General features: G+C 47.2%; 2 protein-coding genes and 1 long non-coding RNA gene across 8 annotated transcripts; 2 read left to right on the top strand and 1 right to left on the bottom strand.

Moving 5' to 3' along the window:
• The first annotated feature begins 25268 nt into the window (after positions 1 to 25268).
• LOC119974370 (protein unc-13 homolog A-like) lies at positions 25269 to 262524 on the top strand. The gene is made up of 11 exons (XM_038813159.1): positions 25269 to 25412; positions 85160 to 85189; positions 129587 to 129686; positions 140610 to 140727; positions 154519 to 154642; positions 163569 to 163642; positions 182889 to 182964; positions 193030 to 193189; positions 225377 to 225499; positions 240555 to 240857; positions 262338 to 262524. The coding sequence occupies exons 1-11, from the start codon at positions 25391 to 25393 to the stop codon at positions 262417 to 262419; spliced, it is 1212 nt and encodes a 403-aa protein (XP_038669087.1). The 5' UTR covers positions 25269 to 25390; the 3' UTR covers positions 262420 to 262524.
• An 82104-nt stretch (positions 262525 to 344628) lies between these two features.
• On the top strand, positions 344629 to 876734 carry LOC119974369 (protein unc-13 homolog C-like). Of its 6 annotated transcripts, none has more exons than XM_038813152.1 (35): positions 344629 to 345334; positions 345497 to 345536; positions 360568 to 363886; positions 420798 to 420820; positions 421173 to 421237; positions 512323 to 512401; positions 513158 to 513163; positions 520613 to 520684; positions 521801 to 522020; positions 524176 to 524403; positions 533825 to 533966; positions 575551 to 575720; positions 591488 to 591603; positions 592965 to 593128; positions 601538 to 601688; positions 606641 to 606709; positions 609243 to 609332; positions 617815 to 617943; positions 647069 to 647202; positions 675743 to 675828; positions 729737 to 729863; positions 733996 to 734092; positions 738747 to 738890; positions 740903 to 740980; positions 764947 to 765024; positions 765398 to 765424; positions 782216 to 782304; positions 794659 to 794808; positions 795120 to 795243; positions 806340 to 806396; positions 809973 to 810053; positions 828770 to 828917; positions 874498 to 874590; positions 874698 to 874857; positions 875392 to 876734. In XM_038813152.1, exons 3-35 carry the CDS (start codon positions 360862 to 360864, stop codon positions 875675 to 875677), a joined length of 6708 nt encoding a protein of 2235 aa, XP_038669080.1. In that variant the 5' UTR covers positions 344629 to 345334; positions 345497 to 345536; positions 360568 to 360861; the 3' UTR covers positions 875678 to 876734. The 6 variants fall into 6 exon arrangements, with proteins under 6 accessions (XP_038669080.1, XP_038669081.1, XP_038669083.1 ...); XM_038813154.1 differs by having other exon boundaries at positions 345297 to 345334; positions 345461 to 345536; XM_038813153.1 differs by lacking the exon at positions 345497 to 345536.
• A 160963-nt stretch (positions 876735 to 1037697) lies between these two features.
• LOC119974698 lies at positions 1037698 to 1041504 on the bottom strand. The gene is made up of 2 exons (XR_005462558.1): positions 1041452 to 1041504; positions 1037698 to 1037854 (listed from the first exon to the last, which is right to left on the bottom strand). It is a non-coding gene; the product is annotated as an uncharacterized LOC119974698 (long non-coding RNA).
• Positions 1041505 to 1153433: the final 111929 nt, after the last annotated feature.

The following is a 1153433-nucleotide window of genomic DNA, read 5'->3' as shown; positions in this document are numbered from 1 at the left end:
TGTGTTTCAAGGCCTACCTGGCTACATCGACCACCTCCGAGACTACAGAGGAGCAGAAACTCAGCCTACTGCACGCACGGGGTAAGCCATCGCATCTCTACGCAACTCAATTGTACCGACTCCTATACTGAGGCCCTTGCTATGCTCGACCGATTGTATGTGCGGCCAGTAAACGAGGTCTACGCGCGGCACATTTTCACTACCCACCGCCAGCGCCCCACAGAGTAGCCAGAGGACTTCCTGCGCGATTTAAAAGCCCTTGCTCGGGACTGCAACTTTCAGACTGTAACGGCCTCCCAGCATATGGAACTCGCTGTCCATGATGTGTACGTTGTGGGGCTCTGGTCTAACTATGTGCGCCAGTGACTACTCGAGAAAGGGGCCCAGAACTTGGAGGACACGATAGAGCTAGCAACTACTATGGAGGTCGCGTTCTGAAGTCTAAACTCATTCCCCGCGGACCAAGCGACCCCATCGTGGACCCCCGACCAGCGATTTCCCCAGGCCTGCGCCGCGCGGCCACCCGCTCACTATGGAGCGTCAGCATGCCATTTTTGTGGCCAGTCCCAACACCCATGGCAGCACTGCCCAGCCCGCAACACGACCTGCAGCAGCTGCGGTCGAAAAGGACATTATGCCAGAGTATGCCTGGCGAAATCGAAACCCTCTAACTCCCCCCGCAGTCCAGAACAATTGCTCCCCCAATTCGCAAGCCCGCAGGCCCCGCAAGTGTAGCTACCTGGGGTGGCCACGTCCCGATTTCAAAATGGACACTCATAAGGAGTGCAGGGAAAATTGGACAACTACAGAGAACACAAGCTGGTGCAAGGTTTCCTGTGTATTAAGATTTGCAGAACCCAGACAGAACTGAAACCAATAGCCATTAACATATTAATGGGCTATCTCCAGGGACAAAAAGCAACATTAAAACAATCGAGACCAAGCCAGACTCCCCAGCGCCAGCGGGAGCTAAGACAAAGGCAGGCCAACGGACACATAGGGCCCGCCCAACGATCAGGGAACACCTCCGGTATTGGAGAAATCGATAAGAACGATTGGGACATGGTCCAATTAATTGGGACAAAGTCCAGGGTCCGCCCAAAAGGGTGCGAAACCCCATGGACCTATAAGATAGCGTCCCCAAGTTCAGTTCATTCTTCTTAGCCTTGGCTCTCAGCGAGGAGAGACCTGCCTAGCAGCTGCATCAACCAAGTAAGTCTCAGATCAACGGACGCTACGAGATAGACGCTCCTAGCTACTATTCCGTACCAGTTCGAAGCCAGCAGAATCAGAACCGGACAAAGGTCACTGTTCCTCTGACCTGGTGGGCCATTCGAAGCTAAGTATAGGCTTTTAGTAGTAGTGATAGTTTAGCAAGTAGGGTTTATGCATGAGTAGTGATTGACTGTGTGTATAATAAACGTGTATTGATTTCAAACTGGTGTATTGAGTTATTGATCAGTACTTGGCTTTGAACCTCGTGGTGGAATCAGAAAGATACCTGGCGTCTCTAGAGCAAAGGTTACTAAAACAGAGCAATTAAAGAGAAAGTACAACAAGCAACAACGTGCAACACAGCGTTGCATCGTGTCTGCCGACTCCGCCTCCGCCCGACATGTGCAACTCATGGGGGCGCCATCTTGGCAATCCTCTCCCACGCGGCCGGCCATGTGCGAGTCATGGGGGCCGCCATCTTGGATGCCATCTTCCTCGCCGCCCGCCCATTAATATGTTAATGGCTATTGGTTTCAGTTCTGTCTGGGTTCTGCAAATCTTAATACACAGGAAACCTTGCACCTGCTTGTGTTCTCTGTAGTTGTCCAATTTTCCCTACGGTCTTTGCGAGCGTCCATTTTGAAATCAGGACGTGGCAACCCCAGGTGGCTACACCCGCCACGTGCGATCCACGTGGGTGGCCATCTTGGACGGCATCTTCTTCATCACCCGCCACGTGCGATCAACGGGGGCCGCCACCTTGGCCACCACCCGATGTTCACCCCGACGACTACGACCTCAGCGGACAGTCATCACGGGGCCACTCCAGCACTGCTGATCGAGCTGCCGACGACCCGCAACTCAACGCAGTCACGTTGGACCAGTCGCGTCCGAAGCACCTCCAGAGCTCGTTGATGTCCTTTTGAATCTACGGATACAAGACACCATGCCTCTTCGACTCCGGGAGCACCGAGAGCTTTGTACATCCTGACCTCGTAAGACGCTGTTCGCTCCCTATCTTCCCTGCACGGCCAGCTATCTCCCTCGCCTCGGGCTCGCACTCGGTCCAAATACAAGGGCGCACGGTCGCGACCCTAATGATTCAGGGCGCCAGCTACTCTAATTTCCAGCTGTACGTACTCCCCGACCACTGCGCCCCATCTTACTCGAGCTCGATTTCCAATGCAACCTCAAGAGCCTCACACTCAGCTTCAGCGGACCCATACCTCCTCTCACTATATGCAGCTTAGCGACTCTAAAAATCGACCCCCCTCCACTCTTCGCTAACCTAACGGCTATCTCCAAGTCTGAACCTTCCTTTGTCAGAGTGCACATCAAGGAAGCAGCTTATGCTATGTCGCCACATTCACCCCCTGTAAAAAAAAACAAGTCCGGCGGGGGTGATGGGTCTACAGGTTGAGCTGGTCCGGTGGCCGAGTCATCCTTTGGGATCGGCGGAGCACCGGGATTGCAGCCTCTTCGGGTGGCTGGCTGGTGACGGTCGGTGTGGATATGGGGGTGGACTCCGGGGGTGTTTCGGTCCGAGCTCCGTTCCTGACCGGTGTGACGGGCGCAAGGGGGCGCAGGAAACCTATAGGCGGGGGGCGCAAGGCGTGGGGGGTTGGGTGGGGTGTAGTGTGAGGGGTACCTCGGCGGTGGTGGTGGTGGATCCTGCAGGCGCCAGGTCCCGGAGGGAAACGTTGTCCTGACGGCCGTCGGGGTGTTCAATAAAGGCGTAGTGGGGGTTCGAGTGAAGCAGTAGTAACCTCTCTACTAGTGGGTCCGTTTTGTGTGTCCAGACGTGCTTCTGGAGGAGAACTGGGCCCGGTGTACTCAACCAAGATGGGAGCGAAGCCCCCGTCGTAGTGCCCCTAAGGAAACAAATAGTCGTTTGTGAGGGGTCTGGTTAGTGGCAGTGCACAGGAGGGACCTAATTGCATGGAGCGCGTCGGGGAGGACCTCCTGCCAGTGGGAGGTCGGGAGATTCCTGGACCGGAGGGTCAGTAGGACGGTCTTCCAGACCGTCGCATTCTCCCTCTCCACCTGCCCGTTACCCCTGGGGTTATAGCTGGTAGTCCTGCTCGAGTCGATGCCCTTGTCGAGCAGGTACTGACGCAGCTCGTCGCTCATGAAGGACGAACTCCTGTCGCTGTGTACGTAGCTGGGGAAACCGAACAGGGTGAAGACACTGTACAGGGCTCTGATGACTGTGTAGGAGGTTATATCGGGGCACGGGATGGCAAAGGGGAAGCAGGAGAATTCGTCTTTGACGTTGAGGAAGTACACATTCCGATTGGTCGAGGGGAGTGGCCCTTTGAAATCGATGCTCAGGCGTTCAGAGGGCCGGGAAGCCTTTACCAGGTGGGCCTTGTCTGGTCTATAGAAGTGCGATTTGCACTCCGCGCAGATCGGGCAATCCCTGGTGATGGCTTTTACCTCCTCGGTGGAGAAAGGCAGATTTCGGGCTTTGACGTAGTGGGCGAGCCGGGTGACCCCCGGGTGGCAGAGGTCATTGTGGATAGCCTTTAGGCGGTAGTCTTGCGCACTGGCACATATGCCGCGGGACATGGCATCTGGGGGCTCGTTGAGCTTCCCCGGTCGATATATGATGTCATAATTATAGGTGGAGAGTTCGATCCTCCACCTCAAGTTTTATCGTTTTTTATTTTGCCCCTTTGCGAGTTGTCGAACATGAAGGCAACCGATCTTTGGTCGGTGATGAGTGTAGCCACCTGGGGTGACCACTGCCCAACACAAAATGGAAGATTGCAAGGAATGCAGGGAAAATGGACATGTTGTAAAAAGCAAGCAGCTTGCAAAGCGCTTGTATATTCAGACTACTGCAGAAACCAGTTTTGGCTGTTGCCGAAACCAGACAACACTATGAAAAGAAACAAGTTAACATATTAATGAGGTGATACCGGGCGATCCCCAGGCACAATAGAAACAAGTTAACACTAATCGATACATTCAATGGAAGGCCAGAATTTTCGTCGCCAAAGAAGCCCAAAACAATAAGTCCCAAGAACCGCCCCAGTGATCGAGATACTGCCCCGTTATTGGGGAATTCAAATCAATCGATTGGGAAGAGACCCAATCGATTGTGAGAGTATAGAGGGTCCGCCCAGGTGGGCGCAAGACCTTGAGAGAGGTATACGACAGAAACCGCGACCCAGCTCTCTCTCTCTGCCAGCCTCTCCTTGACCAGCCAGCCCTCCCAGCAGAACACCGTTGCAGCAGAAGAACCTTGAGGAGGAGAGGTCTGGACAGAAGCCGCCAGCAAGTAAGTCACAACGCACGCTACAAGATAGACACCCCTGACCCCCTGTAGTCCATAACTACTGGAAGCCTGCGGACCCAGGACAAGCTAGAGGCCATTGTTCCCTGATCCGGCAGTCCCCTTATCCAGATAAGTATTTGGCCTATTAGTGGTAGGATTAACCTAGTCTTATAGTTTTATATGCATGATTAGTAGATTACTGTAATATAATAAATGTGTCTTGTTTGAACTTACTAATTGATGTATGGTTTTATTGCTTTGAACTTGACCTTGAAAGTTGTGGCGGTATCTTAACGATACCTGGCAACTCCAAAGCTAAGTAACGAAACAGAGCCAAATTGAGTGTTAAGCACACTCACCCAGAACGAGCAACATGAGGGTGAACCTCCTACCTGCGAGGTAGTGTCTCCAGTGTCGTATAGCTTCCACGATGGCTTGTGCTTCTTTTTCGACCGAGGAGTGTCGAAGTTCCGAAGCAGAGAGGGTTCATGAGAAAAAGGGCGACTGGTCTCCTTGCCTGATTTAGAGTGGCTGCGAGAGCAACCGCTGAAGCGTCGCTCTCCACCTGGAAGGGGACGGATTCATCCACCGCCCGCATGGCTGCTTTGGCGATGTCCTCCTTGATGCAGTTGAAGGCCCGGCGAGCCTCAGCTGACAGAGGAAAGAGTGTGGCTTTAAATAGCGCGCGGGCTTTGTCCGCATACTGAGGGACTCACTGGGCATAATACGAGAAGAATCCCAGGCACCTCTTGAGGGTCCTGGGACAATGAGGGAGAGGGAATTGTAAGAGAGGCGCATACGGTCCGGGTCGGGGTCCAGAACTCCGTTTTCCACGACATAGCCGAGGATGGCTAGTCTGGTAGTGCGGAAAACGCATTTCACCATGTTATATGGTTTGGAGAAATCGATGGAGGTTGGCGTCGTGGTCCTGCTGATCATGGCCGCAGATGGTGACATTATCCAAGTACGGAAATGTGGCCCGCAGCCCGTACTGGTCCACCATTCGGTCCATTGCTCGTTGGAACACCGAGATCCCATTCGTGACGCCAAAGGGAACCCGGAGGAAGTGGAAGAGGCAGCCATCAGCCTCGAATGACGTGTAGTGGCGGTCCTCCGGGCGGATTGGGAGCTGGTGGTATGCAGACTTTAGATCCACCGTGGAGAAGATGCGGTACTGGGCGATTTGATTCACCATCTCTGCAATCCTGGGGAGGGGGTACGCATCGAGGAGCGTGAACCGGTTAATGGTTTGGCTATAGTCCACTACCATTCGGAATTTTCCCCGGTCCTTGACGACCACCACCTGAGCTCACCAGTGGCTGTTACTGGCCTCTATGACCCCCTCACGTAGGAACCTCTAGATCTTGGTTCTGATAAACACCCTGTCCTGCAGGCTATACCGCCTGCTACGAGTGGCTACGGGTTTGCAGTTCGGAGTGAGGTTAGGAAAGAGTGGAGGGGGTCGATTTTTAGCATCGCTAGACTGCAGATAGTGAGTGGAGGTAGGGGTCCACCCGAGCTGAGTGTGAGGCTTTTGAGGTTACACTGGAAGTCGAGTCCCAGTAAGAGTGTGGCGCAGAGTTTGGGAGTACGTACAGCTGGAAGTTGAGTAGCTGGCGCCCTGGATCGTTAGGGTCGCGACGGTGCGCCCTTGGATGTGAACAGAGTGTGAGCCCGAGTTGAGGGAGATAGTTTGCCGTGCAGGGAAGATAGGGAGCGAACAGCGTCTTACCAGTTCTGGGTGTACGAAGCTCTCGGTGTTCCCGGAGTCGAAGAGGCACGGTGTCCCTGTACCCGTTGATTTTAAACGGTCATCATAGAGTTCCGGAGGTGTTTCGGACATGACTGGTCCAACGTGACCGCGCTGAGTTACGGGTAGTCGGCGGCTCGATCAGCTGTGCTGGAGTGGCCCTGTGATGACTGTCTGCTGAGGTTGTAGTCTTCGAGATGAGTTTCAGAGGTCGGAGAGGATGGAGCCCAAGATGGCCGCCCCGTGGATCGCACGGGCGGGCGGCGAGGAAGATGGCATCCAAGATGGCGGCCCCCATGAGTCGCACGTGGCTGGCCGCATGGAGGAGGTTGCCAAGATGGCGGCCCCCAGAGTCGCACATGTCGGGTGGGGGCGGAGTCGGCATACAGGCTGCAGCATTACGGGGCCTGCGGGCCTGTGAGTTTGGGAGGCGAGTGCTCTGGGCTGCGGGAGAGTTTGGAGTAGGAGTTTTCTTCGCTAGGCATACCCGGGTCGTAGGTCGCGTTGCGGGCCGGGCAGTGCTGCCGTGGGTGTTGGGGCTGCCCACAAAAATGGCACGCTGGTGCTGCATAGTGGGTGGGTGGCCGGGCGTCGCAGGCCTGGGGCAGTCGCTGGTCGGGGGCCCATGATGGGGTCGCTTGGTCCGCGGGGAACAAGGTGAGGCTGCGGAACGAGACCTTCCATGGTTGTAGCTAACTCTACAGTGTCCTCCAAGTTCTGGGCCCCTTTCTCAAGCAACCGTTGGCGCACATAGTTGGACCTGAGCCCTGCCACGCATACATCACGGACAGCGAGTTCCATATGTTACAGCTTGATAATTGCAGTCCCGAGCTAGGGCTTTTAAATCACGCAGAAAGTCTTCCAGCAACTCCGCTCCTGGAGGTAGTGTTGAAATGTTTTAACTGTACAAATTCTTTCCCCCTCTTTTCCTTTACTGGATTAATGTCTTCCAGAGCTATGTGGCAATAGAGATTAACTCATACTTTTTGTTTTGTTCTGTACATATTTTGTTCTCTCAGCTTAAATATCACAATGTCTTAGACAGGTCACTCAGGGTTCATTGGCCTTATTTTTGCTGCGGTATGTTTTGACAGTTGTGCTTTAATTGAGTATTAGCATTCTGCCAGGTAACAACTATGTTTACATTGAAGAGGGGAGACAGTGGTGCAGGGATATCATCATTGGACTAGTCGGGCAGCACAGTGGCGTAGTAGTTAGCACTGGTGCCTCACGGCGGCAAGGTCCCAGTTTCAATCCCGGCTCTGGTCACTGTCCGTGTGGAGTTTGCACATTCTCCCCGTGTTGCGTGAGTTTCGCCCCCACAACCCCAAAGATGTGCAGGGTAGGTGGATTGGCCATGCTAAATTGCCCCTTCATTGGAAAAATTGAATTCGGTACTCCTAAATTTAAAAAGAAGCACTGGTAATCCATAGGCCCAGGCTACTTCCCTAGGGACATGGGATCAAGTACCACTATGATATCCGGTGGAATTTAGTTTCCATAAAAAAGGATCTGGAATTGAAAGCTGATCTCAGTACCGCTGACTATGAAACCACTGTCGGTTGTCTGGAACCCATCTGATTCACTATGCTCGTTAGGGCAGGAAATCTGCCATTCTTACTGTGTGACCTATATGTGACTCCCGATCCATAGCAGTGTGGCTGACTCATAACTCGTAATGGCTTTGCAAGGCACTAGGTTCAAGGGCAATTAAAGATGGGCAGCAGAAGCTGGTCTTGCCAGCAATACCCACCCATAAAGGAGGAAAAAAGTGTTTGTAAAATACCATCTAAGTTGCACTATGCACACCAGAAAGCAACAAATTAGAGCTATTTTACTCTGAAAAGAACACAGGCTTTTTAAAAACCAATGAAAAATTGCAACTTCTCTCAGTTTCTATCTACCCTTCTGGCATGATTCAGCTCCGTTTGTGATATCACAGGCATCAATCTATGTCTAATGTTATGTGCCAGTAACAGCTGTTTTATCTGAGGTAACAGGTCCCCATGCTTGTTTTTCCAGCTATGATTCAGCAATGAATCATAGCAATGATGAAAAACAGGATTCTATTTTTTGTCGAACTGGCTTCTTCAGAACATAACCCAGTTATTTGAAAGTAGAAAGGATTGTATTCTGGGAATGTGCAGTAGCCTGGGATGCACACGATGATATCAGACATTAATTTCCTGATTTCCCATGATACACTTTTTTTCTGTCCCCATTAGTTCTTTTTCCCAAATGAACTGTAAACACGTAACAGCCAGCAGGACTGCCCTGTTAGGTGAATATATTGTTGTGCTTCTATAGATGTTATGAGGTAGAAATATGTCCTTAACATATTTTTCTCAGCAAGTTTTAATTTCTGTTTTCCCAATCCTTGTTTCAAGTCTTAGTGCACACTTTTTTTTGCACGCTTCAATATTACGGACTGGAAGCTAGGTTAATGACTACATTATTTGTTTATACATTTCTGCGGTGTGGAATACAATGAGGCGTAGAGTGTTGAAGTTGGCACAGTGAAGCACATATTTACATGCAATATGTAAAATCCCTTATCTGAGTTAATGAGTAGAGTGGTCACTGTCTGTGTGGAGTTTACACATTCTCCCCGTGTTGTGCGTGGGTTTCCTCCGGGTGCTCCGGTTTCCTCCCACAAATCCCAAAAGACGCGCTTGTTAGGTGAATTCGGATATTCTTAATTCTCCCTCAATGTACCCGAACAGGCGCCGGAGTGTGGCGACTCGGGATTTTCACAGTACTTCACTGAAGTGTTAATATAAGCCTACTTATGACACCAATAAAGATTACTGTTATTATATACTTCAGTGCTGCCATTTGAATGTTACTTAATACCACATACGATTGATGCACTATAAAGGTACCTAGTTCCAAGGAATAAGGAAATTAAAATAAGTGTAATCATTTCTTATCCAACTGTGCATTTTGTCAAAGCAGAAATATCAGGTCCTCCTTAATTAAATATTTTTTTCCCAAAATATAACTTTTTTTTCAATCTCAGCCGCCAGTCAAAATTAGCGACTCCCGATAGAGGCTTGAATGGGCTAGATGCTCTACACTGTCCCTCCCAGCGGCTATGTCTTACTTTGACTTCAGAAGGGCACATGGATTTTTTTTTAAAATACAAACTCTTCAAACAATAGTGGTCATGTTCATATTCCAATTGAAATCACATGGGGGAGGAAAATAATGTAAGTTTAAGCAAACCATTGCTTTGATGTGGTTGAGGTTTGTCCAGCGTAAATTAGAAGGAGGATAGCGGTCATGTGTAAAAAAATAATATTAATTTGTATTCCTTGCTTCTGCAGGTATACTTCACGCCACCCTGAGTAAACAAAAATGTAATCCTGTCTATATAATGTACACAGTCTCCCAGCTAAATCATGACTAGCAAGGTTCAGCAGATTTACTTGTGACAAAGAAGCTAACTCCAATGCAAGCATATAATTAATGAACTCCCAAAACAAAGTTTAAAAAAAATAATTTTTATTCAAATTTTTGCATAATATCAACAATAAAAAGACAGATTTTTTTAAAAACAAAGAACAGAAAGAACAGTCCCCCCCCGCGCGCATACACAGCGGAAGAGATAAACTAACACCCATCATTCCCCCAAAACATCTGCCCATCCCTTCAATAGACAGGACAGAAACCCCCCACCCCCGCCCCGCGTGTACACAGAAGAGGAAATGAATTAATGCCCGATATTGGCACAGAACAACTATGCCCATCCCTTTAGTACAAAACAACAAAACATCCCCCCCTCCCTCCTCCCCTCCCTCCCTCCCTCTCCCCCTCCCTCCCTCCCTCCCTCTCCCCCTCCCTCCCTCCCTCTCCCCTTCTCCCCCCCTCCCTCCCTCCCTCTCCCCCTCTCCCCCCTCCCCCCTCTCCCCCCTCCCTCTCCCCCCCCTCCCTCCCTCCCTCCCTCTCCCCCCCCTCCCTCCCTCTTCCCCACATCCCTCCCTCTCCCCCCCTCTCCTCTCCCCTCCCTCCCTCCCCCTTCCCTTCCTCCCTCCTCCCTCCCTCCCTCTCCCCCCCTCCCTCTCCCCCCCTCCCTCCCTCCCTCCCTCCCCCTTCCCTCCCTCCCTCTCCCCCCCCCTCCCTCTCCCCCCTCCCTCCCTCCCCCCTTCCCTTCCTCCCTCCCTCCCTCCCTCCCTCTCCCCTCCCTCTCCCCCCCCCCTCCCTCCCTCCCTCCCCCTTCCCTCCCTCCTCTCCCCCCTCCCGCCCTCCCTCTTCCCCATCCCTCCCTCTTCCCCCTCCCTCCACTCTCCCCCCTCCCTCCCTCCCCCCACTTCCCTTCCCTCCCTCCCCCTCCCTCCCTCCCCCATCCCTCTCCCCCCCCCCCTCCCCCCCCCCCTCCCCCCCCCTCCCCCTCCCCCCCCCCTCCCTCTCCCCCCCCCCCCCCTCCCCCCCCCCCCCCCCCTCCCCCCCCACCCCTCCCCCCCCCCCCCCCCCCCCCCCCTCTCCCCCCCCCCGGGTTGCCTGCTGCTGCTGGCCTGTTTCTATCGCCCAAAACAAAGTTGGCATAACGAGTACAAAGCTGACTGCAGTCTGGAAAATTGTACGGTTTTCTTTTCGTGTTGATGGGGAGCCTCACGTGGCGCTGTCTCCAGGATAAAACTCCCCTCTGAATCAACAACTAGTTCTCCTGGGAAAAGAAAAAAACTCAAGCAGATGCTGCTAAGTTCTTTGTGCACAAGCAGAGACTTCAGGGAATATGCTGATACTGAGAAAATAAGGGCAAACATATAAAGAATAACAAACTCGCAATACTCATGTTTTGTTTAAAATTTGGGATGGAGAACTTACTGAGAAAGCTGCCAATATTCCCACTAAATGTGGCTGGCCCATTTTAGGAGTTTCACAGATAGTGTCTGCACCTTAGAAATGCTTCTGACAACAGTGGCATGCAGTTTATTTCCTCAGATATTGCGAGGACACAAATGATGTTAAATGTTTTCTACAATATATTTTCATAATTTGAATGGTACCACAATGGGGCTGATGCACGATCAATTGCACAAAGACTCAGATTGGGTACAACTGTGGGTTTATTGCAATCAGATGCGTGGCCTCCTACTGCAGCTGGCGAAATGGCAGATCAATGGAGGACACGCATATTTATACAGCTCCTAGTGGGCGGAGCCAGCCGGCAGGGGCTACCGGCGAACCTGTAGTACAGGTCCTACCTTACATCCCCTCATACAGGCGTACACAGTGGTTCACCACATTCACCCCCTCTTAAAAATGAGTCCGGCGGGGGTGGGTGGAACTATATACAATGTTGCGAATTATGTACAGTGTCTTATAAAATGAGTGGGGAAGGAAAACAAATGTCCATTTTGACGGTCTGGTGCCCGTCAGAGGTTCAGTCGATCCGGTGCTTTGCCAATTCGCTGGGAGCGACGTAACGGTGGCGGCGTGTCGGTGCTGGTGTCACCGACATGGTGCTGGCGGTGCTGGTGTTGGCCTGTAGTCAGATGACCCCGGGAGCGTGCTGAGATCTTCTTCGTCCTCTTGCGTGGGCAGGGGAAGTGTTTTTGGCTGGAACCTGACGGTGCCAGGTCCATGAGGGAGACAGTATCTTGGCAGAAGTCGGGGAACTCCACGTAGACATACTGGGGGTTGACGTGGAGCAAGTGTACCCTGTCCACCAAGGGGTCCGCTTTGTGGAGTCGGACGTGCCTACGGAGCAGGACCGATCCTGGAGCTGCGAGCCAAGTCGGAAGCGACACCCCGGATGTGGACTTCCTAGGGAAGGTAAAAACACGTTCATGGGTGTGTTATTTGTGGCGGTGCACAGTAGGGACCGGATGGAGTGTAGTGCATCAGGGAGGACCTCCTGCCAGCGAGAGGCTGGGAGATTCCTGGACCGTAGGGCCAGCTGGACGGCCCTCCAAAACTGTCCCGTTCTCCCTCTCCACCTGTTTCCCCGGGGACTGTAGCTGGTCGTCCTGCTGGAGGCGATACCCCTGCTGAGCAGGAACTGACGCAGCTCATCGCTCATGAATGAGGTTCCCCTGTCACTGTGGATGTAGGCGGGGAAACCGAACAGAGTGAAGGTTGTGTTGAGGGCCTTGATGACAGTGGCAGACGTCATATTGGGGCATGGGATGGCTAAGGGGAATCTGGAGTACTCATCGACCACACTGAAGATATACGTGTCGCGGTCGGTGGAGGGGAGGGGGCCCTTTGAATCCACGCTGAGGCGTTCAAATGGGCGGGAAGCCTTCACCAGGCGCGCACGGTCCGGCTGGTAGACGTGCGGCTTGCACTCCGCACAGAGCTGCAGTCCCTGGGGACTGTCCGTACTTCCTCGACGGAGTAGGGCAAATTGCGAGCCTTGACGAGGTGGTACAGTCATGTGACCCCCGGGTGACAAAAGCTGTCGTGCAGGGCCCGGAGTTGGTCTACTTGTGCGCTGGCACATGTACCTCGGGAGGGGGCGTCTGGGGGCTCGTTGCGCTTGCCCGGAAGATACAGAATCTCGTAATTATAGGTGGGGAGCAAGATTTTATCATTTTGATCTTGCTCCGCTGCGTGTTGTTAAAACATGAAGGCTACCGACCGTTGGTCAGTGAGGAGAGTTAATGTCCTGCTGGCCAGGTAATGCCTCCAATGCCGCACAGCTTCAACGATGGCTTGGGCCTCTTTTTCGACGGATGAGTTGCCGAATTTCAGAGGCATGAAGGGTGCGGGAAACGAATGCCACGGGTCTGCCTGCCAGATTTAGAGTAGCGGCAAGGGCGACATCTGAAGTGTCACTTTCTACTTGAAAGGGCAGTGTCTCATCTACTGCGTGCATCCCGGCCTTGGCAATGTCTGCTCTGATACGGGCGAAGGCATGTTGTGCCTCGCCGTGAAGGGAATTGAGTGGACTGTATGAGTGGGCGGGCCTTGTCCGCATAGTTTGGGGACCCACTGGGCGTAGTACGAAAGAACCCCAGGCAGGCGTTTGAGGGCCTTGGGGCAGTGGGGGAGGGGAGCTCCATGAGTGGGGGCATGCGATCAGGATCGGGCCCCAGAAGTCCTGTTTTTGACTACATAGCCGAGGATGGCTAAGCGGGTAGTGCTGAAAACACCCTTCTCTTTATTATACGTAAGGTTGAGAAGAGTGGCGGTGCGGAGGAATTTAGCGAGGTTGGCATCGTGGTCCTGCTGATCATGGCCGCAGATGGTGACATTATCTAAGTACGGAAACGTGGCCCGCACACCGTACCGGTCGACCATTCGTCCATCTCCCTTTGGAAGACCGAGACCCCCGTTAGTGGCGCTGAAGGGAACCATAAGAAAGTGATAGAGCCGACTGTCCGCCTCGAAGGCAGTGTAGGGACGGTCCGATTTACGGATGGGGAGCTGGGGTAGGCGGATTTCAGGTCAATTTTTGAGAAGACCCGGTACTGCGCAATCTGATTGACCATATCAGATATGCGTGTGAGGGGATACGCGTCGAGCTGCGTGTACCGATTGATGGTCTGGCTGTAGTCCACAACCATTCTGTGTTTCTCCCCCATTTTAACGACTACCACTTGGGCTCTCCAGGGGCTATTGCTGATCTCGATGATACCCTCCCGAAAGCAGCCGCTGACCTCGACCTGATGAAGGTCTTGTCCTGGGCGCTGTACCGTCTGCTCCTGGTGGCAACGGGTTTGCAATCCGACGTTAGATTGGCAAAGAGGGAGGGGGGTCAACCTTGAGGGTCGTGAGGCCGCAAAAGGTGAGTGGAGGTAGGGGCCCGCTGAATTTGAGGGTGAGGCTCTGGAGATTGCACTGGAAATCCAGGCCCAGCAATAGTGCAGCGCAGAGGTTGGGGAGGACGTAGAGACTGAAACCGCTGAATTCTACGCCCTGGACTGTGAGAGTGACTGTACAGAATCCTCGGATCAGGACAGAGTGGCATCCGGAGGCCAGGGAGATCCGTTGATTGGCAGGGTGAACCACGAGGGAGCAGCGCCTTACCGTACCCAGGTGTATGAAGCTTTCGGTGCTCCCGGAGTCCAGCAGGGCAAGAGGTCACGTGGCCGGATTAATCCCCACCCCCAAATGGTATAGAAATTCAAATGTGTGGAAAAAGGAACAGGAGCTTAATGTAATCTGTTCCTAACCCAATTTCCATTTTCTGCCAGTCCAGTGTATTGCAGTTTTGAACTGATATTGGCATTCACCTTTGTAAATCTCTGTGTATGTCTACAGGCATTCATTTAAAAATCTATGGGCGCGATTCTCCGCACCCGCGGAAAATCGCGAAGTCGGCCGTGAAAACGGCCGAATTTGCCGACGGCCTGACATGGCCTCGTTCCGAGGTATTCACGCCCGGGAAATGGGCTAGGAACGGGGCAGCGGCAATTACGTTCCAGATGACGTCGGAACGCTGCGACGCCACGAACACGGCCACATGACGCCGCCCGACGTCGTAAATAGGCCGAGCGAGCACAGCAATGGGATGGGAAACATGTCGGAGCCACGGAGGGCAGCGCCGAGGTTTGCTGAGGCCGACATAGAACGCTCCTCGATGAGGTGGAGCAGAGGAGGGGCATCATCTTCCCGAGAAGAGGGCATTGCCACCCTGCAAGCGTGGTGCGCCAGGCCTGGCGAGAGGTGGCTGCTGCCGTGAGTGCTGTGGGGCAGACCCCTCGTCTGGGGGCAGTGCCGTAAAAAGCTGCACGACCTCACCAGGGCTGCCAGGGTAAGTGCCAAGAGGGTGCCCCCGGGTCACAACCATCCCTCCCCCCCCTTTACTTAATCACCCACCTCCCCCCCTGGCACGGGGGGTGGAGGGGGATTGGGGCAGAGTGAGTGGAGGGTGGTTCACTAAGTAGTCACAGACCCAGCGCTCTGGCCCCCCTGGAGAGATGCAATGGTCTTGTTACAACTTGACCCCCAACCTGTGCCAGTATCTGAACGGCCTGCTGATACCTGATGTAGTGTAATGATCTACCTATGCCCCCTCCCCCAACAGGGACAAGACCGCTCACAAAACTCGTGAGCGGAACAAGACTGGAGGGGTTCACCCATTCTACACCCCCTCACCACGTTCGAGCAGAGGGCACTGGACCTTGTTGGGGGATCTGCTACCCGGGAGGTCGCGCAATGCGAGGTTGGTGGAGCTTGCACCAAGTGAGACAACCCTGCATGACAAACACCCCCCCCCCCCACCCCCCCCCATCCTCTGTTGCTTCACACTCTGCCCACTGGTCCACCTCCCCCATCCTCTGTCCCTTCACACTCTGCCCACTGGGACCGTCCAGCGCCCGGCCGAGCGTCTCTAAATAACCTGTTTCATTCTCTTCCCTAGGATGTGATGCCGTACGACCAGGGCCGTCTGCCTCCAGGTGGAGACAGGCATCAGCCCCCACCTCACCCAGGGCCGCACGATAGAGGGTGCCCGATCAGCGGGGAGTCCCATCCTTCCTCACCGAGTCTGTGGAGCAGGACGTCCAGAGGGCGGCGAGAAAGCAAGAGAGAGAAATGGCCCTCGAACGCTCTGCGGCCTCTCAGCGGGCCAATGACATAGAGGAGGCATCCACCCAAGATGACCTCGAGCTTGTGGCACAGCTATCTCCCACACCATCCACCATCCCAGAGACACTCACCCCGGTTGGGCTATTTAGTGATGAGGCTCCTGGGTCACAGTCTGGGTTGCACATCACAGCTGAGCAGGTACAGCAGGTGGAGGTCGGAGCAGCCGAGGGCCCGGACTGGCGGAGGGCAGGCCAGGCCCAGCATCCAGCTGGCTCCCAGACGTTTTCAGAGTTCCTGGAGTTTCTCAACCCACCCGCATAGCCGATGGGCAGCACGGTAGCATAGTGGTTAGCACAAATGCTTCACAGCTCCAGGGTCCCAGGTTCGAATCCCGGCTTGGGTCACTGTCTGTGTGGAGTCTGCACGTCTCCCCGTGTGTGCGTGGGTTTCCTCCGGGTGCTCCGGTTTCCTCCCACAGTCCAAAGATGTGCAGGTTAGGTGAATTGGCCATGCTAAATTGCCCTCAGGGTCCAAATTGCCCTGAGTGTTAGGTGGGGTTACTGAGTTATGGGGATAGGGTGGAGGTATGGGTTTGGATAGCGTGCTCTTTCCAAGAGCCAGTGCAGACTCGATGGGCCGAATGGCCTCCTTCTGCACTGTAAATTCTATGAAAACCCAGGACACAATGACGGGATGAGGGCTGTCTTCCAGCATCTGCAGACGCAGTTAGAGGAGTCGAACCGCATCCAGGAGCAGAGAGTGGTGCCACTCATGGCAGCACCCAGGCCGACACCGCACGGGTGGCATCCGCGGTGGAGGCAATGGGTTAGGTTATGCGTCATCCTCGGCCCTGGGCAGGGTTGCCCTCTCACAGGCAGCAATGCGCCAGAGCCAACACGACATTGCCGGCGCGCTGCGGGCCTTGGCCGAGTCTCAGCAGGTCATGGCCCAGTCGCAGCACGCCATGGCACAGTCCACAGCAGTCGATGGCACAGTCCCAGCAGTCAGTCGCGGAGAGCATCAACCGCCTGACACATGTGCTGGATGGCATTGTGCACTCACAGGTTGAGGTCGCACAGTCCCTGGCGGGAATGTCTAACTCCCTGGACTCCGTCTCTGCAAACCTTCGGATCCTAGTGATACCGTTGCAGGCCTCCAGGACTGGCAGCGCCAGGTGTCGGTGGCGCGACGGGGCACCTTCCAGCTCGCACCTCTGTCCCACAGTGAGGCCCGGGAGCCACCGGGGCTCCCCAAGGGAGGAGGAGGTTTCGGGGCCCGTCCCATTAACTCCATCACGGGACATCCCGGAATTCTCGGCCTCCCCCCGTCCCATCCCTGGTGCATCGGGTGGGCAGCAGGCAGAGCAGGGTGGCACAACGTCACCCGAGACGCCACGCAGAGCAGCCTGGCCCATCAAGAATTCCATTAAGATCACCCACCAAGCCGCCAAGGGTAGTGACTCTGTGCTTCCGTAGGTACAGTGTGAAGGAGAAGGTCCTGTGCTGGGCCAAGCAGAAGCGGGTGGTGCAGTGGGCTGGAGCTGGTATACGTGTATACCAGGACTTTACGGTGGAGCTGGCGAGAAGGCGGGCTGCCTTCAACCGGGTGAAGAGGGCACTGTACATTAGCAAGGTGCAGTGCGGCATTGTATATCCAGCGAAGCTGAGGGTGACTTACAAGCTCAAGGACTTTTATTTTGGAACGGCGGAGGCAGCAGAGGAGTTTGCGAAGGCAGAAGGACTGTGGCAGAACTGAGAAAATGAGAAATGACCATGTGCCGATGTAACCTCATGACTGTATTTTCTTTTTTGTTTGTTTGTTTCACCGCATGCGGGTGTATGGGCTACAGGAGCCAATGCTGTATATATTTGACAAGGGAAGTGATGGGACTTTCACTCGAGTGAGGGCTCTTTGGGGTGTAGGTGGATATGCGGGGTTTGTGCGGTTAAAGGGGGATTTTTGGGCTTTCCTAGGGCCAGGCAAGGGGGAAAGGGACCCGGGCGGGGGTCTCCACGCTGGTTGGTCTATGCCGGCCAGTGAACGGGAGTGAGGTTGGGGGGGAGGGACTGCGGTCATCGTCTGGCAGAACAGGGTCCGAGTGGTCTAGCCTGGGTGGAAAGTTGGAGGGGAAGGAACCGAGGTTGGGGGAAGGAGTTTTACAAGAGGTAGTGGACGGGAGGAGTTGGGAAGGAGTGGGGGGGGGGGGGGGGTTTACAACTCTTGGGTATCATGTACGGCACTCTTTCAGAGGTTGGACGGCGTTGAGTGTGGGGGGTGGCGGTAGTGGACTCTATGGTGACCATGGGCGGTCCCAGACTCCTTTTTTCTTTTTCTCCTTTGCTTTTTGTTTCCACTGTGGGAGGGTTTGTTTTATTGGATGCATATATTGACAGGTGGGCCTTTGTTTGGGGTGCTGGGAGGATGGGATCGTTGTTATTGTTAAGGGGATTGATTTTGTATTTGTTACCATTTACTGTTTGTGGGTGGGGTGTAAATTTTGGAGGAAAATGCAAAAATGCAGAATAAAAACACAAAAAAAAAGATCACCCACCATACTGAGGCGCTGGGCGAAGTAGAAGATCTCCACCCCAGCAGAACTCACCTCAGGGCAGTTAGCGAGGCGAGGGCAAGGGCATCTGCCTTCACTCCCTTCTGCACCCCCAGTGAGTTTGACAGTCCAAAAATGGCCACCAAAGGACTAGGCTCCAGATTAATATTCAGAATCGCTTACATGTGTTGAAGAAGGAGACCTAAAAGCTTATCAACTTGGGTCAAGAACAGAACATGTGTGTGTGATTGGCCGCCCCCACCCAGAACAAGATCACACCTGTCTTCTACCTCTGGAAAAAAAACACTCATCCTAGTTTTGGTCAGGAGTAGCCAGCTCCCTCTCCCACTTTACCTTCATCCCAGCCGCAAAGACCGAGTCCTCAGATAGAATTCGCCCATAAATACCAGATGCGCATTTAACAAAAGACCCTGCTCCCATGCCCATATGTCTGTTCTTGGCCTGCTGCAATGTTCCAGTGAAGTGCAACGCAAACTGGAGGAACAACATCTCATCTTCCGGTTAGGCACGCTACAGCCTTCCGGCCTGAACATCGAATTCAACAACTTCAGATGATCAGCCCCACCTCGACCCATTTGTTTTCATTTCATTTTAACTGTCCTTTACCATTTCTTTCTTTTTTAATATACATTTAATTCCCCCCCTAATCTTATCCACCTTTCCTGCACCTTTCTCCTCTTTGCTTCCCGTTTCTCCTCCCCCCACACCTACAGTTCATCCTCTGATGTTAATTTCCTTGCTGTTTGACCTTTCACATCTTTTGTCCTCTCTGGGAACTGCCATTAACACTCTTTCCCCTTGGTATCTGTGGCCATTAGCACCTGGTTTCCCTCAGTTTCTGTGGATATGACCTATCTTTCATTCTCACTCCATAGTATAAATATTTCCCACTTTCTCTGTCTGTTAGCTTTGACAAAGAGTCATCGGACTCGAAACTTTAGCTCTTTTCTCTCCCTACAGATGTTGCCAGACTTGCTGAGATTTTTCAGCATTTTCCCTTTCGTTTCGGATGCGCTACCCTCCTCCAACCCCACCAGCAAAAGAATTGTTTCCAACAGAGACGTCCGCGATGTCTCAGGAAATGTTGGGAAGGCCGACCGTACAAAATTCCTTATCTGGAGGTACCTGAATAAGTTCGCCCCCACAAGCCCAAACTTTGGCGATAATTCCTCTAGAAGGTGAACCATCCCTCTACAAACAAATCACCAAATCTCTCAAGCCACTTCCCATCCACACCCCGAACGTGGCGTCCAATCACGATGGCTCAAATAAGTGATTGGCACAGATAGGGGCCAACCTTGACATGGATCCAAGCTTAAAATGCTGCCTGAATTACCTCCAACTCCTCATGGTAGACACAGCCACTGGGTTCAAGGAGTACCTAGCTGGAGAAAACGAAAGCAAGGCCGTCATCAATGCACCTGGACTAGATCCCCTACACGACTGTGCCTCTATCTTTCCCCATACAAAACCTGAGTCAATGCATCACCCAGCACCTTCTCAGCATTAACTGTCCAATAATAATAAAGCAGATTTGGCAATACTAGGCTTCCTGACTGCTTATCCCTTTAAAGAACTACTCAACCGATCGTCGGAGTCTTGCCCACCCATATAAAGGATGAAATCAACCTATTAACCCTCACAAAAAAGATTTAGGAAGGAAGATAGGAAGACATTGAAACAAAAACCTTGGAAGAATATTTATTTTAATAGGCTGGACTCTGCCCGCTAGGGACAGGGGACGGTTGTCCAACATTTGCAGATCTGACTTAACCTTGTCAGCCAGACTTGCAAAGTTCAATTTATGAAGCTGGGCCCAATCAAGGACCATCCAGACTCCCAGAAAGCTGAAGCCAGACCAGGCCAAGAGAAAAGGCAACACCTGGGGGGTTAACCAGAAAACATCTGCTCTTTTCTAGATCAAACTTGTAACCCAAAAATGAACCGAAGCGCCTCACTAGCTCCATTACATCACCCATGGTGGGGACCGGGTCCGTAACATAAAGCAACGGATTGTCAGATAGGGACACCCTATGCTCCACCCTTCCCCGCTTTATCCCCTTTCACTTACCCAAAGCCCTCAAAGCAATGGGCATGGGCTCAATCTCGAACACAAATAGAAGGGAAGACATTGGGCACATTATTCAAATGGAAGTACCCCAAACTTAAGGAATTGGTACAAACATTAGGCTTCAATGAAGTTACTATGAAAAGCCCCTAATTGCCACATTCTGGCACCTGTTCAGGGAGGCCGGTACGGGAATTGAACCCGCGCTGCTGGCATTGTTCTGCATTACATGCCAGCTATTTAGCCTACTGTGCCAAACCACCAACCTAACAGCCAAAGACCATGTAACCAATACATGCCTTCCTTACGTATCCGCCATGCCTGTCTGCTGAAAAATGAGCCCGTTTGTTGATTAAAATTGCCACCCCCCACATCCCCAAGCCCTACCATCAAAGCCCAAGTAAAATACCTGACTTACCCACCCCTTCCCCAGTCTGGTCCGGTCTCTCACCTGCAGATGAATCTCCTGCAAAAACGCTACACCAGCCCTCAGATTCTTTAAGTGAGAGAAACTCTCAACCTTTTTACTGGCCCCCCTTACATTCCAGGCGACCAACCGATTTGGGGGTCTCCCACCTCTCCTCAACTCGGAGTCAATTATTTCCACTGTAAAGGATTATCAAGTCTCTGCCCAGAGAGTGTATGCCCAAGGCCCACCTTGCCCAAGATGCCCACGAAACCAACCCAAATATTGAAACAAAGAAAACTCAATGGTCACCGTGAGAAAACTAAACCTCCCCTCTCCCCTATTCCAGCCCCACCCAAACATCCATAATGACTACATTCCAAAGAACAATACCCCCTCCGAACCAACCCCCAACCAAACAAAAACACTAGGCTCACAGAACCACAAAAACAGATCCAACAGGCCACAGTCCCTACCCGCACCTTGTTCCCATTCGCTAGCTAAAAATCTACTGCTAATGAGGTAATCCCTACCGAGTGCTGAAGAAACACTCCTACTTGTCCTGGCTACAAAAATACAACAAAATTCAACACCCCTATCAAGAGTAACAGCCCAGTTGGAGCCATATATTTCCAAAGGAAAGAGAAATACGGTAGCATTGTGGCAGCACGGTAGCATTGTGGATAGCACAACTGCTTCACGGCTCCAGGGTCCCAGGTTCAATTCCAGCTTGGGTCACTGTCTGTGCGGAGTCTGCACATCCTCCCTGTGTGTGCGTGGGTTTCCTCCGGGTGCTCCGGTTTCCTCCCACAGCCCAAAGATGCGCAGGTTAGGTGGATTGGCCATGATAAATTGCCCTTAGTATCCAAAATTGCCCTTAGTGTTGGGTGGGGTTACTGGGTTATGGGGATAGGGTGGAGGTGTTGACCTTGGGTAGGGTGCTCTTTCCAAGAGCCGGTGCAGACTCGATGGGCCGAATGGCCTCTTTCTGCACTGTAAATTCTATGATATCTATGATATACTGCCTTAAATAATATCCCACTAAACAGTTACCCTCGCCCCCACAATACAACTTATGCAAAACAATCCCATCCTAACCCAAAAAGAAATAACAACAAACATAAATAAAATTCCCCAAAACCCCCTCCCATAAACAACCATAATAAGTCAACACAGAACTTGTTTAACTCGATACAAGTCCATACCCTGTAACAAATGCTACAGCCTCTTCTGACGTATAGAAGTAATGGTCCCTTGACCTGAAGGTACTACGCAGCCTCGCAGGGTACACCACTCCATACCGCACTCCACTCTTATACAAAGCCGCTTTGGCCTTATTAAAGGCCACCGGCTTTTTTGCAAGCTCCGGACCAGCATCCTGGTATATTCTAACATGGGTTCCATCCCATTTCGAATCACAGTCCTCCTTTGCCTACTTCAGGACCCGTTCCTTCTCCTGGAAGCTATGAAATCTTACTATAACCGTTAGCGTTGGCTCAGTTGCCCGAGGCTCCTGCATCAGTGTTCAATGGGCCCTGCCCAACTCTGGAGGGGACGCCAGTACACTCTCCACACAGTCTTACCAAACATCTGCAAACAGTATGCAGTTGGATTCGAGCCCCTCCACGCCCTCAGGCAACCCCATGAATCTGAGGTTTTGTCTTCTTGACTGATTTTCCAGGTCATCCACCTTCACCCTCAGATTCTTATTCTTCTCCGTCACCATCAAGATCTCAGCCTTCAATGAGGCAATCTGGTCACTGAGCCTCGATAAATTCATCTCCATTCCCTTCAACATCTCACCATGCTCCTTCACAGCTTCCGAAGTCCTCTCCAGATTTTTGCGGAGAGGAGCCAGCGTCTCCTCAATTGAATTATGGAGAGTATCGAACATCACTCTCCAGTGCCTCTCAAAATGTTTTTCAAATCCAGTACCAATACCCCAGTTAGCATATCTGCTGTTATCGGAACGACCACAAATGCCGGAGCCGGCACCGCCATCTTCCCTGCACCACGTGAAACCTCCGAGTCAGTTGAAGAATTTCCAGTCACAGACATCTTAATTATAGCCTTTTTTGACATTCACATGAATACAGCTCTTTACTAATTGTATGGGTGTCTTCCTAATTGGTCATCACTATTGACTAAGATGCCGAAGTGGCGAGTGGAAGGAACAATGTTATGAACTAATACTTGAAAAAAAAAGGAACAATTTGGCAGCTTCTGTGCAGAGAGAAAAACGGAGTTAAAGTTTCAGATCGGTGACCTTTCAGTCAGAACTAAAGTCAGAACTTTTACTCTTCGACAGATGTGTGCTTATCTTTTTTAATCCACATAAACCAAAATGAAAGTGATTTACTCAATACTTGTAATCCTCTGAGTTTGTCAAAGTTGCAATTTAATAAAAAACAGACTAACATAAAACATGGGAGACAAAAATAGAAAAGGCTGGATAAACTCATCAGGTCTGGCAGCATCTGTGGAGCGAGAGAGAGTGCTGGATTCTTCCGCCCGCCGCAAGAATGCCACGGGCAAGCCACGGGCAATGGAGAAGTCCATTGACCTCGGGTGGGATTCTCCGGTCGCCAGACGGACGCGGCCGAAGAATCCCGCCCAGTGTTTCGAGTCCGTGTAACTCGTCTCCAGATTACAGAAGGGTCTCGGTTTCTCTGTCCACTGCTTTGCCAGACCTGCTGACTTCATCCAGCATTCATTTCCTGTTTTTATTTCAGATTTCCAGCATCCGCAGCATTTTGCTTTTATAAAAGTCTTTTCAATCGGTGGAAACTCCTTTCCCAAGTGCAGTCATCGGTAATCTGCACTTTATTTCGTGGAGTAATGCGGTTGCAGGGCAGGGGTGTCACCTTCCCGTTTCCAGCGAGTGCAGCCAGTGACAATGTTAATGTTGCACATTCTGCCCCTGCTCAGTGGAACTAATGCTTCCTGCAATCAACGGCAGGATACAGACATGTGGTATTTTAGAGTTAATCAACTAGGATTTAGACATGTACAGAGTGTGATGGGTGTGCGGTCTTTTCATTGGGCGGGTTATCATCGAGGCAGCCAGGTTTGCGGGAACTTGTTTCAATTTAGTCGTAAAGGCGGGGGGAGGGGTGTCAGAGATTCCAGAGGACCGGAATAAAATTCACAGTTGCAGAATTGCAGCAAACTTTGTTTCTCGAAAGTCGGTCCAGTTTTAAAGTAAACATTTATTTGGCCGCGTGTGCAATTTCTTTAGCAAATTTCTTTAGCACTGCGGTGGCATCCCAGCTGCGGCGTCGAGGATATTTGAGCTGATCGCTGTCAAGCCTTGTGAATTAACTAAATGTGTATTTCGGAAGGCACGGTGCTGAACAAAGTAATCAGGATGTCAGCATTTTAGTGTTTTAAACTTAACGCACCGGGAATCCCATTTGACATCCACGATACACCAAATTCCCATGTTCAGCAGTTTTAGGCGGACTGCAAAGTTGACACAACACACCACGTTGGGCAATAATGCTTTTATCATTTTTATTCCTTTCTCAAGAGTTACAAAGCCAATGCGCAGAGTGGACGGGGGCAAACCCCCAGTCCATCTATCTCCTCGCTTGCTCCCAAACCAATTCAAATTGAATCCAATAACATTATCTCCACAAAGGACACATGCAAAGTTCCAAGCTGGCAAGAGCAGGCGCATTACACCTGATCCCCAGGCTTGATCCCATCTTTAAATGCAGGTCCTTGAGGGAGGGACCCATCGGAATTATTTTCAACAGGTGGGTGAATTCCGCGGGGCTGACACCATGTTGCCTTCAGGTTAAACAAGATAAAAATGAAAAGTACACAGCGTGAGCAGCCAACTTTTATTTTCAATCACACGCAGGAGGGGAAACAGACCTCAGCCAGTTCCCAGAAAACAGTACACCGCTTGACTGTCTGCTGGGGATTGTCAGAATGACTATCAGTCTGACCACAAATTAGTCTTTCGAATCATACCTTGTCTGTCACACACACACATACAAAGGCAAATATGCTGGCGCCGTTCACCAGAATACCTCGTGTGCTTAAGAACCTGCACCCACATAAAGTGGGTGGGGGAAAGGGGGCTGCAGAAATACTATTCCTTTGGGGGGGGGGGGGGGGATGGGAAGAATTTCGCCTCTGCCTTGAATCTATTCAAAACGCCCAAGCATTGGAAGACGTCCGTTTCCTCCTTTCAAAAGGATCCCCGAAAGGCAAAGTGATCTCCTTCCCACGTTACAGCGCCGGGTTCTAAGAGACCACTTCACCGCAGCCTCCAAAAAGGCATCATCCTGGCTCCCCAGATGAGACTGGGGAAACAAGAAGCTCTCCGGGACAGCCAGACAGAGAAATCCCGTCCTCTCGGGGAAATGATTGGCGGAGAGGACTAACCTGCCCCGCCCCCGCCGGGCGCTAGCGAAGTCTGATTGGCTACCCCGGAAGTCAATCAGCGAACCTTCCACCTCCCCCCTCCCGCCGGCTCGCCCTGAAGTTTCTCCTCAGCCCACAACGTTCTGGCAACAAAAACAAATCTTCACTGACTGGCACCCGAAACCCCAGCAAGGAGTCCACAAGCCAAGGGCAAGGAGCTTTAACCCGCACGATATATATGTATAAAAATGTCACTCCTGTGCGTTAAAGGTAACTCGTTTAAATTCAACAGCCGAAGTTAAACGTCCTGAACTGAAGTGGGGTTTATTTTTAATTAATTATTTTTTTTGGGGTGGGTGGGAATGATCTCTCGCCAATCCCCATTTGCTGCTGTCAAAACAAGTAGAGGGGAGGAAAAATATTTTTTTTGGGGGGGTGGGGGGTGGTATAAAATCTCACGCGAGACAAATCAGGCGTGACAAGGTTTCTTGTGGTACTTGTTGAGACTTGCTGGATAAATAAACGAGTTGTTCGATATAACTTTTAAATTGCAGCCCAAAAAAGGGGTTAATGGTAAAATAAAGGTGTTTTTTTTCTATTTCCTTCCCAATGTCAAATGCGTTTCAGGCTGTGATCTGTGCTGATGCGCGGTGTGAGTCTCTGACACTTGTTTTCCTCCTCCCTCAGCCTGGTTGGGTGTGTGTGTGTGTTTTTCCTCCCTCTGGTTTGATTTGAAGGTTGGGATAACAAAGGGAGCGTCCGTGCACGAGGAGCCAGCGCGCCCCCGCGGGAGCGAGCCTGCGGGGGTGGTAGGGTGCACACACGCCATCTGCCTCTTGTGTCCCAAGTGTGCTGTGGCATCTCCCTCAGCAGATGTTTAGTGGGGACATCCGCAGCAATCCCTGCTTGGCCTGTGCTGGGCGGAGGAAGAAGAGAGGTGGCTTTTTTCTGAATGGTGCTACACCCCATTCAGAGGGCGCACCGTTCCAAATTATAGGGTTCGGTGCCAGTGAGAATTGGTGCCAAGGTTACGGCTGAATGAGGCTGCAAACATCCACCACCCCTCTAGTTAATTTGTTTGTATGGCGTACCTTCACAAACACAAAAACCTGGCAATGAGTCACATTTTTATACAAAGCCTTCAGCAACTCAGGGTATCCCTTTTACAACCAAGGGATCACCTTCTGAAGTGTGGTCACTGGTGTAATGTGAGAAACCTTGCAGCTAAATTGCACAGAGCAAGGCCTCACAAGGAGCAATGTGATAATGACCAGATAATCTGATGGGTGAAAGTTTGGGACCTTAGAATCATGGATTCATAGAATCCCTACAGTGCGGAAGGAAGCCATTTGGCCCATCAAGTCTGCACCAACCCTGTGCTTCATGGCACAGTTGGCGGCATTGCTATTTCTGGGCCAGAAACTCCGGGTTGAAGTCTCACTCGAGGACTTGATTCCTGTAATACCTTCCATTGCACTTGATGGCAGGCAGTGAGCATGGGACAATTTCCTCGTCTGCCTCACTGCAGAAGACAATTTGCTATGCATAATCATTGGTCAGTCCAATGGAATCCATGGCTGCCAATGCCCTCGTGGACAATGCTTCCTGAAGAAGGAGAGGAAGAGTGGTCATCATAGTAAATCCGGGCAAATGCGAGGTGATGCATTTTGGAAGATCCAATTCAAGAGCGAACCATACGGTAAATGAAAAAGCCCTGGGGAAAATTGATGTTCAGAGAGATCTGGGTGTTCAGGTCCATTGTACACTGAAGGTGGTTGCGCAGGTCGATAGAGTGGCCAAGAAGGCATATGACATGCTTTCCTTCATCGGAAGGGGTATTGAGTACAAGAGTTGGCAGGTCATGTTACAGTTGTATAAGACTTTGGTTCGGCCACATTTGGAATACTGTGTACAGTTCTGGTCGGCACATTACCAAAAGGATGTGGATGCTTTGGAGAAGGTGCAGAGGAGGTTCACCAGGATGTTACCTGGTATGGAGGGCGCTAGTTATGAAGAGAGGTTGAGTAGATTAGGATTATTTTCATTAGAAAGACGGAGATTGAGGGGAGGGGACCTCATTGAGGTCTACAAAATCATGAGAGGTATAGACAGGGTGGATAGCAAGAAACTTTTCCCCAGGGTGGGGTCTCAATTACTAGGGGTCACAAGTTTAAGGTGAGAGGGGAAATGTTTAAGGGAGATACGCATGGAAAGTTCTTTACGCAGAGGGTGGTGGGTGCCTGGAACGCATTGCCGGCGGAGGTGGTAAGGCAGGCACGATAGCATCATTTAAGATGTATCTAGACAGATACATGAATGGGCAGGGAGCAGAGGGATACAGGTCCTTAGAAAATAGGCGACAGTTTTAGATAGAGGATCTGGATCGGCGCAGGCTTGGAGGGTCGAAGGGCCTGTTCCTGTGCTGTAATCTTTCTTTGTTCTTTGTTCTAGTAAATGGTAGAAAGCAAATTAAATTGTTGGGGTTTGATTATCCTCTCATATTCTTAGAGTCTGAACCATGTGACCAGTGGAAGAATGCAGTGGACATGGGTTAAGTCCCTACTAAAAGATAGCATTGACACTGGAACTTCGTACAATAAGTAAAATCGGATGTGAAGTATTTTGTGTGATGGGTGGCATTAGGTGGATAGTGACAAATGCTTGATCATCCTCTTGAGTTCTTGGATGGAATCTGCATAAAAGGATGATCTGGGAAATGACTGAGGCGTGCTCTCCATTTGTTAGGTTTGTAAAACTGAAGTTCATTCCATGGACGTTACAGATTGTAGAAAAGATTGACAAAGTTCAATTTGGGGATCTCTGGATTAGTACTAGTGTTCGAATTATTGGATTGTGCTAAGGTACCTCATGGAGAGACAGCAGATTCTAATTGATGGTTTGTTCTCAGAAAATGATCCTTTTGTTCAGATTACTGCTGCCTCAAAAAAATCCTGAGGAAATTAATTTCCTTCCGCCCTCATGGAACAAATGGGACATTCCATGCTGATGTAAAGCGTAGAGGACTCGATGATTGACAGATTTTGAAATAGTTCAGAAATCGACACAAGCATTAATACAATGGAAAGTTAAAGACAGGCCAATGAAGGTGAAAGCACTTTTTAAACATCAAATCTGGCTATTACAGGAGAAAACAAAATTGGAACAGCAATAATAGGCAAATGTATCCCAGGATTGCCCAAGGAACCATTAATAGGTGTGCCTCAAAGTATCATTATGCAGTGAACTGCCCAGAGCAAAAAGTTACGGGTTGGGATTCTCTGATCCTGAGGCTAAGTGTTGACGCCGTCGGAAATGGGCACTGGAGCGGCCCATGCCACTCCAGCTGCTGATCCTGGCGCCAACTCGGTGCCGCGGGGTGCGCGCATGTGCAGTGCACTGGCACCAATGCGCGAATGCGCAGTGGCATCGGCGCCAACGCGCGCATGCGCAGTGGCTCCTTTCTCCGCGCCGGGCCCGACGCAACATGGCGTAGGGCTAAAGGGGTAGGCGCGAAAGAAAGGAGGCCCCCAACCCGAGAGGCCGGCCCACCGATTGGTGGGCCCCGATCACGGGCCAGGCCACAACGGAGGCCCCCCTCCAGGGTCGATCCCCCCCCCCCCCCCTCCCCCCCCGCCCCACAGGCCGCCCCTGAACCCTTCCACGCCGATGTCCTGCCGGCTGAGAGCAGGTTAGAATGGCTCCGGTGGGACTCGGGTTTTTTGCGTCGGTTGCGGGGATTCTACGGCCCGGCCCCGGGCTGAGAGAATCCCACCAAGGCTCTTGTAATAATTACATGATGAAGATGCATATAATAATGAATCTGAACATGTTTTACTGGTCCCAAGAAGTTTTAGTTCTGTGATGAGTATGTTAGTTGTGTATTGTTTTTACAATGCAGTCATAGTCAGTGTTTGTGCTTCAGCAGTTTGTGGGATAGATTGATTAAAATTTTGATTCAATAAATAGTGAAGATCAACACAAGGTTAAAGGTACATAAGTATACTACTTTTAACCTTGGTGATGACAACCCATTTGCGATACGAAAGAGATTGTAATTTCAGGTTAACTAGCTGGAGGAAGATTAAGTACTGATATAGTCTAATCCAATACTTATGCTGTTGAGTGAACCTTCTATGGAAAAGGCACAAATGCAACTTGACATAGTTCATAAAAGCAAATTACTGCGGGTGTTGGAATCTGAAACAAAAACAGAAAATACCGGACAATCTCAGCAGGTCTGGCAGCATCTGTGGAGAGAGAAAGGAGCGAATGTTTCAAGTCTGGATGCCACTTTTGTCAAGGCTGGGGAGAACTGGAAATAGGTCAGATTTATAATGTTGTGGGAGGGGTTTGTGGAGCGGTGGGGCTGGATAGGGGGCCAGCGATAGGTGGAGATTGACAACGGTATTGTGGGCAGAAAGGCAAAAGGAATGTAAATGGAGTCATCCAGTCTTGAAATATTAGCTTCCTTCTCTCTCCACAGATGCTGTCAGACCTGCTCATACTGTCCAGTATTTTCTGTTGTTGACATAGAGCATGATAAGGCATTTATTTTTGAACAGTAGTTTTCTTGCAGTTTTCCTGATCAGGACGTTTTTGTAACTCCTTCAAAACCTGATAGGCTCAGAGTATTAGGCAAGTTTTAATGGGGGCATTTGGGAAGAATTAGAAATAGGAAAACAAAAGTAAATGGTCTCATAGTTACTTAGACAATTTGCTCACCCTATTTGCTAAAGGTTAAAAAAATCACCATTACTGCAGAGTATACAAAGCTAACAGAAGAGATTAGTATGGAATGTGAAAAACTACAAGGTATTAGAGGATGCCACCACATCCTACTGTAAGCCTCTCTTTGGCACGTGACTTTAATGACGTATTTGCTGTGGATCCAAAGATGTGCGATAAAGACAGGAATATTTTTATTTTGCATCTTATAGACCTGGAAACCAAATTTAGTTAAGGGCAGAGGATTTTATAGATAAAATCATGGCAAAATGGATAGAGACTGAACTTGGGACACCAGCAAACTGTCTGTCTGATAATGGACAATGATTAGCTCAGAGGTGTGTAAAACATGGACATCTTGGTCATGAATACTGCAGCTGAAAATCCTTTCAACAATAGATTTTGTGAAAGGAATAACGTGGTGAAATGATGCATGAGCTTTAGTTGATCAACCAGACTGGAAGCTGACAACCACCGTGGTATGGGCAATGCATACAAAAAAATCACTCCAACTAACGAACTGTGGACAAAATCCAAAATTTTCCTCTGTCCTTTGTCCTCGGACATTAGAGGAACAAAGATCAAAGAACAATAAAGCATAGGAACAGGCCCTTCGGCCCTCCAAGCCTGTACCGGCCATGGTACCAACCTTTGCCAAAACCCTCAGCAGTTCCTTGTGCCGTATCCCTTTATACCCATCCTATCTTTGTGTTTGTCAAGATGCCTTTGAACGCCGTTAATTATTCTGCTTCCACAACCTCCCCTGGCAACGCGTTCCAGGCACTCACCACCCTCTGTGTATAAAACCTGCCTTGCAGATCTCCTCTAAACTTTGGCCCACAGACCTTAAACCTATGCCCCCTGGTGACTGACCACTAGAGTGGATGGGCAGCCACTCTTTTCATGCCCCTCATAATCTTGTTGACCTCTATCAGATCACCCCTCAAACTCCGTCTTTTCTAATGAAAACAGCCCTGGTCTATTCAGCCTCTCCACAAAGCTAACACCCTCCAGACCAGGCACCATCCTGGTAAACCTCCTCTGCATCCTCTCCAAAGCCTCCACATCCTTCTGGTAGTGTGGTGACCAGAATTATGCGCAATATTCTAAGTGCGGCCTTACCAAGGTTCTATACAACTGCAGCAAGACTTGCCAGTTTTTATACTCGATGCACCAATGAAGGCAAGCATTCCGCATGCTTTCTTGACTACCTTGTCCACTTGTGTTGCCACCTTCAAAGATCTGTGGACCTGCACCCCTAGATCTCTTTGACTTTCTATATTCCCAAGAGTTTTGTCATTTACGGTATATTTCTCCTCTATTTTAGACCTACCAAAATGCATTACCTCACATTTGTCCAGATTAAACTGCATTTGTCAATTCTCTGCCCAAGTCTCCAACCTATCTATGTCCTGCTGTATCTTCTGACAATCCTCAACACTATCTGTCACTCCACCAACCTTGGTGTCATCCACAAACTTACTAATCAGACCGGTTACATTTTCCTCCAAATTGTTTATGTACACTACAAACAACAGAAGCCCAAGCACCGAGCCCTGTGGAACACCACTAGTCACAACCTTCCATTCATAAAACCACCCTTCTAATGCTACCCTTTGCCTTCTATGACTGAGCCATTTCTGTATCCATCTTACCACCTCACCTCTGATGCCTGGTGACTTCACCTTTTATACCAGTCTGCCATGTGGCACCTTGTCAAAGGCTTCACTGAAGTCCATGTAACCAATATCCACTGCCCTCCCCATATCAATCATCTTTGTTACCTCCTCAAAAAACTCGATCAAGTTAGTGAAGCACGACCTCCTCTTCACAAAACCATGCTGTCTATCGCATATGAGCCCATTTGTTTCCAAATGGGTATAAATCCTGTCCCTGAGAATTCTCTCCAATAATTTACCTACTACCGACGTGAGGCTCACCGGCCTATAGTTTCCAGGATTATCCCTGCTACCTTTCTTAAACAGCGGCATCACATTAGCTATTCTCCAGTCCTCTGGGATCTCACCTGTAGCCAATGAAGATACAAAGATGTCAGTCAACGCCCCAGCAATTTCCTCCCTTGTTTCCCTCAGTATTGTGGGATAAATCCCATCTGGCCCAGGAGACTTATCTACCTTAATATCTTTTAAAATACCCAATACCTCCTTTTCGATGATAACATGATCCAGACTGTCCACACACCCTACCCAAGAATCAACTTCCACAAAGTCCCTTTCTTTAGCAAAGTATTAATTTAGTACCTTGCCCATTTCCTCTGGCTCAACACATAGATTCCCCCCACTGTCCTTAAGTGGTCCAATCCTTTCCATAGCCATCTCTTGCTTTTTACATATGAATAAAAAACTTTGGGATTCACCTTAATCCTATTTGCCAAGGACTTTTCATTACCCCGCTTGGCCCTCCTAACTTCCCGCTTCAGTACCTTCCTACTTTCTTCATACTCCTCAAGGGCTTCGACTGTTCCCACCCTTCTAGACGGTACAAAGGTCTCCTTTTTCTTTTGACGAGGTTCACAATATCCCTCGTTATTCAAGGCTCCCTAAACTTCCCATTGTTATCCTTTGTTCTCTCAGGAACGTGACTTTCATGAATCATAATCAACTGTCGCTTGAAAGGCTCCCACATGTCCGATGTTGATTTACTATCCAACAGCTGCACCCAATCCAAATTCTTCAATTCCTGTCTAGTGTTTTTTTTTCTGCACATTTGAATGCCTTGCATGCAGGGACACAGTTTTTCATTAAGGCCAAGCTCACAGGGAAAATTTGGAGAGCACACAGACATCATGTAAGACTCTCTGAGACAGAATTCAATTCAGGAGATTTAATAAATGAGAAAAGAGAGGGGTGTAGGGAATGGATAGGTACTGGTAAGTTAATAGGCCATGATATTAAGACAATACTTATAAAACACAGAAATTCAACTGATAAAGATTAATCCTCATGAATATTGTAATATGCCTTTGAGGAATTTCAGCACGCCATCACGAGAAGGCAAATGTTACATGTGATCCATCTTAGTTTCACTTTGGCCTGTGAGCAGAACAAAGCATGCAGCTCTGCAGCTGGTGTCTTTGCACATTCTATCTATGTGTATCTGTTCTTAAACCAAAAGAAAAAATGCTGGAAAATCTCAGCAGGTTTGGCAGCATCTGTAAGGAGAAAAAAGAGCTAACCTTTCGCGTCCAGATCATCTGAGATTTTCCAGCATTTTCTCTTTTGGTTTCAGATTCCAGCATCCACAGTAATTTGATTTTATCAGTGTATCTGTTCTTATGTGTCTGGTCAAAATAAATGAGCCCACAAGGTGTTTATCAGATCCCTGATGAATGATTGATGCTTTTTTATCGTTATGAAAGCACAGCATGGTGTTCAACGGTGGTCAAACAGTGTGGCAGCAAGATTCAGTACAAGTACGACATGCTGAACAGCCTTAGATCATGCAACATGGCATGAGATGACCCTGTGCATTCTGGTCAGACTGCAATGAGTTCACAGCATCAGAGAGTTTTGAAATCACAGCATGGTGACTCGACAGAAAAACTTTGAAGACACAGCTGGGATAGTGGGCAAGTAAAGAGCTGGTGGTGAGATTGCAGTGCGTAGCCTGTCAGTTTCTTAAGTGGAACAACATGTCCAAAGGACCAGCACTGGGTTAATTTATAATAATAATCTTTATTGTCACAAGTAGACTTACATTAACACTGCAATGAAGTTACTGTGAAAAGCCCCTAGTCGCCACATTCCAGCGCCTGTTCGGGTACAGAGAGGGAGAATTCAGAATGTCCAAATTACCTAACAACACGTCTTTCAGGACATGTGGGAGAAAACCGGAGAACCTGGAGGAAACCCACGCAGACATAGGGAGAATGAGCATACTCCACACAGACAGTGACCCAAGTCAGGAATCGAACCTGGGACCCTGGAGCTGTGAATCAACAGTGTGACCCACTATGCCAGGCATTTTCAAAGTAGGGTCGGTCGCGGGCAGGTTTCGGGAGAGACACGGGGCCGTCAATCGCGGCATTCCCAATGGTATGAACATGCGTGCAACAGCCACAGCAGCCGGCTTTTAATAATGCCGGCTGCGAGTGGCTTTGAAAATGACGGCCATGACCAGATAACAAAATGCGGACGCACTGCACTTGCGTGCCCGCCCATCAGCGTTCATGCGCAGAACTAAGCCCAAAGCAGCGCCTCCTCCTGACGTCAGCACGCTGACCCAGGAGAATTAAAAAAAAAATTCAATGCAATCTTCTTGCCTGAAGCGAGGCAGAGAGCACATCACATGCCCCAAATGCTGACGTCACGTGCTTTGGTCGTGATTGCTGACCCCATTTTGTCAGCAGCAAACAAGTAAATGAGGACCAAGCAGACTCGCCTCTCACATTAAAAAGTAAGAGAAAATGGTGGGTCGCGAATGTTGACCGGCGTGGGTCGCGAAGGTCAGCCCGCGTGAGTCGCATAGGTCGTCCGGCGTGGGTCGCGAAGGTCGGCCAGGGTGGGTCGCGAAGGTTGGCCGGTTGGTAAAAATGGGTCCCCGAAAAAAAAGTTTGAAAAACTCTGCGCTGTGCTTCCGTCTGCCCACCTGGTTGGGAAAGGCGAATAACCAGGGTGTGGGCTGGATCGATAGCAAGCTAAGTAGAATCAAACGTATCTCAAAAAATTGTCAAGAAATCTGAGTCAAAGAAGGTTGCAAATATAGCAGAAGTACCTTTAAGGAAGTGGCTAGAGTGACGATCTGTCAAAGGGATATTGTCAATATGTCTACAAAATTCCCTTGTTTGAAATGGAATGCAGCTGACCCACTATCCCAATTCAACATTTTTAAAGAGTACAGAGTTATATAAGGTCTTTGTGAACCAGACAGGCAAGCCATAAAAATTCACCTGGCAATTTGGACTGAAATTCTGCACAAGCTGAACATATCAGGATTAATAGCACAAGGGCTAAAGGATCTCCCAAAGACATTGACTACATTGGAAGAGCAGTGAATCAGAGAACATCTGTTCATAGAACATAGAACAGTACAGCACAGAACAGGCCCTTCGGCCCTCGATGTTGTGCCGAGCAATGATCACCCCACTCAAACCCACGTATCCACCCTATACCCGTAACCCAACAACCCCCCCCATTAACCTTACTTTTTGCTGCAGGTCAGCAGATGCAGAGAAAAGGGCATGTGCTTCCATTTTTCAAACGCAGAACTAGTAGACAGAATGTTTGAGTTTGTGATTGTATCCACTCCCCTGGAAGCATTCCAGGAGGATTTGTCAGATGAGCCCAAAGCGTACAGCATTGAAGGGCTATTCAAGAATGGACCATAAGGCATAGAATCAGAATTAGGCCATTTTTCTCTTCCCCACTCTCCTGCCTTCTGCCATAACCCCTGATCCCCCTATTAATCAAGAACCTATCTATCTCTGTCTGAAAGACACTCGGTGATTTGGCCTCCACAGCCTTCTGCGGCAATGCGTTCCACAGATTCACCACCCTCTGGCTGAAGAAAATCCTCCTCATCTCTGTTTGAAAGGATTGTCCCTTTAGTCTGAGACTGTGTCCTCTGCTTCTAGTTTTTCTTACAAGTGGAAACATCCTCTCCATGTCGACTCTATCCAGGCCTTACAGTGTCCTGTAAGTTTCAACAAGATCCCCCTCACCCTCCTAAACTCCAATGAGTACAGACCCAGAGTCCTCAACCGTTCCTCAAACGGCAATCTCTTCTTTTCATGGGTCATTCTTGTGAACCTCCTCTGGACCCTTTCCAAGGCCAGCACATCTTTCCTTAGATATAGGGCCCAAAACTGCTCACAATACTCCAAATGGGGTCTGACCAAAGCCTTCTAAAGCCTCAGAGGTACATCCCTGGTCTTGTATTCTAGCCCTCTCGACACGAATGCTAACATTGCATTTGCCTTCTTCACTGCTGAATGAACCTGTACGTTAACCTGAAGAGAATCTTGAACAAGGACTCCCAAGTCCCTTTGTGCTTCTGACTTCCTAAGCATTTCCCCTTTGAGAAAATAGTCTGTGCCTCCATTCTGCCTCCCAAAGTACATGACCTCATGTGTTTCCACACTGTATTCCATCTGCCAGTTCCTTGTCCACTCTCCTAGCATGTCCAAGTCCTTTTGCAGCCCTCCTGCTTCCTCAATACTACCTGTCCCTCTACATATCTTTGTATCATCTATAAACGTAGCAACAGTTCCTTCTTTCAGATCGTTAATTTATATTATGAAAAGTTGTGGTCCCAACACCGACCCCTGAGGCACACCACTAGTCACCAGCTGCCATCCTGAAAAAGACCCCTTTATCCCCACTCCCTGCCTTCTATCAGTCAGCCTATCCTCTATCCATGCCAGGATCTTACCTTTAACACCATGGGCTCTTAACTTATTTAACAGTCTTCTATTCGGCACCTTATCAAAGACCTTCTGGAAAACGAAATAAATCGCGTCCACTGGCTCTCCTTTGTCTAACTTCCTTGCTACCTCCTCAAAGAACTCTAACAGATTTGTCAGACATGACCTCCCCTTGACGAAGCTGTGCTGACTCAGTCCTATTTTAACATGCACTTCCAAGTACTCTGCGATCTCATCTTTAGTAATGGATTCTAAAATCTTACTAATGACCGAAGTCAGGCTATTTCCGTCTTCTGCCTCCCTCCCTTCTTAAACACCAGTATTACATTAGCCACTTTCCAGTCCAAGGGACCTTCCTTGCCGCTAGTGATTCCTGAAAGATCAGTACTAATGCTTCCCTGACATATGTGGAAAGCAAATCTCGCAGGTCAACAAAGCTTACAGGCCCTGAGCGCAATTGCAATTCTTGATGCACTGTTTTCGTCCACCTAGTCTAAATAAATTAACCCATAATATGTTTACCCCATCTCCTCTCAGTGGTGGTTTTATATCATTCATGAGGGAACAGAATTCAGAGACTCCCTCCAGTCCAGAAGGAAACCATTCGGCCGATCGAGTTTGCACTGATCCTCCGAAGGTGCACGCCACATCCTATCCCCGTAACCCACCTAACCTTTTTTATTGGACACTAAGGGACAATTTTGCATGACCAATCCACCTAAACTGCACATGTTTGGACTGTGGGAGGAAACCGGAGCACCCGGATCAAACCCACGCAGGCACGGGGAGAATGTGCAAACTCCACACAGACACCACCCAAGGCTGGAATCGAACTCGGGTCCCTGGCGCTGTGAGGCATCAGTGCCACCGTGCCGCCCCTTCATTACGTACAATAGCTTGGATTTTGCTCAGTTGGTCGTGGTAAATGAGGCATCTTGTACCCAAATGCTCGTGCCTTGTGATGAAAGTTCCAAGGAACCTCGTTGGATCAAAGGCTGGAGAGTGGTAACATGAGAAACAGTTATTGCTAGTGCAAGAGGGAAATCCCGTAGAAGTAGTCCTGACAGGCAGAAGTGAAAGTGGAGGTGAGGCCAAAGCTTGAAATAAAGATCACAGAACAATCCTCATAAGAAAACTAGAAGCAGAAGTCTCCTTGGATGTGGTGTTTCATTGGCTGTATATTTTGACATTATACAAATGTACAGTATGAGAAGAGTTAATGTTATGTTAAAACTAGACACTAGAGGGAGCTAAGGGACAGTACTATAAATTGCACTGACTCTTAGATTTCTGAGAGAGTGAGTAATGCTTCACATACTAATATTCCTAATGGGTAGTCTAGTACAACTGCTTTGCTAAAATTTCTGATGGGTGAGCATTGGGAATGTTGTCCTTTGGCTTGGGAAACTAAGAAAATGAAAAGGGTTGCTTAGCGCACTTTGGCTGCCAAAACCCTGCCTCTTGTGGAGGCAGCGGATGTGGGATTGTATTTGCCAAACATTTTAAGTGAGATTCTGTACCAAGGTATTGTATTGTAATCTTTATTTTCACAAGGAGGTTTACATTAACACTGCAATGAAGTTACTGTGAAACTTGTTGTATCGAAAATTGTGCATTGTGGAGTAATGTATATTCTTCCTGAAAGGTGCAGATGAGAAAAGGTTGGGGATTGACCATGCTGGCTTGAAGCAAATGCCGGGGAAAAAGGGAAATATCTCAAATTAAAAGAGTGGAAGCAAGTCATCCACTCGTAGATTGTTTTACGAAAACAAAATGCATGCATGAAAATATTGTTGGCGGTCTGAGAGGAGCGGCGCCTGCAATGGAGTCCTTTATAGCGAATATGGAAATCTTTGAAATAACTTTTTCGGAGAGAGAAGGCAATCTGCTAATTGCATATTAATTATATGCAGGTGATGGGCATTAACTAGAAATTCACTTGTGTCTCTAAAAAATGGAACAGATTGTTTCAGTACGTCAAGAGCTGGGGAGTGAACTGTTCTATAGTGAGAAATGATATACACAATTCATGTCCAGATAACCCATAACTATGCAGATGGTGTAGGTAGTTGTAAGACCATAAGACATAGGAGCAGAATTAAGCCACTCGGCCCATCGAGTCTGCTCTGCCATTCAATCATGGCTGATATTTTTCTCATCCCCATTCGCCTGCCTTATGCCAGAACCCCTGATTGATCAAAAACCTATCTATCTCTGTCTCAAAGAGACTCAGTGATTTGGCCTCCACAGCCTTCTGCGGCAAGGATTCACCACCCTCTGGCTGAAGAAATTCCTCCTCATCTCTGTTTTAAAGGATCGTCCCTTTAGTCTGAGATTGTTTCTTCTGGTTTTAGTTTTTCCTACAAGTGGAAACATCCTCTCTACTTCCACTCTATCCAAGCCACGCAGTATCCTGGAGGTTTCAATAAGTTCCCCCCTCATCCTTCGGAACTCCAACAAGTACAGACCCAGAGTCCTCAACCGTTCCTCATTCAACAAGCTCTTCATTCCAGGGATCATTCTTGTGAACCTCCTCTGGACCTTTTTCAAGGCCAGCACATCCTTCCTTAGATACAGGGCCCAAGTTTGTAGTTCACTTGCACTGTTTGACAGATTGGTCTTCTGCCAGATGTGAACCAAAAATTATAGTTTAAATGTGATCTGAACAGAAACCTGTTTTCAAAACTGGTTATTGCTTTTTGGTGACTTTGCATGTCACGCTAAATAGGCTTTAGTTCATATTTAGAAGTATTTAAGAAGTCTTGTTGTTTGCTGAACACTGCGAATCATGAGACAATTTGTCCCAAATTATATCCTGACAATGTCAACACCATTAAATTCTTTTAATGTTTTAGTGAAAATGATGCAGGGGTTGATCGGCTATGGGGAATGTACAAAGTCTTTGTTCCTGAAGCTACATTTTCTCTTGGTATTCATTTGAAACTATTCTTTCTGATTTTTTTTTTGGCTGAACTCCTGATGCTCAATTTGTTCACAACTGAGTCAGGAATCCCAGGCAAATATGTGAACGTCTTGTACATTCGTACCCATGGTGTAATTCCAGGATCTTTTAATTTACAGAATAGGTTTAATCTTAATCAATGGTTGTCAAGGAAATTCTGCACTAAGAGTGTTGAAATAATTAAATATATATATATTTTTATTAATAATAATCTTTATTGTCACAAGTAGGCTTACATTAACACTGCAATGAAGTTACCTTGAAACGCCCCAAGACGGCACATTCCAGCAGCTGTTTGGGTACAGGGAGGGAGAATTCAGAATTTCCAGATTACCTAACAGCACATCTTTCGGGACTTGTGGGAGGAAACCGGAGTACCCGGAGGAAACCCACGCAGACCCGGGGAGAACATGCAGACTCGGCATCGACAGTGACCCAAGCCGGGAATTCAACCTGGGACACTGGTGCTTTGAAGCAACAGTGCTAACCACTGTGCCACCCATTATTATAATTTTTAACAACTTTTATACAAAACATACAATAACACAGAATAACAGCTAAATAGTAAGAACCATCCCCAACTTCCCCCGACAACAATATAACCCCACCACTAACACCCCCATCCACCCTATCCCCTTCTTCCTCCCACAACAGTTAACAGTGACCAACTCTTTAAATTATAAACGCCCACCATTTATGGTGAAACCCTTCCACCGACCCTCTGAGGGTAAACCTGACCTTCTCGAGGGGCAAAAACTCCATCAAGCCACTCGGCCACGCCGTGGCACTTGGCTGTGTAGTTGACCTCCAGCCCAAGTGGATCTGCCTCTTTGTCAGAAGCGAACCGAAGGCAAGGACGTTTGCTCCCTTCCTCGTCTGGAGCTTCAACATATCCAAAACCCCCAAAATCACCACCATAACAATAATCTTTATTAGTGTCACAAGCAAGCTTACATTAACACTGCAATGAAGTTACTTCGAAAATCCCCCAGTCACCACACTCCGGCGCCTGTTCGGGCACACTGCGGGAGAATTCAGAATGTCCAATTCACCTAACAAGCACGTCTTTTGGGATTTGTGGGTGGAAACCGGAGCACCCGGAGGAAACCCACGCAGACACGAGGAGAATGTTCAGACTCCTCACAGACAGTGAACCAAGCCAGGAATCGAACTGGCGGGTTCCTGGCGCTGTGAAGCAACAGTGCTAATCACTGTGCTACCATCACCAGTGGGCAAGCTCCTACCCAATGTCTAGGATTGATGACATACTGTCAAAAAAGAACCTCCAGATGCCGACCAACTTTGAGCATGACCAGTACATGTGCCCCCTCGAACACCGTTCACATCTACCCTCCACCCCATCGATAAAACTACTCATTCTCGCCTTCGTGAGGTGAACACGAAACACTACTTTTAGCTGAATGAGACTCAACCGCGCACAGGCTGAGGTCACATTCACCCTCCTTAGTGCCTCTCTCCAAACCTCATCCTCCAAGATCGGCCCCAGTTCTTCTGCCCACTTTGCCTTCACACCCTCAACCGAGATCGTCTCCTCTCCACTATCGGGCTGGAATATGCCCAACTTACTGGCCACCTCCAACCTTGAGCAGAATAAAATCTGCTTTAGCAAGGTAGAAGGCTGCTTCGCCAGGAAAGCTGGAAAGTACCCTTTGACCCAACTACGCATCTGGAGATACCTGAACCCATCAGCATCTGTATGCCCATATTTCTCCTTCAGTTCCTCCAGGCCAGCGAACTGACCCTCTAAAAATAAATCTCCCACCTTCTCTAACACTTTCCCTTCCATCCCTAAACTTCACATCCGACCTAGCAGGCTCTAATTCCTGCTTTGCACTGATGGGAACTACCCTTCAGGCAACCTTCAAATTGAAATGTTGACGGATTGTCTCCAAATTTTAACATGGTTACTACCACCGGGGTTAAAATAAAATTTATGACAGTGGAAATTACCTGCATTTGTATTCCAGAAACATTTTAACCTAAAATCTTTTTATATTAAGTGCCATATTCATGATATTCATTTGGTACTTTTAGGGTTGTAAATGGTTCGGGCAGCACGATGGCGCAGTGGTTAGCATTGCTGCCTCATGGTGCCGCGGTCCCAGGTTCGATCCCGACTCTGGGTCACTGTCCGTGTGGAATTTGCACATTCTCCCCGTGTACATTCTCCCTGTGTTTGCGTGGGTTTCGCCCCCACAGCCCAAAGATGTGCAGGATAGGTGGATCGGCCACGCTAAATTGCCCCTTAATTGATTAAAAATGAATTGGGTACACTAAATGTATTTTAAAAAAGGGTTGTGAGTGATTCCAACAAAGTTTTTGCAGTAGTTGTACATAGGTAATGTTGTGCAGTGAGGATCCATAGTAGTTCTTTCGTTAAAACTTTGGTACAGACCCGTCATTGTCCTTTTTTGGTCTATTACTCCAGGTCGGTTTGCTGTTTCTGTTAAGTTGATTGGAAAAGATTTTGCCTTGTGTCATATGAATGTCAGATTGCATGATCTTTCCTTTCTTTTTCTAAAAAATCATTCTTGGGAAGTGAGTGCCACTGGCATTCTTTTGTTCATCCCGAATTGTCCTGAGGGGCATCAATGAACCAGATGGCCTTTTCCAGTAATTTGGTAATTTTATGACAGTTATTAATGAGATGGTGAGAAGTCTTACAACACCAGGTTAAAATCCAACAGGTTTGTTTCAAACACTAGCTTTTGGAGCATTGCCCCTTGCTCAGGTGAATTCATCTCAAATTTTCCTCAATTCACCTGAGGAAGGAGCAGTACTCCGAAAGCTCGTGTTTGAAACAAACCTGTTGGACTTTAACCTGGTGTTGTAAGACTTCACACTGTGCTCATCGCAGTCCAAAGCTGGCATCTCCACATCGTTAATGAGATGGGCACTTTATTCCAGCTTTATTTGTTGGATTTAAATTCCCCTAGCTGCTGTGGTGGGTTTGGTACTTGTGTCTCTGGATCATTAGTCTGGGCCTCTGGATTTCTGATCCAGTGACATTACCACAGTGCTACCATCCGCCATTTCAATATCCAACACCACTTTATCCATAATTACAATGGCCATAGGATCTTTTTAATTTCTCATTTTGTTCATCTAGACCTGGGAAATGTATTCCATTTAAAGGTGCTGGATAAATACAAGTTTTTGGGAATTTTAGAATGGAGTTGAGTGGGGACTAGAGTCACAGATCATCAGGTAGAGAAGGCTTCATCTCCAGTTACATTTTTATAATAATCCTGCAGCTTTAATCGACATTTTATAATGACAGCTGATTGTCTTGGGAGGGGAAGGGCGGAGGGATCCTGATCTGCATGGAGGAAAGGAACCGGATCTTTTGGAGAGACGGAAAGGCAGAGTCACGAGCTTCATGGGGCAGGGGGGCCCATAAATTTAACTTTGAGATCCATTGGTGGCGATCTAGTGGTCTGTCAGCCGTGGGCGCACATCATATAATGACTGTTAATTCTCGCAAGTGGCCAAAGGCGGAATTTGTGTCAGCGAGATCTCAGTTGGAGATCTTCCCCACCTCCTGCCCTGACGTAATCAGATTCATGCCCATATTTTTACATATTAAAGGGCTTGATGCCCTACCACGGTGCATCCTCCCACCCACTACACTGATGGGGTGATGTCACGCCAAAGTGAATCACTACTGGTTTTCAGAAGCGGAAACCACTCATGATGACCGTGCCAGAGGCGCAGAGGTGTTGGTAGGCCCGGGGGCTGAGGGATAAGACTGGGCATTGACCCCTGCCCCCTGGCACCCTAGCAGTGTCAGGGGGACAAATGAAGGAGGCAGTGCCAAGGGAGCTCCGGCAATGGGCTGTGGCGGGGGCTCTGGTGGGGGGGCTCTAGTGGGGGGGGGTGGGGGGGGTGGGGGTTACTCTCATCCATTGAGGGGGGATTCGCTTTCTGTGTGTGGGGGATGAAGGCGTTTCCCCCTTGTCTGCCAGGAGCCCTGATCTCCTTGGGGATGGCGATCCCGATCTCCTTGAGGCGGAGTGGGGGCAGGCACCGATATCCGTGGGGGCAGAGTCACGATCTTCGTGGGGAAGGTGGGCCTTAAGTTCAACTTTGAGACCAGGGCGTCCTTTGAGAACAGCACTCGATCTCAGAATCCCAGTGTTGCTGATGTGTTTAGGCCCCAACCCTCCAGCTGGCTTTGTGATTCTCGGCACACTTGAGTGCTCATAGAATCATAGAATTTACAGTGCAGAAGGAGGCCATTCGGCCCATCGCGTCTGCACGAGCCCTTGGAAAGAGCACCCTACCTAAGCCCACACCAACACCCTATCCCCACATCTCCACCCTATCCCCGTAACCCCACCTAACCTTTTTTTGGATACTAACGGCAATTTGGCATAGCCAATCCACCTAACCTGCACATCTTTGGACTGTGGGAGGAAACTGGAGCACCCGGAGGAAACCCATGCAGACACGGGGAGAACGTGCAGACTCCGCACAGGCAGTGACTCAAGCCGGGAATCAAACCTGGAACCCTGGAGCTGTGAAGAAATTGCGCTAACCACTGTGCTATTGTGTTGTTATATCAGGTGAGGAAAGCTGACAGTGAAGCTGACGAGTTTCACACAGCTTTTCTCACCTGACCCAGCATTCTGTGCAGTTTTGGGAAAATTGCAGTTTGGTTTCAAAGCCAGCCTTGTGGGAATTTAACTGTTCAGTACCATAAGCACTTTGCTGTGACCAAGTAGGAAGAAGAGGGTCAATGAGAAGGGAGTAAATTAAACAAAAGCAACATGCAAGGTTGCCTGCTCAGAAAATGGCTAATAAATGATTATAAATTCATAAAGTTAGCCAAGCTTTTACAACTTGGAAAATAGTAAGAACTATGGTGGCATGCTTTTCTGTGGAATACGGAAGAGCTGCAAGTTTTCCTAACTGTGGTTATTCAAATCCCTTAGGCGAGAAAATAGGATAAATTCTATTTGGTGCAAATTTTGCCTGTCCTCAGAAAGAGCATTTTCAGGGCATTTGCTGGTCTTGTTCAATTAATAATTACATTATCCTGTTAAAGCTTCACACAATTTTGTTGTTTTGCTTTTAACTCATTACAAAGCATTTAACCAACTGCAAATTTAAAATGGATTATTTTTGTTTCGTCTGGACTTGGGATTCTAGAATACTTGTGGGTGTGAGAAATAGCTTTGGAAGCTAATGCCAATAGACGTTATTAACAAGATACGCCCATCCTGGTGCCCACAACATGGTGCAGGATTTTATAAAGTTATTTCTGAATGAATCATGGTGTGCTTGTCATTGATTCTGGAGTATGACCTAATTTATTAGGTCAAGTTCTGAGGGAAAAATACATTTATAACATTAAATTCCATAGATTATGTAATGTCTTCTATTTGTAGAGTGTTGCAAACTGTGCAGTTTGAATACTGTGTTATGGGACAGAGTTTAGAGAACCCCAAAGTGTATCATAGAGTTCACCTGACCCACAACTTTGAATAGATTGTGGAATGGGGAGCACACGGCCCACTCTACAGGCGTGGTACAGCAGAAATGGAATAGCATTTTTAAAGCAAAACAATGTTTATTCTATGAATTCCAGCTCATCTTTTTGAAACATACAGTGAACATCTTGGCAACCATTAATTCAAATACAACCCCCAAAGTCTACAACACTAAGTAATCCTATAAGCTTTCCTTTTAACATCCATAAGACTTAAAAAAAATAACTTTTAACAGAAGCACATCAGGTGAAAGTCACTACTGAGATCAGTTATTAGTTTTAAATCACCAAAGGATCGATTTACAGTTTTTAGATTGGAGAGAGAGACTAATACCCCTTCTGGCTGTGTCTGCAGCTATCCAGCTTGGAAAACGAAACTAAAACACACCATGCAGCAAACAGCCTAAAACTAAAGTAAAAAGCTGACAGACAGCCCAGCTCCATCCACACTCTGACATCACTGATAAAGACCCATTTCTTAAAAGTTACACTTCTTAAACACCCATTTCTTAAAGGTACTCTCATATGCCACCTCTCCCCAAGAAAAAAAAACAAACCATCAACTTCAAGATGGTTTCATTTTTCACTATCTTTTAAGAAATGCACACAGTAAATATACAACACACGCAAACAGGTATAATAATATAGTCCTTTTTTTTTGTTCTTCTTCCTCCAACTGAAACTGCTTCCGTTCATCACATTCGTGACAAAGCATCGGCTATCACGTTTTCTCGTCCTGCCATGTACTATTTTTTAATGAAATGGCTGTAACAATAAACTCCAGCGAAACAGCCTTGCATTGTTATTCTGGAATCGCTCCATAAACGTCAACGGATTATGATCAGTATATATAGTGGTGTCAGACGGATTGCTGGTCACATAAATGTGAAAATGTTGCAAAGTTAGCACCAAACTCAACGTCTCCTTCTCAATCATTGAATACTTTTTCTTGTGAGAATTCAATTTCTTTGAAAAATAAAATAGGCCACTCTAGCCCTTCGTCATCATCTTGTAGAAGCACCACACCTACACCCACATCACTCGCGTCAACCGCCACTTTGAATGGTTTTGTATAATTTGGGATGGCTAACACAGGAGCAGTGGTTAACACAGCCTTCAGGCCATCAAATGCCTGTTGACACTACGCTGTCCACTGGAATTTGTTACGTTTCTTGAGCAAGTCCGTCAGTGGAGCGACCACACTGCTGAAATTCGGTACAAATTTCCGGTAAAATCCACTCGTACCAAGAAATCACATTATTTCCCGTCGTGTCAAGGGTATCGAAAACTCCCCAATAACTTTTGTTTTCACATCCCGTGGGACCATTCAACCCCGTCCGATTGTGTGGCCAAGGAAAGTGACTTGGGCTTTTCCGAATTCACTTTTGGCTAGGTTTATCACCAAACCCGCCTCCTGAAGTCGATCAAATAACTCCATCAGATGCTTCAAATGTTCTTTCCATGTCTGGCTGAAACGACTTTGTTAGTTAACCATTGAAATGTGGCTGGGGTGTTGTTCATACCAAATGACATAACTTTGAATTGGTATATACCCTCTGGAGTCACAAAAGCTGAAATCCCCTTCACCCTTTCGGATAAAGGTACTTGCCAGTAACCTTTAAGTAACTCCAGTTTGGAAATAAAAGCTGATTGTCCCACTTTCTCAATGCAATCCTCCAAACGTGGGATAGGATAAGAGTCTGTTGTTGGAACTGCATTAACCTTTCTATTGTCCACACACAACCGTTGGGTACCGTCTGGTTTAGGTACCATCACTATGGGTGAGCGCCATTGGCTGCAACCCACTTCAATTATGCCATTTTTAAGCATACTCTCAATCTCTTTGTTAACCTGTGCCAATTTTAAAGGGTTAAGTCTATATGGATGTTGTTTGATTGGAACAGCATTTTCCACATCTACATCATGTATAGCCATTTTATTACTTCCCAATTTATCTCCACAAACTTGCTCATGTGATATCAATAACTCTTTCAGGTCAGTTAATTTTTCCTCTGGAAGGTAACTCAACAATTTATCCCAATTTTTAAGAACATTCTCGTTTTCCAATTTAATTTAAGGTCCAAGTCATCTGGATTTGGTTTGGCACTTTGAGTTAGAATCATTAAAACCTCCTTTTTCTCTCCTTCCCTTTCAAAGTATCTTTTAAGCTATTCACATGACACACTCGGTGTGTCTTCCTTCTATCTGGTGTTTTTACCACATAATTCACCTCACTTAATTTCCTTTCAATCTGATAAGGGCCACAAAACCTTGCTTTAAAAGGCTCACCTACCACTGGTGACAATACTAAAACTTTATCTCCACTGGCAAAACTACGAACTTTGGATTTCTTGTCCGCTACCCGTTTCATCACATTTTGTACAACTTTTAAATGTTGTCTCACCAATTCACCTGCTCTATTTAATTGTTCCCTAAAATTTGACACGTAATCCAAAAATGTAATTTCCGATTTCTCACTCACCAATTTTTCCTTAATCAATTTAAGTGGTCCTCTTACCTCATAACCAAAAATTTATTCAAAAGGACTAAATTTGGTTGACTCATTGGGTGCAACCCTAATTGCAAACAGTACGAATGGAATCCTTTATTCCTATTCTCTGGATAATCTTGACAATAAGCCCTCAACATTGTCTTTAATGACTGATGCCACCTTTCAAACGCTCTCTGCGATTCTGGATGGCACGCAGTTGATTTAAATTGTTTTATTCCTAAGCAATCCATTACTTCTTTGAATAACCTTGTGGTAAAATTTGATCCTGATGTGTTAGGCAGGTTGATTCGATGTGGACTGCACTTGATGCAGTGAAACTAGAAACAGACCTCTAACACTGGAGAAGATCCAACACGGTTTTATTCAACGATAGAACTAATATACATATTCAGCTGTGGGTCTGAACTGACTGGAGACCTTGTACTAGCCTGACCAGACTTACTAGCTACCGCATGGTGTTTGCACTGGCTAGCTCGTGGACTCTGACTGTCTCAGTGGCTGGGTCCAGAGACAGTGGGAAACCTGTGCCCTCTGGCTTTATAGTGGTAGTGTCTTGTCTAGTGATTAGCTGCACTGTGCTGTGTGCTTACTGGTCATCCTGTGTGTCAATCACTGCCTGTCAGCACTTCATTATGTATATGAGTGGATATTATGACATCTCCCCCTTTTCTTTTTAGATAAATAAATACTAAGGTGTGCGTGCGTAGATATATATATATATGCCTGACTATATACAAAAGGTGTCAAAATGAACGTATATACATAGGACGGTGTCGATAGTGCAGATACATGGCAAACGAAACGATATTTACAGAGGTCAAATCGATGAAGTCACAAAATGTACAAAAGTTCAGTCTATAGATTTAGTCTTTGTGGTGAGCGACGGATTCTTGTTGATCGCCGCAGAGGTGGATCAGGAGCCGCCTGCACTTGGATAGGCGGAATTGTTGCCATCGCGGTGGTCGCGTGGGCCGGCAGGATTGCTGGTAGATCGGTGGCCTCGTGGTAGGGTAGACCGGAGGAAGCATCGTAGGCAGTGGAGCACTTCGGTCAGGTAGCGGGCGCGGAACTCTTCGCAGTGCCCGTCTGTTGAGCCGTAGCAGGGAGCCATCAGCCATGCGGACAAGGAACGAACTTGGGGCTGTGGCTGTCCAGCCTCCCTCAGGCAACTGGACACGAACATGATCAGTTGGGGCCAGCTCGGGTAGATCCGTGGCACGAGCATCGTATGTGGCTTTCTGTTGGGCCTGTGACTGCTGCATTTTCTGTAAGACCGTGAGGTGGTCAAGGTCTGGAACATGGCTGGCTGGAACTGTGGTCCTCAGAGTGCGATTCATGAGCATCTGCGCTGGAGACAACTCAGTGGACAGTGGGGTTGCCCTGCATGCCAGCATTGCCAGGTTGAAGCCGGAGCCTGAGTCTGCAGCTTTGCACAGAAACCGCTTTACAATATGGACCCCTTCTCAGCCTTCCCGTTTGACTGCGGATAGTGGGGACTGGAAGTTACGTGACGGAAGTTGTAGGACTGTGCAAAATCAGACCATTCCTGACTGTAAAAGCAAGGACGGTTGTCGCTCATTACCGTGAGCGGTATCCCATGCCTGGCGAACGTTTCTTTGCAGGTTTTGATTACCGCCTTCGACGTGAGGTCGGACAGTTTCACCACTTCTGGGTAACTGGAGAAGTAGTCGACCAGGAGGACATAGTCACGCCCCTTGATGTGGAAAAGGTCGACACCGACTTTGGACCACGAAGAGGTCACAATCTCGTGCTGCTGCAACGTTTCTTTGGGTTGAGCTGGCTGAAACTTCTGGCAGGTAGGGCAGTTGAGGACCGTGTTGGCAATGTCCTGGCTGATGCCCAGCCAATAAACCGCCTCCCGAGCTCTGCGTCGGCATTTCTCGACCCCAAGGTGACCCTCATGGAGTTGGCCCAGCACCCTAGCCTGCATGCTCTGAGGAATTACGATCCTGTCAAGTTTCAGAAGGATGCATTCCACCACCGTCAGGTCGTCTTTTACATTATAGAACTGGGGACATTGTCCCTTCTGCTAGCCATTGGTAAGGTGCTGCATCACACGCTGCAGCAGAGGATCCTTGGTCGTTTCCTCACAAATTTGGACCACCCGTTCGTCAGAGGCCGGAAGGTTGGTGGCACACAATTGCACTTGCGCTTCTATGTGGCAGATGAAGTCACTTTGTTCACATGGTGTGGTAATGGACCTGGATAGGGCATCTGCAACGATCAGCTCTTTGCCTGGTGTGTAGACAAGTTCGAAGTCGTAGCGGCGTATCTTAGGAAGAATTCGCTGTAACCGAGGTGTCATGTCATTTAAATCCTTCTGGGTTATGTGGACTAGAGGCCTGTGGTCCGTTTCTACCGTGAATTTAGGCAGGCTATAAACATAGTTGTGAAACTTGACTATCCCTGTCAGGAGGCCCAGACATTCCTTCTCAATCTGAGCGTACCGTTGCTCAGTGGGCATCATGGCCCTGGAGATATTCGCCACTGGAGCCCAGGACGAGGAATCATCCTGCTGAAGGAGCACCGCCCCAGTGCCTTCCTGGCTTGCATCAGTTGATATCTTGGTTTCCTTGGTTGGGTCGAAGAATGCTAGAACTGGGGCTGTGGTGAGCTTTGCTTTCAGCTCACGCCATTCCTCTTCATGCGTGGCAGCCACTGGAATTCCGTTGACTTCTTGACGAGATGGCGGAGGGCCGTGGTGTGGGATGCCATATTGGGAATGAATTTCCCGAGGAATTTGACCATCCCGAGAAAGCGGAGGACCGCCTTCTTGTCCTCCGGGGTCTTTATGGTGTTGATCGCCAAGACCTTGTCAGCATCTGGCCGCACGTCCTGCTGCGAGATGTGGCCACCTTGGAATTTGATATCCGATTGACCAAATGAGCACTTGGCCCTGTTGAGCTGGAGACCATGTTCATGGATTCTCTGGAATAACTTCTTGAGGCAAGCGATGTGTTCCTGGGGCGTTGTGGACTAGATAATGACATCGTCAACGTATACTTGCACCCCCTCGATGCCCTCCATCTGTTCCATGATGCGGTGAAATACTTCGGAGGCAGATATGATGCCAAAAGTCATCCGGTTGCAGCAGTAGCGACCGAACGGGGTGTTGAACGTGCACAGCTTGCGACTGGACGCGTCCAGCTGTATTTGCCAAAAACCCTTAGAGGCATCCAGCTTAGTAAAGAATTTGGCATGAGCCATCTCACTGGTCAACTCTTCACGTTTTGGTATCGGGTAATGCTCCCGCATGATGTTGCGGTTTAGATCCTTAGGGTCAATGCAAATGCGAAGCTCCCCTGACGGCTTCTTGACGCAGACCATGGAGCTGACCCAGTCTGTGGGCTCTGTGACCTTCGATATGATGCCCTGGTCTTGGAGGTCTTGTAATTGCTTCTTTAGACGATCCTTAAGGGGTGCCGGCACCCGGCGTGGTGCTTGAATTACAGGGGTGGCATTCGGCTTGAGCAGGATTTTATATTGGTATGGGAGCGTGCCCATTCCATCGAATACGCTGTGGTATCATCTATGTCGGCTTGCAAGTTTCCATCAGGCGAGGCCGTCGCCGGTGACGATGACATGGTGTGGACGCGCTGAACCAGGTTCAGGAGCTTGCAGGCTCAAGCACCGAACAGGGATGCTCTGTCAGGCCCAACGATTTCAAACCGCAGTGTCGCCTTGATCGCCTTATTGGATACCCTTAGTTGACACGAGCCACTGGCAACTATGGCATTTCCATTGTAGACCAGACTTACTAGCTACCGCATGGTGTTTGCACTGGCTAGCTTGTGGACTCTGACTGTCTCAGTGGCTGGGTCCAGAGACAGTGGGAAATCTCGTGCCCTCTGGCTTTATAGTGGTAGTGTCCTGTCTGGTGATTGGCTGCACTGTGCTGTGTGCTTACTGGTCATCCTGTGTGTCAATCACTGCCTGTCTGCACTTTATTATGTACATGAGTGGATATTATGACAGATCCTTGATCCAATTGTATTTCTGTGGGTAGTCCATATCTAGTAAAGAATTTAAGTAACTCCTCCACAATCTTTTTAGCTGTAATATTACGTACTGGAATGGCCTCTGGAAACCTAGTAGAAACATCCATTATAGTCAAAAGATATTGATTTCCACTTTTTGTTTTAGGAAGCAGTCTTACGCAATCAATTAGGACCCTTGTAAAAGGTTCCTCAAATTCTGGAATGGGTATTAAGCACGCTGGTTTTATCACTGCTTGAGGTTTCCCTATCACTTGACATATGTGACATGATTGACAAAATTTAACTACATCTTTATGTTGTCCAGGCCAATAAAAATGTTTTTGTATTTTAGTTTGAGTTTTCCTTATTCCCAAATGACCTCCCACTGGTACCTCATGTGCAACTCGCAACACCTCCTTTCTATACCCTACTGGCAATACTACTTGATGAACGTCTGCCCACTTTTCATCTGCCTGCATATGGAAAGGTCTCCATTTTCTGATCAAGACATCACTTTTACGGTAATAACACTCTGGTATACACTCAGATTCCTCTTCTGTGTATCCTTTCTGATACATCTGGCTTATTTCTACATCTTTCTGTTGCAACTCCGCCAAGTTTCCTGAACTAAAAATATCCGCATCATCCTCCACCTGTTCTTGTTCTTTTTCAACCGTCTGATCAAAAATCGTTTCTGATAATTGCACTTCACCTTTATCTTCACTTTTTGATTTCTCCTCTTGTCTTAACCTGTGACTTTGCGACCTTGTTACTATACAATCTAGAAAAATCCCAGGATATTCGTCCTTCAACACTTCAGTTGTCTGATTCTCCACTGGCTTATAAACCACAGTAGGCATCACTCCCACCTGCGATCCAGCTATATCATTACCCAAGATAAACTGTATTCCTGGGTAAGATAGGTTCTCTATTACTCCTACTACCACTTCACCACTCTTCACTGGACTTTCCAACCTTATCTTATAAAATGGAACACTACGCCACTCACCCTGAATTCCACATATTACCCCCTTTTCTGGCAACTTTCCTTCCAAACTACATAATTCCTCATCTCTTCCCATTAAAGATTGACTAGCTTCCGTATCTCTTAAAATTGTCACTTCTTTGCCTACTCCTGATACACATGAGTAAACTTTACCCACACAAGTAAATTCTTTAAAGAGCTCTGGCACCTTCTTATCAATCACCTCTTGATCAGGCTGTACAATCTTTTGCACCTCCTTCGCTTCACTTGGGCTTTCCTTTACCACTTTAGCAAACCCCATTGTCTTATCCTGTTTTACCACATCAACCTTCCCAGTGCTTTTCTTCAACCACCAACACTGTGATTTTATATGGCCTAGTTTATTACAGTGAAAACATTTGAAACTTTTCATGTCTCTTCCACCCTCCTGGATTTCTTTTTTAGTCTGATGTACACTCTCCTTATTATCTGCCATCAGATCACCTTTACCACTTCAATATTTCTCATGTCCCCAGTTTCTATCTCTCATAGGCTGAAGCTGATGTCGGAAACCAAGCTTTGATTTATGAACTAATTCGCAATCATCTGCCATTTCTGCTGCTAATCTCGTAGTTATAACCCTCTGCTCTTCCACATGAGGTCTCACTACATCAGGAATTGAATTTTTAAACTCCTCCAAAAGTATAATTTGTCTGAGAGTTTCAGACATTTCGTCTATTTTCAAAGCCCTCATCCATCTATCAAAATTACTCTGTTTGAGTCTTTCAAACTCCATGTATGTTTGACCAAATTCTTTCCTTAAATTTCTAAACCTTTGTCTGTAGGCTTCAGTCATCAGACACTAGTTCATAAGCACCTAAGATGGATTTTTCACCTCCTCATACGTCCCAGATACCTCTTCCGGTAGTGATGCAAACACTTCACTCGCCCTACCTACCAGCTTTGTTTGAATCAGTAATACCCACATGTCCTGTGGCCATTTCATTTGTTTAGCTACCGTCTCAAATGAAATAAAAAAGCTTCTACCTCCTTCTCGTCAAACCTTGGCAATGCTTGGACATATTTAAATTAATTCCCACCAAGCCTTCGACTATAACGCTCTTTCTCACTATCCCCATCACTGTCATCCAACTAAGTTTCCCTTTACGCCTGCCAATTTTAATTGACTGTCATGTTTCATGGCCATTTTCTGAAGTTGAAACTCTCTCTCTTTATCTTTTTCCCTGATCTGTATCTCCCTTTCTCTTTCTTTTTGTTCTGCTAGGGTAGGGCTATTCTTTCTGTTTTCCTTTCTTATCTCTCTTTTTCCCCTCTCTCTCTTTCTCTCTTTCTTTTTCCTCTCTCTCTCTTTCGTATTCAAGCTGCTTTAATTGTTTCTGATGTTCCATTTGTTTAATTTGCAACTGAAATTTTGCTATTTCCAATGAGTCAAACTGTATCTCAGGCATAATTATCTGCCATAATTACCTCTTGTTTTCACATTTTGTCAGATAATGTTAACTGCAATGTTTTTTGCCAAATCTAACAGTCTGCTTTTAGTCTCTGTCCATAAGGTACAGCGTGTGACCGTCTCCACCCCCAAAAACCTCATAGCCTCTGAAAGAGCCATTGTCCACACCACACTCCCTACTTAAACTGAAATACCACACCTGAAAAGCAACCACAGGTTGCTCACCCCTCACTGACTTTAAGTTCACTAAGCCAATCCAATAGACAGACTTTTATTCCGGACGAGCCCCCAATTTATTATGGGCCAGGTTTTAGAGAACCCCAAAGTGTATCATGGAGTTCACCTGACCCACAACTTTTAATAGATTGTGGTATGGGGATCACACCGCCCACTCCACAGGTGTGGTACTGTAGAAATTGAAAAGTATTTTTAAAAGCAAAACAATGTTTATCCTATGAACTCAAGTTAACCTTTTTGAAACATACAGTGAACATCTTAACAACCGTCAGTTCAAATACAACCCCCAAAGAATATAGCACTAAGTAATCCTTAATAACTTCCCAAACAACATCCAGAAGACAGAAGAAACACCTTTCAACAGAATCACATTAGGTTTACATTCACTACTGAGAACATTTATAATTCTGAATTCACCAAATAATCAAGAGATAGTCTTTTGATGGCAGAGAGAACAGCAGTACACCTGCTTGGTCTGGCTTCAGATCCAACACTAAACACACCCTGCAGACTGCTGAAAAACAAAAGTAAAATTCTGACAGACAGCCCAGCTCCACCCACTCTCTGACATCACTGCAGTAGTAAACACCCATTTCGTAAAGGTACTCTCACTACAGGTATTTATATACACACCCATTTATAAACACCCATGCCTTAAAGGTATTCTCACATGACAGTACAGTCTTCAATTTGCCACCATTTAATGTCATGAAGGAAATAAATCATATCGCAGAAATGTGCCTGTTTGCATACAGGCATGCAAATGAAGCTTATAGGAGGAACTACTTTGAATTTAGGTTGGATTCTGTCATGCTGTAACAGATGAGAGGAACTAGTGAGTTGAATTCTTTGACCAGCTACAATAATACTTTGGATAGGCTTCAAGTAAACTTGGTGAGGTTATCCATTTTTATTATACATCTGCTTCTACCTTTGGATGGTGGACACTCGCTATTGACTTCTTCCATACCAAGTAGCTTGGTTAAGAAAATGTCTTGACACGCCACACAAAGAAGGCAACTCTACTTCTCTGTACACACTGAAAAAGATGTCCGAAGAAGCATTAGAACATGGAGCAGACTTGCTACCTGCTGAAGTCAAGTTTTTTGTATGCAAAATAAAGTTTAAAATGGATTTGTAAGGGCAGCACGGTGGCCTAGTGGTTAGCACAACCGCCTCACGGCGCTGAGGTCCCAGGTTCGATCCCGGCTCTGGGTCACTGTCCGTGTGGAGTTTGCACATTCTCCCCGTGTCTGCGTGGGTTTCGCCCCCACAACCCAAAAATGTGCAGAGTAGGTGGATTGGCCACGCTAAATTGCCCCTTAATAGAAAAAATAATTGGGTAATCTAAATTTAAAAAAAAAAAAAATGGATTTGTATTTGCACCGTATCATTTATATCCTTGGGATGTCTTCTCAGCTAAATGATTACTGTTGAAGCACATATAGTAGCCAAATTGTACCGTAAGCAATCAATGAGATATGACCAGTTCATAGTTTTAATAGTGTTGGTTGAGGAATAATTGTTGGCTAGGACTTTGGCAGAACTCTCCAACTGTTTAATTAGTGCCCTGGGATCAATTACATTCCCTTGAACAGACACATTTGGTTTAATCTGAAAACAGAACCTCGGTCAATGGAGCACATGTATAATACTTCACTGAAGTTTACTGCAGCAATTCATGCTGTCCCATTTTGAAATAGCAATTGCAGCTTTTAAGACTACCTGCTATGTTTTATTGGTGATCTCCCAGCATCAGGCAGACTACAGTATGTTTAATTAATGGATCCAATTAGAAATGTTGATATATAATTCTATGAATTTCACTTGCCATTGCAACAGGAAATTTTACATACTACCTCTTTCCATATGTAACAGTTTTCCATAATAGCCTGTAAGGGCAGACATCTTTCTGGGAGTTGGCTAAATTCCAGAAACCATTGCTTACTACCTGTATTGGAAACCATGCCATTTTTCCGCCCAATCCTAAAAAGGAAAACGATTGCATCCATGCATCAGTCTAGCTTCACATAGAAGACCTGTGAAGGCTGCTTCAACTTGGTCATTAAGATGTCTAATGTGGGCATCCCATAAGCTTTAAAAAGTTCCATACACCCTATAAGCATTTTTGATATGAACTTAAAATCGTTGTTCGTTTGGATCTTGAATAGAATGAATGACGAGTGTTTGAAAAAAAGCCATGTAGATGAAGGAAGAAATGGCTGGAAATAAATTGAAGGAATAGATGGTCATCTTCCTGTTTTCCAGGTAACATCAGGATAAATGAACATTATGTGTCTGGGAATACATTCTTGCTGGTTATGAGTCACATGATGCTTAGTGACATCAGCAGAGTGCTTTTGCGGGGCTCTGGGCAGATCACTATCTAGAATGTATTGAGCAACACCCTTAATACACCTCTCATCATGTTTTACAAGAATCCAGAGTGTGGGCCCCTTCACACCTTTTCTCTTTGCAACAACAAAGAAATATAAGAGGAGAGAAAACTGGCGATGAGGATTGAGGCAGAAAAATTGCTAGAAAGAAGTTTTTTGTCGACTAATTGTGGAATGGCATTGGGAACAACGGAAGATTCTCGGGACCCGACTCGCGCACACCGACATCGGGCGAAGCACTGCCACTGATGTGCAGGTTTAGCAAAAGTCTGCGACAGTAACTGTGAGTAAGAAGACCGACGGTCGGGGAAGGCTTACTTACCTTGAAGTGAGTGGGTCTAGGCTGCAGGGACCGCGCATATGACAAAGCTACATGGGCTGCGGGGAACGGACATTTTGAAGTCTGCCGACTCTGCACGGGCCACTACTCAGTAGAAAAGTCAAAATACTCAGGGATAAAAGGGAAAGATTTCCTAGTTGTTTGTTCAAGGGATTGTTAGTGCCATATTTTGCAACATAGTTGGAAGGGAGGAAGTGTAGTCCCTAGAAGCTGGGACCCAAACATAAAATCGCAGGGAAATCTGGCATGTAGATGTGTTTGATGAGGATTATGAAACATGGAATTCATATGAATAAAGATTCCAATTGTTTTCAACAGCTAATCAGACTCCGGAGAACCTAAAGGTTGCAACATTTTTCAGCTCAGGTGGTCGTAAAGCGTTTTTGCTACTACAGAATCCCGTTCACCCAACAAAACCAGGAGACAAGTTCTTCAGTGAATTAATGAAAATTTTAGAGGGAGGTTTCTCTTGGAAACCATTACTGATTGCTGAAAAGTTCCAGTTCTGCTGCCGTAGTCAGGAAGAAGGTGCCACAATTTTGCAATTTGTAGCGCCTTTAAGGAGATTAACTAGATATTGTGAATTTGGTACAACATTTAATAATACTCTTTGAGGCAGGCTGGTTTGTGGATTATGCAGTGAAGCTATTATGCAGGAAACATAAGTGATTTAATTTTAAAAGCTGCTGTGGAAGTTGCAATATCTATGGAGCTTGCTACAAGAGACGCTTCGCAGATAGGGGCTGGAGCGAAGATCCACCAAATAAATTTTACCATTGTACGCAGGTTGGACACTCAGCGGGAGAATGTTGGAGTAAATCGAATACTTGCAAGACCTATGGCAAGAAGGGCAATATGGCCAAGGCGTGTTGGGATTAGAATGTTTCTCTTCCTGCAAGAAAGTGCGATAAGAACAATACAAGTAAACAATCTGGATGTGTCTACAAATTAGTGGATGAAGATCAAGATCACTCAAAAGACATCGAACCTAAGCTAATGCAAGAGCTTAAACTTGGTGTCTTGTTAATGCAGGTGATCAACAATGTTTTTGGGTACATCCAAAACCTTTTTTTGAAAATTAGAATACCCAATTATTTTTTCCAATTAAGGGGCAGTTTGGCGTGGCCAATCCACCTACTCTGCATATCATTGGGTTCTGGGGGTGAGACCCACGCAGACATGGGGAGAATGTGTAAACTCCACACAGACAGTGACGCGGGGCTGGGATCGAACCTGGGTCCTCAGCGCCATAGGCAGCACTGCTAACCACTGTGCCACCCTGGGTGTATCCAAATTCCGAAGGTCATGAAGTTAAAATGGAAGTGGATATGGGTGCAGCAGTATTGCTTAATATGAGAAAATTTCTCATACAAAGTTGAAGCACCTGTATTTAAAAGCATCACATGTGATCCTGAGGAGGTACACTGAAGAGATTGTACCATTACAAGGATGTTTTATGGTGGAAATAGAAGCAAATGACCACGGACATTTTACTGCTGTACTTGTCAGAGCATGGTTGGCTAAGATTAGGCTTAACTGGGAAACGTCAATCAATTAACTGCATGGTCAATTGGGCGGCATGGTGGCACAGTGGTTAGCACTGCTGCCTCACAACGCCAGAGACCCAGTTTCAATTCCAACCTTCGGTGAATGTATGAAGTTTGCACGTTCTCCCTGTGTCTGCATGGGTTTCCTCCGGGTACTCGGTTTCCTCCCACAGTCCAAAGATGTGTACGTAGGTGTATTGGCCATGCTAAATTGCCCCTTAGTGCTCAAAGAAGTGCAGGTTGACTGGGGTTATAGGGTTTCGGTGATAGGGAAAGGGAGTGGCCTAGGTAGGGTGTTTGTTCGGGGGCTCAGTGCAGACTCGATGGGCCAAATTACTTTTTGCAATCTAGGGATCTATAGATTCTATGAATTAATGGAAAGAGCCATTTAGCCACAAGTTGAGGAAGAGCAAGAAAGATTAGTCAGGGCAGGAGTCATTGAGCTTGTTGCTAATAGTGATTGGGCGACACCAATAATTCCTGTTTTAAAACGGATGGCTCAGTGAGAATTTGTGGAGATGTTAAAACTATTAATTCAGTTTTGTGCTTAGATCATCATTCACCGCCACTGATTGAAGACTTGTTTGCTGGACTTTTGGGGGGACAGAAACTCAGCAAAATTGATCTTTCACATGTATATCTGCAGATGAATGTGACTGCTGAATCACAGCCATGGCGCACCATTATGAAGCATAGGCATCAATGTGTCATACTCACCATTATGACGCATTTTGTTATAGAAGACTTTGTTTTGGAATAACTACTGCACTTACTCTTTTTCAAAGATCGTGGATCAAATTCTAAGTGGGGTGAATGGAGTGTGTTGCTATTTAGATGACATATTCATCACTGGTCCAAGTGAACAGGAACTCACGGAGAATTTGGAAGCTACCCTGAAGCAGTTACAGAGCCACAACCTGAGAGTCAAGAAGCAAAAGTGTGATTTTTTTTTCAAGTCATCTATAAATTACCTTGGTCATATTGTCGAGAAAGATGGTTTACACAAAAAAACAAAGAAAATATCAGCAATCTTAGAAGCACCACCTGCTCAAAGTGTGACACAATTCAGGTTGTTTTTAGGATTGATCAATTATTATGGTAAATTTGTGTAGAATTTAGCAACACAATTGAAGCCTTTATACACTTTGGTCTGTGTCAAATAGGCTTGGCACTAATCAGCAGAATGTGAGAATGCATACAAGGAAGTGGAAGAAACTTTACTGAAGTCAGAGCTGTTGGTTCATTATCATTCAAAAATGAAGTTGCAATTAGTGTGTGATGCCTCACCGTGTGGGGTTGGTGCAGTCGTTACGCACATGATGCCTTCAGGACAGAACAACCAATCGCATTTGCCTCAAATACTCTTACTAAGGCGGCATGGTGGTGCAGTGGTTAGCACTGCTGCCGACGGCACTGAGAACCTGGATTCGATCCCGGCCCGGGTCACTGTCTGTGTGGAGTTTCCACATTCTCCCTGTGTCTGCGTGGGTTTCACCCCCGCAACCCAAAGATGTGCAGGGTAGGTGAATTGGCCACACTAAATTGCCCTTAATTAGAAAAAAAAATGGGTACTCTTAATTTATTTTAAAAAACATACTTTTATGAGCGCAGAAATGAATTATACTGAGCTAGAAAGCGCTGGATGGCGATGTGTCATAGTGTAAAGCTGCAATGGATTGTTCATGTGCTTTAAGATAATGTGAGGATGCTTGCTTAACTCCATGTGATGATGGATTATTTATCCTTAGTCTTCAAGTAAAAGAGCATCGCTAGATAAACAAATACAAATTACATGTTTGTCAGTTCTTAAGCAAAAGCAGATCATTTTTAACCTGAGTAAACAAAATACAGAAAAGTCTCATTTATTATTTCTTCTTTAATTCAAATTATGGTGATTGAGGTATACATTCTATTATGAAGTTACACATTTGTCTCATTTGTAGATTAAATGTCAAGCCTCTAAATCAAAATTCAAGATGAATACTGATAAACTGCTTACAGTACTCACAGTAATGGATTTGGGTACTGCTACCATTATGATATGCCAAAAAAAAGAACAATTTTTGTTGGAGTTCAACTGGATTATTGGGTGAGCTCAGAAGCTATGAGGATGGGTGTTGGAATTTGTTCTTTAGTTTATTCATTGGATATGGACATTGCTGACCAGCCAGTATTTGTTGTCTACCCTAAAATGTCCTTGAAAATTTAGTTGTGAGCTGTTTTCTTGAATCTCTGCAGTCCATGTGATGTAGCTACACCCACAGTGTTGTTAGCAAGGGAGGTCTGGGAGTTTGACCCAGCAACAGCGAAGGAATGGTGATATAGTTCCAAGTGAAGATGCTGTGTGACTTGGAGGGGATGATGTCTGCAATGGTGTTCCCATACATCGATTGCCTCTGTCCTTTGAATGATAAAAGGTCCTTGGTTTGGGAGGTGTTGCTGAAGAAACCTTTGGTGAATTGCTGCAGTGTATCTGGCAGATAGTACACACTGCTGCCACAGCACGTTGGTTTTGGAGGAAGCAAATGTTTGGGGTTGTGGTTGAGGTTCCTGTGAAACTGGTTGCTTTGGCCTGGATGGTGTTGCACCACATGATGTTATTGGAGCTCTTCTCATTCAGGTAAGTGGAGAGTACTCCATCACATTCCTGACTTGTGCAGATAAGGATGGGGCAGGGAGATGGGGTGGTGGGAGGCTTAAAGGTATCAGTAGGTGAGTTGCTTCATAATACCCAGCCTCTGAAATGTTTTCTTTAATTTCAGAGAGTCCAATTCATTTTTTCTAATTAAGGGGCAAATAAGCATGGCCAATCCACCTACCTTGCACATCTTTGGGTTGTGGGGGTAAAACCCATGCAAACACTGGGAGAATGTGCAAACTCCACACGGACAGTGACCCAGAGCCGGGATCGAACCTGGGACCTCGGCGCCATGAGGCAACAGGACTAACCCACTGCGCCACCGTGCTACCACTCTGACATGTTTTTGTAGCCATTGTATTTATATCGCTGGCCCATTTTGGTCAATGGTAATTCCCCAGGATGTTGATGGTGTGTACTTTGGGCAATGGTCATCACAGAATTGTTACAGTTCAAAGGAGGCCATTTGGCCCATTGGGTCTGCATCGGTTCTCCAAACGAGTGTCATGACTTAGTGCCATTCGCCTGTCTTTTTCCCTGTACCCTTGCACATTGATTCTTTTTAAAAAAAATATTTCTTTATTCTCCTCCTTTTTTACATTTTCTCCCAAATTTACAACCACCAGCAATAAACGATAATCAGTACCAAATATGTAAATCCCCAAATCAATAAAAACAATCCCATCCTCCCACCAAACCCCAAACATTCGCCCGCATGTTCACATAAACAAATGACAAAAAGGAATCAGGAATCGCCCATTGCCAGAATTAACACACACAGTCCCCTTCCCCCCCAACCCTCCCACACCCCCCCCCAACTAATGTTCGATGTTATCCAGTTCTTGAAAGTGCATAATGAATAATGCCCATGAATTGTAGAACCCTTCCATACTTCCCCTCAGTTCAAACTTAACCTTCTCAAGAGTCAAGAATTCCAACAGGTCCCCCCGCCACGCCAGGGCACAGGGTAGAGAGGTTGCTCTCCAACCCATCAGGATCAGTCTTTGGGCGATCAACGAGGCAAAGGTTACAACATCTGCCTCCGCACCCGTTTCCAACCCTGGCTGGTCCGACACCCTGAATATGGCCTCCCGGGGGCCCGGGTCCAGTTTCACGTGCACCACTTTAGAGATTACCCTAAAAACCTTCTTTCAGTAATCCTCTAGCTTTGGACAGGACCAAAACATATGAACGTGATTAGCGTTCCCCCCCCGCCTCCCTCCCGCAACATTCACACACATCTTCTACTCCTTCAAAGAATCGGCTCATCCTCGCCCTCGTGAAGTGTGCTCTGTGTACCACCTTCAGCTGCATCAGGCCCAACCTTGCGCATGAGGTGGAGGCATTCACTCCCCAGAACACCTCACACCAGAACCCCTCCTCTATATCCTCTCCCAACTCTTCCTCCCACTTTGTTTTGATCCCTTCCAGTGGTGCCTTCTCCTCTTCCAAAATAGCCCCGTAAACCGCTGACACTACCCCTTTCTCCAGTCCCCCTGTCGTCAGCACCTCCTCCAGCAATGTGGAGGCCGGCTGCACCGGGAAGCCCTGTATCTCTGGCAAAATCTCGAACCTGCATGTATCTAAACATTTCCCCCTGCTCCAGCCCATACTTCTCTTCCAGCATCTTCAGTCCTGCAAACCGACCCCTAATAAACAAATATTTTAGTGTCTTAATCCCATTCTCCTCCCATTGATTCTATTCAAATAATCATTCAATGCCCTTTTGAAAGCCTTGATTGAGGCTGCTTCCACCACACTTTCCAGGCAGTGAATTCCAGACACGAACCACTTGTGTGAAGAGGTTTTTCCTCGCAAAAATACGCTTCTTTTGCAATCATTTTAAATCTGTGCCTTCTTATTCTTGATCCTTTCAAAGTGGGAACCATTTTTCCCTATCTACTCTGTCCAGCCCCTCATGATTTTGAACATCTCTTTCAAATCTCCTCTTGGCCGCCTTCTCTTAAGGGAGAATGGTCCTAACCTCTCCAATCTATCCACAAAACTGAAGTTTATCATCCCTGGGAGCATTCTTGTAAACCTCTTCTGCACTCTCTCCGATGCGATCACACCTTTCCTATAGTGTGCCACCCAGAACTGTACACAATACTGCAACTGAAGTCTAACTTGTGTCTTCAGTATAACCTCCTTGTTCTTGTACTCTAAACCACTACAGTTATTAATAAAGCTCACAATTTATATGCTTTATTAACTGCTTTCTCCACCTGTCCCGCCAGCTTTAGTGATCTATGCATATATACACCCAGGTCCCTCTGCTTCTGCACTCCCTTAAGAATTTTACCCCTTTTGAAATATTGTCTCTCTCTCTCTTACCAAAATGCATCACCTCACACTTCTCCGCATTTAACCTCATCTGCCACCCGTCTGCCCACTCCACCAGCTTGCCCATGTCCTTTTGAAGTTCTACACTGTCCTCTTCACAGTTTGCAATGCTTCCAAGTTTTGCATCATCTACAAACTTTGAAATTGTCCCTTGCACACCAAAATTTAGATAATTAATGTATATCAGGAAATGCAAGGCTATCAATACCGACCCTTGGGACACACCCTTGTGAACCTTCCTCCAGCCTGAAAAATATCCACTGACCATTACATTGTGCTTACTATTTTGTATCCACATTGCTACTGTCCCACTTTTTCCATGAGCTATAAATTTTCTCACAAGTCTGTTATGTGATACTTTATCAAATGCCTTTTGAAAGTCCATCATATCAACAGGATTATCCTCATCGATCCTTTGTTATTTCCACCAAAAACTCCAGCAAGTTAATTAAACACGATTTCCCTTTCAGAAATCCATTCTGGCTCTTCCTAATCAATCCTCATTTTCCCTTGTGCCTACTAATTCTATACCGAATAATTGTTTCTAGAAACTTGCCCACTACTGATGTTAAACTGACTGGCCTATAATTGCTGGCCTATCTTTCCAGCCACTCTCAATTGCAACAATTGCAATTCCCCAGTTATCTGGCACTTCCCCTGAGTCTCGAGATGACTAGAAGATTAAGGTTAGCGCCCCTGCAATTTCCATTCTCACTTCCTTAGGTGCATTTTGTCTGCTCCAGGTGCCTTGTCAATTTTCAGTACCGATAGCCTATTCAACACTTCCTTCTTATCAATTTCGTATCCTTCTCGGAACAAAGTTTCCTTATCTGTTTCCATGGCCTGAATAGCTTCTACCTCTTTGGTAAAGACAAATGAAAAGTATTCATTTTAATACCTCAGCCATGCCCCCATGCCTCCAAACATAAATTCTCCTTTAGGTCTCTAATCAGGCCTTCTTCGTTTCCCACCATTTTACTATTTACATGTCAATAGATTCCCCTTTTATGTTGGCTGCCAGTCTTTTCTCATAATCCCTTTTTGCTTCTTTAATCTGCATTTTCTTCTCCCCTCTGAATCTTCTGTGTGCCTCTTGGTTCTCAATTATGTTTTCTACCTGACACCTGTCATAAGCACATCTTGCCTCTGCACCCGTTTCCAACCCTGGCTGGTCCGACACCCCGAATATGGCCTCCCGGGGGCCCGGGCCGTGTTTCACGTGGTTTACATATGGTCCCACAAATGGTTTACATATGGGTCATCCAGGGCACTAGTAACATACATGACTTCACATGTTACAGGGCACACATTCCACTCGACTATGCTGCTCTGCCATCACTTAACTTTACATCTCTTGCACTAACTTTATCCTACTTTGGATTACTTGTATTGCCTTACTATATTGGCCCTAACATTCCATTATTCCAGATGCTGGTTTTTCACACACTGCCCTTATACTGAGCACTTATTGGCCAGTTTACTAAGTAGTTTATTGTGATGGATGATTTTTCCCACCGGTGTTCCACAGCAGCTGAAATACTCAGCAAATAACTCGCCTCTTCTCCTGTAGCAGGTTACCGCCCCACCCCCGGTGCGAATGCTAGAAAGCAATAGAGCACCTCTCTCCCCTCTGCACCAAATTCCCACTTTGAACCAAATTCCCAAATATACTCACTTGGCTTCTGTCTCATTCAGGATGAAGTCTCCATCACTGATCGTGCAGCTCTTATTGATCATGTTGTTGAATGTCAAGGGGAGGTGGTTAGTTTCTATCTTATTGGAGGTGCTCATTACCTGGCATTTGTGTGGTGCAAATGCTACTTGCTCTTTCGCTGCTCAAGCCTGAGTGCTGTCCAGGCTTTGTCATATGTGGGTATGGACTGTTTTAGTATCTGAGGAGATGGGAGTTGAACTGCACAATCATCAGTGGGCATTTCACTCCTGATGTCATGATGGAGGGAAGGTCACCGATGAAGCAATTGAAGATGGTTGGGCCTAGGACACTACCTGCAACAACCACAACTTTCTGGAGAGTTTTCTCTCTAATTACAATTGACTTCAACTTTACTATGGCTACTTGATATCACACTTGAAGAAATGCTGCCTTCTTGTAAAAGCAGCCAATGTCACCTCAGTTGTCGTTCTATGTCCAGACCACTGAACTGTTTCTTGATATTAAGTGGAGTGCATTGAATTGGCTGAAGACACATCCTAGAGAGATGATTGACTTCCAATAACCAAATCATCTTCTTTTGTGCTAGCTATGATTCCAGCCAGTGGGCAGTTTTCTCTCCCATTTCCATTGAATTCAGTTTTATTAGAGTTTTTAGATGCCATACTCAATCAAAGATAGTCATTCTCATTTTTGGAATTTGACTCTTTATAGCCTTGGTGCAACCATGGACAAAATAATGAGATCTGAGCCAGAGCATTCTTGGTGAAATCCGAACTGAGCATCAATGAACAGTTTATTGATGAGTAAGTGCTGCTTAATAGCATTGTCAGAGACTCCTTCCATCACTTTGCTCACAATTGAGAGTAGACTAATGGGTTGGTATTTGGCTGGATTGAATTTGTCCTGCTTTTTGTGCACAGGACACCATATGGACAAATTCCCACTTTGTTGAGTATGTGCCAGTGTTGTAGCTGTGCTGGAACAGCTTAGATAGAGACACAGGGCTGGATTCTCTGTTTGGCGACGTCAAAATTTTATTCAGGAATTGGCCAGAGAATCCGTTTTGACGCCAAAATTGGCGGAGGCGCAGTTTTTCATCATCGGTGAGTTTGCTGCACGTTGTTGGGACGGCCTCAGGGCGCCTCTGAACGCCCTCCCCTGATGCTCCCCCCCCCCCCCCCCCCTTCGGATGGGCTGACTTCACGGTGGCGCGGGTCAATAGTGGTCTGAGGTTTCGTCAATCTTGCATGGCGACTGCGGACTGTGTCCAGCGCCGAGAGGGCTTCGGCGTGGGCTGAGAGGACTGGTGGGATGCTCCGGGGATGATGAGGAGGATAGTTGCAGGGGGGCACTATCTGGCAGGCCGATTCCGTGCTTGGCCAGCCCCATGTTGTTCGGCTGTATTGCCGCACGTCCCCGCCGTGCACATGCATGGCCACGGACCCAGCAATTCTCCGTCCGTATCCGCAGGTGAAGCCGGGGTTTCTACGTGGCATGGCTGCTAGCCCTTCACTGGGCGGAGCATCGGTGCAGGGGCGGTTCCGACCTTTTGGTTGCAATACTAGACACATGCTGCAGACATGTCCTCAAAATCGGAGAATGCAGCCCACAGTTACTTTGAAATCACAAGTTTTCAGCAGTACAGGTGAGCTGTTATTGGGGCCATTGTCTTTGCTGTCCTCAGCCATTTCTTGATATCACCCAAATTGAATTGGCTGAAGACTGGAATCTATGATGGTGGGTATCTCAGGATGAGGCTGAGATTGTTTGTCACTCAGCTGTGTGAGCTGAAAATGTTTGCAAGTGCTTCAGCCTAGTGTTGTAATGCTTCAATCTAACATATAAAGGGGCTGGTTTAGCACAGAGCTAAATAGCTGGGTTTTAAAGCAGACCAAGGCAGGCCAGCAGCATGGTTCAATTCCCGTACCAGCTTCCCCGAACAGGAGCCAGAATGTGGCGACTAGGGGCTTTTCACAGTAACTTCATTTGAAGCCTACTTGTGACAATAAGCGATTTTCATTTCATTTCATTTTTCATCAAGCAACAGTTCCTGGGCGGAAGTCTCCGTTTTGATGCCGACACAGAATTTGTGGATTTTCACAACAGCAAAACTGGCGCCAACCCTGAATCGATTCAGCAACTGTGGAGGGGCTAGCACCAGCCCGACGTGGAACACTATCGATTCCAATGAAAAATGGTGCAGGATTCGCCGGGTCCGTGAATCGGGAGGCTGACAAGCTGCAGCCGCATATATACATTACAGTCCGCACACACACACACAACCCACCCAAGAAGATGGCACTGGTTGTGCTGGAGCATGCCCATACAGCTGATGGGTTGGCTAGGGCCAAAGGGTACCTCGGGGGGTGGCCTGGGGGGAAACTTATACGACCCATGGCCCAAAGTTCACAGTGGGCTGCTAGCGGCATGCGCAGCTGCATGGTTGCCTTGTCGGCTGCGGCAATGGTGTTCCTTCCCCGTCCACCACGACCCACAGCCTACGTGCTGGCCACCCTCCGCTACTCCCCCCAACCACCCCCGGTCCTTGGCAGAAGCCCCCGGCCAGCAGCACAACTGTCAGCAAACTATGATGATGTTGGATACCTTCCGCAACACTCTCTCTCCTTCAGCAGCCAAGACGCCGGTTTCACGCTTTTTAAAAGCACAAGTGAACCGCGCCGTCGGGAACTTGGCCCATTGGAGATGGAGCATCGTGAAGGCCCTGAGAGTATCACGTAAGGCCATCTCATGATATGCAAATGGTGTTTACTGTACATGCATTTTGCACCGCATTGACGCCGCTGTTGAGGTGACAGAGAATTGCAGTTTGGCGTCAAATCGGCGCCCGCTGTGATTTTAGCGTCAGAACCTATTCTCCGCCCAATCCCGTTTCGCAATTTCGGCATTGGCCAACGGAGAATTCCTCCCCCTATCTTTCTCCAAAATTATAGTGTGAGATTTTCCAGCCCGACACTAACGGACATTGTCACGGGCAGGACGGGAAAATTTGGAGAGCTGCTAAAAGTCAATGGTGTTCCAAATGTCCTGTCTCACCTGTGACGATGCCCACCTGCTTTGGGGCCATAAAATGCCTGCCTTATATTCTAAATATTCAAAAGTTTCTAAATAAATCTACTTAGAACTAAGTACTAATTGGCATGAAGTAACATAGCAGAACAAACTTTATTTACATGTCTGCTTTCTGTTAAATGAAACCAATGCTAATTCACTCATTTGTTCACCTAAAATTTATGGAGGGGAAGTGTTGATGGACCATGAGTAAATGGAGTGCACTCTGAGCAGCTAAGTGCATCTTAACTTAATTAAGGATGGATGCCATGAATAAATATTCCAATTACAGTGATTGAAAAATCCTTTGTAAAGAACACAGGGAAACAATGGAGCATAGCAAAAAAGAAAATGAACCAGCGGCAACAGGATATGTGATGTGTTTGATTTTAATTGGGTAAACTATTGTACATTTGTACCAGTACATTGAATACTTAAGATAATGATCATAGAATGAGAGGAAGCCCTTCCAATGTTTTGAGACTGATTGTGCTTGACAGAAATTAATCGGGATTGGAACAAATGGATGTCTCAAGCGGAAGGAAGAAAAGAGATTGGCCTGAAGGAAGAACTTTGTTCTGCAAGAAACAATTTCACACTTGCTCAATGTTTTCTCCCAAACTGATCAGCCTCATGTGATTGAAGTCTGAAACTTGGAAAAATTAAGGGTGCCTTTTCTAAATATATATGCAGCTACTCGAGGGGAAGACAGAACAACCAACGAATGTACTGGCCAATCTGTTTGGGTTGAGGATGTTTGGATGGAAGGTCTGATATTGGAACGGATCCTATTTCAGTAGTGTGAATAACAGGATGCCGATTAGATTTTCAGTGTTATGCTTTTTGACATGGAAGTGAACTTTAAAAAAAAAAAATGTTTTAATTGCCTTGCATGAGAGTAACACGTTACTCCTTTGGCGATCTCTCAACACTTAACTTGTGCGCACAACAGAAATACAGTTCTTACAGGCAGGTTGAGTGTTTATTGAACCAATCTCTACGTCTTCATGTGTATCTCGAGTTGGGGGAGAATGCCACATGACTAATGATTACCCATTATTTAATGTATCGGACTGGAATTCACATGGAAGCCCCATAATATTCACAGTGCAGTAAAATGCCACCTTGTCAGACCATTACATTCAGATTTAAGTGAATAGAATCATTCACATGATTTTATTTGGGGATTTTCAACTCCTTGTCAGGGAATGTCTCGGTATGAATTACATTGCAGTGTTACTTCACGGTTCAATGCATTTGGATTTTAAAATCCTATCCGCAACATAATTTAAAAAAAAATTAAATATAGAGTACCCAATTATTTTTTTCCAATTAAGGGGCAATTTAGCATGGCCAATCCACCCATCCTGCGCATCTTTTGGGTTCTGGGGATGAGACCCATGCAGGCTCAGGGAGAATGTGCAAACTCCACATGGGCAGTGACCCAGGAATATAAAATTAGGTTATGTACGAACATATGAATTGGGAGCAGGAATAGGCCACTTGGCCTCTTGTGCTCGCTTGGCCATTCAATAAGATCACGGATGATCTGATTTTAACCTCCTGATTACCTTTCACCCTCTTTATCACAAAGCTGTCCATCTCTGCCTTAAAAGTATTCAAAGATTCTGCTTCCATCACCTTTTGAGAAAGAGAGTTCAAAGACTCACTACTCTCTGAGAGAAATAGGTTCTGCCTATCTCTGCCGTAAATGATTGACACCTTTATTTTTAAACAGTGACCCCTAGTTCTACATTCTCCCATCCTCTCCACATCCACCCTGTTAATACCTCACAGGATCTTAAAGGTTTCAATCAAGTTACCTCACTACTCTTCTAAACACCAGTAGATACAAACCTAGCCTATCCAACCTTTCCTCATAAGACAAAAAGCCCATTCCTAGTATTATTCTTGTAAACCTTCTCTGAGCTGGTTCCAACACAGTTAGATCCTTCCTTAGATAGGGAGGCCAATTCTGCACATCAGTGGTGGGCAACCTGTGGAGTGCGGGCCATATGTCACCCATCAGTTCTCTGAGGGAAGCCTGTTGAGTATTGTCCACGGGGTAATCGTGCTGCTGTCTTCCGGGTCCAGGATTTTTTCCTCGGGTTGACATCAACGCATAACTAGAAAGTGACCACAGATGCGCTGCGTGCTACGAGGTGATCTTTGGACAGCGCTGCTGAGGTTCTCATAAGGATTGCGACCTTACAGTTGATACCAGGATCGCGATGCTGCAGGTAGCGCCGTTCAAACAATTTGTGCGGTGCATTCTGGGTAAGCAAAGCACCGATGTCAGTGTCAGAGCACATGTGGGAAGTTAGGCTTCTTACCATTTGATTTTTTTGGCTGTTATCTGCTTTGCCCCTGCCTAGTGGATTGTTTATTGGGAAGTGCTATGGTGAGGATGGAGAATTGAAGAGCCATGCTGAGGAAGGAGAATTGAAGTACCATGGTGAAGAAGGAGAATTGAAGTACCATGGTGAAGAAGGAGAATTGAAGTATCATGGTGAAGAAGGAGAATTGAAGTATCATGGTGAAGAAGGAGAATTGAAGGACCATGGTGAAGAAGGAGAATTGAAGTATCATGGTGAAGAAGGAGAATTGAAGTACTATAGTGAAGAAGGAGAACTGAAGTACAATGGTGAAGAAGGAGAATTGAAGTATCATGGTGAAGAAGGAGAATTGAAGTATCATGGTGAAGAAGGAGAATTGAAGTATCATGGTGAAGAAGGAGAATTGAAGTATCATGGTGAAGAAGGAGAATTGAAGTATCATGGTGAAGAAGGAGAATTGAAGTATCATGGTGAAGAAGGAGAATTGAAGTATCATGGTGAAGAAGGAGAATTGAAGGACCATGGTGAAGAAGGAGAATTGAAGTATCATGGTGAAGAAGGAGAATTGAAGTACTATAGTGAAGAAGGAGAATTGAAGGACCATGGTGAAGAAGGAGAATTGAAGTAACATGGTGAAGTAGAATTGAAGTGCCATGGTGAAGAAGGAGAATTGAAGTGTCATGGTGAAGAAGAATTGAAGTACTATGGTGAAGAAGGAGACGCAAATGCAAAATCAAAAAATGCAGAGGAAGCAGAAGTAGCCAAAAAGAGAAAAATCAGTGATGAGGGCAGAATGGTAAAAGAGAGTTGGAAACTGGATTATTTTATTGCTGAACATAAAGGGAGACCATTGTACTTAATTTGCAATAAGGTCAGTAACATGAGAATGATGCAACGACTTTGGTTAGCTTTTGGGCCCGATTCAGTGGAAGTAAAGTCCAGCGGCTGCAGTTCTGAGAAACATCCCGCTGTCCAACTGCACTTTGCCTTCTTTTTTGCCTTGTGGAGTTTCAATCTGCTGAGGCTGCTCTTAGAGTGATTTCCTGCTGGCAAGCTGATCTCTCAGGCAGGAAAGGCACCATTTTGCCCATCTGCCGCGATCTTCCCCCTCTCCCCCTTTTCGGCACACACCCACATTTTTGACTCCCCTCGCTCCCCTCCCGAGCTTTGGAGAAGTCCCGGGAACCCCCCTTCACACCCCCCCCCCCACTGCCTAGCAAGGCCCTTGCTGGGTCCGACCGCTGTCAGTGGCAAACCTGGCACCTGGGAACCCTGGTACTGCCAGCCTGCATCCTCTCAGTGCCCCTGGAATGCTGGCAGTGTCACCCTGGCACTGCAAGGGTAGCACTGCCAGGGTGCCAGGCTGGCAGTGCAAATGTGCTTGGGTGCCAGGGGGTGTGCCAGGGTGCCATCCTGTATTGCCCTGTCCACAAACACCCAGGGGTCCCCAATGACCCCACCCCCCACCAGTGCCATTACACCTGGTCCACGTTTTTGTAGACAAGTACTAAACAGCGCACTGGCGAGGTCTCCCAGGTGCGGCCGGGCCAGGTGAATCCGCCGTCCGGGTATTTAAATGAGCCATAAGACTAATTTCTGCACATCGCTGACTATTAATCTAAGAAAACGTGAGGAGGACAGATCCAACCAGAAGTCACATTAATAATCTAAACGTAAATATTACATTTGTTTTTGTAATTTGAAGATGACAGTTCTATTAACATATAAATGTTTATTTAAGCATGTTCTGCAATAGGTTATGACATTTTGGTGTATCTTAAATGTATTTAATTTTATTTACGGGGTCATGGTTATTCAAGTGCCCAATTTCACTCACGCGGCCCACCCATTAGCCTAGGTTGCCCATTATACATGTCACAGTAGTCCAGGTGTGGTCTCACCAGTATCCTGTACAACTGAAGCATAAACTCTCAACTTTCATATTCAATTCTCCTCGCAATAATAATAATCTTTATTGTCACAAGTAGGCTTATATTCAATGAGGTTACTTACATTCAATGAAGTAATTGTGAAAATAACATTCTATTAGCTTTCTGTACCTACATATTAGCCTTTTGTGATTCATGCACCAGGACAGCCAGAGCCCTCTGAGCTCTGCAATCTCTGACCATTTAGATAAAATACTTTTTATTCTTTCTGCCAAAATGGATAATTTCACATTGTTGCTCGTTCTGGGTGAGTGCGTTGCTCGTTCTGGGTGAGTGTGCTTAACACTCAATTTGGCTCTGTTTCGTTACTTAGCTCTGGAGTTGTCAGGTATCGTTAAGATACCGTCACAAGTTTCAAGGTTAAGTTCAAAGCAATAAAACCATACACCAATTAGTAAGTTCAAACAACTGTGTTTATTATAATACATTTATAATCCTACCCATGCACATGCTAAGAGGATTAAACTATTCCTACCGCTAAATAAACAAATACTTATCTCGAAGGAACTGCCGGATCAGGGGACAAGGCCTCTTGCTCTGCTCTGGTCTGCAGACTTCAGGTTGGTACGGGCTAAAAGGGGGTCAGGAGTGTCTATCTCTGGTAGCGATCGTTGTGAGACTTACTTGCTGGCGGCTGCTGTCCCAAACCTCTCCTCTCTCTCGTTCAAGGTCTTCTTGGCAAAAGCTGGTCGAAATGCTGGTCCAGAGAGGAGGGCTGGTTAAGGAGAGTGAACTAAGTGTGGGACCTGTTTTTTATAGGTCCCAGGGCTCCGCGCCCTTTTGGGCGGACCCTTTTCCTGCTGGGAATCGATTGGGTCTCTTCCCAATCGATATGTTTGAATCCCCCCCAATACTGAGGCTGTTCCTTGGCTACTGGGCGGGCCTTTCAGGTGCTTTGTTTTCGGACCCCGCTGGTGCCGGGGTGTCTGGTTTCCAATACACTGTTGCAGTTACTTCCCCATTTGTGTCCATTGTCCCTGGGATCGTTCCATTACTATGTTAACTATCCTGGAGATTGCCTCATTAGTATGCGGAATGTTCGTTTCGGTGCTGTCTGCTCTCTTAGCAGACAGAATCCACATTTGCTTGGTGCAGCCTGCTGGTGCTGCAAACATTGTCCATTTTAACCTGCAAGCTTTGCGTTCCTCCATTTTGTATTTAGGGAATGGCCAACCTCGGTGGCTACAACATTTTCCTACATTATATTTTGTTTGCCAGATCTTTGCCCACTCACTTAATCTATCTATATCCCTTTGAAACCTCCTAATGTCCTCTTCTTAACTTACTTTCCTATCTATCTTTGTGCCATCAGCAAATTTAGCAATCATACCTTCAGTCCCTTCACCCAAGTCATCTATACGAATTGTAAAATGTTGAGGCTTAGTACTGATCACTGTGGCACACCACTTGTTATATCTTGCCAACCAGAAAAATACCCATTTATGCTTACATTGTTTCCTGTTAGCTAGTCTATAATAATAACCTTTATTGTCACAAGTAGGCATACATTAACACTGCAATGCAGTTACTGTGAAAATCCTCTAGTCGCCACATTCCAGTGCCTTTTTAGGTACATGGAGGGAGAATTCAGAATGTCCAATTCACCTAACAAGCACCTCTTTTGGGACTTGTGGGAGGAAGCTGGAGCACCCGGAGAAACCCACACAGAAACGGGGAGAACGTGCAGACTCTTCACCGACAGTGACCCAAGCCGTGGATCGAACCTGGGACCCTGGCGCTGCAAAGCAACAGTGCTAACCACTGTGCTACCGTGCTCTTCTATCCATGCCAATATGTTACCGCCTACGCCAAGAGCTTTTATTTTCTGCAATCACCTTTGATGTGGCAATTTAATAAATGCCTTCTTGAAATATAAGTACAGTAAATCTACCGGTCCCCCTTTACCCACAGCACATATGATTCGTTGGTGGGAAAGAATGGTGGAGGAGAGAAGCTGTGGTGTTTGGTGGGAACAGGGGTGCGGAGGGAGGAAGATGCATATTGATAGACTGGTCTGTGGAATTTTTCTTCCATCATTCGTGGGATGTGGGTGTTGCTGGCAAGGCCAGTATTTGTTGCCTATCTCTTTTAAAAAATATATAAATTTAGAGTACCCAATTATTTTCTTATTTTAATTTAAGGGGCAATTTAGCATGGCCAATCCACCTGCCCTGCACATCTTTGGGTTGTGGGGGTGAGACCCACACAGACATTCCATTTTTTCTACTTTAGACTGTGGAGTTTATCCAGACTGTTATAAACCGCTTGAGACTTACAGGATTGGAATAATCAGACTCACCATGAGTCTCGCTGAATACGAGCTCCCCCTGCTACGGGGACGGGGAGACTTAGAACATTCATGGTTAAGTTCTGAATAACGTCGGCCAGGTATGGAACTGACTGTCTGGGATCTGTCATATAGTGTAAATACCAGTGTATTATAATAAACCAAGTTTTTCTTCTGTCTACTCAGTTCGGACTCATTTTTGGTCCAAGAAAACAGACCCTACTACTGATTTTTACCCATCTACTGATTTGTTTGTTTGTTATTTATGGCACAGAAGGAGGCCATGCGGCCCTTCGTGTCTGCACCGGCTCCCAAAAGAGCAACCTAGCTAGTCCCATTCCTCTGCCCTATCTCCATAGCTCTCTAATTGTGACCTTATTCATTTAGGAAGCAACAGGGTTTAGTTGCCAGTTTATCTACTGAAGGCACGGTCCAGGTTTAATTGGCAGTTCATACTAAAGCTCCTGGACAATGATGGGGCCGGAGGCCTTGTTCTCAAACTCCTCTGTCCAGAGAGGGATGATGTAATTGAGGTACTTAAGGTGATTCAAAAATGATGGGATAAGGCAGAGAGAAACAATTCTTTTGGTGGGAGAGTCCAGGACCAGGGGACACAACCTTAAACTTAGACCTTGGTCATTCAGCAGTGACGTCAGAAAGCACATTTTTATGCAAAGGGATGGCAGAAAGAACTCTTTTTCCCCTAAAAGCTGCTGAGATTCTATCAATGAAAAATGTCAATGTCAAAGATATGTTTGGTTAGTAAAGTAAATAAAGGGTTAGATGAGGCAGAAGAAGTTAAGCTCGCAATCGGCCAGAATCTGAGTGAATGGCAGAACAGGGGTTCCTATTCCTGACTGCTGTTGACCTGCAGCTTTGTCACCTGAATGGCTTACTCTTGTGTCTGTGTTCTGGAAAGGCCCTTACTGTTGACTCCCTTATTTCCCAAATCTTTTAATTTGTCATTATCATTTTAATCCTCCCCGTTGTGCGTGGGTTTCCTCCGGGTGCTCCGGTTTCCTCCCACAGTCCAAAGATGTGCAGGTTAGGTGGATTGGCCATGATAAATTGCCCTTAGTGTCCAAAATTGCCCTTAGTGTTGGGTGGGGTTACTGGGTTATTGGGATAGGGGGAGGTGTTGACCTTGGGTAGGGTGTTCTTTCCGAGAGCCGGTGCAGACTCGATGGGCCGAATGGCCTCCTTCTGCACTGTAAATTCTATGATGATCCATGGATATTTAATGGATATATACCTTTAAGGCGAGCAGAGAAAGTGAGGAACTCAAAATTGCAAAATGGTACACTGTGTTATGGAGGTTTAGCTTCCGAACAGAAAAAACTCCGACTATTCGGCATCCGATAGGTTGGAGGGATTTGGTTTGATAGAGTCATAGAGTCACAGATATTTACAGCATGAAAACAGGCCCTTCGGCCCAGGTTGTCCATGCCACCCAGTTTCTATCACTAAGCTAGTCCCACTTGCCCGCATTTGGCCCATATCCCTCTATACCCACCCAGCCCATGTAACTGCCTAACTGCTTTTTAAAGGACAAAATTGTACCCGCCTCTATCACTGTCTCAGACTGTTCCAGATGCTCACCACCCTCTGTGTGAAGAAATTTTCCCTCTGGCCTCTTTTGTATCTCTCTCCTCTCACCTTAAACCTATGCCCTCCAGTTCTAGACTCCTTCACCTTTGGGAAATGATGTTGACTATCTACCTTGGGCTAGATTCTCTGTTTTTGGGACTATGACGCCATGCCGTCGTAAAAACTGCGGACTTTCACGCCAGAAAAACTGGCGTGAAAGGGCACATATTCCTAGCCCTGCAGGGGGCTAGCAGTGAACCAGCGTGAAATTAGCAGCTTTTTCTGCAGATACGGGTGTAATAATATGTATCTTTCTAGGTAACTAAAGGGTTAATTATTACATCTCAGTGCAACACAACCACTAGAGGGCATCACTGGATCCCACTATAAATAACACCAAGAGGATCTTGGTCTCTCTCTTCCAACCAGGAGTGACTAGGCAGTAGAGTGTGAGAATGATAGATCACAGCATAGTTTAGCATGTGAAGTCTGAATTAGTTAATACTTTAATATAAATTACTTGATTACTAGTTATAGTTCTTTGGAGTGCGCAAACTCAATATTAATCAATCGTGGTTTCTTCAGAATCACACCATCAGACCATTCTGGATAAGAAGCAAAGAGTAACGAGATATATTACCAAAAGAGTAATATAACATGGTACCAGGAGTTTGGCTGCAGACAGAAGCTGGTATAATATGGTAATATAAGAAAAAAAGTAAAAACTTAGCAGCTATTCGACTGGCAAAGCATCATTTTCTGATTGCAGAACTTCAAAGAATCCCAATTCGATGGGCAAAACTCAAGCTCATCGCCATCTAAGGATCACCGGTAACGTAAATGTAAACTGGCGTTTATTCAAATAGCAATGTCAGATTTATCTAGAAGCTTCTGACTTAACTAATACAACAGATGCTCGTAAAAGTGCTCTGCTATTAACTATGGCTGGTCCACATGCAATTGAGATCTACAATTCATTTCAGTACACTGCGGGTAAAGACAAAAGAAAGTTTGATGTAATTCTTGAAAAATTTGATAGCCACTGTAAAATCAAACCAATGAAACGTTTGAGTGCTACATATTTAAGAAGAGATTACAAAACAAAGGTGAATTGTTTAACAGCTTTGTAACTGATCTAAGACTGCTCGCACAATCCTGTAACTTTTCTGCACTTAATGATTTGATGATGCGTGACCAAATAGTGTTTGGCATTAATAATGAACATCTAAGAGAAATATTACTAAGGCAAAAGGATTTAACTCTAGTAATCGCGATAGAAATGTGTATTGTTCATCAACAATCTAAAAATCAGTACCAAGTGTATTTTCTCTATGAAAAGGGTGTGAAAATCCAACACGAGGTAGAGTGTGTTAAAGCAGTGTCGCAGATGAAGAAAATGCACGTTTCGGACGGCAGCCATCTTGCGCACGCGCATTCTAACCCTGCACATGCGTACTTCATCAAAAGATGCGAGACGCACGAAAGCCAATCTGCGCATGCACGGCAAAGTGTCATGCGTCATGATGTGTTCAAGGTGTGGAACCTCCCACTTTCAGAAAACTTTCTGCCAAAGGAACACAATGCTCACAATGTGGCAAATTAAATAATTATGCTGCACGGTGCAGATCTTCACTCGCATTTTACAGTAACGTGATATACCAAAAGAGTAATATAACAATGGGCCCCGCAATTCCGGATCAGAGGCTGCGCCTGCGTACAGTGGCGACCTCCAGCATCCACGCCTACTCAGTGGCGGACTCAGATCGCGGAACTGGACCTTGAACACAGTGCCTCCGATCGGCCGTGTGCCCGACCCAGACCGCCCGCCCAAAGATTGCCCGGCCGCATATACGGCCCCCTCCTGCCCTCTGATCAGCCCGCCCCCAACCAGGGCGGCGTGGACTGAGTCTGCAGCCGCCACGCTAATATCCCGTCTGACAGGATCATGTTAGATCCACGCCTTTGTGACTTTGGCCAGTCGGGGGTGTAGAATGGCGGGGCGGGCCCCTAGCTCTGATGGCAGGCAGGAGATATGGTACGTTGCTTTTTGAGGCCCTGAGAATTGAGGAACCGGCGGTGGTCCCGATTCCATGTGGGGAAGTGGATTCTCTGCCCCGGCTCTGGCCGCAATTTCGGTGTTGAGGTGCGGAGAATCCAGCCCCTTATCTATGCTCCTCGTTATTTTATAGACCTCTATAAGATTACCCCTAAGCCTCCTAGGCTCCAGGGAAAAAAGTCCCAGCCTGTCCAGCCTCTGCTTATAATTCAGACCATCAAGTCCTGGTAGCGTCCTCGTAAATCTCTTCTGCACTTTTTCTAGTTCAGCAATATCCTTCCTATAATAGGGTGACCAGAACTGAACACAGTATTCCATGTGTAGTCTTACCAATGTCTTGTACAACTTCAATATTCTGACCAATATTCCCGTATCAGCCTCCCCGAACAGGCGGCGGAATGTGGCGACTAGGGGCTTTTCACAGTAACTTCATTTGAAGCCTACTTGTGACAATAAGCGATTTTCATTTCATTTCATTTTCATTTCATGTTAATAAAACCTAGCATGCTGTCTGCCTTCTTCAGCACCCTGTCCACCTGCGACTCCACCTTCAAGGAGCTATGAACCTGTATTCCTAGATCTCTTTGTTCTGTAACTCTCCCCGGGTTTGGTACGTTTCGCCGTGGCCAGTTCGGCGTGGCCGATTCGGCATAGCCGATTCGACGGAGGAATTTTTCGGCGGAGGGACGTTTCGGCGTCAAATTAGTTATAGTCGCAAAATGTTTGTGCAGCCCATTTCTTGTATCCTTTCCTTCCAGCCGCCTCAGATATCGTGTTTGTGCACCAAACCGGGTCTCTTAAAGAAAGGCACCAACATTAAACTCTTAAAGAAAGCCGGTGTTACTGAAAGTATTGAAGCAGCTGCCCAGTGATCTACACTGCTGTCTGACTTAACACATTGTGTAAAGTCACAATATCTTCAGTAACACCGGCTGTATAAAGTCAGACCCGGTTTGGTGCTCCGCGGGGGAGCTTATGGACCCCAACTGTCAGTTGTGTCAATTTCAGCGGCCGGCTCACTTTGATCCGGAGAGGGAAGCTGCTCTCTCACTGAAGCAATCAGCGGCCGCTGAAATTGACACTGCCGGCTGCTCTCTCCCTCCAATCAGAAACATTAAAACTTAAAAGTTGGATTGGAGAGAGAGAGCAGCCGGCAGTGTCAATTTCAGCGGCCGCTGATTGCTTCAGTGAGAGAGCAGCTTCCCTCTCCGGCCGCTGAAATTGACACTGTTTTAATTAGATCCACAATGGGGGTTTTAAATTTATTTAAAAATCTATGCTAGCGCTTCCCATTGAGAGTCTACGGGGGTCTGACCTCTCCCCCCGCCCCCAGTAGACTCTCAATGGGAAGCGCTAGCATAGATTTTTAAATAGCGGGTGGCTATCTTGGACCCCAACACCCGCGTTATAAAGGGGGACTACTGTATAACTAATTTGACGTCCCTCCGCCGAAAAACTCCTCCGCCGAATCGGCCACGCCGAAACGTCCCATTCCAATCGGCTACGCCGAACTGGCCCCGCCGAATCGGCCACGCCGAACTGGCCACGCCGAAACGTCCCATCCCCCTCTCCCCAACTCCCTATCATTAATTGATTTAAGTCCTGCCCTGATTTGATCTACCAAAATGCATCAACTCACATTTATCCAAATTAAACGCCATCTGCCATTCATTGGCCCACTGACCCGGTTGCAATCTTATATAACCTTCTTCACTATCTACTTTGCCACCAATCTTGGTGTCATCTGCAAACTTACTAACCATGCCTCCTACATTCTCATCCAAATCATTTATATATAACAAATAATAGCGGACCCTGCATCGATCCCTGAGGCACACCGCTGGTCACAGGCCTCCAGTTTGAAAAACAACCCTCCAGAACCACCCTTTGGCTTCAGTCACCAAGCCACTTTTTCTATCCAATTGGCTACCACGCCCTGGATTCCGTGAGATTTAATCTTTTGCAATAACCTACCATGCGGTACCTTGTCGACCACACTACCCTCATCTACCTTCTCGGTTACCCTTCAAAAAACTCAAATTAAATTCGTGAGACATGACTTGCGTGTGTGTGTGTGTACAGGGTGCGGTGAGTTAATGGGGGGGGGGGGTGTTATGAATTAGATAATAGTTAAACAGTTGTATTTGCTGCATATTTAAATATAGTTATTGTTATTACTAAAAATTAATTGTGTTTACATTTCCAAACCTGGGCTGGGATTCTCCCCTACCCGGCCGGGCGGGGGCCCGGCGTGTTGGAGTGGCGTGAACCACTCCGGCGTCGGGCCGCCCCCTTCCGCACCTTTAGGTGCCAAGCCCTCACATTGAGGGGCTAAGCCCGCTCTGCCGTCTGGTGTGAACGGCCGTTGGCGCCACGGCAGCCAGGGCCGAAAGGACTTCGCCGGCTCAGCGTAAGTCCCCGCATGCGCCGGAGCGTCAGCGGCTGCTGACGTCATCCCGGTGCATGCGCAGGGAAGGGGGTCTCTTCCGCCTCCGCCATGGTGAAGACCATGGCGAAGGCGGAAGAAAAAGAGTGCCCCCACGGCACAGGCCCGCCGGCCGATCGGTGAGCACCGATCGCGGGCCAGGCCACCAGGGTCAGATCGCCCCGCGTCCCCCCCCCCCCCCCCCCCCCTCAGGACCCCGGCGCCCGCCCGCGCCGCCTGCTCCCGCCAGTAAGGTAGGTGGTTTAATCCATGCCGGCGGGAGAGGCTTGTCAGCGGCGGGACTTTGGCCCATCGCGGATGGAGAATCGCCGCGAGGGGCCTGCCGACTGGCGCGGCGCGATTCCCACCCCCGCAGAATCTCGGGTGGCGGAGAATTCGGGACACGGCAGGGGCGGGATTGACGTCGGCCCCGGGCGATTCTCCGACCCAGCGGGGGGTCGGAGAATCCCGCCCCTGGTGTCTGTAGTTATTTGGCAGTCAAAGACCAGAGACTTTGGGTATTTTCTAAGAATGATTTATTAATTTCAATTGAGTTGCAATTCTGGGTCAAGTGGGGTTGGAATTAACCATGCGCTAGCCCAAGGAGTCGTAACAGTTCCTAAATGAATCTCCAAATAACACACCGCAGCAATTGTGAAAATCGAATGCACTGTTGCCTGCAATTACTCGCAAATTAGGCAATCCACAAAAGCAGGATATTTATGCGCAAATCTGACCAGATCAGATTCTCAGATAAAGTTGAGTTCACAGAAATTAATTAGTCATACTTTGGCACAAGGTGGCTAAGGCCTATCGGATATAGCTGGTTTGAAGTATGCTGCCGTGGAATTCAGTTAGTGTTTGATTTGATGAATAGCTCATGATGCAAAAGCCGTATTCTGAGTGCGGCACTTCAGAGCAGCCACTAAGTCATCCAAAAGATGTTTTATAATTAACCGGCCAATGCCATTTATGCAGCTGTGGTTGTGTATGGTGCCTTTACGACATCTCTCAAAAGCAAGGGGATGGTTCTGCAGTCAAATGCGGCACCCATTTTGCATTAAACAGATGCCACAAATAACAAAGTTGAATAACCAGTTAAATTGTGTTTTTTTTTTAGTGATGGCAGTTGAAGCAGGCATCTCTGATAAGGCAGCAGGAAAACTTTTCATTTGCTTTGAATGGTGCCCTTTTTCAATAAGTATTTAAAATCACCAGACATATTGAAGCTTATTTTAACATCTTCAGTAATGTTTGGTACCTACAACAATACAATACTCTATTGGGGACACACACCCCAACACAGACATTACTGTGAAAGAGAGTCAGGGAGGCAGTCAGACATAAAGACCACCTCGACTGCCCACTCCCTGGACCAAACCCAGAAGCAGTTCCACTGAAAGATCCTTTGGTCTGCCAGCTCCCCTCTGCACCAGATCAGGAATGTGAGGCTGGAGTGCAGACAGAACCTGAGGAACAAATTAAGGAAGGGGGGCTGACATCTTCATTTTCATTTTCATTTCATTTCATTTCATTTCATCTATGCATTCCACAAAGATGTGAAACATGGACTCAGAAATGACAGGTGACCAGGGGTCCATGAATTAATTCAAAGGCACAAGTGAATCGCCTGCTAAAGCCTACAACCTTCATGTACAACTAATATGCAAATAATACCATGGGACAGAACGGCAGGTTTATTTCTTTCTACAATTCTGCACTCACCTATTTTTAACGATCTAAGGGGATGATATTGCAATATCAGATACTGAGTTATCCACATATAAATCTAACATAAAATATGGAAACAGGAGTAGGCTCCTTGGAGTCTGAACCGCTTTTCAACAAGATGATAGCTGATCTACTGCCTCAATTCTTCCTGCACCGTCCCCATATCCATCCTTAGTGCCTAAAATATTATCTAGAACATACTCAAGATTGAAATTCTCTACCCAGAGGGCAGTGGAAATTTCTTTTTATCTCCAATGTGAATAGCCAACCCCTTTTAAAACATATTTATTCAAGAGATATGGGTGTCGCTGGCTAGGGCACGTCCCTAATTGCCCTTGAGAAGGTGGTGGTGACTGCCTTCATGAACCTCAGCAGTCCATGTTCTGTAGTTACATCCACTATGTTGTTAGGGAGGGAGTTCCAGGACTTTGACCCAGTGACAGTCAAGGAAATGGCTCTATATTTCCAAGTGAGGATAGTGAGTGGCTTGGAGAGGAACCTCCAAGTGGTGGTGTTCCCAGGTGTCTGATGTCCATCTAGATGGTAGTGGTTGTGGGTTTGGAAGGAGCTGTCTAATGAACCTTGGTGAGTTCCTGCAGTGCAGGAACACTGCTGTCACTGTGGTGAAGGGAGTGAATGTTTGTGACCAGGGTGCCTGTCAAGCAAGCTGGTTTGGCCTGGGCAGTGTTGAGCTTCTTGAGTGTTGTTGTAGCTGCACTCATCCAGGCAAGGGTGCTTTGTAGATCGTGGATAGGCTTTGGGAATTAGGAAGTAAGTTACTCACCGCAGGGCTCTTAGCCTCGAACCTTCTCTTGTAGCCACAGTATTTACATGGCCAGTCCAGTTAGGCTTCTGGTCAATGGTAACCCACAGGATGTAGATGATGGAGGATTCAGCGATGGTAACAAGACCATAAGACATAGGAGCAGAATTAGGCTACGAGGCCCATCAAGTCTTCTGTGCTATTCAATCATGGCTGATATTTTTCTCATCCCCATTCTCCTGCCTTCTCCCCATGACCCTTGATCCCCTTATTAATCAAGAACCTATCTATCTCTGTCTTAAAGATGCTCAGTGATTTGGCCTATACAGCCTTCTGTGGCAAAGAGTTTCACATTGAATGCCAAGGTGCATCTCTCTTGTTGGAGATAGCCATTGTCTGGCACTTGTGTGGTGTGATGTTACTTGCCTCTTGTCAGCCCAAGTCTGGATGTTGTTCAGGTCTTGCTGCATATGGACATGGATTGCTTCAGTGTCTGAAGAGTTGTAAATGGTGCTGATCATTGTGCAATCATCAGCGAACATCCTCACTTCTGACCTTTTGATGGAAAGAAGGCCTGTGATAAAACAGTTGAAGATGGCTGAGCCTGGGACAATACCGAAAGGGACTCATGCAGTGATGTCCTAGAGCTGAGATGACTGACCAGCAACAACCCCCCCCCCCCCCCCCCAGATTATCTAATCTCCCCGAATAGGACAATTTTCTCATCCCAGGAACCCTTTCCACTGCCACTTTTAAGCCTGGGAAATTAATATTGGTAATTATGGAGCTGTGCTTTAAAGGAGTTTTAAACAAATATTATGGTTTATTTCTCAGGTAGCCCTGCTACCCACCCCCACCCGTGTTTCTCACCTGAGGCACATTTCCAAGCTTTGTTTCACACAAGGGTCCATGTGTGAACATTGATAAACTATTTGTGCATAGGGAATATCACAAATTGGACTCTGACAAGCCCCGCTAACAATCAAATCAGGAAGAAGAATCCTGTTTGTATTAGGTGCAATAATTGTCACCACCCTAGCTAACTAACAAAGACGGGTTTATTAGAAATTAATTCCATATACAGAGCACTATAATCGATGTCTTCATCCTCAGCACTCAGATCACAACTGGCTGCAAAAGCCTGCGTCTGGCAACAAGATCCCTGCGCCCGTCCCCCATTGGGCCACATGACTTACGAGGCAAGCCTCTTCTCCTTAAAGGGGCTATCTACTACACTTGGAACTTTGGGGTGTCAATTAATAGGGGACCTATCTATCTTATGTGATTTCAGAGGTGATATTAGGATGTTGCTGATTGACCTGCATAACAAAGCATCTCCAATTGCAACTCTTTCCTTTTGTAAGTTTAAGTAGGTTTATTTGAAGTAAAATGGAAAAAAAACCCGTCTCCTTCACATTTGCCTTTGTACATTTTCTTGGATTTTTCAATTGAAACCCATCCAACTGGACAGTAAAATAGTTACTAAGTAGCATTTTCCTTTTGGCCAAATACGGTTTGTACATTTACTGGATGTAAATTGTCAATCAACAAAATGCAGGTGGAACATTGCCTCTCCTGTCTCTATTCTCATGATTCATTCCCACCTTGACGAGAATTTCTTTGAAACTTGAAATTCATTTAGGTTCTTAATTGTGGGTGTGAATTGACCTATTTTAATTAGCCATTATTAAGAATTCACATTAGAAACACTGAAGATATCTCTTCACCGATTTTTATACCAACCACTGAAGGTCAGCTGGATAAAACAAATTATACCTGCCATCCCAAGTTAAGGGAGGTCAGTTGCATCTGGTATCCATATAAATAAAATCATGTAATGGTTAGCACCGTGCCAAGCTCCCTCTCTTTCATTCTGACTTTATTGAACCGTTTTGATCCCTGCTGAACTATTAGAGCCTTTCTATTTATTCATCAGCTGATTTTGAATGTTCTTTTACTCCATGGATCTACAATTCAAATCTGGATTCCAGTTACCTAATGGAGTGTGCAACTTTATTATATAGTGATTTGGAATAAATGGACAATGACAAATCTACGTGCTTATTTGATGTGTATTTAAACTGTACTAACACTGTTTTTACATTTGTCTAGTTAAAAGAGGGAAACTACACGGACCTTCAGGTAAGGCATTTACTTTTCTAATTTTTTCTGACAATGTATTGCATTTGATTTAAATACAGTGTGTTTTTCCTGTTCCCTTGGGTTAATTATATTTTCACCAAGGTATCTGCACAAAATAATGGGATGAATTTTGACTTTTTTTTAAAGAAAATGTGGGTCTGACTCTGGATTGTTTCCATGGGTTAAAGTTTCATCTTTGTTTCCTGACCCCAGCCTGCCTCCACCCCAGTATTTCCTGCTTGGACTGACCACAAAAATTAATCGGTGACCAATCCACTCCCAGGAGGCAGGTTGCAGCTTTAAATATGACATTGTCATGTAGCTTATGAAAGTTGCTGTCGGCTAAGTGTCCCAAGGTGGGGACTTGGTGGATTCTGGAGATAAGTGCATTCTCAATTATCTCATGGATCCGCGACCGTGCGTGAGGAGCCTTTGTGATTGAGCCCACTTTCTCCTTCTCACAAGAACCTTTCCCATGAAATCTACAAGCCTCTTCACCATCCCTGCCTCTACTCCACCACAACAACCTGATTCCCCCACTAACACCCAGGCACCGGGTTTATCAGTAGTTCCCAAAATTGCTCATTACCACCATACACCCCCGCAACCCCCATCCCATGCAAGGGCTTGCCTGCTGCCAAAGACATCCAGCATGATTGTAGGCCCAGACTAGCCTGGCTGGCCTCCAGCAGGGAATCAGTCTGCAATGTCGGTGACATGTTGTGACGTTTATTTTTCCAAACACTGGTGATTTCTGAATTGCGAGTGCCCCCTTGATGTTCTTACTCCTTACGGGTCAGGTCAGTAAAACCTCTGCCCAAGGTCTCTGGCACTTTGGATGGTCTGAGACATGTAAGCCAAAAATTAACAGGGACAGAATTTTGTGTGTGTGAAATAAACAGTGCATGACAAGTGTTGCAATTCACTGTGATCTATTACCTGCAACTATGTGCCAAACACTTATAAACCGAGGTAATGGGAAGGCAAACACCTTACCATAGAACCATAGAATTTAGAGTGCAGAAGGAGGCCATTCGGCCCATCGAGTCTGCACCGGCTCTTGGAAAGAGCACCCTACCCAAGGTCAACACCTCCACCCGATCCCCATAACCCAGTAACCCCACCCAACACTAAGGGCAATTTTGGACACTAATGGCAATTTATCATGGCCAATCCACCTAACTTGCACATATTTGGACTGTGGGAGGAAACCGGAGCACCCGGAGGAAACCCATGCACACATGGGGAGGATGTGCAGACTCCGCAGACAGTGACCCAAGCCGGAATTGAACCTGGGGCCCTGGAGCTGTGAAGCAATTGTGCTATCCACAATGCTACCGTGCTGCCCACCTTGGGTTGGATTCTCTGTCCTGCCGCACCACACTTCTGTTTCATCCCGCCAGCGGACTCCGTTACACCGGCTATTCAATAGTGTTTCCCATTGTGGGCAGCCCCAAACCGTCGGGAAACCTCCAGGCTGCTGGCAAAATGGAGCATCCCGCAGGCGGAGAATCCAGCCCCAGATTTCTGGTTTCTGCCAATACTGTTTGAAAAGCAACTGTTAGGTCGGATGAGAATAGCCTTGGACGGTTCTAATCCACTTACTCTCAATTCTTTGCTTCATTTTTTTCAACTACCATAATAACATGGTGATTGAGTAGTTTCCAATTCAACTTCAGTGTCACCTGGTTTTCAAGATCTGCGAATAAGAGTTTATTCAATGGAGAATACTTATGATGGCGCAGTGGCACAGTGGTTAACACTGCTGCCTCAGTGCTACAGGGTCCCAGGTTCAGTTCTGGCGTTGGGTGACTGTCTGTGTGGAGTTTGCACTTTCTCACTGTGTCTGCGTGGGTTTCCTCTGGGTGCTCCGGTCTCCTCCCACAGACCAAAGATGTGCAGGTTAAGTGGATTGGCCATACTAAATTGCCCCTTAGTGTCCAAAGGTTAGGTGGTGTTGCTGGGTTACCGGGATAAGGTGAAGTCGTGGGCTTAAGCTTAAGTAGGGTGTTCTTTCCAAGGGCCGGTGCAGACTGAATGGGCCAAATGGCCTCCTTCTAGACTGTAAATTCTCTGACTGTGCTGATAAATCTTTGAGACTGGAAATTTTGCTGGCATTCCAAGATCTCTTTCTCCTCCTATCAGTCAACAAAACATTTTAGTTTAGATATTACATGTAGGATAACACACAGGCAATTTATTATGACAAGACTGTAATATAAAAGGTTTTCATTGACTATGTACATGATGAAGCTTCAATGTTTCTTTCCAAAACTTCTAAACTAAGGCCCAGATTTTCAGCCCTGCGTGAGGTGCGCAGAGTCGACACGTTTCTTACCCTGTCAACCCAACCCGGGAAAAAGAGGCCCAGAACGTCAGATTTTCATTCTGGTGTTGGACTGGGTTAGCACTGTTGCTTCACAGTGCCAGACTCGGGTTCGATTCCCGGTCTGGGTCACTGTCTGTGTGGAGTCTGCATGTTCTCCCCACGTGTGCGTGGGTTTCCTCCGGGTGTTCCGGTTTCATCCCACAAGTCCCAAAAGATGTGCTTGTTAGGTGAATTGGACATTCTAAATTCTCCCTCGGTGTACCCGAACAGGCGCCAGAGTGTGGCGACTAGGGGCTTTTCACAGTATCTTCATTGCTAATGACGCTAATAAAGATTAGATTAGATTATTAGAAGTTGGGTTCACCACCTATGAAGAAATGCGGAAGCTGCCAGATGCGGAGGTGGTCTGGGCAGCAGACCTGCATCTGTGCACCGGCACTTTGTGGATGTTATTGTAAAAACAAAGAAAACATATCCCTTTAGCCCTCGCCTTCCCTTCCCCCTAACTCCCCCCCCCCCCCCCCCACAAATGCAAACAGTCCCCATACCCCATCCATGTCAACTATGCACCTCATACCCCTAGTCTCTTCACATCAACCAACGCACACAACATACCACCCTCACTTAGTATCTATTATTGTCAAACCTCGGGGACCATGCTGACAAAAAATAACATTGCCTATCGATGATGCTGCTATTGAAATAAAAAAATGAATTGATTTTTAAAAAATTAATACATTGACATTTTTTCAAATAATCTCCAATGAAAACAAACGGATCTATTCTATAACCACTTGGCGCTGCCAATCAAATGCTCACTTAAGAGACAACCCACTGTGATAATGTTAGGTTGTAAAACTAGTCACACAAATCCTATAATGATATCCCTCAGATTTATGTCAACAGAGTGGGGTATCAACCAAGTTTTAAAAAAAAAATTAATTAAAGCCCAGCAGAGTTAAATCTCCTGATCGTTCCTGTGAATTTTGATAGGTCCTTGACAGGTTTGACAGTTCCAATTAGTTTATGTATTTTTGCACACAATCATGTCTACTTTTAACAGACCCAGAGAGCACCTGACTTTCCCAAACATGTCCCAGAACTATATACAAAATGGTGCCTCTCCTCAAGGGTACCCTGACTATCCAAATAAATCCACAAGGTTCAGACAAGGTCTACTCTACACAATTCAAGTTTCAGACATATACTTCAAAAACTGCATGAGTAGAAGCAGCTGCTACTTTATAGGGACAGCTGATTTGGTGGACCACAGATAAACGATTTAGAACTTGCCCTCATTCCCACTCTGCGAAAATGGTGGCGATCGGGTTTGGGCCTGGGACATCCGGATTCCAACTTCTGCCAGTATGTGCACACGGAGAACCTCTCCATCAAAGCAGAAATTCAAGCTTAAGTGTGCTATATCCTTGAAACATAATACAGCCAGAGTTCTAAATAATTGTTGGTATTTATGTACCAAATTCCTGTCGAACTTTCAGTGTTTGTAGCGTTTTTGGATAATGTCATTCTTAATAGATAACTGGATTCAGCCATTAATTAACTGTCTGAACTGGAGTGATCTTATACTATGGAATTTGAACTTGGTATGAAATTATGTCCTACCTCAGCCAATGGTGCTAATATGTGACTCAGTGGTAACCTTTTGACTTCGGAAATGAGATGGCCAGGAATTTGTTTGCCACTGAAGGATTTAGCATGTAATATAGGTTGACATTTAAATGCAAAATGAGTACAGTATACATTCCCAATTCTGTCTGTTCAGTTGGACATCCCCTGCCATTATTTCATGAAGAATAGAGGAGGTGAAGATATGGAATGGGTAATCGTTGATTGGGAGTTTAGAGAGGAGGAATAAAGGGAACATTCTCCAATCAGTATATGGTTAGTGATATTCCCAAGGGATCTGTACTGGGGTCTCAGTATTTCAACATATATGTTAATGGCTTGATGAAAGAGAGTTTTCAGATGATGCTAAGATATGAGACAAAGTAACTTGGGTGGATGAGAGCAGATATTTGCAAGGAGATTTGGACAGACACAATGGTTGGAATTCTCCATTTTCTGTCTAAGTGCAGTGCCGGGTGATTCCGCTGGCCGGAATTCTGCACTTGGAGCCTAGTTAATTGTGCATGCGCCTCTCTGTGAATCACCTGGTGGGTCAGGAGCCGATTTGTCCACCTGCCATCAACTGGTGGGTTTGAAGGCCCGGCCCCCATGTTTAAATACCAGTGCAGCAGACTCCTATTACACTCTCCAGCCCACTAGGCTTCACAAGTCGATGCAAGGTGCCCGGAACCCAGAGAGAAAAGGTTTGCAACTTCAAGAGGAAGCCTGCACACATTTCAACCACCATGTCCTCAAGGCCTTGATTCGAGGAGTATAGGCGCAGAAGCATGTCCTCTACCGAAGGGGTGGCTCCAGCAGTCACAGCAACTTCGCCTCTTTGGGAGCCAGTTGGCCAGAAGACTAGCACGGCTGGCAACTGCACCAGAAGCACCGTGCAGTGCAGGAATTGGGTGAATGATCTCATCCACTCCACTAGGGTAAATCCTCTCTCAACTCGCTCAGCACAGCATTATGTACTCAAACAATACTCTCTTCAAGGGACTCACACATCCATTCACGGGAGACACAAATTAACACTCAAACTCTATGATGCGACCATCAATTCACTCGAGACGAGAGTAGAAGTAAACCGTGGCTTTAATCAACTTAGAACAGTGCCTGCTTGCGACTGATTCAATACTGAGAACCGCCGACAGGTCGACTGCTCTTTTTACCTCCCTTCAAGGGAGGAGCCATGGGCAGAGCCCATACAGGCCCCAACATGTTCCCCTATGGATAATGCCATACAATGGCCCATAGGAGGAGCCCACAAGGGCAACAGCACAGTACAGATGCGATTGCAAGGACAACAGCACAGATACAAATACAATGGTGGATTATTGGCATAATACATTCACCACATTCACCCCCTGTTTAAAAAAATGAAGTCCGGCAGGGGTGACGGGTTCATAAGTTCAGCCGGTCCGGCGCACGGATTGGGCGCTGTAATCGCCGAAGCTCTGGCGTTGTTGCTGGCCCGGGTGTCGAGCTTGTCCGTGCTGGCATCGGTAGTGAGGGCGCCGGTGCGGGTACAGACATGGACTCCGGGAGCGTCTCTTCTGGAGCTTCATTCCTGTGGATCGGTGAAGGGGGGATGGCGGGCGGGAGGGAGCGTGGGAGCCAAATCGGGGCGGGGGCGCTGGTCATGGTCAGAAGGGCGGGATATGGTGGAGGGGTGGTGGTGGTGGTGGTGGTGATGGAACTGGTGGGTGCCAGGTCCCGGAGGGAGACCGTGTCCTGAAGGCCATCGGGGTGTTCGTTATAAGCGTACTGGGGGTTGGAGTGTAGGAGCTGGACCCTCTCTACCAGAGGATCAGAATTATGGCTCCTGAAGTGTTTTCTGAGTAGGACTGGCCCCGGTGTCTTCAGCCAGGATGGAAGCGAGGCCCCTGAGGTGGATCTTCTAGGGAAAACAAATAGGCGGTCATGACGGGTCTCGTTTGTGGCCATGCAAAGTAGGGACCTAACTGAGTGGAGAGCATCAGGGTGGACCTCCTGCCAGTGAGAAACTGGGAGATTCCTGGACCGCAGGGTCAGTAGGACGGACTTCCAGACCGTCGCGTTCTCCCTCTCCACCTGCCCATTTCCTCTGGGGTTATAACTGGTAGTCCTGCTCGAGGCGATGCACTTACTGAGCAGGTACTGACGCAGTTCATCGCTCATGAACGACAAGCCCCGGTCACTGTGGACATATTTGGGGAAACCAAACAGGGTGAAGACACTATGTAGGGCTTTAATGACGGTGGACGAGGGTCGAAATAGCTGGGGCCTTAACAGATATCTTTGCAGCATCCTTGAGCACGGGTGAGGTCCCGGAGGACTGGAGAATTGCTAATGTTGTCCCTTTGTTTAAGAACGGTAGCAGGGATAATCCAGGGAATTATAGACCTGTGAGCTTGACGTCAGTGGTAGGCAAACTGTTGGAGAAGATACTGAGGGATAGGATCTATTCACATCTGGAAGAAAATAGACTTATCAGTGATAGGCAGCATGGTTTTGTGCAGGGAAGGTCATGTCTTACAAACCTAATAGAATTCTTTGAGGAAGTGACAATGTTAATTGATGAGGGAAGGGCTGTAGATGTCGTATACATGGACTTTAGTAAGGCGTTTGATAAGGTTTCCCATGGCAAGTTGATGGAAAAAGTGAAGTCGTATGGTGTTCAGGGTGCACTAGCTAGATGGATAAAGAACTGGCTGGGCAACAGGAGACAGAGAGTAGTGGTGGAAGGGAGTGTCTCAAAATGGAGAAGGGTGACTAGTGGTGTTCCACAGGGATCCGTGCTCGGACCACTGATGTTTGTGATCTACATAAATGACCTGGAGGAAGGTATAGGTGGTCTGATTAGCAAGTTTGCAGATGATACTAAGATTGGTGGAGTTGCAGATAGCGAGGAGGACTGTCAGAGAATACAACAAAATATAGATAGATTGGAGAGTTGGGCAGAGAAATGGCAGATGGAGTTCAATCCTGGCAAATGCGAGGTGATGCATTTTGGAAGATCAAATTCAAGAGAGGACTATATGGTCAATGGAAGGGTCTTGGGGAAAATTGATGTGCAGAGAGATCTGGGAGTTCAGGTCCATTGTACCCTGAAGGTGGCAACGCAGGTTGATAGAGTGGTCAAGAAGGCATACAGCATGCTTGCCTTCATCGGACGGGGTATTGAGTACAAGAGTTGGCAGCTCATGTTACAGTTGTATAGGACTTTGGTTCGGCCACATTTGGAATACTGTGTACAGTTCTGGTCGCCACATTACCAGAAGGATGTGGATGCCTTGGAGAAGGTGCAGAGGAGGTTCACCAGGATGTTGCCTGGTATGGAGGGTGCTAGCTATGAAGAAAGGTTGAGTAGATTAGGATTGTTTTCGTTGGAAAGACGGAGGTTGAGGGGGGACCTGATTGAGGTCTACAAAATTATGAGAGGTATGGACAGGGTGGATAGCAACAAGCTTTTCCCAAGAGTGGGGGTGTCAGTTACAAGGGGTCACGATTTCAAGGTGAGAGGGGGAAAGTTTAAGGGAGATGTGCGTGGAAAGTTTTTTACGCAGAGGGTGGTGGGTGCCTGGAATGCTTTACCAGCGGAGGTGGTAGAGGCGGGCATGATAGCATCATTTAAGAAGCATCTAGACAGGTATATGAATGGGCGGGAACAGAGGGAAGTAGACCTTGGAAAATAGGAGACAGGTTTAGATAAAGGATCTGGATCGGCGCAGGCTGGGAGGGCCAAAGGGCCTGTTCCTGTGCTGTAATTTTCTTTGTTCTTTGTTCTTTGGACGTGGTCATGTTGGGGCAAGGGATTGCAAAGGGGAAGCGGGCGAACTCATCAATAATATTGAGGAAATATGTATTGCGGTTATTGGAGGGGTGGGACCCTTTGAAATCGATACTGAGGCGCTCAAAGGGCCTCACCAGGTGGGCCTTATCTGGTCGATAGAAGTGCGGTTTACACTCCGCACAGATCTGGCAGTCCCTGGTTTGGCTCTGACCTCGGTGGAGTAAGGCAGGCTGCGGGCCTTGATATAGTGGATAAGCCGGGTGACCCCCGGTTGGCAGAGGTCATCGTGGATAGCCCATAGTCGGTCATCTTGCACGCTGGCGCATGTACCGTAGGACAGGGCATCTGGGGGCTCGTTGAGCTTCCCAGAACGATATACTATATAGTAATTATAGGTGGAGAGTTCGATCCTCCGCTACTGGTCTGCCTGCTTGATTCTTGTCTCGAGTGAATTGATGGTCGCATCAATTTAATCAACTTAGAACAGTGCCTGTCTGCGACTGATCCAATACTGAGAACCGCCTACAGGTCGAATGCTCTTTATACCTCCCTTCAAGGGCAGGAGCCATGGGCGGAGCCCATGCAGGCCCCAACATATTCCTCTATGGATAATGCCATACAATGGTCCATAGGAGGAGCCCACAAGGGCAACAGCACAGTTCAGATACAATTACAAGGACAACAGTGCAGATACAAATACAGTGGTGGATTATTGGCATAATACATTAACCACACTTTAATGACACTTTCACATCACCACCATCCCACCTACCATGTGGCTCACACTCCATCCTCTGGCCCTTCTGGGGAGGGATCACTACACACAGAGGATATGCATTTCACCCAATCTCTGCTCCATCCTCTAATCACATGCCTTTCATCTTCAAACAGGCCATGTGGGCACACCACAAATGAGAGAGAGTCCAGGCAGGGGGACAGACGGCAGAGGTTGGTGTCTTCACTGAATTTAAGGAGGCTGCAGCTGACCTTGCTGGTGAGAACAGGGATCGCCCCTGTAACAGTGCGGAGAGTGGCCTCTTCCAAAAACCTAGTATGGATTTCAGCTCCATCACTTCATCAACTTGTGTCAATCACAATGAGTCAAATGTACTTTGAAATAGCTTCAGCTTATCAACTAAAATTTCTTGCAGGCACCTGCAGATCAAGGCCATGCATGCACCTGTGCATCACTCCGAGCCCCTGGAGCACATCTGAAGACCAGGGGGCTCACGAAGAGCCATCTCAGTGCTCACCCGCGCCCTCCATCAGTGTAACAACACATACCTCAGTGGGGTGTAACTCCAGATGAGACTCAGAGTCGCTTTCTGGAGAACACCTCACATGCACAACCACACAGCAGTTGGAGGCAGGGACAGCCCAGGTGAACAGCAGTCAGGAGGTGCTGAGACAAGCCACCTGCTCAGTCCCAGTCAGGTAATGATTTCTGGAAGCGCCTGCCAGCTGACTGGTGGAGAAGTAACGGCAGGTGGCGGAGCATCAGGCAAGAGTCTCCCAGCAGTCTAGAGCAAATGATTGAGATGTCTATCTGATTTTATCTGATGTCATGGCTCTGACATGCGAGCACCTCGAGGCCGTCATGGGAAGGTTGCCAACCACCAATGAGACATTGGTCCAGTAGGTCCTGCTGGATTTGCACTCAGCCCTGCACTCCATGGCCACATACTCTGGTGTGCACCTTCAGGATGTAGACGACAAGGGAACGAGGCACGTTGACCTCCCTTTAGGTGTCCCATCTGCTGTAGGAGTCAGGCCGGGGCTCTATGGCACATACAGGGAGGATGAGTATCAGCCGGACACCCCGGGGGCATCCACTCAGGACACTCCAAGGGTAATCATCCAGTCAGGAATCCCTTAGCCTTGCCCGCACCCACTCTTACAGTGCAGACTGCTGGAGGACGCTTCTGCCCTTGAGCAGGAGACCCACATGAGGCCAGAGCCCTCCAGGACTCAGGGCACAACAGGACGTCCACCAAGGTCATCACAGGCATCAGGACATAGCAGTCAGCAGGCTGGCTCTGCCCTTCCTGCAGATGTCAGGACTGCACCTAGGGTTAGGGTTTGGAAAATTAAAAAGTTTTGAGATCACCGTTGATTCACAGGCATGCTCTCACTGTGAACAAATTGCACTTATTGAAACTCATTAGATGGATATGTAAATGTTCTGGTCAACTGTTTTAATTTTGCTCTTTAAATCCTCTTATCTCGAGGTTCAGCCATCCTCACCTTCAGTAAGAGTGTCCCATTTTAAGATTAACATTGAACCTCAGTGCAACTGGTCTCCAGACCCTTGTGTGTTGTCAGGGATATGTGTGCAAATCTTTATTAGGAGTGTTTGATGGCTAAGCTTTTAAACCTTGTTCATCAAGGGACAGCAATGGCTGAGGATAGTTCATTAGTGATGATACTATATCGGCATCTGGGTCTCCTCACTGTTGGCGTCTGAACCCAAGACATGCACTTTAGGATGAGAACTGTAGACCGGTCTGCATATTAGTCTCGACAGCCTTTACATCATTAAATGGTATCAAAAACGTCAAGCCTCGTCTCAACTAGCTATTGTTCCTCAGTGCACTTCAGGTTGACAGGGTGAGGACATTAGCAGGTCACTGATGACCACAGCTAAGACCACAACCTCGTGAGTCATGAGGTCAGAAAGCCCAAATTTGAATGCAAGACCCACCCTCACAGCAATCCCCTGAGATGGCATGGTAGCACAGTGAGTAACACTGTTGCTTCACAGCTCCAGGGTCCCAGGTTCAAGTCCCGTCATGGGTCACTGTCTGTGTGGTGTCTGCACGTTCTCCCCGTGTCTGCGTGGGTTTCCTCTGGGTGCTCCGGTTTCATCCCACAAGTCCCGAAAGCCATGCTGTTAGGTAATTTGGACATTCTGAATTCTTCCTCTGTGTACCCGAACAGGCGCAGCAATGTGCAGCTACTAGGGGTTTTCACAATAACTTCATTGCAGTAACAGGAAATGGGTTGGAGGACTAAAGGTGTTGCTGCCCAATTTAATTTTACTCCTCCTGGAACTTGTCAGTTATTGAAGTATCACCGGCCGTCTTCCACATATTCCTTCTTCTATGGCATCACCGTGCTCGTCCTGTTCCATAGCAGACCCTGAGCTTCCTGCACCTCCTCATCTTTTTTAAAATAAATTTAGAGTATCCAATTGTTTTCCTCCCCAATTAAGGGGCAATTCAGCGTGGCCAATCCACCTACCCTGCACACCTTTTGGGTTGTGGGGTGAGACCCACGCAGGTACGGGGAGAATGTGTAAACTGCACATGGACAGTGACCCAGGGATGGGATCGAACCTGAGACCCCGGCACAGTGAGGCAGCAGTACTAGCCACTGCACCACCGTGCACCCTATCTCCTCATCTTTATCTTATAATGAGCACTCATCCTCCTCCAGTTCAATCTCTGACAGGGCCTCTCCTCTCTACATAGCCAGTTTGTGACGGGTGCAGCAAATTACAATCATGCAGTAAACCCTCTCCCGTGTGTATTGCAGAGAGCCGCTTGAGCATTTCAGCCTGCTCTATGAAGGAGCATGAGGACCAGAGTTGTACCTTTCCTCGGTTGGAGGGTGATGCAGTGGAGTCATCAGCTAGTGTTTAAGTAGTTAGCCTTTATCCATCAGCAACTCATCCCTGCAGATGCTCTGGCTCCTCGAAAATCCCAAGCATCTGGGGGCGACTGAGGATGTAGGAGTCATGACAACTTCCAGGGTAACATACACACGTGTGCAGGATGTGCTTGAGATGGTCACACATGAGTTGAACATTGATGGAATGGTAGCCCTTGGGTTTATAAACATTAAGAGCTGCAGCCAGGGAGTCATAAAGCCACATAGGTACAGTCTATTGCACCCTGCACTCATTGGGAAGCTTGAGATAGCTGCGGAGTCAGAAAATTTTTGAGCCTGATTATTCTTATCCAGAGCAAACCTGACATGATGTGCCATCCTGTAAAGGGCATCGTCACCCCATTTATGCACCGATGTGCTGCCAACTGAGGAATGCTGCACAGGTCTCCAGTTGATCCCTGGAAGGACCAAGAGGCAAAGAAATTGAGCGCAGTCTCCAACCCCACGTGGCATCAAGCCCTCATGAAGAATGTGGCAAATGTGCTGTACAATGTCTTTGGAAAACAGCAGCCGCACCTGTAAGTAGGAGACTCTTTGACGATAAACCCTCGGTGTGGCGAGGCACCTCTGCTATCTGGGTCTCTCCTCCTGATACTGGTCAGGCTTCCTCCGGCCATGTCCCCGAAGGGTGCCTCCTGCTGGAGCTGTGCATGCCTCTCCCTCCTTTGCCTCCTCCGCTGAATAAGCACTCAGAGAAACACAGCCCTGGATCCATTCGCATTTTTGCCTTAAATCAAAGACAACAATGGTTAAAGGGTGCAGAAAGGGAAGCTGTGATTGAGGGAGCCATGGGAAATGTGTGGCTGCACAGCTTTGGGAGCCTTGATTGCATTGTGCCTGATACAACCTTACCCCTGAGACTCTAACACACACCCACATAGAGGTGAGCAACATTCCATTCCAGTGATGTAAAATCTGTGGGAGGAAGGGAGTGGTGAGGCGTTGTGAATGAGATGATTAAACCAAAGTACCTCTGAAATCCATTCTTTAAATTGGCATAACTATAGCCTTTCATTTGCTCATAGTCAATGAATGGAATCTGTTTGGCCACTGATGAATTACATTAATTGTTAACCCGTAACCCCCCCCCTCGCTGATGGGATGGCAGAAATGTTACAGCTGTGCCCCCTTTTATTCCTTTCACTTTCCAAGGCTGCATTCTGAGCTTCCGCTCTGTCGATGTTGAAACTTTAAGATGGGGTTATTGAGTGCTACTTAACAGCACAGAGTGAAATTATTAGATTGCTGTTGCTTCCTGGGCAACAAGATTTCAGTCCTGTGTAATTGATCTGGATCCTGTCCACCGTCGTGGCACCAACAGGTGAATATACATCCCAAGTAGAAGCCCCAAAGCCCAGCTTAATGGTCGCCCACACTTCCTCATACCCCTTCAGACAAAACCGATCTTAATTTCAGTCTGCAAGATGCTGTTGTTCTTGCACTTCAAGATGGTGGTTGTCGTATGTAAAGTTGCCATAATCCCAGGTGACCATAGGCTGCTTTCCCCTTTGATGGGGAGAGCTGACTGGTGGTGATTTAACCTGAAGATCACCACACCTCAGGCGAGGGTGTGGGGCCATCATGAATAACTTCGGCCAGTACGTGAATTGAACCCGTGCTGCTGGCCTTGTTCTGCATCATGAAGAAGCTGCCGAGACAACTTGTAGAGTAAACTCTTTAAGGGGCGATCGATCACAGGGCACATATCCCACCGGGCCTGTTGCGTGGAAGCGCGTGAACTTTAGCCAATCAGGAGATAGTGCAGGCCCCGCAGAGCTGTGCCCCAAGTCAGAGTGGACCCGGGACTCTCGGAGTAAAGATCTGTTTTCCAACTGCCGTTCCTGTGCATAGTTTAACTCCGCTGTTAGTTCCAATAAATCACTGTTGTTCAAGGAGACTCGTGGCTGATACCTCATGCTATTACATTGGCAACGAGAGTAAATCAGGCAATGGTCGCAAAATTTCGAGGGGGAAGGGTTGACCATCGGCAACCTCTAGATAAGAAAACCGGTCTCCACAGAATCAGTGAGTGAGAAAGATGTCACTAATAGGGAAACTCGATTCTTTTGGCCAGGGGACCGATATGTTGAGAGGCTTCGGTACTTTTTCACAGCTAATGGGATTACTGGGCAAGACAATTTCTGCATTTGTAGCCCGGCTTTGTCAAATGGCTGAACACCGCGAATTCAGCTCATCATTAAGTGATGTGCTACATGATTGTCTTATTTATGGCATTAACAACCTCTGTATCCCCAAAAAGTTAGTAGCCGAAACAAACAAATAGCTGGATAACGTGATAGATATAACTCATCACCGAATGTGCCGAAAAGGGCATTTCAGAGCTACAGTGCGTGCTGGAAAGCGAGCTTTGGTGTGGAACAGCTGTGCGACGATGACCCCAGGTGGCAGGTGCAGAGGGGGCTGAAACAAGTTCCCAGGAACAGGATCGTGGACAGGAACAAAGAAGAAAAATGGGCTGTCAGCCCAGGAACTCTGATGACTATTACAGATGTGGGGGAGACCACAATCAAGAGTGGTGCTGTTGCAGAAATTTTGTTTGCTTCGATTGCAACAGGAAGAGCCACATTCAAGCACTTTATATTGCCAGGCAGGGCAAACCCAGTTTAAAAAGAAACACACCTTGACTCCAGCACATCAGATGGAAAAGAATCCTGAGGAAGAATCCGAAACTTACAAGTTGAATGTAGTTAAATTGAGCAAAACTGCTCCCATTAAGATAGTGCCTCTGGTTAACGGGTATCCATTGAGTATGGAGGTCGACACTGGCACTTCATCCACGGTGGTGGGTGAACATAATTCTTCGGCGTGTTGGGGTAAACCATCTCTATTATGCCACACTAATAAGCCTCCACCTTATCTAGTTTGCGTGCATCACCTTCCAGTAAACAATGTGGTATCCCTTTGTTTCCTGCAGCCTTGTCAGTGTCCAGCTTCTCTGCTCTCTCACTTCTCTCTGCCTTCCATTGTTTGTCACCCTCATCCACCTCCTTGTCCCTGCCTGCCATTATGCCCACTCACCTTTTTGCCACTGCCCTTTCACAGCCCTCCTTCCTCATTGCCGTATCTTGTGTTTGCCCTCCTCCCCCACCCGTGCCCTTTCACAGCCCTCGATCCACATTGCCTCTCTTAGAACATAGAACATAGAACAGTACAGCACAGAACAGGCCCTTCGGCCCTCAATGTTGTGCCGAGCCATGATCACCCTACTCAAACCCACGTATCCACCCTATACCCGTAACCCAACAACCCCCCCTTTAACCTTACTTTAATTAGGACACTACGGGCAATTTTAGCAGGGCCAATCCACCTAACCCGCACATCTTTGGACTGTGGGAGGAAACCGGAGCACCCGGAGGAAACCCACGCACACAGGGGGAGGACGTGCAGACTCCACACAGACAGTGACCCAGCCGGGAATCGAACCTGGGACCCTGGAGCTGTGAAGCATTTATGCTAACCACCATGCTACCCTGCTGCCCTTGTGTATGCTCTCCTCCACACCCTTCACCTCGGTTGAACTTCGGTCTTTTGCAATGGAGACTGCATGGAGGGCACAAACTGCTCTGCCCCAGCAGAGTGGCGTTCAACACAGCGGGAGTGGTGCAGGTCGGGCATTCATGTTACACTCATCTTGAAGTCTCAAGTGAGCTGAGGGCCACCTCGTGCCCGGCACTTTTTTTCAAATGGGTTTGTGACCGCCATGACTGCCGTGACTTAAATTGGGAAGGCCTGACAAGATTTCAACAAGGGTTGACCATCGGCAAACTCTAGTTTAATGAACAATCCTGAGATGCAAATGAATGCAAATTGCTTCACACCTACAGACAATGGGAGATAACCGGCCTGTCATTAACCTGCCATTGGGACTGCTTTTACACTGGCAGGTTTCCGACTTTTTGGCTAAATTCACCATTCCTGCCCGCCACCAAACCTGCAACAGGTGGGATGGGGGAATTCCACCCAGTGAGTTGGCTGATACTTATGGGAAATATGAGGTCCATCTTGGATTTAAAAAAGCAGAATATTGTCTTACTGGTGATAGGTTAGGAGCTGTGGATGATCAAAGCAATTTAGGTACACACATTATTAAAAGTTTCTGCATTGACACAAAAAGTAATCAAAGAGAGTAACAGGATTGTGGCTTTTATCTCAAAGGTGTTAAAATAAAAACAAGAAGAGATGCTGCAGTTGTACTTCTGCTAGAGGAATTCAGAACTGTGACTGATCAATTTATGTTGTATAAATAAATCAAGGAATATGGAACAAAGGCAGGTAGATGGAGTTAACCTACAGATCAGACACGATCTAATTGAATGTTGGAACAGTCCTGAGGGGCTGAATGGCCTACGCTGAGCCATATCTCATCGCTGGCCACTATTTGAGACTAAACTAGGCCATTTGCAAGATTAATATTTGATTTAACCCCAAATATTCCACCCCAATCCTCTCCATCACATAGCCTACTTAATTCCACCTTTGTAGCATTACCTATCGTGGGTCATCCTTCAGACCACCTGTGGTTGAAACTTCTTTGTAGCATCAACAAATGTAATGTTCTCCCGGCTGGCCTGCACTTTCCATTTGCTTCACCTCTCAAATTCTGTTGTCAACACCCTGTTGCTCAACAGGTCCGCTTGACTCATCACTACTGTCCCTGGTCGTCGCTCAGCATTGCTAGAAAGTCAGCTTTGTTGTAACTGATTTCACAAGCACAAATAATTAAATTGATATCACCTCTAATTTTGGCACTGCTTCTGATGGTTTTGTTCCTAATAGCTCTTAATTTTTGAGACTTTTGCCAATTCTAATTCCTCATTGCCCCCATCTCCCATCCATTATTATTGTTATTAATGTTAATGGACTGAATATGACTGGCTGGAAGTCTACTATTCCCTGAGTTACGTTTTCTCTGGGCATCATTCCCTACTTGGATGTGGATCCATCAGTAACCATTTTATTCCAACTTACTCCAACTGTTCAACATTCCGGTTTTAGAAATAGTAAGGCTTTCCTTTTGGATTTAGACAAGACATGAAGTAAAATGGACAAAAATTGTTGTAACATTAAATCAATGCAGAGATGAAATACCAACTGCTTTAATTTTTATTCGTCTTTGGTGATAAAACGTTTCGTAAATTCAGTTTGTTTTGCAATGGAAGTCCTAAAACTGGAATATGAGCTTCCTATTGATTTTAAAACGTTCAATATTTTACTGCCGGCATTGTGCCAAGTGCAGATGCGGATCAACATTATTCGGAATATGACTAATTCAATTTGAAATATGCACTTGTGCCTTTGGGGAATAAATTAAATTATGCATTTAGCTTTTAATGGTCAGAGATACCATTGCACAATAATTCTGAAATAAAAATCTTTTCAAACGGTCTTGCCTAAAAACAGTAATAAATAAATCATATTGAAGTGGATTTGTACCTGTGCAGTTTATCTATTAGCATACTGCATAAATCAGCAAAGGCTTAAAATGCACATTTATGTTTAATAAGCAGTTTGAGTGTTCAGCAAAAGTTGGTTGAATTGGTTATAGATGGCAATCTGGATAACAACTAAAACTATTTCAGTGCAAGAATCGTTAATTTGTGGAGGAAATAAATAATTTGTTCAATACTGTCCTTTTAACTGTAAATTAAAGTTTTGCAAAATATGTGGACTTTTTTTGTCTTTCGTGCTGTTGTTTTTTTATTGTTGCCTGAAACTGAAAAGTTCCGAAGAAAAGTATTATCAACTGGTATCTGCTTTGTGAATAACTTATCTTCCAAACTATTTTGGGAAATCTGGATCATTCAGCAGGAAGCAACTGTGTTTTGTTGCTTCCTTGTGGATAAGATATTTGAACCAATCAGTTTGAACGTACATTTGGTATAAGGGATCCTTTCATGTTTGAATTCCTCATGCTCGATGTTTGCTAAATATAAGAATTTAAAGTTTGCAGATAGATTTACATTTCTTTCAAGCTGCTATGTATCCGCTTTTTTTTTGTGCTCCACCTTGCCCTACACTGCTACGCTACTTCTAGCTTATTGCTCTTTGTTCAAACTTGAACGGGCAATTGTTTTACTTTCATCAATCCCAGTACAGGCACTAAGATATTACAAACTTTAAAGCTATTTTTTAAAAAAGGAACGCCTGTAATAACGTCACCAAGACCGCTCCTCCAATAGCAAATTCATTTATTGCAGTAATGAAAAAGGCCGCAGCCACGGTTTACAACACAAGCGCCCAAGCCCGGGAACGGAGATATCGGTCTGGATTGGAATAGTGGGTTTTAAGCATCAGCCATACATTCCCTATTGGGCAAGCTACCACCTGCTTAATGAGGGAATTCATATTCCCCGAAGCCCATGGGGAGATCTATTGACAATCCCCAGTGTCCTTCCTAGCCACGATAACAACAGCAAAAGCTGTTTAAGATGCCTGTTTCATATCATCTGTCCTGGCGGTATGCAGCTGCTCTGGACAGTTCTGAAGCTCAAGCAGATATCTAATTATGTAAAGGCAATGACAACCACTTGTGCAACTCACATATCCCTTTTGTTAAGGAGGGGCGATCAACAGAAATGGTCATCGAGATGAAGCCATCAAAACTCAAAAGGTGCTAGACGAAAATGAAATGGGTCTCACAGAACTTCCATTGTATTGTGATGGCTCCTTACCCTAACACAAAGACCATGGCTGTCTGAAACCGTAGGGCAGCATGGTAGCACAGTGGTTAGCGCAGTTGCTTCACAGCTCCAGGGTCCCAGGTTCTATTCTCAGATTGGGTCACTGTCTGTGCAGAGCCTGCACATTCTCCCTGTATCTACGTGGGTTTCCTCCGGGTGCTCCGGTTTCTTCCTACAGCCCAAAGATGTGCAGGTTAGGTGGATTGGCCATGCTAAATTGCCCTTAGTTCCTAAAAAGGTTAGGTGGGTTGCTGGGTTCTGGGGATAGGGTGGAGGTGTGGGCTTGGGTAGGGTGCTCTTTCCAAGGGCCGGTGCAGACTCGCTGGGCCTCCTTCTGCACTGTAAATTCTATGAAACACACAGGGTATGATAAAGCTCAATACAGGATGTTTACTGGTCTACTGCACAACCTTATTTCGAAGAGGATTTGGACTTATCACAGGTCAAGTTGTCAAGGCAGTTATGTATGTTACCTGCTTCTAAAAATGTAACAGCAGAAGATGTTCTAAGACTGAGATCATAAGAAGCAACATCTAAGCCATCAAACGAGCTGCAAGACAACTACACAGCCAAGATAATATACAGCTATACCTTGAAAGTGGGAGCACACTTTTTAACACCCCCCCCCCCCCCCCCCACCGACTGTTCCAAATTTAAGCTCATCTGACTGTTAATCTCCCTTGAGTGAGGCCTTGCAGCTTACTGAGAATTATCTGTTCTTGTATGTCCTCCGGTCCAGCTAAAGCATCAATTTGTTCCAGAAACATATTGGACTGCTGCAAAAGAGACTGAAATAATTTCAGATTGTAATAGTATTTTTTTAACCTGTATATGATCTTTGTGTGTGATGGCGTGTGTTACAGGTTACGTTTAAACCTCCGAGCAAGTGCTTGCTAATAAGTCATCTTTATTTTTATCAGTTCACAAAAGCTTGCCACTGGAAATTATTTAAATCAAGACAAATCACTGAATGTAAGAAAGCACAATAACATTAAAATGCTTTGATCATGGAAAACAGTAAAACACATACATTCTATCCTTGACACTTGAGAGTTCAAAAAGGCATTTGTTATTGCTTCTAGTTTGGGATTGGTAACTTGGAAGGACTTAGGGCGGAATTCTCCGCTCCCCACGAGGCGTGGGAGAATCGTGGGAGGGCCTCCCGACATTTTTTATGCCCCCCTGGCGCCCCCAGCGATTCTCCCCCCCCCCCCCCCCCCCCCCCCCCCCCCCCCCCCCCACACGCTCGGAAGAATCGCCGTTTTTTACGGCGAACGGCGATTCTCCAAGCCCGATGGGCCGAGCGGCCGGCCCTTCACGCCCGTTTCACCACGGCAGCAACCACACCTGGTCGCTGCATTCGTGAAATGGGCGCCAGATGCCCGTTTGGGGCATCTAGGGGCCCGATTGGCACGGGAGCACCACGACTGTGCTCGGGAGGGAACAGGCCCGACGATCGGTGCCCACCGATCATCGGGCCAGCGTCCAAAACGGACGCACTCTTTCCCCTCCGTCGCCCGGCAAGATCAAGCCGCCACATCTTGCCGGGCAGCTGAGGAGAAAGATGGCCACCGTGCATGCGCGGGTTCGTGCCGTCTGCGCGTCGAAGTCATCCGCGCATGCGCAGGTTGGAACCGGCAACCTGCGCATGCGCGGATGACTTAACATTCTCGGCGTGACGAGGTCGCTGCTGAGAAAGACGGAGGCCCGCTCCTAGCCCCCCGGGTGGGGATGAATTAGGTGCAGGGAGCAGGCTCCGAGGCCATCGTGAACCTCGGCTGAGTTCACAACGGCCTTCACGAATTCGGCCCCCTGCGGAGAATTCCGCCCTTAGTATTGCCAGCGTTTGGTGGAGTAGATTCTGGCTTTTTTGCCTGGGATGCAACCAGGGCTCCATCTTTGCTCCTTTTAAATATTGATATGGTAAACCTTGATGGTTTCATGCAACATCATGGAATCAACAGTGCTGCATGTAGATAGAACATAGAACAGGACAGCACAGTACAGGCCCTTCGGCCCACAATATTGTGCCAACCATTTATCCTAATCTAAGATCAACCTAACCTACATCCCTTCAATTTACTGCTGTCCATGTGCCTGTCCTGGAGTCGCTTAAATGTCCCGAATGACTCTGACTCCACCACCTCTGCTGGCAGTGCATTCCATGCACCCACCACTCTCTGTGTAAAGAACCTACATCTGACATCTTCCCTACATCTTCCTCCAATCACTTTAAAATTATGTCCCCTCTCTGGTTATCCATGCTTCTCATCACCTCTATCAAGTCACCTCTCTTCCTTCTTCGCTCCAGTGAGAAAAGCCCTAGCTCCCTCAACCTTTCTTCATAAGACATGCCCTCCAGTCCAAGCAACATCCTGGTAAATCTCCTCTACAACCTCTCCAAAGCATCCACATCCTTCCTAAAATGAGGCGACCAGAAATGGACACAATATTCCAAGTGTGGTCTAACCATGGTTTTATAAAGCTGCAGCAAAACCTTGCGGCTCTTAAACTCAATCCCCCTGTTAATGAAAGTCTGGGTTGCAACTTTGAGGGATCTATGCACGTGGACCCCAAGATCTCTCTGTTCCTCCACACTTCCAAGAGTCCTGCCTTTAACCCTGTATTCAGCGTTCAAATTCGATCTTCCAAAATGAATCACTTCACATTTATCCACGTTGAACTCCATCTTCCACTTCTCAGCCCAGCTCTGCATTGTGGCAATGTCCTGCTGTAACCTGCAACAGCCTTCGACACTATCTACAACTCCATCAACCTCCGTGTCATCGGCCAACTTACTAACCCACCCTTCCACTTCCTCAACCAAGTCGTTTATAAAAACCACAAGAGCAGAGGTCCCACCACGGTAACATTGTGGATAGCACAATTGCTTCACAGCTCCAGGGTCCCAGGTTCGATTCCGGCTTGGTTCACTGCCTGTGCGGAGTCTGCACATCCTCCCCGTGTGTGCGTAGGTTTCCTCCGGGTGCTCTGGTTTCCTCCCACAGTCCAAAGATGTGCAGGTTAGGTGGATTGGCCATGATAAATTGCCCTTAGTGTCCAAAATTGCCCTTAGTGTTGGGTGGGGTTACTGGGTTATGGGGATAGGGTGGAGGTGTTGACCTTGGGTAGGGTGCTCTTTCCTGGAGCCGGTGCAGACTCGATGGGCCGAATGGCCTCCTTCTGCACTGTAAATTCTATGATAATTCTATGAACAGATCCCTGCGGGACACCACTGGTCACCAACCTTCAGGGGGAAACCTTTCCATCCACTACCACTTGCTGTCTTCTTTCGGCCAGCCAATTCTGTATCCAGACAGCCAAATTTCCATGATCCCATGCCCCCTAGCTTTCTGAATGAGCCTACCATGTGGAACTTTATCAAATGCTTTACTGAAATCCATATACACCACATCCACTGCCCGACCTTCATCAATGTGTCTTGTCTTATCCTCAAAGAATTCAATGAAGCTTGTAAGGCATGATCTGCCCTTCACAAAGCCATGCTGATTATCTTTAATAAAACAATGTTTTTCTAAATAATCATAAATCCTATCTCTCAGAATCCTTTCCAGTATTTTGCTCACCACAGACGTAAGACTGACTGGTCTGTAATTCCCAGGGATTTCCCTATTCCCTTTCTTGAACAGGGGAACAATATTCGCCTCCCTCCAATCATCCGGTACTACTCCAATGGAGAGTGATGACGCAAAGATCATCACCAACGGCGCAGCAATCTCCTCCCTCGCTTCCCGTAGTAACCTTGGATATATCCTATTTGGCCCAGGGGACTTATCTATCCTGATGCTTTGCAAAGTTTCCAGCACATCCTCCTTCTTAATATCAACCTGTTCGAGCCTATTAACCTGGTTCACGCTGTTCTCACGATTAACAAGACCCCTCTCTCTCGTGAATACTGAAGCAAAATATACATTTAGGGCCTCCCCCACCTCCTCAGACTCTAGGCACAAGTTCCTTCCACTATCCTTGATTGGCCCTACTCTCACTCTGATCATCCTGTTATTTCTCACATAAATGTAGAATGCCTTCGGGTTTTCCCTAATCCTTCCCACCAGGGCTTTTTCATGCCCACTTCTAGCTCTCCTAAGTACATTTTTGAGTTCCTTCCTGGCTATCTTGTAACCCTCTAGATCCTTGCTTCCTCAACCTTACGTAAGCTTCCTTCTTCCTCTTGACTAGAAGCTCTACTTCTCTTGTCATCCAAGGCTCCTTCACCTTACCATTCCTTCCTTGTCTCAGTGGGACAAAACTATCCAGCACTCGCAGCATGTGCTCCTTAAACAGCCCCCACATTACTGTGGTGCATTTCCCTGAGAACAACTGTTCCCAATTTATGCTCCTCGGCTCCTGTCTAATAGCAGTATAATTTCCCCTCGCTCAATTAAATACCTTCCCATACTGTCTGTTCTTATCCCTCTCCATGTCTATGGCAAAGGTCAAGGAGTTGTGGTCACTGTCACCAAAATGCTCTCCCACTGAGACATCTGACACCTGGCCTGGTTCGTTGCCAAGCACTAAATCCAATATGCCCCCCCCCCCCCCCCCATCGGCCTATCTACATAATTTTTAAATATATTTTTATTCTCCTTTTTCACATTTTCTCCCAAATTTCCACCCACCATCAATAAACAATAATCAGGGGACTTCTGGTGGCGGCGATGCGCAGTTGAGCCGCACATTCGGCGGCTCCCGCGAATAATGGACTTTGGGGCTCTTTTCAGGGCCCCCAACGGAGCTGAGGCGGCGAATCCCAATGGGGGAAGAGGCCAGGAGTTGACCCCAACGGTCAAAATGGTCCGGACCAGGAGTGGGGCAGTGAGAAAACCGTCGAAAACACCTAGGAAAAATCGGGGGCAGAAAAACAAAATGGCGGCCGGCGAAGGCCTTGAGGAGCTGAGGAAGTGGGCCCAGGAGCAGCAGGCGATTCTGCTGAGCTGCTTCCAGGAGCTGAAGTTGGAGTTGTTGGAGTCCCTGAAGGTAACCAACAGGGAACTGATGGAGAACCAGACAGCCCAGGGGGCTGCGATCCGGGAGCTGCAGCAGCAGGCCTCCGAAAGGGAGGACGAGGTCGTGGCCATGGCGGGGAAGGTGGAGATGCACGAGGCGCTCCATAAAAGATGGCAGGAGCGGTTCGAGGAGCTGGACAACCGGTCGAGGAGGAAGAATTTGCGGATCCTGGGCCTCACGGAGGGGCTGGAGGGGTCGGACCTAGCGGCCTATGTGGTGATGATGCTAAACTCGCTGATGGGGGCTGGGTCCTTCCAGGGGCCCCTGGAGTTGGAGGGGGCCCACAGAATTTTGGCTAGGAGGCCCAAGCTGAACGAGCCGCCACGGGCGGTGTTGGTGAGGTTCCACCGGTTCGTCGATCTTGAGTGTGTGCTCCGGTGGGCCAAGAAGGAGCGGAGCAGCAAATGGGATAACACGGAGGTGCGGATCTTCCAGGACTGGAGTGCGGAGGTGACGAGGCGGAGGGCCGGGTTTAACCGGATGAAGGCGGTGCTCCACAGCCGGAGGGTGAAGTTTGGAATGTTGCAGCCGGCACGTCTGTGGGTCACCTATAAGGATCGACACCATTATTTTGAGTCCCCGGAGGATGCGTGGGCCTTTGTGCAAGCTGAGAAGCTGGACTCAAACTGAGGGTCCCCCTGATGGGGATGCTGTATAATACTGTATTTGTATTTGCTTGGTTTAGTATAAGATGTGGGGTGGCTTTAGGGTGGGTGGGGTGATGTCGTACGGTTTTTTCTATATGGGTTTTTAAGCAGGGGTCGGGTGGACGGGTTCGGGCAGAGGGGTAAACGGGGAGTTCGGGGAGCTGGTGGGGGGGGACTGACAATGGGAGTGGCCCAGGAGGAGGCGGGGCCCGGCAGGGCGAAAGCGCGTGCTTTCTGCGGGGTTCCCGCACTGTGAGAGGGTGGGGGCGTGTTTTCTTTTCCCGCGCAGGAGCGGGGGGAGGGTGGACTAGTTGACAGGCACAATGGAGGAGGGGCAGGCCCACGTGGGGAGGAGCCGAAAGTAGGGCGGGAGTCGCCGGGGTCAGCAGAAGTTAGCTGGCTCACGGGAGTGCTGTAGAGGGGGGGCGCGGCTAGGAGGGTTCCTAGCCTGGGGGGGAGGGGAGGGGGGGGTACCGGGTTGCTGCTGAAACGGTCAGGAACGAGCTGGAGGACGCAGGGGGTGCTGGAGAGGGGGAGTTGCCGCCGTGGGAAACTGGCAGAGCGTGGGACGCTGGCCGGGGTGGGCAAGGGATGGGGTATGGCTAATCGGCAGGGGAAGGGGGCAGGGAGCCCTCGGATCCGGCTGATAACTTGGAATGTGAGGGGGCTGAATGGGCCGGTCAAACGGGCCCGAGTATTTGCGCATCTGAAGGGACTGAAGTCGGATGTGGCCATGCTCCAGGAGACACACCTGAGAGTGGTGGACCAGGTCCGGCTGAGGAAGGGGTGGGTGGGCCAAGTGTTCCACTCAGGGCTGGATGAGAAGAGTAAGGGGGTGGCGATCCTGGTGGGGAAGAAGGTATCGTTTGAGGCGTTGAAGGTGGTGGCTGACAGTGGCGGGAGGTACGTGATGGTGAGTGGCAAGCTGCAGGGGGAGCGGGTGGTGTTGGTGAATGTCTATGCCCCAAATTGGGACGATGCGGGGTTTATGCGGCGTATGTTGGGCCGCATTCCGGACCTGGAGGCGGGGGGCCTGATCATGGGGGTGACTTTAACACAGTACTGGATCCCCCATTGGATCGATCCAAGTCCTGGACGGGTAGGAGGTCGGCGGCGGCTAAGGTGCAGAGGGGATTCATGGACCAGATTGGGGGGGTGGACCCCTGGAGGTTTGCGAGGCCAAGGGCCAGGGAATACTCGTTATTCTCCCACGTACATAAGGCCTACTCGAGGATTGATTTTTTTGTCCTGAGCAGGGGGCTGGTGTTGAGGGTGGAGGATGTGGAATACTCCGCTATTGCCATTTCGGATCATGCACCGCACTGGATGGACCTCGGGCTGGGGGAAGAGAGGGACCAACGTCCGCTCTGGCGCATGGAGGTGGGGTTGCTGGCAGATGAGGAGGTGGCCGGGAGGGTTCGGGGGTGTATTGAGAGGTACCTTGAGGCCAATGATAATGGGGAGGTTCGAGTGGGGACGGTCTGGGAGGCATTGAAGGCGGTGATGAGGGGGGAATTGATCCCCATCCGAACCCATAGGGAGAGGGGGGAGCAGAGGGAGAGGGAGAGACTGATAGGGGAGATGGTGCAGGTGGATAGGAAATATGCGGAGGCCCCAGATGAGGGATTGCTGGGGGAGAGGCGTAGCCTTCCGGCCAGATTTGACCTAGTGATGACCAGAAAGGCGGGAGCTCAGTGGAGGAAAGCACAGGGGGCGGTGTATGAATACGGGGAGAAGGCGAGCAGGATGCTGGCGCACCAGCTCCGGAAGCGAGACGCGGCCAGGGAGATTGGGGGAGTGATGGATAGAGCTGGGAAGGTGGTGCGGAGGGGGGTAGATGTCAATGGGGTCTTCAGGGACTTCTATGGGGAACTATACCGGTCTGAACCCCCGGTGGAGGGGGGTGGAATGGGGTGGAATGGGGCGCTTCTTGGACAAGCTGCGATTCCCGAGGGTGGAAGAGGAGCAGGTGGAGGGACTAGGGGCGCCGATCGAGCTGGAGGAGGTGGTCAAAGGGATAGGGAGCATGCAGTCGGGGAAGGCGCCGGGGCCGGACGGGTTTCCGGCGGAATTCTATAAAAAGTATTTGGACCTGTTGGGCCCCCTGTTGGACCGGACCTTTAACGAGGCAAGGGAGTGGGGGGGGGGGGCTCTGCCCCCAACTATGTCACGGGCGCTGATTTCCTTGATCCTGAAGCGGGACAAGGACCCTCTGCAGTGTGGATCATATAGGCCGATTTCGCTGCTGAACGCCGATGCTAAGCTGCTGGCAAAGATCCTGGCCACTAGAATAGAGGATTGTGTGCCTGGGGTCATTCATGAGGACCAGACGGGGTTTGTGAAGGGAAGGCAGTTGAACACAAACGTACGAAGGCTCCTCAACGTCATTATGATGCCGGCTGTGGAAGGGGAGGCGGAGATAGTGGTGGCATTAGATGCGGAGAAGGCCTTCGATACGGTTGAGTGGGAGTATTTGTGGGAGGTGTTGGAGAGGTTTAGGTTTGGGGAGGGGTTTATCCGGTGGGTGAGGCTTCTCTACGAGGCCCCGATGGCGAGTGTAGCCACAAATAGGAGGAGGTCGGAGTACTTTCGGCTGTACCGGGGGACGAGACAGGGGTGCCCCCTGTCCCCCTTGCTCTTCGCGTTGGCGATTGAGCCCCTGGCCATGGCATTGAGGGAGTCAGGGAACTGGAGGGGCCTGGTGCGGGGTGGGGAGGAGCATCGAGTGTCGCTGTACGCGGACGACCTGTTGCTGTATGTGGCGGACCCGGTGGGGGGGATGCCGGAGGTGATGAGGAGTCTTAGGGAATTCGGGGGTTTCTCGGGGTATAAGTTGAACCTGGGCAAGAGTGAGGTGTTTGTGGTGCATCCGGGGGATCAAGAGGAGGGGATTGGTAGGCTCCCATTGAAGCAGGCAGGGAAGAGCTTCAGGTACCTAGGGGTCCAGGTGGCGGGGAGCTGGGGGGCCCTGCACAAGCTTAACCTCACAAGGTTGGTGGAGCAGATGGAGGAGGAGTTTAAGAGGTGGGATATGTTACCGCTGTCACTGGCGGGGAGGGTGCAGTTCATTAAGATGACGGTGCTCCCGAGGTTTTTGTTCCTGTTCCAGTGCCTCCCCATCCTTATCCCGAAGGCCTTTTTTAGGAGGGTCAACAGGAGTATCACGGGATTTATGTGGGCGCATGGGACTCCGAGGGTTCGAAGAATGTTCCTGGAACGAGGCAGGGATAGGGGGGGGGGGGGGCTGGTGTTGCCCAACCTCTGTGGGTACTATTGGGCTGCCAACGCAGTAATGGTGCGTAAGTGGGTAATGGACGAGGAAGGGGCAGCATGGAAGAGGATGGAGGCGGCGTCTTGTGTGGGCACGAGCTTGGAGGCGCTAATAACGGCGCCGTTGCCGCTCCCTCCAACGAGGTATACCACGAGCCCGGTGGTGGCGGCTACCCTCAAAATTTGGGGGCAATGGAGGCGGCACAGGGGAGAAATGGGGGGCTCGATGGAGGCCCCGATACGGGGGAACCATCGGTTTGTCCCAGGGAGCATTGATGCCGGATATCTGGGCTGGCACAGGGCAGGGGTTAGGAGGTTGAGGGACCTGTTTGTGGATGGGAGGTTCGCGAGTTTGGGGGAGTTAGAGGGGAAGTTTGGGCTCCCCCCGGGGAACATGTTTCGGTACATGCAGGTTAGGGCGTTTGCCAGGCGGCAGATGGAGGGGTTCCCCTTGTTGCCCCCACGTGGGGTACGGGACAGGGTGCTCTCAGGGGTGTGGGTCGGAGGAGGGAGGATTTCGGACATAGAACATAGAACATAGAACGATACAGCGCAGTACAGGCCCTTCGGCCCTCGATGTTGCACCGACATGGAAAAAAAAACTAAAGGCCATCTAACCTACACTATGCCCTTATCATCCATATGCTTGTCCAATAAATTTTTAAATGCCCTCAATGTTGGCGAGTTCACTACTGTTGCAGGTAGGGCATTCCACGGCCTCACCACTCTTTGCGTAAAAAACCCACCTCTGACCTCTGTCCTATATCTATTACCCCTCAATTTAAGGCTATGTCCCCTCGTGCTAGCCACCTCCATCCGCGGGAGAAGGCTCTCGCTGTCCACCCTATCTAACCCTCTGATCATTTTGTATGCCTCTATTAAGTCACCTCTTAACCTTCTTCTCTCTAACGAAAACAACCTCAAGTCCATCAGCCTTTCCTCATAAGATTTTCCCTCCATACCAGGCAACATCCTGGTAAATCTCCTCTGCACCCGTTCCAAAGCTTCCACGTCCTTCCTATAATGAGGCGACCAGAACTGTACGCAATACTCCAAATGCGGCCGTACCAGAGTTTGGTACAGCTGCATCATGACCTCATGGCTCCGGAACTCAATCCCTCTACCAATAAAGGCCAACACACCATAGGCCTTCTTCACAACCCTATCAACCTGGGTGGCAACTTTCAGGGATCTATGTACATGGACACCGAGATCCCTCTGCTCATCCACACTACCAAGAATTTTACCATTAGCCAAATATTCCGCATTCCTGTTATTCTTTCCAAAGTGAATCACCTCACACTTCTCCACATTAAACTCCATTTGCCACCTCTCAGCCCAGCTCTGCAGCTTATCTATGTCCCTCTGTAACCTGCAACATCCTTCCGCACTGTCTACAACCGGGTAATGCAGGAGGTAGACGAGGCCTCGGTGGAGGAACTGAAGGGTAAATGGGAAGAGGAGCTGGGTGAGGAGATTGAGGAGGGGACGTGGGCGGATGCCCTGGAGAGAGTGAATTCCTCCTCTTCCTGTGCGAGGCTTAGCCTCATACAGTTCAAGGTGCTGCATAGGGCCCACATGACTGAGTCGAGGATGAGCAGGTTTTTCGGGGGAGAGGACAGGTGTGCTAGGTGCTCGGGGAGCCCAGTGAACCACGCCCATATGTTTTGGGCGTGCCCAGCGTTGGGGGAGTTTTGGAAGGGGGTAGCAAGGACGGTGTCGAGGGTGGTGGGATCCAGAGTCGAGCCAGGCTGGGGACTCGCAATTTTTGGGGTTGCAGTGGAGCCGGGAGTGCAGGAGGCGATAGAGGCCGGTGTTCTGGCCTTTGCATCCCTAGTAGCCCGGCGGAGGATCTTGCTCCAATGGAAGGATGCGAGGCCCCAAAGCGTGGAGGCCTGGATCTTTGATATGGCGGGGTTCATTAAATTGGAGAGGGTGAAATTTGCCCTGAGGGGATCAGTACAAGGGGTTTTCAGGCGGTGGCAGCCTTTCCTGGACTTCCTGGCGGAACGGTAGGGAAATAGGCCGACAGCAGCAGCAACCCGGGAGGGGGGGGGGGGGGGGTGTAAGGATTGGGGGGAGGGAGAACTGTGCACATGGGTTTGTGGAGGGTGCTATCTCTTTCCCTTTCGTTGTCTGGGTGCTCTTTTGTTTTTTTTTTGTTTTTTGTTTTGTTCTTTCCTTTTGTTTGAAGTTGCTCTTGAAGCTGGGGGGGGGGGGGGGGGGGGGTATTGTTCATGGGGTTCATGGGGTTGTTTGTTAATAGAGTTAAGATGTTTATATTTTGCATTTTGTAAAAATTTCAATAAAAATTATTTAAAAAGAAATAAACAATAATCAGTAACTAATATAATGTCAATCCCTATATCATCAGGAATCACCCATAGTCACCATTAACACACACTGTTCCCCCCCCCCAATCCTCCCAACCACCCCCCCCCCCAACTAGTGCTCGATGTTATCCAGTTCTTGAAAGTGCAGAATGAATAACGCCCATGAATGTAGAACCCCTCCATCCTTCCCCTCAGTTCAAACTTAACATTTTCAAGAGTCAAGAATTCCAATAGGTCCTCCCGCCACGCCAGGGCACAGTGTGGAGAAGTTGCTCTCCATCCCATCAGGATCCGCCTTCGGGCGGTCAATGAGGTGAAGGCTACATCTGCCTCCTCACCCATTTCCAACCCTGGCTGGTCTGACACCCCGAATATGGCCTCCCGAGTTTCTCATTTACCACTTTAGGGACCAAAACATATGAACGTGATTTGCGGGGCCCCTTGCAACGTTCACACACATCTTCTACCCCTTCAAAAAATCGGCTCATCCTCGCCCTTGTGAGGTGTGCTCTATATACCACCTTCAGCTGTATCAACCCCAACCTCGTGCATGAGGTGGAGGCGTTCACTCTCCGGAGCACCTCACACCAGAACCCCTCCTCTATACCCTCTTCCAACTCTTCCTCCCACTTTGCTTTGATCCCTTCCAGTGGTGCCTTCTCCTCTTCCAAAATAGCTCCGTAAACCGCCGACACTACCCCCTTCTCCAGTCCCCCTGTCGTCAACACCTCCTTTCAGCAATGTGGAGGGCAGCTCCACCAGAAAGGCCTATCTGCATATTGAGTCAGGAATCCTTCCTGTCCACACCTGACAAAATCTATTCCATCCAAACCTTTTACACTAAGGAGGTTCCAGTCAATATTAGGGAAGTTGAAGTCACCCATGACAACAAATCTGTTACTTCTGCACCTTTCCAAGATCTGCTGCCCAATCTGTTCTTCCATCTCTCTGCTGCTATTGTGGGGTCTATAGAAAACTCCCAATAGTGTGGCTGCTCCTTTCTTGTTCCTGGCTTCCACCCATACTGACTCAGTAGACAAACCCTCCTTGACTACCTCCTTTTCTGCAGCTGCAATGCACGCCCTAATTAACAGTGCCACTCCCCTTCCTCTTTTACCTCCCACACCAAAAATAATCAGCTTGAGCTACCTCAATTCCGCCATCCTCCCTTGCTTCAGTAAATTAGTTGTGGTATAATAATGGGTGAAGTATAATCATGTTTAGGCTGGAATGGAATTGATGAAGATCAAAACTGCATTCCAGGTCCATCTCACATTTCATGTGAGATGGGATAATCAGTTTTAGAAATTTCCAGTTAGTAATTTTTCATTTCTGTTTTAGATAGTAACTTGGGGGAGGGGGGAGAGAGTCTACAATTTGCTCCACCACCCTAAAATACCACTGTGTAATTAATAAAAAATGATGTCCGGAGGAATGCAGGTGTTGAATCATATCTGTGACAATACACCATGTGGTATTTGCCATGCTGGTGTAATGCAAGTGATGTATGCTGGGAAACCTACTACAAGCAGACAAATGAAGTCCATTCAGTTTGGATGTTCTTAAGCATTGTGGATAATCTTTTGGCTGTTTGGACTATATTCTCTATAATTCAGCAAGCTTTCATTCCTGGTGTGTTATGAAGCAAGGACAGCTGTGCAATGTCACTGTTACTCCTGTACGCATTGTGACTTGAAGACAAAGACCTTTGATAGAAATATACCAAGGCATGTTTTTACTAAGAGCCAGATTAGGATTGTTTTCCAGCAATGTTCATTATCCCTCTCTTGTAGGAACATAGGAATGAGGTGCAGAAATAGACACTTCGGTCCTTCGAGCCTGCTCCACCATTCAATCAGATTGTGGCTTCCTGGTCTCAAATCCACCTCTCTCCCTGCCATTTCGTGATATCCCTTTAACCTGTTTTTCATCAGAAATATATCTATCTCTTTGAAACCATTTAGTGATTCAGACTCCACCGCATTATTGTGCAACAAGTTCCACAAATTCACCACCCTCTGCGAGAAGTAGTTTCTCCTCATATCAGTTTTAAATCTACTGCCTCTCAACCTATATCTATATTGTGGCAATAGACATGGATTTGATAAATTGAGCAACCTCACAGTTCCTTGGCTGGGAAAGGTATTTTGTGACTTAAATTGGATGAAGAAGGGGAATTTTAACCTGCCATGTTTCACTTCCTTTTCGTTTGTGTTGTAAAAGTTCTGAAGGGGCTGGGTGATGCGAGGTGGGCACTATTTGCGGTAGCCGCTTGCTCCCATGCTGTGGCAGGGGAGATGGCAGGACTAGTGATCTGATGTTGCCGACTAGGAATCCTGGCTGTTGGACCTCCTTAAGTTAATGCAGATGGACTGTACTGTTCTTGCCACCTTTACGCACTGGCGAAAGTGGGACTCTCAGTGCCAAAAATTGATTGCTGATCAAAGAGTGTCTCTATTAAGCTGGGAATGGACACACTGGTGACAACTGATTGATTTGTGCAAAGTTGCGAAAGACCTGTCTGCAGTTGCAGTAATCAGTTGATATGTAAATGTAAATAATTTTTATTGTCACAAGTAGGCTTACATTAACACTGCAATGAAGTTACTGTGAAAATCCCCTAGTCGCCACATTCCGGCACCTGTTCGGGTACACAGAGGGAGAATTGAACCTGCGCTGCTGTCCTTGTTCTACATCAGAAACCAGCTGCCTAGCCCACTGAGCTAAACCAGCCCTACTGATATTCCTTCTGACATGTATGTTCTGGGTTGAGGCCCATCCCACTCCGGTTAGAGGACAGTAGTTTAGATCATTGATCTACGGTTCAGCCATCTGAAACAAGGCGCAAGATATATCCTCTGGGAACATGGCTACTACTATTAGTAAGCTACAAGAGAGAGATTTCATTGAGAATAATTTTCAAAATGCATCCCCGATAGATTTCACTGTTTTCCGTTTCAAGTACAGACCTCTGAGAACATGATTTGGTGACACCCTGTGGCCAGAAAGTGCTCACTTCAATTAAGGGCTGTAAAGAAAATCAAACAAGTGGTAAACAATTTGCTCCTTTTCATATCTGTTCATGGGATGTGGGCATCGCTGAGTGGGCCAGCATTTATTGCCCATCCCAAATTGCCCTTGAGGGATGTCTGTGCTGCTGCTAAATTTTTTTAAAAAGTCGTGAGCAATTCAATAGCAATAGCGTGGTTGTCAATACAATGTAAAAGCCAGATTTGACTGGGTGGTGGGAAATCCCATTTGGCTTAATTGACCAGCTCATTTTTGAATAGAGCAGAATATTGTTCCTCACCAGTCAAAATCACTAATTGTCAAGGCATAGATCAGTTCATGTTCGACATGAATTGGCTGCACAGTATATTTAAAGCATGTTACCTGTATGAATTTTGGACTAAATAAAACATTCTTGCTGGAAAATAACGTCATCTGGAAGGCAGAACAGGAAACCATTGTTCCAGAAATGTGAGCATTTGGTTTGAAGAAGTTAAAATGTGAAAGTCAAATCAAATAGAGCAGCGATTCTTTTCAGGGCTGTTGAACAATTTAAAAACACATTGCGATTGATCTCATGATTAAAACTTCAAATGTTAGTTGATGTTGCTTTTAATTGGTATTGAATATATTTCTAGTTTTTTCTGTTTTAACGCTGATGTAACGAAGAGGAAGGAATAGGGTTACACAATGGTCGCAGTACTAACTGCTTCCTCATGGCAGCGAGGAACCAGGTTCGATCCCGGTCCTTGATCACTGTCTGTGTGGAGTTTGCACATTCTTCCCGTGAATGCGTGGTAGATAGGTAGATTGGCCATATCTTTTTATTAAAACAGTAAAAAAAATATACAAGGCCAAACTGTGCAAACACTAATTTTGTGTTGGAGAAAAAGGGTACCCTCCCCTCAGTGGGGGAGGGGTGTAGGGTACTCTGATTATTAAAACAGATCACAACACTGTTGTACTAAAGAACAAACGGTAAATGCACTAAACTTTGCGCTGGAGAGACCAGATTGGCCATGCTAAATTGCCCCTTAATTGGAAAAATTTAAAAAAGAGGAAAGAGGTTCTTCTGACCAATATTTGTTCATCCGCCAACAATCACTAAAACAGGTTAGCTGATCATTAGTTTATTGCTAGTTGGGGGGGGGGGGGGGGGTCTTGCTCTGCACAAATTAGCTGTTCTACATAACCAATAGTGACTGCATTTGAAAAGTACTTAACTGGCTGTAAATAATTTTGGGATGTCCTGCGATTATGAAGGCACTTTCTAAATGCAAGCTCTTTATCATTGTAACTCTCAGGTCACTTTCTGTTTTCACAGTTTTGAATGGAATGTTTCTCTTTTCTCTAATACTACTCTATTTACTTTTTCTCTCGGCGCTGAAATTGAATGACTTTCACTTGCCTTTATTCTTTAAGCACCTTGCTCCTATTGTCAATTTTGAAATGATAATGGAGCAAGTGTTTCTTCGAAGATGGTGCTCATCGGCTCAAAGCTAACTTGATGGCTCTCAAAAGCTCATATTCTGAAATTTGACAACCTGGCATCATTAGCATAACAAGGTCAATCTTTGACAGTACAACATTTCGCCTCAACTGATGGGGCCACTGCTAAAATATATGCTCATTCGCAGCTTCACCATCTGGATCTGTAAAGTCGTGCACACCAGCTGAATTCTTAATAAAGCGGGCTTTCTGGGAAGAGTAGTGATCGGAGCGCTGAAAATGTCAAAGTGCTTTCTAAAGATCCCACTTTGTATGCACTCCACAGCCCCGCTGTTATTTTAATCATGGTGGGAGGAATTCTCTGCTTCTCCAGACGCAGGTTGCTCGGCGAGGACCCGCATACGATTCTGGTCCCAGGTCACTGTCTGTGTAGAGTTTGCACATTCTCCCCGTGTCTGCATGGGTCTCACCCCCACAACCCAAATATGTGCAGGGTAGGTAATTTGGGGAGAAAAAAATATTGGGTATTCTAAATTCATCTTAAAAAAGGCAATGTAATTGCCATTAAGTTGTGCCAATGTAACTAATATGACATTGGCTTCACCTCTCCCTATAATGTCCTCCAGCCCAACAATCCCCTGGGATAACTGCAGCCCTCAAAGTCAGACCTCATGAACATCCCCGATTTTAATTGCTGCCATATTGGTGGCTACATCTTAATTCGTTAGGCCCTAAACTCTGGAGTACACTTCATTCATAAGAGTGATAGAGTTTTATAGCACAGAAAGAAGCTTTTCGGCCCATCGTGTCTGCACCAACCATCAAGCACCTATCTATTCTAATCCTATTTTCCTGGCCTTGGTCCATAACTTTGTATGCTGTGGCGTTTCAAGCGTTCATCAAAATACTACTTAAATGTTGTGAGGGTTCCCGCATCCACCACACTTTCAGGTAGTGAATTCCAATTACCACCACCCTTTGGGTGAGAAAGGTTTTCCTCAAATCCCATCTAAGTCTCCTGTCCATTATCTTAAATCTATTCCCCCACTGACCTCTCAACTAAGTGAAAAAGTTTAATTTTATCTATCCTATATATGTCCATCATAATATGAGCACCTCAATCAGGTTCCCCCTCAGCCTTCTCTGCTGTAAGGAGAACAACCCCAGACTAATCTACCTCTCTTCATTGCTGAAATTCCCCAGCCCAGGCAACATCCTGGTGAATAATCTCTGCATCCTTTCTAGAGCAATCACATCCTTCCTATATTGTGATACCGAGAACTGCACACAGTACTCCAGCTGTGGGCCAACATGTGTTTGATACAGCTCCATCATAACCTCCCTGCTCTTACATTCTGTGTCTCGGCTAATAAAGACAAATATACCATTTTTAAAAAATTCACTTATGGGATGTGGGTATCGCTGGTTGGGCCAGCATTTAATGCCCACCCCTAGTTGCCCTTCAGAAAGTGGTGGTGAGTTGCCTTCTTGAACTGCTGCAGTCTTTGAGGTGTAGGCACACCCACTGTGCTATTCGGGAGGGAGTTCAGGATGTTGCCCCAGCGATATATTTCCAAGTCAAGCTGGTGAGTGACTTGGAGGGGAATCTCCAGATAGTGGAGTTCCCAGGTATCTGTTGCTCGTGTTCTTCTAGATGGTAGTGGTCGTGGGTTTGGAAGGTGTTGTCTAAGGAACCTTGGTGAGTTACTGCAGTGCACACGACTGCCACAGTTCGCCGGTGGTGGAGAGTTTGAATGTTTGTGGAAGGGGGAGCAAACAAGCGGGCTGCTTTGTCCTGGATGGTGTCGATCTTCTTGAGTGTTAGAACATAGAACATAGAACAGTACAGCACAGAACAGGCCCTTCGGCCCTCAATGTTGTGCCGAGCCATGATCACCCTACTCAAACCCACGTATCCACCCTATACCCATAACCCAACAACGCTCCCCCCCCCCTTAACCTTACTTTTATTAGGACACTACGGGCAATTTAGCATGGCCAATCCACCTAACTGCATTGGAGCTGCATTCATCCAGGCAAGTGGAGAGTATTCCACTACACTCCTGACTTGTGCCTTGTAGATGGATAGGCTTGATGGTCAGGAGGTGAGTTACGCGCTGTAGGATTCCGCCTTTGACCTGCCCTGGTAGCCACAGTATTAATATGGATAGTCCAGTTCAGTTTCTGATCAATGGTAACCCCAGGATGTTGATTGTGGGGGATTCAGCGATGGTAATGCCTTTGAATGTCAAGGGGCAGTCGTTAGATCTCTTATAGGAGATGGTCATTGCCTGACACTTGTGTGGCCCAAATGTAACTTGTCACTTGTCAGCCCAAGCCTAGATATTTTCCAGGTCTTGCTGCATTTGGACATGGGCTGCTTCGTTATCTGAGGAGTCGCAAATGGTGCTGAACATTGTGCAGTCATCTGCAAACATCCCCACTTCTGACCTTATTATGGAAGCGAGGTTATTGATGCAGTTGAAGATGGTTGGCCTAGGACACAACCCTGAGGAACTCCTGCAGTGATGTCCAGGAGTTGAGATGATTGACTTCCAACCACAACAACCATCTTCCTTTGTGCCAGGTTTTTCTCCAACCAGCGGAGAGTATTCCCCCTGATTCCCATTAACTCCTGTTTTGCTCGGGCTCCTTGATGCCATACTCGGTCAAATGCTGCCAAGGTGCCAAGGGCAGTCACTCTCACCTCATCTCTGGCATTCAGCTCTTTTGTCCATGTTTGAACCAAGGCTGTAATGAGGTCAGGAGCTGAGTGACCCTGGCGGAACCCAAACTGAGCGTCCGTGAGCAGGTTATTGCTGAGTAAGTGCGGCTTCATTGCACTGTTGATGACTCTTTCCATCACTTTGCTGATGATGGAGAGTAGACTGATAGGGCGGTAATTGGCTGGGTTGGATATGTCCTGTTTCTTGTGTACAGGACACACCTTTTCACATTGTCGGGTAGATGCCAGTGTTGTAGCGATACTGGAACAGCTTGGCTAAGGGTGCGGCAAATTCGGGGCACAAGTCTTCAGTACTATTGCTGGGATATTGCCAGGGCCCGTAGCCTTTGCAGTGTCCAGTGCCTTCAGCCGTTTCTTGATATCACGTGGGATGAATCGTACTGGCTGAAGACTGACATCTGTGATGCTTGGGTCCTCCGGAGGAGATCGAGAAGGATCATCCACTTGGCACCTCTGGCTGAAGATTGTTGCGAATGCCTCAGCCTTGTCTTTTGCACATACATGCTGGGCTCCTCCATCATTGAGAATGGGGATATTTGTGGAGCCTCCACCTCCAGTGAGTTGTTTAATTCATGGCTGGATGTGGCAAGACTACAGAGCTTAGATCTGATGTGTTAATTGTGGAATCACAATCTGTTCGGATTTCTAGATCTGTTCGGAGTCCATCCCATTTATCACAGCGGTGGTGCCACACAACATTTAAAAACAAAAATCTTTTTATTGGCATTTTCAAAATTTCTAAACAGTTATGTACATTGTTGGCCATGTTTATTTACTGTATTGTACAGAAAGGTTTGTCTTACCTTTTCCTTAATTCCCCTATTTACATTCTGCCGCCCTTCAGCCGAGCAGGATTCTTCGGCGTGCCATTAGGGAAGCGAAAGCTAGGGCGTCGACCCACGTCCACGTGTAGCTCTGGCTGCTCCAATACCCTGAAGATTGCCACTATTGGGCATGGCTTCACCCTTACCCCCTCAACCTTGGACATTGCCTTGGAGAAGGCTGTTCAGAACCTGGCAAGTTTCATGCAGGTGTGGTTGGCGGGGCCCCTCTGGCACTGTTCACATTTGTCCTTCAACTCCGGGAAGAACCTGCTCATTCGGATTCTGGTCAGGTGCGCTCTGTGCACCACCTTGAACTGCATGAGGCTATGCATTGTGCAGGAGGAGGTGAAGATGGACCTACTCAGTGCTTCGCTCCAGAGTCCCCACCCCACTTCTGTCCCCAGTTCTTCCTCCCATTTCCGTCTGGTCTCGTCCAGTGGTGTTCGGGCTCTGTCCAGTAGCTGTCCATACATTTTCCCACATAGTCCCTCTTCTTTACTGTCTGTGCTTATCAGGTCCTCCAATAGTGTAGTCTCTGGGGCCCCGGGGTATTCTACTGTCTCTTTGCAGAGGAAGTGCTTTATTTGCAGGGGTCTGATTTCCTGTACTGTTGGCAGTTCCTACTCCTCCATCAGTTCATCTAGTGTCGCTAATCTGTGCCCTACATAGAAGTCCCTAACTGTCGATGTGTCACCGTCCTAAAGGTATTTCCTAAAGGTAGTGTCTTGCACCGCTGGGGGGGAGAATTTGTGGTTGCCGCAGATGGGAGCCATAGGGGACATCTTAGTCAGCTCGAAGTGCTGCCTTAATTGGGCCTATGTTTTCAGTGGCCGCTACCACTGGACTTGATGTGTATTTTGCCGAGGGGGATGGGAGTGCTGCTGTAGCCAAAGCCCGGAGGGTCGTCCCCTTGCAGGAGACCTCCTCCATCTGTACCCACTCTGAGTTGGGTTAATTTACCCATCCCCTCACTCTCTCCTCCGTTGCTGCTCAGTGGTAGTACTGCAGGTTTGGTAATGCCAAGCGCCCTTTGATTTTCCTCCATTGCAGTGTCGGTTTGGGAATTCTCAGGTTCTTATCCCCCACACAAACGCCATGATTACACTGTCTACGTTTTGGAAGAAGGCCGTGGGGATGAAGATCGGAATGGATCTAAACAGGAAGAGGAACCTCGGCAGCACGTTCATCTTGATTGTCTGCACTCTCCCCACCAAGGAGATTGGGAGCGCGCCCCACCTCAGTAGGTCCTTTTTGATTTTGTCCACCAGGCTGGTCAGGTTCCACTTGTGGATCTGTGTCCTGTTTCTGGCTATTTGGATCCCCAGGTATCAGAATCTGTTTTGGGCTGTTTTAAACGGGAGCCCCTCCAGCTCTGCCCCACCCCCATTTGGGTTTACTGGGAATGTCTCACTTTTGCCCAGGCTAAGTTTGTAACCCGAGAAGGTTTCAAACTCTTTCAGGATCTGCATGATTGCCTTCAATCCTTGCGGCTTCGAGACATAGAGGAGCAGGTCATCTGCATAGAGTGAGACTCTGTGCTCTCTGTCTCCTCTCTGGATGCCGTTCCAGCTTTTCATGTCCCGCAGAGCTATTGTCAGGGGTTCCATTGCTAGCGTGAACAAGAGCGGGAACAGCGGGCATCCTTGCCTTGTGCTTATTTGGAGCTGGAAGTATTCAGAGCTGGTGGTGTTGGTTCGAATGCTCGCCTTAGGAACGTTATACAGGAGTCTCATCCAGGCCCTGAATCCTGCTCCTGGCCCAAAACGTTTCAGTACCTCGAGGAGGTACTTCCATTCGACTCTGTCGAAGGCCTTTTCTGCATCCAGGGAGACGATGACTTGTGGTGTTCTCTCCCTGGGGGGTGTTATTATTACATTCAGCAGCCGCCTGATGTTTGCAGTGAGTTGCCTACCCTTGACAAAGCCCGTTTGGTCCTTTGCAATCACCTCTGATACGCAGCTTTCCAGCCATTTGGCCAAGACCTTTGCAAGTATTTTCGCATCTACACTCAGCAGCGAAATGGGTCTACATGATCAGCATTCCATCGGGTCTTTATCCTTTTTGGGTATCAGTGAGATTGTGGCCTGCACAAGCATAGGAGGCAAAGTGCCCCTTGCCAGCGAGTCTGTGAACATGTCCCTTCGGTGTGGGGCCAGGGCTGGCTCAAATTTTTTATAGGTCTGCTGGGAACCCGTCGGGTCCCGGTGCCTTCCCCACGTGCATGGACCTGATGCTCTCCATGATTTCTCCCAGATCTATTTGTGCTTCCAGCTCCACTCCATCTGTCTTTCCCCATGACTGATAGTTCTGTTTCATCTCTGTGTCCCCGTCGGGGGGGGCTCTGAGGTGTCCAGTCCTCAGTAGAAGGTCTCAAATCTTTTCACCGGGCAGTTAAGTCCCTTTACGGTCCAGGTAACAATCCTGGTGGGGGGGTTTCTGACCCCCCAGGTCCTGCGGGGTCACCCATACTTACATGTTTCCCTTTGTTAGAGGGCCAACCAAAATGGGTGTGGTCGCCGTTCTCCCCAAGAGGTCGGGTTCCTGCGCTCAGGGGTTTCCCTTCGCCCAGGGGGCAGCTAACATGGCCGCCAACTATGTGTACGCCATGTGGGTGCTCCCCTGCACTCCAGTTTGTCCCTTTGCCCAGGGGCTCTCCCGAGTGGCTGCTTCCGGCACCATCTTGGTTCTTCGCCCTTCTCAATGCCTGCCGAGGCCTGTGTCTGTCTTGTTATCTATCATCTGTCATTTTGTTCCCTTTCTGTTCTGTGCATTCCGCCATCCCCGTTTCCCCCTTCTCCTATCCACCTCCCCCCCCCCCCCCCCCCCCCCCTTTTGGCCAGGCGCTCACTCTTCCCTGAGAGCTGTGCCTGTCTTCCCGGCTATCTCTCCTTGCTAGTGCGGTGGTTCCCCTCCCAGTGCTGGTCTAGCCTGGCCCTGTTTTACCAACCCATCTCCACGCCCTGTCTCCCCCCCCCCTCTCCTCCCCTTGCCTGCTTTCTCTATTCTCGCCCCCCTTTCCCTGTTTCCCCTCTTCAAACTGAGAGAAGAGACGAACACGAAAACGAGGCAGCACAGTCTTGTGCAAAAACATAGTCCATATTAAAGTTTTTGTTGTCGGACCGTCCTGCATTCTCATTCCCTTTTTCCTCTGTCCTTGCTGCTTTCACCTCCGCCACGTCTGTTCTCCCTCCAGGTTGTTTGTTTTTATGAACTCATTGGTTTCCGCCAGGGTGCCGAAGTAATGTTCTTTCCCCTGGTATGTCACCCAGAGTCTGGCCGGGAATAGAATGCCGAATCGCTCCCCTTTTTTGTAGAGCCGCCGATTTCGCTCTGTTGAATTCGGCCCTCTTTTTGCCAGGTCTGCCCCAATGTCCTGGTACACCCTGATTCTGTGCCCTTCCCACGAGCATGACTTCATCTGTTGGACCCACCTCAGGATTTTTTTCCCGGTCCTGGAATTGGTGCAGCTTCGAAATTATCGCTTTCGGCTGCTTCCCGGTTTTGGGTTTAGGTCGAAGTGACCTTTGTGCCCTGTCCATCCCTGGGGGATTTGGAAAGTCTTCCTCCCAACTTGCATGCCCAGCATTTGGGCAATGTAGCTCGTTGGGTCCCTTCCCTCAATCCCCTCTGGCAGACCCACGATTCGGAGGTTTTGTCGCCTGGACCTATTTGCCTGGTCCTCGATCTTCCCTTTTAGGTTCCCCTGAGCCGCCACAAACCTCTTCACCTCAGCCTCTAGAGACATGATCCTGTCTCTCTGGTCCGTTGATGCCTTTTCCAGGTCCAGGATCGTCTTTCCTGGGCCTCCACCTCCCCTCCCAGTCCATCCATCGTACGCTGAAGGATGGCTATCGCTCACCACCTCCTTCATCACCACCTGGAGCTCCGTCCTGATCGCTTCCTTCATGGTGGTCAGTTCCTTTTTGAAATGAAATGAAAATCGCTTGTTGTCACGAGTAGGCTTCAATTAAGTTACTGTGAAAAGCCCCTAGTTGCCACATTCCGGCGCCTGTCCGGGGAGGCTGGTACGGGAATCGAACCGTGCTGCTGGCCTGCTTGGTCTGCTTTAAAAGCCAGCGATTTAGCCCAGTGAGCTAAACCAGCCCCTTTCAGTACGTTCCTCTATCCGTCTCCCTGTGTGTGGGGGGATATGTCGTCTGCTCCTGCTCTGCCGTTCAGGTCGCCGATCTTTCCCCTTCCTGCTTCGCCTGGACCTCCACCTTGCCTCATGGGCTGCTGGTCCGCTCGCCCGTTGTTTCTGTCCCTTTGCTTCACTGCTGCTTCTGATTTCTAGCCTTCCCCTCGATCTGTTGTTTGCAGATATCCTCTTTCTCACGCTGTTGGTGACTTTTGTGTCCGGGTGGGTTTTAGGTGGCTTTTAGGGCCAAAATATCAAGTAAATTTACTGTGTTGGGTCTGACCAGGAGCAGAGCCACCTGTTGTGCTTCCGCTCAGCACATCGCTGCCACCCGAAGTCGTGCCACACAACATGATGGGCTGTATCCTCAATGTGAAGTCTGGACTTTGTCTCCACAAGGTGGCCACTCCTACCAGTACAGTCATTGATAGATCCATCTGTGGCAAGTAGGTTGGTGGAGATCAGGCCAAGTATGTTTATCCCTTTGGTTGGTTCCCTCCTCACCTGCTACAGTCCCAGTTTAGCAGCTATGTCTTTTAGGTCCCGGACCCAGCCAGCTTGGTCTGTGGTAGTACTACCAAGTCACTCTTGGTGATAGACATTGAAGTCCCCCACCCAGAGCATATTCTGCACCCTTGTCACCCTCAGTGCTTCCTCCAAGTGGTGTTCAACATGGAGGAGTACTGAATTATAGAATCATAGAGTTTACAGTGCAGAAGGAGGCCATTCAGCCCATTGAGTCTGCACCAGCTCTTGGAAAGAGCACCCTATCTATGCCCACACCTCCAGCCTAGCCCTACACCTCCACCCCCTATCCCCGTAATCCCACTTAACCTTCATTGGACACGAAGGGCAATTTAGCATGGCCAATTCACCTAACCTGCACATCTTTGGACTGTGGGAGGAAACCGGAACACCCTGAGGAAACTCACGCAGACACGGGAAGAACGTGCAGACTCCGCACAGACAGTGACGCAAACCAAGAATCGAACTTGGAACCCTGGAGCTGTGAAGCAACCGTGCTAATCACTGTGCTACCGTGCTGCCCATTCATCAGCTGATGGTGGCTGGTGCATGGTAATCAGCAGGAGATTTCCTTGTCCATGTTTAACCTGAAGCCATAAGACATTTTAACCATTGTTAGGTAATTTGGACATTCTGAATTCTCCCTCTGTGTACCCGAACAGGCACCGAATGTGGCAACTCGAGGCTTTTCACAATAACTTCATTGCAGTGTTAATGTAAGCCTACTTGAAAGATTATTAAAAATTACCTGTCCTGTTGCCTTCAGGGATCTATGGACATGCACCTCAAGGTCCCTCTTGTCCTCTGTACTTGCTAGCATCCTACTATCTATTGTGTATTCCCAATTTGGATCAAATTTGCCAAATTGTCCTGGATTCCATGCTGGACCTTGTCAAAGGCCTTACTGAAGTCCATGTAGACTACATCAACTACACCGCCTGCATCTGCACACCTAGTCACCTCTTCGAAAAATTCAATCAAATTTGTTAAACTTCATCTCCTCTTAACAAAGCCATCCTGACTGTTCTTGATTAATCCTCACCTCTCCAAGTGGAGATTAATCCTGTCCCTAAGAATGTTTTCCAATAATCTCCCTACCACTGATGTTAGAGTCACTGGCCTGCAATTGACTGCTTTTACCATACTTCCCTTCTTGAATAATGGTACCCCATTAGCTGTCCTCCTGTCTTCTGGCCCTCACCTATGGCCACAGATGATTTGAAAATTAATGTCAGAGCCCCTGCAATCTCTTCCCTTGCCTTACACAGCAGCCTAGGATACATCTCAACTGGGTTTAGGGATTTATTCACTTTTAAGCCCAGTAATACTGCTTACACATCCTCCTTCTCAATGCTAATCTGTTCAACTATATCACAGTCCCCCTCCTTGCTTTCTGGACCTATTTTGTCCTTTGCCATAATGAATTCCGATGCAAAAAAACAGCACGGTAGCATGGTGGTTAGCGTCAATGCTTCACAGCTCCAGGGTCCCAGGTTCGATTCCCGGCTGGGTCACTGTCTGTGCGGAGTCTGCACGTCCTCCCCGTGTGTGCGTGGGTTTCCTCCGGGTGCTCCGGTTTCCTCCCACAGTCCAAAGATGTGCGGGTTAGGTGGATTGGCCATGCTAAATTGCCCGTAGTGTCCTAAAAAAGTAAGGTTAAGGGGGGGGGTTGTTGGGTTACGGGTATAGGGTGGATACGTGGGTTTGAGTAGGGTGATCATTGCTCGGCCCAACATCGAGGGCCGAAGGGCCTGTTCTGTGCTGTACTGTTCTGTGTTCTATGTTCTATCTCACCCATGTCTTCTGGCTCCACACAGATTTCCACTTTGGTCGATAGGACCCTGTCTTTCGTTGGTTACCCTCTTGAGCTTAATATACTGAGAAAACACATTGGGATTGTCCTTTATTTTGACGCCAGTGTTTTTCATGCCCCCTCTTCACTCTCCTGATTTCATTTTTATGTACCGCCTTGCTCTTTCCATACTCCTGGAAGGCATCCATTGTTTTCAGCTCCCAGAATCTGCCTTTAGCCTTCCCATTTTCCTTATCCAATTCTGTATTTACCTTGACATTCAGGGTTCTCTGGACATTTTGGCACCACCCTTTACCTTTAGAGGAACATGATGGCTTTGTACTCTCTCAATTTCCTTTTTGAATGACTCCCACTGCCCTGATGTGGATTTTCTCATATATAGCTGCTCCCAATCCACTTTGGCCAAATCCTGTCTTATACTATTAAAATCGGCCTTCCCCCAATTCATAACCTTTATTTACAGTACATCTTTGTCCTTTTATATAATGCAATTAATATTTTTCATTTTCCAGACAAATTTAATACATATGTAACTCTGAAAGTTCAAAATTTGAGAAGCACTACGATGACCAGACGAGGAAATGAACCCTGCTGGGAACAAGATTACATGTTGTAAGTAAAACATATTTTGTTGTTAATGCACCTGACGCAGTGGTATTTTCACTGGCCCAGTGATCTAAAGACCCAGTGCAAGACCTTGGGACCCAGGTTCAAATGGCAGATGGTTAAATTTGAATTAAGTTTAAAAAAATATCTGGAATTAAAAGTCGAATGATGACCATAAAACCATTGCCGATTGTCATAAAAACCCGTCTTCCCTTTAATAATAATAAAAGAAAATGAGTCATCCTTACTTGATTCCAGATCCACAGCAATGTGGTTGACTCTAAAATGCCTTCTGAAATGGAGAGCCATTATGGAAGGGCAGCAATGCTCATGCCCTGTTATTTTGTCAGTATAGGGCACATAGATAGTTATATCACGAGGCCGCTCCACGCTCCCTATTCTCCACCCCCCCCCTAGGGAGCAGCGTTTCGTGAAACTTGGCTGCCGGGCCTTGACGCTGGTGTTAAGGCGGCGCGCTGATAATGACACGGCCGGCGGCGTCAAATGACGTCAGCCGCGCATGCGCGGTTGCCGTCTTCCCCTCCGCTGCCCTGCAAGACGTGGCAGCTTGATCTTGCGGGGCGACGGAGGGGAAAGAGTGCGTCTCTTGGAGACGCCGGCCCGACGATTGGTGGGCAACGATCGCGGGCCAGTCCCCTCCCGAGCACAGCCGTGGTGCTCGATCCCCTCTCCGCCCCCCACAGGCCCCAAACTTACGTTTCGCGCTATGTTCACGCCGACAGCGACCAGGTGTGGTTGCCGCCGGCGTAAACAGGTCGGGAACGGCAGGCCGCTCGGCTCATCCGTGAAAAACGGCGACCCGCGATTCTCCGATGCGACACGCCATTTTGGAGGGAGTGGGAGAATCATGGGGGGTGCCAGAGCGGCCCTCCCGCAATTCTCCCACCCGGCCTGGGGAGCGGAGAATCGCTCCCGTATGAACCTGGATGGCAAGAGTGAAGTGAAGACCGAAGGTCGCCGCCTTCTTGCCATCTCCACAGTTAAGTCTTGGTATATTCGAATACCAGCTCCTTCCTACTTCACCTCATTCCTTTGTTTTGCCTGACTCAGGACCTTCTCCTGAACATTGTATTTATTAAAAACAAATTAGGACCACCCTTGGTGGCTCATTTGTCTTTGGCTTGGGCCTGAGCGACCGATGAGCCCTATCCAGCTCATACCAGGAGGGTTCTTCCCCCTCCCCCAACAACTCCGCCAACTTCGTGAAGTACTCAGTTGGCCTTGGGCCCTCCACCCCCTCAGGCAAGCCCACAATTCTTAAATTCTACCAGCTCGACCTATACATTGGTCCTCCACCTTGGCTCTAAGTCCTTAGTTGGCCTCCACCACCCTCTGCAGCTACTCACCCATCGAGGTGAACTGGTCACTGTTCTGCGACAGAGCTTTCTCCACCCACTTCAACGTCTCTCCTTTTTCCCGTACCTCGGCCGTCGTCTTCAACACCGCCATCGCCTCCTCCACCCATTCCTTCATAGCAGCCATCATTTACTTTTCCATCATAGGGCAGCACGGTAGCATGGTGGTTAGCATAAATGCTTCACAGCTCCAGGGTCCCAGGTTCGATTCCCGGCTGGGTCACTGTCTGTGCGGAGTCTGCACGTCCTCCCGTGTGTGCGTGGGTTTCCTCCGGGTGCTCCAGTTTCCTCCCACAGTCCTAAGATGTGCGGGTTAGGTTGATTGGCCATGCTAAATTGCCCGTAGTGTCCTAATAGTAAGGTTAAGGGGGGAGTTGTTGGGTTACGGGTATAGGGTGGATACGTGGGTTTGAGTAGGGTGATCATTGCTCGGCACAACATCGAGGGCCGAAGGGCCTGTTCTGTGCTGTACTGTTCTATGTTCTATGTTCTATCACCGCCATGTGCTAGGCGAACTGCCTCTCAAATTCTCCAGCCATCACCTCGGTCAGAGTCTCCACTGTGAAGGCCGTGGCCCCACCCAGCGATCCAGTATCACCATCTTTCCTGCTGCTGGGCTGACCCGTTCACTCAAAGCGAACATTCGTTCGCCCCCTTCTTTCCAGTTGCTTTTTCTGAGTCTTAGACATCCCCCACCTTCCTTATACCTTCCTGAACTAGCTTGTTCAACAACTGTCCCTGAAACCAGGCATTAAACTCCAAATACCAGAACCTTGAGCAGGAGCTACCCAACCTGCGACTTCAAGCTACATGTCGCCACTGGAATTCCCCTCCTGCATAATCTTATCCTCTGTGACACTATCGTATATGGGAATTGATGTGTTATCTGTGCTGGTCTAACATCGACTGCAACTGGATGCAGTAAAACAAGAAGCAGGCTTCCGACACAGGAGATAGTCCAACACTGTTTCATTGAACCTGTTGATTGCTGTACATAATCTGGTGTGGGTTGACACTCTATTAACCTAACTGATAACCTCCTACTGGCTTGACCAGACTAGGTCTCTACCACATGGTGATGATGTTCATTGGCCTGTGCACTGTGACTATCTCCCTAGCCGTGTCCTGTGAGAGAGGGAGAGCCTTAATGCTCTGTGGACTTTATAGTGGTGTGTCCTGTCTGTTGATTAGTTGTTCTGTGTCGTGTGTGTTCATTGGTTATCCTGTGTGTCAATCACTGCCTGTCCGCATCTCATGATATACATGTGTGGATATTATGACAGGAATTAGATTGGAACTAGACTTGTGAGTTAGATTGCCTTCTTAGCATTTTGGCCTACACTTGAGTTGACTTGAAAGTGTCGGCAAAACTGCAGCATTGGGGTATAAAATTATGCAATTTATTTCCAGCAGGTTTTTATAAATGTTGGACAGCAGAGTTTTATCTGTGAGCGCTGGATGGGAGATTGTCAAATGTAAATTTTGAAAGCACATAGAGGTTAAAATTTCCATAACATTTCTCCCAATCCTCTGTGGTAAATTCGGTGGAGTCTGTGAAATCTTGGAAAAATAGCTATGTTGACTTCTTGATAATCGCATGATGATTTTATTGTTTATTTCATGGTGTCCTTGAGTTTAACCTCTGGAACTATTGATATTTTAACTGTTCAACCAACTGCCATCAGTGGGTGTTAGTTGAGGGAATTATAATTGAACTATGCAATTGAACCACAAACTGGCTTGCAGTAATTGGGAAGGCAAAAGGAATGTTGCTCTTTATTTCAAAGAGAATGGAGGAGAAAAACAAGAAATCTTGCTCATACAGTGAATGCTGAAAATGTCATATCCTTTGGTAACAGAATATTGGGCGGGATTCTCCGACCCCCCCCGCCGGGCCGGAGAATCGGCGGGGTCAGCGTGAATCCCGCCCCGTCGCCGATGCCGAATTTTCCGGCGCCGGATTTCTGGCGGGGCGGGAAATGAACCGCGCCAGTCGGGGGCCGTTGGCAGCGGCCCTCCCCCGGCGATTCTCCGCTCCGCGATGGGCCGAGCGGACGCCCGTTTTCGGCCAGTCCAGCTGGCGTAAATTACACAAGGTTTGAACCGGCGGGATCTGGCTCCGCTGGCAGCCTGCGGTGTCCTCGGGGGAGCGCGGGGGGGGGGGGGGGGGGGGGGGGGGGATCTGGCCCCGGTGGGGCTCCTATGGTGGCCTGGCCCACGAACGGGGCCCACCGATCTGTGGACAGGTCTGTGCCGTGGGGGCACTCTTTCCGTCCGCGCCGGCTGCTGTATGGCTGGCGCGGAGAAGAAACCCCCTGCGCCTGTGGAGGAATCACACCAGCGGTTCTGGGAACACGTTGATGCTCCTGCGCACGCGCCAACTCGCGCTGTCCGGCGGAGGCCCTTCGCCGCCGGTTGGTGCGGCGCCAAGCACTCCAGCGCCGGTCTAGCCCCCGAAAGTGAGGAGGATTCCACTCCTTCTGGGCGGCCTGGCTCTGGAGTGGTTCACGCCACTCTTTGGCGCCGGTACAGCCCACCCGCCGGATTCCGGAGAATCCCGCCCATTGTCTCCAGGTATATTATTTAGACCGGGGCTTCGATGTGAATACATGAGCCACATGCACTCAGAGCGACTTTGTCTGAATATTATTTAAAATTCAAGAAGAACTGTAGAATCTGCAGCTGTGTTCCTGCCTTATTCACATCATTAACTTGAAGAAAAAAAATGGACTGACGTTATACGGGATCAGAGGTGAGGTGGTAAGATGGATACAGAACTGGCTCAGTCAAGAAGGCAAAGGGTAGCAGTGGAAGGATGTTTTTCTGAATGGAAGGTTGTGACCAGTGGTGTTCCACAGGTATCTGTGCTGGGGCCTCTGTGTTTTGTGGTATACATAAACGATTTGGAGGAAAATGTAGCTGGTCTGATTAGTAAGTTCGCGGATGACACCAAGATTGGTGGCGTGTCAGATTGTGTTCAGGATTGTCAGAGGCTACAGCAGGTATAGATAGGTTGGGGACTTGGGCAGAGAAATGCAAATGGCGTTTAATCCAGACAAATATGAGGCAAAGCATTTTGGTAGGTCTAACATAGAGGGGAAATATACCGTAAATGGAAAACTCTTGACTTCCAGTGACGGCGGGCGGGAGGCAGCCGCACACTGGAGGGCCCCCGCTCGGGAATAGAAATTTTGGGGTTTTAACACCCGGTCCCGGGGGCAACGGAGGCTGAAAAAGCTGTAAGAAGGCACAGGGAGGAGAAATGTCCAAGCTTGGGGAAAAAACGGCCGTGAAAAAGGGGGTTAATGAAGGTCCGACAGTGAGTGGAAAAGTCAGCGCAGGAACTGTAAGGAAAGCGGAGACTAGTGCACCAGGGGAGGCCGCATCGCTCACAGCAGAAGAAATGACCAAAGTGATGGTCGTGGAACTTTAAAAACAGTTCACAAAGCACATGGAAGCGATGAAGAGGAGATGGGGGCGGTATTGAAAATGCTGGAGGAGGAGGCGATTGCCCCGGTGAGGGCGGAGGTATCAAGCACAGCGGCGGAGGTGCGGGAGCAAGGTGAGACACTGAAGGAAGTGGACGAGGTTTTATCACAGCACAGTGATCAACGCACCTCGATGGGGAAGGAGTTGCGGAAGGTGACAGAGACCAACAAGGATCTGCGAGCCAAAATGGAAGACCTGGAAAACAGATCCAGGCGGCAGAATCTGAGGATCGTGGGTCTGCCCGAAGAGGAGGAAGGCCCAAGGCCGACGGAGTATTTTGCCACTATGTTGGCGAAGCTATTTGGGGATGGGTCGATCCCTCTCGATACGAACTGAATCGGGCTCATCGGTCGTGGAGGCCTATACCAAAGGCGAGTGAGCCGCCAAGAGTAGTAACTGTGTTTTTCCGTAGGTACAGCGTGAAGGAGAAGGTCCTGTGCTGGGCAAAGCAGAAGTGGGTGGTGCAGTGGGCTGGAGCTGGTATACGCATATACCAGGACTTTACGGTGGAGCTGATGAGGGGGCTGGCTGCCTTCAGCCGGGTGAAGAAGGCACTGTGCATCAGCACGGTTCAGTGCGTCATATTATATCCAGCTAGTTTGAGGGTGACCTACAAATTTTGGGACGGCGGAAGCGGCGGAGGAGTTTGCAAAGGCAGAATGACTGGCGGAATTGAGAAATGAGACTGAGAGCGGGTCGTGTACCGATGTCGCCTCATGTAACTTTATTTTTTCACTGTGTGTTGGTGTATGTACTAATTGAGTTAACACTGCATATTTGAACAAGGGAAGAATTCGGACTTCCATTTGTAATGATGATTCTTTGGGGCTTGGGTGTGTATGCTGGGGCTGTGTGCTAAAGGGGATTTCTTGGTTTTCCTGGGACCAGGCAAGGGGGAAGGAGACCCGGGCGGGGGCCTCCATGCTGGCCGGTTTAAGCCTGCCAGTGAACGGGAGTCAGGTGGGGGGAGGGGCTGCGGCCATCGGAGCCTGGTAGAACAGGTTTCGGTGAGTCTAGCTGGGGTGAAAAGCTGGGGGAAGGAACCGAGGTTGGGGGGAGGAGCATACAAAAGGAAGTGGAGGGGAGGAGTCTGGGAGGGCGGGTGGGGGGGTGTCGACAATTCATGGATGCCATTCACGGTACTCTTTCGGGGATTGGATGGCATTGAATATTAGGCGGAAGTTGGGGGTGGTGGACTATATGTGTCAACGGTGACCAGGGGCAATTCCTGATTCCTTGGGCGGAATTCTCCGCTCCCGGGAAAAATCGGGAGGGCCGTCGTGAACTCGGCCGAGTTTCATGACGACCTCGGAGGCCGCTCCTCGCCCCCTATTCTCCCCTCCCGGCGGGGCTAGGAGCGGCGCTCTGTAACTCGCGTCATTCTTGGCGTGGCGCCCCCTGCGGCTGGCACGCCTAATGACGTCAGCCGCGCATGCGCAGGTTGGCCGGCTCCAACCCGCGCATGCGTGGCTTACGTCATGATGCTGACGTCACGAACTCGCGCATGCGCGGTGGCCGTCTTTCCCCTCAGCCGCCCCGCAAGACGTGGCGGCTTGATCTTGCGGGGCGGCGGAGGGGAAATATTGCGTCCGATTTGGGCACTGATCGCGGGCCTGTCCCCTCCCGAGCACAGTCATGGTGCTCTTTCCTTGCTAGGCCACCTACAAGCCCCAAACGGGCTTCTCACTCCCGTTTCACGACGGCAGTGACCAGGTGTGTTTGCCGCTGTCGTGAAACGGCCACGAGCTCGGCCCATCCGGGTCGGAGAATCGGCGTTCGCCGTGAAAAACGGCGAGCGGCGATTCTTCCGAGCGGTGGTGGGAGAATCGCGGGGGGCGCCAGGGGGCCGTGAAATTTTTCGGGGGGCCATCCCGCGATTCTCCCACCCGGCGTGGGGAACAGAGAATCGGGCCCCTTTTTTTCCCTTTTTTCCTCCTTGGGAGGTTTAGTTTTATTTGATGCTTATATTGTTGGGTGGGCCATTGTTTGGGGGGTGGTGGGAGGATAGGATCGTTGTTGTTGGTAGGGGGATTGACATTGTATTCGTTACCGATTGCTGTTTGTTGGTAGGGTGTAAATGTTGAAGAAAATGTGAAAATGGAGAATTAAAATATTTTTCAAAAAAAAACACAACATTGCAAGAGCAAAAGGTTATTCAAAATCTACATTTTTATGGACATGCTGTAAATCTTAAACAATTGACAACATGTTTTATTTGCTCCAATAAAGTCAATTGTACAAAAAAAAATGGAAAACTCTTAGGAATATAGAAAGTCCGAGAGATCTGGGCGTGTGGATCTACAGATCTCTGAAAGTGTCAACACAAGTGGTCAAGGTAGCCAAGAACCCAAAGAGAAAATGCTGGAAAATCTCAGCAGGTCTGGCAGCATCTGGAGGGAGAGAAAAGAGCTAACGTTTCGAGTCTTTGTCAAAGGGTCATCTGGACTTGAAACATTAGCTCTTTTCTCTCCCTACAGATGCTGCCAGACCTGCTGAGATTTTCCAGCATTTTCTCTTTGGTTTCAGTCAGCATCCGCAGTAATTTGCTTTTATAAGGGAGTCAAGAAAGAATACGGAATGTTTGCCTTCATTGAACGGGGCATCGAGTATAAAAAATGGCAAATCATGCTGCAGTTGTATAGAACCTTGGTAAGGCCACACTTGGAATATTGCGCACAATTCTAGTTGCCACACTTCCAGAAGGATGTGGAGGCTTCGGAGAGGGTGCAGAGGAGGTTTTCCAGGATGTTTCCTGGTCTGGAGGGTGTTAGCTATGTGGAGAGGTTCAATAGACTCGGACTGTTTCCATTAGAATGACAGAGGCTGAGGGGTGACCTGATGGAGGTCTACAAGATTATGAGGGGCATGGATAGAGAGGATGGGCAGGCACTCTTCCCCAGGGTGGAGGGGTCAGTCACCAGGGGGAATAGTTTTCAGGTCCATGGGGGCAAAGTTTAGAGGAGATGTACGAGGCAGGTTTTTTACATAGAGGGTGGTGAGTGCCTGGAACGCGTTGCCAGGGGAGGTTGTGGAAGCAGATACATTAACGGCATTCAAAAGGCACCTTGACAAATACATGGATAGGATGGGTACAGAGGGAAGTGCTGAGGGTTTTGGCCAAGGTCAATTTCATGACTGGTACCGGTTAGGAGGGCCGAAGGGCCTGTTCCTGTACTGTATTGTTCTTTGTTCTTATGATGATGTATGTTAAATGTGCTGCTGTGTATGTTAACTACATGGCCAAACAGGAAATTAAAGATATGACGTGGCCACTTTCATACATATTGGTTACCTGTTTAATATACAATCTTCTCAAAATCAGCTTTGGGTCACTCAGTGACAAAATTAATATGGACAAGCCTTGATTTTGACTTGAATGGCTTTGGTGTCTTTTACAACTGTTACAACCCCCTGGGTTAGTATGGGGTCAATTTTAGCCCCACTTGACCGGGAGTCGCAACACAATTGAAATTAATAAGTAATTCTTAGAAAAACAGCAAAGGCTTGGCCCTTGGCTGCCCAACAACTGCAGTCACCAGGTTTGTAAAAGTTAAACACAATTAATTTTATTATTGATAAGAACTTTGATTTAATATGCAGGAACTACAGCAGGTTAACTATCACCTAATTCCTAAATCCCCACTTAAACTCGTGCCACCCTTACATACACACACAAGACAAACAAACACAGAGGGGAGAAGAGGGGTGTTAAAATAAAAATGGTAGTAATGATGGTTGTTTCTCGCACACCTTTCTTCAACCTTGGCTTTTGGTTTGAGGTTTTCACTGGAGATTCATGCAAATTCTGTCGACAGCTGTGCAGCTTTTCTGGAAAAATCATGAGCGAGAGGGAGAGCAGCTTATTTCCTCTGAACATCCAGGACTCCAACTGTTCTTCCCCTGGCTCTCTGGAAATCTTCCCACTCAGGCAGTATCCAATCACCACCTGTTACCAGGCAGATTATGACGTTTGGGCCATATCATTGGCCACCAGCCAACCAATTGAATTGAGTCCCACCGATCTCTCGGTGGGAAAAGTCTGAGTTCTGCTGTCTGAAAGCTAGCACAGTGTTCCCTTTTATAACTTCTGAATTCCTCACTTCCCCTGCTTGAATTAAAGATATATGCCCATTCAGCCTCCATGCGTCAAAATGATAAGAAATAAAGATAAATAAAGATTTAAAAAAATAAAGAAAGGGGAAATAAAGGGAATCAACAGGAAGGGCCCGTACACAAATCCTATTTTATTAACAATAGTAAAATTAAGCAAGAACTAGCATCTTAAAGGAACGTGGAACTTTGGAGCAGGGGTAGATCATTCGGCCTAGGTCTGCTCCACCGTTCAATATGTTCATGGTTGTTATCTCTGCTCCACATTCCTATCAGCTCCACTTTCCTGTTTGCTCCAATAGCACGTGATTCCCTTGTTGAACAGAAATCTACCTCAGGCGGTGGCCTTGAATAAATTTAAAGTCGTAGCCTCCACTATCTTCTGGGGGAGAGAATTCCACACTCTAATGAGCCTCCGAGAGAAAAACATTCTCCTCTTCTCTGTCTCAAACCCCCAAGTTCTAGATTCACCCACAAGAGGTAACATGCTCCCGGCATCCACCCAATCCCGTCACCTCAAGATCTTCTACGTTTTAATAAGATCAACTCTCATTCTAATCTCCAATGGGTATTAGCCTGACCTGTTCAGCCTTTCTTCATAAAATAAGTCCTTCATCCTAGGAATAAGTGGACTGAGCATTCTCTGAACTGCCTCTAAAGCAATTATATATTTCTTTCAAATGGGGAGACCAAAACTGTACACAGTACCACAGATGAGATCTCACAGTACAGCTGCAGTAAAACCTCCCAATTTTATATTCCATTTTTCTTGCAATAAATACCCATATTCCATTTGCCTTCCCAATCACTTGTTATACCTGTACACTAACTTTATGTGCCTTATTATTAGGCTGTATAAGACCTAAGTAAGAATCTGGTCAAAATTCTTAATTGATCACTGGCTGATTTTCAGGTCACACACTACTTGCAGAGATAGATAGATATCAAGGGACTTCATTACAAGTTTCAAGGGAGTTGATTAGCTCAGTTGGCTGGACAGCTGGTTAGTGATGTGGGGCGACGTCAACCGCATGTGTTCAATTCCCCTACCGGCTGAGGTTATTCATGAAGGCCCCGCCTTCTCAGCCTTGCCCCTTGTCTGAGGTGTGGTGACCCTCAGGTTAAATCACAGTCAGCCTTCAAAGGTGAGAGCAGTCTGTGGTCCTCTGGGACAGTGGCCACATTTACACTTTACAAGTTTCGGGTCTGCTGTGCCGATCATTTCTGTAAGCATTGTTGCCCAACTAACACTTATGCTAAGGAGGCTTCTCCAGAATAGAATGCAGATTGGCACTGTACCCAGTTCCTTCAATTTGTTACAATTAGTCTAACGCACAAACGTATGCCAAAAAGTGCATCTATCTTGACAATATCCTTCGTCATCTGAGATTCTAAAGTACTGGCTGAAACTTTTGCCCCCTGATTGATTGTTAGTTTTTTCTGGCCTAGTAAATTGAGCCAAAACAGGCTTCATGTCAGGTCAGCCCCTGTACTAAATATTAAATGATCACATCATTTGATCCATCACTGTAACAACACATTGCACAAGTCCCGATGCTGGACCTGAATACAGAAAACCCTTCTCTCTTTCATTGTTTGATGTTTTGAAATGTAGCTAAGTACAGCAGGATATTGATGGATGATTAGGCTATCTGATAATTAGACTGATAATTATATAACCTCTTTACGTTATTTACATTTTCCTAAATGCAAACCTTCTGGTAATAGATATGCAAAAATCTCCTTTTATTATTTTTTCCAGTCTAATAGGGGACATTTCAGATTAATTTTGTCTGTCTCTGTGCAAGAGACTTTCCAGAATTATTAACACTCGGGTATTTGTCAAGTACTTTCCTCTCATCAAAAGGCAACTACCCAATCAATGAAGAATAATGGCAAATGTGACCTGCATTATATGCACTCAATTTAACAAAAACTGTGTTTCTCTTTACAGTGAAATAAATGATTTAAGGAAGGGTCTTGTTGTTGAAGTATGGGACAAAGGCTTGATATGGGACACGCTCCTGGGCACTGTGTGGATTCCACTCAAAAAAATTGAACACGCAACTGAGGTAAGTTTTATTTTAACCTAACTGAGGAACGACTTGTTTTTACCTTTTGAGGGAGTAGTTCAAGTCCTATTCCTATTCCTGCTCTTAATTTGTATGTTCCTATGCCCAGGACTTGAGTGCAAAAAAACAATAAAGACTGATTCTCCAAAGCAGTATTGAGGGAGTGCTGCACTGTCTGAGGTGCTGTTTTTTTGTTTCCCCACCAGATAGATCCCATGGTACTATTTTGAAGAAGAGTAAGGGAGTTATCCCTTGTGTCCTGGTTAACATTTAGCCAAGTATAAACTTCACAAACACAGATTATCTGATCATTACTGTATTGCTATCTATGGGGGGCAATAACTGGGCCGTGAAAGTCTGACTCGCTGAAAGTTGCTGGTCAATCAGAGGCTGGCAATTCTTCATTGTACCCACTTTGGCACTGTCCCACCTGATTAAATGCCCTGCCATCACCAAATTCACCATCGGGGAGGGCATTAAATTCTTCCCTTTATTTGTAATCATTGTTGGAATATTCCACATATTTGCATTACACAAGACACATCAAACAAGCCACACACACAACATGCAGGGCAGACTCAGTAAACTTTTCACATATCTTGGGGTCTTTCTTTGTGTTGGAAGAATTTTCCCATATTTTTTTCAATGTCAGGCTGAGACTGAAACCCGGCGTGGAATTCTCCGACCCCCCCGCAGGGGTCGGGGAATCGCCCGGGGCTGCCGTAAATCCGGTCCCCGCCGTGGCCGGAATTCTCCGCCACCCGGGAATCGGCGGAAGCGGGAATCACGCCCCGCCGATCGGCGTGCCCCCCGCGGCGATTTTCCGGCCCGCGATGGGCCGAAGTCCCGCCGCTGACAGGCCAATCCCGCCGGCGTGGTTTAAACCACCTCTGTGCCATCGGGATTGGTGGCGCGAGTGGGCCCCCGGGGTCCTGGGGAGGGCACAGGGTGATCGGACCCTGGGGGGTGGCCCCTGGGTGGCCTGGCCCGCGATCAGGGCATACCGATCGGCGGGTTGGCCAGTGCCATGGGGGCACTCTTTTTCTTCTACCACGGCCTCCACCATGGCGGAAGAGACCCCTCCACCGCGCATGCGCCGGTGGTGACGTCAGCAGCCACTGACGCTCCGGCGCATGCGCAGACCGGCGAAGGCCTTTCGACCAGCCCCAACACTGGGCGGCAGAGCGCCAAAGGCCATTGGCGCCAGTTTTGGCGCCATCGGCGGAGCGGGAGCCACTCCGGTGCGGGCCTAGCCCCTAAGGTGCGGAGAGAGGCCCGACGCCGGAGTGGTTGGCGCCACTCCGCTACGCTGGGAGCCCCCGCCCCACCGCGTAGGGGAGAATTTTGCCCCCGGAGTGTAGCTCTCCAGCTGCACAGCTGAGTTTTTAGTCCAGATCTTGAGCCGCTCTGAAAAAGAAATTCGAGGTGATGTGGTTTACGACATCCCTGTGGCGGAATGGGACTTGATCAATCCACAGAGATCAGGGAGCCCTTGAAATGAAATGAAATGAAAATCGCTTATTGTCACGAGTAGGCTTCAATGAAGTTACTGTGAAAAGCCCCTAGTCGCCACATTCCGCTGCCTGTTCGGGGAGGCTGGCACGGGAATTGAACCGTGCGGCTGGCCTGCCTTGGTCTGCTTTCAAAGCCAGCGATTTAGCCCAGTGTGTTAAACCAGCACTGCCAGGTTGGCTAAGTCGCAGCTTCTTTTTTGAAGCTAAACCTCCCTTTGACTGACTATCCAACCAGTTGCCTCTACCTGGGTTAGTGCACAGTGTGAGGGTTTGGTGCCTTCTGCACCCCAAAATTGTGCACCTTGTTCCATTGTATCAAATATCCCTACTTTCCTCAGTTATTCTTGTCAATTTATTTTGGAGAAGTAGAAATTGTCAGAGCCGTCTATTAGGGCTACATTTTGCCATTTTGTCACACACTTTTGCACTAAAATGAGCAATTCCAAGAATTTTGTCTCTGTTTTTGGCATTTTCTCTAATTTATCCATGTATCTCTACTAAATTTGTGATATACCGTCCTTTAACCTCCAGTGTAATAATCTCTATGATATCTATAGCTACATACAGTATGATGAAAATGAATAACCCTTTTTATTTGATTTATTCTTCTAGAAATGAACTGGCAAGTATTTTATTGAATAAGATTATGTCTGGTACTTAAGGGTTTTCTTAAATTACCCTAGTTTCATTCTGAAATTGCATTATTTACTGAAATATGCTTATAACAATGGACCATCTAATTAGCTTAATCTGAATGTAGCCTGATGTCTGGTCTGATTTTAACTTTGTGTAAGTGGATGGATTTCCAATGAATTATCTCTCCCCTTGGGTGGAAAATTGTAGAGACGATGGTGGTCTTGCCTGTTGACTGGAGAGCCAGTGATAGACCCAAGTTGTCTCCTTTGAAAAAGCCCACGGAGCCACGAGCCAATCAGGCAGTGGCAGGACTTATCCTGGAACCAGAACCCCAGGGGAGGAGGTTCTGTCTACTGAGAGCTTTCAGCCAATCAGAGCTGGCAGCTCTTTTGCTCAGCAACAGCATGGGTGAGTCAGTGGCTACTGAAGGGAAAACATCCCATGGAGGGGGTCCAGATAGGTAATGGTGGGGCAGGGTTTCGCTGGTTTTATGAGGGGGTGGAGGTCACGGTGTATGGGCCCCTTTACAATGCCAAGTCCATTGATTCAGCACCAGTGGCTTTGAAGGAGGGACCCCCCCCCCCCCCCCCCCCCCCCCCCCCAGGAGATGGTAAGCAGCCCACACAGCTTGTAGTGCACATTGCACAATGACAGGCCCGCTCGCAGTCGGGTTGATATCAGCAGCGGTGGGAATCAGGTCCAGAAGAGGTCATTTAATTGCCAACTTAAGTGCCTTAATTGGTGGCAGGGCAGAAAGAGCTACCATGGGCCTACCTGCCCTGGGCTTAATTAGGGTAGAGACGGGAGTGTGACGGGGTGCTCATCCACCACCTGATTAAATGCCCTCCCTGCCTCCATACATGCCTTTAGGGAGGGAGCGGAGGATTCCGTCCCTTGTGTTGACCATTGAATCTGTTGATAGAACTCTTACCTCTGAACAAGAAAGTTTATGGGTTAGGTTGATGGGCGCCTGTGGTAATAACCACTGTAGATATGCATACTTGCAGTAGGGGGGATGTATGGCTGTACCTGTAATACAGGTTCCTCCGGTAAGCCCCTGCCGGCTAGCTCCGCCCACTGGGAGCTTGTGTATAAATATGCGTGTGAGTCACTCAGACCCTAGTCTTCAGTTGCAGCTGGTGGAATAGCATCACACAGCAATAAAGCCTCGATTGAACTTGTCTCTCGTCTTTGACTGCAATTGTTAGCGCCACAATTTACTGCTGTGTGATTTTCCGTACACCATGGACATCAGAATCAAGCCTGATCGTCTGCAGCTGGATCCGCAGTCGCCTCACGCCAGGAAAGACTTTGTTCACTGGCTCGCAGTCTTCGAGGCCTACATCTCTTCAGTGGACCCTCCCCCGACTGAGGCTCAGAAAAAGCAACTCCTGTAATCGTGACTTAGCTCCAGTGTCATTCCGCTAATTCAAGATGCGACTGACTACACCAGAGCTATGGAACTGCTCAAGGAGAACTATGCACCGTCGACGAACATCCTGTTTGCGAGGCATCAACTCTCTACTCGCATCCAGCAGCCGGGTGAGTCGATTGAGGACTTCTGGAGGGACCTTATACCTCTGGTACGAGACTGCGATTGCCGGGCCCTCACAGCCACGGAACACTCTGACTTACTCATGCGTGAGACTCTGGGGCTTTCCATGACGGCCACCTCTCGTAGTGCGCGAACCTACTCCGCTTGCCGCTTGGCCCACCCGTCCTACCCCTCGTGGACCCCGCAAACGGCCCCCCCATGCCCACCCGTCCTACCCCTCGTGGACCCCGCAACCGCCCCCCCCAGATGCCGTCCCCGCACACTACGCCTGCACTGCTCGCCGCATCGCACTCCCTGGGGGTCCCCACTGTTACTTCTGCGGTCAGCAGAAGCACCTCCGCCAACGCTGCCCGGACCGCACCGCGACCTGCAAAGCTTGTGGCAAGAAAGGCCACTTTGCAGCGGTGTGTCAGTCCCGGATGGTTGCCGCTATTGCGCCTCCGTTCCCCTCGCCTCAGCCGATCACACAATGGGCCCTGCCGTCCGCTTTCCCCGACCCCACATGCGATGAGTGGGCGGCGCCATCTTTCGCCGCCCCCGCCACGTGCGCTCCATGGGCGCCGCCATCTTCATCCCCCACCGCCATGTGCGTTCCATGGGCGCTGCCATTTTGTCCCAACCCCACAACGTGCGCTCCATGGGCGCCGCCATTTTGTCCGCCGCCATCTTCTCCCACACAGGTGCGCCAGACGCCGCCATTTTGTCCTCCCAGGACGGGGACACGGGTCGCTACCGTTCCTCGTTGGACTCATCTGACTCGACTTCTGATCGCCCGCTACTCGCCTCCGTTATGCTCGACCAGTTGCGTTTTCGCAACCTGGCACCCTCATCCACATCGGTGCTGGTCAACGGACACGTGACCTCCTGCCTCATCGACTCTGGGAGCACAGAGAGCTTTGTTCACCCGGACACGGTAAGGCGCTATTCCCTTGCGGTCCATCCCGCCAACCGGCAGATCTCTCTCGCCTCCGGTTCCCACTCTGTCCCGATCCGGGGTTTCTGCCTGGTTAAACTTACTGTACAGGGCGTGGAATTCGACCATTTCCGTCTGTACATTCTCCCCAACCTCTGCGCGTCACTCTTACTAGGCCTGGATTTCCAGTGCAATCTCCAGAGTCTCACCCTCAAATTCGGCGGACCCCTACCTCCCCTCACCGTTTGCGGCCTCACGACCCTCGAGGTCGAGCCTCCCTCACTCTTTGCCAATCTGACCGCAGATTGCAAGCCCGTCGCCACCAGGAGCAGATGGTTAAGCACCCAGGACAAGGCCTTCATTAGGTCCGAAGTCCAGCGGTTGCTTCGGGAGGGTATTATCGAGGCCAGCAACAGCCCTTGGAAAGCACAGGTGGTAGTGGTTAAGACCGGGGAGAAGCACAGGATAGTCGTGGACTACAGCCAGACCATCAACCGGTACACGCAGCTCGACGCGCACCCCCTCCCCCGCATTTCTGATATGGTAAATCAGATTGCACAGTACCGGGTCTTCTCTACTATTGACCTGAAATCTGCCTACCTACCACCAGCTCCCCATCTGTAAATCGGACCGTCCCTACACTGCCTTCAAGGCAGACGGTCGTCTGTACCAATTTCGTAGGGTCCCCTTCGGCGTCACGAATGGAGTCTCGGTATTTCAGCGAGAAATGGACCGAATGGTTGACCGGTATGGACTGCAGGCCACCTTCCCGTACCTCGACAATGTCACCATCTGCGGCCATGACCAGCAGGACCATGACGCCAACCTTTCTAAATTCCTCCACACCGCATCTCTCCTTAATCTCACATACAAAAAGGAGAAGTGCATGTTCAACACAGACCGCTTAGCCATCCTCGGCTACGTAGTCCAAAACGGACTACCGGGGCCCGATCCTGACCGCATGCGCCCCCTCATGGAGCTTCCACTCCCCCACTGCCCCAAGGCCCTCAAACGCTGCCTGGGGTTCTTTTCTTATTACGCCCAGTGGGTCCCACAATACGCGGGCAAGGCCCGCCCACTTATCCAGCCCACACATTTTCCCCTCTCAGCCGAGGCACAACAGGCCTTCGCCCGCATTCGATCTGACATAGCCAAGGCCGGGATGCACGCAGTAGATGAGACACTGCCTTTCCTAGTAGAAAGCGACGCTTCAGATGCCGCACTTGCCGCCACGCTGAATCAGGCAGGCAGACCCATGGCATTCTTTTCACGCACCCTCCACGCCTCCAAAATTCGACATTCCTCTGTTGAAAAGGAGGCCCAGGCAATCGTTGAAGCGGTGCGTCACTGGAGGCATTACCTGGCCGGCAGGAGATTCACTCTCCTCACTGACCAACGGTCGGTAGCCTTCATGTTCAACAACACGCAGCGGGGCAGGATCAAGAATGACAAAATCGAGCTCTCCACCTTTAACTACGAGATCTTGTATCGCCCCGGCAAGCTCAACGAGCCCCCAGACGCCCTATCCCGAGGTACATGTGCCAGCGCACAAGTGAACCAGCTCCGTGCCTTGCACGAGAGCCTTTGTCATCCGGGGGTCACTCACTTGTACCATCTAATCAAAGCCTGCAATCTGCCCTACTCCGTCGAGGAAGTACGGACAGTCACCAGAAACTGCCAGGTCTGTACCGAGTGCAAGCCGCACTTCTACCGGCCAGATCGCGCACGCCTGGTGAAAGGATCCCGCCCCTTTGAACGCCTCAGCGTGGACTTCAAAGGGCCCCTTCCCTCCACCGACCGCAACACCTACATCCTTAGTGTGGTCGATGAATTTTCTAGGTTCACCTTCACCATCCCATGCCCGGATATGACGTCTGCCACCGTCATCAAGGCCCTGGATTCCATTTTCGCCCTGTTCGGTTTCCCCGACTACATCCATAGTGACAGGGGATCCTCGTTCATGAGTGATGAGCTGCATCATTTTCTGCTCAGCAGGGGTATGGCCTCCAGCAGGACGACCAGCTACAACCCCCGGGGAAACGGGCAGGTAGAGAGGGAGAACGGGACGGTATGGAGGGCCGTCCAGCTGGCCCTATGGTCCAGGAACCTCCCAGCCGCCCGCTGGCAGCAGGTCCTCCCTGACGCGCTCCATTCCATTTGGTCACTACTGTGCACCGCAACTAACAGTACACCCCATGAACATGTTTTTGCCTTCCCTAGGAAGTCTGCATCCGGGGTGTCGCTCCCGACGTGGCTCACGACTCCGGGCCCAGTCCTTCTCCGTAGGTATGTCCAGCACCACAAGGCGGAACCCCTGGTGGACAAAGTCCGCCTTCTCCACGCCAACCCTCAGTATGCCTACGTGGAGTTCCCCGACGGCCGCCAGGACACAGTCTCGCTTCGGGACCTGGCTCCCTCAGGTGCCGATCCCATGCCCACGCCCCTTTTTCCCCCCGCGCCACCTTCCTTTTCCCCGGCGCCCCCCTATTCGTCCCCACCAGGTCCATCCTTCGTCCCCCTGCCCACACTGGAGGACACGGAAGATTGCGGCTCGCTCTCGGAGTCATCCCGCCAGCAGCCAGCACCTGCACCGACGTCGCCACCACAGCTACGCCGATCACAGTGGAACATTCGACCGTCGGTTCGGCTCAACCTGTAACCTGCTGACCGGATGGACTCTTGGTTTTCTTTGTTTGGACCCTTTTGTAAATATATCATCCTTTGTATCATAGTTACACGTCACTCCCGCCAGACTCATTTTTTACAGGTGGTGAATGTGGTGATAACCACTGTAGATATGCATACTTGCAGTAGGGGGATGTATGGCTGTACCTGTAATACAGGTTCCTCCGGTAAGCCCCTGCCGGCTAGCTCCGCCCACAGGGAGCTTGTGTATAAATAAGCGTGTGAGTCACTCAGACCCTAGTCTTCAGTTGCAGCCGGTGGAATAGCATAACACAGCAATAAAGCCTCGATTGAACTTGTCTCTCGTCTTTGACTGCAATTGTTAGCGCCACATACCCAACTTCAGGAAAAATCTAGGCGTAACTTGTATGCGGTACTTTCAACAATGCTATCTTTAAGATGTGACATTATCCAGACGCTTCATATGCCCACTCATATGGGTGTTAAAGATTCCACTGCACCATTTCAACGAAGAAGAGGGAAGTTATCCCTGGTGTCCTGGTAAATATTTATCCCTCAATCAGCATCATGAAAACGGATTATTAGGGGTATTGTCTCATTGTTATTTGTGGGGCTTTTTGTGCGCAAATTGGCGGCCATGTTTCTTACATTGTGTGATGAATGTAGAAATTGTTGGATATTATATTTTACATTCTGTTGCAGTAATGTTATTAAAACCCCTGGTTTGAGATATATACAGGCAGTGTGTCTACTAGAGCTGTAATTAAGATGTTGTAAAGGTGTGAGGTAATCATTCATTACAGCCACTTACTTGGGTTATAGAGAAAGGGCGAATGGATGATTCTTTATATTTTTGATGGTTCCCTGGAGTAGATAATTTGGAGGATTGTATTAAGTATGAGCTAAGCAGGCCATGTGACGTCTTGATGTGATACAGATGATGTAATTATTGGAGGAGCCAGGTCTGTTTTGCAGTCTGAACATAGAACATACAGTGCAGAAGGAGGCCATTCGGCCCATCGAGTCTGCACTGACCTGTTGTGTATTGCCGCTTCGGATAACACAGGCTGCTACTTGCAGTCTTAACTAAAGGGTGCTCCAGACTCTGAAATGAGTTCAACGTGTTTATTGAACTATTAACACAGTTTTCAAATGAGTTTGACTCTCTGCTAATCTAACTGTAGTAACTTAGTCTAACTGTACCAGCTTGCTGTAAGAAACGTGCTGGGGTGTGATGCTGCTAAATAACCCTGTCTATCTCTCTAGATGTCTGTCTGTGGAAAGTGGCAGGGCGTGAGTGCCTCATCCCTTTTATAGTGTTTATGTCATACCCCCTTGTGGTGATGCCACCTCTGAGTGTCCTGACAGCCCATTGGTTGTGTCCATTCTGAGTGTTCATTGGTTGGATGTTTACATATCATGACACAGCCCACTTAAGCTATCACTTCCACCCTATCCCCATAACCCAATAACCCCTATTGAATGTTTTAATAGGATGCTAGAATGTTTTAAGTTGAACAGCAATTTGCTGTAGGATTTGAGTCTGAAATGACAGAAGTGTGCTTGATCTGCCCTTGAAAGGGTCTCTCTCCAAAAGTATCTACACAGAAGACCACAAGTAAACCTGTTATGTTAACTTGAAATATGGCATTTGAAATGTATAGGGGGAAATGTATTGGGGTTGCTATATTGGGATCAATGGTAGGTGTAGATAGTACGTTACCTGTTTTCGTTTTATTTAAGAACTGTTTAATTGATAATTGTAAAGCTATTTATTTGATGGTAATGTGGTTAATTCTGCATATAAATTAAAGTTTGTTTTAACAAAAAAAAAACCTCTTGGTCATAGTCAACACTCCTGGGATGAAGTTTCCTTTTCTCACAGTTTCACAAATAGAAAAATTGTTTGAGGCTTAGTGGTTAGCACTGCTGCCCCACGGGACCAAGGACCCGATTTCCATCCCTGCCACGGATCACTGTCCATGCGGAGTTTGCACATTCTCCCCATAACTGCGTGGGTCTCAACCCCACAACCCAAAGATGTGCAGGGTAGGTGTATTGGCTACGCTAAATTGCCCCTTAATTGGAAAACAAAATGAATTTGGTACTTTAAATTTATTTTTTTTTAAAAAACCATTTGGGGTTCTTGCCTGGAATCCTAACAAATTTGCAGTCTGGTCCGATATCCTAACAATTGCAACAGGGACTGTATTTTTAAAGTTTTGTTGATATATTCCTGTGTACAGCGCCATGTAAATACAAGTTTAAAAAAAAACATTTGCGTAAAATCATCATGGTATTATTCAACCAACTTGTGGCAGCACGGTAGAATAGTGATTAGCGCAGTTGCTTCACAGCTCCAGGGTCCCAGGTTCAATTCCCGGCTTGGGTCACTGTCTGTGCGGAATCTGTACATTCTCCCCATGTGTGCGTGGGTTTCCTACTGGTGCTCCGGTTTCCCCTCTCAGTCCGAAGATGTGCAGGTTAGGTGGATTGACCATGCTAAATTGCCCTTAGTGTCCAAAAAGATTAAGTGGGGATTACTGGGTTACGAGGATAGAGTAGAAACGTGGGCGTGAGTAGAGTAGGGCGCTCTTTGTAAGGGCCAGTGCAGACTCAATAGGCCGAATGGCCTCCTTCTTCACTGTAAGTTCTATGATTCTATGACCGTAAAACCCGAACCTCAGTGATCCTTACTGTTGATTAAGTGGATTCTAATGTAGTTCTAGATGCAAATGAGATTAATCTGTTTGTCAGGTATTACTTGGGGTGACAAATTCTGAGCTTTCCTTGCTGTTTTAGTGCACATGCGTAACAATGATTTCAGTCATGATCAACGTATGTTTCCCACCACTTTTATTTTGCATAAAAAGCTGAAGTATTGGCTGTTTCTGCAGTGATGCCAGGAGCACTGAAAAGATTGCTTTCTGCTAACAGTAGTTGGGAAACCTTAGAGCTGAAAACTTCCTACTTCTTTCTAACTGTATATGGTAAACACTTGCCTTGTGCAAATTTATCATCGCCTCTTTGTGCTTGTACCAATTTCCCCATATATAAAATCCTTAGGTGCTATTTAACACGTGCGGGACATTATATATTTGAACCCCACTGAGTGACTCTGCTCAGCCATACCATTCAATGTCTTTCCATTCAGTGTATGCTCCTACTGCCTGTCTTTCCTTCCAAAATGCACTAGCTCATGTTTCAGTTCTCTGCATTTAGCCCCATGTTTTTTTCCACAGTGGACCAAAATCACCTGTGTTTCTGTTATTGGCAAATTACAATCTTGTGCTTTCTAATCCAAATCGTCAATCATAAATTGAGAACAGAAGTGTACGAAAACCAACTTTCAATGTATCTCCCATCTGGGCAATACCCTTTAACCATAAAGTTTTTTTCTCTTGCATTCCCCGCATATTATACAACTGAACTTGTGTGGCATGCCTCCTGTGATCCACTTCATCAAGTAAATTCCTTCTGAAGCTCCAGATGCGTGATATTTATCATATTCCTTTTCTATATCCCAAGAATTTCTTCAGTTTAAAAAAAGCTGATTAAATTTGGCAGAAATGGATTTTAATTTTAAAAACTTACTTGCTGGGTTATTTTTGCGATGGCTGATTTTAAAACAAAATTTCATTCCGGGGCTGGGGCAGCATTTATTGCCCATCCCTATTATTGCCCTTGAACTGAGTGGCTTGCTAGCCCATTTTAGAGGGCATTTCAAGAGTCAACCATGTGGTTGACATGTGGGTCTGGGTCTGGGGACCAGGTCAGGGTGGCAGAGATTTTTGTTCCCTAAAAGGACATTAGTTAACTGGATGGGTTTTTAAACAGCAATTGATTCACGATTATCATAGAATTTATAGTGCAGAAGGAGGCCATTTGGCTCATCGAGTCTGCACATCTTTGGACTGTGAGAGGGAAACCGGAGCACCCGGAGAAAACCCACGCAGCCATGGGGAGAACGTGCAGACTCTTCACAGACAGTGACCCAAGCTGGGAATCGAACCTGGGACCCTGGAGCTGTGAAGCAACTGTGTTAACCACTGTGCTGCCGTGCTGCCCTTTCAGACTTTCAATTCCAGATTTTTAGTTAATTGAAATTTCACTAACCCACAACCATCAGAGCATTACTCTGGGCCTCTGGATTACTAGCCCTGTGAGAATACCACTACACCACCACCTCCCCTTTTGAGGCTGAAAGCGACATGTTACCTTACCCTACAAAAGGTAGAATTTCTTCTACATGGTCTCACGAAAACTGTAAAAATGAATATATGTATTACACATTTTGCTGTATAGTGCACTTTTACCATGGTATTGGAGTGAGGCTCCCTATCTTGGTACAAGGAAAATATTTCTTTGTAAGTCTAAGTGTAAAGTAATTATGGATATTTCATTGGTTATGATAGCTGGTTTTATCTACCTGGTTCTGACACTTTTCTCTTACAGTTTAGGGTTGTTTTGATAGTTGGCTCTGTTCCTATTACTTTTCTATTCCATTCTGCTACTGAGCTGGATATTAGAGGGGCTATTCAATGTATTGTACCTTTGCACCATGCTGCCAACTTAACTAGAGATTTACAGACTGGAATATTTAACAGACTGTTATTTACAATTAGATGTTAATATGTTAATACAAATACATACATGCACAACAACAAGTCTGAAATTTGTAGTTTGTGCATGATGAAAGACCCAGGGCGGGATTCTCCATCCAGTGACTCCGGAATTGCGAAGCATGATTGGATGGGGAAACATGTGCGAGGCACAAATAGTGGCTGGTGCCAGGCGCCCGACAGAATGCTCAGGTGCCTCGACAGCGGCATTAATACATTCTACTCCGTGCGTACGGTAAATGCCGTTGGCATATCATTAATGGGCTTGGCCCAGTATTCCTGTTATTCTCCGGGGCAACCACGATGCTCCACTTCTTCACTTGTGGATTTAAAAATGGCGAAATAGGCACCGTGGCTGCTGAGCAAGAGAGAGGAGGTAGGGCATATTCCCAGAGGCGCAACTGTGGGCTGCCGACCCTGCCGAGAGTGACACTGGGCATATGCCCCCACCCCACCATCCCCGTGGCCTGGGTAGCATTCATTATTGGCACTGCCTCCTACCCCTGAAGGCGGTTGGGCTCCTCCAATAGGCTGCACCCTCAGTGTTTTCTACCACCACCTGAGGTACTGCAGCAAGTGTGTGGTGTGCACGAGGTCCCAGGTTTGTGGATGACTGTCTGTGTGGAGTTTGCACATTCTCCCTGTGTTTGCGTAGGTTTCGCCCCCACAACCCAAAGATGTGCAGATTAGATGGATTGGCCACGCTAAATTGCCCCTTAATTGGAAAAAACAAATTTGGCACTCTAAATTTATTTTTAAAAAGTGTGTCGTCTGCAACAGATAGTGTCCCAGGAGCTTCTTCAATAAAGTGTCCAACCAAGGGGAGTGTCTCTGGGATGGTAGAGGGTGTTGGAGACAGCTGTGACAGGAAGTCTGTATCGTCCTCAGACCGCTGTCCGGTCCTGGCAGTGGGGCACAAGGGACTCACGGCCTCTACCACCTGTGCCCAGGCCCTGTTGTACAGTGGCTGTTGGCAGCTTCCTTTCCACCCTGGGGAACAGGATGGCTCGCCTCTCCTCCACGGCGTCCAGCAAGGTCTCCATCTCTGCATCCACAAACCAGAGTGCTGCTCTTTGTGCCGCTATCTTGTTGGCTGGGATGAGTGTGTGTGGGGAATGGAGTGCTAATATGCGGCTGTAGCCAGTCAGCCTCCCGAGTGTTGATCCCGACCCTGGTGAATCGAACACCGTTCTTTATTGGAATCACTCGGGGTCCATGTGGCGCCGGTGCAAACCCATTAACGGGTCATGAATTGCTCTGGGTCCGGCGGCAATTTAATTTTCGTCGAAGTCCACCGATTCAGTCCCAGCATCAAGTTTCTGAATTCCGCCACCAATATTTATTTTTGTTAGATTGATGGGGCCTAATATAAAGGTTGAGTTAAGATTTCTTTTGTTTCTGAACAACAATATTCAGTTGTTTTTATCTTTTCAGAATGCCAGATACATTCTACAGTACCTCATATATATTTATAACTAACAATAGAAAAACAAATACAGTAATGTGTACCAGGATGAAATTACCATTTTGGTTGACTTCATTGACTAGACAATACACATAATGGAACAAAGGGGATTTGTCCCTTCAAAGAAACATGCTGCTAATTTAATAAAGAAATTAATGCAGCTTTTATCTTAAAAGTTACTGAAATCAATTGTTCCACGTTAACAGTCTCCACCTCTTCATTGTAAATTTTAGTATGCTGCAAGAGATATAATTTCTTTCGGATTACAAAAATGATTTTTTCTGTGAATTTGCACAATTGAGATAATGTAGATAGAACTTTTTATACAATAATATTTGACTATCTACAACATCATAAGTAAGTCTGATTCCTGATTCCTAAATTAACTAAAGTTCAAAAATAATGTCCTGATTTGTAAAGTTGTACCTATATTTTGTTAGGAAGGGCTTGGGATTTGGTGGATTTTGAACTCTGAAGTTCTTACAAATGGCGATGAAGTTTGCGGTGCAAAAGATCCAACGTTCCATGAAATCCTGTTGGATGCCTACTTTGAATTACCTGCTGGTGAGTAAAGAGTTTTGCTTTCCTGTTTAAAAATTGATTAATGTTAGATATAAACAAAATTGGGCTAAGAATCATAGAATCACTATGGTGCAGAAGGCGACCATCAGCCCATCGAGTCTGCACCAACCCTCTCAGGCCCCCACCTTGTCCCTCTAACCCAGTAACCCCACCTAACCTAAGCTTTTGGACACTAAGGGGAAATTGACCGTGGCCATATCACCTAGCCTACACACCTTTGGACTGTGGGAGGAAATGAGAGAAAACCCACGCAGACACGGGGAGAAAGTGCAAGTCACTCGAGGCCAGAATTGAACCAGGGTCCCTGGAGCTGAGAGGCGGCAGTGCTAACCACTGTGCCACCGTGCCTCCCTAACTCAGTTTGTTATAACTAACACAAAGGATGGAGACATTAATGTACTTGCAGAATGGGCATGTAGACGGCAAATAACTGTGAATATAGATATAATTGCATTGGTGTATTTTGCAAGGAAGAATAAAGCCACTTGTTGGATAACGAGTGTCCAAGTGCGTGGAGGAGAAAGTGCACCTAGAAGTACAAATTCACAAATCACTACAAGTAGTGACACATTAATAGGGTACACATTCACCAATCACTACAAGTAGTATTATGACCCCAGACCAGATCCAGACAGTTGCTAGGATACCGGATAGAAACTCCCAACATTTTATTTTAATTACATGACTGAGAAAAGGGTACTTCGCTCCAGGAGTGATTCCAAGCACAAATAGAGGGTATATTAAAACAAACTTTATTACTAACACAGGATTACTAACTTTAATATAAAAAAGCTTATATAGAGTGCTCACCAATGACAACGACACACTAAATCCTAATTGCTATCTTTTACCTCCACTCAAGCAAAACCCATCTCAGGTCAAAATCCGGTTTAAAATTCAGTTAGCCAACCCAGGAATTCTTGATACAAAGGGATGTCTTGGATAAACTTTTGAGATAGAGAGAATCTTCAGGAACCAGTTTTCAGATTCCTGTCTGTGTCAAACCACTGTTTAATCTGCCACCCTTCTCAGAAACTTATGTTCACAGGTAAAATTGTTTGAACTAAACTGCTTTGAGAAAAGCTACTGATCTGTACACAATCAAATCTCTAACTGATCTTAAACCCAAAAATGAAGCTCAACACCTGACTGCTTCAACCCCTGTCTCTTACCATTAACTACATCATCTTACTAAGGCCAAACACAATGCCTCTAATTATCTACCCCCAGGGAACCTTCTTCATATACTCAAAATTCCATTAGACTAAACGTTTAGCAATGCGGAGAGGCAGAATAGACTCGGACTGTTTCCATTAGTACGATGGAGGTTGAGGAGCGACCTCATCGAGGTAAAGATTATGAGGGGCATGGATTGAATGGATGGGCAGGCACGCTGTCCCAAGGTGGAGGGGTCAGTCACTAGGGGGGCATAGGTTTAAGGTCCGTAGGGCAGGCTTAGAGGAGATGTGCGAGGCAGGTTTTTTACACAGAGGGTGATGAGTGCCTGGAATGTGCTGCCAGGGAAGGTTGTGGAAGCAGATATATTAACAGCGTTCAAAAGGCAATTCAACAAATCCATGGATAGGAGGGGTACGGCACTAGGAAGTGCTGAGGGTTTTGGCCAAGGGTGGTATCATGACCGGTACATGCCTGAAGGGCCAAAGGGCCTGTTCCTGTGATGTATTGTTCTTCGTTCTTTACAATGCTTTAATGATCCTTGTAACCAAAGTGACTGTCTTTTAAACCAGGACTTTTTAAAAGATTACTGCAGCTGTCATACACACACCTTTAACCCTTACTGCTCCAACTACATATAATACAATATATATATATCTGAAATTTCTACATTCATCACAGTAATGACACACAATAGTGGGGCACAAATTCACAAGTTACTACAAGTAGTAACACACGTTAATGGGGTGCAGATTCATTGATCATTACAAGTAGTGACATATTTTTTTTTAGAACAGTACAGCACAGAACAGGCCCTTCGGCCCTCGATGTTGTGCCGAGCAATGACCACCCTACTCAAGCCCACGTATCCACCCTATACCAGTAACCCAACAACCCCCATTAACCTTATTTTTTAGGACACTAAGGGCAATTTAGCCTGGCCAATCCACCTAACCCGCACATCTTTGGACTGTGGGAGGAAACCGGAGCACCCGGAGGAAACCCACGCACACACGGGGAGGACGTGCAGACTCCGCACAGACAGTGACCCAGCCGGGAATCGAACCTGGGACCCTGGAGCTGTGAAGCATTTATGCTAACCACCATGCTACCGTGCTACCCCCATATTAATAGGCTGTTTATAAAACAAAAGAGGCAAATCAAGCACTGGAGTTCATTTTCTAAAGGGATTGAGTGGAAAAGCAAATAAATTGTGTGAAACTTGTATTGAACTGACATTAGATAATACTTGGGAACGATGCAGTTATCCGTATTATAAAAAGGATAAAGAGGCAACAGAGAAAGTTCCAAAAGATTCACAAAAATGGTACCAGAACCAAAAGGATATACTTACCAGGAAAGGCTGAGGAGTGAGCTGAGAGAGATCTTCAAGATAATGAAAGGATTTGATAGGATAAATGTGGAAAAAATGTTTTGGCTGGTGGAAGTCCAAAACCACAGGCCACTTAAATCCATGAATGAGTTGGCAACTCTGATCATCGTGCGTTATCAATTTCTGCATTTGTCTGAGCTCTTTTGTTATAGGTTTATTTTGGAATGACAAGAAGGAATCACTAGAATACTGAAACAACACAGGTTGAAAACACAAGGGCAAAGAAATTCCCTGCAGCATCCCAGTGACTGAACATTCAGGGTGTTTATCTGAATTCTCTCAACTTGCTATTTGAGCAATGGCTCTAACTCAATTAAAATGCATGAGTTTGCGCTGCCATCATCGTAACATAGTGAAAGGTGTTTACTCTATAGACTGTTAGGATAGGCTACCCATTGCCTGCACAAACGGCTGATGATGTCATCAAATATCACATGATCGGACTCTTAAAGTCACCTTGTTCAAACTAGGAATAAACATGAATACACAATACCATGGGCGCGATTCAGCATATGGGATGTGGGTATTGCCAGCAAGATCCACATTTATTGCCCATCCCTTATTGCCTTTGAGAAGATGATGATGGGATGCCTTCTTGAACCACTGCAGTTTATGAGGTTTAGGTGCACCCACAGCAGTGTTCTTCAAACTTTTTTTCCGGGGACCCATTTTTACCAACTGGCCAACTTTTAGGACACAACCCAGCCGACCTTCGCGACCCACGCCGGCCGACCTTCGCGACCCACGCCGGCCGACGTGTGCCTATCTATCGCCTCCTTGAACTTGTTCCATGTTCCGGTGTCCACTGCATTCTCGATAAATCCACAGATTCATGTCATATTTAGTTTAGTTTAATCGCCTGCTACATGAAACATACAGGAACTGAAGGCTTTCTATCTACCCTCTCACATCTCTACCCAAGTTGATAATGATGGGAGAACTTGGGTAAATGGGGCAGAAGTTGACCGACACAACTTTTGGATTCCTACCACGTTGTCAGCCTTATCCTTGAGTAAGAATACAAATGAAGATCACATCTTGCGTCCCCACATTAGTGAAACTGATTACTTAAACAAGGTGATGTCTAAATATTCTCTAGCATGTCTAACCTATTGTTCTTTATAAAAGCTTCTGAAATTGATGCCAGTCTTAGGTGAATTTGATTCCCTGCCTGTGTAAATGCTTTTGTGTTTAGTCTTCCCCTGTTCACAGCTGGGAAGAAACCAATAACTTTCAACACAGACTGTGAGGTGCTTATCAGTTTCTGAAATGGGTTTATGAATTGCTTATTGAATTGCCCATCTATGTGGAATGATGGTCAAAAGTCTCAGTGTGAATGGAGCTGGGAGCCCCTTTACTGGATCGCCATCAACCACATCAATACTGCCTCTACACCTTTCTTTCTTTCTTGCTTGCTTTCTTGCTTTCCTTATGTTAAAAACATAGGGAATAGGAGCAGGAATAAGCTGCAATGATCCTTTTCCAGCTCCTGGGTTGGAGAGAGAGATCTGGATAGGGACCAATAACGTTTTGTTTAAAGTAGACGAGGTTTGAGATTCAAGGCACTTACCAAGCGAATAAAGCTAGCAGATTCCACGGGTTTTGAACAAACAAAAAAGAAAATTACAAGGTCAGAAAGAAAAACAATTGACATTATCTGTACTAAACATTAACATTCAGGGTAAGTATAAAGTACCTGTGAATTAACAGGCGAACTGTGGTCGGACACATCACATTACTCAACAGACGGCAGATGTGAGCCAAAGAGATACCATGGATGTTTCAACAGCCCATCTCGATGTTTGTCACATTGCGATCCAACCAATCACCCTGAAACTTTGTCTTTCTCACGAGGCTTTCCAATCTCCACACCTGAAGATCTTGCCTCAGAATTCTCTGCAGAGGCCGCTCCCTCTTGGACGGCTTTAACAACGACCCACTTAGGGATTCTATCTTGTCCTCTGAGATTCCTTTCCCCTGGATCTCTAAGCAAGCATCACCTTGCAAGCACAATTTCAGATCTTCAGCTGTGCCAAGCAGAATACCACTGCTCCAAAGGGGTACCTTTGTCCCACTGGCCTTCACCTTGGAGCCACCAAACTTTGGCCGCTTTCTAGGATCTTCTCTCAAGCCCACTTTACTTATGTCTGTTTCCAACAGCTATTTCTTTAAACTATTTCTCTTTTACCTCAATTTGACAGGACCTATTTCTGATCCCTGTCTTTATCCCTTACCTGGGATTGCCTCCTGGGTCATAACCCTGCCTCCCTCCCCACATTTGGAACTTTCTCTCTGTCTTCCTCCTGTGTCATGCTGGTTGAGATAGACTGTGTATGGCATTCTGTATCGGGTAATCTGACCTGCTTCTTCACACTGTTTTCTCTTTGCCCTTCTGCATGGGGCCAGTTCTGGCCCGAAGAACGTAAAACTCTGAACTGTGTATATGCGGCCATTTCCTGGCTAGCGCATACAGGATATCTGAGGTTCATTGGGAATTGGAGTTCCTTATCTGCAAACTAAAGAAGATAATTATTTGAGTTTCATCATGAGGTTATTTTCCTGTCAAGTCTTCTTCTTCATTTCACAAGACCCTGGTTGATTTTGTATCTCAACTTCACCTCCATACACTATACCCGTATTCCTTCATTCCCTAAGGATCTGAAAATCTTTTGACTCCTCCTTCATTCCACAAGATCCTGGTTGATTTTCTACCTCAACTTCACCTTCATACACTATACCGTATCCCTTAATTCCCTAAGGATCTGAAAATCTTTTGACTCCTGTCTTGAATATACTATGCATCCACAGTGTTCTGGGGATGAAATTCCAAAGTTTCAAACTTCTTGAATGAAGACATTTCTCCTCATCTCAATCCATATGATTGAACCCTTCTTCTGAGACTATAACCCTGTGTTCTAGATTCAACAGCTGGGGAGAAACATTTGCTCCAGATTTATCATGTCAAACCCCTTAAGAATTTATATATTTCAATTATATCATCCATCATTCTTCTAAACTCCAGAGATTCCAGACTTGAAATGCACAATCTCTCCTCTAAGGGCAATTCTCCCATTCCCGGAACCAGTCTAGTGAACCTTCATTGTATCCCCCCCCCCTTCTTAAGGGAACTAAAACTGCACACTGTACTCCAGCTGTGGCTTCGACAATATTCTGTATGATTGCAGTAAGACCACTTTACTATTTTTTTGCAATTTAGAGTACCAAATTCATTTTTTCCAATTATGGGCAATTTAGCGTGGCCAATCCACCTACCCTGCACATCGTTGGGTTGTGGGGGCGAAACCCACGCAAACATGTGGAGAATGTGCAAACTCCATACGGACGGTGACCCAGAGCCTGGATCGAACCTGGGACCTCGGCGCCATGAGGCAGCAGTGCTAGCTACTGTGCCAACGTGCTGCCCCCAGACCACTTTACTAATTAATATATCTTTTAAAAATGCTAATATCTTTTGCCTTCCTCATTGCTTTCTGGATCTACATGTTAACTTTCTGAGATGATAGACAACAGCCCCCAGTCTCTCACCATTCCAAAAATATTCTGCTTTTTCATTTTTCATACCAATGTGGGTAACTTTACACTTTGCCACATTGTATTTCATATGCCATGCTCTTATTCACTCACTCAACCTTGCTTTCCATTATCTGTCCCACCAAAATTTGTATCATCAGCAAACTTGGATACAATTACCCTGGGTTCCCTCATTTAAGTCAGTAACATAGATTTTAAAGAGCTGAGACCCAAACACTGATCCTTGCGGTACTCCACTGGTTACAGCCTGCCAACCCTAACGTGTTCCATTTATTTCTAACATCTGTTTTCTGTCCACTAACCAAGCCTCAAACCCTGTGAATATATTACTCTGGATTCCATAAGTTCTAATCTTATGTATTATCCAATGAGTAGCAACAATCGTAGGACAGATACAGTGTTACATGCTGTAATATATACAACCTACTTAGTGTCAGTGAAATGAAAGCAGAGAGCTGTAGTTCCTCAAAGTAATCTAGGAAAGATTGCCAAGCTAAATCAAATCCAACAGTGGAGCTTCTTCTAGAGTACTTTTTATTCTCAAGTTTAGGATTCAGCATAAGATCACATATCCAATTAGTAAGAGAGCGGAGGAGACTGCTTCCAATTTAATAGAATAATGTGTCCACCCAATAATGTTGAAAAGGCTGATTTTTGTAAGAGGCGTGCCATTTGTTGCACTCCAAAGAGTGGTGTAATAGGACAAGGTTGAATGTTGCTACGAAAAATATGTGTGTGGTGTCAAAAGGTTTTCCAAAACAAAGCCAATTTAGGACATGACCTGTACATATGACTGAGAGAGGCTGGGGCAGTATGGCATTTGTCACAGGTTGGGTCAAATTTGGTTAACTCTATGGGCACGATTTATCGGCCATGACCTGTCGGAATCGGGAAGGGATGGAACCAATCCTGGGAGGGGCCTCTTCCGAGATTACCGATGGTGGTTCGGCCTCACGAGATCTAACGAGATCTTGTGGACGTCGTGGTCTGTATCCCGCCGACAATAGACGGGACCCAGACTTGCAGAGTTAAGTGAGTTTAAAACCTCCTTTAACTCTGCCGACGACAGATGGAACCACCTCCCGCGATCTATTGGCCTCGCTATGGTGATTCTGGCCGGGCACCGTTTAGCACTTGTCCCCACAAATTGGGACCAGGCAGAATCGACTTGGGGAGGGGGCTCCCAGGTAATTGAAGGCCGTGTGGGGGGCTCCCAGGTGATCAAAGACCCTTGGGTGGCTTGTATCTGGGCCAGCTGGCACCCTGGCACTGTTGATGCCATCCGAACACCTTGGCACCCTGACAATGTCACCTGGATAGCCTGGTGCCAAAGGTACCTGGCACTGCCATGGTTCCCAGATGGCCTTGCCATGTTGGCAGTGCCAAGGTGCCAAACTGGCATTTTGTCCACACTGGAGATCGGGCCTGTGGGGTGCAGGGGGCTCAAGGACCCCCCCAACAGGTGAGTTGGGGCATTGGGGGGGGGGGGGGTATCCAGGGGTCACGTCGAGAGCCAAGAGATAAATGGCACCGAGGGTCATTACTGACAGTTTAATACATAACCACCTTAAAGAAGCTTTATTCAATAAAATAGGACCGGTATCCACAACTTTCCAATTTATGCTTAGTAGGTCTTTGGTGTCTTGATCATTAGGCCTCTTTTCCATTTGTGGGTTTAGAGAGTGTTTATGGACAAATCACCGAAACCTGAGAGCGTATATTAAATATTCCTGCACTTTTCAGCAGGAAAGCACTAGATTGCCACAAAGAAAGCATCCTCAGAAGATTAGTTCTAACCTCCATTGACTGAAAATACTTGAGCCAAATGATCACTCAGTGGAGATCTGGTAATGCAGCACAGCCCAAGGGCTGAATGAGCCCTCAGAAGTCTCAGCGGTATAGAATTCAGGAATGCTTAAATGCTAAATCATACAGAGACTTAGGAAATGGAATTGAGGCTGTGACTCTCTGAACCCGCACCCACTGCAGTGAATATGTGATCAGGTATCACGTACCAACCATGAGGCTGCTAGCACCACTCCTTGGTTCATTGGGATGTACATCGGAAAATGTTAAAAGGTGCAGAGACACAAAAGAAAATAATTTTCAGTGATACAAAATAAATTGTTCAGTCAGAAAAAGAGGTGAAACTGCCCCCCCTCCCAAAAAAATGCTAAGGGCTCAAAGCCATGGATTAATCACAAATAGTAAATTCTGAATGATTCCTTTCTACAAGTACCCATAAATGAAAATATTAGGAATCCGTAATCTCCAACAAAGATAACCGTTGCAAAATCAAAGGCATAAAGAAGATGCAAGGCCAAAGATTCTGGGGGATAGGTGTTATTTGCCCCAATGTCTGGGGCCAACCATTATGGAAGAGTTACTGGCCATTGATGAGGTGTAGGTGGCTCAGAGGTAAGCTAACCTGCCCATTTTCAAAAGTGATAAAAAGCATGAGAACACTTAGGTGATTTACTAGTTTTGCTGCCAAATTACAATATGGAGTTTTGTATTTAAAATAAATATATATGACTGCAGGAGGATTTAAATTTATGGTGATTATCATGGCATTAATAATTTGGCAGAGTGTTATGGCTAATATCTTTTCTTTAATATTTGTACATCAAATGGTGGATGATGATGGATAATCACAGTGAGAAATTTGAGATTTCTATTGATATTTATTAAGTGGTGCCTGCATTAGGCTCAGGAACTCTACTTGTTTGTGCAGTTGTGTAATTGTTCCATAAATTAAAATAATGTGATTCCTGTTTTATTTCCCAGAAATCCCAGATGATGAGGCTCAGTACTTAATAGAACGTCTTCGAAGTATAAATGCACAACTGGAAACTGAGCAGGTATGCATATTTTCTTAGGCATAGCGATTGCGTTACTCAAAGTGTAGAAGCGCAAGTTGACGCATTTCCCCATATTCCTGTATACAAAAGGAAAGAAGTAATGGAATATTTATTATTACTTGTGCAATGGACAATGCCAAGGTTATTTCTCTATTGAAGGATGACTTACCAGTAAAAACAAACCGCTGTGCTTGCACTTGATTGCTTTGTTTGGGGAGGGGGGGGGGGGGGGGGGGAATATTTGTATTGTCGGCGGGACTTTTTGCTAATGTAGAGGAAGGTTTGTATCAATGCTGGTCAAGAAACTCTCACTGGTTTCTGCGTCCAGCGGTATTTGATAATTTAAAGTGGTATTGTTGTCGATAAAAGGTCCGGTAAAAATGTCCCTTCAGGGGGTCTCAGTACCTCCAGAGAGAGCAGTGCCCCTCAGTGCATATACCAACAAGCTCTTCCACTGCAGCCTTGGTTGCTATGGTTAGTATTCTGTAATGCAAAAATGGCTTTAAAGTCTAAGCATCAGCATTCATTTTTAACATTTTTAGCTGCAAAATGTTATTATTAATTTGTATGCTACTGTTGCATCTCAACACTTAACAAAACATAATTACTGGAAATAACAGAAGTAGCATTGCTATAATAGTGAACCATGCTGAACCGAAGTTTAAAAATCATAACCTGCTTTCCCCTTGTCACTCGTAGCCCAGTCTCTCTTATTATTTTACTTTTTTTATTTTTCACCTTTATTTCTTGCCTATTTTCAATTTGCATGTTTCCCTGAGCCTCTAATAGAAAATGTGGTTCTAAAAGTCAAATGGAGACTGACCATTAATGTTTATCCTCTTAAATGACCAGGTTGAATTGTTTTCAGTATGGTTCTACTTACGATACTTTGCAGGAATAAATACGCAAACAGATCAAGTGAAAATATCTCAGGGCAATAAATACTACATCTCCAGTTTAAAATTCTATAAACTTTGGGTTTTATTTATCGCACATATAGTGGTATTTTCAATCATGTGGTGATGAATTCATTGCAGGAATTTTCTTTTGAAAATTATGGTGTGTCTCAATATTTCAACAACTTGCTGAACTGAATATGCAGTTTAATTCATGTCCCTCTCACTATCTGAATACTGATTGGAGCATTGGAGTGCTGCAGATCATCTCTCACAATGGGGCAGATTTTATTCTTGCATGCCAAGGCATAAAGCACCACCTGGACCAAATGCAGAGAGGAAAATCAGACATGGTGATCAAACACTGTTACATTGTCGTTCTCCTTGCAAATGTCATTGCTCAGTAGAAATTCAGGAGAGCATAATCAATGTTACTGTGTTTTTCCAGCTTTCTTCTGAATTGCTCGTTTCATCTTTCTGGCCTCCTGGAAATTGAAATGACTGCATGACCACACACTACAAATGAAGAAGGCTTTATGAATATTTTAATAATTTTTCTGTTTCTAAATAGCAGTAGGAGGACTTATATTGTACAATGCATAAATATTTTCATATGAAGGATCCTGTATTGCTTGCTAACGCTTTAACACTCAGGCAAATCACGAGTTATTGGTTAAAGGGCAGGTACTCTGCTCATTTCTCCATTGCTCACAATCTTGCACCTTCCTTTTCAGTTGCTTGTAGGAGTTCCCATTTTTAATTTCAGTTTGTCTCACACGTCATTCGCTTTCTTGGTCTGTGCTCTTCTTAATCTTGCATCAATCACCCCCTTCAGCACATTTTCATGCCTCAGAATATGGCCAATCCAAACTTGTTGCCTTTTCTTGAAGATAGTCAGTAACAATCTTTCCTCTTTCACCACCGTGAGAGCTTCTTCATTGCCCTTAAGTTCTCTTCAATTGGCCCGCTCCATCATTATCCATAAACGCAATTTTCCAGGCATTGTATTTCAGCATTTTTTAAGGTCCACGTTTCAGTTCCATATATCAAGACACTCCAAATCACAGCCTTTGCAAGTTTTTATACCATAACCCTGCCTTCTCAGCCGTGCCCTTTGCCTGAAGTGTGGTGATCCTCAAGTTTAATAACCACCAGTCAGCTCTCCCCCTCAAATGGGAAAGCAGCCTATGGTCATCTGGGACTGTGGCGACTTTACCTTTACATGTTACCATGAAAGAACATAACCAACAGGAGGCATGTTGAGCATGCGTGCTGGCCAACATCATTTTTTTCCCATCAAAATCCTCCAATTTAGTCAACCTTCAAGCAAACAGGATACTGAGAGGTGCAGAGAGTGGTCATTACATTCAGTTTCCAGTTGACAAGTTATTTAGGGTCATCCTTTAGACGTTCCATTTTTAGATTGTGATATCTTATAATTTAACAGTGCCTTGCTGAAGTGATGTAAAGGCCAGTTCCAATTGTTTCAGACTGCCTTGTGTCAGAAGATGTGCCATATCCTGTGCCACATAATTTTGTTTTCCTTGAGCACACAATTATGCCCTGACATATTCATAAACTTTTTTCCAGCAGTTGAACTCTGCTTTTGAATTTTATTCCCTGATTCCTGGGCGAATCACAAGTTTACTCTTATAAAATCACACTTCACAACTAAAAAAAAAATAATCATCTAAGTACTGGCGGCCAGAACTGCACAGGGTACTCTAGCCACAAATTCTGGTCACCACATTATAGGAGGGATATGACTGAACTGCAGAGGATGTTGCCTGGGCTGAAGGGTCTGAGTGATGGGGAGAGATTGGATAGGCTAGGGATGTTTTCCTTGGAGCAGCGAAGGTTGAGAGGGGACCCTGATAGAGGTGTATCAGATTATGAGGGGCATAGATAGGGTGGAGAGGAAGGCACCTTTTCCATTAGAAGGGTCACTGAACAGGGGGCAGAGATTTAAGGTGAGAGGTAGAAGGCTAAAAGGGGAGTTGAGGAGAAACCTTTTCACTGAGAGGGTGGTGGAAGTCTGGAACTCACTGCTGAAAGGGCGGTTGAGTCAGAGACTCTTGTAACATTTAAGAAGTATTTAGATATTCACTTGAACTACCATAACTTCCAGGGTTATGGACCAAGTGTTGGAAAAGGAGATTAGTGTAGTCAGGTCTTTGTTCACTTGTTTGGAAATGATGGTCCGAAAGGCTTCCCTCTGTGCTGTAAATGTCTATGAATTTATAGCTCTGTATTTATATCTGTATTCCCTATAGCTCCATGTTCATAAGTCATTTCTTCCCAACCTGTCCCAGGTGTTGACTGTTTACCTTGACCTCTGCTTTCCTATCATTATTCCTTCAAATCTTCATATCTTTTAAAATATTATTCTAATTAATCTGGATTGGATTCGGATTTGTTTTATTGTCACATGTGCCGAGGTACAGTAAAAGTACGTAAAGTCCACACAGATCATTTCATACATGAAAAAACATAGGACATACATAAATATACAATGTAAATACATAGACATAGGCATCAGAGAAAGCATACAGAGTGCAATACTACCTAGTAGAGAAGGTGTGTAAAGAGATCAGATCAGTCCATGGATGGGAGGCAGTTTCGCGTGATAAACTGGGCTGTGTTCACGACTCTCTGTAGATTCTTACGATCTTGGGCCAAACAGTTGCCATACCAAGCTGTGATGCAGCCAAATAGGATGCTTTCTATGGTGCATCTGTAAAAATTGGTAAGAGTCAATGTGGATATGCCGAATTCCCTTAGTTTCCTGAGGCAGTATAGACGCTATTGTGCTTTCTAAGTCATAGCGTCGACATGAGTGGACCAGGACAAATTGTTGGTGATGTGCACACCTAGGAATTTGAAGCTGCCAACCATCTCCACCTCGGCACCATTGATGCAGACAGGGGTGTGTACGATCCTTTGCTTCCTGCAGTCAATGATCAGCTCTTTAGTTTTGCTGACATTGAGGGAGAAATTGTTGTTGTTACACCACCCCACTAGGTTCTCTATCTCCTTCCTGTACTCTGACTCATCGTTGCTTGACATCTGACCCACTACAGTCGTGTCATCGGCAAACTTGTAGATGGAGATGGAGCCAAATTTTGGCACACAGTTGTGTGTGTTTAGGGAATATAGTAGGAGGCTAAGTACGCAGACTTGCAGGGCCCCGGTATTGAGGACTATCATGGAGGAGGTGTTGTTGTTTATGCTTATTGATTGTGGACTATGGGCCAGGAAGTCAAGGATCCAGTTGCAGAGAGAGGAGCCAAGTCCAAGGCCTGATATGAGCTTGGCTGGGATTATGGTGTTGAAGGTGGAGCTGTAGTCAAAGAATAGGAATCTGATGTAGGCGTCCTTGTTGTCGAGATGGTCCAGGGATGAGTGTAGGTCCAGGGAGATGGCGTCTGCTGTGGACCGATTGTGGCGATATGCGAACTGCAGTGGATCAAGGCATTCTGGAAGTCTGGAGTTGATGTGTCCATTGACCAACCTCTCAAAGAACTTCATAATGATCAGTGTCAAGGCTATGGGATAGTAGATGTTGAGGCATGTTGCCTGCTTATTCTTTGGCACCGGTATAATGGTGGTCTTCTTGAAGCATCTGTTATGGGCCAGGGTTCAGAGAACCCCAAAGTGTATCATGGAGTTCACCTGACCCACAACTTTTAATAGATTGTGGTATGGGGAGCACATGGCCCACTCTACAGGTGTGGTACACCAGAAATGGAAATGGACATCTCCCCCCCCAAGAAAAAAAAACCCATCAACTTCAAGATGGTTTCATTTTTCACCTTTTCACCATCCTTTAAGAAATGCACACAGTAAATATACTTTTTCATTTCAAAAAACAACACACGCAAACAGCTTTTTTTTATCAATGTTTTTTATTGGGTTTTTGAACAAAGTATATTTACCGTTATGTACACAGGATAAGAAACATCTATATATACACACACATATATAGAAGAGAAGGGCACACCTAAACATACCAAAGAAAAGAAAATAATGAATAATTAAAAAAAATACAATAAAAAATAAAATAGAATAACTGGTAGGGTATTGTGCACCAGTTCAACAGCAGCAAATCTGTACACCTGGCAAAATTAATTACAACACTTAAGTAGGCGACTGTTTGCGGGGCAGGGGGGGATGGTGGTGGAGACTGGGGAGATAAATATACATTTGGGTGCCGGAGAAACAATTACAGTGGGCAATACTCAAAAAGTTTGGTGTTGGTGTTGTCGCTTGCTTTCCCGGACGGATCTCGCTGCCGCCTCGCGCTCACCTCCACTTCTGCCGTTCCTCCCGTCTTTTATCTTTATTCTCCTCGTTCCCTACTCCTGGAGATGTCATGTTCATTATTGTATCCCGTGCCTTCCTTCCGGCTCTCATTTCCCGGCTTCCCTCCCACCCCCCGGTTCTCCTTTCTTGTTCCCTGTCTCTTCTCTCCCCGCCCCCCTCTCCTGTGGTTCCCCTTTCTTTCCTCTCAGGTTTAGCTGACCCCCCCCCCCCCCCCTTCCCGGTCCATCTCACCCTCTCATGCTTTGGGTACTTTCCCCTGATTCTTGGCTACCTGGTTATTCTTCCGCTTGTTCGTTGGCCACAAACAGGACCCGGAACAATTGCGTGAATGGCTCCCACATTCTGTGGAAGCCGTTGTCTGACCCTCAGATGGCGAATTTGATTTTCTCCATTTGGAGAGATTCCGAGAGGTCGGACACCCAATCTGCAGGTTTGGGTGGTGCAGCTGACCGCCAGCTGATCAGGATTCTACGGCGGGCAATCGGGGAGGCATAGGCAAGGGCGTCCGCCCTCCTCCCCAGGAATAGATCTGGCTGGTCTGGAACCTGAAAATCGCCACTTTTGGGCATGGCTCCACTCTCATCCCTACCACTTTGGACATTGCCTCAAAGAAGGCTGTCCAGTACCCTGCAAGTCTGGGGCAAGACCAGAACATGTGAGCGTGGTTGTCCAGGCGTCCTTGGCACTGTTCACATCTATCCTCCACCTCCAGAAAGAACCTACTCATATGGGTTCTTGTCAAGTGGGCTCTATGTACCACTTTTAGCTGCGTCAGGCTGAGCCTTGCGCACGTGGAGGTGGAGTTGACCCTATGCAGTGCTTCACTCCAGAGTCCCCACCCTATCTCAATCCCCAGTCTTCCTCCCATTTCTTTCTTGTTGTGTCCAGTACGGTGTCGGCCCTTTCTATCAGTCGGTCATACTTGTCACTATAGTTTCCTTTATCTAGTATGCTTGCATCCAGTAGTTCTTCCAGTAGTGTCTGTCGCGACGGTTGTGGGTATGTCCTTGTACCCTTTAGTAGGAAGTTTTTGAGCAGTAGCTACCTTAGCTCGTTCCCCCTGGCTAGCTGGAATTTCTCTGTCATTCGTCCAGTGTTGCGATCCTGCCGTCCGTGTATAGGTCCCTAACTGTCAGTGGCCCTCCGTCCTGCCCCCACCTTTTGAAGGTGGCGTCAGTCAGTGCTGGTGTGAACCTATGGTTGTTGCAGATGGGAGCTTTGTCCGACATTTTGGTCAGGCCAAATTGCTGCCGTAGTTGGTTCCAGGATTGGAGGGTGGCTGTCACCACCGGGCTGCTGGAGTGTTTTTTGGGTGGGGATGGGAGTGCTGCCGTGGTGAGGGCCCGGAGGGAGGTCCCCATGCAGGAGGCCTTTTCCGCGCTCACCCATTCGGCTTCTGGCTCCTTATTCGCTCGGCCGTCGCTGGCCAGTGGTAGAATTGTAGGTTTGGGAGAGCTAGCCCCCCCCCTGGATTTTGTTTTTTGTTGGACCTTCTTTGGGATCCTAGCATCCTCTCTTCGCGCGCCCCCCCCCCCCCCCCCCCCCCCACAAATGCCATGATTAGTTTGTCCAGCGCTTTGAAAAAGGCCTTGGGGATGGAGATCGGGATGGATCTAAGTAGGAAGAGGTACCTGGGCAGTATGTTAATTTTGATCGTCTGGACTCTCCCCGTGGTGGGAGTGTGCTCCATCTTTGCAGGCCCTTTTTTACTTCCTCCGTCAGACTGGTGAGGTTCCATTTGTGGATCCCTTTCCAGTCGTGGGCCATTTGGATCCCCAGATAGCGGAATTTGTGTCGGGCTTGTTTAAACGGCAGTCCCGTTAGTGCTGACCCCCCTACTTGTGGGTGTACTGGGAAGATCTCGCTTTTGCTCATGTTCAGTTTGTAGCCCAAGAAGGCGCCAAACTCCTTCAGGAGCGTGATGATTCCGTCCATGCTGCTCTGTGGGTCCGAAATGTAGAGGAGCAGGTCATCTGCAGAGTGAGACTCTGTGCTCTCTGCCTTCCCTTCGGATCCCCCTCCATCTTTTTGCTGCTCTGAGCACGATTGCTAGTGGTTCGATCGCTAGAGCGAACAGCAGCGGGGACAGTGAGCATCCTTGTCTGGTGCCCCTATGCAACTGGAAGTATCGGGAGTTGGTGTTGCTGGTCCGTACACTTGCCATGGGAGCGTTGTATAGGAGCTTTACCCAGGAGGTGAACCCTGTTCCAAGCCAGAACCGCTCCAGTACCTCTATGAGGTATTTCCATTCGACTCTTGTCGATGGCCTTTTCTGCGTCTAGGGAGATGATCACCTCTGGTGTTCTCTCCCCGGAGGGGGTCATTATCACGCTCAGCAGGCGTCTGATGTTCGAGGTAAGCTGTCTACTTTTGACAAAACCCGTCTGGTCCTCTGCGACCACCTCAGGTACAAGTCTTCTAGCCTTTTGGCTCGGATTTTGGCCAATATTTTGGCATCTGCGTTTAGCAGTGAGATGGGTCTGTATGACCCACATTCCGTTGGGTCTTTGTGTTTCTTAGGTATCAGCAAGATTGAGGCCTGTGCTAGCGTGGGTGGCGGTGTGCCCCTAGCTAGCGAATCTGTGAATATCTCCTACAGGTGCAGGGCCAGTGCTGTCGCAAATTTTTTGTAGAAGTCCGCCAGAAACCCGTCCGGTCCCGGCGCCTTCCCCGCCTGCATGGAGCTAATGCTGTCCATGATCTCTCCCAGTGCTAGTAGTGCTTCCAAGCCCCATTTTCTGCCCTTCCCCACGACTGGAATGTCCAGTCCATCAAAGAACTGTTTCATCCCAGACTCCCCCATTGGGGGTTCTGAGGTGTACAGCCCTTGGTAGAAGGCCTTGAAGGTTTTGTTGATCTTTTCTGGTTCTGTTTCTAACATGTCTCTGGTATACACGCAAACAGCTTTAATAGTACAGTCCATTTTTGTTCTTCTTCCTCCAACTGAAATCCTTCTTGATTGACAGTCTCTTTGAACAAGAAGGTCCTTGCACGATCTGTCCATTTCTCTACACCTCGGTATTTCTCTTTAAAGTCAGATACTTTAGTTCAATCTGATCACAGAGTCCCTTGTAATTCACAAACACATGAGCATTGGTTATCACAGCTTTCAGGCCACCAAATACCTGTTGAAAGTCTGCTGTCCACTGAAATTTTTGATGTTTCTTCAGCAAGTCTATCAGTGGAGCAACCACGCTACAAAAATGTTTCACAAATATTCGATCAAATCCACTCATGCCAAGAAATCGCCATATTTCCCTTTGTCTTGAGGGTATCGGAAACTCCGCAATGCAAGTGATTTAGGCTTTTCCAAATTCACTGTTGGCTAGGTTTATCACCAAAGCCGCCTCCCGAAGTCGATCAAATAACTTCATCAGAGGGCAGAACGGTGGCGCAGTGGGTTAGCCCTGCTGCCTCACAGCGCCGAGGTCCCAGGTTCGATCCCGGCTCTGGGTCACTGTCCGTGTGGAGTTTGCACATTCTCCCTGTGTTTGCGTGGGTTTCACCCCCACAACACAAAGATGTGCAGGCGAAATGGATTGGCCACGCTAAATTGCCCCTTAATTGGAAAAAATTAATTAGGTACTCTAAATTTATTTTTAAAAAATAACTTTATCAGATGTTTTAAATGTTCTTTCCATGTCTGGCTGAAAATTACCAGATTGTCGATGTATACCGCACAATTGGGTAATCCTGAAACAACTTTGTTCGTTAACCGTTGAAATGTGGCTGGGGCATTTTTCATGCCAAATGGCATAACTTTGAATTGGTATATACCATCTGGAGTCACGAAAGCTGAAATCTCCTTCGCCCTTTCGGATAAAGGTACCTGCCAGTAACCTTTAAGTAAATCCAGTTTGGAAATAAAAGCTGATTGTCCCACTTTCTCAATGCAATCCTCCAAACGTGGGATAGGATGAGTCCATTCTTGTAACTGCATTAACCTTTCTATAATCCACACACAACCGTTGCTTGATTGGAACAGCATTTCCCACATCTACATCATGTATAGCCTTTTTAGTACTTCCCAATTTATCTCTACAAACTTGCCCATGTGATATCAATAACTCTTTCAGGTCAGTTTGTTTTTCCTCTGGAAGGTAACTCAACAATTTATCCCAATTTTTAAGAACATCCTCGTTTTCCAATTTAATTTGAGCTATGTCAAATTCATAGTCCATCAGGATTTGGTTCGTTACTTTGAGTTAGAATCATTAAAACCTCCTCCTTTTTCTCTCCTTCCCTTTCAAAGTACCTTTTAAGCATATTCACATGACACACTCTGTGAGTCTTCTTTCTATCTGGTGTTTTTACCACATAATTCACCTCACTTAATTTCCTTTCAATCTGATAAGGTCCACAACACCTAGCTTTTAAAGGGTCGCCTACCACTGGTAACAATACTAAAATTCTTTCTCCACTGGCAAAATTACAAATTTTGGATTTCTTGTCCGCTACCCGTTTCATCAAATTTTGTGCAACCTTTATATGTTGTCTAGCCAATTCACCTGTTCTATTTAATTGTTCCCTAAAATTTGACACTTAATCCAATAATGTAATTTCCGATTTCTCACTCACCAATTTTTCCTCAATGAATTTAAGTGGTCCTCTTACCTCATGACTAAAAATTAGTTCAAAAGGACTAAATTTGGTTGCCTCATTAGGAGCATCCCTAATTCCAAACAGTATGAATGGAATTCCTTTAACACAATCCTCTGGATAATCATGACAATAAGCCCTCAACATTGTCCTTAATGTCTGATGCCACCTTTCTAAGCTCCCTGTGATTCTGGATGGTACGCAGTTGATTTAAATTTTTTTATTCCTAAGCTATCCATAACTTCTTTGAGTAACCTTGACGTAAAATTTGATCCTTAATCCGATTGCATTTCTGAGGGTAGTCCATATCTAGTAAAGAATATAAGTAACTCCTCCACCATCTTTTTAGCTGTAATATTACGTACTGGAATGGCCTCTGGAAACCTGGTAGACACATCCATTGTAGTCAAAAGATTTGATTCCCACTTTTTGTTTTTGGAAGCGGTCCTATGCAATCAATTAGGACCCTTGTAAAAGGTTCCTCAAATGCTGAAATGGGTATTAAGGGCTCTGCTTTTATCACTGTTTGAGGTTTTCCTATCACTTGACATGATTGACAAAATTGAACTACATCTTTATGTAGTCCAGGCCAATAAAAATATTTCTCGATTTTAGCTTGAGTTTTCCTTATTCCCAAATGACCTCCCACTGGTACCTAATGTGCAACTCGCAACACTTCCTTTCTATACCCTCCCGGCAATACTACTTGATGAACTTCTGCACACTTTTCATCCGCCTGCATATGTGAAGGTCTCCATTTTCTCATCAAGACATCACTTTTATGGTAATAACACTCTGCTATACACTCAGATTCCTCTTCCGTATATGCTTTCTGATACATCCGTTTTATTTCCATATCTTTCTGTTCTAACTCCGCCAATTTTCATGAACTAAAAATATCCGCCTCATCCTCCAACTGTTCCTGTTCTTTTTCAACCATCTGAGCAAAAATCGTTTCTGATAATTGCACTTCAACTTCATCTTCACTCTTTGAGTTCTCCTCGTGTCTTAACCTGTGACTTGCGACCTAGCTACTACACAATCTGGAAAAGTTCCAGGATATTCGTCCTTCAACACTTCAGTAGTCTGATTTTCCACTGGCTTATCATCCACAGTAGGCATCACTCATACCTGCGATCCAGCTATATCATTACCCAAGATAAACTGTATTCCTGGACAAGATAGTTTCTCTATTACTCCTACTACCACTTCACCACTCTTCACTGGACTTTCCAACCGTAGCTTATATAATGGAATACTATTCTCACCCTGAATTCCACATATTACGACATTTTCTAGCAACATTCTTCCCAAACTACGTAATTCCTCATCTCTTCCCATTAAAGATTGACTAGTTTCATAGTTTTCATAGAATTTACAGTGCACAAGGAGGCCATTCGGCCCATCGAGTCTGCACCGGCTCTTGGAAAGAGCACCCTACCCAAGGTCAACACCTCCACCCTATTCCCATAACCCAGTAACCCCACCCAACACTAAGGGCAATTTTGGACACTAAGGGCAATTTATCATGGCCAATCCACCTAACTTGCACATCTTTGGACTGTGGGAGGAAACCGGAGGAAACCCACGCACACACGGGGAGGATGTGCAGACTCCGCACATTCAGTGACCCAAGCCGGAATCGAACCTGGGACCCTGGAGCTGTGAGGCATTTGTGCTATCCACAATGCTACCATGCTGCCCCATTTTCACAGTAACTTTATTGTGGTGTCAATGTAAGCTTACTTGTGACGCTAATAAAGATTATGATCACATGTAGGCCAAACCAGGTTAAGGATGACAGATTTCCTTCCCTAAAGGACATTAGTGAACCAGATGGGTTTTTAGGACAATTGCCAATGGTTTCATGGTCATCATTCGACCTTAAATTCCAGGTTTTTATTCAATTCAAATTTCACCATCTGCAGTGACGAGTTTTGAACCTGGGTCCCCAGAGCATACTCTGGGTCTCTGCTTTACTAGCACAGTGACAATACCACTACGCCACCGCCTCCCCAAGAGACTAACTCCCGTATCTCTTAAAATTGTAACTTCTTTATCTGCTCCTCCTGATACACATGAGTAAAATTTACGTACACAGGTAAATTCTTTAAAGAGATCTGGCACCTTCTTATCAATCACCACTTGATCAGGCTGTACAATCTTTTGCACCTCCTTCGCTTCACTTGGGCTTTCCTTTACCAATTTAACAAACTATCTCATCCTGCTTTACCACATCAGCCTTCCAAGTGTTTTAATTGAACCACCAACACTGTGACTTTACATGGCCTAGTTTATTACATTTGAAACTTTTCATGTCTCTTCCACCCCCTGAGGTACACTCTCCTTATTATCTCCCATCAGATCACCTTTACTTTTACCACTTGAGTATTTCTCATGTCCTCAGTTTCTATCCCTCACAGGCTGAAACTGATGTCGGAAACCAAGCTTTGATTTGTGAACTATTTAATAATCATCTGCCATTTCTGTTGCTGATCTGGCAGTTTTAACCCTCTGCTCTTCCACATGAGTTCTCACTACATCAGGGATTGAATTTTTAAACTCCTCCAAAAGTATCATTTCTCTGAGAGCTTCATACGTTTGGTCTATTTTCAAAGCCTTTATCCACCTGTCAAAATTGCTCTCTTTGAGCCTTTCAAACTCCATGGGCGGTACTCTCTGACCCCCCGGCGGGTGGTCAGCGTGAACCCCGTCCCTGCCGTCCTCCCAATTCTCCCGCCCCCCAAAAACCGGCGTGGCGTGTGTCATGCCGCCCGCCTCGGAGAATGGCGGGGTCCGGTGCGACTCAATGGGCGCCGGGGCCGCCCGAATTCTCCAGCCCGCAATGGGCCGAAGCACCGGCCGCCTGCAGCCAGTCCCGCCGTCGTAAATGAGAGTAGGTCCCTTACCGGCGGGACCTGGTGGCGCGGGCGGGCTCTGGGGTTCCTGGGGGAATCTTACCCTGGGCGGTGCCCCCACGGTGACCTGGCCCGCGGTCGGGGCCCATCGCTACGCGGGTAGTCCTGTGCCAGGGGACACTCTATTCCTTCCGCATCGGCCGTTGTGGTCTTTAGCGATGGCTGATGCAGAGTGAAACCCTGTGCGCATGCGCGGGGATGACGCCAGCACTCGCTGGCGCTCCTGCGCGTGCGCCTACTTGCGGAGGCCCTTCGCCGCCGGTTAGTACCATTCCGCATCTTTGGCGCGGCCCGACGCCGGAGTGGTTCACGCCACTCCGTCCCGCCGAGACCCCCCGCTCCGGCGGGTACGGGAGAATCCCGCCCCATGTATGTTTGACCAAATTCTTTCCTTAAATTACTAAACCTTTGTCTGCAGGCTTGAGGCACTAGTTCATGTGCACCTAAGATGGATTTTTTCACCTCCTCATACGTCCCAGATACCTCCTTCGGTAGTGATGCAAACACTAGTCCTACCTAACAGCTTTGTTTGAATCAGTAATACCCACATGTACTGTGACCATTTCATTTGTTGAGCTACCTTCTCAAATTAAATGAAAAAGGCTTCCACCTCCTGCTCGTCAAACCTTGGCAATGCTTGGACATATTTAAATAGATCCCCACCAAGCTTTCGACTATGATGCTCTTTCTCACTATCCTCATCACTATCATCCAACTGTACGTCTGCCAATTTTAACTGACTGTCATGTTTCATGTCCATTTTCTGAAGTTCATACTCTTTCTCTTTGGCCGGGATTCTCCCCTAGCCGGCGGGGCGGGGGGTCCCGGCGTAGCGGAGTGGCGCCAACCACTCCGGCGTTGGGCCTCCCCAAAGGTGCGGAATTCTCTGCACCTTTGGGGGCTAGGCCCGCGCCAGAGTGGTTGGCGCCGGGGCTGGCCGAAAGGCCTTCGCCGGTTCGCGCATGCGCTGGTGCGTCAGCTGCTGCTGACGTCACCACCTGCGCATGCGCGCTGGGGGATTCTCTTCCGCCTCCGCCATGGTGGAGACCGTGGCGGAAGAAAAAGAGTGCCCCCACGGCACTGGCCCGCCCGCTGATCGGTGGGCCCCGATCGTGGGCCTGGCCACCGTGGGGGCACCCCCGGGGTCCGATCGGCCGCGCCCCCCCCAGGACCCTGGGGGCCTGCTTGTGCCGCCAATCCCGCCGCCACCAGAGGTGGTTGAAACTACGGCGGCGGGAGAGGCCTTTCTCGACGGGACTTCGGCCCATCGTGGGCCGGAGAATCACCGCGGGGGGCCCGCGTGATACCCGCCCCAGCCAATTCCCGGGTGGCGGAGAATTTCTGCCACGGCGGGGGTGGGATTTACGCCGGTCCCGGGCGAGGGGGGTCGGAGAATTTCGCCCTTTATCTTTTTCCCTGATCTGTATCTCCTTTTCTCTTTCTTTTTGTTCTGCTAGGGCTATTCTTTCTTTTTTCCTTTCTTCTCGCTCCTTTTCTTTTTCCTCTCTTTTGTATTCAAGCTGCTTTAATTCTTTCTCGTGTTCCATTTGTTTGAGTTGTAACTGAATTTCTGCCATTTCCAATGAGTCAAACAGTATCTCAGGCAACTTTAAATGCTGAGCCACCACCATAATTACCTCACCTTTTCATATTTTGTCAGGTAATGTTAACTGCAATGTTTTTGCCAAATCTAACAGTCTGCTTTTAGTCTCTGTCTGTAAGGTACTGCATGTGACCGTCTCCACCCCCAAAAACTTCTGAGCCTCTGAAAGAGTCATTGTCCACAACATACTCCCTACTTAAACTGAAATACCACACCTGAAAAGCAACCACAATATGCTCACACCTCACTGTCTTTAAGTTCACTAAGCCAATCCAATAGATAGACTTTTATCCCGGACAAGCCCCCAATTTGTTCTGGGCCAGGGTTTAGAGAATCCCAAAGTGTGTCATGGAGTTCACCTGACCCACAACTTTTAATAGATTGTGGTGTGGGGAGCACATGGCCCACTCGACAGGTGTGGTACAGCAGAAATGGAAACGTATTTTTTAAAGCAAAATAATGTTTATTCTATGAACTCAAGTTAACCTTTTTAAAACATACAGTGAACATCTTAGCAACCATTAATTCAAATACAACCCCCAAAGAATACAACACTAAGTAATCCTTAATAACTTTCCAAACAACATCCAGAAGACAAAAGAAACACCTTTTATCAGAAGCACATCAGGTTTACATTCACTACTGAGAACATTTATAATCAAGAGATAGTATTTTGATGGCAGAGAGATCAACAGTGCACCTGCTCTGTCTGGCTTCAGCTCCAACACTGAAAACAAAACTAAAACACACCCTGCATCAAACAGCCTAAAACAAAAGTAAAAAGCTGACAGACAGCCCAGCTCCACCCACACTCTGGCATCACTGATAAACACCCAGTTCTTAAAGGTACTTTTCTTAAACACCCATTTCGTAAAGGTAAATTTCTTAAACACCCATTTCTTAAAGGTACCCTCACATGACACAAGTGTGAACCTCGGAATGGAGTACGGAGAGGTTGAAGATATCTGCGAACACATCCACCAGTTGGTCCATGAAGGATCGAATTAAGTTGGTTCCAGTATCCCAGGATGATACTCAGGGAGTCTGGTAGTAATAGTTCGTTGAGAATTTGGAGGCAGTTTTGGCAGCACTTTGGGTTGGGGGCAGGGTCAAAGGAAATGGCGATTCATATATTTGAGCCAGGGAAGTGGGATGGAAATTTTCGGAGATGGGAGGAGAAAGGAATTAGGGCACTAAAAGATTTGTTTCTTGGGGGTAGGTTTGCAGGATTGAAGGAGCTGGGAGCGAAGTATGGGCTGGAACAGGGGGAAATATTTAGATACATGCAGGTTCGAGACTTTCCCAGAAAGGAGATACAGAGCTTCCCAGTATAGCCGGCTTTCAGATTGCTGGAGAAGCTGCTGATGACAGGGGGACTGGAGAAGGGGGTAGTATCTACTGTTTACGGGGCTCTTTTCGAAGAGGATAAGGTGCCGCTGGAAAGGATCAAGGCAAAGTGGAAGGAAGAGTTGGGAGAGGGTATGGAGGAGGGGTGCTGTTGTGAGGTGCTCCAGAGGGTAAATGCCTCCACCTTGTGTGTGAGGTTAGGGCTGATACAGCTGAAGGTGGTGTATAGAGCTCACCTTACAAGGGCGAGGATGAGCCGGCTCTTTGAGTGGACTTCTTGAAGCTTGAAAAGGTCACATTTGAACTGAGGGGAAGGATGGAGGGGTTCTACAATTCATGGGTATTATTCATGATGCACTTTTGAGAACTGGATTACATTGAACATTAGGGGGGGGGGGGGTGTTGGGAGGGTTGGGGGAAGAGCGACTGTATGTGTTAATGGTGACGATGGATGATTCCTGATTCTTTTTTGTCATTTGTTTTTGTTAACATGCAGGCTAATGTTTGGGGGTTTGGTGGGAGGATGGGATTGTTGTTATTGATATATGGATTGACATTGTATTCGTTACTGATTATTGTTTAATGTTGGGTATAAATTTGGGAGAAAATGTGAAAAAGGAGAATAAAAATATTAAAACAAAAATTTGGTTCTAGTGGCTAACACAAAGAGTCTAAAAATACTAATGGATAGAATGAATGAAATGGTGAAAGCTTATGTAATAATGTACAAGAGGTAGTAACATTGCAGGCAATGCAGTATATTTAAATTTGTTCACTTCATATGGAAAGTTGCTGAAAATCAATACTTAGCAGTTGTTATAATCTGTATAGATTCCTGTAGCTTGTACAGAAAATTTATGCTACGACATTTACTTCAAATAGGTAATATACAAATGGCATTTTCACCGTGAGAATACTCCTTGCAACAAAAACAGAATTTTACCCTTTGGTTATGTAATAATGTTTTTTTGGCACATTCATTTATCTAGTTTGCAGTTTTATGGCACCAGAGACCACAACAACAGGAGAAGATGAATTAATCCTTATTCATATCATACTGCTAAGATAAAAGAATGCCTGGGTGCATGCGGTGTACCATAATGTACATAGTCCACAGTCTTTGTTTCAAGGTCTTGTTAGGGGCTGAATCAGATGGTTTGCAATCTCTGTATGCTATTTGAACCCGGATTTAGCTTCCAACCCCATATAATCTCCGATCACCAAAGCTGCATGCTTCCATCTCCATTATATAGCTTTTTCCTTAGCCCATCTATTGCTGAAACCCTCATCTATACTTCTGTTACCTCTAGACGTTAATATTCTGGTGCTCCCCAGAAGATCTCCCAACTTCCAGCGTCTGGAAAATTCAGCTCAACCAAAACTCTGCTGCCAGCATGCTTCTTTGCACCAAGTCCTATTCACCCATCCACCCCTCTGCTCACTGACCTATATTGGCATATTGTTTGGTAATGCCTCAGACTTAAAATTGTCATCCTAGTATTCAAAACCCTCCATGGAATCACCCCTCTTTATCTGCAACCTCCTCCTTTCAACTCTGGAAACTCTGTGCTTCTGAAATTTTGGCCTCTTTGTCCTTGGGTTATTTTCCATTGCCCTGCCATTGGTGGCCATGCCTTCAGATGCCTCAGCCCTAAGCTCGTAAATTCTCTTCCTGAGCCACATTCAATCCCTCTCTCTCCTCTAGTGAAATACTCCTTAAAACCTACATCTTTGACTAGATTCTGGTCACCTGTGCTGATATCTGTATGTGACTTTGTGTGAATTGTTGTCTGAAAGTGCACCTGTGAAGCACCTTAGAAGGTTCCAGTGTGACAAAGATGCAGTGCAAATGCACATTGTTCATGGAAGAGTAATTCAAAGAAGAAAACTGCCAGAATTGTTTTTCATTTTTATGCTTTTTTAATTCCTGCCTCTTTAGCTATTGTGGAGTGCAACAATTCATTTCATGAAGTGCATTCATAACAAATTTACATGAGCATTATGAAATTACTCCTAATTCATTTAGATCTGAAATTGCAAGGAAGTGCTTTCGAGAACAGCCATTTATCATGAAACGTGCAATATTTTTAAGTGAAATTTTTGTGTTGTGTTTTGTGCTTTTACTTGTCCATACCAAGCTATGGGACACTTTTCCCCCCACATTTTAACAACATGATGCATCCCGAATTCAAGACGCTTGAGTGCGTGAAAGTAGAACATCATCCACTTTTGTCGATAAAAATGTCTTATTCTCAACTCCTGAAGATCACTTACTGATCGCTTCTCGGCCTTTTGGCTAAGATCGAGCGTAGATTGAGCCTTTTGGCTCAGATCTGGTATGTCTTCTTTATGGGGACCATGAATTGGATTCAATTTGAATTGGTTTTTGGAGCAGGCAAGGAGCTGGATTAGGGGTTTGCCTCTGTCCACACTCTGAGCCCTGGCTTTGTAACTCAGATAAAGTAATAAAAATTAAAATTAAAATTAAAAATCTGTAAAAAAATCTGTTAAAAAATACTGCTTCAATGGGGCAAATATGTTGCTTCAAGCTCAGGGCTCTGGTCCCAGGAGCTCAACCAGCCCACTCTCCCTCCACTTGTAATCTTAATAAGAAGTCTCACAACAACACCACGTTAAAGTCCAACAGGTTTGTTTCAAACACTAGCTTTCGGAGCGCTGCTCCTTCCTCGTTCACCTGAGGAAGGAGCAGTGCTCCGAAAGCTCGTGTTTGAAACAAACCTGTTGGACTTTAACCTGGTGTTGTAAGACTTCTTACTGTGCTCACCCCAGTCCAATGCCGGCATCTCCACATCATGTAATCTTAATGACATCGAATAACCTTTGGAAATTTGTGAATGATGTCTTGGAGCTCTGGGACTTTTTTTGTGGGATTGAGGGTGAATGAGGGGTGTGAGGGTAGGAACTGAGGGGGGGGGGGCAGGGTGGTGTGGTTTTGTAGATTACAATGTAATGCATGCAGATAGATGTCCTTCTGTGGTCCAGAAGAAAAATCTTATCGAACAATATATTTTGTTAACACACACAAAAACAGGTTTGCTGTCATTCTGTGTATCTGAACACACATTGCAGCCTCCACTGCTGTAAATGTCTTGCTGCCTGCAAGAATTTATTTTAAATTGGTTTGGATATTTTGCATGATCCTGGTGATGTATTTCTCTACTTCTTTGAATATTATAGTATTAAGCACAGGATTACATAGTTATAGCAAATTAGTGAGAGTTTGCCACGTCGTTCTCAATTGTTTTGAAATTGTGTTGAGAGATAATGGCATCCCAAGTTTGTCTGGAAATGGCTAATATTCAACGGGAGTTATTCAAACATTAAAAATAATGGAGAGAGGAATTTCAGAAAAATGCATTATTCATTTATATGCCGTTGGCCTCTAGTGTAACTTTATGGACCTCATCTCGCTGTTTTAGAATTATAAGAAGATTCAGCTGAGACCAGGGCTTGTTTGTTTATGAGGGCTAGTGAGTGGATGAAGCTAGCTTCAGCTCATGTGAAGGTTTTTCTAAATATTTTCTTTTTCACTCTTTCAGGAAACCAATGGAAATGATATCCATTCTAAAAGTTATCCTGACCAGGTCAAATTATCTTTACCTGTCATTCGAAGTTGTAAGTATATTGCCATATTCCACAGAATTTTTATGGCACAGAAGGCCCAGTTTGGGGGGGGGGGGGGGGGGCTTGGCCCATCGTCTCTGCACCAAATCCCCCAATGCACAGCTCACTTGTTGCCATTCACCCACCTTCTTCCCGTAACCCTGCACATTCTTCCTTTTAAGATAACAGTTCTAATGTGCTAAATTGCCCGTAGTGTAAGGTTAATGGGGGGATTGTTGGGTTACGGGTATACGGGTTACGTGGGTTTAAGTAGGGTGATCATTGCTCGGCACAACATCGAGGGCCAAAGGGCCTGTTCTGTGCTGTACTGTTCTATGTTCTATGTTCTAATTCCCTTTTGAATCATTTGAACCACAGGCAGTGTTTCCAAACCTCAACCACTCGCTACGTAAAAAAAGGTTTCTCCTCATATCACCTTTGAATCTTTTACTAATTACCTTAACTCTATGCCATCATTCTCACTCATTTCACGAGTGTGAACAGGCAAAAAAAATGATCTTGAAGAAACCTAACGATTGAGGTACTCCAATTGAAAATTCAAGTGTTGCAGGAAATTATGCTTTGACTGAACTCCTGTTGACTTCAGTTTCTAATAAGTAGTGAGTTCTGCTACGAAAATGATGATTGCTGACTTGGAAGATTTTTTTAACCTGACAGTGCTAGCACTCCAGCTGTAACTAAGATTCCGATAATTCAGGCGGTATCCTTGAGTCTAATACCTTTTCAAAGTCATTCTTCAATGTCATCATCACTAATAATAATAATAAATGACGCATAGAATCAACAAAGAACAATAAAAAAACCTTTTACAGCTAATTTTAATTCTTTTAAAATTGTTAATCTTGAGAGATCTTGATGGTCAGAAACCTTCCACATTCATTTTTTATTTTACGAAAATTATGTACCTATTGTGTCTTCCAATCATGTGTAGGACAAAAGCCGAGAAGGCACCCAGAAGGCAAGCATCCTAATTGGCTCAAATATCCCATAAATACATTTTTTAAAATCACAATCTTTAAGCAAACAAGGTAGAGTTGATTTAAGGATAAATATTGGCCAAGACACCGGGAAAAGTGCCCCCATTTTTTCTCAAGAGTATCACCACTTCGGGAGATCTTACAAAAAAATCCTATAAATTTCAGGAGTGCCTTTCAAATCCTCAGGGATTCAAAGTGATTCGCAGGCTATGAATTGCTTTTGAAATGTAGTCACTGTTGCTACATAGGTAGCTCATTGGTACATAAGGCCCCACAACTAAAAATGCAGTTAATGATGTTACTGATTTTGGTGGTTTAAGTTGGGGGTTAAATGTTGGACAGGGCACCAAGATAGCTGCTCCTCTTTGAATAATGCCCTGGGATCTATACATTGGCATCCCTCTACCTTCCCACTTTCGCTTCTTTTTCTCTCTTCTCTGTCTTCTCGCTTGTGCCAGTTGATATTAATGAGAGTATTGCACTTAATTGCAATGTAACTGGAGAAATATTGGGGCACTGCTGGGCTGTTGTAATGATTGGATTTTACTGGAGGCAGTGCTAATTGAAGCAGAGTGCCAGCTATAGTATGATGTTCACTTATAATTGTTGCAACAGTGATGTATTCAGCTTAAAAGACTCTTTGCAACAGCAAGTCATTGTCTGAAGCTTTGCAATATTAGCAGATGCCACTCAAGAATGGAGTTATTATGCAGAGCAATTGTCAGTAGGTTTGCTCATAATACAAAGTTTTATCTGCTTGTTTAGAGATGGACAGTGTGTATGCATGAGTTTGTTATCTATTGCAAAGCATGTGTTGTGTATCCTCAGCAAGCATAAGAGACACTATCATTTGGAGGTGAAAAACAGTTTTGCAGTGTTTTAACAGTTAAATATTGGTGCGTTAGAGCCAGACGTTCTGCATTAAGCCTCCATAAATCATTGACTTATTATACTTAGTTACATTAACATTTGTCTGTGCCCACTGATGACATGAAATGCTTATTTGGACTTTTTTTTAACGGCAACTGATGATTTGATGGTCAACTAAGAGCTCTGCTGTACACCTAAATAAATACTTGATTTTGTTTAGTTTGTGGAGTCTGCGGCCAGATTGCTCACCAACTATTCGCAGACATCTCTGCCTCTATCCTTAAGCATACATTATGTTTGTACCGTTGCTGCTTGAGCATCAAAACAACCTGCGAGTGACTGGAGAATAGCACCACCCACGGTCCGATGCATAGCTTCACATGTTGATAGACTCCGAGAACAGGATAGAAAGATACTGCAAGGAGGCAGCACCATGCATGGCAGGAACAGAGTTAAGGATTACCAAAAAATGGTTCATGTTTAAACATGCAAGTTTCAAAACCTCATCAATGAGACACCAAATGAACCCATAACACTGCACAACCTCAGCACAGCTTGGGCTGTGATCATGTTGATGTTGACCATACTCATACAGCATGGGGGGGGGGGGGGGGGGGGATTTTGAGACCACACTTGCTGTGCAAAAGTTCAGCGATGTAGGCGCAAAATCCCAAAACAATCAGAAAACGCAAATCTCTCCGGCTGGATCGCAATTTCTGGTGGTGGAGCAACACAAATCACACCCCGGGAGCCTGAGAACCTCATTTTAACACATTAGCATGTCATTAGTGAGCATGCAGTTTGGGATTTCCCCCAACTCTGAATATTCATCGGGTGCCGACCTGACATCATGCCGAAGCCGTTTTCAAAAGCTTTACGTAAACGGGAACTTGGCAACCTCACCTCCCAGGGCTTTTCAGAGTTGAGCGCGCAGGCAGCCATCATGTTGGAGCTCAGGGGGCATCGGGGAGGACACAGGGGTCAACACGGGGTGGGTTTCAGTATCGCAAACCTGGGTCAGGGGTCGCTTATAGGCTTTACCTACCCTTCCTGTTGGGGTGACCCTTGCTTTAAGGGGTTTGAGGTTAGCATGCAGGCAGTGTCCTTTTTGCTGGGCTTGTGTCCAAATCGCCGCTGAGGGAGTGCCCTTCCATAGTGGAAGCTGGAAAGTGGGTGGGAGGCTGTACATGCAGAGGTTTGGCTCTGGGAGAGACTGAGAGGTTCTTTTTTTAATAAATGTTTTTATTGGGTTTTTGAACAAAGTATATTTACCGTTATGTACACAGAATAAGAAATATATATATACATATATAGAAGAGAAGGGCCCACCCAGATTTACCCCAGAAAAAGTAATAATAAAAAATAAAATAAAATAGAATAACTGGTAGGGTATTGTGCATCAGCTCAACAGCAGCAACTCTCAACAACTGGCAAAATTATTTACAACACTTAAGTAGGCGACTGTTTGTAGTGGGGAGGGAGGGGGCGGGGCGGTGGAGACTGGGGAGGTAAATATACATTTGAGTGCCGGAGAAACAATTACAGTGGGCAATACTCAAATGGGTTTGGTGTTGGTATTGTCACTTGCTTCTCCCAGACGGATCTCGCTGCCGTTGTCGTCTTGCGCTCACTTCCGCTTCAGCCGTTCCTCCCGTCTTTCGCCTTGTTCTCTGTTCCTGGAGATGCCAAGTTTGTTATCGTATCCCATGCCCTCCTTCCGGCTATCATTTCCCTGCCCCGTGCCCCTCCCCCCTCCTCCACCTCCCTGGTTCTCCTCTCTTGTTCCCTTTCCTTCCCTCTCCCTCCCTCCTGTGGTTCGCATTTCTTTCCTCTTAGGTTTAGCTGACCCCCCCCCCCCCCCCCCCCCCCACCCCCCCCCCCCCCCCTTCCCGGTCTATCTCTCTCTCTCATGCTTTGGCCGCTTTCCCCTGATTCTTGGCTACCTGGCTATTCTTCTGCCTGTTCGTTGGCCACAGACTGGTCCCGGAACAATTGGGTGAATGGCTCACACGTTCTGTGGAAGCCGTCGTCTGACCCTTGGATGGCGAATTTGATTTTCTCCATTTGGAGAGAATCCGGGAGGTCGGACAGCCAGTCTGCAGCTTTGGGTGGTGCTGCTGACCGCCAGCCGAACAGGATTCTACAGCGGGCAAGCAGGGAGGCAAAGGCAAGGGCGTCTTCCTCCTCCCCAGGAATAGATCTGTCTGGTCTGAAACCCCGAAGACCGCCCCTTTCGGGCATGGCTCCACCCTCATCCCCACCACTTCGGACATTGCCTTGAAGAAGGCTGTCCAGGACCCCGCAAGACTGGGGTAAGAACAGAACATGTGGGCGAGGTTGGCCGGGCCTCCTTGGCACCGTTCACATCTATCCTCCACCTCTGGAGAAGAACCTACTCAGACGGGTTCTTGTTAAGTGGGCTCTGTGTACAACTTTTAGATGCGTCAGGCTGAGCCTTGTGTACATGGGGGTGGTGTTGACCCTGTGCAGTGCTTCGCTTCGGATTCCCCACCCTATTTCAATCCCCAGGTCCTCCTCCCATTTCTTTCTTGCTGCGTCCAGTACGGTGTCGGCCCTCTGTGCCAGTCAGTCATACATGTTGCTACAGTTTCCTTTATCTGGTATGCCTGCGCCCAGTAACTCTTCCAGTAATGTCTGTCGTGGCGGTTGTGGGTACGTCCTCGTCTCCTTTCGTAGGAAGTTTTTGAGTTGTAGGTACCTTAGCTCGTCGCCCTGGCTAGCTGGAATTTCCCTGTCAATTTGTGCAGTGTTGCGATCCTGCCGTCCGTATAGAGGTCCCTGACTGTCAGTGTCCCTCCGTCCTGCCCCCACCTTTTTGAAGGTGGCGTCAGTCAGTGCTGGTGTGAACCTATGGTTGTTGCAGATGGGAGCTTTGTCGAACATTTTGGTCAGGCCAAATTGCTGCCGTAGTTGGTTCCAGGGTGGCTATCACCACCGGGCTGCTGGAGTGGGGGTGGGAGTGCTGCCGTGGCGAGGGCCCGGAAGGAGGTCCCCATGCAGGAGGCCTCCTCCACGCGCACCCACTCGGCTTCTGGCTCCTGGATCCATCCCCTTATTCGCTCGGCCGTCGCCGGCCAGTGGTAGAATTGTAGGTTTGGGAGGGCTACCCCCCCCTGGATTTTGTTTTTTGTTGGACCTTCTTTGGGATCCTAGCATTCTTCCCCCCCATACGAACGCGATGATTAGTTTTTCCTGTGCTTTGTAAAAGGCCTTGGGAATGTAGATCGGGATGGATCTAAGTAGGAAGAGGTACCTGGGCAGTATGTTCATTTTGATCGTCTGGACTCTCCCCGCGAGGGAGAGTGGGAGTGTGTTCCATCTTTGCAGGTCCTTTTTGACTTCCTCTGTCAGACTGGTGAGGTTCCATTTGTGGATCCCTTTCCAGTCGTGGACTATTTGGATCCCCCGGTGGCGGAATTTGTGTCGGGCTTGTTTAAACGGCAGTTCTGTTAGTGCTGCCCTCCCTACTTGTGGGTGTACCGGGAAGATCTCGCTTTTGCTCATGTTGTGTTTGTAGCCCGAGAAGGTGCCAAACTCTTTCAGGAGAGCGATGATTCCGTCCATGCTGCTTTGTGAGTTCAAAATGTAGAGGAGCAGGTCATCTGCATAGAGTGAGACTCTGTGCTCTCTGCCGCCCCTTCAGATCCCCCTTCAGTTTTTTTACCGCTCTGAGCGCAATTGCTAGCGGCTCGATCGCTAGAGTGAACAGCAGCGGGGTGAGTGGGCATCCTTGTCTGGTGTCCCTGTGCAGCTGGAAGTATTGGGAGTTGGTGTTGCTGGTCCGTACACTCGCCATGGGAGCATTGTATAGGAGCTTTACCCAGGAGGTGAACCCTGTTCCAAGCCCGAACCGCTCCAGTGCCTCCATGAGGTTTTTCCATTCGACTCTGTCGATGGTCTTTTCTGCGTCTAGGGAGACGATCACCTCTGGTGTTCTCTCCCCGGAGGGGGTCATTATCACGTTCAGCAGGCGCCTGATATTCAAGGTAAGCTGTCTACTTTTGACAAAGCCCGCCGGGCCCTCTGCGACCACCTCAGGTACACAGTCTTCTAGTCTTTTGGCTAGGATTTTGGCCAGTATTTTGGCATCTGCGTTCAGCAGTGAGATGGGTCTGTATGGCCCACATTCCGTTGGGTCTTTATGTTTCTTAGGTATCAGCGAGATTGAGGCCTGTGCTAGCGTGGGTGGCAGTGTGCCCCTAGCTAGCGAGTCTGTGAACATCTCCCGCAGATGTGGGGCCAGTGCGGTCGCAAATATTTTGTAGATATCCGCCAGGAACCCATCTGGTCCTGGCGCCTTCCCTGCCTGCATGGAGCTAATGCTGTCCATGATCTCTCCCAGTGCTTGTGATGCTTCCAGGCCCCGTTTTCTGCCCTCCCCTACGACTGGAATGTCCAGTCCATCAAGGAACTGTTTCATCCTGGACTCCCCCATTGGGAGTTCTGGGGTGTACAGCCCTTGGTAGAAGTCCTTGAAAGTTTTGTTGATCTTTTCTGGTTCTGTTTCTAATGTGCCTCTGGTTTTCCTGATTTGTGCAATTTCTCTGGTGGCTGCCTGCTTTCTCAACTGGTGTGCCAGCAGGCGGCTGGCTTTGTCTCCATGTTCGTATAGGGTCCCACGTGCCTGGCAGAGTTGGTGCATTGCTTTACTGGTGGAGAGCAGATCAAAGCTCCTTTGTGGCTCTTTCCTCTCCGCCAGGAGCTCTACGGTCTACCTCCAGTATGGAGTCGACCAGCTGCTTCTTAGCCGCCCTTTCCTCCCTATCTCTTTGCGCTTTGAAAATGATGATTTCCCCTCATAGTACGGCCTTTAGCGCTTCCCAGAATGTGGAGGGTGAGACCTCCCCGTTCTGGTTGTTCTCCGTGTACTCTGCTATGGCCCGCGATATCTTTTCGTTGAAGGCCTTGTCAGCAAGTAGGGCAATGTCCAACCTCCGTTGGGCCCTGCCCGTGACTGAGAGGTTCTTGGGTGGGGTTCCATGAGAGGCCAAACTGCAAGGGCAAAGTGTGGCGGCTGAGGAATCTCCGCCTCATAAGGCATGAAGATCCTCTCACTGGGGGAGGATGATTGCGGTGTGAGTTGAATCTCAAACTCGGGCAGCACTATTGGGACAAAGGGGAGAAGCTGCATGGAAGTTCCAATCCACTTGGATGGAGGGGAAGGGAGGTGGTGAAGACCGTCTTGTGACAGGTGTTAGTAACCCGCGAGGTGGCTGGGTAAGAGATCACCTTGGAGGTGTGAGTGGGTGCAGTGAGAGGCAGGAGGTGGCAGACTTACCCTGGCCACGAGAAGAAGCTCATTCATCTTTATCCGGCACTGCTGCCCCATCCTCTTCTGTAGTGAGCTGGCACTGACTAGGGTTGCCACTGCATCCCAGGCGGTGTGGTCATCTTGCTGGATGGATGTCTGAATGACCGTGGATAAAGGCCATGTTCTGCTGCACTCAATCCAGGCGTCTGGTAATGGGCTCCCTCTGAAAAACGTGGTGTTGGCTGCCTGGCAGCCATCGCCTTGAATGGATCTGGAACAAGTGCTGGGGAGGTGTTTATATGGAGCTCCCCACTGATTGCTGAGATTAATTTGTCCAGGGCGAGCGAATCAGCGAGTGCTGTCACGAGTGCGACGTGACTCATGTGGTAAAATATTAATTTTTTAAAGAGACTCAATATTATGTCAGATTTCCCGCCGCCGGCATTCACAGAGGTTTTCACAGTGGAACTGACACTTTGCCAAATTTTGGTACGATTTTGCCCACACTTCGACTGCTTTCGTAGCGTCATCAAGTCTGAAAATATTTCATGCAAGAACATTTTTAAAATATATCGTCACTTATTGCAAAAGGTGAAAATGCTGACAGCAGTGTTAAATCTGAGAAAACTGCTAGTTTTGTATTGCTCTCCATTTTTGCAGCCAGTTTCAAAGTCCGTCTCCACCATCATAATCTAATTAAACAAGAGCAGAAAACAGACCTCCCTCCCCATTTCCTCAGTTAATTCAACAGTACTTGACAGGCAGGGTCAGTTGGAGAGAACTAAATAGAAGAGCAGAAGGCAGGTACAAGTTGAGGGTTCTCCGTGCCGCCACGGGCCGAGTGTCCGCCGAGTTCAGCCTAGTCCCGCCGGCATGGGTCCCACTCAGCGGGACCTCGGAGTTCTGGCTCCGGGTGTCGCCCTGGTGGGGGGGCCGGGGATCCGACTCCGGGGGGGGGGTTCTCCACGGTGGCCTGGCCCGCGATCCAGGTCTACCAATCAATGGCCGGGGTAATTCCATGGGGGGCCTATGTTCCGCTGCGCCGAGCCCCTGTAGGGCTCCGCCATATTGCCGGGGGCCGGTGAGGAGACGGGAACACGTGCGCGGACTCGGGCCGGCTGTGGAGCGGATGAGTGGACTCTCGCTGGCCATGGTGCACTGGCTTTCCACTCCGGCGCCATACTAGCCCCCTAGGAAGGGGTGAATACCTGGGCCTGGATGCCTGTTGATGCCGGAGTGGCTCGCTGCGCTTTTGACGCCGGCGTCAGAACTTGGCCGCGGGATCGGATAACCCCGGCCATTATTCTCCAGGCCTGTGTGTTGGGAATCACGTGGGCGAGGATTACTACAGTTATGGACAAGTGTGTACCTGATGGGGTGGACCATGTGGTGGGACAAGGGGATGACTCCTTCAGGGAGTTTCCCCCAAAGTCCATCCGAGGGTTACCTTCCCTCCCCACAATGAAAGACATGCCCACCTGAGACCCCTGAGACTCCCTAAATAAAGACCCCCCTCGACACCCCATAAATAAAAAAAACCCAGAGACTCCCAAAATAAAGACCCCCCAGAAATCCCTCAATGAAGAGACCCCCCCAGAGACTTCCTAAATAAAGAGACACCACCCGAGATCCCACAGGGCCAGGCAGTCCTGTCAGGCAGCCCTCCAGAGAAGAAACACCTATCTGGAAGGCTCCTTAGAAAAGAGACTCTTGCAGCCCCTCAGAAAAGAGAAGCCTGTCTCGAGGCCTGAGAGCAGTCCAGACAGAGGCAGTGAATAAAATTACTGTTGTAACACTCACGTGGGCATACACCTGCTGGCTCAGACACAGGAAGCACCCTCTGTCAATTCCTGGAACAAGAAACCGGCCAGCTGTGTTTAAACCCCTCAGGTTCTTGAGCTGCAAGCCATTTGTTCATTTCCCTTACTAGGCTGTGACTGCCAGATTGCACATACACACAGCTTTCAGCTTTGCTTCATTCATCTTCCCTCACGGTTGAGTAACTCTGAAGTGCTCTATCCACAATGTTTATAAACATCAACCACTTCAAAGAGAGGCAAGTGCTTTCCAATCACCCCTTTTCACGCTTGAGTGATTTTGAAGCAGTCAGCTGGAAATTGACTGGGGATGAATTGTGATGTGGGTGGGGGCGGGGGGCGGGATGTGTGATTGTGATGCACGCAATGGCCTGCGTGGGACCTCGTTATCGGGCTGTCAGCTGAAAATGGTGGCCCGATAGGGGCTTCCCTAGAGAAACCCTCGCGATCCTTTCCATGTATCAACTTGAAGGATTGTAAATCGCTTCCTGAAGTCACGTGCAATTCAGCTCGGGTGCGAGTCTCCCAAAAGAAGAATCATAGCCATTGTCTCCACTCTTTTGCCAATGGGCTGTAAAGTGATACTGGTTCTTTGACCCATGTGCCTCTGACATCATTTGCCGAAGTGATCACAAGTAGGTGCTTTAGAATTTCAAGATGATCGTGTGTTAGGTTTTCCCAACTGACTGGTAAAAGCCTGCTCTTGAGGATACTCATTGAAGTGATGTGATTTGGATGTGAGATCAGTGAGGCATTCTCCAAATTTAGTGTCATTCACTTTCAGAAATTAGTTATCCTTGGCTATTTTTCTGCTCCATTCCTTTGCTCTCCATTCCTAATCCTGTTTATTTCCCTGTTTGTGGGAGGTGGCTACAGCTGGCATCTTGCCAGACTGCCTTTGAGTTTGGGACCTGATTATGTGTGGTCTTGCTGTGTAGCCTACTATTTTGTTGCTCCATGTAGCTGCAACAGATCAGGCAGGAGTGATATCCTTACAAATTGTTATTGGGATTCAATTACACTTCGCAGTGCAGTACAGGAATTTGAAACTATTTTCCAGACCGTTAAGCGTTTTAGTTATGGTCAAGCTTCACAGTCACTCTTGATTATTTCATTGCAGCACTCATAGACGGGGCTTGTGAAGACAAGCATTGTGACGATCAAAGTGGTCCTAATAACTCACCAATAACAGCTGCAAATGGACAGTTGAAGCATCATTCTGGGTTAATTGACCTATACTCCAAAACGAAAGAGAGACTGTTACCAGGGAAAGAATTAAGGTAGAGTATTTAATCATTTTCAAGATATATTTCTAATTATATGCAAACTTGAGAACTGTTTACATTTTAAAAAGTTTGTCACTGCGTCTTTCATATTCTCCAGATGCGCACCCCTTAATGACGAGTGTTTCATTATTTTGATAAATAACCTTGGAGTTGTTTTAATTTCACAGCCAGTTTCTTTCAATGATTCAAACAGAGAATGCTGGAAAAACACAGCAGGTCTGATAGCATCTGTAGGGAGAGAAACAGACTTAATGACTCAAGGCCATTTGGCTTTTCATCAAACAGATTGTAACCAACTCCCAGCCTCAGCTAAAATAATTAAAAATAATCCTGTCTGTTTCTGTAGCAGGGTTGCAGCTCAACACTGGGTCATTTCAGAGAGATTTCTAAATTTGTTTAGTGGATCTGCATATTGAAGTCTCACATCTCACATCAGCCAAGAAGGGCTTTGCAGCATGGGATTTTGCTGAATCGGTTATATTGGTGCATGTTGGAGATACCCACATGGGCTCCCTTGTTGAGGATGCAGCTGGTGACAGGGCATTGTTGGGACACCTTGTGCAAGTGTGCAGTCAGTTCCAGCCCTGCAGACCACGGAGTCCCAACAGAAGTGCATTAGTTAATAATCTTTAACCCTTGACTGCTCCAATCAGTTATAGACACCAGATTTACAAGTTAAACATTAAAAAAGTGTTTATTAATAATAAGAGGAAAGATGAATATACAAAGAAAAATACACGGCAATGGCATAACAGTCTACCTAATCCCAAAACCCTGGCCCACCCTCTACCCAGACACACACCAGATGTACACAAGGTAAGGGTAGGAGAGGATTAAAAATCAGGGGATTAAAAGAAAAGGTTTGAGATGAATCATCACTGCTGCAGTTGTGTCCTCTGGGGAATAGATATATTCAAGAGATTCAGGTTAGTGCAGTTCCATCCTTTGAGCACTGGATAAAGTTTTACACAAGAGATCCAGGCCAGTGCAGTTGCAACCTCCAGTCACCAAATGGAGCTGTACACAGGAGATTCAGATTGATGCAATTCTGACATTTGACCGCCAGATGGAGCTCCCATCCCCTAAAATATTACTAAAGCTTCATACCTGAGGAATCATTGATTTTACCCTTTGTCTGATTTCTGTGCGGAGATTCTACTATATTATGGACAGTTTGGGTTCTTTCCAGCCTTTCAGACAAAGGATTAAAAGGTTACAGACCGGATGGGAGACTGCTTGTTTTCCTACTCCTGAAGTGCCCTTTAGAGACCTGATTGCTGTCTGTGTCTTTTCACTAGGAGAGCCTTCACTGATCTGGTTAGGATGTTTTAAAAATTGTCTGGCAGAGAGAGAGCGAATCTTCAAGCTGTTTCCTAGCTAGGCTTCTCCTTCGAACTGACAAAATGGAGCTGGCTTCTCCTGTTCTAGAAGTTTCTTAAAAGCTCCACTAATCCTGAATGAGAATCGGCCCAAGGCCCAGATTTAAAACAAGCTGATTGACTGATTGCCAAGTCTAACAAACTGACATCACGGGCTCTGCCACAGAACCCAAAGGGAAACCCTGCCGGGTCCATTCGACCAGGGGTGTTTCAACTTTGCCTAAAGTCTGTAGTTTTAAGCAAAAGATCTCCGTGTGGCAGTAGCTGCAAGAACTCTATAGTTTAAAGCAGTTAGCAGCTCAGGAATTAAGAAGGAAAAACAGAATGGACAAACCATATCCTAACAGCATATATCTTCCAGAAGGTGCATGGCTTATGTAGCACCATCAGTGCTCCGGAAACTAAATGTGTGCCCACAGTTTCAGTTATTACGATCAAAAGAGAATGGCAATCATATCAAAAATATATGTTGCTGGTGTGCACTTCTAGTGTTTAAGAGAATGTAACAATTGCGATGCAACTTAGTCTTTTTGACTCGCGCCACTGTAAACCATGTACCAAATAGCATCAACCTACCATTTTCTGAATAACATCTAGTGCTCGGGTTCATAAGTAATCTTACTTATTCCACAATGATGAACAGTTATTAGTGTTTCTGTAAGGTTGAAGATACTTCTGAAAGAGTAGATCTTCCCTATAATATCTATGCTTCACCTGAGCTTCACCTGATGACTATGTATTTACATTGTGTATTTATCATCTGTCCTATGATTTTCATGTATGGAACAATTTGCCTGGACTGTACGCGGAACAATACTTTTCACTGTACCTCGGTACATGGGACAATAAATTTAAATCTAAATCATGATGTTCCGCAGTTATCAACAAGAATGTCCAATATTTTGGGGTGTAAACCGCAGTTGGAGTTGTGGGAGGAAGGGAGAGAGGACGTTAGCGAAGGCAACAATGGTTTACGTCGGAATATTATCTGAAAATCTGCCAAGTTTCAAAAATTGGATCTTGTAGCCGAGGGAAGATATCTAATTCATGACGTAATGTTCTTATTGGATGGCCTGATTTTTATTACAAGAACACTTGTAGCTAAAGCTATAAATGATTTATTAACATTAACTGTGGGTAATCTATATACAAAAAAACAGCTGAATAAGAGTAAGATCAAGCACAAGCAATCTCTCTCTTCAGCTTCCTCTAGCCAGCCTGAGGGGTAACTGGCTCCAAAATTCACTTATATACTAATGAGGCTCCTAATGGTCAGTTGGTGAATTACAACACAACCATGCTATCACTACAGTTGACAGTCAGGCTGGGTCTGATCGTAGTCCTTTAAGTTAGCGAACTGTGCTGCCAAGCAGGAATCAAGTAGGGATCTGTGCAAAGGAGCTCCGCTGCCAACCAGGAATGATTTTTTTTGTGTGGAGCTGCATTGCCCAGGAATGAATGATTTGCTTTTGAACTTCGAGAGTCGGGGTGGGGGACGGGGGAGGAGGGGGGGGGGGGGGGGGGGGGGGGGGGAGGGGGGGTGGGTCGGTAGTGTTATTGTTGTTCAGCACAAATTATTTATTTCTGAACTGGGAGGTTGTGTTGGCAGGCAGGAATTCTGTTGTTCCTGAAGTCAGTGATGTTGAATGGGAATGATTTGTGTCTAGTGGCACAATTAATGTATGCTTATTAAAATGAAAAATACAAAGCTGAAATAGCTGCAAGAAAATGGGGAAGGACTAGAAGAACAGAATAGAATATAAATCATGGACAATGTTGGGCCATACAGCGTCTGTCAGCGTCAAATGACCTGAATTACCAATGTTTACAATTATTTATGCCTCTCAGTCATTAATGGGACATACATTAGCTATTGGAAACACTATGCTATTGGAGATGTGCTTAAATGGCGGGAAAGTAATCATTATTCTTATGTGGACCTAGAGTGAGTCTTGACATTTGACAGCTATTTCAATACAGAACCAACAAATCTGGTGACCCTGGCTAGATGTGAGGTACTTGGGGGCATCAACCATTTTTCTCTCTCTCTCCCCCTCCTCCCTGAAAGCGTCATCTGTGTGCCAACTTTTTTTTTTGCGGGTGTCGTGCTGTAATATGTTGGAAGCGTGTGGTAAAGGGGTACCTGGGGTCTCAAGTGACCGGTGGGCCAATGCTCTTTCCTTGAACAACGAGATTTGAAGATTGAGAAAAGGGCAGCAGGTAGAATTGTGGTTAGCACAGTTGCTTCACAGCTCCAGCGTCCCAGGTTCAATTCCCGGCTTGAGTCACTGTCTGCGCGGAGTCTGCACGTTCTCCCCGTGTTTGCATGGGTTTCCTCCAGGTGCTCCAGTTTCCGTCCACGAGTCCCAAAGATGTGCAGGTTAGGTGGATTGGCTATGCTAAATTGCCCTTCGGGTCCAAGAAAGGTTAAGTGGGGTTACGGGGACAGAGTAGAGGTGTGGGGATCAAGTGGAGATATGGGCCTAGGTAGGGTGCTCTTTCCAAGGGCCAGTGCAGACTCGATGGGCCAAATGGCCCCCTTCTGCGCTGTAAATTCTATGATTCTATGACTGAGGAATGATTAAGGGGGAGGGGGAATTTAAGTGGAGGAAATCGTCATATCAAGCCCAGAAAAGAGAAAGAAAGAGGGGAAGTGGGTGGGGGGGGGGGGGGGGGGGAAGAAATGTCAAAAATTTTAGTGGGGGGGGGGGGGGAAGGAATGTCAAACATTTTACACCCCTAGCGGGAATTTATTGCTGGATGGGATGAGACTCCACAATTACATTTCTGTTTAATTTCTAGATTGGAGGGCTAGATTGGCACTGCATTAACAGTTCTCATATTGATCAAAAGACACTTAGGCCATTAATTACCTGATGCAGTATGTTGCAGTACGTTGAATAAGAAAATAATGGTCTGGATTATCCGGTCCCCCAGGCGTGTGTTTTTCGGCGGTGCACTGTTTGTTGATGGCAAGATTCTCTGTTCCTGCCACTGTGAATGGGAATTCCCTATGAAGATATCGCACGCTGCTGGGAAACAAACGGGCGGCGTGCACTGCCGGCAGGAGCACAGAATCCCGATGGCTGCAGAAAATTTGAAAATCATATCTGAACAAAATCTTTAAAAGTAACTTTGGCGATGTGTCATTTGTGTGATGCAAATGATGGACCAATGGAAATCAAAAGCAAATTCTGAAGATTCACAAATCACAGCGTATACTTTAATCCCCTAAACTTGTTAGCTGATTTGGGCACTAACAACATTATTGCCAGTATTTTCAAACAGGATCCGGCCCATCACTTTGTGTTCTGGTTTTTGATTGGGGTCACTTCAGCACAGATACTTAAAATGTTGCTTTGCAATACTTCATTCTACATTCTATAAACAAAAATAAGCTTTAGAAATTGGGGAAAAAAGTGAAATATAGGAGCAACAATGACCATTCAGGTCCATCTCGCAGGTCCCAGAGTTCAAATACAAAAATAACAACAGAAAATATTATACTCGGCAGGTTTTCCTGCATGTGTGCAGAGAAATAGTTAATATTTCACACACGAAAGCAGAAAATACGAGATAATCTCAGCAGGTCTGATAGCACCTGTGGAGAGAAAAGGGAGCTAACGTTTTGAGTCCAGATTATTCTTTGTCAAAAGCTTTGACAAAGTCATCCAGATTCAAAGCATTAGCTCCGCTTTCTCTCCACAGATGCAGTCAGATCTGCTGAGATTGTCCAGCATTTACTGTTTTGTTTCAGATTGCTCTAGCCGCAGTAATTTGCTTTTATCTTCGTAGTTAATATTTCAGGTTTGTGAGCTTTTATCAGGATGGGAAACATTGTTTGCTATATATATTCATCAGTTTGATTTTTCTTACCAGATGTATTGTAGTTCTCTAATAAATTACTGATGTTCGTCATTGTGATTAGTTCCCCTGGACATTACATTGCAAGATTAAAGAATCTATGGTGGAATTTAATACCCACCTTCTCCATCACCCCCCCCCCCCCCCCCCCCCCCCCCCCGCCCATTTCCCCCTTAGCAGGTGGGGTGGAGTTCCTGTCACCTTTCTGATATTCAGTGGAGAAAACTCCATACACCATGTGGGGAGGCTGCAAAAGATGATGGTCTCTCTCTGCAGGCTACAAAACAGACGGACCACACATTGTTAATGTAGGCACCAGAAGCTCTAATGGCAAACCCAGCCCAGCCGACCCTGCAAAGTTCTCCATACTAACATTTGGGTGCTTGTGCCGAAATTGGGAAAGCTGTCTCACAGACATCTCAAGCAACAGCCTGAGTCAGGAGGGAGTTGCCTTGGGAGTCCTCAACATTGGCTCTGAACTCCATGAAGTCTCATAGCACCAGCTCAAACTTGAGCAAGGAAACCTCCTGCTGATTACCACATACCATCCCACCATAGCTGATGAATCAATACTCCTCCATGTTGGACACTAATTAAAAGAAGCACTGAGGGTGGCAAACAGGGCCGGCTCAAGGCACCGGCAACTCGGGCAGTCGCCCGGGGCTCCATGTGCTAGGGGGCGCCAGAGACTCGGGTCCCGCGCATGCGCAGTTGGGCCGGTGCCAACCAGCGCATGCGCGGTGGCCGCACTCCTCCAGGGTGGCCGCACTCCTCCAGGGTGGCCGCACTCCTCCAGGGTGGCCGCACTCCCCCAGGGCGGCCCCCCCCCCTCTGTCCGCCCCGCCTCCCGCCCCCGGTCCGCCACCTCGGTCCGCTCCCCCCCCCGCCTCGGGTCCGCCCCCCCCCCCCCCCCGGATCCCGCCCCCCCCCCCCGGGTCCGCCCCGCCCCCCCCGGGTCCGCCCCCCCCGCTCGGTCCGCTCCCCCCCCTCGGGTCCCCCCCCCCCCCCCCCCCCCCCCCCGGGGTCCACCCCCCTCTTGGCCCCGCCCCCCTCTCGGCCCCCCCTCTCGGCCCTGCCCCCCCCCTCTCGGCCCCCCCCCCTCTCGGCCCCCCCCCCCCCAAGGGCGCCGAAGTTCAGCTTGCCCGGGGCGCCAGCAACCCTAGGGCCGGCGCTGGTGGCAAAGACACAGAATGTACTCTGTGTGGGAGACTTCAAATTCCATCATCAAAAGTGGCTCAGTAGCACCACCACTGATCAAGCTGGCCGGGTCCTAAAGGACATAGCTGCCAGACTGGGACTGTGGCAGGTGGTGAGAGAACCAACAAGAGGGAAAAACATACTTGGCCTTATTTCCATCAACCTACTTGCCGCAGATGCATCTGTCTGTGACTGTATTGGTAGGAGTGGCCACCACACAGTCCTTTTGGAGATAAAGAACTGTCTTCACATTGAAGATTCCCTTCATCGTGTTGTGTGGCACTACCATTGGGTTAAATAGGATGGACTTGGAACAGATCAAGCATCTCAAAACTGGCATCCATAAGGCGCTGTGGGCCATCAGCAGCAGCAAAACTGTATTCAACCTCAATCTGTAACCTCATAGCCCGGCATTACCCCCCCGTACCATTACCACCAAACCAGGGTATCAACCCTGGTTCAATGAAGAGGGCAGCAAGGCAATGCAGGAACAGCACAAGGTATACCTAAAAATGTGGTCTCATCCAGGTGAAGCTACAACACAGGACTACTTGCATGCCAAACAGCATAAGCAGCAATTAATAGGCAGAGCTATGCAATTCCACAACCAACCGATCAGATCTAAGCTATGCAGTCTGAACACATCTAGGCATGAATGGTGGTGGACAATTAAACAGCTCACTAGAGGATTATCCCCATCCTCAATGAATGGCAGTGTTTTATTTAAAGGGTCTCAGATTGGGAAATGTTGATATACAAAGTGACCTGGGTGTCCTTGTACACCAGTCACTGAAAGCAACCATGCAGGTACAGCAAGCGGTGGGGAAGGCAAATGGTATGTTGACTTTAATTTCAAGAGGATTTGAATACAGGAAAAGGATGTTTTACTGAGGCAATACAGGGCTTGGTGAAACCACACTTCGAGTATTGTGTGCAGTTTTGATCTGCTTATTTATGAAAGGATATACATTGTCTCAGAGGAGTGCAATGAAGTTTCACCAGACTTGACTTTTTCCTGGGATGGCAGTATTGTCCTATGAGGAGAGATTGGGTTGACTGGGCCTGTATTTAGTGGAGTTTAGAAGACTTTGAGGGGATATCATTGAAACATATAAAATACTGACAGGACCAGACAGACTGGATACAGGGATGTTGTTTCTTCTGCTGGGCGTGATCTAGAAGTGCCTTTTAGGACTGAGGTGAGGAGAAATTTCTTCACTCAGATGGTGGCAATCCTGTGGAACGTGGTAGAGGCCAAGTCACTGAATGTCTTTAAGAAGGAAATAGATAGGTTTCTAGGCATTAAAAGTGTCAAGGGGTATGGGAGAGAGCGGGAGAATGGTGTTGAGTTAGAGAATCAGCCACGATCATCGTGAATGGCAGTGCAGGCTCATTGGATGAATGGTCTACTCCTGCTCCTATTTTCTATGTTTCGATGAATGTTAGCGTCCAGGTTGTACTCACCTCTCTGTGGGACTTGGCTGAACTTGGCGGCTCAGTAAAGGACATTGTCAGAGCAGCATGTGGTGCACTGCTGCCTCACGGCGCTGAGGGCCTGGGTTCGATCCTGGCTCTGGGTCACTGTCTGTGTCAAGTTTGCACATTTTCCCTGTATCTGCATGGATCTCACCCCCACAACGCAAAGATGTGCAGGGTGGGTGGATTGGCCACGTTAAATTGCCCCTTAATTAGAAAAATTTAAAAGTAAAGGACATTTTCTCGGATCACACGCAGAAGGGGAATTGAAATGTTTGTGGTGAACTTAGATCCCTGTAAGGAATCTGCCAGACAATATCCTGAGATCGACACATATCTGGAATTACTGAGCACCCATTTGGCCCCTCATTTTCTAACCTTGACTGACTGTCTCCACTGCACCCATGATCCTTGTCTTCTCCCATATCACTCCTCCATGCCCCTGACCCCACTCCAAAACCTTTACCATTGATTCACCTTTGCTGGCCCCAAACCTCTATGCACGAGTCGATCCTCTTGCTCCCCTCCCTTAGGCCATAGAGTTGAGCAAAGAAAATCACTGTCCGTAAACACAAATACACAAAGCTAACTGTTGAACTGGGGACCACTATATTCTTGTGCACCATTGAATTCATCCTGAGTATAAGACTATATTGAAAACTGTTTATTACAAATATGAATTTGCCAAAGGCCTGCCTAATTTTTGTTACACAGAATTTATCGCTGCATCTAGACCCACTGTCAGGTAATCAAATGTTGCATTTGCCTAATTAAGGCACACCACGTTTCCCACTCTTGTGGATTCCATAACATTCCACCCATAAAGTTTCAGCGTCATTAACTTTATATTTCTAATCCTCCTTGTGTAGACCAATTACCTTGGGTTATTTTCCATTGTTAGTGGTGACATGCTGAAGTGGTGATTCATCATAGCTGGAGTGTATCCTAAGAGTGTCATTAACCAATCTCAAGCAGCATTTAGCTGCTCAGAATGCTGTGTTGCCATTATTGCACTGGGTTACCTTATGTAGTCAGCTTAGTAAATCAAACAATCAATAAACAAAAGGATAAAGACTAGAACATCTATGGAGACTGTAATGCTGCTTTTCAACCAATAGAATTCTTGAGTTCTGTCACCCCATGAGGGAAAAGCAGTTCAACCACTGATGAGACTGGGAAACCAGTTGATCTTAGTTGCCAGACAGCTGTCTCGCCTGTAGCCATCTGGGATAGCCACTTACAATAAGAAACATGGACGGTTGCAAAGCATAACGGGAAATATGGACAATGTAAGGTTCAGGCACGCTTAGAGCCTGAATGTATATTTGTGAGCAAAGAATCCAGACAGCATCGAAACCCCCAACCGTTTAGCATTTTGATGGCCCATCTCCGTAAGACAAAGGAGTGATACTCGAGTAACCGATACAATCCCAGACATTTTGGCGTTACTCCCTTTACTCAGGAAGCCTAAACAACAGGGTCAATGACCGCTTAAGACACGCCCAGCCATCAAGGCACCCGCCCCTTTATTGGCTCAAATCAAATACAGTGATCAAGAATAGGGCAGCACGGTAGCATGGTGGTTAGCATAAATGCTTCACAGTTCCAGGGTCCCAGGTTCAATTCCCGGCTGGGTCACTGTCTGTGCGGAGTCTGCACGTCCTCCCCGTGTGTGCGTGGGTTTCCTCCGGGTGCTCCGGTTTCCTCCCACAGTCCAAAGATGTGCGGGTTAGGTGGATTGGCCATGCTAAATTGCCCTTAGTGTCCTAAAAAATAAGGTTAATGGGGGGGGGGGGTTACTGGTATAGGGTGGATACGTTGGCTTGAGTGGGGGGGGGGGGGTTACTGGTATAGGGTGGATACGTTGGCTTGAGTAGGGGGGGGTTACTGGTATAGGGTGGATACGTTGGCTTGAGTAGGGTGATCATTGCTCGGCACAACATCGAGGGCCGAAGGGCCTGTTCTGTGCTGTACTGTTCTATGTTCTATGTTCTAACTACCCAATTAATGGGGTACAAACCGAAGGACCGCCCAAAAGAGCACGTAACTCCCCAAGGATAAAGAGAGAGACCGCCATGTGTTCGATTTCTCTTGGACCTGGTGACTCTGAAAGCAATATAATATTGATATCTAAAGAAAGAAGGGCAACCTTATTGATTGTCATATTTATAGCAGGTAAAAAAGGCAACACGCCCCAGTTGAAAACAGCTATCACTGGTCGCTGGTTGGTTGGTGGTTGCCGGTTAGAAACCGTCATCGCTGGGTGGTGTTCCCCAGCTGTAAAACAGCCCAAATTATAGAAGGTAATTGGTGAACCCACCCCTATGATTCAGGCCTTGTGCATCAGCATGTGTGCAATTGTGAAAAAATAAACTAATGACTAGCTGTAAGTTTCAAACTTGAATTGGTAAAACACAGGTAAATTAAACATCGTCCAACAAAGAAAGAATTTGTCCTCTAGCCATGGAGAGAATTTCAGAGCCACTCCGAGATCTCGATCACGCCCAACTATTGCACATGTAAGCAAAATCAGGGGCCGAGCAATATCCCATATCTAAAAAAGGAAAGTATCACATACTTCAATTGATGATGTGTAAGTGAACTGGCACTAGACAGGTTTAACACTGCAGTCAGTCCTGTCATATTGATCTACATCTATAAGTGGTTGTAACCACAATTCTGGAAACTGTACAGGATGTCAGCAATCTAGAGGGAAAAGGCTAGCAGCCGCTGGAAGAAGTCTATTCCTCAATTCAACCACTTTCTCCCCAAGCCTATTGCCTGTCACCACCCACCTCAAAACTTAATTCATCCCCTTCCAGTAAATGATGTAGTATCCCTTTCACCCCTTGTTTGTGAGTTTTTCATGCAGCCTTATCAGGGTCCAGCTTCCCTTACCTTGGCCTTCCTTCTGCTTGCCACTGTTTGTCTCCTTCATCCACCTCCTGCCTGCCACCATGAGCCATCGCCCTACATACCCCTCCTTTCACATCACCACCCCCCCCCCCCCCCCCCCCCCCCCCATTTGTCATCAACTGTCCACCAACCCGCCACCCCCACCCACCAACCTCACCTCACACACTACCCCCGGTCAAACTTCAGCTTTGCGTGGAGTTGGCTGCATGTGTTCCTCAGCACAGTCCAGATAGAAGCTGGTGTGTGATTGTGTGACACCAGGGGAGGGGGGGTGGTGGTGGAGAGAGAAGGGGAAGGAAACCCTTGTACTCCCCAGCCCGATACCCAGAATTGAACTAGACAGAGGAGGACTAATGGGTCCAGCAGTACGATGCGATCTGTGAAGACAAGCTCGGCCTGACAATGGAGAGTAGGGACCGGTCTGCCATGTTAGATTGGTGAACAGAACGTAAGGAGCAGCGCAGCACTCACAAAGACCAATATAGCAGGAACAGGTCCTTTGGCCATCCAAGCCTGTACCAGTCATGATACCACTCTTGGCCAAAACCTTCAGCATTTCCTAGTGCCGTATCCCTCTATACGCATCCTACCCATGTATTGGTCGCGATGCCTTTTGAATGCTGTTAATGTATCTGCTTCCACAACTGCCTCTGGCAGTGCATTCCAGGCACTCACCACTCTCTATGTAAAAAAAACTGCCTCGCACATCCCCTCTAAACTTTGCCCCATGGACTTTAAACCTATGCCTCCTGGTGACTGACCTCTCCACCCTGGGAAAGAGTGCCTGCTCATCCACTCTATCCATGCCTCTCATAATCTTGTAATGAAAACAGCCCAGTCTATTCAGCCTCTCCGCATGTCTAACACCCTCCTCCGGCAACATCCTGGTAAACCTCCTCTGTACCCTCTCCAAAGCCTCCACATCTTTCTGGTAGTGCTGCGACCAGAATTGTATGTAATATTCTGTCATTTCTATTTGGACAGGAGGCATTTTGGTGTATTGTGTTACAAATTGGAGTCACCAGAAATCTGAGGTGTCAATCTAGTCTTACGTAGCTGCCCATTTAAAGCAGTTCATGTGGACCTCACATAGATAATCCAGAAGAAGTGAACTGCAGATTCAGAAGGCTTCTTTAACATTTCAATTTTATTGTGCTGAGAATTTAGCATAGCAATTTCAATTAAAGTATCCGACAAATCTTAGCATTCTTTAAAAAAAGCATAGAAATAAATAACGATGAGATTCCATCAAATAGTAACACAGGTTTGTGCTGTGCAAAAGACTGCCTGCTTCAATGGTTGAATAATGTATTTAATTGAAAATAGATCTGTTGAGATTTAAGTTTGATCAAAGGTTATAATAAAACACCTTTTCTGCAGCAATTGCCTGCATTAATTGCATGGCACAAGATAGGCTGGCTATAATTTGTTTCTATCATGGAGTTCAATGAGTAAAGGGGATGAAAATTGTTTCCGGAGAATTTAGGTGAGGGGAAAATAGTTCCCGTCGCTTTCGACCTCTGTTATCCAGAAAACCCTCCAATTATTCTGCTTGCAAAATTTGCTCACTGGATTAAAAATAATTGTGTGCAACAACATTCCCCTTGAAATGGTGGATAATAAACTCATGAAATTTTGGGACTATAATAGCTGGAAAAATAAACGCAAAAACATGATTCACTGGCATTTTGACGTTAAAGTGCAGTACATTGCAAAGAACCTGTAATGAGCCATTTTCCCCAGATGCAACTCCTTCAGCAGGAATGCTCTCCAATGTAGTTATTATTTATTAGTAGGTTTCATATTGCCAAAGTGAATTTCATTTGTTACATTTTTTCATATCCCTTTTGGTATTGATGTAATCTATCACATCCAAACATCTCCCTAAAGTAGTAAGTTATAAATGAGCCTTCCATCTGATCTTTTGTCAGTAAGTGGAAGAACAGTTGAACTAAAGCACGTTTCTGGTTTAAAGCTTGTGCACTCCCCACTACTTAGAACAGGTATTTGCCTATCCATGCCAAAGAGCACATCAATTTGTCAACTTGTATTAATGTCAGTTTCAAAATTTGTTGGTTATTTTGAGCCGAAACTGCTAGGCTTGCTGACACAAAAGTGAAATACTGGAGGTGTTGGAAATCCAAAGTGAAAACAGAAAATGCAGGAAATGCCCAGCAGGGTCAGGCAACATATGTGGAGAGCTGACATTTCGGGTCTGTAATCTGAAACGTTAACATGATTTTTCTGTCCAGATGAGGCTGCTTTAGCACAGGGCTAAATCGCTGGCTTTGAAAGCAGGCCAGCAGCACGGTTCAATTCCCCTACCAGCCTCCCCGAACAGGCGCCGGAATGTGGCGACTAGGGGCTTTTCACAGCAACTTCATTTGAAGCCTACTTGTGACAATAAGCGATTTTCATTTTCATTTCATATTGTGGGACCGGCAGAGCATTTCCAGCATTTGATGTTTTTGTTATAGATGTGCTGTCTTACCAGTTCACACCTCATTGAGATGCACTGAATACAAGAACAAACAAAAGTAAATAACATCTTGTCACAGTTCAGTCACTTGTGTAATTAAACTTGTTGAAAAATGTATTTAGTTGAAAATGGCTCTGTTGGGATTTATGTTTGATAAAAGGTTACTATAAAATACCTTTTCTGCAGCAATTGTATGACACAAGGTAGGCTGGCTATAATTCATTTCTATTAAGGAGTTCAGTTCTTAATAGCCTTGTAGATGGTGGACAGGCTTTGGGAAGTTAAGAGGTGAGTTTTGCAGCAAAGCCTCTCCACCACACCATCTAAAAGGCACAAGGTAGGAGTGTGATGGAATATTCTCCACTTGCCGGGATGAGGGTGTATCTACACCACATGGCCTGCAGCGGTTCAAGAAAGCAGCAATTAAGGATGGGCAATAAATGCTGACCTAGGTCGTGATGCCCATACTCCATGAACATTTTTACAAAATCCCTCTAATGGTGTGTGGTTAGTTTGTTCTAAACATTGACTGCAATTTAAATAGAGCTATTTGCATTGCATGTAATTTTGATCTACGCAGTTTCTCTATAGTACAGCTTTAATAGCGACACCACGTTCTACTGGCCTTCAAGTTAAGGGGACACATCACATTCACAAATATCCCTGCTGGAAGTGGTGGGATGGGAAATTCTTTTGCATTTCAGATTTCTCGAGATATCTCAGCAGAATGACATTCAGATTGATAATTTTATTGCTGCAAATAGATATATATGCAGCGTAAATTTCAAAGAAATTGATTCTACTCCATCAAAAAATATATTTTTTACCTTTGATGATACAGCTAATTCACATTTTTCCGAAGATTGACAGATTGCAGAAGTTTAGGTTTTTACATTATTAATTAATCTTTTGTCCAGGGGGGGGCTAGCCCTCCCGAATCTACAATTCTACCACTGGGCGGCAACAGCCGAGCGAGTAAGGGGATGGATCCAGGAGCCAGAAGCCGAGTGGGTGCGTGCGGAGGAGGCCTCCTGCATGGGAACCTCCCTCCGGACCCTCGCCACGGCAGCACTCCCATCCCCACCCAAAAAACACTCCACCAGCCCAGTGGTGACAGCCACCCTCCAATCCTGGAACCAACTGCGGCAGCAATTTGGCCTGTACAAAATGTCGGACAAGGCTCCCATCTGCAACAACCATAGGTTCAAACCAGCACTGACCGATGCCACCTTCAAAAGGTGGAGGCAGGACGGGGGGACACTGACAGTCAGGGACCTATACACGGACGACAGGATCGCAACACTGGACGAACTGACAGAGAAATTTCAGCTAGCTGGGGGGAACGAGCTACGGTACCTGCAGCTCAAAAACTTCCTACGAAAGGAGACAAGGACGTACCCACAACCGCCATGACAGACACTATTGGAAGACCTACTGGACACAAGTATCCTAGAGAAAGGGAACTGTAGTGACATGTATGACCGACTGGTAGACAGGGACGACACCGTACTGGACGCAACAAGAAGGAAATGGGAGGACGACCTGGGGATGGAGATAGGGTGGGGACTCTGGAGCGAAGCACTGCAAAGGGTCAACTCCACCTCCACGTGCGCAAGGCTCAGCCTGACGCAACTAAAAGTGGTACATAGAGCCCACTTAACGAGAAACCGTATGAGTAGGTTCTTCCCGGAGGTGGAGGACAAATGTGAGCGGTGCCAGAGAGGCCCGGCCAACCACGCCCACATGTTCTGGTCTTGCCCCAGACTTGTGGAGTACTGGACAGCCTTCTTCGAGGCTATGTCCAAAGTGGTGGGGGTGAGGGTGGAGCCATGCCCGATAGTGGCGGTCTTCGGGGTTTCAGACCAGTCAGATCTATTCCTGGGGAGGAGGGCGGACGCCCTTGCCTTTGCCTCCCTGATTGCCCGCCGTAGAATCCTGTTTGGCTGGCGGTCAGCAGCACCACCCAGAGCTGCAGACTGGCTGTCCGACCTCTCGGAATCTCTCCAAATGGAGAAAATCAAATTTGCCATCCGAGGGTCGGACGACGGCTTCCACAGAACGTGGGAGCCATTCATGCAACTGTTCCGGGACCTGTTTGTGGCCAACGTACATGAGGAAGAATAGTCGGGTGGCCAAGAACCAGGGGAAAATGGGCGGGAATCGGGGGAAGGTAGCCGGGGGGAGGGGGGGGGGGGGGCTACGGGCTCGGTATGGGGGTTGATGGCAAGCCAAGGCCCAAAACCAAACTATAAATAAATGCCTATAAACATGTGCCTCGGCCATATTGGGGAATGTAAAATATGTATGCTGGCTAAAGGGGGCGGCCACAATTATTGTTATGAAGATGCTTACCTGTAAATATTCATGTAAAATTTTTGTGTTTTCCCTTTTTTTTCTCTCTCTCTTGTAATTTGTCATATATAAAATATGAAAACTCAATAAAAAAACATTTATTAAAAAAAAAATTAATCTTTTGGCTATTTAAATTATCTGAATGAAATCAAGGTAGGTCAAAAGGCACAGGCTGTTCACATGGAACAAACGAGGACACCAAGGGCGCGATTCTGCCACTGTCTTGTGCCTGACGCGGAGCGGGTGCAATGGGTGAATCTCGCCGGAGCCTCAAATCCAGCACCGCGCCGGACCCGCTCTGCCCTGCGCAATTTGGATCTGGCCCTCACTGGGCATAGATTTAGGAAGTACCTTCAACAGGACTGGAGTTCCTTGTTGCAAGAATTCTCCGGCTGATATCTAGGGTCTGAGCATTGTTGTGGGCCAGGGTTTAGAGAACCCCAAAGTGTATCATGGAGTTCACCTGACCCACAACTTTTACTAGATTGTGGTATGGTGAGCATACAGCACACTCTACAGGTGTGGTACAGCAGAAATGGAAAAGTATTTTTTGAAGCAAAACAATGTTTATTCTATGAACTCAAGTTAACATTTTTTAAAAATACAGTGAACATCTTAGCGGCCATTAATTCAAATACAACTCCCAAAGACTACAACACTAAATAATCCTTTAAGCTTTCCTTTTAACATCCATAAGTCTTAAAACATCTTTTACCAGAAGCACATCAGGTTAAAGTCACTACTGTTATTAGTTTTAAATCACCAGGATTGATTTACAGTCTTTAAATTACAGAGAAAGATTCATACACCTTCTGGCTGTGACTGCAGCTATCCAGCTCTGAAAACGAAACTAAAACACACCCTGAGCAAACAGCCTAAAACAAAAGTAAAAAGCTGAAAGAAAGCCCATCTCCACCCACTCCCTGACATCACTGTAGTAATAAACACCCATTTGTTAAAGGTACTCTCACTACAGATACTTATATACACACCCATTTATAAACACCCATTTCTTAAAGGTACTCTCGCATGACAGCATGCTCACGTGGAAGTGGCCAGACAGTGGATGCATAATGTAGACGCATTATGTGGCTGGTGTAGTGTTCAACTGTTGTGGGTTTTGGTATGTGAGGTTTGCTTACTATTGATGCTCACTCCCGATTAAGTTTTGAAGAAAGTAGTTCCGTTTTATTTTTTTATTTTTTTATAAATTTAGATTAGCCAATTATTTTTTCTAATTAAGGGGCAATTTAGCGTGGCCAATCCACCTACTCTGCACATTTTTGGGTTGTGGGGGCGAAACCCACGCAGACACGGGGAGAATGTGCAAACTCCACACAGACAGTGACCCAGAGCCGGGATCGAACCTGGGACCTCAGCGCCGTGAGTTGTGCTAACCACTAGGCCACCGTGCTGCCCCTGTTCCGTTTTATTTGGCTTCAGGAATTTCCTTGCCACACCATGGACCATGGACTGTTCAATATTGTGTGCTGTTCAATATCGGCTGGTGTCCATGTGCTGCAACGGCAGTTGAATTGTGAAGAGGGTACATCCCGCAACCAGCAGAATTCGTATCATCATAAAGATCCGAACCACAGGGCTCAACCACAACTTCAGAGGGCATTGTGCCATCATGTGGCTCCTCTTTGTCTGTGTGCCCTTGATTCTGTGCTGCAGGGCATTCATCTCAGCACTTTGCTACTTTATGATCAGCCAATTATTTTCTCTGATTCTTTAGTTTTGGTTTAGTTGTTCTTGACGCTGCTGAGATATGCGTTGCATTATGTTTATTATCTCATTTGACTCACAATTTTAGTCGCTTTGTTGTTGCATGCTCTCGAAGACAACCGTGTCTTCTAGGCCTACCATGCTTTCGGTAGAAGCTTGGCTGTGCTTGTTTCTGAGCAGAGCTGCTGCCTGAGCTTTGGATTTGTTCTCCGGACTCTGTTGTGTCTTTTCATCTATGGCTGCCATGTGTGCCATCTGTGTGCAGTCGGTGGCTATGCCGTGAATTTCTGTGTCGGTGATTGCATAGTTGCTGTGCAATTAGCCGAGTTCAAATAAATCGTTGTCTTGGTTTTATAGTTGGTGGACTAGTTGTAGGGTCTCTTATCCACCTCTACAACTACAAATTCCACCAAATATGATTGTTCGTTGACCTCTACTTGCAGAGTGCATTTTCAAAGCATCTTAATTGGTATGCCATGGTAGTCTGTGAGACTGCATTTATTGTCTGGCTAAATTTGTGGCTGAATGCATATCTTCTTGAGGTCTGCCTCGTTTATTAAATTTGCTCTGGCACCAGTGTCCAATTTGATGAATGTGCTGGTTTAATTTATCATTAACTGGATTGCTCAATTCTCTATTTGGCCTCTTCCTGTTTCTTCCATCTCGTAGAATCGTTCCGTGTCTTCCTCGACGATATCGCTGAGCAATGAATCTTCATAGCCATCTGTTGCAATGGTGTACTCATCTTGCCGAGGAGAAAATGCGGTAAAATCTCAGCAGGCCTGGCAGCATCTATAGGGAGAGAAAATAACTAATGTTTCAATGCCAGATGAACCTTTGTCAAAGCTAAAAGACAGAGAAAGTGGGAAATATTTATACTGTGGAGTGAGAATGAAAGATGAGTCATAGCTACAGAAACCCAAGGAAACGGGGTGCTAATTGCCATAGAAACCAAGGGGAAAGAGTGCTAATGGCAGTCTCCAGAGAGAACAAAAGGTGTGAAAGGCCAAACAGCAGAGAAATTAACATCAGAGGGTAAAATGTGACAGATGTAGATTGGGGGGAGGGGAAGGGGGAAGCAAAGGGGAGAAAGGATAAGGAAAGGTGGATAAGGTGGGGGGGGGGGGTAAATATGTATAAAGAAAGACAAGAAAGAGAGAAATGGTAAAAGTAATTTAAAATGAAATGGGTTGAAAACAAATGGGTTGAGGTGGGGTAGAGCTAATCATCTGAAATTGTTGAATTTGATGTTGAGAATGGAAGGCTGTGGCGTGCCTAACTGGAAGATGGCGCTACAGCCTTCCGATCTCAACATCAAATTTTTCTTGCTCTCAGTATTACTCTGGAGGAGATCTTGTGGTGTAGTAGGTAACGCAGTTGTCTCTGAGCCAGAAACTCTAGTTTGAATAACAGCAAAATACTGCAGATCCTGGAAATCTGACATAAAGTCAGAAAACTCTGGGTAAACTCACCAGATCTGGCAGCATCATGGAGTGAGAACCAGAGTCAATGTTTTGAATCCACGTGAACTGAAGAGAGATAGAAATGTAATGAATTATATAGTTGGAGAGGTGGGCGAAGGAGGTGGGGCAGAATAGAAAGACAGGGATAGGTGGGAGAAAAGGAGAGATTCATAAAGGTGTCATGGGCATAAGACGAAGGGGGTGTTAATGGTGCCATTAAGGACTGAAAAAGAACCAATAGTGTAAAAATGTACGGTAGCAGAATGTGTTAATAGGAGAACAAAGTTCAGTGCCGAGTATGAGTAAAACTGAACAACAAGGACAGGTGGCCATGCGGGCTAGTGGTAGTATAATTCATTATGTTTCTACATCTCTTCAGGGGGGATCAAATGGACTTGAAAAGTTAACTCTGTTTCTTTCTCCAAAGATGCTGCCAAACCTGCTGAGTTTACCCAACATTTTCTGTTTTGAGCTCCAGGTTGAAGTCCTACTCCAGGACTTGTTGGCCATGGAAGGACATTCATGACGCGATCAAACAGGTTGTTGAGCCACCTGCTAATCCTTCCACCACTTCCTCACTCTTCCCCAAAGGGAACAAAGTGTGTGTGTGAAGAGATGAAACACAAAAACAAAATGTTGCTACAGCTCAGATGGTGGAAAATATTTTAGCTGACGTATTTCCAACATTGCAATATATATATGGGTTGATGTTTTTTATACTGTGTCGCTAATGGAAGGCAACTTACATAAAATGCACAAATAGACTGGGTTTTGGTGAAAGGAGTCCTCAATCTGTTTCCTGCCTGGAAGTATTTTGGTAGGGTGTTTAACCTTCAAATCCATCAGTCTGCATTCACTCAAGATTCATTTGTTCTTTTGAGACTGCAACCATTCAGGCAGTAGGAGACAATCTAGTGATATAACTCAGGAAATGTTACAAAGCACCAAAAGTAATGCTTAACAAAACCAGGGATCAGCTTTACTGGCTCAATGTGGTTCTTTTGTTTTTGATTCAGCCAATGGCGCTGATGAGCCATCAATTGCACGAGAGACGAGCTGCTTTACAAAAGTTAGGCTTTAATAAACTAGAACTTAGCCCTGTGGTTGTCTACAATAAAATGGACGACCGCCGGGCGTTTGACCATTTATACCTCGGCAAGGAGGCGTGGTTAATTCAGCCTCTCGACCAATCGGAGAGCTGTCACATGACTGGTCTCAACCAATCGGTCGAGAGGCACATGACCGACCAGGGCCAATGATAAGCCGGTGTTCTGCTCCAATGGCAGACAGCTATGCAAATCATTCCACCACAGGCGCTAGGTGACACGTGGCCTCTCCCCTCTCGCTCCTTCATTTCTGTGATTTTCTGCTCCCAGTTGGAAAGCAGTCTCCTGTCTTCTGTTTGAAATGCAGTGCATGCTGGGAGCTGAAAGCTGGGTCTTTTCAACACTTTCCAAGCCCACAACTCATTTGCATGATGTCCTGTTTTTTAAAAACTCTGATCAAGTCAGGCAACACATGATCAGTCTTTGTTTGGTTTGGATTAAAGCAAATTACTGCTGATGCAGGAACCTGAAACACAAGAGAAAATGGAGGAAAATCTCAGCAGGTCTGGCAGCATCTGTAGGGAGAGAAAAGAGCTAACGTTTCGAGTTCTAAAACGTTAGCTCTTTTCTCTCCCGACAGTTGCTGCCAGACCTGCTGAGATTTTCCAGCATTTTCTCTTTCCTGTTTGGTTTGGGTGGTTCATGATCAGTTTCTGATTGGAGTGTTGTATGACCTTTCGAACTCTATGGAAGGTGCCTATCAATATGTTTTGGTTAAGACAACAGCTTTGATGTTATATGTTTTGTAGTATTTCCCTGTGCTTGGTACAAGTTAATTAAACAAAGTAATAGAATACAGAGTGATGTATAGCCTTACAGAAATTACAAAGTTGCAGAAATTAAACCAAAGTCTGTACAGAATACATTTAAAATCAGTGCATAAAGATGATTGGTGTGTTAATGTTAAGTTAGCAAGATGCACTTAAAATTACAGGATAATACATTACATGTTCCTCAGGAATAAAAGTCACAATAACTACAAAAACTGATGATAGAATTTAACCCTAAAGTTACAGAACCAAAGATTGTTACATGTTTTCAAGGAGATTTAAATTTTTTAACAATAATACAAGTTAAACTAATTCTCATGAACTAGGAATGACCGTTCAGAAACTCACAGCTGTTTTACTTCATTCTGAATCTTAGGGAATACAAACTGATGTCATTGACTTGCAAGAAATTGTGATGATGCCTTACTAGGAATGCTCAAAATTGTCGTACTTGCAGCACTAGCTTGGGGCCGTGGTATTTCTCATTTTGGCAAGTGTGGCTGTGGCTGCTAACAAGGACCTAGTCATGTGATGTACTCATATCCTGCATTGACCACAATGAAGCTGAATATCATATTTGTAGTAATCCAGGAGACATAAAGATGAAGGTTCAACTAATTGTATTTTAAACTCAAAAGTAAAGCCGCACGCTTGGTGGACAACACTAGTGTCCCAGCCCAGGACTAACAGAACTCCCGGACCTTGTGCGACATGTTGCCGGTCTTTTTCTACTATCACATCCGGGATCCAAGGGGACCCGTCTCCAAACTTGCAAACGTAAATGTTATCTCGCGGCCTGAAAGTCCTCTCATGTGACTGGGTGTCATAAATGTTTTTCTGAGCCTCCTGTTTTGACTCCACTTTCCCACCTATGTTGGGAAACAATAGACTGAGTCTAGTCCAGAGGTGTCGGCCCATCAGCGATTCCGCTGGTGTAACCCCCATCATCACATGTGGCATGGTAGTTGAAGAAGAACTGAGTGAATTTGGTGTTGAGCGCACCGGTGGTCTGTTTATTCATACTGCTTTTAGATACCTGGACCTCCCACTCATCCAGGCCATTCGAAGATGGTAGGATGGCATGCGGATGAGTTTCATTCCATTGGACTTCGTAAACTCCTGGAATTTTCTACTGGTGAAGGAGGTCCTGTTGTTGGACACAATGACCTCCGGTATCCCATGAGTGCAAAATGATTGCTGGAGTTTCTCCATAGTGGCGCTGGAAGTCATGGAGGATGTATGACCATCCATTTACAATTGGCAGTCGAGCAAGATTATAAATACTGCCCCCCATGAATGGTCCGGCGAAGTCCATGTTTACCCGTATCCAAGGCCATCCTGGCCATTCCCACGGGTGTAGCAGGACCGATGGCGAGAGTCTTTGATTTTCCTGACATGATCGACATTGTTTCACCAAATTTTCATTGTCGGAATCAAACCCGGGCCACCAGACGTAGCTACTGGGTGACCGGTATCTACCTCCTTCAAGATTAGGCGCTGGCCTGGGCGAGGGACAAAATGATGTACCATGCTGTACGCTTGGCATTTAGACAGGAAAGGCTTCAGATCCTCTGTAGGGTGTCTTTGAATTGCATGCGCTTAGGATCACATGGAGCAGTTTGGCCAGCATGGAGTCATAGAACATAGAACAATACAGCACAGAACAGGCCCTTCGGCCCTCGATGTTGTGCCGAGCCATGATCACCCTACTCAAACCCACACTATACCCGTAACCCAACAACCCCCCCTTAACCTTACTTTTAGGACACTATGGGCAATTTAGCATGGCCAATCCACCTAACCCGCACATCTTTGGACTGTGGGAGGAAACCGGAGCACCCGGAGGAAACCCACGCACACACGGGGAGGACGTGCAGACTCCGCACAGACAGTGACCCAGCCGGGAATCGAACCTGGGACCCTGGAGCTGTGAAGCATTTATGCTAACCACCATGCTACCGCGCTGCCCAGAGTCCTTCTGGGTCCATGTCCGGATCTGCTTGGTGAATACAGGCAGGGTGTCTATAAAATCTAAATTCATGATGACTTCATCTATTCTTGGTGTGGGGGACGGGCTTGTGGACAGCAGTAAGTTACTCCGGGTGTCAGCATTGGCTAAGTTCCCAGGTGGTGCTCAAAGGAGTTCTCATATGCTGCCAACAACAATGCCCAGCGCTGAATCCGAGCTGATGCGATGCGTGGGATCGCTTTGACCTTCTTAAAAAGACCCAACAGGGGCTTATGGTCCATGACTATTGTAAAGTGTTGGCCGTAGACACACGGATGGAATTTCTTCACTCCGATTATCACGGCCAGAACCTCTTTTTTGATTTGTGCATAGCATCACTCCGCATCTGCCACGGTTTGTGATGCAAATGCAATCAGTCGCTCAGTACCATTGTACCATCGCTGGGAGAGGACTGCCCCTCCTCCATAGAGAGAGGCAGCGCATGATAGTACCAGTGGTCTTGTGTGATTATTGTGTGCCATGTTATTGGGTGACAGTAGCCATTGGTTCGCTCTTGTGAATGCTTTGTCTTGTGACACCTGCAACTGTGACACCATGGGCAGCAGGGTAGCATAGTGGTTAGCACTATGGCTTCACAGTGCCAGGGTCCCAGGTTCAATTCCCGGCTTGGGTCACTGTCTGTGCGGAGTCTGCACCTTCTTTCCGAGTCTGCGTGGGTTTCCTCCGGGTGCTCCGGTTTCCACCCACAAGTCTCGAAAGATGTGCTGTTAGATAATTTGGACTTTCTGACCAGGCGCCGGAATGTGGCGACTAGGGTCCTTTTGCAGTAATTTCATTGCAGTGTTAATGACTTGTGACAATAAAGATTATTAAAAAAATCACTTCTTTTTTTTCTTAGCAATGCGTGTAGGGGTGGCAGCAAGGTGGCCAGGTTGGGGATCAATTTCCAATAATAATTGATGAGGCCGAGGGGTTGGTGCCCCTTTTATGGCCCTCACTTGTCCCCTTCAGGGTGCAGGCCATCTTTGTCGACACAGTAGCCTAGGTATGTCACCTTGCCAGCCTTTGTACACATGGGTTTGAATTCCATCCTCGTTGCCTGGGTAGTAATCTAGTTGATATGAAGATGAAGGTTTCACTAAATGTATTTTAAACTCAAAAGTAAAACCACACCCGCGGAATACAACACTGTTCCAGTCCGAAATTAAGAGAACTTCTGGTGCGAGTCTGGGACAGTGGGCAAAATTCTCCGACCCCACGCAGGGTCGGAGAATCGCCCGGGGCCGCCGAAAATCCCGCCCCCGCCGTGGCAGAAATTCTCCTCCACCCGGGAATTTGCGGGGGCGGGAATCACCCCACGCCGATCGGCGAGCCCCCTGCAGCGATTCTCCGGCCCGCGATGGGTCGAAGTCCCGCCACTGGAGGCCTATCCCACCGCTGAGGTTTGAACCACCTCTGGTGGTGGCGTGAGCGGGCCCCCGGGGTCCTGGGGGGGTGCGGGGCGATCGGACCCCAGGGGGTGCCCCCACGGTGGCCAGGCCCGCGATCAGGGCCCACCGATCGGCGGGCTGGCCAGTGCCGTGGGGGCACTCTTTTTCTTCCGCCGCCGCCACTGCCTCCACCATGGCGGAGGCGGAAGAGAATCCCCCAGCGCGCATGCGCCGGTGGTGACTGCCGCTGACGTCACCACCGGCGCATGCGCGAACCAGCGAAGGCCTTTCGGCCGGCGCCGGGCGGCGGGTGTCAAAGGCCGCTGGTGCCGGTTTTGGCGCCAGTCGGCGTGGTGCCAACCGCTCCGGCGTAGGCCTCCCCAAAGGTGTGGAATTCTCCGCACCTTTGGGGAGGCCCGACGCCGGAGTGGTTGGCGCAACTCCCGTACGCCGGGACCCCCTGCCCCGCCGGGTAGGGGAGAATCCCGCCCAGTATTTAAAGAGCTCGATAATCAGTCTCAGCTGGGGGGTCACCGCCTGTTACCATGGGAACTCGTACTCCACGGGCCCCACAGGGAGATTGATGAGTAATTCCTCGTGGTCTTCGTGAGGGTTATCACAATATTGGGTGAATTGATTATTGTACTTATTCATTATAACCATTGGACATAACTAAAACTAATTGTAAATAATTATTAAACCTAAACTTTTCTGCAGAACATGCCTGCTTTACTTAAATCATTTTAGTAGTTTATAAAGAGGGACTTTTTTTATTCATGGTGTGTGGGCATTTATTGCTGATCCTTTTTTCTAATTTCAAGTATACAATTCTTTTTTTTCTAATTAAGGGACAATTCAGCATGGCCAATCAACCTACCTTGCACATCTTTGAGTTGTGGGGGTCGGATCCACACAGACCACAGACATGGGGAGAATGTGCAAACTCCACACGGACAGTGACCCATGCAGGGAGCATGGCGAAAACCTGTTCAGTGTTGCTTGTTGGTACCCAGCACCCTTCAAAAGCATTAGGCGTCTATTCGCGGGACTCAATGTAAGGGAGATGTTGGGTACAGAGCCACCGTCTTCCCTTGCTGCCAGCCTCCCTCGCCACATTCCCCTCATTACCCCCCCCCATTGCCAACACTGGGATTCAGCAATAGTCCGAGGCCTTTGGTAGGTGTTATGCTGCCAGCAGCCACCACAATTGGCCCTGCCACCCATAGAGCTACTGACCTTTGATTGGCTCACCTTGTTTGCCTCCGTGCTCCTTGACCCTGGGGAAGGTCTGCTGCTGTCCAGGTGAGTGCCTGAGTGGCACTTAATTCAATGGGCCTTCCCTAAAAGAGGATGTGAGGCTCTCATTGCCTCTTCGGTTCTTCCGCGAGACTCTCGTCACCTCCATTAAATACTGCCTTGAATCTGCATTTAAATGTTGTTCTGACCGAATCTGCCAGACCTAAATTGGTGTGCCACTCTAAAAGACATGGAAATATATGATTACTGAAAATAGATTAGAAAGAAATGAAATTGTTTGGATATCGAAATGTAAAATGAGATCTTTTGATTGTGTTTTAGCTTTTTGTTACTTGACAATCTATAAATTTGTATGTGGATATTGAAGGGAATGTTTGAATTGGGGAGGGCATGGATAATAATATTAAACTCCAAGCTTTTGCTTTCATTGAATGTCTTTCATTTAACTATTATCATTTAATAGCAGAAAGTAAAATGTTGAAGACAGTTTTATGCTGTGGGCAGGAGAACTTAATTTGAGAAGAAAACGCAAATCACTTCAGTTGAAACTGGAAGTCGCTGTTGTTGTCTGCGCTTAATACTCTAGGGCAGGGGTGGGCAAACTACGGCCCGCGGGCCGCATGCAGCCCGCCAAAGGTCTTTATGCGGCCCACCAAGATCAAGTCATAAAAAATAAAAAAAATTTTTTTTTTTTTAAATTTTTTATATTTTTTTTATAAGGTTAATTGGGTTACTGGTATAGGGTGGATACGTTGACTTGAGTAGGGTGATCATTGCTCGGCACAACATCGAGGGCCGAAGGGCCTGTTCTGTGCTGTACTGTTCTATGTTCTATATGAGGCGCCCAGAATCATAACCGGGTGAAGCGCCATTTTTGAAAAGTAGAGAAAAAGAGGGCTAAAGGCAGGATGCCGCCGGGGGAAGCGCTGAGATATATGCCGCACGCTAATTGGTTACAACCGGGACTATTAATTAATATACTATGCGGCCCTTTAAAATTGTGAATTTCTGAATGTGGCCCTTGCACAGAAAAGTTTGCCCGCCCCTGCTCTAGGGCAACAAGTGTGCAAAGGTTTGCATGCCTTGGAAGATACCATCACTTGTAAGGAAACAGAGTATATTAAATCCACAGCCCGCAGCTGTCAAAAAGAGGATAGAAGAGTCAAAGCAAATTTTCAAGGTTAACTTGAAATGACACCATAATGAATATGATTTAACGTTCAGGGATCCAGGGAAAATGAAGCCAAATCTGACATAAAAGTGTGACTGAACCTGCCCTCTTTGGAATCAACAAAGCGTTACATCAGAGGAAAAGCATTATTGCAAAAAAGTAAACGAGTATACTAATGGCAGGTGGCTGACAATGGACTCGGATTATACTCACATCAAAATTATCACTGGAACAATCATCAAACTGCTGTCAGCTGCCCCAGCAACCTCAGACACATCCATATCTACTGTCACAGCTTCGAAGTCAGATCAACCTTCTTGAAAGTAAAACCCTTGGAAAGCGACGGGTCCTTTCGGAGTCCCTGGTCGTGCACTCAGATTATGTGTGGACCAATTGGCAGGCGTGTTCGCGGGCATCTTCAACCTCTCCCTATTCCATTCCAAAGTTCTCACCTGCTTCAAGAAGACTACCATCATACCGTTGCCAAAGAAGAACCAGTCAATGTGCCTCAACGACTACTATCCAGTGGCCTTGGCATCTATCATTTATGAAGTGCTTCGAGAGGTTGGTCATGAGATACATCAACTTTGTACTTCCAGAATGTCTTGATCCACTGCAATTCACATATCGTCACAACCAGTTCACAGCAGACGCCATCCCCCTAGCCCTATACTCATCCCTGGAGTATCTTGACAACAAGGACTCCTACATCAAACGCCTATTCATTGACTAAGCTCTGCCTTCAACATAATAATCCAGTTAACCTCATATCAAAACTCCAAAACCTAGGACGTAGCTCATCCTCCTGCAACTGGATACTCGACTTCCTGACCCAGAAACCACAATCAGTAAGGATAAACAATAACACCTCCTCCATGTTAGTCCTCAATACTGGGGTCCCGCAAGTTTGCTTATTTAGCCCCCTACGAGACACACACGACTGTGTGGCAAACTTTGGCACCAAGTTCATCAACAAGTTTGCTAATGACATCAGCGTATTGGTCAGATCTCGAACAACGTTGAGTCAGAATACAGGAGGGAGATGGGGAGCCTAGTGGCATGGTGTAATGACAACAATCTCTCTCTCAATGTCAGCAAAACTAAATAGCTGGTCATTGACTTCAGGAAACAAAGTGTCGTGCACACCCCTGTCTGCATTAATGGTGCTGAGGTGGAGATGGTTGACAGCTTCAAATTCCTAGGTGTGCACATCATCGACAATCTGTTCTGGTCCACCCATGTCGACACTATGACCAAGAAAGCACAACAGTGTAAATACATCCTCAGGAAATTTGGCATGTTCACATTGACTCTTAGCAATTTTTACAGATGCACCATAGAAGGCATCCTATCTGGGTGAATCACAGCCTGGTATAGCAACTGCCTGGCCCAAGACCGTAAGAAACTACAGAGCGTCATGAACACAGTCCAGCCCGTCTCACAAACCCGCCTCCCATCCATTGACTTCTTAAGGGGGAGGGGGAGCAACCAGAAGTTGTGGTTCACATAGGCACCAACGACATAGCTAAGAAAAGGGATGAGGATCTAAAAAGTGATTTTAGGGAGTTAGGTTGGAAGATAAAGAGCAGGACAAGCAGAGTAGTGATCTCAGGATTGCTACCGGTGCCACGTGCAAGTGATGCAAGGAACAGAGAGCGAGTGCAGCTGAACACATGACTACAAGGCTGGTGCAGGAGGGAAGGCTTCAGATAAGTGGATCATTGGGATACCTTCTGGGGAAGATGGGTCCTGTACATGAAGGACAGATTGCACCTAAACTGGAGGGGCACCAATATCCTGGGTGGGAGATTTGCGAGAGCTCTTTGGGAGGGTTTAAACTAGTTTGGTAGGGGAATGGGAGCCAGAGCTATGGATCAAAGGATAGGGCAGCTGTTGAACAGGTAGAAATACTATGCAGTGAATCTGTGAGGAAGGATAGACAGTTGATAGGGCAAAGTTGCACTCAGTGGAATGGGTTAAAGTGTGTCTGTTTCAATGCAAGGAGTGTCAGGAATAAAGGAGATGAAGTTAGAGCATGGATCAGTACTTGGAACTACAATGTTGTGGCCATTCCGGAGATAGGGATTTCACAGGAGCAGGAATGGTTGTTAGATGTTCCGGGGTTTAGATGTTTTCAGAAGAATAGGGAGGGAGGTAAAAGAGGAGGGGGGGGGAGTGGCACTGTTAATTAGGGAGTGCAACACAGCGACAGAAAGTTGGGGGGCATGGGATACAGGGAAATTTGGCTGTCTGGGTACAGAATTGGCTGGCCGAAAGAAGACAGCGAGTGGTGGTAGATGGGAAGTATTCCGCCTGGAGGTTGGTGACCAGTGGTGTCCCGCAGGGATCTGTTCTGGTACCTCTGCTCTTGTGGTTTTTATAAATGACTTGGATGAGGAAGTGGAAGGGTGGGTTAGTAAGTTTGTCAATGACACGAAGGTTGGGGGAGTCAGTATGGGTGGAAGTCAGAAACAAGAAAGGGCCAGTCACTTTATTGGGAGTTTTCTATAGACCCCCCAATAGCAGCAGAGAGATAGAGGAAAAGATTGGGCGGCAGATCTTGGAAAGGTGCAGAAGTAACAGAGTTGTTGTCATGGGTGACTTCAAATTCCCCAATATTTACTGGAACCTCCTTACTGCAAATGGTTTGGATGGTGCAGATTTTGTCAGGTGTGTACAGGAAGGATTCCTGACTCAATATGTAGATAGGCCGACTAGGGGGGAGGCCATATTGGGCTTGGTGCTTGGCAACGAACTAGGCCAGGTGTCAGATGTCTCGGTGGGAGAGCATTTCGGTGACAGTGACCACAACTCCTTGACCTTTACCATAGTCATGGAGAGGGATAGGAACAGACTGTATGGGAAGGTATTTAATTGGGGGAGGGGAAATTATACTGTTATTAGACAGGAGCTGAGCAGCATAAAGTGGGAACAATTGTTCTTGGAGAAATGCACAACAGTAATCTGCGGGTTGTTTAAGGAGCACTTGCTGCGAGTGCTAGATAGTTTTGTCCCACTGAGACGAGGAAGGAATAGTAAGGTGAAGGAGCCATGGATGACAAGAGAAGTGGAGCTTCTACTCAAGAGGAAGAAGGAACCTTAGGTAAGGTTGAGGAAGCAAGGATCTGGCATGGCTCCAGAGGGTTACAAGGTAGCCAGGAAGGAACTCAAAAATGGACTTTGAGAGTGACAAGGGTGCATGAAAAAGCCCTGGCAGGAAGGATTAGGGAAAACCCCAAGGCATTCTACACTTATTTGAGAAATAAGAGGATGATCAGAGTGAGAGTAGGGCCGATCAGGGATAGTGGAGGGAACTTGTAACTAGAGTCTGAGGAGATGGGGAGGCCCTAAATGAATATTTTTCTTCAGTATTCACGAGAGAGGGGGACCTTGTTGCTCATGAGAACAGTGTGAACCAGGTTAATAGACTCAAACAGGTTAATATTAAGAAGGAGGATGTGCTGGAAATTTTGAAAAGCATCAGGATAGATAAATCCCCTGGGCCTGACGGGATATACCCAAGGTTACTGTGGGAAGTGAGGGAGGAGATTGCTGCGCCATTGGCAATGATCTTTGCGTCCTCACTCTCCACTGGAGTAGTACCGGATGATTAAAGGGAGGCGAATGTTGTTCCCCTGTTCAAGAAAGGGAATAGGGAAATCCCTGGGAATTACAGACCCATCAGTCTTACGTCTGTGATGAGCAAAATATTGGAAAAGCTTCTGAGAGATAGGATTTGTGATTATTTAGAAAATTATAGTTTGATTAAAGATAGTCAGCATGGTATTGTGAGGGGCAGGTCATGCCTCACAAGCCTAATTGAATTATTTGAGAATGTGACGAGACACATTGATGAAGGTCGGGCAGTGGATGTGGTGTATATGGATTTCAGTAAGGCACTTGATAAGGTTCCCCATGGTAGCCTCATTCAGAAAGTTGGGGGGCATGGGATACAGGGAAATTTGGCTGTCTGGATACAGAATTGGCTGGCCGAAAGAAGACAGCGAGTGGTGGTAGATGGGAAGTATTCCGCCTGGAGGTTGGTGACCAGTGGTGTCCCGCAGGGATCTGTTCTTGGACCTCTGCTCTTGTGGTTTTTATAAATGACTTGGATGAGGAAGTGGAAGGGTGGGTTAGTAAGTTTGTCGATGACACGAAGGTTGGGGGAGTTGTAGATAGTGTTGAGGGCTGTTACAGGTTACAACAGGACATTGACAGGATGCAGAGCTGGGCTGAGAAGTGGCAGATGGAGTTCAACCTAGATAAATGTGAAGTGATTCATTTTGGAAGGTCAAATTTGAAAGCTGAATACAGAGTTAAAGGCAGGATTCTTGCAAGTGTGGAGGAATAGAGGGATCTTGGGGTCCACATACATAGATCCCTCAAAGTTGCCACCCAGGTTGATAGGATTGTTAAGACGGCATATGGTGTGTTGGCTTTCATTAACAGGGGGATTGAGTCTAAGAGCCGCGTGGTTTTGCTGCAACTTTATAAAACCCGAGTTAGACCACACTTGGAATATTGTGTCCAGTTCTGGTCGCGTCATTATAGGAAGGATGTGGATGCTTTGGAGAGGGTACAGAGGAGATTTACCAGTATGCTGCCTGGAATGGAGGGCATATCTTATGAAGAAAGATTGAGGGAGCTAGGGCTTTTCTCACTGGAGCGAAGAAGGAAGAGAGGTGACTTGATAGACGTGTACAAGGTGATAAGAGGCATGGATAGAGTGTATATCCAGAGACTTTTCCCCAGGGTGGAAATGGCTGTCATGAGGTGACATAATTTTAAGGTGATTGGAGGAAGGTATATGGAAGGTGTCTGAGGTAGGTTCTTTACGCAGATAGTGGTGGGTGCGTGGAATGCACTGCCAGCAGAGGTGGTGGCATCTGAGTCGTTAGGCACATTTAAGCGACTCTTGGACAGACACATGGACAGCAGTAAATTGAAGGGGTCTAGGTTAGGTTGACCTTCCATTAGGATAAATGGTCGGCACAACATCGTGGGCCGAAGGGCCTGTACTGTGCTGTTACGTTCTTTGTTCTATGTTCTATCTCTTGCTGTCTTGGGAAATTGGGCAGCATAATCAAAGACCCCTCTCACCCTGGTCATTCTCTTTCCAACCTCTTCCTTCGGGCAGGAGGTACAAAAGTCGGAGAACACGCACTAACAGATTCAAAAACAGCTTCTTTCCCATTGTTACCGGACTCCTGAATGACCCTTTTACGGACTGAATTGATCTCCTCACACATTTTCTCTACTGAGTTGTACTACACTCTATATGCTCACCTGATGCCTGTACCAATGTATTTACATTGTGTATTTATGTATGTCCTATGTTTTTTCATGTATGGAACGATCTGTGTGGACTATATGCAGAACAATACTTTTCACTGTACCTCAGTACATGTGACAATAAATCAATTCAATTCAATTCAGTGTTGAAATCACTATGTCAACCAGTCCATTAATTGCTGTGCTCTTTTGCCAAAGATTACTAAATTAAACTTGTCTTAAACAAAGAACTGCTCCATATGTTAACCAGCTCTATTTTAGTGGAAGATCAGATCTGGTATTTTAATCTGGTTTTTTTTACCATTATATTGATCTTGTATTTTTATTAACAGAAAGCAAGGTGGCGAAAACCCTTTTGACAGCAAAAGCGATTTAGAATCATTCTCAAGTCGCAGCCAATTATCTAGTCAACAGCATTCACTGGAAAGTAAACCTTCATTTGAATTAACTAATAGGTGAGTTGGCTCAACCTTTATACATATTCAAAGCCTTATTTTTATGTTGTGCACTGTAATGCACCATAAGCATTAAAAGGTTGGAATTTTTGGTCAATCAAAGCAACGTGCCTTAATTTCATTTGCCGCTTGCGATTGGGGATCTCTCAGGTCTAGCAACAGAGATGCCATCAGCCAGGCTAAGCAGCCAATCCTATTGAAGTCTTCTCACAAGCAGCATTCCGGGAAGTAGCAAACAGGCTTTATCATTTACTTTTCATGATTTTATAGAAAGTAATAATGATTGGGACGTGGAGTCAGTTGTGGACTTGTACTTTGTGCGACCCCGCACTCACCTTCATTCCCCATGAAGCCAAGCCTGTCCCCCCTGATGATGTCATGCCCCAGACCCCGCCCACTCTCGCCCCACAGCACATAAAGAAGCCACAAATATACACAGATTTATCACTACTTAACTGCTGTAGTGCTTTTGAACAGTGGCATTGCGGTTAGCACTGCTGCCTCACAACATCAGGGACCTGGGTTAAGTTCTGGCCTTGGGTAACTGTGTGTGGACTTTGCACATTCTCCTTGGGTGCGATTCTCCGCCCCCCACGACGGGTCGGAGAATAGCGGGAGGGCCTTCCCGACATTTTTCCCGACCTCCCGCTATTCTCCCCCCCCCCCACGCCCGCCCCCCGACACGAATCGCTGCTCGCCGTTTTTTTTACGGCGAGCAGCGATTCTCCCCTAGCCGATGGGCCGAATTCCCAGGCCTTTACGGCCGTTTTCACGAACGGCAACACACCTGCTCTCACCGATCGTGAAAACGGCCGCAAAGTGCCGTTCTGGGGAACCATGGCACCGATTGGCACGGTCGCACCACGGCCGTGCGAAGGATGGCATGGGCCCACGATCGGTGCCCACCGATCGCGGGCAGCGGGTCCGAACCCCGCGCACTCTCTGTTCCTCCGCCGCCCCGCTGGATCAGTCCGCGGGGGCGGCTGAGGGGCATACCGGCCCGCGCATGCGCTGGTTTCACGCATACGTGGGATGACGTCATCCGCGCATGTGCGGGTTGGAGCCGTCCAATCCGCGCATGCGCGGCTGATGTCATCGTGCGCGTCAGCCGCCGTTAACTTTGGCGCGCGGGCTTAGCAAATTTCGCTAAGCCTGCGAAGCCGAGATTCACGGGGCCCCGCTGCTAGCCCCGACCGGGGAGCAGAATCGGGTCCCGGGAGGGGGCGCGGAGGCTGCCGGGAAACACGGCCGGTTTCACGGCAGCCTTCACGACGCTCCGCATTTGCGGAGAATTGCGCCCCTTATGTCTGTCTGGGTTTCTTCCAGATTTCTCGGTTTCCTCCCACAGTCCAAAGATGTACAGGTCAGGTGGTTGACCAGGTTTAATTGCCCCTTAGGGCTGGATTTAATTAATTGGGAATAAAGTCCCACAGCGAGCGCGTTTAGCCTCGTGTTTCCCGGGGCTCGCAGTGCCATGAAACACAAGGCTATTCAACACTCAGGTTTGATAAGGGGCCTCAATGGGGAACACGTGGCCGAAGCATCTATATAGCCCCGTTTTGCACATTAAAGAGCTCCGCTTGCCAGAACTCTTCAGTATATCGAGAGATCGGTATGTTCCCAAAGCGACCCTTAGCCCCAACACACTATGGGAGTGTCCATTCCCCCTCCCCCCAGGCACAACCCGCTAACACCCATGCTGGGAAACCCTGGCCAGATCCCACCTGTGCAAACAATGCAAGCGTGGTACCCTGGAAGTGCCAACCTGGCACCTTGGCAGTGCCAGGCTGACACCAAAGTGGCACTGCCAGGGTGCTCTTTTGGGACCAGCATTGCAAGGGTGCCACCATGCCCAAAAGGCATGCACCTGGGGGCCTCCGATCCCTGGGGAGACTTCCACAAGTGCCATTCTGTCTGGTCCATGCTTATTGAGAGCAGTACTGAATGGTGCTCACCGGAGATCTCCGAGGCGAGGGAAATTGATCCCACGCCTCGGGTGAATCAGGAATCTGCATAATAAATTGAGACTAGCTGTCTTGCTTTAATGTGCAGATTTGCTAAAAAGTCATATTGTGATGTCTCGCAAGATGCAGTTATATCTTGCGAGGCATTGTGAGCGCGGTGGATCTTGGGAGCAGGGTCTCCCTGCTTTTATCAGCCATGTTGCGCCACAGTGAGTTGCTTTTCGGAAAAACGCACCCTTAATGTCCAAAGATGTGCAGATTAGGTGGGGTTGCAGGGATGGGGCAGGGGAGTGGGCCTAAGTGGGGGAGCACTTTCGGAAGTCGGTGCAGACTTGAATGGCCGGATAGCTTCTTGCTGCACTGTAGGCCTGCTTTGTGAACAACACACCTGTGTGAATAATTGCTGAATTAAAATGCATGCTTATCTCTTGTCAGAATGATGGTAAAGATAGTTAATATTGCGATGTGTGTCTTGAGGCGAGCAAATAAAGAAATGCTGATGAGCAATGAGATGGAAGAATCTGCATTTTGGACAGCGAGATTGCTAGTGTCGCTTCAGGTTAACTGACCTTTCTTGATTTTAATGAGTTTTTTTGAAAGAGCAGGCTTTTTTTTTTTGCCCTCCTCAGCCCTGGGGGGTCGGGTTGCTCCTGCGCCATCGCTGCTCGACGATGGCTACCCTGAATCCCGACCGGCAGGCTGGCTCATTCACCACCACCTGAGTGGCTTTTTTCTGGCTAATTCATCCAACTCCGGCAGTTCCTCGCACCTCACCTTGACGACCTTGCCTTGCTGCTGGCTGCCTGACTTTGGCCTGCCCAGTCCTCCTCAATCCTGGCCTGGGGGTCGAGGCGCCACTGCTCCCCTCGACGATGGCTTGCTTCTGAGTCCTGACAGGCTGGATGGCACTCCACCTCCATCCCTTGGGGTTTTTTTTGGCCAATTCGCAACGTTAGTTAAGCAGACACAAGAGATCTTCGCCTTAGCTGCCACCTCTCTCCCTCTAAGTCACCTCAATCTTCACCAGTGTTTTTCCACTCTTTGGGGACTCAACCAACTAGAGCCTGATATCACTCTGCATTGACTGCTGATCGGTTCAAATGAGCATCGGCAAATGCAGAGCTATCAAGCTCTGATTGGTGCCCACAAGCACTGGCTGGCACAGGGCCCCCAATTGGTTGAGGAGGTTAATATAGAAACTAAAATATCATAAATTTAAAAAGAATGTTTTTAGTATTTCAGAATTATATAATTTGTATAATTTTGAAGATGGAATGGAAAAATTTGACATTCCATAAATATTAATTTCTTTTCTCCGGGCCAGCAAGATTGTTCAGCAATAACTATGACTGAGAATGCCTTATAAAAACCATTAAACAGGCATAGGTTTTTAAAGGTTTAACAGTGAAAATAATTGTGCAAAAAGTGGAAATTCACTTCAGTTCGGTTTTTTCTTATTGATTTTTATCTGCAAAGTCTTCAATAGTGCTCTGTGTGGCCGAGTAGGAAATTTCTGATGGCAGCTTTTGGATTTCCATATTTAAATGCAGAAGCCAAAAGTTGCTCAAGTTACACAGAATAATGGTGATGAATACTAATAGTTTCGGGCGGGTTTGACGCCAGCGCGCCCCTTCCCGACCGGGAACCGATCCTGGTCCCCGGTCGGGGCTAGCAGCCCGACGCCGTAGGCTCCGGCATGACGGGCTTAACGAATATCGTTAAGCCCGCTTGCCGGAGTTAGCGCCGGCTGACGCGTCATATGACGTCAGCCGCGCATGCGCGGATTGGAAGACTCCAACCCGCGCATGCGCGGATGACGTCATCGCGTATTTGCGCGAAACCCGCGCATGCGCGGGCCGGGTTGCCCCTCAGCCGCCCCGCGAATGGATACTGCGGGGCGGCGGAAGGAGAAAGAGTGCGCGGGCATCGGGCCCGCTGCCCGCGATCGGTGCCCACCGATCGCGGGCCCATGGCACCCTTGGCACGGCCGTGGTACTGCCGTGCCAATCGGTGCCATGGTTATGAAAAGCGAGTTTGTGACGCCGTTTTTACGAACGGCCAGACCAGGTGTGTTTGCCGTTCGTAAAAACGGCGTAAAGGGCTGGGACTTCGGCCCATCGAACAGCTGTGAATCGCTGCCGGCCGTAAAAAAACGGCGGCAGCGATTCGGGTCGGGAGTTGGGCGGGGGGGTGGGGGAGAATAGCGGGAGGGCGGGAAAAATGTCGGGAAGGCCCTCCCGCTATTCTCCGACCCTTCGTGGGGTCGGAGAATTTCGCCCAAATTTACTCTAATAATGCCGCAGAATAGCTCTTGTAACTTTGAACATTGTCATTGATTGCAGTGGTGTCTTGGCTTCAGATTGACTTGGTTACTGATCAACAATCATTTGGCCCAAAGCAAACATGCTTCTTTGAACAAAGTATGAGCAGTACTTTTGACAAGTTGCACTTTTTCCTTAAAAAAAAATAGCAACTTTTTATTCCATTAGACTAAGGAAAAAAATAGCAATTAGATTTTTCCTTCCCATTTAAGAGCTTTCTCTTAGAAATTCACATTGAACACATTCCCAATGATGGGCGTCAACAAATACATTGGGCGTGATTGGACGGCCTTGTCACAGTGACGCGTCGAGGCTGTTAAATCTCGTGAGAGACCTCTTGCGAGATTCGATGCTCGGAATGCCTCAGGAGATCTCGTGAGACATCGCGATCTGGATCTCATCCTCACTGGGCAAGATCTAGATTCAAATATTTAAGTGACCCATGAGACTTATTGAAACATGTGGCGCCCGATTCTCCCGAGGCCTGTGATCAAACGCCCGCACCTGGGAGACCTCGCCATGGCGCTGTTTCCAGCTGGTCCACACAAATGTGGACCAGGCGAAATTGCACCTCGGCGTGTCCCCCACGCCATCATAGGTCCCGGATGGTCAGGCTCTGGACAGGGTGGTACACTGCCTCTCCCACTGACAACTGGACACCTTGACACTGGAACCTTGGCAGTGTCACTCTGTGCCAGGTTGCTTGAGACAGGGATCGGGCCCGGGGGTGCCCTGCCCTGAGGAGGTGGGGTGAGGGGAGGGCGCGAGCACACCCCGAAGTGGTAAGTTGGGGCAGTGGTTGGGTCTAGAGGCTGCGGTGTGGTGTCCGAGATCGGGGCAGGAAATGAGGTAAGTGCGGCCTTGGTGGGGTGCTCCTCGTCGAGGCCAGAAAAAAACAACAGGGTCCCATTTGAAAGCGGAATCGTTCTCGCTGTCTAAAACGGGACTCTGTTTGTTGTGTGTTAAATCATGCCCATTCATTTCACCTCTGCATTAAATCTGAATGTTTCATTCAGAAGCAGGAACAAGAGGTTTGAATAGCTCAATGTTTATTGTTTAAGCTCACTGTACTGTGGCAATCTTTTGCTTCGTGACACTGTCTAGTAAACGGCTTTTTGATACTTAAAGTAATAATCTCTGCAGAGCTAGTACCTTCACCCTAACGCCCTGTACATGCCGGTCCCCAGGGTCACACAGATTGTGGATGTGACACAGTGATGGCAGGTATTATGAGGGGGAAATGAAAACAACCTCTACTGCTGTTGCTCTTTAGAAAATGTAATTTGTGTCAGGAATAGTAGAATTCCACTCATTCCAGATGGAAAATCTGACTGGTATGTGTGAATTTTATAAATCCATATTCTGAGTTGATGTACAACATCCTTTATTCTTCCATGGGATGTGGGCGTCACTGGCAAGGCCAGAATTTGTTGCCCTCCCTTAATTGCCCTTGAACTGAGTGGCTTGCTGGGCCATTTCAGAGGGCAGTTGAGAGTCACCCACATTGCGGTAGGTCCTGTGTGCTGTGGGCGTTACTGGGAATTACCTACAACCCAGGCAAGGGTGGCAGATGTCCTTCCCTGAAGGGCATTAGTGAACCCAGTGGTTTTTTGTGACAATTATTAGACTTTTAATTTCAGATTTTATTGAATTCCAAGTCCACCGTCTCCCTTGGTCGGATTCAAACCCGAGTGCCCAGAGCATTATCCTGGATCTCTAGATTATCAGGATAGTGACGATATCGCTATGCCACCACCTCCCCATCAAATGCATGAGATGAACTTCAGGAAACTTTCTGATGTACAATTATATGTAGAATAATTCTTTTGGCCATAATCAATATAGGAAGAAGTTTTTTTTAAACTTTTGTGGCACATATGAAGTTCTAGTTCCAGACAGTGCAGTGACACTCCTGCAGCCATGAATTGAACCATCTGACTGTTTTCAATGTAAAGTGTTTGCTAGAGCAGTGCATGTCTAGATGCCGACTTGCTGATGCATTTGGAGAAATGGTTATGAGAGCTTGAAAACTTTTATATTAACTCTGTTTAATATGTTATCCTTTTGCCTTTCCTTCTGTATGCAAGTGTTTCAGATTTAACCTGCAGCCAGTATAGTGGATTTGCTGTTTCAGTTCTTTCTTGCATAATGATTATATAAAGTATCAGCAATCTAAAAAATCAGAGCAAGAGGGGGATGAAGTGTGTGTGTGTGTGCATGTGTACCTGCGTGTGTGTGCCTGTGTGCATGCGTGTGTGTGTACCTGCGTTTGTGTGGTTGTCAAAAGTATCAGTGCAGTTGTAGATTCCGTGTTACAATGAGGTTCATTATATTATTTTTAACTTTCTTAATCATTCACATGATATGAGTGGTCCGGCAAGGCCAGCATTTGTTGCCATGCCTAATTTCCCTTGTGAATGTGGTGATGAGCCACTGCCTTGAATTGCTGCAGTCCATATGTGCGGGTACACCCACAAGGCTGTTAGTTTTAAGGGGCGGGATTCTCTGACCCCCTGCCGGTGGCCTGGCCCCCACGGTAGCCTGGCCCGTGATCAGGGCCCACCGATCCGTGGGTGGGCCTGTGCTGTGTGGGCGTTCTTTCCCACCGCGACGGTCGCTGTAATGGTCAGCCATGGCCGGCGCGGAGAAGAACCTCTTGGCGCATGCTGGCGCTCCCACGCATGCACCGGCCAGTGGAGGCCCTTCGGCGCCAACCCCGCCGGCGCCGGCCTCACCCCTGAAGGTGCGGAAGATTCCGCATATTCCGGGCGGCCGGATGCCGGAGTAGTTCACGCCACTCCTCACCGCCATTACGCCCCGCCCCGCCGGATAGCGGAGAATCCCGGCCCTAGTTTTTTGACCCAGCGACAGTGGAAGAATGATGATATACTTCAAAATCAGGATAGTATGTGTCTTGGTGGTTAAATTGCAGGTGGTGGTGTTTCCACGTATCCCTGTTCCTTGACCTTCTAGCTGATGGAAGTCACGTGTTTTGAAAGTGCTTTTAAAGGTGCCTTGACAAGTCACTTCAGTGCATCTTGTAAATGGTGCACACTGTTGACACAGTGCACTGAGGGTAGAGGGACTGATCATTTAATTTGTTGAATGGAGGTCATTGATGAAACTGAAGGTATTTGGCCTTAGAACACTACCCAGAGGACCCACTCCAAGGCTGTACTGGGGCTGAGATGGCTGGCCTCCAACAACCACAACCATATCCCTACAACTCCAACCAGTGGATAGTTTTTCCCAATTGCGGTTGACTGAAATTTTACTAGGGCTCCTTAATGCCACACTCAGTCAAATGCGGCCACGATGTCAAGGCAACCACTCTCATCTCACCTCTTGAATTCAGCATTTTTGTCTATGTTTGAACCAAGGCTGTAATGAGGTCTGGAGTTGAGTGGCCTGTTGGAACTAAGGAAGCTGAGTTTGGTGAATAAGTTATTGCTGAGTAAGTGCCACTTGATAACATTGTCATAGATATCTTCTGAAAAATGAAATGAAATGAAAATCGCTTATTGTCACAAGTAGGCTTCAAAAATGAAGTTACTGTGAAAAGCCCCTAGTCGCCACATTCCAGCACCTGTTTGGGGAGGCTGGTACAGGAATTGAACCGTGCTGCTGGCCTGCCTTGGTCTGCTTTCAAAGCCAGCGATTTAGCCCAGTGTGCTAAACCAGCCCATATCACTTAACTGAAGATTAATAGTCGACAGATGGGGCCTCAATTGGCTGGTTTGGATTTGTTCTGATTTTTGTGGACAGGATATACCTGGGAAATCTTCCACACCGTCTGGTAGATGCCAGTGCTGCAGCTGCTGTCATTGAAGTTTGTAAATTGACTTGGAGCCTGACATTTACAAGCGCTTCGCAATTGGCAATAGACTTTAACTGACTGTCAGTGTCACCTATTTACAGCAACTCATCAGTTATGATTGAAAGGGCACTCTCGTCTCAGAGTTTGAATGTTGTGAGTTCAAGTTCCAATTGTTCCGATCCCAATGGATGTTATAATTGCATGGGAAGATCCCAGAATGGATCCCTGGCTCAAAAGACCATAACTTTTATGTATTTTTAATAAACGTGAAGGAAAACAATCACAGGACTGCTAATTATTTTTAACCACAGGAAAAATACAGTTATTAAACATGAAAAAATTTGATTACAAGAACATAAAACAATAAGATATAGGAGCAGAATTAGGCCATTCAGCCCACCGAATCTGCTCCACCATTCAATCATGCCTGATATTTTTCTAATTCCCATTCTCCTACCTTCTCCCCACAACCCCTGATCCTCTTATTGATCAAGAACCTATCTATCTTTGTCTTAAAGACACTCAGTGATTATGATAAAATACTCCTTCACCCCCCTCTTGTTTTAACAATTACACACAGGTTATAGGATTAACACGGATTACAAAGTACATCTTAATCAACAGTGGTCTCATTGACACAAAGTCCCCTTTCAGTACACAAGATGACTGTGGTCAAATACACAGACTCAGCTCTGGTCCCAAGTTAGTGTTTGTGGATTTTTGTTCAGAATACCTCGAGATGATTGTTACATGAGAGTTTCCAAATTCCCTTCCCAAAAACATGCTTTAAAATTTTCCTTCATAATAACACTTTCCCTTGGCAGTTTGTATTCCAAAATCCAGACCAGGGGCGGGATTCTCTCCTACCCGGCGGGACGGGGGGTCCCGGCGTAGGGGAGTGGCGCCAACCACTCCGGGGTTGGGCCTCCCCAAGGTGCGGAATTCTCCGCACTTTTGGGGGCTAGGCCCGCGCCGGAGCGGGTGGCACCACGCCGACTGGCTTAAAAACCGGTGCCAGCGGCCTTTCAGGCCCGCCGCCCGGCAGCGGGGTTGGCCGAAAGGCTTTTGCCGGTTCGTGCATGCGCCGGCGGTGACGTCAGCAGCCAGCTGCCGCTAACGTCACCACCGGCACATGCGCGCTGTGGGTTTCTCTTCCGCTTCCGCCATGGCGGAGGCCGTGGCGGCGGCGGAGGAAAAGAGTGCCCCCAGGGCACTGGTCCGCCCCCTGATAGGGTGCCCCGATCGCGGGCCTGGCCACCATGGGGGCACCTCCCGGGGTCCGATCGCCCCGCGCCCCCCCCCCCCCCCCCCCCCCAGGACCCCGGGGGCCCGGTCGCGCCGCCGATCCCGCCGCCACCAGAGGTGGTTCAAACATCGGCGGCGGGAGTGGCCTCCCAGCGGCGGGACTTTGGCCCATCGCGGGCCGGAGAATCGCCGCAGGGGCCTCGCCGATCGGAGTGGCGAGCTTCCCGCCCCCGCCAATTCCCGGGTGGCGGAGAATCTCTGCCACGGCGGGGGCAGGATTTTCGGCGCCCCCAGGCGATTCTCCGACCCTGCTGACAATTACTTTAACTCTCGATTCCCAGACTATTAAAATGGAATCAGACATTTGAGTTACCTTTGAAAGCTGCTGTCAAAATTTAAATCTGGTGACTGCAATTGTCTCTTTAACTCAGAGCACTTTGCTTACTTTTCCTTGAATTGGTCTGAACCATACCTTGGTCTCTGTTCTCTTATGTTCAGATTTCTTGGACACTTCTCTTCATTTCTGCAGTTTCCTTTGCTAGCTGTACTTTAGATTTCTGGCCATTACTTCATAGTTTGACTTTTTTTCCTGCAAGAATGAGGGAGATGTTTTCTCTTTAGTATTTTAAAACTAACAGCTGAGCTGTGAGAGCTGCCTTCTCTCCCACTATCTATTTCCAACTGCAATAAAATTAGCTAAACCAAAACTCAAATGCTTCTCTACCTTACCAGGCCCCATTTGCTAATCAAAGTGCTGGTTTATTTATTCTTCATTCCGTAATCCTGTCTAAGCACAATAGAAACACAGCTAGAACTTAACTGAGCCCCACATATATGAACACCTTTATCCAGCATAAATGTAACTACATCTGCAGGTTTAATTACTTACAAACCAAATTTCTGTCCAAAATGATAACATTTCTGTTAGGAAATCCAATTTTTCTTTGAATGGCACACTCTCACTGAAGTGTAGTACAGTCGTTGGAAGCCAACTATGTAATGCAACATAAGGTTGAATGAGTAGTGACAGTCTCCCTGATACCTTGCGACTATCTCGTGCAGAATGTGCTTCTCACGGGACTGTGCCCTGCTCTGCTCCCTTCAATTATCTGTTAATTGCTCAGAAGTCATGAGCAAGATGGCATAATTTGTTTTTCAAAAAACCGATGCTGATACTTATCTTCTGTTACAATACCTGTTTGCTGGATTGACTTTTAAATATAGGCACTATTACCCTCTATTTCATTTTTTTTTTAAATTTTAAAGTGGAAATTTCATTTTAATTTTTCATTTAAAAAATGCTTTGTTGAGAAGAACATTGCTGCCCAGATGAGCTGCCATGTTCACCTCTCCTCCCATAATATCTGCAGTCACATCGCATATCTGTGTCCGTGTGTCCTGCTCATCCTGGGATGTTGCTCCTGCTTGTCACGATTCAGTTTAATAATTGTCAATCTGTGTGTCTCTTCTCACTTTACTCACACTTTACGACTCACCGTGCCGCACGTTGCTTCACTTTCTGGTTGTAACAGTTTTCTCAATGTGTAACCTGCAGGAAATCTTACTTTATCCATACCCAGGTAGTGGTGTGGGAGTAAACAAAAATGTGCAAGTTGTATAAGAGGAAACAAGGTGAAAGAATGGCCAAGAGCCAGAGTCCTGGACATCAGCAAGGCTGAAAAGGCAAGGGGAAAAGAGATTAGGTAACTTCAAGAGTGGTGTTTGTGACACTGATCCTGCGTTTTACAAACCCAGTGATCCTTGGGGATGATTGAATAAATAAATATTTGGCTCATTTTGAGGTTCTGAGACAGAGTGACTTCAAGTGGGAGGCAATGTGATACTTAATTCCAACGCAGGAATGAAGCAGGGGGGGGGGGGGGGGGGGGGGGGGGGAGGATTGGTTAGAGCAGCACATTTTTAACCTTCAAGGAACAGGAGAAGAAAATTCAAAGAGCATTAGTTTAAGGATGCAGTATGGATTATGAAAGGCCCACAATATGGAGTGAGAAGGTTAAGGGTAAGCAGGGGATTCATAGAACATACAGTCCATTCGGCCCATCGAGTCTGCACCAACTCACTTAAGCCCTTACTTCCACCCTATCCCCGTAACACAATAACCCCTCCTAACCGTTTTGGCCACCGAGGGCAATTTAGCATGGCCAATCCACCTAACCTGCACATCTTTGGACTGTGGGAGGAAACCGGAGCACCCAGAGGAAACCCACACAGACACGGGGAGAATGTGCAGATTCCGCACAGACAGTGACCCAGCGGGGAATCGAACCTGGGACCATGGCGCTATGAAGCCACAGTGCTATCCACTTGTGCTACTGTGCTGTCCCTTATTAATTCCTTATCAGGATTACCTGATCATTGGAATCTCAAGGCACATAAGACATCACCAACTCTCAAGCCCAGCACTGGCTCCATGTTATTGACCTGATTTTCAGAGTTAACTCCAAACTGAATATCATTGCTCTCATGGGTGGTCTCCCTCGCTCCATAACCTTGAGCGATTTAAACATGTGCTGCTAATATCCAAACTGGCACCAACTTCTGCTTACCCATTATTCCTGTACTTGCTGACCTCCAATGTCTTGCATTTCACAAATGCCATGTTGGGTGAAAATATTCACAAGTAGACCTTAACGTGAGTAAAGGAAGCAATTTATTATTAGAGCTCTGGGAGAAAGTCCTGGACCCCTCGGTCCTGCCGGCACACTTTCTCACTGAGCTGGGGGTTAAACTGTGTCAATATACCCTTTCAAAACAGAATTAGTTTGCATTCACATTTACATACAGCCAATCAATTATCTTCGTATCGCAGTTCATTCCATATATAGTTATCAATTCTTATTCTCTTAGTTTTGCAGTTCATTCCATATATAGTTATCAATTCTTTACACAGTAGTTTACATAGTCCAATCCATGTGTTGCGCGCGTGGTTACATACGATCATAAGATCATGAATTTCCAGTCATAAGGTCATGAGTTGCCAGTCCTGGATGTGGTTGCAGCTGTCTTGACAGCTTAGAATAACAGCTCCTGCAGTCCATGGAGCACTGGCCATCACTGACCCATTGTTTTTGAAGGATACTCGTGTTAGAGTCACTCTTAGTCCAAAGTTCACTGTCTCAGCAGGAAAACACTATGTAGCAACTTAAAAGCAAATGTTAATTCATATCCCTGCATTTACAAAGGCAGAAAGTTTACACCAACCGCCTCAAATTCAAAATACTCATCTTCATCTTTGAATCCCTCCATTGCCATTTCCTTTTTCTCTGTAATCTCTTCCAACCCTACCATGCTCAGATCTCTGTATTCCTGCAACTCTGCGCTCTTGTGCGACTTCTGAACTCTGAGCACCATCATCGACAGCTATGCCTTCACCCATATCGGCCCTGGTGTTCACTCCCTAAAGCTCTATAAAGCACTGATTCTTTGAAGATTTTCTTCAATCTAAACTCTGACCAACTGTTCAGTTGTTGTACGCCACCCCCCCCCCCCCACCACCTCCAATTTCTTTTGTTTGATTATGTTCCTGTGATATATTATGGGCCATTTTACCACATGGACTGCAGCAGTTCAGGAAGGCAGCTCATCACCACCCTCTCAAGGGCAAATTGGGATGGGCAATAAAAATGGTGGCCTCGCCAGCAACACCAGCAGTCTGTGAAATAATTTTTTAAAATAAAGGTGCGACATAAATTCAAGCAGTGTTGTGAATAATGTTGTGGTTATCTTTTGGTTGAAGATTCAGTTATTGATATGAGCTTTGTTGATTATTTATTTTGTAGGAACATTGGTTCATAATTGACGATAATTTCCATCAATCACAGCAAGCCATTACAAACTTCATTTTGGCTCTGAAGCGAAAAATATAGATCATTCTCCTCTGAATCCAATGAACATTCATACAGTGCAGAAGGAGGCCGTTCGGCCCATCCAGTCTGCACCAACCATCTGAAAGAGCACCCCACCCTAGCCTCGTAACCCGGTAACCCCACCTAACCATTGGACACTAACGGGAAATTTTAGTATGGCCAATCCATCTAAGCTACCTTTCTTTGGACTGTGGGAGGAAATTGGAGCACCTGGAGGAAACCCACGCAGACACTTGAGAACCTGCAAACTCCACATAGTCACCCGAGTTCGGAATCGAACCGGGGCTCCTGGTGCTGTGAGGCAGCAGTGCTAACCACTAGGCCATCATGCCACCCCTGCGACATGGTGCATTCAAAGACTTGTGTGTAAGTTCTGGCAGCCCTGTATTTTGTGTTTAAAAATGCTGATTTAAAAAAAATATATCTACAAACCCATCTTGACAGCTTGATTGGCCATTTGAAAAGAATATCAGGGCTTTAAACAAATTTCCAAGTGGATCTTCATATTTTGTCACAAACGTTAGTTGTTACAGTGACTGCACTATTTTGGTTTCATGTCACTTGCTATTCTACTGGCTAAAGTAAGAATTTTGCTATTGCGCCTGACATCTTGAACATCTTGAATCATCCCAGGCCAACCTTTACCTGCACGTGTCCCATGTTATCCCAGTTTTGCAGCTGCTAAATGCATATTTGCTGACCAAAAATATCAGTTGCTTTTTTTACTGACCACCTATAATCTAGCTACCTCGCAAAACTATTTCTTATAACTTGCACAAATCCTCTTCGGCTTCCTTTCTGCTTTGGTGTATCGTTAGTAGTTAGTTGCATTTAAAAACAAAAATATCCTGAACAGGAAGCAAGATTTCATTGTTTGGAAGAGGATTTGGATATTCCAGGAGAGGTTGGCAACATAAAAGAAAGGGGTGGGCTTCTCCGTCCTGCCGCACCAAATTTCTGGAGCGGCACGCTGTCGGGCTTCACCGTTTCGCCGGCTGATCAATGGAGTTTCCCATTGTGGGGCAGCCTCCAACGGCAGAGAATTCAACCCAGGATATTGGAGGCAAGGAGTGGATGGGTTGAGATAGGTTACCTCTGAGCAGAGTAGGAATGAAGACTTTTTCTCCTGGTCGATACCATATAGTGATTTATTGATAAACTTATTTGGTTGCTATTGGTGATTTCTGTTGCAAAGAACCATACTTAAAGCAGAGTGCTTTTATTAAAATGTTGAACTGTGCATTATGTATGAGCTTTCTTGCTTCAGTTTGACGTTGTGGCATTTGAAAGGAAAACAATAATTCAAGGTGCTTTTGCCCCGGTGTGTCAAATAAAAATTTAAAAATGGAGTTTTATAAATAAATGTTTAATTGTGTCTTGTTATGTCATGTGACTTATCACAACTCCTACTAGTTATTTATCACTTATTCAGTAACAAAGCATCCAAAAGCATCATTTTTAACACATGGCTTCCTAAGACTGCACTAATTAGAGGGTGTACCATATATTTTATAATTCACGTATTAAAATATATTATCAAACTGCTCTTCAAGAACAATTAAATTCTCAGCTTTTTGGGAACTTGATTGTAAATGATAAACATCTAATTTGCCTGTCTAATTTAGCCTTTATTACCTTCTCCATGCTGAAGTTAAAATGATGAATAATATTGTTGTCCATTGGGAATTGATGTATTGTTTTGTTTCTTCATTCTACTGCGCTTTACATGAAAAGAACAGTTTGTTCATAGGAAGGCAAAAAAAAATTGCAGAATACTTTGTGCCAAATATGATGCGGAAGATTTATTTGTGATTTCTGCAGTGGATCAGTGGAAAGCAGGCAACATCTGTCTACAACCCCCAGTCATGGCAATTCCCTGCCAAGTTACTCTGAAGGAAGTGAGAGTGATGCTGTACATAACTCTACTGTGGAGAGTGATTGTGAATCCCGCTCTACTATGTACAGCTACCAGCAGAATTCACAAGGGCAGCCCAGTGACCAAGAGAATAGCACGTGCTGTAGTCAATGCAATTCTAACTGCAGCTGCGTTTCCCGGGACATTCTGAAAATGGAGGAGGACCCTGATGGATCCTGTAACCATACGCCTGAAAGAGAAGACAACATGTATGTATATCTGGAGGCATTATTATTGTAAGGCTAAGGAAACAAATTTGCTTTACCTCCATAAGTCTCGCTTTTTGCACAACATTGCTTTTCTCCCACCAATTATTATTTGTGCCATTTTTGAAAGAAAAGTCTACCACTTTATTTAATATGATGCCAACATGTAATCAATGAACCGCATTAGTAACTAAGAGAGAATTTTCCGCAGCAAATTTTGTAATTTTTCATAGCTCCTACTGATTTATTCTAAAATGAAAGAAGAAAAAGTAAACCTATAACAAGCTATGTGCCCACTAAGGGAATTATATAAAGGAGCCTCATTCTGTTGTGGTGCTGTTTGGACAACTCTTCAGTTCCTCACTTAAATAATCATTCTCCACATATGAGCCTGGATAATGAAGGCTGAGGGATTGTCTGACTAAAAGGACATTGTAATTGAACCTAATCTGAAAGTAGACACTTTTCAACAGGTCTAGTTGGTGAGCAAGCAGCAACAGTTATATGGCTGACCTTTTCTTCACTTTGCCCAACTCCAGAAATAGTGGGGGTTAATTTAAAGTGCCCCTATATTGACCCGCTAAAATTAGAAAGCTCAACATTACCCAGAGACCAAACTTGCAGCTACCCTAGTTTCCAAAGCTCAGTATCACAACATTGCCTCTAAATAACAGCAACTACTTTCATTGTATCAGCAACTTTAATGTAGTAAAATGTCCCAAGAATCTTAACCAGATGACGCTGAAACACAGAAGAGGATGGAGGACAGATGAATCATTAGTTCGGACGAAGAGAGATGTTTTCGGAAGCATCTTAAACAGAGATGCAGACATTTAGGGAGCAAATTCCAGAGCATCTGGCCAAGGCAGCTAATTCAAAAATTGGCATCCATGCAGTAATTAAAATAAAGGCAGGGCAGGAGGTAAGAGTTGGAGGAGCATGGGGATTTCAAAGGTTTGTAGTGCTGGAAGAGATTTGAGGCCAAAGAGGGATTTGAAAATAAGGATGAGTGTTTTAAAATTGAGACCTGGTTTGTCCGACGGTTGGATTCTCTTCCGCCGGCAGCATACCCCCGCTCGAGGGTTTTCCGGTGACGTAGGGTAGCTTCAATGGGAAATCCTAGTGACAAGCACTGAGAGTAGACAATACCGCCACCAGCGAATGGTGCGCCGCTAAGAAACATGCAGCTGGGGGACTGGAGAATCCCGTCTCTTGTTGAAGTGAAAGAGAATTACAATAGTCATGTCTAGAGGGAATAAAGACGTATATGAGGGCTTTAGCATTAAATTAACTGAGAAAGGGTCAGAATCCGATGATCCCATGGAGGTGAGGGAGTGGTTATGTGGTCAGTAGCTTATCTCAGGGCCAGCACAATACCAATGTTCTGATTGCTGTGGTTCAGCTTTAAGCTGTTTCGAGGGATGAAAACAGAGATGAAGAAATTGAGTTTTTGGCGGGGATCAAAGACAGTGGCTCGGATTTTCTGGCCCCTTCCCAGCAGATTTTCTGATCCTTTTGAATGGCTTACCTACCCTGCCAGCGGGGATCTGGTGCGGGGGTGTTTCAACTTCGGTGAGACTGGAAGATCCCGCAAATGGGAAGGGTCAGAAAACCCTGCCCACTGACTTCAGTATTCCCAACATTTGGTTGGAGAAAACTGATGTTCATAAAAAATTGGAGTTCAGACAAGTAGTGTGACAAATCGCCAATAGTGGAAGGGTAAAGATAGATGAGGTGAGGTAGAACTGATTGTTGTATATGTGGAATTTAATAATGCCTTTGCAGAGTGTTTATCCTTTTCTGTCCAAGAAACTCCTGTTCCTCCAAAGCTTGGCTCACTGTCTGCATGGAGTCTGCACGTTCTTCCTGTGTCTGCGTGAGTTTCCTCCGGGTGCTCCGGTGTTTCCTCCCACAAGTCCCAAAACACATGCTGTTAGGTAATTTGGACATTCTGAATTCTCCCTTTGTGGACCCGAACAGGCGCCGGAATGTGGCGGCTAGGGGCTTTTCAGAGTAACTTTGTTGCAGTGTTAATGTAAGCCTACTTGTGACAATTAAGATTATTATTATTATAAACTCATGCTAGGTATTGCATATATCACACGTAGGGCCCTGTCCTTTGCAAACACTAAGAACGTGTTCATGCATTGCACTTTTTCCACTAAATAAAAACTTCGGGAACAGTCATTCCCTGGCATATTCTCCATTGCAATGCCTCGAACAATCAGAGTTGACTTGCCTTGTTAGAATTTAAACAACAGCTTGGCAGATAACTAGAGAAATTGCTGGATAAACTCAGGTCAGCATCTGTGGGGAGAGAAACTGAGTTGACTTTTCAAGTCCATATGACCCAAAGACCTCTCCACAGAGGCTGCCAGACCTAAGTTTATCTAGCATTTTCTGTGTTTATTTCAGATTTCCAGCATCCGCAGTATTTTGCTTTTACTTGACAGATAACTGTTCCCTGGTGCATTCTCCATGGCAATGCCTCTACAAGTGGTATACCTCATGTGGTATAAATTGTTACCTTTGAGGTTTTGCATTCTTGAGATTCTGTCCTGGTGAGTGCAAGACAAAGAGTTTCGACAGCATGCCTCTTTTTTCAGCAATAATCTAAATTAAAACACAAAATTCACCTACTTTTGTAACTCCCACCAATTATGGCACATAGATTCGTAGCAATTTTTTTAAAAAAAAGATCATCGGCAGTTATCTAATCACAAGAAAATTGAGAGAAAAGAAACGGACATAATTATGGGGGTACCTCAAATGAGAAGTAAACTAACAGAGTTATTGTCCCAATGATTGCTATGTGGATGAATGAAATGCATGATGTGGCATAGGATTTCAATAGGCCAGATAGGGTTGAGATTTAATATGAGTCTTGCGGTAAGTTATCCTAACGTTGGCCATTGTAGAGCACAGTTGGCCCCCTATTATATGCCTTTGCCTTTTGTCTAGAATCCTCAGAACCAGACACTGAAGTTTAAAGAAAATTGAAAATAATTTTGACAGAAAACGTCCACTCCCAAGAAGCTTTCAAATCTTTCGGACAATTTAATTCTAATACTGTGTGCGCTTGGGGTGCATCAATGAAATCCTTGAAGGCCCCATGAAGCTTAAATTCATCTGTACTGAAAAAAATACAATTCTGCAAACACCAATTTAGGATTTGTCAAAAATGTAGTAATCACTTTATGTATATTTTTTTATGCTTGTCCCTGAGTTTTCTGATTTAAAATTAAGAGCTATTTCAATCTGCGTTGCCTGAACGAACTCCCAAGATTCATTCTCCAGCTCATTTTCTCATTGGTTGAAAAATTATAAACACAAATCCTCTTTCAGTATGAGGAATGGCATGCTTCCACCCACACTGCCAGAATTAACTTGTGCATGCTGAGATATTCCAGTCATTATTCGTTTCCAACTGAAGGATATTAACTGAAAGGCCTTTGAAATGATGTGTGACTTGCTGTGGTGAATTTCTGGCTTGGTAAATTCTTTGGGTTATTACGAATTTGCCTTTTGAAGTTTAGCCAAGGTCTGTCATGGCAAGTGTGATATGACTAACATGAGGCAATTATAATAATTATGCAATTTAAAGTAATTTATAACATGATACAATTTTTAATAGATTGGTCAATCTTCCATTGTGCATTGTTAATGAGCAGCTACTCTGAGGTTAGCTATGTCATGGAAGTTCATGTGAAGAATGTGGCGACATGACTACAGAAATGAATTGTTCCTGGTGTTCCATGATAAATCACAGTGTGTTAACTGCAAGGAAGCAAATGTGTTTGCGGTTATTAATGTAATTTATTTCTTCACACTATTTGCACTTTAAATTATTTAACATTGGGTGGGATGGTAATCTGACTGGTCAGTTTTTTTGTGATCGAAGCCCTTCTGAAGATGCAGAACAGTAGCATTTGCCAGTTATTACTGCAACATCTCCAGTGGACTTGATGCATTCTGGAAATGTCCTTGACTATTTACTGTGTGCACTCTTGTCAAAGTTTCTTATGATCTGAATTACTTATCTCTCTTATTTATTTTCTGCTGCATGTTTGCCACATGCTTGTACTTCATTGTCTGACAACAATATTGAACCTGTGGTGCTGGCAATTCCATTGGTGAATGTTCTTCTGAATTTTTCTGGGCCTGCTGAAACAATGACCATTGGAGCCTCCGGCTCTTCAATGATGTAAATTAAAGCTTTGACAAAGAGTCACCCAGACTCGAAACGTTAGCTCCCTTCCCTCTCCACAGATGCTGTCAGACCTGCTGAGATTGTCCAGTGTTTTCTGTTTCTGTATTCTGCAGCTGTGAACTTACAGAATATGGTTCATGATTCTATCCTTCAGAAGCAGGCTCGTGAAGCTGTGCTTGAGTTCTGGAAACATGTTTAACCTTCACCTTATTTGAACAATATTTATCCCTTCAGAATATTGTGCATTTTCACCTTCCCTTCGGCGTTCTAATTACAGAAGCCTCATTAAAGACACTAATAACTATTATTACCAGCAGGGAGTTTACTCGGGTTCCTTCGAAATTTCAGCAGATTTTTGTTGTTATTTTGTTTCAAGTAGTTTCAATGGGATAACTTCATATAGCGCACTGTAAAAACATCCACAGCTGCAATCTGCATAAATGCTGAAGGAGATTTCAGTAAAGGCGTCAAGGCAATTTATTCTACCATTGTATTTTCATCTCAAAATGTTGAAGTCCGTTTTAATACATTAAAAGTAATTTTTCTGTTTTTGCATTGCAGATTTATCTTTATATAAAGTTAGGTATTTGACTGCTATTATGATAAATTATTTTGAATATTAATGCCGCCATCCATGTTATCATTAATTACGAGGGGACTGAAGGTAAAAGTAGACAGGTTATACTTCAGTTATATAGAGCTTTGGTGAGAACAGATCTGGAAAAACATGTACAATATTGGTGCGCTTATTTAAGGAAGGATGTAAATGCTTGGGAAGCAGTTCAGAGGAGAAAGTCTACTTCACTAATACCAGGAATGGTTTGTTTTATGAGGACAGGTTGGAGAGGTTAGGTTATATCCACTAGAGGTTAGAAGAGTAAAGACTGGACTGAAACCTTGAAGATCCTGAGGGGTCTTGACAGGGTGGATGTGGAAAGGATATTTCCACTTGTGGGAGGACCAAGAACAAGCGGGGGGAGACACTGTTTAAAAATAATGGGTCGCCCATGTCAGACAGAGATGAGGAGAATTTTCTTCTCTCATAGGGTGGTGAGTCTTTGGAACTCCCTTCCTCAAAAGGCAGATGTTTTAAGGTGGAGCTTGATAGATTATTGATAGGCAAGGAGGGTCAAAGGTTATCGGTGACAGGCAGGAAGGCGAACTTGAGGCCACAGTCAGAACAGCCATAATCTTGTTCAATGGTGGAGCAGGTTTGAGGGGCTGAGTGGCCTAGTCCTGTTCCTAATTCATATGTTCACATCCGCATAAGTACTTATTTTCTGACTCATTTCCTATTCATTCTTCTTTGTACTTTGCTGACCCATTAGCTTCGTGCACCACCACCACCTTTCCTGGAGATAGTGATTTATGCTATTGCAAGTGTGCACAAATCTGTTTAAAAATAGTACGCACCATAAGTAAGTAAATGTGCAGCATGTTATGACAATGAACCACAGACAGTAAGGTCTCCAGTTTGATTTCTGGGACTGCATTTTCACAGCGGGGTGGGAAACAAAAGTCAAGACCTTTTCTGTGTCCCAAATCTGCCCCAGGTTACCATTACTGTGGCTGTCATCTGAGTTCTGTGATTGGACAGTGAAGATTTACGAAAAACATTAGGCTGGATTTTTCACTTCTGTGGCGTTTCAAGAGGAGAGCCTCAGGCCTTCAGGGCCAGGCAGCCTTTTGTTTTTCAGACGTGGACCTTGAGGGGATGCCAGAGGCCATGAGGGAGAGGTGGGAAGTCCTCTTCCTGGAGATGGGTACCCACATAGGCCGAATGGGCCTGATTGGATACCTGCCAATATCTACGGCAGAAGAGTGTGGGTCCACTGTTCAGAAGAGGTTTAATCACCTGATGTGCTCCTGCAAGGTAAGTGCTACCCTCAATCCCCAGGACAAGCGTCTGGTTATCCATCCTCCAGCAGAGGCACTAGCTGAGAGCTCCCTGAGTGCAGGCTGTTCCAGAACATGGGAGGGCTGTTCACTGAGGTTACTTACTAACCCCTCAGAATAGCTCTGAGCCATAGTGCTGCTGAGGACCTGTAACCACTGATAAAACTATCTCCTAATGAATTGAGCAGCTGCCATTGGCCTGAGGACTGTAGTGCCTTATCTCATTCTTTTTTGTCCTTGCAGAAGAAATAGATGCATAATACCCAAGAAAGAGCTCAAATGGATGAAGATGTATCTTGTGTCTAAGGTGTTACACCAATGGAGGTAGTCAGGATCACTGACCATGACCAGAGCAAAATGGACACACTTACTAGAATTGGTGATTACAAGAGAGTAAATTGGTCATTAAAAGATACATTGATCTCCAACCTGTGCTACAGCATGCCGAACTCATAGTTGCAATGGGCCTCCTCAGCACTGTGGAGGCCAGTTCTTTCCAAGGCTAAATCTCATGATCTCTTGCGACTCCCACAGGGTCATACATCCACCCACGGAGATCTTCACCCTCTTCATCACCAGGCTGAGATGGCCAATCAAATTCCGAGGAAGCACCGTCACAACTTCAAGTGCATCATCCACCTCCGCAGATACATTAACCTTGGTGGCCCTTGCCCATGTTTAAATACCGGGGTTTTAGGGGCCTGGGTTTTGGAGCACTAGGGTGCAGGCGGAGAGAAGAGAGCCAAAGGGAACTGTGGTCAGTTTCCTGCGGAGGAGAGAGGGCAGACATATCCCCAATCAGCTGGGCACAGCTGCAGGGCCTCAGACATCACAGAAACGAAGGCTGTATGTAAATTAGCAGCAACAGATGTACCCCCATGTTAGAGTTTCTTGAGGCAGTGCGGGATCATAGCAGAAGTTGGAGGAGTACATCAAGTTCACGCGTCTTACCAAGCCTTAAGGATTTCAGCACAAGCACTTATCCTCGTGAAGGGTCATATTTGGCAACATTTTACGATTCGTACAGGAACTGCCCATTGATGTGCAGGTCATGCATGCTACACAATGTAGCTGGATTGGCACTGGTGGGGCAGAGATGTTTGGGAGAGGTGCCATTTGCACCCCACCCAGCATCTGCAGCACCAACCAAGGACTGAGGATGACACACTGAACATGATGTGGGTGTCACCCTTCACAGGTTGCCATCGTCCTCCTTGGGCCTCCTTGATTCCTTTGACTGTTGGAGCATTTGAGCAGGACAGGTGCAGCAGCTGCCGTGAATGATCCCCCTCCCCACACCTTTACAATAAGGACAACCGCCACATGTATCTCAGCCGCAAGAGAAGACAAATGAACAGGCTACTTCCACCTCCTTCAAGGCCACAGGTGAGCAGCGCATCACCTTCGGTGAATGGGGAGGCCATTGTGTCACACTGAGCATTGAGATGTCTTGCTGTAACTGCAATGTTTTCCTTTCTGAGAACTATGTAAATAATGATACTTGAAACCACATCTGTGACACTTTTTATTGAGGCTGGAGCAAGAAAAGACTTATGAATGGTGAAGAAAATCAAGGGTTCCCCATAGAGATAGCAAAACCCCTGTGCAGATGTGCATCCTTTATTGAATGTTTACACGTTCCAGGCTGCAGTGTTCAATGGAAGTATTAGCACAAACATTTCAGAGTGTGTTCCACACAATACCATTCTTCCTTGGTCAGAGGGGATCCTTTGAAATGTTTCTGATTCAGATGACCTCTGACATGGCATCCTGACCAAACCTTCGAACTCCACGCTGCACTCGATCACCTCCCTGTGCATCCTAGGATGTGAAAAAATAAATAAATTGGGGAACCAGGTGAGACTGTTTTGAAATAGCTTTGGCTTCTTGGTTCAGTTATGAACTATTGTGGAACAATTCTTGGCAGATCAACAATACGTGAAGTACGTTGGCACTTCCATTCCAGTGGTTAAAAGCACTTTTGCTGTGATGCAGGTTATTAGCAGGTGTGATTACTCCAGCTGTGATCCACACCGTCAAATCTAGCACCTGACTGTTGATGTAACACCTCCTCAGCTGATATTGTTGTACTTGTGGGCGGTGAAGAAGGTTGACCAATTCAAATTCCTCCTCTGGGTTGCGCTCCATGTAAAGCTAGGGTAACCAATGTAAAATATTTCCACACATTTTTAGAAATCGGTATCTATAATGGTTTGGTAATTAATTTATCATATTTGATTTCGCTAAATTAAGGTTTGTCGAAACAAAAATCTACAGAATGAGGTTATTTCTATTATATATTTTTAAAATATTTATATTATGGCAAATCTGTGCTGGTTCATCACAACTCAGGCAAAACACCCCTGGGCTGGATTCTCCGTTTTGGAGACTAAGTCCACACGCCGGCGTGCAAACTGGCGTTAAATGGCCACCGATTCCCTGGTTAGCTGGGGACTAGCAGGACGACAGCGTAGAGCTCGCAGCCCTAGCTGCCGACACAGCCCCCGACCAAAATCGGGAATGGCGGCGGTTTCTGAATTCTCTGCCCCCTGAAAAGCGACACACTCTTGGAGTACGTCGCGCCGATTATCCACTGCTTCAGGCCATTGCCTGAGGCCCGCCCCGCGGTGCTCAGTCCCTGTCTGGCTGAAATCCCAACGGCGTAATTTATGTGTGCTCACACCGTTTGTGAACTCGGCGCGACGGCTGCGGACTCAGTCCGGGGCCGCCACAGTCAGGGGATGTGAGGGCAGCGTATGCGCACGGAGGCGGCCTGCAGTGGCCCCACCGTGCTCCATGGTGGGCTCAGCCCGCGGACTTGGACCAGCAAAGTAGTGCCTCCCATCGGCCACTCACGCGCCCCAGAACGCCCGCCCACATTGCCCCCAGCCCCGAATGAATGGATCGTTTAGATCCAAAATGTTGGGCGGGTTTCTCCATTCCCCACCCCCCCGCGGCCGGGCCGAATTCCGCCCGACACCAGCTGCCGAATTCCCGGCGCCGGCTTTTTGGCAGGGGTGGGAATCGTGCCGTGCCAGTCGGGGACTGTTGGAAGCGACCCCCCCTCGCCACGGTCGATTCTCCGCTCCGCGTCGTGCCGAGCTGCCGCCCGTTTTTGGCCAGTCCTGCCGGTGTAAATTACACAAGGTTTGTACCGGCAGGGCCTGGCTCTGAGGGCGGCCTGCGGAATCCTCGGGTGGGGGGGGGGGGGGGGGGGGGGTTTGGCCCCGGGGGGGGGGGGGGGGGGGGGGGGGGGATTTGGCCCCGGGAGGGGTGGGGTGTGGGGCACGGTGGCCTGGCCCGTGATCAGGGCCCATCGATCTGCGGGTGGGCCTGTGCCGTGGGGGCATTCTTTCCCTCCGCGCCGGCCGCTGTAAAGCTCCACCATGGCCGGCACTGAGACGAAATCCCTTGTGCATGCGCAGGAATCACGCCAGCGGTTCCGGGAACACGCTGGCGCTCCTGCGCATGCGGCAACTCGCGCCGGCTGGTGGAGGCCCTTCGGCGCCAATCACTCCAGCGCCGGACTAGCCCCCAAAGGTGCGGAGGATTCCGCACCTTCTGGGCGGCCCGACGCCGGAGTGGTTCACGCCACTCTTTGGCGCCGGTACGGCCCGCCCCCCCCCGGATTCTGGAGAATCCTGCCCGTTAACTCTGCTTCTCTCCAAAGATGCTGCCAGATCTGCTGAGTCGACCCAGCATTTTTTTGTTTCTATTTATACTTTCCTCCCAAGTTTGCTTCAGATGTTCAAACCTCCACCTGCCTAGATTTGTGGCCTCAGCTTTTGCTTTGCTGCAAGGCGTCAATGACACTGCTCAAACCCCTGTCAGAGGCCTATGCTCAGACGGGGAATGGAAATCTAGCTTCAAGGACCAGCGGCAGTGGAAGTGACTGTGGGGCTCCCAGGGTGTTGTCCGAGGCAGCAGTTGATGGCCTCCAGCCCGATCATCTGAGGCTTTCTTTGAAAAATAAAAGAGGACTCCATTGTTGACCTGTTTTCACTATACCACCTGTCCATCTCAGGTGCACTGATTTGAAGTAAAGGAGAGCAGGTTAGGTATAACGGTTAACATTAGCTAGTTTAGTTGTTCACGTGCCGTGGAGCTTTTCTGGTGAACCTTCGGGAAGATGGGGAAAGAGCATCTGTTGTAAGTGCACATATTCTGCTCCCCCAACTCCTTTGGGGTAGGCTGCAGAAACCCTAGGGTCATCTGAAGTGGGGAGGAGAGCCAATATCACTGTTCCTTTGCTGTCATTGGGTCAAAATCCTGGAACTCCTTCCTTAACAACATGGTGAGTGAACTACGCCTCAGGGGCAACAGCAGGAGGAAGTCACCACCACCTTCTCAAGGACAACCATGGAATGGGCAATAAATGCTGGCCGAGCCAGCGATGCCCACATCCTGTGAATTAATTTTAAAACTGTCACGGCCTGTTCCTCGTTTTCCACCGTGTTGGGAATTTTTTTCATTTAGCTAATTATTGGGGAGATTATAATCACCTTTAACTTCCATTGTTTTAAGCAATCTTAAATGCTACCAAGATAAATAACTCATCATTTTACCGAGTATGAACATTGTCTTGAAATGTTTTTTCTGTCAGTTGGTTGTACATCTCTTTCATCAGTGTCAGGATATCACCCCCGAAGCAAGCTGTTGAAGGAATGCTGCCTGATACACATCCACTTCTCATTAATTTAGAGTTGCAATGCCCAGTATCAGGTGCTACCTATGCAGAAAATCACAAATACTTAGCAGTCTTTTATCGGTTCACAGAATAAAGATATCTCTACATTTTTATATCAACAATCTGAATGTTTATAGATGGCAATCACACTCGAGTTCACTTTGTGAGATGCCTAAAGCTGTCATGAGATAATTTTAATGTGTGTACGTTAAATCCCAACAGCTATCTTGCTGGCATTTATTCTGTTTGAATAGTGCCGGAATGCATTGAGTATTAATAATTAAATCCAGAGGGTTTGGTTAGAGTCAGCATGTTATGTAAGCAGAATTGATATTAAACACTAAATATTCTCGAGGCAATTTGCACAAGCAGTTCTTCTGGGTGTCTAATGGTTGTATATAGGAATTAACTTAGTGTTGCTGATGTGGGTCCAGCCCACTGGCAGGTGAACCAGCGTGAAGCCCACCCAGAAGGAAAAAACAAGAAAAAACAGGGAAATAAGAATGCTGGCCCGAACTGGTCTTGTACACCTTGAACTGGTCCAAACTGGTCATGTATACTGTGAAATGGTACACCGGTAAAATCTGGGAAATAAGAATATTGGTCTGAATCGGCCTTGTATACCTTGAAATAGAACACCAGTAAAACAGGAAGATAAGAATATTGGTCCAAACTGTCTTTCCCTGCCCTGTGCATCAATTCAAACATTGTCAGGCACTTAACTGACCAGTTTTAGTCCCTCGCCCAGGACCTAGGACCCTGGTATTGGAAGCCCTGCCCACCGAGATCTGCTGGTCAATTAAAGACTGGCAGTTATCCATTGCTGGGAGTAGCTGTGGGAGAGATAGGTGCTGCCAGTAATGACCCACAACCTGACCGGGGATAGTTATTGAATTCCTACACTCAGGTGTGTGAGCTGGGATGGGGGTTGTGGGGAGATGGCCACGGGAGACGGCGGGTCGGAGTCGAGAACAGGTGGTGGCTTTCAGCAACCCCCCCCATTCCATCCAGAGATCAGGTCCCTCAATCAGACCAATGCTTGATAATATGCTCCTCCCCACCCCTTTGCAGGTAGATTGTTGGAAAACCTGGCTGGGTTTTCTGGGCGGCCTTCGAGAGGCACATGAAAGTCGTGTAACTTCCATTTAATCTAATCTCTAAATTCCAATTAATTGACATTGCACACGGACATTTGAGTTTCTCTCATCATCCCATTCCTACCTCCGACTCAATCGCAGAATATTTTCCCACTGCGTGGAGACTAATGTGCAGCCTCCCCTCTGAGTAATGGGCTCTGCTGCCACATTTTGTGACATAACAGCTGGATTAAATTCCATCCATAGTTTCTGCTGCCTTCTTGTTCAATTTGGTTTTCAAAGAATATTTAAAGCTTGCAAAAATTTCCAATATTAACTTTGTTTCCTTCACGTATACGATTTGACATTCAGTGATGTCAATATTTTGCCCGAGCCTTGGGAAGCCCACATGGCGAAACAAGCAAAGAGATCTGAGTGACTAGGAGGTAATAAGCGAGTTAGACAAAGGAGAACCAGTGGACGTGATTTATTTATATTTCCAGAAGGCCTTTCACAAGGTGCCCCATAGGAGACTGTTAAATAAGTTAAAAGCTCATGGTGTTCAGGGTAAGATCCTGGTATGGATAGAGGATTGGCTAACTGGCAGAAGGCAGAAAGTGGGGATAAAGGGGCCTTTTTCAGGATGGCAGCCGGTGACAAGTGGTGTGCCTCAGGGTCTGTGCTGGGACCACGACTTTTTACAATTTACATTATTGATCTGGAAGAAGGTACTGAAGGCACTGTTGCTAAGTTTGCAGATGATACAAAGATCTGTAGAGGGACAGGTAGTATTGAGAAAGCAAGGGGGCTGCAGAAGGACTAGGACAAAGAAGGAGAGTGGGCAATGAAGTGGCAAATGAAATACAATGTGGAAAAGTGTGAGGTCATGCACTTTGGAAGGAGGAATTTAGGCATAGACTATTTTCTAAATGGGGAAATACTTCAGAAAGCAGAAGCACGAAGGGACTTGGGAGTCCTTGTTCACGATTCTCTTAAGGTTAATGCGCAGGTTCAGTCGGCAGTTAAGAAGGCAAATGCAATGTTAGCATTCATGACAAGAGGGCTAGAATACAAGACCAGGGATGTACTTCTGAGGCTGTATAAGGTTCTGGTCAGATCCCATTTGGAGTATTGTGAGCAGTTTTGGGCCCCATATCTAAAGAAGTATGTGCTGGCCTTGGAAAGGGTCCAGAGGAGGTTCACAAGAATGATCCCTGGAATGAAGAACTTGTCGTATGAGGAACGTTTGAGGACTCTGGGTCTGTACTCGTTGGAATTCAGAAGAATGAGAGGGGATCATATTGAAACTTACAAGATACTACGAGGCCTGGATAGAGTGGATGTGGAGAGGATATTTCCACTTGTAGGAAAAACTAGAACCAGAGGACACAATCTCAGACTAAAGGGACGATCCTTTAAAAGCGAGATGAGGAGGAATTTCTTCTCGCAGAGGGTGGTGAATCTGTGGAACTCTTTATCGCAGAAGGCTGTGGAGGCCAATTCACTGAGTGTCTTTAAGACAGATAGATAGGTTCTTGATTAATAAGGGGATCAGGGTTATTGGGAGAAGGCAGGAGATTGGGGATGAGAAAATATCAACCATGATTGAATGGCGGAGCAGACCCGATGGGCCAAGTGGCCTAATTCTGCTCCTATGTCTTATGGTCTTATGGTCTTATGATTTCTGCTGGAGGGTGAGGTATTATTTCAGTCCTAGTCGATGGTGTCACCAACATCCAACAGCCATGAGGACTTAGCATTTTATTCTTTCGTACACCATGTTGAGCGCGCTGGTGTAATCTCACATCCTCCCTTCAGAACCTTATTGTTGGCCAGTTGCCAACAGGCTAAAGCAACTATACTGCTATTGACTATCATAATAAGGAAACTAAGCGATAACTTCTTTGGGAGGTCAATGAGTGCTCAGTCGTTAAATATATTCTAAACCAAGATCGTTAGATTTTGGGAAAACAAGGGAATTATTGGATATGGGGAAAATGTGAAAAGTGGAGTTGAGGTAGAAGATCAGCTATGATAATACTGAATGGCAGTGCAGTCTCGTAGGGCCTACTCCTGCTCCTGTACTGCTACTGACCGAGCTGGCTGCAGTCCATATCTGCCAGACTGGACCTGTGGCTGGTGGTGAGCGAACCAATGAGAGGGGAAAACCTACTCCACCTTGTCCTCACCAATATACCTGTTGCTGAAGCACCTTTTCTTGCAGAGTAGGTAACAACAGTAACCACACAATCTTCATCAGCATTTGGCCAATTGTGGCATCAAGTAGCCCCGGCAAAATTGAAGTCAACAGGAATCAGGGGGGAAACTTTCCACTACTTGCTGTCATACTTAGCACAACGGAAGATGGTTATGGTATTTGGAGGCCGATCAACTCAGTCCCAGGGCATCACTGCAGGAGTTCCTCAGGATAGTGTCCTTGTCATAACCACCTTCAGCTGCTTGATCCATGACTTTCCTCCCATCATAAGGTCTGAAGTGGAGGTGTTCACTGATGGTTACATAATGTTTAGTATCGTTCATAACTCCTCAGATACTGAAATAGTCCCTGTCCATATGCAGCTAGATCTGTACTAAAAGTAATATTCATGCCATACAAGTGCGAGGTACTGACCATTTCCAACACGAGAGAATCTAACCATCTCCCCTTAATATCCAATGACTTTATCATTGCCGAAGTTCCCATTAACGAGGGGGTTACTATTGATCAGACACTGAACTGCACCAAATATATGAATACCGTGGTACAAGAGCTGGTCAGAGGATGGGAATTCTGCAGCAAGTAATTACTGACTCCGCAAGGTTTGCTGACCATCTACAAGCCAAAAGTCAGGAGTGTGATGGAATACTCTCCACTTGCCTGGATGAGGGTGGCTCCAACAGCATTCAAGAAGTTTAACCCCATTCAGGAAAAAGCAGTCTGCTTACTCGGCACCCAATTTACCAGTTTAAAAATTGACTCTCTCCACCACTGCTGCACAGTGACAGCAGTGTGCACTACATACAAGATGCACTTCAGCAACTCATCAAGGCTCCTTCAACAGTTCCTTCCAGACTCGTGTCCTCTGCCATCTAGAAGGACAAGGGAAGCAAACGCATGGGCACATCAGCACTTGCAAGCTCCCCTCCAAAGTCACAAACCACTTGTAAATATATCCCCATTCTTTCAGTGTTGCTGGATCAAAGCCTTGAAACTAGTTTTCTAACAGCAGTCTGGGTGTACCTGTATCAGATGGAATGCAGTTTTCCGAGAGGTGGCTCAGCAGCACGTTCTTGAGGGCAATTAGGGATGGGCAACAAATGCTGCTTTTGCCAGCGATACCTATACCTTATGAAAGAATAAAAACATTTCTCAGTTTCTTATCTGTGGTGGCCATTTTAGTCTAAACTTCATGAAACATTGCTTCTTGCATTAGCTAAAATCATTGGGTGGAATTTTGCTACCTTTTTGGCAAAGTGGGATCTCGGGCTGGAAAAGTGGAGGGGACCCCCTGCTGGCTGCACTGCTGGCTTTTCCCGCCGTATTTTCCAAGGTGCAGATCCCACCACCTCACGTTGGCTGAGCGGATTCTGAATGAGCCCGCCAAACGGCTTCCCCGATGTAATAAAATTGGAAAAGAAAAACCCCACAGAACCTCCCCCTCCCCCCCCCTCCCGACACCGCCCCTACAGAACCCCTCCCCAGTACTGCAAAGGGGGGGGGGGGGGACACTGCAAGGGTACTGCCTGGACATGACCCTCTCTCCCCTGGAGACTATACCCACCTCTGGCGGGTTTTGATTACGAGGTGCACGTCGTGGGGGACCTGTCATGATTAAGTTTTCCTGAACCTTTCACATAATGGCAGGAAAGTAGGCAGGTTCTAAAACTTTGTGAAAATGCTCCTTACTATAAATCTCTACAACCACGCAGTTGACAAGTAACCTTTTCAATGTTTAGCTTTTCAGCGAGTGTATTGTTTTTCTTCAAGAAGAATATTATTCACACTCAACCTTTGCTGTCATATCTTTCTAAACTGCACATAATATACCTTGATTGTGTGTAGGGGCAGTTTCTCTTTACTTTAGACCTCTCATGCCTTGACGTACTCGTCCTTGTATTTTCTTCGATGCATTCAATTTCTAAACACATTCAGCTACCATAGTTTTATACAAGGCAGTGTTTTCATTATAGTTCGCTATTAAAGTTGTTGATCAGTGGTGACAAGAGCAGTAATGTAATATATAAACTATTGCAGCAACATTGTTCAAACTTCTCCGCCTCGCGAAGGCTCAAAAGCTGTCGGGCAGAAAATCGGGCATCCGGCCAAAATCAAGGACTGTGCCCTCCGCCAATTTGGGCACCATGCTCCGGTCCCTCACTGGTGCCGATAACGAGGTTTGCGCCCCATGCCAGGGGTGGCATGTGAAACCGGTATTGGAATGCATTTAAATGTGATTAGCGGGTTGGACACTTGGTGCTCCGTCGTTCCACAATGTCCCGCTGCTCTCAGGCGGAGGCCTTGTGGGCGTGGATTACTAAACGTGTTGGCAGATGTAGACTGGTGCCATGGCTGCAGAGATGGGTGGGGGAGGGGGGGGGGGGGGGGGTGCTGGAGGCTAACAAAAACACTGAAAAATCATTGACAATGGGCTTGCTGAGGAGTAGGTAGTGACTTGGTGCCAGGTCCGTGGACCTGGTGTGTCCCCCTCAGCATCGGGGTGGCTTGGCTCAGGCTGCCATTACTGCAGTCTGTCTTTTAAACGCACCCCTTTGGTGTTACTTACAGGCTCCTGGCTGCTCACGCTGCTGAGTGCTGCCAGTGCCCTTTAAATGCTCAGAAGGACATGGCCAGGACATTCTGGAGGGGATGTCAATGACATTCCAGGAAGTGCACTGCCGATTGGAGGAGTCTCAAAGACTCCGTGCACTGGACGTGAGGCCAACAATACATGGCGCTGAGGCCATCATTGCTAGGGTGGAGACCTCAGTGGAAAGCCTGGAGCACGAAGTCAGGGTCTTGAGTAGTAGTGTCCAAGACATGGTTCAGTCCGTGACGACCATGGCTGACTGCCTCAACATCATGGTTCAATCGCTGAGGTACATGTCCCATACACAGGTGGACATTGCCGAAGCACTGCAAAGCATGCCCCAGTCACTGAGGGACATGTCCCAGATACCAGTGGATAATGCTGGGCACTGAAGAGTATGGCCCAGTCGCTGAGGGCGTTCACGCCATGATACAGAGAAACGTAAGGTGCCAGCACTGGCAGAGCTAGATGACACAGAGGCCTCTGGAGCTCACTCCAGCTTCCCCTCCATCCCATGGAGAGCCCCGTGGCCCTACAGGCACCGTCAGGGAAGAGGAAGTGCTGTAGGCCAACCCGGGGCCTGCCACGAAGGAGACAACGGCGGTCTCCAGTTCTTCTGAATCACCGCTGCCCCGCCGCTGGCGGATCTCAAGGGCAGTGGGCAGAAAAGGGCGATTCCAGGAACAAGTTAGCCATGGCCCTCCGGCTTCAGGCCCTCCAGAGAACGGCAACCAAGGGCATCAAAGGCAACTGGATGCGGAAAGCAGCAGGCTGCCTCCACCTCCGATGTGTCGCCTGGGGACACACCTAGCCAAAACAGTGGACCACGAAAGATCAAGAAGAGAGAGGATCACAGAATGCATATTGAGGTGGGTGGAGGGGTCACTATCTGTAGCTAGGGGGAATGGAACTGTCACAATTAAAATATGTTACACCTGATACATGTGAAGCCTTTGTCATGTAAATCTTCACAGCAGGCATGCCTGCACCCCTACCTCCTGTTGCCCTCTGCTCCCCTCGCCCCGGACACAGTGGTCCAAGATCAAATGCCCCCGATGCAGACCCCGTTCAGAGGATGGGTGTGAGCGCGCTGTCAGCAGAAAGACAGAAATCAGACTTTGGCATAAACTGAGGAGCACCAGAGGTTACCTCTCAGTGAGTGATCATCAATCTCCTGCCTTGTATTTTGACTCGGGTACAGTGCCAACATAGGCACACCCTGTGGGGGATGTTACACAGACCCTGGGAGGGTGGAACAGGGTAGTTGCGTGGGGTGGGGGGTGGGGGGGTGAAGAGCGGGGAAGGAGGAGAATGTGGGAGAAGGAGGGCAATGGGGAGGGGGTGATCTGATGGACTAAGCCTTGTTCTAAGAGAAGTGGGTGAGCATGAGAGCCTCCTTGGTCTCCGGGCATGTCAAACCCTTGCCACCACCTGTCCTCCATCCTGCAGCTTCTCCCCGGGCTCGTCCTCCAGCCCTTCCTGGTCTGGCTGCTCCTCCTCCACAGACAAGGCCTGTAATGGTTCTTTTACTCCACGGGTGGTGGTCTCAGCTACTACTCTTGGACGTGTGTGTCTCTCTCCTGCTGGTGGTAGTAAATTGTGGAAGTGCCACACTGGGATGACTTCGAAGGAGAGACAGAGAGAGAGTGGGTCACTGTTTACGGCTGTACAGTGAACCAACTTGAGTGAGCGTTTTCGAGGCACCCGGACTCTTCTGGTTCTGGACTTCGGAATTATGTTCTGACTCTGTGATTCACCAGAACGAAAAGAGAGGTGAATGGGTGACACAAAAGGCCAAATTGTATTGATTTTATCCAGGAAGAGAAGAAGTCAGCCAGACCAGTCAATATACACAGACACGACCAGCTACTGGGGCGGCACGGTAGCATAGTGGTTAGCACTGTTGCTTCATAACTCCAGGGTCCCAGGTTCGATTCCCGGGGGCTTATCTGTGCGTAGTCTGTATGTTCTCCTCGTGTCTGAGTGGGTTTCCTCCGGGTACTCCAGTTTCCTCCCACTGTCCAAAGATGTGCAGGTTAGGTGGATTGACCATGCTAAATTTCCCTTAGTGCCCAAAAAGGGTGAGGTGGGGTTACTGGGTTACAGGGATAGGGTGGAGGTGTGGGTTAAGTGGGGTGCTCTTTCCAAGGGCTGGTGCAGACACGATGGGCCAAATGGCCTCCTTCTGCACTGTAAATCCTATAAAATCTATAATATGGAAGAAAAAAAGACTATAGCGGCACAATGAATATCTTTAAATTTACACAGATTTACACAATTCCCAACCACCCTTCTTCAACACCTAGCTAATTGGGGATTTCTGGGAACCGAAAGGATATACTCATCGACCCTGGGGTCGAGTTAATTTTAAAGTATTTTCAGTTGTTTGGAGCAGTCGAATTTGGTTGATTGCTGGTGTCTTCTGTTGGTCCCCGGGTCATCTTCACATCTTGCTTGCTCACCCGATAGCTGACTTCTCCTCTGTTCTTTCTGCTCTCTGCTTCTGTTCCTGTTCCGTGCTTCTGTTTTGCGCTTTTGTTCTGAGTCCAATATTTTAAAAGAAGTGACCTTTACAATTCTGGGTGGCTCCTCCCAGCAGTCAGTTGAGTTTGATGGGATTACCTCCGGCTGGTGTAGTGAGGAATGGCTCAGGATGGCCATCGTGAGGTGTTAACCATTTTTCCATCAGGATGGTTTCCAAGACAAAGTCTGGGGCTCGAACCTGTTAGAACATTCTAGACTTCCTGGGGCCCCCAATGTGCTCACCCATTGTTTTCCCGTTTCGCGCCAGGGCCACCAGGCCGTTTTGCATAACTATCAGGCTAGTTTTGACTCCATAGCCCCTTTGTCATATTCCAGATGGATTTGATCAGGCTGTGTATTTCTGTGTCTGTCTGCAGCCATTTTGAGCCCATGTGTATTTTTTTAAAAAACATTGAATTATTAAATTGTCCATATTTCATTCAAAATGTCCGTTTGACAGCCCAGTTCTGGTTCAGTGTTCCCATATCATATCTGTGTTGTTCTCTGCTTTGCTTTACCAGGATGGCTTAGATGTGTAGTGTTGTACAAAGAACAACAAGCTTTGTTCACAAACAAAACTAATTTATTAACACTACTAAATAAGATTTCTACGTATTTCTAAAGTATACGGTTGCTATATTAAACTATGCTATCTCCAACTACAGAACTCTCAGGTACACAACTGATGTCTCCTATGCCTAACCATCTTCTACCTCTTCTAATCTATTCTCCTGGACTCTCTCCAGCTCACTCTTAGAAAGCTAAGACTCAATGCAATTTATAGTACTGTCCCTTAGCTCCATCTAGTAGCTAGTTTAAACATAACAATAACTCTTCACATGCTGTATAATGTCACAATATTAACGTTGGAAAAAGATGAATTTACCTCATCTTACAGGCCAAGCTTGAGAATGTTTTATCCTGTCCAGAACTTTGTCGTAGAAATGATCTGCCCATCAATGCGTTACTTGTTGGTCGTTCCACATATCAGTGGCATCCACATATTTCACTGGTGCTCAAGGTGCAGTTGAACATCTTTGACTTCCAGTGTGTTTGACCAGCGGTGATGTGCCAGTTACATGCAGCACTCACCATAGCAGCAACAAAAGCATCAGAAATCTGTGAAAGCCAGGTTGCTCGTTTGGATCAATGTCGCGTACTGGGTCCCGCAACATCTCCGTGCTTCAAACCTGATTGCCTTCCAGACTCATAAGTCCCCTGGAGACTGGTGTTCCAGGACCCAGGTATTTTAGAAATAATTGTTCTTCCTTCTGGCTACAGAAAAGGAAGGAAACAGCAACAACAGCCTCCAGACATTTGCAGGAGCAAGCAGCAAACACAACCTGCAGCTGTGAAGTGCTCTCACAACTAACAAGGCCAATTCCTTATTAGCAATAGCCTTCAGCTGTAAAGCTTGGGGCTGCTCACAGTTCAAGAAAGTTAAAATGACCGTCAGCATATAACCAGGAACAGGATTCTGTCCTGGAAGCGTTTGGAAGGACAGCTAGGCAGCGGCTGTCATTGCCCCTGTTATGGGTATCCACAATATTTAAAGGTATCTTGATGGCCTCAGTGACAAAAAGCATCCCCCCTCCCCCACGCCCAAGAGTGGAACACTTCAGCCCCTTGACCAGCTCCTATTTCATATGTTCGTAAGTAATGACAAAAACATGCTTTTTGGCCTAAGCAGTCTGTATCAATATTTACTATCACGCCTGCAAAAATGCCAATCTGATTTACTGTGTCCCGCTGTCCCTTAATCCCATTTTATTCCATGATTCCTCCATCAACTAATCCAGTCTTCCTTCACAGCATTACAACTGTCTGTCTAAAGATGTTAACCTGGTATTTTGTTCGCAATCTCTTATATTTAACTTAGCTTAATTCTGGACCCAGCATCTACCAGAATTGGGTTGCTTCTAACTATTCTTTCCATTCTTTCTTGATTGTCTACACTTCCATCACATACTTCACGTTACTATTCGAACGGAGGGAAAGAGAATGCTTTTTCCAGTTTTCCTCCTTTTTTTGTTTAAAATCAATTAAGTTTCCAATTTCAGACAGAGCTTTATATTGCCGCGCTAAAGGTTATTGCAGATGTTTTCTACAAATAAATAACTGACATTTAGAGACTTGATTAGAATAATACCGATCTTGTTGGTGGTGATTAATTTTGCTAATTGATGACTTGATCAGATCACCCTGCTTTGAATATCAATATTTAGAATTTGTTTCCAAGACTGCTACAACTAATTTTTCTAATATAAAAAAATTGCCTTCCAGGGATGAAGAGGTGGTTTGTACGAACAGCATTTCAAGATCAAGATGGAAAAGAGTCATTGAAAAAGTAAGACTGAATCTTTGAAATCATTTAATTGCTTTGCTTTAATTTTGTTTGAGCCTTTTGGAACTTCTCTGGGGTTTGGTAAGGCTGTTCACACAATTCACAAATGGTAGAACAGTGAAAAAAGGAAATAGATAAAACTACACCTTGGGCAGAATTTACCGGCTGTTGACACCAGCGGGGTATTCTGATCCCACCGATGGCGCATGGGTTTCCCGGCAACGAGGGGTACAGTCCATGGGAAATCCCGCTGACAACTCTGGACAAGAAAATCCCGCTGGTGGGTCCTCTCCGCCACCGAAATACACACGGGGTGGCCCTCTTATCTCACTAGGACAGAAGCATGGGGAATTGTCAATACTCTTGTGGAGGAAAATTGAGTTGTTTGTTTTTTTTAACAAATATGTTAAAGTTATTCCAGTCAGTGGATCAAAAATGAAAAATACAGAATGTTCACTGGTAAGTTCACGTTGTCAGATTGAGGTGGATTTACAATACAACGTTTCTATTTTAATTTTGTACCAATTTTTACAAGGTTGTAGTTTTATTTTGGGAGGGTGTTAATTTCAATTTGCCATTCCTGTGTAAAATTGATGATGCAAGTCATGCGGGGTAATAGGTGCTGCCCCATTTTCATTTCATTGGAAAATAATTTGGGGATGTTTATAGATGCCTGACTCACAACAATGGCTTTACGCTTTGGTGGTGAGTTGAAAATTACCGCTTTTGAATCCTGCAGTATAAAGCATTTTGTGACTTTCAGCAATGTGATTTTTCAGATCTTAGGCATATCAAATTTAATGGATCACTGATGGTACATTTGAAGTTAAAAACTAAGTGATTGAGTGGTATCGTGGATGGTAAGATTGAAATTCAAATGGTTTCTAAAGATTTTCTGAATCCCGAGATTAAATTACAAGAACTCCCTCTGTGAAATCTATTGTTTCCAATCTTAGAAGAATTTAAGCATATTTATGCCAAAATGTAATAAGAATTTGTTGTACAATCTTGCGTCTTCTAGAAGCCTTGATGCTGTAATAGAGGACAGCTGTTCATTTTATAAGCTCTCCGCCAGTATTAAACTGTGAACTCATTCACGAAAACTAATCATAAATGCCTCAAAAGAAGGTACTTTTGCATTTTCCGGACAACTGGTGTTTCTGAACAATAGATTTCTGGTCTCGAGAGGTTACAGTGCATCGATATTGCGATGCCTGTACTCTCAAAAGGGCAGAAGCTTCCCTGTCCAATTATCCTTTTTTTAAAAAGTCAAAAACAATTGCACACCTACTTGGGCAGCATATTGAATAACATGTAATGGATATACATTCCTTTTTCTAGAGGTTTGAACTAGATGCAGATCTCTTCGTCTGGACGTCATTCTCTATCAGTATTCCAGTTTACTGGCCAAATTACATGGTAGTTTTTAATGGTAGCCATGATGGGGTGATGCTGGCGTTGGATTGGGGTGGGCACAGTCAGAAGTCTTACAATACCAGGTTAAAATCCAACAGATTTGTTTTGAATCACTAGCTTTCGGAGCGCGGGTGATTCACTTGATGAAGGAGCTGTGCTCCGAAAGCTAGTGATTCGAAACAAACTTATTGGACTTTAACCTGGTGTTGTAAAACTTCTTACGGTGGTTTTTAAGATTAATTTAAAATTTACATTGAACATATTTCTGAAAAATCCTTTTCTATTAAAGGTTAAATTACATTTCAGATTAAATACAAATGGGGCAGGGTGGGGGTTGGTTAAAGGGGGTCTGCTTTTTCTTAAAAAAAAACTAAAAGATAATTCAACTGGATTATTTACAGCCCAGAAATGGCATAGGTTTGAGACAAGGTTTCCTGGCCATCATCGTCTCAGCCAGTCAATGGTGCTTAATGGGAGAGAGTCTAAGGACAAGGGGCGTGATTCTCCGTACTGCCAGTTGCCCAGCACCGTGGGAATGCCACAATGGGAAATCCCATTGGCAGGTGGCGGGAACGGAGAATCCCGTTGCCAGCGAGGACGCACTGCCGAGGAACACATGGCTGGTGGGCCAGAGAATCCCGCCCAAGAAATCTCATTTCAAATGGATAGGAAAAAATTGTGAAAGACAAAACCTTTAATGGCAACGATGAAGGGTATTCTTTCCCAACAGATAGGCAGAGAATTATATATAAATGCAGAGGTGTTTTAAATTGATTTGAACATGAAAGCAGTTTCATTTATTGGTTTGAAATTTGGGTGAGTTTCTGAAAATCTGAGATTTATCTATTTTCACAGGCATTTCGGTATGTATATTTCATTGCTTGTTTGGTTATGAGACCTGCAATTTTAATTTATCCAAATGATAATTTCAGGTGCCTTTAAGTGTCGTAGAGTCTTTAAACCATGCAGCTCAGAAAAGGCCCATCGCGTCTGCGCCGATCAAAAACAACCACCTAACCTAATAAGTATTAACGTCTGACCAAGTTTCAGAGCAATGCAGCATTTGTAAAATAATCTGTGCACATGGTTTTCTTCAAATTCACTGCTGTTACCCATGACTCACAACTTAAATGTTGCTTAAACGCAAACACCAATAATCAACCTGGAAAAAGAAGAGAAAATGCTCTCTTTTTCTTGAAAACATTAAATTCGGTTGTGACTTAAAATAGCCTCAATCTATACAGAAGATTTCGACCTGAAGTATAGTGTTTTAATTAGTTTGCAGAATTATATGCTCCTGTTTCCAAATGCATATTTATTTAATATGTTTATTTAAATTAGTAAGAAATGTGTGGCAAAACATTTAAGGTGCTTTTTGCATTTGTCTCAGATAGAATTGTTGTTCAGTGTTGATGATTTTTTGACAGATTGAACTTTAATTTACAACAGTGAACAGAGGTGCCACTTTCCTTAGTCTTATTTCAAAATGGAGGCAGCCTGGCGCCTCTTAATATTCTCGAGCTACAGCAGAGTAAATTGTCTTTTCATTTTAGTGCAAGCCTTTTGAACGCAATTGCAATGTTTCCAACCGATTATAGAAAGTACTTTAGAGATGAAAATGCACCTACTTAAAGATAACGTTAAATAGTTTATTGCAATGAAATTGTTTGTCAAACATTTTCTGTTGCATCCCCATAATGAAATACAAATTGGCTTCAGCCTGAGGATGTTTTTATTTTCCTCCTTTAATAAAACCTGAGAATTAGCTCAGTGATGAGAAGATGTCAATGGCTATATAATATGTTATCCATCATCTCACAGTGTAACTTTTCAGTGTGTTATTTCAAAGAATAAAAATTAATGCCTGTTGTGATAAGTTGTGCCTGACTGGCAGTTACTATTTAGGTATTTTTTAAAAATATATTTTTATTCAAGTCATTTTACCAAAAACCTGAAAATATCAGGTGACCAAACGTCCACATGAACAGAAATCACCAGCCCTCAACCTCCCCCAGTACGAACACCCCGCCACACCCCACCTTCTAATTTGTCCCCCAATCCAGCCGCTCCCCCCCCTCCCCCAGCCCCCCGATCATCCCGCCATGCCGCTGACAATTCAATCCACCATGAAGAAATCAATGAAAGGTTTCCACCTCCGGGCGAACTCCTCCTCTGACTCCCACAAAGCAAACTTGACCTTCTCCAGATGCAGGAATTCTGCCAGATCACTCACCCATACCACCCCCCCCCCCCGGCTTCGGCGGCTCCGAGTCCCGCCAACACAACAAGATCCGTCTTTGGGCTATCAGGGAGGCAAAGGTCAATAGGTCGGCCTCTCTCCCTGCCTGGATCTTCCGACACACTGAATATCGCCACCTCCGGATTCGGGGCCACACCCAGACCCAGAATCTCGGACATCACGTCCGAGAACCCCCTCAGCCCCAGAACATGTTTACTATTTATGTGTTTGCCTCCATGTCTCCTCTTTCTTCTCGCTCATGCTTGAGTTATTCTCCCCCTTGATCATATTTTTCTCCAGCTCAATCTTACCCCCTCCCCCCCGCATTTCCAAGGCATGATTTCCGACGGTGGACGTGTCTCACCATTGGCCAGTGGTGGGATCTTCCAGCCCCGCTGTTGTCAATGAGTTGTCACAGTGGCGGAGGGTTCAAGGAGTGGCCACTGTCGGTGGGACCAGAAGATCCTGTCGGCGAGAACAGCTGGAAAATCTCGGCCAAAGTGTTCCTGATTTATCGGATTCTTGTTCCAAACAAGAACATAAGCTTCTCATTGCCTGACTGAAATAAATCTGTGCATTTGGCCGGCATAGCGCCTGAATCCTGCCACAAAAGCCTTTTGCATTTTCAGTGTGAAACTCTTGTTTGTTTCTACCTTGGCAGCTAGCTGCTGACCATAGCATAGAATGCTCAAATCATGTCCTGGATTAGATTTGTCAAAATTAGAATAAATGAATCAATAGCCATCAAACGTGGTTTTTATTACCAGAACAGGGCTAAATTTCATTCCAGTTGACGACTTCTCAGTCCATCTCTATTAGATATTGTTTGTATTTTTATTCAGGAGCTGTTAATGTTGGCCAATCTAATAGTCATATAAATCACGTTATATGTGATTAGAGGATTAAATCAAAATCAACAAAAAATATTTTTGCAAATGGTGCAAATCTGCTCACCTGGTAAATACTGAGCATTTTATTGCCAATGCCAAGTCAAATGGCACAACATTATTTCCCTTGAATTCTTGCTGATTGGGCTGTTCAATGAACAGGGTTGCCTCTGCTCATTGATGATTGGACCAGGATATTGGGTTTGTTTTTCAAACATTGTATCTTAAATGTGCCACAAGATTGCAAAAAAGCAGGTCTGTGACACTAATTCTACCCTTTTTATGTTTCTGACCTCAAGACAATTACTTTGTGAAAGAAACAAGCCAATATGAGGCATTTCTCCACAGGGAGTGAGAGAAAATGAAAGGGCATGTGATCTTGACAGAGTGCACATCGGTTTTGGACGTAGTTGGCAGAGGCCCAGGAACAAGGTTGCCTTTTTTGCCCTAACAGTAAAGGAATTCCCAAATGATCTGGGACTGTAAATGGGAAATGGATGGAATATTCAGTTTCTCCTCATTACAATTGCTCATTCCTGGAAAATATTGGGTGTATTTAGGTGTAAGATATTGACTGTTTTGAATGGGGTTGAATCTGTGTTTAAACTCAGCGGTTTACTTGCATGTTTGTGCTACCTCTGTTGACACCCCCCACACTGGGTATCTGAATGCATTATGCTCAGAAGATTAATGAAAGAAACCAGTAACTGATGACATTGTCAAAGTTAATTATCTGCACATACATGAAACAGTAGGGGCATCTGGGTCCCAAATTGTCTAAATTACTGGAAGCATCTGTAGAAACATCAGTTTGCCATTTTTTCAGTGCTTCTGATTTGTTTTAAGGTTCCATATTATGCTTTAATGATTCATCTGTGTTTTGCTGTGAATATTATTTCTCAGTTTGTGTATTCACTTCATTATAAAAGCGAAATACTGCGGATGCTGGAAATCTGGGAAAAAAAGCAAAAAATGCTGGATAAAATAAGCAGGTCTGGCAGCAACTGTGGAAAGAGAAACAGAGTTAACGTTTCAAGTCCATGAAACTCTTCTACAGAGCTCTGAAAATGAGTCATACGGTGAGATTGCGTTTTCTGATTTTTCCAGGCCCCTCATCGATGGTGTAACGAGAATCCCGCCACGAAAGGTTAGCAACTTCATTTAAATACCTCAGCATCTTATTGGTGAGGTCTCCTGCCTGGACCGCGCCCCCCCCACTCCCAGCCCCCCCCCCCCCCCCCCACCCCCCCTCCCCCCCCACCTCCCCTCATTGAATATTCATAGGGCAACGGCATGGCATCACACCATTGCGATTTGCAACATCTCTATAAAAATGGGAACCTGGTGTACTCACCTCCAAAGGGGATATCGGAGGTAAGTGCTCAGGTCGCCATCACCCTCCAGGGTGCCAATGGCAATGGGGGCACCGGAGAGGATGTGTGGACCCAGATAAGTACAAGTTGGGACTGGTTGGGGTTCAGCCTCGGGACCTTGGTGTGAGGGGTCACTGGCAGGCCTTAGCAGCCCTTCACAGCTGTGAGCCTCAAGCTTTAAATGGGTCTGGCGACTGGCAGAGCTTCCTATGTCCCCATTGCTGGGCTGGTAGTGATGTCACCACTAAGGGAGTGCCCTTCTAGAATGATAGCTGGAATTTGGGAGGGAGCAGGTGTATTGACAGGGTCAGCACTGGGGGAGCTGTGAGGTCCCTGGGTGGGGTCCCATGAGATGCCAGGCTGCATGGGCTGAGTGAGGGGTTCTGACAAGGGGTGATTTCCAGCCTTATGAGCGCTGAAGACCCTCATACATTGGGGAGGACGAGTGCAGTGAGAATTTACCCCCCCACCCACCCACACTCAGGCTGTACTTTGAAATCAGAGAGCATGAGCTGTCCGGAAATGCAAGGCCACTGGTTATGGGGGCCAGGCTGCCAGGGATTATTGTATGAGTGGCTGGTTGTTCAAGTTGGAAGGCTTGTTTAATCTTCAGCCCATGAGAGCGGGCAGAATGAGAATACCCTCCAAGGACGTCATTGACTGCAAATTGCAGTCTTCACATGCATCATCTGTGCCTTGCCTGTCACAAGGAAAGCCAGTTGCCTAATCAGTTTCCTGACCGTTCCTTGATGAGTCAGTTGTGTCAATTTAGTCAGCATTTCAATGCATGAGTGTGCCATTGATTGATGCCCCTTTGGAAACCTAGCACCCAAGGATTAAACTCCAAGGCTAATACTCACATCTCCATAATAGAAAGGGAAGTCTGATGTGGCCCTCAATGCAAGACATTATGGTGAAGTCACTCATCAGTCATCCCATTTTGGGAGATGACGGGTGGTAGTGACTCCTTCCTCCGTTAGGTCAGAAAGCAGGTCCATTGAATGCATTTAACTGCCCTCTCTCCTCACCCTTGGGGGAGTCACGTTGCCCAATTCTCCTCAGATGGAGAGGATCTCGAAGTAGGTTATGAGGGTCAACCCACAGGGGAGGAGGAAGGACCTTGGGCGATGGCCAGGGCCCACTTTGGGTGCGGGGCTAGGGACACCCTCACAGCCTCTTGGCTTGGTGATGACCAGGACTAGGGTGTGAAGATCTCTCCCACCATGGAGTCCGACATCATCTCACTACTGTGGTGTCTGCAGGAGATAATCGTGATGGTGGCTACTTTCATGGACGGGGTCTAAAACGATTGGTTGGATGCTGCAGGAGAATGCTGACTGGCAGTGAGAACAGAGTGACGCTCCTTTTATCCTCTCCAAATATCTGACTACTGCCCGACAGAGCTGAACGCAACCTGCCAATGCACAAGCTTATCTTGGGGCCCAGAGGGGCTGAAAGACACATCTCAGCTGCTTCTGCCTCCTCTGAGGTCAGGGTTGCTGGTGATTTTCTCCCCCTACTATTGAGGTGGACAGACTCTCACACTTGTCTTCCTTATAAATAGAAAATACTGCAGATATGAGATCTCTGAGAGTTGATGTTGTGGGGCGGGTGGGGTGAACCTTCCAAGGATGAAGGGTTGGTGGGATGGCCTGGTTGGGGGGGGGGGGGGGGGGGGGAATGGTCTGGGGGCCCATGAGAGCAGTGGCGTGACTTTACTGCATTGTTAGTATGGGAGTTGGGAGAGACATTGCACTACCATTCTCACACTGCACAGGGTTGGAGTGCTGAGTATGCGGTGGGCGGGGTTTGCGGAGCATGGCGCCATGACATAACATTGTTGAGGATTTGTATCGGTTAACAAAGTAATTTTTAATAGAAATGCGCTATTACAATGGTGACTTATCTCTACCAGTGCCTAGATTCCCCACTAAGTGTCGATTGCTTCTTACTCTTCTTCACTCTCCCACTATTTCTAAGTGTATCCCAAGGATCCACAGCTGAGGTTGAGGTGGCCTGCTTCCTTGTTGCCTGAGAAAACTTTGGCGGGCATCCCTTGGGGCATGGACCTTGAGAGTCTGGGTCTACTTCCATGCTACACGGGTGCTGTAGTGCTGCCCTCCTCGATGTGCAGGGCTGGAGATGTGTTGCTCATAGGGAGCAGGGCTGCATATCCTCAGAGTCTACTGGGTGGAAAGCCATGAACTGCATCCCTGCTGATCCTTTCCCCTTCGGGTGCCCTTGTGCCCTGAACTCAATCATGGGAAGCAGTGATAGCTCGAGGGAGATCCAGAAACCCCACCATCCACTGGCACTGACACTCGTGGATTTGCACAAGTGCCTGTACCATGCAGTTGTAGGTCTGCACCATGGAGCTCATGTTCTCAGCCATGGAGGTCATGAGCTGAACCACAGAGTGGACATCCGTGCTAAGGAGTGCACATCCTCCATCAGGATATACACTGTGGAAGCATTGGGTAAGAATGACGACACCATCTCCTCTGACAGAAGATGATGGGACCTTTCCAGTCGGCCTTTCAGTCCGAGGAGGGATGCTATCATCCCGTCCTAATGCTCATGAGTCCTTGCAGCTATGGGGCGAGTGGATCCAGTAGGGGTATGCCATTGGCCTGGGGCTCAGCAGACACCTGGGCACCGGCATCCCTTCGAGTGCCAGATGCCTGGAACGTTCCATCATACACCTGCTATGGATCTTCAACTGTGAGGGAAGCAAAATGGCATCACTGCATCACAGGGGCAGACTGATGGGAGAAAGTTAACTCACATGAGGCTTTCATCATAGCTGCATGTATTGAGGGTTGTCTCTTTTGTCTGGTGCCCCCACTTCACCCTCTGCGCAGGTGAGGTCCTGCTCCTCGCCTGCCAGCTTAAGGAAGTTGGGATTCTCATCTCAGGCATGACTCTGGAAGGTTGTGCTTGCTCATGCCATTGTGCTTGGGTTTGTCCTGCAATGAGGCAGATGAGAGTTTAGGTGAAAATCCTGCCGGGTCAAATGGTGATGAATTCTGGCATACATGGGAGGTGAATGCGAGTGGGGATGTGAGTAGCATATTTTCTACAGGGGAGATCATGGGGAGCTATGGGGGTGGCGGGGAGGGGGCGTTGTGACAAGTGTTGGGACCTCATCAGGAGGCTGGGAGGGAGATCACCGTGGAGATGTGATGGATGTGTTCGGGGATGCAGTGCAAGACATGTGGAGGCAGACTTACCCTGGCTGCACCAAGATGGTCATTCACCTTTTTTCGGCACTGTCGCGCCGTCATCTTATGGAGCAAACTGGTACTCACTATCGCAGCAACAGATTGCCAGGCAGGGGTGGTGACCAGCCCTGCGTAGTCGGGAGCAGCTTAACTTTTCTGAGGTGGGCGAGAGAGCACAATTGGTGCTGAAAAGGCCTGTTCCACGCTGAAGTGTGAACCACGTTTCATCTGCCAGGCTTGCTAAGGTCTGGGAACTGGGGTGGCCAGCGTTAAGACTAAAAACATCACAATTAAGATGTTGTAACGAAAGAGCTGAATCCTGAGAATAGGTGCTGGGAACTTGCAGCAGCAGGCTCCCCTTCCCCTCCATCCAACTGGCAGCAGCATTGTTCCCCATGCCATAATATACACACAAGTATATGATGGTGCACAGACAGACATTGATTGACACGCGGATGACCAATGAACACACAGAACACAGCAGCCAATCACCAGACAGGACACAACCACTATAAAGCCAGAGGGCACTAGTTTTCCCGCTCTCTTGGGATGCAGCCTCTGAGACAGCCAGAGCCTGTGATCAACAACTCGACCATCCACCATGTGGTAGTCTGGTTAGGTTAGCCTCAGGTCTCCAGTCAACTCAGCATAGTGTCAACCCACAGTTAAAGTATGTTTAATAGTTAGTAGTTCAATAAAATAGAGTTGCATTTCTCCAAGTCTTGGAAGCCTGTCTCTCTCACTGCTATGGTGAACGCAGTCCTCGCAGACCCAGCATACCCAACACATCAGCCCATTGCTTAGTCCAGGCTTCAAAGTCTTAAAAAGGCAGCTCGCATACAACATAAAACACCAGGTATGAAATAGGGTTACAGCCAGGAACAGCAGAAGCTCAGAGAAACACAACCTCCAGCAGCAACCAATGCAGATATTTTGAGTTTGTGAACAACTTCATAATGCAAAATAAACAGCAACATACTAACAAAAAAATAGGAAAAATTAGTATTATGCTAAAAGCTTTTACATGGCACTAAAAAACAAAACCACCAGCTCTCAAACCAACACACACCCACCACCAAACCCCCCACCCCCCAGCCCCAACGGTATCCAACAAGGTTGAAAGGCGCCCAAAGGAGCAGCACAGATCACTGGATAAGGACACACTGATTTGGGGCATAGAGGAAGAGAGAGATCACGAGAGAGAGAAAAAGAGAGCAAGAGAGTATTCCTTTTACAAAAAAAAACAAAATACACAATAACTGCAAGAAACCCGATAAACAATTAAGTACAAGGCAAAGCCACCAGCACTCAAGCCACCACACGCTTTCCTGGCTTCAGCAACAACCACAAGTCAGTAGAGAGGCGCCCACAAGCAGCGCAGTTCACCGGAAAAGGACAGGCAGTGCAAGATTGAGGAGAGAGAGAGAGAGCAAACACCCCCCCCCCCCCACTAGCACCATGAGGGACCCCTCAACCCCTGGTGCACAGAATCAGGAGGGCTGCAACTGGCAAGCACCCAGCCGCTAGGCCCAAAAAAAAATACCCAGCAAAAATACAATAATAACCATACAATCCCTCAACAATAAAACAAAATAAACATCAGTGCAAGCAGTACACACAGTCAATTGGCCCACTGCCCTACTGCTCTCACAGTTCCAGTCACTGGACACTATCCAGTCCAAAACTGTAAAGGTGAGTCCATTCTCCTCCACTTTCAGCCTGGCAACAGGCCAACCAAAATCCGCCCTGTACTCCATTCCCAGTCGATAAGCAGAAAGGTAGCCAGTAACAAGTACGAGCCCCAGGCATGGCAACTGCAGGCAGGCAAGCTCTCCTCTCTCTCCCCTGCAAGCAACTGGTAGCAGCAACAGGCTCCTCTTCCCCCCCATGCCACCAGTCGTAGCACCGCTCTCCCTTGCCGTAGTCCTGACTTCAAAGTCCGGAAAAGGCGGCCAGCATACAGAATAACACACCAGGTCCAGAAGCAGCATTACAGCCAGAAGCAACAGGAGGTCAGAGTCACATAACCTCCAGCAGCAGTCAAGTGCAGGCTTTGGCAATGATATTGCTAAGCCAATTGCATTGTTAAAGATGATAATTGCGTCAACCATAAATAGACGCAGCTAAAACAGAAGGTGCGATTCTCCGCTGCCCACGACGGGTCAGAAAATAGCGGGAGGGCCTTCCCGACATTTTTCCTGCCCTCCCGCTATTCTCTCCCCCCCCCCCCCCCCCCCCCCCCACGGCCACCCCACGACACGAATCGCTGCTTCCCGTTTTTTACGGCGAACAGCGATTCTCTCCAGGCCGATGCGCCACGTTCCCAGGCCTTTACGGGCGTTTTCACGAACGTAATCACACCTGCTCTCACCGTTCGTGAAAACGGCCGCAAAGTGCCGTCCCGGACAACCATGGCACCGATTGGCACGGCCGCACCACGGGCGTGCCAAGGGTGGCATGGGCCTGTGATCGGTGGGCACCGATCGCGGGCAGCGGGTCCGATACCCGCGCACTATTTGTTCCTCCGCCGCCCCGCAGGATCAGTCCGCGGGGCGGCTGAGGGGCATGACGGCCCGCGCATGCGCGGGTTTGACGCATCTGCGTGATGACGTCATCCGCGCATGCGCGGGTTGGAGCCGTCCAACCCGCGCATGCGCGGCTGACGTCATCGTGCGCATCAGCCACCGTGCCGCTTGGCGCGCGGACTTAGCGAACTTTACGACTCGCCGCATTTGCGGAGAATCGCGCCCAGAGAGAGATGGTTACCCTATTGAGTTGCTCGGAGAATAAACTGGTTCAAGGTAAAAGACAAACTTCAGACTTACTCCTTCACCATATTCTATTATTGGGTTCACATGGTAGCAGAGGATGACATTAAGCTTTGGTGATTGATTGCTGTAAATTTAAGTTTTTTGACTCTGCCCATTGAAGGAAAACGTATACTGCTACTGACAGGATGGAAGAAAGGCGACTATCCATTGATTCTTCTCAGACCATATGAGCAATGGAAAACTGAAGGTGAGATGTGGACATGGGTAACTTGGTTAGCCAAAAAAAAGCAAGGTATGGCTCGAGGCTTTATCATTGTCAACAAGAAGAAGGTCTTCTGTTGCAGTTTTTGGATCAATTCTACAAAAAGGATGACTTATTGGAAGCATTTGAAGCCTAGTCAGCCTTGGATGGATTTAAGAAAGCTGATAATTAGACCATGGAGGAATATGCCATCGACTTTGACAGATGGTATAAGAGACTGAACAGATTTGAACTTGACATCCTGGAGTCAGTATTGGCATTTAAGTTACTTGATTGTGCACGTATTTCTCATGTCAATAGACTTTTAGTATTGATGGGGGTCCAATTCTGAAGTGAATACTCTTTTCAACTAAATGATTGCTGCCCTAAAATTATTTCTAGGATATCAGTCATTTCCAACAGCTCTCTTATTGAATACAGGCAACTCTGTGAACTTTTTTCAGAAATATTTTTATTCAAGGCTTTTTACATATATTTACAAAAACACCAGAAGACCAAAAATCAACATGAACAAAAATCACAATCCCCAACCATATCCCCCCCCTCCCCCCCGGATGAATCCCTCCTCCGACCCCCATGAAGGGAACTTGACCTTCTTCAACCGCAGGAATCCTGCCAGGTCCCTTACCCATACCCCTGCCTTTGGCGGTTCTGAGTCCTGCCAACTCAATAAAATACATCTCCAGGCTTTCTCCATCAGCCTCTCTCTCTCCATCTGGACTCCTGGATCTTCCAACACCAAATATCGCCACCTCTGGACTCGGGGCCACCCCCAAATCCAGAATCTCAGACATAGATAATCTATGATGATAACTTCCGAGAACCGCTGCCAGAACCTCCTCAGCTTTAGACATGCCCAAAACATGTGAACGTGATTCGCGGGGCCCACCCCGCACAAGGTCCATACCTATCCTCTACCCTTGCAAAGAACCGACTCAACCTCGCAACCGTCATGTGGGCCCTATGCACCACATTGAACTGGATGAGTCTCAAGCTCGCACTCGATGAGGACGTGTTCATCCTCCACGAGGCCTCTTTCCATGCCTCGTCCAGCACCTCCCTTCCCAACTCCTCCTCCCACTTGCACTTGATCTCTTCCACCAGACTGCCCACCCTCTCCATCAACTCACTCCAGATATCCAACACCCTCCTTTCCCCTATATTATCCTCCGACAACAAATTGTCCTGCAGCACAAGGAGGCGTCAGCCCTGCAGGACAGCACCTCTCTCCTCATGAAATCTCTCACCTGCAGGCACCTAAAGCTATTCCCTTTTGGCAACTCATACATTTCCTCCAACTCTTCTTGTCCTGCAAACCTGCCCCCTATGAAGAAGTCCTTAAAGTAATCTATCTCCATCTGCCACCACCACGGAACCTCACATCCAGCCCGCTGGGTTGTCACCTTTTGGCGCTAACAGCAACATGCCTTCTAACCCGAAATGCTGCCTACGCTGGCCCCACATCCATAGCACCAAAACCACCACTGACCGGCGAGAGTGGAAGATGTGCCAACAACAGTGCACTCAAACCCGTCCCTCTACACGCTGCCTCCATTTCCCCCCGAACAAGGGACACGAACAAGAACCTGGGCAACACAGTCATTTTAACCGTCTGCAGGCGTCCGGCCAGTGACAGCGGCAACACATCCCACCTCTTGAAATCCGGCTTTATTCTCTTCACCAGTCATGCCAAGTTCAATTTGTGTAGCTGGGCCCAGCTCCGTGCCACCTGGATTTCTCGATACCAGAAACTCACCCCCACCACCAGGGACGGCAACTCCCGTAACCTCCTCTCCTGCCCTCTCGCATTAAGCAGGAACATCCCATTCTTCCCCATGTTCAATTATAAAACTCTATTGGGAACCTGCCCAGCCCCGGGGCCTTCCCTGCGTGCATCGCACCCACACCGTCCCTCACCTCCCTCAACCCAATCGGGGCCTGCAGCCCTGCACCCTCTTTTCTCCATCTTGGGGAACTCCAAACCATCTAGGAACTGACTCAACCCCTCCTTCTGGGCGGAGGCCCCGACTTGTACAGCCTCCTGTAGAAGGCCTCAAAAACCCAATTCACTCCCTCTGCATCCGTCACCACCTTACCCTTCTCATCCCTCACCCTACCAATCTCCCTCGCCACTGCTTGCTTCCTCAGCTAATGGACCAGCATCCTACTTGTCTTTTCCCCGTACTCATACACTGCCCCTCTCGCCTTCTGCAACTGCCGTACTGCTTTACCCTATCAAGAGCTATCAATCTGTCATTCCTTTCCATGTCCGGGCCGGGTGAGGTTTTCTAACCCAAACTCCATCTGGAGTCTCTGCCTCACCTTCAACAACCCCTCCTCCAGTGCCACCGAGTACCTCCAATCCACCCTCAGAATCTTCTCGACCAGCCTTGCCCTCTCCTCTCCTTCCACCCTCTCCCTGTGTGCCCGGATCAAAATAAATTTGTCCCGAACTGCCATCTTAAGTGCCTCCCACAGCGTGGCGGCCGTGACCCCCTCCATATCATTCAACTCTACATAGCCCCAAATGGTAGCCCTCACCCGCTCACATACCCCCTCATCAGCCAAAAGCCCCACTTCCAACCTCCACTGCGGCTTTGCACCACCCCCTGCACCACCCGCAAATCCGCCAGTGCGGAGTGTGGTCAGAGACCACAATTGCTGAGTACTCCGAGCTGGCCACCCGCGTCAGCAGCACCTTGTCCATAACAAAAATGTGAATCTGGGAGTACAACCAGTGCACATGTGAAAAATATGAGAACTACTTCACCTTTGGCCTCCCAAACCTCCAAGAGTCAGCCCCCCCCCCCCCCCCCCCAATGCACTCCATGGACCCCCCTCAACTCTCGAGCCACACATTCAAGACTTAGGACTCAGATCTAAGGCCGCATTGAAATTGCCCCCTATAAACAGCCTATGCAATTCCAGCTCCGGGATCCTCCCTAACACTCACCTCCTAAAGTCCGCATTGTCTCAAATCATGGCATAGGCATTCACCAGAGCCACCGGCATCCCCTCCAACTTCCCACTGACCATCACATATCTATCCTCCCTGGGTCGGCTACAATGCTGCCCACTTCAAATGCCACTCTCTTACTAACCAACAATGCCACCACCCTCGTCTTCATGTCTAACCTCAGTGGAACACCTGCCCCACCCATCCCTTCCTCAGCCTCGTCCGATCTCCAACTTCAGGTGTCGCCTCCTGCAAGAACACAATATCTGCCTTTAATTTCATAGATTTCATAGAATTTGCAGTGCAGAAGGAGGTCATTTGGCCCATCAAGCCTGCACCCGCCCTTGGAAAGAGTACCCTGCTTAAACCCACGCCTCCATCCTATCCCCATAACCCAGTAACCCCACCTAACCTAAGGGGCAATTTGATCATGGCCAATCCACCTAACCTGCACATCTTTGGACTGTGGGAGGAAACCAAAGCACCCGGAGGAAACCCACGCAGGCACGGGTAGACAGACAGTCACCAGAGGCCGGAATTGAACCCTGCTCCCTGAAGCTGTGAGGCAGCAGTGCTAGCCACTGTGCCGCCCTCAAGCTTCTCAATTGAGCAAAAACACGCAGCCGTTTAACCTGCCCATTCAACCCTCACCGTTCCATGTGACCAGCCAGGTCAGGGGACTCCCCACCCCCCTCCCCTGCATATCAACCGTACCGCTTTTTAAGCCAGCTCGCATCATGCGACCTTCCCAGTCTGCCCCCAGATGTCCACCGCCATCTCTACCTTTCCAACTGCGCCACACCCATGCCAGCAACCCTCCCCCCTCCAACAACCAAGCAAAGAACCAACCCAATCTCCCCTCACCCACACCTTTTTCCTGACAACCTCCAACTCCCGTTAACTAGCCCACCCATCTAACATTGTGGCCCCATACAAGGCCTCTGACATCCCTTAACCCTCCATGTCCAGTCTCCCCCCACCACCAAAAAAAAAGAGAAACAAGGCACACTCCCCATCACCGCTTCCCCATCGTAACCTGCCCCAATCCACCCACCCAATATGCCCCATAATTTACACAAAACCCCTCTCCAAAGTTCAATGTCTGCACAATCCTCCCAGTCCCTCTTAAAGCCCATCGTCTCCTCCGTCGAGTCAAAATAAAACTCTGCTTTTCATGCATCACCCACAAGGGTGCAGGGTACAAAATTCCGAACTTGTAGAGGGCGGCCTTTAACCAATTTATCCAGCCCTCCGCTCGGCATGCTCCGCACCCAGGTCCTGGTAAATCCGCAGCTTACTCCCCTCACAGGTGCATTTCTTGGTCAGTCTCGTCCACCTCAAGATCTTCTCTTTGTATAGGAACCAGTGCAGCTTCACCACCATTGCCCTTGGCAGTTCCCCCACCTGCGGCTTCCTCCTCTGTGCCTTGTGCACCCAATCCACCTCGAGGGGCCAAGAAAAGGCGCCCTCCTCTATCAACTACCCCAACATGCTCGCCACAAACTTGGTGGCCTCCGCACCTTCGATGCTTTCAGGCATCCCAGTAATCCTCAGATTCTGCCTCCTGGAGCGCTTCTCAAGGTCCTCCAATTTCTCTTTGTCTTTTCTAGCTGCTCACCCCAATCCCATTTCCCCCTCCAGTGGGGTCAGCTGATCTCATGCTCCATCACCAACTCCTCCGCCTTCTGAATCGGCGGGCCGTGAGCCTTCTGCTTCTGCTCCACTCACTCAATCGCCACCCTGAGTTTCTCCACAGGGAGCCAGCACGGCACTGGAGCGCTTCACACAGCTCCAGTTGCCGATGCAGGATGGCGCATGTGCCCCACGGCCGGCCTGAGTTCGCGCATGCGCGCGGATTGCCTTCTCCGCGCTGGCCCCCGGGCAGCATGGTGGAGCCCTATAGGGGCCCGGCGCGGGGGAACGTCGGGTAGGACCACACGCGAACGGTGCCGGCGGGACTCGGCCAAACTCGGCGGGCATGCAGCCCGTCGAGCGCGGAGAATCGCCGGGGGGGGGGGGGGGGGGGGGGGCGCGTTGAGAGGCCTCTGACCGGTGCCATTGCCGCTGATTCTCCAGTCGCTGGACCGGCGTTGGAGCGGTTTTGCATGATTTGCGCCCCCCCCCCCGGTGATTCTCCGACCCGGCGCGGGGTAGGAGAATCCCGCATGGTGACCAGATTTAGCATATCCATTGTAATGGATGATAAGGACAAATGGACCATTGTCAATAAGGTCATGGAGAAGTGGGGTGGGAACAGGATTAGGTACACTGGCAAAATTCCTGACCGATAATGGTGGGGAATTTGCCAATGAGGAATTTTGAGACATGTGAAAATTTGGACATCATAGTCAATGCACACTGCGGTTGAATGTCTGTTCAGTTTTAGTCAGGGAGAGAAACCATGAGTTGAATCTCCGTTTTGCCGGCCGCCCGGGGATTTCCCAACGACGTGGGGCTGCCCCACAATGGAAAATGCCATTGACCAGCTGGCGAAACGGATAATCCCGATGGCGTGCCGCACCAGAAATCTGGCAGGGCGGTGAAACCCACCCCATATAGTGATAGATGATGATCTGTTACATAAAATATTGGCTGGACAACTAGGTTGTAAATTTCAAATGGCGCTGGCATGGCCAAGACATACAAACAACTTTTTTGCAAATGGTTGGGGCAACAGGTCAGTAGCAATTGGTGTACGGCAGGAATGCAAAGTTCACACAGATGTAGAAGGGGTTAGTATTAGCTTTACTTTTTCTGATCATCTGAATGCTTTACATGCAAGCTAAATTGCCCCTTTGTGTCCAAAAACGTTAGGTGGGGTTACTGGATTACGGGGATGGGGTGGAGGTGTGAGCTTAGGTAGGGTGCTCTTTTCAGGGGCCGGTGCAGACTCAATGGGCCAAATGGCCTCCTTCTACATTGTAGTTTCTATGATTCTATAATATGATTCCATATCATCCACTCCTCTAGTTCTCTGGTAACATCCCCATATTTATTGCCTACTGCTAGCAGTCATTGAGAAGTTGGTAATGTGTCACCTTCTTGAACCACTGAAGTTAATGTACTGAAGCTACTCAGTGCTGTTAGGTAGGGAATTCCAGGAGTTTGACCCAGCAATAACACCTGTATCATTTTCCACTTTGTCCGGTAGATAGCAATGTTGTAGCAATACGGAAACAGATTGATTGGAGGTGGAGCTAGTTCTAATAAGAACATAAGAACTAGGAGCAGGAGTAGGCCATCTGGCCCCTCGAGCCTGCTCTTCCATTCAATGAGATCATGGCTGATCTTTTGTGGACTCAGCTCAACTTTCTATCCCGAACATCATAACCCTTAATCCCTTTATTCTTCAAAAAACTATCTATCTTTACCTTAAAAACATGTAATGAAGGAGCCTCAACTGCTTCACTGGGCAAGGAATTCCATAGATTCACAACCCTTTGGGTGAAGAAGTTCCTCCTAAACTCAGTCCTAAATCTACTTCCCCTTATTTTGAGGCTATGTCCCCTAGTTCTGCTGTCACCCGCCAGTGGAAACAACCTGCCCACATCTATCCTATCTATTCCCTTCATAATTTTAAATGTTTCTATGAGATCCCCCCTCATCCTTCTAACTTCCAACGAGTACAGTCCCAGTCTACTCAACCTCTCCTCATAATCCAACCCCTTCAGCTCTGGGATTAACCTAGTGAATCTCCTCTGCACACCCTCCAGCGCCAGTACGTCCTTTCTCAAGTAAGGAGACCAAAACTGAACACAATACTCCAGGTGTGGCCGCACTAACACCTTATACAATTGCAACATAACCTCCCTAGTCTTAAACTCCATCCCTCTAGCAATGAAGGACAAAATTCCATTTGCCTTCTTAATCACCTGTTGCACTTGTAAACCAATCTTCGGTGACTCATGCACTAGCACACCGAAGTCTCTCTGAACAGCGGCATGCTTTAATATTTTATCGTTTAAATAATAATCCCGTTTGCTGTTATTCCTACCAAAATGGATAACCTCACATTTGTCAACATTGTATTCCATCTGCCAGACCCTAGCCCATTCACTTAACCTATCCAAATCCCTCTGCAGACTTCCAGTATCCTCTGCACTTTTCGCTTTACCACTCATCTTAGTGTCATCTGCAAACTTGGACACATTGCCCTTGGTCCCCAACTCCAAATCATCTATGTAAATTGTGAACAATTGTGGGCCCAACACGGATCCCTGAGGGACACCACTAGCTACTGATTGCCAACCAGAGAAACACCCATTTATCCCAACTCTTTGCTTTCTATTAATTAACCAATCCTCAATCCATGCTACTACTTTACCCTTAATGCCATGCATCTTTATCTTATGCAGCAACCTTTTGTGTGGCACCTTGTCAAAGGCTTTCTGGAAATCCAGATATACCACATCCATCGGCTCCCCGTTATCTACTGAACTGGTAATGTCCTCAAAAAATTCCACTAAATTAGTTAGGCATGACCTGCCTTTTACGAACCCATGCTGCGTCTGCCCAATGGGACAATTTCTATCCAGATGCCTCGCAATTTCTTCCTTGATGATAGATTCCAGCATCTTCCCTACTACCGAAGTTAAGCTCACTGGCCTATAATTTCCTGCTTTCTGCCTACCTCCTTTTTTAAACAGTGGCGTCACGTTTGCTAATTTCCAATCCACAGGGACCACCCCAGAGTCTAGTGAATTTCGGTAAATTATCACTAGTGCATCTGCAATTTCCCTAGCCATCTCTTTTAGCACTCTGGGATGCATTCCATCAGGGCCAGGAGACTTGTCTACCTTTAGCCCCATTAGCTTGCCCATCACTCCCTCCTTAGTGATAAAAATCCTCTCAAGGTCCTCACCTGTCATAGCCTCATTTCTATCAGTTGCTGGCATATTATTTGTGTCTTCCACTGTGAAGACCGACCCAAAAAACCTGTTCAGTTCCTCAGCCATTTCCTCATTTCCCATTATTAAAACTCCCTTCTCATCCTCTAAAGGACCAATATTTACCTTAGCCACTCTTTTTTGTCTTATATATTTGTAAAAACTTTTACTGTCTGTTTTTATATTCTGAGCAAGTTTACTCTCATACTCTATCTTACTCTTCTTTATCGCTTTTTAGTAGCTTTCTGTTGCCCCCTAAAGATTTCCCAGTCCTCTAATCTCCCAGCAATCTTTGACACTTTATATGCTTTTTCCTTCAATTTGATACTCTCCCTTATTTCCTTAGATATCCACGGTCGATTTTCCCTCTTTCTTCCGTCCTTCCTTTTTGTTGGTATAAACCTTTGCTGAGCACTGTGAAAAATCGCTTGGAAGGTTCTCCACTGTTCCTGAACTGTTCCACCATAAAGTCTTAGCTCCCAGTCTACCTTAGCTAGTTCTTCTCTCATCCCCTTGTAATCTCCTTTGTTTAAACACAAAACACTAGTATTTGATTTTACTTTCTCACCCTCCATCTGTATTTTAAATTCCACCATATTGTGATCGCTCCTTCCGAGAGGATCCCTAACTATGAGATCATGAATCAATCCTTGTCTCATTACACAGGACAAGATCTAGGACCGCTTGTTCCCTCGTAGGTTCCATTACATACTGTTCTAGGAAACTATCGCGGATACATTCTATGAACTCCTCCTCAAGGTTGCCTTGACCGACCTGGTTAAACCAATCGACATGTAGATTAAAATCCCCCATGATAACTGCTGTACCATTTCTACATGAAGCACAAGTCTGAAGCTCAACACCTGGTATCCTGTCAGGGCCCTTTAAACTTTGCTGCATCCAGTGCTTCAGCCATACTGAATATCATCTATGAATAAAATTAGCTGAAGACATCTGCAATATGAGGAGATGGATCATCCATTCCATGCTCTTCATTGAAGCTGGTTTTTGAGCACTTCAGCCTTGTCTTTTGCACTCTCTCCTGCTGGGCTCCACCCTCAATGAGGATGGGGAAGTTCCTGGGGCTGGATTCTCCCCTACCCGGCGTGACGGGGGGTCACGGCGTAGGGGAGTGGCGCCAACCACTCAGGGGTCGGGCCTCCCCAAAGGTGGGGAAGTCTCCCCACCTTTGGGGGCCAGCCCCGCGCCGGAGCGGTTGGCACCAGAAGACTGGCACAAAAAACCGGCGCCCCCGGCGGCGGGGCTGGCCGAAAGGCTTTCGCCGGTCGGCGCATGCGCGATGTGGGTTTCTCTTCCGCTTCGCCATGGCGGTGGCCGTGGCGGCCGCAGAAGGAGAAAGAGTGCACCCAGGGCACTGGCCCGGAGTCTGAGTGGGGGGCCCCGATTCCCGTGCCAGCCTCCCCGAACAGGCGCCGGAATGTGGCGACTAGGGGCTTTTCACAGTAACTTCATTAAAGCCTACTCGTGACAATAAGCGATTTTCATTTCATTCAAATGTGCATGAGGGGTCAAATAACCCGCTGCGATGTTCTATAACTCCATGGGAGTTTGAGAAAATGGAATTAATATTTGAAACAAAAGTTACATTTCTAAGGGAAACACACCATGTTTTCGAGTAAAACAAATATCCTGCAATTGATCCTGTAGGCATTGCATTTTAGAGTTTTTAAATAAACCAGAGTTTGATTACGTTGTTAATAAATTGTGATGAAATGCTATATGATGGAAATGCAATATATAGTTTCTAATTAATTTGATTTATTTGTAGTAATTCAGAACCATTCAAAATTGAATGTTAATCTTAATAGAAAATTAATATTCTGGTCCATGTATTATGAATCAAGTAGCACTAACCCTTCAAAGTTTTAATGTCACAGCAGTATGATTAAATCAATCCAGTGATTGTATTCCAGATTTGTACTTTTGCAAAATTTATGTCTTTTTAATATAAAAATGAATACATATTCTGCAGTGCTGATTCCCTTTTCGAGAGGTAGCGTGGTTTTTTGAAATGGAAACAGAAAATGGTGGAAATAATCAGCAGATCTGTGGAGAGAAACTGAGTTAATAGTTCTGGTCAATGACCCTTTGTCAGAACTAGAAAGAGTTAGAGATAACATATTTTAAGCAAGTATGGAGGGGAAGTGATGCAAAGAACAAAAGAGAAGTTCTGTGATAGGGTGGAAGGCAGGAGAGACCAAATGACAAAAGGGCCGATGGTGACAAGGCATTAAAAAAATCGAATTGGTGATGGAGCAAGGAAAGAGATGGGACCAGAACGATACGGTGGCAGAGTGATTAGCACAGCTGGCTCACGGTGCCAGGGACCCGGGTTCAATTCCAGCCCTCGGTGACTGTGTGGAGTTTGCACCTTCTCCCCCTGTCTGTGTGGGTTTCCTCCGGGTCCTCCTGCTGTGCAAGTGGGATGGTGGTTAAATGACATGTGACTGGAAGCTCATGGATGCCCTACATCTGGAATAATCCTTCCAGGTGAAGTGGCAATTTTCTTTTATTTCTTCCAATTTATTGTACTGTATTTGTTCAGCATGATCTCCTCTACACTAGGGAAACCAAACACGGATTAAGTGACCATTTTCTTTTGTCATTTTAATTCTTCACCCCCATCCCATTCTGACCCTGCCCCCTCTACACTGGCCAATGAAGACCAACAAGAGCTTGAGGTAGAACTTTTTTCTTCAATTGGTCAGACTTCCAGACTGTAAACCTCAAACACCATGGGCTGGATTCTCCGCACCCGGCAAAATCGCAGTTGGTGCTTGGGGTGGAGAATCCATTTTGGCGCAAGAAATCGGGACCGGCGCCGGTTCTCCGAATCTCTCAGCCCTGAAAAGCGGCGTACTCTGAACGCCGCGCCGCATATCACCAACCTGCGGCCATTGCTGGAGGTCCGCCCCACCATTCTCGTCCCCCCAACTGGCCGAAGCTAGAAATCTGAAGTAAACATAGAAAATGCTAGAAACATGCAGCAGCTCAGGCAGTATCGATGAAGAAAGATAGAGTCACAGTTTTAGGGGGGATACTTTTTGTCTGATTTTTTTTCTCTTTGAACGTGCTTTAAATATCTTCAAGTTCACTCTTCGAGGCTTAATATTCCTATGTGCTGTTGAATACTCGTTAACTCGACTCAATGTGCTGTATTTCTGCTGATCACTGATGCCTCCTGATGATTGTTAAAGGGTTTATCTCACACCTTTTCCTCTTCTTACAGCAATTAAAGTTGCTGTGTAAATCTGAGATCAATCTGTTCTTAGACGATGCAGTTTGCAATTCTCATCGGAACAGCTGCAGGTCATTCAGCTCCTCACTGCAATACATCACCTGAGTTCTCACGTCATGGTAGAAGTAACTAATTTCTCGGTATCAATAATGCTAACTTTCGGAAGGGGGCTGAGAAGTCACGTCCCACATGTATGCAAGCACACAGGTGCAGGACTGTATCCTGAGCAAGACCGGCTACATAAATGGAATATTGCCTAGATTCATGCAATAATTTTCAGCTGGCCTGAGACAAGTAGCTGCAGTATAAATCACTGAGTCGAACCGAATACCTAAAGTAACTATGACAGCGGGACAATGGGGGTAATTTTTCAACTTCGTGTGGCACCAGACTGGCAGTGTGAAGTCAGATAATTGCCCCAATAAGTAAATGGCTTGTTGATGAACGTACAAAAGCCAAATTCACAATCTAGAAAGACCAACTAGAAAGTACTTTCACTGAGCATTTTAGTAAAACATTTTCAGTCTCCAGGACCTCTCACCTTCACCTGTGGATAAAACCACCTCTGCTTGACTGTGCTTCTGGGCTTCACCTCCTAATGTACAGTTGTGGGAACTGGTGCGCTTGGCATCAGTGTCAGATGAACAGACCATAAAACCCGAAGCACCCATATCTGTAAATCGTCTTTCAAGACCTTTTGGGCAATAATAAAATAAGCTGTGCAAGCCAATCCCAATACCAAGTTGCCGATAACGAGATGGCATTTGTCCAACTCGTACACTGTCAGCTCCGCCCTAGCCGTTTAGATGATACAAGAGGAATAATTTCAAAGTGCAACTACCAGTATGCATAATAGAATGTTCAATCAATTGGAGAAATGCAGGTTGTCGTGCAGCATGGTAGCATTGTGGATAGCACAATCGCTTCACAGCTCCTGGGTCCCAGGTTCGATTCCGGCTTGGGTCACTATCTGTGCGGAGTCTGCACATCCTCCCCGTGTGTGCGTGGGTTTCCTCCGGGTGCTCCGGTTTCCTCCCACAGTCCAAAGATGTGCAAGTTAGGTGGATTGGACATGATAAATTACCCTTAGTGTCCAAAATTGCCCTTAGTGTTGGGTGGGGTTACTGGGTTATGGGGATAGGGTGGAGGTGTTAACCTTGGGTAGGGTGCTCTTTCCAGGAGCCGGTGCAGACTCGATGGGCCGAATGGCCTCCTGCACTGTAAATTCTATGATCTACACACAAACAGGACTCATTTGGGCAAAACGGGAAATGGCCTGATATGTTAAAATTAGATTTTTCATAACTAGTTGAACGTTCATTGATAACATTAATAACTAAAGAGGATAATCTTTTGCCAGTACTGACTAAGAACAGTTAATGCCAAGGGGCCTGAAAGCATGCAGCAAAATACCAATTCCCCATTGCCCAATCTTCTTATTGGGTCCCATTATGTTGAAACAGTATTACCGTGTGGAATGATTCCAGGCGAAGGCACATTGTTGCGGCAAATTAATTAGGAGCAAAAGCAGGCACTCAACCCCTGGAGCCCATTCCGCCATTCAATAAGATAATAGCTGATTTGATTGGAACTTAACCACGTTCCTGCCTACCCCAATAACCTTTTACCCCCCCCCTCCCCCCGTTAATCAAAAAACTATCTAACTCTAACTTTGTCTTAATTTTCAGTACAAATCTGTTTCCACCACCTTTTTGAGGAGAGTTCCAAACCCTTATTAATTCTCCTCACCCCTGTCTTAAATGGGCGACCCCTTATTTTTAAACAATGACCTGTGCTTCTAGATTCTCAAACAAGGGAACTCAAACTGTCGAGATCCTTCAAGATTTTGTATGTTTCAATCAAGTCATATCTATATTTTCTAAATTCCAATGGATACAAGCATAAACTATCCAACCTTTCCTCATAAGACAACCTGCCCATCCCATAGATTTGTCTGATAAACCTTCTCTGAACTGCTTCCTTTTGATGCATTCCTCCTTAAATAAGGACACCAATTCTGTACACAATACTCCAGGGGCGGAATTCTCCCTCACCCCCCACCCACGCCGTGTGGGAGAATTGCCGGGGCACTGGGCGAGTCCCGCCACGCTGCCCTGGCACCCGCACGCGATTCTCCCACCCCCCCAAACCAGCGAGGCGAGAATCAAGGCTGGCCGCTCGGAGAATCGCCGCTCGCTGTTTGCAAAAGGTGAGCGGTGATTCTCCGGCCCGGATGGGCCGCGCGGCCGCCCCAACACGACAGGTTCCCACTGGCGCCGTCCACACCTGGTCGCTGCCGGTGGGAACTGCACGGGAATGCTGGGGGTCAGCCTGTGGGGGGGAGGGTTCCTGCACCGGCGGGGCCTCCGATGGGGTCTGGCCCGCGATCGGGGACCACCGAGCGTTGGGCCGACCTCTCTAAAGGAGGACCTCCTTTCCTCCACTGCCCCGCAAGGTCCATCCGCCATCTTCTTGCAGGGCGGCCTCGGGGAGGACGGCAACCGCGCATGCGCGGGCAAATTCATTTACGCGACGCCGGCTGCGTCATTTACGTGGAGCCACTTTTTACGCGGCGCCAAGGCCCAGTACGCGTAAAATACGCGACGCTGCTCGTAGCCCCCCGGGGGCGGGCAGCACGGTAGCATGGTGGTTAGCATAAATGCTTCACAGCTCCAGGGTCCCAGGTTCGATTCCCGGCTGGGTCACTGTCTGTGTGGAGTCTGCACGTCCTCCCCGTGTGTGCATGGGTTTCCTCCGGGTGCTCCGGTTTCCTCCCACAGTCCAAAGATGTGCGGGTTAGGTGGATTGGCCGTGCTAAATTGCCCGTAGTGTCCTAAAAAGTAAGGTTAAGGGGGGGTTGCTGGGTTACGGGTATAGGGTGGATACGTGGGTTTGAGTAGGGTGATCATTGCTCGGCACAACCTCGAGGGCCGAAGGGCCTGTTCTGTGCTGTACTGTTCTATGTTCTATGTTCTAATAGGGGGCTGGGAGCGAGCTCTGACGCCGGAGTGAAACACTCCGGTTTTCACTCCGGCGTCGGGACTTTGTCTCCATTTCGGAGAATCGCGCCCCAGATGTGGTCCCACCAATGCTCTGTATAATTGAAGCACCTCCCCTACATTTATATTTAATTGCCCTCACAATAAACAATAATATTCTGTTAGTTTTCCTAATTCCCGGCATAGTAGCTGTTTACAATTCATGCACTAGGACACCCTGATCCTCAGTTCTGCAATCTCTCACATTTCACATTTTACCACATTATAAACAATTTACCAGATCGTTTCCATCTCATATAACCTATCGATGTTCCTTTGTAACCTTCTTATCACAACTTACTTTCCTACCTATCTTTGGGTCATCAGTAAATTTAGCAACCATACCTTCGGATCCTTCATCCTAGCCAATCTGCAACCCATGCCAATGTATTATCCCCTACACCATGAGCTTTTATTTTCTGGAATAATCTTTGGTGCGGCACCTTATCAGATGCTTTCTGGAAATCTAAATACAGTGTACCCACAAGTTCCCCTTTATTTGCAACACATTTTACTTCTTCAACCATCTCCAATAGATTAGTTGAATATGATTTCGCTTTCATAAAACCTTGTTGACTCTGCCTGATTGCCATAAATTTTCCCAAGTACCCTGCTATAACATCTCTAATAGCTTCTAACATTTTCTAGTTGGCCTATAGTTTCCTGTTTTCTGTCTCCCTCCCTTTTTGAATAAAGGAGTTGCATTTGCTATTTTCCAATCCAATGGAATTCCAATCAAACCTTACCTTCCCTGAATCTAGAAAATTTTGGAAAATTAAAACCAACACATCAACTACCTCACTAGCCACTTCTTTTGGATTGGATTGGATTTGTTTATTGTCACGTGTACCGAGGTACAGTGAAAAGTACTTTTCTGCGAGCAGCTCAACAGATCATTAAGTACATGAAAAGAAAAGGAAATAAAAGAAAATACATAATAGGGCAACGCAAGGTACACAATTTAACTCCATAAGCACCGGCATCGGATGAAGCATACGTGGGTGTAGTGTTGATGAGGTCAGTCCATAAGAGGGTCGTTTAGGAGTCTGGTAACAGTGGGAGGAAACTGTTTTTGCGTCTGTTCGTGCGTGTTCTCAGACTTTTATATCTCCTGCCCGATGGAAGAAGTTGGAAGAGTGAGTAAGCTGGGTGGGAGGGGTCTTTGATTATGCTGCCCGCTTTTCCCAGGCAGCGGGAGGTGTAGATGGAGTCAGTGGATGGGAGGTAGGTTTGTGTGAGGGACTGGGCTGTGTTTGAAGTTTCTTGCGGTCCTGGGCCGAGCAGTTGCCATACCAGGCTGTGATGCAGCCAGATAGGATGCCTTTCTATGGTGCATCTGTAAAAGTCGGTAAGAGTTAATGTGGGCATGCCGAATTTTAAGACTCTCTGATTAAATCGATCGGGACTTGGGGACTTGTCAGCCCTCAGCTCCAATAGAACGATAGAGTAAAGAAAGAGGAAATGGCTACCTGTATTTATTAGTCTCAAATGTTGGCCAGGGGACCAGGATAATGTGCTGATTGTTTTCAAATTCAGTCATGTGATTTTTAACATCTCCTTAAACCCTGGCAGGACATTGGTTTCGTATCTTATCCAAACAGGAGCACTTCCAACAGTGCAGAACTCTCTCAGTACTGGACTGGAGCAACGGCCTGCTTTAGACACTCAAATCCTAGTACCAAGCCTGCACACCAAATCTCACAAGGAAGTGACAGTGCTACTAACTGAGCCAAACTACTATTAGGTTTTTAAACTTTGTTCTTGGGGGTGGCCAGTGCTGGCAAGATTGTGTTTATTGTATTGTTGGATGACCCTGAGTGTGGAGCTGGATTCATGTGTATGCCGGACCAGATAGTAATGAAGGATTCCCTTTCCAAAACAACATTGGGGGCCCTATTGAATTTTTGCCTGAAAGCGGCTCCCTCCATAGCCGCTTTCAAGTGCAAGCCTACAATTTAGCAGATTCATTGAACTTAATCCCAGAACTTTTTCCATGCAAGGCCTTGAAATCTCAACCTCTGATTTCCAGCCCAATAGCATAACTATCGTCAACCATATCTATTAACTAATTACATTGTGCTGGACTGTCCGTTCCCCCGCTGTGCGTTTCTCGGTGGCGCACTGTTCGCTGGAGCCAGGATTCTCTACTCCCACCGCTTGTCAATGGAATTTGCTATTGAAGCCGCCCCACGCCATCAGGAAACCACGGGCAGGGTGTGCTGCCAGTGGGAATAGGGCATTCCAATGGCCGGAGAATTCCAGTCATTACGGGTGGAATTTTCCATTGTGAGTCTGTCTCGCTACTGTGCCAGCGAGGATGGAGAATTTGGGGCCCAGCCAAATCTCCATTCACTGTAGCGGGAACGGAGAATCCCACAGGCGTGAAGGAATGGAGAATTAAAGTCTCTTTGTGCATTTGATGTTGACACTTGCCACTTAAGTGGGAAAACATTGTACTTTCCAGTGCTAACATTCCCCACCTTGAGCATTACCTTTTGCAGAAAGCTAAATAAAATTCATTAATGCTTGTATTTTCGTGATGTGTTCTCTGTTTAACTCAAGATGGCAATCTACCTCCAAGACTCCACCCAGGAGATTTTGTGCCTTAATCTCTTATCTTCCTGCATTATAAAGTCTTCTATTTTTCACCTTTTTCCATCTGTTTTGGATTCCTGCCCCGTCTGATTTTTTTCCCCAACTGTGTTGTTAGCATTCTGAGACATCTTACTGATGTGATAAATGCTCCATAGATTTAAGTCTTAATGACTGTTCTTCTAAGATAATTGTTTGAATGTGATAGACTTTTAAGCACAAATATTGGCACCTTATGTGGCCCCAAGAAGTTCAGGTTTATCTTCTTTCTACCTGAAACTGCGATAAGACCATCATCAAATGGGATAGGTTTCATTAATGTCTTTTATGAGCCTCTGTCACAGCACGCTAATGGGAAAAGTCTCGAAAAAAGACGGAGGTGCACTTACTCAAAATGATTTAAATCGTGGGCGCAGCTAATAACTCAACACCAGGAATGGATTTGTGTTTTCGATCTTCAAATCACTCCTCATTATTGATTTTGAATGATGGGTACAGCTGAAAACACAATGCCGAAAATGGTTCAGGACCATTGAAGTTGGAGAAGTGGAATATTTTCTCAGTTGAAATGGAGAAGGCTGAAGGTGGTCTTTGAATTAGCACTATTGGAATGGGTGTCAGAGTGCATCGAAGACTTAAAGCTGGAGACTTTACTTGTGACTGCTGTCACTGAAGGTGGAGCAGCACATGGAGGCAACAAATCTAAATAAATCTACTTGGAGGACAGCCTAATGTTAGAAATTTCAGTTTGCCAAGCTTAGTTACCAAAGTGCTCTGATGCTTCTCACTGAATTGAACAATGTACTGTAATTTAAAGTGCAGACCTAAATGGCTGAAATTGTCTGGGAGAGTGGGCAAGCTGAGAAGCCTCCAAAGGTATGTCATTTTCTGAATGGACTTTTAGGCTGGTAAAATTGATTTCGCCCAAGAGGCAGAAGAATAGAGAGGTTTGATTGCATGAGGTTAATTCCTGCAATGTGTCTTCAGCTCCACACCATCTGCTTTCACCGGGTCTCTTTCATCAGGGAGGCGATGACAAGATTTTGCCTGCCTCAGCTTCCCTGCACCACCATATTTCCACCATAGGACTGCAACTACCAGCAACCGTCAAGGTCATCACTGACCTGAACCTACAGGGCACATAAACGTTATCAGTTGATTGCTGTGCTCATAGGCATCATAGAGGTCACTGATTCATTGCTCACCAGTGAATTTGTAATTTCCACCCCTGGCAACACGGGAACAGAATAAGAGGACAGCGCAATTCGTTCACACTGCAGGATTCTTCAATGTTTTGGACATCCTTTAATACACCCATGTGACCATTTCGCCCCTGCACACTTTGCTCTGTGTACAGTGGACTCCTCCACACATGTGTGAGTAGCATGAAGCATTTAGGTAGGTCAGTGCCTGCTTCAGAGACACCAGGCACATTGGGTGCGATTCTCCGACCTCACGCTGGTTCGGAGAATAGCGGGCCACGCTGGTTTTTCACGCGACGCCGGTCTGACGCGCTCCCGCTATTCTCCCAAACGAGAAGTTTTTTTACATCAGTTTTCCAGCAGATAACTTTGTCAAACGCCCCGATACGGCCAAACAGCCGACTATCCGTCCCCCCCGTTATTCTCCGGCCCGAATGGGCAGACGTCCCGACGTTGTGACACCAGGTTATGACGCCGGCTATCACACCTGCTTTTTAAAGTCGTCAGCCAGTCGTGCTGGCTGACGAGAGGAGCGAGGAGGTGAGCGGACCGCCGGAGTCTGGGCAGACCGGGGAAGGCATCCCCGAGAAGGCAGCGAACAGTGGGGGGGGGGGGGGGGGGGGGGGGGGGGGGAGATGGAAGGGGGAGGAAGGGGGAGGGATAGAGGGAGGGAGAGGAGGGAGGGAGGGAGAGGAAGAGAGAGGTGGGGGAGAGTGGGGGAGGGAGAGGGAGGGGGGGGGAGAGGTACAAATGTCATTGGGGTCATCGGCCCACTGATGAGTGGCCGCAGGGCGTTCGGGGCCCATTTCTCCCTGTCCCTCTGTCACCGTCCTCTGCGCCTCCTGCTCCACAGAATCTGTTTGGGAGGATGGCACCCCTGACTGTGCTCCTGGCACCCTCTGGCGTGCGGCCCTGGGTGCGGTGGTGGTAGTTGTTCGGCAGCACATCCTTTGGAAGAGAATGAAACGGGGTTATTTAGAAACGCTTGGCCGGGCGCTGGACGGTCCAGTGGGCAGAGTGTGAAGGGACAGAGGATAGGGGGGGGGGGGGGGTGTCCAGTGGGCAGAGTGTGAAGGGACAGAGGATGGGGGGGGGGTTGTCATGCAGGGTTGTCTCACTTGGTTCAGCCCCTCCAACCTCGCATTGCGCGACCTCCCGGGTGGCAGATCCCCCAGCAAGGTCCAATGCCCTCTGCACAAACGTGGTCGGGGGTGGAAAATTGGCGAACCCCCTCTGGTCCTCTTGCGCTCCCGGGTATTGTGAGCGGTCTTGTCCTGTTGGGGGGGCATAGATAGATCATCAATTCAGCAGGTATCATCAGGGCGTTCACATATTGGAGAAGGTTGGGGGGTCAAGTTGTAACTAAACCATTGCATCTCTCCAGGGGGTCGCAGCGCTCATGTGGGTCTGTGACTACTTGATAAACCACCCTCCACTCACTCTGCCCCCCTCCCCCTCGTGCCAGGGCGGGAGGTGGGTGATTAAGTAAATGGGGGGGGGGGGAAGGATTGTTGTGACCCGGGGGCACCCTCTTGGCTCTTACCCTGGCAGCCCTGGTGAGGTCGTGGAGCTTGATGCTCCTCCTCTGCTCCACCTCATCCAGGAGCGCTTCGTTATCTGCCTCTCCGAACCTCGGGGCGGCCCTCCGTGGCTCCGACATCTTTTTCCTCCCGTTGCTGTGCTCGCTCGCGCCTTTTGACGCCGCAGAGTGGTGTCACGTGGGCGTCATCGGGTCGTCATTCGGGCGTCGCAGGGTTATGGCGTCATTTTTCACGTGAGGTTCGCAGCCCCGGTCCTAGCCCATTTCCGGGGCGTGAATAGCTCGTGAGCGGGGCATATCGGCCCGTCGTGAAAGTCGGCCGATTTCACGACAGCATTCGCGATTTTTCGCGGGAGTGGAGAATTCCGCACTTACAATTTAATTCTTTATGCTTTCTTTAAAAGAGCAGTCAGGCTTGAAGTTTCTCTCCTAGAAGACTAGATTTATTCTTTTCAATCTGGTCTTACAAAGAGTAGCAGAAAGGGTACAATAGGCTACGCAAATACCAGGTTATTAGTGTAATTGTAAGATGCCTGGATTGATCTGGAATACAGCCCAGCAATGACCCTCTCTATGCTCTAAGCTTAATGAAAGGAGGTCCACTTGCACTCAAGGAGCAAAGGATCATCCAAAAGAGACTCGTGGTTTGCGAGTGATTAACATATCATCATCAGGCCCATACGCCACAATCTCTCAGTGCACTGGCTTATCTGCCCAATGCATTGCCAGTCTTTTCCACTGGCCCAAAAACTCTGTTATTGTATTGGCCTCTGTATTAACTCAACTGCCATGGATGTCCATCTTCTGATACTTATTCCATGCTTCGAAGGAAAACTCTCTGAAATAAAGTGCACCCAGCTTCAACATTATTAGTATTTGCGCTTAATGGATTTTTGCCATGCCATTTACCCTTTGTGTTGGTGTGTTTCCTACTTGCTGTGCATCATTACCTTGAGCTCTTTCTATGCGTTTCGCAAGTGGCAGTGTTAAGTGAGTTCACCCTGTGCCACCTTAATGTGGATCATGAGTTGATCTATATCTGGTACCAACATAAGGAACTGGCTTTCTGATGCACCATTTGTGATTTGAGAGAGAAAGAGAGAGAGATAAATTGGCCTGCAATATGCAGTCAGTGGAGCAACCACTCTCCCCATTTTCCCTAAAGGAAAGCTGCCCGCAAAGATCTAATGATCAATGTGGCTTTAATTTCCCCTTTCTCATTAGCCATTTAAATCTGGTGCCAAGTCAAAGTGATTTCCAGGTGTGGTGCAACAGTCATATCTGAAAGCAGGACAAACAGCCAATCACTGTGAAGATTTTCTCTCGGGCACTAAACCAGCAAGTTAAAAGCACCGATTATAACTTTTATTTAAAATTTTCTGGCAGTGAAATGCATGTGTATGTTTAATTGGATTTACATAGAAGACCAGGATGGAATTCCCTGGGATGGGTGAGGGGAGAATCTGGTGGGAGGCCCAAAAATGGTTTCATGCTCGCGTGAATTTCCTGCAGGATCGTCTGATGGTGATTGGGAAACCTGCTGGAGGCTGACGTGAAACTGATTTGCATCCTGATAGTGGGATGCAGGTGAAGGCCTGACTGGAATCATCCAGCCACACCCAATTCTCCACAGCGGCAGTGGGAAACCACACGGGTGCAAAACATGTCTGGAACAACATGATGTGGGGATTCCGGTACTCGCCCGAAACAATGACCGGGGCAGCCTCTGGAGTTTGGGATGGAGCCCCCCAGAAATCCTGGTCCACCACAGCAGTGGATAGGGGGAATATCTACAAGCGAGCGTCTAGATTCATTGTCATCAAGAAGGTTCATGTTCTAGCCTCAGAATGTTCCCGGGCAGACATCCCTCATTTGCAGGGGTCCATCTTCTTTCCTTCTTCAATAATGGATCACTGATATTCGGCGCCTTTTCATTATTGCACACACATAGGATGGTGGACTGCACACCATCAGGCCTGCCCGCCACGGGATAGGCATAAATCACCTGGTTCCATAATTAATGAGGTTGGAACCAGAGGATATGGTGTATTTTCCAGCTGGCCTCTGCGTGGGTACCACTCCACCTTCCTGTCCAAAATGGTTAAATTGATATTTAAAAATATGTGGATTTCAAACGGAGAATTTCGACATGCCAAAAATGTTTCTCTGGGTCAGCGAGACTGGTAAGCAGCATTAATCATAGAATCATAGAATTTACAGTGCAGAAGGAGGCCATGTGGCCCATCGAGTCTGCACCGGCACTTGGAAAGAGCACCCCACTTAAGCCCACACCTCCACCCTGTCCCCGTAACCCAGTAACCCCACCTAACCAAAGTGCAGTTTAGCATGGCCAATCCAGCTAACCCTGCACCTCTTTGGACTGTGGGAGGAAACCGGAGCACCGGGAGGAAACCCACGCAGACACGAGGAGAACGTGCAGACTCCGCACAGACTGTGACCCAAGCCGGGAATCGAACCTGGGATCCTGGAGCTGTGAAGCAACTGTGCGAACCACTATGCTGCCCGGTAATAGATTTGGCGGTTAATTAAAAATGCAATTACAGCTTATCATCAATAATGTGTAACTTTTTCAAGGCTTTTTACAGGCCCCCCCCCAAAAAAAAATACTTCATACCCTCAGAAAACCCAGAAGCCATTTACAACCATGGGAATGGGGTCAGTGGATTAGTCAGGTACGGCATCACTGTGAGGCAACATCCTCTTCTATCTCTGCTTCCGTTGTGTTCCTGCTGCTGGGAACTCCTTCAGCTTATTGAATCCCATCCACTGTAATGGAGGACTAATAGCACAATGCACTCTTCAATCATCCTTAATATTCCAATTGATTCCCAATTACTGTATCCTCAGAGACTCTGATATTGGCAGTTTTAAAAATAACATATCTAGGGCTATCAATCAATGACATCAACTGCTTTATCACCAAATCATAGTACTTAGCCAAAAAAATGTGTGTCTCTGACATGCTTTTCAAAGACTACAAAGTTCAAGGGAATTCATACTTTGAACAATGAAAAACTTTTCCCTCGAAGCTTATCGTAGCCTTAGAACATAACAGAAGCCATGTAACGCATTGTGCCTGCTGTACCATTCAATAAGTTGCGAGATGAACATCTATATACATACTTATATATGAACATACATGTGAAATAGGAGCAGGTGTAGGCCATTCAACCCCTTGAACCTGCTTTACCATTTGATAACATCATGGCTGATCAGACTGAGGCCTCTACTTTCTTGTTTACCCCCATACCTTAGATTCTTGATTGACACAGGAGTCAACCACTGGGCCTTAAATGTATTCAGTAACTCTGCCTCTATTGCTTTCTGGGGAAGATAATTCCACAGATAATGGCCTCCCCAAGAGAAAATAAATTCCTCTCATCTCCATCTTAGGTGGGAAATACCTTTTTAAATTGTATCCCCTTTTCTCAGTCCTTCCCATAAGGGAAAACGTCCTTTCAGCATCTGCCTGGTCAAGTCTCCTCAGGGTCTTAGTAGTTTCAGCAGGATCATCTCTCATTCTCCTCAATTCCATTGGATACAGGCTCAAGCTGCCCAACCTTTCTTCACAAGACAACACCTGCATCCCAGGAATGAACCCGGTGAACCGTCCTTGCACTGCTTCTCATACAATTATATCCTTTCTTAAATCAGGAGACCGAAACTGTGCGCAGAACTCCAGATATAGGGCGGGATTCTCCGTCCTGCCAGCCCTGTTTTCCGGCGTGGCTCGCCGCCGCCGGCAGCGGGATCCTCCGTTCTGGCAGCCGGCTAATGGGGTTTCCCATTGTGGCCATTCCATGCCGTTGGGAAGCCTGCGGTCGTGGATGCGCTGCCAACGAAGTGAAGGATCCTGCCGACGGGGAATTCCGCAGTTGGTCTCGCCAACACCCTGTACAACTCGAACAAAATGTCCTTACTGTTCTTTTATTTCATTCTCCTTGAAAAAAACTGCAACATTCCATTTGTCAACTGAATCACTTGCTATACCTGCACACTAACTTTTCCTGATTCATATACCAGAGCACCCAGGTCCCTCTGTCCTCCTAGCTCTGCAATCTCTTTACATTTAAATAATGTGCTGCTTTTATATTCATCCTGTCAGAGGCTGCTTCAGCACACTGGGCTAAATCGCTGGCTTTGAAAGCAGACCAAGGCAGGCCAGCAGCACGGTTCAATTCCTGTACCAGCCTCCCCGAACAGGCGCCGTAATGTGCGACTAGGGGCTTTTCACAGTAACTTCATTGAAGCCTACTCGTGACAATAAGCGATTTTCATTTTTTGTTTCAAAGTGGACAAGTTCACATTTTCCCACGTTATTCTCCCATCTGCCAATTTTTGTTCGCACTCACTTAAGGGGTTGGATTCTCCGCAGCTCCGTGCCGAAATCGCGTTTGGCATGAGGGCGGGGAATCGATGTTTACGCGAGAATTGTAGCCGGCGCTGCTCCCCCGATTCTATGGTCCCCAGAGAATCGCTCATGCGCGGATTACACGGCACGCTGGGGGGGGGGGGGGGGGAGGGCATTGATGGAGCTCTCCCCCCCCCCCCCCCTTCCAATGATTCTCTGGGCAAAACTGGCCGAGTTCCCGATGGCGTGGTTCTAACCACGTCTGGCCGGTCAGGAACCTTGGGTGGCGGCTGCAGAATTTGCCTGCGGCTGTCCTGGTTGGGGGGGGGGGGGGGGGGGAAATCGAGCACTCGGCGGACCTCATGGGTGGCCGGGGCAGCGATCGGGCAGCTCGGATCAGTGGGCACACGCCATCTCGGGGGCGCCTACATTGTCGATGCCGGTTCTAGTCCACCATGGCGCATGGCACGGACGCTGCAGGTTGTTGCCGTGCGCATGCGCGGACTCCCGACCGGAAGTTTGTATACGCAGCCAGAGCTGCGAGAAGCACTCCGGGGCTCTGCCAGCCCCCTGCAGGTTGGAGAATTGCTGTAAATTGTTTTATGGAAAATCTGGCGTGAAACGCCGGCGTGGGAAAAAGCCCCATTTTTGGAGCATCCAGCCCAAGGAGTCTGCAAAGGGATATAGATGGGTTATGTCCTCTTCACAACTTACTCTCCCATCTATCTTTTGTGTCATCAGCAAAGTTAACAGCCATACATTCGGTCCCTTCATCCAAGTCATCTACTGGTTACAGTGGTCAGCCCGAAAATGACCCATTTACCTCTACTATGTTCCCTGAAAGATAGCTAATCCTCCTGCCATGCTAATATATTACTTCCAAGAACATAAGCTCTTATTTTGCGTAATAACCTTTAATTGTGGCATCTTATCAAATGCCTTTTGGAAATCATAGCACATCAAATGTACGGGTCCTCCTTTATCCTCACTGTTTGCTACTTCCTCAAAAAAGCCTTCATAAATCAAACACTTTTCCATTTCAAAAAGCTATGTTGCTTTTCCGGATTGTATTAAGATTTTCAAAGTGCCCCACTATAACCTCCTTAATAATAGATTCCAGTAATTTCCTTATAATTGATGTTCAGCTATGGCGTGTACCATGCTGCTTTCTGTTTCCCTCACTTTTAAACATTTAAAATCAACAGAACCATTTCTCTGGTGATTTTAATTCTTTAAAATTGCTCCATCCCTTTCATTTCTTGATTTTCAATAATTTATGGGATGTTATTTGTGTCCTCTACAGTGAAGACTATGACAAATATCTCTTCATTGCATCTGCCATGTCCTTATTTCCCATTATTCACTCCCAGACCCTCTCTAGAGGACAAATGCTCATTTTAGTTACTCTTTTCCTAACAATTTCTAGCTAGTTTTCCCTCATACTCTACTTTCTTCCTCATTATATTTTAGTCGTCCTTTGCTGGTTTTTATATTTTGTACAATCTTCTGCCCTGCCTCTAATCTTCACAGTGTTTCTTTCAATTTGGTTCTATGGTCAACTAAACTAGCCAGGAATGATGCATCCTTCTCCTAGAGTCTTTCTTTCTCACTGGTAAGTTTATGTGTTAGTGTTATGAAATATCTCCGTAAACTTCTGCTGCTGTACCCTGACTGACCTCCCCCTCCACCTAAATTCCCAGTTCAATCATCTGCCAGGTTAAAATCAAGCATGATTTTTGACATGATTTTCTTTCAAGCCCCCAATATTTCTTCCTGTCTACCTTGTCCCATTGTGTAGTTACTTTTAGGGGACCAATAAACTACTCCCACAAGTGACTTCTCATATTCGCTATTTCTTGTATCTACCCAAACTGTACATCTTGCTCTTTCGAGCTGAGGTCACCTCTCACACTTGTATTAATGTCATCCTTAATTAACAGAACTACCCCACCACCTTTTCCTCCCTTCCTGTCCTTCTGACATGCCATGTACCCTTGAATATTCAATCCCAGTCTTTTTCATCTGGCAGCCCTGGCTCTCAAATGGCTAGCAGATCATACACACTCATTTTTATTTGAGCTATCAATTCATTCATTTTGTTATGAATGCTGCACAGGTTTGTACGTTTCACCCCTTCCTGTCACGCTCTGATTATCATTACCCTTTTTTGCTACCTGCTCTCTTGCCTTGTCCTCCCCCTTTAAATTATCACATCCTCCCTCATTTACCCCCTCACCCCACTATTTAGTTTGAAGCTTTCTTTACCATCCTAGTTATACGATTAGCCAGAATACTAGTCCCGACACGGTTCAGGTGAAGACCGGTCCCAACGGTCACTCAACTTGACTGTCTCACCTTATCACCAAATCCCTTGATTCCCTTTGTCCCCAAAATTCAATTGATTTCCGTCTTCAACATATTCATTGACAGAACACCAAAGCTCTCTCTAGCCAGGGGAATCAACCTCTCAACATCGGACCTGTCAAGCCCTTTAGTAATCTTATATGTTTCAATGAGTTCACCTCTCGTTCCCTAAACTGGAGAGAATATGACTACATTCTATTCAATCTTTTCTGATAGGATAATCCTCTCACTTTAGGAATCAATCAAGTGAACCTGGATTGCACAGAGATCAAAAGTTGACACAGTATTTCAGGCATAGTCTCATCAAAGCCCTGTGTAATTGCAGCAAAACCTGCTTACATTTTTACTCCAATTTCTTTGTAGTAGAGGCCAGTGTACAATTTGCCTTCTTCATTGCTTGTTGTATTGGCATATTATTGTTCTGTAATCCTATATAAGTGCCCGAAAATTCTACTGAATACCAACATTTATAAGTCAGATCTTTAAAAATAATTTCTCCATTTCAATCTTTCCTACTGAACACATTATATTTTCCTACTGAACACATTTCCCCACATTATATTCCATCGGTCATCTTCATGCCTAATCACCAGACTGGTCTATGTCCTCTTGCAGACTCTGCATTCTCCTCATAGATTACTTCCCCATTTAGCTTTTGGATTGCCAACAAACTCTTATACATTGTGCTTTCTCCTTCACCCAAAGCATTGACATAAATTGTAACTAGTTGACACGAAAGGCTGACCCTTCTGGAGGTTTCATCTTTCTATTTTGAAAATGATCATTTATTCCTATAATCAGTTCTTTGTCCTTTAACCAATACTCTATCTTTGCTAATATGCTATCTCCAACTTCCTGAGCCTTAACCATTTATATGGTATCTTATTGAATGCCTTAGTTCCACATTCAAAACAATCGAATGCCGTATTCACTCTTCCAAAGCAAATAGTGAATTCTCAAGTACCCTGTTACTTATTTTCCCGATGAGTGATGTCAGACCAACTGGTCTATAATTCCCTGTTCCTCTTTCCCTCATTTTTTTTGAACAGAGGGGTTACATTTTCTACCTGCCAGTTAACCAGTGCTGTTCTAGAATTATCATAGAATTTACAGTGCAGAAGGAGGCCATTTGGCCCATCGAGTCTGCATCGGCTCTTGGAAAGAGCACCCTACCCAAGGTCAACACCCCCACCCTATCCCCATAACCCAGTAACCCCACCCAACACTAACCTGACCTAACCTGCACATCTTTGTACTGTGGCAGGAAACCGGAGCACCCGGAGGAAACCCATGCACACACGGGGAGGATGTGCAGACTCCGCACAGACAGTGACCCAAGCCGGAATCGAACGTGGGACCTTAGAGCTGTGAAGCAATTGTGCTATCCACAATGCTACCGCGCTGTTCTGGAAAATGAAATGAAAAAAAAAATTAAAGCCAGTGCATCCATTATCTCTTCAGCCACCTTTTCCAAAACCTTCTGTATAGGCCATCAAGTCCAGTGGGTTTGTCATACTTTAGTTCCTTTTTCTTCAGTACTTTTTCTTTACAAATATTAATTACCTTAAGTTCCTCACTCTCATTAGAGGCTTAGTCCCCACAATTTCGGAAATTTCTTTGCCGTTTTCAATGAAAAAGAAAGGTACAACATTTTTATTTAACACACCGTTACCTCCTGGTGTCCCCTAGGGGTCTATTGTTGCCCACCCCCTCCTACCAAGGAAAAGCTAGTAAAATGTGGAAATGACTGGCACTGATGCGAACTAGAGTTCCATTTTAACTTTTTCCAAAGATACAGTGTTATGTTTCACACGTATATTGACAACACCCCACTCTCCCTCACCGTAACCGCTCTCAACCCCTCCACTGTTACTCAATTATCAGACTGCTTATCTGACATCCCGTATTGGATCAGCAGAATATTTTTTCCACTTAAATACTGGGAAGACTGAAGCCATTCTTTTCACCCCCAGCTCCAAATTACCTTCCCTAGCTACAGACTCCATTCCTCTTCCTGGCAACAGTCTCTAGATTAAGCCAGCCTATTTGGCACCTGCATGCCACATTTGATCGTGGGATGAGATTCCGACTTCATATTCATGCCACCACTCAGATCACCCATTTCCACCTCCGTAACATTGCCCGACTCCACCCCTGCCTCAGTTCATCTGCTGCCAACATCCTTATTCACGCCTTTGTTACCTTTAGGTTTGATCGTCCAATGAGCTGCCGGCTGACCTTCCACATTAGACCCTCTGTAAATGTCCAAATTTCTGCTGCCTGTGTCTTAATTTGCTGGAAGTGCTGTTCCCCTGTACTCGTTGACCTATATTGGCTCCTGGTCATGAAATGTCTTGATTTTATATGTCGCATCCTGTTCTTCAAATGTTTATTGCTTTCATATCCTCCAGCTCTACAACCATCTGGGATATCTGCGTCCCTCTAATTCTACCCTCTTATGCATTCCTAATTCTAATTGCTTCACCAGCATGAGCCATATCTTCAATTGCCTAGGTCCCGAACTGTGGAATACCGGACCACCAACCCCCCCCCCCACGCTTTCCTCCTTTAAGACACTCCTTAACACCTACACTTTTGACCAAAATTTGGTCAGCTGAGTAATGTCAACTTACGTGACTCAGTGCCGTATTTCGTCTTTTTAACACTGCTGTAAAAACCTAGGGATGTTTCTTTATGTTAAAGGCCCTGTTCAGATATATGCTGTTGTCCCCGCCGTTTCCACATTTATCTTTTTAAATTTCTCCTCAATTTGTCTCCAAGAGAGCTATGCTTACTTTCAGCTAATCTCTTCATTTTTGCATGCTTGCAAAAGTTGTAAAAATTACTTTTTTCCACTTGGGAGAATCGTGGTAGGGCCTCATTTTCTATTTTCTTCCTGTTTATCTGTATCCTTGGTCATCCTTTGATTCCAAAAGCCTTGCCAATCCTCAGACACTACTCTTTTGACAGCCTCGTGAGCCTCTTCTTTCAATGTAATACTTTCCTTAATGTTTCTAGTTGGCTATTTTTCCAGGGGAGGTTTTATCGTTTCGATCTTTTAATCTAAGTTTCCAAATTTAGCCATCAAGCAAAAATCTAATTAGTCAAACAACGCTACTTAGCTTTGCATCTGTATGCAGTGTGATTCAACTTGTATGTACCACAACATCCCCAGTGCAACCACAAAATCCTGAGTGCGACAAAAAGCAGTGTTTTGCAAAATTAATGATGCAATTATACTAAATTTCTCAGCCATTGATCTTTCTAAAATATTGCTTAATTTTAACATGCAGCATTTACAGTCTTGTTCCAGTCATGACTGTATATTAATCATTGCTGTGGCGAAAATACTTTTCTCATTTTCTGGGGGCAATTTTAAAATTGAATAATGTTTGAGACTATTCCTGATACTTCACAGGTTTAAATTTTCTTCCTTCTAGTAAAGTTATACCATGGAGCTTATTTCAGAGCATTAGGTAAACTATTGTGTAAATATCATTGAGATGAGTTCTATCCTCATGTGGACAGATGTGCAAAGTGGTGGAGACGTATTCGTGAAGTGGGAATTGAGCTACATTTTGTAGATAGCTTGGGCGGAATTCTCCGCTCCCCACGCAGCGTGGGAGAATTGTGGTAGGGCCTCCCGACATTTTTACGCCCCCCCTGGCGCCCCCGCGATTCTCACCCCCCCTCTCGGAAAAATTGCCGCTCGCCATTTTTCACGGCGAACGGTGATTCTCCGAGCCCGATGGGCTGAGCGGCCGGCCCTTCACGCCCGTTTCACCATGGCAGCAACCACACCTGGCCGCTGCATTCATGAAACAGGCGGCGGATGCCCGTTTGGGGCATCTAGGGGCCCGATTGGGACAGGAGCACTGCGACTGTGCTCCGGAGGGGACAGGCCCGCGATCAGTGCCCACCGATCGTCGGGCCTGCGTCCAAATCGGACGCACTCTTTCCCCTCCGCCGCCCAGCAAGATCAAGCCGCCACGTCTTGCTGGGCGGCGATGGAGAAAGACGGCACCGCGTATGTGTCGGTTCGCGTCGTCTGCGCGCTGATGTCATCCATGCATGCGCGGGTTCCTGCGCATGCGCGGATAACATCCGCGAAGCGCCGTTCGGGCGTCATTTCCGGTGGCCGAGGTCGCGGCCGGGAACGACGGGAGCCCGCTCCTAGCCCCCCGGGTGGGGGTGAATTAGGTGCGGGGAGCGGGCCCCGAGGCCGTCGTGAACCTCGGCCGAGTTCACGACGGCCTCCGCGATTTTTGGAACCGGCGGAGAATTCCGCCCCTTGACTTTAGCACTGGTGGAATTGTGTTGTATTTTTTTTAAGTTATTGTTCTGTAAATACTGTTCCCTTTCTGGATTCTGAAAGAAAGATAGAGGAACACTGCTGCGATGGAAGTCCTATTTATGGAGAAACATTTTTGCGTGAATAAAGATGCAGGATTATTCAACCAGTACTTTTCCTGCAAAACAAAAACATTGCCCTGTGTGCCATCCATTACAGATTTAGATTTATTGTCACATGTACCGAGGTACAATGAAAAGTATTGTTCTGCACACAGTCCAGACGAACAGATTCAAAAACAGCTTCTTCCCCGTTGTTACCAGATTCTTAAACAACCCTCTTATGGACTGACCTGATTAATACTACACTCCTGTATGCCGGTGTCTATGTATTTACATTGTGTACCTTGTGTTGCCCTATTATGTATTTTCTTTTCATGTACTAAATGATCTGTTTGAGCTGCTTGCACAAAAATACTTTTCACTGTACCTCAGTACACGTGACAATAAACAAATCCAACTCAAATCCTACATGAAAAACCTAGAACATACAATAAATACAGGAAACATTAGCGGTGTTCTTATAATTGTGCTCAAAATGTTCAGGAGCAGATGCAGCAAAAATAACATTGTTGGGATTAGGATTTTCAAATAAGTTTGATTGCCGCAATGCAAATTGCAAACAGCGGCACCGTCACCAGCAACTGATTGGTGTTTGTTAATATAGCACATACACTGAGGGAAGGCTCTCTGATACTCATGTATTTATTGTGCCCTGATTCCCCATTCACTCCAGACAGAGGAGACAAGGGGGGAATTTGCCTCATTTAAGTTATTATCTGGGTCCCCTTACTGATCTCATTCTTAGAATTTCAACGGTTGGAAGGAATTGAAGATGATTGTTTCATTATCTAGTGCAAGGAATTAGTTCCACACCAAAGGTTTATTAAAGAAAAAAATTGTTTTTGGTTTACTCCCGATGTGTGTATGTTATACTTTCATTTGGGGGACTTACAGGACCAAAAAGGAAGCCATTCTTTCCATATTCTTGCAGAATGCACTCTTCTCCGTCCAATAGATAATCTATTGTTTAAATAATCTGCATTATTAATAGGGATTGTTGTTGCAAATCTGAAATTGATGTGAACTGTCTTGAAAGAAGTTGGAGGAAATAGCAATCTGGGCTACTATAAATGCAAATATTTTACAGGGAATCAACAGATCAATCTCATTAGAAGCAGGACACCTACAGCTCTTGCAGCTATTAAGTAATGTAATTAACGAGTGAAGCAGCATTCTGTTAAAGGTAGAAGGTGAGACTTATAATTGAAGTGCTGCTTGAAGCCGTCTGTATTAGAAGAGCACAGATTAGTTTTAGTACAATTTTTCTCTCCCCATTTTTTTTATCCTTTGTTTTCACGCCAAATGCCCATGGCATCAATGGTAGAGATAGGTGGGAGGCGAGGTACATTGGTATAAGGGAGCATTCATTATACACCCATTAAACGTGGGTATCAAAGTCATTTTTCTTCTTGAAATTTTAACTACTTGAACTAATTCAGATTCCTCAGACTTGGCCAGTTTGTCCAATTAAGTTTTGACCTCCTTAATCAATTTTTAATCGAACAGAAATGACTTATAATTTTTTTTAAAGAAGAAGGGACTTGGCAGTTGCGTAATGTCTTACTGTGCCTACAATGCTTCACATAGTTCAGGTACTGATTGGTCTGTGCATGAATATTTCATGAAGATGCCAAACTTTTTTTAATACCTGCAATACAATTTTAATGACCCTTCAAGATTCCTTCCAAAATCAGGATTTTAAAATATGTACTTTTCTGACAATTCTTCATAATCACGAACTCAAAAGATCCCCGGGGAGGAATTCTCCTATTTTTCACTGGCATTGCAGATCCCGCACTAAACTAGACAGACACCGGTTTAAAACTGTTTTCTGGGGGTGGATTCTCCGATTCTGTGGCTATGTCCGCAGGATCCATCTGGTCATATGACCAAAACGTAGGTGCCGCCCCCGCCCGGTGGGGGGCTAGCAGCCATGCCCCATAAAGCCCCCGGCTTTACCTGCCGATACGGATGCAAAATGGCCAGGCCCGTGGCTGCGCATGCGCACGGCGGTGGTGGCGCCGCGGTGCGAGGACCCGGCCTGCCAAAAACTGTCCTCCTGCAACCCTCCTCACCCCCCCCCCCCCCCACCACCAGTCCCCGCCGAAGCCCCCCTGCCAGCAGAACAGTGTTCCCATCCCACCCCCCGACTGTTGCAGTGCTGGACACAGTCCAGTTAAAATGAAATTGAATGTGAAAAAAGCATTTCAAAGGTTTCAACACATCAGATGGAAGATTTTCATTTACAATCGACAGTTCTTTGAAATTGATATGCTGGATGTCAGTTTAAAGATTTTCAAAGCTACAGAAGGAAGACTTGCCACCTGACCCCCCCCCCCAACCTGGGAAAGACCTCTGACCTGAGCCTCGCCAGCCTAGCCGAAGTCCCCCTGAACCCTACCTCCCTTGAGGGACACCCTTCGGCACCCAGGAGGTAAGTGCAGAGAGTGTACTCACCCCATTCCTCTCCCCTCGGTGTCCATTGTGCCTGGTCCCCATTTCTGCGGCCAGTAGTGATTCATGCGCAGGCGACTTCCTCCTGGGGGGGGGGGGGAGAGAGCAGATGAATATTGGGAGATTAAAACGAATGCAAATGAGTTGTGATCAGGTTCTTGCCCTTTCTAGGTCAGATCCTAATCATGCCAGCCGGAATGTATGAGGGAGAATCGGAATGCATCCGGCACAAATTCCGTTTCGCGGCTCACCCGCAATTCACTTGACATAACGAGATTTGTGCCGGGCACAACATGGCTGGAGTATCGCCCCTTAAATTCCAAAATGTTTTCTGATTCTGCTAGTTCATGGAAGACTTTTACTTGTGATAATAGCCTTATTTTCAACGCTTAATTCGCAACTCCAAACAAACAACAGTTTAAATGGATGTTTGGATCATAACGTCAATTCTGCAAACTAGTGCAATTTTGAACACAACTTACACTTCTATTGCGATTATGCCTCAAACGGAAACTCCTGCCCTCGCCTTTGTCTTGAAATCCCGCCATGATTTCTATCAGAAATCTCCCCCAACCAGTAAACTACCTGTTCCACCTGCTCATCCTCGTATGCATTCTTCCTCACCATTCACTTCACCATTGAACTGCTGATCTATCACTTTATGGAATGTCTTCCCTAAGTTGCCTCCCTGAGCGCCTCCTGCTCCTGGCCTATTGCACCCCGACATTAGCACTGTTTGTAGTCACTGGGCTAATTGGTTTCACAACATACCATGGTGTGATATCGACTGCGCAATGTTTGGTTGGTGATCCAGTGTGGTAAGCGCTGCCCAAGCACTCAATTCAGCCACAGTTTTCCCCAATTATTGTAAAAGCATGACACAAATGGAAAATTATATCGGTAAATACAGCTCGTCAGTTTGTGAGGTCGTCAAATGTTTGACAGAATGAGGTGCTGGTGGTCTCCTATGCAATAGAATTGAGGTGGATGATAAATTAGGCCGTGATATACTAGGCTGAGCAGCATTTTTCAAATGTTTGGAATTTCCCTGCAGGCAGAGAAAGGCAACGATACTGGCCAATTTACACTGAAAGAGATTGTTCAATTAGTTGCTGATTCAGAGCTGGGACTGAGCATGGCCACAGAGGATTGGCATCAAGATCCATCAAATCTAACCACCTGAGAGTACTTTTTTCTCAAAATTCTTAATTTAAAATATATTTCAAAAGAATGCCTTCCAGGCCTATATATTAGGAGAATGCAGACATGGGCCAGGGAACTTTCCAGACATGTATTGGAGTTGGTGCAGAAATTGAATAAAATAACTAAGTGCCTACAATAAAACAAGCATATATAATAGTAAGTGAAAGTTTGTCACGTAAATGCGATGTTGAAATTCCTGAATAAATAATGTATAGCTGGAACAATTAAACATTCTCCTTTTGTTAAAGGTTCCATTACAAAAGAAATATGGCAATAAAATCCATTGAGGCAAACCTGAAACAAATACAAAACAGGCTCCAGCAATTTTCCAGATGGAGATTGGGACAGGAAGCCGAGAGCAATGAATTTTACGGGAAAAGTGAATCTGCGTCAGGAGAAAATACCACTAGAAGTGGCTAATGGAATAAGTAGATTTGTATTTCAGAGCACCTGCTGCTTTGTGTCCGAAAAAGGATGGGATTTACTGACCACCCCGCCATGTGTTTATCGACAGGGGAGGCGGCCCGCCAGTGGGATCTACTTGTCCCGTCATTGTCAGTGGGGTTTCCTGTTGACAACACCCCTCGCCGCTGGGAAACCGGTGCTCCGGCCGGAATTTTGTACCGGCGTGAACAGCTAGTAAATCCCACCCCAAATCTCTTCAGGGTGTAAAACACAAACCATCAGGTGGAGAGTAGCTGCTAGTGGAAATAAGTTAAAGGATAACCTGAATTAAATTGAAGCAAGTATGTATGCTTGATGTCAATGGAATGAATTAAATTGAAGCAAGTATGTATGCTTGATGTCAATGGAATTAAATTCAGATGCAACTCCTATAATCTGGCACGAGATGTTCAAGGCAGAGGAGTTCACAGCAGATTACCTTATGCTTTATGTAATGTGACCTCTGGGGCGGGCTCCAGGGACCTGGGGGAGGGGCACGGGGCGATCTGGCCCCGGGGGGGGTGCCCCACTGGTGGCCTGGCCCGCGATCAGGGCCCACAGATCGGCTGGTGGGCCTGTGCCGTGGGGGCACTCTTTTCCTTCTGCCTCCGCCATGGTGAAGACCATGGCGGAGGCGGAAGTGACCCCCTCCCCTGCGCATGCGCGTGGATGACGTCAGCAGCCGCTGACGCTCTGGCACATGCGCGGACTTACGTCGGCCGGCGAAGCCCCTTCGGCCCCGACTGGCGTGATGCCAAAGGCCATCCACGCCAGCCGGCGGAGCACCAACCAATCCGGCGCGGGCCTAGCCCCTCAAGGTGAGGGCCTGGCCCCTAAAGGTGCGGAGACTTCCGCACCTTTGGGGCGGCCCGACACTGGAGTGGTTCACGCCGGGACCCCCGCCCCGCCGGGTAGGGGAGAATCCTGGCCCAGATCTTGATAAGAACCCTTCCCAATGCCGGGATCGAACCTGGGTCCTCAGCGCTGTGAGGCAGCAATGCTAACCACTGCGCCATCGTGCCACCCCAAAAGGACAAGATTCTTGATGAGAATCATGTGCAGGATAAAACATGTTACTGATTTACTGTGAGTTAATTGCACAATCCTCTCCTTGCAATTTCACCCAGAAGGCCTGCTCACAGTAAATTTCCATGAGAACAAAACAAACAGAACTCCAGCCGTGATTCCATCCTCTGTTCACAAGATAATGATGATGTTGAAGGCCATCAAATCCAGCTCATCTAGTCCATCCAGAATGACTACAAGGAAAAGCCATTCTGCCTCACTTTGCCATTTGATAACATTGCCTACATTATACCAGTGCCTACAACTCAAAAGTATTTAATTGGCTGTAATGCGACTAAAGACATTGTGGAAGATGCTGCTACAGCTTAAGGAAAGAGTATGGTAGTCTGAATTGCTGATCTGAATTTTTCAGAGAAAATTGATGCATGGTACAAAAATCCATTTGAACTAGATTGTTTTCCTTTCACCCAGAAATTATCATACAAATTCAGTACAAGTTCAAAAATCAATACAGCCGATGATGGAAAAGTGTAGCTAATACATAACAAACTCCAACAGGAAAAAAGAGTGAGCCCCCTGCCACACCTCCCCTCATCCCTTCAACATTGACCAGAAACTGAACTGGACCAACCATATAAATACTGTGGTTACAAGGGCAGGTCAGAGACTGAGAATTCAGCAGCGAGTAACTGACCTCCTGACCCCCAAAGCATCTCCACCATCTACAAGGCACAGGTCAGGAGTGTGGTGGAGTGCTGTCCCTTGCCAGAATGAGTGCAGCTCCCGCAACATTGGAGAAGCTTGACATCATCCAGGACAAAGCACGCCGATGATTGGCAGCCTTTCCACAAATATTCACTCCCTCCACCACCAACACACAGTGGCAGTAGTGAGTACCATCACAAGATGCACTACAGGAGCACGTGAAGGCTCCATAGACGTCACTTTCCAAACCTGTGGTCTCTACCATCTCAGAAGGGCAAGGGCAACAGATGTTCGAGAAGACCACCACTTGCAAATTTCCCTCAAGGTTTAATCTTTCATTTTGTTTTAACAAATTTAAAGTACCCAATTCATTTTTCAAATTAAGGAGCAATTTAGCGTGGCCAATCCACCTAGCCTGCACACCTTTGGGTTGTGGGGGCGAAACCCACACAAACACAGGGAGAATGTGTAAACTCCACATGGACAGTGACCCAGAGCCGGGATCGAACCTGGGACCTCGGCGCCATGAGGCAGAAGGGTTAACCACTGCTCCACTGTGCTGCCCTAAGTTTTATTCTTTCATAGGATGTAGGGGTCACTGGCAAGGCCAGCATTTCTTGCTGATCCTTAATTGCCCTGAAACTTTACGGGTTACTAGACCATTTCAGAGGCAGTTAAGAGTCAACCACATTGTTGTGGGGCCTGGAGTCACATGTAGGAGACCATGTAAGGATGGCAGACTTCCTTCCAGATTGACTTTTACAGCAATTGGTGATAGTTGTTGTTATGGTCACCATTACTGAGACTTGGTTTCAATTCAAGGTTTATTAATTGAATTCAAATGCCACCAGCTGCCATGGTGGGATTTGAACTCATGTCCCCAGAACATTACACTCGTCCTCTGGATTATTAGTTCAATGACATTACCATAATGTCACCGTCTCCCCATACCAAGCCACACACCATCCTGACTGGGAAATATATCACCATTTCTTCTCTAGTTTCTGGATCAAAATCCTGGAACTCCTTCCTGAACAGCGATATGGATGTATTTACACCACATGTACTGAAGTAGTCCAAGACATCAGCTCACCACCACCTTCTTGAGGGCAATTAGGGATGTGCAATAAATGCTGACCTAACCAGTGATGCTCAGATCCCGTGTAATAATAAACATAAAGAACGTCCTTCTCATACATATGTTCTCGTCAATTAAATTTTGCTTGCTATTCTTCTGTGAATTCGAAAACATTCCCTGCTGTTGAGATACTTTGAGGATCAAAGTATCAAAGTTTGACACCGAGCCATGTAAGGAGACATTCGAACAGATGAGCAAAAGCTTGACTAAAGAGGTTGGTCTTAAGGAGCATCTTAGAGGAGAGGAGAGAAGCTAAGGGAAGGCTTAACACAGCCTAGATCCAGGAGATAGGAGGCACTGCCAGCAAAGTTGGAGAAATTTAAATCCCCAGAGGCAAGAATTGGAGGAGTGCAGAGATATCTGAGAGTTGTACGGTTGCATGGAAGACTCGGGCATTGCAGGTCAGTGACAGGTTTTTAATAAATGTATTTATTCGGATTTTTCATTTTATATAATACAAAACAACCAAACAGAATAAAACACCGGTACAAACATAAAACCCGCAAAACATAGCCTAACCCCTCCCACAACCTAACTCCTACCCCCTACCCTCTTCCCTTCTCGTCCCCCACCCCGCTTAACAACTAAAGGTGACTAATTCCTTAAAGTAAACAATAAACGGCTCCCATCTTCAGCAAAACCTCTCAGTTGCTCCTGTCATGATGTATTTGACTTTCACAAGGTATAGGAGAGATACCCCAGCTCACACCTCGACCGTCATCAAAGCCTGTAAGGAGACGTTCTCCAGGCATGGTATCCCACTCACTGTCATGAGTGACAATGGCCTGTGCTTCAACACCCACAGGTGGTCTATGTTTGCCAAGTCATTTCAAACATGTCACTTCCAGCCCACATTACCCGCAGTCCAGTGGGAAGGTTTGAAAAGGGGTGCACATTGTGAAACAGCTCTGATATCTACCTCGCGCTGCTTGCATACAGGGCGACCTACTGTCCACTGGCATGTCGCTGGCTCAACTCCTGATGAACAGGGACTTGCGGACAACACTTCCAGCCATACACTTGCCCAACCTGGATCATCTCCTGGTGCTGCAGAAGGTGCAGCAGCTCCGAAACCAGCAAAAGCAGGGCTATGATGCTCACGCCACCGATTTGCTCGTGTTATCTCCGGCAGACACTGTCAGGATCAAGATACAAGATGGTGGCTAGTCTGCTCCAGCTGTCGTCGTTCGACAGTCTGCACCCCGCTCGTATGTTGTACGTATGGCTGATGGTTCTGTTGTGCAAGGAAACAGATGGGCACTGCGCAAAGTTGCCTGCCCGCAACCGCTTTCTTCTCCATTTCCGTCCGTTGTTTTGCCACCTCCTGATACCTTGAACTGCGAGGCCACCAGTCAGGCTTCCATCCCGCCTGTCAAGGCACCGTCGTCCCCACCACCACCACCTCTCCGGCGGTCGACAAGGGTCAGACGCAAGCTCCAGAGACTGGACTTATGAACATTTGTTTTGTTTTCTCACATTAGACAGCTGTCTTCACATGTAAATACGTTCATATATGCCACCGCTTGTAAATATGTTAATATATGCCACCACATGTAAGTACGTTCCCATGTGCCAACAAAACATAAAAAAAAGGGGGATGTCATGATATGCAGACATGCAGATAATGATATACACACAGGCAACTAATGCAGAGAACAGGACATGACCAATTAGCAGGCAGGAAACTCAGGGGTGGTATCTCACTATAAAAGGCATGAGGCACTCAAACTCCACCTCTTTTCACTGATGAACATCTACAGAGTGAGTCAGGGTGTATTTACAGTATCATACCTCCAGCACGTGGCTAAGGGCTAGTCTGGTTCAGTCAGACAGAGTAACCACACTTAGGTTGGCAGAGAGTCAAACACATGGAGAACTGTGGAGCTACTGGTTCAATAAATCAGATTGAACTAACTTCAAGGTCTGGAGTATCTTTTGATTAAAGCTGCATCCAATTGCAGCCTGTGTTATCCCAGTGTACATAACACATCAGGCTCCATCTCAATTCTCAAAATAGAGACAGGTCTAAAGGGTGAACATAACTTGGTGTGAGTTAGAATTCAGGCAGCAGCACCCAGAAGGAAAATACAATAAAAATGTGGAAATAAGAATACTGGTGCGAACTGTTTTTTTCCTCTTGGGAGATTCTAGTTCAACCTCGGACGCTTGCTTGGGAGAGGACTGGTATTGATGGTTGGAACATCGTGTTTGTGATGGGGAGTGAAGGAAAAATCTATTGCTTTAATTGATTCAGTGGAGTTCTTTGACATGAGATGAATCTAAAGGAAGTGCACTAAATTTAAGTCTTGTAATCGGTTCACATTTGTCTATTTGTTGTAAATTTTAAACGGTTCCATATTAATTTGCATACAAGCTCCAATTGCCATTTTAAACAGCAATTTTGATTTTCATCTGTCTTGAGATGTTCATTTCCTTCCGTGCATCTCCAGTCAATAGCTGTCAGTGAACAGGATTTTCTTCAGAATTCACGAGGCTAACTTTGTGGTCGCAGTTTCTGCTGCTTTTCTGATGAGGTTAATCAGTGGAGTGAGCAGCTACAAGGAAATCACTCAGTATTTTGGAATAAGAAAACCTTTTATTTTACGCAGAACTGGGGAATTTGGACTTACAGGGTGACATTTCATCCTTCAACGATATTTACTAATAAGAACAATTTCAAGCAGAAACTTATTTCACAAGTTGTATTTCTTTCATTATTCTCAAGGGGAAATGGCTTATGGTTTATCACAGCTTTCTCTCCGAGCAGAGCAGATGTGTTTTTTGACAAGCCTCAGATCTGAATTGGTCATGTCAACTTTTATCTCAAGTCAAACTGTCAGTGCTACAACTTGACAAGTTAGCTTCTTGCTGACCCTGATGGCATTATTGTGCTGTAACACAGCAACTTGCGGACAGCTGGATTATTTTAAGTGATCTGGGAATATTGTCAGTTTGACTCTCTGGGCTGTTTTGAATAATACCTTGTGCTTTTGAGTGAGATTTTTATGCCAGTTTGAATATTGCACAATTGTGAGTTGTAGCTTTTATTTTTCTCATGGGGTGAGAGCGCTAAAGTGAATTTTAATTGCGAAAGTGTTATGTTCTGCTGCCTTTTTGTATGAAAGCAAACTCACAGATGAGTCCCTCTTCTTTATTAACGTTAGTGTTTTAAGGGGAATCAGATTGGGCGAATGCAGCTTCTCGTAGTCATGAATCTTTAGCATTTAATTTCTTATAATTTTATTCAGAGTATGCGTAAATTCAGTCTCAGACAATAAGAAGGGGTGGTGTAAGAATTGGGAGACAGGGTTGGATCATTTAGGGTGTTGAGGGAATTATACTGCAAAGTGGCCAAAGGTACAATAAGGTCTTACTGTACAATCAGAGAAAATACTTTATTCTACCTCTTCAAAAGTTATTTCTTTGTTTAAAAATAAATCTAGAGTACCCAATTCATTTTTTTCCAAGTAAGGGGCAATTTAGCATGGCCAATTCACCTACCCTGCACATCTTTGGTTTGTGGGGGCGAAACCCACGCAAACATGGGGAGAATGTGCAAACTCAACACGATCAGTGACCCAGAGCCAGGATCGAACCTGGGACCTCGGCAGCAATGCTAACCACTGCGCCACCTTGCTGCCCCTCAGTTATTTCTTTTGAACAAGACCCATCAAAAGTTTATCTTCATGGCTCAGTGGTGAATCTGTCTGGGAAAGGAGGTAAAGATATTGCCAAAAGTTGGCGAAATCTGGAAGTAGGATTTGAAAAATCTGAGCCAATGGTGCGCTCATTTTGCCTATGTCAAGTTAGCCCAAGCATCCTTCCATTAATCTGATTAGAATATGTCCAAACTTAAAACTGGGGTAAATAGTTGGAGTTGAAAGAAAGCACCGAATCTACACCAATATTTCTTCTTTAGCCACAAAAAGTTACATTTCAATTCATTGATTCATTCATGAACATCAGGTACAGCATATATGGGAAGTTGCAATTGGAAAAGCTTTGAAGCTCTTATTATGACTTGTATTCTCAAAAATAATTAAATGTGAGCGGGATAATAACAGACTACTGGAGTACATAGAAAAACTGGTGAAATTACAGACACGTGGCCTATTAAGTGTAATGTAGAGAAGTGTGAAGTTATGCATTTTGGGAGACAGAATGAGGAGAGGCGATATAAATTAAATGCCACAATTTTAAAGACGATGCAGGAATAGGGAGACCTGGAGGAGTACATAGACAGCTGTTTAAAGGTAGTAGAGCCAAAGACTTTACAGCATAAAAAGAGTCTCCCCCGATATATCGTATCTGCGTCGACCATCAAGCACCTATCTACAGTAGCACAGTGGTTAGCCCTGTTGCTTCACAGCATCCGGGTCCCGGGTTCGATTTCCGCTTGGGTCATTGTCTGTGCGGAGTCTGCACGTTCTCCCCGCGTCTGCAAGGGTTTCCTCCGGGTGCTCCGGTTTCCTCCCACAAATCCAGTGTTAATGTAAGCCTACTTGTGACACTAATAAAGATTATTATTATTATGACTGATGAAATTTGTGACAAGGAAACTGAATTTCTGGGAAAGGTGAAAGAGGTAAGTTTCAGTCTTCCCAGTGGATGAAATGATGGCCCATCCAAGACTTAATGGCAGCCGGACAACACAGGGGTAATGGAGTGGTTTAGAGAGCTGCCAAAAGGTTTTTTAAAATAAATTTAGATTACCCAATTATTTTTTCCAATTAAGGGGCAATCCACATACTCTGCACATTTTTGGGTTGTGGGGGCGAAACCCACGCAGACGCGGGGAGAATGTGCAAACTCCACACGGACAGTGACCCAGAGCCGGGATGGAACCTGGGACCTCAGCGCCGTGAGGCAGCTGTGCTAACCACTAGGCCGCCGTGCTGCCCCTCTGCTATAAGGTTGAGATGGGTATCGTATGTATATATGTTCCAACATCACTTAGCATGAGCATATGGATGAGGGAGACAAGGGAACCAGGTATTGATCACGGTGGGGTTTCAGAGGTAATAATGCAGGAGTGGATGATGAACCTTTTATGGAGATGCTCTGGTAAAGTTGGATAGGGAAGAGTAGAATAAAGTGAGGACCTTTCAATGTGTATCCAATTTTGAAGGGTATTTGGATAGATATTCGAAGCAGAGGAAGTTAGAGAGAGCAGGGTGTTTGCATTAATTTTGGATTGATTTAGCAAAGAATGTACAAATGACTTCCTTCTCCATTGTGAAAATTTTTACCTCAAGGATACTGAAGCCAACTATAGCTGCTGCATTTTTTTTCCCTTTGCACTGAGTGGGGTTTCCCTGATGAATGAACACAAGACATCCTGAAGGGAGGGTGACCAGCCAGAGGTTGTAGTACACATAGGTACTAAGAACATAGGCAGGAAGAGTGATGAAGTACTGCAGAAGGAGTTCAGGGAGTTAGGCAATAAGCTAAAAAGCAGGACCTCTAGGGTTGTAATCTCAGGATTACTCCCTGTGCCACGTGCCAGTGAGGCTAGAAATAGGAGGATAGTGCAGTTAAATACTTGGCTAAACTGGTGCTGTATGAAGGAGGGTTTCAAATTTCTGGACCACTGGGATCTCTTCCAAGGCAGATGTGACCTGTACATGAAGGACTGATTGCATCTAAACTGGATGAGCAACAATATCCTGGCTGGGAGGTTTGCGAGAGTCACTCGGGAGGATTTAAACGTGTATGGCAGTGGGATGGGAACCAGAGAGCTAGCTTAGAAGGTGTAAAAACTGAAGGGAAAATAGAGAACAAAAATTAAAGCGTAACACCTCCCTGTCTGCTCAAACGCAGTGGTTTGAAGTGTATTTGTTTCAATGCCAGAAGTATAGCGGATAAGGCGGATGAACTTAGAGCACTTATTAGTACTTGGAATTACGATGTTGTGGCTATCACAGAAACATGGTTAAAGGAAGGGCAGAATTGGCAGCTGAACGTTGGGGGATATAGATGCTTCAGGAGATATAGAGGGGGATGTAAAAGAATATTATAGCTGGACTGCAGGAATACACCTTGAAGGGCTCAAACAATGAGGCAATCTGAGCAAAGCTGAGGAACAGGAAAGGGGCAATCACAATGTTGGGCATTTATTACAGGCCCACCAATTGCCAACGAGAGATAGAGGAGCAGACAGGTAGAGAGATTTTGGATAGGTGCAAAAGTAACAGGGTTGTTATGGTGGGGGATTTTAATTTCCCCTATATTGACTGGGACTCACTTAGTGCTGGGGGCTTGGATGGGGCAGAGTTTGTAAGGTGTATCCAGGAAGCCTTCTTGACACAATATGTAGATAGTCCAACTAGGGAAGGGGCAGTACTGGATCTGGTATTGGGGAATGAGCGTGGACAGGTGGTTGAGATTTCATTAGGGGAACATTTTGGGAGTAGTGACCACAATTCCATAAGTTCTAGGGTGCTTTTGGACAGGGATGAGGGTAACCCTCGCGTTAAGGTGCTAAAGTGGGGAAAGGCAATTTACGATAACATTAGACAGGAATTGAAGAATATAAATTGAGTGCAGCTGCTGCATAGTAAATCAACATCAGACATGTGGGAGTCTTTCAATCAACGGTTGATTAGGATTCAGGAAAGTCACATTCCTGAAAGAACTAAGGATAAGTATGGGAAGTTTGGGAGCCTTGGATGACAAGGGACATTGTGAACCTCATCAAAAAGCAAAAGGAGACATTTGTACGGTCTAGAGGAGTGGGGACAGTCGAAACCCTTGAGTATAAAGAAAGTAGGAAGGTACTGAAGCGGGAAATTAGGGGAGCTAGTAGGAGTCATGAAAAGTCCTTGGCAAGTAGGATTAAGGTGAATCCCAAAGCTTTTTATTCATATGTAAAAAGCAAGAGGGTGGCCAGGGAAAGGATTGGACCACTTAAGGACAGTGGGGGGAATCTATGTGTTGAGCCAGAGGAATGCGCAAGATACTAAATGAGTACTTTGCATCAGTGTTCACCAACGAAAGGGACTTTGTGGAAGCTGATTCTTGGGTAGTGTGTGTGGACAGTGTGGATTATGTTAACATTGAAAAGGAGGAGGTATTGGATCTTTTAAAAGATATTAAGGTAGATAAGTCTCCTGGGCCGGATGGAATTTACCCCAGAATACTGAGGGAAGCAAGGGAAGAAATTGCTGGGGCCTTGACTGACATCTTTGTATCCTCCTTGGCTACAGGTGAGATCCCAGAGGACTGGAGAATAGCTAATGTGGTACCGCTGTTTAAGAAAGGTAACAGGGATAATCCTGGAAACTACAGGCCGGTGAGCCTCACGTCAGTAGTAGGTAAATTATTGGAGAGAATTCTCAGGCACAGGATTTATACCCATTTGCAAACAAATGGACTCATTAGCAACAGACAGCATGGTTTTGTGAAGAGGAGATCGTGCCTCACTAACTTGATCGAGTTTTTTGAGGAGGTGACAAAGATTATTGATGATGGGACGGCAGTGGATCTTGTTTACATGGACTTCAATGAAGCCTTTGACAAGGTGCCTCATGGCAGACTGGTACAAAAGGTGAAGTCACACGGGATCAGAGTTGAGGTGGTAAGATGGATACAGAAATGGCTCAGTCACAGAAGGCAGAGGGTAGCAGTAGAAATGTGTTTTCCTGATTGGAAGGTTGTGACTAGTGGTGTTCCACAGGGAACTGTGCTTGGGCCTCTGTTGTTTGCAATGTACATAAACGATTTGGAGGAAAATGTAGCCGGTCTGATTAGTAAGTTCGCGGATGACACCAAGGTTGGTGGAGTGACAGGTAGTGTTGAGGATTGTCAGAGGATACAGCAGGACATAGATAAGTTGGAGAGTGGGGCAGAGAAATGACAAATGGAGTTTAATCCAGACAAATGTGAGGTCATGCATTTTGGTAGGTCTAACTTAGAGGAGAAATATACCGTAAATGGCAAAACTCTTGGGAATATAGAAAGTCAGAGAGATCTGGGCGTACATGTTCACAGATCCTTGAAGGTGGCAACACAAGTGGACAAGGTAGTCCAGAAAGCATACGGAATGCTTGCCTTCATTGGACGGGGCATCGCATAAAAACTAGCAAGTCATGCTATAGTTGTATAAAACCTTGGATTATTATGCACAATTCTGGTTGCCACAGGACCAGAAGGCTTTGGAGAGGGTGCAGAGGAGGTTTACCAGGATGTTGCCTGGTCTGGACCGTGTTAGCTATGTGGAGAGGCTGAATAGACTCGGACTGTTTTTATTCGAAAGATGGACGTTGAGGGGTGACCTGATCGAGGTCTACAAGATTGTGAGGGGCATGGATAGAGTGGATGGGCAGGTACTCTTTCCCAGGGTGGAGGGGTCAGTCACCAGGGGGCATAGGTTTAAGGTCCATGGGGCAAAGTTTAGAGGAGATGTGTGAGGCAGGTTTTTTACGCAGATGATGGTGAGTACCTGGAACACGCTGCCTGCGGAGGTTGTGGAAGCAGATACATTAACTGCATTCAAAAGGCACTGACAAACACATGGATAGGATGGGTATAGAGGGATACGGCTCAAGGAAGTGCCGAGGGTTTTGGTAAAAGTTGGTATCATGACTGGTACAGGGTTGGAGGGCTGAAGGGCCTGTCCCTGCAGTGTTCTTTGTTTGAAACTACTGCAGATATTTTCTGAAAATCCCTTTGATCATCAACTTGCCTCACGTTTTCGATCTGTTGTATGTTGTGTTTTTAGAACATAAACATCTATTATTTAAACTTTTTTTATCGTTATCACTGTCGTCAATGTAAAATGTTCATTAATACGGCAGTTCCCATGGTATCATATGAAGCGTTTGCTGGAGGCTGAGTCACTCAGTCTGCATCTAGGACCTAACTGGAGTTGGTGTTGTGCTGAAAATTACCTGGGCGCCGAGGAAGATTGACTCCTCTGTTCAGTGAACCAGATCCAATGGAGAATGGAGAAGACGAGAAAAGAGGTAAGTAAAGACTGAGGAGCTAGGATCGAAGTTATGAAATCATATGGGTGTAAGAATTTCCACTACAGATTAACGATGACCAAACATATTGTTTGCCTCTTTGTAGGTTACTATACTCGTTGGGGGTAGATACAGTACTTTGGGACTGTTACCAGATTATGTGCAAAATAAGGTTTCGTGCTTGGAAGAAATAAAACACTTGGAAGTGGATTTCTTTTTGTTGAAATTTAAATGCAGATACATCTGCAGCTAGTAAATACAACCAAATGGAATCATATGAACTGGTGTGACTATTGAAGTGCTTTGTGCTGAAGTACTTCTGGTTGCTAGGCTATTGAATGTGCATAGAATAAATCAATGTATATGATTAAACAAGGACTGTGTCCACGAGAGCCACTTGAATTGGAACTATTAGCAATGCAATATGTGCCAGTTTTAACATTTTAATGATAAAAGGGGAAAGAAAAGTTGTTGACGTTGCATCGAATTTTCTGGAATTAGCATACTGTTTCAAATATTGGAATTGGAATATGATGAAATACTTGTATTGCTGGTGAATTTTGCGCTCGTTGTGGTGAACGGTATCAGCGTGAGGGATGGGAATACGTTTTCCACTTTTTTCAAGCATTGTCACTGACTCAGTCATTACCAAACTATGGTAGCACAGCTCGATACAGAATCAAGATCCCTTTAATTTGTCTGAATCATCTTCCTCAGCTTCCAGGCTCGGTGCTTCCTACTGTGCTGTTAAGTGAGTTATTAGCAGTTTCATACAAATAATCCACACCTTCTAAAAACCCGATTCTGACCCAAGTTAATTATACAATTCAAATTTAGATATAACTCTGACAGTTAGTTTTTAAAGGGAGATATGTTGATTCTGGCATTAGTTCTCTTTCTCTTCATGTGTATTAATATTTCTTCTGCCTACATCAGTTTGATATTCAATTACTGTGGTCAATGTTAACATTGGTAACAGTAGAATCCTAAATTAATTAATGGTAAATATTGGAATCAGTACCTTGGGGGGGGGGGGGGGGGGGGGGAATCTCGCCCAAAATTTCTACATATGTTGTACTGTTGTTTAAAAAGTCCTCAAGATCATCCTTCCTCCGAAATCAAAGTTCGTGGTCTAGGATTCGCCAGACTTGAAAATGCACCAGGTGCCAACGTCCCTGTATACCCAGCTATCACACATATTAGAATACAGCCAAATTTGAAATAGGTCGAAATTGACAATCAAACAATCAGGCCCCAAGAAAACGTCAAACACACACTACACATTTCTTCTTCCAGCCTTGAAATTTCAATGCCAACTAATTTTAGAAACATTCCTGCACATCAAGTGCAGCATGTTAAAGAATCTATGATCAGGGAAGCTTTTCCATTTTTAATGTGATTTGTACTGACACCATTAGAATGTTAACATTGGTAACAAGTAGAATCACTACTAACAATTGCTAACACTGTTGGGGAGGTTTTAAACTAATGTGGCAGGGGGATGGGAACCTGATTAGGAGGTTAGAGGTCAGTAAAGAGGCAGCAACTAAAGCCAGTAAGGCACCAGATAATAAACTAATTATGACTAAGGGGAAGAGTAGACAGGGACGGGATGATGAACGCAAAGGGACAGGTGGTCTCAGTGCATTTGTTTTAATGCAAGAAGTGTAGCAGGTAAGGCAGATGAACTTAGGGCTTGGATTACTACCTGGGAATATGATGTTATTGCTAATACTGAGACTTGGTTGAGGGAAGAACAAGATTGGCAACTAAATATCCCAGGGTACAGATGCTTTAGGAGGGATAGAGAGGGAGCTAAAAGAGGTGGAGGAGTTGCATTACTGGTCAGAGATGATATCACAGCTCTGATTAAGGAGGGCACTATGGAGGATTCGAGCACTGAGGCAATATGGATAGAGCTAAGAATAGGAAGGTTGCAGTAACATTGTTGGGACTTTACTACAGACCTCCCAAAAGCGAATGTAAAGTAGAGGTACAAATATGTGGACAGATTATAGAAAAATGTAGGAGCAATAGGGTAGTCATGATGGGAGATTTTAACTTCCCCAACATTGAATGGGACTCATGTAGTGTTGGAGGCGTAGATGGAGCAGAATTTGTAAAGAGCATCCAGGAGAGTTTTTAGAGCAGTATGTAAATAGTCCAACTCGGGAAGGGGGCCACACTGGACCTGGTATTGGGGAATGATCCCGGCCAGGTGGTTGAAGTTTCAGTCGGTGATTACTTTGGGAATAGCGATTACAATTCCGTTAGTTTTAGAATACTCATGGACAAAGACGATAGTGGTCCTAAAGGAAGAGTGCTAAATTGGGGGAAGGCCAAGTATAACTAAATTCGGCAGGAGCTAGGGAATGTGGATTGGGAGCAGCTGTTTAAGGGTAAATCCACATTTGAAATGTGGGAGTCTTTTAAGGAAAGGTTAATTAGAGTGCAGGACAGACATGTCCCTGTGAAAATGAGGGATAGAAATGGCAAGATTAGGGAACCATGGATGACGGGTAGAATTGTGAGACTAGCTAAGATGAAAAGGAAGCATACATAAGATCTAGGCAACTTAAAACTGATGAAACTTTGGAGGAATATTGGGAAAGTAGGACAAATCTCAAACACGCAATAAAGAGGGCTAAAAGGGGTCATGAAAGATCTTTGGCCAACAGGGTTAAGGAAAATCCCAAAGCCTTTTATTCATATATAAGGAGCAAGAGGGTAACTAGAGAAAGGATTGGCCCACTCAAAGACAAAAGACGGAATTTATGCGTGGAGTCAGAAGAAATGGGTGAGATTCTTAATGAGTACTTTGCATCGGTACTCACGAAGGAGAGGGACGTGACGGATGTTGAGGTTAGGGATAGATGTTTGATTACTCTAGGCCAAGTCGGCATAAGGAAGAGGGAAGTTTTGGGTATTCTGAAAGGCATTAAGGTGGACAAATCCCCAGGTCCGGATGGGATCTATCCCAGGTTACTGAGGGAAGCGAGGGTCGAAATAGCTGGGGCTTTAACAGATATCTTTGCAGCATTCTTGAGCACGGGTGAGGTCCCGGAGGACTGGAGAATTGCTAATGTTGTCCCTTTGTTTAAGAAGGGTAGCAGGGATAATCCAGGGAATTATAGACCTGTGAGCTTGACGTCAGTGTTAGGCAAACTGTTGGAGAAGATACTGAGGGATAAGATCTATTCACATTTGGAAGAAAATAGACTTATCACTGATAGACAGCATGGTTTTGTGCAGGGAAGGTCATGTCTTACAAACCTAATTGAATTCTTTGAGGAAGTGACAAAGTTAATTGATGAGGGCAGGGCTGTAGACTTCAGTAAGGTGTTTGATAAAGTTTCCCATGGCAGGTTGATGGATAAAGTGAAGTTGCACGGGGTTCAGGATGTACTAGCTATATGGATAAAGAACTGGCTGGGCAACAGGAGACAGAGAGTAGTGGTGGAAGGGAGTGTCTCAAAATGGAGAAAGGTGACTAGTGGTGTTCCACAGGGATCCGTACTCAGACCACTGTTGTTTGTGATATACATAAATGATCTGGATGAAGGTATAGGTGGTCTGATTAGCAAGTTTGCATATGATACTAAGATTGGTGGAGTTGCAGATAGCGAGGGGGACTGTCAGAGAATACAGCAAAATATAGATAGATTGGAGAGTTGGGCAGAGAAATGGCAGATGGAGTTCAATCCAGGCAAATGTGAGGTGATGCATTTTGGAAGATCCAATTCAAGAGTGGACTATACAGTCAATGGAAGAGTCCTGGGGAAAATTGATGTACAGAGCGATCTGGGAGTTCAGGTCCATTGTACCCTGAAGGTGGCAACGCAGGTCGATTGAGTGGTCAAGAAGGCATACAGCATGCTTGCCTTCATCGGACGGGGTATTGAGTACAAGAGTTGGCAGGTCATGTGACAGTTGTATAGGACTTTGATTCGGCCTCATTTGGAATACTGCGTGCAGTTCTGGTCACCACATTACCAGAAGGATGTGGATGCTTCAGAGAGGGTGCAGAGGAGGTTCACCAGGATGTTGCCTTGTATGGAGGGTGCTAGCTATGGAGAAAGGTTGAGTAGATTAGGATTGTTTTAGTTGGAAAGACGAAGGTTGAGGGGGGACCTGATTGAGGTCTACAAAATTATGAGAGGTATGGACAGGGTGGATAGCAACAAGCTTTTTCCAAGAGTGGGGGTGTCAATTACAAGGGGTCACGATTTCAAGGTGAGAGGGGGAAAGTTTATGGGAGATGTGCGTGGAAAGTTTTTTACACAGAGGGTGGTGGGTGCCTGGAACGTTTTGCCAGCGGAGGTGGTAGAGGCGGGCACGATAGCATCATTTAAGATGCATCTAGACAGATATATGAACGGGCGGGGAACAGAGGGAAGTAGATCCTTGGAAAATAGGTGACAGGTTTAGATAAAGGATCTGGATCAGCGCAGGCTGGGAGGGCTGAAGAACCAGTTCCTGTGATGTAATTTTCTTTGTTCTTTGTTCTCAGAAGCAGGAAATACAGAACACACCTCAGTGAGGATATGTTTTGTGAAAGGAAAACACCTATAAAGAATTGCTGCATTTGAAAATCTGGTTGCAATGTTGAGAGATCCTTGATTAAGTATAATTGGAGGATAGTTGGGTTTAAAAGCCAAAGTTTTATGACCAGTTCTGTGAATGCAGATTCCTTCGGAAAGAGGGTTTGATAGAGTTTGAGGGAAGTTGGGAATACTGTAGTTCCGTGCATAACTTACTTGTTTAAAATTACACTATATTATAATTGGTTTGAAGAATAAAGTTTCAAATTAAAACTTGTCATTTTCTCTTAACGGAAAACTTTAACTTTTTAAAAAATGCTACTTTTAAACTGATTATCAATGACCACTATCGAAAAGTGAGAATCAGATGTATGGTGCTGCTTGGGATACATGTGTGAGTTAGCACCTTTATCTGTGTCCACAGCCTGTAGAAAGGACTCATGAATCTTCCTTCTCCACTTCAGTATAAACACGGTGTCGCCCAATCAGCAATAACCACATCCAGCTACCTCTAGGGTGATGCCTTCTCTTTAAGGTCTGGCGTCCAGAGTGTAGCTGCCCTTCCATAATCACCGACTTATTCTGCAACAAATTTAATTTCCTGAAACCTTTCAATGCCAATTACTCGTGTTTTCCATCACATGGCAGCAGATGATGAGAGTTCCGGTGGAGATGCAGTCGGCCAGATCTCAGGACCTGGGTGACAGACTGTAAATGAGGCAGGAGGTGGCTCCAACGTTGGCCTCTGTCAGAACTGCAAAAGCCAGAAATAACTGACAAGGGCTTCTTTCTGATTTGGAAGTAAATGTGGCTCCACTTGTATGATAAAAGGTAAATTGGTTGGAATTGTACGTCTCTTTATCTCAAATGATGATCGTAGACAGTTCTTTCAGAATGTCTGTACCAAAGTACACTCATGACATATGGGTAAACATGCTGCTATCTGTATTTCATTGAAAACACTTGCTATTTAATCCTAACTATTTTGTTATGACTCACGGGTACGGCAATTCACTGCCTTTTCATAGAGATGCTTGAAATTGTATCCCTGAACTCTTTCTGGGGGATATAACTACTACTACAGTCTTTGCTGCAGAGATGGTGTGGTTCTAATAAAAACAGAAAATGCTGGAACACCCAACAGTTCCAGCATCATCTATGGAGAGAGAAAGAGAGTTAACATTTTTGAGTCCATACCACTCTTCTTCAGAGCAGCACAGATGCCGTTGGAGCTGCCACATACTATTTGGTGGACTACAGTACGAACTAGTGGACTTATTCACAACCTTAGCAATATGTTGCAGGCACCCTTGTATGAACTGAAATGACTCAGGTGTGCCATGCCCAGGTAGCAGACGTCTTTTATCAACAAACTCTGTGAGGTTCATATTCCAGGTTTGCAGCTGAGGAAAGAAACAAACCCCTTTCTGACCAATAAGCTCCAGCCTTTCTCTGCCATCTCCACTTGCCTTAGGGTTGTCACTCTTGTTGGATGTATTCAGAGAGGTTTCCTTATTTCACCTCTTCTCCCCATACTCCCAACATTGGCCGCTTGACATGTTCACCCTCCCCACCCAACACCTCCTCAATCCAATTGGAAGATGAACAGTATTTTAATCACACAATTTTTTAATTAAAAAAAAATTCTCATTAAGGTGGCAATTTTTCCTACCCTGCACTTCTTTGGGTTGTCGGGGTGAGACCCACGCAGACACAGGGAGAATGTGCACACAGTGACCCAGGGACAGGATTGAACCCAGGTCCTTGGTGCTGTGAGGCAGCAGTGCTATCCACTGCGCCACCGTGCCGCCCTGTCATCACACAATTGTGTCATTCCTGGTTGTCAGTCAAGCAGCCTTTTTAATTCCTCTCCAATTTTTTTCATATGCCTCCCTGATTTTCTCCAGGATTACTTGGAGACCAGCAGATTCATCTTTAATTCCCGTAACCTTCTGGACAATCCGGGAGGGTTGGCAACTTCTTCCTTGCATTGTGTAAATTTCATCAGCTCGTGCCCCCAGATCATTAGCCTGGACCATTGGATTATTAGCTTCGGGCCATTACCATTTCACCGCCACCTTCCCCACCTCATTCCACGAATCAGTTAAACCCCAACCCTATTTCACCTTTTTGCAGTAAATCTCCCTTTGCTTCTCTTGCATTCCAGTCAGTTACCATCCTATCAACTTGAGTGATAGTCATACTCCATCTACCACCTCATTCTGGAGCAACCCTGGCTGAAACGTGGTACACTGTGAATAAGTTCTTCCCCTCTCAGAACCCAGGCCAACTATCTCCAGATTGGGTAGAGGGAAGTGGTACATTTTGTAGTGGTATGAGGTTCACATGGAGATCCTATTATTCCTACAAATGCTTCTTTTATCGAAAAACACCATCCTGTATTGTCTCTGGCATTTCTACTATTAAATCTCCCTTACTCATTATCCCACTCAAGCCGCCTCCTCATTGAAATCCCTTCCCCACTGCCAGACGTTTTCCCTCACTCTTGATGATTGGCAGAAGGAGGACAGTTAGCACCCCAGGTCTGCTCTGCCGTGCAATGAAATCATTACTTATCTGTAACTGAACTCCATTTACCCGTCTGTCTACTTCATATTCTGACATGTATTTCATTAACAGAAATCCATTGATCTTAGATCAAAAATTAACAACTGACCTGGCATCAACTGCTACTAGCAGTTAATGCCAGGTCAGTTGTTAATTTTTGATCTAAGAGAATCCCAGACGTCTCCCACTTATTGGGTGGGATTTTCCAGTCTCATCCACCACAAAACTAGAAATACCTGCTCGAGGTCAATGGACCTTTAAATGGTCCATCTTATTCTCCATCCCACCTGCAACGATTCCCGCGGTGGGCCGTACTGGAAAGTTTAATAATAATAATCTTTATTATTGTCACATTTAGGCTTACATTAACACTGTAATGACGTTACTGTGAAAATCCCCTCGTCGCCACATTCCGGCACCTGTTCGGATACACTGAGGGAGAATTCAGAATGTCCAATTCACCTGACAGCACGTCTTTCGGGTCTTGTGGGAGGAAACCGGAGCGCCCGGAGGAAATTCATGCAGACACGGGGCGAACGTGCAGACTCCGCACAGGCAATGGCCCAAGCCAGGCATCGAACCTGGGAGCCTGGCGCTGTGAAGCAACAGTTCTAACAACTGTGCTACCGTGCCGCTCATTATGTGGAGAAATGCTCATTCCTGGAGAGATAGGCTCTAATTTTTAGATCCACTTAATTGGAGACTGAATGGGCCCTCTGCCCACTAATTGGCCAGTTCAAGGAAAATTACTGCCAGGTGACTGCTCCCAACACTGTGGGGCAGGACGCGGGGGGGGGGGGGGGGGGGGGGGGGGGGGATTGTCCCAACCCAACATCCAGCCTCAGTTGCTGAACAGTTATAACTGTCTCATTGTGACGTCTTTATTTCTCACAGCAGTCATCCTAATGCCTCAAACTACACTGTTCAAGTGCAAGTTATGACTCAATTGTGGCAGTTGTGTGTTGTACTCTACTGATCACTAGAAAATGGGTTTAGATGGCCCTAAACGTATTTATGTGTGAATTTCAAAAGACTTAATTTACAAATTCAAACAACTCGATTGATTTCCAACAGGGATGACACCACCATTCACACCGACTTGTAGAATTAGCCTTTCAGAACTCTTAACTACCAACAAAGTGGGGTGACATTTATATAACAAAGGTAGGCTTGCCTTGGTATGGATTAGACAAAGTGGGTTTCCTACGGAGTAGCATAGCAACAGCTATAATGGAAAGGCTGCTGGCAGATGATAAAGACAGGTTCATGGGTAACTTAACCTTAGGGCTGAGGTCAATGAAGTGGGAGACCATACAAAGAGCAGAAATGGTAAAAGAACAAATGACGGTGGCTGAGTGGAAGAGCTGCGAGTTTGCAAGAGCAGAAGAATGGCAGAAGTCCAAGAAGGCCTTAACACTGGACAAATTTCTCCCATTTTGAGTGTAAGGTGAGAATGGAAATTCAGGTGCACAGCAGTCCTGAGGAGGCACTCAATGGCGGAGGAATTGAGTTTGGAATTTTTTTTTCAAACCTTCAGATCGGAAAAATAACATTGTGGTTACGGACCTAGGTAAAGATCAAAGTGATCAGGTGCCATTGTAGTAATGGGAGGATTATACCTGGTGACAAAAATGAAGGGGGTGGCCATGAGTGTGCATCTGGAAGTTTATATGCTTGGGGAAGATCAATGTCTGGTGATGTCTCGAGGGTCAAATGAGGCAGGCTTCGCTGATTTGATGCAAATTCTAGAAACAATAAATCGTGAGAAAGTACCCATCAATATATCCGCTTCAACAAATATTCTGACAAGCCATGTAAGATTATTTTGGTGTTGATACGATCGGGCAGAAAAAATAATTTAAAACTATTCACATTCAAACTGGAAAAGGTGTCATGTTGCATCTTAGTGAAAGGAAATCCTCCCACTATATATTTCAGCAGTATATTCCTTAATTTTTTCCCAATTAAATTCTCTGGAACTGCAATGCTGTGTTGCAGGGACATTCAGCTTTATGCACTGTGCCGTGCCTACAGAAATAATAGGCAGATACTTCGACAAACATAACAATTCACAGAACTGAAATTACAAATGGATAAAATACACAAACAGATCTACAAAATTTAGAGCTTAAAACAATAGGTGTTCCATTAATAAATCTAATTTATTCTCCACAAGAGTAATATTATCTTTGAACTATAGCAGTTAATATTAAGGGCAGCAGCATATGTTCCAAATACCCGTAACTGAGACACTGAACAAAAGTGCAAGACTCAAAGACAAAACATTGTTTGCTGTTGTTAATTTAACATAGTACACACAAACTTGATTGAAGTGACTTTATCAATATAAAACATAATGATAAACAATCAAGATCACCATCACCAAAAATCTTAATTCCACTTGGATTAATTGGTAGCAGTTGAATTTTTATATTAAGTCACTGAGTAAAATCCAATTCATTGACACATGCTAACTCAAACGCAAATTATTGTTGCACATATTATTCCTGTTAAGATTGTGAATTTCATATGGTGAAGAGTTTATATAGCCGCCTTCTGTACTTTCCTCCGAACTCTTTCTTGACAGTTTGCAAAATTTTAAATAATAGTACGAACCAGTTCACAGTTTAAAAGAAAAAAATGCTTGGCAACCTGAGTTGAATTATGCGGCAAATTTGTTTAATTTTAAACTAACGGTTTACCAAGAAAATTCATAGCATTGCAGTGTGATCTTTGCACCACCAGAGGGACACAACTGCCACATTTTCCTGCATTCTGGTCAGCTGTTCTTTGACGGTCCACAGTCCAACCTGACACAGAACCTCTCCTCTGACAAATAAAATGAAAACAGCCTGCTCCCAAACTCAAAAACATTTGTGTGAAGTTATTTAACGTGACCTACAAACAGTAGCCTAACTTGGGACCCTCCTAATGTTGCCATTTAAGATGAATAGTTACCTCTGTTTATACAACGCATCTGCATTTATAATAATAATAATTTGTTTATTGTCACAAGTAGCCTTCAATGAAGTTACTGTGAAAAGCCCCCAGGCGCCACATTCCGGCACCTGTTCCGGGAGGCCGGTACGGGAATTGAACCCACGCTGCGGACATTGTTCTGCATTACAAGCCAGCTGTTTAGCCCACTGTGCTAAACCAGCCCCCAGTATACTGCAGTCACCGTTGGAAAGAAACGCTTTAAATTAAATTTGATACAATTAGGCTGCCGTTCTAAAACAAAACCCAATATAATTGAAGGGTTTTGTCTGCGCTTGAGTGGTATTTTGAAAATGGAAAGTGTTTTGAGGGAATATAATTTAATTACTCGTCAGAAGGTACAGGTGTTGGACCTTTATTGGTCAGCTGGTGTGCAGGAGCATTTACCTCAAAATGTTTGCTGATTGTTTTACATTCCATCTGATGAACAAGACTTGACCTCTATTTACATAGCATCTTTCACTCTCCCACAAACAGCAGTGTGGTAATGATCAAACGGTCTGTCCTTATGATGTTGATTGTGGACTGGGGAATAACCCCACCCGCTATTCTTCAAAATATTGGCACGGGGTCTTTTACGACCATGTGCGAGAGTAGACGGGGGCCGGGACTCAGCCAGGATTGAGGGCATCGCACAATCATCACTGCAGCAAAGAATGAGACACTATGCTGCTCGCCACAGGTTAAGGGGCCTACCTCACAGTATATTTGTCCACCTCCGAGGACAGTCTCTTCTACAAGTGCAACCTATCCATTTAGGAGCAGACAGCATGGCCGGGATTCTCCCCTCCGAGTTCACCCCGCGGGACCGGAGAATCCTGCCGGCATGGACTGATGGAGAATTCCAGCCGTGGACTCGATTTATAATCTCATCTGAAAGGCAGCACTTCTGGAAGTGCAGCACTCCCTCAGTACTGTACTGGAGTGCTGGGCTAGATATTTGTGCTCATCTGTCTGAGGTGGGGACTTGAAGCTAGGACCTTGTGGCTCAGGGGCAAGAGTACTATCCCCAGAGCTGTGACTGACAATAATAGAGGGTGAATTAATTCCATCTCCTGAAAATGTAATCACTTTCTTGTACTGCCTTGTATTTTATGTGTATTGTTGATAATACATTATTAAAATATACATAATTGCCACTGTCACTTTGATAGCTGGTATGTAAACACATGCCTCAAAAATGAGGTACCTACCTCTGCACAGAAGATGCACTGTTTATATACATGTATATTTGATTATGTCTTGTTTTATAATCAGCTCTTACAAATTGAATGAGAAAATATTGGTCAATTAATTTCCTATTTCACTTAGAATGTTGTAATTTGTCTTCCTATTCCAATAGCTAGTAATTCATAAACAGTAAAAAATAATGTCCCCAAATATGCTCTTTTGCTCTGTACATTTGGTGCTCCTTTACAACATTTCTTTCCTCAGTAACCTTCATGTGATGTTTGTTTAAAAAATGGAGGGAAACCTTACAAAGGCAATTGAGTTGAAATCACTGTGCATCATTTATCCTTCCACTGCCAGATTTACTGTTGGGTTTGGTTGACCCATTTCAGTTGCTGGTCACATGGAACCCTTCTCCACTTTGGCCTTGCAAGATCTCACTTGAATATTTGCTACTACCACCAAAACGTACACCTGTGACTGTGGCTCGACATGGGTTCCAAGGCCTGGGCTTCTGCGCCTTACACAAAAAGAAGCCTTTAGACTCATCATGTCGTAGCCGTTGTCTGAATCAGATGGGAGCCTCACACTTTAGTTGCAGGACATTGATTTGCATAAAGTAGGTCTATTTTAAAGGATGGCCGAGTGGAGCATCTGCTCTGCCCACTCGAACCAGGTGATGGAGGAAGAAGGCCTCCCACTCGTAAGTAAATAATTATCATTCATGGGGCCAGGTGGTACAGGCCTCCCTGCTCCATGACCAGCACCCCTCCTCCACCCTTTGCCATCCCAACCTTAATCCCATGCCAACTAACAGCTGAGCCTCCCAATATTGTCCTTTTTTGGAGCTGATGCATGCATAGTTTGACTGTTGCATGTTAATGAGGCATGGATCATCAACATTTTGATATCTTTCGCTTGAATTCAAGTTTGCATTGGGTATGCTCCACCAGAACTTTGTGGGAGGAACCAAAATGTAATGACTGGATGGAGTTACCATGTTCAGAATGGCAGGAGCGGGAAATTCTCCAATGTGGCTAATGCACTTGAAGTCTTCTTTCCTCTCCTCATTCTTCTGCTGTGTCTACTACTGTAGAGTCAACTTTCCCAAACATTAGTGATTTGATGGATGAAGAGAAAATAAATTACATTGCAATTAAGGTAACGACTATATTTTCTGCAAAGCTGTCAAGAGTAAACCGATACAGGAAACCAAATAACCTTGAGGGAAATGCTGTTCTAAATTCAAGTCAAGGTTTCATTGTTGCCTAAGTCGATTGTTGCTAGAGATTGATTCTGGCACTGACTATCAATACATCTTGATGGGGTCTGACTCAAGCAGTTGTGACAACTGTTGAGCCAAGTTTCTGGTTGTTGCCGATTTTTTTTTTAATGCATGAATGACACTTGGAGACTTGGTTCTTGAGACATTCTTCCATGCCATAGGGAAGGGTATTTACTTCACATTTGATAAGGAATGCACTTGCCTGTGGCCAAGAAGGACAAACACCTTCCGCTATGCACACCGAAAATGGTAATGAAGTATTGTTGAGCCTCCAATGCCAGATTGACAACAAATGTTCTGGAGGAGGCAGTGGTGTAGTGGTATTATCGCTAGACTAGTAATGTAGGGTAAAGTTCAAATCCCACCATGGCAAATGGTGAAATTTGAATTCAATAAAAATATGTAATTAAAAGTCTAGTGATGACCATGTTGATTGTCATAAAAACCCATCCGGTTCACTAATGACCCTCACCCAGCTAGGTGTCCATTCACTTTTTGGGCTTCCTGGATGATGATTTCTCCAACCAGCATTAATTGCCTATTTAAGGGCCTGAATTGGTAGTGGGGCTGGTAGACAGCCCATGGACCTTCCAGCCATGGACTTAATTGAGATATAGGCAGGAGAGCAATAAGGCCACCACCTATGGCCATCCCACCTGCTTAAATTGCCTGCCCCGCCAACAAACCTGCCACGGAGGTGGATTTTATGTTCCATCCTATATTTCTCAACTTGAAAATGTTTAGTTAGGTGTTCATTCATGAATGTAACTCTTATCCAGGCTCTGGAGAAAAATACTCAAAACTGGCCAACTTGCTCAGTTAGATTTGGGAGGATGACAAAGTACAACCAGCATTAATGTAGTTTTCTACATAACAATCAGTAAAAACAATCTTCAAGAAATTGTGACTCCAATTATCTGGCTGATGGTAGCTGGTATAAGGTACTTAAAAGAATATTTGATTCCAATGTTTATTTGAATGACTATCTGTTGCTGTTTCCCACCCATGCCGACAAATATTCCACACTGTCTAGATGATTTGATGATGCAAACCTTCATCTGAAGTCACTCGAACATTTCAACAACAATTTATCACGTATAGGCAGCTAGGAATCCTATTAATCCCAAATAAATGCTCAGGAGATTTATGTTAAAAAAAATACAGGTTACAAAGGAAACATTTCTTGCCTAAAGTAAACCTCCTTGAATGCCAGAAACACCCGGCATCCTTACTAACAGCAAAGGGGTTAAATTTGCACTATGGTGGGAATACAAAGCAGGCTATAGCAAACTATCTGCCCCTTGTGTATCTCGCCTAATGTTCCTTCCAATTGAGGTCAATAGGAAGGAAAATTGAACGGGATATGGAGCTAACAGCCAATATTCTGCCCATTTTGTATTGGCACCAAATTGAGTTTAACCACAGGATTCTTTTTCATAAATTCGGAAACCAATTCTGAAATGCCACATTTAAAGAACAGCATGGATCCCAAACTAAAAATGGTAAAGGGCACAAGTGCAACCAGCAAGTGGTAATTAACTGATGCCCAATGTGGGATTCAAATAGCGAGAAGTTGTTAGATGCTGGGTGCGATTCTCGCAAAATAATTCCGAAGTTAATTTGTGACGGTTTTCAGGGAGTTTTGGCGCTGTCGATGAGATCCCCACTGCTATTCAATGACACTTAAGTCACCTTTTTGGGCCCTGGGGAGTTTCTCACCGGCTTAACCCACACTTACAATTTTTATGTGCACTGGGGAGCTGAACTCCGAGATCGGGGTGCCATTTTGAAAGGGTGCTCCAATCTCTAAATGATCTTGTGGAGCCCCCACATACCCCACACATGGGCAATATCACCCCCTACACATGTGGACACTACCCTCCACCCCCACCCCCCCCAAGTGAGGTCACCCCGCTGGGGGTTCCCCCCTCTTCAGGACCCCCAAGCCCCCTTACAGCACTACCTCTCTTCTAGGACCCCCACCCATCACCCTCCCCAAACCCCCCCACCCCCAACATCCCGGAAACACACTTACCTGCCCTGCACTACCTGACCCTCCTCCACTCTTTTTTCATGGGCATGGCCCCCCTTGACCCTTGGCAGTGCCACCCTGACACTTGGGCACCCTTGCACTGGCACCCAGGCAGTGCTCCTGCTGGCTTGGCAGTGCCATCCAGGCACCTTGGCAGTGCCAGGGTGAGTCAAGATGCCAGCTGGGCAGTGCCAAGATGCCCATGTTACAGAATGAGGGCCAGGGGGCCATCCTGCACTTATCCTGACCACCCAGGGATCTCTGATTGCCTTGGAGACCCGCCGGGTGCCGTTCTGCCTGGCTCATGTTTGTGTGGACCAGCACTGAGCGGCGTCCAGCTGTAGCCTCCCGTGTGAGGCCAAAGAATTGAGGGAGGCCGTTGGGTTCCACGCAGGTAGGTTGTACATAGGTTTGAGACCTACTTCCGTGAGCATTATTTAGTCCCGCCCATTTGGGGCAGGGCTCCAACTCCGATATCTCATGCAACCCTGGAGAATCTCGTGAGACGCGGAACCTGTCGGGAGGCTCGCTGGAGGGCTTTCCCAAGATTCTCCGGCCACGTTGCGCTCTCCCTTGAGCGCAACGCAGCCAGAGAATCGTGCCTGGCATCCTATCCATAGAATAGAGAGAAACAAGAACTAGTCACAGGGCAAACTGTTCTCTGAGTCTAAGATTGATTGTTATAGCTATTATTGTAGTTCAGAGGAGACCTTTTGTGAAACTTCTTCAGCAAAGCTTGTTATCTGTTTGATCGCTTATTCATTTCTGAAGTGATGAGAAATGGGCAAAGTTTTTATGTAGGCTGTCATTATGCAATTCACAGTGACCTAAGTACTCAGTTGCAGTGCTCATATTCAATTACAAGCAATTTGCCAAACATGCTGCTCGGACTTTGTAGCAGTTCAGGGCATGTGGAGCTGTTTGGCCTTTCTTCTGGATACTAGTCCGTTTTTGCCTTTTGAGGTGTGAGCTCAAGACATATGTCTAACAAGTGTGCACAAGAGAAACTGGTTATTGAAAGCCTTCTCTTCATAATTTCCTTGGATCTCTCCTGCTTTAGATAAGGCATTTCCATAGACCACAGACGTAGCTTATCAGAAGTGGAATGCTTACAAAGAATGGGTGCGATTCTCCGGAAAGGTTTCTAAGTGTGGAATCAAGCAGGAACTGCCGCGAGCTTCCCTGCGCTCGACCCAGCGTGGCTGGCAACGCTATTCAACGTTAATTGGTCCACTTAACGAGGCCTCATGGACTTCTCGCCAGTCAATTTGTTGGCACTGCACTCGCCAGGCCTCCACTAACAAGGTGGAGCAGCACTTAAGCAGCTCTTGCTCAGCCAACCCCAGGCAGCTCGCAAGAATGGCATCCAGGAGATCGACCCCAAGATTTGGGAATGCAGATCTGGCCAGGCTCCTAGACACAGTGGTGGCCATGAGGGATGACCTGTTTGCCTGAGGGTCCCGGAGGGTCAGCCACAGGGTAGCCAGTGCTGCCTGGGACGAGGTAGCCATGGCATGACATTCAGAGGGAGATCTCAGTGACACTCCAGCAGATCCATGGCTGATTGGAGGAGTCGCAGAGGCTACGGGTGCAGGACATATCGCTGGCAATGTGTAGCACTCAAGCCAACACTGGGTGGCGACCTCAGTGGAGAGCCTGGTGCACAACATTGGCATCATGAGTGGAGGTGTCCAAGGTGTTGCACAGTCGGTGTCGGCCATGGCTGAGAGTCTAGCCTCGCTGGGGGATGTGACCCAGTACCAGGCTGTACCAGGCTGGCCTTGATGAGGTTCTGCAGGAAATGTCCTGCTCTCAGATTGGAATGGCGAGGCACTGCAGAGCATATTCCAGTGACGGGGGAGCATCACTGAGGGCATCAACATCATGGTGCAGACCATGGGGAACTGCTTGGGCTGACAGAGCCAGATGATGCAGGGGCAGCCGAGGCTCGAACCAGCTGCCCTTCTGTCCCAAGGTGAACCTCAGGGCCCTACGGGTACCAACTAGGAGGAGGTGGCGCTGGGTGCCAACCTGGACCTATGCCATGGATTAGCGACAGTGGCCACCAGCTCCCCTGAGTTACACCCTTCTGATGAGGTCGCGTCTCAAAGTCAGCACATGGGATAGGGCTACACGGCTGTGCATGTGTCACTGACAAGTGAGGCGGGGCCCTCCAGCCCCAAACCCCCAGAGGATGCCCGCCAGGGGCGTCGAACACCACTGGACATGCTAAGCAGCTTCTGCCTCCACCTTTGATGTGCATTCTGGGGACACACCGAAACATAGCGGTAGAGCTAGGAAGGCAAAGTACATCGAGGATGACTGAGAGCACCGGGGGGGGGGGGGGGGGGGGGGGGGGGGGGGTGGGGGTGAGGGATTGGGGAGGCAGCACCATCAGGAGGGTAAGGAATTGCTACACACAATAAACACCCTCGTGCACAACCAGTATGATGCCTCTGTCACTTTCTTCTGCAATATGGGCTGACCTCAGAACCCTTTACCCATCTCTCCAGGCATTCCCCCCCCCCCCCCCCCCCCCCCCCCCCCCCCCCCCCCCCCCCCCCCCCCCCCATCCCCGTGGCACACTCACCCACCCTCCGGCCATGGACATGTCTCCTGAGCTGTGTCCCATCCCCAGAGTGTTCGGATGTTGGCTTCTGTGTGTGTGGTGTTGCCTCCTGCAGTGTTCAGGCACAGTGTCCATGTATCAAGGTGTGATTGGGATGCTAGGCAATGACTCCCATATGTTACATGGCCTGCCTACCCATGGGAATCCACTTGGGTTGTGTGAAGTGCTCACTTAACCATGCTTGCCAATTCCCGCTTAGCAATAGCCTTCAGCCGCATGGCCAGAGGCCATAGTAGGTGGGGCAGATGGACAGGGACAAGGGTTGACCCAGAATGACACGATCCAGGGGTTGGCATGATGGTGCCATGCATGGTTGCCCCCTCGATTGCCCAACCAGTGCCTCCCCCAACCCTCCCATGTTGGCCCACCCCTGCGGAGCGTCCCCCACCCCCAGCCAAGGGTCCCCCCACCTCCTGCCGAGCACTTCGCAAACTGTTTGGCGCCTGGGGCGGTTCTCGTTTTTGGCCTCTCCCGCTATTCACTGGCCTCGTTTCACTCGAGCGATAGTGCATTGAGGCCGGAGAATCACGCCCAATATGTCTGCGTAGCGAACTGGATATCTCTCTGATTTTATCAGATACAGAGAGGAAGTTGAATGTGTGGAATTTTTTTGTTTGGAATTTGGAAGGTGCAGGAGATCAAAGTTCACCGGAGCACTACCCATACTCCTTTTAATAAAATGGATGGGGAGAATTGAGAAAGGTATGGACCTCAGTATGCTGACAAATCACTTCCAGTTCTGTATTGAAGTCATGTGATGTCACATATGGTATGTGACCTGCAATTTTTGGCCATTAACATTTTAACAAAAATGGGTTAATTCAAATGACTAATTGCAATTTTCTGTTTAACTTCTAATCACTTTGTGACCACCTAAAATCTCTTACTGAAAGTTTACAAGGTGTCTTGCATGTAGAGGTTTACAGCATGGAAACAAGACCTTAGGCCCAACATGTCCAGGCCGCCCAGTTTTTACCACTAAGCTAGTCCCAATTGCCCACATTTGGCCCACATCCCTCGATATCCATCTTACTCATATAACTGTCTAAATACTTTTTAAAAGACAAAGTTGTACCCGCCTCTACTACTGCCTCTGGCAGCTCGTTCCAGACACTTGCCACCCTCTGTGTGAACAAATTGCCCCTCTGACCCACATATTTTACCTTTAACTCTCAATGGTGTCCCGATGTAGAGCCAGCTCATCCATGAGCTGAGTGGTAATTAGCTTCATGATAGGCCGAGTCAACTTTGCAAGTTGCGAGTCCACAATTTTACTTAAAATTTGTTTTGGCAGCAGGTTTCTCCTGCACTTGTGTTTGGGTATGAAAAGGAGTCAGCCAGACATGTAGCAGTTTCACCCCACAGCCAGTATATTCATGAACAGTAACACAAAAAAAAAATCACCTTTTTTCTCATAATGGCCTCTATTTGGGCCTCAATGTTTTGCAAAAGCTAGCCGTACCCTGCCTCTCTCCTGTTCTTGCCTTATTGGACTGCTGCCAACCTTGCAAAATAAGTGGCTAGCAGTCAAGTGAGTCTTTTGCATCATTAACCTGTAATTCAGCATGATAACAATGTGATATGCATCTGGAATTTGATTGTGAAACATTAATCTGTGTTGCACCTTATTCCCTTTGGAGATGTTGGCAATGTTCAATAAACTACAGTGTAATTCATGTTGTGGTTTGAACTCATGCCAGTGAAACAATGGCTTCTGTTTCTGTTTACTGATTTACTGGAACCTTCAGTGATACCGTAAAATCTGCTATCTAAATTGCAATCATTATTGCATCAGAAAATGTTCCGAATTGCTTGTTTGAGTTGTTGAGTTTGAGTTTGAGTGAGTTGCATACTCGCTCATGCAAAGTATTATTTTGGTTTTGATTTTAAAGATTTTTTAATAACTCCACTCTGGTTAAAGTGGAACTAAGTGTAACATTTATTCAAATAACACTGTACCGGTGTTAGAAATAGCATTTGCTATGTCACAATGAAATGAACTGCACGCGCTTACCCTTCAACCTCCTGCTCCTCACCTTGAACTTGTGTCCACTCATAACTGACCCTTCAACTAAAGGGAACTGCTGCTCCCCATCCACCCTGTACATGCCCCACATAATCGTGTACACCTCAGCTGACCAAAGGCCTCGCAGACAACTGCACCAAAACTGAGGGATTGGGGAATACACCACCATTTATAAAGAGGGACACCAATCAAAAACACCTTTCTGTTTAGGAACGGATGGTAAGAGGAGAAGTTGGTGCTGTTTAAAGTAACTCCCCTCCGGTCCATAACAACAGCATAATTAGGCAGACAGAACTGCAATTGTATGATGCTGTCATGACCTGTTGTATTGAGTTCACTGTGTGAAGGACTGTGTAAATACTTGACCGTCAAAGTTTTATGAAAGGTGGAAGCTGGAATGAATAGAGATTTCTTCTGATGCAGCAGGGATGAAGGTGTATCCCAACCAGATCTTGCATTGCTCTATTAACTCAGTGAATCATATCTGAAGGCTTATGTGTGCGCCTATGACGATATAGTTGTATCAAAATTACACATAGAAAAAGCATGACCAGGCAGTTCCAGTGCCTCTTACGTTGGAGTGAAATGGGGGTCCAAGGTAATACAGTTAGAGATGGAAGACTGAAACTGAGAACACCCTTAGTGTAGACTTGCTCATTTGATATCTGAGACCGACAAGTGTGCATTACTTGAGAGCATTGTTGGTTAACCTCCTGGTGCGACTCATTTATGGGGCCTGAGAGTGTAAAACAAACACTGGAGGCTGGGGAGCCACATAACTTGGTGGCAGGCACAGGGGCCCGAGCTAGATAAACTGTCCCACATTACATAATTGGCTTGTAATCCCTTCTAAAATGGATTACTTAGTAAGCCATGCATTGTATAAACAATCAGTTCAGGAAAACTGGGGTTGGACAGTAAATGCAGCCCAGCTGATGTGAGGAGCAATGTTTGAAAACAAAAACTACCTCTGCATGTGTATGTCCATGCCCAGTGGTGTCCTTGCATCTACTTGTATACCCTCAGCCCTTTCCAGCCTGGGCTAGGTCGGGGTGGTATATTTAATAGAAGAAAAACTTACATTCATAAAGTGATTTTCACACCATTTCCAAAGCAATTTGCAGCCAATTAAATATTTTTAAGTGTAGTCTCTTGTAACAGACAGAAAAGTGACAACCAATTTGTTCACAGTAATTGTTCATAAATGGTGATGAGATAAAAAAAAGCAAATTACTGTGGATGTTGGAAACCTGAAATTAGAGCAAGAATTACTAGAAATGTATGGTGATTGTCCCTTGATGCGGTGTCCCTTTCAGGGTAACACAGCAGAGTAAGAGTCACATTGCCAGAGATGCCGTCAAAGGGACAATCATCACAAAATGCTTAGCATGTCTGATAGCATCTGTTGGGGGCGGGGGTGGGGGAGAGGGAGAGCAGCAATCCCGAAGTGCTCAGAATTGAATACGGCACAAAAGTTGATAGGTTTTGCTTCTGCTGTTGGCCAGATCACATCTAGAGTTCTGTGTACAGAGCTGGTCTCCTTATTTATGGAAGTATGTAAATGTGTTGGAAGCAGTTCGAAAAAGGTTTCCGAGGCTAATACCTGCCATAGGTGTTTGCCTTTTGAGGAAAGGTTGGACAGGCCAGGCTTGTAACTACTGGAGTTTAGGAGAGTAAGAAGCAACTTGGTTGAAACCTATAAGACAGGGCAGCACGGTAGCATAATGGTTAGCACAATTGCTTCACAGCTCCAGGGTCCCAGGTTCGATTCCTGGCTTGCGTCACTGTCTGTGCGGAGTCTGCACGTTCTCCCCGTGTGTGCATGGGTTTCCTCCGGGTGCTCCTGTTTCCTCCCACTGTCCAAAGATGTGCAGGTTAGGTGGATTGGCCATGCTAAATTGCCCTTAGTGACCAAAATTGCCCTTAGTGTTGGGTAGGGTAACTGGGTTATGGGGATAGGGTGGAGGAGTGGGCTTGGGTAGGGTGCTCTTTCCAAGAGCCGGTGCGGACTCAACGGGCCAAATGGCCTCCTTCTGCAAATTCTATGATTCTGAGATCCTTAGGGGTCTTGACAGGGTGCATGTGGAGAGGATGTTCCCTCTTGTAAGAGATTCTAGAACCAGAGATCACTGTTTAATAATAAGGGGTCACCCATTTAAGACAAAGATTAGGAGAATTTTTTTTCTCAGAGTCTTCGGAAATCTCTCCCTCAAAAGGCAGTGGAAGCAGAGCCTTGGAATATTTTTTGTGGCAGAGGTGGACAGATTCTTGATAAGCAAAGGGGTGAAAGGGTATCGGGAGTAGGCAAAAATGTGGAGTTAATGTTACAATCGGATCAGCTATGATCTTATGGAATGACCGGACTGGGTTTAAGGGGCCGAGTGGCCTATTCCTGCTCCTAAACCTTACGCTCGTATTGTCAGTTCTGCAAGCATAAACCTATATTACGCGGTTAAATCTCTGGAGAGATGCTTGGACAAACAACGAGTCCGACTAAAATTTTGAAAGCGCTACCACTGATCCAAGGTTGATACTTTGGCAGCATGTGTTCCAAATTGGGGAAAACCAAGGTTCCGTTTGTTGATGTGTCAGTAACATGGTTTGGACACCCCTAAACGGGGTTTGTTAATGTGCCAGATATTTGGCTGGCCTAAAAGAAAGGAAACATAGCATTATTATTTGTGGGAACAAGCTCCAGAGTCTTAACGGCCTACTTCTGTTCCTATGTTCCTAACACCGAGGCCTTTCTGGCCTCAGTAGTAATTTTGCAGAGTATAATTGCTCTTTTACAATGGCAATCTTATGGCTGTTTTTGATATAGATATATTGTGTAACGGAAATAAGTCAAATTAATGCCCCCTGTTGTGTTCTGTATCACACGTATAATAAAGCAAATGAAATTCGACTTTCTTTTCGTATTTATTTTTATTGCTTGGCAAACTTTTTACGTGGGCAATGTGTGATTCTCAATGCATGCACATAAAATTACAGTAGCCCCCAGTAGAATATTTCATTCTTCAAGGAATGATATTTCAATAGATCATATTTATTATGATGCTTTTTGCAACTTTTGTTGTTCAACACAGCAGTTCACAAACTGTTTAAATTACATAAGAGATGAATAGTATTATGTACTGTGCGTAACCATACGCAACAAGTTATTTGCATTTGGATTTCTGCATCATATTCTTTCTTTGAAAAATGGAACAAACTAAGCAGGCAATTAATGATTAAGTACAACTGGTGTGAACCTATTTATGGGCTCTCCCAAGGCGACTTTGGGAAACCTGGACCATTGTTAAGGTTACATTGGTTGTACAATGAATGAATCAATCTTGCTGGAAAAGTAATGGTATTAACCATACATACTATTAACAATGTGCAAAACAGCCAGCAATCCAGGAGTTGCCAGCCTCCAGAACTTGCTGGTCAATTTATGCCACCCCAGGTCAATGGGCCATTAAATGGTCCATCAAATTTTCTGTCCCACCCATGACGATTCCCCATGATGGTTAGGACGGGAAAATTAGCCCCCTTGTGTGTTACTGCAGTGAAATTCTGCACCAAAATGATATATTTTAAAATTTGCCTCGACTGTCAATGTAGCCAATTGTAACATTTAAAATGACTACTTTATGTTAATTGTCATTGTAAACTTGCTCATTTGAACGTCACATAATAAAATCATATCAGGCAAACCATTCAAGGTGTTTCTGAGTGGAGAGTGAGATTTGGTCAAATTCTACACAGTATTTTTTGAAGCCCAGCCTCTGCATAATTCCTTGTTCTTGAACTTTCTAAAACATGCATTGGATATTCATTAAAATAATCCATCTTAATTCTCCCAAACATAATTAAAAAGTAGTTATGTTCAAATAATTATGTATAAGTGGATATTTCATTGGTGTATATTTTAATTACTTAATTACTGGTTTACAGCATTGTTGGAAAGAATCTTCAAGCTGTGATTATCTTCCAGAATTATACTGGTGTTATTAAGCTGTATCTTGTGATGATTCTTTAATTGTTTATATTGGTCACATAGTTGAGCCACAATTATACTGGGAATAAAGTACAAGAATGTTTAACATTTATTAAAATCTGTTTTAGCATCCATCAGATCAGTTAACCTAGCGATCGTGTGTCGCACGCTGTACTCTACTATAGGAAATGGTTATGTAGCTGTTACAATAGGTCACGTTGAGCTGATAAATGAAAGGTCAGGAACAACACAACCCTGGCAAACAGATTTCCTCACCAAGCCTGAGAGAGAGCTTTGCACTGTTATCAGTATTGCAGCGAGCAATGCATCTGCTGTCGGCTGTAGGTCTGTGACAACATTGCATGTGTAATATCTGTGTGCAGGGTTTGTTTTTCTTCTGTGGCGGTGAGCTCATTTCACACTGTCTCTAAGCAGGAAGACACGTTACTACAGGGGAGAATGTGGGCAGAAGACTATAAAGCTGTGGCACAAGGAAGGTTGCTGTGTGAAGTTGAAGCGGATGCACGCGATGATAGGATTGTCAGTCCGCTGGGGTTGTTGAAAGCTGGACCAATTCAATAGTTGTCAGGGGCACTGACTCTTAATCCCATGCTGAAGCTACGCCAAGGCAGCATGAAAGGAACCGGAGAGAAAGGCTGTGCTTCAGGTGATGTTTGGGAATAGCGGCAGCAATTTACTACATGTACCAAGTTGTAAAGATGCAGTTAATGCTGCTTAGGGAAACCACTGGAATTTAGAGGAACAGATAACATTGCAGGGTACCAGTATGCCTGATCGCACTTGAGTTGAAGCAATGTGGATCGTCTGTTACCGTCTATTGTAGCAGTTCCTTTTCTCATTAAGCATGGGAGATCAAATGTGTGCTCTTTGCTTTGTATTTCTGCACTGAAGGAAAAAATTCACATATGTTCCTTTGTTTGCCGGCTAGTTTATTTCATGACAGCAATCTGGAAATACACAGGTATGCTTCTTTCAGTTTATTATGCATCCAAAATGTGCAAATTACTTTATTTTATATTTATTTCTTCGCAACTACTCTTAAATGCTTCAAATTATCTGCTTGACACTTAACTTAATACTGTTATAGATGCTTAGTCTTGTCCTTTGTTCTGCTTAAATCAAGAGGAGCATCAACTGTTGTACCAAAATCGTGGATTGTTAATGTAAGTAAACCTCATTTGATATCTCGGGGCTTTGTATTTCATGTATAGTACAGTTCTTGTGTCTGGGGTATAAGAATGTAGTTCAGCTCCTGGCTGAAGAACCCATTAATTCCTTTATCGCCACCATGTTGGTGTTATGTTTTTGCTGTGTAATACAGCAATTTTTTGTCAATTCACAATTAGGCATAAAAATGCTGTGTTACATCTGCTTGTGTGCAATCCTGTGCCCTGATTAATCTTTCAGCATGAACAGCCTGCAACGTTGCCACGAACAGGCAGCCTGCTTAAAATGTATGCTTTTTTTAAACTACCATAAGGATAGCCCGACAAATGTTCATCCAGTTAGTACCTGTTCTTTCAGCTTAGCATTGGCTTCTTATTTGAACATCTGAAATCATTTTAATTACCAGTAGCTCTGCCATTCTTAAGCCATTCTTTAAAGAAAGCTTAAAGAGGCGCAAGCTGCCACGTGAGCTATACCATGAACACCAAGACACAGCATCATGACTCCCTCAAATCTTTATGCAAAATAACACATTCACTTCATGCCTACGTTGCTTGCCATGGAGTTGTGAAGAATAAAAATCTGGCATTCAGCAAAGTCGATATTTGGACTATTAAGTCCTGCACAGACAAGGAATACCACAGTCATGTCACTCAAATTATTTGAGCAAGCACAATGATAAATTTCATGACTTCATAAGATTTTTAAACAGGATGAGTGCAGAGACTTTCTCCAGTTGATGGACGTTCCACCATTTAATGGGGCAATAACAACTCAGTGGGGGAGTTTCCAAGCAACCTTAGAACTTGGTTATAATGCTGCTGTATTAACTGCTGGGGAAAGTTCCTACTGCAGAAGATGTTATATGCAACTTTGGCAGAGTGACTAAGATATTAGTTTACCACTTCTACCCCCCCCCCCCCCCCCCCCTTACTACACCCCCAACAAAATGTGCTTTTAGACCAAATCGGGTCAGCCTCAGCTGATGATGGGACGATGTCACTATCGCAACAATCTTGTTGTGGGTTCCTTTCTTAACTTGGTGGCGCGAGAACTTGCCAGCTGAGAAAGCCTTTCCAAGACAGTATTCCTTCTGCTCATTGAATGTTAAGCTTCCGTGTTGAATTGTCGTATTCAGCACTGTGACAAAATGGATCACTCATCCCCCATAAAACTGGGCAATTCCTATTCCTTCAAAATCAATGGAATGAACATCAGGTGCATTCTATAAAGAGGCAGGTGATTGGCTCCATGAGCGAAAAGGCCAGGTCAACAAAGATGAAAATCTATCCCACTGCACTTTAGGAGTTTTTAACTGGTCAAAGAAGGTAAGGCCAGAAATTGTTCGGCAAAGTGTGCAGGATTTACTTTACGTTTGCTTCATATATTTTCAAATAGCGTTAGTTTCTGCTCTGACTTAAATCACAGTTTATCATGGAAGTATGAGAGTTCAGATTCAATGTGCAGCATTTGAATCATTCATGTTGAGAGCAAAACAATTCCAGTTTCAATAGCTTGCAGTTTCAGTGACAAAAACTCTGGCAGCTGCTCAGATTGCAAGCCATTTCTTGAAGGTTTTGGGTACACTCAGGTGTTGGCTTGTGAAAGAGTATGTTGCAGAGAGCCATTTTAACCATTCTTATCCGGCTATTTATTATTGTTGGGAATCTTCTTTCTGCGCAGTTTACTTCAACTGGGAACGTGATTATATTTGAAGAGGTGAAGGCATCAAATGAATTTGGCATACAGTGTCATTCTGTTCTCGGTTGGCAGAAAGCATGATTGGAGCAAGACACAGTTGCATGGCTCCACAAAGTTTGGTTCCATAGGGCCGGTAGTCTTAGTAACAAAATAGTATCCGTGCCATTTCCGCCAACTTCTGGAGTGACCTGCAACTGCGCATCATCTTGGCGAGGGCTTTAACATGATTATTCTGTGTACACCCAGAAGAATGCAGAGCTGGCCGAAATGATGCTATCCAGCATCTCACACTGATTTAATGCCAGACCTACCACTTTGGACCTCGCCGCACTTATTAACACTCAACACAAACAGCTGAGGATGTGTCCAGCAGCACAATTTAAAGGGAGAAACCACAAGTTGCGGATTAGTTGCCGAGCACTTTCTGCTGACTCTGAGCTTGTGGAAGTGCTGGGTGCTTTGAGATGATAATAATGAAGTTTGCAGAGATCGGTGCAGCTCATGTGAAGGATTTCTTGTGACTCCAGGGCTTTGAGTGAAGCAGCACTACAGCACCCCCCCCCCCCCCCCCCCCCCCCCCCCCACCCCTGCCAATTTGTAGAAATCCCTATTGGATTGCAGCATGAGAACGAGATTATTCATATGTAGCAAAGAAGACCAGATATTAGCGGAAAGAAGAAAGGTAGGTGAGGAGCCACATAGGCTCTCTCAGAGCATTTCTATCTCCAGCTAAGCCAGGAGCAGTATGTTAGACAGCTATGATTTGCTGTTGAGGTGGCCACAGAACTCGGTCACCTTTTGGAACCAGATCAGCAGCTTCTGAACAGGACTAACATTGTGCAATTCACTGTCTATTGGTGCATTAAAGCATGATGGAGGTTTTTGTATTTCAGGAAAGGGGACTTTATCGACTTCTCTCCAAGCAGAAGTAGGAGGAACATGCACACGGTTACTGCCCTGCATGGCACACAGTGCCGGCAACTGGATACATGTGGCTTTACGAGTATGCACGGCAATAGTGAGATATACCGAAACTGCAAAGTCTACCATGTGGTGAATGTGCAGTTGGTGTGCGACCATGTTCAGTACATTCTGCTTGTGAATGCCCCCTATCCTGGCAGTAATCACCATGCACAGCTCTGATATTCCAGCAACCTTCCAGCTACCACATCAGACCAGAGAGAGAGGTTGCTGAGTGGCAATGTCTAGCCACTCTACATCTAGCTAATAATTCCCCTCCATATCCCATCTGCCAGAAGTATGGAAACCACGCTGCCACGACCAGATAGTTGGGGAGCTGAAGCAACGCTGCCCCTGGCGCATAGGAGGAGCTTGCCAGTACTCATTTGATCAGGTGCTCCAATGCCTGATGCTCTGCTGTAACCTCCACAACCTGGCTGTTTTAAGGCCAATTGTCACCATGATTCTGTGACACTTCAGGCGGAGGGGGAAGAAGGGAGGAGATTGCCAGCGCAACCATATCCAGTATGGGCTGTCTGTAAGACATCATCCGACTCTGGTTCCTCTGAATGATACATCAGAGCTCATTGGTCAATAGTTCCCCAGGTTCCTACTCATTTAGACCAAATCTTGGCCACAACATTGAAATAAACAACACAACCCTTTCATTCCAACTTCATTCAACAAAACAATACCTTGCACAAAACTCAACAAGTTCAATCCTTTTGTGGCAGTCTTGTGGGCAGCTTTGCCTTGCCCAATGTTCCTATGCAGTGCTACCCCAACTGCTACGGCATGGCGGGTAGAAGACCTTGCACCGGAGAAGACTGTAGATGGCATCACAGGATACCCTGAAGCAGCTCTGGGTCTAGAAAGCCAGGCTTCGGTTTGCACTATCATGGCATTCGCAGTAGCAGCTGAGCTGGCTGACAGGCAATCGCAAGAGTATTGATGAAGTGTCAGGGTAGGATGACCAATGCCATTATCCTCGGAGAAGGCCACAGATTTGTGCTACACATCCACTGCCACTCTCTGTGGGTGGTGCCTCAGTTATTCAAATAATCTGTTGGAGCTTTGATTGCTGGACTGCTTCGGGAGCCTGCAATCGCTGGTATCCGCACCCATAATGGTAACAGTTTGAGCCTGTGGGCACCAACCTGAGATCTCATGACCTCAATGTGTGCTTCCACTGCAGCGCTCCGATGTTACGTAACCCTGCCTCTGCTGCAGTGGAGGTGTTGGCCATCAGAAACTGCATGATGGTTGTACATACAAATGTTTATACGTTGTTGGCCACCATTTCTCCATGTTGGAAGGGATGGCCACAAAGCTCTGTGTCAAACCTGTGGCATATTGGGGCCAGACTCCTCCATTCTCCTTGGCAGTGTCAGCAGATTTTCTGGCAGGCCTTCTAGACCACCCACCATTTCTGGCTGCATGCCCATTGGCCTTTCCCTATACAAAAGCAAAATATGCGATGCTGAAAATCTAAAGTAACAAACGGAAAATGCCACTCTATTGAAAGTCCACATCTGACTCCTCTGCAGTAGAACTCATGCGTGTTCTCACCATCCACTGTTGCAGCTTTTCTAACCTTCCCCCCCCCCCCTGTCTGCACCCCCTCATGCCCATGCTCACCATGTACAGACCCTGCCTCTACATTACCCTCCACAGTATGTACAGTGCCGGCATCTCCACTGATGCCTGTGTTTGCCAGATCAAGTAACACTTTCTTTGCTCTCAGTCTCTTTTTCCTCTTATGCCTTCAGCCTCCTGTAACATTGCCTGGCCAGGTGGAACTTTTTGGGTATTTGAAAGCATAAAAGCACAAGGGCAGGATCATGATGAGGAAAGGGGGGAAGCAAGAGGTTACACTATCTACATAATGTCAAGCATAACAGATTGCAGGCTGAGGGAGAAGTATGATTTGAGATGGTAGGTTAGGCAGGGAAATACCATCACCCTAGATAGTTTCAGCTGGTCCACTGACTGTGGCCTCAGTGGCTACTTCCCTAAGTGATGATCAGCAGCATCTCCTCCATGGAAATGCAGCAGTGCCTGTGCTCTGCTGGTTAGTTCTTGTTGCCATCTATAATGGGCCACTTTGTCCAGCAAGAAAGAGGGAAGTGTGTCATTGAATGTGTTGCAAAGTGTTTGGATGTTGTGCCTGTTGCATTTGATTAGCTGGCAGTGTTTGCAAGTTATGCGATGTGCAGAAAATCTGTAAGCGAATCCCAGTGTCTTCTATGGGCAAGTAAATAGTAAAAGGGTGGTATGAGGAGGAATAGGGCCAAATAGTGATAAAAAGAGCATTTATACATGAGGCAGAGGGCATATCCCTGAAGTAACAAATTAATACTTTGCATCTGTCATTACCAAGGAAGAAGATTCTACCAAGGCTAGAGTGAAAGAGAAGGTAATTCAGAAAATATTAAGAAGGAGGCATTGGGTAGACTGTACTTAAATTTGGTCAGGTACAAGGACTGGTGCAATGCACCAAAGGATACTGAGGGGAAGTGCAAATGCAAATTGTGGAGGCACTGGACATCATTTTTTGGTCTTCCTTAGAATTGGGTGGTACCAGAGGATTGGGCAGCACGGTAGCATTGTGGATAGCACAATTGCTTCACAGCTCCAGGGTCCCAGATTTGATTCCGGCTTGGGTCACTGTCTGTGCGGAGTCGGCACATCCTCCCCGTGTGTGTGTGGGTTTCCTCTGGGTGCTCCGGTTTCCTCCCACAGTCACAAAGATGTGCAGGTTAGGTGGATTGGCCATGATAAATTGCCCTTAGTGTCTAAAATTGCCCTTAGTGTTGGGTGGGGTTACTGGGTTATGGGGATAGGGTGGAGGTGTTGACCTTGGGTAGGGTGCTCTTTCCAAGAGCTGGCGCAGACTCGATGGGCCGAATGGCCTCCTTCTGCACTGTAAATTCTATGATTCTATGATTGGAGAATTGCCAATGTTGCACCCTTGTGCAGAAAATGGTGTCAAGTCGAGCAGAGCAACTACAGGCCAATTTGCTTCACTTGGATAGTGGAGAAATTTCTACGGACAATAATCCAGGACAAAGTTAATAGTCATAGTCATTTGGTAGAAGGAACATAGAGAGTCCAGGGTAATATTCTAAACGTGGTGCGGGAACAAATGGACCTCTGTGCGTAAGTCATTGAAGGAAAGCCAGCATGTATTTCTTAAGGGAAAATAATGTTCAACAAACTTGCTTGAGATTTGTGATTAGGTGACAGTGAGGGTTGATGAAAGCAATGCTGTTGATGTGGTGTACATGGATTTCCAAAAGGCCATATAGTGCCACACAACTGACTTAATTGTGTGTAAAGGTATAGCTCATGGAATAAAAGACTGTTAGCAATATGGATACAGAATTGTATGAGTGGCAGAAAACAAAGAGTAGTGATTCATGGATTTTTTTTGGCTGCAAGGAGACTTCTAGTGGAGTTCCCTGCTGAAGGGATTCCTTCTCTTTCTGACATATATTCATTATCTAGGCATGATCAGGGTACAATTTAAAATTTGTGCACCATATGAAATGTAGAAGCATTTTGAACAGTGAGGAGGATAGTGTAGAAATTCAAAAGGACATAGATACATTTTCACAGTAACTTCATTGCAGTGTTAATGTTAATGTAAGACTACTTGTGACAATAAAGATTATTATTATTACACAAATTGGTGGTACGGGCAAACAGGTGGTGGATGAAGTACAATGCAGAGAAATGTGAAGTGATTCATTTTAGTAGAAGGAACATGGAGAGTCCAGGGTAATATTCTAAACGTGGTGCGGGAGCAAATGGACCTCTGTGCGTAAGTCATTGAAGGTGGCAGGGAAGGTTGAGAGAACAGTTAATAAAGAATACAGTATCACCTGATGAAGGAGCTGCGGTCCGAAAGCTAGTGATTCCAAATAAACCTGTTGGATTTTAACCTGGTGTTGTAAGACGTTTTACTGTGCCCACCCCAGTCCAACGCCGGCATCTCCATATCACTTGTGAAAGGATCGAGAATGGGAGAGCATAGATTTAACGTAAATGGCAAAAGAAGCAAAAGTGACAGGAGGAAAAAACTTTCACACAGCGAGTATGCACTGCCTGAGATTGTGGTGGAAGCAGGTTCAATTGAGGCATTCCAAAGAAAATTAGACTGTTACCTATAGGTCTCTAAAATAATAAGGAGCATAGATAAGGTCAACATCTTTTCCCAAAGGTAGAGGAGTCTAGAACTAGAAGGCATAGGTTTAAGGTGCGAGGGGAGAGATACAAAAGAGACCAGAGGGGAAATTATTTCACACAGAGGGTGGTGAGCATCTGGAATGAGCTGCCAGAGGTAGTGGTAGAGGCGCATACAATTTTTTTCCTTTAAGAAACAGACAGTTACATGGGCAGTGTGGGTATAGAGGAATATGGGCCAAATGCAGGCAAGTGGGACTAGCTTAGTGATAGAAACTGGGCGGCATGGACAAGCTGGGCCGAAGGGCCTGTTTTCATGCTGTAAACATCTATGTCTCTATGACAAAATGTGCAGGGCTATGGGAAGAAGGTAGAGAAATGGTACTAGGTGAATTGCTCATTCAGAGAGCTGGTGCAGACAAAATGGGCTGAATGGCCTCCTATCCTCAACAATTCTGTCATTCTGTATTGGGCATGCAGCAGAGCTAAGTATGTGAGTGTGAGGTGAGGCTCTGAATGTTTGGTATGAGACATGATTGATAGAGATTGTTGGTAGACAAGTGAAGCGGACGTGATGAATGGAGCACGGTAGTAGGGCATAGTGGCACAGCAAGATGCACTCACTGACCTTGACCACTTGTATGAGGTCATCAGACTTTTTCCTGCATTGCATTCAGGTCCTCAGGGCCAGACTTCTGGCATTGATCACTGCCTTCTGAACACTTGTCTGGTGGGCTTCCTAGCCCCTTGGTAGAAAAGAATCTTTCTCTATCTCTCTCCTCCTGTACACCTCCTGTACCAAGAACTCTAGTACATCATCTGATAACCTTGGGGCACATTCTTTGCCTTGCTGCATCATCTTCTAGTTTTTTTCTGATATGCCACTCTTTTTATAAACAGTTTCACCCCATGCTGTAGCTAAATACATCTTGCCTTTAAGAGATTCAATCTGGCTTTAAGTAGTGCTGACCTTACATGAACTTGGGGGCCCCCCTCACTGAGATGGTCAGTCACTCAATAGAATGTTTGCATGCTGCCTGCATCACTTTGAAATGGGTTAATTGGGCATCACACTCCCTGCGCCTGCACTTTGGGGCCTCTCCAATTAGGTCCCCTTTTCATGTCCTTCCCCTGAAGATTTAATACCCCTTACCACTTAATATCTTAAACCACTTAACTCCCAACTACTGTGCTGGTTCACTGTGTTTAGGATGGTGTGCTGTGGTTATATACCTCCTAGAATTGAAGTTATTTTAAATCAAACAATTTAATTTAGAGGAGTACCAAGTCTCAATTTAGCAGTAAATTGAAAGGCAATAGTACATTTTGATAAAATAGAATTTGGGATTGTAGATTGCATGGTTAATCAGCAACACTTTACGCACAAATTTAAAGTAGCTAATAATTGTTTTACAGCTTTGCTTGTATCGGAAAACAACAAACTGCTATCATACTTCAAAACAAAAGTATAATTAAAATTTTTTTATAGAAAGTTAAATTGCCCCAATTTAACTGCAAAAATAATAAGAATCATATCAGCAATTTAAATGTCTCTCAATGAGACAAGTAAATAAAATTACAGCGCAGTTTAATTTTTTTCCAATTGGTGTCCATTTACATGGTTAGAATAGTGATGAGTGAGTAATTTCAACTTCAGGCATATCTTCATGCACATCAGAGTTTACCCTGTAATAATGTGCTTTATAACTTGGAAGTGAGTTTAAATCCGCTTCCACAAATCTACACAGATACAAATCGTTCATATTGTAATTAAGATTTATGACAGTCCATTTAGCACAGGCTTCGATAATTCACAAAAGAAGTTATAATTTCCATTTAGCTCCTTCAAGATGTTGAAACAACACTAAAATTATATTAACTTAGAAAGAAGATTCTAACATAACTGGGGCTTTTTCATAGCCCTACTACAGGCATTTTCAAGAAAAGCTTCACATATTAAAAATGTTCATTTGAGCTTTTATTTAAAAAAAACTTGTATTGTCTCTTGCATGTTTCATGAGCGGATGGCCCAGCATTAAAAAGGATTGGACTCTTCCCAAAGATTGTAACTTTGATAGCATCACCTGATTTCAAACCCACGTTTTGTTACGAATTTAGTCTGCTCATGCCTGGACTGAAAGTTGTGGCATTATGAGGGAGAACGATCTCTCAAGACCAGTTCTGCAGCAGCGAAGCAGACTTTTACTGCAGCCAGTCATACAGCAGCATTAGTAGCCTAAAGAGGAGTCGAGAATCCATGCAGCACAAGCAGCTCGCAGAAGTGGTTAGCACAGCATTGGAAACTAGTAGTAGAGAGTGTTTTTCAAGACTTGGAAGCATGATCGCCGCGTATGAATATCACAATGTCAAGTACAACCATGACACATTGCTCCACTTTTTATCAAAACACTAATGCCATCATCTTACCATTGACACATTTTCCCACACACAATCATCTGCCTTTCATGCAATTGCACACAATTGCCAGTTAAACAGTTCACTGAAGTGCAACCTCCTATTAGCCTCATCTGGCTCTGAATAAATTTGATTTCAAATGATGTCATGTTCTGGAACTTGAAGGATGCCTTTCAACAAAAGATTTAAAATTTATATTTTTATATACTATTATTGTCAGTTACTTTGACCGTGCTGCAGAAGAACAGGTGCTATTTACACTGGCTCATTAAAGGGGGCTGAATCCTTTGTTAAAATTGATATTGTGGTTGCAGATTCCATTCTAAGGTTAGTGTGCTGCTGTGTAATGAAGAGATCCAACTTGGAGCATTGCATTGTACAGCTGTAAATACTACTGCCCTTTCCTGCAAAGTGTTTTGGGGAGACAGAGATAACTGCAGAGAGATATTGTCCTTTATATCTTTAATACTTGGCTCACAGGGTGATTTAAATAAAAAAGTTGTAACTTTTCTTTACCAAATTCTAAATGCTAGGGGGATTTCCTGTTGTCTCCTATTTTGTCATCAGACCAATTCATATTTTAAGGGAAGCCTTTGTCTTTTGTAGTGTCTTGTGACAGTGCAAACATCCTTTAGTTTTTTTTTTAATAGCTGGTGCTGACCACAAAAATGTGGACTGTAGCTATTGCCGACAATTAGGATTGAGATAGTTTTTACTTATCACAGGTGAAATCGGTTACATCTGGAAAGTACTCAGGTTAGATCATTGGATATTGAGGCTTGATTGAGAACAGAATAAAAGTTAGGTCCATGCTTTTAGAAAGTTCTCCTCCCAAAATTGAACATTGGGAGCTACAAGGGAGGAAACAAGAAAATGAAGACCGCTAAAGTTTCTTTGTAAGAAAATATTTGGAATTAAAAACCTAAGTTAAGTGAAACATAAAAAGTATTTAACACTAGAATCAGTTTTACTTAACAGTGTTTTTAAATGTTTATCTGCGCAGTTGAAAATGTTTACCTTAATCACCCTGCACTCGATGTTTAAATTGCCTTTTTACTGGAACATTCATGTTTGTTTCAGCGTGGAAATGAAAAATAGAAAAATAGCGGACACAACAGATTTGACTGTATTAAGCCTTTAGCATCTGCGTGGTAATTTAAAATTTGAAAATTTGCACTTCACTGAAACTAATCACTTTCTTTTATTTTCTGAAAAAAACAAAATGGATTTAGAATTTCATCCCCTGCCACACTGATTGCCAGAAGTAAAATGCTGTATAACACACCTTTATTGCTAAACCTCCTCTTGTGAGGCTGATCATAACTTGCTTGTTACACAATCTGTCTCACCTGGAGAAATGAAAGCTACACTGCACGGAGAGGCGCTAAGTACTCTATTTAGACCATCACCGAGAAGAGTAGCAACATGCAATTGTGTGACAGATTTCAGTTTAAATAAATGGTATACGATCTTTACAGTTTAACAATTTTGTCTTTAGAAGGCGAGGAGTTTATTGAAATTGATACTAGGGAGCTCAGCAATAAGGTTCCTGAACTTGAAAATGTGAGACACTGGACGGAACCTTACGAGGATCTGGCAGAGTGTCAGGCCCAGACTGTAACTCTTCAGTTGCACGGTCCAGTTTTCTCTCCATATATTGAGCGAGTCGGTGTGGTTTACATCGTCACTCTGGTGGGGCAAGGCCTGATAAAACAGTTCCACAGAGATCAGGACGGCATCTTAAAAATGCGCCCCAACCAGCATGCTATTGTCCCCTTAAAGTCTCCAGCCCCAGCCACAGAGGTATTGAAGGTTTCCCCCGCTACCGCGGACGTATCGTGGATACTCTTCCACCCAGTCTCCCATCTCCCTCCCCCCACACCATCTCCCCCGTCCATGAGACTCCCAATAGGGCCCACCCCTGACACTGTCCCCAACACAGGTTGCCATTGCCAGGTTGGCCTTGGGCCAGGGCATTGCCCAGGCATGTCTGCCCCCCCCCCCCCCCCCCCTCCCACCCACCCCTGCTCCAGAGATCTATGCTTACCTCCGGGGTCCCCTCAACTGAATCTCCTCTGGTCAAATCTGATGGTATGAATATTTAGTGAGGGGCAATCATGTGGGGGAAGGAGGGGCTGTTCATGATATTCAAACACATTAAAATCTATTTAAACGAAAGGGCGTGAACCATGTGACATCGGCAATCATGTGCATGGCTTGTGCGGGCTCCAAATCGTCCCCACTAATTTAGAATGCACTGCTGAAATGGTAGAACTCTCAGAAACACATATTAAATGTTGTTAATTCAGCTCCAACTCACTATTTATTCCATTAGTTCTTCAATTAGTTTCCTCCTAGAATATTCTCGATATTCACAGTTCAAATTAAGTTTTAAACAAAATTACAGAAAATAATTTTCTTTTCAGTCCATTCCTATTGAAAGCAACATGCTATGTAACACGTAATATTATTGACAATCTGTTGTGCACATAAATATAAAACTTACGATAATGCATTCTTCATTTCAACTAAAGAACTTTAATATTCAGTCAACCAAGCCTTTGGTGGAGAGTTTTAGAATAAGCAGCCTATGCAGAGTGAGGCTAAAATGCATTGCATGAAAGGGATGGAGTGAAGACCATAAGACAAAGGAGCAGAATTAGGCCACCTGGCCCAACGGGTTTGCTCCGCCATTCAATCATGGCTGATATTTTCTCATCCCATTCTCCTGCCTTCTCCTCATAACCCCTGATCCCCTTATTGATCAAAAACCTATCTATCTCTGTCTTAAAGACACTCAGTGAATTGGCCTCCACAGCCTTCTGCGGCAAAGAATTCCACAGATTCACCACCCTCTGGCTGAAGAAATTCATCATCATCTCACTTTTAAAGGATCGTCCCTTTAATCTAAGATGGTGCCCTCTGGTTCTAGCTTTTCCTACAAGTGAAAACATCGTCTCCACGTCCACTCTTTCCAGGCCTCGTAGTATCTTGTACGTTTCAATAAGATCCCCTCTCATCCTTCTAAACCCCAAAAAGTATGGACCCATAGTCCTCAAACGTTCCTCATATGACAAGTTCTTCATTCCAGGGATCATTTTCGTGAACCTCCTCTGGACCCTTTCCAAGGCCAGCACATCCTTCCTTAGATATGGGGCCCAAACTGCTCAAAATCTTCCAAATGGGGTCTGACCAGAGCCTGATACAGCCTCAGAAGTACATCCCTGGTCTTGTATTCTAGCCCTCTTGACTTGAATGCTAACATTGCATTTGCCTTCTTAACTGCTGACTGAACCTGCACATTAACCTTAAGAGAATCATGAACAAGGACTCCCAAGTCCCTTTGTGCTTCTGCTTTCCGAAGAATTTCCCCATGTAGAAAATAGTCTCTGCCTAGATTCCCCTTTCCAAAGTGCAACACCTCACACTTTGTCACATTGTATTTGATTTGCCACTTCATTGGACACTCTCCTAGTTGATCAATAAGGGGATCAGGGGTTATGAGGAGAAGGCAGGAGAATGGGGATGAGAAAATATCAGCCATGATTGAATGGCGGAGCAGACTCGTTGGGCCAAGTGGCCTAATTCTGCTCCTTTGTCTTATGGTCTTCACTCCATCCCTTTCATGCAATGCATTTTAGCCTCACTCTGCATAGGCTGCTTATTCTAAAACTCTCCACCAAAGGCTTGGTTGACTGAATATTAAAGTTCTTTAGATGAAATGAAGAATGCATTATCGTAAGTTTTATATTTATGTGCACAACAGATTGTCAATAATATTACGTGTTACATAGCATGTTGCTTTCAATTGGAAGTTCTTCTGCAGCCCCCTTGCTTCCTCAAAACTACCTGTCCCCCCCACAGATCTTTGTATCATCTGCAAACTTAGCAACAGTGCCTTCAGTACCTTCCTCCAGATCATTAATATATATTATAAAAAGTTGTGGTCCCAGCACAGACCCCTGAGGCACACCACTAGTCACCAGCTGCCATCTTGAAAAAGACCCCTTTATCCCATATCCATGCCAGGATCCTACCCTAAACACATGAGCTCTTAACTTACTTCACAGTCTCCTATGCGGCACCTTGTCAAAGGCCTTCTGGAAATATAAATAAATCACGTCCACTGGTTCTCCTTTGTCTAACTTGCTTGTTACCTCCTCAAAGAACTCTAACAGATTTGTCAGACACGACCTCCCTTTGACAAAGCCGTGCTGACTCAGTCCTATTTTACCATGCACTTCCAAGTGCTTCACGATCTCATCTTTAATAACAGACTCTAAAAACTTACCAATGACCGAAGTCAGGCTAACCGGCCTATAATTTCCCGTCTTCTGCCTCCCTCCCTTCTTAAACAATGGTGTTACATTCACCACCTTCCAGTCCTCTGGGACCCTTCCTGCCTCCAGTGATTCCTCAAAGATCATCACTAATGCCTCCACAGCACGGTGGCCTAGTGGTTAGCACAACCGCCTCACGGCGCTGAGGTCCCAGGTTCGATCCCGGCTCTGGGTCACTGTCCGTGTGGAGTTTGCACGTTCTCCCCGTGTCTGCGTGGGTTTCGCCCCCACAACCCAAAAATGTGCAGAGTAGGTGGATTGGCCATGCTAAATTGCCCCTTAATTGGAAAAAATAATTGGCTAATCTAAATTTATTAAAAAAAAAAAAAAAAAAAAACTAATGCCTCCACAATTTCCTCAGCTATCTCTTTTAGGACCCTGGAGTATAGTCCATCCGGTCCAGGTGACTTATCCATCTTCAAACCTTTCAGTTTCCCCAGAACCTTCTCTTTAGTAATGGTCACTGCACTCACCTATGCCCCTGGTTCTCCTGGAGCTCTGGCATCCCACTGGTGTCTTCCACCGTGAAGACTGATGAAAAGTAACTATTCAGTTCGTCTGCCATTTCTTTTGTTTCCTATTATTTCTTCTCCAGCCACATTTTCTAGTGGTCCAATGTCTATTTTTGCCTCTCTCTTATCTTTTATAAATTGAAAAAATCTCTTCCTCTCTTCCTTTATATTACTAGCTAGCTTGCACTCGTACTTCATCTTCTCCCCTTTATTGCTTTTTTAGTTGTCATTTGCTCGCTTTTAAAGGCTTCCCAATCCCTGGTTTCCCACTAATCCTCGCCAATTTGTATGTTTTTTCTTTAGCCTTTATGCTGTCCTTGACATCCCTCGTCAGCCATGGATGCCTTGTCCTCCCCTTAGGATGTTTCCTCCTCCGTGGGATGAATTTCTGTTGTGCCTCCCTAATAACCCCCAAAAATTCCTGCCATTGCTGTTCCACTGTCTTCCCTGCTAGGCTCCTTCTCCAATCAACTCTGGCCAGCTCCTCCCTCATGTCTTTGTAGTTACCCTTATTTAATTGTACTACCATTACATCTCATTGCAGCTTCTCCCTTTCAAACTGCAGGGTAAATATGAAGAGCCATTAATTGAAAAAAAATACAATGCTCCATGCTGAGCATTCCTACCACACGTTGCACATGGATTTGAGCATTTATAATGAGGAATAATCACTGCAATGTACTATTTTTCATATATGTTACATTGCAGTGATTTCACCAGCAGTTTTTTGAGTCAATTGAAGATGTGACCAGGGAAAGTATATTGTTAAACTTGCGTATGTTTATCGTTTAGTAGCTGTAGCACCAACTGATGGTTTGCTGGCATAATATATTGATGTTCGCTTTACATGCATTGAAACAAAAACATTGAAAGTTATGTGCAGTTCAATGCTAATGTCTTCTTTTCTGTAACAGAGGCAGACATGGGATCTCCAACTGGTTTAGTGGCGTTGCCCTTCCCCCAGGACTTTTAGCTGCTTCTGTCAGATACAAACACATTATGATTGCTTTCTGACAATTATCTGCACAAATCTTTCATAGCCTACAAATGCCACCTACCTGCGAAGACATAAAACATACAGCTTGATGCTATTCATGTGGCTTTTGCCGCCAGTTACATACTCGTTTTCTTTTTAGAAGTGTGTAACTGGCTTGACTGCGGCTGCACTGCTATTTGACCAGAATCGGTGATACCTGTTGCCCTTCCCTATGGTTTCTTCCTTTTTGAAGTATCTCCTCCAGGTCTACATTTTGAAACTTTACAAAGGAATGTTCACTAAGAAACCAGCAAATACAACACGGAAAAAAGAGAGCAATCTAGATAAGAAAGTACAAAAGCACCTGCAAGCTAATCCGGCACGAAATCCAAAATTCTCAGCAAACCTGAAAACCACCGTCAAAAGAATAGCAAAGTGTCAATCTGCCCGTAACCTATCTGTTGATGACGAAGAAGGAAAGACAGAATATTCGCTTTCTCCCACGTTGAGTTACAGGGTGGCTATAGCCAACGGGCTGAAAAAAAAAATTAGTTCATCCAATAATGAGAACCTGTGTCCAGAGTTGTGGTCTGTTGATAGCGGTACCTCTGAGTCATTGAATGAAGGAAGTGTTTTGCAGAAAGTGAAGGAACATAAGTCGCACACCATGCCAGTACGGAGAAACCGGAAAAGTGTCAACAGCCTCGCTGCATCGGACGGAAGCTCAGACACTGATCGTACGTTGTTGAGACTCGGTGCGCTGCGCAAGCTCCGCAAGTGGAAGAAAAGCCAAGAGTGCATTTCCTCGGAGACGGAAATGAGTGCGTGGAAAAAATCTCTTGGCTTTCGGAGCAAATCTCTGGACAGAACTGGGCGTCTGCAGCAAAAGGGTGGTCTCGAACCTGCGTTCAGTTCAACTGGCTGCATTAGTCAAACACACGATGTCATGGAAATGATCTTTAAGGAGCTTCAAGGGATAAGCCAAATAGAAACTGAGTTGTGTGAACTACGTGGGCATGTAAATGCTCTGAAAGAGTCCATCGATGAAATTTCCAGTAGTGTGGAAGTGGTGCAAACTGAAATTGAACAATTGCGCTCTGGATTTGTTCAGTCCAGAAGAGAAACCAGAGATATACATGATTATATAAGACAAATTAACTATCAAGGAAGCAATGCAAGTCTAATATTTATTAATGTACCGGAAGAAATGCATAAGAATACAGAAAATATTATTTATGAAATCATAGAGGAGAAGTTAGGGCTGACAGATGCACGAAAAACTGTTCAGATTGAACTTGTTCACAGACTAGGGCAGCAAAGAGACTGTGCCAACGCCAAGCCCCGACCCATTCTTGTATACTTTGACAGTCCCCAAAATAGAGACTTAATTCTTAAAAAATGTTATAAGTTGAAAGGTTCAGGCATTGGAATTTCTACAGAAAATCATCACGACCAAAATGACAGAAAGGAATTTTCACTTCCATCAAAATCACAGACGTATGAAAGTATGAATATGAAATTATCAACCACAGAAGGGGAGACCAGAGGGGATAGGTTGGCATCACCTGAACCTAGCGACAAGGAGTTGGAAGAGGACCACAATAACCGCGGTTTTGAATTGAATTCCAAAACACTTTTTGAGAAAGTGTCGATCGCTTCAAAACTAGGTGCAGAATCTCACAGCCTTGGTAACATTGACCGAACTGTTATTTGCAGCTCATATTCAAACTCGTATTCAAACTCTACACAGTTGTGTTCTGATGCAAGCTTTCACGCATCTCCATATGAAGATACCCAGAAACAGATAGAGCCTTATTACAAGGAAGTGGCACCCTCTTGGCTGCAAAGTGATTACGCAACAGCCAAGCTCAGCCGTTCCGAATCTGATTTTTCTAAACTCTGCCAGTCAATATCTTACTCTGAGGATTTTTCAGATAATCAGTACTTCATCAGAGCTGATGGTGCATCAGTTGTGTCATCTTCAGAAAAGGATATTTGGTTGAGAGGCAAAGAAGAAGCAGCATCCACCTGGGTTAATGATACAGATGACCAGCAGTATGACTATGAGGAACAACCTTACGCAGAGCACAATGAAGTAGAGAACACTGAAACTGCCGATAGTGGCATGAGCAATGGAATAATTTGTGTGTCCGGTGACAGAAGTCACTACAGTGACTCACAATTGTCCTTGCAAGGTGACCTTTCACCCTGGAAAGAATGGCAACATTTAGAACAAGGCACAGACTCTGGTCTAGATACATCGCAGCACGTCTTTACTTCTGAAGTAAATAGCCCATCGGAACAAAATGTCCTGAACTATACAACAGATTTTGATGAAAGTTATCAGGCTGTTGGCCAAGAATACGAGGAAGAAACATATGAGACAACGCTTGACACCTCTGAGTGTTCTGGTTTTGATAGGGAACCTCAAAATCAGTGGGAAAGCGCATATGACCCCTATCAGGATTCGTATTCTAGTGATAATCATCAATATCAAAATAGATATTCACTGAGATGTCGCAGTCAGAGTGAGCTCCCAAGCAATAGTGAATCGATGGAGGTTCCTGCTAAATCCTGGCATAGCCGCTTGAGTATTGATCTCTCTGATACTGGATTCAGCTTCCAGAAATTTGGATCATCGCTTCAACGTGCTAAATCTGCCTTGGAGGTTGTTTGGAATAAAATGGATTCTAGAAGTACACAAAGTCTGAGTGAAGATGGAAAAAGAGACAATTTTATGGGACGCTTCAGGACTTTGTCTCAATCCACAGCTGATGAGTCGTGTGCTACCCTTGATTCTGATGTGTACTATGAGCCTTACTACTACAGAGCTGAGGAAGATGAGGCCAGTGAGCAGACCGGAGAAAATGAAATGGACTATGTTGAGGTAATGGAGGAAGTGCTTGCAAAACTGGAAAACAAAACATTTCCTAAAGCAAGTGATGAACAGATATTATCACTAGAGCCTTCAGAAGAATGTATTGCTCCGGTTCTACATGAAGCCAATTACGAGATTCCTTACGATACTAACAGTGTTGAAGATGATGTCGAGCCGATAGAGCCGACAGCTGACATCCTAGGGGAAGCAGAACAAGATGAAAATCAGTCTACGTCAGAAGATTATGAACATCAGCCAGTTCCAGAGGAGAGTCCCGAAGTTCCAAAGAAAGTCAAAATAAGGCCCACGTTCAAACAAGCCGCTTGCAAAGCATATAGGCAACAAGTAGCAGAAATGGAAGAGAGGATATATTCTGCAGGTATTAATACTAAAATAATAGATATTATGCTAAGACAATATTTGCTGAATTGTAAAGGGGAACCTACCCAAAATCATAAATTAAATATAATGTGCCACATATTGGGTGTTGAATGATGAGTCTCCGATATGGACTCTTCTACTGAGTTAATGAGATCAGATATAGTGATGTAGTAAAGTGGGAGAGGAGGATAGAATCACTTGGGTTGCTTGTGCTGATGGGTTCAGCATCCCATTGGTAGGAGCTACAGAACAGAGTTTCATCTGCATTTCTGACCACAGTTGGCGTGTAGCATGGGAAAGAGTGGGAGAAGCAGATGGAAAGGTAGAGGGGCATGCTGTAAACAAAAAAAAGACCCAAAAATTTAGTTTTTAACCTGTAAAGTGCACAACTAGGATAGCAATGCATTCTGTTATATTGCTAAATCTCGAACCTTTTGGCCTAGTATGTTTCTGAATTACAATGTCATGCACAAATAGCAACTTTTGTTTATCCTGTAAGTTTTCTTTTCCTTTTTGGATTTGATGTACTGTGAAATTGTTTCTGTCATATCTCATGTTGCTAATTGTGTGGCATAATTTACCTTTCTAAAAGATGTAGGCGATAATTGTCACCTTGACCAACGCTAACTCTTGATTATTTTCACTTGCGTTCAAGACAATTTAACATGTTCAATTCCTACACCAGGATTAATAGTTCATCTTTGCAAAAAGTATTGTACTTAGACAAGGGTTTTACTGATTTATGCAGTAGCCAATTAGTTGTGATTAGGTTTCAAATAATTCATGATTTGATGATTCTGGTAAATGTGAGTGCTTCATCTCCTTGCAATTTGTTTCAGATCTGTGTATAAGATTAAAACATGCGCAACTGTTCAATAATTCAAAAACTAATATTCAGACTGATGGTACTCGTACTTTACAGAAGTACATAAAAACAAAAGATTGAGTTTTGAAACAAGTATCTTAATCTGTTTCTCATTTGTGCTAACATATTTGTTTCCTGTCATATTCTTTCCAAATACACCAAAACACCATTGCCCCCCCCCCCCCCCCCCCCCCCCCCCGCCCTTTCCCCCACACTCCCCCCTCCATATTGGTATAGCCAGGTTGTCGTTTATTATCTTGGACATTGATTTGAAAATTAATATTGTGCACTATTATTCACAATATGTCTAATTTTCCAAAATTTCCATCAGTTTGCTGGTAATATTAGTGAGAAAGAGGCTGAATGAAGTATGTTACAAATGTATTTGTAAATTGATTTTACACTTGCAGTACATGGACAATTGTAGCACTGCTTAAAGTTTCAAATTAATATGCTATTAATACCTAATGGCTCAAGAGAAATGGGCAGTTCATAGACCAGTGTTTAGCACAGAGTATGATGAACACAGCAGTTTACTAGGGCTGTGGACAGGGCTTTAAAGTAATAGGTGGGGGTATGGGGGGCGGGTGTTGTTCAAGTGAAGGAAGACTCAGAAATCCAAGGAGAAGGGTTGGGTTGTCGGAACAGTATTGTGACATGGATAATGGCAAGCAGATTTGGACAGGAGGGACAGATTTTAAGAAAAAATATGCATTGGCAAATAAGGTAATTGCAGAGCATAGATGTAAAACAAATGGAATTAAAGTCCTTGACCTGAATGCACAAAACAGCTACGGAAAGATAGATGAATTATTGGACCTAATAGAAGTAAATTATTTAGATCTAATTGTCATTACAGAAACAAGGTTACAGGGTGGTCAAGGTTGGGAAATAAATATCTCAGGGTACACAATATTTCGGACAGACAAAGTGAACAGCAAAGAAAGTGAGGTAACACTTATAATAAGGAATGACATGAAGCAGAATCAGTGCCGTAGAAGTTAGGAATCGCAAGAGTCAGTCAACATAATGGGAGTAAGTTCTAGGCCCCCGAACAATAGTTATACCATTGCACAGTGTGTTCAACAAGAAATTATTGCAGCCTGTAACAAAGGAACTGTAATAATTTTGGGGGACTTTAATCTTCATATGGACTGAGGCAATCTAATTGGCAAGAATGGTCCAGTCGATGAGTTTGTCGAATGTTTTCATGACAATGCCTGGATCAATATGTGGTGAACCCAACTTGGCATAAAGTTATCTTAGATTTGGTATTGTGTAGCAAAGCAGGGGTATTTGGTAATGTCATAGTAAAAAATCCACTGAGAAATAGTGGTCATAATACCATTAAATTCCATGTTAAGTTTGAAAGTGACATATTCCAGTCGTGAACAAAAATCTTTAACATGAGTATAACGGGAGAGTTAGCTAAGATTATTTAGGTAAATAGAACAAAATGTATGGAGGTAAATGAATTTAAAGAAACAATTCAGAATAAACAACAAAAATACATTTAATTGAAAAAACTCAGCAAGAAAGGCCTATCCGTGGTTCACTCGAGGTGTTGCAAGGAGCAAGCCTGAGCATTGGGAGTGTTTTAGGAAATAGCAAAGGGCCACCAAACAATTGATTAAAGAAAAAAGTGAAATATGATGATAAACTAGCCATAAACATAAAAACATATTCATGGAATCCCTACAGTAGAGACAGAGGCCATTCTGACCATCAAGTCTGCACCGAACCTTCGAAAGAGCATCCTACCTAGGCCCACCCTCCCACCTTATCCCTGTAACTCCAGTTAATCTGCACATATTTAAATTGTGGAAGGAAACAAGAGCACCCAGAGGAAACTCACGGAGGGGACAAAAAAACTCCACAAAGTCACCCATGGCCAGAGTCAAACCCGGGTCCCTGGCGCTGTGAGACAGCAGTGCTAACCACTGTGCTACTGGATAAGAGCATTCATAAGTATATTAAAAGGAAGAGAGTAGCTAAAGTAACATTGGTCCCTTAGAAGAAGAGACAGGACAAATGATCATGGGGAACAAGGAAATGGTGGAGGAATTGAAGAAGTATTTTGTGTCTGTCCTCGCAGTAGCAGACACAAATTCCTTACTCACAGTTGACAATAATCTAGTGACTAAAAAGAATGTGGAAATTAAGAATATTAATATCAGTAGAGATAAATTATTAGCAAAACGTAAGGAACTAAAAGCCAACAAATCCCAAGAACATGATAGGCTGCACCTTAGAGGTCTAAGAGATAGCTGCAGAGGTAGTAATCTGCTGACCATGATTTTCCAAAATTCCTTAGATTCAGGAAAGGTCCTATTCGATTGGAAGTTGGCAAATGTTACACCACTTTTCAAGAAAGGAGGAGGGAGAAACCACTGAACTTACAGGCCAGTTTGCCTAATATCCGTTTTTGGGAAAATGCTGCAATCTATTCTTAAAGAAGTCTTAATAGTGCACTGAGGAAAGCTTAGTATGATCAGAACAAGTCAACATGGTTCTACTGAAGGGAAATTCTGTTTGATAAATTTATTCGAGTTTTATGAGGATGTACCTAGTCGGGTAGATAAAGGAGAACCAGTAAATGTTGAATGCATGGTTTCCAAAAGGCATTTGATAAGATGCCGCACTAAGGGTGCATGGAGTTGTGGGTAAATATGTTAGCCTAGATAGAGGATTGGTTAACAGAGAGAAAACATGAGTGGGCATAAATGGTGCTTTTTTAAGTTGGTAGTTAGTGAATCATGGAGTACCGCTAGGATCTGTGTTGGGGTCTCAGCTGTTTGCAATCTATATTAATGGCTTGGATGAAGATACAGAGAGTAATATTTCTTAAGTTTGTTGATGATACCAAACTAGGTGGAAAGGTAAGGTCTGGGGAGGATACAGAGGTCGCAAATAGATATGGACAGCTTAGGTGAGTGAGCAACACAATGGAGTACAATATAGAGAAATTGAAGCTATTCACTTTGGTTGGAAGAATTAAAAAGCAGAATATGTTTTAAAAGGTAAGAAACATGGAAGTGTTGATGTTTGAAGAGACTTGAGTGTGTGGTACAAGGAATGCAGAATGTTAGCATGCAGGTACAGCAAGCAAATAGGAAGGCAAATAACATGTTGGCTTTAATTACAAGGGTTTTGGAGTACAAAAGTAAAGAAATATTGCTATGGGTGTACAGAGTTTTGGTGAGACCACATCTGGAGTACTCGGGTTGATTTTTAGCGACATTGACGCGAAATACCGCGAGGGTAGGGAAGCGAGATTCTCGCTGATTAGATCTTGTTTCCCAATTTTTCCTGGTCCTTGTCGGTGATGTAACTGGGTGGGAATTCAAAGATGATTAAAGGGCTTCCCAGCCAAATGTTCCGTCCTCACTAAATATTCATACCTAACTATTTAAGGACGTGAGGCAGTTGGGGGCGATCCCGCCAGCTGCGCCAAGATAAGTATTACCCTCAGGGGATAGGGCGCAGGTTGACACTGATAGGCTGGTAGTGCCAAACTGTGAGGGGGCAATGCCAAGGACGGGCCCTCTGGGAGATGCATGGCGTATTTCAATCAGAGCCGCATTATGGGAAAATTCCACCCACAATGTACAATTTTAGGTCTCCACATTGAAGAATGGATACACTTGTTTTGGAGGCAGTACAGCTGAGGTTCACTAGATTGGTCCCTGGGATGAGTGGGTGCTGTTCTATAATGAAAGGCTGAGTAAATCGGGCTTACATTCCATGGAGTTTAGAATAATGAAAGGCGATCTCATTGAAACATATAACATTTTGAGGGGGCTTGGTAGGGTGGACACTTGAGAGATTGTTTCCGCTGCTTGGCAAATCTAAAACATGGGGGCGCAGTCTCAAGACAAATGGCTAATCATTTAGGACTGAGATGAGGAGAGATTTTTTCACTCTGAGGCTTCTGAATCTTTGAAATTCTCTGGGCGCAATTTTCCGCACTCACGACGGTGCAGAGAATAGCGGGGGTCGTAAATTTTTATGGCCACGCTAGTCTGACGCCCTCCCGCTATTCCCCCCACGCCCGACTCCCGACACGAATCGCTGCCGCCGTTTTTTTACGGCGAGCAGCGATTCTCAGGTGGCCGATGGGCCGAAGTCCAAGCCCTTTACGGCCGTTTTTACGAACGGTAAACACACCTGGTCTGGCCGTTCGTAAAAACGGCCGTAAAGTTCGGATCTTGGCAACCATGGCACCGATTGGCACGGCAGTACCACGGCCGTGCCAAGGGTGCCATGGGCCCGCGATCGGTGGGCACCGATCGCGGGCAGCGGGTCCGCTTCCCGCGCACTCTTTGTCCTTCCGCCGCCCCACTGTATCCATTCGCGGGGCGGCTGAGGGGCATCCCGGCCCGCGCATGCGCGGGTTTCGCGCAAATGTGCGATGACGTCATCCGCGCATGCGCGGGTTGGAGTCTTCCAATCCGCGCATGCGCGGCTGATGTCATGTGACGCGTCAGCCGTCGCAAACTCTGGCAAGCGGGCTTAACGAAATTCGTTAAGCCCGCGATGCCGGAGTTCACGGCCGCGGCATACCAGAATCGGTTCCCGGTCGGGGGGGGGGGGGGGGGGGGGGGGGGGGGGAGGCTGGCGTCAAACCCGCCCGTTTTTGACGCCAGCCTTACGATTTCTCCCTGTTTGGGAGAATCGCGCCCTCTATTGTTGAATATGTTTAAGCCTGAAATGGACAGGTTTTTGTTTTCTTCAGGGATATGGAGAACGGACAGAAAAATGGAGTTGAAGCCCAAGATCAGCCATGAATGTAATAAATGGTGAAGCAGACTTGATGGACCATGTGGTTTATTCTTGCTCCTATATCTTCGGCATGATTCAGCGGACCAAAATGAAGTCCATTTTTGGACGCGTTTGGCGAGGCGACATTTCAGTTGATTTCCTTGCTGGCAGGAATAGCACCTCACAGATCGCGTGCCATTTTGAATGGCAGCCCCGACCACTGCCCTTTCAGGCCCCTCCTTTCTGGAGCAACCCCTCAAGGCCCCTAGAAAACCCTTTCACCAACCCCCCCCCCCCCCCCCCCCCCCAAACCCTCCAAAGAGCAAGTCCACCCCTGGCCCAACACCTGGCAGTGACAACCTGGCATCTGGTTACCTTGGCAGTGCCAGCCTTGCACCCAGGGTATGCCACACGGGCTCTCTGACAGTGCCATGTTGGCAGTGCCCAGGTGCCAGGGGGAGTGCCAGGGTACTACCCAGCCCTGTTCCCGACCACCCTGGGATCTCTAATGGCCTGAGAGATACTTCCCCAAATTTCCGTCACGCCTGTCAACGTTTGTGGAAACTAATGCTAAATGGTGCCCTGCTGAGGTCTCGCAGGCACGGCCAGTGACTCCCAAGCACCAGGTGAATCTGGTGTCTGGGTATCTAAATGAGTCTAATGGCTCCATTAAACATGCAGATCTGGATCACATCCAGCTTGGATGCAATCCAGATTGTGCCAGGCAGAGCAAGTCGGGTGACTCCTAATCGGCCCGGGGCGGAGCCCGATTTGGGGCTCTCCTGCGATTTACGGGCACAATGTGGTGCCTGAATTGTGCCACTTATGTTGTTATAGCATGATTGTGCCTCAATTATTGTATATATACTGTTGAATTCCATTATATCTCATGTATTATCACTCAGTGTTTGGAAAAGAAAGAACAGCACCATAAGAATTGATAAAATTTAAGTTCAGCTTAATTTCAATTAAAGATTTAATAAAATTCTTAAATTATATTAACAAGTATAACAGGCAGTGATCTCAGGGTCCAAGTCCCATCCATTATTTTCTGCATAACATTATATTTATTTTGGGCTCTAAATTTAAATTCCTGTTGCTTACGTAACAGGAAAAAAAATTGTTGTACTTGGTATATTAATAGAAGCCTGCTGAGCATGGATTGAAACAGTAAGCATGTTGAACCCTATCCATATTTGTGTTCGCCATCTTAAAGTAAATGTCAAAGCATATTGGTGTAATATTTTTCTTTGACTATAGTTTAAAAATGCATTATCTCACTGTGCTAGAACTGGCTGCTTACGGATCTTCACTGGAAGATCCTAAGTGACCAGCCACCACAGTATTCTCTGATTTGCTCAGTGGTGTGTTTGAGTATGATGTAATGCTTCTCGGAGTTTGTTTCTATTTGCACTCGTGCTTTGCTGTACCGGGTATAAAATCATGGCGGCGTTACCTCTTCAGATGCTTTTCACTCCTTTTGCTACGTTATGGAGTCTCGCTATGTACATGGCAAACTGAATGCTTTTCTGATTCATACTCAAAGTAGCATTTCTGCTAGTTTAGAAATGCAATTGCCACCATTACTTAGGAACAGGTGTAGATCATTTTGCACCTCAAGCCAGTTCTGTCATTTTGTTAGATCATCGCTGATCTGTACCTCCAACTCCAGCTAGCTGCGTTTGATCAACTCTTCTTTTTAACCTTACCTAACAAAATATTTTTTGATCTCAATCTTGAAAATTTTGATTGTTTAGGATCCACAATTTTATGGGGTTGAAAATTTCAGGTTTCTACCACTCTGAGTGGAAAAGGGATTCACAAGATCACTCCTGAATACACAGCTGTAATTTTTATGATTGCACCTTTTGCTTGTTTGGTAAATAATCCCTTATCCTAGTTCCTCTCAAGTTATTTGGAGTTGGAATGTTCTGCAGAGCCACCTGATTTATACTGTACTGACGAGGTGGGGCTATGAATGCACCAAATGTAATGACATTTTTGGGATAAAATTGGATAAGTAATGCTGTTTTTATAGGATTGTTCACTAATGATCCTTTAAGCAAGCCTTTTCATGAGTGTCGAGCGTCACAGTTCCTGCCAAATGTTTGACAACACAAAACAAAATGCCACAGTATTGTTTTTATTGTGTACATATACATTAAAATATACTCAGAAAGATACGACTGGTGATAAATTTGCATTTGTCAGCTTCTCGGTTGGAATAAACACCTCTGAATAAAATAGCACCTGGGAAGTTAATGAAAACATCATGACAAATGTGCTATTTAAATACTTCATTACATGGTAAAATACACAAAGGAGAATATCTCAAAAGTTGTGTGTATTATAGGTAAATATAGTTGCATTTATAGTTACTCTAATGAGGTGTTCCTCCAGCTACATCTGTGGAATGTTTGATTAATGTTATATAATCTATATACCAATATTAATCTTCAACTCCAAACCTTGGCTTACAAATACTAAAAACACAATATCCGTACTTGCAGCTTTATGCCTGTTAGCTATATTTTGGCTCATAGTTACCATTCCTCGGAAACAAATGTTCACTCTTCTGGCCTCCACTATTTAGGGTGTATTTCGCAATGGGATAAGGCACAATACCATCTGGAAATGCAGAACAATTAAAATGCTTACGCTGTTTTTCATTCCAGACTTGTGTATCGTCATTTGTACCTTTTTGTAACACTGTGAGCGTATCCCTCCATCAACACCTGAGCTAGCTATTTTGCCAGAAGATCGATTGATGTGCTCCTGCAAGTGAACATTTGTCTGGGAAGGTAAAATTATCTTCTGACTCGCTGGTGTATGCAGGCCAGGAGCACGTGCGGTGAGATTGTACACCTTCAGTACAAGATTTCCCAACCGTGACTGTTAATGTGACAGGAGTACAGAAGCAGAAATTCCGCTCCCTTTATTTCCTCCACAAGTGCCTGATTGATTTTACAAAATCCAATTAACGCCCCTTGGAGTCAACGTAGACCAATTGTGAAACAGCTACTGATATGTTTTTCCTGTCCCAAAGAATCACCATTTGCCATAGAGTCAGGAGAATCAATCTTTTCGGCCCACTGGAAGTGCTTCAGCATTAGTAGGGGTTGGTCTAGAATAATGAGCATCTCCACGATCTTAAGAGGTGCAACATATGCATCCATTGCAAAATGTTTCTTGTTGCGTTGTACATGGAGAATGGATATGTGAGAGTTTCTTGCCCTTTTCAGCATTTCCATTTCCCATTCCTTCTGATGAAGACATCAGAACCATGCAGCCTGGAATGAGATTTTGTGCATCCTGTGTTCCATTTCTCACCTCTATTGCTACCTTCACTGGGCAAGAGGGGGAATTTTCTTCCTGTTGTCCTTTTAATTGTTCCGTAATGAAACTGATTCATGGCGAAAGCTCAGCATTTAAACAAAGTCCTGTTAGGATTTTAGTGTGACTTATGATGAAGAGTTTGCTTCGGTGGACTGCAATAAATGCTTGTTCAAAAGGGTGTTTCAGGAATATCTATTCTGAACTGTGAGCCCCATGGACAATATTTATCGCACAGGCAATTAGAGAAATAAAAAGAAAAATGCTTTGTTTAGAAGGTCACATTTATTGTACAATTGCTTGCAGATTTCAAAGTATCAAAAGTGCGATTAAAAAAAGCCGTAAAAGCAGGAATAAGCCATTTAGCCTCCAGAGCCTGTTCCACTATTCAGTTAGTTTATGGTTGATCTGTATCTTAACTCCCTATATCATCTTTGGTTCCAGAAGCCTTAATACCTTTGCTCAATAAAAACCTGTCAGTTTGTTTTGAAGTGTTCAATTGCCCTTGTTTTGACATCGTTTTTTGGAAGAAAGTTGTAGATCCCACTACCCATTGTTTCAAGGAATACTTATGGACTTGAACAGCCTAGCTATAATTTTAAGGTTACTCCCCCCCACCTCCACCCCCTTGCTCTGGACTCCCCCAGCAGAGGAAATAGCTTTGCACTATCTACCCTATCAGCTCCATTAATAGATGAACAGTTTTAAATGTTCTATGCAGAGGGAATACAAACATGGGGTTAGATTCTATGATTAGCTCACCCAACCATGCTAATAGGCACTTAATTTTTTTTTAAAAATTTAGATTACCCAATTATTTTTTCCAATTAAGGGGCAATTTAGCATGGCCAATCCACCTACTCTGCACATTTTTGGGTTGTGGGGGCGAAACCCACGCAGACACGGGGAGAATGTGCGAACTCCACACAGACAGTGACCCAGAGCCGGGATCGAACCTGGGACCTCAGCGCCGTGAGACGGTTGTGCTAACCACTAGGCCACCGTGCTGCCCTAATAGGCACTTAATTGAGTAAGAGTGGAATGTTTACGTCCATCTGGGAGGAAGGCCCATCTGAGGGAACTGCTGGCCAATATTTGGGGATGCCTCTGATCGGGACAGAGGATCCTCCCCAAAGGTGGTGTTACCCCTTTCCTCCTGACAGTAGCCCATGCATTGGCTACCAACCTTACCCCTGCCTTCCCCTGCCACACATAATATGGTGGAGGAGGCAGAACAAGGATGGGCAGGAAAATGGTGGGCAGGCCACCTGTTTTATTTTACAAGCCCCCGCCTTGATTTACACTGCCAGGAGACCATTAAATCCAATGCTTGGTCTATGCAGCTTGTTCTCGTGACTTAACCCTGTTAACTCCTGTATCATCCTGGTGAATCTGTGTGACACTCCTTATCCTTCCTGTAATATCCTTCCTGAGATTCGGTGGCACGGGGCTGAACGCAGTCAAAATGGGGTCTAACCCGAGCTTCATATAACTGCAGCATAATATATTTCCATTGTATTCCAATCCTCTTAAGATAAATGACGTGATATAATGGTATGCAATGCACCAATTGCTCATTTGGGAGCTTATTGTCATTTAGAAAATATGCTAATCTATTTTTCTTTGGATCAGAGTGGATGACCTCACATTTCCCCACATTGAACTCTATCTATTACTGTTTTTCCCAATATCAATTTCCTTTTGTGACTTTCTATTCCCATGTGCCACCTAACATGGTGTTGTCAGCAAACTTAGAAATATGTTTTTCTGTTCCTTCTTCTGAGTCATTTATAAGTTTACAAGTTCAGTCCCCAATACAAATCATCAGTGGACAACATAAGTCACAGCCTGCCAATTTAAGTTCATACCAATTACTCCTACTCTCTAATGGAGGGGGGGGGGGGGGGGGTACAGACCCTCCCACCAGGATATTTACCTGGAATGTTGGGGGACTTAACGGCCCGTGAATAGATCCAGAGTCTTCGCCCATCTAAGAAGTTTGAAAGCCAACATAGTCTTCCTCCAAGAGTCGCACCTGATGAGGGACCGACTGAGGATAGGGAAAGTCTTGGTGGGACAGACTTGCCATTCCTGCTATGGCAGGAGGGCTAGGAGGGTAGCCATACTGATAAGTAAGAGGACTGTGTTCATGGGGACAAAGACGGTCACGGACCAAGGGTGAACGGTACATCATGGTCAGCTGTGTCCCAGACGGGGCACCGGTGGTCCTGATAAACGTGTACCTCCCAACTGAGACAACATGGAATTTATGAAGCACACCATGGTGGAAATCCCTGACATAGATACGCACCAACTGATCATGGGGGAGGGGGATCTTTAACTCCAATGACGGACAGATCAAATCCCAGAATGGGTAAAGCGGCAGGCATGGCTAGGGAACTGGGAACGTTTGTGGAGCAGATGGGGGCAGTGGACCCATGGCGGTTCCTACACCCTGGTGAGAAGGAATTTTCGTTCTTCTCACCAGTACATAAGGTATACACCTGCATCGACATTTTTGTAGTGGGGTAATCGGTGCTTCCAGAAATAATCAGGGCTGAATACTCCATGATTGTAATCTCCGACCATGCTCCACATTGCATGGATATGAGATTAGAGAGTGGCTGTGTCAAATGCCCCATATGAAGGTGGTATATGGCCCTCTTGAGGGACAAGGTTTTCTGTCAGAAAACATCACATGCCATAGGCAAGTACTTAATGAACAGCCGGAACGGGGAATTCTCACCTTCCACGTTCTGGGAGGCACTGAGGCGGTGATTAGGGGAGAAATTATAACCTACAAGCTTGTAGAGACAGGGAAGAGAGGGCAGCTAGGCAGCAACTGATTGACTCCATTCTGGAGGCCCCGACCGTTGAGTCTCTGGCAGAGAGGAAAAAGCTACAAATGGACTTTAACCTGCTGTCCATCAGGAAGGCAGTGCATCAACTCCGCCAAGCATGGGGCACCTTTTATGAACATGGAGAGAAGGCTAGCGGCCTGCTGGCTCATCACCTGAGAAAGCAGCAGCCACAAGGGAAATAGCCCAGGCAAAAGACTGCAGAGGCAGAATGGTAGCCAAAACAAAAAAGGGTCAACAAAGCATTTGAGGTCTTCTACTGGGGACTGTACACCTCTGAGCCCCCTGACGGTGATGCAGGGATGAAACAGTTCTCCGAGGGACTGGACATGCCAGTCGTGGGGGGCGACAGATGGGGGTGGGGGAGGGATGGAAGCACCAATAGAACTGGGAGAGGTCATGGAGAGCATCAGCTCCATCCAACCCGATGGGCTCGGCGGACTTCTACCAAAACTTTTCACCGGCTTTCGCCCCGCACCTGTGGGAGATGTTCGCAGACTCATTAGCAAGGGGCACTCTGTCTCCAAAGGTATATCACTGATACCCAAAAAAGACAAAGATCCGACGGAATGTGGATCCTACAGACCCATTTCGCTGTTCAACGTGGATGCAAACAAACTCACAAAAATCCTGGCCAGGAGACTAGAAACTGCATACTGGAGGTGGTCACAAAGGACCAGATAGGATTTATCAAGGGGAGACAGCTAACTACGAACATCAGGCGGCTGCTGAACGTGATACTGACCCCATCCAGGGAGAGAACGCCAGATGTAATTATCTCCCTGGACGCAGTAAAAGCCTTCGACAAAGTCGAGTGGAAGTACCTCATTGAGTTCTTGGTGCGGTTTGGGCTCGGAATAGGGTTCACCTCATGTGTGAAACTCCTGTGCAACACTCCCATTGCGAGGGTTTGGACCAACACCACCAGCTCTGAATACTTCCAGCTTCACAGAGGCACACGGCAGTGATGCCCGCTGTTCCCGCTCCTGTTTGCCCTGGCAAATGAACCCCTGGCGATCGCCTGTGAGATACGAGAGGTTGGAAGAATATCCAAAGAGGAAGCAGAGAGCACAGAGTTACACTCTATGCAGATGGTCTACTCCTCTGCATCTCGGACCAGCAAAAAGGCATGAAAGAAATCATGAAGTTTCTGGAAGAGTTTGGAGCCTTCTTGGGCTACAAATTCAGCCTGTGCATCAGTTTTCCCGATGACCCAAGCAGGGGAGGGGCAGAGCTGGAAGGACTCCTATATAAAATAGCCTGAAACAAATTTGGCTACCTGGAGATCCAGATAGCCCACGATTGAACACGGATCCACAAGTGGAATCTGACCTGTCTGGCAGATGAAGTAAAAAAGGACCTACAGAGATGGGATGCACTCCGAATTTCACAGGCAGGGAGGCTGCAGACGATCATGATGAACGTAGTGCCCAGGTTCCTTTTCCTATTTAGATCCATACCGATCTTCATTCCCAAGACCTTTTTCAGAAAAATAGACAAAATGATAACGGTGTTTGTGTGTGTGTTAGAAGAGCAGACAGAGAGACCAGGACTACCGAACGGACTGGAACTCCGACATTTACATCCACAAGGAGACGATGAGGTACCCAGGGCCACGAAAGATACAATGTTGGAGGAGCTACTGGACGCGGACAGTATGGAAAAAGGCAACTGCGGGGACATATACAGACAACATTTAGAAAGGACATGTTCCCAACTGGACGGAACAAGGGAGAAATGGGAGGAAGAATCAGGGACTGAAGTAGGGTGGGGACTCTGGAGCGAAGCACAGAGCAGGACAACTCCACCTCCTCCTGCACAAGGCTAAGCCTCATGCAGTTAAAAGTGTTGCACAGAGCCCACCTGACAAGAAACTGAATGAGCAGGTTCTTCCCGGAGGTGGACGACAATTGTGAATGGTGCCAGTGAGGCCCGGCCAACCACACCCACATGTTCTAGGCTTGTCCCAGAATTATCGGGTTCTGGACAGCCTTCTTCGAGGTGATGTCCATGGTTGTGGGAGTGAAGGTGAAGCCATGCGCAAGAGTGCCGGTCTTCGGGTTATTGGACCAGCCAGGACTTCATATGGGGAAGAGGGCCGATGCCCTTGCATTTGCTTCCCTTATCGCCCACCGGAGAATCCTGCTTGGCTGGCGATCGACAGCACCATCCACAGCTGCACACTGGCTGGCAGACCTATCGGAATTCTCCAGCTGGAGAAGATCAAAAACACCATACGAGGGTCGGAAGATGGCTTCCACAAAGCGGGAGGGCCATTCAGCAGCCTGTCCCAAGCCCTGTTCGAAGCCAACAGTGGATAGAACAGGAGGGTGGGGGGGACGCACGGGTACTACCATGGCCACAGAAAGCAGACAGGAATGAGTGGGGTGGGCAACAAGGAGGGGAGACCCAAGGAAACGGCAAAGAGGAACCCAGGGAGAGACAGGCACGGAGACCAGAGGAAAGCTATAACAGTAAAACAAACGCCAAAACATACCATCTACAGTGAAGGGAAGGGCTCGGAGACAGCAGAAAGGGAGCGCGATGAAAAGAGCAACAAGTAAATTGTAAATTAAAACCGTTTCATCTATTTCATGCACAGTGTAAAAATGCAAACTTCAATAAAAATATTTATTAAAAAAAGGGAATTGAGATTCAACCATGTAGCATAGGACTGGAATCATATGTAGACCAGTTACATCTTGTGGAATGGGATGGATGACTAGCTCTACCCCCGAAGGGCATTAGTGATCTGGTTAGATTTTTTGGACAATTCATCATGATTGATACTTGCCCATAAATGACCAAACTAATGAGATGGTGGGATTTGAATTTGCAACTTCTGCATTATCAAATATGTGTCAAGGGAAGTTTTCCTGATATAGTTCAACAACGGTGGGTCCTTGCCCAACCTCTTTCTTCGCAAGCACCAGTATGAAGTGGCACTTGGGCATGGTGGGCACTTGGCTCACCTGTTTAAAACGCAAAGGTGAGGTTATCACTTCTAAGGCAACGAGCATTTCATTTTCTCCTTTCTTCTTTCTTTCCTTCCTTTATTCGCCCCGTTAAAAGCATAACACTGCTCTTGTACAAAAAAGCAGGCAGCTGACTCCTTCAGCTCACTGTGTGCCAGTGTCAACCCGCTGCCAGCAATGATGAGGCAGTTGAGCACATTTCTGTGACTGCCTTGATGGAGCCTGAATCTATGGCTCCACAAGTCCAAGTTAGTGTCGAGAGTTTGTCTGGTGTATGACAGTGTGCCACCTCGAAAAAGATGAATTGCAAGAAAACATATGAAATTCCACAACAGCTGTATTATTACAGTGTGTATATATATATATATATATATCAGAGTATTTTTCTGGAAATAATAATGTTCTTACATTTTACATTTCAGCAATAATACAGCCCGATGGTTTAATTGGAACAGTGAAATTTTATTGTGGAGTGATGCTGATGTTGTAGAAAAAATGTAACTACCAGGTTGACCTGGATGATATAATACATGCCTCTAACTCCATTCAGCAACATACTCTGTGAACAAATTGTATTCCTTTACATGTCTCAGGAATTTAGCAGGAATTTTCCAGCTTTATAAAAGCCAATAGCAATTAAAACGCGGTGAGCAAGATTCCTGGCAATTGCTAAGTGTGCATTCAGACAACTTTGCATTCCCCAACTCAAGAATAGTTCACAGAAGCAATATAGTGGGGAGACTATGGCAGAGTGGTAGAAATATCCCTGGACGGAATTATCCAAAGGCCCAGGTCAATGATCTGGGTTCGGGGGCTCAAATCCCAGCTGGTTGAGTTTAAATTGAAAGTTAGTAATGGTGCCAGAAAAACACCATTGATTGTTGTAAAAACCCAAGTAGTTTACTAATGCCCTTTAGGGGATGGAATCTGCCACCCTCACCTGGTCTGGCCTACATGTGACTCCAGACTCCACAGCATTATGGGTTAACTCTTAACTGCCCCTCTGAAGTGGCCTGAGAAAACCACTCAGTTCAAAGGCAATTTGGGCTGGGCTGTGCCAGTGACACCCACATCCCATGAAATAATTTTTTAAAAAGGCAGCCACCTGCTCTTACCTCTTACTGATGCAGAATAAGTGGGCTGACAGGGTTGTAGCAATGTCTGCTGCTCTGCCTTCTACTTAATTCATCTTGTTACAGACCAAAATCATTGTTGTGCTCCCATGCTTCACAAAAGTCTAAATCAAAACTGGCTTTCTTGACTGTAGTTTTTAAGTATGCTGTTACCAAAATGCGGAGTCAGTATTATATTCTGACATTCGAATTTTATCGACCACATCAAATAAATCCAGTCCAATTTATCTCTGTTGAAAAGCACTGGGATGAAAAAAATGCTTGCTCTCCCATTGGAAAAGATTTTGGATTAGCAGTTAGTCTTGCTTCCTTCTCATGACACATCCGATTCTACAAATTCAAGATTTGGAGCTGAATTTTAATGTTAGATTTACTCCTCCGGGTCTCGTGGTGCCTCAGTGCAGAGGTTCAGCGTTTCAGAGGGTGGAATTTAATACCCTAGCCTGAGGCACGTTTGGTGGTGGGGCATCTACTTGGCTGAGAAAGGGTGGTGGGTGGGGACCCTGCTGCCTTCCCGCTTCTGCCCCAATTAAGTCAGGGCAGGAAGGCTTATGAGAACCACGTCCCTGCCCTCACTGTTGATTCTCCTCCTCATTTCCACCCCGTCCCCCCCTCAATTTCCCTGTGCCCCAAACTGTACCCCTATCCTACCGTCACTGACCTGTAGCCTGGGTCCCATGCGATCTTGGAACTCGGGATGTGCATTTCTGAAGCTGCCATTGTTTCCGTAGTTGTACTGCTGAGTAATGTGCAGCTCCCAGCTGCTGATTGGCTAGCAGCTCTTATGGCGTGGGATTTCCAACCCCGGGTCCTTGATCCCAGGGAAGGCCTACCGCTGCCCAGTTAAGTGCCTGAGTGGCTTGTAATTTGACTGTCCTTCTCAAAAGGAGGCAAAGCGGGGCTTTTGAAGGCTCTTCAGTCATATGGTGAGACTCACTCCCCATCACCTGCATCGAATGATGCCCAGAGGTCTGAACAGGAAGCGAACAAAGCAATTACCTTTCCCAACTTCAGTCATTTGTAGAGTTGCCAACCGTCTAGGATTTTTCTGGAGTCTTAATTTAAGAATAATCTCCAGGACACTGCCACAAGCAACATTGAAGATAATTCCTGTGATGTTAAAAATAAATGCTATTTTTTGTTCATTTTCTTTGGACATTTACATTTCGAAGCTCAAAAACAAATTGGAGGTAAGAAGGAATTCTGGGCAGGGTTGATGGAGGCGGGAGAGCAGATGATAAAACCTCCAGGGATACGTCCAAAGAGAGTTGGCAACCCTATTCTTTTTTTATTATTCATTGAAGGGGTTTGGCTTCACTGGTTCTTGAAAAGATAGTGGTCAGCTGCCTTCTTGAACTGCTGCAGTCCATGTGGTGTAGGCACACCCACAGTGCAGTTAGAGAGGAAGTTCCAGGATTTTGACCCATCGTCAGTGAAGGAACGGTGATAGATTTCCAAATCAGCATGGTGAGTGACTCAAAGTGGAACTTCCAGGTGGTTGTGTTTCTGAGTAACTGCTGTCCTTGTCCTTCTAGAATATAGTTGTCGTGTGTTTGGAAGGTGCTGTCTATTCAGCCTTGGTGAGTTCCTGCAGCGTATCTTGCAGCTAGTATACGCTGCTGCTGTGCGTCGGTGGTGGAGCAAGGGACTGTTTGGGATGGGGTGCCAATCAAGTGTGCAGATTTGTCCTTGATGGGGGTGTCAAGCTTCTTGAGTGTTGATGGAGCTGCACTCATCCAAACAAGGGGAAAGTATTCCATTACACTCTCTCAACTTGTGCTTTGTAGATTGTAGACAGGCTATGGGGAGTTGGGTGGTGAAGTTCTCACCACAGATTCCTAGCCTCTGACTTTCTCTTGTAGCCACAGATGAGTTTCTGGTCAATGGTAACCCCTAGGAAATTGAAAGTGGGGATTCGGCAATGGAAATTGTAGAAACCGATGGAAGAGACACAGGATCGCACAGTAGGATGGGGTGAGCAAAGGTTTATTATGGTAGACACAAAATCACAAAGCTACAACTCCTCTCCCTGAAAGACCACCCTCCGGGGGATCGTAAAGAACACAGTCCTTGGCCCGAAGGGGCCGTAACAGTAATGCCTTTGAATGCCAATGGTTCATGGTTGGATCCTCTTTGTTGGAGATGGTCATTGCCTGGCACTTCTATGGCACAAGCGTTACTTGCCACTTGTCAGCCCAAGCCTGGGTATTGTCCAGGTCTTGCTGCATTTGGATATGACCTGCTTCATGATCTGAGGAATAGCAAAAGGTCTGAATATTGTGCAGTCATCAGTTAACATCCCCACTTCTGACCTTAGGATGGATGGAAGGATATTGATGAAGGAGCTGAAGATGATTGGGCCTTGGACACTACTCTGAGGAACTCCTGCAGTGATGTCCTGGAGTTGAGAATGACTGGCCTCCAACAGCCAGAACCATCACTCCTTTGTGCTAGGTATGAGTTCAACCAGTGGAGAGTTTTCCCCCTGATTCCAGTTTTGCGAGAGTAAGTGGTTTAACCTAGCATTCACTTTGAACTTTGTGCTAGGGCTGGCTGTATACCTCTTGGTGAATTTTGAAATATTTTCTACAAGTCACCTGTCATTCAGATGTTTTTGTACTGTGATTGTTTGTGTAAACTACCTGCAGACTGAACATACTGGTAATGCAATAGCTGTTAGCTCTGACTTCATGGAGCAAATCATTCCCTCCAATTTAATCCTTGCCCCTTCCCTTCAACATTCATTTCCAAGGCCATTTTTTACTTTAGCCACTTCAATACTTGGCAGATTTGGAGGATGAAGAGAAACGTACCCAAATGCTCAATCTCCAGCAGGTCAATTGTTACCAGAAATAGAAAAATGGGCAAAAGCTAGGAGTTCGATGAAGACCCTTCCTTAGAACTCTTTACTTTGTGTGAGGGGAAATTAATAGATTTAGGAGTTTATTTCTCGTGTCCCCTGCAGAAAATTCCGATTTGTGGCATCCGCAGTATTTTGTTTTTATTTAAATAATTTCCTTCTTTGTTTTACCTAATTACTGCAGCCAAAATTACGGAAATTTCTTTTTCAGTTTTTGATGTTTGAACACAGAAGCGTATCTTACGTATTGGAGAAGCATATAATATAACTAAATCAATTCCCGTCAGACTGATCGCTTTTTTAAAAGCTATTAAAGATGTATTTGTATTATGTTCTGTAGTTATTGGTACTGTGCCCAGCCTCAAAGAACCATCAATAGATTTAAACAAATTCCAGGCATGTCACCTTTTGCTGAATGAAAATTGCTCTTACTCTAACTAAAGTTAAATGAAAGTGAAAGCTGAGAAAGCTCTTTTATAAGTCTGCCCATTGACCTAATTGAAGGATTTTAGTTGCTGTTTCTATCACCCACATGTTAGTTACTGAACTGTCCTCAACTTATCTAGTTGTGATGGTGTGACAGCACTGGGGTTGCGGCATTGTTTCAGGAGTGGTGACGAGGCAGAGGAGCTTGAACCTGGGCCTTTCTTGGTGAAGAAGACTGCAGTAGTTCAATGAGATGGTATTGCTAATTTAGATGCTGGAGCAGCAAGGAATTTTAGCAGTCTCGCTTGTGATGTTCTCTGATGGGCCTTTCAGGATGTCTTGAGAACGTAGTGTTAACAAAGGACATCATGGTGAGTATTGAACAAAGCTGATTTAATTACACTACTAAATTAAAGATTCTAACCAGTCAACAAGGAAGGAATAAATTATTAAATAAAACTACACAATATCTCATACTACAGAACTCTACACGATGCAACTAATCTATTTCATGCCTCAGCACCTTCTCCCAGAATCCCATGAGTCACATGATATTTATACGACTGCTTCTTATCTCCATCTGGTGGTGAGAAGTATTAACATTGTATTGTTAACCTTTTGTGTTCCTTACAATACACATCGTGTTACATCGCTCTCCATCCTCTGTGTCCTCCACACGTGTGTTCTTCATCAGCCTGCTCATTTTCACATTGCTCTTGTTGAGCTTTGCATTATAAATACTAAAGGGGAGCTAAAATTCTGCAGATATTGTACAGCTATTAGGGTATGCTGCATACACAGTGTGGTCAAATTAATGCCATTTTCTCTTCGTTATTTTGAAGAGGTGCTGTATTTTTGGTTCATTTAACTCTGCAAATCATATTTTTCATCCTTGTTTGGATTTCACACCACCCCAAATTTTCGCATATCTTTCCTAACCACCTTCCAAACCCATAGCCTCTACCACCTGGAAGGACTAGGGCAGTAGCTGCATGGGAGCACCACCATCTTCAAGTTCCTCTTCAAGTTACTCACCATCCTGTCTTGGAACTATATCGCTGTTCCCTCACTGTTACTGGGTCAAAATCTAGGAACTCCCTTCCTGACGGCCCTCACACCATGAGAACTGTAGCGGCTCAAGCGGGTGACACTCCACCATTTTCTCCAGTCATTTAGGAATTGGCAACAAATGCTGACCGAGCCAGCGACAGCCACATCCTGTTAAAGAATTATGAAATTGTGCAGGTAGTTTCTCCAAAGGTGGGTAGGCTGAGGCTGGAATTTTCCTAACTCCGCTACACACCTCGAGAATGAAAATCCAGGTCACTATTCTTTTTGTGTTTTTATTCTTTCACTGGATGAGGGCATCGCTGGCTAGGCCAACACATTTGTTGCTTGTCACTAATTGCTCTTACGAAGGTGGATTCCAGTGCAGTACAAACAGGTATCTACGGGAAAGCGAGGAGTGAAAATGTCCACCAAATCTTGTTGACATTATTAACTATTTGGGAATCGCAGAACTGTGTAATGGGGGATATAATAACTTGTGTGCATACTCACAACAATATGCTTAACAAATAGGATGCAAATATAGTGGAACATAGGAATAGCTATTGTGCGGGTGTCTCTGAGGGGCTGGTTCAGCACAGGGCTAAATTGCTGGCTTTTAAAGCAGACCAAGGCAGACCAGCAGCACGGTTCAATTCCCATACCAGCCTCCCCAAACAGGTGCTGGAATGTGTCGACTCGGAGATTTTCACAGTACCTTAATTTGAAGCCTACTTGTGACAATAAGCGAATTTCATTTCATTTTTTCATTTCATTCCGTTTCTGAGTCTTATGGCTGGATTCTCCGATTTTGAGGCTATGTCTGGAACATATGTCTAGTATTATGACCAAAACGTCGATCACAACCTGGACCCGGGGCACCCCATATCGTTGGCGGTGAACCCTGCTGCTTGGACATCCTGGTGGGCTCGGTCCATATTGAAGTGGATGTATTGATCCGCCTGGGTATATAGGGCCTCCTTGATGGTGTGGATGCACCTGTGCACCGAGGTATGTTAGATCCCTAAGAGGACACCACTTGGCGCCTGGAAGGACCCTGGCGTAAATGTTCAGGGTGACCGTCACCTTGACGGCCACTGGGAGTGGGTATCCGCCCCCATACCCCCGCGGTGCCAGGTGTGCCTCATCTGGTAAATGTGTCGCACTGTCTCACTGTTCAGATGGAGCCATCGACTGCATGACCGGTCTGGTAGGTCCTCAAATGTCAGGTGCTGCAGGTACACATGAAGCCTCACGTGTCGCCTCCTTTGTATGTCCTCCTCTTTGGGCGGCCTCCAACTGTCTTTCTGCTGCCCGCTTGCTGCTGCACGCCCTGCTGCTGCAGCTACCTCCTTGAGCAGCTCCAGCTCATACAACCGCAGGGTGTCTCGCAGAGCTGCGGCAACTAGCAGGAAGGCCACCATTGCTGGTCGAATTCCAATATCCATTGACTGCAAGGGTGAAAGATCGAGACGTTAGCATGGTATGTACCCTTGTACCAATGGTTGGCACTGCGGGATCCGCCCCCGCATCTTCCCCCCCCCCCCCCCCCCCATCCCAACACACGTTGCCCCATTGGTGGCTGTCACTGTGGGCGACCCCGGCTTGGCGCCCGTCCCTGATGCCAAGGGTACCGTTGGCTAGCCCTCACCAGGGGCTACCGTGAGTGTTGCCCTGGGTAGTCCGCCACTGGGTGGCGAGTGGATGGGCGGGGGTGGGGGTTGGGGTTGCGGTGGGGTACGGTGATGGAGCACAGATACGGCCAGTGACACAGGCCAGAACCAGGGGCCAAGGTGGGTGGTCAGTGGGTGTGCAGCAAGATGGCTGTCGTAATGGTGGTCCATGCCTTGACACTGCCCCAGTCCCGTGTGGGTTCACCCCGGCCATTCAACCTGTTCCCCTCCCCCCATCTCCATAATCTCCCCCCCCCCCCCCCCCCCCCCATCCCTGGAAAGGCCCCCCAAGTGTCCGGTCCGGCAACCCGCAGTCACTCCTCTCCATGTCCTACCTCCTCTCTCTCTCTTGCTCTCTCTCTCTCTCTCTCTCAGCAGCCACCACGCCTGTTCACGGTTTTTAAAAGCACGTGTGGACCGTGCGGTCGGGAACTCAGCCCATCGGAGGCGGAGAACCGCGGGTGGGGCCGCTAATGATATGCAAATGGTGTTAAATGTATGTGTGAATTTCATTGACATCGTTTTTGAGGTGATGGGGAATCGTGATTTGGCGTCAAACCGGCGTCTGCCGCGATTCTCCGCCCAATCGCCGTTCCCAATTTCGACGTCGGTCAAAGGAGAATTCCGCCATTTTCTCTTCTCGCAGCAGCAGTCGAGCCAGCTTTTGCATTGCTGGACAGAGACACAATCTATTCAGCTTGTCAAACCAGTTAATTTTTTACATAATGAGGCAATTCGTTTCAAGTACTGAAATGCTGTGCTGGTTGCCTGTAAACCTTGAACGGAATCATTATAATGCAGGAGTTCATCGTATAACAGTATATCAGAGCTGCTCAGCTTTACTTACGTTGCTAATATAAGAGGAGCAATTGGCTTTTGCGAGAGAACTAAGGAAGTATCCAGAACTTTGGACACGATCCAACTGCCACGCTGTGCCCGAAAAGCAGCGTGACACGGCGCCGCATGACCACTGATACAACCGCAGATCATGTTAGATCTCGCGGGGAGTTGCGATGTGAATCACACCCGTTGTGGGTGGGCTCACCTTTTATCAAATCTGCATATTAGAGCGAGACAGCTAATCTCACTTTCATGTGCAGATTCCTGAATTACCTGAGGCATGGAGACCTTGGGCGTTTACCGTTCAGCACTGGTCTCCAGAAACGGGGACCAGGCAGAACGATATTTGTGGGGTCTCCCAGGGGATCAGAAACTCTCAGGTACATGCCCTTTGGGCAGGGTGGTACCCTGGCACTTCTGGTGCCATACTGCTACTTCCAGCCTGGCACCTTGGCTGTGGCACCTAGGTGCCAGCCTGGCACTACGAAGGTGCCCAGGTGGCAGTACGAAGGTGCCCAGGTGGCACTGCCAGGGTGCCAGGTTGACAGTGTCAAGTCAGCATTTTATATGTGCTGGCGATCGGGCCGGGGGTCTCCTGTGCAGGTTTTGCGGGGGGGGGGGGGGTGCAGGAACCCTCCCCATAGTGCGTTGGGGCCTGGGAGGTCGGGGGTCGCGTCAGGGGACTCGGATGTTTAAAAATGGCGTCCCGTTCCCTCGCTGTTCTGATGAGTTCCAGCAAGCGGAGCTCATCGGGTATAGAAAACAGGTCTAGGTTTGGCCTTGGCCGTGAATTCCCTACTGAGGCCCCTGATTTAATGTGAGTGGCATTTTATAACCATGTGATTATCAGCGCTGCAAGCACCAGTAAATATAATATTATAATAATCTTTATTAGTGTCACAATTACATTAAAACTGCAATGAAGTTACTGTGAAAATCCCCTAGTTGCCACACAACGGCGCCTGTTCAGGTACACGGAGGGAGAATTCAGAATGTCCAATTCATCTAACAAGCACGTCTTTCGGGACTTGTGGGAGGAAACCGGAGCTCCTGGAGGAAACCCACGCTGACACGGGGAGGAAGTGTGGACTCCACAGAGACAATGACCCATGCCAGGAATCGAACCCAGGACTCTGGCGCTGTAAAGCAACAGTGCTGACCACTATGTTACTGTGCTGCCCAATATGCAGCTAAACGCACTCGCTATGGGACTTTGTTTCCATTTGGCTGAATCACGCCTTAAGTGTAATGAAGTTGCAAGAAATTCAACAAAAATGTGACTGGCACCATTGGAAGGCCAACTTTTTAAAAAATCATTTATGATGCGGGTGACACTGCCTAGGTCAGCATTTATTGCCAATCCTAGTTACCCTTGTGAAGGCGGTGGTGAGCTGCCTTTGTTAACCACTGAGGTGTAAGGCCACTTACAGTGCTGTTCGGGAGGGAGTTTTTGGATTTCCACCCAGTGACAGTGAAGGAACTGCGTATATATTTCCAAGTCAGGATGGTGAGTGGTTTCGAGGGGAATGTCCAGGTGGCGATGTGTCTGCTGCCCTTGTCGTTCTAGATGGTAGTGGCCGCAGATCTGGAAGTTGTTGCCTGAGGAGCATTGGTTGTAGATGGTACACCGTACTGCCATTGTGCATTGTCGGTGGTTTGAGTGAATGTTTGTGGAAGGGGGGCTTGCTTTGTCCTGGATGGTGTTGAGCTTCTTGAGTTTTTGTTGGAGCTGCACTATTCCAGGCAAGTGGAGTGTATTCCAACATTCTCCTGACTAATGCCTTCTACATGGTGGACAGGATTTGGGCACTCAGGAGGTGAATTACATGTCAAAGGCTTCCTAGCCTTACTCTTGTCTCCATAGTATTTACATGGCTAGTGCAGTTCAGTTTCTGGTCAATGGTAACCCCCCCAGCATGTTGATAGTGAATGTAAGTGGTAGGAGGATTTTAAGAGGCTTCAAGGTGATTTGGGCAAATTGAATGAGTGGGAAAATAAATACATGGCAGAAGCAGTATAGTGTGCATAAATGGCATAGCTTTCATTACAAGAGGACTTGAGTACAGCAACAAGGTTGTCTTGCTGTAGCTACACCTGGACTTGGTGAAACCACACGTGGGCGGTCTTTTTCCAGCCCCTCTCTGGCCTGTTTTCTGGTGGCAGAAACAGCTTGCCATTGGCAGCCGAAGGGATCTTCCAGTCCTATCAAAATCGACAGCGTTTTGTGTGGATCGCGCACCCCACTGCCAGGGAACCCATCGTGGCGAGTTGCTTTGGGTGGGACCAGAAGAACCCATCGGCAGAAAGGGCTGGAAAATCCTGCCCCTTATGTGCAGTTTTGGTCTCCTTACTTAGTAACGGATATATTTTGCCTTGGAGGGGGTTCAGTGAAGGTTCATCAGACTGATACCTGGCATAGCCGGATTATCCATTAAGAGAGATTAGGTACAAGAAAGCTTGTATTCACTGGAGTTTAGATGAATAAGAGGGATTCTCATTGAAATGTATAGGATTCTGACAGAGCTGGACAGACTAGATACAGGGACGATGTTTTTGGCTGGGGGGGTGGTCTAGAACACACGATCATAGTCTCAGAATATGAGATTCCTTTCGGATTGAGATGAGGAGAGATTTCTTCACTCTGAGGGTAGTGAACCTGTGGAATTCTCTACCACAGAAGGATGCGGTGGCCAAGTCACTGGATACATTTAAGAAGAAAATAGATTTCTAAAAGTGTCAATGGATATGGGGGCGAGCATGGGAGTATGCAATTGAGACAGAGGATCAGCCTTGATCATACTAAGTGGCAGAGCAGGTTCGAGAGGCTGAATGGCCTCCTCCTGTTCCTATTTTCTATGTTTCTATATCTCCTTATGTGGTTTGCTTTCAATTGGAAACACGTTTGTCCTGGTCTATAGGACAGCTTGTAATATTAAGGATTCAATATAAATGAAAGTTGTTGTTGTTGTTATTATCCATCACTTTGTAAAGAGGGTGGAGACATTTACACTTGAATAGTCCTGCGAATATATGTGACTGCTTTAAAAACCATGCTGATTCCACTTCTTAAATAAATGCTGTTCGTATCCTGTAATTTTTTTCAAGCATGTTCAATGAATGTTCAGCTAAATGATACCTGTTTCAATATTGGATTATATTCGTGATCCTTCTGATTCCTTGTATTAACATTAAGTTAAGTCTGCCCTATTTCCTTGCTCATTTCCTGATAGGTTCTGTAGCGTATGCCATCTGGTCCAGGTGCCCTGTAGATATTTAATTCCTAAAGATTTTTTGTGACACATGGCTTACTGATCTCGACATATGTTGTAGCAATCCAAGCCAAGAAATATTAATGAATCTATAATTTGTCCACAACCCTGTTTCATTGATGAAGCTACTATTTTCTAAATCACATATTCGTAACAGTGCCTCATTGTCCCTCGGGGTATCTCAAAGCACTTTACAGCTAAGTCAATGTTTGAAGTGTATTGACGGTCCTGTTGCTGTGTGGGTAAACATGGCGACCCTTTTGAGCACAAGAAGATCACGGCAAACAGCCAATGAATGAACAATCTCTTTTTGCCGATTTTGGTAGAGAGAGCGGAATATTTGAGCCATTGGGAGATTTTCCTCATGTCTTCCAACCAGTTGTGATGGGCTGCAAAAATTGTCTGCCCTTCATGTATTGTGTGAAGTCACCTTTACCCCGTGAAGCTGTTTTTTAGTTCCATCCCTTCCAGTTATCTCTGCTTGTTCACATTCCCTGCTCCCCCTGCAAACATTGCTCACTTGGATTTTCTGCAGGCACTGCCATTCCTGGATTGCTATTTAACTTTCCACCGACCTTTCTTCGTTTGGTTGCCAGCAATTGCCAATCACCATGTTGTTGGCCTTATCATCACTAATTTCTCGTTCTGGTGCCCGATCCACCCTGCACAGCTGTTATATCTTTCTGCACCAGCTTGTCTGTGCCCACTCGTTACATGAACAGCTTAGTTTGCCATGAAGGCTACAGTTGAGGAAGGAATCTGTGAATTATTTTCCTGCTGGAATTCCCTGGCCTGAAGTACGATTATTGCTCTTATTTACAGTAGGCCCTTTAGCTTCTTTTATACCCCATTGGTTCTTAATTTCCACTTCGTGAGCATCGCTGTCAACATTTTCTGCGTGGCTTGGAGCCAATTTGCAGAGTTATATACTCGGACTAATAAATGCCACGGCAGTTTGTGCTTGTTGCCACTGGAGTTCATTCATGACCTGAGGTGCTCTATCTAACATCTAAACTGACACTAAGGAAATATCATTACAGCTGTAATGTGTATTGACAGACAAATGGGCTATCAGCACTCCAGTCGCAATCAAGCACTTTTTGCCTTCACTTGGCTGCTCCTGCTTGTAGGCTGTGTGCTGCCAGAATCGTTGTTATGTAATTAAAACAATATTTTCGCCTTTTGTCCAGTTTACTCTATTTGAAATGTCTGTAGTTGACTATTTGTTAAACACATGTTCGAGGCCTGCTCGTTCCTGTAAAACGAATGATATTAATAGCACATAATGACCTAATCGTTTGTTTCAGGGCAAAGCATCACTCTTCAAAAGCAATTTATTCAGGAGCAGGTTTGCGGTCAGTTCAACAGGCCACGCACTGACCTCCACTCACGTGTTTTCCCAAGTTGGAAGTCTGTTGAATACTGAAGACACGAGATGGAACTAGGTCAGCAGTGGGCTCAGAGGTGGTTTTAAGTGGGTGGAGTTTTGGGGGCTAGGTGGCTTTGGCTATAAGCCATATGTAACATGTTGAGATGCATCCTTCCCATTGAATCCATAGAATCTCGACAGTCCAGAAACGGCCATTCGGCCCATCGAGTCAGCAACGACCCTCTGACAGAGCACCCTATCTCGGCCCACTCCCCTGCCCTATTCCCATAACCCCATAGCCCACCTAACGTGCACATCTTTATGAATGCAAACTTTGGGTAATGCCCTCTTTGTTCAAAGTCAACACTAAATGGTCAAACTTCTCTCATCCTGGCTTCAGCACTTGTATGAAAAATTGTCCCTCGACATTGACCCTCTGTGCAATTGGGGCTGGTATGTTTTTGATATGTCAGTACTGTTTAGATCAGTAAACTATAGTTTTGATTGGTTGAATTGCTAATAAGACAATTGGAGGAAATGGGCACCTATTATCACTATTCCAGATCAGACCTCAACAGTGGCGAGTAAACAGGACCGAAACCCCAATATTTTAGTTTATTTGAAAGACGGTGCAGAAAGAATGACTCGCTCCAGGAGTGACTGCATGAAGAAATAGGGCTTTGTTATTTTTGAAACAAAACTTTATTATAACTCCAATATTAAACTTTTTTACCTCACACCCAAAAAGAACAGCTTACAATTTACACCTTAAACACTACTACTCAATTTCTCATTGAGCAACAAGAAAAGAAACCCTAGTTAATAATAATAATAGCTTATTGTCACATGTAGGCTTCAATCAAGTTACTGTGAAAAGCCCCTAGTCGCCACATTCCGGCACCTGTTCGGTGAGGCCGGTACGCGAATTGAACTCGCGCTGCTGGCCTTGCTCTGCATTACAAGCCAGCTGTTTTGCCCACTGTGCTACACTATCGATCTATGATCTGTTCCTCACTAAAATCTTCAATCCTCTGGCACGAGTTCCATTTCTTCACATAGGCCTTTATTTTCCAGATTTACTCTTTATTCCACACAGTCAAATGTCCAAATGTATTTTTCCTGTGGATTTTTTTTTGAAGTGAGAGATGATAACAGAAAAAGGCAGCACAAAAATAATTTTTGAGAAATATATTTAAAGCTTCTGTTTCAGAGTGAAGAAATAATAGGCATTCCAGTGCTAAAGATACACCTGGGCCGGGAATCTGCGAGCCTCCTCACCACAATCGCGCTCGGCGCGGGGGCGCAGAATGGAGCGCCAGATCCACGATCGGATCTGACGCCTTCCCGCGATTCTCCAGTGCGCCGTCGACGCCGCACCATTTGGGGGCCATTGAAAGAGGCACCCGCAGCGATTCTCTGCCGACAACTGGCCGATTTCCCGCCAGCATTGCTCACTCATGGTTCCACCTGGCCAGCACTTGGAGTGGCGGCTGCGGACTCAGTAATCTGCCACCAGGGGGGGCCTCCAGGACGGCCAGGCTCGCGTTCGGGGGCCACCGATCAGCGGGCGGGCGCGATCTGTGGGTGGGGGGGGGGGGGGGGGGGGGGGGGGCTATATTGTTGGGGCCGGCCCGCTGTTTGGATCTGGCATGTTTCGTGGGGCCACCACCGTGGGCGGCCGCCACACGCATGTGCGGACCCGCTGGGAGTGCAGGGCCCCGTATCGGCAGCCGGAGCTGCATGGACTACTCCGGTGCCCTGCCAGCCCCCTTCAAAACGGAGAAACACTCTGGTTTTTCTAGAAAAAAGTTGAGAGTGAATTGCGCCCGTTTTCCCACGGGCGTGGGGACATAGCCACATTATCATAGAATTCCGCCCCTGATCTGTCAGTGGCATTATCGACATAATATTTAAGTGTTTCTTAATCTTATGTTGCGTGCTTCAAAACATTTATTTTTAAAAGCTCAAGAGTAAAGCGGTCCCCAAAGCTCTGGTGCTGTAAGAGCTCAGGCTCTCATATGCACCTTAGTGGGAATTCGCTTTGACAGCCGCAAGAACAGAGAATCACACTGTCGAGAAGCACATGGCTGGAAGACCAGAGTATCCCACTCAACACCTTTCTGAGGTTTATTTTTAAATTGAGAAACATCTGCTGAGGTTTCTGGCCAGCACTGATATCTCTGGATCATGTTTCAAAACGGAAGGGTAGCACGATGGTGCAGTTGGTTAGCACTGCTGCCTCACAGCGCCGAGGACCCAGGTTCGATCTCGACCCCGGGCCACTGTCTGTGAGGAAGTTGCACGTTCTCCCTGTGTCTGCGTGCGTCTCACCCCCACAACCTAAAGATGTGCAGGGGATGTGGATTGGCCATGCTAAATTGCCCCTCAATTGGAAAGAAAATGCTTCAAAATGGAAGCTGACAGCTTTCTTTAACAGTAAATGCTGTGAAACAGTCATGGAAATCTTCATGGCTTTTGTTCAGTATTAGCAGGGGCTTATGCAAAGTAATCTGTGCCAAGTGAATGTCTCCTGTGTTTATAAAATGTAGTTGCCATTCATCCCAGAACGCAATAGTAAATTAATGTCTTTAAGGCAGAGATTCTTGAGTAACAAGAAAGTCAAAGATTGTTTGGGTAAGCTGAATGTGGAATTGAGGTCACAATCAGGTTAGCAATGGTCTTGTTGAATGGCAGAGCTGGCTGGAGGGGCCAAATGGCCTATTTCAGCTCCTAATTCATGATTGTGTGTAATGCCGCTAAGCACTATGACTGATAGTTTTGTTTATTTTTTCTCTTCCTTATCTGTCCACCACTTTTCTCCCCTTCTCTTGGGTTGCTTCATTCCATGGGCATTGGCCTAACCTTGGCACCATGGTCGTGGAACCATTATTTGCGTGCAATCTGGCATACCAAAGGGTGGTTTTTCATCCCATTTGAGGGCATGTAAGCAGTTAAAACTCCTATGGAGGTTGCTCATCTATGTCTCACGCCAAGTTCTAATTTTAACCTGCTGTTTAAGCTCAAGAGTGTAATGCAAAGTGTAAAGGGAGTGGCAGTATATCACTGTAGTAAAATTTTGCTTTAGTTTGGACTATTGCTCAGCACTGAAGCTGGGTACTTGGTATTCAGCACTCCTGTCTCATTGGTAGGAGTTATAAGGTTGAATATTAATACGGGAAGAGTGCGGCTGGTGCAATGATCCAGATAGACTGCATAGTCACTGGAAATCAATCAACAAAGGTAAGTTTTATTTAGCTTAAACTTTTACCACAAAAGCAATTTCTTTGCGCCTTGGCTAGAATGTTATCAAATGACTCAGACAAATCTGCTCTAAGCCTGTTTATTTGGGACAAGGTAAATGTGTGCCTCAGTTAATCGATACGTCCAGTTTGAGATGAGTTAGGAACAGAATGGGTCTTTATGATAGTTGAATGTTGGGGGCAGCAATTCCTGCTCCTTGTGTCTCCACATCAATTAGTATTTGTTTTAAAAACTACCTTTTTGGTGGCAGGGGCCCATTCCCTTGAAGGACTGTTGGTGAGACCGCACCATCTAGTATGGCCTTTCACAACCTGGAGACATCCCCAAGTGTGGTACTGCCAATGAAGTACTTGTCACATCTAGTCACTGTTGTAATGTAGGAAACTTGCCAACTGGTGGCCAATTTCTACACAGCCAGCTCCCACAAACAACAATTGGATCACGACCGGATGATCTGGTTTGTGTTCTAAAACAAGCATTAAGGGTGAGATTTTATGGGCACACTGCACCCGAAAAGTAGCTCGCCACGGTGCAGCATTGCCGAAAGAAACTGGGAGACCCCACTCCCTAGATCTACCCGGCTCGCAATGTCTCACGTGATCTAACGCAATCTCGCAAGACGTAAATGTTGCCCATTGCAGGCGGGATCACTTTTTAGCAAACCTGCATATTAAAGGGAGACTGCTAGTCTCACTTTAATGTACAGATTCCCAAGATACCCAAGGCGTGGACTCAATCTCCTTAACCTCGGAGAATCTAGGGCTAGTGCCATTCAGTATTGGTCTCCACAAGCAAGGACCAGATGGAATGGTACTTGGGATCTCCCAGGTGATCAGTAGCCCCTAGTTGCATGCCCTTTGTAAAGCGTGGGACCCTGGCACAGCTGGTGCCACCTGCGCATCCTGATACTGCCAGCCTGGCACCCTGGCAATGCCAGCCAGGTACCCTGGCAGTGCCACCTGAGTGTCAGCCTGGCATTGCCAAGGTGCCCATGTGGCAATGCCAGATGGAAGGGGAACTGCAAGTGTGCCATGTTGGCACTTCCAAGTTGGCATTTTTTGTGCACATGCGACCAGGCTGGGGTTGCCCTGCTTGGGTGTTGGGCGGCCTGGGAATCCTCCAATAGTTGGGGCCCGGGGATTCTCCAATAGTGCGTTGGGGTTTGGGCGTGACGTCGGGGCCTCGGAGATCGGAACGGCATTTAGAAATGGCGTCCAGATCTCTCGCTACACTGAGTACCGCAAGCGGAGCTCCTCCATGCACAAAACAGGGCTATGTGCATCCTCGGCCACGCATTCCTCGCTCAGGCCATTTATCAAACGTGAGTGCCATTTTATAGCCTTGTGTTTCTCAGTGCTGCGACTTGGGACTTGGGACTCGCTATGGGACTTTGCATCCAAATCGCACCCAGAGTTTCTTACATTCCAGGAGTTCACTGTTTGTTACCGGATGCTATCAAGGCCACCTCCACAGCACAGAAACATGTGTAATGCAAAACAATTCACCACCACCACCCGCCTCCATGAATCAATGAAATAATTTTAAACCGGTCTCAATCGATTGAAGAGTAGAAACAACGAAAGCAACAGATTGGGGTAAGATGTTCAGCAACAAGTCGGTGTAGTAAATGAGAAATACTGTTGAGGTGTTTCACGCTGAGAATGTAGAATAGATATATAAAGCCAACAAGCGCTGGATAAACAAACTTAACCCTAAACAAAGTCAAAAAATAAATGTAAAGTGTATTTTTAAAAAAACAGTTAAAAATTCAGCAGGTGATGGGATGGGGTGGGAGTTGGTAGGGTTCATTGACCTAAATACATGAATTTGCATAAACTAGCTCAAAACGGAGGATGAGGATAAAATAGTAAATGTTCTGAATGATTGTTTTGTACTCACATTCATCAATGCATTCTTTCCATAGAGATAGCCTATAAACAAAAGCAATTACTTTGTTATAAATAAAGGTCTCAGACATACTAAAAGAGCTCAAAACAACAAATCAACACGGATTGCTGATATCTCAGATTTCTGAAAAAGACCAGGGAGATTTGTGATACATTGACAACCATTATGAGACAGTAACCGGGCAGTGAAGAGTCACCAGTAGTCTGGAAACAAATCAATGAGGTTCCTATGTGCATAAAGGCTGACTAATGAACAAGTGGGCAGCTTCATTTATTGTTCTCACTTCCATTACATGTAACATTGTGGAATTAATTGCCTGGAGTGAACTTAAGAATGATTTGTACTGTATTATTATTGGCTATCCCTTGCTGACGAAGGTGATTATCTTCCATGAGCCCGAAGATGGCTCATCAGGCCAATTCGGGATCTACGCACGTTATTGCATGTAGGCCATTTGTCATCATGTGGGATGTCTGGTTGTGTCGTCAGTTCGGACCATGGCGCGTTTTCTTCGCCGCTTTTGCTTTTGCTCTTCATTTTGTCACCGGTGGGCCTCAGATGTTGGGGGCTTTCCCACCGACTCTGCTGCCATCTGGTCCGATCCAAGGCGATGATCTCCCAATCAATGTCAACGTTACATTTATTCATGTTGGCTTTCAACACATCCATACAGTGCTTCTTTTGTCCTCCGTTGCTTCTTCAGCCCTGACTGAGCTGGGAGAAGAAGACCTGCTTTGGGAGCCTGGTATGTGACATCTGCTGTATAAGCAGTTAGCATAAATTGAAAAGGCAATACTTTCTGCACATCCTTTTTGGCTTCTTTAAATAAGAAGTGACAACCCAAATTGACTATGAAAAGCCATATGGCAGAGGCTACCTGGACTTCTAAAAGATTTTAACCCAGTTGTCCATGAAAGAATTGTTAAATGCGAAACATCATGGATAGGATTCTCCGGCCTCCCAGCCGCGTGTTTCCCGTCGGCACGCCATTCAGTGGTGGCGGGATTCTCTGTTCTCGTCGCTGCCGATAGGATTTCCCGCAGGTGGGGGTATACTGCCGGAGGGACTAGAGAATCTCGCCACCAGCGAATGGCCGGTGAATTCTGGCCCGGGAATTCAAACTAAACACTGGAAATATTTAAGGAACTGGCTGAAGGATCAAAAACAATGAACTCGTGTCAGAGGATTTATACTGGGGTGTGTTGCTTGGCAGCCCCCAGCTGTGTTTCAGCTTACCGCCAGTTCCAAGTTAGTTCAACAAATTACTTGGAATCAGAAACTTACAAAGTGACCACATCTTCAAATTACATTAAATTAGGAAAGGCAATGTAGTCAGAGGAGGCAGCGGAGAAATGGTAGACTGTTTGAAACAAAATATGTAAGTGGGCGCAACAGCAGCAAAGTAAGTTTCATCTGGAGAAATGGAAGATAGGTGAATACTTTATAAATGGTGTTGCAAATGCAATTGTCGGTTAGGCCTGAAAAATAGCCCACAGGATACCCACCTGTTCTCAGTGGGAGGCTCCTAAAAAATGCAAATTGGTTTCTATGCCAGCTGTACTAAGCCGTTTGCAATTTCTATGTACAGAGAACATAGATAGAACATAGAACAGTACAGCACAGAACAGGCTCTTCGGCCCTCAATGTTGTGCCGAGCTTTGTCTGAAACCAAGATCAAACTATCCCACTCCCTGTCATTCTGGTGTGCTCCATGTGCCTATCCAATAATCGCTTGAAAGTTCCTAAAGTGTCCGACTCCACTATCGCAGCAGGCAGTCGATTCCACACCCTAACCACTCTCTGAGTAAAGAACCTGCCTCAGACATCCCTCCTATATCTCCCACCCTGAACCTTATAGTTATGCCCCCTTGTAACAGCTACATCCACCCGAGGAAATCGTTTCTGAACGTCCACTCTATCTATCCCCCTCATTATCTTATAAACCTCTATTAAGTCACCTCTCATCCTCCTCCGCTCCAAAGAGAAAAGCCCTAGCTCCCTCAATCTTTCCTCACATGACCTACCCTCCAAACCAGGCAGCATCCTGGTAAATCTCCTTTGCACCCTTTCCAATGCTTCCACATCCTTCCTATAGTGAGGTGACGAGAACTGCACACAATATTCCAAGTGTGGTCTCACCAGGGTCATGTACAGTTGCAGCATAATACCATGGCTCTTAAATTCAAGCCCCCTGTTAATAAACGCTAACACACTATAAGCCTTCTTCACGGCTCTATCCACTTGAGTGGCAACTTTCTGAGATCTGTGGACATGAACCCCAAGATCTCTCTGTTCCTCCACATTCCTCAGAACCCTGCCATTGACCCTGTAATCCGGATTAACATTTTTCCTACCAAAATGAATCACCTCGCACTTATCAGGGTTAAACTCCATCTGCCATTTTTTGGCCCAGCTCTGCATCCTGTCAATGTGTCTATGTAGCCTACAACAGCCCTCCACCTCATCCACTACTCCACCAATCTTGGTGTCATCAGCAAATTTACTGGCCCACCCTTCAGCCCCCTTAACATAGAACATAGAACACTACAGTGCAGTACGGGCCCTTCGGCCCTCGATGTTGCGCGACCTGTGAAACCATCTAAGTCATTGATAAAAATCACAAATAGCAGAGGACCCAGCACTGATCCCTGTGGTACACTGCTGGTAACCGGTCTCCAGTCTGAAAATTTTCCATCCACCACCACCTTCTGTCTTCTATGTGATAGCCAGTTACTTATCCAATTGGCCAAATTTCCCTCTACCCACACCTCCTTACTTTCTTCATGAGCCGACCATGGGGAACCTTATCGAATGCCTTACTAAAATCCATGTATACGACATCAACTGCTCTACCTTTATCTACACACTTAGTTACCTCCTCAAAGAATTCAATCAAATTTGTGAGGCAAGATTTACCCTTCACAAATTCGTGTTGACTATCCCGGATTAAGCTGCATCTTTCCAAATGGTCATAATTCCTATCCTTCAGGACCTTATCCATTAACTTACGACCACCGAAGTAAGACTAACCGGCTTATAATTACCAAGGTCATTCCTATTCCCTTTCTTGAACAGAGGAACAACATTTATCACTCTCCACTCTACTGGCACTATCCCTGTGGACAGTGAGGACCCAAAGATCAAAGCCAAAGGCTCTGCAATCTCATCCCTTGCCTCCCAAAGAATTCTAGGATATATCCTACCCGGCCCAGGGGACTTGTCGACCCGAATGTTTTTCAAAATTGCTGATGCATCCTCCCTCAGAACATCTATCTCCTCCAGCCTATATCCTGTATCACACTCTCATCCTCAAAAACATGGCCCCTCTCCTTGGTGAACACTGAAGAAAAGTATTAATTCAATGCCTCTCCTATCTCTTCTGCACGGGCACAAGTTCCCATTACTGTCCTTGACCGGCCCTAACCTCACCCTGGTCATTCTTTTATTTCTCACATAAGAGTAAAAAGCCATGGGGTTTTCCTTGATCCGACCCGCCAAGGACTTCTCATGCCCCCTCCTATCTCTCCTAAGCCCTTTTTTTTAGCTCATTCCTTGCTACCTTGTAAGCCTCAAGCGACCCAACTGAACCTTGTTTTCTCATCCTTACATACGCTTCCTTTTTCCCCTTGACAAGACATTCAACCTCTTTTGTACCAATGAGCAAAGCTTGTACTGGATCTGCTGTTTGGTCCCAGCCATTGAACAGCCCAGCCAGTGGCTCCTCGGGAAAGAGCTCCAAACTTTGTTTTATTATCGTGGGACCAGGGCTCCAGGAAATTGAGATGGATTGCTACTGGACACCCTGGGATTGGCTCTGGTGGCCTGCAGCCATGCTAATTTCCTGTACTTTCAGCGGTGAGATTTCATAAAGCAGAGAAAATAGTTGGGCCACCTCACTCTATTTAAATGCTGTCCATTTCAGCAACTGCAAGGTTCAACACATCCAAGTCGTAGACTAATGTTTAGTTGCTTTTAAAAAGAGAACTGTTGCATTTTGCTTTTATCCTCCATCTGTGGGTGTGACCTGTGACCCCCATTTCCAAGCTGATAGAAGCAACGCACAGTCCTCCATCTTAAGCTGATCACAGAGTACAGAATTAAGGAACGTTTGGTCAGATTTCTCCGCTGCATAGTGCATCACTTCTGCTTTATAATGGCCCAGCTGAGATCAGGAACTTGTCATATGAGGAATTTTAGCTGCAAAATAATTGCTTAACGTTCTATTACAGATTCTTAGTTCACCAGTGTGTGCAGTAAATGGCTCTTAATGGATATGAGGCTCTGTCTGATTTTGCATTTTTTATTTTCATACCTAATTTGTTTGATTAAGTATTCAGGCAATCACTGAATAATTATATTGATGTTGTTCAGAGTACCAAGGAGACCATCTGTTAGAGTAACTAAAATTCTTTTTAAAACTTACCTTCTGGTAAGAAGCCATTTACTTTTTTTAATTTTTCCAATTAAGAGGAAATCTAGCGTGGCCGATCCACTTACCCGGCACATCTTTGGGCTGTTGGGTTGAGACCCACGCAGACACATGGAGAATGTGCAAACTCCACACAGACAGTTACCCGAGGCTGGTGCCGAACCCGGGTCCTCAACGCTACGAGGTAGCAGTGCTAACCACTGTGCCACTGTGCCGCCCTAAGAAGCCATTTACAAGCACACTAGTGAATGCAAGGCGCTGCACTTGTAACCTGCTTGGTGCACACCAAATTATCAATCCGGCTCGTTCAAACTTACTTGAATACAATAAATTAATATATTACTCATAAGCATAATGGCTGAGATGCAATTTTTTTTTTTTTTTAATATTTAAAATTTAGATTACCCAATAATTTTTTCCAATTAAGGGGCAATTTTAGCGTGGCCAATCCACCTACTCTTTTTTTTTTTGGGTTGTGGGGGCGAAACCCACGCAGACACGGGGAGAATGTGAAAACTCCACACGGACAGTGACCCAGAGCCGGGATCGAACCTGGGACCTCAGCGCCGTGAGGCGGTTGTGCTAACCACTAGGCCACCGTGCTGCCGCTGAGATGCAATTTGCTGAAAAATGAGCAAACCAGCTTCAAAGATCGAGGAATTTTAAGCACAAGTTACATTGAGTGTGAATCGAGTTTTTGAAATCTTTAATGGCTCATAAACGTTGCACTGTAAATTGGCCCCGCCCACAACACAGATTGAGAAAAAGGTGCTGGCGGGTTTTCACTGACTGCGCCTTTTGTGTCCATTTGAGGAGGTTTTTCGAATTGTAATAGACTATATGGGTGGCACGGTAGCACAGTGGGTAACACTGTTGCTTCACCGTGCCAGAGACCGGGGTTTGATTCCTGCCTCAGGACACGGTCAGTGTGGAGTCTGCACATTAGCCCCGTGTCTGCGTCGGTTTTCTCTTGGTGCTCCGGTTTCCAACCCAGAAGTCTCAAAACACATGCTTGTTAGGTGAATTGGATATTCTGAATTCTCCCTTAGTGTACCCGAACAGGCGCTGGAATGTGGCAACTAGGGGATTTCCACAGTACTGCATTGCAATGTTAATGTAAACCTACTTGTGACACTAATAAAGATTATTATTATTATCAGTGGAATGGCACCATTAAACACATTTTCCAAAAGTACGATTTTATGGCAAAGAAATACAGTCCGATTTTGGGCACATTTAGTGGGGTGTTTCCTGGCACTTCCAGTGCCGAGAGTGACCCTGCTTTTAAACAAGACTCTGTTTCTTTTTTGGGCCTCACCGAGCAACGCACTTAGACTCATTTCCTGCAATAAAGAGCTCAGCCTGTCAGTGCAGGATGAGCACACAGCCTCCAGAACTCCCAACAACCCAACTTACTAACTAGAGAATCCTCGAGCCTCCCGCAACTCGCCTTATAAGGGCAAGCCCTCGTGAACCCGATCCCCAGCACGGGCAAGATGCCACATGGGCACATTGGTGCTACCAGCCTGGCACACTGACAGTGCAACCTGAGAACCCTGACAGTGCATGAGTGGCAATGGGAGTGCCAGGGTACCCCCTGCCCAGAGCCCCACCAACTGGGGCCCCCAAATGCTTTGAAGACCCCCCTCCAAGTGCCGATATGCCTGGTCCACATTTGTGGAGACCAATGCGAAACGGCACCCGGACGGGGTCTCCAAGGCCATTAGGTCCCGAGCCTTGGGTAACTCCAGTGTAGAAGTGAGGCTAACTACTCACTTCAATATGCAGATTTGGGTCCCGCCCATTGTGGCCTCAAGGCCAGTAAATCAAGCCCAAAGTAGCTGATCAGTGAACTAATGATTCAGTATAGTTTTTAAAAATCATTTTCAAAAGTTTGAAGTCAGGTTGCTGACAGCTGGTGGAACAGACACTGAATGTAAAAATCACTCATCGTTTGTTAAAACTGTATTTTCAATTGTATTAATAAAACTGCACCAATTTACCACTCTCTCGAATACATTGATGAATATTTTGTATTGCAAAGAAAGAAATAAGTAATTATGTTCCATTATGGTCCCCTGTTATGCTGGTTCTAAGAAGCCTTTATGTTTGTAATTACGCAAATGTGTTGGAGTAAAAGTTCAACTTTAACTTCACTTTGAAATTGAGTTGGTTTTTCAAATTCTCATTTGCGTTTAATGTGCTGGTGCCATCATTGTTTTATGGGCTCCATGATATTCAGTCTTCATTATTCCATTATCCATTATTCAATTTAAGTGCCAGTCGAGTTGGACAAGGACTTTTCAGGCTTAAACCGTCAGATCCTGCCTTGATAAGATACAGCATAGATCTGGAAGTTGGTAATTGCACGTGGATGTCAACCAGCTGGATTGCTGCATCTTGCATCAGATTGTTCTGTTCAGGTCCCCCTGGTGGTGCAGCGAGTGTGTGCCATGAATAATTGAGCCGCAAAGACCAAGGGGATCCTAGATTTGTCCAGCAGCCTGTACTGAGTTAGTTGACTTTAAGCACCTGGATTGACACAGCTGGTGGTCCTCTTTCTCCCCGGGTTCACACCGGTTTTAAGGACCTCAGCAGTATCCAGGCTGACACTCCAGCGTAGCAGTGAGAGTTGCAGCATCACATTCAAGAATGGCAAGTCCAACAGTTCAACAAGTCAAATATTCAGCCTGGAGCCCAGTTATCAGTGGCGTACCGCAGGGATCAGTTCTGGGTCCTCTGTTGTTTGTGATTTTCATTAACGACTTGGATGAGGGAGTTGAAGGGTGGGTCAGTAAATTTGCAGATGATACGAAGATTGGTGGAGTTGTGGATAGTGAGGAGGGCTGTTGTCGGCTTCAAAGAGACATAGATAGGATGCAGAGCTGGGCTGAGAAGTGGCAGATGGAGTTTAACCCTGACAAGTGTGAGGTTGTCCATTTTGGAAGGACAAATCTGAATGCGGAATACAGGGTTAATGGTAGGGTTCTTGGCAATGTGGAGGAGCAGAGAGATCTTGGGGTCTATGTTCATAGTTCTTTGAAAGTTGCCACTCAAGTGGATAGAGCTGTGAAGAAGGCCTATGGTGTGCTAGCGTTCATTAGCAGAGGGATTGAATTTAAGAGCCGTGAGGTGATGATGCAGCTGTACAAAACCTTGGTCAGGCCACATTTGGAGTACTGTGTGCAGTTCTGGTCACCTCATTTTAGGAAGGATGTGGAAGCTTTGGAAAAGGTGCAAAGGAGATTTACCAGGATGTTGCCTGGAATGGAGAGTAGGTCATACGAGGAAAGGTTGAGGGTGCTAGGCCTTTTCTCATTAGAACGGAGAAGGATGAGGGGCGTCTTGATAGAGGTTTATAAGATGATCAGGGGAATAGATAGAGTAGACAGTCAGAGACTTTTTCCCCGGGTGGAACACACCATTACAAGGGGACATAAATTTAAGATAAATGGTGGAAGATATAGAGGGGATGTCAGAGGTAGGTTCTTTACCCAGAGAGTAGTGGGGGCATGGAATGCACTGCCTGTGGTAGTAGTTGAGTCGGAAAATTTATGGACCTTCAAGCGGCTATTGGATAGGTACTTGGATTAGGGTAGAATAAGGGAGTGTAGGTTAACTTCTTAAGGGCAGCACGGTAGCATTGTGGATAGCACAATTGCTTCACAGCTCCAAGGTCCCAAGTTCGATTTCGACTTGGGTCACTGTCTGTGTGGAGTCTGCACATCCTCCCCGTGACTGCGTGGGTTTCCTCCGGGTACTCCGGTTTCCTCCCACAGTCCAAAGATGTGCAGGTTGGGTGGATTGGCCATGAAAAATTGTCCAAAATTCTATGATTAACCTAGGACAAAAGTTCGGCGCAACATCGTGGGCCGAAGGGCCTGTTCTGTGCTGTATTTCTCTAATAAAAAAACAGTGCGGCCAGTTAGGCTACATGAGGGATCCACTGATACTTTGTGTTAAAAGGCTTCTTAAATTTTCTTAACCCCCGTTGACCCTTTTCTGACAGGAACCAGATATCCACTGGCACCTTAACAAAGGAAATATCATATGTACCTGTGGTAAACCACTGTTGCACCTATATGAGGTAGGACCTGTACTACAGGTACGACGGTAGTCCCTACCTGCTGGCTCCGCCCAGTAGGCGGAGTATAAATATGTGTATCCTCCGTGCAGCAGCCATTTCACCAGCTGCTGTGGGAGGCCACACGTCATAGAGCAATAAAGCCTCTGTTGTATTTAACTCTTATCTTTGTGCAATTGATTGTGCATCAATTTATTGCTCTAAGATTTTCAGAAGATGGACTTCCGTATCAAGCCGGATCACCTGCTGCTGGATCCGCAATCAAGCGATGCCAAAAAGGACTTTCAGCACTGGCTAGCTTGGTTTGAGGTGTACATCAACATGGTGCCAAGCCCTGTTCCGGAGGCTCAGAAAATATAGATACTATATTCGAGATTGAGCTCAAACGTCTTTCCGCTGATCCAGGACGTGCCAAACTACGCCAAAGCCATGACGCTACTTAAAGAAAATTACGCCCAGAAGACGAACACGCTCTTCGCCAGACACGTACTCGCCACTCGCTCTCAACCCCCTGGTGAGTCCATAGAAGACTTCAGGCTGTCAGGCCGTTATGGCCACTGAACATTCTAACCTCCTTATGTAGGACGCTTTTGTTACGGGGATTGAATCAGACCTCATATGCCAGCGACTTTTAGAAGGGGCCACGTTCGATCTCGCAGAGACAAAGAAGCTAGCGCTCTCTGTGATGGTCGCCTTGCACAATGTTCAGGCCTACACCCCCAGCCGCGCCGCCGACCCCTCCTACGCATCGTGGACCCCACAGACGGCCGCCCCAGCGGGGGCCTTACCCAGCCAATACGCCTGCGCCGCCAAACCCCGGGGGTCCCCGATGTTACTTTTGTGGCCAGCAGTAACACCCCCGCGAAAGCTGCCCGGCCTGCGCTGCCCTTTGTAAGGCTTGCGGTAAGGAGGGGCACTTTGCCGTGGTCGTGCCAGGTCCACGCAGTCGCTGTGATTGCCCCCACCCCTCGCGTTTATGGATAATGGGCGCCGCTATCTTCACCTCCCTGGGCCCCGTGAGGCCAGTGGGCGCCGCCATCTTCTCCCCCTCAGACCACGCGCGGCCAGTGGCGCCGCCATCTTCTCCCCTTCAGACCAAGCTCGGCCAGTAGGCACCGCCATCTTCCCCTCAGCGCAACACGTGCGACCCATGGGCGCAGCCATCATTTTCAAACCCCGCCACGTGCGGCCCATGGGCGCTGCCATTTTGTCCTCCCCAAGATCTTCAGGCGCCACCACCTTGTCTCCCCCACGGCATACGGGCACCACCAGCGTTCCAGGACCCGTGCCCCCCAGGCACCCCATCATCCGACACCAGCGACGACCAACCATGACTCGCCTCGGTGACCATCGATCAATCTCGTCCGCACAACCTGGTCACCGCATAGACCAGCGTTAAGATCGACGGACACATGACCTTTTGCCTGCTGGACTCCGGGAGCACCGAAAGCTTCATCCACCCAGATACGGTAAGGCGCTGCTCCCTCGCGGTACACCCCGCCAATCAAAGAATCTCCGATGAGAGCAGGATGCGGCATTTTTGTAATTCCACCCTTTGGTCTGTTAATCTGCTGATACTTCAGGCTAACATATGGACAAAATTTTGGTTTGGTAGATGTTGAGAAGGTTCCAGTTACCATGCAAATGTATGCCAGTATCTTGTCAGTGCTTTTTTCAAATTTGTTTATGGGATGCGGAATTGCTGGCAAGGCCAGCATTTGCAATTAATCTTGAGAAGGTGGTGATGAGCTGCCTTCTTAAGCCACTGCAGTCCATGTGGTTTAGGTACACTCATAGTGCGGTGAGACGTTGTGATGTAAATCCCGCCCATTGTAGACGGGATCACTTTTAGGCAAATCTGCATATGAGAGTGAGACAGCTAGTCTCAATGTAATATGCAATTTCCTGAGGTACTTAAGGCCTGGGGATCTACCCTCTTCGCCTCAGAAACCTCGGTCAAGCGGCGTTCAGCTCTGGTCTCCGCAAATGGGGACCAGATGGAACAGCACTCATGGGCGTCTCCCAGGGTATCCGAGGCCCTCGGGCCAGAAACCTGCCGAATTGAGAGGCAGACCAGCAGACCAACAGTTGGGTGGGGATGGCCTGTGTAACAAGACTGCAGCCAGGGACTGAAGAGATTAAGAAATCACCAGGACTTGCCGATAGGGTTGAAGGACATGGCAGATTAGCTTGCAAGGTTGTGAAGAAGTATCCCTGAACTTCCTTGGCCAGAACAGTGCTGAAAAAGCACTTGTCTGGTGGATCCACCAGTTCTTGCCTCCCTCCAGCAACTGATTCCCCCCCCCCCCCCCCCCCCCCCCCCTCCCGCTCTGGGAAATCAAGCTGGCAGCCATTAAAGCTAAAAGGGACAGAGCGTCATTAACATTAGAGCAGATAACTCACCAGTCTCAGATAATCTGCGTGATGGGTTTAGTTTGGGTTTCCTCCCCCACACACACACCATCAACTCAATTATGTCTGCCCAATACTGATGTCATCCAATTATTATTTATTGCATTATTGCTCTCTGCAGCCAGGTATTTAATTTTAAGAGGGAAGAATTGTGATACTTGTAATAAGTAACAGCTTTGTTGATTGTCACTCAATCGATGAGTTAGATTATTACATATACATTTCTTTTTGTGCAATGCTGAGACACATAAATGGAAATGCCATCAATATCTTGTACTGATCTTCCTAGTGCTGCCAATATAGAATAATGGACGTAAATCAGTTACAGAGCAGCAATGTATCCAGTGGTTCTGAAATAACAAATGTCTGCTGCAATTTTTATTCTTTTTAATATATGGAACACCTGAATTATTAAAGATCAATTGGTTCTTGATGGAATTTAGTCACAAGTTGGGGGAAACTTTGCAGGCTTCATGAATATATTATCTCGAGGTTATGTGGGATAATTGAATTGGAATGTTGTGCAACTTATGCACCCGATTAGGAATTTTAATTTGTACTGCAGTTCTGATGATAAATGCCAAAACTTTTGGTTAGTGACATCAGCTAGCATATAGAAATTTACAAGGGTAACTGAAAATTTAAATGATTTTCAATGTACATTTTGATTGCATGATGTTACATGGCAGAATTCTCCATTTGGGAGACTGTTCTCCTGTTGGAGCTGAATCGCACCTGATTTGCACTCATGAGTGCAAATCAGGAAGTGAGTCACAATCCTTAATCATGTGAATTTATGCACGGTGAGGATTGTGAGGGATCCCTAGGGAGCCTGTAAGTAAGTTCCTGTGGTTTACCCCCCACCCCTACAACGCAATACCCCACCCCATTTTCTGGGTCACCCCCCCCTCAACTCCACTTGAGTGGCTTTTTGAAATACCCAACTGTGAAACTAACGGCAATGTTTATAAACATCTAGCTATTATTTACAGCTCCTGGACCACAGCAAAGACAGTTAAGTGCTTTCTGTAGAGAAAAAAAGGAAGTGAAATCACTTAAAGCACTTTGGTTTGTTTTACAGATAGGTACTTATAAGCCATAGAGGTGAAGGGAGATGAATGAAACAATGCAGACAGCTGGGTGTGTGTGGAAGCTGTCACACAGTCTAGAGAAAGCAATTTCACAGAGAAATGAATGGAAGGCTTGCAGGTCAAAGATCTGAGTAGGTTTAAACAGAGTTTACTTTTTTTCTTTCCTGGAATTAACAGGTGTTGCCTCCGCTGCCTGAGCCAGCAGGTGTATTGCACAGGTGAATTTTAAAGTCATGATTTTCTTTCACTGCCTCTTTCTGGAATGCTCTCTAGCTTCCAGGCAGGGGTCTCCCTCATGTTAGGTCTCTGGTGGGGTTCTCTCTAATTGAGGTGTCTCTGGTGGTGGGGGGGGGGGGGGATCCTCCGATCGATGTTGGGAGCACCTCCCTTAAAGAGTTACCTTCTTAGCCCACCGCGCGGTCCACTGCATCAGGGCCATGTTTGACAAGACCTGCACCAATTCTCGCCCACGTGATTCCCAGCTCAGAGAATATGATGCCTGGCCTGTTAATAGGATGCAAATGGCGGGACATGAACCTTGATCCCGATGGCAGCTGAGGACCGGAGCATCAGAATGAGTGGCGCGGATCCCGTTTTTTGTCTGATGCTGGATTCTTTGCGCATCGGGAACTCCGCTACCACTGGCGGTCTCTGGAGAATCCAGCCCTGGGTTTATCATGTCCACATTTAGAACATGAGGCACTGTACATGCAATTCTGTACATTTTCTGGATTATAAATTACGATGATCAAAAAATGGCTGAGGAAATTGCATTTGAGCTATTTAATTTCCATTCGGTTTTTGTATGCGTTATATGTCACAGTATTTAACAATGGCTCTATTGATCTGTGAGTCATGGTGGATTAACATTCATTTTAGCAGCAAAGAACCAGAAAATGTTATGTCAAATCAAATGGAACTAATTCATTACGGTGTGCCCATCAGTTATCATATTTGACCATGAATGGAGTTATACTTGTAACGTCTTTGGTTTAGCTTGCAGCTTCCTCAACAACAATCACAGCTTCAATGTTTCTTCTGAATGGCTCAGAAACCCTTGACATCTCTGCCACAAGAAGTTAATGCAAAACAAAACTGGGTTGAGGAAAGAAAAGTTGATTATTGCTTCTAATAGATAATAGGTGGCCAGATTTAGCCCTGATACAGAATCTTGACAAAGACAATGTTTTTATTTCTACAATTTAGTTTTCTTGAGTCTATCTTCTCTTCAAGTGAGCTCCATTGTTGGATACACTCATTCAATTGCAGTCCTGTCTTGCTGAATCAAAATTTAACTCGATTCCTTTTCGAATTTTTAATGGAATCAGTATTTATTGATCTTGGCAGATTCTGTTCTCCAATCTTTTATATTTGAGATCCTTTGATCCTGAAATTCCATTGGAGTTTTTCCAATCTGCTACTACAATCTCAGAAATAGACTTTCAGAACTGCTAAAAAAACTGGTTACATTAGGCCTCCTGTTATTTCTGGGAGCGGGGGGGGTGTGTGTGTTTGTGGGGGTGGGGGGGAGGGAGGATGAAGCTGTTGGAACCATGAGTGAGGTGTCCCAAAACTAGAGTTCCCAATCCTGAGGCTTACCACAAAATGAGTGGTGGTTGGAATGCTAACCTCCATAACAGCACAAGTGAGTCCCAAAAACAACATCACCCTGCATTTATATAACATCTACAATGTAGTGAATCATCCCAATTTGTTTCACAGGAGTGTTTTGTTTAGTGATCTGCTTAACAGCTGGTCCTCTGCTCATTTCTCCATGATCATGGTCTTGTACTTTCTCTTCAGTTGTTCGGAGGAGTCTCCCATTTTCAATTTCAAGTTGTCCCACTTCATCAGTCCCTTTCTCCATCTTGGCCGACATCTCTGTAATCTTCCACCATTCACCTCCTTCAGCAAGTTCTCATGCTTTCGAATATGGCTGATCCTATCTTGTTGTCTTTTCTTGATCATAGTTACTGACAATCTTTCCTCCTCTGTCATTCTGGGAACTTCTTCATTGCTCTTGCATTCTTTCCAACTTACCCACTCCATCCTTCTCCAGAACCACATTTCAGAACTTTCTAGCCTTTGAATTTCTACTTTCCTTTAGGCCCAAGTAACAGCTCTGTGCAACAAGGCACTCCAAATCACAGTCCTGGTAATTATTTTCTGAAGATCTTTTCTCATTTCTATGCTGATCAATGCTTTATGTTTGGAGAATGTATTATTTGCCATTGTTATCCGGGCCGGGATTCTCCCCTACCCGGCGGGGCGGGGTCCGTGCAGGATGGAGTGGCGTGAACCACTCCGGCATCGGGCCGCCCCAATGGTGCGGAAGTCTCTGCACCTTTAGGGGCCAAGCCCTAACCTTGAGGGGCTAGGCCTGCGTCGGAGTGGTTGGCGCCCCGCCGGCCGGCGGGACTTTGCCAGCCGGCGGAAGTCCACGCATGCACCGGAGTGTCAGCGGCGGCTGACATCATCCCCACGCATGCGCAGGGGAGGGGGTCACTTCCGCGTCTTCCATCGTGAAGACTATGGCGAACACGGAAGGAAAAGAGTGCCCCCACGGCACAGGCCCGCCCGCCAATCAGTGGGCCCCGATCGCGGGCCAGGCCACCGTGGCAGCACCCCCCGGGGCCAGATAGCCCCCCCCCCCCCCCCGGAGCCCACCCGCGCTGCCTGGTCCCGCCGGTAAGGTAGGTGACTTGATTCCCGCCGGCGGGACCGGCATGACAGCAGCGGGACTTCGGCCCATCGCGGGCCGGAGAATCGCCGGGGAGGACCCGCCGACAGGTGCGGTGCGATTCCCGCCCCCGCCGAATCTCTTGTGCTGGAGATTTCGGGAGACGGCGGGGGCGGGATTTACGCCGGCCCCGGCGATTCTCCAACCCGGCGGGTGGGGGGGGGGGGTCGGAGAATCCCGCCCCTGAATTCAAATTCTTTATGCCAGTAAGCATCTTCTGGCAAGATGCTGACCCAGTACTTAAATTGTTACACCTGTTCCAGCTATAGACCATTTACTTTCACCTCTGCATTCTCACCATCATTTCTTCCAATCTTTGTAATTTCTTTTGTTAAGGTAATTTCCATTCCATAAGCTTTCACCGCTTCATTTGTTCTATACACTAGTATATGTAGATCTTCTGCTGTGCTGGCCATTAGGGCCTAGGCACCTGAAAATTGCACTACTTTCAGCAGTTGGCTTCCTACTTTGACACATTTATGTACTTCATCTAGAGCTTCTTTTACCATGGGTTTCACATAAATGTTAAAGAGCAATGGTGATAGTCTTGTCTCACCCCACGGTCAGTTACACCAGGTTTAGTTTCATTAATTAATGTCTTGATTGTACCTATAATAAAGGTCGAAAGGAGTCAGACAAGTAACACAAAGAAGACGTTTATTTACAACACCCTCTGCGTACAAATGGACCCGGTCAGACTTCACCGGGTCCGCTCTCTCCCTGTCCTCCTAACTGGCCAACCTTATATACACATGGTAATAACTCCATAGTGAGTGGGGCAGCTCATACTCCTCGAGCCGCATGGGGAAACAATCAAGCCAGCCCCGTGTGCCCTGTGCAGGTTATTACATGCCCCATGTACAGAGCTACTATATTATATCTCTCCTATCAGCTCAACCTCCAGGTAACACAGGAATGTTATCAAATAAAATTTGACACCAAGCCACTTAAGGAGATATTCGAATGATGGAGCTTTACAGCACAGAAAGAGGCCCTTTAGTCCATCGTGTCTGCACTGACCATCAAGCACTTATCTATTCTAATCCCATTTTCCAGAACATGGTCCATAGCCTTGTATGCTGTGGAGTTTCAAGTGTTCATCTAAATTCTTCTTAAATATTGTGAGTGTTCCCACCCTCTGCCACTCTTTCAGGCAGTGAGTTCCAGATTCCCATCACTGTCTGGGTGAAATTTGTTTTCCTCTAAATCTCCTGCCCCTGATCTTAAACCTATGTCCCATGGTTATTGACCCCTGTACTAGGGGGAAAGGTTTCTTCCTACCTACCTTATCTAAGTCCCTCATAATTTTGTAAATCTAAATTAAGTCCCCACTTAGCCTTCTCTGCTCTCAGGAAAACAATCCCAACCGAACCAGCCTCTCTTCATAGCTGAAATGCCCCAGCCCAGCAACATCCTGATGAATCTCATTTGCATTCTTCCCAGTGCAATCACATCCTTCCTATAGTGTGGTGACCAGAACTGCACACAGTACTCTAGCTGTAAGACAGGCGACAAGAAACATGGCCATCGCAGGAGGTTTTAAGAGGCATCTCAAAGGAAGAGAAAGAGGTAAAGAGAGCAGAGATGTTTAGAGAGGAAATTCCATAGCTTAGGGCCTAGACAGCTGCTGCCAGTGGTGGAGTGATTAAAATCTGTATTCATTGGAGAAATGCATAGTTCTTGCAGGGGTGTAGAGCTGGAAGTGGTGATTGTGATAGCGGAGGGAGAGGCCAAGGAGGGATTTTTTTTAAAAGGCGGAAAATTAACCAGGAACTAATGTAGGTCAAGAGCATGGCAATGATGGGTTAAATGGGGCCGAGAGTGAGTCAAGGTAAGGGCAGGGGGGATTTGAATGACCTCATTTCACGAACAAAATGCCAGGTGGGCAATCCTCCCGGGGCATGAGTGGGTAGCCAGCTAAATGTCCATTAGTGCAGGGCAGGCAAGCACCAAAGTTGGAACCAAGTAGTGTGTGTGTGTGTGTGCGAACTGACCCTTCAAACATGAGCAGGGTTCAATGTAGGAGGCTACTGGTGAAAGCAATCCTGGAAAACCTCTGGCATTATCGGATTCCGGGACACCTATTCTCTGTGATAAGTTTTGTTTGAAATAAGTGTGGACTGTGGAATAATTTATTTTCAAGCATTCTGACACTGTAGAGTAATTTGTAGAAAGCCTCTGCCCACCACTCCCACTCATCCATGTGGCGAAGTTATTTGCTTTCTCGTGGTTTTTGAAATCCTTCAGCTGCCAAAGGTGTTTGCAAAGACTTTGTACTTTGACAGAATGAAGTAGAGCTTACTTTCAGCAATGTCGTTCTTTGAATCATGATAGTCGCGTTTTATGGCAGAGTTATTCTATTATCAAAAAATACCTGATATAATGTTTTAGATTAATAATTGCATGTACATGTCTGAAATTATGCACATCTTAATGATTAACTAATTCACTGCTTAGAGTGCATTTTCCAGTTAATCCTATTATTCAAAAAGTTTAGTTGTTTTGTCTTAAATTAAGGTTTAATTGAAATTACTTTTAATCGAGCTTGGGCAGTTTTGTGCTGTTTCAAAGACTCCTTCAGGATCCTGTACAAGGAAAGGTTGATTTCTCTCTGGAATTCAAGCCCAGGAACTCTCCTAAAGGAATAAATCGAACAAGACTTTTAATCTCGTTTGACTGATTGCTGAGAGGTAGAATGCTTGCCCCCCTGCGATTTACTTATGTCTATAAAATTCGCAAGACATGGGGCGCGATTCTCCGAGCCCCGCGCCGGGCCGGAGAATCGCCGCAACTGCGCCATGTCGCCCCGAGTTGCGGAGAATCGGCGCCATTTGCACTGGCACGTTTGACGCGCCGTGGGCCGCTGGAATCGGCGGGGCCGCCGATTCCCCGGCCCAGATGGGCTGAGAGGCCGCACGGATTCGACAGAGTCCCGCGGGCACCGCTCACCCCTGGTCGCCTGTGGGGCGGGGAAAAGCGCTCCTTCACCGGTGGACCGGCCTCTTTCCCCCCCTCCCCCGGGCCTACATTGTTGCACGGCCGGCCCCTGAACCCCAACGCCATGTTGAGTCGGGGCTGGCGTGCTGAAGAAGTCCCCCGGGCATGCGGGGGTTGGCACAGTCAAACAGCCCCTGCACGGGTTGGCATGGTGCCCATTTAGTGCCGGGAAGGGAGGCTGGAGCAGTGTGAACCGCTCCAGCGCCGGCGTCCCCATGCCTGTTTCGCGCCATCATGAAACGCGACGGCATTCATGACGACGCGAACACTTGGTCTCCATTTTGGAGAATCGCCCCGATGATCTTTATATGCGAATCAAATTAGCTCTTTTTCTTTTAAAAAACCCTTGAATTTTGAACATTCCTTTCAGATTTATTGGTAGTTTGACAAAGGGTGGAACAGCTGCACAGTGGTTAGCACTGTGCTTCACAGTGCCAGGGACGTGGGTTCGATTCCCGGCTTGGGTCACTGTCTGTGGGGAGTCTGCACATTCTCCCCGTGTCTGCGTGGGTTGCCTCCGGTTTCCTCCCACTGGTCCCAAAAAGCGTGCTTGTTAGATCAATTGGACATTCTGAATTCTCCCTTGGTGCACCCGAACAGGCGCCGGAGTGTGGAGACTAGGGGCTTTTCACAGTAACTTCATTGCAGTGTTAATGTAAGCCTACTTGTGACACTAATAAAGATTATATTATATGAATCCAGAATAGGTGCTGTCTGTTTTTTTCGCATTCTTTCATGGGATGTGGGCATTGGAGGCATTTTGTCACCCATCCTGATCACCCGAGAACTGAGTGGCTTGTTTGGCCAATTCAGCGGGCTGTTGAGTCAAGCACATTGCTTTAGGTTGGGATTCACAGGGAAGGACAGTAGATTTCCATGGCACAGCCAGATGTGCTCCAGATGGAATTGTTATGGTCACCATTACTGAGATTAGCTTTCAATTCCAATTTTCTTTTCTTAATTGAATGTTGTGCTGGGATTTGATTTAATCTTGTGTCCCCAGAGCCTCACAATTGCTAGTGCAGTGACTTTACCACTACACCATGGTTTTTCCATGATAATATCTTTGAGTTTTACTGAATGGAATATTAGAAATTACTGTTTGAACTTAAGCTACAAATGTGTTTTTAATTTAACCTGAATAATTTGACATTTTTTAAGGGAAAGCAATGTGCACTTAAAGTGAATTAAAATAGATCACAATAAACTCACAGGTGAATTGTTTTGGCATGCAACTTTATTTTTACAGCTGTCTTTCGTTTTTTTTAATTAATTTTTATTGAGAAATTTTGATTTTATACAACAATAACGCACCTTAGTAAAATACCGAAAATAACAATAATATTAACAATCATATACATTCGCCCCATCCCCATGAACAACCCAGCATTTTAACAACAACGCAAATTAACACACTATAAAGTTACAGAATAAACACTACAATAATGCACCCCCCCCCCCCCTTGTGTTGATCCTCTCAGGGCAAATTTGACCTTTTCCAATTTTATAAATCCCGCCATGTCACTGATCCAGGTCTCAACGCTTGGGGGCCTCGCATCCTTCCACTGTAGCAGAATCCTTCGACGGGCTACTAGGGACGCAAAGGCCAGGACCCCGGCCCCTACAGCTGTCTTTCTGATGCCAAATCTACAGCCCCATTTTTTGAACATGTTCTACTGTTGAGTTCTAAAAAGAAGCAGCATTTTCAAGGGGGTCTACCATGGGGGTGGCAGGGGGAATTCAGGTCGTAATTTTAACTTGTCCTTGTGAATGCGAGTGTTGCGGATCAGCCACCAGTTATAGAAATGGTGCAATCATAATTTCCACAATAGCTCCAAAACTCGAAAAATGCTTACATACTAGTCGGATTACAAAAGCATGGATAGATCTGTTTTGACTTTATTAAACCAGTACTTAGTTTCTCTTTTGCCCAAATCAAATATCCTGGATTGCATAGATTAGGAGTAATCTTTTGATGTGCCTGCACGTTGTGTATCTAAAAAGCAAATATTGCTTTGTTTTGCAGTGATTGTGTGAATGAATATTTTTGAGTTGTGGCTCCATAAACAGACTTGCGGAAATGTCATGTAAAGTTCCAGTACTCAGCTCAAAAGAACAGCAATAATATATTTAACAAAGAACTCACCAAACACTTCACAGGCGGCATATAATGACAGGCGAGAGGACACCAGGCCAAAGTAAGGGATATTAGGAGGGATAATCAAAAGCTTGGTGAAGATGGTGAGGATTATTTTGATAAAGTAACCCGAGATATGAGCTGATGTCCATATAGTTAATTGAAACTGTGGGCGCGATTCTCCCAAAGGGAGACAAAGTGCGGACGCCGGAGTGAAAACCGGACTGTTTCACTCTGGCATCGGAGGCTGCTCCCCGCCCCCTATTCTCCCACCCCCAGGGGGCTAGGAGTGGTGGCGCCCGCGTCAGAGCGGTGCCGCCTGAATGACGCGACCGGCGGCGCCTAAATGACGTCACCCGTGCATGCGCAGATTGCCATCCTCCCCTCCGCCGCCCTGCAAGGCATGGAGGATTGATCTTGTGGGGAGGCGGAGGGAAAAGAGCGCGTCTTTCAGAGACGCCGGCCCGATGATCGGTGGGCACCGATCGCGGGTCAGACCCCTCCTGAGTACCCCCCTGGTGCTCGATCCTCCCCCTACGGCCCCACATGCAGCGGTCGCGCGCTGTTCACGCCGGCAGCGACCAGGTGTGGTTGGCGCCGGCGTGAACCGGTCGGATTAGGCAGGCTGCTCGGCCCATCCAGGTCGGAGAATCGAGCGGCGATTCTCTGAGCGGCTTGTCGCAAAACGCGATACGCGTTTTGGGGGGGGGAGAATCACGTGCAGGTGCCAGAACGGCGTGGCGTGAATCGCCCGGCACTCCCGTGATTCTCCCACCCGGCTTGGGGGTCGGAGAATTGGCCCTGTATGTGTGGCAAGTCTGTACATTTGTTTTCTTAAAATAACAACACGCTTGGAGAGAATTAATGGAAGAAATGTAAGTCTCCATTAGAGCTAAAACTTTTCAAATACGTTCATATGTGACAACTCTCGCTTGACAGATTTTCGCTTCTATAAATTCCAGTACATGAGGTACTTAAGTTCCCATTTAGTATACTTAACAGAGGAGTCAGCCAAATTGCAAAAATAAATCTTCCCTACTTCTCACTCATTCCTTCAGTTCAAGTGGCCAATTTCAAAATTTCTCTGAATTTTGGGCCGCTCACTGTTCTGTTGTAACACGATGCTTTAAATAACCACATTCAGATTTGACATTTTACAATTGGGGGAAGTAAATTGGAGTTTATCCCATAGGTCAACATCAAACATTCTCCACAAAGCACAACTGTAGCACTAACTGACCTATATAACGCCATACAGTAGTAGCAAGGAAAGCTTATTTTTCTGCTTCAGCCTCACTGGGGCTACATTGAGTCTGTTCTGTGCTAAATGGCGGGAGGAATACAGATAAGGAGATGGAGGAAGTGTCCAGTTAGTTTTACGATGAAAAAAATCGGCGAGGCCCAGCACCAATCCTCCGACCGGTGAGGGGCTAGCAACCGCGCCACGTAAAATGCACGACCTTCCCGATATAAATGCCTGGAGAAATTCCGGGCCCGTGGTTATTCATGCGCACAGCGGCAACCTGCAGCGGTGGCGCCATACAACATGGTCCCAGCTGCGCGCAGACCCGACCTGTCAGGTAGTGCTCCTCCGGAAACCCCCTCACCTTCCCGGGCCACCCCTATGCAGTACGACACCCCACCCCGACTGTGGGGCTGGACACAGTCCACAGCTACCATGCCGGGTTCACGAAAACTGAGAGCACATGTGTCCCGCGCCATCAGGAACTCGGCCCATTGGGGGAAGAGCATCAGGGGAGGGCTTTCAGGTAACATCCTGAGGCCATCCCAACAGCATGCGGTGTACTCCTCGATGCCGTTTTGGAGGAGACGGAGCATCCAAAAACAGGCACCGCCCTCAATTTGGCCGGAAACAGGAATTCTCCACCCGATCGCTGGTTACGATATCGGCATCAGGCAATGGAGAATCCTGCCCAAGATTTATAAGCCAATATTAACAAACTCTGTTATATGTCTCAGACTACCAAATGAACACATTTTCAGAAACACCCGTGGAAGTTGTTTTCCCCCATGGGATAATTGAATAAGGATGAATATTTTGGCCAATTTAGCTCCAGTCTTGACAGGTGACATTTTCTGCAATGTTAAATTCACCAATTCATGGAATTGCAATCACATTTTGAGTTGTTGCAACAGCTGTCATTTAGACTATCATTGGATTTTCATTTAGATGTCTGGTTGGGAAAGAAGATGTTTTCACTTTCTAAATGGTGAAGAGCTTGAGAAGAGTCGAGATCCGAAGAGACTTGGGGGCAGACAAGATGAAATTTATTGCAGAAAAGTATGAGGTGATGTGTATTAGTGTACAGGGTCATAGGGACCTGGGGGTGCATTTGCATCGATCTGTTAAGATGGCAAAACATATTGAGGGCGGGCAAAGCACATTGAAACTTGGGCTTCGTAAATACAGGCACTGGCTACAAAAGATGGAAAGGTAAGCTGAACAATGATAATGCTCTTGTTCAGCCACGACTAGAGGATTCCATCCAGTTCTGAGCACCACTCCTTTGGAAGGATTGAGAATTTGCAAAGGAGATTCAAGTGAATGGTTCCCGGGGTGGGGATATTAGCTACAAGGTTAGGCTGGAGTAGTTCTCCTCAGTGGAAAGGAGTTTTTGGGTAGCTTGGATAGAGCTGCCTAAGATAATGACAGGTTTGGAGAGGGTAGAGAAGGAAAAACTATACCACTAGCTGATATCACAAGGACTAGGGCCTACAGATTTAAGGTTTTGTGCAAAAGATGCAGAAGGAATGTGAGGGAAAACCTATTTACGCAGTGAATGGTAATGGCTGGGAACTTACTGCTCCACACGGTTTATGGAAACAAAGACACTCATTGTTTTCAAAAAGAAATTGAGTGGGCACTTGAGGGTTACAGGGTTAGAGCGGGTGAATGGGACTGATTGGATTGCTCCACAGTGAGCTGGTATGGGCTCAATGGGCCGAATGATGTCCATGAATAAATGGCTTCATTACTTTACAGGTGGATGCCCTCCCCCTGAGGCAAGTTTGACAGAGGGGTATTTAATTAGCTGGGAGAGTGGCAGGTGGGAACCCTGCCATCTTCCCGCCTTTATCTCAGTTTAGTCTGTGGTGAGAAGGTCCTTTGGTGACCCTCCCCTCCACACTGCCAATTGAGGCCCTTCACTGGGCAATTAATGTCACATATACGCAAAGTATTTGTTGCTGGGATGTGGGTAAAGCAAAACTGCATTATAGCTCATTTCTAGCAGAGGGTTTTCTCCTTTAACTGATGCACCCCTGTGCTGCTGGTTCTTCCACCATGATGCCAAATAGGGAATACCTGTTGTGAAAAGGATGGTTATTGGGCCCAGTATGCATTGCCATTCAGTGTTGTCATCTAACCTATTTATTATATTGGCAGCTGCACAATGTAGGAGAAAACCTAAGTGCTTATGCATCAAGGTCCTAATTCCCAATTATAACACCAGTTGTATAACCAGTGATGGTAGCTTGTCAGTAATTATCTTCTTGTCACAGTTATTGTCTGTCAATGTTCTGTTTTCTTGAAACTCTCATTAATTACATTAAAGAAATGGTAAGTTACGTATATCAACCTTTGACAAAATTACAATTAATATTTCTAACAGGCATCGGTGCTAACAGCCTGATTTACAAGAACATAAATCATGAAATGAGAAGAGTGCATCAACCTCACCCCTCCTTGTATAATCTAAACTCTTGTGGACTCCAGCACATCATTATAGCAAAAGCCTCCAGATGTTCTGGATAAGCACATTCTGCAGCTTAATCTTTTGAGCCTGTCACCATCAGTGCGATCAACTGGTAGAGTGTAAAAGCATAGCATCCAAATAGTTTTAATTAACAGTTTCTGGAGCTGCTTGCAGCTCCTAATAAAAAGTAAGCGAGCATTCAATCAGTAAATAAGATCAATCAAGGTTGTGGGTCAAGGTGACAAATATCGCAAGAGTATTTATTGCAGAGGAGTTTTTAATATAGTAGAAAGCAATGCGCTGTAGAGGCAGTTGAATTTGGAACTGTACTTTACTTAAATGGCCTGGTACATACAAGGTGTGTTTTAACTGGAAAAGGTAAAAATTTAAATAATTAGCTTTTGCTTCTTTCACAATTGGGTAGCGTAATAATTGAATTAATATTTATATTACGGTTTTGTGCTTAAAATCATACGATAGACCAGTAGCAACTATTTGCTGTGTTGGAATTCGTAGTTTTAATTTAATTTTTCACCAACTTTATAATTGTTTTCCATTGGTTTAAGTTTGCATGATTAAGTTTCCATTTAAGTAGCTAATAGCCCTTGGGTTCATGACTGCATCTAATTGCAGTATAATATATGAGTGGACAAGCAAATTATATAACTTTAGAATATTGCATATATCTAACATATTATGTCCTCCTCTCCTTGGTTCTTTTTCAGATAACAGTTCTGTGGATCAACAGGTTCTAAATTGCTGTGTTTCATCTCCCATAAAATATCATTTGAATTTTGTTACATTTTTATGTAGTTTTCATAGTAAAGATGTTCATTTCACATCCTATTTGTGTCGCATGGAACCCACCTTTACAAATACATGATATAATTTCTCTTATTTGTCACATGTTCAATATACGATGCATTTGTAAACAGGACATTTATTGATAAGAATAAACTTCCACAAACATGCTTTTTCATAATGTACTTCATATTGTAAGTGCAAACAGAAAAAAAGATTTAGAATTTTTCATTGAAACGGCACACGCATTGTTTGAGACTTGGTAATGCTGACAGTTCTTTCTTTATTCTTTGGTAAAGGCTCAGCTATCAAGTGGAAATGTTTTCGATGCATCTACCCTTTCAAGCTTCAAGACCCCCGGAGGGTGAGTCAAATTTCTATTCTATGTGTTTCTAAAATTGAACTCCTATCAGCAATATATTTTTGGTGAACAACAATTAAACAACTAAACAAAAAAATTTTTATACCTATTTTCAAGTCATTTTTTAGCACAACGTTTACAAGCAAACCAAACTACATTTGACGTTATTGATTACCAGGGCGAAATGACCAAATCTGCTGGTTGAATGATTGATTATGGAGATGTTTCACAGGAACGAAGGAGTAGCATTTGTTTGCAAGATTTAATTCTTTACTTGCACAAAATGTAATTTAATATTTTGCAAATTCCTATTTTGAAATGACTATTTTGAAATAATTGGTTTATCACAGCACAACACCAAAATCACGCTTGTGCAATAAAACAGAAAATGCTGCAAATGTAGCATGCATGCAAACAGCAACTAGAAAGGAAGAAAAAGAGGGGATAATTTAATTTAATGGTCGTGGTTGGGGCCCATCCACTGGTTGTAATCCCATCGCGGCTATTTTCAGGAGGCTTGATGGGATTTAATCTCAGTCAGGCACCTACTTTTCCTCTGTGGAGCTTCCCAGCACCTGGAAGGGGAATTTGTCCTGGGAAGCCTCTGATGTCGGGTGAATTTCCTTCCTCTGCTGGCTGCTGGCCAATCAGAGGCTGGCAGTTCTCCAGTACAGGCAATGCCAGTGGGAGTGGTGGCCATTGCAGGAACTAGAATGTGGCCTACACGGGAATGTGGCCTACATTGGAGTGTGGCAACAGGGATTGACATGGGAGCCCCAGAAAGCAGGACATGTTTATAACACTGGCTCCGCTTCATCCATCTGATGTGGTTAACTTTTCATTTTTCACCAATTTTGGTTGTTAAATATAGGCTGCTCCGGGATTTACAATAGTTGTCCAGTGCCATTACTCATGGCAAAATTGTTTACTTTTATAAGGACAGGAGTGTTAAGCTGCGTAACAATGCATTCGCATTCTGTTACCATGGATCTGTATTCCTTTACGATAACATTATCTGATAGATAAGTAAATAGTGTCCAGGTCATCCTGAATTTAATTGTCATTTGACCAGGGAATTATGCTAATTGAAATGAGCTTCAAGCTACGGTTGCGAAGCGGATATCATTTTAAAGCTGTGCGAACTTGAAACAAAATGTTGCAATTAGAACACAAATTATTCAGTGATTGGTCAGGAACTTTGAAAATTGGAATATGCATGTTAGTTGTTGGCTTCAGCTCAAAATTACACAGCATTTTAGGCTGCTTTGCCAAGTTTGATCATCTCTGAATATATAGATAGCGGCATATCTGAATTCTTACTTTCTCCATTGCATATGTATGAACTTTACATGTAATTTGTAGAGTTACAATTGAAAGTGTTGATGCCAAAAGAGGTTAATAAGCAAAGCTGCAAACCCATGATAATTTCCATCAGGCTGGGGCTTGACTCTGTTCAATCGTTCTCTCTCTCAGAGTTTTGAAAGTAGACTTTCAGAGTTCAAGACTCCATTAAGGTGCTTAATTGACTGCAGTAGTTTTCTGTTCATCAAAATCAGTGGATGAAATATCGATGGCATTAGCCATGCTATTCTGACACCTTGTTGTATAAGTAAGAGGAGTAAAAATCTGTTTCCCGATATTTCTGTAAAATGTACTTTTTTATTTCCAGTTCTTATTGTGGATGAGGTGTTGAAAGTGAAAGCTTGAGAATTGAGGTATACATAGAGCCGGGGCCTTGTTGAGGTTAGAAGTGAACCCTGTGTAATGATACGTAGACAGACATGTAACTAAAAAGTTAATCACAACACTTAGCTGTGACACTAACACCAAAGGGCACCACTAAACCACACTATATAACAAAGCTCCCAAAGGCTCTTGGTGCCTTTCCACGCATGAGTAGCTAGATAGCAGTCGTGTAGCAGAGTCACGCCACGGCCTAGCCACCACGTGTAATTCACATGCTGTTTATATGGTTTTTTCTCATTACTTTATTTCTAGAGTTAGTTCAGTAGAGTGTCGAACTCATATATTAGTTTTATCGTTACTTAATAAATTAGTTTGTTTTACATCGAAGATTCGTGTATTCTTCAGCATCATCAGCAACCAGCAACGACCGATATTACTTTAATCAAGTAATACAACATGCTACCCAGGAGTAGCATTACAATATAACACCTTGGTGGAGAAACAATTATGACATTGTGGAAGTCGTGATGTGCTAAGTGAAGCCATCAGATCAGACACAACAGAAATGGGGCAACTAAAAATGATGAGAAGTAATATATCCAAGTGGTTTTAGAGGAGATTGTAGTCCTGTATGAGACACATGTGCAAGGCCTTCTAAAAGATATGAAGATGGCCGGCCATCCAACTACTGGTTCCACAAGCTTCACCGCAGTCTAGCAATAGTAATAATCTTTATTGTCACAAGTAGGCTTACATTAACACTGCAATGAAGTTACTGTGAAAAGCCCCTAGTTGGCACATTCCGGCATCTGTTTGGTTACACAGTGGGAGAATTCAGAATGTTCAAATTCCGAACAGCATGTTTTTTGGGACTTGTGGGAGGAAACCGGAGCACCCGGAGGAAACCCATGCAGACACAGGGAGAAGGTGCAGACGCCACACTGATAGTGACCCAAGCAGGAATCGCACCTGGGACCCTGGAGCTGTGAAGCAACAGTGCTACCCACTGTGGTACCGTGCTGCCTAAACTCTGCTACTGTATACCATCCTGCACCAGTTCCTGCTTATCCATCCCCCCTTTTCTCTCAGTCATCCGTCTCAACTTTAAAATTCTCATTTGCATGCCCAAGGGCCTCACAAATTCTGTAACCTCCCCTGTAAGGACCCCACTGCCTCATGCCCAGTCCCAAAGTCTGAGCTCCTCCATTTCTGGTTTCTTGTACAGCTTCCAGTACCTTCTCACTTTGGTCACCGTGCCCTCACTTATCTAGCCTTGTACTCTGGAATTCCCTCACCGAATATCTCCATAGTGTCATGTTTTGAACTATCTACTCCATGAGCAAATCCATACCAGGTTTTTTGAGATGGTCAGTGGTTTGAATTTTTAGTCGTTCGCTCGGTGACTTTCCCAATTATTGTGTTGTTCCAACAACTATTTTAAATGTGCAGATAATTGAACATATTCCTTTGCGTGCATTATGTCTGAATTTCTTCTGTGCACTCTGTGTAGGTGATCATTTATATCCAAACATTAAAATATAAATCTGACCCTTTGCTCTCAAAGAAGCCTTTCATGAGGAGACTGATCTGGCATTGAAGTCGCCATCCAGTCCAATATTGGTAATACTGGTCGTTTATTAACATTGCATCTTAATTGAAGACCTTAATTTAGTTACACTGATCAATAGTTTCCCTAATTTTCGACACAAGAAGAAGGCTGTGCTTTTCATAGGTCTGTATCTCACCAACATATTTATTACACCAGCCAGTGTTAGAGACCCAATACCCCCAAGGTTGAATCCAGTGAATCTCCTCTAGTTTTCTGCACATAGCATCAATTTTTGTTTGTTTGTTTTCATGATTGTTGCAGATAATTCAATGTTTTGTCTCAATACGGTCCGACATTTTCCTCGAGGGCGGCGGGGTATCATACCACAAAAACCTCCTTTAGGAGGGAGGGCTTCGGGTATTTGGATAATTGGAGCGCATTCTGGGGAAGGTGGGACCTGTACAAGCAGGACGGGTTGCATCTGAACCAGAGGGGCACCAATATCCTGGGGGGGAGGTTTTCTAGTACTCTTCGGGAGGGTTTAAACTAATTTGGCAGGGGAATGGGAACCGGATTTGTAGTCCAGCAACTAAGGAAGCCGATATTCAGGACGCCAAAGCGTGTAGTGACGCAGTGGGGAAGGTAACACTGACAAAGGAGAGTACTTGCAGGCAAGGAGATGGGTTGAAGTGTGTATACTTTAATGCAAGAAGCATCAGGAATAAGATGGGTGAACTTAAGGCATGGATCGGTACTTGGGACTATGATGTGGTGGCCATCACGGAAACTTGGATAGAAGAGTGGCAGAAATGGTTGTTGGAGGTCCCTGGTTATAGATGTTTCAACAAGATTAGGGAGGATGGTAAAAGAGGTGGGGGGGGGGGGTGGCATTGTTCATTAGAGATAGTATAACAGCTGCAGAAAGGCAGTTCGTGGGGGATCTGCCTACTGAGGTAATATGGGTTGAAGTCAGAAATAGGAAAGGAGCAGTCACCTTGTTGGGAGTTTTCTATAGGCCCCCCAATAGCAGCAGAGATGTGGAGGAACAGATTGGGAAACAGATTTTGGAAAGGTGCAGAAGTCACAGGGTAGTAGTCATGGGTGACTTCAACTTCCCAAACATTGAGTGGAAACTCTTTAGATCAAATAGTTTGTATGGGGTAGTGTTTGTGCAGTGTGTCCAGGAAGCTTTTCTAACATAGTATGGAGATTGTCCGACCAGAGGGGAGGCCATATTGGATTTAGTACTTGGTAATAAACCAGGGCAGGTGATAGATTTGTTAGTGGGGGAGCATTTTGGAGGTAGTGACCACAATTCTGTGACTTTCACTTTAGTTATGGAGAGGGATAGGTGCGTGCAACAGGGCAAGGTTTATAATTGGGGGAAGGGTAAATACAATGCTGTCAGACAAGAATTGAAGTGCAGAAGTTGGGAACAAAGGCTGTCAGGGAAGGACACAAGTGAAATGTGGAACTTGTTCAAGGAACAGGTACTGCATGTCTTTGATATGTATGTCCCTGTTAGGCAGGGAAGAGATGGTCGAGTGAGGGAACCATGGTTGACAAGAGAGGTTGAATGTCTTGTTAAGAGGAAGAAGGAGACTTATGTAAGGCTGAAGAAACAAGGTTCAGACAGGGCGCTGGAGGGATACAAGATAGCCAGGAGGGAACTGAAGAAAGGGATTAGGAGAGCTAAGAGAGGGCATGAAAAATCTTTGGCAGGTAGGATCAAGGAAAACCCCAGGGCCTTTTACACATATGTGAGAAATATGAGAATGACTAGAGCAAGGATAGGTCCGATCAAGGACAGTAGCGGGAGATTGTGTATTGAGTCTGAAGAGATAGGAGAGGTCTTGAACAAGTATTTTTCTTCAGTATTTACAAACGAGAGGGGCCATATTGTTGGAGAGGACAGTGTGAAACAGACTGATAAGCTCGAGGAGATACTTGTCAGGAAGGAAGATGTGTTGCACGTTTTGAAAAACTTGAGGATAGACAAGTCCCCCGGGCCTGACGGGATATATCCAAGGATTCTATGGGAAGCAAGAAATGAAATTGCAGAGCCGTTGGCAATGATCTTTTCGTCCTCGCTGTCAACAGGGGTGGTACCAGAGGATTGGAGAGTGGCGACTGTCTTGCCCCTGTTCAACAAAGGGAATCGGGATAAACCCTGGGAATTACAGGCCAGTTAGTCTTACTTCGGTGGTAGGCAAAGTAATGGAAAGGGATAGGATTTCTGAGCATCTGGAAAGGCACTGCTTGATTAGGGATAGTCAGCACGGATTTGTGAGGGGTAGGTCTTGCCTTACAAGTCTTATTGACTTCTTTGAGGAGGTGACCAAGCATGTGGATGAAGGTTAAGCAGTGGATGTAGTGTACATGAATTTTAGTAAGGCATTTGATAAGGTTCCCCATTGTAGGCTTGTGCAGAAAGTAAGGAGGCATGGGATAGTGGGAAATTTGGCCAGTTGGATAACAAACTGGCTAACCGATAGAAGACAGAGAGTGGTGGTGGATGGCAAATATTCAGCCTGGAGCCCAGTTATCAGTGGCGTACCGCAGGGATCAGTTCTGGGTCCTCTGCTGTTTGTGAATTTCATTAACGACTTGGATGAGGGAGTTGAAGGGTGGGTCAGTAAATTTGCAGATGATACGAAGATTGGTGGAGTAGTGGATAGTGAGGAGGGCTGTTGTCGGCTTCAAAGAGACATAGATAGAATGCAGAGCTGGGCTGAGAAGTGGCAGATGGAGTTTAACCCTGACAAGTGTGAGGTTGTCCATTTTGGAAGGACAAATAGGAATGCGGAATACAGGGTTAACGGTAGGGTTCTTGGCAATGTGGAGGAGCAGAGAGATCTTGGGGTCTATGTTCATAGATCTTTGAAAGTTGCCACTCAAGTGGATAGAGCTGCGAAGAAGGCCTATGGTGTGCTAGCGTTCATTAGCAGAGGGATTGAATTTAAGAGCCGTGAGGTGATGATGCAGCTGTACAAAACCTTGGTCAGGCCACATTTGGAGTACTGTGTGCAGTTCTGGTCGCCTCATTTTAGGAAGGATGTGGAACCTTTGGAAAAGGTGCAAAGGAGATTTACCAGGATGTTGCCTGGAATGGAGAGTAGGTCATACGAGGAAAGGTTGAGGGTGCTAGGCCTTTTATCATTAGAACAGAGAAGGATGAGGGGCGACTTGATAGAGGTTTATAAAATGATTAGGGGAACAGATAGAGTAGACAGTCAGAGACTTTTTCCCCAGGTGGAACACACCATTACAAGGGGACATAAATTTAAGATAAATGGTGGAAGATATAGAGGGGATGTCAGAGGTAGGTTCTTTACCCAGAGAGTAGTGGGGGCATGGAATGCACTGCCTGTGGAAGTAGTTGAGTCGGAAACGTTAGGGACCTTCAAACGGCTATTGGATAGGTACATGGATTAGGGTAGAATAATGGAGTGTAGGTTAACTTCTTAAAGGCAGCACGGTAGCATTGTGGATAGCACAATTGCTTCACAGCTCCAGGGTCCCAAGTTGAATTTTGACTTGGGTCACTGTCTGTGTGGAGTCTGCACATCCTCCCCGTGACTGCGTGGGTTTCCTCCGGGTACTCCGGTTTCCTCCCACAGTCCAAAGATGTGCAGGTTGGGTGGATTGGCCGTGAAAAATTGTCCAAAATTCTATGATTAACCTAGGACAAAAGTTCGGCGCAACATCGTGGGCCGAAGGGCCTGTTCTGTGCTGTATTTCTCTATCTATCTCTATCTAAAAGATACCTAGAGATATATAAAAATGGAAATAGCGAATTGACAGTTCGTTACACATGTTTTTATTTTCTGTTCATTTGGGAAACTTCTTAAACTTCAAACAAAATAAAACAGGCATTGAAACTAGTTGAAGCTCCAAAAAAGAAGTTGAATGATTGTTCAAGGTGAAAGATTGGCTGCCAAATTGGTATGAGCCCCAATTTCACCTCTCTGGAATTTTCCTGTCTTAACTAGGAATTAGCCAAAGCAACAGTGCCAGTTGGTCCAACAGCCTGCTTGCTAGCAGATCCTTGCAAAAGGCATATTGTCTGGCTTACACTGGTTTGGGGGTGCATAGGAGGAGGGACAGAGAAAATATTACTCCAGTGGATAGGTTGTGCTGAGCATTCGGGTCTAAACATATTTTTATATATAATTGAATTTAATTGGCAATTTTATAAAGAGGTAGAAATTGCAAAAAGAATGGGAATTTGGTTTCCATAAATATTTTTGTGTGGATAATCAAATCCAGCCACACATTATCAATTATGTTTTATACACGTTTACGTATTTGAATAGAGATTTTTTTTAATTGTATTTTGAAGTGATTTTTATTGACTGACTGATGAAAGGCTCTGTGATTCGATCGTGACAATAGTGATGTTCAATAATTAATGCACAAGCACATGATATTTTTTCAGTTTGCAACATATGAGGGGAAACCTGGTTCAATATTACATTCATAGCACAATCCAAAATTGAAAGCAGCTTCACCATCAGGTGCACTGTTAGAAAGCCACATAGTTGAGAACAATTATAATTTGTTTTTGTTTGCTTCATCTATCTCTGTCATTTGAGTCTTTTTATTTGAACAACACTGGCATCGAGGACAATTGGTTTGAAGGAATTTCTCTGACTGACTGCATGAGGGGGGAGCTGGATTAATGTTAGTACAGGAATTGTCATTAACACTAGTATCAATTGTGTCTGTTATTGCAGCTACTCAATTTCAAACTCAAGGCTACACCCGAGATGCTAGCTTATTTAAAATCATATTTGCACCAAAAAATAAGGTGCAATTCTACTGTGGACACATGTGCAATGGAATGCAAACAAAATCATTACAAATATTGTTCTTTTACGGGTACGCTTCTTACCAATTCTCTTCTTTTGTCCCCTCATTTCCCCAAATCATGGGCTGAATTCTCCACCCCCCATCTCTGGTAATCGAGTTCTCGATGTGATGGAGAATCCAGTGCCAGGGAAAAATTGGGATCTTTCCGAAGCTCCAGTCCCCTGCTGGCAGCATCATTGAGGTTCGCGCCCTGCGTGACCAGGAGGATGCAAAGGGGTAAAAATAATGCATTTTCAACCTATTAATGGGCTGGATACTGGATGCCCCACACCTCTGTGATTTTCCGGTCCTCTGGGCTGGGATTCACACGGGCGTGGATTAATACAAGCATTTGCCAGTGTGGCCCTGGTGTAGTGGAACTCAGTGGGCCAAGGGGGTAAGCATTTTGTATAGGTGCCCTCAAAGTTCATCGGAGGGCCCCCTCCCACCAACAGCAAATCCTGCCCACTCCAGATCTTCCGAGCAAAGCCACCCCCTCCACCAGAGCCACCCCTTCACCAAAGCCACTCCCATAACAGGGAACCCTCCCACCTCCCCGCAATCTGTCACCCCTTCTTAGAAGGAAAAGAGCAGTCCTGGCAGAAGCAATGAAAAAAATCATTGCCTTTCCACTTACTTGTGCCTCACACCTGCTGCCTCAGGCAGATGTCCATAATGCAGCTGAATGCAAAACTTATGTCACAAGGCTTCAACAACCCCTCATATATTTTGAACTGCAAGGATTCTATTCCCTTCAAAGAGAAATAGCATTTAGTGGCCTATAATTCATATCTTCCAGACAGCCAGATGTCTGGATTGTTTATTTTCATTTCCCTTCTTACTTGAATGGATTTCAAATAGCCTGCTGTGAAACTAACTACAATGTTTATAAGGAGTTAAGCACATTCACTTCCTCTTTTTGTCAGCAGAAAGCACTTAACTGCTTTTGATGTGGTCATGAGCTGTCAATCATAGCTCGATGTTTATAAACATTGTGATTAGTTTCACAACAAGGGGCCAGACCACCCTCATGCATGCATTCTGTTGGGGGTGGGGATGGAGAGGAGGATGTCTCTACTTGTTAGGGGTTTGAGGGTAGGGGTTGCCTTGTGGGCCAGAAGTGGGCCAGGCACCACACCTCGCTCTGGTGCCGCATGCTCAAAATGGCAGCCCAATAGCATGGTTCACGACAGAATCCCTTGCGATCCATTCATAAATATGCATGGCTGGGGACATTGACTTGCTTCTGGGCGCCACTCCCAGCACCAGGGTCAAACAGAAGCAATTCAGTTCTGGTGAGAGAACATAATCTCCCGAACGGAGAATCCAGTCCAATAATTCACTTCATGTGTACAATGGACTTTGGCGGACCATCTGCACCTTATGAGAGTCATCATCTTTCAATATGATTTTAATAGGGAACAACATCAAGGCTACTGCATTGCAATTTGCAGCATGAACACTTGTTAACATTATCCCACGATTTCTGAGGCCAATTGTGAAAACCTGAAAATTCTGAAATGAAAATTACTATTTTCCGGCCCTTCCCATTGGCAGAGTCTTTTGATACTGCTGAAAGTTCCCCCTGCACTGGGTTCCCCGGTAACAGGGCGAGCAAGCCAAGCACAATGCAGTAGACTTGGGGGAAATGGAAGATCTTGCTGCTGGGAAACAACAGATTGTGGTGGGGTGAGATAGCGAGCGGGTTTCGGAGGGATGAAAGTCCTGGCATAGGAATCAAATCCATAATTTTCCTGGCCTGTAAGTCTTAGTGCTGCATTAAGCATTAACTTTTCCCTCCTTGACAACCATCTGCCTGTTCACCATGGTATTGGTCCCTCTGAAAAATATTCCAACAATAGACTTAAATTTGGAAAATGTAGCCCAAAATCATTACTCAGAATGGTTGTTAGATATTTTTCAAAGGTGATGAGACTCTCTTCAAGTAACACAACAGCTTACGTTTTTAGCTTTCTTGGTGTGAAAATGCACCGCGCTGTGCGCTACAAAGAGGAAATGCAGACTCAGCAACAGGCCACTGAAATTTATTGAAAAGGATAGGTTTTCAGGAAATTCTTGAGAGCAAGGTTAGGAGTAGCAAAGTGGAATCGTTTGAGAAGAGAGCAGGGACATGATCACCGATTTACCAACTTCCAAGTGAAATATGAAGCAAACAGTCATTTGCAACCTAAGGAACAGGTGGGAGCAAGGGAGTGCATGGATGTAAGAAATATCCAGATAAGGTGAGGCAGGACCGTTGGGGAGGAAAACGTGGAAGAGGATTTTGAAACTAGTTTAATGATATGTACGGAAAGGAGTGGATGATGGATACGTGGGATTTATTGCAGGAGAAGAATTGGGCTGCGGAATCCTGGTTTGGATGACATTTGTGAGAGGTGAAAGCATTAAAAAATAAGGTAAGGTAAAGTCGCCTTAGTCCCAGATGACCAGAGGCTGCTTTTCCCCTTTGAGGGGAGAGCTGACTGGTGGTGATTTAACCTGAGGATCACCACACCTCAGGTGAGGGGCAAGGTTGGACCTTCATGAATAACCTCAGCCGGTACGGGAATTTAACCTGCACTGCTGCCCTGGTCCATCACAAACCAGCTGTCTAGTCCACTGAGCTAAATCGGGCCACTTATTTAAAAATATCATAGCATAGAATCCCTGCAGTGCAGAAGGAGGCCATTCAGTCTGCACTGACACTGTGAGAGAGCACACTACCTATTCAAAGTGATGAATGCACAAATGAAGGTTTAAGAAGGACCTTGATCTCATGTAACATCATTTGCAGGGCAAACCTCAGACCAAATAGAAAATGTTATAATCGATCATTGCATTTCACAGTGATTTTCACAAAAACAGGATGAAATTTTCTGTGACTTCCTGCCGTTGGGATCTTTAGTCCGGCTGATGTCGATGAAGCCCCGCTGTGGCACGGCCCACCGGACCAAGGCTGGAAAATATGAAGCATAATCTTTTAAGAAGCATTGGGCGGGATTCTCCACCCAGCGACGGCAGAATTGTGAAATACGATAGGGTAGAGAATTCGGCGTCAGCCGAAAATCAAGGGATTGGATTCCCCGATCTATGTCCGGAGGAAGTGTCTGGTTTTACGACAAAACAGTTGGTGCCGCCCCCGCACCGATGCTCTGACCGGTGAGGGGCTAGAAACCACTCCACATAAAACACATGGCTTTCTGGATATAAATGCCTGGAAAATTGCCGGGTCTGTGGCCGCGCACGTGCATGGCGACGGCCTGCAGCGGTCGCGCCGTACAACATGGCGCTGTCGCTCTCAGACCCGACCTGCCGGATAGTGCCCCCCTGAAACCCTTCTCTACCTCTGGGCCACCAGTCCCCCCAGCCCTCGCCAAAGCCCCCCCCCCCCGGTCAGCAGCACAGCTCCCGAAAACAGAGAGCACATGTTCTCGCGCCGTCTGAAACTCGGCCCATCAGGGGGGAGCATGGGGGAAGGGCCTTCAGGTAACGGCCTGATGCTGTCCCAATGGCGTGCGGCGTACCCCTCGATTACGCTGTTTTGGAGGGGGCGGAGCATCCAAAAACAGGCGCCACCCCTGATTTGGTCGTAAACAGGGATTCTCCGCCCGATCGCCGATTAAGAATCCTTCCCAAGGCTGCCGCAGGGTGCCAAACTGAATGTCATGCTCCGGTCCTGTGACAGTTCTGCACCGCACGGCAGCATGTGCATGCAAATGGTACAGTAAACGGTGTTGGCATGTCATTAACAGGCATGGCCCAGCATTTTCTGGACCTTCTGTGATGCTCTGCCTCCACCAGGAGGAATTACGGATGGTGGAGTTCAGTTGTGGTATTTCAAATTGGGACACAGGCACTGTGGTTGCTGAGGGAGAGAAGGGGGCACGGAAAGTTCCCAAGATCGCTATAGTGTGTTGACAGTTGTGCCGCTGGCCAGACCGGGGGTGGGTTGGGAGCAGGGGTTAAGCCATGAGGTCAGGGTGGATGGGCATGGACCCCCATTGCCGCAGCCTACAAGGCAGCCATCTGGCGCCGCATGTTGCTGATTGCCCCCTGTGAACATAGCGCCACGGAACATATGGGTGCCCACCAGCCACTCCCCTAAGTACCCTCTAGTCCTAGCCGATCCATCAATAGGATGGGCGTGCTCCAGCGCAACCAGTGCCATGATGAGGGTTGCCATGCATTGGAAGCGCACAAATTCTTCACGGCACTGGTGCTAGCAAATTAATGGGACCTGACTCGCTCCGGGACTGGCACCGCTTTCATCCACGTAGAACACTAGCGATTTGGTCTCGGTGTTAGCATTTAGTCTCCCAAATGGAGAATTCCGCCCATCAACTGTTAAAAAATATCTAACAACCATCCTGACTAAAACCTTTGGGTTTCATTTGTATAATTTAAATCTTTTTAAATCTTTAAATCTTGGAATATTTTTCAAAGGAACCATTATAATGGTGAACAAGCCGAAGGTTGCCAAAGAACTTTTGGGAAAAAGGGATGTTTAATGCAACGCTGTGCGATACAGACCAGGAAATTCACAAATTTGATTCTTACCCTGTGGCAAGTTAGTCACGATGCACTACATTATATTTTGTAATATGGATTGTTTCATTTTGCACGTACAGTGTAAATTTTAAACAATAATAATCTATTCAAATGTAATTGATTCACTTTGGCAAAGCTACGTAACTGTTGCTTGATCCTATTTCACTCAGCCTGCCTACTTTTTTAATAGTTGAACATGTCAGTTTTATAATTGGGACTTATTTTATGTATTTTTGATAAGCTGAAGATGTTGAAATATCACACATAGCTTAAGAAAAATAAGTTCCACTTAAAAAAAATGCAGCATCTTAGTTTGTTGATAATATTCCTCGGTTAAAAACAGAAGGAAATATAAAATGAGATAATATTGTCAAGCCCTTAACCCATTGATTTAATTCCTTTCAAAAACGACATGATTTCCTTTGTTATAGAATTTACACATCCTAGTGATTTTCTGAAAGAACTAATTAACTGTCAATAAATTTACAAGCAAAGAGAAATTTTTCAGCTGAACAAAATAGGTGAAACCAATTCACTGGTTCACTCCCCAGTGCAATACCTTGACTACATTCAACTTGGCTGGTTTGAATTTAAACACAGCTTGGCAATTTAATGTCAAGGCATGAGTTAACTATTGAATTCTCCATTGCAAATTCTCTACCAATCAGAGTCCACTTGCCAACAAGTCAGCACTTTCTTCTCATGCTGTATAAATTGTTGTTGGCTACAAATTTGGCATTCTACTGAATTGTCCTGAAGATCTGTACGACAAACCACTACTTAAGTCGAGATCTATGCAAAATTAACTCATTTTGTTGGGAAGTCTGTTGTATATGTTCTACGTTAAGAGGGAAGGAAACAAAATTGGTGAAATATTATGAACTGTATTTTATTAGTTATAAAAATAAAATATTTTTGCCTTTGGGCGAGGCTGATGAGAAAACTAGGAAGAAAATATTTTTAAAGACATTTTGATTAATTCAGTTGTTTATTTTACTCCTTTCATCTTTTTTATTAGTATATTTTTCTGATGGATCATTGCAGTTCAATAGTTTCTCATTCACTGTTATTTTTAGTGAAATCATATGGTTTTGATTCAGGTGCTTTGTAAATTTCAGTTTGGATTAAGTCAGTCATTTTTTTTATTTTTTCATAAATTATTGCACCCCACATTGTTAATGGGTGGTACAAGTGTCAATCATCCAGTAGAACTCTGGATCTCAACTCCATAAGACCATAAGATGTAGGGCAGAAATAAGCCATTCGGCCTATCATGTTTGCTCCACCATTCAATGAGATCATGGCTGATGTGATCTCATAATCATCACCTCCACTTACATACCTTATCGCCATAACCCTTGATTCCCTAACTGATTAAAAAGCTGTCTATCTTAGCCTTGGAACATACTTAACGACCCCACCTCCACAGGCCTTTGCACTGAAGAATTCCACAGATTCACTATCCACTGAGTGAAGAAATCCCTCCTAATTTCTGTCTTAAATGGATGACCTCTTACTCTGAGATGATGCCCTCTGGTCCAGACTCTTCCACAGGGGGAAACAACCGTTCTGTATCTACCTATTCAAACTCGCTGCAAATCCTATACTCCTCAATAAGGTTATCTCTCATTCTACTTAACTCCAATGTGTACAGGCTCAATATTTTCATAAGAAAATCCCTCCATACTCAGGATCAACCCAGTGAACCTTCTCTGGTCAGCCTCCAATGCCAGTATATGTTTCCTTAGATAAGGGGACCAAAACTGTTCACAGTATTCCAGGTATGGTCTAACTGGTGGCTTGTATAGGTTCAGCAAGATTTCCCTATTTTTATACTCCATTCCCTTTGAAATATAAGCAAATATTCAATTTGCCTTCTCTATGGTCTGCTCAACTTGCATACTAGCTTTTTGTGATTTTTGCACGAGGGCTCCCAAATCCCTCCGAGCTGTAGTTTTCTAGTTATTCTCTATTTTAATAAGAGTCAGCTCCTTTATTCTTTTTTAAAATGTATTTTATTACAGACATGTATCAAATTAGGTTACAACCCATAAACGCCCCAGGAAACATACTTCCCAGCAGTCAACTGTACAGTCTGTACAAGTTTTTTTCCCCTTTTTCACCCTCCCTTCCCCATCTTCTCCACCCCCCCCCCCCCCTGTGACGATCAACTCCTCAAACACGGTCACAAACCTCCCCCACCTTTTTTCAAACCCCTCTTCGGAGCCCCTTAACCCTTACTTCATCTTCTACAACTGCAGGAAGTTGTACAGGTGACCCAACCAATTCTCTAACCCCGGTGGCGATGCCGACTGCCACTTTAGTAGAATTCGCTGCCGTGCAATCAGAGAGGCAAAGGCCACGACATCGGCCTTCCTCCTCTCCATGAGCTCCGGCTTTTCTGAAACCCCAAATATCGCCACCAAAGGGTCCGGGTCCACCTCTCCTTCACTATCCTGGCTAAGACTGAAAACTCTCCCGCCCAGAATCTTCCAGTTTTTTTCAATCCCAAGTCTTGGGCGCGTGATTCGCTGACCCCCGCCACACCTCTCAGACTCATCTGCTGAAATAAACCACTCATTCTCACCAAAGTTGTATGCACCCTGTGCACAACTTTAAACTGTATCAGGCTCATCCTTGCACAGGAGGAGGTCCCGTTTACCCTACAGAGTTCCTATACTCCCCAATTGATCTCCCCTTCCCAACTCCTCTTCCCATTTCTCCTTGATCTTCACACCCGTTCTCCTCCCTGCATCCCTAGCCACTTGTATATATATCCCCAATTCTTCCCTCCCCTTCCACATCCGGAAGCAGCAGTCGCTCCAGTAGGGTGTATCCCGGCAACCTAGTGGACCGCCTCCAGACCTTTTGCACAAAGGCCCTAACCTGCAGATACCTGAACTCACTCCCCCTCGGCAGCTCTACCTTCTCCTTTAGCTCCTCCAGACTTGCGAATCCTTCCTCCAAATACAAATCCCTCACCTTGACCAGCCCCACTTCCCTCCACCTCCTGTATACACTATCTACCCCCCCCCCCGCCCCCCCCAGCTCAAACCTATGATTATCGCACTGTGGCGTTAGCACCGACATCCCTTCCACCCTAAAATGCTTCCTCAACTGATTCCATATCTTCACTGTGGACTGCACCACTGGGCTCCTTGAATACCTACTCTGAGCCATTGGCAATGCTGCCGTCACCATAGCCCTCAAACTAGACTCCTTACACGATTCCTTGTCCACCCCTTCTCCTTCCGACCATCGCCGCACCTTATCAACATTCACTGCCGAATAATAATGAAACAGGTTTGACAGTGCCAATCCCCACTGCTGACTCTGCCTCTGTAGCAGGGTCCTCTCGACCTTCCCCTCCCAAAGTAAGAAATGATCATGTCCAATTTCGGAAAGAAGTACTTTGGCATAAAGATCGGGAGAGCCTGAAAAATAAACAAGCACCTCAGCAGAATATTCATTTTCACCACTAGGACCCTCCCCGCCAACGTTAAGTGCGGTGTATCCCACCTCTTAAAATCCTCTCAGCCTCCTCCACCAGCTTCGCTACATTCCACTGATGGAGCTACGTCCATTCCCTCTCTACCTGAATCTCTAAATACCTAAACCTATCCCTCGCTACCGTAAATGTCATCCCCCCTAAATTTGCCCGCTGTCCCAGCTCATTCACTGGAAAAACTTCGCTTTTCCCTCCATTCAGTTTATACCCAGAGAACCCACCAAACCTTCCCACCAGGCCCATAATCCTTCCCATACTCTCCAGCAGATCTGAAACGTACAGCAACATCCTTTATTCTTCTGACCAAAATTCATAACTTCACATTCTCCTGCATGATGGTCCATCTGCCAAGTTTTTGCCCACTCACCTAACCTGTCTATATCCCTCGGTAAACTCTGTGTCATCCTCACCACTTGCCTTCCCACCTATTTTTGTGTCATCTGCAAACATGGCAATAGTACATTCACCTCCCTCGTTCAAGTCATTCATGTGTATTGTAAATAATTGTGACCCCAGCACTGATCCCTGTGGCACTCCACTAGTTACAGGTTGCCATCCTGAAAATGTCCCTCTTATCCCAACTCTCTGTTTTCTATCAATTAGCCAATCCTCTATCCATGCAAATATACTGCCTCCTCCACCTAACGGAGACCTTTCTGTTTATTGGTACCTGTCTTCTACTAGTACTAAACGGCCCATCAAGTCTACACCGGCCCTTGGAAAGAGCACCCCACCCAAGCTCTGAAGGCAAAAGAAAGCACATGGAGAAAGGCATGGGTGGGACAAGCCAAGCTACTTCTGCAGATAGGCGCCTAGTCTCGACGGCCTGACTTGATTTTTTTTGTGCACTCCACTCCATGATTCCAAAACTTCTGATGTGGCCGTTATAGAAAGATGGATAAATATAAATGGGCCAAATTGTCTGTGCTGGCAAGGGGCTCTCTATTCAAGTCCCCAGTTCCACGTCTTTGGTTGGACATTTACTAAAAAGAGATGCATTTATACAGCGCATTTCACATTGTCAGAATGTCTCAAATCACTTAAGCAGCGAATTAACTGTCTGAAGTGAAGTATCTGTTCTAATTAGGATTTTTTAATATTGATTATAGTATATAAAGGCGTGCTTTAAGGTAATTTAGATATTCTGAATTCTCCCTCTGTGTACCTGAACAGTCGCCGGAATATGCCGACTCGGGGCTTTTCACAGTAACTTCATTGCAGTGTTAATGTAAGCCGACTTGTGACAATAAAGATTATTATTGTTATTAGTCCAGTTTTCAATCCAGCATGCTGATTTTTTCTATTCATTCCATTGGAATAATTTGAGTAGTATGTACTCTTTAAATAATCATAATGTCCTTTCAAACATCCTACTTTATTGCATTTTCCATTCTGCTGGCGCTTGACAAATGGGTCCATGGTTCTATGATTCATGTCACACACCTTTACGAATAATGGAATTATATTGGCTATCCTCCGTTCTCTGGTGCAGTCTCATTGTTTCTGGAGGTACGAGAAAGAAATAAACCTTGGGTAATTTCATGAGGATCCGAGATTGGTGCCAGTATTTTGAGAGGCATTATTCTCTTGTTAATTTTTATGCTGATTCATTTGAAAATTTGCAGTTTGTATGTATTAATGTAAGTTTGCATATGCGGGAGCAGATTGAACGCAATGATAAGTATTTTCTGCCAATGAATGAATACATCAATTATGGAGGATGTGTCCAATTGACCTATATCAAGTTGCAAATTCTAAATTGCTATGTAACTCCCTCTGGCAGTCTGCTAAATTGCACTCCCGCCTTCATCTGTTTTAACAGTCTAAAGTTAATTTAATTCAGTGATTGTCTCGTATTTGTCAAAATGTCTCAGATAAGCATGTGCACACCATGCTGATGTTTGTTAAGTCATCAAATACACCGAGTAGTATTGATCACATTGCCGTGCACCACAAATAGTGGAAACTACACATTCCTTTGCATTATTCTGAGTGCAAGGGGCACACAAAATTAAACATTCCAGAAGCTCTTGCAGTTGCACACAGTAATAACCACCATTTGCAATTGGTGCGGGGTTGTTACCTTAAATGTTTTTAAGTTTGCGCGAAGATGCTCAGGAGGGGCCATAGAATTCTGGCAGATCTGATTATTACCAAAGTTTCATAAGGATGAAGATAAGAAGCCTTCAGGTTTGAAATGTTCTTAGAGACACGAACAATCCCGATATTGAACTGGTCTCATTAAATGCAAAAGGAATTCAAAATCAAATCCATTGCCTTAAAATTCTCTGGTATTTAAGCTGTTTTGTGACTGGGATAGATTTTTTTGCGTGAGAAGAAAGAATCCTTAAAGCTTCAAAAGTTTTGACGATCTGGTGATTGTCAGTAGGATAAAACTCACAGCCACTGGCTGTGGTTCTGTGAATAATTCCCTGCAGACAGAGACTGCAAGAAGAAGAATATTTTAATCATTCACTGGATAAATTTGCTGAATCGCTGCAGAATGCATTTATCTGATTTCTAACTGGAGCATTGCTGAAAAGAGAGGCATGCTACCTTGTGCCCAAGGTGTGCTTGCAGCTGAAGCCTACACTGCAAAGCTATTTGTTAGGATACCAGACATGAACTCCAAGCACTTGTTTAAAAAACTTAAAAACTGAGGAAAAGATACATAGAACATAGAACAGTACAGCACAGAACAGGCCCTTCGGCCCTCGATGTTGTGTCGATGTTCACCCTACTTAAACCCACGTAACCCGTATACCCGTAACCCAACAATCCCCCCATTAACCTTACACTACGGGCAATTTAGCATGGCCAATCCACCTAACCCGCACATCTTTGAACTGTGGGAGGAAACCGGAGCACCCGGAGGAAACCCACGCACACACGGGGAGGACGTGCAGACTCCACACAGACAGTGACCCAGCCAGGAATCGAACCTGGGACCCTGGAGCTGTGAAGCATTGATGCTAACCACCATGCTACCGTGAGGCCCCTAAGGGCCTTTGCTCCAGGAGTGATTCCACTGACCAATAGGTATCTGTTATATTAAAGCAAACTTTATTCTTAACATAGGATTAAACACTTTAACATCACAGAAATATATTTTCAATTAACACTAAACAGGAAGCCCTTCTTATGACTAACTTGTACTTTCTTCATCTCCAATTAAGCAAAACCCATCAGAGGTCAAAAACCACTTATCAAGAAAGTTAGCAAACACATTACTTGCTGTACACTTGTATAGAGATTTCGTGGAAAATCTGCTTGGGGAGAGAGAGACCCTTTCAGGAAATAGCCTACATATCCTTCTGTCTGTGTCAGACTACTGCTCAACCTGACAGCATTTGGCAAAATACTGCTGCTCAACTTAAAACTCCCAGCAGATTCAAAAACCAAACTGCCTGCTACAGACCTGATTCCTCCCATTAATTACATCATCTTTATCCCACTTGGATGCCAAGACCTGCTTACCTAAATCTAAACACAATGACCAGAACTCTCCGGTCATTGCGATTCACTTTTCCCGCTTTTCCCACCTCTCCGGGAATGGGTTTTGTGGAGCCATAGGGTGCTTAGAATAGGAAATCCCATTGACAAGCAGTGGGAAGATAGAATCCCTCCACCAGCGAACGGCAAGCTGCTGAGAAACACATGGCTGGGGGATTGGAGAATCTCACCCAATGTCTCAAATTATCTACTCTCCAGAGAATCTCCAGCAATCATAACAAAATTCCATTAGGCCTCTCTTTGTAAACAAATCTGGTTGGAATCAATGATGATCTCACTTAACGATATCTTAATTACACCTTTTTCAGGCACATTGCCCGCTGTAGGTTAAACCAGGATTTAAAAAAATATATTACTGCAATAGATATATAAACCCAGGTGTTTAATAATATTACTGCAACAGATATATATTCCTTAACCCAGGCTTTTAATAACATTACTGCAACAAATATATATAATACAATCTGTATAAAAATTTCCTACATTCTTCACACTGAATTTTGTTCATCTAAAACTGTACAAGGTCATATCTGTATTACTCAGTGTCTTACGTCTATTATAGGCTCATGAATCAGAAGTGCACGTAATGCTACAATATGAGACAAAATTTTGCCGCTGATTGGCTCAGATATGGGGAGCAAAATAATCAGAGTTCCTGAAATACTGGCCTGAATCCTATCGCAATTACATGGACTTTGCATGTGTGAGCGATGGGACCCTTGACGGTGTTTTACCGGCAGTGGCCCATCAACAATCCAGCTGAGGGACTTCCGTCCAATAGAGTATGGCGGCCCTCGTCCCAGAGTTCTCAGCCAATTTGATGGGCCAGCAGCACTGCGGCCTCTGTGGTTTCATTGCTAGCCCAGCCACTGCTGAAACTGCAGGATGGTGACCAAGGGCACCTCCAGCTTGAGTCCCTGGCAATCGATTCTGGGTGAGTGAGGAGGATGAGCCTACCACTGCCAGCACTATAACTGCAGGGTAGCCTTAACCTCAGGGCAGCTAGTGCTGTGGTGGCAGCATCTGCCGACAGCACTAAAATGCCAGCAGCGTTCTTTAATTGGACACTTCATTGTCACAATTGTGTGCCTGTCGCGTGGTCACCTTGTTGGCTTTCCTATGCTGGTAATATGCCATGGTGATGGGAATATGGTGGGCTTCCCTCGTGATGCCTTCACCATTTCACCAGCCCTCCCATTTCCCAGTCCATCTACAAAGGTCTGCTGAAACCTAGCTCACTGTATCGAAGTATCTGTTGAAAAAAATAAACCGTTGGAAGCACTTGCCTTTTGTGAATCACAAAAATAGCATGAGTGACCCAGGCCATCAGGAACTGAGCCCATGGGGGAACAGAACATCGGGGGAGGGCCTCAGGTGACGCCCTGAGACCGTCCCGACAGTGTGCGAGTATGCCATTTTGGAGGGGGCAGAGTATCGCAAAAACGGCGCTGTCCCCCATTCCGGCGCCAACGTGCATTCTCTGGCCGATCGCCGAACGCGATTTCAGCGTCGGAGACCGGACAATCCAACTCCAGCTGTCTCACTGCAATACACAGATCAACTAAAAAGTGATCCCGCCCACAATGGCCGCGATTTACATTTGCTCAGAATATAAAAACAGACAGTAAAAGTTTTTACAAATATATAAGACAAAAAAGAGTGGCTAAGGTAAATATTGGTCCTTTAGAGGATGAGAAGGGAGTTTTAATAATGGGAAATGAGGAAATGGCTGAGGAACTGAACAGGTTTTTTGGGTCGGTCTTCACAGTGGAAGACACAAATAACATGCCAGCGACTGATAGAAATGAGGCTATGACAGGTGAGGACCTTGAGAGGATTGTTATCACTAAGGAGGGAGTGATGGGCAAGCTAATGGGGCTAAAGGTAGACAAGTCTCCTGGCCCTGATGGAATGCATCCCAGAGTGCTAAAAGAGATGGCTAGGGAAATTGCAGATGCACGAGTGATAATTTACCGAAATTCACTAGACTCTGGGGTGGTCCCGGTGGATTGGAAATTAGCAAACGTGACGCCACTGTTTAAAAAAGGAGGTAGGCAGAAAGCAGGAAATTATAGGCCAGTGAGCTTAACTTCGGTAGTAGGGAAGATGCTGGAATCTATCATCAAGGAAGAAATTGCGAGGCATCTGGATAGAAATTGTCCCATTGGGCAGATGCAGCATGGGTTCGTAAAAGGCAGGTCATGCCTAGCTAATTTAGTGGAATTTTTTGAGGACATTACCAGTTCAGTAGATAACGGGGAGCCGATGGATGTGGTATATCTGGATTTCCAGAAAGCCTTTGACAAGGTGCCACACAAAAGGTTGCTGCATAAGATAAAGATGCATGGCATTAAGGGTAAAGTAGTAGCATGGATAGAGGATTGGTTAATTAATAGAAAGCAAAGAGTTGGGATAAATGGGTGTTTCTCTGGTTGGCAATCAGTAGCTAATGGTGTCCCTCAGGCATCCGTATTGGGCCCACAATTGTTCACAATTTACATAGATGATTTGGCGTTGGGGACCAAGGGCAATGTGTCCAAGTTTGCAGATGACACTAAGATGAGTGGTAAAGCGAAAAGTGCAGAGGATACTGGAAGTCTGCAGAGGGATTTGGATAGGTTGAGTGAATGGGCTCGGGTCTGGCAGATGGAATACAATGTTGACAAATGTGAGGTTATCCATTTTGGTAGGAATAACAGCAAACGGGATTATTATTTAAACGATAAAATATTAAAGCATGCCGCTGTTCAGAGAGACTTGGGTGTGCTAGTGCATGAGTCACAGAAGGTTGGTTTACAAGTGCAACAGGTGATTAAGAAGGCAAATGGAATTTTGTCCTTTATTGCTAGAGGGATGGAGTTTAAGACTAGGGAGGTTATGTTGCAATTGTATAAGGTGTTAGTGCGGCCACACCTGGAGTATTGTGTTCAGTTTTGGTCTCCTTACTTGAGAAAGGACGTACTGGCGCTGGAGGGTGTGCAGAGGAGATTCACTAGGTTAATCCCAGAGCTGAAGGGGTTTGATTATGAGGAGAGGTTGAGTAGACTGGGACTGTACTCGTTGGAATTTAGAAGGATGAGAGGGGATCTTATAGAAACATTTAAAATTATGAAGGGAATAGATAGGCTAGATGCGGGCAGGTTGTTTCCACTGGCGGGTGACAGCAGAACTAGGGGACATAGCCTCAAAATAAGGGGAAGTAGATTTAGGACTGAGTTTAGGAGGAACTTCTTCACCCAAAGGGTTGTGAATCTATGGAATTCCTTGCCCAGTGAAGCAGTTGAGGCTCCTTCATTACATGTTTTTAAGGCAAAGATAGATAGTTTTTTGAAGAATAAAGGGATTAAGGGTTATGGTGTTAGGGCCGGAAAGTGGAGCTGAGTCCACAAAAGATCAGCCATGATCTAATTGAATGGCGGAGCAGGCTCGAGGGGCCAGATGGCCTACTCCTGCTCCTAGTTCTTATGTTCTTATGACATCTCGCGAGATCGCGTTTGACCTTGCGAGCCATGGCAAGCTGGATAGATCCCAGAAGGGGGAACTCCCAACATTCCCCCGCCCCGCTGCCTTTCAAGCGTAACGCAGCCGGTAGATTGCCCCCTAGAAATGTTGCAATTTGAAATGAGACAGAAGAAACTACTTGAAAATACAATGCCTCCTCACAAGGTGAAAGTGAAAAAGAAAACGGGAAACCCTCAGGGGAGTGTAAAGAGGAAGATATTTCCTATAATTTGGCGACGCATCGAAGCTCATCACTATCTAAGGAAGAGATATTAAAATGCAAAGTCTGGACACTGAAGCAATGGATGCCACAGACAGGCCCATCCAAAATCCTTTAGAAATGCGCAATGGGTGCAGTATAACAACCCAGGCTGCAGACGCTGAAAAGGGAGATTACAAGTGACACAGGGAGTGTCAAGAAAATTCTTCGCAGAGGAAGCAATTTGAAAAGCTTTACTCTCTCCCACTCTCTTAAAACAGGTGTATTAACAAATTAAAGTCTCATAATAATTACAACCACTTCTACATCTGACCACATTCATAAAACCAGCTAATCTAAATTGGGCACAGCATTTAATAATCTACACCTCCAGATTCTTTTAACTTTTATTCATTAGCCTTTAAGGGGCTGGTTTAGCACAGTGAGCTAAGACAGCTGGCTTGTAATGCAGAACAAGACCAGCAACACGGGTTCAATTCCCATACCAGCCTCCCTGAACAGGCGCCGGAATGTGGTGACTAGGGGCTTTTCACAGTAACTTAATTGAAGCCTACTTGTGAAAATAAGCAATTATTATTATTATTCTAACCTCCCTTATTTCTGATGCCTGTGTGTATGCAATGTTGCATATTTATTAATTTTTTCTCATGTTTAGTGGTTAATAAATTTGCTCTTGCTTTGACTCGAGGAAACGTTGTTGAATTGGCTCCTTATTGCTCACTGCATCAATAGTTAAATACATTTGGATTCGGAAAAGGCATATTCTAGTGAAAAGGAAACTCAAGCCTTTGTTGTTACCAACCAAGGATGCGCGATTCTCCCAGAGGGGGAGAAATCGTAAGGCTGGCGTCAAATCCGGGCGGGTTTGACGCCAGCCCCCCCCTCCCCGACCGGGAACCGATTCTGGTCCCCGGTCGGGGCTAGCATGCCGCCGCTGTAAACTCCGGCATCGTGGGCTTAACGAATTTCGTTAAGCCCGCTTGCCAGAGTTTGCGCCAGCTGACACGTCATATGACGTCAGCCGCGCATGCGCGGATTGGAAGACTCCAACCCGCGCATGCGCGGATGACGTCATCGCGCATTTGCGCGAAACCCGCGCATGCGTGGGCCGGGATGCCCCTCAGCCGCCCCGCGAAGTGATACAGCGGGGCGGCGGAGGGACAAAGAATGCGCGGGCATCGGACCCGCTGCCTGCGATCGGTGCCCACCGATCGCGGGCCCATGGCAGCCTTGGCACGGCCGTGGTACTGCCGTGCCAATCGGTGCCATGGTTTTAAAAATCGGGACTTTACGGCCGTTTTTACGAACGGCCAGACCAGGTGTGTTTGCCGTTCGTAAAAACAGCCGTAAAGGGCTGGGAACTCGGCCCATCGGACAGCTGAGAATCGCTGCTGGCCGTAAAAAAAACGGCGGCAGCGATTCGTGTCGGGCGTGGGGGGGGGGGGGGGGGGGGGGGGGGGGAGAATAGCGGGAGGGCGTCGGACTAGCGTGGCCGTAAAATTTTACGAGCCACGCTATTCTCCGCACCGTCGTGAGTGCGGAGAATTGCGCCCCATGGAGAGAGGGGAGCCAGTTCACTACTCTTCACCTGGTCATAACACTCTTGGGTGAGGTACAAGAGTGGTGACAATTGACCACCGAACCCTGCACCACAACGAGTCCATACTATATTTGCATGTATGAGTAGAGAAAAATAAATGAGAATATAAAGTTAAAAGATGGTGAAGGTGAGTTAAATTTTGTTTTCTTAAGTGAATTTTAGAGAATAGGGAAAATAGCTCAATAAAATACACACATAAGACAGGTGAACCTGCTCTGTAACTCCTGTGCATCCTCACACTCCAGCAGATTGTTTAATATTTTAGTCATTGTCTCAGCCTTGTACAGGCATTTAGTTGTTAACTAAATAACGTTCTTCTCCATTTTAATATTCTATAAAATTCACAAGGAAAGTGTAATACATAGATACATAGAAGATAGGGGCACGAGAAGATCTTTTGACTCTTCGAGCCTGCTCCTCCATTTGTCACGATCATGGCTGATCATCCAACTCAATAACCTAATCGTGCTTTCTCCCATCTTTGATCCCATTCGCCCCAAGTGCTATATCTAGCCGTCTCTTGAATATATTCAGTGGTTTAGCATCAACTACTGCCTGTGGTAATAAATTCCACAGGCTCCACTCTTTGGGTGAAGAAATGTCTCTCATCTCTGACTTAAATGATCTACCCTGAATCCTCAGACTGTGACCGCTGGTTCTGGACACACCCACCATTAGGAATATCTTCCCTGCATCTACCCTGTCTAGTCCTGTTAGAATTTTATAAATCTCTTATGAGACCCCCCCGTCATTCTTCTGAACTCCAGCGAGAACAATCCTAACCCAGTCAATCTCTCCTCATATGACAGTCCCGCCATCCCTGAAGTCAGTCTGGTAAACCTTCGCTGCACTCCCTCGAGAGCAACAACATCCTTCCTCAGAAAGAGAGGCCCAAACTGCACACAGTATTCTAGGTGTGGCCTCACCAAGGCCCTGTATAATTGCAACAACACATCCCTGCTCCTGTACTCGAAGCAACAACACATCTTTGTTCCTGTACTCGAATGGATAAGGCTTCATTATCTTTCTTTTGAAGCATGTTACAAGTTTTGTGAAGTATTTACCATGTGTCCTTTTAGCACAAAAGGCTTTAAAATAAAGCAATTTCCCTTGGACCACTTAGAAAATTTAGTCAAACCATAACGCAGGAGTTTTCTAGATGTGGCATTGGATGGTGCGGATCTAATAATATTCATAATAATAATTATTATTATTATAATAGCTACACAGATCAGAGAACGGTGACTGGTTTTTCCATCATTCAGTACTAAAATAAGCATTTGTAGCTTTAGCAACAATATAATTCACATTGCTATTCCCTTGTCTAGAAAGTGGGAAAATCTGACAGATTTCCCACTGCAATTACTGCAGGATGCTGGAGTCTGAAACCAAAACAGAAAATAATGGACCATCTCGGTAGCTTTGACAGCATCTGCGGAGAGAGAAGGGAGCTAACGTTTCGAGTCTGGATTACCCTTTGCCAAAGCTGGAGAGAACTGGAAATAGAGTCAAATTTATACTGCTGTGGGGAGGAGGGGCGGGGGGGTGGGGGATGGTGTGGAGTGGTGGGGCTGGATAAGGGGCCAGCGATAAGTGGAGATTGACAAAGGTGTCGTGGACAGAAAGACAAAGGGAATGTCAATGGGGATGATCAAGGCGAAGTCTGTTTCAGATTTCCCAGTGCTGTTCATTATCCACCAATCCGTGTTGGAAAGTACATCATGTCAGGTGAGAATACACGTAAACTAAAGGCTTATGTTTCTCATAATTAAGTTGTCACTTAAGGCTCACTTTCAATGCTCATGCACGAAGACGATTTACTATGAAATCTGTCAAACATTGTACCCACGAGGCTACAACCCAGCTTGAGAAGAGAGAAAAGAAAGGAGTAAAAATAAATAAAAATAAATTCTAGATCTATTGGATCAGCGAGTCATTTGCTGCATTTCCCTGAAATGGAATAGTATAAAGAAAGATTTGGCATTTACAGACACTTTTCATAACCTCAGGATACAAGAACATTAAAATAGAAGCCCTTTGCGACTGTCCCACCATTCAGTACAATCATGAAAGATTCTCTGTCTCAATTCCACCTTCACAGACTATCCCCACTTTACGTAACTCTCTTAATATCCAGCTCTCATCTCTGTCTTGAATATGTACAGCAACTGAACCCTCTGGAGAAGAGAATTCCCAAGTTCACAACCCTTTTGAATGAAGTTGCATCTCATGTCAGTTCTTAACGATCAGCCCCTTATTCTGAGGCTGAGAGACCTGGATCTAGACTCTGCAAGCTGTGGGAAGTATCGTCCCTGCATCTACACTGTCACCCCCCTTAAAAATGTCATATGTTTCCCAACACCATGTTAAAGTCCCACAGTTTTGTTTCGAATCACTAGCGTTCGGAGCGCAGCTCCTTGCTCAGGTAATTCGAAACAAACCTGTTGGACTGTAACCTGCTGTTTAAGCCTTCATACTGTGCCCACCACAGTCCAGCGCCGGCATCTCCACATCATTTATATGTTTTAATTAAATAACCTCTCATTCTTTTAAATTCCAGGGAATATAAACCCAATCTCTCAGGGAACAATTTAATGTCCCTTCACTGGGAATGAAGGTAGCTGAGTGCTAAAATGAGCACTGTGAGCCTGCGTGCAGGCTCCTTGGGCCTATTAGGCCCTGAGCCATTTTCCCAGAGAGGATGAGGGAGGCAGCAGAACTATTTCCTGAAAGTGGCCACTCAAAAGGCCTGTTAATGGTGATCAACTGGGAATTTCCTGTTCCTGGAGGCAGTGGGGGCCAGTCAAGTGTCTGGTCTCCGGGGCGGCACAGTGGCGCAGTGGTTAGCACTGCTGCCTCAGGGCGCCGAAGACCTAGATTCGATCCCGGTCCCGGGTCAATGTCCGTATAGAGCAGGGGTGGGCAAACTTTTCCGTGCAAGGGCCACATTCAGAAATTCACAATTTTAAAGGGCCGCATAGTATATTAAGTGAAATAATTAATATTGTAAATAGCCAAAATAAAAGGTCTTTAAAGAAAAAAAAGCACATTTATTTGAAAAACAAAGTAACTCAGTAAGTAACAGAACAATGTCAATGAGAATGATGCATCTGACTGCAGTCATTTACCAGTTTGTTGAAATCAGGTGTCAAGTTGCTTGTGCTGATCCTTAACACTGACAGAAGCACAGCCTGGCCGAGTCAACGATAAAAACGTGTGTAGTGAGGTGGATGAGTGGGGCTGCCTTATTGGTCGGTTTAGCTGGGTGTGAGACCAATAGGAGTCCAGGTTACAAACAATAATAAGGCTTATTGTTTGTAACCTGGACTCCTATTGGTCGCCCACCCAACTAAACCGACCAATGAGACAGCCCCACACATCCCCCCACTACGCGTATTTTTATGCGGCCCGTCAATGAGGTGCCCGGAATCATAACCGGCATCTTTGAAAAGCCGCCGGGGAAAAGCCGCTGAAGTAAATGCGCTTATTGAATAAGCGCATTTACTTCAGCGGCTTTTCCCCGGCGGCTTTTCAAAAATGCCGGTTATGATTCCGGGCACCTCATTGGCGGGCCGCATAAAAACCATTGTCGGGCCGCATGCGGCCCGCGGGCCGTAGTTTGCCCACCCCTGGTATAGAGTATGCACGTTCTCCCCTTGTCCCAGTGTCTGTGTGGGTCTCACCACCACAACCCAGAAAGGTGAATTGGCTACACTTAATTTCTCCTTAATTGGAAAAAAAAATAATTGGGTACTCTAAATTTATTTTTAAATAACTGTCTGGTCTCCTGACGACAGACTGAGGAACCAACACTTCAAGGAGGCAGATAGGTCTCTGCTGCCTGTCTGTGTGTAGCACAAGCCACAGGTTGCCCTATAGAGGGTCTTCTCCCCCAACCCAAGAGCCCTACAGTGGTTGCCTGGCTGCTGAATCTATTTCCTACTTTCAATTGAACAAAGTTGGAGAGAAAGCTCCTCTGTTTGGTTGCGCTCTTTCTCTCACTTGCCATGGCATCCTACTGTTTCATTCAAGCTGGAAGGCCTCTGATTGGGCCTCCAACTTCAAATGCCCACCCAAGTCTGCTCTCTGGCCATTAGTTGACCAGTCTGGAGAAAATCACCAGTGAATGAGTGACTATTACCCACACAGTGACCCCTGTTACAGCCTGACACCAGATTGATGAAGCCCATAGGGAAAATCCTGCTCTCAATCTCACCTTGTTAGGACAATCTCCTCGATTCAGGTATCAGTCCAACTCTGTTGAATTGCTATGTAGATTAAAATAAAAGCATTCTGAGGTGTAGAGATCAAAACTGTACATGGTAATCTGTGTGCTTTTTCATCACAGCTCTAAAATTGCAACAAGCCTTCTTCATTGGGCAGCACGGTAGCATGGTGGTTAGCATAAATGCTTCACAGCTCCAGGGTCCCAGGTTCGGTTCCCGGCTGGGTCACTGTCTGTGCGGAGTCTGCACGTCCTCCCCGTGTGTGCGTGGGTTTCCTCCGGGTGCTCCGGTTTCCTCCCACAGTCCAAAGATGTGCGGGTTAGGTGGATTGGCCAGGCTAAATTGCCCGTAGTGTCCTAAAAAGTAAGATTGGGGGGGGGGTTGTTGGGTTACGGGTATAGGGTGGATACGTGGGTTTGAGTAGGGTGATCATTGCTCGGCACAACATCGAGGGCTGAAGGGCCTTTTCTGTGCTGTACTGTTCTATGTTCATTCTTAGAGTCCAATTTCTTTGTAATGTGCCATTTGTGTTCTGAATTTTTTAATTTTAAAAAATAAATTTAGAGAGGGCGATTCTCCGAGCCCCGCGCCGGGCCGGAGAATCGCCGCACGCAACCGCGCCACGACGGTCCGACGCCGGCGCGGTATTCTCCAAGGTGTGGACAATCGCCGCCATTTGCGCTGGCACCTTTGACACGGCGCTGACCGCGGGCCGCTGGAATCGGCGGGGCCGCCGATTCTCCGGCCCGAATGGGCCGAGCGGCCGCGTGGATACGACAGAGTCCCGCCGGCGCCGTTTACCCCTGGTCGCTGCCAGTGGGAACTCCGCGCGAAGGGCCAGGGGGCGGCCTGTGGGGTGGGGAAAAGTGGTTCTTCATGGGGGGGCCTCCAATGGGGTCTGGCCCACGATCGGGGCCCACCGATCGGAGGGCCGGCCTCTCCCCTCCCAGGTCTACTTGCCTGCGCACTCGGCCCCTGAACACTGACGCCATATTGAGATGGCGCAGCACGTAGAAGAAGTCCCCCCGCACGCGGATGTTGGCGTGGCCCAACTGCACACGTGCGGGTTGGCGCGGCGCCCATTTGGCGCGGCGCCCATTTGGCGCCGGGGAGGGAGGCTGGTGCGGCATGAACCGCTCCAGTGCCATGCTGGCCCCCTGTGGGGGACAGAATTGGTTGTCCCCGTGCCTGTTTCGCGCCGTCGTGAAACGCAATTAAGGGGCAATTTAGCGTGGCCAATCCACCTAACCTGCACATTTTTGGGGTGTGCGGGGTGAAACCCACGCTTGCACTGGGAGAATGTGTAAACTCCACACAGACAGTGACCCGGGGCTGGGATCGAACACGTGTCCCCAGCGCCGTAGGCAGAAGTGCTAACCACTGCGCCACCATTCTGCCCTTGTTTTCCTAATTGCCTGCCTGTACCTGCATGTTAATTTTCAGTCACTACTTTATAAGGGCACCAGGTCCGACTGAATATAAATATTTCTCTGTCCCTCACCATTCAAAAATAACTTTTTTCTATTTTTCATTTAAATTGGAATACTTCACACTTAACCACATTATATTCTGTCTGCCATGTTCTAGTCCACTCACTTAACTTGTCCAAATCCCTTTGCAGCCTCCTTGCGTCAGCCTTAGAGCTTACCTTTCCACCTAACTTTCTTTCCTCAACAAATTTGGGTACATTACACTCAGTTCCCCCATTTAAGTAATTGAAAAAGATTGAAAAAAGATATAAACATCTTCGGGTTCTTCAGAGCCAATGAAATACTTTTGGTATAGTCTCTGTTATGACATATAGTGGTGACACCATTGCAAGAAATCCCCAGTTTTTCATTTTTTTTAAATAGTGTCTTTTTGAAATTTATACATTGTGAACGTATCCACATGAGGGTATTGAAGCTGATTATTATTTTACTAGAGGCACGATAATGCTAATTGCCATGGAAGGACATCTAGGAAATGTGCCAGGTTTATACTGTAGATATTGTTCAGATCACTATGAAACACACTCCTGGATCCTGTGAGCAATCTGAGAGCTCAATGTTAAATGAACAGAGCATTGAATTAAAAAAATTACCATATATTTGATTTGTTATAGGTGACATAGTTGAACTAGAGTAGCAGGGATATTGTCCCTTGGGTGCATTATGTTGTATAGTCTCCTTGAGTTGTCAAAACACATTGTGGTAACTGCAACTCCCTTGGTGTCGGTGTACATTTAATACTAAAATGACTGACTTGGAAGTTTAGAAAGATTAGGGGGAATCTCATTGAAACTTACAGAATACTGAGAGGGCTAGATAGGATGAACATGGAGAGGATGTTTCCACTAGAAGGAGAAACTAGCAGCCGAGGGCACAGCCTCAGACTGAAGGGATGATCATTTAAAACAAAAATGAGGAGGAATTTCTTCAGCCAGAGAGTGATGATTCTCTGGAACTCATTGCCGCAAAAGGCTATGGAGGCCAAGTCACTGAGTGCCTTTAAGACAGATAGAAAGGTTCTTGATTAATAAGGGAATCAGGAGTTATGAGGAGAGGACAGGAGAATGGGGATGAAAAACATATCAACTATGATTGAATGGCGGAGCAGACTTGATGGGCCGAGCGTCCTAATTCTGCACCTCTGTCTTATGGTCTTATGGAATTTATACTTGTATTGTTAAATATTAGAAATAAGGGGCGGGATTCTCCGACCCCCCACCGGGTCGGGAAATCGCCGGGGGGGGGGGGGGCGGCGTGGATCCCACGCCCGCCGGCGGTCAAATTCTCCAGCGCTGGGGATTTGGCGGGGGCGGGAATCGCCCCATGCCGGTCGGCGGCCACTGACAATGCCCCCCCCCCCCCCACCCCGGCGATTCTCCAGCCCGCGATGGGCCGAATGGCTGCCCATTTTCAGCCAGTCCCGCTGGCGTATATTACACCAGGTATTTTCTGGCAGGATCTGGCTGCGCGAGCAACCTCCAGGGTCCTTGGGGGGGCGCGGGGGGATCTGGTCCTGGGAGGTGCCCCCACGGTGGCCTGGCCCGCGATCGGGGCCCACCGATCTGCGGGCGGGCCTGTGCCGTCGGGGCACTCTATTGTTCCGCGTCGGCGGCCGCTGTGGCCCTCCGTCATGGCTGATGTGGAGATGAACCCCCCTGCTCATTCGCTGGGATGACGGCAGCACACGCTGGTGCTCCTGTGCATGCGCCAACTTGCGCCGGCTGGCGGAGGCCCTTCGGTGCCGGTTGGCGTGGCACCAAGCCCCTTTCCCGCCGGCCAGCGCGGCGTAAACCACTCCGGCGCCAGCCTAGCCCCTGAAGGTACGAAGGATTCTGCACCTTTGGGGCGGCCCGACGCCGGAGTGGTTCACGCCACTCCTCGGCGCCGGGTCCCCCGCCCCTTCGGGTAGGGGAGAATCCCGCCCAAGGTATTAGGGCAGCATGGTGAGGCAGTGGTTAGCATTGTTGCCTCACGACGCCGAGGTCCCAGGTTCGATCCCAGCTCTGGGTCACTGTCCATGTGGAGTTTGCACATTCTTCCTGTGTTTGCGTGGGTTTCGCCCCAATAACCCAAAGATGTGCAGGGTAGGTGAATTGGCCATGCTAAATTGCCCTTAATGAATTGGGTCCTCTAATTTTATTTAAAAAAAGAAATAAGGTATTATTTGAAGTGGCCTTAGTTTAGTTCTTCCGTTTAAGGTAGCAAGAGAGCGGTTCTGGGATACGGGGATCCAGGTAATGCATGAATGGGCCCCGATGCATAGGTGGAGCTTGACGAGGTTAGCGGAAGAGATTAATGGAGACCTTAAAAGATGGGATACACTGCACCTGACATCGGCGGGGAGGATGCAGGTGGTGAAGATGAGCACACTGCCAAGATTCCTGTTTGTGTTTCAGTCCCTCCCGATTTTCCTTCCCATGGCCTTTTTTCGGAGGGTAGATGCGTCAATGTCAGAATTTGTGTTGCTATGGAGGGTGAAGAGGGCTCTGTTGAAAAGGAAAAATGGAAAAAAAATTGTTGCATTACTATGAGCAGCGATTGTGGAGAAAGTGAGACGGTGGTGGGGGAGGGGTAGATTGGGTCAGGTTAGAGGACGAGTCTTACAAGGGGAAGAGCCTGAGGCCTCTGGTGATGGTCCCACTGCCACGTACCCTGAGGAAGTATACAAGTGGAGTTGTCTATAAAAATTTGGAACGAACTGAGGAGGCACTTTAAATTGGGTAACACATGGGTAATGACTCCACTATGTGAGAATCATAGGTTTATGCCGGGGGAATTCAAGGGGTGTATAGGGGGCAGAGGGAGGAGGAGTTAATATGGGTCAGGGACATGTTTGCGGAGGGGAAGTTTACTGGGTTACAGAAACTGAGGAAGAGGTTCGAGCTACCAAGGGGGAGTGAGTTCAGATATTTGTAAGTGATGAATTTTGCACGCAAGGAGTTGCCTTCATTCCCTCAGGTGCTGGAGTATACACTTTTGGAGAAAATATTGCTCCCGGATGAGAGTGGATGGTGGTAGTGATAGGATTGGGGACATATATGGGTTGTTGGAAGAGCAAGGCACAGCCTTAGTGAAAAGGATCAAGTGGAAATGGGAGGAGGAGGACTTCAGTGTGAAGTAATGCGCCAAGTGACCTCAACCTCCTCCTGTACAAGGACGAGCGGTGCTCCTGTACAATTTAAGGTGGTGCACAGGGTCCTCATGACTCAGGTCCAGATGAGTGGGTTTTTCCCAGGGGTAGTAGTAGACGGGTGCGAAAGGTGTGGGAGGGGGCTGGCAAACCATGCCCATATGTTCTGGGGGTGTGACAAGTTGGAGAGCTTTTGAGAGATGGTGTTTGGGAAACTATCAAGGATTGTAGGGGCTGAGATGGAGCCGGACCCGATGGTGGCAATCTTTGGGGTGTCTATGGTGACAATCTTTGGGGTGTCGGAGGTGCTGGAGGGGAAGGGATCTGATGTTGTGGCCTTTTCCTCTCTGATTGGCCGGAAATTGATACGTTCAATGGGAGGTCGTTCTTGCCGCCAATAGTTGTGTCATGGTTGGGTGACTTGTGTGAGTTTCTTAGGTTGGAGAAAATCAAATTAGCCTTAATGGGGTTAGAAGAGGTCTTTGAGGTACATTGGAAGCCATTCATGGCTATATTTGAGGAGCGGTTTGTCATGGGTGGGGGTATCACATGGGGGAAAATTAACAAACTACATATTCTGTTGGATATTAAGGTTGTGTAAAAAGTTGAACATGCTTTGAATAAATTATCTTTAAAAAAATCAAGAGTCAGAAAGGGATGGTGAGGGGAGGCAATAAATACAATAACTATCCCTGGACAAAAGGTACTATGGAAGCTAATGGGATTAAATGTTGATAAGTCTCCTGGACCTAATGGGTTGCATCCCAGGATATTAAAGAAAATAGCGACAGATAGTGAATGCACTGGTAGTAATCTTCCAAGAATCCTTAACTTCTGGAAAAGTCCCAGAGGATTGTAAAACAGCCAAAGTAACAACCTTATTGGGTCACTGTCTGTGCGGAGTCTGCACGTTCTCCCTGTGCCTGCGTGGGTTTCCTCCGGGTGCTCTGGTTTCCTCCCACAGGCCAAAGATGTGCAGGTTAGGTGGATTGGCCATGCTAAATTGCCCTTCGTGTCCAAAAAAAGATGAGGTGAAGTTACAGGGATAGGGGGAGGTGTGGGCTTGGATAGGGTGCTCTTTCCAAGAGCCAGTGCAGACTCGATGGACCAAATGGCCTCCTTCTGCACTGTAAATTCTATGATGCTATGATTCTTATTCAAAAAGGGAGGGAGACAAAAAAACAGGTGGCTATAAAACAGTTAGCTTAAATTCTGGCATTGGGAAATGTAATAGCAGAACATTTTGAAATGCATAATATAATCAACCAGAGTTGGCATAGCTTCTTGAAGGGGAAATTGTGCCTGACAAATTTATTGGTATTCTTTGAGGTGGTAATGAGCAGAATCAATAAACAGGAACCAGTACATGTAATATACCTAGATTTCCAAAAGGTGGTCGATAAGGTACACACTAAAGCATATTTAATAAGATTAGAGCCCATGGTATTTATTATGTATAGAGGATTGGCTAACTGATTGAAGAACTAGATAAGCGGGGCATTTTCACGATGGCAACATGTAACTCGTGGAGTGCCAGGGGGATCTGTGCTGGGGCCACAATTATTTACAATAAATATTAATGACTTGGCTGAGGGAAGTGAATGTACTGTTACCAAGACACACAAATAGGTGTGTAGGAAAGTTCTGAGGATGACACAAAGAGTCTACAGAGGGACATAGGTTAGGTGAGCAGACAAAAAACCTGGAGATGGAATGCAATGTAGGAAAATGCGAAGTAATGAACTTTGGTCAGAAGAATAAAGGAGCTAAATATTTATAAATGGAGAAAGACTGCAGAAGACTGCAGCACAGATGGATTTGGAGATCCTCGTGCATAAAATCATAAAAAGCTCGCATGCAAATTCAGTAGGTAACTGGGAAAGCAAATGAAATGTTAGCCTTTATTTCAAAGGGAATGTAGTGTACAAATAGGGAAATTGTGCTAAAAGTATATAAGGCACTCGTTTTGGTCCCCTTATCTAAGGAACAGTATGCTGGCATTGGATGCAGCTCAGAGAATGTTCACTACGTTGATCCCTCATATGGAGGGATTTTGTTTTCTGAAAAGAGGTTAAGTAGGATGGGCCTATACTCATTGGAGTTTAGAAGAATGAGAGGCAGCCTTATTGAGACAACTCGGGGGAAATCTGTTGGTTGCGTTGCACCCAAAAGCAATGTGGTACGTCGGGAGTTCCCTCTACTCGCCATACCTCGTGAAATTTAACACAATCTCGTGAAACATCGCAATGTGAATCCCACCCATTGTGAGCGGGAACACTTTCTGGCAAATGTGCATATTAGACTGACACAGTTAGTCTCACTCTAATATGCATTCCCGGGATTTATCCAAGGCATGGGGTCTAATTCCTTCGACTTGGAGACTTCGGGTGAGCTCCATTCAGTTCTGATTCCCACAAATGGGGACCACATGGAACAGAGCTTATGGGGGTCCCCCAGGGGATTGGAGGCCCCAGGTGCATGCTCTCTGGGCAGGGTGGCACCTTGGCACTGCTGGTGCCACCCAGGCACACTGGCACCCTGGCAGTGCCACCTGTGTGCCAACCTGGCACTGCCAAGATGCCCAGGTGATGTGAAAAAGAATGTTTTTATGCAGCAAGTCCTAATGACCAGGCATTTTTACCTACAAGGCTGGTAGAAGCGGAGACGATAAATGATTTTAAAAGGAAATTGGACAGGCACTTGAAGAAAATCATAAGCTTCTAGGGTCACAGGGACAGAAGAGTATGGCGGGGGAATGGGACTGACTGGATTTCTCTTCAGAAAGTCTGTATAAACTTGATTGGTTGAATGGCTTAATTCCATCCTGTAATGTTTACCTCTATGACTGTATGAGTATATTGGCCTGAATACTTGTATCCGTGTTGGGTAGCGGGAGTTGAGCATTTTTCTGGCTCCGCAAACCCGCCTTGGGAAAAAGTGCCTTGAATGGTGGGATATTCCTTTTCGTGTTGGGGGGCGGGGGGGGCGGGGGGGGGGGGGGGGGTTGTTGGTGCAGTTTTGAGTCAGCCTTCCAGTCCGAGGCGTAGATCGGAGTTGACGATAGGTTGCCGAGTGCCAAGTTGGGCTGTTTAAAAGGCTCGCCTTGACCTTCTGGAACTTTGTCCAATTGTTTCTTTAAATCTTAGGTCCTCACTACTTCTATCCCCTCAGTCCCTCCACCCACATTCTATGCCCACAAATACCAGTTCATACGCCCACCCACTCAACCGCGCCTCATACCCTCCATGTCAACCCATGATCCCATCTCCACCCCACCCAATGGCCCCTATGCTAATTCATCCAGTATCATGGAAAGCTCTCCAGAGCCATGCTGAGATGAAATAAAATTCTAAAATAAAATATTTTTCGAATAAAAACCAAGGGCTAAGTATTTTTCCACTGTATAGAAACAGTCCATTCATGAAAGCTCATTCGATACATTCAAATCATCCCAAGTACTCAATCCTTCATTAAAACAATCCTATGTATTCATAACCCCAAAGACGGCTAATCTTTAATAACTCATTGAGCTGGCAATCTAACTGTGAACTTTTATGATTATTATTATTAATTTACGGACCCCGCCCCGCCCCCCATGATAATGATAGGTTGTGGAAAGTAGGAAAGTATTAGTTCTACTATAATGAAAGCACTTAGGATTATGTCAACAAAGAGTTACAAAAACTGGAAGAACATTTTTTATTCAACACTCTTAGATACAGGCAGGCATTAGTTTTCAATTTTTAAAGGGCAGGCCATTTTAATATCTTTGCAGCTTGACCATTCTGTAGTCACTATTGACCCTTCTCTTAAGATTTGTAACTCACTCACTGCAGGATAAGGCCTTCGCTCCAGTGGAAAAGGGATCTGTTTGAACTTAGCACTGAGTTAAAATGGCCCTGCTCAGTTTGGGGTACTCACGCTTCCACATCTGTGTCCCAACTTCCATTTGGAAAGCCAATGCATAATACTTTGCCAAAAACATAATCTCCAGGACATCTAATAAATAATTAATCATAAATTATAACGCTTACTCTTGATAATTCAGTTACTTTCATAACACCAAAAATGAATTCGCAAATAATTTGAATTAAAGATAAACAACAGAATATGGTGATTTAATGCTAAATAATTGACTTCCAACATCTTTTCAATTAAGAGGAATTGACTATTTAGAATGAACTGTTTTCATAGTGTTATATACGAGCAAAACAGGACAATAACTATGAAAAACATTAATCACAAATGACCAAATAACTTTAACATTCCATGAGTATTTATAGATGATCACTGCTGGGATTTAAGCTAAAGTTTAAAAATATTTGAACATTTAATGCGTCTTGATTTTAAGCTTCAATATCAAACAAAAATGATCTACCTTTTTTTTAAAGTATTTTTATTTGACAAATTTTCAACATTTTCACAATACAAAAACAACACCAAACACACAAACAACCCCCCAACGCCCCCAACATTCAACGATAATCAACTCCCGAAAGTGCATGATGCACAAAGCCCTACAATTGTAGAACCCGTCCTTCACCCTCCCCCTCCCACACTCAGCTTAAACATCACCTTTTCTAGTGTCAAAACTCCAGCGGGTCCCCCGCCACGGCAAGGCACAAGGTACAGAAGCTGACCCCCACCCAAACAAGACCGGCCCGCGAGCGATTGGCGAGGGGCGAAGACTACAGCATCTGCTCCCGTGCACGCCTGCAGCTGGGGCTGGTCCGACACCCAGAATATGGCTTCTCGGGGACCAGGCTCCACATCCACATGTCAGACCCCCAAAATTGTATTGAACACCAGCCACCAAAACCTTTTCAGCTTTGGGTACGTCCCCTCCCGCATTGCTCACAGACATCCTCCATTCCCTCGAAGAGCCGGGTCATCATTAATTTTGTAAGGTGCTCCCTATACGCTACCCTCAGTTGCATCAGCCCCAAACTAACACACAAATTCCAGCACTTCCTCCCACTTTGCCTAATCCCTCCATGCACGCCCTATCCTCCTACATAATCCTCTCATAAATGGTTGAGATGACCCCCTTCTCCAAACACCCGCTGACAGCACCACCTCCAACAATGAGAAGGCTGGCGCTTTTGGGAAAGTCGGGAAAACCTTCCGCGCAAAGTCCCACATCTGCATATACATAAACCCTTTCCCCTGCGGCAACCATTACTTCTCTTCCAGCTCCTCTTAAAATGATGATCTACCCTTTAAAGAAATGTTAGTTAGGGCAGCACGGTGGCGCAGTGGGTTAGCTCTGCTGGCTCACGGCGCCAAAGTCCCTGGTTCGATCCCAGCTCTGGGTTACTGTCCGTGTGGAGTTTGCACATTCTCCCCATTTTTGCGTGGGTTTCACCCCCACAGTCCAAATATGTGCATGTTAGGTGGATTGGCCATGCTAAATTGCCCCTTAATTGGAAAAAAGTGAATTGGGTACTCTAAATCTTTTTTAAAAAGGAACTCTTAGTTCATTATTATTCAGGCTGCCACATGAAACGTATTTCCTTAGTTTTCATTTTGAAAGTAAATGCACATTCTCCCTGTGTCTGCGTGGGTCATTCCCCCACAACACAAAGATATGCAGAGTAGTAGATTGGCCTCAGGCTAAATTGCCCCTTAATTGGAAAATGAGAAAAAAACTGAAAGCAAATACTTAGCTAAGTCACATGAAGAACTAAATTCTGAAGTGATCGCTCAAAATCCTGTAATGTAAGTGGATTTAGCAGAAGACAACTGCTTGCACTTGGCTTTTTCACAGATTGTAGTTGTGATATCGTCCAGTGCTTTTGATTGCGGCTAAGTGAAGGTTTGTCATTTTATTTGTGAACTATTGCATCCTATTGTTTAGTGTTTCCTGTCAGCTTCCACTGACGGGTGTATTTTGTTTGGTTAGAACACACAAGAAAGCACAAACCTCACTTCTCAAATGTAACCCTGCATTCTCATGTGCAGGGGCATGATTCCTGCTCAGTAAAATATGGGATTATGCTGAAAAGCAGATCTAAAACTGTCCTGATGAACAGTAAGCATGTTTTCAAAGAGAAATGAAGCAACAGCCCAGGGCATCTGATGTAATGCTTGACAATGTTGGACAAAATTAAACTGAAGTGGCATCAATGCAAGGATTTCAAAGGAATTTGTAAGGTACTTCTCTGTTATAATTCTTTTGCCTATTACTTCCTACCAACTGCATTATATTTTAGGAGGAGTGTACTGCAATTGGATGCAAACTGTTGCCATTGCGTTGGCAGAGCACAATGACTTTGATCTGATTCCTTGATAGATTGAGAGTAATAAAGGACCATGTTTCATTTTCATTATTTCAGTTTAGTTTCATCATCTTAAATAAGATTTTCAAAGCATATACTTAAAGAGTGTTTAAATTTAAATTACTGAAATGTGGCTCATAAATTTACACATCTAAACGCTCCAGGGTAATTTGAAAATAAAATTGAAGCAATCAATTTTCTGCCCATAATTGTGAATTGATAATGTATATGCATTTTTACAAAATATGTATTATAAGGGTGTACCCATAAATGTCAGTCTTACAGTAATGCAAAAAAGATATATGATCAATTTCTTAATTTTGTAAAATAATATTCTCCAATGTGAAAGAAGCAACGTGGTTGGCTGCAAAGAATGGCTGGCAGGCAGAAAGAAATAGCACACCGGTTAGGTTAGGTTTCCTAGTGAACATTTTGGTTCATATTTGTCCAAAATGTCACTGTAAGTGTGAACTGATAATCATGCAGCATTGGCAAAATGACCTTGGGTCTTTGGGAACAAATAGTGTATCTCCTTAATCAGTGAGGTTTAAGCACGGAGAGGTGAACAGAGGTGGACAGAGTGGATGAATTCAATTTCTAGTCAGGTGCAGGAAGAGAGAAAGAATTGATTAAGAGACACAAAGCAAAAGTTAAAAAAATAAATCATTTTAAATTTGACATTTTGAATACAATTCACAACCTGAGGTAATGGTCTTCTACTTTCTGGACAAAAAGGGATGATTCGTAGTCATTGATATTTATCACATCTTTAGGAATGTACTGGTACTACTGATTTCTAGACTAAACTTCCTGTGGTGACTTTAATGGGCAGTTAATATGCAAAAGCAGCAAATTCCTAAATATCACAGGGATGTTCAGCATGAGATGGTATTTTCACAAAACACATGATAGAGTAATACAAGTCCACCAGCAACTTGCTTCGACCTGTAATTTGTGGGGTTGCTATCGCACCGGCAGCAGAGGTGGCTGCACAGTGGTATATCGTCGCTGGGGGGGGAGGAGACAGGGACCTGTCCTGCAAGTCCTTAATACAGACTCCAGACCCCAGGAAGTTGTTTCATGGCTTCAGGACAAACATGGGCAGGACAAATCCAATCCAGTCAATTACCTCCCCATCATTTTCAATCAGGAAAGTGAAAGAAGAGGCCACCTAATGTGCTGTCAAGTGGGGCTTACTTGGCAATAAGCAGCTCACTGACACTCATTTTGGGCCTACCAAGCTCACTCAGCTCCTGGCCTCATTACAACCTTGATTCAAACAAGGATAAAAAAGGTGAACTCTAGAAGTAGGGTGAGAGTGACAAAGAGAACAAAGAATAAAGAAAAATTACAGCACAGGAACAGGCCCTTCAGTCCGCCAAGCCTGCGCCGATCCAGATCCTCTGTCTAAAACTGTCGCCTATTTTCTAAGGATCTGTATCCCTCTGCTCCCTGCCCATTCATGTATCTGTCTAGATACATCTTAAATGATGCTATCGTGCCTGCCTTACCACCTCCGCCGGCAATGCGTTCCAGGCACCCACCACCCTCTGCATAAAGAACTTTCCATGCGTATCTCCCTTAAACATTTCCCCTCTCACCTTAAACTTGTGACCCCTAGTAATTGAGACCCCACCCTGGGGAAAAAAGCTTCTTGCTATCCACCCTGTCTATACCTCTCATTATTTTGTAGACCTCAATAAGGTCCCCCCTCAACCTCCGTCTTTCTAATGAAAATAATCCTAATCTACACAGCCTCTCTTCATAGCTAGCGCCCTCCATACCAGGCAACATCCTGGTGAACCTCCTCTGTACCTTCTCCAAAGCATCCACATCCTTTTGGTAATGTGGCGACCAGAACTGTATGCAGTATTCCAAATGTGGCCGAACCAAAGACTTATACAACTGTAACATGACCTGCCAACTCTTGTACTCAATACCCCTTCCGATGAAGGAAAGTATGCCGTATGCCTTCTTGACCACTCTATTGACCCGCGCAGCCACCTTCAGGGTACAATGGACCAGAACACCCAGATCTCTCTGTACATCAATTTTCCCCAGGGCTTTTCCATTTACTGTATAGTTCGCTCTTGAATTGGATCTTCCAAAATGCATCACCTCGCATTTGCCCGGATTGAACGCCATCTGCCATTTCTCCGCCCAACTCTCCAATCTATCTATATTCTGTTGTATTCTCTGACAGTCCCCTTCACTTGCTAATAAGACCACCTATACCTTCCTCCAGATCATTTATGTATATCACAAACAACAGTGGTCCCAGCACAGATCCCTGTGGAACACCACTGGTCACAGTTCTCAATTTTGAGAAACTCCCTTCCACTACTACTCTCTGTCTCCTGTTGCCCAGCCAGTTCTTTATCCATCTAGCTAGCTGCTAACATCAAGGCAGAATTTTATTGAGTGTGGCATGAAAGAGGCCCAAGCAAAATTGGAGCTAATGAGCATTGGGGCACAACTCTCCATTGGTTGGAGTCATACCTAGTACAAAGGAAGGTGGTTGTGGTTGTTGGAGTTCTATCATCTCAGTCCCAGAACATCATTAAACTGTTCCTGAGGTAGCGACTTCATCAATGACCTTCTTTCCATCATAAGCTAAGAAGTGAGAACTGCAAAATGTTCATTGAAGCTGTCCATATCCAAATAGAGCAAGACATGTACAATATTCAGATCTGGATTGACAAGCAATAACGAAAATTTGCACCACACGACTGGGTCTTTAACAAAAGCGAATCTAACCTTCACCCCTTGAGATACAATGGCATTACCATCGCTGAATCTCCCAGTGCCAAATCCAGGAGGTTACCATTGTCCAGAAACTGAACTGGACTAGCCATATAAATACTGTTGTTAAAGAGTAAGTCAGAGATTGGGAATGTAACTCACCTCCTGACTCCCCAAAGCCTGTCCACCATCTGCCAGGCGCAAACCATGAGTGTGATGGAATACTCTTCACTTGTCTGGATGAGTGAAGCTCTAACAACACTCAAGAAGCTCAACAGCATCTAAGGCAAAGCAGCTAGCTTGATATGCACTCATTCCACAAACATTCACTCCCTATACCACCGACGAACAATGGAACAATGACAGCAGTGTATACCATCTATAAGATGCACTGCAGGAACTCACCAAGGCTCCTTAGGCCACACCTTTTAAAATCACGACCGCTACAGTCAGGAAGGACAAGGGCAGCAGACACATGGAAACACTATTGCTTGGAAGTTCCCCTCCACAGTACCCTGACTTGGAAATATATCACCGTTCCTTTGCTGTTGCTGGGTCAAAATCCTGGAATCCTTTCCTACAGCACTGTGGGTGACCCTACACCACATGGACTGCAGCGGTTCAAGTAGGCAGCTCGTCACCACTTTCTCAAGGGATGGGCAATAAATGTTGATCTCGCCAATGACCTTTTCGCCCCATGAGCGAATTAAACACTCAAAAGTTGTTGGCTTGCGGTGTGATGGCCAGATGCTGTTTCTAGTTGCAATGCAGCAAGAGTTTCTGTCCTATTCACAAAGACAGCTGATTTGTGATTGGATGGACTACTAGATACCAGTTTAAAAATGTATTTGGGCATTATCAGAGAATTGGGAAAATTATTGTTTTAATTAATCTACATGGGAACAAAGGAACATAGGACTTAGGGACCGGAGTAGGCCTTGCAGCCTTCCACCAGCTCTGCCATTCGATAAAATCATGACTTATCTGGTTGTGGCCTCAACTCCACTTCACTGACTGCCCCCCACCACCACATTACCCCTTACTCTCTTTCTATCAACGATCTGTCTATCAGTGACCCAGCCTCCACTGCTTTCCAGGAAGATAATTCCACAGACCAATGGTACTCCAAGAGAACAAATTCTCACCTGCATCTTAAATGGGAGACTTCCTATTCTTAAAATATGTGCGTTGCTCCCACATGTGGAAACATCCTTCTAGCATCTACTCTGTCAAATCCCCTCAGGATCGTATCTGTTTCACAAAGATTACGCCTTGTTCTTCCTAATCTCCATAGGTATTGGCCCAACTTGTTCAACTTTTCTAAATAAAGTAAGCCCTTCATTCCCAAGAATAAGTCAAGTGAATCTTCCCTGAACTGCTTCTGATACGCTTTATCGTTTTTCAAATATGGAACATGGGGGCCATTTTCAGGCTGCATCGCACCTTCTGCAAGGCGCGCTACAGAACAGTACAGCACAGAGCAGGCCCTTCGGCCCTCGATGTTGTGCTGAGCAATGATCACACTACTCAAACCCACGTATCCACCCTATACCCGTAACCCAACAAACCCCCCCTTAACCTTACTTTTTAGGACACTAAGGGCAATTTAGCATGGCCAATCCACCTAACCCGCACATTTTTGGACTGTGGGAGGAAACTGGAGCACCCGGAGGAAACCCACGCACACAGGGGGAGGACGTGCAGACTCCGCACAGACAGTGACCCAGCCGGGGACTGAACCTGGGATCCTGGAGCTGTGAAGCATTTATGCTAACCACCGTGCTACCGTGCTGCCCCACGCTATGTCAGGAAAATTCCGGGAGAGGTGTGAAATGGGATTTGTGCATTTGTCAAAAGTAGGCAGTTGTCTTCGAATGTGCGGTGTTTGTTAAACACAATCCTCTCTCCATCTTAAGGGAGAATGCCAGAGATGGTGGTGCCGCTGGATGCGGAGAAGGCATTTGATCATGTGCAGTGGAGTTACTTGTTTGCAGTATTGGAGGGGTTTGAGATTGGGCCTAGGTTTGTGGCGTGGTTTAAACCGTTACATAGGGAAACGAAGGCGAGTGTGCGCTCAAATTAGGTGAATTTGGGGTATTTTCAGTTACATCGAGTAATGAGGCAGGGGTGCCGATGTCCTACCTCAGGTTTGTGCTGGCGATAGAGGCCATTGCCCGTGTCCTACCTCCTGCTTGTACTGGGGATAGAGGCCATTGCCCGTGTCCTACCTCCTGCTTGTACTGGGGATAGAGGCCATTGCCCGTGTCCTACCTCCTGCTTGTACTGGGGATAGAGGCCATTGCCCGTGTCCTACCTCCTGCTTGTACTGGGGATAGAGGCCATTGCCCGTGTCCTACCTCCTGCTTGTACTGGGGATAGAGGCCATTGCCCGTGTCCTACCTCCTGCTTGTACTGGGGATAGAGGCCATTGCGCTGAGGTGCTCAGATAAGTGGAGGGGGATATTGAAGGGGGTTGTGGACCGTAGGATGTCTTTGTTTGCCGATGCTGTTTTGTTGTATATCTTTAACCCGGGTTCCTCAGCGGGGGATATAATGGAGCTGCTTAGGAGTTTCGGGGCGTTTTCAGGTTATAATCTAAATCTCGAAAAGCGTGAATGCTTTTGGGTGTCTTTGCCAGGGACAGGAGCGGGCTTGTGGGGGTTGCTGATTCGGGTGGTGTCTACCCACTTTAGGTATTTGGGGGTGCAGGTGGCTCGAGACTGAAATTGAATTTCACAAGCCTGGTGGGTAGGGTCAGAATGTGCAAACTCCACACGGACAGTGACTCAGAGCCAGGATCGAACCTGGGACCTCGGCGCCATGAGCCATCAGGGCTAACCACTGCTCCACCATGCACCCTACCGGTAGTATTGTTAATGGGCAGCAAACGCTGTGAAGGTGAGGGGTTGGAGTAGGGAGCAGGAGGCTATGTGGATGAGGATGCAGAGAAGCTCTTGTAGGGGGTCGGGGATCTTGGCGCTGGTAATGGTGCCGCTCCCGTTTGTCCCAGGTAAATATTTGGGGAGTCCGGTGGTGGTAGCCACGTTGAAGTATGGAGGTAATTTCAGCAGCACTTTAGGTTAGGGACAGGGTTGAATCATGGGTTTGAGCCGGTGAGGCTGGATTTGGGGCAGCACAGTAGCACAGTGGTTAGCACTGTTTGCTTCACAGCGCCAGGGACCGAGGTTCGATTCCCGGCTTTGGTCATTGTTTGTGCGGAGTCTGCACATTCCCCCTGTGTCTGCGTGGGTTTCCTCCGGGTGCTCCGGTTTCCTCTCACAAGTTCCAAAAGACGTGCTTGGTAGGTGAATTCGAAATTCTGAATTGTCCCTCAGTGTTCCCGAGCAGGCGCCATAGTGTGGCGACTAGGGGATTTTCACAGTAACTTTATTGCAGTGTTAACACAAGCCTACTTGTGACACTAATAATGGTTATTATTATTACTAGGTTTGGTGGTGATGTAAATAAAGGGTGATTCGCGGGTTTGGAGCAGTTGACAGAGAAGTTTGGGATTCCACGGGGAGACCTTTAGGTATATGCAGGAGCGGGATTTTGCAAAGAAGGTTTCCCCGACTTTCCAGTGTCACCACCCTCCTCGTTATTGGAGGGCGGTGTTATCGGTGATGGGCTGGAGGAGGGAGGTCATTTCAGTGATCTACTGGAGGTTTTTGGAGGAGGATATGCATTGCTGGAGGAGTTGAGGCTAAATGGGAGGAGGATCAGGGGACGGCGCTGAATGAGGGGTTGTGACGTGAGGTATTGCGGAGGGTGAATGCATCAACCTCGTGTGCAAGGCTGGGGTTGACCCAGCTAAAGCTGGTACACATAGCGCACCTGATGAATTTGAGGATGAGCCGGTTTTTTGAGGGGGTGGAGGACCCTTGTGAACGGTGTGGGCGAGATCCAGCCAATCATGTACATGTATTCTAATCCTGCTGAAGTTGGAGAAATTTTGGAGGTTGTTGTTAGCACCATGTCAGTGATCCTGCAGGTGGGTTTCGATCCCAGTCCCCTATGGGCCTTATTTGGGGTGTTGGACTGCAGACGGGAGCGAGGGCAGATATTTTAGCCTTTGCCTCACTGATTGCTCACAGACGGGTCCCCAGACGGGTCCTGTTGGGACCTCCCTTTTTAAATAAAGGTATTACAACCTGTAGGAACTGTTCCAGAGTCTATGAAATCTTGGAAGATGATCACCAATGCATCTACTATTTCTGGAGCCACTTCCTTAAGTACTCTGGGATCAGATTATTAGACTCTCGGGATTTATTGGCCTTCAATCCCAATAATTTTCCCAATTGCATTTCCCTTCTATAACTGATTTCCTTCAGTTCCGTTCAACAAACCCTGTGTTCCCAATGTTTATGGTAAATTATTTGTGTTCTCCTTTGTTAACACAGAATCAAAGTATGTATTCAGTTATTCAGCCATTTCCTTGTTGCCCTTTATAAATTCCCTTGTTTCTGAATATATTTGTCATCACCAATCTTTTTCTTGGAAGCGATCTACCAACCTCGTCAGTTGGATAGCGATAGCGACTCAGTGAGATAGTAAGGCCGTTAAATCTCGCGAAAGGCATCTCGTGAGATTTACGATGCCCGTTATGCCTCGCAAGATGTAATCAGATTTTGCGAAGTGTCGCAATTGGCATATTCAAGTGAGTAGTTAGTTTCACGTGAATATGTCTACGCCAGAGTTACGTAAAGCACAGAATCGATTGGCCTCACCATGGAGACCCTGTGGTGGTGCCGTTTAGCACTGGATTCCACAAACATGGACCAGGCATAATGGCATTTGAGGGGGTCTCCCAGGCAATTGGATGGTTAGGCTCTGGGTAGGGTGGTACCCTGGCCCTCGAGGCCACCCGGACACCTTGGCATTGCCAGCCTGGTACCCTGGCATGGCTGGGGGCAAGGCTGGCAGTGCCAAAGTGTCCATGTACTGGGTTGCCCTTGCCAGTGATTGGACCGGGAAAGGGGGGGGGGGGGGGGGGGGGGGGGGTGCGCGTTGCCCTTATGACGAGCTCGTCAGTGCAGGAAAAGTGTGATCTTGCCGGGACATTCCACCAGTGGCCCAAAACAGGAGCAGAGTCCCGTTTAAAAGCGGTGTTGTTCTCAGAGCTGTGGACCCTGGAAACATCCTGCTGAACTCGCCCAGAACAGGACTCTGTTTTTTTCCCCATTAAATCGCGCCCCTCTTCACGTACCTATCGAAACTTTTACAGTCAGGTTTTATGTTCCCCGCATGCTTACTCTTGTACTGTATTTTCCCCTTCTTAATCAATCCCTTTGTCCTTCTTTGCGGAATTCTAAACTGCTCCTAATGCTCAGGTCTGTTGTTTTTTCTGGCATTTTGTATGCCTCTTCCTTGGATCTAATACTATCTCCAATTTCCCTTGTGAGCCATGGGGCGGGTTTCTCCGACCGCCCCGCCGGGTTGGAGAATCCCCCTGGGGGGGGGGGGGGGGGGAGGTGTGTGAATCCTGCCCCGGTGACGATTTTCGGGCGGGGGCGGGAATCACGCCACGCTGGTCGGAGGCTGTTGGCGGCGGCACCCCCGGCAATTCTCCGGGCCCCTGTGTGGCGGCCCATTTTTGGACAGTCTGGATGGCGTGGATTGGACATGGTCCCACATGGCAGGACCTGGCGGGTAAGGGGGGGCCCACACGGTGGCCTGGCCTGCGATCGGGGCCCACCGGTCTGCGGGCGGGCCTGTGCCGTGGGGGCACTTCTTCCTTCCGCGCCGACCCCTGTAGGGCGCCCCCATGGCCGGCGCGGAGAAGACACACCCCTGTGCATGCGGCAGATTACGCCGGCCGGTCTGCGCATGCGTGGAACCACACAGGCAGTTCTGTGCATGCGCTAACTCGGCACTGTCCCTTCGGCGCCAGCTGGCACGATGCCAACCCCTCCGGCGCTGGCCTAGCTCCCGGAAGTGCAGAGAATTCCGCCACTTTCGGTTGGCCCGACGCCGGTGTGATTTGCGCCATTTTTGACGCCGGCATCACGCCGATCTCGGAGAACCCCGCCCATGCTCTGGCCATATTTTACGTTTTGTTTTTGCACCAGACAGGAATGAGCAATTGTTGCAGTTCAGACTAAAGTCACACGTAATTACAGATGTTCCTTTATTACTTGTGTCAGTAATTTCCTCCTTAATGCCGTTCACAACATCACCACCACAGTCTGGAGATCTGTATACAGCCCCTACGAACGCTTTTTGCACCTTAGATTGGGGTGAAGGAGTAGCGTATTATAAAGGTTTTGTTCTTTTGTTAATAGTTAATTGGCAGTCCTGTGACTATTCATTCATGTTTCCAACAAAAACAAAAAGTTATGGAGCTGAATTCTCCGCTGTCGGGATTCTCCGATTTTCCGGCAGCCAAGGGTTTCCCAGACGGCGTGGTGCTGCCCCACAATGGGAAACCTCATTGACCAGCCGGCGAAACAAAGAATTCTCACGGTGTGCTGGTGTGGCGGGTTGGAGAAACCCGCCCATGATCTATCGAGCGGTGCTTTCGCTCTGTGACCTGACCGACTAATATTAACATCAGCTGGGATCGTAACACTGTGTGGGAAAAAAAGTTAGACGTGATTCTTAGTTTACTTCTGACTACGTTTGAGCCTTTGTCTGCATTTTATGGCTTAGTATAGTGTCGTTTCCTGGATTTAGCTTTTTCTGCCACTTTGATGCTGGGTTTTTCTCTCCTGTATTCCTGATCACAGGAAATGGATCGACTGTCCTTCCAACTTCATCTCTGTTCAGTCATTTGCCTGTGAATAAAAGATGCAAATTCACTGCCATTCACCCAGTACAGAGTGAATTCTTGACAGAAACCCTGTGCTGGGATGAAACGAGTCGCTCAACTTAATGGTGGCAGATGTGTGTTTTAATTGGAAGCCTGAGACTGGACAACAAATTGTTATTTTCCTCCGGTGTGAGCTGAAGTACATTTTCAACATGTAGACAAGCTTCTTTACTCAGTGGCTTCACTTTATGGCTGAAAGGAGAATTCAGAACCCATGTGAACTCAATTTCATTTAAATGGCAATGCTTGAGTATAACAGTAACGTAATATACCTTTGCTTACGATTGAAAAATGGTCAAACAATTGCCGCAAGGAGCCTTCTCCCAAAATAGTTCAAATGAATTCTAATTTCTCAGAAACTCATTAATGGGGCACCTGACTTTGGAGTGCATCAGCATCTACTCTTGGGGATGGAGGGGGATGGCGGTGGCACTGGTGGGGAAGGACTGTTGGGGTGTGATGGGGGAAAAGGAGGATGCCGTGTGTGTCGAAACTGCACTGCCCACCACAGTGATGAAGGCCGATAAAGAAGTGTTAAAAACCTGTACCTGAAACACGAATGCAAATAAGGCACTGTAAACCCATGTGAAGAATTGTAGAATTAATTTATACAGTGTCTTAAAGAAAAGATGGTCTGCACACAACACAACCAATGCTCCTCAAAGGGGCTTCTGGAAGCAGTCACCAAAGAGATACACTTTTAAAGAGATATCATGTGAATGTGGAGCCGGGCGAGGGGGCAGAGGAGTATTCCTCATGGTTACTGGGACTGCAAGAAAGACACAGAGTCTCAAAGAGGTATGGACAGGTTAAATGAGTGGGCATCAGGGTAGCAGATGGGGTATAACCTGGGGAAGTGTGAAGTTATTCACTATTTTAGCTTGAGTAAAACTGAATTTGTTGTAAAAGCAGTGGAGATTCTAAATGTTTATGTTCAGAGATACTTGTGTGTACTCACTCAAGGAACACAGAACGTTAGCATGCAGGTACAGCAAGCAATTAGGAAGGCAAATGACGACTTCCGGTGGCGGCGATGACGTAGGAAGCCACACATTTGGGAGCTCCCGTTTTAAATGGACTTTTCGGCTCTTTTTAGAGCCCAAAACGGAAATTTTTCGACGTCTCCCGGTGGGAGAAGGGGTGCCGATCGACTTTCCCCGCAGTCCATGACTCGAACTCGGAGTGGAAAGGGGGAAAAAACGGCAGCAGCTCCCCAGAAAAAACGGGGGAAGGAATCCAAGATGGCGGCCGGCGAAGCTCCAGAGGAGTGGAAGCAGTGGGCCCTGGAGCAACAAGCTGCTCTCCTGCGCTGTTTTGCAGACTTCAAGGCTTCGGTACTGAGCTCTCTGCAGGAAACGAACAGAAGGCTGTCGGAGATTCAGATGACCCAAGGTGCTGCCATCAAGGAGTTGCAGACGCAGGCCACTGAACGAGAGGAGGAGGCCGGGATCCTCGTGAGTAAGGTGGAAGGGCACGAGGCACTCCACAAGAAGTGGCAGGAACGCTTCGAGGAGCTTGATCACCGCATGAGGCGGAAAAATCTGCGGATCTTGGGCCTTGCGGAGGGGCTGGAGGGGTCGGACCTGACAACCTACATGGCTACGATGCTGAACTCGCTAGTGGGGGCCGGGTCTTTCCATCTGCCCTTGGAGCTGGAGGGAGCACACAGAGTACTGGCCAGGAGGCCTAAGGAGAATGAACCCTCACGTGCGGTGCTGGTGAGGTTCCACCGGTTCAGTGATCTGGAGTGTGTGCTGCGCTGGGCCAAGAAGGTGAAGAGCAGCAAGTGGGAGAATGGGGTAGTACGGATCTACCAGGATTGGAGTGCGGAGGTGGCTAAGCGGCGGTCCGGATTTAATCGGACAAAAGAGGTGCTTTACAGGAAAAAGATAAAGTTTGGAATGTTGCAGCCCGCGCGCCTGTGGGTAACTTATTCGGACCGGCATTATTATTTTGATTCCCCGGAGGAGGCGTGGGCCTTCATGCGGACGGAGAAACTGGACATGAACTAGGGGTTGGGGGTTGCCGGGTCGGCTGTCATGCTTTATTGCTGGTTTCTGCCGTTGCTGTGTTCTCTTTTTTTTGTACTTTTGCAATTTTGATATGGTTATTTATGGGGGTGTTGTTCTGTTATGTTCTTTTTGCTGTGGGGCATTGTTTGAGTTTTGTATCTTGCGGGGGGGGGGGGGGGGTGGGGGGGTTTGTTGTATTCTATGTCGGGTTGGGGGTATGGAATGGAGCTGGTATTTGGGAGCTGCGTCAGAAGGGTGTGGTGGGGCAGTGCGAAAGCGCGGGCTTTCCTCTGGTTTCCCGCGCTGCGGGGCTGGGGGGTGGAGACGATGATGGGGGGAGGCGGGGCCTTAACTGGTTCTTCCCCGCGCCGGAGCGGTGCCTGGAGGAGGGATAGATTGGGGGATGATCCCACTTTGGGAGGGGTCGGGTTATTGGCAGGAGTTTCCGGGGTCAGCAGAAGTTAGCTGACCCACGGAAGTACAATGGAGGACGGTTCGCGGCTAGGAGGGTTCCTAGCCTGGGGGGGAAGGGAGGGGGGGAAAGGGGAATGCCGGGTTGCTGCTGGTAGGGTCAGGAAGGAGCTGGTGGGGGCTGGGGGGACAGAGGTGAGGTGTTGTTGCTGTGGGGACTGGGTCGGGCAGGGGGTGCTGGCCTGGGGCGGGCAGTCAACGGGCTATGGCTAGTCGACGGGGGAGGGTGTCGGGACGCCTTCTGATTTGGTTGGTCACCTGGAATGCGAGAGGATTGAATGGGCCGGTGAAGCGGTCGAGGGTACTTGCTCATCTGAAGGGGCTAAAGGCAGATGTGGCAATGCTCAGGAGACCCACCTGAAGGTGGCGGACCAGGTCCGTCTGAGGAAGGGATGTGTGGGGCAGGTTTTCCACTCTGAGTTGGATGTGAAGAACCGGGGAGTGGCACTTCTGGTGGGGAAAAATGTGGTGTTTGAGGCATCGGAGGTGGTGGCGGAGAAGGGGGGTAGGTATGTGATGGTTAGGGGCAGGCTACAAGGAGAGAAGGTAGTACTTGCTAGTGTGTATGCCCCAAATTGGGACGATGCGGGCTTTATGAGGCGTATGTTGGGACGGGTCCCGGATCTGGAGGCGGGAGGTCTGATCACGGGGGGGGGGACTTCAATACGGTGTTGGATCCTTCACTGGATCGGTCCAGCTCTCGGACGGGTAGGAGGCCGGCGGCGGCCAAGGTACTGAGAGGGTTTATGGACCAGATGGGTGGGGTGGATCCATGGAGGTTTGTGAGGCCGAGGGCACGCGAGTACTCTTTCTTCTCCCACGTACATAGGGTCTACTCTCGGATAGACTTCTTCATGGTGAGTAGGGGACTGATTCCGAGAGTGGAGGAGGCCGAGTATTCGGCCATTGCAATCTCCGACCACGCTCCGCATTGGATAGAGTTGGAGATGGGGGAGGTGCGGGACCAGCGCCCGTTGTGGCGGTTGGATGTGGGGTTGCTGGCGTAGGAGGAGGTGTGTAGGAGGGTCCGGGCAAGTATTGAGGGGTACCTCAAGGTGAATGATACGGGGGAGGTTCAGGTGGGGATGGTCTGGGAAGCCGGGAAGGCAGTGATTCGTGGGGAGCTGATATCCATCAGGGCACACAGGGAGAGGAGCGAGAGGAGTGAGAGGGATAGACTGGTGGGAATGATGCTGGAGGTAGACAGGAGGTATGCAGAGGCACCAGAGGAGGGACTGTTGGGGGAGAGGCACAGCCTGCAGGCTAAATTTGATTTGCTGACCACTAGAAAGGCGGAGGCACAGTGGAGGAAGGCACAAGGGGCAGTGTACGAACATGGTGAAAAGGCGAGTAGGATGCTGGCTCATCAGCTCCGCAAGCGGGATGCGGCTAAGGAAATAGCTGGAGTGAGAGACAAGAGTGGGAATGTGGTGCGGAAGGGGGTAGAGGTGAATGAGGTCTTCAAGGACTTTTACGGGGAACTGTACCGGTCGGAGCCAACGGGGGAGAGGGGGGGAATGGAGAGGTTCCTCGACGGGCTTTCTTTCCCGAAGGTGCAGGAGGAGCAGGTGGAGGGGTTGGGTGCGCCGATTGAGCTGGAGGAGCTAGTTAAGGGGATCGGGCAGATGCAGTCAGGGAAGGCACCGGGGCCGGATGGGTTCCCGGTGGAATTTTATAAAATGTTTGTGGACCTCGTGGGCCCCTTGCTGGTGCGGACACTCAATGAAGCGTGGGAAGGGGGGACTTTGCCCCCGACGATATCATGGGCGCTGATCTCGTTAATTTTAAAGAGGGACAAGGACCCCCAGCAGTGTGGTTCATACAGGCCCATATCTCTCCTCAACGTAGATGCCAAGGTGCTGGCAAAAATCCTGGCCACCAGGATAGAGGACTGTGTGCCAGGGGTTGTGCACGAGGACCAGACAGGTTTTGTGAAGGGAAGGCAGCTGAACACGAATGTGCGGAGATTGTTGAATGTCATGATGCCGGCGATTGAGGGGGAGGCAGAGATAGTGGTGGCGCTGGATGCGGAGAAGACCTTCGATAGAGTGGAGTGGGGGTACTTATGGGAGGTGTTGGGGAGGTTTGGATTTGGTGAAGGGTTCATTAGATGGATAAGGCTGCTATATGAGGCCCCGATGGCGTGCGTGGCCACGAATGGGAGGAGGTCGGAGTACTTCCGGCTGTACCGAGGGACCAGGCAGGGTTGCCCCCTGTCCCCCTTGTTGTTTGCACTGGCAATCGAGCCGTTGGCGATGGCGTTGAAGGATTCAGAGAGGTGGAGAGGTTTGGTGCGAGGTGGGGAGGAACATAGGGTGACGTTGTATGCCGATGACCTGTTACTGTATGTGGCTGACCCGGTGGGAGGGATGCCGGGGGTGATGGAGCTGCTAGCTGAGTTTGGGACCTTTTCAGGTTATAAACTAAATTTAGGCAAGAGTGAGGTGTTTGTGGTGCACCCTGGAGACCAGGAGGAAGGAATTGGTAGGCTCCCGCTTAGGCGGGCAGGGGAGAGCTTTAGGTACCTGGGGGTGCAGGTGGCTAGGGACTGGGGGACTCTTCACAAACATAATTTCACCAGACTTGTAGATCAGATGGAGGAGGAGTTCAAGAGGTGGGACATGCTGCCATTGTCATTGGCGGGGAGGGTACAGTCCGTCAAAATGACGGTGCTTCCGAGGTTCTTGTTCCTCTTTCAGTGCCTGCCCATCTTTATCCCCAGGGCCTTCTTTAGGAGAGTGACTAGCAGTATTTTGAGCTTTGTGTGGGCACATGGGACTCTGAGAGTGAAGAGGGTGTTCCTGGAGCGAGGGAGGGATAGGGGCAGGCTGGCGCTGCCCAACCTTCTGGGGTACTATTGGGTGGCCAATATGTCAATGGTGCGTAAATGGGTGATGGAGGGGGGAGGGGCGGCGTGGAAAAGAATGGATATGGCATCATGTAGAGGTACGAGCCTGGGTGCCATGGTAACGGCGCCGTTGCCGCTCTCCCCTAAGAGGTTTACCACGAGCCCGGTGGTGGCGGCGACCCTAAGAATCTGGGGACAGTGGAGACGGCATCGGGGGGAAACAGGGGGCTCGATGGAGGCTCCATTGGGTGGCAATCATCGGTTCATCCCAGGGAACAGGGATGGGGGATTTAGGGGGTGGTAGAGGGTGGGCATTAGTAAATTGAGGGACCTGTTTATTGGCGGGAGGTTTGCGGGCCTGGGGAAACTGGAAGATAAATTTAGGCTTCCCCAAGGGAACATGTTCAGATACTTGCAGGTAAAGGCGTTTGCTAGGCGACAGGTAGAGGGATTCCCTTTGCTGCCCTCGCGGGGGACGATGGACAGAGTGCTTTCGGGGGTGTGGGTCGGAGAGGGGAAGGTGTCTGACATCTATAAGGTAATGCAGGAGGTGGAGGAGTCGTCAGTGGAGGAGCTGAAGGCTAAATGGGAGGTGGAACTTGGGGAGCAGATAGAGGACGGGACTTGGGCGGATGCCTTGGAGAGAGTCAACTCTTCCTCCTCATGTGCGAGGCTTAGTCTCATCCAATTTAAGGTGCTGCACCAGGCCCACATGTCCGGGACTAGGATGAGTAGGTTCTTTGGGGGTGAGGACAGGTGCACTAGATGTTCGGGGAGTCCAGCGAACCACGCCCATATGTTCTGAGCATGCCCAGCACTGGAAGAATTCTGGAAAGGGGTGGCGGGGACGGTGTCGAGGGTGGTTGGATCCAGGGTCAAACCAGGGTGGGGACTCGCGATTTATTGGAGTTGCGGTAGAGCCGGGAGTGCCGGAGGCGAAAGAGGCCGGTGTCCTGGCCTTTGCGTCCTTAGTAGCCCGACGAAGGATCTTGCTTCGTCGGGCTACGGGGGGGTTGGGGGGGGGGAGGGGGGGGTTTGGGGGGGGGGGGGGGGTGTTCCTTATTGTAGTTTCTATTATGTAACTTAATATTGTGTTAATTTGCGTTGTTGTTAAAATGCTGTGTTGTTCATGGAGGTGGGGGCGAATGTTTATGATTGCTAATATTATTGATATTTTTGGTATTTTATTATGGTTCGTTGTTGTATAAATTCAAAATTTTTCAATAAAAATTATTTAAAAAAAAAAAGGAAGGCAAATGACATGTTGGCTTTTATTGCAAGGGGGAAGGAGTTCAAAAAGAAGGAAGTATTGCTTTAGTTATGTAGGGCTGTGGTGAGACCACACCTGGAGTACTTAGGGCAGCACAGTAGCACAGTGAATAGCATTGTGGCTTCACAGCTCCAGGGTCCCAGGTTTGATTCCCCGCTGGGTTACTGTCTGTGCGGAGTCTGCACATTCTCCCTGTGTCTGCGTGGGTTTCCTCCGGGTGCTCTGGTTTCCTCCCACAGTCCAAAGACATGCAGGTTAGGTGGATTGGCCATGATAAATTGCCCTTAGTGACCAAAAAGATTAGGAGGGGTTATTGGGTTATGGGGATAGGGTGGAAGAGAGGGCTTACGTGGGTCGGTGCAGACTCGATAGGCCGAATGGTCTCCTTCTGCACTATATGTTCTATGTACTGTGAGCAGTTTTTATCTCCATATTTAAGGAAGGATACCTTGCTTTGCAGGCGGCACAGTGAGATTTCACTGGACAGGTGCCTGGAATGAGACGGTTGTCCTTTGCTAAGAGGCTGAGTAAATTGGATTGTTATTCTCTGGAATTTATTAGGATAAGAGATGATCTCACTGAAACATACATGTTTGTGCAGGCCGGACACTCAGAGGTCATTTCCCCTGTCTGGGAATCTAGAATTCTGGGGAACTGACTCAGAATAAGGGATCAATCAATTAAGACTGAGATGAGAGAGAAATTTATTTACTCAAAAGGTTGTGAATCTTTGGAATTCTCGAGCCCAAAGGGTTATGGCTGCTCCGTCAGCCTGGTTCATACTGAATGGTTTGAGCGGCCATACGAAAGACTACTCCGATTTCTTATGCTCATGACTGGCTACAGAGGACTGGAGTCTCCCCCTAAATCACTGTTCCTCTTACCTCTACCAACATCTTCCTCTGCATCTCCTGGTCGCTGCCTCTTTCATCCCTCACTAGACCTGGACCACTACCAGTGATGCATTAGCCTGAGATTGAAACCCACTTAGCTGGTGGGCTCCCCGTAATTTGTGATGTCTCATGTTTACGAGGCCTGAATCCCGTATCATAGAATCCCTACAGTGTAGAAGGAGGCCATTTAGCCCACCAAGGTTTGCACTGACCCTCCGGAAAAGCTCCCTACCTAGGTCCACGCCAGTCGGAATCAAACCCGAGTGCCTGGTACTGTGAGGCAGCGGTGCTAACCACTGTGCCACCCACCATATCTGATAGGTTTTATGTTTACCTCTTACAGCAGTGGGATTGTTCCCATTTCTCGGCCCACACATTATAAAACTGTGACTTATTGATTCAAAGGCAGGGGTGTACTGGAGGATATGGTGATTACACAATTAAAATTTTAGATACTTATTTTGATCCTGCAAGATAGCAAATGACACGGGGTCAAAGCAATACAGGCAGCCATCCTCTAATCGAAATTCCAAGTCTCTGTGGTAATTTCCATAATGAGGGGCTATTTTTATCCAATGCACTGTTACATTGCGAGTGATTCATTTAGAGAGCAACGCTTGCAATTACTATTGATATTTTAGCAGGCAAATTCCTGGGAGATGTTAAAATAACAGTGAGAGGAATATTCTCCCATTGTCACCTATAGCAATTTCCAGTTTCAAAGTACACTCATTTGATTCGATTTGATTTATTATTGTCACATGTGGCACAGGGCTAAATCGCTGGCTTTGAAAGCAGACGAAGGCAGGCCAGCAGCACGGTTCAATTCACGTACCAGCCTCCCTGAACAGGTGCCGGAGTGTGACGACGAGGGGCTTTTCACAGTGACTTCATTTGAAGCCTACTTGTGACAATAAGCGATTTCCATTTCCACATGTATTAGTAAACAGTGAAAAGTATTTTTTCTTGCATGCTGTACAAACAATGCATACCATACATAGGGAAGGAAGGAGACTGCAGAATATAATGTTACAGTTGCAGCAAGTTGTAGAAAAAAGATCAACTTAATACGAGGTAGGTCCATTCAAAAGTCTGATGGCAGTAGGGAAGAAGCTGTTCTTGAGTCGGTTGGTACGTGACCTCAAACTTTGGTATCTTTTTCCTGATGGAAGAAGGTGTAAGAGAGTATGTCCGGGGTGCGTGGGGTACTTAATTATGCTGGCTGCCTTTCTGAGGCAGCTAGAATTATAGATAGAGTCAATGGATGGGAGGCTGGTTTGCATGATGGACTGGGCTACATTCATGACCTTTTGTAGTTTCCTGCGGTCTTGGGCAGAGCAGGCTCCATACCAAGCTGTGATACAACCAGAAAGAATGCTTTCTATGGTGCATCTGTAGAAGTTGGTGAGGGTCGTAGCTGACATGCCAAATTTCCTTAATCTTCTGAGAAAGTAGAGTCGTTGATGGGCTTTCTTAACTATAGTGTCGGCATGGGGGGGACCAGGACAGGCTGGTGGTGATCTGTACACTTAAAAACTTGAAGCTCTCGACCCTTTCATTTCCATTGATGTAAACAGGGGCATGTACTCCACTACGCTTCCTGAAGTCAATGTTAATCTCCTTCGTTTTGTTGACATGGAGGGAGAGATTATTGTCATCGCACCAGTTCACTATATTCTCTATCTCATTCCTGTACTCTGTCTCATCATTGTTTGAAATCCGACCCACTACGGTGGTGTCATCAGCAAATTTGAAAATCGAGTTCGAGGGGAATTTAGCTATACAGTCATAGGTGTATAAGGAGTATAGTAGGGGGCTGAGGACACAGCCTTGTGGGGCACCGGTGTTGAGGATGATCATGGAGGAGGTGCTGTTGCCTATCCTTACTGATTGTGGCCTTTGGATTAGAAAGTTCAGGATCCAGTTGCAGAGGGAGGAGCCGAGGCCAAGGCCACGGAGTTTGGAGATGAGTTTCGTCGGAATGATGGTGTTGAATGCTCAGCTTTAGTCGATAAATAGGAGTCTGACATAGGTGTCTTTGTTATCTAGGTGTTCCAGGGTAGAGGGCAGGGCCATGGAGATGGCGCCTGCTGTGGACCTGTTGCAGCGGTAGGCGAACTGTAGTGGATCAATGCAATCCGTGTGGTTGGAGGTCATTTGTGCCATGACTAACTTTTCGAAGCATTTCATGATGATGGATGTCAGAGCCACTGGACGATAGTCATTAAGGCATGCTGCTTGACATTATTTTGGTGCAGAGATGATGGTCGTCTTCTTGAAGCAGGTAGGGACCTCACATTGTTGTAAAGAGAGGTTGAAGATGTCTGTGAATATCCCCGCCAGATTATCGGCGCAAGACCTGAGTGCTCGTCCGGGTACCCCATCCGGGTCAGTGGCTTTCCATCGGTTGACCTTCGAGAAGGCTGCTCTGACGTCTGCAGTGGTGATCTCAGATACAAGTTCATCCGCGGCTTCTGGGTTGGAGGGCTCGCTCTCGCTGACCTCTTGCTCAAAGCAGGCATCGAATGCATTGAGCTCATCAGGGAGGGGTGCGTTGGAGTCGACGATTTTACATGCCTTCATCTTGTAGCCCGTTATGTCTTGCAGACCTTGCCATAGTCAGCGGGGATCCGTGTGGCGAGCCTGGGACTCGAGCTTGGTCCGGTACTGTCTTTTGGCACCTTTGATGGATTTCTTTCAATCATATCTGGCTTTCTTGTAGAGGTCAGGGTCACCTGACTTGAACGCCTCAGACCTAGACTTCAGAAAGCAGTGGATATCCCTGTTCATCCAGGGTTTCCGGTTGGGAAACACGCAGATTTGCTTCTTTGGCACAGTCTTCTACACACTTAGTAATGAAGTCAGTTACTGTAGTGGCGAACGCATTCAGTCTGGTCACAGAGTTTTTAAATACTGACCAGTCCACTGACTCTAAGCAGTCCGGTAGGAGATCATCCGATTCCTCAGACCAACAATGCACAACTTTCTTTGACGGATTCTCCCGCTTCAGTTTTTCCTTATAAGCCGGGAGCAGGAGCACAGCCTTGTGGTCAGATTTGCCAAAGTGTGTGCGGGCGATAGAGCGGTAGGCATGTTTGATGTTTGTGTAGCAGTGGTCCGGGATGTTTGGGCCTCTGGTGGAACAGGTGATGTGTTGGTGGTAACTTGGTAGTACACTCTTGAGCTTGGCCTGATTGAAGCCCCCAGCTACAATGAACAAGGCCTCGGGATGTTTCGTTTCAAAGCTATTAGTGGTGGTGAATATTTCGTCTAGTGCGATTTTCACATTTGCATGGGGTGGGATGTAAACTGCCGTCAGGATAACGGAGCTGAACTCCCGCAGAAGATAGTAGGGGCGGCATTTTAGCGTCAGGTATTCTAGGTCCAGGGAGCAGAAACTCGCCAGTGTTGCTACATCTGGGCACCAATTTAAAGAATTGAATTTAAAGAACGCGAGCGATTTGAATTTTCCGGTTCGTCATGGCAGGACCTGCCAAAGGGGATTTGGCATCCGGTGGAAGCATGCGATGCCAGCGGCCGGTATCGCCGAAAATCACATCCCAACTCTTCAGAAACAAGTATCTTATTTTCTTGGTCGATTATTAGAGTGCACAAGTTCACCATGATAGTTTTTTATTCAACTTAGCGTGGTGTATTTTACTCCTTAACTTGTACCTCAGCCATCCCAAAATCTCTGTGGTTGGATGTTTGATTACACTTCTATTGAGCACGTTGGGCCCTTCACTACCCGAAATACGCAACATAATTGAAGTTGTTGTTGCTGCGAAAATAAAACTGATAATTATTGAGACCTTCGGCTGGATTCTCCGCCTGCGGGATTCTCCGTTTTGCCGGTGCCCGGGGGTTTCCCGATGGCGTGGGGCTGCCCCACAATGGGAAACCCCATTGACCGGCCGGCATAACGGAGAATCCCGCCGGCGGGTCGGGGCAGAAAAGTGGCGTGGCGGGGCGGAGAATCCAGCCCCTTGAACCAGATTTTATGATCATATGCCTGTGCACAGTTTTGTATATAGTTAGCAATGCGACCTCCAACCAGCCGGCGGCGTCAGACATCGATCATGTGACATAAGATACCGTCAGTTAGCAGTAAACCATACAAGAAGATAGTCACACTTAGAGTAGCTCCAGGAGAATTCACTGAATTGATTTAGTAGCCATCATCTGTATTATAGTTCATCAGGTATATTTTCCACGTGCTTGCCAATAAATCATCTTTATAGTTCTGTGTACATCATTACAATGGTTATATCACAGAACACAACAGATTTGTAACAGGAACAGAGAGACAGCATTGCCATAAAACCCCTGCAGTGTTGTTTTAGCTCCATCCCACCTGTTTTAAAATAACCAGTGATGGTGTCTGACATGGTTCAGTGAAAACACCATTGCCTCTGAGTCAGAACTTTATCTAAGGCTGGCGGGTAATTTGTGGTCAAGAATTGTACAGATTGACGAGCTGAGTGTGCAGAACACTTCACCCCCAAGTGCGGTAAAGTGATTAGGGGTTGATTAATTGCCTGGTTCATCTGTGTTTCTCGGAGATGTATCTAATCAATATGCTCTGGCGCAGATTTGAAAACTGTTACGGGCTGCTAAATCCTTTCCATTCAGTGTGTCTACTTATTTTTTTCCCAAATTGACAGCAGTATAAAATTGATCACTCGGGGAGTCTGCCAGGTGGCGTATAGTCACCAGACACTCAAACTGTTGAGGTAATAGATCCCACTGAGTTGGGAAATAGAACAGTCAGCTGTGCAATGCAGTACCATGTGGTAAATAATCTGATTGAAAGTCAAGGAGCAGTGAGGCTGAACTCTGTTCAATTCCTGAAGTCATTGTTTCTCTGCACTTGACTCTCCTGATTGATTGATTGACATTTATTAGCACATAAAGTACAGTGAAAAGTATTTTTCTGCAGCCAAGGGAACAGACACAGTACGTACATAGTAGACAAATAAAAAAAATAATTGACAGAGCAAATTGACAAATGGTACATCAATAAATAGTGATTGGAGAGCAGCATAGGGCTACATGAATAGTGTTCTTACAGGGAACAGATCAGTCTGAGGGAGAGTTGTTGAGGAGCCTAGTAGCTGTGGGGAAGAAGCTGTTCCTATGTCTGGATGTGCGGGTTCTGGTGATGTGCTTCACTGTAAATACACAAGGGGTTAATGTAAATACATGTAGACTAGCTAGACACTAGAGGGAGCGCCAGAGACATCACACACACACACAATCAACCAATCGATCAGTTAGATAGGACACGACCAATGGGCATTCACGATACACACAGAGGTGACACGACCACAGGAGGGCATTACACCAACTCATATATAAAGGACACCACACACATTTTTTTTTTTTTTTTTTAAATAAATTTAGAGTACCCAATCTATTGTTTCCAATTAAGGGGCAATTTAGCATGGCCAATCCACCTAACCTGCACATCTTTTGGGTTGTGGGGGTGAAACCCACGCAGGCACGGGGAGAATGTGCAAACTCCACACAGACAGTGACCCAGGGCCGGGATTCGAACCCGGGTCCTCAGCGCCGTGAGGCAGCAATGCTAACCACTGTGCCACCATGCTGCCCGACACCACACACATGATCTGCCTCTTTCCAGTGGGGACAGTCAGTGAGTAGAGACACAGGGTTGATTTGATATCACTCCCATCACGTGGATTGTAGCAGACTGGTTAGTCAGTCTGGGTAGCTATAGTATGATTAGCAGTAGTGTCGAACCCGAGTAATAGAAGTGTATATAGTTTAATAAACGTGTTGAAGTTATCTCCACGTCTGATCCTTCCTTTGTCAAGCGCACCACAAGTAAGCCGCTTATGCTACACCAAGATACGGGTCTTCAGACTTCTGTATCTTTTGCCTGATGGAAGGATCTGGAAGAGGTCAAAGCCTGGGTGTGAGGGGTCTCTGACAATGCTGTCTGCCTTCCTGAGGCAGCGGGAGGTGTAGACAGAATCAATGGGAGGGTGGAAAACTTGTGTGATGTGTTGGGCTGAGTTCACCACACTCTGCAGTCTCTTCAGATCTTGAGCCGAGCAGTTGTCATACCAAGCTGTGATGCAGCCCGATAGGATGCTCTCTATGGCACATCTGAAGAAGTTTGTAAGAGTTGATACAGACATGCAGAATTTCTTTAGCTTCCGTAGGATGTAGAGACGTTGTTGGGCTTTCTTGACAGTTGCATCAACATGAGTGGACCAGGACAGACTGTTGGTCATGGTGACCCCCCAGGAACTTAAAGCTATCAACCATCTCCACTTAGGAACCATTGAATTAGACAGGGGTGTGTGTCGCGCTACGCTTCCTGAAATCGATGATCAGTTCCTTTGTCTTTCTAAAATTTAGAAAGAGCTTGTTTTCAGTACACCATGCAACCAAGTGATCTATATACCTCCTGTAGTCTGATTTGTCATTGTTTGAGATACGAACCACCACAGTTGTATCATCCGCAAATATATAGATGGAATTAGAGATAAATCTTGCCACACAGTCATGCGTATATAGGGAGTATTGAGCACACATCCTTGTGGGGCCCCAGTGTTGAGGACTATTGTTGAGGTCCTGCTATGTCAATCAATCAACAAGCCAAAACCTTTCTACCAACCACCCAAACAAGAACAGCCACCTGCATTTCTAAAGCATCTTTCAAGTTCCAAAATATCTCAAGGCTCTTCATAAGAGAATGATCAAACAAAATTTGCAATTGAACCATATCTGGTGATGAGGACTGGTGACCTAAAGCAAGGTTTCGAGAAGCATCTTAAAGGAGGGGAGGGAGGGAGAGAGGATGTCCGAGAAGGGGATTGCAGAACTGAAGCCTAAGCAACTAAGGGCTTTGCTGTCAGTACAAAACACTTCCGATGCTGGAAATTCCAAAACAAAAAGCAGAAAATTTAGTAATATTTATCAGGTCAGGCAGCATCTGTGTCATCCATTCCTGAATAAGGGTGTTGAGACCTGTAACGTCAACTGACTTCTGTTTCTACATGGATGTTGTTTCATGGCTAACTGTTGTGTTCTTAATTCTGAAATCTCTGCCAACCTTTGGTTGGAAACACCAGTTTGAACTATCCTAGGCTTCATGCACACAAAGATCCAAATTTTCACAGATACGGAATGAGTCATTACACAATGGCAGGCAGGACTGGTTCTGGAATTTCCACAGCCATTCCCAGTGCCCCTAATTTTTGCTGGCGTGCGATAAGGATGCCGGCAGTGAGGGCACATCCTGTATTCCAACCTGGCCAGCTCTACTACTGGAAGGGCTGCAGAGGCATATCCTAACCTTCTTTAATTTCCCTGGTGTCTATCCAGCTTCTCCATAGTAAGAAGTCTCACAACACCAGGTTAAAGTCCAACGGTTTATTTGAAATCACAAGCTTTTGGAGCGCTGCTCTTACTGTGCCCACCCCAGTCCAACACCAGCATCTCCACATCACAGCTTCTCCATAACTCATGATTCATGGTCCATCAGAGGTGCTGTGAACTGTCGTCTGGATTTGGGAACCTTTCGAATGTTAAGTTCAAAAGATCTTGCCCATGCTCCCTCCACGCTAACTCATTCACCCCAACCACCCCATGGTCCCTCATACTGTCTGTGCCAACTCAATGCTAATTCATCATATTTCCATGCCTATTCACCCAGTATGCACTATGTACATAACCAATGAGCCACATAATAACAATGGCAACTTAGGAGCTGCTGAGAGAGAGAGAGAGAGAAAACAAAACATCAATTTGCAAATCTTTTGAAAAACAAATTGCTGTTCCTGCAACCCTGTAAAGCTGTCAATCAGACAGAACATTAAAGTATCAATAACATAGGCTTCACACATCTTAATTTTGTCCAAATAAACATGGAAACATTGACAAAAGAGATCACAGAACAATTCATTATAATTCATTCTGAAATCACTTCTGAAACCTCTGCCATCTGAATCAACCAAAAGCCCAACCCTGGGTTGGAAACCCCAGTTTGAACTATCCTTGACCTCATACACACACGAATCAGGATTTTCACGGATACAGAATGACTCTGGAGCTAATTAAGAATGTCAGGTGGGAGCGATTCTGGAATTCCCACTCCGGTTACTGATATCCCAATTTTTCATTGGTGCGTGATAAGGATGCAGGTAGCAAGTGTTACCTCAATCAAGCAAAGTCACCAATTAGTTAAGTTGTCAAAATGCTGAGCTAATGCTTTTATTGGTCTGGGATGGGCCTCATGGATCTGAAAATAAAACCGGCGCAGGTTAATATCCATCTGAACCTCAATGGGAGTTGATGAGTGCTTGCATTTTTTTTGATCCGGAAATATATTTAAGGCGCATCAGCATACCTGTACCGGACTTTGTATTAGTTGTCTTCGAACTTGGAAAATGCTACGTCCCAAATTAGAGAGATGTCAAATGTGTCAAAATAATTTGGCATGAATTCATTCAAAAGCAATTCTTATACAGACGAAAATTCAATTTTTTTCCCAGCTTGACTTTGAAGAGCCAAATTTTTATTTATTATTATTTTTTAATAAATTTAGAGTACCCAATTCATTTTTTCCAATTGAGGGGCAATTTAGCGAGGCCAATCCACCTGCCCTGCACATCTTTGGGTTGTGGGGGTGAAACCCACGCAAACACAGGGAGAATGTGCAAACTCCACACGGACAGTGTCCCAGAGTCGGGATCGAACCTGGGACCTTGGTTCCACAAGGCAGCAATGCTAACCACTGCGCCACCGTGCTTCCCTTATTTATTATTCTAAGTAACACACCTGGAACTGAGAATGATCCTACACTGTAATTAGTACACGTGTTTCACTAATTTAATTGACATTTTGAATTCTCATCCACGAGCAGTAGAGGTTGGGTCATTGAATATATTCAAGGCTGACTTAGTCAGATTTCTGATTTACAAAGGAATCAGCGGTTATGGGGAGTTCAGATCACAATCAGATCAGCCATGATCGTATTGAATGTGGAGCAGGCTTGCGATGCCGAACGGCCATTCCTGCTTCTATTGTTTATGTATTTCGTGGCATTCCACAGAAATATTGCAGCCAGAGGTGAATGATGGGAGAATTATATGGTAAGTTCATAGAGGGTAACCTATTTAACTGCCAACATATATTTGCTGTTTCCATTTTGTTTAGTTTGAAGGATACATTTTTGTATGCAAACAACGATACTTCAGCAGAGAGAGGTTAAAACAGTGAGACTTGTCCAAAGTGGTGGGAGTGAGGGTGGAGCCATGCCCGATAGTGGCGGTCTTCGGGGTTTCAGAACAGCCAGATCTATTCCTGGGGAGGAGGGCGGACGCCCTTGCCTTTGCCTCCCTGATCGCCCGCCGTAGAATCCTGTTTGGCTGGCGGTCAGCAGCACCGCCCAGAGCTGCGGACTGGCTGTCCGACCTCTCGGAATCTCTCCAAATGGAGAAAATCAAATTTGCCATCCGAGGGTCGGACGACGGCTTCCACAGAACGTGGGAGCCATTCATGCAACTGTTCCGGGACCTATTTGTGGCCAATGTACAAGAGGAAGAATAGTCGGGGGAAGGTGGCGGGAGGGGGGGGGGGGGCTACAGGTTCGGTACGGGGGTTCGATGGCTAGCTAAGGCCCAAAACCAAACTAAATAAACAGGTTGAGGGGGGGGGGGGGGGGGGGGGGGGGGGCGGGCGCAGTTACCACTACGAAGATGCTTACCTGTAAATATGTATGTTAATTTTTGCGTGTTTGTTTGTTTTTTTTTTTTTTTTGTTCTTTTTCTCTCCTAACAATTTGTAATTTGTTCAATATAAAATATGAAAACTGAATAAAAACATTTATAAAAAAAAAAAAACAGTGAGACTTTGGGAGAGAGGACTTAAAACAGTGAGACTTCTAGAGGAGAGAGAGGTTAAAACAGTGAGACTTCTCGAGGAGAGAGAGGTTAAAGCAGTGAGACTTCTAGAAGAGAGAGAGGTCAAAATAGTGAGACTTCTGGAGGAGAGAGAGATTAAAACAGTGTGATGTTTAAAGGAGAGTGATTAAAACAATGAGACTTCTAGAGGAGAGAGAAATTAACACAGTGAGATGTTTAAAGGAGAGAGAGTGGTTAAAACAGTGAGACGTCTAGAGGAGAGAGAGGTTAAAAAAGTGAGAAGTCTAGAGGAGAGAGAGGTTAAAACAGTGAGATGTTTAAAGGAGAGAGAGGTTAAAACTGTGAGCTGTTTAAAAGAGAGAGGTTAAAACAGTGAGACTTCGAGAGGAGAGAGAGGCTAAAAAAGTGAGACTTCTAGAGGAGAGAGAAATTAAAACAGTGAACTGTTTAAAGGAGAGAGAGGTTAAAACAGTGAGATGGTTAAAGGAGAGAGAGGTTAAAACAGTGAGATGTTTAAAAGAGAGAGGTTAAAACAGTGAGACTCCTAGAGGAGAGAGAGGTTAAAGCAGTGAGACATCTAGAGCAGAGAGGTTAAAACAGTGAGAGGCCCAGAGGAGAGAGAGGTTAAAGCAGTGAGACATCTAGAGCAGAGAGGTTAAAACAGTGAGAGGCCCAGAGGAGAGAGAGATTAAAGCAGTGAGATGTCTAGAAGACAGAGAGGGTAAAGCAGTGAGATGTCTCAAGGAGAGAGTGGTTAAAACAGCGAGATGTCTAGAGGAGAGATAAGTGTGCAGTAAGTGTTTGTGGCTTAAGGATAAAAGCAAATTACTGCGGATGCTGGAATCTGAAACAAAAGAGAAAATGCTGGAAAATCTCAGCAAGTCTGGCAGCATCTGTAGGGAGAGAAAAGAGCTAACGTTTTGAGTCCGATGACTCTTTGTCAAAGCTAACAGACAGAGAAAGTGGGAAATATTTATACTGTGGAGTGAGAATGAAAGATGAGTCATAGCCACAGAAACCCAGAGAAACCGGGTGCTAATGGCCACAGAAACCAAGGGGAAAGAGTGCTAATGGCAGTCCCCAGAGAGGACAAAAGATGTGAAAGGTCAAACAGCAGGGAAACTATCAGAGGATGAACTGTAGATGTGGGGGGAGGGGAAGGGGGAAGCAAAGAGGAGAAAGATGAAGGAAAGGTGGATAAGATTGTGGGGAGTTAAATATATATTAAGAAAGAAAGAAATGGTAAAAGACAGTTAAAATGAAATTAAAACAAATGGATCAAGGTGGGGTAGAGCTGATCATCTGAAGTTGTTGAATTCGATGTTCAGGCCGGAACTGAAAGATGAGATGTTGTTCCTCCAGTTTGCGTTGCGCTCCACTGGAACATTGCAGCAGGCCAAGAACAGACATGTGGGCATGGAAGCAAGGTCTTTTGTTAAAATGGCAAGCAACAGTAAGGTCAGTGTCCTGAATGCGCACAGACCAAAGATGCTCAACAAAGCGATCACCCAGTCTGCGTTTGGTCTCTCCGATATAGAGGAGACCACATTGGGAGCAGCGAATGCAGTAGACCAAATTGGAAGAGATGCAAGTGAAACGCTGCGGAACCTGGAATGCGTGTTTTAAGCCTGGGATGTTAAGCATGGAAGAGGTAAAGGGGCAGGTGTTGCACCTTCTGAGATTGCATGGGAAGGTGCCATGGGTGATGGGAGAGGTACTAGGTATGGTGGAGGAGTCGGCTAGATTGTCTCGGAGGGAATGGTCTCTGCGGAATGAAGGGAAGATGCGTTTGATGGTGGCATCACGCTGGAGTTGGCGAAAAATTTTGCCACATCTTCCCTTCACTCCCTCTGTCAGCAATGATCACGTGAGAAGAAATACAGTAAAGTAAATCGAAACAGCATTGTAGCAGAGCAGGGCAGCAATTTGGGTAATGGTTACCAATGAATGACAGGAAAAATTTGACCTAATGGGCAGCACAGAGACATGGTTGAAAGGTGACCAACCTTGGGACCTAAATGTTGAAGGGAATTCGGCACATCGGAATGTCAGGAAGCTAGGGAAAGGTGGCGGATTAACTGTTAATTAAGGGTGCCATTGTCTCAGTACTGAGAGACAACCGTATCTTGAAAGATCCAGATGACGAATTAGTTTTGATAGAGATAAGAAATGGTAACGGTCATTGTGTGAATAGTTTATAGGCCCCCGAACAGTAGTTACGCCCTCAGATAGAAGTTGCAGGAAGTAATAAATGAAGCACATAAGAAGGGTATCCCAATGATCATGTGTGGCTTCAATCTACAGTTGGATTGGGAGAATCAGAGCAGCAAATGTGGCCTGGAAAATGAGTTCATAGAGTATTTTCGGAATACTTTCTTAGGGCAGTACATTCTAGAGCCAACCAGGGAGAAAATTATCCTAGACCTGGGAAAGCGCAAGGAGACAGGATTAATCAATAAACTTCTGGCAAAGTAACCTCGAAGTGACAGTGATCACGACATAATAGAATTTCATTTTCAGTTGGAAAGCGAGAAGTGTAGCTTTGTAAAAATCTGCAAAATTAGAGCTAGGGTCAGAGGTTTAGACAGATTTTAAGAACCAACAGAGAGTGTCTGTAAAAATAATCGGCAGAAAGCAGAGTATGACAGAAAACTAACTAGTAATATAAAAACAGAGACCGGGAGAGTCTACAACCAATTGAATAGGAAAAGAGTAACTAAAGCTGATGTAGGTTCTCTGGAAAATTGGTCCTGGGAATTGGAAAACAAGGAAATGGCAGATGTGTTGAACAGATATTTGTGCCTGTCTTCACAGTTATAAGGATAGATTCGAGAGTTTGGAGCTGTTCTCCCTGGAGAGACGAAGCCAAAGAGTATATTTGATTGAAATGTTCGAAATTGTGAGGGGGACTGGGCAGAGTAGGAGAAACCGTTCCCACTCATAAAAGGATCAAGAATGAGAGGGCACAGATTTAAAATGATTTGCAAAAGAAGAAAATGTGATCTGAGAAAAACTTTTTCACACAAGTGGTTTGGGTCTGGAATACATGTTAGCATGGATAAAGGATTGGTTAACTAATAGGAAGCAGGGAGTTGGTATATTTCTTTTTGGATTGGCAGGCTATAACTTGTGGAGCACTGGATTCTCAAGTGGAATACATGGAAGTGTGATGGAGACAGGTTCAGTCGGGGCATTCGAGAGGACATTGGATGGTTACTTGAATACAATCAATGCACAGGGGTATGGGGGAAAGGCAGGGGAATGGCACTACGTCATGATGCTCGTTTGGATGGGTTAAATGGCATCCTTCTGCACCATAACCACTCTGTGGTTCTCTGACAGTAAAAGATTGGGAAGCTTCTCAAACTAATTGAAGATCAAGAAATGATAGGGAGTGATGACCTTAAAACAATGACCAACATCAGGAAAACTATGAGACCGTAAAGACTGACAGGTCTCCAGGACCTGACGGCCTGTTCCTCAGGGCCAGAAAAGAAGTGGCTGCAGAGGTAGTAGAGGTATAAATTAGCATAAGTTCTGCAGGTTCTGGGTGGATCCCAGTGGATTTGAAAATATCTAATGTAACACCATTGTTCAAGGAAGAAGGGAGGTAGAAAGCAGGAAAGTATGTGCCAATTAGTCTAACATCTGTCATGGGGAAAGTGCTAGATTACATTATTAAGAACGTTATAGTAGGATTCTTAGAAAATCATGGTGTAATCAGGCAGAGCCATCATGGATGTGTGAAAGGGAAATTGTGTTTAATTGACCTATTAGGGATTTTGACGAAGTAACATTCAAGGTGTGGAAAGGGGAATCAGTAGATGTGGTATACTTAGATTTCCAAAGGGCCTTTGATAAAGTGTTGCATCAAGGGTGAGTACACAAGATAAGAGCACATAGAATAGGGGCTGACATGTTAGCATGGATAAAGGATTGGTTAACTAATAGGAAGCAGGGAGTTGGTATATTTATTTTTGGATTGGCAGGCTATAACTAGTGGAGCACTGGATTCTCAAATATTTATAATCTATATCAATAACTTGGATGAAAGGACCTAATGTATGGAACTAAATTTGCCACTGATACCAAGATAGGTAGAAAAGTAAGTTGACAGGAGGAGGTAGAGAGGCTACAAAGGGATAGGGACAGGTTAAGGGAGCGGGCATAAATTTGGCAGATGGAGTATTGGCAGGAATAGGAGTAAAGCCTCACACTATTTAAATGGGGAGAGGTTGCCGAACTCAGGGGTACAGTAGGATCTGGAACAATTAGCCTGCAGTTATCGCAAGTGATTAGGGAGCCAAATAGAATATTGACTTCCACTGCAAGAGGAATGGAACATAAAAGAGGCAAAGTTTTACTGCAGCTGTACTGGGCCTTGGAGAGACCACATCTGGAATATTGTACACACGTTTGGTCTCCTTATTTGAAAAAGGATCTAATTGCTTTAGAAGCAGTTTAGAGAAGATTCACTTAACTTATTCCTGGGATGAAGGGCTTACTTTATGAAGAAAGGTTGTGCAGTTGAGCCTATGCCCATAGGCCTTTAGAAGAATGAGAGGTGATCTTATTAAAATGTAGAAGGTCCTGAGGAGAATTGACAATGTGGATACCGGGAAGATGTTTACTCTTGTGGGGGAAACTAGATCCCGGAGACATAGTTTAAGAATAAAAGGTCTCCTTATGACACACAGATAAGGTCAATTTGTTTCTCTGAGAGGGTCATTCGAGTGTGGAATTCACTTCCCAGAAAGTAATGGAGCCTGGCGGCGCGATCTAACCAAAAACAGAGTCTGTTCTCAGTGGGATTAGGGGAGTCTAATAAGCTTTAAAGTGAGCTTTTAAGATCATTTAACTATGCAAGTCTGGGTCGAGCCCACTGTGGGATTGCTGCATCTCGTGAGGCGTTATGGCCATCCACAAATCCAAGAGGCCTCTCCCGGGATCTACCGCCTGTGTCCCGACCCTATTCTGGCAGGACGCAGCAGGTAAATTGGGCCCTGGTGGCACAATGGTTGGCACTGCTGCCTCTCAGCGCCAGGGACATGGGTTCAATTCCGGCCTTGGGTCACTGACTGTGTGGAGTTTGTACGTTCTCCCAGTGTCTGTGTAGGTTTCCTCCGGGTGCTCTGGTTTCCTCCCACAATCCAAAGATGTGTGGGTTAGGTGGATTGGCCACGCTAAATTGCCCCTTAGTGTCCAGGGATATGCAGGTTAGGTTACATGGTTATGGGGATAGGGCGGGGTGGACATGGGTAGCGTACTCATCTGAAGGGTCGGTGCAGACTCGATGGGCCGATTGTCCTCCTTCTGCATTGCAGGGATTCTATGAAATTTATTCAAGGCTGAGTTAGATTTTTGTTCGACAAGGAAATCGAGGTTTGTGGGGGTCAGACAGGAAAGTGGAGCTGAAACCACAACCAGATAAGCCATGATCTTGTGGAATGATGGAGGAGGCTGGAAGGGCCAAATGGCCTAATCCTGCCCCTTAATCCTTTGTTCCTATGTTGACGAGTAGAATAAGTTGAAAGGCAGAGGGCGGAATTCTCCGCTTCCGGGAAAAATCGGGAGGGCCGTCGTGAACTCGGCCCCTATTCTCCCCTCCCGGCGGGGCTAGGAGCGGCGCTCCGTAACTCTCGGCCGCCGGGCGGCACGCCGAGAGTGACGCGACAGCGGCGCCTATGTGACGTCAGCCGCGCATGCGCAGGTTGGCCGGCTCCAACCCGCGCATGCGCAGCTGACATCACGACGGCTGACAGCTCGAACCCGCACATGCGCGGTGGCCGTCTTTACCCTCAGCCGCCCCGCAAGATGTGGCGCTTGATCTTGCGGGGCGGCGGAGGGGAAATAGTGCGTCCGATTGAGACACCGGCCCGACGATCGGTGGGTACCGATCGTGGGCCTGTCCCCTCCCGAGCAGTCGTGGTGCTCATTCCCCACCAGGCCCCCTACAAGCCCCAAAACGGGCATCTCATGGCGATTTCACGACGGCAGCGACTAGGTGTGGTTGCCGCCGTCGTGAAACGGTCGCGAACGGCAGGCTGGTCGGCCCATCCGGGTCCGAGAATCGCCGGTCGCCATGAAAAACAGCGAGCGCCGATTCGTCCGACAGTGGGTGGGAGAATCGCGGGGGGTGCCAGGGGGTCATGAAATTAGTCGGGGGCCCTCCCACGATTCTCCCACCCGGCGTGGGGAGCGGAGAATCGCGCCCAGAAACTGTGATGCAATTGTTGTTTAGAGGTGCAGAATCTGACTCAATACGTTGTTCTTAAGGGATCAGTTTAATCTTTTTGGAAGAAAATTTACAAGAAATTGAGCTATTTTCTCAACAAATTGAAATTACTTAAAGCTTGAGGATAAATTTTGTTTTTAATTTAGAAGTTTCAACTTCAAGTATACTTGAAAAAATGTTGTTGCTGATTCACTGGCACCTAGGAGCTGTTTAGCACAGGGCTAAATCGCTGGCTTTGAAAGCAGACCAAGGCAGGCCAGCAGCACGGTTCAATTCCCGTACCAGCCTCCCCTAACAGATGCCAGAATGAGGCGACTACGGGCTTTTCACAGTAACTTAATTTGAAGCCTACTTGTGACAATAAGCGATTTTCATTTCATTTCCTTTCACCTAATGTAAGTTGCCACATCAGTACCGTACCAAGAATGTCTGCATTTCTGGAGGTGCTGTCATTTACGCAGTGGGGTGCAGGGGGAATGACCGAAGGGCAGGGGGGTGGCTCTCGATGGTGCCAACCCGCTTCCCATCCTCGCTGTCCTCAATCATGCTAAGCTCCCTGATCAGGCATCGAGGGGACCACCCACTTAATTACATGCCCTTCCACCTCCAATCTCACCACTAGCGAGAGCATAGGGTTCCACCCATCATTTTATATATCGATCTATTTGAATAAACAATGATAGTGAGATGAGGGATTCTGACAGTTCATAGTGGCCTGAAGTACGCAACTACAGACTACACTTTAAAATTCCTTCCTCCAATGGTGAGATTAATATTCCATTATAGGCCATTATTGGCTGAATGAGATGCTACTATGCATAGATGACACCTAGATATTCCAATTCCAATCCTCAGTCTAGGTAATTCATCTCAACCGGAATTTTAATTTGGTCAGCTGAATTTTCTTAAGACACTCACATTTTTATCTCTGTGACTGAAACTTTGTGTTGAGATGTTTTTGATGGGAAAAAGATGTGATGTTTCTGTTTTGCAATGGAATGGAGTCAAAACCTAGTTCAAAATGGCTTCTGGAGCGGCAACATAATTTGTAATTGTGTTGAACTATGCAGTGAGCCTGTGAGAGTGTTAAAATGTTTCATTTTCATTTGATTTGGGCTATTGAAATTCAGGGATTTTAATTAAGGGTCACGCGAAATTGTAAGATTAACTAATTGCATATGTAGCTGTGATAAGTTTTTAAATAGACAAATAGATTGTTTATCCTGAGTTACATCAGTTGCTTTGAGGAATTTGCTTGGTTGCAATATGATTCTAAATAGCATTTAGAGACTCCCAATTGATTGATGTAATGTATTTCCAACAGTAGTTTATAGGAGACATAAGTAATTGCGCAAAGCATTGCTCCAAATGCAGTAAATATTATGTAAACAAGGCTATTTACGCTTTGATTGGAGCGCAAAACACTTTTGAGCATAATCTATTTTAGAAGAACATGAATAGAAATTGCTTTTTAAACTAGTATTCCATTCTTCTGAGATCAGTGGGACTTAAATTCCTTTTGCTACTTTTGCAAATGCTGGATTGTGAAAGATAGATGGATGGACTTTTATTCATTGTGGTTATTGGTGTTAATGTCTTGTCAGTTACATTGTTAAGGTTTGTTAATGTCTTGTCAGCTACATTGTTAAGGTTTGTTAATGTCTTGTCAATTACATTGTTATTGTTTGTTAGTCATGTCAATTGCACTGTTAAGATTAAAAGAAAAAGGTGATAGGTATTTTTGAGCACATATAAATAACAGATATCTCCCGTGACCAGTGGGCACCACGGGGGCTGGGATGCATCATCACCCCTTGAACGTCATTTTGGTTTAGTTAGTAAAGTTTCCGTTGACACTTTGTTTTGGTTGTAGTGCCCCATCAGGTGCTGTCACCCATGATATGTTTGTTTAATTTATTGATATTTGTGTTCTAGTTAAAAGATTACAAATAGCAGATATCCCCTGTGACCAATAGGCACCGCAGGGGCTGGCGTGCATCATCACCTCTGGGAACAACATTCTGGTTTAGTTAGTTAAGTTTCGGGGGTGGGGGGGTTGTTACAGTGCCCCCCCAGGGCCTTCCAACCCTCTTTAACTTGTTTATTTTAATCATAATTTGATCTAGTTAAACGAGTACAAATAGTGGATAGCTGGGGCACTGGGTGTGTGGGAGGCCAGTTGAGAGGCTGAACAAGACAATAAACTCAATGAAGCAGAGCTTCATTTGGCTTCACCAACCAGCTTGGATCCTGTTAACAATTAGTTCCCTTAGCCATGATGATTGTATGGGTTGTAATTTTGGTCTGCAAAACTGCAGTCATTTTAATTTTTTCAACATAATGCAGCCAGTTTCCTAATCGGAGAGGTTTAGCTATCTCTCAGCAGTGTTTTTATATTAAACAGTAACTCCTCTGGTCCAGAAATCTATTCTTCTGAAATACTAGTTAGCGAGAAATGCTCTGAGTAGACCCAAGCCACCCATGGCCTCTTTTTAATGCAGTAGTTTGGGAGTGGAAACATGGAAGATACCGTTTTTGAATCAATAAAACAATTTTATTATTGCCTTAAATGTTTTTTCACTATTTTATGTTTCAGGTAAATATTTATATCCATGGTGCTTTCAGGTTCACAAACTTGTGATTAGGCACTCTAACGTCATTCTATAATCCAGAAATAACTTGGTCCCAAGTATTCCAGACTGAAGAGGTTACAGTGTAAATATATCACTCATTTAAGCTTTTTAAATTTCCAGACAGTGAAAATGAGCGTTGGTGCCAGCTCAAAGAGACATAGAGTTATTGATTCAGAAAATCAATGTAGTTCAATGTTGGGCAGTTTGGATCAGAGAAACACAAATCAGAACATTTTCTTAACCCAGATCAGGAACAGTGGAGGAGAAAAGAGATTTAGGTGTACAGGTACACAAATTGCAAACAGCTAGTGCTTTCATTTAAAAAAAAAAAATTTTATTGAAATTTTTTACAGAAAATATAACACCAAACAATGAAAAGCAACAATAAAACAACATAATAACTGTAACACCCCCAAGACCGTAGCAACGCATGTATCTCGCCCCCCCCCCCCCACCCCCCCAAACCCAGTAAACAACAAGAAAACTTAAAAATAAATTAAATTAAATAAACATAGTCAACCCCCCCTTCCCCCCCCCCCCCCTCCCCCCCCCCCCCCCCCCCCCCCCCCCCCGGATTGCTGCTGCTGCTGACCCAGTACCCTATCGCTGAGCCAGAAAGTCGAGGAAATGTTGCCACCACCTAAAGAACCCTTGTACCGATCCTCTCAGGGCAAATTTGACCTTCTCCAGCTTAATAAATCCAGCCATGTAATTGATCCAGATCTCCACGCTTGGGGGTCTCGCATCCTTCCACTGTATCAAGATCCTCCGCCGGGCTACGAGGGACGCAAAGGCCAGAACACCGGCCTCTTTCGCCTCCTGCACTCCCGGCTCCACCCCAACCCCAAAAATCGCGAGTCCCCAGCCTGGCTTACCCTGGATCCTACCACCCTCAACACCGTCCTCGCCACCCCCTTCCAGAACTCCTCCAGTGCCGGGCATGCCCAGAACATATGGGCATGGTTCGCTGGACTCCCCGAACACCTGACACACCTGTCTTCACCCCAAAGAACCTACTCATCCTAGACCCGGACATGTGGGCCCGGTGCAGCACCTTGAATTGGATGAGGCTAAGCCGCGCACATGAGGAGGAAGAGTTAACCCTCTCCAGGGCATCAGCCCATGTCCCATCTTCGATCTGTTCCCCCAGTTCCCCCTCCCACTTAGCCTTTAGCTCCTCTACTGACGCCTCCTCTACCTCCTGCATTACCTTGTAGATATCAGATATCTTCCCATCCCCGACCCAGACCCCCGAAAGCACCCTGTCACTCACCCCCCTCGCGGGAAGCAAAGGGAATCCCTCCACCTGCCGCCTAGCGAATGCCTTTACCTGCAGATACCTGAACATGTTCCCCGAAGGGAGCCCAAATTTCTCCTCCAACTCCCCCAGGCTCGCAAACCTCCCATCAATGAACAGGTCCCTCAGCTGTCTGATGCCCGCTCTGTGCCAACCCTGGAACCCCCCATCAATGTTCCCTGGGACGAACCGATGGTTCCCCCTTAGCGGAGCCTCTATCGAGCCCCCCACTTCCCCCCTATGTCGCCTGCACTGCCCCCAAATCTTGAGGGTAGCCGCCACCACCGGACTCGTGGTATACCTCGTAGGAGGGAGCGGCAACGGCGCCGTTACCAGGGCCCCCAGGCTTGTGCCTCCACAGGACGCCATCTCCAACCGTTTCCATGCTGCCCCCTCCCCCTCCATCACCCACTTGCGCACCATCAACACATTGGCCGCCCAATAATACCCCGAGAGATTGGGTAACGCCAGCCCCCCACCATCTCTACCCCACTCCAAGAAGACCCTCTTCACCCTCGGGGTCCCATGCGCCCAAACAAAGCTCATGATGCTGCTAGTCACCCTCCTAAAAAAGGCCCTAGGGATAAAGATGGGCAAACACTGAAAAAGGAACAAGAACCTCAGGAGAACCGTCATTTTGACGGACTGCACTCTACCCGCCAGCGATAGCGGCACCATGTCCCACCTTTTGAATTCCTCCTCCATCTGCTCCACAAGCCTGGTAAAATTAAGCTTATGGAGAGTCCCCCAACTCCTGGCCACCTGCACCCCCAGATATCTGAAACTCTTCACTGCCCTCTTAAACGGGAGCCTCCCAATTCCTTCCTCCTGATCACCCGGGTACACTACAAATACCTCGCTCTTGCCCAGATTCAACTTATAGCCCGAGAAGCTCCCAAACTCAGCCAACAGCTCCATCACCCCCGGCATTCCCCCCTCTGGGTCCACCACATACAACAGCAGGCCGTCCGCATACAGCGATACCCTATGTTCCTCCCCACCCCGCACCAGGCCTCTCCACCTCCCCAACTCCCTCAGCGCCAAAGCCAGAGGTTCTATCGCCAGTGCAAAAAGCAAGGGGGACAGGGGGCACCCCTGCCTGGTCCCACGGTAGAGCCTGAAGTACTCCGATCTCCTTCCATTGGTAACTACACTCGCCATCGGGGCCTCGTAGAGCAACCTCACCCATTTGATGAACCCCTCCCCGAATCCGAACCACTCCAGCACCTCCCACAGGTACCCCCACTCAACTCTATCAAACGCCTTCTCTGCATCCAGTGCCACCACTATCTCCGCCTCCCCCTCCACCTCCGGCATCATAATAACATTTAACAATCTCCACACATTCGTGTTAAGCTGTCTTCCCTTGACAAATCCTGTCTGATCCTTGTGTATCACCCCTGGCACACAGTCCTCTATCCTGGTGGCCAGGATCTTCGCCAGCAACTTAGCATCCACATTGAGGAGCGAGATTGGCCTGTATGATCCACACTGCAAGGGGTCCTTATCCCGCTTCAGGATCAGAGAGATCAGCGCCCGTGACATCGTCAGGGGCAAAGCCCCCCCCTCCCATGCCTCATTGAAGGCTCGCACCAACAGGGGGCCCACCAGATCCGCATACTTTTTATAAAATTCCACCGGGAACCCATCCGGCCCAGGCGCCTTGCATTTGACCAATCCCCCTGACTAGCTCCTCCAACTCTATCGGTGCCCCCAGCCCCTCCACCAGCTCCTCCTGCACCTTTGGGAAGCGTAGCCTGCTCATGAAGCCCTCCATCCCCCCTCCCCCCCCGCCCCCCTCACCGGTGGCTCCGACCGGTACAGTTCCTCGTAGAAGTCCCTAAAGACCCCGTTCACCTCTGCCCCATTCCGCACCACATTCCCACCCTTATCCGTCACTCCACGGGGCCTCACGGTAGCATGGTGGTTAGCATCAATGCTTCACAGCTCCAGGGTCCCAGGTTCGATTCCCGGCTGGGTCACTGTCTGTGTGGAGTCTGCACGTCCTCCCCGTGTGTGCGTGGGTTTCCTCCGGGTGCTCCGGTTTCCTCCCACAGTCCAAAGATGTGCGGGTTAGGTGGATTGGCCATGCTAAATTGCCCGTAGTGTAAGGTTAATGGGGGGATTGTTGGGTTACGGGTATACGGGTTAAGTGGGTTTAAGTAGGGTGATCATTGCTCGGCACAACATCGAGGGCCGAAGGACCTGTTCTGTGCTGTACTGTTCTATGTTCTATGTTCCACCAATTTCCCTAGCCGCATCCCGCCTGCGGAGCTGATGCGCCAACATCCTGCTCGCCTTCTCCCCATACTCATATACCGCGCCTTGCGCCCTCCTCCACTGTGTCTCCACCTTTCTGGTGGTCAACAAGTCGAACTTGGCCTGCAAACTATGCCGTTCCCCCAGCAATCGCTCCTCCGGGGCCTCCGCGTACCTCCTATCCACGTCCAGGAGCTCCCCCACCAGTCTCTCCCTCTCCCTCGTTTCCCTATGGGCCTGGATGGAAAACAGCTCCCCCCGGATCACTGCTTTCAGAGCCTCCCAGACCATCCCCACCCGGACCTCCCCCGTGTCATTGGTCTCAAGATACCCCTCAATACTTCCCCGGACCCTCCTACACACCTCCTCATCAGCCAGCAACCCCACATCCAGGCGCAACAGCGGCCGCTGGTCCCGCGCCTCCCCCATCTCCAGATCGACCCAGTGCGGAGCATGGTCTGAAATTGCTATGGCCGAATACTCGGCATCCTGCATCTTCGGGATCAATCCCCTTCTCAGGGCGAAAAAATCTATTCGGGAGTAGACCCTATGCACATGGGAGAAAAAGGAATACTCCCGCGCCCTCGGCCTCCTAAACCTCCAGGGATCCGCCCCTCCCATCTGGTCCATAAACCCCCTCAGCACCTTGGCCGCCGCCGGCCTTCTACCCGTCCTTGAACTGGACCAGTCCAGTGGGGGATCCAGCACCGTGTTAAAGTCTCCCGCCATGATCAGGCCCCCTGCCTCCAGGTCCGGAATGCAGCCCAACATGCGCCTCATAAAGCCAGCATCATCCCAATTCGGGGCATACACATTAACCAGCACCACCTTCTCTCCCTGCAGCCGACCCTTTACCATAATATATCTGCCCTCCTTGTCCGCCACCACCTCAGACGCCTCGAACGTCACCCTCTTCCCCACCAGAATCGCCACCCCCCGGTTCTTCGCGTCTAATCCTGAGTGGAAAACCTGCCCCACCCACCCCTTCCTCAGACAAACCTGGTCCGCCACCTTCAAGTGGGTCTCCTGGAGCATAGCCACGTCCGCCTTCAGCCCCTTCAAATGAGAAAATACCCGAGCCCTCTTAACCGGCCCATTCAGCCCCCTCACGTTCCAGGTGATCAGCCGGATCAGGGGGCACCCTGCCCCCCTCCCCTGCCGACTAGCCATAGCTCATCGACTGCTCGTCCCAGGCCAGCACACCCTGCCCGACCCGTCCCCCATGACGATACCGCCTCCCCCGGCCCACACCAGCTCTCTCCTGCTCCTTCCAGCAGCAACCCGGTATCCCCCCACCCCCACCACCAGCTCCACCCCCCCTGCCCCGCAGCACGGGAAACCAGAGGAAAGCCCGCGCTTTCACACTGCCTCACCCCACCCTTCTGACGCAGCTCCCCAAATTCCAGCTCCACCCCATCCCCCAGCCCCGTACAGAAGAGAAAATGAAAAAACAAACCCCCAACAATCCCCACATAACACAAAACCATACCCAACAGGCCCAGCCGGAAACAGAGCAAAAACCAGCATAGAAAACACATGTCAAAATTACAAAAACAGCAACAGCGAAAACAGCAACGACCGTAGTGCACCGGACCCCGCAGCCCCCAGACCCTAGTTCGAGTCCAGCTTCTCCACCTGTACAAAGGCCCACGCCTCCTCCGGGGACTCGAAGTAGTGGTACCGGTATATGTCACCCACAGACGCGCAGGCTGCAGCATTTCAAATTTGACCTGCTTGGCATGCAGCACCGCCTTCGTCCGGTTAAACCCGGCCCGCTGCTTAGCCACCTCTACACTCCAGTCCTGGTAGATTCGCACTACCGAATTCTCCCACTTGCTGCTCCTCTCTTTCTTGGCCCAGCGCAGCACAAACTCCCGGTCACTGAATCGATGGAACCGTACCAGCACTGCCCGCGGGGGTTCATTCGTCTTGGGCCTCCTGGCCAGCACTCTGTGGGCTCCCTCCAGCTCCAGGGGCAAATGGAAGGACCCCGCTCCCATCAACGTGCTCAGCATCGTGGTCACATAAGACGGAAGATCCGACCCCTCCAGCCCTTCCGCCAGGCCCAGGATCCTCAGATTCTTTCGCCTCGTGCGAAAGTCCAGCTCCTCCAAGCGGTCTTGCCACTTTTTGTGAAGTGCCTCGTGCAACTCCACCTTCCCCACGAGGACCACGGCCTCCTCCTCCCGCTCAGCGGCCTGCCGCTGCAACTCCTGAATGGTCACCCCGTGGGCTGTCTGGGTCTCAAGCAGCTTGTTGGTAGTCGCATTCAGGGAGTCCAGCAACTCAGCCTTCAGCTCCGCAAAACAGCGCAGAAAAGCAGCTTGCTGCTCCTGCGCCCACTTCCACCAGTCCTCTGGTGCTCTGCCGGCCGCTATTTTGTCCTCCTTCCCCGGCTTTTCCTGGGGAGCTGCTGCAGCCTTTTCCTTTGCCCCACTCCGGGTACGCACCGTAAATTTCGGGGAATGTTCCTCCAAACACCTTCCCCCACCGGGAATCGTCGAAACAGCGCCGTTTGGGGCCGCAAGTCCTTCAATAGCGGGAGCTGCCGAACGTGCGGCTTAGCTCCGCATCACCGCAACCGGAAGTCCCAGCTAGTGCATTCATAAATCAATTGGAAAGGCTAACAGATTCCCCAGTTAAAATGTGACCCTTTGGTAACATGGAGCCTTGGACAGGGCCTTTTGGAATGCTGAGTTCAGATCTGGGCATCAAACGTCTGAAAGATTCACTGGGTTTGGAAGGTCTCAGCAGAGATTCACCAGGCAGAGATCCATAGAATTCATACAGGGCAGAAGAAGGCTCATCGACCCATCAAGTCTGCACCAGCCTACTGCCCTGCCCTATCTCCATAACCCCACGTCTCCTGCGCATCTTTGGACACTATGGGGCAATTTTAGCATATCCAATCCTCCTAACCTGCACATCTTTGGACTGTGAGAGGAAATCTGAGCACCTGGAGGAAACCCACAAAGACACGGGAGAACGAGACAGGCAGTCACCCAAGTCTAGAATTAAACCGGGTCCCTGGCGCTGTGAGGCAGCAGTGCTAACCACTGTGCCACCATGCCAGGGTTTCAAGTGTTAAATTATCAGGGCAGGTTGTGTAAATTTGGCTTGTATTTCATTAAGTTTACAAAGATGATGGACGATCCAATTACTGTGTTTAAGATGATAAAAGATTATATTGGGAGGTGTGCCGGGGTCCAAATGTGTAAATACTTGCGATAAAGAGTATTGGTTTCGAGAATTACAGACTAGAGCAGGATAATTTGGGAGAATAGATGACCTCCAAAACCCCCATCGAGACCCTGAGCACATAACAAAACAATTTTATCACATCCCATTTCCCTCTCAACCCGCATACTCATGGGATTAACAAGTTACTGGTGTTTTCTGCATTACAACCATACCCTTGTTCCCATCTCTATTCAGAACCCAATAACTCCTTCCTGATATGGAAGCGCAAGAAGGAAAGGAGCAGAAAGACAAGGGTAAAGAAAAAGCACCACTCACTCACTCTCATGCTCAAAGCTACTAGCTCGCTATTGACACTGGGTGCAGTTTAGTGCATAGATTAGAGGCAGGATCTGTATGTCATGAGACTCTGACCATGAGAGAGCTGCAGCCAAGACAGGGAACTGTGGCATCTATGCCTCCATGCTACAAGGCCTGGGCTACTTTGAGCATTTAGCTGATAATTGGCAAGTAACATTCACACCACTGAACATGCAGATCACAATCATCTCCAGCAAGAATTAATCTAATCATTTCCCTTGACATTTAATGGCATTACCATCACTGCAATCTTCACTGTCATCCCCTTGAGGGTTACATTGACCAGAGACTGACCTGGACCAGCCACATAAATACTGTGGCTACAAGAGCAGGGCAGAGACTGGCAATTCTGTGAAGAGTAACTCATCTGCTGACTTCCTAAGGCCCAAGTCATTAGTTTAATGAAATACTCTCCACTTGCTTGGAAGAGTGTAGCTCCAACAACACTTGAGAAGCTCAACACCATCCAGGATGAAGCCTGCTTGAGTGGCATCCCATCCACCACCCTTCGCCACTGACGCAGAGTGGCAGCCATGTGTACCATCTATAAGATACATTCACCAAGACTCCTTCAACAGCACCTTCCAAACCCCATGGCCTCTACCACCGAGAAGGACAAGGGCTTCCAGATGCATGGGGACACCACCATCTGCAAAGTTCCTCTCCAGGTCATGTACCATCATTGCTTGGAACCATATCACCGTTCCTTCACTGTCGCTGTGTCAGTAATCTGGAATTCCCGAACAGTGCAGTGGTTGTACCTACACCGCATGGACTGCAACAGTTCAAGAACATGGCTCACCATCACCTTCCCGAGAGTAATTAGGCACGAGCAATAAATGCAGGCCTATCCAGCAAAGCGCACATCCCATGAATGAGTAAAAGAAAGGATAACACAGGTGCCAGCGTGGTTGAGAGCAAGGTTGCACATTGGTTTTGTGGCAGAGCATCAGATGAAGGTTCAATGGAGCAGCCTATACATGAAGGCTGAAGCTTAAGAGGTGATCTTCAAAGAAGGCTGGTTTTATTGAAAATAATTTTTGTACATAGACCTTTCAAGAAAAATTCTTATGATTTGAAAGCTGGAAATAACAGAATAGGGGCAGCATGGTGGTTAGCACTGCTGCCTCACAGCTCCAGGGACCCTGGTTGAATTCCTGCCTTGGGTGACTGTGAGGTGTCTGTGCATTCTCCCCGTGTCTGCATGGGTTTCCTCCAGGTCTCCGGTTTCCTCCCACAGTCCAAAGATGTGCAGGTTAGGTGGATTGGCTATGCTAAATTGCCCCTTGGTGTCCAAAAGGTTAGGTGGGGTTACTGGGTTATGTGGACAAGGTGGAGGCGTGGGCTCAAGTAGGATGCTCTTTCCAAGGGCCGTTCAGACTCGATCAGCCGAACGCCTCCTTCTGCACTGTAAATTTTATGATTCTATTCTATGTTTTTAACCAGTATTGCCCACTGAAAGGAAGCAGATTTATCGGGCGGGATTCTCCCACCATCGGCGGGATGGCCCAATGCTTGCGCCAAGAAAGGCACGAACCACTCTGGCATCGAGCCACCCGGAGGTTATGGAATCCTCCGCACTTCCGGGAGCTAGGCCGTTCAATGTGTCATATAAACTGGGACCCTGGCGCTGTGAAGGCACAGTGCTGATCACTTGTGCTACCATGCTGCCACAACATATCGTAACCATTCCTACATTTCAAGCACTGCAAAATGCATGTCTATTTTCTAACTATAGCCGTGTTTCATCTGTCACATCCACAAGTAAGCAGGATTAAATGATAACCAAGGGAGGAACACTCCATGGTGGCAAAGTTCTTGTTCCGTAAAGCAGAAACATATGACACATTGAACAGCGAAATGCCACACTGAAGCTGTTCAGTTTGGGAAAAGGTTATCAGGTGATTGGAAATGGGCTAAGCGCGCACCATTTTTAAATTGGCTAACACAGCAACTATTACAGATACATTGCTCTCATTTCAACCATAATCAATCCTATCAGGAGAAAACGTTTTGAATTATCTGTACAACAACAAATGAAATAGTTGCCAGTCCTGCTTTTGCTACTATCTAGTAGATTACGCTCATCTGCATTACATTTAAATTTGACATCGTTTGGCCCATTCACTAATTGTACTATCCTGCTTTTATTGGAGAATGTCCTTCCTGATTAGCCTCCATGATTTATTAAAGAAAGTATTTGCCCTATTCAGCTCTGTTGAATCCCACGATGTGTGCTTTAAGCAGTCATCGTAAAGTTCTGAAAAAAAGGCTCCTGATTAATGTCAATCCCATGAGATTCAGAGTTAATTTTGAAATTTAAGCTAGCGGTAGGGTAAAATAACAAGTACTCATCAGAGGAGTTAAGTAGGGAGAGGGGAGGGCAGGGTGAGGGTGGCAGGGAAGTATTGGGCGGGGTGCACCAGGGCTTATGTTGAGACAATTGCAATTTCTAATTTGCACCATTAACAATGGGAAGAGAAACTCAATGTAAATTGGTCAAAATGTAAAAATGACAGCAAACGAGGAGTGCAAGAAATCAAGGACAATATTGTAAAAAATGTACAATTAGTGAATGGGCCAAACAATGTCAAATTTGAATGTAATGTAGACAAGTAGAATGTACTACATATAAGGAAAATTGTGCAGCATATGTACTTCACAAGTTCTGTTAAAATAGCTAAGAATAAAGTTGAAAGGCAGAGAGGAGCTAGTTAAGTGAACACTCAACACGCACAACCAATGCAGAGCAGTAATCAACTAAATTAATAAAATGTTGAACAACATAGTCAAAACAAGACCTCGACAACATTCAGGTTTCTGCTGATATTAATAAGTGATAAGAAAAGGTCAGAAATGGGCGTGTTCGCTGATATTGTATAGTGTTCAGCATTATACCCAACTCCTCAAATACTGAAGTAGTATTTTCAAATGCAGCAAGACCTGGACGATATTCAGGCTTGGGCCAATAAGTGACAAGTGACATTTGTGCCACACAAGTGCCAGGCAATGACCATTTCCAAGAAGAGAGGATTCGACCATCTCTCCATGACATTCAATGGCATTACCATCGCTAAATTCCCTCTATCAACATATTTGAGATTATCATTATCCAGAAACTGAATTGGACCGCTTATATAAATACTGTGGCAACAAGCGCACCTGTCAGTGGCTGGGAATTCTGCAGTGTGTAACTCTCCTCCTGAATCCCCAAAGCCTGTCCACCATCTACAAGTCAGGAGTGTGATGGAATACTCCCCAATTGCTTGGATGAGTGCAGTTCCAAAAACTTTCAAGAAACTTGACACCATATAAGACAAAGCAGCTTGCTCCACAAACATTCACTCCCTCCACCACTGATATACAGTGGCAGCAGTGTGTAGCATCTACAAGATGCACTGCTCAGAGCTCACCAAGTCTCCTTTAACAGCATCTAGGCTGGGCTGTTATTCTCTGGAGTTGAGAAGAATGAGAGGTGATTTCATTCAAACATACACAATTCTTTCAGGGCTCAACAGAGTAGATGCAGGGAGGATCAAATTCTTGGAACTCCTTGGCTGGGATGTCTAGAACCAATGGACACAGTCTCAGGATAAGGGGCAGGCCAGTTAGGACCAAGATGAGGAGGAATTTCTTCAGTCAGACAGTGGTGAACCTTTGGAATTCCCTGCTCCAGAGGGCTGTAGAGGCTCAGTCATTGTGTATGTTCAAGGCTGAGATAAATAGATTTCTACATATTAAAAACATCAAGTGATACAGGAATCATGCAGAATGGTGTTGAAGTAGAAGATCAGTCATGATGTAATTGAATGGTGGAGTTGACTCAAAGGACTGAATGGCCTACTCCTGCTCCTATTTCTTATGTTCCAAACCCATGGCCTGTTCCCCATAGAAGCAGATACATGGGAACACCACCACCTTCAAGTTCCACATCAAGTCACACACTCCCCTGACTTGAAAATATATTGCTGTTCTTTCACTGTTAATGGATCAAATTCTTGGAACTCCTTCCCTAACATCACTGTGGGCATATCTAGAATACATGGATTGCAGTTTTTCAAGAAGGCAGCAGACCACCGCCTTCTCAAGTCTAATTATGGATGGGCAATAAATGCTGGCCTAGCCAGTGATACTCACATCCTATGAGCAAATAAAAACAAACAGTGGAATACAAGACAGAAGAAGTTGTGATCAAACTGTACTGTGCTCTAATCAGACCATGACGTGAGTATTATGTGATGTTCTGTCCTGGTTACCAAGAAACAGGGAAACATAGTGCTGGAGAGGGTGGAGAAGAGCCACAAGGATGAACCTTGGTGTTGTTGGACTGAGTTAATGAGGAAAGGCTGGATAGAGTTATGATTCTCAGCCTGGAAAGGTGTTGTCTGAGAGACAAACCTATCAAGGGACATAAGATATTAAGTGACGTGGAAATTTTAATCCAGAAGTTTCATTAGAACTGCCTCACTCCTCCACTGTAACCTGTGACAACTGAAAAACTGTAGGAATATTGGATTCTAAGTATTGGACAATGTAAGGGTAAAAAGCCTGGGGTTAGAGTGTGTTTGAATGCAGAGGTCATATTGTGGTTTAAATAATTCTGTTTTGCAGGGCCTGGCTGCCTTTAGCAGCCAGAAATTACAATTTACAACAGAATGTGTTTTTCAGTCTGGGCTAATGGACTGGTTTGACTGGGGAGGTCCTGGGGAGTTAATGGCCGGGATTCTCCAACCCCACGCTGGGTCGGAAAATCCCCCGGGGGGGGGGGGGAGGCGAGAATCACGCCCTGATGCATGCTTAATGATTCCCCCCTGCCGATTCTCGGGTGCCCGCAGGATTACCGCTGCGCCGGTCGGGGGATGTTGAAAGCCCCCCCCCCAAGCAATTCTCAGGGCCCCGACAGGCCGAGTGGCCGCTGGGTTCGGCCGAGTCCCGCCGGCATGGGTTACTCAGGTCCCACACGGCAGGACCTGGAAGGTGTGTCTGCGGGGGCCGTCCTGGAGGGGGGTGATGGGGGATCCAACCCATGTGATCGGGGCCTACCGATGGGCGGGCGGGCTGATTCCGTGGGGGCCTATGTTCCTCCATGCCGGGCCTCTGTAGGGCTCCCTTCCGGCGTGGAGAAGGGAACCCACGCGCATGCGCGGAATCACGCCAGCCGTTCCACGCATGCATGAACTCGCGCCGGCCATTCTGCGCCAGCTGGAGCTGCGGGGACCACTCTGGCGCCGACCTAGCCCCCTCGGAAGGGGAACATTTCTCAATATTGGGGACCGGTGACGCCGGAGTGGTTCGCGCCCCTTTTCTCGCGGGAGTGGGGACATAGCCCCATTATTGGAGAATCCCGCCCCATGTGCTTTACAGCCTGCAGAGATGATTTGTTTTTCAGTTTAGCTTGGGGAGATGAGGTCATTGCTGGGTGGAGCCAAGGAATGCAGAGACACATTTTGAAAAACTTTAGAGAGGTAGTTTTGTGGATAAACTATAGTGAGAGGAGTTGAATTCTGATCTGCCTGATACTCAATCCACAATTCTCCCACAGTAAGATAGATTGTGAGCTGTATGTTTCTTTTCTTGTTATTTAATGGGATATTGAGTAGTAGTATTTATGGAGTAATTGTAAACTGTTATTTTTGTGTGTGAGGTTGAAAATTTTAATGTTGTATTTAGAATAAAGTTTTGTTTTAAAGATACCCAAGCCCTATTTCTTCATGCAATCACTACTGGAGTGGTAAATTTTTTCCACACAGTTTTACAAATAAACTAAAATATTGGGGTTTTGGTCCAGTATCCTCGCCTCTGTTGGGGTCTGATCTGGGATCGTTGTGACCCATTTTCTGCACAGACTAGGGTTTCCTTCACATTCTGCCAAAGTTATGGAGGTAAATGTGGAAACAACTTCAATGAAATTATGTATCACAATGTTCAACGGGGGGAAATGGGACACAAGGACGCAAGTTCAAGCTAATAAATGGTATTCTGGGCCGGGATTCTCCCCTACCCGGTGGGGCGGGGGGTCCCGGCGTAGCGGAGTGGCGTAAAACCACTCCGGCATCGGGCCTCCCCAAAGGTGCGGAATTCTCCGCAACTTTAGGGGCGAGGCCCGCGCCGGAGTGGTTTCCGCCACGCTGACTGGCGCCAAAACCGGCCCCAACGGCCTCTGGCGCCCGCCGCCCGACATCGGGGCTGGCTGAAAGGCATTCGCCGGTCCGCGCATGCGCCGGTGCGTCAGCGGCCGCTGATGTCACCACTGGCGCATGCACGGCAGGGAGGGGTCTCTTCCGCCTGAAATGGCAGGCCACCGTGGGGGCACCCCCCGGGGTCCGATCGCCCCACGCCCCCCCCAGGACCTCGGGGGCCCGCTCGCGCCGCCAATCCCGCCGGCACCAGAGGTGCTCCAATTCCCGCCGATGGGAGAGGCCTGTCAGCGGCGGGACTAGGGCCCATCGCGGGCCGGAGAATCGCCGCGGGGGGCACGCCGATCGGCGGGGCAATTTTCCCGCTCCCGCCGATTCCCGGGTGGCGGAGAATTCCGGCCACGGCAGGGGCGGGATTTACGCCGACTCCGGGAAATTCCCCGACCCTGCGGGGGGTCGGAGAATTCCGCCCCTGAAGTCTGATAGTAGGAAGTTGCTCTTCATACAGTTTGTGACCAACACTTAGAATAGATATCCAGGCAGAACGATGGAAGTGAAACCATGAATAGAACAGATAGTTTTGTTTTGAATAAAGGTCCAGTATTGACGAATCTATTCTGCTCGGTATGATTTTTATATCTTGCACCATTTGAATGGATATTATGGAGGTAGATGAGAAACAAAAAATACATGAACATAATCCAGATTTATCTTTTGGGGTTTGTGTGCAGAGATATTCTATATGGTTTGAAGTGTCATTTCATGCTTTCACTTGATGTTGAAGTACTTTGTTCAGAGTATTCTGCCATTTCAGCTACCATCTGGTCCATGAATACAAATCGCTGGAATTCTTCTTGTATCAAGAATATCTTCTTGTTTGCCAGTGTTTATAAAGAAAAGAAAATGAGCAGATTAATCAAATCATATAGCCCAAGAGATTCAATGGATGGTTTGAACCAGAGTTGCAATAGGAGCACTGTATATTGCCTCAACAATCCTGGATTAGAGAAATGGACAGGGTACCCACACTGACCATGATCCTAAAACCCCTGCTGGAAGTCTGTTTGCAATTGAACAGCACATTGATGGTTACTGCCAAGATCTGGATGCTGTAAAAATGTAAGATAAATATAGGGCAGTGCTGGCAACCTAGAGCCCAGGGACCATATGCTGCCCATCTAGGCTCTGAGTGCGACCCACAAGACATTTTGTTGACTGTTGCCCACATTAAGGATTGCCAAATTGCACTGATTTCTATCTGCGTAGCTTTATTCCAACCGGTATAGCTGAAGCGACGCACACGTAAAGAAAGGGCAAGTGAAGTGAGGTGCAATGCTGATTGGCCACACCATTGACCGAGAGCCGTGCACTCCCACTGCTTCCAAAGTGTAAATATTTCTTTTGTTTTTACCATTTGAAGTTGATAAGATTTCTATTAATATCTAAATGATTTCAGCATTTCTATAACTCGTGAAATATTTGACGTGTATCAAATGTATTTAATTTGGTTCATGTTGTTAGCGAACAAGCTTGATTTCAATCTGGAGGGCCGCTCATGTGGCCCACCTGCTAGCCTAGGTTGCCCATCAATACTATAGGGTCTCTGGCACTCAATGCCCCATCTGCAGCAAGGGGTAAATGTCTTCCCATTAGGAAATTACAAAAGGGGAGACAGCGGATAAGAAAGTGACAAAAACAAAAAGAGCAGTAGACAATGATTGCTGTCTATCACTTGGTTAACGCAGTGTACCCAATATACATAAAACATACAGGCATATGTTCATGCCTAGTAAATTCAACATGGGGTTCAGAAGAAGTCAGATGGTAGGATCTTGATACGTCCCTCAATTATTGTCAAAATCTATACCATTGTAGCTTTCTAATTCTTAATATACAAACCACGTGACTAACCTGTACAATTTGTTACAGGGCTGGAAGTGAGTTATATGGCATTGACAGTATGCCAGATTTGCGTCGAAAGAAGACAATGCCTATCGTCCGGGATTTGGTGAGTTAGATCTTGGATTATGGTTTGGATTCATTCAAAAATTATTTTTCATTTGAGATAAAAAAAAGTTGCCTGCTCAGAGATGACAAGTTAAATCGAAGGAAAGCAATTTCATTGAAGGAAAAGGAAGTCTTATTTCCCTGTTTTCAAGTACCCACTTTTTGGAATCATGTTATCTTCTCATGCCACACATCCCGTGAAGGGTAATTTATTGCGAGGCTATGACCTGTAAGTTTCAGTAACCAGCAAGGAACTGGAAGGTGGATGAGGATGGTACTGATTGACTTGTCCCTCATTTCGTGTCCCCTCCCTGGCCTGGGAAAAATTAGAAAATCGTTGTGGATAATGGATTCTTAAGGCGGAATTCTTTAGCAACCCCCCCTCCCAAGTGGCAGGTTTTCCTGTAGCAGAGGAAACTCCACATCAGCAGCCAGCGGGGTCTTCCAGTCCCGTTGAAGTTGATGGCGATCACGCCGTTATCGGGGGACCCATGGCAGATGTGGACTTCAACGGGAATGGGAGATCCCATCGGCAGGGAGGGCTGGAATTTTCCACCCTTAGTCTTCCTGCTGATATGACAATCAAAGTACTCTGATCACATTTAGACATTGTCATTGTATTTGCATGTTTCCTGTGCAGAATTGATACCTGTATAAAAAATTCACTGATGTGTACTTAGATATTTTAGTTTCATTGGCTCTAGTTGCAACTAACAACTAAATATAATTTCTTTCACTTGCTTCTTGGATTAACCAGGCTATGGTAAGTGTTTTGCAAAATATAAATTACATATAGTGTGCTACCCTAAAAGTGTTGGTCGCAGTAATTGTAATAACCTCTTCTGGTCCAGGTAACACCCGCAATTATTTGAGGGTCACCAAACCACCGCTCTTGTTGTGATTTTACTACAGGCCTTCAGCTACGTATTTAAAAATTAAACGGGACAAGGATTATAATTCCTGTTTGAAAGTAAATGAATGGCTTCTTCTACTCATCATCATAAAATGCTGTCAGGTGTAAATGACAGATGGCCATATATCTAACATTTGCCTCTAACTTGCACTAACCACTGAAAACCCAGTAACTTCTCTTTGTAAATTAAAATAAAATCAAATGGCTGTGTGCCCATTGAAAATTGATAAGGTTGTGGGAAAAGAGCAGGGTTGCAGAACTATTTGTATAGTTATTCTATTAAACTGAACTGCGTGCCTCACAATTTGAATTACTGGTCCCTGGATTCGCTGACTGACTGGCTGGCTTTCACAATCAAATTTATGACTTAGTGGTTGAAGTTGATGATGCCATTGAAGCAGTAAGGTAAATTCAGTTATTTTAAAGTGGTGAATGTTGGATACAGAACAGAGTCTCTTAAAAATGTCTACAAAACGATCTCGGCTCTGGGTCACTGTCCGTGTGGAGTTTGCACATTCTCCCCGTGTTTGCGTGGGTGTCGCCCCCACAATCCAAAAATGAGCAGGCTAGGTGGATTGGCCACGCTAAATTGGTCCCTTAATTGGAAAAAATTAATTGAGTACTCTCAATTTTAAAATTGAAAAAAAAAAGATGTTTACGTAGTCTTCAGTAGGTTAACAGCAGGTTTTCCTTAACTAATTGCAACTATATACCTATACACAGTAAAAGAAAGGGTTGTGTCGAGGAGCTATCTCCATGTCCAGCTCTTCACACAGCTCTGCTCAACACCACACTGACTCGAGATTGGGTCATTGACTTCTTGCATCACTGTGTGAGCGGTACATTAATCTGTCCCAAATTAACATGTGTGTGCCAGGCCCTTATCTATTTATTAAACCAGTAAAATATATATACAAGGCCAAACAGTACAAACACTAATATTGTCTTATACTCAAATAGATACTTAAGTTACTCCACTGGTGATGGTTCAACAGGCACTATCATGGTTTCCTTTTCTTCCTCGTTAGCACTCCCTCCCCACCCCCAGTAAAATCTGAGAGTGAGGCAGCATCCCGAAAGTGGTAATGATACCGTACCTCATCCTCTGAACCATCCAGGGGCTTTACCATCTATCTACCTCTCAATGAAAATTGGGCAACTGTAATGTCACCTAGCTTCATTTCACATCAGTTTGGAGAGTGTATGAGGTGCTGCAGAATGAAGCAGAAGTGTAGGAAACACCTAATGATTGGGAATCCTTACTGAACCAATGTAAAAATGTACAGACTTCAATGATTAAATATTCACAAAATAAATTGTGATTAATTGAGCTGAAGTTTCAAATGATTTTTATTTTAGTCATTGTTCTGAGATCTGGGACGCAATTTTTCAGGACCCTTTGACGCACACACAAATTCCAGTATGACTGCTAAATTTCACGAGGACCATAACGGGATTTGCGCCGATGAGATCTCGGTTTGAGTACTTCATCGACCCCTGCCGGCCGTGAAAGGGAGTGAATCTGATTTCCATTAATTTCAATAAATCAGAATATAATGAAACAGCTTTATGCTGTATCTTCCAGCCCCATGCCCCCCTAGCGGCGTAACGTCATAACAATGCGTTTCCCTACTGGTTGTCAAAATCAGAAACCAGTTGTGATGATAACGCCGGGGCTTATGAGGTGCCTGAGGGCCCCTGGGTTGAGGACTGAGCACGTTTAGCCGAGTGTTACCCAGCACTCGGAGCGTTGAGAAACCCTACGCTATTGAGCGGGACTCTGTTCCCATTCGGGTAGATTCGAGGACTCCGCAGGGGACTCCCCGACAAAGGCCGCACTTAGTCCAATTTCCTGCACTGAGGAGCTCCGCTCATCGGGACTCCTCAGTGCAAGAGGAGATCAGGATGCCAACTTTAAATGGCGCCCGATCTCTCGGCCCCCTGACGTGACCCCTGAACCCCCTCCCAAGCCCCAACTCACCTATAAGGGGGCCCTCAGGTCCCACTACACCCATACAGGGCACCCTCGGGTCAGGTCCCCGTCATAGGAAAAATGCCAGCTTGGCACCTTAACAGTGTCTGGCTGGCACCCAGGTGGCACTGCCAGGGTGCCAGGCTGGCACTGCCAAAGTAATTGTATTGCACCAGCAGTGCCAGGGTTCCACCCTGCCCATAGGGCAAGCACCTGGGGGCCTCCAATATCTGGAAAAAACCCGACGAGTGCCGTTCCATCTGGTCCCCATTTGCGAGGACCAGCACTGAACGGCACTTACCCAAGGTCTCCAGGGCGAAGGGGTTAGATTTCAACTCCTTGGGTAGATCGTAGGAGAGCATATTAAAATGAGACGAGCTATCTCACTCTAATACGCAGATTTGCGAAAACGTGATCCGCCCACAATGGACAGAATTGTCTTGTGAGATCCAACGCGATCTCACAAGGCGTGGTGAGCTGGCTAGATCCCGGAAGAGGGATCTCCTGGCATCTACTGGCAGCACCGCGCAGCCGTTTGGGCATAACGGAGATCACCCCCATAATCAATATTCCGGATAATTCCGCCCCTGATTTTAAAATAAATCAGTAGTATTTTCTTCAGCGGGGCAGAGTTGTGGGTTGACAGCCATGAAGTGCCAAACATTTCGGAATAGTTACTCTTCTTCCTGAACACAGCTGCACTTTTTGTTTCAAGGTGATCCTTTAGCTGCGTTCCCCAGCCATTCAGTAAATGTTCCACAGTATTTCTGTGTAGGAATCCACAACCTTCATTTTTACTATGTTTTCCAAGCTTGCATTCTTACACATTATGGTGTGCAATTACACACCGTGGAATTACAGTAATTCTGTTCAACGCTGTACCTGTGCAATATGATAGGTTTTGACGAATAATGTAAATACTCAAAACAAACTGATTATATGTTTTGCAAAAAAGAACCAGCCTGAATTTTCATCAGTTTGGCTTGTGCTTTACACCGGTACTTCCCAAATCATTTGCTAACCAGCATTCCCGTACCAGCTTCTCCGAACAGGCACCGGAATGTGGCGACTCGGGGCTTTTCACAGTAACTTCATTTGAAGCCTACTTGTGACAATAAGCGATTTTCATTTCATAACATGAGACTATTTTAATTCTTCAGACTTAATGTGAAAATTGGGAGATTTTAGGGTCGTTGGGGTGGGGGGGAAAACTGTTGTGTGGGGTCTGTTGAGAAAAGGGAAGACCCACAGGCTGTGATTGTGGCAACAAGTGGGCCTCCATTAAGCTGCATCCACCGACAGAACACCAAAATCTAAAGGGACCTCACAGCTGCCAAATCTCAGCGTCCAAACTCAAAACCGTGCCTACCATTGCTGCCTGCGAGCTTACAACCCCAAAATCTCACCCTGCGACATGACTGGATTTCACTGACCCACAGTTTCGGAACCCTGCTTTATACAAATGTTGGAATTTACAGTCAAATTAAATTGTGCTGTTTGCACTCAATTTTCCCAGCCCCTTAACATAATGTAAGGTGCAGCATTTGAGGGGTTTCGGAAGCACACACATGGTGAAAGAGGAAAATTGCCTTATCTAAATTTCAATACTGTTGAATAAGATCATTTCTAAATAGCACTTTTTAGTCCCAACACACGCACACTAAAAAAAAATCAAACGTTAAATTTCTGAATAAAAGTTAATGGTTTTGCCTGCTTTCTGTGTCTGGTGTCCTGGAGCTTTAATTTGCCAATAAACGTTCCCAGCATCTGAAAAGTCTGAATCTCGTCAGTGTTGAGTATTCGCCCAAGTGTAGAGAGCTGGATTTTCATGTCTGACAGCTTACCCATTTCAGAAGTAATAATCAAGCAGAGCATTTCCCTAAACTGTCCAGCTCTGGAACCCTACTGACCTCTCAAGAGCACTGGCAGAACCCCGCGAAACATTCTCACCTCTCCCTCTCTCGCACACACACATTCACACTTCTCTCTCTCTTTCACACACACTCACACTCTCAGCTCTTCTTCACTCTCACATACATTCGAACTTCCACCTTTGTTCACACAGCTACACATTCACACTATCAACTCTCCCTCTCACACATTAATTTCTCTCTCTCACACACACACTCTCACTATCACCTCTTCTTCTCTCTCACGCACACTTGCAATCTCACCTTTTCTCCTCTCTCTCACACACACCAATGCAGTCCCACCTTGTTCTCTCTACACACGTGCACATTCCCACGCTCACCGCTCCCACCATTTCTCTGGCTGCTTCCCTTCCCGCCCTCCGAGACCGTTTCCCCTCATATCCTCCGACACCGCTCCCCTCCTCCCTCCGAGACCGTTTCCCCTTTTGCCCTCCGAGGCCGCTTCTTCTACTCCCTCCGAGGCAGCTTCCCGCCTCCCTCCGAGGCCGCTTCCCCTCCTCCCTCCGAGGCTGCTTCCCGTCCTCCCTCCGAAGCTGCTTCCCTCCTCCCTCCGAGGCTGCTTCCCCTCCTCCCTCCAAGGCCGCTTCCCCTCCTCCCTCCGAAGCTGCTTCCCCTCCTCCCTCCGAGGCTGCTTCCCCTCCTCCCTCCGACACCACTCCCCTCCTCCCTCCGAGGCAGCTTCACCTCCTCCCTCTAAGGCAGCTTCCCCTCCTCCCTCCGAGGCAGCTTCCTCTCCTCCCTCCGAGGCTGCTTCTCCTCCTCCCGCCGAGGCTGCTTCCCCTCCTCCCTCCAAGGCCGCTTCCCCTCCTCCCTCCAAAGCTGCTTCCCCTCCTCCCTCCGAGGCTGCTTCCCCTCCTCCCTCCGACACCACTCCCCTCCTCCCTCCGAGGCAGCTTCCCCTCCTCCCTCCAAGGCAGCTTCCCCTCCTCCCTCCGTGGCAGCTTCCTCTCCTCCCTCCGAGGCTGCTTCCCCTCCTCCCTCCGAGGCAGCTTCCTCTCCTCCCTCCGAGACAGCTTCCCCTCCTCCCTCCGAGGCTGTGTCCCCTCCTCCCTCCGACACCGCTCCCCTCCTCCCTCCGACGCTGCTTCTCCTCCTCCCCGCCGAGGCTGCTTCCCCTCCTCCCTCCGAGACAGCTTCCCCTCCTCCCTCCAAGGCTGTGTCCCCTCCTCCCTCCAACACCGCTCCCCTCCTCCCTCCGAGGCTGTTTCTCCTCCTCCCGCTGAGGCTGCTTCCCCTCCTCCCTCCGAGGCTGCTTCCCTTCCTCCCTCCAAGGCTGCTTCCCCATCTCCCTCCAAGGCTGCTTCCCCTCCTCCCTCCGAGGCTGCTTCCCCTCCTCCCTCCAAGGCTGCTTCCCCTCCTCCCGCCGAGGCTGCTTCCCCTCCTCCCTCCGAGGCTGCTTCCCCTCCTCCCTCCAAGGCTGCTTCCCCACCTCCTGCCGAGGCTGCCTCCTCTCCTCCCTCCGAGGCTGCCTCCCCTCCTATCTCCAAGGCTGCTTCCCCTCCCATCTCATGGCCTACCTTGCTCCCCTGCTCGCTCCACCATCGGTCGGCTTTGCTCTCGGCCTTGCCTGAGACTTCCAATATTGTATTTGCTGCTATTTCTAGCTCTGCTAATCAGGGGTCGACTTCTCAGTGCATTGGCTGCTGATAGACTGACTAGGGTGCTATCAGTAGCCAACGCAGTGTAAAAATCATCTCTGATAGATCAAGCTGGAAATACAACTTTTTTTATATTTAGAAAGGCTGACTGTGGAACCCCAAGATGTCTCCGACGGAACCCAGGTTGGGAAATGCTGATGTGTTTACCGGATAGTTACATTTTCTCATCACAGCACTGTAATGCCTCACTTTACTGAACATTTCCTGCTGAACTGCAAAGGAGGCAAAACCATTTTACTTATGTGTTGAACTCTTACCCCTTCCAACCCATAGTTCATGCCTCTGTGCGGCTTGTGTAGAAACTGGGTGTTACTAAACATCAGTCCCTCCTCCTGCTCCTTATTTATACATTCACATGATTTAAAGATTTATCAATGAGTCCAAAACACTGTTGCTTCCCTCCTTCATAGGAACTGGGTGGTTCCGGGCCTGGTCTCTCCCTTGCCGTCACAAAAATGGTGAGGGCTTAAGCGGAGGCAGGAATTCTGGCTGTCGCTCTCAATGTTCATTTTTCTCCATGCCTACTCTGTTTGGTCCTGATTGAAGCCATGAAAATCCAACCCAGAACGCTATGTATTGCTAATGTTCTCCAAGAATATGCATGCATTGTCCCTTATTTTATATGTGTTTAGTTTTGAGACTCCAAGTCCTTTAAAGGATTTAGGACTGTTTGTTTTAAAGAGCCAACTACATTGACCATAGTACCTTTCGTTAATAAAAAAACAGACTAAATAAGCATTTTGTGCTGTCAGTGATATCAGCAGTCTGGTATAGAGTAGAATTACTCAACCTTGGATTGAAGGTCACTTTCCGAATACCTCACTCAAGGGATTCTGCAATGTACTGCACCATTAGCTGATGAGATGAAGGCCGATGCCTATGATTCCCTGCACAGTGACCTCCTGATTACAAACATCTCACTGTTGACAGTTGCCAAGAGGAAGCCAAACACTTTTTCACAGTCCTGCTTTAATAATGGCCCTTGCTGTATTTGGAATATTTTGATCGCTTTCTTTTATTGTTATCTTTTTGTGGAGAGCAAGGAGAGGGAACGTCTCAATGAATATCCAACAGCCAGAGGTCTGTGATTATAAACTCCAACAGCGCATGAAGTACAAAGTCTCTAAGGCCATTGATGAAGGTGGTGGTGGGGGTTTGGATGGAGGGGGGCTCATTATTATGAACATTGGTAGGATCCATTGATTCTTGGATCGTCCATTTATTCCAAGTTAATCATTGTCTAGAACTGCATTGATGCATTTAGCATAACCTTCAGGGTATGTTTTGAGAGTAACAACACATAAATTCAGATATTGAATTACACAAATGTAGATTATACATCCATTAGCTACCTGAAGTCTTCTATTAAATGTCTTCTCACACTTACCATTTGGGCAGCATGGGCAGCACGATAGCATAGTGGTTAGCACAGTTGCTTCACTGCTCCAGGGTCCCAGGTTCAATTCCCGGCTTGGGTCACCGTCTGTGCGGAGTCTGCATGGCTGTGTGGGTTTCCTCTGGGTGCTCCGGTTTCCTTCCATAGGCCAAAGGTGTGCAGGTTAGGTGGATTGGCTATGCTAAATTGCCATTCGTGTCCAAAAAGGTTAGATTGGGTTACGGGAATAAGTTGGAAGTGTGGGCTTAAGTGGGGTGCACTTTCCAAGGGCTGGTGCAGACTCGATAGGGCGGATGGCCTCCTTCTGCACTGTAAATTCTATGATTTTACCTTCCTCAACAGACTCTTGCTGCCCGAAAAGCCGGTATATCTTTAACCATGGTCAACAGGACTTCAATAAACAATGAAGAATTGGTAAGTGTGTTTCTTTACTAGTATCTTGCCTGTGACGTGAACATCAGCTGATGAATAGTTTTCATGCATTATATACATGCACACATAAAGGTGAGCATCTGGTACAGTCACCTTACACTTGGTTTTGCACCCACAGACCTGACCACCTAACTATTTTGTTACAGACAATTGTTTACATACAGGGATTATGGCCTACATGTTCACGTAGGCATTTTCAATGTTAAACTTTGACTAAAAAGCATGACAAAGATTTGAGCAATCACAGTTTTCAATATCAGTCCATTTTTCAACACCAATACATGGCTAACAGATTTGACACACCACACTTTAATGCTTGTTTCAAACGCAAAACATTTCTCATTTTTTTCAAAAGCCGGTCATTTCATCATAGTTGGAGAATTACAGTTACTAGCCATGTACCAACCCCTAATACACCCCAAGAGTTAAAGCAGATTACAGCTGGCTTCCCACAGAGAATACCTGAGCAGTGACCTTGATGTGACAGGCTAGATTAGAAATCAAATCTCTCAGCTGCACTTCAGACCCAGGCTAGCCAAGAGCAATATCACAGGAAATATGAGTGTGTACATAAAATTACAATTCACCAATTCAAAGCTGAACACCACAGACATATGGTGACATATATACTTAATATTTCGGAGAAATACTCTGTATTGTGTTTTTATAAATACAAAACCGTACATGTTCCTCTGGTAATTGAAGCATCTTGAGCATTCAAGAACTATATTGACAAATCCTACCATGTTTCTATTTGCTGTCCAAACAGCTATTTTCCATTCAGCCACATGTTTGCTTTACAAAGTATATTACTATACATGTATTCTAAATATATCTCCAACAGTACATTTAACTAAATCAAAATTGAAATATTTGGATGAATCAATTGACAAGAGGAATGCAAAAAGATTACTTATCGAGAGTGATGCAGAATCAGGCACTTTCAGTATTAACTACGTTAATGCATTTCCAATTTTATTGAACCAGTTAGAGAATGGAATGCTGTGATAAATGCCATTTAGCCACATTTGGTTAGAGCTTTAAATGCAGTGCTTTAAAATCGCTAATTTAGATATATCTTGATCCTACTTTTAACAGAAATCACATGTTTATAAGAAGACATTGCAGGCCTTAATCTACCCAATATCATCAACTACTCCACATAACTTTGAGGTTTGGACAGCAACCACTCCTACCTACTGCTATGAATGCGAGGGGCTGCTTTGGGGCATAGCCAGACAAGGCATGCGTTGTACGGAGTGTGGTGTCAAATGCCATGAAAAGTGTCAAGACCTTCTAAACGCTGACTGTTTACAACGTGAGTATTTTCTGCTGACAAATATTGTGTCTTATGTTTTGAGAGAGGGAAATCAAGTGGGAGAAGAAGAATAGGCCAGATTTTGCGGTGAATGAATGGCACTTACCTTTCATTTTGCTTATAGCTATCCATTGACACTCCGTGGGTATTCAAGCCAGAGCTGACGGTTATTATGCAGGAGATCTGAGATCTGTGTGAACAGGCCATGCAACAATGTATCTCTTCAAACATTCAGATTGAAAATTTTTCACTGAGACCGCAGGGTCCAAATCCAGAATTGCAAGCTAGAATATTTCTTTCCCTGCAAAGTCATATGTGGAAAGCAAAATAAAAAGAGTGAAATAAAGATGGAATTAAGAGAGCAAGAGGTCTAAGACAGAAACAAAACTTAGATGTATATGGTTAAAATTCGGAGGAATGAGACTCAACACTTGTAAAAAATAGTTTTCAGAGGCAGAGGGGTTGCTTGGCAGTAGTCACAACCTTATTCATCAAAATGGAGGTAATATTGTCTCACTCAAAGGACCTCAACAATGCAACACTATTCTATTCAGTCATGCACTGAAATAACATATTGGATTACGCTCAGGTTCTACTCATTCCCACTCAGTACATCCACCGTACACATCAATGATTCAAAAACTCCCTGATTGTTTCATCTTGATTTCTTTCCTCACTATTTCCACAATCCAGTCATCCTCCAGCCAGAACATCTGTCCTCAGTCTACATTCTGATTAGACTTACTGTCCCCATATCCCAGTCTCCTGTGCTCCCAGCCACTCTCTGACATCACAAAATGTAACCCCCAACTCACGCAAGCTTTTACTGATCTATAATATCCGCGTACATTCAAATGTCTTGAGTGCTTCCACTCCTCTGACAACTCCCAGACAATAGTTCTCCACATCCAGGTGGTTCCAAACTCACCAGTCCATGAGTAAGTAATGCCAGTCCAAATCCTCCACTCTCTCCTGCCATCAGATGCCTCCAAAGTCCAGACTACATTCCCATTGAGCATTCAAGACACTAGCACACCCACCCCAATCCTGTATGATGGCTTCTTGCCTTTTCTCAAGTCACTCCCTCAATCCAGCTCACAGTCCCAATTCACCAAATTGATTCTTCCTGGTCACACCCTCTCCCCATTCCTTCTCTACATCCCTGTCAATTCTTTATCTCAGCTGTAATCCCAATATAAATTCCTTTTGTCTTACTATATACTTCCAGCTTTAAGATAAGGGATAGATATTGAATACCTTATTAAAATAGTGTGCCCACAAGCCACACAGACATTAAAGGGAAGCAAATAATGGTTTAGAAAGTGGGTCAGCATTTTATCATGAATTTTAAACTAGGTTCCAAGAAATTTAGAAAATACCTTTAAGCCAAATTATCCATTTAATTTAGCAACTTTGATGGGAAATCTATCCATGGATTAGCATCTTGACTGGTCCTAACTTTACTATCTATTAAAATGTCAATAGATTCATCATGTTGCTGGAGCAATCTGAGGGCAGGCTGTGAGGTAGTGATATTGTCACTGGACAAGTAATCCAGAGACCCAGGGTACTGCTCTGGGGATCCGAGTTCAGATCCCACCACAGCAGATGGTGAAATTTGAATTGAATAAAAATCTGGAATTAAAAGATTAACCATGACCATGAAACCATTGTCGATTGTTGCAAAAACCCATCTGCTTCACCTACGTCCTTTAGGGACGGAAATCTGGTGTCTTTACCTGGTCTGACCCACATGTGACTCCAAACTCATAGCAACATGGTTGACTCTTAACTGCCGTTCAGTTCAAAGGTAATTAGATCTGGGCAAAAAAAAGTCTTGCCTTGCCAGCGACGCCCACATCCCATGAAAGAATAAAGAAAAATACCAAGTTGTCCCATCAGTTACGAAGGATTTTGTTATTTTTTTCTTGTGAGTTTGTTTTTGAGGTTCCTAATTTTAAAAGATATTTTGGTTTTCTCTCTGAATGTAATTGAACGGCATGATGGTCTAGCTGTTTGTAATTCAGTTTCAGAGAAATTAATATTAATTGACACAGATTGTACCACCAGAGTCCTTTTTTGGAGGCTTTTAATTCACAAATCCAGCTCATTTAAAATTCTAAATGACCAACTGGTTTCACATCTCCAATTGCAGGAGCAGCTGAGAAAAGCTCAAAACATGGAGCAGAAGACAAAACACAAAACATCATCACAGCCATGAAGGAAAGGATGAAAATCAGGGAGAGAAACAAGCCAGAGATTTTTGAGCTGATCCAAGAGCAGTTTAAAGTGTCGAAAGAAGACTATGCGCAACATTTGAAAACAGCAAAACAGAGTGTATTGGACGGAACGTCCAAATGGTCAGCAAAGATCAACATAACAGGTTAGGTTGCCAGAGAATATATTTCCTAAGCAAATCCATTTACTCCCTAAGAATAAGTTATATCACTGAGGCAATCTCACTCATACCAATTGTTCAGAATATATTTATGCTGTGGCAGTTTTCAGCCGTGATAAATAAAACCGGTACATCCAGTTAAATTAATAATTACATTGTTTCTGCTGGACATGAATTGTGTATGGTTAATGTTCGCCGGCCTCCAAACATGGTAATTTTACTGACAAGCTGGTGGAGTAAGTGTTACGGACAGGGAAGGTGGTGGTAATTTTAAAAAGCACTAATTTCTCCTTTCATAATCCATACATACACAGAAAGGTATTTTGATTTCCCCCCTTTATAAGCAGTTGTGTCTTTCCCAACCCCATGGTTTCCATTTTTCTATAAATAACCCCATAATAGTATTGAAAGGGGATGAACTTAGAGCGTTAGTTCATTTGCACATAATCAAAATGTGGGAGGATGGTCTCGAAGCTGCCTCCTTTGCATTGATACAGTAAAAGAGCGACAGAAGAGAAACAGAAGATTTACAAGGTAGAGACTACAGAGAAAAGAAATATTGTTTTATGTGGATTCCAGAGTCCAGACTCAATGTCCAATGAGGTATTCCTTCACTGAGGTCAGTGAGCTGAAAACCAATGCGGGATAATTCACTTTGCCAGTACATTGACTTTACAGAATGATATATGCATGTAGAGATGAGTCAGTCCTGTTGGTGATGGTACAGTTTCCAGCAAAAGCAATGTAGGTGGGGCTAGGTGTCCAACCTGGGCCAGAGCTCTTTGTCTGTAAGGCTGTTAGTTATACAGTAGTCCCCCGTTATAATGCGCCCCGCAATACCGCGGTTCGCAATATACGGCGGGGGGGCTTATGGACCCCAACTTACTTGACTCATTTTAAACTCTTTTTGAAACAGCACCTTTTTTAGCCGCGATGATTAGACCGATTAGCAGCGATGATTACCCGCGATGATTAGACCGATTAGCAGCGATTATTACCCGCGATGATTAGACCGATTAGCAGCGATGATCACTGTACTGTAGAACGATTAGACGCGATGAGTAGCCGCGACCGATTAGCCCAGTTACACAGCCATAAAAGGGATACCTTTTCCAGTGCAGGTATCTTCGAGTTCAGTTGCTGTCGTTCAAAATGTTTAAGCGCAAGTCTTACTCAGTGAGTCAAAAGATACATTTGATAGACCGGCTTCGAAACGGGGAAACGAAGGCAAAATTATCCAGAGAGACTGGTGTACCAGAGTCAACCCTCCGTGGGTGGGTGAAAGATGAGCCCAATTTAAGAGCATATGTTGGGACAGTTTCTCAGAGTGAAGGGCTTAGCAGGAAAAAGGCAAGGAACGCTAGTGACAGTAACTTAGAGAAGGCTGTATTCACCTGGTTTGTCCAGGAACAGTCTGGTGGCACCCCCCTATCTGGACCTATCATCAGGACTCAGGCTGAGAAGTTCCATCACCAGCTCCACCCAGAGGACAGCAATTTCGTAGCCAGCAAGGGTTGGCTCCATCGGTTCCAGAAAAGACATGGGATAGGTGCAGTTACCATCAGTGGTGAACAGAGATCCGCCGACTCAGGAGCCGCAGCAGCCTTTCCCGACATCCTCAAGAACTACATGGTGCAAGAGGAGCTGACCCCAGAGCAACTCTACAATGCAGATGAGTCAGGGCTTTACTGGAAGATGCTGCCTGACAAGACCCTAGCTGTCAAGGATGATGCCCACAAGACTCTGGGGTAAGCAAGCCAAGAACAGGCTCACCATCCTGTTTGCCAGCAATGCCACGGGAACACACAAGCTGAAGCCATTGATTGTGGGCAAATTCAAGTCTCCTAGATGCTTTCACCACATCAACATGGAGAACCTACCCATTACCTACTGGAACTCTGGCAAAGCCTGGATGACAGCTTCCTTATTTGAGGAGTGGTTCTTCAAGTTCTTCGTACCCAGTGTCAGGGACCACCTTAGAGCCCGCAACTTACCGCAGAAGGCCACACTCCTACTGGACAACTGCTCAGCCCACCCTCAGGGAGATGTTCTCAAGACCAGGGATGGGCAGATCCAAGTGCTCTATCTCCCAAAGAACACCACCAGCAAGATCCAGCCATGTGATGCTGGCATCATTCAGACCTTCAAGTCTGTGTACAAAAAGGAACTGATCCTGGAAATGATAGACTCTCCTCTCACTGTCCCAGATTACCTGAAAGCCATCACCATCAAGGATGCCTGTTATCTGGCAGGGAAGGCCTGGGGAGCTGTGACAGAGAAGACCATCGCCAACTGCTGGAACAAGGCCCTAGGAGCAGCACTCCCACGACCCCAACATTACCCGGATGAAGAGGATTTCGTAGGCTTTACTGAAGCAGAGATCAGGGCAGCTGAGGAGAGGCTAGAGGACCAACTGGATGAGAACCTAACACTCCAGGATTGGGTGGACAGGTGGTCAGCAGCAGAGGACGACATGGCACCCGCAGAAACATTCACAGAGGAGGAGATCATCGACCAGGTCACCCAAGAGGAGGCAGAAGAAGAAGAAGAACCCTAGCCCACAGTGGCAAAGAGCCACTCGGATACCATCACGCACCTGAAGTGGCTCATAGCATACACAGAGCAGCAAGACTTCGACCCGATATACATCCTACACCTGAAGAACCTCCAGAGACAAGCACAAGTCAAGATGAGGAAGGGGATGTGCCAGAGGAAACTCACAGACTTTTTTAAATGATTTTTAAAAATATGCTTGTAAGTACAATTTTAAGTATATTATTGTATGTATACTGTATATTATTGTATATATTTTAATAAATTTAAAACTTGATTTAAGACTTGAACGAACTTTGCTGTTTCTTATTTAAAACGCCCTTCCATTCAGCAATGTTCAGCATAGTCAGCGATGTTTCCTCTCGTTCATTCATTTCGATATCCGCCATCTTGGATATCCGCGGCTCGGTTACAACGCGGGTGGCTGTCTTGGACCCGAACACCCGCGTTATAACGGGGGACTACTGTATAACCACAGACTGAGATTTTGTAGTTAAGAAAGGCAATATGACTGATTCCACAAGTCAGAGGCCCACATCACATGACTCTCACCTCTCCACACTGTCTTTGACAAAGGATGTGTATCCTTCGTTTGGGTACCCAAGATTGTTAGATGTCTCAACCATTAGGAGCTAAAGGGAAGGTTGCTAGGCCCTTTCTCTTCGTAGATAAGCAAACTCCCGTTGGTCACTCCGCTACGCCGGGACCCCCATGCTGTGCCGGGTAGGGGAAAATCCCGGCCCAGGTCTAATTAATGTTGATTTCCATGTCTTACAACATGAATGAAGTATGATGGAACTATGAGGTGATGTAAGTTTCTGCAACTGCATAAACTGCAAGCTGGGATTTAATGAATTCTGCAAAGGCAATCGTAATGGGGAAGACAAACACGTAAATAACAAAAACAGAAAATACTGGGCAATCTCAACAGGTCTGAGAGCATCTATAAAGGGAAAAGGAAGCTAACGTTTAGAGTCTGGATGACTCTGTTACAGCTAGAAATGGAGTCAGATTTATACTGTAGTGGAGGGGCATGGAGTGGTGGGGCTGAATGGGGGCCAGCAAAAGGTGGAAATTGACAAAATGTCGAGGACAGAAGACAAAAGGAATGTAAATGGGGTGATTAAGGCTAAGAAGGGTGCTGGTAGTGGCACATGTTCTTTGTCAATTTCCAGCTCACACTGGCCCCTATCCAATGCCACCGCTCCTGCCCCCCCCCCCCCCCACTACAGTATAAATCTGACCCCATTTCCAGTTCTCCCTAGCTTTGACAATCATCCAGACTGAAACATTAGCTTCCTTTTCTCTCCACAGATGCTGTCAAATCTGCTGAGGTTGTCCAGTATTTTTTGTTTTTGTTTCAGAATCCAGCATCTGCAGTGATTTTCTTTTATCTATGTAAATAGCACGCACACACATACAGACGCGCATGCAAACACACACGCACACATCCACATAGAAAACCACCAAACTATAAACAATACAGTGCAAGTGCCAAAAGAACAAAATCATACTTTAAAAGATGGCATGATTTTAAGACATGTGTTTGCCCCTTTAAGAATGTGTCTGAGGTGAAGCTTTCTGCTCCACAAAGGTCAAATGGACAAGAAAACTGCACAGTGTGATCCCATTTTAAATGGCTGACATATCGCAGTCTGTTCATTATGACCATTTTAACAGTTGCATGTGTTAATGATTAAATATATTATTGATGCCAGTATTGAAATGAAGCTTTTTCATGTTAGCCTGGCACTGCACAAAACAGATGACGATTTGGCAATGTGCATCACTGACTGACATCCTATGCCCTGCTTGCCCATGCTGTGTTGACATCTCCAGCAACCCGTAACAAGATTGTCCTGTGATGTATCTGGTAGTATTTGTTTCTCATCCAAATCCTTGAGCACCATATCTATCTGTTTGCCTATCAAAGCTATCACAGCTGTTTGAACATAATCTCCAGCATGCAGAAATGTATTTTAAGAAGCCCCATGTCTCCTGGAAAATCTCACTGACAGAATCTATCTTATTTTTAGAGCCATGTATTATTTAACTAAATTAGAGAAATATATGATTGAGTAAATCACCAAAAATGATCTGATGTTGATTTTATTTACTGTCTTCATAAAGACAGTTGCATTTCAATTAATCTATGTGCCATCCATAATGGTCAATTCTCATTCCTCTAAACTTCAATAGATGCAGGCCCAACCTGTCCAACCTTCCCTCATAAATTAATCCCTTCATCTCGGGAATCAATCGGGTGAATCTTTTCTGGGTTGCATCGAATGCAATTATATTCTTTCTTAAGGAGAAAACCTTGTACTCCATGTGTGGTCTCACCACTGTCCTGTACAACTGTCGTAAAACTTCCCATCTCGCATTCCCCTTGCAAAAAAAGGCAATATTTCATCTGCCTTCCTAGTCACTTCCTGTACCTGGATATTAACTATTTGCGATCCATGTACCAGGACACCCTAATTGATCTGTACTGCAGAGTTCTGCAAACTCTTTCCATTTTCTCTACTTCTTTTCTATTCTTCATGCCAAAGTTGCCAAGTACAGATCTTCCAACATTATACTCCTTCTGCCTATTTCTTGCACGCTCATTTAACCTATATATATATATATATATATATCCCTTTGCAGATTCCTCGGACAGAATTCTCTCCTACCTGGCGGGGCAGGCGGTGCCGGCACCGAGGAGTGGCATGAACCACTCTGGCGTCAGGCCGCCCCGAAGGTGCAGAATCAGGCCAGTGCCAGCGGGGTTGGCGCCGCGCCAACCGGCGCGGAAGGGGCTTGGCGCTGCGCCAACTGGCGCCAAAGGGCCTCCGCTGGCTGGCGCGAGTAGGCACATGTGCAGGAGCGCCAACGTGTGCTGGCATCATCCCAGCACATGCGCAGGGGTGTTCGTCTCTGCACCGGCCATGGCGGAGGTCCACAGCAGCCGGAGCGGAGGGAAAGAATGCCCCATGGCACAGACCCGCCCGCGGATCGATGGGCCCCAATCACGGGCCAGGAAACCGTAGGGGCAACCCCTGGGGCCAGATCCCCCCGCGCTCCCCCCGAGGACCATGGAGGCCGCCCGCAGAGGCAGGTCCCGCCGGTAAGTACCAGGTCTAATTTACGCCGGCGGGACTGGCCTAAAACGGTCGGCTGCTCAGCCCATCACGGTCTGGAGAATCGCCGGGGGGGGGGGGGGGGGGGCGCTGCTAGCAGCCGCCGACCGGTGCGGCGCGATTCCCGCCCCCGCCAAAACCTTGGTGCCGCAGAATTCAGCAGCCGGCGGGGGCGGGTTCATGCCGCCTCCCCGGTGATTCTCCAGCCCGACGGGGGGGGTCAGAGAATCTGCCCCTTATGTCCTGTTTAACTCTTGTTATGATATGGCAGGTAGTAATTTCTGAGCTAACCAAATCCCAAAAGGAAACTTGATCATGCTATCAGAGCAATTTGGAATTTGTATTTTGTTATGAGAAAGTATGTACACCGAAGTCGAGAGTAAAATTTGCAATTCCACTTTGAGAGATTTAAAATATTGTAGTAAAAACATTTATTAACAAAAGAAAAGAATACTTAAACACACAAGATTACATTTGCACAGTTAAACTTAGTGTTACAAATGTTTACCAAAAGATTTCTATTTAGTTAGACTCATTGCTTTTCAAATGGTTTTTATCAGGACCTGATTCTCCGATGGCACAGTGGTTAACACTGCTGACTCACAGTGCCAGGAACCCGTGTTCAATTCCGGCCTTGGGTCACTACCTGTGTGGAGTTTGTATATTCTTCCCAGGTTTGTGGGTTTCCTCTGGCGGCTCTGATTTCCTCCCACAGTCCAAAGATGTAAGAGGTGGATTGGTCATGATAAATTTCCCCTTAGTGTGCAGGTTAGGTTATGGGGATAGGAGCGAACATGAGAGTGGACAAGGGTAGGGTGCTCATTCGAAGGGTTGGTGCAGACACGAGAGGCCAAATGGCATCCTTCTGCACTGTAGGGATTCTATGAGATTCTATGACGAGTGAATTATTCCGCTAGGAATAAAGGGAGCAGGAATGGAAGGTGGTTTTACATAGCAAACATTCCTAGCTATCATAATAAATAGCAGGGGTTTAGAAATATGAGATGGTTGTTTGCTGCCGACGTAGCGGTCTTTGTAGCCAGTGATCTCCTAATGTCTTCAACCAGAACCTGCAGGCTGTAGAATGCTCTCTAAATCACCAGGCAGAGAAAGAGATAAACTGCCTCTTCAAACTTAATAATCAAAAGAGTGTTCATCAGGAGAAAAAGAGATCAACTGTGTCTCTTCAGGCCGATATCAAAAGAAGAAGTGTGCATTTCTCTACAAAATGGAGTCCATCTCAGTTCGGCAGAACATTCTGGAACATCCTCCACTGAGTCGGACCAAATAGCACTGATAATGGGGGTCTCCAGAGGCCAAACCACATAGCGCATATGCTGGGGGTTTAATTTTAAAAATTAAAAGTGTAGCCCATCTGAAAGGCATAAATCTCATCAACTGTCCCGGCACCAAAAAGTATAATAGCAAAGATTAACAGAAAGACAAAGGGAATACATGAAGGAAACCAGGTTTAAATAGGCGGATCCTTACACAGTGTTGTGCAGTGATTCCTAATTGAACTGTGTCTGGTCATAGGGCGAGGGCAGGATTGGGGTCAGCTATCATCTAATCCAATTCTCTTCCTGCACCTGGTGATGCACTAATGCAGACTCTTTCCATAACTAGTAATTCCCGGAACAGGTCGCTAGTCTGTCGCCAGGGACTTATAGCTTGAGGGGCGCTACTGCACATTAAATCTGACTGACCAGGAGTTTCTCCCGCTCTTATCGCCAGCCATTGGTGTATTTGGAAGGATTTGCAGGTTGACACACTCAACCTGTTTGGCCGGGTTATGAACGCACCTTCCTTGGCCATCAAGTCCTGGGGTGGGACTCGAGCCCGGAGCTACTGGCTCAGAGGCGCGGACACTACCCACAGCACCACACGAACTCCTGTCAGCTATCATACACTGTGGTAAAACGGCCTGCTAATACCACAGCTCACACACAACCCCAAATAGCTACTTAAATGAAGTGCTGGAGAGTAGGCAGTAAACAAGTAAGGTTTTCTTACCTTCACAAGAAGCAAAGGGAAGATTTGCCAAGAGAATAATCTGTTTTTATGCATCATTTTCAAAATATATTAAAATGACCACCAATTTTACATTTTGCTGAAATTTTACTTGGACTTTTCATCACTGTGTACATCAACTTTACATTGAAAGCAGAGCAGTATTAGTTTGAGGAAACAGCTATTATTTTATTCCGTTCCCTGAAAGTCTCATTTGAAATAGTAGCTATTAGTTGGTAGAAAAACTCACACAAACAATGTTAAAGAAAAGGGATTTTTAAAAAGCTAATTGACAGTGGAAAAGGATGACATGTGGAACATTTTCATTTGGTCTCTTTCTTCAAAGTAAGTTAGTTTGAATTGAAATCAGTGGTAATTTATTTAAATTGCTTAATTTGCTGGATAAGTGTTTTTTTTCTGAGCAGTAAATGGCATTGGATTAATAGGAATAGACTTTATGGGCTGAATTGCACAGCAGAAATCCTGGACAATTTTCTCCTCCTTCACCCAGGGAAATTGCTGCGCCCATCCTAACATCTCACTGAGATTAGCTTGACCTAGCCAGGCAAGAAGTCCCAGTGACAAGGCTGTAATAATAATAATAATCTTTATTGTCACAAGTAGGCTTACATTAACACTGCAATGAAGTTACTGTGAAAAGACCCTAGTCGCCACATTTCGGTGCCTGTTCGGGTACACAGAGGGAGAATTCAGAATGTCGAATTCACCTAACAAGCACATCTTTCGGGACTTGTGGGAGGAAACTGGAGCACCCGGAGGAAACAAACGCAGATACGGAGAGAACATGCAGACTCCGCACAGGCAGTGACCCAAGCCATGAATCAAACCTGCGACCCTGGTGATGTGAAGCAACAGTGCTACCCACTGTGCTACCATGCTGCCCAAGAAAGCTAGACCCGTCGAACACTGCCCTCTACGTGGAAGTGGGACTCTGGATGTCTTTTAAGAATCTATTACTAGGACCACCATCCAATTGAGGATGGTGACCCATCTCCCAGATCTGCCTGGCCCAAAGGGCCAGCAGAGGTACTGCCTTAGCGGCAGCGCCATTGGAGGTAGCCACGGCTGAGGCTATATGACGAAAGAGAGGTCACTTTTGACTGCAGGGTAAGTTTTTCTTTCTTACTGTGCTGGGGCCAGGCAGGCAGGCCCCGGTGATCAGAGAGGGGTGGGGGATGAGAGCAGCCATTGCCGCCATGGTCCATCTGTAGAGGCAAGAGACAACAGGCTTCCTTCTCAACACCTTCCCCTGGTATTTTACGCGCCCTCCCGCTGCCCAACCCAACTCCAAAACGATGGTAAATTCTCACCCTATAGATCCCTGAATAGCATCTCTCTGGAATTACTCAAAGGCCTTCACATACAATGAAATAGCTTGAGGCAAAATAACTATTCTGTCAGAACAAACACAATGCAGCAAATATGCTTTATGGAGTAAATTCACTGATGTTGAACTCGGAGAGCACAGGTTGGAAGATTGGTGGAGCAGTGATATTGTCCTATCTTGAATCCAAATGGCCTTTCAGAGGGACTCAGCGTTGTGAGAACCAATGACTTTATCCTAACTTCCAAACAGACGTTATGTCAGCATGAGTGAACGGTGGAACAGATGCTCTCATAAAATTATCCATGATTAAATGTTAACATGTCTCGATTGAAGTTATTTATTAAACATCCCAAGCTTTCCTTTGTGCATACAGTGCTCCGTGCTCAGGGTTTACAAGCAAAGGACAAGACTGGCTCGAGTGATCCATATGTCACAGTACAAGTGGGTAAAACCAAAAGGAGAACAAAAACCATTTTTGGCAATCTCAACCCAATCTGGAATGAAACATTTCACTTGTAAGTTCCTGGTTACAATTTTCATTGTTTGCGATGTGTTGCCATACCTTTATGAGATAATCTTCGAATGTTCAATTCATGTGAGATTTTTATCACATTGTTCTTACAAGTTTGAGGATGAAGTTAATATATATGCCTCATTGAATATTCCTTTATTTTACAATTTTCTAATTACACGCAAGAACTGAAAATAAGGCATATTTGAGTTTCGTTGCCAGAGCAATTTTTCTTTAATCACAACACCAAGTCCATCAAGACAAAAGGAACTTATTTCACTGACAGATCTAGTGCAGAGTAAACTCTGTCAACTATTTTCTGCCAGTCCAAACATTCATGCGCTTCCATATTTGACTTTGACTCAAAAGAGATGGGGAATCAGCGGAGCAGCGACACCACCTGTGCAAAGCCAGCTCAGGGAGGCTTGAACCATTTTCAGGCCTCAGGCTTTTAATCCTGCTTTTGTACTGCATGTGCCTTGCAGGCCTCCATCCCACTTCAGCTCATCGGTGGTGAGAGGACGGGAAATCGGTGTGGCAGGGGAGGGGATGAACTGATTACAAAGGGTAGTGTGTATGTGGGGGGTTGGGTGGGGGGGGGGGGGGGTGCGGTGGAGGTGGAACGGTAAGTTGAGCCAGCTGCAGTCATTTTCTACAGCCCGCTAGGAGGTATTTTGTCCCTTCTGGCCCACAAAAGTTCACCCCCCTTACCACGAAAAAATACATGGGATTTTTCTTCTGCATCCACCAATATTCCCATTAAAGACTGCTAGTTAAGTAGCTCATTACCTAATGTGAATGGACAGAGTGTCAATGGTGCAAGGGAATGTATGATGAAAGGCGGGGCCCTGGGAAGCACCAAGGATCAGAGAGACCTTGGTGTGCATGTACATCGATCCCTTAAGGTAGCAGGGCAGATGGATAAAGTGGTTAGGAAGGTACATACTTGCATTTATTAGCCAAGGCAGAGAATTTAAGAGCAGTGCTCTGCAAGAGTACGAAAGTCCCCGGATAGACAGACCTTATGAACTTTGCCCATTGGCTCCTGTACTGAGAATTCTGTTTGACTGTACATAGTTAAATAGAAGAGCTTTTGTAATTAAGAATAACTGTAATGGAACTTAAGTGGGAAGGAAGATGACAGTGTGGCCCCTTTAAGGGACGATCCTTCGCAGGCCACATGAGCCGCCTAGACCCATAGGGACAGAGAGCGCAAACCTGGGCCTATCGGTTGCCGTGATTCAACCCATGGTCTCCGAGCACTGAATCTTGCACCATCTTCTCGGTCTCATTGTGTCAAAATTCGTGCTTTATTTTATGTTTTTTGTAAATCTCCTCTCGAAGTACTGTGATAAAACTATCTTTTTTAAACCACCTGAGCATCAAAATGAGTCAAAGGAATCAAATCATTGTTGTTCTCAAGACCAGAATACTTCCTTTTACAATTCACTGAACATCAGTTGATGTATGTATTACAATGCAGGTCTTTTGAGGCTGAATCCTTACTGAATACTTGTTGTAAATAACTTCAAATGTTTATTTGGTCTGTGCAGTGAGCTGAAGTCTTTTTCACACCTTCATTTGCCATTTGGTTATTATCTTGGTTAACTCAACTTTTTCCGTATTACCATCCATAGAAAGTCTGTAATGATTCCCAGAACCCCTTTCGGGCGCATTTAGTGGGGTGTGGCACCAAGAAATACCCCACTATCCAAAGATTTGTCAGTGAGGGCGTGATCCAGGTCACAACGTCTTGCATTGAATCTCACCATACTCGTTGAGCGTGCGAATCTCATGAGAATTCACCAGCCCGCTTGTGCCACCAAGGCTGATATATCGCGCCCATAATTTTAATCTTGTCTTGTTTCTCTAAATTCACTACTCGGGCTGGATTTTACCAGCTGTCATAAGGGTGGGCTGGGAGACAAAGGCACTGTAAAATGACGGTAGTCGGCAGGCAGTGGAGTCTCCATCATCTTCCTGATGCCCCGGCATTTTACCAGCAGCAGGTCGGCCTTTCGCTACCTGAGGAGACTGCCCAGTGAAGCTTGGAAGGCTCGTTGCAAGCTCAGGATGGGGAGATCCTGCAATTCAGGCACTCTTCCCCCATGGCACATCCCCACCACCCAGCAACAATGGTCCCAGCCACAGCACCCTGCACTCACCAACCACCCCCTGCCACCCAGTCTCATGGGGCCTGCCTAACTAGCCCCAGTGCCCCCAAACCCCACTTAGCTTCTTCCAAGCTTGGGGCCAGCTGCTGCCACTGTTGCAGGTGGAACAGCTGAGCTGTCAGCCCTCCGATTGACTAGCAGCTCCTGGGGGCGGGCAGATGTTCTTTTAAAGGGGTGTCAACCCCAATGACAACTAATTAGTTGCCTCACCACCAGGAAATGCGGACAGAGATTCCCAGAAATGTCAATGGCGGGCGTCATTAATAAAATACATCCCCTAGTATCACTGTGCGGTACAATACAATACAATTTATTTCCTCATTTCCTGGCCTAAATTTGTTCGCACATGTGCTGAGATTAACGGCTATAGCAACAATTGCGAGAATCAGATCTCTGAATCCTTCAGCATTTGAAGCATCAATGTAGGTCAGTAGAAAATGTTAGTCTGGGATATGCATATATTTGTACATTAGCAGAATCTGCGATTTTTAATTCCAAACCTCCAAATCTCTGCTTAGCGGTTGTCCCAAATGTAATCAAAAGCCAGCTTAAGAATAGCTTGAAAGCACGGTTTGTGTGTAGGCATAAAGACAAAGCATTTCAGCACCATTTTCACATCATATATAAAGCATATAATTTCTTCTGCCTGTTTCAATCCAGAAATGTGTGTCATTTGCAACAGGGCGGAATATGTGGCGTTACAGGTTTCTGTCCTCTTCCTGGTCCCCGAAACCCCTTTGAAACCAATGCACGGAGGGTATTGGAGCCAGAAAATGGAACCTCATAATTCTCGTGGCCATACCAGTGAATTTATGTACGTTGTGTGGTAGTATGACTAGGGGTATTACGGTACCTGGGAGTGTGAGCTGCCATTGGTGCAGAGGACTCGCTGCCCATTGGCCCAGGTATCGTGCGCCTCTTATCCCTATTGGCTAAGAGGAAGGTAGCTCCGCCTACGAGGCGGGCTATACGAACCCGTGTTCCCCGGCAGCCAGCCATTTTCCTGTACGTCTGCTGCCGGGCTCACTTCTTGCTAATTAAAGTCTTTCGTTTTGGACTTCACCTACGTTTCGTGTCCACTGATTGTGCATCACGTTGATCGATTTCTCACATTGAGATCTTCTGTGAGGTCCTGTCAGTCCACCTGTTCAATGTGATTTAAACATTTTTGAACAAGCTTTGTGAATGGCTGAATAGATAGAGGTAAAATATGGGGTGGTACTGGTCTTGACTGAACAGGAAATGTCTCGCGTGCCTTCCTGTTATAGTGGGGAATTTCCATTTACCTCAGGCACCCCCGGCCCAAAAGGATAAACAAATCAACTGGGATTTCCACTCTTGCATATTACTTACTGACTCCTGAGTCAAGACCTGCAAGAAAATTTGGAGGCAGTACAAAGAAGAGTCACAATGCTGCTTACTCGTCTTAAAGGTTCATGTTATAAAGAATGACGAGGGAAACCCAAGCGGGTGGGAAATAATTGGTGTTTGAAATGCCTGGGAACATGTGCAAGAAGTAATTACTTCAGCACAAGGAATGTTCTCCTGGATGGACTAGTTGAGGTTGAAACAAGCCTAGTATCATTCCATAAACAAATGGATGTTGCAAAGTGAGAGGGTAATTTGTAGAGTGTTTCTGTTTAGCTGAGTTAAGGTGAGTCAAATGAGGCTCCTCATGCCCGATTACCTTGTTAAATAAAGTAAAGTGAGCCTTTATTTGTAAAATGAGAGTGTTCCAATCATACATAGGTCAAAGTCAAATTGAGTTTTAGCATTCCTGGCAAAGTGGACATCAAAAGGTGCATGGCATAAGGCAGGCACTTGCTGTCAGTTATTGCATGAATGGTTAACTGTGGGATGTCCAGCTGGCGTCTCGTGAGCCACATAAGGCTCCACGACAGCTGTAGGATGACTTTTGGCTGCTTTAATTAGCTGCGCAGTCCAGGTATTCCTCCCTGGTGTCAGAGGAACAGGACAAAAACAAAACCAGCAGTCCTCCTCCAATTCTGAGCCAACCAGATAACATATTTAGAATGAATTACAGTCTATTAACCATTCACTGCTAGATATGCTGAAAGAAAACTGATGCCTTCGCTCCTGCAGCACAACACAAAATGGAGCTAGGTACAAAACTGACATTTATTGTTCTGAAAAACGTCACTTCTCTTCCTCCTATAATTATGGCATTTTTATGCAGATGATTTCTGTTTGTGCTTCTCAATTAATCTCCGTCCCTCCCATATGTTAATAGTGAATTAAGTAGCTAAAAAAAGAAGCCTCATTGCTTAATTGCCATTTGCCTATCTTGTGTACACAGTCAAGCCCATAATTTAATGGCAAGAACTGCGTAGAAGGTGTAGCTCAGTGCAGGTCCCTTTAATTTAATGTATACGACTTTTACAAAATGGTATAGTATTGAATTTTGCTTTTCTGGTAAGGACTTGACCCTGTCCCATCCCCCCCCCCCCCCCCTTAATTGGCAGCGGCAAACCAATCTTTAAAGACAGAGATGAACAGCCTTCACCTTGAGTGGAACCCTTCCTCTGACCCCCTAGCCGCTGGAACTCTGCCACCTCCCTTAACAACGCTGAAGTCCTGGTGGCTCCGCCGATCTCCAACCAAGTAGGATTCGTCTACGGGGAATCAGAGAGGCAAAGGCCACAACATCGGCCCCCTTCCCCGATGGAAGCTCCGGCAAATCCGACACCCCAAAAATCAGCACCAATGGACATGGCTTCTGCCTCACCCCGATGATCACCGAAAAGGTCTCAAAGACCGAGGCCGAGAACCCGGCCAATTTTGGCGAGTGGTTTGCCGCCCCCTTAAACACCTCCCACACCTATGCTCCACATCAGGAAGAACCCACTCATGTGCGCTCTAGTCATGAGAGCCCTCTGGACAACTGTATATTGTATCAGGCTCAGCCTGGCACAAGAGGAAGTCGAGTTCACCCGATACAATATCTCACTCCAGACTCCTCCTTTCAGTACCAAGCACCAGCAACCACCCATATTTATGTGAGAGCTTCCATTCCCCCAGCTCATCCTACAATAATACCTACCCATCAATGGATGACACGGCAACTGGGGGAATGAAGCAAGTTCTTCGCGAGCAAGGTCCCGCACCTGCATATACCTAAATTCATTCCCCTCCTGAGTTGGTATTTTCCCTTCTACTCCCCCAGTCCCACGAACCTACCCTCCAGAAACAGATCCCTAATCCTCTCAATCCCCTCCCTCTTCCAAATCCTATCCGAAGTGGTGCAAATCTATGGTTTCTGCAGATTGGCGACAATACCAACAAGTCCCCCAATCACAAATGCGGCCTAAACTGATTCCAAAGTTTACCGGATGCCACTACTACCAAGCTCATTGTAAACCTGGCCAGGGAAAACAGGAGCAGGGCAGTAACCAATGCCTCTAGACACGACCCTACACAGGAAGCCTCCTCCATTTGCCCCCACCCCGATCCCGGCTCCACCAACCACGGCCTCACCTTCTCTACATTTGCCACCCGGTAGTATAATATTAAATTTGGTAACTCCAGCCTCACAATACGCTGTCCCCTCTGTAAAAATATTTTTCCAATCCTGGGTGTCTTACTTGCCCACACAAAGGCAGAGATTAGCTTATCCACCCTGACAGAAAATGCTTTGGGAGGAAGCTCGGGAGAGACAGGAATTTACCGGAAATACTTTGTTCTTGGTCATGTTAAGTTTGTACCCTTAGAAGGATCCAAACGTCCTTCGCAGTCCCATTACCTTCCCCATTCATGATAGAGGGTCCAGGACGTACAGCAACAGGTCGCCCGCATAAAGGAATACCCCCCCCCCCCCCAATACCTTTTCATTCATTTGACGACCTAAGTGCAATGGCTAAGGGTTCAATAGCGAGCGCAAACAACAATAGGGACAACAGACATCTCTGCCTCGTGCCACTGTACAGCCGGGCGTATCCTGAGCTCACCGCAGTAGCCCTAACACTCGCTATATGGCCCAAACCCACATCATCCTAGGACCTCAAAAATACCTCCATGTCACTCGATGAAAAGCCTTCTCTGTGCCCATAGTGATGATTATTTCAGGCGCCTTCCGCCTATATGAGGTCATGGCCACATTCAAAAGTGACCCAATATTAGTCGACAACTGTTGCCCCTTAACAAAGCCAGTCTGGTCCTCGGAGACCACCTCCGGTTCACAACCCTCCAGACACCTCGCCAAGACCTTTGCTATCACCTTCATACCTGTGTTCAGCAAAGAAATGGGCCTATAAGACCCACACCGCACTGGATCCTTCTTCTTTGGGATCAGGGAGATGGACGCCTGGACCAACATGGCTGGCAATTCTCCCCGCAACAGGCATTTTACATCCCCAATAAATGTGGTGCCAGTAATCCAGAATATTGCTTATAAAATTCCATCGGAAAACCATCCGGCCTTGGTGCCTTCCCTGATTGCACAGAACCAATGCACTCCATTATCTCCTGTGGCCCCAACAGCGCATCCAACCCCTGCCCCGCCACCACCACCGGGAAGTTCAGACTGTCTAAAAATTGTTCCATCTCCAAGCCCTGTGTTGGGGGGCCCAGACCTATACAGCCCCCAATAAAATGCCTCAAATGCGCCATTAACTTTGTCTGGAGCTGTCACCAGCCCTCCCCTTGGTCCCTAACCTGGGCTACTTCTTATGCAGCTACCTGTTTTCTCAGCTGGAGCGCAAATAGACAGCTGGTCTTCTCCCCATACTCATAGAATGCTCCCCGTGAGTGATGCCAGTGGTTCACCACCTTCCCTGTTGACATCAAATCGAACACTTACCTGCAACCTCTCCGCTAACAGCTCTTTTGTCAGGGCTGTAGAGTACTGCTGATCCACTTCCAGAATAGAGTCGACCAACCTCTGCCTTTCCATCCTCCCACCCTTGTCCCCGTGGGCCTTATATGAAATTACCTCCTGTCTGATCACTGCCTTCAGAGCCTCCCTTAACGTGGTGGGCGACACCTCCCCATTTTGGTTGAACTCTACTTGACTCACTATGGCCGAGGCTACCTTCTCACAAAACATCTTGTCCGCCAGGAGCGCCGTGCGGGCGCTCGCCTAGCCCTGTCTCTAGCCTCATATCCATGTAGTGCGTGATCCAGTATCAATGTGTACTCCGCCCCCACAATCCCCGGGAGTACCGATTTCCCCACCATTAATAAGTCTATTTGGGAGTATACCCAATGCATGTGAGAGAAGAAGAAAACTCCCTCTCTCCTGGATTCCTAAACCTCCACGGGTCCACACCCCATCTGTTCCATAAAGACTACCAATTATTTCGCCATCCCCAATGTTGCTACAGACTCAATCTGTCTGTCCTTGTGTCCAACATGTAGTTGAAATCTCCCCTCATGATCAGTTGATGAGTTTGAGGTCCGAGATGGCTGCCAACACCTCCTTAATAAAATACATGTCATCCCAGGTTGGAGCATAAATGTTGATAAAGACTACTGGTGCCCCTGTCAAGACCTCCCCCACCATCATGTACCATCCCCTCCAGATCCAGCACTGTACTAGCTGCTGTAAAGTCCACTCTCTTGTTAAAAAGGATCGCTATCCCTCTTGACTTCGAATCAAAACTTGAGTGGAATGTTTGCCCCATCTATCCCTTCCTGAGTCTCATCTGATCCCTCACCCTCACGTGCGTCTCCTGCAAGAAGATAACATCTGCTTTCAAGCTCTTCAAATGCGCAAACACTTTGGATTTTTTGACCGGGCCATTTAACTCCCTCATGTTCCATGTAGTTATGCTAACAAGGGTTCTCGGAACCTGCCCTCTATTAGGATCTGACTTCCCAACTTGGGGAGGTTTTTGGCCCACCCAAAATAGCTACCACCACCGCCCTTTCCCACACCTAACCACAAAGACATCTGTGTCACCTGCATTCTACCCTCCCCCCTCTTCCTTTCGAACAACTAACCTGCCCAACCAACTCCCAAAACTCCGCCCCCACAAACAAAGAGAACCTAACCAACCCAAGCACGCTGCCTCTCCCCCACCAACCTGACCGCCTCCCGCTCCGCTCCCTGATTATCCGCTGCAACTGTTCAATAGCATCCCTGCCAGCATGGTGACCCCCACTTAGAGAAGCACAGAAAGAACCCCACTCAAACATCCCAAACTATCCTTCACCCCACTCCTCTATACGAACCAGTGCAAACCAGAAAGAACAAACCCAAATCTCCTCTTGACAAAGCCCCATACCCGAAACTCCCAACAAGAGAAAAACACAGGACCCAAAGTAATCCCAACATCATTCACATGTTGGTGAAGAACCAAAACATGAACATATAGCATCTCCAAACATTCAAGTTACAATGACATTAAAACTGTACACTGGCAGCACTAATCCTCCCCAAACCATTCTCCATTTTTTCTCACAAAGTTGTTTGCCTCCTCCAGCATATTAAAATAATGTTCTTTGTGCTTAAACGTGACCCATAGTTTTGCCGGGTACAGCATCCTGAATCTCACTTTGCTCCTAAAGAGTGCCGTTTTGTTGAAACCCACTTAATGTTTTGCCAGGTCAGCTCCAGTCTTCTGGTATACGTGTGTGGAGTGACCCTCCCAGCTAGTCTCAAATTGACTTCAGCCACCTCAAAATCCGCTCCTTTTCCAATTACTTATGTAACCGAATGATTAGCTCCCTTGGCAGATTCCCAGCTCTCTGTTTCTGACGCAGTGACCGGTGGGCCCAATATAGCTCTGGGGGCTTGTCGTAAACCCTCGCCATGACCACCTCCCCAAACACCTTCACCGCATATTCAGTGGCGTACACACCTTTGACTCCTTCCAGCAGTCCAAATATCCTTAGATGTTGACGTCCAGATCAGTTCTCCTGGTCGTCTAACTAGGCCTTCAAAACAATGTGCGTCTCCTCCAGAGACACAATCCGGTCACTGTGATCCGAGACCACCTTCTCCACCTCCTGAATCATCGAGCCCTGCAACTCCAGTCGCTGCTCCACCCTATCCAACGCCCCGTGAGGAGGAGCTATTGCGGCTTTGATTGCCCTGGCAGGTCTTCCTGCGTCTGCTGCCGAAGCTTCTTAAATTCACCAACGACGAACTCCTTTAACTTCTCCGTTGGTAATGGAGAGGATGACAATGACATGTTGCGGCCTGCCATATTTCCCTTCCCTGCACCACAAGGGTCTTCCAAATCTTGAGCTGGGGCTTTGTTCGATTTAAGCCTTGTATTAAAACCCGCCGACATGCCACATTGGAGGAGAACCCAACAAGCTTCAATTGCTTTGTTCTATTTCCCACCAAAACACTCATTTACTGGACAGAAAGGGCCGAAAGCCAAGTCTCCAAGCGGGAACTAACCTGTGGAACTTTGGACAAGACTTTGCTTCTTTAGACAAGGCTTTGCTTTTCTGGGTCTTCACAACATTCCTTTTTGGTCCTAAAAAAATTCTGCGTTTGGGAGCAACTTCAAGCTAGATGAAGAAAGTATTCAGGAGAAAGGAAGGACAAAATTACTCTGGAGAGAGTGCAGATGAGATTTACAAGAATGTTGCCTGAGATTGGATAGGCTAGGGTTGTTTTCCTTAGAACAGAGGTGTACAAAGTAATGTTCGATAGGGCAGACGGGAAAGACTTATTGCTCCTCGCTGAGGAGTCAATTACCAGGATGCACTGATTTAAGATGATTAAGTAGAAGGTTTAGATGGGACATGAGGAAAAATGCTCTCACTCAGAAGGTGATGGGCATCGAATTCACTGCCTGAATTGGTGGTTGCGGCCGGAATGCTTAACTAATTTAAAAGCTACCTGGATCCGCATCTAAACCTGAAAGCCTAAAGACCAGTTGTTGGAAAGTGGGATTAAAATGAGTGGCTAGTTTCTCTTTCTCTTTTTGGTCAGTGTGGACACGATGTGCTGAATGGCCTCTTTCTGAACCAAACCTTTCCATGGTTCTATTAATCATAAAAGTAAATTTTCCCTACATCCCAATGGTAACTGATGATTTTAAAAATTCCGGGATCCAGATTCAGATCATCACCAAAAGCTAATCAGTGCTTCCTTGGGCCATCTGTGCACCAAGCTTTGTGAAATTCATCAATTTGAGATAAATAGTTTACAGACAAGCCGACTAGCAAACGGGCGTAAGCATTGACTGGGATTCCCCGCCACTGTTTTCAGTGTGTGGGAACGCCGGTGGGTGTGGAGAATCCGACGTATTTCCCGTTTCTGTTGTCCCTGCACCCTCACCAATGACACAATGAAAGGACGGAAACCTCATTACCATATCATCAGCGGACTTCCCCGCTGTATCTTCCCCCCACAATTCAGATTTAACTCCGTTTACAGCTGGTCTCGAGCATTGTGAACCAGACAAAGAGAACTGGCCAGGGGCAGACAGGTAAGTACAGCCCCCAGTGGGAGAGAGACATGCTCGGGCACCCTCCTGGGCAAACGCCAGGTCTAGAAGATGTTGCAGTTATTACAAGTTCTCAGTTTTCTGGTAGGTTTCTGATGGTTGAGCAAACCCGGTGACAAACAATTTTCCAAAAGAGAGAGTGGGAGTGAGCACAGCTTTTCAACCTGTTTCCCCTGCTGAAAGCTTTTTTGACACTCCCTGTGCTGAAGGTCTGGCCTGTTATTATTCACCCCTTGTGTATTTCCAAGCAGTCTCGGTGGGTACGTCTGTGGCAGCCATTGTTTCAATATCCAGCACTTAGCATTTTAATATCTCTTCCTTCAGACAACAATGCATTTTGATGGATCTTTGAACTATAGGAAATATCCCTCTCTTCACACTCCCCTGAGGGGGTCTTGTTTGCTTTTTCACCTTTGCTTTGGAAGGTGGCCTTGTGCTTTCAGTTTGTTCCCTCTCATTTCAAATGACAAAATTTCCAGTTAGTCGAAAGTTGAAAAGTCATGTTTTCAAAAATAAACCTGGTGACCTGGTGACACCTTTGCATCGCAAGAAATGAAATGAAATTCACTCGCGTTTCATTACAAGGTATAAAAATAATTACAAACAAAGACAAATACATGAATTTCCATCCACTCTCTCACTTGAATTGCAACCGTTCTGCTCTATTCTGGTCTTGATGCTCTAATTGGTGTTAGACACCTGGATAGCATATCCTCACATTGTTTTTCCTTTTCAGATGGTGGTTACAAACAAAATCTGTCTTCATTTGAAAAGGTTAGACTGGTACTCGGGTTCCGAAATTGCATTTTTTTATGATAGATAAATTTGCCAGTAACCCTGTGCCGGTTCCTTGCTGTAACTCCGGATTAAGTATTGTCTGAGGGGTTTGGTTGGTTTATAGAGCTGTTAGCTGCCGGATTGCTGGGACCAGCCAAGCTGCTCAATATTCTGTGCTTCTCACTGGCCCTGCCTTCTAGCTGTTTTGCGCAGAGGATTTTAACGGGCACATTTTTCAGATCACTCGCCTGGTTTGCTCGGATCAGTTTTAACCCCTCGCTGTCGACCTCCAGAACTTGTGAATTTACTGGCCACAACCCAGGCACTCTTAGAAATCTGATTTCAAGGAAGTTAATGGTCTCTAATCGGACTTTTGCCTCCTGTTGGGATTCTGGTTTTGCATCTGGCACTTCATTTGTGGGAAATTTTATAACTTTGTCCATTATGTCCTTTCAATCAGCTTGCGTTTCACTGCTATTCCTCTTGTGATCTTTACAAGTATTGTCTTTGTTCACAGTTGGTTCTTCTTGCTCTTTTTCTTTTGTTTATGGAATGGAAGTTCCCCTAGCCTGATTCATGTCCATTGGAACACTATTACCCCTTAGTGGATGCTTATTTCATAGAATTTACAGTGCAGAAGGAGGCCATTCAGCCCATCGAGTCTGTACCGGCCCTTGGAAAGAGCGCCCCACTCAAGCACACATCTCCTCCACCCCATCCCCTTAACCCAGTAACCCCAATTAACCTTTTTGGACACTAAAGGCAATTTAGCATAGCCAACCCACCTAACCCGTACACCTTTGGACTGTGAGAGGAAACCGGAGCACCCGGAGGAAACCCATGCACACACGATTACAACGTGCAGACTCCACACAGTCACCCTAGCCGGGAATCAAACCTGGGACCCTGGAGCTGTGAAGCAACTGTGCTAACCACCATGCTACCGTGATGCCCCCATCTCCTGTTCTACTCCGCTGTGGTTTTTCAACTGAGTGAGGTGATGTGTGAGGTGATGGATCCGTGGAGACTGCGTTTCCCTCAGCAGTAGCACATACAGGCTACCAACACTTGAAATAGTACAACACTATTTTATTAAGCTGGAAACTGTTGAACATACTTTCACTGTGGGTCGACACTATGTTAGATTAAACTAAAGACCTACACCTATCCTAACCAGTCTATGCACTGAGCACATGGTGAAGATCTGTGCTGCAAGCTGTGAGCTCTGTCCTTCTGAGAGGCTGCATCCCGAATGAGCAGGAAAACTGATGCCCTCTGTCTTTATAGTGAGTGTGCTCTAACTGGTGATTGGCTGCGGTGTTGTGTGTGTTGATTGGTCCTACTGTATGTCCATCAGTGTGTGTGTCTGCACCATGATATACTGTGTATATTATAACATGACGCATCATACTCATGCTTTTTGGTCTATTTGGGAACCTCCCTGGCCCTCATTTAAATCTGCCACGAAGCTGTCTGCTAAACAGATCTCTACATGGACCTCTGTTACTCTTGCTGGCCGAGCCACAACCCTTTTAACTGTCTCAGATTTTCGTTTTAATTTTTACTGCCGCTGGTCTGTCTTTGGCTCTTTAAATGACCGTTCCTTAGTTACCATACCTCCCTCAGATTGTATCTGACCTGTTTTATTGGCCTTGGACTATTTAGACGCTTCCTTAGCTACTCCAATTTTTACAGATTCTGTGTCCCCCTGCTCCCACACCACCGTATGACGTCCGTACCGCCCTCAGTTCCCTGTGTTCTTACAGATTCTTGCTGGCTTTCTCCAGCCTCTTCAGCCAGTCTGGACTGCCCCTCAGCTTTCGGGAGTATAATTTCCCAGCCTGCCATGGCTTCCTCTAAATTTCCGAGAAAGGTCCCAGCTAACCAGAGAGTCGGGCCGTCTGTCTGCAGTGCCACTTTGGCCTCCTCTGACAGAGTTTGCCTGCCCCTAGACGGGGTGAGCACAGTCAGGGAGAATACCGGGCACTTTCTCCTTCGGTTGCACTGTCTCCCTGACCTTGGCCAGCTTCTCTGAAACTACCCAGGATGCTGTCCCTTTTGATCTCATTGCCGAGTAGCAGGTCGGCCCCATCCACAGGCAAACGAGACAACACCCACTGTCACTGGTCGTGATAAAGGTTGCACCCCGGGTGTGCCTAGTATAAGGGGATGAGCATGTACCCTCCTTCAATGCCCGTTACCAAAATTTTGGCACTTATTGCACTTTGTGTTGGAAAGATCTGTTTTCATAGCAGTAGAGTTTGACCTGCCCCAGTATCCCTCAGTATCCCTGGACTGCTAAGCGGAACAAAGTAGGCCCAGGGTGGGGAGAGGCCGGCCCGCCGATTGGTGATTGGAGGCCCCCCGGTGAAGGAGCGCTTTTTCCCGCCCCACAGCACGCCCCACCCGACCCTTCACGCAGAGTTCCCACCGGCAGCGACTGTGGCGAACGGCGGCGGCGGGACTCTGCAGTTTCCGCGCGGCCGCTCAGCCCATCCGGGCCGGAGAATCGCCGGCCCGGCTGCTGACAGCGGCCCGCGATCGCCGCCGTGCCAAACGTGCAGGCGCAAATGGCACCAATTCTCCACACCTCGGAGAATCGCGCGCCGGCATCGGGGTGGCGTGGCGCGGTTGCAGCGATTCTCCAGCCCGGCGCGGGGCTGGGAGAATCGCACCCTCTATCTCTAAGTGCCTATCCACAACTTTTAATTCTTCCAAGGACAGTACCCATAACGTTTCACCAGTTTTCTCCTTTTACTCTATGAAAGCATTGACATGTTATAACACTATATAGTGTCATATGTCCAAGAAAATCTTTTGCAGTTTTTAAATTGTTTTTGAAGGAATAGTTTACTTTCCGTGGTATAATTTGTTTGTCTGTCTGTGGGAACAAACCCCAGATACAAGTCCCCAATTTTGTTATGATCAGTTGAGAAGAAATGAACCAGCGCCCCTCTACTCAGTCTCCTCGGTTGGGAAATACAAAGGTTCAAGTTTCTTTTTCCCGAGGATGTGTCTTTTACGAATCAGAATGTATTTAACTATTAATGCAGTGAGCAATAAAGAGACAAGGGGCGGGACTCTCCGACCCCTCCCCCCCCCCCCCCCCCCCCCCCCCCCCCCGCCGGGTGGGAGAATTGCTGGGGGTCGGCGTGAATCCCACCCCCGCCGTCCTCCCCAAAACCCGGCCCGGCGTGAGTCGCGCCGCTAGCCTCAGAGAATGGCGGGGTCCGGCGCGATTCAATGGGCCCTGGGTCTGTCCGGATTCTCCGGCTCGCGATGGGCCGAAGTCCTGCCCATTCTCTGCCGGTCCCGCCGGCGTAAATTAGAGTTGGTCCCTTACCGGTGGGACCTGGCGGCGTGGGCGGGCACCGGGGTTCTTGGCCCAGGAGCTGCCTCCACTGTGGCCTGGCCGTCGGGGCCCACCGATCCGCTGGCGGGCCTGTGCCGTGGGGAAACTCTATTCCTTCCGCACCGGAGGCCGTGGTCATCCGCCATTTCTGGTGCGGAAGTGAATCCCCCTGCGCATGCGCGGGGTTGACGCCAGCACGTGTTGGTGCTGCCGCGCATGCGTTGACTCACGGAGGCCCTTCGCGGTGGTTGCCGTAGCGCCAAGCCCCTATCCCGCTGGCTGGCAGGGCGCCAACGAACCACTCTGGGGTGGCCCGACGCCGGAGTGGTTCACGCCACTCCGTCCCGCCTGTACCCCCCGCCCCACCGGGTAGGGGAGAATCCCGCCCAAGGTTTTCTTCAGTTAAAGAAAGAACAGATCTATTAACCACTAAATCAGAAGAAAAAATAATTTAAAAAGTAATACGACATACACGGATAACAGAACTAAGGGAGTCCAATGAAAAATGTAAAAGCATATGCAGTTAAGTATCCTCGATTTTCCTTGATTTTAAGCATTATGATTTAGGTCAGCAGGTTTCTACCGGAAACTTTCTTGACACTCCCTATGCCACTTGCAATCTCTCTCAATTGGCTGGGAAACCTGGCTTGAAATACTTCAGCCATTGTGCACTTCCAAGTGGTGGGTATATGTGGCAACCATTGCTTCAATAGCCAATACTTTACATTTTAATCACTGCCTTCCCTGGACAGTGATGAATTTTAATGGATCTTTGAATTATCGGAAACATGTCTCTCTGTTCACACTCTCCTGAGGCTATCTTGTTTGCTTTTTCACTTTTACCTTGGAAGGAGACCTTGTGCTTTTAGTTTGTTCTGTCTCACATCACATTGCACATTTTCCAGTTAGCTGAAAGTTGAAAAGTCATATTTTCAATAATGAAGGGTTATAGCCTGCTGACAGATTGAAATTGCTGTTCAAAAGTGGGCACAGCTAGAATTAGAAATTTGAAACAAAAACTATTTTTACATTGACGTGTGAGTTTTCATGAACATTTCAGTGTTCAGTATTTCAAGCTTGTGGCTGGATGTTGGTAAAAGTTGCTCTGTCTCTTGAACTTTTGGAAATTTTTCAATGTTTGGCTGGAATCAAATGCATTTGTTTCATTTTAACTGAGGTGCCATCTCATTTTTTAAAAAACACAGATAATACCTCCATTGAAAAGGCACAGAGTAGAATTTCACACTATATGCTGTGCGTTCATACAGAAAATTTACAAATAGTGATTTTGTGGCCTCTGATGCCAAGTGTCTCCATGTTCGTGGTCAGCTGTTACAGCTGCTGTGGTGTTACACCAATTCAAGAAAATCTTAGTGATTTGCCACGCAGGATTAAAATTGAAAAGAGATTGAAGAGAATTGAAGCTCAGATGGTAAACTAGGATTTAAAATAGGAACATAGGATTTAGCATGGGAACACGGGAATAGGAGTAGGCAAATCAGCTACTCGAGCCCATTCTATTCCACCGATTAGATAATAGCTGAACTGTGGCTCAATGCCAATTAAGATCCTTTGATCCAAATCCCATCATGACTAATAACAATCTACTGATCTGAGTCTTAAAAATTTCAAGTGGTCCAACATTTGGGTGGAAGAATATTTTGTGTGAGAAAAAACACTTCTTGATTTTACTCCTGAATAACCTTGCTCTGATTTTAAGGTTGTGCTTACTTTTTCTGGAATACCTTCACCACAGAATTAATTTCTCTGTACCTACCCAATTGAATTGATCTATCCTTTTAAATGATTGGATTAATTAGGTCACCCCTCAGTCTTCTAAACTTGTGGGGACTTATTTCTGCCCCTGGCCTGTTTGCTCCATTGTTCTGGTGAAGCTCCACACAAGGAACAGCACCTCATCTTCCAATCAGGCACTTTACAGCCTTCTGGACTCAACACTGAATTTAACAATTTCAGGCATCTCCAAAGATGCTGCCAGATCTGCTTAGTATTTCTTTTTTTTTTTTTAAATAATTTTTATTGAAAGAGTTTTTCCATACAAACATTTACCCCTACTAATTTTTAAATAATTTACAACACAATCCCTCTAGGCAAATATCCCTCCCTCGCCCGCCCTCTCGCGCGCACCAGTCCTCCCCCCCCCTCCCAAGCAACAACTTAACAAACAAGGCAGCCTACAGTTTCAGACATGAGCAGCGAGCAGACTTGCCCGCGTTACAGTCGTGCATGTCCCCCCACGACCATTGCTGCCCCCCCCTCCCCTCCCCCCCCTCCCTCCCTCCCCTCCCCCCCCCTCCCCCCCCCCCCCCCCCCCCCCCCCGGGTTGCTGCTGCCACGACCCCGAACGCCTATCTCTGATCTAAAAAGTCAAGGAAAGGTTGCCACCGCCTGGAGAATCCCTGTACCGACCCTCTCAGGGCAAATTTGATCCTTTCTAGCTGAATATAGCTAGCCATATCGTTAATCCAAGTTTCAACGCTTGGAGGCCTCGCGTCCTTCCATTGAATTAATATCCTTCGTCGAGCCACTAGGGACGCAAAGGCCAGTATTCCGGCCTCCCTAGCCTCCTGTACCCCCGGTTCTACCCCGACCCCAAAGATCGCAAGCCCCCATCCTGGTTTGACCCTGGACCCCACCACCTTCGACACCGTCCTTGCCACCCCCTTCCAGAACCCTTCCAGCACCGGACATGCCCAGAACATACGCACATGGTTCGCAGGGCTTCCCAGACATCTGACACACCTGTCCTCACTCCCAAAGAACCGGCTCATCCTTGTCCCCGTTATGTGAGCTCTATGCAGCACCTTAAATTGAATGAGGCTCAGCCTCGCACACGAGGAGGAAGAATTGACCTTCTCCAGTGCATCCGCCCACGTCCCGTCTTCTATCTGCTCTCCCAGCTCCCCTTCCCACTTGGCTTTCAGCTCCTCCCCTGATGCTTCTTCCGCCTCCTGCATTATCTTGTAGATGTCTGATATCTTCCCCCCTCCGACCCAGACCCCCGAGAGCACCCTATCACTCGCCCCCTTACTGGGGAGCAGGGGGAACCCCTCCACCTGCCGCCTAGCAAATGCCTTCACTTGTAAATATCTGAACATGTTTCCCGGGGGGAGCTCAAACTTCTCCTCCAGCCCTCCCAGGCTCGCAAACCTCCCCTCTATAAACAGGTCCTTCAGCTGCCGTATGCCCACCCTGTGCCAGCTCTGAAATCCCCCGTCGATGTTCCCCGGGATGAATCTATGGTTCCCTCTTATTGGCGCCGCCAACAGACCTCCCATTTCCCCCCTGTGTCGCCTCCACTGCCCCCATATCTTGAGGGTGGCCGCCACCACCGGGCTCGTGGTGTACCTCGTGGGGGGGAGCGGCCATGGTGCCGTTACTAGGGCCCCCAGGCTTGTGTTGCCACAGGACGCCCTCTCCATTCGTTTCCAAGCTGCCCCCTCCCCTTCCATCATCCACTTGCGCACCATTGACACATTTGCCGCCCAGTAATACCCCGAGAGATTGGGTAGTGCCAGCCCTCCACTGTCCCTACTCCGCTCCAAAAAGACCCTCCTCACCCTTGGGGTGCCGTGCGCCCACACGTAGCTCATGATGCTACTCGTCACCTTTTTGAAGAAGGCCCTAGGGAGGAAGATGGGCAAGCACTGAAATAAAAACAAGAACCTTGGGAGGACCGTCATTTTGATTGACTGCACCCTCCCCGCCAGCGACAGCGGTACCATGTCCCACCTCTTAAATTCCTCCTCCATCTGTTCCACCAGCCTGGAAAAGTTCAACTTGTGGAGGGTCCCCCAGTTCCTTGCCACCTGCACCCCTTTTTTTTTTTTAAATAATTTTTATTGAAATTTTTCGATACAAACATTTACCCCTACTACATTTTAAATTATAACACAACAAATCCCCCTGGAAAATCCTCCCCACGCCCTCCCCCGCGCGCACCCCCCCCCACCCTCCCCCCCCCCCGCGCTACCAGTCTAGCAACCAAACCGTTTTTCCCTTTCTGCCGATGGCCTCGGGCAGTCATTGCCCGCGACCCCCCGCTGACGTGCTCCCTTCGTTGCTATCCCCCCCCCCTCCCTTCCCCCCCCCCCCCCTTTCTCCCCGGGTTGCTGCTGTTTCGGCCTCCAGTTCCTATCTCTGATCCAGAAAGTCAAGGAAGGGCTGCCACCGCCGGAAGAACCCCTGTACCGACCCTCTCAGGGCGAATTTGATTCTTTCCAATTGGATGAAGCTTGCCATGTCGTTTAACCAGGTGTTAACACTTGGTGGCCTTGTGTCCCTCCACTGAATCAAGATCCTTCTCCGAGCTACCAAGGACGCAAAGGCCAATATTCCGGCCTCCCCTGCCTCCTGTACTCCTGGCTCCACCCCAACCCCAAAAATCGCTAGCCCCCACCCTGGTTTGACCCTGGTTCCCACCACTCTCGATACCGTCCCCGCCACCCCCTCCCAGAACTCTTCCAGTGCTGGGCACATCCAGAACATATGTACATGGTTCGCAGGGCTTCCCGAACACCTAACACACCTGTCCTCACCCCCGAAGAACCGACTCATCCTAGTCCCCGTCATATGGGCTCTGTGCAGCACCTTAAATTGGATGAGGCCCAACCTTGCGCACGACGACGACGAATTGACCCTCTCTAAGGCATCCGCCCATGTCCCATCTTCTATCTGCTCTCCCAGCTCCGCTTCCCACTTGTCTTTCAGCTCCTCTATCGATACCTCCTCCACCTCCTGCATTATTTTGTAGATGTCCGAGACTTTCCCTTCTCCGACCCAGACCCCTGACAGCACCCTATCACTCACCCCTCTATCGGGAAGCAAGGGAAATCCTTCCACCTGTCGTCTGGCAAATGCCTTCACCTGTAGGTATCTAAACGTGTTCCCCGGGGGGAGCTCAAATTTCTCCTCCAGCTCTCCCAGGCTCGCAAACCTCCCCTCTATGAACATGTCCCTCAGTTGCCTGATGCCCGCCCTGTGCCAGCTCTGGAATCCCCCGCCAGTGTTCCCCGGGACAAATCTGTGGTTCCCTCTCAGTGGCGCCGCCATCAGACCCCCCACTTCCCCCCTGTGTCGCCTCCACTGCCCCCAGATTTTAAGGGTGGCCGCCACTACCGGACTCGTGGTATACCTTGTGGGGGGGGAGCGGCCATGGTGCCGTTACTAGCGCCCCCAGGCTTGTATTGCCGCAGGACGCCCTCTCCATACGTTTCCAAGCTGCCCCCTCCCCCTCCATCACCCACTTGCGCACCATCGATGCGTTCGCCGCCCAGTAGTATCCGGAAAGATTGGGTAGCGCTAATCCTCCACTGTCCCTACTCCGTTCCAAGAAAATCCTTCTCACTCTAGGGGTGCCATGTGCCCACACATAGCCCATAATGCTGCTAGTTACCTTCTTGAAGAAGGCCCTGGGGAGAAAGATGGGCAAGCACTGGAACAGAAACAAGAACCTCGGGAGGACCGTCATTTTGACTGACTGCACCCTCCCTGCTAGCGACAGCGGTACCATGTCCCACCTCTTGAACTCCTCCTCCATCTGCTCCACCAGCCTTGAAAAGTTCAGCTTGTGGAGGGTCCCCCAGTTCCTTGCCACCTGCACCCCCAAGTACCTGAAGCTCTTTACTGCTCTCTTAAAGGGGAGCCGCCCAATTCCCTCCCCCTGATCTCCTGGGTGTATCACAAAGACCTCACTTTTACCCACATTTAATTTATATCCCGAAAAGTCCCCAAACTCCGCTAGTATTTCCATTACCTCCGGCATTCCCCCTTCCGGGTCCGCCACATATAACAACAAATCATCCGCATAGAGTGATACCCGATGTTCCTCCCCTCCCCTTGTCAGTCCTCTCCACCCCCCTGAACCCCTCAGTGCCATCGCCAACGGTTCGATCGCTAATGCAAATAGTAAGGGGGATAAGGGGCATCCCTGCCTGGTACCTCGATGGAGCCCAAAATACTCTGACCTCCTCCCGTTTGTAACCACACTCGCCATCGGGGCCGAATACAGCAGCTTCACCCACTTGATAAATCCCTCCCCAAACCCAAACCGTTCCAGCGTCTCCCACAGGTATTCCCACTCCACCCTATCGAATGCCTTCTCCGCATCCAGTGCTACCACTATCTCAGCCTCCCCCTCCACTGCTGGCATCATAATCACATTCAACAGTCTCCGGACATTTGTGTTAAGTTGTCGTCCCTTTACGAACCCCGTCTGGTCCTCATGGATTACCCCTGGCACACAATCCTCTATTCTGGTTGCCAGGACCTTTGCCAACAGTTTGGCATCTACATTCAAGAGGGAGATAGGCCTGTAGGACCCGCACTGTACAGGGTCTTTGTCCCGCTTCAGGATCAAGGAGATCAGGGCCTGTGACATTGTCGGGGGCAGAACCCCCCCCTCTCGCGCCTCATTGAAGGCTCGCACCAGCACTGGACCCACCAAGTCCACATACTTCTTATAAAATTCCACCGGGAACCCATCCGGCCCCGGCGCCTTCCCCGCCTGCATCTGGCCTATCCCTTTAACTAGCTCCTGCAGCTCTATCGGCGCCCCCAGCCCCTCCACCCGTTCCTCCTGGACCTTTGGGAACCTCAATCTATCGAGGAAGTTCTCCATTCCCCCCCTCCTCCTGGGCGGCTCAGACCGGTACAATTCCCTGTAGAAATCCCTGAAGACCCCGTTCACCTCTTGCCCCTTCTGCACTACGTTCCCTCCCTTCTCTCTCACTCCCCCAATCTCTCTGGCTGCATCTCGCTTGCGCAGCTGGTGTGCTAGCATCCTGCTCGCCTTTTCCCCGTACTCATAGACCGCGCCCTGTGCCCTTCTCCATTGCGTCTCCGCCTTCCTAGTGGTCAGTAGGTCAAACTGGGCCTGTAAACTGCGCCGCTCCCTCAACAGCCCCTCCTCTGGTGTCTCCGCATATCTCCTGTCCACTTCTATAAGTTCCCCCACCAGTCTCTCCCTCTCCTGCCTCTCCTTCCTTTCTCTGTGTGCCCTTATGGAGATCAGCTCTCCTCTGATCACTGCTTTCAGGGCCTCCCAGACTACCCCCACCTTCACCTCGCCCGTGTCGTTCGTGCCCAGATATCTCTCAATGCCCTTCCGGACCCTTCCGCACACCTCATCGTCCGCCAGCAGCCCCACATCCAGGCGCCACAACGGGCGCTGGTCCCGTGCTTCCCCCAGTTCTACCTCTACCCAGTGTGGTGCATGGTCCGAAATCGCAATGGCCGAGTACTCCGTGTCCTGCACTCTCGAAATCAGCCCCCTGCTCAGTACAAAAAAGTCTATTCTGGAGTACACCCTGTGGACGTGGGAGAAAAAAGAATACTCCCTCGCCCTTGGCCTGCCAAATCTCCAAGGGTCTACCCCCCCCCCATCTGCTCCATGAACCCCCTTAGCACCTCTGCCGCTGCCGGCCTCCTATTCGTCCTGGAACTCGATCTGTCCAGCCCAGGGTCGAGCACTGTATTGAAGTCCCCCCCCATGATCAGGCCCCCTGCCTCCAGATCCGGAATGAGGCCCAACAGGCGCCTCATAAAACCCGCGTCATCCCAATTCGGGGCATACACATTCACCAGCACCACATTCTCTCCCTGCAGCCTACCCTTCACCATCACGTACCTACCCTCCTTATCTGCTACCACCTGCGCCGCCACGAACGACACCCTCTTTCCCACCAAAATCGCCACCCCCCGGTTCTTTGCGTCCAAGCCTGAGTGGAACACCTGTCCCACCCACCCCCTTCTCAGGCGTACCTGGTCTACTACTCTCAAGTGAGTCTCCTGCAACATTGCCACATCCGCCTGCAGTCCCTTTAGGTGTGAAAAAACCCTTGATCTCTTGACCGGCCCATTCAGCCCCCTCACGTTCCAAGTAATCAACCGGGTCGCGGAGCGACCCGTCCCTTTCCCCTGTCTATTAGCCATGTCCTGTCCCCTGTTCGCCCCGGGTCGACCCTCCCCTTCTGACCCGTTCCCCATGGCGATGGCCCCCCCCCCCTCTCCTCCCGTTCTTCCCTTCCCGTCCTCGGCCTTTCCAACAGCAACCCGGTATCCCCCCCTAACCCCCCTTCCCCCCCCCCCCCCCCCCCCCCTCCCCCTGGCTAGGACCCCTCCTAGCCGCGGTGTATCCACCATCGTACTCCCGAGAGTCAGCTGGTTTTCGCTGACCCGGCTGCCCCTGCCACACTCCGACTCCTCCCGATGTGGGGGGGGAGGGGCCTCCCCCCCCCCTTGCCATCCCTCTCTGACCCCGCTTCAGCGCGGGAAAAGCCGCCATTGCTGGCCACACCCCACTCTTCTCTCCTCCCCCTTCCTCCGTCCCGCGCGCGGGAAACAGGGGAAAGCCCGCGCTTTCGCCCGGCCACACCCTACCCCGCCATCTTCAATTCCACCCCCGTCCCCATCCAAGCCCATAAAAAAGCCCCCTTAAAACGAGAGGAAGAAAAAAGAGAAAAAGAAAACACGCATAACCAACTTGCACCCCCCCCGTCCCGCCTCCCCAACTTAACAATATAACAATATAAATAACAAATCTCAAATAAATACATAAATACATAACTATGCCTGCATAACTAAATAACTACCCAATAATAACGTATTTAACCATCACCCTCCATCGAACAGAACAGTAACCATAACCCTTAAAGAACAGATCAAAAAACAGTAAAAAAGCCCCCCCTACAACAACAATAATTAAGGGAAGTTGGCAACGGGAAGAGACACACAAAAAGGAACAAAGAAACCCCCCATAACACAAGTTTCAAAGAAACCAAACGATCCATCAACTTTAACCAAGTTCCGACCTGGCCTAAGAAAGACATGGGCCACTTGATCAGTCAAGGGTACTCGGGCGGCCTCGACCGCCGGCGTTCCCAAGTTCTAGTTCAGGTCCAGCTTTTCCTCCCGAACAAAAGTCCATGCCTCCTCTGGGGTCTCAAAGTAATGGTGCTGGTCCTTGTAGGTGACCCACAAGCGCGCTGGCTGCAGCATTCCGAACTTGATCCTCTTTGCGTGCAGCACCGCCTTCGTCCGGTTAAACCGGGCCCGCCGCTTTGCCACCTCCGCACTCCAGTCCTGATATATCCGCACCGTCGAATTCTCCCATTTGCTGCTTTTCTCCCTCTTGGCCCACCTCAGCACTTTCTCCCGATCACAGAAACGCTGGAATCGCACCAGCACCGCCCTCGGGGGCTCGTTCGCCCTAGGCCGCCTAGCCATGACCCGATATGCTTCTTCCAGCTCCAGGGGCGATGGACCGGCCCCCTCTCCCATCAGGGAGCTCAGCATCTCCGCTACATATTTCGGGAGATCGGGCCCCTCCAGGCCTTCTGCTAGGCCCAGGATCCTCAAGTTCTTCCGCCTCATTCGAGTGTCCAGCTCCTCAAAGCGGCTCTGCCATTTCAGGTGGAGTGCCTCGTGCACCTCCACCTTTCCCACGAGGACCGTGGCCTCCTCCTCCCTTGCAGTCATCTCCTGCTGCAGCTCTCTTATCGACGCCTCTTGGGTCGCCTGGGCCCCCATCAGCCTTGTGGTCGTCGCGTTCATAGACTCTAAGAGTTCCACTTTCAGCTCCGTAAAACACCGGAGGAGAGCGGCCTGCTGCTCCTCCGCCCATTTTCTCCAATCTTCTAGTGCGCCACCGGCCGCCATTTTGGTCCTCTTCCCCCGCTTTTTTCGGGGAGCTGCTGCCGCTTTTTTTGTCGCCCCACTTCGAGTACCGACCATAAAGTTGGTCTCACTCTCCTCAGGGAGCCTTCCCCCACCGGGATTCGTCTTTACAGTACCGTCGGGGCCCTCCAATCGGCCCTTAAACACCTTTGTCGTAGGAGCTGCCAAATGTGCGACTTAGCTGGTCATAGCCGCAACCGGAAGTCTCGCCACCTGCACCCCTAAGTACCTAAAGCTCTTTCCTGCTCGCTTGAAGGGGAGTCTCCCAATACCCTCTCCCTGGTCCCCCGGGTGTATCACAAAAACCTCGCTTTTGCCCAAATTTAGTTTGTACCCCGAAAAGTCCCCAAACTCTGCTAATAGTTCCATTATCTCCAGCATTCCCCCTTCTGGGTCTGCCACGTACAGCAGTAGATCATCCGCATACAGCGATACTCGATGTTCCTCCCCTCCCCTAGTCAGTCCTCTCCACCCCCCTGAACCCCTCAGTGCCATCGCCAACGGTTCAATCGCCAGTGCGAAAAGTAGGGGGGATAGGGGACATCCCTGCCTGGTCCCTCGGTGGAGCCCGAAATACTCCGACCTCCTACATCAGCCTTCAGTCCCTTCAGGTGTGAGAATACCCTTGATCTCTTGACCGGCCCATTCAGCCCCCTCACGTTCCAAGTGATCAGCCGGGTCGCGGGACGACCCGCCCCCTTCCCCTGCCGATTAGCCATGTCCTGTTCCCTGCTCGCCCCGGGTCGACCCTCCCCTTCTGACCCGCTCCCCATGGCGATGGCCCCCTCCCCCCACCTCTCCAGTCCTCCACTTCCCGTTTCTGGTCTTTCCAGCAGCAACCCGGTGTCCCTCCCTAACCCCCCCCCCCCAGGCTAGGACCCCTCCTAGCCGCGATGTACCCTCCATCGTACTCCCGTAAGTCAGCTGGTTTACGCTGACCCGGCTGCTCCTGCCACACTCCGACTCCCCCCGGCTCGGGGGGGGGGCCTCCCCCCCCTTGCCACTCCTCCCTGGCCCCGCTCCAACGCGGGAAAGGTCGCCATTGCTAGCCACGCCCCGCACTCCTCCCCTCCCCCCTCCTCTGCCCCGCGCGCGGGAAAACAGAGGAAAGCTTTCGCCCTGCCACACCCCACCCCGCCATCTTCAGTTCCACCCCCGTCCCCGTCCATGCCTGTAAAGAACCCCCCCTAGGAGCCCATATCCCCGATCTGCTCTCCCCCCCCCGTCCCGCCTCCCCAACTTAACATTATAAATAACAGATAGATAACAAATAACAATGTACTTAACAGTCGCCCTCTACCAAACAGTATAAATAACCATAAATAACCATGAATAACCACAATAACAATAACTAAGGGAAGTTGGCAAAGGGGGGAAAAAACATCAGAAGAAAAACCCAAAGCAAGAGTTCAAGATCCCAACAAAGAAAGAAGAAAAAAAAGGAAACCGTTCCAATAAGAGTTGCCCAGTTCCGACCCAGCCGAAAAAAAAAGCCGCTTGTTCAGCTGAAGGTACCCGAGCGGCTACGGCCGCCAAGTATCCCCTGGGTCTAATTCGAGTCCAGTTTCTCTTCCTGTACAAAGGCCCACGCCTCCTCTGGGGACTCAAAATAGTGGTGTTGGTTCCTGTAGGTGACCCACAAGCGCGCTGGCTGCAGCATTCCGAACCTGATCCGTTTTGCATGTAGCACCGCCTTCGTCCGGTTGTACCGGGCCCGCCGCTTTGCCACCTCCGCACTCCAGTCCTGGTAGACCCTCACCGTCGAATTCTCCCACTTGCTGCTCCTTTCCCTCTTGGCCCACTCCAGCACTCTCTCACGATCGCTGAGTCGCTGGAACCGCACCAGCACCGCCCTCGGGGGCTCATTTGCTCTTGGCTTCCTAGCCATGACCCTGTAGGCCTCTTCCAGCTCCAGGGGCGAAGGGACGGCCCCTGCCCCCATCAGGGAGCTCAGCATTTCTGCTACGTATCCCAGGAGGTCTGACCCCTCCAGGCCTTCTGCCAGGCCCAAGATCCTCAGGTTCTTCCGCCTCATTCGGGTATCCAGCTCCTCAAAACGGCTCTGCCATTTCAGGTGGAGTGCCTCGTGCACCTCTACCTTTCCCACGAGGACCGTGGCCTCCTCCTCCCTCGCAGTCATCTCCTGCTGCAGCTCCCGAATCGACGCCTCTTGGGTCGCCTGGGCTCCCATCAGCCTGGTGATCGTCGCATTCATTGACTCCAAGAGCTCCATTTTCAGCTCCGTAAAGAAGCGCAGGAGAGCGGCCTGCTGCTCCTCCGCCCATTTCCTCCATTCCTCGGGTGCGCCACCGGCCGCCATTTTGGTCTTCTTCCCCCGCTTTTTTTGGGGAGCTGCTGTTGTTTTCTTTACCACCCCACTCCGGGTACCGACCATAAAGTTGGTCTGGTTCTCCTCAGGGAGCCTTCCCCCACCGGGATTTGTCCTTACAGCGCCGTTGGGGCCTTCCAATCGGCCCGAAAACACCTTTGTAGCAGGAGCCGCCAAACGTGCGACTTAGCTGGTCATAGCCGCAACCGGAAGTCTGCTTAGTATTTCTAACACTCCCTCCCTCAATTTGCTTGCTATTCAGACAATATTTAAATTTGTCTTTTAGGAATTCAAAGTGGATTACATAAGACTTCCCCACATTGAACTCTATCAGCTGCAGCTTTGCACATTCGCTTCATCAGCCTGTGTCTTTCTAAATTCCTGCTCCCATGCAAACAACTTGCTACCCTTCTTGACTTATTGCCATCAGTAACCTTAAACGTATGACCCTCTATTCTTTGTCCAAGTCATTGATATATGTCGCCTGCATTCACTGGAGTTTAGAAGGATGAGCAGGGAAATAGCCTTGAAATGTGTAAAATTCTGAGAGGGCTGGGCTAGACAGACTGGACACAGGGATGATATTCCACATGGCTAGGGGGTGGGGGACTCTAGAACAAGGGGTCACAGGCCATTTAGGACTGAGATGAGGAATAATGGCCAGGATTCTCTGAGCCTCCGCACCGAAATCGCGCTCAGCGCTGGGGCAGAGAATGGGGTCTCACACCCGCGATGCCGGGACGCTGTTCTCTGCGGACCGGAGAATTGCCGCCAGCCGAACGTGCAAGGTCGACGTGGCGCCGCTCGGGGGCCGTTGAAAGAGGCCCCTCGGCCATTCCCCGCGATCGACCGGCTGAGTTCCCGCCGAGCCCCGCTGGCGTGGTTCCCGTATGGTTTCACCCAGCGGGAGCTCGGCGTCGCGGCTGCGGGCACCATCCTGGTGGGGGGGGCCTCCACGATGGCCAGGCCCGCGATCGAGGGCAACCGATCGGCAGGTGTGCACATTCTGAGGGGGTCCTGTCTTCTTCCGCGCTGGCCCGCTGTAGGGCTCTGCCATGTTGCGCGGGAGCCGGCGTGGAAACGGCCACCGTGCACATGTGCGGACCCGCGGCCGGATGTGCAGGGCCCCTGCGGGGAGCATGCCGGAGTCCTGCTATCCCCCTGAACTCTGGAGAATCGAAAAAAATCTGGAGTGATTCACTCCCGTTTTCCGGCGGGCGTGGGGACATAGCCCCATTTTCAGAGATTCCTGGCCAATATCTTCACTAACGGTCAATATCTTGACAGGCTGGCGAGCCTGTAGAATTCTCTACCACAGAAGGCTGTGGCGGTCAAGTTACTGAATACATTTAAGAAGGAAATGGATAGATTTCTAGACACTAAAAGATGTCAAGGGGAGAGAGCGGGAGTATGGTGGTGAGATAGAGGTTCAGCCATGATCCTATTGAATGGCAGAGCAGACTTGAGGGGCCGAATGGCCAACCCCTGCTCCAGTTTTTTTTCTCTGGGTGGGATTCTCCGGCCTCACAGCCAAATGTTTCTTGGCGGGGGGGAGGCGGGCGCCGTTCGCTGGTGACGGGACTTTTTTGCTCCAGTCATTGTCATTGGGCATTCCCATTGAAGCCGCTCCACGCTGCCAGGAATCTCACAGGAGGGGAATGTGCTTCCGGTGGCACCAGAGAATCCCGCCGGGGTGAACGTCTGGAGAAATCCCGGCTACGTTTCAATTTATGTTGAAAAAGTTGAGAATAAATCCTTGGGAACACCGCTTGTATGCAGTCATAATACATTCCTTTTATCCCTTCAATCCCCTTCCTCCTTCCCAACCAATTATCAACCCATGTCCTGAGATTAGCTTCAATTCCACGTGCTCTCATTTTTGCCGATAATTTCTTGAACTGAGCCTTATCCAGTTCTGTCTGGAAATCCATATAGACAAAATCATAGACCCCCCCTGCCCACTTTATTAGTGACCTCCTTAAAAACGAATCAACTAGATTAGTCAGACATAATCTACCCTTCGCAAATCCATACTGACTCTCTTTAATCAGCTCATGTTGAAAAGCTCTGTCTCTAATGATAGATTCTCGTAACTTCCCATGACTGATGTTAAATTGGCATATCTGTAGTTTTCTGGTTTCCCTCTCTCCTCTTAAATAATGGCATTTTATTTGTAATTTTTCAATCCCAGGACAATTCTCGAATCTGTAGAGCTTGGAAAAATTATGCCTAATGCCTCTACAATTTTCCAGCCTTAATATGTTAGGGCCAAAACCATCAAATTATGGAGATGTATTTGTCTTACGTCATAGATCATTTTTTAAGCAAATTATCTCCATTATGTTCCTCCTTTGGCTTATGGTTAGGGTTCTTTATGCCGCTGGTATTTTGTCCTTTTTCTCTCCATGAAAATTAATATAAAGTTCCAATTTAACATGTCTGCCATTTCCTTACTGCCCATTATAGTTTTTCCTGTGCCTGCCTTGGTACAGTGGTGCCTATTTGCAATAATCACCTTACATAGACATAGGGCGGAATTCTCTGCTCCCGGGAAAAATCGGGAGGGCCGTGGTGAACTCGGCCGAGTTTCACGACTGCCTCGGAGGCCGCTCCTCGCCCCCTATTCTCCCCTCCCGGTAGGGTTAGGAGCAGCGCTCCGTAACTCTCAGCCGCCGGGCGGCGTGCCGAGAGTGACGCGTCGGTGGCGCCTATGTGATGTCAGCCGCGCATGCGCAGGTTGGCCGGCTCCAACCCGCGCATGCGCGGCTGACGTCACGACGGCTGACAGCTCGAACCCGCGCATGCGAGGTGGTCGTCTTTCCTCTCAGCCGCCCCGCAAGACGTGGCGGCTTGATCTTGCGGGGCGGCGGAGGGGAAATAGTATGTCCGATTGAGACGCCGGCCCGACGATCGGTGGGCACCGATCGCGGGCCTGTCCCCTTCTGAGCACAGTCGTGGTGCTCATTCCCCACCAGGCCCCCTACAAGCCCCAAAACGGGCATCTCATGGCGATTTCATGACGGCAGCGACCATGTGTGGTTGCCGCCGCCGTGAAACGGTCGCGAACATCAGGCCGCTCGGCCCATCCGGGTCGGAGATTCACCGGTCGCCGTGAAAAACTGCAAGCGCCGATTCTTCTGAGTGGGGGGTGGGAGAATCGCGGGGGGCGCCAGGGGGTCATGAAATTAGTCGGGGGGCCCTCCTGTGATTCTCCCACCCGGCGTGGGGAGCGGAGAATCGCGCCCATAGAGTTTATAGCCAGTAATGAAGGAAAGGCAGCACGGTAGCACAGGTGGATAACACTGTGGCTTCACAGCGCCAGGGTCCCAGGTTCGATTCCCCGCTGGTCACTGTCCGTGCGGAGTCTGCATGTTCTCCCTGTGTCTGCGTGGGTTTCCTCCGGGTGCTCCGGTTTCCTCCCACAGTCCAAAGGTGTGCAGGTTAGGTGGATTGGCCATGTTAAATTGCCCTTTAGTGTCTAAAAAGGTTGGGTGGGGTTACTGGGTTACGGGGATAGCTTAATGTGGGTCGGTGCAAACTCGATGGGCCGAATGTCCTCCTTCTGCATTGTATGTTCTATAAGCTTTGGAGTGGAGACGTGCTCTAACCCTGTATCTGATACCCCCCCCCCCCCCCAAATTCACAACCTATCCAATTCCAAACCTATCAGAGCTGGATCTGCCCCCACAACAGCGGGTTGGCAATTTAAATATCTTTCAGCCTCCTGATTTACGCTGTTCAGCAAATTTTAATGCTTGTCCAGGCCTCCGGAAACACAGCAGCTCAAGGGAAGGTTGGGAGAACCTTGGAGAAAAGCCAAGAGCCCTTTGTGGTCCTGGAGAGGCAGGGATATATCCCCCTGGCCCTTCCAATGCCCTCCGCCCTCGATTAGACTCCACTCTGCCACTCTCATTGTCTTACAAAGAGCCTAGAGCTCTGACCACCCGTCCTCCTCCCACCTCAGGTTATAGTTCGGAGCTTACCTGCTTTTGTGGCCACCTCAAGAATACTCTCCATCCTTCTCGAAGCCACGCCTATCACTATCCAGGCAGGGAACTTGTCAGCGACAGAAGGCATTTGAAGTGCAGATTAAACATGTGTTTCTGGTTAAAAATTCTGCTCCCCTGCTTCACAAGAACACAAGAAATAGAAGCAGGAGTCGGCCACCATGACAAGACTGCCCCGCCATTCAACATGACCATGGCTGATCTATCCTGGCCTCAACTCCCTTTTCTGTGCCATTTCCCCATAGCCCTCTATTCCTCAATCTATCAAATACTTATCCACCTCCACTTTAAATACTTCTAATGATCCAGCCTCTGCCTCCCCCTGGGGAAGAGAATTTCAGAGATTCACCACCCTCAGTGAGAAGACATTTCTACGCACCTCAGTAGACCAACCCTTTATCTTGTAGCTATGTCTCTTTGCTCGAGACCCTCCCACTAGTGAAAACATCTCACCCTCTACCCTGTCAAGCCCCCTCAGGATTTTATATGTTTGTATAAGGACACCCCTCACTCTTCTAAACTCCAAGGAATACAGACCCAGACTATTTAGTCTCTCTTCATTGGACAACCCTCTCATCCCAGGAATTACCCCGGTGATTTTCCTTCAGACTGTCTCCAATGTTACTATATCCTTTTTTTAGGTAAGGGGACCAAAACTGTATGCAGTATTCCAGGTAACGCCTCACCAATACCCTGTACAATTGCAACAAACCCTTCCTATTTCAAAATCCTTTGCAATAAAGGCCAAAATGCCGTTTGCCTTCTTATCTACTTGTTGGACCTGCCTGCCAGCTTTTTGTGACTCATGCCTAGATCCCGCTGTACTTAACTCACCTGCAGTCTCTCTCCATTTAGATAATAATCTGTCTTTTGATACCTCCTACCGAAGTACATGACCTCGCACCTCCCCACATACTGTCCACCCCTATTGATATCCAAGCCGTAAAGTCGAAGCCAGAAGGTGTGCATTAGATTTAAATTCTGTACAGAAAGCAGATTGTGAAAGGCAGCTGGTATTAAAACAGTGAGATAAAAGAAACAGAAAAAAATAAAAAAAGTTATTTTACCGTTTTTTTCTTGAAAATCTTGAGCACTTTTGAAGGAATGATCTCCCGCATTTTAAATTTAATTTTTAATTTTGGTGTTGCAGTGGTTAGCACTGCTGCTTCGCGCGCCGAGGACCCGGGTTCAATCCCGGCCCCGGGTCACTGTTCGTGTGGAGTTGCACATTCTCCCCATGTCTGTGTGGGTCTGTGGGTCTCACTCCTGCAACCCAAAAAGATGTGCAAGCTAATGGATTGGCCAAGCTAATTTGCCCCTTAATTGGAGAAAACAGAATTGGGTACTCTAAATTTTACAAAAAAAATAATTATTTATTTAAATTCAAGTCAGGAAGACTTTTCAGCAGTGATTAACACTTACCACGTTGTTAAAAAATCACTATTCCTGAATGCATCAGTCAAACCTTCTCCACCATCTTTAGTTGGGAGCAAATTGATGCCATTGCTGTCCTTCGATGCCACATCTATGATAAGACCATAAGATTTAGATTTATTCTCACATGTACCGAGGTACAGTGAAAAGTATTGTTCTGTGTATTGTCCAAGCAGATCGCTCCATACATGAAAACATAGAACATAAGATAAATACATGAGGATACATAATGAAAATATGTAAACATAGACAGCAGGTTAAGTATACGGTATTTAGGGCGGAATTCTCCGCAACGGCCGACGCTGTCGTAAAACCCGGAGTGTTTCATGACAGCGTCTGAGGCCGCTCCTCGCCCCCTATTCTCCCCCCCCCCCCCCCCCCCCCCCCCCCCCCCCCCCCCCCCCCAGGAGGCTAGGAGCAGCGTTGCGGAGAATTCGGCCGCTGGGTCTTGACGCTGGCGTCAAAGCCCGGCGCACCGAGAATGACGCGGTTGCCATCTTTCCCTCCGCTGCCCTGCAAGACGTGGCGGTTTGATCTTGCGAGGCGGCGGAGGGGAAAGAGTGGGCACCGATCGCGGGCCAGTCCCCTCCCGAGCACGGCCGTGGTGCTCAAGCTCCTCTCCGCCCCCCACAAGCCCCAAACTCACCTTTGGTGCGCTGTTCACGCTGGCAGCGATCAGGTGTGGTTGCTGCCGGCGTGAACAGGTCAGGAACGGCAGGCCGCTTGGCCTATCCGGGCCGGAGAATCGCGGGTCGCCATGAAAAACGGCGACCAGCGATTCTCCGAGCAGCGTGTAGCAAAACGCGACACACCATTTTGGGTGGGGTGGGACAATCGCGGGGGGTGCCAGAGCAGTCCTCCCGCGATGCTCCCACCTGGCCTGGGGAGTGGAGAATCGTGCCCATAGTGTTACACCCGTGGAGAAGATGCGTGGAAAGGTCAGTTCAGTCCATAAGATCAGTTCAGTCTCTTAAGAGGTCATTTAGGAGTCTGGTAACAGCGGAGAATAAGTTGTTTTTGAATCCTGTTACTGTGTGATTTCAGACTTCTCTATGTCCTGCCCAATGGAAAGGGAGGGAGACTAGCCTGGGTGGGATTATGCTGCTCCCATGGCAGTGGGAGAAGCAGACAGAGTCAATGGGTGGGAGGCCGTTTTGTGTGATGGACTGGTCTGTGTTCACAATTCTCTGTAGTTTCTTACGGTCTTCGGCCGACCAGTTGCCATACCAGGCTGTGATGCAGCCAGAGAGGATGCTTTCTATGATACATCTATAGAAATTGGTAAGAATCGTTGGGACATGCCGAATATCCTTAATTTTCTGAAGAGCAGAATTGGGCCATTTGGCTGGGACTGTAACAGCTAATACTGTGGAGGAGCAGGGTGTCTCGAATGGCAACTGTTAGAGCTGCACTAGTGAGCACTATTGGCCTCACTATGATTATCCAGATAACATCCAGCCCATTGTGGCTCTATTTTAAGGAAAACTTCATCATCATAATCTTCAAAGGTGTATAATTGCATGATTCTGTTTGAAAGAGATACAATTGGTCATGTGTCCTTTTCCCTTAAATGTTATCATGGGCGGTATGTGGCGCAGTCGTTAGCACTGGGACTGCAGCACTGAGGACCTGGCCCTGAGTCACTGTCCATGTGGGGTTTGCACATTCTCCCCATGTCTGCGTAGCTTTCACCCTCACAACCCAAAGATGTGCAGGTTAGGTGGATTGGCCGCGCTAAATTTCCCCTTAATTGGAAAAAAATAATAATTGGGTACTCTAAATTTATTTTTAAAAAGTTATCATAAATATTTCACAAAAATGCATTAATCTTTTCTTGTGTACTCTAATCTTTGTGCCTTAAAACAATATTGGACCAATTTATATCAAAAATGTGTATCTCAACAATTTCATTTTGGTATAACTATAGGCTAGCAGGGAAATCATAGAATCCCTAGTGGCAGGAGTCAATTTGACCCATCGAGTCTTCACCGACCCTCCGATGGAGCATACCTCTACCTAGGCCCTAGTTTTGGAGATGAACGGGCAATTTAGCATGGCCAATCCACCTAACCTGCACATCTTTGGACTGTGGGAGGAAACCAGAGCACCCGGAGGAAAACCATAAAGACACGGGGAGAACGTACAAACTCCGAGTCACCCGAGGTCGGAATCGAACCCGGGTCCATCTTATAGTAAATTGCACACGTTAAGCTAATAAATATTCACAATCTGAGCAAGGCAATACATCTCAGCAAGTCATTCTTTAGTTGACTTTTTTTATTCCAAATGTACAAGCTCCATTCGACAACATGTTATTGATGCACGATCAGTTGTACAAAGACTAAGGTTGGATACAACTGTGGCTTTATTGCAGTAAGATGTGTGGCCTCCCACAGCAGCTGGCGAAATGGCTGCCGAATAGAGGACACGCATATTTATACTACTCCTGCTGGGCGGAGCCAGCAGGCAGGGGCTACTGGCGAACCTGTAGTACAGGTCCTTCCTTACGTCACCTAATACAGGTGTAACAGTGGTTTACCACATTCTCCCCCTGTTAAAAATGATTCCGGCAGGGGTGGTGGAGAACTATATGAGTAGTGAATTTAGGTACAGTATTTTATCATGTCCTTTGAAAGTCCGGTGCCAGTTAGAGATTCAACCGGTCTGGTGCCTTGACGTTCCGCTGGGAGCGACGTAGTGGTGGCGGCGATGTCGATGCTGGTGATGTCGATGCTGGCCTGATGTTGGATGACTCCGGGAGTGTGCCGAAATCCTCTTCATCCTCTGGCGTGGGCAGGGGAAGGAGGAATGGTCCTGGTGGGGTTAATGTTGGGAGCGCCGGGGGAGGGGAGGGTGGCGCTGGGCCGGAGAAGTGCCTATGAGTGGAACCTGCTGGTGCTAGGTCCCTGAGGGAGACAGTACCTTGGCGGCCGTTGGGGTACGCCACATAGGCATACTGGAGGTTGGCATGGAGCAAGTGCACCCTATCCACCAACGGGTCCGCCTTGCGGAGAGGGACGTGCCTACGGAGCAGAACCGGTCCTGGAGCTGCGAGCCAAGTTGGGAGCGACACCCTGGATGTGGACTTCCTGGGGAAGACAAAAAGACGTTCATGGGGTGTGTTATTCGTAGCGGTGCACAGTAGTGACCGGATGGAGTGTAGTGCATCAGGGAGGACCTCCTGCCAGAGAGAGGCTGGGAGGTTCCTGGAACATAGGGCCAGTTGGACAGCCCTCCATATCATCCCATTCTCCCTGCCCGTTTCCCCGGGGATTATAGCTGGTCGTCCTGCTGGAAGCGATACCCCTGCTGAGCAGGAACTGACGCAGCTCATCACTCATGAATGAGGATCCCCTGTCACTGTGGATGTAGGTGGGGAAACTGAACAGAGCAAAGATTGTGTTTAGGGCTTTGATGATGGGTGACAAAGACTGTCGTGTAGGACCCAGAGTCGGTCTACTTGTGTTCTGGCACATGTACCTCGGGATATGGTGTCTGGGGGCTCGTTGAGTTTGCCGGTGTGATACAAAATCTCATAATAATAGGTGGAGAGCTCGATTCTCCACTGCAATATTTTATCGTTTTTGATCTTGCCCCGCTGAGTGTTGTTAAACATGAAGGCTACCAATCGTTGGTCAGTGAGAAGAGTGAATCTTCTGCCGGCCAGGTAATGCCTCCAATGCCGCACAGCTTCAACGATAGCTTGGGCCTCTTTTTCGACAGATGAGTGCCGAATTTCTGAGGCATGAAGGGTGCGGGAAAAGAATGCCACGGGTCTGCCTGCCTGATTGAGGGTGGTGGCTAGGGCGACATCTGATGCGTCGTTTTCCACTTGGAAGGGCAGTGTCTCGTCTACTGCGTGCATCCCGGCCTTGGCTACATCAGCTCTGATACGGGCGAAGGCCTGTTGTGCCTCGGCCGTAAGAGGAAAGTGGATGGACTGAATGAATGGGCGGGCCTTGTCCACATAGTTTGGAACCCACTAAGCGTAGTAGGAGAAGAACTCCAGGCAGCGTTTGAGGGCCTTGGGGCAGTGGGGGAGGGGAAGCTCCATGAGGGGGTGCATGCGGTCGGGATCGGGCCCCAGAACTCCGTTCTGGACCACAGAGCCGAGGATGGCTAAGCGGGTTGTGCTGAACACGCACTTCTCCTTGTTGTAGGTGAGGTTGAGGAGAGTGGCAGTGTGGAGGAAATTGGCACGGTTGGGGTCGTGGTCCTGCTGATCGTGGCTGCAGATGGTGACGCTGTCTGGGTACGGGAAGGTGGCCCGCAAACCGTACTGGTCGACCATTCGGTCCATCTCCCTTTGGAAGACTGAGACCCCGTTAGTGACACTGAAGGGAACCCTGAGGAAGTGATAGAGATGACCGTCAGCCTCAAAAGCAGTGTATGGACGGTCCGATTTACGAATGGGAAGCTGGTGGTAGGCGGATTTGAAGTCTATCGTTGAGAAGACCTGGTACTGCGCAATCTGATTGACAATATCAGATATGCGTGGGAGGGGGTACGCGTCAAGCTGCGTAACGATTATGGTCTGGCTGTAGTCCACGACCATTCTGTGTTTCTCCCCAGTTTTTATGACTACCACTTCGGCTCTCCAGGGGCTGTTGCTGCCCTCGATGATGCCTTCCCGCAGCAACCGCTGGACCTCGGACCTGATGAAGGTCTTGTCCTGGGTGCTGTACCGTCTGCTCCTGGTGGCAACGGGTTTGCAATCCGGAGTTAGATTGGCAAAGAGGGAGGGTGGGTCGACCTTTAGGGTCGCGAGGCCGCAAACAGTGAGGGGTGGTAGGGGCCCTCCGAATCTGAGGGTAAGGCTCTGGAGATTGCACTGGAAGTCCAGGCCTAGTAGTAGTGCAGTGCAGCGATTAGGAAGGACGTAGAGGTGGAAGCCGCTGACTTCTATGCCCTGGACCGTGAGAGTAACCGTGCAGAACCCCCGGATCATGACGGAATGGGATCCGGAGGCCAGGGAGGTTCTTTGATTGGTGGGGTGGACTGCGAGGGAGCAGCGCCTTACCGTATCTGGGTGGATGAAGCTTTCGGTGCTCCTGGAGTCCAGCAGGCAAGCGGTCACGTGTCCGTTGACTCTCACATTGGTCAAAGCGGTGGCCAGGTTGTGCGGACGTGATTGGTCGATTGTCACTGAGGCGGGCTGTGGTCGGTCGTCGCTGGCATCAGAAGATGGAGAGCGGGGGGGGGGCTCAGGTCGTGGAATGCTATCGGCATCCATGCCCCGTGGGGAAGACAAGGTGGCAGCGCCTGAAGATCCTGCGGGGACAAGGTGGCAGCACCCATGGGCCACACATTGATTGAGGTGGGGGGGGAAGCTGGCGGCGCCCACTGGCCGCTCGCGGCCCCGGGAGGTGAAGGTGGCGGTGCCCACTGGCTGCGCGTGGTCCGGGAAGGTGAAGATGGCGGCGCCCACTGGCCGCTCGCGGCCCCGGGAGGTGAAGGTGGCGGTGCCCACTGGCTGCGCGTGGCCCGGGAAGGTGAAGATGGCGGCGCCCACTGGCCGCTCCCGGCCCCGGGAGGTGAAGGTGGCGGTGCCCACTAGCTGCGCGTGGTCCGGGAAGGTGAAGATGGTGGCGCCCACTGGCCGCACGTGGTCCGGGATGAAGATGGCGGCGCCAATGTGTGTAGGTCAGGGGGGAGGGGGTGATAGCGGTGACTGCCCGGGCCTGGCATACCACAGCGAAGTGCATCTTTTGCCGCAAGCCTTGCAAATGGCAGTGCGGGCCAGGCAGCGTTGGCGGGGGTGCTTCTGCAGGCCGCAGAAGTAACATCGGGGACCCCCGGGCGCACGGGTTGGCGTGTGGCGCAGGCGTACTGGCTGAGTACAGCCCCGGCTAGGGCGGCCGTCTGTGGGGTCCACGACGGGTAGGAGGGGTGGACCGCGCAGCCGCGGGTTAGGCCTGAGCATTACGTGAGGGGACCGTCATGGAGATTGCTAGCTTTTTAGTCTCAGTTAGGTCGAGCGTGGCCCCTTCTTGCAGTCTTTGGCGTATGGGGTCTGACCCAATCCCCGTTACAAACGCATCACGCATAAGAAGGTTGGATTATTCAATGGCCGTAACAGCCTGACAGTCACAGTCCCAGACGAGTGGGATTAGGGCCCGCCAGAAGTCTTCTATGGACTCACCAGGGAGTTGAGAGCAAGCGGCGAGTACGTGCCTGGCGAAGAGTGTATTCGTTTTCTATGCTTAGTTTTCTTTGAGGAGCGCCATGGCGTCTGCGAAGATAGGAGCGTCCTGGATCAGCGGAAACACGCTGCAGCTCAACCTTGAGTACAGGATCTGTATCTTCTTAGCCTCCATCGGAGGGGTGGTCGCTGAGTTGATATAGGCCTCGAAGCCAGCTAGCCAGTGATTAAAGTTCTTTTTGGCGTCGCTTGAGTGTGGATCCAGCAGCAGGCGATCTGGTTTGATTCGGAGGTCCATCTTTTCGAAAATCTTACTGCAATAAATTGATGCACGATCAATTGTACAAAGACTAAGGTTGGATACAACTGTGGCATTATTGCAGTAAGATGTGTGGCCTCCCACAGCAGCTGGTGAAATGGCTGCTGAATAGAGGACACACATATTTATACTCCTCATACTGGGCGGAGCCAGCAGGCAGGGGCTATCGGCGAACCTGTAGTACAGGTCTGACCTTACATCACCTAATACAGGTGTAACAGTGGTTTACCACAGTCATTAAATTTTTTTATTTGTTGTGGCATTTTTCCTGTTTCTGCAGTGGTATGATTACAATAGTTGCCTTTGTGCAGTCCACTGATGACAAGTCTACATTATAGGAACTGAATCACTTAAGACAGATAAGAGGAATTTCATTTCAAAAGCAAATCCAGACCTTTTCCATGTTCAATACCATGTGCAATTAGAACATAGAACATAGAACAGTACAGCACAGAACAGGCCCTTCGGCCCTCAATGTTGTGCCGAGCCATGATCACCCTACTCAAACCCACGTATCCACCCTATACCTGTAACCCAACAACCCCCCCTTAACCTTACTTTTATTAGGACACTACGGGCAATTTACCATGGCCAATCCACCTAACCCGCACATATTTGGACTGTGGGAGGAAACCGGAGCACCCGGAGGAAACCCACGCACACAGGGGGAGGACGTGCAGACTCCACACAGACAGTGACCCAGCCAGGAATCGAACCTGGGACCCTGGAGCTGTGAAGCATTTATGCTAACCACCATGCTACCCTGCTGCTGCAATTATTTCGCCATTTTTCCAGTTGCGTTGGATGAATGATGATTCAGACACTCTAAATGCGACAGTGCTGAGCTCACTGAGCTTCAGAATATTCAATGACCTCATTGAAGAAGTCTGCATTCTCTGCCAACTGAGTTTACTACTGCTGCCGTAGAAAAGCCTTTGCTTTGTTCATCCCAATGGTGTGTATGAATGACTGCATTTGAGGCAACAACACTATCCAGAGAGATATGAACGTGGCTGGAACTTTGTTACAGTAAATTACAAGTGAAGGCTAGGGCATTATTGAACACAAAAAGTAATGTAATAACCTTCTGAGATATTCATTGAATTGAGTAAACTTTAGTTAAAATGTCATTAATTGACTGGAGGAGTAGCTGTTATTAGCTTGAAATGAAATTTTATCTGTGACTTTTTGAGCATACTTACTGGAATGTTGACTGTCAAGTTATCTGAGTCACAAAATAACTGTGACCGTGATTCGCGACGCCGAAATCACGTTTGACGATCGGCCGGAGAATCCCCGTTTCCGCCGAAATCGGGGGTAGAATCGCTTTTGCGATGCTCCGCCCCCTCAAAAACTATGCAGCACACCGTCGGGAGGGCCTCAGGATCCCGATGGGCCGAATTTCTGACGGCGCGGAACACTTACGGTATTTTTTTCTCATGGCGGCTGTGGACTGTGACCGGAGTCGTCACAGTCGGGGGTGAGCCGTGCCGCTGGCCAGGGGAGCTTCGGCGAGGGGGATTGGTGGTGGGTGGTCCGGGGATGGTGAGGGGGTTATGGGGGTCATTATTTGGTAGGCCGGGTCTGTGCTCGGCCGGCACCATGTTGCACGGCACCGCCGCCATGCGCATGCGCAGCCACAGACCCGCCCATTCTCCAGCAGTTTTTAGCGTGGGAGCCGGGAGTTTAGCCAGCAAGGCCGCAAGCCCCTCAATGGTCCCAGAATTGGTGCAGCTGTTGCGCCACTATTCCTGGCATAAAGCGCCACTGTTCCCATGCTAACGTCAGCACTAATTGTCTGGAACTCGGAGAATCCAGCCCCATTATCATATCATAGAATTTACAGTGCAGAAGGAGGCCATTTGGCCCATCGAGTCTGCACAGGCTCTTGGAAAGAGCACCCTACCCAAGGTCAACACCTCCACCTTATCCCCATAACCCAGTAACCCCACCCAACACTAAGGGCAATTTTGGACACTAAGGGCAATTTATCACGGCCAATCCACCTAACCTGCACACCTTTGGACTGTGGGAGGAAACCGGAGTACCCGGAGGAAACCCACGCACACACGGGGAGGATGTGCAGACTCCACACAGACAGTGACCCAAGCCGGAATAGAACCTGGGACCCTGGAGCTGTGAAGCAATTGTGCTAACCATCATGCTACCGTGCTGCCCCTTAGTTTAATGTTTTCATTCAGCCAGCCACACCTAATTTGTTTCTTCGAATTTTCATTACTGTATTTAAAATGCATTCATTCCCGCAATAATATTTTTGAGTAATGGTGGGAAAATGCAAAATTAACAGGATGCTTACGTTTGCTTTATTACAACTGAAATCGGCGTTATTTGTGCTGAATTAGTTTAAAAAACGATGGGAGGGATTTATCGGCCGTTCCCGCCGGAAATCACGGTCCCATTCTGACTTACAGAGGTTCCGGCAATGAGGAGTGGAGTCAATAGATCTGTGGCGGGACCGCAAAACACACGGCATGTTGTCGGTAAATCCCACCCAATATTTTCATCCTCTTTCCGGTTTTTGTTGGGGGAGAACATTAATAATTCTAAATATATTCTGGTTGCACACAACAGCAGAATCTAACTAATTCCAAAGCTCAATCTTGAGCAACAGTTTCCTGACAATTCATGTGTCTTGGTGCAGCATAGTGGTTCGAGACAAATTGCGACGATATCTATTTTCCCAGCTACAATTTGCAGTTAAACATATGCACAGCCACTCTGTAATAGGTGGATAACAACATTTAATTGCTCTCATGAGAGTTTTATTTGTAATCCAACAAATCATTCCTGAATGATGCCAAGAAGTTACTTTACTGAATAAAAATTTGTTTAGAAATTAGATAAGGATAGATTCTGTCATGTGGTAATCTACGCCATGCTACACTTTTAATATTTATGTTTTATTTATGGACAGTGAGTGCCACAATTCCACTGATAGAATAAAAGTTAGAGTCTGGGATGAAGATGACGATATTAAATCCCGGGTTAAGCAGCATTTCAAGAAAGAGTCGGACGATTTCCTTGGACAAACTATAATTGAAGTACGAACATTGAGCGGTGAGATGGATGTCTGGTACAATTTAGGTATGTGATTTTTTTTGCTGACTTTTTAAGGCACAATGGTAACATTTTTGTTCTCTGTTAGTATGTTTGAATATAAGATCATAGGGCATCGAGTGTAATCGTTTTATAATTATATTACTGCAAGGGTAGCCTTTTCTGATTGAAAGTTGGAGGTGACACAGTTTGGTGACAATCTCCCTGAACACCCTTAAACTTTTGATGCAAAGTATCTCTTTTTGGGGTAGATTGTTGCTTTCCCAGTGTTCATAATTGCTGACATGGCTTGTTTTAGTATTTTGGGCTTGAAATCAGGTTTTATTGTATGTGCACCATCTCAGCATCTGGGGCGGGATTCTCCCCTACCCAGCGGGGCGGGGGGTCCCGGCGGGATGGAGTGGCGTGAACCACTCCGGCGTCGGGCCGCCCCAAAGGTGCGGAAGTCTCCGCACCTTTAGGGGCCAAGCCCTAACCTTGAAGGGCTAGGCCCGCGCCGGAGTGGTTGGTGCCCCGCCGGCCGGCGGGAATGGCCTTTGGCGCCACGCCAGCCAGGGCCGAAGGGACTTTGCCGGCCGGCGGAAGTCCACGCATGCGCCTGAGCGTCAGCGGCTGCTGATGTCATCCCCGCGCATGCGCAGGGGAGGGGGTCACTTCCGCGTCCGCCATCGTGAAGACTATGGCAAACTTGGAAGGAAAAGAGTGCCCCCACGGCAGAGGCCCGCCTGCCGATCGGTGGGCCCCGATCATGGGCCAGGCCACCGTGGGGGCACCCCCTGGGGCCAGATCGCCCCGCGCCCCCCCCAGGACCCCGGAGCCCACCCGCACCGCCTTGTCCCGCCGGTAAGGTAGGTGGTTTGATTCACGCCGGCGGGACCAGCATGACAGCAGTGGGACTTTGGCCCATCGCGGGCCGGAGAATTGCCAGGGGGCCCGCCGACAGGCGCGGCGCGATTCCCGCCCCCACCGAATCTCTGGTGCCGGAGACTTCGGGAGACGGCGGGGGCGGGATTCACACCGGCCCCCGGCGATTCTCCAACCCGGCGGGGAGGTCGGAGAATCCCGCCCCTGGTATTTAAAATCTTTATTTAAAATATGTTTAAAATAAATCTGCAATTTATCTGGTGCAGAAAACATTATTTTTCTGCCTACATCCTGCATTTAATTTTTCCCTTTATCAAGCATGTGAGGTGCCGATCCTGGCTCTGCCCAAACATGGTCCTACATCTTGCTTAAGCATGCAATATATTCTACTCTTATGTTTTATATCTGGCATCACACATTGGCACATAATGCATTATGTAGTCTAATGCTCCAGTTAAAAAACAGGATATCTTTCAACTCACCAAGAGAAATACACTATGTACACATATATATATAATTTATATACACATGAATATTTAACTTAGATAGGGGTTAGGCCAGTAGCTGCAATCTGATTTTGGTTGAGATGAGTTTATAAACTGCTTTATTCCCTTGGTTAAGAATATACTCTGAACTCCTCCATCAGATTACAACCTTGCAATTCACTTCCAGCTATCCATGTCATGTTTGAATTTTCAATTTATATTAGTCATACTATCAATTTTATTACATCCATATAAATGCTTCAGTATTTTTCTGACCGTAGGCTGTAACTTAATTTCTTTTCTGTTCACCCTCTGCGAATCTTTCATTACCCCACAGTATAAACGTATTGCAACATATTATGGTGGCAATCTCCTTTTTTATGCACATCTGCTGGATTGAAATAAATAAAAATCCGTCTCCTTGAACTGCCCACCAGGATACAGAGCAGACCAAATTGGAAACATTTACAAACCTTTTTTGTTTAATTTGCAAGTATCTGAAATAGAATTAATTAATGCATCAGATCCAAATTAAGGCAAGATTGCAAATGAACTTATTGATTGTTTTGCCATGTATCAGTGATTTCAAACATTTGCATGCCTCAGTGTCTCTGCTATATGTAAAAGTGTTTTGAAGAACTAGATGCATATGGTATATCTTATCCAGTGTAACTGCTCTATGTTAGATCTGAAGTAAGATTTCCAAAAGTTGCAAAAACAAGCAACAAAAGATTTAACTTTTGGCTTTTATTGTTTAAGAACAAATTGAAATATAATTATGAATGCAAAATTCAGCCTACCTCAGCTCACTTAACCAGAAGGACCTGAAATTCCTGCTAGTATATCTATCCAATTCACTCTTAAATAATTCTAAGGTTTCTGTCTCCGTGCGTTGATCATTCTTTGTGTGAGGAAGAACTTCATGATGCCTTAAAATTGCCGAAGATGACTATATTTTTGTAAGGAAGTACCAACAGCAATTTTCCAATTCATGCACAGACCTGCTGGGTGCAGAGAGCCATGTTACAACAACTAAGAGTTGTCCACAGGCCTTTTGGCAACTGTCAATCAAAATTGTAGGTACTTCCATTTTTTTTGGCGAGCATTGTATTACAAAATCCTAGAACTCATAACTGGGCAATCATGGCAGATCTAGGATCATGCTTAGTCACCCTAAATTAATATTAAATGGCAAAAAGATTGTGGTGGGTTCCCGGACTGTGATGTGACATGATCGGCCAATAGGATTGGAGCGTGCAAACCCTGGGGGTGGGGCGCGGTTTTCCCAGTTAGGAGTTTGGAGTCTTGGAGCATGGTAGCCTTTTATCTCACTCTCTGTATATATTTATTACTTTGATGAACCAATATTTATTAACCAACTTGGTGGTCGCATATCTGTCAGGACATTACATAGGACCAACCGGGGTGCCTTCCTACTGCCACAGGAATCAGGAGACCAGGCTTTGTGTGAAATCCTTTCCTTGAAGCAAGCATGTTCAGCAGTCTGTGAGTGTCATAATTAATTAGAAACATTCAACCCAAATATGGAGAAACTGGGACGATGTGTCAAACGCCCCAGAGAATGGGACATGATGTCAAGGGCCTCAGCCATGATCCTCACAGACTAAGCCATCCCTTGGACTCCACCACTCATCTTTCGAACGTCATGCCTCAGGCTTTCCACTGTGGTCGCCTCCCAGCAGTGTTGGCCTGGGTGCCATGCAATGCCGGCACCATCTCCCATGAGTCCTTTGGAACTCCTCCAATTGGCCTTGCAATTTCAGGAATGTCGCTGACACTCTCTCCTGAATCTCATGGCTCCAGTTTATCATCTCTAGCAGCTCAGGGAGATCCTTATCCAGAAGCTTGGCATCTGGCTGGGGGCCAGCTGAGCCCTGGGATCCAGCAGACCTCTGACTGCCGTCACCCTTGGAAGTTCCTGCCTCCACCTGATGTGCATCAGCAGCTGTGTGATGCTCACCAGATAGTGACCCAGAAGTCTGTCTTCTAATCTCACCCACCAAGGTGTGTTTCTCTGGAATGGTGGAAGGTGCGGGTGATAGCTGTTTTTTATTGACCGTGTTCTCCCCGGAGCTCTTCTCTGAAGTGGACACTTGGGTGATGACAGCGGAGGGGGGGGGGGGGGGGGGGGGGTGGATCCGAATAGCCCGGCCTCATAAGATGGTGAGCCTGCAAGATTACGGACATGGGTTCAGCAAAAGGGGAAGACGAGGGACTGGATATCAACAACTTACTTCAGACAGAGCATCTGGATGAGGTTCAGTGGATCCTCACTTTTCTGACAGACATCTTCACTCTTGGTCACAGCTCGCTCCTCGCCCACCCCGCGATCTCCAGGGCCCTTTCCTCCTTGGGGGTGGGGACTCGCAACTCGGGGATCACCCCCACCCGCCTTCTCCCTCTCCCTCTTGTTATGGGACATCATCGCCTGTGGGGAAACAAACAAGGACATTGTGAGCCGGACAGGAGCACTATAGCAGATGATATGTGGGCACCATGTGGCTGGGGGGGGGGGGGGGGGGGGGGGGGGGGGGTGGAATCCTGGGGTGGCAGGCAGGACTGATGACAGGAGAGAGGTAATAATTTACCCTTGCAGCTCATAGAAGGTCATTTATCGTCTTCCTACATTAGACAACACTCCTCCTTGTCATGTTGCTGGCACTAACTGCAGCTTCCCAGATGGAATTATGTCACAGTGCTCTGGGGTTTCCTACCCCCTTGGGATACAGGGTGTCCCTCTTCTCCATGGCATCCAGAAGCCAGATCAGGGGCTAGAATCCCCGCTCCTCGATGGCAAAATCGCGTTCGGTGATGGGGCCACCGAAATCGGAAGCGCCGCCAGTTTGCAAATTGTCCGTCCCCCCAAAAATCGAGTACGCCACACAGAGTAGCCACCGCCTCAGTCCATTTCCTGATGCCTGCCCTGCGATGCTCCACTACCGACCAGTCGAATTCCCGCTGGCATGAGACTCGTGTGGTCCCACCATCCGGGATCCTCGCGTGGTGGCTGCAGACTCAGTCCGGGGCCACCACAGTCAAGGGAAGGCCGATCGGCGGGCAGAGGTGGCTTAATTCAGGGCTGTGGGCAATGTGGCCGGGCAGTCCGGAGCACGCGAGCGGCCATGCGGGGCAGTATTTTGCTGGTCCAGGCCCGCGGGCTGAGTCCGCCATGCGCCGTGCACGTGCGCGGCCTCTGATCTGGAAGTGCTGGGGGCCGAATTGGCAGCTAGAGATGCCAGCTCTCCAACGGCTGCCTGCTGGCCCCCAGCAAAATGGGGAATCTGTGGCCTTTTGACACCAGTTTTCCTGGCGTAAAAGACCACAGTTTTCACGACGGCATGGGGACTTAGTCTCAAAAACGGAGAATCCACCCTCCGGTCTCATTACAGAAATTGAGGAAAAGGTTTCCGTTCTGCCATCCTCCTGGCTTGACTGGGAGTAAGTGTTGAGGGACTGTTTAACTGCTGCTCCCTCTTCGCAATGAACAGCTGAGCCCCAGATATCTGGGAAATCTGGCTCGGTCTGATTCATGTGGGGGATCATTTTTTGCAGTAAGTGTGGGTGAATTGTGATCTGGATCATGCTCATTCACCAGGCGCCAATCACCCTGCAGTTCCCATCCAAAATGGCACTCAGTTATATTTTGGCAGAATTCTCCAACTGCTCCCCTACCAACATCCATAATTGGCCTGATTGTCACTGGTTTCTCTCACTTTCAACTTAATTCATTTAAAGAGGAATAATCAGGAACACATACCTTGGAGAGGGGGCGCTTATGTGGTGAATAAGATACGAGTACTAATTTTTAAAGATGTGACGGAAATAAATCAAATATTTTTCGCACTGAAAAGAATAAGTCCATGTCTGATTTACCAACGGCAAGTTTATTCAGCTGATGCCAAGGGGAGTAAATTGAATCACAGGTATCAGCAGGAATCGGCTCAGGCTGGGACTTCCAGTCAGAGCTGCTTTAGGACAGGATTGCCAGCAGGAGTTGACTGAACAAGAGAATGGGCGCAATTTTCCGGACTTACGAAAAATCGGAGAATAGCGGGCGGCGTAAATTTTTACAGACACGCTGGTCCGACGCTCTCCTGCTATGCTCTTCCCCCCCCCCCCCCCCCCCCCCCCCCCCACGGCCGCCCCCCGACACGAATCGCTGCTCGCCGTTTTTTTACGGCGAGCAGCGATTCTCCCCTGGCCGATAGGCCAATTTCCAAATTTACGTTTTTATGAACGTAAAACACACCTGGTCTGACCGTTCGTAAAAACGGCCATAAAGTCCCGATCTGGGAAACCATGGCACCGATTGGCACGGCCGTACCACGGCCGTGCCAAAGGGTGCCATGGGCCCGCGATCGGTGGGCACCGATCGTGGGCAGCGGGTACTTACCCCGTGCACTCTTTCTCCCTCCGCCGCCCCGCTGGATCCATTCGCGGGGCGGCTGAGGGACATACCGGCCCGCGCATGCGTGGCTTTCACGCATATGCGTGATGACGTCATCCGCGCATACACGGGTTGGAGTCGTCCAACCCGCGCATGCGCGGCTGACGTCATCTGACGCGTCAGCCGTCGCTAACTTTGGCTAGCGGGCTTAACGAAATTCGTTAAGCCCGCGATGCCAGAGTTCACGGCAGCGCGATGCTAGCCCCGACCGGGGAGCAGAATCGGTTCCCGTTCGGGGGGGGTGCGGAGGCTGGCGTCAAACGCGCCCGTTTTTGACGCCGGCTTCCCGATTTTTAGTAACTCGGGAGAATCGCGCCCAATGTACTTTAACCCATTGCCCCAGCTCAATTGGTCCTTTGAAATTTTCTTTCCATAATAAGTACGAGCTCTGCAGATACGCAAAATGTTGAGCTATTTATCTCTTTTTACATGGCTGGTCTCTACTCTTGGTCAAAATTGAGAATTTAGTGTTTGCTTCTATTCTCCCCTGAACAAAGCCATACAATTTTACTATCACTGGCTTTGATCATAACCTTTACAGAGCATTTTATTGTTTTGTTTCATTAATTGCCTTTCATCCCTTTTACAATGGGCGCAATCTATCCAAATGGGAACAGGGTCCCGTAACGAGGGCGTTTACCTGTGTGTTTCCCGGGGCTCAGTGGGAACTGCCCCGATGAGGTGACACTTAGATCTGTCTCCTGCACTGCGGAACTCTGCTCTTCATAATGGGCTGAATTCAGATCGTGACATCTTGCAAGATTGCGTTAGAACTCATGAGGTCAGTAAGAAGTCTTACAACACCAGGTTAAAGTCCAACAGGTTTGTTTCAAACACGAGCTTTCGGAGCACTGCTCCTTCCTCAGGTGAATGGAGAGGTATGTTCCAGAAACATTTACATAGAAAAAGTCAGAGATGCCAGACAATGCTTGGAATGCGAGCATTTGCGGATAATCAAATCATTACAGATCCAGAGATAGGGGGTAATCCCAGGTTAAAAAGGTGTGGATTGTCTCAAGCCAGGACAGTTGGTAGGATTTTTTCAGCATCTGTAGGTGTTACTCTCCTCCTCGCCTGAGCAGATCCTGTGTATACGGAGGGCTTGTCCATAGGGGATGGCTTCTTTAATGTGTTTTGGGTGAAAGCTGGAGAAGTGGAGCATCGTGAGGTTATCTGTGGGCTTGCGGTAAAGCGAAGTGCTGAGGTGACTGTCCTTGATGGAGATGAGTGTGTCCAAGAATGCAACTGAATTTGGAGAACAGTCCATGGTGGGATGGAACTTATTGATCTCATCGTGTAGTTGTTTCAGTGATTCTTCGCTGTGGGTCCAAAGGAAAAAAATGTCATCGATGTATCTGGTGGATAACGTCGGTTGAAGGTCCTGTGCGGTGAGGAAGTCTTGTTCAAACCTGTGCATGAAGATGTTGGCATATTGAGGTGCGAATTTGGTCCCCATGGCTGTTCCATGCGTCTGGATTAAGAATTTGTTGTCTCCACATCATCTCATGAGGTGTGAGAGCCGGGTAGAAGAGGGATCACCTGGCATCCTTGGACAGCCAGAAGGTGTAAAGTATAAAGCAGCACTCATCACATCATTGTTATTGACTTGTATTGTATTTACATTTCATAATTGCCAACACCTTGAAGAAGTTGCAATGCACTCTATATATTTAAACCAGATTGGTGCAATCCATTGGTGCTTTGTTGATGTAATGCCACTGATTGCCATCATGAATACAGTGAGGAGACAGTGGCATAGTTTTAATGTCACACTGGACTAGTAATCAGGAGGCCCAGGCTGATGTTCTGGGGACGTGGATCCAAATCATGGCTATTGGTGGAAATTAAATCAGTTCATTATATCTGGAATTGAAGGTTAGTTTCAGCAATTGCAACAATGGCAGCTATCATCGATTGTTGTAAAAACCCATCGGGGGGAGATCGAACCGAAAAAAAATCTGAATTTGCCAGGAACAACCGGTATCTAACGACCGGTATCTGACAGTGGTATCTAAGTGTGAGGCCACACTTTAAAGTGCCATTTCTCTTGACCCCCCCCCCCCCCCCCCACCCTAACATATCCCCAGACATCCCCAACACCCAGGCACCTATAAGGGGGTGTTCAGGGTCCCCCGCACCCCAGCCCACACGGGCAGGGCACCCCCTGGCCCAATCCCTGGCGCGTGCAAAATGCCAGCCTGGCACCTTGTCACTGCCACCCAGGCAGTGCATGGCTGGCAGTGCCAAGGTGCCCAGGTGGCACTAGCAGTGCCAAGATTTTCATAGAATTTACAGTGCAGAGGGAGGCCATTCGGCCCATCGAGTCTGCGCCGGCCCTTGGAAAGAGCACCCTACCCAAGCCCACACCTCCACCCTATCCCCGTAACCCAGTAACCCCACCCAACCTTTTTAGACACTAAAGGGCAATTTAACATGGCCAATCCACCTAACCTGCACACCTTTGGACTGTGGGAGGAAACCGGAGCACCCGGAGGAAACCCACGCAGACACGGGGAGAACGTGCAGGCTCCGCACAGACTGTGACCCAAGCCGGGAATCGAACCTGGGACCCTGGAGCTGTGAAGCAACTGTGATAACCACCAACCACAAGAGTGCTACCGTGCTACCCTTGATACCACCCTGGCTGTAGGCAGCCCAACCGGAGGCCTCCGATTGTTGGGAAGACCCCTGAAGTGCCGTTCCGCCTGGTCCCATTTGTGGGGACCTGGCTGGGGGTCTCCTCAGAAAGGCCGATCGATGCCGGCTGGCCGTTCGACCCGGCGTCTGCATGGCCATGTGCATTTCTAAATTCACTCAGCCATGTGAAACTGGGTCCTGCCCACAAATCGTGACTTCTCGCAAGATCTGGTTAGATTTCTTGAGGTGTAATGGGGCATCGAAAATCCCACCGGAGGCCTCTCCAGGATTTTAAAAAATCACGCTCTGGGTCCCTAATGTCCTTTCGGGATGGAAATCTGCCACCCTTACCCCGTCTGGCCGACATGTGGCTCCTACATGGTTGACTCCCAACAGAAACGGCCTCGCAAGCCACTCAATGCAAGGGCATTTGGAGATGAGCAACAGATGCTGGTCTTGTCAGCAATGCCCAGATCCCATGAAAGAATAAAGATCAGCATTAGCAGCTGCCTCTTTAGGTGGAAGAATAATATTCATTTCCTCGTTGAAATGTAATTATTTTGGACAAAAAAGGGGGAAATCACATTTTGTTGTGACTAGGTGAGGATGCCTAGACTCCCTTTTCCCACGTCACTGTTCCAATTCAGTGTACGTCCTTGAGTGTTTAATTATTGATTGCCAATAACTCGGTCCAACAGATTTTCTTGAGTTCAAGCACAAAAGCGGTTGATTTTCGAACCTATTCCCCGGCAAAGGTTTTTTTAAAATGGCACATCTTGATTGTTGCAACACACACATAGTAGAGGGGGTTAACTTTTGGCCAAATTGAGAGTCAGTGATAAAAGGCAAGAAAAATAGAGGTTGCTGTTGTTTGTGGTGGAAATCATTTTTTAAATGGTGGTCCATGTTTGTTTCCTTGGAAGCGCTGCTTGGAATTTTGAAGCCTCTTTCAGAATCTGTGTGTCTGTTGTCCCCAGTAGGATATAAGCAAGCATAGCTTACTTCAGTTGAATGAAAGAGAGAGGTATGCAGTCTCATTACTGCCTTCAGCTGTTTCTTCTCTGAACTGCTTCAAAAGCAACCAGGATGTTGTCATAAAAGGTATTCCAAAGATTGACCTGCCTCTCTCCAAACGTACTTGTGTATTCCACAGAAGGTACTTGATTCGCTCATGTCTGGACAGACCTTGGCTACTGTGTTATGGCTGAGGTGATTATTTTTTTAAATGTCTGGGTTATCAGTTCAAAATTGCCCATTATCCCCTGTGATAAGCTAGAAGGTATATATCACACCGTTAACATAGCCATTGTCTCTGTAGACTTGCTGTTTATGCCTGATGGCATGAGATGCAGCTTTATAGTCATGCAAATAGTGCAAGCCAGTGACAAGTTTCAGGCCATCTTTTGAAGTAATTCTTGACATCGGCATGTGTGAAATTCCATAGGAGGTTTACCTGGGCATGTCCTAATTGTACCCATATTGGAAATTTCTGGAAATTGACCAATTTGTAAATGCAAATATGTCAGGTGACCTGTGGCAGCATTCTTAAGTCAGCGTCTTAGCTTGGCAGAAGTCCTTTTAAAGACGTTCAATATATATCTGACCAGCGAATGAAATTAAGGATTACTATACCACGTGCATATGATACATCATCATAACTATTTTCAGAACCCCATGATTGCCAGTTTCAGTTTTATGTTAAGTAACTTTTTTATGTGAATTATCAATAAATAGGATGGCCATTCGCCTTTTCAAAGTCATCATGATTTCCCAAGAGAATTAATTTATGGTATTCTCAATCAAAAATGTTATGTATCATTTAAGCAGGTTCTACAATCAATTAACAAGGTTACAAACAGATTGATTATTACTGCTGCCCAGATCTACTAAAGTATGATTAATCTTTCACCCTTGCCATGCCTTTGATTTTTTTTTGTTTGATAAGACATATGACTTTATCCTGCAAATAATTTGGGAACAATAATCATTACTGGAATCTTTATGGGCAAGCTATTCATTTAGAACTTTTTGCTGTAACATAGTGAAAGTAATTGGAACTGAGGGCGAGATTTTCCATGCAGCAGAGATAGCCCACTATTGGTTGGCAGTGGGATCTTCTGGTCCCACTGTTGTCAAAGGGGGTTTTCTTGCCCCTGGGTGACCCGCAGCGGAGGTGCGCCATCGGCGGGACCGGAATATCCCGCCATCATGAACAACTGGAAAGTTCTGTGTGTGATGACTTTATATGCTTACCTCTGGCATCTGGATTCAAGTTGAACACAATTTTTTTTTTTATTTACGGGACATGGGCCAATCCTAGTTGCTCTTCAGAAGGTGGTGGTGAATTGCCGCCTTGAATCGCTGCAATCCTTGAGGTGTAGTACACCCACTGTGCTGTTAGGGAGGCAGTTCCCTAATGTTGCCCCAGTGACAGTGAAGGAACGGCGATATATTTCCACGTCAGGGCGGTGAATGGCTTGAAGAGAAACCTCCAGGTTGTGGGATTCACAGGTATCTGCTGCTCTTATGCTTCCAGATGGTAGTGGTCATGGGTTTGGAAGGTGTTGTCGAAGGAACCTTGGTGAGTTACTGCAGTGCACCTTGTAGATGGTAGAAGCGGCTGCCACTGTCCATCCGTGGTGGAGGGTTTGAATGTTTGTGGAAGGGGGAGCAATCAAGCAAACTGCTTTGTTCTGGATGGTGTTGATCTTCATGAGTGTTGTTGGAGCTGCACTCATCCAGGCAAGTGGAGAGTATTCCATTACACTCCTGACTTGTGCTTTGCAGATGGTGGGCAGACTTTGGGGGATCAGGTGGTGAGTTACTCACCATAGGATTCCTAGCCGTTGACCTATCTTGATAGCCACAGAATTAATGTGGCTAGTCCAGTTCAGTTTCTGATCCATGGTAACCCCCAAGATGTTGATTGTGGGGGATTCAGCGATGTTATTGCCATTGAATGTCAAGGGCCGGTGGTTAGACCCTCTCTTGTAGGAGGTGGTCATTGTCTGGCACTTGTGTGGCACAAATATAACTTGCCACTTGTCAGCCAAAGGATGTGGTTCAGGTCCTGCTGCATTTGGACCAGGACTGCTTTGTTATCTGAGGAGTTGTGAATGGTACTGAACATTGTGCAGTCATTTGCAAACATCACCACATCTGACCTTATGATGCAAGGAAGGTCATTGATGAAGCATCTGGAGATGGTTGGGCCTCAGGCATTACCCTGAGGAACTCCTGCAGTGATGTCCTAGAGTTGAGATGATTGACCTACAACCACCACAGCCATCTTCCTTTGTGCTAGGTATGATTCCAACCAGCAGAGGGTTTTCCCCCTGATTCCCATTGACTCCAGTTTAGCTAGGGCTCCTTGATGCCGTACTCAGTCACATGCGGCCTTGATGTCAAGGGCAGTCACTCTCACCTCACCTCTGGCATTCAGCTCTTTTGTCCATGTTTGAAACAAGGCTGTAATGAGGTCAGGAGTAACATGACCCTCGCGGAACCCAAACTGAGCGTCCGTGAGCAGGTAATTGCTGAGTAGGTTCCTGTTGATGACTCCTTCCATCACTTTGCTGATAATGGAGAGTAGACTGATAGGGCTGTAATTGGCTGGGTTGGATTTGTCCTGTTTCTTGTGTACAGGACACACCGAGGCAATTTTCAACATTGCCGGGTAGATGCCAGTGTAGCTGTACTAGAACAGCTTGGCTAGGGGTGCTGTAAATTCTGTAGCACAAGTCTTCAGTACTATTGTTGGGATATTGTCAGGGCCCATAGCTTTATCCAGTGCCTTCAGCCGTTTTTTGACATCATGTGGAATGAATCGTATTGGCTGAAAACTGACATCTGTGATGCTGGGGACCTCCGGAGGAGACCGAGATGGATCATCCACTCGGCACTTCTGGCTGAAGATTGTTGTGATTGCCTCAGCCTTGCCGTTTGCACATATGTGCTGGGCTCCTCCATCATTGAGGGTGGGGATATTTGTTGAGCCTCCTCCTCCAATAAGTTGTCTAATTATCCACCACCATTCATGGCTGGATGTGACAGGACTACTGAGCTTAGTCCTGCATTTGAGTAAAGATTTCTTCTAGCTGCAAGCTTCTATGAAATAGGTTTAGCTCAGTCTTACTGAGCTTCGAACATGAAATTTCCCAATTTGGCACAAAATTGACTATTTTAATTAGAGTGGCAGGTTTGGGGAGTGGGATGAGTGTAAATGTGTTTACTTATGTTTGGAGTTAATGCAAGGACTAAATTCGTATTATAAATCTTGGACATCAACTAGAGCTGCCTTCCATGCATCATCAATTTTTGATATGTGTTAGTAATAAACAAGATGTTTATGACTACATCAACAATAACTTGTAATTATTTAATGCCTTTAACATAGTAAAACATCCCGAGACACTTTCCAGACGTGTTGCCTTGTCACCTAAGGAGATATTAGGACAGATAAACAAAGGCCAGGTCAAAAGGTATGTTTTAAGGAGTGCTTTAAGTAGAGCAGCAGAGAGGTTTAGGGAGGTTTTAGGTTCGGGGCATTGGGAGCTGAAGGCTTAGCTAGCTGCCAGTGTTTGAATTATTATCAGTAGTGAAAGATCAAACCGATCCTGTAGGGTTGTCGGACTGATAGGAGCTATAGAGATAGAGAGTGACGAAGCTGAGACGAAACAAGGATGGGAATTTAAAATTGAGATGTTGCCACATCGGGAGCCAATGTAGGTTAGCGAGGACTTGGGGAGATGGGTGAACAGGACTTGGCGTGAGTTTGGATATGGGCAGCAGTTTATGGACAGTGATAATAGGAGGCTCATCAGAAGAGAGAGACAAGCTTGCAAAGTATTCCACAATCGAACTGCGAAACTCCAACCTTTTGGTAAACATTTCTTTTTGATAAAAGGTAGAATTTCTGATTGTATTCCAGGCACTAGGTCCCCAAAGAAGCTGGAACTTGAGACTTTGCTTCAGAGAGCCTGGACTGTGCTTCTAAATAAAGAGGGAATGTGAAGGAGGAGTGGGAGAAGTAGAATCTTCCTCCCAGACGCAAGAGAAACTGGAAACAAAAATCTTTGCAGAACAGCTGCTGGGACATGGAAATTGCAAGTCACTAAACATTGACAGGATGCCATAGAATGAAAGCACGGGGGAATGTGGCATTGGAATCAGTCTGGAGGCTGAGCACAGTAAAAGTAAAAGCCAATTAGGGGTGGCAAGAATATTGAGAGTTTGAAGACACGTACTTGAGCCAATTAAATATTAGTTCACAAATGCAAAACTAGAATAGAGCCAGGGCAAATGAGATATAACTTTGATTTAAAAAATACTCTGCAATTCTTGGAGAAGGACATCTACCCTGTACAATTTAGAATTGTGAGATCAGCCTGTGGCTCAGAAATTAATGTGTGGAGATGAGAAAAAATAGCTGGAAGTAAAATTTAGCTAGCCTACATTTCACAAAATATTGAGCCAGAATGTGCTCCAAGGTCACCAAGTGGAGCAATATTCAGTTTTTAGAAAATCTTGCCCAGAAAGGGACTGAAAATGCGAGCTGATGATGGTACAGTGAAGGAAACAGACCATCTGAGATCTTAGTAAACAGGGCAAGCAATTGTGTACCTCTAAGGACAATGAGATTGAGGGATTGGGAAAGAACCATGAGAAGGACTGAGAAGGAAGATGGATTAAAAGGAGTGAATTCAAGAGCAAACAAGGTATAGAAATAAAAAGCTGCATTTGTACATCAATTGCCGCTTAAATGGGTTGCAGGAAGTTAGGACTAGTATTTAACTGTGCAAGGAACCGTTAACGATGAGATTGACGTTCCTGATGTGCCACTCAATCTCTTCAACAACAAAGGAACAGTTAAACTGTTGAGTCTTTTCCTACACAGTAGTAAATATAGAAGTTTAAATGTTTACCTTTTTTTTCCGACTCTACATTTTGGAGTCTGATACAAACATATAGACAAGGAACAGGAGTAGGTCTTTCAGTGCCTTGAGCCTGCTCCCCCATTTCATAAGTCCATGGCTGATCAATACTAACCTCAAATCTGCATCCCGCCTACTCCCGATAACCTATCACCTCCTTGCTTATCAAGAATCTATCCACCGCAAAACATTTTAAAAGCCTCTACCTCAATTGTCTTTTCAAGATGAGAGCTCTAAAGAACTCATGAGACTGAGTGAAACAATACTGCCTTATTTCCATTTTAAGTGGGCGACCCTTTATTTTTAAACAGGGACCCCTAGTTCTAAGGTCTCCTACAAGAGGAAACACTTTCCACATCCACGCTGTTAATACCCCTCAGGATCTTGTATGTTTAAATAAGCCGCCTCTTACTCTTCTAAACTCCATCAGATAATATTAATCTGTATTGGTGTCACAAGTGGGCTTACATTAACACCACAATAAAGTTTCTGTGAGAAACCCCTCGTCGCCAGACTACGGCGCCTGTTTGGGTACACTGAGTGAGAATTCAGAATATCCAACTCGCCTAACAATTACATCAAGCTGCCAAAGTGTATAACCTTGCATTTATCCAAATTATACCACATCTGCCGTTCATTTCCCACTAATTCACCTTGCCCAAATCACACTGAAGGATCTCTGCACCCTCCTCAGAACTTACCCTCCCACCCAACTTTGTGCCATCTGCAAATTTGAAGATATTACGTTACAATAATAATAATTATTATTAGTATCACAAGTAGGTTTACATTAACACTGCAATGAAGTCACTCAAAATCTCCTAGTCGACACACGCCGGTGCCTGTTCGGGTACACTGAGGGGGAATTCAGAATATCCAGTTCACCTAACAAGCACATCTTTAGAGACTTGTGGGAGGAAACAGGAGCAACCGGAGGAAACCCACGCAGACACGGGGAGAACATGCAGACTCCACATAGACAGTGACCCAAGCCGGGAATCGAACCCAGGTCCTTGGTGCTGTGAAGCAACAGCGCTAACCACTGTACCACTGAGGATACAAACCTAGATTGTCTTTTTTTTTAATTTCTCAATTCAATCTTCCTTTGCCTTTACTTTTCTGCACTTGATCTGACTCTAATTCACCCAATTTTCTTTTTCAATTATTAAAGTTAATTTCGTATAGATGCAAATAAGAATCCAAAAATAATTTTAAGCTTGAAACATCAAGTTACAACATGAGTAATAATTATTTTTTGTGAACGAAAGATGGAGATGAACAATCTTTAGGGAGTTGGCTAATGTATCATGTTCATGCTATTTATAAATCATTAACATCTAAATGAGCACCAGGATGTTTTTGTGCATTGTAGAATATCTTCAAATTGTGCACTGTATTTCTTTGCAGAGAAAAGAACTGACAAATCAGCTGTTTCGGGTGCAATCAGAATGAAAATCAGCGTTGAAATTAAAGGAGAAGAGAAAGTAGCCCCATATCATGTGCAGTACACGTGCTTACATGAGGTGAGGTACAAAGTGCAACTATACAATGTTTAATCATTTTTTCAAATATATTCTCATTTTGCGTACTACAGGGGCGCGATTCTCCAAAATGGAGACTAAGTGTTTGCGCCTATGTGAACGCCGTCGCGTTTCACGACGGCGTGAAACGGGCACAGGGACAACCGATTCTGGCCCCCACGGTGGGTGCTGGAGAGGTTCACGTTGCTCCAGCCTCCCTTTCGGGCGGCAAATGTGCGCCGCGTCAACCCTCGCATGCGCGGGGGCCTTCTTCAACACTCTGGCCCAGTGCAAATGGCGCAGATTCTCCGCACCTCGGAGAATTGCCCGCCGGCGTCGGGGCATCGTGGCGCGGTTGTGGCGATTCTCCGGCCTGGCGCGGGGCTCGGAGAATCATGCCCCACATGGCCACTATTTGGCTCCAACTGAGGAATAAACAGAACGATTTTCTATTTTGATAGAAATATACCAATGGTATCCACTTCATCAGTATATGAAAACAATTCATTCTACAAAACTTTTTCATTCAGAATCATTGGGCGGGATTCTCCCATCGGGTGGCTAAGTGCCGATGCCGGTGTAAAAATGGGAGTGTCTTACTTCAGCATCGGCGCCCGTTTCGAGACCCGATTCTCCAGGCCACAGTGCGATAGCACAGCGCTGGAGCGGCCCACGCCGCTTCAGCTGCCGATCCCGGCATGAGCCTGGCGCTGTGGGGTCCGCACATGCGAAGTTGGGCCGGCGCCAACTAGCGCATACGCAGTGGTCTTTTCCCCTGCGCTGGCCCCAATGCCAAATGGCGCAGGGCTACAGGAGCCAGCACGGAGGAAAGGAGGTCCCCAGACAGAGAGGCCAGCCCTCCGATCGGTGGGCCCCGATCACGGGCCAGACCACTACTGAGGTCCCCCTCCGGGGTCGAACAACCCCCCCCCCCCACAGGCCGCCCCTGGACCCTTCAACGCCGAGGTCCCACCGGCTCAGAGGATGTTAGAGCCACGCTAAATTGCCCCTTAATTGGACAAATGTTTTAAAAAGCAGAACAATGCACATCTTTGGGTTGTGGGAGTGAGACCCATGCAGACACCGGGAGAATGTGCAAATCCACACGGACAGTGACCCGGGGCCGGGATTGAACCTGGTCCCTGACGCTGTGGGGCAGCAGTGCTAACCACTGCATCACTGTGCTGCCCACGTTCTGCTTCTTATAAAAATAGGTAGAAAATTGTAATAATTTGAAATTGAACTGAAAACAGAACTTGGGCAGTATAAATAGAATAATAGTGTGAATCTCTAGTGTTGAATATCATCATCAGGAGGGCCAGAAATACAATGCACAGATTTGACGTAACTCTTATTTTCTTCAGAACCTATTCACTTATTTGACAGAAACAAAATATAATGGTATTGTGAAAATCCCACAAATGAAAGGAGATGAAGCATGGAAAGTGTACTTTGAAGACTTTGGTCAAGAAATTGTGGATGAATTTGCAATGCGCTATGGAGTTGAATCGATTTATCAGGCCATGACGTAAGTTACTCATTTGTAATTATTCTTTCAGTTATCCTAGACCTGGATAGTTTCAATATTTTTTTGTTTTTTAAAATAAATTTAATGTACCCAATTAATTTCTTTTACAATTAAGGGACAACTTAGCATGGCCAATCCACCTAACCTGCGCATCTTTGGGTTGTGGGGGTGAAATCCACGCAGACATGGGGAGAATGTGCAAACTCCACACGGACAGTGACCCAGGGCCGGGATTCGAACCCGGGTCCTCAGCGCCGCAATCCCAGTGCTAACCACTGTGCCACATGCTGCCCTGATAGTTTCAATATTGACTGTTAAGGAATCAGAGGACATGAATTTACATCCCACCATGCAGTTTGAGAATGTGAATTTGGTTTTTATAACCTGCAAGTAAAATGCTGGTATCAATAAAGGTGTTGAGGAAGTTGTCAGATTGTCATATAAAACCCAAATGTTTCACTAATTGTAGTAAAGGGGTCATGTACATAAAGGGACTATATGAGATTTAGAAAAATACTGCCCGCCAGATGATGTGAGAAGACCCTTGACCCAGAGCCATGGTCAACCTGGAGATGGGCACAGTTGGGTTAAGTCTGGGGGTGGGGGGGGGGGGGGGGGGGGGGGGGATTTTCCGCTCTTGTTTTCATTGGGCGGAATCGGCAACAGAAGCAGTAAAGTCCAGAAGCCCAGATCGCATTTCATGCCGGAATAGGCGATTGGTGCCAGCAGCTTGCCAGCGATGAATGTAGAGAAACCCCCATTACAATAAATCTAATGATCAAGCATCTACGCCTGGCGACCTCTAGGAAATGACCTCTTCCATATTTACCTTGGTCAGGAATATATGACTCTAGTCCGACAATAACATGGTTAACTCTCAAGTGCCATCGGAAGTGACCTAGGAGCAACTCAACAGCATCAAAATGCTGCTACAAAGAATTGCTGTAGCTCGAGATAGACCAGTCACTGCCGATTCAGGCCAACCAGGCATGGCCAATAAATGTCGACCTCGCCAGTGACCATGCTCAGGAATTAATTTTGTTTTTAAAAATTAGGTTGTAATCACTATACATCACTTTTATTGTTCGACACAAGCTAGTAGAATCCTTGAAATGACTTGGACATACAAAGTTAAACTCAAGAGAATTTAAATTTGGCATGATTTCTTGTGAGCTGTGCAAACTCAGTGAACCGTTTGATTTTCAAGTGCTGCCAATACGGACACCTTTGAGATGCTGATCAGTAATCATGAGAAGACTTTGTTTGCTGCAGTGAGATGCACCAGGCTGCCAGTTGTTTGCCAACAGCACGTCAGTCAGATCCATTTCAATTATTTTGGACCATCATTATGTACCAAAAGTGACATATATGTACTTCCTAAGTAAAATTTAATGATCATTAAACTGACTTTTTGTAAAAAAAGAAAATCACATCTATAAAACTTATCGGTCCCTATAGGAAAAGTTACAGTTAATTAGGATATAAAGCTACAAGCCTAATTATCCATTTTTGCTTCAGCATTTTTTTTATGGAAGTTCAATTACAGAATTTTGTTGATTTGCCATTTTCTTGTCCCTTTTAAATTGTTTTTCATCTTTACGTGGTTATATTTTTTCTTCCTTTCTAATAAAGCTGTTTGGTACACAATTACATGATGCTGTATCTTGAACTAGATTAACTGAAGAAGGAATGTAAAGATAAATCCAAGCTGAATTCTTGTGACCTGTACCAGCTCTGGTCTGTCTCTCTCCTCTCTACTGAGGCCTTTGCATGGTTATAAACACGTTTTACCTGTCAGGAACGGTCGGCAGTGACTGCGGACTCAGTCCGCGGCCGGCCTGGTTGGTGGTGGGGGAATCCTTCACGGGGGGGGTGCCTCAGGCAAGGCCAGGATTGCGATTGGGGGCCACCAATCTGCGGGCGAGCGTGATCTCGGAGGGGCCCATTCCTTCAGGGCCACTCCGCAATGCAAGTCCTCCATGTCGTGCGGGGTGACCGCCGAAGGCCTCCGCCGTGCGCATGCACGGACTCCCGACCGGAAGTGCAGGGCCCCGTATCGCCAGGCAGAGCTGCGTGGAATACTCATGGGCATTGCTAGCCCCCTTCAGGTAGGAGAATCACTCAGGTCTTTCTTCAGGAAAGTCCAGAATGAAACACCCGTTTTGACGCTGGTGTGGGGACTTAGCCTCATTATTGGAGAATCCCGCCCGGGGTTCCTGTCGAGGTAAGGACTGTGGATGAACTCTAAAAGCTGGAGGGCCAATCAGAAGTCTTCCAGCTTCGGAGAGTACCCAACTGCAATGCAAGATGAGTGACTGGAAGGGCATTACAATAAGAAGGTGCCTTCTCAGCCACATAAGGAAATTGTAATGTGAAACCAAAAATGCAGCCAGGCCCAAGAGCTGGGGGTTCTCTCTCAGGGGAGGTCTATCGCTGCACGACCCCACCCAGACAGGCACGGGAGGACCTGGAGGCCTGCTGAGCATTCCGGCACCCGAGCCTGCCACTGGCTCCAGGTAGTTGCTCTACCCCTGATCTGGGTATTGTACTGTTTTGGGACAGCTGAGAGTGTACATGTTGAAACACCACTTTCATTTTCAATGTCTTCCCTCGAAACGTCTTTCAGGCTGTAGTGGTAACAGATTTGTTATGGTTAAATGCTGATGCTTACTGTTTGAGAGAGTGCAATTTTATTTAGTTTTAAACTGGAGTGATTTGTGGGAAAGTAGAACCGACAATTTTCCTGGCTGGTCTGGGCACTCAAATTATTTGGAGGAACAAAGGAGCGTGATTATTTTAATAAAAGACCGAGGATAAAAATCAATAATCACCATAGAGCTAAGGAGACAAGTGGTAGGAGCAAATTTGCTTGAAGTTTCCATGTAGAGTCTCTTTAAGGCCTGGCAGGAGTGTTGGACATATATCTCTGGGGGTTTGATTTCCTGATCCTCCTGCCTGTCCAGTCAAACAGCATGATTTTGACTATCTCCAATACTTTTATAACTGATAAAGTGTTGCGTTTTCATGGGTTTCACTTTCACTCACAGTATAAACAAAGGATAAACATTGCCACACCACAGGTGACTTAACCAGTTGTCAAGTTTATTGCAGAGGTGTTGCTTTGCTCACAGTCTAAAATGGTAAGAAGAGGGAAATCACCCGAGTGCCTCTGATGATGTCACCACATAATCCGCCTGGTCCCCATTTGTGAATCCTCTCCCATGTACTTCCTTGGCTAATCCATGATTAAAGACCACTGATATTTCGGGTACAGAGTTTGGAGGTGCGAGTGTGTGCACCTGTTACTGGAACTGTAGCCCAGTCATTACTTTTGAGAGAGATGGGAAGGGGATTTGGCAGAGAGTGAGAGCAGTGGATTGAGTTACTCCTCAGCTTGCTGTTTGCTTTGCAGGGAGGATTATCCAGTGTTTGAGCTCACAGTGCTTTTTCATCATGGATATCATTAGTGGCAGGTTTTTGATTGCTGCGAGCTGGGAGATTCTGATAATCTTACTGAGATGCTTCTCTCTGTACCAGTGAGGGTGAACAATTCTGCTTCACTGCTTTCCCACTCCTCCCCACAAATCCCTGGCCATGTGGGACTTCCTCAATTAATAAATTAACCAGCGACCATGAAATGCCCTTTGTGTTAATTGCTGTTTGCTGCTGTGAAATATTCTCGTATTTAAACTGAATTATTTTGCTGCAAAGAACAATGGGAATTAAAATTATGCCTCTGTCTCATTCACATGTACTCTCTAAGGGATACAATATTAGTTAATTGTTTCACTCCGAACACTTGGAAGGCACAATTACAACAGTGAATATTTGGAACTAGGGGAGAGTTTGTATGCGATTTAGCAGGCTGTCGGGCGGGGTGGGGAGAGGGGCTGTCGGCTGAAATCTTGTTCTTGAGCATTGAGGTTTTCAGTAAAATTTGCAAGAAATGTAGTCGTATTAACTAGTGCAGTAAACTTTGTGTTATTCTCTACTGTACCAACCGGAACCCTCTATTAACTGGAATTCCTGCAATCCCCCAATCCATGTCAGTTCTGGTGATGTTTTAAAGAGCCAGTCAGAAGCAGCAGCTACCGCTCAGAGCGACTGATGGTGCAACTGACAGCTCAACTTTATTTTCCAAAAAGCTGGTCAGAAGCGAAGGGTCAAATGGTGGAAATTTCTCACCCCCTGGGCACACTGCAATGTATTTGACCATTTTACCACATACATTTTACTATTTGTTCACATGATATCGTACCGTCAAATCCACTCGTGGTGATGGCATGTGGGCATGGGCACTCAGAGCTGTGAAAACCGGTGAACGTTTCTGGCCAGCTCGGTGTCGGGTGTGGTGGTGACCTGTTTGCTTCTCCTTTCACTGTGATGTCCTGCTGCACTAAGGCCCTTGACTGCCCAGTTGATTCCCCTCTTCCCTCACCCCCTCAAAGGCAGAGCAGAACCTTGTCTTGTGCGCTCTGTGAACCGCCATTTTTGATTCAACGACACCAGAACCAGATAATTATGTTGCTACACCTTGTATTATAGATTGAACTTCATTTTGACATTTATACAAAGCATTATGTTTTACTTATTACAACTTGCATTACGAAGGATGAAGTGATTCAATTTTCTCCCAATATAGTTTTATGTGCATTTAAAAAAAAAAATCACATTGGACAGTTTTTGTAAAATGTTTCCAGCTTCCAGTTGGTTAAGCAGCTCTTTCTCGTACAACTGCCAACTATTATTTACCTTTACAATTCTGTGACAATACATCCAGACAGTCTAGTGAGTGAACACAATGTTGGCATTTCTTTTGCCAATTTGGACATTCTTGTCATGCATGCATCGACAATAAATGATGTGTTGATTAGATTGTGTGGCAGACTTATAGATCACTTATATTAGACGATGTATTTGAGATGTATTTAATACTGTTCTTCTCAAAAATAGATTTTCTTTGATAGTTCATTCTTTACTCCTGACAATTAGACTATCAAAAACACTTTCAATGCAAATTGTTGAAAGAGATGGTATTTGAATAGTTAACTCTTAGAGTGCCAGCAGGTACAGACGACTGCCCTGATCCAGATAGCACTGTATTTTCCTCTGTTGACATGCCAGGGAATTATAGCAAGCAATATTACAGTAATAAGCTGTTGCAATATTGGCTCTGTGGTAGCACTCTTGCTTCTGAAACATGTTGAATGTTCATATCCCACTCCAGGACTTGGGTATTCAATGTGGCCAGCCATTCCTATGTTGTTGTCTGACGGCGTGAAATATTAAAATGTTTGTTCAGACAAAAACGCCCCATGGCGCTATTGGAAGTGGAGCAGGACTTCACCTGTTGACCTGGTCAATTGTGTCTCACTCAACAAACCGTCGCAGATTAGATGCTCATTTATATCATTTACTGTTTCTGGGATCCTGCTGTGCAAAGAAAAATCCATAGAATCCCTATCGTACAGAAGGAAGCCATTCAGCCCATCGGTCTGCACAAACCCCTGAAAGAACACTGTACCCAGGTTCTCACAAAGGAGGATGCAAATAAGATACCAGAAACGTTGAGGAACGCATGGTTTAGTGAGAAGGAGCAACTGAAGGAGATCAATATTGGTGGTGTTAGGGAAATTGATGGGATTTAAGGCTGCTAAATCCACAGAGTCTGATAATCTACATCCCAGAGTACTTAAGGAAATGGCTCTAAAAATAGTGGATGCATTGGTGGTCATCTTCCAAGATTCTATAGACTCTGGAACAGTTCCTACAGAGTTGAGGGAGCTAATGTAACTCCACAATTTAAAAAGGAAGGTAGAGAGAAAACAGGGAATTATAGACCAGTAAGCCTGACGTTGGTAGCGGGGAGTATTTGAGAAAATTCAAAGGTTTGCAGATGATACCAAGTTGGGTGGGAGGGTGAACTGTGACGAGGATGCAGAGATCCTACAGCATAGATTCATAGAATTAACAGTGCAGAAGGAGGCCATTCGTCCCTTTGAGTCTGCACCGACCATTGGAAAGAGCATCCTATCCAAGCCCACGCTTGGATAGGTTGGGCGAGTGGGCAAATCAATGGCAGATGCAGTATTAGTTGGATAAGTATGAGGTTATTCATTTTGGAAGCAAAAGCAGGAAGGCAGACTACTACCTGAATGGTTATAACGTGGGAGAGGAGAGTGTGCAGTGGGACCTGGGTGTCCTTGCGCACCAGTCGCTGAAGGTGCAGCAGACAGTAAAGAAGGCTAATGGTATGTTGGCCTTCCTTGCGAGAGGTTTCGAATACAGGAGCAGGGATGTGTTGTTGCAATTATACAGGGCCTTGGTGAGGCCACTCCTGGAATATTGTATGCATTTTTGGTCTCTTTTTCTGAGGAAGGATGTCCTTGCTCTCAAGGGAGTGCGGCAAAGATTTACCAGGCCCACCCCGTCCTATCCCTGTAACCTAACCTGCGCATTCCTGGACACCAAGGGGAAATTTAGGACGGCCAATCCAACTAACCTGTATGTCCTTAGACTGTGGGAGGAAACTTGAGCACCTGGAGGAAACTCACACAGACACCGGGAGAAAGTGCAAACTCCTAGGCCCCGAGTGCTGTGAGGTAGCAGTGCCAACCACTTGTCACTGTGCCATCCTAAAATGATGATAAATTTGCCAACAGTTCAACAGAATGTGGAAGGTGTTGCCAGAAAGTGCTGAAATACAAAAATGTGCACATGTGCAAATATTTCTAAAATTCGTCAGATCCAAACTCTTTGCACTTGGATTTCTGTAAAGGTTCTTCCCATCATCCAGCAAAACTTCATCAGAAACTAATGGTAAATCTTGGAGAAATGGGGAATGGTACCATTTTGATAACTTATTTAAATGGCTTCCTTCATGGCCTTCTGTAGCCTATGGACCTTGAGACAACTATAGCAGCATTATGACTTACTGAGCTTGTGGTGATATGCATCATTGTAGATACACAAGGGGTTAATGTAAGTACACGTAGACTAGCTAGACACTAGAGGGAGCACCAGAGACATGACACACAGACACTCAACCAATAGGTCAGTGAGATACACGACCAATGGGCATTCACGATACATACAGAGGTGACACTACCACAGGGGGCATTACACCAACCCATATATAAAGGACACAGCAAACATTATTTTCCTCTTTCCAGTGGAGACACTCAGTGAGTACAGACACAGGGTTGATTGAACATCATGCCCAGCACCTGGATTGTTGCAGACTGGTTCGTCAGTCTGAGTAGCTATAGAAGGATTAACAGTAGAGTCGAATCCAAGTAGGAGAATTGTTAATAGCTTAATAAATGCGTTAAAGCTATCTCCAAGTCTGAACCTTCCTTTGTCAGAGTGCACATTAAGGAAGCAGCTTATGCTATGTCAAGAGCATAACAAGACAGAGCTGAGATTAACCAATTCAAAGGGTCCAAACCTGCCACTTCCTGTATGTGTGGCGCAGTATTATTTAGAGTTTTTATCCAGTAGGTTATCAGGATAATTATAGATCAAACGTTGATACATACTGTTACGGTACCCTATGCAAGTGCATGGTCAATTCCAGCCCCACATGTCTCGGAGTCACAACACAAGTGAATTAACCAATAGTTCTTATAAAAACAACTGAATGTTTGGTCCATGGCTCCCCAATAATTACAGTCACCAGGTTTGTAAGTTTAAACACAATTGTTTTTTTATTTATAATAAGAACTATAATAAATATGCAACAGATATTTTGAAACATCCCACTAGGATTAGATCCAATCATCACCCAATACGGGACAAAGTACAGCATTCTGGGCCAATTTGTTCATCACCAGCCAAATCAATCAAACCGAAACTCAGCCCATCTCTTTCACTAATGTCAGTCAGTCTACAACTCCAATTTAAACCAGCACAAGCTGCTGCACAGGCCATTTTCCTTAAAGGCACATGTCTATTAATCATCCATGGATCAAAAATGTAACGGCAAGGGAAATAAGGGAATAACCTGGAAGGAGCCTTACAATATAGAGAACACCCAGCCACTGACCTGCACTTGTAGTGCTGTATACATCTGCTGGTCCACTTGCACTTCTGATCGATGAACACTCCAGGATGTTGACACTGGGAAATTCCATGAAGGCAGTGCCATAAAATGTGTTGTCTAATGTTGGTTAGAACCTGTGTGGAGTGAATGTTAATTGCCAGTTACCAAGCAAAATGTTGCCCAGGTCTTGCTAGATGTGGGAGTGACTGCTTCAATACCCGAGGAGCAGCAGATGTACCATCTTTACAAACAGCCTTTATTTTGTTGTGATTTATGCTGGCACCATGTAATCATGCATTGAAACATTACAACCAAATTATAAATTGAAATATGAGATCTGTAACAAATAAAATTTTATTTTCTTGCAGGCATTTCTCCTGTCTGTCGTCCAAATACATGTGCCCAGGGGTTCCTGCTGTAATGAGCACTTTGCTGGCCAATATTAATGCATATTTTGCACATACTACAGTTTCAACGAATGTTTCAGCCTCAGATCGATTTTCTGCTTCAAACTTTGGAGTAAGTTCAATATTAGTTAGGCATTTTTGCATTGAAATCGTATTTGCTAATTAAGGATCTATATAGTATGTGAAAGGACTATTGACGTATGAAAATAAACCAAAAAGGAAACCTGCCCCAGGTTGCAATCCATTTTGTTTCCTTTAAACTGTAGGACTCTATTGATGCAATAAGTTTTGAAATTTTGCCTTCTGGATTAGAAGGTTCAAAGTCCTAAACTAAAAATCGTACTTGCATTAGGCTGAACTACTATTAGGTATTTGCAATATTTACCGTTGACTCTTGGAGATCATCATAGTGGAAAGTAAACTGCTTGCTCTCAAACAATAATGTGTGGCCAAGTGATTAGATTTCTTTTATTAGTTCTTACAATCTATTGAAGTTATTTTCTAAATCCCAAAGAAGATTTTGATATCTTCCACTCTACTGCTGATATTCTTTACGTTTCAGTTACTTTAATGTTTAAATTCATTTTTAGAGAGGCACAGTATAAAAGCCTTGAGTTATACAGCTTGCCTCATTTCATTTTTAGTCAAGGTGAAGCAGAACTCTGTGGTTTATATATGTATATATTTAAAATAATTGCAAAATCGACTTATCTACTGAGTAAAATTTCTGAGACGGGATTCTCTGACCCCCCCCCCCCCCCCCGCAGGGCCGGAGAATCGCCGGGGAACGGTGTGAATCCCGCCCTCACTGGCTGCCGAATTCTCTGGCGCCGGGGTTTTGATGGGGGCGGGAATTGCGCCGTGCCGGTCGGTGGCCGCTGGCAGGGGCATCCACCCCCCCCTCCCCCAGGGATTCTCCGGCCTGCGATGGGTCAAGTAGCAGCCCGTTTTGGACCTGGTGCTTACCGCCGGGACCTGGCTCTGCGGGCGGTTTTCGGGGTCCTCGGAAGGGGTGTGGGGGGATCTGGCCTTGGGGAGTGCCCCTACGGTGGTCTGGCCCACGATTGGGGCCCACCGATCCGCAGGCGGGCCTGTGACATGGGGGCACTCTTTCCCTCCGCACCAGCTGCTGTGGACCTCCACGAACGCCCCCGCGCATGCGTCAACTCGCGACGGCCAGCGGAGGCCCTTTGGCACTGGTTGGCGGGGCGCCATGGCCATCCGCGCCGGTTGGCGCAATGCCAGCCCCGCCGGCACCGGCCTAGCCCCTGAAGATGCGGAGGTTTCCGCACCTTCCAGGCGACCCGACTCCGGAGGGGTTCACGCCACTCCTCAGCGTTGGGACCACTCGGCCCGCTGGGTAGGGTAGAATCCCGCCCCTAATGTTCGGAAAGTACCGACTGGAGGATTAATTTTCTTCAAACATTAGGGGCGGGATTCTCCGCGAACCGGCGGTGCGGGCTTGGTGCCACGCCAACCCCCACCGAGGAGGACTCTGCAGGCTGCCCGTGGAGCCAGTCCCGCCGGTAAGGACCTGTTGTGATTTATGCCGGCGGGACCCGCCGATTACGGGCGGCCGCTCGGCCCATCACAGGCCAGAGAATCGCCAAGGGGGTGATTCTCCGGCCCGGATGGGCCGAGGGCCTGCCGAATCCGACGGGTTCACGCCGGCGCCAACCACACCTGGTCGCTGCCGGCGTGAACATCGCGTGACCGCTGCGTGTGGGGCCTGTGGGGGGCGGAGGGAGGATCGAGCACCAGGGGCATGCTCAGGAGGGGTCTGGCCCACGATCGGTGCCTACCGATCGTCGGGCCGGCGTCTCTGAAAGACGCACTCTTTTCCCTCCGCCGCCCCGCAAGATCAATCCTCCATGTCTTGCGGGGCAGCGGAGGGGAAGACGGCAATCGCGCATGCGCTGGTTGGTGCCAACCAACCTGCGCATGCGCAGGTGACGTCATTTAGGCACTGCCGCCCACGTCATTCAGGCCGCGCCGCTTTGACGCAAGCGTCAAGGCCCGGCGCGCGTGATTGACGTGCCCCCCGCTCCTAGCCTCCCGGGGGGGGGGGGGGGGGGGGGGGGGAGAATAGGGGGCGAGGAGCGGCCTCCGACGCCGGAGTGAAATACTCCGGGTTTCACTCTGCCGTCGGCACTTTGTCTCCCTTTGGGAGAATTTCGCCCCCTATCTCTGACATCTCCCCAATACCTTCCTCCAATCACCTTAAAATTATGTCCCCTCGTGACAGCCATTTCTACCCTGTGGAAAAGCCACTGGCAATCCACTCTATCCATGCCTCTCATCACCTTGTACACCTCTATCAAATCACCTCTCTGCCTTCTTCGTTCCAGTGAAAAAAGCCCTAGCTCCCTTAACCTTTCTTCATAAGACATGCTCTGCAATCCAGGCAGCATCCTGGTAAATCTCCTCTGTACCCTCCACAAAGCATCCACGTCCTTCCTACAATGAGGTGACCAGAACTGGACACAATATTCCAAGTGTGGTCTACGTAGAATTTTATAAAGCTGCAGCAAAACCTCGCGGCTCTTAAACTCAATCCCCGTGTTCATGAAAGCCAACACATCATATGCCTTCTTAACAACCCTATCAACCTGGGTGGCAACCTTGAGGGATCTATGTACATGGACCCCAAATCCCTCTGTTCCTCCACGCTTCCAAGAATCCTGCCTTTAACCCTGGATTCAGCATTTAAATTTGACCTTCCAAAATGAATCACTTTGCATTTATCAAGGTTGAACTCCATCTGCCACTTCTCAGTCCAGCTCTGCATCCTGTCAATGTCCTGTTGTAACCTGCAACAACCCTCAACTCTATCTACAACTCCCCCACCTTTGTGTCATCGGCAAACTTACTAACCCAGCCTTCCACTTCCTCACCCAAGTCATTAATAAAAACCACAAAGAGCAGAGGTCCCAACAGATCCTTGCGGGGCACCACTAGTCACCGACCCCAGGCGCAATACTTTCCATCCACTACCACTCGCTGTCTTCTGACAATAGTCCTGACATAATTAATCGCCCTCTACAGGCCACTCAGTTCATGTGCATTTAGAGATGGGCAACAAATGCTGGCCTTGCCAGTGATGCCAACATCCCAAGAAAGGATTTTTCAAATGGAGTGAATGTGAAATTGTGGACAACACATTATGACGTGCACTTAGTGCTCTGCATTCACCTGATCCAAACTTCCTGAAGGGGCACTATGTTATGTGTTGCTACAGTTAATCCACGCAATAGGCTTGTACACCCATTCCTGAAACCTCTCCTTCAGTTGTTTTGAAGATTTCATCAAGTTACTGTCACTCACTGTCTGGGACAGTGATTTTCCCTATTTACCAAATTGTCCATCAAAATTTCCAACATGTTGTCCGATTTTCTCATAGCCGAACTTGCTCATAAATGAAGAGCCCCATTTGTTCAGATCTACCATCACAACTAATTCCCTTCGATGAATAATTGATTCATAGATAATTTATTTCTGCAAATAATTTTGCATTTTGAACTCATGTGACATGATACCCGATTAAATACAAAACACTTGACTGAATGTTTGCTGAAGAACTGAAACGTTGAAAATTAATGGCCTGAACACGGGGATTTTCATAATTTTAATGTAATTTTTCAAATGCATAAGCAGCAAAATTGATTAAAATTAATAAATATCGCTAAGCTCTTAAATTGTTCAAACATATCTATATTAGCAATTGCTTCACTGTTGATATGGCACAAAATATTTCAGAGGAACATTCATTCATTCAGTCTAATGAACCAATAAGCATATTTGCAACTAACCTGAGCAGGAAAACATTTTCTGCACCCAATTTTATGCAATCACTGACTGTTCATGAACTGTATTGAAACAAAGTAAGATAAAGTTAAATCATTGTGTAGAAGATGAATTTTATTTTTTATTTCGGAAAATTTGTTATAAAATTGTGTGGCAGGCTTCTTTTTCATCAAAAATTCATTAAAACCCCTTTCATTTCCTGAAGACTTGAGTAGCCATTCTAAGCTGGTTTCTTGGGAATCAATTAAATGGCGAAAATGAACTATGCAGATTCCTAGAGTTTGTGCTGATTGCCTTAGCAACATTTGTATTATCTGTAAATTACCTGCAACATTACAGAAGAATGTTTTTAATAAATTACACTGACACTACTATTCATCATGAAAGCACAGTATTGAAATTGATTTTTTTTTTTGTGTGTGTGTGTATGTGGGGAAAATTTTCTAAAATTAAGTCTGATCCTGCATTGGTACAGTGCTGATTTCATCAACATTTATCCACCTGTAACAAGATATTTGAAAGTGTATTTTTACAAAATGTTTACTTTTGATGAAACAAATGCTGGGCAGTACGATAGCACAGTGGTTAGCACAGTTGCTTCACAGCTCCAGGATCCCAGGTTCGATGCCCGGCTTGGGTCACTGTCTGTGCTGAGTCGGCACGTTCTCCCCGTGCCTGCGTGGGTTTCCTCCGGGTGCTCCGGCTTCCTCCCACAGTCCAAAGATGTGCAGGTTAGGTGGATTGGCCAAGCTAAATTGCCCTTCATGTCCAAAATGATTGGGTGGGGTTACTGGGTTACGGGATAGGGTGGAGGTGTGGGCTTGAGTAGGGTGCTCTTTCCAAGGGCCGGGGCAGACTCGATGGGCCGAATGGTCTCCTTCTGCACTGTAACTTCTGTGATTCTCTGATAACATCAATTAAATTTCAAGAAGGAATTAGATATAGCACATAAAGGGATCAAGGGATATAGGGGGAAGGTGGGATCAGAGTATTGAACTTTAGGATCAGCTCTGATCATAATGAATGGCAGAGCAGGCTCGAAGGGCAGAATGGCCTCCTCCTGCTTCTATTTTCTATGTAAATATAATACAGCCAGGAAAGTGGCAGCTGTGAGAAGGCAATATATAGGAAACTGTAGTCATCCATAATATATGATCATTTTATAATAAATGTTTATTGTTGAAGAATTCAAAGTTGGATAACTCAGGAATGTTTCCCAAAGACGTACAAAATTTGCTTTTGATTTTGTTTGTTTTACAGAGAGAAAAATTTATAAAGCTACTAGATCAGTTGCACAACTCTCTGAGGATTGACCTCTCTAAATACAGGGTATGTACAGACAATATGCAATGGTAGGTGATAAGTTCTGACGCAGCTAACTGAGTTCTCCTTCAATTCAGACGTCTTTCCTACGCCAGGAGTTCACCCGTCCAAATTTTCTGATGACGACGAAGGAACAAATACTTGAACCTTTTGAGTTTAATGAAAACTTCAGTTCTAGATTACGAGGGAGGGAGCAGTTACACACCTGGGGGAGATTCAGCACCAGTGTTGCAGGTGATAGATTTTCCAAAACTTAATCAGACCAACTTCTCTGAGGTTGATGCCATGAATTTTTATTTAAACACTGATCTATAAACCTACCAGAATCAGTTTCAAAGAGTCTATGTGGACACAATCGAATTGGACATTCTTTATTTTGGCCTCAGCAAGGAGCGCACCATCAAGGCCGCACTTACATCATTGACGATTCACAGTTCAGTGCCCCATTGATAAAGGCAGCCCCGATCTTTCGACCCACTCAGGGATCCCACCGCAGCCTCTGAACTGCAGCCAACGTATCTCTTCAGGAGTCCTCAACCCCCCCTCCACCTCACCCCACCTCTTATGGGCAAAGTCCCCCGGGCCCGACCCATGGAACGAGCAATCTGGCACCTACTCATCTCGACACTGGCACCCTGGCTGTGCCCATGCCGGCCTGGAAGTGCCACTTGTGCAGGTGCCAGGCTGCCAGTGCCTGGGTGGCAGCAGGTGTGCCAGGGTGCCACCCTTCCCAGAGCCTGATCACTGAGGGATCTCTAATGGCCCCAGAGACCACCACCACCCTCCCTGCCCCCAGATACCGTTGTGCCTGGTCCCCAATAGATGGTTCCATCCATATTTGGGATTGTGAAGTCAACATGGATTATTCCACGATGAGTATTATGGATTTTGGTGTGCAGGCTGATACTCCGTGAAGGAAGGAACTGTGAAACAAAGCTTATTAAGACAGAACTAGAATTCCTTTCTCCAAGTAAGCACTGCACACTCAGAAAATGAGGCCAATGGAGTTGAGGAACATCAGGCTGTGCAGATAGGGCAGGGAACCGGGTACCTTGAGGGCAGAGAAGAGGGACAAAGGGCACAAAGGAGAAGGAGACACTATCCTGACGGTTTACAGGCAAAGGCAAAGAGAGCGGAAGATGACTGAGACCTTGTACCAACGGCAACTATGGTGGCTCTCTCGGCGGCTGGTTATACATATCTGTGCCCTCGTCCGTGTAGACCTCGGTAGCATTCCACAAGTGGCTATACAGCAGTGCATCAACCCCCCATTAAGTCTATGGTGGGAAGGCCTTTGGATGAGCAGAGAAGATTAAAGGGAAATTTAATAGAGGTGAAGATCGATGCAGGGTTTTGATATGAGTAAATAAAGAACTCTTCCTTCTGGCTCGGATAATAATTAACCAGAGGACATGGTTTTAATATAATTAGCAGAGGGGAGATGAGACATTTTTTCACGCAGTATGTTGTTAGGGGTCTGGAATGCAATGAATGAAAAGGCGGTGGAGGCTGATTTAGTAGAAACTTTCAAAAGTGAATAGAATACATGCTAGCAATGGAAATCTTTGTGGAGCTATCCGAAAAGAGCAGAGACGGTAGCATGGTGGTTAGCATAAATGCTTCACAGCTCCAGGGTCCCAGGTTCAATTCCCGGCTGGGTCACTGTCTGTGCGGAGTCTGCACGTCCTCCCCGTGTGTGCGTGGGTTTCCTCCGGGTGCTCTGGTTTCCTCCCACAATCCAAAGATGTGCGGGTTAGGTGGATTGGCCATGTTAAATTGCCCGTAGTGTCCTAAAAAGTAAGGTTAAAGGGGGGGGTTGTTGGGTTACGGGTATAGGGTGGATACGAGTAGGGTGGTCATTGCTCGGCACAACATCGAGGGCCGAAGGGCCTGTTCTGTGCTGTACTGTTCTATGTTCTATGAGATGTGGGACTAATTCGATAGCTCTTTGCAAAAGCTGGCAAAGGCAGAATGGGCTGAATGGCCTCAATCTGCGATGCAAAGTTTGGTGATTCTATGAAACTGGTTGAACTCGACGTAAATTAATTGGATTGATGTGTTGAAATTAAAAATCAATATTTCTGGATGGTCATTGACAGCCAAGTAATAGACTGATGAGGAGCATAGTTGACAGGTCCAGCAGTAAGTCTGAACTGAATTGTTGAAGTATTCCCTCTGGGTATTTGGTCTCAGAAAGCAGATACCGGGTGTCATCAGCCATGACTCAGTCGGTAGCGCTCTTGCCTCTCAGTCAGAAGATGTGGATTCAAGTTCCAATCTAGGACTTCAGCACAAAAGTCTGGATTGACACTCCAGTGCAGTAATCCAGCGGGTAATTTTCACATCTCTTCTTGATCGCGATGAAACGACTGACTTTATTTCTCTTTTTTATGAACCTTGTTTTGTTCTCTGTGGCTCATAGGGCGAAAGCATTGACCTGACACATTCATTCAGTTTCTTTCTTCACAGATGCTGACGTATCTGCTGAGCAATTCCAACATTTCCTGTGTTCATCGTGTAACTGTGTTATTTTTCCTAGGATAATTTCCCAGCTGGTAATCCAGAAAGATTGCAAGACCTGAAGTCAACTGTGGACCTTTTGACCAGCATTACCTTTTTCCGAATGAAGGTAGGATGTTGTTTTACTTAATGAACCATGATGGGGAATGCAGTTAAGTTATTTTTAGCAAAAGACAACTTTGCTCATTACGTTTCATGACAAATGTATTGTGCAAAAATTATTTTTTATGTTTTACTCCACATGATGTGAAGTTTCGTTTGCTGATTGTTTCCCTGGTGACTTAGCTGACTGCAGTGCCAGATTTATGTAGAATCTAATGTACTGCACTGTGCTATGATTTAGTTATCTCTCTTGCCAGTCTGCCGATATGATCCAACATCTGTTTTCAAAAGGAACACTTGTCTTAATTCTCTTACTGAGCAGTTTTGATTTAACTGAGCTTTTTTGTGAGTGTAGTTCAAAATTACAGGGGCTAGAATTTTCTGGGACTTCTCGCCAGCGGGATCATCCGGTTCGACGGGGGTGGGGCGGTGTCTGCGCGTATGTAGCGAAAACCCCGTTGACAGCAGCAGGACCAGAAGATTCCGCCGCCGGCTAACAGCGGGCCGTCTCCACCGTCGTTAAACACGCCACCGCAGAGGCACGTGAAAAATCTCTCGCAGGGTATTCCAGACTTGTTTGTCATATAATGGCTGTTTCATTGAGGCTGACTGCCCTACTACCGGCAATGAGCCAAATCGTCCAGCCTCCAGATCTTTGGAAACCACATGTACGACTGAGATGCACGCCAGGACCCTGTGGATGCCCTGACTTTCTGACCTCTGAGGGAATTATCTGGGAAGTTTCAACATCCGATTGATAATTCCCTAGCAGCCTGGACCCTCTACAAATGTCTCCGGCTCTGAGTTATAGTTGGAGACTTGGGTCAGTTCAGTTCCACAGCATCCAATTGGATAGTCACCCAGGAAATGAAACGAGTAGGCTTCAATGAAGTTACTCTGAAAAGCCCCTATTCACCACATTCCGGCGCCTGTTCGGGGAGGCTGGTACGGGAATCGAACCGTGCTGCTGGCCTGCTTGGTCTGCTTTAAAAGCCAGCGATTTAGCCTTGTGAGCTAAACCAGCCCCTAGAAATGTTTGACAGATTAAAATCTCATTAACTGCTGCTTCATTCCAGAACTGACCTCCCACCCTCACCCCTGCCCTCACCACTCCCCAATCACTTGCACTGACTACCCACCCCCACTGACTATCCTCCTGACTACTCTGCCCGACCACCTGTCTCAAAGCCCCTGAATCCCTCAACATCCCACCAGCACAAGTGGATAGCACTGTGTGGTAAACCACTGTTACACCTGTATTAGAGGATGTAAGGTAGGACCTGTACTACAGGTTCGCCTCTGCCTGCTGGCTCCGCCCAGTAGGAGGAGCATGTCCTCTATTCAGCAGCCATTTCACCAGCTGCTGTGGGAGGCCACACATCTTACTGCAATAAAGCCACAGTTGTATCCAACCTTAGTTTTTGTACAATTGATCGTGCATCAATTTATTGCAGTAAGATTTTCTAAAAGATGGACATCCGAATCAAAGCAGATCGCCTGCTGCTGGATCCACACTCAAGCGACGCCAAAAAGGACTTTAATCACTGGCTAGCTTGCTTTGTGGCTCAGAAGATACAGATCCTGTACTCAAGGTTGAGCTCCAACGTGTTTCCGCTGATCCAGGACACCCGACCTACGCGGATGCCATGGCGCTCCTCAAAGAAAACTACGCACAGAAAATGAACACACTCTTCGCCAGGCACGTACTCGCCACTCGCTCTCAACTCCTTGGTGATCCATAGAAGACTTCTGGCGGGCCCTAATCCCACTTGTCCAGGACTGTGACTGTCAGGCCGTTACGGCCACCGAACATTCCAACCTTCTTATGCACGATGTGTTTGTAACGGGGATTGGGTCGGACCTCATACGCTAAAGAATGCTAGAAGGGGCCACGCTTGACCTAGCTGAGACTAAAAAGCCAGCACTCTCCATGAGGGTTGCCTCAGGCAATGCTCAGGCCTACTCCTCCGGCCGCACGGTCCATCCCTCCTATCCATTGTGGACCCCACAGATGGCCGCCCCTGCCAGGGCTTTACCCAGCCAGTACGCCTGCGCCACACGCCAACCCGCACACTCCGGGGGTCCCCGATGTTACTTCTGCGGCCAGCAGAAGCACCCCCTCCACTCCATTTTCAAGGCTTGCGGCAAAAAGGGGCATTTTGCCTTGGTGTGCCAGGCCCGCGCAATTGCCGCTATCGCCCCCTCCCCACTGACCTACGCACAATGGCCGCCGCCATCTTCGTCCCGGACCACGTGCGGCCAGTGGGCGCCGCCACCTTCACCTCCCCGGACCACACGCAGCAAGTGGGCACCGCCATCTTCAAATCCCGGGCCACGCGCGGCCAGTGGGCGCCGCCATCTCCCCCCCTCAGTCCACGTGCAGCCCATGGGTGCCGCCATCTTGTCCAGACCCCGAAACGTGCAGCCCATGGGTGTCGCCATTTTGTCCAGCCCCCGCAACATGCAGCCCACGGACGCCGCCATTTTGTCCCCAGCAGGATCTTCAAGCGCCACCATCTTGTCTTCCCCAAGGTGCATGGACGCTGACAGCATTCCACGACCTGGGCCCCCCATGCTCTCCATCTTCTGGCACCAGCGACAGCCGACTGCAGCTTGCCTCAGTGATGATTGCCCAGTCACTTCCGCACAACCTGGCCACCGCTTCGGCCAGTGTGAGAATCAACGGTCATGTGACCTCTTGCCTGCTGGACTCCGGGAGCACCGAAAGCTTCATCCACCCGGATACGGTAAGGCGCTGCTCCCTCGCGGTACACCCCGCCAATCAAAGAATCTCCCTGGCATACGGATCCCATTCTGTCGCGATCCGGGGGTTCTGCACGGTCACTCTCATGGTCCAGGGCGTAGAATTCAGCGGCTTCCGCCTCTACGTCCTTCCTAATCTCTGCTGCACTACTACTAGGCTTGGACTTCCAGTGCAATCTCCAGATCCTTCCCCTCAAATTCGGCGGGCCCCTACCACCCCTCACTGTGTGCGGCCTCACGACCCTAAAGGTCGACCCACCCTCCCTCTTTGCCAATCTAACTCCGGATTGCAAACCCGTTGCCTCCAGGAGCAGACGGTACAGCACCCAGGACAAGACCTTCATCAGGTCCGAGGTCCAGCGGTTGCTTCGGGAAGGCATCATCGAGGCCAGCAACGAGAGCCCAAGTGGTAGTCGTTAAATCTGGGGAGAAACACAGGATGGTCGTGGACTACAGCCAGACCATCAATCGGTACACTCAGCTCGACGCGTACCCCCTGCCACGCCTATCTGATATGGTCAATCAGATTGCGCAGTTCCGGGTCTTCTCAACGATGGACTTCAAATCCGCCTATCACCAGCTTCCCATCCGTAAATCGGACCGTCCATACACTGCCTTCGAGGCGGAGGGTCATCTCTATCACTTCCTCAGGGTTCCCTTCAGTGTCACTAACAGGGTCTCAGTCTTCCAGAGGGAGAGGGAACGAATGGTCGACCGATACGGTTTGTGGGCCACCTTCCCGTACCTGGACATCGTCACCATCTGCGGCCACGATCAGCAGGACCACGACGCCAACCTTGCCAAATTCCTCCACACCACCATTCTCCTCAACCTCACCTACACCAAAGAGAAGTGCGTGTTCAGCACAACCCGCTTAGCCATCCTCGGCTATGTGGTCCAGAACGGAGTTCTGGGGCCCGATCCCGACCGCATGCGCCCCCTCATGGAGCTTCCCCTCCCCCACTGCCCCAAGGCCCTCAAACGCTGCCAGGTGTTCTTCCTCTATGCCCAGTGGGTCCAAACTATGCGGACAAGGCTCGCCCACTCATTCAGTCCATCCACGTTCCTCTTACAGCCGAGGCACAACAGGCCTTCGCCCGTATCAGTGCTGATATAGCCAAGGCCGCGTTGCACGCAGTAGAGAGTCACTGCCCTTCCAAGTGGAAAGCGATGCATCGGACGTCGCCCCAGCCACCACCCTCAATCAGGCAGGCAGACCCGTGGCATTCTTTTCCCGCACCCTTCATGCCTCAGAAATTCGGTACATGTCCGTCGCAAATGAAGCCCAAGCTATCGTTGAAGCCGTGCGGCATTGGAGGCATTACCTGGCCGGCAGGAGATTCACTCTCCTCACTGACTAAAGGTCGGTAGCCTTCATATTTAACAACACGCAGCGCAGTAAGATCAAAAACGATAAAATCTTGCGGTGGAGAATCGAGCTCTCCACCTATAATTACTAGATTTTGTATCGCCCCAGCAAACTCAACGAGACCCCAGACGCCCTATCCCGAGGTACATGTGCCAGCGCACAAGTAGATCGACTCCGGGCCCTACATGACAGACTTTGTCACCCGGGAGTCACACGATTGTACCATCTTGTCAAGGCTCGCAATCTGCCCTACTCCGTCGAGGAAGTACGGACAGTCACCAGGGACTGCCAGGTCTGTGCGGAGTGCAAGCCGCACTTCTACCGGCAGGACCGTGCGTGCCTGGTGAAGGCCTCCCACCCCTTTGAACGCCTCAGCGTGGATTTCAAAGGGCCCCTCCCCTCCACCGACCGAAACATGTATATTCTCAGTGTGGTCGATGAATACTCCAGATTCCCCTTCACCATCCCATGCCCCGATATGACGTCTGCCACCGTCATCAAAGCCCTAAACACAAGCTTCGCTCTGTTCGGTTTCCCCGCCTACGTCCACAGTAACAGGGAATCCTCATTCATGAGTGATGAGCTGCTCAGTTCCTGCTCAGCAGGGGTATCGCCTCCAGCAGGACGACCAGCTATAATCCCCAGGGAAACGAGCAGGTAGAGAGGGAGAACGGGACGGTATGGAGGGCCGTCCAACTGGCCCTAGGGTCCAGGAACCTCCCAGCCTCTCTCTGGCAGGAGGTCCTCCCTGATGCACTACACTCCATCTGGTCACTACTGTGCACCACTACGAATAACACACCCCATGAATGTCTTTTTGCCTTCCCAAGGAAGTCCACATCCGGGGTGTCGCTCCCCACTTGGCTCGCAGCTCCAGGACCGGTCCTGCTCCGTAGGCACGTCCGACTCCACAGGGCGGACCTGTTGGTGGATAGGGTGCACTTGCTCCATGCCAACCCCCAGTATGCCTATGTGGCGTACCCCAACGGCAGCCAAGATACTGTCTCCCTCAGGAACCTGGCATCAGCAGGTTCCACCCATAGACACTTTTCCGGCCCGGCGCCACCCACTCCTCCCCCGGCGCTCCCAAAATTAACCCGCCCAGGACCATTCCTCCTTCCCCTGCCCATGCCAGAGGATGAAGAGGATTTCGGCACACTCCCGGAGTCATCCAACATCAGGCCAGCATCGACATCGCCAGCATCGACATCGCCGCCACCGCTACGTCGCTCCCAGCGGAACGTCAAGGCACCAGACCGGTTGAATCTCTAACTGGCATCGGACTTTCAAAGGACTTTTTTTTTCTTTTCCCTGATGAAACACTGTAGATAAATTCACTACTGTATATAGTTCTCCACCACCCCCGCCAGACTCATTTTTAATAGGGGGTGAATGTGGTAAACCACTGTTACACCTGTATTAGAGGATGTAAGGTAGGACCTGTACTACAGGTTTGCCGGTAGCACCTGCCTGCTGGCTCCACCCAGTAGGAGGAGCATGTCCACTATTCAGCAGCCATTTCGCCAGCTGCTGTGGGAGGCCACACATCTTACTGCAATAAAGCCACAGTTGTATCCAACCTTAGTCTTTGTACAATTGATCGTGCATCATACTGTGGCTGCACAGCGCCAGGGTCGCAGGTTTGATTCCCCGCTGGGTCACTGTCTGCGGTCACTGCGGAGTCTGCACGTTTTCCCCGTGAGTTTCCTCTGGGTGCTCCGGTTTCCTCCCACAGTCCAAAGACGTGCAGGGTAGGTGGATTGGCCATGCTAAATTGCCTTAGTGTCCATAAAGGTTAGGAGGGGTTATTAGGTTATGGGGATAGGGTAGAAGTGAGGCCTTAAGTTGGTCAGTGCAGACTCGATGGGCCGAATGGCCTCCTTCTGCACTGTATGTTCTATGGTCTATGGTCTCTCACAGCAGGATAGTTTTTAAAAATTATAGTATTTAAGCAGTGCAGTCTTGTCTGAGGACAAGGGAGAAACTGTAGCAAACAGTTTCTTGAAGACACCCAACTAGAGACTGCTGGGGTTCTAACAGGAGCCAAATCTGTTCTGAAAAGCAAGTAATGCTCTGTATCATTGGGACGAAGGATGGAGTAAGAGCTGTATGTTTTTCTTTCTTGTTGTTTAATTGGGAATTGAGATAATAATTTAGGGTATTGTGTTTACTGTATTGAGTAGTATGGTTTATGGTGTAATTGTAAGCTATTTTTGCATGTGATATTAAAGAGTTTAATATTGCATTAATGATAAAGTTTTGTTTTAAAGTAGCAAATTCCCTATTTATTTGTGCAATCACTCCTGGAGCGAAGTATTCTTTCCGCACAGTATTACAAACTGAACTAAAATATTAGGGTTTTGGTCCAGTGTCCTAGCCACTGTTGGGGTCTGGTTTTAGATCATAATAAGCCCAAGTGCAATTTTTCATGATGTACTCCTCTAAACCCTGCATTTAAAGTACAGTACACCGACTGCCATCATGTGCACCACCAGTTTATGCCATTCTCTAATCTCCCTGAACTCCCAGGTTTCCTACTCCCTAACTCTTAATCTTCAGGGAATCTTCATCCTAGTTATTAAGAATAATCTTCATTGGTCACAAGTAAACTTACATTAACACTGCATGAACTTACTGTGAAAATCCCCTGGTCGCCACATTACAGCCCCTGTTCAGGTTTTGTGGGAGGAACCCACGCAGACACGGGGAAAACATGCATACTCCGCACAGACAGTGACCCAAGCTGGGAATCGAACCTGGGTCCCTGACGCTGTGAAGAAACAGTGCTAACCCCTGTGCTACGGTGGCACCCTAATATTACCTTATTGGAAAGAAGTGAAGTGAGTCAGATGGGTCACTGTACAATAAGAGTGAAGGAATGACTTTCTCAACATGTCACAATGCCATTCATCCTTCCACAAAATAATTTTCACTGAAAACTTTGCCACATGATTTGTTAACATAATATTCATGGTATGAGCAGAAACCTTTATTTGAAGACTGAAAGTGATTTTGCCTCAGAGCAGTGGATTTTTGGAATGTATTATTCATGGTTCTATTAGCAAACATGTCCAGAGAATTGATTAGAAAGGAAAGTTCAAGATGAGAAAAGACTCTGCAGTTCATTTATATTGTTTCAAAGCAGATCTCTCAATCCTTTCCTTTTTAGTTCAGCTGTGTTCCTGCATAGCTGACAAACACTGAATCAGTCGTGTTTCCAGTGTTTTTCTTTCTGCTGGTCAAATTTATTTTCCCCCCTTCGTAAAATGCTGATAGTAGGCTGGGGTACAGTTCTTGGATACTGAGTTCTGCCTCGTATCTCACCCATAAAATCCCTGCAGAGCAGAAGGAGGACATTCGGCCTTGGAGTCTGTACCGACCCTTTGAAAGAGCACCCTACCTAAGCTCACCCCCCCCCCCCCCACCATATCCCCGTAACCCCACCTAACCTTCACACCTTTGGGCTCTAAGGGGCATTTTAGCATGATCAGTCCACCTAGCCTGTACATCTTTGCACTGTGGGAGGAAACCGGAGCACCCAGAGGAAACCCATGCAGACACAGTAAGAATGTGCAAACTCCACATAGACAGCCAGCCAAGTCCCGAATTGAACCTGGATCCTTGCCGCTGTGAGGCAGCAGTGCTAACCACTGTGCCACCGTGCCGCCCAAGTGATCATTATTCGTGTTTGAGCTTGGTAAATCAGAAGGTTGTTCATTCCAGCAACTAATACTTTTTCTTCCCTTCGTCAGCACACACAAATACTCATTCACTTCTAGTAGTGATAGATGATCGATGATCAGTGCTAGGAGCTCCAGTGAATTTTTCCCTCTCGAGCCAAGTAAGTGCACCTGGTGATCAGCAACTCAGGAAGGTCCAATCAAACCTGGAGCCATCTTGGGATTTCGCAGGAATATCACAGAGTTATAGGAAAGCACATAAATAATAATGATTTGATTCCTACTGCATTAGTACTAAATGTTAGAAATAAAATTGGAGTCTGAATTCTAAAACCCTTCAGCTTTACCACTTAGCAATGGAGATATATTTCCAGTGTTTTTCTTTCTCCTCGTCAAATTTATTTTCTCCACTTCAGAAAATGCTGACAGTAGGCTGGGGTAATGTTCTTGAATACTAAGTGCTGCCTCGTACCTCACCCAACAGAATCCCAACAGTGCAGGAGGAGGCCATTCGGCCCATGGAGTCTGTACTGACCGTCTGAAAGAGCACCCTACCTAAGCCCACTCATCTTGAACTTTCCTTTCTAATCATAATATTCCTCAGCTGGATAAAGAATTGTTGTTTTTAATGCCTCAGATTGCAAAATTGATGACTCATTGAATATTGATGATTTCAGGTTCAAGAACTACAGAGCCCTCCGAGAGCAAGTTCTGTGGTGAAAGACTGTGTCAAAGCTTGCTTGGACTCAACCTACAAGTATATTTTTGACAACTGCCATGACCTGTACAATCAGCTGGTAGATCAGGTAAAACATTTTTCTCAATGGCAGAGTCCATGATTGCAGAGATAATTATCTAATGAGTTGCACATCAAAGAGATGTTAAAAAGGTGGGCAATGCTGACAAGCTGGGCACAAGGGGCTGGTTTAGCTCACTGGGCTAAATCGCTGGCTTTTAAAACAGACCAAGTAGGTCAGCAGCACGGTTCAATTCCCGTACCAGCCTCCCCGGACAGGCGCTGGAATGTGGCGACTAGGGGCTTTTCACAGTAACTTCATTGAAGCCTACTCGTGACAATAAGCGATTTTCATTTCATTTCATTTCAATATTCAAGATGGCGGATAATTTACAGTTGTTTAAAATCTCTCTATTTCTATCTAGAACACTTCCCTTTGAACTTTGCATTGACGGTGCTTATTGTTTAAACATCTGCATATTATTCAGCACTTTCAGTCAACAGAGAGGTTCACTTGACAGTAAAACGAAGAGCACAGTCTCTGAATTACTTCACTCAAAGGGTCATGAATCGTTGGAATTCTTTGCCCCTAAGGATTGTGGATTCTCCATCGCTAAGTACATTTAAAGCTGGGAAAGACAGATTTTTGAAGCTGGATTCTCCCTCGGCAGGATACTCCATTTCACCGGCAGCGCACTCACGCCTGCGGATTTCCCGATGGCGTGGGGGTGCTCATATTGGGCATAATTGCCCATTGTCCCACTGCCGGTTCAGGCTAGCCGCACCAGAAAACAGGTGCGGCAGGACGGACAATCACGCCCTGGGTCGGGGAATGGGGAGATGTGGAGAACGGGCAGGAGACAGTGGAGACGAAGCCCAAGATCTGCCGCAGTCGTATTGCATGTCGGAGCAGGCTCGACGGGCCACATGTTCTACTCCTGCTCTGACTACTTGTGTTCTTATGGAAGCTACATGTCAGATACTCATTGTAGCACACAAGCTAAATATGGATGGTTGCACTGTTTCACAAAACCAGCACTGATCTATTATTCCTGCCTAATTGCCCTGCTCATCAATGTGGTACAAGTTGAATGTTCACAGAGTTTAAAACTAAAGATCAGGATAATGGGATGAATATGTGATGATTGGGACTCGTCTGGCTGAGGAAGGAAAAAAGGGAATTCTCATGATAGTGTAACCATACAAGGTGCTTCACAATTTTACAGCATAGTTTCCCACTTCATTTTTCTTTCTATTAAGTATTTTGTTTGAACCTAATGTTATAAATGTTCATGGTTTGTAGTAATATTTTAGAGGTAATTTTTAGTTCTGGGAAGATTAAAATTTAACTGTGGAAATTGAGATAAATGGAACTGAAGCAGCTAAAGACTGTGACACTTAAAAGGCTGGGACCATGTTGGCTTAAGAGGTTAACTGCTAGAAAGGTAAGTTCGTAAAACAGCAACTGAACATACTTAGCTGGAGAATTACAGATTTGTGTCCACATTGCTTGCAAATAAATGCAGACCAGAGAGTTGTTTTGTTTTGGAAGTTAGAGCTACAATTAATTGGGGTCTGTTACAGGATTATAACATTATATTCAAAATCCTAATCCCTCCTCCAATATAACGCAGCCTTCGAAAAGGCCTCTCTTTCTAGATGGTTGTTATGATAGGGAACAGGTATGCTTGGCCTACAAGCCTTTCTCTACTCCGAACAGACATGGTTAGTTGGCAGCAGTATAAACAGATGGACAACAGAAGATACTAGCAACATGACAGCAAGGTGAACAGAGGGTGGAAACATACAGCGATATGAAAAAGTTTGCTGTGAACTGTGCAACCAAGCGATCAGAAGGTCGAATGAACAGCAAGAGAAACAGACAACAGAATGGATAAGTGTGAGCGTACACAAAGACTTGCAATGCATTGGGGAAAGATAGAGGAATGGACAGTCAAGCAGTCAAATGGAGTAGCACACAGTATTAGGGTGAGCAGACAGAGTACCAGGTGAAGAACCATAGACCAAAGTCCCAATATGAGTGGGGGGGGTTAATGTAAAGGTTTCAAAGGGTGCGATTTTACAGCCATGCTGTGCCCGAAAGGCAGCTCGCCGCGGCGCAGCATGGCCAAAGAAGCCGGGAGACCCGATTCGCAATGCCTCATGAGATCTAACGCGATGTTGCGATGTAAATCCCAACATTGTGGGCGGGATCACTTTTTAGCAAAGCTGCATACTGAAGCGAGACAGCTAGTGTCACTTTAACCTGCAGATTCCTGAGGAACCCGAGGCATTGGGATCTATGCATTTCGCCGCGGAGACCTCGGGTGAGCACCATTCAGTATTGATCTCCACAAACCGGGACCAGACGGAACGGCATCCGTGGGGTTCTCCCAGGGGATCAGAGGCCCCCTGGACATGTCCTTTGGGAAGGGTAGTACCTGACACTGCTGGTGGCAGCTGGGCACCCTGACAGTGCCAGCCTGACACCTGGGCACTGCCACCTGGGTGCCAGCCTGGCACTGCCAAGGTGCCCAGGTGGCAATGCCAGCTGGCAGGGACTCTGCCAGGGTGCCAAGCTGACTTTTTTCACCTCGTGGTGAGTGGGCCCGAGGTGCTCTGCACCGGTGTTGGGAGGGCGGGGGTGTGCGGGAACCCTTCCATAGTGCGTTGGGGGAGTTGGGGATTACTTTGTTACCTTGAGAGCTCCAGAGATTAGGATACCATTTAAAAATGCTGTGCCGATCTTTCGCTACACCTGAGGATTTACAGCAAGCGGAGCTCCTCTGTGCACAAAACGGGGCTATGTGTGGCATTCCCCGCTGAGGCCACCTACCTTAAGCGAGTGCTGTTTTATAGCATTTTGTTTCTCTGCACTGCGAATGCTGAGAAACACGCGGTCAAACGCGCTCGCCATGGGACTTTGTTCCCATTTAGTTAAGTCGCACCCTTAGTGTCATTTGTGGTGATATTTTCAGGAGGTTTCCCAATGGCTCTGTCGGCGCATTCCCCACTGCTATCTAACCACACTTAGTCACTTTTTTTGGGCCCTGGGGAGTTTCTCCCTGGTCAAGCCCACACTTAGAATGCGTGATCCAATGGGCACGTTGTGCCCGAAAAGCAGCACTTCGCAGCACTGTATAGCTGATGGAAGCCTGGTGTTATGGGCCAGGGTTTAGAGAACCCCAAAGTGTATCATGGAGTTCACCTGACCCACAACTTTTAATAGATTGTGGAGCACACGGCCCACTCTACAGGTGTGGTACAGAAGAAATGGGAAAGTATTTTTTAAAGCAAACAATGTTTATTCTATGAACTCAAGTTAACCTTTTTAAAACATGCAGTGAACATCTTAGCAACCATTAATTCAAATTCAACCCCCAAAGAATACAACACTAAGTAATGCTTAATAACTTCCTAAACAACACCCAGAAGACAAAAGAAACACCTTTTAACAGAAGCACATTATGTTTACATTCACAACTGAGAACATTTATAATTCTGAATTCACCAAATGATCAAGAGATGGTCTTTTGATGGCAGAGAGAACAGCAGCAAACCTGCTTTGTCTGGCTTCAGCTCCAACACTGAAAACAAAACTAAAACACACCCTGCAGTAAACAGCCTAAAACAAAAGTAAAAAGCTGACAGACAGCCCAGCTGCACCCACACTCTGACATCACTGATAAACACCCATTTCTTAAAGATAAATTTCTTAAGCACCCATTTCTTAAAGGTACTCTCACATGACACTGGGCTCTACACGGCTTGCAACACCAAGCAAGATCCAACGCGATCTGATGGGACACTGCAATCTCCCACCCATTGTTGGGGGGATCACTTTTTGGTAAATTTGCATATTAGAGTGAGACAGCTAGCCTCACACAAATGTGCAGATTCCCGAGGTACCTGAGGCTTTGGGATTCATCCCTTTAGCCTCGGAGACCTCGGGCAAGCGCCAGTCAACACTTGTCCCAAAAATGGGGACCAGGCTCCCAGGGGATCGGAGGCCCCCAGCAGAATACCCTTTGGGCAGGGTGGTTCCCTGGTACTGCTGGTGCCACCTGAGTATCATAGCAGCGCCAGCCTGAAACTTGGCAGGTGGCAATGCCAGCTGGCATGGGCACTGCTAGAATGGCAATTTGACGGTGCCAAGCTGACATTTTTTGTGCACACACAATCAGGCCGGGGGTTCCCGGCGTGTATTTTTGGGGGGTGGGGGGTGTGAAGACCCTCCCATTGTGTGTTCAGGCTGGGAGGGGTGGGGGTTGCTTCGGAAGCCTCGGAGATCGGGCCACCATTTAAAAGTGGCGCCTCAATCTCTGTCTACACTGAAGAGTTCCGACGAGCGGAGCTCCCTAATGTACAGAATGGGGCTAAGTGCAACCTTGGCAGCGCATTCCCCGTTGAGGCCCTTTATACAACGCAAGTCACGTTGACTAGCCATGTTTTTCGCGGCGCTGCGAGAGTCATGAAACAGGCGACTAGACTAGCTCGCTCTGGGACTTTGTTCCCATTTAGTTGAATCGAGCCCAGAATTACTTCCATCACTGGGGAGCTGAACTCGTTGTCCAAACCAGCTCCTCAGAGATCGGACCACCATTTTGAAAGGGTTCTCCAATTTCTAAGTGGAGCTCTGGGACCCCCACGCCCCTCACCCTTGGGGAATGTCACCCCCACACACAGGGGCATTGCCCCTCACATCCCAAGTTGATGGCACCCCGCTATGGGGTTGCTGAGGGTCCAAATTCCAGGCTTTCCCATGGCCCCTTTTAGGCCTCCCATTCCAGGACCAACACCCTTCACCCCCTCCAACCTTTCAGAGGCCCTTTCATGGGCACAGCCCCCTCAGGCCCTGACCCTTGGCACTGCCATCCTGGCACCCTGGAAGTGCACCTACCCGATTTGCGGTGCCAGCCCGGTCGTGCCAAGGTGCTCATGTTCCAATGGGAGCGCCGGGGGCCACCTTGCCCTGTCCTTTACCACCCAGGAGTGTCCGATGGCCCGGGAGACCCCCCCAGGTGCCATGGCGCCTGATCCACATTTATGCGGACTAGTACCAATCGGGTGACCGCTCGCTGGGAAGCCGGATTAGATGATGGGAAACCATTAGATTGTGTGTCCTTCTGGTTAATGGGATGGAGATTGGCCTTAATTGTTGATTCTGATCTCACCAACGGGAGTGGGCTGGTTATTTCGGAAACCGATTGGCGCCTGGCAGAGTTCCCGATTTCGGACTCTCCCACGATTTAACTGGCTAGCTCAGATTCATGTCCAGCGCAACACGGCCGTTAGATCCTGCCCATGGACTCTAAGTTGGAGTCTAGGGAGGAGGATCCAAGTGAAGGTGTAAGGATTATGGGTTGAGACTCGAAGAAAGTAAGTCGCTTCAAATACGTAAGGTCAGTGATGGCAAAGGATGGAACGTGGAATTGTAAGTGAGGCAATTAATTAACTCTATTTCGAGCAATTGGGGGAAGTGCAATGGCGTGTTCAGTATCACTGAAACTGAAAGGAAGAACCTACAATGCACAGTGAGACCCGCCTTGTTCTACAAGGCTGAAATTGGGGCAACATCAGGAAGAGAGGAATCATAGAATCCCTACAGTGTAGAAGGAGGCCATTCAGTCCATCAAGCCTGCACTGACTCTCCGAAAGAGCACCCTACCTAGGCCCACTCCCCCACTCTAACCCCAGAACCCCGTAACACTAAGGTGCAATTTAGCATGGCCAATCCACCTAACCTGCTCATCTTTGGACTGTGGGAGGAAACCAGAGAATCCGGAGGAAAGTCACGCAGACACGGGGAGAGCGTGCAAACTACACATAGACAGTCACCAGAGGGTGGAGTCAAATCCAGGTCCCTGCTGCTATGAGGCAGCAGAGCTAACCGCTGTGCCACCATGCTGCCCATAATGGCTGTGATGTGGATGCTGAGATGGATGTGTGGAGTGACAGAAACGGACAAAGATCAAGAACTAGTATATCAGGGAGTCAATGAAGATTGCAGAAATATCCAAGAGAGTAGCCGAGCAGAGATCAAAATGGTTGATATGGAGAGAGAGGAAATGCGGTGAGACAAGTGATAGAGGTGGAACTGCCTGGAGGAAGAGGAGGAAAGCCCAAGACCAGCTGGAAAAATAACGGTGGAGAGAGAGTGAGATGCAGCAGAATTGGAAGAGGGACGGGTGACCGTCCAGAGGAGATGGAAAATGGAAATCAACCAGAATAGTGGCGACCTCCAATGGGAGAAGCCGTAAAAAAAAACAAAAAAAAAATTTCAGCACAGGAACAGGCCCTTCGGCCCTCCCAGCCTGCGCAGATCCATATGCTTTATCTAAACCTGTTGCATATTTTCCAAGGATCTACCTCCCTCTGTTCCCCGCCCGTTCATATATCTGTCTAGATGCATCTTAAATGATGCTATCGTGCCCGCCTCTACCACCTCCGCTGGCAAAGCGTTCCAGGCATCCACCACCCTCTGCGCAAAAATCTTTCCCCCTCTCGCCTTGAAATCGTGATCCCTTTTAATTGACACCCCCACTCTTGGAAAAAGCTTGTTGCTATCCACCCTGTCCATACCTCTCATAATTTTGTAGACCTCAATCAGGTCCCCCCTCAACCTCCGTCTTTCCAACAAAAACAATCCTAATCTACTCAACCTTTCTTCATAGCTAGCACCCTCCATACCAGGCAACATCCTGGTGAACCTCCTCTGCACCCTCTCTAAATCATCCACATCCTTCTGGTAATGTGGCGACCAGAACGGCGCGCAGTATTCCAAATGTGGCCTAACCAAAGTCCTATACAACTGTAACATGACCTGCCGACTCTTGCACTCAATACCCCGTCCGATGAAGGCAAGCATGCTGTATGCCTGCTTGACCGTTCTATCGACCTGCGTTGCCACCTTCAGGGTACAATGGACCTGAACTCCCAGATCGCTCTGTACATCAATTTTGCCCAGGACTCTTCCATTGACCGTATAGTCCGCTCTTGAATTGGATCTTCCAAAATGCATCACCTCACATTTGCCTGGATTGAACTCCATCTGCCATTTCTCTGCCCAACTCTCCAATCTATCTATATTTTGCTGTATTCTCTGACTATCCTCCTCGCTATCTGCAACTCAACAAATCTTAGTGTCATCTGCAAACTTGCTAATCAGACCACCTATACCTTCCTCCAGATCATTTATGTATATCACAAACAACAGTGGTCCGAGCACGGATCCCTGTGGAACACCACTAGTCACCTTTCTCCATTTTGAGACACTCCCTTCCACAACTACCCTCACGGGCCTCTAGGGCCTCACGGTAGCATGGTGGTTAGCATCAATGCTTCACAGCTCCAGGGTCCCAGGTTCGATTCCCGGCTGGGTCACTGTCTGTGTGGAGTCTGCACGTCCTCCCCGTGTGTGCGTGGGTTTCCTCCGGGTGCTCCGGTTTCCTCCCACAGTCCAAAGATGTGCGGGTTAGGTGGATTGGCCATGCTAAATTGCCCGTAGTGTAAGGTTAATGGGGGGGATTGTTGGGTTACGGGTATACGGGTTACGTGGGTTTAAGTAGGGTGATCATTGCTCGGCACAACATCGAGGGCCGAAGGGCCTGTTCTGTGCTGTACTGTTCTATGTTCTATGTACTCTCTCTCTCCTGTTGCCCAGCCAGTTCTTTATCCATCTAGCTAGTACACCCTGAACCCCATGCAACTTCACTTTTTCCATCAACCTGCCATGGGAAACTTTATCAAACTTCTTACTGAAGTCCAGGTATATGACATCTACAGCGCTTCCCTCATCAATTAACTTTGTCACTTCCTCAAAGAATTCTATTAGGTTTGTGAGACATGACCTTCCCTGCACAAAACCATGCTGCCTATCACTGGTAAGCCTATTTTCTTCCAAATGTGAATAGATCCTATCCCTCAGTATCTTCTCCAACAGTTTGCCTAACACTGACGCCAAGCTCACAGGTCTATAATTTCCTGGATTATCCCTACTACCCTTCTTAAACAAAGGGACAAAATTAGCAATTCTCCAGTCCTCCAGGACCTCACCCGTGCTCAAGGTTGCTGCAAAGATATCTGTTAAGGCCCCAGCTATTTCATCCCTTGCTTCCCTCAATAACCTGGGATTGATCCCATCCGGACCTAGGGACTTGTCCACCTTAATGCTTTTTAGAATACCCAAAACTTCCCCCTTCCTTATGCTGACTTGACCTAGAATATTTAAACATCCATCCCTAACCTCAGCATCCGTCAAGTCCCTCTCCTTGGTGAATACCGATGCAAAGTACAGGAGAAGAAAGGAACGTTTTTCCACTTTCCTGCCATTATCACTTTTTGTACCTTAACTCTATTACACACTTTAATTACCTGCATTAAATTCCTCACCTTAGGGAATTTTTAAAAATGAATATCGAGCTTAAATACAAGAATTACACAGCTTTTCAAACATTTCCAAAAAGACTTTGCCTTTAATAAACTCTGAGCTGAATAAACCGCCTTTGGGAGTGACCACTCATTGCATTTCTTTGCGGACCTTTAAGGAGGCTTCAAAAATCTTTTTTATTCATTTATCAGATGTGGGTTTGCTGGCAATGCCAGCATTTATTACCCATCCATAATTGCCCTTGAGAAAGTGGAGACCAGTACTGAATGGCGCTCGCCGAAGTTCTCCGAGGCGAAGGGGATAGGTACCAACGCCTCGGCTACCATGGGAATCTGCACATTAAAGTGACACTGCAGTCCATCTGGTTTGGATACAACCCCAGTGTTGTTGGAGGAGGGAGTTCCAGGATTTTGACCCAACGACCGCAAAGAATTGCAACATTAGGCTGGAATTTTTGAACACGAGGACATCAATAGGTGTATTTCAAAAGGTTTTCAATTTCAAAAATAGTTTGCACAGGCACTGACTGAACTCCAAGCTATTTAAAAATTAGTTTTTCATAGTTTCGAAAAGTCATTTTCAGTAACGTAACATTGAGATATTCACAGGTTGTGGATTGACATTATGATATAAAAGACATTTTTTGTGATACAGCCATTTTTGAGCTGTATTAATCAAACTTTATCAAGTTACCACTCTTATCAAGGAATATTTTTAGAGCAATAATTTGTTCAAGTTATGTTTAAAAATGCTGACTGATTGTCCTGGCACAGGGCATTTGGTAAATGGAAATGTGTTTGAGCAGACATTTGGGGGGAAAAGAGATATATTTTTAAAAATGGGTGCTATTTGTGCCAGAAGTGGAAAATCTACCCCCATAGGCAAAATTCTCCGGCTCGCTCCCCGCTGTTGGTAGCGGGGTTCCCAGTGAAACGGAAAATCCAGCGATAATGAAGGAAATGGATTGATGCCCTGAAGAAAACGGCGCTGATCCGGTTCCGATGCTCAGGTCCCCCGCTGGCGTTGGCATAGAGATTCGCATAGTCTTCCAAACCGAGGATTTTTCACTTGTCTACAGAATGTGCAGCATTAGGTGTGATTCTGCAATTAGACAGCACTTGCAAAGCAATCCTGATTGTGCTAATAATTATGCTGACAACCAATTTAAGATTGTCAGTCGGGCTCTCAGTGAGGTACACTCACACATGCTAGAAGCTACATATATTCACATAACAGGACCCTGTCCTCTACACACAGAAAGAACATATCCATGCACTGCCCCTCTTTCAACTCAACAAAAGCTTGGGGCAGCCATTCCCTGCTGCATTTTCCATGGCTATGCCTTGACCAATCAGAATCGACCTGCCTATATTGAAGTTGTCAGTAACTATTCCTTGGTACATTCTCTATGGCACCTTTCTACCAATTAAAGCTTTCTTGCCAACTAATCAGCACTCTCTTTTCACGCAGCATAAATTAATGTTCCCTTTAGATTTGGTATTCTTGCTAATCTGTCCTGATGAGTGCAAGATAATAAATTTCAACTGCATGTCTCGTTTCTTTCAGCAAAACTCAGGTTCAGTGCTACCAAGCAACATTTTCAAACACCTATTTGGCCTGGAGTCAATTATGTGATTTTTAAATACGAGGATAAATTGAGGTTAATTAATTTACCATACATTTCCATATTAATTTATTGTAATTTTGGAGCTGTGACGTATAATAGGAGCTATTTTTGTGACAGACCCATGCAAAGAATAAGTAACACCAAGTGGGTAGATTCCATTTCTTCACAGTACGTAAAGCAAGTGGCAAGCCAGCTTTCCATCCCAGGAGACAATATTTAGTGCGATTGATGCCAGAATAATCTTGCTGCAGTAGTCTTAACATTGATTCCGTGTACGGCCCTCCTGAGGATCTGAGAACTGAGATCACTTCCAGATGGACTGCTCTTGAGATATAAATTGAGGAAGTTAATCAAATTGTAAATCCAGCTGAGAAATGTCAGGCAGCTTTAAAACAAAGGGGTTTCCTGTCTTTGTTTTAGTAGCCAAAAGCAGAGAATGATGGTAACGCCTGTTCAAGATGACACTATTTTCCTAAATGTTTGGAGGATGGAGGCAGGCCAAACACGAGATGAACCCGAAATAGATGCGTTGAGACTTTAATTTACTGATCTCACACATCATCATGAGACATGCTGAGCTTTAATGAGCTTCAAGCCATCCTCTATCCTTACGGCAGTGGAGATCAGACTGTCCTCATTTCTGATTTAAAATGTTGTCTCAGATTTTGTCAGTAGGCTACTTTTCCCAAGTAGTTTTGCTGTGTTTCTGATGCCAGTGTGGTCCAATGCACACTCCAGTGTTTTGACAATTTTTGGAATGCTTTCTGATTACTTTTTTTAAAAATTTCATGGGGTGTGGGCTCCGCTGACTAGGCCAGCGTTTTTATTACCCACCCATGATTGTCCTTGAGAATGTACTCGTAAGCAGTCTTCTTGAACTTCTGCAGTCCATGTAGTATAAATATACCCATCGAGCTGTTAGGGAGGGAATTCCAGGGTTTTGGTCCAGAAACAGTGAGGCAATGGCAATGTACTTCCAGGTCAGGGTGGTGAGTGGCTTTGAGGGGACCTTGTAGGTGGTGGTGTTCCAATGCAGCTGCTGCCCATGTCCTTCTGGGTAGTAGAGATGGGTTTGGAATCTGCGGTTGAAGGAGCCTTGGTGAGTTGTAGCGGTGCATCTTGTAAACAGTGCACACTGCAGCCACTGTGGTGGAGGAAATGAATGTTGAAGGTAGTGGTCGGGGTGTTAATCAAACGGGTTGCTTTGTCCTTTTTAAGTTCTTTTGGAGCTGCACACATCTAGTCGAATGAAGAGTGTTCCATCACACTCCTGACTGCTGCCTTGTAGGTTGCTTTGGGGAATCGGAAAGTGAGTTACTCACCACGGAGTTCTCGGCCTCTGACCTGCTCTGGTAGCAATAGTATTTATATGGCTGGTCCAGTTCAGTTTCCGGTTAATGGTGACCCACAGGATGTTGATATTGGAGATACAGCGATGATATCACCATAGAATGTCAAGTGGAGATGGTTCAATTCTCTCTTGTTGGATGGCTGGGGCTAGGTCTTCAGTGTGCTTAAAGATTTGCCCAGTTCAGGCTAATCATACATTTTGTGCAGCAATAATAACTTGGGTGACCATCTATAATCAAAGCCTTACAAAATGCATCCAAAAGTGTGAACAGAATGAGTGAAGACACACTCAGCTACGCACAAGGGATGACATATTGAACAATTGTGGTGCATGTGTATGGTGTGTGTCTGCGACCTTGTGATTAACCTCCCGGCAGTGGCCCACAACACCAGAAGAGTCTTGTTCATATCTGTTGAAAACTACTGATTGTGGGAAATTTAAACTTTGGAAATTGCAAGAAGTGCAAAGCAGGCCATTATTGTCTGTTTTCTCTAATCACCGAGAGTTAAGTCATCTCACCATAGGAAACATGTAATTGCAGGAGAGGGGTGGGGGGGGGGGGGGGGGGGGGTGTAGAGGAGAATTTCAAGAACATTGCATGTATTGGAGACATTTTTGGGTAAAGAAAAATTGGAAAGGCCACGTTTTTTCCTTTGGAACAGAGGAAAACTAACTGAAGTGCCTTAAATTATGAGGGATCCAAATAAAAGTTGATAGAAATTTATTCTCCTTTGTTGAAGGGTCCATAACCAGGTTTAGGGTAAGAGTTAGGAGGTTTACAGAGGAAGTGGTGTGATGCAGATCTGGAACTCACTGCCTAAAAGGGCAGATAAGGCAGAAATTCTCATAACATTTAAAAGATAATTGAATATGCACCTGAAGTGCCATCACCTAAAAGGCTGTAGACAAAGAGCTGGAAAGTGGGATCATGGTGAATGGCTAATTATCAGACAGTGTGGATGCAGTGGTCAGAAAGAGTTCCTTGTGTGCTGTAAATTTCAATGATCCTAAGATTATAACAGTTATTTCAAATCTCCCTTCCAGAAAAATTATCTTTGCTATAAACCACAGTGTGAGAAAGCATCCAGAGAGGCTACAGCCTTTTATAATCATAAATGTATGGGATTGGATTGGATTGGATTGGATTGGATTTGTTTATTGTCACGTGTACCGAGGTACAGTGAAAAGTATTTTCCTGCAAGCAGCTCAACAGATCATTCAGTACATGGAAGAAAAGGGAATTAAACAGAATTCAAGAAAATACATGAGAATACATAATAGGGCAACACAAGGTATACAATGTAACTACATAAGCATTGGCATCGGTTGAAACATACAGGGTGTAGTGTTAATGAGGTCAGTCCATAAGAGGGTCATTTAGGAGTCTGGTGACAGTGGGGAAGAAGCTGTTTTTGAGTCTGTTCGTGCGTATTCTCAGACTTCTGAATCTCCTGCCCGATGGAAGAAGTTGGAAAAGTGAGTAAGCCGGGTGGGAGGGATCCTTGATTATGCTGCCCGCTTTCCCCCGGCAGCAGGAGGTGTAGATGGAATCAATGGATGGGAGGCAGGTTCGTGTGATGGACTGGGCGGTATTCACGACTCTCTGAAGTTCCTTGCGGTCCTGGGCTGAGCAGTTGCCATACCAGGCTGTGATGCAGCCCGATAGGATGCTCTCTATAGTGCATCTGTAAAAGTTGGTAAGGGTTAATGTGGACATGCCGAATTTCCTTAGTTTCCTGAGGAAGTATAGGCACTGTTGTGCTTTCTTGGTGATAGCATCGACGTGAGTGGACCAGGATAGATTTTTGGTGATGTGCACCCCAAGGAATCTGAAACTGCTCACCATCTCCACCTCGGCTCCGTTGATGCTGACAGGGGTGTGTACAGTACTTTGCTTCCTGAAGTCGACGACCAGCTCTTTAGTTTTGCTGGCATTGAGGGAGAGATTGTTGTCGTTACACCACTCCACTAGGTTCTCTATCTCCCTCCTGTATTCTGACTCGTCGTTATTCGAGATCCGGCCCACTATGGTTGTATCGTCAGCAAACTTGTAGATGGAGTTGGAACCAAGTTTTGCCATGCAGTCGTGTGTGTACAGGGAGTAGAGTAGGGGGCTAAGTACGCAGCCTTGCGGGGCACCGTGATTAGTTAAGATTATAAATAAATGAGGGCAGTACGGTGGCGCAGCGGGTTAGCCCTGCAGCCTCACGGCGCCGAGGTCCCAGGTTCGATCCCGGTTCTGGGTCACTGTCCGTGTGGAGTTTGCACATTCTCCCTGTGTTTGCGTGGGTTTTGCCCCCCACAACCCAAAGACTTGCAGGCTAGGTGGATTGGTCACACTAAATTGCTCCTTAATGGATAATATGAATTGGGTACTCTATGTTTATAAAAAAAAAAGATAAATAAATGCAATCATGTTTTTGATTCTACCCTTAAAATATTACAACGATTAACTAAAGGTTGAAATATTAACATAGAAATTGAAGTATGAGGGCGAGATTCTCCGACCCCCCGCCGGGTTTGAGAATCGCCGGGGGCGTGACTCGCGCACCGACGCCAGCTGACGAATTCTCCGGTGTCAGCTTTTGGAGGGGGGGGGGGACAGGGAATGCGCTGCGCCTGTTGGGGGCCATTGGCAGTGGCCCCCCCCCCGGTGATTCTCTGGGCCCCAATGGGCCGAGCGGCCGCCCGTTTTCGGCCAGTCCCGCCGGCGTGAAATGGACAAGGTCCATACTGGCGGGACATGGCTTTGAGGGCGGCCTGTGGAGTTCTTGGGTGAGGGGTGGGGGCGCGGGTGGATCCGGCCCTGGGGTGGGCCCCCACGGTGGCCTAGGTGGGTCTGTGCCATGGGGGCACTCTTTCCCTCCGCGCTGGCCTGTGTAAGGCTCCGCGATGGCTGGCGCGGAGAAGAAACCCGCGCCATACCGGAGGATTCCACACCTTCCGGGCGGCCCGACGCCGGGTGGTTCATGCCACTTTTAGGCGCCGGTTCGGCCCGCCCCACCAGTTGCGGGAGAATCCCGACCTTTGGGGTCGATTCTCTGATATGGCAGCCAAGTGTTCGCGCCATCATTAACGCCATTGCGTTTCACGATGACGCGAACAGGGACTGAGCACGACCTATTCTGGCTCCCGCAGGGGGCCAGCGTGCCGCTGGAGCGGTTCACGCCACTCCAGCGTATGCGGTGCCAAATGGGTGCTGTGCCAACCTGCGCATGCGCAGTTGGGCCAGCTCAATCCTGCGCATGCGCAGTTGGGCCGTGCCATCCTGCGCATGTGCGGGGAACTTCTTATACGTGCCGGCCCTGACCCAACATGGGCTCCGTGTTCAGGGGCCGGCCGCGGCGGAACGTAGGCCCGGGGGGGAGAGGCCGTCCCGCCGATCGGTGGGCTCCGATCGCGGGCCATACCCCTTTGGAGGCCCCCCCCCGGTGAAGGAGCCCCCCTCCCCCCCACCCCATAGGCCTTACCGCGAACGTTCCTGCAGAGTTCCCGCCGGCAGCGACCAGGGGTGAACGGTGCCGGCAGGACTCTGTCGTGTTGGAGCGGCCGCTCGGCCCATCCAGGCCAGAGAATCAGCGGCCCCGCCGATTCCAGCAGCCCACGACCGGCGCCGCACCAAACGCGCCAGCGCAAATGGCACCAATTCTCCGCCACTTGGAGAATCACGCGCCGGCCCGGCGCGGGGCTCGAAGAATCGCCCCCTATATTTCTATACCTTCTCCACTCTCATCGAGCAACAGTTTAAAAAATACTCTTTTGAATTGCGTGATTCTTATTCAAATCACACGTGCTCTCATTATCTCTGATCTAATTCAGACAATACTATTGATATATTTTTAACACTGGAAATAAATATTAATTTTATGTTGGGTTCTGTTTCAGTTGAACATGATGAGCCTCTTAAGAACATGTCAGTCACTCAGAGTTTTTGAAAAGTTCATAACCATGACGTCTGTCAAAAGTGAAATGCATGTCCTGCATTTGCTCGATCAGAGTCTTTCTGCTTGATTTGTTTACAGTATTGCACACACAGTAATCCTAGACCTCAAGTACATGAACCGTTGCTGTTGAAACTCATTTGCTTCAAGGAATTGCATGAGGGGAAGTCAATTGCACATGAAGGTGATGGATGGCTCAGCTCTACCCCTGTATGACTTGACGTGAATAATTTTCCCAAATGTGTATTTATCGGAACAAATTAATTACATTTCAGCACTTCCCAAAATTTCCCTCATGAATAGTTAATATTCAGGTTATAGTTCGGGAAATTTCATGTCAATTTATGCAAGTTATGTTTACGTTGCATTCAGAGCTGGTGCATAATAGCTGCCCTGTTTTAGTAGCTGACAACATTTTAAAAAGCATCAGAACTAATGACACACTTAACACCATTTCAGAAAACAAAAATCTGTCAAAATATGTACTGCATTTTTAATCATATTATTTATTTTTAGTCCATCCAGAATAATGTTAGCAGCCAACATGTATATATCTTTTTTTGAAATATTTAAGTGTTGATTTGAAAAAGAGAAATGTTTTTAATGGGACTTTTTTCCTTTTGAAGGGCAACTTCTTTTAGAGGCCGATTCTTGGGGCAGAATATTTAAGCCTTGATAGGGGTGGGTGCGGAGGTGGGTGGGTGTGAAAATTCCAGCCACTGCCAGCAATCCGGTTGTCGGTAACATCCTAGCCCTAGGCCCTTTTTCCAGAGATGAGGTGTGGCAAGGTTACACACACTCGTGCCCCCCTGCATGTGGTGCACTGCCGATTAAAGGTTTGAAAAGGCATATTAAGGTCTACTGTGAGGCCTTGACTGGAATTGTCCAGGCTCATGGCCACCCTGGCGCTGGGGACCAGGCCACGTGACTGGAGGTGGCTGCTCGACAGCTAACGGTAGGTCCAGCACTCCAGGCTGGCTTTGAGATCCTGTCCAGTTGTCCAGCCACTGGTCACCCTGTTGAGGAGCTCCCCCTCCTGAATTGCGACCCCCTTTAAAAGGTTGGCCTCCTATTGACCTTCCAGCTTTGACAGCCCACCCCGATAACAGGTCACCATCCAAACCCAACATTTGGTTCTCGATTATTTGGGGACCTGTATGTAGATTAACACTAACAGATTAAAACCTGATACCATCCTGCCTGAATGGTAATCGCCAATTAGCACAAATTGGGTTCCGCTCTTTTGCATAATTCATCCGCGTTCCTGATCGAAACTTGTAAAAATGCAGAGAGCACGCTTGCACTGGGAGCAGAAAATTGTGTGGGTGTGAAATGTTAAAGGGATGCAAACAATCTCAGAACCTTTAGGAAGACATAATGACACTCAGCTCGCATGTGCAGTGCTTCCGCAAACTGGAGAGGCAGGGGATTAATTAATGACCGCTAAAATTGGGGAGACGTAAACTCTGTTGCAGGCTTGATTCTGTGGTTCTGTCAGGTTCCGCTTTTAGCCAGCCCTACGATTCGTACTTGTGGTACATGTCCATACGGTAAATGGCACTGTACTGCATTTGGTTTTTACTAGCCTTGGACCCTGCAAAGTCAAATCCTGAGCCATTACCGAATGGACACAACAAAACCAGCAAATATGTATAAAACACTGGCTCAGACTGAAGCGGTGTATTTTCTCCAGGGCCACAACAATGCAAAGACATCAGAGAGTATGCAGAAAAGATTCATAATAATAATTCGCAAGAATGGTTTCAGGAATGAGGAGCTACAGTTAGGAAGATAGATTGGAGGTTGGGATTGTTTTCCTTGGAGAAGAGAAGATTTGATAGAGGTATTCAAAATCAGGACGTGTCCAGACTGAGTAGATGGGGGGAAAACTGTTTCCACTGGTGGAAGGATTGAGAAGGAGAGGGCACAGATTTGAGGTGATTGCCAAAAGAAGCAATGGAGAAATGAAGAGAGGTGTCTTATTTTCCCTGACGTACCACTAGCTATTTATGTGCTGCCGGTACTGGGAATGCAACCATGAATTTTTGCTCTCCCAGCAATCTTGATCAATGCATTTGGAGCAGAGTTTATAGTGAGCTAACCTTGTATAATGGGACATGTTATATTGGCATAGTGGTAATATTACAGGACTAGTAATTCAGAGGCCCAGACCAATGTTCTGGCAACATGAGTTCAAAAATGGAGGAATTCAAACTCAATTAATTGTTAAATCTGGAATAAAAAGCCAGTCTGTGTTTTCATGCAACAAGTGGTTAAGATCTGGAATGTGCTGCCTGAGATTGTGGTGTGGGACGTTCAATCGAGGCAAGCAAGAGGGAATTGAGTTATTACGTGAAAATAAAAGATAATGGAAGGTCACTGGGGAAGGAAGGGGAATGACACGAGGTGCATTGCCCATTTGGGGAACCAGCCCGAATACGACAGGCCTAACAGCCTCCATCTGTGGTATAACAGTTTTGTGATTCTGTGAAATACGGTTGATGGAACTTTGTCGGGGTCAGCCAATCAGGCTTGGCATCCTGGTGATCACTTTTTTTGTGCAGTGCCCATAAAACATGTGTGGTGTTTCAGAAGAGCTATCCCACATAAATGGCAAAGTGAATCTTCACGCAAATGTGTCATTGCGCCCTCTGTCACCTGAGGAGCTGGATCCTTTACCGGTACTAATTAGTTGCCCCAGTGAGATACGGTCATGTCTGGCACAGTACCAGGTGCCCAAGTACTAGTGATTCAGCGCAAATTCTTGGCATGCAACAGACCGGCTTGGCAGCCCTTTAATACATTATCCCAGTACCTCAGGTGGAGGAATTCTCATTGGGAAACCCAGGACTGCAGTTATTGATGATGCAGACAAAACGCCGTAGACATCAGGAATATCCCGCTGGTGACGAGTGGTGAGCTGTCAGCACCACCAGGAAACATGTCGTGGGTGAGGGTTACAGAAAAGGACAATAGTCTTTACAAAGAGCAATGAAATGATGAGGATAGCTGAGAGCAAGAAGGCAATGGTAACATAATTGTGCGATTGTTCAGGCTGCAGTTTTTGTAGCTTAATCAAATTTCACAACAAACGTTGATCATGTCAAGTAAGTGAAGACAGGATTTCAATAGTTTGGACTTGCCAAACATTCTCCTCTGACTGTAGGGCTGCAGGTTCAAATTCCCAAAAGTCTGATTCCCTTCATGGTGATGAGTTTCATCATTGAGCAGCAATTAGGTTGAATTATAGCAGAATATTGCAGGGAAACGTTACCACTTCTGTGTTGTGCTACAGGAACCATTGGATCAATCAAGGTATAAGCGAGAGGACTGCCTGACACTGAGAGAAAAAATATTCAGCACCTAATCTTCCATATTTTCAAATAGACCACAAATGTAGGATTTCTCACTCCGTTTCCTGGCTGCTTTTTACATTGCATACAGATTTAACAGCGTAATTACTCAAATATGTGTCATATTTTCGACTGTTCGGTTGGTGATTGAAAAATGAAAAAATGAAATGAAATGAAAATCGCTTATTGTCACGAGTAGGCTTCAATGAAGTTACTGTGAAAAGCCCCTAGTCGCCACATTCCGGCGCCTGTCCGGGGAGGCTAGTACGGGAATCGAACCGCGCTGCTGGCCTGCTTGGTCTGCTTTAAAAGCCAGCGATTTAGCTCAGTGAGCTAAACCAGCCCCAGAACTGGTTCAGAACTAAACCAGTTAGCTAAACTAGATTTAACAAAGAGGTAAAAAATGGGCTTTAAATCAAGAGAGTAAAAGGCTAAAAATGTTCTTATAAGGTAATTTTGAACTTTTTAATCATTTTAAGACAGAGGCGCTGTGTTTATCTACTGTTCAACGCTGAATCCAGATTTTACTCGGGTCTGTCCTCTATTCCGATTTATAAGACATTTTTTCCACTGAGCACCCATTTATGTGCTGTTGGTACTGCAGCTCCTGCCCTCATGAATTTATAGCTCTCCCAGTAAGTTTTGATCAATGTGTTTGGAGTAATGTTTACAACGAGCTAACCTTTTATAATGGGTCACAGTATATTGGTTGGCAGCATAGTGGTAATCCAGAGGCCCAGGGCCATGCTCTGGAGATATGAGTTCAAATATGGAGGAATTTAAACTTCTTTAATTTTTCAATCTGGAATTCAAAGCTAGTCTTGGTAATGGTGATCATGAAACTTGAGGATTATCAAGGCAATCCATTTGGTTGATGAATGTTCTTCAGGGAGGGGAAATCTGACATCCCTTACCCATTCTGGTGTACATGTGAGTCCAAATCCACAGCAATAAGGTTGACGCTTAACTGCCCTCTGAAATAGCCGAGCCCGCCATTCAGTTATAGGCCGTTCATCATCAGCTGCTCAAGGGAAATTAGGGATGGGAAATAAATGCTGGCTTTGCCAGCAATGCTCAAATCCCAAGAACAAATTTTTTTAAATACTCGGACACATGTTATGGATCCCCTGATGACTCATGGGATATTAATGGCCCTATTGCCAGGAAAACAGGATTAGGTCTAAGGCCAAGGTTCACAAGAATGATTCTTGGAATGAAGAGCTTTCATATGAGGAGCGGTTGAAGTCTCTGGGTCTGTACTATTGGAGTTTTAGAAGCATGAGCAGGGATCTTATTGAAATTTATTGAAACAGGATACTGCGAGGCCTGGATAGAGTCGACGTGGAGACGATGTTTCCACTAGTAGGAAAAATTGGAACCAGAGGGCACAACCTCAGACTGAAGGGGCGATCCTTTAAAACAGTGATGCGGAGGAATTTCTTCAGTCAGAGGGTGGTGAATCTGTGGAACTCTTTGCTGCAGAAGGCTGTGGAGGCCAAATCACTGAGTGTCTTTAACACAGAGATAGATAGGTTCTTGATTAATAAGGGGATCAGGGATTATGGGGAGAAGGCAGGAGAATGGGAATGAGAAAAATATCAGCCATGATTGAATGGCGGAGCAGACTCGATGGGCCAAGTGGCCTAATTCTACTCTTATGTCTTCCGGTCTTTTGTGATTTATACTTGTATTGTCAAATATTAGAAATAAGGTTTAATTTCAAGTGGCTTTAGTTTAGTATTGCTGTGTAAAGAAGAGTAAAACTATCGTTAGATTCATGTTTAACAAAAGCATTTGCAACTGGGTTCTTTTTGTTTCAGTTAAAATTGTGCTTCTATTGTGCTAGAGACGGTTATAGTATAAAAAGTAAACAAGCTTTCAGAAGCATAATGATGTTGCTTAGCAACCAGGGGCATCTCGAGGGTAGGAGGCTTTTTTGAGTTTAGATTTAGCTGGATATATAGCAGTTGAAAATGAAATGAAATGAAAATGAAAAAATGAAATGAAAATGGCTTATTGTCACAAGTAGGCTTCAAATGAAGTTACTGTGAAAAGCCCCTTGTCGCCACATTCCGGCGCCTGTTCAGGTAGGCTGGTACGGGAATTGAACCGTGCTGCTGGCCTGCCTTGGTTTGCTTTAAAACCCAGCTATTTATCCCAGTGTGCTAAACCAGCCCCAGTTGGAGCTAGATAGTGAAAAAGACAGCAGCATTCATGGCCCTGCTGGACAGTCAGTTATAGAATGCCAGAGAGGGAACATCTCTCAGTTTTGCTGGAAGAAAAGCCACACCATGCAGTAATGGTTAACAAAGGGAGCGCAGGAACCGTAAAAATCAGGTTGCTGAGGAAATTGGAGAAGGGAAGACATTTTCAAAAAAGTCTGAAGCCAAAGGAATAAAGAGGAGCTGTATTTTGAGAGCTGGATACAGCTAATGAAAGTCAAAGTCAGACCTAAGAAGAGAAAAGCTGATGAGGTTGGCTACAGAGAAGCCACGTATCTGACACAGTTGGAAGGTTTGGCATCCTTATTTCCAGTGCTTGAGGCAATAATATTCTTTTGGAGACTGAGCATCTGAATTTGTGTAAAAGCATTTAAGACAAAGAAAACCTGAAAGGAGAGGTAGTAACCCTGGAGCTGAGTTCCGTGTTAAAAGTGGAGTGGAGGCTTTGTTTGAAAGGATAGGTGGAAAACTGGGAACCGAATCTTAAGATTTCAGGGGTTTCACTTTTGCTCATAGTATAAACAAAGAATGACCAGATTATCACACCATAAATTACTTAGCCAGTTGTCGGAGTTTATTGCTGAGGTGTTGCTTGCTCACAGTCTAAAATGGAAGAAGACTGAAATCTCCCAAGCGCTTCTGATGATGTCAACGTGCAAATATCTAGCTATGATTGACAGGCCTTCACCACATCAAAATAAGTTAAGTACTTCCTGCTGAAAAACAGAGGAAATGAAAGCACTTGTCCCCTAGATGTTCAGAAACATTGTGATTAGCTTCACTTGCGATGCATTCGAGCATGAAGGGAAATTAAAATAAACAATCCAGACACCTGGATGTCTGGAAGCTAGTCCCCGGTCGGTTACAGCCTACTAAAAGCTATTTATCTTTGAAAGTGAATAGAAGCCTCACAGAACAAAGAATCTGAGGGGGTTTAAAGCCTTGTGATATGTTTTGGCTTTCTATGAAGCAACAACTGCTGCTTTCAAAGCTTCTGTTTGAGGCAGCAGGTGTAAAGGGCTGTTAAGTGAAAAAGCAGTGGTGTTTCACTGTTTCTGCCTGGACTGCTCTTGAGCTTCCAGGCGGGGGTGACTGATGGAGGGGAACTGATATGGGGGTCTCTGAATGGGGGGGCCTCTGAAATGTAGGTCTCTGAGATAAAGGTGGTGGTGGTGGTGTGGGGGGGGGGGGGGGGGCGGATGCCCCTATATGTCAGCTGTGGTGGAGTGGGGGGACAGGATTTGCATTGTTGGGAGGACGGAGGTTAGCCGCTTTGGTATCGGGTCGTCTGCTCAAAATGGCGGCTCGAAAGGGTATCCCATAAACTCTCAGGGAAAAGTGAATCGCTGCTGGGTGCCTCTCCTAGCGCCAGCGCAGACCTGGAGGGATGTTACTCCAGCGGGAGAACTTAGCCTCCAAACGGAGAATCCTGCCCTCTGTGTTTCAAGATGCTCCAATGCGTCTTTTAAATTATTTAGGTGCTCCTGCTCAGTCCTGCCGATAATTAGAATGTTGTCCGAATAACATGGAACACGTTTGAGGCCAGTATGCATTTGGTCCATGGACCATTGGAATTGGGGCACTACGGACGTTATCTAAACAGTAGACGTTTGTACCTGAACATTTCTTTGTGCATTCCAATGGTTAGAAGGGTTTGCGACTCAGCTGCTACCTTCATCTGGAGGTATGCTTGGGACAAATCTCTCTTGCTGAACTTTTGTCTACTCGACAACCAGGCATATAGGTAAGAGATACTGATCGCGTACGATACTGGTTTATCGTCCTTTTAAAGTCACCACTGCTTCTTACTGAGCTTACTGGCTTGATAACTGGGACAATTGGGGTTGCCCAATTGTTCGTCTATACACACAATCACTCCATATTTGATCAATTTACCTTTTGGCTTGACAGCATATGGCACAGTTCTTGCCTTTAAGCATTTAAGGGTACTATCAGGTTGTATCTTGACCACTGCCTCGACTCCGGTTATTTCCCCTCAAGTGTTTACACATATCATCTTGTACTTTTCTAAGAGTTCTGTAATGTGTTCTTTCCATCAACCAGTTGCTTCACAGATTGCCAATATAGTTTGATTTTTTTCAACCACGCTCTTTTGAAAAGTACCGGAAAATTTACTTTTACCACGTGAATGCTGATTTTTAAGATTGACCATTCACTTCAATTTATACCAAGATATAACCCTTCACTGGAACCACCTCTTTTGTATAAATTCTCAAGATTATATCAGACAGTTTTAATGGTATGTTCTGGAGATTTTGTTGATATTTTTCAGAGATCAGAGATACAGCGGTGCCAGTATCTACCTCCATTTAATTTCATTCCCATTTACTTATGGATAACCCAAAATCTCAATGTAATGCCTTGCATCGAGAATGGATCAAGTTTTAGTTCTTTGATTTCCATGGGCATCGTGTCTTCCTGGGAATTTTCATTGTCTTCAGTCTGTAAACTCTTCTTGTGGATTTGGGTGTGTTCTTGCGTTTACCCATCTTTAAGGTTTGAGGATTTTGCCTGGTCCAACACACTTTGATATGTGAGCTTTCGTGTCACAAATACATTTGTTTTCTCAACACCAACAATCCTGTGGTGAATGCCCCACCTGATCACAACAATGGCATGCTTGCATGTAGAGAGATCTTCTTTTCTCAGTATTTATCTTATTGCAACAATAAGTTTGAGTGTTAGAGAGCTTTCTGTCAGCAATCATCTCTGGATTGTCTCATTTCCCAATCCGCAGACAGGCCTGATCGTACCCAAGCCCTCAAGGGTCAATCCAAACTCACAATTCTTTCCTTGCTTCCGTAGTATTACTAAAAATTGTGGAAAATTTTCACCCACTTTTTAAAATAAATATAGAGTGCCCAATTCATTTTTTCCAATTAAAGGGCAATTTAGCGTGACCAATCCACCTACCCTGCACATCTTTGGTTGTGGGGGCGAAACCCACGCAAACATGGGGAGAATGTGAAAACTCCACATGGACAGTGACCCAGAGCCAGGATCAAACCTGGGACATCAGCGCTGTGAGGCATTTTCACCCACTTCTTGATGAAATCTGAATCTCTCAGCTATGATTAATGGTTTGGGCAAAAAAGTGTTCTTCAAAGCTCTTTGTTAATTCATTATAAGTCATTGCACCTATATTTTGTAGGATGGACAAGACTTTGCACTGGGGTGAAGGCTTTCCATCCTATTACACTCAAGAAAGTTGCTATTTTGATTTTCTCCGGTATTCTGTTTGGAATCTCTCTTCATAGGAACTCCATTATTCTGCATTCTCCTCCAATGGTTCCATAGCACTATAATTTCCTGGCATCACAGTTACATGTTCTTAAATTGGAGTACTTCATTTAACTTTTCCACCCCTCCAATTTCTATGCAAAAGGTAAAGTCGCATGTGATTGGGGTGTGCTAGCTAGATAGATAGAGAACTAGCTTGGCAACAGGAAACAGAGAGTAACAGTGGAAGGGAGTTTTTCAGAATGGAGATCTGTAACTAATGGTGTTCCACAGGAATCAGTGCTGGGACCGCTGTTGTTTGTAATATATATAAATGATCTGGAGGAAAATGTTGATGATCTGATCAGCAAGTATGCGGATGACACTAAGATAGGTGGAGTTTCAGATAGTGAAGAGAATACAGCAGAATATAGATAGATTGGAGAGTTTTGCAGAGAAATGGCAGATGTAGTTCAATCAGGACAAATGCGAGATGGAGCATTTTGGAAGATCAAATTCAGCTTTGATTTATACAGTAAATGGCAGAACCCTTGGGAGAATTGACATACAGAGGGATCTGGGCGTTCAGGTCCATAGTTCTATGAAAGTGACAATGCAGGTGGATAAGGTGGTCAAGAAGGCATATGGCATGCTTGCCTTCACCGGCTGGGGCATTGAGTAAAAGAGTTGGCTGGTCATGTTAAAAAATTATTTGTTTCACTGTGGCTTTAAGAAACATTTTCATTTCGCAAACACCAATCTGTTTGAAAAATGTAAGATTTCAGCTGCAGTTCTGCTTTATCTTGGTTTGTATTGTGTTACTTTTCCTTTTACAGCAGCTGTTTTCTCAAAAGCAGGTCTCTGTCCCTCTCTGAGTTTGTGGATCCGATCCTACGGCCCACCACGTGCAAAGGCGCTGCTGGAAAAACTCCACAGCTCGATAAATAACTAATGTCTTTACAGCCTGCCCCCTTATTTCCAGGCTTTCTCTTTCCTCTGAATTTTTTTTTTTCCTGAGCCCACTGATTGTGAAAATCGACTGGCACAACATTCTACCTGACAGGATTTTCTCTTTTCCTGTCTCCGACTCTTCAAAAGCTTGCAGATCGGTTGTACACAAAAAAAATTCAAAATGGTCCTCAGTGCATTCTATCACTTGTAAAGTTGACATGCATTCTTAGCAAGGGTAAAAAAAACCTTTCCCGACTGCCAATTTTAGGGATGGTGGAGTGATCTCCCGAAAATTGACACCTCAAGGTCCAGGTCTGGCTTTATATTTTTTCTGATTATTTCACTGATGAAACATCCTCGTCGCCAGCTTTGATTTTAATGCTGTTATGTTTTCAGGGGTGTTACTTTAACTCACCGTATAAACAAAGAATAACCAGGTTGGCATGCTGTAAGGGGGTGGTAATCAGAACAGTAAGCCAGCAAGTGTAGAGACTGGGGATGAGCATGGTACCAGGGTCAGGCTGGCTCAGAGGAAGGGTAGGCTGAGGGAGGTCAAATTCTGTGGTCTTGAGGTCTGGAGTATATCTGCCTCAATGCACAGAGTATAACAGGTAAGGCAGATGAACTTAAAGCCTTGATTCACGTGTGGAACTTTGCTCTAACGGAGACTTGGTTAGAAAAGGGACAGGACTGGCAGCTATATATTCCAGAATATAGGTGTTTTAGATAAGACAGGGAGGAAGGTAAAAGAGCTGGGGGAGTTGGAATACTGGTTAGAGAACATATTACAGCTGTACAGAGGGAGGACACTGTCGAAGAATCAAGTAACATAGCACAGTGGGTAGAACTCAGAAAGAGGAAGGGGGCAGTCACTATGATGCGGGTGTGCTACAGGCCTCCCAACAGCCCACGGGAAGTTGAGGAACAGGTATCTTAGCAGATTCTGGATAGATGTAGAAATAATAGCGTTGTTGTAGTGGGTGACTTTAATTTTCCTCATATTGACTGGAAATCCCTTAGGGCTAGGGGTCTGGATGTTGAGGAATTTGTTAAGTGAGTCCAAGAAGGTTTTTTGGAACAATATGTGGATAGTCCGACTAGAGAGGAGGCTATATTGGACCTAGTACCAGGGAACGAGCCACGCCAGGTCATCAAAGTTGTAGTGGGAGAACATGTGACGAACAGTGACCACAATTCCATAAGCTTTCGGATACTTATGGAAAAGGACGAGTGTTTTCCTAGGGTTAAGGTGCTAAATTGGAGGAAGGCTAACTACAACCAGATTAGGCAGGATTTGAAGGCTGTTGTTTGGGAGAGGCTGTTTGAGGGTAATTCCACATTTGGCATGTGGGAGTCTTTTAAGGAGCAGTTGATGGCAGGACAGGCATGTGCCGGTAAAAAGGAAGGACAGGAAAGGCAGGATTCGGGAACCATGAATGCCCAAGGAAATGAAGAATCTTGTCAAAGAGAAAAAAGATGCATATGTGAAGTACAGGCAACTAAAAACAGATGAAATACTTGAGGAATACAAGGAAAGTAGAAAATAGCTCAAGCAGGGAGTTAGGAGGGCAAAAAGGGGTCACAAAACGTCCTTGGCAGACAGGATTAAGGAAAATCCGAAGGCATTTTATACATATATTAGGAACAAGAGGGTAGCTAGAGACAGAGTTGGTCCACTCAAGGACAAAGGATGGAAATTATGTGTACAACAAGAGGAAGTAGGTGAGGTCCTTAATGAGCATTTTGCTTCGGTATTCACAAAGGAGAGGGACAAATTGATTGGTGGTGTCTCAGAGGAATGTGTAAACACTTTAGAACAGCTCGTTATTATGAGGGATGAAGTGTTAGGTATGTTAAAAGGTATTAAGGTACACAAATCCCCAGGGCCAGATGGCATTGATCCTAGATTACTGAAGGAGACAAGAGATGAAATCTATGCGCCTGTTACAGAAATCTTTGTGTCCTCATTGGCCACTGGTGAGATCCCAGAGGATTGGAGGATAGCCAATGTTGTACCATTATTTAAGAAGGATTGCAAGGATAATCTGGGTAATTATAGGCCAGTGAGCTTGATGTCAGTCAGACTGAAATTGTCAGAAAAGATTCTCAGAGATAGGGGGCGGGATTCTCTGAGCCTCCATGCCAAAATCGTGATCGGCACGGGGGCAGAGAATGGACGTCAAACCCAAAACCCGGTCCGACGCCGTTCCCACGATTCTCCGGTCCCCGGAGAATCGCGGGTGCGCGGTCTACTCAGCGCGGGTCGGGGGCCATTGACAAAGGCGCCTGCGGCAATTCTCCAATGTAAACTTGCCGATTTCCCACAGCATGGTTCTAACCACGGTTTTCCTGTCAGGAACGGCCAGTGGTGGCTGCGGAGTCAGTCCACAGCCGCCCTGGTGGGGGGGTGCGGGGAAATCCTTCACCGGGGGGTCTCACAGATGGCCAGGCTATCGATCGGGGGCCGCCAATCCACGGGCACGCATGATCTCGGGGGGGGGGGGGGGGGGGGGGGGGGGGGGGGGCGGGGGGAGGGCACCTATCTTTTGGTGCCGGTCCGGGGTGTTAGCGACAGACAACATGCTGTTGTACAAGGGAGGTCATGTCTCACTAATTTCATTATATTTTTTCAGGAGGTGACAAAAATTATTGATGAGGGAAGGGTTGTGGATGTTGTCTGCGTGGACTTTAGTAAAGCATTTGATAAGGTCCCTCATGGCAGGCTGGTGCAAAATATTCTGTCACATGGGGTCAGGGGGGAACTAGCTGGATGGATTCAGAACTGGCTTGGCCATAGAAGACAGAGGGTAGCAGTGGAAGGGTCTTTTTCCGAATGGAGGTCTGTAATTAGTGGTGTTCCGCAGGGATCAGTACTAGGACCTCTGCTCTTTGTAATCTATTTCAATGGCTTGGAAGAAAACTTGTGGGTCTAATTAGCAAGTTTGAAGATGATACTAAGATTGCAGGAGTTGCGGATAGTGATGAAGATTGTCAGAGAATACAACAGGATATAGATCGGCTGCAAAATTGGGCAGAGATATGGCAGATGGAATTTAACCCAGACAAATGCGAGGTGATTTTGGTAGATCCAGTTCAGGTGGGAGCTATAAAATAAATGGCAGAAGCATCAGGAACATAGAGACACATGGACATCTGGGCGTACAGGTCCACGAATCTTTAAAAGTGGCAGCATTGAGAGAAGACAGTTTGAGCATTGGCTGTTAAAATGAATTAGTGTATTTTCTCCAATTTTACAGGCATGATCGAACGGCCACTTTGCGCCTGAAAGACAATGTACCGCGGCGCACCATTGCCGATAGAAGCTGGGGAACCCTGCTCTCGGGATCCAACTGACTCACCATGCCGCATGAGATCTAATGCGATCTCGTGATATGTTGCGATATGAATTGTGCCCATTGTGGGTGGGTTCACGTTTTGGCAAATCTGCATATTAGAGCAAGACAGCTAGTCTCACTTTAATATGCAGTATCACGAGGTGTTAGGATCTATCCCCTACACCTTGGAGACCTCGGGTTAACATCGCTCAGTACTGGCCTCCACAAACCAAAGCCAGATGGAACAGCACTCATGGGGGTCTCTCAGTGGATCGGTGCTTGTCCTCTGGGCAGGGTGGCACCTTGGCACTGCTGGTGCCACAAAGGAACCCTGGAACTGTCAGCCTGGCACCCTGGCAGTGCCACTTGTCAGTGACACTGGGCCAAGGTGCCCAGGTGGCAATACCAGCTGGCAGGGCAGTGCCAGGATACCAGATTGGCAAAGCCAAGGTGCGTAACTGGCTTTTTTCATGCAGCTGGGGGTGCCCTGCATGGGTGTTGAGTGGGTGTGGGGGATCATGACTCCCTCATAGTTGGGGGTTGCGTTAGGGCCTCCAGAGCTGTTGTCCCATTCTCTCGCTACATCGAAGAGTTCTGGCAAGTGTAGCTCCTCAGTGCAAAAAATGGGGATATGTGCGGCCTTGGCCACGCCTTCCCTACTGAGGCCCCCTATCTAACTGTTATGTAGTGGGTTGTTTCTCATGCTTGCTGGGGCATTTGTTGCCATTTAGTTAAATCACACCCGACATGTTGCTTTTCAACTAATAACGAATTTTCCCTTCACAGAGTAAAAAACAAGAGGTTCCTCGTGAAGACCAAGGGCCCACGATCAAAAACTTAGATTTCTGGCCGAAACTCATTACTTTGATGGTCTCATGTGTAGATGAGGATAAGACAGCCTATACTCCTGTCCTGAACCAGTAAGTAATGTCATAGTTTGTTAAACTTTAGATATACATTCCTGTGCTAAATAGGAAACTGATTTTGAAGTGATATTAAACCTCAGTTCGTGTTGTCACTAAAGTGTCATAATGAAATTAACTTCAAGGCTAAATATTATGAATAATTTCACAGTCGTACAATTTTATTGCTTTTATTTAGCATTTACATGAGACTGCAATGGAGTAAAAGGATGTAATAAATGTAATTACCGCGTTAGAGGGAATGGCTGCTGAGAGAATGTATTTGGATTCCTTTCGGTAGCTTTGTTACAAACAAGATTTTATTATGGGAAAGGTTTATTAAATTTGTGACTTGTTACTGATTTCTCTGCAAAGAGGAAACAGAAACATTCCATCTCCCCTGCCTTATAAGGGTGAAAACTTATGTCCCATCACTTCGGACTTCAAGGATTCTTCAAACTGGTCTATCGTCGTTTGGGAACTTAACCCTCAACAAAAAGTTAATGTAAAAAGCAGGACGTTATTAAATATGCAAGAATAGAAAAGCTAAGAGCTGACTGAAGTGTTTGAATCAACTCAAAATCTTCAGTCCCTTTTTTATAACGGAGTTTGCGCCAATATGTGCTACAGTGGCAAAGGAATCATAATCCATGAATGAGAGATTTCTGGCCTGCAAGACTCTGATAGGTTAATCCTTGTTCGTGGTCAGAACTTGTTGCTGATGCCGTTAAAATTGTAGCTCCACTATTTATCCCCCGAATAGGAAATGTTGAATCAGGTTTTAAGATGTTTTTGCCACAAAAATCTTAATTTACCTTGTCTTGACAAAGTCTTCTCATTGAATTATCTGTGTCACAGATTACCAGTTACATGGTACACAAACCTTTCATGAGAAAAAAATGTTATAAAATGCAGTCAAGTGTTGTACCTTGAGGCGCTGAAGATGTTTCTCATATTTGTGGAATGCAGCACAATTATAATGCTATATAAATCCTGTTTTATGTTTTTGTTAATAAAGAACTGTACACAGTTTATGATTTCATCACAAAATACATTCTGACATTGCTAGTTGTAAATATCTACAAGTGTGGCACAGCGGGCTAATTTAGATGGCACAGCAGGCTAATTTAGGGGGGATGCCATTTACAATAGCGAGGCGGCACAGCGGGCTAATTTCGGTGGGGATGCCATTTACGGTAGCGAGGGATAGATTTAGGTATTTGGGGATTCAGGTAGCGAGGGAATGGACGGGGCTCCATAAGTGGAACTTGACGAAGCTGATGGAGGAGGCCAGGGCGGATCTTAGGAGGTGGGATACACTGCACTTAACGTTGGCGGGGAGAGTCCAAGTGGTGATAATGAATATTCTGCCGAGGTTCTTGTTTATCTTTCAGGCTCTTCCAATCTTTATACCAAAGGCCTTTTTTTGGAAGGTGGACACGATCATCTCGGACTTTGTATGGGCGGGGAAGGTGCCGAGGGTGGGGAGGACCCTGCTACAGAGGCAGAGGCAGCCGGGGGTGGGGGGGGTTGGCGTTGTCGAACTTGCTTCATTATTATCGGGCGGCAAATGTGGACAAGGTGCAGCGGTGGTGGGAAGGAGAAGGGGGGTAGAGTGTGTTAGGATGGAGGAGGAATCTTGTAAGGGGTCTAGTTTGAGGACTATGGTGATGGCAGCATTGCCAATGGTTCCGAGTAGATATTCAGGGAGCCCAGTGGTGCAGTCCACAGTGAAGACATGGAATCAGCTGAGGAGGCATTTTAGGGTGGAAGGGATGTCGGTGCTAACTCCACTTTGTGAGAATCATGGGTTTGAGCCGGGGGTGTTGGATAGTGTATATAGGAGGTGAAGGGAAGTGGGGCTGGTCAAGGTGAGGGATTTGTATTTGGAGGAAGGGTTCGCCAGGCTGGAGGAGCTAAGGGAGAGGGTAGAGCTGCCGAGGGGTAGTGAGTTCAGGTATCTGCAGGTTAGGGACTTCGCACAAAAGGTTTGGAGAGGGTTCCCTAGGTTGCCGGAATACACCCTGTTGGAGCGACTGCTGCTTCCGGATGTGGATGGGGAGGGAAAAATTGGGGATATATATAAGTGGCTGGGGGAGCAGGCAGGTGAGCAGGTGGTGGAGAAATGGGACGCAGAGTTGGGAATAGAGATCAATTGGGGAGTATGGAGTGAGGCACTGAGAAGGGTAAACGGGACCTCTTGTGCAAGGGTGAGCCTGATAGAGTTTAACATGCTGCACAGGGTGCATATGACTTGGGCAAGAATGAGTAGGTTCTCTCAGGGGGTAGCAGATGAGTGTGAGACGTGTGGGCGGGGGCCAGCGAATCGTGCGCACATGTTTTGGGGTTGCGAAAAATTGGGAAGCTTCTGGGCGGGAGTGTTCGCAGTCTTAGCCAGGATAGTGGAGGAAGAGGTGGACCTGGACCCTTTGGTGGCGATATTTGGGGTTTCAGAGAAGCCAGAGCTCATGGAGAGGAAGAAGGCCGATGTCGTGGCCTTCGCCTCTCTGATTGCACGGCGACGGATTTTGCTGGAGTGGCGGTCGGCATCGCCACCGGGGTTAGCAGCATGGTTGGGTGACCTGTACTACTTCCTGCGGTTAGAGAAGATAAAGTATGAGTTAAGGGGCTCAGGAGGGGAGTTTGAGAAAAGGTGGGAGATGTTTATGACCGTGTTTGAGGAGCTATTTGTTGCGGGGGGGGGGGGGGTGAAAAAGGGGAAAAATCTGTACAGACTGTATAGTTGATTCTTGGGAAGTATGTTTCCCAGGGTGTTTATTTGCTGTAACCTGTTTTGATACAAATCTGTAATAAAATAAATAGTTTATTTTAAAAAAAAAAGTAAATATCTACAAGTATAAGCGAGCAGATTACCAGTGATCTCAGAAAAATTTAGAGGCAAGTGTGGAAAAACAATTTGCCTTGGCTCTAAATTTGCACCCCAAAATACGAGTCCACAATGATTAATATGCTTAAAGTTCCTATCGCTGCTGTTAGTGAAAAATTTAACCCATTTAGTTTAATCAGAGCAAGTGCCTCTGCTAAAATATTGCAGAGTGGAATTTCAAATGATCATGCTGAGCATCTGTTGTTCACTCTCCCATGGTACAAGTTACATGACACTTCTGTTTATTATTTGGCCCATCCACTATTTATGCAAAGTAAATCTGAGGGAAGCTCAGCCCAGAAAGCAAATGGCCAAATATTTAAATTATTCACTGCTGGAATAAAAATATTAAGTCCTGATCTTTGATATCTGTCGGTTTCTGTCAGGCACACTCTCAAAATGCGAGAGTCACCAGATTACCCTAATCAGTTGGTGGTAACTATTATGAACTTGTATATGAATATTCTACCATTCGATTCATCTAAAAATCAGATAAGCTGACTATCCATATAGACTGCTTTACTGGCCGTCCAATCTATTAAATTGTTGAGGTAAAATTTGGATGCATTTAGTACTGTTTAAAGATGAGGTGGCTTTCTACTGGCAAAAATGGAGCCAGTCAAAACAAAGTTTACATTTTTTTTGCGTTTTTATAGAGTCAAAGCATCGATATTTCACTGAACTCACCTCTTGTCATTTTTCAATTTAGTTTACTTCTTATGCAGTGCAATTGTAAAATCTGAACACATATTAAACACATATTGTGCTGACAAACTGCATCGCTGTGCACCTAATTAAAGTTGTCTTATCATGATATTAGTAATCAGACCGAAACTGTGCTAAGTTGAGAATGCAGAGGTGCAACTATACTCATTTGCAAACCAAAAGATCAACCTTGCTAAATGTTACCTCTGATCATTTGTCGGGCTGTTTGTTGCGTTAAAACTCACTAACATCTGGCAGTGTAAAATTCTGACAGGGCTGGACAGAGTGGATGCAGGGATGTTGTTTCCTCTGCTGGACATTTGAGAACAAGGGGTCACAGTCTCAGGATCCAGGGTAGATCATTTAGGACTGAGATGAGGAGAAGTTTCTTCACTCAGAGGGTGGCGAACCTATGGAATTCTCTACCACAGAAGGCTCTGGAGGCCAAGTACTGAATATATTTAAGAAATAAATAGTTAGATTTCTAGACTCTAAAGGTGTCAAGGGGTATGGGAAGAACGGTGGAGTATGGCGTTGAGATAGAGGATGAGCCATGCTGATGTTGAATGGACGAAGGGCTGAATGGCCTGTTCCTGCACCTATTCTTTATGTTTATAGTGCATATTAAGCATATTTTCATGATACTTGTCGAGACTTGACTTCCGGGCGGCGAGCGAGGAGGTCGCAGGGAGAGGGGCTCCCGCAAGCGGTGGACAGCAGGAGGAACAGCCCCCCCCCCCCCCCCCCCGACAGGCCGGACGGCGGAGGAGGAGCGCCGGCGGAGGAGCCGGAGCGGGAGCCGAGGAGCCGGAGCCGAGGAGCCGGAGCGGAGGAGCCGAGGAGCCGGAGCGGAGGAGCCGAGGAGCCGGGGCGGAGGAGCCGAGGAGCCGGAGCGGAGGAGCCGAGGAGCCGGAGCCGAGGAGCCGGAACGGGAGCCGAGGAGCCGGAGCCGAGGAGCCGGAGCGGAGGAGCCGAGGAGCCGGAGCGGGAGCGGGAGCGGAGGAGCCGGAGCGGAGGAGCCGGAGCGGCGACAGGGGGGCCCAACAGCAGCAGGTCCATCCCCTCCCCCCCCCCCCCCCCCCCCCCACGCGGGCCAGGAGCGGTGCGGCGGCGGCGGCGGCCCCTCTTCTCTCCCCCCCCCCCCACGCGACCCAGGAGCGGTGCGGCGGCGGCGGCCCCTCTTCTCTCCCCCCCCCCCCCCCCCCCACGCGGGCCAGGAGCGGTGCGGCGGCGGCGGCCCCTCTTCTCTCCCCCCCCCCCCCCACGCGGGCCAGGAGCGGTGCGGCGGCGGCGGCCCCTCTTCTCTCCCCCCCCCCCCCCCCACGCGGGCCAGGAGCGGTGCGGCGGCGGCGGCCCCTCTTCTCTTCCCCCCCCCCCCCCCAGCCAGCAGCGGGGACCCCCCCCCCCCCAGCCAACAGCGGGGACCCCCCCCCCCCAGCCAGCAGCGGGGACACAACCCCCCCCCCAGCCAGCAGCGGGGACACAACCCCCCCCCCTCCCCCCCAGCCAGCAGCGGGGACACAACCCCCCCCCCCCCCCAGCCAGCAGCGGGGACACAACCTCCCCCCCCCCCAGCCAGCAGCGGGGACACAACCCCCCCCCCCCCCCCCCCCAGCCAGCAGCGGGGACACAACCCCCCCCCCCCCAGCCAGCAGCGGGGACCCCCCCCCCCCAACCAGCAGCGACCACCGGCCCACTCGCCCCTCCCCCCCCCCCCCAACTGCTGTGACCACCACGTGGCAAAGACAAAGGGACTCTCTCTCCTGGTTGAGTGGGGAAAAAAGAAAAAAGAGACTTGTATTTCTGTTCTTCCCAAAAGAAAACTGGTAAAGAGAAAAGGGGTAGGGGAAATAAATTTAAAAAAAAAAAAATATATATATATATATATATATATACATATATAGATATATAATAATAAATAAAATAAAAATAGGGTGCGGAAAAGGGGGAAAAAGAAGAACAAGGAGAGAAGAAAAGATGAAGGGGAAGGGGGAGAAAAAAGTGCCAGAAAGGAGCCAAGAGAAAGGGGGCACCGGAAGTAGACTGGGCAAAGGGAAAGCCAGCTCGGGCGAACGAGTCAACACGCGAAGCGGCGGGAAGGATGCTTCGCCGCATCCAGAAGAGCTGGACGGGCGGGCAACCTCTCCCCTGGGGTTAGAGGGGGGCGTGAATTGGAAGGAAGCCTTTGCCGAGGTGGTGAGGGAGCAGCTGCAGGCATTCAAGGCAGAGTTAAAAGCAGACGCAGAGGCCGCAGCACAGGCAGCAGTGACCAGGGCCATGTCAGGGGTGCAGCAGGTTCTGACCAGATTGGAGAAGAAAGTGGATGCCCAAGGGAAGATACTGGAAGCCCAAGGGAAGATACTGGAAGCCCAGGGGGCAACCATTAAAGAGCTGGAGAAGGCAGCGACTGACGCGAGCGACCGGGTCATATCCCTGGAGAGGGGAATGGTGAAACTGAGTGCAACACAGGGGAGCCTGAAGGGCAGGGTAGACGACCAGGAGATCAGCTCGAGAAGGCAAAATATCAAGATAGTGGGCCTGCCAGAGGGGATAGAGGGTAGAAATCCCACAACATTCGTGGCTGCGATGCTGGGCTCCTTAGTGGGGCGGGAAACTTTTCCCACCCCACCGGAAATGGACAGAGCTCATCGGTCACTGCGCCCGAAGCCCAAGGAAGGGGAAAAACCGAGAGCAGTTATAGCCAGACTGCACCGGTACCGGGATAGGGAGACAATCCTGCGCTGGGCCAAGGAGAATAGAGCCTGCAATTGGGACGGGCACGCCATCCGAATCTACGAGGATTTTGGAGCGGACATAGCTAAGAGACGGGCGGAGTTCAACAGAGCGAAAGCAGCTCTCTATAAGAACAAAGTACGTTTTGGTATGCTGTACCCAGCAAAACTCTGGGTCACATACCAACACAAGGAATATTTCTTTACAGCCCCTGCCGAGGCGAATAGATTCGTCGAGGAGCACGGGCTGGAAAAACGCCATGGGAAGTAGGGACGAGGGGCCCATGGCAAGGAGACACGTCATGCCGACGGGGGGGTGGGGAGGGGCGAGGCAAAGCCAGCCCCCTCCCCCCTGGCAGAAACACCCAGAACGGAAAACAACCCAATGCCCTAGGGCCCGCTCCAGGTGGGAGGCCAGGCCCCGGCACGAGGGAACGGGAGTACTGGAGAGGGGAGAGGGGAAGCGGGACAGCAACCTCCGAGAGGGGAGCCACCGTGCTAGCAGGAAAGCTAGCGAAGGGGGCGCGCAACAGAGCAGGGCCGCAGCGCACCCCCAACAGGGGGGAAGGCGCCAGGCAGGGGAGGGGGGGGATCACCCATCAAAGGTGGGAGAGCAAATGGGGACAGGAATGGGGGAGAGAGGGGCAATGGAGGGGTACACAGGGGTATCCCCGAAAGGGATAGAGCGGGGGGGGGGGGGGGCACCCGGGGGGCGAGAGACCAGGGAGGGGAAACGCAGGGACGAAGGGACAAAAGAGGCCAGTAAGGGAATAGGGCCACAAAGTGCCACAGACAAGGGCTCGAAACAGGGAACTGCTGCAAGCACCCACCCAGTACGGTCTGTGGGTGAAGGGGCCCCCCGGAGTGCAGGGGACTACCCGCGTGGCGGACACAAAGTGGACGGCCATGGCGGGTGTCCCCGGGACAAGGGGGAACCCCGGAGCGCAGGGACCCGACCGCATGGGGAGAGCAGTGATAGTGGACATCCTGGACGGCCCCCTAACATAGGGAAACCCCAGAGGGCAGGGGCGCGTCCACCGGACAAATATGGTTAACCCCACAGGAGCAAGGGGGCAGAAGCCCCCCACCAGAATAGTCACCTGGAACGTAAGGGGACTTAACGGCCCAGTGAAGAGATCTAGAGTCCTCACCCACCTTAGAAACAAGAGGGCCGACATAGTCTTCCTCCAAGAGACGCACTTGAGGGAGCAGGACCAACTGCGGGTAAGAAAGGGCTGGGTGGGACAAACCTATCATTCCTGTTATGGGGCAAGGGCCAGGGGGGTGGCGATCCTGATTGGCAAGAGGACAATGTTTAGGGCGACAAAGACGGTTACGGACCCAGGGGGACGGTATGTCATGGTCAGCGGGGCCCTGGATGGGGCGCCGGTAGTTCTAGTTAACGTGTACGCGCCCAACTGGGACGACACGAGCTTCATCCAAAAGACCATGGCAGAAATCCCGGACATAGCGACGCACCGACTAATCATGGGGGGGGACTTCAACTGTGTACAGGACCCAACGACGGACAGATCAAACCCCAGAACGGGGAAAACCTCAAACATGGCAAGGGAACTCAGCCACTATATGGAGCAGATGGGAGCAGTAGACCCCTGGAGATTCGCCCACCCGGGGAGAAAGAATTCTCTTTCTTCTCCCCAGTACACAACATGTACACCACAATTGACTTCTTTGTGGTGGGGAAAACGGTGCTTCCAGAGATAGACAAGGTGGAATACTCCGCAATTGTGATATCAGACCACGCTCCACACAACATGGATGTGCGGCTAGAGACGGGAAGGGCCCAGCGCCCCAAATGGAGGTTGGACGGTGCCTTACTAGCTGACAAGGCCTTCAGCGAAAGGATAGCGCAGGCCATAGCGGAGTACACTGAGATCAACCAAAACGGGGAGGTCTCACCCTCCACGTTCTGGGAAGCGCTTAAGGCCGTACTAAGAGGGGAAATCATAGCCTACAAAGCGCAAAGAGATAGGGAGGAAAGGGTGGCTAGGCAGAAGCTGGTCGACTCCATACTGGAGGTAGACCATAAATACTCCGAGGCCCCGACTGTAGAACTCCTGGCGGAGAGAAAAGAATTACAAAGGAACTTTGACCTGCTCTCCACCAGGAAAGCAGTACACCAACTCCGCCAGGCACGCGGGGCCCTATACGAACACGGAGACAAAGCCAGCCGCCTGTTGGCCCACCAGCTGAGAAAGCAGGCAGCCAGCAGAGAAATTGCGCAAATCAGAGATACCAGAGGCACGTTGGAAACAGAACCAGAGAAGATTAACAAAACCTTCAAGGCCTTCTACCAAGAGCTGTACACCTCAGAGCCCCCAACGGGGAAGGCTGGGATGAACCGGTTTCTTGGCGGACTGAACATACCAGTTGTGGGAGAGGGCAGAAAACGGGATCTGGAAGCACCACTAGCACTGGGAGAGATCATGGAGAGCATTAGCTCCATGCAGGCGGGGAAGGCGCCGGGACCGGACGGATTCCCGGCGGACTTCTACAAAAAATTTGCGACAGCGCTGGCCCCGCACATGCGGGAGATGTTCACAGACTCGCTAGCTAGGGGCACGTTGCCACCCACGTTAGCACAGGCCTCAATCTCGCTGATACCTAAGAAAGACAAAGACCCAACGGAATGTGGGTCATACAGACCCATATCTCTGCTGAATGCAGACGCCAAAATACTGGCCAAATCCTAGCCAAAAGGCTAGAAGACTGTGTACCTGAGGTGGTCACAGAGGACCAGACGGGCTTTGTCAAAGGTAGACAGCTGACCGCGAACATCAGGCGCCTGCTGAACGTGATAATGACCCCCTCCGGGGAGAGAACACAAGAGGTGATCGTCTCCCTGGACGCAGAAAAGGCCTTCGACAGAGTCGAATGGATATACCTCATAGAGGTACTGGAGCGGTTCGGGCTTGGAACAGGGTTCACAGCTTGGGTAAAGCTCCTGTACAACGCTCCCATGGCGAGTGTACAGACCAACAATACCAACTCCCAATACTTCCAGCTGCACAGGGGCACCAGACAAGGATGCCCACTGTCCCCGCTGCTGTTCGCACTAGCAATCGAACCGCTAGCAATCGCGCTCAGGGCAGCAAAAAATTGGAGGGGGATCCGAAGGGGAGGTAGAGAGCACAGAGTCTCACTCTATGCGGATGATCTGCTCCTCTATATCTCGGACCCACAAAGCAGCATGGACGGAATCATCGCGCTCCTGAAAGAGTTTGGAGCCTTCTCGGGCTACAAACTCAACATGAGCAAAAGTGAGATCTTTCCATTACACCCGCAAGGGGGGGGGGGGGGGGCAGCACTAAAGGGGCTGCCGTTCAAACAAGCCCGACATAAATTCCGCTACCTGGGGATCCAAATAGCCCATGACTGGAAAGGGATCCACAAATGGAACCTCACCAGCCTGACGGAGGAAGTTAAAAAGGACCTGCAAAGATGGAACACACTCCCGCTCTCCCTCGCGGGGAGAGTTCAGACGATCAAAATGAACGTACTGCCCAGGTTCCTCTTCCTGTTTAGATCCATTCCGATCTACATCCCCAAGGCCTTTTTCAAAGCGCTGGACAAACTCATCATGGCGTTCGTATGGGGGGGTAAAAATGCTAGGATCCCAAGAAGGTCTTACAAAAAACAAAAACCAGGGGAGGGTTAGCCCTCCCGAATCTACAATTCTACCACTGGGCAGCAACAGCCGAGCGAGTAAGGGGATGGATCCAGGAGCCAGAAGCTGAGTGGGTGCGTGCGGAGGAGGCCTCCTGCATGGGAACCTCCCTCCGGGCCCTCGCCACGGCAGCACTCCCATCCCCACCCAAAAAACACTCCAGCAGCCCAGTGGTGACAGCCACCCTCCAATCCTGGAACCAACTGCGGCAGCAACTTGGCCTGACCAAAATGTCGAACAGGGCTCCCATCTGCAACAACCATAGGTTCAAACCAGCACTGACCGACGCCACCTTCAAAAGGTGGAGGCAGGACGGGGGGACACTGACAGTCAGGGACCTATACACGGACGACAGGATCGCAACACTGAACGAACTGACAGAGAAATTTCAGCTAGCTGGGGGGAACGAGCTACGGTACCTGCAGCTCAAAAACTTCCTACGAAAGGAGACAAGGACGTACCCACAACCGCCACGACAGACACTACTGGAAGACCTACTGGACGCAAGTATCCTAGAGAAAGGGAACTGTAGTGACATGTATGACCGACTGGTAGACAGGGACGACACCGTACTGGACGCAACAAGGAGGAAATGGGAGGACGACCTGGGGATGGAGATCGGGTGGGGACTCTGGAGCGAAGCACTGCATAGGGTCAACTCCACTTCCACGTGCGCAAGGCTCAGCCTGACGCAACTAAAAGTGGTACATAGAGCCCACTTAACAAGAACCCGTATGAGTAGGTTCTTCCCGGAGGTGGAAGACAGATGTGAACGGTGCCAAAGAGGCCCGGCCAACCACGCCCACATGTTCTGGTCCTGCCCCAGACTCGTGGAGTACTGGACAGCCTTCTTCGAGGTAATGTCCAAAGTGGTGGGAGTGAGGGTGGAGCCATGCCCGATAGTGGCGGTCTTCGGGGTTTCAGAACAGCCAGATCTATTCCTGGGGAGGAGGGCGGATGCCCTTGCCTTTGCCTCCCTGATCGCCCGCCGTAGAATTCTGTTTGGCTGGCGGTCAGCAGCACCGCCCAGAGCTGCGGACTGGCTGTCCGACCTCTCGGAATCTCTCCAAATGGAGAAAATCAAATTTGCCATCCGAGGGTCGGACGACGGCTTCCACAGAACGTGGGAGCCATTCATGCAACTGTTCCGGGACCTATTTGTGGCCAATGTACAAGAGGAAGAATAGTCGGGGGAAGGTAGCGGGAGGGGGGGGGGGGGCTACAGGTTCGTTACGGGGGTTCGATGGCTAGCTAAGGCCCAAAACCAAGCTAAATAAACATGTTGAGGGGGGGGAGGGGGGGGGGGGGGCGCAGTTACTACTACGAAGATGCTTACCTGTAAATATGTATGTTAATTTTTGCGTGTTTGTTTTTGTTTGTTTTTTTTTTTCTCTCCTAACAATTTGTAATTTGTTCAATATAAAATACGAAAACTGAATAAAAACATTTATAAAAAAAAAAGCATATTTTCATACTTCAATGGCTCTTCAGAATTATTGGCCAGAATAATAATGTTTTTCACAACTCAACCAGTTGCCAGCCGTTACTGCTCATTTTCAGACCTTATCGCAATCTAAGCATATATGAGATGTTTTGCTGGTCTAATACATTCCCATTTTAGTTTGCAAAAAAACCAAAGGTACAAATTTCTATCATGCATGAATTTGGTCTCTAAAACGCCCAAATAACGATTTGATCTTCAGATGCAATGAGACTGGAAAGTCAGCAGCCATCTGTGACATTCCCCGCCCTCAGTAAAGCACATTCTTATATTTACAGATGGCTGCAACAGACAGATGTTGCATCTGAAACTAGCACTTTAAGAATAGGGCTTCTGATGTATATAGGAAATCCATTCATAATGGCAGTATGTATATAAGTAATACAAACAAAAAGAGTGATGTGTGATGAAACCAGGAGCCCCAGCTATGGCCTAATATTACTTTTCTAAAGTAAGAAAATTCTAAAATGAAGAATGATGGAATAATGAAACTATTGAATAGGAGTGATCGTTAATAAACCTCTTTCTGTTTATCATATTAAAAGCTAAGAATTTTGAATAGGTCCATTCATTTTATTGATAAAATCTGCCACATCACAAAAAGAACCTGAATAAACAATTTCCTCGATTTAACCTTCACTTTTTACAAATTGCCAATATCCTCAGTTGTACCTTGATTCCCTCCCATTAGAAATAATAAAAGTTTGAACTTTTCTCTATTAGCCATTAAGTTATTTAAGTTAATTAATGTTGTATTCTGAGAGTAAAATTGACTTGAAAATGTAACTGTGGTTTAGACATTGGTTGGGATTTTATGCACCCCCCTCCCTCCCCCCCACCACTGGTCAGGTCGGTTTTCTAATGGCGGCTCGCCATTGGTCACCTGCAAGATCTTATTGTGCTTGCGTTGCTCGCCGACCGTGCCACTAGGGAACCAACCATGTTGGGGAGGCGGGGGTAGGTGACATCAAACTTATGAATTAAAGGCCTGTAGATTTTCGAATGAAAGGTTGAGAGGAGTAAAGAGACACATGGTTTTAAGGGTTTAGGAAAAATATAGTTGTGGTTAATCGTTGTCGCAACAACACCTTCCATTTTTTCAACACTTTTAATTGGAACAAAAGATCCCAAGAGGCACTTTCAACAGCTTCTTCAAACTAGCCTTGAGTTAAAACCGTTTTTGTGCTACAATGAATTATTATATGCCACTCATGATTTGTACCCTTTCTATAGTTCTTGAATGCAAGAACCATGTGATGATACCCGAGTGAACTGTAAATCAGGGGTGGGATTCTCAGGGAATCGGCGGGGTGGGCAGAAATGGCGCAGTGGAGTGGCGGGAACCACTCCGGCATCGGGCCGCCCCAAAGGTGTGGAATCCTCCGCACCTTCAGGGGCTAGGACGGCGACGGAGTGGTTTGTGCCCCGCCGGCCAGCGTGGAAGGCCTTTGGCGCTGCACCAGCCGGGACCGAAGGGACTCCGCCGGCCGGCCCGGGAGCATCAGCAGCTGCTAACGTCATCCCCACGCATGCACTGGGGGGGGGGGGGAGTTCACCTTCGCGCCAGCCATGGCGGAGGCATACATGGCCGGCGCGGAGGAATAGAGTGCCCCCATGGCACAGGCCCGCTCGCGGATTGGTGGGCCCCGATTGCGGGCCAGGCCACCGTGGGGGCACCCCCCGGCCAGATCACCCCGCGCCTCTCCAAGGACACCGGAGGCCAGCCACGGAGCTGGGTCCCGCCGGTAGGGACCTACCTTGATTTACGCCGGCGGAACCCGGCTCATCGTGGGCCGGAGAATCGCCGGATGGTGGCCGCCGACCAGCGCGGCGCGATTCTCGCCCCCGCCAAAACTCCGGCGCCGGTGAATTTGGCAGCCGGCTGTGGCGGGATTCACGCCACCCCCGGCGATTATCCGACCCGGCGGGGAGGTCGGAGAATCCCTCACCAGATTTTTCGGAAAGGTATCAGGGAACTTGCATGAAATCTCAATTGGAACGAGCGCACATCAAAGAATTTGGTCTATATGTGGAGTGCACATCAAATAATTTGGTGTATATGTACGTGCATCAATTCTTTGAACTCCCAAATTTTCCAGTGATTGAAATGGCTCACCACAAGTCGGATGTGCTGACGTATCCGCACCCCTTTCTTGGATCGGTAGTGAAGTCAACTGAGCTGTCTAAAGTAGAACCTCACTAACTTCATCCTGCCACATATATATTTTGTAATTTTGACCTCACCTCCTTTGAAACCAACAAGCCCAGGGTGGGGCAGCTAAAAAAGAATGGCCTGGAATTCGCCACGCTGTCAATATTGCCTAAATGCCACAAGTTAGACCTGCATGCTCCCTGATCCTCTAGTATTGAATCCATGCCAAAATCTGCTGGATAGCTGATTGGAATACGATATGCAGTGACCTCAGCAGTGAATCCGAAGTGGGGCAGCCTATATCTTGCTGACCTGTCATCTGTAAATAGTCCTGATTGCCATTGAGTCTCCATAAGGCTTGAGTTATTAATGGATCAGCAGATTGTGGTCACAAAGGTGTTTGCAAGTGGCAGATTGTAATATTTATTGAGCTCCCATGTGCTTAAATTACGTAGAAGAACTTTGTTCTTTAAGATGAAACCCACCACTCAGGCAAAGAGCATTCCTCCTACAACTGCTGCCATTCGACCATAGTTTTTGTTCTGCCTGAAAACCAGCCAGCTCAAACCAATGCCAAGGTGGTGCAGTCCATAGCCAAACCTTCTAGGCCTAAACCTATTTGAGGTTGACCTCCAAGGCCACCTTCATTCTTTTTCACTAAGAGTCAGTAGCTAAAGCCACAGGAGAGGTATTGAGTGGGAGCAAAGACAGGCAAAGGCACAGGGAAGGCAGGCACAAAGTCAATAAAAGGGTGATTGATTAGTCGACTTGCACGATGGAATTATTTGATTTCTAAATCTGGTTTGGAATGTTTATTTTCTGGTGGCTTTTATTGTGGCCAAACAAATAATGCGATTGTCAATGACATTAGGAAGGTTAAAGTGTGAGGCTGTTGGTGAATGGGGAACTGGGGCTGCGGTTACTTATATCGTTGTCGAATGAGGAATCACCCAATCAGAAAGTGTCTGTCTAGGTTGCCTACTCCTCCTCTTCCTGCTCTGAGCTGCTCCAAATTAGCCGGTGGCAGGGGTTGCGCGCTCACGGTGGGGTTGTGCGCTCACGGTGAGGCTGTGCGGCACACAGCAGTCCACCGCAAATCCACAGAGCCACGCCATCGAGTACTGCAGGGTTCCTCCAGAGCTGTCTAGGCACTGGCAGCAATGGTTCAGCAATAGTCAGCTCTTTCACATATTGTGTGGTAGCATGGCTTTCATTGTAAGCATGCTGCATGTGTGTGAGTGGTTTGCTCACTGAATCATTAGCCATGTGGTCAATGGATAGACCTCATCACCCAGTAGCCCCCCCTTTGGATTTCAAAGATGACTCAAATGTAGCTGGTATAGCGACTGAATGACAGATGCTGGGATATGTGACATTGAGCTCCAAGATTCTCTCTGTTTGGTCGCACACCAATTGAATATTGTGATAGTAAATTCCCTTCTGGTTGTGGTACATCTCAAGAGTTGATATGCGGCACCCGCAATGTGATGTCAGTGCAGTCAATGACATCCTGCACCATGCGGAAGCCTGCAATTCGAGCAGTCATATGCTTGCTTCACCTACGTTTGCCTAGGACAAGGGAATGAAGTGTTGTAAGCTCTCACTGAATAGAGAGTGACAGTGAATACAGCAGACTGCAAAATGCAACATGTTACCAATGCCTCCATCTCCAGTCTGCGAGGAGCCAAATGGATAAGTGTTCATGGCCATGGTCACCTTCCCAGCTGCAGGCAATCCGGTCATTGACGTGTTCCAAAATTACTGTTGTGGTGGCCGCAGAATCCAGTGAGCACATCCTTGGTGAAGTGTAGACAGAAATCATAGAATTCACAGTGCAGATGGAGGCCATTCGGCCCATCGAGTCTGCACCGGCTCTTGGAAAGAGCACCCTACCCAAGGTCAACACCTCCACCCTATCCCCATAACCCAGTAACCCCTCCCAACACTAAGGGCAATTTTGGACACTAAGGGCAATTTATCCTGGCCAATCCACCTAACCTGCACATCTTTGGACTGACCCACAGTTCCTCGTGGAGTTGAAGGCAAGAGAATTGCTTCCTGAAGACCCTGATGGGATATGGCATCCTGCAAAGAGCCCTTCTCCTCCTTTTCCTCCTCCTCCCTCTTCACACAGCTTGCCTTCCTTTATGTCACCTCTGCTCGTTCTCCCTACTGTGCTTGTAATTATACAAACTAATCAAAATAAATCCAGAAAATGTGAGAAGAGGTTTTGGGCAGCTAAGAGCAGTGACCACCCTCCACTCGCCCCACACCCACTGACAACCCACCCTTGGCCACTCTGAGGAGGGAATTTTCTGCATGCCCGCCCCCCCTCCCCGGCGTGTTTCTTGGTGGCAGGGGGCCGCCGTTGGCTGGTGGTGGGATCTTCTGGTCCTGCTGCTGTCAATGGGATTCCCCATTGAATCCACCCCCCCCCCCCCCCCCCCCCCCCCCCCCCGGCCGGGAAACCCATGGTGCGGGGTTCGCCATTGGCGAGACTGGAAGATCCTGCCGGCGAGAACGGCCAGAAACGGAAAATCCCCCCCCCCCCCCAAGTGTTTTCTGTCAGAAATGGAGTTTATCCACCACACGTCATACCATAACAGGTAATGCTATCCAACTAGAAATATTCCATACAAAGTTATTTACATCTGTTTAGAAAGAAACTCATCTTTCTCAGGGGTCCACCCCCCCACCCCCTCCCCCCAAGGCCCTATTAATGAGCTTAGTTGACTAGCCAGTCATTAAAAATGCATAGGAGTACTGAGAATGTGCATGGTTCAAGTATCAGATAGCCAAGCCTGCCACGGAAGTTGGCTCGATTTCAACTTTCTTTTCTTTCAGATGACAAGCAAGACAAATGAGTGGTTTGGGACTGCCGCATTCCAGCTAAAGCAATCTTCCTGCCAAATCAAATAACATTAGATACAGCAAATTGCACTTGCCCAGCAAAACAATATGGAGGGAAAAATTGCTGTCCCTGGTGTGCGCTACTTAATAACTAACAATGAGCATGTCCTCCTGTCACTCCTGTATCTGAGAAGAAAAATATGTTAACTGTTAAAATGAACAAACTGCCTCCTTACGGCTGACTGTATTTTTGTGAGATTATCTAGCGAAAACTTTGGTTAATAGACAAGTGAGGCAGAAATTATGTAGCATCAGCCTGCTGGCAATAATTGGGCCAATCCCAACACCTGAACAGGTAGGTCCAATCAAAATTGGATTCTGACCTTCATTTGAACTAGAATTATGAGCAACAAGTTCCTGCCAAACTCAACACCAGGAGCTCTGTGGCAAAGCAGACATTAGTTCACACAGTAACGCTGGAAGAGTCCTTAGTTGGGTACAGGAGTGGGGGGTGGAATGTAGCCTGTCTCCAGTCGCCCTGGTAAGGATGCCTGGTTAGGTAGCATGTGGATCTGGTTAACCTGAATGTAGCAGATCTGGTGCTGGCTATGTTAAGAATAGTACAATTTCAAGAAAACATCCAAAAGCTGGTGTTAAAGATGTCTATATGCATATGGAAAGGACGCCTGTTGCAGGCACAGGGCACCTATATTAAAGCATTTACCAATATGGTAGGTGATGTGTTGGGTAAGCTGGGTCTACATGGACTGCGTTTGATGCAGTAGAGAGAGAGACAGGCTTCCAACACTTGAAGAAATGCAACACGATTTTATTGGACAACTAACTATGATACATGCTTGACTGTGGGTTGACACTATGCTGACTTGACTGGAGACCTGAGGCTAACCTGACCAGACTATCTTACTACCACATGGTGTTTGTTCTAGTTGCTGCTCATGAGCTCTGACTGTCTCAGAGGCTGGATCCCAGGAGAGCAGAAAAATTAATGCCCTCTGGCTTTATAGTGGTTGTGTCCTGTCTGGTGATTGGCTGCTGTGTTCTGTGTGCTCACTGGTAATCCTGTGTGTCAATCACTGCCTGTCTGCACACCATCATATACCTGGATGTATATTATGACATCTCGCCACCCTTTTTAAAAATGAATATGTGTTCAGTTCAATAAATAGTGAATATGTGTACAGGAACCTGACTATATACAGAATATGCTAACTTATATACATTGGAAGGTGTCTAGTGTAGATAGAGGGCAGATAATACATGAGAAAAAAAATGATATGTACAGATGTGTAAACGATGAGATAACAAGGTAATGCAACATTCAGTCTATAAATTCAGTCTCTGTGGCGTGTGTCGAATTCTGGTTGACCGCCTCAAGGGTGGGTCAGGGGCCGCCTGCACTTGAATGGGAGGAACTGCCTCCAATGCGGTGGTCGTAGAGGTCGGTAGAATAACTGGCTGATCGGTGGCCTCATGGAAGGCCGCGTCCTGAGGAAACAGTGTGCGAGGCGGGACATCACGGTCGGGTGGCGGGCGTGGAAGTCTACGCATGCCCACCTGTTACGCCGGAGAAAGGAGCCATCAGGCATGCGAACGAGGAATGATCTCAGGGCCACTTGCTTGACCACCACAGCTGTGGCGGACCAGCCACCGTCAGGTAGCTGAACACGAACTCGGTCAGCAGGGACCAGGTCGGGGAAATCTGTGGCGTGGGCGTCATACGCCGACTTGCATTGGGCCTGAGACTGCTGCATCCTCTGTAGGACCGGGAAGTTGTCAAGGTCCGGAATGTGGATAGCCGGCACTGTCGTTCGCAGTGTGCGGTTCATGAGGAGCTGCGCTGGGGACAGCCCAGTGGACAGAGGAGCCGCCCCATAGGCTAACAGCGGCAGGTTGAAATCACGACCCGAGTCAGCAGCTTTGCACAATAGTCTTTTAACGATGTGGACCCCTTTTTCGGCCTTCCCATTCGACTGGGGGTAGTGGGGGCTGGATGTGATGTGTCGAAAGTTGTACAGCCGGGCAAAATCTGTCCACTCCTGGCTGAAGAAGCAGGGGCCGTTCCCACTCACCATGAGTGGGATCCCATGCCAGGCAAAAGTTTCCTTGCGTGCCTTGATTACCGTTGCTGACGTGAGGTCAGTCAGTTTGAATACCTCGGGGTAGTTGGAAAAGTAGTCCACTAGGAGGACATAGTCTCGGCCCTTGGCATGGAAAAGGTCAACACCAACTTTGGGCCATGGGGAGGTCACCATTTTATGCGGCTGTAGAGTCTCCTTCGACTGAGCTGGCTGGAACCTTTGACACGTCGGGCAATTGAGCACCGTGTTGGCGATATCTTGGCTGATGCCTGGCCAATATACTGCCTCTCGGGCTCGATGGCAACACTTTTCGACCCCCAGGTGACCCTCGTGGATTTGGCCGAGGACCAACACTCGCATGCTCTGTGGGATCACAATTCTGTCAAGCTTCATTAAGATGCCGTCTACCACCATTAGATCATCCTTGACATTATAAAACTGGGGGCACTGCCCCTTTTGCCAACCATCCGTGAGGTGTTGCATGATCCGCTGGAGCAGAGGATCCCTGGCCGTCTCCTGACAAATTTGCACAACCCTCTCATCAGTGGCCGGAAAGTTGGAGGCACAGAATTGCACCTGCATGTCTATTTGACAGACAAAGTCAGTCTGCTCACATGGTGTGGTGATAGATCTGGAGAGTGCATCGGCCACAATGAGCTCTTTGCCCGGGGTGTACACCAGGTTGAAATCGTAGCGGCGGAGTTTGAGGAGGATAACGTTGTAGCCATGGCGTCATGTCATTGAGGTCTTTTTGGATGATGTGAACCAATGGCCTGTGGTCCGTCTTGACCGTGAATTTGGGGAATCCATACACATAATCATGGAACTTGTCGATCCCTGTGAGGAGGCCCAGGCCTTCTTTTTCAATATGGGCGTATCGTTGCTCAGTGGGCGTCATGGCTCTAGAGGCATATGCAACTGGGGCCCAGGAAGAGGAGGAGTCCCGTTGGAGGAGCACTGCCCCAATGCCAGCCTGGCTCGCATTGGTGGATATTTTTGTTTCCTTGGCGGGGTCGAAAAACGGCAGCACCGGGGCCTTGGTGAGTTTCGTCCTGAGCTCATGCCAGTCTTGCTCATGAGCGGGTAGCCACTGGAAGTCCGTAGTTTTTTTAACGAGATGGTGGAGGGCTGTGGTGTGTGACGCCAGGTTGGGGATAAACTTCCCAAGGAAATTGACCCATCCCTAGAAAGCGGAGGGCCGCCGTCTTGCCCTCTGGGGTCTTCATGGCGTTGATCGCCGAAATCTTGTCCGCATCTGGCTGCACACCGAACTGTGAAATGTGGTCGCTGAGGAATTTGATTTCTGATTGACCGAACAAGCATTTGGCTCTGTTGATCCTGTGGAACACCCGCTTGAGGCGATCGATGTGTTCTTGAGGAGTTGTGGACCAGATAATGACATCGTCGACGTACACTCGCGCCCTCTCGATGCCCTCCATCATTTGTTCCATTATGCGGTGGAACACCTCTGAGGCGGAGATGATGCCAAAGGGCATTCGGTTATAACAGTAGCGACCGAATGGGGTATTGAATCTGCACAGCTTTCGACTGGACGCGTCCAGCTGTATTTGCCAAAACCCGTTGGAGGCGTCCAGCTTCGTGACGAATTTGGCATGAGCCATCTCGCTGGTTACCTCTTCCCATTTAGGTATTGGGTAGTGTTCCCTCATGATGTTACAGTTCAAATCTTTGGGGTCGACACAGATTCGAAGTTACCCTGACGGCTTCTTGACGCAAACCATGGAGCTAACCCAGTCCGTGGGTTCCGTAACCTTAGAAATGACGCCCTGGTCCTGGAGGTCTTGCAGCTGCTGCTTGAGGCGGTCCTTGAGGGGTGCCGGCACCCGACGCGGTGCGTGAACCACAGGGGTGGCATTTGGCTTAAATAGGATTTTGTATCGGTAAGGGAGTGTGCTCATACCTTCGAACACGCTATGGTATTGTGCTATGATGTCATCGAGTTGAGCCTGGAAGTTAAAATCTGGCGAGGCTGTTGCCTGTGCAGACGACATGGTGTGAACCCGCTGCACTAGGTTCAGGAGTTTGCAGGCCCGAGCACCGAGCAGGAAAACTCTGTTGGTTCCTACGATTTCAAATCGCAGCGTTGCTTTTGATGACCTATTTGACACCGCACTGGCATGAGCCACTGGCAGCAATGGCATTGCCATTGTAGTCGAGGAGCTGGCAGGCCGGTGGAAGAATGCTTGGTTTGACGCGGATGGTGTCAAGGTCAGACTTTGAAATGAGGTTTGCTGAAGCGCCGGTGTCCAGCCTGAAACGTATGCGAGCCTTGTTAACCGTAAGGGTGGCACACCACTTGTCGTCTGGATCAATGCTCAGAATTAGGAGTTGTTTCACCATCGTTGAGAAAGGCAGTGTATGCTTGGTGATTTTGCCCACCCAGAATGGGGATTTGAGGCCCACAGTGTCGGGATCTGGTAGACTGTCGGGGTCAGAGTCTGTAACGGGTTGCTTTACTGACCGGACGCTCCTGCACTGTGGCTGGGATCGCTGTGTACTGGGCAGTGGAGCAGATCTGCCAAGGGCTGCGTAGCGGCCAAGCTTGCCACACTGCAGACAGCGTCGAGATTTTGCGGGACGTTGCCGCTTTAAATGGGCGGAGCTACAATTGGAACCTCTCATGGCGCCGACGTCAGGACGTTCCGTGCGCCACCGTGCATGCGCAGTGCGGTCGAACGACGTGCGCACTTGCGCGGGCTGGTCGTTGGTCTCGCCGTCCCCTCGGTCGTGGCACTGCACTGGAGCCCAGATAAAGCGCGCAAAATGGCCACTCTCATCCAGACTCAAGCCCTGCATTTGATTGATGGCTTGCACCCGTTCTGCATCGTGGGGGCCTTGCCTTGCCGTTTCTGCCGCCCTGATATGGGAGTACCGGTTGTTAGCGTGCTCGTGGAGGATGCAGGTCTCGATGGCGATGGTGAGGGTGAGCTGCTTAACTTTTAGGAGCTGCTGGCGAAGAAAATCGGAGTGGACACCGAAAATGATCTCATCCCGGATCATGGAGTCAGTTGCCGAGTCATAGTTGCATGACTGCGCGAGGATGCGGAGATGGGTTAAAAAGGACGGAAAAGTTTTATCCTTACCCTGAAGCCTCTGCTGGCAAATGTACCGTTCAAAGCTCTCATTGACCTCGATGTCACAGTGGCTGTCGAACTTCAGCAGGACTGTTTTAAACTTAGTCTTGTCTTCGCCTTCAGCAAATGTGAGGGAGTTGTAGATGTGGATAGCGTGGTCCCCGGATGTAAAAAGAAAGAGTGCAATCTTCCTTGCATCCGATGCGGGCTCAAGGTCGGTGGCTTCAAGATATAGCTGGAACTTCTGCTTAAAAATCTTCCAGTTTGCACCGAGGTTGCCGGCGATGCAGAGCTGTGGAGGAGGGCGGACTCTGGCCATGTTACCGGATGGCTGATCGCTGGTCAGAGTCAGATTATCTCAAGGTAGGTCCATCAAACTTCAGCATGACCCCACACCTGGTACCATGATGTGTTGGGTAAGCTGGGTCTACGGGGACTGCATTTGATGCAGTAGAGAGAGAGAGACAGGCTTCCAACACTTGATGAAATGCAACACGATTTTATTGAACAACTAACTATAATACATGCTTTAACTGTGGGTTGACACTATGCTGTCTTGACTGGAGACCTGAGGATAACCTGACCAGACTAACTGACTACCGCATGGTGTTTGTACTAGCTGCTGCTCACGAGCTCTGACTGTCTCAGAGGCTGGATCCCGAGAGAGCGGGAAAACTAGTGCCCTCTGGCTTTATAGTGGTCGTGTCCTGTCTGGTGATTGGCTACTGTGTTCTGTGTGCTCACTGGTCATCCTGTGTGTCAATCACTGCCTGTCTGCACACCATCATATACCTGGATGTCTATTATGACAGTAGGCAGTGCATTTCTGACATGCACAAGCTGTCCACCATGTTGAGTGTTTGGATGGTTATTTTATTCCCGTACCTGCTGAGGCTATTCATGAAGGCCTTCTCAATCTTGCTCCTTAACTGAGGAGTGGTGATCCTCGGGTTGAACCACCACCAGTCAGTTCTCCCCCTCAAAGGGGAAAGCAGCCTCTGGTCATCTGGGACTGTGGCGACTTTACCTTTATTTCATGCCTGTAAAAACAGGAGCAGTGCTATAAACTTTCCAGGCCGTCATATTGGCAGCTGTCAGTTTTTTAAAAATTCTTTCATGAGATGTGGGCATCACAGGCAATGGCAGCATGTGTTGCCCATCCCTAATTGGCCTTGAAATGAGTGGATTGTTCAGTCACTTCACAGGACATTTAACAGTCAACCTCATTGCTGTGGATCTAGATTCACATGTCGGCCAAACCTGGTAAGGATGGCAGATTTCTTTCCCTGAAGGACATTAGTGAACCAGATGGATTTTAGCAACAATCAGTGATAATTTAATGGTCACAGTTACTGAGACGTCTAGTTTTCAATTCCAGGTATTATTAATTCATTTTAAATTCCACCACCTGCCGCGGTGGGATTTGAACGCATGCGTCTCCAAACCATTAGCCTGGGCTCACCAGATTAGTCTGGTGAGAATACAATAATGCCACTGTTGCCCCCTAAGAGTGATATTTTGCTTAGTCCTGGTCGGTGAGGTGGTCACTTCAGTCAGCTGTTTATCCAGTGCATTTGTATGACAAAAAATGGGATTCTCATCTCCAAAGTATGGTTATTGGACTAAGACATGAGGCTCTTTGCGAGGGTTGTCTCAACCTATCTGCCCTCACAGTAGGAATGTTAGCCATTATACATTACACAGAGCTCTTCTTTTATATGAAGTTTGGCTCCCTGGTTTTAATACGCCTCACATTGAGAATAGCACATTTTGTTGAAGATGCAACTATATATTTTTTCAAAATCAGCTAAGAAAATTCTCCTTGAATAAATTTATTTGCAATTAAGTATTACAGACATGGACTTTGGGCGGTGGCAATGGAGTGAATGGTCATACACAGGGTAGCTCCGGCTTGAAGGCGGTGGTTTTGGCTTTTTTCACCTGTGTATTGGGTGGAAAAATGGAGCAGAAAGTGTGAGAGAAGAAGTTCTCCCCGGATAGGCATGTTTACTGGCTATCAAACCCGGCTGAAGACAGCGAAAGACCTGGCAAAGGAGTTGGAGGAGACCTGTGGCGCAGCACCAATTGTGAAAATGCTGGAGGGGAAGGGTTGTCAGCAGCGGGAAAGCCTCAGATGGAGAATTGGTGAGCTTTATCAAGGAGGAATTTCGACAGTAGAGGAAGGAGATGCACAGTGACATCTCGAGGACGGTTGAGGGAACAATGGTACCTCTTCACGGGTCTCTAGATCAGGTGGAAAATGCCACGAAACACAAGGGGTTAAGATCGGGAGGTGGAAAAGGTGGTGCCTGACCAGAGTGACCTTATTGTGTTCTTGGAGGCAGAGGTGGGATGCTGAGGGATCTATGTAAGTCGCTGCAGTCAAAGGCGGAGGAGCAAGAGAACAGTTCCCGATGACAGAATCTGTGCATTGTGTGGCTGCCGGAGGGTGTGGAGGGAATCAGCGTGACAAAGTATGTTTTGAGGATGTTGGCCAGGTTGGTGGAGGAGGAAGTGTTAGACGAGGCCCCAGAGGCGGACCAGGCGATGTGGCAGATTTGGAGGATGAGTGGGGGCATCCTGAATGGGCCTGGTGCACAGTAGGATTGGGTGAGACAGAACCAAAGGGGAATGATGGTGGACGTCAGAGGTGGGTGGAGGCACTAGCTTCCGGTGAGAATTGTTACATGGAATGTTCGCGAACTAAACAACCGGTCAAGAGGTCCTGGGCTTTTGCACACCTAAGGGGTTTGAGAACGGAGGTAATTTTCCTTCAGGAGATGCATCTCCGGGTGAAGGATCAGGTTAGGTTCAGGATGGAATGGGTGGAACAAATATTTCACTCAGGATTTGACTCAAAATCGTTGGGGATGGTCATTTTGTTGAACAAGAAAACGGGTGTGTGGGGGCCAGGGAGGTGCGAGATCCGGGGGGGGGGGGGGAAGTTTTTGATTGTGCGTGGTGTGTTCGAGGGAAAGCCAGTGGTGTTCGTCAATGTTTATGTGCCTAACTAGGATGATGAGGGGGTTGTAATGAGGGTAATAGAGGCGATTCCGGACTTGGATTCGCACCAGCTGATCACGGGATGGGATTTTAATTGATGGAGCCACAGGTGGGCAGGTCGAGCCCCAAGTCAATGGGAAGGTTGAGGATTGCGAGAGAGCTGAGAGGGTTTAGGGATAGAATGGGGATGATGGGTCCATGGAGGTTCAGGAACCCGGGAGGGAGGGAGTACTCTTTCTTCTTGCACATATACAAGATGTACTCTAGAATTGATTTTTTTTTGAGGTGAGTCGAGCGGCGTTGATGGGGTGAGAAGGGTGGAGTATGCGGAAATTGTGATTTTGGATCACGCGTTGCATTGGCTGGAAGGGCCGGTTTAGCTCAGTGGGCTATACAGCTGGTTTGTGATGCAGCGCGGTTTTAATTCTCATACCAGCTTACCCGAACAGGCATCGGAATGTGGAGACTAGGGGCTTTTCACAGTAACTTCATACTTGTGACAACAAAAAGTTATTATTATTATTATGTGAGGCTTAGTTCGGGATAGGTGCAGAGGCCAGGGTGGAGGTTGGATTGCCAGCCACCTTCTGGGAAGCTTTGAAGGCGGTAGCCCGAAGCAAGATTATTTTGTTTAAGGCTCATAGAGATAGGAGGGAGGAGCACTGGCGGCTATTAGACAAGCTAGTCGAGGTGACTAGGAGATATTCGGCAGCCCCCGCGAAGGCGTTCTTGGCAGAGAGAAAGAAGTTGCAGGGGCAGTATGGGTATGGAGAGAAGGCGAGTTGTATGTTGGCCCACCAATTGCGGCTTCAGGCAGCGTCTAGGGATATTTTGCAGGCAAGAGCGAAGAAGGAAGGGTAGGTGAAGGAGGAGTAGGTGTCGCAATCGGAAAAGATAAATGAGGTGTTTGGAAGGTACTACGAGGCCAAGCCGGGTGGAGAGGTGGGGGTTAAGGGCCGCTTTCTGAGTGGGTTGGAGTTCCCAGAGCTGGAGGAGGGGTAGGGGCAGGCATTGGAGGAGCCGTTGGGGCTGAGGAAGGTGATGATAGTATCAGGGGAATGCAGTCGGGGAAGGCCCTGGAGCCACACGGCTTTCCGATGGAGTTTTATAAGCAGTTTGTGACAGAGTTGCCCCCCCCCCCCCCACCTGTTTGGGATGTTTAGTGAGGCGGTGGAGAGGGGTGAGACAGAAAATCCCGCCCCTCATTTTTCTTTGCCCCCGGTCCGTTTTTGAGCACCTCGTGAGAGGAAACCTGCAAACTAGATTGCATGGAGTTCAAATCTTGGTCTGTGATGAGGTAGCTCAATAAGAAGTCTTACAACACCAGATTAAAGTCCAACAGGTTTGTTTCAAATACTAGCTTTCGGAGCACTGCTCCTTCCTCAGGTGAAGTGGCTCCGAAAGCTCGTGTTTGAAACAAACCTGTTGGGCTTTAACCTGGTGTTGTAAGACTTCTTACTGTGCTCACCCCAGTCCAACGCCGGCATCTCCACATCAGAGATAGCTCAAATAAGGGCTATAAATGCAGCTGGAATAGGGAAGCAAGATTTTACCTGGTTCACTGCTGCTGTTTGCTTTGGAATACCTTCTGCTGGTATGTGCGTGATGAGTGAAGACAGAATTGGGATTGACTGTGATGGCCTGGTAGTGGTCAGCCAATATTCGTTTGGATCAATCTTGTCATGACCCTTGGGAGTGAACGGAAAGGGGAGAGAATTGGAAAATTAAAAAATAAATGGATTAAATCTGCAGAATCAGAAGACAAGAGTCAGCAGAGTACCACTGTCTAACTTGCTATGTATCTACTAGCTGCACGGTAGCATGGTGGTTAGCATAAATGCTTCACAGCTCCAGGGTCCCAGGTTCGATTCCCTGTCTGCACGTCCTCCCCGTGTGTGCGTGGGTTTCCTCCGGGTGCTCCGGTTTCCTCCCACAGTCCAAAGACGTGCGGGTTAGGTGGATTGGCCATGCTAAATTACCTGTAGTGTCCTAAAAAAGTAAGGTTAGGGGGGGGGGGTTGTTGGGTTACGGGTATAGGGTGGATACGTGGGTTGAGTAGGGTGATCATTGCTCGGCACAACATCAAGGGCCTGTTCTGTGCTGTACTGTTCTATGTTCTATTGTGCTGTGGTTTTCTCCCCTCTATTGATGAAACAACCCCAGCAGATTTCATCACAGGTGCAAAATGATGTGACGCACCCTAAATGTAGCTTTTGGCACCACTGGAATGTTACAGAACTGCAGAAATGGCCGAGCCGTTAGTACCTTTCTCAGTCAACAGTTAGGAAGGATAAAGCAACAGTTGAATAAATATAAGAGTAATTGCAGAGCATGTATACTCTCAGCACTGTGAGGAAACATAGGTTGCAGAATCAAAGCTTCAGTTTTGTCGCCGTGTTTCTGACCCATGCTACTCTAACTTCAGCTCACTGCAAAGAGCATTCGGACAGCTGAATTTACCCTTGTGCATGAAGTATCTTTTAAAATAATACAAGGGATTTTGTGGTTGATTAATGGTAAGGGTTTTCACACATTGATAAATGTACCACATTTCATTCAAATGAAAATCATACTTTAGTTAAATCAAAAATCAGGTGCTTGGTATGATGTACTTTTTAATCTTTACGTCACTATTTTGATAGAGTTTCTTTGTAAGTACTGAAGGGTGATTTTTTTAATCATAGAATTTACAGTTCAGAAGGAGGCCATTCGGCCCATCGAGTCTGCACTGGCTCTTGGAAAGAGCACCCTACCCAAAGTCAACACCTCCACCCTATCCCCACAACCCAGTAACCCCACCCAACACTAAGTGCAATTTTGGACTCGAAGGGCAATTTATCATGGCCAATCTACCTAACCTGCACATCTTTGGACTGTGGGAGGAACCCGGAGCACCCGGTGGAAACCCACGCACACACGGGGAGGATGTGCAGACTCCGCACAGTGACCCAAGCCGGAATCGAACCTGGGACCCTGGAGCTGTGAAGCAATTATGCTATCCACAATGCTACCGTGCTGCCCTAAATAACAGCAATAAAATGCAAAATTTGCTTTTTTTTCTCTGCCAAGCGTCAAAATAGCCAATGATAGCTACATTGCTGTAAAGTGTCATCTTACTGTGTCAGAAGGATCATAGTTTGAGCTGTTATTATTCATGACTTTCCACCTTGCAATACTGGGTCTAAATTAGACTTTTCATAGCTTTTAAGATATTGTCTTGTTCTTAGTGTGGAACATAAATGTACTGCACCAAGCAACATTCTGGTACTAAGAATTGTAAGCATACATTTTATTTGCAATGACAGCTTTGAACTCAATGCAAGGAGGTGCAGTGTTCTTTGAACAGCATTTCCACTTCTGATAAATCCAGCATATTGTTGCCACTGCTGTCACTTGAGTGCTTGGTGTCACCTTGGCTTTGTTTACACTGAATGGTCCGGTGTTGTTTCCTCGCAAGTTTTATTTTTGCGACAGACATGTGTCTAATTGGATCAATTGTCATATTATTATTATTGCATGCTCAATGGCAGACAGATCCAAAAAAGCAATTGCTGAATTTTGTATGACAGAAATGTATTCAGAATTGTGATGTGTCACAGTAGTGCGCCAATGTGTTTATGCTATGGAATGATCAGAAGCTGGTTCAGACCCCCCCCCCCCCTCCCACATTCCTCTGCCTTCGGCATTTTAATCATATTATTCTTGGAAGCACCAATGGAAAGGAGGTAACTGCCCGCAGATCGAAGAAAGTTAGACAAGTTCAGGATGCATTATATTGAAATTAACTGACCTGTTTTTATGCGCTCAAGTGTGCATTTGACACAGTGAAATATGTTTCAATTTCAGGTTCCCTCAAGAACTTAACATGGGAAAAATAAGTGCAGAGGTCGTGTGGCAGCTATTTGCCCAGGACATGATGTACGCTCTTGAAGGTAATTTATGTCAATCCTGACACTTTCGAAACACTGGAACTTACCTAAAAGGCTGCCTTGGAATACAGCACGTGATTGATAGCACCAAGTTAGCAAAGTAAAAATATCTTGTTGCACCCTTTAGATACATTGTCTGTCGCAATTATCCAGTGACCTTAATAATGATTTAATATTAAAGTCCAAATTGAATGATTGCCTAATTAGATTTCTCCGTTTCCAATTATGGAGTGCCCTTTTTTACGAGAGGAGTCACTTGTCTTTACTATTCCTGCATAATTTCATATGGCGATGTAGTGACCGGTGAGAGCCAAGGATTTTAAACCACACTTATTAATAAGAACACCATTAATGTTGGAAACAGACACTAATGGATATCTGGGCTGACCAGTGAGCAGCAACTTAATTGGGTTTTAGATAATTATATAAACTACAAGGATTTGATTTCAGACTGCAGTCTTACAGTCACTCTGAGTAACTAGTCCATTTAACGTGACTGTGATAGTTCTCAGGATGAATAAGAGCTGGGGCAATGTGATAATGACAGGAGTGTTGTGTGATATAATATGTGTTGCAATATTGTTGTCCTCTGTGCTCCCTGGGAAAAAAAATCCCCCTTCCAATGGGTGTGTCCTTGTTTTTTTTCAAACTTTAATTCTTCCTTGTGTTATTCTCTCTGTATTTTCAGTTCTATTTCTCCGTCTTTGGCTGGAATTTTCTATGCATTCCCGTTGACAGCAAATCCCCACTGCAGGTTTCCCGGCGGCAAGGCGGGCACACGACAGGAATTCCCGTTGTCTGCAGCGGGCCCGGAAATATCCCGCCGCTGGCCAATGGCCAGCCACCTCCCGCTGCTGAAAAACACGCGCACTTTGGGAGGATTTGGGGGGTGGGGGGCACAGAATATCCCATCCTCTGCCTCTGTATGTGCTTCCTGTGTTATTCCATTGGTTTCCGACTATAATCTATAATCTTTATTGTCACAAGTAGGCTTACATTAACACTGCAATGAAGTTATTATGACAACTCCACCGGGCTGATTATAATTCCATTTTCCCAATGGAAATTTTGTGGTCATGGCCCTAAAATAGCCGCTCCTCCTCCTCTGTTCCCATGCTGATCTGCCTCACTGCCATCTTACCCTCAGCATTCTGTTGGGGAGCCCAGCCACCTCCCTAACCCACACTGGAAATTCAGTGCCGTTTGCATAACAGCATCCTTTGATGTGTACATGGGACAATCTTGAAGGACGACTGGGTAGAGCAACATGTTATGTACACTCTATCCACTTATACTGGGCAGTGAAGCTGAAAAGAGTAACTTTCATGTAAAGGAAGTGTAGGATTACTGAGGCTGGTGTGTGCTAGCAGTGGATTGTCTCCGGTGTGGTAGCAGTGGAGGGTCTGGTGTGTGCTAGAAATGGAGGGCCTGGTGTGTGCAAGAAGTGGAGGGCCTGGTGTGTGCTAGCCGTGGAGGGCCTGGTGTGTGCTAGAAATGGAGGGCCTGGTGTGTGCAAGAAGTGGAGGGCCTGGTGTGTGCTAGCAGTGGAGTCTGGTGTGTGCTAGCAGTGGAGTCTGGTTTGTGCTAGCAGTGGAGTCTGGTTTGTGCTAGCAGTGGAGGGTCTGGTGTGTGCTGGCAATGGAGGGTCTGGTGTGTGCTGGCAATGGAGGGTCTGGTGTGTGCTAGAAATGGAGGGCCTGGTGTGTGCGAGAAGTGGAGGGCCTGGTGTGTGCTAGCAGTGGAGTCTGGTGTGTGCTAGCAGTGGAGGGTCTCGGGTGTGGTAGCAGTGGAGGGTCTCGGGTGTGGTAGCAGTGGAGGGTCTGGTATGTGCTAGCAGTGGAGGGTTTGGTGTGTGCTAGCAGTGGAGTGTGTGGTGTGTGCTAGCAGTGGAGGGCCTGGGTGTGGTGATAGCAGTAGAGGGCCTGGTGTGTGCTGGTAATGGAGGGCCTTGGGTGTGGTAGCAGTGGAGGGTCTGGTATGTGCTAGCAGTGGAGGGCCTTGGGTGTGGTAGCAGTGGAGGGTTTGGTGTGTGCTAGCAGTGGAGGGCCTCGGGTGTGGTAGAAGTGGAGGGCCTGGTGTGTGCTAGCAGTGGAGTGTGTGGTGTGTGCTAGCAGTAGAGGGCCTGGTGTGTGCTAGCAGTGGGCGTTTGGTGTGTGCTAGAAGTAGAGGGCCTGGTGTGTGCTAGCAGTGGGCGTCTGGTGTGTGCTAGCAGTGGGCGTCTGGCGCGTGCTAGCAGTGGAGGGCCTCGGGTATGGTAGCAGTGGAGGGTCTGGTGTGTGCTAGCAGTGGAGGGCCTCGGGTATGGTAGCAGTGGAGGGTTTGGTGTGTGCTAACAGTGGAGGGCCTGCTGTGTGTTAACAGTGGAGTATGGCTGGTAGGATGATTACAGGATATGGAGCAAGCCGAATGGACGATGGTGTGGAAGTGTTGAGGGGCAATAGGTAGTAAATGGGAGGATGGAATCTTGAGTCAGTATTGTGGGTTATTGGAGTGTAAGAAGAAAAATAGGTTCTTGAGAACTCCCATTCTCAATTATTGGGGGCATTGAAAACTGAGGTCCTGCTGGGAAGCACTAAGGAGTAAGAAAGAAGGCAGCGATATCTGCAGAAAAAAGATAGTGCAGAAACACAACAGACGCAAGACTTTTAATTATGGAGGTCAATGTACTGTGACATTCATGGAGTGGTTTATTTAATCTTGCATTTATTTTGCCAACAGCAATGATGTACAGATGTCTGTACCCAGGACAGTCCATGCTATTTGTTGTTTGATGTCACAAACAATGAAAGATCAGCAATTATGGAGAAATCACTGAATATTTGAAAATTAAGTTATGGTTGATGTGCAGGAAATAATATTTAATAAACTGTTAATAAGCAGGAGAAAAATAACTGTCAATGTTACAAATATATATGGTACAAGTGCAACTTACACATCTGTCTGTCCATATAGAGTGACATAATCTGGAATGTTGATGACATCAAACTGCTGGAGTGAGGCCTAATTAGCTCTATGATTGTATATAAATCTCCCATAACTTTCTACTGAAGGAAAGTTAGAGAGTGAAGTTGAAGAGCCAGAGCATACAGAGATAATTCAATCTGCATTTGATATTCATTCTCCTCTCTACATATTTTTGCATTTCATTTATAAATTCGAAAGCAAAACTGCTTGTACAAAACTCACTCTGCAATTACACCCTCCTGCCTTTGGTGGCAGTACAGCACCCCCACTGGAGGAGAGTGGTCTGATACTTTTTACCTAAACATTATAGATATGGGCATGAAAATTCATACTGCAGAGGCTGATAGAAACTCATGCATAAGATTTTTCTATCCATATTTTGAGTGGGCCAAATTTATTAATTTATCAAAACTAAAAGATGTCTATTAAAAGGAAGCCTCAACAGTAGACACACACAACCCATCAGTCTCACAGCATCAACATTTCACCTGAGAGGCAGGATTCTCTCTCCCAGCAGCCAGCCAATGAGGTTTCCCATTGTGGGCACCCCCACGCCGTCGGGGAATCCGGGGGACGTGAGTGCGCTGCCGCCGAAACGGGAGATCCCACCGACAGAGAATCCAGCCCGTGGTCTTAGGGATTCCCTCTCCCACAGAATTGTGGATGCTTCAAGACAGAAGGCAGGATATTCCTCACGCAGAGGCATGTTCTGCAGCAACAGAGGCGGCCTGCCGTAGGCCAGCAGTGGGACCTTCTTGATCCTGCCACTGTCAAAGGGGTTTCCCGTTCTGTGCCCCCCCCCCCCCCCCCCCCCCCCCCCCCCGGCAGGAAACCTGTGGCGGGGGTTCAACATTGGCAAGACTGGAAGACCCCGTCAGCCAGAACATTCCGGCCAGAGATCAGTTGATTTTAGGACACTAAGTGAATCAAGTGATGTGGGGGTAGTGCGGGTAGGCCCAGCTGAGGTAAACGATCAGCCATGATCTTAGTGAATGCTAGAACATGCTAATACCTACTCCTTTTCATGTGCATAAGCACATCCGAAGGCTATCTGTTGCACAAACACATTGAGGTAAATTAAATGTTCATTGTTTCTCTGTAGTTATGCAGTCGTTTGTTAACTCCTGGCAGCTTCCCTAAAACTGAGAAGACGTCATCGAGGAGTTTACTTTCCATAATTCTGAAAATGTGCTGCTTGAAATGCATCAGTTGCGTCACAGTATCTGCATATTGTTAACAGTTGTCTACCATCAGGACTGTGGTTCCTCATGTTTACCACAGCTCCTAAATATGCCACGTCAATGTCAAACTATGGCTGGAATTTTCCAAACCCCCCCCCCCCCCCCCACCTTACCCTCACCACAACCGGTTTCCCACAACAGGAACCACTGAACCATTGATATCCCTGTTCACATCAGCGGGAGGGCAAGATCCAGCCAATGTGGAAGATTAGAAAATTCCAGCCTTTGACTACTTTCCCGTACTGAAAGATTCAGACCTCAAGGCTATATTGATCGGCAATTCACAGAAATCATTTAGATGCAAAAAGATTTGTTCTTCCCTCTCCCAAACATTTCGATATGTGTGATCTAAAATATATTTTCTCTGCTTCCTCCAGTCCATTTGCATTATTAAAAATTAAAGTGCACCTAAAAGACCATTTTGGTTTTTAGAGATTCCTCCCAAACCTCCAAACAAATGCAATTAGCAGGAACTCCCAATCTATGCTAATTCATCCGGGGGGGGGGGGGGGGGGGGGGGTAGTGAATGGTGTGGTCATGTTTGTGGGTAGAGTCAACTTCTATTGCACTTTTAAAAAAACTGACACTAAACTTCACAGAAACTCAATGTACGTTAAACAGAACTTGTGCTTAAAATTCCATGGTCTTTTGTGCACTGGTCAGGGACAAATTGCCCCCCCCCCCCAAACAAACAGCACAGCCCAATGGAAACTAAGCTCTGCACCAGTGTTTCTATTGCATACAGTTAATTGTATAAAATAAACACAATGCACAATTTAGTTAAGAAGGGCACTTGCATTTAGATAGTACCATTCATAACCTCCCAAAGTGTTTAACAGCCTATGAAGTGTTTTAACATGCAGGCAAGGCAATAATGTAGGGCATCAAAATAGGTGCCCAATTTGTCAGTGGTTTGTTAATGTGAAACTCAATATCTATTCAGTTAAATACCGTGTGCTGATCCTGCCTTCATCACCTTCAAGCTGATGTGAATAACATCAATGTGGGTCACACTGCTTGCATTGTCATCTAAACAGACAATTTAACCTTCAGTATGCAGAGTAACAGCTTTATGAAGAACAAAGAAGTACAAAGAACAATATAGCACAGGAACAAGCCCTTTGACCTTCCAAGCCTGCGCCGATCAAGTGTCCTATCTAGACCAACCAACCCTGTTGTTGATGTGCCTATCCAGATAAGTCCTAAAGGTTGCTAGCGTATCTGCCTCAACCACCTCACTTGGCAGCGTATTCCAGGCCACCACCACCACTTCCCCCGCACATCTCCACTGAACATGTCCCCCCTCACCTTGAACTTGTGCCCCCTTGTAATTGTCATTTCCACCCTGGGAAAAAGTCTCCCAACTGTTCACCCTATCTATACCCCTAATAATTTTATAAACTTCTATCAGGTCGCCTCTCAGCCTCTGACTCTCTAGGGAGAATAATCCCAGTTTCTTCAATCTCTCCTCATAGCTAATACTACCAGGCAACATTCTGGTAAACCTTTTCTGTACTCTCTCCAAAGCCTCCAAGTCCATCTGGTAGTGAGGTGGCCAGAATTGGACACAGTATTCCAAATGTGGTGTAACCAATGTTCTATATAATTGTAACATAATTTTTGAGCTTTTATACTTGATATCCCATCCTATGAAGGCAAGCATGCCATACGCTTTCTATACCACCATTTCCACCTGTGCTGCCACTTTTAAGAATCTGTGGACCTGCACACCCAGATCTCTCTTATGTTTTGTTCTCTTTTGCCTTTCATCCAGTCTCCTCTTTTTCTCTATCTTTTTGCCTTTGTTAACTAGCTGATTTGGTTGTGGCAGTGAATGGTACCATTGTCTTCTCACGCTTTCTCACTCTACAGCAAAAATGAACGAAAGGACACTGTGATGGCACAGTTATGTCGATGCCCAGACTGTTAGTGAAAGCCCAGTGTTCAGCCTATGTTATTAACAGAGCACAGTTGCCAACAATAGCCTTGGCCTCCATTGTCTTAATTTTTTTTTGGCAATGAAGACAAACATGGGGCAGGAGTGTGAGAAACCTAAGATTTGGGGTAGAATTTTAAGGATGATGAACGATCAGCGCTCTCCATCCCGAGAGTTGGCACCCAACACAAAGCCACCAACTCTCAAACTCCCACTATATTTAACGCTCCCTTGAGCATTGAACCCCCCAACACCTTCCTGCCCAACATGGGAAAAGTGTAAATGTCACTTTCTCATGCTACTCACAGTCTAAAAGTTGAGTCTGGGCAGGATAAGTCCATTAATGGCCATTTAAGGGTCTTAAATTGCATCTGGCTTTGGTCAAACGTGTTCTTGGGGGAATCCCATTAAATCATTCGTTCACTCCCCCCCCCCCCCCCCCCCCAAACACCTCAGAATCCACCTTCTGCCCTAGGAACTGGGAATATTGTTCTGCCTCTGACCTGTGGCTTGCTCGTTTTCAGAGGGGGTAGTTTTTTTTTTTTTTAAATAATTTTTATTGAAAGAGTTTTTCCATACAAACATTTACCCCTACTAATTTTTAAATTATTTACAACACAATCCCTCTAGGCAAATGTCCCTCCCTCGCCCGCCCTCTCGCGCGCACCAGTCCTCCCCCCCCCCCCCCCCCCCCCCCAGGCAACCTTAACAAACAAGGCAGCCTACAGTTTCAGACATGAGCAGCGAGCAGACCTACCCGCGTTACAGTCGTGCATGTCCCCCCACGGCCCTTGCTGCCCCCCCCCCCCCCCCCCCCCCCCCCGGGTTGCTGCTGCCACGACCCCGAACGTCTATCTCTGATCTAAAAAGTCAAGGAAAGGTTGCCACCGCCTGGCGAATCCCTGTACCGACCCTCTCAGGGCAAATTTGATCCTTTCTAGCTGAATATAGCTAGCCATATCATTAATCCAAGTTTCAACGCTTGGAGGCCTCGCGTCCTTCCATTGAATTAATATCCTTCGTCGAGCCACTAGGGACGCAAAGGCCAGTATTCCGGCCTCCCTAGCCTCCTGTACCCCCGGTTCTACCCCGACCCCAAAGATCGCAAGCCCCCATCCTGGTTTGACCCTGGACCCCACCACCTTCGACACCGTCCTTGCCACCCCCTTCCAGAACCCTTCCAGCACCGGACATGCCCAGAACATATGCACATGGTTCGCTGGGCTTCCCAGACATCTGACACACCTGTCCTCACCCCCAAAGAACCGGCTCATCCTTGTCCCCGTCATGTGAGCTCTATGCAGCACCTTAAATTGAATGAGGCTCAGTCTCGCACACGAGGAGGAAGAGTTGACCTTCTCCAGTGCATCCGCCCACGTCCCGTCTTCTATCTGCTCTCCCAGCTCCCCTTCCCACTTGGCTTTCAGTTCCTCCCCTGATGCTGCTTCCGCCTCCTGCATTATCTTGTAGATGTCTGATATCTTCCCCCCTCCGACCCAGACCCCCGAGAGCACCCTATCACTCGCCCCCTTACTGGGGAGCAGGGGAAACCCCTCCACCTGCCGCCTAGCAAATGCCTTCACTTGTAGATATCTGAACATGTTTCCCGGGGGGAGCTCAAACTTCTCCTCCAGCCCTCCCAGGCTCGCAAACCTCCCCTCTATAAACAGGTCCTTCAGCTGCCGTATGCCCACCCTGTACCAGCTCTGAAATCCCCCGTCGATGTTCCCCGGGATGAATCTATGGTTCCCTCTTATTGGCGCCGCCAACAGACCTCCCATTTCCCCCCTATGTCGCCTCCACTGCCCCCATATCTTGAGGGTGGCCGCCACCACCGGGCTCGTGGTGTACCTCGTGGGGGGGAGCGGCCATGGTGCCGTTACTAGGGCCCCCAGGCTTGTGTTGCCACAGGACGCCCTCTCCAATCGTTTCCAAGCTGCCCCCTCCCCTTCCATCATCCACTTGCGCACCATTGACACATTTGCCGCCCAGTAGTACCCCGAGAGATTGGGCAGTGCCAGCCCTCCACTGTCCCTACTCCGCTCCAAAAAGACCCTCCTCACCCTTGGGGTGCCATGCGCCCACACGTAGCTCATGATGCTACTCGTCACCTTTTTGAAGAAGGCCCTAGGGAGGAAGATGGGCAAGCACTGAAATAAAAACAAGAACCTTGGGAGGACCGTCATTTTGATTGACTGCACCCTCCCCGCCAGCGACAACGGTACCATGTCCCACCTCTTAAATTCCTCCTCCATCTGTTCCACCAGCCTGGAAAAGTTCAACTTGTGGAGGGTCCCCCAGTTCCTTGCCACCTGCACCCCTAAGTACCTAAAGCTCTTTCCTGCTCGCTTGAAGGGGAGTCTCCCAATACCCTCTCCCTGATCCCCCGGGTGTATCACAAAAACCTCGCTTTTGCCCAGATTTAGTTTGTACCCCGAAAAGTCCCCAAACTCTGCTAATAGTTCCATTATCTCCGGCATTCCCCCTTCTGGGTCTGCCACGTACAGCAGTAGATCATCCGCATACAGCGATACTCGATGTTCCTCCCCTCCCCTAGTCAGTCCTCTCCACCCCCCTGAACCCCTCAGTGCCATCGCCAACGGTTCAATCGCCAGTGCGAAAAGTAGGGGGGATAGGGGACATCCCTCCCTGGTCCCTCGGTGGAGCCCGAAATACTCCGACCTCCTCCCGTTTGTCACTACACTCGCCGTCGGGGCCGAGTAGAGCAACTTCACCCACTTAATAAACCCTTCCCCAAACCCAAACCGTTCCAACGTCTCCCACAGGTACTCCCACTCCACCCTATCGAATGCCTTCTCCGCGTCCAGCGCTACCACTATCTCAGCCTCCCCCTCCACTGCCGGCATCATAATTACATTCAGCAATCTCCGCACGTTCGTGTTGAGCTGCCGCCCCTTCACGAACCCCGTCTGGTCCTCATGGATTACCCCTGGCACACAATCCTCTATTCTAGCTGCCAGGATCTTTGCCAGCAACTTGGCATCCACGTTCAGAAGCGAGATAGGCCTGTAGGACCCGCACTGCACGGGGTCTTTATCCCGCTTCAATATCAGGGAGATCAGAGCCTGCGACATTGTCGGGGGCAGAACCCCCCCCTCTCGCGCCTCATTAAAGGCTCGTACCAGTACCGGTCCCACCAAGTCCACATTTTTCTTATAGAATTCCACCGGGAACCCATCTGGCCCCGGCGCCTTCCCCGCTTGCATCTGACCTATTCCCTTGACTAGCTCCTCTAGCCCTATTGGCGCCCCCAGCCCTTCTACCAGCCCCTCCTGGACCCTTGGGAACCTCAATTTGTTTAGGAAGTCCTCCATTCCCCCTCTCCTCGTCGGCGGCTCAGACCGATACAACTCCTTGTAAAAATCCCTGAAGACCCCGTTCACTTCTTGCCCCTTCTGCACTACCTTCCCGCCCCTCTCCTTCACTCCCCCAATCTCCCTAGCCGCATCTCGTTTGCGAAGCTGGTGTGCCAGCATCCTGCTCGCCTTTTCCCCATACTCATAGACCGCGCCCTGTGCCCTTCTCCACTGCGTCTCTGCCTTCCTGGTGGTCAGCAGGTCGAACTTGACCTGCAGGCTGCGCCGTTCTCCCAGCAGCCCCTCCTCTGGTGCCTCCGCATATCTCCTATCCACTTCCAATAGCTCCCCCACCAGCCTCTCCCTCTCCTGCCTCTCCTTTCTTTCTCTGTGCGCCCTTATGGAGATCAGCTCTCCCCTGATCACTGCCTTCAGGGCCTCCCAGACCATCCCCACCTGCACCTCACCCGTGTCATTCAAGTCCAGATAGCTTTCAATGCTCTTCCGGACCCTTTTACACACCTCGTCGTCCGCTAACAGCCCCACATCCAGCCGCCACAGCGGGCGCTGGTCCCGCGCCTCCCCCATTTCCACATCCACCCAATGCGGTGCATGATCAGAGATCGCAATGGCCGAGTACTCAGCTTCCCGTACCCTCGGGATCAGCCCCCTGCTCAACACGAAGAAATCGATTCTGGAGTACACTCTATGGACGTGGGAGAAAAAGGAATACCCCCTCGCCCTCGGCCTACCAAACCTCCATGGGTCTACTCCTCCCATCTGCTCCATGTACCCCCTCAGCACTTCTGCCGCTGCCGGCCTCCTATTGGTCCTTGAGCTCGATCTGTCTAGCCCGGGGTCCAGCACTGTGTTAAAGTCCCCCCCCATGATCAAGCCCCCTGCCTCCAGTCCCGGAATGAGGCCCAATAGGCGCCTCATAAAACCCGCGTCATCCCAGTTCGGGGCATATACGTTGACCATCACCACTTTCTCCCCCTGCAGCTTACCCTTCACCATCACATACCTACCCTCCTTATCCGCCACCACCTCCTCCGCCACGAACGACACCCTCTTTCCCACCAGAATCGCCACCCCCCGGTTCTTTGCGTCCAATCCAGAGTGGAACACCTGTCCCACCCACCCCCTTCTCAGGCGAACCTGGTCCACTACCTTCAAATGGGTCTCCTGTAACATTGCTACATCAGCCTTCAGTCCCTTCAGGTGTGAGAATACCCTTGATCTCTTGACCGGCCCATTCAACCCCCTCACGTTCCAAGTGATCAGCCGGGTCGCGGGACGACCCGCCCCCTTCCCCTGCCGATTAGCCATGTCCTGTTCCCTGCTCGCCCGGGGTCGACCCTTCCCTTCTGACCCGCTCCCCATGGCGATGTCCCCCTCCCCCCACCTCTCCAGCCCTCCACTTCCCGTTTCTGGTCTTTTCAGCAGCAACCCGGTATCCCTCCCTAACCCCCCTCCCCCCCCACCCCCAGGCTAGGACCCCTCCTAGCCGCGATGTACCCTCCATCGTACTCCCGTAAGTCAGCTGGTTCACGCTGACCCGGCTGCTCCTGCCACACTCCGACTCCCCCCGGCTCGGGGGGGGGGCCTCCCCCCCCTTGCCACTCCTCCCTCAGAGGGGGTAGTTAAGAGTCAACCACATCTCTGTGTGGGTTTGGGGGTCACAGATGGCAGATTTCCTTCCCTGAAGGACATTAGTGAACCAGTCTGGGGGGTTTTAACAACAGTTTCTAATTCCAGAATTTTTATTGAATTCAAATTTGACCTTCTGCCATGGTGGGATTCAAACCCAGGACCCTAGAGCATTATCCAGGGTCTCTGGATTACTAGTTCAGTGACAATACCACTACGACACCTCCTCCCCAACATCATACCTGTCCTTTACTTTGGAATCGCTTCATTCCAGTGATTAACCAGCATTCGTACCCAGAACCAATTTCATTTTGTTAAGAACATAAATTCAACTCCCTCATGTAAATAAAATATTGTAACCTCCAAACTATATCAATATTTACTTATCCAGCCAAAGCCGCATTTTATTATCACAATGAACATTATGAGATGAATTTTAAAATCCCCGCCCACTGCTAGTCAGAATATCGCAGGTATGGTTCGGCAACCTATTATAGAAACCATGTAAGCCGTGAATCAGGAGGAAATTACTCCACTGGATGGAGTCATACCTGGCACAAGGGAACATGGTTGTGGGAGTCGGGGGTCAATCAGTTGGGGATAGTATCGGAGGTCTGACCAGCTTCAGCTCCCTTCATCAAAAAACCTTCCCTCCAACATAAAGTTGGAGCTGGAGGTGCTCACTGATGATTGTATAATGTTCAGTATTATTCGCAACTCCTCAGATACTGAGGCAGACCATGTCCATATGCAGCAAGACCTGGATGACTTTCAGGCTTGGACCAATAAGTGGCAAGTAATATTCACACCACACAAGAGTCAGGCAATTACCACCTCTAACAAGAGAGAATCTAGGCATCTTCCCTCGATATTTATTGGCATTACCATCGCTGAATCCCCCACTGTGGATTAGCATTGACCAGAAATTGAACTGGGCTAGCTATATGAGTACTGTGGCTACAAGAGTACGTCAGAGGTTGGGAATTCTGCAACAAGCAACTCACCTCCTGACTCCCCAAAGCCTGTCCACCATCTACAAGACAAAAGTCAGGAGTGTAATGAATACTCTCCACTTGCCTGGATCATTGAAGCTCCAAAAGATTGGCCATAATCTTATTGAATGGCGGAGCAGGCTTGAGGGGCCAGATGGCCTACTCCCGTTCCTACTTCTTATGTTCTTATGTTAAAAATACTCAAGAAACTTGACACCATCCAGGACAAAGCAGCCAGCTTAACGGGCACCCCATCCATCACCTTAAATATTGTTCCCTTCGCCAACGATGCACAGTGGCTGCAGTGTGTAGCATATACAAGATGCACTGCAATAACTCTTAAAACCTTATTCGATACCACCTTCCAAATCTGCAACCACTAGCACCTAGAAGAGCAAATGGGAACACCAGCAACTTCCCCTCCAGTCTCACACCACCCTGATTTGAAACTATGGCCATGATTTAATAGAATGAAACAGAATCCCGTTTTGCCCGCGTTTATCCAGGTATTTTGTGGCCCTTGAAGTACCGAGAACAACCCCATCATTAAACCGGAATTTGCTTCATTTCTGTGCATCAGTTAGGAAGGCCCGGCCAAGGTCACACTTAGGCTCATTTCCTGCACTAATGAGCTCAGCTCGCCAGTGCAGGAAGACATCCGGGGCGGGATTCTCCCGTACCCGGCGGGGCGGGGGGTCCCGGCGGGACAGAGTGGCATGAACCACTCCGGCGTTGGCATGCCCCAAAGGTGCGGAATCCTCCGCACCTTCAGGTACTAGGCCGGCTCCGGAGTGGTTTGTGCCCTGCCGGCTGACGTGGAAGGCCTTTGGCGCCATGCCAGCCAGGGCGAAGGGACTCCGCCAGCCGGCAGGAGTCCGCGCATGCGCGGGAGTGTCAGCCTCACTGACTTTTGGGGGGCCGGAGAATTTGGAGGACGGTGGGGGCGGGATTCACGCCGTCCCCAGGCGATTCTCCGACCCGGCGGGGGGTCGGAGAATCCTGCCCCCGATCTCTGAACACCCCACCACAGCCTCTGAACCCGTTCAACATCACAACTTACCAATGAGGAGGTCCTTGAGCCACCCACATTCCACCTCATAAGGGCAGGGCACATCCAGCCCGATCCCCAGGATGGGTAAGATGCCACCTGGGTGCCTTGACACTGGCAGCTTGGGTGGCACTGCCAGGGTGCCAGTCTGGCAATACCACAGTGCCTGGGTGGTGATGGGGAATGCCAGGGTATCACCCTGCCCAGAGCCCAACCAACCAGGAGCCCACAATCACCTGGGAGGCCCCCCAAGTGCCGGTACACTTAGTCCACATTGGCGGATGTTGTGATCTGTACATCTGCACATACACCAGGGACTACAGCACAGATGTAACAGCCACAGCATCACCAGAGGGCAGCACCAGAGGTGGGTATAAAGGGTCTGACCCAAGGGAGGATCCGCCTCTTTTAGAAGTACAGGGCTATTGAGCAGCAGCACACAGAGACAGCTCAGCACAGGCAGCTTACCTTAGCTTCTCTTGTTTTGTCTCTTGACTGTCTGGTTGAGCTCTGGAGACAGGAGGAACCTACTGAATAACGTATTTGTGTTAACTGGAAGTCTACAATCTTTATTCAGACTGAGAGAACAGCATAGCGGAGACCAGTGCTAAATGGCACTCGCGCAGGATCTCTGAGGAACAGGCGTTAGATCCTTCCCCTTGAGTAACACTTGCGTAGACACATGCGGGTGAGCCTAACTGCTCACTTGACTGCAAATCTGAATCCCGATCATGCCGCCTTGTGAGATCTCATTAGGTCTCGCGAGGTGTAATGATGCCTTGACGGCTTTGTTGTGCCCTAAGTCAGGTACTATGAGGCCGATAGATCGCAGTCTATATCATTCTTCCATCACTGTTGGTGAGTCAAATCCTGGAACTCCCGTCCTAACGGCACTATGTGTATCCCTATAACAAATGTACTGCAGCGGTTAAACAAGCTGTTCGTCATCATTGTCTCAAGGGTAATTATGGAAGGGCACTAAAATCTGGCCTAGTCAGTGACACCCGCATTCCATGAACAAATAAATTAATTTTTAAATTCCATTCAATTCCCAATCTGCCTCTCTATGGTACTACAGAGAATGCACTTATACAGTTTTAGTCCTTTTTTGATTGCATGACAGGCAACTGTGACTGACGTATTTTGAGCTGACATCAGCATATTTGAATGTTTGTCGAGGAATAAAATCAGCCATTAAAGGATTCTGGTTAAGATAGCAGAAGGGATAAAGTATGTTTAATGCAGTAAATCTGCTGTTAAACAAATCCCTGGGAAAGTAACGTTTTTTAAAAAATGTTGTGGATTAACAAATACTCTATAAAGCTTAGTTTTGAAATCAGTGAGGATTATAGCCTCAATGAAGTCTGAGTTTTGGTTATGGGAATGATTTGATTGAAAGTTTTATGACAAATGGGAACTGTGAATCTCACCAAATGACATTAAATTGAAGAGAAATAAAATTCAGCATCTGTGGAGAGAGAAAATGGAGTTAACATTTTGAGTCCATATGATCCTTCTTCAGAGCTAAAGAGAGGGAGAAATGTGTCTGATTATATGCTATATAAGAGGGGGTGAAGCAGCTGCAAGGTCACTGATTGAAGGGAGCTAGGAGAGATTGCAACAAAGATTTGTAGATCACGAGACACAGGAAGTATTAATGGCAGGAAATGTGTTAGCATAAAGGTACAATATGAGAATGTGATAATGGGAGAATAAAGGTCAGTACTCACTGAAATGGCAAGTGGGCACAGTGGTTAGCACTGCTGTCTCACAGCGCTTCGTGACCCGGGTTCGATTCCGGCCGTGGGTGACTGTGTCGAGTTTTCATGTTCTGCCTGTGTCTGTGTGGGTTTCCTCTGGGTGCTCCAGTTTCCTCTCACAGTCTAAAGATGTGCAGGCTAGGTGGATTGACCATGCCAAATCGCCTGTTAGTGTCCAAAGATGTGCAGTTTAGGTGGAGTTACGGAGATAGGGCACTCTTTCAGCGGGTCAGTGCAGACTCAATGGGTCGAATGGTCTCCTTCTGCACTACAGGTATTCTATAGAACATGGAATTTACAGTGCAGAAGATGACCACTCGGCCCATCGAGTCTGCATCGGCCCTTGGAAAGAGCGCTCAACTTAAGGCGCACACCTCCACTCTGTCCCCGAACCCAGTAACCAAACTTAACCTTTTTTGGAAACTAAGGGCAATTTAGCATGGCCAAATAATCTGCACATCTTTGCACTGTGGGAGGAAACCGGATTCTATGGAAAGCAAAACATAAGAACAAGTGTCGGATAGCTCCAATGAGGCAAGGGTGGGGGTTTTGCACTGGGACAAAAAAATTTGAGATATTTTATAAAAAGTCAAAATGGAGGAGAAAGGTCCAGCCTAAAGTTGATGAACTCCATGTTGAATCTCGAGGACTGTAACGTGCCACATCGGAAGATGAGGTTCTGGTCCTCCAGATTGCATTGGATTTCACTGAAGCTTGCAGCAGGCCAATGATGGCCATGTGGGCATGAGAGCAGGGTGCTGAGTAGAAATGGCACTGTTAGGATGGTTGGGGTTATACCTTACTTTGTTAAATCGAGAATATCCTCGCTCTATGGCATTGAGTGATTCCTAATCATTTGAAACTTTAAACTTTTTCAGGTGAAGTTTGAAGTATTACAAATGATGTAAGATGTATTTAGTAAGATATTATCTGGACATTTGACATGACTTAATGGCCTCATCATGCCTTACTTGGTGACCCGACGAGGCCGTTGAATACCACGACGGGTGAAAGGCCTCGTGAGATTTCACCAACCCTTGCGAGACATTGCAATCTGGATCTTGCCCACACTGGGTGAGATCCAGATATACATATTTAAATTAGCTTTGAGGCTCATTTAAATATGTCTATGCCATTTCCTCCCGGCACCCGGATATTCACGGCCTTGTCTAGGTGCCCATACCAGGACTCTGTTTCTATCCTGTTAAATTGCGGCCATTAATTTTGATTTGATTTAATTTATTGTTGTCACATGTATTAGTATACAATGAAAAGTATTGTTTCTTGCATGCTGTACAAACAATGCATACCTGTACATAGAGAAGGGAGGAGAAACTGCAGAATATAATGTTACAGTTACAAGGTGTAGAGAAAAGATCAACTGAATACGAGGTAGGTCCATTCAAAAGTCTGATGGCAATAGGGAAGAAGCTGTTCTTGAGTCGATTGGTACGTGACCTCAAACTTTGGTATCTTTTTCCTGACGGAAGAAGGTGTAAGAGAGTTGTGATGAACGGTATTAATAACTGCCGTAAACGGTACCTGACCTTTAATACCTTGCCCCTTTAAGAGGCTTGGAACCCTGGGGGACTCTGCCTCTGGCTACGCCCCCAGGAAACGGTATATAGGATAAGGCTCCATGTGGCGAGCACACTTCTCTCGAATGCTGTCCTGTTCTCTGTAGATTAAAGCCTTTTGATTACCGATCTCGCTCTCGCGTCGTAATTGAGGGTGCCTCAAGAGTATGTCCTGGGTGCGCGGGGTCCTTAATTATGCTGACTGCTTTTCCGAGGCAACGGGAATTGTAGACAGAGTCAATGGATAGGAGGCTGGTTTGCGTGATGGATTGGGCTACATTAATGACCTTTTGTAGTTTCCTGAGGTCTTGGGCAGAGCAGGATCCATACCAAGCTGTGATACAACCAGAAAGAATGCTTTCTGTGGTGCATCAGTAAGAAGTTGGTGAGAGTCGTAGGTGACATGCCAAATTTCCTTAGTCTTCCGAGAAAGTAGTATTGGTGGGCTTTCTTAACTATAGTGTCGGCATGGGGGGACCAGGACAGGTTGTTGGTGATCTGGACACCTAAAAACCTGAAGCTCTCGACCCTTTCTACTTTGTTCCCATTGATGTAGACAGGGGCATATTCTCCACTACGCTTCCTGAAGTCGATGACAATCTCCTTCATTTTGTTGACATTGAGGGAGAGATTATTGTCGTTGCACCAGTTCACCAGATTCTCTATCTCATTCCAGTACCCTGTCACGACATTGTTTGAAATCCGACCCACTACTGTGGTGTCATCAGCAAATTTGAAAATCGAGTTGGAGGGGAATTTGGCCACAGAGTCATCGGTGGATAAGGAGCATAGTAGGGGGCTGAGGACACAGCCCTGTGGGGCACCGGTGTTGAGGATGATCATGGAGGAGGTGTTTTTGCCTATCCTTCCTGATTGTGGCCTGTGGGTTAGAAAGTTCAGGATCCAGTCGCAGAGGGAGGAGCCGAGGCCAAGACTATGGAGTTTGGAGATGAGTTTCGTAGGAATAATGGTGTTGAAGGCTGAGCTATAGTCAATAAATAGGAGTTTAACATAGGTGTCTTTGTTATCTAGGTGTTCCATTATGTTTATCTTGACTTTATAGAAACCATACTGTATGTATATTTAGCTTTGCATGGTTCAGGTGTGTGTGCACTTTCAGATTCCGTTGAATAGAATTATATAAATCTTTGTTCTTATGAAGAATAACAACAATGAAATATGAACAAATACTCAAAGAAGGAGCGAGTCAGCCACAGGTTCCATTACTGAGTGAAATTGAACAGTGGAGACAAAATTCGAAAGCAGTATTTTACATAAAATAAATGAGTAAGTAGCATAGATGGTGCAAATAGTATGGAATTATTTGCAAGCCTAATTTTGTACACACCAGAGAATGTTTGGGAAAACCAGGAACATAATTGGCTGGAAGAACAAAGGTATCATTCCAGATTTTTAAAGGGCTAACTTTCATAAAATAGCAAAGGATTTGTAGCAGGCCAGTTGATCACCCATTCTGGGTGGAGGTACACGTGATGCTGAACATAAAGGAAATGTTTTAAAGAACTGTTTCCACTGACGGGATCTTCTGGTCCTGCCGACGGCAACTTCTGCCGCAGGTTCCCTGGCTGTGAATAATGGGAAACTCCCGTGACACTGGTGGAGCCAGAGGTTCCCGCTGCTGGCCAATGGCGGGCCACCTCTGCAGCCCCGCGGGAAGCGGGAGATGGCAGAAAATCCCAGCCGATGTGTTTGAAAGAACCTGGCTAAAGACAAGAGCCAATTAAGACAGATATAGCATCTACAATACATGGCCTAATGTCAAAAGAAGGGAGTGTTGCAAGAAGCAGAAGTGGCTGCCTAGCCATGTACAAAGTCAAACAAGTGGCTCGTAAAACTGTTCCCGTTGATTAAAAGTAGACAACAATATAAAAACAAAGGCAAGAACCGTGAAAGGAGAAGTAAAACTAGTGCTTCTTTCAGATCAGCTTAATGCAAAGAGACTAGTGGGAAGCTGTGATAGTCATGGCAAAAGCTTCTTAAGCTATGACAGGAGTCATGGAACTATAAAAGACTGTACTGAACCATTAAAAGGTGCTTACGACAAAATGGAAAGGATTATCAGGGTGGAGATATAAACAAGCACTTTGTATCGGCCTTTCCTCTTGATGCTCAACTGGCACCTTTGCTAATATTAAACTAGATTGGGAGATCTTCCTAAGATAAGGAACCTTAAAATAGATTGAGCTGCAAGCCTGGGTAACATCCACCTCAGAGAACTTAAAGAAATAGAACAGGTGCAGTGGAATCCTTTTGTGTGTCTCTTCAATAGTTCACTACATTTGAAAACTGGGCAGCACGGTAGCATGGTGGTTAGCATAAATGCTTCACAGCTCCAGGGTCCCAGGTTCGGTTCCCGGCTGGGTCACTGTCTGTGCGGAGTCTGCCTGTCCTCACCATGTCTGCGTGGGTTTCCTCTGGTGCTCCGGTTTCCTCCCACAGTCCAAAGATGTGCGGGTCAGGTGGATTGGCCATGCTAAATTGCCCGTAGTGTCCTAAAAAGTAAGGTTAAGGGGGGGGTTGTTGGGTTACGGGTATAGGGTGGATACGTGGGTTTGAGTGGGGTGATCATTGCTCGGCACAACATCGAGGGCCGAAGGGCCTATTCTGTGCTGTACTGTTCTATGTTCTATGTTTCCTCAGACTGCGGGAGTACAGATATTGTTCTCATTTTTAACAAGGTTGAAATGCAAAACAGGGGATCTATAGGTCCATTAGCTTGACTTTGGCAGACTGCGACATTTGAAGAGTGGGCATATCTTTGGTAAATAATGTATCACAATTTCATAGTGACTGATAACTTTTTTTAAAAAGAAAGAAATCCCTATGATGCCATCAGAAAGAAAACCATTGGACAAGGTTTTCGTGTTTTTTAATTTTTTACTGTGAAATTAATTAACTCATATAACTCCTGACAGGTGAATTATATTTCCAATAAAAGTAAATTGTGCTCTAAATAGTTGATACAACAAAGAAATGCCTCAGATAGCTACAAGCTCTTGCATTACTTCCTACACAAATGTGGCATCTTAGGTAATCTCACAGTCTTCCCAAGTCAATGTCCATTTTGTGGATTCCTCACTTTCATCCAAATATTTTGACTCAAGTCACATTCACCTCCAACCTTATATCAGAAGCCCTGTATACGGTTACCACTGACAAGGTATACATCTATGAACTCTTTTTCTCTTTGGTCACGATAGTCCTGATGGCACAGAATCACTAAAGACTCCCTTCTCCAATCCTTTTAAACAATCTTGTGCACTTAGACACCACTTCAACAGCAGCAATGGGTATTGTGTAATCCACAATTCCTTGATCTTCTTGTCTTCAGTGTCTTGTCCTTTACAACTACATAATGCACAGAGAGCTCATCCCAAATGTTCTTAGGCAGTGCTTGAGCACACTAACTGTCAGCTTTATGACATTAATGGTAGCAACATGGTTCTCATGGCTGGCCTGCTCTAAAGCATTTCTTGGTTACCTGGCTGGAGTTGTGAGTTAAGCCTGAAGGGGAAAGCCCGTGTCACCTCATTAGGCAGCCTGTAACCTGATGGCCAATTTGGGATAAAGGTAGCAGAGGATTCGGGCAGGATGAAAGAATCAGGAATTCTGCCAAGGAACTAGGTTCAGACCTGAATGGTGCACTTTTGAAATTCAAGCTGGATGTTAAGTTCTGTTCATATGAAATGAGCATCCCAGCAGTACTGCCAGCAGAAGAATATATTTTTTGGCTGTCATCTATAATGTAATAATGCATTTCCCATTTCATCATGGAACATTTTCATGATTAACGTGCTGTGAGCAATGCCAAGGGAGCAATACAAAAACTTTTATTATTTTTTGTTTGTTACATTACATTTTTGTATTCCAGTCTGCCATTAACTCACACTTCAGCATAATTTAATTGACCGCTTCAAATGGCATATCTAAGAACAGCAACAAAATCAGAACTTATTGGGTAGGATACGTCAAAGCAAATAAAAAGAGCAATAATTAAAATTGACCAATAAGGAAAAAGTATATAAATTGGAACCACTTCAGTCAGTCAATAGTTTTTTTTTCCCGAAATAATTAGCACTGGTGGTTGGTTTCGTCAGCTTAAAAAATATCGAAACTGTTTGTAAAATAAACAAATTAAGTGGCACATTTTGGAGCACCATGATTGAACTTATTTATGACATTGTCTTTTATGCTTTTGAGCATCTTCATTAACATTTGTCTCAAAGACCTAATCCTCTTTGATAAATCTATAATTTGAACTGATATTCTTCTGTGACTCACATCTCTGGCTGCAGCAGTGCGTGCTGCACCTACATTGCCTGAAGCTCATTGTGCAGACCATGGGAATTTTCCAGCGTATTTCAGAATTATTTTCATTGTGCAGCCACCCTAACGTGTTTATTTTCCACGAGCCACGATGACAATTCTGAGATTGTTTTTCTGCACGGTTTGAGAATAAGTTGGAGCGTGAGCTGCAGAAGTTTATTTGTGGGTAGTGTTTGGCGGGAAAGTTACTTGCAGCTTCAGGCAGAGGCTGGCTTCACGATGGAGAGAGACCTTTTATTGTTTTATCATTTCACAAATGGGGGCATCGCTGGCTGGGTCAGCATTTGCTGCCCATCCCTAACTGCCCTGGAACTGAATGGCTTGTTAGGCAAATTTACTGGACAGTTCAGAGTCAGTCACATTGCTGCCAGTCTGGAGTCATGTGTAAGCTAGACAGGGTAAAGACAGCAGATTTCTCTACATAAAGGACATTGGTGAACCAGATGGGTTTTTACAATAATGAATATTAATTTCATGGTCACTATTATAATAATAATCTTTATTGTCACAAGTAGGCTTACATTAACGCTGCAATGAAGTTACTGTGAAAAAACCCTCGTCGCCATATTCCGGCACCTGTTTGGGTACAGGGAGAGAGAATTCAGAATGTCCAAACTACCTAACAGCACGTCTTTCGGGATTTGTGGGAGGAAACCGGAGCACCCAGAGGACACCCACGCAGACACAGGGAGAATGTGCAGACTCCGCACAGTGACCCAAGTCGGGAATCGAACCTGGGACCCTGGCGCTGTGAAGCAACAGTGTTAACCACTGTGCTACCATGCCGCCCTCCTGAGACTAGTTTCCAGCTCCAGATTTGTTTCTGACTGAATTTAAATTCCAACAGCTACTATGGTTGGATTTGAACCCATGCCCTCAGGCCTGGTTCCCCTAGATGACGTCCAATGATATTTCCACTATACCACTAACTCCCTCTAAGTCACGGTTCACTGTCTTTAGCAGAATGTTTACATAGGTCAAATACAAATAATTTCACTCCAGGTATCTGCCTGATTAACCATGCACAACATATATGAAAATTTACCGTATCTATGTAACTATGCCAACTGTGATTAAATGGAGGTTTCATCACATGACTTTTCCCCACATTCCCAGTTTGTGGACACCAGCGCTGAATGGCACCTGGCTGGAGCCTCCTTGGCAAGGCCGGTAGATGCCAGTTGGCCGTTTGCTCTGGCGCCAGCATGGCTAAGTGGGTTTTGTTCGCTCACTTAACCGTGCAAGACTGGGTCCCACGCATTGTGGCCGGGATCCAGATCGCAATGTCTCAAAAGATCTGGTTAGATCCCATGAGGTGTAATTGCTGTCAGGAATCCCAAGGGTAGCCTCTGCTGGGGTCTTCCGGACGCGTCCCACTCCAATGAACCTGACAGCTTCGCTCAATCACATTTCCTGTGTCCCACCTCAGGAATCAACAATATGTGTCGGATTTTCACCAGATGAGTTCCAACTTTACAATCACAAATCACAGCTGAAAGGGAGGGAAATATATCTATTTCACTTCAAGGTCCAGGTGCATTTTTACTATATGCTTCCCCACACGTATCTCATACGACACAATTCGTGTCCTGGCCTTGACCGTTCCCGCTACCCATATGGGGCCATTGGCATAATTTCTGACCCATGCCTTTTCACCCGCGTTGAATTGCTTTTCTCGCCGAGTTGTCGTAGCCCCTGCATTGGGCCCTTGGTGTCATTCTACTCTTCCGCCTAAATTTGGGAATAGTAGACTCAGCTTGGTGCAGAGTCGTCCCCCCATGAGTTGCACAGTCAGTGCTATTACCGTTGTGGCATGTTGGGTTGTTGAATACCCAGCGTGACAGTTTAGTCTCTACTGATGCTGCTGACTGTTTTTTCGACCCAGCTTTTAGGGTCTGGACGGCTCTCTCCGCCAACCCATTTGATGCCGGGTGGTATGGTGCCATTCTTATGTGCCGAATGCAATTTGACTTTATGAATTTTGTGAACTCCTGGCTGGTGAAAACCGATCCATTATCTGAAACTAACACCACCGGATTACCTTGCGTTGCAAACGAGGTGCAAAGTTTTGATGGTTGCTGTTGTGTTTGCCGAGTTAATTTTGTATGGAATGAGAGTCTACTATCACAAAAAAACATTGAACCCATAAACGGGCCTGTAGAATCGACATGAAGTCGTGACCATGGTCTACCCGGCCATTCCCATGGGTGCAGCACTTGTTGGCATTCTTGGCACTGACCGACCAATGACACCATGTCTGAGTCCAGACCAGGCCACCAGACATAGCCCCTGGCCAGCATCTTCATTTTTGAGACTCCAGGGTGCCCATGATGGAGTTCAGCCAGTATGGCTCGACGGCCTTGACTTGGAACTATTACTCGAGATCCCCATAGCAGTATCCCGTCTTCCACAGTAATCTGTTCTCTTCTGCTCTAGTACATAGAACATAGAACAGTACAGCACAGAACAGGCCCTTGGGCCCTCAATGTTGTGCCGAGCAATGATCACCCTACTCAAACCCACGTATCCACCCTATACCCGTAACCCAACAACTCCCCCCCTTAACCTTACTATTAGGACACTACGGGCAATTTAGCATGGCCAATCCACCTAACCCGCACATCTTTGGAGTGTGGGAGGAAACCGGAGCACCCAGAGGAAACCCACGCACACACGGGGAGGACGTGCAGACTCCACACAGACAGTGACCCAGCCGGGAATCGAACCTGGGACCCTGGAGCTGTGAAGCATTTATGCTAACCACCATGCTACCGTGCTGCCCACACGTAGTAGGGGTGGAATTCCGCCTGGATTGGTCTGTCCATCTCCCCCGTTAGCACCATGTGGTTTAGTTTTGCTAAAACCGGTTCCCTTTGTGTCCACAAACAAATGTTTTGTGCGTCCACTGGAAGGGTGTCCAGGAAATGTAGTGTCATGTCCGTTTCTTCTATTCTGGGTACCAATGGCAGGGTGTCCGATAATGGCAGCCTGCTTAGTGCATCGGCATTTGCCACCCGGGTTCCCAGCTGATGCTCCAGTTGATATTGGTATGCTGCCAGTAGTATGGCCCAGCGTTGGATCCGGGCCAAAGCTATTGGTGGCACAGCTTTGTCTTCTTTCAGCAAGCCCAGCAACAGCTTGTGGGCTGTGATTATTGTGAATTTCTGCTCATGCAAGTACTGGTGAATTTTCTTCACCGCGAAGATCACAGCCAATCCTTCTTTTTCAATTTGGGCGCACATTCACTCTGCTGCTGCTAACATCCTGGAAGCAAATGCTATAGGCTGTTCCTGTCCGTTTTGCCCTCTGTGTGTGCCAGAACTGCCCCAATGCCATATGGAGACATGTCACAAGTGAGCACCAACTCTTTCCTGGGGTTGTAGTGAGTGTGCCAAGACATTTTCTGAGGACAGCTGTTGTTTTATCTTCTTGAAAGCCCTGGCTTGGCGGGCGGACCACTTCCAGGCTTGTCCCTTTTTTAGTAATTGTTGCAGGGGGTTCAGGATGGAAGCCCTGTTCTGTATAAACTTTCCGCAGTATGTCACCAGTCCTAAAAATGATCTTAACTCCGGGATTGTGGTGGGGGCCGACGTATCTTTAATCGCCCTCACCTGATTCTCCAAAGGATGTATCCCTGACTTGTCAACCTTGTACCCCAGATAAGTTACTTGAGGTGCTAGAAAAACCCATTTCTCCCTCTTTAGGCACACGCCTGCTGCTGACAACCTCTTAAGGACTTCCTCCTGTTTTGCAGCTGTTCTGCCCTTGTTTTTCCTGTAATGAGGACGTCGTCTAGGTAAATGGCGACCTGTGGTAACCCCTGAAATATATTCTCCATTGTCCTCTGGAATATCGCACAAGCTGATGATACCCCAAAGGGTAATCTTGTGCACTGAAAAAGGCCCTTCAGGGCGTTTAGCGTTGAGAATTTGTACGACTCTTCGTCCAACTGCAGCTGTGGATATGCGTGGCTCATGTCTAGCTTTGAGAATAAGAGTCCTCCAGCCAGCTTTGCATACAAATCCTCAATCCAGGGAATTGGGTATTTGTCCAGTTGTGAGTAGCAATTAATTGTTTGTTGGAAATTACCACAAAGGCATTGCGAGCCGTCCAGCTTAAGGATAGGCACTACGGGTGCCGCCCATTCTGCAAACTGGACCGGTTTTACTATTCCTTCCACTCCAATCTGTTGATTTCCATATCAACTTTCTGCCTTAACGCGAAGTTATTGGTCTGGCCTTGTAGAATTTTGGGACTGTCTCTGGGTCTAGGTGTAATATCACCTTTGATCCATTTATTATTCCGAACCCTTCTCAGAAAACCTCGGAGTAACTGTACAGGAGTTCGCTCAGGTGACCATTTTCCAGCTGGATCTCTTTTAGCCAGTTTTGGCCCAATAAGCTTTGTCCTGTACCTTTCATGACCATTAAAGGCAGCCTAACCAGTTGCTCTCCATAAGCCACAGGTACATGTGTTGTGCCCAATACTCTCAGTGGTTCCCCTGTGCATGTCCTCAGTTTTGCCACTGGTTAGGAATAAGGGTTGGAGTCCAGTGCGAATTTTATTAAGTACTGTTTCCCCTATCACTGATACAGCTGCTCCAGGATCGACTTCCATCAGTGTGGGACGTCCATTCAACCTTAAGGTTAATTTAATGGGTTTTGATTTAACCATCGTTGCACAATTTAGTTCTTCCTCGTCGGAGGTAGGTGAAGCTTCTAGGGTGTGCGTTCTCTTGTACTCCGGTCTATGTGTCCTTCCCCAAGATGTTGATTTTGGGCTTCTATTTCTCCTCTTTGGCTCTGATCTCTGGCAACAACTGCAATATATTGCCGGATGAAAAGCTGCAGACGCTGCCGTCTGTCTGGTTCTAATTTTCCCTTGCTTGGGAGTGGTTCTGCGAGTGGGCCTGGATTCCTTAGTATCCGAGTCATTCCTGAGGGTGGCTACGCAGTTGCCTATCCCCCAGCGATAGTCCCCTAACACAGTTTGACTGATGTGGGTGTCTCCATCCGAGTACCCTGTGACTGATGTACTCCACTCGCTGCTTTTTCAAAGGTGGCTTAGGGTCATAGTACTCTTTACTCAGTCCGTCAATTTCTGGAAAGTTTTTGTGTCCAGTGCCTCCGGAAAAGTGAGACTGCGCATAATGGCAAAGGCTGCTGGCCCACACGCGGTCAGCAGAATGACCCGTTACGTTTCATCCAAAACTATATCATTCGCTCTAAAGAAGTACTTCACCTGCTCTACATATTGGGCCCAGTCTTCCGCTGCAGGATCAAAAGAATCCAACTTCCTGAATAGAGGCATTTTGCCTGTCAGTGAGTCATTCCATTTTCCTCGTCGCCACTGTAATAAGTTCATGGAGGCAGAAGTCCCGTCACCAGAATTCCTTTTATTTACAAACCCAACAGCTAAACAACCATGACCATTCAATCTGCTGTCTACACTGGGAGTGCAGAGGATCTGGCACGCCCTGTTATATACAGAGAAAGGGGTTCCCTGATTGGGCCACTAATCAGGGAACTCGTATTCTAATTGGCCAATCTCAAAGGCCTGGCCTAAGTCATTACACACAGTGAATCACTTCACATTTCTCTGCACTGAACTTCATCTGTCACATATCCACTCATTCCATGTCTATGCCCATCTGAGGTTCTGCACTATCCTCCTCAGTTCAAAGGGCTTCCAAATTTTGTATCATCTGCTAATTTTGCAAGTTTGAAATACTTGGTCAAAGCTTGCATTTTTGGTTTGGGCTTTGCAAACCTTATTTTTCTGGAGAGGCCACTCACATATGAAATATTCCTTTGTGGGGGCAGGACAAGAAAGACTGCTTGCTCCTGCCAATGCCCCACAGAGAAGGATCCGTATGCCTGCCCTGGGGTCCCAACAAACTCAACCAAACTTCAATCTACAACAAACCCTCTCCTTGCCACTTACCAGGAACCCAAACTGATTTCCCTTTTCCCACATCTCTCCGTACCCACTTCAAGCTAATTTCTTGCAGAAAATGGATCGAGGGCCATGACCAAAGTTCATGGCCCCCTGATGACTTGGGTGGGAGGTAAATTATTCCTCCTGCGCAGCTTACAGTTAGAGAATCACTCTGAATTAAAACCCACATCACTGTTTCTCTTGTTTTTCTTTTGCTCTCTCTTTGTTTCATTTTAATTCTAAAGTTGTGATTTTTGTCGACTAGAATACTGCAATGTAGAGTCAAAGCTGACACCATCAAGGTAGGAAACATTAATACACAATATGGGAAGAAAACTGTCAGGGAAAGGAGAATCCTGCTGTGTGGGAGGTTAATGTGTATTATAACCTTTGGTACAGAATATTTAGCAGATTTATTATTACTGTCAGCTCACATAACATGGTAAACCGATAGCAAGTACCTTAAAACAGCCTGAAAATTTTGCTGCTTCGCACCTGGGCTTTTGGCACAGAGAGTACCATTTTGGCTTCAAAATATAACCAGCGGCATGTGCACACAATGCTGATGTGCGGAGCGCCAGATGTCATTTCGGTGAAACTTCCCTGCTAAGGCTTTCTGCATAAGGAATTCCAGCACCTGCTCTGTCCAGAATGCACTTCTGCTTCACTAGGTGCAGACTGATTTTTAAGGAATGCAACTGAGGTGTAAGTGGCACTAGCTTCAGACATCCCCACACATCCGTATGTGCTGAGACGCCCATAGCAATCAAACAAATTAGCACAAAGTCAATGTGCTGCCTTCACTGGAATCAACTGATGTGGGTTAATTGTGCATCATGATCCTTGTGCCTGTTTTTCAGTGGGGCTGTTGGATTTTCCCCCAACTCTCTTTGGGCAAAGTTGATTTTGAAAGGGGCATCGCGTGCAGATAACCTGATGAACCTTTAGAACGTAGAACATAGAAAAATACACCACAGAACAGGCTCTTCGGCCCACGATGTTGTGCCGAACCTTTGTCCTAGATTAATCATAGATTATCATAGAATTTACAGTGCAGAAGGAAGCCATTCGGCCCATCAAGTCTGCACCGGCTCTTGGGAAGAGCACCCTACCCAAGGTCAACACCTCCACCCTATCCCCATAACCCAGTAACCCCACACAACACTAAGGACAATTTTGGACACTAAGGGCAATTTATCATGGCCAATCCACCGAACCTGCACATCTTTGGACTGTGGGAGGAAACCGGAGCACCCGGTGGAAACCCACGCACACACGGGGAGGATGTGCTGACTCCGCACAGACAGTGACCCAAGCCGGAATCGAACCTGGGACCCTGGAGCTGTGAAGCAATTGTGCTATGCACAATGCTACCATGCTGCCCGTAAGAACAAATTAATCTACACTCCATTATCCTACCATAATTCGTGTACCTATCCAATAGCCGCTTGAAGGTCCCTAATGTTTCCGACTCAACTACTTCCACAGGCAGTGCATTCCATGCCCCCACTACTCTCTGGGTAAAGAACCTACCTCTGACATCCCCTCTATATCTTCCACCATTCACCTTAAATTTATGTCCCCTTGTAATGGTTTGTTCCACCCGGGGAAAAAGATTGAGATTATATCAAATGTCGATCCCAATTGTAGGTGAAACACTCTTGTTGATCAAACAGTTGGCAGTTTTATGTTGGGCAAATAATAAAACAGCACCCAAGCATTAGAAATAAGATAGAAGGAGCTTACATGAGCTGTCAGAAGTGTGAAGTTGTGAGTACATCAGGTGTTTCACTGTAGCTAGGGCTGTTTTGCACAAAGCTGAAGCAGAGACTTGATACGGTTCTGTACATGTGATACATTTTGAATCCATTTATATGTTTCAGGGATCCTTCTTGGGTATTTATTCCAAATGTCTTTTGCACTTTGTGTAAAACTGTACTGCCTGTGTTCCTTATTTTTATATTTTATTTCGTAACTTTGAAATAATATCCCATTGTTCTGAATCGTTTGTCAGTGTAAATCATGTGTCTTTTAATGTAAGAATCAAGACAGTCTCTCTTTTAATGAACAGACCAGATAATTCCCTTGATTCAGTAAATCATTTACCTGGCAAGAAATTAAGTAGATGTCTCAAAATCAGATTATATGTAGAATCATAATACCTCCAGAAATCTAAAGCACCAGCTAGACTCGCGTTGCAGTCTTGTATAGTGCATACTTTAGGGAGGACAGGAAGGCCTTAGAAAGGATAGAGAAGAGATTCACTAGTGTGGTTCCAGGGTTAAGGGATTACAGTTACGTAGAAGGACTGGACAACCTGGGATTGTTCTTCATAAAGTAGAGAGGCAAACAGGAAATTTGATATGAAGTGTTTAAAGTCACGAACGGTTTAGATAGAATAAATAAAGAGAAACTGTTTCCGGTGGCTGAATGGTCAGTAACCAGACCAAGATTTAAGCTGACTGGCAAAAGATCCAGTCATGATGAGCTGGATTTTCATGTTGGAGGTGGGATTTGGGAGACAGGAGTAATTTAGGCATCGCGATCCCGCCTCTGATTCCTGTGGTAGACCCAACACAGAAATGGAGATGGGCCGAGTTCAAACCTGGCAGGATAGGAAGAAGGCCTGCCTCCATTCCCAAAAAATCCTCATCCTTCAAGGCATCAGTGGCTCATTAATATCCAGTTGAATGTTCTGACCACTTTAAACCTCCCCCCTCACTCCCTCACCCATTATTCACTTTGTGGACAGAACTCGCAAAACCTAATATGACAGTTAGAAGTCACTCAATTGCCCATGAAACTCCATTGGCAAAAAAACAGACTCTTCAGACTGGTTGTATAAACAAAGTCAAGCACTTGTAAAACAATTAGGTACTGGATTACACCCAATGGCCCATAAAACTTTGCCTGTGGATAGACATCAGAACTGCAATCTAGACTTAATACATTAAAGCAATGGGAAAAGATTAAGCATTTACACATTGTCATCATCCTAGGCTACCCTTTCAATAGTGTGAAATATATTCTACCTTTTTATCCATAAAATTATTTTTTTTTAAAATTAATCTGAAGACTCTTCCACATTAAAAATCTGCCTCTTTTACTTGACAGCATGCCAGTTGGCAGAAGTAACAATCTGGAAAATGCATAGTTCACTGGTACTTACATTTTGCAATTGCTGTTATGCCTTACCTTACTTAGTACGGATATAACCTATGCTACATCATTCCATCAAGAACTGGAAAGGAGACAAAACCGTTTTACTTGCTCTTTGAGCTTTTCCTGCCTCCAATCCATAAAGTAAAACTTGACATAAAACCCAACAGATGCTAAATTCTGGCCGCCTTTCATGGGGGGAGCTCCCGGTGGGCCGACAATGCATCGTTAGTAGTACAGTTGAGTTCTGAGGCCCGCCCCTCATTGCCACCCTTGTGAAAATGGCTGAAGGTGGAAATACAAGCAGAAGCCCCAGGCACGCTGTTCAGTAACAATTTTTTTCCTGGTCCCACCTCTGTTTGGTCCCAAATGGGACCAGAAAAATGTGGCCCTGCAACGTGTCGTTACCTTTCTTTTTTAATAATCTTTATTGACACAAGTAGGCTTACATTAACACTGCACTGAAGTTACTGTGAAAAACCCTTAGTCACCACATCCCAGCGCCTTTTCGGGTACACAGAGGGAGAATTCAGAATGTCCAAATTACCTAATAGTACATCTTTCGGGGCTTGTGGGAGGAAACCGGAGCATCTGGAGGAAACCTACCCAGACATGGGGCGAACGTGCAGACTTCGCACATACAATGACCCAAGCTGGGAATCGAACCTGGGACCCTGATGCTGAGAAGCAACAATGCTAACCACAATGCTGACGTGCTGCCCTTTCAGAATATACTGCCTGGTAGGGAGGCTAGTACAAATTCAAAAACCGTAGATGAATTGCAGGAATATGGAGAAAGAGTAAGTGAGTTTGTGGAACTGAGTGTATGAGACTAACTCGATTGCTCCCCAAAGAGTACTCAATGGACAAAAGATCTTGGGCGCGATTCTCCGCTCCCCACGCCGGGTGGGAGAATTGCGGGAGGGCCCCCCGACTAATTTCACGACCCCCTGGCGCCCCCCGGTGATTCTCCCACCCCCCCCGCTCGGAAGAAACGCCGCTCGCCATTTTTCACGGCGACCGGCAATTCTCCGACCCGGATGGGCCGAGCGGCCTGCCTTTCGCAACCGTTTCACGACGGCGGCAACCACACCTGGTCGCTGCCGACGTGAAATCGCCATGAGATGCCCGTTTGGGGCTTGTAGGGGGCCTGGTGGGGAATGGGCACCACGACTGTGCTCGGGAGGGGACAGGCCCGGGATCGGTGCCCACCGATCGTCGGGCCGGTGTCTTAATCGGACGCACTATTTCCCCTCCGCCGCCCCGCAAGAAAGACGGCCACCGCGCATGTGCGGGTTCGAGCTGTCAGCCGTCGTGACGTCAGCCGCACATGCGCAGGTTGGAGCCGGCCAACCTGCGCATGCGCGGGTGACGTTACATAGGCGCCACCGTCGCGTCATTCTCGGCGCGCCGCCTTGACGCAAGCGTCAAGGCCCGGCGGCCGAGAATAACGGAGTGCCGCTCCTAGCCCCCCGGGTGAGGGTGAATTCGGTGAGAGGAGCGGAGGCCGTCGTGAAACTCGGCCGAAGTCATGACGGCCTTCACGATTTTTCCCAGGAGCGGAGAATCGCGCCCCTTATGCTCAATGATCCTTTTATGATTCGAATTTGAACTTTTCCGTGGATGTTTCTTTGAGGGAACAGGTAGTCCAAGACCCATCAGAGGTGCTATTAGAGTATCAGAGCTGCCTACAGGTGACACAGTGGTTAGCACTGTTGCCTCAAAGCGTAAGGCACCCGGTTTCAATTCCGGCCTCGGGTGACTGCCTGTGTGGAGATTGCACGCTCTCCCTGTGTCTGCGTGGATGCTCCAATTTCCTCCCACAGTCCAAAGATGTGCAAGTTATGTGGATTGGCCACGATCAATGCAGAGGTTGCTGGGATAGGGTGGCGGGGCTGTGGGATTCCTTGGGAGGGTTGGTGAAGGCTCTCTGGGCTGAATGGCCTCCTTCTGCACTGTAGATATTCTATGATCTGCCTAGCAAAATAATGCGGTCATCTGAAGTCAAATGGTGAACTTTGTTTCCTGCTTCACCACAATTAAACTGTTAGGGAGTCGGAGCATGTTGCTACGGAGAGGGGAATAGAGTGAACTGAAACCCTGTATCCTTTCCTTTCCGTCTGTAATCAGTGTGTGATTTAGTTTTGAAAAGGTAGATGTGTGTGTTCTTATGCCCCCATTATTGTGTGGTCAATTTAAAGATACCAGCACAGATTTTCATGATGTTTAAACAGAGGTTATTTATTCACATATTCACCCCAAAAGATCGAAATGCTACATCAGTCACCACACACACTCCAGAGAGATACAATTAAAGAAGGTAGTATACTTCTACATGTATAAACCAAAGAATTAATTAGCACATCGCGTGCCTTTGAGAGCTCAGTGACGAAGGAAGCTTTTCCCCCCTTTAGAATCGTAGTTCTGATGAGTTCATGTAGCTGGGGTTGGATACCAGGATTACTGTGGGATTTCTGAGAAGAATGTTCAGCAGATTGTGAAGTCAGGCACATGTGTCTGTTGTTATATCAGGAGATCCATTTTCTTTACAGGTCAGCCCCGAGTTTTGGAATGAAGCTGGAAGGCTTTTTAAAAATATTTTTTAGCCTCTCGATTCTTAAAAGAAAAAGGTGGCACAGCCTTTCTCTGCCGCTGTTGTCTTATTGGTTTTATACTGCAGTACTGCCAAGGTCAAGAAAGCATACAGAATGCATGGTTTACCAGGATGTTTCCTGGTCTGGAGGGTGTTAGCTATGCGGAGAGGCTGAATAGACTCGGACTGTTTTCATTAGAACAACGGAGGTTGAGGGGTGACCTGATAGAGGTCTACAAGATTGTGAGGGGTATGGATAGAGTGGATGGCCAGGCACTCTTTCCCAGGGTAGAGGGGTCAGTCACCAGGGGGCATAGGTTAATGGTTCATGGGGCAAAGTTTAGAGGAGATGTGAGAAGCAGGTTTTTTACACAGCGGGTGGTGAGTGCCTGGAACCCGTTGCCAGGGAGGTTGTGGAAGAAGATCCATTAACGATGTTCAAAAGGCATCTTGACAAATACATGGATAGGATGGGTATATAGGAATATGGCACAAAGAAGTGCTGAGGGTTTTGGCCAAGGTTAGTATCAAGACCGGTACAGGCTTGGAGGGCTGAAGGGCCTGTTTCTGTGCTGTATTGTTCTTTGTTCTTTGTTTCTTCTGAATTTTGGTGTGAAAGGATTTCAGGATCGGAAATGAGTTTCAGTCACATGATTGGTGATCATTGTTAGACAATAGAAGGTAGATTATGGTCTTTCACACTTAGCTTGTGGTTAACTGGTTTTGTCAGCGTTCCATTGTACATTGCAAACCTGGAGACAGAGGAGTCCATTGACTATGCAGTTTAGAGTAAATGTCAAACAGTGGCAGATGTGAATTCCAGAAAAGAATGCATGTCCCTTCGTGGGAGAGACCCCGACCCATTTCGATTCAAAGTGGTATTTTCCTGAAGCTTGATAATCTGGGTTAAGTTGCAAAGGACTCCTGACCCCCTTGGCAGCCATCTTAACAATTAATCAGCGACCATTTTTAAATACATAAAGGCAGTTCCAGAAGCTTCCGTGCAAGCAATATTTGAAGGTTACAAACATGGCATGCCTTTCACTGTCCATGACAATGTCATCGCATGAACCAACTGACACTCACATGCTCCAGTGAACTAATAACATTACTTGTTTGGGTGCTGACTAACACATCTTAATCACCAATTCTCCATACATTTAATTCAAATGATTTTGTCTGTTCCTGCCGAAGGTAAATGGTCCTTTAACTAGGCTGCCACACCTCCCGTAGCAGGTCATAGAATCATAGAATCTCTGCAGGGCAGAAGGAGGCCATTCAACCCATTGAGTCTGCACTGACCCTCCGAAAGATCACCCCCCCGCCCTATCCCTACAACACCACTTGCACATCTTTGGACACTAAGGGGCTATTTTATCATGGCCAATCCACCTACCCTGCGCATCTTTGGACTGTGAGAGGCAACATCCAGAGGAAACCTACGCAGACACGGGGAGAACATGCAAACTCTACACAGACAGACACCCAAGGTTGAACCCAGGCCCCTGGCGCTGTGGCGCAGCAGTGCGAACCACTGTGCCACCATGCTGCTTGTCACAGGTCCTGCCATAGTGCGGCCAAAGAATTCTAACCACTCTTTGTTTTTGAAGTCCTGTTAATTTATATTCCCCAGTTAGAAAGTTTACACTGCAACTTTGTTTCTGTCAGTGGTTGTGAAATGTTAACTTGAGATTTCGGATTGGACAAAGACATTAAATTAACTCACCTCGCCATCACTTCTGGGGCAATCCTAATTTAACAATGTTGCGTGCCTCCAAGCATCTGGGAGGCAACGCCATGTCTTGGGAGACCACCTGTTGGCACATTGATGGCATTCTCTTGCAGCAGTGTAGGGAATACAGAAAATTAATTTTTTAGACCTGTAAGTTTTCTTCTGATACATTGTCAGTATTTGCTGACACCAATATAGAAGGTGGCTGGCCTTGTTTGGGACAGAGCTGATAAAGTCATCAAAGAAGACCATCAAGGGAGATAGTGAAAGACACAAAAGAGCAGCCAAACCACAGCAACTCAGTGCTGGAAAAAAAAGTTAAATAGCCTGACCGGGGACTGGAGTCTCCAGTCCCCCAGCTGCATGTTTCTGGGCGGTGCGCCATTCGCTGGCAGCCGGATTCTCCACTCCCACCGCTTGTCAATGGGATTGCCCATTGAAGCCTCCCCATACCACCAGAAAACCCGTAGGCGGGGATGCGCTGCCGGCAGGAACAGAGAATCTCAAATGCCAAGGAATTCCAGCCCAGGTCTGCAAGGTAAGCAGAACCAAAAGGCACCCCCCCCCCCCCCCCCCCCCCCCCCCCCCCCCTCCAAGAGCTAAGATTGGATGGCATTGGTCGAGAAGGCGGCTGTGATTGTCGTTGGCTGCAGTTGACAGCTCGGGTGGAATAATCTGCTGCCTAAATTTGCTGAACCAGTTAGGTGGTCTCACAGCACTGTAATCCACCTTGAACCATGTGGTGAAGTAGTTGACATAGATTAACTAGTTGTCTCAGCCCCTCCAGATGGATGATAATAGTCTTTTGAGACATTGGAGTGATGGGCCTCTATCTGGAAAGATGCCACCCATTTTTCCAGGATCCAATCTGCTCCATGGTAAATTTGCCACACACACTGGTAGATTTAGCTACAATGACTGACTTAAATTGCATCTCCCTTAATCTCAAGAAAACAAATACAACAAAGTGGCCCCACGTATTTGGTTGACTGGCCATGCAGCCTTAATTTCTGTAATCTGTCTGTCAGAGATGGGTTCTCTGATTTTACAGAGACACCTTTCTATGCATCCAAGACAAAGAAACCCTACGCCTACTACAAAAACAACTGAACAAACTAACAAAGCTGAGGTCGTAAGGCTGACCTCAGTACAAAAAGCAGAATTCTGTTTAACTTTCATTTCAAAAGCAGCCTCCTAAATACAATTGAAGAATCTGAGGTGATATGTTATAATCATTAATCCCTTTGAGCATCAGTCACCTTGCATAAGAACATAAGAACTAGGAGCAGGAATAGGTCATCTGGCCCCTCGAGCCTGCTCCGCCATTCAATGAGATCATGGCTGATCTTTTGTGGACTCAGCTCCACTTTCTGGCCCGAACACCATAACCCTTGATCCCTTTGTTCTTCAAAAAACTATCTATCTTTATCTTAAAAACATTGAATGAAGGAGCCTCAACTGCTTCACTGGGCAAGGAATTCCATAGATTCACAACCCTTTGAGTGAAGAAATTCCTCCTAAAGTCAGTCCTCAATCTACTTCCCCTTATTTTGAGGCTATGCCCCCTAGTTCTGCTTTCACCTGCCAGTGGAAACAACCTGCCCGCATCTATCCTATCTCTTCCCTTCATAATTTTATATGTTTCTATAGGATTCCCCTGCATCTTTCTAAATTCCAATGAGTACAGTCCCAGTCTACTCAACCTCTCCTCATAATCCAACCCCCTCAACTCTGGGATTAACCGAGTGAATCCCCTCTGCACACCCTCCAGGCACCAGTACTTCCTTTCTCAGGTAAGACCACCAAAACTGAACTCAATATTCCAGGTGTGGCCTCACTAACACCTTATACAATTGCAATATCACCTCCCTAGTCTTGAACTCCATCCCTCGAGCAATGAAGGACAAAACTCCATTCGCCTTCTTAATCACTTGTTGCACCTGTGAACCAACTTTATGCGACTCATGAACTAGCACACACAGGTCTCTCTGCACAGCAGCATGTTTTAGTATTTTATCATTTAAATAATAATCCCTCTTGCTGTAATTCCTACCAAAATGGATAACCTCGCATTTGTCAACATTGTTTTCCATCTGCCAGACCCTAGCCCATTCACTTAACCTATCTAAATCTCTCTGCAGACGTCCGGTAATCCTCTGCACTTTTTGCTTTGCCACTCATCTTAGTGTCATCTGCAAACTTGGACACATTGCACTTGGTCCCCAACTCCAAATCACCTATGTAAATTGTGAACAATTGTGGGCCCAACACTGATCCCTAAGGGACACCACTAGCTACTGATTGCCAACCAGAGAAATACCCATTAATCCCCACTCTTTGCTTTCTATTAATTAACCAATCATCTATCCATGCTACTACTTTACCCTTAATGCCATGCATCTTTATCTCATGCAGCAACCTTTTGTGTGGCACCTTGCCAAAAGCTTTCTGGAAATCCAGATATACCCATCCATTGGCTCCCCGTTATCTACCGCACTGGTAATGTCCTCAAAAAATTCCACTAAATTAGTTAGGCACGACCTGCCCTTTACGAACCCATGCTGCGTCTGCCCAATGGGACAATTTCCATCCAGATGCCTCGCTATTTCTTCCTTGATGATAGATTCCAGCATCTTCCCAACTACCGAAGTTAAGCTAACTAGCCGATAATTACCCGCTTTCTGCCTACCTCCTTTTTTAAACAGTGGTGTCACGTTTGCTAATTTCCAATCTGCCGGGACCACCCCAGAGTCTAGTGAATTTTGGTAAATTATCACTAGTGCATTTGCAACTTCCCTAGCCATTTCTTTTAGCACTCTGGGATGCATTCCATCAGGGCCAGGAGACTTGTCTACCTTTACCCCCATTAGCTTGCCCATCACTACCTCTTTAGTGATAACCCTATTTGAAACACTGGAAACCTTCAAATCGATGAAGAACTGGTGTTTGGACATGCCAGACCATTCAGTTACTTCCTAGTTCTCAGATCAATGCTCACAGGAGATCTCCCATGGGCCGCCATAAAGAAGGACATATTTATGCCCCCATCAACAAGCTGTCTCTGGGCCAGTGATCTCAATGACTTTCCCTATATCCCATAAACCTTTAGAGTTTAATTGGTAATTGCTCCTTTTGCAAGATTCAGTTTGAATACTGATTCTACAGGGATGTGTCTCAACAATTTAGAATCTATGTCAATTTGAAGAATCTATGTCAATTTGAAAAAATAGAGTATGAGAGTAAACTTGCAAGAAACATAAATTTGGACTGTAAAAGCTTCTCTACGTTTGTAAAATGAAAAAGATTAGTAAAGACAAATATAGGTCCCTTACAGTCTGAAACAGAATTGATAATGGAGAAGAAGGAAATGACAGAGCAAGTAAACAACTATTTTAATTCTGTCTTCAGAGAAGAAGACGGCATGGCAGCATAGTGGTTAGCACTGTTGCTTCCAGTGCCAGGGTTCCAGGTTCGATTCCCGGCTTAGGTCACTGTCTATGCGGAGTTTGCACGTTCTCCCCGTGACTGCGTGGGTTTCCCCCGGGTGTTCCGCTTTCCTCCCACAAGCCCCGAAAGATGTGCTGTTAGGTAATTTGGACATTCTGAATTCTCTCTCTGTGCACCTGAACAGGTGCCAGAATGTGACGACTCGGGGCTTTTCACAGTAACTTTGTTGCAGTGTTATGTAAGCCTACTTGTAACAATAAAAATTATTAATTAATCATTAAAGACAAAGTAAATTCCCAGATATGCCAGGGAAGCAAAGGTCAAGTGAGAACGGTAGCATTGTGGATAGCACAATCGCTTCACAGCTCCAGGGACCCAGGTTCGATTCCGGCTTGGGTCACTGTCTGTGTGGAGTCTGCACATCCTCCCCGTGTGTGCGTGGGTTTCCTCCGGGTGCTCCTGTTTCCTCCTACAGTCCAAAGATGTGCAGGTTAGGTGGATTGGCCATGATAAATTGCCCTTAGTGTCCAAAATTGCCCTTAGTGTTGGGTGGGGTTACTGGGTTATGGGGATAGGGTGGAGTTGTTGACCTTGGGTAGGGTGCTCTTTCCAAGAGCCGGTGCAGACTCGATGGGCTGAATGGCCTCCTTCTGCACTGTAAATTCTATGAGAAGGAGGAATTAATGGAAATCAGTATTGCTTCAAAAAATGTGCTGCATAAATTAATGGGACTGAAAACCAATAAATCCTCAGGGCCTGATAATCTACATCTCAGAGTGCTAAAGGAGGCATCCATGGAAATAGTGGATTCGTTGGTTGCCATCTTCCAAAATTCTACAAATTCTGGAACAGTCCCAGCACACTGGGTGGGTGGAAATGTAACTCCACTATTTAAAAAGGAAAGGAGGGAGAAAACAGGATGTCGCAGTTTAGAACATAGAACAGTACAGCACAGAACAGGCCCTTCGGCCCTCGATGTTGTGCCGAACAATGATCACCCTACTCAAACCCACGTATCCACCCTATACCCGTAACCCAACAACACCCCCCCCCCCCCCCCCCCACCTTACTTTTTAGGACACTATGGGCAATTTAGCATGGCCAATCCACCTAACCCGCACATCTTTGGACTGTGGGAGGAAACCGGAGTACCCGGAGGAAACCCACGCACACACGGGGAGGACGTGCAGACTCCGCATAGACAGTGACCCAGCCGGGAACCGAACCTGGGACCCTGGAGTTGTGAAGCATTTATGCTAACCGCCATGCTACCGTGCTGCTCGTAAGCACGGTAAGTAGTAAGCACGGTCAGTAGTAAGAATAATGCTAGAGTCTATCATAAAGGATGTGAGACACTTCGAACATATCAATATGATTAGACAATGTCAACATGGATTTAAGAAAGTGAAATCATGTTTGACGAACCTACTGGAATTTTATGATGACTTAGCTAGTAGAATAGATAAGGAGGGAGAGCCAGTGGTTGTGATGTATTTGGATTTTCTGAAAGCTTTTGATAAAGTCCCACATAAAAGGTAAATGTGTGCAAAGCTAAAGCGCATGGAACGGGGCCAGGGGGGAGGGGGGATATATTGGCATGGATTGAGTATTAGTTAGCACACAGGAAACAAAGTAAGGAAAAATGGATCTTTTTCAGAGTGAAAGGCTGTGACCAGTGGGGTTCCACAGGCATCAGTGCTTGGGCCCCAGCTATTCCAATATATACCAATAATTTGGGTGAGGGAATCAAATAAATATTACCAAGTTTGCTGACAACACAAAACTAGGTGGAATTGTGAGGGATGAGGAGGAAGTAAAGAGGCTTCAAGGCTATATAGACAAGTTGAGTGAATGGACAAATGCATGGCAGATTCAATATAACGCGGATAAGTGGGAAGTCATCCACTTTGGTCGGAAAAACGGAATGGCAGAATATTATTTAAATGATGACAGATTGGGAAATGTTAATGTACAAGGAAACCTGGGTGTCCTTGTACACTGGTCATTGAAAGCAAGCATACAGATACAGCAAGCAGTTAGAAAGATAAATAGTCCTTAGCCCTGCCGGCAATGGAATTGGCTCAGCAATTTTAGCAGAGGTGGCCTCATTATCTGCCTTCAAGCTTACCACTCCGTTAAGGATTGTGGCCAGGATGTAAACGCTCCTGGTCTAATCAGAGGGTCGACAGCTGTGAAACCTCAGCATCCCCAGCGGGTGAAGTGGGTATCGCTGTGGCGTATTAGTGATTGAAAGAGCCCTTCAACATGGAGGTCGCCTCGAAGAGAATCCGAAGGGCCAAGCAGGGGTGGTCCTTCCTGCGCACAATCCCTTCTTTGGGGCATGGAGATGGCTTCAGAGATGTCTCCTCCATGAAGCTGGGGATCACTCCTCCGGCAGAAAAATGGTGGCGGGCCTGAAGAATCAATCCTCATCAGGTCCTCAAAACTTGTTTGCCCACCTTCATTTGATAGGCAGCTACTCCACACATTGGTGAAACTTCCCTGGCAGCGGCGAGGCGTTCCAATTTCGTTCCCCGCTATTTTCTTGCCACCCCTGAGTCAGGAATATTCTCCCTAATGACAACGCAACTTGGCTTCCGCAGCAGCAATAACATTCATATGTAAAAGCACCCTTCCATTGATTTAAATGGGAGGAGAGAATATCAATTCCCTCCATCAGGTCACGGTACAGCCAAACCTGTTTGTTGAAACCATGAGCAGGTACAAGAAGGTCCATTCAGTCCGAGACTCGAGAGTTTTTTATCTTCTAAAATATTATGCAGTTATGTGTTAAAAGGTGCTTTCAAAATCTTGGCAATGTTACTAGCAGTTGATCATGTGTGAGATTAAAATATGCCCATGGCAGGGCAGCACGGTGGCACAGTGGTTAGCATTGCTGCCTACGGCGCTGAGGACCTGGGTTCGAATCTCTGCCCTGGGTCACTGTCCGTGTGGAGTTTGCATGTTCTCCCCGTATCTGCGTGGGCTTCGCCCCCACAACCCAAAGATGTGCAGGATAGGCGGATTGGCCACGCTAAATTGCCCCTTAATTGGAAAAAATAATTGGGTACTCTAAATTTTTTTTTAAAAAGTGCCCATGGCAGACTTCCAAACTCAAACTCTACATGATTTTAAGGGCCAGTTGAGTGCACTGGACAGGGAAGCTTTACAAGATCCAATAATAATCCTGGCTTTAATGCTAAAGACGTGTACTCCAGAAATAGCAACACAAAACTTGCATTTATTTATCTTACTCGATTATGGGATGTGGGCATCGCTGCCTGGACCAGGATTTATTGCCCATCTTTAATTGCCCTTGAACTGAGTGGTTTGATGGACCATTTCAGAGAGCATTGAAGACTCAACCACATTGCTGTGGATCTGGAGTCACATTTAGGCCAGACCAGGTAAGGATGGAAGATTTCCTTCCCTAAAGGGCATGAGTGAACTAGATGTTCTTTTTTACAACAATCGGCAATTATTCTATGGTCATCCTTATACTTTAATTCCAGATTTTTATTGAATTAAAATTTCAACATCTACTGTGGTGTGATTCGAAATTGAGTCCCCAGAGGATTGTCCTGGGTCTCCGGATTATGAGTCCAGTTACAATAACACTACCTCATTGCTTCCCCTTTATTATACCTTTAATGTCCCAAGGCACCTCACAGAAGCATGGTCAAGCAAAATTTTACACCGAGCTACACAAAGGATATTAGCACAGGCGAGATATTCCGCAGTGAATGGTTCACCTGCCTCCCCAGAGCCTTTCCACCATCTGTAAGACACAAATCAGGATTGCAATGGAATGCCCTCTTTTTGCCTGGAAGGGCTAAGGAGTCAAGTAACTTGACACCATCTTGGACAATAACAGTCTGCTTAATTGGCATCACAACCGTTAGCCTAAAATTCTACCCCTTCCAACATTGGCATAATATATCTGCCATGTATTGTATTTACAAGATACATTGCATTGGCTCACCAAGGCTTCTTCAGCCACATCTGCCAAACCCATGGGCTTCAACCATGTAGAAGGACAAGGCCATCACTTTCAAGACGCACACTATACTGCCGTATATCGCTGTCTCTTTACCATCACTGAGACAACATTTTGGAGCACCCCATCTAACAGCAGTGTGAGAACACCTTCACCACATGGCTGCAGTGGTTCAATGAGAAGGCCCAGCAGCATCTCCCCTCAATCATGAAGCAATATCCAGATTTTGAGATTTTTAAAGTTGCAGTTCTATTTCCTCTATCTCACATCCACTTTGAATGGCTGCAGATAGGAAACATAACATTCTTTTAAGAGACCAAAATAATTAAATTTGCATTTAATTAAAATTTTGATCCTTGAATTGGACCAGACAAATTGATTTTTTACTACAGCCTTCCAAGAGAGTTTCACTGAAAAATGTTTCTAATTACTGAATAGTGAGAAAGCGATGACCAAAATATGAAAGAACGTTTTTGAGAAAGGGAGAGCTGTAATATCCTAATGTAAACTGTTATACTTTAACGAGAGCACTTGGACATGTAATTTCACCTCGGTGTTGATTGGACAGATGGGAGAGAGATATTTAATAGCCACTAGAAATAAATTGAACAGAAAAATTACGGACCAGCAATGTCAAAGTTCCAAATCTCCCAGTGCACCATTTTCCAATGCTTTGGGTGAAGTCCAATTAATTAATGTGTTTCCAGTCTTTAAGCTTCTATTTAAACTTGATTAAGGGGTAAAGTTCCACATGTAAGACATTTAAACATTACAAACCGTTATTATTGTAGAGTTAATTGTTACGGTAGTGAGAAAGTGATGTGTACCATGATGTAACAGTGATATCAGGAGTCATGTGCAAGAAACTGTGAAGGGAAGATGGTATAGTGTGTCCAAGAAAGGGGTGTACTTACCCAGAAGCTTAAAATGTACCATAGCGTAAATAAAGGAGTTTTTGAAGAAATTTACCAGAGCTAGACATAAGTCACTCATAAATAGAGGGAAACCGCAAAACAGAACAGGCCACAAGTTACCCTAAGAGAAATCTAAACAATATTCAAACTGGAAGTCAAGTCATGAACCATGATGGCAGGGGTGGTGACACCAGTCCAACAATGCTTTGGTGCCTTCAACAGAACACCCACAGTGAGAAATCAGAAGAAGATTTCTTCAAAGGAAGAATTGGAAAAGTTAGCTTGGTGAGAGGCACACTGAGAATCGGTAGCAATGTCAGCAGCAGTCAGTCACTGCCCCTTCCACAGTCATTTGAAAATGTTGAAGGACCACAGCGCGGCCAATGTAAGGAGTTGTGAAAAAAGCAATTCATAAGGTATTCAGCATTGTTGAGTTTGCATGCCAAAGAGCAGAAGCACGAGATTCGTATGTTGTTGAATGCATTGGGGTTCATTGCTGACAATGCCCTCCTCAGGCGGTGGGTAGAAGAGACCTCTACAGATTTTGAAACCATCCTGAAAGCATTCAATGCTTACTTCATCCTGAAACAGAACCTCATGTTCAAGTGAGCATGATTCAATCAGAAATTCCAAATGCCAGAGGAATTAATTGAATTGTTTCTTACAGATCTGTATACGCTTGTAGTTGTGATTATGCTACATTGGAAGACACACTCATTCATGATCGTATTGCTATTGGAGTCCATGACATAAAGCTGTCAGATTTTTTTCAGACAAAATATGAGCCAACACTTAAACAAGTGGTTCAATACGCTATACTGGCGAACCTAGGGAACCAAATTGGACAATAATCCATAGAAATGCCGAGGCTTTGCACATATCTGTTATGTGGGTAGGCCCAAAAGCGGCAGCCTTGCCCACTGTTGTTGAAAACGCACCACTATTCTTAGAATTCCCCCTATACCAAAAAGGGCCGACATTCTAAATGGTGAATTGGGATTCTCACTCCCTGACTCCGATGCAAGCTTCGGTGGGTGCTATTCAGGTCAAACTATATTTTCAAGTTATCCCCCGATATAACCCATACCTTCATCGAAGATTTCATCTACTTACCACTTAGTAGCATCGATCCTGGGTCCCGCATTGCTAAGTGAGTAAAGTAGACTTAGTAATAACCACTGTTTCAGGTTAAATTAAGTTATTTTATTATTATTTTTTCTTTTAAAAGCTGCAATCACTGTCCTTACAGAAAGGTAAAAAGTTATTGCTTCTGGATCCTTCTGGTTGGTTGAAGGGACTTGGCAATCAATCTTCTTTAAAGTCTGTTCTTCTTTAGATATATTCACTGGTTAGCTTGGTTGCTATGTCTTGTCGATCCCATGTACTGAGCTATGAGAGCTGGCTCTGCTGGCTATCTCTGAGCTGACTCTGAGCTGACTGTGCCTCCTCTTTAAATTCTAGTCTTCCTTAGATGTATTCGCTGTTTTAGCTCAGCTGCTATGTCTTATCTTTCCCATGACCGAGCTGACTCTGCTTGCTTCTCTTGTTTCTTCTCTGCTTCTCTCCTCTCTCTGAGTTCTGGTTCTGGTAGTTCCTCCTCTGGTCTCTGGGTTTATATGCTCTTTCTAACAGTTATTAAGTTTTTATGACTTTATTGTAAAGTAACTTATTTCACTTTGATTGTAAAACGTATCTTTGATCTAAACATTCTAATACAACTAAGTATTCATTTTGACATGACCTCACCTCTCAGGTCCCTGCTTACATTGTTTCCTTTGTGATGTTCAATAGAGGTGTGATTTTTGGTTTGGTTCCTGTCATTTCTATAGTTTTATGTTCTAATTGTGTCCTCAGCTCATAATTTTGACTTTGATTTTGGCTTTAAATTATGTTTCTCGTAGACTGATAGTCTCCAATTTTCTTTTAATTTACTTGGTGTTAACAGAATTTCACACCTAGAATTGTCACCAAATTCAACTGAACCTCATCCTTTCCTTTCCAGCTGCTTACTAAGATAGTTACTTTCAATGAAGGTGTGAGCCATTGTTTTTAGCTTCATACAAAAATCCTGCGTGTTTGCTAAGCCTGCTTGAGAGAAAGAATCTGAATTTTATAATCCTGCTCTTTGCAGCTGCTATTAACCCTTTGTGGGATCTATCCCTGTATCCTTTGATGTTTCTCTCAGACCAGATATTGCCAGAATTCCATGTTTCAAATGACACATCTTTCCATATTTTCAATAACACCATTCAGAAGCTCGCCAAAATGGGGGAAAGAGCAGAATCCCTGAAGTAGCCATTTTAATGTGCCCATGCTATGGAGCTAGACAGCAGCACAGAAGGCAAGATATTTCAGCAGGGGGCACAGAGTGTTCCCAATGCAGAAAAAACAGTACACTCAAGCAGTTCTGTAAATTTAAATATGCATTTAATAATTATCTTTATTAGTGTCACAGGTTTGCTTACATTAACACTGCGATGAAGTTCCTGTGCAAATCCCCTCGGTGTCACATTCCGGCGTCAGTTCGGGTACACTGAGGGAGAATTCAGAATATCCAATTCACCTAACAAGCACATCTTGTGGGAGGAAACTAGAGCACCCGGAAGAAACTCACACAGATACGGTGAGAACGTGCAGACTCCATACAGACAGTGACCCAAGTTGGGAATCGAAAACCAGGTCCCTGGTGTTGTGATGCAACAGTGCTAACCACTGTGCTGCCGTGCCACCCAAAGGAAGAACGCTAGAAAATAACTCTCACAACTCTGGAATACAGAAAGAAATGAGAGTACATATTGCCTTGAAAAAGGATCAAGAACAAAAACCTTTGATCAGTTGCTTTAGAAGTTAAAGATTTTAACTTGCTACTGGGAGTTGTTGTTGTAGTACTGGTTGGCCATTCGGAATGGTTCAAAGCAGTAGATGTACAGCCATTAAGAATTAACTTGCAAAGTCAAGCTGGTTTGAAACTTCAAGTAAAAGGTCAGATGACCAACCTTAGCCTCTAGGGATGAGAGACTACACAGACCCTCTCTGCCTTGCACAGTCAAAGCACATCTTTACTAAGTAGAAATGTATGTATACATTTGGGTCTTCTGAAAAATAGTCAAAAAGACCTACAAACAGGAGAACAGGATAGAGTTCTGCCAAGAATTCCTAAAGTTAATGAATGAAGGCTTCAAGAAATTTGCCGAAGACTATGAAATCAATCACGTTAGCAATATTCCTCTTCACCCGCAACCAATGGAGAGACCGAGAGAGTGGTGAAAGCTATTAAAATACTATGATGAAGAATAGTAATTGGAATCTAGCCTTGCTGAACTATAGAGCTACATCCTTAAGTTACAACTTTTCACCTGTAGAGTTGCCTATAGGCTGAAAACACAAATTCCATTGTTGAAGCAAGACTTAAAACCCAATGCAACTTCAGATGACCATAAAAGAGCCAGATATATGGAGAGTGATCAACAAGACACCAGAAGAACTGATATAACTTCAAGCAGAGAGTGAAAACTTTAGCAACGTTGGCACCACGTCAGAAATATATGGATCAGAGATCGAAAGTCTGAATGCACAGTCCCTAAAACAAGAGTAACATCCACGTTTCTATCTCATTCAAACTCCATCTGAGACATTCAGGAAAAAAACAGAAAAGCTCTAATCTTATCAACATCTGCAAAACAAAAGGGATGATAAATCAAAGACGAGATGGGGATCGCAAAATGGGGATCCAGTCATCGAACTGATTAAAGACCACCCCCTTGATCAACAGCATCAAGAACAAGATCAGGAAGAGCTGTGAATGCATGGCATAGGGCTTAACCAGTGAATTTTGGAATTTGGGGAGGTGTTAGTAATGTAAATAGTTTAAGATGTGATCTAAAATGTTGAAATTGGGGCAAGATGTAGAATAATTGGTTAATTGAGTAGCGTGATAGTGATGTGTACCACGATGTAGCAGTGACATCACTGTCATGTGCAAGAAACTGGGAGGGTAAGATGGGATCGTCTCCACAAGAGACGGTGTACTTACCTACAAGCTTAGAATGTACAGTAGTATAATTAAAGGAGTTTTTGAAGAAACGTACTGGAGTTTGACCTAAGTCACTAATAAATAATTGGAAACCTCCCTAGTACAGAACTGGACCCGAAGAGAGATCCAAACAATGTTCAAAGAGGAAACTAAACCACAAGCCAATTATGTCTGAGAACTTAGTATGACATGATGAAAACAAATTGAGGTATTAACGTAACATAGAATCATAGAATCCCTTCAGTGTATAAAGAGGCCATTCGGACCATCGAGTCTGCATCGACCCTTCGAATGAGAATTCTACCCATGACCAGTCCCCCGTCCACCCTGCTCTATCCCTGTAATCCCCACAACCTGGCCTGCACATCCCTGGACACTAAGGGGCAATTTGGCATGGCTAATCCACCTAAACTGCACATCTTTAGACTGTGGAGGGAATCCCATAGTGAATTTTGATGCATGCAGTTCGTCATGTACGTTGCTGTCAATCTAACTACCTATCAAACGATTGATCTATATAACGATCGATCTGTCTGTCCATCTATCTATCGATCTATCTATCTATATGTCTATCTATCTATCTCTCCCTCTATCTATCTATCTATCTATCTATCTATCTATCTATCTATCTATCTATCTATCTATCTATCTGTCTATCTGTCTATCTGTCTATCTGTCTGTCTGTCTGTCTGTCTGTCTGTCTATCTATTTATCCATCGAGCTATCTACCTATCTACCTATCTCTCTCTCTCTCTCTCTCTCTATCTCCCTCCCTCCCTCCCTCCATCCCTCCCTCCCTCCCTCCCTCCCTCCCTCCATCCATCCCTCCATCCCTCCATCCCTCCATCCCTCCCTCCCTCCCTCCATCCCTCCATCCCTCCATCCATCCATCCCTCCATCCATCCATCCATCCATCCATCCATCCATCCATCCATCCATCCATCCATCCCTCCATCCCTCCATCCCTCCATCCCTCCATCCCTCCATCCATCCCTCCATCCCTCCATCCCTCCATCCCTCCATCCATCCATCCATCCATCCATCCATCCCTCCATCCCTCCCTCCCTCCCTCCCTCCCTCCCTCCCTCCCTCCCTCCCTCCCTCCCTCCCTCCCTCCATCCCACAGGGAAAATGTACAAACTCCACGCAGATAGTGACCCAAAGCTGGAATTGAACTTGGGTCCCTGGTGCTGTTAGGCAGCAGTGCTAGCAACTGTGCCACCGTGCCGCACCACTTAAACATTTCTCACTCTCACTCAGGCACACACACTCTCAGTCCTACTTATGCACACACAATACAGATAGTTCTGCCTGCCAAACAGCATATCCTCCAATGGGAGATTGTGTTCCACAGCTGGAGGCAGGCGTAAAGTGCATCAATTTTGAGTCCACATCATGAAGATTACATTTATAGATTTTGTAACTCCTAAGTACCCAGCATTAACATGGATTGTGCCAAATCAACTGTGACCAAACCGTCATAATGGATGTTTTATATTCAGCTAAGCAGGCCGTCTCAACAAATTGTTTTGGAAGATACCCTGCTCAGGATCTATAATGAGAGCCTTACACCCATAAAATAGATCAATATTGAACAGACACTGAAGAAAATGGTGGAGCGTTGGCTTTCAGCCTTAAGCATTAGTCTACATGACTTTATCCTGAAGTGCAGCCGTGATTATTGGCAGCCGGAAAGCTAATTAAGAATAGGGCTCTATTCAAAACGTTTTGTTTGTGTACCGTAAATGAAAGTACCAATGCTCACCAATTAAGTAACAACTTGTTTCCTTTTGGTCTAGTAGTCAGGAGCCTTTATGTCACATCCCCATGTCGTTACTCATTTTATTTACAACAATTTTAGTCAGCATAGCCAAATTTGAGGGGAATAATTAACAGTCTATTAATGTCTTGAAGGCGTCATCCAGCAAATGTTCCCTTGAACATGACAGAATCAGAAAACGAAATGCCCAAGTGACTTCAAGTCTAGTCAGTCAGCTTCCTGACTCTATGCAGTGCAAAACGTATTGATTGACTGTGACAAGGTTCTCACTAAGGATCTGACAAAAGAAACATTGTGAAATTGAAAGCTTTGCAGCACCTATTTATGAAACAAAGGCACTATTTATCATTCATAGAGCGAACTTGGTTTCATTAATACAGCATCTGTAGAAATGTTTTTAATTGATAGTCAATGCTCTGTATTTGACTGCGTAAAAGAAAGAAAATTGGATTATTTCACAAGGCTGTTTGAGTTTTTCTAAGAAAGCTCCAATTTTTACTTCAATATTCTGATCAGTTTTCTAAGCTTGGTGTAATTGCTGTGTTTTTAAAAAAAATTGTGAGGTGGAACTGAAAAGTATCGCTTGAGGTTGGCAAGTTTAAAAAGTAGTATTTCATTACTGCCTAATATATTCATGGTGCTAAAATATATTTAGCAGCCAAGCACAGCAATGTAAACCCACCTAAAATGATTGGCATGACCAACATCTTGCCATCTGGGAAAGATGATCGAAATGCAGTCTCAGAATTTGGGTGAGGTTAGATGACATCATCGGCCGCACTTCTATCAATGGCTGAACTAGCCGATTCTGGAAAGGCAACATGAGGTTGTCCCTTGCAGGAGTTGTGGGGTGATCACTGCTGATGCCTTGTTTGCAGAGCCGGCCTCTGCTGCAGAGAGTCTGAAACCACATGTTGTAATGGTGGCAAACTCCAACAGTGACATGCAAATTCTTTGAATGAAAAATTTGCAAGATCAAAATACAGATGAGGGAAGCCTATTTCAGCTCATCACCCAGGATAAGAATAATTTACTGATTAATTCAAAGGAGAGTAGCCGTGATAAGTGTCTGTAAGTTATTTTTACCTAGAGTGGTAAATGGAGTTCCATCATCTCTGCTTTCATCTTGTAAGTTTGGGATGTGGACTTCACTGGTAGGGCCAGGATTGATCATCCATCCTGTATTGCCCTAGAGAACATACAAACATATGAAGTAGGAGCAGGAGTCAGCCACTTGAGCTTGCGCCGCTATTCAATAGGATCATGGCTGATCAGATTGTAGCCTCAATGCGTCATTCCTGGCTACCCCGGATAACCTTTCACCCCCTCACCCCACCCCCTCACCCCCCATCCACCCCCCTCCCCACTGTTCATGAAGAATCTATCTGGCCCGGCCTTAAAGCTATTCAACGATTCTGCTTTCCCTGCTTTTGGAAGAAGTGAGTTCCAGAGACTGTCATAGAATCATAGACTTTACAGTGCCATTCGGCCCATCGAGTCTGCACCGACCCTTGGAAAGAGAACTCATGACGCTCAAAGAAAAATATATCCTCATCTCTGTCTTAAATGACCAACCCCTTATTTTTACACAGTGGCCTCTTGTTCTAGATTCTCTGACAAGAGGAAACATCCCCTCCACATCCACCCTGTCAATACCACTCAGGATTTTAAAAGTTTCAATGAAGTTGCCTCTTACACTTCTTAACTCTAGTGGATACAAACCTACCCTCTCCAACCTTTCCTCATGAGATGACATGTCCATTCCTGGTATTAGTCTATTAAACCTTCTCTGAACTGCTTCTAACATTCTTACATCTATCCTGAAATAAGAAGACCAATACTGTACATAGTACTCCAGATGTGGTGTCACTGGTGTCCTGTACAACAGAAGCAAACCTGCCTACTTTTGTAATCAATTCCCCTCACAATAAGCAATAAATTCTATAAGTTTTCCTAATTCTTTGCAATACCTGTATATTAGTCTTTTGTTATTCATGCAGTAGGACACCCAGGTCCCTCTGCACCTCTCAGCTCTACAATCTCTCACCATTTAGATAATAAGCTTCTTTATTCTTCCTGCCAAAATGGACAATTTCACAAAGATTGTAGTGAATGAACCACTTTTGTGAACTGCCGCAGTCCGGGTGTTCAAGGCACACCACGGTGCTGTTAGGAGTGGAGTTAGACCATAAGATGTAGGAGCAGAACTAGGCCATTAGGCCCATTGAGTCTGCTCCACCATTCAATGAGATCATGGCTGATCTGATATGATCCTCAACTCCACTTTCCTGCCTTATTTCCATGACCCTTGATCCCCTTTCTGATTAAACATTAGCCTATCTCAGCCTTGAACATACTTAATGACCAAGCCTCTCTGGCTCTCTGCGGTAAAGGATTCCATAGATTCCCTACCCTCAGAGAAGAAATTTCTCCGAATCTCTGACTTAAATGGATGACCTCTTATTGCCCTCTGACCCTTGACTCATCTACAAGATGATACATCCTCCCAACATTTATCCTGTCAAGCCCTCTGAGAATCCTTTATATTTCAATAAGGTCACCTCTCATTCTTCTAAGCTCCTTAATCTCTCCTCATAAGAAAATCCCTCTATACCCAGGATTAACCTATTAAACATTCTCTGGATTGCCTCCAATACCAGTATTTATTTTCTTAGATAAGGGAACCAAAACCGTTGACAGTATTTTCATGTCACATGTGCACCTTTATAATGCACTGTCTAGCTTTTTAAAAATCTTACTAATAGCATAGACCATGGGCGGGATTCTGCCGTACCCGACGGGGCGGGGGTTCCCAGCGGGACGGAGTGGCGTGAACCACTCCGGCGTCGACCCGCCCCAAAGGTGCGGAATCCTCCGCACCTTCAGGGGCTAGGCTCGCACCGGAGTGGTTGGCACCCCGCCGGCTGGCGTGGAAGGCCTTTGGCGCCACGCCAGCCGGGGCCGAAGGGACTCCGCCAGCTGGCGAGAGTCCACGGATGCGTGGGTGCGTCAACGGCTGCTGACGTCATCCCCGTGCATGCGCAGGGCGGGGGTCACCAACGCGTTGGCCATCGCGGAGGCTGACACGGCCGACGCATAGTAAAAGAGTGTCCCCACAGCACAGGCCCGCCCGCGGATTGGTGGGCCTCGATTGCGGGCCAGGCCACCGGGGGGGCACCCCCCTCTGCCAGATCGCCCTGCGACCCCTCAGGACCCCGGAGCCCGCCCACGCCACCAGGTCCCGCCGGTGAGGGACCTAGTCTGATCCACGCCAGCAGGACCGGCAAAACATCAGCGGGACTTAGGCCCATCGCTGGCTGGAGACTTCGGGCAGCCCCAGGGCCCATTGAGTCGCGCTGGTCCCCGCCATTCTCCGGGGCGGGCGGCGCGATTGACGCCTCGCCGACTTTTGGAGGGCCGGAGAATTCGGTGGACGGCGGGGACGGGATTCACGCTGACCCCCGGCTAATCTCCAACCTGGCGGGGGGTCGGAGAATCTCGCCCCATAGCTATTGACACTTATTACGATCCCAGACCAGACCCCAACAGTTGCTAGGATACTGGCCAGAAACCCCAATATGTTATTTAATTTGTATTAAACTAACTTTAACATCACACAAGAAATAGCTTAATATTACTAGTTAAACAATGCTTAACAATAAAATGAAACACTTTAACTCCTAACTACAATCTTTTTATCTCCAATCAAACAAAACCTACCTCAGGTGAAAATCCACTTTTAAATACTGTTAGCAAACACAGGAATACTTGCTGTGCAACAATGTCTTTGGGAAACTGCTTTGAGAGAGATCCTTTAGGAAAGAGCCTGCAGATTCTTGCCTGTGTCAAACGACTGTTTAACTTCCCAGCATCCAGAAAAAGCCTGTTCTGTTCACAGCAAAATCGAAAAACTGAAACTCAACACCTGACTGCTTCAATCCCTGGCTGAACTGCATCATTTTTAACTGCTAACCGGATCATGACCATCTTACTAAGGCAAACCATAACCCCTCGGTTATCATAACCCCAGGGAACCTTTTTTATATAAACAACATTCCATTACCCCGATTTAGGTAAACACAGATACATGGTTGGAATGAATGATAATACTTTTATGATACTTTAATGACCCCTTCTGCAGCCACAATGTCTGCCTGACTTTTAAACCAGGAGTTATTTTACTGCAGCAATCACATACATACTCTAATCCAGGCTTTTAACCATCACTGCACCAGATACATACAATACAATATATATATACCAATTTCTTACATTCATCACACATTGGTGTGCCGTGCAAATAAGGAATTGCTAAAAGTCATGATTTACATTGATGATTTATTAAGGTGCACATATCCATGGCTATTAATTCATTCCATTAAGGAATGCATCAGTTGTCCTAATTCGCCTTCAATGTGAAAATAGCTTAAAGATTCAGAGATCATCATAGAAAGCTGGCAAGATTAGTTGGCAGGATTAATCAAGCAATTCTTATTATAAGGATTTACCGAAGTAATTGGGAAGTTCCTTTTACAGCTATTTCTTTCATTAATGCAAAAGCTGCTCATGCAAGTTTTTTTATCTTCTTTTATTCCCCCATAGGATGTGGTTGTCACTGGCAGGGTCAGCATTTGTTGTCCATCCCTAATTGACCTTGAACTGAGTGGCTTGCTGGGTCATTTGAGAGGGTAGTCAACCACATCACTGTGGGTCAAGAGTCACATGTAGGCCAGACTGGGTAAGGATGACAGGTTTTTACAAAAATCGACAATGATATCATGGTCAATGAGACTAGCTTTCAATTCAAGATTTATCAGTTGAATTTAAATTCCACCAGCTGCCTTGATGGAATTTCAACCCATGCCCCAAGATCTGAATCGCTCGCCCAGGTGACATTCCCACAATGCCACAGTCTCCCCAAGGGCTTTTACAATGGGTCCTCAATCACTTGAAATGTTCGGATTCACATTTTCCCCTACATCTATGTGTATACTTCATACATAGGAAAGTACTGTGATTATTTCTTGGCCAAATCCTTTGGCAGTCATTTGCAATTTCAGGATAGGTGACATTGTTAATGATTAAAGGAAAATCAGACTTTCAGGTTCACTGTGGCTGTAATGATAGCTGTATCTTAATGCTCCAGATATCTTTATATGTCACCATCTATGACTGTAGTATTCTCCAGAGTCGCAATATTCTCCATCTTTTGCACTTTTGAAATGATTGAGTATATTGTCAATTTCAAGTATGTATAAAACTTAAGATTTGTAAGCAATCACCGGAAAAACAGGATATTCTTTTTGGAAATTTTAATAATCTAATATTTGTTTTTAATACCATTGCATCACTGAAATGTATCATTACATTTAAACACTGGTGCACATTATGGTAATATAGAAATATGAATCATCCATTTATTAATACAATTCTTATTCAGAGAAATATAAAAATATGACATTATTTTCTTTCTGTGCTTTATTGCAGAGCATGAAAAACATCGACTTTGCAAGAGTGCGGATTATATGAATTTGCACTTCAAAGTAAAATGGTTTTATAATGAATATGTGAGAGATCTTCCAGCTTTCAAAGATGGTACAGCAGAATATTCTTTGTAAGTAATGAAATTTTATTTCATTTCTGTTCATCATGCAGAACATAGTTGTATCCTAATAACACATTCTCATCAAGAGCTGATAGACTACCCTCACCTGAGGGGTGGGAAATTTCTAAGAATAGGGCAGTGGTTCTGTTACACTTTGAGCAATAAGAGTAGATTATTTAAATTGCCAAGTATCAAACATTGTAGTGCTGCTTATTCCTTTATAGTGCTGAAGCTGTAAAATGTCACTTTTTAAAATTTGTACATTTATTACAGCACAATGTCCTGACTGAGGAGGTGCAATTTGACTTCAGCAGTGTTCATTTGGAAGAGGCATTAGCTAATTGCCAGGCCATTTTTGCACACTACCCAGCCCCCCCCCCCCCCCCCCCCCCCCCCCCCGATCTCTAATGGCATTTGTTCAGACAAAATTATTAACATATCCTTATTTATCAATCATTGTACATGTGCCTAATCCAAAATGATAAACAGTTATTTGGCCTCTGGATCTCTGGTTCTGATTATGTTTTGCACAGTGCGACGTCTTGACATATTTCATTACTCTTGCTTGACCTCCACGACTGACTTAAGATCTTTCTGCTTGTGTGCTCTTTGTCCAAATGGTGAGCCGACGCACGTAGGATTGGAATGCTCATGAAGCAATAAAATGTGTGCTGAATTATATCCGGGAAGTGGAAGCGCTGAGATTATTTGATTTATCCTGCGGCATTATGTTTCCTGCTAGTTGATTATATTGAGGGTGACTGTAGAGATTTAAGTGGGCCAGCCTCAGCTGGGGGAGAATGGATGATAGTAATTGGTTTGAAGATGGAAGAAAAACATAGATAAAGAAATAGATCTTGCATTGATTAGAATTCCTATTCCTGGTTGTTCTTGTAATTGTAATGTATCGTGCCATGATCATATTCAAGAAATCTGGAGGAGTATCTCACTTTAATAAAGGTAATACTGATGAATCTGGCATGGAAATGTTAAATCAGCTAACTAAATTACAAAAGCAAGATTTAAGACACTCACTCCCAGGGTGTCGAAGGTCTGGTGTTGTAACTTACCTGAGGCGTATGAGCCATTACTTTTGTGAATGTGAAATCTAGACACACCATTTCTGCTGGTTCTAAGTGCCCAGTGACCCATTGGCCTTACGTTAGTTATTTTCTTTATGATAGGTTGGTCCTTTGACCATCTCCTGTGTTTTTTGTATGAAAGGGTTTACCATAATTGGCTTAAGAGCTTCCGTCTATTTCACTCCACTGAAAGATTGATTTGGCAATGTGGCGTTTAATCTTACTACATAGGTAGGACTACAGATAATCAGTTTGTCAGCATGTTTCTTAAAGTTCTGGGTATTCAGGGTGAAAGCAATAACTGGCTCAGTAGCAATCTACTATGTAGTCATCAAGAAAAGAAAGACTTGCATTCTGTAGAACCTTTCACAACTGTATACCAATTAGCATCAAAAATCATAGAATCCCTACCCTGCAGAAGGAGGCCATTCAGCCCATCGGGTCTGCACCGATCCTTCGAAAGATTACCCTACCTAGGCCCAATCCCCTACCCTACCGCCGTAATACCACCTAACCTTTGGACACCGAGGGGCAATTTATCATGGCCAATCCACCTAACCTGCGCATCTTTGGTCTGTGGGAGGAAACCGGAGCACCCGGAGAAAACCCACGCAGACACGGGGAGAATGTACAAATTCCACACAGACAGTCACCCGAGGTCGGAATCGAACTTGTGTCGCTGGCTGTGAGGCAGCAGTGCTAACCACTGTGCCACCGGAATCAGGAGCAGTGGTAAGCCACTTGACCCTGCAAGCCTGCTCTGCCATTCAACAAAATCATGGCTGATCTGATTGTAACCTCCTGCCTGTCCCCAATGACATTTCACGCCCTTGCTTATCAAGAATCTATCCACCAGAACACTTTACAGCCAACAAAATACTTTTCATCTGTTGCCACTGGGTACAATATAGGAACACAGCCGTCATTTTGTATACAGCCATGTCCCACAGCAATGCAGTGAGACTGGGTTATCTATTTTCATGATGTTGACTGAAGGATAAATATTGGCCAGGACACCGGGAATAACCCCTATTTCTCTTCAAAATAGTACCATGGGCCTCGGTTTAACGTCTCATCCAAAAGCCAACACTCCGACAGTGCAGCACTCCCTCAGTACTCCATGGAGTATTAGCCCAGATTTTTGTGCTCAAATCTCTGGAGTGCAACTTTATGAGCTGGATTTTCCCCCACTGGTAGTGAAGTTCCTGATGTGGCAGAGGATATTGTGTCGGGGAAAATGGGATCGATGCTGATCCCATTCCAAAGCTCCAGTCCTGCGCTAACAACAGCATCGAAGTTTGCTTTCCACGTCAGCGGAAGGCTGAAAATGGATCATTTGAACCATTTGCATCATATCAACGGGCTGGACAGCAGATTCTCCATGTCTCTGTGATGCTTCATCCCTCTGGGCCGGGATTCATGCGGGTGTGGATTGGTGCAAGCATTTGACAGCATGGCCCTGATGCAGTAGATCTTGCAGTGGGCCAAAGGGTAAATATTTAAAGTAGATGCCTTCAAAGTCCATCAGAGGGGCCTCGACAATACAAATCGTACCCACCCTAGACCCTATCAGAGACCCCCACCAGACTCCTGCATCAGAGACCCCCACCAGACTCCCGCATCAGTGACCCCCCCCATCAGACCCCCTTACAGAGACCCCCACCAGACCCCCTATATCAGAAACCCCATCAGTGACCCCATAACAGGGAACACCCCCTTATCAGAGATCCCCCCCCCCCCCGATAAGAGAGAACCCCCCACCACCCACAATAAGCCACCCCTGCCTGGAAACTAAAGAGCAGTCCAGGAAGAAACAGTGAAAACATTACTGTTTTTCCACTCACCTGTCGCTTACACCTGCTGCCTCAGACAGATGTCTCGAAAGCAGCAGCTGTTACGTCACAGAAAGCCAAAGCCACATCACAAGGCTTTAAACCCCCCCCCCCCCCCCCCCCCCCCGCAGATCTTTTTATCTACAAACATTCTATTCACTTCTAGGAGAAAAGGCTTTTAGTAGGCTGTCCTTAACAATTTCCAGACAGCCAGATGCCTGGATTATTTATTTTCATTTCCCTTCACAATGGAATGCATCTCAAGTAGTTTACTTTGAACCTAACTGCAATGTTTATAAACATCTAGGAGTTAAGTGCTTTCACTTCCTCTTTTTCACAGCAAGAAGAGGTGGTCAGGAGCTGTTAATCATAGCTCTATGTTTCCAAACATTGCGGTTAGTTTCCCAACAGGCTACCTGAGATTTTGTGCGGGAGGCCCAGTACTGCAATTTGGAACAGAATCCCTTGCGCTCCCCACTATGCATAAAAATGCATGGGAAGGGCCAGTGAATCGCTTCTGGGCACCATTCCTCACACCAACGAAAACCAGAAGCAATTCAGCTCTGGTGGGAGAACAATGGGCAGGATTCTCCGGTGCCCGACGCCTATATCGTAATCGGCGATCGGGCGGAGAATCTCTTCTGATGCCCAAATCGGGGGCTGCGCTGGTTTTCGAGTCGCCATCCCCCCTCCGAAATGGAGTTATCGCGTCACGTGCCACACGCTGTTGAAATGCCGTTGCCGCATCATCAGAAGGCCCTCGCGCAATGCTCTGCCCCTGATGGACCGAGTTCCAAATGCGCGGATGGCGCGTGCTCTGAGCAGTCAGGAACCCAGCGTGGCAGCTGCAGACTGTGTCCAACGCCACCGCACTCGGCCGGGATCCGTGCCGCTGGCCAGGGAGGGCTTCCGTGAGGGCTGGATGGACTGCTGGGGGATGCATTGGGGTGGTGAGGAGGTGGCCTGTGGGGTCATATTTGGTGGGTCGAGTCCTTGCACACGGTGCCATGTTGCTCTCATTCCCCAAGTTACATTTTTTCACCCATGGTAAATGGAATACAGTCAAGAAAAATAAATTGTAACGTAGATAAGAAGGCTCGTCTTAAAACTAATAGAAAACACGATAAGTTTACATAATAGTTCGATAGAATAGTTGATATTGGTCAATGATACATTAAATAAATACAATCATGCATTGCAATATAACATATTCTGACTTTTTATCAGGTGGTTTGAGCCCTTTGCCATTGATTGGCTGGATGAAAACGAAGCTGTATCAATGGAGTTTCTTCATGGAGCACTTGAGAGAGATAAAAAAGATGGGGCAAGTGTCATAATCATTTTCTAAGTTATCTAAAAGATAATTCGCAACACTTAACGAATATTTTGTGAATTTTGCACTAACCATAAGTATTGGGCACAGTCTCACCATTGCGTTTTGCCAGCATGGATCTGGACATGCCGGTTAAATAGCGGGAAAGGCCAAAATCTAGATTTGCGGCAGGTGCGAATATGTTTGCTATCTATCCGACCCGCTCCCGATGGCGAGTTCCAGAGTATGGTGAGCATATTAACAACCCTCATTTGCATTAATTTTCATCTCATTAGCGAGATTGAAGTTGAATGGAACGGCCTCCCGGGAATTAACCGGCTCCCCAGCGAGAATTCACGCGGGCTTTGTTTAGTACTCCTTTTCAAAAACGTGAAGCTGGTGCAATGGCTGCAATGGGGAACTGAGGAGGTGAGCAGCCATTTCAGTTTTCCGGCATGCAGCACCAGGACAATGAAGCTACTGCTCCAATGCTCGTTGGGAGGACAGAAGCGTTCCAAGTCGGGGTCACCCCGGGACGTTGCAGTGAGGGGCTTTTTGTCTGTGAGGCCTTCAACTACCTTTAAATCCTGTGGATACCCATAACAGGGGCAACTAGAGCTGCTGCCTGGCTGTCCTACCAAATACATCCAGGGCAGAACCCTGTTCATGGTTCTATGCTGAAGGTCACTTTAATTCTCTTTGACTGTGAGCAGCTTCTAGCTTCATAGCTGAAGGCTAATGAGGAATTGGCCTTGTTAGTTGTGAGAGCACTTCACAGCTGCAGGTTGTATTTGCTGCTTGCTCCTGCTGGTGGCTGCAGATGCCTGGTGGCTGCTGTTGCTGCTTCCTTTCTTTTCTGTAGTCAGAAAGGACAATTTTTTCTGGGATGCCTGGGTCCTGGAACACCGGGCTCAGGGTAACGTATGAGTCCAGAAGGTGATCCAGTTTGAAGTGAGAAAATGCTGCAGGACCTGCTGAGTGACATTGATCCAAATGGGCCACCTGATGACGCTGTTGAAGAAATTATTTTCTAGATTGCTGATGCTTTTGGAGCTGGTGTAGTGAGTGCTGCACGTAACTGGCACGTCACCGCGGGTTAAACGCGCTGGAAGTCAAGGATGTTCAACTGCATCTTGGATGCCAAGATTTTCTTCCGGTGAGATTGGACCATGGAGGAGGTCCTGCACAGCTGCGGCTCCTGGACGGAGAATGGCACTGATACATGGAACAAGTAACACATTGATGGATAACTCATATCTACGACAAAGTTCTGGACATTCTCAGGGTTATCCTCCATTTCTGTTGAGGAACCTACGAGGGGTGATTACATGGGCGGGATTCTGTGTCTGCAGCACCAGATTTGGGGTTTCCCATTGTGGGCAGCCTCATGCCATTGGGAAACCCCTGGGCTGCCAGCGCAATGGAGAATCCCGACAGTGGAGAATCCAACCCCATGCATTTGGGTTTTTTTTGTATTGGTACCAATATGGGACAGCGGCGTTGACTTGTTCAATGATTAGTGTGATATGTGAAATCTTACATAGTTGATTTTCAAACCTTTTTCACTGTTGGCCATTTAATAAACAAAATATTCCCAAGTAAATTCTTGTGGTTACAAGTGACATGTCTCAGACGTTGATTATTGCATCGCTTTTCAATCAAATTTTGAAGCCAGGATATGCTGCCTGACCTTTAGAAGCTTCAGCACCAGAGGCGGCAGCCAATACTCAAACACTCAAGAGCTGGGCTTCAGCGCTGGGAGTATCCTCTTGACCAAAGGGTAAGTGGGGAGAGTACTTGAGCATGGCCTCCCTAATGTTCCTAGCTAAGGTCTAGCGTCTAGGGGCTCCTGATGTGGCCGGGGGTGAGTGTGCAGAGCGAGGTTCTCCAGAACAACTGGCTCGCTGGATGGTACTCTGAGAGAAGGCGGGACATGTAAGGGTGTGAGAGGCTTAGGGGGATTTAAGGGTCCCGGGATGGAAGCCCTAACTGATTGCCGGTCTCTCTGAGTGCCCTTTATTAACAGGAAGAGATTCCACTCTCTGAATGTTCAACTCGTCTTCGACCAGTACCTCCAGATCATCCACGTGTGTGCACATTCCCCAGGGAGCATGCATGACAGCTACATCGTGGGACACACGGAGATCCCTGACGTCTTCGAGAACCACCCCCGGATGATGAGTTGGCTCTTGGGGGATAAGGGGTACCTGCTGAGTTCCTGGCTGATGACACCAGTGCAGAGGCTGAAGACCAAGGCGGAGTCTTGATATAACAAGGTCCACATTGCCACCCATGCTGTCATTGAGCGGTGCAGCGGACTGCTCAAAATGCAGTTCCGATGCCTGGACCGATCTGTTGGTGCACTGCCGTACACCCTCAGAAGGTCTCCAGCTTCTTGGTGATCTGCTGTGCCCTCCACAACCTGGCACAGGAGTGGAGCAACGTGCCAGAGGTGGACGGAGAGGAAGATGTAGCCTTAGCTGAGGAGGAGGCATATCAGGAGGAGATGGAGGACGTGCCCGGGAAGGACCCATAGTTGGAGCTGGAGGATAAAGGACAGGCAGCGGTGACAAGGGTCCAACATGCCCGGAGGACCTGAGAGACCCTCATCCTCGCCCAATTCTCATAGGACGTGGTTTTGTCATTCAGCTCTCCCCCCCCTTCCAACCCCTCTTCCCACCAATCCCCACCTCACCTGATTCCCCTCCTTCCCACAAATACCCCCTCCTCCATTCCCCTCCTTCCCCCCAAACATCCCTCTCTCATGCCCATTTTACCCCTAATCCCCCCTTCCCGCATTCTTTTCCTTCCCACCCATTTCCCTCCTTACTCCGCCTCCCCCCCACCCCATTCCCCGATCTCCATATTCCACCCTCCCAGGGCCTGTGTAACATCACCCGAGGGTGATGAGCCTGTGTTGGGACTATCAGCGGGTCAATATACAAGGCAGGAGTGTGATGATAACGTGCTGTGTCATTAGCTCTGGTGCTCCTCAGTTTATGCCAACGTCTGACTCCTGTCTTACTGCTGACAGTGCACTCACTCCCATCCTCTGAAAGAGGTCTGCATTGGGGGCGTTTGATCTTGGACCACTGTGCATGGGGGGGGGGGGGGGGGGGGGGCGAGGGATGGGGAGGGTGGAGGGCAACAGGGGGTGAGGATGCAGATAGGGCCGCTGTGAAAATTAATGTGACAGAGGCTGCACATATTTCGGGGTAACATGCTTTAGTGATCTCTTCTTCATATTTCATAGTCCACTGCATTGTCTGGAGTGAGCTGCCAATCCTGGTGGCTCCCCATTGTCTACATCATGGTGCCGACGCCTTCAGTGATGCCCTTCAGCGACTGGACCGTGGTCTGCAATGTTCACCTGAAACATGTCCCTCAATGACTGGGACACATGTTGTCGACGCCCTTAGCCATGGTCGTCACGCACTGAACCATGCCTTGGGCACCACCACTCGAGACACTGACCTTGTGCTTCAGGCGTTCCAATGTGGTCGCCACACTCGCAATAATGGCCACGTTGCCTTTAGGACTCCTCCAATAGAATATGCTCTCACTGGAATGTCACTGACACCCCCTCCTGAAACTCACAGCCATGTCCTAACATCTGCATCAGCTCTGGGATTAACTTTTCCAAAGGCCCGGCATCTGACTGGCACTCAGCTGAGCCCTGGGAACCAGCGGACCGCCGACTGCTGACTCCCTTGGATGTTCCTTCCTCCACGTGATGTGCATCAGAAACTGCGTGGTGCTCACCAGATTGTGCCCCAGAAGCCTGTCCACTAATGTCATCCACCGTAATGTGTGTCTCTGTGGTGGAGGATGATAGCTGTGACATCTCTCTGATGGTCTCCTCGGAGCTCTCCTCCGAGATGTTCCCTTGGGATATAGCAGGTGGGGGACAACTTCAGATAGCCCTTCCCCATCAAATGGAGATCCAGCGAGGGAATGGACATGTGGTCAGTGAGAGGGAAGGATAATTTTGTCTGACAAGAACAACACACTTGAGACAGGGGGTTTATAGCAGGTGGCATGTGTGGGCACTGCACCTGTTGTGCCGGTGGGTGCCGGGGGTTCTGAGGAGCAAGCACGAAGACAAATGTGCTTCTTCCTACATTGGACAGCAGTCCTCCTGGTCATGTGCCCGAACTGACAGCGCTGGTACTGACTCCCAGGCGGTACTGGTGGTCCTGCTGCTGGTCTTCCGATTTCCTCGGGGGAACAGGATGTCCCATCTTGCATTGACATCGTCGAGAAGCCGAGTGAGATCGGCACTCCTAAAGCGAGGAGCAGGTCTGCGTGCTGCCATGCTTGTGGATTGACTGGGAGTGAGTGTTTAAAAGCAGCTCCTCCTTGTTAGCAGCGAGACCCTGAGACACGAGTCTGACAAATCAGACAGCGAGACAGCCAGTAATGGTGTGAAGCTCGTGGGGCCTCATTTCCGGAACAAAATGCCGTTAAATATGAGCCGCGATCTCGCCAATGTGGTCATCGGAAAACACCCCGCCAACCACGCCCGAAATGACACCTAGAAGTGTTTCTGTTGAACCGTGCCCGTTATTTCAGTTGAAACAGATTGTAAACTAAATTTCATAGAATTCACTAGCTTGTTTTAAGAGATTAACTATCATGCATTTTGTATATTTTTGATTTAATCTAGTTCCTGCAAACCTCTGAGCATGCTTTGTTCTCTTGCTCTGTCGTGGATGTCTTCACACAACTTAATCAAAGTTTCGAGATTATCAAAAAGCTTGAATGCCCGAACCCAGAGGCACTGGCACATTTCATGAGAAGATTTGCTAAGGTACCCGCATTAACAATCCTACAGTCACAAGAGCTTGGAATGTTTGAAAAGGGATAAATGTGATACATGGTGATTACTACGTCTGTGAAGCCCATCCGTCAACGCAGCAACAGGGTTGTTATTCAGTTTTCTTTCCTGAATTATCGTTGTGTCACTTTGATAGATATATTCAAAGAAACTTTTCCACATGCTGTTACTATTCAAAAGATATTCAACGAGATACAATTCATAATGACGGTAAAAAGGCAACAGAAAATGCAATCTCTGAGCTCACAGAAGTTTTGTTTCTCAAGCTCTGCTACAGTCTATAAAAAGTCTTACAACACCAGGTTAATTGCAGGGATAATTCAGATAGATATAGACCGGTGAGCCTGACATCAGTGGTAGGGAAGCTGCTGGAGAAGATACTGAGGGATAGGATCTATTCCCATTTGGAAGAAAATGGGCTTATTAGTGATAGGCAACATGGTTTTGTGCAGGGAAGGTCATGTCTTACCAACTTAATAGAATTCTTTGAGGAAGTGACAAAGTTGATTGATGAGGGAAGGGCTGTAGATGTCATATACATGGACTTCAGAAAGGCATTTGATAAGGTTCCCCATGGTAGGCTGATGGAGAAAGTGAAGTCTCGTGGGGTCCAGTGTGGACTAGCTAAATGGATAAAGAACTGGCTGGGTAACAGGAGACAGAGAGTAGTGGTGGAAGGGAGTTTCTCAAAATGGAGAACTGTGACCTGTGTGTTCCACAGGGATCCATGCTGGGACCACTGTTGTTTGTGATATACATAAATGACCAGGAGGAAGGTATAGGTGGTCTGATTAGCAAGTTTGCAGACGACACTAAGATTGGTGGAGTAGCCGATAGTGAAGGGGACTGTCAGAGAATACAGCAAAATATAGATAGATTGGAGAGTTGGGCGGAGAAATGGCAAATGCGAGGTGATGCATTTTGGAAGATCCAATTCAAGAGCGAACTATACGATAAATGAAAAAGCTCTGGGGAAAACTGATGTACAGAGAGATCTGGGTGTTCAGGTCCATTGTACTCTGAAGGTGACTGCGCAGATCGATAGAATGGTCAAGAAGGCATCGGCATGTTTTCCTTCATCGGAAGGGGTACTGAGTACAAGAGTTGGCAGGTCATGTTACAGTTGTATAAGACTTTGGTTCGGCCACAGAACTGCGTACAGTTCTGGTCGCCACATTACCAAAAAGATGTGGATGCTTTGGAGAAGGTGCAGAGGAGGTTCACCAGGATGTTGCCTGGTATGGAGGGTGCTAGCTATGAAGAGAGGTTGAATAGATTAGGATTATTTTCATTAGAAAGACGAGTTGAGGGGGGACCTTATTGAGGTCTACAAAATCATGAGAGGTATAGACAGGATGGATAGCAACAAGCTTTTTCCCAGAATGGGGGACTCAATTACTAGGGGTCACGAGTTCAAGGTGAGAGGGGGAAAGTTTAAGGGAGATATGCGTGGAAAGTTCTTTACGCAGAGGATGGGGGGTGCCTGGAATGCATTGCCGGCGGAGGTAGTAGAGGTGGGCACGATAGCGTCGTTTAAGATGTATCTAGACAGATACATGAATGGGCAGGAAACAGAGGGATACAGATCCTTAGAAAATAGGCGACAGTTTTAGATTGAGGATCTGGATCGGCGCAGGCTTGGAGGGCCGAAGGGCCTGTTCCTGTGCTGTAATTTTTCTTTGTTCTTTGTTAAAGTCCAACACGTTTGTTTAGAATCACTAGCTTTCGGAGTACAGCTCCTCCCTCAGGTGAATCACCTCCTCCTGAGGAAGGAGCAGTGCTGCGAAAGCCAGTGATTCGAAACAAACCTGTTGGACTTTAACCTAGCGTTGTAAGACTTCTTATGGTGCTCACACCAGTCCAACGCCGGCATCGCCACATCACAGTCTATAAAGTGTTTCATGCACCTAATTATCTTGAGAAAAATATTGCAGGCAATTTATTTGCCCAGAACTTGGTGGTTATATCTTTCCTTTTTATTGCAGACCATAAGTAAAGTCCTCCTCCAATATGCTGCTATCATCTCAAAAGATTTCCACTTGTACTGTTCGAAGGAAAAAGTGGTAAGTAAAGAGAATTGCATGGACAGTGAACCCTTTTCCCATGCTAAAACAAATTTATAGGCTAGACGGAGGTGTATTTGTACTGGTAACGAAGATTGTATAATGCACAATTAATAAATCCTGAGAATGCAATGGCTGTCAAATGGTCTGTCGTCAGACGTGAGTTTTTTTTTTTTTTTTTTTTTTTTTTTTTAATTTTTTTATTGGAATTTTTTGCAGAAAATATAACAAAAAGTATAGCAAAAAGCAGTAATATGCAACTAACAGCCCCATAACACCCACAATTCCCCCCATACCGTAACATCACATGTATCACATTCCCCCACCCCCCCCCCCCCCAAACAAGAGAACTTAACCATAAATTAAAATTAGATAAATCAAATTTAAATAAAATAAGCTAACATAATCAACGCCCCCCCCCCCCCCCGGGTTGCTGCTGCTACTGTCCCAGTACCCTATCGTTGAGCCAGAAAGTCGAGGAAAGGTTGCCACCGTTTAAAGAACCCTTGCACCGATCCTCTCAGGGCGAATTTAACCTTCTCAAGCTTAATAAAGCCCGCCATGTCATTGATCCAGGTCTCCACGCTTGGGGGCCTCGCGTCCTTCCACTGTAGCAAAATCCTTCGCCGGGCTACTAGGGACGCAAAGGCCAGCACACCGGCCTCTTGCGCCTCCTGCACTCCCGGCTCTACCCCAACCCCAAAGATCGCGAGTCCCCATCCTGGCTTGACCCTGGATCCCACCACCCTTGACACCGTCCTCGCCACCCCCTTCCAGAACTCCTCCAATGCCGGGCATGCCCAGAACATATGGGCATGGTTCGCTGGACTCCCCGAGCACCTGGCACACCTATCTTCACCCCCAAAGAACCTATTCATCCTCGTCCCAGTCATGTGGGCCCTATGCAGCACCTTGAATTGGATGAGGCTAAGCCGCGCACACGAGGAGGAAGAATTTACCCTCTCCAGGGCATCAGCCCATGTACCGTCTTCGATCTGTTCCCCCAGTTCCCCCTCCCACTTCGTTTTCAGCTCCTCTACTGACGCCTCTTCCTTCTCCTGCATAAGCTTGTAGATATCGGATATCTTCCCCTCCCCGACCCAGACCCCCGAGAGCACCCTGTCACTCACCCCCTTCGCGGGGAGCGCAGGGAATCCCTCCACCTGCCGTCTAGCAAATGCCTTTACCTGCAGATATCTAAACATGTTTCCCGGCGGGAGCCCAAATTTCTCTTCCAACTCCCCCAGGCTCGCAAACCTTCCGTCGATAAACAGGTCCTTCAGCTGTCTAATGCCCGCTCTATACCATCCCCGAAATCCCCCATCCATGTTCCCCGGGACGAACCTATGGTTCCCCCTTAACGGAGCCTCCATCGAGCCCCCCACTTCTCCCCTATGTCGCCTCCACTGCCCCCAAATCTTGAGGGTAGCCGCCACCACCGGACTCGTGGTATACCTCGTGGGAGGGAGCGGCCACGGCGCCGTTACCAGGGCCCCCAGGCTTGTATCCCCACAGGACGCTGTCAGACGTGAGTTGATTGCGGATACCATTAATGAACCCCCTCTGAGTTTCCATAAATGGAATGTTTTGTTTTAGGTTTGTAGTTAGCAGAACTCAATGGTGCAATCTGTCGGCCGTGTCCAGCCGGAATCGGAATGGGACACGGCCGGGAGATCCCGGGAGAGGCCTCTTCCTGGATTCCCGACGGTCATCACGCCTCGCGAGATCTAATGAAATCACGCAAGACGTCACGATCTAGATCCTGCCCACAATGGGCGGGACCCAGACTTGCAGAGTTAAAAGAACTTAACAGCTCACTTAGCTATGCTGCTGCCGGATCTAACCAACAGTCGGCATCTGTCGGCCTTGCCAAGGGGACCCCAGCTGTGATCCATTTAGCACTGGTCCCCAACGACAGGGGCCAGGTGAAACAGTACTTGGAGGGGGGGTGGGGTGCTCACGGGCAATTGGAGGCCCCAGGTGGCTGGCCTCTGGTCAGGCTGGCATCCTGACACTACTGGGCACCTTAGCACTGCCAGCCTGGCAGTGCCACCTGGGCACTCTGGCAGTGCCACTCGGGTGCCAGCCTTGCTGGCACTGCCAAGCTGCCAGGGGCATTGTCAGGGCCCCAGGCTAGCAGTGCCACGGTGCATTTTGCCCCCAACGGGGATGGGCTGAGGGTGCCCTGCCAGTGTGTGGTGGGGTGTAGGGTGCTTGAGGATCCCTCGAGGTGGATTGGGGCATTGGGAGGGGGGGGGGTGCTGGCGGGAGGTCTGGGTGTTTGTGTCAGGGGTCAAACGATCAAGGTGCCGTTGAAAAATGGTGCCCCAATGTCTTCCTGCACAAGCGGAGCGCCTCAGTGCAGGAAACTATGCTAAAATGCAGCATTCCCTGCCAGGGTCTGAAAATTAAACTGACTGTTGTTCGATGGTAGGGTCATTCCCAACACTGCAAGTGCTGAGAATGACCCCGCTAATCCCACCCAGGACTGACTTTTTAGTTAAATCACACCCAATGTTTTATTCTTCTAATCACAGAAATCCAAAGATACATGAACAATAGTTTCAGTTTGGGCTTAAAATTTGTGTTTGACTAATTTAACCTTCCTAATATATGCATTTGATATTACTTGCTGAGTTGCTAAGTGTCAAACCATTTTATGCTAGCAGGAAGGCTATTTTATATGGAATGTAGCTTCCAGGTAATAGATGAATTGAGGAAAAAATCCACAATAAGCATAATTGCAGTTAGAAATGGAGAATTCAGAATGAATGGTTTTGGGCTGGATTCCCTGATTCTGCGGCTAAGTGCCAATGCCAGCGTGGGAACTGTGGCATTTAACGATGCCAAAATCGACACCGAACACTCACCGATTCCGGGACTGGCGAGTGGCTAGCAGCGGCACCGGTAGAACTCCTGGCTCCCGTGCCAAAAATGGCCGGATAATGGCCAGGTCCGTGGCCGCGCATGAGCACACAGACGACTTGCAGCTGCCAAGTCGTACCACATGGCGGCGGCCGCGCGGTCCCGACCTGCCAGATAGTGCCCCCCTGGAACACCCCTCTCCACCCCTGGGCCACCCCCCACCAGTCCCCAGCCCTTGCCAAAACCTCCTCCCCCCCCCCCCCCCCCCCTCCAGCCAGCGTCCATAGCCGCCACACGCAGTTCATGAAAACTGAATGCACAAGTGAATCGCGCCAAAGTGAGTGCGGTCCATCAGGGACGGAGCTGCAGGGAGGGCCTCAGGCAACGTCCTGAGGCAGTCCCAACGGCATACGGTGTACTCTCCGATGATGCTGTTTTGGCACCTTTTTTTACGGATGCTCTGCCCCCGATTCAGTCGTAAAACAGGATTCTCCCTTTTGTTCCATCTTATTGTTTACCTTGGACTTCCATGTAATGAAGGAGAATTTGTCTATTTATTGACAACCTAATTAGAAATGTGGATCAGAATTCCCCCATCCGCGAATAAAACCCATGTCACGGCCGGAATGGGGACTAGTTCCCGTTTGGGAGGCCGACGGGAAACCACCTCATACCATTTGCACCATTTTCTGGGGCAGACTTAAAACATAGAACATACAGAACAGAAGGAGGCCATTCGGCCCATCAAGTCTGCACCGACCCACTTAAGCCCTCACTTCCACCCTATCCCCGTAACCCAATAACTCAATAACCTCTCCTAACCTGGGGCGAAATTCTCCGACCCCCAGCAGGGTCGGAGAATCGCCTGGGGGCGCCTAAAATCCCGCCCCCTCCGTGGCAGAGATTCTCCGCCACCCGGGAAGTGGCGGGGGCAGGAATCTCGCCCCGCCGATCGGAGAGGCCCCTGCTGCGATTCTCCGGCCCGGATGGGCCGAAGTCCCGCCGCTGGGAGGCCTCTCCCGCCGCCGAGGTTTAAACCACCTCTGGAACGGCGGGCTCAGCGGCGCGAGCAGGCCCCCGGGGTCCTGGAGGAGCGGGGGGCGATCGAACCCTTGTTGGTCACTGAGGGCAATTTATCATGGTCAATCCACCTAACCTGCCCGTCTTTGGACTTGGACTTGATGACGTGTGTCCTACTTTTAAACATTGGAAAGGGGCCCGACATCGCTGACCCACCACAGAAGAAAGAAGATGGAAGGGCGACACGGTAATGCAGTGGTTAGCACTGCTGCTTCATGGCGCCGAGGACCCGGGTTCAATCCCAGCTCTGGGTCACTGTCCATGTGGTGTTTGCACATTCTCCCCATGTCTGCATGGGTTTCACCTCCAAAACCCAAAAGATGTGCAGGATAGGTGGATCGGCCACATGAAATTGCCCCTTAATTGGAAAAAATAATTTGGTACTCTAAATTTATTAAAAAATGAAGAAAGAAGATGGCCCTTTTCGAAGACACTGAAGCTGGGAGATCCACCTTATAGATGATATCCCCCACCCACTGCTGTGGTGTTCCAGGGCCCCGGGTCACTGGCAGTCAAAGGCAGCCCCAGGCCTTCTTCAGGTGAGCCCTGACTTTTGCATACCATGTTGGTTAATACATGTTGTGGACTGGCATGGTATCCACTAGTAGGACTGTAAATCGGGCACTGGGAAATATCCTGGTCGGGTCTTCATTTGTACCCAATTAGTGGGATTGAAATCGGTTTCACGATGGCCTTTAGCGGAATTCCTGATCTGTCATTACAGCTACCAATGCCAGCGATCAGTGACCAAGGGGCATAGATTTTAAGGATCAGCCCGCTGTAAATTAATTCAAGCGTGAAACCGAATTTTGGGCCTTCCGCCAAATTCTCCCACCCACCATCGTTGCTGCCGGCAAGGGTGTGGAAGAATTCTCCCCCCTAATGAATCCTTAGAGTGAGAATATTCACTGCAACTCATTTGAAATATTTGTTGTTCCTGCTTTTTTTAGTTATTGATCTTCCGACTCTATATTTCAAAATGAATAACAACCGTGTCTTACAACTTTATTGGAAGTCAATGTAATACGATTGTGGGATTCTCCGGTGCCCCTGCAGCGTGTTTCTCGGCAGCACGCCATCTGCTGACAGCGGGATTCTTTACTCCCACCGCTTGTCAATGGGATTTCTCACTGAAGCCATGCCATTCCACACTGCCAACAGGAAAAGAGAATCCCAAAATGGAATTCAAGCTTGATAAGTGTGAGGTGAAGCACTTGGGCAGAACTAACGAGACAAGGGAATGCTTGATGAACGGCAAGACCCTGGGAAGCACCGAAGATCAGAGGGACCTTGGTGTGCATGTACACTCAACCATTAACAAAGCAGGACAGGCATAAACAGGGGTTAAGAAGGCATATGATATACTTGCCTGTGGTGGTAGCATAGCTGCCTGCCATTGGTGCAGAAAACCGGCTTACCATTGGCCCTGGTCGGTCATGTGCCTCTCGACCGGTTGGTTGCGACCAATCATGTGACGGCTCCCCGATTGGTCGAGAGGCTGAGTTAACCCCGCCTCCAGGGCGGGGTATAAATACCCAGTACTCCCGGCGGTCGTCCTTCTACTGTAATCGACCGCAGGGCTAACATCTAGCAGATTAAAGCCATACTTTTGTTCAGCAACTCGTCTTGCGTTCAATTGATGGTACATCAATCTTGATGAACGGCAAGACCCTGGGAAGCACCGAGGATCAGAGGGACCTTGGTGTGCATGTACACTCAACCATTAACAAAGCAGGACAGGCATAAACAGGGGTTAAGAAGGCATATGATATACTTGCCTTTATTGGCCGAGGCATAAAGTTTAAGAGCAGGGAGGTTATGATGGAACTGTGTAAAACTTTGGTTTGGTCACAGTTCGAATATTGTGTGCAGTTCTGGAATCCACATTATAGGAGGGATGTGATAGCACTGGAAAGGGTGCAGAGGAGATTTATCAGGATGTTGCCTGGGCTGGAGAGTTTTAGTTATGGAGAGAGATTGGGTAACTGGGGTGTTTTCCTTGGAGCAGAGGAGACATAATTCAGGTGTATAAAATTATGAGGGGCATAGATAGATTAGACAGGAAGAAACTTTTCCCCTTGATGAAGGGATCAGAGACCAGTGGCATAGATTTTAAGGAGCAGGAGATTTCGAGGGGATGTGAGGAAAAAGCTTTTTACACAGAGTGTGTTGGGAGTCTGGAATTCACTGCCTGAAAGGGTGACGGAGGTAGAGATCCTCATAACATTTAAGAAGTATATCGATGTGCTGTGGGACAAATGCTGGAAAATGGGATGAGAGTACTTAGGTGGTTGTTTTTGACCGGCGCAGACGTGATGGGCCGAAGGGCCTTTTCTGTGCTGTCGACCTCTTTGACTCTATAATAGCCGGAGAATTCCAGCCGATAATTGTTTCAATTTTGCTTACTTACGGATTAGATTGTTGCAGATTTACCACCTTATCACAAAATCAAGTTCTCTTGGTATAATATGGAATGCAATGAAGACCTCTTTCTTATATCCCCCCCCCCCCCCCTCCCCAGCACTACATTTAGAAAATCCTTCCGTGCTGTACAAAAGGGTAGACCAGATGAAGACTATTTCATTTAAAACAAATTCAAGACTTTCCAAAAAGCAACGAAAATGTCAATCACGTGGGTTGGTTTGAAACCTCTCTATTGTGCCCCATTAAAGTCCCCCTTGACAATGAACATCAACTTGCAGGTCATTCCTCCTCACTTCTCACTCATTACAATTTAACAGAATAAAAGAACGGTTATAGCACTGAAGGGAACCAGTCAGCCTGCCTGTGTTGACTCTTTGCAAGAGCAACTCAGCTAGTCCCAATGCCCTGCCTTTTCCCTTTGGCCCTGCCAACTTTTTGCTTCAAATAATCTTCATTGGAAGCCATGGCTCACCACATTTAACAGCAATGCATTCCAGATTCAAACCAGTTGCTGCATTTAAAAAGAAACCTTTTCACTCATGTCACCTTTGATTCTCCCACCTTCTCCTTGAACTTTGTTGTCTGATTCTTGACCTTTGTGACAATGGGAAGAGTTTCTCTCTACTCTGTCCAGGCCCCTCATGATTTTGGTCACCTCCATCAAATCACCACTCGACACTCTATTCACTGAGGAGAAGGCCTCCAACTTATTTGTGTTTATTTGTCATCACTGGTGACATCTGAACAAGAGTTATTTTCAAAGTTTTCAAGCAACCCCCTCACCTAGCCTGAATTAAAAACATTTGGCAGAATCCCATTGAACATATGGCATGTTGTTCCTGTGGGTTAAAGTAATTATGTGCTTTAGTTAGACTACAGAAATTAAGTTACCGGTATCGGGGAGGTCTTCAACTGTGAATCTCTCACAATTCTCACACAATTTTCTGATTTTCTACATTAAATCATGATAATTTTCTTTTTTATTTGTTTTATTATTTCTTAAGACATCCATCTTAAAAGACCTTTTGCCTGAATGTAATAATTGAAAGGTGTCGTTGGAAGTCATGATGTGGAGATGCCGGCGTTGGACTGGGGTGAGCACAGTAAGAAGTATTACAACACCAGGTTAAAGTCCAACAGGTTTGTTTCAAACACGAGCTTTCGGAGCACTGCTCCTTCCTCAGGTGAATGAAGAGGAAGGAGCAGTGCTCCGAAAGCTAGCGTTTGAAACAAACCTGTTGGACTTTAACGTGGTGTTGTTAGACTTTAAAACACTCATTTAAAACAGGCTGGTTTATATTCTTTTGGTTGCAACCTTCGAAAAGTTTGCCAGGAAAGAAATAAAATCAAAGCCGCGCAAAAATGATTTCTTGCGAGCGGCCACAAGTAAACAACGTTGAATCAACAATAATGCTCACTAAACGAATGAAGAAGATACTTCTGAAGTGGTTTTGCTTGACAGAATGCTTCCTGTATGGCAAAGCAACAAAACCACGCAAGAGGGAAGAAGTGAAAGGATGCAGGGCTGAGCCTTGGTGGGAGAATTACAGGACGTGGCTGAAAACCTGGCCAGAAAGGTAAAAAGAGAAGAAATCAGTTTCCAAAGAGTAGAATGAAGTGGCTGAAGATCCTGCCACAATTGTGGGATGAAGAAAAAGCCAGGGATGTCCAGAGGACCGAATGGTTCAGGTAGGGATGCAAAGCTGATGGAGGCTATACTAAAAAGAGATGGCAAAAAACACACGTGTGTGTATATAAATGGGGCGCAATTCTCCGTTCCCCGACGCCGATTTCATTATCGGCAATCGGGGGGGAGAATCCTTTTTTACACTGAAATCGGGGAGCGGCGCCTGTTTGACGCAGGTTTCCTATGCTCCATCCCCTCTGAAACGGAATCATCGCAGTGCGTGCCACAGGCACCGTTGGGACGTCTTTAGCGTGTCACATGAAGGCCCTCTGCGAATGCTCCACCCCCGATGGGCCAAGTTGACGACGGTGCGGTTCACTTCTGGTCTCAGCAGTGCGGGAACCCGGCATGGCGGCTGTGGACTGTGGGCAGCACCGCCACAGTCGGCGGGAGCCGTGCTGCGGGCTGGGGAGACTGGTGGGGGGTGGCCAGGGAAGCACTATCCGGCAGGTCGGGTCCGCGCACGACCGGCACCATGTTTCAGGGCGCGACCGCTGCAGATCATCGCCGTGCACATGTGCAGAAATGGATCCGGCCATTCTCCAACATTTATTTAGTGGAGGCCGGGGGTTTTACGAGGCGCGGCTGCTAGCCCCTCACCGGTCGCAGCATCGATGAGGGGGCGGCACCAATGTTTTCCACGTAAAACGCCACAGATCCTCCGCACAGCCTCAGAATTGGAGCATCTGGTGCATGATGTATTAGCAGAACCTAGCAGGAAGGAAAATGTCTCATAATAGCATTGATGTACCAGGATATGTATATCTTTGCTCGATGAACTGCCCAAATACTGGGGAGGGAAATTCACTTATTGTTGTAATTTTGAATGAGACGTGGTGGATCAAATTTATCATTGCATGAACTTTTATTCAGGTGGGCCAAGCATCAAGCAGGACTTCTTTTTACAGAAAGGATCCGTAATTCTCCACATTTCACATGGCCACTGTCTTTCTTGCATCTCAGTTCATCAATTTGAATTCAATTAGACATCTGGGCCGGGTTCTCCCTTCTGGGGACTAAGTCCCCACGTCAATGGGAGAATTCTCCTCACTTTCGGGGGCTAGGTGGATGCCGCAGGGGTTGGCGCCGCTCCAGCCGGCGCCGAAGGGACAGCGCGAGTTCGTGCATGTGCCGAAGGGCCGGCGTGATCTCCTGCATGCGCGGAACTTTCAGTGTGGTTCCGCGCATGCGCAGACCGACTGCCTTATATTGCCGCATGCGAAAAGGGTTCTCTTTGCACCATGGCGGTGCCGTACAGGGACCGGCGCAGAAGGAAGAAGTGCCTCTACAGAACAGGCCCGCCCGCAGATCAGTGGGCCCCAATCGCGGGCCAGGCCACCGTGGGGTCCCCCCCCCCGGGGTCAGACCCCCCCCCTCCCCCCCAGAGGGCCGCCCCTGCCGACCTACCTGCCAGGTGTCGCCGGTACATGAGTTGAGTGATTCACGCTGACAGGACTGGGCAAAAACGGACAGCCTCTCGGCCCATCGAGGCCCGGGGAATTGCCGGAGGCAGTTCATCAAGCAGAGATATACATATCCTGGTACATCAATGCGATTATGAGACATTTCCCGCTGCCAACGGCCCCCGACTGGCATGGAGTGAATCCCGACCCCACCCAAAAAGAGCATCGGAGAATACGGCAGGCGGCGTCGGGGCAGCGGGGCGGGATTCGCGCGCCGCCCGGGGATTCTGCTGGGGGTCAGAGAATCCCACCCCTGGCTTCCATAAGCTCCTGAGAAATGATTGGTGCTCTAACAATGATACCAGATAGTGATAAAAATCAAAAGTGAACACTGACCGACGAGTTTTGACTCCCAAGTCCGGAGCATCTGCAAACGTGGCTCGGCAGAAAGTGCCTCGCGGACATTCAAATTTTTGTTTCAGATGGTGAATCTGCTGGCACCCGCTCTCTCTTCCACCCCCCCCCCCCCCAACATGGTGGGTCTGCTGCCACCTGCTCTCCCCCTACCCCCTCCCCCCGCTCTCTCTCTCTCTCCACCCCCCACCAAAGAATAAATTATGGAGGCAGCCACAGGGCTGCCATGTGCCGAAGCAGGCTGTTTTGAAAGGCTTGCCTTTGAGACCCAGGCTTTGTCCCAGCTGTAAAAAGACCTCAAGATGCCATATCTCCTCCCCCACTACACACTCCTTACGCCCTGTTCATGCCAACCCATGCCATACCAGGCGAATCTATGCCCCTCTACCCACCATGACCCCTCATACCTTTCAGGCCAACCAAAGCCCCTCATCCACATGTCCCTTGATAACCCCTATGCCAATTTATTTCTAACCCATGTCTCTATTCATGATTTTATTATTTTAATAAAGCCCTAATTGATAAAGTATCAATTACTTCATTCCCTCAAGTACTTAAATCCTGATAAAAACAAACATTTGTGTACTTAGCGCCTAATCAAAGACTTTGCACAGTAGCACAAGTGGATAGCACTGTGACTTCAGAGCGCCGGGTCCCAGGTTCGATTCCCCGCTGGATCACTCTCTGTGTGGAGTCTGCACGTTTTCCCCATGTCTGCGTGGGTTTCCTCCAGGTGCTCCGGTTTCCTCCCACAGTCCAAAGACATGCAGGTTAGGTGGATTGGCCATGATAAATTGCCCTTAGTGACCAAAAAGGTTAGGAGGGGTTATTGGGTTACGGGGATAGGGTGGAAGTGAGGGCTTAAGTAGGTTGGTGCAGACTCGATGGGCCTAATGGCCTCCTTCTGCACTGTATGTTCTATGTTTATAGAACTGTTAATGAAACCGTGAATTTACACTCCTCCCCACATATATGGACGATTGGTTGTGGAATCAGTCATCCAGCATTAATGCTATAATTGCCCTCAAGCTTATGTGAACAGACTGCCGAATGAAACTGCAAGAAATCAAAGCAGACTGGTTTTAAAAACGTAGAGCTTAAGAATTTAGATGACTTTACCGTTTGACAATTAACCACTTTTTACACATATTTGTTTCTATTTTCAACAATCCCAAAGGGCACCATATCTCTTCAAAAGGGCACTTGACCTCTCCCAAAGGTACCCTTGAATGTATCCAAAAGGGTTGCTCAAGTCTCCAAATAACTCCAGTAGCTTTATACAATTTTGCTCCAAGGTCTAAAGCCCACTAGCCATGCTTTGCACATCCCATTAACAGAAATAGCATCTGTTTGAAGGTAGACACACTTTGACGTGTCTGTGAGCCACTGATAAGCAAACCACAGCCATCCCCAGCGAAAATGGTGGCATACCAGGGCCGGGATTCTCCCCTACCAGGCGGGCGGGGGGTCCCGGCGTGTTGGAGTGGCGTCAACCACTCCGGCGTCGGGCCGCCCCAAAGGTGCGGAAGTCTCGCACCTTTAGGGGCCAAGCCCTCACATTGAGGGGCTAGGCCCACGCCGGAGTGGTTCCCGCTCCACCGGCTGGCGTGAATGGCCTTTGGCGCCATGCCAGCCGGGGCCGAAAGGACTTCGCCAGCCGGCGTAAGTCTGCGCATGCGCCGGAGCGTCAGCGGCTGCTGACGTCATACCGCCGCATGCGCAGGGGAGGGTTTCTTCCGCCTCCGCCATGGTTAAGACCATGGCGAAGGTGGAAGGAAAAGAGTGCCCCCACGGCACAGGCCCGCCTGCTAATCGTTGGGCCCCGATCGCGGGCCAGGCCACCGTGGGGGCACCCCCCGGGGTCAGATCGCCCCACGCCCCCCCAGGACCCCAGTGCCCGCCTGCGCCGCCAATCCCGCCAGTAAAGTAGGTGGTTTAATCCACGCCAGCGGGGAGGCTTGTCGGCGGCGGGACTTCGGCCCATCGCGGGCCGGAGAAGCGCCGCGGGGTCCCGCTGACCGGCGCGGCGCGATTCCCGCCTCCGCCGAATCTTGGGTGGTGGAGAATTCGGGACACTGCGGGGGCTGGATTGACGCCGGCCCCGGGCGATTCTCCGACCCGGCGGGGGTTTGGAGAATCCCGCCCCAGATTCGGGAATGGGACTTCCGGCACCATTTTGGAGACCTCTTCCGTCTCTGTGAATATTCAGGTCTTTGAGTAACATCGGAGATGAAGATCTATTATCTTTCACATTAGCGTCTCAAAAATATTGAAATCCCACAATGTTCAATTTGCTTTTAACAAAAGTGGGTGTTTTATGGTGACGAGAAGGTCAGAATCTGTCCTTTTTAATGGCACATTAATTTTCACTGGATGGGAAACTATGACCAAAGCAATATCATACTGACTTTTTAACAATAAATGAGAGGGGAAAGGCAATCTAACGAGACCACTTGTTCTATTGTCTGCCAAGTTATGACTAGCGATGAAAATAGCAAATTTTTTGACCTTGTTAACTGATGTCATACATTGTCAGAAGGGATTGGAAATTGTCGCTCCCCAAAAGGATTTTGATTTTGCAGGAATTGTCCTGTTTTATGTTTGTATTCAATCGTTGAGCCCAAAAAAGCTCTTTTGCATCCCTGTTTTCACATTGTGTTGTTTACACATTATTGCTCTTCGCTCTTCTCTGGAGGACATTGACTCATGCCATGTAATAGTTTCAAAGCCAATCTGCTACTCAAAGTACAAAAGTTCTATTCTGCACATCTGAGCCTACACTTTGTGGGGGAGTTTTTACTTCCAGGAACGAGTGGGTTTGGGAACATGTGGGAGGGCTGAAAGTGCTGAAATTTACAGCGTGTTCCACATTTAACTGAAGAACATTATGCTACATGCAAGAAGCCCCCTCGGGAGAAGTGGGTAGGCCATTTCAACATGTTAATAGTTCATTATTAACTGTAATAATAATACATAGGTATTAACAAAGATTTCAGGATTCAGCAGTCTGTACTTGGAAAGGACTTGCCAGTTAAAACAAGGTGAGAGTAGAGCGACAACTAAGGGGCTGATAAATGACAGACAACAATTTCCAAGAGTGCGGAAATCTTGCATCTGCTTTCTTGCCTTTTGTGTGAAAGGTTGACGCTCGCAGGATTTGTTCTGAGAGTTTACTTTCACTACCTGGCAGGTTGCTGTCATTGCTTTGAAGTGGACGTCCACTACTTTGGCAAGTCACTTTCAGCACAGGAATAAACTGTTTTAAGTGGGACATTCCTGGAAACCATTATTTAAATTGAAACTAGCTATATGGAAACAAGTTGTCCCATTTAAATGTATTTGGTGTCAGGACATCTGTCCCCAACCCAGGGTTTATGGCCCCAGATTTTAGTATAAACATGAAATAAACAAAACACAATGTACATAAATCTTCTACGTTCGCAATGTTGTGATAAAAATCAAAGAGAACAGAATCACAAGATTGTTAGGGAGCAGGAGGAGGCCATTTGGTCCACTGTGTCTACACTAACTCTCCAAACAAATATGACTTAGTTGCATTCCCCTGACTTCTCCCCATACCCCTGTGCATTGTTTCTATTCAAGTAACCATCTAATGCCTTCTTGAATGCCTCAGTTGAACCTGCCTCCACCACACTTCCAGGCAGTTCATTCCAGACCCCAACCACTTGTGTAATTTTGATTTTCTCACATCACATTTGCTTTTTTTGTAAATCGCCCTCTCATTGTTGATCGTTCAAAAAGCGAGAGCAGTTTCTCCCTACCGAATCTGTGCAGCCCTCGTCATGATTTTGAATATCTCTAACAAATCCCCTCCTAGCCTTCTCTCCAACGAGAACAGTCCCAAACTCCCTAATCTATCCACATAACTGGGACGCGATTCTCTGCTCCCCACGACGGGGGGAGAATTGCGGGAGGGCCGGGCAAATCACGCCACGCCGCGCTGGCAACCCCCGTGATTCTCCCACCCCCCCCCCCCCCCAAAATGCCGTGTCGCGTTTTGCAACACGCCACTTGGAGAATCGCCGCTCGCCGTTTCTCACGGCGACCGGCGATTCTCCGGCTCGGATGGGCCGAGCGGCCTGCCGAACCCAACCGGTTCACGCTGGCGCCAACCGCAGTTGGTCGCTGCCGGCGTGAACAGCGCGCGACCTCTGTGTGTGGGGCCTGTGGGGAGCGGAGGGAGGATCAAGCACCACGGGCGTGCTCAGGAGATGTCTGGCCCGCGATCGGTGCCCACCGATCGTCGGGCCGGCGTCTCTAAAAGACGCACTCTTTTCCCTCCGCCACCCTGCAAGATCAAGCTGCCATGTCTTGCGGGGCAGCGGAGGGGAAGACGGCAACCACGCATGCGTGGGTTGGCGCCGGCCAACCTGCGCATGCGCAGCTAACGTCACTTTGGCGCCGCCGGCCGTGTCATTCCCGGCGCGCTGCTTTGACGCAAGCGTCAAGGCCCGGCGCCCGAGATTCACGCGCCGCCGCTCCTAGCCCCCCGGGGGGGGGGGGGGGGGGGGGATTGGGGCGAGGAGCGGCTTTCGACGCCGGAGCTCCATGTTTCACTCCGCCGTCGGCTGTTTGTCTCCCGATGGGAGAATTCCGCCCCTAAAGTTTCTCATCCATGGAACCATTCTTGTAAATATCTTCACTCTCTCCAATGTGTTCACATCCTTCCTTTACTGTGGTACCCTGAACTGTACACAATTTTCTGGCTGAGGTCTAACTAGTGTCTTTTGTAAGTTCTGCATAACCCCCTTGTTCTTGTACTCTGAGTCTCTATTAATAAAGCCCAGAATGCTATGATTTATTAATTGCTCTCTCCACCTGTCCTCCAACTTCAATGATCTATGCACATGGATGTCCAGGTCCCTCTGCACCTGCAGCCCCTGAATAATTGTATCGCTTTATATTGTCTCTCCATGTTCTTCCTGCCGAAACGCATCACCTCATTTGTAGGCTTTTTTACTCGGTCACCCACAAATAGATCACCCAGGGCGGCTGGTGCCTTGTTCACTGGAGCAGACTGTTTTCTGACGATGCTGCCAGCCATAGCAGGCGATCAAAATTCTGCAGCTGCTGGAAATCTGAAATAAAAACGGGAATTGCAGGTCAGGCAGGATCTGTGCAGAGAGAAACAGAGTTAACGTTTCAGATCAATGGCGTTTCATCAGAACCCAAGCATTGCAACCCAGGAGCAATACCGTGAAAGCCATATCACAGCCAGATGTGTCACTGAGCAAGCTAACAGCTTCCCGTGGTGCAAGGTGTAATGGACATGACCTCCTCAGAGGAAGATATACTTCAGGCATTTATATGGATCTGGAGGTGATCTTCAATAGAAACCAGCCAGGGTCTCCAGCAAGGTTTCCAGGATGGTGCCGTGCACTCTGCACAACATTGCACAGTAGTGAGATTTGGACCTCCTGAGAAGCAAGGCATAAAGTACAGGTCCTTGTCAGTGGAGGAGGAACGTCATGCAGCCAGTGCAGCAACAGTGCCGCACATTGCTGTCAGGGATACCCTCGTAATGAGCGGTTCGGTTAGGTTCCACCAGTCTACTCATCTGACAACCACATGCTCAACACACCTGCCCCCTTCCTTCCTCAATGCAAAGGAAAAGCATCCCTTTCATAGTCAACAATTGCTTGGCATTTAGCCCTATGAAAAGGCCACTTTGGCAGACAGTAACTAAAGATGGGCATGATAGGAAAATGGTGGAAACAAATAATATTTATATGGATCAAAAATGAATTTAACAGTCTCAGCATAGTTAATGCAACTCTGTGATTAGCCTGTTCATCTATACATTTTTCTGAGCAAATATATATGCTGCAACTCCTGTGGCAAAGATTGCTCCATCTCCACATGTGATGGGATAGGCTGGCCCAATGGGACATGAGACAGCATTTGGCGTACTGACCCACAGTCCCGTGGTGCACCCATACTTCCCATGGATCACCCACACTTCCCATAGCTCACTCACACTTCCCATGACCCACCCACGCTTCCCATGGATCACCCACACTTCTCATAACCCACTCACACTTCCCATGAGCCACCCACACTTCCCATAACCCACCCACGATTCCCATGGCCCATCTACACTTCCCATGGCCCACCCACGCTTCCCATGGCTCACCTACACTTCCCATGGTCCACCACACTTCCCATGGCTCACCCACACTTCCCTGCTGGCAATAAGCTGGAGAGTACTTTGCTGCAGATCATTGGGGTGATGATTGGCCAGGGTTAAGGATATTATACATCCTGTTTGAGGCTGCATTCACAATGTGAAACCATTAGTGAAGCATACCCATGTTTGATGCCATGCTTGATATTTTATGCTGGTGAATACTGTTTGAGGAGGAATATTATCAGAGCAGCCTGCAATGTCATGCCCCTCATGGTTAGTACGGACTTCTCCAATCTCTCTGCAAGTGTGCACAGTGTATCTGGAATACCAGTCAATTCACCACACACATTATCTGCTGCTGCTCCAGAAGTATCTTCATCATCAATGGTCCCCTGCGATTCAGCATTTGCAACCAGCTGAGATAGGCTTGGAGGGTCCTATGCTTTACAGCATGGATTTTCCATTCTGTCCCTGTCTCCTACATCTTACATATTTGTGATCTGTGAGTCTCCAATAGGCAAACACCTTGTGGCTCATCTTACCTCCAGTGCCTCCTTCCTCTGCAGATGTTAGTAGCCAGCTTGCTGGAAGTTCTTCCCTGCTTCTCTGTGCCTCTCGGATGTTCAGTGTTCCCTTCTCCTGCAAGGAGAGCAGGTAATGAACTTTGAGTGAGAGTAATGGAAAGTGTTAAACAAGTGGATGGATTGATTGGAGACGATAAGGGTGAGCGTTGCAGAGGATAGAGAGATGGGCATGTGAGGAAGCGATCACATGAGAGGAATGGTGGCATCTACAAGGTAAGTTTCTGTAAAAAGTGATGAGTTGGAATAGATTTGAGAAGGCAGAGTGAGGGAGTTGGAATGATAATAATTAGAATAATAATCTTTATTGTCACAAGTAGGCTTACATTAACACTGCAACGAAGTTACTGTAAAAAGCTCATAGTCGCCACATTCCGGCACCTGTTCGGGTACGCGGAGGGAGAATTCAGAATGTCCAAATTACCTAACAGCACGGGCGCGATTCTCCGCAAATGCGGAGAGTCGTAAAGGCTGCCGTGAAACCGGCCGTGTTTCACGGCAGCCTCCGCGCCCCCTCCCGGGACCCGATTCACCCCCCCCCCCCCCCCCCCCCCCCCGGTCAGGACTAGCATCGCGGCCCTGGGAAGAACTGCAGCGCGGGCTTAGCGAACGTTCGCCTGGCCGCCAAGACTCACGGTGGCTGATGCGCACGATGACGTCAGCCGCGCATGCGCGGGTTGGACGATTCCAACCCGCGCATGCGCGGATGACGTCATCGCGCATATGCGTCAAACCCGCGCATGCGCGGTCCGTCATGCCCCTCAGCCGCCCCGCGGACTGATCCTGCGGGGCGGCGGAGGGACAAAGAGTGCGCGGGAATCGGACTCGCTGCCCGCGATTGGTGCCCGCCGATCACGGGCCCATGCCACCCTTGGCGCGGCCGTGGTGCGGCCGTGCCAATCGGTGGCATGGTTGTGCAGAACGGCACTTTGCGGCCATTTTCACGAACTGTGATAGCAGGTGTGTTTAAAATCGTGAAAACGGCCGTAAAGGCCTGGGAAATCGGCCCATCGGATAGGGAAGAATCGCTGCTCACCGTAAAAAAATGGCAAGCAGCGATTCGTGTCGTGGGGCGGCCGTGGGGGGGGGGAGAATAGCGGGAGGTCGGGAAAAATGTTGGGAAGGCCCTCCCACTATCCTCCGACCTGTCGTGGGGGGCGGAAAATCGCGCCCCACATCTTTCGGGATTTGTGGGAGGAAACCGGAGCACCCGTAGGAAACCCACACAGACACGGAGAACGTACAGACTCCGCACAGTTGGTGACCCAAGCTGGATTTCGAACCTGGGGCCCTGGCGCTGTGAAACAACAGTACTAACCACTGTGTTACCGTGTTGCCCATAATACAGAGACACACGTCAGGTTACAGTTAAATATGTCAGTGTGTCACTTTTCCTGCCCTGATTAAGTTATTAAATTATTGTCGGCATTGAAGGCAGGAGCATGCACCACACTGCTACTCGTCATCTCTTGGCAATCTCCAGCCAAGTCTTCTTGCGTTAAGTGGCAACACTCTTCCTGCCATGAGTAAAGAAAAGTATCTCCCTGTGTATCTGAACAATCTGCAGCTTCCGACACATTGAGGCATCAGTAAACTAAGACAGACACAGGCTTGACACATTGGACTTCCACTTGTACAGTAACATCTTCTGATTTCCACCTCCTGAATCCATCAATTGCCATCTTTGCAGTGTGCCTTTCAGTGTGCTTGCTGATGCGAATTGACCAGGACGTCGGATGCAAATGCAGTGTCTGCGTTAAACAGCCAGTGACAGATGGACTGCACTCATTTTTGGTTTGATGTGCGCAATTGGACACCACCCAACCCCCATCCCCACCCCCAGCACGTTATCATGTTAACATTCATCCTGAATGTCTGTTCAACTGCAAAGTCTGACACTCCAGTCACAAACATTGCTTCCCTGTGGAGAGAGCGCACTGAATAATGATCACAATGAGGAACCCAACTGATGATGATTCTTCCCCTTCACACCCGGAGATGCTGTTTCACTTAAAGTAATGCTATTGCCAGCCTAGCTAAGATCAGCTAACTCACCACAGATCACTGGCAAGTTTTTTTTCATCCATGTGATTCAGTGTCGCACAAGAGACAAATTCATCCACTTATTCGTTCCGATAGCTTTTGTTTTTATTAGTATCAACCATCTCAACTTGGTTTGAAGTCAAATTAAGCATTTTTCTGCTCGTTTAAATTTTTCCCAACTCAGACTCTAACTTTGATTTCAACACTCATCCAGCCTTCATTAGGAGTGAGTCATCTCTTATATTTATTTAAATGTTTTTGCAATCTTGATAATCATACATCTCATTTTTAACACCTCCTCAGTGTCGACACTGTCAACAACAGTGAATGCTTTCAACAATATGAGATTCAGAGATTTCTGCAGCTTTAAAGAGCTGTGTCACATTATCACTTCTGTTAACTGCATCATTTTCTGTGATTTCATACAAAGATACACAAGTAATTGAAGGTCGGGGAAAACCCAGACATTTTCGGTTTTCCTCAAATGACTCTTGTTACAACTATGTGATGGGGCTTAGATCACACTGTGGATTTACATCATGAAAACTAGACTTTGGAACCAACTTGTGCAAATATTGGTATATGAATAAGGTAGGGGAACTGGCAGCATGGGTTGGTACCTGGGACTTCGATGTTGTGGCCATTTCAGAGACATGGATAGAGCAGGGACAGGAATGGTTGTTGCAGGTTCCGGGGTTTAGGTGCTTTAGTAAGGTCAGAGAAGGGGGCAAAAGAGGGGGAGGTGTGGCGCTGCTAGTCAAGGACAGTATTACGGTGGTAGAAAGGATGCAAGATGGGGACTCTTCTTCCGAGGTAGTATGGGCTGAGGTTAGAAACAGGAAAGGAGAGGTCACCCTGTTGGGAGTTTTATATAGGCCACCTAATAGTTCTAGGGATGTAGAGGAAAGGATGGCGAAGATGATTCTGGAAAAGAGCGAAAGTAACAGGGTAGTTGTTATGGGAGACTTTAACTTTCCAAATATTGACTGGAAAATATATAGTTCGAGTACATTAGATGGGTCGTTCTTTGTACAATGTGTGCAGGAGGGTTTCCTGACACAATATGTTGACAGGCCAACAAGAGGCGAGGCCACATTGGATTTGGTTTTGGGTAATGAACCAGGCCAGGTGTTAGATCTGGAGGTAGGTGAGCACTTTGGAAACAGTGACCACAATTCGGTGACCTTTACGTTAGTGATGGAAAGGGAGAAGTATACCCCGCAGGGCAAGAGTTATAGCTGGGGGAAGGGCAATTATGATGCCATTAGACATAACTTAGGGTGTGTAGGTTGGAGAAGTAGGCTGCAAGGGTTGGGCACACTGGATATGTGGAGCTTGTTCAAGGAACAGCTATTGCATGTTCTTGATAAGTACGTACCAGTCAGGCAGGGAGGAAGGGGTCGAGCGAGGGAACCGTGGTTTACCAAAGAAGTGGAATCTCTTGTTAAGAGGAAGAAGGAGGCCTATGTGAAGATGAGGCGTGAAGTTTCAGTTGGGGCGCTTGATAGTTACAAGGAAGCGAGGAAGGATCTAAAGAGAGAGCTGAGACGAGCAAGGAGGGGACATGAGAAGTCTTTGGCAGGTAGGATCAAGGAAAACCCAAAAGCTTTCTATAGGTATGTCAGGAATAAAAGAATGACTAGGGTAAGAGTAGGGCCAGTCAAGGACAGTGGTGGGAAGTTGTGTGTGGAGGCTGAGGAGATAAGCGAGATACTAAATGAATACTTTTCGTCAGTATTCACTCAAGAAAAAGATAATATTGAGGAGGAGAATGCTGAGACCCAGGCTATTAGAATAGATGGCATTGAGGTGCGTAGGGAAGAAGTGTTGGCAATTCTGGACAAGGTGAAAATAGATAAGTCCCCGGGGCCGGATGGGATTTATCCTAGGATTCTCTGGGAAGCCAGGGAAGAGATTGCTGAGCCTTTGGCTTTGATTTTTAGGTCATCATTGGCTACAGGAATAGTGCCAGAGGACTGGAGGATAGCAAATGTGGTCCCTTTGTTCAAGAAGGGGAGTAGAGATAACCCCGGTAACTATAGGCCGGTGAGCCTCACGTCTGTGGTGGGTAAAGTCTTGGAGAGGATTATAAAAGATACGATTTATAATCATCTAGATAGGAATAATATGATTAGGGATAGTCAGCATGGTTTTGTGAAGGGTAGGTCATGCCTCACAAACCTTATCGAGTTCTTTGAGAAGGTGACTGAACAGGTAGACGAGGGTAGAGCAGTTGATGTGGTGTATATGGATTTCAGTAAAGCGTTTGATAAGGTTCCCCACGGTCGGCTATTGCAGAAAATACGGAGGCTGGGGATTGAGGGTGATTTAGAGATGTGGATCAGAAATTGGCTAGTTGAAAGAAGACTAGGGGCCTCACGGTAGCATGGTGGTTAGCATCAATGCTTCACAGCTCCAGGGTCCCAGGTTCGATTCCCGGCTGGGTCACTGTCTGTGTGGAGTCTGCACGTCCTCCCTGTGTGTGCGTGGGTTTCCTCCGGGTGCTCCGGTTTCCTCCCACAGTCCAAAGATGTGCGGGTTAGGTGGATTGGCCATGCTAAATTGCCCGTAGTGTAAGGTTAATGGGGGGATTGTTGGGTTATGGGTATGTGGGTTTAAGTAGGGTGATCATTGTTCGGCACAACATCGAGGGCCGAAGGGCCTGTTCTGTGCTGTACTGTTCTAATTCTAATTCTAAAGACAGAGAGTGGTAGTTGATGGGAAATGTTCAGAATGGAGTTCAGTTACGAGTGGTGTACCACAAGGATCTGTTCTGGGGCCGTTGCTGTTTGTCATTTTTATAAATGACCTAGAGGAGGGCGCAGAAGGATGGGTGAGTAAATTTGCAGACGACACTAAAGTCGGTGGAGTTGTAGACAGTGCGGAAGGATGTTGCAGGTTACAGAGGGACATAGATAAGCTGCAGAGCTGGGCTGAGAGGTGGCAAATGGAGTTTAATGTGGAGAAGTGTGAGGTGATTCACTTTGGAAAGAATAACAGGAATGCGGAATATTTGGCTAATGGTAAAATTCTTGGTAGTGTGGATGAGCAGAGGGATCTCGGTGTCCATGTACATAGATCCCTGAAAGTTGCCACCCAGGTTGATAGGGTTGTGAAGAAGGCCTATGGTGTGTTGGCCTTTATTGGTAGAGGGATTGAGTTCCGGAGCCATGAGGTCATGATGCAGCTGTACCAAACTCTGGTACGGCCGCATTTGGAGTATTGCGTACAGTTCTGGTCGCCTCATTATAGGAAGGACGTGGAAGCTTTGGAACGGGTGCAGAGGAGATTTACCAGGATGTTGCCTGGTATGGAGGGAAAATCTTATGAGGAAAGGCTGATGGACTTGAGGTTGTTTTCGTTAGAGAGAAGAAGGTTAAGAGGTGACTTAATAGAGGCATACAAAATGATCAGAGGGTTAGATAGGGTGGACAGCGAGAGCCTTCTCCCGCGGATGGAGGTGGCTAGCACGAGGGGACATAGCCTTAAATTGAGGGGTAATAGATATAGGACAGAGGTCAGAGGTGGGTTTTTTACGCAAAGAGTGGTGAGGCCGTGGAATGCCCTACCTGCAACAGTAGTGAACTCGCCAACATTGAGGGCATTTAAAAATTTATTGGATAAGCATATGGATGATAAGGGCATAGTGTAGGTTAGATGGCCTTTAGTTTTTTTTTTCTCCATGTCGGTGCAACATCGAGGGCCGAAGGGCCTGTACTGCGCTGTATCGTTCTATGTTCTATGTTCTATGTTCTATGTTCTATGTTCTATGTTCTATGTTCTATGAAATGTCCTTGTCATTTCAACAGACCTGTTGAAATGTTGGTGATGGTGAAGTGGGAGGTTTTCTTTCTTCAAAGGAGACTTGCATTACAGAGAGGGAGAGACATGTACCATCTATCTTGGTGATGCAATGGCTTTGTGTTCCTATGAACCAGATTGTGTTCTGGTAATCAGCTTGCCAAACTATTTTTCATGAACGTCCTTCCCCTTTAAATACTTGTGCTTTGAAAGACAAATTACTGATAATTTTGGAAAGAAGTTTGGATCTTGTTAACTTTTTTCTACAGCATCACGTAACTTGTTGCATGGCCAAACAATCATTTAATAAAATAGTGATAGCAATCACTTTGGTACATATCAACTAAAATTGAATTGAGTGTGTCGTGTGTCAAAAGTGATGTATCTGATTTCATCTGTTATCTATAGCCAGTATTTTGTTTGCAGCAAGTTGAAAATACTTTTTCTTTTGAGGAAAATAAATAAACGTACAAGAGATTGATTTTAAAATTTGATCAGTAAAGAATCAGGTTGGCATTTTTCACCATGTCTTGATTACCCTGAAGAATCTTGCTACTATGCTCATCCATCTACTTCCATTCCACTTTAAAAAGTTGCAATGCCACAAGTTTGTTTTTTACTGTAATTCGTGCATTTATTATAATTAATTAATGTTGTTACAAGATGAGGTAAACTTGACCTCAATAATTAACAGGTTCTGAAATGATGGGAGTTGGATGTAGAACTGTTATGATACTGAATATTGAGCAGATCAAATTAAAGTGGTATAATACTTCAGTGAGCAAAAGAAGCTTGACATCATCCAGACAAAGCAGCCTATTTGATTGGCACCCCTCCCACAAACATTCGCTCCCGCCACCACTGGCAAACAGTGACAGCCGTGTGTACCATCTACAAGGTGCACTGCAGTAACTCACCAAGGCACCTTAGGCAGCAGTTTCCAAACACATGACTGCTTTCAACTAGAATGGCAGCAGATAGCTGGACACACCACCACCTGTGCAGTTCCCCTCCAAGTCACTCAACACCCTGACTTGGAAATATATCGCCGCTCCTTCACTGTCACTGGGTCAAAATCCTGGAACTCTCTTCCTGACAGCACTGTGGGCGTACCTACACCTCAGGGACTACAGTGTCTCAAGAAGGCAGCTCACCACCACCTTCTCAAGGACAACTAGGGATGGGCAATAAATGCTGGCCTAACCAGCGATGCTCACATCCCGTAAATTATTTTAAAACAAATAATTTAAAGAAAGCATTATTACATGGCGGAATGGTGGAATTACTACCTTATTCAGGGTGAGAAAGTACTATATCACCCGTCAGTTATGAGATTGTTTTTGTTGAAGATGAGCTGAGCATTCCGCCACTTTCTTTGTATCCAATATTTGATTGCGCTACCGTTTAATTATAGAAAAGATAGGCATATCATGCGCCTTTGTGACAAATATTTCTGCGTGAAAATTCTAGTTAAGACTGTCAGACACTTCCAAATGATTTATTGATGGAACCTTTTACAGCCTTGCATCCTGATGAACAACATCCAGCAATTGAGAGTCCAGCTGGAGAAAATGTTTGAGTCGATGGGTGGAAAAGAGGTCAGTGCTTTTTTTCTAAATCTAGAAGGAAATCTATTAAATATATATTTAGACATGACCAATAGCTTTCCAGCATTAGTACCGTGAATAATATAATTTGCTTTTTGTAATTGTTAGTTTTACTTTTTGCAGTAATCGTATATGTTTTCTGATCAGTACTGTGCTTCCTTTTTTCATATGTAGTATATTGCTCATGTACTATTTACAAATAGCGACTTCCTGACGTTCTTATGGTCAGCTGTGTTTGTTATAGAGGGAGTAAACTTCTGTAAACATGTTCTGGATAGCATAGCCTGTTGCATGGTTTGTACCCCATCTGTAATTTGTCTTGTCTTTATACAATATTTTTGTTGTGCATTCAACTCTGCTGCAGGAACAAAAGGAAAATGCCTTCTGTAAGGTCTGTGCGAACAAGGATCAGAATGGATAAATCAAGACAAATATAAAGCTATATTTTTCTTGAACTAATTTAATGAGTCAATGGAAAACTGTTTTAGACAGTTGTGCTTGGCAATAACATTGACTGGCTGCCGAAGATGAATAGTGACTGAAACCAGTTTCAGGAATACTAACATAATTTAAAAGTGTGATTATGGCTACCAACTACATTCACTATTTTTGACTACTGCTTAAATTCTAATGCATGATAAACCACTGGCACTGGAAGTAGCAGTCACTATTGATGGATGGACACCTGATTCAGGGGATCATTTACAATGGTTTAACCATATTGACAATGGATATGCTACCAATTGTGTATCTTTCCCAAGACTGAGCATTTTAATTATTTATACATTACATGGACATATAAGGTCAGAATTTGAACTTCAGGAAATACCATTTAAGCAAACCCCCACAAATTTGGATTGTTTTGTTTCTAATTTTGTTCCTTATATTTTCTCCTATTTCATTTATGTTATTAAAGGTTGCAAGCAAAATTGTGCTTCTGCTCAGTTTAATTAACTCATCTTTTTAATTAGTGGTTTCCGGGTTATCTTTCAATTATTTTTCTGTTTAAGAAAAAAATAGGGAAATCTTCAGACCCTTGTTGCTATCAGGATCTTTCATTCTGTGTGCAATTTTTTGATTAGAATCATTTGATGTTGACTTCACTTTGGGGTGACACGTATCGCAGAATGAAGTGAATAAAAGCCCACATCAAACATTCGCCTTTCTGGAGGTTACAATTATTCTGGGGCACTGCTGCTTGACATGTAACTATTCTCACCTGCTTTTATAATGGTTCTTCAAACCAACAAGTCTCTTCAATATTGGGCATATATTCCATTAGTTCCAAAAACTGTGTAGTTGACTTTACATTTAGATTGATTCAGGGAGTTTGCATGGTGGCATGTTCGAACATTATGAATGTGTCGGGGGGAAATAGCACAGTTGAAGTTGTTTCATCGGAATCATCTTAACGCGTCCAGCAACACCGTAAGATCTTATATGCAGATTACAAACACAATGACATGCACTCCAGATAATGGAAAAGTGCAGTTACTTTGGTGACTGTCTATGTGCTGGCATTTATCTTTTTTAATGCAGTTTTCCCCCCTCCCCTCCTTTATGATATGCATGCTGAGATAGTGGTGTGACCTAATGCCCACGCCTTGCCCGAATTGGAACCCAATGCGGCCGGTAAATCTCACATTACTTGGCTCGTTATGCTTAGGTGTCGTGAAGAGTCGCAATCTGGATCCCGCCCACAATGGGCGGACCCAGATTGCATATCCCAAGTGTGCAATCAGACTCACTTGAATATACTCTCGCTGAAGTTACCCAAGTCGCGGGGTCTAACCCCCGTGCCTCGGAGACCCCGAGCAAGCGCTGTTTAGCACTGATTCCCACCAATGTGGACCAGGCATATCGGTACTTAGTGGTGTCTGCTCGGCTCCTGGGTGGTCAATCTCTGGGCAGGGTGGTACCTTGGAACCCCAATACCACCAGGACATCGTGGCACTGCCAGCTTGGTACCTGGGCAGTGCCACCTGGGTGCCACCTTGACACTGCCAGGGCGTCCAGATGGCGAGCTCAACTCGCTAGTGCAAGAAATGGGACCAAGTGTGACCTTGGTGGGGCGTTCTTTGTCGAGGCCCCAAAATGAAGCAGAGTCCTGTTTGATAGCAGGGTTATTCTCTGCGCTGCCAGCACCAGAAAACACCCGGCTAATCACGCTTGAGGAAGGACTCGGTTTAATTTCCGTTAAGTTGCGCCCAATGAGTAAACTAATCTGTTGTCTAGTATTACCGTGCTTGTTCCAAATATGGTCAGTTACTTGCTAAAATAAACTGAGTGATGACATTCAGTAAAATCATTGCATTCACAATATCTATTCCTCGGTTTCTTCAATATTCTTGTTCCAGAATATAAATTATATACATTCCTCTGAAATTCATTCATGTCATCTGTCTGCCGATTCACCTTTCCCAAGTCATTGTGGGGATAAATTCAATCTTGAGCAGGGTCCCATTATTCACATTACAAATCTCTAACCTGGTCCTTCCTTTCCCTGCTAAAATTGTTTTAATTTCTTTGCACCTTGACAATGTGAAAAAAAAAGTCTTTTAACCGTATAAATTTTAGCCCAGAAGAAGCCTATTTGACCCATCGGCCAGGATATTCTGGCTCCGTCGTTGCAGGACCCAGCCCTGGAGATTCGACAGCCAAATATCCATTGACTTTCAGCGGAACTGGATGATCCCAGTAGTGGGCGAGGCCGGAAATTCCCATCCCTCCTGCTGGCATGAGGCCTATAGTTGCATCATCCAATCTAATCAATGCTCCTCACCCATTTTGTGTCCTTTTATGTTTTACATTTTCAACCCCTGTCCAATAAAAATTAGCTTCTTTGTTGTCTCCTTAACATAGAATATATTCCAGGGAGAGTACAATGTACAAAGGGGAAAAAAAGAACCATGGTTGAAGATTGAGCACGGGGGGCTGTAAAGCTTGGTTGAAAAGATGGGTTTGAATGCACTTCTGTAAGGAAATTCCAGGAAATAAGGAAATAAGAAAATAAATAAGAAACTGAAAGGTCAGTCATGAATGAAGGAGCAAGGGCATCACGGTGGCGCAGTGGTTTAGCCCTGCAGCCTCACGGCGCCGAGGTCCCAGTTTAGATCCCGCCTCTGGGTCACTGTCCGTGTGGAGTTTGCACATTCTCCCTGTGTTTGCGTGCATTTCGCCCCCACATCCCAAACGATGTGCAGATTAGGTGAATTGGCCACACTAAATTGCCCCTTAATTGGAAAAAATTAATTGGGTACTCTAAAAAATTTTTTAAAAATGTTTTAATTGAATGAAGGAGCAAGGCAAATGACACAGATTCAGAGGCAGAAGAGGAAACGGTGCAATGGGGGAGGAGAGACTCTGAAGAGAGTGAGAAACTGGCCAAGAAGTTCAAATTCAGAGTTTGGAGGGAGGGGAACAGATGTTTTTCTATCAGTGGGAATAGAAGTAATGGACAAACAAGGTTACTGCAGGACAGCACACAGGCTGTTGAGTTTTGAAGAAGTTGGGGACTCCCCCACACCCGCGTGAACCTGATTACTATGAATTTCTTTAAAAATAAATTTAAATTGCCCAATTTTTACTTTACCAATTAAGGGGCAATTTAGCAGGGCCAATCCACCTCTCCTGAACATCTTTTGTTCACGCCGCCCTACCACGAATTTGTCTTGATTTTAATATCAGTAAATGGCTCTTTGGTGTATCTTCCATCTCCGTGGAATGTTCTCCCCTGGTGGCGTGATATCGCACTATCATGAATCACTAGTGGTTTTCTAAAACAAGAAACAATCATGATGACCATGCCGGGGGCGCAGAGGTGCATGGATGGCATGGGCTTGAAGGCCAAGGTCAAACAATGGCACCTGGGCCATGTCCCCAGCAGTGCCAGGGGGCAGTGCCAAGGGACACTATGTTGGGCACTGCCAGGATAACCCTTCTCCGCTGGGGGAGGGGACTTTCCCCTGAAGTATAGCGAGGGAAGGAGACGGGTCTGCATCGGCAAACATGCGGCAGGAGAAGGGTATAAGGTGCCTGCCGATACTTCCTAGTTGGGTGGAGGAACATCCGAAGCTTTGTGGGGGGGGGAGATCCTCCATGGCTATAGGGAAGGAGTTAATTTTTCTTGCAGATTTAGGCGCCCTTTAAAGGTGGCGCCCAATCTCTGTGTAGCTGGGCTTGCTGAGTGTCAGAAAATCTGGTCAGAAAACCTGACTGTGTTTCTGGAGAGAAAAATACCAGTTTTCAGTCAGAACCCCTTTGCCTTTTTATTTTGATAAATTCCGCCCACGGTCATTATTTAAGGGTTCCAGTGGCAATGGTGTGATGAAGAGTAGAGCTACGTGATTTTACTGATGCGGAAGTAAGCAGTCTCCATGATAATAAGATGTTTGAGGGTTCAGAGCTCAGCTCAGCATTGAATAGGAGGTCACATTGTACTCAGCATATTTACGGAAGCTGACCCTTACCACCTTTACACGGCGGTTTTTAATTTATGTTTTTCTTCCATTTTTATAATTACGGCATCTCGGACACCTTTACACTAAATTGGGATGTAACTTAACTTGTACCTTATCTATTTTATATTTAAATATTTTCTCCTGCCAATCTGCTGTTTAACCAACCAATAAATTTGAACCACATTCCCTGTTAGCCCAGGACAATTGGATAATTTTCAGGTCAAAACTATTGACTTCAACTCCATGCTACGAGGCTGTCTGGTCATTATTTCCTGCTTTCTGCTTCAGGTCACTTTCATGACCTGCTTCATGACCCAGAACCAGACCTAACATTGAATCCTTCCTTGCTGAATGTGCAGGGACTCATTACAGAAATATTCTCAATGCATTCTGAACCCATCTTCAATATTTTCTTATCCTGGCTGTAATAATTCACAGGAGGCAGGAGTCCCGTCACCACACCAATATTTATTACCAATAACTAGATACAAGAGCAGCTCCAAACAGTGCTGCTAGCATTCCAGTCAACTTAAGACTGCTCACAAAGCCTACACAGGTGCTTATATGGGCCGCCTCAATGAGCTATCATTGAGGGAGCTCATACTCCAATTGGCCAACCAATAATGCTAATTGGAGGTCATTACACTGGCATTTTGTGTCCCAATTTTGGGTGCCACAGTGGCACAGTGGTCAGCATTGCTGCCTCATAGCTCCAGGGACCCGGGTTCAGTTCCGACCTCGGGTAACTGTCTGTGTGGAGTATGCACTTCCTCCCTGTGTCAGTGTGGGTTTCCTCCCACAGGCCAAAAATGTTCAGGTTAGGTGGATTGTTCATTAGTGTTGAAGGATGTACAGGTTAGGTGGGGTTTGGAGTTACCGGGATAGGATGGGGAATGGGCCTAGGTAGGGTGCTCGTTCATAAGGCCTGTGCAGATTCGATGGGCCGAATGGTCTCCTCCACTGTAGGAATTCATTTTTTCCAATCAAGGGGCAATTTAGCCTGCCCAATCCACCTAACCTGCACATCTTCTGGTTGTGGGGACGAAACCCATGCAGACACTGGGAGAATGTGCAAACCCAACACGGACAGTGACCCAGAGCCAGGATCGAACCTGGGATCTCGGAGCCATGAGGCAGCAGTGCTAACCACTGTGCCACCGTGCTGCCCCTGGAATTCTATGATTCTAATGCCTAAGCCTTAAGTAAAGAAATTGTTACATTAACATGAAATTGCATTTATGCTCTGAATCTCAAACCAAAATAAACAATTTAAGCTTGTAAATAACTGTGAGTGATGTTATGGCAAACAACATATCAAATACCATGTACCCAATTTTAACAGGCATTCATTGATTTAAAATAAATTACTAATGCCGCTTTAAGACAGCAGAGATAAAACATTTTATATGAATGTGTTCAATGTTTGCATGAAGATTTTGGTCCCCATAACAAGTGAGTGCAGATTATTTATACTGTTCAGTTCAAAATTCTGCAACTTCAAATTATATCTCACCTACAGAAAAGCAGGCTGCCTTGAACACCCAGTACCTATTGTAGGTTTCAATGCCAGAAACTGACCCATTGGATTATACACAGGAATGGCTTTTTCTGAGGTTCCAAAACCTGTGAGCGGTTTCCTCAGACATTTAAGCACAGCTTTGGCTTTGATTTTTAATTTATCACAAAGTTAATTTTTAAAAATAAATTTAGAGTACCCAATTAATTTTTTCCAATTGATGTACCATCAATTGGACGCGAGACACGATGAAGGTCCAAACTTAGGCTTTAATCAGCTAGTTGTTAGCCTGGTGGTCGGCTACAGAGAAAGGCCGACCGCTGGGAACTCTGGGTACTTATACCCCGCCTCAGAGGCGGGGTCTACTAGCCTCTCCAACAATTGGTGAGCAGTCACATGACTAGTCTCAGCCAATCAGCCGAGAGGCACATGACCAGCCAGAGCCAATGGGAAACCAGTGCTCTGCACCAATGGCAGTGCTCCTATTCATACCACTACATTCACCCCTTGTGGAGAAAGAAGCCGGGGGGGGGGGGGGGCATTGTAAGGGGAAAGAGAGAGAGTGGGGGGGCCGAGGACTGGTGGTATGAGTAGAGACAATCGAGAAGATGGGGGCTGCCCACTGGCTCGTGGCAAAAGTGAACAAAACCGAATACAGTTGGGTTAAAAAAAAATTACAATAGAGTCCAATAAAGTCCCATGGTTGCATCAGATGGACACGATCAGCCTGTCGGGTGCCCGTGGTGTTCTGGTGGACCGTCGCAGTGGAGCCGGTGACGTCGGGCCGGTGGTCGTTCTTGACTCCGGGAGAGTCGGTCGTAGATGTGTCTCTGTACCCCGGGCCGGTGGTGGAGATGCTGTAATCGGGGAAGGGGGGGTCTGTGCGCTGGGTCGTGGGGGCGCTGGGGGGAATTCGGTTGGGGGGGAGGTGTTGATGTAGGGGGGGAAGGCCGCACGTCGGCGGGTGCCAGATCCCGAAGCAAGACCGTATCCTGCCGACCATCGGGATACTCCACGTACGCATACTGCAGGTTGGCGTGGAGTAACTGGACTCGCTCAACCAACGGGTCGGACCTCTGCACCCGCACATGCTTCCAGAGCAAGATGGGCCCGGGGGTGGCCAGCCAGGTCGGGAGAGGGGATCCTGAGGACGACTTCCTAGGGAAAACAAGAAGACGTTCATGAGGTGTTTGATTAGTGGTGGTACAGGGGAGGGACCGGATTGAATAGAGGGCGTCGGGGATGACCTCTTGCCAACGGGGGATAGGGAGGTCTCTGGACCATCGGGCCAGCAGGATGGTCTTCCAGATGGTGCCATTCTCCCGCTCGACCTGTCCGTTACCCCGAGGGTTATAACTGGTCGTCCTGCTAGAGGCTATGCCCCTGCTGAGCAGGAATTGACACAGTTCGTCACTCATAAAGGAGGACCCCCGGTCGCTTTGGATGTACACGGGGTAACCGAAGAGGGAGAAGATGGACAGGAGGGCCTTTATGACGGTTGCTGTGGTCATGTCGGGGCAGTGGATGGCGAAAGGGAAGCGGGAGTACTCATCAATAACACTCAAGAAATATGTGTTGCGGTTGTTGGAGGGGAGGGGACCCTTGAAGTCTATACTGAAACGCTCGAAGGGGCGGGACGCCTTGATCAGATGCACTTGCTCGGGGCGGTAGAAGCGCAATTTGCACTCTGCACAGATGTGGCAATCCCTGGTGACGGCCCTGACTTCCTCAACGGAGTAGGGCAGGTTGCGGGTCTTGATAAATTGGTAAAAACGGGTTACCCCTGGATGGCAGAGGTCCGTGTGGAGGGAGCGGAGGCGGTCAATCTGCGCGCTGGCGCAGGTAACGCAGGATAGGGCATCGGGAGGCTCGTTGAGCTTCCCAGGACAATACAAGATATCGTAGTTGTACGTGGACAACTCGATCCGCCACCGCAAGATATTGTCGTTCTTGATCTTGCCCCTCTGTGCATTATCGAAGATGAAGGCTACTGACCGTTGGTCTGTGAGGGGGGTAAACTTCCTGCCGGCCAGATAGTGCCTCCAATATCGCACAGCTTCAACTATGGCCTGGGACTCCTTTTCCACCGAGGAATGGTGGAGTTCGGAAGCGTGGAGGGTCCGGGAGAAGAAGGCCACGGGTCTGCCCGCTTGGTTCAGGGTGGCCGCTAGAGCAACTTCGGACGCGTCGCTCTCGACCTGGAATGGGAGGGACTCGTCGATAGCATGCATTGTGGCCTTTACGATATCCGCTTTGATGCGGCTAAAGGCCTGGCGGGCCTCCATCGACAGGGGAAAGGAGGTGGACTGGATGAGGGGACAGGCTTTGTCGGCATAGGTGGGGACCCACTGGGCGTAATAGGAGAAGAAGCCCAAGCAGCGTTTGAGGGATTTGAGGGTGCTGGGGAGAGGCAGTTCCATTAGGGGGCGCATGCGTTCGGGATCGGGGCCTATCACTCCGTTACACACTACGTAGCCAAGGATGGCTAGACGGTCGGTGCTAAACACACACTTATCCTTATTGTAGGTTAAATTAAGGAGTTCTGCGGTTCGGAGGAATTTTTGGAGGTTGATGTCATGGTCCTGCTGGTCATGGTAAGCTGGTCATCAGTCGTCAGGTAACTGTGGAAACACGCCAGCCAATGTTTAAAGATTGCACGCGCATTCGAAGCATGCGGGCTGATGCGGAGGCAGTCAGGCTTGATGCGTAGCTCCATTTCAAAATTCTAGCTGATTAAATTGATGTACCATCAATTGGACGCAAGACACGATGAAGGTCCAAACTTAGGCTTTAATCAGCTAGATGTTAGCACGGTGGTCGACTACAGTGAAAGGCCGACCGCCGGGAACTCTGGGTACTTATACCCCGCCTCGGAGGCAGGGTCTACTAGCCTCTTGACCAATTGGTGAGCAGTCACATGACTAGTCCCAGCCAATCAGCCGAGAGGCACATGACCAGCCAGAACCAATGGGAAACCAGTGCTCTGCACCAATGGCAGTGCTCCTATTCATACCACCACACTAATTAAGGGGCAATTTAGCGTGGCCAATCCACCTACCCTGCATATTAGAATTAGAATTAGAACAGTACAGCGCAGAACAGGCCCTTCGGCCCTCGATGTTGTGCCGAGCAATGATCACCCTACTCAAGCCCACGTATACCTATACCAGTAACCCAACAACCCCCATTAACCTTATTTTTTTAGGACACTAAGGGAAATTTAGCCTGGCCAATCCACCTAATCCGCACATCTTTGGACTGTGGGAGGAAACCGGAGCACCCGGAGGAAACCCACGCACACACGGGGAGGATGTGCAGACTCCGCACAGACAGTGCCCCAGCCGGGAATCGAACCTGGGACCCTGGAGCTGTGAAGCATTTATGCTAACCACCATGCTACCGTGCTGCCCTTTGGGTTGTGGGGGTGAAACCCACGCAAACACGGGGAGAATGTGTAAACTCCACACAGACAGTGACCCAGAGCCGGGATCGAACCTGGGACCTCAGCGCCGACAAAGTTCATTTCTAAAATGGATCCAATATCTTCAACATCAGACCTTCAACATAATATTCAATATGACAATGGACCAAACACTGTGACTAGTGGGGTACTGCAAGGATCAATGCTTGGCCCCAACTATTCACAACCTATATAAATGATCTGGATGTGGGATTAAGTGTACTATTTCCAAGTTTGCAGATGGAAGTGTGAGTTGTGAATAGGATGCAATTACGTTTCAAGGGGATTTGGAGAGGCTAAGCAAATGGGCAAGTGTTTGGCAGCTGGAATACAATGTGGAGAAATCCACATTGATTCTTCAAAAATCATATATTATTAATTAAGTAATGGAATACTTGGGAGGAAAACTTGAGCAAATTAATTCCCCATGAATTACCTTTGAGTATGTTAGTTTCACTATGTTAAATGAAACATACTCAAAGAACTCCACCAGATGAATTGAGCCACGCAGTCACATTCTCTATCAATTACTTACAATAAATTAATTTCAAAAATTTCATATGTGCTCAAGGATTAAGTTTCCAATATTTTGTGAGCCTTATCAAATCATTTAAAGCAATTTAGGCGCTGTCATCCCTGGTTTTAAAAATTTTAGTGGAATAGTGTGAGTAAATAGTGGTGGGATTTCGGCAGAGGACCCTGAAAGGCTAACCTTCTGCAGCGAATGTTGTTCTCCGGAATCACATCCTCTAATATAGATTAATGAGCATCATCAAAAAGTGCAAAAGTCAATTTGTGGCTGTTCAGGAAGACAAAGAGAATTTGCATTTATATACCAGTTTATTTTGTCTCTGGGAAATGTCACAAAGTGAAATGAATTGTTCTTGTGAATTGCAGTCGCTGGTGCTACAATGTTATTAAAATTAAGGTTATTAATCCAGACATACACAGTCACATTGAAAAACCTGGCATTAATGCATTTGAGGTGCAGCAAAATTTCTGATCAGTCACCACGCAAGTGGGATGGTGTCGGGATCCTTATGCCAGGGAGTGCTGGTGTAACGGCCATTAGTGGACAGGCCACATTAGAGGAAGGGAGTGGCCCATGCTTGTTCAGTATGGCACAGAAATAGTCCTGCACTGAGCTCCTGGTTCACCAGAGAGGCTGTGACTGGTCCATGACAATCTTCATGAAATGCCAGCCATCTGCAGTGCACCGCCAATAGCAGTGAGGGCCATCACTGTCATCAACAGGCCCATTCCTGAATAAACGGGGTGACATGTTAATTCATTCCGAACACATTCATTTATAGAGAAATACAATCGGGCCCAAACGCTTAGCATCCCTTTGAGCCAACTTAACTTTGGCAAGGAAAAGATGGGGGCTGGGATTTTCCGACCCCGCACCGCCTCGCAAATTCTCCGTCGCCAATTCTCGGGCTGTCGCCGGATCGCCGCCGCGCCAGTCGGGGGCCGTTGAAAACGGCTCGCCGGCGATTCTCTGGGCCTCAATGGACCAAGTGCTCGCTGAGTTTGGCCGAGTCCCACTGCCGTGGGTTACGTATGGTCCCACCTGCCGGGACCTCGGAGTTCTGTCTCCGGGTGCCGTCCTGGTTGGGGGGGGATCCGACCCCGGGGGGGGGGGGGGTGATCCGACCCCGGGGGGGCTCCACGGTGGCCTGGCCCGCGATCAGGGCCTACCGATCGGTGGGCGAGCTAGTTCCGTGGAAGCCTATGTTCCTCCGCAACGGGCCCCTGTAGAGCTCCGCCATATTGCCTGGGGGCCGGTGCGGAGACAAAAACCCACGCGCATGAGCGAACTCGCGGACACCACTCCGGTGCTGTGCTAGCCCCCATATCTGCCACTTGAGGCCCGTTGACACCGGAGTGGCTCTCGCCACTTTTCACGCCGCCGTCAGAACTTGGGCGCGGGATTGGAGAAACCCAGCCAAAACCTGCATAATATTAAAAAATAATTTCACACTTTCACAGCCACAGAATGTCATAAAACCCTTGACATCAGTGATTACTTTCAATGTACTTTATTGGTTGCAATGTCGGAAGCCGGTTTGGGAGCAGCAAGATCCCACAGGTCGCAATATGATAACCAGATAATCTGCTTTTGACATGTTTATTGAGGGATAAATATTGCCTAGGTCACTGGGGGTAACTCTCCTACTCATTCCTGTGTCAGAGGAATAGGCTCTTTGACATCCAGTCGAGAAGGCAGGCGGGCCTCAGTTTAGCATTTCATTCTGGCAGCACTCCCTCAGAGCAGCGCTCGAGTTTCAAACCAGATGTTCGTGCTCAAGTCCTGGACTGGGAGTTGAACCTGTGACTTTCTGACTGAGAAGCGAGGGGTCCTACAAACTGAACCACTAGTGACACTTGAAAAACTGTAGAGTTAAAGATTGAGGTATGCATGGTGGAGGTGTATGCGTTGAATGGATTTTCCTCTTGATTTTTGTGAGCGTCCCTTAAATGTGGCTCATTGGCAGATGCATCTCTAGCTGAAGGAGTGAAGCTGATGTATAGCTGTGTAGACACCTGGCACCTTCGAGAGAAGCAGATATCATCGTGTTGCATGTATTAACAACTAACCTGGATCAATATCCATGGGTCTCTTCCCGAGACTGGTTACTTTCTGTCATACCACCTGATGGATAACAACACACAATCTGGGTGTTCAAGTATTTATTGCCACGACAAATGAGTGTGTGACCCCTCTCAGTTTGCTGTCTTGCCAGTCTCTTGTTTCAAAGCATCACCTTATCACATACAACTCAGGAGAGGCGTCCAATAAGCTCGGTCTCTACCCTGCACCAGCTCTTTTCACTTCACCCACCTTCACTACTATCCTGTTTTAGCCGATGCTCAGTGTTAGCAACTAACCGAGCGAAAGGTGTAATCTTCTAATCCAGCTGGAGACCGACTCTTACTCTGTGGGGGGAAAAGAAAATGATAAATTATGCATAAATAGGCATACTTAACTTGATAGACACTGCAAGCACGTTTTTTAGTATGCACTGTGGACATTTTCATTTTAGCATGTCATAAAATGTCTGACTAATTAAGATTCAGAGTTCCTCGCTATCCTTCAATCTCCCCAGACAACATATCTTCTGAACACAGTGTCCTGAACAGACTGACGATAGCTTGCTCATAAGCCATTAGTGGTTTATGATGTGACGAACACCACCTGTTCCGTTGTGCAGTTTACCCCTACAGTCATTAGAGATTGAGAAGAGTGATCTAGCCCTCAGTCCCTCCCAATCAGGTCCACATAAAGTTATCTACATAGCCCTGCTATATTCAGTTCTATTTCTTTGTTACATCTTTGCTCACATTATACCCTGTCGGTACAGTCGGGGTTTTTTTTGCATGTCTTTTTTTACAACTTTTCACCGTGTGTATATTTATCTCCTGCTGCTACTTTGCATGACTAATGGCGCTTTACCTGTTCTTTCACGCAATCTTTCTCATTCACTGCAAGAGACCAGAGTTTCGAATTTTCAGAATCTGCTTTGATGATTGCCATCTAATTTACACATGCTTTCTTGCCAAACATCGGGGTACATTGCTCGGAGAGTTCACCGGGACTTACGAAGCTTTGTCAGTGAGGATATGATTTTCCCTATTGGCATTGAAGTATTTGTTATTATTGTTGTAAATTAACCAACGAGAGGAACAAACAATCTGACAATTTACCCATTGACTGGTTATTAAAAATTGATTTAAAAAAATCTGGATTATAAGTACATCCTGATTGACAGCTTTTATTGAGCGATTGGAAAACAGGGACTGGATTTTCCGGTCATCGGGATTCTCTTTTCCCGTTGGCAGCGCACCCCTGCATGCCGGTTTCCTGGTGGCTTGGGGTAGCTTCAATGGGAAATCCCATTGACAAGCAGCGGGAAGAGAGAATCCACCCCAGGGGCCAAATTCTCCGCTCCCGCGATAAATTGGGAAGGCCGTCGTGAACTCGGCCGAGTTTCACGACGGCCTCGGAGGCCGCTCCTCGCACCTTATTCACCCCCACCCGGGGGGCTACGAGCGGCGCTCCGTAAATCTCGGCCGCCGGGCCTTGACGTTTGTGTCAAGGCGGCGTGCCGAGAATGACGCGACGGCGGCGCCTAAGTGACGTCAGCCGCGCATGCGCAGGTTGGCCGGCTCCAACCCGCGCATGCGCGGTTGCCATCTTCCCTTCCGCTGCCCCGTAAGATGTGGCAGCTTGATCTTGCGGGGCGGCGGAGGGGAAAGAGTGCGTCGCTTTGAGACGCGGCCCGACGATCGGTGGGCACCAATCACGGGCCAGTCCCCTCCCGAGGACGGCCGTGGTGCTCACTCCCCTCTCCACCCTCCACAAGCTTCAAACGAGCATTTGACGCCCATGTTCACGACGGCAGTGAGCAGGTGTGGTTGCCGCCATCGAGAACCGGTCGGAAACGGCATGCCGCTCGGCCCATCCGGGCTGGAGAATCGCCGGTCGCCGTGAAAAACGGCGAGCAGCGATTCTTCCGAGCGGGGGGTAGGAGAATCGCGGGGGGGGGGGGCTGTGTCGTGAGTCGCCCGGCCCTCCCGCGATTCTCCCACCCGGCGTGGGGAGCGGAGAATCGCACCCCAGCTATTTGGAAATCTCACATTTTGCAAATGCATATTCCCATAATTTCATTCCCAATTAACTAATTTGGACACAACATGGGCATTTTGCCAAAGGCAATACAGGCCTTGAGAAAACTCTAATGGCTTTAACTGCAATGCTTTAGGAGAAGGTTACATATATTTAAAGCTGAACTTAAACAATTGCAACCATTTTTATGCAGACTGTAAATTTAAATAAAAGTTTTGCATAGGTTCTATCCTCAATTTTAATATTTTTGAAATCTGCAGGGTAGAGGTGGTGACGTAGTGGTATTGTCACTGGATTAGTAAACCAGAGACCTAGAGTAATGCTGTGCGGACCCAATCCAAACTCCGCCATTGCAGATGGTGAAACTTGAAATCAATAACTATGTGCAACTAAAACTCTAATGCTGACCATGAAACCCTTCCCGACTGTTGGAAAACCCCATCTGGTTCAATAATGGCCTTTAGGGAAGCAAATGTGACTCCAGATTCACAGCCGTATGGTTGACTCTTAACTGCTCCCTGAAGGGCAATTAAGGATGGGTATTAAATGCTACCCCAGCCTGCGAGGCCCACCTTCATGAACACATTTTTAATAATTACATTTCTCTGCACATTTACTGTGGATAATTGTCCCAAGGTGCTTCAAGGGTATGGAATCAAATTAGATGCCAAGCCAGAGAAGGAGATGTCAGGAGCAGTGACCAAAACATGTTTAAAGAGGGTTTTCAGGAAAGTCTTCCAGAAGGAGAGCGAGAGGAGAGGCTAAGATATTTATGGATGTATAATCGACACCATAGTGCAGGAATTATCTGAAAGCACAGTCACCAGGTGTGGGGTGGTCTGAAGGGAAGGATGAACAAGAGGCCAGAGAGGGAGGAACAAAAAGTTCTGGGGGAATGGTAGGAATTGGAGGAGCTTTCAGATTCAGGAAGGGGAAAATCATGAAATGATCTAAATAGGAGACAACTAATTCCATTGGAAAAGTAAGAGTTTACATGATGAAACAAACCGAAGACTAGATTGCTACAAATTCATTGGGGTGTGACACATTCATTGGGATGAATGTTCCGGTCCCGCCCGCCTCACGAATCATCATGGGCTGGACGGAAAAGTTGGCGAATTGTCTACGGTGCATTAACCTTTCCGGTTTAAATGTCCGCTAATCCTGCCCATTGCATTCATTCATAACTGATATACAATCACGACAGCACAAAGATCTGGCAAACTCAAAACAAATACTGTGAGGCTTAATGCCTTCGTGCCATATAGCAACTCTGCAGCATTAGTTTGTCAATACAAGAGCCTGTTTCTCATTATTATAATTTTGAACTTGACAGATTGGCCACCACCAAATTTATAGTTTTATCATATCTTTCCCAAGACCTGAATCATGCCATTGGCTTTCTGAGTTCATCTGACATAAAATAAATGAAATGTTGCGGTATTTTAGCAAATTTGGCAAGAAGTGACAAAATCTGACCCTTCAACAGGATTGTCAAATTCTTCGCGAAAGATGTACCTGCAGAAATCTGAAACCTACATTATCACTGTTCAAGGAAATATTGCCACGCTTGTTTATTTTTCTAAAATCCGTTTCAAGGTCATGAAAAAAATTCATATGCATGGTAACGGGCAGCACGGTAGCACAGTGGTTAGCGCAGTTGCTTCATAGCTCCATGATCCCGGTTCGATTCCTGGCTTGGGTCACTGTCTGTGTGGGGTTTGCACTTGCTCCCCGTGTCTGCGTGGGTTTCCTCCGGGTGTTCCGGTTTCCTCCCACAGTCCAAAGATGTGCAGGTTAGGTGGATTGGCAATGATAAATTTCCTTTAGTGTCCAAAAGGGTTAGGTGGGGTTACGGGGATAGGGTGGTGACGTGGGCTTAGGTAGGGTGCTCTTTCCAAGGGCTAGTGCAGACTCGATGGGCCAAATGGCCTCCTTCTGCACTGCAAATTCTATGATTCCATGGTAACCATTTTCCTTGTGCACACAAGGTTCAGCCAGCGTCAGAGTGCTGAAATGGCACAAGAGGTTTCAAAGGTAGCAGAGCTGTTTTGCCTCACAATTCCCTCGTCTAAAATATCCTTCCACTCACCATCTGATGCCAAGTGATGAATTGTTTAGCCAGCAGTGAGGAGTATTACACCAACCAGCCTTGGCAATGCCCAAGAGTCGAACTCGGTTAACTACGTTTAATGAGGCATCAAGTGTCACATTAGAAAGATTGAGTGGGCAGATATAGGGCATGCGACGAAAGAGGTTTCCATTAAAAAAGGACCTAAACATATTAATGTGTGAGAAGGGTGATTGGCCAAGAAATGATCCTCATTTCTTTTGGGAACTTTTATACGGCTTTATTGCATATTCCCAAAAAAGAACATTAGTGATCCTTGCTTCTTCCCTTGGCTTATCCTCGTGTACTATGATGTGTTGATGTGGTTGGGTAAGCCATTGTGTGAGATTAAATGTGTTATAAAGAAAGTGTTTAAATCTGATAAATCTGACAGAAGGCTAAAGCTTCTTGATTTACACTGCATAGAATAATCAACAGATCAGTTCTGAAATTGCATGCTGCTATTGCTTGGCGAGTAAATGGGGTCAGTCATGCACTAACAAAATCGCTAAGATTTTCCTCATGTCTGAACAAGGGAAGTGAACCATTTTGCTTATAACAGTGCCCCATGTGCATTTCAACACTTGCCATAGCATTTCTCAAATTGAATATATCCAAATGAAGCAATGCTGAGCAGAATGTGCATTTAAGCTTCTGCCGATTAAAGGCACCTCGATCTGTTCTTTTGCATGCAATATTACAGAATGTGGTTAAGATTAATCTGCTCTATTCTAAAGCACTTGCAAAGTTGGTTTAGGAGAGATTTTCTAAAACTATTTTCCACCCAACCTACACGCAAGTAAAATGTTCTGATTCATCTCAATTGATTTGAAAACCAGTAATGTTCTGAGGGCTGCAAATATGAATGCTGCTCATTCCCACATATTCTTGGCATTAAAACATTGTCCAAGTATTGACATAAATCTTTGCACCAAAGGTCATTTTGAAAAGAGTAGATAACCGTTATGTTGCTGCTATTTCATGGATATTGTTGCTTTCTTTTTAGCTTGATGCTGATGCAAGCGGTGTCCTGAAAGAGTTACAAGTCAGACTCAATGGTGTCTTGGATGAGCTGAGTTATACCTTTGGCACCAGGTAAAGTAATTTTATTCGCAATGATTAATGTAGCTGAATGAAGAGTATATTGTGCTGGATTCTCCGGCATCCCGGCCGCGTGTTTCTCGGCAGTGGGAGGTGTGGCGCACTGTTCACTGCCAACGGGATTCACTGCTCTCAACGGAAGTTTCCATTGAAGCCACCCCACGCCACCAAGAAACCCACGGGTGGGGTTGTGCTTCCAGTGGGCGCTCGGAGAATTCCGGTCATTGTGTAAGGGTATATATCATTATAGAATTCATCTCAGATAGGTTTAGTTACATGAAGGGTCTTTCGAAAGTGAATTTTGGAGCACTATCAATGATTTAAGGAGCTTAAATGAATGGTCAGAAAGTTGCACATAAATTTATTGCTTTTCATCACTTCAGCCTGTTTGCCTCCATTGGTTGTCTTCAATCAGATGTCAGATTAGATTGTTACATAGAGGCATCTTTAGCAGCAAAGGTAAGGCAGAACAACTCGGCACCATCCAGCTTCTCTTAGTTACTCACATTCCAGTTGACCAGAGTAATCACGTTGCTGGTGGAGAATGCAATTGCTCAGACAAACACAAAGGCCAAGAAGCCTTTAAGTTTCAGCTCACAATACCTGTAGAATTGGACCAGCAGGCCATCAGCTGACATGTGCGAGAGGTCTATCAGCACGTTTTGCAAATATGGGCTGGCCTCAGTCGCCAACAAAAATAACATTGATTAAAATAGACCCCATAATGTATTTCCCATGGCCTTTTACAGCACAGGCACTCATTTGCTAAGTGTTTGGACAAAAAGGGGTGCTGAGTGGCCACAAATCTGTCAATCCACAATCCCACCACTTAAAACTTAAGTTGTCGATTGCTGGGACTTCCCTTTTTTCTGTCCTTTTCGACTTGACAAACCATACATTGTGAATTCTAGGCAGAACATTTATTCCTCTTTACCTGTTGTTCCTTTGTTGCACACTTTGAACAGTAGCATTCTTGCTGCCGCTAATTGCTCCCTGTAGCTCCAAGAACATTGCTTAGTTTAGGTATTCCATTAGGCTTGCCAGGAGCTGTCCTGAATTTGGAGGCAGGTTCCATTGCCTGCAGATGGCCCAGTATTTGCATAATCTGACTTGGACACAGTGTTTCATACAAATTGAAAGACAACTGCCTTTGCCCGCCGAGCTGAGAAACTGCCACCATGTCATGCCATACCCCGTATCTTGACCTTCAGGATACATTCAGCACAGGAAAAGCCTGTGCAGTTGCAATCAAAATCAATGTCACTTTGAACTTCTAAGCTGCCATGCAGTCCAATCCAGTACTGGTGGCATTTTCCAGAGTTGCATGTCCATACATAGAACCATAGAATTCCTACAGTACAGAAAGAGGCCTTTCAGTCCATCGAGTCTGCAGCAACCCTCTGAAAGAGCACCCTGCCAAGGTCCACTTACCCACCCTATCCCTGTAACCTCATAACCCCACCTAGCCTGCACAACTTTGGACATTAGGCAGTCATTTATCATGACCAATCCACCTAACCTGCACCTCTTTTGACTGTGGGAGGAAACCGGAGAACCAGGAGGAAACCCACGCAGATACAGAGTATACGTACAAACTCCACAGAGACAGTCACCCAAGGCCGGAATTGAACCCAGGTCCCTGAGGTTGTGAGGCAACAATGCTAACCACAGTGCCACCATGCCGCCCATCAATTCATCAATCAGGTTGTTGATATTCTGATGCTGAGACAACGTATATGCCAAGATTCCACTGGTAAGAAGGCAGCAATCACAGATGTTGGGCCACATTTATGGCAGGTTCTCACTCCTGGTCCACAGAGGCAAGGGGATAAGCTTGAAAAGACATTGATGGCAGGCATGTCCCACAGTCGCTGAGGATCTGTCTGAGTGCAGATCCCTGATCATTGACAAGCAAATGCTCAGGTTTGATTGAGGAGAGAGAGATGCAAGCCTGTGCCTTCGTTATTTAAGCCCCTGGGTAATCCACCCACAGTAGATAAAAGCAAATTACTGCGGATGCTGGAATCTGAAACAAGCACAGAAAATACTGGACAACCTTAGCAGGTCTGACAGAATCTGTGGAGAGAAAAGGGAGCTACCGTTTTGAGTCTGGATGACTCTTTGTCAGTATATGTTTTCTAAACATAGGCTGTGGGCAGCCGTCTCCCACAAACGCACCTTGCATTTTAATGAAGAGAGTCGGTTTCAAAGCTCACACCTCAATCAGGAGTAAACCTCGCACAAAACCAAGGTCATGCAGCATCTTAAATGCAGCAGCCCTTTAACAACTGCAGCACATCCTACCCTTTGCCCTCCCCCAGCCCCATCACACAAGTGTTGCCACATAATCTCCAGTGCAAAATATAACTGATCCTCATGTTATCACACATATTTAAGCAGCAAGCTACCCAAATCATAAGAACATCAGCAATAGGAAGAAGAGTGCACCATACTGAGGGCAGCACAGTAGCATGGTGGTTAGCATAAATGCTTCACAGCTCCAGGGTCCCAGGTTCGATTCCCGGCTGGGTCACTGTCTGTGTGGAGTCTGCACGTCCTCCCCCTGTGTGCGTGGGTTTCCTCCGGGTGCTCCGGTTTCCTCCCACAGTCCAAAGATGTGCGGGTTAGGTGGATTGGCCATGCTAAATTGCCCGTAGTGTCCTAATAAAACAAAGTAAGGTTAAGGGGTGGGGGGGTTGTTGGGTTACGGGTATAGGGTGGATACGTGGGTTTGAGTAGGGTGATCATGGCTCGGCACAACATTGAGGGCTGAAGGGCCTGTTCTGTGCTGTACTGTTCTATCTATGTTCTATACAACCTCGCTGATCTACTTCAGCTCCATTTTCCCATTCGTTCCCCGTCATCACCCACTATTGTGAGAAATAACACAAGTTACGCCTTAATACTTTGCTATTCCTATACAAGGCAGGCCCATTAAGGACTGCATCATCGTTCATTTTAAAAGAAGCATCAGCAGGTTCCTCATCAATCAACACCAGAGATACCTGTTCTTTATTGCTTCTCAGAATCTTGCTGCTGTTTCATTATTTAAGCCTCCTGAATTGTCTGTAACTATATCTACAACATTGTTAACTGTAAGAGTGGACTTTTGATGTTTAGTTCTCCAGTGACAATCACTCTTCATATTTTGGTGGAAGACAACTGTGCACTATGGAAGTGATTGATGGTGCATTGTAAGTATCGCATATTGCACAATTGAACTGGCACATGTTCAGGAGACATTTAGTGCAAATCATAACATTTTTACATAATCTGGTACATATCATGAATTCTGCACTTCCCTCCAATCTCCAGATCCAATTATAGGTGTAGGTATAGGTCCCTGACTGACAGTGTCCCTCTGTCCTTCCTCTACCTTTTGAAGGTGGCATCAGTGAGTGCTGGTGTAAACCTATGGTTGTTGCAGATGGGAGCTTTGTCCGACATTTTGGTCAGGCCAAATTGCTGCCGCAGTTGGTTCCAGGATTGGAGGGTGGCTATCACCACCGGGCTGCTGGAGTGTTTTTTGGGTGGGGATGGGAGTGCTGCCATGGCGACGGCCCGGAGGGAGGTCTCCACGCAGGAGGCCTCCTCCGCGCGCACCCACTCGGCCTCTGGGTCCTTGGTTCATCCCCTTATTCGCTCGGCTGTCGCCGGCCAGTGGTAGAATTGTAGGTTTGGGAGGGCTAGCCCCCCTGGATTTTGTTTTTTGTAGGACATTCTTTGGTATCCTAGCATTTTTACCCCTCCATATGAACGCCATGATTAGTTTGTCCAGCGCTTTGAAAAAGGCCTTGGGGATGTAGATCAGGATGGATCTAAACAGGAAGAGGAACCTGGGCAGTACGTTCATTTTGGTCGTCTGGACTCTCCCCGCGAGGGACAGTGGGAGTGTGTTCTATCTTTGCAGGTCCTTTTTTACTTCCTCCGTCAGACTGGTGAGGTTCCATTTGTGGATCCCTTTCCAGTCATGGGCTATTTGGATCCCCAGGTAGCGGAATTTGTGTCGGGCTTGTTTAAACGGCAGCCCCTTTAGTGCTGCCCCCCCTACTTGCGGGTGTACTGGGAAGATCTCGCTTTTGCTTATGTTGTGTTTGTAGCCCGAGAAGGCTCCAAACTCTTTCAGGAGCGCAATGATTCCACCCATGCTGCTCTGTGGGTCCGAAATGTAGACGAGCAGGTCATCTGCATAGAGTGAGACTCTGTGCTCTCTGCCTCCCCTTCGGATCCCCCTCCAGCTTTTTGCTGCCCTGAGCGGGATTGCTAGCGGTTCGATCGCTAGGGCGAACAGCAGCGGGGACAGTGGGCATCCTTGTCTGGTGCCCCTGTGCAGTTGGAAGTATTGGGAGTTGGTGTTGCTGGTCTGTACGCTCGCCATGGGAGCGTTGTATATGAGCTTTACCCCGGAGGTGAACCCTGTTCCAAGCCCGAACCGCTCCAGTACCTTTATGAGGTATTTCCATTTGACTCTGTCAAAGGCCATTTCTGCATCCAGGGAGATGATCACCTCTTGTGTTCTCTCCCCGGAGGGGGTCATTATCACGTTCAGCAGGCGCCTGATATTCGAGGTAAGCTGTCTACCTTTGACGAAGCCCGTCTGGTCCTCTGTGACCACCTCAGGTACACAGTCTTCTATTGGCCAGTATTTTGGCGTCTGCGTTCAGCAGTGAGATGGGTCTGGATGACCCACATTCCGTTGGGTCTTTGTCTTTCTTACGTATCAGCGAGATTGAGGCCTGTGCTAGCGTGGGTGGCAGTGTGCCCCTAGCTAGTGAGTCTGTGAACATCTCCCGCAGGTGCGGGGCCAGCGCTGTCGCAAATTTTTTGTAGAAGTCCGCCGGGAATCCGTCCGGTCCCGGCGCCTTCCCCGCCTGCATGGAGCTAATGCTGTCCATGATCTCTCCCAGTGCTAGTGGTGCTTCCAGGCCCCATTTTCTGCCCTCCCCCACGACTGGAATGTCCAGTCCATCAAGGAACCGGTTCATCCCAGCCTTCCCCATTGGGGGCTCTGAGGTGTACAGCTCTTGGCAGAAGGCCTTGACGGTTTTGTTAATCTTTTCTGGTTCTGTTTCCAATGTGCCTCCGGTACCCCTGATTTGTGCAATTTCTCTGGTGGCTGCCTGCTTTCTCAGCTGGTGTGCCAACAGGCGGCTGGCTTTGTCTCTGTGTTCGTACAGGGTCCCGCGCGCCTGGCGGAGTTGGTGCACTGCTTTCCTGGTGGAGAGCAGGTCAAGGTTCCTTTGTAGCTCTTTCCTCTCCGCCAGGAGCTCCATGATCGGGGCCTCGGAGTATTTACGGTCTACCTCCAGTATGGAGTCGACCAGCTGCTGCCTAGCCACCGTTTCCTCCCTATCTCTGCGCTTTGAAGGCATTGATTTCCCCTCTTAGTACGGCCTTTATAGCTTCCCAGAACATGGAGGGTGAGACCTCCCCATTCTGGTTGTTCTCAGTGTACTCTGCTTTGGCCCGTGCTATCCTTTCGCTGAAGGCCTTGTCAGCTAGTAAGGCACCCTCCAACCTCCATGTGGGGCGCTGGGCCCTGCCCGTCTCTAGCCGCACGTCCATGTAATGTGGAGCGTGGTCTGATATCACAATTGCGGAGTATTCCACTTTGTCTATCCCTGGAAGCACCGTTTTCCCCACCACAAAGAAGTCAATTCTGGTGTATATGTTGTATACTGGGGAGAAGAAGGAGAATTCTTTCTCCACCGGGTGGGCGAACCTCCAGGAGTCCACCGCTCCCATCTGCTCCATAAAGTGACTGAGTTCCCTTGCCATGCTTGAGATTTTCCCCGTTTTGGGGTTTGATCTGTCCGTCTTTGGATCCTGTGCATAGTTGAAGTCCCCCCCCCCCCCCCCCCCCCCCCCCATTATTAATCGATGCGTCGCTATGTCTGGGATTTCTGCCATGGTCTTTTTGATGAAGCTCGTGTATTCCCAGTTGGGCGCGTACACGTTGACTAGTACCACCGGTGCCCCATCCAGGGACCCGCTGACCATGACGTACCGTCCCCCCGGGTCCGTAACCATCTTTGTCGCCCTAAACATCGTCCTCTTGCCGATCAATATCGCCACCCTCCTGGCCCTTGTCCCATAGCAGGAATGGTAGGTCTGTCCCACCCAGCCCCTTCTTACCCGCAGTCGGTCCTGCTCCCTCAGGTGCGTCTCTTGGAGGAAGACTATGTCGACCCTCATATTTCTTAGGTGGGTAAGGTCTCTGGATCTCTTCACTGAGCCGTTGAGTCTTCTTAAGTTCCAGGTGATTATCCTGGTGGGGGCCTTCTGCCCCCTCGCTCCTGTGGGATTAACCGTACTTATCTGGTGGACGCGCCCCTGCCCTCCAGGGTTTCCCTTTGTTAGGGGGCCGTCCAGGATGGCCGCTGTCACTGCTCTCTCCATGCGGTCGGGTCTCTGCGCTCCGGGGTTTCCTCTTGTCCAGGGGGCACCCGCCATGACCATCCACTGTGTGTCCGCCACGCGGGTAGTCCCCTGCACTCTGGGGTCTCCCTTCGCCCAGAGATTGTACTGGGTGGGTGCTTGCAGCAGTTCCTTGTTTCGAGCCCTTGGTTGTGGCACTTTGTAGTCCTGTTACTTTTCTAGCCTCTTTTGTCCCTTCTTCCCTGCATCCCCCCTCCCCGGTCTCTCGCTCCCTGTGTACCCCCCGCCTCCGGTCTCTCCCTTTTCCCTCCTCCCCCATATACCCCTCCTTTGCCCCTCTATTCCCTATTCTTGTCCCCGTTTGCTCTCCCGACTCTGATGGGTGTTCCCCCCGCCCCTGCCTGGCGCCTTCCCCCCTGTTGGGGGCGCGCTGCGGCCCTGCTTTGTTGCGTGCCCCCGGCACTAGCTTTCCTGCTAGTATGGTGGCCTCCCTCTCGGGGGTTACTGTCTCGCTTCTCCCCTTCCTGGCCTTTATGGTTTTCTGCCCGCTCTTCCCCCATCCTACCCTGCACCCCTCTCGCTTGCTCTCCCTTCTCCATTACTCTCGTTCTCTCGTGCAGGGGCCTGGCCTCCCACCTGGAGCGGTCCCTCGGGCAGTGGTTTGCTCTTTGTTCAGGGTGTTCTTGCCGTGGCGGGGGCGGGGGGACCTGGGACTGCCTCACCCCTCCCCACCCCCCCGTCGGCATGTTGTTGCCCTTGCCAGGGGCCCCTCGTCCCTACCCTCGCTGGTGGTTTTCCAGCCCGTGGTCCTCGACAAACTTGTTTGCCTCAGCGGGGGCTGTAAAGAAGTGTTCCCTGTTTTGGTATGTGACCCAGAGTTTCGCTGGGTACAGCATACCAAAAAGCACGTTGCTCCTGTGAAGAGCTGCGTTTGCTCTATTGAACTCTGCCCGTCTCCTGGCTATATCTGCCCCAATATCCTCATAAATTCGAATGGCGTGTCCTTCCCATTTGCAGGCTCTATTTTTCCTGGCCCAGCGCAGGATTGTTTCCCTATCCTGGTACCGGTGCAGTTTAGTTATGACTGCTCTCGAGTGGTCACCTACCTTGGGCTTCGGGCGCAGCGACCGATGTGCTCTGTCCATTTATGGTGGGTTGGGGAAAGTTTCTCTCCCCACTAAGTTGCCCAGCATCTCAGCCACATATGCTGTGGGGTTTCTACCCTCGATCCCCTCTGGCAGGCCCATTATCCTGACATTTTGAATTCTCGAGCGGTTTTCCTGGTCGTCTACTCTGCCCTTCAGGCTCCCCGTGTTGCGCCCAGTCTCGCCACCTCCCTCTCCAGGGCCGTGACCCAGTCGCTCATGTCAGTCGCTGCTTTCTCCAGCTCCTTAATGGTCACCACCTGGGCTTCCAGTTTCTCCCCTTGGGCATCCAATTTCTCCTCTAGTCTGGTCAGGGCCTGCTGCACCCCTGACCTGGCCCTGGCTACTGCTGCCTGCACTGCGGCCTCTATGTCTGCCTTTGCCTCTGCCTTGTTTACCTGCTGATGCTCCCTCAGCGCCTCGGCAAAGGCTGCCTTCCAGTTCCAGCCCCCTCCTGGCCCCGGGGGAGAGGGCACCTGTCTGTCCAGCTCTTTTTGATGCGGCGATACTTCCGTTCTGTCGCCTCGTGTGCTGATTCGCTCGCCTGAGCTGGCTCGCCCATTGCCCCGTCTGCCTCTGGTGCCCCTTCTCCCTCTGCTTTGGCCCCCTACTGGCATTTTTTATCCCCCTTCTCTTTCTTCTTTTCTTCTCACCTTGTTTTTCCTTTCCCCCTTTTCCGCACCCTATTGTTTTTTTTGTTTCTTCCCTTTTTCTTCTCTCCTCCCTTCTTTTCTTTACCAATTTATTTTTTCTCTTTTATAGAACTCCTCTCAGGTGGGCTCGCTTTGGGTGAGAAAAGAGAGGGCAAACAGAGAGAAAATAATATATTTCCCTCCCCCTCCCCTCTCTTTAACAGTTTTCTTTTCAGAGTTTTGTTTTTGTAAAAGTTCTTTTTGTTCTTCCTTTTCCATCACTCACCCAGGGTAGAGAGAGAGAGGCTTCTGGTCCAGAGTCCCTTTGTTCCTGCCTCGTGGTGGTCACTGCCGGTTGCGGGGGGGGGGGGGGGGGGGGAGGTTGGGGCTGTCCTCACTGCTCTGTCCGGGCCGCCGCTCGTCGCACCCTGCGCTCTCCCGGTGGAGGTGGTTGGGTCGCTGGTCACTCCTCCGCTCCCTCCTCTCCGCTGGCTCAGTCCCGCTGCCGCTCTGCTCCTGGCCTGCGCTCTGGTGCCGTGGGGGTGGGGGGGGGGGGGTGGACCTGCCACTGCCGCCGGATCGCTCCGCTGCCAAGGTTCCCCAGCCACCAATTTCACGGGGGGGGGGGGGGGGGGGGGGGTTGTGTCCTCCTCTTCCCTGCTCTCCCCGCTGCGGAGAAAAATGCCCCGACCTCGTTGCCCTGCGGGAGCCCTTTTCTGCCTGACAAATATTATCTGTTTGATCCAAGGACAGCGGAAATTCCTTCAGCAGCCGTTTCCTCAGCTTATTTCCATTTACACCAAACACAATTTGATCACAAATCATGGAAGATGCCATGGTTTTAGCTTTTAACTTCAAATCAGTGACAAAATGATCTATGGACTCTCCTGTCTTCTGTAAACATGATCTAAAACATTGCGTTCATAAATTTCATTCTTTCTGGGAGTGCAATGTGCATCAAATCTTTGAATTACTTCATATACATTTTTACTATCTTCATCATTTGCAAATTTAAACATACTAAACACAGCAATTGCCTCGGGCCCTGCCGTTGTTAGCAGCATCTCTGCCTTACGCGAATCTGATTGATCTCCTAAATTTACTGCAGTAAGAAACAGATTAAATTGTTTTTCAAACACATGCCAGAGGCTGCCCACATTACCATGAAATCTGAGACTCATTGGTGGCTTAAACGACTCCATGTTGTTAATACTTGCAGCCTGCAAAATCTTCGAGTTTCTGTGGACCTCATGGCAGGGTGATATTATTTTTCCCAGTGGTTTATTAGCATCCAGTCCTGGTGCCATGTAATGTTCTTGTCGGAATCGGCTGATTTATATTGCAAGAATACTTGTAGCTAAAGCTATAAATAAGTTAATAACATTAACCGTGGGTCAAATATATACGAACTACAAATGAATAATAGCATGAACATGCACAAACAATCTCTTCTCTTCCAGCTCCCTAGTCAGTCTGAGGTCTAAGGTCATCTGACTCTAACATTCACTTATATACTAATGAGGCTCCTAGTGGTCAGTCGGCAAATTAGAACACATGGGCCTGGATTCTCAGACCCGAATAACCTCAGCCGATATGGGAATTGAACCCGTGCTGGTGACCTTGTTCTGCGTCACAAACCAACTGAGCTAAACAGTATAGGGGTGTTGATAGTGAAATGGTAGTTTATCCAATTGTTGCAATAGATTGAATCACCCAACACGCCAAGTATGATATATTTTGCATAACATTTCTAAATTCTATACAAACACCTTACATTTCTATGTTCTTCAAATTCTAACATATGACCTGTTCTGCTCTTTTGCAACACTATCCAGGCACTAATTGAAGATGTTCCTCAGCCATGTAATGTCCTTCCTTCTTCTCAAGTATTTGGGACAGAATTCCTTTGGTCGGGTGATGTACTCAGATGCATTCCTTCTCCAGCACATATGAGGCCCTTCTGCCATCAAATATTTACTCAACTGGCCACCAGCAGAGAGCTTTTAGCGCATGTCACTGGAACTTTTGGATGTTACTCTACTAGAGTTGCACACTGCACAAGCTGCATTAAAAATAGTTTAGGACCTTTGTACTGGTTAGGTGCCTCATCTGTTGTCAGAGAAATGTTAAAGGATCATTTTATGCATTACGATTAGCTGACATTTCTTCGTTATCACCAAGGAAACCATTTTCCTGTGACTTGCACGTAAACAGAAAACCTATTCCCAGATTCTCATTGCAAATTTGCAGTTATGCTCCCTGATTTCAGGTTCCGTTGTGATAATAAGCAGCCTTCAAGAGGATAAAATAATGCCAAAAAGATTTTTTTTAAAGTTGAAATATATTCTGATTAAAATGTCAGAAGTATGAATAAATTTTGTAGGAACATTCTGTATTACATGGCAGTAATGCCTATATGAAATCTTAATTTCCATGAGGATACAAATGTACAGTGAAATCAAAAATATTTCAGGAAAGTTTAATTTCCTATCTACATTTAAGAGAGATGCAGTGGGGGGAGGGCTATCTTGTACTCAAAATAATGTACCCTTGTTTCTGTGATGAATGTAAGAAATCAACATATGTTATATTTGTGGCAGTAAGGTTATTAAAAGCCTTGGTTTCAAATACTTACAAGCTAATGCTGTAATTAAAGAGTCATAAAAGGTGAGGTCATCATTCATTCCAACCACTTACTTGGTTACAGATGAAGGGCTAATGGAACATTTTTTTATATTTTGGATGGTTCCTTGGAGTGTAGATGATTTATGAGGGATTGTATTTAGTCCTAGCTAAGCAGGTCATTGAACTTAGTGGGATACAGCAGATGATGCAATTAATTGAAGGAGTCAGGTCTGCCTGCAGTTTTGCAATCTGTTATAAGATATTAAGTTGAACAGCATTTTTCCATAGGATTTGAGTCTGACAAGATAGAAGTGTACTGTTTCTGCTCTTGAAAGGGTATCTTTCTAAAGGTATCTCCAGAGATAAACAAGTATTCTGTTTTGTTAACTTTATTTCTAAGTGGCATTTGATCTGTACTGGGTTGATGAATTGGAATTAGTAGCAGGTATAGATAGTAAATTCAATGTTTTTGTTTTAACTGATAATTGTAAAGCTATTTCTTTGATGTAAATGTGGTTAATTCTTTGTTGAAATTAAAGTTTGTTTTAACATAAGAGATATTTTTTGGTCAGAGTCATCACTCCTGGGGTGAATTATCCTTTCCTCACATTTTAAATATAGATAAATTGTGTGGGGTTCTCGTCAGGTATCCTAAGGTAAGTTGGTGTCTGGTCCGGTATCCTAACATTTCGCTAACTAACCTTCCTTAATAAATAAGATATTGAAATACGGCCACTGTTGTAGATAATATCGGCAGATTGCCATCTCGAAGTTTGAATGTTCATTGTGCAGTCCATAATTGAAGAGGACATGATCTAGACTGAGATGCAGTGCAGGGGATAGTGAGTGCTGCTTTGTTGCAGATGTTCAGGTGGATGTTCACATGGTGTTATCTGTAACAAGAATAAGGAGCTTTACTGGGCAAGTACTCTCCCCTCCTTAGAACCATAGAATGTTACAGGATAGAAGGAGGCCATTTGGTCTTTCATGCCTACACCAGCTCTTTTTTCGGACAGCTATCAAATTAATCCTATTTCCCTGTTCTTTCTGTAGCCATCTTTGCTAAAAACAAATTAACTGAGCCAGGTACCAAATTGCTGTTTGTACAAAGGTGCTGCACACAACAGTCACCTGATTGCTTTGTGGTACGTAAAGCACGCTGGGGTGCTTCAGGCAATCTTAATCCATTCAAATCGACCATTCTTTCTTTTTGCTAATCTTTCTTTGTCAGCGTGACATTTGGGTTGGCAATCGGAGAACTGTGTGGAAAGGGCATCACTTGAACTATGGCATTGACAACCATTTGTTAAAGTGTCGATGTGTCCTGTTACTTGGCAACCAAAGGCCTTGTCAAATGATAGGCTTCATGTATTAAAAGCTGAACTCCAGCACAACCTTTATTTTTCCTGTTGCAGGCACGCAAGTAAAGAAAAAGGTCAAATCATTATAGTCACATACAGTGTTGCAAGCATCATTGATCTCGGTGCAAGAGTATTGTTACCGTCTGACACTTTTGGTGTTTGGCTTTACGTGCAAGGTTTATCATTTCTTCTGCTTGATTGTTTTAGCTTCCAATCTGTAATTGAAGAATGTGTGAAGCAGATGAACATCGAATTATCTCAAATGAGAGGAAATGGGAATGCATCGGCCAATAGGAACAATGCAGCCCTGGATGCAGAAACCGTCTTGAGGCCTCTAATGGACCTTCTGGATAAAAAGTAAAGTACTCCTCAGAATAAGTGTTAGTTTGAAGACATTCATTTCACCTCGACCTTCATAGCTTTACAGTAATCTGTTTCTGAATATGCTCCATCACTTGTATTGAAATGTAAATAGCATCTGGACAGTTTGAAAATCTGGTCTTTAAATTAGACATATCAGAAAGCTTCCTTGCCAGCTTACTTTCTGCCTCGACGTTGATGTGACTGTTTTATATGTATAATTTGCCTTCAGATTTTGAGAAGTATAATGCAAGTCCTTTGATGTCTCAACTGTCTCGTGACAATCGATGTTTTCCATTTATTTTCAGCCTTACACTGTTTGCTAAAATCTGTGAGAAGACAGTCCTCAAGAGGGTTCTAAAAGAACTTTGGAAATTAGTCCTGAATGTCATAGAGAAAAAAATTGTTCTGCCTCCATTAACTGATCAAAGTGTAAGTATCCGCTTGTTTTCACAAAATCCAACATGTTAAAATCATTTTAAAAATAAGCACTCATTTTTGGGTGTCTGTCCTGAAAATATCTAAAGTAGAATCCAGGCATGGTACTGATTGTTTGTTACCGCAACATGCTAATGCACCTTGTAGATAAAGAGAAACCGTGAGATTAAACGTCAGCCCACGACAGTGATGATGGATCTTTGTAGGCAACCTGCCGTTCCATTCTATTCAAGCACATTTCATGTGACATAACATGGAATTGGATTCTGGATATTATGTCTGACGTGTACCAGCCCTTCCAGCAGTTGGGTCTTGGACCCACTGCAGTTGAATCATAATAAATGCAGCCAGTTAACCAGCTGCCTTTCTTTTTACAAGGATTAGGATTCTATTTGCATAGAATCATACATCACAGAAAAGGGTCCTTCAGCCCATCGTGTCTGCACCAGTCAAGCACAACCAACCAACCTTTTTAATCCCATTTTCCAGCACTTGGCCCATAGCCTTGTACATCCTGGGATATACAAGTGCACACCTAAATACTTCTTAAATGTTCGGAGGGTCTCTGCCTCTACCACCCTTTCAGGCAGCAAATTCACAACTTCCACCACCCTTTGGATGAAAAGGTTTTTCCTCACATTCCCTCTAAACCTCCTCCTGCCCTTATCTTAAGTCTAAGCCCCCTGGTTTTTGACCCCTCCACCAAGGGGGAAGGTTTGTTCCTGTCTACCTATCTGGATACACCTGGATTTCTATAAACTGGGGATAAAGTAAACAAAAAGGTAGAAATTCATATGAGTTGCTGCCATTTTCCTGGCATAAAATGGCCATAGAGTATTGGTTTGAGCAGTGAAGGCCTGAGTCCAAACCGTGCAGGTGTTGGTTGCACTTCATGGGCACCGTGTCGTAGGCATTTGGCACAAGCATTCAGATACCTGCTGCTGGTCAGTCCGGTTTAAATGAGGTCCAATTAAGGGTCCTCCGTAAGAGGCACAGGAATTAAACTCTCCTGGGCCTACACACTGAGATAGCCAGGCAGTTTCCTTTGTGCCTGCATGGGCCTCCTCCTGCAAGACTCCCGCTGGGATTTAAAATCCACCCTTATATGATTTAGCTGACTACTGAGACAGATCAATGCTTTTATTTGTTTAAACCTTTCTTCATTTGGTCTCACTTAATCTTAAACTATTTAGTTGTTACAGTTCGTTCTGACATCTGTTGTTTATCTGTTGAGCACACTGTAACAATATTGATACTGGGAGATTTGATTTTATAGCTGTACCATCATAGTTATGTGGCAAGTAAAAAGAAATTGCAGAAAACGTATTGGAGGTCTGTACATAATGTACATAATCAGGTAGAGGTAAAACCTTGGGGACCAGTGCTTTTCCCTAACAAAGCATAAGTGGTGTGCAATGCATAACTGATGAGTTCAGAATGTCAGCAGGGACAGAAGTGATTTGTTTCCCATAAGTATATAACCAACAAAGGTTATAGGTTTGGGAATGTGATTTGTGGCGTTTCAGGTGTACTGTCCATTTAAACATGAGGTGATTGGTACAGTAAGGTCACTGTCCCTATCATTATATTTGTGACATGGTTGCTGAGATTTCTTTTGCAGTTGCCACTGTCGGGATGCTTCTGCATAGCACTGGGAAGTATAAATCAAAAGATTATTATTATTGTCACAAGCAGGCTCACATGAACACTGCCAATGCTCACCTTTGTTTTGCCATTCGCAGCTCTTTATGTACCACTATAGGCACCCTTCTTAGCCTTAATCACCCTCATTTGCATTCCTTTTGTCTTTCTGTCCTCGACATCTTTGTCAATCGCCACCTATCGCTGGCCCCCCCATCCAGCCCCATCACTCCACACCCCCCCCCCCCACTTCAGATTAAATCTGACCTTATTTCCAGTTCTCTCCAGTTTTAACAAAGAGTCATTCAGACTCGAAACGTTAGCTCCCTTCTCTCCCCAAAGACATGCAAGTTCATAGAATTTACAATGCAGAAGGAGGCCATTCGGCCCATCGAGTCTGCACCGGCTCTTGGAAAGAGCACCCTACCCAAGGTCAACACCTCCACCCTATCCCCATAACCCAGTAACCCCACCCAACACTAAGGGCAATTTTGGACACTAAGGGCAATTTATCATGGCCAATCCACCTAACCTGCACTGTGGACTGTGGGAGGAAACCGGAGCACCCGAAGGAAACCCACGCACACACGGGGAGGATGAGCAGACTCTGCACAGACAGTGACCCAAGCCGGAATCGAACTTGGGACCCTGGAGCTGTGAAGCAATTGTGCTATCCACAATGCTGCCATGCTGCCCAAAGTTAGGTGGATTGGCCATGATAAATTGCCGTTCGTGACCAAAAAGGTTAGGAGGGGTTATTGGGTTACAGGGATAGGGTGGAAGTGAGGGCTTAAGTGGGTCAGTGCAGACTCAATGGGCCGAATGGCCTCCTTCTGCACTGTATGTTCTGTTCTGTTCTCTTCACTGATGCTGTCAGACCTGCTGAGATTGTCCAGTATTTTCTGTTCTTGTTAAAATCATAGCAGATCTGGGACAAGTAGAGGTAATGTCATGGGACAAGCAATCCAAAGGCCCAGGATGATCCACTCAGATATGGCTTCAAATCCCACCATGGAAGCTGGTGTAATTTGAAGCTGGAATTATAAAGCCAGCCTCAGTAATAGTGATCATGAAACGACCGTCGATTGTTGTAAAAAAACAACGCCCATCCGGTTCACTAATGTCCATCGGGGAAGGAAATCTGCCGTCATTGACTGGCCTGGCCTGCATGTGACTCCAGACCCACAACAATGTTGGTGTCTCTGAACTGCCCTCTGAAATGGCCACGCGAGCCACTCAGTTCAGGGACAATTAGGGATGGGCAACAAATGCTGGCCCAGCCAGTAGCATTCACATCCCATCATTGCATGAAAGAGTACATTTTTGAAAAAAGGTGGGCAATTGAGTGCTTCCCCCAACCCTTCCCACTCTGCTCAAACTAGGCGGAGGGAGTTTTTAAAAAAAACTCTGTTTCTATGTGCATGAACTCCAGAAATTCTGGTTAAATAATCTCCAACACTATCTTTGTGTCATATTCACCAACAAATCCTAATCTGCTGCTGAGATACAAATCCTCTTTCTCTAATGCCCGTGAGGTTTTATGTGAATTTTTAGTCCATTTCTCAGGGGACAAAAGTCTTTTGAACAATTCTGTCCCGTGTGATTGACTTTGATTTGATCATCTTACACACAGACGGCTGGCCTAAGGGCTGAGCATCACCCATTGAGACTGTTGTAGAGCGTCTTCTGAGGAAATCTTGTTCCAGTTGAGATTGTGTAGATGGGGATCGCTATCTCATCTGATTCAAGCTATTAACCCTCACACGGATGGTGGCCACTTTCTGATTCCTCAATGAGACTTGGGTTTCAATTTCCACAGGTTTAGCAGCTGATCGAGTTGCACGGTGGTGTCAGCCTGTCTGGAACAGAATGACACTGCTTTCAGTCAGTAATATTAAGAAAAAGATGATTAACACGATTTACGTAGAAAATGGTTCACAAATCTGGGGCGAAGTTCTCCGACCGCCGACGGGTCGGAGAATTGCTGGCGGGCCGCATGAATCGTGCACGCCACCCCAATGCCGGGACGCGATTCTCTGGAGAATCCCGCCATTGGGGCCGTTGTGGTCGGCGTGGTGCCGGTCAGGGTATGCGATGACTCTCCGGGCCGGTACGGGACGGCGCACCGATTCTCCGGCCCGGATTGGCCGAGTGGCTGTCATCAAAAAGCCGAGTCCTGCCGGCGCCATTCTAACATCTTTTGGACCGGTGGAACCTCGGCGTTGAAGGGGCCAGGGGGCGGCCTGTGGGGTGAGGGGCCTCCGTAGTGGCCTGGCACGCGATCGAAGGGCTGGCCTTTCTGCCTCCCGGCCTCCTTTCCTCCGCGCCGGCACTGTAGCCCTGCGCCATTTGGCGTTGGGGCGCAGGAATGAAGGCCACTGTGCACGCGCTAGTTAGCGCCTGCCCAACTGCGCATGTGCGCATCCCGCGGCGCCGGGATCGGTAGCTGGAGCAGCGTGGGCCGCTCCTGTGCCATGCTACCTCACTGTGGGCCGCAGAATGGGGTCCCGGAACAGACGCTGACGCCGGAGTAAAATACTCTTAGTTTTTACGCCGGTGTCGGCACTTAGCTGCCCAATGGGAGAATCCCGCCCCTGATTTACTGATGCTTCTCTATTTCAAGAAGGATAAAACCCTTTAGGACTACAGGACGGCAGTGGGCATTATTTCTTACTTATCAAAGCTAAAGCATCCATGAGTTGGTGGGGGAGGTTAAGTGGCATCAGGTCATTTTAGGATTTGAACTGGGAAAAGAGAAGGATAAATTATGTTGGAAAGAAATCAGCTGGAAACAAAGGCTGCCCCTCCCCCACCCAATTCCCTCTTTCCCCTCACCTTGGCTGCTTCCAATTCCTTCCAAACACCCGTTCTCTATCCTATCCCTCTCCCTCTCTCCCCTACCCCTAATTATCAAAGAACAAAAGGGGTGGATTTGAACTCCTGCAGCCCCAGACTGAAACCTTCTGAGCATTCAAATGGAGCATGTCAATTTCCTACCTCTTCTTTGCACTGCAACAATTTAGGGGTCTCTCAGATCTGGCACGCCCTATGACACACAGAAAGCCCCAGGGGCAGATACCCTGCCCACCCAACTGGGCCTCGTCCTGCCGTACCCGTTGCACCACCCACGTGCCCATCAGATCTCCTACCTGGAGTTCAAACTCTCCCTTAAAAACCTGGAAGGGGAAAACTAAAGGAATGTCCGGGTATTATAAAACACAGTTTTAAATTAGTTGCAAGGAGCAGCCTTGGAACAGTGTTTTATTCCGGTCTCACTTTCTCTGGGCCTCCCTGCACCAAGCATCTCCGATTTGAAGGGCATCAGTTCCATAGGCTTTGTCAACGATGCTTTGAAATTAACAGGTACACATGAGTAAGCAAAGATATGGGGAGGTGCTACACTTTCCATGGCAACAGCTCGGAGTTCAGGAACTCAGCAAGTGAGAACGGCAGGCACAAACAGGCTTCATGCTGCTTTGTGACGTTAAACTTTGGTACAGTATGGCAACCCCACTGCCATTTGGTGCCAAAAGTTTCAGACATTCTCAAAGTGCAAAAACAAATTCACACAATGCTGAGACCATTGAGCTTGATTCAACTCGAGGAACATTCTCACTTCGCACTTCCACCATCTGGATCCTGCTGAAGCATTTTTTAAAAAAATTTTCTATCTTTCCTCAGTTTCCAAATATACATTTTCACCCATCTCTTGAGATGCATGTGTGCTTGTAGATATTGTAATTTTTTTATTGGAAGTCTGGCCAGCAATTCTTTCATTTTTAGAAATGACATGAGAAAGCAAATTCAATTTAAGTCCACGGACTAATGCCAGCAACTTTACATCTTGTTTGAAACTAACCACGGGGACATTCTTGGCCAATTGGGTATGTTTCATTGCGGAGGTTTTGCTTTGTAATTTTACATGTGCAACTTTTTAAAAAATTTGTTCTTGGGATGCTGGTGGCGCTGGCTGGGCCAGCATTTGTTGACCATCCCTAATTGCCCTTGAAATGAGTGACTTGCTCGGCCGTTTCGGAGGGGGGCGGGTCTTGAGTTACATGTCGGCCAAACCAGGCAAAGATGACATATTTCCTTTCCTGAAGGACAATAGTGAACCAGGTGGGGGTAACAATCGGCGGTGGTTTCATGGTCATCATTAGACTATTAATTCCAGATTTTTATTGAATTTAAATTTCACCACCGGCCTTGGTGGGATTCGAACCCGGGTCCCCAGATTTCTGGATTACTAGTCCAGTAACAATACCACTGCGCCACCGCCTCCTCTGGGTGTGTAATCAGGAGGTAACAAATACTGAAGAACAGGTCATTCACCGACTGTTAAAGAAAAGGTCCAGAGGTGAATGGAAAGATTGGACGGGAGGAGCGGGGGCAGAGAGGCGCAGATACACGAGTTCCGGGGAAGAGACTACTGGGTCAGTAGTTTGGCTTGCGCAGTGCTTAGATGAAAACTATTAGCTGATGTAAATGGTATCTCAGTATAAAGATAGTTAAACAAAGGAATAAATTAATAGGAAAGTGAAAAGACATCCACCCCTCCCCCATACAAATGAAAACATATAAAAATGGGGACACAAATGCAAATAAAATGAAGCTGAACGGGTCATCAACAAAGTTTCAGCCTTCTCCCCAAAAGGAAAAACAAACAATATCATGGACTCTGTCACCTCCTCCCCCTGCACCTAGGTACACGTGACAATAAATCCAAATCCTGCCCACAGTCTGTTCTGATATAGAGTCTGCATCTAAAATATCAACCACTCTTCCCTCCCCCAAACACCACCAGGCTTGCGTGCATCATTTATATTTTTAAAACATTAGTTTTAATATTCTGGGCTGGATGCTCCGCGATTTCGGCGCGGGGGCGGAAAATCCAATTTGGCGCTGAAATCGGGCCCGGCGCCGGTCTGTCGATTCTCTGGGCCCCGAAAATCGGCGTGTGCGCGTTGTACTCTGCGTGGCTGGGGGTGGGGGGCATTGCCAGAGGCCCGCCCAGCGATCCTCTGTTCCTACATTTCGAAGCTGCCTCCGCGGTCGGAATCCGACATGGCGCTCGGCGCGGCCGCTGGAGGCCGCCACCGTCCACATGCGCAGACTCCAGACCGGAAGTGCAGGGGCCCGTATCCGCAGCTAATGCTGAATGAATCACTCTGGGTCCCTGCTAGCCCCCTGCAGGTGAATTAATCAACTGTTCTTTTTTATTCGAAACTCGGGCGTGGGGACGTAGCCCCATTTTGGGAGAATCCAGCCCCCTGTGTTTTCAACTTGGCTGTACACTATTACAATATTTTAAACATCTCACATCAAATAACTTGCCCTGAACACCAACACGGGCTGCTGATTAATTGAGTTGAAAGGAATTGACTCCGCAATGTTGGGGGACAATGATTTGAGTGAAATTCGCTCCAATTGGTCACAATCCAGCCAGCTGCTCTCACAAAGCAAATGTCGACTCTGCCAGTTTTAATTTGCTCTTTGGAAAATGTTGAAGATGCCCTACTTCTGCATTTGTGTTTGCTGAATACTGAACCACTAATCATTAACATATGAGAAACCGATAACTACCTGGGGCTTCACTTAAAAGGGCCAAAAATATGAAAGCCTCCAAAATATATATGAAGTATTTAATCTCTCTGCATTCCCGTGATGTTGTTCTCACACTGTGTTGTGTCAGCAGCATGATTATCTCTTAGGGTAGAAGATTAATTGCACCAAGATAGAAACCTCCAATCAACAACCAGCAATTAGTGGTCCCTTCTGGATGGAGCATAATCGGCTTTAAATATTATGGTTGGAATTTTTTGTATGCTGAACCAGGCCTGTCCACTATAGCCCCATTGAAGCCCTTAAGTGGTCAATGAATGACCTACTTAAGGACCATTTCCCAACCAGCCTCTATTTTCAGGCTGGCAGGAGGAGTTCAGGAGCAGGGGGGAGCCCTGAAGGTGACCCTGCTCAGACCTTGTGGCTCCATCAACGGTCTCTCCTCGACATTGGACCCTCATACGTACCTGGTCCTGGATTCCCGTGACAGACGTCCTGTCCAGTGCATCTTCTGGCCCTACTTCTGGGCAGCACGGTAGCATAGTTGTTAGCACAATTGCTTCACAGCTCCAGGGTCCCAGGTTCGATTCTTGGCTGGGTCACTGTGCAGAGTCTGCACGTCCTCCCCGTGTGTGCGTGGGTTTCCTCCGGGAGCTCCTGTTTCCTCTCACAGTCCTAAGATGTGCGAGTTAGGTGGATAGGCCATGCTGAATTGCCCTTCGTGTCCAGAAAGGCTAAGTGGGGGTTGCGGGGATAGGGTAGATACGTGGGCTTGAGTGGGTTGCTGAAAGGGCTGGTGCAGACTCGATGGGCCGAATGGCCTCCTTCTGCACTGTGAATTCTATGAATACAGGGACTTGAGAGCTGCCATCCGATCTCTCCGAGGTGGGATTTCCGCCCAAGTGCTCGCAGCGCCGCGAAACACATTATCTATGTTGATGGCCTTTTTAGCTTCATTTTATTTACATTTGTCAATTTGTGGCCCCATTTTTATACCTTTTCATTTCTAGGGGAAGGGGGGTCAAGTCTTTTCACTTTCCTAGTCGTCAATTCCTTTGTTTAAGTATCTTTGCACTGAGATACCATTTACATCAGCTGATGGTTTTCGTCTAAGCACTGCGCAAGCCGAGCTAGTGACCCAATGGTCCCTTCCCCATCACCCATGTATCTGTGCCTCTTTCCCCTACCCCTCCCCTCCAATCTTCTCATTCACCTCTGGACCTGTCTTTGATATCCGTTGAACGACCTGTTCTTCAGTATTTGTTACGTTTTCATTACAAACCCAGTTGTACATGTACAATTACAAAGCAAAACCTCTGCAATGAAACATACCCAGTTGACTGAAAATGTCCCCTTGGCAAGTTTTATACAGGTCGGGGCTTGATGTAAAGTTGCTGGCATTACTCCATGGATGCAAATCGAATTTGTTTTCTCATGTCATTTCTAAAAATGAAAGAAACTGCTGGCCAAGCAGACTTCTAACAAAAAATTTAAATATCCACACCCACACATGCATCTCAAGAGAAGGGTGACGATTTATATTTGGAAACTGAGGGAAGATGGAAATTTTTTTTAAAAATGCTTCAGTAGGATCCAGATGGTGGAAGTGTGAAGTGAGAATGTTCATCGTGTTGAATTAAACTTAGTGGCCTCAGCATTGTGTGAATTTGTGGGAGGAAACTGGAGCACCCGGAGGAAACCCACGCAGGCACGGGGAGAACATGCAAACTCCACACAGTCACCCAAAGCCAGAATCGAACCTTGTACAGAACCCTGTGAACTCTCTGAATCTTAACTTTCTCTTGATAGCTTAAAATATGTTACTCATTGGTTGATGCAAGACCGAGTGGGCCTCTTAGGATTGAAGTGCAGAACCTGCCGGTCTAAGTCTGGAACTCAATGATTAAATTACATGCTGTTGCACAGTAATTAAGAGCTTTTTTCAAATAACTTGATTTGGTGTATATGTACTCTATCACTGCACTGTGAACATGTAGGATACAACCATTGTAGTTTCTGCATGTCTGGTCATCATACATAGCTGAACCACACAGGGTACAATATTAAATTATGCTTCATTATCTCATTTGCTATCTCTTCAAGTGAAACATTGATGATTTAGAAACAGATCGCTTGTTTTCATTGATTACTTTTAAACAAAGGTCAACACATCTGTGGGTCCTGTGAAGATGCACTGTTGGCTTATCATGCTTACTAGTTACAGGGGGTATGGTGGCATAGTGGTTATGTTACTGGTGGTAGCATGGACCCTTTAAGGGGCGTGCCCTTGTGGTCCATGTGACTGGCTCTGAGTATCGTGCGGGAGCATGAGAACCCCGACCAACGAGAGATCAGCGCGGCTCCTGGAGAGCGGGGTTCTAGTCAGAGAGAACCCGAGAGCCAGCGTGTTTGCACCTATAACAGAGACTCACTGCCTGTATGTAGGTTACCCTTGTTAGTTGGCAATAAACATTTTAGGTACAATTCACTGAGCCCCGCGCTGGGCCGGAAATCGGCGCAAATGCTCCGTGACAACCCGATGCCGGTGCGCGATTCCCCAAGGTGCGGAGAATCGGCGCCATTTGCGCTGGCGCGTTTGACGCGGTGCCGACTGAGGGCTGCTGGAATTGGCAGGGCTGCCGATTGTCCGGCCCGAATGGGCCGAGCGGCCGCGCGGATACGACAGAGTCCCGCTGGCATCGTTCACCCCTGGTCTCTGCCGGAGGGAACTCTGCGCGAAGGGTCGGGAGGGCGGCCTGTGGGGCGGGGAAAAGCGCTCCTTCACCGGGGGGGGGGCCTCGGATGGGGTCTGGCCCGCGATCGGGGCCCACCAATCAGCGGGCCGCCCCCCCCCCCCGAGCCTACTTTGGTGAGTCGGTACCAGCGTTCTGAAGAAGTCCCCCGCGCATGCGCAGGTTGACGCGGCGCCCATTTGGCGATGGGAAGGGAGGCTGGAGTGGCGTAAACTCCAGCGCCGTGCTGGCCCCCTGTGGGGGACAGAATCAGTCGTTCCCGTGCCAGTTTCGCCCCCATTGTTCTTCATTACTACCGTCTAATGGTATTGCCTCGAGGGACCACATTACTGGATTAATAATCCAACAGCCTCGACTAATCTGGAGACATGAATTCAAATCTCACCCCATAGAAGGTGGGGAGCTTAGAGTCAATGAGGTAAATAAGCCTGGAATAAAAACTAGGGTGGATTCTCGGGCCTCCCAGCCGCTGTCAATGGGACCAGAGAATCCTTGTCGCCAACGAACATTCGGAGAATTCCGGCTCGAGCATCAGTAATGGTGACCGCAAACTATTGGATAGTTGGAAAAATCTATCTAGTTCACTAATATTCTTTACGGAAGAAAATCTGCCACCTTTACCTGGTTTGGCCTATATGTACCTCGGCAATGCAGAATTTATAGCCCGACCTTGTGTTATCAATACTATAAATTTGATGATATAAAAACAACAAATGGTGCAAACCTTACATTATTTCAGACAGTATCAATTATTTTTGCTTTGTAGTCTCATAACATCTCAGTGCAGAGTAAGGTTTGTTTTAAAAGGTCACATACTGGTAAGGCAGTCTTTTGAATCGACAAATAAACGCAGTGCGGATTTCCTGGTCCTTGCCACTGGTGGGATCCTCTGGTCCCGCTGAAGGTGACCTCCCGCAGCGGTGGCAGAGCGGGCGAGGCATAGTAAACGGCCTAGACTTTGATAGGACCAGAAGATGCCACAGGCAGCCAATAGCGAGCCTCCCCCACCACTGAAGAACACGCCGCGAGGGTGGGGCCAGAAAATCCCGCCCGGAGTAGCTCAGAGGATATTTTTTGCATTGGTGCTGAATGTTTTACACTTACTACCATATTCTTTCAATTTTGTTCTTCTAGGGACCACAGATGATCTTCAGTGCAGCTAAAGACTTGGGTCAATTATCAAAGCTGAAGGTATCAATATACATGTACTTGGCATGGGGTAGACTCCTTACTGCCATATGGCAGGGGTGAGGTTACAAGGGGTTGTTGCTGGGGAGGGAGGGAACTGAACCAGGTAACAGGGAAGAGGTCGGGGGTGGGAGCGGCCAAGAGGCGGACCAGGGGAGGCGCGGCACATGGGCAGGCGGTGGGCCCAAGAAGGGGGATGGCTGATTGGCATTGGGGGGGGGGCAGGGTGCCCTCCAACCAGGCTGATCGCCTGGAATGTTAGAGGATTAAACGGGCTGGTCAAGAGGGCATGTGGGTTCACGCACTTACGGGCTGTGAAGGCGGATGTAATGTTGCTGCAGGAGACACATTTGAAAGTGGCGGACCAGATTAGATTACGGAAGGGCTGGGTTAGCCAGGTCTTCCATTCGGGGCTTGACGCTAAGACCAGAGGGGTCCCGATCATGATTAACAAACGGGTTAAATTTGAGGCGGACAGCACAGTTGCGGATGGGAGTGGTAGATTTCTCATGGTCCGGGGCAAGCTTGAGGGGGTGAGGGTGGTCCTAGTGAATGTTTACGCTCCAAACTGGGATGATATAGATTTCATCAAAAGGCTGCAGGGGAAAATCCCCAACCTGGATTCGCACAAGCTGATTATGGGTGGGGACTTTAATACAGTCCTCGATCCCGACCTGGACCGGTCGTGCTCCAGAACCGGCAGGGTCCCGGCAATGGCAAGGAACTGAGAGGGTTCATGGAACAAATGGGGAATTAGCAGGCCAACGGGGAAGGAGTTCTCGTTCCATTCACATGTTCACAAGGTTTGGGTTTGGAGAAGGTTTTGTGGACTGGGTTAGACTGCTATATCAGGCCCCGAAGGCTAGTGTAAGGATGACCAGGACGACATCTGAGTATTTTAGACTACACCGCGGGACAAGACAGGGATGCCACCCCTCTCCACTGCTGTTTGCGTTGGCCATAGAACCACTGGCAATTGCTCTGAGAGTGGCAAGAGGATAGAAAGGAATGGTTAGGGTGGGGATAGAACACAAGGTCTCGCTCTACGCGGATGACCTGCTTTTGTATGTGTCAGATCCAGTGGCAGGGATGGACGGGATTATGGAAATCCTAGGGGAACTTGGCCGGTTTTTGGGCTACAAGTTGAGCATGGCAAAAAGCAAGATGTTTGTGGTGCAGGCGAGGGGTCAGGAGAATAGGCTGAGGGAGCTACCGTTTAGGCTAGTTGGGGAAAGTTTTAGGTATTTAGGGATACAAGTGACGCGTGGCTGGGGCAGGATGCATAGGTTGAACTTGTCCAGGCTGGTGGAGCAAATGAGGAGCGAGTTTCCGAGGTGGGATGCGCTCCCGTGGTCACTAGCGGGGAGAGTACAGACGGTGAAGATGACGATCCTCCCGAGATTCCGGTTTATTTTTCAGTGTCTCCCTAATTTCATTCCGCGGTCCTTCTTTAAAAGAATCAATAAAATCATCCTGGGATTTGTTTGGGCGGGGAAGTCCCCGCGGGTAAAGAGGGGGATGCTGGAAAGGAACCGTAGCGAGGTGGGGCTGGCATTTGCGGATTTGGGGCCAATGGAGGAAGCATGCGGGAGAAGTGGGAGCGTCGATCTGGTCCCCAATATGTGACATCCACCGATTTGTCCCGGGGAAGATGGATGGTGGGTTTCGAGCATAGGGGAGGGCGGGGGTGGGAAGGATGGGTGACTTGTTCCTGGAAGGGAGCTTCGCGAACATGAGGGCGCTGGAGGAGAAGTTCGGGCTGGCGCGGGGGAATGACTTTTGGTACTTGCAGGTGCGGGATTTCGTATGTAGACAGGTCCCGCCCTGTCCAGGCCTTCCACCAAGGGGGATCCAGGACAGGGTAGTTTCCAGGGGTGAGGTAGGAGAGGGGAGAGTCTCGGATATTTATAAGGAGCTTATGGGAGCGGAAGACACAGGGACCGAGGAACTGAAACTCAAGTGGGAGGAGTAGCTTGGTGGGGAGTTGGAAGGAGGCAACCGCAACATGTTCAGGCTCAGCCTGATTCAGTTCAAGGTAGTTCACCGGGTCCACATGACGGTGGCCCAGATGAGTAAATTCTTTGGGCTGGAGGACAAGTGTGCTAGATGTGGGAGAGGACCAGCGAACTATGTCCACATGTTCTGGGCGTGTCCAAAACTCAGGGGATACTGGCAGGGATTTGTGGGTACTGAAAACAAGGGTGGCAATGAGTCCAGAGGTGGCGATTTTTGGGGTGTCGGAAGACCCGGGAGTCCAGGAGGGGATAGAGGCCGGCGTTGTGGCCTTTGCTTCCCTGATAGCCCAGCAACGAATACTGTTGGCCTGGAGGGACTCGAAGCCCCCAAAGACCGAAGTATGGCTGTCGGACATGGCAAGCTTTCTCGGCTTGGAAAAAATCATGTTCACCTTACGAGGATCACAATGAAATGAAATGAAATGACTATCGGGGTTCGCCCGGAGGTGGCAACCATTCGTCGACTTCTTCGTGGGGAACTAATCGTCAGTGGAGAGGGGCGGGCGGGTGGGGGGGGGGGGGGGGGGGGGTAGAATAGTGTGGAGTAGGGGGGAAGAATAGGCGGGTCTATTTGCGAGAGAGGTACTGTAATTTGCCGTTTTTTGTAATTGGTATCTGCACATTAATGTATATTGTTACTGTTTACAATGCCAAAAAATACCTCAATAACATTGTCTGTTTAAAAAAAGAATCCTTACTGCCCTGCCTAATGCTCTATCCTCAAAATCCATACCCTTCTCTATACACTGTGCATTAATAATTGAATTCTTTATGGAAACTATTATATATACTCAAAGCTCATGAAATTCCAGGGATTCCTTAGTTCAAGCTCCGTGATTGTTTTAAAATGATGTGTGTGGGGACTGTGTGTGTTTTATTTCCATGCCCTCTTCAAAAAAAATCCCTTGTGTATTGTAAAAAGTAAATTCTCCATTAAAAATGGAAACTGCCACATTTTGTTTTAGCACAATCCAAGGATTCATTCCCTAGAAATCCAAGCCGAACCATGAGGAAATCAGAGCGTGTTCTACTTATTTTTAATTGATAGAAAGGCACAACAGGGTTAGGCTCAGGGACAGCTATAATAAGCACTCTTGCGAATGCTGAATAACACAGGGAATCTCAAGCTTGTACATCGTGCACATCCTGTCACAGAGCGGTGGTTAAACAAAAATCAAAATGCAGTTAAACCATCAACATTTTAGTTCAGTTTAACACTTATTAAACAATTCCATCCTTTATCAAATGCTGTTGCCATAACATCCAGTGCATATATATGTGCAATTTTGCATTATTTGCCAAATATATAACAGCTTTCACTGAAAATGTGCCACTAGAAAAATATATATACTGATTCTGAATTCTGTCAGAGAACCCTAATCATTACTGTAGATTTTCCTGATACCATGGTATTATTAACGTGTAGCTGGTAAAATTGGTCTGGTTAGTTATACTTCTGGCAAACAAACGGATCTCCTGGAGTAAATTCCATATTAGCTTATTTTGGGATGTTCATTCATTGCAGTAAACTGAAAATGTTTTGTTTTCTATCCATTTCAAATAGGATCATGTGATCCGGGAAGAGGTCAAAAGTCTCAGTCCACGTCAATGCGCTACAATGGAAGTAGTGTTGGCTACAATAAAGGTAATTTCAGATATTCTAGATCCTGAGTGGGCGCAGCTGCACTTCAGTACTGATGTTTTTTTTCATTCAATTATGACAGCAATGAGAGGGGTCCTGGAAAAGGAAGACAAGCGTATTTTTTCTCACCGACAATGGATTCATCTGCAGTCTCCAAATGAAATTCATAACACACTGACATTCTGTAAGCTGTCAGTAGACACCATGGTGTTGCATGGCTAGGCGGTAGCGAACTTATTGATCATTTTGAACCCTGCCCAATTTTCATTTCCATCACCCATTTTGCATTACCGTGAAGTCCAGTTTCACCCCCTGTAGAATTCTTCAGTTTAATTATAAGTGGCCAAAACCCAGGTTAGAGCACAGCGTTCATTCAATTACTAACTCACGACGAAGCTATGCAACATTGTATTGCAGTTATGGAACACTCAATATAATTTTAGCCAGAGTTCTCAATATACAGCTCGGCAGGGTTTTTTTCTGATTGCCCATTGCAGTAGTTTTTGAAAGATAATTTCTGTATTAAATCTTCAAATGCTTAGACCTCCGCCTCCATCCTCAAATTTATAAATGCCTTTGTTTGGATGATAGCACTTGCCATTTTATTTAATGCAAATATAAAAGTTCCCGTAAATTGTTTGAATTATATATTATTAAACTGCATTATTCTTGTGAGTTTTTAGTCTTGTTTAGGTTAAAGCCAGTTCTGGTCCAGGTCACTTTAAACTATAGTAAGAAGTCTTACAACACCAGGTTAAAGTCCAACAGGTTTGTTTCAAACACGAGCTTTCGGAGCACGGCTCCTTCTTCAGGTGAATGGAAAGGCTTGTTCCAGAAATGTTTATATAGACACAGTCAGAGATGCCCCGGAATGCGAGCACCTGCAGGCAATCAAATCATCAAAGATGCAGAGAGAGAGGTAACTCCAGGTTAAAGAGGTGTGAATTGTCCCAAGCCAGTTCAGTCGGTAGGCCTCTGCAAGTCCAGGCTTGTTGGTGGGGGCCGAATGTAATGCGACATGAATCCCAGATCCCGGTTGAGTCCGCATTCATGCGTGCGGAACTTAGCTATAAGTTTTTGCTCAGCAATTTTGCGTTGTCGCGTCTCCTGAAGGCCTCCTTGTAGAATGCTGACCCGGAGATCAGAGGCTGAATGTCCTTGACTGCTGAAGTGTTCCCCAACTGGAAGGGAACAGTCCTGCCTGTTGATAGTCGCACGATGCCCGTTTATTCGTTGTCGCAGTGTCTGCATGGTCTCGCCAATGTACCACGCTTCGGGACATCCTTTCCTGCAGCGTATGAGGTAGACTACATTGGTCGAGTCGCACGAGTATGCGCCGCGTACCTGGTGGGTGGTGTTTCCACGTGTAATGGTGGTGTCCATGTCGATGATCTGGCATGTCTTGCAGAGATTACCCTGGCAGGGTTTTGTGGTGTTGTGGTTGCTGTTCTGAAGGCTGGGTAATTTGCTGCAAACAATGGTTTGTTTGAGGTTGCGCGGTTGTTTGAAGGCCAGTAGTGGGGGTGTGGGGATGACCTTGGCAAGATGTCCATCCTCGCTGATGATGTGTTGGAGGCTGCGAAGAAGATGTCGTAGTTTCTCCGCCCCAGGAAAGTACTGGACGACGAAGGGTACTCTGTCAGTGGTGTCCCGTGTTTGTCTTCTGAGGAGGTCGGTGCGGTTTTTTGCTGTGGCGCGGTGGAACTGTCGATCAATGAGTCGAGCGCCATATCCCGTTCGTACGAGGGCATCTTTCAGCATCTGTAGGTGTCTGTTGCGCTCCTCCTTGTCTGAGCAGATCCTGTGTATACGGAGGGCTTGTCCATAGGGGATGGCTTCTTTAATGTGTTTCGGGTGAAAGCTGGAGAAGTGGAGCATCGTGAGATTATCTGTGGGCTTGCGGTAAAGCGAGGTGCTGAGGTGACCGTCCTTGATGGAGACGAGTGTGTCCAAGAATGGAACTGAATTTGGAGAATAGTCCATGGTGAGTTTGATGGTGGGATGGAACTTATTGATGTCATCGTGTAGTCGTTTCAGTGATGTCTCGCCGTGGGTCCAAAGGAAAAAATGTGTTTCACCCGAAACACATTAAAGAAGCCATCCCCTATGGACAAGCCCTCCGTATACACAGGATCTGCTCAGACAAGGAGGAGCGCAACAGACACCTACAGATGCTGAAAGATGCCCTCGTACGAACGGGATATGGCGCTCGACTCATTGATCGACAGTTCCACCGCGCCACAGCAAAAAACCGCACCGACCTCCTCAGAAGACAAACACGGGACACCACTGACAGAGTACCCTTCGTCGTCCAGTACTTTCCTGGGGCGGAGAAACTACGACATCTTCTTCGCAGCCTCCAACACATCATCAGCGAGGATGGACATCTTGCCAAGGTCATCCCCACACCCCCACTACTGGCCTTCAAACAACCGCGCAACCTCAAACAAACCATTGTTTGCAGCAAATTACCCAGCCTTCAGAACAGCAACCACAACACCACAAAACCCTGCCAGGGTAATCTCTGCAAGACATGCCAGATCATCGACATGGACACCACCATTACACGTGGAAACACCACCCACCAGGTACGCGGCGCATACTCGTGCGACTCGACCAATGTAGTCTACCTCATACGCTGCAGGAAAGGATGTCCCGAAGCGTGGTACATTGGCGAGACCATGCAGACACTGCGACAACGAATAAACGGGCATCGTGCGACTATCAACAGGCAGGACTGTTCCCTTCCAGTTGGGGAACACTTCAGCAGTCAAGGACATTCAGCCTCTGATCTCCGGGTCAGCATTCTACAAGGAGGCCTTCAGGAGACGCGACAACGCAAAATTGCTGAGCAAAAACTTATAGCTAAGTTCCGCACGCATGAATGCGGACTCAACCGGGATCTGGGATTCATGTCGCATTACATTCGGCCCCCACCAACAAGCCTGGACTTGCAGAGGCCTACCGACTGAACTGGCTTGGGACAATTCACACCTCTTTAACCTGGAGTTACCTCTCTCTCTGCATCTTTGATGATTTGATTGCCTGCAGGTGCTCGCATTCCGGGGCATCTCTGACTGTGTCTATATAAACATTTCTGGAACAAGCCTTTCCATTCACCTGAAGAAGGAGCCGTGCTCCGAAAGCTCGTGTTTGAAACAAACCTGTTGGACTTTAACCTGGTGTTGTAAGACTTCTTACTGTGCTCACCCCAGTCCAACGCCGGCATCTCCACATCACTTTAAACTATAGTTCACTGCTTTTGGTAAATGGAAACACTGGAAGCAGCGACATACTGAGAATATTCAAGACCGGCTGCCCTAGGCTTCAGATTGCTCACTGCATTACCTGTATTAGGAAAAATCCTGACTTTAATCAGAAACTCTAAAACACAGAGGAATCGATCTCTCACACTGATGCACAGCTGTCCCTCACAGGAATCTCCCAACAGAATCATTTCAATTTTCCCGGTAAGAAACTAAAATTTAGTAGGCAATTAAATAACCTGAATAATGGCAGCATAAAACACATTCCTCAATTTCCACCAAAATACTTGCAGGGCAGAGTATTGCCCTTGCTACTGCTTCATTGCAGAGTATATTAACATTAACCTCCTCCCACTTCATATAAGTCAAGGTCGCAGTCCATGAAAGACCAACTTCACCTGATGTTATTTGCATCCTACTTGTCTTGATTCCCCTCCAGTGCCAGAGATTTAAAGCCAATTTAAGGCCAAAATTCAGTGAGTTTTGATTATCCATCAATATTTAATAGCAATCAAAATGTGAGAGATCACCTTGATCAATTTCTGGCAGTAGAGCTTCAGAGGCATCTAAGTTGGAGACAATCCAAGGGGTTTACTCAGTTGATATATGAGGCAGTACTTCATGGAGTACATGTTTTCATCCAGATAAAGCTCATGATGAATGTGACATGATTGTAAATGCAACAGTGATTTGAGTCACTGTATCCTAATTTTAAGTGAGTATCTGGAATAAAAGGTGAACACTCAACAATTTTCCCGGCCAGCTACTATTCCATTATAAGTTGCTCAAATTGCTTGCATGAGCAGCCAGGGCCTCTTATTTTTGATGGAATTGACTCTCAAGTACTCTGCTTATACTTGTGTAAAAGTCTAACCTGTGGGTGTAACATTAGTACCTTAATCAGGTATTCATGTGTATCTTTAATTTCCCTGAAGATGGATTGAGGTGAATAAGAATCATTAAGCTGCTTCATTTCACAATGATGTGAATAGACAGATTTGTTGTTGTGACGAGTCTACTATTTCAGAAGCTTTATCATCACAAATAAAAGAAAGTAAAGAATCCGCCATGCGGCTCACATCAGTTTTGCTTTACCCAAACAAGATGGTTTCTAACTATCCTACAGCAAAAACCCTCAGAGCAATCCTTTAAACAATTGTGACAGACCTCACAGAAAAGCCTTTCCTCCCAGCATTTGTCCCACTTTCTGTTTTTCTGGCTTCAATTTCACGATGGGTTTCAGGATAAAAAGCAGGTCTCAGACCTGAGGTTGTCGGCAGGGGGACAGCCTCGGTAATTTTACCTTAGGCAGACTCCTACTTGGTCGCACGCCTGTCCACCATCCAATTAAAGATGGCGGGTAGTCTCCTGATGCTGCCGGTCCAATCGGAGGGCTGGCAGCTCTGAAGCCTGGTCAGTGCCGTTGGGAGAGGAGGTCACTGCTGACATATGCAGGAGAGCTCAGGAACTGGGCCAAGTAAGTAAAGAAAAAAATTTAAATTCGCTGGGGCTGGGGGGGGGGGGGGGGGGGGGGGGGGGGGGGGGGGCAGAAGGGAAACCCCCTCCGGTGCAGATCACTGGAGCTGCCTTCTCTGCAAGCAGCCCGCTCTTTGCGTCTTGGAATCTGGTCTCTCATGTTGCCACTGGGAGACCACTTCTGTTTACCTGGCAGCCTCCCCACACAGCGGGAGGTTGCCCCTCCCTCAGAAAAGTGCTGAGGGCATTGCAAAATTCCCCTAATTGGACCTTTAACTGTGCTAAATTGGATGGCCATCTCATTGGAACAAGCAATCTCTGTGCAGAGGATCCAACGCCATGTAGTTCCTCGTGACTTTGTCACCCCTCCCTGCTTAACTCTTAAATTCTGGTAAAACCCTGGCCATTATTTCTTACTGCCAAATAGACAGGGATCAAAGGATGTCTCAAAACAATAAGTATGAGGTGTTCTCCATTACCTAGACAAGCCATTGAATTGTTTATTGCTTAGCCGCTGGAGAAAATGACTTGTGTTTAGCATAATAACTATCTTTCATTTTAAAGTTGTGAGGATAAACTTTCTATAAATCCAATATTAAAAGGATTTTTTTCTTTTGAATGGAAAAATTATCATTTATTCCTTAAACATGGCAGTAGACTAATAAGATAATTTACTTCCCCCCTCTCTCAATTGTAATTGGCTATTGTCCTATTGAAGTGTGAAATTAATCACATGGATTTTCCTGACATGGTGTAGCCGCGGTTCGCACCGCTAACTACAGTTTCAATTACAAATGTATCTTTTTGATCAGCTGCACTGGGGTGAGGTTTAAGTAAAGGTGGAGGCAGACACTTGTGGACATGGACTCTTTATGATGATGTATAGAATGGGATGGTTAAAGCTCAGCCAACAGAGCATCAAGACTTTAAGCAGTCTGTTTCAGAACAGATGAGTTCCTGGCACGTGCCGAAGAGAATGCCATAGCACATAACGAGTGGTCTCGCTATAACCGTCCATTATAGTCCAGCCCAATATTCAGTACTATTGAAGTCAATGGAACTGAGTATTTGACAGGGAGTATAATAGATGGTAATTACGATACTGCCATTTTGCACAACCGCTCAAGATGAATTTCTACCCCTGTTGCCTTGACCTTCCCAACATGAAGCTAGAGAAACTCGTGACTCAGCCAAGATTTGATGTTGGTCAAGAAGTCTGTTGGTACAGATATAATTGAAGCTACACCAACAATCTACATATGGTGCATTACATCTAGGACGTAACTTGAAGACAAACTAGCTAATGCATGGCTTTGTCGATTGGGATATTAATCTGGTGATATGAAATCAAACTATTTTCTGACTGAGATCAATATGTCTTGGAAATAAATATTGATCGTATGCATAATTCAGTTAAAAAAAATTTCACTGAAGGAATACCATAATCTATTGATCCACGTGGCTCAAGAGATATCATAGTGTTCTTCAGTGCAAAATTCGAAAGCATTTGAAACATGAGTCTATTTTATTACACAATTAGTATGGACCTTCATCTAACTCCAAGAGGTAATTCAAATGTATGAATAAACAAAGTAATCTCCTGTGGCATTAATCATGGATGATATGGGGTTTGGGGCTCAGTTTAGTTGCCGAAATGGAGGTCCGTCTGAATTGGCCGGCCCCTTTTCGATCATTTTCAGGTACCTCCCGGAGAGGAAGTGGTTGAAGTCGATCCACTTGGAGTTAGTTAAAGGCAAAAAATTAAAGGGGGGTAGTGTGGATCAACAATTGTTTGTAAATCCCCAACTCCCGCTCTTGGAGTCAAGAAACACTAGCAGGAAATTCATGCCTTTTTTTTTAAGCCTGGTCAATGAGCACTGGGCAAAACATCCTGTTTATTTTTGTCAAAATAAACAATACATTGCACGAAACTAAAAGTAAAATACTGCGGATGGTGAAAATCTGAAAGAAAAATAGAAAATGTTGGATAAACTCAGCAGGACGTGTAGAATCTGTGGACAGCTTGGTAGAAGAGTCATAGGGATCGATTCAAACGAATGGACCAAAATCTCAGAGCGAGTGCCTTTAACTGCATATTTCCAGGCACTCGCAGTCCCGAGAAAGGGGCCTAAACAGGGAACATGCGGCCGAGGCCGTTTTGTACACCGGAAAGCACCGCTCGCCGGAATCCCCCATTTTTAAACGGTGTCCTGATCTCTGAGGCCCGAGAAGCAATCTCCAACCTCATCCTCCGCACCCCCCCCCCCCCCCCCCCCCCACCCACCCAGCACTATGGGAGAGTCCCTCCCTCCCCAACACCCACCCAGGGCACCAGAGGCCCAATTGCACACATGCAGAAAATTGCCCGCTTGACATAGAACATACAATGCAGAAGGAGGCCATTTGGCCCATCGAGTGGCACCGACCCACTTAAGCCCTCACTTCCACCCTATCCCCATAATCCAATAACCCCACCTACCCTTTTTGGACACTGAGGGAAAGTTAGATGACCAATCCACCTAACCTGCACGTCTTTGGACTGTGGGAGGAAACCGGAGCACCCGGAGGAAACCCACGCAGACACGGGGAGAACGTGCAGACTCCGCACAGATAATGACCCAGAGGGGAATCGAACCTGGGACCCTGGCACAGTGCTAGCCACTTGTGGTACTGTGCTGCCCAGACACCTTGGCAGTGCCAACCTGGCATCCAAGTTCCCCCCCCTCCCCTGTGACAAACAGCTCCTCAAACACGGTCACAAACACCCTCACCTTTTCTCAAACCCCCCTGCTGAGCCCCTTAACTCATACTTTATCTTCTCTAACCGCAGGAAGCTGTACAGGTCACCCAACCAAGCCGCTACCCCCGGTGGCGATGTCAACCACCACTCCAGCATAATTTGCCGCCATGCAATCAGAGAGCCAATGGCCACGACATCAGCCTTCCTCCTCTCCATGAGCTCCGGCTTCTCTGAAACCCAAAATATCGCCACCAAAGGGTCCGGGTCCACTTCCTCCTCCACTATCCTGGCTAAGACCGCAAACACTCCCACCCAGAATCTTCCCAATTTTTCGCAACCCCAAAACATGTGCGCGTGATTCGCTGGCCCCCGCCCACACCTCTCGCACTCATTTGCTACCTTCTGAAAGAACCCACTCATTCTCGCCCGAGTCATATGAATCCTGTGCACCACCTTGAACTGTATCAGGCTCATCCTTGCACAAGAAGAGGTCCCGTTTACCCTTCGCAGTGCCTCACGCCATACAGCCCAATTGATCTCCCCTCCCAATGCTTCCCATTTCTCATTGATCTTCACCACCCGCACGCCTCCCTGCTCCCCCAGCCACTTGTATATATCCCCAATTCTTCCCATCCTTCCACATCCAGAAGCAGCAGTCGCTCCAGCAGGGTGCATCCCAGCAACCTAGGGAACAGGCTCCAGACATTTTGGGCAAAGTCCCTAACATGCAGATACCTGAACTCACTCCCCATCGGCAGCTCTACCCTCTCCCTTAGCTGCTCCAGACTGGCGAACCCTTCCTCCAAATACAAATCCCTCACCTTGACCAGCCCCACTTCCCTCTACCTCCTGTATACACTATCAATCCCCTCCGGCTCAAACCCATGATTCTCGCCCTGCGGCGTTAGCACCGACATCCCTTCCACCCTAAAATGCCTCCTCAGCTGATTCCATACCTTCACCGTGGACTGCACCACCGGGCTCCCTGAATACCTACTCAAAGTCATTGGCAACTCTGCTGTCGCCATAGCCCTCAAACTAGACCCATTACAAGATTCCTCCTCCATCTTAACCCACTCCACCCCTTCTCCTTCCCACCACCGCCGCGCCTTGTCCACATTTGCCGCCCAATAATAATGAAGCGAGTTCGACAACGCTAATGCTCCCTGCTGCCTCTGCCTCTGTAGCAGGGTCCTCCCCACCCTCGACACCTCCCCGCCCATACAAAGTCCGAGATGATCGTGTCCACTTTACGAAAAAAGGCCTTTGGTATCAAGATCGGGAGAGCCTGAAAGATAAACAAGACCCTCAGCAAAATATTCATTTCACCACTTAGATCCTCCCTGACAATGTTAAGTGCAGTGTATCCCACCTCCTGAGATCCTCCCTGGCCTCCTCCACCAGCTTCGTTAAGTTCCACTTCATGTTCCCGTCCATTCCCTTGCTACCTGAATCCCCAAATACCTAAACCTATCCCTCGTTACCCTAAATTAGCCCGCTGTCCCAGCTCATTCACTGGGAATATCTCACTTTTCCCCACATTCAGTTTGTACCTCGATAACCCCCCAAACCTCCCCAACAGGCCTAAGATCCTTCCCATACTCTCCAACTGATCTGAAACATACAGCAAGAGGTCGTCAGCATAGAGCGAAACCCGATGTTCCCTCTGTCCCCTCATAATCCCCTGCCACTCCGCCGACCCCCTGAGAGCCATCAGCAACGGCTCTATGGCCAGTTCAAACAGCAACGGTGACAGCGGGTATCCCTGCCTCGTACCCCTGTGTAAGTCAAAGCTTTGTGAGCTCATATCATTCGTCCTCACCCTCGCTCTTGGCGCCACATTCAGCAATCACACCCATGCATCAAATCCCAACCCAAACTCAAACCTTCCCAAAACTTCGAATAAGTACCGCCACTCCACCCGATCAAATGCTTTCTCCACGTCCATGGATATCATCACCTCTGGTAACAGAGCCCTCAATGGATTCATCACCACATTCAACAGTTGTCTTGTATTACTCGTAAGCTGCCTGCCCTTCAGAAAGCCTGTTTGATCTTCTGCAACCACCTGGGACAAAAGCCTCTATCCTCCCCGCCAACAACTTAGTCAGTACTTTCACATCCTTGTTCAGTAGTGATATGGGTCTATATGACCCACATTCCACCGGGTTCGTCCCTTTTTTTGGAATTAGTGTGATTACTGCCTGCGTCATTGGATCCAGCAACTCCCCCTTCTCTAGTGCTTCATTAAATGCCCCCAACAGATGTGGTGCCAGGTCCGTCATGAATTTCTTAGAAAATTCCACCGGGTACTCATCCGTCCCAGGGGCGTTCCCCGACTTCATACCCCTCATACTATCCAGCACCTCCCTCAGCCCCAGGGCTCCTCCAATGCCTGCCTCTTTGCTTCCTCCACCTGGGGAAATTGCAGCTCGTCCATAAACCACCCCATGTCCCTATCCTCTCCCCTCGGGTCCGCCTATTAAAAGGCCATGGTAGTACTCCCTAAATGCATCGTTTACCTTCCCTTGCTCCGGCACCACATCCCCAGCCCCAGTCCGTATCTTCAATATTTCCCTGGACGCAGCCTGCTTCCGCAGCTGCTGTGCCAGCATGCGGCTGGCCTTCTCCCCATACTTGTGTTGCACCCCTCTTGCCCTACGCAGTTGCCCTATCGCCCTATCCGTTGTCAGCCTGTCAAACTGCCTCTGCAACTTTTTCCTCCTCGCCAATCCCTCCATGGTGGGTACCCTCGAATATTCCCTATCCATCTTCACGATCTCGCTCACTAGACAGTCATGTTCCGCCCTCCTTTCCTTATTCACACGAACCGTAAATGAGATCATTTCTCCCCCGGACCACTGCCTTCAGTGCTTCCCAAAAAATGGCCGCCAACACCTCCACATTCTGATTCAACTCCACATACTCCTCAATCGCCGCCCGCACCCTATCACAAAAACCTCCATCTGCCAACAACTCCAAGTCAAACCTCGACCCCAACCTCTGCTCTCGTCCCGATCTAAACCAAATCTCCAGCCAGTGGGGCGCATGGTCTGAGATAACTCTTCCTGCATACTCTGCCCCCTCCATCCCAACCAAAATCTCCCGACTCACTACAAAATAATCAATCCTCGAATACACCTTATGGATGTGTGAAAGAAGGAATACTCCCTTCCCCCTGGGTTCTGAAAGCGCCATGGATCCACCATACCCATCCTCTCCATAAACCCCCCCCCCCCCAGCTCCCTTGCCATTCGTGCCCTACCCTTCGACCTAGGACTCGATTTATCCACGTTCAACTCCAGGACACAGTTAAAATCTCCTCCCATGATCAATTGGTGCATGGCCAAATCCGGAATCGCTGCCAGCAACCCCCTCATAAAACCCACATCATCCCAATTTGGGGCAAACACATTTACCAACACCACCGGTACCCCTTCCAATACCCCACTCACAATCACATATCTCCCACCCGGATCCCTTGCCTCCTTTGCACTCACAAATCCCATTTTTTTGCTCATTAAAATCGCCACTCCCCTCGATTTCAAATCAAACCCTGAATGAAAAACCTGCCCAACCCACCCCTTCCTTAGCCTAACCTGGTCCTTCACATGGAGTGCGCCTCCTGCAGAAAGATCACCCCCGCTTTTAATAGTTTATAGCACGGAAAGAGGCCCTTCGGCCCATTATGTCTGCATTGACCATCAAGCACTGAACTATTCTAATCCCATTTTCCAGCACTTAGTCCGTAGTCTTGTATGCTATGGCTTTCAAGAGCTCATCTAAATACCACCTCTACCACCCTTTCAGGCAGTGAGTTCCAGATTCCAACCACTCTCTGGGTGAAAAGGGTTTTCCTCTCATCTCCTCTGAACCCCCTGCCCATTATCTTAAATCTATGCCCCCTGGTTATTGACCCTTCCACTAAGGGGAAAAGTACCTTCTTATCCACCCTATCTATGTCCCTCAAAATTTTATAACCTCAATCAGGTCCCCTTCAGTCTTCTCTGCTCCAAGGAAAACAACTTCACCCTATCCAGTCTCTCTTGATAGCTGAAACGACCCAGCCCAGGCAATATCCTGGCACTCCACTCCATGTTCCTGCCCTATCCCTCGCAATGTGGGTCTGCTGCTCCTGCATGACAACATGCAGATTTAGTGCCATGCTAAGTGACATCGAACCTTTGTCTGCACGCATTCCAATCTCGCATATTGGTTCAACAGTCATACATTTGATTCAAACACTCACAAAAAACAAAACTGTCACATGCTTTGGCCTCAGTTCCCATGGGATACTGAGGCTGATCATGCATTCGCTCCTCTGGCCTAGCTGCCTATTCGCAAAGGTAAATTATTTGATGACCCATGAGAGACTGTTTGATAACTTGTGAACATGCCACTTAGCATGCAGGATCAGAGCTGGGCATTGATCCTTTTCCTGCACAGGTTCCAGAATCTTTAGAAGATTCCAGAATTGATCACCTCCTCGGCGATCTCCATCCAGACAGGCTTATCACACGGGCAGGTCTTCTAATGTCATCGCTCGGGATCAGCACCACCTGTCATTTCCTGACGGCCGGGAGGTGAACCTGCAGTGCAGGGCCGTGTCACTGAACATGGTCATGATGCAGAACCTCCATGTTTGTGCAAGCGGCTCTTTTAAAGCTTGTCCGTACCTCCTCCATTGTCACCTCGTGGCGAGATCCATCAATGATTATCTTCCCATGCATGCCATAGGCCCTTTAAATTTTAATTTTGTGTGCATCAGGTCCTGACACTCAAAAGGAAGAGATGCCCACTTCCAGTTCTGCCGTTGAGACCTGAGTGCTTCTTATTAAATTCCACTCATTATCAAGAGTGAATATATTGTGGTGTCTCGGCCAGGGGTGCGGGGGGACGGGGGGGTGAAATTCCATGAGGCAGGGACTTTAGATATCTGGGAGTGCAGGTTGCTCGAGATTGCGGGGGGCTCCGTAGGTACAACATTTCTAGTTTGGTGGGGAGGGTGAAAGCTGATCTGGCAAGGTGGGATGGTCTCCCTCTGTCACTGGTGGGTCGGGTACAGGTGGTTAAAATGAATGTGCTGCCGCGATTCCTGTTTATTTTTCAATGCCTGCCGATTTTCCTGCCAAAGGCATTTTTTAGAGAGATTGAAGGGATGATTACCACGTTAATATGGGGAGGGAAGGTGGCCAGAATTTAAAAGGTGATACTACATAGAGGTAGGCAGGCAGGGGGTTTGGGTCTTCCGAACCTGACGTATTATTTATTACTGGGCGGCAAATGTGGAGAAGGTACGGAGCTGGGTCAGAGGGGTTGACTCCCAATGGGGTCAGAATGGAGGAGAGTTTGGGTAGGGGGTCAGGATTGAAGGTGCTAGCGACAGCTCTTGACAGCCCCGGGGAGATACTCAGGGAGTCCGGTAGTAATAGCTTTGTTGAGAATTTGGAGGCAGTTTCGACAGCACTTCGGGTTGGGGGCAGGGTCAAGGGAAATGCCGATTCGGGGAAACCATAGATTTGAGCCAGGGAGCTGGGAGCAAAGTATGGGCTGGAGCAGGGGGAAATATTTAGATACATGCAGTTTTGAGACTTTGCCAGAAAGGAGATACAAAGCTTCCCAGTAGAGCCGGCTTCCACATTGCTGGAGGAGGTGTTGACGACAGAGGGTCTGGAGAAGGGGGTAGTATCAGCGGTTTACGGGGCTATTTTGGAGGAGGAGAAGGCACCTCTAGAAGGGATCAAGGTAAAGTGGGGGGAAGGGTTGGGAGGGGGTATGGAGGAGGAGTTCTGGTGTAAGTTGCTCCGGAGGGTGACGCCTCCACCTCGTGCGCGAGGTTGGGGCTGATACAGCTGAAGGTGGTCTATAGAGCGCACCTTACAAGGGCAAGGATGAACCGGCTCTTTGAGGGGGTAGAAGATGTGTGTGAACATTGCGGGTGGGCCCCCACAAACCACGTTCATATGTTTTGGTCCTGTCCAAAGCTGGAGGAATGCTGGAAGGAGGTGTTTAGGGTAATCTCTAAAGTGATGCACGTGAAACTGGACCCGGGCCTTCGGGAGGACATATTCGGGGTGTCGGACCAGCCGGGGTTGGAAACGGGCACGGAGGCAGATGTTATAGTCTTCGTCTCATTGATCGCCGAAGGCGAATCCTGTTAGGGGGGAGATCAAGCTCTCCATTCTGTGCCCTGGCGTGGTGTGGGGATCTGTTGGAATTCTTAATGCTTGTAAAGGTCAAATTTGAACTGTTATTGATGTGGCAATTGACATTACATTCGTTACTGATTATTGTTTATAAATTTGGGATAAAATGTGGAAAAGGAGAATTAAAAAATTTTTTTTTTTTTAAATTCCACTCATTATTCCAGAGTCAAAACAAATCTACTTAAACTTTTTTTAAATTAATTTTGCAGATGTATTTATGCTTGGAAAATAGTTCAGGTTGATGGCTTAAAAAAAACAATTTCTGCATCGGAATTTGCAGAATTCTCAACTTTGTTGTAAGAGGAGTATTCCTGTGCCGCATGTGTCTTACACTCGGTTAGAAGGAACGTTAGATTTGACATTTTGATCATTAGGCAGACACTCTCAGTGCGATCGAACAACCTCATCGCGCCCGACACGGTGCGGTGAGGCCATTAGACTCGTGGCCTGGGAACTATGCGCTCACTGGGAGATTTTGCCATGGCACCATTTAGCACTGGTCCATACAAACGTGGACTATGCATCATGGCACCTGGAGGATCTCCCTCGCTATTGGAGACCCCTAGGTGGTCAGGAACAGGGCAAGCTGGCATCCCGGCTTCCCCTCTGGCACCCGGGCACCGTGGCAGTGTCAGGTTGGCACCTTGGCACTGACAAGGTACCTGGGTGGCACTACCAGGCTGGCTGGGGCACTGCCAAGGTGGCAGTGATCCAGGGTGGCACTGCCAAGATCCGGGGCCTGAGGGGAGCCATGCCTATGAAAGGGGGTGGAGGGTATGAAGGGTGGGGGGGGTGTGAAGGGCGGATATGAAGGGGCCCCCTAAAAGGTTGGGATGGGTAAATAGTGGGGGTCCTGAAATGGGGTAGTGCCCAAATTGGGGTGGGGGGGAAAGCCTGAAGAGAGAGGCTCCTCAGAGACCCCATTGTGGGTTGCCCTCACTTGAGGGGTGTGGCGTAATGTCCAGGTGTGCGACAGATGACATTACTGTGTGTGGGGGACTCTTAGGCTCACGTAGAGGTTAGGGTACCCTTTCAAAGTGGTGGCCCGATCTCTGACGAGCCGGTCTGGCCAGCGGGTTCAGCAAGTGTGGGTAAATACTGGTGTGGATCTCATCGAAAAAGCCGACGAGAAACACCTCACCAAACCCGCCCAAAATGATGCTTAGAAATGTTTCCGTTAAATCGCGCCTCTGTGTCGTGGTCCTATTAGTTGCTCTCACTGCTCTGACAAAAGAACTTTTTTAGAGGAACACGCAAGATCTATATATTGTGAATTTGAATTGTGTACATTAGCAGGTCAGTCACCATTAATTTCAGCATCTTAACCAGTTAAGCGACATGTTCCGCATGGGAAAAATGACAACATTTTATGTTGGTTACTTTGACACATACAGTAGACCGAGTAATATTTTCGCATTGACTGTCACCTCATTACATAGAACATAGAACAGTACAGCACAGAACAGGCCCTTCGGCCCTCGATGTTGTGCCGAGCAATGATCACCCTACTTAAACCCACGTAACCCTTATACCCGTAACCCAACAATCCCCCCATTAACCTTACACTACGGGCAATTTAGCATGGCCAATCCACCTAACCTGCACATCTTTGGACTGTGGGAGGAAACCGGAGCACCCGGAGGAAACCCACGCACATACGGGGAGAACGTGCAGACTCCACACAGACAGTGACCCAGCCGGGAATCGAACCTGGGACCCTGGAGCTGTGAAGCATTGATGCTAACCACCATGCTACCGTGAGGCCGCTGTGCGGTGAATATTATGGCATCCTGATACGTGGGAAATGTGTGATGCAGTGGCTAACCTTGCACCATCGCTGAGCCTCCAGCTCACATTTTCTGTTGGATACCGTCTCCAGATTCTGACAGCTGTAACTGTCGGAAGCAAGACGGGATTGTGGTGCTCCAGTCCAGCTTCTGGGGAGTGATAGACCACATCATTGTGCACATCATGGCAGCACGGTAGCATAGTAGTTAGCACATTTGCTTCACAACGCTAGGGTCCCAGGTTCGATTCCCAGCTTGGGGCACTGTCTGTGCGGAGTCTGCACGTTCTCCCCGTGTGTCCATGGGTTTTCTCCGGATGCGCCGGTTTCCTCCCACAGTCCAATGATGTGCAGGTTAGGTGGATTGGCCATGCTAAATTGCCATTCGTGTCCAAAATTGGTTGGTTGCTGGGTTACAGGGATGGGGTGGAGGTGTGGGTTTTGATAGGGTGCTCTTTCCAAGAGCCGGTGCAGACTCGATGGGCCGAATGGCCTCTTTCTGCACTGTAAATTCTCTGATTCTACATCACGCATCAATCCTGAAATCATCTGTAATCGAGCAGACCCGGTCAGGTGCTTTGAAAGGATGTGGGCATTAGTACACAAATACCGTAGGAGGCATAGAAAAACAAGGGCCGGGATTCTCCCCTACCCGGCGGGGCTGGGTGTCCCGGCTTGTCGGAGTGGCGTAAACCACTCCGCCGTCGGGCTGCCCCAAAGGTGCGGAATTCTCCACACCTTTAGGAGCCAAGCCCTCACATTGAGGGGCTAGACCCGTGCCGGAGTGGTTCCCACTCCGCCGGCTGGCATGAATGGCCTTTGGCGCCACGCCAGCCGGGGCCGAAAGGACTTCGCGGGCTGGCGTAATTCTGCGCATGCGCCGGAGCATCAGCGGCTGCTGGCATCATACCGGCACATGCTCAGGGGAGGGGATCTCTTCCGCGGAAGAAAAAGAGTGCCCCCACGGCCCAGGCCTGCCTGCCGATCAATGGGCCCCGAACGTCGGGGGCACCCCCCGGAGTCAGATCGCCCCCCCCCAGAACCCCGGAGCCCACCCGCGCCGCCAATCCCGCCGGTCAGGTACGTGGTTTAAACCACGCCAGCGGGAGAGGCCTGTCAGCGGCGGGACTTCGGCCCATCGCGGGCCGGAGAATTGCCGCGGGGAGCCCGTCGACCGGCACGGGGGAACCGGCGCGGCGCAGTTCCCGCCGTCGTGCAATCTCGGGGGGCGGAGAATTCGGGACACGGCGGGGGCGGGATTGACGCCGGCCCCAGGAGGTCGGAGAATTCCGCCCAAGATATCATTTAAATGGAGAGAATCTTGGAGGATGCTGCGCTGCAGAGGGATCGTACGTAAAGAACTAAAAGTTAGCATACAGGCACAAGTTATGACAAAGGCAAATAGAATGTTAGCTTTTAATGCAAAGGCGGTGGAGAATGAACATGTTGAAATCTTTTTTTACTGTGCATTGTGAGACCACACCTGGAATACTGCATACAGTTTTGCTAGCCTTGGAGAGACACATTTGCCAATGAGGCAATTCAGAGACGGCTCCACACAGCTGATTCCTGGGATGAAGGGGTTATCCTCTGAGAAAAGATTGAACAAACAACAAAGAAAAGTACAGCATAGGAATGGGCCCTTCGGCCCTCCAAGCCTTCCATGCTACCCGTCTAAACTAAAATCTTCTACCCGTCTGGGGTCCGTATCCTTCTATTCCCATCCTATTCATGTATTTGTCAAGATGCCCCTTAAATGTCACTATCATCCCTGCTTCCACCACCTCCTCCGGCAGCGAGTTCCAGGCACCCACTACCCTCTGTGTAAGAGATTTACCTTGTACATCTCCTCTAAACCTTGCCACCTAGTAATTGCCCCCGCTACCCTGGGAAAAAGTCTCTGACTATCCACTCTGTCTATGCCCCTCATAATTTTGTAGACTTCTAGCAGATCGCCCCTCAACCTCCGTTGTTCCAGTGAGAACAAACCAAGTTTATTCAACCTCTCCTCATATCTAATGCGCTCCATACCAGACAACATCCTGGTAAATCTCTTCTGCACCCTCTCTAAAGCCTCCACATCCTTCTGGTAGTGTGGCAACCAGAATTGAACACTATACTCCAAGTGTGGCCTAACTAAGGTTCTATACAGCTGCAACATGACTTGCCAATTTGTATACTCAATTTTTCTACTAATTATTTGAGTTTCAAATAATTAGATCTCTGAGGAGCCTATCTGGCCAGCGGGTTCAGTGATAAAAAAAATGAAAAAAGTGTGGGTAAATACCGGTGTGGATCTTACCGAAAAAGCGGGTGGGATTTCACTGACATGTTACAATAATCTGAAGGGGTAGGATGCTGAGAGGCACAGTTTACAATAAAGAGTCTCCCTTCGGAATTCTCTCCCCCAGAGAACAGGTGAAGGTTGGACCCTTCAACATATTCAAAGGAAAGTGAAGTTGAGGCCACTGTCAGATCACCCATGATCTTATTGAATGAGGGAGCAGTCTCGATGAGCTAAATGGCCACTCCTCTTAATTGTTATGTCCTTCTTTTGTTCTTTGATGGGATGTAGGCGTCACATATGTTGCCCATCCCTAATTGCCCATGAGGTGCACTTAATTGGAAATTTTTCGTCCTACCCCAGTCTGGCCTACGTGTGACTCCAGAGCCACACAGCGAAGCAGTTGAGTCTTAAATTCACAAGGACGAATAATAAATAAATAAAACATTTCTAAAATAATCCATACTCCAGTATAAACAGTTAGTAATAGGATACATTTTCCTGGTCTCCTGTCTGAGGGCACTGGATGATCTGGATGATCCATTGATTGGCAGGTGTGCACTACGATAAGACAATATTCTATCCATTAACTTAAATGGGGTCCTTACTGCGATAAGCTCTTCCCCTCTTAACGCATCCAGGCAATTCACAGCATTCTGGTGGATGAACGTGAAAAAGGACCCCAATTGACAGAATTTGGATGCTGCCTTTGGTTACTAATTAGAAACATCTTCAATTGCCATGGCCTGAAGTACTCAACCTCCAAATGATCTAAAACAGCTGATGGTTTCCCTGCTTTCAATCTAGTTGGACTGTAGAAATTAAGCACACACTGTAGTGGATTTGTGTCTCAGCATATTTGATGACACCTATAAAAGTTTAGTGGTCTTGTTCACATCATTTTTCTAATGCGTTGTCATTGCTTAATTCCTTTTTCTTGATGAATTTCTCCATTCTTTAGCAATATTTCCATGCTGGAGGAAATGGCCTCAAGAAGACATTCTTAGAGAAGAGCCCGGACATGCAGTCGTTGAAATATGCACTCAGCCTCTACACTCAAACTACCGATGCTCTGATTAAAAAATTTATCAACACCCAGTCTTTGCAAGGTAAGGAGTGACGAATGAATGTTAAGTTAGATTGCATCATTAATATGTAGGCAGGAAAAGGCTTTTTAGGAATATATTTTATCTGACATGTTTTGCCTTTGTTATATTGCTGCCTGCATTTCACATAAACTTGCATTTCTATAGTTCTTTCATGACCACAGGACACCCCAAAGTTCTTTACAGCACTGAAGTACTTCTGAGGTATACTCAGTGTCATAATGTAGGAAACATAGCAGGCAATTTGACTAAACAAGCTCCCACAAAAAGAAATGCGATAACAACCAGTTAATTTGTTTTTGTGATGTTGCTTGAGGCTAAATATAAGCCAGGGCACCAGGGTAAATCCCTGTTCTTCTTTGAATAATGTCATGAGACCTTTTACAGCCGCCTAGCGGAGATACTGATGTGACCATCAATTCACAAGACACGTGATTGGAAGTGAACAGTGGTTTTAATAGTCTGACAACAGAGCCTGCCTGTGACGAGATGAACTAAGAGCAGGCTTACGACTGCAGAGCTTTATACTTCCGGTTAGTGGGAGGAGCCATGGGCGGAGCCAAGGGTGGAGCCCAGTACAAACTCATCTTCCCCTAGGGGCAGAGCCGCGCAACGGCTCGTATACAGAGCCCACGACGACACAATACATGTTATACAACACAGTGTGAATTACTAGGTATATAATTCACCACAGATACTAGTCAGGGCTGTTTAATGTCCCATTCAAAAGATGGCAACCCCCAATAGGGCGGTGTTCCCTAAGTATTGCACTCCAGTGCCAACGTTGATTTGTGTGCTCAAGTCTCTGGAGAGGGGCCAATCCATAACCCTTTGACTCAAAGGCAAGAGTGCTCCCACCGAGCCATTGCTGACAGAAGTCAAATAGCTTGAAGAAAGCCCCACAGGCGAGTATACAAGAGACCAGTGTCATTGTACACATTTCGTGGCTGGAGAAAAACAAATCCGTATGATTTTTTTCAGTTTTATTTCAGTGTTGCTGTGCATGATTTGTTGAAGAATAAGTGTGATGTGGTGATATTGTTGGAAGTAACAACATGCAGCATTATGGAATGTTTACACACACAAATCATGACATTTCTGCTGTTGCACTCCACTGCTGATACTAGTAAGAAACAAACAGTTTGATGACTTGATCTAGGGTGTTTTGCTGGTGCATGTGCAGGTATATCTTCATTGGGGAAAGTGGCCAGGATTTCTTGCATTTGGTGCTTTTCCAACAGTACGATCTCTCCTCTGCCAGCATCCAGCATAAAGGGTCTGGGTTAGATTGCTGAACACAAGATCACTCGCCCCTGGAAGAACCCCTCTGGAAGAGTACCCACACATCCATACGCCACCTTCTGGCCTGCTCTCATTACACTGACGCAGTGCCTTCCCGATCCAGGAGTTTTGGGGTCATGGGTCAATGCGCACAGATGCTTTATCCAAATTGCAGTGGGGAGGGGCAGAATGGAAGTCAGGTGTTAGCCGAGAGAAAGGTAGGGGAATTTGAAAGTTTTCAGCTCCTGCAACTCAGATTAAGGCAAAGGTGTGGGAGTCGATCAAAGTGCTGGAAATAGCAAGACTGGCAACATCTGTGGAGAGAGAAACAGAGTTAATGGGTGGGATTTTCCGCTGCGACTCTGCCTCACTACCACTGCCAGCGAGGATGGAGAATTTGAGGCTCAGCCAAATCTCCATTCACTGCGGCTGAACGGAGGATCCCGTCAGCGTGAAGGAACGGAGTATCAAAGTCAATGGGCTGGATTCTCCACCGGTGGGATGCTCTATTTTGCCGGTAGCCCGGGGGTTTTCCAACGGCGTAGGGCTGCCACACAATGGGAAACCCCATTGACCAGCCGGCGTAACGGAGATCCCGCCGGCGGGGTGAAACTGAAATGTGGCGGGGCGGAGAATCCAGCCCATTGTTTCGAATCAAATGGACTTCTTCAGAAGTGGTGTCAATTTTGACCTGCTCTTGAGGAGGGTGCAGATCCTGGGGAAAGCTGGTGAGAGAACACTTTGTGGGGGAGAAAATTTTTGTGAGAAAGAATAATAAAAGATGGCGCTCTCATCCATTCAACTGTAATCAGTGAGCATTTCCCTGATGACATTGCTATTTCATGAAAAACACAGGGCGAAATTCTCCGCCCCCCACGACGGGTGGGAGAATAGCGGGAGGGCCTTCCCGACATTTTTGCCACCTTCCCGCTATTCTCCCCCCCCCCCCCGCCGAAGTCCCGACCCGAATCGCTGCCGCCGTTTTTTTACGGCCGGCAGCGATTCTCAGCTGCTAGATGGGCCGAAGTCCCAGCCCTTTACGCCGTTTTTACGAACGGCAAACACACCTGGTCTTGCCGTTCGTAAAAACGGCATGACTAACTTGCTATTAATAACCATGGCACCGATTGGCACGGCCGTACCACGGCCGTGCCAAGGGTGCCATGGGCCCGCGATCGGTGGGCACTGATCGCGGGCAGCGGGCCCGATGCCCGCGCACTACTTGTCCTTCCGCTGCCCCGCAGTATCCATTCGCGGGGCGGCTGAGGGGCAACCCGGCCCGCGCATGCGCGGGTTTCGCGCAAAACGCGATGACGTCACCCGCGCATGCGCGGGTTGGAGTCTTCCAAACTGCGCATGCGCGGCTGACGTCATATGACGCGTCAGCCGGCGCTAACTCCGGCAAGCGGGCTTACCGATTTTCGTTAAGCCCGTCTTGCCGGAGCCTACGGCGTCGGGCTGCTAGCCCCGACCGGGGACCAGAATCGGTCCCCGGTCGGGAAGGGGCGCGCGGCCGTAAAACCCGCCCGGGTTTTACGGCAGCTTTACGATTTCTCCCGTTTTGGGAGAATCGCGCCCACAGCTTTTTGACATTAAATAAGATTGTAAATATGGCAATTTGCTGCTTGATGAATAATTCTGCTTATAATGCCCCAGGAATTATTTTGTTACTCGATTTCATAAATCTTTCTGTCCCTTTGATGCTTTCATACTGAAGTAAATTTAGCCCCTACAGGATGATGCCATAGTCCATATTGTAGAGCACAATATTTGCAACTTAACAATTGACCTGAATTGTAATTGTACATGTTCGTGCCCCCCAGCCCATTCATTATGAAAGTGAAAGGTAAAACAGGAACATAAATCATTTTGCTGTTATGCTGCATTTACTAGTCGAAATGAAACGTCTCCCTCATCCACTATTCACTTTCAGATTTTACACATCCAGATTTTATTCTTATTAACTTAAATGCAAAAAAATGATTGTGAATGCCCATGAAAAGGGAATGTTTTGTTGAGTTTGTTTTATATTTTAATTTTTGTGGACGTGCAGTCGAAAACATTGAAATTTATTAAAGTTATGACCCTACCCTTAAATACGCGACATTGTATAAATGTATATGAAGTGCAATTCTATCAAGGTTTTTTTCAATGCTGAAGATATGTTGCAAACATTAAAATGCTTCAATGGGCTCCAATTTATGGAGGAACACATCATTGTTCTGATCGCTTACTGAATTTGCTGCACATTTATAACATTTAGGGCTTTAAGAGAGGCCACATAAGAATTAGAATTTAAAACAAAATCAATCGCTTATTCTCGCCATTTTAAAATATCGCTGGGAAACATCCTGTGAAACTTTTAGCGAATTACAGCAAAATTATAAATGCTAAACATGATAAAACTAGGAATGTTTTCAGAGAAAAAATGACTGAGGTGACAAAGCCTCTTGAGTACAGGTTTTTTATGGTGTGGTCCACATGTTGTTTGTCATTGGAGTCTTGCATTCCTTGGTTGAATTTGCTTGGTTACCATTTGGTATGTTCCTGATGGACTCACCACCATAACTGGTGGAATGAACTGGTACAAGTAAAACTGATGCAAGTTTATAACAGTTAAACACTGCGGCTGATCTTTAATGGTATGAGCACAATGCAAATTTGTTATAGCACTTTCTTTTCTAACTTACTTCCTTACCGCTGGACATTAGACCAGAGTGACGCATCCCAACTCGTAGCTTTGTGACAAAGCACAGCAAATGGCAGGGTACCTCAGGTTGCAGGAAAATCACCACACACAGTAAACTAATTATGATACTACAGGCTAAGTAGGGTATGAATTATGTTTTATTATAATTTTGGCAGATGCCAGTCTTCAGTCAATTCGATTCACTCCAAGTGATATCAAGAAATGGCTGAAGGCACTTCATTCAGCAAAAGACAATGGGCGGTATTCTCCGCTCCCGATAAAAATCGGGATGGCCGTCGTGAAATTGGCCGAGCTTCACGACGGCCTCGGGGCCCGCTCCCCGCACCTAATTCACCCCCACCCGGGGGGCTAGGAGCGGGCCCCCGTCGTCGAGGTCGCGGCCGGAAATGACGCGAAAACGGCGCATGCGCGGATGACATCCGCTCGCAGATGGCACGAACCCGCGCATGTGTGGTGCCGTCTTTCTCCACCGCCGCCCGGCAAGACGTGGCGGCTTGATCTTGCCGGGCGGCGGAGGGGAAAGAGTGCGTCCGTTTTGGACGCTGGCCCGACGATCGGTGGGCACCGATCGTGGGCCCGTCCCCTCCCGAGCACAGTCGCGGTGCTCCTGTCCCAATCGGACCCCTAGATTTCCCAAACGGGCATCTGGCACCCGTGTCACGAATGCAGCGACCAGGTGTGGTTGCTGCCGTGGTGAAACAGGCGTGAAGGGCTGGCCGCTCGGCTCATCGGGCTCCGAGAATCGCCGTTCGCCGTGAAAAACGGCGAGCGCCGATTGTTCCGAGCCGGGGGCGGGGGGGGGGGGGGAAGAATCGCTGGGGGCGCCAGGGGGGTGTAAGAAATGTCGGGAGGCCCTCCCACGATTCTCCCACGCCTCGTGGGGAGCGGAGAATTCCGCCCAATGAAACACAGCAATATCCTTGCTGCAGTGCAGAAGATGTGTGCACCAGACCTAGTTGCACTCCTAGATAAGTTGTTCCAGTACAGTTACATGACATCTATCTGACAATGGGAAAAATTGTCCAGGTATGTCCTGTCCACTAAAAGCTGGACAAATTCAATCCATTTAATTAACACAATGGGCGGATTTCTCCCAAAACGTTTCTAAGCTAAACCTTCCTTTGAGATAGCCTTCAGTTGTCAATCAAGAGGCTTGTAAAATTCAATGGAGTGTGAAATGAAATGTAAACAAAGGGATAAAAGAAGCACACCAACATTGAATCCACAGAGCTTATTGACATTTCAAGGGTAGTGAAATGAAATGTAAGCAACCAAGTACAAAGGGAAAACCTCAAGGGGAGTGAAATTGTTCTCCAAGAAACAAGCTGCAGAATGGTTCTTTCCTGTGACAGGATTTTAGGCCAGGTGGGCTGCAGCTATGCTTTGTCCTGTTATGGGGTGTTCAACATGAAACAAAGCAGGCTTCAAGGCTTCACAAACCCAAAAAGATCCCCATCCCATGGGAGACCCCTGACATGGATCCCTCTAACCCAGCCCGAGCTCCACAACCCCAGCTCCTTTGAAGGACCACTGCCCCACTATGGCTTTTGGCCAATGGCTGCCATGCCTTGTGCTCCCTGGAGTTAAGTGGACAGGGGTACTAACTCCTTGCTCCCCCATGTATCCATGGCACCGGATCCCTGGTTTTAAGGACCAGTAATGATTCATGCCCGGGTGACTTCCTCTTGAGGGGGAGGGAGGAGCGGTGGTAGGCTGGTGGGAGATGACTGGGGGCTGCTACATTCGACTTTAATATCACTAATGAGATTAAAACGAAAGCAAATTAGCTGGAGCGGGTCGGGAGAATGGGAACTGTTTTGTGCCTGCCGCAAATCTGTTTCGGGGCTCTCCTGCAATTCTCCTGACATAGCGGGATTTGCGCTTGCACAGCGTGGCCGGAGAATCACCCCCAATGAGCCTACTGTCAGTCATCAGCAAAGTGATGGAAAGTTTCATTGACAGAGCTATCAAGCAGCACTCACACAGCAATAAACTGTTCACTAATGCTCAGTTTAGCTTTCACTGGGATTACACAGTTCCAGACTTCATTTCAGCCTTGGTCAATCAGGGCCAAAAGAGCTGAATTCAAGGTTTGCGATGAAAGTGCCCCTCCTTGACAAGGAGGCAGCCTTTGGCCAAGTGTGACTTAATAAAGACACGGAGGGTCACACCGAGTAAAATGAGAACAAAGTTTTATTTACACAAACAATATGTACACTACCTGGTAGATCCTCCTGGGTTCCTCGCTGTTCAGTGCCTTACTGGCTGACCTTATGTACATTGGTTAATTGAGACACCCTGCCCCTAGCGGGGGAGCTTGTATTCCGCAAGGAGGACAGGGATAATGAGCATTCCCACCCCGTAGGTCCCATGCGGGATATTACATGGGATCAAGGAGCCCCAGCAAAACTGAAGTCTCTAAGAATCAGGTAGAAAACATTGTACTGACTGGAACTATACCTCGAACAAAAGAATATGGTTGTGTTTGTTAGAGAACAATCATCTCAACCCAGGACAGCGCTGCAGGAGTTTTAACAACGTCCAATGTCTAACCATTTTAGCTGCTTCATCAATGACTTTCCCTCCATCATAATGTCAGAAGTTCACTGACTCGCCCCGATATTGAACCAAACCATGTTGACACAGAGCACGACCCGGGCATGGGCTAAGTGGCAAATAACATACTTGCCACGCAAGTGCCAGGCAATGGCCATCTCCAACAAGGAGAATCTATCCATCTGTCCTTCACATTTAATGGCATTACCATCATTGCATATCCCACTATCAACATCCTGAGGGTGATTTATTGACCATCAATTTGACTGGACCAGCCTGGTAACTACTGAACTGTTGTAGCTAGAAGAAGGTCCTGTGCGGGAGTAACACACCTCCTGGCTTCCTAAAGCCTTTTCACCATCCATAAGTCGCAATTAAGAAGTGATGAACACTCTTCAATTGATTCAATTACTACAGCTCCAACAATACTCAGTAAACTTGATTCCATTCAAGACAAAGCCTTCTTGATCACCCCATCCACCAACTTAACCCTTCACTCCTTCTACCACTGGCACACCGTGATTGCAGTATCTACCATATATCAGATGCTCACCAAGCCTCCTGCGGCAACACCTTCCAAGATTATTATTGCTACCACCTGAAAGAACAAGGATGCCAGGTGTGTACTACCTAACAAGCTATCCTCAATGCCAATCGCCCTCCTGACTTGGAAGTATTTTGCTGTTCCTTTGCTATTAATATTCTGGAATTCCCTCCCTGATAGCACTGTGGATGCACCTACACTATTAGGAATGCAGTGATTCAGGAAGATGACTCAACATCACCTTCTGGAGGGCGATCAGGGATGAAGTCATTGCCAGCGAAGCCCACATCCCGTGAACAAAAAATAAAATTGTGTTATTCACTAAGAGCAAAGCCATTAAAATACAAAATTTTAAATTGTAATCTCACACTGAACATATTCAGTGCTGAACATGTTATGTAATCGATGTTAAAATGCATATTCCTTTGATTAATGCAGCCAAAAAGAATACACTTCCAAAAATCAATTTTGGTAAAATAGAGCCAGCAACTAAAACAGGCGTATTGTAACATGGAGGAGTATATCCTGCGTGATTGTACCATTGCACTGATCAAAAACAATTGAAGCTAATTCAACATGGTAGTGAATAATGAAATCTGACTGCTAACCGTAGTCTTAACAGAATCACTAAAGCAGAGCAACATATGGCAACACTGGGCATCGTATTGACCTGTCACCATAAAATAGATGAGATTTATTAGAAGCTCAAAAGTCTCAGCTCATCTTTACCAACTTTTAAATTCCCAGAAGGTTTTGCAAAATTGAAAAGCGCACTTCAACCAAATGAATTGTGTTTTCTTTTCCTTGCAACAAAACAGAAAGATCACAAGAACAGTCAACGGTTATGCTTTTGAATCTGAACTGCTGGACCCCCAATTCTTGTGGCTGAGCATCCAGCTATGCCTTCTAATGCTTTGATTGCCTTACCTTGCCTGGGGGATTATTTCAATCCTTGATGTCCTCTGGTGTTATTGAAGGACTTGTCAGGGTTTACCTTCTATCTATTGTTCAGTAAATTTCTAAATCTTTGTACCATCTCCCATAACCTTCAGTTTTCCAGGCTGTATAGCTTGAACTTCTCTAATCTCACCCAATTTGCTGCTCTTCTTTATATATTTGTCCTTCTCGTTCGGTGTTCAGGATTGAGTTGCTGTTTTTCTTCCCGCACCTAGTGGTGTACAAGGCAGATTTTAAAATGTTCCTGGAGCAAATTCTTTCCTAGAACAAGTCGTTAGCCTGGTGCCAGAGGCTTATTGCTTGAGAGGCGCCACTCCACGTCAAACATGGTTGACTCCCACTCTTACCATCTACTGTTGGATGGTTGGAAGGATTTTTGCAGGTTGACACCCAATCTGTTTGACCACGTTATGAACACACCTTCCTTGGCCATCAAGTATTGGGAAGGGACACGAACAGGGAGCTTCTGGATCAAAGGCAGGGGCGCCACCCACTGCACCACAAGAACTCCTTCAGAACAGAGTGCAGTACCCAACAGCTGAAAGTGGAACAACTGAGGAGTCATGGTTTTTTTTTTGCCTGGTTTTGCTGTGATCTCATGAACACGCAGGTTTGCTCAGTGCACTTCCTTGAGCATCAGTGAATTGCGACGAACTCAAACCTGAGCAATCAGTCCAAATAATCATGCTGCTGAATCATGTGTAGATGCTATAAATGATTCCAAATGCATCAATCCAAATATGGGGGGGATTCTCCGGTCCCCCAGCCACCTGTTTCTCAGTGGTGCGCCATTCGCTGGCGGTGGGATTCTCTACTCTCGCCGCTTGTCAGTGGAATTTCCCATTGAAGCCACCCCACACCACCAGGAAAGTCATGGGCACTGGGAATCCCAATGGCCGGAGAATTCGGGTCATGACGTTTGCACATTTTGGAGCAAATGGCGGCACCAAGGAGATGAGACTTTTTCCACATTATAGGTGATGGGCGAGCGCTTGTGGCCCCATCCACCACAGGTGCAAATCCCATTAACACCATGGAGGGGGCAAGAGGGCCAAAACAGGATTTGCGCCGACGAGATCTCGGTTTCAGATCTCCCTCCCCGGCCCTCAACTCCACTTCCACCTGGCTGGTGACGTGATCCTTAATTTGAATAAACTTAAACGGCTTTAAGTGACTGCTCACGATGGATCCTTCCTCCACCCCAGGTGGTGTGATATCACGCCGGCACGAATTGGTTTTCAAAAGAAAAAGACAGTTGTGATGACCTTACCGGGGGTGTGGAAGTGCCTAGAGGCCTGGGGGGGAGGAGGGGATTGGAGAGTAAAGCCTGGGCATTGCTCCCTGGCAGTGCTGAATGGGAACTGACAAAGGAGTAGCTCTCCTCCATTTTTGGGAGGGCGGTGTGGAAAGTTCGCCTTGTGTGTGTGTGGGGGGGGTTAGAGGGAAGAGCCCCGATGACAGCACGGGGGTGGTGGGGGAAGAGCTCCCCCCCGACAGGCCAGTGGTTCGGGGGGAGGGGGGGCCCTGAAACTCTGGGAGTGCTGCTCCATTGTCCATGGTGGGGTTGAGGGAAAATATTATAAATGCAGATGGGGGAGCCCTTTAAAGGTGGGACCCCGCTGTCCATGGAGCTGGTGTTGCTGGCTCTACCAGGCCCTCCCCTACCAGACGACATAAATCATGGCCCAGATTCTCCATGAATTGAATGCCAGAAACTCCGGCCTGAAACCCAGCTGTGTTTCGGGAGAGAATCACGCCGGTTTTCAGTCAGAGCCTGACACTGAAAAATTGTGGGAAAATTATGCCCAAGGTCTTAAACCTTCGCATTTGAGGCGAGGAAACCACAATATATCCTCAATGGATCAAAAGAATTACTTATTGCAAAATGTAATCCAAAGGGTTTTAGGGACATGCATGGAGGAAGTCCTGCCAGATTTAGATGGCTGTGTGGAATACATAGACATACAGAGAAAATAGAAGCAGTAGGAGGCCATTCGGCCCTTAGAGCCTGATCCGCCACTCAGTATGATCCGCCACTCATTATGATGTAATGGCTGATATCAAGTTCAATACCCTGATCCCATCTTCCCCTCAATGTCCCTTGACCCCTTTAGCCCGAAGAGCTAGATCTAATTCCTTCTTGAAATTACACAATGTTTTCGCCTCAACTATTTTCTGCAGTTGTGAATTCCACAGATTCACCACTCTTTGAGTTAAGAAATTTTTCCTCGCTGATGTGTAGGCAGGGGTCAGAGGACACCACCTAGGGGGAGTAGCCTGGGAATACGCCCATACAACCTGTGGCCCTAATTTCACAGTAGGCAGTCAGTGGCGTGCGCCGCTGTATGGCTGCCTTGCAGGCTGCAGCAATGGTGTTCCGTGCCCGTCCACTCCGACTCCACACTCCACCTCTTGGCTACTCCCCCTGGCCCTGATAGAAGCCCCCCAGCCAGTGGCACGTCTGTCAGCAAACTATGGCGATGTTGGACATTTTCCGTACCCCCTCTCTCTCCCTCAGCAGCCACAGAGCCTGTTTCACGATTTTTAGAGGCACAAGTGAACAGCGCCGTCGGGAATTCGACCCAGTGGAGGCGGAGAATCACGGAGGCCCTAGAGAATACCGTGTCAGGCCGCTGATGATATGCAATCAGCGTTTACTGTGCGTGCATTCATGAACGCATTGCTGCCACTTTCTGAGCACCGGAGAGTTGTGATTTGGCGTGAAATGGCGACAATTTTGGCTTCAAAATCGATTCTCCGTCCAATCGTGTTTTGCGATTCCGGCCTTGGCCGACGGAGAACCCCACCCAGGATCTTTGCACTGAATGTAAATCTCATAATGCACAAACGTTTTGAAGTTTTGTGTGACCTTAAACCAGGGGTGAAAAACCTTAATAACAAGAGACATTTTAAAAAACTTAGTCAAAATACAATGGCCGGGATTTCCGGATCCCCATCATGTGTTTTCCGGCAGTGGATTTGGCTTGCCATTGGCCACAAGTGATATCTTCTGGTCCCTCCGAAGTCTATGGCATTTTGTACGGCCCACCCACTGCAGAGGTTTGACTTCGGTGGGGCCGGAATGTCCCGTCCAATATCTTAAAGAGTCGCAATGCTGTTAGTCAATGGCAATAATGAAAAACAGCCGACACGTTTCAACAACGTTTTGAAGGATTTTTGTTTTTTAAATGTCTCAATTGAATGATATTTTTCTCACAAGTACAATGTTAATAAAAGTTTTTAAAAGTGGAACGAGCCATTTAATTATTGGGTTTGCTCGATCGTGGCCAGGCGCCACAAGTGAATCCTTAATGAGTCACATGAACCTCAAGAGCCACAGCTTGCAGACCCCCTGCTTTAACCCTCCACTTCAGAAAAAGAATCATACCTACTAGCACTGTTAGTAAATTTGGAAAAATCTCCCATGACATTTCAGTTTCGGGAATCTCTTCGTCAACAGGAAAAGCATTACTCACTGGTTCTGCCTATACCTCAAAACATCTGTATACACATGTAAAATCTTATCAGTCTGTTACACAATTAGAGGAAGCAAACCATCAAACATATTAAACCTGTCTCTCTCATTGTGTCACATCAGCAATTACTCCCATTTAAAACACACATTATTGCCAATATCCAATCAAAATAATTTTGATGATGGATCACTGTCCTGGATGATGGCAGCTCCAGCAACACTGAAGAAACTCGACATCATCCAGGACAAAGCAGCACACAGTAGCAGCCGCGTGTACCATTACCAGGGCTCCTTCGAAAGCACCTTCCAAACCCACAACCTCTAATGCCTAGAAGGATAAGGACAGCAGATACATGGAACCACCACCACCTGGAGGTTCCCCTCCAAGCCACTCACCATTCTGACTTGTAACTAGATCGCCGTTCCTTTACTGTCACTGGGTCAAAATCCTGGAACTCCCTTCCTAACTGCGCCACGGTGTACCTACACTACACGGACTGCAGCAGTTCAAGAAGGCCACTCACCATCAGCTTCTCAAGGGCAATTAGGGATGGGTAACAAATGCTGGCCTAGCCAGTGACACACACATTCTATAAACACATTTTTAAAATGTAATAGAGGGAAACGAAGGTTAATAGCTTGGAATTCACCTCCCTAGTACTGTTGTGGGAGTGCCATCCTCATAAGGACTGTAGCAGTTCAAGGAGAAGGTCCCCCGTCCCCAACACATCGTTGGGACTTCTATATTTAGGCCATAAATGCAAACTTAGCAGCATCACCAACATCTGGAAAAAAATATCTGTGTGTTCTGTGCGCAAAGGAAACCTATGCCCCCTGTGTGTAATTCATAGTGACCTCTGCAGATTGCTTGCTTCTGCCACCCTGTGAATATCTGCCTGTGGTGTTGTATCGGTTCTCTCTTGTAGCAATCCAACTGATGGGAGTTGATATTTCCGAATGTGACTCTACACATTGTTCGTAGAGAATGGTAGAGGATCAGTGGCCAACAGTTGAATAACACCTGAAACAATTTCTATGGATGGTTTGCTCCCTTACACTGGTATTCCAGAAGATGTATTCAGCCTCGCTAGTGGCACTAACTTTTAGTGCTCTGTCAAATTACGTTCCTCCAGGTTGTCTAACTTAAGCTACGACCATCTTCCCTGATTTCCCAGAGGAAGGAACATTATACAAACAGCAAACTACCAAAACTCATCCATTGTTGACTTCACTCTCTCCAGAAATCTATACAGCTTTAAAGTCAGGCTTTAATTATGTCAGCCTTAGGAGCAATCAGAACATTGTTGAGCGATTAAACCATGGGCGCGATTCTCCCAGAGGGGGAGAAATCGTAAGGCTGGCGTCAAATCCGGGCGGGTTTGGCGCCAGTCCCCCCCTCCCCGACCGGGAACCGATTCTGGTCCCCGGTCGGGGCTAGCATGCCGCCGCCGTAAACTCCGGCATCGCGGGCTTAACGAATTTCGTTAAGCCAGCTTGCCAGAGTTTGCGCCGGCTGACGCGTCATATTACGTCAGCCGCGCATGCGCGGATTGTAAGACTCCAACCCGCGCATGCGCGGATGACGTCATCGCGCATTTGCGCGAAACCCGTGCATGCGCGGGCCGGGATGCCCCTCAGCCGCCCCGCGAAGTGATACAGCGGGGCGGCGGAGGGACAAAGAGTGCGCGGGCATCGGACCCGCTGCCCGCGATCGGTGCCCACCGATCGCGGGCCCATGGCGCCCTTGGCATGGCCGTGGTACTGCCGTGCCAATCGGTGCCATGGTTTTAAAAATCGGGACTTTACGGCCGTTTTTACGAACGGCCAGACCAGGTGTGTTTGCCGTTCGTAAAAACAGCCGTAAAGGGCTGGGAACTCGGCCCATCGGACAGCTGAGAATCGCTGCTGGCCGTAAAAAAACGGCGGCAGTGATTCGTATCGGGAGTCGGGCGTGGGGGGGGGGGGGAGAATAGTGGGAGGGTGTCGGACTAGCGTGGCCGTAAAATTTTACGAGCCACGCTATTCTCCGCACCGTCGTGAGTGCGGAGAATTGCGCCCCATATATTTCTCAGTCTGGGTGAATAGGCAACTTCAGCCAGCTGTTAGCTTAAGCCAAACCTGCAACTTCTGCTGCTTCACAGGACAACGGCAGCAGGTCCATGGGAACGCCACCACCTCCAATTTTCCCTCCAAAGCATATACCATCTTGGTGTTACTTCACTCTCACAAGATCCTGGAGCCCCCATCCTAATAGCACTATGGGTGTTCCTACATCACATGGGCTGTAGCGGTTCCAGAAGACAGCTCACCAACATCCTCTCGAGGCAGCATGGTGGCACAATGGTTAGCACTGCTGCCTCATAGCACCAGGGACCCAGGTTCGATTCCGACCTCGTGTGACTGTCTGCATGGGTTTCCTCCAGGTGCTCTAGTTTCCTCCCATAGTCCAAAGATGTGCAGGTTAGGTGGATTAGCCATGCTAAATTTCCCCTTAGGGTGGGGTTGCAGGAATAGGGTGGGGGATTGGGCCTAGGTAGGCTTGTCTATTGAAGGGTCAATTCAGACTCGATGGGCTGAATGGCCTTCTTATTGCACTGTAGAGATTCTATGAATTAAGGATGAGCTGGCTTAGTTAACGATGGCCACACCCCATATGCGAATATTAAAAGAATAGGGCTAATTTCCTGAGAAATGGAAGTTGCTGAGATGGATGCCTTTGTCCTTGCTAGTCTCTCATCTATCATAATAATAATCTTTATTCTCACAAGTAGGCTTACATTGAAACTGCAATGAAGTTACTGTGCAAATCCCTGAGTCGCCACACTCCGGTGCCTGTTCGGGTACACAGGAAGAATTCAGAATGTCCAAATTACCTAACAGCACGTCTTTCGGGACTTATGGGAGGAAACCAGAGCACCCTGAGGAAACACATGCAGACACAGGGAAAACGTGCAGACTCCGCACAGACGGTGACCTAAGCCGAGAATCGAACCTGGGACCCTAGCGTTGTGAAACAGCAGTGCTAACCACTGTGCTACTGTGCCGCCCATAGTCACGTGTTGGTGGCCATAACATGATGCAGGCTTTCGGGTTCAATTTGTAGGTGATGCACTGACCTCTGTACCTACACCATTTCTTCTATTTGAGCCTCAGGATCAGGACGTTTGCACATCAGGGTATTTCATTCTTGTAACTACCAAGATTCTGAGTGGGATTCGGCTTGATCACCTGCTTCTGAAAATAGTGAGCAGAAGGCTTCAGGAATCCAGTGGAGCAACAGGCCTCACTAAAAGACTATGGACATGACCTTTGTTGTTGGCCAAATTTAGGAAATGCTCCGGGAACAAAAATCAAATTAATTTGTGGACTGTAACAAAACAATTAGTAGCCTGGACAGTGGACACTTATGTGGAAAGTTAGTAGCCTGGTAAGGTTCTTCTTGAATCTATGTGTGGATTGGTACTCTGTCCGAATTGTTCTCTCTATCAAATAGTGTGAAGCAGGGACATGTACTGAGCCTTGTTCTATTGGCAATCTTGTAAGTGGCTGAGCTGGAGACACGACTGTTCAGTCAGGAGTTCACTAAAAATCCGTCAAGATTGTGAGCATCAAACAAAATCTCAAAACGTATGATACAACAAACACTTGGGATGTTGATGACTGCATTCTGAAAAGAACCTTCAGGTTATGATGGATATTTTTACAACTTTCTTTAGCACCCATGGGTTTAAGAAGAAGAGAGAACCAGTGCATCATCGCACTGCTGGGGAACCATCTGGAGCATCAATAATCCATATTTATGAAGCTGAATTAAATGCCATTGAGCAGTTCATTTAGATATTTACCATCTACTGATTGATGGGGACGTGACGGCTCACACGCAAAGAACAAGCATGGCCTTTAGCACCCTGACGGGGCATACGTGAAATCTGTATGGTGTCATGGATTTCCTTGGCAACAGCAGTAACACAAAGTTAACAAGACATAATAGGTTGAAATCCAGCAACAGGTTGAAATCTGCTTAGCAACAGCAGAAGCCAGCCTACAAAAGGCAGGATGATGCATCTTTCCCCAGTAACGGGATTAGCAGATAGGGAATTTACACCTGATTCTATGTTGAAATAGTTTATCGAGACTAGGGTTTTTCAAACTGCAGGCCGTGACCCGTGGGTGGGTTGCAGGCGGGTGTCTGGAGGGTTGCGGAACGATCAGCCTAGGCGTTCCCGATTGAGGGAGAGGTGTGCAACAGCCACGACCAGCTTTTAAATTGAGTATGTTGACCGTGACCCGGCTTTTCAATGGAATGGTGTTCCAGCCGGAAGCGGCGGCAGAGAGCAGGTCAATATTGGGTTGTAAACAAGCTCAATGGCTTGCTATAGTCATTTCAAAATGGTGGACGGGCTGCTGACTTCCATGCCCGCTTACTTTCTGTAATTTGGGAGACTGTAATGCTGCTGTTGTATTTCCAATGCAACATCATCACATCCTTTTTATTGTGGAGGTAAAATCCAACCCATGGTTATGTGAAGCTTGTGCTCAGCAATGGTTGATTCATCTCTGCCTGCATAGCGATCAGCACTCAGATCTACCATGAATTTATGCTGGTAACCGGAGCACCCGGAGGAAACCCACGCACACACGGGGAGGACGTGCAGACTCCACACAGACAGTGCCCCAGCCAGGAATCGAACCTGGGACCCTGGAGCTGTGAAGCATTGATGCTAACCACCATGCTATCATGCTGCCCATGGTATTAAGGGCTGTTACAACCTCTAGTACTTGCAATTAGCATTTTTTCATTTCACTTATAAATTTATTTCACGCAGCACTGCTCAATATCACAATAACAGATTGATAATGGAAATAGATTAAGTATTATAAAATTATAAATGAATACACACAAACTTTAATTCTAATGAAGTTTCTAATTAATAAAATGCATTCCACATGTTGGTTCAAAGGGTAGCTGTTAAAACTCATCATAAATAATGAAGTAAAGTTGTAAACTTTAAGGAGTAATTCATTGATCTGGAGAATAACTTGCTGAATGCTAAAATTTAAGTAGTCATATTACTGTGAAATAGATTGGCTAATGTAGTCTGGTGGGTATGATTCCTGAATGCTCTTCACGGGAAGGTTAAAGATGGTGAATTATGTAAGTATGTAAGCAACGTTAACTATATTTATAATGTCACAGAAGAGAGGTATTAATTAAGAGGAAATAGATAATGATGGAGGTTGTGAACGAGGCGTTATAGCAGAGCCTGGTGCAAGAGGATAAGAGGAATAAGAGTGACAGCTGAAACTGTGCAATGTGAATACTTAGAAAAATATGTTGGAGTAGAATATATAACAATGATGGGCAAATAAAGGTGTTCTGCTCCAACCAACCTAGCCGGCATGATTGTGATACCTTGGGACCACCCCCACAGCGTATTTTCCGGTATTGAGGCGGCCTGCCATTGGCTGGTGGCGAGATCTTCCAGACCCGCTCATGTCTGCGGGACTTTGCATGCCCTGCACCCTCCGCCCCCGGGAACACATTGCAGGGGGGGTCACCATCGGCAGGAATGGATTGTCGCTACTCTGAAGGGTGGCTCCAGGTTGGTGCGCATGAGGCCCTGGGTTCACCTCGGGATGGAGGGGCAACTGGATCGAATCCCGGCTGCCCCTGTATCATCTGGCTCTGCCAGCCCTGGTGGCGCCCCAATGCCTGCAGTAAAGTATTGATGCCCTCGGCGAAGTTCCTCAGTGACTGGGACATGCTCTGGAGTGCTCCGGCAATGCCCACGTGCGTCTGGGACAAGCTCCGCAGCGCCTCCGCTATGGCCACATGAGACTGGGAGAGCTCTCCCAGCAACTGGAAAGTGCTCTGGAGGGCCTCGGCATTATCTGTGCCCACCTGAGACTGGGATATGCCCTGCAGCGCTTCATCAAGGTCCACCTGGTACTGGGTCACGTTCCCAGTGACAGGGACACGTGGCTGTCAAGGTGCTCTGTCATGGGCATCACCAACCAAGCTACGCCGTGGACACCTCCACTCATGCTGCTGACGTCATGCACCAGGCTCTCCACTGCGGTCGCCAACCTAGCAATGCGGGAGGATGGACACATTGTCAGTGGGATAGATGGGTCAGTCTTTATGGCATTAACAGTTCATATGTGACAGGTCATCTGGGTGGGTGCCTTTGGATCATTACCGCTGTGCCACGTGCCAATCTCTATGTCGGTGACATATCTGTCCTTGGCCATCCCTGTGTCCTACAATGCCCGTTCCTTTCAGGGGCTGAGGACTTTGATTTCTGGCAGCCCACCGCCCACCTGGGACCTCTCCTGTCTGTCTTGGGCCAACTTCTCCTGTGGGGTCACAGAAGGGGCATTGTGAGCTGCATGTGTAGTTTATCGTGGGGGTGAGGTTCGGGTGAGGAGGTGAAATGGGGCATTTGCGGGGGGGAGATGGGGAATTTGGGGTATGGGGAGACAGGAGGAGGTGGGAAATATGGGGGAGGGAGTGTGCGTGGATGGGGAGTATGGGATGGGGACAAGGGGATTGGGGAGTATGGGGGCATGGGAAATATGGGGAGATGGGATGGAAGGGGGGTATGGCGGATGGGGAGAAGGGAGTTGAGTATGGTGACGGAATGGGAGTATGGGGGCATGGGATGGATGGGGGGATGGGAGAGGGAGGTGGGGAGTATGGGAACGGAATGGGGAGTATGGGAGGGTATGCGGGTGGGGAAGGGAGGATGGCGCTGCTGGAGATGGATGGACCGGGGCACAGAATGGTGCTGGGTGGGAGCGATGCCAGACACATTCCCGGGAAGGGGGGAATCGGGGGTCAGATGCTAACCCATCCCTGTGACCAGGTGGAGGTCGTTGATCTTCTTACCGTACTGGGTGCTGATCCTCCTGGTCACCCTCCCTGAGTCGATGGCTGCTGCCACTTGCTCCCAGGTGGTACTGGCTATCCTGTGGCTGACCCTCCGCGACCTTCGGGGAACAGGGCATCTGAACAGGGCATCCGGTCTGGCCTTGACCCCGTCCAACAATCTGCCCAGGTCGGCATCCCTGAATCGTGGGGCAGAATACCTGCGAGCTGTGTGGCGTTGGCTGTGCGGTTTACATGCTGCACTCTCTTGTTAGCAGGGGGCTGGCGAGCATGATCCCGGCGAATCAGCCAGCAGGGCCATCATTTGCAGCATGAAGCCTGTGGAGACTCATTCAGTGGATCAATTAATGTTTTACAGCAGTGATGGCCTCGCCGGTCCGAACATCGGGACACTCGTGGCAGTTCCCGCTCGCTACCACACTTAGAAACTTTTTGGTTAAATTGCGCTCCATATCTCAGATCCAAATCTCAAATCTGCAAGGGCAGCAAGAACGTTTTGTGATGCCCAATTTTGGAGACAGGGGAAGGGATCAAGAGCAAGGGTTTGAAATACCAGAGTCAGAAGATAACACGAGTGAGCAAGGGGAATGTGTTAGGAGGACAGGAGATGGTTCCGCGACCCAGACAAAAGTGAAGGCTGGGGAGTAATAAGTGAGAAAGCCTCAGAATATCAGCAGATAAATTGACAATGTGGATGCCAAGCAGTGAAGGTGCTACAGCCCAATGATTTAGACCATTCTAAAAGCTAGTCCATGAGTAAGAAAAAAGGCTAATTTAGATATATCACTTTTTTACTGTTGGTTCCATTGTAAGTATTTTTGTGATGTGTTGCAGTTTAATGCAAATGAAGTAAATGTGAACCAATAAATTGCATTGAATTACAATGTGGAAATGGGCCATTCGGCCCATTCTGACCACGTTGGTGTTTATCTTCCACACAAGCATTAGTCCCAAGAGAGCTAACTTACATATTTGTTAACACTTTAAGGTTGTATCCAGTGCATTCTAATCACTCGTGTGATTTCACTGCACTTACCTCTCTTAGATGTGGTCAATGTTTACAAACATTGGGGTTTCACCATTTAGGCCACTGAATCGTGAAGGGAGATGAATAAATCAAAACTGCAGGTGATTTCTAGAAGCTAGTAATCACAGACCACTACTAGAAAGCTATGAATGGCTTGCAGCTAATGGTCTGTGGGAACCAGACGCAGGTCACAGCTGGTCTCCTTCAAAGAATGGACATATGGTGCTTCAAGGTAAGTATTACAGCTTTAATTCTTCTCACTGCCCCTGTCTAGATTGCTCTCTAGCTTCCAGACAGGGGTCTCTTTTCTGGGAGGGTCTGTGGGGGTATCCCTTTAGTCAGGGGGTCGCTGTGGGGGTCCCCTTATTACAGGGATCTCTGTGGGTGTCTCCCTATTACAGGGGACCCTGTGGGGGTCCCTCTATTACAGGGCTCCCTTGGATGTCTCCCCATTACAGAGGGCCCTGTGGGTGTCTCGCTATTACAGGGCACCCTGTGGGTGTCTCCCTATTACAGAGGACCCTATGGGTGCCTCCCTATTACAGGGGATCCTGTGGGTGTCTTGCTATTACAGGGGACCCTTTGGGTGTCTCCTTATTACAGGGGACCCTGTGGGTGTCTCGCTATTACAGGGGACCCTTTGGGTGTCTCCTTATTACAGGGGACCCTATGGGTGTCTCCCTATTACAGGGGACCCTGTGGGTGTCTCGCTATTACAGGGGACCCTTTGGGTGTCTCCTTATTACAGGGGACCCTATGGGTGTCTCCCTATTACAGGTGACCCTTTGGGTGTCTCCCTATTACAGGTGACCCTGTGGGTGTCTCGCTATTACAGGGGACCCTTTGGGTGTCTCCTTATTACAGGGGACCCTATGGGTGTCTCCCTATTACAGGGGACCCTGTGGGTGTCTCGCTATTACAGGGGACCCTTTGGGTGTCTCCTTATTACAGGGGACCCTATGGGTGTCTCCCTATTACAGGTGACCCTGTGGGTGTCTCGCTATTACAGGGGACCCTTTGGGTGTCTCCCTATTACAGGTGACCCTGTGGGTGTCTCGCTATTACAGGGGACCCTTTGGGTGTCTCCCTATTACAGGTGACCCTGTGGGTGTCTCCTTATTACAGGGGACCCTATGGGTGTATCCCTATTACAGGTGACCCTGTGGGTGTCTCGCTATTACAAGGGACCTTGTGGGTGTCTCCCTATTTCAAGGATTCCTGTGGGAGGTCCCTTTGCTCAGGGGACCCTGAGGTCTCCCTATTACAGGGGTCCCTGTGGGTATCTTCCTATTACAGGGGTCCCTGTGGGTGTCTTCCTATTACAGGGGTCCCTGTGGATGTCTCCCTATTACGCTGGTCACTTTGGGGCCCCCTATTTTACAGAGATCCTTATGGGGGAATTCCTTATTATAAGCGTCCCTGTGGGGGGTCCCTTTGGCTCAGGGGGTTTCCCTATTACATGATCCCTGTGAGGGGTCCCACTATTACAGGGGTTCCTGTGGTGGGTCTCCCTATTACAGGGGTCCATGTGGGGGTCTGCATATCACAGGGATCCCTGTGGGGGGGTCTCCATATTACAGGGGTCCCAGGAAGGGGGTCGGGTCACCCCTGTACTTGGGAACACAGGCAACCCGGGATGTGGGTTGCTGTGCAGTGTGGGGGATCAGCTTCAGGGCCGATTTGCAGTGTTGTGGGGGGGGGGGGGGGGGGGGGGGAGGATGGGTAGGTTTGGAGACAGTTTGTGGTGAGTGGGGTAGGGGGCGATGATCTCAGGACCTCACTATCAGGGATTCCCTGAAAATCCCTCGTATTCCACACCACGCATACATTTGCATTGTGAGGAATACCAAATTGTGTCCCGCTTTATGACCCCAAGGGGATGGTAAAACTGGTGCAATTCAGCTCCAGCAGGGAGCATAGTCTGTAAGACTGGAGACTGTAAGTCTCCCGCCCTACATTCTCCTGCCACAGCTCAATTTCACCTGATTGGCTCTCCCAAATCAGGAAGTGACTCCCAATCCTTGAGGAGTCAGAGGGATTTTTCAATTTATTTACAAGATGTGGGAGTCGCTGGTTACACCACCATTTATTGCCCACCCCTAGTTGCCCTTCAGAAGATGGTGGTGAGTTGTCTTCTTGAACCGCTGCAGTCCTTGAGGTGTAGGTACACCCATAGCGCTGTTAGGGAGGGAGGTCCAGGATGTTGCCCCAGCGACAGTGAAGGAACGACGATATATTTCCAAGTCAGGGTGGTGAGTGACTTGGAGGGGAACCTCCAGTTGGTGAGGTTCCGAGGAATCTGCTACTCTTGTCCTTCTAGATGGTAGTGGTCGTGGGTTTTGAAGGTGCTTTGGTGTATTACTGCACTGCATCTTGTAGGCGGCACTCACGGCTGTCACTGTTCGTCGGTGGTGGAGGGTATAAATGTTTGTGAAAGGGAAGTCAAGTGGAATGCTTTGTCCTGGATGGTGTCGAGCTTATTGAGTGTTGTTGAAGTGGAGAGTATTCCATTACACTCCTGACTTGTGCCTTGGAGATTGTGGACAGGCTTTGGGGGGGAGGGGGAGAGGGGGAGTGCAGAGATGAATTACTCACCATAGGATTCCTCGCCTCTGACCTGTCATGGTAGTCACAGCATTAATATGGCTAGTCCAGTTCAGTTTCTGATCAATGGTAACCCTGGGCAGCCCGATAGCGAGCTCCCACGGCTAGGACCCTGCAATTTAGCCTCCCACACTGGGATTTTGTGTCACCCCCAGCCCCACTCCCAGAGACTCCCTAAATAAAGAGACCCCCTCCAAATAAAGAGATCCCCTAAATAAAGAGAACCCGCCACAGACACACCCTAAATAAAGAGATCCCCACAGAGATCCCAAAAATACAGGTACCCCCACCCACAGACCTCCCAGAAGAGAGATACCTGTCTAGAAGCACAGGCAGAGGCTGCATTAAAACTCACCTGGGCAATACATCTGCTAGCTCAGGCAGAGGAAGCAGCACCTGTCATTTTTTGGAACAGTCAGCTGGGTTTAAACCCCCTCAGATATTTGATCTGCAAGCCATTCTTTCATTTTTCTTTTGTCAATCACAGCCTCGTAAAATAAATATCAGTTTCCTCATGCACACAGCTGCCAGCATTGTTCCATTCATCTCCCTTCACGGTTGAGTGACTTTGAAGTGGCCAGCTGTGAAACTAACAGCACTTAACTCTGTTTGAAGTGGTCCAGGGTGCTCGGTTGGCAGTGCAGGTCCACTTGTGGAGACCAGCAGTACTAATCAGTGCCTGGTTGAGGCCTAGCCGGTACGACCAGTAACTCCCAACTGGTGAATGAGGCCGAATGGATCAATTAAATATCATTATCATTAAGAACGTGATCCAGATTTTGCAGTGTGCTGCGGGTCGGCTGACTCCCGGAAGGCTTCGCACCCGGCACGAAGCCCGGTTTGGGCCACTCCCAGCTCGATAGAATCGCGCCCAATATCTGCATGGGAAAGGAAACCAAGATCTGGACCTAAGTGAACACCTGAGTGAACAGGGCAAGCAACTGTGCATCTCTTTTGTGAATGAGATTGAAAGATTGTGAAATTAGCAGCCCGAGGACTGAGAAGGAAGTGTAAATTCGAATGGGTGAAATAAATATCAATTCAGGCACACAAAGAAGAATAAAGATATGAAAAGAAAAATAAGAGATACCAGAAAGATGAAGAAGGCTTTTTTTTTACATTTTAATGACATTTTAACTTAAAATCTCCAACAACTATCAAAACATGAATTGAGTGATAACTAGAGGGCAATTTTCAGCCTTTGTTCGCCGTCAAAGAGACATGGGCAGAAAATCCGGACAAAGTTTCCCCATTTTCCATTTCCCTCGCCGGTGACGCCACACGATTCACACCGGCAAAGAGTGAGAATCTCATTTTAAAAGATTCAGACGAGGGAGTCCCTCTGGGGCAGAAAAGGTGGTATAGACCCTGGGGACATGTGGACATGCCCACTGCCCCTGGCACAGGTTGACATTGCCATGTTGGCACTGCCAGGTTGGTACAGTGCCAACCAGATAGTGCAACCTGTGCCAAGAGGCAGTGCCAGGAGCCGGCACTTGGGGGATTGTGGGCAGTGGGGGGAAAACCTGCGGGGAGGGGAGCGTACATTGAGGGAGGTTTGCCAATGACACCTCTGTGGTGGTGTTAAGGAGGGGCCCTGATGATTGTCTGGGGGGGACCTCCCGGTACCTCCGTGGTAGTGAGGTGGCGGGGGCTTCCACTTCAGCGATGATCAGGGCGCCCTTTAAAGGTGGCCTTATGATCTCTGCAGACCAGGTTGCCAGCTCTATCAGAGTGGTGGCATAAACCACACCTCCACCAGAGTGGTGGCATAAACCACACCTACTCATTTTATTTACTCAGAGAGACTCAAGATCTGGAGAGAAAACCTGTATGTGCAGCTGGAGAGCTTGCTTTCATCTGAGCCTAACACTGACAAAAAATATAGTAAGATTCTGCCCTATGAGACACTAATGGTTGTAATAGTTCATTTTCAGTGTCAAAAAGGTTGATTGACAGTGAGTAACATCTGTCACAACATTGAAAGGCTTCATTTGGAATTGACAAGATTTAATTAACTTTGTGTGGCAAATTTAGTTTATATTTATTGCACAGGTACATGAACTTCATGCCATTTATTGCATGTCCATGCTGTAGTGTTATTTGCTCATAAATAACAATAAGAGCCATTTGTCTCACCATTATTTTGACTGGAAAATCTGGGCTATCAACTTGATTAAGGACACTTAATGCTGTAAGCTATTTTTAGAGTAATTACTTTATCGCATTATGTTATGTGGGTAAAACATTTCTTGTTCAATTTAATTGAAAAATACCGTAATTATGAATTGGCATTTGGTCATACAATAGTTGTTCAGGTGCACTAATAGTCTGTGACCAGTTTTTATTTTCTTCTTTGAAGGGCAGCTTGGTGGCACAGGGGTCAGCACTGCTGCCCCACAGCACCAGGGACCCGGGCCAAGGGCTCAATTCCGATATTGGGTGACTGTCTGCATGGAGTTTGCACGTCCTCCCCGTGTTTGTGTGGGTTTCCTCCCACAGTCCAAAGATCTGCAGGTTAGCTGGATTGGCCATGCTAAATTGCCCCTAAGTGTCCAAAGGTTAGGTGGGTTATGTGGATAGGGCAGGGGATTGGGCCTCAGTAGGGTGCTCTTTCGGAGGGTTGATGCAGATTTGATGGGTGGAATGGCCTCCTTCTGCACTCTAGCAATTCCATGATTCTAAGATATCCATGCACATTTTACTGTCAGGATTCAACAAGATGAAAACTTAATTATTCATATTTTCAATAACTAGCATTGCCTATAAATTATTTTTACATTGAAGACGATAGAATTAGGAGATTTCAAAATCTGTCCCATCACAATGGCTGGTGGCCAGACTTTGCATGGGAAATGTTGACACATCAATTTAAAGTGATAAACATTGACCCAAAATTGTAGCCAGAAATTGTGATAACAGGAAGTAAGGCCTTTAGAAAAGAAGTGCATTTCCTGTGCAAATATGCTTAATAATATGTAGCTAGAATGTCAAAGTCAGTAACCATGCAGTTCTGCAAGCAGGCAGCATACACTCAAGTTCAGAATAAAGGAAACAAACAAACAATTTCCATTTCACTAATTAAAAATTTGGTGGTCTTGTGGTACTGTGGGTAGTCTCCCTGTCTCTGAGCCAGAAGCTGTGGGTTCGACTCCTACCCCAGGATTTGATGACTATGGAAAGTGTGTTAATAACGCAGCCAAACAAATAAATATCAAACTACAAAACCTTCCAACATATGGCAATTGCAGGCAGTTACGAGCAGGAGTGATTCCAGATAACCCGTGTCACGGAACGATCATCAGTGCCTCAACCTTCACTCCATAGCTCCAGACTGCAACATGCATGGAAACAAAAAGTGCAGGTTGCCACAGCAACTCAGACTTCCTGAGTGAATTGGGCTTTTTAATTTAAAGTGCCCAATTCTTTTTTTCCAATTAAGATGCAATTTAGTGTGGCCAATCCACTTACCCTGTGCATCTTCGGGTTGTGGGGTGAGAAATGTGCAAACTCCAAACGGACAGTGACCCGGGGCCAGGATCAAACCCAGATCCTCAACACCATGAGGCAGCAGTGCTAACCACAGCGCCACCATGTCACCCCTTAATATCTAAACTTATATTAACTATACAGAATTCAAGGACGTGAAGAGGACGGCATTCAAATTCAAGGTGGAATTGGATCAATATTTGGATAGAAAGTTAATTTTGTCGAGCATATTTTTTGAACTTTGGAACCAGCCACACAATGATATCCTCTGGTAATTTACATGTCTGTGCACTGCTGTTGTCTTATGTGAATAGCACAGATCTAATAAGGGAAAGTGGGACTGTGTAAATATGTACTTTACAAGTGTTCAGAAACCTCAATTCACCAGTCTCTAATTGTCAGGAAGATGTCTTAATGTGAAAGGATCCAATGGTCACATTAGACCTTCTCAGAATTTAGCTTTGCATTATTTGCAGTTACATTGTTACCATTAAGAGAGGCCTTTAAGTGGCGTTTTCTCGCTGCAGATGTGGTCAGGCTGCTGTTTACTTCCAGGGTCTACTGTTCCTACTTATTTCGGATTTCCAGCAATTGCACTCATTTACCTCTGGGTACCTTACACGTGAAAACTACTTGTTTTAATGACTTCAACACTGCTCATCTTGCACCAAGATAACAGGAAAGCATTTTGCACTGATCCAAGATGTATGGTGTAACTGTCTGATAAATAATGCAGAGTCATCCTGATGTTTGTGGAAGTGAAATCACACCTATCTCACTCTTACAACTAGAAAGCACAGAGTTTCTGCAAAAAAAAACAGGTTCGCTAAATTGTCCATGCTAAATTCCCACTAAGACGTCATCAAGATGTGAATGTAGATGTCTGTGGGTCTTCTTCCTGTCTACCCCAAATTCATTCTGCTCTAGTATCCTAGACCATTTCACGTGAGTGTGCCCTAATTCCCTTAAAACGTTTGAGACAAAATAACACTTGCCCACATCCACTTTCGGTTGGAAGGCTACAGGTCTGGATTAATTTTTGTCTTGACACACTACCCCACAGGACCATTTCAATATCTGGATAAGGTTTTCATTATTTCGTATTCCAAATGTATATGCTTCAGGAAATCTATACTCATTATTAATACCAAATTCAGTGTCGTACGAAACCCACATCCTTCCAGTGATGGCATACTTTGGCCATCGTTGGCAAAAACAAACCATAGGGTTCTTGTTTGTTGTTCCTGGAGTCAATACAGTCCAGATATATACCACTCGTGGAATTTCTGAAGTCCTCAAATTCAAATTCTAACCTCAAAAAACACAAAAGGAATGTGTGCAGGTGTGCCAGTAGAGATGTTAACACTAGTCAGATTTAAAAAAAAAATTTGGAGTACCCAATTATTTTTTTCCAATTAAGGGACAATTTAGTGTGGCCAATCCACCTAACCTGCACATCTTTAGGTTGTGGGGGTGAAACCCACGCAGACATGGGGAGAATGTGCAAACTCCACACGGACAGTGACCCAGGGCCGGGATTCGAACCTGGGATCCTGGAGCTGTGAAGCAACTGTGCTAACTACTGTGCTACTACACTAGTCAGATTTGAGTGTTATGCCCAGACTACAGCAGTTTAATCAGTTGGCTGGACAGTTGGTTTGTGATGCAGAGGGAGACCAGTGGCATGGGTTCAATTCCCGTACCGGCTGATGTTATTCATGATTCTCATTCTTCTCAATCTTGCCCCTCGCCTGTGGTGACCTTCAGGTTAAATCACCATCGGTCAGCTCTCCCCCTCAAAAGGAGAAAGCAGCCTTTGGCCATCTGCGACTATTACGACTTTACTTTACTTTTCACCAGTTAGAGCTTAATGTTAGGCCAGAGTTGATGGTGCAGGGCATCTAACTGCAGCAGTCATTGGTTGAACCCTTGACATCAAAACGTTTGCCCATAAATTTGTTGAAAGTAAGGTCACACTGAGGGAACCTGTGGGCGGGTATCTCCATTCCCGATGGCGATTTCGGAATCGGCGATTGGGCGGAGAATCCCTGTTTACGATGGGATCGGGGATGCCACCTGTTTTCACAGGCTCCGCCCCTCCAAAACGGCATCTTCGAGGAGCAGTTTCAGGTTGGTAGTGCCATGGTGCAGGCCAGCCATGTCCCCAACCACCACAGGGACAACAATAGCCTCAGAGGCTCGCAGAACAGTCTCCGGTGGTGGAGACCAGTAGTGATCCCTCCGGCCCAACGTGAAGCCAACAGGTAGGAGAATACCGGGAGACGGGAGAATCCGGCTTCAAACAGTCCCAGTATATTCAATTTAGGATATTAATATTCTAATATGGTTTACATACAGCGAGGGCATGAACCATATTACATAAGGTGCAGCAGGCTGGGAGCATCACGCACTATTTGGCGGCTGTTGCAGATCCCATTTCAGATCTCTCCCGCTATTCTCCCGACATAGCAAGATTTGCATCAGGCGCAATGCGGCCGGAGCGTCGCCCCCATATCTCAATGACTTCAGTCAAGATCCAGTCACTGCTTTTTGTTGATAAACGTTTGCTTATTGACCAAGTGCGGTAACATGTCAGACCGATGAATGTAGTTGTGACATTTCCGCATACTAAATGAATTTTTAAGAACAAGACCTTTCCTTGACAAGGCTAATTTCCTGGGCACGATTCTCTCAGCCCCGCGCTGGGTTGGAGAATTGCCACAACCGCTACATGCCGCCCCACGCCGGCGCGCGATTCTCTGAGGTGCGGGGAATCGGCACCATTTGCGCCGGCGCATTTGGCGCGGTGCAGGTTGCGGGGCAATATCCACGACCGGGCCGCCGATTCTCCGGGCCGAGCGGCCGCGCGGAAAGGGCAGAGTCCCGCCGGCGCCGTTCACCCCTGATCGCTGCCAGTGGGAACTCTGCGCGAATGGTCGGGGGCGGCCTGTGGCGGGAGGGGGGCTCCGTCCCCGGGGTGGGGCCTCCGATGGGGTGTGGCCCGCAATCGGGGCCCACCGATCAGCGAGCCGCCCTCTGGTTTAGCACAGGGCTAAAGAGCTGGCTTTTAAAGCAGACCAAGACAGGCCAGCAGCATGGTTCAATTCCCGTAACAGCCTCCCTGAACAGGCGCCGGAACGTGGCGACTAGGGGCTTTCCACAATAACTTCATTTGAAGCCTACTTGTGACAATAAGCGATTTTCATTTTCTTTGCATTCTCCCACCCCCCCGGGCTTACTTTGTTGTGCGGCCAGCCCCTGAACCCCCACGCCATGTTGCGTTGAGGCCGGCACGCTGAAGAAGTCCCCCGTGCATGCGCGGGTTGGCACGGCCCAACTACGCATGCACGGGTTCGCATGGCGTGCATTTGGCACCGGGAAGGGAGGCTGGAGTGGTGTGAACCGCTCCAGCGCCGTGCTGGCCCCCGGTTGTCCCCACGCCCGTTTCACGCCATCGTGAAATGTGACGGCGTTCACGACGGCGTGAACATTTCGTCCATTTCGGAGAATCGCGCCCCCTGTTTCTCTGTCAAGATATTTTGGATCCCTTCACAACAGCGAATAAAGGGAATTTAGGGGAGGATTGCATTCTGGTAAAAGAGTCCACCTGATTTTGCAGCCATTTAATTAATGGAAGGACAATTGGCCAGGTTCTCTCACTGACCACCAGTTGAGACCCTTAAATGGGCAATTAATGCCCACCTAAGGGTCTTGTTCCACCTCTGCTGGTGTTCACCCATTAGTGGCGATATAGAGAGAACGTGGCAAAGATTTATCAGACTGATTCCTGGGATGGCAGGACGGACATACGAGGAGAGAGAATTTGGACATTCTGAATTCTCCCTCTATTGACCTGAACAGGCGCCGGAATGTGGCGGCTAGGGGTTTTTCACAGTAAATTAATTGCAGTGTTATTGTAAGCCTACTTGTGACAATAAAGATTATTATTGTATGTTTGCAAGAAGCAGCTAGATATAGCACTTAGGGCGAAGTGGTTCAATCGTTCTAGGGGGAAGGCGGGATTAAGTTATCAAGTTGGATGTCCAGCCATGACCACGATGAATGGCGGAGCAGGCTTGAAGTGTTGAATGGCCTCCTCCTGTTCCTATTTTCCATGTTTCTATGTCACTGTTGTAGGATCAATAGGAATAATGATAGCTCTAACTAAAACTCTACAGTATACTGTAAAAACTAAGTGGTACAGTGGCAGTGCAAGTGAGAAGCTAGTTATATCTTCTTTTAACATTATAGTGAATCTGTATCCGAGCGCATACATATAGGCACTGAATTGTAGACAATTTCATTGAATTTTGGTAGAACCCAGGAGGAGGCCATTTGGACTGCCCTGTCTGTACCAGCTCAGTGGATGCGCAATTTGCCAGGCACCCCTGCCTTCTCCCTGCACAGACAACAACCTAATTCCACTCTGAATACCTCAGTTGAAGCTGCCACTGAGCTCCACTTACAGGGCCCCAGCTGCCTTCTGTAATTTCTAAAACTTTAAATGAACTGTGGAACAGTAAGCTCCTTCCAGCCAGTAGAAATTGAAAATCGTTCAATGTATTAGAACGTGTTTAAACAATTACCACCTTAGTGAAACAGCAGAAGGTTATATATCCCAAGAGCCCCACATCTTGAGTGTAAATTCATTTGCAAGATCACAATGAGAATAATGGCACATCGTTGCTCAATGTTTGGTTCCAACCTGATGTTTTTGTACTGTAATCAGAATAAGAAGATTAATTCATGAAACTGTAATAAAAGTTCAGCCACTTCAATACACAGCCGAAGAATTATGATTGGACAAGCAAGGGACGGAGAACTATAAAGCCAGATCTCTTATCCACTTCCCATTCTGATTTTGACATGTGTTGGAAATTTCTACCTGAATATGTTAATGCATCATTAAAGTTTCAGTGGCATCTTTTCAATAACCACATGATTTTCTGTCATTCCCCATCCAATGTGCCGCCCCCACACCCCTTCCCCAACAAAGATCCAATCCATAGCCTGACCAAATTAAAATGGATAAGGAGGTTTGTCAGGCTGAGGGTTGATTTCGAAAGTGGTCTTCGAGATCCCTGTCTGAGATTGCTGAGCACATTTTGAGGCCATTCCTGAACATTTTTCTTTTGCACCTTTCATAAGGGGGCTTTTCATTCAGGTGGCCAGCTGACAAACCTTGCACACACTGAGCAGAGCCAGGGGAGCAGTGCTTGCACTGACTACAAATCACTGGGAGGCTGTGACATAACAGTATCGCAAATCACTGGAATACAAACTGCAGCCAAAGTCATCCCCGGGCACAGACCTGCCAGTATCTGTGAAGAACAGAAAACAGGACAACCTTTAAATTCTTTGCCTTCAGCTTCTTCCAAAGTGCCAGTGGCAACGTTACCCACATTAATCATGCCACAATGCTCAAGCAAGCAACAGATTTCTTATTTGCTCAAGCAAGTGATTTCCTCTACCTCCCAAGAGATAACAGGCGGCTGAGCAGGCTGTGCAGCTTTACAAAATGGTCAGATTCCCAAAGGTCCTGGAGAATCTCGCTTGCACCCTTGCTCCATTGTCAGTCGATGAACTGAAAGGGGTTCCAACCTCTGGAGTGTTCAGGTTACTGGCAACCATTAGCGCTTCATCCCCTTGCAAAATGATGGCAGTCCCTCAAAGGATGCTGCAGGCCTCTGAATACTGAATGTAATTTCCAACTCGGCACCAGACACTCCAAATCACGACATTTCAAGCTTTGGACACTTGCTGAGATTGCACGAATAGTACTGACCCAGAAGTGTACGTAGGGTCAGCACGCTGCAGTTTGTAGAAGGCTGGAGGCCATTCAGACCATTGTGTCTGTGTCAACTCTTTTCCAAAACAATTTTAAATGAATCCCACCGCTCTGCACTCTTTATAAATCTGCATCTTTCTCTCCTTCAACAGTTGGTATTGTTGAAAATGCAGTAGTCTCTGCTTTTGTCACCCCTGACAGCAAAACGTGTCATTCCCTCGCCCCTCTCATGTGAAGAAAAAAATATTTAACCTCTCTCCTCACTCAGCTGTGATTATTAGTGCCCCATGGAATGTCTCCTTATTAATAGTAAATGCTCTTCAGCAACTTACAAAGGCTCCTGTGTCAGCATCTTCCAAACCCTGAGTGGCAGGAAGCAAAGGGTCAAGGGGTGTTTTTCAAACTGGAAGCCTGTGTCCAGTGGGGTCCCGCAGGGATCGGTGTTGGGCCCTTGCCGTTTGGGGTTTATATGAATGATTTGGATTTGAATGTAGGAGGGTTGACCAGTATGTTCGCGGATGATATGAAAATTGGTGGGGTGATGAAGAGTGAAGAGGATAGCCTTAGATTACAGGAGGATATATATGGACTGATAAGTAGAAAGTGGAATTCAGTATGGATAAGTGTGAGGTGATGCACTTAAGTAAGACAAACAAGGCAAGGTAAGAAATGATGGCTGGCAGGACCCTGGGAGGGATTTGAGGATCAGAGGGACCGTGGTGTGCATTTTCTTACGATCCCGAACCAGATCCTAACAGTTGCTAAGATACAGGACAGAAACCCCAATACTTTATTTAATTTGTAAGACTGGGAGGAAAGAATACTTCACTCCAGGAGTGATTCCGTGGACAAATATGGATATGGTACATTGAAACATGGGCGCCACCTTCCATGCACCAGTCATGCACAGAAATCTCAGAACTTCTCTTCTCGTTGATGGGAACTCCCCAACAGCTTTTGTTTTTGTCTTGTTATGCTCTTGACGTAGCATAAGCTGCTTCCTTGATGTGCACTCCGACAAAGGAAGGTTCAGACTTGGAGATAGCTTTAACACGTTTATTAAAACTGTTAACAATTCTCCTACTCGGATTCGCCTCGACTGTTAATCCTTTTATAGCTACTCAGACTGATGAACCAGTCTGCTACAATCCACGTGGTGGGTGTGATGTTCAATCAACCCTGTGTCTGTACTCACTGAGTGTCTCCACTGGAAAGAGGAAGACCAGTGTGCTGTGTCCTTTATATATGGGTTGGTGTAATGCCTCCCTGTGGTAGTGTCACCTCTGTGTGTATCGTGAATGCCCATTGGTCGTTTCCTACCTTACTGACCTATTGGTTGAATGTCTGTGTGTCATGTCTCTGGTGCTCCCTCTAGTGTCTAGCTAATCTACGTGTACTTACATTAACCTCTTGTGTATTTACAGTGATGCATGTCACCACAGTTTTCACATTCTGTGGAGCCATCTGACCATATTCAATCGTATGGCCTAAGAATCTGACTTCAGCTTTCGCAAATTCACTTTAAGCCAAGTTTATCACCAATCCAGCCTCCTGTAGTCAATCGAAGAATTCCTTTAAATGTTCCAAACACTCCTTCCAGGTCTGACTGGACTCCAGCAAATCTTCAATGTACACAGCACAATTGTTTAATCCAGAAATGACCTTGTTGGTTAATCTTTGGAATGTTGCTGATGCATTTTTCATTCCAAACAGCGTAACTTTAAACTGATACAGACCATTTTGTGTCACAAAAGACAAATCTTCCTTTGCCCTATCTGATAAAGGTACTTGCCAGTATCCTTTGAATATGTCAAGATTGGGAATAAAATTCACTTGTCCCATCTTTTCAACACAGTTTTAGTTGTGAAGAGAGATTGGATAGACTGGGGTTGTTTTTCTTGGAGCATTGGAGCACAGCAAACTAAGGGACGTCATGATTGAGATGTATAAAATTATAAGGGGCATAGATAAAGTAGATGGGGAGCAACCTTTCCTCTTGGTGGAGGAATCAATGACCGGGGACATGGATTTATGGTAAGGGGCAGGAGGTTTAAGCGGATGTGAGGAAAAACGTTTTCACCCAAAGAGAGTCTGGAATTCGCTGCCTGAAAGAGTGGTGGAGACAGAGACCCTCATAACATTTAAGAAGTATTTAGATGTGCATTTGCGTTGCCAAGGCACACAAGGCTATGGACCAAGTGCAGGAAAACTGGTGGTTGTTTTTGACCAGCTCAGACGCGTAGGGCCAAAGGGCCTTTTCTGTGCTGGAGACCTCTGTGATTAAAACTACCATCTACAATTTGCCTTCCAAGCCACACACCATCCTGACTTGGAATTACAGCACTGTTCCTTCAGTGGAGTTGGGTCAAAATCCTGGCATTCCCTTCCTAATGGTGCTGTGGGTATAAATACACCTCAGGGACCTTCCCGGTTCAAGATGGCGGCTCATCACCACTTTCTCAAGAGCAATTAGAAAGGGGCAACAAATACGCATATCCGATTATCTCGCATTTTTGTAACTGTTGTTTCTCACCTTTGAAACTATCCTACTCTTTTCCTACGGCCCCACTTCCAGATCAACAAAACCAAGATCCAGATTGTTTTATGCTTTTAAATGTTCACAGGTTGAGAATGTTTTGAAAGCTTAAAAAATTGTTTTGGCTTTGCACTTTGAAGCAAGTCAAGATTAATTGGTGCATTAGTGACTTCAGTGCATAAGATTAGGACAATATTTGATGACACAGAAGTAACAGATATGTTGCACTCACCTAATTTAAGGACTATTACAGCTCGTTGTACCAACGTATTTAATTTTGAATTACTAGAATTATTGTACAAACCAATACTCCAAAACAGCATTAAGGGCAATGAGCTTTCCCCAGGAAATTAGATTTTCTTTTTAAGAAATATTTCAAGGAAGATTTTTATTGCCTGTTGTTTTATAATTCTCCTATTGTGTCATTTTCGGAAGCCAAGACCACCATTTCCCAAATTTAACGCTGACGCTGGTGCAAGTATAATTTGATTCCAGTATTTTGTCTTCCCAGCTGGAAGCTCTTGTGAATTATTCATCAGCTAAGGAATACAGAGTCTAGGCAATTCAAGTTTGAAATGCCTTTCACATCCAAGTACAATGTTTTTTGCAGGTGAGAAAGACCGGGTATTAGTTAGAGACAGAAGCAACATTTCCGTTACTGAAAACTACATTTTTATTGTATATTTACACTATCATTAGCCCCACCCCTGTTTTCAGTGGGCAGGAGTTGCGGAAGAGCAGAGAATTGAGGGAGAGTCCCTAAACAGTTTTGACGCCGGCAGGATTTCCCCATTTGATTGTCCCCAATTCCCACCAATGATGTAATGGGGTTCCTGACATGAATAGGTGGGAACCCCATTATCAGATAGTGACATAAATTTAGTGGGCCTTCCTGCTGTATCGTTCCCCCCCCCCCCCCATGTTGGGATTCGTGCCCTCTCCAACCTGGTAGCGTGACGTAACGCCAGCGGGCTTCTGTTGGGGAGGTTGGTGGAGTGGGAGGTTCTGATGGGAGGTGCAGGGGCCGTAGCCGCGGAGGGGGAGGGCTGCTCAGACATGTTGCTGACGGGGACCCCCCCGCCAACGTGACATCGTGGAACCCTCCTCCTGGTGTTTGTTCAGCAAAGTGTTTAAAAATATGACGGGAAAGGGCGGCAGTGCAGCTGACGGGGCTACACCCCACTTTTCCCGCTTGAGTCACACCTTATCAAAAAGTAGCAAAATTCCACCCTGTACATGTGTTTAAAATTGCACATTGTGGTTCTGAAGCTCAGTGGGAGTCATTTTGGCTGAACGCTTAATATGTTAGAGGGGTGAACAAGATGGCAGTCTTGAATTGCAACATTGGTTTAGCCCGCGTTTAATGCATGACACAGGGTGGAATTCTCCCAAGCCCCCCATTAGCGGGTTCACAGAATCATAGAATTTACAGTACAGAAGGAGGCCATTCGGCCCATCGAGTCTGCACCGGCTCTTACAAAGAGCACCCTACTCAAGCCCACGTAACTGCCCTATCCCCAGTAGCCCCCACTTAACCTTTTTGGACACTAAGGGCAATTTAGCATGGCTAATGCACCTAACCCGCACATTTTTGGACTGTGGGAGCACCCGGAGGAAACCCACGCAGACACGGGGAGAAAGTGCAGACTCCGCACAGACAGTGACCCAGCCAGGAATCGAACCTGGGACCCTGGAGCTGTGAAGTAACTGTGATAACTGCTATGCTACCGTGCTGCCCTGAAAGGCTTTGATGGTGGGGAGGGGGGACGGTCACAAAAATCAGTTTTACACCAGCGTGAATTTCCAACGGGATCGTCTATTGGTTCCCACCATGGCGGATCGGAAAACCAGCTGGAAGCCAACATGAAGCTGAGTTGCATCCCTCTAATCAGATGCAGGTGAAGGTCCAACCATCCTTGCCTCATTTTCCTTGGCACCAGCCAAGAAACATGCCAACGCGAAGTCCGTTTGGAACAATGTGGCCTTCAGATGTCAGGACTCACCTGTAAAATGCCTGGGGCTGTCTCCGGAGTATAGGATGGAGGCCCCCAGCAGCCCTGGGCGCAGGAACACCACAGCAGTGGGTGAAGCATCTGCAGAAGGGCCGGCCAGATTCTGTATCCTGGAGTGGATCCATCTTCTAGCTTCAAAATGGAAGTTCCTTCATTCTTAGGAGGTCTATCTACTGGACTCAGAATATTCCTGGAGATTCATTTTCAGGAGGTCCTCCATCTTTCTACAATGGTGGGTCCGTGATGTTGAGCGTCTTTTCTGCGCACCGTCAAGCCTGCCTGGCCAGCCACAAAATATGGCGCAAAACACTCGGTTGCATAGCTAATGAGGTCCAAACCAGAATATATGTTGTGTCCTCCCGCGGCCTCCAATGTGGGAAATACTCCACCTTCCCGCCCCCACCATGGGATTTCGTCTCTAGATTGGAGAATTCCACCCACTATTTTGAGGTTGGAGACACCTGGAGGGTTGTTAAGGTGTTGATTGACAATTAAAGTGCCTGCTGGTGCTCATTAAAGAGGTTTCACACCAATTTGGTGGACAACGCGTCATTTAACAACCAGTCCTAACAAGGACAGCTGAGCAGGAGTAAACCAGTTATTGCTGAGAATTTTAAGTGCTGCTTAAAGAAAGGTCTATCACCTTTTACTGTTCCTTCGCTGCTGCAAGTTTGAAGGGGACTTTGAAATTTCCTGGGATACTGAAGGACCTGCAGCCTAGCATGAGACAGTGGCAGGAGGGTGAGGTGGACTCCTACCCCAAGACTACCACGACCTTCAGTTCTCTCGGCCATATCGGCAGCTGGAGCTGGGTGCTCTACGATGCCTTGATGCTAGCCCCCAGCCAAACACAGTTTTACACCATTTTTTCTATTGTAAAACGCCACCGTTGCCACCCTGGTGTGGGGACATAGCCTCAAAATCGGAGAATCCAGCCCTCAGATTTTCAAACAGGAGTGTCTGTACAGCATCAACTTGAAATAACTCCCAACATATAGTCTGCAATTACACTCATGGAATCTCCCACCATTAACATCCTGAGAGTTAGCATTGACCAAAGCTTTAACGGGACCAACCACATAAATCCTTCTCCCTCAGGTACCATACCTTTAGAGGGCATTGGCGACCATGGACTTCCATTGGATTGGTCCTGGATTGTGCTTGGCAAAGTACTGCAGTGGTTTGCCATTGCCTTCTGCAGACCTTCCATTGGGCATTAGGTAAGGATCTACAGGGGTCGGTTAGCTCAGTTGGCTGGGGGCTGGTTTGAGATGCGGAGCAACAGCGTGGGTTCACTTCCTGTACCAGCTGTGGTTATTCATGAAGGCCCCGTCTTTTCAACCTTGCCCCTCGTCTGAGGTATGGTGACCCTCAGGTTAAATCACCACCAGTCAGCTCTCAAAGGGAGAGAGCAGCCTATGGTCCTCTGGAACTTTGTAGCAACATTTACATTTTACATGCTGATAATCAACCTAAACGCACACATCTTGGCCATTAAGTCCTGAAATGGAACTTGTAGCCCCCATCTGGCCGAGAGGTAGGGACACCCCCCAGTGCACTACATAACCTCCTAATCACAGAAATATTGTTGCGACATAATGACTCGGTTAGAATTTGGAAATGCTGCAATGAGTAAACCAATTCCTGACTCCCCAAAGCCTGTCCAACTACAGGCACAAGTCAACACTCTGGACAAAAGCAGCACCAGCTATAATCAAGAGACTCAACACCATCGAGGACAAAGCAACTCACTTGATCGGGATCCATATTGCTGATTTGGTGCCGAGATAAATTCCCTCCTTAAATAACGAGAGCAGCGTTCTACCATCACCTGCTGCACCCCACCCCCCACCACCTCCATCCCGAGTGCTATTTAAATAGATCACTTATGGAACTTAAAAATAAGGTGCAGTTGACAGACCTTTGGTGCTGCAGGGCGAGTTCAAGTATGTGCTACACAAACTCTTTGAGTCAAAGGGCTGGACGTTTACATGGACTGGACTGGATTTTGAATGTCTCAGAGCTGAAAAATTGCTCTCAGTCTTGGGGCCTATAGTTGGACGGCAACATGCCATGGAGTTGAAGCAGAGAGGGGAAACTGCTCACAGAGAGAGGAGGAGGGCAGTACGCCATACCCACCAATATCTTTAGAATACTGCCAAGGGGAAGTATCTGGGTTAGCAACACTTCCCTAAAGAGGTGGGCGCTGAACTGTGAAACAGGTGCGAAGCAGGTTGAGGATGGCGCTGCCAGTTGCCATCGAGGTCACCATCACCCCCAATTTCTACACCTCAGGATTCTTTGAGACTGGAACTGCCAACACCTCTTAGTTCACCATGCATCCTTGCAACAGGGAGGCCACAGAGACCTGGAAAGGAAAGAGAGGGGAATTAATTGTTTCCTCTCCAAGCATAGAGAAGCAGGAGGAGCAAATGTTTTTTTCCACCGTATATGGGCATCACTGGGAGGCCAATATTTATCGCCTTTCCCGAACTGCCCTTGAGAAGGTGATGATAAGCCACCTTCTTGAAGGGTTGCAGGCCATACAGTGTTATGAACGGACAATCCAGGATTTTGTCCAGGCGGCAGTGAAGGAATGGCGATATAATTACAAGTCAGGATGGGTTGTGACTTGGGGGGGGGGGGGGCGGGGGTACTGCAGATGGTGGTGTTTCCATGTATCTGCTGCCCTTGTCTTTCTGGGTCAGCTTTGCCAACCTTTTCCTTCATGTGGACCATAGATTATTATCAAATATTTTGCGGACCACAAAATACACAAGCCATTTTAAATATTATTTTTTAAATAATCCATCGCTGACAGGAGTCATACTTGTATATCAACGGGTATTAAAAGCACAACTATTTCTAATATTTTATGATGCATACTTACAAATACATTGCAGATGATATTAGACAAGAACATTTGTGAAGCAAATTACATTGCTGATAATAATGTAACATTGATTATGCTACATACAAAGTACACGTAATTTCAATATTCTTTCCATGGACCACCAGCAGTGCTCTCGGAGACCACAAGTTGAGAACTACTGTTGTAGCTGACAGAGGCTGTGGGCTTGGAAAGTGCTGTCAAAGATGCCTCAGTGATGTATTGCATGCATCTGGTATATAATACACACTGCTGCCTCTGTACATCAGTGCGGAGGAAGTGACTGTTTAAGTTATTGGAAGGGGTGTTGACAAAGCGGCCTATTTTGTCCTGGATGGTGTCAAGCTTCTTGAACATTGCTGAATCCACATTCATCCAGACAAGTGGAGAATAGTCCATCACACTCCTGACTTGTGCCTTGTACATCGTGAAAAGGTTGTGAGGCATCAGAAGGTGAGTTACTCGCTGCAGGATTCCCACACATTAACCTACTCTACTGCTTAAACAGTATTTAAGTGGCTTGTCCTGTTTAGTTTCTAGTCAATGGTAACACCCCCCCCCCCTCCCCCCCCCCCAACAAGCTGTTGATAACTGAGGAATTCAGTGATGCCTTTGAATACTTCAGGTAATAATCTTTATTAATGTCACAAGTAGGCGTACATGAACACTGCAATGAAGTTACTGTGAAAGTCCCCTAGTCGCCACTCTACATCGCCTGTTCGGGTACACCGAGGGAGAATTCAGAATGTCCAATTCATCTAACAAGCACATCTTTCGGGACGAAACCAGAGCACCCGGAGGAAACCCACGCTGACACGGGGAGAATGTGAAGACTCCACACAGACAGTGACCCAAGCGGGAATCAGGGGCTCAATTGTCCGCCGGCGGGAGCTCTGCTTTGCCGGCAGCCCAGGGGTTTCCTAACAGCGTGGTGCAGCCCCACAATGGGAAACCCCATTGACCTGCCGGCGTAACAGAGCATCCCGCCAGCGGGGTGAAAGAGAAATGTGTCATGGTGGGGCGGATATTCCAGCCCCAAATCCAACATTGTGTTTCTGTGCAGTGTTTCCCTGGTATTCCTGTGCAGAGTTACCCTGGTGTTTCCGTGCAGAGTTACCCTTGTGTTTCTGTGCAGAGTTACCCTGGTATTTCTGTGCAGAGTTACCTCTGTACTTCTGTGCAGAGTTACCTCTGTATTTCTGTGCAGTGTTTCCCTGCTATTTCTGTGCAGAGTTACCCCGGTATTTCTGTGCAGTGTTTTCCCGGTGTTTCTGTGCAGAGTTACCCCGGTATTTCTGTGCAGCGTTACCCTGGTGTTTCTGTGCAGTTACCCTGGTGTTTCTCTGCAGTGTTTCCCCAGTTTTTCTGTACAGAGTTACCCTGGTGTTTCTGTGCAGTGTTTCCCCACTGTTTCTGTACAGAGTTACCCTGGTATTTCTGTGCAGAGTTACCCTGGTGTTTCTGTGCAGTTACCCTGGTTTTTCTCTGCAGTGTTTCCCCAGTTTTTCTGTGCAGAGTTACCCTGGTATTTCTGTGCAGTGTTTCCCCACTGTTTCTGTACAGAGTTACCCTGGTATTTCTGTGCAGAGTTACCCTGGTGTTTCTGTGCAGTTACCCTGCTTTTTCTCTGCAGTGTTTCCCCAGTTTTTCTGTGCAGAGTTACCCTGGTATTTCTGTGCAGTTACCCTGGTGTTTCTGTGCAGAGTTACCCTGGTATTTCTGTGCAGTGTTTCCCCACTGTTTCTGTACAGAGTTACCCTGGTGTTTCTTGTCCTGTTACACTGGTGCCTGCAGCATGGCTGGTAGAAAGCTGCTGTCGTACTGTGTTGAAGACAGCCAGCTGACTTTCAGGTAACTATGAACAACTCTGGACTTTGAATGTCCTGCTCTGGGCTGTACCACCCTTGGCATTGTGGGCAGCAGTGAGGGCTGTGTCTCTGACAGGCAACTGCAGAGGCACTGACAGAGCGTGAATGTTGTCATAATGAGAGGGGGTTTATGGTCCCCAGAGCCACTGCCACATATCCTGTCTGAGACATGTACAATCCCGGTAATCCGCTGGAACATAGATTGAGAGCTGCTGATCGAACGAAAGGTGGCTGATCCTGCAAGCCCCTTTGAACACTGCATGGCATTGTGTGCTGCCCGCCACCACATTGATCACGTGCAGGGTACTCTCACATCTCAATCCCCGCAACTGCAAATGGGCCTTGTCCAATTCTTGGTCCTTAAATCAGGATTGACACTTCACGACAGTTAAACTCTATGCAGTTTGTGTCAAACCCCGGGTTGTTAGATGCCCTTGAGGATGCTGGAGACAGGAAAAGTCTCGCACCACTGAATAACGAGGTCACGTTGGAACCTGACTCTGAATTTATATTGTTACTTTAGCATCTCCATGAAGTGGAAATGCTTTACACTTTACAGCCTAGTAAGAACGACAGTATCAGTGCACGTATAGGTTTTTTCATATAATAGAGAAACGGAAGACTGCTGCAGTATTCCAAGAATATTTGGGGTACTTCAGTCAAATATTTGATGCGCAGTAAAGTTGAAGGTGTAGCAGTCTGCATGAATTGCAATAAATATTACTAAATGTGCTCATTCACAGGGAGTCATTGCACAGGTGTATAGAAAGAGGAAGCTGTGCTTACGAACAATATTGCAGATGAATTGTGCCCACGGTCATCCAGAAGCACTGTAGGTTTATCGGGTATTTGCAATGCATAGAGTTTCAACTGTGTAGCAATACCTACTGAAGAGGTTGTTGCATTGTGCCCCTGCAAGCACACTGTATATTATAGAGCCTATTCACATAGAAAGAGAATAATATGGGAGGCTATGTAAATATCGGGGCTTAGTTATACTGCAGCTTTTCGGCTCATGTGTAACATAAGGTTCATTGCTTCAGTTAACAATCTGCAGTATTGTAACTTAAGAGGAAGGTCGCTCATTCAGTAATGCTTTAAATTCTGCCATGTGATCTGAGTTCCTCTGGAGGAGTTACCTCCTATCTCTTCCAACTTTGCACCTGCCGCAGTTAAAAAGTTCAACCCACCTTTTGGATTCCAACATTTTTAGTCGCAGTAGCCCAACTGCCCCTGTGGAATCGTCAGCCGCATTTCGGAGGCCAACCAGCAGAGCTCTATAGAAACACCTGACCAGAGAGCGTAACTAGCAGCATAAATCATTACTTCCAGTTCCCCATCGCGTCAAGCAGTCCAGATTGCAAACCGATACTAGCAATAAAATGTCAAACAAGACTTGCTGCAGACTTTTCTGAATGAATTACGCACTTGTATTAATCACAATTAGCTATTTTAAAAAAAGCTACTGATGCATTCGTTCTCAAAATAACATTGGAGATGAAAACTGATTACTGTAGTGTAGAACACTCAACACCATTTTATCACACACTGTCCTACAAATATGAGTTATTAATATTTGTGGTTGCGTAATATATGCCAGCTGGATTCATGGTGAAGTTCTATTTCTAAAAGGGCATTGAAAAAAGTCAACTGAAATTGAGCACTTTACTGTTCCCAATTCAAAGATGTTTTAAAAGTGCTTCCCATGCATTCAGAATATTCTGAGGCTCTTGCCAGTCAATGTCCAACTGCTGTTCTTCAGTTGATACACATGACAGCAAGATTCCACCAGCAGCAACAATCAGCTTTGTTTTTAAAAAAATATTCATGGGATGTGGGCAACAAATGCTTGCCTTTGAATGGCGTGGCTTGCTAGGCCATTTTTAAGAGTTAACCACACTTTTGTGGGTCTGGAGTCACATGTAGGTCCGGCCAGATCGCACCAGGTGAGGCCGGCAGATTTCCTTCCCTAAAGGACATCAATGAACCTGATGGGTTTTGCCGACGATTGACAATGGTTTTGTGATCATCGTTAGACATTTAATTCCAGATTTATTTCTCAATTGAATTCAAATTGCACCATCTGCCATGGTGGGACTCAAACCTGGGTCCCCAGAGCATAAATTGGATCTCTGGATCACTAGCCCAGTGGCAATACCACTACTCCACTGCCTTCCACATACTGGTGGTGTTGGTTGAGAGGAAATTGGTGCGAGAATGCTGGGAGAATTCCCTGCTCCTCTTTGAATAATGCAATAGAGGATGCAATCGAACCACCTCCTCTTGCCCAACTCGGTGATGCGACGAGGCTGTTAAATCTCGCAAAAGGTCTCTCGCAAGATTTGCGATACTCGGAACCATCTTGCGAGATGGCGCAATCTGGATCTCATACTCAGCTCGTCAGTGCAGGAAGTGAGGTAAGTGCGGCCTTGGTGGGGCGTTCCTCGCCGACACCAAAAGAAAACAGCCCCATTTTGTTATATTACAGATATGTAATATATATATATTAGTCATTTGTCTTGCCAAGTTGTATTTAACTTGATGATAAACAGTCGAAGTCTTCCAGTTGATGACAAATTATTTATTGAATAACAAAATAATATTTTTGTGAATTCTTCTTGTGAATTAACTAAGATTAGATTAAATTAACAATTAATGTAATACCTATACTCTGAGCTGGTCACTTCTATCCTCTAGTTGCAATACACACACACTAACACTAAGAAAGAGCGGGAAACTCCTTATATAGTTCCTGTTAGTGTTGCCATCTGGTGATCATGTGACTGTACTGACAGCACATTAAGTAATCATGTATTAACATATACAGAGATCACTACACATTTGATAATGGGGTTGTTTCGGCATTGCAGGCACTGGGAAATACCCCACTATTTGCGTCCAAAATGGGACTCTGCTTTTTGGCCGTTAATTCACGGCTATAATCCTTTATGTCCACCTGAACACTTAGACAGGGCAATATGCTATCTAAAAGGCACTACATGTATCTAAAATACGTAGAAGTTACAGCACTTGAACCAGCCTTTAAGCGCTTCATGTAAACAGATATCTCAAATGAAATTTATCCACCCTGTTTCCAAATCCCCGATGGCGGAATGGGCGAGCTATGCAAAACACCGTAGACATCAGAGGGACCGGAAGATCTCACTGATGACCAGCGGTGAATTCCATCGGAAAACACCATCGGTGGCCTGGAAAATCCTGCCCTATTTCTTCTCGCTATTCTCACAGGCTTATGAACCTGAGGTCCTGCTGTCAATATCTTCAAATCAATTTGAATTTGCTGTCCTCCCTCTAGTTGCCTTAATCTTCTTTAGTCATCTCCCATATGGTACCCTGTCAAAGGCTTCCCTGGGGTCCTTATGCTAGATGTTCAAAATTATCCCCATGGGCCAGCCTGTACCCTCCTCAAAGAATTCTGGCTGGGATTCTCCCTTTCGGGGACTAAATCCCCACGCCGGCAAGAAAACCGGCGCCAACGACTCCGGCATCAACGGGCCCCTCAAGGTAAGTAATTCTCACTTGTCTAGGGGGCTAGGTGGATGCCAGAGGGGTTGGCGCCGCTCCAGCCAGCGGCGAGGACTGCGTCCGCCGACTGACCTGCCAGGTCCCCCCCCCCAAGGACTGCGTCCGCCGACTTACCTGCCAGGTCCCGCCGTGTGGGACCATATGTAACCCACGCCGGTGGGACTGGCCAAAAATGGATGGCTGCTCGAATCGCCGGGGGGCTGATGCCAATAACCCACGACCGGCGTGGCGGGAATTCTGCCCCTGCCCGAAAAACAGCGGCGGAGAATACAGCAGCCAGCGGCGGGGCGGGATTCGCGCAGCCCCCTGGCGATTCTCCGACCTGGTGGGGGGGTTGGAGAATCCCACCCTCTGAGTTTTGTCGAGCTCTTTTGAAATCCATGTAGACTGCTTCTACTTTCTCTTTATTTACGTGGTTATTTCAACTTTGGTTAAAGACTCTGATTTTTGTTTCTAACACAAAGAGTAAGTTAACTGGTCCAGAACCATCTAGGTTAGCGCGGTCTCTCTTTTTAAAAATGGTACTACATTGACAACTGTAGAATCCTCTGGCTAATATTGACATGCAATAAAGCCCTGAAATTATTTTTTTCTATCGACCCTGCAGTTACTATTTCTTAACTCCTTCACCATTCTATGATGTTTCCTGCCATAACTTGGTGTTTGGCCTTCTCTAAACTTGGCAAAGTTATTTAAAACATTTCATTTGATCCATCATAATATTGGTCTGACAATGAAGTCTAGTGCCACATTGATGTTTTGTTGTAGATATTAATGTTCAAATCTTCAGTGAGGCTTAAACCCAAAATCTAGCCATTTGGGTAGAAGTGTTGACACTGATTCAAGCTGAAACGTGTACGTTCATAGAATCATAGAATCCCCACAGTGCAAAAGGAGGCCATTTGGCCCATTGAGTCTGCATTGACTCTCTGAAAGAGCACCCTATCTCGGCCCACGCTCCCATCCTATTCCCGTAACACAGTAACCCTGCCCAACCTTTTGGACACTAAGGGGCAATTTTAAGCAGGGCCAATCCACTTAACCTGCACATCTTTGGACTGTGGGAGTGAAACCGGAGCACCTGGAGGAAACCCATGCAGACACAGGGAGAAGGTGCAAACTCCACACCGACTGGAATTGAATCCGGTTCCCTGCCGCTGTGAGCAACCAGTGCTAACCACTATGCTACCATGCCACCCATAATTTATGCTGTAATTATTGACCACTTATAGTTTGTGCTGAAAGAAAAGGGATTGTGCATTATAATGAAACACAGATTTATGAACTACATGAGGTATTGATGCTGTGTAGTTGCAAATTACAAAATTGTACTTATACCTGAACTCCGAGGCACAGCTTTTTTAATGGTTTTATTAACATTGTTTTTCTTGTCTATTGTGTTATTTTTCAGTTCAATCTACAAATGGCTCAGTGGGAGAAGTATCGGTCCATGTGGATCTCTTCACACATCCTGGAACAGGGGAGCACAAAGTCACAGTTAAAAGTAAGTACCGCAACAATCCAGGAATGTGCTCTGAATATTATACACCAGGCAAATCGGTGTGAGACAAATGTTGTGACAATTTGTGGCATTTTGATTTTCCTTTGCAGTTGTTGCGGTCAATGAGCTGAGCTGGCAAACAACTGCCATGTTCCGGCCTTTTGTGGAAATTCACGTGGTTGGACCAAACCTCAGTGACAAGAAAAGAAAATTCGCCACCAAGACAAAAAACAACGCTTGGTCCCCGAAATACAACGAAACATTTCACTTGTAAGTGATCATGTGAATTCTGTCTACTTGTTTCCTGAAGCTACTTACACAATAGAGTCATACAGCACAGAAAGAGGCCCATCCTGTCTATGTCAGCCATCAAGCACCTATTTGTCCCATTTTCCAGCACTCCGTCGTAGCTTTGTATGCTAGGGTGTTTCAAGTGCTCATCTAAATACTTCTTAAGTGTTGTGAGCGGACGCATTATGGGTGGGATGTTACTTCTGGAGAATGGACAATTTCCAATACAAGTTTAATGGGCACTGTAGCCTCTGGTTGTAATTCAGCTGGTTGCAGATTGGAGCCCTTTGGGTAATGGAACATTGGGGGAGGTGAAAAAAAAAGAACTGGCCAAGTTTTCATGGTGACTCTTAATATGCCATCAAGGACTGAGAGTGTATTGTCTGACAGCTGATAGAATAAGTGCAACTGCAAAGAACATCGACCTGGGGATACATGAGGGGAGTAGGAGAAATCAAGAGGGGGAGATGGGAAAGATCTCCATACTAAACTAAATGTCTGTTTTGCTTCCAGCATCCTGAGTAATGAGAATGGCCCCGAGTCCTATGAGCTTCACATCTCTGTGAAAGACTACTGCTTTGCCAGGGAAGACCGGATTATAGGAATGACAGTCATCCAGTTAAAGGACGTAGTGGAGAGAGGGAGCTGCGCATCATGGTATGCACTGATCAAAAATGTTTACATGGATGAAACTGGACTGACAATTCTGAGAATACTCTCACAGAGGACCAATGATGAAGTGGCCAAAGAATTTGTACGCCTCAAATCAGATACCAGATCCACTGAAGAAACCACATAAAATGAAGCAGAAGAGATAGACAGCAAGGAAGCATAAGTTGAAGTTATCTTTTGTGCATGTCTGTTTAAATGTGTGGGTATGTTTATCTGAATATGTGCAGGTGTGCGCAGATAATTATAAAGTACTTCAGCCCATAATTATGGTGATGAAATGGGGAGTACTGAAATACTGGTCTCTCAGACAGCTAATTGTTCTGATAAAGTGCCAAATCAAGATTACCCAAGGGAATTTTTCCTGGTATTTTGTTTTTTTTTCAATTTGCTAAATGATTGAATTCTCGTACTAAATTGCTGTTCTGTAGTTTTTACTCAAGTATTTGTTGGTCCCTCATTTGTGGCAGGCATTGTCTTTATCTCTGTGATGTTGGGCTGTAACTATCCAGCGCATGTTAGTGTAACTCAGCTAAGTTACATCCTGAAACTTACTCGTATATTTTACATTTTTGTCAATTGCATCTGGTTATTTTTCTCCACACCTATTAAGACATTTATATTGAAATAGATGATTATCACACCTACATAGCTTATAATCTTTTCATAATTGATTGAACAAAAAACATTCTTCCTACCCTTTTCAAAGGTGCAAACAACTAACATTAGCTTCATTGAATTTTTCTGACATATCACTGTGAAGATGATGCTTAGCTGACATTGTAACCACTTTTCTTAAAAAGGAACAGCTCACAAGCAAACTGGCATTGTTCATTTTCAAAAGTTGCCAAAGGGATCTACGGTCCATTCAACACTTTTTTATGCCACATTAAGAGGCCACATGTTTACAGAGCTACGGGCTGTTTTGGTGATTTGAATAGAAGAGAAATTACTATGTTTCTGATAAAGAGTGAAGCTGTTTCTATTTTCGATGATGCGCTTGTATACTGTTGCTTTATAAGATTGTACTATTGGTTCGGCTGTAACCCCATTGTTTCAACATTTCCAACAATTGGTAATTATGCAACATTCATATGTATTGCACTGATGTTGAAATTAATGTCATGTAAATATATTTAGTGAACAATTGTACAATAAAGTATTGGAAGATTCCTCTTTTGTGTCAAGCCACATGGTTGCTGAAAATATGTGCGGCATTTCGAACTCAAATCATTTTTCGGGCTAAGTTGCAGTGTGGAGGAAAAATGTGTTCAGATACTGTGGCAACTCGAATGCTCACTGCTATGCCGAACATAAGATTGGGCTGGATTTTCAATGCCCCACACCCCCGTCCCGGCCTCAAGGAAACCTGCAGTGGCCGGGGTTCATCGTCGGCAGGACTAGAATAAATTTCCAGTTGTGGCAGTACGTTTTAAGATTGCTTTATATTAGCACTAGTCAAATAGTGTACTAAGTTTAACACAATGGTCATTACACTGATGAACCAGGTTTGGCAGATATTTGGGGTTCAGCTGAGAAATACGCTGATTACTGATAGAACGTGAAGAGTCACATTTGGGTTTGTCTCTAACGATTCCACCAATAGCTGTGTAAAACTGTTGTGCTATGGTGCTCCTCCCAAATAAGGGCAGCAATCAGAAAGAAGGGCACATCAGAGATGGAATGGGCATCACTTGTCATCCAGACCTGTTCTAGATGTAATAAACAAGACATATGTGATAGTGGAAGCTTGATTTAGAGGGATGATCAATGAGTCTAACTGCTCTTTTTTGTATCTGTGGAAGTGATTGCAGTTCTGCGTGGACTGTTAAATCAGCGACTGCACAAGGGACTTTCAACAAACAGGTGATTTACCAACTATACAAACTCTCATTACCGCACCTTCTCTGCCCAAGATCTCGGGTAATCCTGATAAGCTCCAAGTAATCACGTGACAACCCGGTCTACATCGTATTTAGTTTGGGTCACGGCGGTGTGAGATGTAACAGCGTACACATATAACTATGTACAACTAAATGTGTGCAAACAGAACAATGAATTTACAGAAGCGTACAACAGCCTGGACAAACAATGAATCACCAATATGGCTGTTGCAGTTGGTGCATCGTCTGCTGTGTGTTCATTTTGTTCACTTGAACAAGTGAACTCCAACTTGGTTCTTGCAACTAGTGCAACTCTCATGTGTAGCCATTGTGTGTACTCCACCCCCTTCTTTCAGGATACATTGAGGGAATGGTAAACATAAAATGGCAGAATGACTTTGGTCAGCCCAGACAGTTTAAGACGTTACAAAGTCCTGATATCGTGTATTGGGCCTGCTCAAGCATCTGCAATGTGTATGGACACCGACAGGTGAAGGTGGTAATGACCTATCAGCAGTGTGCAATGTGATGGGCATGGGAGGCACATTGTGCCATGGACGTGCCATGTTGGGCTCCAATGGTGTCCGGGTTGAGCGAGTCGTATAAGGCCTAAGGTCCAGGAAAAGTGGTCGTTCTGAGTAATCAGCGATCGACAGTGACTCAGCTACCAGTAACAGGTGACGAGATTTGTATATACTGGCCGCCATTGGAGTCCATCACGTAGCTATTGGGCTGCAGGACCTTGTCGTTGACGACTGCCAACGTAGGTTGTAGCCTTATGAGGTCTGCATACAGGCCATTTGGCTCAGTGCTAGAGGACATGGAGCATGGATGTGTTTGTTATAGTGTGTCTTATTGGTTAACCTGTGTTGTAGCAGTGCTTTAAGCACATTGGTACATGTCTTGGCTGCAAAATGGCCTTGGTGGTTACGCATTTCTTAAAGGTACTCTCACTACAGATACTTATATACACACCCATTTATAAACATCCATTTCTTAAAGTTACTCTCACATGACACCTCTCCCCAAGAAAAAAAAATAAACCATCAACTTTAAGATGGTTTCATTTTTCACTTTTTCACTGTCCTTTAAGAAATGCACACAGCAAATATACCTTTTGTTTCAAAAAACAACACACGCAAACAGGTATAATAATATAGTCAATTTTTTTGTTTGTCTTCCTCCAACTGAAATTCCTTCTCACTTGACAGTCTCTTTGAACAAGTAGGTCTCTGCACGATCTATCCATTTCTCTATGCCTCAGCATTTCTCTTTAAAGTCAGATACTTTAGTTCAATCTGATCACAGAATCTCTTGTAATTCTCCAACACCGGAGCATTGGTTATCACAGCTTTCAGGCCGTCAAATGCCTGTTGAAAGTCTGCTGTCCACTGAAATTTTTGACGTTTCAGTGGAGCAACCATGCGACAAAACTTTGCACAAATGTTCGATCAAATCCACTCATGCCAAGAATTTGCATTATTTCCCTTCGTCTTGAGGGTATTAAAAACTCCTCCATAACTGTTGGTTTCACATCTCGTGTGACCATTCAACCCTGTCCAATTGTATGGCCAACGAAAATGGCTTGGGCCTTTCCAAATTCACTTTTGGCTAGGTTTATCACCAAATCCGCCTCCTGAAGTCGATTGAATAACTCCATCAGATGTTTTACATATTCTGTCCATGTCTGGCTGAAAATTACCAGATCGTTGATGCATACCACACAATTGGGTAATCTTGAAATGACTTTGTTACTTAACCGTTGAAATGTGGCTGGTGTGTTTTTCATATACCATCTGGAGTCACAAAAGCTGAAATCTCCTTCGCTCTTTCAGATAAAGGTACCTGCCAGTAACCTTTAAGTAAATCCAGTTTGGAAATAAAAGCTGACTGTCCCACTTTCTCAATGCAATCTTCCAAATGTGGGATAGGATAGGAGTCCATTCTTGTAACTGCATTAATCTTTCTATAGTCCACACACAACCGTTGGGTACCGTCTGGTTTTGGTACCATCACTATGGGTGAGCTCCATTGGCTGCAACCCACTTCAATTACGCTATTTTTAAGCATATTCTCAATCTCTTTGTTACCCTGTGGCAATTTTAAAGGGTTAAGTCTTTGTGGATGTTGTTTAATTGGAACAGCATTTTCCACATCGACATCATGTATAGCCATTTTAGTATTTCCCAATTTATCTCCACAAACTTGCCCATGTGATATCAATAACTCTTTCAGGTCAGTTTGTTTTTCCAATTTTTAAGAACATCCTTGTTTTCCAATTTAATCTGAGGTATGTCAAATTCACAGTCATCTGGATTAGGTTTGCCACTTTGAGTTAGAATCATTAAAACCTCCTCCTTTTGCTCTCCTTCCCTTTCAAAGTGCCGTTTAAGTCACATGACACACTCGGTGAGTCTTCCTTCTATCTGGTGTGTTTACCACATAATTCACCTCACTGAATTTCCTTTCAATCTGATAAGGTCCATAAAACCTTGCTTTTAAAGGCTCACCTACCACGGGTAACCTTTATCTCCACAGGCAAAACTACGAACTTTGGATTTCCTGTCTGCTAACCGTCTCTTCACATTTTGTGCAACTTTTAAATGTTGTCTAGCCAATTCACCTGCTCTATTTAATCGTTCCCTAAAATTTAACACGTAATCCAATAATGTAAGTTCTGATTTCTCACTCACCAATTTTTCCTTCATCAATTTAAGTGGTCCTCTTACCTCATGGCCAAAAATTTGTTCAAAAGGACTAAATTTGGTTGATTCATTAGGTGCATCCCTAAATGCAAACAGTACAAATGGAATTCCTATCCCAATCCTCTGGATAATCTTGACAATAAACCCTCAACATAGTCTTTAATGTCTGATGTCACCTTTCTAATGCTCCCTGAGATTCTGGATGGTATGCAGTTGATTTAAATTGTTTTATTCCTAAGCTATCCATAACTTCTTTGAATAACCTTGAGGTAAAATTTGATCCTTGATCTGATTGTATTTCTGTGGGTAGTCCAGATCTGGTAAAGAATTTAAGTAACTCCTCCACAATCTTTTTAGGTGTAATATTACGTACTGGAATAGCCTCTGGAAGCCTAGTAGACACATCCATTATAGTCAAAAGATGTTGAATCCCACAGATACTGCCAGGCCAGCTGAGACTTTCCAGAATTTTGTGTTTTTATTTCAGATTTTCAGCAGCTGCAGTATTTTGCTTTTAACATCAACTGCAATATTTTCTTTAAGCATCTCCATTCGTCAAAAAAACTGAAATCAGTTCATAACCTTTTCCCAAACTCTTACCGAAACGTCATGGGCAAAGTATTCGGCTGTTGTGGAATTTCCTCTCAAGTTTCTTCCTCGTGCATGTGTCTGGGGGAAGGCTCGAGGCCTGTTCCAAACGCTAAAAACCCTGTTGGCTACAGCACCACCACAGGCTCTGAGAACTTGGGTTTTTGTGGAAGAGCTGCCATTTTGATCAGTTCTGCAGATGTAACGCCTAATTATGATTTGTGAATCAAATTAAGCCACGAGTGGGATGCAAATCATGCCCAAGAGCTGCCAGCCAATACTGCCAGTATTGTACTTGGGCCTTCACCACAGATCATCACTGGATCAGCGAAGAGAAAGGTGAGTGTGGGCAGGCACGGGGCATTCGGGAGGGGAGCACAAGCAAGGGAAAAAAGGTTGGAAACAATGGCTGTTTTTCATGCAACCTCCCCTCACCCACTCCCTGATGCTGGTTCCCTCAATTCCTGAAATTAAAACTCCTCTGATTAGGCTGCAGGCAAACCAGCAGCTTGGTGATCTCCCCTAACGGCAAGTTTCCTGCCCGCCACCAATAGTTGAATGTCAAGGTGATGAGGCCCTTTGAGTGGCCCTTAAATGACTACTTGAGGGCTTGGTCTCTGGGCCGGCCACCCTTCCCACCCAGAGTTTGATCAGGGGGACTTTATAGGCAGCGGAATCTCCACCCACCCCCACCCCACCTGATTGTTCCGACTCCCCACCTCCAAATTGGCCTTCAGTTTGCGGGGTTGTGGTATTAAGCTCCATTCCTTTGTGTGGAAGAGAAGAACAGTGTTCACAGACCGGATCTGATGAAAGGTCTTTACCTCCGTTTCTTTATCCCAAGGTTGCTGCCAGACCGGCTGAGCATTTCCCAGGGTTTTCTGTTTCCATTTCAGATTTTCAACATCTTCAGGTATTCCACTTTTAGTTTTGTGTCTATTGAAGTTGATCACAAATCAGAATTTTGCATGTTTTAAGATCAGTGCCCTCTTAACTGATGGTGCACCTCATGGTGCAACCCTATAAACCCCATTGGGAGGGGTGCACAAGCAAGGGAAAGGGAGTTGGAAGCAGGGGGGTGGTTTTCCATGATCCCCTTCCACCTGATGCTGATTCCTTCAAAACCTTTGTGTTTGAAGATCAGTGCCCTCTTATCTGATGGTGCATCTCATGTACCAACCCTGTAAACTCAGCAAAAAGAAACCTGGCATTTATATAGCACCTGTCACAAATCACCAGGCATCCTAAAGCGCTTTCCAGCCCCTTACGTTCTTTTGAAGAGTGGTGACTTCTGTATTGTAGGAAACGCAGCAGCCAATTGGCAAACAGCAAACTCCAACAAACAGCAATGCGATAATGATCAGATAATTAGTTTTGTGATGTTGGTTGAGGAATAAATATTGACCTGGACACCGGGGAGAGCTCCCCTGCTCTTATTTGAAATAATGCGATCTTTCACATTGATTCGGATAGGCAGGTGAGGGCCTTGGTTAAAGAGTTCATCCAAAATACAGGCATCTCCAACAGTGCGGCATTCCCACAGAAAATGATCTGAAAGGTGAGCTTTAGTTGTACAGAACAAGGCATTGTCAAATTGAAATATGCTGTCTGTTATAACCTGCCTGCTTATCACTGGCTGGGAACCAATGGCAATCCCACAATCCTTTGGGAGTATGACCTTCCCCAATGAGGGTGGGGGGTGGGGGGGGGGGGCAGAGAAACCATTAGCATATTCCCTGCATAAATAAAGCCGGTCAGGTTGGAACCGGCTAGAGGAGAGTGAGCAGCAAGGGAAGTTGCTGCTGCTGCTGTTGTATATATATGTTATTGTAAATAAATGTTATTTGTTTCTATCCTTCAACTCGTGCTGGATTCTTCATGGCCCTCACAAAACTGTCCAGATGTTGTTCCTGGAGCTGGTGTGCAGCTGGGATAGCTGCCCTTGAAGATGCCAGAATTATATTAATAATCTGCACCGCGTAGATAATATTTACTGACCTTAGGTTTGTGGTGTGGTATTGATTTCTGGATGATTAAAAGCTATTGCTTGCATTATCTAAATGTCAATAAGAAATGGGAAACGCTGTGATAGCAATCTACGGCAAGCAGAGACATAGTGGTATTGTCGCTGGATGAGTAATCGAGAGACCCAGGGTGATGCTCTGGGGGCCCGGGTTTGAATCCTACCATGACAGACGGTAAAATTTGATCTCAATAAAAATCTGGAATTAAAAGTCTAATGACGACCATTGTCGCAAAAAACCCACCTAGTTCACTAATGTCCTTCAGGGAAGGAAATCTGCTATCCTGACCTGGTCTGGCCAACATGTGACTCCAGACCCACAGCAATGTGGTTGACTCTTAACTGCCCTCAGGGCTGGGCAATAAATGCTGGCCCAGCCAGCGACACCCACATCCCATGAACGAATAAAACAAAAATCAGTTTTTGATCCGAAAATATGGCAGCTACTTTCGATTTAACACTCATTGTGATACAATAAGTTCTTCCTGTGCTTTTTTAAGGGGTGTAAAACTTTTGTACTTTCCTTCATATCTGTCACAGTTCTTTAACTTTCAGAATAGATCCCACATTCACCAGTACTGATATCTCCCATGATCACTGTTGGAAAGAAGTGCATTGTATTGCTGGGCATGTACCAGGTTTCTAATGAAACAAAATGGCTTGATGAATAAGCTGATTGAAAGTGTAATATAAGAAATGACAGATGTAAAATTACAAACTGTATTGAAGTGACAAGTGGAGCAAAGGATAAGGTAAATGCTGATAAAAGTACCAGAGAGAATTGTCATTCATCTTTGAACTAATTACTGGCCTGATGGGGTGCTTTTTAATCATATCAGAGCTAGAATTATTGCTCAAAATCATGGTTGGACAGCTTGGGACAAATGTGAAATTGATTTCCTCCCCCCACCCTCCATTTAACTTATTCAGTGCCCAACCTGTCGGTAACATTTTACATCTGCAGTGTCGGGGGAATTCATGCGAGTTACCATGGTGACCCGACTTGTTCCTCTTTTATGCCAAGCTTCTGGAATGAACGGTCTTTGGTTACGTGACGGATGAATCGGTTTAACATTTTTGCTTTATTTTCTATTGGGAGCTAAGTTTTTTTTTAAGTGTTTGAACGAGACCGGGAGCTGAATTTATGGACGCACTCTCATCAGGATTTTCATGGTTAAAGTTCAACTGACTGGACAATTTTCAGATTGATCCATTAATCCTGTTAACACAGTAGCCTCCTGCTTGTCAGTGTGACCTAGTAGACCATTAGTGGACCATGACAAGATATTACAAATCTAATAATAGCACTGGCAAGATGATTCTCTGTAGGTCAGTGAAGCTTACAGACCATACCATGAATCCTATTGGCTCCATGTGGCTTCAATTCTCATTGACACAAGAACATGACATACTGTTAAAATATGAGGTTTATTTCATTTCTTTCAGCTATCAATTATTGAAGATTTTGTAGGTTTTTTTTGTCCTCACACTGTTCTACTTATGCTGTTATGACTCTACAATCAAATAGACATATGTCAACAAATCACAATTGGAAAAAGCACTTACGATGGGAAAATTCGATATTGGCATTAGATCTTCTTATTCTTTAGCAGTCCCTCGCGACTGAGAATGACTTGCTTTCACTCCGGGTTTGATGGGTTCTGAGATGGCTGCTTAAGTCCTAATGCATGACCTGAAAACTCTGCCACATGAGGGGGCGATGGTGCTTGTAGGGTTGGGAGGATGAATTGTTTCGAGATTTGCACACTCTCTCAGCGCAGGTCCCCAACCAACTCTCTCAATGGGTTCGATGCCTTCCTGGATGGGCCTTCTCCATTTTGGTCAGTCACAAGCCAGGGCCCCCAAGGAGTCAACTATGCTTGACTGTTAGCGGAGTTAAATGAGTCGCATTCTTCAGACCAGATGAAAATTTAGCGAAACATCTTTTAATGCCACATGAATGTGGGAGAACTAAACTCGGCCACTGTAACTGCAGCTTGGTCCAGGTCGCTCTGCCCCCACAAAACTGGTTTACACTTTTTATACCATTTCGATGGTCCAGACTGATTCAAAGGAATACAAAGGGATTCAAAGTGCTCCAATACAACTAATTATTGATACCGGCAGTTTGTTTAATCAAACTGAATGAAGTTACAGTCATTCTCCCGATTAGATGACGTGAATACATCGTCTGACATACTTCACTTCTAATCGTTCGGCGGTCACATCGGGCGGGATTCTCCGACCCCCTGCCGGGTTGGAGAATCGGCAGGGGTCGGCGTGAATGCCACCCCTGCCGGCTGTTGAATTCTCCGGCACCGGAGATTTGGCGGGGGCGGGAATCGCGCCGGTTGGAGCCCCCCCCACCCCCGGCGATTTTCCGACCCGCGATTGGCCGAAGTCCCGCTCGTTCCATTGAGGGCCCGCTGGCGTAAATTGGAGTAGGTCCCTTACCGACGGGACCTGGCGGCACGGGCGGGCTCTGGGGTCCTGGAGAGGGCGGGGGTGGGGGGCGATCTGGCCCCGGGGGTTGTCCCCACGGTGGCCTGGCCCGCAATCGGGGCCCACCGATCCGCGGGCGGGCCTGTTCCGTGGGAGCACTCTATTCCTACATGCCGGCCATGTAAGCCTCCACCATGGCCGACACGTAGGTGAACTCCACCCTGCGCATGCATGGCATGACGTCAGCAGCCCCTGATGCTCTCGCGCATGTGCGGACCCGCGCCTGCCGGCGGAGTCCCTTCGGCCCCGGCTGGCGCGACGCCAAAGGCTTTCCACGCCGGCTGGCGGGGCGCCAACCACTCCGGGGCGGGCCTAGCCCCTAAAGGTGCGGAGGACCCCCCGCCCCGCCGGGTACGGGAGAATCCTGCCCATCTTGTCTATCTGCTTTGCGATACAAAGGAACGTCCTTCAGACAATCAGCCAATAATGAGGTGGTGAGTGCTCTATTTCCCTGATACCTGTATATGGGTGGGTGCACAATGCCCCCATCCAGACATGCTGGAGCCAGGCTGAAAGTTTTCCATTTGTAAGCTATGAAATGTGTTACCTGAGATATGCCTATGTGTAGTATACTAATTTATGTTTTAATTTATGTTTGCCCACCTTTTGGATTTTAGAGATCGCCATGTTAACCCTTTCCAGGCATTCCCTTCCCTGCTGTCCCATATGCACCTCAGATCCTCCATTTTCCCTACTACATTGACCCATACCCCCCTCACCCCTTCAGCATAGTTTTGTAGAGTGTTATAACCTGCCTGCTTACCATTGGCTGGGGACTAATGACAATCCCACAATCCTATGGGAGTATGAGCTTCCCCAATGAGGGGGGCGGAGAAATCATGAGCAGACTCCCTGCATAAATAGAGCTGGCCAGTTTGAAACCAGCACAGAGAGAGGAGTGAGTTGCAAGGGAAGCTGCTGCTGCTGCTGCTGCTGCTGCTGCTGCTGCTGCTGCTGCTGCTGCTGCTGCTGCTGCTGCTGCTGCTGCTGCTGCTGCTGCTGCTGCTGCTGATAAATGTTATTTCTTTGGATCCTGAGGACTCGTGCTGGATTCTTCATGGCCTCGACACCGACATTGAGAAGGTGGCCCAAAACTGCTCCATTTGCCAGGAGCATCAGAAGCTTCTGCCGGCCGCGCCCCTACATCATTGGGAATGATGTAGGGTCATTGGGTGCGCTTGCATGCGGATTTTGCCGGCCCTTTTCAAGGATCCATGTTCCTGCTATTAATCGACGCCCAGTCTAAATGGCTAGAGGTGTATAAGATGGGAGGCACAACATCCTGCGCAACAATCGAGAAGATGCGTTTGTCTTTCAGTAAGCATGGCCTCCCCGAGGTGCTGGTCACGGACAACAGCACTCCGTTCACAAGTGAGGAGTTTGCGAGGTTCATGAAGATGAACGGCATACGCTACATCCGCACTGCCCCTTACCACCCGGCTTCAAATGGGTTGGCGGAGCGCGCAGTGCAGACATTCAAACGAGGCCTCAAGAAGCAGTCCTCCAGTTCGATGGACACGAGACTGGCCCATTTTTTGTTTTCATATAGGACCAACCCCCATGCGGTGACTAGGGTAGCTCCCGCAGAACTCCTAATGGGCCGGAGACTTTGCACCCGCCTTAGCATGGTTTTCCCGGACATTGCCACAAAAGTACGCCGCACACAAGAACGGCAGGGACAGGGTTTTTCTCGGCATCGGCCGATTCGGCAGTTTACGCCCGGTGACCCAGTGTTCGTTCGGAATTTTGCTGGTGGTGCCCAGTGGGTCCCTGGCATAATCTTTCACCAAACGGACCCTATCGCTTACCAGGTGCAAGCCCAGGGTCGTCTCCAGCGCGAACATGTAGACCACGTTCGGTCCAGAAGACTATCCCTTCCAAAGATTCCCTGCCCCAGGAGCTAATTTCTACAGCCACAGAGACCAGACACAATGGAAAGTATTCCTCACAATCTTCCTCTGGTGCCTCACTCAAAGCCTGCGCAGGTCGTGACAGAACCGCGTGGAGATAAAGGCGCCGAGATGACGGAGGCAGCAGACTCTGACTCCGAGATGGAGACACAAGACACCTCAGAGGGGGAATCCTCGGGCCCAGGGGCCATGGATGGACAACCGTTACGCCGTTCATCACGGAAGCACCGGTCTCCATCTCGTTACACGCCGCCCGATCCAGCGCCTCGTGCAAATGGGGTCCGGCCTGCGGCAAAATGAGTCCGTCACCCTCCTTCGCCAGGGTCTTCGGTGGATTCCTTGGACTTTGGGGGGGAGGGATGTTATAACCTGCCTGCTTACCATTGGCTGGGGACTAATGACAATCCCACAATCCTATGGGAGTATGACCTTCCCCAATGAGGGGGGCGGAGAAATCATTAGCAGACTCCCTGCATAAATAGAGCTGGCCAGTTTGGAACCAGCAGAGAGAGAGGAGTGAGCTGCAAGGGAAGTTGCTGCTGCTGCTGTATATATATGTTATTGTAAATAAATGTTATTTCTTTGTATCCTGAAGACTCGTGCTGGATTCTTCGTGGCCCTCACATAGAAAAACTAATCAAATCACTCAAAATGCTTTTTGAGAGAATGATTTTTTAACATAACTTAAATAGCTAACATTCCAAACCAAGGTTTTAAATAAAATGACATAATTAACAACATTATTAAATCCATCCACTGAATTGTTTTTTATTCACATCTTTTAGTACCTTCATGAAAATTTTTACTTGCAGCTTCAGATTCTCCACATGTCTTGGGTGTGGCTTGATATAATTTTGCCCTGTCTGTAACCAGACCCACAAATTCTGCTTCCATAAAACTAGAGAATCCCTACAAGCAGAAGGAGGCCATTCGGCCCATTGATTCTACACCGACCTTCTGAAAGAGAACCCCACCTAAGCCCACTCCCCCACCCTATCCCTGTAACCCCACCTAACCTGAACATCCCTGGATACGAAGGGGCAATTTTTGAAACAAAATTCCAATTAAAAGGCAATTTAGCGTGGCCAATCCACCTACCGTGCACATTTTTTGGGTTTCAGGGGTGAGACCCACACAGGCATGGGGAGAACATGCAAACTCCACACGGACAGTGACCCGGGTCTGGGATCAAACCCAGGACCTCGGCGTGTGAGGCAGAAGTGCTAACCACTGCACCACCGTGCCACCTGGGGCAATGTTTTTATCATTGCCAATCCACCTACACTGCACATCTTTGGTCCATGGGAATAAAAATAAACACATTTCTCTCTTTTCATTGTTTTCGACAGTTAAAGCAATGAAATAAAATTATCAGCCTAATTTGTTCTTTGGGCTAAGGTTTCCCCATCAGCTCTGAGGAGAGCAAAAAGGAAAACATATGAGATACAGGCATTCCACGACTTCATGACGTCCGAGTTACTTAACACTGTTTATAAATTGACTCCTCGGTTTGGCTATCTATTGATTTTGACTTTACAAATCCACACCAGCACATTCATATGTAAGCATTGAAGTTCTGCTCCGCCCATCTGTATTACTGGACAGTTAGAACCGTCAATATTAACTTGGAAATTAGTGTTTTATTCTATTAAATTTTTTTGGCACAACCGCCGTGTTCCTCACCAAATGTTGTCAGCATTTTGATCAAGTCACTTTCACCCAGGAAGGGAAGGGGTCATCTGCTTTGTTCAATGGCAACAATTGCTTCAACAGCAAAACCAGAGTTTACTGATGGGTGAATAAAATATCTGTTATAACCGTGTGGAAATAACTAAGTGACAGAATAACTTAGTGACAGAATAAACACCATAAAAAAGGTGAAGTATTTGCATCTTCCAGTGGGACTAAATAATAATGGACACAATCTTCCCAAAGGGGAACAAAGATGTCCCCTAGCCAGCACGTTTAGTAGCGTGTTTCCTGGCACTCACAGTGCCGAGAAACACGTGGCTCTTCAACGCTACTCGTGGTGAATAAGGGGCCTGAACGGGGAACACGGGGCTGATGCAGTCATTTTTAAATGGCATCCCGATCTCTGAGGCCCACAAATAAAATCCCCGACCTCCCCTCAGCCCGAACGCAACATGGGAGGGTCCCCCACCCGAACGCAACATGGGAGGGTCCCCCAGGGTCCCCCACCCCACCTGCAACCTCTAACAACCACAGTGATCAACCCCTGCCCAATCATGTACGCATTGCCAACCTGGTACCATGGGAGTACTCCTGCCAGCTGGCAGTGGCACCTGGGTACCATGGCAGTGCCAGAATGGCACACAGGCTCACATTGCCAGGGTGTCAGGATGGCACTACCAGGGTACCCAGGTGGCACCAAGAGTGCCAGGGCACCACCCTCCCAAAAGCTACTGGGGGCCCGCAATCCACTTGGAGACCCTCACGAGTGCCGTTCCGTCTGGTCCCCATTTGTGGGGAACTGTACTGAACGGCACTCACCTGAGGTCCCCAAGGTGAAGGGATTGAATCCCACAGCCTCAGGTACCTTGAAAATCTGCACATTAGAGTAAGGCTTACGATCCCTACATGATCCGGCCCATTGTGACCAGGATTCTTCTTGCAACGTCTCGCGAGATTGCGTTGAATCTCACGAGGCATTGCGAGCCGGGTGGATGCTGGCAGCGGGGTCTCCCGGCTTTCACCAGCCATGGTGCGCCACAGCGAGGTGCTTTTCTGGTGCAGCTTTTCTGGCCCGGAGATCGCGCCTAATGTCACTGACAGTAAAAAGTTTGTACATGTGGTGTACGCTTTGTGAAGTGGGAGGGAAATGGCATTACAATCATTGAGATGTTGGGCAGGATTCTCTGGCCCCCCAGCCGTGTGTTTCTTGGCGGGGCACCATTCGCCGGTGGTGGGATTCTCTCTTCCCATCGTTTGTCAATGGGATATCCCACTGAAGCCACCCCACGCTGTTGGGAAACCTCATAGCTAACACCCTCCAGACCAGGAAACATCCTGATAAACCTCTCTGTGTCCTCTCCAAAGCATCCACATCCTTCTGGTAGTGTGGCGACCAGAATTGTGCACAATGTTCCAAATGTGGCCTAACTAAGGTTCTGTACAGCTGCAACATGACTGCCAATTTTTATACTCCAAACCCCGGCCGACGAAAGTAAGCCTGCCGTAAACCTTCTTTACTGCCTTATCCACCTGCGTTGATGTCATCTGTCACATGACAGAGGAGTTGGAACGTGTCCGTTGACACTATAAGTTCTCCAGAAATATGTTAGCACCATTGTAATGTTTGAATAAAGAACTCATAATACAGTTTGCCAATTCTCCTTTCGTGATTAGTGAGTTTGAAGGTTGGAAGGGAGTATCACCCCAGGCTACTCCCAGATGCAAGAGCAGAAAAATCAACCCTGATATCTACTGAGATTCTGTAACTTCCAGCGTCAGTGAGTGGAAGAATATTGGGTGGGATTCTCTTGTCGCCAACGGCGAAATCGCATTCGGCGATTGTCGGAGAATCCACCTTGGCGCCGAACTTGGGGGCAGTGCTGCTTTTGCGTTGCTCCGCCCCCCCCTCCAGAACATTGCCTGAGGCCGTCCCCCCGATGCTCCGCCCCCTCCAGAACATTGCCTGAGGCCGTCCCCCCGATGCTCCGCCCCCTCCAGAACATTGCCTGAGGCCGTCCCCCTGGTGCTCCGAGTTCCCGACGGCATCTGTCGCGTGTGCTATATTTATTCGGGAACTCGGTGTGACGGCTGAAGACAAAGTCCAGTGCGACCACAGTCGAGGCCCCCCCTCCGAGGGCAGGGGGGGCTTTGATGGTAGCTGGGGGCACTGGTGGCGGGTGGTCCGAAGGTGGCGAGCCCAGCCAAAGGGGGTCACTATTTGGCAGGCCGGGTCCACGCGCAGCCGGCGCCGTGTTGCACGGCGCGGCCGCAGCAAGCCGCCGTGGTCATGCGCGGCCACGGACCCGGCAATTCTCTGGCCGTAGCCTGGGCTCTATGCTCCGTGCCTGCCAGCCTCCCACCAGACGGAGGGTCGGTGGTGTTTTGCGCCATTTTGTCGGTCCTACGCTGGCGTCAGCACTTAGTCTCAAAATCAGAGAATCCAGCTCATTATATTTCAAGTCATTCATGGGATATATCACCTCAGTAAACCATTCTGCAGATTTTGACACATGACTGTCGTGCTTGAGGCTGATTGGACCACAGAAAACATCAGAATCTGCATTTCAAAACCCAGACAAATCCACGTGCAGGCTATTCATTGCTGTATCAAAGAACAAAGAACAAAGAGAAGTACAGCACAGGAATAGGCCCTTCAGCCCTCCAAGCCTGTGCCGACCATCAGTTTCATGTTTCCCTCACTAGTCTTGTAAACAATAGCAGGGCGCCAATAAATCTGTTCTTTGTATCACTGACTTTAAATCCTAAAGGTGTACCGAACCTGTGAAAAGGTGCTGATGCTGATATTGTTACTTGAAACAAACTGTGTTCCTTGTTTATGGAGGAACTGCAAAATCCTCTTGCTGCCTGCAATTTGGTAGATTGGATTTTTACCTCAGTCATACTTTCAGCACTATTAAAGTTCTCAGATGCTGACGATAATCTTATTTAAATCTTGCTGTAAATCCTACTTGATTCAGTCGTTAAATATGATTCACCCACTGTGAGTAAGTACCTCCATTTTATTGTCGTTCGCCAGGTCCTTGATTGCAGGTTGCTGGCCATGTTGCACTGACATGAATGTAAGTAATTAGTATGTTTTAGTGTTTGAGAACAATATGGGTGGTCCATTGAGGGCCTCACATTCATCGATGTTTTGAATTTATTTGTTGCGCATTTAACATGTGTTGCATTAATTAGAGAGATTAAATTTTGGTTTACTCTGGCCATTATTTTTCTATTTTGACCCTTAATAATGAATGCAATTATCTTTCCGACTGGGACTATTCTTATTTCGTTGCCAGAATTCAACATCAAGAAGGCTGGGAATGTGCTTGAGATGCGATATGTGGTTGAGTCCGAGGTGTTGTGACTGTCTGTGGCACTGGCACTGGCTGGGGGGGCGAAGAAAACCACATGGACCCGCACCATCACCAGCAGGTCCTGAAAGACACAAGACATGATGCATGATTAGACCGCGGGCTGGGGGGTTGTGGGGTGGTGGGGGTGAGGGGGGTATGTGGATGAGGGTGTGGGTGGTGTGGGTTGTGTGGGGAGTGGGGGTAGTGTGTGGGTGAGGATGGTGTGTGGGTGAGGGTGGTGAGGATGGTGAGTGGGTGAGGGTGGTGTGGGGGTGAGGATGGTGTGTGGGTGAGGATGGTATGGGTGAGAATGGTGTGTGGGTGAGGGTGATGTGTGGGTGAGGATGGTGTGAGGGTGGTGTGTGGGTGAGGGGAGTGAGGGTGGTGTGTGGGTGAGGATGGTATGGGTGAGAATGGTGTGTGGGTGAGGGTGATGTGTGGGTGAGGATGGTGTGAGGGTGGTGTGGGGGTGAGAATGGTGTGGGGGTGAGGGTGGTGTGGGGGTGAGGGTTGTGTGTGGGTGAGGATGGTGTGTGGGTGAGGATGGTGAGGGTGGTGTGGGGGTGAGGGTGGTGTGTGGGTGAGGGTGATGTGTGGGTGAGGATGGTGTGAGGGTGGTGTGGGGGTGAGGGTGGTGTGGGGGTGAGGGTGGTGTGGGGGTGAGGTTTGTGTGTGGGTGAGGATGGTGTGTGGGTGAGGATGGTGAGGGTGGTGTGGGGGTGAGGGTGGTGTGTGGGTGAGGATGGTGAGGGTGGTGTGTGGGTGAGGGGGGGTGTGTGGGTGAGGGGGGTGAGGATGGTGTGTGGATGAGGGGGGTGTGTGGGTGAGGAGGGTGTGGGGGGTGAGGGGGGTGTGTGGGTGAGGATGGTGAGGGTGGTGTGGGGGTGAGGGTGGTGTGGGGGTGAGGTGGTGTGTGGGTGAGGATAGTGAGGGTGGTGTGTGGGTTGAGGATGGTGTGTGGGTGAGGGTGGTGAGGGTGATGTGGGGGTGAGGGTGGTGTGGGGTGAGGGTGGTGTGTGGGTGAGGATGGTGAGGGTGGTGTGGGGGGAGGGTGGTGTGTGGGTGAGGATAGTGAGGGGGTGTGTGGGTGAGGATGGTGTGTGAGTGAGGGGGGTGAGGGTGGTGTGGGGGTGGAGGGTGGTGTGTGGGGGAGGGGGTGAGGGTGGTGTGGGGGTGAGGGTGGTGTGGGGGTGAGGTGGTGTGTGGGTGAGGGTGGTGTGGGGGTGAGGGTGGTGAGGGTGGTGTGGGGGTGAGGATGGTGTGTGGGTGAGGGGGGTGAGGGTGGTGTAGGGGTGAGGGTGGTGTGGGGGTGAGGGTGGTGTGTGGGTGAGGGTGGTGAGGGTGGTGTGGGGGTGAGGATGGTCTGTGGGTGAGGGGGGTGAGGGTGGTGGGGGGTGAGGGTGGTGTGTGGGTGAGGATGGTGTGTGGGTGAGGGGGGTGAGGGTGGTGTGGGGGTGAGGGTGGTGTGGGGGTGAGGGTGGTGTGGGGGTGAGGAAGGTGTGTGGGTGAGGGGGTGAGGGTGGTGTGTGGGTGAGGGTGGTGTGGGGGTGAGGGTGGTGTGGGGGGTGAGGGTGGTGTGTAGGTGAGGGTGGTGTGTGGGTGAGGATGGTGTGTGGGTGAGGGTGGTGTGGGGGGGAGGGTGGTGTGGGGGTGAGGGGGGTGAGGGTGGTGTGTGGGTGAGGGCGGTGAGGGTGGTGTGTGGGTGAGGGTGGTGTGTGGGTGAGGATGGTGTGGAGGTGAGGGTGGTGTGGGGGTGGAGGGTGGTGTGGGGGGTGAGGGTGGTGTGTGGGTGAGGGTGGTGTGGGGGTGAGGGGGGTGAGGGTGGTGTGGGGGTGAGGGTGGTGTGTGGGTGAGGGTGGTGTGGGGGTGAGGGGGGTGTGGGGGTGAGGGTGGTGTGGGGGTGAGGGTGGTGTGGGGGTGAGGGTGGTGTGGGGGTGAGGGTGGTGTGGGGGTGAGGGTGGTGTGTGGGTGAGGGGGGTGAGGGTGGTGTGTGGGTGAGGATGGTGTGTGGGTGAGGATGGTGAGTGGGTGAGGGTGGTGTGTGGGTGAGGGGAGTGAGGGTGGTGTGTGGGTGAGGATGGTATGGGTGAGAATGGTGTGTGGGTGAGGGTGATGTGTGGGTGAGGATGGTGTGAGGGTGGTGTGTGGGTGAGGGGAGTGAGGGTGGTGTGTGGGTGAGGATGGTATGGGTGAGAATGGTGTGTGGGTGAGGGTGATGTGTGGGTGAGGATGGTGTGAGGGTGGTGTGGGGGTGAGGGTGGTGTGGGGGTGAGGGTGGTGTGGGGGTGAGGTTTGTGTGTGGGTGAGGATGGTGTGTGGGTGAGGATGGTGAGGGTGGTGTGGGGGTGAGGGTGGTGTGTGGGTGAGGATGGTGAGGGTGGTGTGGGGTGAGGGGGGTGTGTGGGTGAGGGGGGTGAGGATGGTGTGTGGGTGAGGGGGGTGTGTGGGTGAGGATGGTGTGTGGGTGAGGGGGGTGTGTGGGTGAGGATGGTGAGGGTGGTGTGGGGGTGAGGGTGGTGTGGGGGTGAGGGTGGTGTGTGGGTGAGGATAGTGAGGGTGGTGTGTGGGTGAGGATGGTGTGTGGGTGAGGGTGGTGAGGGTGATGTGGGGGTGAGGGTGGTGTGGGGGTGAGGGTGGTGTGTGGGGTGAGGATGGTGAGGGTGGTGTGGGGGTGAGGGGGGTGTGTGGGTGAGGATAGTGAGGGTGGTGTGTGGGTGAGGGGGGTATGTGGGTGAGGATGGTGTGTGAGTGAGGGGGGTGAGGGTGGTGTGGGGGTGAGGGTGGTGTGTGGGGGAGGGGGTGAGGGTGGTGTGGGGGGTGAGGGTGGTGTGGGGGTGAGGGTGGTGTGTGGGTGAGGGTGGTGTGGGGGTGAGGGTGGTGTGGGGGTGAGGGTGGTGTGGGGGTGAGGGTGGTGAGGGTGGTGTGGGGGTGAGGATGGTGTGTGGGTGAGGGGGGTGAGGGTGGTGTAGGGGTGAGGGTGGTGTGGGGGTGAGGGTGGTGTGTGGGTGAGGGTGGTGAGGGTGGTGTGGGGGTGAGGATGGTCTGTGGGTGAGGGGGGTGAGGGTGGTGTGGGGGGTGGGGTGTGTGGGGGTGAGGGTGGTGTGTGGGTGAGGATGGTGTGTGGGTGAGGGGGTGAGGGTGGTGTGGGGGTGAGGGTGGTGTGGGGGTGAGGGTGGTGTGGGGGTGAGGATGGTGTGTGGGTGAGGGGGTGAGGGTGGTGTGTGGGTGAGGGTGGTGTGGGGTGAGGGTGGTGTGGGGGTGAGGGTGGTGTGTAGGTGAGGGTGGTGTGTGTGGTGAGGTGGTGTGGGGGGTGAGGATGGTGTGTGGGTGAGGGGGGGTGAGGGTGGTGTGGGGGTGAGGGTGATGTGGGGGTGAGGGTGGTGTGGGGGGTGAGGATGGTGTGTGGGTGAGGGTGGTGTGGGGGGTGAGGATGGTGTGTGGGTGAGGGTGGTGTGGGGGTGAGGGTGGTGTGGGGGTGAGGGGGGTGAGTGTGGTGTGTGGGTGAGGGCGGTGAGGGGTGTGGGGGTGAGGGTGGTGTGTGGGTGAGGATGGTGAGGGTGGTGTGGGGGTGAGGGTGGTGTGTGGGGAGGGGTGAGGGTGGTGTGGGGGTGAGGGTGGTGTGGGGGGTGAGGGTGGTGGTGTGAGGTGGTGGGTGGGGGTGAGGTGGTGTGGGGTGAGGGTGGTGTGGGGGTGGAGGGTGGTGTGGGGGTGAGGGTGGGTGGGGGGGTGAGGATGGTGTGTGGGTGAGGGAGGGGTGAGGGTGGTGTAGGGGTGAGGGTGGTGTGGGGGTGAGGGTGGTGTGTGGGTGAGGGTGGTGAGGGTGGTGTGGGGGTGAGGATGGTCTGTGGGTGAGGGGGGTGAGGGTGGTGTGGGGGTGATGGTGGTGTGGGGGTGAGGGTGGTGTGTGGGTGAGGATGGGTGTGGGTGAGGGGGGTGAGGGTGGTGTGGGGGTGAGGGTGGTGTGGGGGTGAGGGTGGTGTGGGGGTGAGGATGGTGTGTGGGTGAGGGGGTGAGGGTGGTGTGTGGGTGAGGGTGGTGTGGGGGTGAGGGTGGTGTGGGGGTGAGGGTGGTGTGTAGGTGAGGGTGATGTGTGGGTGAGGGTGGTGTGGGGGTGAGGATGGTGTGTGGGTGAGGGGGGTGAGGGTGATGTGGGGGTGAGGGTGGTGTGGGGATGAGGGTGGTGTGTGGGTGCGGGTGGTGTGGGGGTGAGGGTGGTGTGGGGGTGAGAGTGGTGTGGGGGTGAGGATGGTGTGTGGGTGAGGGTGGTGTGGGGGTGAGGGTGGTGTGGGGGTGAGGGTGGTGTGGGGGTGAGGGGGGTGAGGGTGGTGTGTGGGTGAGGGCGGTGAGGGTGGTGTGTGGGTGAGGGTGGTGTGTGGGTGAGGATGGTGTGGAGGTGAGGGTGGTGTGGGGGTGAGGGTGGTGTGGGGGTGAGCGTGGTGTGGGGGTGAGGGTTGTGTGTAGGTGAGGATGGTGTGGGGGTGAGGGTCGTGTGGGCCTACTGTTGGGGGATGTTGGCACACGTGGCATGGGGAACCACAATTCAGCGGGGTCTCACTTCCTTGAGCCGACCTCCACGCCGGTGACTTTTCTGTCCTCTGGGCCGCCAACCATGTCTTGGGCCCTCTGCTCTGCCATGGTGAGGGGCCGCAGGTCCTGCAGTCCCCCTCCAGAGACCCTCCAGTTTTTCTCCACTCCAGTGCGACGCATGAAGTTTAGGGGATGGTTAGCTTGTGGCCTAAGTGGCCAGGGCACCTGGCCATGGGGCCAGTATGGGTGCTGGCCTGTGGTGCGGGGTGGGGGTTTGGCCCCCCCTCCGGGTGTGGGGTGGGGTTTACAGGTGTGTGCGACAGGGTTTGGTACCAGGGGCACAGTGCTGCCTACTCATGCTGGTGGTTCTGAAGAGGCCATGCAGTTTCTTCCTGCACTGTAGGCCTGTCCGGATGATGTTGCTGGTGACGCTGACTGTCTCTGCCACCCGCCACCAGGCACTTCGAATGGCGACGGCTGGCATCCTCCTTCCCCGGCCGGGATACAGAATGGCCTGCCTCTCCATCTTCCACCACATCCAGGAGAGTCTCAAGTTCGACGTCTGTGAACCTTGGCGCAGCGTGTCTTGCTGCCATCTTGTTGGCTAGGATATCGTGTGTGGCGAGGGAAGTGTGTAAATGCAGCTGCAGGTTATCAGCCTCCGATGCCAATCCACAAAACGGCAAATCCGTTTGTGATTAGAATTGATTGTGTTCCACATGGTGCCGGTGCTAGACCATTAACAGTAGCTGAAGCGGTCCAGCTTCGGCGCCAGTTTTGCTGTTGTGGAACTCCACGATTCCTGCCCCGGCGCCAATACTTCGTCTCACGAGCGGAAAATCGTGACGATTATCGACCATTTTGAATAACATTAAAGCTTTCATCTAATCAATTATATTGCATATTCTGTTGCAATCTTAATGTAATGCAGAATAATGTGTCCCTGGCCCAAACCACATCTTAAACAGAGATCGAAACAGAACTGGACTGCTATGAGTTCTAGGCCGTTACAGACTAGGGTACATTCAGGTGCTAAATTCTGGCCTCGTTATGTAACCAGCAAATTAATTTAAAATTAAAAATATGATATAATAGACGGTGCCAGAATGATGTGGGAGTATTCATCAAAAAAGCTCATGAGTGAGGGAACATTGTGTCTGCTTTTAAATGTTCCTTCTTATTGCCTTCATGTTTAAATGTTCAAGGTTTTCAGCTGTTGTTATTGCTGTTGCAAGTTTTCCGTTGGATGCTATCTTGCGAACAGCTGTGAGATTCCTTTCTGCTGACGCTGCCTTTTAGGTGTGTGGATTAGTCACAATGAAATCTCCATGAATTAACAAAGAATGGGACTCTTTTTTTCGCACATTTTCCACTTAATTCAAGTTTGGTAAAGCAATGTGCTCGCTCAAGAGAGAAGCAGTTCGCCATTTGGCAATGTACAGGCAATTATTTCGCCTGTAGAGTCTTTGTTCCATTTTCAACATCTTGTATTGTCTGATGGTCATGGAAGAATTGGTAGACAGTGCCCCTCTGGCTCATACTGCATGTGCCCAACCATATTGGAGGGGCAATGCTGATAGTGGTTCTCCTTCGAGTTCAGAGAAGGCGATGGTGATCCAGACTCATCAACAATGAACACAGAGATGATCATGTAGTCCCTGTCTGGACACACAGAGTCAGAAAAAGTTGGGTATTGGAATTTACATGTTGTGACATGGATGTAATGATATGTAGAATATCATTTGTGTATATAACATAATAACCAAACTGTATATAAACATTAGTGCCTGCAAGCATAGATTACAATTCTAGCATCCAATCACAGGTGGTGTGGTTACAGGAGAGCGTTATTGGAAGACACTCACATGATGAGACAGGATGTATTCTAGCATCCGTCCACAGGTGGCGTGGCAACAGGAGAACGTCACTTGAAGTCACCCACATGTGAGACACAGAAACTGGGCAGCACAGGGACACAACCTGGGCATCAGGTACAGGCATTAGTCACAGATCGAGCAGCTCCTGAGTCTATAGTAATTAATAATAGTTAATCATAGTTGTTTATATTTAGCCGTCATATCGAACTGTAATCTTAGTAGGCATCATAGAAACTCTTTAGTATTTTAGTTAATTAATAAACAGTTTTAATTTACAAAGCTGTATGTTCTCTGATCACTTCAACTACAAAGACCTCGCCAGCTCTGTGCAGACAGAGAACATTACAATGGACAGATGCTGCTTTATGATATTGTTCATGGGCTGCAATAAGACATTGACATTGACCCTTTTGAAAGGTGACAGAAGCTCTATGGATCAGAGAACTCCATTAAACTCTTGTGCAGATTCTTCCAGTTCATTAGGTTTGATGCTGCACCACTTCAGATTTTCTTTAAGCATGTCTTCTGAGCGCTTGTGGGGTCGACCTTGGTTTCTTTTGCCAGATGCTAGCCCTCCATACTGCAACTGTCTCAGAATGTGATGCTCCTCTATTCTCGTGGCATGCCCTACCCAGTGTAGTAGGGGTCTCAAAAGCATTGAATCAATACTTGTTGTCTGGCCTGGGTCTAAGCTTTTGAGGGTTGTGATCTTGCCAGTGGATGCTGATAACCTGGGTGAAGAGTATGCATGCAAAATTGTTCAAACTGACTTATTTTCTGGAGTATAAAGTCTGTAATATTTCTGATGTGGAGTTGCCGGCGTTGGACTGGGGTGAGCACGGTAAGAAGTCTTACAACACCAGGTTAAGGTCCAACATGTTTGTTTCAAACACTAGCTTTCCGAGCACTGCTCCTTCCTCAGGTGAATTAAGAGGTATGTTCCAGAAACATATATATAGACAAATTCAAAGATGCCAGACAATGCTTGGAATGCCAGCATTTGCAGGTAATTAAGTCTTTACAGATCCAGAGATAGGGGTAACCCCAGGTTAAAGAGGTGTGAATTGTCTCAAGCCAGGACAGTTGGTAGGATTTCGCCAGCCGCTAAGCGTTCTCCAAGGCAGCCTTCGGGAAAATCGCCGCGCAGAAACTTATAGCCAAGTTCCGCACATGTGAGTACAGCCTCAATCGGGACCTGGGATTCATGTCGCATTACATTCATCCCCACCATCTGACCTTGGCAGTTGATCGGTCAGAATATAAAGAATGACTAAAAGATTAATGAGGAGAAAGAAATTAGAGCATGAGAGAAAGCTAGCTAGAAATGTAAAAGCAAATAGCAAGAGCTTCTACAGGTATTTAAAAACGAAGAGAGTAAGTGAAGTGAGTCTTGGGCCTCTAGAGGGTGAGAATGGGGAGTTAATGGTAGATTGAGCTGCTCGCAGAAAAATACTTTTCACTGTACTGCAGTACACGTGACAATAAACTAATCCAATCCAATCCAATAATAAGAAAATGGCAGATGGAATGAACAAATATTTTGCTTCTGCCATCACTGTAGGAGATACAGGAAACATTCCAGTAATGACTGTAAATCAGGAGGTGAGAAACATAGGAACCTGCTGAAATTATAATCACTAAGGAAGCAGTACTCAGTAATCTGATGGAGCTGGTACAAGCCGGACGGCTTGGGACCAATATCCTCGCAGGGGTATTTGCTAGTGCTGTTGGGGAGGGTTTAAACTAGAGTGGCAGGAGGAAAGGAGCCTGAGCAGGACAGCACAAGGGAGAGAAAGAAAGATAGGAAGAAAAGAAAGAAACGTAGAAACTAAAAGTAGAAAGCATAGGAAGGCATTGTGTCTGAATGCATAGAGCATTCACAATAAGGTATTAACAGCGTAAATTGAAATAAATGGCTGTCTTATGAGGAAAGATTGAATAGACTGGACGTGTTTCCACTAGCACTTTGAAGAGTGAGGGACAACTTGATTAAAGTATACAAGATCCTGAACGGTCTTGACAAGGTGGACATGTCAAGGATGTTTCCTCTTGTGGGCAAGTCCAGAACTAGGGAGCACTGTATTAAAATTAAAGGTTGCCCCTTTTAGATCCGAGATGAGGAGAATTTATTTCTCTCAGATGGTTGTGCACTTCTGGAACCACCTGCCTCAGAAGGCAGGGGAGGCGGGGCCATTGAATATTTAGGCTCAGGCACAAAGGCTATCAGGGGCTAATGGGAATTCGAAACACAAACAGATCAGGCATGACCTTATTGAATGTTAATACGATCCAAGACCAGACTCCAACAACGACTAGGATACCGATCCGAAACCTCAAAATTTTAGTTTATTTGTAAGACTGTGTGGAAAGAATGATTCACATCAGGAGTGGTTTCATGAAGAAAAAGGGCTTTGGTACTTTTAAAACCCGAAAAGAACAATTACCACATAAACATTGCTACTAAAATTCCCATTAAATAACAAGAAAAATAAACATACAGCTCTCAATCTCGGGCAGCACAATGACGCAGTGGTTAGCACTGTGGCTTCACAGCACCTGGGTCCCAGGTTTGATTCCTGGCTGGGTCACTGCCTGTGCGGAGTCTGCATGTTCTCCCAATGTCTGTGTTGGTTTCCTCCAGGTGCTCCGGTTTCCTCCCACTAGTCACAAATGTTATTTGGACATTCTGAATTCTCCCTCTGTGTACCCGAACAGATGCCGGAATGTGGCGACTAGGGGCTTTTCACAGTAACTTCATTGCAATGTAAGCCTGCTTGTGACAATAGAGATTATTATTATCTATCTTACTGTCGGAGAATTGTAGGTTCAGTGTCGGGCAGATCAGAGTTCAACTCCTCTCTTAACAATAATAATCTTTATTAGTGTCGCAAGTAGGCTTACATTAACACTGCAATGAAGTTACTGTGAAAAGCCCCTAGTCACCACATTCTGGAGCTTTTTCAGGTACACAGAAGGAGAATTCAGAATGTCCAATTCACCTAACGGCACGTCTTTCAGGACTTGTGGGAGGAAACCGGAGCACCCGGAGGAAACCCACGCAGACACAGGGAGAACATGCAGACTCCGCACAGTGACCCAAGCTGGGACTCAAATCTGGGACCCTGAGGTTGTGAAGCCACAGTGCAAACCACTGTGTTACCATGCCACCCTCTTCAAAGTTTTCTCAAAAAGCTGCCTCTCTAAAGCTTTACAAAATGTATTGCTTGGCTCCACCAAGCAATGACCTCATCTCCCCAAGCTGAAAAACAAATGATCTCTGAAAGCTGCAAAGCACATTAACTCCCCAGGGGCTTTCCCAGCCAAACCACAGTCCATATTCCAGACTGAAAAACACATTATTTTCTCAATTTCACCTTCTGGCTGCTAGAAGCACCCAGGACTTGCAAAGCAGAATTCCTTTTAAAAAAACATGACCACTGCAGTCAAACACAGTCTAACCCCAGGCTTTTTACCCTTGAATTGCCCAATATCTCGAATCTAATATTCCAAAAGTCTTCAAGTCATCAGAATTGCTGGGAAGGCTCGAGGGGCCGAATGGCCTATCTCTTCTCCTAACTTGTATGTTTGCATGTTTGTAAAGTCCAGGACTCACAGCCATAGAGGTGGGAAATAATGACAAGAGCATTCTATGTCTTGATCTTTGTGAATAGTCTGTTAATGTGGTGGTCTATCACTCTTGGTGTGAAGCCTTCCGAACACCTGGTTTACCTTGCTGATCCCAGTTGATAGCTCATTATTTAGCAAACTTATGTTGAAAATTATCGTTCCAAAGTGTTTGAAGCTATCAACATTCTTCAGTATTGTGTCATTGATGGGGATGTCTGGTTAAACAAGGCTGGAAATTTGACAAGGACTTGGAGGAATAGGAGATTCTTTAATACCCTAAATCCAGGGAGGGATTCATCTGAATCTCTCGGTCCGAAATTGGACTTTTCCACTATTGTGCTTGCTGGACCATATGAGGTTATGCATTAAAGTAACAGCGGGGAAAATTTTTAGAGGAGCACATGTAGAAACAGAACCCATTCGCTACCATGTCCTCTGAATAGAGCGCCAGGAGCTACATGTATGTGATACATTTACACTAGACAAACCTACATGTGAACCCTGAAGTGGATGAAATGATATTAAAATATCATTTTTAATGATATTTTCCACTCTGATAATTTCCACTCTTTGTAAATGACCTTTCAAAAATGATGTTTCCTTTCCTGGAATTGCTCACCGTTGTGGAGGCTAAAATTATTCTAAGCAGCCTTCTGAAAATTGAAATCTGAATTTCAAACTGGCCGGTTCCTTCAGACACAGATTTTCAAAATGGCGCGCTCGATTCAGACAGGGGGCAGGATTCTCCCCTACCCGGCGTGACGGAGGGTCCCGGCGTAGGGGAGTGGCGCCAACCACTCAGGGGTCGAGCCTCCCCAAAGATGGGGAATTCTCCCCACCTTTGGGGGCCAGCCCCGCGCCAGAGCGGTTGGCACCAGAAGACTGGCGCAAAAAACCGGCGCCCCCGACAGCGGGGCTGGCCGAAAGGCTTTCGCTGGTCGGCGTATGCGCCGGCAGTGATGTCAGCGGCAGCTGGCCGCTGACGTCACTGCCGGCGCATGTGCGATGTGGGGTTCTCTTCCGCTTCCGCCATGGCGAAGGCCGTGGCGGCCGCGGAGGAGAAATAGTGCAGCCAGGGCACTGGCCCGGAGTCTGAGAGGGGGGCCCCGATCGCGGGCCAGGCCACCGTGGGGGCACCCCCCGGGGTTCGATCGCCCCCCCCCCCGCCCCCCCCCCCCCCCCCCCCCAGGACCCCGGGGCCCGTTCGCGCCGCTGATCCCGCCGTTCCAGAGGTGGTTCAAACCTCGGCGGCGGGAGAGGCCTCCCAGTGGCGGGACTTCGGCCCATCCGGACCGGAGAATCACCGCAGGGGCCTCTCCGATCGGAGTGGCGAGATTCCCGCCACCGCCACTTCCCGGGTGGCGGAGAATCTCTGCCACGGCGGGGGCGGGATTTTCGGCGGCCCCAGGCGATTCTCCGACCCTGCTGGGGGTCGGAGAATTTCGCCCAGGGTTTTTTACACTCCAGAAAACCTGGATTTTGAATGTCCATCCAATCAAATTTAAAAAGGAACAATTAGTTAAACTGGAATAATGACATGTCTTTGCTGAAGAGTGAATTATTGCTTATTACCTGTAACCAATTAAGTTCACACGTGCACTGTTGTACTGAACTAATAATGATGCAAATTTCATTCAGGACTTTTTTTTTCTGTGCTGCTTATGTATTTTGACTGGATTAAAAAGCTACTATTCCATCATATCTGGACAAAAATACTTTCTATTTGTTAGAGCTTCTTCGTTCAATTCACCGAAAGATAGAACACAATAAGATAGTGTTATTAATTAGGAACCCTGAGGGAATGAAGAATGCAAAGCATCTGAAAGAGATTTTGTAAGTCAAGAGTTTAATAAGGACATGAGGGAGTCCACACTAAGTAAAAATAAAGAAACACAGTTTTTCTTTACAGCCCAAGATATGCACAGCCTGGTAAATCCATATTAAGTACCTCTCAGGTCGGTGCATCACCAATTGACCTTTTATACATTGTTTAATTAAGATACACTGCCCCTTGGTGGCGGGAGCTCGTATTCCGCAAGGACCATGCGGAAGATAATCATGCCCAGCCCGTAGGTCCTGTGCGGGTTATTACATTCACCCCCTCCACAAAGTTCGATGACCCCCATGATGACCGAGGAGACGGAGAGGAGGAGCCGGCGGAGGATGTTAGATTATTTTCGACCCCGGCAATTCGTCATCAAGCTGATGCGGTGGATCGGTCAGTGTATGCCATTCTGGTAAATGTTGTCTGCGGCAGGAACACAGTGGTTGATGATCGGTGGGAGACAGACGATTGGTGTGCGAGACCACAGGTCTGAGTCTTCACTTCCAAGTTGGAAAACATGATGTTGGGCCTGTCAGCATTGGGAAAGACTGGACAGCAGACTAGTTTGGCAATGGGGCTGGAGGATCCAGGCCAGGCATCTTTTGAGGAATCTCATAAGAAAGAAACCTGCGTGAGCTAATATGGTCCAAATGTCGTTGCATGAGTTGCCCTCGGACTGGAACCTGGTAAGAGACTTGTCTTGTTTGGTGGACAACGATCCCAAAGAGCTCGTGAGCACCATCGTTGAAGTTACGAATGAACACCGCGTCGTCAGGTGAGAAGTGTCGAAGAAGTTGACATCGAGCTGGGCAATGCCCTTGCAAAACTTGGCTACGGCACACCTTCGCTCCGATGTCCGGGATGATCAAACTTAGTCGCGTACAAAGCCTATGACCCATTAACATCTCAGCGGGGGCTATTCCACTGCGTGCGACGTGCTCCTGTATGAGAACAAAAATCTTGCCAGCCTCATTTCCACTGAGCCTGAAGTCTGTTTCTTTAGTCCCTGTTTAACCGTGTGCACGGCCCTCTCTGTCAAACAATTCGATATCGGATGGTATGGGGCAGTGTGGACATGGCAAATCCCATTCTCGTCGCCAGTTTAATAAGGACACGGGTGAGTAAACACTGAGGAAAAACAAAGAAACAATGTTTTTATTTACAGCACGACATGTACACAGCCTGGTAGATCCCTATCGGGTTCCTCATTGGTCGGTGCCTTACTGGCTGACATTTTAAGCAGAGGTCAATAAAGAACCCCCGCCCCTAGTGGGGGTGCTTGTACTCCGTAAGGGCCACGGGGAAGATAATCATTCTCACCCCATTGGCCTTGTGTGGGTTATTACAGGGAGCATTACCAATATTTTACCTTTGAAACCTTCATGTTGTTTTCATGATGTAACGTAGACTTCCTTCATCTCAATCTGTTACTTCAATGAATGTTCTGACTTCCAGCGATGTTGCCTTCATATTGATGTATTTGGGCTCCAGTAAACTTCAGGAAAAAAATGTCAAGTTTTGGCCTGACAAGAGTTAGCAGGGCAGTAAATCTACTAAAAGTCTACAAGTGGAATGTCCTCCATTATTCTTGTGAAGAAACATTGAGCTGCTTCTTTTGAGAAATCGGAAATTAGGATTTCCAATTCCAGGGCATCTCACTAATGTCGACAATTGTTTCTTTCACAGCTCATTGTAATAGTGATTGGGAAGTGAAACATTCTGAAGATCTGTGTGGTGTTCCATGAGATCGTTCATAATTGTTTCAATCATTCTGGAAACCTCCTGTAATGATTGTGATAATTAAAAATGCAAGACCAATTCTATTCATTCTTCCTCTATCATAAATCAGGTCTGATGAGCTGTCTTCTATTTAATAATTTTTGGCTGAGGACCTTTTGCCATATGGTGCAAAGTGAACCAATCAAATCTGCCTGTTGCTTATGTGAGCCAAATATTTTCCTGCCTAATGGGATCCAGAGAAATGTTTTGCAACCTATGCAATCCGAATATTCAAATTTATTTTGTCCTTAAGTGAGGAGAACTTTGAAATGTGTCTTACTGCATGATAAATGAAGCAGAAATCAAATTCTCACTTTCAAAAGATTTGTAATCGTTAAACATTGCGACGCACACTGACAAATGTTGTGGAAATGTACATTAGGCAAATCATGTTTATTACTTGGTGAAATTAAGTCAAAAGCTCATTTAAACTAGTCAACTGTGGAACGGTGATGGCTCTGAGTCTGAGTTTTATTAAGATTGATTCATTGTTTCTTTCGCATTTTGCGAAATTATCCCATAGCAGGGCATCTGGGAAGCAATTAAACTTTATCCAATTTCGGAAAAATTAAGAATATACGGTTTGAGTCACGGAAGCAGATTTTATATCGCCGATGAATTAAGTTTGAATCAAAGAATGATCTCTGAGGTCTTACAGATTAGCAGACACTTCCACCACTACAAATGATGAAAGGAGGACTGATGTGTAATGAAAATTGATGACAATTCAGGATAACACTAAACCAAGAAGGTGGATATTCAGAGACTTTTTTCCAGGGTAGAGGGGTCAATTACATAGGCATAGGTTTAAGGTGCGAGGGGCAAGGTTTAGAGGAGATGTACGAGACAAGTTTTTTTACACAGAGGGTAGTGGGTGCCTGGAACTCGCTGCCGGAGGAGGTGGTGGAAGCAGGGACAATAGTGACATTTAAGAGGCATCTTGACAAATACATGAATAGAATGGGAATAGAGGGATACGGACCCCGGAAGTGTAGAAGATTTTAGTTTGGACGGGTAGCATAGTCGGCACAGGCTTGGAGGGCCGAAGGGCCTGTTCCTGTGCTGTATTTTTCTTTGTTCTTTGTCGCTGATTCTAAGGAGTTATCTGAGGAAAATAGAAATCCTCTGGCCCAAATATGTATGCGGTAATATAGCAATGCACACAGTCCCCATGATAGCTGTGCCAACAGCACCTGCTGAGCTGAATCTATTGCTCGGTTTGGAACTCAAGCAAGCATTCATAATGAGATTCTTTTGAACAATGGGGACAACAAAACCTGAACAGCTGACTGCATTAAAGCCAGGATGAAAAGGCATTAAAGCCTTTCAAGGAATCATAGATTCCCTACAGTGCAGAAAGAGGCCATTCTGCCCAGCGGGTCTGCACCATTCCTCCAAAACAGCACTTTACCTAGGTCTCCCACCCACCCCGCCCTAACCTAACCTACGCATCTCTGGGCACTCTGTGGAAATTTAGCATGGCCAAACCACTGAACCTGCACATCTTTGAACTATGGGAGGAAACTGGACCATACTGAGGAATATCAATGAAAACAATGCAATCAAAGAGGTAAATTCTCACAATAAAATCTGAATTTTGCTATTGCGCAATGCAGGATAGCACTTTATCCAATGGATAATGTATGCTAATACATTTAAAGACTTATTCACTTTCACAATGCTGTTCAATGTAATGGTCATTTACATTTTCCAAACAAAACCCTATAATTAGTTACAGTATTAAAAACAGATATAAAGTATGCAACATGCAATTTTGACAAGTGAAGTGAAACAGCTTTTGAATATCCCTTTTATATAGTTCGCAACTCCAAAATATGGCTGGCTCATGGTCCATGACCCCTCTGAGTTGTACCAACATAGAACATAGAACATAGAACAGTACAGCACAGAACAGGCCCTTCGGCCCTCAATGTTGTGCCGAGCCATGATCACCCTACTCAAACCCACGTATCCACCCTATACCCGTAACCCAACAACCCCCCCTTAACCTTACTTTTATTAGGACACTACGGGCAATTTAGCATGGCCAATCCACCTAACCCGCACATCTTTGGACTGTGGGAGGAAACCGGAGCACCCGGAGGAAACCCACGCACACAGGGGGAGGACGTGCAGACTCCACACAGACAGTGACCCAGCCGGGAATCGAACCTGGGACCCTGGAGCTGTGAAGCATTTATGCTAACCACCATGCTACCCTGCTGCTGGAGACAGCCAGCCTGACTCCATGGAAATTGTAGAGGGTCTGAAATGGCCGCTGTTGTGGTTTACTTTTGCTTGTGCTTGCTTAGTAGCTAACCGTCAAGGCACAAATCACACATTAAGGGATTGGCTAACACAAAAATACACAGGTAAAGTTGGTTGCAATATTACACAGTTGGAGAACTTGAACACACGTCTAAGAATAAACTGAGACTATGTGTGGATCACATGATATGTTGCATGATTTCACCTATAGTGACGTGTACAGAAAACATAATCGCACCCGCTGAAATGTACAACACAGCACCTACATCTACAGCGAGCTTCCAACATCAGGGCAGCTAGATGGGGGCACGTGACACCCCCCACCCACCTTTTCTTGTACCATGTTACATTGATGGAGATGGCAATGTGAATGCGAATTGTGGAACCAGGCGGCACTTAGCATTTGTAACAGCCCACCCTAAGCAATTCATCCCCATGCCATGACAGGAACTTCCAAGGCCCAAACCTGGTTTCAGAATGATGGAGTAGATACTGACTGTGGTGAATGTAACTCCGTAATTCACACTGTATTGTATATACATGAGACCATGCATTTGTAAGTGCAGTTGCGTTGCCCGACCACTAGGGGGAGCAGCACTGGGAATGCTTAGGAGTTTGTACAGGGCTCCACCCTTGGCTCCGCCCACGACTCCTCCCCCTGGACTGCTGTATAAATACCAATTCTCAGAGCCAGTCGTTCAGTTCGTCGAGAGTTCAACCCGGAACAGGCTGGCTCTGTTGTAAGTAGATTAATACCACTGTTCATATCTTAAAGCACATGTCTAGTGAATTGATGGTTCCATCACTGACTTTGAGCGAAAATGTATTCCAGGTCATGGTGAGCCGGCAGCGTATTTATATATCTCCTAATTTTAATTCCTCTTCATTGCACACGATCACATGGTCAAGATCAGCCCCAATAAGTAATAACAATAAACCATTCCATTCCATTTCTGGTTTCGATGTTTGGAGATGTTATTATCTGATATTTCATCCTAATGTATTACTATCTGCTTGATTATTATAAAGGTGGTGAATTTAACAGCAACATGTATAATTCATGCGTACGTGCAAGTATGGGACAACTGATTTCTATACTAACCAGTGATGACAGATTTCAAGCTGCCTTTTGAGCCCCCTGTGATTTCATGAGCTATTGCAACGGGGCATATGGCATTGCTACCAACAGAGTGTATACTACTGGGAACTAAAGATCTCAATTATAGCACAGCAGTGAGAAATAACCTCTGTTTCTGATTGTGGTGAGCAACTTGGCGAGGTCTTTACCACAAAAGCATGAGCTTTTCTGCACTAAGAGCAAAACTAGTTGTCATACTTGTTATCCTAACGGGAAGTGGCCCATTAGACAAGGATCAGTTTATCAAGACAAGAGAAATGTGACATTTTGGAGACAAAATGCAGATCCCATGTTGAGCAAACAGGAATGCTACTTGTGCGGACTTCACAGTAGAGAAACTTTAAGTATCATGATGGATTTCTGCGCGGACAAGATATGTTGCAACTTTTAATGCAAAGTAGTCAGAGTGACTGCAATTTTCTCAATATAGAATGCCCCTAAACTATAATGTGACATAAAGGAGTCCTAGGGAAATGGGAGTCAATTGGAAATCTGGGGGGACACCCTCTGCTGATTGGAGTCATACCTGGCACAAAGGAAGATGGTTGCGGTGGTTGGACGTCAATAATCTCAGTTCCTGGACATCATTGCAGAAGTTGCTCAGAGTCGTGTCCTAGGTCCAACCATCTTCAGGTGCTGCATCTGATGTTCCTTCTGATGTTCACAATGTTGAGCATAATTCGCAATGCCTCAAATACTGAAGCAATCCATGTCCAAATTCAGCATAACCCAGACAATATCAAGGTTTGGGCTGACAAGTAGCAAGTAACATTCGTGCTATGCAAGTACCTGGCGATGACCATCTCCAACAAGATAGAATCTAACCGTTGACATTCAATGGCATTGCCAGATCAGCAATGGGGGTCAGCATTGACCAGAAACTGAATTGAACCAGCCATACAACTAGAGTGGCGAGTAACTCACCTCCTGACTCCCCAAAGACTGCCAACCATCTACGAGGTACAAGTTAGGAGTGTAATGGAATACTCTCAATTTGCCTGGATGAATGCATCTCCAACAACGTGCGAGAAGATTGACACCATCCAAGGCAAAGCAGCCTATTTGATTGGCACCCCTTTCACAAACATTCACTCCATCCAACTTCGATGCACAGTTACAGCAATGTTTAACATGTACAAAATCACAGCAGGAGCTCACCAAGGCTCCTTATGCAGCACCTTCCAAACCTATGCACAGTACCAACTAGAAGGACAAGAGTAGCAGGCACATAGGAACACCACCACCTGGAAGTTCCCATTCAAGTCACACCCCAGCCTGACTTGGGAAAATATGGCTGTTCCTTCACCATTGCTGGGTCAAAAGCCTGGGTTCCTCTCCCTAACAGCACTGTGAGTGTACCTGCACCACACAGACAGTTCAAGAAGGCAGTTCACCACCACCATCTCTAGGATAATTGCGGAGGGGCAAGAAATTCTGGCCTAGCCTATAAATGCATTTAATAAAACAATGAACACCTTGACTTCTAGATAAACATTCAGGGAATGAATTTGTATTATATTCCAAAAATTACAGTTATCAACTCAGACATAACCATCTTAGCTTTAGATAAGTCTGACATGACAATTAGTGAGCCTTCTGGGCAACTACTTGTGTTTCGCTGACTGATTCATTTAAATGCAGACCATGTTAAATTCAAAAAATTATAGTTCAGCAAAATATAATGCGCCTTCAGTAATGTCTAATCATTCAATTTGCTCTTGACGTCTGACTAACTTCCTATCTGTGGTGCATTTTCTTCAGTTTGTGTGTCCTTTTTTTGTTCCCTTTATGTCAGATGGCTCCACTTGTTTAAGCCAGGTGATCTGTTCCACATGAAAAGCACTGCTTTCATGTTCATCTGCTGATACTAATGCTGCTTCTTCGATCAAGTGCTTTCATTACGAGGTACAGAGACTGGGTTGCCCTGACTTGTTTTACCTCAGTGACTTGCCATCGGGCAGGCTGTCTGATATTTTGCCTGATTGGGCTTTTCCTTTCAGAAACTGAAGAATTCTGACAGAAGCAAAATCTGGATGAACGATATTTCTGATCATTCTTCACAGCTGAAGTACCCGCTTCAAACATCCTCCGATAGACCTTGCTAAAACCCTGATTACCATCTAGAAAACGTAGCACTATATTTATGGAATGTGAGAACAGGTAAAATGAAATGTGTGCAGCAGTGTTCTGTTTTTGAATAATTAAATAATACTTGGAGTTGCTGCTGCCTAACTTATACAAAGAAATTATTGTGGCCTCTGAGTTCATCAGCGGTAAATCAAGTGAATTGTGGCAGCTTGGCACCTCAAAGAATTCATGAATGTAGGAATGCATTGAATTGAGGTAAACAGTTTTCTGCAGTTTTAAATAAAATTTATTGCAAATGAGCGAAAAACTGCAACTTCATTGCCATCCTCTTGAGGAAGGTTTGGTCGCATATGTCATTCAGGGATTTTTTTGGAACATGAACACTTCTGTAAGCTTGCATAATATCATTAAGGCTTAAGAAAGCTATAGCTGGGGCATGTTGTGGCGTAGAGGTATTGTCACTGGACTAGTAATCCCGAGGCACAGGACAAACCTATAGGAATGGGCAATTCAGAGGGAATAGAACGGGTGGAACTTAGAACAATCAATATCAATAGAGAAACGGTACTCAACATACTATTGGGATTGAGGGCAGCCAAGTCCCCCGGGCTGGTGGCCTACACCCTAGGGTGCTAAAGGAAGTGGCAGTGGAGATAGTGGATCCATTGGTAATAATATTCCAAAATTCCCTGGACATGGGAAAGGTTCCAGTGGATTGGAAAAATGTTAATGTAACGCCCTTATTCAAAAAGGGAGGGAGGCAGAATGTGGGAAATTGCAGACCAGTTAGTTTAATTATCAATGATCAATTAACAAGGAAGTAGCATCAGGACATTTGGAAAGTCAAAAGGCTATCCATCAGAGTGAGCCTGGTTTTATGAAGGGCAAATCATGTTTAACTAATTTGCTTGAGCTCTTCAAAAATGTAACAAGCAAAGTGGATAATGGGGATCTTGTAGATGTAGTATATCTGAACTTCCGGAAGGCTTTTGATAAAGTGCCACACAGATGGTTAATTCACAAGGTTAGATCACATGTGAGGTCATGCATTTTGGTCAGAAAAATGGGAAGGCAACTTATTATCTAAATGTGGAGAGACTTCGGGGTGCTCTGATGCAGAGGGATTTAGGGGTCCTCATGAGCCACAGAAAACGTGCATGCAGGTGCAGCAGATAATAAGGAAAGCAAATAGAATATTGGCATTTCTAGCTAAAGGAATTGAGTATATAGGTGTGGTGAATCACAATCTAGTAATTCACACTGTGTTATATTGTATGTGTTGTGTTCTTGTAAGCTCGGTATACGAGCAGTTGCGCGGCTCTGCCCATAGGGGGAGATGAGGAGTTTGTACTGGGCTCCACCCTTGGCTCCGTCTATAGTTCTGCCCATGGCCCCTCCCACTAGCCGGAAGTATAAAGCTTTGCAGTCGTGAGCCTGCCTGCCAGTTCATCTCGTCGCAGGCAGGCTCTGTTGTAAGACTATTAAAACCACTGTTCACTTCCAACCACGTGTCTTGTGAATTGATGGTCACATCAATTTAGTAGTCTTAGGAAACTTGAAGAAAACGACTATGGAATCAGCCCTCAAACCTGATCGACCAGAACTCGACCCGCAGGCTGTAGAGGCGAAATAAATGTTTCAACACTGGCTCCGATGTTTCAAGGCCCACCTGGCTGAATCAAGCACATCAGAAACTACAGAGGAGCAGAAACTCAGTCTACTGCACGCAACGGTGAGCCACCGTATATCTACTCAACTTAACAGTATTACCTCATATACGGAGGCACTAGCCATACTAGGTCGAATGTACGTGAGGCCCATCAACGAGGTCTACGCGCACCACATTTTTACGACCCGCCGCCAGCGCCCCGCGGAGTCGTTGGATGAATTCCTGCGGGAATTAAAGACTTCAGCTCGGGACTATAATTACCAAGCTGTATCAGCCGAACAGCATATGGAGCTCGCCGTCAGAGATGTTTACGTGGCTGGGCTCAGGTCAAACTATGTGCGCCAGCGGTTGCTTGAAAAAGGGGCCCAGAATTTGGAGGACACTGTAGAATTGCCGACTACCATGGAGGTCTCGTTCCGCAGCCTCACCTCATTCCCCGCGGACCAAGCGACCTCATCCTGGGCCCCCGACCAGCGACTGCCCCAGGCCTGCGCCGCGCGGCCACCCACCCCCTATGCAGCCCGAGTGTGCCATTTTTGCGGACAGCCCCAGCACCATGGCAGTACTGCCTGGCCCGCAACGCGACCTGCAGCAGCTGCGGTCGTGAGGGATACTGTGCCCGGGTCTGCCTGGTGAAGAAATCCCCCTCTCCAAACTCTCCCGCAGCCCAGAGCACTCATTTTCAAAACTCACAGGCCCGCAGGCCATGAAATGCTGCGGCCTGTACTCCGACTCCGCTGCCACCCGACACTTGCAACTCATGGGGGCCGCCACCTTGGCAACTCCCCTCCACGCGGCCGGCCACGTGCGACTCATGGGGGCCATCATCTTGGGTGCCATCTTCCTCGCCGCCCACCACGTGCGATCCACGGAGGCGGCCATCTTGGGATCCATCCTCTTCAAACTCTGAAACTCACCTCGACGACTACGAACTCAGAGGGCAGCCATCTCAGGGCCACTCCAGCACAGCTGATCGAGCCGCCGACTACCCACAACTCAGCGCGGACACGTTGGACCAGTCGCGTCCAAAGCACCTCCGCAACTCAATGATGACCGTTAAAATTAACGGGTACAGGACACCGTGCCTCTTTGACTCCGGGAGCACCGAGAGCTTCGTACACCCAGATCTGGTAAGATGCTGTTCGCTCCCTATTTTCCCTGCACGGCAAACTATCTCCCTCGCTTCGGGCTCACAGTCCGTTCACCTCCAAGGGCGCACCGTCGCGACCCTAACGATCCAGGGCACTAGCTACGTTAACTTCCAGCTATACGTGCTCCCCGAACTCTGCGCCCCACTCTTACTGGGACTCGACTTCCAGTGCAACCTCAAAAGCCTCACACTCAGCTTCGGCGGGCCCTTGCCCCCACTCACTATCTGCAGCCTCGCTACGCTGAAAATCGACCCCCCTCCACTCTTTGCCAATCTCACGCCGGACTGCAAACCCGTAGCCACCAGCAGCAGGCGATACAGCCTGCAGGACAAGGTGTTTATCAGAACCGAGGTCCATAGGCTTCTACGTGAGGGGGTCATAGAGGCCAGTAATAGCCCCTGGAGAGCTCAGGTGGTGGTCGTCAAGACCCGGGAAAAATTCCGAATGGTAGTTGACTATAGCCAAACCATTAATTGGTTCATGCTCCTCGATGCGTACCCCCTCCCCAGGACACCCTCCCCTGGGCAGCAGGGTAGCATGGTGGTTAGCATAAATGCTTCACAGCTCCAGGGTCCCAGGTTTGATTCCCGGTGGGTCACTGTCTGTGTGGAGTCTGCACGTCCTCCCCCTGTGTGCGTGGGTTTCCTCCGGGTGCTCCGGTTTCCTCCCACAGTCCAAAGATGTGCGGGTTAGGTGGATTGGCCATGCTAAATTGCCCGTAGTGTCCTAATAAAAGTAAGGTTAAGGGGGGGGTTGTTGGGTTACGGGTATAGGGTGGATACGTGGGTTTGAGTAGAGTGATCATGGCTCGGCACAACATTGAGGGCCGAAGGGCCTGTTCTGTGCTGTACTGTTCTATGTTCTATGTTCTATGATTGCAGACATGGTGAATCAAATCGCCCATTATAAAGTCTTCTCCACGGTGGATCTGAAGTCTGCATACCACCAGCTCCCAATCCGCCCGGAGGACCGCCACTACACGGTGTTCGAGGCCGACGGCCGCCTCTTCCACTTCCTCCGGGTTCCCTTTGGCGTCACAAATGGGGTCTCGGTGTTCCAATGAGCAATGGACCGAATGGTAGACCAGTATGGGCTGCGGGCCACGTTTCCGGACTTGGATAACGTCACCATCAGCGGCCATGATCAGCAGGACCACAACTCTAACCTCCATCAATTTCTCCAGACTGCCCAGAAACTCAACCTCACGTATAACACCATCCTCGGCTATGTCATGGAAAACGGAGTCCTGGGCCCCGACCCGGACTGCATGCGCCCCCCCTCTTGCAACTACCTCTCCCTCATTGTCCCGGGGCCATCAAAAGGTGCCTGGGGTTTTTCTCATATTATGCCCAGTGGGTCCCTCAGTATGCGGACAAAGCCCGCACACTATTTAAAGCCACACTCTTTCCTCTATCAGATGAGGCACGCCAAGCCTTCACCTGCATCAAGGAGGACATCGCCAAAGCGGCCATGCGGGCGGTGGATGAATCCGTCCCTTTTCAAGTAGAGAGCGATGCCTCAGAGGTCGCTCTCGCAGCCACTTTAAATCAGGCAGGGAGACCAGTCACCTTTTTCTCCCGAACCCTCTCTGCTTCGGAACTTTGACACTCCTCGGTCGAAAAGAAAGTACAAGCCATCGTGGAAGCTATACGTCACTGGAGGCACTACCTCGCAGGTAGGAGGTTCACCCTCATCACCGACCAAAGATAGGTTGCCTTTATGTTTGACAACTCACAAAGGGGCAAAATTAAAAATGATAAGATCCTACGGTGGAGGATTGAACTCTCCACCTACAAGTACAATATCATGTACCGACCGGAGAAGCTCAACGAGCCCCCAGATGCCCTGTCCCGCGGCACGTGCGCCAGCACGCAAGACGACCGCCTGAAAGCTATCTGCCACCCGGGGGTCACCCGGCTCGCCCACTACGTCAAGGCTCAAAATCTGCCTTTCTCCACCGAGGAGGTAAAAGCCATCACCAGGGATTGCCCGATCTGTGCGGAGTGCAAACCGCACTTCTATCGACCAGACAGGGCCCACCTGGTAAAGGCCTCCTGACCCTTTGAACACCTGAGCATCGATTTCAAAGGGCCACTCCCCTCGACCAATCGGAATGTGTACTTTCTAAACGTAATAGACGAGTTCTCCCGCTTCCCCTTTGCTATCCCGTGCCCCAATATGACCTCCCACACAGTCATTAGGGCCCTGCACAGCATCTTCACCCTGTTTGGTTTCCCCAGCTATGTACACAGCGTCAGGGGTTCGTCCTTTATGAGCGACGAGCTGCGTCAGTGCCTGCTCGACAAGGGCATTGCCTCGAGCAGGACTACCAGCTGCAACCCCAGGGGGAACGGGCAGGTGGAGAGGGAGAACGCGACGGTCTGGAAGACCGTCCTACTGACCCTCCGGTCCAGGAAGCTCCCGACCTCCCATTGGCAGGAGGTCCTCCCTGACGCGCTCCATGCTATTAGGTCCCTCCTATGCACAGCCACCAACCAGACCTCTCATGAGCGGCTATTTGTTTTTTCCAGGGGCACTACCATGGGGGTTTTGCTCCCAGCATGGTTGAAGACACCGGGCCCGGTTCTCCTCTGGAAGCACGTCCGGACCCACAAAACTGACCCACTCATAGAGAGAGTGCTCCTGCTCCACTCGTACCCTCAATATGCGTTCATCGAATACCCTGACGGCCGTCAGGACACTGTTTCCCTCCAGGACCTGGTGCCTGCAGGTTCCAGCTCCGACACTACTACCGCCGAGGTGCCCCTCACACTACACCCCACCAAACCCCCCGCGCCCGGCGCCCCCACGCCTGCAGGTTCACTGCCCGTGCTCCGCACCCCCGCGCCTTTGGTTTTCCGGCGCTCCCTGTCACCAGTCGAACCAGTCGGGTATGAAGCACGGACCGAATCACCCCCTGAGTCCGCCATGGTACCCCCGCCGACCACCACCACCCAGCCACCAGAAGAGGCTGCAACCCCGGTGCTTCGCAGATCTCTGAGGACGACTCGACCGCCGGACCGACTCAATTTGTAGGCCCATCACCCCCGCTGGACTTGATTTATTTTACAGCACACACAATCTAGTAATTCACACTGTGTTATATTGTATGTGTTATGTTCTTGTAAGCTCGGTATACGAGCAGTTGCATGGCCCTGCCCATAGGGGGAGTTGAGGAGTTTGTACTGGGCTCCACCCTTGGCTCCGCCCATGGTTCTGCCCATGGCTCCTCCCACTAACCGGAAGTATAAAGCTTTGCAGTCGTGAGCCTGCCTGCCAGTTCATCTTGTCGCAGGCAGGCTCTGTTGTAAGACTATTAAAACCACTGTCCACTTCCAACCACGTGCCTTGTGAATTGATGGTCACATCAATAGGTAAGGAAGTGTAACTATACACGGCATTGATAAGACTGCACCTGGAGTACTGTGCATAGTTTTGGTCCCCTTGTGGGGGAAAGATGGAATGGCATTGGAGACAGTCAGAGGAGGTTCACTGGATTGATTCCAGAGATGAGGGACTTGTTGTGTAAAGGGAAATTGAACAGTTTTGGCCTACACTCTCGAGTTTAGAAGAATAAGGGGAGATCAAATTGAGGCACACAAGATGCTAAAAGGTATGGATAAAGCAGGCGTGGAGCGGATGGGGCATTCTAGAACGAGAGGTGATAGCCTTAGGATAAGAGGTAGCAAATTTAAAATGGAGTTGAGGAAAAACGACTTCTCCCAAAGGGTTGTGAATCTGTGGAATTCGCGACTCCAGAGTGCGGTGGATACTGGGACAGTGAGTAAATTTAAGTAGGAGTTAGTCAGATTTTGAATTGGTAAGGGGTTGAAGGGTTATGGAGAACAGGCCAGGATGAGATCAGCCATGATCAAATGGGAGAGCGGACTCAATGGGCCATATGGCCTAATTCTGCTCCCATATCTTATGAACTTATAATGCTCTGGGGACTTAGGATCGAATCTCAGCATAGCAGATCCAAAATTTGAATCCAATAAAAATCCAGAGTTAAAAGTCTAATGATGACCATGAAATCATTGGCGATTGTTGTAAAAATCTATCTGGTTCACTAATGTCATTCAGGGAAGGAAATCTGCCATCCTTACCTGATATGGCCGATTTGTGACTCCAGATCCACAGCAATATGATTGACTCTTAAAAGCCACTCAGTTAGGGATAGGTAAAATATGTTGGACCAGCCCACATCCCATGAATGAATAATTTTTTAATATAGATGACGTGATGGGAAGACACCCTACCACTGGGTGAAAAATGTTGTTATACACACAAGTTAATTAATAGTGTTAGGAATGTGAATGAGTTCAAATACCCTTCAAGTTTTATTCATGAATAAATTTGACATATACAGGGAAGGATGACTTTGCCACTGGAGAAATGCAAATTACACTGAGGTGAGTTTACTAGTGCATGTGCGGGATTCTCCATTGGCTGAAGCTAGAATCGGGAAGAGCGATTGGGTGGAGAATCGTTTCCGACTCCAAAAACACGGCGGACGCTGATTTGATGGCAAATTGGAATTTTCCGTCACCTCGACACCAGCGTCAATGCGGTCCGGAACACAGATACAGTAAACACCGTTTGCATCTCATTAGCTGGCCTGACCCGGCATTCTTTGGGGCCTCCTCAATTCTCCGCCTCCAATGGGCTGAGTTCCTGATGGTGCGGTTCACTTGTGCTTTTAAAAATCGTGAAACCGGCGTCGTGGCTGATGAGGGAGAGAGAGGAGATAGGACAAAGAGATGCATGACTGCAGGCTGCCTGGCCGGACACTGGCCGGGCCGGCTAGGTGGGGGCACCCTGTGAGGACCAGGGGCGGTGGGTGATGGGGGAATGGGCCATGTGGCTGGCAGAGTGACACTGTATGGGTGCCTCCACCCCCAACCCCACCCTCCGTCATACCCCACCCACACGGCTGCCACACACCAGCGGGGCATCAGGCAGTCTTCTGAAGGGCAACACCCACTGTAGCTGCTATGGGGGTGCCAGGCGGGGGCCATAGAGTGTACTGCTGGCAAGGGTAGCACCAGCCGACAATACCCCTGAAATCAGGGATGGGTGCCAGGGCCAGAGGTCCCGATGGTGCCAGGCACCGATGGGGCCAGGGGTACGGAGATGGGGGTGCATGTGGTATCAGAGCCCGCAGTGCAAACTGGGGCTACCAGGTAGCCTAGTGGACCTGGTTGGGCCTGGGGGCACGCACCTAGCTGGCATGTCAGCCTTTAACCCTCTGCAGACCATTGATATTGGAATTCACCCAGCAATAGTGGCCTTTCTCCTAGTCACTGCATCCCTGGAGGATGCCCTGCAGCTCTACAAGCTGGCGCGGCTCGAGGAAAAGGAAGCTGCAGCAGCAGAGCTTGACCCAGAGGAACAGGAGGCAGCTGCCCAGGATGGAGAGCCGGCTGCCCAAGAGGCTGAGGAGTTGGAGGAGGAGGTGCTGCATAAGGCCTTGTGTCCACACTTCTAACATTCATCTGCTGTGAATTTAAATTTGAAGATTTAAATTTAAGAGTGGATCTGCACTGTGCAGCAAAGTGGTTGCGTTTGCCACATTGTAAGCAAATCTTTCCTCATGCTGGACATTTATTTTGAGGGTGGGCGCGTCCACAGTGTCCACACATCATGATGTTCACTTTGACATGCGTACAACTTCTTCACGCATGAGCAGATCGGTCTTCTTCCGCCTCGCATCTTTTTGCGAAGTGTGCATGTGGCGGATTAGAACATGCGTGCGCAAGATGGCTTCCATCCAATACGCACATCTTTCTGAGCTGCGACACAGCCCTAACGCATTCTACCTTGAGGTTTGTTTTTATGCTCTTTTCTCGCAGAAGAATTTCATTATATTCACTTTTGGATAATTGTTCAATTGCATTTTCAACCTGGAGATCTTTCTGTCTCAGCAAACATTCCCTGACCTTATCATCGATTATTCCAAATACAATTTGATCTCTGATTATTGAATCAGTTAAAATGGAGAAATTACATGTTTGAGCTAAGAGTTTGAGATCAGTCACGAAGCAATCAATCAATTTGCCATTATTTTGCATTCTTCTTTTGAAGACAAAACGCTCAAAAGTTCATTAATCTGGATCTTGCAGTGAAGATCGAACTTTTCTATAACTAGATCATACTTAGTCTTATCTTGATCCGCAGAAAATTGAAATGAGTTATACATTTCTATGGCTTGTGGACCAGCCATCATTAGAAATAGAGCTAATTTACGATCATTACTCGCATCATTTAAATCAGAAGCTAACAGATGTAACTGAAAATGTTGCACAATCGCCAGTTAACATCACGTTTACCGGTATTCTGGAGTTGTCGTGGAGCGTACGCTTTCTCCATCAGTCCTGGATTCTTCGATGGCTCGCAGTAACAGGTCTGTTCTTCAAAATCCGAGTTGCGCGTTAGTTGTTTTGACTAAATCCTTACTAAACTATCTAAATAGCTTCAGCAGACACCTGGTACCATGTTATATTACCATTCTTTGTAATATGCAGTATTCTTTGTCCTTTCTTCCAGAATGATCCAATGTGTTGTTGTCAAAGAATTCACCAATCAAAAGATTGAAACAAAACTAATTTATTATAACACTATTAATTAAATGAAGTTCGCACACTCTACTGAGCTACAGGTAATAATTAAGTAATATTGAATCTGTCTATTAGTATTCAATAATCTAAATAGGCACTAACTACCCTACCATCTAACCTCGTGTTAACTCTGTCTCATCTAATCTTCTCCTAATGCTATCACCATGCTTTCTCCTTATGCTACTCCCAGAATTCCCTCAGGGTCTGACTTAAATACAGAGAAGTGGTAATGCCCTCTAGTGTTTGATTTACACAGAGATGTAATTATTAACCTTTACTAACCTGACTATAGGCATATCATTACATAGCCTGCAATCCCCTTTGTGATACATACCTCTCGCGCTACAGGGTGGGTGCCTTGGGTTGGCAGTAACACCAAATCTGGTCTATGGGATGGAGAATGATGACAACCTGCTCTGCGATGAGCTCTGATGCTCCACATCATGTGACAACGCTGACTGCTGCCCATGGTTGCACTTTCCACCATCCCCCTGGGTGGTGCCTGCATGCGAGCTGGCCATTCCATCACACGTTGCCATCGAATCCCTGGGGTGTTGGTGGTAAGGATGGGTGGGATGGGGGGGGGGGGGGGATGGGGAGCCCAGGCCAGCCTATTCTCCCATCCCGCACCCTCTCCTTGACAACCAGCCCACCCCTCACATCCATTGCACAGAGGCAAGTTGTAACAGGTGTTTAATGTGACAACATGCATGCAGATTTGTGCTCTAGTTCCTATAACTAAACTTTGCACTGCACCCGTGCCAAATTCACTGGTGCCTAACTTTCTGGCCTTACAGGCCCTAACGCTACGGATAGGTGGATCCCCACACTGTACATCGGGTGTGGAGGTGACCTGCTGTGATTTCCGCCTAGCAGGGTCCCCTTTGGCAACTCTCTTCTGGGGCGACCGGGCCTGCCTCCTAGAACAGACTAAGTTGTCTCTGGCATTGCCTCTCTAACATTTGCCGGTAGTTAGTTGCCCCGAAGTCACGGTGACATGCCTGTGCCCGTTTTATACAAAGTCTTCCATAAATGCCAGCCTTACCCTCTGGTGATGCACGCTGTTGACCTTGCAGCCTTTGTTGTTGACTGGAACCGGCCTCCTTTGGTTGCATCCTCCCCACCTTCTCCTGAAGTTGCAAGAATATGAGGTGTATCAGATCCATACTAAATCTACCAAATTAACTGTGCAAAGTCGAAAGATGTGCAGGATAGGTGGATTGGATATGATAAAATGGATCCATAGATTAGGTGGGGTTACGGAGATAGGGTGGGGAAGTGGGCCTTGGTAGGGTGCTCTTTCAGAGGGTCTCGATGGGCCAAATAGCCTCCTTCTGCGCTGTACGGATTCTATGGTTCTATTCTAAGCAGGCAGACGATGAATTTAGCATAACCATGTACATGGACTTCATCCATACAGATGCTGATCAGTGAGGTTTCCAAATTGTTTCATGGGCCACACATTAAACTCCTCCCACCCACAGTTGACTCCTATTAACATAATTGTACGTTTGGATAAATGGCCAGCGACAGAACCCGCAGTACCCTCCACCTGGAACCCATCACCTTCAGGTTTGGGCCCATCACCTTTGACCCTCTGAACATCACTGTCCGCCTTTCCTTTGTCACCCTCGAACTCCCCATCATCACCCTTAACCTTACAGGCCCTAATGCTATGGATAGGTGGATCCCCACACTGTACATGAACATGCCACCCCTCTCCCTTGATCCCTCCCCCCTCACTGTAGAGATCCCTCTTCTGATACTACACCATCGCCCCATTAAGCATCATTTGACGCCTTAACAAGAAATCAAATTCAACAACTTCAGATGATCAGCTCTCCCTCACATCGACCCATTTGTTTTCATCCCATTTCATTTTAACTGTCTTTTACCATTTCTTTCTTTCTTAATATATATTTAACCCCCCCCCCCCCGCCCCACCAATCTTATCCACCTTTCCTTGACCTTTCTCCTCTTTGCTTCCCTCTTCCCCTCCCTCCACATCTAGAGTTCATCCTCTGATGTTAGTTTCTCTGCTGTTTGGCCTTTCACATCTTTTGTTCTCTCTGGGGACTGCCATTAGCACGCTTTCCTCTTGGTTTCTGTGACCATTGGCGCACTGTTTCCCTGGGTTTCTGTGACTCATCTTTCATTCTCACTCCACAGTATAAATATTTCCCATTTTCTCTGTCTGTTTGCTTTGACAAAGAGTCATTGGACTAGACACGTTAGCTCTTTTCTCTCCCTACAGATGCCGCCAGACCTGCTGAGATTTTCCAGCATTTTCTCTTTCGTCCCCCATTAAGCTTGATGTGTCCTCACAATCCCTCATCCCCTGCAACCTTCCTATCTCTGATTGCACCTGTTCCAATACCACATCAACCTCCCTGCTCTAATTGTGGACCTTTCCCATGACAGACAGCTTCCTCATTTCATCATCCAGGTCCCAGGATTGGAAACTACAGAACCGCCCCTTCAGGCCCCCTCATTTTCCATTTCCTGACCACTCCCCTCCCCATCCCAGCTTTCCTATTACTCAGTTACATGGCCCAGCCCCATGTTGTCCCCTGCTTCAAAGTCTTCTTGCTTCATTTCATGGTCGTAGTCCCTCCTGGTCCTCTTCCTCAAAGACCTCTGGCCTTATAAGATACCCCTGGCCCAACTCTTCCCTCAACCCCAAATCGCCTTTGCTGCTTCTGACTCTCAGTCCAAGCTGGCAGTCTCCTCCACCCCTCTCCTGTGCCACAGAACACCACGAAAACAACCACTCACCTCAGATCCAAAGGAATAAACACGACTGGTGTATGTCAACTTTAAACAACCATGAAACCACCGCTGACTTAATCTTGAAGGTAGGGCTTAATTTGAAAACGTTTTAAGAAAAGAGTATTCATGGGATCATGGGTCGGTTTAGCTCAGTTGACTGGACAGCTAGTTCATGATGCAGAGCAAGGCCAGCAGGACGGGTTAAATTCCCATACTGGCTGAGATTAGTCATGAAGGCCCCGCCTTCTCAACTTTGCTCCTCGCCTGAGGTGTGGTGATCTTCAGGTTAAATCACCACCAGCTAGCTCTCTCCCTCAAAGGGGAAAGTATCATCTGGGTCTGTGGCAACTTTACCTTTATTCATGGAATGCAAACATATTGAAAGTAGAAACCTGCCACAGGATGGTGTGAGGCTTGACCAGTCGCTGCAACAATTAATCATTTCATCTCAATCCACCACTGGGCTCCCTCTGTCTGCCATGTCTCCAACTCTTGTAGACCCCATTTCATGCCGCCCAGTGTTGCTAACTTCTATAATGAAACCAGTGTGCCTGATGGTTATGTGCTACAAACATAGGCCTGAATTGGTCATGGTAAGTGGTAATGATAGAGAAAAGGTAGATATTCACTATCATTTCTCCACTGAAGCTGACAGAAACTTCGGGAGTCCAGACATGCGTAGAATAATCTCAAAATGCAGCACTTGCTGTCAGGATTCAATAATTCAATAATAGCAGTGTTGCAAAGTTTCCGACAGATTGCAATCTCCGATGCATCTATAAATCAATCCAAACTTTGATTCCTACTTTGCTAGTTTTGTTGCAAAAACCGTCACCTCCTGGCCCTCCAATGGTCACCCCCACCCCCTAGCCCTCGCGGAAGCCCCCCCCCCCCAGCCAGCAGCACGGCTCTCGGCCGACTGTGGCAGCGCTGGACATAGTCTGCAGCCACCACACCGGGTTCCTGACCGCTGAGACCACACGTCAACCATGCGGTCAGGAACTCGGCCCATTGGGGGCGGAGTATCGGGGAGGGCCTTCGGGTAACGCGCTGACGCAGTTCCAATGGCGTGCGGCAAAATGACGCCATTTCAGAGGGGCGGAGATTAGAAAACCGCCGTCATTCTAGCGCCTCCCCCGATTTGGACATCGGAAGGGATTCGGCGCCTGATTGCTGAAAACAATATTGGCGTCGGACAACAGTGAATCCCGCCCCTTTTAATTTTAAACAATAACTCCCCACCGCACCCCCCCAGCTCTAGATTCACTGACAAAAGGAAACATTCTCTCCAGACGCACCCTGTCCAGACCCCTCAGGATCCTGGGCTGGATTCTCCGACCCCTCCGCCAAACCCCGGCAGCGGAAAGTTCGGCAGCCGGCGGGAATCGCAGTGCGCCGGTCAGCGGCAGCTGGCATGCCCCCCCCCCCCGCGGCGATTCTCCAGCCTGTGATGGGCCGAGTGGCCGCCCGTTTTTGGCGGGTCCCACCGGCGTAAATCGCAACAGGTACTTACTGGTGGGACCTGGCTCCACGGGCGGCCTCCAGAGTCGTCGGGGGGATCTGGCCCCGGGGGTTCCCCCATGGTGGCCTGGCCAGCGATCGGGGCCCACTGATCCACGGGTGGGCCCGTGCCGTGGAGGCACTGTTTCCCTCCGCACCGGCTGCTGTGGACCTCCGCCATGGCCGGTGCGGAGAAGAACCCCTCTGCGCATGCGCTGGGATGACGGCGGAGGCTCTTCCGCGCCGGCTGGCGCGGCACCAAACACTCTGGCGACAGCCTAGACCCTGAAGGTACGGAGGATTCCACACCTTTGGGGCGGCCTGACGCCGGAGTGGTGCACGCCACTCCTTGGCACCGAGTGGCCCGCCGCACCAGTTTGCGGAAAATCCCGCCCCTCATGTTTCAATCAAGTAGCCCCTTATTCTTCTAAATACCAGCAGCTACAAGCCCAGCCTGTCCAAACATTCCTCATATGACAACCTTTCTCGCCTTAGTCACTGGGCAGGATTCTCTGTCCTGCTGCATCAGGGGCGGGATTCTCCGGTCTCCCACACCAAAATCACGTTCGGCGATCGGCCGGAAAATCCCCGTTTGCGCCGGAATCGGGGATAGTGTCGCTTTTATGATGCTCCGTCCTGTCCAAAATGACGTACTAATACCCTATGCCACATGCTGTATGGACGGCTTCAGGCCGTCACCTGAGGCCCTCCCCTGATGCTCCGCCCCCATGTTCCTGATGGCGTGGGTCACTCATGCTATTTATTTTCGTGACCACCGCACCCCCCTGCCAGCAGCCGGCCAATGGGATCTCCCATTGTGGGCAGCCCCACGCCGTCGGGAAATCCCCGGGTGAATGTGCGCTCCCGAGAATCCCAACAGCAAAGAATCCAGCCCACTGTCTTTATGGTGAATCCCACAAGTGCTCATCCATCATGCTTAGGTAAAGCTATCCGGTTATGGTATGTTCACAACCTGGAACAGTGCCTACTGCAAACTATGCATCTCCTATGCTCTGAACACACCTGTCTGGCCCTTTTTACCCTCCTTCTGTCCCATTTTGATATATTCATCAATGTTCATTTCTGTTGTGACACATTACAACCTTCTACTGCATTAAACACTGAAATTCTAAGTATGACAATAAAAGGATGTTTTGACTGTGCAGCTACAGAATGTTGCACCAATTTATCATGAATAATCCTAACATGCAAAATCTGGCTTTTCATTAATCCATTTAGGAGGGGGAAGAATCATGAGGGAAATACGTAGCATAGCTAAACAATCAGGTAATGTTTTCTGCCGACATTATGGCACTTCTCACTCACGTCAACTTTACTTTTCAGTACAGTGCTTTGAGAGTTTACGAACAGTAATGATGCAATTCATAATCTCAGATCTGACATTAATTACGGAAATAGCCATTTTCCATTTGGTGTATTTAATGATACTTGGATTCTCCACTTCACGCTGACGGAAGTCAGAATCGTGATTGGGCGGAGAATCAAGAGAAATGGAAAAAGTCCATTTTGCGCCCGGTTCTGATTCCAACGCTGTGCTCCAATACCTCTGTGGTAGAAATATCAATGATTGCGCCCCATGCGGTGGATCCATGTAAAACCATTATTTGCATGGATTTTAATATCATTAGCGGCTTGGACACTTCAGGCTCCACCCGCACGATGCTCCACCCCTCTCAGGCGTAAGTCTCGCAGTCGTGATTTAGTGCAAGTATTTACAAGCGAGGCTTGGGTGGAGGGGATTGGGAGGCTGAAAACTCTGAAAAAGCCTCAACATTGTCAGGCTTGCAGGAGAGTGGCTGCCCAGTCTGGGGTAGTAGCGGGAAACAACTTGGCGTCAAATCCATGGACCGGGTGCGTCCAGGGATTGGGCTGACCTGGTTCAGACTGCCATTGCTGCAGTATCTGTTTTAAGTGCATCCTTCTGGTGCTACTTACAAGCTCCTGGCTGCTCACACTGCTGCCTACTCCCCATGCCCTTTTAATGCTCATAGAGAGCCTCTGTTTATCTAGGAGGCCACCCAGGTTGCCCCTCTGTACACCCTCATACCCCAGCCTGTTCATCAAGGGGATCGGCGTGGCCAAGCTCAATCAGGGGCCATCTCCTGCCACTCCTCCTAAGCACCACTCCACTCCATAGGAAACAGGGGATCAGCCAAGCTTGCCCCAACCAAAGGACACCTGCAATGTGGCCCGTGGAACCCTCCCAGGTTCTCGGCCGCTCTCAGGGCAGAGACCTCACCAGTGACCTCCACCCCTCAGGATCACCAGCTGTCTCCTCCTGTTGAGGCAGGCAGCACTGACAATATATATATATATACATACAGTAGAGGCTTCAAGCTGGAAGCTCTCTCCATGCTTGTTTGCGCACATGACTCTGTCCAAAGCTGGACTAACCCTGCTTGGTGTGGGTAATGTATTCTCTTACATCACTCTGTGGCTGGTACTGTACTCAGTTCCACATTAACCCGATGTGTGCCTGGTCCTTATACTATAGCTCTATATCATTGTTGCATTTCTAAAGATCCAAGGTGCAGTTGAGCAAACACAAACATGCCGATTAAAATCCTCTTTGTGCATATGTTACGTGTGGATTAAAGTGCAGTCATTTTGTGGGTTGAACTGGAGGTGGCTTTTTTGTTTTATAAGCACGGAAAATTGTACGTCAACGAACAAGCTCACTGTTAGTGAGGTTTTTTAATAGCAAATTTATTCAAGCAATTATAAGTAAATTTGCAGAGAATTTGCCATAATCTGTTGAGAAATTGATGACCATAAAGGGTTTAATTTGAATTCTGTGGCTGTCTCATGTTTAATGAATTCATAAACAATGACTGCTTTTGACTAAAGTGTGATGCTGGACTGTCAGTGATGTGACCAAGAAATGCAGATCTGCATTTAGTACACCACTTTGCAAAGACGGCTGACTATCTTACAATGTGCATATTGAAATGCCACAATCTCCCTGCTAAGGAACATTTCTAATTTGCCTGAATGCTATCTGCGGATGCCTGTTGAAGATAATTATGTCCTTCATGGTCCTCTTCCCATCGCTGAGATGGATCTGACAGTTTTCTCAATCTTTTTTGACCTTTGAAACAGCATGAATTCTATTTGCAATTTCTGCCCGGCTAGATGTTAATTCATTCTGGAGGAATGTTTACGTGAACCAAAAGTTGACTCGTGACATTCTGTTGCTTCATCCATCACTGGAAAATGAGATAATTCATCCATTCACTATGTGCACGAGGGATACATTTAGACTTCTTAAACTCTTGTATTTCCCACTCTGCTTTTTCCTTGTTATGTTTACCCATTCTTTGCAGACACTAATGTTATTGATAAGATTCTCGGGGGCTTGTTTCCAAGTACTTACGCTCATTTAGCAGTTATGCTGTGGGCTTATGGGACTTCATAACTGGAAATATCACATTGGGAATTCAGCACAGCAATTCTCCTCAGACATTCCGGCAGGATTGCCTGTATCTCTGCTGGTGTTTGTTCCACGGGATCAAACCCGTGAATTCTTGATCTGCGGGGACAGCAGAAGCTCTCCCCTGTGGCCACTCACTCCGAAAACTAGCCCGATTCAATCAAGGATTCTTTAATTCGATTACTCCTTTGAGGAAGTTTGCCAAGTGGATTTGGTTGGAAGATTGGATCAATTAACCACCTCCCTACACCATGGACCTGTTAATTATCCAGCCATGGATATTGTTTTTCACTCCTCTGCTTGGTTGTGTCCTGACCTGTGGCTTGTCCTCAGCCTCTCCTGCCCTCAAACATGGATACTCCACCTTTGCAGCTGTTTTCTACTGAGATTGCGTTCTCTTTTGGAATATCTGCACTTGAATGCCTGACCTACCATTTGGGTTCTGTGGGAGCTTTTCACTCTACACTGAGCAGACTCTAGTGTGTTCCTGCTACATCCCAACCTGGACTCTGCTCTCCTGCTGGTGCAAGATCCCTGGCTTTCTTGTTTGTTTGCATCCTGTGGTCACTGATTCTACTCATCCTTCAGAACACCACTGTCACCCTTTTGATGGAGTGAATTGGGCTCCTCCAATTCCTATTACTGCTCCTCGTGTTGTGTGCACCTCACCTTCCTACAGCTGTACTTGGGATGAGCCTCCTGGTGCCATTATGCCCACCGATTTCCCTTTCATGTTGTAATAATAATTATAATCGCTTATTGTCACGAGTAGGCTTCAAATGAAGTTACTGTGAAAAGCCCCCAGTCGCCACTTTCCGGCGCCTGTTCGGGAGGCTCGTACGGGAATTGAACCCACGCTGCTGGCATTGTTCTGTATTACAAGCCAGCGATTTAGCCCACTGTGCTAAACCAACCCTTAATTCTGTCAGTATCGCTGGGTGCACTGGCCAACACCCAAAGACACTACAGATCCTTCACTAAACCCTGGATCAGTGTTCTTCAAACTTTTTTTCCGGGGACCCATTTTTACCAACCGGCCAACCTTCGGGACCCAACCCGGCCGACATTCGCGACCCACACCGGCCGACCTTCGTGACCCACGCTGGCCGACCTGAGTGACCCACCATTTTCTCTTACCTTGTTTGCTGCTGACAAAAAATGGAGGAAATGGTTTTGGGTCCCTTTGGCCCTCGTACACGCTCCTCCAATGGAACCTGTTGCATGAAGGTGAAGCCTTCTGGTGTCGGAAAGTATGGAGTCTCCATCTGTCCACAGTTCTGCAATTTTTTCCTGTAAAGTTTTATCAAATAAAACCCCCCCGAAATTGTAAAAAAAAAATGAATAAAATGAATGAATAAAATGAATAAAAATCCCCGAAATTTAAAAAAAAACATGAATAAATAAATGAAAAAAAAATTTAATGAATAAAATAAATGAATAAAATAAATAAACCGCCCCCCCGAACTTGTAAAACAAAAATCTGTGACCGTTTAAAAAAAATCGGCCGCAATGCGCGTGCGTACCCGATCATCGGCGCGCATGCGCATAGTTTTGCATAGTTTTTTTTACATGTTCGCAGCCATTTTGAAGGCCGCTTGCAGCCGGCATTATTAAAAGCTGGCTGCTGCGTGGGGATTTGCGTGACCGGGAGTGCCGCAAAGGACGGCTCCGCAACCCTCCCGACTCCCGCCCGCGACCCACCGACGGGCCGCACTCCCGGGTTTGAAGAACACTGCCCTGGATCATCCTCTGTTGGTCAAGTGTGGACTCTCTCCACTCCGCCTCCTACTGGACAACCTCCGACAATGCATCCATCTGCTCTTGCATCTATTCTGTCTCCAAAACTCTTGTTGATTCTCCATAATAGTGGTTGTTCAGAAGACATACATTGTTGTAGCAGTCCCAATTGCACCATCCTCCTCCTTCACTGACATTCCAACTCAAGCCTGCCATTGGGAGCAAACCTCTTTGTCCTCACACTCACTCCAGTCACCATTGCCTCCTTGGACTCTATGTGAGGTGCACACAACCTGAGGAGTAGTAGTCGTTGACATTCATGAACTTATTGTGAATGATTGCGTTACACGTCATGGTCGGAATTTTCCCAAATCCTTGAAGAGAGTTTGGAAACAAGAGTGTAGATGGCCGGTAAAATAGGGGACACCCACGATGCGATTACTCAGGGATAACCTAAGAATTACTCCAGGGATAGCCCCAACTGAAGACCTTTTTGAAAGAGGGAGGCAGGTTTCCTGGTGCGGCAAAGCCAGATCAGGGTCCTGGCCAAATATTAGAGGCAGTTCCACAGCGGGAGATCGAAGCTGCAAAACATTTGAGGTCTTTTATTCATTTTCTGCCAATATTTCTCAAGACTCACCTGTTCCCAAGCTGAAGGTGTATCACTAGCAGCCACTTCACAGAGTCTGATCTCTCTGTCTATGTTTATGTATGTATATGTATAAGGGGCTGGTTTAGCTCACTAGGCTAAATCGCTGGCTTACCAAGCAGGCCAGCAGCACGGTTCGATTCCCGTACCAGCCTCCCCGGACAGGCGCCGGAATGTGGCGACTAGGGGCTTTTCACAGTAACTTCATTGAAGCCTACTCGTGACAATAAGCGATTTTCATTTCATTGTACCTGCTGCGCTGTCGCTTCCCTCCCACTGACAGCGCCTCCATTCAGCCACACTACTCTGGATGCTGGCCTCTCCATTATGCTGACACTGCAAAGTCAGATGGCAGACATATCCACAGGCTGTAGTTAATGTACATCCCACTGCTGAAGCCCAGCTACCATTGCTCATTGGATGGGATGCCCGAAGACGGCTTCCTCATTGACTGCCTCTGGGAAAATCACATCCAACATCTTCCCAACTGGGTCTGGGAGAGAAATCATGGGCTCTGATATTTCTACTGTTTCTGGGCACTCTGATCACTTTATGTAACTATTTTAACTTGTTGAATTTGGGAAGGTTCATCAATCTGTTTGTCCTGGACTTTCAGTTCCACTGCACAGAATACCAGTTTTGTTGCAATTGAATGTGCTATGTTAAATTACACATATGTATTAAATTGTATTGAATTGTAACGATTTCACAATCAGCTCATGAAAACACACGGCACCATATTAGTTTTCATTTTCTGTTCAAAGGTTTTCCAGAAATTGCTTGAATAGCTAAATCTTTCATTTTTATATCTTCTGACTCAGAGGTCAGTGATTTCTTTCCCCCCTTGAATGTGGGCTCCGCTGGCTCGGCCAGCATTTAATTCTCATCCCTAACTCTCCTTGAGAAGAGAGTGATGCGCTTCCTTCTTGAACTGCCGAAGTCCATGCGGTGTTCACACCGTGCTGGTGGGTGGCTAGATGGTACACACGGCTGCTACTGTGCATCGGTGGTGGAGGTAGTGAACGTCTGTGGATAGGGTGCCAATCAAGTGGGGCTGCTTTATCCTGGATGGTGTCAAGCTTCTTGATTGTTGTTGGAGCTGCACTCATACAGGCAAGAGGAGAGCATTCCATCATACTCTTGATTTGTAGATGGTGGACAGGCTTTGGGGAGTCTGGAGGTGACTCATTCCCCGCAGGGTTCCAAGTCCCACCCCTACTCGTACAGCCACAGTATTTATATGGCTAGTTAGCTATGTTAAAACAGCAGCATTACAACTCACTCCCTATTCACTGTCAAAAGCTGAACCACCAAGTTGCAATTCAACCGACTGAGCAAAATTGATACTACATTGTATAAATTACCGATGTAATGAATTTTCTAACAATGACACAGCTTCAAAAAGGAATGCAGTGAACTTTTATTCATTAAACAATGGCCTGGATTCCGATGCTTGGGTTCCATAAAACGCTCCCATCGCACAAACCATCCCTCTGTGTAAAAGAAGAGCAGTAATCACCCCAGGATCAGTGATGCACAATCAATTATTGTGAAAGTGAGATTAGAGAATAATCAAAGGCTTTATTAGACAAGATGTGTTCCCCAGAAGCTCGTAACAGAAAATGGCTGCAGCCAGGGGAACACCTCTTTATACCATCCACTGGGCGGAGCCAGCACACAGGGATTTACCCACGTACCTCTAATACAGTAGTACCTCCAACACAGGTACCGTAATACATATAATACGGTCTACCACATTCACCCCCTGTTGAAAAAAAAGTCTGGTAGGGTGGTGGCAAAACATTGAACAGTAACAATAACAACCACAGTAACAATTACAATGAAGAAATCAATCGATCGGGGGCTTTGATGGTCCTCTGCGACCGTCGCAGTCTCGGTGGTGATGCTGGCACCGACTCAGGCATTTTCGACTCCAGGAGCGTGCAGTCCTCTGCTTCGTTACCTCTGGGTGGAACCAGTGGGAGGACAGATCCTCCTGGGGCGGGGGCTGCGGTGAGGTGCGCTGGTGGGGAAGTGGGTGGAGCAGAGAAGAATGGTTTGGGTGGAGGGGTTGGTGAGGGGGCCGTGGGTGGGGATCCAGCGGGTGCCAGATCCCAGAGGGAGACCGTGTCCTGGCGTCCATCGGGGCGTGCCACGTAGGCATACTGCGGGTTAGCATGAAGAAGGTGGACCCTCTCGACCAACGGGTCAGACTTATGGGTCCGCGCATGTCTCCGGAGCAGGACGGGTCCAGGAGCTGCCAGCCATGTTGGGAGTGATGCCCTGGAAGTGGACATCCTGGGAAAAACAAGAAGACGTTCATGGGAGGGTTGCATTAGTTGTGGTACACAGGAGTGACCGTATGGAATGGAGAGCATCGGGGAGGATCTCCTGCCAGCGAGAGACCGGGAGATTTCGAGACCGTGGGGCCAGCAGAACGGACTTCCAGACCGTCCCGTTCTCCCTCTCCACCTGTCCATTTCCCCGGGGTTGTAACTGGTCATCCAGCTTGAGGCAATGCCCTTGCTGAGCAGGAATTGACGCAGCTCGTCACTCATAAAGGAGGACCCCCTATCGCTGTGTACGTAGTTGGGGAAACCGAACAGTGTGAATATACTGTGGAGGGCTTTATTGACGGTGGCAGCAGACATGTCGGGACAGGGAATGGCGAATGGGAACCGGGAGAACTCATCGACCACGTTCAGAAAGTACGTGTTGTGGTCGGTGGAGGGGAGGGGTCCTTTGAAGTCTATACTGAGGCGCTCAAAGGGGCAGGAGACCTTCACCAGATGTGCTTTATCTGGCCAGTCGATGTGTGGCTTGCACTCTGCGCAGATTTGGCAGTTTCTGGTGATGGTCCTGACCTCCTCTATGGAGTAGGGCAGGTTGCAGGTTTTGATGAAGTGGAAGAACTGCCGCGTGGCGCAGGCTTGCAGTGAATTGGAGGATGAGGTCGGGTTGGAAGCAGGTGGGGTCCACGCTGTCCATGGGGGTGCCATGCTGCCGGGGGCGTACACCTGGGCATTACTGGAGGCCAACTCTAAAGAGTTTGCGAGTCTCCTAGCCTCCTTAAGAGCGAGTGTATCTCCTTCTAACAGCCGCTGGTGGATTTGTGTGGACAGCATGCCTGTGACGAAGGCGTCCCGAATTAAGAGTTCAGTGTGCTCGGTAGCCAAAACTTGTCGACAGTCGCAGTTCCTACCAAGGGCTAGCAGGGAGCAGTAGAAGTCGTCCAGGGATTTCCCCGGGATTTGGCGTCTGGTGGCCAGAAGACGTCTACCATGTACTTGAATCACCGGGCGAATATAGTGCCCTTTCAGCAGTGCCATAGCTTCAGCGTATTTAGGTGCGTCCCTGATGAGTGGAAAGATTTCGGGACTCACCCTCGGGTAGAGGATCTGTAACTTTTGGTCCTCCGTGGATGGGTCTGTGGACGTCCTGATGTAGCTCTGGAAGCAAGCCAGCCAGTGATCAAAGGTGGCCAAAGTGTTTGCTGCGTGGGGCCTCAGTTGCAGACGGTCCGGCTTGATGCGGAGCTCCATCTTTCAATATCTTGTTGAATAAATTGATGCACGATCAATTATTGCGAAAGCGAGATTAGAGAATAATCGAAGGCTTTATGAGACAAGATGTGTTCCCCAGCAGCTCGTAACAGAAAATGACTGCAGCCAGGGGAACACCTCTTTATACCATCCACTGGACGGAGCCAGCAGACAGGGATTTACCCACGTATTTCTAATACAGTAGTACCTCCAATACAGGTACCGCAATACATATAATACGGTCTACCACAATCAGTTGTTTGCCTCCTCTAAAATAATTAGATTTAGGAACTGATCCAGTGAGGGTTCTCAAAGTTGCAACTTTTAATTAAAGTCCACACAATCACAATCTAAACCAGACTAAGCTAGAGTCACAGACTAACAACACGAACTCTCACCAATTCTGGCAAGACTTACACAATTTAACGGGCACAAAGCAAAGCCGAGTATAATCTCTGACAACAGAGCACCCCACGCGATGAACTCAATGCATTCTATGCTTGTTTTGAGCAGGCAACCACAAACTAATGTCACCTACCCCAACAACCTCGGACACACCCATATCTACCATCACAACCTCAGAAGTTAGATCGGTCTTCTCGAAAGTGAATTCATGGAAAGCAATGGGTCCTGACGGAGTCCCCGGTTGTGCACTCAGATCCTGTGCGGACCAACTGGCGGGTGTGTACGCAGGCATCTTTAACCTCTCCCTACTCCGATCCGAGGTTCCCACCTGCTTCAAGAAGACCACTCTCATACCGGTGCCAAAGAAGAACCAGGCAGCCTGCCTCAGTGACTATCAACCAGTGGCCCTGACGTGTATTATTATGAAGTGCTTCAAGATGTTAGTCATGAGATACACCAACTCCAACCTTCCAGATTGCCTTGATCCACTGCAATTTGGATACTACCACAACTGGTCCACAGCAGATGCTATCTCACTGGCCATACACTCATCCCTGGAGCATCCTGATTAAAAAAGGCACCTATGTTCATTGAATACAACTCTGTCTTCAACACCATAGTCCCAGCCAAGCTCATATCAAAACACCAAAACCTAGGACTTTGCTCCTCCATCTGCAAATGGACCCTCGACTTCCTGACCCACGGACCTCAATCAGTAAGGATAAACATTGACACCTTTGCCACGATAGTCCTTAATACTGTGGGCCTGCAAGGCTGCGTACTTAGCCCCCTACTATACTCCCTATACACACATGACTACGTGGAAAAATTCAGCTCCAACTCCATCTACAAGTTTGCTGATGACACGACCATAGTGGATCAGTAAACAAACAATGATGAGTCAGAGTACAGGAAGGAGATAGAGAACTTAGCAGCATGGTGCAATGGCAATAATTTCTCCCTCAAAGTCAGCAAACTAAGGAGCTGGTCATCGACTTCAGGAAGCGAAGTGTCGTACATCCCCCTGTCTGTATCAATGGTGCCAAGGTGGAGATCGTTGACAGCTTCAAATTTCGAGGTGCACACATCACCAACAATCTGTCCTGGTCCACGCATGTCGCCCAAGAAAACACAATAGTGTCTATACTTCCTCAGGAATTAAGGAAATTCGGCATGCCCACATTGACTCTTACCAATTTCTGTATATGTACCATAGAAAGCAGCCTATCTGGGTGCATCACAGCCTGGTATGGCAACTGCTTGACCCATGACCGTAAGAAACCACAGAGAGTCGTGAACACGCCTCCCATCCATTGACTCTATCTACACCTCCCGCCACCTTGGGACAAGTGGGCAGCATAGTCAAAGAGTCCTCCCACCCGCCTTAATCATTCTTCCAACTTCTTCTATCGGCAGAAAATAGACAAATTTGCGAACAGCTTCTTCCCCACTGTGACCAGACTCCTGAATGACCGTCTTATGGACTGAACTGATCTTTCTACACATCTTCTCTACAGTTGTCGTACTATATATAATAATATAATATAAATCACTTGTCACGAGTAGGCTTCAATTAAGTTACTGTGAAAAGCCTCTAGTCGCCACATTCCGGCACCTGTTTGGGGAGGCTGGTACGGGAATGGAACCATGCTGCTGGCCTGCCTTGGTCTGCTTTAAAAGTCAGCGATTTAGCCCAGTGTGCTAAACCCGATGTCTATGTTTATGCATTTACATTGTGTATTTATAGTATGTACCATGTATTCATGTATGAATCGATCTGCCTGGACTTCACGTAGAACAATACTTTTCACTGTATCTTGGTACATGCGACAATAAATCTAAATTTAATCTAATCAACGGTTATCAAGAAGAGTTGGGTGATCAGGATCACTGTAGAGTGTTGTCCATTTAATAGATTTTTAAAAAACTCTCAACATTTCAATATATGATTCGAACTACTTGGAATATGCTGGATGCTGTACAAATGTCACAGCAAGTTACATTTTGTAGGCCTGAATAGGTAAGGAATTTGAAAGGCCAAATATGGCCCCTTTTAAATTCCAGAATCTGCTTGAATTCTTGGTGTACTCAAAGGAGATGTGCAGACTCCTGGTTATATTTTGCCATCCCAGTTCTTTGTTTTATATCCAACATTCTCACATCTCCACCCACTGCGCGTAAGTTATTACCCATTTATGGCAGGTGAATCAATTCCGTGCAATATTCAATAGAGTTTCGGAGGAACTTCTTCACCCAAAGGGTTGTGAATCTATGGAATTCTTTGCCCAGTGAAGCAGTTGAGGCCCCTTCATTAAATGTTTTTAAGATAAAGATAGATAGTTTTTTGAAGAATAAAGGGATTAAGGGTTATGGTGTTCGGGCCGGAAAGTGCAGCTGAGTTCAAAAAATATCAGCCATGATCTCATTGAATGGCGGAGCAGGCGCGAGGGGCCAGATGGCCTACTCCTGCTCCTAGTTCTTATGTTCTTATGATGGACAGTGCCACTAACCAATGAAACATCATGTCAATCAAGTGCAGCTCTCCCACCCACTTTGTTGCCCTCTGGTCCTCATATTCATTTAGTATATGGGAAATAAGAGTTCACATTGGAATGATAATGCAGAGCATCAGTCAGCTTTTTCATGTCGGAAAGGGGGACTTGAGCCTGGGCCTTCCTGAGTTCATAGAATCATAGAATTTACAGCGCAGAAGGAGGGAATTTGGCCCATTGAGTCTGCACCAGCCCTTGGAAAGAGCAGCCTACTTAAGCCCACACCTCCACCCTATCCCCGTAAACCAGTAACCCCACCTAACCTTTTGGACACTAAGGGGCAATTTAACATGGTCAATCCACCTAATTTGGACATCTTTGTACTGTGGGAGGAAACCAGAGCACCCGGAGGAAACCCACGCAGACACGAGCAGAAAGTGCAAACTCCACACAGACAGTAATCCGAGGCTGGAATTGAACCCGGGACCCTGGAGCTGTGAGGCAGAGTGCTAACCACTGTGTAACCGTGCCGTCCCATGACATGTCGTTCCAGTGTTTAGCACTATCTGCATCCTCTTCCCCCTCGCTTGGGAACAGCTGCGCAACCTAGAATTGATCCAACTGTTGGGATCATAACTCACCCAGGAAACATCCGGCCCATGGTCTGACTGAAACTTGACTCATAGGTGGCAACACATTTCCCCGTCTGAAGCCTCCATACATTTTCCACACCCTGTGCTTCCGAAAATCCTCCACTGGCAATGTGGCTCTTGTCAGCGAAACATACCTATTTGTTTCTCTGGCACCTTTTCCTCCTTTGAGTGTCTCACCTTGCTCCATCCATCGTTCGTTCCCTTTGAAATGTTTGTCTTCTGCTGTTCACTTAGCTCCAAAGTTCTGCCTGAGATATCATTCTTCCTTTCATCGCTTATCTTCTGCAATAAGAAGATCCTCATCCTCAATTTCAATCTCATCTCTCCTTATCCGATCTCCTCTCATTTCACTACCCGCTTCTCTCTCAACTGGCCATCTCCTGTAAGGTATCTTGATGCATATTCACATCCCCTACTTTACTTCATTGTCTCAGTCACATTCCAGGCCATCTCCAACTCTTACCTTTTATCTCTCACCACATATAACCGCCTCCTGCTTCCATCTTCACTTCTTTCTCTGTACAACCCTTAAACGTACATTCCCTTAGGTCACTTACAGTTGCACTTTGAAACTCCCAACTGTTGGGAAAACCATGGGGACAATTCTAACACCTCATTGGGCTTGGCACACCTTCTACCATTCCCGGGGAATAGCGGGAGAATGCCTAAATTGGATTCATGCCAGGCGCAGAATGCAGGGTAATGTTTCCAGCCCATGACACCTGACGGAATCTGGTTCATTCTCTCACTATGATTGATAGGTCCTCACCACATCAATGGTATTTAAGTGCTTTCTGCTGAGAGAAAGAGGAAGTGAAAGCACTTATCTCCTAGATGTTTCTAAGCATTAGTGTTAGATTCCCAACAAGGTACTTAAGATATATTCAAGCGTGAAGGGAAATGACAATAAATAATCCAGACACCTAGCTGCCTAGAAGCTACTGTCCAGTCAATTACAACCTATTGAAAACTATTTCTCTTTGAAAGTGAATATAAGCCTCGCAGATCAAAGGGTGTGAGAGGGTTTAAAGCCTTGTGATGTGCGGCATGAGGGCATGGTGACATGATGCTTAGCACTGTTGCTTCATAGCGTCAGGAACCCAGGTTTGATTCCTGGCTTGGGTCACTGACTGTGCAGAGTCTGCATGTTCTCCCCGTGACTGCATGGGTTTTCCTCTGGGTGTTCCGGTTTCCTCCTACAAATCGCGAAAGATGTGCTTTTTAGGTGAATTGGACATTCCGAATTCTCCCACAGTGGACCCGAACAGGTGCTGGAATGTGTTGACTAGGGGATTTTCACAGTAATTTCATTGCAGTGTTAATGTAAGACTTGTGATAATAAAGATTATTATTATTATGTGTTTTGACTTTCTCTGAAGTAATAGCTGCTGCTTTCAACACTTCTGTCTGAGGCAGCAGGTGTAAGGGAATGGTAAGTGAAAAAGAAGTGATTTTTCACTGTTTCTGCCTGGCCTTCCCTTTAGCTTCCAAGCACAGACTGGGGGTCTCTGATAGAGGGTCTCTGATGAGGAGGTCTCTGTTATGGGAGTCTCTGATGGGGGTCTGATGGGGGGGTCTCTGTTGCGGGTCTGATGAGGGGGGTCAGTGGGGCAGTGAGGGATGCTCAGGTCACCCTCATGCGTACGTGCTGTAGGGGGTGGAGTTGACCCATGATTCCTGTGCTGGTGCGGGAAGGATGTCACTACTTGTCAGCGGGGTGACAGGATTTGGATTCTGTGGGTGAGGGGGCCATCCGCCTGACCTCACTATCAGGAAGCCCACTCATAATGCCGACCAGGTAGCGGGATCCAAACAGAATCCCATAAGCTTCTTGTCATGCATAAATTTGCATGACAAGGGAGAGTGAATCGCCCCCGGGCGCCACTCCTATTGAAAGAAGCCTGGTTTAAGGGGAGGGATTTTCTGGACACGCCCACCACTGAGATCATCCAATCCCGTCGCAAGTCAATGAATTTATGGCTGGGCCCTTGAATCTGCCGTGGATGATCTAACCAATTCAGGAGTGAAAAACCCCGGCCAGTCGCTTTTATCCTGTGTCTAGCAATAGCAAAAGGGAAATAACTGGTTGTTTTGGTGAGTGAGTTAAATTTCTAAACTAGTGATGGAACCTGCATACTCATTAGCACTCCACCCATCCCAGTCGTTACACAACTGTCAAGACTTTGATCTTCGACTTGCTGTCATATTATACGGTGTGGCGTCACCTCCACTCCCTCAAACAATCAGATTTGAGTCTCTCTCGAAGGACCACAACAATCAGCCTTTCCTCACCATCAGGCCAAACTGTCCACATTTCCAGGATTATTCCGGAGAACAAGATAAACTCTCACTTGTTTTCTCCAGAATCTATAATTTCCTTACACCTCTGTGCCCTACTTCGTCCACTCTCACTTCCAACCGCTGGTGTGACAGGCTTATGGACTTTTCAGGGTGGTCTCAACCATAGTGGCATTCAGCGAATTGCCCCAGATCTCTTTTCCAAACAAGTCACGCCTCCTCACACATTCCCTCTGACTGTAGCCCTGAACCGGCTGTTTCCCCAATTTCTCTCCTTGTTTCCCTTTTGCCCTCAATCTCAAGCGTCCCTTGCCCATAAGTTTCAACCTCTGCTCTCTCAAACCCATTCCCACTAAATTGTTGACCCCTCCCAATTTCAGTGCCTGACTGCCTTACCTGTTAACATTGAAAGTGGGTATCTCTCTTCGGGTGTTACTCCCCTCTCTTTCAAAATGGAGTCATTGCCTCTTTCGCAATAGAAATAGCTTCCAGCTCTTTCTAACACCCTCAATCTCTAGTTTCTCTATAACCTTCCCCAGCTCCGCAGCATCCGCTTCCTCGCCCTCCCCACAAACTCCATTGCTCTGTCTCTGGCTGTTTGTTCATCTTCTTCTTCTCTCAGAGCTGTTGTGCCTTCAATCACCCAGGCCCATGTTGAGACAATTCCTTTCTAACACCCTTTCCCCTCTAAACTCTCACACCTCTTCTTTTAAGACAGTTAACTCACCTTTGACCAATATGTACAACATGTAGTCATGCATCACGTGCCCTCCCCCCCCCCCACCACCACCACCACCCCAACAACTTCCCTGCCTTAATATGCCTTCTCTTCCTCTCCATCCATTTTATTGCTACATCCTCATGAACGGCTTTCGAGCTTTTTCTCTGTGTTAAAGGTGATACGTAAATGCAAGTTGCTGCTGTTGCTGACTCACTGCAAAACAGCACCTTCACAAGTCAGGTGAAAAGACGGTTTAACACATTAAAATTATTATCATTAATGTCCGTGAGATTAGCAGAGAGACTGCCACATGATGAAACTCTGGCAAGCGCATTCCGCATGATTAAACAACAGCTGTATTAAAAGATCGGAGTGTATTTTAGAATTATTTCATAGAACATACAGTGCAGAAGGAGGCCATTTGGCCCATCGAGTCTGCACCGACCTACTTAAGCCATCACTTCCACCCTATCCCCATAACCCAATATCCCCTCCTAACCTTTTTGGTCACTAAGGGCAATTTAGCGTGGCCAATCCACCTAACCTGCACGTCTTTGGACTGTGGGAGGAAACCGGAGCACCCGGAGGAAACCCATGCAGACACGGGGAGATCGTGCAGAGTCCACACAGACAGTGACCCAGCGGAGAATCGAACCTGGGACCCTGACGCTGTGAAGCCACAGTGCTATCCACTTGTGCTGCCCACCATGGGATGTGGGTGTCCCTGGCAAGTCCAGGATTTATTGATGGCCATTACCGAGCACCCCGCATATTATTGGCCCCTTATCATCCCGAGCCTGAATGTTATCCGATGAATTCTGGTATTTCTACCAAAGTTCTCAGTTCTCTGCAAAATAATTCACTGACGTTGGTGAAGTAGATGCTGGCAGCGCTGTTCCCTTTCCTGTTCTCATTACACTGAATATCGAATGATGCAAATCTCAATTAAGCCTTCGCGACAAAGTTCTAATGCTGCGGATGTTAGAAATCTGAAATCAGACGCCAAAAGGTGCTGGGAATGCTCAGCAGAGCAGTGAGCGTCTGCGGAGAGAAACAAAGCCAGGGTTCTCCATTTTGAGTCCGCACCGCTACCCCTGCTAGCCAGGACAGAGAATTCAGCGCTCAGCCAAATTTCCCATTCCCTGCAACAGGACTAGAGAATCCCGCTGCTGTGAATGGACAGAGAAGAATCCCACCCAAAGTTAGCGTTTCAGCTCGATGCCCTTTCATCAAAACTGAAGAAATACAAGAGTTTGAAACCAGGACAAGAGTGGTGTGGGAAGTAAGGACAAGAGGAAAGGTCTGGGAAAGGATGGAGGGCAAGAGAGATGAACGCGAAGAGAGTGGGAATGGGTATAATAATGAAACAAATATATGGGGTGGGATTCTCCGATCCTGGGGCTAAGTGGTGACGCTGTCGTAAACGCCGGAGCGTTTTACAACAGCGTCATCTGGCCGCTAGGATCATCAATCCTGCGCTGCACAGCGGGTAAGCACGGTACTGGAGAGCCTCACGCTGCTCCAGCTGCCGAAACGGGCATCAACACGGGCGGCGCAAGATCATGCATGTGCGCCACGGCCGGCGCGGGATCACGCATGTGCGCCACAGTCGGCACGAATCCGCGCATGCACGTGGGTTGCCGTGGGTTGACTTTCTGTTAGGGGAATTGGCCATTATGAATTCTCCCTCCGTGTACCTGAACAGGCACCGGAATGTGGTGACCGAGGGCTTTTCACAGTAACTTCATTGTAGTGTTAATGTAAACCTACTTGTGACACTAATAAAGATTATTATAATTTAAATGCAACATGAAGGAATAAATAAAGAAACAAACCAGCAAAAAGAAACACTAAAAAAAAACATGGAACAAAATGGAGACAGAGGTTATGGTCTAAAATTCTTGAACTAGGTGCCTCGGACCTTGGAATATCCAGTTGGTGTGTCGAGCAGGAATGGAGTAGATATTGAGGTGAAAGACTCAATGAACCATGACAGGCGGTGACGTTTTCGTTGTTCAACAAGCTTGGACTGTTTTCACTGGAAATCGTGCACCCCTGCCCATGGGTTTCGTGGTGGTGTGGGGTGGCTTCATTGGGAAATCCCATTGACAAACGGCAGGAAGAGAGAATCCCGCCGCCAATCAACGGCGCGCTGCCGACAAACACGTGGCTGGGGAACCGGAGAATCCCGAACCCGTTTCTTTTGTGAAGTGGTACAACCTCGAGGTGAGCAGTGTTGAACTGTTGACACAGAACTCTGATATCTCTCCCATCAGGCTGGAAGATCCAGTTTTGAATCAGTACAGCAGTGCAGTGAGAGAGCAGTATATCAGGAAGATCAGCATTCCGGTTTGCATCACAGCATCCAGGGGTCAATGGGTGAGATGGGTTTTTTAAAATGTATTCTTACATGGGATGTGGATGTCACAGGAAAGGGCAGCATTTATTGCCCATTCCTTATTGTTCTTGCAGTGAATGATTTGCTGGGCCATTTCCGAGGGCAGTTCATTGCTGTGGGTCTGGAGTCACATGTAGGTCAGACCAGGTAAGGATGGCAGATTTCCTTCCCTGAAAGATATTAGTGAACCAGGTGGGCTTTTACAACAATCGATGACAAGTTTGTGGTCACCATTACTGAGAGTAGCTTTCAATTCCAGATTTCCATTTGAACTTTGGATTTAAAATTCACCAGATGTCATAGTGGGATTTGAACCCCTGTCCTCTGAACATTAGCCGGGATTTTGTCCAGTGACATCAGCACTACATCACCCACTCCCCATTGAGGTGACAATTTTGAATGACTCGTCAATAATAATAACAATAATAATAATCTTTATTGTCACAAGTAAGCTTACATTAACACTGCAATGGCGTTACTATGAAAAGCCCCTAGTCGTCACCTTCCAGCGCCTGGTCGGGTACACAGCGGGAGAATACAAAATGTCCAAATTACCTAACACTACGTCTTTTGGGACTTGTGGGATGAAACCGGAGTACCCGGAGGAAACCCGCGCAGACACGGGGGGAACGTGCAGACTCCGCACAGACAGTGATCCAAGCCGGGAACTGAACCTGGGACGCTGGAGCTGTGAAGCAACAGTGCTAACTACCGTGCTACCGTGCCTCCCAAGAGGTGCGAGTGGGACTGTAGAGTATTGGGAAGGTGGTTTGGGGCTTGGCAGTATTAGTAGAGGTTGGTAGTCGCATAGAACTCTTGGGGCTGAGGGTTGTTTGCACTCGAGGCACTTGGCTGTGGGATCTTTAACCTGTTAAAAACTGCCAGCTGAGATCGGAGGGAACATTGGAAAATCTCTCTGGTCTGGGAGAAGTTGTAGGGTGAGCCCATTGTGTGAACTCAGCTGATGGGTGAAGCTTCTAATGTAGCCTGGGAAAATTGGTGGGGGTACCTGGCGTCTGGCAACACTTGGAGGATGAATGGGTCGTCAGGATATCCAGCTGGTTTGGAGAGGCAGAAGACTTAATCAGGAGCAATGGCAGAAGGTGGCATTTTCATAATTAGCCTAGCTTGGACTGTCTTTTCATCAGAATTCCCATATGGGATCTTCTTCTAGCCAAAGCCTAACACCTGATATGAACTTCCGTAGTAAACAAGTAGATTGGGATAGAGAACATGTGAGGTCTATTGGTAGGTAATCACATTTTATCTCATATAGTCTGATAGGCATAATTCCCAAGGCTCTGATTTATATTTTTATTAATTATTTCCTCTCATGGCATTGAGGACAAAACATTAATTTTTCAATCTATGACGATAGCAAACTGCAAGGATCAGGTGGATATAAGTAGTATCATTACCATTAATGCTACTTACCAATCATCATGGTGAGAAGGAATCACGTGTTGCTTCAATTGGAACTTGAGTTAAGACGGATGCTAAAATTATGATTTTAATCCTGCCATCTTGGCAAAACCAGGGGGACAGATGGTTAAAATCACCCAGGAGATTGGTACCTGATAACATCCCACTTCCTCACACCATCCCCGCCTGACCCACCCCATTCTACAATTTTAGTCTTCGCTTCTGAATAGGTACCAAGGGTAAGCCCGAGAACCCTCCTGAAACTCCACCATTTCCAATAACCATTCCTTTGGTCCCTTCTTACGAGGAGAGGTTGAAGTAGACTGGGACAGTACTCGTTGGAATTTAGAAGGATGCGGGGAGGATCTTCTAGAAACATATAAAATTATGAAGGGAATAGATAGGATAGATGCGGGCAGGTTGTTTCCACTGGCGGGTGAAAGCAGAACTAGGGGGCATAGCCTCAAAATAAGATGAAGTAGATTTAGGCCTGAGCTTAGGAGGAACTTCTTCAACCAAACAGTTGTGAATCTATGGAATTCCTTGCCCAGTGAAGCAGTTGAGGCTCCTTCATTAAATGTTTTTAAGATAAAGATAGATAGTTTTTTTGAAGAATAAAGGGATTAAGGGTTATGGTGTTTGGGCCGGAAAGTGGAGCTGGGTCCAAAAAAGATCAGCCATGATCTCATTGAATGGTGGAGCAGGCTTGGGGGGCCAGTTGGCCTACTCCAGCTGTTAGTTCTTGTGTTCTTATGTACATTGGCTTCCTGCTGCCTGGAATTCTGCATCTGCCTGCCTGCTAGCCACAGCTTCCTCCCATTTCTGGGTTGGATGCTGACCGGTGGGGGGGTGCGCAGACGATTTAAAATTGGCCAGCCTGACCACTCACCTTGACATCAGCCCACCTGATCGCTGCTTCTCAATTTCTGCTCGCCAGACAGTATGAGGAAAAGGTTAGCGTAATATTAATATTTTCATCTGTTAACTTCATGAATAACAGTCGAATCAGGTAATTAGACGTGGCCTCATGCTCGGCAGATATTTCCCACACTGTAGACAATTTTGCCCTTTGGTTGCTTACCAGGGACAAAAACCTTTTAATTATACAGCTTGTTATAAATCATATATAGATTCTTACTAGACTTGGACGTTTTGTGAACTGTGAGGGGAATAGTGATACACTTAAAATAGGCTGGCGAGCAGAATGGGTGGATACAAGCAGATGAAAATCAATCCACAGAACTGTGAAGTGATACATTTTGGTAGGAAGAGGGAGAAGAGGAAATGTGAAATAAAGGGCAGAATTCTAAAGTGGCCGCAGGGACAAAGAGACATGGGGTGGATTATCCGTTTGGGAGACTAAGTCCCCACACCGGCGTGAAAACGGTGGTGTTTCACGGCAGGAAAATTGATGGAAAACGCTCCCCGATTCACTGCTCCGGGGGAGAGGGGGGGGGGGGGGGTCTAGCAGGGAGGCAGCGTAGAGCTCCCAACTCTAGCTGCTGATACGGCTCAGAGCATTGCCGGGTCCGTAGCCGCTCATACGCACAGCAGAAGCCTGCAGCGGCCACACCCTGCTTCATGGCGGACTCAGCCCGCGGTCCCGGATTCCAAAAATAGTTCCGCCTTCGGCTGCTCGCGCGACCTGGACCGCCCCCAGCACCCCCCCCCCCCCCCCCCCCACACCCGCAGTCCCCCCAGCCCCGATTGAAGCCCGCGCATCGGCCCTACCCCGACTGTGGTGGCGCCGGACTGAATCCATGGCCACCACGCTGGGTTCACGACGGATGTGACCGCACGTGCCCCACGCCGTCGGGAATTTGGCCGGTCGGGGACGGAGCATCACGGGGTGGGCCTCAGGCAATGGCCTGAGGCTGTGGATACAAAATGCGGGAGTACGTCGCTTTTCAGGGGGCGGTGCATTGTGAAAGCGGCGCCGCCCCCGGTCTGGGCGTCATCGGGGATTCTCCGTCCCCTCGTCGAACGCGATTCCGCCGTCGGGGATCGGAGAATCCATCCCATGGCATTATTTGTGCACAAGTCAATACAGATGAGAGGGCAGGTTGAGAAACTGGTGATAAGGCCAGACAGGCTCCTGGACTTTATAAACCAAGGAGCATGGAATACAAGAGCAAATTAAATTGTGCTAAACTTTCTGAATCTCTGGTTCATCCTCAACTGGAGGATTGAATCCAATTCTGCTCGGGAAGGGTGCATCCTTTGAGAGGAAGCAGAGATGTTTTACGAGAATAGTTCCAGGAATGAGGGAGTTCAGTTACAGGGGTGGATTGGAGAAGCTGAGTTGTTCTCCCTGGAAAAGAGAAGGTTGAGAGGCGATGTGATGGAGCAGATAGGGAGAAGCCCCTTTCCATTGGAGGAAGGGTGGAGAACCAGAGGACACCAATTTAAGGTGATTGGTTAAAACAGCAACAGCGACATGAGGAAAAACTCTTTGATGTAGCGAGTGGCTGAGATCTGGAGCGCGCTGCCTGAAATTTGGGATTAGCATAGGCAAGTGCTTGATGGCCAGCGTAGACATGACGGGCCGAAGGGCCTCTTTCTGTACTGTAACAATCTACGACTCGATAAAAGTGTGGTGGTGGCAGGTGGCAGGACTTCCAAAAGGAAAACTGGAGAAGCACCTGCAGAGAAAACATTCGCCTTGGGGAGAGAATGAGGGAGTGTGATTAACTGGGTTGTTCTTGCAGAGAGCTCGTACATACACAGAGGCCGGATGGTCTCCTTCTGTGCTGTAATCATCGTATAATTCCATGGTTCTAAATCAGTAGTCAATTAGCTTTTAGCTTTCAGTTAATCCTGCTCATGTCCTTTCGTTAACTGAATGTGGCGATTCTAATTTTAGCTCAGTATCTCAAGCAGGTTTCATGCGACAACTATTTATAATCTGTAATTGCCTTTGGCATTTCTGATTCAGATTTGCGAATTTCATACAACTCCTGACACAATTAAAATTAATTTTGTGGTTTTTGCAAGGCAATTTCCAGAGCTTAAACAATTTCTTCATTGCAATGGTTTGAAAGAAAGTTGAGGTGGGCTTTGCATAGTTGTGAACAGTGGTATTTGTCATCTGCTTCCTATACAGGTCATTCTTTCGGTCATACAGCTGCACACGCATTGCCTTTTGCCACAGTTTGCTACTGAATAAATCTGTTATTAAGTGCTGCTGTGATTGCTTTTAACTCTGCTCCTATGTGTGACCAAATGGAAAGCTCTCTTTTCAAACTTATCAAGTAGTTTGTTGCTTAATCAAGACTGTTAAACAGTCAAGTAGGTGAACCAAAAGCTTATCTTCATGCCCTCTTCTGCACTTATGCTCCTGAAGACACTAACTGAGTGTAGTCAGGGATTGGCTATGGATGACAGACAATCGCACAGAACGAGGCAGATGATGTAACAGGGTTTAATAGGACCCAAGCTAATAGTTCCAAATTACTTCAAGGGTGTGATGTCAAAGTCATTCTCCTCTTTGAAATAAATCATTTCTCTGTCATGTTCTGCTTCAGTCCTTTTAGCCCCGGATGGGTTGGTTAAAAGGGTGCACGGCCCAATGTTGCACGGGAAACCCAGATGTAAGTTCAGCACATCAGCCTTTTTAATGGAGCAAAATCACTATCACTTTATCTCCAAGTTTGGCATTGCTTGCGTTGAAACGGGCCTGATGATGAACTGCATGATACAATTCCAACACCGGTATTTAAAGGGCCCACCCAAAGATCGAAATTGTAAGACCCTGGAGTTGGAAGCACCAGGGAAAGAAGTCCAATGTGGAAGCGGGTTGCTGAAATTCTGTGCGCCACTTTAATGATGCTTCCTTTAATGGAGAAAGAAACCTGCTACTGGCACCAAAAAGACAAGGCTGGAGATAGCCCAGGAAGTCAACAGCAGGGGATGAATTCCGTGCAGAAAGCATTTTAATCATAGAATTTACATTCGGCCCATCGAGTCTGCACTGGCCCTTGGAAAGAGCACACTTCTTAAACCCCATGACTCCACCCTATACCCATAACCCAGTAATCCCACTTAACCTTTTAAACACTAAGGGGCCATTTAGCATGGCCGATCTGCCTAACTTGTACATCTTTGACTGTGGGAGGAAACCGGAGCACCCAGAGGAAACTCACGCAGACACAGGACGAAAGTGCGAACTTCACACAGACAGTCACCCGAGGCCGGAATTGAACTCGAGTCTCTGGAGCTGTAAGGCAGCAGTGCTCTCCACCTTGCCAGCGTGCCGCCTCTAACCAGGTTAGGGAAGGTAAGAACAGTTGCACATTCATCTAGTTACTGCTGTTCACATCATCTCTCCCTGTCACTCTGCTTTGCTGAACCCACCGCAAAACATTGCTGCTCGCAGCTACTTACCTTGCAGATACACCCTTTCTTCTCTTTTTATATACTTCTGCACACCCTCATCTATCCATCCACCATCAACACTTGCCATCAGCCATTTATAATGTCATGTTTCGCCCTGCTGGTCAAGCTTATCACATGTACTGCATCCATTGGGTGCACACACTGCATTACATTCACTGATAGGTCTGCTCTCATCCCTTGCAGAGGGCAGCGCAGCACACAAGGGGAAGAAGAGAACAGGAGGTGGCACCCAAAAGAACTCACAGCTGCAAAGGAGGAAGTATTGGATAGCAGTGGTGTTTCAGCATCGCCCACTGTTAGCGATGGGGGATCAGGCAGCCTCTCAGGTACCTGATAACAGATCAGCAAACCCACATGTTGTACAGCACTCAGTCCTGTTAATTTGATCTCACTGGCAAGTTTCAGGAAATCCAGAAAAGGTATGGCTACACTGTTAAATTGAAGAGCCAGCTGAAATATTGTTTTAATTGAACGATTAGTAGGGATTAATTGTCGATCCTAATTCATGTGGAGGTTTGTTGCAAGCAGCTTAATGCAATTCAGTTGACAAATGTTAGCAGGTTGGAGCCTGAAATCTGGCATATTTGTATTTTTCCTGGTTTCCACCCAACCCAAACCCAGATGCTCCACAGGATTAAAATTCCCTGCTTTCTGTTAATTTACAATATTGTAAAGTAATCTTTATGGCCACAAGTAGGCAGACATTAACACTGCAATGAAGTTTCTGTGAAAATCCCCTAGTCGTCACATTCCAGCACCTGTTTGGGTACACAGAGGGAGAATTCAGAATGTCCAAATTATCTAACAGCACATCTTACAGGACTTGTGGGAGGAAACTGGAGCACCCGGAGGAAAACCACGCAGACACGGAGAGAACATGCAGACTCCACACAGATAGTGACCCAAGCCGGGAATCAAACCTAGGACCCTGGAGCTGTGATTTAACAGTGCTACCCACTGTGCTACCCTGTCAATATAAAATTATAATTACTGTAACTATTTTAGAACAAAGTGGGTTCTGTGCTGTAACCATTCTATGATTCTATAAGATTCATAGACTAGGCTAACAGCAGCAAATAATATTTACATTCAAGATTTGATAGAGCATCTGTTAGATGGTCATAATATATACCAACTCCATTATTTCCCATTTACCAACATTGGATCTTCACTCAATAATCATGTATCAATTAAATGTGCAGCAATCTCATCACAGTCTTCAATGTCATCCTGCAGTGATGACATGAAGAGTAGGAAATAAAAACAAATTGAAAAGTGAGTCTTCGGTCACTTCTGGCCCAACGTTTCATCCCACTACCTTCGCTTGAAGGAAAAGTCACAATTAATTTATTTGAGAAGAATAAATTGCTATGTTGCATTTTTATATTTGCTGGTGCCTCAATATATGTGTTTCTTTTGTTTTAGGAAAATTTTTACCAAACTTGAAAACACAATGAAAAACAAAACTACTCCCAATCTCCTGTGATATATATTGTGTTATGTGCATCTGCTGCAATAATGGTTGTTGCTATATTTATCTGGTTCTAAATATGGCGGTCAATGTGGTCACCTTCCTTAATCCTGATTATGTTTGCTGTAGAGTCGCCAGGTATCTTTCGATACCGCCACAAGGTGCAAACCCGAATACTGATCAAGGAACCAATGCACCAGTTAGTTAGTTCAAGGTCAATACTATTTATTTACACACACAGTAACATCTACTCATGCGCAAATACCATAAACTGAACTATCGCTAACGCCTATACTTAACTTCGGGTGCCCACTCAGTCAGAGGAACAATGGCCGTTGTTCGGATCTGAGGCTGTTGGGTGCGAAGGTGTAACAGGAGAACAACTAAGGTTGTCCGTCTGATGGCGAGCATTGACCTTGGACTTACTTGCTTCTGGTGCAGCTGGTGGATGGGTCTCTCCGCTTCGAGAGCTGAGTCCAAGAGAGCGACTCTCTCTCGGGGGTTTCTTCTTATACCCAAAGGGGGCTTCGCACGCTTTTGGGCGGGCCTTGAACTTGGCCCCAATTAATTGGACCGCATCTTGATCACTGGTATTGATCTCGACCAATAAAGGGGTGGGTGCCCTGATGGCTGGGCATGTCTTTGGTGGCCGTTCGCCTTGCTTTGTTTGTGTCTTTCTGGCGTCGGGCTGTCTGCTACAGTATCGGTTACTTGAATGTTATTCCTTTGTTCCCGGAGATGGGCCATCAATATGCTAATTGACCTACAGTTTCAGTCTCGTCTGGGAGCTGCCTTCCCAATATGAACCAGGCTCTGTGCCTGCCTGCTTTCTTAGCATTGTCCATGTTTCTCTATAATCTTTGCAAACATCCATTTTGTATTCTGGAAGTGGCCATCCCAGATGGCTACATGGTTAATACCCCGGGTTCGTGTGTCTATGTGACTGCTGCAGTAAAGGTTTTTAAAATCCTGGTTTAAAGAAAAACTGACACTTTGGCTGCAGAATGTGCAATTAAGATGTCCTAAAAGTAAGGTCATAATTCATTCCAACCATGTATATTGTTTACCAAGATAGGGACAATGGAATTTTGTTTATATAAAGAAGGTTCCCTGGGAAGTAGATAATTAGAGACGTTGGGCGAGATTCAGCTGACGCCAAAATCACGAAACTGTAAAATGGGGGCCATTCTCCTTGCTGCCATCTTGTTGACTGGGATGGTATGTGTGGGGAGTGAAGTGTGTATATGTGGCTGCAGGTTGTTGACCTCCTGAGTGTCAGTTATGAACCCGGCAAATCCGGTACCATTTCTTATTGGAATCGATTGTGTTCCACGTGGCACCAGTGTTAGTCCCTCAACTGTCGTTGAATCGCTCCAGGACCGGTGATAGCTTTGCTGTCATAGAAGTCCACAAATCCTGCCCCGGCATCAATACTTAGTCTCAGGAACTGAGAATTCCACTGATTGTATTTAGCCTTAGTAAGATGGTCATAACCCAGCTAGTGAGATAGAGCTGACCAAGTTAATAGGAGGGAGTCAGGGGCTGAAGCAGCCAGGAGTTGACTTTTCAGTCAGGAACGTGCTGTGAACCAAATGGGAGCTTTTTGGCCAAATGCTGGGAAGTTAAACAGTAATTTGACACAGGCAGGAATCTGCAGGCTGTTTCCTGAAAGAGCCCTCTCTCTCAAAATAGTTTACTCAAGTCATCTCTGTGCAGCAAGTATTCATGGGTTTGCTAACTATATTTAAAAGTGGGTTTTGACCTGAGATGGGTTTTGCCTGATTGCAGATAAAAATTTAGAAGTTAGCTGTTAAGGCATTATTTCTAAGCATTGTTAAACTGGCAATTGGAAACTATTTTCTTGTATGATGTTAAAGTTAGATTCATCCTGTGTTAGTAGTAAAGTTTGTTTGAAGGTACCATCGCCTATTTGTGCATGAAGTCACTCCATAAGCAAAATATCCTTTCCTTGCATTTTTACAAATTAAATAACATATTGGGGTTTGGTTTGCATCCAAGCAACTGTAGGGGTCTGGTCCTGTGTGTTTGGGGAATTAGAAAATCGTGACAAAGCAGAATGTTTTACATCCTGCCCAATTTTCTCTTTCTTTATTATCATTACCCGCCTTTCCTTTAATTGCCTTGACTCTTTGAAGTACTTGCATTGATGGATATCTTTATCACCATCAACAGGTCTCAGGGTAGTTCACAACCAATTTTTCTGAAGCTGTGACACGGCAACCATTCTCTACCAGTTACATCCCTTAAGATGTCAGGTGAAAAGCCAGTTAATCTGCTTTTGTAATAGCTAGCAGAATAATGCTGGCCCAATCACTGGGATAATTCCCTTGTTCCTCACCAGTTAGATCCATGGGATCATTAACATCCACCTGGATGCCTCCCTAACTCGCTTTCCTCTTTCAAGCTGATTCTAAGCTCAACTTCTTTGGCCAGGCCTGTTCAAATACCTGCATATTTGGCTTAGTGTCATATTTTGTTTGCTAACTCTCATGTGAAGCGCCACAAGACATTTTGCTACTTTGAAGACAATAGCTAAATTCAAGTGTCTGCTCCGTTATATCTCCTGGTGCTCAGTTTGCATCACATATGCAGAAAGGAAAATAAAAATACAATTTAGTTGCGAACCACTTGGGAGAGAGATCTTTTAACTAAAAATTGAATCAGGAGCCATTGCTTTCGAATCATATTTTCTGTAATGGTTAGCAATGTTCCTTCTAAATATTCTTTATACTTGGCAGGTCTCTAAACTCCTCTTTCTTGTCCAAGGGCAGTTCACATTGTAAAAGTCGTGATGTACAAAATGCTGGACATTTCTCCCATCCAGCTGGCAGAGTTGTAAGTACATGGTTATTTCAGTGCGTGGGTGTCATGTGAGAGTACCTTTAAGAAATGGGTGTTTATAAATGGGTGTGTATATAAATATCTGTGGTGAGAGTACCTTTAAGAAATAGAATGTCTCGGATCGTGTTTTCGGGATCCTAAAAGGGGAGGGGGAGCAGCCCCAAGTCGTGGTCCACATAGGTACCAATGAAATAGGTAGGAAAAGGGATAGGGATGTAAGGCAGGAATTCAGGGAGCTAGGGTTGAAACTTAGATCGAGGACAAACAGATTTATTATCTCTGGGTTGTTACCCGCGCCATGTGCTAGCAAGACCAGGAATAGGGAGAGAGAGCAGTTGAACACGTGGCTACAGTGTTGGTGCAGGAGGGAGGGTTTCAGATTCCTGGATAATTAGGGCTCATTCTGGGGTAGGTGGGACCTCTACAAAAGGGATGATCTACACCTGGACCAGAGGGGTACCAATATCCTGGGGGGGGGGATTTTCTAATGCTCTTCGGGAGGTGGGGGGGGGGGGGTTTTCTAATGCTCTTCGGGAGGGTTTAAACTAGTTCAGCAGGGGATTGGGAACCTGAATTGTAGCTCCAGTATACAGGAGGTTGAGAGTAGTGAGGTCATGAGTAAGGTTTCAAAGTTGCAGGAGTGTACCGGCAGGCAGGAAGGTGCTTTAAAGTGTGTCTGCTTCAATGCCAGGAGCATCCGGAATAAGGCGGGTGAACTTTCGGCATGGGTTGGTACCTGGGACTTCGATGCTGTGGCCACTTCGGAGACATGGGTAGAGCAGGGACAGGAATGGTTGTTGCAGGTGCCGGGGTTTAGGTATTTCAGTAAGCTCAGGGAAGGTGGTATAAGAGGGAGAGGGGTGACATTGTCAGTCAAGGACAGTATTACGGTGGCAGAAAGGACATTTGATGAGGACTCGTCTACTGAGGTAGTATGGGCTGAGGTTAGAAACAGGAAAGGAGAGGTCACCCTGTTAGGGGTTTTCTATAGGCCTCCGAAAAGTTCCAGAGATGTAGAGGAAAGGATTGCAAAGATGATTCTGGATAGTAGCGAAAGTAACAGGGTAGTTGTTATGGGGGACTTTAACTTTCCAAATATTGACTGGAAACGCTATAGTTCGAGTACTTTAGATGGGTCCGTTTTTGTCCAATTTGTGCAGGAGGGTTTCCTGACACAGTATGTAGATAGACCAATGAGAGGCGAGGCCATATTGGATTTGGTACTGGGTAATGAACCAGGACAGGTGTTAGATTTGGAGGTAGGTCAGCACTTTGGTGATAGTGACCACAATTCGATTAAGTTTACTTTAGTGATGGAAAGGGATAGGTATATACCGCAGGGCAAGTGTTATATCTGGGGGAAAGGCAATTATGATGCGATGAGGCAAGACTTAGGATGCATCGGATGGGGAGGGAAACTGCAAGGAATGGGCACAATTGAAATGTGGAGCTTGTTCAAGGAACAGCTACTGCGTGTCCTTGATAAGTATGTACCTGTCAGGCAGGGAGGAAGTGGTCGAGCGAGGGAACCATGGTTCACTAAAGTAGTTGAAACACTTGTCAAGAGGAAGAAGGGGCAGCAGGGTAGCATGGTGGTTAGCATAAATGCTTCACAGCTCCAGGGTCCCAGGTTCGATTCCCGGCTGGGTCACTGTCTGTGTGGAGTCTGCACGTCCTCCCCCTGTGTGCGTGGGTTTCCTCCGGGTGCTCCGGTTTCCTCCTACAGTCCAAAGATGTGCGGGTGAGGTGGATTGGCCATGCTAAATTGCCCGTAGTGTCCTAATAAAAAGTAAGGTTAAGGGGGGGTTGTTGGGTTACGGGTATAGGGTGGATACGTGGGTTTGAGTAGGGTGATCATGGCTCGGCACAACATTGAGGGCCGAAGGGCCTGTTCTGTGCTATACTGTTCTATGTTCTAAGGAGGCTTATGTAAAGATGAGACGTGAAGGTTCAGTTAGGGTGCTCGAGAGTTACAAGTTAGCTAGGAAGGACCTAAAGAGAGAGCTAAGAAGAACTAGTAGGGGACATGAGAAGTCTTTAGCAGGTAGGATCAAGGAAAACCCTAAAGCTTTCTATAGATATGTCGGGAATAAAAGAATGACTAGGGTAAGAGTAGGGCCAGTCAAGGACAGTAGTGGAAAGTTGTGCGTGGAGTCCGAGGAGATAGGAGAGGTGCTAAATTAATATTTTTTGCCAGTATTCTCACAGGAAAAAGACAATGTTGTCGAGGAGAATGCTGAGATACAGGCTACTAGACTAGAAGGGCTTGAGGTTCATAAGGAGGAGGTGTTAGCAATTCTGGAAAGTGTGAAAATAGATAAGTCCCCTGGGATGGATGGGATTTATCCCAGGATTCTCTGGGAAGCTAGGGAGAAGATTTCTGAGCCTTTGGCTTTGATCTTTAAGTCATCTTTGTCTTCAGGAATAATGCCAGAAGACTGGAGGATAGCAAATGTTGTCCCCTTGTTCAAGAAGGGGAGTAGAGTCAACCCCGGTAACTATAGACCCGTGAGCCTTACTTCTGTTGTGGGCAAAGTCTTGGAAAGGTTTATAAGAGATAGGATGTATAATCATCTGGAAAGGAATAATTTGATTAGAGATAGTCAACACGGTTTTGTGAAGGGTAGGTCGTGCCTCACAAACCTTATTGAGTTCTTTGAGAAGGTGACCAAACAGGTGGACGAGGGTAAAGCAGTTGATGTGGTGTATATGGATTTCAGTAAAGCGTTTGATAAGGTTCCCCACGGTAGGCTATTGCAGAAAATACGGTGGCATGGGATTCCGGGTGATTTAGCAGTTTGGATCAGAAATTGGCTAGCTGGAAGAAGACAAAGGGTGGTGGTTGATGGGAAATGTTCAGCCTGGAGTCCAGTTACTTGTGGTGTACCACAAGGATCTGTTTTGGGGCCACTGCTGTTTGTCATTTTTATAAATGACCTGGAGGAGGGCGTAGAAGGATGGGTGAGTAAATTTGCAGATGACACTAAAGTCGGTGGAGTTGTGGACAGTGTGGAAGGACGTTACAAGTTACAGAGGGACATAGATAAGTTGCAGATCTGGGCTGAGAGGTGGCAAATAGAGTTTAATGCAGAAAAGTGTGAGGTGATTAATTTTGGAAGGAATAACAGGAAGACAGATTACTGGGCTAATGATAAGATTCTTGGTAGTGTGGATGAGCAGAGAGATCTCGGTGTCCATGTACATAGATCCTGAAAGTTGCCATCCAGGTTGAGAGGCTTGTTAAGAAGGCGTACGGTGTGTTAGCTTTTATTGGTAGAGGGATTGAGTTTCGGAGCCATGAGGTCATGTTGCAGCTGTACAAAACTCTGGTGCGGCCGCATTTGGAGTATTGCGTGCAATTCTGGTCGCCGCATTATAGGAAGGATGTGGAAGCATTGGAAAGGGTGCAGAGGAGATTTACCAGGATGTTGCCTGGTATGGAGGGAAGATCTTATGAGGGAAGGCTGAGGGACTTGAGGCTGTTTTCGTTAGAGAGAAGAAGGTTAAGAGGTAACTTAATTGAGGCATACAAGATGATCAGAGGATTATATAGGGTGGACAGTGAGAGCCTTTTTCATCAGATGGTGATGTCCTGCACGAGGGGACATAGCTTTAAATTGAGGGGTGATAGATATAGGACAGATGTCACAGGTAGGTTCTTTACTCAGAGAGTAGTAAGGGCGTAGAATGCCCTGCCTGCAACAGTAGTGGACTTGCCAATACTAAGGACATTCAAATGGTCATTGGATAAACAAATGGATGATAAGGGAATAGTGTAGATGAGCTTTAGAGTGGTTTCACAGGTTGGCACAATATCGAGGGCCAAATGGCCTGTACTGCGCTGTAATGTTCTATGTTCTATACTGCAGTGATGACAGAGAGTGGGTGGAGCTGTGCTGTCTATCAGCTTTTTACCTTCATTTTAGGCTGTTTGCTGCAGGGTGTGTTTTAGTTTCGTTTTCAGTGTTGGACCTGAAGCCAGACCAAGCAGGTGTACTGCTATTCTCTCTGCCATCAAAAGACTTTCTCTTGATCATTTGGTGAATTCAGAATTATAAATGTTTTCAGCAGTGACTTTAACCTGATGTGCTTCTGATAAAGGTTTTGTTTTTAAGTCGTATGGATGATAAAAAGGAAAGCTTAAAGGATTACTTAGTGTTGTATTCTTTGGGGGTTGTATTCCAATTGATGGTTGCCAAGATGTTCACTGTATGTTTTAAAAAGGTTAACTTGAGTTCATAGAATAAACAATGTTTTGCCTTTAAAAAATACTTTTCCATTTCTGCTGTACCACACCTGTAGAGTGGGCCGTGTGCTCCCCATACCACAATCTATTAAAAGTTGTGGGTCAGGGGAACTCCATGATGCACTTTGGGGTTCTCTAAACCCTGGCCTATAACAAATTGAGGGTTCGAGCGGGATAAAAGTCTATCTATTGGATTAGCTTAGTGAACTTAAAGACAGTGAGGGGTGAGCATATTGTGGGTGCTTATCAGGTGTGGTATTCTAGTTTAAGTGGGGAGTGTGTTGTGGACAATGGCTCTTTCAGAGGCTCTGATGTTTTTGGGGGTGGAGACGGTCACACGCAGTACCTTATGGATAGAGACTAAAAGCAGACTTAGATTTGGCAAAAACATTGGAGTTAACATTACCTGACAAAATGCGAAAAGATGAGGAAATTATGGCAGTGGCTAAGCATTTAAAGTTGCCTGAGATACAGTTTGACTCATTGGAAATGGCAAAAATTCAGTTGCAAATTAAACAAATGGAGCATGAGAAAGAATTAAAACACCTTGAATACAAAAGAGAGCGGAAAAAGAAAGAGAGAGAGAGAGAAAAAGAAAAGGAGAGAGAAGAAAGGAGAAAAGAGAGAATAGCCCTAGCGGAACAAAAAGAAAGAGAAAGGGAGATATAGATCAGGGAAAAAGATAAAGAGAGAGAGTTTGAACTTCAGAAAATGGCTATGAAACATGACAGTCATTTAAAATTAGCAGACGTAAAGAGAAATGTACAGTTGGATGATAGTGATGAGGATAGTGAGAAAGAGCGTCAAAGTCGAAGGCTTGGTGGGGATCTATTTAAATATGTCCAAGCATTGCCAAGGTTTGACGAGAAGGAGGTGGATGCCTTTTTCATTTCATTTGAGAAGGTGGCTAAACAAATGAAATGGCCGCAGGACATGTGGGTATTACTGTTCAAACAAAGCTGATAGGCAGGGTTAGTGAAGTGTTTGCATCACTACCGGAGGAGGTATCTGGGACGTATGAGGAGGTGAAAAAATCCATCTTGGGTGCAGATGAACTAGTGCCTGAAGCCTACAGACAAAGGCTTGGAAATTTAAGGAAAGAATTTGGTCAAACATACATGGCGTTTGAAAGGATGAAACAGAGTAATTTTGATAGGTGGATAAGGGGTTTGAAAATAGACCAAACGTATGAAGCTCTCCGAGAAATTATACTTTTGGAGGAGTTTAAAAATTCAATTCCTGATGTAGTGAGAATTCATGTGGAAGAGCAGAGGGTTAAAACTGTGAGATTCGCAGCAGAAATGGCAGATGATTATGAATTATTTCATAAATCAAAGCTTGGTTTCCGACATAAGTTTCAGCCTGTGAGGGATAGAAACTGGGGACATGAGAAATACTCAAGTGGTAAAAGTAAAGGTGAGCTGATGGGAGATAATGAGAGTGTACCTCAGATTAAAAAAGAAATCCAGGTGGGTGGAAAAGAAATGAAAAATTTCAAATGTTTTCACTGTGATAAACTAGGCCATGTAAAGTCACAGTGTTGGTGGTTGAAGAAAAGCACTGGGAAGGCTAATGTGGTAAAACAGGATAAGACAGTGGGGTTTGTTAAAGTGGTAAAGGAAATCCCAAGTGTAGCGAAGGAGGTGCAAAAGATTGTACAGCTTGATCAAGAGGTGATTGATAAGAAGGTGCCAGAGCTCTTTAAAGAATTGACTTGTGTGGGTAAAGTTTACTCATGTGTATCAGGAAGAGCAGGTAAAGAAGTCACAATTTTAAGAGATTCGGGAGCTAGTCAATCTTAAATGGTAAGAGATGAGGAGTTATGTAGTTTGGAAAGAATGTTGCCAGAAAAGGTAGTAATATGTGGAATTCAGGGTGAGAGGAGTAGTTTTCAATTATATAAGGTAAGATTGGAAAGTCCAGTGAAGAGTGGTGAAGTGGTAGTAGGAGTAATAGAGAAACTATCTTGCCCAGGAATACACTTTATCTTGTCTAACGATATAGCTGGAGCACAGGTGGGAGTGATGCCTACTGTGGTTGATAAGCCAGTGGAAAATCAGACAACTGAAGTGTTGAAGGATGAATATCCTGGGATTCTTCCGGATTGTGTGGTAACAAGGTCGCAAAGTCACAGGTTAAAACAAGAGGAGAAATCAAAGAGTGAAGATGAAGTTGAAGTGCAATTATCAGAAACAATTTTTGATCAAATGGTTGAAAAAGAACAAGAATAGGTGGAGGATGAGGCAGATCTTTTTAGTTCAGGAAAATTGGCGGAGTTACAACAAAAAGATATAGAAATAAAACGGATGTGTCAGAAAGCTTATACGGAAGAGGAATCAGAGTGTTATTACAGTAAAAGTGATGTTTTGATGAGAAAATGGAGACCTTTACAAATGCAGGTGGATGAAAAGTGGGAAGAAGTTCATGAAGTAGTATTGCCAGTAGGGTATAGAAAGGAGGTGTTGCAAGTTGCACATGAGGTACTAGTGGGGGGTCATTTGGGAATAAGGAAAACTCAAGCTAAAATACAAAAACATTTTCATTCGCCTAGACGTAGTTAAATTTTGTCAATCATGTCACACATGTCAAGTGATAAGGAAACCTCAAGCAGTGATAAAACAAGTGCCCTTAATACCTATTCCAGCATTTGAGGAACCTTTTACACTGGTCCGAATTGATTGTATAGGACCTTTTCCTAAAACAAAAAGTGGGAATCAGTATCTTTTGATTATAATGGACGTGCCTACTAAGAGGTCATTCCAGTACATAATATCACAGCTAAAAAGATTGTGGAGGAGTTACTTAAATTTGTTACTAGATGTGGACTACCCACAGAAATACAATCGGATCAAGGATCAAATTTTACCTCCAGGTTATTCAAAGAAGTTATGGATAGCTTAGGAATAAACCAATTTAAATCAACTGTGTACCATCCAAAATCGCAGGGAACGTTAGAAAGGTGGCATCACAAGTGGCATCAGACATTAAAGACAATGTTGAGGGTTAATTGTCACGATTATCCGGAGGATTGGGATAAATGAGTCAACCAAAATTAGTCCCTTTTGAACTAATTTTTGGTCATGAGGTAAGAGGACCTCTTAAATTGATTAAGGACAATTTGGTGGGTGAGAAATCGGAAATTATATTATTGGATTATGTGCCAGATTTTAGGGAACGATTAAATAGAGCAGATGAATTGGCTTGACAACATTTAAAAGTTGCACAAAATGTGATGAAACGGGTAGTGGACAAGAAATCCAAAGTTCGTAGTTTTGCCAGTGGAGATAAAGTTTTAGTGTTGTTACCAGTGGTAGGTGAACCTTTAAAAGCTAGGTTTTGTGGACCTTATCAGATTGAAAGGAAATTAAGTGAATGAATTATGTGGTAAAAACACCAGATTGAAGGAAGACTCATTGAGTGTGTCATGTGAATATGCTTAAAAGGTACTTTGAAAGGGAAGGAGAGAAAAAGGAGGTTTTAATGATTCTAACTCAAAGTGACGAACTAAATCCAGATGACTGTGAATTTGACATATCTCAAATTAAATTGGAAAACAAGGGTGTTCTTAAAAATTGGGATAAATTGTTAAGTTACCTTCAAGAGGAAAAGCGAACTGACCTGATAGAGTTATTGATATCACGTAGGCAAGTTTGTAGAGATAAATTGGGAAGTACTAAAATGGCTATATATGATGTTGATGTGGGAAATGCTGTTCCAATCAAACAACATCCATACAGACTTAACCCTTTAAAATTGGCACAGGTTAACAAAGAGATTGAGAGTATGGTTAAAAATGGTATAATTGAAGAGGGTTGCAGCCAATGGAGCTCACCTATAGTGATGGCGCCTAAACCAGACGGTACCCAACAGTTATGTGTGGACTATAGAAAGTTTAATGCAGTTACAAGAACGGACTCTTATCTTATCCCACGTTTGGAGGATTGCATTGAGAAAGTGGGACAATCAGCTTTTATTTCTAAACTGGATTTACTTAAAGGTTGCTGGCAGGTACCTTTATCCGAAAGGGCGAAGGAGATTTCAGCTTTTGTGACTCCAGATGGTATATACCAATTCAAAGTTATGCCATTTGGCATGAAAAACGCACCAGCCACATTTCAACGGTTAACTAACAAAGTTGTTTCAGGATTACCCAATTGTGCAGTATACATCGACGATCTGGTAATTTTCAGCCAGACATAGAAAGAACATTTAAAAACATCTGATGGAGTTATTCGATCGACTTCAGGAGGCGGGTTTGGTGATAGACCTAGCCAAAAGTGAATTTGGATAGGCCCAAATCACTTTCCTTGGCCATACAATCGGACAGGGTCGAATGGTCACACGGGATGTGAAACCAACAGTTATTGAGGAGTTTCCAATACCCTTGAGACAAATGGAAATGATGCGATTTCTTGGCATGAGTGGATTTGATCGAACATTTGTGCAAAGGTTTTGTAGCGTGATTAACTCCACTGATGGACTTGCTGAAGAAATGTCAAAAATTTCAGTGGACAGCGGACTTTCAACAGGCATTTGACTGCCTGAAAGCTGTGATAACCAATGCTCCTGTGTTGGAGAATTGCAAGGGACTCTGTGATCAGATTGAACTGAAGTATCTGACTTTAAAGTGAAATGCCGAGTCGTAGAGAAATGGACGGATCGTACAGAGACATTCTTGTTCAAAGAAACTGTCAATCGAGACGGATTTCAGTTGGAGGAAGAAAAACAAAACAAATGGAATATATTATTGTACCCGTTTGCGTGTGTTGTTTTTTAAAACGAAAAAGTATATTTTCTGTGTGCCTTTCTTAAAGAATAGAGAAAAGGTGAAAAATGAAACCATCTTGAAGTTGATGGTTTATTTATTTTTTCTTGGGGGGTGGTGTCACGTGAGAGTACCTTTAAGAAATGGGTGTTTAGAAATGGGTGTGTACATTATCTGTAGTGAGAGTACCTTTAAGAAATGGGTGTTTACTACTGATGTCAGAGTGTGGGTAGAGCTGGGCTGTCTGTCAGCTTTTTACTTTCGTTTTTGGCTGTTTGCTGCAGGGTGTGTTTTAGTTTTGTTTTCAGTATTGGACCTGAAGCCAGACCAAGCAGGTGTACTGTTGTTCTCTCTGCCATCAAAAGACTTTCTCTTGATCATTTGGTGAATTCAGAATTATAAATGTTTTCAGCAGTGACTTTAACCTGATGTGCTTCTGATAAAGTTTTTGTTTTTAAGTGGTATGGATGCTAAAACGGGAAGTTTTCAGGATTATTTAGTGTTGTAGTCTTTGGGGGTTGTATTTGAATTGATGGTTGCTAAGATGTTCACTGTATGTTTAACTTGGGTTCATAGAATAAACATTGTTTTGCTTTTTAAAAATACATTTCCATTTCTGCTGTACCACACCTGTGGACTGGGCCGTGTGCTCCCCATACCACAATCTATTAAAAGTTGTGGGTCAGGGGAACTCCATGGGGTTCTCTAAACCCTGGCCCATAACAAATGGGATTACGTTCCAGATTTCTGCAAGTGGCTGTGGAAACGCACACCTTAGAAATATTCCTTTTGAATCACTTGTTTCTTTTACCACAGATGTCAAAAATTGAAATCTCTCATGACAATAATTTCTCCATTTGTGCTCACACGGACTTTGTTGAGAAAACTATTGAGAAGGGAATCCTAATAATTGTGCAAAGAACATGTGATATTTATTTAACTTCCTACTACCAAGCACATTAGTTTTACATTATTTCCTCCAATGCGGAGCTAGGTTTAAATGCCCTTTCCTGAGGCACATTTGGCGGCAGGGGGCGTTCAATTGGACAAGAGGACAGCAGGCGGCCTGCCTCGGCCCTGATTAAGTCCGTAGTGGCAAGGTGTGAGGACTGCCTTTCTGCCTCACTGCTAATTGAGCCCTTTAAGTGGACAATTAAAAGTGAGCATTCGCCATGGGGAAGCCAAACAATAAATACTGTTGGGGTTGCTTGTGGGCTGCCAGTGGGGGTCCCTTGATCAAACACACTTATGAAGGGATGGAGCGGAGTGGAAAGCCTGCCAAAAGCCAATCCCCTGACAACTTTCGCAAACCCCATCTCACCCTCATTCACCTCCGCCACCATTCCTGGTGGCGCTGCCTGCACTGGACAGCTGCCAGCCTCGGATTGGCCGGCAGCTCTCAGGGGAAGAAGCCGGGGCCTTTGAACCTCGGATGTTCCGCCACTGTCCACGGTAGCATTGTGGATAACACAATCGCTTCACAGCTCCAGGGTCTCAGGTTCGATTCCGGCTTGGGTCACTGTCTGTGCGGAGTCTGCACATCCTCCCCGTGTGTGCGTGGGTTTCCTCCGGGTGCTCCGGTTTCCTCCCACAGTCCAAAGATGTGCACGTTAGGTGGATTGGCCATGATAAATTGCCCTTAGTGTCCCAAATTTGCCCTTAGTGTTGGGTGGGGTTACTGGATTATGGGGATAGGGTGGTGGTGTTAACCTTGGGTAGGGTGCTCGTTCCAGGAGCCGGTGCAGACTCGATGGGCCAAATGGCCTCCTTCTGCACTGTAAATTCTATGTCCACTTGTTTCTGATTAGCAATTAATTCAGGTGGCATTCCTGAAAGGAGACAATGTGGGACTCAGTTCTCTAGTGGTATGTAAGACCCATGTCTTCTGCATTAAATATCGCTCACTATTTCTCCGATAAAATCTGGATATGGATAATTTAACTTGGAGAATTTTATAATCTTATACTGCAGGATTTCTGATATTATGCTGTATTGTTCCCCTATCTGCCATCTGTCTCTTTGTACATTGATACTGACACCTCGCTTCAATAACAAAATTGCTATTAAGTTATTACAACTACAGATACTGCAGTAAAAATGTTAGTCTCCAATATTTGACAAGGATAAAGTTTTTTTTTCAAGTAGGGTGACTTGTTACATGTGGAAATCCATAACCAGGTCTCTTTTGGGAGAAAGTATACTCCTCACATTAGCCAGATAGAAAGTCTGCAATTATATACTTCGTAGTACCTTAAAGATACAAAGAAATATATGATTATGGACTTTCTATCTAGCGTACAACACATAGATTCCAAAACAGGATTACAGATCATGCCGGTGCCATTCCGGGCCGGTTTTAAGGGTTGGTTCCATGAGCCCCAGCTGCCGTCGTGTTACACGATCCCCCATGAGGAGATCAATCCGGTCATCCTCGTGGGTCTTGTGAGGGTTCTTACAGTGACACTCCTCACTCATCTTCGTCCAGGGAATTTAAGTGCATGTTGGCAGATGAGGCGTGTAAAAAGGTCCCGTTAGAGTTTATCTAACTAAAGCCATGTAGCATGCCAATACAGAGTGCTGGTAGGCTAGTCCAGTTAAGATACACCGTGGACGGGATTCTCCATCCCGCCAGCCCCGTTTTCCGGTGCGGCCCCCGTCGGCAGCGGGATTCTCCATACTGGCATCCGGTCAATGCGGTTTACCATTGTGGCCATCCCACGAGCATGGGTGCACTGCCGATGGAGAATCCCGCTGCCTATATCTTTTAGAATTTTAGTTACCGGGATCCAACATGGGGAATTTCCAGCTCCACTGACTGATCTCCCCTAATAGGTTCCATGACTAGTTGGTCTTCGTGGATTTCCCATTGTTACAGTAACAACAGACAGGATGGGTAGCCCTGTAACAACAACCTCAGTGTGATTCCGGTCCAAGTGGTTCATACATGATGTTTTTTTTTCTTAACTCTACAGTGTCAGAATGCAGCTGCCTTTTGAGTGCACTGAATGACAAGCATGAAAGGGATCAGCAAGAGCAGAACCTTCTTCTAAGGCCCAGAGTGAATAGTTCCGGCTTTCTAAATTGCCCTTAAGGCGAATGGAGTTCTGAATGGAAAAGGCTTTTCCTTTATACCATTCAGCAACCTTGGGCACTACTTATAACAGTATTGTTCATTTTAATCTGCCACGCTAAAGCTACCTAATCCTAACCACCTGGACCTCTGCCTTACAAACTTGTTATTGTTCTCTCTTGTTATCTTAGCGTCTGGAGCTTTTATATCTTGTTTTAAAACAAAAAACACCTGTAAGCTCAGCTGGTTTGTCAGGAAGACATTTTAACTTGCTGTACGACAGGATAAAGGTGGAATTTAAATTCAATAAATAAAACCTGAAATTGAAAGCTGGTTTCAGTAATGGACAGCATGAAACTATCAGCGGTTCTCATTAAAAAAACGCCACCTGGTTCAGTAAGGTCCTTCAGGGAAGGTAATCAGCCGTCTTTACTTTTGGCCTATATGGGACTCCAGATCCACAGTAATGTGGATCATCATAGAATCATAGACTTTACAGTGCAGAAGGAGGCCATTCGGCCCATCGAGTCTGCACTGGCCCTCGGAAAGAGCACCCTACTTAACCCCACGCCTGCCCCCTATCTCTGTAACCCAGTAACCCCACCTAACCTTTTGGACACTAAGGGGCACATCTTTGGACTGTGGGAGGAAACCGCAGCACCAGGAGGAAACCCACGCAGACACGGGGAGAAAGTGCAGACTCCGCACGGACAGTCACCCGAGGCCGGAATTGAACCTGGGAACCCTGGAGCTGTGAGGCTGCAGTGCTAACCACTGTGCCATTGTACCGGTTGACTCTCAACTGCTCTCTGCAAGTTCTATATCTTGTGGTGCTGACCCCCATTTTCCACAGAGAAGTGCCGAACATGTTTTTACCTTGCATACATTCCTCCGTCACTTGCTTCGGGCATCTCCTAGACAGCCAACAAACTGATCTGGCATTCGACAGTTGTTTGGAAAGATTCAGTGGGATAAACGTTTACTACAGAAGTGAACTTCATGGGCATAGGAAGAATTCTCCTAGTGGCAGTTATCATGTGTAGGTTAGCCTCTGGATGATGGCACTGCTATGTTCCAGAGCACTAGGGGGAAAGTCCACTCTAGGTCAGTAAACCTGGGACCCAGAATAAGGATGGAAGCATGGATACAAACAATCTAAGAAAGCAAATGTCTTACTAATCCCTTCAAAAGCCCTTTCTTCCTAGGCCCAGTTCAGATGCCTCCTTTCTTCCCATTCCAATCACTCAAACAGAAAAGCCAATGGATTCAATATATTTGTAAAGGAACAAAGTTGGAGATAAAAGTCTCACAATACAAAACAAATGGCCAGGCAGGAACAAAAATGAATGCACCACAAAGCAATTCCATTCCATTCATACTCAGCCCAAAGGCAGAGCCTTGGCTCATTGTCCAACGATGCTTTATCCTGAGCAAGTTTCTTGGCAGTTTTTGATGATGGTGGTTTTCTATTGCCTGCCACTTTCAGGGGCACGGGGAGGAAGCACGTCCCAAGGCTAATTCATCCGAGCAGGAACTGAAGCTACATTGTTAGCGTTGTTCCAAACCACCTGCTTTCTACCTAACCAACTGAGCTAACCGCCTCTGGGTCAAGCAATGTAGGAAGACAAATCTAATTTTCCGACATACAATTAAAAAGCAGCATCCAACCGTTAACAAGGCTACTTCATCGGGTCCAGGCAACCCACATACTGCTTAATCCTTCACAAATATGAACAGGGAATGAAAAAAAAAAACGCTGAATACAGCAAGAGATCAACTCAGATATATTTTTGAGAGGTGAATGAAGCTTGCAACCTTCTTTATCCCAAAAATAAGACAAGCAGTGATTCGGGTATTTTAACCAGCTTTTATCCGACAACATGCCATCAGCCCTGCCCCCGGGTTAGCTTCTACATCACCAGAACTGCCTCAGCAAACTCGAGTATGTCCAGCAATGTAAGATCTGCGCAGTGGGATGTTCAGAATGATGAATTTCTTCAATATCTGCTGTGCGTTGATGCATTAAAAGTCAAGCCAACTATAAGAACTGTACTTTCTATTGACTAAATTATTGTTGTGACTGAGATTGTTCTAATCGTTTGATTGAAAAAAGTTACACGGCAGCAGCCGGCTTCAGGTACAAAAGAAGCTAAAATTGCAATAATTGCAACACATCAGTGACTTGTTTTGTGAACAACGATTTTCTCCACATATATTTCCCTCAGTTGTCAGCTTGTCATCGCATTTTGACAGCAGCGCTGAAGGATCTTTAGAGAGCTTTCTGTTGGCGCCATTCCTGCTTGGACTGTTGTGCCAGTGTCGCCTCCTCTGGTTCACTGTTACGGTTGCCGAGTGACAGAAGCCGTACACACAACAGCTGACCCTTGGCTGCTGGCCTCCCTCCCATATTGACAGAACAGAAACGCTGTGTCAGGTCTTCTGACTTAAGCGGTGAACTGACTGTGTTATCAGTCTCGTAATGGCAGGTACTGGCCTTGCGGGACCCGTGTGTTTCAAATTTCTGGTGTGGCCAGTCCCAAGCCACCTTGAAAGCTGTCCAGTGTTATGAAGACGTCCTTATGTCAAGTACTGGACTTTTAAAAAGACAGCTTTTCCTTTGGATTACATACAATATAGCAGCCAGAAACAGGCCTAACCAATCCATGTGCTCCACTTGATCTTCCTCCCGTCTTTTCCCACCTAAACCTACCATTGTAACCCTCTATTCCCTTCTCCCTCATATACTCGTCAGCTCCCCCTTTAGTGCATCAATACAATCGACTTCAACCACTTTCTGTTGTTTGTTAGGTTGCTGTTTGTGTGCTAGGGTGTGATTTTTCCGTGTCGGTGACTCCGTCTAGTGCCTGTCACTGAGGTAACCCTCTGTGGTCTGGTTGTGTTAGTCTTTTCAAAGTTGCTTTTTTAATGTATGTATATATGTAGTTGTATTTTGAATTTGGTTGAGGAGCAGGAAAAGGGCGTCACGGTAGCACAGTGGTTAGCACCGTTGCTTCACAGCGGCAGGGTCCCAGGTTTGATTCCCGGCTTGGGTCACTGTGCGGAGTCTGCACATTCTCCCCGTGGCTGCGTGGGTTTCCTCCAGGTGCTCCGGTTTCCTCCCACAACTCCCGAAAGACCATAGAATTACCATAGAATTTGCAGTGCAGAAGGAGGCCATTCGGCCCATCGAGTCTGCACCGGCTCTTGGAAAGAGCACTCTACCTAAGCCCATACCTCTACCCCATCCCCATAACCCCACCCAACACTAAGGGCAATTTTGGACACTAAGGGCAATTTAGCATGGCCAATCCACCTAACCTGCACATCTTTGGACTGTGGGAGGAAACCGGAGTACCCAAAGGAAACCCATGCACACACGGGGAGAACGTGCAGACTCTACACAGACAGTGATCCAGCCAGGAATCAAACCTGGGATCCTGGAGCCGTGCTTGTTAGGGTGAATTGGTCATTCTGAATTCACCCTCAGTGTACCCGAACAGGAGCTGGAGTGTGGCGACTAGGGGCTTTTCACAGTAACTTCATTGCAGTGTTAACGTAAGCCTACTTGTGACACTAATAAAGATTATTAAAAATTGTTCGAGCAGGAGAGTGGTGATTCTGGGGCAATGGAAAAGCCCCTGTGGCTGCAGAAGAGTGTAAAGCAGGGGTGGGAAAACTTTTCCGTGCAAGGGCCACATTCAGAAATTCACAATTTTAAAGGGCCGCATAGTATATTAAGTAAAATAATTACTTCACCCGGTTATGATTCTGGGCGCTATGATTCTATAGAACATAGAACAGTACAGCACAGAACAGGCCCTTCGGCCCTCGACGTTGTGCCGAGCAATGATCACCCTACTCAAGTCAACGTATCCACCCTATACCAGTAAGTAACCCAACAGACCCCCCCATTAACCTTAAAAAAAAATTTAAAATTAAAAACAAAAAATTAAAAAAAAAATATTTGGTTTTTTAAAAATTACTTGGTGGGCCGCATAAAGACCTTTGGCGGGCCGCATGCGGCCCGCGGGCCGTAGTTTGCCCACCCCTGGTGTAAAGGTACTGTGTATATTTGCGAGAGAATTTACCATTTTTGTTTGAGTTTTAATTACAGTTTTGAAGAAAAGAATGAAGACTACTGTCTTAATCTGCTTCATTTGTTTTCCATGAAAATTCTAATTTTATTTTTCAGTTTGTTGAGATTGAATGAAAGTACAATGCTTTGAATTCTTTTTGTTTGACTGGAGCTCTCCGTGGATGAATGAGTGTGTGTGTGTTTAATAAAGAATTTGTGAATTTCCTTTGGTGTTTCTAGTTTTTAAAAATGTTGTATTTTGCAAAACTGCGTTTTACATCAATTGGGAGTTATAAATTGGATTTAAAGTGTAAATTAAAATGGGGTAAGTATTTCAAATTTCTTCAAAATACAGTAATAATGATCAACATCGTGGAAGTCACTCAGAACACGATTCTCAGGAAGGAAATGAAAAAATTTCAAAGTATATAAATTTGGATTTGGAAATGATTAGTTTGAGCTTGGCATAAATAATGATAATAAGCAATATACTCTTATTGTCACAAGTATGAAGTTACTGTGAAAAACCCCTAGTCGCCACATTCCGGCACCTGTTCTGGTAGACTGGTACGTGAATGGAACCCATGCTGCTGGCCTTGTTCTGCATTACAAACAGCTGTTTAGCCCACTGAGCTAAACTAGCCCTTGAATAATCTCGGGTGCTCTTAACTCAAGGTGAAAAAAAGCAAAGGAATCTAAATGGAAGTGTGAAGACGAGTCGTCTTTGTTTAATGAGCCCATGTTCAATTCCTAGGTGCAATTCCAGCCTCGGGTGTGTGGAGTCTGCACTTTCTCTCCCAATATCTGCGTGGGTTTATTCCGGGTGCTCCGATTTCCTCCTACAGTCGAAAGGTGTGCAGGTTAGGTGGACTGGCCACGATAAATTGCTCCTTTATAGTGTCCAAAAGGTTAGGTCAGGCTACTGGTTCTGGTTGATAGGGTGGAACTCTGGGCTTAAGTGGGGTGCTCTTTCCAAGGGTAGGTGCAGACTGGATGGGATGAATGGCCTCCTTCTGCACTGTAACTTCTATGATTCTATGTGTTCCTTTATTACAGACAGTCTTAATGTACTTACATTTGAAAACATTGTTCTGTTTTTTTTGTTCCCAAATGGGTATAGATTTCATTATTTTCTCAGTAAACTCATTACACATCAAATTTACTGATCGGGAATTTTCATCAAGTGAAGACAATGGATTTTAATTTTCTTTTAAATTGACAGATACATCTAAACAAAATTAACTCACTAGGGTTTATGCTGAGTGCATCTTTGTACTTTTGCTTTAAATACAGATGAATCATGAGTCACAACCAACAATTCTAGCTGCTCTGTCACAACCTAGTGACAATGGGGACATAAAGGCTTTTCCTTTTGTGGATAGGGTTAACCCATTCTGACTTCACTGTTACCCTTTCAATTAAAGTGTTTGTGAAGTGTTACCTTCCACACTAATTGCAATGTCTGATGATTTGATTTCTCTTAAAACTGCCATGTCGGGATATAATTGCTCTCGAGATCTAATTGATTAAATAGCGATTAAGTGAAAATAGTAACTAATATAAAAAGGATAATAAATAAATGCTAATGTTGACAAATAAAGGGCAATAGGGGTTAGTCTGTATGGGTTCATAGAATCATAGAATCACTACAGTGCAGAATAAGGCCATTCAGCCCATCACGTCTGCACCGGCCGTTGGAAAGAGCACACTACCCAAGCCCACACCTCCACCCTATCCTGTAACCCAGTAACCCCACCTACCCTTTTTGGACACTAAGGCCAATTTAGCATGGCCAACCCACCTAACCTGCACCCGGAGGAAACCCATGCAGACACGGGGAGAGCGTGCAGACTCAGCACGGTATGTGACTGTGGTGGTATGGTTAGCATAGCTGCCTGCCATTGGTGCAGAACACCGGTTTACCATTGGCCCTGGTCAGTCATGTGCCTCTCGACCGGTTGGCTGAGACCAGTCATGTGACGGCTCCCCGACTGGTCGAGAGGCTGAGTTAACCCCGCCTCCAGGGCGGGGTATAAATACCCAGTACTCCCGGTGGTCGTCCTTATACTGTAATCGACCGCAGGGCTAACATCTAGCAGATTAAAGCCATACTTTTGTCCAGCAACTCGTCTCGCGTTCAATTGATGGTACATCAATTTAATGAGCTAGAAATTTGAAGATGGAGCTCCGGATCAAGCCCGAATGCCTCCGCATCAGCCCGCAAACTCCGAACGCATCGGAAATCTTCAAGCATTGGCTGGCGTGTTTCGATAGCTATCTGGCGACCGCAAGCAGCCCCCCCACCATGGCACAGAAGCTTCATATTCTCCATTCCAGCGTGGGCATGGCGGCCTACGCGATGATAGCGGAAGAAAAAGAATACGACGGGGCCATGGACAAGCTAAAAGGACAATTTCTTAAGCCGGTAAACCGAGTGTTCGCCCGACATCTGCTGGCTACCAGACAACAGTTACCCGGTGAGTCCTTAGACGATTTTTACCGGGCCCTCGCTGTCCTGGGGAGGAATTGCGCCTGCCTTGAAGTTTCAGCCACTGAGCACATGGAGCTTTTGATCAGAGATGCTTACGTGGCTGGGATGCAGTCCGCCGCTATCCGCCAGCGGATGCTGGAAAAAGACGACCTCAGCCTAACTGAGGCACGGACTCTCTCCACCTCCCTGGAGGTCGCCGACTTAAACGCCCGCGCCTATGTCCCCAGCCGCACTGCAATGCCCTGGGCCTCCTGGCACGCTTCCCCACCGCCATCCGCTGCTCCTGACCCCCCTCAGACCTGCGCCGCGGGACGCCCCGACAAGACCCTGCTGCTATTTCTGTGGGTTCGCCAAACACCCCCGCCCGCGCTGCCCAACCCGTTCAGCCCTTTGTAAGAGCTGCGGGAAGAAGAGCCATTTTTCATCGGTCTGCCAGGCCAAATCGGTCGCTGCTGTGCCGCGCAGCGACCGGGGATGGGGGGATCTCCTCCTCCGGGCCTTTACGGGTCCTTCCAGCGCACCGCACCAATCTCCCCCCCCCCCCCCCCCCCCCCCGCCCCTGGACCCCCGCGCCTGGCCTGCGTGCCTCTCTGCCCTCGCTCTCAGCTGCTTTGATCGGCCCGCCGGCACCGCTAACCCCGCCCCCAGCAACCACGAGGGCCCTGCGGGCGCTGCCATCTTGCCGCCCTGTCCCCACGTGCGGGTCCTGGGCGCCGCCATCTTGGGGCCCCGATTCCACATGCGGGTCCTGGGCGCCGCCATCCTGGGGCCTCGACTCCACGTGCGGGTCCTGGGCGCCGCCATCTTGAGGCCCCGACTCCATGTGCGGGTCCTGGGCGCCGCCATCCTGGACTGGCACACAAGGTCCTGCCAGCACCCACGTGGCCGACGACTACGGATCTTCTCCATGGCTCGCGGCCATTCAGCTCGACCAGTCATGTCCACGCTCGCTCACCAAGATGATGTCGCAAATACACCTCAACGGGCACGAGATGGGCTGCCTGCTGGACTCCGGGAGCACAGAAAGCTTCGTACACCCTGACGCGGTAAGACGCTGCGCGCTCCCTGTCCACCCTGTAAAACACAAAATCGGGTTAGCCTCAGGTTCGCACTCCGTCCGCATCACCGGGTGCTGCATTGCGGACCTCACAGTCCAGGGGAAGGTTTTAAAAAACTATAAACTCCTTATCCTCCCCGACCTTTGCGCACCGGCACTCCTAGGACTGGACTTCCAGTGAAACCTGCAGAGCTTGACCTTCCAATTCGGTGGCCCTATAACCCCCCTCACTGTCTGCAGCCTCGCGTCCCTCAAATTGGACCCCCCCTCCTTGTTTGCTAATGTCACCCCCGATTGCAAACCCGTCGCGACCCGGTGCAGACGGTACAGCGCCCAGGACCGGACCTTCATCAGGTCCGAGGTCCAGAGGTTGCTGAAGGAAGGGGTCATCGAGGCCAGCAACACTCCCTGGCGAGCCCAAGTGCTGGGGAGAAAAACCAGATGGTCATCGACTACAGCCAGACCATCAACCGGTTTACGCAACTGGACGCGTATCCTCTCCCCTGTATTTCCGCCATGGTAAACAAGATTGCGAAATACAAAGTCTTCTCCACGGTGGACCTCAAGTCCGCTTATCACCAGCTCCCCATCCGTGCGAGTGACCGCAAGTACACAGCGTTCGAGGCAGATGGGCGCCTCTACCACTTCCTAAGGGTTCCATTTGGTGTCACAAATGGGGTCTCGGTCTTCCAACGGGAAATGGACCGAACGGTCGGCAGGTACGGATTACGGGCTACCTTCCCGTACCTCGATAACGTCACCATCTGCGGCCACAACCAGCAGGACCATGACACCAACCTCCGACAATTCCTCCAAACCGCAAAACTCCTTAACCTAACTTACAATAAGGATAAGTGCATGTTTAGCACCGACCGTCTAGCCATCCTCGGCTACGTAGTGCGTAACGGAGTGATAGGCCCCGACCCCGAACACATGTGCCCCCAGATGGAACTCCCTCTCCCCAATACCCTCAAATCCCTTAAACGCTGCCTGGGCTTCTTCACTTACTACGCCCAATGGGTTCCCAATTACGCCAACAAGGCCCGTCCCCTTATTCAGTCCACGACCTTCGCGCCGTCGTCAGAGGCCTGCCAGGCCTTTAGCCGCATCAAAGCGGACATCGCAAAGGCCACAATGCACGCCATCGATGAGTCCCTCCCCTTCCAGGTCAAGAGCGATGCATCAGAAGTAGCTCTGGCGGCCACCCTGAACCAAGCGGGCAGACCCGTGGCCTTCTTCTCCAGAACCCTCCAGGCTTCTGAACTCCACCACGCCACAGTGGAAAAGGAAGCCGAGTCCATAGTCGAAGCTGTGCGACATTGGAGGCACTATTTGGCCGGTAGGAAGTTTACTCTCCTCACAGACCAACGGTCAGTGGCCTTCATGTTCGATAATGCACAGAGGGGCAAAATTAAGAACGACAAGATCTTGCGGTGGCGGATCGAGTTGCCCACGTACAACTACGATATCTTGTATCGTCCTGGGAAGCTCAATGAGCCTCCTGATGCCCTGTCCCGCGGTACCTGCGCCAGCGCGCAGATAGACCGCCTCCGCTCCCTCCACGCGGACCTCTGCCATCCAGGGGTGACCCGTTTCTATCATTTCATAAAGACCCGCAACCTGCCCTACTCCATCGAGGAAGTCAGGACAGTAACCCGTGACTGCCACATCTGCGCAGAGTGCAAACCGCACTTCTACCGCCCCGAGCACCCACATCTGATCAAAGCATCCCGCCCCTTCGAACGTCTGAGCATAGATTTCAAGGGGCCCCCTTCCCTCTAGCAACCGCAACATTTACATCCTGACGGTGATCGATGAGTACTCCCGCTTCCCCTTCGCCATTCCCTGCCCCGACATGTCCACATCGACCGTCATTAAGGCCCTCCTCTCCATCTTCTCCCTGTTCGGCTACCCCGCGTACATACACAGCGATTGGGGGTCCTCCTTTATGAGCGACGAGCTGCGTCAATTCCTGCTCAGCAGGGGCATTGCCTCGAGCAGGACGACCAACTATAACCCCCGGGGTAACGGACAGGTCAAGTGGGAGAATGGTACCATCTGGAAGACCATACTACTGGCCCTCCGGTCCAGAGATCTCCCTATTTCCTGATGGCAAGAGGTTATCCCCGATGCCCTACATTCTATCCGCTCTCTCCTCTGTACCACAACTAATCAGACACCTCATGAACGTCTTCTTGTCTTCCCCAGGAAGTCGTCCTCCGGATCCCCTCTCCCGACGTGGCTGGTCTCCCCCGGACCCATCTTGCTCCGGAAGCATGTGCGGGTGCACAAGTCCGACCCGTTGGTGGAACAAGTCCAGTTACTCCACGCTCACCCGCAGTATGCGTACGTGGAGTACCCCGACGGTCGGCAGGACACGGTCTCCCTCCGGGACCTGGCACCCGCCGGCGTGCGGCCCTCCCCCCCCCTTCACCACAGACCCCCCCGTCCCCTTTCCCCCAGCGTCCCACCCAGGCCACCTCTCCCCCATCCATGGCGTCTCCCCCACCAGCCCGGGTTACGGAGGCAAGTCAAGGATCATCGCTCCTGGAGTCCAGGACATCAGCTGAACCACCACCATCGGCTGAATCAACGTCACCAACTCCACTGCGACAGTCTGCCAGGACGTCACGGGCAACGAAAAGGCTGATCGAGTCCATTTAACTTCAACACCACCATGGGCCTTGTATGGACACTATGTACTGTTGCTAAATGTCTGGGCCAGTGGGAAGCCAAGGATACATTTTTTTTTCCTTCTCTCCTTACTACTCATACCACCAGTTCTATCCCCCCCCCCCCCCCCCCCCCCGGCCTCTTTCTCCGCAAGGAGTGAATGTGGTGGTATGATTAGCATAGCTGCCTGCCATTGGTGCAGAACACCGGCTTACCATTGGCCCTGGTCGGTCATCTGGCTCTCGACCGGTTGGTTGAGACCAGTCATGTGACGGCTCCCTGATTGGTCGAGAGGCTGAGTTAACTCCCGGCGGTCGTCCTTATACTGTAATCGACCGCAGGGCTAACATCTAGCTGATTAAAGCCATACTTTTGTATAGCAACTCGTCTCACGTTCAATTGATGGTATATCAGTGACCCAAGCCGGGAATCGAACCTGGGTTGCTCAGCTTCAAAACTCTTTCATTGTTTGAAAGGAGATAAACATTCTCAGTGTACAATGTCACCATTTGAAACTAGGATATCTTCTATAATAATATTTGTTTTTGTCTGTGTTATAAATACTGAGTAAATGCTAACTCAGGTAATGAGTATGTGAACATATAACACGGTTGCCTTAATTCTGGGTACTTAACTGCAAATAGTTTAGAAAATAATGACCTTCTGTACAAGAATAAGGGCTATTATATGCTCATGAGTGAGGTGATCTATAGGTGGGGATATATGTTACATTTGGGGAGTGTCAATGAAGCTGATGGTGGGATTCTTCAATCATTTAATTACCTGGGGTTAGGGAATGAGAGTCAAAACTTTCAAGGAAATAACTTGGTGGGACGATATTTGGAGCTGGGTCTAAATGGAAATACACCCTCGGATATAGGTCATGCTGCACTTTGTTATTATTGTTGCTGTTCTCATTATCATACATCAAGAATTTACAATGATATGGTAAAAGATGGACAAAGGCAAATGGAAGTTTGATTAAACCGGCATCGAAAATGAGACAAAGGAATTCAGTTTTAAATATGTCAACATGTTATTGAATAAGCTTTGAATATTGTAAGGAAAGTATGTACCTCTGACTCACTCTGGGAAATAGGGTTGCCCAAGCTAATGCTCCCATTGCCTGGGGAAAGCAGGCAGCATAATCAAAGACCTCTCCCACCTGGTTTACTCACTCTTCCAACTTTTTTCATTGGGCAGGAGATACAGAAGTCTGAGAGCACGCACCAACCGATTCAAAAACAGCTTCTTCCCCGCTGTTACCAGACACCGAAATGACCCTTTTATGGACTGACCTCATTAACACTACACCCTGTATGCTTCATCCGATGCCGGTGCTTATGTAGTTACATTGTGTACCTTGTGTTGCCCTATTATACATTTTCTTTTCTTCCCTTTTCTTCCCATGTACTTAATGATCTGTTGAGTTGCTCGCTGAAAAATACTTTTCACTATACCTCGGTACACGTGACAATAAACAAATCCAATCCAATCCAATCCATGCGTTTACACACTGATGGGATCACAGGAGGAAATGTGGTACAGAAAACAGACTGAGAAGATACACATAGGCCAGGAACAGAAACTGTCTCATGAGGCCATGGCTGGAATAGATACTGGCCATCTGCAAAAGCACTAAAGTCAATGCATGAACTTGTTTTTGCTATATGGACTTTGTGATTACCCACTCCAAAGAACAAGACCGTGCTGTGACTATGTAACAAACTTCCAGGTGATCAACTTTTCAGCAGGATGAAGAACAGACAAAAGAAGCCATCAGACTCCATAATGAGCTGACGGCTGGTCAAACAAGGGTGATTCAAAGGACAATGGGTCATGATTGAATCACCTTGGATAAACAGGAGTATCCTGTCTTTTCCATTGACAAGTTGGATGGGACAATGACCAGTTGTGGGCGTATACCTGTTACTCAATGCTAGCAGACTAGTATAAAGAAAGGAACATCCTGCTGCCTCACGGCGCTGAGGTCCCAGGTTCGATCCCGGCTCTGGGTCACGGTCCGTATGGAGTTTGCACATTCTCCCTGTGTTTGCGTGGGTTTCGCCCCCACAACCCAAAGATGTGTAGGCTAGGTAGATTGGCCACGCTAAATTGCCCCTTAATTGGAAAAATGAATTGGTGTTGGTCGTTCTGGGTGAGTGTGCTTAACACTCAATTTGGCTCTGTTTCTTGTTCTAAGCTCTGGAGTCGCCAGGTGCCGTTAAGACACCGCCACAAGCTTCAAGGTGAAGTTCAAAGCAATAAAACCGTACACCAATTAGTAAGTCCAAACAACTAGAGTTTACCCATGCACACGCTAAAGGATTAAACTTACTCCTACCGCTAAACAACTAATACTTATCTCGAAGGAACTGCTGGGTCATGGAACAAGGCCTCTTGCTCTGTTCTGGTCTGCAGACTTCAGATTGTTATGAATTGAAAAGAGGGTCAGGAGTGCCTACTTCTGGTAGCGGTCGTCGTTAGGCACTTACTTGTTGGTGGCTGCTGCTCGACGGCTGGAGTAGGAGACAGGAGACAGGAGACTGAACCATGTGTGGGACCTTTCTTTTATAGGTCCCAGGGGATCCGCGCCCCTTTGGGCGGACTCCCTTACCTGCTTGGAATCGATTGGGTCTCTTCCCAATCGATATGCTTGAACCCCCCAATCATAGGGCAGTTCCTCTGTCACTGGGGCGGTTCTTGGGACCTATTGTTTTGGGCTTCTCTGGCGCCAGAGGGTCTGGCCTTCCATAGAATGTATCGATTTGTGCTTAACTTGTGTCCATTGTATCTGGGACTCGCCCGGTATTGCCTCATTAGTATGTTAACTGGTTTCTTTTCACAGTGCTGTCTGGTTTCTGCAACAATCAAAACTGGTTTCTGCAGTCGTCCCAATATACAATCGCCTTGCAAGCTGCTTGCTTTCAAACATGTCCATTTTCCCTGCATTCCTTGCAATCTTCCATTTTGTGTTGGGCAGTGGCCACCCCAGGTGGCTACATTGGGTACACTAAATTAAAAAAAAAGAAAGGAACATCGAACAGATCCTCAATGATAACCTGGGACACCCCAGGCATAACCATCGCAAGAAGACAGAACCCTGGGTTTCGAACCAGAGAAGACATGCACAGCCTCCTTGACTAAGTGCGGGTAAAACTCAAAGCTCAGCTGTAAGTCTGAATCATATTTTGTTGAGTAAGAGAATTGTGAATAAAATTGCGTTAAATTGTGAACCTGTTTTGTCCTTTGTTCATCTCTCAAATAAAGACACCTGGGTAATATTTTGAGTAAGTAAACTGGACGAAAGTATCTGAGGTTTTACAGGTCACTGTGGGAACAAGTTTCATGTTTGTATTTCTCTCTTGTTAAAGAAGTTTATTCAGAATTTTATGGTGCATTTCTTGGTGACTATCTTGTATTGATAGCCTCCTTCTCCATAAGAAGAAATACTGTATTGGGTGGGATTTTTCGGTTCTCTCAGCCCTGAGATCAGTAATTCCCGCTAGAGGTCAACAATTCCCGCGGCAGGTGGGACTGGAAAGCTTAGCCCATTCTCTCTGTATCCACTCTATCAAAACCTTTCATCATTTCAAAAACCTCTATTAGGTCACCCCCCTCAGCCGTCAATTTTCAAGAGAAAAGAAACTGAAGGGGGTGTCCAGTGAGGAGACCTTTTAAAACTGAATAGCTAGGATGCCACTAGAATAGTTTTATATAAGTTAGTTTTATTAGGGATTGAGATTAATTATAGAATGTGTACTGGGTAACCATTATTAACCAGTAAACCTGTATTTTAGGACAAAGCAGTGATAATCATGTAAACTATAGCGACAAGCAGTGGCCAAAATGCACGATGGGTTTTAGGCTAGCTAACTTGCCCATGTTTTTGAGACACAGGAGATGTGTGGTGAGCAGATTACATAGCGGACGTAAACAAGTTTTATCAGTGGTCCCCAATATCCTCTGAAACAATCCATGAAGTGAAGAGGAAGCCACTTCTAATATTCTGTCCCTCTGAAACAATCTATGGAGTAAAAAGGATGCCAGTTCTGCCATCCTGTCTCGAATGAATAATGGATGGCAGGATGTTAGGATGGGGAAAACAACTTAAAATAGACATAAAACCTTTGGTAAACAACAGGTGACAGGATGAGGCTCAATCATGGGTTGACTGCAATTTTATTGGATCAGCTTGAACATGACAGCTTCAGGGATTGGATCGGGTCCGAATGGGGTGGGCTATTTCATTTTTGGAAATTGTATAATTGATGTTGATGCCAGATCGATCTTGGCATTATCCAGGTTCATCTCTCTTGCACACAAAACCAAGCTTGGGAGAATAAAGAGCCATCTTATTCAAGTTTGTTGTGTGTCTGCTCTGTTTATTAACTGGCTGTTTATTAACTGACACATTGACTGGCTCAATATTCAGGCCTTGGAAAACACTCCGACAGAAACCTTAATCCTTTCCTCATATGTATACCCACCCATTTCTTTTGTGGGGTGAAATTCTCCAACCCCACGCAGGGTCGGAGAATCGCCCGGGGGCGCCGATATTCCCGCTCCCGCCATGTTCAAAATTCTCCCACCCGCCATAAAACGGCGTTCAAATCCCGCCGCCCGCCTCGGAGAACGGCTGGCGCCGGCGGGATGCCATTGTTATTTTGGGCTTAATTATTCTCCGGCCCAGATGGGCCGAAGTCCCGCCGACGTGGCCACGGGTCACGTCGGCGAAAATCAAAGTTGGTTTATAACGGCGTCAACCATTGACGCCGTTCAGTTACCTACATCGAGTGCCGGGGAGTGGGGGGGGGGGGGGTTGTGAAGAGAGAGTGAAATCACTTACATCGCGTGCCGGGGGGGTAGGGGGGGTGAGGGGGTGTAGGGGGGGAGGTAGGGGGTAGAGGTAGGGGGGCTTTGGGTAGGGGTAGGGGGGGTTGTTGGGGGTGGGGGGGGTGTTGGGAAGAGAGCGAGATAAATCACTTACCTCGCGTGCCGGTGGGTTGGGGGGGAGGGTTTGTGAAGAGAGAGTGAAATCACTTACATCGCGTGCCGGGGGTAGGGGGGGGGGGGGGGGGGGAGTAGGGGGGGGGGGGGGTAGGGGGGGTAGGGGGTAGAGGTAGGGGGGCTAGGGGTAGGGGTAGGGGGGGTTGTTGGGGGTGGGGGGCTGTTGGGACGAGAGAGAGAGATAAATAACTTACATCGTGTGCCGGGGGTAGGGGGGGTTGGGGGGGGTGGGGGGGGTAGGGGGTAGAGGTAGGGGGCTAGGGGTAGGGGTGGGGGGTTGTTGGGGGTGGGGGGGGGTGTTGGGAAGAGAGAGAGATAAATCACTTACCTCGAGTGCCAGTGGGTTGGGGGGGAGGGTTTGTGAAGAGAGAGCGAAATCACTTACATCGCGTGCCGGGGGTAGGGGGGGTGGGGGGGGGGGGGGGGGGGGGGGGGGGGGGCGGGGGTAGGGGTAGGGGTGGGGGGGGGGGGTGGGGAGGGTAGGGAACTCAAGGTTCTGCAAGATGGCATAATTAAGTTCAAACATTTGGAGTAATAAATAATGAGGATCACCAAGAGTGCAGCAAATTTTTTTCTCTCTCCTCTCTCAGGTAGGCACGCAGCACAATATACTCGTCATTTAAAAAAAAACAAGGCATTAACATCTATTCCAGCCGTGTTGGTTGCGGACTCTGCCACCCCTACCCCCACCCCCCAGCACCCCCCTACCACCCCTACCCCCACCCCTACCCCCTCCCCCCCCCCACCACCCCTACCCCCCAACGCCGGGCGGCGTTGATGATGTTGCCCGACGTCAACCGACGCGCCACTTCCGCAGTGGGTGAAACTGACGCGTACAGCGTCACTCCACTGCTGGCCCTTTCGAGACGGGAGATTTCGGGCTGATAAGCGGGCCCCGACGCCTGAGTCACCAGCGCCGTTTTTGCCCGCCGGTCAAGGGCGTCACGATGGACTTCGGTGAATTTCGCCCCAGTTATGAAAACTCCCTTTGCCTTGGTGGAGAGCAGGAAGTTGGGAACCACATGTCACAAAACACCCCAGAGTTTCCACGCGTGTGTAAATGAGGAGAAGGCTGCACATGTGCAATTATGCATTTTTAAAAAGTTCTTTGGGCCCAGTGCACCTTTGCATGAAGGAAAAAACAATGCACAATTCTGGATCATGTGGCCGGGAGCAGAGCACCATTGCCAGGAAGTGTCCCAGGTAGTGGACAGGGAAAGATCCCAAAAAGGAGAGAGAACATGGTGAGGTCCCAAAAGGAATGTCCCAGACGGGGCAGGAAGAGGTTCAAGTTAAGTCAAGAAGTCAAAAAAAGTTTTTGCTCAGAAAACATTAAGTGAAGTGGGCTCAGGAGAAGCCCTGGTAATTGAAGAGGGCTCACGAGAAGTCTTGAAGATCTAAGAAGAAAGCAGAAGGATGGTGACTCTATGTTTTGTGCCATTGAGGTGAAGATAACTCTTTGGAGCAGTAGCGTTCTACTCGGCATGGCCAAAGAGCTGAAGTTGTGCTTGAATGCATACTTGGGACTCCAGGGGAGTGGAATCTCGAGAGATAAGATTGAAACCCTTTGAGACGGACTGTTGTTGATGCCACTTTAATTGAAGTGAATTTTGGAGAGAATTTTCAGGTTAGACCTTCAAAGATGAAGACAGGATTCCCTTATGGGAAAGACCGGGTTTGGTTGCCACACAATGCTTACTGACATCGCAGTGAATTGCTGAGATTTCCATGGACTCTATCATGATTGTATCTGTCATTTATTGTAGTGTGGTGTGTTCGACCACAGTTTGCTTGTTAATTGACCTGTACGTCATATTTACCTGAATATTAGAATATAAGACAGATATTGTAAATTGTTTTCTGACCTTCTACAGTAAAATTTATTTTTGTTTGTTCAAACTCCATGGAATCTTGTGGCTTTATTCTGTTAGCAAGTGTCTTGAATCTCAAACTCTGTCTATTTTGAACAAAATGTTATTGGTCTCTAACTGGATCTTATCAAATACCTAGGTGTCTGGTCAAGGGTCAGAGCAAATATCACGCATGTGACCAGAACTTCATGCAGCACACCAAGTGAGGTCTAACCGAGTTTCAAAACAGATGTAGCATAATGCCCTTATTTTACAATTCTATTCCTCCAGAAAAACAATGATTGATTGATTGACTGATTTATTGTCATATGTACCGAAGTACAGTGAAAAGTGTTTTTCTACAGTCAAGGGAACGTACACAGGACGTACACAGTTGACAAAAAGAATAATCGACAGAGTACATTGACAAATAGTGATTGGTTACAGTGCAGAACAAGGCCAAGAAAAGCAAATGTGAATAGTATTCTTACAGGGAACAGATCAGTCTGAGGGAGAGTTGTTGAGGAGTCAAGTAGCTGTGGGGAAGAAGCTGTTCCTATGTCTGGATGACCCTCTTATGGACTGAACGTTTTATGGACTGAACTAATTAACACTACACCCCTGTATGCTTCACCCAATGCCAGTGTTTATGTAGTTACATTGTGTACCTTGTGTTGCCCTATTATGCATTAAAAAAATTTTATTTTCATGTACTTAATGATCTGTTGAGCTGCTCGCAGAAAAATACTTTTCACTGTACCTCGGTACACGTGACAATAAACAAAAATCCAAACCCAAATCCAAATGTGTGGGTCTTCAGACTTCTGTATCTTCTGCCTGATGGAAGGGTCTGGAAGAGGGCTAAACATGGGTGTGAGGGGTCTCTGATTACGCTGCCTGCCTTCCTGAGGCAGCGGGGAGGTGTATACAGAATCACCGATAGGGTGGAAAGCTTGTATGATGAGTTTGGCTGAGTTCACCACACTCTGCAGTTTCATGCGATCTTGGGCCGAGCAGTTGCCAGATCAAGCTATGATGCAGCCGGATAAGATGCTCTCTATCATCTGTAGAAGTCGATGCAGACATGCTGAATTTCTTTAGCTTCTGTACGAAGTAGAGACGTTGTTGGGCTTTCTTGACTGTTGCACCAACATGAGTGGACCAGGACAGACTGTTCGTGATGGTGACCCCCAGGAAATTAAAGCTATCGGCCATCTCCACTCCAGAGCCATCGATGTAGACCCGGGGGGGGGGGGGGGGTAGTTGTGCTACACTTCCTGAAGTCCATGATCAATTCCTTGGTCTTGCCGACATTTAGAGAGATGTTGTTTTCGGTACACCGTGCAACTAAGTGTTCAATCGTTGTTTGAGATATGACCCACCACAGTCGTATCATCCGCAAACATCGATTGAGTTGGAGTTAAAACTTACAACACAGCTAGAACTTGGTTTGCATTTCTATGGCCTTTTTGTGGCTCAATGACTTACATTGGTTTCTAGTTAAGTAACATCAAAAAAAAAATTAGCATCAGTGGCCAGGTGTTTAATTTCACTCCTTATATGACAAACAAAAGGGAAGCTCTGTGATTGTGTACAAGACAGGAGAGACCAATTGACATTTAATTGCTTCTCCCTACCACCCAAGTGATTTCAAATCTATAGCAAGGCGGCTAAACCTAAATACATCACTACATCAGCAACAAGTTAACAAATTCCAACACAGGCAATGGTTTCCAGGGAGATTTATAAACAGCCCTTTTCCTGCTTATCAAGGATAAGAATGGAAGCACCCACATATTCAACAATGCAAAATTAACCATGCAAAGGTTAATTGTTTGGACAAAAGACTTTCTGCGAGATTCTCTGTCGGCGAGATCCTCTGATTCGCCGGCAGCGCACTCACGCCCGCAGGACAGGGTGGGATGGCCGCAATGGGGAACCCCATTGGCCGGCCACCGGAAAGGAGGATCCCATTGTCGGCAGTGGTGCGCCATTGGCAGTGCCCCCCCGGCGATTCTCCGGGCTGCGATGGGCCGCGTAGCCGCCCATTTTCGGCCGGTCCCGCTGCCATGAAATACACAAGGTCTATACCGGCGCGACCTGGCTCTGAGGGCAGCCTGCAGAGTCCTCGGGGGGGCAATCCGGCCCTGGGAGTGGGGGGGGGGGGCACGATGGCCTGGCCCGTGATGGGAGCTCACCGATCTGCAGGCGGGCCTGTGCCATGGAGGCACTCTTTCCCTCTGCGGCAGCCTCTGTAAAGCTCCTCCATGGCCGGCGCGGAGAAGAAACCCACTGCGCAGCGCAAAGATCATGCCAGTGGTTCTGCGCATGTGCCAGAACACGCTGGCGCTCCCGCAAATGTGCCAACTTGCGCCAGCCGGCCGAGGCCCTGCAGCACTGGTTGGCGCGGCACAAACCACTCCAGCGCTGGCCTTGCCCCTGGAAGTGCAGAGGATTCTGCAACTTCCGGGCGGCCTGACGCCGGAGTGGTTCACGCCACCTTTGGCGCCGGTACGGCCCACCCGCCAGTTGGGCGAGAATCCCGGCCATGATTTTTCATTATCACTTTGCAGCCTTTGGGACCTTGCTGAATGCAAGTTGGCTGCTGTGCTTCCTCCATTACAACAGTGCATTCAATCCAAAGACAATTCATTGGGCAGTTTAGCTCAGTTGGCTGGATGGCGGGTTTGTGATGCAGGGTGAAGTCAACAGTACGGGTTTAATCCCCGTATTGACTGAGGGTATTCACAAAGGCCCCACCTTCTCAACCTTGCCTCTTGCCTGAGGTGTGGCGATCCTGGGGTTAAATCACCACCAGTCAGCTCTCCCCCTCAAATGGGAAGGCAGCCATTGGTCATCTGAGATGATGATAACTTAATTGGGTATAAAGTGCTTTAAGATTTCCCGTGGTCATGAACTAAGAACATGAGCAATAGAAGCAAGAGTAGGCCATTTGGCTCTGATGTTTAATCTGATTGCGGCCTTAACCCCACTTTCCTGCCTGCCCCATAACCCTCAATTCTTTTGTCACTCTGTTTAAAGCAGTGATGTGACCATCAATTCACGCGAGACAGAGTTGAAGTGAACAGTGGCTTTAATCGACTAGAACAGTGCCTGCCTGCGATTGCTCTGCTACTGAGAGCTGCCTACAGGGCAGCTGCTCTTTATACCTCCCCTCAAGGGGGTGGAGCCCACAAGGGCACCAACATGATACATTCCGTGTAGTACGGTACAATGGTCCATAGGTGGAGCCCACATGGGCAACAGTGTGATACAATATGATACAGTGGTGAATGGTTGGTACAATACGTTCACCACACGCAGCTGCAATGACCCTGCCTCCACATGATGTGGAGATGCCAGCGTTGGACTGGGGTGGGGACAGTAAGAAGTCTTACACCAGGTTGAAGTCCAACTGGGGAAGAGAACTCCAAACACTAATGGCCCACTAAAAGAAAAAAATCCCCTCCTCATCTTATTTTTAAACTTTAACACAGTTTTTTTAAAGCATAATACAGACGGGCTGAGGGAAATGTAGAAATCCTGGATGATGAAATGAGCTATCGCACTGCACAAGAAAATGCTGAGATCCTTATCAGAAATCCTTAGGTGGCCTCTAACTCTATTATTTTAGTTTTAAATTCCATTTCTGTTCTCTAGTTAATCATATGATAACATGCACTGACCCCGGACCTTCCCCGCCTCATGTTGCTGCTTGTCCACCCAGATCTGTATCTTCCTGGGACCATTGGTCATAGCTAAGTGCTTTTTAACCCGCCTTTTCCAATTTTGTTTCAATGCAAAGTGCTTTCTGTTGCATATGAATCAGGGAAATGGGCAGATCTGACTTCCAAATGTGTGGCAGGGAGTAAATCATCTCTAGCAAGATCTATAACTTCAGTCCAGAGAGAAGGTGTATTTCAAAATCTCCCAGGTATTTTAAACATTGATCTATGCTCTTTTGTAATGCCTTGTCTTTATTTTCTTATCATGTTATGTTAGGTCGATAAGACATGAAAATAATTCCAAATCTGTATAATTGTTTTTTGTTATTTTTGAAGTGGACTTTCTGCTAAATCGAAAAGATGGCTGCTACACATCACATGATCACAGGATTGTCCCTTTGTTCTGGAAGCTACCAACAGGAGTAACAAGAACAAAAGAATCCTCCTCGCAACATCATGGAATTTCACACCCAATTGAAAGGACATTGTACCAAGAAACATAGATTAAAACTCGGTATTTCTGCAGAATTGTTAGCAGACCTATCTCACACCTGGGACTGTCCAGGCCCATTTAAAAGGGGGTCATTAAGGGGAAAACACATTATTTACATCTTGATATATTGACCCCTCTAGTGAAGTTAAAGGGTCTGCTTAGACAATGGCTTCCTGACAGAAGGGATGGTAACTCCTCCAAAAGCTAATGGCTTGGACATTATCAGATCTGAAATCAAAGCCAGTTCCAGAGATAGTTGTGCAGAAAGGTCACATGACTTGAGTGACCATTTTGAAATCTCTATGTTGCTTTGAGAAATGAGAAATCCTCAGTAAGCTACTTGACATCCGATGTGTGAACACCAAGAAGCAGGACTCCTGCCTGAACAACAGATTGCACCTTGAGGCCGATATCTGCTGGAAGATTTCACCTGCAGAATTGACCCAGTCTCTGGGCAACAACCTCACCTTGTGGCATCAGCACCAACTATAAAAGAGAACCCGACAACTTTGTACTTCAGCCAACTGAACCCGAGTTCCTACATGAAAGAACTCCTCACTGGATTCAGAATCTGGACTCTGATAATCATGTGAACTAATATTAATTTTTGTGGTTCTTTTACTATTACTGTCCACAGTTGTAAAACTTCCTTTTTTCTACCCATCTTTACTGTGTGTGTATGTGCGGGTGAGGACATTGCAAACACACTACTGCCTACTACTAGAATGTGAATAAACTAAACTTAATCATAAGTTAACTTTGCTGCAAGTGATCATTAAATTGGTTCACACAAACTAAGAGATTTGGGAAACACACTGCAGCCAACTTTAAAGATGATTCAAAAACAAATTCCACTTGCGGCCAGTTTGTGAAAGGATGAAGTTGTTTGCCTTTTTCCTCTGTCTGTAGCAACGTTTTAAAAAATTGACTCTGGGATTGTCCAAACGTACACAAGCTCCATTCTTGCTGTGTTAGCATGAGGTGCGGCCAGCAGCCTGAGTTTTATGTTTTACACATTCTGAGATCCTGATCTATGGCACGTCTTCAGTCTGCAGTTCTTCACAAACACAGTTTTGAATTTCTGCTGTGCTTCCGCCGCTGAAAGCCAAAAGCAAACAACCGAGGGGAGGTGGCCTCGAGACCTCCTGTGACCAGTGTACTGCCTTCAACTCACCTATTGCCCTGATTCAAGTATCAGGTATACTAATATGAATCCTTAAAGGGACGGCAGGTCAGAGAGGCTGAAGAAAGTAATAATAATAATAATAATAATAATAATAATCTTTATTAGTGTCACAAGTAGGCTTACATTGATACTGCAATGAAGTTACTGGGAAATCCTCTAGTCGCCACACTCCGGCGCCTGTTCGGGTGCACTGAGGGAGAATTCGGAATGTCCAATTCACCTAACAAGCATGTCTTTCGGGACTTGTGGGAGGAAGCCGGAGCACCCGGAGGAAACCTACGCACACAAGGGGGAGAACGTGCAGACTCTGCACAGACAGTGACCCAAGCTGGGAATCAAACCTGGGTCCCTGGCACTACCGTACCGTCCATATTGGAGAGGAGAAAATAAAAGTAGCAATCAGTTAACTTGAGAGCAAAATGTTTTTTTAATCATAATATTTATAATCCATTAAGTGACATTAAAGAGTGAGAAGTTTGCATTGAATCATTGATAAATCGTCAGCACAGATAGTTGAAGATTCAGAAAGTTTTTACCATTAGCTGTGACTTTGATGTGTATCCTTGCTCATCATGACATTAAAAGACATTGAGAACTTCTAATCAATAGCCATATATTACTTTATTCATCACTAAACATCTCATGGGTCTGCACAGATTCATCTGTACCTCTAGGGCAGTGTTCTTCAAACTTTTTTTCCAGGGACCCATTTTTACCAACCGGCCAACCTTCGGGACCCGTGCCGGCCGACCTGCACGACCCACCATTTTCTCTTACATTGTTTGCTGCTGACAAAAATGGAGGAAATGGTTTTGGGTCCTTTTGGCCCTCAAACACGCTCCTCCAATGGAACCTGTGGATGAAGGTAAAGCCTTCCGGTGTCGGAAAGTATGGAGTCTCCACCTGTCCAAAGTTCTGAATTTTTTTCCTGTAACATTTTATCAAATAAACACCCCCCCCCGAACTTGTAAAAAAAACAAAATGAATAAAATAAATGAAAAAAATGAATAAAACACCCCCAAACTTGTAAAAAAAATAAAATGAATAAAATAAATGAAAAAATGAATAAACCCCCCCCTGAACTTGTACAAAAAAAAGAATAATATAAATGAAAAAAATAAAAAAGAAATGAATAAAAGAAATGAATAAACAAATAAAAACCACTACAGAACTTGTAAAATAAAAAGCTGCAACCGTTTAAAAAAAATAGCGGCCGCACTGTGCATGCGTGTCCGATGATCGGCGCGCATGCGCAATGCGGCCGAATATTTTCTTTTCCACATGTTCGCGGCCGCTTGCAGCCGCCGTTATGAAAAGCCGGCTGCTGCGCGGGGATTTGCGCGATCGGGACCGCCGCGGACAACGGCTCCGCGACCCTCCTGACACCCGCTCGCGACCCACCCGCGGGTCGCGCCCTCGACTTTGAAGAACACTGCTGTAAGGATTAATCCTAGTTTACCAGATCACTGTGGTGACCACTAAACTGCGAATGGAGCTGAAATGTTATGTGCTGTGCCGTTGCCAGCTTGAGACTTTTAGAGCTAACAGTCACAGAAGAATGGTTGCATCACTCATATACTAAAGAGCAGAGTATTGGGAGGTAGCTGACAGCTGACTTCTTAAACTTTGCTAGCCGTTTCTCATGGGCAAACCACATTTATTCTTCTCGCATGCCGGGAGTGTTTGCAACACAGCTGACAAGGGGGCACAACCTTAAACTCAGGCCCAGGCCATTCAGGAGGAGAGAAGTTAGAAATCAGCCCTTCACACAAATGGGGAATAGTGGAACTACTTCCATGAAAAAGAGTAGATGCTGGCTCAGTTTAATGAGTTGGAGGTCAATAAGTTTTGGCCCGATAAGGGAAGGTGGATGGATTAAGATGCAGATCCCTTGTTCTCCCTTACTGTTTGCAGTGTACATTAATGATCTGGATGTGAATGTGGGAGGTATGATAAGTTCAAAGGTGACACAAAAATTGGTGGTCTGGTAAATAGTGAGGAGCAAGGCCTTAGATTACAGGACAATATAGATGGGCTGGTTTGATGGACAGAACATTGGCAAATGGAATTTAACCATGAAAAGTGTGAGGGACTGCATTTTGCGAGGACTAACAAGACATGGGAATATACAATGAATGGTAGGACCCTTGGAAGTACAGAGGAGCAATGGGCTTGGTGTGAATGTTCACAGATCGCTGAAGACTGCAGGACAGATAAGATAGCTTTTGGGATTCTTGACTTTATTAACCAAGGTGTTGAATATAAGAGCAGGGAGGGTATGATGGAGTTGTATAAGATGTTGGTTAGGCCCCAGCTGGAGTACTTGTGCATAGTTCTGGTCATCACACTATAGAAAGGAAGTGATTGCACAGGCGAGCGTGCAGAGGAGATTCGCCAGGATGTTGCCTGGTCTGGAGCATTTTAGCTATCAAGAGAGACTGGATAGGGTGGAGTTGTTTTCCTTGGAGAAGAGAAGGCTGAGGGGGGACCTGATTGAGGTGTATAAAATTATGAGGGGCATAGATAGGGTGGATAAGAAGGTACTTTTCCCCTTAGTGGAGAGGTCAATAACCAGGGGACATAGATTTAAGATAATGGGCAGGAGGTTTAGAGGAGATGTGAGGAAAAACCTTTTCACCCAGAGGGTTGTGGGAATTTGGAACTCACTGTCTGAAAGGGTGGTAGAGACAGGAACCCTCACAACTTTTAAGAAGTATTTAGATGAGCACTTGAGATGCCAGAGCATACAAGGCTGCTGGCCAAGTGCTGGAAAATGGAGAATAACTAGGTGCTTGATGGTTGGCGGGGACGCGATGGGCTGAAGGGTCTCTTTTTATGCTGTAAAACGCTATCACTCTACCAGCCACAGCCATAATCTCACTGAATAATGGAACTGGTTCAAAGGACTGAATGGCCTCCTCCTGTTCCAATGTTCCAATCTAAAATCTGACCCCAGAACTTAGGCAGAGAAACTTTGAATGTGAGAGTCAACTTGATATTTTTGTTGTCTGCAACATGTAAAAATAAAATGACTTCCTGCACCATTAGGGAATACGTCAAAGATCAAAATCTAATAATAATAATCGTTCATTGTCACATGTAGGCTTCAATGAAGTTACTGTGAAAAGCCCCTAGTCGACACGTTCGGGGAAGTCGGTACGGGAATTGAACCTGCGCATTGTTCTGCATTACAAGCCAGCTGTTTAGCCCACTGTGCTAAACCAGCCCCATCTATGTAATTAAATTGGATTAAAAAATACCGCGGATGCTGGAAATCTGAAATTTAAAAAAAGAATGCTGGATAAACTCAGCAGGTCTGGCAGCATCTGTGGAGAGAAACAGAGTTAACGTTTGGAGTCTATTACATCCTTGGGTCCAGGTGTGGTCTGGCGGCCTTGTCGTGTCTGACTTGGTGTCGGGATGAGCCTGTTGAATCTCGCGAGATTTATGGGGCAAAATTCTCCCCTACCCGGCGGGGCGCGGGGTCCTGGCGTAGCGGAGTGGCGCCAACCACTCCGGCGTCACCGCACTTTTAGGGGCTAGGCCCGCGCCGGAGTGGCTCCCGCTCCACCGACTGGCGCTAACGGCCTTTGCCGCCACGCCGGCCGGCGTCGGGGCTGGCCAAAAGGCCTTCGCCGGTCGTCGTGAGTCCGCGCATGCGGTGGAGCGTCAGCGACCGCTGACGTCACCACCGGCGCATGCGGGGTGGAGGGGGTCTCTTCCATGGTGGAGGCCATGGTGGACGCCGTGGCAACGGCGGAAGAAAAAGAATGCCCCCACTGCTCAGGCCCGCCCGCCGATCGGTGGGCCCCGATTGTGGGCCAGGCCACCATGGGGGCACCCCCCGGGGTCTGATCGCCCCGCGCACCCCCTGCTCCCGCCAGCACATGGGTGGTTTAAACCACGTTGGTGGGAGAGGCCTGACAGCGGCGGGACTTCGGCCCATCGTGGGCCGGAGAATCGCTGCGGGGGGTCCGCCGACCGGCGCGGGGGGCCCTCCGATTCCCGGGTGGCGCAGAATTCCGACCACGGTTGGGGGGGGGGGGGGGGGGGGGGGGGGGGGTGGATTTACGAAGGACCCGGGTGGGTGGGTCGGAGAATTACGCCCCAGGTGTCATTTTGTCTGGCTGGCCCAATCATCTCCCCCCTCATTTTTGACTCCCCCCACCCCTCCCAACCTCCGGGAGGCCCCCGGAAACACCCCCTCACCACCCCCCCTTCCAGCTGGTAAGGCCCCCTGGGCCCAATCTCTGGCCATGCCAACCTGGTACTCAGGAACCTTGGCACTGCCAGCCTGACACCCTAGCAGTGCCCCTTCCAGCCTGACAGTGCCATGCTGGCACCCTGCCAATGCGACTGGTGCATGTTTGTATGTACCAGTACTAAACCACGGACAGCATGGTAGCACAGTGATTAGCACTGCACTGTGGCTTCACAGCTCCAGGGTCCCAGGTTCGATTCCTGGCTTGGGTCACTGTCTGTGTGGAGTCTACACGTTCTCCCCGCATCTGCGTGGTTTCCTCCGGGTGCTCCGGTTTCCTCCCACAGTCCAAAGATTTGCAGGTTAGGTGGATTGGCCATACTAAATTGCCCTTAGCGTCCAAAAAGGTGCTGAGGGGTTATTGGGTTACGGGGATAGGGTGGAAGTGAGGGTTTAAGTGGGTCAGTACAGACTCGATGGGCTGAAGGGCCTCCTTCTGCACTGTATGTTCTATGTTTAAACGATACCTGGCAAGATTTCCCAGGCACAGCCATTAGGTCCCGGGAGTTTGGACGGGAGTACCTTATGAACGTTTCCTCGAATGACTCATTTAAATATGCAGACCTGGATCATGCCCAAGATCCAGATTGCGACGTCTCATGAGATTTCGTTAAATTTTGTAAGGCGTTTCAAGCATCAGGGCAGAATTCTCCGACCCCCTGCAGGGTCGGGGAATCACCCGGGGCCGGCGTAAATCCCGCCCGCGCCGTGGCCGGAGTTCTCCGCCACCCGGGAATCGGCGGGTGCGGGAATCGTGCCCCGCCGATCGGCGGGCCCCCCCGGCGATTCTCCGGCCCACGATGGGCCGAAGTTCCGCCCCTGTCAGGCCTCTCTCGCCCATGTGGTTTAAACCACCTCTGTGCCAGCAGGATTGGTGGGGTCCTGGGGGGGGCACGGGGCGATCTGGCCCCAGGGGGTGCCCTCACGGTGGCCTGGCCCGCGATCAGGGCCCACCGATCGGCAGGCGGGCCTGTGCCGTGGGGGCACTCTTTTTCTTCCGCCGCCGCCACGGCCTCCACCATGGCAAAGGCGGAAGAGACCCCCTCCAGCGCGCATGCGCCGGTGGTGACGTCTGCGGCCGCTGACGCTCCGGCGCATGCGTGGACTCACGGCGACCGGCGAAGGCCTTCCAGCCAACCCTGACGCTAATCGTCGTGGCGCCAAAGACCGTTGGCACCAATCGGCGAAGCAGGAGCCACTTCAGTGCGGGCCTAGCCCCTAAAGGTGCGGAGAATTCCGCACCTTTGGGGAGGCCCGACGCCGGAGTGGTTGGCGCCACTCCACTACACCGGGACCCCCCGCCCCGCCGGGTAGGGGAGAATTTTGCCCCTGATCTGCAAGGAGCCTTTCCTACTGGCGAACTGTTACTCGCCAGCAGGAAATTACTCTAAGTGCAGCCTCAACAGAGAGAAACTCCCCGAGGCCCAAAAATGGCCAAGTGCCATTTTAATAGCGGGGTGTTCTTGACACTGCATCTGCCAAGAAACACCTTGCTAAACACGCCCAAAACTGGACATAGAGATTTTTTTTCCGTTTGAATCGCACCCAGTAACTCTGTTTCTCTCTTCACACATGCTACCAGACCTGTTGGGTTTATCCAGCATTTTCTGTCTGTAATTGAATTGGAAGTTATTTAAGGTTGTCCCCATGCTTTTGCCACCTTCTCTTAGTATATCTCAATCTACATCATTCTTTTTGAAGTATGGAAGTGGTGAAAATCACCCTTACCACCTTAACAATCACAAGTGGTCAAAACCTAGAGAAGCAGGAATCAGTTCCTGCGAGCTTTAGGAAAGGGAAATATGTTGTGATTTAGCGAGATTGGTAAAGACTGTGGGGACTATGATAGAAGAAAAATGGAAAACTAGTTGTCAACATCAGCAAGGGCAGTGAGAGGGGAGACAAACTAATTAGCAGGACATAGAAAGAATGAACCTAGTATCTGATGGTGCCCCAAAGTGCTTCACAGCCACCGACTTGTTTTGACATAGAGTCAATGTTACAGAAGAATACATTGACCGATCTGCACATATCAAGGTCTAATAAATGGCAACTGAGATAAATGACCAGTTCATTATTATTTTTTTGGATATGAATGATGGCCAGGAAACTGGGTAAAGTCTCATAGAATTTACAATACAGAATGAGGCCAGTAGGCCACTCAAGCCTACACCGGCCCTTGAAAGAGCACCCTACCTAAGGCCAGGCCTCCACTCTAACCCCATAGCCCAGTAACATCACCTAATCTTTGGACACTAAGGGGCAATTTAGCATGGCTAATCTATGGACTGTGGGAGGAAACCGGAGCACCTGGAAGAAGCCCACGCAGACACGGGGAGAAAGTGCAAACACCACGCAGTCACCCGAGGCTGGAATTGAACCCGGGTCTCTGGAGCTGTGAGGCAGCAGTGCTAACCACTGTGCCAACGTGCCACCCTTCTTAACCATCTGGACGGAACTGGCCTCTGTTTAGTATCTCATCCGAAAGATAACTTCTTGAGCAATGCAGTGCTCCATCAATCCTGCACTGAAGTGTCATTGCTGTGGTAAAGTCCTGAAATGGGATTTCAATCCCCAAAACATGAATTTCAAAGGAAAAATAAAAGTGGAACGCAGGGATGGGTCGCCATAGAAGGGTGAGGGTGAGGCACCACCATGCAAACCCCTGGATTGTGTTTATGCATTCTGGGGGCAACCCTTGTCCCCGCCCGTCTGACCCAATGACCACCCATAACCTCCACCAACTGTCGAGGCCTGTGGCCATGCAGCTGAAGGTCATTGCTGATAAGGAATTGGCAATCGTTGTTAAGTGGGCTCTTCACACAACTGAAGTGGATTCCCATGTGTGAGCAGGCGATGTGGTATGTGGGAGTCATTGCCTAACGTCGCAATCACGTTGATGCCTGAACACTGCAGGCTGCAACACCACACACGCAGCAGGGGAAACAGGGCATCCCTCCTGGCCTCCGCGTCGTTTAGCAGCCTCCCCAGGTCAGCATCCCCGAATCTTGGGGCAGGTCTCCTCGGCGCCATTATTGCAAGCTGACTGGGGGTGGCTGAGCAAGTGCAGCTTAAGTGCTGCTCAACCTTGTTAGCGGAGGATGGTGAGAAAGGGCCTGGTGAATCTGCTGGCGAGCCTTCATTTGCGGTGAGAAGCCCGTGAGGTCTCATTAAGTGGACCAATTAATGTTGAATAGTGCTGCCGGCCTCGCTGGACCAAACACCGGGAAGCTCGTGCCATTTCCTGCTTGCTCTCACAGTTAGAAATTCTCCCGGAAAATCGCACCCATAACCTTATTTAGGAAGAGCAGCCGAAACTGGTGCGACAGGGAATAGGCATAGACTTGAGTTGGAAGTAGAGAGGGACCAGCTGCTCGAGTATAGATACAGCTAAATTAGCAGATAGCTTGTGTTTTTGTAACTGTCACCTCGTGTTTACAATAACCTGTGGCAGACTATTACTGGTTGCCACGGCAACCTGGTGCTGAGACACATAACCAAGAACGCAAGGTACATGGCATGACTGCTGAGTAGCTTGTACTGGAATAAAACTGGCTTTACCAGAACCGATAAAAACAATTATTTACAGTGTGCGGGGCAATGAAAGCAGGGCTAGGCTGGAATGTCCTTATAATGTGAAAGGAATTACTCCCGTGTTCCATACATCGTTTGACAATCTACACAAATCATAGTAAATGCCTGAGCAGTTTTAAAATAGTTCACAGAGTGCCCCTGGAGTCAAATCATGGAATATTGATTTCTCTGTGTGTGATTCTCCACATGTCCACGTATTCCAGAAAGATAGAAACATAAAATCTTCTTCTAGTCTTTTACTTTTGGCGTTTTTATTATCCCTGTGACTGGGGGAGTAGCTATGGTTCAATGTTGAGGTTAAGAGCTCATTCAACAGGACAGTACGGTGGCACAGTGGTTAGCACTGCTGTCTCACGGCGCCGAGGTCCCAGGTTCGATTCCAGCTCTAGGTCACTGTCCGTGTGGAGTTTGCACATTCTCCCTGTGTTTGCATGGATGTTGGCCCCACAACCCAAAGGCTAGGCGGATTGGACACGCTAAATTGCCCCTTAATTGGACAAAAATGAATTGGGTACTCTAAATTTGTTAAAAAAGAGTCCATTCAGCAACCAGGAATAGGTCTCCCAGGGGCAAGGTTCAATATGTGGGTAATGGTCTGACTTGGACATCCATCGTCCCAATTACATCCCCTGGGGTGGTACCAGGGGATTGGAGAGTGACGAATGATGCGCCCCTGTTCAAATAAGGGAATAGGAATAACCCTGGGAATTACAGGCCAGTTAGTCTTACTTCGGTGGTAGGCAAAGTAATGGAAAGGGTACTGAGGGATAGGATTTCTGAGCATCTGGAAAGGCACTGCTTGATTAGGGATAGTCAGCACGGATTTGTGAGGGGTAGGTCTTGCCTTACAAGTCTTATTGAATTCTTTGAGGAGGTGACCAAGCATGTGGATGAAGGTAAAGCAGTGGATGTAGTGTACATGGATTTTAGTAAGGCATTTGATAAGGTTCCCCATGGTAGGCTTATGCAGAAAGTAAGGAGGCATGGGATAGTGGGAAATTTGGCCAGTTGGATAACATACTGGCTAACCAATAGAAGTCAGAGAGTGGTGGTGGATGGCAAATATTCAGCCTGGAACTCTGTTATAAGTGGCGTACTGCAGGGATCAGTTCTGGGTCCTCTGCTGTTTGTGATTTTCATTAATGACTTGGATGAGGAGGTTGAAGGGTGGGTCAGTAAATTTGCAGATGATACGAAGATTGGTGGAGTTGTGGATAGTGAGGAGGGCTGTTGTCGGCTGCAAAGAGACATAGATAGGATGCAGAGCTCGGCTGAGAAGTGGCAGATGGAGTTTAACCCTGACAAGTGTGAGGTTGTCCATTTTGGAAGGACAAATATGAATGCGGAATACAGGGTTAACGGTAGGGTTCTTGGCAATGTGGAGGAGCAGAGAGATCTTGGGGTCTATGTTCATAGATCTTTGAAAGATGCCACTCAAGTGGATAGAGCTGTGAAGAGGGCCTATGGTGTGCTAGCGTTCATTAGCAGAGAGATTGAATTTAAGAGCCGTGAGGTGATGATGCAGCTGTACAAAACCTTGGTAAGGGCATATTTGGAATACTGTGTGCAGTTCTGGTTGCCACATTTTAGGAAGGATGTGGAAGCTTTGGAAAAGTTGCAAAGGAGATTTATCAGGATGTTGCCTGGAATGGAGAGTAGGTGTAACAAGGAAAGGTTGAGGGTGCTAGGCCTCTTCTCACTAGAACAGAGAAGGTTGAGGGGCGACTTGATAGAGGTTTATAAGATGATCAGGGGAATAGCCAGAATAGGCAGTCAGAGACTTTTCCCCCGGGTGGAACAAACTATTACAAGGGGCCATAAATTTAAGTTGAATGGTGGAAGATATAGGGGGGGTGTCAGAGGTAGGTTCTTTACCCAGAGAGTAGTGGGGGCATGGAATGCACTGCCTGTGGAAGTAGTTGAGTCGGAAACATTAGGGACCTTCAAGAGGCTATTGGATAGGTACATGGATTACGATAGAATAATGGAGTGTAGATTAATTTTTTCTTAAGGGCAGCACGGTAGCATTGTGGATAGCACAATTGCTTCACAGCTCCAGGGTCCCAGGTTTGATTCCGGCTTGGGTCACTGTCTGTGCGGAGTCTGCATATCTTCCCTGTGTGTGCGTGGGTTTCCTCCGGGTGATCCGGTTTCCTCCCACAGTCCAAAGATGTGCAGCTTAGGTGGATTGGCCATGATAAATTGCCCTTAGTGTCCAAAATTGCCCTCAGTGTTGGGTGGGGTTACTGGGTTATGGGGATAGGGTGGAGGTGTTGACCTTGGGTAGGGTGCTCTTTCCAAGAGCCGGTGCAGACTCAATGGGCTGAATGGCCTCCTTCTGTGCTGTAATTTCTACGATAATCTATGATTAATCTAGGACAAAGGCTCGGCACAACATCATGGGCCAAAGGGCCTGTTCTGTGCTGTACTTTTCTATGTTCTATGTTCTATTAGCTGTTCTTCACCTTCCACTTGCAGAAAAAGCCGTCCCATCTTCCCTACCCCGTCCTCAAGCGGTTTGAGGGTTGTCCCGATTTCCTGTGCGAGGCTGTAACCCGGGACTTCACCCTTTGAGGTCAGTTATCAGATCGCGTTTGGTGACTTCTGCATTCAACCAGGGAGTATGCCAGTGGGAGGCGGGGCTGTCATCGATTTGTCAGAGGTGAAATGTGTTCCAGTAGGAGCTGAGGTATTTTCAGGTGTGTGCATGGGGTTTTTTTTTTTTTGCTGAGATCCAGTGTCGACGAGACGGCTTCGTTATCTGTCCGCCAGTGTAGTTCATTGAGAAGGATTTTTTTCCACTGCTAACATCAGGAGGTTCAATACGTGATGGCGCAGGACAGGTGTTAGATTTGGAGGTAGGTGAGCATTTTGGTGATAGTGACCACAATTCGATTACGTTTACTTTAGCGTTGGAAAGGGATAGGTATAAACCGCAGGGCAAGAGTTATTGCTGGGGGAAAGGCAATTATGATGCGATGAGGCAAGACTTAGGATGCATCGCCTGGAGAGGAAAACTGCAGGGGATGGACACAATGGAAATGTGGAGCATGTTCAAGGAACAGCTACTGCGTGTCCTTGATAAGTATGTACCTGTTAGACAGGGAGGAAGTGGTCGAGTGAGGGAACCATGGGTTACTAAAGCAGTTGAAACACTTGTCAAGAGGAAGAAGGAGGCTTATGTGAAGATGAGACGTGATGGTTCAGTTGGGTCGCTTGAGAGTTACAAGTTAGCTAGGAAGGCTCTAAAGAGAGAGCTAAGAAGAGCCAAGGGAGGACATGAGCAGTCTGTGGCAGGTAGGATCAAGGCTAGCCCTAAAGCTTTCTATAGGTATGACAGGAATAAAAGAATGACTAAGGTAAGAGTAGGGCCAGTCAAGGACAATAGTGGGAAGTTGTGCGTAGAGTCCGAGGAGATAGGAGAGGTGCTAAATGTCAGTATTCTGTCAGTATTCACACAGGAAAAAGACAAAGTTGTAGAGGAAAATACTGAGAAACAGGCTACTAGACTAGAAGGGCTTGAGGTTCATAAGGAGGAGGTGTTAGCGATTCTGGAAAGTGTGAAAATAGATAAGTCCCCTGGGCCGGATAGGATTTATCCTAGGATTCTCTGGGAAGCTAGGGAGGAGATTGCTGAGCCTTTGGCTTTGATCTTTAAGTCATCTTTGTCTACAGGAATAGTGCCAGAGGACTGGAGGATAGCAAATGTTGTCCCCTTGTACAAGAAGGGGGGTAGAAATAACCCCGGTAACTATAGACCAGTGAGCCTTACTTCTGTTGTGGGATAAGTCTTGGAAAGGTTTATAAGAGATAGGATGTATAATCATCTGGAAAGGAATAATTTGATTAGAGATGGTCAACATGGTTTTGTGAAGGGTACGTCGTGCCTCACAAACCTCATTGAGTTCTTCGAGAAGGTGACCAAACAGGTGGATGAGGGTAAAGCAGTTGATGTGGTGTATATGGATTTCAGTAAAGCGTTTGATAAGGTTCCCCACGGTAGGCTATTGCAGAAAATACAGAGGCATGGGATTCAGGGTGATTTAGCAGTTTGGATCAGAAATTGGATAGCTGATAGAAGACAGAGTGGTGGTTAATGGGAAATGCTCTGACTGGTGTCCAGTTACTAGTGGTGTACCACAAGGATCTGTGTTGGGGCCGTTGCTGTTTGTCATTTTTATAAATGACCTGGAGGAGGGTGTAGAAGGATGGGTGAGTAAATTTGCAGATGACACTAAAGTCGGTGGAGTTGTGGACAGTGCAGAAGGATGTTACAAGTTACAGAGGGACATAGATAAGCTGCAGAGCTGGGCTGACAGGTGGCAAATGGAGTTTAATGCAGAAAAGTGTGAGGTGATTCATTTTGGAAGGAATAACAGGAAGGCAGAGTACTGGGCTAATGGTAAGATTCTTGGTAGTGTGGACGAGCAGAGAGATCTCGGTGTCCATGTCCATAGATCCCTGAAAGTTGGCACCCAGGTTGATAGGGTTGTTAAGAAGGCGTATGGTGTGTTAGCTTTTATTGGTAGAGGAATTGAGTTTCGGAGCCATGAGGTCATGTTGCAGTTGTACAAAACTCTGGTGCGGCCGCATTTGGAGTATTGTGTGCAGTTCTGGTCGCCACATTATAGGAAGGATGTGGAAGCATTGGAAAGGGTACAGAGGAGATTTACAAGAATGTTGCCTGGTATGGAGGGAAGATCATATGAGGAAAGGCTGAAGGACTTGAGGCTGTTTTCGTTAGAGAGAAGAAGGTTAAGAGGGGACTTAATTGAGGCATACAAGATGATCAGAGGATTAGGTAGGGTGGACATTGAGAGCCTTTTTCCTCGGAAGGTGATGTCCAGCACGAGGGGACATAGCTTTAAATTGAGGGGAGATAGATATAGGACAGATGTCAGAGGTAGGTTCTTTACTCAGAGAGTAGTAAGGGCGTGGAATGCCCTGCCTGCAACAGTAGTGGACTCGCCAACACTAAACGCATTCAAATGGTCATTGGATAGGCATATGGACGATAAGGGAATAGTGTAGAGGGACTTTAGAGGGGTTTCACAGGACGGTGCAACATGGGCTGAAGGGCCTGTACTGCGCTGTAATGTTCTATGTTCTATGTTCATTCGAGCTGTGGTAATAATCCTCACGACTTCCCATCAGCCGATATATATCATGTCTGTGCGGTGTCTCCTGAGCATGGTAAGAAGCAGGGCAATGGGGTGGTAGCAGTGTGGATCATCGAGTGGTTTCCCCTGCCTTGGCAATGGTCACTCTCTTGGATTGGCTGCGGGTGTTTGGAATGTTTCCTGTGCTGTGGATGTTGGTAAATAGTTTTGTTAGCCATTTCTTTCCCCGTGATCCTGTATTCTTCAGGAATTCTGGTTCCATCCCGTCGATTCCTGCTGCTTTTCCTGACTTGATTGGTTTGTTGCCCACATTCCCTTATGTGTAAGGCCTTGCGAACTTTCTCTCCTCTTAACCAGTCTTACTGAGAGACTGCATTCAGACCGTTTCCCTAATGACCTGTTTTTTTTAGTTTATTAAGAGCTGTGGATCAGCAACAGCAGTATTGATTTTGGAAAGCTAATATGGTTGCTGGTGGCTGCTCCTGGGCAGTGCAGGTGTTTCTAACCTTTTTGTCTTGAGTGCACATCCAAAGATGTGGAGATTAGGTAGATTGGCCTTGCTAAATTGCCCTTTGTGCCCAAAAAAGGTTAGGTGAGGTTATGGGGACAGGGTGGAGGTGTGGGCTTAGGTAGGGTGCTCTTTCCAAGGGCCAGTGCAAACTCGATGGGCTGAATGGCCTCCTTCTGCACTGTAAATTCTACGATTCTATGAGTGCATGAAGCCAATCTTCTCCATTGTTTCTCATTATTTTATAAGGTGTCCTTCATGAGGGGACTTGAGGAATGCCGCTTCAGGATCTTCATTTCCCTGTATTCTTCCAGGAACCAGTCACTTACCAGGCTCCAGCAGGGTATGAAACTTGTTCTGAAGGGAAACAAATTTGGTGACTGTCAATTTGAGAAGCCGAGTAATATGGCAGGGAGGGATGGGATCTGGTTAAAGGTAGTTTCAAATGCACCCCAGTTGCCCTTTTGCAGATTCCAGCTTGTTTTTGGCTTTGAGTTTATGGATGGTGGCTCAAGGTTTATGTAAGTGAGGGAAATAGTGATGCTGGGAGTGTGGGGCGATGGGCAGCACTCACCCTGAGTACATCAATAATGGGCCATTGCTGGCATGTGTTGTGCAGCAAAGGTTAAGTGTGTAGTTCTTTTTCCACCTGGCAGAATAGAATTTGCCAGGCTGCTATGCATCATGCACAAGTTTTAAATCATAACATGGAGGTCCAGTCTAACAGGGCAGAATTCTCCCATGGTCCTTGCCTCCAGCATCAATGGCCGGTGGGTTGGGGGGGGGGGGGGGGGAGGTGGGGGGTGGAGATTTCAGCAGGGGTGCAAAAATAGTTTCCACGCCAGCATGAATTTCCCATGGGATCTTCTGCTGTTGCCTGCCATGGCAGATCAGGAATCCTGCTGGAAGCTGGCTGCTAATTGGATGCAGATAAAGGCCCAACGAGAACACCCCCTCCCAACCCCCATCCTGATTCTCCATTATGCCAGCAGGAAAACACGCCAATCCAGAACACGGACATCAGAGGAGAAGACGGGAGGCCTTCAGCTAAAAATGCTGAATGAATACATCGCTTGGAATGGTGGCTGGATCCTCATATCGATGGCACCTCTCGGATGGTGAGGATTCTGTAGTGGCAGCTTCAACTTCTCTGATGTCAAGCTTGCTTCAGATTTCAGCATCTTTGCCAAGCTGCCGGAATCTTCCATGGTCTTTGCTCACTTCTCCGAAATGCTTCACAATCTCAGGGTCTTTGCAAGTACTGGCAGGTTTGCGGTGAAGGGTTGGGGGAAGAATGTTAGGTGTGGGTGGGAGAGGAAGGTCTTCGGGGGGGTGGGGGGGAGGGGCGGGGGGGACGATGAAGCTTGGGCTAGGAGGGAGTTTGGACCAGCAAAGATATTGAGGGGAGAGGAAGGGGTAGAGGAGGGGAAGGATGTAGAGGGAGGTGCCTGGCCCGGGGGGGGGGGGGGGGGGGGGGGGGGGGGGGAGAGCGAGGGAGAGGAAGGGAGGGAATTTGGGTTGGTAAAAGAGTAAGAGTGGAGGTAGGTGTCATGAGGAAAGAAGGAGTTGGGGAGGAAATTCAGAGGAGTGAATGTATTTGGGGAGGAAGGCACAAAGAACACCGAAGGAGTAGGGGAGAGTGAGAGAGGATGATGGAGGCTCGGAATGGGTGAAGAGGACTGAAGGATTCGGGAGAGGCAGAGGCAGATTTACAGCTCATGGGGTTTATGCTCAGCTTCAGTATTGCAGTCCCCCACCCCTGACACACACTCACACCCCCACCCCTGACACACACTCTCACACCCCCACCCCTCACACACACTCTCTCTTCCTCCCACACCTCACACACACTCTCACAGCCCCACCCCTCACACACACTCTCACACCCCCACCCCTCACACACACTCTCACACCCCCACCCCTCACACACACTCTCACACCCCCACCCCTCACACACACTCTCACACCCCCCCCACACACACTCTCACACCCCCACCCCTCACACACACTCACACCCCCACCCCTGACACACACTCTCACACCCCCCACCCCTCACACACACTCTCACACCCCCACCCCTCACACACACTCTCTCTTCCTCCCACCCCTCACACACACTGTCACAGCCCCACCCCTCACACACACTCTCACACCCCCACCCCTCGCACACATTCTCTCTTCCTCCCACCCCTCACACACACTCTCACACCCCCACCCCTGACACACACTCACACCCCCACCCCTGACACACACTCTCACACTCCCACCCCTGACACACACTCTCACACCCCCACCCCTCACACACACTCTCTCTTCCTCCCACCCCTCACACACACTCTCACAGCCCCACCCCTCACACACACACTCACACCCCCACCCCTCACACATACTCTCACACCCCCACCCCTCATACACACTCTCACACCTCCACCCCTCACACACACTGTCACACCCCCACCCTTCACACACACTCTCACACCCCCACCCCTCACACACATTCTCTCTTCTCCCACCTCTCACACACACTGTCACACCCCCACCGCTGACACACACTCACACCCCCACCCCTCACACACTCTCACACCCCCACCCCTCACACACACTCTCACACCCCCACCCCTCACACACACTCACACCCCCACCCCTCACACACACTCTCTCTTCCTCCCACCCCTCACACACACTCTCTCTTCCTCCCACCCCTCGCACACTCACACCCCCACCCCTCGCACACACTCTCACACCACCACCGCTGACACACAGTCTCTTACCTCCCGCCCCTCACACACTCTCACACCCCCACCCCCACACACAGTCTCTTCCCCCCACCCCTCGCACACACTCTCTTACCCCCCACCCCACACACACTCTCTCTTCCTCCCACCCCTCGCACACACTCTCACACCCCCACCCCTCGCACACACTCTCAAACCCCCACCCCTCGCACACACTCTCACACCCCCACCCCTCGCACACACTCTCACACCCTCACCCCTCACACACACTCTCTCTTCCTCCCACCCCTCGCACACACTCTCACACCCCCACCCCTCGCACACACTCTCACACCCTCACCCCTCACACACACTCTCTCTTCCTCCCACCCCTCGCACACACTCTCACACCCCCACCCCTTGCACACACTCTCTCTTCCTCCCACCCCTCGCACACACTCTCACACCCCCACCCCTCGCACACACTCTCACACCCCCACCCCTCACACACACTCTCTCATCCTCCCACCCCTCGCACACACTCTCACACCCCCACCTCTTGCACACACTCTCACACCCCACCCCTCGCACACACTCTCACACCCCCACCCCTCACACACACTCTCTTCCTCCCACCCCTCGCACACACTCTCACACCCCCACCCCTCACACACACTCTCTCTTCCTCCCACCACTCGCACACACTCTCACACCCCCACCCCTCGCACACACTCTCACACCCCCACCCCTGACACACACTCTCACACCCCCACCCCTCACACACACTCTCTCTTCCTCCCACCACTCGCACACACTCTCACACCCCCACCCCTCGCACACACTCTCACACCCCTACCCCTCACACACACTCTCTCTTCCTCCCACCCCTCGCACACACTCTCTCTTCCTCCCACCCCTCGCACACACTCTCACACCCCCACCGCTGACACACAGTCTCTTACCTCCCGCCCCTCACACACTCCCACCCCCCACACACAGTCTCTTCCTCCCATCCCTCACACACTCTCTCTTCCTCCCACCCCTCGCACACACTCTCACACCCCCACCCCTCACACACACTCTCTCTTCCTCCCACCCCTCGCACACACTCTCACACCCCCACCGCTAACACACAGTCTCTTACCTCCCGCCCCTCACACACTCTCACACCCCCACCCCCCACACACAGTCTCTTCCCCCACCCCTCGCACACACTCTCTTACCCCCCACCCCACACACACTCTCTCTTCCTCCCACCCCTCGCACACACTCTCACACCCCCACCCCTCGCACACACTCTCACACCCCCACCCCTCACACACACTCTCTTCCTCCCACCTCTTGCACACACTCTCACACCCCCACCCCTCACACACACTCTCTCTTCCTCCCACCCCTCACACACACTCTCACACCCCCACCCCTCGCACACACTCTCACACCCCCACCCCTCACACACACTCTCTCTTCCTCCCACCCCTCGCACACAGTCTCTTACCCCCACCCCTCGCACACAGTCTCTTACCCCCACCCCTCGCACACAGTCACTTACCCCCACCCCTCGCACACAATCTCTTACCCCCACCCCTCACACACTCTCCTTTCCCCCACCCCTCACACACTCTCCTTTCCCCCACCCCTCACACACACTCTCTTACCCCCATCCCACGCACACCGTCTCTTACCCCCACCCTTCGCACACAGTCTCTTACCACCGCCCCTCACACACACACTCTCTTCCCTCCACCCCTCGCACACACTTTCTCTTACCCCCACCCCTCGCACACAGTCTCTTACCCCCGCCCCTCACACACAACCTCTTCCTCCCCACCCCTCGCACACACTTTCTCTTCCCTCCACCGCTCACACGCACTCTCTTAGCCCCACCCCTCACATGCATTCTCTCTTTCTCCCCACCCCAATACACACTCTATTTTACCCCCATCGCTCGCAGACACTATTTCTTCCCCCACCCCCTCGCACGCACTCTCTCTTACTCCCACCCCGCACACCCAAACTCTCTCTTATGCCCGCACCCCTCACACTCACTCTCTCTCTTCACCCCCCACTCTTCACACACATTCTCTCTTCCCCCTCATCCCGCACACACAGACTCGCTCTTATGCCCGCACCCCTCACACACACTCTCTCTTCCCCCCCGCCCCTCACACACTCTCTCCCCCCCACCCCCCCCCCCCCCCCCCCCCCCCCCCACCCCTTGCATTCACTCTCCCCTTCCCCCTTTGGTGGTGTCATGGAAAATTGAGAATTGCAGAAGCTCCAAGAAAATGTGGCCATATTATTCATCAATACCCGTTGGTTTCCTATGTATTAATCATTTGAGTCCCCAAATGTCAGTAAAACTATACTTTTTAAGAGAAAAAGTTTAGTGCCTGTTGGCATTGTATTTTGAACCCATGAATCATTAAATCATTAGTCTTTAGCACAGCGAGAAATTCATTGTGCAACAGTTTAATTATGCAATGTTAGCCTATTAAAAACATGAATCACGGCGCTTTACTTACACGGTATGGAACAAAACCAGGTAACACAGAGTTAAGAAACAGATCATCCATAATGACAGAACGAACTCAAGGGGCTGAATGGCCAACTTTTGTTCGTATCTTCCTATCTAGATATCAACGAATGGGGCTTGGTACATGTGTGAAAACACTCATTGATCAAACCCTTTTCTCCAGTCAATTCAAACTAGTCCAGATTTCGAAGAACTATTAGTCAGCTAAATTCATGGCTCGCATAGTCCCTCTCTGGTTTCTCAAACGTTAGAAGTGAAATGTTATCAGGTCCAGAAACCTGATCAATCTTCAGTGCCTAAACTCAAGCTAAAGGCAATTTATTATTTACATTCAAGAGTCGATATCTAAAGCATTTGTATCTACAGCTGTATTATGTTCAACAGTGAAAATTAATACAAAACGAAGATTTATATTTCAGCCATATCCCACTCCTTAATCCTCACCACCGTGGTAAATCTTTCAAAGGATCAATGTGGCTTTTCTGTTCACCAACTAATAAAGCTTTACCATGGTAATGTCAGCTGATCAGATGTTTTATATAATGCATTATATGCATTCAATTGTGAATTTCACAAACTTCAATTATGTTTGATACCTATACATGCAATCTTGCCAATGTTTTACACTGTCTGATAACTTACTTATGAGGCTACTTTCCGACTATTTATGTCAATTACATTATTTCTATCAACCAACAAACCCCAGTCTCCATTTTCGAAACCTTTCTTTTTAACCTGAAAATTGAACCCATTCTTACCGCAGGTGCAGCAATAGTTTTCTCAACCAATGAAATACGATGATACAATAACTATTGATATGAATTGAGTGTTTGCTAGGACACGGAACGTTCCCACTAGAAATAGTGGGAGGAATATAATCCATGAAACATTTGGGATGAGATCCTCCATTTGGGAGGCTAAGGGGGCAATCTACCGGCGACACTGTGCCGGAAAAGCAGCTCGCTGCGGTGTAGCGTGGTCGGTGAAAGCCAGGAGACCCCGCCCCCAGGATCGACCCGGCCTGCAACGCCTCGTGAGGTTCAATGCAATCTCGCGAGATGTTGGAAAGGGAATCCCACACACAATGGGCGGGATCAGTTTTTGGCTAATCTGCAGATTAGAGCGAGGCAGTAAGCCTTACTCTAAGGTACCTGCCTCGGGGAACTCGGGAGAGCGCCATTTTGTACTGGTCCTCACAACCGGGGACCACACGGAATGGCACTTGTGGGGGTTGCCAAGGGGATTGGAGGCCCCCGACTGCATGTGCTTTGGGCAAGGTGGTGCCCTGACACTGCTGGTGCCACCTGGGCATCTTGGCAGTGCCAGGGTGGCACGCAGGTGGCACTGCCAGGTACTCAGGTGGCACTGCCAGCTGGCAGGGGCACATCCAATGTGCCAAGCTGGCATTTATTTGCTCACGCGCGTTCGGGCTGGGGTTGCCCGGTGTGGGTGTTGGGGTGCAGGGGGTTGCATTCAGGTCCCATGCTGCATTCAGGCTGGGGGAGAAGTCAGGGATTTTGTTTTGTGGGCCTCGGAGATCGGGATGCCATTTTTAAATGGCGCCCCGATCTCTCATGACAGTGGGGAATTCTGGCGGGCGGAGCTCCCCGTTGTAACAAACGGGGCTATGTTCGGCCTTGGCCGGGCGTTCCCCGGTCAGGCCCCTTATCCAAAGTGAGTCGCATTGAATAGCCATGTGTTTCTCAGCACTGCCAGTGTCGGGGAACACGCGACTAAACACGCTTGCGAGGGGATTTTCATCCCTTTTGGGAAGATCGCGCCCCAAGTGGGACTGAATTGTGCGCGGTTCACTTCCCTGTTGGGGACGCTACGTTCGGAGAAATTCAGGACATGCTCACGGGCTGTCACTCTGCCCACATGAATCTAGAGCAATTCTCATCCCGCGGACGTCGGATTCGCTGGGTCCGGAATTGGTGCTGGAGAGCTTGATGAGCGGGAGCTGCTTGGAAGAACTCCACTCCCCACACACTCTCATTCCAGCCAGGAAGATGGCTCCACGAGGAGCAGCACCATGCTTTGGACATGCGGTGGAGGAGAGGTGGGACACCCTCTTACCCAAGTTGGGCAGGAGGTTACCACCCGCGGTCGTTAGGCAGGCCTAGCCGGAGGTGGCTGAGGTGCTCAGCGCTGTGAGCCTCACCAGGCGGACTTGCACACAGTGCCGTAAGAAGGTGGATGACCTCCCTAGGGCTGCTCGAGTGAACTACCACCTCTGTTCCCCTGTCCCTCACTTCTCACATCACATCCCCACTGCCATAGAGGCCAATCAAAACCCACCTGCCCACATCTCCCTGTCATCTCACCCTGCGCTAGACCCCAACACCTGTATTTTCCTCCATGGTCAGGTGCCTTGCACACATATGTCACCAGCTGCAGACCACACCTCCCACTGCCGTGTAACTCGCCTCCATGTGTCTCACCATGTGCTTTATGTCCTCTTGGAAAAGAGGGCCCATAACAGAGGGAAGCCGGAGAAGACCAAAAGGGAGATCCTGGACCTCCAAGCCCTCACTCCCGTCGAGCAGAGGGCGATGGCATTATCCAGGGACGTGCAGGAGAGGGCTATCTCTGAGGCAGAGGTCGGCATGTGACAACAAGTGAGCCCCCAATGCAAAATGATGTCAAGTTAGTTGCCCCTCTCCCCAAGACCACTCCTTCCCAAGATCTCACCATGTGTCTTGTCATTTGCCTTGCAGGATCACCATCAGACCATGACGGCCCATCTGGGGTAACTCAGTCCCAGCCACAACCCAGCTCACCCCGGAGGACCACTCTGGGGAAGACACCGACTTCTCAGCGCTGCGTTCACCTGCACCCTCCACCATCGCAGCGACTATCACCTCGGTGGGGCATTTTAATGAAGATGCTCCTGGGTCACCTTCTGGTGCGCATGTCACACATACTGCAGCACATCAGGTGGAGGTAGGGAGTCCCGAGGGAGTGGGTGGTCAGAGGGCTGCCCGATCCCAGGAACCAGCTGTAGTCCGGACAGATAGCGCGCTTCTAGAAAGTATGGTCCCGTCACTGGTGACAATGCAGAAGCAGAGACAGGCGTTCATGGTGGAAGCCTTAGATGAAAAAATTACACCCATGGGTCAAGACATTCAAGGTTTGGAGAACAATGAGCGGTTGATGGCAGAGGCTCGGGATAGGGGAGCCCAGCCACCGGCAGCCATGTACCGGGCCCACATTGACACAGCTGCGGCACTCCAGAGCTTGGCCCAGTCACAAAGGTTCTTGGCTGATGACATCGAGAGCATTGGCTGGTCACAGAGGGACACAACCAGGTTGCAGAGGGACGTGACTCACTCGCTGAGGGCCTCTGTGCTCCAGGACATCGAGACGTTGGTTGAGACAAGAGCAGGCCACCTGGACAAGCAGCCGCAGGTGATGGTGGAGTATCTGGAGCTCTCTCCACCCTCACCTCCGTCTCATGGAGACACCCGGGGCTATCGACCACCCTGAGGGCGGAGGAAGTGTTGGGGCCATGCCTCCCCCAGGGGAGGTGCAGGAACACCTTGACGCTTCTGAATCCTCCCCACCTGACACTGGTGCATCTGGTGCACAGCAGGCAGAACAAGGTGGCACCTCATCACCTGTGACACCCGAAAGTTGGCCGGGTGCATCCAAGTCCAGGCCCTCCAGAGGACGCCCGCCAAAGGCATCTCAGGTCAGAGGGCGAGATACACAGCAGGCCTTCTCCACATCTGATGTGCTGTTTGGGGTCACAGCTAGAAGGAATAGCAGGTCACGAAAGGAAGTTAGACACCAGTTAAGTTGGCACAGGGCAGCACGTAGGTTATAGGTGGGGACCAGATCCAGCAGAGGGCAGCAGAGCAGAGCTACTGATCAGCTGTTCTGGGGAAATTTGCATGCGTGCAGTGCGGTCAGCCTAATTTGAAGGTGTACCTGCGAAGGAGACCCAAGGAGTTTGAGTGAAGGCAAGCATCCTGCAGAGGGCAGCAGAGCAGAGCTACTGATCAGCTGTTCTGGGGACATTTGCATATGTGCAGTGTGGTCAGCCTAATTTGAAGGTGTACCTGCGAAGGAGACCCAAGGAGTTTGCATGAAGGCAAGCATCCAGCAGAGGGCAGTAGAGCAGAGCTACTGATCAGCTGTTCTTCTTTATAAAGTCTGTGTCGTCCCAGTTGGGCATGTAACCGTTTATCAGAACTACCGGTGCCCTGTCTAGGACACTGCTGACTATGACATACTGTCAGGAGAGACAGTCCTTACCCTTGATCCGTAACCGTCCTATCGCTGTAAACCTCGTCCTCTTGCGAATCAGTATGGCTACTCCCCTAGCCCTCGTCCCGTAGCACAAATGGTACGTCTGTCCCACCCAGCTCTCTCTTACCAGCAGTCTGTCCTTCTCCCTCAGGAAGATTATGTCCGCCTTCAGGCTTCCCAGGTGGGTGAAGACTCTGGATGTTTTCACTGGAACATTCAGTCCCCTTACATAGAACATAGAACATACAGTGCAGAAGGAGGCCATTCGGCCCATCGAGTCTGCACCGACCCACTTAAGCCCTCACTTTCATCCTATCCCTGTAACCCAATAACTCCTCCTTACATTCTAGGTGATGATCCTGATGGGGGGCCTCTGTCCCCCCCATTCCTGCGGGATCAACCATACTTAGCCAGTGGACACGCCCCTGCACTCCGGGGTTTCCCTTTGTTAGGCGGCCGACCAAAATGGGTGCGGTCACCGTTCTCACCATGAGGTCGGGCCCAGGGTTTCCCTTTGTCCAGGGAGCATCCAACATGGCCGCCAACTGTGTGCACACCATGAAGTGTGCCCCCTCACTCCGGGGTTTCCCTTTGTTTAGGGACCCTCCAAAGCCACTTGCTTGCGGCACCATCTTGTTTCCTCGGCCTGCTCTCTGCCTGCCAAACTAATGCGATTGCCAACTCTTTTTCTACGTTCTGTTCCCTGTCTGTTCTGTGCTTCCCCTGCCCCACCCCCCCCCCCCCCCCCCCACCCCACACCTCCCCTCCCCTGTCCCCCTGCCCTGTCCCCCTCCTGCGTTCCCCCTGATCAGCTGTTCTGGGGAAATTTGCATACGTGCAGTGCGGTGAGCCTAATTTGAAGGTGTACCTGCGAAGGAGACCCAAGGAGTTTGCATGAAGACAAGCATCCAGCAGAGGGCAGCAGAGCAGAGCTACTGATCAGCTTCCCTATGATCGCTCGCAGCTGCTCCCCACCTTGGGCTTTGGTCTGAGCAACCTCTGTGTCCTGTTCAGTTCAGGGGGGGTTGGGGAATCTGTCTCTCCCGTCTAGGTTGCCCAGCATTTGGGCGATATAGTCTGTCGGGTCTCTGCTCTCAATGCCTTCTGGCAGGCCCACAATCCGTATGCTCTGCCACCGGGACCTGTTCTCCTGGTCCTCGACCTGTCCCTTCAAACTCCCCTGGACCTCCGCCAACCTTTTCACCTCTGTCTCCAGAGCGATGATCCTGGCGCTCTGGTCCATCGAGGCTCTCTCCAGGTTCTGGATTGTCTTTTCCTGCGCCTCTACTCTCTTTCCCAGCCCATCGATTGTGCATTGTAGGGAGACCATCGCCTCCAGGGGAGGTTGTTGTTGGTGTCGACGCCAGTGCTCGGGTCGCAGGTCTTCCTCACTCTTGGGCAGCCGGGGTCTCCACCTCGCCTCGTGGGTCCACCGGCTCGTCGGCCTGCTGATCTGGCCCTTTCCACCACTTCTGCCCTCTCATTGGCCCCTCAGAGCTTCCGTTCACCAGCATCTTCTCTTCCATTGCTTCTTTTCCTTCACTGGGGTTGTTTTCTGTTGGACTTTCCGGCCAAATTCTTCTAAAAGTGACTTTTTTGGTTCTGGATGGGAGGAGAGCCACCTGATGTGTGTCCGCTCATCACATCACCATCACCAGAAGTCAGTAAGGAAGAAATTCTTGCCTGCATCCTCAACTATCTTTTCCATGCCATGTTATCTATTGAATAAGGTAACACACCTTAACCTTTGACCAATTATCAGTGTTTCAAAATAAACATAGCTAATTTTAGGTACTGTGATTATACTTGAAAAAGAATAAATGAAGTGATTGACAAATCTTCTGGGGTCTAAAGAAATCTCTTGCTTAAAGAGAGAGAAATATACATTTCAAGGCCAGCGAGATGACCTATTTGGGTTACAAAATGGGAGTGAAAGGTTTGCACTCCTTGGAAGAGAACGTAAAATCCATAAGAGAAGCACCTGCCCCAAAATGTACTCGTAAATTGAAGACCTTCTTGGGGGTAATTAACTTTTGCAGTCGCTTCATCCCAAATTTGGCCACCTTGTTAGAAGCTTTGCATACCGACTGAAGAAACACCGAAAGTAGTTTTGGAAGGTGCCTCAAGATGAGGCTTTCAATCAGGTACAGCCACGACTTCATTCCACTAGTCTACTGATCCTGTGCACGTCTCATGTGGAATTGGGGCTGTTCTCTCTCATAGTGTGAATGATGGAACAGAGAGTCTGATTGCTGACATGTCCAGAACCTTCTCTGAGGTGGAGAAGGAATACTCTCTTTTTATCTGCAACCTTTCATAACCTCCGAGCACCCCAAAATGCTTTCCAGCCAGTGAAGTACTGTTGAAGTGTAGTCGCTCCTGTCGGAAATGCGGCAGGCAATTTGTAAGCAACAAGCTCCCAGAAAAAGCAATATGTTAATTACCGTATAATTACAGGGTTAACGGTAGGGTTCTGAGGAATGTGGAGGAACAGAGAGATCTTGAGGTTCATGTCCACAGATCTCTGAAGGTTGCCACTCAATGGATATCGTTGTGAAGAAGGCCTATAGTGTGTTAGCGTTTATTAACAGGGGGCTTGAGTTTAAGAGCCGCGGGGTTATGCTGCAACTGTACGTGATCCTGGTGAGACTACATTTGGAGTATTGTGTGTAGTTCTGGTCACCTCACTGTAGGAAGGATGTGGAAGCATTGGAAAGGGTGCAAAGGAGATTTACCAGGATGCTGCCTGGTTTGCAGGATAGGTCTTATGAGGAAAGGTTGAAGGAGCTAGGGCTTTTCTCTTTGAAGCAGAGGAGGATGAGAGGCGACTTAATAGAGGTTTATAAGATGATGAGGGGGATAGATAGAGTGGACGTTCAGAGACTATTTCCTCGGGTGGATATAGCTATTACAAGTGGGCATAACTATAAGGTTCAGGGTGGGAGATATAGGAGGGATGTCCGAGGTAGGTTCTTTGCTCAGAGAGTGGTTATGGTGTGGAATGGACTGCCTGCTGTGATAGTGGAGTTGGACACTTTAGGAACTTTCAAGCGGTTATTGGATAGGCACATGGAGCACACCAGAATGACAGGGAGTGGGATAGCTTGATCTTGGTTTCGGACATTGCACAACATCGAGGGCCAAAGGGCCTCTTCTGTGCTGTACTGTTCTATTATTAAAAAGAAGGGTTGGAAATTGTGTTCAACGTCAAAAAGTTCCACCAAAACGTGAATGGGACATCTTTCACAATAGTGACAGATCATAAACCAACATTAGGGCTATTGAAGGATGATAATGCAAATACTCCCATTGCCTCTGCCCTGGTACAGCGCTGGGCATTAATGTTCTTCGCATATGAGTATACATTCGAGCATCTACCCGGCAATGTGGAAAATTGCCCAGGTGTGTCCTGTACGTAAGAAACAGGACAAATCCAACCAAGCCAATTACTGCCCTATCAGGCTACTCTCCATCATCAACAGTGCTAACAAGCAGCACTTCCTCAGCAATAACCCGCTCACAGATGCTTAGTTTGGGTCACTCAGCACCTAACATCATTACAACCATGGTTCAAACATGAACAAAAGAGCTGAATGCCAGAGGTGAGGTGAGAGTGACCGCCCTTGACATCAAGGCAGTATTTGACCGTGTATGGCATCAAGGAGCCCTTACTAAAGTGGAGTCAATGGGAATTAGAGGGGAAACTCTCCGCTGGTTGAAATCATACCTGGCACAAAGGAAAATGGTTGTGGTGGTTAGAGGTCAATCATCTCAACTCCAGGAATTCCTCAGGATAGTGTCCTAGGCCCAACCATCTTCAGCTGCTTCATCAATTACCTATCTTGCTTCATAAAGTCAGAAGTGGGGATGTTTGCGGATGACATAATTTACTCTAAATGCAGCAAGACCTGGACAATATCAAGGGTTGCGTTAACAAGTGGCAAGTTGCCTTTGCATCACACAAGTGCCAGGCAATGATCACCTCCTAAAGGAGAGGATCTAACCATCTCTCCTTGACATTCAATGGCATTCCGATTGCTGAATCCCACACAATCATCATCCTGGGGTTACCATCGATCAGAAACTGAACTGGACTAGCCACATTAATACTGTGGTTAACAGAGCAGGCCAAAGGCTAGGAATCCTGTGGCGAGTAACTCACTTCTTGACCCCGCAAAGCCTGTCCACCATCTGCACGGCACATGTCAGGAGTGTAATGGAATACGCTCCACTTGCCTGGATGAGTGCAACTCCAACAACACTCAAAAAGCTCAACACCATCGAGGACAAAGTCTGCTGACTGCCTTTGATCTACCATCTTCTTGCTAGCGGCTACAGAACTGAGATTTTTGCTTAAACTACAGACTTTCGGCAAATCTGAAACACCCCTGGTTTAATGGACTTGCCCAGGACTTCACTTTTAGGTTCTGTGGCAGAGCGCGTGATGTCAGTTTGATAGACTTGGCAAGCAGCCAATCGTGAATATGAAATTCAGAAGCATCTCCTGTTTAAGCTTGTGATTGGTGGAGCCATTCAGAATCTTCCAGAAGAAAGGCAGGTCATCTGGACAGCTCCATTTTGTCCTCAATTCTCTGAGTTCAGCTTGGAAGCAGCTGGAAAACATTCTGTCTCATTCTTGGAATGCGCAGGTGTCCTGAGATTAGATGCTTTAGAAGAATGAGTGACGACCTCATTAAAACATTCAAGGTTATCAAGGGGCTTGCCAAGGTAGACACTGAGAGGTTGTTTCCCCTAGCTGTGAACAAAGGGGCAACAGTCTTAGATGAAGGGATCGTTCATTTCGGGCAGAGGTGAGGTGAAATTTCTTCATGCAGAGGATTGTGCATCTTTGGAATTCTCTACCCAGATGCTCCATCATTGAGCATATTCAAGGCTGTTGTAGGTAGATTTTTGATCTTGCAGGGTATCAAGGAATATGGGGAGCGAGTGGGAAGAGGAGTAGATGTAGAAGACCAACCATGATTGTATTATTTGCCTGAGTAGGCTGAATGGGCCACGGTTCTATTCCTGCTCCTGTCATTTCTTTCAAAAGTAGTGTATAATTACTTACATTGTAATCTGGGAACTCCTGTTATTATGCCACATCTGCACCAATTGCTCTTATTAGCACTTGAAAGATAAACTGAGTCCTCTTGCCTGCCGAGTCAATGTACTACATCACTGCACCGTAGGTTATTCTCCCTCCCCTCTGAATGTTTTAGTGCAGTGACAGCATAGTCGCAGGTCCCTCCCAAAATAAGCCAGCAATATTCTTCATTATTTATGAAAATATTAGTGCTGTTCGTGACAGCCTCGGTAGGTGTTTTTGGGGAAGTGACTGTGTGACCAGAAAGGGGGGGGGGGGTGTATTGATGAGGACGGAAGTTATTGCAGGAGTTTGCAGAAAAACGGGAATGTAGGCTTGCGAATAACGTCACTGCAGGTGTGAGAAAAGAACAATTGATGTAAGAAAGAAGATTGATTCTTGCCTCGAAAGCTCAAGAGAGGCCAGTAAACCTTCTCTGGCTTTACAGCCTGTAATGGGAACTAAGCTCTCGATATTAACTTCCTGTGCAACCTGAGTGATTCCTGAGGTCTCTTCACCAGCCCCCACCCCCCCGCTGGGGAGTTGCAGGATCTCCCTCCGCCTGACCCACACCTGGACTAAACCCTCCAACCCTGCAGCAAAGAATCTCAGTGCCCTCTCGGTGCCACTTGCCATAATTTCTCTGCTTGCAAAATTTCTTTCCTGCCTTCTCTCAGAGCACAGCTCCACCTTAAGAAGGGCTGGCTGTCTTTCGAGAGCCAGCAGTGAAGACTGATTTGCTGCGCCCCGCCCTCCAAACAGATGTGCAGCCAGTGAGTAATGTGATTAGCCCTGGCAGCTGCTTTGCTCATTATAATGAGCTTCCAGCATGTATTTCACATTAGCCTTGTGCCCATGTGAATAGGCCCATGTAGTGCACCCACACCCTGAGTGCCTGTTCTCAGATGCCATTCAATGACTACACTATTAAGGCTTAAAAAGCATTTGTAGTTATCAGATTTTTACAGTGGTATGGGGACTAAATACATTTATACAGTGCCATACACTTCTATAAATCATGAGACAGCAAGAGGCAATAAAAATGCCTTCTTTAGAAAAATATTGCGGATTAAGAATCCCCTTTTGTCAAAAGATTTGTTGCTTACGTATGATAAAAGTCTAATCTCTGCACAAAAAAAGATCTCCAACCCCATAGAGAGCATTAACACGCTGGTAGGGAAATAGTCCCTTGAGGCTCTTGTTGCTGTCTTCTGAATGTCGATGGATCTTTCATTTGTCTCTCTAACGTGCTATCTATTTGTGCAAGACCTGTCTAATCGGACTTGATTTAACATTTTTTTCTATTCCAAATGCCTCACCGTAGAATGGTGTCGGCCTTCCATCTCGTAAGATGCTGGTTTGAGGCCTGTGGGTCAACTTTGTGTTAAGCAGCATCCCGGTGTTGGTCAGGCGACCCACTCTGGCATGGTGGTCTCTGCCACATTTGCTGTATGGAAAGGCAGTGGGCTGAAGAGGTTCAGGATTTGCTGGCCTCTCTTTTCTCTTGGCCCTCTTCTTAGCCAGCTGAGCTTTTTATTTCTGCTCACCTCCTCCAAAATCCCTTCCAAACAGTCAGCCTCCAGAGGTCTCGGTTGTCAGCGACTGTCTCCCATTTGTCAGTGTCAATGTCCTCGATCTTCATATCTCACTTACAGGTGGAGGTATGGACACCCAGGGGGTCATGACCCAGTGGCCATAACACCATAGAGAGGCTCTGTGGGTATATGGCTGTCATCCATCTGGTGATTGTGACTAAGCCAGCGCAGACGCCATTGATTTAGCAATGAGTGCACGCTGCTAGAATTCCATCCTCCAATCTCAGAGTTGCTGACCTTGTTCTGCCAGGAGAAGTCAAGGATATGTCTCAGATAGCGGAGGTGTGAAGTGGTCCGTCTTTCCTCTTGACGATCATATATTGTCAGGTCTCACCATTGTTGAAGAGTGTACTGAAGATGCCGGCTCGATATTCTCACTCGGGTTGCTGTAGTTCCGCACTCTTACTCAGCCTGGACATAACAGCTGGAGCTTTTGTGTTGTGTGCGTCAATTTTAAGTGACAGATTGCTGGTGATTGTGGAGCCCAGGTATGTGAAGCTATCAACAACTACCAGCCTCACATTGCCAATGCTGATAGGTGGCGGAATAAGAACGTTTCTGAGATTTGTCTTTCTGATACTGATGGTCAAGCGAAACTCCTTACATGTATGAGAGTCTCACTGAAGAGTCGCACCTTCTAAAAACACAACCTCTATCATCTATAAAGATGAGGGCAGCAGATGCAAGGGAACACCAGCACATTCACGTTCCTGTCCAAGCCACACAGCATCCTGACTTGAAACTATTTCATTCGTTTCTTCACTGTCACTGGGTCAAAATCTCTCCCTAATAACTAAAGAATCACAGAACCACTACAGTGCAGAAGGAGGCCATTTGGCCCATTGAGTCTGCACTGACCCTCTGAAAGAGTATCCTACCTAGGTCCACTCCCCCGCCCTATCTCCATAACCCACACAACCTGCACACCTTTGAACAAGGGTCAGTCTATGGTCAATCCACCTAACCTGCACATTGTTGGACTGTGGGAGGAAACCGGAGCACCCGGAGGTAACCCACGCAGACACAGGGAGAAAGAAACACTTGAGTACTGCTGAAAAAAGGCACATATTTTCAAAGCTTTTCATCTAGCAGTGCACAGAACAATTCACAAGAACACCAAATGTAAAGGGAACAACAATTTATACCACATGAGAAGAGAGCACTCAACAAAATCTTCGACAACATAATTTTTCAGAAATGTTGCTTGTGGTGATATGATTTGCATAGCTGTCTGCCATTGGTGCAGAACACCGACTTACCTGGTCGGTCATGTGCCTCCCGACCGATTGGCTGAGACCAGTCATGTGACTGCTCTCCGATTGGTCGAGAGGCTGAGTTAACCACGCCTCCATACCGAAGTATAAATAGTCGAAGCGCCCGGCGGTCGTCCATTTTATTGTAGACAACCGCAGGGCTAAGTTCTAGCTTATTAAAGCCTAACTTTTGTATAGCAACTCGTCTCTCGTGCAATTGATGGCTCATCATTGCTCAAACCATTAATGCTTTGAAGGGAATTCCGAGAACAGAAAATGTAACGATTCCTAAACCTTGGTGCTTAATCCTCCATTATCAATATCCTTGGGATTACCATTGACCAGAAACTGAACTGGATCAGCGACATAAATACTGTGCATACAAGAGCGGGTCAGAGCCTGGGAATTCTGCAGAGAGTAACCCACCTCCTGACTCCCAAAGCCAGGCAGATAGAGAAAATTTCCCTCACGATTCCGGCGATGAGAAGCACAGACGTGCAACTCAAATAACTCTGGTTGTGATTCCAGAATGAGAGAGCTCAGATACTAATCCAACACCTTTTTCTACAAAGCAGATTGCCACCAAAAATAATTTATTTAATTTCAGTCTACTCATTTTTTAAAAAGTGGTGGTGGCGTCTTACAGGTCACTCAGGAAGTATGAGTTGCTGTGGCAACATGTACTTTTTTACACAACGATAAAAGCAAGTTACTGCGGATGCTGGAATCTGGAACAAAAACAAAAATGCTGCGCATTCACAGCATCTGTGGAGAGGGAAGGGAGCTAACGTTTTGAGTCTGGATGACTCTATGGGCGCGATCCTCTGGCCACATTGCGCCGTAAAAGCGCAGTGCAGCATGTTTGGTGAAAGCCGGGAGACCCCGCTCCCGCGATTTACCCAGTTCAGAAAGCCTGGCGAGATTCAACACAATCTCGCGAGACGTTGCAAGGGGAATCCCGCCCACAATGGACAGGATCACTTTTTAGCAAATCTGCATATTAGAGTCTGCATATTAGAGTGAGGCAGTAAGCCTCACTCTAATGTGCAGATTCCCGAGGTACCTGAGCTTTGGGATTCAGTCCTATTGTCTCGGGGACCTCAGGTGAGTATTGTTTGGTACTGGTCTCCACAAACAGGGACCATATGGAACAGCACTTGTGGGGGTCTGCAAGGGGATTGCATTGGAGGTGCCCAACTGCATGTCTTTTGGGCAGTGTGGTGCCCTGGCACTGCTGGTGCCATCTGGGTACCCTGGCACTGCCAGCCTGGCACTCTGACAGTTCCACCTGGGTGCCAGCCTGGTACTTCCAAGGTGGCAATATCAGCTGGCATGGGCACTGCCAGGGTTCCAGGTTGGCACTGCCAAGTTGACATTTTCTGCACGTGATCAGGCTGGGGTTGCCCAGCATGGGCCTTGGAAGTGCTGGGGGCCCCAGAGACCCTCCGGTATTGCATTTGAGCTTGAGGGAGGGCGGGCATTCTTTTGGGGGCCTTGGAGATTGGGATGCCACTTTGGATAAGGGGCTAGAATGGGAACGCACAGCTGTGCGTTCCCATTCTAGCCCCTTATCCAAAGTGAGTTGCGTTGAATAGCCATGTTTTTCTCATCATTGCGAGTGCCGGATTCACCGGGTCTGTGATTGACACTCGGGAGGCTGACATGCAGCAGCAGCCGAATATACACACTTCACTCCTCACACACACTCGTTCCAGCCAACAAGATGGTACTAGTTGCGTGGGGGCGGCCTCATCCCGCTGATGGGTTGGCTGCAGCCACAGGGCAACTCAGGGGGGTGCTCTGGGGGTGGCACCTATACAGATTGTGGCCCTAGGTTCACAGTGGGCGGGCAACAGCGTGCGCAGCTGCATGACTGTCTTGCAGGCCAAGGCAATGGTTCTCCATGTCCTTCCACCCTGACCCCACAGCAGACCTCCTGGCTACCCCCCGCTACTCCCCAGCCCTGGCAGATGCCCCCCCAGCCAGTGGCACAACTGTCAGCAAACTATGGCGATATTGGACACTTTCCTTCCCCCACTCTCCCAAAGCAGCCATGGCTCCTGTTTCATGATTTAAAAAAAATAAATTTAATTCTTTTTTTTTCTAAGGGGCAATTTAGTGTGGCCAATCCATCCACTCTGCACATCTTTGGGTTGTGGGAGTGAGACCCACGCAGACACGTGGAGAAAGTGCAAACCCCACACGGGCAGTGACCCGGAGCCGGGAAACCAACCCCGGGTCTATAACGGCGTGAGGCAGCAGTACTAACCACTGTGCTACCGTGCCGCCCAGTATTTCATGATTTTTAAAAGCACGAGTGGACCTCGCCGTCGGGAATTCGCCCCAGCGGAGGCAGAACATCGCAAAGGCCCCGGAGAATACTGGGTAAGGCCCACTAATGATATGCCAACGGCATTTACTGTATGTGTGTTCTGGAATGCATTCACGCCACTGTCGCGGCACCAGAGAATTGCGATTTGGCGTGAAACCGACGCCTGCCACGATTTCGGCGTCAAAACCAATTCTCCGCCCAATTGCACATCCCAATTCCGGCATCAACCGATAGAGAATGGCTCTTTGGTGATAAGGCTAGATCGGGGATTAATATTAACAATGACAATGATCTTTATTAGTATCACAAGTAGGCTAACATTACCACTGCAATGAAGTTAATGTGAAAATCCCCTAGTCGCCACATTCCGGCCCCTGTTCGGGTACACAGAGGGAGAATTCAGAATGTCCAAATTACCTAACAGCACGTCTTTCGGGACTTGTGGGAGGAAACCGGAGCACCCGGAGGAAACCCACGCAGACACGGGGAGAACGTGCAGATTCCGCACAGACAGTGACCCAAGCCAGGAATTGAACATGGGTCCCTGGCGCTGTGAAGCGACAGTGCTAGCCACTGCGCTACCATTAAGTATTCTGTAAAGCAGGACTATCCAAATGTAATATTCTGCACGGGATTATCTCCCCTGTCGTTCTGCGGAGTACATGTTCCCCGGTGGGGGGTGGGAGAACTCCCAGTCAACTAAATATAGAAGGTCAGCCAGTAAGGCACTGACCCAGAAGAGACCCAGTACGGATCTGCCGGGAGTTGTATATAATGTAACAAAGTTTGTTATTCTCATTCGGTGTGGACTCCCCCTGGCCTTATTAAAACAAGCTTTGAGTCTTTCTGTTCATTTTAATGAGTAAGAGCCTCCCCGGCCACATCGGCTATCTGATATTTCACTGCATTGCACCCAGGAAATGCTAAGTTATCAGGTGCTGATGACAGGAGAAAGGATTGAAAATCGTTAAGTCATACCTCAACCCCTTTTATATAACTCTGAGAGTGCTGGGGCTCACCCAACAAGGCAGACCTGGATCTATGCCTAACACCAGGAGCAGGACAAGGATGGATGAGCTAATGAGGCAGGAGGTGTTATTCCCAGCCCCCTTGCTTCATTTAATATTCTCCAAAGCAGAAAGGTTGTACTGTCCATCTTCCAAATTCTGAGGGATCCCGTTAGTATAACACGTGGGGCAGAAGGGAGTAAGTGTAACAGTGTTCCCGCTGAGCTGCATGGCTATGTAGCTACTCAAAGGTTCCACCCATCCCCCACCCCGCAGGCCCACTCACGTTCCCATGTGTGCAGCCGGGAACAGAGTCTTAAAGGGTCTGCGCACATAAACAAGCCAACGCTATGTCATAGCCAGTGCCATGAAAAAATTATAGGACACATTAACCTCTCTTTGCAGCTCCCCTTTCGATCTGCAGGCACACAGGCCTTTTGGCTGTTTCCCCAAAGATCTGTACTTGTGTTTGCTGCTTTTTTTCAACTAAGTTCCTGCCAGGTGCCAGGTTTAACCATAAAAATAATAATCTAGACCATAGAGATTGTGAAACCTGGATTTAGCACAGCCACATTGTGAGGATGATTGCCCCTTTAAGGTCAACACAGCAGAGTAAGGGTCGTCTGACCTCGGTGATCAATCAGGATTCACGAGTGGGGAATCATCCCGGGGGAGGGGTTCTCTTAAGCAAGTGGCATTCCAGAACTAGCTGCAAGACATGCTGCTGGTCCTGTAGCTCCTTGTAAATAAATCCTGTTTTGTTCCATGAATGAAGTCTCTGAAAGTGTATCATTACACATTGGATATCAAGCTTCTTCTTATGGCAATCCCTCGGGATGGAGGATGGTTTACTTCCCCTCTGGTTTGATGGGTTCCAATGACAAATCCAATACGCGCCCTGCAGACTCTGCCACATGCGGAGCAGGTCATTCTCGAAGGATTGAGCAGATGGGTTTTCCAGAGGTTTGCGCGCTCACTCTAACGTCTAGACCTTGCCTCTGCATGTCCCCGGTGAAGTCTCTGAATGTGCTTGGTGCCTTCCTAAATTAACCTTCTTTATTTTGACCCCCGTGAGTCAGAGAGGATGTTTGATCTCTTCAGGGATACGTTGGGCCCCCTCACCAAACTGCACATCTATCTGGCTAACAAGTGAATAAGGTCGGGTGCTACACCAAACTTAGTACTTGCCTCTGCATTGAGTTTCTTTGCATTTCCGTTTTGTTTGGCTCTTTGTTCTCACACTCTTTTGTGCCCCCCTCCCCCCTCCCCCACCCCACTCTGGAAAGCCTGACAAATAGTTTAAATGAATTCTGTAACTTTATAAAGGTGGAAAACAATATTTGAACTCATATGTAGTCATTTGCCCTTACATATATAACATTTGATATTACAATCCCAGATCAGACCCCAGATTCCTTGTGGCCCATTTGGGAACCAGTAACCTTTTGTTGTAAACGGAAATTGAAATTTCAGGTAATTACTAAGAGAATAAAGTCATAAGATCCATGATTTTAAACAAACAGAAGATTATTTTATTGTACAAGTGCTGACCACGCTATTTCCCTTCCTAGTTCTCGATGCAAGATGTGTGTAGTTCAGTAGGTCTCACAATATGGGGTTCTGAGTCTTGTATAGTTTAACAGTAAGTGTTTAATAGCTCCAGGGTCCCAGGTTCGGTTCCCGGCTGGGTCACTCTCTGTGTGGAGTCTGCACGTCCTCCCCGTGTGTGCGTGGGTTTCCTCCGGGTGCTCCGGTTTCCTCCCACAGTCCAAAGATGTGCGGGTTAGGTGGATTGGCCATGCTAAATTGCCCGTAGTGTTCTAAAAAGTAAGGTTAAGGGGGAGTTGTTGGGTTACGGGTATAGGGTGGATACGTGAGTTTGAGTAGGGTGATCATTGCTCGGCACAACATCGAGGGCCGAAGGGCCTGTTCTGTGCTGTACTGTTCTAAATTCTAAAACTATTTATAACTATGTACCTATATACAGTGGGCCACACGGTAGCACAGTGGTTACTGTTGCTTCACAGCTCCAGGGTCCCAGGTTTGATTCCCGGCTTGGGTCACTGTCTGTGTGGAGTTTGCACATTCTCCCTGTGTCTGCGTGGGTATTTTCCGGGTGCTCCAGTTTCCTCCCACAAGTCCAGAAAGATGTGCTGTTAGGTTAATTGGACAGTGTACCCGAACAGGCGCCAGAATGTGGCAACTAGAGGCTTTTCACAGTAACTTCATTGCAGTGTTAATGTCAGCCTACTTGTGACAATAAAGATTATTATTATTATAAAAGTTTTTCCGCTGTCCTCTTGGGAGCTTCCTGGCGTGACGGAGTTCTGAATAGAGCACTTGCTTCGTGAGTTGCTGTCGGCCATGCAAAGAGGCTTACAAAGCACCTCCCCAGCATCCCGGCAAAGGGACGGGAAAGAATATCAATGTTGTATAAGTACTGGTAATTTACATATATTTCATGACTCCTGGGCAACCATACTCCTTCAATATAATCTAAATTAAGCAAAATTCCCTCTATGCCAGCAGATTAAAAAAATCAAGGCATGGCAATAATTTAAAATTAAATTTGAGGGACAAAGCTGACAATACATTCTAATTTAGCAAGTTTGTTAGTCACCTTTCAAATGAGGTATTATCCAAAGTCCTGACTGCCTCTCATTTGAACATTAAAGATCTCCTGGCACTATTTCAAAGATGAGCAAGGAAGTTCTGCCTGAGGTCCTGCGCAATGATCATCATTAAAAATGATATTTGGTCATTTGTCACATTGCTATCCGTGGGATCCTGCTGTGTACAAATTGGTGCTGCATTTCCCACATTAGACAGTGACTGCACTCCAAAAAGTTCTATAAAATACTTTGAAACATCCTGAAAAGTGCCGCATTAACGCAACTCACTCTTTCCATTCCTTTGATCTGTGACATTTTTTCAATTATCTTACCCGATGTACTCTGATATTCTGCCATCTTTAATTCAGGCTACTTATCTGGATAAACCTTGAGTTCCTGTATCCTCAGAGTGTTTCAGATGGCCCTGATATCCAGGTAAAAATACCATTGCACACTTGGGATTTTGAACAGAGAACTCCTTTTAAAATAGCTTCAGCTATTTTTTGTATCCAGTGCCTCCATGGAATCCTCCCTTGTTACAGTAACAATACACATGACTAGCTTGCCTTCAATAGGCTCCAATTAAAATTCAATTATGAATAATTGTTCAATAGAATAATAAATAATGCCGAAACTTAATAAACTTAAAGAATGCTACATTTAAAAGGGCATCAAACAAACACACCTGAACAAACTGTGCAGCATGTTTGCATTTGAGTCGGCTTCAGGACGTTACTTGAAGGCCATCCCCCGATGCTCCGCCGTCAATGGGCCGAGTTCCAAATTGTGCGGTTACTCACGGTCTCAGCGGTCGGGAACCCGGAGTGGCGGCTGCGGCCAGAGTCGGCAACAGTCGGGCAGGAGCAGCGCTGGCCGGAGGGGCTTTGGCGAGGGCTGGGGGGACTGGTGGGGGGTGGCCCAGGGGTGGTGAGGGGTGTCCAGGGGGGCACTATCTGTCAGGTTGGGTCTGTGTGCGTGTGTGTGTGTGATTTGCTGGACAAAGGCCTTGGCCGGTGCGGGAATGGTTGTGGAGTTCCCAGTGTTGGCATGGCAGGTTGGCGCCGGGTCGGCAGGCAGTGGGATCTTTCCATAGAATCCAACTTCAGATTCACAGCCTATCTTTCCATAGAATCCCTACAGTGCAGAAGGAGGCCACTTGGCCCATCGAATACGCACCAACCCGCTGAAAGAGCACCCCACCCAGGTCCACTTCCTGCTCTATCCCCATAACCCGCACATCTTTGGGCACTGAGGGGCAATTTAGCCTGGCCTAACTTGCACATCTTTGGACTGTGGGAGGAAACCAGAGCATCTGGAGGAAACCCAAGCAGTCACGGGGCGAATGTACAAACTCCACACGAACAGTCACCCACTCTGCCACCATGCTGGCTTAATCTATGATGAAGAAGTGGTGTTTAATGGTGGCATGTTGGTTCCATCCCTACTGCCACAGGGCCTCTGTTGTTACTCCTTAGCACAGTGTTCTTGGTCATGCACTTTGGCTTGATCCAGTGGGTGGAACAGCAGGCTTGGGTTGATGAATAATAATGAATAAATGTATTTTAATGATGCTGGTTGAGGGATAATTATTGGCCGGAACACAAGGAAAACCTTTCTGCCCCGCTTCAAAATTATGCCACGGGGCCTCGATTGAATTCCTCAGCAACTGAAAGACATTTGGGGTGATTTTCTGGCTGTTCCTGCCGGTGGATCTTCTGGTCCCCACGACAAAGACCTCCTCCTGTTGTGGGTTCCCTGTCAGAGGAGGGTGTGAACAATGGGAAACACCATTGACAGCGACGGGACCGGAAGATCCTGCCACCGGCTAATGGTGAGCCGCCTCTACCACCGGGAAACATGACACAGGGTGGGAAATACCATCCAACACCTCTGACTGTGCCACTTCCCTTCTACTGCACTGGAGTGTCAGCCTGTGTTTAACATTTACATTGCTGGATTGGGACTTCTGACAGAGTCAAGAGTGCCACCCGCTGAACCATGACTGATACAATTAACAGCAACTCCAGGGTGAGGTTCCTGAAATAACAATCATGAAATTGTAATTGTTCAAACCATTATTATTCAAACTGTGCACCCGATAGCTGGGGTAATAGTTTTTTGCAAATGTATGCAAGTTAAATGGTACGTTTTGTGGGCGGCACGGTGGCACTGTTGCACCCAGGGTCCCAGGTTCGCTTCGCAGCTTGGGCCACTATCTGTGTGGAGTTTGCACATTTTCTCCGTGTCTTCGACGGTTTCTTACGAGTGCTCCGTTTTCCTCCCACAGTCCCAAGATGTGCAGATTAGATGGATTGGCCATGTTAAATTGTACCTTAGTGCGGGTTAGGTTGTGTTACGGGGATAGGGTGGAGAGTGGACCTCGGTAGGGTGGTCTTTCAGAGGGTCGGTGCAGACCTGATGGGCCAAATGGCCTCTTTCTGCACTGGAAGTATTCAATGGATTATCTGCTTCTGAGTTATGCACAGATCATTATTTCATGTACATCACAATTGTGTGCTAACATCTGTATTATCAGTTATTGTATGTATTTATCGTATATTCTATGTATTGATGTTTGGAGCGAACTGCCTGGACTGTATGTAGAACAATACCTTTCATTGTATCTCGGTACATATGACAATAAATCTAAATCTAGTCTAATGAAACAGTTATTTGGAATCAGTGCATAGAAAAGGTGCTTTCTTATAGAATTTTACAGCACAGAAAGAGGCCCTTCAACCCATCATCAGCGCCAGCCATCAAGCATCTATCTATTCTAATCCCATTTCCCAGCACCTGCTCTGTATGCTATGGGGTTTCAAGTGCTCATCTAATTCTTACTTGTGTTATGTATTATAAATAGTTGCTGGAGCATCTTGTTCCGCTATTTTGTGAAGCTAGAGGATGCCTGAGCCTCTTGGTGATGCAATTGGAGAATTCATAACGTTTGCTGGTAAGAATTTAACCTTCAGTCATTTAGGACCATCGTGTATCACAAAATGAAGGCAGCCAGTTGATTGGTGTAAATAGAAATGACGCGGTTGAATTTTCACAGAGGGTATAATGAAGTGGATTATAACTGTAGCCCAAATATAGACTAGATTGGGAGCAATCTGTCAACAATCACTCATCTGCATTCAAGGTGAGAACTTCACAGACACCTATTTTGGGTCTGACGCATAAGAATATAAGAACATAAGAACTATGAGCAGGAACAGGCCATCTGGCCCCTCGAGCTGCTCCTCTGTTCAATAAGATCATGGCTGATCTTTTTGTGGACTCAGCTCCACTTAGTCATCCGCTCACCTTAACCTTTTATTCCTTTACTGTTCAAAAATCTATCTACCTTTATCTTGAAAACATTTAACGAGGTAGCCTCAACTGCTTCACTGGGAAGGGAATTCCACAGATTCGCAACCCTTTGGGTGAAGAAATTCCTCCTCAACTCAGTCCCAAATCTGCTCCCCCTTATTTTTGTGGCTATGTGCCCTAGTTCTAGTTTCACCTGCCAGTGGAAACATCCTATCTATCCTCTTCATAATTTTATATGTTTCTATAAGATCTCCCCTCATTCTTCTAAATTCCAATGAGTATAATCCCAGTCTCTCCTCATAAATTAATCCTCTCAACTCCGGGATCAACTGAGTGAATCTCCTCTGCACACCCTCCAGTGCCTGTACATCTTTTCTCAAGTAAGGAGATTAAAACTGTACACAGTACTCCAGATGTGGCCTCAACAGCACCCTAGGCAGGTGCAACATAACCTCCCTGCTTTTAAACTTCACTCCTGCAGCAACAAAATTCCATTTGCCTTCTTAATTACTTGCTGCACCTGCAAACCAACTTTTTGCCATTCATACACAAGGACACCCAGGACCCTCTGCACAGCAGCATGCTTCAATTTTTTACCATTTAAATAATAGTCAATTTTGGTGTTATCTGTGACAAAATGAATGACCTCACATTTACCAACATTGACCTCCATCTGCCAGACCCTTGCCCACTCACTTAAACGATCTATATCCCTCTGCTGACTTTCAGTAGCTCCTGCACACTTGGCTCTCCTACTCAAATCATGCCATCTGTGAACTTTGACATATTTCACTTGGTCCCCAACTCCAGATCATCGATGTAAATTGTAAACAAGTGCAGACCCAACACTGATCCATGAGGTACACCACTAGCCACTGATCGCAAACCAGAAAAACACCCATTTATCCCCACTCTTTGTTTTCTGTCAGTTAACTAATCCTCTATCCATGCTAATACATTTGCCATAACACCATGCACTGTTATCTTATGCAAGTCTTCTGGAAATCCAGATACACCACATCCATGGGTTCGCCGTTGTCCACCGTGCTCGTAAAGTCTTCAAAAATGTTATTAAATTAGTCAAACATGACCTGCCTTTCATGAACCCATGCTCCGTCTGCCTAATGGGACAATTTCTGTCCAGATGTCTCGCTTTTTCTTCCTTAATGATAGATTCATGCATTTTCCCCACTGCAGAAGTTAAGCTAACTGGCCTATAGATACCCGCCTTTTGTCCACCATCTTTTTTAAACAGTGGCGTCACACTTGCTGTTTTCCAATCTGCCAGAACTACCCCAGAGTCTAGCGAATTTTGGTAAATTACCACGCGCACATTTGCTATTCACCACCCCCCCCCCCCCCCCCCCCCCCATCTCTTTCAGTATCCTGGGATGGATTCCATCAGGGCCAGTAGACTTATCTACCTTTAGCCCAATTAGCTTGCTCAACACTACCTCCTTCGTGATAATGATCATTTCTAGGTCCTTGCCTGCCATCGCCTCCTTGCTAAAACTTATTGGCATGTTATTTGTGTCTTGCACTGTGAAGCCCGACATAAAATACCTGTTCAATGCCTCAGCCAGTTCCTCATTTCCTAAAGGATCAATGTTTACCTTAGCTACTACTATTTGTTTTATATGTTTGTAGAAACATTAGCTATCTGTTTTTATATTCTGAGCTAGTTTACTCTCATAATTTATCTTACTTTTCTTTATAGCTTTTTTTGTTGCTTTCTGTTGACCTTTAAAGATTTCCCAATCCTCTCGTTTCCCACTAATCTCTGCCACTTTGCATGCATTTTCTTTCAATTTGATAGCCTCCTTTATTTCCTTAGATATCCATGGCCGATTAGTTCTTTTCCTCCTTCCTTTTCACTGGTATATACTTTTGCTGGGCACTGCGAAAAATCGCTTTAAAAGTCCTCCACTCTTCTTAGATTGTCCCACCCCAAAATCTTTGCTCCCAATTTACCTAGCCAATTCCTCCCTCACCCATTGTAGTCTCCTTTGTTTAAGCACAAGACACTGGTATTGATTTTACCTTCTTGCATTCCATCTGTATTTTAAATTCAACTATACTATGATCGCTCCTTCCGCGAGGATCCCTAACTATGAGATCATTAATTATTCCTGTCTCATTACACAGGACCAGATCTAGGATAACTTGCTCCCTCATAGGTTCTGTTACATACTGTTTGAGGAAACTATCGTGGAAGACACAAATAACATGCCAGTGACTGATAGAAATAAGGCCATGACAGGTGAGGACCTTGAGAGGATTGTTATCACTAAGGAGGTAGTGATGGGCAAGCTAATGGGGCTAAAGGTAGACAACTCTCCTGGCCCTGATGGAATGCATCCCAGAGTGCTAAAAGAGAAGGCTAGGGAAATTGCAGATGCACTAGTGATGATTTACCAAAATTCTCTAGACTCTGGGGTGGTGCCGATGGATTGGAAATTAGCGAACGTGACACACTGTTTAAAAAAGGAGGTAGGCAGAGAGCAGGAAATTATAGGCCAGTGAGCTTAACTTCGGTAGTAGGGAAGATGCTGGAATCTATCATCAAGGAAGAATGGGCAGCACGGTAGCATTATGGATAGCACAATCGCTTCACAGCTCCAGGGTCCCAGGTTCGATTACGGCTTGGGTCACTGTCTGTGCGGAGTCTGCACATCCTCCCCGTGTGTGCGTGGGTTTCCTCCGGGTTCTCCGGTTTCCTCCCACAGTCCAAAGATGTGCAGGTTAGGTGGATTGGCCATGATAAATTGCCCTTAGTGTCCAAAATTGCCCTTAGTGTTGGGTGGGGTTACTGGGTTATGGGGATAGGGTGGAGGTGTTAACCTTGGGTAGGATGCTCTTTCCAGGAGCTGGTGCAGACTCGATGGTCTGAATGGCCTCCTTCTGCACTGTAAATTCTATCTATGTAAATAACGAGGCATCTGGATAGAAATTGTCTCATTGGGCAGACACAGCATGAGTTCATAAAGGGCAGGTCGTGCCTAACTAATTTAGTGGAATTTTTTGAGGACATTACCAGTGCAGTAGATAACGGGGAGCCAATGGATGTGGTATATCTGGATTTCCAGAAAGCCTTTGACAAGGTGCCACACAAAAGGTTGCTGCATAAGATAAAGATGCATGGCATTAAGGGTAAATGGATAGAGGATTGGTTAATTAATAGAAAGCAAAGAGTGTGGATTAATGGATGTTTCTCTGGTTGGCAATCAGTAGCTAGTGGTGTCCCTCAGGGATCCGTGTTGGGCCCACAATTGTTCACAATTTACATAGATGATTTGGAGTTAGGGACCAAGGGCAATGTGTCCAAGTTTGCAGATGACACTAAGGTAAAGCGAAAAGTGCAGAGGATACTGGAAGTCTGCAGAGGGATTTGGATAGGTTAAGTGAATGGGCTAGGGTCTGGCAAATGGAATACAATGTTGACAAATGTGAGGTTATCCATTTTGGTAGGAATAGCAGAAAACGGGATCATTATTTAAACGATAAAATATTAAAGCATGCTGCTGTGCAGAGAGACCTGGGTGTGCTAGTGCATGAGTCACAGAAAGTTGGTTTACAGGTGCAACAGGTGATTAAGAAGGCAAATGGAATTTTGTCCTTCATTGCTAGAGAGATGGAGTTTAAGACTAGGAAGGTTATGCTGCAATTGTATAAGGTGTTAGTGAGGCCACACCTGGAGTATTGTGTTCAGTTTTGGTCTCCTTACTTGAGAAAGGACGTACTGGCGCTGGAGGGTGTGCAGAGGAGATTCACTAGGTTAATCCCAGAGCTGAAGGGGTTGGATTATGAGGAGAGGTTGAGTAGACTGGGACTGTACTCGTTGGAATTTAGAAGGATGAGGGGGGATCTTATAGAAACATTTAAAATTATGAAGGGAATAGATAGGATAGATGCGGGCAGGTTGTTTCCACTGGCGGGTGAAAGGAGAACTAGGGGACAGAGCCTCAAAATAAGGGGAAGTACATTTAGGACTGAGTTTAGGAGGAACTTCTTCACTAAAAGGGTTGTGAATCTATGGAATTCCTTGTCCAGTGAAGCAGTTGAGGCTCCTTCATTACATGTTTTTAAGGTAAAGGTAGATAGTTGTTTGAAGAATAAAGGGATTAAGGGTTATGGTGTTCGGGCCGGAAAGTGGAGCTGAGTCCACAAAAGATTAGCCATGATCTCATTGAATGGCGGAGCAGGCTCGAGGGGCCAGATGGCCTACTCCTGCTCCTAGTTCTTATGTTCTTATGATACATTCTATGAACTCCTCCTCAAGATTGCCCTGACCGACCTGGTTTGACCAATCGACATGTAGATTAAAACCCCTCATAATTGCTGCACCATTTTTACATACATCAGTTATTTATTTGTTTATTGCCCGAGGGATGGTGCGGTTGTGTGAGTAAGGTGTAATGGTGGGGTGGTACGGTGGTGAGGGGGTGGTGGGATGGTGTTGGGGTGAGGTAGGGGTTGTGCCACACGTGCTATAGGGACACGGCAACTCACTTGGTTCCCGATTCCGACCTCCACCTTGGCGATTTCCCTCTCGATGGGCCCACTGACTAGGTCCAATGCCCGCTGCTCCATGATGATGAAGGGCTGCAGGCCTGGTGGGCCCCCCCTCAGTCCTCTCTCTCCCTGCGGTTATGCGCTGCCTTCTCCTGGGTGTGGAGGGAGACCGGAAGTGCACAGTGCTAGGCAGTTGGATGCTGGGTGCACAGGGGATGGGCAGCTAGTTGCCTTTGTGAAAAAGGCACCCGCCATGGCGGGTGGTATGGCTGCTGGCATGTGGTACAGCGTGGGGTGCGAGCAGCCAGCTGGCGTGTATGGTTTGGTCATCCCCTGGAAGCGGAAGAGGGTTAAGGTGTGGAACAGGGATTGGTGCCAGGGGCATGGTGCTGGTTACTCACTCTGGCCACCCTGAGGAGGTCACGCAGACTTTTCCGGAACTGCTGGCCGGTCCTGGCAGTGGGGCCCACGACACTCACGGCCTCTGCCACCTGCGTCCAGACTCGGTGTATAGCGGCAGATGGCAGCCTCCTTCCCACCCCAGGGAACAAGGTGCCACGCATCTCCTTCCACGCTGTCCAGCGGGTTCTCAAGCTCTGCATCTGCAAAACGAGGTGCCGCTCTTCGGGTTGCCATCTTGTTGGCTGGAATGGTTGTGTGTGGAGAGTGGAGTGCTGATATGTGGCGGCAGCTTGTCAGCCACTCGAGTGCCACTCCAGACCCTGGCAAATTGGACACCATTTATCATCGGAATTATTCTAGTTCCACATGGCGCCTGCGCTAGCCCATTAACGGATCCTGAATTGCTCTGCGATGGTGCTGCTTCCGTGGTCATAGAGCACCATCGATTCAGTCCTGGTGTCAGAACTTAGTCTGAAATGGAGAATCCAGCCCATTATACTTTATTGGCTTATTCACAAGTTTATTACAGAGCTATTTAGCATACAATACACATTAAAATGGATTAGCACATCACAGAGTTAGTGGTTCTAAAAGATAAAAATCATGGGGCTGGATTCCCCTGGCCCGCCCACCGCACGAACGCCACGGGCAAGATGCCGGCAATGGAAAAATCCATTGACCTCGGGTGGGATTCTCGGTTGCCGGGCGAGCGTGGCCGGAGAATCCCGCCCATAATCTTAGTTCTCATAAAGAATCCAACAAAACATTAAAAAAGCAATGCTGCAGCTAATTTCAATTGAAGAATACCCATCAATATTCAAAGTAATGTTTCACCTGAGGTCTCAAGTGACTCGGTTGTTGGGCAGTTGGATACAGAAGCTTTCTGCTTTCCGATATCCATCCCCTCAACAACAGCAGGAATGGTGAATGTGTTCTCAGTACCCTGCTGCAATATTTCTGATTTCTGAAGGGAAACTGGAGCAGTTGTACTCTTCTTTAGCAGCAACGGATGTTGCCTCTTTGATTAGCTCCTTAGATAAATCCTCATTTATCACTATTATTTAATTGTTGCAATGGATTTTTTATCCATGATGTTCTTAAATATGTCCTTATTATCTTTCCTGTTTACTTCCAATTATTTCTATTATTTAAAAAAGTAATTTAAAACTTGTAATAGCGAAAGGATGTACTAGCACTGGACGGGTGCAGAGGAGATTCACTAGAGTGATCCCAGAGTTGAGAGGATTGGTTTATGAGGGAAGACTAAGTAGACTGGGACTATACACATTGGAATTTAGAAGAATGAGGGGGGATCTTATAGAAACATGTGAAATTATGAAGGGAAGCAAAAACGTAGAAGCAGGGAGGTTATTTCCACTGGTGGATGAAACTACAACCAGGGAGCATAGCCTCAAAATAAGGGGAAACGGATTTAAGACTGAGTTGAGGAGGAACCTCTTCACCAAAGGGTTGTGAATCTGAGGAATTCCCTACCCACTAAAGGCTACCTCCGTGAATGATTTTAAGGCAAAGATAGATCTTTGAACAGCAAAGAAATTAAGGGTTATGGTGAGTGGGCGGGTAAGTAGAGCTGAGTCCACAAAAAGATCAGCCATGATCTTATTGAATGGTGGAGCAGGCTCGAGGGGCCAGATAGCCTACTCCTGCTCCTACTTCTTAGTTTTTATGTTATTACAGATTTTTAAAGTGTGTTTTTGTAATTTTCGGAGAGAAATTCTTAAAATGATTTCTGAATAGTTAAGGAGAGGCAATGCCATCGTAAATATTTCTAAAGAACCTTAGACTTTTTCCTTATCTTTCCTTACTGCAAAGTGAACTTGAAAGGCCCTAGTGTTACTTTATGTGTGACACAGATAGGCCTGTTTAACGCCTGTTGAAACAAAGCTGTCAGCTAATGTTGCCCATGTATATGCTTGAAGGCTTCTGGATGAAAATGGTTGTCCATGAATATCATCATAGAACCTCACAGTGCAGAAGGGGGCATTTCGACCCATCGAGTCTGCACCGGCCGTTCAAAAGAGGGCTCTACCCATGTCCACTCACCCATCCACCCAGTCATATCCTCATAGCCTAACTCACACATCCCTCGACATTAAGGGGCAATTTATCATGGCCAATCCACTTAACGCATAATTTTTGGACTGTGGGAGGAAACCGGAGCACCTAGGGGATAATGTACAAACTTTACACATATAGTAACCCAAGTCCGGAATTGAACCCGGCTTCCTGGCCTGTGAGGCAGCAGTTCTAACCACTGTGCCACCGTGCCGCCTCAATATGGTCAACTTTCTCAATTCTTAACTATAATGCCCTAAGTACATATGAATTTGACCTATTTATCCATTTATTTCCTACATGGTAATTTTAGCCTAAGATCCAGAGAAACAGCCTGATTCCATGTATTAATTCTCCAGGATTTCTGCAGATTTTTCGACTAAGTTATGAGTGGTGATCAGAAGAACTCCGCAGATATTTAAGCCACTTGTTTTCCCTTCGGAGCTGCAGGTTGCCATCACAAAGCTTTCTTCAGGAGAGAGTTGAAAGTGGTCTATGTTAAAATCACTGTCATATTGCTGTATCACTCATCAAAAGTTACTTCGACAATGAAACAAAATAGCTATGACATCTATTCCTTCTCCATCTTGCAGCTAATCAAAGAACTGATAGATTTGCTGCCAAGTGGTAATAGATGAACATGAGTACCAGCCAGCTGAAGCATTTGAACTTACCACCATCTGGTTAGGAAGCAGGTGCTATAATGTCTTAATCACTGGACTGCCAACTTCTTGTTCTTTGTAGTGTGGCTATTTTCTGTCATGTGGCTGGAAGGCCACTTTATATTTTCACTTTAATATTTCAAAGACTAGGTTTACTGCAGGTCTTCGATAAAGGAAGCCCCTATGAATACTCATCAAACCGGAATAGTACAATGGTGTGAATTACACAAGTGCTGTTCATAATACCGAATCATATGGGATAAATTAAAAGATGAGTTCATAAGACGCCGAGCATCATCTCTCTCAATTCATCAAAGGTTATCAAGTTTAAAAAGAAAGGGACAACTTAAGTGGTAGCAGTGGGAGGTCATCAAAGGAAAATGAGAAATGGCACAACAGCTCTTAAAGCATTATTGTTAAACTTTAAGGGATTGGGGAAACATTATGGAGCTTTTATCAAAGCTAGAAATGTCTTTAAATTGTTTTTCATCCTTTACAAGGAAGAGATCTGACAAAATAGTACTGAACGTAGAAAATGGAGACCATGGGTTGCAGTGCCCGTTCATCCCAAATCTCCTGGCTGGTAAAATGGAGGTGCTTTTTTATTCTTGCACGGAATGTGGGCATAGCTGGCAAGGCCAGCATTTGTTGCCCTTCCCTAATTGCTCCTTGGACTTGCTTGTGTGGTGGGGAAAAGGAAAACTCAGAAACAATCAGTCATGAATAAGAGCAAGTTAATTTATTTCTTAACTCTGCAGAGGACACCCTCCTCTCTCTACAGGAGAGAGAGGAAAGCGCGCCGAGCGCCGCAACCTTCAGTCTTTATACATTCAAAAGATACAAGTAAATCTCCATTCCATATAAGGAGTTGTTTTTCTCCTAACTTTACTATCTCGACCTTCAGACAGCTGGGATATCAGTTTTGCAGTTTCTCTCTCTCTGTAACCTTGCACACACACACACACACACACACAAACGCCTGCAGCTTTAGTTAATCACACTATTAAGCAGTTATTCAATATTAAGTATTAAAATTGTCCATTACAATTCCCTCTTTTTTGTCATCTTAATGACAACATCTATCAAAATTTTAATCGCAGCCAGTCACCTAAGCAGTATCTACATTCCCTTATTGTTAAACAAATGTTTGCTCAAAGAACATACATCAGGTATTCATTATAGCTATATGATACAGAAGATTAGTCTATTGACAATTCATTCTTGAATGGAGGTATCCACTGGTTTGCCTCCTCTAAGTCAACTTGCTGCTGTTGGGTCAGATAGTTTCAACATCCGGTAACTGCGGGACAGGTTTGCTATGGCTGCTTTCTGTAGGCATTGGCAGATGCATGGTCCAGTTTTGGGGAGTCCTTTCGCCGTGGTCGCCACCACCAGGTTCCAGTTGTATGGGCCACAGGGGTCTCGGCATAAGTACTTATCATCTCGCAAGTATTTAGAGTCATAGGGCCATGGGTCACACACTAAATGTGCCTGTCTCTCCTCTGGTTAATGTCACTGTAACCTCTCCAGCCCAATACGCTTTTCCTATTACCAGTTCTGGCATAAGCATCATGATAAGCAACATGTTTCATGTTGACTTGTCCGGTGTGAGCTGGGGCTCCGGCACCCGCTTACAATGACTAGCGTGAATCCACGCTGCTCTTTCTGCTACCTTTATCGCTGTCTGCGTCACAAGGAGCACCTGGAATGGTCCCAGCCACCGTCTAGCTCTCCAGCTCTTCCTCCTGAAGTCTTTCACCACTACCCAGTCGCCTGGCTGCAGGTCGTGCAACTTCCCCTCAGCCGGTCGTGGCAGGGCTTCCTTCACTTGAGCTTGCACCTGAGATAAAATCGCAGAGAGTTTTGTACAGTAACGTAACATTTCATCCTCACAATGGCTAGTCAGGGTCCTCGCGACAGGTTTTGGCCCAATTCCAGTGTTGGGTGGTCTGCCGAATAATATTTCAAATGGACTTAAATTGGCTCTACCTCTGACCCTAGTCCTCATGTACATTAGTACTACGGGCAGGGCTTTCGTCCATGGTATTCCCATTTCATCGCAACACTTTGCTAGCTTATTTTTCAGAGCGCCATTTTCCCTTTCTACCGCTCCTCCACTCGCTGGAGGGTATGCACAGTGTTGCCTTAGATCAATGCCTAGGTATTCTCCTACCTGCTTAAGAGCCTGGTTTACAAATGGCGTGCCAATATCAGTGCTGATTTTCTCTGGGATGCCCCATCGTGGAATAATTTCAAAACAGGGCCTTGGTTACTGCACTAGCATCTTGTTTGGCTGTAGGGAACACCTCTACCCACTTAGAGAACATGTCAACCATTACTAGGCAGTATTTCTTCCCTTCACTTGGGGTTAGCTCAATAAAGTCCATTTGAATATGCTCGAAGGGTCTCCGTGGTTCTGGGTGCGCCCCTGGGCTTATCTTAATTCCTCTCCCCACATTATTGGTAGCACAAATAACATATTGCTCACAAAATTTCTGGGAGTAACTAGTAAAGCCTCTGGTGTACCAATGTGCAGCGATACTCTTGAACATCCCTCCTTTTGACACATGGCCCTTGCCGTGTGTCAACTTCGCATAATGAGGAAATAGCTCTCTCGGTAGACATGGCTTATCATTGGGGCCGTACCATACCCCTTCTTTTACCTTACCCCCTGCCTTTGACCATTCTTTCTTTTCTTTCCATGAGGCTTGTGTTTGCAGGTCTTGTATGCCCGCTGTTGGGATAGGAACTGTTAGCATTGGCATGTTTACATTATCACTGATAGGTTTTCACGCTGCTGCTTTCGCTGCCGCATCCGCCCTTGCATTTCCCTGTGAGACTGGATCGGTTTTCCCAGTATGTGCGTCACACTTTCAGACTGCAATACACTTAGGTAAGAGGACTGCGTCCAAGAGATCAGAAATCAGCCCATGGTGCGTGATTGGTTTGCCTGTTGATGTTAAGAATCCCCTATGTTTCCACAAGGTTCCGAAATCATGAGTCACCCCAAAGGCATATCTACTGTCTGTGTAGATAGTAACGGACTTGCCTTCTGCAAGTTTACATGCTTCTGTAAGGGCTATCAGTTCCGCAGCTTGTGCGGAGAGGTGTCTAGGAAGCGGCTCTGCTTTTAGTATGTCGTGTGATGTGACTATGGCATACCCCACACAGTTCTGGCCCGCTTCTCGATCTCTGAACGCAGACCCAACCACAAACAGTTCCATGTCGGGATTTTGTAGGGGGGTATCCTGCAAGTCAGGTTGCGGACTACAAACTTCATTAGTTAAAGCAACACAATCATGTGGTTCCCCATCACCTGTGGTGGGAAGAAGAGTGGCGGGGTTAAGTATGGTACACCTTTTCACTGTAATGTTTGGCATTTCCAGCAGGACCCTGTTATATCTTAACCACCTTGCCGCAGACATATGAGCTGTTTTTTGCTCGAGGAGAAGTAGTGAGACTGCATGTGGTACCAACAAAGTTAATTCACTGTATCCCACGATATCTCTAGAGACTGCTATTGCTTTTTCGGCAGCTGCGACTGCTCTCAGGCAAGTAGGCAGCCCCCCTGCTACTGGGTCCAATTTAGCAGAGAAATATGCCACTGGCCGAAGTTTCCCTCTGTGCTCTTGTAACAGCACGGATGTCATGCAGCCTTGTTTTTCATCTACTGTTTGGGTAAAAGGTTTATCTGGGTTGGGAATTCCTAGGGTCGGTGTAGACTGTAAAGCCAATTTCAAGTCGCTAAACGCCTTTTCTGCTTCTGGGGTCCAGCTGAGTGTACTGTGGGCTTGCAAGCCCTTCCCAAGGGCTATGTCACTCAGCGGGGCTTCGAGGACAGCATAGTTGGGAATAAACATCCTACAGTGTGAGCACACCCCCAAGAAGGACATCAACTGTTTTTTAGTCCTGGGTTTAGGGATTTCTTGGATTGCTTTCACTCTGCTTTGTCCTAAGGTCTTACCCTGGGCCGATATTAAATGTCCCAGAAACTTTACTTGTTCTTGCACGAACTGCAATTTTGAAAGGCTTGCCTTGTGTCCTTCCTCAGCTCGGTGGCATAATAGTGCCAATGTGTCTTGCTCACACTGCTCCTTGGTTGGAGCTGCGATTAGACAATCGTCTACATACTGTAGGAGGGCTGATCCCGGGGACAGGATTAGTGGCTCCAAACTCTTTTTTAACGTTTCGTTGTAGATGGTGGGCGATTCACAATATCCCTGACATAACCTTGTAAATGTATAAGAACTTCCCTTAAATGAAAAAGCAAACCAGTACTGACTGCCTGGGTGAACAGGAATGCTAAAGAATGCATTAGCGAGGTCTACTACGGAGAACCACCTGCTCCCGGGTGGGATCTGTGCCAAAATGGTATACGGATTCGGATCATTAGGGGCTCTGGCCATAACAGCATCATTGACTGCCTGCAAGTCCTGTACAAACCTCCATCCCTCGGGTTCTCCCGGGAGAGTCGCCTTTTTTACAGGGAAAATTGGTGTACGCACTGGTGAGTTTTCACAGGGTACTGTGACTCCCGCCTTCAATAGTGAATTGAATATGGGGGTGATCCCTTCTACCGCTTCGGGTTTTAGCGGATACTGGGTTCTGCATGGTCTATAATCAGACTTTGGTGTAATCTTTACGGGCTCACAATCGCGTATTAGACCCACATCATGTTTTCCCTTTGCCCAAAGTTTCCCCGGAACTGTCTGCAGTCGCGGGTCATCGGCAGTAATTTGTACAAAACTCCAGGTTGTTCCCCTATGGCTCTGGTCCGAGGCGGGGACTATTTCCACCACTCTCTCTGCCTGCCTGAGATAGCCAGTTAAGATACTTTTTATAAGCTCGCATACTCGTACTGAACCACACAGTTGTGTCTGAAAGCAGTGTCCAATCATTGACTTTGAGATTTTTAAGGACCCACGGTCCCAAATCTTTCCATTGTCTATTGCGCGCTTTCGCTAATGATACATGGGGGTGTGACCCTTCTATTGTAAAGGGGTGTGGTACTCCCGATCTCAGACGTATTCTAGACTGGTCTATACTTGCAGCGCACCTATGCTCATCCCAATGTAACTCCCGTATCAGCAGCACCTCAGACTTTTGCAACTTCCCGAGTCATTCATTCTCATATCGATTATCAGGTCCCCCCAAGTGAATGTGTGCGGTGCAGTGCAGATTCTCCTTGGACATAAAGTCAGTGTTAATAGGGTTAACGCATTCGCATGCTTCTCCCATGAGTGCTCGGTTTACTGAACTCACTGCCGCTGGAGTCAATCTCCATTCATAAATATACATCAGAGGTCTGGCGTCAAATTTAACTCCTTGGATTCGTGCATCACACTCTCTATAGTTTGTGTACAGTTTTCAAGAACGTTAGTAGAAGAGGTTAGCTTAAGCGGTTCTTCATTGCAAAGCATCAAGGTTTTGGACTCACCCTCTCCTTCAGGCATACCTCCATCGTCCTCTCCTCCCCTTTGTCAATTAACATTGTCATCATCTTCTCTTGGCCCGTCTTGTCTCTTTGTTGGGCAGTCTCTTGCCCAGTGGTCCTTGCTTCCGCACGTGAAACACCCATCCGTCTTACCGCGTCCTCGCCCTTGACCTCCCCTGCCTCTTCCTCTTCTCCGTCCTCTACCTCTTCCTCGTTGCTGACTTTCTGCAACCTGTGTCACCATCTGCATCATAGTTAGCTGTGCTTGGTCACTCTGATCCTCCCTCCTTTTGTTCCGCTTCACCTTTTCTTGTGTCAGTAGCTTTTCAGCGTGTATGGCGTGTTGTTCGATTAAGTTGAGTTTCCCTGTGTCCCATGTAATACATGTATTTTTCACCTTCTTAGCGATGTCCTCACTTAATCCATTCATAAAACTGTTCCGCAGATGTGCCTCATACGGAGTCACTTCAGCTATATTCATGTCAGCTGGTGGTGTAAGTCCATTATGAGCATTATGGACTTCTGTGAGCCGGGTCAGGTACTGGGACACAGTTTCACCGTCACGCTGCTAACACATGACAATTTTTGTCATGTCCATTCTTACCGGAAAGGCAGTTTGACAGGCGTCCACCAGACCTGCAACAAAGGCGTTATAAGGCACATTATCTGCATGGTCTGGCTGAACTTGGCGAGCTCGTACATTATCATCTGGCCAATTGTATCGGATCTTGGAGATGTCTGCACCCAATTTCCTCCCCAATAATCGCCGCATCTCATGAGACGTGGGGCGAAACTCGAGGTAGAACTTGCATACCTCGCCTGCAAATTTCTGGCCTCCCGCCTCTCTGGGATCTGGGAGTTGTTCATAGGCACATTCAATGTCTTTCATTGTCCACGGTCTGTGGACATGTATCGGTTGTCCTTCCGGGCCCGCCACCTCTATCATTGGAGCATTGAGGACATTGCCGAAAAATTTACTGTCTCCTTCCCTTTCTTCATCGCCTTTGTGATAATTAAACTGTTCTGGTGCATCTGGAAGGGCAGATTTAGGTCTGCACAATGCCTTACTCCGGGTATGGTGAGCTACTGGGGAGTCAGATGTAGTCATGGTACTGATATCTGGGTAAAGGGGGTGACGGTCAGCTCCTGACGGTAGAGTTCCCATGGACGTCTCAGGCGTTCCCCGAGGGGGTTCACTATATGGTGGAGGGCTCGGTCTGGGTTCGTGGGGGCCACTTGTGGAGGAGCCGTTGGGCGCGGGAGGCAGCCATCCAGGTCGAGATCATCCGGAATGGGGTGACCTGAAATAGACTTAACACACTGAAGAGAGTTGGTTTTATTTGCAGTTTCTTTGGGTTTCGCCTGTGATCATCTATTTCTTATTTCTGCCTCTGTTTTCCACATACCATCAGCCGCCCAATTTATTGTTTCTCTTTTCCTTTTGCTTTTCTTTCCACTTTCTTTTGCCCTCTGTTCTAACTGAGTTTTTAATAATTCCCATTGTCTTAAACTAAAACTTCCTCCTTCAGGAAAACCACACTCCTTCTGCCACATTTTAACTTGACTCACCGAGTCTTGTCCATAATTAGTAACCATGTATCGTATATTAGGGCTATTTAAACTTGCAGCATTTGTTTGTTTTTCCCATTGCTATTACCCATGACCGGTCTCTTACTTGTGACCCAGACTCAAAACGACCTTATCCCTTGTGACTTGATTTTCCTCCGGAGGCTCCCGCACGTAAGCGTGTCCGCTTAGGTGGCTTGGTTTTCCTAAACCAGCAAACCAATACCTACCGTTTAGGTATTTTTACAGGTCCAACCTGTTTGATAGACCCAAGTCTAAATCCACCCATCACTGTGAGACTGTTCACCACTGTCTAGAATTAATAATAGAGCAATTCCTTACCACAGATTTCAGTCCGGCCGATGCTGAGGTGACACAGTAGTTCCTGGTCCTCTCACGCTGATGGCCAATTGAAGCGTTTGAGATGAGGTGAAAAGCCCTCAAGGCGTCAGCGCTAACGTCTCCCCGGAATCTCCCAGTGTCTATCTCAAGCACGGGATCCCATCCTCGTCGCCAAGAACTGTGGTGGGAAAAAGGAAAACTCAGAAACAATCAATCGTGAATAAGAGCAAGTTAGTTTATTTCTTAACTCTGCAGAGGACACCCTCCTCTCTCTACAGGAGAGAGAGGAAAGCGCGCTGAGCACTGCAACCTTCAGTCTTTATACATTCAAAAGATGCAAGTAAATCTCCATTCCATATAAGAAGTTGTTTTTCTCCTAACTTTACTATCTCGACCTTCAGACAGCTGGGATATCAGTTTTGCAGTTTCTCTCTCTCTAATCTTGCACACACACACACACAAACGCCTGCAGCTTTAGTTAATCACACTATTAAGCAGTTATTCAATATTAAGTATTAAAATTATCCATTACACTTGCTAGGCCATTTCAGAGGGCATTTCCTTCCCTAAAGGAGATTAGTGAAGCAGATGGGTTTTTACAACAATTGGCTCACGGTCACCATTGCTGAAACTGGCTTGCTGGGATTTGAACCTGTGTCCTGAGCCCTGCTGCACAAAGTAGGTGTGCAAGGATTTTCCTGTTTTGGACTCCATGGTACTCGCACCAAAAACTGCACTGCAGCATGCCTGGTTGGAGGCGGTAGTCAGAGTAAACACAGTGGGCCAGTACCATATGGGCAAGGGAAGGCAGTTCTGCCCTTCATCCTGCGTTACGTGACTATACTTCAACAGTAGCATATTTGCTGAAAGTGGGATGTCCTGAGGTAGTGAAAGATGCCGTGAAATTCTTTCTTCAGGTCATGGATAGCCTGTGTGGAAATTTCTGGGATTAATTTGTGCTTCATATTAACCAGAAAAATCACCATCCTATCTCGTTTTCATGATTGCCGATACTCATGCTCTGTTGGGACCTTGGCTTAACATTTGTCCTCCTTTTCCAGCACAGAAATGACACGAAGTCATGCGCTTCAAAAAAAAATTCACTCAAAACTGGGATATTTTGAAGAATTAAGCCTCTGTATAAAGAACAAAGAACAAAGAAATGTACAGCACAGGAACAGGCCCTTTGGCCCTCCAAGCTTGCGTTGACCATGCTGCCCGTCTATCCTAAAACCTTCTGCACCTCCGGGGTCTGTATTCCTCTACTCCCATCCTATTCATGTATTTGTTAAGACGCCCCTTAAACGTCACTATCGTACCTGCTTCCACCACTTCCTCCGGCAGCGGGCTCCAGGCACCCACTACCCTCTGTGTAAAAAAACAAAACTTCCCTCACAGATCTCCTCCAAACTTTGCCCCTCTCACCTTAAACCTATGCCCCCTAGTAATTGACTCTTCCACCCTGGGAAAAAGCTTCTGACTATCCACTCTGTCCATGTCCATCGTAATTTTGTAGACTAAATGTAATGTAATTCTGTTCTTAACTTTCAGCTTAATCACTGCTCTAATGCGTTTGCCTGTACTCCAGCAGAGAGCTCATTCATTATCCAGCGCCCAACGGATACTCCAGGCACACTCATCTTCACACTTAACTGACTGTAACACAAATTACACAAATAACAATGCGGTCACTGATTGACTCATGGGGTGAGCTGTAGGTTGACCACATGCTGCCACCAATGGCACGCCCTACTTTGGGGAAATGGAATTGCCTTTGTCATGCTTGAAACCCAATCCACATTATTAATTTTCTTGAGCCTACTTGCAGACTGCCAAATGGGACTCCTCGTTTGAAGCCTCTTTATTGCCTGATCTCCCCCGATAAGGTCCTGGGAGATTTATTTTTCTTCAGTTCTTTCTGTGGGACATGGAAACCGCATAACCTCCAGCCAGTTTTCTAGCACATTTAGCAGACAGTCTTTTGCTATTTTAAGCTCCGCATAAATAGCGAGTACAGTTGGGTGCAGGAGAAGATCTTAAACACCTAATTTTCAACAGCACAGATGGAAAAAAAATATTAAAAGAGACCAATAGAATCTTATAGCTGCAGCCAGTGCCAAAGCCTAATGGAAGGCCAAAAAAAAGGATAAGAAGCTTTAGATTATGCTTTGGATTCACTTGAGATGGACAAAGAGACTACTGAGGCAGGCAGAAAAGTAAAGCAGGTTCATTTTTGGTAGATCAAATTAGGGTAGGACCTACTCAGTTAATGGTAGGGAGTTGGGGAGAGTTATAGAATAAAGAGATCTAGGAATACAGGTTAATAACTCCTTGAAGGTGGAGTCGCAGGTGGACAGGGTGGTGAAGAAGCCATTCAGCATGCTAGGTTTTATTGGTCAGAATATTGAAGTTGTACAAGACATTGGTAAGACAACACATGGAATACGGTGTTCAGTTCTGGTCACCCTGTTGTAGGAAGGATATTGTTAAACTAGAAAGAGTGCAGAAGAGATTTACGAGGAGCTACCAGGACTTGATGGTCTGAGTTATGAGGAGAGGCTGGAACGTTTTTCCCTGGAGCGTAGAAGGCTTAGGGGTGATCTTATAGAATTCTATAAAATAATGAGGACCGTAGATAAGGTAGATAGTCAACACCTTTTCCAAAGGGTCGAGGAGTAAAGAACTGGAAGGCATAGGTTTAAGGTGAAAGGGGAGAGATACAAAAGAGACCAGAGGGGAAATGTCTTCACACAGAGGGCGGTGAGCATCTGGAACGGGCTGCCAGAGGCAGTGGTAGAGGCGGGTACAATTTTGTCCTTTAAAAAGCAGTTAGTCAGTTACATGGGCGGGGTGGATATAGAGGGATATGGGCTCAATGCAGGAAGTGGGACTAGCTTAGTGATAGAAACTGGGTGGCATGGACAAGATGGGCCGAAGGGCCTGTTTCCATGCTGTAAACATCTATGACTCTAAGCTCCATGTAAATGCATTGTCGCCACCAAGACGTGAAAGAATATTAATCTGCTGGACTACTTCAGAAAGTCATTTTTTAGTGCTTTTCAAAATGGACAATTGATGAGCTAACAATTTTTCTCCAGCTGGTCACTTGATGCCTTCCAGGCATTTCAAAGTAGCAATGGCCCCGTGAAGGATGGGTCTGCCCCAGCCAACTTCGAACAAAGGCAAACCTTCGCAGGCCTTATTCTCCCATAATGGTGCTAATGGCCTGAGCATTAACTGTCCTAGAACAATAGTTTTGACAAGAGGGTTTCATTTAGCCATTCAGCTTTGGCAAAGTGTCATCCAGACTCAAAAGGTTAGCTCCCTTTTCTCTTCACAGATGCTGTCAGATCTGCTGTGATTGTCCAGTATTTTCTGTTTTTTAATTAACCTGAAAGCAGTTAATTAAGTGCCTCCAAAAACAAAATAAATCCTTCCTCCAATTAAATAACTCAAGGTTCCGGCCATGAGAATATCGAGGATGTATATCACATGACCTCCCCCAAGCTGCATTGTCATATTGCCCGCCCGGGACTGAACGTGGGCAGTTACTATTTTCTTTAATGTATTTTTATTAGTTTTTCACTTATTCCATAGAGTCCCTGATGCGACCATCAATTCACGCAAAACAATGAGTAGAAGTAAACTGTGGCTTTAATCGACTAGAACAGTGCCTGCCTGCGACTGCTCTGCTACTGAGAGCCGCCTACAGGGCAGTTGCTCTTTATACCTCACCTCAAGGGTTGGAGCCAGGGGCGGAGCCCACAAAGGCACCAACATGATACATTCCAGGTCATACCTTGCAATGGTCCATAGGTGGAGCCCTCATGGGCAACAGCGTGATGCAGTTACATACATGGTGAATAGTTAATGCAATACGTTCACCACAGTCCCTATAGTGCAGATGGAAGCCATTTGGTCCATTGAGTCTGCACTAACCCACTGAAAGTGCACACTACCTAGGCCCATTCCCCTGCCCTATCACCTGAACCACACCTAAACTGCACATCTTTTGACACTAATGGGGCAATTTAGCAAATGTCCCTCGTGCACTTTAAATCCACCCATGAAGACCTGCATCCACCACCCACCCTTTGGCAATGGCACCATTTGGTTCTGCCAAGATTAAGATGATACAAAAAGACAACAGATAAAAAGCACACGACACAGCTACCATGACTATGATAGTAAAAGTCCCCGAAATCATAGAATCCCTAAAGTGCAAGCGGAGGCCATTCGGCCCATCAAGTCAGTACCAACCCCCCGCCCTACTCCTGCAACCTCACCCTGAGGGACAATCCACCTAATCTGCACATCTTTAAACTGTGCGAGGGAACTGGAGCACCCGGAGGAAACCCACGCAGACATGGGGAGAAAGTGCAAACTCCACACAGAGGGTCACCTGAGATGGGAATTGAACCAGGGTCCCTGGTGCTGTGAAGCAGCAGCGCTAACCACTGTGCCACTGTGCTGCCCCAATACTCAAGGAAAGGAAGACATTAATTGCTTAAATATTAGCATCTCCCTTTAGCTGGGTAACTGAGAATAAAATCAGACAATAAACACCATGATAGGGAGAGAGTCCAGATTAAAGCTTTGAAAATGTACGATTTGCTGCCTATCAGCCCAATTCCTTGTCCTTGGTGAAGACCAAGGCAGTAGTCGGATTATTTATTTATTTTTTTTAATTTAGAGTACCCAATAATTTTTTCCAATTAAGGGGCAATTTAGCGTGGCCAATCCACCTATCCTGCACATCTTTTGGATTGTGGGGGTGAAACCCACGCAGATACGGGGAGAATGTGCAAACTCCACATGGACAATGACCCAGAGCCGGGATTCGAACCCGGGTCCTCAGCACTGTAGGCAGCAATGCTAACCACTGTGCCACCGTGCTGCCCTAGTAGTCGGATTATTGAAAGACGCAATGGAATCATTGGATATAACTTTCAGGATCGCAGGTTAAAGCATAACTTAACTCAGTCCAGCTGCCTTGAGTTGCTTTTGAAGCCTCGAAGCTTCAGCTGCATCACCACCGAAAAGTCCTGGAAAAAGGAGGCCCTCGCTCCCTGAGCCAGATCCCACCGCACCTTGCCATCTCCAGTACCTTCTGGTGATCTATAACGTTGTGGAAGCGAATGATTATAGGCCTTGGATGCTGATTGTCACTTGGTCTCAAAGACAGAATACGGTGCGCCCTTTCCAATTTGAAATGCCCAGCCTTCACATCCAGCTTAAGAAAATGTGGCAACCATTTCTCAAAGAATTCAAAGGAGCCTTATCCTCCACTCTCTCAGCTACCAACGACTCGGATATTCTTTCTCCAACCTCGCTTGCCCAAATCCTCCAGGATTTCAGACATGCCACATAACTGGTTTTCCAAGGATTGAATAGGAGCTTCAGCCAAGGAAGGAACATGTTCGATGTTCAGGATTATTTCCTCCGTATACCCGCTAAGCAAGCTGACAATGAGAGAGGGGTCTCCAGTTGTTCCTCCTACATCAAACAAAAGAGCCCCTGCACTTACACGAGGTCCCAGATCTACCATGGTGTTCAGGGCAGCAGCCATGTTTGAAAGGGACAGAAGCAACACCTGGGATTGGTGGATCCGTACTCTGGGCGGTTCGAACTAGACTATTTTCCAGGTACAACAAGAAGTTCAGTAATTGTGAAACTCAAGAGACACTTTACAGGCATGACACTAATAAAGATTATTATTATTACCCAATTCCTGAAACTACTTACACTTGCTGACTCCATCTACAAATTGGCCCACACTTACAGGCTGAAGATGCTGCCGGCTCTAACAGTTGGGAAAGAGCCAACTTTAAATTTAGTTTATGTGTCTGTTCTTAAATCTTGAAGCTGGAGAGGAGCTAGCAAGGGGAAATTTACATTTTTAGTTGTAATCTTAACTTCACCACAGTAATGCTTTTTTCATAATATTGCTTCCAGTATATACACAATCGCGTCACCTGTTGTCAGAAGCTGATCCTCCACCGACAACTGATTACTCAGATCGACCTGGATCCACAACACTCACTCAACCCAAACACCATGGAGTCCTGTGCGGCGACTCCAATGTACCTTACATGACCACCACCAATAGGATCGTCCCACCTGCACCCGTTGATGTCCATAGACATTCTGGATGTTTGAGCAGGCCTACCACGTGGTATCAGGACTTTGTAACACCTTAAACCTTCTGGACTGACCAAAGTCATTCTGTCCGTTTTACTTTTACCTTCCCTCAGCGTATCCTGAAAGAAGGGAGAGGAGTGCACACAATGGCCACACGAGGGGTTTGCACTAATTGCAAGAACCAAGTTGGAGTTCAATTCTTAAAGTACACACAATGGACACACAACAGACGATGCCCCAACTACAAGAGGCAAGTTGGTGTTTCATTGTTTGTACAGACTGTTATACGTTTCTGTAAATCTGTTGTGTCATGTTCTGTAGATAGCTGAAGTAAATGATGAACTGCAGAACATCTAGTTTAAATAATTTATTATTGAACAACTACTGGATAAAGATAACTAGAATAAATAAAATAATAAACTACTAACACTAATTGACTATTGTAGAGCTACTGCAAAATACATTAATCCCTCAGCACGACCTACTCCCAACTCCTCTGCTACATGGTCTTGTGGTGGGTTCACACTGCCACCTATTGGTCAGAGGTCGTGCATAACATTATGTACAGAACTGCTTTATACATATCATCACACATTGTTCTGTTTGTACATACTTAGTTGTTCATAGTTATACGTGTACACTGTTACATCTCACACCGCCAGGGGCCCAAACTAAATGAGGAGGATGTAGACCAGGTTGTCACATGACTACATGATAACGCGACCACATGGAGTATCACGGGGTGGAGCTGGACAAGATTACCTGGGACCTTGTCAATGAGAGTTTGTATGTTGAGTTAATAAATCTCCCATTAGTTGAAAGTCCCTTTTGCAGTGTTGATTTAACGGACCACAAAGAACTTCAGGCCATTTTAAATTGACTTCCTCTCCTGTCAGTAACAGTTCTATAATATTTAACCAGGCCAATTGCTCTTTTTGATGGAACCAAGCAAATCCAGCTGCATCGATTGGATACTGATGGTCTCAATACCTGCTCTTCCCCCGCACCTCCTGCATAAGGCACCATCTGCCCTTTCAACCTTGATGAAGAATTACCAGGTGCTCCAACCCCATAGAAATGATCATACTTTCAGAATTATAATAAAATGCTGTGTTAGGGCAGCACGGTGGCGCAGTGGGTTGGCACTGCTGCCTCACGGCGCTGAGGTCCCAGGTTCGATCCCGGCTCTGGGTCACTGTCCGTGTGGAGTTTGCACATTCTCCCCGGGTCTGCGTGGGTTTCACCCCCACAAGCCAAAGATGCGCAGGGTCGGTGGATTGGCCATGCTAAATTGTCCCTTAATTGGAAAAAATGAATTGAGTACCCTAGATTTATATTTTTAAAAATGTTGTGTTGGCACCAGCTTTTCTATGGTAACTTTAACTTTAATTTCTTGAAAATAAAATAATCATTAATGAAGCATTATTGGTAACTCAGTGACTTCAGTTGCTTGGCACGGTTCCTGGAATCCTTTGCGAAGCTGCTAATATTATCGGCTGAACAGATCGTTTCCCAGGAGACGGGTTATGGGCTATGGTGTAGCATCTGAAAATGCGCAGCGCAATCTTCTGCCACAATCCTGTGCACACGACTTTGGAATCTGAGGTCTTTCATAATTTATGTTGGCAGGGAGTTAGCATTCCTTCCATCCTTTAATCTGAGGATTAAGGATTCATTCAGTTTTGAACATTTTTCTGGTCCAACACCAGGCTTACATATTGTTGAAACCAAGCGCTAATCCTCCTCATGATGCACATGGCATGATTCTGCCTGGACAAAGGAGAGAGTGCTTTGAATATCTGCCGACCAAACTGGCAGTGATCAAAGCTGAGCTGACTACAAAAACAAACAGGATTCTAACTCTTTCTAACCTCACGCTCCTTGTAATGTTCTTAAATGAAACCTGTTTCAGGAGCCTCAGTAATCCAAGTGAATGAAAAGGAAAACCAATGGGGTATATATCACCCCCCATGCCAAGATGGTGAGGCAGTTCCATTTTGATACTGAAGGCTCGAGGTGGACCCATTGTGTACAGAGGGTGTACTGGGAAGCTCCACCTGAGGAGTTCTTAAAGAGCCATCACCATTTCTGGTTCTCTTTCCTTCGATAGATTTTTGCCAATGTGTTCCTGCTTCTTTGTCCTCTCTTTTAAGGTTTTCTTCCCATGGCATGTTTTCTCTTTCTGTTCATGTTTTCTTTCGTTATCCACATTACGTGAAAGCCAAAATATCCGAATAATATTTGCAAAGCCGCAGGCAGTCCAGTCAAGCAAGAGGTGGGAATGGTCAAAAGCAACAAACAATTGGTTCGAAAAAAGAGGTTTGTGTTATGATCCCCTACAGGAATGGAGCTTGTATTGCGTTCGATTCCCCTCCTACTCAAGAATACAAACATTTTCTGCAACATGAAAATTAGTAATATGCTAAAAATGTTTACAAGACAACAGAAAACAAAACCACCACCTCTCAAGCCAGCACACACCCACCACCAATGCCCCCGCCCCACTCTCCCCGGGCCCCAACTGTAGCCCCCATATTGGCGGAAAGGCACCCAAACGCGCAGCACAGTCCACCGGGGAAAAGGACAGGCAGTACAAGATTGAGGAGAACGAGTGAGAACACCCCTCCCCTTACAACACCAGGAGGGACCCCTCAACCCAAATGATCAGAAGCAGGAGAAACTGGTGAGCACCCAGATGCTAGGGCACAAACAAAAATACACAACATAAATACAATAATAACCATACAATCCCCCAACAATGAAACAAAACCAACATCAGGACCAGCAGTACACAGTCAATTGGGCTGCTGCCTTCACAGTTCTGGAATTCAGTCTCCGGACATAATCCAGCCCCAAAACTGCAAAAGCGAGTCCGTTCTCCTCCACTTTCAGCCCGGCCACAGGCCAACCAAAATTTGCACCATGCTCCACCCCCAGCCGCTAAGCAGAACGGCAGCCAGTACTAAGCTCCTCATCCCCTCCATCCAAAGCACTGTTCTCCCTTGCCGTAGTCCAGGCTTCAAAGTCCGAAAAAGGCAGCCAGCATACAGAATAACACACTGGATCCAGAAGCAGGGTTACAGCCTGAGGCAGCAGGAGCTCAGAGAAGCACAGCCTGTATGTATATCTTAAGTTTATCGACAACTCAAGAATACAAAAGAATCAGCAACATGCTAAATAAATCAGGAAAAGCAGTAATATGCTGAAAGCATTTCCAATACATCAGAAAACAAAACTACCATCTCTCAAGTCAGCACTGAACCTCCTCCCCCCCCCCCCCCCCCCCCACCCCACCCCGGCTCCAACGCTAGCCCCACAACAAAGGCGCCCAAGCGAGCAGTACAGACCACCGGAAAAAGAAACACTGGTACAGGGCATGATGTAAGAGAGAGAGAGAGATAGCAAACCCTCTCCTCCTAAGAGGTGTTTCCCATTTTGTCAGGTTGTAAATTAAAATGAGAATGGCTTATTCCTGTGAGTTGAAAACAGAAATTGTGTTAGCTATTGATCCACTTCACTTTAAAAGACATGAAGAGGTAACCCATTGCACATATGGGTGTGTATAAGGTGTAGTACAAGGATTTGGTATATAGAGGGTTAATGCGGGACTGAGTACAGTATCACTCACATAGTAATTAAGAATGCCCATGACCTGGATGTGGGTCAATATGCTGCTAGCCATGGATGAGTAAGACCAAGGAGATAGCTTCAAGCCTGAACTCGTTAATGTATATCTAAATACTGTTAGAAGTAGTTAAGAAAGACTTGCTGTTAACATACAGAAGACCAGAAAAACCTCTTTACAGACACGTTTTGCAACCAACACCATCCCAACACGGTGGTAGCTCCAGATCAAAAACCCTCCACCGTACAGAAATGCTGAAAGACTAAGAAAAATGAGGTCTTCGTCAGATTCTGAACTGAAAGAAGCTTCCAACTGAAGTAACAGACATAGGCTGAAATTTTCCCGATCCTGTTGGCGGAATCTTCTGCCCCCGCCAATGGTGACTGCCCCTCAAGCTGCGGGTTCCCTGAGGGTGGAGGGTGCAAAGAACATGAAAACCCATTGTGGGTGACAGTATCAGGAGATCCCGATACCGGCCAATGGCAGGCCAGCTCTGCCACTGCAAGGCATGAGCAGGCGGGGGGGGAGGGCAGACAATCCCGTCCATAGAGAAAGTTCACCAGAAAAATCTCCAGAGAGAAGAGCCTGGAAGCTAAGACGCCACACAACCTCCTGTGCAAGTCCAACAGTATCAGGCAGAGTTGGAAGTTTACAGTGATAAAGACGGTTAGAAACCCAAGGGGATGGTACATCATGGTCAGCGGTGTCTGGACGGGGCACTGGTAGGCAAGGTAAAGTTGTACGCACCTAACTGGGATGACACGGATTTAATAAAGAAGGCCCGACATCAACACACACTAACTGATCATATGGTGGGGAGGGGGGGGGGGGGGGGGGGGTGAATTTAACTGTGCAAAAACCCATTGACAGATCAATCAAACCCCAGAACGGGGAAAAAACAGGCATGGCTATGGAACTGGGAGCATTCATGGGACCGATAGGGGCAGTGGACCTATGGAAGTTCCTACACTTTGGTGAGAAGGAATTCTTGTTCTTTTTGCTGGTGCACAAGGTATACCCCATATCGACTTCTTTGCAGTGGGGAAATCGGTGCTTCCATACATAGTAAGAGAGGAAAACTCCGCGATAGTCATCTCCGACCACGCTCCACATTACATGGATGTGAGGTTGGAGATGGGCCATTCCCAAAACCCCAAAAGGAGGTTGGATATGGACCACATGACCGACCAGGTCTTCTGCCATAGAACATCACAGGCCATTGGTAATTACATCACTAACAACCAGAATGGGGAAGTCTCACCTTCCACGCTCTGGGGGCACTGAAGGCGGTGATTAGGGGAGGGATTTTAGCCTACAAGGCTCGTAAAGATAGGGAAGGGACGGCGGCTAGGCATCAACTGATTGACTCCATCCTGGAGATCGACAGAAGTTACTTCGTGGCCCCGACCGTGGAGCTTCTGGCGGGGAGGAAAAAGCCACAAATGGACTTTAACCTGCTATCCATCAGGAAGGCAGTAGACCAACTCTGCCTTTTATGAACATGGCCGGGGGGGGGGGGGGGGGGGCTTTTATGAATACTGAGAGAAGGCTAGCCACCTGTTTGCTCACTCGCTGAGAAAGCAGGCAGCCTCGAGGGTGATAGCCCAGGTAAAGGATAGCAGAGTGGACTGGTAGCGGACTGGTATTTGAGTGTTGGATCGACACCACCAGCTCTAAATACGTCCAGTTGCACAGAAGCATCAGGCAGTGATGCCCACTGTCCCTGCTCCTGTTTGCCCTGGCAATTGAACCCCTGGCAATTCTCTGTGAGAGGCAAAAGCCTGGAAGAACATCCGAAGAGGAGGAAGATAGCACAGAGTCTCAGTCTATGCAGATGACCTGCTCCTCTACATCTCGGACCTGCAGAACTCCTTGAAGGAAATCATGAGTCTCCTGGAAGAGTTTGGGGCCTTCCCGCTCAACCTGGGAAAGAGCGAGGTTTTCGCCAAATGGGGGAGGGATGGAGCCGGAGGATCGACCATTCAAACTAGCCCAAACAAATTCCGCTACCTGGGGATTCAGATAGCCCGCGACTGGACACAAATCCACAAATGTAATCTGACCAGTCTGGTGGAGGAAGTTAAAAAGGACCTACAGAGGAAGGCACGGTGGCACAGTAGTTAGCACTGCTGCATCACAGCATCAAGGACCCGGGTTCAATTACGCCCCTGGGTCACTATCTGTATGGAGTTTGCACATTCTCCCTATGGCTGCATGGGTCTCACCCCCACATCCCAAAGATGTGCAGGGTAAGTGGATTGGCCACGCTAAATTGCCCCTTAATTGGTAAATAAAATGAATTGGTTGTGTCGTGTTAAGCACCAGATAACACGGGCTGCAACTGGATGCAGCTATAACTGAAAGATACTCCAGACCTTGAGGTTAGTTCAATTTGATTTATTGAATCTGTCACACAGTTAGCTCAGTTATCTGTGAGTTCAACTCTCTGCTAACCTAAGTGTGGTTATTCTGTCTGATTGAACCAGACTAGCTCTTAGCCACGTGCTGTAGGTGTTATGTCATATATACACCCGACTCACTCTGTAGATTACCCCAGTGGAAAGAGGCGGAGTGTGATTGCCTCATGCCTTTTATAGTGGGAAACCACCCCCAAGTGTTCTGCCTGCTGATTGGTTATGTCCTGTTCACTGTGTTCATTAGCTGCCTGTCTGTATCTCATTACGTGCATGTCTGCATATCATGATATCTCCCCTTTTGAAATGTTTCTCTGCAGCATATGTGAAAGTATTTACATGTGTAGGCCGAAAAACTAACTTATTTACATACAATGGCAGATGGGAACATATGTGCATGTGAAAACAGGTGTCTATCTAATGTGCAAAAACAGAACATAGCAAACAAAACAAATGTTCATAAGCCCAGCCTCTGGGGCTTGCGTCTGATCCTGGTCGACCGCCGGAGAGGTGGTGGTGGTGGGGACGACGGCGTCTTGATAGGCGTGATTGAAGCCTGACTGGTGGCCTTGTGGTTCAAGGTATCAGGAGGTGGCACAATAACAGATGGAAACAACGAAGAATGTGGTTGCGGGTGGGCAACTGTGCGCAGTGCCCGTCTGTTTCGCCGCACAACAGAGCCATCAGCCATACGCACAACATACAATCGAGGAGCAGCCTGTCGAATGACAACAGCTGGTGGATAGTGACCCAGGGGCCCGATTGAACCAGGGTCCTTGATGCCGGGAGGCAGCAGTGCTAACCACTGTGCCACCGTGCCTTTCTCTGTAGGTCCTTTATAACTTCCTCCGCCAGACTGGTCAGATTACATTTGTGGATCTGTGTCCAGTCGCGGGCTATCTGAATCCCCAGGTAGCGGAATTTGTTTGGGCTAGTTTGAATGGTGGATCCTCCTTAATTGGTGGCCAACCTCCATCAGGTAGCTTGATCCGAACAGCATCCGCCGGGGATAGCACAGGCAAATCGGTGGCATGAGCATCATAACCCTGCTTTTGCCGGTCCCTGAGTTTCTGCACCTTCTGCAGCACCGGGAGGTGATCCAGGTCAGGCAAGTGTATGGCTGGAAGAGTCGTCCGCAGGTCCCTGTACATCAGGAGTTGAGCCGGTGACATGCCGGTAGACAGAAGGGATGCCCTGTACGCAAGGTTGACGTTAGAAGCAGAACCGCGGCCTTGCAGATGAGCTGCTTCACTATGTGCAACCCTTTTCCAACCTTCCCGTTGGACTGCGGGTAATGTGGGCTGGAAGTGGCGTGATAAAACTAATATAACTGGGCAAATCTTGACCACTCTTGGCTGCTGAAGCAAGGACCGTTGTCACTCATGACAGGGAGTGGAATACCATGCCTGGAGAATGTCTCCTTACAGGCCTTGATAACGGTCCTGGATGTGAGGTTCGAGAGCTTCATGACTTCTGGGTATTTGGAAAAATAATCAATGATTAACACATAATCACGACCATTGGCGTGAAAGAGGTTGATGCCCACCTTGGACCACGGGGAGGTCATGATTTTGTGCTGCTGAAGTGTCTCCTTACTCTGTGCTGGCTGGAAGCTCTGACAGGTCGGACAGTTGAGGACCATATTCGAGATGTCCTGACTAATCCCAGGCTGGTAGACAGCTTGCCTGGCTCTGCGCCTGCACTTCTCAACACCCAGATGTCCCTCCTGGATTTGGCAGAGCACCAAGCTCTGGAGACTGAGTGGAATGACAATGCGGTCCAGCTTGAAGAGGATATCATCAACCACCGTCAGGTCGTTCTTCACATTGAAGAATTGAGGGCACTGCCCTTTTGCCAGCCATTGGCAAGGTGGCGCATGACACGCTGCAGAAGAGGGTCTTTGGATGTTTCATCGTGAATGCGGATCACCTTTTCATTCGACGCCGGGAGGTTGCTGGCCCACAGCTGCACCTGTGATTTGATCTGTTGTATGAATGCCGGCGGGTCTGCAGGCAAGGTTATGGAGCAGGACAAGGCTTCCGCAATAATGAGCTCCTTGCCAGGCATGTACACGAGTTCAAAGTCATACCTTCTGAGTCTGAGGAGGATGCGCTGCAGCTGGGGTGTCATGTCGTTCAGGTCCTTATGGATAATGGGGACCAGAGGCCTGTGGTCCGTCTCGACGGTGAACGTCGGCAGATCGTAGGCATAATCCTGGAACTTGAGAATTCCAGTGAGAAGGCTCAGGCATTCCTTTCCAATTAGGGTGTACCGCTGCTCGGTGGGTGTCATCGCCCGTGATGCGTAGGCAACCGGTGCCCAGGATGAGCTGCCATCGCGCTGGAGCAACACCGCGCCGATGCCGTCCTGGCTCGCATCTGTCAAGATTTTCGTTTCCCTGTCAGGGTTAAAAAATGCCAATACAGGTGCAGTGGTGAGCTTGGCTTTCAGCTCCAACCACTCTGCTTGATGAGCTGCCTGCCACTCAAAGGCAGTAGACTTTTTCACCAGGTGTCTGAGGGCCATGGTGTGTGAGGCCAGGTTTGGGATAAACTTGCCCAAACAGTTTACCATGCCTAGGAAGTCCAGCACTGCCTTCTTGTCTTCAGGGGTCTTCATGGCTTCGATGGCCTTGACCTTGTCTGGGTCCAGGCGCACACCCTGCTGAGATATCTGGTCACCTAAGAACTTAAGTGTCGACATGCCAAAGCAACACTTGGCCCTGTTCAGCTTGAGGCCATTGGTATGGACACGGCGGAATACCTGCTGGAGACGAGAGATGTGCTCTTCGGGGGTTGTGGACCATATGATAACGTCGTCCACATACACATGAACCCCATCAATGCCCTCCAACATCTGCTCCTTGATTCTATGGAAGATCTCCGAAGCCAAGACAAGCCGAAAGGCATACGATTATAGCAGTACCTGCCAAACGGTGTGTTGAAGGTGCAGAGCCTTCTGCTGGACACATCCAGCTGGATCTGCCAAAACCCATGCGACGCATCTAACTTTGTGAAAAACCGAGCATGTGCCATCTCACTTGTGAGTTCCTCCCACTTCGGGATGGGGTAGTGTTCCCACATTATATTCTGGTTGAGATCCTTGGGATCAATGCAGATGCGCAGCTCCCCCGAAGGCTTTTTTACACATACCATTGAGCTGACACAGTCAGTCGGTTCTGTAACTTTGGAGATGATGCCCTGGACCTGAAGATCCTTTAGCTGCGCCTTCAGGCGCTCCTTCAGTGGAGCCGGGATCCGGCATGGTGCATGGACCACAGGTGTGGCATCAGGCCGTAGCAGGATCTTGTATTGATATGGCAGAGTGCCCATCCCATCAAACACATCCGGATACTGAGCGAGGATGTCATCAATCCACGTTGGGGAAGGTCATTGTGTAGACCCACTGCACAAGGTTTAGCTGCTTGCATGCATGTGCGCCGGGCAGGGAGGCCCTGTTTGGCTTGACGATTTCAAACCTTAGCCTTGTGTGAATGCTTCTGTTGGAGACGAGCAGATGGCAGGATCCCAGTGCTGTGATGGTATTGCTGTTGTAGTCCAGGAGCTGACAGGCTGCTGGAAAGAGCTTGGGGGGCTTCTTGATGCGGTTGAAATCTGCCTGTGAAAGGAGTTTGGCAGAAGCACCTGTGTCCAGCTTGAACTGGATAGAGCATTGATTTACTTGCCTCACTGCACGCCATTCGTCCGTAGGATCCACAATGAGGATGGGCAGGCTTTGTGATGATGCCGGTGAGGCATGTTCACGTGTGGTAATGATGCTCACATGGTAGGGGGACTCCAGGCAGTCGTCCTCTGGATCCGTTGTACTGCCAGGATCAGAATTCTGTAAACCTTGTTGGACACTCCGAATGCGCCTGCGTTGGATTTGGGAGCGTTGGCCCTTGACTGGTGGTGCAGACCTGCAGAAGGCTGCATAGTGTCCAGGCTTTCTGCAATTGACACATTGCCTGCCTCTTGCAGGGCAGTGTTTCTTTAAGTGGGCGTTGCCGCAGTTCGGGCACGTCATGACGTTGTTATGTTCCGTGCGTCGCTGCACATGCGCAATGCTGTCGGCAGACGTATACACCTGCACAGTGTGGTGATCGGCCGCTTTGTTATCCCATTCGCATCGCGCCTGCGTGGGGCTCTGGGAAGACCATGTGAAATGGCCGCTTTCATCAATGCTGAGGCGCTGCATCCGGACGATGGCCTGCACGCTCTCTGCCTCGTGGGAGGAAAGTTTCTCATTTTCAGCCGATTTGTGTTGGGAATACCGATTTTTGGCATGCTCATGCACTGTACTTGTTTTAATCGTGACTGACAGGGTCATATGCTTGATTTTTAAAAGCTGCTCTCTCAGAGGATCAGAGTGAACTCCAAAAACGATTTGGTCTCTGATCATGGAGTCAGCAAGATCACCAAAGTTGCAGGACAGCGCTAGCAGGCGGAGGTTAGTTAAGAAGGCATTGAAAGATTCATCTTTACCTTGTAGGTGTTGTTTGAATATATAGCGCTCGAAGATTTCATTGGTGTCCACTTCAGAGTAACTATCGAGTTTGTCCAGGATGGTCTGAAACTTTGTCTTGTCCTGCCCTTCAGTGAAGTTAAGCGAGTTGAAGAGTTGGATGGCTTGATCCCCCGCAGTTGAGAGGAGAAACGCAATCTTTCTTGTATCAGACGCAGCCTCGAGGTCTGAGGCTTCGATGTACACCAGAAAACATTGCTTGAAAGTCTGGCAGTTGGCACTGAGAATGCTGGGGGTCCATAGCTGTTGAGGAGCCTGGATCTTCTCCAGGGTGCCGGGATACATTTGCTGGTCATCACGGAACAGATTGAGGTAAACCACCTGGGGATAGCAGTCCTCTGGTACCATGTCGGGTTAAGCACACTGGGATAACACGGGCTGCAACTGGATGCAGCTATAATTGAAAGATACTCCAGACCTTAAAGTTAGTTCAATTTGATTTATTTAAACTGTCACACAATTAGCTCAGTTCTCTGTGAGTTCGACTCTCTGCTAACCTAAGTGTGATTACTCTGTCTGACTGAACCAGACTAGCTCTTAGCCACGTGCTGTAGGTGTTATGTCATATTTAAACCCAACTCACTCTGTAGATGACCCCAGTGGAAAGAGACGTAGTGTGAGTGCCTCGTGCCCTTTATAGTGGGAAACCACCCCCAAGTGTTCTGCCTGCTGATTGGTTATGTCCTGTTCTCTGTGTTCATTAGCTGCCTGTCTGATCTCATTATGTGCATGTCTGCATATCATGAGAGGTTGCTTTAAATTTCTTTTTAAAAGTCCTGCGGAGGTGGGGTACACTCCCACTCTCCTTGGGAGTGAGGGCGCAGACAGTCAAGATTAACTTACTGTTAAGGGGCGGTATTCTCCCTTACTCGGTGGGGCGGGGGGTCCCGGCGTAGCGGAGTGGCGCCAACCACTCCGGCGTCGAGCCTCCGCAAACGTGCGGAATTCTCCGCACCTTTAGGGGCTAGGCCCGCGCCGGAGTGGCTCCCGCTCCGCCGACTCCCGGCAACGGCCTTTGGCGCCACACTGACCGGCGTCGGGGCAGGCCGAAAGGCCTTCGGCGGTCGGCATGAGTCCGCGCATGCGCCGGAGCGTCAGCGGCTGCTGACGTCACCACCGGCGCATGCGCGGTGGAGGGGGGTCTCTTCCGCCTCCGCCATGGTGGAGGCCGTGGCAGCGGCGGAAGAAAAAGCGTGCCCCCACGGCACAGACCCGCCCGCCGTTCGGTGGGCCCCGATCGTGGGCCAGGCCACCGTAAGGGCAACCCCCGGGGTCCGATCGCCCCGTGCCCTCTCCAGGACCCCGGGGCCCGCTCGAACCGTCTGCTCCCGCCGGCACAGAGGTGGTTTAAACCACGTCGGTGGGAGAGGCCTGACAGCGGCGGGACTTCGGCCCATCGCGGGCCGGAGAATCGCCGCGGGGGGCCCGCCGACCGGCGGGGCACGATTCCCGCCCCCGCCGGTTCCCGGGTGGCGGAGAATTCCGGCCACGGCGGGATTTACGAAGACCCCAGGCAATTCCCCGACCCTGCGGGGGGTCGGAGAATTCTGCCCAAGGTTCCTCTTCCTATTTAGAATCCATACCAATCTTCATTCCCAAAGACTTTTTCCAAGGAATAAATACAATGGTTATGGCATTTGTGTGGGGTGGGGGGGGGGGGGGGGGGGGGGGGCGGGGGGGGGGGATATCCAAGAATCCCCCAAAATATACTGCCGATGAGAAGAAACATGGGCAGCCTGGTGCTTCCGAAACTGCAACAAGACCACTGGGCAGCCACAGCTGAGAGAGTGAGGGAATGGGTAAGGGAGCCGAGCAAGGAATGGGTGAAGATGGAGGAGTACTCCTGCACAGGATCGGGCCTCTGAGCCCTTGCTACGACTGCGCTCCCAGCCCCCCGGCAAAGTACACATCCAGCCCAGTGGTGGTAGCTATGTTAAAATATTGGAACCAGATGAGACAACACTTTAGCTTAACTGAGGTGTCCACCATGGCTCCCAACTGTGGTAACCACAGATTCCCACCAGCCATGCTGGAAGCCAATTTTAAGAAGTGGAGGCAGGACGGGGGTGGGGAGTCTAGCCATTAGGGACTTCTACAAAAGGGGCAGTCTTGCAACCCTGTACGAGCTGACGGAACGACTGGAGCTACCGAATGAACAGGAGCTCCGACGTTTACAAATCAAAAACGTTGTCCACAAGGAGACGCGATGTACCCAAGGGCCCCAAGAGACTCAGTGCTGGAGGAACTGCTGGAGGCGGACGGTATGGAGAAGGGGAACTGTGGGGATATTTATGGGCGACTGTTAGAAAGGGTGAGGACACCACCAGACGGAGAAAGATAGAAATGGGAGGACGAACTAGGGACGGAGGTAGTTGAGCAGGGCCAACTCCACCTCCTCCTGTGTAAGGCTAAGCCTCATGCAGTTCAAAGTGGTGCACAGGGTGCATCTAACCAGAACCCGAATGAGCTGGTTCTTCCCAGAGTTGGAGGACAAGTGTGAACGGTTTCAAGGAGGCCCGGCCAACCACACCCACATGTTTTGGGCCCGACCCAGACTGGTTGGGTTCTGGACAGCCTTCTTCGAGGCGATGTCTAACGTTGTGGGGGTGAGGGTAGAGCTGTGCCCGAGAGTGGCAGCCTTCGGGGTTTCAGACCAGCCAATACTTTGCATGCGGTAGAGGACCGATGCCTTTGTATTTGCTTCCTTAATCACAAGCCGGCGAATACTGCTGAGCTGGCGATCTGCAGCACCAACCACAACTGCAGACTGGCTGGCAGACCTGTCGGCATTTCTCCATCTGGAGAAGATCAAATACATCATCCAAGTGTTGTATTTTATATTTTCCCCGCGTCTTGACTGTGATAGAGAAATTCAAACAGCATTCATTAGATAAGCAATACTGAACTTTAGTCACTAATTAGAACTGCTAGCAGAAATGGCAGAAACTTGGAGTCGGAAGGCAGTCAATTACAAACTGCGGAGTCCGTCCCAAGTCTGCGATATTACAGGAAAAGAAGGCGATTCTTATACATTATAGGATCAAGATAACATGAATACAGCTTGGTCAGGAATTTGATTGAAAGTAAAACATAAGTAATAATCGTTACAATGGCGTCACCTTCTGACCTTTAGGGGACTTGAGTTTCATATCATTATCTTGTCTTTGTTTTAAGAAAGGGAAGAAGTTGTTTACATACAGGAAGAGACAGTTGTTCAGCTTGTTATGTATTGAGACTACTTCTAGTTCCAAGCCTTATCTAGACTCTCAGGACATGCTGTCTATGTGTATTCTGAATCTGTGTCTTAGGTTAAATTCAATTGTACCAAGAAGACTTGACTAGTTTTCCCATCATGCCATTATTTGCTTCACACAATACCACACTCCCCCCTTTTGTCATATCATGACAACCAGCTAAATAGGTATATTCATGATTCGTTTGAAAATGCATTTACACAAGCAGGCAAGCAATCCTATCCCTAGTAGTATTAGTAGCAGTAGAAGAAAGGCCTTAAAGATCCAGTCAAATAATCCATGACCCAACCATCCTAGCCAACCCGGCGGGTTATAGTCGTGAAATTCACTGCCAATTTCTTGAATTTGAGCAGCCTGTTTCTTAATATGGTCGGCCAGGTTAGTGATATTTTCAGAGCCATCTGGAATGTAAGTACAGCACTCTTGGCCTATGATAGCGCACGTTCCTCCCTGCGAGGCTAACAGATAATCCAAAGCCAGTCGATTTTGTAATGCCACGGTCCGGACAGCCACTAGCTCAGCTGAGACCTCGGCCAGTGCCTGTCCAGTGTCCCTGGCTTCTGTTGCCGTTACGTTTGCCAGATGTTCCAATGCTGAGGCCATGTAGATCAGTTCGTTCATGCCTTGCCCGTTCCGTTTTAGAAATTGTTCTTTTTGCTCGCGAGGGGGAGTGCTTAAGGATGGGTCGGTGATGCATTTGGGGTATGACATATCCCAAAAAGCAGGACCCTGTCCAATTAATGGGGAGACACGGATATGCTTTAGTGCCGCATATGAAATAGGTTCCATTGTAGGCTGTAAAATCATCAGCTGATGTCATCCAGGGGATTGTATTGGTAGGTTGCACCTACTTTGCCCCATTAACTTTCCTTTCCCTGATTTATTAAAACATATGGAACCTTGAACATTATATGAGTGGACAGTGAGGGAGGGTGGAGTTAGGGCATGATTATAGTTAGGTTGATATGAAGCTGAAAATTTAGTCATGTCATAGCCAGCAGACTTCCATATTTTCATATTCCCCCTATCTCTCCTGATTCCTGTTTGATTTTGTCGTAAAATCCATTCAACTGTTTCTGCGGTATGAAAGGGGAGGGATTGGAGAGGGATTCCTTCCCTTGAATGGACAGGGATGTGGGTGCAAACCCAACACTTGCTAATATTCAATTTTTCGGCGTAAAGATATGACATATGTAAATAGGTATTGGAAGGCAGGTCTCGTTTAGTTCGTTTTTTTTACTACCGAGTGGTCATTAAGGCTAAGTAGTCCAGAAAGTCCAAAAATTATACTGAAGATCTTCATCCTGTGTTCTCGTCTGGGTTGGAGACTATCTTCTTGCAATCGGATAGATGTATCTAACTTGAACGTCCTTCAAGTTTGACCGAAGTTGGCGTCGTCAGTAGTACGAGGAATGGTCCGCTCCAGCGTTGTCCTAGTTTCTTTCTGTCCCAGTTTTTTTACTAACACGTGGTCTCCGGGTTTGACCACTGGATATCGAGGGACAGCTGTCCCTGTTGTTACTGGTAGATGTACCTGTGAGTGAAGAAACTTCAAAGAAAGTGTTAATTGCATCAAATAGTTCTGAATTTGTTCCCCCATCACATGGAGGTCTACTCCCTCTAGGGGTTTTTCATGGGCATCCCAGGGAGTCCTCATTGGCCGACCATAGACTATCTCTGCAGCTGACAGTCCGGTCCGCGAATGGGGAGTCACTTGCATGTGAAACAATGCCAAAGGTAATACTTTTAGCCAATTTAACCCAGTTTCTTCAGTTAATTTAGATAATTTTTCTTTTAAAGTCCCGTTGGCTCTTTCCAGAATTCCTGCTACCTGTGGGTGATACGCGCAGTGCAGTTGCTGTTTAATTACAAGGGCTTTGCACAATTCAGTATTGATCCGAGCTACAAAATGTGGTCCATTGTCTGAGCTCACCATGACTTCCGTTAACAACAACTTCACTACTGTATGTGCCGTACAATTAGTGGTGGGGAATGCTTCAATCCATTTACTAAACACATCAATTATTGCTAAACAATATTTATAGCACTGTGCTTTTGGCAATTCGATAAAATCAAGCTGTATACAAGCAAAAGGATCATCTGGCAAGGGGGTGGTTCCCGGAGGACCTTTAATCTTATTATGTTTCATGCAAATGACGCATCGATCCAGCCGCGTTTGCGCTGCTGTATTCAAATCTGGGTGCCACCAAGTTTTTAGGAGTAGCTGTACCACTCCCTCCTTACCAAGATGGGTACAAGAATGCAAATAATCAACAAGTAACGGTAATAAAGAATTCGGAATACAAACTTGACCAACTGGAGTCAGCCAGAGGTCTCGTCTCAAGGAGTGCGAACACCTCATTGACTTCCATAGTGTTCACTCAGAATCAGAGGCGTCCCTCTGTAAATTTTGAACTTCAGCTATCTCTGGCATGCCCTTCGTCCGTAATGCAGGTACCTGGTTTAGAGCCTGATTAGCCCCACTGGGAACAATTAAAGAGGTTGATGAAGCTGCAGTTTTAGCAGCTGAATCAGCACGGGTATTTCCTAATTGAACAGGAGTGTCACCCTTCGTGTGCGCAACGCATTTAATAACTGCCAATTGACGGGGAAGCTGAATAGCATCGAGGAGATTTTTAACCCAAAGAGGCGGCCGAAATCATGGGTCACGCCAAAGGCATATCTAGAATCAGTGTAAACATTAGTACTTTTATCTGTGGCCAAAATACATGCTTGAGTAAGGGCGAATAGCTCGGCTTTTTGTGCAGAGACAGGGGTCTGGAAGGCTGCTGCTTCCTGCACGTCAGTGTCGGTTACCACAGCATATCCCGACTGTGGGACGGGAAATGGGGAAATGGAAGAACTGCCATCAACATAAAAAATTAGATCTGGATTATCAATAGGGTTCTCTGTTAAATCCGGGCGAGGTGCAGTAAGGAAGTGATTCCGAAGTAAACAATCATGTGGTGGTTAAGGTTATTGGGGGGCTGTTCGAGGAACACAGCTGGATTTAAGGTTGAACAATAATGAAAAGAGAGGTAGGGGTTTTGCAATAGTGAAACTTCATAGCGGCTCAATCGTGCTTGAGTCAGATGCTGGGTTTGCTGAGACGTTAGGAGAGCCACAATAGAATGTGAAGTATGCACTTGTACTGGTTGGTGAAGGGTTAGATTAGAGGCTGCCTGGACTAACAAATGGACAGCAGTAAGAATTTGGGTGAAAAGGTCTGTCATACATAGGTCGTGTGCTGGGGCGGTAGCCAGGGCGTTTTTCAGGGTAATAAAAGATAGCTTTGCTGAATCAGGTCGTTCAAACTTAAGAGGAGCATTTTGAGAGGAGTACGGAGTTAATTCTTTAGTATATACAGTAACATTCGGAATCCATTGTCTGCAAAAGTTCACTAATCCTAAAAAAGCTTGCACCTGCTTGGGCGATGTAGGAAATGGGGTCTGCAATATAGGAGTAATGCGTTCTTGAGTAAGGGAGCGATCAGTAGCACTAATTAGGACATCCAAAAATTTGACCTGTCGTTGGCCTTAATGAACTTTAGCGGGCGGGATCACATATCCCCATAAATGGAGACTGATGAGCAGGTAAAAAGTGTCACGTTGGTTAGCGATGAAATCAGGGCTGGCAAGGAGTAAGTCATCAACATATTGAATGATGGTGGAGCCACCAGGAGGTGCTAATGTCGCTAACTGGGAGTGCAATGCCTGTGAGAAAAGGGTTGGAGAATGAATGAAACCGTGTGGAAGTCGAGTCCAAGTGTATTGCATCCCCTTAAATGTAAAGGCAAACAAATACTGTGATTCAGGGGCGAGGGGTATTGCAAAAAAGGCATGTTGCAAATCAACAAGGGTAAAAATAGTCGCTTCCGGTGGGACATTGCTAAGGATTGTCGCTGGATTTGGGACAATGGGATGTAAGGGTTCAACTATCTGATTAATAAGGCGGAGGTCTTGGACTAAACGCCATTCGGCTGGTCTTCCTATCTTAGGAACTGGAAGAATCGGGGTATTACAGGGGGATTGGCATGGTATCAGAATTTCCTGTTGAAGGAACGATTGAACCATGACCGAGACTCCTTCTTCAGCCTCGGGCCGCAAAGGGTACTGTGAAATAGAGGGTAAGGGCATATCAGGTTTGACTCTAATAACAACGGGAGGGACATTAGTGAGACCAACTTCGTGTTTGGAGGCTGCCCATAAATCTGCGGGTACTTCAGAAGTCGTAGATTGGGCTGAATGATGATGGTGCAGTGTGCCAATGATGACAAATGGGCGTTTAAAATATTCTAAAGTGCCTGCGGGTAGGGTTTGACTATCATTAAGGAAAGGATCAGCTTGTCCTCTTAGTGCAGCTGCCAGAAACCCCAAGGACTTGGTACTGTAGCCTTCGTTGACAGAAAGGGTCACGTGGGGTGACACAAGTCTCGACTGACGCCATAGGCTGTGGGGTAAATCGACAAGAAAGGCAGACCCTTCTTTTGTCTTGGTAAATGCTCTCCAAATCGGGCGAGGTTACTGTATGATCGTAGCAAAGAGTGACACGTGGATTGGGAATATCTAAGGGAGGTGAAAAGTGTGAGGGATCAAAATCAATCGACCACCACTGTGGAGTAGTGAATAGGGGAAAGTTTCGAAGCTGGGCCTGCGGGATAGGTGATATGGTAATGCGGTTATCAAGGCTTGGCTCACTATATTCTCTCATCTGGACTCTATCGGGTGTTTTAAACAGTGGTACTCAGGGTTAACATTAGCTGCCAGCATAGAACACAGAGCAATCAGGCGCAGGCACAGAAGGTATTAAATTCTGCAGCTGGTGACCTCGTATTTGAGACAGTTCTATAAACATACCATTATCAATGCACTGTATTACCGCTCCGAATTTCCAGTGTCTAATCAGCCTAATATGGTCAGGTGTCACTAGTTGAGGTACATCCTTCCTGGGAGAGGGCTATGAGTAGCACTTATTTAAGTCAATTTTCAATGTTTGCTATTTACCCAGTTTTTTTGGAAAGAGACATTACTGGATGTTTATTATTTCTTTTTATTTCAAATGAACTGAACCACCGCCGAGTCTATCTGGACAGCCTGAAACGATCTGAAGTTATTTTAGACAAGAATCCATTGTTAAGTTCCTAACCGTAATCTTGTTTTGACTTTGCTCCCCTTTTTTTTCATTTTGGGAGATTTGTAATCCTCAGATATTCTTGAACAAAAACTAATGGAGTGTTTTAGCAACTTTCTAATCAAGGTGGATAGCCTAACTTGGTTCTTTTCCATATGAAAAATGAAATGAAAAATGCGCATTCCGTTTTCAAGACCTGTCAATTCTATACTCAATTTTAATTCTTTATCCTGCCAGCTGGCTAACAAGGAGGCATCCTTCAATTTTGGACAATATTCCCTCCATAGAGCAACTAACTTTTTAGCAGTTGACCCCCTATTATTTTCCTAAATCACTTGTTGAGCTTCTATCACTGTTGATAGGTCTTTAGTTGTTCACACAGCGTTTGCAGTACGCTGCCATTTTAAAAAGTTGTATCTAAAGTTTTACCCATTGCACACTTTGTCTGATGCCAGATGGTCCTTCCGATTACAATTTTAACAATTGATTAAGGAAATTACGTGTGTGATGTATTATGTCAGGGTCCGCACGCTTTTTGCCCTGTTTATGTGTTATTAAGCAGAGTTATCCGCATCTGCAGGAGATTATAATTTAAATCACGGAGTAATCGCGCTCCGTACAAACCAATTAACAGCTCGAAGGTGACACTGTAAAGATTCTGTGTAACCCGCCTTACAAAGTTAACGGGAACCTTTTATCGCGAAGGTTTCAGGTAATAACAAGGACCATGTTGGCATCGATATCTCTTTACCTCTTTCAAATAATCACAGCTTGAAACATAATTTTTAAAGTCAAAGTCTGAAAATATGAATTATTTCCCTCTCTCTCTTATCTATCTCTCTCCCTCTCTACATAACTCTGTCTGTCTTTGGAACTCTTGTTGCTCTTTCTCTTTATCTGCCTACCTCTCCATCTCTGCCTCTCCCTGACTCGCTCTCTTTCACTCTCTCTAACAGTTCCTGTCTCTTGTCGCTGGCTCTCTCTCTCTCCTTCAATCTCTTCCTCTGTCTCTCTTTCTCTCTCTTGGATTCAGCCCTTGTCCTTGCGGACAAATTTTGAACAAAAATTTTTCATTCTCCTTCGAAAACTTTATCTGTGTTATTCCATTTAAGTCAATTTACACTGATTAATTTTAGAGGCATTAGCTGTTCTCTGAGAAGTATTTTTTCTTTGTCAATTCAGAAAAGACCAACTGTCTGCTGAAATGGTTAATGTTTCCTGCAGAATCTAAGGGCGGAGAACTTGGCGTGATGCCATTTACGTCTTTTCACGCAATCTAAAAACTTATTCACATTTCAATTACTCTTATTCGTAAAGTTACTTTCTTTTAAACTGATATAGTGTGAACTGAACAACTTTGGGAACATTTGCAAGAGGAATTATGAATGTTTTGCCATTAGTTTAAAAACAATTCAAGTACGCATTTTGTTGTCCTTCAGAAGAACCACTTGTTATCATAATAAGGCCAGTACAACATTCCAAGCAGTAGTTAGTTAACATCATCTGATCTACTAAATTTCATTCAAAAGCAATGTTAAACTTTAGTCATTATTGCCAGCATGCTTCTAAATTGATAACTTATTAACTTCACTTCTAAAATTTCCTTATTGTGGATCTTTTAATCAATACCTTTTAGTCAATTATCATGTTTTCCGTAGAGAAGGGTTGTTCGATATTTACGGCTTGCGTCTGTGACCGAGTGCGTGTCGCTAAGGGGGATACGTTAGCAGGAGTTTCATTGGTAATGGGATCAGAAGTGGGAGTCAGGACTTGGGAAAGTGGAATTGTAAAATCGGGGAGCGCAAAATGAGGGTGGGGTCCAGGGTTCAAATTCTCCTCGTCTTCCGTATCGCTTGAATAGGGGAACATCGGCATGCCAGAGCAACTGGGAGGATCCTCCTTTCCTATAATCTGATTGGCCAGTCCTACTTTTCTGCCGGCAGGAGATTTGTTATTGCCGAATTGCTTTTTATCATTTTGATTGTCTTTATCCCAAAGCTCACATTACAATTTTAAAGTCTCCCAATTTTTCGCTTTACCGTTCACACACTCATTAATATCTCTTTTGCGGGCTTTATCTCTCCAACTCATTGTGATTGTTCGTTGCGTTAAGTGGACTGTTTCTTTCCACTGTAAAATTAAACAATTTGAAACCGGCATTTTTTTTTCCCAGATTGTTTTTTTTTCTGCATCAATGTTATTGTCAAAGTTCCAAGATCCCTGTGTTACCTAGTGGCGAGATATCGTTACCTAATGTATTGTTTAAAGCAGCGCTGCAGCCAATCTTCGAATATTACGTTCTTGAGAAGGGGTTTCTAAACACATGAAAAATAGAGGGGAGTTGCCGCTAGTTTTGTCTAAAGTTTGTCGCATAATGTCAGTAAAATGTGCCCCAGGCAAAAAAACGCTCAAACAAAATTTCTGGTACCAAATCCAATTGGATGGTCCTTGACCCCAAAAAATTACTGACAGGGTCCCTGACCCGAAAAAATTATTGACAGGGTCCCTGACCCCAAAAAATTACTGAGAGGGTCCCTGACCCCAAAACTTAATCAAAGGGTCCCGGACCCAAATTTATTGACAGCCTGTATAAATCTGATGCGGATGAAAAACGAGATCAACAAGGTCCCTGACCTGCGGCTAATTGCACAAAAAAAATGTACTCACAGTCAAATTTAGATTCGAGAACCATCACCTGTTTAGTTACTTCCGACAGGGATGAGGGGTCGCAGCACAGATCCGAGAGAGAGAGAGAGACCAAGGTCAATCTTCCCTTGTGCCGGCGTCTGTCTCTTTACTCCGGTCATGGCTTTGATCACTTTTTCTCAGTCCCTCATGGAAGCTCACTTCAGGATATTGGATTTTTTCTCGCAGCGCCAAATGTTGTATTTTATATTTTCCCCGCGTCTTGACTGTGATAGAGAAATTCAAACAGCATTCATTAGATAAGCAAAACTGAACTTTAGTCACTAATTAGAACTGCTAGCAGAAATGGCAGAAACTTGGAGTCGGCAGGCAGTCAATTACAAACTGCGGAGTCCGTCCCAAGTCTGCGATATTACAGGAAAAGAAGGCGATTCTTATACATTATAGGATCAAGATAACATGAATACAGCTTGGTCAGGAATTTGATTGAAAGTAAAACATAAGTAATAATCGTTACAATGGCGTCACCTTCTGACCTTTAGGGGACTTGAGTTTCATATCATTATCTTGTCTTTGTTTTAAGAAAGGGAAGAAGTTGTTTACATACAGGAAGAGACAGTTGTTCAGCTTGTTATGTATTGAGACTACTTCTAGTTCCAAGCCTTATCTAGACTCTCAGGACATGCTGTCTATGTGTATTCTGAATCTGTGTCTTAGGTTAAATTCAATTGTACCAAGAAGACTTGACTAGTTTTCCCATCATGCCATTATTTGCTTCACACAATACCACACAAGGTTCGGACGAGAAAGATTGGGGGTAATTCATCAACTAAGACCAGTTCAAGGCCAATAGTGGATAGGAAGAGGGGGGGGGGGGCAGTGAGGGCAAACAGGACCCACAGAGCAGATAGTAACAAGGAAGGGGGAGGGGGGCAGCAAAGGAGGAAGCCAGGGAAACATCAGGAGGGGACATGAGAAAAGACTGAGGAGGGGACCATTTTAAAAAATGGTGGTTCAACATTTTATTCCATGGCTCACAATATATTTGCAGAATTGGGGTGGGTGGGGGTGAGGGGGTTACAGCAGGAAGAGCCTATTGAGGTCAATTAACGGAGGCCAACTATCTCTATATCTCTTGATTTCCACAGGCGACGAGGGCCAATTCAGAGATGGCTTGGAGGAGGTTGACCTTGAAACCCCTCCCTGCTGTCATGATTTGCAAACATGCAACCAATGAACACTCAGAATAGGACACAACCAATGGGCTGTCAGGACACTCAGAGGTGACATCACCACAAAGGGGCATGACATAAACACTATAAAAGGGATGAGGCACTCACCCTGCCTCTTTCCACAGACAGACATCTAGAGAGTCAGACAGGGTTGATCAGCAGCATCACACCCCAGCACGTGGCTTAGAGCAAGCTGGTACAGTTAGACTGAGTTACTACAGTTAGATTAGCAGAGAGTCAAACTCATTTGAGAACTGTGTTAATAGTTCAATAAACACATTGAACTCATTTCAGAGTCTGGAGCATCCTTTAGTTAAGACTGCATCAAGTAGCAGCCTGTGTTATCCGAAGCAGCAGAACACAACACCTGCCTTCCTGGGTACAGCAGCATTTCAGGCTATTTTATAGAGGGGATCCCCCTCACCATTTCCCCCCACCACCCCCGACACCGCAATAATGACCTGGCTGCAAGATCCATTTCTCAATCGAAATTAAAATTTGGGTGAGTCGCCATCTCCATCTCAAAGCCTGCAACCTCATGCTTCCTGTTCCTGGACGGAAAGGCTTGCCGCAATCTTTAATACAGCTAGCAGTTTGGGATTCTACATGGCTGAACCCTCCTTTTCTAATTCTGTTGGGCTCCATTTGGATTTACTCGTCAGTCCAGCATGGTGGCCAGCTTTCTGGTCTCGGGGAAACGGTTCTCATTTCAAGACTTTCAATTTTGAATTAGTATGCAAGAGGTCCCAGGTTCAAATCCCCGAGGCGAACTTAAGATGGAACTCGCTTGAGGGGCCAAACGGCCTCCTCCAGCTCCTAATTTGTATGTTCATTGATAATTGTGTAGAAGTAATGATGAAAGACAACCACTTAGTAATGTCACAGCGACAACTCCTATTCAGAAACTGATGCATGTTTGTTGGAAGGTTGGTGCTGAGTGCTATAAATTACAATTGATTGTCAATAAACAGATTTATTAATCGATTTAAATTTACTGCAGATTTATGCAAAGTGATTCTTAGGTCAAAGGCATTAACACGATGGGAAATCTTAAAATACTGGATTGAATTACCAGGACAGATAAGCAAATGCAATAGATGTTCAGAAGATGAGTGGTCAATTAAACAAATCGGAACTTCGTTGCCTTCAATAGAGCACACTGGTATTTAATTCCTAATTTATTTTTCCTTTATAAATCCTGAATGATTTTTGCTGACAGCCTTCGAGTTTGCATTCGCTTTTAACATTTTAGATTTGAATCCGGTTTTGGGTCAGTTCTGTGCCATTTCTTCGAATAGTCAGACTTTGTGGGAGTTTCTGGTCAGGCTGAATTCCAGTGACAATGGGCGCGATTCTCCGATGCCGCGCCACATCGGGGAAGCTGTCGTGAACTCGTTTGTGTTTAACGACGGCGCGCAACAGCCCCGATCGTGACCTATTCTGGCCCCAGGAATGGGCTAGCATCGGGGCAGCGTGAAACACGGGAGAGGTGACGTCGGAAGCGCGCGATGCCCAAATGACGCCGCTCCGCGTCGTAAAAGGGCGCGATCTACGATAACAAAGGAGGGGGAGAAATGTCGGAGCCACGGAGGGGCGCCCCGAGGTTCCGTGATACGGACCTAGAGACCCTCCTCGATGAGGTGGAGCAGCGCAGGGGCATCATCTGCCCAAGACGAGGGCATCGCCAGCCTTCCAGCGTTGTGCGACGGGCCTGGCGTGAGGTGGGCACGGCAGTCAGTGCTGTGGGGCAGACCCCTCAGTCTGGGGAGCAGTGTCGCAAGAAGCTCCACAACCTCACCAGGGCTGCCAGGGTAAGTGCCACGAGGGTGCCCCCGGGTCACAACCCCCCCCCCCCCCAATGTCCCTCATCACCCACCTCCCACCCGGGCACGAGGGAGAGGGGGGGGGGCAAGAGTGAGTGGAGGGTGGTTAACAAAGTTGTCACAGACCCACATGAGCGCTGCGACCCCCTGGAGAGATGCCATGGTGTAGCTGCCACTTTCCCCCCAACCTGTGCCAATATCTGAACGCCCTGATGATACCTGCCGAATTGTGATGATCTATCTATGCCCCCCCCCCAACAGGACAAGACTGCTCACAACAGCCGGGAGCGCAACAGAACCGGAGGGGGTTCACTCATTATGCACCTCCTGACAGTGTTCGAGCAGAGGGCACTGGACCTTGCTGGGGGATCTGCCACCCGGGAGGTCGCACAATGCGAGGTTGGAGGTGCAGAACCAAGTGAGACAACCCTGCATGACCCCCCCCCCCACCCCCCGGCCCCTAGCCCATCCTCTGTCCCCTCACACTCTACCCACTGGATGCCCCATCCTCTGTCCCCCCACACTCTACCCACTGGACCCCCCATCCTCTGTCCCCTTACACTCTACCCACTGGACCCCCCATCCTCTGTCCCCTCACACTCTACCCACTGGACCCCCCATCCTCTGTCCCCTCACACTCTACCCACTGGACCCCCCATCCTCTGTCCCCTCATACTCTACCCACTGGACCATCCCACGCCCGGCCGAGCGTGTCTAACTAACCCCGTATTATTCTGTTCCTGGGGCGTGCTGACGAACGTCCAGGGCCGTCAGGTGCCACACACAGGCGACCATCCATGACAACCACCGTACCCAGGGCCACACACCAGAGGGTGGTAGGAGGTCGGCCAGGAGTGCCATCCTCCAAATCCGGGACTCTCGAGCAGGACGTACAGAGGACGGACAGTGACGACTTTCATGGCTGTGCGTTGCCCGAAGGTCGGGCTGTGAGACAGGACAGGATGGGGTCAGTGGACCCAGACGCACAGAGGATGGCAACGCAGTCAACGGACTCACCTGACGCTGAACCATACGTGGGCAGCATGCGTCCTGCGCTGGGTTTTTAATTTTTTTTTAAAATTTAGAGTACCCAATTATTTTTTCCAATTAAGGGGCAATTTAGCGTGTCCAATCCACCTACTCTGCATATTTTTGAGTTGTGGGGGCTAGACCCACGCAGACACGGGGAGAATGTGCAAACTCCACACGGACAGTGACCCAGAGCCGGGATCGAACCTGGGACCTCAGCGCCGTGAGGCAGCTGTGCTAACCACTAGGCCACCGTGCTGCCCCTGCGCTGGGATATGACTGGGACCAGGACACTCCTGAATTTCTGACGGACGAGGACCTCGAGCTTGCGGCACTGCTTTCTCCCACACCATCTACCATCCCAGAGACACTCACCTCAGTTGGGCAATTAATGAGGCTTCTGGGTCACGGTCTGGTGTGCACCACACAGCTGAGCCGGTACAGCAGGTGGAGGTCGGAGCAGCCGAGGGGCTGGACTGTCGGAGGGCAGCCCAGGCCCAGTATCCAGCTGCCGCCCAGACGTTTCCCGGGTTCCTGATTTACTCGACCCACCTGGACAGCCGATGCATTTGGAAACCCAGGGACACAATGACGGGATGAGGGCTGTCTACCAGCAGCTGCAGACGCAGTTAGAGGAGTCAAACCGCGTCCAGGAGCAGGGAGTGGTGCCGCTCATGGCAGACACCCAGGCCGACACCGCACGGGTGGCATCCGCGGTCGAGGCAATGGGTGAAACGGTGTCAGCCATGGGTCAGGTTCTGAAAGGCGTTGGGCTTCACCTGCATGCGTCATCCATAGCCCTGGAGAGGGTTGCCCTCTCACAGGCAGCAATGCGCCACAGCCAACATGACATTGCTGCCGTGCTACGGTCCATGGCTCAGTCCCAGCAGGCCATGGCTCAGTCCCAGCAGGCCATGGCTCAGTCCCAGCAGTCAGTCGCGGAGAGCATCGACCGCATGATGCACATGCTGGATGGCGTCGCGCACTCACAGGTTGAGGTTGCACAGTCCCTGACGGGAATGTCTCACTCCCTGGACTCCATCTCTGCTAACGTTCAGACCTGGTCGATACCGTTGCAGGCCTCCAGGACTGGCAGCGCCAGGTGTCGGTGGGGTGACGGGGCACCTCCCCGCTCGCACCTCCGTCCCACAGTGAGGCCCGGGGGCCACCAGTCTCCCCGAGGGAGGAGGAGGTTCCGGGGCCCGTCCCATTAACTCCATCACGGGACGTCCGTGAACGCTCGGCCTACCCCCGTCCCATCCCTGGTGCATCGGGTCGGCAGCGGGCAGAGCAGGGTGGCACCACATCATCCGAAACGCCCACAGAGCAGCCTGGCCCATCAAGGACGGGTCGCCCCAGGAAACGAGTGCCGATGGGGAGACATGTCGCGGGGCGTGATTCTCAGCAGTCCGCCTCCACTCCTGCTGTACCATCTGGGGATTCACTTAGACGTAGTGGTAGGGCCCGTAAGGCAATGAAGAGGGACACATAGTAAGTTGGCACGGGTGAAGGGCACAGTTTAGTTGTAGGGGCATCTGCACATAATATTCACCATTAAACTCACTGTTGCACCTAACTTGTAAGACTGTGATTTTCCGTTGCCACGGGGATCGTGACGGTGCCGTCGTGCAGCCTCCTGGACATTACCAGCTGCCGGGTCGTGTCTGTGTGCTGCGCCCGACGCACCACAATCACCTCCTCCTCCTCCTCCACCCCCTCCTCCTCCTCCTCCGTGTTGGCACCACTGCCAGTGGCTTCTCCCTCCGACTCCTCCACCAGGGCATCTCCCCTCTGCATTGCAATGTTGTGCAGCGCACAGCAGACCACAACAATGCGAGCGACCCTGTCGGGCTGGTACTGCAGGGCCCCTCCGGAGCGGTCCAGGCACCTGAATCTCATTTTCAGAAGACGAAAGCAGCGCTCCACCACACCCCTGGTTGCTGTATGGGCCTCATTGTAAAGGGTCTCCGCGTTGGTCTGAGGCCTCCGTATAGACGTCATCAGCCACGACCTCAGTGGATAACCCCTGTCGCCCAGCAACCAGCCCCTCAGCCGGGGGGGCTGTCCCTCAAACATAGCAGGGATGAATGACTGCACAAGAATGTACGCATCATGCACACTCCCAGGGAACCTTGTGCACACGTGCATGATCTTCATGTGGAGGTTGCATACCACCTGGATGTTCATGGAGTATGTCCCCCTCCTGTTGGTGAACACTTCCCTGTTGCCTGCAGGCGGACGCATGGGAACGTGAACACAATCAATCACTCCCTGGACCATCGGTATCCCGGCCACGTTGGCAAATGCATGGGCTCGTGCTTCTTGATTTGCTCGGTCCTCGGGAAAGGTGATGTAGCGGTCGGCGATGGCAAACAGGGCGTCGGTCACATCCCGGATGCACCTGTGGACCGATGCCTGCGATATCCCAGATAGGTCCCCACTCGGAGACTGGAAGTTGCTGGTAGCATAAAAGTTAAGTGCCACCGTCACCTTGGCGGCAACCGGTATCGCGTGTCCTCCTCCCGTTCCACGTGGGGCGAGGTGCGCCACGAGGTGGCAGATATGTGCGACCGTCTCTCTGCTGAACCGGAGTCTTCTCCTGCAGGTGATGTCCGGCAGTGTCTCGAAAGAGATCCGGGCACAGTACACCCTAGGCCTTGATTGTTGCCTCTGGGGCCCTGCCTCCACCATCAGTGTCTCCTCCTCCTCCTCCCCCCCATGCTGCTCGACATCAGTGCCCGCATCCTGTGCCGTCATCAGCGTTTGGGGGTCAATATTCGCCTCGGCATCCCCCAGGACATACTGGCCATGACCGCCTGCGGCCTGTACGGCGACGATGGGCCACTCCACGGCCACTCCCTCTGCTGCTGCAGCTGCCCCTGCATCCACTGAGGGATGTCGCTGTGGACGCTGCTGGATGTCCAACTGCAGTGCAGCGGCCCCAACCACTGCGCTGAACATCGCCGGTCTGTTCGAATACATTGTGCTAACCTACAGAAGGGTGGTGGGGGCAGGGGAATGACATGTTAGACGGAGGTTATTCGACATCTCGGCAGCCGCCTGCCACGGGATACCTGTGTGTCCCGGTGGCCTGGTCGCGCTGCTGACAGCCTAACTCCTGGTCACTTTCTGTGTCCAACGGTCAGTTAACAACGTCCTCCCCACCGGTGCGTCAGTGGCCTGTGCCCATCAGCCACAGGGCAACCAGCGGCCGTGTCCTCGTCACCGTCCTGCCGTGGCAGGGCGGCTGACATGTTGCATCCGGGGGTGGATGACCCACTCCACTCACTTCCCCCCCTCCACTACTCCCTCTCCCCCCCCACTACTCCCTCTCCCCCTTCCCAGTACTCACTCTCTGCCCCCCCCTCCCACTACTCCCTCTCCCCCCCACTACTCCCTCTCCCCCCTCCCAGTACTCACTCTCTGCCCCCCCTCCACTACTTCCTCTCCCCCCCACTACTCCCTCTCCCCCCCTCCCAGTACTCACTCTCTGCCCCCCCCACTACTCCCTCTCCCCCCCCACTACTCCCTCTCACCCCCACTACTCCCTCTCCCCCTCCCACTACTCCTCTCTCCCCCTCCCAGTACTCACTCTCTGCCCCCCCCTCCCACTACTCCCTCTCCCCCCCCCACTACTCCCTCTCCCCCCTCCCAGTACTCACTCTCTGCCCCCCTCCCACTACTCCCTCTCCCCCCCCCACTACTCCCTCTCCCCCCTCCCAGTACTCACTCTCTGCCCCCCCCACTACTCCCTCTCCCCCCACTACTTCCTCTAACCCCACTACTCCCTCTCCCCCTCCCACTACTCCCTCTCCCCTCCCAGTACGCACTCTCTGCCCCCCCCCTCCACTACTCCCTCTCCCCCCCACTACTCCCCTCTCCCCCCTCCCAGGACGCACTCTCTGTCCCCTCCCACTACTCCCTCTCCCCCCCACTACTCTCCCTCTCCCCCCTCCCAGTACTCACTCTCTGTCCCCTCCCACTACTTCCCTCTCCCCCCCACTACTCCTCTCCCCCTCCCAGTACTCACTCTGTGCCCCCTCCCACTACTCCCTCTCCCCCCCCCTCCCAGTACTCACTCTCTGCCCCCCCTCCCACTATTCCCTCTCCCCCCCACTACTCCCTCTCCCCTTCCCAGTACTCACTCTCTGCCCCCCCCTCCCACAACTCGCTCTCTCCCCTCCCCCCCCCCCCTACCCCCCACTGGTCGCTGCGTTCTCGGGGATGCCTTCCCCAGTTTACGAAGACTCCGGGACGGTCCGCTCACCTCCTCACTGCTCGTCAGCCAGCACGACTGGCTGACGACTTTAAAAAGCAGGTGTGAACGGCGACAGCGTGAACTGGGGTCACGGCGTCGGGAGTTCGGCCCATCCGGGCCGGAGAATAGCGGGGGTTCCGGAGAATCGGCATTTTAGGTGCATCGGGCGATTCTCCGGGTTTTTGCGCGCGGTACACGACGGAACAGATTTGGCCGTTTCGGAGAATAGTGGGAGCGCGTCGGACCGGCGTCGCGTGAAAAACTGGCGCGGCCCGCTATTCTCCCAACCGGCGTGACATCGGAGAATCGCGCCGAATCTTTCCCAAACTTTCTAGCTGCCTGCATTGGACACCAGAAAGCCTCTTACGGGCAGCACGGTGGCCTAGTGGTTAGCACAACCGCCTCGCGGCGCTGAGGTCCCAGGTTCGATCCCGGCTCTGGGTCACTGTCCGTGTGGAGTTTGCACATTCTCCCCGTGTCTGCGTGGGTTTCGCCCCCACAACCCAAAAATGTGCAGAGTAGGTGGATTGGCCACACTAAATTGCCCCTTAATTGGAAAAAATAATTGGGTAATCTAAATTTAAAAAAAATTTTTAAAAAAAGAAAGCCTCTTACAATATCGAACGGGGCAGTCACTGCAATTACGTATTTAAAAAATACCTTGATAACTGAGATAAATTGCCTCACAGACGGATGAATTCATATTGAAATCCACTCGATTAAGATTCATCATTTGAGTAGCAACAAGAAATGCAGGCAATCAATTTGTGCGTAGCAAACCCCTGCAAACAGCAATGGGATAATGGCCAAAAAACCTGCCTTGGCAATGCTGGTCAAAGGATAAATACAAGACAGTTCAATGGTAGAGCACTCTTGGAGAAACAGAAAATTCAGGATAAACTCAGCAGGTCCAACAGCGTGTGTGGCGAGAGACGGAGTAATGGCTCAATGACACTTTGACAGGACTACAGAATTGTAGAGTTGGAAAGGGAGCAGAGGAGGAGGAATAGAAGGACAGGGATAGGTCGGGGAAAAAGGAGAGATTGACAAATTTGTCTTGGGCATAAGACAAAGGTCAACGTTAATGGTGCCATTAAGGGATGAAGAGTGCTAATATTGGTAAAAGGTAAGATAATAGAAGCAGCTGAATAGCACCGGGCAGGTGGCCAAGTGGGGAGGGGGTGGGGTTGTGTTGGGGCAGGGCATGGAGCTAACAAAAGACAACTAACAACAAACTCCAACAGTTGAGAGGTGGTTTAAGATGGAGGGGAAAGGTTATTGTCTAACGTTGTTGAACTCAATGTTGAATCCAAAAGGCTGTAACGCATCTCATCGAAAGATTAGGTGTTGTTCTTCCAGTTTACATTGGGCATCACTGGAGCACTACAGCAGGCCTAGGATGGACATGTGGGCAGGAGAGTTAGAAAGGGGGCAGAGGCAGTGGGGTGGAATAGACAAACAAGGATAGGTCAGGACAAAGGGGATACTGACAAAGTTGTCATGGACAATGGACAGCATCCAGTGTATTTTGCTTTTCTTTGAAATAGTCGCATATGATCTTTTGTATCCACTTGAGAGGGCAGACGAGGGCCTTTGTTTAACATCTTGTTCTAAAATTGACACCTCTGAGAGTGCAGCACTCACTCAGAATTGCACTGAAGAGTCTGTCAGAGTTCTGTGCACAGGATTCTGGAGTGAACTGTGAACTCTCTGAGGCAATGTTGATACCTGTATTATGTTTCCAAAATGTTGGCGAGAGGCACCTCCATTTTGAAGCACTCACTCCCTTACTTATTTCCATTGCATGCTACTGCTGCTTTGAATCTGGAAAGTCTCCAATTGACTCTCCGGCTTTGAGAGCACACCCAAATCCTCAGTTGGCCTACCCTGTGGCCATTGGGGAAAATCACAATGAGTGATTGTTTCCCACACTGTGCAGGCTTCTAACCTCCATTTGAATCTGGTGGTGAGATTCAGAAACCCACAGGGAAAATTTAGTTCTCAAACTTGACTTGTTTTAGAGTTGGCAGAGGAATTGATGTCTAACCCGACAATCAGAATTTCTTAAATTAGACTTCTTCTGATTTGAGCTATCATTTGTGATACTGTGAGGATGGATTGTATTTTAAAACATATCTTAGGGGAATATTGTGCTATTCTGTAAAGAAGGGCTGTGTAGCTGTGTGCGCCTCTACGTTAAAATGAAAAAGGATGCATAAGGGAAGGTGTCGAGGGAAGCTGGATTGGCACGCTAATTTGTGCTACCCACTGTGCTACCATGCTATTTTAACTGTGCCTGCGTGGGTTTCCTCCGGGTGCTCCGGTTTCCTCCCACAAGTCCCGAAAGACACACTGTTAGGTGAATTGGACATTCTGAATTCTCCCTCTGTGTACCCGAACAGGTGTCGGAATGTGGCAACTTGGGGCTTTTCACAGTAACTTAATTGCAGTGTTAATGTAAGCCTACGTGTGGCAACAAAGATGATGATTATTATTATTAGTCTTACAAAATATTCAGAAAAACGACCTACTACGTCAGTCCCATAAATAAACACCCCCCTTATAGATTTGTGCTCAAAGAAGGTGCAGATTGGAATAACCATGCAGAAATCCAGAAAAGGCTTGGATTTCAGAAAGCATTCTTGTTTCAGAAACTTCTTGGATTTCCACAGCAAACAGAAGCAAGTTTGAGAGGTTGTGTGGTATACTTTTACTATGGCAACAGTAGTTTTGCTTTAATAATATTACTGGACTGCTATAGTTAAACATCTGTAAACGAGGTGTTCATTTGTGGTACTGATGTAGTAGGTCGTTTTTCTGAATATTTTGTAAGACTAATAATAATAATAATCATCATCTTTATTGTCACAAGTAGCCTTACATTAACACTGCAATGAAGTTATAGTGAAAAGCTCCCAGTCGCCACATTCCGGCGCCTGTTTGGGTACACGGAGGGAGAATTCAGAGTGTCCATTTCACCTAACAGTGCGTATTTCGGGACTTGTGGGAGGAAACCGGAGCACCCGGATGAAACCCACGCAGGCACGGCGAGAACGTGCAGACTCCGCACAGACAGTGACCCAACCCAGGAATCGAACCTGGGACCCTGAGGCCGTGAAGCAACAGTGCTACGAACTGTGCTACCATGCTATTTTATCTGTGTAACTGTAATCATGTGTGCTGAAGTTTTCTTCTCTTCTTGTTGATACATCTTTTAATGATAAAATCCCAAAAGCCCGACTGGAATTCTATGCTGCTGAGATCGGTAGGTTTCTTCTTGTTTTCAGTAAACAAAAAGCATGGGTTACGGTCCACAAATCAAGTTCCCTCTGGGATTTGGCTCGCTCATTAAGTAACAACTGCTGTGGTCATGACAATACCCTAGTTTCTCACAATTATAGCAGTGATTTGGATGCTCAGTATCACTTCAGGTATTTACTTTTCACAGATAATCTAATGGGTATGTAGAACATCTGGCTCTTTCAATCGTCACCAGTGGAAGGATAGACCTATTTCTATTTGCCTCGTAGTTTAATTGAGAAATTAACTGATATTTAATGCCAAAATAGCCATGTTTATAAGCCCACTGTCTCCTGGCAGCTGTTCAATACTAGAGGCAAAAAGACTCGAGCGAAAAGTTCAAACTGAGAATTTAGGCAGCTGGTATTTGCAAATAGCAGAGAATTCTGTTAAATTACTACAGTAATCATTTTGAAACATATTTTGAATCTGAATTATATAAATTTGCATTCATAAGGATCAAGGCCACCGAGGGTTCAGAAGTGGGCGGAATTCTCCGCTCCCGGGAAAATTCGGGAGGGCCGTCGTGAACTCGGCCGAGTTTCACGACGGCCTCGGAGGCCGCTCCTCGCCCCCTATTCTCCCCTCCCGGCGGGGGCTAGGAGCGGCGCTCCGTAATTCTCGGCCGCGGGGGCGTCGCGCCGAGAATGACGAGGCCGGCGCGCCTAATGACGTCAGCCGCGCATGCGCAGGTTGGCCGGCTCCAACCCGCGCATGCGCGGCTGACGTCACGACGCTGACAGCTCAAACCCGCGCATGCGCGGTGGCCGTCTTTCTCCTCAGCTGCCCCGCAAGATGTGGCGGCTTGATCTTGCGGGGCGGCGGAGGGGAAATAGTGCGTCCGATTGAGACGCCGGCCCGACGATCGGTGGGCACCAATCGCGGGGACTGTCCCCTCCTGAGCACAGTCGTACTGCTCTTTCCCCTGTACTCCCCCCACAAGCCCCAAACGGGCATATCTCACCCATTTCACGATGGCAGCGACCAGGTGTGGTTGCCGCCGTCGTGAAACGGTCGCGAACAGCAGGCCGCTCGGCCGTGAAAAACGGCGAGCGGCGATTCTTCCGAGCGGGGGCGGGGGGGGAAAATCGCGGGGGGCGTCAGGGGGGCGTGAATTTTGTCGGGGGGCCCTCCAGCGATTCTCCCACGCCACGTGGGGAGCGGAGAATCGCGCCCATATGTTTTACTTAAAAGGGACAAAATAATCTTCTGCAAAATAAGTATGCCACTGCACAGGTGCATTCACATTTCCGAATGCTTCACCTACAACCAGCTGGAGTCTGCTCAGAGGTATGTTTATATATACAAAACATCAAACTGGCTGTAAATGTCACTGGTAACCATTCTTGCTCTTGCTGCTTCACATGATGTACATAGAAACAGGATCACCAGCAGACCAGAAACCAAAAATGTTTAGTAAATAGTTCTTGGAAAGCCGATGGAAGATTACAGTCCAATATTTTAATGAAATAAAAAGCAATTTTCCGTCTCTTCCCGCTGACGGGATATTCCAGTCCTGCCGATGGCGAAGGCCCTCCCCCACACACCAGCCCCAAATACCAGGTTCCCAGCAGCATGGACAGCAATCAATGCGAAACCCCGTTGTCATTGATGAGACCAGAAGATCTGCTGCCGGCCAATGGCAAGCGGTCTTCCTGGGGGCGGGGGGGGGGGGGGAATATCCCGCCCCAGGATGTGTAAATTGGAGAGTTGAGAGGTTAACTGTAATTGAAAATATAAGAGGAAGAGCAAAGGGCTGACATGCCGATGAGGGCCCAGGCCAAACACACCTCCCTTTCTCCCTTCAGTTTGTTTTCAAACTTCCCCCATGTTTGTTGAGGATTTATTTTCTAATATTCATCTCTTTATGTTTTGCAGTTAGGGGCCTCACGGTAGCATGGTGGTTAGCATCAATGCTTCACAGCTCCAGGGTCCCAGGTTCGATTCCCGGCTGGGTCACTGTCTGTGTGGAGTCTGCACGTCCTCCCCGTGTGTGCGTGGGTTTCCTCCGGGTGCTCCGGTTTCCTCCCACAGTCCAAAGATGTGCGGGTTAGGTGGATTGGCCATGCTAAAATTGCCCGTAGTGTAAGGTTAATGGGGGGATTGTTGGGTTACGGGTATACGGGTTACGTGGGTTTAAGTAGGGTGATCATTGCTCGGCACAACATCGAGGGCCAAAGGGCCTGTTCTGTGCTGGACTGTTCTATGTTCTATGTTCTAAGAGACAAGGGCAAGAGCTTTTGGGGATGGTAGCCAAAAGTGGTGCGGGAGATAACTGATGTTGATTGAAACCACATAAAAAGCCACCCATTACTTCGATTACATCAGGTAATCTCCAGTAATTAGTAGCTTCACACCAGTGTGAAAAGTTCTATCTGAGTTATGTTCAGAAAAGAGAAAATTCAATGTCATCTCTCAAAATAGAAACTGGTGTTTCTAATCCAATTGGAGTGCAGGCATCACTAATGCATTACAACCAAGCTAGAGCTGCCCTTACTTACTTCCTCAACATTGCGTTGCAATTCACAATTAGGATAGATATCCATGTTTTCAAATTCCCTGCTCCTGTGGAACTCAGAGCTGCCTGTGTCTCCCCCCCCCCCCCCCCCCCCCCCCCCCCCCCCCCCCCCAAACCCCACCCAGAGGTTACACACACCCCAATCCTGGATTTTACGGGGCGGGAACCCGAGATGTGTGTTTGAGAATTGGTGAAAGCTGGAAACGCAGGTGATATGGAGATCCTGCTGAATTTAGCAGCAGGTTCTTAGTAGAATTTTCTTACACTCTTTTCCGTCTAGCAGACAATCAGGTTCAGAGATTGCCTGACAGGAAAGCCTGTGGCACAAGGTCACATCCTGGGATAGCTGAGGTATGCTTTCTGGCAATGATGAAGAGATTGGTAGAGGGGCTTGGGAGAGAGAGATAGTGATCACGGGAAAGAAAAAGATTATGGGAGAGGGTGGCGATCACAAGGCAGGCAGAGATTGGGGAGGCAGTGGCGCTGTGGTATCGTCGCTGGACTAGTAATCCAGACACCCAGGGTGATGCTCTGAGGTCCCATGAATGAATCCCACCATGGCAGATGGTGAAATCTGAACTTAATTAAAATCTGGAATTAAAAGTCTAATGATGACTATGAAACCATTGCCGATTGTCGTAAAAACCCAACTTGTTCACTAATGTCCTTCAGGGAAGGAAATCTGTCATCCTTACCCGGTCTGGCCTACATGTGACTCCAGACCCACACAGAGATAGGGTTGATTCTTAACTGCCCCCCACTGAAATAGTCCAGCAAACCACTCAGTTCAAGAGCAATTAGGGATGGGCAACAAATGCTGGCCCAGACAGCGACGCTCACATCCCAATGGGGCCAGTTAGGAGGAAGCACTCCTGCTACTCTTGGCCCACAAACAGCTCCTGTCTCCCTTTAGCTGCTGGTTTTCCCAAACCTCAGGAAATATCGCCGTTAGGCTGCCAAAATCTGAAGCGCAGGATCTCATTGAAATATTACAACCACTGTCTCTCCTCCCGAGAGCAAGTTTCTTAGCAAGCCTCAAATCTACCATGTTCAACCTGGAAGTAGATGTGTTCACAGTGGGTTGAAATGGAATTTCACAGTTGAATATTTAAGCCCCATCAGTCCTCACCCATTAGACCCCACTTCCCTCCCCCCCACCCTATCCTCAGTACCACCTCTACCCAAACTAATTTAACCTAATACCATATTTTGGAATTTGGAAGCCTCTTCAGAGGTGATAACATTGTACAATCCTCAGTGTCTTAATAAAGGCAGCAGGAAGCTGTAAAAGGGGAGCCATTCATTTTGAAATAAAAACAGAAAAGCTGGTACTTTGCCGTTCAAGCTGTCAGGATCTTCCGGTCTTGCTGACAGCGCACCCCCGCCACGGGTTTCCCGGCGAGTAGGGGTCCATTGAACTGGAAACCCCATTGACAGTGGCAGGGCCGGCCAACGGCAAACCACCTCCTGTCACAGCGAAACGTGCGGCAGGTTGGGGGTAAATCCCGCTCATGGTGATGGCAAAGCTCAGTCATGTGGTGATATGCCTGTGAACAATATTACATGCACTCAGCAGTGCGCCCTCCGACCAGCAGGTGGTGTCAGACATCAGGCATGTGACATCCGGCTATCGGCTATAAGGTGTATACCAGGACAGTCACACATAAGGTGTGACTCAATCAGTCACTTGGCCTGTGTAGCATTCTGATTGCTAATTTACCACATGTACATCAATAAAACATCATTACAGTTAAGTCACCAGCAGTTTTGTAGATTCACTGCATAGACAAGATCACAGAACACAACAAATAGGTCTGACAGTACAGTGAAGATGGAAACAGAGTTGTCATTTTGAGTCAAATATATCTCTTCTTCAGTTCTGAAGAAGCTGTATTCAACTTGAAATATTCACAGAGTAGCATTCAGATTTACTATACTTGTTTCTTTACTTGTATTATTAGCCTCTGAATTTCCTACTGGCAGAGCGATATTGATGCTTCGCTGCAAGTTGTAATGATTTTAGGTCTAGACTAGACCTAGGTGTAATAACTAGAGGTCCAGGCAATACTGTTTTATTTATAATTGATGATTTGCAGATAAAGGGATCAATTCAGATTATCCTCATACGCATTTGGATAGTTACAGATACTGCTGATCACAAAGAGTCATCGGACTCGAAACGTTAGCTCTTTTCTCTCCCTACAGATGCTGCCAGACTTGCTGAGATTTTCCAGCATTTTCCCTTTCGCTGCTGATCACAGCATGTTATTAGCTGCAACAAGTCACATGACCTAACGCAGTGTTTAACAAGGTTCCTCTCAGACAATATCTAACAAAAATGAAGGATGAAAAAGATAAAGCTGCAAATAGAGTATGGAATTAACTTGTCATTAAATAGAAGGCACCAGAGACTGGGAAAGACCTAAAAGGCTCAAACAAGGCACAGTTGCAGAGAATTAATAATAATAATAATAATAATAATCTTTTTTAAAAAATAATCTTTATTGTCCACAAGTTAACATTGCAGTGAAGTTACTGTGAAAATCCCCTAGTCACCACATTCTGGCACCTGTTCCTTGTGTCGGAGATATTGTGGCCCACTGGTTGGCACTGCTGCCTCACGGCGCCGAGGTCCCAGGTTCGATCCCAGATCTGGGTCACTGTCCATGTGGAACTTGCACATACTCCACGTATTTGCGTGGGTTTTGCCCCCACAACCCAAAGTTGTGCAGGCTAGGTGGATTGGCCACTCTAAATTGTCCCTTAATTGGAAAAAATGGATTGGGTACTCTAAATTTATTTTTAAAAAATAATAATCTTTATTGTCCCAAGTAGGCATACATTAACACTGCAATAATCCTGCTTTCAGGAAATTCTCAATTAATGAATGTGGATTTGGGCTACAATGGTGACATGGGCTGGAATTCTCCGGCCATTGGGATTCTCTTTTCCCACTGGCAGCGCACCCTCGCCCGTGGGTTTCCCAGGATGCCTTCAATGGGAAATCCCATTGACAAGCGGAAGGAAGAAAGAATTCCGCCACCATCGAATTGCATGTCGCGAGAAACATGCGGCCAGAGGATCGGAGAATCCAACCCCTGCAAGGATCGCTGAAAATGGAAGTGAATAAATCTAAAGCACAAATAAGATGCTGAAAAGAAAGGCCCTGAAATGAGAGGGACTGAAATATGGGGTGTTGCTGTATTAAATTTCATTGTGCAGGATGAAATTCATTCATTATTGTGGGATTTAATCAGATATATCTTCTAGAAAGAAATGAAAAAGTTACAAATGTAAGTAATTTTTCAAACAGTTCAGCCTCAGAAGAAAAACCTTTGTGTAACTTGACAAAATACGCTGACGTCAGCTTTGTGCTACATTGCCTGAAATGGCTGGCTCCTCAATAATCTCTTCCATTAAACTTTCGGAATTGGCTTGAAGCTTTAATCTTGTACTCAACCGGATGTCAGTGCAGTTAGATGATGCCAGATTATTAGTGCTGTCAACCATGCACCTCGTTAATTTAAATGGAGCATAAGTGATTCTGATAGTTTGCTGAAAGGGTCAACTTAAATTCAAATGCTCCTTGAGACCACTTTGAGCCCATTAGTGTGATAAACCTCTGAAGTGGTGCAGCGCAGGTCAATGTCTACACTTCTTCAGTTCCTGATCAGAGCACTTGTGCTGAGAGCTTAGCTGATTTTATATGCTCGGGTGTTCCAAATCTCAGACTGGAAGCTCTCACTGTATTTTGCAACTTGGTACACTGTAAGGATAGATATAAAGACCAGTGAAGAGTGCCCCAGACATTTGTATGCTGATTTCAAATAAAATCAATGTTTATTTAACAATAAAATACACACAAGTCAGTTATTTAGAAACACACGTAGCTACTTTAATGGCTATGCACTGTATCTTTAAATTTACCCAGTTGCAATCCCTCTATTTTCCTCACTTCAGAGCTAGCCCTCCTCAAACAACATCACATAGGTTTAAAAATTATAGGTAAAATCCAGCAATAGTTTCCACACAAGGCAGTTATATCTTTCAGGGTTGCTTCCGACTTAGGATAGAACACGTGGTTTCACAAATAGGCTTTCTCCAAGCATAGCTTGTTGGGAGTTGACACAGCTTCTTGCTGTGGGTGAATTCGCAAAAAACAGCTAACTTGCATTGGGTGAACTTATAGAATCATAGAATTTACAGTGCAGAAGGAGGCCATTCGGCCCATCGAGTCTGCACCGGCTCTTTTGAAAGAGCACCCTACCCAAGCCCACACCTCCACCCTATCCCCATAACCCAGCAACCCCACCCAACACTAAGGGCAATTTTGGACACTAAGGGCAATTTAGCATGGCCAATCCACCTAACCTGCACATCTTTGGATTGTGGGAGGAAACTGGAGCACCCGGAGGAAACCCACGCACACACGGGGAGAACGTGCAGACTCCGCACAGACAGTGACCCAAGCCAGGAATCGAACCTGGGATCCTGGATCTGTGAAGCAATTGTGCTAACCACTATGCTACCGTGCTGCCCTATGGCCCTGATATACTGTTTTTTCCCTTTTGATCTTCCCTTATCCGAACTAGCCTTCCCAGAAGTCACTCTGAATCACCTTCATTTCATGAGTTCAACTATAAGAAGGTCATTGTGAAATTCACACCTCATCACTTCCTTTGAACTTTCAACATCTTTATTTACACGTATGACATTCTACCCTCATTTGTTGACAACTTGACTTTGGTAAGCATCTATTTTTTTTCTTTGATCACTATTTCCTGGCACCTCCCCCACCTCCCACCCCCGCCTTTTTAGAATGGAAGCGTCATAATTGAAAAGACAATTTCATTTCCCAACCATTTCCTACTCTGATTACAATACCAAAATGCATGCATTAACATGAAGATATACCCCAAAGTTCCTTTCCAGGTGAAGTCTCTGTCAGTCCTTTCACATCAGTTTTACACGTCTAATTTCCTTACACTTTATATCCTTGATAATGCATCTGCAATTACCTTTTCTCTTCCAGCCACATGGGTTATTTTTTAAGACAAGTGGATGAAGTAACAGACTTCTGGTATTCCGATCTCAAAATCTTTCCAGAAAAAGTAGTGGATTATGATCCGTTTAAACAATTATTTCCAATGGTAACATAAAGTAGAGAATGCTGCAACGCCAAAATCAAACCCTACGTTTCCTTCTTGATAGCAGAATACTTTTATCGATGACTATTTAACTTTCTTGAAAAATGCCCCACAGGTTTTTCGATACATCCCTCCTCATCCTGCAGTAACACAGCACCACTGCCAATATCACTTGCATCAACAGCCAGTTTAAACCGTTTATCGTAATTCGGTGTCGCCAAAACTGCCACTGCTGCCAACTCAGTTTTTACATTTCTGAATGTAGTTTGGCACTCCAGTGTCCAGTCAAATTCCTTATTCTGTTTGCAGAGTTCCATTAATGGCACAACCGCCCTGCTAAAGTTCATCATGAATATCCGATAATTCCCAGAAATCTCAAAGCTTCCCTCTTTGTGGTAGGTTCTGCACATTCCAAAATAGCATATATTTACACATCTCGTGGAGCCATCCTTTGATCACAATTCTAACTAACATTGGCTGCTGGTGAATCATTACTTTAGAACATAGAACATAGAACAGTACAGCACAGAACAGGCCCTTCGGCCCTCAATGTTGTGCCGAGCCATGATCACCCTACTCAAACCCACGTATCCACCCTATACCCGTAACCCAACAACCCCCCCCCCCCTTAACCTTACTTTTATTAGGACACTACGGGCAATTTAGCATGGCCAATCCACCTAACCCGCACATCTTTGGACTGTGGGAGGAAACCGGAGCACCCGGAGGAAACCCACGCACACAGGGGGAGGACGTGCAGACTCCACACAGACAGTGACCCAGCCGGGAATCGAACCTGGGACCCTGGAGCTGTGAAGCATTTATGCTAACCACCGTGCTACCCTGCTGCCCCTTACTTTAGGTAAGAAGGTAACTGAAAACCCCATGATAGACAGCGGTATTTCCCTGAAAACGGTGCCCAGTGGACAGACGTGAGAGGAATTTTGAGGAGAGCAAGAAGAGAAATAATTTAAGATGGGGTGGGTGAGAGAAGCTCAGGAAGGAGTTCATTGCTCAGGACTCCGGCATTATAAGCAAATACTTTGAGTAACACATGATTTGAAATGATTTTTTTTTTCTTCAGCTTACTGACAACCTTTCAGGGTCCAGAACAAAAGAAAAGTTGCAGTAACGGACAAAGATTTCCGTAACAAGGCAGAGGCAATTCCAGCTGTCACTTGGCGTTTGGATATATTTCCGTCATCTCTACTTAAAATTCATGGGGCTCTCAAAGATTCAATCGCTCCCATTAGCATTCTCTGGAAAAATTATTGTCAGGCAGCACAGTCTCTCGGGTGATACAAGTTTGGTCCTTGTGATGTTATACAAAACTATTCTCAGGTAGAAATTATACATTTGTTTCAGCGACTTCAATTAAACGATTTAGATAAGTGCTTTGTCTTTTTATATATATCACCAACATAGGAGCAGGTATTCATAATGTCTACCTAATTCGCCATTATATTCATGTATTCTCAGAGATCGGAAGCGGCACGTGACGCACTACTGCCTCACGGCACCGAGGACCTGGGTTTGATCCTGGCCCCAGGTTACTGTCTGTGTGGAGGTTTCACATTCTCCCGTGTCTGCGTGGGTCTCACCCCCAAAACCCAAATATGTGCAGGGTAGGTGGATTGGCCACGCTAAATTACTCCTTAATTGGAAAAAAGAATTGGGCACTTCAAAAAAAATGTATTGTCAGAAGTCTCTTGCTTCATGCTTTTTTGCAATTTCTCATGTTGGGCACAAAAAAACTCGAAAGGAGCTCTAAACATCTCACTGGTGAGAATTCAGACAGCAGCCACCGGAGACCTGGTCCAATGTGGTGGTGAGGTCTCATCAACATTGTATAGGTCAGCCAGTGGCTGATGGTAAGGTTGGCCAGTGATGGTGGCCCACGTTATTCTTTCACAGCATTGGGAGGCATTCAGTCTCCGCCTACCCCCAGAGAGTAGTTTAACATTTAACTTTTAAAGCCGCTTCCTGTCGCTCACCAGATTTGACTAACTCTAACCCCTAATCCCCAACCTTAACCCTAACACCTAACCCCGACCCCAAACCTAACCCCTAACCCTAACCACAAAGTACATGCTGCTCAGCAATTGTTAAAATTGCATTTAGGATTCTGTGGCTGTCAAAGGATTGCAGGGACATCCATTTTGTGTGCTTCAGACAGCCAGTACCTGCATGGACAGATAGGGTAAGGGTTAGTAAAATTTGGTAAATGAGTGGAAGAGGCTTGAAAAGAGGCTTTCTATCTGGGCCTGGATTAGGGTGTAGCTTCAGTTCCAGGGAAGAATAGCGGTTGTTAAATTCTTATCACAGTCTTGAACTTTCAATAATCCCAAGCAGTAAAAAGGTTTCACAAGAAATTCAAAATACATGAAAACTCGAGGGACATTATGGTGGCGAGTGAATGAGTTCATCAGTGCAATTTTAACACAAATCCAGCCCCGCTATCAGCCAGTTGGAAAGGAGTTAAATTCACCCCTCATTAATTTCACATAAGGTCATACAATAAGGTTCCAGCAAAACCCCGTAATAGGCAAAATTGGTGCCAATGAGCTTGCTTTTCAATGGGTGTCAATTAGATAGGTCCGAGGGCAGCATTGTTTTTGAGGATATACTCTACAGCTAATTGTGGTATAGTACCTGTATGTGAAAGACAGGGGGAGCCACTGAGCAATACAAGACACCTGGAAAACCTTTTTTGCCATGTGGATAAGGGCTCAGAGTTTGATTAGTTTGGACACAATCAACCCTGCTCCCAGTAAAGCCCACAACATAACTGTGTAATCTTGCTGATTTGTAGCAGTTAGTTAGTAGTTCCACCAGCCATTCAAGTCCGAATTACACCAAAAGTCTAGTTTTATGTTAAGTAAAATAGAAATGATATAGGGGGCGCCAATTAAAACATATAGAGTCATAGATGTTTGCAGCATGAAAACAGGCCCTTCGGCCCAGCTTGTCCATGCCGCCCAGTTTCTATCACTAAACTAGTCCCACTTGCCCACATATCGCCCATATCCTTCTATACCCACCCTGCCCATGTAACTGTCTAACTACTTTTTAAAGGACAAAATTGTACCTGCCTCTACCACTGCCTCTGGCAGCCCGTTCCAGATGCTCACACCCTCTGTGTGGAGAAATTGCCCCTCTGGTCTCCTTTTTATCTCTTTCCTCTTACCTTAAACCTATGCCCTCTAGTTCTAGACTCCTCTAAATTTGGGAAAAGACTATCTACCTTATCTATGCTCCTCATTATTTTATAGACCTTTATAAGATCACCCCTAAGCCTCCTACGCTCCAGGGAAAAAGTCCCAGCCTATCCAGCCTCTCCTTATGACTTATACCATCAAGTCCTGGTAGCATCCTCATAAATCTCTTCTGCACTCTTTCTAGTTTAACAATATCCTTCCTATAATAGGGTGACCAGAACTGAACACAGTATTCCATGGGTGATCTCACCAATGTTTTGTACAACTTCATCAAGATGTCTCAACTCCTGTATTCAATATTCTGACCAATAAAACCTAGCATGCTGTCTGCCTTCTTCACCACCCTTTGCACCTGCGACTCCACCTTCAAGGAGTTATTAACCTGTATTCCTAGATCTCTTTGTTCTGAAATCCTCCCCAACTCCCTACCATTAACTGAGCAGGTCCTGCCCTGCTTTGATCTACCAAAATGCATCACCTCACATTTATCCAAAATAAACTCAATCTGCCATTCGTCGGGCAACTGGCCTAATTGTCCAAGATCCTGTTGCAATCTTATGTAACCTTCTTCACTATCCACTATGCCACCAATCCTGGTGTCATCTGCAAACTTACGAACCATGCCTCCTATATTCTCATCCAAATCATTGATATATATTAAAGAAATAACAGTGGACCCAGAACTGATCCCTGAGGCACACCGCTGGTCACAGGCCTCCAGTTTGAAAAACAACCCTCACAGCCACCCTTTGACTTCGGTCGCCAAATCAATTTTGCAATCAATTGGCTAATCGACTGACGTCACTGGCCTCGATGATACTGTTATAGATAAACAGTGTGTATGTGTCACAATACAAAATGGGTTGATCCCGTCAAGAAACCGATTAAACTCCAGACAATGTAATCAATTTACAGGGGGCCATCTGTCTGACTGAAGTAATGAGATAGCTAAAACAATTTACAATGAGACACTTTAAGACTATGTCAAGTATCCCATGATGCTTCAGACGACCATTTTAGGTTTCCACAAGGACCAGGTGTTGTGTTAGTCTGACCCCTCACCTGAAACCTGCCCCGCATGGTTAAACCTGCCAGGGGTATAAACCCCATTGGTATATTCCCAGGATCTCCGGGGCTCGAAAGCTTCACCACCACAAGGTCACAAGGTGAAGTGCTGGGACTGCAGTTTTTTCTGGGTCTTTTACTCACTGTCTTGTCCCTCTTCCTACCATCTCCTACTTTCTCTTATGTATATCTACTGGTAAAGTCTAGCACGTTCTCAGCCTACCGATGCTGGGTTTTCCATGATGCCGATGATCCACCGACCATCCTTCTGTAGCACCGCTGGCATGCCATTGATTCCATTTAAGGCAAAGGGAATAATGCTGCAGGCCTGTGGTTGTAATGGAGACTTGCCCCATATGAAGTTCTCTTTAAATAAAGTGTTCCTGAAGTCCTTCTATCTCTCAAAGTGGATTGAGAGAGAAAGGTTGTCAGTAAAGAATGTCCCTTTGTGCTTGGAAAGGTTATCCGTTGCTGAAATAGATTCCCCTGACAACCAGGTGCTGAGATCGAAAGAGTATAATAACAAGAGCAACTTTCATTTCTATAGCACATTTGACACAAGTAAAGCGTGTACGAGGATGTATGAGCGAATGAGGATGCTTATTGGCACCTAAGCCTTGACCTCTCTTGACCATTCTTGTGAGGTCATTTAACTTTTTCCTGCAGTGTGGAATTGTGAGACAGTTTGTTTGGGGAATGTGGGGGGGGGGGGGGGGGGAGTGGTGGTGAGGTACACGGATTGCCTCTGCTTACAGTTAGCCGGCACCAGCTAACATCTTTCACAAAGAGGGGCAGGAACTCTTCTCGGAGGGTGTACCACTGGTTTGGCCTTTGGTTTCAATTGTATTTTATATTGAAATGGAAGAGCACCGATGCCTTCAAAGACGGGAGGAAATCAATCTAGAATTCCTTGAATATCTTCCTGAACAGGCGGAAGAGGTGAACTTGTGCTATAAATTCTTTGAACTAGGTGACGATCCTGACAGGCTTGTGCACCTAAGAGAGAAGATCTGTTGAATTCAACAATCTCAAATCTTAATGAGATGACAGTGTGATTCGTCACAATTAGATAGCACAATCCCATTGAGGTGATTGCGTTGCCATTATAATCACTTAATTGACAACCTGTTTTCTGTATTTTAGGAGGTTGACTCAGTTGCGAAAGGTCATTTGTGTTTATCAAGTGGCCTAGTGGTTAGCACAACCGCCTCACGGCGCTGAGGTCCCAGGTTCGATCCCGGCTCTGGGTCACTGTCCGTGTGGAGTTTGCACATTCTCCCCGTGTCTGCGTGGGTTTCGCCCCCACAACCCAAAAATGTGCAGAGTAGGTGGATTGGCCACGCTAAATTGCCCCTTAATTGGAAAAAGTAATTGGCTAATCTAAATTTAAAAAAAATAAAAATAAAAAATTTGTGTTTATCAAGTTTGCGGAAGCTCCTGTGTCTAGCTTGAAAATGATTTCAGAACCATTTACTTGAAGTGGTGTGTTCCACTCAGATTCCATGTTAATAGATTGTACTATTTGAGGACGAGATGAAACATCTATAGTAGCATCACATTTTTCAATTATGCCTACAAAGAAGGAATCTTCTCAGCAATAAACATCAAGATAATTGTCAGAGATATAACTTTTGTAGGTGTCTTCAGTTCTGTCTACACTTCTTATGTTCATATGCGTCTTCGGTAGATTAGCAGATATAAATTGTGTTGCTTTAAGTGAAGTTCTGCATTGCACAGCAAAATGGTTGAGTTTGCAACATGTTGAGCAAGTTTTTGCAAGTGCAGGACATTTTTTATGTGGGTGGGTATGTCCACAGCGCCAACACGTCATGAGATTTGTTTTGTCACGTGCAAAGTGTCTTCGTGCATGCAGAACGGTCTTCTTCCGTCTCGCATCTTTTGGTGAAGTGCGCATGTGCAGGTCGGGAATGTACATGCACAATATGGCTGCTGTCCAAAATGTCCATATTTCTGAACTGCGCCACAGCTCCATCGCAATCGGTCCCAAGGCTCGTTTCCGCGCCCTTTTCTTTTTTCAGAATCTCAGAATACTGACTTGTAGATAATTCATGCACTTGACACATTTCCATAGCGTTTCCTAGCTTCAGGTCTTTTTGTCTTAACAAATGTTTCCTGAGCTTTTCATCTACGATTCCAAAGACAATCTGACCTCTGATCATAGAGTCAGATAATATGGAGAAATTACATATTTGAGCTTTGAGTTTTTAATCTGTTATGAAGCAATCAATAGATTCCCCATCTTTTTGCATCCTTTTCTCAAAGATAAATCTTTCATATGTTTCATTAATTTGAGTCTTGCAGTGCAGATCAAATTTCTGTATGACAACATTATATTTAGTTTTATCTTCGCCCGTTGCGAATTGAAAGGAGTTATACAGTTCTATGGCTTGTGGACCAGCCATCGTTAAGAGTAATGCTAGTTTACGATTATCACTCGCATTGTCTAAAACAGATACAGACAAAAATAGCTGAAACTGTTGTTTTAAAAATTTCCAGTTAACATCTAGGTTACCAGGTATCCTGAATTGTCGTAGAGATTGAACTTTCTCCATGAATTTGGGATTCTTCTGTGTTTTGCAGTAACAGGTCTGTAAGCAGTCTGTTATTTGAAGTCTGAGTCGCTTGCTAGTATTTGTTTGCTAGAATCAAACTAATCTATCTAAATAACTTCAGCAGTGACCTGGTACCATGTTATATTCCTTGCCTTTTCCTCCAAGATAGCCAGATATGTAGGCCGGGATTCTCCCAGTCAGCGCCGGCTTGGAGAATCGGAGTTGACGCTGAGACGGCCCGCGACGCCGGTCCGACGTCGGGACGCGATTCTCTGGCAACCAGAATTCCTAGAGATGCTGTCTTATATACAGTGAAATAGTGATGCCCTCTCGTGTTTGAATTACACATAGATTCAGATATTAGCCCTTTACTATACTGGCATTATACATATCATTACAAGCTCCAGGGTCTTATAATAAATCAGGGTCTGGATTCTACGATTGCCCAACCGCATGTTTCTCAGCGGTGCCCTGTTCACTGGCGCCAGGATTCTATCTTCCCGCCGCTAATCAATGAGATTTCCCACTGTAACCACCTCACATCGCCAGGACACACGTGGGTGAGCGTGCACTGCTGGCGGGAAAAGTGAATTGCAACGGCTGGTGAATTCCAATCAAGAGCTTTTTTTAATACAACATCTCGAGGTAGATGTAACATCCCCACTGAGAGAAATAATTGGATTTGCCAATCTTTCAAGATCATAGAATACAGCAGTTAAAGATAATCAAGGTAGATCTTAATTGAAAGGTGTAAACATTATCCAGTAATTACTGCAATTATGCAGGTCTCTTTGTCCCCAGGCTATATTTAGTTAAAGCACAAAGGCAGATGTTTGTGAAACGTCAGGCATGAGTCGTTTAGTCCGACTGGAGTATTTTCTTATGGCCCTTCAAGCTTATGTTTTCAAGACAACCAAAATAGACTCCTGAGGGAATCATTTTTTGATGAAGACTTGCTTTCATGCCAAACGTATATGAGTTTGACAAGATTCAAATGGCGGAGTTCTTCTGCTGTAAATCATTCACATTCTGTGGCTTGTGGGTCTGATTCATTGCTGAGGTCGCGAACACAATAAAATTAGCCGTTTTGATTTTGAAAGGGGTCTGAAGGGACTGTCCAGTGGGGTTAAGCCGATGACCTAGAACTGGTGACCAAGCTTTTGAGTTGGTACCAAAAGCACTAAATCTGTGCTATTGTCTGAACTTCGATCTTGATTGAAATGTTTCTAAATCTCATCATTTAAACAATCTTCACGCCTGAGGCTTTCCAAGTATAAAAGCGCAGGATAGATATTTCACTTGAAGAGTTGAATGGTAAGGCACTTTGAAACCCCAAGATTCGACATATTCCAACAATAGTCTGCATTTTACATTTCTAATGTCAGTAAAACTGTCGGTGTCCGCCATCATTGCTTTTTGAAACTGACAGCAACTTCTGACATCCACAAAACTGTAGTCAACTGGGGAAATCCAGCGGTAGCCATCGGCTCAAAGAACAAAGAACAAAACAGCACATGAGCTGGCCTTTCGACCCTCCAGTCGGTACTGGTCATGATACAACCTTTGCAAAACCCCTCAGCACTTCCTTGTGCCATATCCCTCTATACCCATCCTAACCATGTGTTTGCCAAGATGTCTTTTGAATGCTGCTAATGAATCTGCTTCCACAACCTCTCCTGGCAACGTGTTCCAGGCACTCACTACCCTCTGCGTAAAAAACCTGCCTCGCACATCTCCTCTAAACTTTGCCCCATGGACCTTAAACCTGTGCCCCCTGGTGACTGACCCCCTCCACTCTGGGAAAGAGTGCCTGCCCATCCACACTATCCATGTCCCTCACAATCTTGTAGACCTCTATCAGGTCACCCCTCAACCTCCGTCTTTCTAATGAAAACAGCCTGAGTCTATTCAGCCTCTCCACATAGCTAACGCCCTCCAGACCAGGCAACATCCCGGTAAACCTCCACTGCACCCTCTCCAAAGCCTCCACATCGTTTGGGTGGCCATGATGTGGAGATAGAACGTAGAACATACAGTGCAGAAGGAGGTCATTCGGCCCATCGATTCTGCACTGACCCACTTAAGCCCTCACTTCCACTCTATCCCCATAACCCAATAACCCCTCCTAACCTTTTTGGTCACTGAGGGCAATTTAGCATGGCCAATCCACCTAACCTGCATGTCTTTGGACTGTGGGAGGAAACCTCAGCACCCGGAGGAAACCCACGCAGACACGGGGAGAACGTGCAGACTCCGCACAGACAATGACCCAGCGGGGAATCGAACCTGGGACCCAGGCGCTGAGAAGCCACAGTGCTATCCACTTGTGCTATCGTGCTGCCCACCCCAGATGCTGGTGTTGGTCTGAGGTGGGTCCAGAAAGAAGTTTTACAACACCACGTTAAAGTCCACCAGGTTTGCTTTGAATCACTAGCTTTCGGAGCGCAGCTCCTTCCTCAGGTGACGATTCACCTGATGAAGGAGCTGCATTCCGAAAGCTAGTGATTCAAAACAATTCTTCTGGTAGTGTGGCCAGAATTGTGAGCACTATTCCAAGTGCGGCCTTACCAAGGTTCTATACAATTTTAGCATGACTTGCCTGTTTTTATAGTCAATGCCCCATCAAATGAAGGCAAGCATTCCGCATGCTTTCTTGACTACCTTGTCCACTTGTGTTGCCACCTTCAAAGATCTGTGGACATGATCGCCCATATCCCTCTGACTTTCTATATTCCTAAGAGTTTTGCCATTTACTGTATTTCCCCTCTATGTTAGACCTACCAAAATGCATTACCTCACATTTGTCCGGATTAAACTCCATTTGCCATTTCTATGCCCAAGTCTCCAACCTATCTATGTCCTGCTGTATCTTTTGACAATCCTCAACACTATCTGCCAGTCCACCAAACTTGGTGTCACCCGCAAACTTACTAAGCAGACCGGCTACATTTTGCTCCAAATCATTTGTGCACATTACAAACAACAAAGGCCAAGCACCGATCCCTGTGGAACACCACTAGTCACAACTTTCCATTCAGAAACCTCCACAGGTTGCTCTGTAGATGTTCCAGCAGATGGAAATCTTGAGAAATCACTTGAATTGACGTGAACATATTTTTACACCTTTAGTCTCTCTGTAAAGTCTTTTGTTACACTTCGTATAATTGGCGTTTAATTTCTTTAAAAAATTAATTTACAGGATATGGACATCACTGGTCAGGCCAGCATTTATTGCCCATGCCTAGTTGCCCTTCAGAAGGTGGTGGTGAGTTGCCTTCTTGTGATGCTGCAGTCCCTGAGGTGTAGGTACACCCACTGTGCTGTTGGGAGGGAGCTCCAGGATGTCGCCTCAGCAACATTGAAGGATCAGCCAATATATTTCTAAGTCAGGGCGGTGAGTGACTTGGTGGGGAACCTCCAGGTGGTGGGGTTCACAGGTATCTGCTGCTCTTGTCCTTCTAGATGGTAGTGGTCATGAGTTTGGAAAGTGCTGCCTAAGGAACCTTGGAGAGTTCCTGCAGCGCATAATGTAGATGGTCCTGGATGGTGTTGAGCTTCTTGAGTGTTGTTGGAGCTGCACTCATCCAGGCAAATGGAGAGTATTCCATTACACTCTTGACTTGTGCCTTGTAGATGTTGGATTGGCTTTAGGGGGGGTCAGGAGATGAGTTACTCGCCGTAGGATTCCTCACCTTTGACCTGCCCTCGTAGCCACAGTATTAATATGGCTAATCCAGTTCAGTTTCTGATCAATGGTAACCCCCAAGATCTTGATTGTGGGGGTTACAGCGACGGTAATGCCATTGAATGCCAAGAGGCGATGATTAGAACAGTACAGCACAGAACAGGCCCTTCGGCCTTCGATGTTGTGCCGAGCAATGATCACCCTACTCAAGCCCACGTATTCACCCTATACCAGTAACCCAACAACCCCCATTAACCGTATTTTTTAGGACACTAAGGGCAATTTAGCCTGGCCAATCCACCTAACCCGCACATCTTTGGACTGTGGGAGGAAACCGGAGCACCCGGAGGAAACCCACGCACACACGGGGAGGACGTGCAGACTCCGCACAGACAGTGACCCAGCCGGGAAGATCCTGTCATGTAGGAGATGGTCCTTGCCTGGCACTTGTGTGGTGCGGATGTAACGTGCCACTTGTCAGCCCAAGCCTGGATATTGTCCAGGTCCTTCTGAATTTGGACATGAACTGCTTCATTATCTGAGGAGTCACGAATGGTGCTGAACATTGTGCAGTCATCTGTGAACATCCCCACTTCCGATCTTATGATGGAAGGGAGGTCATTGATGAAGCGGCTGAAGATGGTTAGGCCTAGGACACTACCTTGAGGTACTCCTGCAGTGAATTCCAGGAGCTGAGATGATTAACCTTTGGCCACCACAACCATCTTCCTTTGTGCCAGGTACAACTCCAACCAGCGGTTGGACTTCAGTTTAGCTAGGGCTCCTTGATGCCATTCTCGGGCAAGTGCTGCCTTGATGTCAAGGGCAGTTACCCTCACCTCACCTCTGGCATTCAGCTCTTTTGACCATGTTTGAACCAAGGCTGTAATGGGGTCAGGAGCTGAGAGACTCTGGCAGAACCGAAACTGGGCATTTGTGAGCAGGTTATTGCTGTGTATGTTTTGCTTAATTGCCAGGGGCTGGTTTAGCTCACTCAGCTAAATCGCTGGCTTTTAAAGCAGACCAAGCAGGCCAGCAGCACAGTTCGATTCCCGTACCAGCCTCCCTGGACAGGCGCCGGAATGTGGCAACTAGGGGCTTTACACAGTGACTTCATTGAAGCCTACTTGTGACAATAAGCGATTTTCAATTTTTCAATTTTAATGACACCTTCCATCAGTTTGATGATGACGGAGAGTAGGCTGATAGGGCGATAATTGGCTGGGTTGGATTTATTCTGTTTCCTGTGTACAGGACATACCTGGGCAATCCTCCACATTGCCAGATAGACGCCAGTGGTGTAGATGCACTGGAACAGCTTGGCTCGGGGTAATTACTGCTGAACAACCTCTGAATAAACCCTGAAACTGTTTACACTGTGACACTGGCCACAGATCTATATTCATGAAGGTCCACGTGTACATCAACTTCGACTAGGACCAGGCGAGCCTGGACACCAGGGCCATGGGATTCACCCGCTTAACTGGCATGTGGTGGATGCAGGATGTCATGGATTTAATCCACATGGCTCTGCGGTCTCCATGTGGCATGCGGCACGGATCATGAACCGCAAGGGATAGCACTCCCTCAATGTCCAAATCGCCTGTGACCGCAAAATGCGCATCATGCAGGTGTGTGCCCATTTTCCAGGGAGCATCCATGATAGTTACATCTTGAGGGTGCTCACAGATCTCAGCTGCCTTTGAGGATTGATGTGGAAATGCCGGCGTTGGACTGGAGTGAGCAGAGTAAGAAGTCTTACAACACCAGGTTAAAGTCCAAAAGGTTTGTTTAGAATTCACTAGCTTTCTGAGCGCAGCTCCTTCCTCAGATTCACCTGAGGAAGGCGCTGCACTCTGAAAACTAGTGATCGAAACAAACCTCTTGGACTTTAACCTGGTGTTCATAAATCATAGAAATTACAGTGCAGAAGGAGGCCATTTGGCCCATTGAGTCTGCACCAGCCCTTGGAAAGAGCACCCCACTCAAGCACACACCTCCTCCACTCCATCCCCTTGACCCAGTAACCCCAATTTACCTTTTGGTCACTAAGGGCAATTTAGCATGGCCAATCCACTTAACCCGCACATTTTTGGACTGTGGGAGGAAACCGGAGCACCCAGAGGAAATCCACGCAGACAGGGGAAGAACTTGCAGACTCTGCACAGACAGTGACCCAAGCTGGGAATCGAACCTGGGACCCTGGAGCTGTGAAGCAATTGTGCTAACCACTATGCTACCGTGCTGCCCCAAAGTTTTATAAGACTTCTTACTGTGCCTTTGAGGAAGATCAGCGGCTGGCGATATGGCTCCTCGGGGACAAAATGGGCCTCAGGAGATGGGTGATGATGCTGGTACGGAGGCCACAAACATATGCTCAGCTCATTATAACCAGGCTCAAGCATTTGTTGGTCAAACAAGTGGTTGGACTGCTGAAAATGTGGTTGCAGTGCCTGGACCGCTGTGGGAAGCCCTCAATACAGCCCCCAGAGGGGTCCCGCATCATAGAGGTCTGTTGCGATGTGCACAGTCCAGCACTGCAGCAAGGAGAACAGCTGGACCAAGAGGAGATGGAGGAGCGCCATGTCTTCTCGGATGAGGAGAAGATCGAGAAGGGCGGAGGAGGAAAATGGATCACTGGCAATGGCCAGGGCATACATGAGTGAAGGGCTAGGAATGCCCTCGTAATATCTCGGTTTGGGGACAACCAGGACTAGGGACTGATGTGTTCTCCTATTATGGTGTCTAACGTCAACTCACTAATGTGGGATGTCCTCATGCTCGTGCCTATATTCATGGGCAGGGCGCTAAAGCCAATGGCCGAACTCTGCAGGATAAAGATGTTGATTTGCTTTGAGGACAGAGTGATACTCAGTAGGTAGCACAGTGGTTAGCACTGTTGCTTCACAGCTCCAGTGTCCCAGGTTTGATTCCCGGCTTGGGTCACTGTCTGAGCGGAGTCTGCACATTCTCCCCGTGTCTGCTCCAGTTTCCTCCCACAGTCAAAAGGTGTACAGGTTAGGTGGATTGGCCCTTAGTGTCCAAAAAGATTGAATGAGGTTACGGGGATAGGGCGGAGGTGTGGGCTTGGGTTGGGTGCTCTTTCCAAGGGCCGGTGCAGACTCGAATGGCCTCCTTCTACACTGTAAATTCTATGATTCTATGCTCCTCTCATCCTCAGCGATGTGCCTGACTTCTGCCTGACAAATGTTCATCCTGGAGTTCAGTTACTAGTGGTGTACCGCAAGGATCTGTTTTGGGGCCACTGCTGTTTGTCATTTTTATAAATGACCTGGAAGAGGGTGTAGAAGGATGGGTTAGTAAATTTGCAGATGACACGAAGGTCGGTGGAGTTGTGGATAGTGCTGAAGGATGTTATAGGATACAGAGGGACATAGATAAGCTGCAGAGCTGGGCTGAGAGGTGGCAGATGGAGTTTAATGCGGGAAAGTGTGAGGTGGTTCACTTTGGAAGGAGTAACAGGAATGCAGAGTACTGGGCTAATGGCAAGATTCTTGGTAGTGTAGATGAACAGAGAGATCTCGGCATCCAGGTACATAAATCCCTGAAAGTTGCAACCCAGGTTAATAGGGCTGTTAAGAAGGCATATGGTGTGCTAGCCTTTATAAGCAGGGGGATTGAGTTTCGGAACCACAAGGTCATGCTGCAGCTGTACATAACTCTGGTGCGGCCACACCTGGAGTACTGCGTGCAGTTCTGGTCACCACATTATAGGAAGGATGTGGAAGCTTTGGAAAGGGTTCAGAGGAGATTTACTAGGATGTTGCCTGGTATGGAGGGAAGGTCTTACGAGGAAAGGCTCAGGGAATTGAGGTTGTTTTCGTTAGAGAGGAGAAGGCTGAGAGGTGACTTAATAGAGACATATAAGATAGTCAGAGGGTTAGATAGGGTGGACAGTGAGAGTCTTTTTCCTCGGATGGTGATGACCAACACGAGGGGACATAGCTTTAAATTGAGGGGTGAGAGATATAGGACAGATGTCAGAGGCAGTTTCTTTACTCAGAGAGTAGTAGGGGTGTGGAACGCCCTGCCTGCAATAGTAGTAGACTCGCCAACTTTAAGGGCATTTAAGTGGTCACTGGATAGACATATGGATGAAAATGGAATAGTGTAGGTCAGATAGGCTTCAGATGGTTTCACAGGTCGGCGCAACATCGAGGGCCGAAGGGCCCGTACTGCGCTGTAGTGTTCTATGTTCTAAAGAGCTGAAAGGATCCGGCCAATGAATGGGCTTATCATGGGGTTCAAAGGTGCAGGATGACTTATCTCAGCTACTGCAGCACACCCCCGCTACCCCCCCCCCCCCCCCATCCCCCACCCTCAACCCCCACAGCCCCCTGGGGTCAGGGGTCCTCTAACTTGCATCCACGATGGACAGCCTTTTTGCACTTTGTCAGCCTTTGGCATCCTCGACCTGGAGGGGAGTGGGTTCGGGGCACCCGTGCCAGCAGCAGCACGTCTTTACTGAGTCATCAGTGTTTGGGAGATGGGAGAGACATTGCGCTATCATTCTTACACTACACGGAGATGAGAGGTCAAGTGTACGCGGGGTGGGGGAGGGGGGGGGGGCCTGGGACCATGGAATGAAAGGGTGAAGGATTTGCTGGTGAACAAACTGATGCTTAATGCAAGAGATTTATTACAATGGTGACGTATCTCTGCTAGTGCCCAGGTTCACCCAGGCTCACTGGGTGCCTATAGTTTCTTACTCTTCCTCACCCTCCTGCTACATCTGGGTGTATCTGCAGGTACCACAGCTGACGTTGAGGAAGCTGCCTTCCACACCCTGTTGCCTGAGATGAGGTTGGCGGGTGTCCGCTGGGAGGCCAGATCAGCGAGGGTCTGAGTCTACTTTCGGGCTGAATGAGTGTTGCAGTGCTGTCCTCCTCAGTGTAAGGGGCTAGAAGTGTATTGCTCATAGGGAGGGGGGGTGTCAGATGGGCTGGGCACCCCAAGGGTCTCCCGGATGGAAGGCCGCAGGCTGTGCTCCCGCCGATTCTCTTTCCTTTGCATCCCCGGGGATCTCTATGCTCCTCCGTGGGATAGAGGGACAGCTCAAAGAAGATCCAGAAACACCGCCATCCTCTGGCGCACATATTCCTGGATTGCCAGGACTGTCTCACCGTGTAGTTGAAGCCCTGCACCATAGAACTCATACCGTCAGCCATGGAGGTCATGAGCTGAACCATGGAACAGACATTCCCCGCCGTGGAGTGCACTTGCTGCACCAAGATCACCACTGTGGATGCTACCCTCTCAGTGTTGGCCTTGCTGTGTCAAAGTGACGGCACTATCTGTGGTGATATGCATCACTGTAAATACACAAGGGGTTAATGTAAATACACGTAGACTAGATAGACACTAGAGGGAGCACCAGAGACATGACACACAGACATTCAACCAATAGGTCAGTAAGATAGGACATGACCAATGGGCATTCACGATACACACAGAGGTGACACCACCACAGGAGGGCGCTACACCAACCCATATAAAAAGGACACAGCACACATGATCTTCCTCTTTCCAGTGGAGACACTCAGTGAGTACAGACACAGGGTTGATTGAACAATACACCCACCACGTGAATTGTAGCAGACTGGTTCGTCAGTCTGAGTAGCTATAGAAGGATGAACAATAGAGTCGAATCCAAGTAGGAGAGTTGTTAATAGTTCAATAAACGTGTTAAAGCTATCTCCATGTCTGAACCTTCCTTTGTCAGAGTGCACATCAAGGAAGCAGCTTATGCTAAGTCAAGAGCATAACAAGACACTATCTCCTTGGACAGAAGGTGATGGGGCTCCTCCAGTTGGTCTTGCAGTCCGAGGATGGTGCTGTTATCCCTTCCTGATACTCACAACTGTATCTTTATAGGTCCAGCAGCTCTGGGTCGACCAGACCTAGGGGCTCATCATCGGGCAGGGGCTCAGCACAATCCTGGGCCCCAGCATTCCTCCGATTGCTGGATCTCTAGGGCGTTCCTGCCTCTGCCTGCTGTGGATCATCAGGTGTGAAGTGCTCACCAGAAACCTGCCTACTAGTTAACCCACCGAGGTGTGAGTATCTGTGCCGGTGGAGGGTGCGGGCGACAGTTGTGATGCATCTTCTATGCTGGTGTCTGAAATGTCTCGCTTGGTCAGTGATGTCCAGAGGGTGTAAGGATCATCCGGGTCGGTCGCCTGATTGCCCTGCCAGGGAATGTAGATGGCATGAGCACATCCCGGGGATAACTGATGGTGGAAAGGTTCCGCACATGAGGCTTTAACTATGACTGCGTGTTTTGAAGGTTCTCACTTTTGTCATCTGACCCCACTTCGCCCTATGCACAGGAGTGGTTTAGCTCCATGCTGGCCAATTCAAGGGCTCTTTCCTCAAACGGTATGAGGCATTTGAGCTTAGGCATGGCACCGGCTGGCTGTGCCCACTCACAGTGGTTATGCTTGGGTTTATCCTGGAAAGAGACAGATGGCAAGAGTGTAGGCGGGAGTATTGCCAGTTCAGGTGGTGATGAAGTCTGGCATGCGTAGGACTTGAATGGGAGTGGGGATGTGAGGAGCAGATTAGCTACTGGGGGGTAACATAGGGAGTTGAGGGGGAGGGAGGCAGAGGAATGCATGATAGATGTTGGAAATCCATGATGTGGCTGGGTGACAGATCACTGTGGAGGCATGACGGGTGGATGAAGGTGTGCAGCTGGGTCATGAGGTGGTACACTTACCATGCCTGCACGGAGAAGGTCATTCACCGTCTTGTGACACCGCTGCCCTGTCCTCTTCAGCAATGAGTTTGCACTGACTAATGCTGCCAGGCCAGGTGCCTCAATGGCTACCGTCTTGTGGCCTTGATGTCGATCATTATGAAGTGCTTTGAGAGGTTGGTCATGAGGCACATAAGAACTAGGAGCAGGAGTAGGCCATCTGGCCCCTCGAGCCTGCTCCGCCATTCAATTAGATCATGGCTGATCTTTTGTGGACTCAGCTCCACTTTCCGGCCCGAACACCATAACCCTTAATCCCTTTATTCTTCAAAAAACTATCTATCTTTACCTTAAAAACATGTAATGAAGGAGCCTCAACTGCTTCACTAGGCAAGGAATTCCATAGATTCACAACCCTTTGGGTGAAGAAGTTCCTCCTAAACTCAGTCCTAAATCTACTTCCCCTTATTTTGAGGCTATGCCCCCTAGTTCTGCTTTCACCCGCCAGTGGAAACAACCTGGCCGCATCTATCCTATCTATTCCCTTCATAATTTTAAATGTTTCTATAAGATCCCCCCTCATCCTTCTAAATTCCAACGAGTACAGTCCCAGTCTACTCAACCTCTCCTCATAATCCAACCCCTTCAACTCTGGGATTAACCTACTGAATCTCCTCTGCACACCCTCCAGTGCCAGTACATCCTTTCTCAAGTAAGGAGATCAAAACTAAACACAATACTCCAGGTGTGGCCGCACTAACATCTAATACAATTGCAACATAACCTCCCTAGTCTTAAACTCCATCCCTCTAGCAATGAAGGACAAAATTCCATTTGCCTTCTTAATCACCTGTTGCACTTGTAAACCAACCTTCTGTGACTCATGCACTAGCACACCCAAGTCTCTCTGAACAGCGGCATGCTTTAATATTTTATCGTTTAAATAATAATCCCGTTTGCTGTTATTCCTACCAAAATGGATAACCTCACATTTGTCAACATTGTATTCCATCTGCCAGACCCGAGCCCACTTAACCTATCCAAATCCCTCTGCAGACTTCCAGTATCCTCTGCACTTTTCGCTTTACCACTCATCTTAGTGTCATCTGCAAACTTGGACACATTGCCCTTGGTCCCCAACTCCAAATCATCAATGTAAATTGTGAACAATTGTGGGCCCAACACGGATCCCTGAGGGACACCACTAGCTACTGGTTGCCAACCAGAGAAACACCCATTTTTCCCAACTCTTTGCTTTCTATTAATTAACCAATCCTCTATCCATGCTACTACTTTACCCTTAATGCCATGCATCTTTATCTTATGCAGCAACCTTTTGTGTGGCACCTTGTCAAAGGCTTTCTGGAAATCCAGATATACCACATCCATCGGCTCCCCGTTATCTACTGCACTGGTAATGTCCTCAAAAAATTCCACTAAATTAGTTAGGCATGACCTGCCTTTTACGAACCCATGCTGCGTCTGCCCAATGGGACAATTTCTATCCAGATGCCTCGCAATTTCTTCCTTGATGATAGATTCCAGCATCTTCCCTATTACCGAAGTTAAACTCACTGGCCTATAATTTCCTGCTTTCTGCCTACCTCCTTTTTTAAACAGTGGCGTCACGTTTGCTAATTTCCAATCCACCGGGACCACCCCAGAGTCTAGTGAATTTCGGTAAATTATCACTAGTGCATCTGCAATTTCCCTAGCCATCTCTTTTAGCACTCTGGGATGCATTCCATCAGGGCCAGGAGACTTGTCTACCTTTAGCCCCATTAGCTTGCCCATCACTCCCTCCTTAGTGATAACAATCCTCTCAAGGTCCTCACCTGTCATAGCCTCATTTCTATCAGTCGCTGGCATGTTATTTGTGTCTTCCACTGTGAAGACCGACCCAAAAAACCTGTTCAGTTCCTCAGCCATTTCCTCATTTCCCATTATTAAAACTCCCTTCTCATCCTCTAAAGGACCAATATTTACCTTAGCCACTCTTTTTTGTCTTATATATTTGTAAAAACTTTTACTGTCTGTTTTTATATTCTGAGCAAGTTTACTCTCATACTCTATCTTACTCTTCTTTATAGCTTTTTTAGTAGCTTTCTGCTGCCCCCTAAAGATTTCCCAGTCCTCTAATCTCCCAGCAATCTTTGCCACTTTATATGCTTTTTCCTTCAATTTGATACTCTCCCTTATTTCCTTAGATATCCACGGTCGATTTTCCCTCTTTCTTCCGTCCTTCCTTTTTGTTGGTATAAACCTTTGCTGAGCACTGTGAAAAATCGCCTGGAAGGTTCTCCACTGTTCCTCAACTGTTCCACCATAAAGTCTTAGGTCCCAGTCTACCTTAGCTAGTTCTTCTCTCATCCCCTTGTAATCTCCTTTGTTTAAACACAAAACACTAGTATTTGATTTTACTTTCTCACCCTCCATCTGTATTTTAAATTCCACCATATTGTGATCGCTCCTTCCGAGAGGATCCCTAACTATGAGATCATGAATCAATCCTGTCTCATTACACAGGACAAGATCTAGGACCGCTTGTTCCCTCGTAGGTTCCATTACATACTGTTCTAGGAAACTATCGCGGATACATTCTATAAACTCCTCCTCACGGTTGCCTTGACCGACCTGGTTAAACCAATCGACATGTAGATTAAAATCCCCCATGATAACTGTTGTACCATTTCTACATGCATCAGTTATTTCTTTGTTAATTGCCTGCCCCACCATCTCGTTACTATTTGGTGGCCGATAGACTACTCCTATCAGTGACTTTTTCGCCTTACTATTCCTGATTTCCACCCAAATGGATTCAACCTTATCCTCCATAGCACCGATGTCATCCCTTACTATTGCCCGGATGTCATCCTTAAATAACAGAGCAACACCACCTCCCTTACCATCCACATCAACTCCATACTCCCAGAATGCCTAGATCCACTGCAATTCGCACACTGTATCTTTATAGGTCCAGCAGCTCTGGTCCACAGAAGACGCCATCTCTCTGGCCCTACACTCATCACTGGAGCATCTGAACAACAACAACTACATCTGATTCCTATTCATTGACTGCAGCTCCACCTTCAACGTCATAATCCAAGTCAAGTTCATATCAAAGCTCCAAAACCTAGGACTTGGCTCCTCACTCGACAACTGGATCCTCGACTTCCTGACATATAGACCACAATCAGTAAGGATAAACAACAACACCTTCTCCAAGATAGTCTTCAATAGCAGGACCCCACAAGGCTGCGAAATCCGACTATACTCCCGATACACACACGTCTGCGTGGCAAAATTTGCCACCAACCCCATCTACAAGTTTGCTGATGACACGATCGTAGTGGGTCGGATCTCAAACAACTATGTTTCAGAGTACAGGATGGAGGTAGAGAATCTAGTGGTGTGGTGTAACAACAACAATCTATCCCTCGATCTCAGCAAAACTAAAGAGCTAGTCATTGAATTCAGGAAGCGAGGTATCGTACACATCTCTGTCTGCATCAACGGGGCCGAGGTGGAGATGGTTGACAGCTTCAAATTCCTAGGTGTTCATATCACGAACAGTCTGTCCTGGTCTGCCGACGCCAACGCTATGACCAAGAAAGCACAACAGCGCCACAATCCTGCGCTGGGCCAAGGAGAATAGAGCCTGCAATTGGGACGGGCACGCCATCCGAATCTACGAGGATTTTGGAGCGGACATAGCTAAGAGACGGGCGGAGTTCAACAGAGCGAAAGCAGCTCTCTATAAGAACAAAGTACGTTTTGGTATGCTGTACCCAGCAAAACTCTGGGTCACATACCAACACAAGGAATATTTCTTTACAGCCCCTGCCGAGGCGAATAGATTCGTCGAGGAGCACGGGCTGGAAAAAATAAATGGGAAGTAGGGACGAGGGGCCCATGGCAAGGAGATACGTCATGCCAACGGGGGGGTGGGGAGGGGCGAGGCAAAGCCAGCCCCCTCCCCCCTGGCAGGAACACCTAGAACGAAAAACAACCCAATGCCCAAGGGCCCGCTCCAGGTGGGAGGCCAGGCCCCGGCACGAGGGAACGGGAGTACTGGAGAGGGGAGAGGGGAAGCGGGACAGCAACCTCCGAGAGGGGAGCCACCGTGCTAGCAGGAAAGCTAGCGAAGGGGGCGCGCAACAGAGCAGGGCCGCAGCGCACCCCCAACAGGGGGGAAGGCGCCAGGCAGGGGAGGGGGGGGATCACCCATCAAAGGTGGGAGAGCAAATGGGGACAGGAATGGGGGAGAGAGGGGCAATGGAGGGGTATACAGGGGTATCCCCGAAAGGGATAGAGCGGGGGGGGGGGGGGGGGGGGGGCACTCGGGGGGCGAGAGACCAGGGAGGGGAAATGCAGGGACGAAGGGACAAAGGAGGCCAGTAAGGGAATAGGGCCACAAAGTGCCACAGACAAGGGCTCGAAACAGGGAACTGCTGCAAGCACCCACCCAGTACGGTCTGTGGGTGAAGGGGCCCCCCGGAGTGCAGGGGACTACCCGCGTGGCGGACACACAGTGGACGGCCATGGCGGGTGTCCCCGGGACAAGGGGGAACCCCGGAGCGCAGGGACCCGACCGCATGGGGAGAGCAGTGATAGTGGACATCCTGGACGGCCCCCTAACAAAGGGAAACCCCAGAGGGCAGGGGCGCGTCCACCGGACAAATATGGTTAACCCCACAGGAGCAAGGGGGCAGAAGCCCCCCACCAGAATAGTCACCTGGAACGTAAGGGGACTTAACGGCCCAGTGAAGAGATCTAGAGTCCTCACCCACCTTAGAAACATGAGGGCCGACATAGTCTTCCTCCAAGAGACGCACTTGAGGGAGCAGGACCAACTGCGGGTAAGAAAGGGCTGGGTGGGACAAACCTATCATTCCTGTTATGGGGCAAGGGCCAGGGGGGTGGCGATCCTGATTGGCAAGAGGACAATGTTTAGGGCGACAAAGACGGTTACGGACCCAGGGGGACGGTATGTCATGGTCAGCGGGGCCCTGGATGGGGCGCCGGTAGTTCTAGTTAACGTGTACGCGCCCAACTGGGACGACACGAGCTTCATCCAAAAGACCATGGCAGAAATCCCGGACATAGCGACGCACCGACTAATCATGGGGGGGGACTTCAACTGTGTACAGGACCCAACGACGGACAGATCAAACCCCAGAACGGGGAGAACCTCAAACATGGCAAGGGAACTCAGCCACTATATGGAGCAGATGGGAGCAGTAGACCCTTGGAGATTCGCCCACCCGGGGGAGAAAGAATTCTCTTTCTTCTCCCCAGTACACAACGTGTACACCAGAATTGACTTCTTTGTGGTGGGGAAAACGGTGCTTCCAGAGATAGACAAGGTGGAATACTCCGCAATTGTGATATCAGACCACGCTCCACACTACATGGATGTGCGGCTAGAGACGGGAAGGGCCCAGCGCCCCAAATGGAGGTTGGACTGTGCCTTACTAGCTGACAAGGCCTTCAGCGAAAGGATAGCGCAGGCCATAGCGGAGTACACTGAGATCAACCAAAACGGGGAGGTCTCACCCTCCACGTTCTGGGAAGCGCTTAAGGCCGTACTAAGAGGGGAAATCATAGCCTACAAAGCGCAAAGAGATAGGGAGGAAAGGGTGGCTAGGCAGAAGCTGGTCGACTCCATATTGGAGGTAGACCATAAATACTCCGAGGCCCCGACTGTAGAACTCCTGGCGGAGAGAAAAGAATTACAAAGGAACTTTGACCTGCTCTCCACCAGGAAAGCAGTACACCAACTCCGCCAGGCACGCGGGGCCCTATACGAACACGGAGACAAAGCCAGCCGCCTGTTGGCCCACCAGCTGAGAAAGCAGGCAGCCAGCAGAGAAATTGCGCAAATCAGAGATACCAGAGGCACGTTGGAAACAGAACCAGAGAGGATTAACAAAACCTTCAAGGCCTTCTACCAAGAGCTGTACACCTCAGAGCCCCCAACGGGGAAGGCTGGGATGAACCGGTTTCTTGACGGACTGAACATACCAGTTGTGGGAGAGGGCAGAAAACGGGATCTGGAAGCACCACTAGCACTGGGAGAGATCATGGAGAGCATTAGCTCCATGCAGGCGGGGAAGGCGCCGGGACCGGACGGATTCCCGGCGGACTTCTACAAAAAATTTGCGGCAGCGCTGGCCCCGCACCTGCGGGAGATGTTCACAGACTCGCTAGCTAGGGGCACATTGCCACCCACGTTAGCACAGGCCTCAATCTCGCTGATACCTAAGAAAGACAAAGACCCAACGGAATGTGGGTCATACAGACCCATATCTCTGCTGAATGCAGACGCCAAAATACTGGCCAAAATCCTAGCCAAAAGGCTAGAAGACTGTGTACCTGAGGTGGGCACAGAGGACCAGACGGGCTTTGTCAAAGGTAGACAGCTGACCGCGAACATCAGGCGCCTGCTGAACGTGATAATGACCCCCTCCGGGGAGAGAACACAAGAGGTGATCGTCTCCCTGGACGCAGAAAAGGCCTTCGACAGAGTCGAGTGGAAATACCTCATAGAGGTACTGGAGCGGTTCGGGCTTGGAACAGGGTTCACCGCTTGGGTAAAGCTCCTGTACAACGCTCCCATGGCGAGTGTACAGACCAACAATACCAACTCCCAATACTTCCAGCTGTACAGGGGCACCAGACAAGGATGCCCACTGTCCCCGCTGCTGTTCGCACTAGCAATTGAACCGCTAGCAATCGCGCTCAGGGCAGCAAAAAATTGGAGGGGGATCCGAAGGGGAGGTAGAGAGCACAGAGTCTCACTCTATGCGGATGATCTGCTCCTCTATATCTCGGACCCACAAAGCAGCATGGACGGAATCATCGCGCTCCTGAAAGAGTTTGGAGCCTTCTCGGGCTACAAACTCAACATGAGCAAAAGTGAGATCTTCCCAGTACACCCGCAAGGGGGGGGGGGGGGGGGGGGGCAGCACTAAAGGGGCTGCCGTTCAAACAAGCCCGACATAAATTCCGCTACCTGGGGATCCAAATAGCCCATGACTGGAAAGGGATCCACAAATGGAACCTCACCAGCCTGACGGAGGAAGTTAAAAAGGACCTGCAAAGATGGAACACACTCCCGCTCTCCCTCGCGGGGAGAGTTCAGACGATCAAAATGAACGTACTGCCCAGGTTCCTCTTCCTGTTTAGATCCATTCCGATCTACATCCCCAAGGCCTTTTTCAAAGCGCTGGACAAACTCATCATGGCGTTCGTATGGGGGGGTAAAAATGCTAGGATCCCAAAGAAGGTCTTACAAAAAACAAAAACCAGGGGAGGGTTAGCCCTCCCGAATCTACAATTCTACCACTGGGCAGCAACAGCCGAGCGAGTAAGGGGATGGATCCAGGAGCCAGAAGCCGAGTGGGTGCGTGCGGAGGAGGCCTCCTGCATGGGAACCTCCCTCCGGGCCCTCGCCACGGCAGCACTCCCATCCCCACCCAAAAAACACTCCAGCAGCCCAGTGGTGACAGCCACCCTCCAATCCTGGAATCAACTGCGGCAGCAATTTGGCCTGACCAAAATGTCGAACAGGGCTCCCATCTGCAACAACCATAGGTTCAAACCAGCACTGACCGACGCCACCTTCAAAAGGTGGAGGCAGGACGGGGGGACACTGACAGTCAGGGACCTATACACGGACGACAGGATCGCAACACTGGACGAACTGACAGAGAAATTTCAGCTAGCTGGGGGGAACGAGCTACGGTACCTGCAGCTCAAAAACTTCCTACGAAAGGAGACAAGGACGTACCCACAACCGCCACGACAGACACTACTGGAAGACCTACTGGACGCAAGTATCCTAGAGAAAGGGAACTGTAGTGACATGTATGACCGACTGGTAGATAGGGACGACACCGTACTGGACGCAACAAGGAGGAAATGGGAGGACGACCTGGGGATGGAGATCGGGTGGGGACTCTGGAGCGAAGCACTGCATAGGGTCAACTCCACCTCCACGTGCGCAAGGCTCAGCCTGACGCAACTAAAAGTGGTACATAGAGCCCACTTAACAAGAACCCGTATGAGTAGGTTCTTCCCGGAGGTGGAAGACAGATGTGAACGGTGCCAAAGAGGCCCGGCCAACCACGCCCACATGTTCTGGTCTTGCCCCAGACTCGTGGAGTACTGGACAGCCTTCTTCGAGGTTATGTCCAAAGTGGTGGGAGTGAGGGTGGAGCCATGCCCGATAGTGGCGGTCTTCGGGGTTTCAGAACAGCCAGATCTATTCCTGGGGAGGAGGGCAGACGCCCTTGCCTTTGCCTCCCTGATCGCCCGCCGTAGAATCCTGTTTGGCTGGCGGTCAGCAGCACCGCCCAGAGCTGCGGACTGGCTGTCCGACCTCTCGGAATCTCTCCAAATGGAGAAAATCAAATTTGCCATCCGAGGGTCGGACGACGGCTTCCACAGAACGTGGGAGCCATTCATGCAACTGTTCCGGGACCTATTTGTGGCCAATGTACAAGAGGAAGAATAGTCGGGGGAAGGTAGCGGGAGGGGGGGGGGCTACAGGTTCGTTACGGGGGTTCGATGGCTAGCTAAGGCCCAAAACCAAACTAAATAAACATGTTGAGGGGGGGGGGGGGGGGGGGGGGGCGCAGTTACTACTACGAAGATGCTTACCTGTAAATATGTATGTTAATTTTTGCGTGTTTGTTTTTTTTCTTTTTTCTTTCTCCTAACAATTTGTAATTTGTTCAATATAAAATATGAAAACTGAATAAAAACATTTATAAAAAAAAAAAAAGCACAACAGCGCCTATACTTCCTCAGGAAGCTAAGGAAATTTGGCATATCCAAATTGACTCACCAATTTTTACAGATGCACCATAGAAAGCTTCCTATCTGGCTGCATCGCAGCCTGGTATGGCAACTGCTTGGCCCAAAACTTCAGAGAGGCGTGAACACTGCCCAACTCATCACACAAGACCGCCTCCCATCCATTGACTCCATCTACACCTCCCGCTGCCTGGGAAATGCGGGCAACATAATCAAAGACCCCTCCCACCCGGGTTACTCTCTCTTCCAACTTCGATCATCGGACAGGAGATACAAACATCTGAGAACACGCACTAACAGGTTCAAAAACAGCTTCTTCCCCCCTGTTACCAGACTCCTGAATGGCTTTCGTATGGACTGATCTGATCTCTTCATACATCTTCTCTACTGAGTACTACTGCACTCCATATGCTCACCCATTGCCTGTGCCTATGTATTTACATTTTGTATTTATGTATGTCCTCTGTTTTTTCATGTCTGGAACGATCTGAACTGTAGGCAGAACAATACCTTTCACTGTACCTCAATACACGTGACAATAAAACCAACCCAATCCAATCCACTGCCTCCCAGGCAGGGGTGGTGACCTGGGTGGAAGGATGTCTGCAGGAACACAGATACAGGACATCCCACCTCTGCTGCACAGCATCCAGGAGTTTGCCAGGGCTCCCTTGGAGAATCTTGGCACTGGCTTCTTGGCAGCCACTGGATCTGAAAAACATGCTGGGGAGTGTTTATATGGAGCTCGCCACTGATTACAGTGAATCAGCGCCAAACCTCCATGAGCTCGGCGTGATTTATCTGCTTAAAAAAATTAATGTTTAAGAGACTCAATATTCAACATGTTGGCCTGATGCCGGCACTAGTGGGATTCACACCTATTTTCTCACCAAAACTGACACTTTGCCAAAATTTGGTCAGATTGCGCCCGTTGTTTCAGGTTGACCTGAAACGTTAACTGTGTTGCGGCCTAATCTGGGGAGTACTTTCAGAATTTTCTGTTTGTGTTTCAGATTTCCAGCACCTGCAGTATTCTGCTCTTCTTCTTTCCCACTTTTCTGTCCGTGAGAATTCTTCCATGTGATTGGTCGCTTAGTCGGTTTGATGACATCACGAGTGCCGGACTCCAGAACCATCCTTGAGCTGGTGCTGGGACTAAATTAATATCAGGACTCCACAGAGAATGTTAGATCTTTGTGGTCAGCCTTCTTTGAGGTAACAGTGAGAACTCTCACTTCGTCGCTGACCCTGAACCTAGGGCCCGTTTCAAATATTCCTGCATAGCTGTGCCATTCTGATTCCACACATCACTTCAACTCTGTGATCTGCCATTGAGTTTTTGTTGGCTTTTCCAGTCTGTTTTATGTTCTAAAGATTGAGGTAGTCACATCTCTGATATCAGCATATTGACAATTGATCTATCCTTCCTTAGCTAAACACAATGTTCTCTACGGCTGCTAATAAGCAATTACATTCCCATCTTTGAAAGCGTCAAAGATATAAGGCATTAGCCAGGAGGCAGACAAAAGAAGTTAACTTGATAGATTGCATATTATGAGAATTACAATGTATTGTAATCATCAGGTTGTCTAGACAGTGTAATGGAAAAATAAAGAAAAGTATTAAATTTTAAAACAGGAAGGAGAAATTGGCAGGCGAAACGGAGAAAAGGGCGGCAGGTAGACAGAATTCAAGTGTTTACACTTTGTTATTGCAACTAAGATTGAGTTTTAGGTATTTTTGCAGTTTCTAGGTGCTTTTACATTGTTGAAATCGCTTCTGATATTTGAGTGAGAAAGTTAGTGGCCTGAATTCTACCTTCGGGGTGTTCCTGAAGTCAGCTCGGGCAGAAGCGGATGTGAAACAGATCCCACCCAAGATCGGGTAGTTAATGTGATACTATGTTGAGTGGCCAATGCATCTGGGGTTAGGCTGGCGCTGAGCAGGGGGTGGGAACGTGCTGGCCGTCAGGTTGAATGAGGACCCAGCGGGAGGAGGGTTTACATCCTGAGGAGGCAGCTTCCAGAAGGCTGTCAAGACTTGTGGGGAGGTGGAGGGTGCTGTGTGGAGCCATTATAATAACCTTACTGTTATCCAACAATGGCATCAGACCAGGGGTCCTGGAAGGTAGGTGGGCTAAGCAGCCCTCATTTCATAAATGATTCTTAGTGCAGGAGGTCAGTGCTAGGTGCCACAATCTCATGCCGAGGGATGGCAAGTGAAGGCCGCCCCATCGGGAAAAGAAGACCTGGACCGACGTCGCCACCCAGATTAATGGGCAGACGTTATTGCGCCGCACCTGGCTTCAGTACCGCAAAAGATTTAACGATCTTCTGCCATCAGCAAGGGTAAGTGCAGAGATTACATGGCCCTGAGCAGGGAAATGTAGCCATGTGCCCTTTCCCCTGTGCACTCGGGGTCCAAGTGTGTATGCCAACTGGCACTGCAGCCTGCCCAGCCAAGGCTGGATTGCCAGCACAATAGGCCGCAGTTCACCGGAGGGGGAGGTGTGCCACAGTGAAATGGTCTGCGGTCATCTGGAGTAGACCTTAAGGAAGATGGAACACTCCTGAGCCTTTCTATTGTCCCCTCTCCGACAAGTCACAATAATGCAGAGCACCACCAAACTGGGGAACGGGGATCCTCAATCGGCTGATCCTCATCAGGAGCCAGAGTGATGCTCTGGAGCTGGAGGGCCACCAGCCAGCTCGCTCCTCCACTCCTGGTGAGATGGGGGTCTGGGGTTGGGGGCCAGCTCGCTTCTCCACTCCTGGTGAGATGGGGGTCTGGGTTGTGGCCAGCTCGCTCCTCCACTCCTGGTGTGATGGGGGTCTGTGTTGTGGCCAGCTCGCTCCTCCACTCCTGGTGAGATGGGGGTCTGGGTTGGGGCCAGCTCGCTCCTCCACTCCTGGTGAGATGGGGGTCTGGGGTTGTGGCCAGCTCGCTCCTCCACTCCTGGTGAGATGGGGGTCTCGGTTGTGGCCAGCTCGCTCCTCCACTCCTGGTGAGATAGGGGTCTGGGTTGTGACCAGATCGCTCCTCCACTCCTGGTGAGATGGGGGTCTGGGTTGTGACCAGATCGCTCCTCCACGCCTGGTGAGATGGGGGTCTGGGTTGTGACCAGATCGCTCCTCCACTCCTGGTGAGATGGGGGTCTGGGGTTGTGGCCAGCTCGCTCCTCGACCCCTGGTGAGATGGGGGTCTGGGGTTGTGGCCAGCTTGCTCCTCCACTCCTGGTGAGATGGGGGTCTGGGTTGGGGCCAGCTCGCTTCTCCACTCCTGGTGAGATGGGGGTCTGGGGTTGTGGCCAGCTCGCTCCTCCATTCCTGTTGAGATGGGGGTCTGGGGTTGGGGCCAGCTCGCTTCTCCACTCCTGGGTTGTGGGGGTGAAACCCACGCAGACACGGGGAGAATGTGCAAACTCCACACGGACAGTGACCCGGGGTTGAGATTGAACTCGGATCCTCAACGTCATTAGGCAGCAGTGCTAACCGCTGCCACCGTGACACCCTCAATTGGACTTTTAATAGTCTTTAATTAGCCCTTTAATTGTTGCCAATGCGCATCCCATTCCCACATGCGCCCGCTGATCTCAATCTCACGTGCGTGCGCCATAACATTGGACAGCGTGCCCGATGTCTCCTGCATATTTCACGCATTTCCGGGTGAGGCTTGCCCCAGTAACATCAAATTCAAGCCTCTTCAGAAAATGAACAAGCACAGTCCTAGACAGAGACACAGTTCATTTCTCTGAATTTGCTGGCAGTGTGGGATTAATGAAAATGAAATGAAAATCGCTTATTGTCACGAGTAGGCTTCAATGAAGTTACTGTGAAAAGCCCCTAGTCGCCACATTCCGGTGCCTGTCCGGGAGGCTGGTACGGGAATCGAACCGTGCTGCTGGCCTGCTTTAAAAGCCAGCGATTTAGCCCAGTGAGCTCAACCAGCCCATGATAAGGTCATGATAATAGCCCCAGTTAATTAGTCTTGAGGATTCGAGCAGCGCTTACACTAATCACATTAAAGAAGGCTGGGGCTATGTATCTGAGCAGTGATCATTGACTCAACAAATAAGAACATAAAACTAGGAGCAGGAAAATTCAGCCCCTCAAACCTGGAAATTGAATTTATATTCAACTAGCTGTCATGCTGGGTTTTGAACCCATGGCCCCAGAGCATGAGCCTGGACCACTGTTCCACTGGCACTACCCCTGTTCCAGTGGATCGTCTCTGGTCTGGAGTGCGTGGAGTCTTCATAGGAATGACAGTGAATATGTCACGGTGCAAAACCATGACGGTAACATTCCATTTAATCCAGGGCTTCCCAAACTTTTCTAACCACGGAGCCCCTCGTGATATCTCAAAAGCATCGGGGAATCCCAAACATTCTTATCATGTCATAGAATACAATGCAGAAAGAGGCAATTCAGCCCATCAATTCTGCACCAGCCCTTGAAAAGAGAGCCCTACTCAAGCACACTCATGCTCGCGGATTTCCCAAATGGGAAACCCCATTGGCCGGCTGCCGGGACAGAGGATCCTGTTGCCAGCAGGGGCACGCCGCACTATAAAATCGGTGGGGCGGGACGGTGAATCCCGCTCAATATGTCATGAGCTGTCAAGTAACCTCCCGCACTCTGTCAAACATTGAGCAGGTTGGGCCTATACTCATTGGAATTCAGAATGAGATGATTTTGTGGAAATATATAAGATTCTGGCTAGGGGCTGACAGGATGTTTTCCCTCATGAGGAAATCTAGGACAAGGGGACACAGTTTCAAAATAAAGATCTCCCATTTAAGGCAGAGAGGAAGTTCTTAGAGTAAATCTGTGGAATTCTCTTCCACAGAAAGCAGTGGAGGTCGGGACATTGAATATATCCAAGACCAAGTTGGACAGATTTATTTTTTAAAATCAATTTAGCGTACCCAATTCTTTTTTCCAATTCAGGGGCAATTTAGCATGGCCAATTTACCTACCCTGCACATCTTTTTGGGTTGTGGGGGTGAGACCCATGCAGGCACAGGGAGAATGTGCAAATTCCACACGGACAGTGACCCAGGGCCGGGATTGAACCCGGGTCCTCGGCGCCTTGAGGCAGCAGTGCGAACCACTACTCCACGTGCTGCCCCAAGTTGAACAAATTTTTGATGGCAAGGAAATCATTGGTAATGGGGGGACAGGCAAAAAAGTGGAGTAAGGCCAAAATTGAGATTCGCCATGTTCTAATTGACTGGTGGAGCAGGCTCGAGAGGCCGAATAGCCCACTCATGCTCCGATTTCTTATGTTTTATGTTTGTTATATCTTGACTTTATTCTGTTTCATGCCCTCATTTCTTTCACCACATGAAGTATGATTAAGATAAATAATAACAGGAAGGGTAATGAAAGATGCACTGTGAATAAAGAGTTCCAACTATTATCAGATCAGATGTAGGTCAGGCGAGAGTTGTCTTTTTGTATGAGAGTGGCAGAATTTAATTAGAATCTTAGAAAAGTTACAGCACAGAAGGAGGCCATTTGGCCCATCTTGTCTGTTCCAGCCCGAGGACATCCAGATGCCCTTTCTTTTTTTTTTATAAATGTTTTTTATTCAGTTTTCATGTTTTATATTGAACAAATTACAAATTGTTAGAGAGAGAAAAAAAAACACGCAAAAATTAACATATATATTTACAGGTGAGCATCTTCGTAGTAATAACTGTGGCCTCCCCCTCTTTGCCGGCATACATATTTTACATTCCCCAACATGTTTATTGGCATTTATTTAGTTTAGTTTTGGGCCTTAGCTAGCCATCAAACCCCCGTAACGAGCCCGTAGCCCCCCCCCTCCCCGCCGGCTACCTTCCCCCGACTATTCTTCCTCTTGTACGTTGGCCACAAACAGGTCCCGGAACAATTGCATGAATGGCTCCCACGTTCTGTGGAAGCCGTCGTCCGACCCTCGGATGGCGAATTTGATTTTCTCCATTTGGAGAGAATCCGAGAGGTCGGACAGCCAGTCTGCAGCTCTGGGCGGTGCTGCTGACCGCCAGCCAAACAGGATTCTACGGCGGGCGATCAGGGAGGCAAAGGCAAGGGCGTCTGCCCTCCTCCCCAGGAATAGATCTGGCTGGTCTGAAACCCCGAAGACCGCCACTATCGGGCATGGCTCCACCCTCACCCCCACCACTTTGGACATAGCCTCGAAGAAGGCTGTCCAGTACTCCACAAGTCTGGGGCAAGACCAGAACATGTGGGCGTGGTTGGCCGGGCCTCTTTGGCACCGCTCACATCTGTCCTCCACCTCCGGGAAGAACCTACTCATACGGTTTCTCGTTAAGTGGGCTCTATGTACCACTTTTAGTTGCGTCAGGCTGAGCCTTGCGCACGTGGAGGTGGAGTTGACCCTATGCAGTGCTTCGCTCCAGAGTCCCCACCCTATCTCCATCCCCAGGTCGTCCTCCCATTTCCTTCTTGTTGCGTCCAGTATGGTGTCGTCCCTATCTACCAGTCGGCCATACATGCCACTACAGTTCCCTTTCTCTAGGATACTTGCGTCCAGTAGGTCTTCCAGTAGTGTCTGTCGTGGCGGTTGTGGGTACGTCCTTGTCTCCTTTCGTAGGAAGTTTTTGAGCTGCAGGTACCGTAGCTCGTTCCCCCCAGCTAGCTGAAATTTCTCTGTCAGTTCGTCCAGTGTTGCGATCCTGTCGTCCGTGTATAGGTCCCTGACTGTCAGTGTCCCCCCGTCCTGTCTCCACCTTTTGAAGGTGGCGTCAGTCAGTGCTGGTTTGAACCTATGGTTGTTGCAGATGGGAGCCTTGTCCGACATTTTGTTCAGGCCAAATTGCTGCCGCAGTTGGTTCCAGGATTGGAGGGTGGCTGTCACCACTGGGCTGCTGGAGTGTTTTTTGGGTGGGGATGGGAGTGCTGCCGTGGCGAGGGCCCGGAGGGAGGTCCCCATGCAGGAGGCCTCCTCCGCACGCACCCACTCGGCTTCTGGCTCCTGGATCCATCCCCTTACTCGCTCGGCTGTTGCCGCCCAGTGGTAGAATTGTAGATTCGGGAGGGCTAGCCCCCCCCTGGATTTTGTTTTCTGTAGGACCTTCTTTGGGATCCTAGCATTTTTACCCCCCCATACGAACGCCATGATAAGTTTGTCCAGCGCTATGAAGAAGGCCTTGGGGATGTAGATCGGAATGGATCTAAACAGGAAGAGGAACCTGGGCAATACGTTCATTTTGATCGTCTGGACTCTTCCTGCGAGGGAGAGTGGGAGTGTGTTCCATCTTTGCAGGTCCTTTTTTACTTCCTCCGCCAGGCTGGTGAGGTTCCATTTGTGGATCCCTTTCCAGTCACGGGCTATTTGGATCCCCAGGTAGCGGAATTTATGTCGGGCTTGTTTGAACGGCAGCCCCTTTAGTGCTGCCCCCCCCCCGCCCCCCCCCCCCCCCCCCTGCTGGTGTACTGGGAAGATCTCGCTTTTGCTCATGTTGAGTTTGTAGCCCGAGAAGGCTCCAAACTCTTTCAGGAGCGCGATGATTCCGTCCATGCTGCTTTGTGGGTCCGAGATGTAGAGGAGCAGATCGTCTGCATAGAGTGAGACTCTGTGCTCTCTGCCTCCCCTTCGGATCCCCCTCCAATTTTTTGCTGCCCTGAGCGCAATTGCTAGCGGTTCGATTGCTAGTGCGAACAGCAGTGGGGACAGTGGGCATCCTTGTCTGGTGCCCCTGTGCAGCTGGAAGTATTGGGAGTTGGTATTGTTGGTCCGTACACTCGCCATGGGGGCGTTGTATAGGAGTTTTACCCACGCGGTGAACCCTGTTCCAAGCCCGAACCGCTCCAGTACCTCTATGAGGTATTTCCATTCGACTCTGTCGAAGGCCTTTTCTGCGTCCAGGGAGACGATCACCTCTTGTGTTCTCTCCCCGGAGGGGGTCATTATCACGTTCAGCAGGCGCCTGATGTTCGAGGTGAGCTGTCTACCTTTGACGAAGCCCGTCTGGTCCTCTGTGACCACCTCAGGTACACAGTCTTCTAGCCTTTTGGCTAGAATTTTAGCCAGTATTTTGGCGTCTGCGTTCAGCAGAGATATAGATCTGTATGACCCACATTCCGTTGGGTCTTTGTCTTTCTTAGGTATCAGCGAGATTGAGGCCTGTGCTAACGTGGGTGGCAGTGTGCCCCTAGCTAGCGAGTCTGTGAACATCTCCCCCAGGTCCCGTTTCCTTCCCTCTCCCACGACTGGTATGACCAGTCCATCAAGGAACCGGTTCATTCCAGCCTTCCCCGTTGGGGGCTCTGAGGTGTACAGCTCTTGGTAGAAGGCCTTGAAGGTTTTGTTAATCCTCTCTGGTTCTGTTTCCAACATGCCTCTGGTACCCCTGATTTGCCCAATTTCTCTGGTGGCTGCCTGCTTTCTCAGCTGGTGTGCCAACAGGCGGCTGGCTTTGTCTCCGTGTTCGTACAGGGTCCCGCGTGCCTGGCAGAGTTGGTGCACTGCTTTCCTGGTGGAGAGCAGGTCAAAGTTCCTTTGTAGTTCTTTTCTCTCCGCCAGGAGCTCTACGGTCGGGGCCTCGGAGTATTTACGGTCTACCTCCAGTATGGAGTCGACCAGCTTCTGCCCAGCCACCCTTTCAGATGCCCTTTCTAATCCCACCTTCCTGCACCTGGTCCATAGCCCTGTAGATTAGAGCAGATCCCAGTACTTTTTAAAAGAGTTTAGGGTCTCTGCCTCCACCGCCAAATCTGGCAGCAAATTCCAGACTCTCACTACCCTCTGTGTAAAAAAACACTCTTCCTCATGTCTCCTCTACACCTTCTGCCTCTTATCTTGAATCTATGTCCTTTGATTCTGGAATTCTCCACCAAGAGAAACAATTTTATCCTGTTCACCCTGTCTCTTCCCCTCATAACATTGTATACCTGAATTAAGTCACCCCTCAGCCTTCTTTGTTCCAAGGAAAATAACCCCAATCTATCCAATCTCTCCTTGTAGCTACACCTTTTTAGCCCAGCAGAATTCTTGTAAACCTCCTCTGCACTCCCTCCAGAGCAATAACATCTTTCCTGTAATGTGGCGAACAGAACTGCACACAATATTCCAGTTGTGGCCTCACCAGTGATTTAATATTATCTCCTTACTTTTATATTCTATACCTCTGCCAGAGAAGGATAGCATTCCATATGCTTTCTTTACAACCTTATCCTCTTGAACTGCTTCCTTTACATAGATACATAGAAGATAGAAGCAGGAGGAGGTATTTTAGCCCCTCGAGCCTGCTCCGCCATTCATCATGATCATTGTTGATCATCCAACTCAATAGCCTAATCCTGCTTTCTCCCCATAGCCTTTGATACCATTCTCCCCAAGTGCTATATCCAGCCGCCTCTTGAATGTATTCAAAGTTTTAGCATCAACAATTTCCTGTATTAATGAATTCCAAAGGCTCACCACTAATCCCACAGGCTCACCTTAGTGTGTACCTGCGTCAAGATCTCTCACTTCATCAACCCTTCTTAGTATTTATTGTGTACTCACTACAACTGTTTGACCTCCCTAAATGCATTACCTCACAGTTCTCTGAGTTAAATTCCATCTGCCACTTTATCGCCCACTCCACCAATCCATCTATAACCTTTTGAAGATTATAGCTATCCTCTGCATTGTCTACCTCTTGGCCAATCTTTGTGTCATCTGAAAATTTCCCAATCATGTTTCTCACGTTCACATCCAAATTGTTAATATACAACACAAACAGTAAGGGTCCCAACACCAAGCCCTTTGGCACACAACTTCAAACAATTTTCCAATTGCAAGGGCAGCCATCGACCATTACCCTTTGTTTCCTGTAACTAAGCCAGCTTTTTATCCTGTTCCCCATGGGCTTCCACTTTCTTGACCAATATGTGGTACTTTGTCAAATGCCTCCTTAATATCCTTGCACACAACATCCACTGCACTACCTTCGCCAACCCTTCTTGGCACTTCCTCAAAGAACGAGAGAAGTCATACTGACTGTGACACATATTATTCAATGACTACACAACTTACACACAAGAACATGTGAAAGTCATGCAGAATCTGGTGGGAGGGGGGGGGGATAATGAGACTCGATCTATCTGCCTTAGAACATAACTCAAAATTGCACAATAAGTGGATGTTATCAATTCATTCTTATCTTTAAATGCAGCTTCACTATTGATTGGTGCAAGGTTAGAATAATTCATTTTGACTTAAAATGCATGCTAAGCCTTGTTGATAATAGAGTCACATTGATTGCATACTTTCAGGAAGTTACTGCTAAATTCTGTTCTTTAATACAGTGGGTAAGGAAATTAACCCCTTCGCACCCAATCCTAAAATATTCACAGTTACAATTTAATTTAAATTTTTTGTTAAAAATAAGAGTAGGGATTTTATTTGCGAATTTTGTCCATTTTATGATTTTCAATCAGCTATCCCTTTATCTGTACACATTCCCTATGTACACCTTTCCCAGGGTAAAACCCACTACCATTTCTTAGTCCATCTGTTCAATAGCTCCAAGTCCTTCAGAAGATTATCAAACCTAAAGTGCAGTGGTGGGATATTACAGTTCACTCAGGGATTCAGGTTTGCTGGGGCACTATGTGAGTTTTACATGCATGCTGTAGTCTGGAGCTATGAATAGTGATGGGTCGAGGCTCCAACTTTCTTTCCATCAAGTGGTTGAGAAGTAAATCTCTCCTGCTCTAACACCTGACATTGAGGTGAGTTTGAAGGATTTACAGATTGACACGCAACCTGCTTGGCTGCGTTTATGAATGCGTCTTCTGTGGACATTGTGTCCTGGGCTGGGACCCGAACCTGAAGCCTTTGAGGGGGCTCATCCCACTGCGCCACAAGACCTCAACCCAAAGTGTGCAACAACCTGAACCCACTGTTTTTCCAGATTGATGTTATTATTGTGTCCTCACAAACAGGGAATTATGACCAGAACCATGCCCAAGTTGTGCAAATTCAACCTGTGCACCAAGTCTAAGGAGTTAGAGGTGGTGCTACCTGCAGAGTCCTCTGCTGCTAAATGCTCTCTCATAAACTGTGGGAAAGGCAGAACTAACTATCTGGTGCCAACACCAGAGTGCCCAGGTTCCATGCAGATTTACTTTATATTCTTTCATGGAATGTAGGTGTCGCTGGCAGGGGCCAACAATTATTGCCCATCCCTAATTTCCCTAACTGCTAATTGGGCGGCACAATAGCACAGTGATTAGCACTGTTGCTTTACAGCGGCAGAGACCCCGTTTCAATTCCTGGCTTGGGTTATTGTCTGTGCAAAGTCTGCATATTCTCCCCATGTCTGCGTGGGTTTCCTCCGGGTGCTCCGGTTTCCTCCCACAAGTCCCGAAAGACGTGCTTGTTAGTGAATTGGACATTCTGAATTCTCCCTCTGTGTAGCCGAACAGACGCCGGAATGTGGCGACTAGGGGCTTTTCACAGTAACTTCATTGCAGTGTTAATGAAAACCTACTTGCGACACTAATAAAGATTATTATTATTAAACTAGTGGCTTGCCAGGCAATTTCAGAGGGCAGTTAAAATCATAACATGTTGCAGTGGATATAAAATCACATGTAAGTCAGGTCAGGCCAGGGCACGCAAGGACGGCAAATTTCCTTCCCGAAGGGACATTACTAAATCAGATGGGCTTTTACAGCAATTGATGATGGTTGTCACAGTCTTTATGAATGAGACTGTCGATATATTCCAGATTTATTAACTGAATTCAAATTCCACCAGCTGCTATGTTGGGATTTTAAACTCCTATCCCCAAAGAATAAGGCTGGGTCACTGGATTCCCAGTCCAGTAACATTACCCCCATTACACTGCCAGCTCCCACTCTGCTCCAAGCTGGGCTGCGAGATCTCAGGCACATTACTCGCGGATGATATTCTAAACAGAGGACAGCTTGGCCATTGTGGAGAGAAATGTGTGGGAGGGATGGGAACACTACCTCCTTACCCATCATCATGCCAGCTCACCAATCTGGGCTTTGCCCCTCACTAAAATTTTGGTAAGGGAAAACATCAAACATTCCACAGCAAAGTAAAGTAGGAAGAGACGAAGCAGGATGGGACAGAGGGAAATGATCGCCATTCTGCCCATTTTCCAGACGTGAGACAGGAGTGACAAGGAACAATCTGCTGATGCAGTAACCTGCACCCAGTCTGCTCTTGGACCACACCCACACTGAGAAATTGGTTGAAACCAGGCAGCACAAGTCCCACACATACTTCAATCAGCTTTCCCCATTCTGCAGCCAGCTAACCACCAAGGGACCGCTCGAAGAAAGAAGAAAAGGTCGGTACACATTTTGTGATGCTTCCCTTCCTGAGGTGCCAGCGAGGACATGGTTGGACAAATTGGCTCAAGAGAACTTAGCCCTTCTGAGGTACAAAATGTCCTCCGATATTTCAAGAAGGATCCTCCCCTGATGTAATCTCCAAACCATGGAGACAACAGGAATATATTCTTGTGGGATTTCATTCATTTATCCCCCCTAAAACCTTTTCATCCCTCTAGGTACGTGCTGAATTTTCACACAGACATGAAACAATGTGCAAGACATGTGCTTAGGTGCCCACCTGGGTATGGCATTCCTCGTTATCTGCCATTCTATCTTTGCCTCTGTTCTGGACTGCAACCAACAGTTTACACATATTGGAAGGACAGATATTTGCAAACTACAGTGGCTTGAAGCATCTTGGCCCATCATTTCTTGTACTCTACAGCCCAGTCAATAATTAAAAGCAAACAAGCTTTTAGCAACAATTTGGCAATGGGAGGTTTCCTCGCATTTGCAACAATCTAATCAAATTATGAGTAAAGTGGCTTAAAAGTCCTTCGTGCTCGGTGATTGTGAATTGATTAAGGAATTTGAACAGATGTGTCGTTCCTTTAAGTTGATTACAGTCAGATGGTGGAATGATTTGTTGCCAGAACAGTGACCTAGACAAGTTCATTTCATTTTAAACCATGGGTAGTTACATAAAAAGAAGTAATGAAAAATATACAAATTAATTTCAGAAAAACGATGGGAATAGTTATAACATATTCTGCTATTATTCCTTCCTTCAAGGGGTTCGTAGGGTTCATTGTCATTCATATAAATATCTGCAGGAGGAAGACAAATAGCCTTGTCATTAAGGGGCAGCACGGTAGCATAGTGGTTAGCACAATTGCTTCACAGCTCCAGGGTCCCAGGTTTGATTCCCGGCTTGGGTCACTGTCTGTGCGGAGTCTGCACGTTCTCCCCGTGTGTGTGTGGGTTTCCTCCGGGTGCTCCGGTTTCCTCCCACAGTCCAAAGATGTGCAGGTTAAGTGGATTGGCCATGATAAATTGCCCTTAGTGTCCAAAATTGCCCTTAGTGTTGGGTGGGGTTGCTGGTGGAAGTGTGGGTTTGGGTAGGGTGCTCTTTCCAAGAGCCGGTGCAGACTCGATGGGCTGAATGGCCTCCTTCTGCACTGTAAATTCTATGATTCAATACGGCCATAGTTCATCTCAATTCAACTTTCCTGCTCACCATCCAGTTTAGGGCAGCAGACGGGATGTGGATGTTGCTGGTTTACAACCAGAGGGCTGACAGCTCAGGACAGGTGGGCACTGCTGAGGGAAGTTGAAGATCGAGAGAGCAGAGAGTAAATTTCAAACTAAAACTCTGTTGGGCCAGGCAGACAGGCCTTTCTGGATGGCCCATTTGGGAGGCGGGGATGGCCCTCTTTGGGCCGTGAAGTCTCTAGGTCCAAATAGTTCCCCACCCCAAATAGCCACAGGGAGACCATCACCATGAAGGCAATGACCTCTCAAGACCGCATGGCGCAGAATTCTGGCAGGTCTGAGGAATCGATCACAAAGTGGGTCGATAATTATTTGAATTGGAGGCGGAGGCAGGTGCTCTGCAAAGGGCCTTGCCACTGAAGAATTGCCCCGATGTCCCGTGAAAGGAGGAGGGGGCCAATCATTTCCTGCTTTTATGTCGAAGTGAGACAGGACTTTGGCCTTCTCACCATAATTTCCACTCTCATCACCAAACCTGCCCAGCGCTAGCAGGAGCAGAAAGGCCCGGCCTCTGTTTCTTTCTCCACAGCTGCTGCCCCACCTGCTGAGTATGTCCAATATCTTCAAATTTTATTTCAGAATTCCAACACCCCCAGTGTTTTTCTTTTACATAGAACATAGAACAATACAGAACAGTACAGGCCCTTCAGCCCATGATGTTGTGCTAACCATTAATCCTAATCTAAGATCAACCTAACCTACACCCCTTCAATTTACTGCTGTCCATGTGTCTGATAAGAGTCGCTTAAATATCCCTAATGACTCTGACTCCACCACTCCTGCTGGCAGTGCATTCCAGTGCATTCCACACACCCGCCACTCTGTGTAAAGAACCTACCTCTGACATCTTCCATATACCTTCCTCCAATCACCTTAAAATTATCTCCCCTCGTGACATCCATTTCCACCCTGGGGAAAAGTCTCTGGCTATCCACTCTATCCATGCCTCTCATCACCTTGTACACCTCTATCAAGTCACCTCTCTGCCTTCTTCGCTCCAGTGAGAAAAGCCCTAGCTCCCTCAACCTTTCTTCATGAGACATGCCCTCCAGTCCAGGCAGCATCCTGGTAAATCTCCTCTGTACCCTCTCCAAAGCATCCACATCCTTCCTATAATGAGGCGACCAGAACTGGACACAATATTCCAAGTATGGTCTAACTAGAGATTTATAAAGCTGCAGCAAAACCTCGTGGCTCTTTTGTCAAACGAAATGATCTGCTGTAATTTGAAAATATAGATGTGTTTAAAAAATGGAACAGGCAACACGGATTCACTGTCAAGAAGGTGGTGGCAAATTAATGTTATACAATTGGCTTTCAATAATCCACCTAATTTAAGTTAGATGAAAATGCTTCATATCTGAAACCTAATCATATTTTAAGTGTTCTAATACTTTATGCCAGGGACCCTGCTCATTTTAGATTGTTGAGGATGACTTGTTTCCGTATTTAAAAAATGAGTTCTCAGGTGACTGAGGAATCCAGTGAATGACCTACAGTCTGTCGCAGGTGGGCATAGAATTATAGAATCATAGAATTTACAGTGCAGAAGGAGGCCATTCAGCCCATTGAGTTTTCACCGGCACTCGGAAAGAGCACCCGACTTAAGCTCACGCCTCTACCCTATCCCCGTAAACCAGTAACCCCACCTAATCTTTTGGACATTAAGGGGCAATTTAGCATGGCCAATCCACTTAAACTACACATCTTTGGACCGTGGGAGGAAACCTGTGCACCCAGAGGAAGCCTACGGGGAGAAAGCGCAAACTCCACACAGACAGTCTCCCGGGACATAAAATGTTAGAAGAGCTACTGGACGCAGGCAATTTAGGAGGGGGGAAACTGCGGAGACTGTCAGAAGGGGCACGCTCCCCACTGGACGAGACACAGGAAAAATGGGTGAAAGAACTAGGGATTGAAATAGGGTGGGGACTCTGGAGCGAAACGCGAAACAGGGCCAACTTCACCTCCACTTGCGCAAGGCCTCATGCAATTGAAAGTGGTGCACAGAGCACACCTAACCAGAACCTGAAAGAGTAGGTTCTTCTCGGAGGTAGAGGGCAAATGTGAGACCTGGCCAACCACACCCACATGTTCTGTGCATGCCCCAGATGTCTTGGGTTCTGGACAACCCTCTTCGAAGCGATGTCCAAAGATGCGGGAGTGAAGGTGGAGCCAAGCCCTAAAGTGGAAGTCTTTAGGGTATCAGACCAGCCCGAACTCTTCATGGGGCAGGGGGCTGATACTCTTGCCATTGACTCCCTAATCGCCCGCCAAAGAATCCTGCTTCACTGGCGATCAGCAACACAACCCAAAGCTGCAGGCTGGCTGGCTGACCTTTCAGAATTTCTCCACCGGGAGAAAATCCAATTCACCATCCGAGGGTTGGAAGAGGGTTTCCAAAAGACATGGAATCCATTTGCCAACTTGTTCCAAAACCTGTTTGAAGTCAATCGCCAATAGAGCAAAAGGAAGGGGGGGGGGGGGGGGGGGGGGGGGGTTCGTAGAGGGGCCACTAAGGCACTAAAATTTACAATTTCAGTCTGTCGGGGGCCTTGATCCCCTGCTGTGATCGCCTCAGTCCTGGTGGTGATGTGGGCGCCGACTTCGTCACCTGTGACTCCGGGAACGTGTTGTCCTCATCTTCGTCACCCCTGAGTGGAACCAGTGGGAGGATGGATCCTCCTGGGGAGGGGGATGCAGTGAGGCTCGCTGGGGGCAGGGTGAGTGGCGCAGGGTGAATAAGGCAACCGGAGGGGGGGGTGGGAGGGTGTTGGGTCGGGGGCCGTGGGTGGGGATCCAGCGGGTGCCAGGTCCCGGAGGGAGACTGTGTCCTGGCGTCCATCGGGGTGCGCCACGTAGGCGTACTGCGGGTTCGCATGTAGGAGGTGGACCCTTCCGACCAAAGGGTCCGACTTATGGGTCCGCACATGCTTGCGAAAGAGGACGGATGCAGGAAGCGAGACCCCGGAGGTGGACTTCCTGGGGAAGGCAGAGAGACGTTCATGAGGGGTCTCATTAGTCGTGGTGCGAGGAGCAATCGGGTGGAGTGGAGCGCGTCGGGGAGGACCTCCTGCCAGAGGGAGACTGTGAGAGTTTTATTCCGCAGGGCCAGCAGGATGACCTTCCAGACCGTCCCGTTCTCCCTCTCCACCTGCCCCTTTCCCCAGGGGTTGTAGCTGGTCGTCCTGCTCGAGGCTGACGCTGCTCATCGCTCATGAAAGAGGATCACCGATCGCTGTGGATATTGGTGGGGAAACTGAACAGAGTGAAGATGCTGTGAAGGGCTTTAATGACCGTGGCAGAAGTCATATCAAGGCATAGGATAGCGAAAGGGAACCGGGAATACTCATCGACCATGTTCAGGAAGTACGTGTTGTGGTTGGTGGAGTGGAGAGGCCCTTTGAAGTTCATGCTGAGGCAATCAAAGGGGCGGGACACCTTCACCAGGTGCGCCCGATCTGGCCGGTAGAAGTGTGGCTTGCACTCTGCGCAGACCTGGTACTCTCTGGTGACTGTCCTGACCTCCTCAGTGGAGTAGGGCAGGTTGCGGGCCTTGATGAAATGGAAGAACCAGGTGACCCCCGGGTGGCAGAGGCCATCGTGTAGAGCCCGGAGTCGGTCCACTTGTGCGCTGGCACATGTACCGCGGGATAGGGCGTCAGGGGGCTCGTTGGGCTTCCCGGGGCAATACAAGATCTCATAATTATAGGTGGAGAGCTCGATCCTCCACCTCAAGATCTTATCATTTTTGATCTTGCCCCGCTGTGTATTATTGAACATGAAGGCAACCGACTGTAGGTCAGTGAGGAGAGTGAATCTCCTGCCGGCCAGGTAATACGTCCAATGCCGCACAGCTTCCACAATGGCTTGGGCCTCCTTTTCGACAGAGGAGTGCCGAATTTCGGAGGCATGGAGGGTGCAGGAAAAGAAAGCCACGGGCCTGCCTGCCTGGTTGAGGGTGGCGGACAGAGGTAGGTCCGATGGATCGCTCTCGACCTGGAAGGGGAGATACTCATCGACCGCATGCGTCGTGGCCTTGGCGATGTCTGCCTTGATGCGGTTGAAGGCCTGGCGGGCCTCAGCCATCAGGGGAAAAACAATGGACTGAATGAGTGGGCGGGCCTTGTCAGCATAGTTAGGGACCCTCTGGGCATAGTAGGAGAAAAACCCCAGGCAGAGTTTCAGGGCCTTGGGGCAGTGGGGAGGGGGAGTTCCATGAGGGGGCACATGCGGTCGGGGTCGGGCCCTAGAACTCCATTTTCCACGACATAACCAAGGATGGCTAAGCGGTTGGTGCGGAACATGCATTTCTCCTTATTGTACGTGAGATTAGCGTCGTGGTCCTGCTGATCATGGCCGCAGATGATGACGTTGTCTAGGTACGGGATGGTGGCCCACAGTCCGTACCAGTCAAACATTCGGTCCATCTCACGTTGGAAGACCGAGACACGTCGAGCTGCATGTACCGATTGATGGTCTGACTGTAGTCAATGACCATCCTGTGCTTCTCCCCAGTCATTACTACTACCACTTGGGCTCTCCAGGGGCTGTTGCTGGCCTCAATAATGCCTTCCCGCAGAAGCCGTTGGACCTGCGACCTGATGAAGGTCCTGTCCTGGGCACTGTACCGTCTGCTCCTGGTGGCGACGGGTTTGCAATCCGGGGTGAGGTTCGCAAACAAGGAAGGTGGATCGACCTTAAAGGTCGTGAGGCCTCATTTGGTGAGGGGGGTTAGGGGTCTGCCGAATTTTAAGGTTAAGCTTTGGAGGTGGCATTGGAAGTCCAGGCCGAGTAACAGGGCAGCACAGAGGTGGGGGAGGACGTAGAGCCGGAAGTTACTAAAATCTATGCCTTGGACGGTGAGAGTTGCGATGCAGTACCCCCGGATTTCCACGGAATGGGATCCGGAGGCCAGGGAGATTTTCTGCGTGACTGGGTGTACCGGGAGGCAGCAGCGCCTTACCGTCATGGGGTGGATTAAGCTCTCTGTGCTCCCGGAGTCAAAAAGGCGGGACGTCTTGTGCCCATCGACTTTCACCGTTGTCGTTGCGGTCGCAAGGTTGCGAGGCCGGGACTGGTCCAGGGTGATCGTGGCGATCTGCGGCAGCTGCTGGGAGGCCCCGGGCTGGTCAGCGGTGGTGGGGGTAGCGGTAGGCGATGAACGGGCAGACGAGCTTCCAGACGAGCAGGGGTCCTGAGGCGCCGTTCAAAATGGCGCCGAAGATGGCGGCACCCACAGGGCACACATGGCGGGCGGCATTAAAGATGGCAACGCCCACAGGCTGCACGTGACCTAAGAGGAAGAAGATGGCGGCACCCACGGGCTGCATGTGCCTTGCGAGGAGGAAAATGGTGGTGCCCCTGGGTCGCACGTGGGGGGTGTAGGAACGCTGGGCCTAGAAACAGCGGCGACCGATAGGGCCTGGCACACAGAAACAAAGTGTCCCTTCTTTCCGCATCCGTTGCAGGTTGCGCTCCACACCGGCCAGCGCTGCCGGGGGTGTTTGTTCTATCCGTAAAAATAGCATTTGGGCCCCCCCAGGGTTGGCTGGCTGCTGCACGGCGCAGCCTTGCGGTGCGGTGGAGTCGGTATCTGGTGGGGCCCACAATGCCCATGAGGGTGCCGTGCAGTCGGGGGTATACGACTGGACGTTACGGGAGGCTACTGTTAACGAGTTCGCGAGCTGCCTGGTTCCCGCAAGATCAAGCGTACTCCCTTCCAATAGGTGCTGGCGGACGTATGGCGACCTCATGGCTGTAACAAAGGCATCTCCGATTAAAAGTTCTGTGTGCTGGACTGCCGAAACTGCCTGGTAATCACAGTTCCTCCCCAGGGTGTGCACCAGAAATCATCCAGGGACTCACCGGGGGAGTTGCTGTCTCGTGGGCAGGAGGTGCTTGGCGTATAGTTGGTTAACTGTCCGAACGTAATGTCCCTTCGTGAGCTCCATTGCTTCGGAGTAAGTGGGCGCATCCCGGATGAGAGGAAAAATGTCAGGGCTCACCCGTGAATAAAGGACTTGGAGCTTTTGCGCTTTCGAGGGTTCCGCAGCGGATGTTCGGAGGTAGTTTTCGAAGCAGGCTAGCCAGTGGTCAAAAGTGGACACAGCATTGGCTACTTGAGGGCTCAGCTGCAGGCGATCAGCTTTGATGCAAAGACCCATCATTTTAAAAACCTTTGTTCAATAAATTAATGCACTATCAATTACCACAAAGACGAGAGTAGTGGAATAATCGAGGCTTTATTGAGCAAAGATGTTGTGCCTCCTGTAGCTGCTACCAGAATGGCTGCAGCACCGGCGAGCACACACATTTATACACCGCCTACTGGGCGGGGCCAGCAGGCAGGGATTTACCCATGAACCTCTTGTATATGTGTCTTACCGTAATACATATAATACAGCTAGTGGTGACTACCACAACCGCCAGGTTTTAGTGCTCCAGTGAGGATTTCACCTGCTCCAGATGACTTGATGTTCTTTAGCGGTCGGTTGGGCTTTCCTGCTTCATGCCGAGTTGAGGTTGTGCTGACATGGTAGAGAGGTAGCGTAGTGGTCTAACTAATTAATTTAGTCATTAGATAGATTACTACCTCGTAAATAAGCATTGAGCACCTGTGACTCCCTGGAATACAGTATGACTCACAGTCAGAAGGTTTAAAAAGCTGAATTCCCTACTGCAATTACAGAGCGATTGATTTGCAGTGGAGGAACAGATCTATTTGGAAACAGGCTCAACTTCAGCGTTTAGCATTTGTTTTACACACATAAATAGTATTTTAATTGGAGTAAAACGTGCATAAGTAAACATGGAATGAAAATCTGTTATATATTTGAAAACCCACAAAAAACTCGAACCATTACATGCAAATAGGAAGCAAAGGTGTAAGAAAACAGATTAAGCAAAAAGTTAAAATAATTCTTGTTCAGATTAGGATCAGTGTGTGTCAATGCAAGATGCTGCTTGAATGGACTCGGGAAGCCCAAGTATTATTTTTGTCTTTTTCAGTTTAATTTATTTACCTTTTTTGGAGTGGAATGGTTGCAGTACAGAAGGAGGATATTCAGCCCATCAAATTCACGATGGCTCTCTGCAAAACCACTTTTAGCTCGTCCTCCAGTAGCCTGACCAATTTATTTTCCCTACGATTGAACTCCTGTGTGAAAGTCGTGATTGAATTGCCTCTGCCGCCCTTTCAGACAGTGCAATCCACTCACATAACCATTTGCCGGGTCAACCATTTCCCTCCTGCTGGCTTGGGTTATTTTGCCAATCACTTTAAATACGTTCTTGACCCATCCACCAATGGGGACAATTCCTCTCTCTCTCTCTGTTGGTCTCCTCATGATTCAAAGGAATGAAATGAAAATTTTAAATAGGGAAATGTTAGCTTTACCTCTTTGTTGCGTTAAAATATGTTTTTAGATACCGAATTTCCTTAATTTCCTGAGGAATTATAAGCGCTGTTGTGCTTTCTTGGTCCTCGTGTCGACCAGGACAGCTTGTTGGTGATATTTACACTTAGGAATTTGAAGCACCATCTCCATCTCAGCACCAGACAGGCATAGTTCGCTTCCTGAAGTCGATGACCAGCTCCTTAGTTTTGTTGACATTGAGGGAGAGATTGTTGTCATTGCATCATGTCACTAAGTTCTCTATCTCCCTCCTGTACTCTGATTCGTCGCTGTTTGAGATCTGACCCACTTCGGTCATGTTATCAGCAAGCTCATAGATGAAGTTGGAGCTGAATTTTGCCACACAGCTGTGTGTATAGGGAGTACAGTAGGGGACTAAGTACCCAGCCAGTATCCCGGTATTGAGGAATATCATGGAGGAGGTGTCATTGTCATCCTTACACATTGGGGTATGTGGGCCAGGACATTGAGGATCCAGTTGCAGAAGGACGAGCCGAGTCCTAGGTCTTGGAGTTTTAAAATGAGCTTGGCTGGGATTATGGTGTTGGAGGTGGAGCTGTAGTCAATGAACTGAAGTTTGACGTATGTGTTCTTGTTGTCGAGATGCTCCAGGGATGAATGTAGGGCCAGAGAGATAGTATCTGCTGTGGACCAGTTGTGGTGGTCGGCGAATTGCAGTGGTTCAAGACAATCTGGAAGGTTGAGTTGATGTGTCTCATGACTAATCTCTCGAAGCGCTTGACAATAATAGATGTCAGGGCCATTGGTCGGTAGTCATTGAGGCACGTTGCTTGGTCTTTGTTTGGCCGGTATGATGGTGGTCTTCTTGAGGCAGGTGGGAACCTCGGAGCCGAGTAGGGACAGGTTAAAGATGTCTGCGAGCATACCCACCCATTGGTCGATGCAGGAACTGAGTAAATGACCAGGGACTCAGTTAGAACCCGTCGCTTTCCAATGGTTCACTTTCGAGAAGGCCGATCTAACCCCTGAGAGTATGACGGTAGGTATGGGTGTGTCCGAGGCAATTGGGGCAGGAGACATCAGTTTGTTGGCTTCCTTCTCAAAAACGAGCATAGAATGCATTGAGTTCATCATTGCTCTGTTTCCGGAGATTCTAATTGGCTTTGCTTTGTAGCCCGTTATATTGGTTAAGCCTTGCCACAACTCACGAGAGTTTCTGTCTTTAGTTTGGGACTCTAGCTTAGTATGGTATTTTCTCTTGAAATGAAATGAAATGAAAATTGCTTATTGTCACGAGTAGGCTTCAATTAAGTTACTGTGAAAAGCCCCTAGTCGCCACATTCCGGCGCCAGTTCGGGGAGGCTGGTACAGGAGGCGTCCCTGATGTCATTGTGGAGGTTGTACCTGGATTTCTTGTACAGGTCAGGATCACCCTTCATGAACACCTCAGACATGGACTTCAGTAGGGAGTGAATCTCCCGGTTAAACCATGGTTTCCGTGGAGTTGGGGAGCGCATGTGCTTCCTTCTTTAGCATGTAGTCCTCGACACACTTACTGAAGAAGTCTGTGACGGTAGTGACTCATACTCATCAAGCAGTTGCCCGGGAACTCTTCTGTTGCCTCAGACCAACATTGCACGACCTTCTTAACTGGATCCTCCAGCTTAAGTTTTTGCATGTATGCCGGGAGAAGGATCAGCATCTTGTGGTCTGATTTTCCAAAATGTGGTCGGGGGTGGAGCGGTAGGCTCCCTATATCTGTATTTCTTATTTAAAGGGCTGGTTTAGCACAGTGGGCTAATGAGCTGACTTGTAAAGCAGAACAAGGCCAGCAGCGCAGGTTTAATTTCCATACCAGCCTCCCCGAACAGGCACCGGAATGTGTCGACTAGGGGCTTTTCACAGTAACTTCATTGAAGCCTATTTGTGACAATAAGCATTTTTCATTTCATTTCATTTCTGTACCTATATTTGTATATTCTTCTCGATCTAGTTTTCCATATCTCCAGAAAGGTAGAAAGTCTTGCATTTACATAGTGCCTTTCACAACCTCAGGATCTCCAAAAGTGCTTTCCAGTCAGTGAAGTAGTTTTGAGGTTTAGTCACTGTAATTTCATTTCTTGTTTCAACTGCAAGCTGATGAATGTTTGATGTGGCAGCCTTTTTGTTACAGCTGAAGAATAATGATAATTTGAGGAAAAGAATCAAGGTAGCATAGTATAGTGAAGTTCCAATGTGACTAGTTTCTGCCAATAGGGTAAAAAAAAGGCCACATTCAATCAGCTGTTTGTTACATTCTCTCACCCAAACTTCTTTTCCACGGAAGTCAATCCTCTTCTTCCTCTTCTCTGTACACCCATCCCTCTCCCAAATTTGGACAATAGCACATGACACAAGATGAGGTACTGTAGCTCAGTGGGTAATGAGCCTGCCTCTGAGCCAGAAGCTCCAGGTTCGAGTCCCACCCCAGGACTTGTTCGTAACACGGTTAAGTGGGTTGAGTGTCAAACGGCAAATCCTTCCAATGGCTGGCGGTAAGAGCGGGAAAGACTCCTGGTCAGCTGTGCTTGATATGGAGTGATGCCCCTCAAGCTATAATCGCCTAGCGACAAGCTTTCGACCTGTTCTGGGAATTATTAGCTATGGGAATGGAGGGTAGTCTGCCTTAATGCATCACCAGGTGCTGGAAGAGAATTGGGATGGAACATGACATCAGGGCACAGTCGCATAACACAATATTAATGCAAGGAGGACCAGGTAGGTAAATCATCCATCAGTATCACCAGGCGGATGCCATATTGAAATGGGACTCAAATGTGCAACAGCTAATGCTGGAAATTTGAGAGCAAGGATCAAGACACATCTCATCCTTGCTTTCAAATCCCTCCGTTTCATCACCCCTCCCACCCCCACCCTGTAATTGCCTCCAGCTCCACAATCCTCCGAGCTCCCTGCGCTTCTCTAATTATAGCCTCGGGGGCAACCCTGATTTTAATCACTCCACCATTGGTGGCCATACCCCTTGGCCGTTAGCTCTGGAACCCTCTCCCTGGTTCTCTACATCGCTTTCCCCCCTCGAAGGTACTCTTGAAAACCTATTGCCTTGACCAGGTTTCCTGGTCACCTGTCCTAATATTTCCTTGCAAGGCTCAGTGAGATATCTTGCTTTGGAATACCTCTGTAAATATTTTATTGTATGAAAGGTGCTATATAAATGCAAGTTGTTGTTGTTCTAGAAATGTAGCCCTATTCAGTCAGCATGTGTATGTGACTGGTTATTCTTTTGGGAGAAACACTTCTCTTTAAGAAGTAGGCCGGCCATCTCTTCTTTCAACAGTACACTTTATTTGTCCATTAATACCCCATTCTGCATCCAATTGAGCATGTCAGCTAAAATCAAATAAACACTCTGTCTCAGGCACAGTAATATTTTAACTTACTGATCGCCTTGCAAATTGTTACCGATGTGAGACTGGCCTAATCTCAGGACGGATTTATCTGACAAGCAAAGGGAGGACAAGGTTGGCTGCTCCCTGTGTTACTTCTGAAGTTTATCAACATCGTGGAAAACTGTGGGAGGAGGGGAAGATCCGGGGAGTAAAATGGTTTTCAGGTATCTTGACTACATGTGATGTATTTAATTTAACTCTTAACCTCCATTTCTGGCTTTGTGGCTTCTGCACTGATTGTGGATCCTACTTAGTGATCTAATTAATGTCTGATTCTGTTCCAATTTGATGTTGCTGTCATGTCCTAAGGAAGGTCGGAGGTCTCTTTTCTTACAATTCTCTATCAAGTTAAATATTTTTCCTGTTGTCAAAATCAAAGAATCGTCATGGAATGATTTTAGAACAAAGAACAAAGAACATTACAGGACAGGAACAGGCCCACAGGCCCTCCAAGCCTGCGCCGATCACGAGTTCTATCAAGACCAACTGCCTGTACCCTGTTCATGTGCCTACTAGATAAGTCTTAAAGGTCGCTAATGTATCTGCCGCAACCACCTCACTTGGCAGTGCATCCCAGGCCACCATCACCCTCTGTGTAAAAAACTTCCCCCGCACATCTCCACTGAACCCATCCCCCCCTCACCTTGAACTTCTGCCCCCTTGTAATTTTCAATTCCGCCCTGAAAAAAAATCCTCCAACTGTTCACCCTACCTTTACCCCGAATAATTCTCGGGGCTTTTCACAGTAACTTCATTTGAAGCCTACTTGTGACAATAAGCGATTTTTATTTCATTTCATTTCAAACTTCTATCAGGTCGCCCCCTCAGTCGCTGTCTCTCTAGGGAGAATAATCCCAGTTTATTCCATCTCTCCTCATAGCTAATACCCTCCAAACCAGGCAACACCCTGGTAAACCTTTTCTGTACTCTCTCCAAAGCCTCCACATCCTTCTGGTAGTGTGATCTGTAAACATTTCAGCTCTCTAAGGCCCGGAAGTACAGGGTAATTTATTAAGAATATAATGAACAGCGACTACAGATCCCAAAACAGGGAAGCTGCCTTGTGATTACTGGACATGCTGGATATTATCGAAGCAACAGTTCTACAGTGGAAAAAAAAGTTAAATTATACAGATTTGTGGGGTTTTTAAATCAGAGGCTCTTTCAGCAGGGAAGGAGGTGATTCTGCCTCTCATGCTTGTACTGACTCTTTGAACGAAATGTCCAATTAACCCCACTCCTCTGCTGCTTCCCTGGTTCAGCAATCCTATCCTCCCAAGTACATGTCCAATTCTCTTTTGAAAGTTACTCTATTAACTGCTTCCTCAGTGAGTTCCTGATCATTGAAATCAATGCACTTTGTAAAAATTCACTTTGCTTCCCCTTGTGGTTATTTTGCACATGATCTGTGTCCTCCTCTTCCCAATCTGCCTGATGCAGGGTTTCCCAAACATTTCCAGCCGGGGAACCCTGAGTGACCTCCCAAGTGCGTCACAGAACCCCGAGCACTCTCCTAATGTCAACGCCCTTGTGTTGCGGTGAACGAGGTGCGATGACACTAGCTGTATCTATGTGTATATTAGGAATTAGGAAGAGACTCACAGTCACAAATACATTCGCCAGCTACATGACACCCTCACATTAATCCGGCCAAGGCACCCTCCCCGGACCCCTTAACATTAACCCAGGAAGTTGTAACTACTTTAGGAGTGACAAATCTAAAATGTTATCTTATTAAAACAAAAATTACGTTTTAACTTTTGTCTTTTTTAATGGGAAAAGTAACACTGGAAAGCTGAGACACAGATTGGACACGTGCACCTCTCCGTCCCTCACACACTGGCAACACTCCGTCCCTCACACACTGGCAACACTCTCTCCCTCACACACACGCCTTTCTCCCTCCCTCACAAACACTGGCAACACTCCGTCCCTCACACACTGGCAACACTCTCTCCCTCACACACACGCCTTTCTCCCTCCCTCACAAACACTGTCAACACTCCGTCCCTCACACACTGGCAACACTCTCTCCCTCACACACACGCTTTCTCCCTCCCTCACAAACACTGGCAACACTCCGTCCCTCACACACTGGCAACACTCTCTCCCTCACTCACACGCCTTTCTCCCTCCCTCACAAACACTGGCAACACTCCGTCCCTCACACACTGGCAACACTCTCTCCCTCACACACACGCCTTTCTCCCTCCCTCACAAACACTGGCAACACTCCGTCCCTCACACACTGGCAACACTCCGTCCCTCACACACTGGCAACACTCCGTCCCTCACACACTGGCAACACTCTCTCCCTCACACACACGCCTTTCTCCCTCCCTCACACACGTACCTTCCTCCCTCACAAACACTGGCAACACTCCCTCCCTCACACACTGACAACACTCCCTCCCTCACAAATGCATCTCCCTCCCTCACACACACACACATCCCCCTCACTCCTCACACACATTGGCAACACTCCCGCCTTCATACACACACACGCACACACACACACATCTCCCTCACTCCTCACACACACTGGCAGCACTCCCTCCCGCACACACACACATCTCCCTCACTCCTCACACACACTGGCAGCACTCCCTCCCGCACACACACACATCTCCCTCACTCCTCACACACACTGGCAGCACTCCCTCCCGCACACACACACATCTCCCTCACTCCTCACACACACTGGCAGCACTCCCTCCCGCACACACACACATCTCCCTCACTCCTCACACACACTGGCAGTACTCCCTCCCGCACACACACACATCTCCCTCACTCCTCACACACATTGGTAACACTCCCTCCCGCACACACACACACATCTCCCTCACTCCTCACAAACACTGGCAACACTCTCTCCCTCACTCCACACACACTGGCAACACTCCCTCCCTCACACACTGGCAATACTCCCTCCCTCACACACACGCCTTTCTCCCTCCCTCACACACGTACCTTCCTCCCTCACAAACACTGGCAACACTCCCTCCCTCACACACTGACAACACTCCCTCCCTCACAAATGCATCTCCCTCCCTCACACACACACACATCCCCCTCACTCCTCACACACATTGGCAACACTCCCGCCTTCATACACACACACGCACACACACACACATCTCCCTCACTCCTCACACACACTGGCAGCACTCCCTCCCGCACACACACACATCTCCCTCACTCCTCACACACACTGGCAGCACTCCCTCCCGCACACACACACATCTCCCTCACTCCTCACACACACTGGCAGTACTCCCTCCCGCACACACACACATCTCCCTCACTCCTCACACACATTGGTAACACTCCCTCCCGCACACACACACACATCTCCCTCACTCCACACACACTGGCAACACTCCCTTCCTCACACACACTGGCAACATTCCCTCCCGCACACACACACATCTCCCTCACTCCTCACACACATTGGTAACACTCCCTCCCGCACACACACACACATCTCCCTCACTCCACACACACTGGCAACACTCCCTTCCTCACACACACTGGCAACACTCCCTCCCACACACACACACACACACACACATCTCCCTCACTCCACACACACACTGGCAACACTCCCTTCCTCACACACACTGGCAACACTCCCTCCCGCACACACACACACACATCTCCCTCACTCCACACACACACTGGCAACACTCCCTTCCTCACACACACTGGCAACACTCCCTCCCGCACACACATCTCCCTCACTCCTAACACACACTGGCAACACTCCCGCCTTCACACACACACATCTCCCTTCCTCACACACAAACACAGTTTTCCCTCCCTCATAAGCCCACATGCACCTCTCCCTCATAAACCCACATGCACCTCTGTCTCATTCACACACACACATGTCTCTCTCCATCTCTCATTCACACACACACACATGTCTGTCTCAATCTCTCATTCACACACACACATGTCTCTCTCCATCTCTCATTCACACACACACACATGTCTGTCTCCATCTCTCATACACACACACACAGGCCTCCTCTTTCTCATACATGCACACACATGTCCCCCTCCATCTCTCATACATGCACACACATGTCTCCCTCTCTCTCTCATACACACACACATGTCTCCCCCTCTCTTGCATACACGCATACACATGTCTCCCACTCTATCTCATACAGGCACACACATCTCCCTCTCTCTCATACATGCACACACACGTCTCCCTCGCTCTCTCATACATGCACACACACGTCTCCTTCTCTCTCTCATGCGCACACACGTCTCCCTCTCCCTCTCACGCACACACATGTCTCCCTCTCTCATGCACACACATCTCCCTCTCTCTCACACACACACTTGTCCCTCTTTCTCTCACGCACACAAGTCTCCCTCTCACACACACACGTCTCCCTCTCTCTTTCACGCACACACATCTCGCTCTCTCTCTCACGCACACATGTCTCCCTCTCTCTTTCATGCACACACGTCTCCCTCTCTTTCATGCACACACGTCTCCTTCTCTCTCTCATGCACACACGTCTCCCTCTCTCTCTCACACACACGTCTCCCTCTCTCTCAGACACACACGTCACCCTCTCTCTCTCATACACACACACGTCTCCCTTTCTCTCTCCCACACACACACGTCTCCTTCGCTCTCTCATGCACACACGTCTCCCTCTCTCTCTCATGCACACACGTCTATCTCTCTCAGACACACACATCTCTCTCTCTCTCAGAGACACACACGTCTCCCTCTCTCTTTCTCATATACACACATGTCTCCCTTTCTCATATACACACACATCTCCCCCTCTCCTCATACACGCACACACAGATCTCCCTCTCTCTCTCATACATGCACACACATGTTCCCCTCCATCTCTCATACATGCACATACATGTCTCCCTCTCTCTCTCACACACACACATGTCTCCCCCTCCCTCTCATACATGCACACACATGTCTCCCTCTCTCTCTCTCATACACGCACACAAATCTCCCTCTCTCTCTCATACATGCACACACACGTTTCCCTCTCTTTCATACACACACCTGCCAACTGAACATGCATGTTAACCTTTGTGCTTCCAATTTCTGTAGCCTTTTTCCATTTAAAAAATAGTCTTTGCCTCTATTCTTCCTACCAAAGTGCATAACCTCACACTTTTCCAGGCTGTATTCCATCTGCCACTCCTTTGCCCACTCTCCTAGCCTGCCCAAGTCCTTCTGCAGTTCCCCTGTATCATCTACAAATTTAGCAACAATTCCCTCACATCCTTCTTCCAGATTGTTAATGTGTATCATGAATAGTTGTTGTCCCAACACTGACCCCCGCGGATCACCACTTGTCACCGGCTGCCATCCTGATGAAGAAGACCCCTTTATCCCCACTCTCTGCCTCCTGGCAGTCAGCCAATCCTCTATCCATGTCAGTACCTTGCCCCTAACACCATGGGCTCTTATCTTATTCAGCAGCCTCCTGTACTGCACCTTTTCAAAGGCCTTTTAGAAATCCAAATAGATCACATCCACTGGCTCTCCTTTGTCTAACTTCCTCATTACCCCCTCAAACAATTCTAACAGATTTATCTTGACGAATCCTTGCTGAATCAGTCCTATTTTACCATGCACTTCTAAGTGCTCCACAATGACATCCTTAATAATAGACTCTAAAATCTTACCAACAACCAACAAAGTCAGGCTAACTAGCCTATAATTTCCTGTATTCTGCCTCCCTCCTTTCTTAAACAGGGGTGTTAGATTAGCCATTTTCTAATCTTCTGGGACTCTTCCTGTCCCCAGTGACTCACGAAAGATCACCATCAATGCCTCCACGATCTCCTCAGCTATCTCCTTCAGTACCCTGGGGTGTAGTCCATCTGGTCTGGGTGATTTGTCCATCTTCAGACCTTTCAGTTTCCTCAGCACCTTCTCCTCAGTGATGGATACTTTACTCACCCCTGCCCCCTGACTCTCTTGAAGTTCTGGCATGCCACTGGTGTCTTCCATCGTGAGGAATGATGTAAGATACCTATTCAGTTCCTCGGCCATTTCTTTGTTCCCTATTAGTACTTCTCAAGCCTCATTTTTCAGTGGTCCAATGTGCATTCTTGCCTCTCTCTTACCTTTTATATATATCAAAAAAACTCTTTTATATTACTCGCTAGCTTTTAAAGGCTTCCCAACCCTCAGGCTTCCCACTAATCCTCGCCACACTGTATGCTTTTTCTTTAGCTTTTATGCTGTCCTTGACATCCCTTGTCAGTCAGGTTGCCTTGTCCTCCCCTCAGCATGTTTCCTCCTCCTTGGGATGAATTTCTGTTGTGCCTCCCGAATAACCCCCCAAAACCCCTGCCATTTCTGTTCCACTGTCTTCCCTGCCAGGCTTCCCTTCCAATCCAACACTTCTCAGGGCGCCCGCTCCCACCACTCCTCATGGTCCCCCCAGTAGACACTCTGCTCCCAACGTCTCTGCTCCCACACACGGCAGCCTTCATCACTATTTGACGTGACAGGACTCCCGCTTAGACTCTCCCCATCTGTCTCATTGCAGGACAAACTTGAGCACAGTCAGTGTGAGTGGGCACAGCCTCTCTGAGTCATGCCCAAGCTGAGAAGCCTAACGCCCTGTGAGGAGAGAGCCCTTGATCTGGCAGGTGAGGAGCAGGACCGTCTGTGCAGAGTGTGAGGTGGGGCACCAGACAAAAGGGAGAACCCTCAACACGTTCAGCCATGGTGCAAGCTTCATGTGAGTTAACTTTCTCCCATCGATCTGCCCCTGTGATGCACCAATGCCACCTCAGTTCCCTTGCAGGTCAATCAGTCGACCAGCCCAGACCATCCTCATGCCATCTGCAGACCACAGACCCGAGCAACTCCGAGGGAGACGTTTAGGAGAAAAGCACCGAGAAGGCATCACAGCTGTCACCCGCATCCTACAGCAGCACAGACTTCGATGGCAATGACTAGTAGGCTGGATTCTGGGTCTCTCACTGGTGAGAATCACACAGCTGAAGATCTTCAGCAAGTGGAGGAAGGAATATCCCAGGGATCTGGCACTCAGAGGAATGCCAAGCGCAGAATTCTGATGATCTCCAGGCCAATGACGTGCCCCTGGGTCCGCCCGTCCCAAAGCTGCTGGAGCTGCAAAGGCAGAATCACGAACATCAGACACTATCACTCCTCAACTGAGGAGATGTGGCACTATCCCATCTCCTCCTGGTCCAGTTGCTCTCCTCGCTGTAGTGCCAAGCTGTACAGAGCTTAGCAGACCACTATGATGCCTGAGGCACTCTGTAGACTGTACTGGAGGGCTGTCCCTGACCGGTTCTTGAGCAGTCCAATCGCCTGCTCGCCCAGAACACCATTTTATGCATAAGCCTCATTACTGTGAACCTCAGCAGGTGTTTGTGGCCTCCCGAGATGTAACTATAATGGACACTCCCCGGGGAACGGGCACACAGCTGCATGATGTGTATCGCATGGTCATAGACAATCTGGACATCGGGGGAGTGGAATCTCTTGCGTTTCAAAAATGGCACCCCATGCAACCATGGAGAGCGCAGAGCCATGTGGGTGCAATCAATAACATCCTGCACCTGGGACATGACTGCTATCCATGACTCTGGCATCCTGCCTTGCCTGGTCCTGTCCAAGCTGATATACATGTGGTCCCTCACAAATAGCGCACATGTGAGCAGCTGAATGGGGTATGCCACACAGGTCAACATGCAGCCTTGAAACAAGCTGTTGGCATAAATGTTCAGAGCGGCAGTTACTTTCAGGGCCATGATGGATGTCCTTCTTGTCCATGTGGTGTCAACTTTTGTATTATGTGGCGCGGGCGGTTCACTTTCCCCCAGGACTGACTCTGCCTTCTCAGGCACTGGACCTCTGTATCCTGGAGGTAGGAAGTTCTATTTCAGAACACCAATGGCCGGTGTTGCTTCCTCTGAGGTTCCACATTCTGTGGCTCTCCATCTGGCTGATCAACGGGTCAAGCCTCCGACTCCTCTGCACGACGCTGTTCTTGGCCGCATGCAGCAGCACGTCGATGTCACTGCTGCTGGTCGATCACAATCAAAAGAATTGCCAGCTCGACTGGCTCCATGATTCTCCCGAATCGAAAACTGAAAGGAAGAGAACATCAAAGTGAGTTACGAGTAGTCCTGACAATGCCCTGACCCACAGAGCTCTCCGGATCTGGGACATACACGCATGCACATCCCCCTATGTGAGCACCTTTCCACTGAGTCTCACTCCCTCCCCTATCAGACAATAACCACTTCCTCACAATTATTGCAGTTGAATGTATTCAATGGACCTGTGTTCTGGCCCTCAGAGTTTCTTGATAAACTTGGGGGTGAAAGGTTACTGGGGGTAGACAGGAATGAGGAGTTGAGTTACAATCAGATCAGCCATTATCTTATTAAATGGCGAAGTAGGCTTGAGGGGCCATGTGGCCTAATCCTGCTTCTAATACTTACGTTTGTGAGTTTATAAATGAGGCTCACTGAAGGCGAAGGAATAAACCTCACACCACCTTAGGAATTTAGAACAGTTTTCTAGGAACTCATGAGGATCTCTCCTATTCTCTCTGGGCACTGAAGAATTATGTCTCCTTTCTGGATGGATGGATGAGCATTTATGGGCAGTGTGATTTTATTCATTGGCATTTGTTTTGCGAATAAATCCTGATGCATAACGTCCCGGAGGCGAGTGCGGTCAGGTACCTCCTACAGGGGAGCAATAGCAGCAGTTTCAAAGCCTCGCCTAAAACAGGGGGAATGAGGGAAAACCTAAATATTAACTTGTATAAGGTGTTGACTGGTAGAGGAATTCTGCTGCTGAGTAGAGCTGCAAACATATATCAGGGAGAAACTATAAGCCATTTGAAATGGAGGCACCTTATGAACTAAGATAGAGGATAATGTTTAAACCTGTAGCCGTCTCTTGCTCGTGTCAGTTTATCAGCTGATGCCACTTATAACATGTTCTGAACATGAATCAGGATATAGAGAGTAACATGGGTCAGGATTTCTGGTAGCACAGGATTAGGAGGTTTTGATAGCATTATGCACTGGGAGAGATGCAGGGTAATAAAATAAGGGATGGAGGTGCATAAATAAATCGCCTGGACTTTATCACTGCGACTTCCAACACATCCATTACTTGAATCTCAATCCAGACTGACTCTGCTTTAATAAGCTACACTGCCCAGAGGCTTAGCATAATCACATTACATCCTGGTAGAAACTCCTTTGCGAACCTATGAATTTCAATCACGGATTGCTGTTTTTTCAGACCTTTGCTGGTCATATTTCTCAAGTGACTTGGGGCTGTGAGGAAGTTTGTTTTAGATGTAACTACCGAATATCGATAGAGGCCAGATCGTGGCTTTGTTTCCATTCGTAATCTGAGTCTCATTGCCAGAAACCTTAGTTCCAGCCATTTGCAAGGATGTACACTCAAACAGACTGGATGCCGAGCTGAGCTTCTAACCTAACCTGACTGCCATGGCTGCTGAAACCCTTGCCCATGCCTTCCCTACTTCCCAGCTAGATTTTCAAACAGTTTTCTGACTTCCCAAGCTTCGCTCGCCTTACATTCCTGCTCAGCGATCACCACTGATCTAATTAAAACCTAATAAGATCCTGAGTAGACTTGATAAGGTGGTCACAGTGAAGATGTTTCCACTTGTTGAGGAGATGAGAACCAGGGTACTCAGTTTAAGAATAAGAGGTCTCCCTTTTAAGATGGAAGGCGGGATTTTCCCATTCCCCAACCGCATGTTTCCCATCAGCAGGCCATTTGCTAGCGGCAGGATTCTCTACTCCCGCCACTTGTCAATGGGATTTCCCATTGAAGCCAGCCCACGCTGCGGGAAACCTGTGGGCGGAGGGTGCATTGCCAGCGGGAAGAGGGAATCCCAGTGGCCAGAGAATTCCAGCCAAAGATGATGATTCTTTTTTCTCTCAGAGGGTTATTTGTGGAATTCTCTTCCATGGAGAGCAGTGCAGGTTGGGCCATTGAATTTATTTGTGACAGAGTTAGACAGATTGTGGACAGGACAAGCAAGTTGAAGGTTATGGGAGGGAAGACTAGAGAGTGGAGTTGAGGCCACAACGAGATCAGTCACAATCTTGTTGAATGGTAGAACAGGCTCAAAGGGCTGAATGGTCTCCTCCTGCCCCCAACTCCTTTGCTCCTATGTTCCACTGCATTCGCCAGCTCCATCGTCTCATGCTCCGTCTTCAAACCCATCATCATTTACCTACTCCTCCCATAGTTTGACCTTTGCAACTTTCTCTTTCCCTCACTCTTCTGACTCTGGCCTATTGGGCACCACCTTCCAACCACCAGCACCTCCACCTCCCCAACCCCCCCCTTCCCCCCCCCCCGCACCTTCACCCACCCCACACACACAGACCCATCGCCCCCTCGCACTCCTCAAACATGTTGCCTTTCAAGGCAGCACGGTGGCCCAGTGGTTAGCACAGCTGCCTCACGGCACTGAGGTGCCGGGTTCGATCCTGGCTCTGGGTCACTGTCCGTGTGGAGTTTGCACATTCTCCTCGTGTCTGCGTGGGTTTCACCCCCACAACCCAAAAGAAAATGTGCAGAGGAGGTGGATTGGCCACACTAAATTGCCCCTTAATTGAAAGAAAATAATTGGGTAATCTAAATTTATATAAAAGAAAACATGTTGCCTTTCAGAAGAGTTTCCAGCCATGAACTCAATGTTCCAAAACGCCTGTACCATTTCCCACTTCGAATCCCTCAAAACCTCCTCCTCAATGATCCCGTTGTTCCATTCTGATGACTCTCCAACTTTTCCTCAGTGACTTAGAACAAGAAAGAAATCCTAGAACAATTTTCTGATGTTAGCTGAATCAATAAAGAATGCATTTGCCTATTTTAAATCTGTTCTTTTCTCCTGACATGAAAATATCATGGTTTCATTGACCATTCTTAAAATTCATGTAATGTTTATTAACATTAGGCAAAGGAACCCATGGAAAAGTTTCTATTTAAATTGAACTTTATATGCCGAATGGATTTTTTGCGAATCATTTTTAGATTTTATGTTCCATGTAAGGAGAATCAGTCAGATACAGACTCCTGTTGCTAGGCATCGAGGGCATGCTGAATGATTTATTTTTTAAAGTGCATTACAAAATCAATTCAAGTTACGTGCTGAGGACCTTTTAGAATTCAAGCTCTATCTTTGTTGAATCAATGAGTTGTTAAAAAAAAGGCTCCAATAATCTCTAAACCTCCATAATTTTCAAAAAGGTTTCAAAGTTGTCTGTTGTTTGACAATTAAATCATTACATATTTCATGTTAAAACATTTTATATAATTCCTCAATCACTTGTTTGATGAATTCCTTAGCCTCGTGTAAGTTTACACACAACCATAAGATATAGGAGCAGAATTAGGCCATTCGGCCCATCGAGTCTGCTCCGCCATTCGATCATGGCTGATACGTTTCTCGTCCCCATTCTCCTGCCTTCTCCCCATAACCCCTGATCCTCTTATTAATCAAGAACCTATCTATCTCTGCTTAAAGACACTCAATGACTTGACCTCCACAGCCTTCTGCGGCAATGAGTTCCATAGATTTACCACCTCTGGCTGAAGAAATTCCTCCTCATCTCAGTTTTAAAGGATCGTCCCTTCAGTCTGAGGCTGTGCCCTAGGGTTCTAGTCTCTCCTTTTTTTTTTCTTTTTTAAATTTAGTACACCCAATTCATTTTTTCCAATTAAGGGGCAATTTAGCGTGGCCAATCCACCTACCCTGCACATCTTTAGGTTGTGGGGGGGAAACCCACGCAAACACGGGGAGAATGTGCAAACTCCACACAGACAGTGACCCAGAGCCGGGATCGAACCTGGGACCTCGACGCCGTGAGGCTACAGTGCTAACCCACTGCGCCACCGTGCTGCCCCGGGTTTTAGTCTCTCCTACTAGTGGAAACATCTTCTCCACATTCCCACAGTATCTCCCTGTCCAGGGGACAAAATAGCCAGCGTTCCGGCTCATGATTATTATCCAATGATCCCTGCTGGAAAGTACACGTGTTGACGTGTTGATGCAAGAGGAACGTCAAAATGCATCCAAATCCTCCTATGATCAAACACCTGCCAACACTCCGCTTACTACAATGGTTATCTGCATACCTGCAGTGCTGCTTATGTCAAAGTGGCATCTCAGTAGGGAGAACAAAATGGACTCCAAATGGAAAAGAAGCATAGTTGAATTATTGGATTCGACCAAATGGCAGAAGATTTACGAGGGAGTTGGATAGAGTAGATAGAGAGAAACTGTTCCTGCTCTTAAAAGGATGGAGAACGAGAGGACGCAGGAATCTGCCCAAGGAATCTTCTCTGAGCTGCCCCCAGTTTAAGTATGTCCTCCTTAAGAAGAGAAAAACTACACACAGTACTGCAGGCCTGGTCTGTACTCAAGAATTCACACCAACTGTTCATATTCTAGGGATATTCAAAAGCATGAGGGGGCTGGATAGAGTAGGTACGGAGAA

Source organism: Scyliorhinus canicula, chromosome 12 (assembly GCF_902713615.1).
Source record: "Scyliorhinus canicula chromosome 12, sScyCan1.1, whole genome shotgun sequence".
Taxonomy (NCBI): domain Eukaryota; kingdom Metazoa; phylum Chordata; class Chondrichthyes; order Carcharhiniformes; family Scyliorhinidae; genus Scyliorhinus; species Scyliorhinus canicula.
The sequence above is the reverse complement of the archived record's forward strand: the minus strand, read 5'-3'. Positions and strand labels throughout refer to the sequence as shown.

Bases quoted from the DNA above. Each gene is read 5' to 3' on its own strand.
- LOC119974370 (XM_038813159.1), top strand. From the start codon at position 25,391: ATGTCACTCCTGTGCGTTAAAG. The intron at 129,687-140,609 runs GTAAGTAAAACA...TTCTCTTTACAG, and splicing joins TGGGAACAAGATTACATGTT to TGAAATAAATGATTTAAGGA. The intron at 140,728-154,518 runs GTAAGTTTTATT...ATATTTTGTTAG, and splicing joins AAATTGAACACGCAACTGAG to GAAGGGCTTGGGATTTGGTG.
- LOC119974369 (XM_038813153.1), top strand. From the start codon at position 360,862: ATGGTTTCTTCCTTTTTGAAGTATCTCCTCCAGGTCTACATTTTGAAA. The intron at 795,244-806,339 runs GTAAGTATCCGC...TTGTTCTTCTAG, and splicing joins CTCCATTAACTGATCAAAGT to GGACCACAGATGATCTTCAG. The intron at 810,054-828,769 runs GTAATTTCAGAT...TCCATTCTTTAG, and splicing joins TAGTGTTGGCTACAATAAAG to CAATATTTCCATGCTGGAGG.